At 38.8% G+C, this 1,135,346-nt stretch overlaps 2 protein-coding genes, 1 long non-coding RNA gene and 2 pseudogenes across 30 annotated transcripts; 3 read left to right on the top strand and 2 right to left on the bottom strand.

Moving 5' to 3' along the window:
* The first annotated feature begins 136,006 nt into the window (after positions 1–136,006).
* On the top strand, positions 136,007–144,643 carry TGIF1 (TGFB induced factor homeobox 1). Of its 8 annotated transcripts, none has more exons than XM_070513335.1 (4): positions 136,007–136,204; positions 136,741–137,066; positions 142,597–142,823; positions 143,591–144,643. In XM_070513335.1, the coding sequence occupies exons 2-4, from the start codon at positions 137,051–137,053 to the stop codon at positions 144,164–144,166; spliced, it is 819 nt and encodes a 272-aa protein (XP_070369436.1). In that variant the 5' UTR covers positions 136,007–136,204; positions 136,741–137,050; the 3' UTR covers positions 144,167–144,643. The 8 variants fall into 8 exon arrangements, with proteins under 8 accessions (XP_070369436.1, XP_070369438.1, XP_070369439.1 ...); XM_070513337.1 differs by having other exon boundaries at positions 136,040–136,204; positions 136,882–137,066; XM_070513338.1 differs by having other exon boundaries at positions 136,045–136,087; positions 136,882–137,066.
* A 32,562-nt stretch (positions 144,644–177,205) lies between these two features.
* Positions 177,206–1,020,738, bottom strand: DLGAP1 (DLG associated protein 1). 21 transcript variants are annotated; one of them, XM_070513311.1, is made up of 14 exons: positions 1,020,150–1,020,738; positions 911,921–912,085; positions 722,381–722,487; positions 495,883–496,911; positions 434,045–434,259; positions 356,120–356,297; positions 343,871–344,111; positions 300,090–300,119; positions 252,603–252,976; positions 234,397–234,488; positions 203,947–204,368; positions 188,458–188,549; positions 183,414–183,566; positions 177,211–180,589 (listed from the first exon to the last, which is right to left on the bottom strand). In XM_070513311.1, exons 4-14 carry the CDS (start codon positions 496,837–496,839, stop codon positions 180,380–180,382), a joined length of 2,964 nt encoding a protein of 987 aa, XP_070369412.1. In that variant the 5' UTR covers positions 496,840–496,911; positions 722,381–722,487; positions 911,921–912,085; positions 1,020,150–1,020,738; the 3' UTR covers positions 177,211–180,379. The 21 variants fall into 21 exon arrangements, with proteins under 21 accessions (XP_070369430.1, XP_070369431.1, XP_070369412.1 ...); XM_070513314.1 differs by having other exon boundaries at positions 252,603–252,892; XM_070513313.1 differs by lacking the exon at positions 300,090–300,119.
* On the top strand, positions 192,042–193,163 carry LOC139045747 (large ribosomal subunit protein eL39-like; annotated as a pseudogene).
* Positions 267,325–270,807, top strand: LOC106822912 (uncharacterized). The gene is made up of 2 exons (XR_006530504.2): positions 267,325–267,632; positions 270,446–270,807. It is a non-coding gene; the product is annotated as an uncharacterized lncRNA (long non-coding RNA).
* LOC106822881 (protein kish-A pseudogene) lies at positions 658,078–658,292 on the bottom strand (annotated as a pseudogene).
* Positions 1,020,739–1,135,346: the final 114,608 nt, after the last annotated feature.

Below are 1,135,346 nucleotides of genomic sequence, written 5' to 3'. Positions count from 1 at the left end.
TGTTGTTTTTTTCTTTTGTCACATCTGGCCCTCACCCAAGTTCAGCCTGCTTCTGAATGTGTGTTTATTGGCATTCCCAAGCATTTTGAGAAACCCTGTAGTGTTTCCACTGCATTAGAACATTTAGGTTACAGGAGGAATTGAACTGATGATGTTGATTTTTTTATTACAATTTCTCTGCAGTTAGCATGTCCAGTAACACCAAAAAACGTAAAAACCTGAACAAGTTTTACAGATGATCAGATAGTACTAACTCTTTTCCCCTTAAACCCAAGTGACAGTTGGTCAGAAATGGAATGCTGACTGTAATCAATATTCTAAGCCAATAACATTTAAGGAGGTAACTCTGGTGCCACTTGCAACTCTTCCCATCTTCCTCCCTCCTTACCCTAAGAAGTCATAGAGTGCACTCCACAGCCAGTTTGAAATGCTTTCTGAATTATCCACTCCATCCTTTCCTCATTGGGTCAAATATCGAGAATGAGGGGAAGGGCTCAAAAAAGATGCTTAAGTTTGAATCTGAGAAGTTGCTAGCTGTACCATTTTGGACAAAATTGTAAACCTCTTTAAGCCTCGTTTTTATCATCTGTGAAATGGGGATAATATTAGTGCCCAGTTCAGAGGGATGTTGTGAGCACTGATTATTATGATCTATTATAAGCACTTAACATAGTATCTGGCTCATGATAAGTACTCAAGACACTTTAGTCATTAATATTTCTCCAAGGTTTGTTGATAAATATTCTGCCTTACATCATGGTACTATCATTAATTATAAAGTCTTTTTTTTTTTTTTTTTAATGAGGAAGATTCACCCTGAGCTAACATCTGTTGTCAATCTTCCTCTTTTTTTGGTTGAGGAAGATTCGCCCTGAGCTAATGTCTGTGCAAATCCTCCTCTATTTTGTATGTGGTTTGCCACCACAACATGGCTGCTGACAAGTGGTGTGAGCCCATGCCTGGGAACTGAACTCAGGCCACCAAAGCGGAGCACACCAAACTTAACCAGTAGGCCATGGGGCGAAGCCACCAATAAAGTCATTTTTGGCTGAAATCTGTCGTCAAGAATATGATCACTGTGATAAGAGAAAACTAAAAATGTAACCAATATACCAAATTAACCTCTTCATGACTTTTGATATTATTTAGCCTGATAAGTTCCTTATTTATGCCTCTTATAGCCTTTTGAACACATGACTGACATTGTAGGTTGATCTTGCAATGACTGCTCTGTGCCAAAAAAGAGCCTAAGTCCTATTATCCTGATATGAGTTGCCACATATTATCATACAAGAGAATTTCAGAACATCTGCTAATTTTAATTTTCTACTTAAAAAAGAAAATGCCACAACTGCAAGTATTTGTTTGATACAAAACATCGAACTCTTTGATTCTATGTGTCTCAAGTCATTCAGTGAAAAAGTGTTCTTTGACTTTGTTTTAAAGTAATAAAATACACAATAAAAAATTCAGATTAAACAAGGATGTAAAAGAAAAAGGACAAGTCTCCCTACTCTACCTTCCTCTCCACTCCCCCGAGGGCACCAAGATTGATGATTATTTATCTTTCTGAAAGTTTTGTAATATGTATCCATAGGTATATATTCTGGAAGCTCCGTAGTCCAGCCTGGCCTCAGTGTTCTGCCAAATTCTGCTATTTGTCTTGATCTTTGGCCTTTGGAAGATTAAATAGTCAAATGCCAACTTGGCGTCAATCCTGCACTCTCAGTCTGCTGCATGATCAACTATCATCTCGGTCAGAGGGTCTGCAATTTACCACCCTCAAGCCAAATCTGGCTTCACTTCTGTTTTTGTGAATAAAGTTTTATTGCAACCCACCACATCCATTTGTTTAGATAATTGTCTATGGCTGCTTTCACACTAGGTGGCAGGGTTGAGTAGTTGCCCCAGAGACTGGCCTGCAAAGCCTAAAATATTTCTTGTCTGGCCTTTTAAAGAAAAGATTAGCTATCTCTGATTGATTATCGTCATAGCTAATTGGCATAGAAACGTCCATGATCCAAACAAGGCAAGGCATTGGTTGCTTATATCTGAACAATCACTTTTAAGCATAGTATCATGCTAGATAAAATTTGGAGAGAAATATCTCCCCAAGTGTTTTGTTGTTGTTGTTGTTGTTGTTTAAACTTTTTATTGAGTTAATGATAGGTTACAATCTTGTGAAATTTCAGTTGTACATTATTGTTTGTCAGTCGTGTTGGAGGTGCACCCCTTCACCCTTTGTGCCCATCCCCACCCCACCTTTCCCCTGGTAGCCACTAATCTGTTCTCTTTGTCCACATTTTAAATGCCTCATATGAGTGGAGTCATACAGAGATTTTCCCTCTCTATCTGGCTTATTTCACTTAATGTAATTCCCTCAAGGTCCATCCATGTTGTTGCAAATGGGACGATTTTGTTCTTTTTTATGGCTGAGTAGTATTCCATTGTATATATATATCTCATGTTCTTTATCCAATCATCAGTTGATAGGCACTTAGGTTGCTTCCACGTCTTGGCTATTGTAAATAATGCTGCAATGAACATTGGGGTGCATAGGACTTTTGGAATTGCTGACTTCAAGCTCTTTGGATAGATACCCAGTAGTGGGATGGCTGGGTTGTATGGTAGTTCTATTTTTAATTTTTTGAGGAATCTCCATACTGTTTTCTATAGTGGCTGCACCAGTTTGCATTCCCACCAGCAGTATATGAGGGTTACTTTTTCTCCACAACCTCTCCAACATTTGTTACTATTAGTTTTAGTTATTTTTGTCATTCTAATGGGTATAAGGTGATATCTTAGTGTAGTTTTGATTTGCATTTCCCTGATGATCAGCGATGATGCACATCTTTTCATGTGCCTATTGGCCATCTGTATATCTTCTTTGGAGAAATGTCTGTTCATGTCTCCTGCCCATTTTTTGATCAGGTTGTTTGATTTTTTGTTGTTGAGTTGTGTGAGTTCTTTATATATTATGGATATTAAGCCTTTGTCAGATGTATGACTTGCAAATAGTTTTTCCCAATTAGTGGGTTGTTTTTTGGTTTCAATCCTGTTTTCCTTTGCCTTGAAGAAGCTCTTTAGTCTGATGAAGTCCCATTTGTTTATTCTTTCTATTGTTTCCCTTCTCTGAGAAGACATGGTGTCCAAAAAGATCCTTTTAATACTGATGTCAAAGAGTGTACTGCCTACATTTTCTCCTAGAAGCCTTATGGTTTCAGGTCTCACCTTTGGGTCTTTGATCCATTTTGAGTTTATTTTGGTGAATGGTGATAAAGAATGGCCAATTTTCATTCTTTTACATGTGGCTTTCCAGTTTTCCCAGCACCATTTGTTGAAAAGACTTTCTCTTCTCCATTGTCATTGTCCCTAGATGTGTGGTTTTATTTCTGGGCTTTCAATTCTGTTCTATTGATCTCTGCGCCTGCTTTTGTACCAGTACCATGCTGTTTTGATTACTGTAGCTTTGTAGTATGTTTTGAAGTCAGGGACTGTGATTCCTCCAGCTTTGTTCTTTTTTCTCAGGATTGCTTTAGCAGTTTGGGGTCTTTTGCTGCCCCATATGAATTTTAGGATTCTTTGTTCTAATTCTGTAAAGAATGTCATTGGGATTCTGATTGGGATAGCATTGAATCTGTAGATTGCTTTAGGTAGAATGGACATTTTAACTATGTTTATTCTTCCAATCCATGTACATGGAATGTCTTTCCATCTTTTTATGTCGTCATCCATTTCTTTCAGAAAAGCCTTATAGTTTTCATTCTATAGGTCTTTCACTTCCTTAGTTAAATTCACCCTGAGGTATTTTATTCTTTTTGTAGTGATTGTGAATGGTATTGTATTCTTGAGTTCTTTTTCTGGTAGTTCGTTATTAGAGTATAGAAATGCTACTGATTTATGCAAATTGATTTTATACCCTGCAACTTTGCTGTAGTTGTTGATTACTTCTAAAAGTTTTCCAATGGATTCTTTGGGGCTTTCTATATATAAGATCATGTCGTCTGCAAACACCAAGAGTTTCACTTCTTCCCTCCCTATTTGGATTCCTTTTATTCCTTTTTCTTGCCTGATTGCTCTGGCCAGGACCTCCAGTACTGTGTTAAATAAGAGTGGTGATACAGGGCATCCTTGTCTCATTCCTGTTTTCAGGGGGATGGTGCTCAGTTTTTGCCCATTGAGTATGATGTTGGCTGTGGGTTTGTCACATATGGCCTTTATTATGTTGAGGTAGTTCCCTTCTATCCCCATTTTATTCAGAGTTTTTATCATAAATGGCTGTTGGATCTTGTCAAATGCTTTCTCTGCATCTGTTGAGATGATCATGTGGTTTTTATTCCTGAATTTGTTGATGTGGGGTATCACACTGATTGATTTGTGGATGCTGAACCATCCCTGTGTTCCTGGTATGAATCCCACTTGATCATGATGTATGATCCTTTTGATGAATTGCTGAATTCGGGTTGCCAAAATTTTGTTGAGAACTTCTGCATCTATGTTCATCAGTGGTATTGGCCTGTAGCTCTCTTTTTCCATGGTGTCCTTATCAGGCTTTGGTATCAGTGTGATGTTGGCCTCGTAGAATGTGTTAGGAAGTGTTCCATCCTCCCTAATTTTTTGGAATAGCTTGAAAAGGATAGGTATTAAATCCTCTCTGAAAGTTTGGTAGAATTCCCCAGGAAAGCCATCTGGTTCTGGGGTTTTATTTTGGGATGATTTTGATTGCTGTTTCAATCTCTTTCCTTGTGATAGGTCTGTTCAAATTGTCTGCTTCTTCTTGATGGAGCTTGGGGAGATTGTAGGAGTCCAAGAATTTATCCATTTCCTCTAGGTTATCCATTTTGTTGGCATATAGTTTTTCGTAGTATTCTCTTAAAATCCATTGTATTTCTGCAGAACCTGTTGTTATTTCTCCTCTTTCATTTCTGATTTTGTTTGAGCTTTCTCCCTTTTTTTTTGTAAGTCTGGCTAGGGGTTTGTCAATTTTATTTCTCTTCTCAAAGAACCAGTTCTTTGTTTCATTGATCCTTTCTACTGCCTTTTTTGTTTCAATGGCATTTATTTCTGCTGTGATTTTTATTATTTCTCCCCTTCTGCTGACTTAGGGCTTTGTTTGTTCTTCTTTCTCTCATTAGTTAGGTGTAGTTTAAGATTACTTATTTGGGATTTTTCTTGTTTGTTAAGATGTGTCTGTATTGCAATGAATTTTCCTCTTAATACAGCTTTTGCTGTATCTCATATAAGTTGATATGGCATGTTATCATTTCCATTTGTCTCCAGGTACTTTTTGATTTCTTCTTTAATTTCTTCAATGATCCATTGCTTGTTCAATAGCATATTGTTTAGTCTCCACATCCTTGTGCCTTTTTCAGCTTTTTTCTTGTAATTAATTTCTAGTTTTATAGCATTATGATCAGAGAAGATGCTTGTTATTATTTCAATTTTTTAAAATTTGTAGAGGCTTGCCTTGTTCCCCAACATATGGTCTATCCTTGAGAATGTTCCATGCGCACTTGAGAAGAATGTGTAGTCTGCTGGTTTTGGATGAAGTGTTCTATATATGTCTATTAAGTCCAATTGTTTTAGCTTTTCATTTAGCTCCACTGTTTCCTAGTTAATTTTCTGTCTGGATGATCTGTCTATTGATGTGAGTGGGGTGTTGAGGTCCCCTACTATTATTGTGTTATTTTTGATATCTTCTTTTAGGTTTGTTAATAGTTGTTTTATGAACTTTGGTGCTCCTGTATTAGGTGCATAGATATTTACAAGCATTATTTCTTCTTGATAAAGTGTCCCTCTGGTCATTATATATTGGCCCTCTATTCTCTCTTTACGTGCCTTATTTTGAAATCTGTTTTGTCTGATATAAGTATAGCAACACCTGCTTTCTTTTGTTTGCTATTAGCTTGGAGTATTGTCTTCCACCCCTTCACTCTGGGCCTGTGTTTGTCCTTGGGGCTGAGGTGTGTTTTCTGGAGGCAACAAATTGTTGGATCTTGTTCTTTAATCCATTTTGCCACCCTGTGTCTTTTTATTGGAGAGTTCAATCTGTTTACATTGAGGGTGATTATTGATGCATGAGGGCTTAATGCTGTCATTCTGTCGCTTATTATCCAGTTTTCCTGCATTACCTTTGTTTCTGGTCCTGTGTGTTTTAGCCTACCCATTGACTTCTGCAATATCTTATGCTGGGTTTCTTAGATTTTTCCTTATTTATGTTTTGTGTCTCTGTTCTGTTTTTTAGTTTAGTGGCTACCCTGAAGTTTGTGTTTAGAATCTCGTGTATAATATAGTCCATTTTCTGGTGGTCTCCTACTTACTTGGCCTAGACTGATTTAGTCCCTTTCCTCTTCCCCTCCTAAATTATTATTTTCATCTCTTATTCCAACTTGTGTTGTGAGTTTGTGGTTAGAGTGATAAGATCATCTTTGCTTTGGTGGTTTCCTTCCCTTTATCCTAATGCTATAGTTGCATATTTGCTATCCTATTCTGATTCTAACTATTTGTCTCCCTTCTCTGTGATTTGTGACCCCTTTCTCCCTTTTTTCTTTTTTCAGGTATGAGAGCCTTCTTGAAGATTTCTTGTAGTGGAGGTCTTTTGGCTACAAAGTCCCTTAGCTTTTGTTTGTCTCGAAAAGATGCAATTTCTCTCTCATATCTGAAGGATATTTTTGCTGGATAGAGTATTCTTGGCTGAAGATTTTTATCCTTTAAAGTTTTGAATATGTCATTCCATTCTCTCCTAGCTTGTAGGGTTTCTGTAGAGAAATCCGCTGAAAGTCTGATAGGAGTTCCTTTGTAGGTTATTTTCTTCTGCCTTGCTGCCCTGAGTATTCTTTCTTTGTCATTCATTTTTGCCATTTTTACTACTATATGCCTTGCAGTTGATCTTTTTACATTGACAAATCTAGGAGATCTGAAAGCTTCCTCCACACACATTTCTCCCTCAACCCCTAGATTTGGGAAATTTTCTTCTATTATTTCATTGAGCACACTTTCTGCTCCGTTTTCCTTTTCCATGCCCTCGGGAATTCCGATTATTCTTAAGTTGCATCTTCTCATTGAGTCAGCTATTTCTTGGAGATTTTCTTCAGTTTTTTATATTCTTAGTTCTCTTTATTCCTCTGTCTGGAGCCATTCAGCCTGCGTATCTTCAGTTATGCTAATTTGTTTCTCTATGGTGTCAACACGGAATCCATATTCTGTTTTATCTGATCTATTGTATTTTTCATCTCTAGTATTTCTGATTGATTCTTTTTTATAGTTTCAATCTCTTTTGTGAAGTAACTCCAGAACTCGTTGACTTGTTTCTCTATATTTCCCTTTACCTCATTGAGTTTTTTGACGATAGCTACTCTGAACTCATTTTCACTTAGTTTACCTATTTCCAAGTCCTCAGGAGTTAATTCTGTGTTTTTATTGTTTTCCTTTTGGACTGGTGCTTTTATAAATTGCTGGATGGTAGAGGAGCGGTTTTTGCGCATAATACTATTATTCGGTTGCAGTTACAGCCTGTCGCCACTAGATGGGGGTCGAGAGCCACACGTTCTGAGCCCTCCACCTTCAGCCATGATGGCGGGGTGCAGCATGGGTTGGGGGAGGCGGGGCACTTTCTCTCAGGTGCAGACCTGGATTCTGATCAGCTCTCGCTCTCTGGTTTCCTGGGTCCATGGCTTGATGGGGGTCCCCCCACGTGAAAGCTTTCCCCCGTTAGAGGGTTTTCAGTGCTCAGGCAGTGGGAGTCCTGGACGATACCCTGGATGGGCAGCCCTTCCCCCACTCCTTCCCTCACCCGCAGCAGTGATCCCAGTCTCTAGGGGAGGGAGCGAAGTTCTCTTATCCGGTTCTAGCTCCTCTGAGGGTGGGTCCAGCCTCTCCGCCCTCCATCGTTTGGCTGCTGTGGGTCTCTGATGATCTCTGTGTTATTAGAATTTTTGGTTGAAATTCAGTTGTTCCTTTTTGGTTGTAGGTTGGAGGGGAGAGAGTCCCGGGTGAGCTCACTCTGCCATGTCGCTGACATCCTCCCCAAGTGTTTTATGTTGAAATTCTTTCTGTTCAAGTATAAGTTTGTATTTACCATTGCAAAAGAAAAATGTTAGAATAATTAATGTTGTAAAAACTTTTAAATTTGTGAACAAAAGCCATTATCAAGAATTTTCAAATAGTTAAATAAGGCCATAAATTGACAGTTAATGCAAATATTAAGACAGAGTTTAATAACGTTAGGAAAGAATAAAAAATCCTTTTGAGTACACAAATGTTTACTAAAAGTTAAGTATTAGTACAAAGGATAATAATTGAAATTAGAGAGTATCGAAATTCCAATATCTGAAGACTAATTTGAAATGGGTGAACAAAATATCTCTTAAAATTTTTATTAAAAATTATTTGGGGCTGGCCCCGTGGCCGAGTGGTTGGGTTCGCACGCTCCGCTGCAGGCAGCCCAGTGTTTCGTTGGTTCGAATCCTGGTCGTGGACATGGCACTTCTCATCAGACCACGCTGAGGCAGCATCCCACATGCCACAACTAGAAGGACCCACAACGAATATACAACTATGTACTGGGGGGCTTTGGGGGGAAAAAGGAAAAAAAAATAAAAATCTTTAAAAAAAAATTATTTGTTAATTTAATTCTAGCTAGGCCATGATTATTTCAAGAAAAAAAATTCTATCTTGAATTCTAAAGAATTCACATCTTCTAAAGATGAGTCAAATGCAGAGTGTCAGCTTTGTTGTCACTTCAGATTTTCTAAAGAAGGAAAACTCCAAAATCTCATGTAACAATAACTATGATATATTTAGACATAATAGAGATTATATAGAAGTATAGAGAGAAAGGAGTTACTCCAAACACATTCATTCTCACTCTTCTAAATTCAAAAACACAAATTCCAGGGATGAACCTTGAGGACATTATGCTAAGTGAAATAATCCAGTCACAGAAGGACAAATACTGTATGATTCCACTTATGTGAGGTACCTAGAGTAGTCAACTTCTTAGAGACAGAAAGTAGAATGGTAGTTGCCAAGGGCTGTAGGGAAAGAGGAATGGGATGTTATTATTTAATGGGTACAGAATTTCAGTTTTACAAGATAATAAATGTTCTGAAGATAGATGGTGACGATGGTTGTGCAACAATGTGAATGTGCTCAATGCCACTAAACTGTACACTTACAAATGGTTAAGACAATAAATTTTATCTAATGTGTATTTTAACACAATTTTTTAAAAAAGATTCTACAAGAATACTTTGAGAAGACAAGTCTTTATAGCTTTGAGTCTATCAAAATAAAAATTTAAACAGAAGCTTGTTGAAATTACCCCTATCGATTGCTAACCATTTTCAATAATTGAAGTAAAAAGTTTCTGGAGAGTTGCCTAATCTATTAATCTTAGGTACAAAGTTTCTTCTAGGAAACAGGTTACTGGAAAACTACTCCCTGAATTGTATTCTGCTCTCCACACATACAAAAAGACGTTATTAAAGGTGCCAGTTGAAAGAAAATGCCCATTGACCTGTTGCAAACGTGCAATACAATGACCACAGGAGCCACTGACCCATCGTGGAATCACTGTTCTTGCATAATGATGGCAATCTTTAAAGATGTGGCCGCTCAATTTTTAACCAGTATTTGAATTTTTAAGTAGAATTTCAGACTTAATCTTGTAACCGAGAAGTTCATTGTACGAAGACATAATCTGTTTCAGTCTTAGATTTTACTGAATATTGATTTTAACAGCCAGCCATTTGGAATTCAGCCAAACTGTGAAACTGGTGTTGACGTGTATATAAAATTGTATGTATTTTTTAAATGTACATGAATGAGACCAAAGTACACATGCTATATATAATTTTTAATGAATAATATATCTTGGATATCCTTCCATAGCAGGCCGTAGGTATTTATCCGAGAGAAGTAAAAGCATATATCCACACCAGATTTGCACACTGATGCTCACAGCAGCTCCATTTGTCGTAGCCCCAAACTGAAAACAACCCAAATGTCCATCAACAGGTGAATGGCCAAATTGTAGAATATCCATACAATGGAATACTAATCAACAATTTTAAAAAATGAACTGATGTACACAACAATGTGGATGAATCTCAAAATGTTTATGCTGAGTTAAAGCCAGACAACGATGAGTGTATACTGTCTAACTCCGTTTACATAAAATTATCAAAATGCAAACTAATCTCTAGAGAGGAAAAGGAAATCACTGGTTGCCTGGAGACTGGGGATGAGGAAGGGAGAAATTAAAGAGACTCAAGAAAACTTTGGAGGTGACAGATATGTTCATTATTTTCATGTGTCATGCTTTCACAGGTTTATACATATGTAAAACTTATCCAATTGTTTAAGTATGTGCCATTTGTTATATCTCAACTAGATCTCAACAAAGCTATTAAAAAACAAAACAAAACAGAAAAAGTTTTCAAGAGTTGGTACTGTGTTTTCTCACACATTCCACAAACTCAATTTTATCAAACCTTTTTTAAAAAGTTTTTCTGTTGATGAAATTTGCCCTTTTCAGTAGCATGTGTGTCAAATATTTCCCCAAATTTGTTGCTTGTTCTAAACTATATTTATGTGATTTTTAGCCAAACAGAAACCTTACATTTTTATCAAATTAAATGTATGGCTTTTATTTTTTGGTCTGTGGTGTTGTGCTCTGCTTAGAAGTTCCACTTCAAAATTGTATATTTAAAATTTTCACACACATTTTATTCCAGCACTTTGATTGCTTTATATTTTATATGAAATTCTGTCTTGAATTTAGTCTGGAATAAGGCAGGAATTGAAACTTATTTTTCCCCTAAATGGTTAGCCAACAAAACCAACACCACTTTTTGAATAATCACTCTTGTCCCACAGATTTTTATCATCTAAAAATGCTTGTATATGTTTGGTTCTATTTCTGGACTCTTTAATCTACTCTACTGGTCAATCATTGAAGTTTCATAATTGATGCCAATATCTGTGTAGGGGAGGAAGACATTTCCTCTACCCGCTGTGGGTTCTTCTGGCCAGAGAACAAATTAAATTCACATGAGACAGAATAACAGGATAAACTTAAACAAAGATTTATAACATGTATACATGGGAGAGGCTCATGCAACTCGCCAAAATAGCCAAAGCCACCACCTTAAATATCATCTTCAGCTAAAGACAAAAGAGGATGTTGGGGATGGGGGGAGTCAGTTACAGGAGGTTACCAGACAAGTACAATAAACAAGAGTAAGATTATTATGCAGATTTAAGTCCTTGCCTTCTGCATTGATTAAGAGTTTCTAGAGATAAGGTCATCCTCCCTTCTTCCTGGTACAGAGAGGTAGAGACCTTTACAGATGGAGATTTCCCTTGCAAATGTAAATGTCTCTTAACAAATGGTAAGTAAATTCTACTTTTCAGTTTCTTCCCTATCTGCAGTTTTTAAAAGTAAGCAGCCCAAAATAATCCTCATGCCAAAGAGACAGCATCTTGGGGTGGCCAATTCTAGTCTCCCACATCTGATAGAACTAGTCTCTCTCAAATGTCCTTTTTTAGCGTTATTTGCATATTTGTTTTTCTTGCTATTTTCTGGCTATTCTTGCATATTTATTTTCCAAAGATGAATTGGAAATGACTCCTAGTAATATTGTCTTTTTTTCCCATTGTCTTTGCATTTGTAATTTTTTTCTTCATGCATTTTAATAATATGAAATTTGGTCCATAAAGATTTATGATAGTTACGTCTTCACTCCATTACTATCATGAAATTCCCCTCTGTATCTTTCTTCAGTTTGGTTGTTGTTGAATTCATCCTTGACTGGTCTTCATACCAGCTCTCTTTTTTTGTTTTCATTCCCCTGGGATGTATTGATCTATCTTTCACCTTCAATATTTTTTAATAACTTTGTGTCTGATAACTCTCTTGTAAATAGCATTTAATCATTTTTTACCTGCACCGATTCTTTTTCTCTTACTATGTATTTAATACTTTTATACTTATTCATATGTTGTATATTTAATACTAATTGTCATAATATATTTTATACATTTTTTTTTGAGGAAGATTAGCCCTGAGCTAATTACTGCCAATCCTCCTCTTTTTGCTGAGGAAGACTGGCCCTGAGCTAACATCCATGCCCATCTTCCTCTACTCTATGTGTAGGATGCCTCCCACAGAATGGCTTTTGCCAAGCAGTGCCATGTCCACACCTGGGATCCGAACCAGCAAACCCCAGCCCACTGAGAAGCAGAACATGCAAACTTAACCACTGCGACACTGGGCCAGCCCCTATATTTTATCTTTTTAATATACCCTTTGATTTACTTCATGCTTTTTGTTACTTTGGCTTTGTGTCTACTTTTGTTTCTGTAACTTGGAAGGCTTACTGTCTACTTTTAAGTCTTCTAATAGTTACTTTTCATGAATCTATTCAATAGACCAAAGTTCTATTTCTTTAGTGATAAAATTTAGACACTATCTATTGACTCTGCATATAAAGGATGAAAAATTACCACACCTGGACTTACTTTCACATCTCCCCATCTCCTAATTTTTGTTAGTTATATATATATATTTTTAGTGTCTCTTTTTTATAACTTTTCTATCCCTTTCTTTAATATAATTTCACTCAGTTGTTTAGACTTCTGTCTCTATTTAAGTGGATTCAATGCCCATGACCTCTTCTGTAACTACAGATTCTCTATTCTTGATTTCTCTGCTATTTCTTTGTCAGCGTACAGAAACACAACTGATTGTCATGTTAATTTTGTATCGTGCAAATTTACTGTATTCATTTACTATTTCTATTAGCTTTTTGGTGGATACTTTAGAGTTTTCTTTATGTAAAATCATGTCATCTGCAAATAATGACAGTTTGACTTCTTTCGTTCCAATTTGGATCTCTTTTATTTCTTTTTCTTGCCTGATTGCTCTGACTAGGACTTCCAATACTATGTTGAATAAGAGTAGTGAAAGTGGGCATCCTTGTCTTGTTCCTGTTCTTAGAGGGATAGCTTTCAGTGTTTCACCATGTATGATGTTAGCTGTAGGTTTGTCATATGTGGGGACCTGGAATTGGCCACCCCAAGATATGTCTCTTTGGCATCAGGATTATTTGAGGCTGATTGCTTTTGATAAACTGGGACAGGGAAGGAGGCTCTGAGGAATGGAACTTGCCCTTTGTTAGGACACATTTACGTTTGTAAGGTAAATCTCTATCTGTAAAAGGTGCCTCCCTCTCTGTACCAGGAAGAAGAGAGGCGATGACCTTCTCTCTAAAAACTCTTAATCAATACCAAAGGCAAGGACATAAAATCTGCATTTTATTGTGCTAGTCTGGTAACCTCCTGTAACTGACTTCCCTCCCCCTCCCAACATTGGCATTTCTTAAAGATTAAGCATCTTTCTTTAGGCTAGGAACTGATTGCTGAGCTCACCTGTGACCACCCAGCTCCAGACAATCGACTTGCCTCCGGCTACACCCTCTGAGACAGCAGACCACTACCTGCTGTGTCCATCAAGCGCTGTGCTGACGGGGCAATCTTGTGACTATTGTGGGAGGGACATTTCAATCACATGTGAAACACCCCGTTTGGGGGTATATAACCTATATAACCACTGTGTGCACCCCACTTCTTCGGTGCCCTTTCTTCCTTCGGGAAGAAAGGCCCCGGGCCATGGCTCCTCATAAAGCTTTGTTTAATTTTCTCTTGCTATTCTGTCTCATGTGAATTTAATTCGTTCTCCGGCCAGACGAACCCCCATTTGGGAAGAGGAAATGTCTTCCTCCCCTACACATACATAGCCTTTATTATTTTCCTTCTATCCCCATTTTATTCAGAGTTTTTATCACAAATAAATGCTCTATCTTGCTGACTGCTTTCTCTGCCTCTATTGAGATGATCATGTGATTTTTATTCTTCATTTTGTTTATCTGGTATATCACGTTGATTGATTTGAGGATGTTGAACTATCTTTATATCTCTGGAATAAATCCCACTTGATCACGGTGTATGATCCTTTCAATGTGTTACTGTATTCGATTTGCTAGTATTTTGTTGAGAATTTTTGCATCGATGTTCATCAGTGATATTAGCCTGTAATTTTCTTTTTTTAAATTGTCTTTGTCTTGTTTTGGCACCAGGGTAATGTTGGCCTCATAGAATGGGTTAAGAAGCATCCCCTCCTCTTCACTTTTTTGAAAGAGTTTGAGAAGGATAGTAGTAAGTCTTCTTTGAATGTCTGGTAGAATTCTCTGGGGAAGGTGTCTGATCCTGGACTTTTGTTTTTTGGGAGGTTTTTGACCTCCTTACTAGTGATTCATCTATTCAGATTCCCTATTTCTTCTTGATTCGGTTTTGGAAGGTTGTATGATTCTGAGAATTTATCCCAGTCTTCTAATTTATCCAATTTGTTGGCATGTAGCTTTCCATAGCATTTTCTAATAATCCTTTGTATTTCTGTGGTATCCATTGTAATTTCTCTTCTTTTGTTTCTGATTTTGTTTATCTGAGGCTTCTCTCTTTTTTTCTTGGTAAGTTTGGCTAAAGGTTTGTCAATTGTTTTTATCTTTTCAAAGAACTAGCTCTTAGTTTCATTGACTTATTTCTATTTTTTTAGTTTCTATTTCATTTATTTGTGCTCTAATTTTTATTATTTCCTTCCTTCTACTGATTTCAGTCATCATTTTTTCTTCTTTTTTTCTAATTCCTTTAGGTATATTGTTAAATAGTTCATTTGAGATTTTTCTTGTTTCTTAAGATAGGTCTGCATTGCTGTAAGCTTTCCTCTTACGACTGCTTTTGCTGTATCCCATAAATTTTGGTATGTTGTATTTTCATTTTCATTTGTCTCTAGGTATTTTTGATTTCTCCATTGCCCCAATAGTTGTTCAGTAGCATTTTGTTTAATCTCCACATATTCGTGGCTTTTCCACTTTTTTTCTTGTAGTTGATTTCCAGTTTCATACTGCTGTGGTCAGAAAGATACTTGGTATTATTTCAATCTTCTTAGATTTATTGACACTTGTTTTGTGACCTAATGTCTGATCTATCTTGGAGAATGTGCATTCAAAAAGAATGTGTATTCTGCAGTTTTTGGATGGAATGCTCTGTGTATATCTACAAGTCCATCTGGTCTAATCTGTCATTTAAGGCCAATGTTTCCTTATTGATCTTCTGTTTGGATGATCTATCCATTGATGTAAGTGGAATGTTAAAGTCCTCTACTATTATTGTGCTACAGTCAATTTCTCCTTTTATGTCTGTTGACAATTGCTTTATATATTTAGGTGCTCCTATGTTGAATGCATAGATATTTATAAGTATTATATCCTCTTGTTGGATTGGTCCCTTTATCATTATGTAATGCCCTTCTTTGTCTCTTGTAACAATTTTTTCTTTTAAAGTCTATTTGTCTGCTATAATTATTGCTATCCCAGCTTGTTTTTTGTTTCCATTTGCATGGAGTATCTTTTTCCTTCCCTTCCCTTTCAGTTTGTGAGTGTCTTTAGGTCTGAAGTCTGTCTCTTGTATGCAGCACATATATATGGGTCTTCTTTTTCTGTCCATTCTGCCACCCTGTCTTTTGATTGGAGCATTTAGTCCATTGACATTTAAAGCAGCTGTTGATAAGTATGTGCTTATTGCTATTTTGTTATATTTTTCTGGGTGTTTTTGCAGCTCTCTGTTCCTTTCTTCTTCTCTTGCTCTCTTCCCTTGTGATTTGATGGCTTTCTTTAGACTTATGTTTGGGTTCTTTTGTCTTTATTTTACATGTATTTATTGTAGGTTTCTGGTTTGTGATTACCATGAGGTTCATATATATTACCTAAGTAAATAACAATCTATATTAAGATGATAGTCCCTTAAGTTTGACCTCTTACTAAAAGCCCTACACTTTTACTACCCCCCAACATTTTATGTTTTTGATATCATATGTTACTTCTTTACATTGTGTATCTCTTAACCACTTGTCCTGGAAATAGATATTTTTAGTTCTTTTGGCCTTCATATTAGCTTTATAGGGATTGATCTACTATCTTTACTATATATATGTGTTTACCAGTGATTTTTTTCTTTGATAGTTTTCTTATTCCTATTTGTAATCCTTTCCTTTCCACTTAAATAAGTCCCTTTAACATTTCTTTTAAAGCCGGTTTAGTGGTGATAAACTCCTTTAGTTTTTGCTTCTTTGGAAAACTCTTTATTTCTCCTTCCATTCTGAGGATAATTTTGCTGGGTAGAGTATTCTTGAACATAAGTTTTTCCTTTCAGCACTTTGAGTATATCATGCCTCTCTCTTCTAGCTTGTGAAGGTTCTGCTGAGAAGTCAGCTGATAACCTCATGAGCTTTCCTTTGTATGTAATGTTGCTTTTCTTTTGCAGCTTTTAAGATTCACTCTTTATCTTTAATTCTTGACATTTTAATTATAATTTATCTTGATGTGGACCTCTTTGCATACGTCTTGTTTGTGTTCTCTGTGCTTCCTATACCTGGATGTCTGTTTCCTTCCTTAGGTTAGGGAAGTTTTCAGCTATTATTTCTTCAAATAGGTTCTCTACCACTTTGTTTCTCTCTTCTCCTTCTGGGAAACCTATAATACAGATGTTGGTACACTTGATGCTGTCCCAGAGGTCCCTTAGGCTGTCCTCGTTCTTTTTAACTCTTTTTTCTGTTCAGCTTGGGTGATTTGCTCTACTCTTTCATCCAGATCACTGATCTGTTATTCTGTGTCATCTGCTCTGCTGGTGATTCCCTCTACTGAATTTTTCATTTCCATTATTGTATTCTTCAGTTTAGATTGGTCCTTTTTTATATTTTCCAATTATTTGTTGAAGTTCTCAGTTTGTTCATCTATTCTTCTCCCAAGATCAGTGAGCTTCCTCATGGCTATTAGTTTCTATTGTTTATTAGGTAGATTGTTTATCTCTGTTTCATTTAGTTCTTTTTCTGAGGATTTGTCTTGTTCCTTTATTTGGAACATATTCCTTTCTCTCCTCAAAGAGAAGAGCCTACTTCTCTTTGCTTATATCTATGTATTAGGTAAATCAGCTACATCTCCCAATCTTGGGAATGTAGCCATATGTAAGAGATGACTTATAGGGCCCAGCAATGTGATCCCGTCTTGCCATCTGTAACAAATGTTCCATGAATGTTCTCTATGTGGGCTGCGTTCCCTTCTGTTGTGGTAGGGTTGCCATTGCTGCAGGTAGTTGGGTAAGCTAGACTGGTGCCCAGGCCAGTTGGCTGTAAGGCTCAGCTGTGTGCAGCTGCTAAGGGCACTTTATTGGGTGGGGCAAGCCCTGGAATGGCTGACTGCAAGGTCTAACAGCACACAAAGACTGTTGTTTTGCTGTTAAGTGAGTCAGGCCCCCAGTGTGGCTGGTTGCTAGGCTCAGGAGCTCACAATTGCTGCAGGCCTCTGGTGCAGCTCTGCAGTACTGGCTATTTGCCTGCTCTCTCAGGAGAGCAGATGGGTGGGGCCAGCCCCAGATGCAGCAGCACACAATTTTTTCAGGCATTGGAAGTCAGAGTAGATCCCCTGTGTGGCTGTTTAAGATGACCAGCAGCACAAATTGGCTGCAGTAGACTTGCCCCACTGCCCAAGAGCCCTCATGCTCCACCAATGCAGGACAGCCTGCACCCATGCCCCACTGAGAGGGATCCACTCCCCTCCTCTGCAGAGGTCACCGCCTCCCCCACCTATATGTGCTCACAAGTTTCCTGTGAGCCTACTGGTGGGCAGGGCCAGTCCCCAGTGCAGGCTGCCTGCCATGGTTGTGCTTAGTTAAATTGGTGCTCTAGTGAGTGGGGCAAACCCCTGTGCTAACAAGCTAGACCAAAGAATCCAATGGCAGCTGCCAGCATCTGCATCAGCATGACTGAACTAGATCACAATGATGCCTACCACCAGTGTCTCAGTCCCTGGAGGGGTGGATGCAGGCACCTCCTGCCTCTCTGAGGTGTGCTCTGAGTCTCTTTTACTAATGGGCTATGCACTTTTCTTGTGTTTTTGTGTTGGTTTCTGGAACAGATGAATCTGTGCATAGGCTCTTAGGAGCAGGTTTTTGTTTCTCTGAAGTTCAATAGTTTTTCTGGGCATATTCCCTGTTGGTTTTCAAAGCCAGGGATCTCATCTCAGTTGCTCTGAATCTAAAGGCTGGGATGCCTATTGTGGCATAGAAGCCTTACTCAGATCCCCCTCTCCCCAGGGAATAGCTTCATAACTTTGAGATAGCTTCTGGTCGTGAAGCGCTGCAGCTAGGATGTGTTTTTCCCTCAGCATAGGTATATTTCTGTCTTTTCCACCCCTGTCTGTGTTGTCCGTTGTTGAGGGGGCTTTTTATAATCCAGTTTCCAGATCTTTCTTGGAGGAAATTGTTCCACAGGTAGTTGTATATTTGTTGTGTCTGTGGGAGGAGGTGAGTTCACAGTCCTGTGCTGCCATCTTCCAAACTCCACGTTCTCTGTTCCAGTGGCTCTCAAACTTTGGTGTGCATGAGAATCATGAAGGGTTGGCTTATTAAAACACAGATTGTTGGACTCCACCCCCAGAGTATCTGATTCAATAGTTCTGGGATCATGGTCCCAAATTTGCATTTCTAACAAGTTCCCAGCTAATGTTGATCCTGCTGGTTTAGGGACCACACTTTGAGAATCACTGTTCTGTTTATGCTCCTGTATTTTGATTCATTTCCAGATTAGCTTTATTTACTCATCAAAGAGGTTTTGTTCTGTCTGTTTGTTTGTTTTATCAACGGCTTATGAGTTTTGTATTTCTTGGATTCTTATATGTGCAAAATATTTGTTGCCTTTACACTTAAAGGCAGTGTCATTCAGTTTACTATTTCCAAGTCAAACTCTTTCCCTCTCAGTTTTGTCGGCTTCCCCTGATATAGAAAAGATTGACACCAGCCCCATGTTTCTCTTTTGTAGGTGATTACCTTTGTTTTGGGTCCAGAAGCTTGGAGAATTCTTTGTTTTAAAATTTAGTAACTTATTTAGAATATGGCTTAATGTTGATTATTCTTAAGCAATTTGTCCTGGAACATGATAGCCTTTTCAATATGCAGACTTATTTCTTGCATTGTTTCATTATTTTTTCTTCTATAGCATCTTTGAGTGTAATTTCTATTCCATTTATTATAGCCTCTGATTCTGGACACCAATCATCCTGATGTCAGATTATTATAGTATACTTTATATCTAATTTCTTTCCTAAAATTGTTAAAATATCCTTGTATTTTTCCTTTGCATTTTCTGTGATTATTGCAGGCTTTTCCTTCATGTTATTAATTTAGTTTTTATCCATGTCTGTTCCATTCCTTGCTATTTCTAATCAATTTTTCTAATAATGCATTGTGGTGTTTAATTGTTTTATTTAGCATTGTGTATTAGTCAGAGTTCTCAAGAGAAAAAGAACCAATAGGATCTCTCTCTTTCTCTCTCTCTCATCTACCTATTATTTATCTATCTATCTCTATATATAGAGAGAGAGTTAAGGAACTGGCTTATGCAATTATGGAAGCTGGAAAGTCTCAAGATCTGCAGTCTGCAAGTTGGAGATCTGATGTATAGTTCCAGCCAGAGCCTGAAGGCCTGAGAACCAAGAGAGACAATGGTTTGAGTTCCAGTCCAAAAGCCAGTAGGCTCAAGACCCAAGAAGAGCCAGTGTTTCAGTTCAAGTCTGAAGGCCAGTAAAGACCAATGTCCCAGCTCAAAAAATAAGGCAAGAGTTGTTTCCTCTTACTCAGACATTTTTTTCCACTCAAGTCTTCAATTGATTGGATGAGGCCCACCCATATTAGGGAAGGCAATCTGTTTTACTCAGTCTACCATTCCAATGTTAATTTCATTCAAAAATACCTCACAGACACACCCAGAATAATATCTGGCCAAATGTCTGGGCATCTCATAGCCCAGTCAAGCTGACACATAATATTAATTACCACACATTGTACTCTCAGCTTCTGTTGCCTTAGCTTATCTTTGACTGTTTGTTTCATTGAATTTATAATTTTTTTCACAGAATACAAAACATTTCTTGTAGGAATTTTTCTTCAGGTTTTAATTTATTTAATCTTTTGTTCTTGTTCTTTTTCTGTCATAGTGTTTTTGCATTGTTCTCATACAACCCTCCTCTCCATCTTACTATTTAACATGTGGGGCACCATCTAGATTTCCTATTTTCCCAGACATAGTGTGGATGAATTCTTATTTACTCTCTTTTTCACATTGATCTGAGACTTGTTTGTCTTCTCCTAAGAAATTCAATTTGAGGCTGAGTCTTTTGTGTTCTCTCTTCTCTCCCATTTCCTAAGGACAAGTTGAATGGAGCAACTATTAGCTAGAATTAGATTCTTCTGGAGGAGAGAAAACTCAAAGCAATGGTGATTTAAAGCAGAAAGAAGTTTGTTTCTCTGTCACTTAGAAGTCTGCACTGGCCATTATGGTTGATAGGATACTCCACAGCGTTAGGGTCTCAAGCTCAAGTTCACCATGTGGTCCCAGGTCACCCTAGCTCAAGCCATCACATCTGCTTTGTAGCCAGAAAGAAAGAGAGAAGAAGAGAAAATGGGAATACCACTCCATTTAAGTACCTTCCCATTGTATGCATCACTTCAGCTTATCTCCAATTGCCCAGAATTTAAAACCTGTGAGTACCTAGCTCCAAGGTAGCTTGGAAACATCATTTTTGCTGGATGGACTTGTCCCCAGTAAAAACATGAATTTTCTTTTTTAACTGAAAAAGAAGGGAGGGACAGACAGGGTGCAACTATTGGTGTCTATGGGGATGAGGGAGGTGGTGAGAAAAGAGGAGGAGCTTCAGCAGGGGCCATGGGCTCTCATGATTGGTGGACCTGGTCATTGCTCTTTTTGCTGTCCTTGGGTTAAAACTCTTGTGCCAAAATTCATTACATTTTATTGACAGAGTATATTTATTCTTAGATTCTAGCTACTCTCCAATTAAGGGTAGAACCACGAAGCCTTTGCTTCTGACCAAGGAAAAGTGTAGGCGTTTATTTCCTTCTCTTCACCTCTGCTTCACCTGCCAATTGTCTCTGCCTAGTAGCCACACCACTCTCCTCCAGATGGAGGAAAGAAAAGATAAGTGAAGCCTGTGGGGTTTGATAATCTGCAGTGGGGGAGGAGGGACCTCAAATACAGCTTTCTGTGTGTTTTGTCTTTTCTGTTTACTTCATTTCATTTTTGGGGATATTCTGTGATTTAGCTTCACAAGTGTTTCATTTTATCCCAAAATTCTGTTCAAATATCCCCAGATGGAGACAAAATATGTAATTGTAAACTAGGTGGATAGATTCATCAGAATAAGAAAAACCCATCTTTTTAATAGCTCCCATGTGCCCCTACTGGAAACTGCTAATCCAGGCTGACAGTAATGACTCTTACTTGTCCGAAGATATAAGCTTACATTTTTCTTTGGAAACTAATTACTGGATCATTTATAAAATTAAAATTTAGCTACATGCACCTCTCCTGTGCTGCTGGTTATTTTTCAGCGCCTAACTCTGTTGGTTATGGCAACCCAAAACTACTTTTACTCAGTGAATGAAGACATTTTACAACATAAAATAGATCTTCAGGGAAACTTCAGAAACTAGCTTACTGATGGATTTTATTGCATGATATTCATCTTTCTCATCTTTTATATTTTCCTCCCTAGACAGCCATCTCCTAAGAAATCAGACTGGCATACTATAACCGTCTGGCTCATTTGAAAGGCCTGATTAGTGTGAATAATAGTGATATATATAATAATTATAACTAATATTTATTGAGCCCTAATCAAAAATACCCTTCTTAAACACAGCTTAGTGCTACACAGAAGTAGAAATATTCATTTCAAAATTGGACTCCTGCACTTTAGTATGAAAATTTCCTTCCTTTGCCCTCCTTGTTTTAATGGGACCCTTATGTTGTAGACATTTCCCACCACACTATAATACTGGTCTCAGTATCCAGAAAGCTGTCATATATTACAAGCTTATATATTAGCAAGCTTACTTGCTTTTTTGCTCACGTTCCTGAGAGGAAGACAAAATTGCAGCTTCCCTGTTGTGTGCCTCTGTTTCTATTACTTCCACTACCCCTTCAGGTCACTCAGATGTACCAAAACATGATTGGTGACTGTGGCAATTTGATTTTTCATTAACTCTATTCAGTAGCTTTGCTTTTTTTGGGCAGAAGGATTTCACTTTATATCCATGTTTTGGATGAGCAAAGGTAGGCAAATATTTTTCTTTTCTTTTCCTAGAAAATGTAAATCCCAGGGGAAGATATTGGGGATTCTGGTTTTCATTTGAATGCCCACTCAGGTCATGAGAGATGAGTTGTAGTCTTTGTTTTGCCCCAAGCTCAGAAACCCCAATTTACAGGAAATTGACCAGAAGTCTTCGCAAGAAGAGCAGGGATTAATGCAAACCGTGCAGCAGTCAAATCTTCATCCAGGGAGACTCCACACCTCTGTGAGAGCAGAAACCAGACAGGAACTCTGCCTCCCTGTTGCGAGGCACCCCATGGCACCTCGGGTGCTCAACATGAAAAGACGGAGCATTTCAGCGTTAGCCTTTCACCTCGTAATTCTCATTTCCAGAGCAAAATATCATTTTGTGGCAGCCTGAGGTTTTACCCTCTAAACATGAGCATTCTGATTTTCTTTTGCTGCTCCCAGAATGTTTGTATTTGTTGTTAAACAATGTCAAAAAAATATTTGTAAAGAGTAATTTAAAGGGTAGAGTGCAGTGGGAAAATCATAGATTTTAAATACATATCAATTATCAGTTTTGCTTCAACATTTTGGACTTAGACTGAAGATTGATGTTATAATTTTACACCAGATCAACGGTGAGTTTGATCTTTACCATTCGCTACAATGTTCTATGAAGTTTGAATCCAATTATTTTCTGAGCTTTTCTATCCAAGTCCTAGCTCTCTGACCCTACGTGTCTGGAGACAGGGTCACTGTCTGCAGGAGGCATAGCTGTCTTTGCCGGTGGCATCTCCAGCCTCCTGTAAGTATTTCCTAGCTTCCTTCAACACAGCTGAAAGGGTGCTGGAGTTTCTCAATACCCACTTCCCTACATCCCCAGAGGGGATCTGCTCCAGGTGGGTGGGCTCACATGCAGTCAGCTGATAGCCAGATGCCGAAACTTTAGGCTAAGCTGTACCCAACTGGGAGCTCTCCCATCCCCAACACATTGGTATCCCACACCAGACACTCCCTTTGGAGTAGGGTCCAATTTCAGCATCATTTATGTTGATGCTTTGGGTCTCCAGAGTAATTATCCCCAAATTTTAAACAAAATCCATTTTAGGATCTGCTTTGTCCCTAAAGTTTTTATGCTCAAACTCTATAATCTTACTGCATTTATTCTTAATTGTTAAATAAGAAACAATAATGTTTCAATATGTGTTATTCTTAGATGTTATATGCACATTTTAGTGAATAGATAAAAGTAGGCATTGATTCCGAATAAAAGCAGTGGGAAATACAGCAGATATGAAAAACAGAACTTAAGACAAAAAAAATCAATGTCCCTCTGTAATGCTTTTCCTCCTTCCGCATTGTTAAGTTTTCTCTGATCTCTAGAGCATGCCAAAAGTTCAAGCACAAATAACTATAAAAAGAGAAGCCCAAAAAACATTTTTTTAGAAGAGATGTATTAAATGTAAGATCTTTCACACAATAATTTTTTAAAAGAACACAGTGAACAAGGTAGATAAGTTAAAAGATAAGAGGATTAAAAAAAATGGAACAGATTAAAATACTCTTGGCCCCTCTGCCTTATACATCCCACCACCAGCATCGGCTGCTTTTTCGGTTTATTTTTAATAGAGAAGGACTGAAAATTAATCTTTTGTATTAGAGGCCAGAATAGTGTTACTTTTGTGGGGTACTGATGGGAGGTGCCCCCAGGGGAGCCTGCTGAGTGCTTGAGTTGGGTATCGGTTGCAGAGTGTGTGTGTGTGTGTGTGTGTGTTTGTGTGTATGTGAAAATTCATCGAGCTGAACACTTACGACTGGGGCCCATTACTAAATGTAAGTCACGCCTCCCTAAAAAAAATAATTTAAAAAGCAGTGAGATTTAACCTAAACTAGCTTATTAAGATGTACAAAGAGCATTTCTGTTCCCCTTGGTGCAGTGCACCGTACTGCCTCACACCTCACTCGGTGTGCTCAGTGGGCACCGTGGGGGCCCCACATATCACACTGCCTGTTGCAGGGATATCCAGGGGCCAGCAAATCAAGCAGGTGTCTGACCACCAGCAGTGGCCTCAGTTTGGACGGGATTGTTTGTTTCAATGCATTGAGGCCGCTTCAAAATTATTAAATGAAAAACGTTTAATAACTATGCAGCCATTGTTTAATATATATGATGTATGACATTTTTCAGGAAATGGCTATTTAACAATGAGATCTAAATTAGTTGAAATTTCAGGTGCATTTGGAGTAATTTCCCAAAGACCACAACATCAAAGGAGCAGAGAGCAATGGTCAGTTGCTTGACCAGGGGCCAGAGGACCCGACTTTTCCTCCTGCCCTTGTCACCAGCTTACTCAACCACTTTGCCCAGGCCACCTGAACACTTGGCCCTCAATTTTCTTATTTATGAGATAAAGGTGTCACAACTCTAAAATTATGAGACTATAAAATTTTAAACTTTATAAACTCTTTGAATTAATATCTTGAACTGTTACCTGTCCCTAAGGGAGAGGCAAGTTTTTAAAAAAATAAGAAATTACATGGTAAAAAAACATTCAAACAGTACAGAAAGATACAAAATGAAGTCTTCCTTTCCACCTAAAAATGACTCCACTCCACTAGAAAATGACATAGTTCCCTAGATTATATTGACCAAACATAATTAGTGCTAATAATTACTTATCCTCCAAGAAATTTTTATGCAAATATAGATAGATTTTAAAATGTTTATGCAAATGACTTCATACTAAATACTGTCCATATTTTGATTTTTTCCACTTGATGTATTTTCAGATCTTTCACATGAAACATACGAATTTACCTCATTCTTTTTTAACAGGTGTATGTTATTTCATTTTTCTTCATAATTTATTTAATCAGCCTTCCACTAATGGATGTTAGGGTTATTTCCAGAATTTTGTCATTACAATTAATTCCCTAGTAAACATCTCTTTATGTGTGTAAATAGGCATATTTTTGCGAATATATCCCTTAAGGTAAATTTCCACTAGTAGAATTACCAGATCAAATGATAGGTGCATTTTAAATTTTGGCAGACTGTGTTAAATTACCCTTATAAAAGGTTTACCAATTTATCCTCCAGCCAACCACGTGTTAGAGTGCCTATTTCCTCCCACCCTTGCCAACACTGGGCATTACAGATCTTTTACATTTTTTGTCAATCATATGTAAAAATATGGTGAGGGGTAGATGTTAAGATCAGAATTGAATGATGTAAGATTACCAATCTTAATGTATTTCCTTGCATTTGGCCCAACAGAAAGTCTCTTTCATCTTCAAGTGTTTGGAGTTTTGCATTTATCAGCCTGTCAATTTATTCTACAATAACTTTTGAAGTTTAACAATTAACCAGATTTACTTATGCTACTAAAGACTATCAAGACACACCTTACATTTCCATTGTGTTTCACTCCCTCATTTAGTTTCAGAAGATTTGCCATAATGGGCACATCTGCCATTTAATTGATATAGATGAAAACACAATGTACACGTCACTGCCTACGTTGTGTCCTGAGACTTGAACAGTGAGTGAAAAGGAAAAACAGATTATGCTTTGTAGGACATGCACCATTTTCTCAGGTTAACTCGTAGATTTTTTCTCTGATCTAGTAGGGCTCATCCTAACAGCTACTTGCTAATCCTTCCAGAAGGTGGAGTGCAATACCCTATCCCGACACTGCTTCAGGCAGAAATATAATTGTTGAATATTAACCATATTCCATTTTGCATCTGGCTTCACAGACTTTCATGAACATGGTTGGTAGGAACATGTCTATTTACAGAAAGGGAAAATGACACTCAGCAACAAGAAGTGATGAATTCTAAGTCATTAGGTTGGGGCCCACCTGAAATACAACTTCAGACTTAAAAACCTTCAGTGCTTTGAAAATATCACACATAACTAACTTTTACTACTCCCACAAGAAAATTCTAATAATCTGTAGAGGTTTTTACAACCTTCCTTTAAGCTACAAAAATACTCATCTGCCATGAACAAATCTCCAGAGTTCACTGATAGATATCGTTTGTCATTTAAGCCCTCTAAAGGGTATCTGAGAGTATATTCGTCACAGGCACGGCTTTTTAAATGACCACATTGAAACCTGGGAAAGAAGAGATAAAGGAAAAGAGAAGAGGCAGAGAGGGAAGGAGAAGAAGACTAGAAAGGAAGAAAAGGGAAGTGGTGAAGACGATGCTGAAGAGTGCAGGGTCAGCTGGGGGTCAAGGGTGGAAGGGTAGAATTATTTTCAAATTTATATGGGTCTAGCCTGATTTATTTCACCAGTTATACAAGGTCACAGTGTCAATTTACAAGGTTCTTTTAGTACACCTACCAGTATTATTAGATCTGTAAAATGGAATTTATATTACTACCAAGATTTTTAGAGAACATTTATAATACATGCTAAAAACGTGGAAGAGATATTCGCTTCAGGAAATAGGGAGCAGATATACTTTTACCTATATTCTCACCAATTACAACCCCAAATCCTGGATATTGTATATAAAACACATATAAGAAAACTCTCAGAAGTGGAGAAAAGAAGGCAGACCAATTAGGGACCTTGATACACAGGGAACAACATGTGGTGAGTTTCCTGGGTTTGTTTTTCGCCTCAGAGAGTCAAGACTTGGAGCCAAGAAGCCACCAACCCAGAAAGGCCAACAGGCACAGACAAAACAACAGCCTGCTCTCTCTAATCAAAGGACCAGGTAAGAGGGCCATGTAAGAAGAGAAAACACTTTTAGACGACAACCACCCTAGTTCAGTCACACACTATGGAATACGTCCTGTGTCCATGGATTGGGATACTCAACTAGACGAATGTTAGTTCTTCCCAATTTGATATACAGGTTTGACAGAATTATTATCAAAATCTCGGTAAGATTCTTGTAGATATAGATAAGATTAGTGTAAAATTTATATGCGAAGGCAAAGGAACTAAAACTGCTGAAACAATTTTGAGAAGGAAGAATAAAGCAGAAGGAATCGGTCCGCCCAATTTCTAACAACAGTTGAATAGATAAAGAAATAAAGTGTGGCATATTCATACAATGGAATACCACACAACAGTGAGTGAGTGAACCCCAGATACAGGCATGAGATGAATGAATCTACACAATTTGGGGTGAAAGAAGCCAGACACAAAAGACTATATGCTATATAATTTCATTTATGTAAACATTTAAAACAGCAAACCTAAACTATATTGTTTATGGATGAACTTAGGTAGTAAAAGTATAAAACAAAGTAAGGAGTTGGTTTCCACAAAAGTCAAGAGAGTAGTTCTTTCTGGTGGGAGGGCTGTGGGAGAGGTATGACTTGGCAAGAGACATGAGGGGGCTTCCGGGCTGCTGGCAAGATTTTATTTCTTATGGTTATAGGAAGTGTGCTTTATAATAATGTCTTAAAGCTGTACTTTCATATTTTATGCATCTTTCTTCACAAAGATTTTATTTCTCAATATAAAGTCTATTTAAATAAAAAAAAAAAATCTCTCAGGACTGCCCCGTGGCCGAGCAGTTGGGTTCCCATGCTCCGCTTGCGCGGCCAGGGTTCACCGGTTGGTGAATGCTGCACAATGCTCATCACGCCGTGCTGAGGCAGCATCCCGCATAAAGGAACTAGAAGGACTTAGAACTGGGATATAAAACTATGTACTGGGGCTTTGGGGAGAAAGGAAAAAGAAAAGAGGAAGATTGGCAACAGATGTTAGCTCAGGGCTAAGCTTCCTCACCAAAAAAAAACAAAAGAAGCTATCTAAAAATAATAAAATAAAATAAAATAAAATAATTTCTCTCATCATCTTTGGGAAGGAGCAAGATAGAAGTTAGGGAGAACAGTTGAGGTGGAGAGGAGAAATTGCTATTGCAATACTCCAGGTATGAGATGACAAGAAGCAGGGCTAGCACATTAGTGGTTGGGATGGAAGGGAGATATTTGAGAAGACTTAGAAAGTTAATGGAGGAGAGGAAAAAGTCAGGATGTGGCAGCCAGTCCCTAAAGATGGCCACCAACAAACCAGACCGCTCAGTAGTGTAGTCCTACATTGATTCTGGGATGGTCCATTAAAGCTGATGGACTGAGGCAGAAATGACACCACATGACTTCCAAGGCTTGGTCAAAGGAAGGTTTGCCTGGGTCTCTTGGATTGAGAACCCAGCTCTCATACTGTGAGAAGCCCAAGCCACCTAACTGAGCTCTCAGCTAACAGCCAACATCACCTGCCAGCCACGTGAGTGAGCTATCTTAGGTGTCCAACCCAGGTGAGCCAGCAGATGACTACAGTCCCAGCTAAAATCTGACTTTAATTCCCTGAGAGAATCCAACAAGAGATACCTTCCTGAGCCTAGTTAACCCGCAGAATTGTGAAAGTAATAAATTGCTATGCCACTAAGTTTTGGAGAGGTGTGTTACATAACAATGGGTAACCAGAACACAAGGATAATTCTCCAATGCCCAGCTTGGGAGACTGGCTGGATGATGATGAACCTAGCTGAGATAGACAATGTCGGAGAAAAAATAGATTTGGGTGAAGAACCCACTGACACTGATTTCCAAATACTAACTACTCTTTCCCCAGTAATTTGTTAGTTCTTTGAAAATATCTTTTTCATGGCCCTTACCACACTGCCCTATAATGATTTATTTACATGTCTGTCTTCCCTGCTAAATTGTGAGGTGATTCAAGATAGGACTGTAACTTAATCAAGTGTCTTATTAGTCCCTGAAAGCAAGGAAACCCTCAGTGGATGAATGAATGAATGAAAAAAAGAATAAATGAATGAATACTCACATCTCATACAGATAAATATCAAATAAACACATTAGGAAACGTAAATGTAAAAAGTAATAGATATTAGTTGCTAATATCTTACTGAACAAGCTAACGTCTTACTAAGCTACAGTTAGAAAACAGTGCAGAATGTGATGAACATAGAACTAAAAAGACTGTGCATTTACCTATCTATTTCACTCCTCTCCTGGACTTACTCCTTCCAGAGAGTACTTCTATTCCATAAATTTATCTTCTATCTGGTATTTAATTAGGAGAGATTTTCCCACTAGGTTTACAGATTATATTTTGAAGATATTCTTCTTTTTGTATGAATTGGGTAGTTAGTAAAAAAAACCAAAGCAACAAAACAGAGAATGCCTTAAGATTTTGTGAATTACAGAGATCTACAGGTTTTTCTCTTTACCCAATACGAGATTGTAAATAAATTAAATTGCTTTAGGCACTTCTTTTATCTATCAGTATTGACTATTCTAGGAAGCCATTAGGACAACCCTACTCTAAAATCTTTGATGGAGTGCAATATGTAGTATTTAACCCAACAAAATACAATTAATTTATTTAGATTTTAGAAGAGTCAGTGTAAGAATTTAAATCATGTGCACATGGCTGCCCTATGATTTCAGTTGCCTATCCTTTCCATGAGTAAAGAAAACAGCTATAGCTGACAAATCCATTTGTTGGAATTGTATGATCAGTTGCTTTTGCAAATACAAAATCCGGCAGCATTTTGTTTCGAATTATCACATGAACTTGAATGAATCTTTAGAGAGAGAACTGCCGATTTTGAAGGGCCACTGGACGTACTGAAATATTCATCAGAAAAGATGTCTGCCAACCACTTCAAAAGCCCAGCTCCTTCTTCAAATTACACACTAGACATAGAAGATTTGGGGAATGTTAACAAAATGAGAAAATCAATTACTCAGATACTTTGGTTGAAATCTGAACTGCTGAAATTGGGAACAGCTAGAGCACATCTAAGGTTAGGGGTTGATGAGAAAGTGTCTTTCTAGAATAAGCAAAATTCTGTATACTGTTCAATGATCACTATTACTGCAAAGATGGCCAAATCTTTGATTGGGACATTGGAAGAGTGGAGAAACTGGTAGGGATTCTAAAGAGACCCCTAAAAGTAGTCTAATTTATAAAGACTGGGCTTCTGGATTATTCACTCATTCAATAAATAAAGATGAAATATCTACCGTAGTTGCTCACCCTACCATCTCCTTGAAAGCAGCCCCTTTATGGCCAGTGGTATTTCATTTTTTAAAAAATCAGGAACCAAGCTACCTGCACGACATGTTTTTTTTTTTCTGCACGACATGTTTTATCATTATTCAAGAAGTGACTTCTGCCAGTCTTGCCAACCCAAACCCATTTCCCCCTTAATGCTCTCCAGCCTCACACCATGACCCCTCCTTTTTTTTTAACCCTCAGTCTTAGATCATTGGTTCTCAAGCTTGGCTGCAAATTAGAATCATATGAAAAGTTTTTTTTAAACATCTAATGCCTAGGCCCACCTGTAGAGATTCTAATTTAACTGCTCTGGGGTGAAGCCCAAGCATGAGTAGTTTTCAGAAGTTCCCCAGGTGACTCTAATGTGCAGCCAGCATTGAAAGCCACTGCACTTGATCCCCACCTCCTCTGCTGAAGCTCTTCCTCTGCCCCTTCCACCCCTAGGAATCAATCTCAAAAGCCTCCACTCAACATCCCACCAGCAGCCCAAGTAACACCTCACCTCTGAGTCATTTCATGACTTCCCCAGGAAGAAACACCTCTCTCTCCTTTGTTCCCCCTTATGCACTCTGCAGAGTTCCATCCGAGCACCTGGCGTGAGCTAATGAACTTCTTCATGGTCAGGTCTCTGCTTCCACTGGACTGTGAATTGATTAGGGTAGGGTTCTTCTATGTATCCCCTATGTGAATAAGCGTTGCCAGGAGGAATGAGATATAAACTACTTTTGGAACTCCATCTTTTCTGATCTAAACCTTCAGAATCCCTTGGGGGAATATTTCCAAGAATACTGGTATTCCAAAGACCCATAAATTCTCCAAATTCTCCCCTGCAGACCTGGTAGGGGGATAGGTGATAGTGGGGATGTGGGAGCGAATGTCCAAGGCTATAAAAATCCATCTTTAGGCCCAACTGTTGGGACACACTCCCTTAGGGTCTTTGCAGTCCATTTTTGTATTCTGGAAATATCAATAACAAAAATGGCTATGTACCAGGCACTGTTCTAAGATTTCATTTTCCCCCAGCTTTAATTGACAAATAAAAATTGTATATATTTATAGTGTACAACGTGATGTTTTGATATATGTATACATGATGAAATGATTACAACAATCAAGCTAATTAATGTATTCATCGCTTCATATAGTTACATTTTTTTGTGTGGTGAAAACATTTAAGATCTATTCTGTTAGCAAATTTTAAGTATACAATACTGTTTTGTTTCAGGGGGCAGCAAATTAATGCTCAGAAGCTGAGTTCATCTTTGCGCATATTTTATTTAATGCAGGTTTACTGTAGGAGTTATAACAATTTCACAAGCCAATAGCATACTGAATAATGCCTCTTAATAAGCCAAAAAAAAAAATAACATACATATTCCAAACCAATGATAGATTAATCACACTATTGTTCCAGGCAAGGCAAGATGAAAAGAATAAAGTCCAAATTTATTTTAAGGCATACCTTTTTATATAAGTAGGTATTTGGGAGGGGTGGCTTGACCAACCGAGAGCTGACTTCCAACTGCCAGGGCAAAAGTGAAAAGTCCCCTGTTGCTAGAGCACGTTGCTAGGGAATGAAGGCGCTGGTGTTGGCGGGCAAGACAGGCTGCTCCAAAGGTTATTACTCCAGGGACCGTCAAATGTCCTTTCTCTTCCTGAGACTGCTGCACAGTTTAACACTACCGCCAACCAAAGAGTTGCCACGGCCACAGCAGGAGCAAGTGTCTCCAGATCTTCAGAGAGCTATTTAGATCAGCAGAGTCACCTTGCCCAGACCCAACACTCTTGAGTAATTCTCACACACTCTGGGTATTTATAGTGTAACTATCCCTTTGTCTTAGCTGCTTCTCCACATGTTCTTATCAATAAGCCCCCAGCGGAGTCCCTCAGCAGCTGGGCTGCTGAGCGCCTATCAACAACAACAGATGAAATGATGACACCTGACACAACTTACTTCATTCTTACATCAAAACAACTTTACTTCTAAAAACAACTTTTTCTGTCTTTGCCATAAACAAATGGATTAAAATAATTTCACTGAAGTCATAAACAAGTGGATTTGAAATCATATCAAACCAATACACAACAAATACAGTATTATTAACTGTAGTCATCACACTGTACATTAAATCTCCAGAACTTGTTTATCCTGCATAACTAGAACTTTGCACCCTTTGACCAATATCTCTTCATTTCCCCAACCCCCCATCCCCTGGCAACCACCATTCTACTCTCTGCTTCTGAGTTTGATTTTTTTAGATTCCACACATAAATGAGATCATGCAGTATTTGTCTGATGTGCTGCCTTATTTCACTTAGCATGATATCCTCCAGGTTTATCTATGTTAACTCAAATGACAGGATTTCCTTCTTTTTTAAAGCTGAATAATATTGCACTGTGTGTATATATATACCACTATTTTTTTTAATCTATGCATCTGTCAATGGGCATTTTGGTTGTTTCCACATCTGAACTATTGTGAATGGTGCTGCAATAAACATGGGAATACTAATCTTGATTTCAATTCTTTTGGATATATACCCAGAAGTGGGCTTACTGGATCATATGGTGGTTCTATTTTTAATTTTTTGAGGAACTTTAGTACTTTTTCCATAGCAACTGCACCATTTTACATTCCCATCAACTGTGTGCAAGGGTTCCAATTTCTCCACATCCTTGCCAACACTTGTTATCCTTTGTCTTTTTGATAATAGCCATTCTAACAGGTGCTAGCTGATATCCCATTGTGGTTTTGATTTGCATTTCCCTGATGATTACTGATGTTGAGCATTTTTTCATATACCTGTTGGCAATTTGTATGTCTTTTTTGAGAAACATCTATTCAGGTCATTCACTCATTTTAAATTGGGTTATTTGTGCTGTTGAGTTGTTTGAGTTCTTTATATATTTTGGACATTAACCGCTTATCAAGTGGTTTCCAAATATTTTCTCCCATTCCATAGGTTGTCTCTTCGCTCTGTTGATGGTTTTCTTCGCTGTGCAGAAGGTTTTTAGTTTGATATAATCCCATTTGTCTATTTTTACTTCTGTTGCATGTGCTTTTGGGGTCATATCCAAAAAATCGTTGTCCAGATCAATATCAAAAAGCTTTTCATTTCATCCTCATAAGAACTGTATTTGCTAGATGCTAATAATGTTCTCATCCTAGAGTTAAAAGAAATTGACACTAAAACTTTACCTATTTTACTTCATATTTGCAACAACCCTATGGGGAAGTGAAGCTCAGAGGCTAAACAAGTTGCTCAAGGTCATGAGGCTAGTAAGTGGAATCAAATCCAGCTCTGCTACTTACTTGTTTAAACAGTTGGGAAGCACTGCCCTATCAATTTTAATAACCTCTTATGTCCATGAGATGCTTTGGGCCGTAAATAAAAGAAACCATAATTCAGATCCATTTAAACAAAAAAGAAATGTATTATAATAAGAAACCTTGAGATAGAGTAGCCCTAGGCATGATCTTCAGTTGGTGCTTTGGCTTCCTTCTCTTTCTCTGCTCTTCCCTCCACCTTGTGCAGGCTTTATTCTGAGGTTGGTTCCTTCCACTAGATGGTCACTGAAATCCTGGAAATCATACCAGACACAACAAGAGGCCTTTTCCTAACTGATCGTTTCCAAGGGGATAGGATAACTGGGATCACCTGGAGAAGTAGAATGGGTGCTGGAGAGCCAATTGCTATCTCCACCACCCTTATATTACAGAGCATGTTTGAGTTTTCAGAATTCTTTCATGGCGGTTATTGCTTATGATTTTCATAACAACTTATGTAAAATATCAGTTCTGGGTTGTCCTCAGGGAAGCAGGGAAAAGCAATTTAAGTTTGATTTGAATATTAACATTCAATATATTAAAGTACACATCTCACAATCTAATCCTTCCTTAGGCTTTTAAGTCTAGCTTATAAATTCTATTTTTATAACTCTAACAAATTTGTCAATTACTTTAAAGAGACTTTTGATTTAAATGGTCCTATTTATAAACATAATGAAATATTTTAGGATCTTTTATACTGCACTTATAAATTTAATATACATTTGATTTCATTAAATAATTGTCTGACTCAATAAATAAAACCTTCCTGAGCACTAAATGATTCTTATAAATATGATATGTTAAATTAAACTTATAATATGTTGAATGTAAAGTTCTCTGAAATAATTGAGTTCTAGATTTAAACTTAATCGCAAGTCTGAGTCAATTAGGCATTTGCACTTTTAAATTGGATTTACAAGGCAGTTACTCTAATATTCAATCATCTTAAAACATAACAAGCATATAAAACACCAAATATGTACATATTCTTTAAGACAACAATACGAATACCATGAGTTTAGTTCCCTTAAATGCTCTTGGGGTTACAAGGCATTTCCCACTCAAGCTATGATTTTCCCATGTAATTATTGCTTGAGGTTGCATAATCACCAAATATTTCAGCCAGGATGCTAACTAAATTCTTAGTGAGGAACAGAATTCTATTTGCAGTTGCTATGTCAGTCACGCCTTAATTTCGGGAGAGCATGGGTCAAATAGCCCAAGGCCCAGACTTTTTTTTTAAAGATTGGCACCTGAGCTAACAACTATTGCCAATCTTCTTTTCTTTTTTTAATTTATTCTTCTCCCCAAAGCCCCCCAGTACATAGTTGTATATTCTAGTTATAGGTCCTTCTGGTTGTGCTATATGGGACACCAACTCAGCATGGCCTGATGAGCAGTGCCATGTCCGTGCCCAGGATCTGAATGTGTGAAACCCTGGACCACAGAAGTGGAGTGTACGAACTTAACCACTCGGCCATGGGGCCAGCCCCCAAGACCAAGACTTCTGATTCTTGCCTTAGAGGAGTCTGCCCCTCCCACATCACTTGATTGGTTTGTGCATTTCCTTGGCTCTTAAGATATGTAATTGTGTTTTCCTTAACTCTCCAAAGAACTTTGAATTTGCTTGATTCCTACATTCTTTTCTTTTTGTCTAGTTTTTATTTATTTTTGTTGTTGTTGTTTCTGTTGTTGAAGAAGATTCACCCTGAGTTAACATCTGTTGCCAATCTTCCTCTTTCTGCTTGAGGAAGATTCACCCTGAACTAAGATCTGTGCCAATCTTCCTCTATTTTGTATGTGGGTTGCTGCCACAACATGGCTGACCAGTGGTGGAGGTCTGTGCCTGGGATCCGAACCTGTGAACCTGGCTGCTGAAGCAGAGCATGCCAAACTTAACCACTAGTCATGGGGCCAGCCCCAGACTCCTACATTCTTTCTTATTCTTAGGATCTCATAACTCTTGTGAGGTATTAAAATGATATTCATTTGAGGGGCCGGCCCCGTGGCTGAGTGGTTAAGTTCATGTGCTCCGCTTCGGTGGCCCAGGGTTCAGATCCTGGGCATGGACATGGCACCACTCATCAGGTCATGTTGAGGCAGCTTCCCACATGACACAACTAGAAGGACTCACAATTAAAATATACAACTATGTACTGGGGGGATTTGGGGAGAAAAAGCAATTAAAGAGATTATATCTATTTGAATTCTGTGTTTATCTGGCTATTGGTTTACAACTTCCAAGGTAACTCAACTGACATGATTTATGCTAGACAAGTTGCCTGGAAATCATGTGGTTGGGCTCTCAACTCTAGGAGTTCTCTTCTCTCAGAGCAAGCTCTCTGTGGCCTATGACTCTTGTTCCTGTTTAGAGAACAATCATACAACTCACAAAGCTAGCCAATGAAGGAGTTAGTACCCACCAAAGTGGTATGAAAATTACTTTAAACTTAAAACATCTAAACAATTGCAGCCACAGAAAGAAACATTATCTAAACTTAAGTAGAGCCTCTGAAAAATACAACTGCCATTGAGCCCCCTCTGAAACAGTTTCCAGTTTGGGAGAAGACTGACCCTTAGCACAGGGAAGTACAAATCCAGCTACCATTAGCATCAAAAAGTCTGATAGAACCTTCCATACTTTCCCATTGAAACCGAAACCTCCCCTTTTTCGCTCAGTTGGTATATAAACCTTTACCTCGGGCTGTTTAGTGGGTTACTCCTCATGAGCTCTCCCATGTGCATATATAAATAACCTTGTCTTTTCTCCTGTTAATCTGTTTATTGTCAATTAATTCTCAGGCCCACGACTGTTTGAACTTCAGTGGTAGAGGAAAAGTTTTCCTTCCAGCCATGTTGGTGATGAGGATGGGATGGTCGGGACTCCTGCTTGCTCCACAGACTGCAGCTGAGATCCCAGGACCTCTGACCAAGCTGGCAAAGGCACACTTTTCACCAAACACCAGGATCTCTGCTGAGGGTCCAGTCGAGTGAGGGTGGTAAGAGACTCTGCTTGCCTTTTCTAAAAGGGCCTTTTCAAACTTTAGATTTACAGGAGAAAACTTTTTGGTTAGAACTAGACGTTTGGGTATTATGACACTTGTTATAGATAGCCATTGTGTCCTGCCCATTTGTCTCAGTCTTTTGTGTTGTTGCTTGTCAGAAGGAGGAGAGTCCCAGGGGAGAACACAGGCACAGGTCGTCTAAGTCTGTTGTTTGAGCCAGCCTCACAGACTACCGAGTTTACAGTTCTCGTCAGACTGGTGTCCACTTAGACAAACTTTGCTGTGGGTCACCAAGAAAACTGGATGAGGTTCTCCTTCCAACCTGACTTTGTGTCCTGAGAGCTTGGCTTGGATTCAGAGAGGCCAGTCTCTCCAGTTTTCCACCTGCCATGTGGCACGACAGATTGTTGCTCTCAGGAGGTTCATTTTATGCCTAATCCTACATAATCTCAGCCCATAAGGATCCTTGTTGTCTCTTTCCTCATTGCCTTTGTAGTGCCAAGAATTCCCATCTCAGTGTCATGGGTTAGTGGGTCTGTGACTGGAGATGTCTCATCTTTGTAGGAGATTGGAGACACAAATACCTAAACACCCTTCTTACTACTGTGGCAATGAGAGTCCTTGCTTTCTTTCTGTCTTTGGATATGGCAGCTGCATCTTCTGTGCCCTCTTTGGGGACATGTCTTGTGTCCATGTTTAAGCCATAAGGAAGCTTTTTGGTTTAAGTCACATTTGGAATGAGTGTGCTCTCTGAAGTTGAGTTAGAGCCCCAGGATTCTTTGTTTGGAATATACTTCTTGGGCTGCAAGTTCTTCCTGAACTTTTTTTGGTGACCTCTCTGTTCTCCCTACTTGCCTCTAGGGGAAAGTTCTCAGTTGACTGAAAGCCTCCCCCCTTCTCCAACCCCTGCTGACTACGTGCCCCACCACTGTGGTGCTAGCTATCCTCTTCTCTTCTTATTGGAATGATTTTACTAAGGATAATTTGGAACTTCAATTATACCATTGAGAACAAGATCTCTCCCAATTGGCTCCTCTAAGATCTCTCCCTTCTTATTGTCTCCCCTCCTCCTTTGACCACTTTTGATCTTCCCTTCAGCTCCTTCGATACATCCGCCTTCAAACTCTCACCTCCTTCATCGCTCTGCTCACCACTGCCAGACCTTTGCCTTCCTACTCCAGCCCTTCATCTCCCTGTAGTCTCTCAAGCTTTAGGCCCTACCCCATATCAGGAGCTCTTGAGGGACTCAGGGACCCCCAAAAGCAACCACTTGAAGCTAAAAAGACTAATTAGAAACAGACTGGATACTTTATCCACTTGGATGAGTTTCAGAAACATTCAGACAGCTGCTTGATGTATCCTCAGTCCCTTGCCTAAAACTTCGTCCACAGCCTCCATAAGATTACAAATTGGGCAAAAGAAAATCTTAAGTCTCCCCCATAAATATTGACAGGAAGTTTTTTTGTTTGTTTGTTTTAAAGATTGGCACCTGAGCTAACAACTGTTGCCAATCTTCTTTTTTTTTTTTCTGCTTTTTCTTCCCAAGTCCCCCCAGTACATAGTCGTATATTTTAGTTGTGAGTCCTTCTGCATGGGGCATGTGGGACACCGCCTCAGCATGGCTTGACGTGCAGTGCCATGTCTGCACCCAGGATCCAAACCAGCGAAACTCTGGGCCACCGAAGCAGCGTGTGCTAACTTAACCACTCGGTCATGGGGCCGGCCCCTGACAGGGAGTTTTGACACTCATATTGAGCAGGTAACCTCAAGTTGTCCCGTCTTCCAGAAACATATTCAGATAAAAATGTAAAGTGGAGCAAAGACAAGAATCAATTCGTAGGTAAACTGATGAATTTTGTATTACTGTGTTTATACCTAACTCATGGCTAAAATTTTAGACTGAAAGCCATAAGATCTCTATTTGCATCTGTCTGTATGTTTATATATAGGTGATATTTTCCCACCTGTGGGTGGTATTGCCAAATTGAGTTATAAAATCCCTTAAAGGAGCTCCGTTCTAATTGGCTTAGAGAGCTAATAACACCCATATAAATTTAAATATTCTTAATGCTCCCAGAAGTATCAGGACTAACCCAAATGTTTTTCAAGTTCATGTGATTTGGGTAATCTTTGGTAAATAAGACTATTTTGATATTGTTGGTGATGTGGGGACGGCGAGCTGAAGAGTCGAAAGAAAGATTTCTTGGACTCTCGAGGTCTGGCAGTAGTGCTCTTTTATTTAGAGAATAGTACGGAATAGCATGGGGACAGGACCCGCAGGCAAGAGGAGCTGCTGCCCTGAGTTGAGGGTTAGGGTTAAATTTATAAGGCATGGGTACGTGACTTATTTTTACGGGAAAAAGAAAAGATGATGTAAAAAGTCATTAAATGATTTCAGTGCAGATGGGGTCTGGTTATTGTGCGGTCGTATAACTTTAGATACAAATCTGGTCATACAAATCTGCATGTAGGTGAGGATGCCCTGGGCTTCTCTCCCTGGGGCAGCCTTAATTCACATCAGTTGGTTTAATAAAAAAGGTATGTCTTCTGAGTTATCAGCATTAAGCATAGCACAAGCGTACATTTTATCCTACTTGGGTTTGCTAGTCAAATAAATTTATATCTGCTAGATGTTTAAGATTATAAAATTATAAATTCAACTTAAAGAGCAAAGTACAGGGGCCGGTCCTGTGGCATAGTGATTAAGTTCATGCGCACTGCTTCAGTGGCCTGGGGTTCACAGATTTGAATCCCGGGCACAGACCTAGGCACCACTCATCAAGCTATGCTGTGGAGGCATCTCACCATACAAAATAGAGAAAGATTGGCACAGATGTTAGCTCAGTGACAATCTTCCTCAAGCAAAAAGAGGAAGATCGGCCGCAAATATTAGCTCAGGGCCAACGTTCCTCACCAGAAAAAAAAAAGAACAAAGCACAAGTAAAGATTCAATAAAAAATGAGTTGTTTGATATACCTGATTTCATGTATATTAAACACAACAAAAAACAAACATGTATTTAACTTTTTTCGGTTCTTTGCTTTTGTGATTTTTTGATACTTGCCTAAATGCATGTGTTGAAGATTAGTTAACAGGAAAATAACTAGAGATGATGGCTACCTTTGTTTAATGTCTTATGAAATTTTCATAAATACTCCAAGCATGATTGTTAAGAATACAGGTACTAAGTTAATATAAATCGGATAACAGTTTTATACATGAACTTTTCAAGAATAATTCTGTTTTATAACACATATGCCTTAAAATAGTTTCCAAAATCTTTTTAGTGACTTGCAAACTTAGAGTTAGACTAAGTTAAGTAATTAATATTCATCAAGGGCTGACCCCATGGCTGAGTGATTAAATTCGTCCATTCCACTTTGGTGGCCCAGGGTTTGCCCGTTTGGATCCTGGGTGTGGACCTATGCACCACTCATCAAGCCATGCTGTGGCAGCATCCCACATAGAAGAACTAGAATGACCTACAACTAGGATACACAACTATGTGCTGGGGCTTTGGGGAGAAAAAAAAAAAAAGAGGAAGATTGGCAACAGATGTTAGCTCAGGATGAATCTTCCTCAGTAAAAAGCATACCTTAAGAAAAATAGATAGTCATTAAAAATCTAGATCATTTCTATGCAAGAAACTCCTGAAATATTCATTATTCAACATAAGTTTAAGTTTACATAATTTTGGTTTCTTTTTTTTACAGAGAAACTAAAGATATTTGGGTGTGTTAATAAACTTGTTCTTTTTTTTGTTAAAGATTTTATTTTTCCTTTTTCTCCTAAAGGCCCCCGGTACATAGTTGTGTATTTTTAGTTGTGGGTCCTTCTAGTTGTGCCATGTGGGATGTAGCTTCAGCATGGTTTGATGAGCAGTGCCATGTCTGCGCCCAGGATTCGAACTGGCGAAACCCTGGGCTGCCGAAGCAGAGCATGAGAACTTAACCACTCGGCCACGGGGCCGGCCCCTAAGCATGTTCTTTTTGCCACATTGAAGAATTGTATTATGAGGATGAATAAAATTTGTGAGATGGTATATTCATAAACCTTGCTGGTCTGCTACAGAATACTGATATACGACATATAATTCACAATTGTCTACTTAGTTTTCTTTGTAAAAAAAAAGTTACTAATGATAAAAATTAATTATAATCAATATATATAAATGAAACTACTGGAAATAATAAGAGTAAAGGGAAGCAAGTTCATATGAAAAGTACACAAGGAATACAGGATGTGCTTTTGTTAAGGAAAAAAACAGAGTGATTTTGTTTTAAAATAAAATGACTGGTTGTTCTAGAATGAGAGAGAATGGAAGAGTAGAGAAAGCTTGAAGAGGTATAAAAAGTTGTAGAAAGTTTCTGTAAAACAATTTTATGTTGCGTGGTCAAAGCTGCCTAAGGTTGGATGGGTTTATTTATAAGATTTTTACGAATGAGCTTTAGTATTAATAGCACCCAAATACAGAACTAGAGTTTAGTTTTCTCTCTCTGTTAAAATGGCAAAGTTTCCTTGGATTATTGGCCTGTTCTTAATAAGAGATCATAAAAGGGTTTTCTTTACCTTTTAAGTAATCCACCTGGGAAACAAAGCTTCTGTGTCTTAGAATAATTCCCTCTGTCGTCTTTATCATGTCTTTGATTATTTAAGAGAATCAAGATTTCTTGCTTTTAAAAGAGCTAAGGTTCTTCTTATAATCATGTTACCTCCTATATTTACTTCTGAGATTTTTATCATCTCGTTGGTTAAATACGTAACTGAGTGTTGCTTCACAGGGACCTACAATCCTATTTAATCAAGTCTTCAAACCTTTAGGCATTTTGACAACTTTTGATATTTTGCTTCCCAAAATCAGATCCTACGTGAAATCTTGATCTCAAATTGACTTTGCAATTTCCCAGAGGCCTCCTGGAAAATTTTAAAGAGTTTGTTCTTTCACCTTGTTAAAAGAGAAATGTTCAAAATAATTGGGTTTATTTGATATATTTAATTGCATGAAAGCATCATCAAATATGAAGAGAAGCTTAACCTTCCCTAGGTTATATTTGAAGGGGTAAATATTATTAATATAAATAGTTCAGAATTATACAATATTCCTAGAAATTTGTCAATATCCTGTCTATGACATGTCCTGGTACTGCCTTGACTGATATTAGAAAAACAATAACAGTATAACCTTATCAGCCACATCTCCAGTTATTATTTAAAATGTTGTATGTCACAAAGCAACCAAATTTCCTTGTCAAAATGCATGATTTTTTATAATGAACTCTCATCAGATCTTTACCTGTGACCATTTTAAGTCTTTTGTCATCTGCAAAGAGTTATTGTTTTACTCTCACGCTTCCTGAAAGCCTTTGCAATCAGCTATAGGCTGGTATGCTTATCATCGACAAAAGAGGGCTGTCTGGGAGATCCATAAAAAGGACTATGCTGGAGGTACAGGCTTCTGATGGCATTGCTTAAATAACTTTGCGATCATACCACTGACCTGAGTAGGAATTGCCAGAACTCTAGTGGACAGGCTGATGGGTTCATGAAACCACCAACCCAGGATCAAGCAGAACAAGGAATAATTACATGGGACTAAATGAACTGGCGAAGGAGAATTATGGCTTTTGTTTGGAACATTGCTGTTTTCTTTAATGTTCTGTTTTCTGGATTTAAGGAATCTCTTTCTCTTTCCTTTTATCTGTAACATAACAATTTAACAGATTATACCTTTGTAAACAGAAATGAAACATTTGTCTTTCTCTTTGCCTGATTTACTCCAGAATTCAGAAACTCTGAGTATTCTTATTTTCATGGAAATATAATTATTTGCATAAGTTGAGCAAGAATCTTCCTCCCTACAACAGGACATAACTGGAAACATGGGACATAGAACCAAGACTTTGCCTGGAATGGCGTATTTGAGAATGATGTGCATGGAATCAAATACATCCAGACAGTTTTAAGGAACTAAGGTGACTTTATGGAGTCAATGCCTACAAATTCCTCTTGGAAAAACCAACCTGGCTTATGAAGTACCCAGTCTTACAGGTGAGTAAGGAAGGTCACCTCTGGGCGGGCCCAGGAAACTTAGGATATTTTGGAGACCTCAAGAAGAGAGGAATTCACCCAAATCCATAAGTATTGAAAGTTCTTGGCTTGGCTTCCTACGCTTGAGAGGCTTTTAAAAGTCCAATCTGAGATTCCTAATGAAAAGCTCTAGCAAAGCAAACTTAAAAAGGCCTATGTGGCCAATTACCCTTCTTGCCGTATTTATGGAGATAATCAGGCCAAACTCAATGAGACTAGATTTATTTTGCAAACAAAAATAATCTCTCTTTGATTATTCTTGATCAAAAGGGTGGCGGGGTGACTATAGAGATAAATTTTATGTTTCACTGGGAAACTATAAACCACCCTTGTGGGTTATCAGATTCGAGTCCTCTTCCTTGTCTTTGAAGTTTTATTATCTACCTGTAAACTGGGCTGGATCTTGCCATCTTGCACATTTTGTCAGTCCTTACCAAAATCTCAATTCTTCTAATTTCCTTCAATATCTGCAATCTTCCAAATTAACATTTCCAATTTTTCTCCTACCGTCCTGACTTGGTGTCACCAAAAACTAAAACCCGACTGCCCAGATCCTTGTTGGTATCTAAGGTTGTCTCGAAGCTGCCCTTCTTCCGAAGCCCTGCAAGCTGAAGCTGGGAGACCTGATGTAAACTTCAAAGGACTCATCACCACAACAGTTTGGACTGTGTCTTCCATGTTCTGCTGTGGGAAATAATCATGACTGTGGCTCTGATGTCTACACCATCACCAGAAAACATTCAAACTGTAAGTCAGAAAATCCATTAAATTGCCACTGCTGTCCTCACTCCACCGTCTAAAGATGCTTTGAGCACAACTAGAAATCTTCTTGACTGGCTGCACTCTGGACTCAAAAACTGAGTTTATAGTCTGCTCCAACAATTAATATTTATTTTTCTTATTGTTTCCATAGAAATACCCTTTGGTAAATGCTCAGGACTGGGAGACTGGTTCAACAAAATATAAAGCAATGTGTTTAGATTTGTTCTTTTTTTCTTGTTCATATAATCTATGTTCTTTTTTCCCTCCATAGATCTCTTACCTTACAACTTCTAACCAGAACAATCAACCCACCTCCTTGTTTGTGAAACATCCCTACGTGATGGACCTGTATCATTCCCACCCTCACTTTACACGCCTTTTGCATATCATTTCCTGCTGTAATGAAGCTCCATGAGGGCAGGGATTTATTTTCTAATAATCACTGATCTATCACTTAGAACACTGCTGGTTCATAGTAGGGCTCAGTAAGTGTTCAGTGAATAGACGGATGAAGGAAGGAAGGAAAGAAGGAAGAAAGGAAGGAAGGAAATCAGTTACTAGATTGGAGACTCTATTAAAACTATGTGTGAATGCTTTAAAAATTTTATCCCAATGAATAATAAGAAGTCCATCATTCTTTCATCATGAAAAGGTCTTAATCAATTTCCCCCACACCTGTTATGATAGGGAACCATAAACTAATGGAATGATGATGCATCTAACAACCTGAAAAAGAAGGATTCTCTGTGTTCTCTTCAGTCAGACTTTCTTTTAGACAGTGCCTTAGTCTGCTCGAGCTGCCATTACAAAATACCATAGCCTAGGTGTCATAACAACAGAAATTTATTTCTCATAGGTCTAGAGGAAGTTCAAGAATAAGGTGCTGGCTTATTCATTCCTGGTGAAAGCGCTCTTCCTGGCCTGTAGATGGCCATCTTTTTGCTGTGCTCACATGGCCTTTCCTCAGGCATGCATATGAGGGGAGAGGGAGAGAAGGAGAGAGAGAGAGATCTTTCTCTTCTTGTAAGGACACTAATCCTATCATGGGGACCTCACCCTCCTGACTTCATCTAACCCTAATTACCTCCAAAGGCCCCATCTCCAAATGCTATCACGTTGGGTTTAGGGCATCAACATATGACTTTTGTAGGGACAAAGCATTCAGTCCATAAGACAGGCTGCATGACAGAATGACAGAGCACACACAGAGTCCATAAGACTGGATGGGGGGCTAAGATCTAGGTTCTCACTGTCAGATCTGTTATTGAATGACTTCGATCTTAAACAAGTCACAGTTTTCTTGGATCTCAATTTCTTCACCCAAAAATAAGGGAGTTGAAAAAGATAGTTTCCAGGATTTCTTCCAGCTATCACATTCTGTAGTTTTCTTCATTCAGGCCCTGAAGTTGTACATTTATGTGATATTTTGCCTCATTATCTTCAGATATCCTACTAGAGAAAAGAATGATAGGGCTATTTCAAGAATGTAGGTGGGCAGTATGCACCCTAAGGAGCTGAAAGAGATAGAAAAGGAAACAGGACAGGCAGTGGCTGAAAGCAGCCGTCTGTGCAAAGGATCTGTCTCGGAGGCAAGGAGTCAGTGAGCAGGCCAGCTCGAAGGCCAGGCACAGCGCCAGGACGGTGGAATGGATGAGCCTCTCTGAAGCTGTCTATATGAAGAGTGACTGTGTCATCAGATACATTGGGACTAGAAAAAAGGGCGACCCAATGGGTACTTTATTTATTTAGTGGCTGTCTTATCTCTCCTGGCTTTTTTATTTATTGCCTGTCTTTTATTTCTCCCAGAATCTTCCCCCTCACTGAAATCTCTATGAGAAGAGTTGTTGGTAGAGAGTAGGCACCCAATAAATATTCATTAAATAAATAAAAGATGGCAGGGTCTCCATCAAAGCAACATTCATACATTGTTTGGAAAGTAATTACTGTAAGAAACACATTATTTTTTTCACATAGGACCCAGTTCTTTCTTTTCTCTTTCTTTCTTTTCTTCCTTCCTTCCACCTATCTATGTAATTGAAACAAAAGTTTCATGAAACAAATCTTACTCTTGCTAGACACAATGCATTCTGGAATTTTTATCTTGTATTTTCTTTTAAAAAACATTCTGGCCCTGACCTACTCTACTCATTTAGCCACCTCAGAGGGAGGGGGGGAGGGGTCCCCCATGGGTGTGATGGAGTTACCCTGAGCTGGAAGTGGATATTGCCGGCTGTCCCAGCTCAATGGCGCTAGTCACAGCCTCCCCCTGCTTCGTTCCGATTCTCTGCTCTGCAAGGAGGCTCAGGACTTTAAGGAGCTTTCTTCATAGTTTTGCCTTCAGGGAATGAATGTGCCAATCAGCAAACATGAGAATCTGTCCCACTGTTATTTCTATCAATTAATTGATATTCTATTTTAATTAATCAATTAATATTAATTGATATTTCATTTTGTGCACCTATCTTTTGTGATTTTATTAGTGTGAGTCAGATCTGAGAAACCATTCACCTCTGGATGCCATGAGAACATCATAACTCTGCAAAGAACGGGCCTCAGACTGGACAGAGAGCTGCCAGCTCTGTGATGCTGTAAGGGGAACCCTCCTTTTGGCAGAGTCTAATGCCTACAGCACTTTGTAAACAGCAAAGATCTTTTTGGATGCTGGCACCGACTGTATGGTGAAATCCTTTGTAAACCTGTGTAAGCCTCTCTCTATTTACCCAAATAAGAATGTTTGAGATGACAAGCTTAAAGTTTGTTTTACAAAATTCACCTATAGCATTTGTCCTTTGGGGGTAACAATTATAGAATCATTTCCAGCTGACTCATACATGGTACACGTGAGTGTCACATAGCAGAGAATGGGTCCTTGCTCTTGGAAACTATGTAATAAATACAACTTCCAGGGCAAGCTGACCCTAAACAGTATACACTCCTGTGAGTGGGCTTATTTAACAACGCATTGTGCTTAGATGGGGCTTATGGTTTCCAAACATGTGCAGGCTCACCTCCCCCTTGAGGAAGTCAGGAAGGGTGCTTCTATACCTGTGTCTATGAAGGCTTAATCTGCCCAGTGTCACCTACTCAGTAAGTGGAAGAACAAGGCTTTAATTTCCAGCCTTCTCACTGACAGGCCAGCTCTCTTTCAGTGGTTTCACAATAACATTTGAATGTGGTGATCCCCTTCTCAAGGATTCCCAACCCTTACGATGCCTGGCGTGCTCGTGAACTTGTCCCAACACCGGCAGACCTGCTCCTAAGCCTACCCATCCTTCCAACCATGCACCTCATATGGTCCACAGAAAAGAAAGAAACATGGCTAACTCAGCAGAATGTAAGAGGAACTGCTTACACCTCCCACTCTTGAAACTATCTTCTTGGCTCTCACAGTGGGAGGGACCCATTTGATCCAAAGAGTTATCTAGATTAAATATCTGGAGGGGATTCTAAATCAGAACTTAATAAAGCAACAAAAGGAGTTAATCAGGAGTGAATGCACACCAAGGAATCGGCACTATCCACAGCTTACTATATAGTTAATATAAACAAGCAATACACTGCAGATAATAGAGGCAATTTCTTATGCCAACTTCCAATTTGTCTTCACTGGAACTAACGCAGGAGAGTTGTCTTCTTTCTCCTACAGCTCCCGGGTCCTTTATCCTTTTATTTTTCTTCTGTTGAGCTACTTCGTTGTGTCTGTCTAGGAAAAACACATTGTGTTTTCCTTTACTCTCACAGACAATACTTCTTACTCCAGATGTGTGGGTTTTTTCCCACACCGATGAATTCTCTGACACCAGCTGGATATCCTACCATTCAATTCGATTCTGACACTAAATGGAGTTAGCACAGACCCCAGAGGTTAAGGGTTCAGTCCTACAAGACTGCCCCCACTTCCAATGCCAATTGCAAGTAGTAGGTCTCCAGGTTACTCACACCCTCTGTCTCACTTGCCTACAAATCAGAGGTTCCCATGACCCCCTCCTAGGGTTCAATAATTTGCTGGAGTGGCTCACAGAACCCAGGAAAACAGTTTACTTACTACTGCCGATTTATTATCCAGAATATTTCAAAAGATACAAAAGAACAGCCAGATGAAGAGGTACAAGGGTGAGATCTGGAAGGGTTCTGAGCAAGGAGCTTCTACCCCTTTCGAGTTAGGGGTGTCACCCTCTAGGCATGTAGATGCGTTCACCAATCTGGAAGTTCTCTCAACCCCATATTTTTGGGATTTTTGTGGAAGCCTCATCACTTAGACATGCTCTATCATTAACTTCATCTCCAGTTCCTCTCCCCTTCCTGGATGATGCGTGGTGGGGCTGAAAGTTCCAGGCTTCTAATCTTGGCTTGGTCTTTCTGGTGACCAGCCCCCGTCCTGAAACTATCCAGGAGTCCATCAAGAGTTGCCTCATTAGAACAAAAGACACTTCTGTCACCACAGGAAATTCCAAAGGATTTAGGAGCTCTGGGTCAGGAACCAGGTTAAAGACCAAACATGAAGACAAAAGATGCTCCTGGTGCTCTTATCATTTAGGAAATTGCAAGACTTTAGGAACTCTGTGCCAGGAACTTGGAGCAGAGACCAATACACTTATATTTTCTATTATTTCACAGTGTCCTACTCTCCACTCATAAAAAATAGTTTCCCTATGTCACCAATTCTCCATCCCTGTTTACAACTGCTCAAAGTGTAGATTTTAAGACGGAGGTTTCACCTTCACTCTGGTGAAGATTTTGATGAATGCCCACATTCCTCACTACCTGCCTTGGAACTAGCTAGTCTCTGCTTCCTGCCCCACGGCTCTTGGCCCCTCGCAGAACTCCATTGGCTATTTCTGAGCTCCGCCCCAAAGTATAATAGGATGGAGGTTTCTACAGTCTTCTTGAAGTGGGGAGAACTGTCTACATAGGGCCTAAGCCATAAATGGCTTTCTCTACCATCCGGCCTGAGTGCCTTAGTCTTTCCTCTGCGCTCACTGCTGGGGGCCTTTTTGCTGAAGTGGGAAGAAAGATCTGTTTATTCTCTGGCCCTGAGCCTTGTATACCTGGCATCCCAATCTTCTTCCTTCAGCCCCTGTCCGGACCAAAACTGAGCTAGAGAGCGGGAAACCCATGAATTTCACATCAGGATCTCACAAGGAATCTCTCTGTGCAGGACTCCATTAGTGGATGTTGCATGTGACAATTCACATTTGCTTAGTTAGTTAAGGCTCACAGCAGGAGGTGAGTTTTGAGTGGAACTGACGGGGAAGTGAGGCTGTTCTTTACTTGGGAGAAGTCCTGCCACATTCAGGTCAAATAGCCTGTGGAAATGCTGAGAGGCCGCCCCCAGGTTCAGAGTGGAATTAGAGGTTTGAGAACTGTGTGAAGCACAAATTAAACTGAGATTGTTCCAAATTATCTCACTTTTCTTTTTCATCTAATAATTCTAAATTATATCTAACCCTACAATTCTAAAGCTATCACTTAAGTGTGATCTATTTTTGTTTAGTTTTGTTTCTTCATTGGAGTTTTAGAAAGAAAAAAGAAAACCTCCTGCACCACACCACATGATTCATTATTTGTGGCCAGAAAATTCCTATGAAGAAGGAAAAATCTTCTGTTTGGGATGATAAAACAAAGTTCTGATATGGATAATGATGATGGTTGCACAACATTGTGACATACTTAATGCCGCAGAATTGTGTACTTAAATATGGTTAAAATGATAAAATTTTATATGTATATTTTATAATAATTAAAAAGATGTTTTTAAGAAGGCAGAACCCCAAGGCAGGGCAGGAACCTTTGAACTCTCTTTGAGCATCTAGCAGCACTTAGAGATGGAGGTAACTTAGTATAACAGAAAGAATCTGGCCTGGAGCCACACAGACCTGCGCTGCAGGGAGGTTGCGCCCTCACTAGCTGTGTGACCTCAAGCTGCTTGGCTCTGAGCTCCTTATAGTTAAGAAAGAGACATTAACGGCCAAGTAGGGTTTTTGCTAAGATTAAATAAAATAATGTAAGTGTGGGATTTAGAATATACTGAATTAGTTCCTCTTTACTCCTAGAGCTTTTTAAAACTATCCATGCTCAGACTCTACTCCTGTTGGACGCAGCACCAATTTAAGGGCCTGGGAAGTGAAGACCTCTGCTGTTTATAGCGGGCGTTGGCACCAAGTATTAGCGCAAACCTCCTGTCTCAGTTCAGTGCTTCAGTGTTTTTGATACTTCTAACATCATCATTTCACTTATCCTGATAAAGAAGCTTGCTCCTCCTCTCTCTCACCTGCTGGCACATAACAAGCAACAATCTTTTATATTAGTGCTGTGGTTGTTGAGTTTTCAGATGGAATTGTCATCAAATCCCCTCTTTGCCAGTTTGTGATAATATCATAGAATTATATTTGGTGATAATATCACAGAATTATATTTGGTGATAATATCATGGAATTATATTTGGTGATAATATCATGGAATTATCATGGAATAATATCAAGGAAGGGTAATCAGCTTCGCAGGAGAAGCAGGATGAATTCCAATGGCCCTGCCTGGGAGCAGCTACATGGACCACTCACTCAGAGCAGCTCGGGTCTCACTTCTTCACAGTCGCCTATTTCCCTGTGTTGCCAGAAATGCAAGGGGTACTTCAGCTTCCCCCATAACCTTCTTCATGACTCAGAAAAATCCCAAGGTTTTTTTAAAGTACCCATCCCTGATGAGAACAATTTGTATTTTTCCCATACAGAATGGCCAAATTCTCTAGGACCCTGTAGTCCTTGAGCATTACTAACTCATTCCTTAGAAATCTTACAGGTTAAGCAGAACAGTTATGAGCACTTAGATATTTACTGAGCGCTGTTCTGAGGGCTTTGCCTTTATTGACTCCTGGGATCCTCACAACGACACCATGATTCTCATTTTATAAATGTGAAAACGAGGCACGGAGAGGTTAAGTCACTGCACTGGACACACAGGTAGCAGATGGCAGAGCAGTCAGATTCTGGAGCCCTTGTGCTTGTTAGCGCCCAGCATTACTACCAGCTTGTTACCACCCAGCCTCACCGGGCGCCCAGGTGCTGTGCTCAGCTGGGAGTACCAGGGAGACAGCCAGGAAGGCCCCACCCCTATCTGCAGAAATGCACTGAATCCCAGCTGGTACAAGAGAGACTGCCCCTCACCTCTGCTCACACGTCCCAGAAGGAAAACATCAGACAATAAGCATTTAATATAAGTAAAAAATGGGGTATTTGACTAAACACCACTCTAAAGAAATATATTCCAGTAAAGGGTAGACAAAACAGAATTTTAAAATAAGTATGTAGAATGACTTGGTCCCAATGATCGCCACCTCAAGACTGAAGGCAGGTGGAGAAAGAGATTGCGACTGCTTATTTAGTAGAGTTTCTAGAAAGCAGTATCTGATTACCACTTCCTCTAGTTGTCTTGATAAGTGGATTCCTGCACAAAGAAGAAAGGGAGAAGGTCATCAGATCCAAATAACTTCCAACCAACTCCCAAAGCAAGCCTGGCAGATGACTGCCTCTGGAAGCTGAGAGGAGCTCCAGGGAGAGGAGCTCCCCTGGGCTTGGCCCAACGGAGCTGCCGGAATTAGCTGATGGAAACGCAGGATGCCCTGTGAAACTTGCATTTCTGATGAACAATGAACAACGTTTATTAAAATTCTATCCCTGTTGTTTATCAACTCAAACTTAGCTGGGCGTCCTATATTTTATCAGGCAACCCTACACCCAACACTAATAAGAAGTGTACGTAGGAGAGCTTCCCCCAGCCGCGCTAGCCTTCTCACCTTGTTATACCCCAAGGAGCTGAACTCCTTTCTCTAAAGGAAAAAATTGTACATGAAATGATATAGTGAATTTAAACATGTCTGATATAAATCGAATCAGGGTACTAGGAGTGTAAAGTAGATTTTATTACTGTTGTTGCTCTTCCTTAATGAAAGAAATGATTAAAGATTGTGTAAAACTATTGGACTGAGAATGAAGGGAAATGGATTCTAGTTCTAGTTTTGCCTCGTCCAAACGTCGGTTCGCTCCCTCCCACTCCCACTGCTCCTTTCCTCCCACCCCTCTGAACTCAGAACCTCAGGTCCTGGAGAGCAGTGAGATTCCTTCAGTTGGCAGCGGGCACCCACTGAGTGGTGGAGGCTGGAGGCAAAGGAGTGGAGGATGGAGGATCTGTGTGTGTTTGTGCAACGTGCAGGTTGGGAACAAACTATAGCTTAATATTTAAAAGTGTACATTTATGTAATTAAAATAACTAGATATTTTAGCTATTATTTCCATAATACATGTGCCTGTTGTTTTGGCTAAAAATAAACATGCATATCAGTTCCTGAAGAGACAGCTAGAGAGAGATAGGTGTCAACACAGATCTGCCACAGTTAGTTCCAAGAGTCGGGTTTTTCTCTGAGCATCAAATTCTTCATGTGTGACACAGCAGAGCTGGAATGAAGAGCTCTCAGGTCTCTTCCTGAGCTGGAACTCTTTGACATAATAGTTCCTCCATGGGCTTTTATAGGCGGCAGGAATTTTGTAACTCAGAGGAGGGAGTTGATATCACCACTTAGCTAGCTTCAGCTGAGGGACAAAATAGCTCCAGCTATACTGCTGAATAACCATCATAAAATGAAACACTGAACCTTAGGCCAAAAAAAAAAAAAGAAAAAAAAGAAAACCCCTATTAAATAATAGTGGCATTCATTCTCCTAGCAAAACTTGCCAAAGGAGAAGTTGTTCAAGGGCACCCCCCCCCAGGCCCTTGCTCACCAGCCTCCTTTTAAAAAAAATAACCCCTTTGAGTTATTACAAGCATATTCACATTCTAAATGGGAAAGGATTAAGATACTATAATCATGAAGTTTCCAAGCCTAACTGTCTAAGCAGGTTCAGAGGATTGAGAAATCATTTCTTTGGGGGTCATTTCCCAGGTTCAAAAACACTTCCACACAATCACTGTGCTTCCTTGCTTACCGTTAACAATCCCAGTGTTCCCCAGGCTTCATCCAAAAAGTACAACCCATGACTGCCCATTGGGCAAACAGTAATTCTTCTCTTACCCACGTTTATATTTTGCCCCTTGATTATTTAACTCCAAATATAAACAAGATCCATTAGTAGATGGCTGAAATTGGTAGAAATCCTTTAACTCCTGTTTATTTCGTACTATGAGTAAGAGAAAACATAATGGCTATTTAAATATGGCCCAGCGTAGCCAATGACAGTTGAATTGTATATACCAAGTTCTAATGAATCTGGACTGAAAACTTTTGACTCAAAATTCCAAATCTTGGAAAAGTATATTTTAATAGCATTTTTTAAGTGTTTGAATTGCAAATGAAAGACTTCAAGTTAGAAAAGCTGGATTGCCTTTAAAGTGGCATTAATAATAATGAAAACTATTACTATTGTTTTTATTATAACGAAGTTTGGCCTTAAAGCATCTCTTTCCTCCAATAATTTGCAGTACTTAACAATACGCTGTACTCCACTTGTCCTCATGACAATAAGAGTTATAGATAGTGAAAATTATTATAAAGGAGCAAAGGGACTTTCGGATTGCTCTAGTTCGGTATCAGTACTCAAAATGAAGGGGAAGAACTTCTTTCTCTATTTTCTTTTTGAATCAATATAGACAACTAACTGGGGTAAATTTGTTCCCAAAGCAGATCTGGGGTAGCTGTCCATCCAGCTTAAATTCACTAGATAATTATCAGCTCTCCCATATTCTTTTTCAACTCTATTGGTGCTTGACATCTGGCTTGGGATAAGAATATCATTAAAAAGAGAGTAAGCTGAGTCCTCATCTCTAGAGCTCTGGGAAGGAGAAGAGCATTCTTTGCTTTCTTTCGTCTGTTGCCCGGTTTTCACATGAGGCCAGGCTGTGTCTGGCCATCCCCAGGGGTCCTGTGACCACTGCAGAAGTCCTAGCCCTACCAGTGTACAGAGGAGAGCCTCTGAGTGTGCTGACTAGTGCCTTCTAGCAGAGGCACTTCCACGGTCTGTGACAAGATGCCAGACCACTGCAGAGAGCTCCCTGCTATGCCTGCTGCCAGAGTCTTCCATGGTCTCCGCCTAAGGTTAACGGGGGTGGAGCAGGAGACAACTTACAGGACACAAAAGTTACTGAGACCACTCCAAAAGGTATTCTAGAGTGTCAGAGCTTTCGTCCTGGATTTTCCCTGTGTAGTGCCCAGAGTTCAACCCTTTGCCTCCTAGGCCAGAAAAGTCAGAAAAATGGTTGTCCTTTTGGTTCACTCAGTGCAGCCATCTTTCAACAACTCTCCTGCATCCTGGGTCTGCCCAAATTCTTCCTCAGCTCACTCTCAGGGAAATCAATCTTGCAGTCTAGAACTCTTCCATGACTTAATTCTTAGCTTCTCCCTCCCTCTCTTCCTCCCTCCCTCCCTCTCTTCCTCCCTCCCTCCCTCTCTTCCTCCCTCCCTCCCTCTTTTCCTCCCTCCCTCCTTCTCTTCCTCCCTCCCTGCCTCTCTTCCTCCCTCCCTCCCTCCTTCCCTCTTTTCTTCCCTGTTTTCCTTTACGAACTTTTTGTTTTCTCTTTCTTTCTTTCTGCCCTTACTAAACTTCCCATGTCAGTCCCAATTCCCAAGCCTGGAGCCTGTGAGAAGACCCTTGCTTGGTTTTCTGGAGCAGCACTACCTGATGGAAATATAATGCAAGGCACATGTACAATTTTAAATTTTCTAGTAGCCACATTAAAAAAATAAAAAGAAACAGGAAAATTAGCTTTAATAACATGCTATATTTAACCCAATATATCCAAAATAGTATCATTTCAGTGTGTAATCAGTATAAAAACTGAGATATTTTACATTCTTTTTTTATACTAAGTTTTTAAAATCCTAGATATATTTCATACTTACAGCACATCCCAACTTGGACTCACCACATTTCAAGTGCTCAATAATCGTATGTGGTTTGCGGCTGCCATATTGGACAGTGTCCATTAATTTTTCTGCCCCCAGTGCTCCTGTGCAGAGATTGATAATCACCTCCCAACATTCATTTTCCTCTTTTAGTTTAATAATTAGAACTCCAATTTTTAGGCTCTATTTCTTAGCCTCCCTACAGTTCAGTGTGGCCATGTAACCAAGTTCAGACCAACGAGATGTAAGTGACAGTGTCTGGTACCACCAAGATGTCTCCTTAAGGGGAAAAGGCATGTATTCTTTGTTAACTCTACCTGTGCTTAACATCTGGCTTGGGATAAAAAATCTTTAAAAAGTGAGAGTAAGCTCAGTTGTCTCCTTTGGAGCTCTGGGAAGGAGAAGAGTGTTTTTGGCCTTCTTTCATTTGTTAGAATGAACCTTGAGATGCCATCATGGAGGTACCATAGGCCTCGGCTGCTGGCCTCTGGACTCCTTTGTGAGAGAAAAATAAGCCTCTGTCTTATTTAAGCTGTTGAAATTTTGAGCCTTTTCTGAGCCTAAGCTTAGCTGATGCATTCCCCTAAGACAGTCTTTGCCCACAACGAAATAAGCCACAGCAAATAGCAGGAATCCTTGGAAAATACTTTGTCACAGTGTCTTCCCCAGTGTCTTATCTGACTGTGGTCTGTCCTCCAGAGATGTACTAAGTGTCTACACTCACAAAGATACTTTTGTCTCACTGAATAACTCTGAGAAGGGAGCTCTCTCTAGCTGGTTACCAGCCTCGCTAAGAGAGAAACACTCACCGTATCTCAATTACCTGAAACTGCCTACTGCTCTGGGCTCCAACAGATGAGAAAAAGGTCAGTTATATAGACTGGAGGTTTAGACTAATTTCACTTTCTTTAAGATTTAAAGTCAAAAAATAAAAGTGTCCTTTTCCTGGCTCATCACGTGGAACATCAGGATGCACAGAGCTGTGTCCGCCGCCTCATTCACAGTGAGAGGGTTCCCTTGATCCTTTAGAACATGTGTCCTTGAACAGAAAAGTGCTCCAAAAGTAATTCAGACCAAATAAAAAGGAAGAAGAGGGGCAGCGAGCAGAGCTGTGTGAAAAGGAGCCTGGGAAAACCCCTGGGCCACCTGGACAATGAGCTTATGCAACCGGAAACCCTCCTCTTGTGAAAGAGGCTGGACCCGAATTTCTCTTCCCCTGGGACCAGTGGCGTCTTTCCCTGGCAAGGGGGCTGACGCTTACCAGGACACAGCAGGCACTGGCTGGCAGAGCGTGACCATTAAGAGACCCACCTTACACAACTGAAGAAAAAAATTACTAAAATTCAAAAAATACCTTTACCACTGTCACTTTGGGAAAAGGTCTAGCAGTTTCCTTATAAAGTAAGCATATACCTACCCTATGACCTAGCAATTTCGCTCCTAGGTATTTGCCCAAGAGAAGTGAAAACATATGTCCGCACAAACCTTGTACGAGGAAGTTTACAACAGCGTTAGTTATAACAGCTCCAAACTGAAAACAGCCCAGGCGTTCATCAGCATGGGACTGGCTAAACAGACCGTGCTAGATTCATTCAATGCAATTCTACCAAGCAATAAACAGCAATGAGTTCCTGATACACTCAACGATACGGATGAAACTCAAAACAACTATGTGGAGTGAAAGAAGCCTTATGCAGGAGTTCATGCCGTATGATTCCATTTGTGTGAAATTCTAGAACAGGCAGAACTAATTTATGGTGGAAGAAAATTAGAACAGTGCCTGTCTGTGGGGTTTGGGGGCAAGGATTGACCGGGAGGGAACAGAAGATATAAAGTCTATATGGAGAGAGGGGTTTGGTTAACACAAATGTATGTAGTTGCCAAAATTCATTGAATGGTGCTCTTAAAATTTGTGCATTTCATTGGAATGTTTTTTTTATTGTGGTAAAATGTACACAACATAAAATTTGCTGTTTTAACCATTTTTAAATGTACAATTCAGTGGTATTAAGTAAATTCACACTTTCGTGCAACCATCACTGCTATCCATCTCCAGAATTTTTTCAGCTTCCCCAACTGAAGCTCTGTCCCCACTAGCAATAACTCCCCATTGCCCTCTCCCCTAGCCCCTAGTAACCACCATTCCACTTTCTGTCTCTATGGATTTGACTATTCTACATCTCTCACATAAGTGGAATCATCCAATATTTGTCCTTTTGAATCCGGCTTCCTTCATTTAACATAATGCTTTCAAGATTCATCCATGTGTGGCATGTATCAGAATTTCTTTCCTTTTTAAGGCCAAGTAGTATTCCATTGTATTTAAATATAATATTTTGTCTGTTTAGTCATCCGTTGGTGGGCATTTAGGTTGTTTTCACCTTTTTGCTATCATGAATAATGCTGCTATGAACATTGGTGTACAGATGTCTGTTCAAGTCCCTGCTTTCAATTTTTTGGGTATATATCTAGAAGTAGAATTACTGGATCATATGGTAATTCTACATTTAAGTTTCTGAGAAATTGCCATATAATTTTTCACACCAGGTATACCATTTTACATTGCCACTGACAATGCCCAAGGGTTCCAGTTTCTCCACATTGCTGACTGTTATTTCTGCTTTGTTTGTTTTGTTTTTATAAAATCATTCTAATGAATGTGAAGTGGTATCTCATTGTGGGGTTTTTTTTTTCTTCTTCTCCCCAAAGCACCCCCCCAGTACATAGTTGTATATTCTAGCTGTAGATCCTTCTAGTTCTTCTATGTGGGAGGCTGCCTTAGCATGGCTTGATGAGCAGTGCTAGGTCCGGCCCCAGGATCTGAACCAGTGAAACCCTGGGCCACTGAAGTGGAGCGTGCGAACTTAGTCACTCAGCCACAGGGCCAGCCTCCTCATTGTGGTTTTGATTTGCATTTCCCTAATGGTTAGTGATGTTGAGCATCTTTTCAGGTGCTTATTGGCCACCCGTTTATCTTTTTTGGAGAAACATCTGTTCATGTCCTTTGCTCAGTTTTTAATTGGATTATTTGATTCTTTGTTGTTGATCTGTGGGAATTCTGTATACATTCTGGATATTAATCCCTTTTCAGACATATGATTTGCAAATATTTTCTCCCATTCTGTGGGTTGCCTTCTTACTCTCTTGATAGCATCCTTTGATGCACAGAAGTTTTTAATTTTGATGAAGTCCAATGTTTCTATTTTTTCTTTTGTTGCCTGAACTTTTGCTGTCGCATCCAAGAAATCATTGTCAAATCCAATGTCAGGAAGCTTTCCCTCTAGATTTTCTTCTAGGAGTTTCATAGTTTTTGCTCTTAAATTTAGATCTTTGATCTTTTTGCTGAGGAAGATTCGCCCTGAGCTAACATCTGTGCTGATCTTCCTCTATTTTGTGTGTGGGTCACTGCCACAGCATGGCTACCAATGAGTGGTGTAAGTCCAAGCCCAGGAACCGAACCCAGGCTGCCAAAGCTGAGCGAGCCAAACTTAACCACTAGGCCAAGAGGCCAGCCCCTCTTTGATTCACTTTGAGTTACTGTTTTGTATACAGTGTCAGATAAGTGTCCAACTTCATTATTTTGCATGTGGATATTCAGTTTCCCCATCACCATTTGTTGAAAGATTATCCTTTCCCCACAGAATGACTTTGGCACTCTCGTTGAAAATCATTTAACCATATATTCAAGGGTTTATACCTGGTCTCTCTATTTTATTCTGTTGGTCTATACGTCTATCTTTAGGCCAGTACCATACTGTTGAATCAAAACACTAATCAGTGTAGCTTTGTAGTAAGTTTTGAAATCAGAAATTTCAAAGAGTCTTCTAACTTTGCTCTTCTTTGTCAAGATTGTTTTGGCTATTTAGGGTCCCTTGCGATTCCATGTGAATTTTAAGATGGATTTTTCTATTTCTGCAAAAAACATCATTGGGATTTTGATAGAGATTGCATTGAATCTGTAGATTGCTTTGAGTAGTATTGTCATCTTAATAATATTAAATCTTCCAATCCATGAACAATGGGGTATCTTTCCATTTATCTGTTTCTTCTTTAATTGCTTTCAGCAAAATTTTGTAGTTTTCAGTGTATAAGTCTTTTGCTTCCTTGGTTAGGTTTATTCCTAAGTATTTTGTTCTTTCTAGTGCTTTTGGAATGGAACTGTTTCCTTAACTTCTTTTTTGGATTGTCCATTGTTAGTTTATAGAAATAACTGATTTTTGTGTGTTGATTTCATATCCTGCAACTTTTCTGAATTTATTTATTAGTTCTAACAGTCTTTTGTGGAATCTTTAGGGATTTGTATGGATAAGATCATGTTATTTGTGGACAGAGATAATTTTACTTCTTCCTATACAATTTGAATGCTTTTTATTTCTTTTTCTTATCTAATTGCTCTGGCTAGGACTTCAGATATTATGTTGAATAGAAGTGGAAAAAGCAGCATCCTTATCTCATTCCTTGTCTTAGGGAGTTCACTGAAAGTTTACCTTAACAAAAAAACCATACAAATATTTTGATCTCTACTTAATGATATACACACTGAAGTGTTTAGAGACAAAATTACTGATACCTGCAACTTCCTTTGAAATGAATCAAAACATAAAATGGCCTGATAGATGGATGAGTAGACAGATATGTGTCAAAGAAAATATAGCAAAATGTCAATTGTAGAATTCCAGATGGGGGGTATATGGGTGTTCATTGTGCGTCTTTCTACTTTTCTCTAGTTTTGAAATTTTTCACAATAAAATTTAAGTAAAACTTTAGAGGTAAATCTTTCCCACATATTACTGTGAAAATTTTACCTCTAAAATGTATACATTAAAAAGTCAAGATGTTACTTCTAATAGAGTAGAACTTGAGTCTTGTGACAGGCACTGTTAGTTATCCACATAACAGCCATGGCCCTCCCTTTCTTTCTTCTTGACAAAGCCTGTCTCCCACAGAAAGGCTTCAACTGCTGAGAGAGATTTCCTAGCCTCCACTGCAGCTAGGACTATCCATGGGATTCAGTTCTAGCCAATGAGACACCAGAAGAGATTCTGCCAGGGGTAGAATCTCTTCTGGGTATGATTTTTTTTTTCTCAGTGAAAAGAAAGAATCACAAACAAGACTCCCTCACAACTCTGGAATTGCAGCACACTCTGCCTTTGAACTTGGTCACATGAGGCCATGATACCTGGCACTTCAGCAGGCATCTTAAGCCCATGAGACTTCCTCTAAGCTGGGAACAAAAGCCAACAAATGCTTTTTCATGATTCGTGATGATGGAATGAATGATGGAAAGAGCCTGGTCCCCAGTTGCATCACTTAGTTGTTGAACCAACCCTGGAACTTCTTACCTCCAACTTCATGTTATATGGAATAATTGAATGCCTTTAATTAAAGTTGTTGAGAGTTGAATATTTTATTTGCAACTAAAAACATTCCAAAAGAAATAACTTTAAAAAATATAGTGGCTAAGTCCATGTTAGTTTCTTAGATTAGAAGGAACTAATTTCCCGTCTAATGCAGAAATTCCTCCCAGAACTTCTACAACAGGTAGTACGTGAACCAGCTGTTTAAACACTGCCAGGGACAGAAAGGTCACTGTTTCCCGGGCATTTGCTGACCTGCTCTAATTGGTACAGAGCTCTTCTAAATTTTAAACCAAAATATGCCTCTTTACTACTTTTGCCCTTGGGTTCCTTGGAACTAAACACAACAAGCCACCCCCTCTCCATATTCCAAATATCTGAAAGTGGCTGACAACTGAAAGTGGCTCGTATATGTTCCCTTTGTATCATATCCTAAGGACTAAACATTCTTAGTTTCTCCAACTGTTTCTTAGAAGACGTTGTTTTAAAATATTTTGATATCCTGGGCACCCTCCTGTTTACACCAGTGTTGGGTTATTTTTAATGGTATCTAGAAATGAACATAAGACTCCAGATAAATCCAGCTAGGACATGGTGAACTAGGATTACTTAGCTTCATCTAAGATTGTCATCAAATATGTAAATCATGCTCTCTTGAATCTGCAATCTGGCAGTTCTTTTCTCTCCTGTATGCATGAAAATAGATATTCTTTAACCAAAATGCAATTTTTTCCAGTTAAAATTTATCTTATGGTTTTAATTCATGTTCTAGCCCCTAAAATCTTTGTGAACCTTACTCTGTTATCCATCATATAAGCTATCCCTCTCAGGGTTTTGACACCAATTTATTAAATAAGCATGTCTGATAGCTCATCATAAAATTAAACATTAAACTATCAAACCAGAGCCCCAGTGTATATCGTCAGAACCTTATCTCCAGTTTGACACTAATCAGTTAATCCTCTTTGGGTGCTGTTGTTCAGTCAGGTAAAATAATATAGAGGGTCACTAGATGAGCATAATTAAGACCGAAAAATAAAGCCCACTTAAAACAACCCTATTTAAAACATAAAAAAAATAAGTATTGAAAATAATGCTGTTTTGGAATTAACCTTAAAAAATAAAACCAAAACTTTTGCAAAGAAATTCATTTTACCTCAAAGTTAACAAAATTTCTGTTACGATTGCAATCGTGCATCAATTCTGAGAATAAAAAAAGAATAGATGGAGTTCTGTTATTTTTGGGGAGGGGGAGTTTTTCTGATAAAATTATATGATAAAATATAAGTCCTCATTTTACTTTTGACATTCAGATCACTTTCATAAAGACTGTCATTTTTGCAAAAGTATTAGAAGGCTTTATTAATCTTCCTAAGGTCCTTCCTTTTCCTTTCATATTCAAATAATTCACTTGTGTGGTCTTTTGACATCTTCATCAATTTTGTTCTTCCTCAGTTAACAAGTCTGACTCTTCCAGATTGTCCCTTTGTTGTTGATTTTGGTTCTCATTCAAGCAGGTCTCTGAAAGAATTCTTGAAATCCTGTATCTTTTGCAAGATTTGTGATTTCACTTTGCAATTGATTTGAATTCCTGCAAATAAGAGAGCTATTAAAATGGGTTCTGGATCCAGATTGTCCAGGTCGAAATCCTACTCTGTCACTTGGTTGACCTAGGGCCTCAATTTCCTCATCTGTAAAATGGGTTAATAATGATATCTGCCTTATAAGTTTTTACCAGTGCTAAAGGACTTCATATGGGTAAAGTACATAAAATGGTGCCTGACACATAGTGAACATTCAATACTATATGACTGTTTCTATTATTGTATTATACAAGAAAATTGGCAGGCAATTAACAGACAAAGACCTTAATGCCTTGGGCTGGGACAGATGCTGGTATTAAGTAATATTATGGGCTGAATTGTGTCCCTTAGAATTCATATGTTGAAGTCCTAACCCTCAGTACCTCAGATTGTGATGGTATTTGGAGAGAGGATTTTTAAAGAGGTAGTGTTTCCTGTAAGGCTAAAAGAGGTCATTAGGGTGGGCCCTAATCCAATATGACTGGGGTCCTTATAAGAAAAGGAGATTAAGACACAGACACACTCAGAGGAAAGACCATGTGAAGACACAGGGAGAAGACGGCCATCTATAAGACAGGGAAAGAGGCCTCAGGAGAAACCAACCCTGCTGACACCTTGACCTTGCACTTCCAGCCTCCAGATCCATGAGAAAATAAATTTCTGTTGTTAGAACCACCCAGTCTGTGGTATTTTGTCATGGCAACCTGAGCAGACTAATACAAGTGAGGAGGGATATTTGAGTGTGATTATCTTACTTTAAAAAGATTCAGTTAAAAAAAAGTTCATTAGTAAGTATTTCTGTTATGATCATTTTATTTCCCTTGCATTCTTGTAACTGAGGTTTCATGTAGTGAATACGGGAATACAGGACCTGGACTCACCAGTCCACATTCTCTGTCCACAAGGATGTCACAGAGACTTCTGGCAAACGTTTTGTTAAAATAAGTCATTTCTGACTACGGTATTTCCCTATTCCCCCAGTCAAGCGCTACAAAATGGAAGCAAGATTGGTTGGCATGAGCTCAGATTTCAGGGAACTCAGGAGAATGCCTAGCAATCACCACTTTTTTTAATAAATATGCACAAAACCCCTTTGATCATCCATTCTGAAGTTTTGCTGAAGCTCAGCATTGAACTTGACCAGTGCACACATCCGTAAGACACCCTTCCTGTTGTGTTGGAAAATCTGGAACTCATTTGCCCATCTCCGGTCTTTTGCCGTCTCTCCATTCCCCCAATTCCTCCAGTTCAGATGGTCCTGTGGATACATATGTGAGTTCTTTCAGGACTCTGGGGTGTCACTTATCTAAGCTAACAGTCCTGCTCTCATTTTAAGCAGCAAGATGTTCTCTTGCATCTGTCTTGGGTTGAAGATCATTCTGCTTGAGAGGAAAGATAAAAGCTGTATCGTTTGTACTGTTTTATCATACACATTGCACTTTCTTCATTTACATTGATCACTTTTCTTTTTATCTTTCCTGGTCCTATCAGTGCAAAATTTTATTCACTGTCACAAATATCCTTTATGCTATCCAGAGCTGCAACAATGGCCCTGCTGGCTATAAGATCCATTGACATCATATAATAATTTGTATTATTATAAAGATGCTCAGGAATTCCAAACATAGTTCTATTTTTTCCCTACTCCTTTAAATCTTGAACTAATCTTGAGTCTTTGTCATATATTACAAACAATTTTTTAAAAAGTATAAGTAAGAAATAGTGAATATCATGTACTAAATCCTACCATGGTGTTCTCCATTAAGTGATGTTGGATTAGGAAGGCACAGACTTTTTTCCCTCCATGCTTCCTGTACAGTGAACATGTCTACCTGCTGGTATGACTTCGTCACCATTCAGTGGCTCATCCATCAGATCCCCTAGACACCAGGGAAGGCCTGCAAAACCATACACATTGGCCCCTCCAGGACTGAGCCAACTGAAAATCTTCACTGCCCACCTGAGACCTCGAGGATAGAGTCCTGCCACCTGGTACTGATGCTGTGGGCTCCTGTCAGGGAGGCCTCTGCTACCCCCAAAGCTGGCCAACACTTGCTCTAACATTTCCACTGAAGGACATGGCAGGATCTTCTTAAAGGGCCTGCAGAAGTAACTCAAGAAACCTACCTCCCCTCAAATGGAAGCTCGTGGGGTAAATTTTCACATTTGGCTGTGGTGTCTCAGGTCATTGCAGGAAAGGGGAGTGGGGACTGGGCCCGCAGATCCCTGCTTCAACTTGAGCAGATTCATTGCTTTTTTATATGTTTGGCTTCCTTGTAAGATTTTGTTTCAAGAAAGCCTTCAGGATGGTTTGGACCCATAAGCATCTCTGGAGGCTACTCACATTCACCCCTTCACTTAAGGTTGCCAGGTTTAGCAAATAAAAATACAAAATATTCAATTACTTTTGAACTCCAGATAAACAACAAAAAAGGTTTTTAGAATAAGTATATCCCACATATTGCATGGGACATACTTATACTAAAGAATGATCAGTTGTTTATCTGAAATTCAAATTCCCTGAGCGCCATGTATTTCCTCTGGCAGTCCTGGCCTACTCCTAATGAGCCAGCAGCCCTTTCTCCCACTCCAGTGGCTGACAAAGTGGCAGGTTGACCACCTCAAAGTTCACCTTGTCTAATTGACCCCGTTTGGGGATTGGCCCCTTAGCCTTTAGCAGCAATCCTTTCCTATTTGGGTCTCAGTCTGGTGGGCCCTGACCCTCAGGCCTACGTTTTGTTGTACTACACTCTCAACCAACTCATGAGGACAGTCCAGCTTCAGACCCCACTGACCCAGCTCACGTTGATGTTGATAATCAGAACCAATGATTCTCTCTTAGTCTTCCCAGTCAGGGCAATCACCTGTGTCCATCACTGGAAATGACTATACATCAACACTTCCATTTCTCAATTGGGAAACAAAAACCAAAAGAGGTTTCCACCTTAAAGGATCTTGGCCAATATTGGTGATCTACAGCTGGTTGATGTGAGGGATTGGAGGGTCGTAGAGGCTGGTAAAATACCTTGGGATTGGCCTTGGGTTGAAGGCAGGGGGAAGAAGGAAATGTGTTCTGCCATAGCTGTAAAATGAAAAGAAGGATCCAGAAAGTGGTTTGAAGAAGGATATTGTCTAAGACACCAAAGACAGTTGACAGTGTGCTTCTAATATTGTCATCTTTTCTCAGCATAGAGTGACGGAAAGAGCAAGGAGAACCAGAGTCAGAGTTTGAGAGTTACTCCAGGATCTGCTTAATGAAGCTATGAACCAGGTGTGTAGCCTCTGGACCTTTCTCTCCCATGTAATGGGATACCTGTGCCTGTTTACCGTGTTTTTGTGGGAATTAAATGAAATACCTCTTAAGATTGGGTTCCATTCCCTTTTCCTAAATTAAATTCTTTTCTCTGCTCGAAAATCAGATAAAATAAATAAAAATGAAATAAAACAAAATAAAATGATTCTGGTTTGAAGAGAATAAGGTGAGGAAGAAAAAAGAAAAGAAACGTAGAAATATTAAAATTAAATAAAATAACTTGAAAATATTCCAATTAGGCAGGAGAATATGGGGAGATCCTATTTAGAGACAGAACATTTGCTGCTTCTTTTTCCAGAAACACAACTGAAATCATGGCAAAGGGAAAAACAAAAGCCATAAACCCATGGAACAAAGAGAACAGAGGGAAGATGATAGCAATGAAATTTTGGACGGCAGAGAGCAGAAGAAAGAGCAGTGAGTTGACTTAGCTCTCCATAGAAAGCAGCCTGGTCTTCCGTGCACAGCACCAGGCAGCCGGGCAAGTGGCAGCACCAGCCTGAGAATGAAGGAGATCATGAAGACAGCAGAGGTCACAGTCTTAGGCTCCCTCCCCAAAACCTTCAGCAGCTCGGTGATCATCCCTCACCCACCTTGTCAGAGGACCAAAGTTGCTTCCTGAATGCTGGCTGTCAGGTGTAACCCTCTCAGGCAGGAAATAGGAAAGTTTTTCTTCCAAGGAAGCTGATCAGCTCAAGAGAAAATACTTAAAAATCCTGAAGTGGGAATGGGTACGGTCCTCATTGAAGAAGCTCAGCCTGCAAGAAAGCCCAAGCCCCGCCCAGTCTATAGAGTGTCCAAACAGCTTGTTAGTACTAAATTTTTAAGTATACAGGGAGCCAAGGGTTATTAGACATCTAAGGGAGATTTCTTATATGGAAGGTGTAGCTCTAAACATCCGTGGGAAAAAAAGCCGTTCAGAGGAAACCCAGACTATACATAGACATAAAAACTTTTTTAAAAAAATCATTAATGTCCTCACAGAGATGAGCAAATATTTTTATCCATGAAACAAGAATAGGACATCACCGAAAAAAAATTTCAAGAAAGAACCCAGCTCTTAGAAATAGAAAGTACCTGTACCCAAGATGCCATCAACCGTAAGATACACCATTATTTTTTGTACTATTAAAAAAGAAGAAAAAAAGCTAAGTATTGTATGATACAATGCTTAACATAATTTTCATTTTTACCTGTTGAAAAACTTTTAATATTACTTAGCGATAGATGTATTATATATCACCATTGTGTGTGTATGAAAATATAAGAAAAATGCTTTACTTTCTAAATATCTTCACATTCACAGTCTGAATCTTCTGAAACCATTTCCAAGCTTAGAATCACTGACATTTTTTTTCCCATTTAATATTTTTCTCCGTACCACTAGAGTTAGATTATGCTTCATTTCTTAGCCAATTACTCTACTAGAATCTTAGGGATTTTTTTTCCAAGCTACTGACATCATTTTTCAAATTTCAAAACTAGGACTATTTTATTTGACTTAAATCACAGTTTCATCTTTTCTCAATTGCATTGCACGTCACTGGGTGCCATGCAGCTTCTGTTCAAAGTCAGCAGGAAGTTTCTGACATATTGAGGTTTGATGCTTCAGTGACAATCATACACAAAGCACAAGTTGGTCACAGCAGCTCTTTGTTGCTTGGAAAGCTCTCTCGTTTATTCCAAGAGATTTGGCATTTTTTCTCCTGCCTTCAGCTGTATTGTTTGATATGTAGAGTCAACACGTGTGGTGTCAACAATCCTATAACTCAGTTGAGGAGATGATGAGTTTGTAAAGGCACAGGCAGTGACGACAATGCTGCTGTTGCTGACTTGACAACAGTCACTGTAATGTGACGTTATTTATGCAATGCATTCTGATTTCAGATGATTTAAAATGTGAAAAAATGTGCATATTAAAATTAACGAAGAGCATTTAAAAAAATACTCACTAGAAAGGATGGAAGATAAAATTTAAGAAATCTCTCAGAGAACAGGAAAAAAAAGACATAGAGAAGGAAAATTTAAAAGGTCAAAAAATTTTGGAGATTGAATCTAGAAAGTCCCAACAAATGAGTAATAGGAGTTTGAAAAAGAGGAATAGAACAAATTGAGGGAGAAAACAAAAAAGAAATAATTCAAGAACATTTCATGGAACTGATGTATGAGAGTTTTCAGATGGAAAGGGCCCAGCACGATGGATGAAAATAGTAGTACTCCAGGGTATATCACCATGATACGAGGGGGAAAGGATCACCTTAAAAACTTCCAGAAAGGAAAAAACTGATTTCTAATAAAGAATCATGTATTAGAATGGCTCTGGACTTCTCAATGACTACATTTTAAGCAAAAAAAAGGAACATAAAAATTCTCAGGAAAATTACATTTGTATGTACATTTCTATCTCCAGACAAATTATCAATTAAATATGAGACTAGAATAAAGACATCTCCACACATGTAAGGTCTCAAAAAATTTATCTCCAACTAGCCTTGAAAGATCCTAGAGGAAATACTCCACCAAAGCAAAGGAATAAACCTAGAAAGAAGAAGTAATTGAATTCAGGGAATCCAACCAAAAAGAAAAACGTGAAAGGAATCCCCAGGAAAAAGCTGAAGGCGATCCAGGATGACGGCTTTGCTGCCAGCCTAGAGAATAACCAGCCCCGCGAGGAGCACGTCAGAACACAGGGGGAGAGACAATTCCAAGAAGACGAAACTGATAGAAAGTTAGGTATATTAAAGGAGACTTAGGCCACTGGGGAAAGTATAGAAATATATTAGTTGTAAGTAAGTTGCTTAGGAAATCTAAGCAAAGGAAAACTTGACAATTACTAACTCCGGGGAAAATACAAAGTTGAGCAGTAGTAATCACAGTACACCACACGGCTCAGCTGTTCAGCAGTGACTGGCATTTACAGAGTCACAATAAAGCAATCCCCAAATACTGAAATAGCCAAAATTGAGATATACCTCGAGTGGGAGAGGAATGGTCAAGCAATATGTGTATGAGATGGGGGCAGTGGAGACGGCAATGAAGGAAAACTAAACCCTCCTCTTCCAATCTGGAAAATCAATCGATAATGCCTAAAAGGGAAAAATCAAGAAATCGCAGTATAGGTGTATTATTAGAGATATGAAGACAAAGACCAAAAGATGCAGCTACAAGTTTGAGTGGTTTCTTCTGGAGATTGTTCACCAAGGCAAGGAAGCAAGAGCAGCGCAGGGAACTGCTCTTTTCCACAGTAAACCTTAGAGAATCATTTGATTCATTAAAATGACACACATAATAAAAAACTTAAAATAACAAAACATTTTGAGAGTAGAAAAAATAAAAGAGCCATTTTAATGAGGTGATCACCAGAAGGGAGGCCAGGGGCCAAGTCCTTTAACCTCTCTGACACTCAGTGTCCTTCCTTTAAAGTATAAATGACAGTGTGGACACTAATGTCCTGCACTGATTACAAAGGGTAAGTACAGTGAGGTGTGTGTAAGGGTTCTGTAAATTTAAAGCTCCATAGACATTGTGCTTACTAAGCGCATGAGGCAAAATACAGCATAAGCAAACTAGTTAATGACCAGCAAACAGCTGGCTCTTTGAAACTCGTTTGCAGCCCTCAGAAAAACAGAACCAAAAATCACCGCCATGCAGGGACGTCATTGCTAATCCTTATGAAAAAGAAAATATTGCTACTTTCCACTGGCACTAAGGCTGCTCTTATGAATGTTCATGGAGTTTGAAGCGAAACTTTTGTTTTCTGGTGTGTGTTGGGTACATATCTAGTATATATAATAAGATGCTTCCCGAGGTGGCTCCTGAGCCATCTTGCCTAGACAACCACACGAAAATGGTGGCCCGTAGTATAGTTAATAACATTGTATGAATTTCAATTTCTTGGTTTTGGTCATGCACTATGGTTATGTAAGATGTTACCATTCGGGGAAGCTGGGTGAAGGGTACACAGGAATTCACTGTACTACTTTTGTAACTTCTTGTGAGTCTAAAATTAGTTCAAGGGGCCAGCTCTATGGCTGAGTGATTAAGTTTGCCCACTCTGCTTCGGTGGCCCAGGTTTTCCCTGGTTTAGATCCTGGGTGCGGACACGGCACCGCTCATCAAGCCATGCTGAGGCGGTGTCCCACAGAGCACAATCAGAAGGACCTACCATGGGAATATACGACTATGTACTGGGGGACTTTGGGAAGCAGAAGAAGGAAAAAAAGAAGATTGGCAACAGTTGTTAGCTCAGGTGCCAATCTTTAAAAATAAATAAATTAATTAAATTAAATTAATTCAAAACAAAAAGTTAAAAAATAAAGTGTCCAGACTCAATTGATGCCCCAAATTAAAGGGAACCCAAACTACCTCTGGAACTCAAAGGGTCCGTGAACCTCCAAGAACTCTGGATGGTGCCACAGAAGGAAATGCTGATCAACACTTTCCAGCCTGCTCTGTTCTTGCCAAGAAGAAACGGTCTTTTGCTGGATCCATTTTCCTGAACCAAGGGCCCACTATCTCCCCTCCAACCACTATTTTATTTCTGCCGTTAAGAAAAATTACCGGGTACACTCTCCCACCTTGAAGAAGGAAAAGAATATAATCATTATGCTTACTTTCAGATAACTAAGTAGGAAATCGGAAGTCCCTGGGTAACCTGAAGAAAACCCAACTTGTTTGTTTAAGAGACGCCAAGATTCCTTGCGCCATCGGCACTGTGGGTGGAGGGATTTCCTGCATGCTAAGTCACTAGTGCAAGATGCATTGGCCCATAGCTTTAGAAGTTCCAGATTTCTTGGCACCAAAGTGTTGTAAACAATCCTCTCCACTCTCCTCAACTGTTGGAGGCCTTTCAAAATGTTTCCTAGCCCTGACCCCTCCTCCTCTTTGATCTTGTCAGGGAGAATGCAAGAGGTCAAGTCCTTTATACCCTAGACTAGCTGCAGGCTTCTCACCTTCAGTGTGCACTGCATCACCTGGTGAAAATACAGATTCTCAAGCCACACTCCCTGAAATTGTGACTCCATAGATCCGGGCTGGGGCAAGTTATCTCCAATATTGACAATCGACAATACTAACTGTGGATCACACTGTGAAAATCACTGGCACAGGGCACTTGCTTATAAAAGATAAAGAAAATGGCTTATTATACACAAGATTTAATTAAAAGATGACATGAAAATCAAAAGGTTTGATATGAGCATTGAATCATTAGAGATGAAAAGGTGATAATGGTTGATCAGCTCACATTTTAGATTTAATTTTCTCTTTAGTAATTAATATTTAAGAATGAAAATATAGAATTATCCAGTTATTCTCACTTGTGAGATATGGCATTAATATTGTTACTTCCGTCAGCCTAGTTGGGACAAAATGAAGCAGAATTCCTTAGTATTTTTCCCTGGTGATAAGTACTTACATCTGAAGTGCCAATATTGACCTCCTTTTAAAGTATCAACAAGTGGAAGAGTCCAGGCTGGCTTAGTTTACATGGATTGTGATCCGTTAGGAAAGTTCAAGGAGCAAATTGCATTTTAACGCTGGGCAGTGTGGTCTTCAAACAGGCTTTTTCTTATTACCCCAGCCCAGTTCATATTTCCCTTCCTGAACAACATTCCTCTTAGCATCTCATTTACCTTCCAACTTGGCCATTTATCAGTTTTTCAAGACTTTTATCCTCAGCAGGACTGGGATAGTTCTGGGCAGAGCAAAATCATACCACTCTCCCACAGGCTTTGCATATAGTAACTGTTCAAGAAGTATTTGTTGTATGAATCCATGAATAAATAAATGTAGACGAGCTGTCCGTCAAAACACCTTCACCACATAAAATAGCTCCGAAGGGGAAGCAACGTATACCAGAAAGAGCACTGAATTTAGAGTCGGCAGAGCTAGTCTCCGCTTCCTCAGTCTGTAACCTGTAAACCAGTGTGACCCAATATACAGAGTGCAAGGGTCTAACGCAAGCTACCTAGGTAATTTTAAATTTTTTAGTAGCTCTAGTTTGAAAAGTAAAAATAAACAGGTGAAATTAATTTTAACAATTTATTTAACTCCATGGGTCTAAAATATTATTTCATCCTATAATCAATATAAACTATTAATGAGCTATTTTACATTCTTTTTTTATACTGTTTTTGAAGCTGGTGTGTGTTTTACACTTCCGGCACATTTCAGTTTGGACCAGCCACATTTGACATGCTTGGTAGCCACACGTGGCTGGTGGCAATCATGGTGGAGAACAGAACTCCAGAGGTGTGTTGGCTATGACCAAGACTCGATTTCCTTATTGGGAAAACTGGAATAGTACCTCCCTCATAGGGCTTCTGTGGGGATTAACTGAAATTTTGAGGTGTGAAGATGGGTGGTGGCTTATGACGCAAAGGCTTATTTCTTGCTTGTGCTACACATCCATTGAGCAGAGCGGGGATTCTTGAAGTTCCTATTATGTCCTTCTACATTTTGGGGGGCAAAGTAATTTATATAGCCATCCCTAACTTTCAGGGGGAGTGAAGAATTGCAATCCCACCATGCACCTGAAAGATGGAGAGCAAGAAATATTTGCTGAACATCAGGAAAGGGTAAATCAGAGGGTATTTCAGAACAATTAATCTAATAATCATTTTTGCTAACTTTCTAAAGAACTCATTTCTGTAGTCCACACTACCACCAGAGATAGCATTTTAAACACAGTATTTTCTCCGAGCACGTGTTTGCATAGGGGGCTAAGGGTGGGGGAACCACATGAGACATCTCAAAAGCACCAAGTTCCAAGGTCTGAATACTATTGTGCCTTTGCAAATGCTGATCCTACCTGGAAAAGTCCTCGCTGGTCAAGAGTCAAGTCAAATACCACTTGCTTTGTTTCTTTTTTAGATAGATCCCTTCCATGGGCTAGGCACTGTTCTAGGAGATGGGGAAACCACAGTGAGCAAACAGATCTGGTCTCTGCCCTCGTGGAGCTGACTGCTCTGTATTTCTCTACCAGATGCATTCTTTCCCTCCTAAGTGGCACTCATCTATTACAGCCTACTGCAGGACAGCCACTTGTTGAGTTGTCCCTCTCTCTCACTTCTGTGGAGCAGGCTCGGAATCTTACTCTCTTTAGCACCAGCCTCTTTATATGCATAAAGTTTGAAGACAAGGCTGTTAAAAGGTCAGCCTCTGAAACAAAAATTCACAAGTCAACTCATAAGTTTGGTGTAAAAGGAACTCACCTGGGAGAAGCCTGCTGACGGTGTCTTCTGTATCTGGGGGCGATGACCAGAATATGTTATAAAATAGACACATGATTGATCAAAATGGGACTGGGGAGTAAGAACTGATTAGCACACACAAGTGAGAAAGCCATTACTTCTGACAGCGCCCCAGGTATTAGAGATGCAAAACCTAGGGTGGCACAATTTTGTCCTCTGTGAAATGGGAGTAATACCCACCTAATGGGCTGTGGAGATTAAATTCGAGGGTCTTTGTAAAGGACAGTGCCTGGTACTGGTAAGAACTCAACATGTTTTATTATTATTATTATTATTGAAATAATTATTTCAATAATTATGAATAATGATTATTGCTTTAATTATTATTCATTTTGGCAACCACCTTCTACCCTACGTGCTGAGCAGGTCTGTGTTAGACACAGAGCTCATTTGGCTGAAGGTACGTAAGCTAGTTGGAACTGGGCTTATATGCTGCTCTGGTCACCAGACTGGGACAAACTGAGTCTGAGGACATTGGCAGTCATTCTCCTAGCCACAGGAGGAGACTCTGTAGATAGAAGCCCCAAACTGGAGGCACTGAAAAATAAAAGCACCGTGGAGACATTGTCTGGGTCCTGATGTCCAGATTTGTCTGAAGCTGGACATCTGTTTTAGACGTCCAACTTCCAGGAAGCTTTATTTGGGCAACTTTGTGCTGCTTTTCTAGGGTTTTCATCCAGGTAACTGAGTCACTGCCCTCAGTATGCTGTCCAGGGCTCAGTCTTCATAAAGCAAAGAGCCTGCCTCACTGGGCAGGTCCAGGCTCTTCCTTTATCCCTCAAAGCCCTCCGTGGGGACACAGTAACTGAACTTTTTTACGAGGCTTTCCTGTTGCTGCCTGCACCCTTGCTCTGCGCCCTGTAAAGACTCTCGCTGAGCCTGCCTGCCTGCCCCAACACCTCAGAAGGCTGGGGATGAGGGTGGGACTTCTGAATCACTGTAGCCTCCCGGGGCTGAGGAATGCAGGCGGGGCACAGGGCCACTATGAAGCCGGAGGTGCTATGTATGTGGTGGCCTTGACCCTGGAGCACTCCTCCTCCAGCTTACAGGTTGCGCCCCTCTCCTTCAGTTTGCCTACTGTGGGGTATACGCGTGACGATCCCCTCCCAAGCCAGGGGTCCTCAGCAGGGGTCTGTGTTGGACTCCAGACATTCATCATAAAATTCACCTTTTAAGATACCTCCTTATTATATCCAGAGGTCCCCAAATAATTAACAAAAAATTATTCATTCCTCTAATTGTAGCTTCTCCATGAGGTAGTGGTAGGGCATTTTTGGGAATAAGACACGTGGGCACATAGGTTTCTCTGAGGCTGAGTTCACTAAGGGTGTCAGATTTAAAGATTTACGCCTGTTACATACATGCTCCTTAAAGCGAGTGTAGATTTCTGATGATTCTTTTACCAATGAGAAAATTTGGCCCAGAGGTCTGAAGGGCTCTGTTTGAGTTCACAAGAGTTTCCTTACATTCAAGCCGTTTCCTTGGACGCTGTCAGGGAAGCTGTGAGCTCTGCCCGGTATTCCTGCCTTTGAAGGAACCATCTCTCTTTACTTGGCATGGTCATTCTGGGGGGGCCTCAGTCCCAGCACCCAGCTGCTCCCCAGGTGACCCCAGGAGAGGAGAGATGCTCCAGTCAGGATGCCTTTCCCACCAACAATGGTGATTGTAAAGGGGGGCCATGAGGCTGCATCTACTGATTGCATGAGACCACGTCATAGCACTAAACTGAACTTGGCATAGACATGGGTCAGTCAGGCTTTTATGTTTGTTTCCAGTGCCTGCTCTATATTCATGCTTCTCATTTAAATTTTAGGGACTATTTCTAAGAATATTTATGGTGATTTAGGAAATAGGATCTGTTTGCTTTAGGGATTTGGTTCTTTCAAACTGAAACTGCTCCGTTCAAAATCCTCCTGAGAGACTGGCTGGGGGTGGGGGGGGGTGTTGTTTACAACAGGGCATGTAGAATTTGGGGAGGGAGCTGATGAAACTTTCTATATCCTTATTGTCGTTGTGATTACCCCTGTGTGCTTTTGTCAAAACTCATAGGACCAACTACTTAACGTGGTGAATTTTACTGTCTATAAATTATATCTCGAAGAGGATCAGAAATTGCCACGGCAAACCATGCCACTTTGGCACAAGGATTATTTTTAGCTAAAGCCAATTGAGAATCAACAGATGCAAGAAGAGTTCTTGCCCTCCCCTTATCTGCCTAAAAGAGGGCACAAATTTCCCTTTGTGAAGGTGCCCTCCACCCCCGCCCTGCATAACCAGAAAGAGAAGGGCGACTCTTACCACTGTAGATGAGGAGCTGGCACTGAAGTGAATGCATAAATAACCTTTATTTTCTGTTATTTCCCCCATAGATTTGCTAGTCCCTTTTCCATGATTTATTATCCCTTGAAGGCTAAACTCTCTTCCCCTTCTTAAAAGGTATATCCCCTTCTCAAAAGAGTATATCAGTCCCTAGTTTAATCACTTCTTTGCGTTTCACTGTTTTTCTGTGAACTCCCGTGCATCTGAATATTAATTAAAATGGTATGCCTTCTCTCCTGTTAGTCTGTCTTTTGTTGGTTTAATTCACAGATCCCTATTTCCTGAATCTTAGATGGTAGAGTTTTTCCTTCCTGACAAGCTCAATAAAAAAAATTAAAAATAAATCCCTTGCTGAGAAATGGTTATGCAATATTAGTAATTGGGGGTAAAGGAAAAAAGATCACGAAACAGCATGCTCAGTTTGATCCTACAGTGGACATCTGTGGTTTGGAGTTACCCAAAACCCCCCATCCTTTCTGGGAGTCCGCCCCTCCCCAGTTCTGGGTGGTCCAGATGTAACTGTCAAAGATATTGCCACAGTCCTCTACCTCTCTGGTCAAAGGAACAAGTACATGACCCTGACTGAGCCCGTAATAGTAACCCCATCCCTCTGGTAACAGCCTAGAGAAGGCACGTGACTCAAGCAGGGCCAAGCAGAGTTCATCTCAACATTTATAAACAGACAATGGGAGAAAGAGGTCTCTTTTCTGTTCCTGGTACCTCTCCCAACTATTTGATTTTAAAATGGAAGCACAAACCCCCCCCTTTCTGCCACCATTCATCTCACTCTCCTGAGGGAATCCAACCTGAGCTAAACTGAGAATCACCGTGTCTGCCATAGGCTGTGCCCACCCTAAACACTGCCACCTATTGCCAGACTCTGGTCTTACAGAGTTATACTCCTACCGAGAGCGTCTGAGAGTTCTGGTGGCTCCACATCCTCACCAACACTTAGTATTGTCAGAACCAAAATTTTTGCCAATTTCATGAGCATAAAATAGGATCCTCCTGTGTTTTAAATTTGCATTTCTCTGACTACCATGAGGCTGATCTTTTCATATATTTATCAGTCACATAGGTTTCCTCAGCTGTGAATTCTTTATTCATGTCTTTTGCCCATTTTTCTGTTGGATTACTTGTCTTTTTCTCTTTAATTTCTGAGAATTTTCTTTTCAATGTGTTCTGTGTACTGATTCTTTGTAAGCTAAATATATTGTACTAATCTTATCCTGTTTTATGACTTGTTGTGTTTTATTCTTTTACTTTTAAAATATATCCTTGGGGCCGGCCAGTGGCTCAGTGGTTAAGTGAGCACGTTCTGCTTTGGCGGCCCAGGGTTCACCAGTTCAGATCCTGGGTGCGGACATGGCACCGTTTGGCACGCCATGCTGTGGTAGGCGTCCCACATATAAAGTAGAGGAAGATGGGCAGGGATGTTAGCTCAGGCCCAGTCTTCCTCAGCAAAAAGAGAAGGATTGGCAGCAGTTAGCTCAGGACTAATCTTCCTCAAAAACTAAATAAAATAAAATATATCCTTTTGTTGATCAGAAGTTTTAAATTTTAATGTAATAAAATGTATCACTCTATTCCCGTCCAGTTTATGATTTTTATATCTTAAGAAATTCTTCTCTATTTTGTTCAAAATTTTTAAAATTTTGCTTTTTACATTTAGGCTTTTAGTCCACCTGGAATTCACTTTTTGTATCTGGTATGAAGTAGGGCCTTGTTTTGTTTTGGTTTTTAAATTTCCATGTGGATAATCAATTGTCTTAGTAACATTTGTTGAAAAGTCTATACCCTGTTGAAGGCCCCTTCTCCAGATTGATTTGTATTGTCACCTCTCTCATTATCAGGGTACCTAATATGTAGTTTCTTTTTTTATTTTTTTAAGATAGTTTGAATTAAAATATTTTTTTAGTTGAATGCTAATTTATACAGAATTTGGCTTCAGGGAATGGAATGTGGCAGGCAACAGATCTTGTATGTGGAACAGGGTGAGCTTGGGGAGCTGGGGCTCCACGTCCTGGGCTGGGGAGTTGGCCGTCCTCAGCACACAGTGGCAGAACTGTTGGGTAAACTAGGTTTGTTGTATATGGACGCTGCAGCATTTGTGACGTTAACAGGAAAAACTCAAGCAGTTGGATACATCTATAGCCTTCAGAAAGGCAGAAAGGCCCTTAGCTGGGGAGTGTGGACAGCTCACATTCATAAGTTCTGGGGATAGGACGTGGACATCTTTGGGAAGTCATTATTCTGCCTGCCACAGTTACTATGTGGAATTTCCTCATTGCTGCATGACACTACCTTAAGAGGCTGCATCACACAAATTTAGCTGAAGGAGGACCATCTAAAAGACAAGAGTGAAGAAATCATATAGCTTTCCTTACAGATGTCCTTTCTGCCTCCAGAAGGAAATCCAAAATTGTTGCGTATCTGGTTATCTGAACCCTGCCAGAACTTGAAAAGCCAGATTACTTGCCAAACTAAGGATAGCATCCATAGAGGAAGGAAACTGGAGGATTTATCAGAAGATAAAACTGGAGCCCAGGAGCCAGCCCTCTTCCCACTGCACAGCTCCCCTGTTCTAAGCATCTGTTAAACACTCACAGCCTACCACAGAGGATGCTTACTTTGAAAACTCAATTGGAATGCAGCCTGGGAGCATGGAGCAAATTTTTGACACCTTCCCACCCAAGATTACTATATTAATTTCCTATTGCTGCTGTAATAAATTACCACAAGTTCAGTGGCTTTAAACAACAGAAATTTATTATCTTACAATTCTGGAGGTCACAAGTGCCAAATAGGTCTCACTGGGCTAAAATCAGGAAGTTGACTTGGCTGCATTGTATTTTGGGAGAATGGGAGCCCTGGGGAGAATCTGTTTCCTTATATTTTCCAGCTTCTAAAGACTGTCCACATTCCTTGGCGAATGGCCTCTTCCTCCATCTTCAAAGCCAGCTATGGCCAATCAAATATTTCTCACAACATATCGCCCTAATGCCGACTCTTCTGCCTCCCTCTTCCACTTTTAAGAACCTTTGTGATTCCCTTGGGCCCACCTGGATAATCCAGGACAATCTCTCTAATTTAAGGTCGTCTGATTAGCCACCTTAATTCCTTCTTGTCATATAACCTAACATAGTCACATGTTCGGGGATAGGACATGGACATCTCTGGGAAGTCATTATTCTTCCTGCCACAATTACTATGCGGAATTTCCTTATTGCTGCATGACACTACTGTAAGTGGCTGCGTCATAATTTATTTAAAATTTTCTTGTTGATAAAATTTTCAGGGTTTTTTTCTTTCCCTTTCATAAATGATACTATAACAAACACCTTCATAAATACACTTTTATATTTCAGATTTTTCTTTGGGATTGCTGGAATAAATTATTTTTATGACATTTAATACCCATATCTATATTATTTGCTAAAATAACAGTTCTGATTTCACTTTTTTTTTTTTTTTTTTTTAGGAAGACTAGCCCTAGCTAACATCTGTGCCCATCTTCCTCTACTTTATATATGGGAAGCTTGCCACAACATGGCTTGCCAAGTGGTGCCATGTCCGCCCCCGGCATCCAAACCAGGGAACCCTGGGCGCCAAAGCAGAACATGCACACTTAACCACTGTGCCACCAGGCTGGCCCCTCACGTTTCTTTATAGTACATAAGAATATTACTTCAGTGAGCCTGTGTTGATACTGGCTTTTAGCATTTAACATCGTTGTCACTTTTATTTTTTTGAATATATTGAGGCTGAACGATTTTCCATGTTGTAAGTTTCAGGAAGGGAGAATTTTAGTCTTTCTTAATCATACTGCATCAGCAGCCCCAGCATGATGCCCAGCACTGCAGTCAGTGCTCAGTGGATATTTGTGAAGGAATGACTAGAAGAACATAGCGGAGTGGTTAAGAGCTTTGAAGTCAGACAAATCTGGTTCATGTTTTCAAGCACTTTACACAGGGTGATTTATTTAATCTTCAAGATTATCCTAATAAGATGGGTACTATTATTGGCATAATCCCCATTTTTCTAATAAAGAAGCTAAGGCACAGGGAGGTTAAGTAACTCTCCCAAAGTCACACAGCAAGTAAACGTCAGACCAGGGTTTAAGCCCAGATTATGAACTCTGGTTCCAGTAGCAATGTTATTCACACTGCACAACTTCTCTGATATACTAGTGTCCATCTCATTGGATTGTTATGAGGATTAAGGAAAATAATAGAAATAAAGTACTTCTTTGCCAAAACAGTGGTTGATATATAATAAAGCATAAGTTTTTGCTCTCTTGTTATTCATATTATTATTATCATTATTATGTTTTGTGTATTGTCTATATCATTTGTCATTTCGTATATTAGTTTCAAAAAGCCTTTATTATCTATTTTTATTTGAGTTTATATAATAAAAAGTTATTTCTATTTAAGGTCTCCTTATTTTATGTATGTAGCATTTGTTCTCACTAACACGGTGCCTGCCAATTCAGATGGGATGCTGTGTACCCCCACCCGGGGCTCTGCTCCACATAGACTATAACAAAGTCATCTTCGAACAGCCTCCCCCTTATGACTGACACAATCCAAAACAGACCAGGGCAGGGAAGGGGCACAACTCACAGCCACGCCTCCTTCACGGCACAGCAGTGTGGATGCATTTAATGCCACGGAACTGTACACCTAAAAATGTTAAGGTGATAACTTTTGTTATGTTTATTTTACCACAATAAAACAACCAAACAAAAACATACCTTTTGTAGCTTAAGTGGACCTTAAAAGAGCAGGATTATAGATTCATAAACATTTCTAGCAGAGATAAGTTTTCTAAAAAGCTTTCATACAGAAAAGATGCCATATATTATGTGTATCCAGCAGTGGGATCCTTAAAGCAGAATCTTCTCTTGATGATGGCTTATTTTTTCCTAATTTCTCTGTGCATTAAGAAATCAATACTTGCCCAACCCCTCTAAAAAGACAAACATAAAGCAGGTAAATGGGCAAATTTCTGAAATATTAGTATTAAATGTTTAAATATTCAGATGATTAAAATAATTACGAGTTTGCACAATTGCTCTCACGACTCAGGCTCAGCACTTAAGGATTCCTCACGCATTGCATGCAGCTCAGTCACTACGTTAGACACACAAAATCATAAAGTAGCAGAAATAAGTGTCTTGTGTGTCACAGTCAATGAACCATGCAGTTAAGTAAACAATTACGTGACCAATCCCAGTAGGAGTCAAGTCCATTTATTGCAAAATCATATAATATCGATTTAGAAGAAAATGAAGGTCACAAACTAAGATTATTCATTTGGAATACAAATTATTCTTTCAAACACCCCCTCTGCATCTCATTGCTCTGAATAGTCTATTTCAAACTGATGAACAAGTATTTTATATAAGTTACACAGACTACTTTACGGACAAGACAGGGCTGTTAAAATATGAACTGAAGCATATTTAAAATTTTAAGGGGCCAGCCTGGGGGTGTAATGGCTGAGTTCACACACTAAGCTTTGGCAGCCCGGGGTTCGCTGGTTCAATCCTGGTGAGGCATACGCACCGCTTATCAGGCCATGCTGTTGCAGGCGCCCCACATGTAAAGTAGAGGGATAGAAAGATGGGCACTGATGTTAGCTCAGGGCCCATCTTCCTCAGCAAAAAGAGGAGGACTGGCTGCAGATGTTGTCTCAGGGCCAATCTTCCTCAAAAGAAAAGGAGAAATTTTGTAAGAGTTTATTTGAGCAACAATCAATTTGAATTGGGCCGCACCAAACTGGAAGTGGTTAGGAGCGCTCCACCCACAGGAGTTAGGGGCAAGACTTCGACAGAGGAGATGTGGAAGCAAAGCAAGGAAATTACTGATTGCCTGTAGTTAAAGCCTAGTTGGCTGTTTGTCATGGGTTGTCCTTAGGTTTTGATTTCCTAACCTTGAGGCATTTCAGGCTTAAATTTTGGTTTGTTTACAGAGGCTGCTAAGGCAATAGAGCCACCTCAGTTTAATGGCCTCCTCATTTAATTAATTTAATGTGGTTGATGATAATCTGTTTTAAAACCAATTGTCAGAAATTATTTCTGTAATTAGCAACTATAAAGTAATTGATATCTGATGGAAAAAAGTAAATCATGGAATAAACTATCACAGTTCTCTAAACTATCCAGAAGGACTTTTTTTTCCACAACATAGAAATGCTGTATTACTAAAACGATAATCTAAATACTGTTCCCACTAAAAGGAACCAGGGCCCCCTGGCTGATCTCAGGTTTGGGGCAGGAAAAGCATAAAGTGTGCCTGGATCATCTTCATCTTATTGTTCCAGAAAGTAAGAAATGCAAGTCAAAATAAAAAATGCATGGGGACAAGACAAAAAGCATGGGAGCTTCCACTGGCCAAGTCTGGGATAATTGAGCATCCAAAAAATAATGAGGGCAATAGATGAAAGCAAACTGAATTAAAACAGAACCCAGGATTCCAGGATCCTACAACAAAAAGTGGCATTGGGCAAGGCTCTTATTTACAGAAGAATCCCAGCTAATAAATATAAAAAGAATGATTGATTTAGAAAATCATTATTACTTCAACAATTTAATGACTGATTCAGACAAGTATGAACAATGGACGATAAAAACATAGGTGAAAACTACTATGAAACAAGAGATTTACACTATATGCAAGTATCACCACCCTAGAGACGGTCTATTAATTGCAAAGAGGAAATGGAGATATCAGGTGCACAGCGCCTCAGCCAAATGATCAAACAGACATCCCTGATGTTAAGACAAACTACACCATGTGGGGCTGGAAAGTTTTTCCCTTTTTCCCTTCTAGGTTCTTTGGCTGGTCTAATAATTAAATTGATATAAAACAGATTAACAGGAAAATAACAAATTTACTTTTGTACATTGGGAAGCCCAAAGAGATGAGACTCAAAAGGCAGCCAGGTAATTGAGGCTTAGATAACATCCTGAGCTAAGGAAGGGAGGAGGGGTTTGGGGGTACAAAGGAGATGGAGACCATTCACAGGAAGGCAGAGGAGGTGTTTGGGAAAAAAGGTTGCCCTCTTATGCAGATAAGTTTCTCAAGTAAAAAGGAATCTCTAGTAACAGCTCTCTCTTCCTGGTACAGGCCCCCCTTCCAATGTAAATTTAAACAGCTGATGGGGAGAGAAAGAGCTTTTCCTGAATCTGCAGAATTTTTTTCTTTGTTTATTGAGGTCATATGGGTTTATGACATTGTATAATTCCAGGTGTACATTATTATATATCAGTTTCTGTATGGACTGCATCATGCTCACCACCAATAATCTAGTTTTTATGTGTCACCATATGTATGTGTTCCTTTACCTCTTATGCCGACCCCCGACCCCCTTCCCCTCTGGTAACCATTAATCTATTCTCTCTATCCATGTGTTTGTTTATCTTTCATGTATGAGTGAAATCATACGGTGTTTGTCTTTCTCTATCTGACTTATTTTGCTTAACATAATACCCTCAAGGTCCACCCATGCTGTTGTAAATGGGATGATTTTGTCTTTTTTATGGCTGAGTAGTATTCCGTTGTATATATATACCACATCTTCTTTACTATTCATCTGTTGATGGGCATTGGGTTGCTTCCACATCTTGGCTACTATGAATAATACTGCGATGAACACAGGGGTGCAAGGATCTCTTTGTATTGTTGGTTTCATGTTCTTTGGATAAATACCTAGTAGTGGGATAGCTTCATCATACGGTTTTCCTATTTTCAATTTTGTGTGAAATCTCCATACTGTTTTCCATAGTGGCTGCACCAGTTTACATTCCCACCAACAGTGTATGAGGGTTCCCTTTTCTCCACATCCTCTCCAACACTTATTATTTCTCATCCTGTTACTTATAGCCATTCTGACAGGTGTGAGGTGATATCTCATTGTAGTTTTGATTTGCATTTCCCTAATAATTAGTGACATTGAACATCTTTTCATGTGCCTGTTGGCCATCCGTATATCTTCTTTAGAAAAATGTCTGTTCACAACCTCTGCCCACTTTTTGATCAAGTTGTTTGTCTTTTTGTTGTTGAGTTGTATGAGTTCTTTATATGTTTTGGAAATTAACGTCTTGTTGGGTATATGATTTGCAGATATTTTCTGCGAGTTGGTGGGTTGCATTTTTGTCTTGTTCCTGATTTCTTGGCCTTCCAGAAGCTTTTTAGTTTGATATAGTCCCATTTGTTTATTTTTTCTTTCATTTTCCTTGCCCAAGTAGACATGCTATTCAAAAAGATGCTGCTAAGACCAATGTCAAACAGTGAACTGTTTATATTTTCTTCTGGGAGTTTCATGGTTTCAGGTCTTACGGTCAAATTCTTAATCCGTTTTGGGTTAATTTTTGTAAATGGTGTGAAATAATGGTCTACTTTTGTTCTTTGCATGTGGCTGTCTAGTTTTCCCAACACCACTTATTGAAGAGAATTTCCTTTCTCCGTCGTATGCTCTTGGCTCCTTTGTCGAAGATTAGCTATCCATCAATCTGTGGTTTTATTTTCAGGCTTTCAATTCTGTTCCATTGATCTGCGTGTCTCTTTTTGTGCCAATATCATGCTGTTTTGATTACTACAGCTTTGTAGTATATTTTGAAGTCAGGGAGTGTGATGCCTCTAGCTTCGTTCTTTTTTCTCAGGTTTGCTTTTGCTATTTGGGGTCTTTTGTTCCATATAAATTTTAGGATTCTTTGCTCTATTTTGATGAAGAATATCATTGTGATGCTGATTGGGATTGCATTGAATCTGTAGACTACTTTAGGTAATATGGATATTTTTACTACATTTATTCTTCCAATCCATGTGCATGGAATATCTTTCCATTCTTTTCTGTCTTCTTTGATTTCTTTTAACAATATATTATAGTTTTCAGTGTATGGGTCTTTCACCTTCTTGATTAAATTTATTCCTAGATATTTTATTCTTTTTGTTGTGATTGTAATTGGGATTGTATTCTTGAGCTCTCTTTCTGCTAGTTCATTATCAGTGTATGGAAATGCAACTGCCTTTGTAAGTTGATTTTGTACCCTGCAACTTTACTGTAGTTGTTGATTATTTCTAATAGATTTCAAGTGAATTCTTTAGGGTTTTTTCCATACAGAATCATGTTGTCTGCAAACAGCGATAGTTTTACTTCTTCTTTCCAATTTGGATTCCCTTTATTTCTTTTCCTTGCCTAATTGCTCTGGCCGAAACTTCCAATACTATGTTGAATAGGAGTTGCAATAGTGGGCACCCTTGTATTGTTCCTGTTCTCAGAGGGACGGCTTTCAGTTTTTCACCACTAAGTATGATGTTGGCTGTGAGTTTGCCATATATGGCCTTTATTATGCTGAGCTTCTTTCCTTCTATACTCATTTTATTGATAATTTTTATCATAAATTGATGTTGGATCCTGTCTAATGCTTTCTCTGCATCTATTGAGATGATCATGTGATTTTTATTCTTTATTTTGTTAATGTGGTGTGTCACATTGATTGATTTGCAGATGTTGAACCATCCCTGCATCCCTGGTATAAATCCCATTTGATCATGGTGTATGATCCTTTTAATGTATTGCTGTATTCTATTTGCCAATATTTTGTTGAGGATTTTTGCATATATATTTTCATCAGCAATATTGGCCTGTAATTTTCCTTCTTTGTGCTGTCCTGGCCTGGTTTTGGTATTAGGGTAATGTTGGCCTCATAGAGTCTGTTAGGAAGTGTTCCATCTTCTTCAATTTTTTGGAATAGTTTGAGAAGGATAGATATTAAATCTTCCTTGAATGCCTGGTAGAATTCAACCCATTTACATTTCGAGTGATTATTGATATATAAGGGCTTAATACTGCCATTTTATCTCTTGTTTTCCAGTTGTTCTATATTTCCATTGTTTCTTTTCCCTTTTATTTCTGACTGTCATTTCAGTTTGGTCATTTTCTGTAATGGTTTTCTCAGTTTTCTCTTTATTTATGATTTGGGGCTCTGCTCTGAGTTTTTGTTTAGCGGTTACCATGAGGTTTGGAAAAAAGCTCTCATAGACGAGATAGTCCATTTTCTGATAGCCTCTTATCTCCATTAGCCTAAGCAGGTTCTATCCCTTTCCTCTTCCACTTCTGAGTTATTGTTGTCACTAACTGTTCTTTTCTGTGCTGTGAGTTTGTGGCTAAATTGTAGTGTAAATTTATAGTTATTTTTGATGCTTTCCTTCCCTTTGTCATTTATGTTATAATTTTTTTACTAACTCATTCTGATATAGAGCTGAAATCTTCTGATTCTATCTGTCTATGTATCTCCTTGCTCAAGGTTTTGTAAGACTTTGCTTTTTAGTTTCAGATGGGAGGGCTCCTTTCAACATTTCTTCTGTGGCAGGCATAGTGACAATGAACTTCCTCACCTTTTATTTATCTGGAAAAGCTTTTATTTCTCCATTGTTTCTGAAGGATAGTTTTGCTCTATAGAGTACTCTTGGCTGAAAGTTTTGTCTTTCAGTATTTTGAGTATGTTATTCCTTTCTCTCCTAGCCTGTAAGGTTTCTGCTGAGAAATCCACTGAAAGTTTGATAGGAGTTCCTTTGTATGTTATTTTCTTCTGCATTGCTGCCCTTAATATTTTTTCCTTGTCATTGACTTTTGCCAGTTTTAATATTATATGCCTTGGAGAAGGCTTTTTTTCATTAAAGTAATTAGGAATTCTATTGGCTTCGTATACTTGTAAGTCCAGTTTCTTTCCCAGGTTTGGGAAATTCTCAGCCATTATTTCTTTGAATAAGCTCTCTGCTCCTTTCTCCCTCTCTTCTTGCTATGGAATACTTATAATCTTTATGTTGCTTTTCCTAATTGAGTCAGATATTTCTCAAAGAATTTTTTCATTTTTTAAAAATTTCTTAGCACTCTCTCCACCACATGAAGCATTTATATCCTCTAAATCACTAATTATTTTCTCCATAATGTCAGCTCTGTATTTTATGGATTCTAGATTATTTTTTATTTCATTGTGTTCTTCATATCCAAAATTTCTGTTTGGGCTTTCTTTTAGAGTTTCAATCTCTTTGGTGAAGTATTCTTTCTGTTCAATAATTTTATTCCTGAGTTCACTGAACTGTATGAGTTTTCTTGTAACTCACTGAGTTTCTTTATGATAACTATTTTGAATTCTCTGTCATCTAGATTGTAAATTTCTGTGAGTTCTGTGTTGGTTTCTGGAGACTTGTCATTTTCCTTCCACTCTGAACTGTTAACGTAGTTCTTCATGGTGTTGATTCTTTGCCAGTGCTTTTGTGGTAGTATCAGGTCTCAGATTCCACCTGCCACTGCTGGGGTAGGAGGGCAGCAGCAGGAGCTGTGTTTTCTGAACCTGCCGCATCTACTGGAAGTTGTGCCTATAGGGCTCATCTGCGTTTGCTGCAGCCACATGGTAGGTCATGCATCTACGCACAAGTGGGGCCTCTGTGCTCTGCCAACAGGTTGCTCTGGTGCAGGACCACTGTACTCAGCAGAGGACGAGCCAAGCAGGTGCACTAGGTGGGAGGGAAGGGGTGCTTTCTTTCGTGTGCAGGCCAGCTCTGTGCTCATGCGTAGTTCAGCTGAGCTGCTGTGCTTGGTGGGGACTCCTTTTTGGGGGCTGAGCCACACCACTTGGTAAGGAGCTTTCCCACAGGCAGGGCTGCCCCAGCACATTGGGCGTTCCTGTGGGCCAGGCTGCAATTCTGAAAGTGTTCACCTGGGACTGGCTGCCCCCATCTCCTCTTATAGTAGCACAGGCCAGCATGTGAGGACCCATGACCTAGATCACCACCGCCCGGGTGGAGAGTAGGCTCACCTCATTCCACTGCCTCCTGGGGATCCAGCCCACCTCCTTCAGATGCACAGCTACATGTATCTCTCAGACATCCTGTTGTGCTGTGAAGGGAATCCTCTGCAAATTAATGAATGTCCATTTAGTTGTAAGTTAGAGGAGAGAGACAGAGGGAACAACTTACTCTGCCATCATGCTGATGTCACTCCCCTGAATCTGCTGGATTTTGATTGCTTTTAGCTCAAAATAATCCTCATGGCAAAGGGGCATATTTTAGGGTGACCAATTCTGCTCCCCTTCAATTACATACCTGCTGATATAATGCACTGAGAAAACTCAACAACACTCAGGCCAAAGTGGTTAACCTGAATTTAATTTTGTTAGCATTCTACAAAACAATAGGCTTGGACTCTTTACGTGTTGTATCTTAAAAGTGACAAGAACAACAAAAAAAGGGCAGCAAACTAAGATTAAAGGAGACTAAAGCTACATGACAGTTAAATGCAATGCATGGATCTAGATTGGATCCTGGATTAAAAAAGAGAAGAAAAAAATCCCTAAAGAACATTATTGGGCAATTGGGGAAATTTGATTATTGGCTGTGAAGGGTACCAGAATATGCCACCCCAAAATACACCTCTTTTGGTTTATGGATTGTTTTGAGCTAATGGCAGATGCAGGAAAACTCTAAAAACCGGGCTCAACTTTTCCTTTTGTAAAGAAAATGAAAATTTCCGTTTGTAAAGTTGTCTCCCTCAGCCAGTATCAGGAAGGGGAAATCTCATTCAATTCTTAACCAAAGAGAAGCACACAGACAAATCTGCATAACGCATCTTTCCAAAAAAATCCTAGTTTACCATACTTTTCCTGGTCACCTCCTTGTAACTTGCCTCTCCTGCCCAAAAGCCTAAAGCCCCTTTGCCTTTATTTAGCCTAAAATGGTTCTCCAAGCCCAGATTCTAACCATTCCTGTTGGTTACTCATTGCTGGTGCTCCCCTGTGTACATGTACAATGCACACATTAATACACTCCTGTTTGCTTTTCTCTTGTGGATCTGTCTTTGGCTAGTCTAATTTATAGGGACCCAGCTGGAGAACCTAAGATATATAGAGGAAAAGGTTTTTTCCCCCTCTTCTACAGCTGTTATTTTTATGTTTTGATAGTAAGTAAATATTAGATAATATTATATCAATGTGAAATTTCTTGAATATGATCATGGTATTGTGGTTATGCAGGAAAAGGCTCTTTTTCTTAGGAGTTAGGTATTAAGTAGTTAGAAATATAGTGGATATTTGTTGTCTGTCAATGGCTCCTCTCTCATTCTTTTCGTCCTTGCTAGTTGAAATCTTTTCATTCCTATAATGTGATTTTAGCTGGGGAACACTGAAATATACAATAACCAAAATTTGAAAAATCTCACAGATGGGCTCAATGGCAGGTTGGAGATGACAGTGAAGATTCAGTGAAATTGAAGATAGAACAAAAGAAATTACCAAGCCTAACAACAGAGAGAAAATAGACTAAAAAAAAAGAGTTTCAGGTGTCAGTGGAACTATAACAAGAGATCAAACATGTGCCCCTTTTTTGCATCTTTTGAAATGTTCATACGTTTATTTCTCCTCTTTGTGTTGTTCTTGTTAACATGATAAATTACATTGATTCATCTTTTGAATGCTAGGCCAATCTTGCATTGCATATCTTGATGATGATATATTCTCCTTTTTGTTTATTGTTGGATTCTATTTGCTAGTATTTTCTGAAGAATTTTTGTACCTGTGTTCATGGAGAGATGGAAAGAAAAGACATATAATGTAAAGATATTTAAGTAACAATAATCTGGATTTGTTATAGTAGCAAAGATCAAGGAATATTTGGTCTAAGAAATGCAGGTATTTACTGTGCATCTTATCTTGAGTGAGGGTGGAAAGTTGAGAAGCTCTCCATTTCCCTTTGGACTCTGTCATTTAGAGAAATGCAGACTTGTTTGAATAGTCTCAAGGTAATCAATAGCAGAATTTAAAAATAAGTTATGAAACAAAATAACACAAGAAAGGTCACTGTATCCGTTATAACAATGAGTATAAATAGATTAAACTTCTTATGAATCAGAAGACAGCATCCCACTCCATATGTATGGGATTTCTAGGGAAACCCTGAAAAATAAGTCACAGAAAAAGGTAAAGGTAAACTGGTTAAAATATTATCTTTTTTTCCTTAGTTTTCTGACACTAGGTATATAGATGTTGGGTTTTATTGAATGCCTTCACACATATACTGCTTTTTAAAAGACTTATTGGACTTAGTAATACCATTAAAAGATAAACTAAGGCATATTAAAAATTTTAAGAGTTTATTTGAACAAAAATCAGTTAGAATTGGGCAGTGCCAAAGTGGAAGTGGGTAGGAGCACTCCACTCACAGGAGTTAGGGGCAAGACTTTCTTTTTTTTTTTTTGAGGAAGATTAGCCCTGAGCTAACATCTGCTGCCAATCCTCCTCTTTTTGCTGAGGAAGGCTGGCTCTGATCTCACATCCATGCCCATCTTCCTCTACTTTATATGTGGGCCTACCACAGCATGGCCTGTCAAGCGGTGCCATGTCTGCACCTGGGATCTGAACCTGCGAGCCCTGGGCCACCGAACGGGAACAGGGCAAGACTCTTATAGAGGAGACGTGGAAGCCAGGGGAAAGACTTACACAGAGGATGCACTGAAGCAAAGAAAGGAAATTACTGATTGGCTATACCTTAAAGCAAGTTGGCTATTCATGATTGGCTGTCATTAGGTTTCAATTTTGTGACCTTGAGGTATGTACAGGCTTAGGTTTTGCTTTGCTTACATAGGCCACCAGGACATGAGAGCCTCCTCAATCTAATAGCCTCCTTGTTTAAATAATTTAACTGTATTGCTTTATAGTAATAAATTTTCTAATATTGAATGATCCTGTAGTTTCTGATATAAACTCTAAAAGAAAAGACAGCCAAATATTTATCAGGCAATCGCAAACAAAAAATAAACACATAAAGCAAGGATAATAATACTAATATGCAAAGTAGATATCTAGGTAAAAAACATTAAGTGAGATACAAATGGCGATGTTTACTTTACTTTATATTTTGCTTACTTCTTTCTTTTAAAAATAGAAACAGGCCCAGCCCCGATGGCCTAGTTGTTAAGTTCAGCACCCTCCACTTTGGTGGCCTGGGTTCGGTTTCCAGGCGTGGACCTACACCACTCCTCTCTGCCAGTGGCCATGCCGTGGCAGCAGCTCACATACAAAAAGAGGAAGACTAGCAATAGATGTTAGCTTAGCGTGAATCTTCCTCAGGAAAAAAAAGATAAAAAATAAAATAAAAAGAAAAGATAAAAAAAACAGAAACAATACATGGATAGGGTTGGGAAGGAGAGAGAATGCAGAATGTTATAAAATTAAAAGTTTAAAGTGTCCTTAGCTCCAGCCATGAACCCAGTTCTACTCCTGAAAGGAAACTACTGTCAAATACGTTAATAAAAGCGATACTTCGTGTTCCTGTAAACTGTGAATAAGATTGTGTCAAAATATAAAAACCAAAAAAGAAATTGATAGACATAATATTGATAGATATAAGCTATTTTTAATTCACTTTTCTCAGTCTTTCACAAATCACACAGGCAAAAAATAAGCTAGATTATGGAGGCTATAATAATAAAATGAACAAAGTTATCTTCATAGCTGCATAATGAATGTTGCACCTTTCACATCGATAATATACTTTTTTCCAACGTAAACAGAATTTATTATTAACCAACAAAGAAAATATTGATAAAATTTAAGAGCAGAAATTATATAGAGCACATTCTCTGAGCACAGGGCTTTAACAAAAATGATTACTAACGAAAGTTTAAATTCTAAATAACTAAAATATTTGGAATTTTAACTGGAAATCTATTTAAATGTGAAGATGCATATATATAGAAAAAACTATCCAGATTCTAGAATCAATTCCTTTAAGTGTTTTTTTTCTCATTGACAGACCTATATACTCACAAAAATTATTAATTGAACCTTAGTTTTACAGTGATACAAGAAAAGCACTGGAATAAAAAATGAAATTTTATCCCATGAAGAAAGGCATATAAATTCCGTTGTTGTTAACCTTACTGAAATTATGAAGATGAAAGTTTAATGAGCGTGCTACTCATGGAAGAAAGACACATTTCTCCAGAATGGATTTGGTTTTTGTTAATCTTCACCATCGTGACCATTGAAATCAATAAAAGAAAAAAAAAATGACAAGCACTTTGCTTATGCACATATACCAGATAACTTATCAACTATAAAGAAATAGAAGTGATGGGAGAATCAATGAATAGAAAAATCTGCTGAGATGTGGATGAATTAAATCATATTTTCCCAGCGCGAGATTATTATGACAACATATTCTGAAATAAATAAGTAGCAGGGTTTTTTGTTTTATTTTGTGTAGACACCTCTCATCTGCTGCTGATCACATCAGTTGAAGCTTCATCCTCATTTCAAATGGTGCATGGCTATTAGATTGATTGACAGCCAATCAAATGAGGATTTGATCTTTCTCCATGACAAAACCTATTGCTTGAAGTCAGCTTTCATTGGTTTACTAACTGTTGTAGGTCTCAATCTTAAACTGCACCACAGAAACATCCTATCCTGAGGAATTTATATTAATATGATTGCTGTCTCCACTCATTTCTTAGAATTTTCATCTGTCAGGGTTAATTCCAGAGTCTCCTGGATTGTAACTTTCACAAATGAAAAATTGGAGTCCTTACCAGGAGTCACAGACTAATGGAGTGAAATGGTGGGAGCTGTCTGAGGTTTCTTCCTTCCTTGTTTTTTGTATATTTATACTTTCTCCACTTTTCCTCATGACTAGCCTAACTAGCATTTATTATGTTTTGTAGGATAGGTTTTGTTTTAGTTCTTGTGTTCCAAGAACTTGTTAGAGTTTTTTAATGTCTTTTAATTCTTTAATTTGTTTTGTTGCTATTCTTTCTACTTTCTTTAGAATATTGTTATCATTCTTTAAAAAACTTTTTTAGTTATTTGCTTATTGAATAATTCTTCTTTTTCCTTAATAAGAAATTTTATATATTAGTTGTGTATAAGTACCGTTAATTATTACTAAGTGAATCTCTTTGTCCTATTTACTTCTTTTTGTCTTAAATTAAACATCTTATCAGTACCTTCTTTTTATTGAATAGGCTAGCTACACTTTTGTTCATTCTTTTGTTTTTAGTCTTGCTGACATCTTTTATCTTCAGTGTGCCTCTTGTACATGTGGTTGGGTTTTATATTTTCACCTAATCAGAGTCTGTATATATATGTGTGTATAGAAATTGATAAAATTTTAAAAAACGAAAAACCCACATTTCCACTACCTAGAGGGAAGTGATAATATTTTGTTATATTTCCTTATGCATTAGATATAACCTTTTAACTATGTTTTTTAAAAATAATAAGGAAGTAGTTCTACATGGCAAAAATAAATAAAAATAAAAACAGAAAGAAGAGTCTAAAATAAAAACTATAAATTGCCTTCTGAATTATTCCTACCCTTAGTCCCACTTTTCAGAAATAACTTAATATTTTCTGTGTTTTATTCTTCTGGTGGTTACAATGAACACTTTAGACGATATTGCCATGTCTTGATTCCTTCCATTAAGGATGAGAGCTTTATATACCTGACCTCACATCCCCTTCCCTCCTCAGCTCTCAATATTTGTTAATCATAGTATGCTTTTTCATTATCTGTATCTGAAACATTCACATGCTATCCTATAATCTCCAATGATCCTGTGTGTTCACTGGCTCTTCTGGGTCACTTTTCTGCTCCACGAGATACGAGCTGAGTGGTATTCCTCTGGGCTTTCCCTGGGGCTGCACTGTTCAGATGGCTCACTCTCAGGGCTGCAGTTGATGCTGCCTGTGGCCTGGAAGCTTAGCTGGAGCTGTTGACTGGAGCACCTACACTTGGCCTTTCCATGTGGCTTGTGCTTTTCAGAGGGTGGCTGCTGGGTTCTGAGAGGTACGTGGGTTCCAAGAGCTCCAGGAGGAAGAAAGTGGGAGCTGCCAGTCCACTCAAAGGCTGGGCCTGGAACTGGCCCAATGTCACTCCCTCTCCAGTGTGCTGGATTTGTTGACTCTGAGCTTAGAGCTCCTTCTGATGCTTCCTTGGGAAAAGTCTCTCTTATATCTGATATTTTAGGCTGAGGTATTACCCCCTTTTTTGTCCCTGCAAACTCTTCTACTATCTTCCATGGTTGCTTCAAACTTTGTGGTCTGGGCTCTTTCTTTGCCTTCCAGCACTCTTGTTATTTGATTGTCCTTGGCTTCTTTTGCATTTTTTCAGTGGAACCCAGGGAGGATGAGGACATATCTGTTTAGCCTGCCATCACGAACCAGCTTCAAATCTTTGGCTTTGTTTTGGCATGTTCTGAGTTTTTTTTAATCTCCCTCTATTATTGCCAAATGATTATTATATTTTCATTGTGTAAAATACATTTCTTTCAGAAGTCAAATGACGACATTATTCAGAAGCAATAGATACCACAGTTATAATGATTTAATTCTGTTTAGCAGAATACAATATTTGTTGCTAACCAATCCTCGTTACAACTTCTCCGCTTGTAAATTCTAAATTTGGTTCTTCTTTCAGACAGCAAGGTTAATCTTTCAAGTAGATTTTTCAGGAAGATCTTATTAAGTCTAAAAATACAAAGTTCTTACATATTTAAGAATATAATTCTCATGTTTTCACATTTGAAAGATTTCTTGGCTAGGTTAAGAATTTTGTGTCATATTCTTTCTTCTCAACATTCCTCCATTCTCTTGTTCATCTAGTGTAGCTGTGGATAGACAGCTAAAGTCAGCCTGATATGTATGATTTTCCTTTAAAGGTGACAAGTCTCTTCTGCCTGATGTATGTAAGACTTTTTTTATCCTTGAAATTCAATTACTTCATCAGGATATGTCTTGCTCTAGGCAGAACCCATCACTTTTTTCTTGATGCGATGTTTTAACTTGAAGATTTAGATCTTTTCTTTCAGGAGAATCTCCTTTTAGTAACTCTTTGAATAATTTTCTAGTTTTGTTTTTTGCTTTTTGTTTCTGTTCTCCGGGAACACCTATCTTGTGTGCGTTGAATCTTCCTGGTTTCTTTTCACATCTATAATTCAGATGTTAGCTAAGGCCTCTTGGCCCTTTGAAGATCTCAATAAGTGATTTAGTCGCCAATAAATTCCAGGACCTATAAAATACCAAGGACTTTACAGTATCAACTAAATCCTACATCTCTACTTCTCTTCATGTTCTCATAGATACAAAATGATGAGCATACCAAACTATATACCTTCTTTAAGAATTTGATCTTCCCAAGAAATCAACTGACATTAATATTTAGTGATTTTTAGTTGAATTTACTTAAGATTTGAAAATATATGGAGAGGGATTATGTCACAGGGCTGTGGCCTGTCATCTCTCTCTCTATCTTCTTCCCACCGCTTCTGCTCCTCATCCCCTCCATCCTGGATGGCTATCTCAGTTGCAAATTTTTTCCCCTATTTTTGCAGAGTAACTTCCCTTTCTCTTTAAAACTTCCTTACCAAGCCTGGAGCTAGAAGTGTGGTGGGTGTGAGGACATTAGAATTCATTTTCTGCTCTTATTATCTGTTCAACCAAACAAAGGCTTCAGTCACAGATGCATTCAGGTGTTTAAATGATGTCATCAAGACTATATTTCCCACTCTTCCACTCAGGTTATGTTTGTCACGGCCTTTTTTTTTTTTTTTTTTTTTGTATGTAGCCTAATTCTCTTCTAATACAAGTATGCTCATTATATGTGGCAGGAAATAATGGCTACTGGTAGCCCCAATTCTACATATAACCTTATACTTCAACCTTACAACCTCACAAAAATGAGACACTCCTTCTCTTTCCCAATAGTTCACATATCAAATCTCTTGGAAGAAATACAATTAGACTTGCTTGGGTCAATGCCCAGTTGTATTGTGTAAACATGGCTGGGGTGTCATGACGGGATGGGGTGGATAGCGTTCCCACCCCCTTGCCACTCCCATGGGAATCCTATGGGCTCTGTGAAGACCAGTTCCCCTGTGTAAAGAGGAGTGTTGTGTTGAGAAGACAAAAGCAACAGCTGTCTACCACACCTCACACTCTTTGGTATGGAAATGTGCCCTGGCTGTGTTCCCTTTCTCTCCCAGGGCTCATCCTGCCTCCAGTTAAGGGTTATTTCCAGGACTTTTCAGAGCCTCTTCACTTAGATATCAATAATTGTATCCTATTAAAGATTTGGGGAATACCACTGGCTTGTGTTTTCATGTTTTTTGTGATTGTTTTTTGTTTTCCCAGATTTCAGAGAAAGGAGTTACAGTGGGAAATTGCTTTTATGAAAGGTCTTTTGCTTGTTTTTGTTTTGCTTGCGTGTGAAATATGGTGGAAACTGAAGAGCAAATGAGAAAAAAATAAGAATAGAGAAAAAGGCTGAAGGAAAAATGGCCTCGTGAGTCCCAATCTTTTGAAGTGAAATTATAGTTGCTGCAGTGGTTCCACATACAACAGGCTCAAGAGTTACCCTGAGGCAAGTCACAGGCAATTCCAGTGGTAAAAATGCCCAATCGACTAGGTATCTGAGTGATGTTAGAGTCAAAGAAAAATTTTGCTTTGAAGCTATTTAGTAAAAGCAATACACATTTACTGAGCACTTAAGATTCGTCAGGCACTGTGCTAAGTACTAAGCATAAACATGAGTGATTAAAACAGACTATGTTTTAAGAACTTAAAATCTAGCTATTGTGTTGTATAAATCCTTTACTTCTTCCATATACTTTATTCTTTATTATAAGTAATGATTTTAAAAGATTCTACTGTTTTTTTTAAACATACTTTTACGTGTAACCATAGCTACCATTTGGTGAGGTCCTATTATGTTATATGCACTCCATATACACTATCTCTAATCCTCCCAAAAACCCTATGAGGTAACTGTGATTATCTCCAATTTACTGATGAGAACAATGAAGTTTAAAGGGGTTAAGGAAATCCCCCAAGATCAAGTGGCAGAGCCAGGTGTGGGACTCAAATCTCCAGTCTCTCTGTCTCCCAATGTGTTTTCTCCCTTAAGACTTCTCTCTGTATCTTCCCATCTTTGCCTCCCTCAGACAATTTCCCTCACTCCCAGTTTCTCAGTTTGATCCAGTTCACCCTTCCCCACTGGTCCACACCATAGTCTCCAGCTGCCCCTGGGTCAGTGTCCACTCCTGGTCCAATCAGCCGTGACTGGTACAGGAAGGCTCATGAGGTTCAAATCCAGCCGCCTCAGTTGATCTCTGCAGCAGTGGCCGTGAGAGGCAGAAGTGCCCTTAGAAGAGGATACCAGCATTGGTGAAGAGGACTAGCCTTCAATACAGCCAAGGGTGGCAGAACAGGCCACCCGAAACTGTGCCACTTTGGCATAAGGATTATTTCGAGCTGAAGACAACTGAGGAGAAGCAGATACAACAAAAACTCTCTGCCCTCCCCCTATTAGCCAAAAAGCAGGACGTAAATTTGTAAAGGTGTCCCCACTTCTCCTCTCTACCAGGAAGAACAGAGGTTAATCACCAGAGACAACTTTAGACCCTTATCAGCCTGGAGATGGCACCAGAGGAATCTATGACAAACTTTACTAACTAGCCCTTATCTTCCTTAGTTTCCCCATATGCCCACAATTTGCCACCCCTAGAAGCTTGAAGTCACTTTCCTTTGTCTTGTCACTTTTCTACAAAATTGTTGTTCTTTTATTAAGATGCTATATAAGCCCAAGTTCTAACCACCCTCTTTGAGTTACGCATCACCGAGTACTCCCACGTATGTATGATGCAGGTGTTAATAAACCTCTGTTTTTCTCTTGTTAATCTGTCTTGTCAATCTGATTTGCAGGGCTCCAGCCAAGGAACCTAGGACGGATAAAGGAAAAAAATTTTTCCTCCCCTACAGCAGACACACCCGAATGCCATACTTTTACTAATTTATTACTTAATATGATTTTTATTGAATTTTGGGTCATAGTTGGCAGAGGACTTGCCCAGAGTCATCCCATACAGATGCAAAGCCTAGCCAACATCTGAATTAGATGCAATATTGAAAAATGATAATTCACATGTCAAAAAAAGGAATGTTTAAGCAATGATAGTAAAGTTGTCATATTAGATGATCTTCAAGAGTTATGTTTTCAAAAAATTTAACGACATGGGGCAATGCCCAAAATATACTAAGTAAAAAAAGAAAGAAAAAAGCAGGATAAAATTCCTAAGTACCTCACACATTAAATGAACACAGTGTGCATTTTTAAATGATTAGAGAGAATTATGAAGTTAAAACTAAACAGAGAAAGAAAAGAAGTAGGATGTTGTCCTGGAAAGTGCCAATCAAAGGAGTTCTAGAAACAGGAAAGGAAGGCAAGAAAACATATTGCTTCTGTGCATTAGTGTTGAGGAAGAGGGTTCTGGACCAGAAAGCAGACAGTCCAGAGCAGACTGACACATCACAGTTTCTCACCTTCTGGTAAAAGTACTGGGTCACAGCGTTAGCTCCCTTTGTCATCACTCCACATAGCTGATTTATGATTCTGAAGCTTCCCAGGTATTTTGGCACGGGGCCGGTGATGCTCTTGCGAGTATGTCTGTCTTTTTGAGAACATGCCCCTGTCTTGCTAGAATACTAGGCTGGCTGTCTGGGTTACAAAGCAGCCCCTGTTTGGATAAAGTGAGACAGTTACCTCATTCACCTCTAAGTTCACCAAGGAAGCTCTGAAACTTCAGAGCAGAGAAAGCAAAACCCTAAGCTGTGGTCACCTTGCTGCAGCAAAAAGAAACCAAACAGGTTTAACCTGAAACTGCCTATCAATCTTTCCCATTTCCTCACCCCAGAGAGTATTGAGTTCATTCAACTAAGGGACCAGCTTTTTGTATTTGTAGATGACATTTGGCCCAAAGTAAATGCTCATGTCCTGGGATCTCAGACAGCATATAGGTTGGCTCCAGGACACAGCGCCTCTACTGTTTGCCTCTGACAAGCACACCCACATACATTTTGAGGTTATGGAGGTAGATTTTTGTGGATAAGGAAGGAATAAATTCCATAAACACAAACTGGGAAATCATTGGTTAGATGGAACCAGGGAAGAAAGTCCAGGGAAAAAAGCAGGCCACAAGTTGGATAGGAGTCAACAAAGCAACAGAACACACACACATACACACACACACACACGCACGCACAGCATTTGAGAATGTTCAATGAAAGCATCGTCTGTAAGACAATTCCACCTCTTTCCCTGTCCCCTTCTACTGAAGATGTAAGTGGAATACAGTTACAAAGAAAATCGCAAAGATAGCAAGAAATCTGGAAAACAAATTACGAAAAGAGATGAAATAAAACTAAGATGTATTAAAGAAGTGCAATAGTAATCAATAAGTGTATGAATGCTTATATTGAAGGAAATAGCAAAGTAAAGTGAGAAGGGAATGACTTTGGGGGTTAGTTCACACCATTCACTAGCAGAAGCGTAAAATTCAAAGCTTTCAGTTAAGTGTTCTGAATTTAAGCAGAAAAGTCTCCTCAACTCTAGGGTAAACTATCATTAGGCTATCCAGATATAATAGTGGTTAATATTTGTTGTGTTATGCCATTTCACACGCAAAATTCTAAGGGTCTTACTTAATCTTATTGTTATGTACGTATTAGCTTACTTGATCCTCACAGAAACACTATGAAATGGGAGTTGTTCTATCCTCATTTTACAAAGGAGGAAATTGAGGCACAGAAAGGTCAAGTGTCTCTGTCAATTCTTGCTGCTAGTGCCGATGGAAGGTTTTGAACACAGGACACCTGATGCTATCCAGGAACCTGGAGCTCCCCTTTTCACATGGTGCACTCACCTGTAGGGCTCACTCCTTGGTCTTCTTTTTTGAGTTTATTGTAATACCTCCATCTACCCAGGAGCCAGGCATAATAACTTTAGATATTATAAATGACTCTGTATTCAAAAGTGTCCCTTTCTTCCATCCAGCTTCCAACCAGCTTCTACAAATATCCTGGAATCCATAAAAAATACTTTCAACAATATGTCTGCTCATCACAAGTATCTCCTAGAAGAGACTGAGATTCAGTAATTATAATAATGTGCATTTGCATGCAATTTTATAAGTCCTTACTTTCTTATGAGCATTCTCACTTCTTGCAAAATCCCGAAAGCATGTTGAGGCTAGTATCATTCACTCCGTTTTAAAGGTGAGACAACTAAAGGTCTAAGTTCAGGTGACTTGTCCTAGGACACACAGCTAACATGTGACAGAACCAGAACTAGAGTCCATATCCAGCGAGTGGTCCCCCATGTGATGGAACCTCCAGAGACCAGGGAAAGTCCCTATGCTTTGGGATCTCTCACATCGCTAATCTGATAATACATAACCCATAATGGATCCTCCACACATAGTGTTGAAAGCTTTTGGGAGCAGGAAGAATTTTAGTGCTGTTGTAAAATGATCAGTGTCTGCGTTCTGCATAGACACTTTGTAACCCCAGAACCAGGAACAGAACTTCTGGTCATCCCAAAATACGCCTCTTCGGCATAAGAATTATCTTAGGCTGATTATTTTCAAGAAACAGCAGACACAAGAAAAAGCTCTGAAAACCTAGTAGAAGTTATCCATTTGTAAGGGAAATTTACACTTAAAGGGAAATCTCCATTTGTAAGGTGCCTTCCCCTCTGTGCCAGGAAGAACAGGAAGATTGAATCTCCAGAAACTCTTATCAATAGAGAAGGCAATGACTTAAATCTACACAACTTTACCCTTGTTTGAGGTGCTGACCTCACCAACAGAACGTTAAAGCTACTTTTCAGGCGAACTAGCCAGGAACATGTGCAGAAGAGAAAATTCTCATCTGCCAATCGAAACTCATCCTACCAGCACTTCCTCATACCAACCTGCCCTCCCTGATCCCCTAAACCTTACCCCATACTGTGGATCCGGGAGACAGAGTTGAGGGCCTGCCTTCTGCCTCCTTGCCAATCAATTGTGAAATAAACTTTCTTCCCTCAAAGAATGGTGTACCACATTATCAGCTTCTGTGGGCATGGGATAGGGAGAGCCCTGGCTCGCTAACAGCATGGAAGAGATCTTTATTTTGTTCTAGGAGGGACTTTTCCTGAGTCCTTTCTGTCCATTGTTCTCAGGGAAGGCTAGCAGTTGAATAAGCCAAAAGCATGCGTTTCAGACTGGGATGGGATGGAGGTGTTGTTTAATAATGCAATGCTTTTGTTAATGTGCCTTTCAATCATATAAAAAGGGGAGGGTCTTCTTTCAGAGCAGAGCCCATTTTTAAAAAAAATATTTAGGGGATTTCTGTTTCCTTTACCTGAAGGTGGTGAAAGTGAGACAGTTGAAAAGGAGGAAGTGGGCCCCAACAACATAGCCTCAGGCTGGAGGTAGAAAACAGATGGCCCAAGGGGACCCCAACTGAAAGGGTGTGGCCAATGGATGCCAGTAACAAAGATAATAGATACTCCAGCCTTAGATTTCCCTCTTCTGAAAAACAGTCAGTTCCTTGTGTTAGCTTCAAACCTTAGTGAAGTCTGTTAAACATGGCAGCCTTGTTTTACATCCTTTGGGAAATATGAGAAAGGGCTTGCGCATAGTGTAAGAGGGGAAGAGATTAGGGAGGGGGCAGCAATGTGGAGAAACGGTTATGAAACAGCCAGAGGTGAACGACAGAGAAGCCTAGAGGCTGTTGGGAGAGGGGTGAGAAGTGACAACCAGATTGGAAGTGTAGAAAGGATAGGCAGCCCTCATCCACCCCAAAGGGCACTCAGAAACAGTGAGAGAGGAAATTGGACTTGCAGATGAGCAGGTAGGAGCTTCGGGCTGTTTATGTAGTTTTTAAATAGAAGTGTTCCCTCGGAGTCACACACTCCTAAGCATATTGAGAAGCTGGAGGACCTGGGGAGGAGTCAGGTTACTCTTGTTAGATGAATCAACTTCCTTATGTCCTGAATCTTAGAAGATGAATGTGGATAACCAGAAAATGATACTGCCTTACACTAAAACTGTCTCTCTGAAAGAGGGGGGTCGGTGATCGACAGTAAGTTAAGGGAAATGAAACCACAGAAGTAACAGAACTGCAACCATGAGAAAAATGATTTATGCAAGCCACATGTAAATGAGTGCCTTTTTGCAAATATGACTTTGTCCTTCTTGATGATCTTAGACACCTAAAAGGAGTCCTGTGTTATAGCCTAGACATATCATTATTCTAGCCAGGGGAAGTCAGATTCTGTCGACATTCATTTTCATAAAGAATGCAGTAGGTATTTTAATCACCAAAAATAGCCCTTAGTTATTTGCATTTATGAAATAGTCCTATTCATATCTTAGATATAATCTACTGTCTATTAAAAGAAATAAAACTTTAGTACACAGTAGGTACTCCTAGTCTAAATGGGCAGCTAGATGTGTCTGAAGAACCATCAACAATGAAACAATAATATTGTAAATGTTTAAGTGACAATAATTAGACTTCGCATTGAGAAGAGACTCACACTTATTTTAGTCACTGTTATGCCTCAGAGTCTACAAAAAGGACAGTACTCTGACCCTAATCTTTACACTTTAAAAAGACCTAGTTTCTAGTTTTCACCACAATGCATTGTTTAATACTCTGAAATTTCTTTTGATGAGACTGTTTTTGAGGAATGAATGTAGTTCTATTACTTTTAATGTGATAACAATAGCTCATGGGTATATTTTCATGTGTGAAAAAATTTAACTCAAATAAAAATCATCCATTGAAGTGAAATATTTCAATAATATGATTCTAATATAGATTCAAGATTAAAAAATCAGGTTTCCTTCAAAAAAGAATTTTACCTTCTTTTTAGGATATTGTATAGGTATGCGAGTAAGCTAATTTTGAGACTTTTTAGCTAATAATACATTTCTTCATCAGTAAGTGATTGAAATAGGTCCCTTGTAGAGAAGGAAACCCAATCAAGATGGTGTTATGGGTTGAATTGTGTTACCCCAAAAAGATATGTTGAAATTTTAACCCCCAGAATCCGACCTTATTTGGAAATAGGGTCATTGACAATATAATTAGTTAAGATAAGGTCATACTGGAACAGAGGGGCCCTTAGTCCATTATGACTGATATCCTTATAAGAAATGGCCATGTGAAGACAAGGAAACACAGGGAGGAAAAAAACAGGAGCCAACTTGCTTTGACTATACTTAATTAAGCTGTCCATTTGCAAAAGTAGTTAGATAGTGCATTACTAAAGCTTCCCCATTGTTAGCTGTGCTGCTTAGGCAATATATTATCTGACTCCCATTAGGTTCCTATAGATAACATCTCCCTGGCAGCTGGGTTACTATGGTAATGGAAGCTTGAGTTGTTTTTCAGGAACTGGGAGTCGACTCTTTGTTCAGTTCAGCCCAGTCAAGACCACCAACCCACCAACTGAGCCTGCACAAGTATCTAATAGGAGAACTCCTGACATCGGGGAGCTGAAAACTCCACCCTCAGGTCATGCTAACACCACCATTTTGTGAGCATGAGTCCTTATGAAGAGCCATGAAGTCTGACTATGCTTGCACAGATCACCAATTATTTCACTCCTCCTTGCCTCTAATCATCTATCCCCACACTTCAGACCACCTTATCCCTCTACCCCATAAATATCTTTGGTCCTCTTTTTGGAGAGGCAGATTTGAGATTTGTTCTCTTGCCTCCTCACTTGGCTGCCTTGTGAATAAACCCTCTCTCTGTTGCAAACTCATCCTCCTGGTGACCAGCTTTATCATGTGATGGGCAAAACAAACCTGGTTCAGTAACAAGAATGCCATGTGACCACAGAAGCAGAGATTGGAGTGATACAGCTGTGAGCCAAAGAACACCAAGGATTGCCTGTGACACCAGAAGCTGAGAGAAAGGCATGAAACAGATTCTCTCCTAGAGCTTTTGAGAGAGCATGGCCCTGCTAACACCTTGTATTTCAGACTTTCAGCCTCTAGGACTGTAAGACAAGGAATTTCTGTTGTTTTGAGCCACTCGGCTGTGGTACTTTGTTACAGCAGCCATAGGATACAATTAGAGATGGGAATGGATGCACCCACCTATCTTGTGGGACAATGAAGTACAAAGGGTATGGACTCTGGGGTTCAACAGAAGTGGAAATTAATCCCAATCCAGCCAATTCCTTCCTGTGTGATTTTATGCAAAGTAATTACGTTAGTCTCTTTTCTTAGCAATAGGATAGAATAATATCTTCACAAGATTGTTGAAGGCATTAATTATTAAATATATGAACATTATGGGGCACAGAGTAGGTTCTCAAGAAAGGCTAATTTTGCTTCCTTATATATAAACATATTTAAGTGGTGTATTAATATTCTCTCATTTTGATGTTACTGTTTACAAGCTCTTTCCATTGTACTAGTTGACATGGGCTTTTTCTTATGTTTATTTCATGTGTTTATGGAAATTAAGAGCTCTTTTCTTTCTCTTCAACAATTTTTTTAAAAACTCTTCCTTTAGAACTATAAATTTCTTGTGACCCGGGTGTTCAGTCACACTTTTGGCAGTAATGATAAAAGAAGGAATTTTTCATAATTAATGGAAAATAGACAACTTCTTCTGTTATGAGTTCCACAGTTTTGTTCACTTGGAGAAACTCTAGTTCCCTAACTGTAGTTTGAAGAACACTCAGGAAAAGGAGTATTCCACATAGAAGACGTGGTGGGTGAAAATTCCCAGGCAAACGCAAAGTGTGTTCATCTAATCAGATCTTGAATGTGCTAAGAAAAATTTTTTCTGAGAAATGGTAAGATAGTGTTCTTTCAGAGAGTACTGAAATGTGAATTTCCAACCTAATGACTCAGTTTCAAAATCTGAATTATTTATTAATCTTATTAAAAGGGGATAAAACTTCTGGTTCAAGATGGGGAAATGACATATTTATGAAATCTTCTTCCTGAGACTCCATCAAAATGATAGCAAAAAAATAAAAAGGTATAACACAGGAGCAGTCAAAGGATGAGAGAGGGGCCATCAGTGATCTAAGTATTTCAATAAATTTCTGGAAGACAGAGAAGGAAGTGGTAACTGGAGAGACACAGTGGAGACAATTCCATCCTGAAGGATGCATGGAGAGGCTGTACCTGAGAAAGAAGGCAATCTGCCAACATGCAAGGCCTCAGAAAATTCACTTCCCATGTATCTTTTCTTAGGAAGTCACTTGGCAATATGCCTCAGCAAGACCAAGGAATAAAGCAAGGGAAAGACACTGGCATTCAGGAAACAGTCGTTTCAAACAAGGTAAGTAGTTAAGAGGAGTCTCAGGGTAACAGCCCTGCAGGAGACCCAGCCAGCAAGCAACAGAGGCTCCGAGGATGTTGTCTGGGGAAAAAAAGAAGGGGCTGAGGATTCTTAAATCTCATACTAACTTTTAAATTTTAGGATAATATAAAGAGGCCAAGAATGCAGAAATAAAAAGAAAGACAGACAATTAGATAGCCACCTTATTCGTTAGGATGATTTGGCTACAAACAGCAGGAAAACCAATTCAATGTGGCTTAAAGTATAAAAAATTTATTGTCTGACATAACAAGAGCTGTATAGGTGGGGAAACTTGGGGGTTGACTGGTTAATTCAGTTGCTCTGGGTCTTCATCAAGCACATAGGTTCTTTCCATCTTTCTCTCTGTTACCTTTACTTTGTAAGCTTTGTCCAAATGCTGGCTCCCCTCATGGTAGCAAGATGCCTACTGCTCTTTCAGGGTTCACATCCAACATGACAAAACCCAGAAGAATATACTATGTCTCTCTTGGAAAGAAGAAAATTTTTCCAGAAGCTCTCAGCAGACATCCTCTCCTGTCTCATTGGCTAAAATTGTGTCATGTGTACCTCTAAACAATTGCCAGAAAGAGAACGGACCACTACAGCAGGGATTGTTAATTACCTCTCCATAGTCATTCTCTTCTTCCTTCCTTTCTATAATAGAATTCCCCTGAATTGTATCTGAATGTGTAATCACTAAGCTAGCAGCCACCTTTCCCAGCCTCTCTTGCACCTAGGGGTAGCCAGGTGGCTAAGTTCTGGCCAATAGGATGTGACTGGAGATGATGTGGGCAACTTCTGGATTACTCTTTTTTAAAAAGTTGTGTGCTCTCCACTGCCTCATCTCCTCCTTTCTGTTAACGTGAAGGTTGGTGGCAGTGAGTCAACTTCAAACCTAGAGATGAGGATAATTCCCAGAGGGATGACAGAGCAACAGATAGAAGGAAACTGGGATCCAAGACATTCTCATGAAGCTGAGCCACCCCACCCTTACGCTCCTGCTAGTTTTGAATATGTGGCAGAGAAATCAACTTCTGTCCATTTATTTTGATCACTGTTAAAGCAGCCAGAACAATATCCTAATTACTGCAATAGCCATGCTTCACTTAGGCCAGTGGTTCTCAAAGTATGGTCCCCGTACTGGCAGAATCAGCACCACCTAGGAGCTTGTTGGAAATGCAAATTCTTCGGCCTTGCCCCAGACCGACTGAGCCAGAATATCCATGAATGTAGCCCAGCAATCTGTGCTTTAACAAGCCTTCCGGGTCATTCTGATGCATCCCCAGTTTGAGAAACACTGATTAGCCCACGCTGGACCCACTCTCCCTGGCTAAAGATGGAGCTGGCCTCCCTTGTAAATTTATGGCCATATAGAGGAGGACAGATACCTGAAAAAATCAGGGTCCTGTTAGTTTCTGTTAGGTGAGGTTGGAATGGATGCTAGGTAGGCAACCAATAGCATCTGCCATTGTTGTAATAAACATAGTTAACCAATTTTCAATTCTATAATTAACCTAAAAATTTACTGATAGTTTCAGAGTAGAATGTAAAGGTCATGGCTTTTGACACTATGAAAGCACAGATGACAGATAGGGTAATGGAAATCAAGAGGAAAGGTGAAAGAAAATGGAGAGAAAAGAGACAATGTCAATAACAAGAAATGAAGGTGCTAATTTAAAACTATCAGTGTAACCAAGAGAGGATCTCAAAATAGGAACATAACTCTATTGGGAAAAGAGGCCAAGGGAGAGGTAAGCTAAATCTTCATCTTTCATAATAGGAACTCAACAGATAATTTGAAAGAATACTGCATCAAGAAATAGCAATATTTGTGTATTATTTAAAAACACGAGTCAATCACCATAAAAACAAAAACAGAAATGACTAAAATAGTTAAAAAGAATTGTCCCTCTTGGAGTGGGGACTGCTTTTCACTATTAGCCCTTCTCTACTATTTGATTTTTTTTTTTAACTTAGGCAATGTATTCCTATGATGAAATATTTTAAACTTATGTTGTCAGAGGGGTTATACAGAAGGTGGGACAGAGTCTTCCTACAAAGAGTTCCTTCATAAAACTGCTTTGTCCAGGAGTGGGATCACTAGAACATGTGCAGAGCCCCAGTCAGATCTGTCTTCTAGGCAGCTTTAAAGATGGTTGGATTGGGACAGGGTTTCTGACAAAAGGCCCTCTCCTCATTGGCATAATCCTCTGGACGGCTACACGGAAGCATGTGTGGCTGGAGTGAATGGGAAGCAGCTCCGAGTGGCCTGTTGGCAGTATTGCTGCTGTCATCTTTTGTAGAATTCCCTCTTGACCACCCCGGCTTTCTCATTCAGATGTGGGCACACAGCCTTATTGGGTAACGGATGTTTTCACCAGGAGAATTGTCCTCATTAGCCTCTTAGTTCTCATTAGGCGGTTGAATGTTCACATCATGGAAAGTCGCAATATTTCAACAATCAACTGGCCCCAAAGCACTTGTCCAGACAGTAGTGGTAGTATTTTGTAAGAGGATAAATTAAACCACATCTATGTCTCTAAATTTAGCTGGAATGTTTCCTCTTACCGTACCGCCATTTTTGTGATTTTCTTTGTGCCCAAAATTACTTGTCCCACAAGTTGATGTCAAGCTCTCTGTTTTCAACACCAAGTAATTATGGCTGGAAACGGGGGAGGTTGAAGTGGTTTGGGAGTAGCGTGGCATAGGGCAGTGGTTTTCAGATTGGTTTCCGTGGAGCTCTGGGGTGCTTCAGAGACACCGCCATGGGGGTGCTCCAGGCAGTGCGAGAGGATTCACTCCCCCTTGAATCACAGTAGCTCATCCTATCTTGTCTTATATTTTGAGGGAAAGAAGGTTCCAGAAATAACTCTCTGAAAACCACTGGTGCCGTGAAATAAACACTGGGCTAGCACTCAGAAGGCCTGGGTTTGCTCATTATTTTTCTTATCTACTTGATGGTTCTACAACCATGAACAATCATAGTACTTCTCTAATTCGGTTTCCTTACTTGTAAAATGGAGATAATGATATCTTGTTCCCCTATGTCACAAGATTAAGTTTTTGAGTTTGATATAAAAGACAAATTCCAGGTTATTATAAAAACACAAAGGACTATTACCTAGAATAAAGAAGAGGACAGTCTCAGAAGAGTTAATTTAATTTGGTTAAATATACAGCCATGTTTATATAGATTGGCCAGAAAAGCTATGGACAATTACCATGTGGGAGTAGATGTTTTTCCCTTTTGAGCACTCTTTCCCCCAATTTGTAATAAATTGCATACATAAAAGAAACCTGTAGGGCCAGCCTGGTGGCGTAGTGGTTAAGTTTGTGCACTCTGCTTTGGCAGCCCAGGGTTCACAGGTTCGGATCCTGGGCGCAGACCAAGCACTGCTCATCAAGCTGTGCTGTGGCAGCATCCCACATAAAATACAGGAGGATAGGCAACAGATGTTAGCTCAGGGCCAATCTTCCTCACAAAGAAAGAAAGAAAGAAACCTGTAGTAACCACTGTGGTAACTGCTATTCTGCAATTAATTTCTCTAAAGACAGTGATAAGCATCCTGAAATCCATGGGCTGTGTGTACACCCTTAGCTCCCAAAGACCCACTTAATTTTAAATGCAGCCTTTCAGCCCCTATTACAGAGGAAATAGGATGCAGCAGGGTTGTGAAATTACACAACTCAGATGTGCACAAGAATTTGGAGTTTGTTTTCCCTATGATTACTCACTTATGAGCACACCTCTCTCTCCCACACCCGCCCTTCTTCACTTCTCAAGTATCAGGGGAAAAGCTTGATTTAGTTCCTTTACAATATTTCCGTTTCTTCCCATTTATACAGGTTTGTTTCAGTGTCAACATTTGATCCATTCAAAGTTAAACGTCCCATTAGGGCTGATAAAAATCTTTGTCTGGTTGAGTAAATGTCTTTAGATAAAACACTCTCTCTCTTAAATTTAGTCCCGTCCTTCTTCTCTTCTTTGATCTGGGAGACTGGGCAGGACTTATATGTCCTCTTACTGCCTGTGAGATAAATAGTGCATGGATCATGCAGTGTCCAGGCCTCCTCTGGCCTCAGAGGTAGTGTCCCATGTCTGCTGGGAGAAGTTTGCTGCTGGAGTAATTTGCAGCTTAGTCTGTGCCCAGTGAGCTCTCTCTTCTCCAGTCACCCCTTCTGAGCCTATGCCACACACCCTCACCCAGGCCCTTACCCAATGTGTCCACCCAAGCCTCTGCTGTCAGGTCCTCTCACCCTTGTCCCCTTGGGACACTCAAGGCCCCCTGGTTCTCAAGTCAACCATTGCTGTGTGTTCCCCAATCCATGAGACCTGCCTGTGGGGGCTTCTGGATCTGGTGATACTTCTGAAACCCAAGAAACCAAAAGCAGCTTGGGAAACCAAACTCCATTCTCCTCTGCCCCAACTTCAGTGTGTGACCTCATCTCAGCCCAAAAAAGAGAAAATTGGAACACATCTATCTCTGCTCCTCTCTTCTGTCTGTGATGACTCTAGGAAGACGGGCAGGCTTTGCCCCTCCTCTTCCTGTCTGAAAGAACATTCTCCTTCATCATATCCTCTTTCATCTGGAGGTGACTCCTGCCCTGGAAAGGACTGAGGAAACAGAAACCAGCTTATCATAAGGAAACAGCCAGGAATCCTTCAAAAACATTTTATTTGTTAAAATGGGGAAAGGAATCTCTAGGACAAGAATGATTTGCCTCAGCTGGGAAAGGCCAGGGCCTGGTGTAAAAGACTAGCCTTCACAGAGAGAGCTAGAGGCTCAGGTTGCTGCATAGAGGCAGGAGGAGTCTCAGTCTGGAAAGATCCAGGTAGGAGAGGGGTGTGGCCTCATCCTACTGTCTCTGCATCCCCAGCACCTGGCACAGGATCTGGATCGTTAGATTTTCAGGGAATGTCATATTGAGTGGAATGGGCTAATGCTGGCCTTTGCCACTGACTCACTCTTTGACCTTGTCAGGCGTTCTTATGTAAGTCTCAGTTTTTCCCTCTATAAAGTAGAGCAGCTAATAAATAAAACCTACCTCACAAAGTTTTCTCGAGTGTGAAAAAGAGAATATATTGAATGTCCCTAGAACCATAGAGGATAAAAGTTTCCTAATTCTTCAATACACCCAAATGTTAGTGGTGTATCTGATACCGAACTGTTTAATCTCAAGTTGATGTGCCCAATGTGCAGGAAGCCAAACACTGAGATGTCTGTACTTGGAGATGGAGAAAGGTTAATTCAAATTGGCCAAAACGAGAAGGTGGGAGCACAGGTTCTCTCAAATCCACCTTCAAAAGAGAAGCAAGCAAGGGGTTTTACAGAGCTAAGGGATGTGACAGGAGTTTCAGAGAAACGAAGGGGTGATCTGTGTTTCTTTCACTTCTGTTAAGCCCCTGGGCAATCTGACTTCTGGGTATCAACGGCAGCTGGGGGCTGGCTATCTGCTGATCTGTGAAGGCATTCTCTTTCTTCTGTAAAACAAGCTCATAAATCCTTGTGACCCTTGAGTTACTCCTCAGGTTAAACAGGAAAACAGCAAATTGACAAAACTAACTTCTTTTCATAACAAGGTGGAAAGGTAATCTTATTGACTATTTACAGCAACCCTCACATACCCTGCTTCAAGGCTTCACAGCGACTAAAAAGGAATGTTCATTTTCTCACTGGTATGCTTTAATAGAGTAAAAAAAATATGAGAATTCTTTTTTATGCAATCAACAAAACTATTTTCATGTTGAAAGAGGAAAAGGTAGTGAGTGAATTTTTTCTTCTTCTTGAGGGAGCTCTAATGCAGTAAAGCTTGCTAATTACTGCCTAAAGCTCTTCCCGTTTGCCACTCATTCTTCCAAAGAGATTAGTTTAGAATCACTAGGTAAACTTCTTGCCCCAAAATGGAGATTTGATTGGAATTTTGTTAAACCCACTTGACATCTTCATTACTGTACTCAGCCTTCCCATTCAGGAAGATGGTAGTTTCATTTGCTTATTCAAATTACTGTTTTTCTCTGAGTACATTTTGAAGTTTTCTTCATGGAGTCTAGTACATTTTTTATTAAGATCATTCTTAAGAATTTTATGGTGTTTCCCCTACTATAGATGAGACTTTTCTTTCCATCATATTTTAACTGTTTATAGATGATATACAGGAAAGTTACTGCTTCTTTAAAATTTGTCCTATAGCTGCCATAATAAAAATAACCATAATAAGTGATAAAATTATAGTAGTATTGAGCAGTTGTCAAATGGCAGGCACTATGCTGTGTATTTACATGTATTTTCCCATTGAAATTTCACAATAACTCTATAAGTTAATTATCATTATTGGCTTAATTTATAGATGAAAAATACTGAAGCACAGTGAGATTAAATAACCTGCCCAAGGTCACACAGTTCATTATTGAGCACTTATTAATTCTCTTAGGTTTACTAGATGCACAATCATATCTTTGATACGAAATGATAATTTTGTCTACTCCTTTCCAAGGGTTATGCCTCCTATTTTTGTTTCACACTGCACTGAACTAGTCGTAATTATAGTAAAATGTTAAGTAACAATTGTTGTCTCTTAAATCTTCCTGAACCCTCGTACCCTAAGTGGACGTGAGTAGATGATGTTGTAGTCAACTGCAATAATGATAACAATAATCCCAACAGTTACTGTGCACCTAGACAGTCTAAGTCTAGAATCGATGCTCTCAACCACATTACTAATTCAGGAACTACTCTAGCCTATTCCAGCATGTTCCATGCCACTCTAGCATGATCTACACGCTTCAAACCTTCTCCTCTACCACTTCCCGTGTTTCCTGGCTTTGTAGCCAGTCTTTATCTCTAAGTCTGGCCCCAACTGGATTGGTAATTGTGTTTACCCTGGATCTTATCTGGCATTTCATTATGACACTGCTTACAATAATGGCATCTTGGCTCTACCAAGGAAGTTAAATCAAGAGATGACCCATCTTTGTAGTCTCTTTGGGCCTCAGGACCTCATCCTATTTAAGCTCACAGTTTCCTTTTACCAGCAGACTCCATTGAAATCTCTCCCAGCTTCCCTTTAAAATGTCTTTGAAAACGAAGACAATGAGCAATTGGCAAGAGTTTTTGTTAATTTAAAACCCACAATACATAATGTCAGAAAGGCTAGGAGGAAAGTGGTACTCTTCTTCATTATACTTCTATATTTTTTCTAAAGGGCAACTTGACAAGGCATGTAAAAAAATCATAGAATTTTGCATATTCCTTGACCCAGAAATCTCACTTGTTAAAATTTATCCTAAGTCAGTCACCATGGATGAACACAAATATATTTTTACAAAGATCTTTATTTCAATATTATTTATGATGGTTAAAAATTTGTAGCAATCTAAATGTCCAAAAATGGGTGGTTTGTTAAATAAGTATACAATACCAAGAGGAATATTTCATAACCTGGAAACATTCATGCTATACACTGTTAGGTGATAAACATATATATCACAACGCAACATGTAGAATATAATGCCATTTTTGTTATATATAACTATGTCCATTTCTGTATAACTACGTAATTATAAATCTCTCTCCCCACTCTCTCTATATGGATATAGTTATCACTATAGTATTCACCAGAGAAAACAGAAATATATATCCCCAAATATTCATAGTTTGATGGTGTAATTCTGAAGAAATATAGTATATTTCTTCTCACTCATGTTTTCTGAATTTTCTACAATTAACATATATCACATTTGGAATAGGAGAAAAAGTTATTTTTAACAGCTTTTTGTTAGTTAGGCTATGAGAAAATAGACAAAATATAGGGCTCAAATATGATAGAGCTGTTTTTTTTCTCTCCCCCAGCTGTCTAGAAGTGAATGGTCCAGTGGTACAATGGAGCAAAGTTATTCAAGGATCCAAATTTCTTTCATCTTGTGCTGCTATTATCTAGGCTGGTGTCCTTTCCACACGGTAGAAGTTGGCTAACTTCTGCATCCACATCTAGCCCATGGAAAAGTCCAGGTCAAGTATATTTGTCTTTAAGGGGATGACCTGGAAGTTGTACACTTCATTGTCACTCACCATGGGCTCAACGTAGTCACATGACCACTCCAGTCTGCAAGGCAGGCTGTGATCTATAGTTTCCAGCTGTCAACCACATATAAAGTTCAGCCAAAATTTAGGGTGAAGGGATTCTTATTAAAAGTAAGAAGGAGGAATGACTAGCAGGGAATAACTTATAGACTCTCCCCCCAGATATTATAAAGGTACAATAGTTAAAATACTATATACTGTACAAGAATAAGTAAATCAATGGAGTAGACTAGGAAAACCAGACACAGGCTCAAGTTCATATAAGATTTAAATGTATAAAAAAGGTAGCTTTTCCAATTAAGATGGATAAGGGAATTATTCAATCAATGATGTTGAGAGCTGGATAACCATTTGGAAAAAATAAAGTTAGATTAAATAACAAATTGCATTCCAGATGTCTTAAAGATATGCTAAAGGGAAATATTGCTGAAAATGGTGACCAGACTATAACTTCTGCTTTAGTTCGTACCCAATTCCACAGATCTCTGGACCTTTTTGAGCTTAATTATCTCTTCATTGACCTTCAGCAACCAGAACTGCAAATCATATACCACATGTAGAGGGCCACGTTTGTATTAGGTTAGGTCTAGTTTGTTTTTGTATCCTTTCTTATGAAGTGGTCTTCCTTTTTTTTCCCCCTGAGCCAACCTAGGTGTCCATCACCAAGGGAGTATATAAGTAGAGAGATGTGCAAAACTAACCAAATAAGGTCTATAACACAATTCCACTTATGTAACTAAACATGCATCCAACATTACACATTTTACATGAGAACAGACAAATTAGAATATTTGCCTATGGTGAGGAAATGGAAGTAAAAAGGAAATAACACTGCAGAGGCCTTGCATGGGAGCAGGTGCACCATGAACGAAGGAGCACAATCACCATCTACTGATATGATACAATACACCTACCACATCCTGATCAAAAAGACTCCTCTTCCCTGAGGGAAGGCAATTAGTAAGTCAATGAAGTCTATAAGAGGAAGAAAGCTAAAGGTCCAAGAGACCTGTGTTAGATTCTGAGGAGTATAAATCAAGCTTTCCATCAGCCCCTGCTCCAGTTAAACTTGAAGCATGAGCCACCACAGAAGCCGTCTTCGCGTCATTTTATGTGTTGCTAAACACAATGCATTAAACTAGTAATCCACAAAATGACTTGTACTTCCCATCCTGGACTACATATGTGTGCATCTGATTGCATTTGCTGGATATAAAAATTAGTCTCCAACTCAAAGACAACAAAATAACTTTATTAAAAAATGGGCAAATGACTTGAATAGACATTTCTCTAAAGATGATATACAAATGGCCAACAAACATGAAAAGATCCTCAACATCACTAATCACTAGAGAAATGCAAATCAAAATCACAATGAGGTATCACCTCACACCACATCCTACCTCTTGAAAGTTGGATGCCTATTATCACACACACACACTCAGAAAATAAAATGTTGATAAGGATGTGGAGAAATTGGAAACTTTGTGCACTGCTAGTAGAAATATAAAATGGTGTAGCTGCTATGATAAAAAAAATGTATCATGGTTCCTCAAGAAATTAATAAAAATAGAACTACCATACAATCCAGCAATCCCACTTCTGAGATAAATATTATATGATTCCACTGAAATGAGTTATCTAAAGTAGTCAAATTCATAGAAACACGACGTCAGAATGGTGGTTACCAGGAGCTGGGGAAGAAGGAAATGGAGAGTTATTTCATGGGTACAGAGTTTCAGTTTTTCAAGATGAAAAGAGGTATGAGACTGGTTGCACAAAAATGTTAATATACTATATATATCATATATATATATATGATGTATGTGAACTATACACTTAAAATGGTTAAGATGGCAAATTTTATATGTTTTTCACCACAATTTAAAAAAATTGCTGTTTGTGCTTTCAGTTTGCAAGAATCAGAGATAGGGACTTCTTATATCTTAGCTGTTCAATATGGTAGCCACTAGCCACATGTGGCCATTGAACACTTGAAATGTGACTAGTCCTGGTTGAGATGTGCTATAATTTAAAAAATACACACTGGGGTTCAAAGATTTAGTGTAAAAAAAGTTAAATATCTAATAATTTTTATATGATTACTTGTTGAATGATAGTATTTTGGATGTATTAAGTAAAGCATATTATTAAAATTAGTTTCACTTTTTTTTTACTTTTACTTCTTTTTGTTTTACTTTATTTTTTTTTTTAAGATCTTATTTTTCTTTTTTCTCCCCAAAGCCCCCCGGTACATAGTTGTGTATTTTCAGTTGTGGGTCTTTCTAGTTGTGGCATGTGGGATGCCACCTCAGCATGGCTTAATAAGCAGTGCCATGTCCGCACCGAGGATTCGAACTGAGGAAACCCTGGGCCTCTGAAGTGGAGCGTGAGAACTTAACCACTTGGCCACAGGGCCAGCCCCTACTTCTACTTTTTAAAATGGGATTACTAGATTTGGTAGAGATTTTAGAATTATCAGATCAGCAATTTAAAATAACTATGAGTAATATGCTAAGAGATCTAATGCAGAAACTGGACACATGCAGGAACAGATAAGTAATATAAATAGAGACACGGAAACTTTAAGAAAAAATCAAAAGGAAATGCTAGAAATCAAAGCCACTGTGGCAGCAATGAAGAATGCCTCTGATGGGCTCATTAGTAGACTAGACATGACGAAAAAAGAATCAGTGAGCTTGAAGCTTTGTGACTAGAAACTTCCCAAGATGAAAAACAAAGGGAAGAATAAAAACAAGAAAGATGGAAGAGAATATCCAAGCATTGTGGGACAGTTACAAAAGGTATAACCCATGAGTGATGGGAATACCTGAAGGAGAAGAAAGGAATGGAAGAAATATTTGAAATAATAAAAGCCGAGAGTTTTCCAAAATTAATGAGACACCAAGCCACAGATCCAGGAAGCTCAGAGAATACCACACAGGATAAATAACAAAAAGAAATGCATACCTAGTTATATCATATTCAAACTGCAGAAAATCAGAGACAAGGAGAAAGTCTTGAAAGAAACCAAAGATGGGGGGAGATAGGGAGACTTATCTACAAAGAAACAAGAATAAAAATCACATTGGCCTTTTCTTCAGAAACCATGCAAGCAAGAAGAGAGTGGAGTAAAATATTTAAAGCATTGAAGGAAAAAACTAGCGACCTGGAAATCTGTATCCAGCAAAATTATCCTTCAAAAGTGAAGGAGAAAAAAAGACTTTCATAGACAAGCAAAAATTGAGAGATTTGTCTCTAGCAGACCTGCCTCGTAAGAAATGTTAAAAGAAGTTCTTCAGAGAGAAGGAAAAGAACATAGGTCAGAAATTCAGATCAACATAAAGAGAGAAAGTTTGGGAAATGAAGCATTGAGAAAAAAAAGGTAAAATAAAATCTTTTATTTTTCTTATTTTTAACTCATCTAACAGATAATAGTTCAAAATAATAATAGCAACAATATATTGGGTGACTATAGCTTATGGATAAGTGAAGTGGATTACAGTAATATTATAAGGGATAGGAGGGAGGAATTGGAAACATTCTCTTATATGGTACCTGCACTACCCGTGAAGTGGTATAACATTATTTGAAAGTGGACTTAAATTAATTGTAAATGTATTTTGCAAACTCCAGATCAAACTAAAAGAATTTTTAAAGACGCAAAATTGACATGCTAAGAGAGGAGAGAAAATTGAATCATATAGAATGCTTGATTAAGCCAGAGAAGGCAGGGGGCTGGCCCCTTGGCCGAGTGGTTAAGTTCGTGCACTCTGCTTCAGTGGCCCAGGGTTTCACTGGTTCAGATCCTGGGGACTGACCTGGCACCACTCATCAGACCATGCTGAGGCGGCATCCTACATGCCACAACCAGAGGGACCACAACTACAGTATACAACTATGTACTGGGGGGCTTTGGGGAGAAGAAGGAAAAATAAAATCTTAAAAAAGAAAAAAACAGAAACAGAGAAGGCAGAAAAAGAATGGAGGACAAAAAAAGAAACAAAGAACAAGAGCAATGAGTGAAAAATAATTATAAATATGGTGGCTATTAATCTGACTATATCAATAATCATTTTAAATGTGAATAGTCTAAATATACCAATTAAAAGACAGAGACTGTCAGAGCAGATAAAATGAAAAGACCCAACCACATGTTGTCTACAAGAAACCCAATTTATATATAAAGACTCAGATTAAAAGTAAATGGATGGAGAAAGATGCTAACACTGATCAAAAGAAAGCTGCAGTCGTTATACTAATTTCAGACAAATTTTCTCTGGCACTGTCTTGGAAGACAGTGCTCCTGCCACTCTGGCTCATAGCTTTAGGAGAAGTGTTTGAGAAAAGTCTGAAAGTTTATGCATATTGACTGCTTTTTCTGCCTTTAGCTAAGTCCTGTGAGAGAGATGAATCCAGGGAAGAGTTAGCCAGTTTGAAAGCAGAGTGGAATGGAATGCGTTTCCACTAAGGAAGTTTTGTAAAGCCTTTCTTGAATGTTCTTTAACAGACAATAGGAGCCAGCCAGATTAATAAAGTTGCTTTCCAACACAAGCCTGTTGCTTCACATGGCCTCAGGGTATCTACCATAATATTTCAAGTGTGGTTTTGTGCCATGTACCAGCCAGTGAGTAAAAGAGGAGACTCGTCAGGCTTAAGAACATTTTCCCAGACAAGATGTATGGCTGTGGTTACTTGACCAAGAAACTGAATGGAAAGAAATATGCCAGAAATGTATTAAGAATCCACAAGACTGGCCTTCAAGAATCTGTAATTCTTCAACCCCTAAAGCAATCCCCAGGGTCCCCACAACTGAACTTACATGAGAGCATGCTCTTCAATATCACTTAAAATGTGGCTATGAAGGATAATTAATGGAAGAAACTTCCAGAGGCAAAGCTAAAGGCCACAGAGGACGATGAATAGAGAGAGTCCTTGGCAGAGTCAGGGTCTGTTGGAGAAACACAGTTTATTCCCAGGGCAAGGAGCCTTTCAATCTAGCAAGCATTACATCATTGCAGTAGTCCAATGACTGCTGTTTCCATCCCTTTCTTTCTTTTTCTGAAAGAGGATTTTTATGATCTCATTCCTAATTCACCACTATCTTTTTGGTGGGTGGAGGTAGAGAGGACAGATAACTTGTTTTTTAGAAGATGCTCTCATGAAAAAGTCATAGCTGGTCCTGATGAGGGGAATCCATATCACTCAGACACCCTAGATTTTGAACTGAATGGAGTGGCCAGATGGAACTTTGTGTTGTTTCACTTGAACAGGGGGAAAGCGTGTTTTATATGTAGGAAGATGAAGGGTGAGCATGGATATTTGGGTGATCTAGAGGTGGACAGTAGCTGAGACTGTTAGTTGCCTCTTTGTATGCATTCTCCCCTCTTCATCTAGCAATAGAATTACCCAAATTTTAGATCAACACATGGCCATTCAACCAAAGGCTATATTTCTCAGCCTCCTTTGCAGCTCAGTTTGAAAATGTGACTTGATTTAGTTAATGGGATGTGAGAAGACATCATATATATCATATATTCTTGGGCTATTAAAAGAAATAAGCATGCCTCCCCTTGTTCCTTTCTTTCTTACCAGTGGCCAAGAGATTGACAGGTAGCAAGAGCTAAAGCAGCCATTTTAGATCACGAGAGAGCAGCCATGATGGAGCAACAACATAGAAGGGGTTTGGGTCTGCATCACCTCAGAGCTTCTATAGCAGCCCTGGAATGCTTATGTTCAGATTGTTACACAGAGAGAAATAAAATTCTTTCATGTTGATTTGGGTCTTTGTTAGAGCAGGTCAAGCTTACAACCTAATTGCAGTTTTAGGATTAAGTATCATATATCAGTGCATTGTAACTGTTTCTCTTTTTTTTTTTTTCTTTCTTTCCATTTATTTGTTTCCTTTTGGATGTACATCATAATATATTTCAAATTATGTGTAGATTACATCGTGTTCACCACCCGAAAACTAATTATAGTGTATCCCCTCACATGTGAGCTTAATCACCCCTTTTGCCCTTCCTCCTCCCCATTTCCTATTTCTCTTAATATGATTCTTTTTAGGATAAGTAGCTAATTAGTAATAGTGAGAACAATATCAGTCAATGATAGCACATATCAAGTCTCTACTGTAATCCAAGGGCTGAAAGTTCAGCCAGGCATTGCAGGATCTAAGACAGGAATTAGAGAAGCCATCAGGAATTGAGGGTATTCTCATCTCCGCTTTGGCAAACTGGTTTTCTCTACTTTTATTGATATATGTTGAAATATGATTGAACTGACCCCAACTCTTTATCATCTCCTATCAGAGACAGACCTCAGTCCTAAGTTCAGAGTTCCCAGGATAGGGAATCAGGCCCAGCTTTGGCTAGGGATCACTTAATTCAATCACCCCATAGATTGATATTGGAGGACGAAGTTCACAGAAAAGGCTGGTGTTAACTTCATAGATAACTTATGGGCCTAATATATGATTACTTTATACATCTATCTTCTGTATTATACTTTGTTTCTAAGGCTGTGGAGAAACAGGAACTCCTATTCACTGCTGGTAGAAAAGCAAATTGGTGCAACCATTATGAAGTGGAATTTGGCAACATCTAACAAAACCACACATGTTTATTTTTTACACAGCAATTGCATTTCTAGGAAGTTGTCCCCAGGATACACATTCAATAATATGAAAACACATATGCTTAGGATTGTTCATTGCAACATTGTTTGTAATTACAGTCTAAATACCCAAACATAAGAAAGTAATTGAAGTATGGTACATCTATACAATGAAGTACTATGGAACTATAAAAAATAATAAAGATGATCTCTGTAAATAGATACAGAGTAATTTCCAGAACATATTCTTAAGGGAAAAAACGAAAGTAGAAAAAAGTGGCAGCAGTTCTCAAAATATGGTCCACACACACCTGGGGGTCCCTGAGATACTTTCAGGTGGTCCATGAGATCAAAACTATTTTACTACTACTAATAAGCCATTATTTGCCTTTTTTCATTGTGTAAACATTTGCACTGATAGTGAAAAGCAAAAGGGGTAAAACTGTTGGGGCCACCACAAATCAAGGCTGCGGCAAGTACTCTCTATTGCCACACACTCTTGGGGGAGAAAAGACAATTTTACTTAAAAATGTACTTGATAAAGCAGTAAAAATTAGTAATTTTATCAAAACTTGACCTTGAGTACATCTTGTTAATATCCTGTGTGACGAACTGGGAAATACACATGAAGCACCTCTGATGCACACACAGCATGATGGTTATCTCACAGAAAAGCATTTCTGCTATTGTTTGAGTCACCAGCTGAACTAGCCACTTCTTCATGGAACACTACTTTTACTTGAAAGAACAACTGACAGACAAATCATTGTTATTCAGACATGGGTATTTGACAGTTTTTTTCTCATATATGAGTGAAGTCAACCTATCACTTCAAGCAAAACAACTGATGGTATATTTTACTAATGGTAAAATTCGAACTTTCAAGTCAAAATTAGAATTTTGAAAAAGTCCCATCCACTACCATGTGCTTTTCAGCTTCCTGATATGTAAAGACTTTTCTCATGGGGTCAGAGATCATATTAAATCAAGTAATTTTTGATACTGTACAATGAAATGTGTCAACATTTGGAAGATCTGCATACTTTAGGGAATGATTATTTTCCAAATGACCAAAGCATGATGTTACAAAGTCATTCATGAATAAGAGATATAAAGTAAGATAGGTTAATGGGTTTTAATGTAACAGAATTTTAAAGTTGATTGACATGGTTTCAAATTCCATATTGCAACTAACTTCTAAGAAACTATCTCTATTGAATTTTAGGGTCATATCAAAGAACATACACAATTATTTGACAAGACTATTAAAATCCTCTTCCCTTTTCCAACTCCATACTTGTTTGAGGCCAAGTTTTATTTATGTGCTTCTACCAAAATAACTCTATTTTTCTAACAAAATAATAAAAGACTGCAAGAGATTACTTGAAGAAGTAGGTAAAGAATCCAGCTGTATTCTATTATACCAGAAATTAAAGAGATTTGCAAAAATATAAAACAGGGGCTGGCCCAGTGGTGTAGTGGTTAAGTTCATGCACTCTGCTTTGGCAGCCCAGGGTTCGCAGGTTCGGATCCTGGGAGCAGACCTAGCACCACTCATCAAGCCATGCTATGGCAGCATCCCATATACAAAATAGAGGAAGATGGGCACAGATGTTAGCTCAGAGCCAATCTTCCTCACCAATAAATAAATAAATAAAGTAATTAATTAATTAAAAGGCACAACAGAAACCAGTGTCATCAAGTGAAAAAAAAGGTTAAACAATGCCATCCTTCTTTCTATTTTTTTCTTTGAAAAATGGAGTTATTTTTCATAAAAATATGTTTACATTTCAGGGGCTTATTATTGTTAATTTTAATTGAACCAATAAATAAATATTTTTACAATTTCTAAGTTTTAATTTCTAATGCAGTAAATAAAATAGATTAGCCTACATAAACAAAAGCTCTTTGGCTCTTCAGTAATTTTTAATAGGGGGAGGAGGCCGGGAGACTAAAAGGTTTGAGAATTGCTTATCTACACTAGTCCCCCCTTATCTGCGGTTTCACCTTCTGCAGTTTCAGTCACCTGTGGTCAACTGCAGTCTGAAAATACTAAATGGAAGATTCCAGAAAAAAACAATTCATAAGTTTTAAATTGCGCGCCATTCTGAGTAGCATGAGGAAATCACACACTGTCTTGCCCGGGCTTTAAATCATTCCTTTGTCCAGCATATCTGCACTATATCTCTACTATATGCTACCCGCCTGTTATTCACTTAGTAGCTGTCTTGGTTATCAGATCGACTGTCCAGGTATCGCAGTGCTTGTGTGCAAACAACCCTTATTTTACTTAATAATGGGCCAAAGCACAAGAGTAGTGATGCTAGCAATTTGGATACGCCAAAGAGAAGCCCGTAAAGTGCTTCCTTTAAGTGAAAAGGTGAAAGTACTCAATAAGGAAAGAAAAAAATTATGTTACAGTTGCTAAGATCTACAGTAACTTTTACTACAGTATATAGCTATAATAGCTCTATTTTACTAGTAGTTATTGTTGTTAATCTCTTACTGTGCCTAATTTACAAATTAAACTTCATCATAGGTATGTATGTATTAGAAAAAACACAGCATATATAAGGTTCGGTATCATCCACCATTTTAGGCATCCACTGGAGGTCATGAAACCTCCAGTTAAGGGGGGACTGCTGTATAGTGTACTATCCATTGTATAATACAAAAATATACATATATCTGCTTATTTTGTGGCAAAAAGAAACACAGGAAGGAAACACTAGAGACCGATGATCTTGGTTACCTAGAGGGGTTACCCACATGATGGGGGAATCTTCAGACCCACACTTCTCTAGGAAAACTTTCCGCTTAGTACTGATTTTGGAACCATGCTAACATTTTATATACAAAAAAATAATGATAAAATCAAAAGAATCTATGGGAACCATAAAAGGAATATAAATTTAAAGAATAAAACTAAATGTATTTCAAAAGAATAACAATTACATTGAAGAGAATGGAAGAAGAACTAATTCAAGTAACTTTTGAACACAGTATTTTGACCTTTTACCCTCAGACTGAAGAAAAAAATGAATGAATATTGAATTATAATAGTAGGTTTGTTCATTGCAGAGGCATGGCTGGTAAATTCTAGGATTGAACAAGTAGTAATTATCTTGAGAGTAATGGAAAACAGGTTTCTCACTGTCAGAGAAGAGTTACAACTGTGGAAAGTGGGAAGACTGAACTGAGTCCCGTGGTGTTGGATTGAAATTGGAGGTATCAGTATGAATTCATGGTTTTCAACCTATAGATAATAGAAGTAAATGGGTGTGTGCGTGTACGTGTGTCCACACTCTGCTTTTGTCCACTGAGAGGACCTAGAAGCAATGACAGCCCAGTAGTAATAAGCACACCTACAGCCCAGATCTTGGTTTCTACTATTTAGAAACCCCTACTGGTTCAGTAGATCCTCTAGTGAAAATAACCAGGGCTTCTTGGAGACATGACTGATTCCAGGGTTGGGGTCGGGTTATCAATATGAGCCTGGAACATTTTGTCATACCAGAAAATAAGAAAGTCATCAAAGAATGATGGAGTAATAGTTATCTCAAAGGCATCCTCTCTAATTTGGAAGTAAATATGGCTACACTTTTTCACTTGAGGGATTTTTGAGAGGCTAGTAGTAATTAATACACGTGAGGAATATTTGAAAGATAAATGCTATACAATATATCAATATCTCTTTTGCAGCTTCTTTACAAGTCATAAAATATGAAATTGGCCCATTCTTAATAAGGAGCGAAGGCCATACATAACATCGCTATTAAGAAATTATTTATCAACCAGATGATGATAGCACAATTAATTAAATTTACAATATTTTAAAAAATAGTAATCAGAACCCACTGAATAAAATAAGACTCCACGAATTCATACTGATATAAATAAACAAGTGAACAAACAGGGAAGGAAAAGATTTTTTGTATATTAGAATGCCAACAAACAAATGTAAAAGAAATGATGGTGTTAGAAATCACCAATTGATAAATATGATAGCAATATTTAATTTTGATTCAAGCTAAAATCAAAATGGATTATAAAACTAGAGGGTGAACTTTTTAAGAATAGGACATCCACCTTGTTTCAAAATATTTATTGGTCTGGCCCTGTGGCCTAGTGGTTAAGTTTAGCACACTGCACTTCAGTGGCCCAGGTTCACTTCCCAGCTGCAGACCTACACCTCTCTTCTATCAGAGGCCATGCTGTGGCAGTGACCCATGTACAAAATAGAGGAAGATTGGCACAGATGTTAGTTCAGGGTGAATCTCCCTCAGAAAAAAAAATTATAATTACAAAGGGAAAAATAACTTTACAGTGGAGAGGCCTGGCAGACACCACCTTAACGAAGTAATCAAAGATAACATTACCAGTAAGGGGACAAGTGAACATTGAAATCATTTGCCACCTAATATGATGCACTAAGAAGAGAATAATGTCACTCTTGTGATATATCTGTCAAAAATGCACAGCCTCAATCTATCTATGAGGAAACATGAGACAATGCCCAAGTGAGGGTCATTCCACAAAATATCAGGCCTTTACTCTTCAAAAATGCCAAGGTCAGGAATGACAAAGACAGACGGTTACAGACTAAAGAAGACTAAGAGATTTGCTGACTAAATACAACAGTGACCTTAGATGGGATCTTAGGGTCCAGAAATGTTTGCTTTTTATGAAGGACATTATTTGACAGCTCACAAAATATGAATCTGATCCATATATTGAGTAATGGCATTATATCAATGTTAGTACTAATTTTGATCATTGTATTACATAAGGGGATGTCCTTGTTCTTAGGAAATACACACTGAAGAGTAAAGGGCTCATGGGGCAACACATCTGCAGCTTATTCTCAAGTGATTCAAGAAAAAAGACATTTATGGGTAATGAGTGTGTGTGTGTGTGTGTGTGTAAAATAATGAACGGAATCAGGGAATCTGGGCGATCAGTATATGGGATTTCTTTGTATTCTTCTTACCCCTTTTTTGTAAGGTTGAAATTATATTAAAATATAAAATTATTTTAAAAATGCAAATGAGAAACTAATGAAATTCGACACATGCTATAACATGGCTGTACCTTGAAGACATTATGCTAAGTGAAATAAGCCAAACCCAAAAGGACAAATATTGTATCGTTTGACATACATGAGGGACCAAAAGTAGTCAAATTCATAGAGACAGAAAGTAGAATAGTGGTACCCAGGGGCTTGGGGGAGGGGACAGTGGGGAGTTGTTGTTTCTTGGGTGCAGAGCTTCAACTGGGGAAGATGAAAAAGTTCTGAAGATGGATAGTGGTGATGGTTACATAACAGTGTTAATGTACTTAACGTCACTGAAGCACACGCTTAAAAATGGTTAAAATAGGGGCCGGCTCCGTGGCCGGGTGGTTAAGTTCGCGTGCTCCGCTTTGGCGGCCCAGGGTTCGGATCCTGGGCGTGGACATGGCACCGCTGTCAGGCCACATTGAGGCGGCCTCCCGCATCCCACAACTAGAAGGACCTGCAACTAAGATATACAACTGTGTACAGGGGCGGGGTTGGGGAGATAAAAAGCAGAAAGAAAAAAAAAAAAGATTGGCAACAGTTGTTACCCAGGTGCCAATCCTTAAAAAAAAAAATGGTTAAAATGGTAAATTTCATGTTATGTATATTTTACCACACATGCAAAAAAAATAAATGAGGGTTGACAGCCCCAGATTTATGCTTTAACCCCACATCAGCTTGCCTTCCCTAGAAGTGACTACAAACTTTAGTTTTATTCTACAGAAACGGTTAAAGACAGCCTCCTTCCCCCCAGAGATCTTGTAACATCTTGCCAAGCAAAGTGAGAAACAGCCTATTTAAATAATAGTTACGGGCTGCCTCAGGAGGTAATCTTAATGACTATAGTAATTTAGCCAACAGCCTGTTTGCAGGGTAACACTTCCCAAGGATGCTGGTGACACTGAGAAATCAAGCATTTTGCGAGCCTTTCCCTTTTGCATCCTTTGACCTTTGCAGTGTGAACAGGGAAAATAAAGCTGCGTGAAAGAGCTGACTTACGCAGTCTAAATTGTGGCTCCGGTCTGGCTGGAAGTGCGTTCACGTTCTCATCTAGGTTACTCATTATTTTTCTATAGTATAAACAATGGTAAAGTGTTTTCTATACTTTAAGTGTTTGTAGTAATTACCTGTACAGCATCAAATATCAAGGCACAGTAAATCTTGTCTTATTTTTGGAACTTAAAGTACCAAGTGAAAAAAAGCATTTCCATTTTCACAGGCACAATGAAATTCCAAGCCTTTAATCTTTTAAAACCCTATTAACCAGACTCTTTGCCTCTAATTCATTCTAGAGAAAACTACAAACTTCATCGTCCTAAAATATTGCCAAATAGTCATCATTTCCTACAGAATAAGACCCTGACTCTACCTCAGCCTAGTAATTTAACCTCAATTTACTTTTAAGGTTTCCCTACCATGACTCCTTTCCATATCTGGCAAATGAGACCACCAAACCTTAGAACAAATCTCCAAAGGTGTAATTGCTGGATCAAAGAGTGCACCCATTTTCAAGACTTTAGATATACATTAGTGAGTTACTCTCTCACCAGCTTTGAACAAAAGGCCTCCTTTTCCTCCAATCTTTGCCAACTCTGCTTCCTCCAATTTTTGAAATGCGCTGAACTCCTCATCTTTTCTCCTCCTTTGAACTCCTGGGCACACTCACCTCTTGTTCTTAGCTTACTTATTTTATTTTCACATCAATCAGCTTCAAACTTTACACATTGTGAGCACTCAAGAATATTTGTCAATATTTGTCAAGTTAATAATATTACTATTTCAGTTCACATGTAGAACCTGTAATTGTACCTAGAACCAGTGCCGAGGATAGCCAGCTTTTTTGTTTAACTCAAAAAGTAACACCATTTTCTTTTTAGGATGATAAAAGTAACAGAATCTATGCTCATTGCAGAGATCTTGCAAGAGAGTCAGGAGTGGGAGCCGGCCCTGTGGCAGAATGGTTAAGTTCATACACTCTGCCCCAGGTGGCCCAGGGTTCACTGGTTCGGATCCTGGATGTGGACCTACACACTACTCATCAAGCAATGCTGTGGTGGCATCCCACATAGAAGAACTAGAATGATCTACAACTAGGGTATACAACTATGTACCAGGGCTTTGGGGAGAAAAAAAGAGGAAGATTGGCAACAGATGTTAGCTCAGGGCCAATCTTCCTCACCAAAAAAAAAGAAGCATTAAAAAAAAGAGAGAGAGAGTGGAGAGGCATAATCCCACAACATAGGCATTTATATTTAGGGTGACAAATAGTCAAACTTGATGCAACAGATCAAGCTGAATTCTAGAAGAGAAGTACACAATTTTATTTTTGCCTTGTTTTGTTTCTATGGACATTCAACTGCCATCTGGAGCAGATATAGGTTAGAGGGTAGATCTAGAGGACTCCAGGTAAAAGAAAGTAAACCTTCAATTTCATTCACCCGGAGGAAAGAGTACCAACTCTTTTCACACATCTTCCAAACCTTCTCGTCTTTATTTCTCAAGAACAATCGACAACCAGGACTGCTCTGTGTGGGAGGAGAGATGCGGGGGCGGAGGGGAGGCATTCTGACCCTACAGCTAATCAGTGAGGAATGAGTGTAAGCTTCCCATTCTAGTATTTTGAGTTTGTTTTTTTTTTTCTAGCTTAGATAACCTGTTACCAGATAAGGATTTCTTAACAGTAACTTAGTTAAATCTTCTTTACACAACTCGGAGTCCAACAAGCAAAATTTATGTTATTTTTTTCCTGGACTAAAGTTTATTTCACATTTTCCATGCAGAAATGACTTGATTACAATTTGTGAAATATTGAGAAGTGTTTTGAGGGTGGGTGAGGGAGAAATAGGAAGAGAATGTGTATGTTTAAGTTATATTAGAGAGGAAACTTTTTCTAAACAACACAGTTAGTAGGAAAAATGGGGAGGTTATTTTGTGAATTGGATTCCAAAACCACATGGAAGGACTTGTGTTTCAGACTTCGTGGGGGACAGTGGCGGGGGGGGGGGAGGTCTCAAGAATTCTTAGAGCCTCAAGAAAATCAAGACAGAAGGTAAAGCATTGTGACTACAGAATCATTAATCCATTTGGAAAATGCACTTTACGATCAGACAAACAAGAAGTGACAAGTGACTAATCAAGCAGAAGTTTGTGTAGGCTTTGCTGTAGTCTTTCCCATAAAGAAGTTGGTAAGATGAACATCTCATTTTACTAGATGAATGCAAAGTGAACCTAATTGTGGAAATCCAGACTCCATTTTGTGAAGTTGTTTAGTTTTTAAAACTAAATGGGATATTGTGAGTGAAAAATATTTAATACAAATCACAGATTTGTGATTTTCAATGAAGGATAACGTGCCCAAGAATTATGAGAGAGAGAGGGAGAGAGGAAGGAGGAAGGAGAGATGGAAGGAAGCAACGACGGAAGGAAGGAAAGAACAAAGGAACGAAGGAAAAGAATTCAGATAAGCTATCTGAAATTCCACTTTTTTCAAACCTAATGATCAGAATGCTATGTTTCAAAACTTTGGAATGAGGCCAGTTTGTGTTTTTATGTTACCATCTGGCTGTTCTGGCCGAAAACAACTGCATACTGGATTTATCAAATCTTTCTAGATTTTACTCCCTTATCTCCCTATTCCTCTCTCTCTCTCTCTCTCTCTCTCTCTCTCACACACACACATACACACACACACACACACACACACAAAGGAGATAATTGGCCCTAAAGTTATTTGGAGCCATTAATTTTTTAAAGTAATTTTTCCTTATAGTCAGTAAAGCAAAACAGTATTTCTAGAGCCCTCAGAGTAAGACACTGATTTGGTGAACATGTTCCCTGAACCAAGAAAATCAGGGCATATAGTCTGACAAGTTCAAATAGGAAAAATGAAAATACGTATTTGTCCAAAAGAGGCTGTCCAAAAGAGAAAATTTGCCTCAGTTATTGGTCTTAAAAAAAGGCTAGAAGTAAAGCCTTAGAGTACCACCTAAAGATAAAATGTAATTGTTCTCTCCAGCAAGGAGAAAATGTTTAACCCTAAAAGGAGAAATGGCTAGAAAGGAAACTAAAATGGGGCGTAATTCTGGGACTTCTTAGTCTCATTAGCCAATAAACCATTTAGATTAGGGAGGAAGGAGTTACCGGCTAGGAAAACCAGAACGTTAACTCTAAGAGTTTATCCAGAAATTATGCGATGTCTGGGATTTGCTTCAGAATCACCCAGAAGAGGCGGAAGTGTGTGAGGGTGTAGATGAGGTGCCGTGGTTGATAAGTGTTGAAGCTGGGTGACGAGTATATGGAAACTCATTATCCAAGGATCTCCACTAATAGACACATTTAAATTCTTCCATAATAAAAAGTAAAAACAGAACAAAGATATTTCGGTCATGAAAAAAACCCTTGTTTCCGAGGTCACCTGGCTATTTTTAAGATGTTTTAAAAATAGAATTTATTTAGGACTAGTAGACATGTGCGAATTGTTGCTGAGCACAAGTGGAAGGGGAGAGAAAAATATGGACTGACTTAGACATTTATTTCACCCTTGAAGAGGAGTTCTGCTACTCTCCTGTGTAAACATGCTGCTGAGGAGTGCTTCCAAAATGGGTTGGAAAAGTAAAATAAAGTAAAATAGATCTGTTTTAATAATAAAGTATATCCAAGTAGCTTGGAAGAGAATATGTTTTCCTTCCTTTTAAGGTAATTTGGAAGCATTGTTTTGGCTTTTACATGACATCCTGTGACAGCCTGATGAACACTTTGGGAGATAACAGATTCTTCTCTTTTACAAATATGCCACTAGTGGAAAAAGCCTTTACTTAAATGTTCCCTGCCTTTCAGGGGACATGCTGATTCCATCCGTACATTGATGGCATTTATTAGCTCATTTTGGGGAAAGCAGCTTGCCTTATTTTTACATATTGTAATGTTTGGCCAAATTCTCTATAAAGATTACCTGCACCAGGATTAACCTTTCCAGTTTTGCAGATTTGGCTATCCAATTCAACAATGTAAATGGTTTGACAGCCTTTGTTATTATTTCTTGTAAAAGGCAGTGAATAATGAGCTCCCAGGGTGTCACTGGAGGTTATTCACACTTGCTAATGATTAACCACCCAGGGCTCCTGGACTGCAGAACCCCACTTAAAGGCCCCAAATACAACTGCATCCCAGTTTAGACCCCTGCTTGGGTTTTTATATAGGATTTGTGAAATCTCCTCTAACTCAAACCAGAACAAAACCTAAATGGCCGTTAACTGGGGACATAGTTGCAAAGGACTACTATTTAGTCGTTAAAAATAATGATGGTAGACCTGCCTTACAAGAAATGTTAAAAGAAGTTTTTTAGAGAGAAGAAAAATGATACAGGTCAGAAACTCAGGTCTGCAAAGAAAGGAAGAGTATGAAAGAAGGAATGAGTGAAGGTAAAACAAAATGATGTAGGCCCTGCACCTGTCCATGATTGGGCACTTGCCTTCTTCAACTCCATCTCACATCTCTCTCTCTCTCTCATCTCAGGTTTCTGCAAAAAAGTATAAGACGAAAAAAAAATCATATCATGCATCCCCATCCCTTCCCCCTTCTCTTCCTCCAAAGGTAGCCATTGTTAACATTTCCTTGAGTATCATTCAAAAATAAAATAGCCACAAAAAATTTTACACAAAAGGGACAATTCTATAACTTTCTGTACCTTGCTTTAAAAAAAAAAGCTTATCAACATACATTATTAATCTTTCCATATCAGCTCAATCTTATTTACTTTATTGTAATGACTGCAAAAGAAAATTTTCATGGTTTTTTTTTTCATGTTTTTGTTTATTTGGATTTATTTCGGTGAACTGCCTATCTATGGACTTTGCCCAACTTTTTAAAAACAGGGTCTTCTTTCCTATGATTTATGATAGCTCTTCATAAATTAGGTAAATGGTCTTATGCCTGACGTGCTGCAAATATTTTTTTCCCCAGTTTTTCTGCTTTTGAAAACTTTATGGAATTTTTCCTCAAACATAAGTTCCTTTAAAAAACAAAATACTGGGGCCAGCTTGGTGGCATAGTGCTTAAGTTCATGCACTCTACTTTGGCAGCCCAGGGTTCACGGGTTCAGATATTGGGCATGGATCTATTCTCTGCTCATCAAGCCATGCTGTGGTGTCATCCCCTGTACAAAGTAGAGGAAGATGGACACAGATGTTTCCTCAGGACCAATCTTCCTCACCAAAAAAGAAAAGAAAAGAAATGAAATGTTTATAAACATTCATCTTTTATCGTTGCTCAGTTTTGTGTCCTGATTAAAAAGGCCTTCCCCACTCCAAGATCATATTCATGCCTTCTTCCAGAGCAGGTTGTGTCAACCGCAGCACTCCTGACACTTCAGACAGGATAGCTTTTGTTGTGGAGGTCTGTTCTGTGCATGGTAAAATGTTAGCAGCATCCCTAGCCACCACCCACTAGATGCCAGTAGCATCCCTTTCCCTCCAGACATGGTCAACGTCCTCTGGGAGAAACTGACACACACACACCCCATCTGGAGCACCACTGTTCTAGAACATACATAGGTGCATTTTTAATTACTTTAACATTTCAATCTTTAATTCAAATGAATTTTATTTTTGTTAAAGAAGTGAGAGAGAGATCCAACTTTATTTCTGACTAAAAGTAATCAATTGTCCCAATGCAGTTTATCCCTGATCTGAAAAAGCCACCTTTGTCAAAATCTGAATCTCCCTACATATTCTAATCTGTCTCATTGTTCTTTGTTTCCTCTTTATTCTCAGAACAAAACTTTTACATGTTAGTCGTTATCAATTTCAAAATATACTTTAAGATTTGGAGGGGGTTTCCCTACCACCCTCCATCCCCAACTCTTCTCTTGCAGAATTTCTCTGGCTATTGTAAGATGTTTAATTTTGATGAACTTTGGCAATTTTTAAAAAATTCTGTTGGTATTTTAATGGAAATTGACTTGAATTTAAAGATTGATTTGGGGAAAATAAACATCTTTGCTCTTTCACTATTAAATCTGGCTGAAAGAATAAGTCCTACCTTCCATTTTACTGAAGTCTCCCTTTATGTCCCTCAGTAGGATTTTAAAGTTTTCTTCATAAAACGTGCACATATTTCTCGGTAATTTTCTTCACAGATATTTCATTGTTTTATTGCTATTATAAATGGGTCTGTTACAGCTTTGGAAAGAGGTAATGGTGATAAATGGAAACATGTGGAAGGATTAACCCTTTGCCGGAAAGAGGAGAAAGGGAATAAGTTAAAAACAGGTACAGTATTCTGAAGGTCTTACTTTTACTGCATAAATATGGCACTTATTCCAAAAAAAGTTTGGTTTTGCAAAAATCATGAATGTCTCCCTGCATTCATTATTGGTCCACTTAACCCTAGTTCCTCAATATTAGTTCACTTCTAGTTCTTTGTCCGATGAGCTTTTAAGCTAATACAAAAACAGATTGGTTCTTATTTATCATTTTAAAAAGAGAAGAAAAAAAGAACAGAAAAAACAATCAATACAGTAGAAAATTTGGCAAAAGTCATCGATAGGTAAAAAGAAGAAATAAAAATGACCAATAATTACACAAAAATGTGCTTACCTTCTCAAACACAGAAATGTGAACCTTAAAACAACTAGGTGTCATTTATTTGCTTAGGAAATTGACAAATATGAAATTGATTGATAATATACAGTGTTAGTTACCAAGGATACCTTTGGTAGGATTTTAAATAGGTAATATGATTTGAAGGGCAATTTGGCAATATCTATGAAAATTTTGAATGCACATACATTTGACCCAGCTGTTCCATCTTCTAGAAACTCCTACGAATATACTCAAACTAGTCCAAAAGATCTGCATATAAGCTGACGTTCTGTGACACACTGGGTCAGTGTGTTCCAGTTTACAAGCAGAATGAGCTCCTTCAAACTGGATAGTGCCCATCTTCCATCAATTGTTAAATATTTTAAATATAATGGCACTATCTTTTTGTGCCTAGTTAACTATTTAATTGGAAACTATTTAAATACTCAGCACTAAGGAAATTTTTACATAAATGAAAAAAGCAAACTGAAGAATATCATTGTTGTTTGGATCATTGACCGGGAGTCAGACTAGCAGGACAAATTGTTTAACTCCCCTAGACTTCGACAACTTCATCTGTCACATGGAAATAATGATAAGGAGTACTTCTTAGGGTTGTTTTCAAGAATAAACAAGATAAAATATGTAAAGTATTTGCACACTGCCTGGCATGCTATATACAATAAATAATTTTATTCTTATTATTAATGATTCTTATAGTCTCACTTTCATGTTATTTTGTTTAATAAATATTTATTGGGTATCTGTGATGTGTGAGGTACTGTGCTAAGTGAATGAACATTTAATAATGAGCATACATTTTAGTGCGGGAGTCAAAGGAAAATAAACAAGTTAACAGTCAAATAAGCAAAATAATTTAAATTGTGGTATTATGGAAGAAATAAAGAAAGGGTTGAGAACCTACATCTGTGGTTCTCAACCAGAGGTGACCCCCCTCCCCACCCCAACCCCCCGCATCTCCCTCTCCTCTGGAGGACATCTGGCAGTGTCCGGAGCCTTTTTTTGGTCACAACTTGGGGGGGGGGGTGGGTGTTAATGGCAAGCACTGGGTAGTGGCCAGGAATGCCACTAACATTCTGCAATGCACAGGACACCCCCCACAACAAAGAATCACCCAGCCCCAAATGTTAATAGGGCTATGGCTGAGAAAGCCTAAGCTAGATGGTGGCGGTGGGAGCACCTAAATTTAGGTCAGGTGGTCACAGAAAACCCCTCTGAGATGGTGACACTTAGGCCAAATTTTGACTGGTGAGAAACAGCTAGACATGCAGACGGTGGTGTGGGACCATTCCAGGTAGAGGGGACTTGAAAATAACAAGCAACAAGGAAAATCCCTTACATTTGCGTGTGGTATACATATGTGCATGTGGAGAGTCAAAGGGGCAATGAAGAGGTCTTTCATATTTCACTCTGTATATTTCTTCTTGCTTGAATTTTCGAGAACAGCTTTTTTTTTAATTAAAAAATGCAGGGTGGGGTGGGAGCACAAAAAACAGGCAGACTGAAAGAGAGCCTCTTGTAAAACTACAGGCAGATTTCAGAGAAGAGAGACATTTTAGAGCAACCCCTCGCTGTTCAGCAAGCCCTGGTGTTGTAATCCAAGGTTAGTCTCTGGCCTACACTGCCTTCCACATCCACCTGACCTTCCATGAAAGAATGACAGGGAACACTTAAGATTTAGAGCCACATAACCTATGTCCAACACTTGGTTTTTTAGCTTTGTTATATTTGGATGTGTTATTTGTTATTTTTACTTTAGGAAAAAAATAACTTACTTTACTAGGTTGAGTATTTTTTTTTAAAAGACTTTATTTTTTTCCTTTTTCTCCCCAAAGCCCCACCGTACATAGTTGTATATTCTTCGTTGTGCATTCTTCTAGTTGTGGCATGCTGCCTCAGCATGGTTTAGATGAGCAGTGCCATGTCCGCGCCCAGGATTCGAACAAACGAAACACTGGGCTGCCTGCAGCGGAGCGCGCAAACTTAACCACTCGGCCATGGGGCCAGCTCCTAGGTTGAGTATTAAATGAGATTATTTAAAAAGTGTTTCACAAACTGTGAAGCACAATATAGATACATGCTGTTGAGAATAAAGGGGCTGTGCTCAACAATTATCTTTTTGCTCTGTCCCCTTGAATCCAAATCCCTCTAGGTAAAGAAAAATGAGGACTGAGTCACAGAGGAAAAGGACTCGGGGAAGGGAAGTGGAGGCTAGGAGAAAAGTGATTACACACCCAAGGAGTAGTAGCTGGAGTTACATTATTTATGAAACCAGGAGGAGGAGAATAATCTTGATGGGGCTGATAAAATCTCCAGAAGATGGTTGTAGCCCAGCGCCAGGCCCTTGCGAAGAGTGGTTAGTTTCTCTTTAAGCTGCCGGGGTCTCCCTGACCTGAGACGTGAAGAGATGATTATAGAACCCTGTGCAGTGTTTAGAGTCCCACCGTCTGCATATTTTATAAAAATATCTGTCCCCCTGAGACTAGAAGCAAAAAGGATCCAATGACTGTGGGCATTATCACTTCCTCTACCTAGGACAGGCTGGGACAGACTTCATGCTTTTAACCAATGGATGTTGAGTTGATGAATGAAATAAATACATTCTCCAATCATTTGATGGACTTAGTATCAAAATAATAATAATAACTGTATGTGGGCTGACCCTGTGGCTGAGTGGTTCAGTTCTCAGGCTCTGCTTCACCAGCCCAGGGTTTTGCCAGTTAGAATCCTGGGCGCCAACATGGCACCGCTCATCAGGCCACGCTGAGGCAGCATCCAACACGCCACAACTAGAAGGACCCACAACTAAAAATACACAATTATGTACTGGGGGGATTTGGGGAGAAAAAGGAAAAATAAAATCTTTAAAAAATAAATAAATAACTGTATGCACTGATACACTTTTCTAGTTTATTTGCCTTTCTAAGTTTATTCTTGAGTTTTTGCTTTTGAAGAGTTTGTAGGCTGTTAACAGGAACTTAGACAACTGTTTCTTTTCTTGGCCTTGAGGCAGCTTCAGAAGATAAGACACCAAATGAAACTATGAGTGCCTGGGGGAAAATATAATGGGAAAAAACGTGTGTCAGCAGCCGTCCCTAGCACCAAGTACCGTCTCACTTTTTACTCTTTTCAGTTTAATTAACATTCATATGAATTCAGCAAATAATATATAGCAAATGTGAATCCATATAATTTTTTTTAGCACTGGAGAGAATCTTAAAAGTCTTTGAATCAGTTGTACAGAGAGGCCCTGCCTGGGATATTAAGGGACTGACAGAGCCAGAACTGAAACTTGTTTTTCCACCTCGAGAAAAGGAAATAAACAAAAAATATCCTAAGCAATTGCAGGTTTTTCGAGCCCACTCTTTTGGGTTGTTTTCCTTGCCTGTGTTATGCAAACTCCAGGCACTTTCTTCCCAGGATGCACCAACAACCCAAAGCTCCAAACAAGTTTGGGACAAGCCTTGAGAGGGGTGGGTGGCGGGGACAATCCCCCAGGGGAGCCATCACACACAATAGTGCTGCTGTTCCTCTCTTGAGCATCTCGCCAGCTTTTAATAACGGCTTCGACATGCTTCGCGCGAGCGAAAGGTGAGAGCATTGGCCACATCAAGCCAGACCTTCAGCAAGAGCATTTAAAGTTCGACTTTTTCTCCTCACAATGTGAAAGAGATTTTTAATTCCCTGCGCCCCTCCCCCTTGCCCTGTAAAGTTTGTTTTCTAGCTACGAGCTCCCTTCAATTCTCGCTTTCCATCTCGGTTGCCTGAGAATCGCAGTAATTAGCCAAGTTCACGCAGACGAAGAAAAAGATACCTTTGTGTACATAATGAGCTACCGCATGGCCAAGGATAACCACGCGGAAGAAGGAAACATTTTGGTCTCGAGCGGCTGAAAGTGGGCAAGGGGAGGGTTAAGCAGACCCGAATGCGTATTCTGCTGAGTGGCTTCGAAAGCAGCCGAGGCAGCCCAAGCCGCTTTCGAAGTTAGCAAACAAAGCGTCTCCCCAGTAACCGCCCGGGTCCAGACGAGGCTCCTGCCACTCAGGCCGCCGGGGCCGCAGCGTCGGCCGTCCCGGCTCCTCCTCCCTGCGTCTCTCCTCCCTCCTCTCGCGTTCCCCAACGGATCTGAACCACCAATCCCAGCCACAAACAACCCTTCAAATGCAAGAACTCGGCGGCCCTCTAACGGGCGGCCCCCCACCCTCTCCCCGCCCCACATCTGTCCCGCACTCGGGCGCAGCAGCTGATTCATCTCCAGCCAGGCCCGGGGAAGGAACTGCGCTCCAGCAAGTTGCAGGGTGGCTTCCAGGCTGGTGGTTTCCCCCAGGAGCATGTTTTCCCCCTTGGCCGTTTTAGATGTGTGTTCTCTTAGGTGCCGAGCAGTCGGCAAACCACAGAAGAAAAAAAAATCGTAAGGTTGCTGCCTTCTTAGAGTGACGCCTTTTTCCTTGTTTATTCATTTTAAGTCCTGTAATTGGAAAAACCACCCAAGCTTTGTAAACTCTGGCCTTAATTCACTCTCGGGGCGGGGGAGTCTTTTTTTGGGAGGGTGAGTGGGTGGGAGGCTGGCTTTAATTTTCGGTGTAATTCTAAAACAGAGGCTCCAAAGTCTAGTCAGTCATGGTTTGGCTGCCTCAGTTCTCCTCGGGCTTAACCTTATTTCCACGGAGCTTCTCTTGCCGGGTTCTCCATCGAGGTTAGAAAACAAAAACAGCACAGAGCCGAAACTGGAGGCAGACTCGGGCGCTGACGTCTCCGCTAGGCTTATTTACGATTGGTTTTTTTTTTTTTTTTTAAGTGCTGGGGAAAGTCTTACTGTGGCGTGTGACAGTTCATTTACTTGAAAACAACGAGACAGACACACGCGAAAAGTAGACCCGGAGGAGAGGGCGGGGAGGGGGCATGCATTTCTTGAAATCAGCCAAACAGCATCCGGTGTTTTAAAAGGATAATTTCATCAAGGAACTCCTGTTGGACTCCTCGTGACTCTCGATCAAAATAAACCAACAGGAACACGTGTTTACTTAATGGCTAGTTTCTGTTTGAAATACTGGAGGGGAGAAGGGGTCCCCTGGCGGAGTTTAAGTCCTAAAAGTAGACTGTTTACCCAAACAGATGAGTAGCCCGGCTGCAGTAGCCCCCTCCCCATCAAGGCGGCAGCTGCCCCGGTCTGGGGTGGGGGTGTCAGGCCGAGTCGCACCGCGTCCGGGCTGTCCTCAGGCAGAGACTTTAAAGAGCATGTGAGCATGACAAGTGTCCGCAACGTTAGATTTCGAAACTGCGTTGCAACCCAGTCCGGAACTCGCAGCTTTAGCCCGAGGGAACAGACGTTCGCCTGGGGTGTGTGTCTCATCTTACCCCCCTCCCCACTGTCGCTGTTGGAGGAAGAGCCCCGCGAGGAGAAGGGTGGGACGCGCCGCGCCCGCGTGTCAATGGCAGCCGCGCATTCTGGAAGAAGTTGGTTCTTGTCCGGAATACTTTTCCTACGGTGTCCCGCCCCTTGAGTCAGAAGCCGCTGTCTTCTCCTGCGGCTAGAGCGGGGACGGTGAAGTTTGGGGCAGCTGTCAAAAACGAGAAGGGAGCCTTTTCTTCCCTGGGGTGGAGGAGGAGAAGGAGGGGGCGGCCTTTTTTCCTTGTGTTGCAATTTCCTAACCAAACGCACCCTCGCCAGCCCTGGGAAGAAAGGCCCGAGGGAGCAACCCGGGCGCTCGGCTGGTGTGGCCACCGCTGAGCGAGGGATGCGGGCGGCGTGCGCGCAGCTGAGGGGAAGGATCTGGTGTCTGGGCTCCGCTGCCCCGACGGGGACGGGTGACAGCGGCCCCGGAGGCGCGAAGTGAGGCGGCCCGGCCGCGGCGCTCGGTGCCGTCCTCCCGGGCTGGAAGGTGCGGGGGAGGGGCGGAGGAGCGGCGGGGCGGGCGGGGGACGGGGCGGGCGGCTGGGGGCGGAGGCAGGACCTCCTGTACCTTCCCTCCTCGCCTCTCTCACTCTGACAGCGCCGAGGTGCGCCGAGCAGGAGCGGGGAACAAAGGAGTGGAGTGGGGAGGGGAGTGAGTTGGGCGACCGAGAGCCCCCCGGCCGGCTGCCAAAAGATCCCGGCAGGAGGAAGTCCAAGTGTCACTTGAATTCCACCCAAGGAGCCGGCTCCTGGGATCCGAGCGCCTTGTTTAGCAATAACGGCTGGAGCGCGTCCTACAAGTTACGGGAGAGTCGGCCGGGAAGGAGGACGATCGCTCGCCCCCTCGGCCGCCGCTCCTGGCCCCTCGAGACCCCAGCATTGCCCCGCGCTGGAAGGGGAGCTCCAGGATGAAAAGCAAGAGAGGTAAGGCGCCGGGGCTGTGCGCGCCGCGGGCGCGAGTCCCGGGAAACGTGCTCGCCGCGCCGGGCTGGGGGCGAGAGTGCCCTGGGGACTTTTCTGCCCGAGGGCTCTCTGGCTGGAGCCCCGGCCGCCCTCTTTGTTGAGGCTGCGTCTGAAATGGCAGTTGCTGTTTCCCTTCTAGACACAACACGAGGGGCTGCTGTGGGGAGACGGGCCTCTCCATGCTGCTGGCACGTTGTCAAGAAACACGCTTGTTTGTGCGCCTCCAAGTTTCATTGTCTCAGCCGACACCCCACGCTCCGCCGAGCCGCCGCGTGGCTTCTCGCTCTTTCCCGCGGGCGGGGGGTGTGAGGTCCGGGGACCCCCGCCCCGCTTTTCCCCGTCGGGACCCGGGGCGGCTGGGACAGCGGTGCCGCGGCGCCTTTGTCTGAAAGTTGGGCTCCTGGACTCCCACTCACTCCCAGCTGGGCCAGGGCACCCTCTTCTCTAGGAATGGGGTATTTTCACAATCGAAGGAATGCGACTCTGGACCCCAAATCGCCCTCGGGTGTCGGTAGCTTTGAAAGCTAGACTTTAAAAAATTCCCAGCCTCTAAAAGTTTTCCCACGATGGATTTGGGGCAAGATGAGGAGTTAGGACTGAGGGCAATCAGCTTAGAGCGGCGTGCAGTCAGGACGAGCCCAAGTGTGACAAGCAGGCCTGGTTGTAAGTGCAAAGAGTGAGTCTGTCATTGTTTCCACGAAGCGTTCTGGAAGCCTTACAACTAAAACTTGCCATCAGTCTGGTCTAAAAACAAAATACACAGAAAGAAAAAAAACCACCACCACGAAAGGTCAAAGAATGTTAACTCCCTTTTGAAGTGAACTTTTGAGTCCCCGACGGGGAGGTACCCCGAATGTTCCGTGGTGAGCCCGAGTGGCTTTTCTGTTGTGATTTCTGTGGAGTGGTTCAAAACAGAAGTTAATCGCTCGGGGAAGCCAGCGCGGGGGAGGGGGCGGCGCTGCTGCGCATGCCCAGGAGCGGCCCGAGTTGCTGTAACTCCGCATTCTTTCAGACGCGTCCAGCGCAGACAGTTGAACAGTGGGTCCCCTCGGCTCTGTTTTTACCTTGGAGTTCCCTTTGATTTTGGCCAACCTAGAAACACGCGGAGCTTCTCACCTCTTGCTTTCCCAGCGAGAGTAAAATGAAACGTCCAGACCCGGGGCCTTCGTAGTAGTTGGTGGTGGAACTCCCTGCGTCCCCTCCCCAAGGGACACAGTGAGAACGTGGGAGCTTAGAGGTTTGGACATTTAACTGGGCTCGATGAGTCACAAAACGCGCGCGGGGAGCGCCCAGGGTGGCCTCTGGAAGGCTGTGTCAACTCGGCAAGGACTGACAGGTCTCGATCCTTACTGGAAGGCGTTCTCTCTCATGGTGGAACTGAGTGGGATAACCGGGGATGGTGTTTTTGAAGAGTGGGTTTTGCGAGTCGGAAGGAAAGCTGGGCTTCCACCGGGGGCGGGCTCCCCCTCATTGTTCGGGCTTTGGTGGGGGAGGCGTTGGTTAAGCTCCCTGGTATCCCCCACTTGCCCCTCCTCACTCCCGGGTCCTCCTCACCCAGACCCTCGGGTACCCTTTCCCAACTTCCCTCCCCACCGCCCAGCGCCCCCCTGGCACTCTTGGGTACCCCTCGAAGCCCCCCTCCCCGGCACTGGTGCCCCTCGCCTGTCCTTCGGTCCTCCCCCGCCCACCCGCCAGTACCTCGGGGGTCCCCCCATCCCCCGACGCCCTCTGCCCCCAGCAGAGGAACGCGGCTTGGACCCTCGGCCATGGGGTGGGAATAGTCGGGGTCAGCAGCCCCGGGCGCACAAGGTCCTGCTACTGAGCGCCAACTCATGGAAACAATGAAAGGTGACGTGTTGGAGAGGAAACTTTGCGACTGGTTCAGAGCTCGTGCGGGGGAGCGGATACTGCTGAGGTTGCCCGGGTTTCTTTCCCTTTTTAGGTTTTCCTGGCAAATCCTCTGGGGGTGGGCAGGCCCCTCCGAACGCTGAGATTAACGGCATCGTTTCTAGTTTCTTGTAATCTGAAACTCTTGAAGTCCTCTGTTTGTGCTAACTCGTACCGTCGGAGGGGCCGATTTCAGTTAAGGCCGAGGAACTCGCCAGAACAAAAGCTCCCTGGCTGTCCTCCCTCCGGGCTCCCCTCCCTCCGGGCTCCTCCCTCCCTCACCTCCTACGTCCTGCCCGCCCCCGCCCCCCAACCCCTTCCTAAAACTACCTTGGAGGGGCCGGCGTTCCGGGTCGGCTCTGCGAGGACTCGGGAAGAAATCTGCCCCGTCTGGCTTGTGGACTTGGACTATTGTCTGTTTTATAAAAGTCTGTGAAAATCTTTTCAAGTTTCTTGAAAACAAAAGCACCTTAAACTCAATCGCAGAGGCTGGGACTGGGTGAGACTGGTTTGTGATAATAGCGTCGCATCAGAAAGCTGAGGATGCCACAAAAGCTCTCCCAGACTGGCTCTAAAACAAGCAGAAAGAAGATTCGCTGAGGAAAATCCCCTAAGTGTCTCTGCCCCTGGTTCCTGACAGTGTGGAATTCTGGCTTTAGAAGTGCTCTGTGCCTGCGTCCAGCCAAGCGCACCCTGCATTTGGTGCCTGGGATTTTAAGATTCCTGTTTTCTCCTGAGATATTCTGATCAGGAAGCTTGTTAGGTTAAGTTTGCTTTTTCCTAACTGTGTACTTAAACTTTTCCTTCGATTATTCTTATTTCTAGATCCTTGTCTAGCCTCTTAGACTTTTTTTTTAAAGTCCAACTTCACAACCCATATCTGCTCTGGCCCTCCCCCGCGGCCCCTCCCCCTCCCCCAGTTCGTATTCAGAAAAGAAAAGGTTGCTTTTTAGAGCTGTGGGATCCATAAGCCATCTTGTGGCTTTCTAAACAACATTTCCTTGTATGTGGATGGAGTAGAAGAGGCTTGTGATTTACCCCCCCCCCCACCACATTTTTCAAGTGTAAGCAAAGCAAGACCTTTGGAAACAAGTCGTAACGGGAAACTTTTCAAAAGCTCTGTTACAATAGGAAATGAGTAACGTGGAAAAGTCTTTTTGTTTTTCCAAGTTGAGCCACAATCCAAAGGGAGAGTTTTAATGAAAACAGTCCTGACAGCAGCAAACGTGGTTTGCTGCTGTGAAACACCAGCTGGTGTGGCCAAGGAGCCGAAGTCTTAACTTCCTGTTACTTCAGCTTTTGTGCCCATATTGGAAATATTTGTTAAGAGGTCTGGTGGCCTGGCATTCATTTATTTAAATGAACTGAGAAGAGAGTAAAGTCACATTGCAGTTCGGTGTTGCTTAACTGAAACCTGCTTTTGTGTGTCACTAACCTATTCTGAGAGACCAGGCTTCTTGTCAAACGAAGTAAGCAGATCAAAGGGCAGGCTTCGGGGGTTTTTTGTTGTTGTTTCAAACTCTTGGTTATTATCAATTTACAGTTGGGAATTCACTGTTCAAGGAGCAAATGTTCACACTTTTTCTAGATTAAGAAAAAGGAGGGGGATGATAGCCTTGAGAAGAATGTCTGGCTTTTCAGAAGAGTTTAAACCAATTGCTTTATTCAAATTGCTTTAGTCATTCAATTATTTGACACGTCTTTAAGAGTTAGGTTTCTTTATTTATCAAAGCAAATGTAAAACAGGAACTCACTCATAATTTCTCAAAGTTTTTTTATTAATAGCTCTTTCACCCAAATCTCAGTATGGGTTTTATAAAGTTTTCCATCTTCTCAGTAGTGAGAGCAGTTTCGGTTTTAAATGTGCCTCTTTTTAATTTTTTTTAGCAGTTTGAAATCTTGAGGGAAAGGAAACAGCAAATATGTGGCAGTTAAAACTTAGGATTCTTGTCCTGTTTATTGGTGGCTGTTTGTTAAGTCTTGAGCTAAAGTGAATTTGCAAGATCATCCTCCTCTTTTGTTAGAACTTGCTTTATTTTGTCTTTGGAAGGCTCTGCCTTTCCTGTGGACACTCCCTCTGGCACCTTCTGCCCCCTGGAGTCTAAAACTAAAAATGTGTCACCAAGTAAAGTAAGGCTCAACTAACTGGTGAGATAAGCTCATCAACAAACCTCTGAATGAATAGCTTTTTGAGTTTCATTGTGTTAAAATGCATTAAAAGGATGGGGTTAAAATTTTTTCCTTAAAATTACCTTGAATGGTTTTTCTCTATGAGGAATATTCTTTGTATTTCCTATCAGAGTAAACCACTCAGTTAAGGTTGCGTCAAGAAAGTTAAGAATGCATACCTTTAAATTTCCTGTTATTTTAATTAACTTCCTTTGTGTAGAAATACTGGTATTTTCAAGCATGCCATAGTTTGTAATTCATTTATATATTTAAAATTCTAGATTCTCTTTAAAAAGAATGTATTTCTTTAGTCGTTCAGAGTTGCCTCTTGAAGTTTTGAAAGCATAGAGAGTTAACAGCACTTGGTATTTAAATTTTTTAAAGTTTGAAATTATGTTTAAATGTCTAAAAGGGCCAGGTCTGAATTTTTGTCGAACCCAGCCTGTCTGTGATTTAAATGTTCTCCATGGCTTGTGAATTCTTAAAATTTCTGATTGGATTAAAATACTTACGGACAAAGGAGAGCTTCATCTGGGAGTTGCATATTCACTTTCTTTGTCATGTAATAATTTAAGACTGAGCTCTGCTTATTGATATGTAGTATTCTAGGTTCGGATTAAACTAGCAGTTGAAACTTAAGGAAATTTTTTAAAAATCCCTATTAGGCATCTTTTGACCTCTTAATAAAGTACTAATGGTAGAAAAATATTTTTGTGTAACAAAACTGAAAACTTCAGTGGTTGTTTGTATTTTGTAAAAAGTGACGACTACTGTCCATTAAAAGTAGGTGTCTGGTTTTGAATAAGTGTAGGTAGAAATGAAGAAGAACTGGACCATGGAATTGGTAGAAAATTTTGACGTGCATTTTATGTTTAAAATAACTGACTGGGATAAGTGTGTAATTTTCCCTCCTTCTACCAGTGAAAACAATGTACAAATCTTCCCTTTTATTTCAACTCTTCAGCGAAAGGAGGAGGAAGAATAGCATTTAAAATGTCCACTGGGATCCTCATGAGATTGTTTTTCCTGGTTAGCAATGACCTCAAAGAGAAGATTGTGGGACACGTTGTGTCTAACACCTTTCCTGTTGCATGTGGCAAGCTTTTCACACTGGGTGCTGCTTTGTCTCTGCTGGGTTACACGAAGGACTTTTTCTGAGCATCATTGGAAAGGAATGTGAGCGGTTAAATCCTATAAGAAAGTGGGTACAAAAGGGCTTCTGACAATTGGTTGAGAATCTAGAATGTGCTGCCAGTCAAATTACTCTTGAGACTTAACATGTGCTTTGGTATTTGAGGACTAAAACACTTGTGCTTCTCCTGGCTCTCAGTAGTTAAGAAAACACAGTTACGCTGAATGGTCACAAGAAAGCAGCTTTGCAGTAAGGTGCTCTGCTGATAAAAGAGGTTGACGGCTGGCCTTTATCCTTTCCTAGGTGTTGTTGCAGCATCCGGCAGTGAGACTGAGGATGATGACAGCATGGACATCCCCCTGGACCTTTCCTCTTCTGCTGGCTCAGGCAAGAGAAGGCGAAGGGGCAACCTGCCCAAGGAATCTGTTCAGATTCTCCGCGATTGGCTGTATGAGCACCGATACAACGCCTACCCATCAGAGCAAGAAAAAGCATTACTGTCCCAACAAACACACCTATCTACACTACAAGTAAGGAAAAAGAACGTGAGGTGTATGCACGTGGGTTGCTTTTTTTTTTTCAAAGTTATTTTATAGCATTCCTCTGTCAAGTCATTAAGCACCTCCTCATTCAAAAAAAAAGGAATATCTTTTTGTTGTAAACTTAATAGGGCTAAAAGCTAATAACTGGCTATTTAGAGAAACAGAAAGACTTAACAGGCACCTGTCAAATAGCATTTCCTTTAATGCCCAAAAGAGCCTTCCTTTATGTAACACACATAAAAAGGAGGTTAACTCTTACTCTATTGTCCAGGAAACTGGTTTGATATTTAAACAAGAACAGACTTCAGTGAGGTAATTCATGTTATGTCTGTTGACACAGTCATTTGAACTGGGAAAAATCACTAACTGGGAGGAGTGGCCCTTTTCATACAGGAAAGGTTTTCCTGTAGTTGATTAACTTAAATGCTGGGGCAGTGGGTAATAGGTTAATATGGTGGAGAGTTAAAAGGTGAAATTCCCTCCCTAAAATCATTTTCAGACATTTGAGAATTTATACCTTTTTCTTCCTCCTGAAAAGGTTTAAGAATCATGAGACAAAAAAGAGAATTTGTATTAGAAGAGGAGGAGGTTTATGATGGAAAACAGCTCTCTTTCTTGGCTATGCCTTGAAATAACTGAGTTCTGATAAGCCCTTTCATGCCTTCCTTAATGCAAAGAGAGAGATTAATTAGGCACCCGTAGAAGGTTCTCAAAATGTGTTTGCTGAGTGTTAAAACATACTCATACGATTTCAGGTCTGTAACTGGTTCATCAACGCCCGCCGCAGGCTCCTCCCAGACATGCTGAGAAAGGATGGCAAAGATCCAAATCAGTTCACAATTTCCCGCCGTGGGGCCAAGATTTCTGAAGCGAGCTCTGTGGAGTCAGCAATGGGCATCAAAAACTTCATGCCAGCTCTCGAGGAGAGCGCATTTCATTCCTGTACAGCCGGACCAAACCCAGCCCTGGGAAGGCCACTGTCACCTAAGCCGTCATCCCCAGGATCAATTTTGCCTCGTCCGTCAGTGATCTGTCATACCACTGTGACTGCATTGAAAGATGTGCCTTTCTCTCTCTGCCAGCCAGTTGGTGTGGGACAAAACACAGATATACAGCAGATAGCAGCCAGCAGCTTTACGGATACCTCCCTCATGTACCCAGAGGACACATGTAAATCTGGACCAAGTACAAATACACAGAGTGGTCTTTTCAACACTCCTCCCCCTACTCCACCGGACCTCAACCAGGATTTTAGTGGATTTCAGCTTCTAGTAGATGTTGCACTCAAACGGGCTGCGGAGATGGAGCTTCAGGCAAAACTTACGGCTTAACCCTTTTTCAAGCAAAACAGTTCTCAAAAATGATGTTATGATTGCCGGGGTGATGGCAAGAGATGAATTGCATTATTTTATATATTTTTTTATTAATATTTGCACATGGGATTGCTCAAATGAAGCTTCCTGTTACTGAGATGTCTTCAATGGAATACAGTCATTCCAAGAACTATAAACTCAAAGCTACTGTAGAAACAAAGGGTTTTCTTTTTTTAAATGTTTCTTGGTAGATTATTCATAATGTGAGATGGTTCCCAAGATCATGTGATTTTTTTTTTCTCCCCTTCCCTTTTTTTGTTGTTTTTTTCAGACTGTGCAATACTTAGAGAACCTATAGCATCTTCTCATTCCCATGTGGAACAGGATGCCCACATACTGTCTAATTAATAAATTTTCAATTTTTTTCAAACAAGTATGAATCTAGTTGATTGATACATTTTTTTTCATGGCGTAATAAAATATTTTCTTTAAAAATTACTGTAATGCAGAGTATTTTGTTGAGGGAAGGCACTTCTTAACAATGAGTAGGAATAGAGCACCCCAATGAGCAGGAAGTTGGGGGGTAGGGTGGAGTGTGAGTTGGGGGGAGTGTCACCAGCTCTTTGAAGAACTGTGGACAACAAGCCAGTATGTATAAACAGGATGTGTGATATTTACTCTTGATAGGAGGCATAGCAGGCCCTTAAATCTTTACTTAAAACTGCACGACAAATTGAATTGAATCATTCCATCAGTGTTTAGCTAACCACTGAATCCCTTGGTCATCTGTCCTGCATGTTTTGAGACATGGCCAGTCTTAAAAGAAAGGTCTTGAAGCACCTGATTATGTCTTAAGTTTTCAGAAGTAAACAGCAACCCAAGCAATCTCTTAGTATTGCCCCTCTTTCACATTACCCTTTAAAATAACTTTTGTTCAATGGTACAGTTAGGTAAAACCTTTACCTTCAAAAACAATGTAAATTTATACAGAAATCACCTTTTTGAAAACATCTTTAAAGCATTTTCTGAAGTGATTAAAATAGTGGGGTTCTGTCTATCGTGGAATTAGTTTATTAGGTTTATTTTCTAGAGTGACAGTTTGTGAAAAATGGTGCCATACACAAGTGGAATTTGTTGGGATAAACAATTACTTGGGAAAGCAGGATGGATGGCCAGAAGGGAGTTGATGGTGTTCCTTTCATTTATATGGTTGAGCAGATTTGTCACATGCCACAAAATCATTCTTTATAGTCCTGCTTAGTATGAGGTTTCTTTGTTATTATAGTCATGTCCTGCATCAGAGCTTCAGCATTGTTTAAAGAATATAGAAGAAGAATGCCAATTGAAACCCTGTTTAGAAAGTCCCTGCTGTGGAAAAAGCTAAACTCAGACTTTGTCAGTGGAAGAAAACTGACAAGGACAACCAAGAGGTAAAGAAGTGAGGAAAAGGTGTGGTGCTGTAGCCTGTGCTGGGTGCAGCTTTGAAGGCACATCAGCCTCCCCAGGGTCACAGAAATAGAAATAAAGCGAAAAAGAAATAATAATAATATAGTCTATAAAAACAACAAAATAAATAAAAATGAAATAAAAGTGATTGAGAATCATTATTTGCTCTATTATAATAGCTAAGTCAAAGGCCAAAATTCTGAGTGTGGATAAGGAAGACCAGCAAATCCTGAAAGGCTTTCCTTGTTAAGACATTTTATTAACCACTAGAAGAGGGGAAAAAAGGATTCACATGAGAGATTTAAAAGAAAAATAAACATCAGGGGTCAAATGAAACTTGAAGGTTAAAAAAAAAGAACCAAATTGCCTATGTTTCATTTGATGTTTTCCCCCTCTGGAGGTTGATATAAATCCTGGTTGATAATAACAACTGTATAATAAATGTGAACCATTTTTTTTTAAACCAATACAGGTAATTGGAAAGGTAAAAGTAAAAAACTATTTACTTACTCATATCGAAGCCAAGTAGGAATGATTTTTATGGTTAGTATTTGCACATGTTTAGTACTTGCATAGTATGTCTTTTTTCGTTTGCTTGCTTTTAACCTATTAGTATTTTTGTGTTTAAAGTTCTTCCTTTTTAGATAGAGTATGGTTGGGTCTTTTGATCTAGCCTAATAATCTCTGCCTTTTACTTGGTGTGTATAGTTGATTTACATTTAATGTAGTTTTTGATATGTTTGGATTTAGTTTACCATTTGAGTTTTTTTCTCTCTCTGTTTCTCTTTTCCTGTCTTTCAGGTTAATTGAACATTTTTAGTATTTTGTTTTAAATTTTCTATTGGTTTATGAACTATATTTTTAAAAAAATGGTTATTCTAGGGATTACAATATACATCTTTAACATACCACAATCTACTTGGGGTTAGTATTATACAATTTCATACAAAACATAGAACCTTGCAAAGTATGTTTCCATTCACCCCCTCTTCCTTTGTTTTTCATATATATGATAGCTACACACCTGATAAATCCAACAGTGCAGTGTTATAATTTTTGTTTCAAACAGTCATGTGTCTTTTAAAAATTTAAGAGAAAAGAGAATATATGTATAGTCTTTTGTATTTGCTAAATATTTACCATTTCCAGTTTTCTTCATTCCTTTTGGTGAATCAGAATGACATCATTTCTCTCCAACTTAAAATTTCCTTGAGAATTGTGCAAGCCTGCTGGTGACAAATCATTTGTTTTTGGTCATTGAAAGTGACTTACTTTACTTTCGTCTTTGAAGGATAGTTTCACTAAAGATAGAATTCTGGGATGATAATTTTTCATTATTTTCATCACTTTAAAGGTATTTGCTGTCTTCTGCCTTTCATTGTGATGAGACATCAGTATGATTTATATCATTGTTCTCTTGTATGTAATGTCTTTCTCTGGCTCTCTTATCTTTGAATTTCAGCAGTTTGACTATGATGTGTGTGGGCATGGGATTTTTATTTATTTGTATATTTTTTGAGGACAGTTGGCCCTGAGCTAACATCTGCTGCCAATCCTCCTCTCTTTGCTGAGCAAGACTGGCCCTGAGCTAACATCCATGCCTATCTTCCTCCACCCTATATGTGGGATGCCTGCCACAGCATGGCTTGCCAAGCAGTGCCATATCCACACCCGGGATCTGAACCAGTGAACCCCGGGCTGCCGAAGCGGAACGTGAGCACTTAACTGCTGATCCACCGGGCCAGCCCCACGGCATTGGATTTTTTTGTATTTATCCTGCTTGGGGTTTGTTGAGCTTCTTGGATCTGTATGTTTATGTTTTGGTTTGTTCTTTTACCAAATTTGGGGAATTTTGGCCATTCTTCAAATTTTTTTCTGCTTTCTCTTCTCTTTCTAGAACTCTAGTAGATTTATATTAGATCACCTGAGATTGTCCTATGTATCTCTGAGGCTGTGTTTTTCTTCAGTCTTATTTCTCTTTATTCTTCAGATTGAAAAATTTGTATTAATTTATTTTCGATTTACTAACTCTCCTGCTCTTTGTAACCTGCTGTTGAGTCATCTAGTGAGTTTTCATTTCAGTTATTGTATTTTTCACAGGTAGAATTCCTGTTTGGTTCTTTTTTTATCAGTCCTATTTCTCTGCTGAGATTCTCTCATCGATTTATTAATTATGAGTATAAGCTGTTTTAAAAGCTGCCTTAAAGTATTTGTAAATTAACACTCATATTCAGAGTTGGTTTGACTACATTTTGCTTCAGTAAGAGTGGCATGTTATTTTTTTGCTTGTTGAGTGACCTTTTCACTGTTTGCTGGATGTTATGGGTAATACATTAATAATGACTCTGGATTCTGCTACATTTCTCTGAAGAGCATTAATTTTTGTTCTGGCAGGGAGTTTATTTGGCTAGACTGAGACTTCAAACTCTGTCTCCCCTATAGTAGATAGTAGTTCAGATCTCTCAACAGTTCTTTCAACTTGGAGCTGCTGCCTTTCACTGGGCCCACTGGATCTCCCTGTACCAGCAGACTGAGGATTTGGACAGAATTTAGATTCAGAGTTTGAGGTTTGCTTCTTCTGCAGCTCCCTCCTTTCCAAGACTCCTCTCTTAACTTTCCATTTGCTCTGCCAACACCAGCTCTGTCCTTCATACCTCAAGCCACTAAGGCTGCAGCTTTCTGCCACTCCTGGCCTTCTGAAGAATGAGGAGTGCCCTCAGGCATCAAGCTACAAACTTGCACAGCTTACCTCTTGAAGTTCCCTTTTAAGGGAGACAACCATCCTGTTTCTGCCTGCTTTTTGGTCACTCTCCAGGCCTCAGTTAGCATTTTGTTTGTTTAATTTTTTGTTCACACTTTATTATTCTTACCTGTAGGGAGGTTAGCCTGAAAAGAAAATGGTGGTGATTTCACCATTACTAGAAACTAGAATTTTACTATAGTTAACTTTTAAACTCTAAATCAGGAGTTCTCAAACTTTTCTGCACCTTGGAATCACCTGGAACACACACACAAAAAACAACTGTGGCTTGGGTTTAGGAATTTTTAAAAGATCCCTTGGTGATTCTGGTGCATAGACAAGTTTGGGAACCACTGCTGTCAACAATAATTTAAATGAGCCATTGTTCCTTCTGGTTCCACACTCTTCTTGTTGGGGCATTAGATAATTTTTGTAAAAGATACCTAATTTGCTGTAGAATTATCACCCAGGTCAACTTACCAATTAGAGTTTAACATATATATAGACTGGGCTCATGTTAATATGCGTACAGTCCATGCAACATGTAAAGCCAAACCTCTAGCAAATAGACTCAACCGTGCGGGAAGGTAAACGTGTGTATCAAACTGAAAAATAAAGTTTATCTCTGGAAACTGGCCAGAGAGTAAAAAGCAATGTTCACAGATCAGGTTTTAGGTCTCATTAAGCTCATTAAGAGGAGAATGTGTCAAGTCTTGACCTCTGGCTAAAAATAGACTGCCATCTTAGATGAGTTTTATGATTCCGTGACTGAAAAGAGAAAATAGTCAACAAATAGTTTGTGGCTGAAGAAAGAGCAGTAACTTACAGTTGATGGTCACAATAGGAGAGCTGACAAATAAGGGAAGCATGATGAAGTGATGAATATAACAATAGGTAGTACAAGGATTTCACCAAATGCCAAGGAAACAGGGTTTTTGAATGAAATGACTCATAGACACCAATGTACAACCTTTGAAGCACTGTGTTGATGACAAATGAAATCAAATCCCATGGTGGGAATTTACTCAGACCTGGAGAGAACATACTTATAGATGGACATTTAACTAACAGCACTAATAACACTGATACCTAAGGAAAATGAAAGTATAGAGGGATTTCAGAAGATAAATTGTTACCCTAGGAAGATTTACCAGCTTGTTATTTTTTTTAATATTCCGAAAGATTGTCTTTACAAACAAAATTACCAAAACTTGAACATGTTCACACTGGAGTGGATTACTCAAATGTATGATCTTAGGACAAATCCAGCTTTTCTATCTGGTTCAAATTGTTACTAACATATATATATATTTCAATACCCTAAAGGCATGTATTCTTTCTGTACAAATTTTAATGTGAGGATAAGGCTTATAGAGACTATAAATAGAAAGTACAGCAAAAGATAGTCATTTAACTTTTAGCATACGCCTTGAAGAAAAATCACTTGTTACCTTTTGACTTGTTACCTAATCTGATCATTAATGGTTTGTTGCTTTAAGGTTCTTTCCAGTGATTTTTGTTTTGAAATTTGGTTTAATCACTCAATGTGTACATTAGTTAACATTTCTTTTTTCTAGCCTACATATATAGTAAATCTTCACAATCTGGAACATCATTTATTTTAAATTCTCCAGTCAACAGTTCTTCCAATTGCAATGTTGGTTTCTGGTATCATTTGCAAATGCAGTATTGACATGAAAAATGTTAGATTAATTTGGAAAGGAAAAGATACAGTATTTATTGAATATTTTATATTACATTGTTAGTATACTATTATATTGACTGAACCCTGTATGTGCATACCTCGTTTAGTCTTCACAACCCTGATGAGAGGTGTTATTCCTATTGTGTTGCTGAGGAAATGGAAACTCATGCAAGTTCAACTTGTCTGTGCTTACTGGCTGTAAACAGAGCCCACGTTCAAGCTCGCACTCTTTCCACACACTATGCCTGAAATGAAACAACTTGGAACTGTCCCATTTTTATCTTACTGTTCAGTAAAAATGTGATGGTTGCTTTGGCAGATGTTCATATACAAGTTTGATCTTCCAAGTACCTCAACTTATTTTTCTGCTATCTATCAGACTCACCCCGGCCCCCATTCCACTTCTCTTTGGCCGTGGCTGCTTCTCATGGACACTTGCAGGATCTGACACATCCTCCTGGTTTCCTAAATCTTATGACTAGCCAGGAGCTGAAATAATGAACTCTCCCTTGCCAAAAAATCTGCTTTGTAGCTTCTCTGTGTAAGTCTTAACACTTAATCTGTTATTCAATGTATTTCATTTCCCTAAGTATCAGCTTTCTGAGCCTGCAACCTTGGGCGACTAGCTTTTAATGCATTTCTGCTTTGTATTTTGACTCTGAGAATCTTTAGATTTATCCTAGTGTCTATAGTCACTCTGTGCTACTCCTTTCAATTTCCTCTGTGCAAAAATTGTCTTTTAAGGTGCCGGTGCCTGGTGGCCATAGCGGTTAAGTTCTCGTGCTCCACTTCCGCAGCCCGGGTTTCCCTGTTTGGATTCTGGGCGGGGACCTATGCACTGCTTATCAAGCCGTGCTGTGGCACACATCCCACATATAAAATAGAGGAAGGTGGGCACAGATGTCAGCTCAGGGCCAATCTTCCTCAGCAAAAAGAGGATTGGTGGCAGGCGGATGTTAGCTCAAGGCTAATCTTCCTCAAAAAAAAAAAAAATGTCTTTTAAGTTGTATTTCCCCAAATACAGATGAGGGACTACTCAGGGACAAAAGCATAGTTTCCTCGTATAACGCTAGCAGTTTTAAAAGGAAAGTGAAGATTTATGACAATGCCTTCCCACTCTTTTCCTTCTCCAACCCCAAAACATCCACTTTTTCTGAAACAAGGCAATATGTTGATTAGAGCCAGAGGTCTTAAATAGTATACACCACGAGCAAAAATCAACTTTAAAATAAATACCTCTTTGCAAAGAAAATGAGGCAGAGCATTATTTTGCCTCTAGGGACCTAAGACGCAACAGGAATAAATTTAGCCTGTGTAAGTTTTATCAAAGGACTGCCACCTCCAAGCTTGACAAAAAGATTAACTTTATTTGGTGAAATGTGTTGCTCTTTGCAGGCAGGTGCTGCCCTGATTCCCCAGCCGTGTGTTAATTTGAACCTGCAGAGGTACCTTTGATCAGCTCTCTCAGAGGCACCCTGGCTTCCCCAGTTGGCTCGGGAAACATCAAAAGAATTGTAAAGCAGACTCTAATCTCAGCCTTCCTGTTTCTACGTCTGCCCACTGGGTTCACACAACAGCGTGTTTTCCTTAAAGGGCGTTTTCCATCATTATATTGGGTGTCACAATGCTAAACTTGCTTCCACTTACAGGGGGTTATCCTTTGGAACCCAAATCGCTGCAAGCGGAGAATCAGGGCTCTTAAGCTCATTTGCAATGGCATTTATGAGGATGCATAAATTAATGCCTGTTGGCCTTGATGCTGGAAGTCACCAGAAGAAACAGTTCAGTTTAGAGGAACTCTGTTTATCAGTAAAGCAGCTTCTTAATGCAACAGATTCTATCCGTGAAGATGGCCCTCAGATAACAGGTTTGGATGATCTTAATTGGGACTTTGGCAATGGATTGGGAATTCTGAGTTACAAACATATGGCAACGTCCCTTACCAAGACTTATTTGTATTCAAGGGTGATAGGTTAGATAACATCCAGTCTTTTTTTTTAATTGGCTTCTCATCCTTTTTACACTCAATTACAAGTCAGTACTGTCCTTGGGCTTTATTTCCCTTTCAAGGCCTGTACACTTTTGGCCTCCAGGATTTTCTGTGTTAGTATTTGGGTTTTTAAAAAATGCTTTATTTTTTACATTGCATTGGGAGGTATTGGGCGTAGATGAAAGAGAATTGAACTTGTATAGCCTCAAGCAAGTTCTTTGGCATCTCTAAGCCTAGGTTTCCCTAAATTTTGTAAAAATAAAACCAAAATCTCAAGATTTTTGAGAGAATTAAATGGGGTAACAAAATAGAAACGCTTTAAAAGTTTCAGAGCAAAGCAGGTGCACTTACAAATGCATGTTGTTGCATCTTAGAACGAACCTACCTCTCCACACCCACCATTACCTGGGCCAGGTTCAGAGTCCTGCTTCCACATTGCCACCTGGCAGGTGAATGCTCCTAATCCAGTTTCTGCCTTTGATCTTGTCCTGCCGGGCCCTGGCCCCGCCTGTGCTCCCCACCTCCAGCCTGCCTTTCTCAGTTTCTCACAATAGAAGCAGTTCAGTTCCCTTCCCCGATCCTTAATGCTGTCCATTTCCTTCTCTCCTAGGATGTTAGACAAGAAAGTGGTGTGAGGGCTTCACAGAAGTGTTGTATGCTAGAGAGAGTGGTGATCGCTATGCTGAAGACCAGGGCATCATCATCTCTCTCAAACTAAGATCTTAGTTCTTAGTTATTTTTTTAATACAATGGCTACCTTTATTTTTATTTTTTAATGAATTTTTCTTTTTGAGGCAGATTAGCCCTGAGCTAACATCTGCTGCCAATCCTCCTCTTTTTGCTGAGGAAGATTGGTCCTGAGCTAACATCCCTGCCCATCTTCCTCTTCTTTATACATGGGATGCCTGTCACAGCATGGCTTGATAAGGGGTGCGTAGGTCCGCGCCCGGAATCCAAACCAGCAAACCAGCAAACCCCAAGCCGCCAAAGCAGAACCCGCGAACTTAACTGCAGCGCCACGGGGCTGGCCCCAGGTTCTTGGTTATTAAAGGGCTGACCATCACAGCTTCCGGTTTGCTTTCTCCTCCTCCCTCGGGGCTCACTTAGGAGTAATACTCTGAATAATACTCTGAAGAGATCTCTTTTCGCCTTTTGTGATTGTTTTTTCTGTTCTTGTGAAAGATGCTAAATTTACTATGCCTGTGGAACAGAAACAGAGGTATATTTTTTCATTTTTTCTTGGAGGTAGAAGGACTTTTAGGGATCTTTTAGACAAGATGAGAAAACTGGGTTTCTTAGTCTCTTAAGCTTTTCAAGCTACTTGACCTCTCCAAGCCTCTGATTCCTCATCTCTTTGTTTTATACTCCAGAGAATATTTATCATACATCCCAGTCAGCCTTTACTAGAAACAATGCCTGGTCTAATGTAATCCCATCTGTCTGTTCTTAGGTGTTTTGCTTTTGCTTCAATCCCTAGTTACTCAAGGAAAATTTCTCTCGCCTTCAACTTTCTTCTTTCTTCACTCTTTGCCCTCCTTTTTTCTTTCTTTGTCCCCCTTTTTTTATTTGTTCACCAGTTTATTATAAAGGGCATTGTAAAGGATACGGATAAACAGCCAGATGAAGAGGGTCATAGGGTGAGGTCTGGGAGGGTCCCCAGCACAGGAGCTTCTGTCCCCATGGAACTCCGTGTGCTGCCCTCCCTGCATGAGGAAGTGTTTGCCAACCCGGAAGCTTCTTGCCTTTTGTGATTTTGATACACAACTGAGGCTGCTGCCTGATGCAGAAGTAAGAGCCCTGAGCTTAGCTTCAGAGGAACTCAATTTAATCTAGGCTAGCATAAGGCTAACTTCTTGAAGCTGGTTTTCTCACCAGTAAAGCAAAGAGTTGGATTAGATGATACCTTTGGCCTCTGAAATCTCTAAATTTCTAAGGGCATAAGTAATCATATGTACAGATCTGATAACAGTGTAGGTTATTTGAAATCAATGAGTTCCATAAAATATTGATCATCATAAGCATAAGTAAAAAGTTTACTGTGTGACAGGATGCAAATAAAGGTCTAATACCAGGGTCTCAAAATGATGAACTACTCCTTTCTTTCAAAAAATAATCAAAAGGGTGATTGCAAACTGTCAAGATGACTCTTCAATCCAGGGAAGAGAACAGTCTATGTTAAGACATTAAATTGAAAAGTCCACGTGTTTCTTTTCAGGTAGAAGTAATAGGAATTGTGAGGAGGAAGCAGCTGGCAGACAGCACAATATGAGGGCAGTGGGCGAGGGGAGGTGAGGAGGACGGAATGGGGCAGTGCTGGGGAAAAGAAGACGGAGGCCAGAGGAGGGGCTGCACCGCGGCCTGGGGGCTGGAGAGAGCCAGGCCAGCCCTGTCAAGACCAGGCGAGGTGTTCTTCACTGGAGACAGTGAGGAGGAGCGCAAGGACCTCTTGAGGACAGACAGAGCTCCAGGAAAACCTCTAGTTTGACTAGGAGTTGATTAGGAAAATGACTATAATTATAAACTTAGTGAGAAGTCAGACGGGCATTTGGAAACCGGATAAGAAAGAACTTTTGACTGCAAGGAACAAAAATGTGTAGCCTCTGAAGTAGGCATGTAGTACTTTCAAAACTGAGCTGTCCCTTCAGAGTCGCTGGGCAGCTTTAAAATTAAGGATGTTTGAAGAATGGTGTAGGTCTTGCTTGAGAGAGCACTGCTGCAGCTGTGCAAGGCAGACCACTTCTGTGCACAGAGAACTTCTACGCTGTGTTCCTGACTCCTTTAGGCACAGGTGGAGGGGGCAGGGGGCGGGGTGGAGCAGGCTGGTAAGAATAGAGCCCCAGAAGCCTTTGAAATAGACCCCGGTTTCTACTGGCTGTGCACCAGAACCTCCTGGCGGGAGCATTTCAAACACAGGTGTCTAGGCTCTGTAATTCAAATACAGGGCCGCCTCCATAATTCGCAGGGCCTATTGCAAAATGCGTTATGTGAGGCCCCTTCAAAAAACAAGAAAAAAGTACCATGAAAGGTACTAAAATGTAACACTTTTTCCTTTCTCTCCACCTGTCATGATGTTTCCCTTTTTTTTGTTTTAATCATGCTTTTTTTCCCTTTGGTAAGGAAGGTTCACCCTGAGCTAACATCCATTGACAATCTGCCTCTTTTTTTTTTTTTGCCGTGAGGAGGATTAGCCCATAGCTAACATCTATGCCAGTCGCCCTCCACTTTGTATGTAGGATGATGCCACAGCATGGCTGATGAGTAGAGTAGGTCCACACCCAAGATCCGAACCTGCACACCCAGGCCGCCAAAGCAGAATGCGTGAAACTTTAACCACTCAGGCAGGGGGCCAGCCCCTGTCATGGTGTTTTCTGTTTGCTATTTAATATTGTTTAAAGTAAAGAAAAACTACAATTTTAATTTATTAGCATGCATTTTTACTGTTCATCTTTGTATTGTACAATGCCAGTTCTAAAGGGAAATATAAGAGCGTGTTAACGCATGTGAAATAGTCTAAATTACACAATTTCTATTTAATAGCTTGTACATGCACGTATATTTTATTCTAACTAGAACAGTGGAAATGCCACATAAAAATAACTAAACTGTTGTTTATTTGTTTTTTTCACTTCTTAGTGTGCTCATATCCTACCAACATTCTCTACCTTTGGCTGACTGAGTAAGGAAGGACTGAAAGGAGAAGGAACCACGGGTTACTCTTTCTTTCTCTTTTCTTTTGTGTCACCATTTTCAGTGTAAGTGGTTGACTAATACAGGGAAGTAACAAGAGTAGAAAGAATATGATAGGGTTCTTTGTTTGTTCATGTTTCTTAGAATGTCATGGCTTTCTTTCTAGTTCAAATGGAATGCATGGCTTCCTGAGGTATCAGCACCTCTGCTTACTCAGTTGTAGACCTAGCACCTTACCTGGCACCCACTTTGAGTCTCACTGATCTCCCACGCATCGTGAGTCCTCTGGAATCCCATGCTTGTGGGGCATAGGGACCACTGTATGAGAACGAGGCAGCAAGGAATAGCTGCAGACACACCTAGCATGCGTATCTCCTCTGCTTCCGCACATCCGCTGCTGTCTTGTTGGACTTGACTTACAAAACACAAGTTCAAAGATACAGTTATTAAGAATTTTAAGAGCTTTGGGGCTGGCCCCGTGGCCGAGCAGTTAAGTTCGCACGCTCTGCTGCAGGCAGCCCAGTGTTTCGTTGGTTCGAATCCTGGGCTTGGACATGGCACTGCTCATCAAACCACGCTGAGGCAGCGTCCCACATGCCACAACTAGAAGGACCCACAACGAAGAATATACAACTATGTACCGGGGGGCTTTGGGGAGAAAGAAGAAAAAATAAAATCTTTAAAAAAAAAAAAAAAAGAATTTTAAGAGCTTTAAACTAAGTGCAGGGACCTTTGTTACTGAACCAGGTTCATTTTATCTGCCACACAATTATGCCAATCACCAAGTCGACGAGTTTGCAAAGAGAAAGGGTTTAATCACAAGGCAGCCAAGAGAGGAGGTGGGAGACTCAGTCTCAGATCTCCCTCCCCGAAAATGGGGACTCAGGGATATTTGTGGGCTTGTAGATGATTGGAGGTGAGGTAATTGATGATCTGTGCAAGCTAGTCGGGTTGCATACCTCTTAATAGGATGGATGCATGTTCACAAAATGGCGACTTTACCATGATCTGAGGGTGGACTTTTAAGCTCCTTCACGTCAAAAAGGTCACTTGTCCGCAGGCCCAGTTGATGGGTTGGTGGTCTCAACCGGCCTGAACTGAACAAGGGGTCTCAGTTCCTGAAAAACCACTCTTAATTATTCTTGATAAGATGGAGTCAGTTGAACTGGTCCTGGAGGGCCCGCAGTTACACCTTCTGAGTGTGGAGCCCTGTGCAACCACACATTGGCCGTCCATGATCGGCCCTGGATCCACTTCAGTATTTCTCAGCCCAGACTTGACTTCTAACAGATCAATTATCCAGATTCTATGCAGAGGGCCTATGAAAATGAAGGTAAGTTAAGGGGAGCGTGAGCAAGATCCAGGCTCATCAATGTTACTGAAGAGATGGAAGGAGGAGGAACTCTGGGCTGCCCTTTCTTTTTCCTGTCCTATGTTGTCATTGTCAGCATGTGTTGAAGGGTTCACCACAACTAAGCTGCAGGCCATTGGAGAAACTCTGAATAGGTGCTAACATTTGGTAATTCTGAGAGTTGGAAAGAGACAGAACCAATGAGTGTGGCTTTGTCGAGGGATATATCCTCCCTCCCACACTGCATTTTGCCTTCAGCCCTTGGAAGCCAAAGGACCATGACAAAAGCCAGGCTGAGATCAGAGTGTGTATCGTGATTTATAAGAAATACGTATTTGGTCATTCAAATGACCAAATATATTTCCCCTATTTATTTGGTCTTCATCCACAGTTCCCGAGGCCCTCGGGAATTTCCTAGTGTTGAGAGTGATAGTGTCTTTTGTTATGTTAACGAGGTGCCTTTTGGAAAGCTCCTGAGGAAGGGAGCTCATTGCCAATGGAGCCAACCACAGGATCAGAGGGTTGGAACTTTCAGACCCACCCCCCACACCTTCCTTCAGGGGTGAGGGGCTGGAGGTTGAGTAATTGCCAATGGTGAACAACTTGGTCGATCATGACTATGTGCTGGGCCTCCATAAAAACCCAAAAGGACAGTCCGTCAGCCTTTTTCAAAGAGCTTCCATGTTGGGGAACAAGAATGCTTTTAGGTGGTACCGTGCCGGATCCCAAGCTCCATGAGGACAGAAGCTCCTTTGTTTGGGACCTCACCCCATGCATCTCTTTATCTGGCTATTGATTCACATCCTTAAAATCCTTTGTAATAAATCAGTAATCTAGTGAGCAAATGGGTTTTCTTGAGTTCTGTGAGCTGTTCTAGCAAATTAATCGAACCCAAGGAAGGTGTTTTGAGAACCTTCAGTCTGTGGCCAGTCACTCAGAAGCACCTGGGCTTGTCTTGGCCTCTGCAGTGGCGGGTGGTCTTGTGGCACTGAGCCCTTCACCTGTGGACTCCAATTCTATCTCCAGGTAGATAGTGTCAGAACTGAGTTGGGTTCTGGGATACTCTGCTGGCGTCTGAGAACTGCTTGTTGGTGTGGAGAAACCTCCACACACACGACACGTATTGGAATTGGGTGCAGGAACCCCTTTGCACAAGGACTTACCTATCAGACCCCAAATAGGAAATCCCGGTCTGGGGGGCCAGAGTTCAGTATCGCTTACGATCAGTGTGACTGGATCAGTCTGAAACCCCACATACAGGGAATGTTGGTGAAGAACACAATCTGTTCCTGCTATCAAAGCCAGTGTGGGGGCCGGCTTGGTGGAGCAGCAGTTAAGTGTGCACGTTCTGCTTCGGTGGCCCTGGTTCGCCCGTTCGGATCCCGGGTGTGGACATGACACCGCTTGGCAAGCCATGCTGTGGTAGGCGTCCACATATAAAGTAGAGGAAGATGGGCATGGATGTTAGCTCAGGGCCAGTCTTCCTCAGCAAAAAGAGGAGGATTGGCAGTAGTTAGCTCAGGGCTAATCTTCCTCAAAAAAAAAAAAAACAACTAGTGTGTACTTTACCCTATATTCAGACTCAAATGTAGATTAGGTGGTGTCCAAACTAGTTTTTCCACAACCTTTTCTGGAAATGAAAATTTAAGATAGGAGAACAGCTCACAGAATTAGTACTGCCAGGAGAAGATTACCTCTTAATATGGTTGATAAATTGCTGTCATGGAGTGAGACCCGTCAAATGGCTTGATAGTGCAGTCCTTCCCAATCCTTTCTCAACATGGCAGACAGAGACAGCAGTAACATTTCTACAGCATGGGTAGCAGCTCAGGCTGGTGAGTTTGCCTGGGAATTCCAGCTCCCCCCGCCGTGCCTGGAGCTCCAAGGCCTACTGAGCTCTCACCATTCCTTTAACCTGGTCACTCCATGGGCCCGGGCACACTGAATGGAAAGCTATGCTGTGGAAGACACTTGTTGGCTCCTCCCCGATAACCATTTCCCCTTTCTCCTTTCCAACAGCATATATTTTTCCATTTGGAGAACTGTATGATTTAGGGAAAGGTGATACTCTTCCTGGCTCGCAGAGGTGAACACAGGACTTCAACAAAGCCAGTTGGCACATCCATTGCCCTGGCCTCAATACTGGTTCTGACGTGGCGCTCCACCAGTCCAATCAGAATCAAACTCATGATTTTGTCTAGAAAGATGGGGCAAAGGCGACCTCTCCTCCTCTGGACACTGTGTGAGTGGGTGTGAGACCAGGAACTGCTGTGTCTATTGAGCCACGAGGACAGAAGCCAGGCTGAAGAAGAAGCTGATGCTTAGAAGAGGGCAGAGCAAGTGAAAGGAGTCCAGGAGCCCTGATTCTATCATAAACGTCTGCATAATTCCAGACCTGAGGCTTACGAGGTTTTTGGTTATGAGGTTTTTAAAGTTGGCACTTAGAGGAACCAATAAAATTATTTTATTGTTTAAACCGGGTCCAGTTCCTTTCCTCTTAATTGTAACTGGCTGCATGCTAACAGACACAGGTTCTCACACACGTTTAATTCTAACGCATCCATAGCAAGCACTCGAGTTTTCCAGTAGCAGGATGGAACTATCTATCCAAATTTTTCATCTATATAGAATTGTTATTAAGTACATTTGAAAGATGTTTGGCCAGGGTTAGACCCACTGTCTCTGACCATGAGGCGCAGTAAAGTAAACTGGGCCATATAGAAAGGAAATCTGTGACACTGGCCAGTTGGTGAGGCTCAGGAACCAACTGAGTTAAAGTTGCGCAACACTGGGCCTGGCCCCATGGCTGAGTGGTTAAGTTCACGTGCTCTGCCTCGGTGGCCCAGAGTTTCACCGGTTCGAATCCTGGGCGCGGACATGGCACCGCTCATCAGGTCATGCTGAGGTGGTGTCCCACGTAGCACAACTAGAAGGACCCACAAGTAAAATATATACAACTATGTACCAGGGGGCTTTGGGGAGAAAAAGGAAAAATAAAATAAATAAATAAATAAATACAAGTTGCACAACACTGCTTATGCCACAACACACCACAAGCCCCAAGAGATATGTGGGTGGCTTACCATGAAGGATTCCAAAAGCATTCTATTGCAACAGAATGACTCTACTTTTAGAGATAGAATACCAGTCTTTGATTCCCGACTCTGCAATTTCCTAGCTCCGTGACTCTGAGCCTCAATTTCTTCACCTATAAAATGGAAATAACATAAATGGTAGACCCTTGTATCTGTGGTTTCGCTATCCTTGTTTTTGGTTACAAACAGTCAACAGCAGCCCGAAATATTAAATGGAAAATTCCAGAAATAAGCAATTCATTAAGTTTTAATTGCTCGCCTTTCCGAGTGGCATGATGAAATCCTGCGCTGTCTTGCTCTATCCTTGCTGGGAAGTGAATCATCCTTTTGTCCAGCATATCCACTCTGTATATGCTGCTTGCCCATTAGTCATTTAGTAGGCCTCTCAGTTATCAGATTGACTGTCAAGGTATCACAGTACTTGTGTTCAAGTAACCCTTGTTTTACTTAATAATGGCCCTAAAGTGCAAGAGTAGTGATACTGGCAATTTGGATGTGCCAAAGAGAAGTTATTGTTGATAATCTCTTATTGTGCCTAATTTATAAATTAAACTTTATCATAGGTATGTGTGTATGGGAAAAAACATATCATATGTAGGTCAGGCATCCACTGGAAGTCTTGAATGTATCCCCCATGAATAAGGGGGGGACTACTGTACCTTAGCTGCCTCACAGAGATTTTGTAAGGATAAATGAGGTAATGGATGCTGGTGTGCTTCATAAACTATAAACATGCTGAATTATTGGTAGAGTATTTTTTAAAGATCTGATACACATTCACCAAAGAGTAATACTTTCTTTCTTGTCTGAGAGTACTTAGTTAGCACATGACAATTATTTCATTTTTTTAAATTGTGGTAAAACACATACAACATAAAATTTACTATCTTAACCTTTTTATTTTTTAAAGATTGGCCCTGAGCTGTCTGTTACCAATCTTTTTTCTTCTTCTTCTTCTTTTCCCCAAAGCCTCCTAATACACAGTTGTATATTGCAGTTGTAGGGCCTTCAAGTTCTGCTCTGTGGGACGCCACCTCAGCGTGGCCTGACCAGCGGCGCCATGTCCGTGCCCAAGATCCGAAACCGGCGGAACCATGGGCTGCCCAAGCGGAGCACACAAACTTAACCACTTGGTTGTGGGCCGGCACCTTAACCATTTTTAAGTGTACAGTTCTATGGCCTCAAGTACCTTCACATTGCTGTACAACTATCACCACTGTTCAGCTCCAGAACTCCTCATCTTGCAAAACTGACACTCTGTACCCATTAGGTAACAACTTCCCATTCTCCTCCCCCCCGAGCCCCGGGCAACCAGCCTTCTACTCTCTGTTTCTGTGAATTTGACTACTCTAGGTCTCTCATATAAGTGGAATCGTACAGTATTTGTCCTTTTGTGACTGGCTTATTTCACTTAGCATAAGGTTTTCAAGGTTCACCTAGGTTGGAGCATGTGTTACAGTTTCCTTCTTTTTAAGGCTGAATAATATTCCATTGTATGCATATAGACCATTTTGTTTCTTCATTTATTTGTTGATGAACACTTGGGTTGCTTCCACACTTTGGTTATTAGGAGTAATGCTTCTATGAACATGGTTGTATAGATATCTCTTTGAGACCCTGCTTTACATTCTTCTGGGTATATCCACAGAAGAAAAATTACTGGATCATATGATAATTCTATTTTTAATTTTCTGAGGAACTATCATTCTGTTTTCCATAGTGGTTACACCATTTTACATTCCTATCTGCAGTACACAAAGGTTCTGATTTCTCCACATCCTCACCCACACTTGTTAGTTTCTTTTTTTTTTTTTTTGGTAGCCATCCTAATGGCTGTGAGGTGGTATCTCATTGTGGTTTGACTTGCATTTTTCTAAGGATTAGTGATGTTGAGCTTTTCGTGTGCTTGTTGGCCATTTGTATATCTTCTTTGGAGTAATGTCTATTTATGGCCTTTGCCCATTTTTTAATCAGATTATTTGTTTTTTGTTGTTGTTGAGTTGTAGAAGCCCTTTATATATTTTGGATATTAACCTCTTATCAGATATATAATTTGCAAACACTTTTCCTACTATGACATTTTCTATTTATAATTTTTATCTCAGCTATTTTCAACAAAGAATTGAAGTTCATTAGTCTTCACTGCAAGGCACTGATTTACAGTCTATGATAAGAGGAGCCAATAGTTTCAATATATTTATAATCCATCTGTCTTAGCTCAGGCTGCCATAACAAAGTATCATAGCCTGGATGATTTAGACAATAGCAATTTATTACTCACAGTTCTGGAGGCTGGGAAGGCTGACATCAGGCTGCTAGCATGATTGGGTTCGGGTGAGAACTCTCTTCCTAGCTTGCCACCTTCTCAGTGTGTCTTCACATGGTTGAGAAAGCTACTAAGCTCTCTAGTGTCTTTTCTTATAAGGGCACTAATCACATCATGAGGGCCCCATCCTCACAACCTCATCTAATCCCAATTACTTCCAAAAGGCCCCATCTCCAAATACCAGCCCATTGGGGTTAGGGCTTCAACATATAAATTTGAGGGGCACACAATTCAGTCCATAGCACCATCAAGAAGTACTCAAGATGGACTTCAAAAAACCAAATAATGCAAATTAAAACAACAATGAGATACTACTACACACCTATTAGAATGGCCGGAATACAAAACGTTGACAAAACCAAATGTTGGCAAAGATGTGGAACAACAGAGACTGTCATACATTGCTGGTGGGAACGCAAAATTGTACAGCCACTTTGGAAGCTAGTTTGTTGGTTTCTTATAAAACTAAGCGTACTCACCATACAATCCAGCAATCACACTCTTTGATATTTATCCAAAGGAGCTGAAGACTTATGTCCACACAAAAACCTGCAGATAGATGTTTACAGCAGCCTTATTCATAATTGCCAAACTTAGAAGCTACCAGGATGTCCTTCAGTAGGTGAATGGATGAGTAAACTGTGGCACATCCAGACAATGGAATATTATTTACTGCTGAAAAGAAATGAGCTATCAAGCCATGAAAAGACATGGAGGAACTTTAAGTGCATATTACTAAGTGAAAGAAGCCAATCTGAAAAGACTATATATATACCGTATGATTCCAAATACATGACATTCTGAAAAAGGCAAAACTATGGAGACAGTAAAAGGAACAGTGGTTGTCAGGGGTTATGAGGGAGGGAGGGATGAAGAGGCAGAGCACAGAGGATTTTTTAGGACAGTGAAGATACTCTGTATGATATAATGATGAATCTATGTCATTACTTTTGTCCAAACTTAGAGAACGTATAACACCAAGAGTGAACCCTAGTAAACTATGGACTTTGGGAGATTATGATGTGTCGATGTAAATTCATCCTTGGTAAAAAAAAAATATACCATTCTGGTGAGAGATGTTGATAATGGGGAGGACCATGCATGTGTAGGGGCAGAGGGTATACGGGAAATCTCTGCATCTTCCTCTCAATTTTGTTATAAACCTAAAACTACTTTAACAAAATAGTCTTTAAAAAAAGGAAACAAAGACTATATAAAAAAATGAAATGGAATAAAATCCTAAAACATGGCTATGAATGTTGCTTGGGATCATTACTCTAAAAGCCAATACCATTTCCAGAGAATGCATGTGCTGGCTCAGTTTCCACATCTGTAGAAGGAAGAAGTGAGACTACATGACCTCCCAGTGTGCCTTTTATGTCAAAATTCAGTGATTAAAAAATGTAAGCAAACATTAGACTCGAGTTAGTGATAGGTATGCTGAAGTATTCGGAGGGAGAGGTCTGCCGTTTACTTTGAAAGGCATAAAAGATAAGATAGACTGGTGGCTGGAGAGAGGGATGGATAGAGGATAGAGAGGGGATACAGCAAGTCTAGTAAAATATGAATGGTAGAATCTGGGTAGTGGGTATATGTTGGGGGTATTCACTGTGAAAGTCTTTCAATTTGACTGTATGTTTGAAATTTTACACTGGAAAATGCTGGGGGGGAAAATGAGTGATTTCGCATCCAGTCTTCATGACTAATGCAGAAAAAATGAACAACAACATGAAGTAACCTGTTCAACTGGTTAAAAAGCTGTTAGATTTAATAGTTAATCTAAGATGTTGCAACTGAAGGGTTTCAGGCCTTCGTTTAAGAAACAAACGTTTAAAACTTCTGCTATTGTAAGATTTTAAAGTTCCAATTATTGAGTGCCTCCTGCATGCTGGGACTCCGCTGAATGTTTTCTTTGAAACGTGTCAGTCAATCGATTCCTCATAACAATCTGTGAGTAGGTAAAATAGGTATTGTTATCTGTGTTGGACAGACAAGGATACCGAGGCTTAGAGAAGTAAATAAATGAGCTCATCCACCATCACGGAGTTGGAAACTGACCGAGCTGGGATTCAAATTCTGGGCTGAATGACCTCCCAGGCCGCTCTTAACCGGTGTTTTATTCTGCTCCACCCACTGCTTCAATCTTATTGACAGTTTGTCATCAAGTTGACAGGAAAGTTTGGGTTATACATACACAATATGTTAGCCAACCTTGGTGGGCCTCTGAGCAGACACCTGATGGAGTAGAAAGCTCGCTGCCCATGGGCAGGTCAGGAGGCCCCTTCCCAGTTCAGCTGTGTAGAATGGCTTGGCTGTGTTCTTGCTCAAGTCACTTATGATTGTGCACCGTAAAGTCTTCATATGCAAATGGAGGCAACAAATCTTACCTGTATGAAGAAAGAATAGGACTTTTTGTGCTTTCCTTCTTCACGCTTCGTGCAGCCTCTTCTACGCTCAGCCTGAGGTCCAGAGGCCTTGAGGATCGTGAGGAGCGTGACGGTAAAAATGCAAAGAGAAAGACAGATTCATTTTGTTTATTGGTTTTACTGTCAAAGTACACTTTTGAGAATCAAAAGAGGGAACGGGAACAGGAAGGCAGAGGGTTCATGCCACAACAGTAGGTCGAAGAGAGAAGTGAAGGATTGCCAGACTAACCAGCTGGCAGGTGAGGTGAGATGAGGGCTGCAAGGGGGAGGGTAAGGGAGACGGGACTTCGTGGGCTGGGAGATGGCAGGGGCTGGTGATGAAAGGAGCTGATATGGAGTGAGAAAAGAAGGCGTCAGGCAGGTGGAAGTCTTCTAAGCCAAGCGCATGCAGACACCATGTGCACCTGACCAGTGGGCTCCATTCTAGAGAGAATCGCCCTCCTGCGCTATTGAGGCATCAGGACAGCTGTTCCTTCAGCTGCTAGCACGCTGCGCATGGCTTACCCTGCAGATAAAGCCCGGAACAAACCGTGCTCTGTGTGGACACCCCCAACTCCCACACCCCAAAATAGGGCAGGTTCAGGGGTGGTGTAGAAGCACATACCCCACATACCTTACAGAGTTACTGGGAGGATCCAATAAGATCAACATATATACAAGTTCTTTATAATTTCTAAAGTATTGACAAATATAACAACAGCCTTTTCCTGGATTGTTAAACTTTCATGCAAATTCTACTTTAGGCAAACTGCTCCCTGGAACAGATAGTGGCATTTCAGATATGTGGGAAAGGTTGCTTTCTGGCTTGTGATATTACTATTATCTTGCGAATTCTCAGTATGTCAGCTCTGGGTTATTGGAACGGGTCCCCTTTTGCATAACCTCAAATTCCAAGTCTTCCTGCCTTCTGTGCTCAGTCAACTTTTCTTTTAAAAGCTTTTTAAAACTACTGTAGCCCCCACTGCATATGATGAGGGAGTTTAGTACTGCCCCCCCCCCCCTCCCCCCGCCACACACACACACAAATATTTCTGAGAATTTCAGGGGAGGAGAGCCAGAAGCTTATATATTCATTGCCATCTTTGACTCTGAATTACTGATTTTGCTACCTGCAACCTCACCACCTACAGTTAACGTCCTCTCTCCACCCTGAGTCACCTTGTGCCCTTTTGATTTAATTCCTCTATATCTAAACCAACAGGAAAACACTAACTACCAACTGCAACAGCTTTTTATGGAAGAAATGAGAGTGATGGGAGGATAGGAAAGCATTCATTTAGAAGGAGACTCCTAGCTGAAGACCTGAGGAAGAAAGACCAGTGGGTATCTGTGGGAAGAACGCTCCAGTGCAGACGTAGATGCTTCTGTCATTACAGACAGTTCTGTTAGTTCTGAGTGTAAAGTGTGGAGTATTGTTATGACCTCCTGGATTTCACATATTTGATGTGCTTTAATCCATTGCACTTATTTTCTTACTGATGCCCAAATTGTCCCATTTGGGGCCAGTGAGAGCCTTTTCAAGTTGGCTTCTAGTTCCTTTTGAAATAGTCATTTATAACTTTCTTGCTATCTGATACAATAAGATGACCTGGCTTATATTTGTCCCGTTATTGCCCCAGCCCTGGAAATCAGCTTTTTTTCCCAAAAAGCCTTAGTCCCTTTTATGAGATATTCAGAGACTACAAATTAGGGTCTGGAATGCTCATTACTTTGACTAATAAGTTTTTAAAGTTTTATTGAAAACTTTATAACTAAAAAAGAACTATTTCCCCAAATCAATATTTCTCATATCAAGGATTTCCATGTTCACTTTTAATGAAAACATGGTTTTAGTTCAAGGAAAGAGGCAGTGAGACCCTGGACTAAGATACACACACACATACACACACACAAACACACACACACCCCCCTTCTATGTGGGGTGCACACCCCACTTTGATCCAGAAAGGATGCAAAGCCACTATATTCACTTAAAAAAATTGAACGTGCTTTATAAATTGTTTCTTGCTAAGCACTATACTAATAATAGCTACCACTGACTCAGTGCAAGGGGCCATAGACTGTGAGCTGTTTGTCTCCTCCAACCCAATTCATGTGTTGAGGCCTTGATCCTCAACGTGATGGTCTTTAGTTGGGGGGGCCTTTGGGAAATAGGTTTAGATGAGGTCATGAGGGTGAAGCTTCCGCAATGAGATTAGTGCCCTTATAAGAAGAGGAAAGGACTAGTGCTTTCTCTCTAGGCCATGTGAGGATATATCAAGAAGGCCATCTGCAAACCAAGAAAGGGCTCTCACCAGACACTGGATCTGCTGGTGCCTTGATCTTGGACTTCCAGCCTCCAGAACTGTGAGAAATAAATGTTTGTTGTTTAAGCCACCCAGTCTGTGGTATTTTTGTTAAAGCAGCCTAAGCTGAGTAAGACAGTGAGTGATTTGCACGTGGTCATGCAGCTAGTTAGAGGCAAGACTGGGGGACAGACTGAGATCTGTCTTACTCCAGAGAGCTGCCTCTCTGTGCCAAGGCAGCGGTGAAAACTGCTCTGTAGAGCGTTATCCAACATCACCCCGATGTCAGGCTTTTGTCTTGTTAGTATATGGAACTCTCCCTCCCTCTCCACCCACCTCCCTTTCTCTCTGTCTCTCTCTCTCTCCATGTACAAAATTGTAATGTGCAATAAAGTTTTTAATCCCAGTACTAGAATTAATCTCAGAAAATCTCTTGGCAGGGTTGACCCTCTGAGGAGTGTGTGGGTTGGAAGACGAGACCTTCAGAGGACAGCAAAATTGTTCTGTGTGAAATAGAGAATCTTTGTTTTTAGAAAGGGAAGTGGGAGACTATTTAGCATGAATGAAGGCAGAGAAACAGGAGAGGAACCAGCAAGATGGGGAGTTGCTGAAAGTCAGTGTAGGGAAGCTGGTCTGAGGGCTTCCGTGGAGGTGGGATGGCTGAAGAATCCTGCTACACTTTAAGAACAGTTTTATGCCACATGCTTTTTTGTGCTGTTGACACCCACTCTGTCTCCTTGCATCCCATATCTTGAATTTATGAAGACTTTTGGATTGTGTGTGTGTGTGTGTGTGTATAGAAATGGAAGAGGGATTGAATTTAAGGCCAGTTCAACATGAGAGAGAATATAAGCATTATGTGAGCAGGGACCCAAAAGCCTAAAAAGACCACAGTTTTTAAGCCCCTACCTGAGAATTAATAGAAATCCTAGGCAGTTACTTTGAACTTGCACAGGTGGGGAAGTAGGGTGGAGAGGAGGGGGACGAGAATGGATAGCTCAGAATAATTTAATTTCCAGGGCCATGGAAAGCCATGTAATCTCTGATATTTATGTCCACATATGCACATATAAATATGACTAGCAGACCTGAGAGCTATTTTAAAAGCAAGGAAGAGCAGAGAGGATGACTCTGGAAATCAGTTAGATTTCTAAATTATAATCTGTAGAAAAATCTGCATAGATTTCTGAGTGAGGGAGGGGGAGCCGCAGTGCGTTGATGAAGGAGAGAACAGTATGCTTCTGAACCAAATATTCCTCCAGTTGGTCTGATGAAGGACTTTTTTTCTGATTTGTATATGCATCAATATCAACATCGATAGACAAAATCTAAAACATCTAAATTGTCATGGAAAGTTCGGGATATATGGTTTCCTTCCTTATAGTTCAAATCTCATTCTTATGTAAAATATCCAGAGAGAAATCTCAAATCAGACTGCACAGGAAACCCAATGCAGTAAAAGTTGATTGAAACAAAGAGTCTGTTCACAGACCACAGCTTGACGATCTTTTTGTGATCCAAACTGTCACCATCTTTTTGTTGTATAGGATCTGACCTCTCAGACTTAAAGCTCCTCTGGTCAATCAATTGCTATGTAAATGACTGAGTACACATGGCCAATATTCTCTAGATTCTGGAGTTATGAAAGACAGGAGAGTGGTTGCTATAGACTGAATGTGTGTGTCCTCCTAAATTCTTATGATGAAATTTAATCCCCAGTGTGCTGGTATTTGAAGGTGGGGCCCTTGGGAGGTGGTTAGATGATGAGGGTGGAGCCCTCGTGAATGGGATTAGTGCCTTTAGAAAAGAGACCTCAGAGAGCTCCCTTGCCCCTCCCACCATATGAGGCTCCAGCAAGAAGTTGGCTATCTGTGAACCTGGAAGCAGACCCTCACCAGATGCTGAATCTACCAGCGGTTTGATCTTGAGCTTCCCAGCCCCTAGAACTGTGGGAAGTAAATATTTGTTCTTTAAGCCACCCAGTCGATGGTATTTTTGTTACAGCAACCCAAAAGGACTAAGACAGCGATAGATGAGAAAACTGTGGTGGAGATGAGTCCTGCTAAGCTGCAGATTCTCTCTGCCATGTGACTCTGCAGAGCAGTCTCAGGGACATAGTAATTGATTCACATTTTATTGCAAAGTATATTTTGGAAAATAAACTGACGCAAGCTAGTCACTTCATAGGAATATACTATAACACGTTGAACTTTCTGCCTTCTGTGTTCTAATTCTCAGAATGGTGGCTAAAGAGTCAGACTGACAGAGATGTTTAACGTCAACGGGAAACCTCACACTTGACTGACATACTCACTTATGCCCAGAAAAACTCCTCTTAGACCCAAACAGAGAAATAGTTTGTGTTCCCCTAGTAAGTGGGTCATAAAATTCCTAGTAATGCTTTAGGTAAGGATGGAATTTTTTTTCTTGTGCATAGTACACTAATTCTTGTTTGTCCTTGCCCTGGCATATGAGTTAAAATACAGCCGCCATTATGCACCTGTCATCTAGCCATACCTATTTACCCTTGACTGATTCCTTAGACATTCACTGCTCTGACCCTCCTGCATGCCTTTGCTCAACCTATTCCTTTTGCTTAAAATACCTCTATAGTCGGGGTTCTCAAACTCAGCTGTACCCAAACATGGATGCTTTGGTTCTCCCCTGGCTCCCCCCATTCTGCTGTAATTGACTTACTCTGCAGATTTTTTAAAGCTTCCCAGGTTGAAGACCACTGCTGAACAGCAGTTTCTCAGAGGGTGGCCTGTGAACTCTGGCATTAGACTCTCTGGGGTGAATTTGTTAGAAACATGGATTGGCCCCCAGAGCAGACCTACTGAGTCAGGATCTGGTTGGGGTGGGCGTCAGGGTGGGGGTGGGAGATGGCTAAGTGATTGCTAAGTGATGATTAGGAACACTGAAGTTTGAGAACCATTGTTCTCAGGGCTGTTAAAAGCCTGCAAGTCAAACCCAAACCTCCATAAATCTTTGCCTCCCTCCTTCCAATTAATCGCTTTATGTATTTTGTAAAAGGTTTTCAAGTTTTCCTTTGGTTTGCCCTTTTTGCATTTGCAGTATGCATCTTCTGTTCTCTTTTCCCCACCTTCCAAACAGTAGGATGTGGCTAGAAGAGGGTAGGGACAGCTCAGCCCAGTGATTCACTTTTGATAAAGAAATATTAAATTCAACATCAAAGCATAGTCTTTCCAGGTCTGGGGCTGAAATATTAACCAGACCTTACTTAGAACTGTAGCTGCTGTGTGCTACACCACCCTGTGCTTTCCCACACCGAGGAAGAATCCTCTTTCTAATGTCTATTAAAAGGCACAGGACTGTTTGCCTAAATGCAGCTGAAACTGCCCTCCAGGTCCCAGGGCGAACACCGGTGCTGGGTGGTGACAGCCCCTAGGGACAGCAGCGTCTTCCGGCCAGCACGGGTGCAGCCGAGACTGCTGGGCGGAAAGGGTTGCAGCCTTTAGCGTGACAAAGGGATGCGTTTGGGAAATGAAGAGTTCCTGCTCACAAACAAATAGATCTCGAAAGTCACATGCTCTGATATGGGCCCGTCTGAACAGGAAAATGAGGACTTCTTATTTGTCAAAGCTCCGCTTGAAAGGAAAAGAAAAGAAAAAAAATACCCACTGAAATATTGCTTACTTCCTAGAGGGAAGGACACATTCTTGGATTGAACTCCAAAGGATGTCGGACTCAACAAGGATGTCAGAACTAACTCTGTCTTATTCTGGGACCATTTGTTTGCCAAGAACCCCAAATCACTCAAACCAGTTAAATAAAAAAGGGCTTATTTTAAAGACGCAGCAGTCGTACTTCATTCTATGTGTCATTTGTCAGCTGCGATTAGCAAGGCAGTTGTGCTCCCGTGAGCTCACGCTTGAGGTTTGCAACGTATGCAAAATCATTTTGCTAGCTCTTTGAGCATAAAAGCTGCTTTTAAAGTTTTGTTGTCTCCAAACAGAGTGAAGACAAACTGGAAAACACTGCCCTGGCTACTAGGAAGCCTAGAAAGAAATTTAGTATTTATTTGCCACAACTCAGGACCCTGGGGGTCCAGAAGCTTGGAGAAGTTATTGATCTACCAATTTTTTTTTCATCTAAAAAATTGTTCCAGTGTTTTATGTTTTAATTCTGCAAATCATCTCAAAGCCTTTTTAGAAGTGGAGTTTCACTTTTTAAAAACACTAACAAGGAAAAAAAAAGAACTACCAGCATAGGAGTTGTTGTCCTGTTGTATACATCTACTAACCATCAGAGTGTTGACACTCTGCTCCCATCCTGGCTCGTACCCCCAAGGGAAGCCTAGACCCCGCTGCAGAAGCCTCTCGAGTTCTTAGGGGGTCATCTGCAGTGTATGCAAATAGACCCAAGTCCCTGTCGAGTTCACACCCTAGGGCTGATTTTATGCTTACTCCTTCCTTCAGTTCTGGCGTCTTTGTTCTAGGAGTTAAATAAAAGGTTGCATTAAAACTACCTCCATATTTCTAGAAACTTCTTTTGCTTCCTTGTTGAGAGCCAACTGCAAGATACCTTGGGGTGCTTTTGGTGGTGGTGGTTTTAAGCATGCCTCTGAATTTAGTTTGTGAATGCTTTGTTTCCTTGTTTGCAAAAGTAGGTGTTAAAACTCATACATATTTGGTGAAGTGGAAATCAAAGCAGGCTTTTTGGAAAGTCAATCGGCAATATTTAAAAACAAAAGCTCATGTCCATTTGTCTAGGATTGTAACCTATAGATACATTTCCACATGTACTTAAGATACATTGTAAAATGGTTTTCACTGCAGGTTTTGTCATAGCAAGCAGTAGAAAGAGCTTAAATGTCCATCCATAGGGGCCTAAATACTGTATTATGGTTCATCAATAAAATGGAATGCTGTGGAGCCATTAAAGAGAACAGGTAGAACATAACGATCTGAAATGAAAAAATACATTGCTAAATGAAAAAAAGCCAACAGTAAAGGAACGTGTATAATATGCTTCCAGTTTGTGGGAAAAGAAAAAATATATATACTGGAATATACATAGATAAATCTGGAAGGATATACAACGTACGGTTCAAAGATGTTGAATATTGTAGAAAACAGCTGGAGTGAAAAGTAAGCTTATTTTCATTGTGTACTCTTTTATTCTGTTTGAAATTTTCCTATGTACTTATTTACCAAAAAAAAAAAAGACAGATAAATTGCTTTGTCTTGCACAAATCATACACATGAACAAAGGATCTAGAGTTAGATTGGATTCGAAGATGAGCTGTTACTTACCAGTGACCGTAAGATGCTCCCTAATCTCTCTGTAATTTACTTGTAGTGACTATCTCCTAGGGTTACTGTGAGGACTAAATTACAGAATGCATGGAAAATAGTACAGCCAGGACACAAGGTACTTTCTCAGCAAATGTAAATGTGTAATAATAATAATGATGATGATATTGAACATTTATTGAGTGCTTACCATGTGCCAGGTACCACGTTAAAAGCTTTACAAATGTTAATTTGTTTAATCCTTAGAACAACCATATGAGATAAGCATTATTTTCATCCTAATTGTACAAATGGGGAAACTGAGGCACAGAGAGGTTAAGTAACTTTCCCCAAAAGACACAGGTAGTAAGTGGTAAAGCTAGGATTCAAACACAGGCAGTCTGGCCCCATAACCAGAGCTCTTCCCCACTTACAGAATGGCTTTGTCCTTCCTGGGCAGACAGACCCACTCATGGCACAGTTTTGAGACTGAGGAGAGGATAGCCCAGTTTCTAAGAGAAAGGATGGGAATACAGTCATCTGTTGCTTAATGACGGGGATAAGTCCTGAGAAATGCAGTCAATCGATTTCGTCCCTATGCAAGCACCATAGTGTGTACTTACACAAACCTAGCCTACTACACACCTAGGCTATATGGTACTAATCTTATGGGACCACCATCTCTATAAGCGGTCCGTCGTAGACCAAAACATCGTTATGTGACGTGTAACTGTATTTGTAAACATCTTATAACAGTATGACGACGCTTTCCCACTCAACCCCAAGTCAGAATATTACAATCAAAATGACACATGAGTGTTTCCGCTGGAGTGTGAGGGGACTTTTCCCTCTGCCTTTTTTTTCTCCCAGCTGGATCCTCTGTGCTTGTGAATCTGGAGTCACTGACAGAAACTCTGATGGAAAATCAATAGGGCTAAAAAGCCAACAGGGGTCATGGAGTGTGGAGGGGGTGGGGAGACCTATCTTTGCTGAATCTATTATCTAATAAACAAATTTAAATACTAACAGCCAGGGAGGACCTGCCCTCTTTCATGAGGATCATTCAGGTGACACAGTTCTGTCAGAATGACTTCTCTCAGGACGGTATACCAAGTTTCCCAGGGCAGTCAAGACCTTACATTTTCTTTAGGTAAGCATTTCCTTAATATTTAACCCAAGTTCCCTCAGTTGAATATTTAACCCAATTCTAATGTGTTGCCTTTGCTAGAAGAACTGGTCTTTGGCCTCCTCATAACCTATCTTAAAATGAAGTGCCCTTGAGAACAATTACATGTTGAATTCAGCCACTGACAGATCCTGAATAGTCTAATGCTGAAAAATTTAGGTCACATTAGTAGGGTGTTTTTCTTTCTTTCTTTGTCTCCAGAATTAATCAGAATTATCGGAATGTTATTCCTCACTTCACCACTATTTACAAAGTGTTTAACACTGACATTCAGTTTGGAAATCCCCATTCTCCTGTGCCAACATCTCTCGACTGTTCCAATTTTCCAAACTACTGATCAATTTTTCACTCCCTCTGTAAGATTTCATTTTGAACAATCTGCTAGTCAAGGGATCCTTGGCGTACCAGCTCAAGGCTGGACACAAAGACACCAGCTCCTGGGAAAGGATCCTTCTTTAATCATTTCAGACTATTACCTTGCTTGGCTAATGTAAGAAACAATTCAGGAGCCCTTGAGTTGCTCTTTCACGTCTGTCAAGTTCAATGTTGGAAGTGCCAGGCTCACCAAGACTTCTCAGGTACTGCTTGTGCCAGGGGCCAGGCTGCAGGGAAGAGAAAATTCACCATTCACCAGCACAGGCGTTGAAGACAGTGAGGCTTTCTTCCCTGAGCACACTGGGATGAGGGGAGGCTCTTGATGAATGTGTTAAATTAAATCAAACTGGAAAGGAATCTAAGAGTAAATTACTTAGCCTATCTCCTTCTCACCTTTGTTCGAGTTCTGTCTTTGAGATCTGCTTCTTCTCACACTTGGGAATTACAAACAGACATTGTACTGGCTGAGGTTGCGAAGTACATTAGGTCTTATTCTAGAAAGGAAATGATGTGACAAAGCTGGTATTTTTAAAAATGTCACTTATGGAAGTAAGCATTTTCTATAGCAAGAGTTTATTCCCTAAGACCAAAAACTCTAAAATAGAGCCTCCCTTCTTCAGTTAGTAGAATATTTTATTTTAATCTGGAGAGATGTTTCCTCCAATACACTTTTTGGGGACATCCATACTATTATTTAACTCCTTACATGATTCTCTTCATTCTTCATAATAGAAATTGCTGGTAGGCATTGGACTTGCAAGCCCTAGAAAGAAGGAAGAGTCCAACAATGGATAATTATGTGTGCACATCTCAGATGGATAGCTGTGCAGGAATATTTTCTATTTGTGGAGCATTGATGCTCAGAAACAGTGAAAGCACCAGGATTTAAGACCACAAAACCTGTAATTGTTTATCATCTCACATAGAGTCAGTAGGAAGAATGCATTTTCCCTTTTGGTAACAGAAGAGAAAACCAAGACTCTCTTTGCTTCTCCCTCCTCGTTTTCCAGAATGAAAGGGAGAGTTTTTCTATGAAAGAATCTCTTTATTGAGATCTCAATAGAAGCTCCCTTCTGACGCTGATTTACTTATGGAGCAATCTGGAAAGAGGAAATAAGTGGCTGCTTCTCCCAGAAGGTAGACTGAAGTGTGAAGAGGAAGAATGACAATCTTCATCCGTAGGATCAAAAACATTTAGTGCAACAAATAGCAAGAGCTCAATCAGCCATATGGCAGAGCTTGACTTTTGGTGTTTGTTAAAATGCTTTCTTGCTTTCAGCCATTTTCTATAAATTTAGGCTTGTGCTCATTAACACAGAAGACATATCTAAATACAGTTGGCTCTTTGTATCCATGGGTTCCCCATCCTCGGATTCAACTAACCCGGGACTGAAAGGCCTAGACGGTTGCATCTGTACTGAACATGTACAGACTTGTTTTTCTTGTCATTATCCTCTAAACGATATAGTACAAAAACTATTTACATAGTGTATACATTGTATTAGGTATTAGTAATCTAGAGATGACTGAAAGGATACAGGAGGATGTGTGCAGGTTATATGCAAATGCTATGCCATTTTATATAAGAGATTTGAGCAGCCATGGATTTCGGTATTTTCAGGGGTCCTGGAACCAATTCCCCATGGATATGGAGGGATGCCTGTAATCCATTGACAGGCTAAATGGAGACTCAGGAAGCACTGGGCCTTCACATCCCTGTGACTTTCTGAGGATGTCTCCCTGGGCCAGCAGTAAGCCCAGAGGAAAGCATACAGACCAGGAAGCAGCATGCTATTTCCTGTCTCTGCATCAAGGGAGATCATGAGTGATTTACAGAGGAATTTAAGACCTATTCTGTAAACTTATACTAGTAAATGAGTTAGGACCCGGAGAGGGTTTTCAGACCAGGCCACTAGTTTCTGCTTGCAAACGGAGTTGATCTAATCCTGCTTTTGCAGCTGAAAGTCAAATAGCTTATTGAGCAAACCCAAGGTGAATTTCGGCACACTTTAGAGTCAGTGGCATTCAAGAATGAACACATTCAGACGCTATGATTTTTAATATGTCATTTATTAAAACCAAAATCACTTTATATTTTCAAGGGGTGGATTTCAAAGATATAAAGAGAAATTCATGCTCAGAGCAAACAGTTTTGTTCAATTTCTGTAAAAAACGGAGTGAACCCTGAAACGTGGGAAATTGCTTCACTGAAATTCAAATTTGAAAACGAATTCATTTTGTTTTGGGATTGGCCAAAATGTTTAAGGAGCCCCAATGAACTATAAGAATTAATTTATTAAAAGGCAAGAAGTAGAATCAAGGTTCAGAGTATGGGTCATGAATAGTCAGTGAATGATCCAAAGTAACGAGATCTCTGTGACCTCAGAGGGATTCACCACTTAATCATTTCTCTTTCGAAGCAGTTTCAAAAGTACATTGTGTCTTTTTGGTGACTGGTACAGGTCTTGCTCATGTATAAATAAAAACAGAAAAAGCGACTTTCTCCCTAAAAATTTCCAGGTTTGCTGCCTGTGGATGGATGAGTTTGCCCAAGAACTTGGAGCGGGCGAAGTACTGTGGACACAGGTTTCGAGTTGCAGCACTTTCTCACAAGAGCAAGTCCACTTCATAAAATATTCTCATTTACCTTTTTTTTAAATGTGGGAAGAATGACAGGCACTCCACTGAAGAAGATGCTGAAGGCAGGCTTGGATTTGGGACTCAAATCTGTCACCTAATAATGGTGTCACACAATTAAACCTCAGTGAGCAGAGCTTTTCATTACTGCGAGGATGAAGTGAAAACCACAAAGCCTTATTCTGTTGTCCCCACCCTGGAGAACAGTGCAGGGAACAAAACTGATGAAATGTTTTTGAAGAAATCCAAGGGGGTAAAATATAGACAGATTTGCAAGTTTGAGAGGCTGATAACTTCCTTCATAAAATGTACGGCTCCTGCCCTGAAACTTTCAAGCATGTGTGATCATCACAGTAAAAGACTTTTAGTTTTCAGTATTTAAGTCTCTTACATAGTACACAAGGTCCACCCACCTGCTCAGCAGTGACTAGTATATGTGTTGTTACAATGGATGTTAGAATGATACACTTCTTAATTGCTTACTTATTCCTCCCAAAGACAATTACTTATATTTTAGAATAAGCAGGACTCTGCAGTGAAAACACACAGACCTGAAAGCAGAGCATTAATTATTTTATTAATTTCTTCTTTTTACATTATGGGAAACATTCATCTATTTACAATTATTGTTTTGTCCACACACAATCTAGGTAAATAAGCCTATGAAATTCCAATTCATAAAGCCATAAAAATGTTCCCCACCCCTCCATCTGAAGGCTTTCAAATGAATCTTGTTTTTCCAAACCAAAATAATTTTTAAAAATTACATTTGGGAATTCAGATATGCTAGTGATTTACACTCCAGTTATTTAAAATATGCATCTAGACATGTTTTAAAAAAGAAATGGTAAATTCACAAGGATAAGGCTTAAATTAAAGTGGTAATGCACAGTAAAACATTAAGGAAACATCTATAAATAACAGAAATATATTACAAATAAATTAGTTCTATTTACCATTTCAAATATTAAAAATCTTTAATCCATTTCTTCATCTCTCTTTACAAAAAGGTTATGTGAATTGTATGGAAACATCTGCAAAAAATATAATAAATACTTAATTTCTTTGAACGTTTTTTGATGTGGGAGACAAACTTCTTTTGTAATCCCCCCCCCAAGAAAATGCCTTTATACCAAAGTTAAACAAAATAAGTAATTTTTCAGGGTACATACATTTTCCATTATGAACTAAAAAACATTTCTACAAATTACATCAAAAAGAACAATGTAACAAAGGTTATGCTCATGGATGTCAGTTTAAGGGGGCAAGTGGTTAACAAGCAGCTTTATGAGGGGTCATGTTTTAACATCAATAATTAGCTTTTTATAAAGTGTTTGTACAATTTGTGTTTTTAAGGAAGGCAAAGGTCACGATGCCTGTAGGCATTCAGCTAAAAGATTTAAAATTCTTACCAAAAATAGCTTATGAATATACAAATACCATTCACATAGACAAGATAAATAGGCCTTTTCTTGTCTCTCTTTAAAATATCCTGGGCTAAACCAGTTTCCAAAGAAAATATCATAGGATGATCTTGAATTGTATTAGAAATCTATTTCTTAATCCAAATCTTATCTCTACCTCAGGGCACAGAGCTGTAGTTGGGAACACGGGTCTTCAAATGGATGCTGCTTCCTTTACATTAATCTGGGAGTTCCAAGTCATTTTCAGGATGGAATGGACCATAGGCTACCCAAAGTGGCAGTTGGCCTTACTTGACTCAAACTTTGTATGACCTTCCATTGTTGCTACAAAGTAAAGGAAAGGTGTATTCTTCTTAAAATCAGCAATATTGGAAGCTCAAAATCTCCATATGCTCCAATTTTACAAAGCACCCAAGGTGCTCTGTACACCCTAGTTAAAAGTTGGTTGGTTGGTTTTTAAATGAGTTAGTAGCCCTTTTCTGGTAAACCACAGCAGTAAACATTTGTGCCCTGTTTATAAAGATAGCTCAAAGCATCAATGGCTCTGAGAGGTAGCGAATTCTCTAGTGGTTTTAGAATATGTCCATGAAAATATTGTTGCCAGAACCCATCACCTCTCTTAATTTCATAAATAAAATTAAATTAGCACCTGGCTATGAGAGTGTATTTTTTAAAAAGTTTCTCTGGTGCAAGCATATTTGATGTATGCTTTTAAAAGTCTTTCATTTTTTAATGGTAATTTCTAATGCTTTAGGGTGGGAGCAGGACATAAAATGCCAGTGATACTTTAAGATCACCACATTCTAAATGTTTAAACTGCTAAGAGTAAGGGCATTTAAAGATAACTTCAGCTAGATGCAAAGTGCATACTGCCCATCCATCACAGCTCAAAATGGAAAGCAACATTCTCTGCCAAAAGCCTGGGTTTCTTTCAGTGTTTATGAATCATGACTTTCCCCCCCCCCTTGGATGCTGAACCTCGTGGATTGCAGATCAAATTTCTTCTCTCACTACCTGGGACCTCAAGATGAGTGGCAGCTCTTTGCAACGAGGCAGCATGTCTATTGGGATAGGAAACTTATTTGATCGGTTTGACATAAGACAAAAACCCTTATGCTGGGGAATGATAGGACTCGGTGCAGTCGAGAGAAGACTAAAGGAGAAAATATGTCTGCAGTGTCAACTACTGGGTTAAAACAGACAAATGTGTAGCATTCAAAAGGATGATAGGAAAATCCAAACTTTTCTCTGACAACAGTCTGGCTGCCATTTACAGCACTTCACAAGCAGATGTGTACTTATATATGTGTAATTAGGTAGGCCCCCCAGGATGGACACTAACAAATGAACAGAACCAACAGTTTCCCCTTTAAAGACCCCCACCACCACCACAATATAATATACATAGTACAAGAAAAGTTGATAAAACATTTCAGGTCTAAATTTTCTTAATAATAGGACAAAAAAAAATCTCTTTTGTAAAAGTATCTTAAACTATCAGCGCTTCCTTTGCCTGGCCTTTCTTCACGTTATTGCCTTTCAGAATAGATTAATTTCCCTGAAAGATCGAATTTACAATCTTCTGCTGATTGAGACATCTGAAGCAGGCATTGATGAGACAACAGTGAGGCAGTTTGTGCAGCTGTGAGTGGAGCAGGTACCCCAGCACCCGCAGATTTCCCTTACCCCGTTCCCACTACACATCCAGGTCCCCCACCGCCAGCCCATCTCCGATCCCTCTCGGTTTGTCACTCACTGATTCCGAGAGATCGCGTGATTTCTGAGGTTGGAAATAAAGTGCTCCATCTGCTTTACAAAATAATAACCGTTTAGGGGAAATAAAGGGACTCGGAGCCCTAGTTTCTTTCACGTGGAAGACGGTTAAGTCCCAAAGGATCACCCTGTGATAGTGGATTTCTGAAATACTCTATGGTTTGATATTGCTGAGCTCTAGGGACAGACTAGCTGGAGAGAACTGAGGATGGTGGGGGACCTAACAGGGCCATTTCTACACAGGTGGGCTTGGTTTTGCCACGAAAAGAAAGGGTTGGCTATCCGGATGAGGCAGGGTGACGCATCAGTACAGGTGGCGAAGCTCGGTGAAGAACATGGGCAAACGGGTCCGGGCAGCAGAGGTTACTGGGGGACGGCTCCTGCAAGATCGACAACTACACCGCGACAGTGGAAGTCACTGAGCTCAGAAACAGACGGGCTCGGAGGGCGAGGGGGGGAGGGAGGAGGAGGAGGGGAGGACAGATACTTGGTGGCGACGCCGCGGGCTGCGCGCGGCGCGGCCCGGCGCCTCAGAGCCGGGTCTGCGCCTCGGGGATGTAGATCTCGATGCTCTCGGCGCTCTCGGTGGCCGAGTTCTGGCGGACGGACGCGGCGCGCTTGGCGGCCATCAGGCGCTTGCGGGCCTCCTGGCGCTGCGAGCTCTCCAGCGAGCGCTCCCGGATCAGCGGCGCGGGGCCCTTCGCCGGCTTCTTTGGCACTGGAGGAGGGGCCCTTCTCTCCTGATCAAAGCAGAAGGTTCAGGACATTACACAGCTTCTCAGGACAAGCTTGGGAAAAACTGGGATAGGTCAGTAGTTAGAACACATTTTTTTTTTTTTTTTAACCTAAGGGTAGTTAACTTTGATCTGCACCTTGTATATATATTTTTTCTTCATTATTCTGGCTTGGGTATTCAAAAGATGCAGAAAACAAAAAATACCGGTAAGCTTAAGGCCAAGAGTAAGGCTGGATTGCAGAGCTGGGTGTCTCCAAGGGAAGGATGTGGGTATTTAAAATGCCCCCTGCTGAAAGGGTGCGGCTCCCAGCACATTTAGTGTGGTTCTCTCTGGAGGCTCCAGACTCTTCCCGGTGCCAGAGATGGGAAAGGATGGCAGCGACAGCGGCAGCATCTTAGAACTCTGCATCCCTTCTAAGGAGGCAAGGCAGCGGGTGCGAGCGTGGTTCAGTTTAAAAACATCACCGCCCTCTCCCCAAGCCCACCCAAACCTAAATAACCAAATGAGGAGGAAGAGATCTTAAGACTGCGTTCTTTAGCTTTGTTGATGACACAGTGAGTAATACCCGTTTGCACATCACACACAAACACACAGCGAGATACTTTCCAGGGTCACCCTGGAGGGAGGCCACTGACAGTTCCTACACTCGGGGGTGGAGTCAGTTCCAATATGGCTCGGAAAACATCCTGTTGGGACATCACTCCTTAGAGGCCTCAGGATGACTATGGTGGCCCAGAAGGCAATTCCAATCACAGGGACAGGCACTGTGCCGTGAAAATTTAACACAGGACTGAAAGAGGTCATCCTCCTTAGCAGCAGCAAACCATAAAACGGTTAGATATTTTTAAATGCCACTGCAAAACCAAAAGCCATTTATCACTTGGGCCGCGGACGGTGGGAGGCGGGAGGCCGAGGTGGGGGGGCCGCGGGTTGGGTGGTAGGAGTGCCAGGGGAAAGAATGGGATCTAAACCACAAAGGAGTTTTAGGAAAAGGATGGTGGGCTTTCAGGCTGTGAAAAGGTCCACGTGAATCTGATGTTTTCATTTTTAATAAAATACCTTCAATTTTCATAAAATTAAATGTGAAAATTATCTTAAAATATGGGTTCTACTACTCTCCAAAGGGCATCCTTTGTGTGGAACGCTCATGCTCATCACAGCAGCTCCTCCTTGCTTGGCGGGTGAAGTGCCCAGCTAAACTTAATGACATTGGAGTTGCCCTCAGGCTGTTTAAGGTGGAGTCTGTGTGCCCCAGCGGACAGAAAAAGAAACTACAGAGTACAAACAGTATTCTGCCAACTCTGCTTGTGCTGCTTCACTTTTTCCCTCAAGTTCAGGGAGTGATGAAAAGCTCAGATCATAGACAAAGTGTATAAAAATTGAGAAATCAAGTTAACTAATGACTTACTGTGTAAATGTCAATAGACTACATATATCAATGCTTCTTAGCATCACAACTTTTGGACATTTTAAATCTTCATTCATGGGTAACTTAGTGGATATTTTTTTAAGTATGAATATTGGAAACTTTTTAGTCATATCTTCCTTTCCTTGTACATTTTCTAAATAATAGTATTTTTTTTAAATCAGTGAACGAGAAATTAGATGGATCCACTCTAGAAACTAAATTACCAGTATGTATGTACATCTGTAGTGTTTTCTTAAAATAAGAGCAATTTAAAAGCTTATTAGCAGAAGGTTTTAAACACATATTAAAGAAAACTAGATTGAGTGCAAATGTTTGGCTTCCCAAGTTAGAGGCCACACGTACATCGATGGTTCTCTTTCACGCTTAACACTAAAACCCCCAGGTTGATGGTGACAGAATTGGAGATGAGGGACAATGACGACAGCCCTCCTGTTGAATACGCACCGTCGTTTGTGACTGGATTTCTCCAGGGAGCCCAGTGACCCCAAGAACCCTGATACTATGATGGGAAGAGCAGAATGGATTGGATTGTTGTCAGCTCTCCGATAGGTCAGGAGATCCGAAAAGGGCAAGGCCACCAGTGCTTCATGGGAATAGCCAGGCCTAATTTTTAGAAGTTGAATCTCTTGGAACTATTTAACCCCAGGCCATAGGAAAGCAAAGGGTTAAAAAAGTTATTCAGGACAGGCCAGCCCAGGGCGGGGACACTGGATACCCTTGTGAGCCTGATGGAACCACATAATCAAATGTGAAAATTGCAGTTTATTAATTAAAGTAAAAGAATTTGAGTCTTTATTTCTAAACTGTTGCATGAGGAACCCAGTGAGCAATATACCCCAAGGCAAATCAACCAAAAGTAAAACTCTTTAAAAAAAATCCCAACATTTATGATTACTGTGAAGCTTTATGATGTGTATTTTTAAACTTGAACAACAGTGGTTTCTTTATTACTATATTTATGAAATGATTATCAGAGTCAGTTAGTTTTCAGGGTTTCCTATTTTTCTTGGGAACACATCCTAGGGGTGTAAGGAAGTTGAACTCTGGCTCTATGTAATCATGCACTGAAGATGTCATTTATTTTAGTTTAAAAAGCAAAATGGAGGCAGTTCCTTCCAGTGACTAAAATGGTTTAACTTAAAGTTTAATTAACAAAAAAAGCCACATTCCCATTTTCCAATTCACAAAGACAGGTTTTTCTTTAAAAATATGCCTGAAACATATTACAGATAATATCCCAAATGATTACTATGTAAACATTGTCATTACAATGAAATTAATATGATATCAGCTCCATTTCACATTGTAAACAGCAAGACTGAATGAAGAAGCCTATTTAGACTGTCCAGTGTTTGTGCAGGTTTTTAAATGAACCATACAAAATCTACATTGTTCTACCTTCTTGTCAAGAGGATCCATCTGTTTCCAATTATTGGCCTTTAACTGATGAAGTTCATCAAATTTCATACTAATATTTTCTATGGACAACTGCAGCATGTCCCAGAACCCCGCCAAATCCTGGGAAGTGGGCCTTGGATGAGCATTGGGATTCTGTACAAGAGAAAGAAAAACATTCATGCTTTAGAGGCGATCTGTGATAACAAGCACAGGACCAAAGTGGTATTTTCACATATTTCAAATAATATAAACAGGATGAGTTCCTTTCGGTTTTCAGACAAGTGATAAAAGTGAGGCTACAAATGGTAATTTTATTTATTTCTTTTAAATTTTATATATATATATATATTCAGCTTTATTAAGGAATAACTGACAAAATTGTAAGATATTTAAAGTGTACAATGTGATTATTTGATATATGCATACATTGTGAAAGGACTCCTTCCATTGAGTTAATTAACACATCCAGCACCTCACATACTTATCTTTTTGTGTGTGTGTGAGAACATTTAAGTTCTACCCTCTTAGCAAATTTCAGTTAGACAATACAGTGTTATCAACTATCGTCACCATATTGTATATTAGATATCAGACCTTATTCATCTTATAACTGAAAATTTGTACCTTTTACCCACCTCTCCCTATTTCCCCCACCTCTGAAGCCCTGGCAACCACTTTTCTACTCTCTCTTTCTATGAGTATGACTTTTTTTTAAAGATTCCACTACAAATGTTAATTTGTACACTCATCCAACTGAGTCACTGATTCTCAAACGTCAATGTTGTAAAACTCGTCTTTTGTAATATATCTGTCAATATGATATGAGTTAGAGTCTAAACACTTGAAAAATCCAGAATGTATGATCTCCAGCAAGACACATTTAAAATATCATATTTAAATGAAAATACCATTAAAAAAACACAGTATATTATTATGGAGTTGGTATTTGATGCCATGCCATCCAACTTACTCAGACAACAGATAAGGAATCTAAAATAAGATTCACTTTAATATTCATGTTGAGTGAAATAGGGTAAACAGATGATGAGTAATAAGATAATTGGATTTTCAAAGTACTGTGTGTTTAACCATCAAGATGTTACCAATATAGGAAGTCATTTTATCATATAAGTACTTTGACAAAATCATTTGGAAATAGTTTTAAACTGACCATAAAATAATATAGCAAATGTGAGAACACATATCTATATATACACTTAGATGTCTACAATGACCCATTTGCTAGATAATATTAAACATTCGTTGGTGTTTAAGGATTGACTTTTTTTGCTCCAATCCACATATCCCTGACAAGTACTAGAAAGTATGAACCTCTATTTTATAGGATCTAAGACAGAAAAAACGTAACTAAGAAATTGAAGGTGCCACGCTCATTGTTAATCACCACTACAACAATAGCTAAAGGCATTCAAGGTTGGATGGGTGGGAGCTTCCACATGTCAGAGGTATCCAGCTGGGATCAGTCTTGGTTACCTCTGGGTATTCCAGGCAATTGGATAGACTGAAACCCATGCCAGTTTGCTAGTAGAAACTAGAGGCCAGTTTGTACTTTTAAAATCAACCCCTATAAAAAATGATACATCAGGGGCTGGCCCCATGGCCGAGTGGTTAAGTTCGCACGCTCCGCTGCAGGCAGCCCGGTGTTTCTTTGGTTCGAATCCTGGGCGTGGACATGGCACTGCTCATCAAACCATGCTGAGGCAGCGTCCCACATGCTATAACTAGAAGGACCCACAACGAAGAATATACAACTATGTACTAGGGGGCTTTGGGGAGAAAAAGGAAAAAAATAAAATCTTAAAAAAAAAAAATGATACCATCAGATTTTCAGAAAGTGCAAGGTCAGTGACCATCAAAGTTAACAGGTTGGAAAGAACTGTTTAGCCCTTTGATGGACTAGCATTATTGGTTTGGCTTTAAAATAAACATAAGTAAAGATGTACTTATAAACTTACACTTCTAAAACTACCCATAGTTCTCAAATTCATTGGAAGAAGTAAATTCTAAAGTTTGTATTTGGTTAAGTACTAAACTCTATTCTAATGACACGAATTAATGAAAGGGCTTCTCTCTAGTATTTTGATTTAGTAAATTAAAAAAAGCTTCTCAATATCTAGGTACAGAATAGACAAATAATAGCTTTGACAAAGTACCTCTCACATGGAGTTTTATGATCTCACAATATATTTCCTTATGTTATTGGTAACTAAAAACTAAATTGCTCATATTTTGGAGTCCACTAAAGTCTTTTACATCACAAGCCCTACTGGCTAAACTGTTTCAGTGTACCAATGCATGAAATGATAGATCAGTAGGCCCAAAGAGTTTGTTTAACTCTGTATCATAGGCAATTTGCTTCCTCCTCACCAAGAATCTCTTTGCCCCCATGTCATTAAGGGGATGGATGGAAGAGCAGAGAGAACGAGCTTAGGCACTCGGCCGGTCTCAGAATCAGGGGGTCATGTGACATCCCATGCATAGGAAGGAGCTGTAGCACTTGCCTCAGTCTGAACAAGACCACTTGGAGGTCAGAGGTGGTGGAGGGTATAGTAGGATGAGGAGGAATGGGTTCCGTGGTTTAGTTTTGTTGGAAAAAGTTAATTTTCATCCATGTATTCTGTGCCTGAGAGTCTAGTCTGAGATAATGTGCAAGTGTTTTCAAATGTTCTCCTCCTCAGAGTAAGAAGTCAAGACAGGAGAGCTGAGTCTGGTTGTGAGCAATCGTAGTGCCACTTTTATGCAGCTTTTAAACCTAAGCAATGCCACCACCAGGCCACTGTACTTCCTGCTGCAGAGGAGGCAGAGCTGACTGCTCAGCCCCATGTCTCTCTATGAGGGTAAGGAGTGGAACTCAAATCCGGAGGTGGGGCAGGATTTACAGGGAGTGAGGTCACACAGACTGGGATTTGAATCTTGGTTCTGCCTCTTACCACGTGGCCCTGGCCAAGTCACTTAGCCTTTCCATGTCCATTTTCCTCAGCAGTAAAACGGTCATAAAAATCATGTTACTGTCTGCTCCACAGTGTTGCTTTGAGGATTTAACCACATCATAAATCTAAAGCCGTTAGCATTGCGTCTGGCACATAGTGGGCTCTTGACCTTCCCTTCTGGGGCGTGGCTGGACCAGCCGTCAATGGCCCTCTGCCCTCAGTGCAGTTCTGCTTTAGTCTGCCTCTGACACGCTGCTCACATTTTGCCATCTACGTTCCTCCACTGGCCAAGGACTGTGAGCCCATAAGGAGTTAGGAAACGTCAAAAGCTAGCTCTAACAAGGTTAATCTTTCCTAGAAGTCTGCAAAATTTTCAAAATGTTTTGTCTGCAATTTCATCTTCAAAATCTCCACAATATTTGCATTCTACTTCATAATATCCCTGCTCATTACATAATTCTTTGAAAAAGTGTTCTATGTCTGCCCTATTACTTGTACATATTGGCCTCCACAAGTATCTCTTGCTGGTTTCAGAAATATGGCTTTATATGAACTTTCTTACATTTACGGAACAAAGAATCATGTTAATTAAGATCTGTGACACAGGAGCAAGCTTACAAATTAGCAGGAATTCTGCACCTGGCACATAGTGAAACTCAAGAAAATAGTTGTTGAATTCACTTATAATACATTTACTAATATATATAATCTCATAATCTGGAATAGAATTTCAGAGAGGGTGCAAGAAGGGTCAGGTAGTTTTGGTGACGGAGGGGAAAACAAACAATAGATGTGGGGGGTGGCTGTGAGGAAGAGGGAAAGGATAGCCCCACAGGAGGTTTCAGAAAGAAAAGCCTGGCGATGACGGAGGGAGAGCTCCAGCTTTTGCATGCTTTCTCTTTTCTCTTGGTTGAACCCTGTCTAGATGAGTCCCGTTCAGTCTATCTTTGTCTTTGTTAACAAGAAGATATAGTTAAAACTCTAAAATCATAGTCTAGGTGAATTAGATTGCAAGTATTCATGTTTTTACTTGCCACAAGATAAACAGGTTGCTTTTCATTTTCTTTATTTTAGATCCAGCTTGACCAACAATTGACCAATAAAAGCTATTCTCGTGGAGTGACACTTGAGAGATAGTAGCAGTTTTTTGTTTTTTGGGTTTTTTTTGAGGAAGATTAGCCCTGAGCTAACTACTTAGTGCCACTCCTCCTCCTCTTTTTTGCTGAGGAAGCCTGGCCCTGAGCTAACATCCGCCCATCTTCCTCTACTTTATATGTGGGACGCCTACCACAGCATGGTGTGCCAAGCGGTGCCATGTCCGTCCCGGCATCCAAACCGGCGAACTCCGGGCCACCGAGAAGTGGAATGTGGGAACCTAACTGCTGTGCCACCGGGCCGGCCCTTAGTAGCAGTTTTTTTTAAAAAAAGGCATATGTGAGTAAGCTCTTGGCCTTGTATTTTGCAGTCAGTTTTAAACACATTGTTGATGCTAGTGCTTTTATCTCTTTGTTTTGCTTTATTTTGTTTTTGTATGTCCAAGAAGAATGAATTATTCATTTGTCTCAGGGAGATCAAATCTATACTTTCTGATGCCCTCTACCTCTGTCTTTCGAGTTAAAACAGAGAACTCTGATGAGGAAATAGGCCCTGCTGGCTATTTCAGAAAGAAAATCATTATCTAAAATGCTTTTCTGTAATATTATTTTTGAAATATCAGGCTGCTCCCTATTTTGGTAAGAATAATGAAATCAGAGAGGCCATGTGAAAGCCAGGAAATGGGAAAATTTTCAGTTACCAAAAAAGCAGGAAATGGAGTTTTAACTTGATTGGAGTTTTTTCTTCTAGGATTATTTAAGTATAAAATAAATATTTTTAATTTTAAGAATAGCAGGAAATAAGACTCATCACTTAATAGAGAAATACACTCTATTCCAGAAATAGAGAAATAGAAAAAACACTGTATTCCAGGTGAGAGAGTCCAATGGGCCTCGACTTGGTTCAAAATCAGTTTTACTTTAGTCGGGCCAGTCTTGACAACACGTTCTTCTCATGGTTCTAGCAGGGAAATGGCAGTGATGGGGAATGGTACCTACCAGGTTTTCTTCACACAGTTCTCTAAACTGGTAGAATTTCTGCGCCATGAGAAGTTGGGCACTGCCCACTGCAGTTCGGATCTTCCCTAGGACTGAAAAGAGCAAACACACAAGAAGTTTACACATTCTGTCTCATTGTTGAGTCTGGGAAAGCAAAGAGGAAGTTATGCTGTCATAATTAGGGAAGACAGTATGCATCCTGCACGCGCACACGCACACAGCCCAATCACGATCGTTACTCTGTTGGTCTATGTAACAGAGGCTCCGGGGTTAAAGCACAGAATCAACTTGGAAAAAAATACATGCTCGTCATGCATATTTCCTAGGAATAATGGAGTTTTCCATCACAGTCCTGGATGTTACCAAGAGAAGAGGCAGAGAGTTTTTTCCCTCTTACTACAAGGATGAATTTCAAGTGTTTACCCGTATGGTTATGGATTTATTGGTGTCAGCAATCACGGTCTGCTAGCTTGTTTTTCTAATCCAAATCCAGATACAAGGAAGCAGTCCTAACGTGGAAGGGGATCTCTTGGCACTCACCATATCCCATCCACAGCCTTCATTATTTTTCCGGAGCTCAGCCACTGGTACTGTCAGGAAAAAGCCATGGCCAGTTGAAAGATTTTCTAAGGAGTGAACATTTTCCACCTGTTGCCTAGGGAACACCAGCACTGTCACAGCTTTTCCACTCTACAGACCAATTTTATTGTTAATATAGGTTTAATTCCCTATGCACTGTGCTGAAAAATCTTCTCCTTTGCAAGCTACTTCTTGCCTTCCGTGCAGTCTAAGGCAAGAACCTTTCAACTGATGGGCGTGCCGAGACGGGGCGGAGCCGCTCTGCACAGGGTTGTCCTGAGGTCTGCATTGTCCCAAAGCCTCTCCCTCCACCCGGTGGGGACTGGGGCCCAGCTGCACTGCTGGAGCCCTGCCACCAGGCAGTTCTCAACCCGCCCTGCCTGTCAGGAAGGAAGGGGAGAAGGTGCCCTGTTGGTCCCTTCCCTGCCCACATAGAAACCAGAGATGGAGACTTCTCAGAATTGCGCTTGCCCTGTTTTGAAACCTTCTTGGGAGGCACATGACGGGATTGAAGCAATGTTTTTGCTCTTGTTGTTTTGTTCTGAATTTATAGATCCTGAGACTCAGAGCGGAATTAGGTCTCCTTTTCTTGACCTCATTCCCCGCAAAGTCTGAGGAGAAGAAAACAAAAGAAAAAGGAACTTCATTTTGGCACAGGGTTTTCTAGTAATTTGCTTCTCTGTTTAACTGCTAGGCTAGATCATGGTTTCTGATGCATATGATACCCAGGAAGTGCTCCAGCATTTCAGCCTTCCCACAGCTGTAACTCAGGGCATTCACGAACTCTCTACCATGTCACGAGTCACACCAAACAGCTGCAGGGCAGACATTTGCCTCCTCAGTGATAGCGAGGGATCCCCCTTGACAGCCATCTGGCAGCAAGTCCTCAGGCCTAGGTTTTTACTTTTTTCCAATCTGCTTTTAAAATCTTTTGGGATGGGTATCCGTTTCCTGTTTAACAGATCAATCAGTTGTGTGAGGCCTCCTCTCTCTATCACAACACCCCTGAAGCAGAAAGGACGCCATATGGGGACACAGTTGTTCTGGGAGCAGGCCCTGCGTGGGCTGAGGGTTCTGGCTCCAACACTTACCAGCCACTGCCTGGGACAGGTCACTTGATTTCTGTTTTCTCGTATGTAAAATGGGGCTAATGGTACCTATTTGTAGGATTATTGTGAGGGATTCCACAAATATTTATTAAGGGCATAATGTGCCAGGCACTGTCCTGGATGAATATGACACAGTGACAAGCAAGACAAAGGCTTGCCCTCATGGTTACATTCTGGTGAGGGACAGCAGGTGAGACTGAGGTCAAACATCCAAACATAGATATAAATGTTTGGGACTGGCTAGATTACTTGGCTTGGGCCAGATGGGACCGAGCAGGATTGAGCAATTCAAAGGACAGTGAATTCTTTAAACGGTTGTTAGAGAACATTCTGTGATATTGCTCTCTCTTCTAAGAAATGGAAAACAAACAAACAAACAAAAAACAAGGTTTGAGGTGGTATCAGTTGCAATATGAAAACTGGCTCTAGACTAAGCAGTTCGTTTCATTTGAAAAATGCCATTGCCTTTTTATTTGGAAAAAAATTAAAATACATGAAAGTACAAAGGGTGAGATAGCAAACATCTATGTACGTGCTCTCCCCCAAAGGAATGAATGCCAATTTTTTAAAAATTTGCTTGCAAAGTTTTTTTTCTTTTTTCCTCTCTCTCTCTCCATTGAAATGAAAGCCTACAGATAAAATATATGTTCTCCACTTCTGTCCCATTTGCCTCCCTCCCCAGAGGAAACCACTGGACTGGACAATGAAAATTTTAGACTCATCCCTGAGTTTATGAAGGTTTCTTCCCTGGTCCTAGAAAGGTGACAGCTAAGGGCCTTCTCGAGTGCAAACAAGAGAACGTTTGCCAGGGCAATCTCACTAGGACAGTTGAGACCCCACGGCCTGGAGCAGCAGACTTTCTGAAAGTTAGAATGCGAGGTCTTAAGGCTTGGTGGGTCCAGGAGGAAGATGTGCTTCTGGGGTTCTGTTTAATTGGCTTCCTTCACATTCTGGTCCATATAGTCTTTCCAGATTGTTCAACCCAAATGTAGTTGACAGTTTTTACCATCTTCTCCCTTAGGACACATTCAGTGCATCTTCCAGAATAATGATCTCTACTGTATCCCCCCCATGCATGCCTTTTAACCATGATTCATACCATATATTGTGTAATATTTAATCATATTATAGGTCTTGTTTTGTCGTGCCACTCTTTTTATATAGGTAAGTCTGGTCTCCCTAGGAGTCTTATAAGCACCCTGATAGTTAATTTTTTAGATCCTTTTCTCGCTTTCCTTTTCTCCGCAGCTCCTTTGTTAGTCTGTTCCTCAGTGGAAGTACAAAACAACAACCGTAAACACTGTTGAACTAAATTTCTTCTGTTTAAGTGGGCACCTCTTTATTAACTTCCCCACTTATAATTCTAGAAACCTCTCAACTCACGATAGTTATGAGAGATCCTAACAGAGAGGGCAGGCCTGGGTTAGTTCACCACACAAAGCCAGGAAGATCTTTTGGAAATCCGTCACTGTTTGGTTTTAGCAAAAGTCTGCCTATTTATAGTATTACCTTGTATTTCCAAGCACTTTCACATGTGCATCTAATTTGATCCTCACAGGACCCTGTGAGGCAGGGCAGATGTGATTTCACTTGAGAAAATTTGGACCTAACTAGGAAGTGCCTTCCTGGGGCCCACAGTGCCTGGACCTTGTCTTCTCACTCCTGATCCAGTTGTGATCTTTTCTCTCAACACTTACTGAAAATTGGGTCTGAATCTACTTAAGCGAAGCCATCTGAGGGTGATTTCTTTCCTTTATCAACACTTTCTAGCCAGAGTCAACAGATAGAAGGGGGGCGGCTGTGACAAGTCAATGGGGGAATTTGAAGAAGTTCAGCAAATTGGATCCCTGTCCCACATCAGGACGGGAGAGCAAAGCACATCTGGGCCAAATGATTATGGCAGAAAAGAATTCCAGTTGTGAAAAGAATGGAGGATCCAGGGATCACTTGAAAAAGATGGTGGGTGTAAGCTTCAGGTTTGGGGTTTTTTTTTTTTTAAAGATTTTATTTTTCCTTTGTGTCCCCAAAGCCCCACAGTACATAGTTGTGTATTTTTAGTTGTGGGTCCTTCTAGTTGTGGCATGCCGCTTCAACATGGCCTGATGAGCAGTGCCATGTCGGGGCCCAGGATCCGAACCAGCGAAACCCTGGACCGCCGAAGCAGAGCGTGCGAACTTAACACTTGGCCACGGGGCCAGCCCCTGGTTTTTCTTTTAAAGATTATACATTATAATGAGGAGCAGAGAAAGACTATTTTGGTTGTGTGAGGAGATCTTTTATGAAAACTAATGATTTTAAATCTCCTGGTTATATTCAATCAAAAACCCAGACATTTAGAAAAGAGCATACCTCCTCCCTCCCATTGACCCCCATGGGGTATGGCTTTTATTTTTGGAACAAGGATGTGGTATAAAAGGCACATAGGTGAAGAGAACCAACAATTCCTTTTAACCCTGCACGGGAATCCACGGCAAAGCTGCCTGGAGTTTCAGCGTGCTGCTGTAGCGGAATACAACAAAGACCATTTCCTCTATGGATATGCCTGACTTCTTGCTGAGTCAAAAATCAGTATTTCACATCCATAAGCATAGCTCTCTCCCCCTTTCTCTGCCATCGTGGTGTGTGCGGTTGACTTTGGGCCTCCCCAGTCTTCTCACAAAACTTTCAGGATTAAGTGATTCCCGGCCAAGAAACAAAAGCTGAATCATCCCATTCCCCAAAGCACTTGAATGAAAACTAATAATAAAATCAGGTACAATTCCAACAGAAGACACGGGAGTAGAACCAGGCTGGGTCTACAAGGAATTGCACATGAGATAGTACACATATTTATGCTGTATCAAGGTCACTGGCATCTCACCATATCAAGCTGAAAACATCACTGATACCTCGACAGGTGGACACGTTTTATTGGGAAAATTACTTTTCTGTTTCTATGTTTCTGCACTAGTACGTTGGTTCAGTAATAAATATTTGTGACCTTTTGTTTGAAAAAGAAACCGGGGCTGGCCCCATGGCCAAGTGGTTAAGTTCGTGCACTCTGCTTCGGCAGCCCAAGGCTTCGCCGGTTCTAATCTTGGGCTCGGACATGGCACCGATCGTCAAGCCATGTTGAGGCAGCATCCCACATGCCACAACTAGAAGGACCCACAACTAAAAATACACATCTATGTAGACATATATCTTATACCCTCAATGGCGCTTCCCTGAAACCTGGACACTGCGTATCAATAGAGTGGAATATGTCTGGCGTCCCACCAGTGAAACTTACTGCAGTGGACATGCTGGGTGGAACGCTTCCCGGGCGCTGTCCAGGTAACCGTACTTCCCCTTGTATACTCCTTTTCCAGTCTAACTTCCTCTCTGTGTAATACACTGGAAAGAGCATAGGTCTTGGAGTCAGGAGTGCCACTCACCAGCTGCTGATCTTGGGAGAATTTATTGCACTCTCAGACTCTGTTTTCTGTATCTGTCAAATGACCATATTACTATCTTCATTGGATTGCTGATTATTTAATGAAATAATATATGAAAATTGTTATAATATTGCAGGAATTATAACTCCTATATTCTATTCACGTTCTTTAGTTGTTGGGCATTTACCTGGGAAACTAAAAGGTGGCATGATCCAAAACAGAGAATTATTTCTCCTGCTAATCTTCACACTCTGACCTCTTTCTCCAATAGAATGAAGTGACTGAAGGTCCTCTTTTTTGGTGGCTTTCATTCGGGCAGATTTAGACAAGAGTGTCAATGAGTAGGTGAACGATTTCTTTGGTCTGTACATACGAGGAATTCATAATTATTCAGGGGTCCAGATTTTCATGCCTCTCAGTATAGTCTGGCATAGTTGCCCCATCCATCAGAGCTAGAACAGTGGCTGCTTGGTGACAGAGATGCACAGAAGAGACAGGACCTTAACCAATGTTGGACACCTAGACCACCTAGCCAGAGCCTAGTGCAGAAAACAAACCCATTGCAAAATGAAAGGTTAGAACCCTCCTCATGGCAGCTGCTACCATGGCAAAACAAGGTCCATCTTCAGGTGCAGAGTATGCCAGATAAATCCCACTAGCCTGGAGAGCTACAGTCCCACTCTATGTTCCAAACAGTGTTTAGCCATGTGGTTTAGCACCACTATAAACCCATGGTCTCCAAACTCAGCTGATCTGTCACTGCTGTTCATTAGTCCTTGGAGATGGTCTTCATTACCTCCCTCTCTGACTCTCCTCTCCTGACTCTTATTCACTCGCAACTCAATCCCTGCTCCCTCATCTTCAACAATAACTTTGCCTCCTATGAGATGAAGAAAATGGAGGGAGTCAGGCGTGAGTACTCTCAACATCCTGCCTCTCCTAATGCTTGTCCCACACTCAGCCCCCCTAAACCTCTAAAGAGTGCAGACGTTCTACAGGATGGGTGAGCAGCAGACCCTTCAGGTTATGTTGACAACAGCAGAGATGTCAGGGGCTGGGAGAGAGTTACTTACATTCATTCCTAATGTCATCTGCCCATGACCGTTAACAGTCCCCGTCCTAAAGACTCTTCTACATCCACTCTTCCCATCTACCTGTGTCCCTGGCCTGATTCCCTCCTGGCTGCTCTGAGAACTTGCTCTGTGAGTCCCTCCCTCCCTCTGCAACCTCGGCCTCTCTGCCGGAGCATTCATTACACCAGATGCCTGGGAGCATCAAGTGTCTCTCATTTTATGGGGTGAAAAAATCCTCCCCAACCTCATGACCCCCTCTCGCTAATATAAAATTCTTCTTCTCCCCTGCCAGGGGCTGCATTGTGTCCTCTTCAAATCCATGTGGAAGTTCTAACCCCTAGTACCTCAGAATGTGACTGTATTTGAAGATAGGGCCTTTAAATCGGTAATTAACTTAAAAAGAGATCATTAGGGCAGGCCCAAACCCAGTATAACCCGGTGTCTTGGTAACAAGAGGAGATCAGGACACAGACGCACGCAGAGGAAAGACCAGCTGCAAGTCAAGGCGAGAGGCCTCAGAAGAAACCAATATCTTGATCTCAGACTTCCAGCCTCCAGAACTGTGAGAAAATAAATTTCCGTTGTTTAGGCCGCCGGGTCCATGGTGCTTTGTTAGGCAGCCCTGGCAGACTAACACGTTCCCTTAAATGCTCCATTCGGCCAAGGGTAGGACGCCTTTGCTCTCTCTCCTTCCTCCGCTCCCATCTGCCCCTCCACCCCCTGCAGTCTGCTCTTTCCTCACCCTCCTCACCTTCCTGGGTCTCTCTGCATTTGGCACAAGGGAAACTCAGCTCCCTTGGCTCCCGCAACATGCTCTCTGGCTCTGATGCTGCCTCCCTGCTCCTTAGGGACTTCTCTCTCACTCCACCTCATAAACGTTGAACACGAGTCAGTCCTGAGCCCACTTCCTTACTCTCCTTGAGTGATCTCATCCCTTCTCTTGGTTTCAGCTGTTTTGCAAAATACGTTTCTGTTCCTCACATCTGTAACGCCGGTGTCCCAAGCCCCCCCCCCCCCGCTTTAGTGTAGCTGATCTTATCACCCGCTCAACACCTTGCATCTCCTCCAATCCACATTCCCCTCAGGATTCCCTAGTTGATTAGAGTTAGGGCTACAAGGCTCCATCACTCCATCCACAGCGTGAATATTCTCCTTCCCTTGTCAATCTTGGAGGTTTGGTTTCATTAAGGGAACTAGAGGGTCTTCTTATCTCATGTATTCCTATGCTTAGAACTTTTCCGTGGTTCCCTATCATCCATGGGATAAACAGGAAACTGCCTTCGATGGCTTGCAGGCAAGGCCCACCTGTCCAGCCTTAGCTCTGCCCACCCCCTCAGTGCTCTGTACCCCCAGTTTCCCAAATTCAAAAGCCGCCTCTCTCCTCTGTGTCTTGGCTCAGGCTAACACAAAGCTGGGGATGCCTCCTGCCTTGGCGCCCACCCTGGCCCCTCCCACTGGTCAGGTGTACCTCCTCCAGGAAGCCCCTCTCCTTTCACCTCTCCGTCTGCAATCCTCCTCAGGTTCCCATGCTAGCTCCGTCTCTGCCCTTTCCGCATTCTTTCCAGAACAATCTATTTATATGTCTGACTTTCTAACCAGACCACAGCCTTTCGACTGTGCCCATGCAATTCCTGGTATCCTGTTGAAGCAGTAAATTTCAAAATTAAGTGACTCATCTACAAACTCTATGTTAACCAGGAAAATAAATTAACTGCAACATTCCAGGCCTTAAGCACTCTGATTCTTTAAGGTTTTACCTGGCCTCCCATCACTTTTTAAGTTATAGTCTTTACTACTTAATTAATATAGCCTTACTGGGCTGTTATTTCTCTTAGGTTTCTGTTTATAATGCTATTTGTGCTGACTTAGGCTGGAAGGCCAAGCCATTTGGGATAAGTTGAACATGTTTGTGGGTGAATTAAACCTCCTTATCCTCAACTTTTGACTTTTTACTCCCCCCTCCCTTTTTTTTTTTTCAACGTTATAGACTTTAGGGGGAAAGGAGGAAAAAGGAATTTTAAAAAAGTGTATCCATCCACTTACTTTAAAATCATGTGGATTTGTCAGACCAAATCTGTGTGAATTCATCAAGTTGGGATTACCCATGTGGAGACATTTTTATTTACGAGTGTGTCCTCATGGAAAGGAATTTCTCCAACCAACTGCCCAGCTGCTTCTCAAACACATTTTTGACCCGGAGCTGCTGTCAAAAAAAGGTCGCCACAGAAAACACAGATCTATTTCATTCCTGGCTGCCAGTGGCTGCTCTGCATTTAACAAGAGTGCTTTTTTTTTATTTTAGGGATCTGAAACTTGGTGGCTAATGAATAAAGAATAGAATTCTCAAGGAGAAATTTTTCCCATAGACTAAACTCAGAGCTTCCCCAGGACTAAAACATAGGGAAAGACATTGTTTTGTTTGTAAAGAGCAAGTTTTCAAAAAGTCAGCTAATTTTACCTTTCCTCCCCCCAGTCCATACTTCAGGAGTCGTACTTATAAAAATGGTCATTCTTCAATCCATATCTCAATTACATCAGCTACGAAATAGTAACATCCTATTCGTTACATAGATTATACAGTTTTTGAGCCTTTGAAAGCTGAATCAAGTGAAATTAGTTAACACTTCCCTTGGCAATGTGGAAGCAATACTGTGTTTGAAGTCCATTGCAATTATATTCCACAAAAATAGTTATCGTTAGAGAAAATGATCAGAGATCTTGCTCCATGAGTCAGTCCCTCTCTCTGCAACCTCCGCTCACCCCTGCAGTCTGGACTAACAGGAACAGCATCGGCCCAGGGAAAAGGAGATCTGTTCTCAGGCCTGGTTCTGCCTTCACGTTGCCACATCACTTCACCTCTCCATGCCTCAGCGCCCTCCTCGGCCTTGAGACCACTCCCAGTGAAACACACCCACAAAAGGATGCTCTGTAATGTCCTTCTGGTACCAACCGCTTCCTCTTTGTGCCCAGTGCTATGCAAAGCAAAATGAACTGAGCATTCTAGAAGGTTAAGCAGAAGGCACATTACGCATGATTTCCTTTTCATTACTGCCGCTTCCGCTGTGGTCACTAATTTCAGGTTGGCCAGACCTTAAAAAAGAGACTATGTAGTGTGTGTGTGTGTGTGTGAGTGTGCGTGCTTGTGTGCATGTATGTGTTTGTGTATGGGGGGTGGGGGCAAGGAGGGACCTTTTGAAGGTCACTTCAGAGGTAAGACGAGAACAAAACAGACAGGGGCTAGGATGCACCCACCTCGCCCACTTAGAAATACACAAGGCTTGAGGCAGGTGAACTGCAGAAATCGTCCAGTGCTCCATTGCCTGCCACTCACTGTTTCATAGGCTGCAGAGACATGCCACAGGCGACACCGGGCAGAGCAAGCGGGGTGATCGCACCGATAGACGGTCACAATGATGACTGTGCACAGCTTCCGTAACTCAACCTGAAACCAGGCAAACCCCACTTCAGGTTTCACGACCAGCCCCACAGTTGCTGCCAAGGCTCACAAGCCTTCTGGGGGACTCAAGGCCAAGTTTCACTAACTTGGATGCTATTACCAGGCAAAATTACCACGCATTAATCTGCCTCCTGCACACGCTCTAGGTTTAGCAGTTTGTTTCAGATAAAACCTGAAAATTCCACATAGAAGTTGTCCACAATTCAGGAGGCAATGACAGATTTCCAAGTACAATCACCCAGTATTTCATCCCAGGGCCATTGAAACCTGAGCCTATGTTTTTAACCCGCAGTGGTAGAGTGCATTCCTGGTTAGAAGCATTCAGTTCCATCTGGTCGTTTCATTCCGGTCAGATAATACCAGACGTATCTATGGAACATACAAGCCACTGTCAAATAGCACTGAGCCATCTCCCCGAGACAGCTGTTCCGCACAAGGGCTTCATTGTCTGAGAAAAGCTTGTATCATTTTACTTCAAGTGCAACAAGCATTCTGTCAGCTGCCTGGCTTGGAGGAGACCTCGCTCACGGCGGATTTTCATTATTTTGTTATCAAGCCAAAAACCTACTATCAACTGTCAGGGAAGAAGGTTTAAAACAAGAAGCAAAGTCCTTGCTCTGTTTTTATTTTATCAGGGAAAATAATAGCTCCACACACCCAAAGAATTTATCGTCACACTTTTCAAAAGATAGCTCGAGCTTTCCAGGCGATTGTAAGCGCCTGTTCTCATTCTGCCCTTCCTTACACACGTTTATCCAGTTTCAGGTAAACCAGGGAAGTGTTGTACAGTCCTGGAGTGCCCAAAACAATATCCCTAGGAATATTCTACAGTTATTATTAAACAACAGCCCTAGGAAGCAGTTCTCTGAATTAGGATAATGGCATCAAAAAATAATTGATGAGTGAATAATTATTTAAAATTGGATGGCTCTTTTCTTCTTCAACTCTCTAAGAGAGAAAGAGGATTGCAACCACCCCACACCCAAAATCTGCACCTCAACTTCCCAGGGAGCAAACAGGTTCTACTCTCACCTTCTTTTTTCCTTTCTCCATGGACACACTGTATTTTGAATTCAGGAAGATATTTAACAAAATAACTTATAGTTTTATAAGCATGCTGAGTAACTATGAACACGACAATAGGATGCTGGTTCCCCCTCCTTCAGCTGCTCCAAGTTTTTTTGGGGGGGGGATTTTTGTGTATAAATATATCTTATGAGTTACCATTTTAACCATTTTTAAGTGTACAATTCAGAGGCATTAAGTATGTTCATCAAACATTTTTAAATATTTAAAAATTGGGATAATTCCAGTGTCCCACAAAATAAATTAAGCAAGTATGGTTAGAATCTTCCTTTCACATTCTCTGTCCTATTTATCTTCCCGTGACAACTCTGAAGACGAGCCCTCCTGGGAGGGATCTGTCAAAGAGCTACCTTCCTGATGTGCCCTGAAGAGAGGTCTTCCTTGTATAGGATCCAAAGAACAGACAAGGTGGCTTGGCCAAGAGATAGATATATCTGTGCTTGATCTATTTATCAAAGCTATTTTTCTGGGTATACACAGATTTTTTTTTTTTAAAAGCTGGTTATTCAGAAATTGGCTACGCCTGCCAAACAGGATCGCCTCTCTTCCTTACCATCCCTCTTCTAAAAAAGAAGAGGGTGAAATGAGACCATTAGTAAAACAAAGGCCGTCTGCAACTCCAGGCCCAGTGATGAGAACAGCACTGTGGTTGCCAAGGTGCCAGGGGCAGATTGTATGGAGAGCTTTAGAAGACAGCACCAGGCGACACACAAAGTATCATTATCTTGTCAAATGTTACTCATGTTGTATCTGTTCCATCAGACACTTCTGTGTTCTGTGACCTTGGACAAGATACTGCCAGAGAGCTGTTCTGAGGGCAAATAAAACACCACCTGTCAAAGTCACTAGCCCACTGCCGGGGGTATTGTAAGGACAAGATGAATATTCTTTCACGTGCTTATATTCTCCCTCCTTCCTGTGGAGGGCTGTTGCTACAGCTTTCTGGTCAGATTCTCCCTGATTTGGATTCCCCTTATTTCAAATCGGCGACTTTTTGACCTGGCGTATGATTTTCCCTCTGCACTGGTTAGAATTCGGGAATACTGGGAGATGGGAGCTCCTATTTTGTATCTCCCAGGGCATGAAAGAGAAAGAAAATCTTCAAGAGCTTGTAGAATGGAATCACATCCCAAAAGCTGGAAGGGACAGTCGGGTTCATCTAGACTATCCAGGTGACCAACACACAAGTCCCTTCTCCTGTTTCTGGGGCAGGTGCTCATCAATCTCTGCCAAATCCTTGCTCTGATCAGAAGGGCTCACCACCTCACAAAGGAATGCCCCTTCCAGCTTTTGGCAACAATCAGTGCTAGTTACTTATTGAGTATTTTGTAGCTACTTAGGAAGAAGGGTTTTGCTAAGTAAAATACTTTGTAAAGCAGAATTTCGAAAATATTTCCAGGACTCAATTACATATTCACTGATCCCCTATTGTGTGCCAGGAACCATCAGGGGGCAGTGGATATAAAGATGAATGAGGCAAATAATTTCTGTCCTTAGAGAGCTCATTTTTCAGTGCAGGAGAGAGCTACGTAGATTACCATATAACAATGCTGGAAATACCTGAGAGGCAAACTTACAGGCCATTATGGAAGCACCATGGAGACACTCCCAATTCAGCTTGAGGAGAGGCATTCTACAAAGACTTCTAGAAGGTGTGGCCCAAGCTAAGACTTGAAGGAAGAGCCATATTTTGTAGGCTAGATGGGCTTATGTGAATATATGTTACTAATTTGCACTAGTTTTGTACAATTAAAAAAGCATCCATAAAGGGTATTTACCTCTAAACTTTGTATTCACAGTTTGATCTAAAGTTAAAAAATTACATTTTAAAAGTTAATAATTTGGATTTTTCACTATAGATCATTGGCTTTCAAACTGAATTCCAGGAACCCTAGGATATTTTTGTGTGGGGAGTGAGGTTTGTTAGGGATCTTGGTCCAGGGAGTGGTAGAGGCTGAGAAGACAGGACCCCAGGCCCTCCCCAAAAGAGCTTCATTGTCCCTCCTGTTACATTTATTCATGTTGAGCGTAATTTTTTTTTAATTAGAAAATGGGGTTTTGATATTAAAGTATGTTTCAGTCTACAAGGGGAGACCAACTTCCCAAAGAAGCAGGTTTCCTTGCATACTCTCCAACCAAGACTAATTCACTCAGCTGGATGCTTTAAAGCAAAGCACCAAAAAATCCTCCCATCCCTTGTTATCTTTGCCTTCTCGGCTAGCATGACCCTCGAACCTCCCTCCAGGCAGCGAGCTTGTAAAATAAAGAGGTAAATCTGAGGAAATTCATCACTACTCTGAAGAAAACATCCTCAAGAAGCATGGTTTGTTAATGGTGGGGCAGTGGCACTTTCATGTACAAAGACAGCAGATTATTATTCTTTAGAACAAATCTCGTTATAACGAATACTGTTATAACAAAATATCTTCCTATGGAATAGGTCTATAAGTCCTATTTCATAAATCAATATGTTAAGTAACACCTGAAGTAAAATTCTGGAACTAATGAATAATTGGGCAGTTCCTTCATGTTCATTATTTTGGAACTTTACCAGTAGTGTACATTTCAAAACACAAATATGCTTCTTTTTCATCCTGAACATAGAATAAGAACTTGGTTTTCTGAGATTTTCACCTTTCAAATATAGGTGGTTGTATCAAAAGACACTGACTTGTTTTCATAGCTCCTTAGCCTCAAGGAAGATTTTCATAAATCTTCATACAATGACTGTCCTCATGCATTATTATAAAGCTACGTGGAGAGAAGCAGATCTAGCTTCAGGTCGGAAGAAAACATTAGATTAAAAGAAAACATTAGATGAATAGCTTCCCTGGGTCATATTGGAAGCCAACAAGGAAGGCAGAACGAGTCCCAAATTAATGAATTGAATGAACTGAAATCTGAAAGACAGCTTGCTCCGTTGAGCAGCGCACGGGATGCCATTGCTCCTTAGACACTGTCATTTTTTCTAGGAAAATCTAATAAACTTTGGGTATGCCCACAAGGGGAAAGAAGAACACGAAGATGCAACTACTAAGACTTTCTTTCCGAAACCTCTCCCCACCCACTGCTGCTGGGTGGTGCCTCATTCACCTGTTACCGGGGGGAAAAGTGAGTCTTGCTTGTCGACCAACACTCAGGTGAGCCTGCGGTGGCACCACTGTTAGGGGCAAGTGTCAAGGAGACTCACTTTTCCACTGCTAAGCTGTCTGCACTCGTAATAGGAAAGAACAAAAGGAACATTACAGAAACCCACTTATGGATTTTCTAACCTGCTCATAAAGATGACAAATAAGCTAGTCAGCCAGTTGGTAGGGTCCAGGCAGGAGGAGTAGGAACAGAGAAGAGCTGTGAGCAGCACAGTACACGCAGAAAGGAAATCCCACAACCTGCTGTCGATTATTTTCCAGACTCAGTTTTCATAAAAAACACTTCCTTTATGGAAAACTCACTGCTCCTTGACACAATTAGTTTGGTTCACTTAGGAAGTCTATTTAGCATGCTTTACAGTTGTTTCTAGATCTAATTATCAAGAAATTATCATTATTTTTGTTAAGGATGATAATGCACCATGATTATGTAAAATTTAAGAAAAAGTCCTTATCAGTGTGAGATACATAGCGAAGTGACATGATGTCTTGGATTTTCTTCAAGACGCTCTGGCAAAAATGACAACAAGTCGGGGAAGACAGGAAGATAAGACCGGCCAATTATGGAACTGGGCAATGGGTACATGGGGGTTCATTATATTAAACTCTCTCCTTTTGTGCATGTTTTAAAATTTTTTTCATGATAAAAAGTTAAGTGATGTTTTTAAAAATAGGTCTAAAAAGCCACATCACGGCAGTGCTCTTCTCGGGGTTCTCACACAAAAATGAAGGTCAGCTTTAACGCCTACCACCAAACTGCTTTGATTCAAAAATATCATCAGTTGGAAGGTCCATCATTCATTTAATAACAGTTTTTCAGAGGAAAATAAACATGCAACATTAAAACTCACACTGATTATTAACTAATTCCAATTGCAGAATTGTTGAAAATGTGCAAAACATGCCTCAGAACTGAGGTAATCTGGTGACTTCTTTGTCAATTGTTAATAGGAATTGTTGTTGTTAAAAGGGCGAATTTGAAAATAATGGTGTGCAAGGCCTCTGTTAGTTATTTTATTCATTCATCATTTATTTTATCATTATTTTAACCATTAAATTGGAATTTGTGTTAATTGCTTTAGTGGCCTCAGTAAAACCTGAGAAAGCAGATGCTAAACAGGTTTAAGAATGTAAATAAGCATGGGCTCTAGTGGCCTATACGTTACCAGTCTAGTTTTAATATTGGATGTCAATGAAAGTAACACAACTGTAAGATTAAAATGCCCAATGCACGTGTATCCGTGGACCTTGAAACTAGTTAGGACTATCGTTAATTCCCTGAGCATCAGCACCACTTCAGGAACATCTTAGGGAAGAAGAGCCGTGTCAGAAACACGAGGCCACCCCCACGTAGAGCTTGGTCTTTTTGAGAGAAGAAAAGATCTCAAGTTAGAAGTCACGGATCTAGAGCTAGAGAAGGGGTGACATTTGCCCAGAGGTTTTCTTTTCAGGGCGTCTGGACTCAGCTGCATTCGCCTAGCTCGTCCACATGTTCCGGTTTGGGGTGTGGAACTGCAGGGCTAGACAATGGCAACTGGCAGGGAAGAGGACATGGCAGCCTCAAGACACAGCGGAAGCCCAGACCCGGGGGGCGTAGGGATGCCGGGCTGCGTTACTTACTGTCTTCCGGTAGGTTGTTCTCCCGCTCTTCTCTCTCCATCTGCTGGCACCACCCTTCCATGCGGTCTCGCTCTGCCTGGAGAAGCTTCAGAAACCAGTGGCCGTCCCGGTGGCACACTGACCTCTGGACGGCCTCCAGGGGGTCTTCGGTGATGGAGTCAATCCAGGGATCCGGGGGAGGCAGAATCGAAGGGTCAAAATCCGCGTCAAAGTCATCGTCGGCTGCGCAGGCGTGGTAGTGGTTTCCTGAGCCCTGAATGCTGACGGTGGAGGTGCTGGCGTCCCGGGAGAACTGTCTGGCCACGGGGCCGGGACACGAATTGTCCTCTATAGACTCCAGAGAGTTTTCCAGATTATCGTGGAAGTCCAGGTCGGCCTGCACTGCTGTCGTCACACTGTTGGATCGAGTGAACCTGCGGAAGCTTGGAGGAATAGAGAAAGGAGATTTTAGCTCAAGGGGTTTTTTTTTAAGCAAAATCATTCTGCTTTCCTTGGTGCGTCTCATTTTCTCAGTCTGCGGAAGGAGGCCCTTGATGCAAGCATACTGATTGCCATAGCTCTTGTAGAAGGAACACAGGTCTCTCATCTTTGTTCCATACACAATATTAAAGCATATTTAGAGAGATTTTAGATGTGGAGCAATGTGTACAGCTATCAAAGCCAGTCCAAGGTCCAACTTCCTCCCCAAATCTGGGGTGGCATGAGTCCTAAAATTCAGGTTGGTGAGGGGTGAGGAAACAATTCAGCTAGATCTTAGTCTGTGTAATTTGCTTAGAAATGGAGGGGGAGAAACCCTACCCAACTGAAACAGAGTATTGTGACAACTGGCCTGAGACTATTGCGAATCCTGCATGACCACATTTTTCCAGGGACAGCTCTTACCAAGTGTGACTTCCTGAAAGCAAACTAAAGAGTCATTAAGTTCCCTTAAAATTAGAATTCCTTTCCCTGGTAAGGATTCGCCTGTCTCTTGATCATATAGGTCACTGTTATAATTTGGTACAAAGTCTTTAGGGGCGAAATCAGTTCACAGTTCTAGAGTTCTCCAGTACCCAACTCCTCTGTGCCTTTAATTTCCCGTCCCATAGTCCTTCTACCAAGGTGATAAAAGACAACTTGTTAACAGATTCAATCTGAGCATTTTATATGGATGTCTGTGCGATCTGCGTTTCTCAACCAAATGGCTCTATGTGTCTCTGGCTGATCCCTACAATGAAAGTGAGGACATATGGATGGTGGGAGGGGTGGGGAAGAAAAGAAGAGCAGTGAATTCTTTCTCAGACAAGGGGGCAAGAGAAGGTGTGGGCCTGAAGTAATTTAAAACACACCCAAAAAAAGCTTCCTTGGTTCCTGGAGCAGGCAGGAAACAATGATGAAGGATATGAGTCCATCGAAGGCAGCATCAGGTGTTGTTACCCCTCTCTGTATTTCTTTCTTTTTTTTAAGGTGACTTCCTGACCTAATATTTAATTTATTTTTTATTGTGAAAAAATACACATAATATGAAATTTACCACTTTAACCATTTTCAAGTATATGACAGTTCAGTGGCATTAAGTACATTATTCACATTGTTGTGCAGCTATCAGCATCATCCATCTCCAGAACTTTTTCATCTTCCCTAATTGAAACTCTATACCCACTAAACACCTCCCCATCCCCCACCCCCACCCCAGCCTCTGGCCACCACCATTATTTCTGTCTCTATAAATTTGACTATTTTTGGTCTCTCCTATAAGTGGAATCTAGAATATTTGTCCTTTTGTGACTGGTTTATTTCACTTAACATAATGTCTTCAAGTTTCATCTGTGTTGTAGCATGTGTCAGAATTTCCTTCCTTGTGAAGGCTGAATAGTATTCTATTGTATGTATATACCACATTTGTTTATCCATTCTTCTATTGATGGACACTTGAGTTTCTTCTACCTTTTGGCTATTGTGAATAATTTTGCTATGAACATGAGTGTACAAATAGCTCTTTGAGAACCTGCTTTCAATTCTTTTGAGTATATACTCAGAAATAGAATTGCTGAACTATATGGTAATTCTGTTTTTCATTTTCTGAGGAAATGCCATACTATTCTCCATAGCAACTACACCATTTTATATTCCCACCAACAGTATGCAAGAGTTCCATTTCTCCACATCCTTGCCAATCCATGTTTCCTGTTTTTTTGATAGCAGGCATCCTGATGGGTGTGAGGTGGTACATTTCTTGACTAGCTTCTGATTATGCCATTTTAAGATGGCTTATTTGCCAATTGATTTTCAGTTAATGTTTCATATTCAATAGTGCCAGCCTTTAAAGATAATGCACTAAACAGTGTCCATACAATATTTAATAAACCACATATATTTTTTCTTAACTCTCCTGGAACACTCTATTAAAGTTAATTAATACTAATACTCTGGTCCATCGAAAATAAAGAATGACCAGAGCAATACAGGTAAGTAGTTATTTGCAAGACTGTAGAAAGGCTGGAAGTCACAAAAAGGAGACAGTACAATCATCTCAATAAATCCACTTTTTTCCCTAGAGAATAAATTTCAAGAAAAAAAGTGGCTGCACTAACACTATCTATGTTAGTTATTAGGATGGCCAAAATGATCAGATATGTTGTGATCCATTTTATGAAGACAGACCAGCTAAAACTGGCCCATCTCACTGTTTGCTGTTTTCCAGAAATTACTTCTGTTGAAGGTATTAAGGCCTGGTCATTTTATAAGTTCTTTAACTCTCAGATGGGCCATTTAAAAAAAAATTACATAGGGGCTGGCCCCGTGGCCAAGTGGTTAAGTTCGCGCGCTCCACTGCAGGCGGCCCAGTGTTTCGTTGGTTCGAATCCTGGGCGCGGACATGGCACTGCTCATCAAACCACGCTGAGGCAGCGTCCCACATGCCACAACTAGAAGGACCCACAACGAAGAATATACAACTATGTACTGGGGGGCTTTGGGGAGAAAAAGGAAAAAAAAAAAAATCTTAAAAAAAAAAAAAATTACATAGTGTAACAGCCTGACAGCAATGTTATAGACCTCTCATCTAAGCACTGAAAGGAAGAACCATGTTAGCAACAGCCACTCATTTCCTGGCTGCAGTAGGGCCATTTCTGCATTCTTCTTGTTCATCTCCAAAATGTTAAATGTCATCTCCTGAAACTGAGCTTTCTCTCCAGCTGCGTATGTGTGAATTGGATGACTCTCCTTGCAACAGTTGACATTCTGGCTGTTCTACTGACACAAAATCCCAACTATGAAAACACTAGGCTTCCCTCTCCAAGATCATGTATTGCCAGAGGCATTACATTTCCAAACTTGAAGTACTAGTGCCTTATTGATTTCAATCGGAGCAGACTTGCCAGAGAGAGAGAGAGTCGGTTCCACACACAAAGCAGAATGACCTGCTGTCCTGTGCCTCTGTTTTTATCTACACAAATCCGTACTGGCATTCCTGACAGAGGGCTCCTGGCTATGAATCTTGTAAAGTAGCCACCTTCCTAAGAAAAATTACTTGGCAGTAGATTAGTAGAAGTTTGCAGTTTAGTCACCCAGAAAGAAATAAAAGTTAAGTAAAATTAAAATGGTTTGGGATTAAAAGCGGTGCCTTTGAACTCAGGCAGCCTTGTCCAGGCTGCACTGTTTCTATCAGTTAAGTTCCTCAACCAAATGCTTTCTTCCATCCAGAGCTTTCAAAAAATGTTCTGCTCTAGAAAACATTTTATGTCTTTCATGTGCAAAGTTCCTTCTGGGTGAAGGGTGCAATCGAGTTGTTACTGTTGTTCTAAAATTTTGAAGGGAACCAAGAAAGAGACATTGGATTAATTCCGGTATTTTTAAGAAGAATAAATCAGTTGCTGGTGGATGGTATAAACCTAAAGCTGAACCCAGTGGCTGGCTGTTTCCAAACCCACAATTTCCAATCTTGAAGCTTCTTTGGTCCTTCATGCCTTGAAGGCACAATGTGTAATAATTACAACTTCTGAAAAGCACCGGCTAATATTTTGGCCTAAGGAGCAGAAAACCATGAAACCAAAGACTGGATCAACCAGTATGGGACACAATGCCCTGTCTGTTCTGAAGAGTGAAAGTCACTTGTTAGCATTCACTCTGCTGTTGCTTTGTGCTCCTTCTACGAAACAAGTTTATATTTCTCATTAGAAGATTTTCTGCCCCCCTCCCGTGACTTTTTTGTACAGCAGGTTACAAATCAACACACAGATGGTAAATTGCAGAGGTCCATTCTCATCCTCCTGTCTGATGGGGCTGTAGTTAAACAAAATAAGTCATGAACAAAAGCCAAGCACAGGGGCCAACCCCGTGGCTGAATGGTTAAGTTTGCGTGCTCACCTTCGGCCGCTGGGGTTTCGCTGGTTCAGATCCCAGGTGTGGACATGTCAGGCCACGCTGAGGCAGTGTCCCACATGCCACAACTAGAAGGACCCACCCCTAAAATATGCAACTACGTGCTAGGGGGATTTGGGGAGAAAAAGCAGGAAAAAAAAAACAAACCCCAAAACAGTCAGTATCTTTAGAACATACATGCTTCGGATCTGCAAGGTGTTCAACTATGTGGAACTCAAGTCATGAGCTTATCTTAGGGAGAGTCAGTCATTCCGTTACAGAATCCTCTGGCCTCTGGTTATCTTCTTTATCCATCTCATTGACATAATGGTTGCTTTTCAGGGCTAACTCTAGTTTCAAAGGGAGAAACATTAGTCCTCTGCTGTTCTTTCTTTCTTTGTAGAAGCCTTTAGACATTTTGCACTAAGCCTTCTGTCAAGGCTGAATAGATGTGGGATCTGAAAATGCTACTCTTCAAAAGTGCAACCATCTTGGTATTTCGTGAAATGGCACCCTTTAACTGATGTAAAACCCAAGAACCCAAGACATCTCATTATATAAAATAAAGGATAGATCAAAAGAATGGCATGGGGGTGAGGAGATTGAGATCAAGAATTAAAACTTCCTAAAAAAGAGGTTGACTCTTTCTTGTCAGATCAGCTTCCCAGTTATAATAGCGTGTGGAGGAACCTAGGCGTCATAATGCAGTCCTTGTTCACAAATTCAGTGGGGAGGAACTCTCCTGCTCCCCATTTGTATGTGGTTAGCACTGTCCTATCGAGAGACTTTAAAACTACCTCAACAGAAGCATCCATTGGTTATTTAAAATCCTCCATGTTCATCATTCTTTTGCCTGAAGATCTCTTTCAGCAAAGGAAAATAGAATACGTTTTATACATAAAGACTCTCTCTACTCCAAATAATTTTAATGTATTTGCCAAATAAAAGAAAGGGAGGAAATGGAAAATGATGACAGTGGGCTTGTTATCCTCTGATAACTTTGGAAGGGGCCCAGCATGTTGCCAGTCTTCTTTTAGTACCAGCCGGGGAGGTGCTAGTAGCCTTGATGGGCTGTCACTATAGGAACCTAGGTTAGGAGTCTCAACAAACTGTCCTTGAACTGACCATGCCCCAGAAGGGCATTTCCCTCAGCACAGGAGCATGAGGTCACCCCTTGGTTACTGACCCCAGGTAACTAACCAACGCCTGAGAGGTCTCACTCACAATTCTTCTTTATAGTCTTGTTTTGGGGTCAAATGGAGGCCATAGGCTTGGGATTCAGATGGTCGTTTTTCTTTTTGCAAACTGAATTGTCTTGACAAACATGTAAAAAGGAAGAAAGAGTGGGAGGAAGGAAAGACAAAAAGACACACAAAAGGAAGGAAGAAAGAAAGAAAAAGAAAAAGTGTATGAGACATATCAGGAATTATGCCAAGTTTCAGGCTTTTGAAATTTGAAATGCACAAATGCCACACCTTTAAAATTCAGGTGTCCTGTAAAGAACTATTTGGCTAGGTCATGGTATTGTTAACTTGGCAAAGAAAAGAGGTGGTTTGCCAAATATAATACCAAGAGTAGGAACTAGGCTATGTTGTACTCCAAGGAATCTGTGAGGAGTGGGGATTGATCCAAAGCTTCTGGGTTGGCAAAGGGGGGATGTTTTTGACTGCCAAAGGTCTTTCCAAGTCTGTGGTCCCTGAACTGGCTTTCAGAAGTGCTGTCTCGACTTTAGCTTTTGTTTAAACATCCTGCTTAGTTGAAAAGGCACAAATCACAAGCCCAAATATTTACATATTTAAGTCACTTAACGATCAAAAGAGATCTTGTATAGTAGTTGACATTGCGCTAAAAGAGAAAACAATGCTACCTTTCCACATGTTTGTTCCACCCAGTTTTGAGGGCATGCGCTTTAATGTGTGAAGGACGAAGATTTAAAAAAACTCAGAATTTTCTAGAAATAGAGGTAATTTTGGTGAGAAACGAGAGTACCATAATCCTATTCACTGAAACATTTGCTTCTTGAAATGGGGAGGTGCTCTCATAATAGATTGCTGGTACTCTCCTTCAACACCTATGCCTTAGTCTGTGTGTTCACAGACCTGCTGAGATGGCAGGTGTCATTCACAAGCTCCTTGTGAATCCCAGCATTCTATCCCCGTAGCATTAAGTGTGTCCTGAAGGTCTAAGTATTATTTTGTAATGTACAAAAGGTATACTAGGAGAGAAGGAGATGGCTCCACCAACCGGAGATAAGAAAGACCAGAGACTTTTACGCAAATTGTCAAAATCTGCTCCCATCTGCTCCCATTCCCATCCCATTAATCTAAATGAAAGGAGCTTGGCTTTCCCTTTGCATACACGCACCTCTGAACATGCAAATCCTGCTCCAGACATTCACTGTTACCCAACTTCACCTGTTTCATAAAGGAATGGCAGGGACAGGGCTGAGAGAGTTGAAGAGGAAGAAAAAGAGGCCATAAAGTGATTTACTACCCGTTTATTCTAGGAAGAGTTTTCTCCTCTCATTCCCTGGATGTTGAAGGCAAGCAGTCCTTGCCGTAGCGCTGGCTCTCACTTGGATGATCTCAGATAAAGATCCCAGGCAGTTAAGAAGTAGTTTACAAAGATATAGATGGAAATATTAAATATACATACACCAGAAAAATAACATTCTGGAGTTTCCTTTCCAGAAAGTTGCTGTGAGACCCCTAGCTTCTCTCTATATGACCACTAAAGACATACGTCAATTCGTCAATTTGACAATGTTAATAAATAACCAAAAGTGTATAATTTCAAAGCTTCTACCTCCCCTTAACACTTTTAGTTGTGAAAACCAAAGATGATGGCTTTACAAATTGCTCCAAAATACATCGTAAATATTTAACCTTATGAAAGGTAGCTGAGTTGCAATGGGGGCAGGAGGCCAGAACCTGTACCACACACTTATTCACACTTATGTTGTTTCCGAACTAGAGATTATGAGAGCAATAGAGCAACATGGGGAATATGGCAATAAGCAGAAAGGCAAGACCAGTAGACTGTGCCTGGACCTCAATTAAGAGTCTCCATCTATGTATAATGCTACTCTAAAATTGAGGAAACACTGCTGGAATGTTGAATCATGGAACTTACACCTAAAAGAGGTTATTGAAGTTTATTGTATCTAACTCCCAAGTTTTAGAGATAGAAAGGTAGAGATACTTTCAATTTGGATCTTTTAAACAAGAATGCTCTTTTTTCTCCATGGTTTCCATTTATTCCATGACCTTCCAAGTCAGAGAATAGTGTTAAATAACACGGCTTACCCCACTTATAGGTCAAATAAAATCTATATGTATGACTTCTGCTTCTGGCCACGATGGAGTAAGAATGACTGAATTTACTCTTCTATCTGAAACAACCGAAACACTGAAAAAACATGTGAAACCACAGTTTTAAAGACATTTGACATCAGACAATGAAGGACATTGATCACTGAGATATGGGAAACAGATGAGGTCTCTGATTGCCCCTAATTACCGACTGGTGCAAATTTCCAGGCCACAACACAAGGAGTAGTCCCCTTGTGGAGCCAGCAGTCTCCCTGACTCGATGAGACATCGCCGGGATTCCAACAAGGGCAATGCAGCTAGAGTTTGCAAGGCAGAATGTGGGAGAGGAGAGAGCTGCACAGAGAAAACCCCAGAGAGCTGCACAGGGTCCCGGTAGAGCATTCACCTATGTTCAGTACATGGGGTAAGAAATCTACCTATGGCTGCGGTATCTTTACTCCTCTTTGAAAGAAAAAGCTGTCAAGGTAGTGCGATATGCAGCAAAAATATCTTTTAAAAATAATGACAAAGTAATGACTTTTTCAATTTAAAAAAGCTTAAAGAATTCATCACAAGTAGACGTGTGCTATAAGAAAGGTTAAAAGATGCCCTTTGAGAAAGAAACTGATGCTACATGGAAACTTGGAGCTACACAAAGGAACAAAGAACACTGGAAGTTGTAACATTGTGGATAGAGGTAAGACTTTTGCTCTTATTATTTAAATCTCTTTAAAGATAATTGATAGTTTAAAGCAACAATAATACAATATATTATGGAGCTTTAATATATGTAGAAGTAAAATGTTTAATAACAATAGCACAAACCTGGGAAATGGAGGAATGGAAGCATACTATTGTAAGTTCTTATATATGAAGTGATATAATTTTTTTAAAGACTGGCACCTTAGCTAACATCTGTTGCCAATCTTCGTTTTTTCTTCTTCTGCCCAAAGCCCCCCACTACATAGTTGTATATTCTAGTTGTATGAAGCAATATAATTTTACTTGAAGGTAGATTATAGTCAATTAAAGGTATACGTTGTAATCTGTATAGCAACCACTAAAAAATATAATGAAGAGTAGCTAATAAGCCAACAACGGGAATAAAATGGAATCATGAAAATACAGTTAATCCAAAAGAAGGCAGGAAAAATGAAAAATGGGACAAAGAAGAGATAGAAGTAACAAATACAAGCTGGTGGACTTAAACCCAAGCACACCAACAGTTACATTTAAGTGTAAATGGCTTACGTGCCCCAATTAAAAGGAAAAGATTGCAAGATTGGATTAAAAAGCAAGGCTCAACTACGTGCTTCCTATAAAAAACCCACTTTAAATATAAAGACAAAAATAATTTAAAAGTAAAAGAATGAAAAGGATATACCATGCTAACACTAATGAAAAGAAAGTTCAATCGGCTTTCTTACTATCAGACAAGGTAGATTTCAGAATAAAAAATATCACTAGGGAGAAAGAGTGATGTTTCACAATGATGAAAGAGTCAATTTATCAAGAGGACGTAACAATCTTAAACATTTATGAGCCTAATAAAACAGCCTCAAAATACAGGAAGCAAAAACTGATAGAACTATGAGGAGAAACAGATAAATTCACAATTATAGCCAGAGATCTCAACATCACTCGTACAATAATTGATAGAATATGTAGGCAGAAAATCAGAAAAAACATAGAAAAACTGAAAAACTAACCTAATTGGCATTTATAGAACATTCCACTCAAAACTAGCAGAATAGATAGTTTTCCAAGTACATATAGAATATTTAGCAAGACAGACAATATTTTGGGCCATAAAACAAATCTCAATGAATTTTAGAGGATTCAAGACATAAAGTATGTTGCCTGACCACAATGGAATTAAATAGAAATTAATAGCCAAAAGATATTTACCAAATCCCAAAATATTTGGAAGCTAGATAATTCATACTCTACAGGTTAAATAAAAAAATCAAAAGGGAAATTAGAAAGTATTTTGAACTGAAGTAAAATGAAAACACAACAACCAGAATTTGTGGGATGCAGTTTAAGCAGTACTTAGAGGACATTTATAGCACTAGACACCAATTGTACAAAAGAATAAAGGTCTCAACTCAATGCTCAACTGCCACCTTAAGAAATTAAACATAGAACAGCAAATGCAACCTATGGTAAACAGAATAAAGGAAATGAAAAAGATAAGAGCAAAAGTCAACACAATAGAAAACAAAAAATAGTAGAGAAATATAAATAATATCAAAGCTGCTCCTTTTAAAAGATTGATAAAATTAATAGCCCTCTAGTCAGACTGAAGAGAACAAAAAGAGAAGACATGTTACCAATATCAGAAATGAGAGAGGTGACATCACTACAGATTCTACAGATATTAACATGATATTAAAGCAATATTATGAACAACTTTATACCAATAAATTGGATAACTTAGATGAAATAGATAAATTCATTGAAAGACATCAACTACTAAGGCTCAGGCAGGAAGAAATTAATGACCTGAATAGCCCTATATCTATTAAAGAAATTGAATTTGTAGTTTAAAACTTTCCCACAAAGTAAACTCTAGATCCAGACAGTTTCACTGGTTAATTCAATTAAATATTTAATGAAAAAATTATACCAACTCTACACAAATTCCTCCTGAAAACTGAAGAGGAAAAAAATACCTCCTAGTTCTTTCTATGGGGATAACGTTAATACCAAAGACAATAAAAACATTACAAGAAAACTGCAGAACAATATTCCTCATGAATATAAATAAAAAAATTCTTAACTCAATATTAGCAAATCAAATCCAATAACATATAAAAATAATTATACATGATGACAAAATTAGGTTGATCCAAGGAATACAAGGTTGAATTAACATTGAAAAGAATCAGTCAATGCAAGACAACTGGATATTCACATGCAAAAAAATGAAGTTGGATCCTTACCTCACAGCACATACAAAAGTTACCTCAAAATGGGTCAAAGACCTAAATTAAAGAGTTAAAACTATAAAATTCCTAGAGGAAAACATAGGGGCCAATCTTCTTGATTTTGGATTTGGCAATGGTGTCTTAAATAGGACACTGAAAGCACAAGTGAAAAAAGAAAAAATAAACTGGACTTCATTAAAATTAAAAACTTTTGTGCATCAAAGGATGCTATCAAGAGAGTAATAAGACAGGGGGCTGGCCCCATGGCTAAGTGGTTAATTTCACATATTCTGCTTTGGTGGCCCAGGGTTTTGCCGGTTCATATCCTGGGCGTGGACACGGTACTGCTCATCAGACCATGCTGAGGTGGTGTCCCACATAGCACAACCGAAGGCACTTACAAGTAGAATATACAACTATGTACCGGGGGGGCTTTGAGGAGGAGGGGGAAGAGGAGAAGATTGGCAACAGATGTTAGCTCAGGTGCCAATCTACTGTTTTTTTTAAAAAAAGAGAGTAAAAAGGCAATCCAAAGAATAGGAGAAAATATTTGTAAATCATATCTCTGATAAGGTCCTAAGTATCAAGAATATATAAAGAATTCTTACAACACTCAACAGCAAAAAGGCAAACATCCCAATTTAAAAGTAGGCAATGGGGGCTGGCCCTGTGGCCGAGTGGTTAAGTTCGCACGCTCCGCTGCAGGCAGCCCAGTGTTACATTGGTTCGAATCCTGGGCACAGACATGGCACTGCTCATCAAGCCACGCTGAGGCAGCGTCCCACATGCCACAACTGGAAGGACCCACAACTAAGAATATACAACTATGTACCGAGGGGCTTTGGGGAGAAAAAGGAAAAAATAAAATCTTTAAAAAAAAAATAGGCAATGGACTTGAATAGACATTTTCACAAAGAGATATACAAATAGCAGACAAGTACATGAAAAGATAATTAATGTCATTAGTCATTAGGGAAATAGTTACAATGGTAAATTTGTGTTATATGTATTTGATGATAATTTTAAAAAATTGATCAAGGCAATTCATCATATTAAAGTCTAAAATGAAAAACTTTGTGACATCTCATTAGATGGAAAACCAGCATTTGACAAAATCCACCATCTGTTCTTGATCATAATTCCCAACATACTAGGAGTAGAAAGGGACTTTCTCAACTAGATAAAGGGCATCTACAAAAAAATTAAAGCATACATGATACTTAATGGTGAAAAACTGAATATTTTCACTCAAGATCAGGAACAAGGCAAGGACGTCAATATTCATGACTTCTATTCAACATTGTACTCAAAGTTTTAGCCAGTGTAATAAAACAAGAAAAAGAATGCATCCAGATGGAAAGAAGAAATAAATCTGTCTTTATTTGTAGATAGCACAATAGTCTATATAGAAAACCCTATGGAATCTACAAAAAAGCTGCTAAGACTAATAGGTAAGTTTAGTAACATTACAGGATAGAAGATCAACATAAAAAAATCGATTATATTTCTATGACCAAACAATGAACAATTGGAAATTGAAATAAAAGTAAATATCACTTACAATAGAAAGAATAAATGAAATATCTATGGATAAAGTTTACAAAATATGTATAAGACCTTAACACTGTAAATTACATACTATTGCTAAAAGAATTTAAGGAAGATTAAGTAAATGGAGAGAAATTGTTAAGATATAAAATTTCCTGATGTATAGATTCAATGCAATCTCAATCAGAATCCAGTAGGTCTTTAATTTCTATTAAATTCTTTCTAAAATTCATATGGAAAGGCAAAGGACTTAGAACAGCTTAAAAAAGAAAAGGCTTTGGAAATGAAGGAAGTTGAAGGACTTATACTACCTAATTTCAAAACTTATTATAAAGCTACAATAGTCAAGACACGTGTACATTAAACCAAAAACTGCAGAATACACATTCTTTTTGAATGTGTAAGAAATATTCTTCAGGATGGATCACATATTAGGCCATAAAACAAGCCTTAATAAATTTAAGAAGACTGAAATAATACCAAGCATCTTTTCTGACCACAACAGTATGTAACTAGAGATCAACTACAAGAAGAAAACTGGAAAAGGTACAAATATATGGAGACTAAACTAAATACTACTGAACAACTATTGGGTCAATAAAGAAATCAAAGGAGAAAGAAAAAAATAACTGGAGACAAATGAAAATGAAAATATGACGTACCAAAATTTGTGGGATCCAGCAAAAGCTTACTAAGAGGGAAGTTTATAGTAATACAGGCCTACCTCAAAAAACAAGAAAAATCTCAGATAAACAATCTAACAATACACCTAAAGGAACTAGAAAAAAGAAGAACGAACAAAGCCCAAAATCAGTAGAAGGAAGGAAATAATAAAAATTACAGTGAAAATAAATGAAATAGAGACAAAAAAACAATAGAAAAAATCAATCAAACTAGCAACTGGTTCTTTGAAAAGATAAACAAAACTGAAAAACCTTTAGCTAGATTCAGCAAGAGACTCAAGCAAGAGAGAAGGTTCAAATAAATAAAATCAGAAATGAAAGAGAAGAAATTACAACAGACACCACAGAAATACCAAGGATTATAAGAGAATACTATGAAAAGCTATATGCCAACAAATTGGATAATCTAGAAGAAATGAATAAATTCTTAGAATCATACAACCTTCCAAAATTGAATCAAGAAGAAATAGGGAATCTGGATACACTGATTGTTAGTAAGGAGATTGAAACAGTAGTCAAAAACCTCCCAAAAAACAAAAGTCCAGGACGAGATTGCTTCCCTGGTGAATTCTATCAAACATTCAAAGAAGATTTAATACCTATCCTTCTCAAACTCTTCCAAAAAACTGAAGAGGAGGGGACACTTCCTAATGCATTCCACAAGGCCAACATTATCCTGATACCAAAACCAGACAGGGACAACACAAAAAGGAAAATTACAGGCCAATATCATTGATGAATATAAATGCAGAAATCTTCAACAAAATACTAGCAAATAGAGGGGCTGGCCCTGTGGCCGAGTGGTTAAGTTTGCGCACTCCGCTGCAGGCGGCCCAGTGTTTTGTTGGTTCAAATCCTGGGTGCGGACATGGCACTGCTCATCAAACCACGCTGAGGCGGCGTCCCACATGTTACAACTGGAAGGACCCACTACGAAGAATATACAACTATGTATCAGGGGGCTTTGGGGATAAAAAGGAAAAAATAAAATCTTTAAAAAAAAAATACTAGCAAATCGAACACACTACTTTAAAAGCATCATATACCATGATCAACTGGGATTTATTCCAGGGATGCAAGGATGGTTCAATATCTGCAAACCAATCAACATGACACACAACATTACCAAAATGAAGAATAAAAATCACATAATCATCTCAATAGATGCTGAAAGAGCATTTGACAAGAGATAGAGTACCTGTTTACAATTAAAACTCTGAATAAAATGGATATAGAAGGAAGGTAACTCAATATAATAAAGGCTATATATGACAAATCCACAACTAAGATCATGCTCAATTGTGAAAAATTGAAAGCTATCCCTGTAAGAACAGGAAGAAGACAAGGATGCCCACTTTCACAGCTCTTATTCAACATACTATTGAAAGTCCTAGCTAGAGCAATCAGGCAAGGAAAAGAAATAAAAGCGATCCAAATCGGAAAGGAAGAAGTAAAACTGCCACTATTTGCAGATGACATGATCTTATATATAGAAAACCCTAAAGGATCTACCAAAAAACTAATAGAAATAATAAATGAATACAGTAAAGTTGCAGGGTAAAAAATCGACATAAAAAAATAAGTTGCATTTCTATACACTACAAAATGAACTAATAGAAAGAGAAATCAAGAATATAATCACATTTACAGTTTCAACAAAAAGAATAAAGAATAAAATACCTAGAAAGAAATTTAACCAAAGAAGTGAAAGACCTGTACACTGAAAACTTTGACATTGTTGAAAGAAATCGAAGAAGACACAAAGATATGGAAAGATATTCTGTGCTCGTGGATTGGGAGAATTAACATAATTAAAATATCCATACATCCTAAAGCAAAATGCAGATTCAATGCAATCCCTATCAAAGTCCCCATGACATTTTTCACGGAAACAGAACAAAGATTTCTACAATTTATATGGAGTAAGAAATGACCCTGAATAGCCAAACAAATCCTGAGAAAAAAGAACAAAGCTGGAGGTATCACACTCCCTGATTTCAAAACATACTTGGAAGCAAATAGTAGTCAAAACAGCATGGTATTGGCAGACAAACAAACACACAGATCCATGGAACAGAATCGAGAGCCCAGAAATAAACCCACACATCTATGGACAGCTAATCTTTGCTAAAGGAGCCAAGAACATACAATGCAGAAAGGAAAGTCACTTCAACAAATGGTGTTGTGAAAACTGGACAGCCCTGTGCAGGAGAATGAAAGTAGACCATTATCTTATAGCACACACAAAAATTAACTCAAAATGGATTAAAGACTTGAATATAAGACCGGAACCCTTAAAACTCCTGGAAGAAAACACAGCAATATGCTCTTTGATACTGGTCTTAGCAGCATCTTTTTGAATACCATGTCTCCCTAGGTAAGGGAAACAAAAGAAAAAATAAACAAATGGGACTACATCAGATTAAAAAGCTTCTGCACAGCAAAAGAAACCATCAACAAAATGAAAAGACAATGTAATAATTGGGAGAAGATATTTGCAAATATCTGATGAAGGTTTAATATCCAACATATATAAAGAACTCATACAACTCAACAACAAAACAAACAGCAAACAACAACAGCCAAATAATGAAAAAAACCAACAACAAAAAACAAAATTAAAAAGTGGGCAAAGGATCTGAACAGACATTTTTCCAATTAAGATTTACAGATGACTAATAGGTACATGAAAAGATGTTCAACATCACTAATTATTAGGGAAATGCAAATTAAAACCACAATGAGATATCATCTCACACCCATCAGAATGGTTATAATTAAAATGACAAGAAATAAGTTCTGAAGAGGATGTGGATAAAAGGGCAACTTCATGCACTGCTGGTGGCAATGTAAACTGGTGCAGCCACTGTGGAAAAACAGTATGGAGATTTCTCAAAAAATTAAAAATAGAACTACCATATGATCCAGCATCCCACTTCTGGGTATATATCCAAAGAACATGAAAACACTAATTTGAAAAGATATTTGCACTCCTATGTCCATTGCAGCATTATTCACAATAGCCAAGAATTAGAAACAACCTAAGTGCCCATTAGCGGAAGAATGGATAAAGAAAATGTGGCATATATGTACAATGAAATATCACTCAGCCAGAAAAAAAGATGAAATCTTGCTCTTTGTGACAAGATGGATGGACCTTAGGGGTATTATACTAAGGGAAATAAGTCAGATGGAGAAAGCCAAATACCATATGATTTCACTCAAGTGAAAGATAAAAACAACAACATCAACAACAAACAAACACATAGCTATAGAAATTGGATTGGTGGTTACCAGAGAGGAAGGGGGAGGAAGGGAGAGTGAAAGAAGTAAAAGGGCACATGTGTACAGTGATGGATGGTAATTAGTCTTTGTCATGGTGAACATTATGTAGCCTACACAGAAATCGAAATATAATTATGTACACCTGAAATTTAGATAATGTTATAAACTAATGCTACCTCAGTAAAAAAATAAAGTGTGGTATTAGCATGAAGATAGAAAACTAGATCAATGGAACAGCACAGAGACTGTAAAAACAGATCCATACATATATATCAATAAATATATGAAAAAAGGTACAAAGGATATTCACATGTAAAAATTAAGCTTTTATCCACATCTTGCTCCATATATAAGAATTAACAGGAAACAGGTCATAGACCACAAAATCTAAAAGTATAAAAATTCTAGAAGAAACCAGAGAATCTTTGTGACCTTAATTTAGCCAAAGATTTCTTGGAGATGACCAGAAAGCATAATCCATAAAAAAAAATGGTACTTCATTAAAATTATGAATTTCTATTCTCTTTTTTTTTTTTTCAAAGATTGGCCCTGAGCTAACATCTGTTGCCAATCTTCTTTTTTCTCTCGTTCTTCTCCCCTACAAAGCCCCCCAGGACAAAGTTGTATATTCTAGTTTTAGGTCCCTCTGGTTGTGCTATGTGGGACGCTGCCTCAGCATGGCCTGATGAGTGGTGCCATGTCTGTGCCCAGGATCCAAACAGGTGAAACTCTGGGCTGCCGAAGCGGAGCATGCAAACTTAACCCCTCGGCCATGGGGCTGGCCCCGGAATTTCTACTCTTCAACTCTGAGAGAATGAAAAGACAAGCCACGGACTGGGAGAAAATACTTGCAAATCACATATCTGATAAAGGACTTACATATAGAAAGTAAAGAATGCTCATAACTTGATAATAATGTAAAAATAGCTCAATTTAAAAAGATTTGAGTAGACACTTCACTAAAGAAGATATATGGATAGCTGATAAACTCATGAAAAGTTGTTCAATATCACTACACATTAGGGAAATGCAAATTAAAATCAAAATGAGATTACAGCACCCATCTGTTAGCATTGCTGAAATTAAAAAGACTGGCCATACCAAATATTGACAATAATATAGAGCACCTGGAACTCTCACACAGTAGCAATAATATGGAACAGTTGGAACATTCACATAGTAGGAATGTGAAATGTACAAGCACTTTAGAAAACTCTTTGGCTGTTCCTTAAAACATTAAATATCCACATCCCATAAGACCCAAGGATTTCACTCCTAGGTTTTTACCTAAGAGAAATGAAAGCATATGTTAGATTTGTACACAAATGTTCACAGCAGCTTTATTTGTAATAACTCTAAATTGGAAATAACCTAATTGTTTATCAACAGATAAACAAATTCGGTATATCCATACATTAGAATAGTAACCTGCAATAAAATGTACTATACATGGAAAACATGGATGAATGTCAAAGGAATTATGCTGACTGGGAGGAACCAGGCCAAAAAGGATGACATACTGCATAATTCTATTTAAACAAAACTCTAGAAAATGCAAACAAGTGACAGCAAGTAGGGGAAAGGGATAGGGGAGGAGAGGTGGGTGGGTCGGAGGGGCTGACAGTAAAGGGGCAGGAGAAACTTTACGGGGTGATGAATGTCTTTATTTTGATGGTGGTGCTAGTTTCATTTCATATATATGTGTGTATATTTGACAAATATATGTCAAAACCAGTCAAACTGTACACTTTAAATATGTACAGTTTATTGTGTGTCAATTAACTTCAATAGAGCTGTCAAAACAAAAAAAGCTCATGATGGAATTTTCAGAGGACAGGATCCGGGCCCTCAAGTGCTTCCCTCTGAGTGTAAAGTGGTACAAATATTTTCAGGAGCTACTTGCAAATGGAGATCAAGAACATTTAAAACATGTATAAATTCTTATACCCAGTAATTTCACTCCAGGAAATGGAATAATCTGAAAGTGAAAATATTGCACAAAGATATTTATCACACTATTATACGTTACTATTTTGATCAATCTACTTTTTATTTATTTATTTATTTATTATATATTTTAAAGATTGGCCCTGAGCTAACATCTGCTGACAATCTTCTCCTCAAAGCCCCCCAGTACCTAGTTGTGGGTCCTTCTGGCTCTGCTATGTGGGACACCACCTCAACATGGCCTGACGAGCGGTGCCATGTCCGCGCCCAGGATCTGAACCGGCAAAACCCTGGGCTGCTGAAGCAGAGCGTACGAACTTAACCACTCGGCCATGGTGGGGGGGGAGGGGGGCCCTACTTTTTATTTTTTATCAAAGTTATACAAGCACACAGTTTTAAAATAGCAAATGGTTCTACAAGGCTGGTTATGACAAATAGAAATTCCTGGCCCCTTTATGTAACTGCTCCAGAGGCAGTCACTTTTAAACTCTATTTTGAAATAAGAAAAATTGGTATTTTTTGATATTTTAGTTTTTGTCTTTAGGGAAAATGAAGATTTAGATTTCTCTTACCTCATCATCATCCCTCCTCCCCATTCTCTCTCTGACACGTGCACACGTGCATACATACACACTCACACAAGTGCACTTCTGGTCTGTTCCTGTATTTTTCCATTCTCCTGATATAGTTAACATTGTAAATTTGGATCAATATTTAGAACTTGCTTTTCATGACTACTTTATTATAACCAGGGCTAAACGCCAGTCAGAAGTCTGTGCTTTGGGGAGGGGCTTATCCATTCTAATCCTCAGTGTAGGGTGATCTGGCTGGGCTTTTACCTTGCAAAATCCCTGATGTAGGTATCTTTGGGTCTCTGGGCTCAGGCTGGGCAGGTGCTCACAACAGACTCCTCCATCCTCCTGCCTAGAGGCAATATGCCCGGCTGCCGGGAGACTGGGAGCTGAGTGAGCACAAGGAGGCTTAAGTCAGGATGCCTCAACATTTGGTTCGTAAACTTTCACTTATCCTCCTATTTTCACTACAGTAACCCTGCCCTCAACTGTGCTGGTGTCCTTCAGACCAGAGACTCACTGTTTTAGTCTCTGAAGAAGAGAAGCCTCCAGGCTTCTGCCAGAGTGGGGAAGGATTGTCACTTGGTTCTGCAGATTCAAGCAGTTTTTAGTTTCACCTTTATCCTATTTTCGCAGCACCCAGTGAGGTCGATTCCCTTGCCTTTTGTAGATTCTGAAATTTAAATGGAGCTACATCTTGGATTTCTGCATTACTGGCTTTAGACTCAGCTTTCCCTGGTTGGCTAAGTCAGTTATCACTTGTCTATCCGTCTTCCAGCCTCCAAAATTTTGCTGTTGTTTTCTTTTCCTCTCCTGTTTTCTTCATCCTTGGCAGTTTAAGTCAAAACAAACAAAAAATCCTTTTACTGTCACTTAGTTTCAGAAGTCCTCAAAGATAGATGTGTTTTTTTTTTCCACAATCTTTGGTCAAAAGTCAATCTACAAATAACGTAAATATTCAACAGCAGGAGAAAGGGGAAGCAAATTATGGTAGCTGTATTTTTGAATATTGCGTAGCTATTAATAGAAGTATTTATCATGAATTTTTAATAATGAGAAGGCTTTTGTTATAATGTTAGTTGATTTTTTAAATATTACTAAATTTAAATCATAGGCTGATTTCAACAACTTTTAAAATGTTCATGGAAAATGTGTGGGTAAAAATATACCCCTTTATTAGTTCATGGTTAATGGATGGGATTAGGGAGGATTTTATTTTACTTCTGTAATTTATAAATTTTTACAGTGCATAAATACTACCTTACTTTTCTTATTAATTAGATTATAATACACAATTATTATAGAAAAGATAGATAATACTTAATAAGACATACACACATAAGCACAGTTTTTTCGATTACTCTAAAGCCCATGAGAATTATAAACTGTTAACATGTTGCCATATGTTTTCCTCCAAGTAAATTTACATACTATTTTTATAATGAAAATAAATAATATTCTTCCTCTTCGTGTCCACTCTTAGAGTCTTAGAGATATTAGTGGGCTAATGTAAGAAAGTTTAGTTTGGGGGCTGGCCCAGTGGCGCAGTGGTTAAGTTTGCATGTTCCGCTCCTCGGCAGCCTGGTGTTCACCGGTTCGGATCCCGGGTGCGGACATGGCACTGCTTGGCAAAAGCCATGCTGTGGTAGGCGTCCTACATATAAAGCAGAGGGAGATGGGCATGGATGTTAGCTCAGGGCCAGTTTTCCTCAGCAAAAAGAGAAGGATTGGCAGTAATTAGCTCAGGGCTAATCTTCCTCAAAAAAAAAAAAAGAAAAGAAAGTCTAGTTTGAACCACTGTTGAAATACATTGTTATCTGGAAGGAAAGGGGAGACCCCTGGGAGCCTCTCAGCTTTCTCACCTTAGTAAACAGAAAGGATTGGTTTACTAGATTTGTTAATTTTCAGCTTGAAAGACAAGAAGACCTCATGCAAATTCCTGGGGAGCAGTCAAAAGGATGAGCGAGAATGAGGACAGGATGCTTGGAGGCACTTGGATAGCGAACAGTGGTGAGGTGAGTATTCCTGGGGGAGGTGTTGGCAAGATTTGCCTGCTTTGCTTAGAATGAGTCCTGCCTATCAGCAAATATATGCCTTGTGGATCCCACCAAACAACGGCACTGGCTGACCTGTGAAACAGGAGCTGAGGAAAAATAGCTAATGTCTGATGGAGACGAGGAGTTTCTTCATTGGTTTCAGAGAAGCAGTCTTGTTTCAAAACCACATTCATTCATTGTCCCTGGGTTGGTGTTGCCATGGCGTTTAAACTAGTGACCTTTAGACAGCATTCCTCTGTGCGAGGTCCCCACCAAGAGGCAGCCCTGGAGAATGGATGTGGCAAGACTGCGATCAGTGGCATTTTGAGGATATCATGGCTGCCTACAAATATACCAGGAAGATTTGTAATACTCCATGTCAATTCCTCTTCAGAGGAAATGAAGCAGATCTCTTACCTAGCGCATTTTATTTTTCACTAATGATTTATTAACATCTTCCTTTTGTTTCAGTTTGGAACACTGGAGAGCACCCTAAATTTACAAGTCTACCCTTTAGGAGACAAATCAGCCAGATATACTTTGCTACGTTAGATTTGGTTCCTAAATTGTGATGGATTCAAAAGGTGATAGTGAGTCTTCTGTCTCTTTGATCAGTCTGTTTATTTGGGGAAGGAAGAAATGGATTGTATTGGTCATTCAAGGTGAAAACAAGAGTCTCATTTTTATCACCAGATTAAAAAAAAAATCCCCCAGCTGTCAGTAGGTAATCTTATCTTCTCCATTTTGGGTTTTAAGATCCTATCTAAATGAATTATTACCAGCAAAATTATTTTTTAAAAATTATAATTAGAGACAGAAGATGTAAGTGATCCCTGCCTGTTGGACGATGGATTTCTTTTGGGGAACTTGAAAACAATCATTAAGATCAATTTAAATGCCTATTTGCTTTACAGTGATTAACGACAAAGTGACCTTTGAGGAAGGGTATGTTTTAGAAAGTTTAGCACCAAAATTGGGTCTGCCAGCCCTTTTAGGGGATGAGTTTTAAATAAATTATTCTGTTTACTGAGGAACCGACCATGCTACAAACTTCAATAGTTCATTAAATTTTCAATTTTTTAATAACATGATAAAAGTGGCTCATTTGAAGTTTTTGGGTTGCTATTAGGTATGTCCAAACCGTGCAGTATTTTGCATTCCTGTAAACAGACAAGAGTCAAGGCATTAATTTGGTAAGATAGAATAGTTGACTGCAGGGGAAATGTTGGAAGTAAAATTTGAAAATTGTGATGATTTTCTCTTATTTTTAAAGAAAAGGTGGTATAATAGCTTCCTTGACACTTGACTATTCAGAGCGGTTCTGTTTAGGTACATAATAGAACAAGAAACACTTATACCGTGCTTCCTATGTATTAGGTATTTTTCTAAAAGTTTTATATCAATATTAAACAACACACCCCAGGACAATAGTCTGAGGTTAATACTACTATGCACTCTTCTCTCTTTTTAATTAATAAACTTTATTTTATAGAGAAGTTTTAGATTCACAGCAGAATTGAGCAGAAAGTACAGCGATTTCCCACATACCCCCTGTCGCTCCACGCACAGCCTCCCCCACATCAACATCTCCCGCCAGAGTGGTACACGTGCTGGGGACCCTACACTGACATGTCATCACCATCCAAAGTTCATAGTTTACACTGAAGTTCACGCTTGGTGTGTCCATTCGATGGACTTCGACAGATGTATCCACCACTGTAGTGTCATACAGAACAGCTTCAATCCCTTAAAAATCCTCTGTGTTCTGTTTATTCATCCCTCCCCCCAACCATTTTTTACTGTCTCCATAGTGTTGCCTTTTCCAGAATGTCACATAGTTGGAATCATTCAGTAAGTAGCCTTTTTAGTTGGCTTCTTTTACTTAATAACATGCATTCAAATTTCCTCCATGTCTTTTTGTGGCTTGATAGCTTATTTCTTTTTTAACACTGAATATAATCCCATTGTCTGGATATACCACAGCTTATCCATTCACCTACTGAAGGACATCTTGGGTGCTTCCATGTTTTGCCCATGACGAATAAAGCCACTATAAACATCTGTGTGCAGGTTTTTGTGTGGACATAAGTTTTTAACTCCTTTGGGTAAATCCCAAGGAGCACAACTGCTGGATCACATGGTAAGAGTACGTTTAGTTTTGTAAGAAACTGCCAAACTGTCTTCCAAAGGGGCTGCAGCATTTTGCCCTCCTGTGAGCAATGAATCAGAGTTAATGTTGTTCCACATCCGCATCAGCATTTGGTATTGTCAGCGTTTTGGATTTTGGCCATTCTAATACATGAGTAGTGGTATCTCATTGTTTTAATTTGCAATTCCCTAATAACATATGATGTTGAGCATCTTTTCATATACTTACTTGCCACTTATATATCTTCTTTGGAGAGGGGTCTGTTAAGGTCTTTTGTTCATTTTTTAATTAGGTTGTTCATTTTTTATTGTTGAGTTTTAAGGGTTTGTTGTATATTTTGGATAATAGTCCTTTATCAGATGTGTCTCTTGCAAATATTTTCTCCCAGTGTGTAGCTTGTCTTCTCATTCTTGTGATATTGTTTCACAGAACAGAAGTTTTAAATTTTAATGAAGTCCAGCTTGTCAATTATTTCTTTCATGGATTGTGCCTTTGGCACTGTATCTGAAAAGTCAATACCATGCCCAAGGTTACCTGGATTTTCTCCTTTGCTGTATTCTAGAAGTTTTATAGTTTTGTTTTTATATTTAGGTCTGTGATCCATTGTGAGCTAATTTTTGTGAAGGGTGTAAGGTCTGTGTAGATTCATTTTTTTGCATGTGGATATCCAGTTGTTCCAGAACCATTTGTTGAAAACATTATCATTTCTCCATTGTATTGCTTGGCTCCTCCGTCAAAGATCGGTTGACTATATTTATGGGAGTCTATTTCTGAGCTCTCTATTCTGTTCCATTGATCTATTTGTCTATTCTTTCCCCAATACCATACTGTCTTGATTACTGTAGCTTTATAATAAGTGTAGAAGTTGAGAGTCAGTCCAACTTTTTTCTTCTCCTTCAAAATTGTGTTAGCTATTCTGTCTTTTTTATCTCGATATAAACTTTCGAATCAGTTTGTCCATATCCACAAAATAACCAGCTGGGATTTTGATTGAGATTGCATTGAATCTATAGATCAAGTTGGGAAGACCTGCCATCTTCACAATACTGAGCCTTCCTATTCATGAACATGGAATATATCTCCATTTATTTGGTTTTTCTTTAATACGTTTCGTCAGAATTTTATAGTTTTCCTCACATAGATATTGTACATATTTTGTTAGATTTATACCTAAGTATTTCAGTTTTGGGGGTACTAATGTAAATGGTAATGTGTTCTTAATTTCAAATTCCACTTGTTCATTGCTGGTATATAGGAAAGTGGTAGATTTTTGTATATTAACCTTGTACCCTGCAACCTTGCTATAATCACTTATTAATTCCAGGAGGGTTTTTTTGTTAATTCTTTCAGGTTTTCTGCATAGACGATCATATCATCTGCAAAGACAGTTTTATTTCTTCCTTTTCAATCTGGATACCTATTATTTCCTTTTCCTGTTTTACTGTATTAACTAGGACTTCCAGTATGATGAGTGGTGAGAGGTAACATTCTTGCTTTGTTCCTAATCTTAGCAGAAAAGCTTCTAGTTCCTCACCATTAAGTCTTATGTTAGCTGTAGCTTTTTCATAGATATTCTTTATCAAGTTGAGGAAGTTCTCCTCTATTCCTAGTTTGCTGAGAGTTTTAGATCATGAATGAACATTGGATTTTGTCAAACGCTTTTTCTGTAGCTATTGATGTAGTCGTGTGATTTTTCTTCTTTAGCCTGGTTGATGTGATTAACTGATTTTCAGATGTTGAACCAGCCTTACATACGTGGGATAAATCCCACTTGGTCATGGCCGGATTTTATTTGCTGATACTTGTTGAAAATTTTTGCCTCTATATTCATGAGAGATATTGGTCTGTAGTTTTCTTTTCCTGTTATGTCTTTGTCTGGTTTTAGTATTAGGATAATGCTGGCCTCATAGAATGATTTAGGAAGCATTCCCTCTGCTTCTGTCTTTAGAAGAGATTATAGAGGATTGGTATAATTTATTACTTAAATATTTGGTAGAATTCACCAGTGAGCCCATCTGGGCCTGATGATTTCTCTTTTGGATGATTATTAATTATTGATTCAATTTCTTTAATAGATATAGCCCTATTCAAATTATTTATGCCTTGTGTGAGTTTTGACAGATTGCGTATTTCAAGGAATCAGTCCATTTCATCTAGGTTATCAAGTTTGTGGGCATAGCATTGTTCATAGTATTCCTTTATTATCCTTTCAATGTCCATGTGATTTGTGTGATATCCTCTGTTTTATTTTTGATATTAGTCTTTTGTGTCTTCTCTCTTTTTTTTCTTAGACTGATTAGAAGCTTATCAATTTTATTGATCTTTTGAAAGAAACAGCTTTTGGTTTTGTTGATTTTCTCTATTGATTTCCTGTTTCCAGTTTCATTGATTTCTGCTCTAATTTTTATTAATTCTTTTCTTCTGCTTACTTTGGATTTAACTGCTCTTCTTTTTCTACTTTGGCAAAGTGGAGGCATAGGTGATTGACTTTAGATCTTTCTTCCTTTCTAATATGTGCATTCAGTGCTATAAATTTCCCTATAAGGGGCCAGCCCAGTGGCACAGTGGTGAAGTTCACACATTCCACTTTGGCAGCCTGGAGCTCACCGGTTTGGATCCCGGGTACAGATATGGCACCACTCGTGAAGCCATGCTGTGGCAGGCGTCCCACATATAAAGTAGAGGGAGATGGGCATGGATGTTAGCTCAGGGCCACTCTTCCTCAGAAAAAAGAGGAGGATTGGCAGCAGATGTTAACTCAGAGTTAACCTTCCAAAAAAAAAATAAATTCCCTATAAGTACTATTTTCACTGTATCCCATAAGTTTTGATAAGTTGTATTTTCATTTTCATTCAATTTAAAACATTTTTAAGTTTCTATTCAGATTTCTTCTTTGACTCATGTGTCATTTGGAAATGTGTTATTTAATCTCCAAATATTTTAGGAATTTCCAGCCACCTTTCTGTTACTGATTTCTAGTTTAATTTCACTGTGGTCTGTGAGCAGACATTGTATGACTTTTATTCTTTAAAATTTGTCAAAGTGTGTTTTATGGTCCAGAATGTGGTCTATCTTGGTGAACGTTCATGTGAGCTTGAGAAGACTGTGTTTTCGGTTGTTGTCAGATGAAGTAGTCTAGAGATGTCAAGTATATTCAGTTGATTGATGGTGCTGTTAAGTTCGACTATGTCCTTACTGATTTTTTTGCCTTCTAGATCTGTCCATTTCTGATAAAGGGGAGTTGAAGTATCCAACTATAATAGTGGACTCATCTATTTCTCCTGTGATTCTATCAGTTTTTGCCTTGTGTATTTTGATGCTCTTGGTACGTATATAAACATTAAGAATTGTTATATCTTCTTGCAGAATTGACCCCTTTATCATTGTGTAATGCCTCTCTTTATCTCTGATAATTTTACTTCTCCTGAAGTCTGCTCTGTCTGAAATTAATAAAACTACTGCTGCTTTCTTTTGATTAGTGTTAGTATGATATATCTTTCTCCATCCCTTTATTTTTAATCTATATGTGTCTTTATATTTAAAGCAGGTTTCTTGTAGATAACATACAGTTGGGTATTGTTTTTTATCCACCCTGACAATCTCTGTCTTCTAATCTGTGTATTTATACCATTGATGTTTAAAGTGATTATTGATCTAGTTGGATTAATATCTACCAGATTTATTACTGTCTTCTATTTGTTGCCCTTGTTCTTTGTTCCTATTTTTGTCTTTCACATATTTCCCCTCTTTTCCTAGCATGTAAGTTATACTTCTTTTTTCACTGTTTTTAGTGGTTGCTCTAGAGTTTGCACTATATATTTTATAGCTAATCCAAGTTGACTTTCAAATAATACTATACCACTCAGCAGTAGTGCAAACACCCTATAATAATTAAATATTCCTAATTCCTCCCTCTCATCTTTTCTATTATTGCTGTTATTCAATTGACTTATACTCAAATATATGTGTATATATTTGAACATATTATTTCTATTATTACTTTGAAACAAGTATTATCTAACGATCAAATAAGAATAAGAGAAATAAAAGTTTTAATTTTACCTTCATTTATTCCTTCTCTGATTCCCTTCTTCATGTAGATCTGCGTTTCTGACATATGCAGTTTTCCTTCTCTCCAAAGGATTTATTTTAACATTTCTCACAAAGCAGGTCCACTGGAAAAAATTCCCTCAATTTTTGTTTGTCTAAGAAAGTCTTTATTTCTCCTTCACTTTTGAAGGATACTTTCACAGAGCACAGAATTCTAAGTTGGTGGTTTTTTCTCTCAAATAAAAATATTTCACTCTACTCTCTTCGTACCTTCATGGTTTCTGAGTAAGAGTCATATATAATTCTTATCTTTGCCCCTCTATAGGAAAGAGGTTTTTTCCCCTCTGGCTTCTTTCAGGAATTTTTCCTTGATTTTCTTTAAATATGATATGCCTAGGTGTAATGCATTGGGCATTTATCCTGTTTGGTCTTCTGTGAGCTTCCTGGATCTGTGGTTTGATGTCTGACATTAATTCAGGGAAATTCTAGTCACTATTGCTTTAATTATTGCTTCTCTTCTTTTTTCTCTTTCTTTGCTTTCTGGTATTCCCATTAAGCATATATTAAACCTTCTATAAAAATCCAAGTTTTTGGATATTCTGTTCTGATTTTTTTCAGTTTTTTTTCTCTTTGATTCCAGTTTTGGAAGTTTCTATTGTTATATCCTTAAGCTCAGAGATTCTTTCCTCATCTGTGTCTAGTCTACTAATGAGCCCATCAAAAATATTCTTTCTGTTACAGTGTTTTTGATCTCTAGCATTTCAATTTTTATTCTGTCTTAGAATTTCCATCTCTTTGCTTACATTATCCATCTGTTCTTGCATGCTGTCTACCTTTTCCATTAAAGTCCTTAGCATATTAATCATAGTTTAAAAAAATTCCTGGTCTGAAAATTCCAACATTCTTGCCATATATATCTCTGGTTCTGAAGTTTGTTCAGTCTCTTCAAGCTATGTTTTTTAATTTTTACTATGCCTTGTAAATTATTGTGGAAAAGTGGACATGTTGCACCGGGTAAAAGGGACTGTGGTGAATAGGCCTTTAGTAATGTGATGGAGAGTTGAGCGGGGAGGGGAAGCACTCTACTGTCCTATGACTTGGTCTCAGTCTTTTGGGGAGCCTGTGCCCTTGGACTGTGAACTTCAACAGTGCTTCTAAGTTTCTCTCCCCCTTATGTGGGAGAGGAGGCCTAGAGGGAGCTGGAGTTGGGCATTTCCCTCCCCCAGGTAGGTTAGGCTCTGATAAAAACCCAGCAGGTTAGGTTCTAGTAAAATAGTTTCTCCTGAGGGCAGGTCTTGTTAAGAACAGAATGCTCTGGCCTATTTCAAAATGGTTTCCTTTCCCCTCTCTCTGCTAGAAGCACGAGGGGATCTTTCTCCAGTATTCACTGTGAGGAGCTGGTAGAGCTCCAGGCGGTAAAACTCACAAAAGTGTGGAGGCCTCTGTATAACTGGGTTCTTCTGAAGTTTTTAATTCTCTGACTTGTCCTTACTGAGCTTCCAGCAATCCATCAATTACAGTTAGGTTTTCCTAACCTATGACTGGTTCCCATGGAGGTTTCTGCTGGTGGGTTTCTACTCCAGTAAGTTGTGATTCTCTATATCTGTCTGTCTCTCCAATTTTGGGGGCAGTGGTTTGCCTTGTGACCTTCCTTGCCTCTCTGAGTGATTTAAGAAGAGTTGTCAATTTTTAAGTTTGTTCAGCTTTTACTTGTTGTTAGAACAGAGTGGCAACTTCTAAGTTCCTTACATGCTGGACAAGAACCACCCACTATCTTCTTTTTAGATAGAAACCATAGGTACAAAGACATTTAGTAATCTGATCAAGGCCCCCCAGCTAGTATCTGGCTGAGCCAGAACTTGAATTGAGATGTTCTGGCTCAAGAATCTGTCCTCTTAACCACCATACCATTGAGGAAAACAAGCTAGTTGAGCTATTGGGGGAAGGAGGAATATGTTTTCTTACTATGAGATCTTTCATGTCTACTAAGTTTACACTTTTGGAAAATTTTCTAAAAGAATTAAAGGAACATCTGCCAGAATGGTTGGTTTGAAAATAGTGATTACTAAAACTTGAAGTAGATACTACAAGTAAACATTTTAGGGTAAAAGAAAAAAATCACTCCTAAACCTACCATTTTTACAGGTTACATTTCAGTGCTTGTCCATCTTCGTGAATATTATACATGGGTATTATGTATTCAGTGTTTTCACTTAACATTCTATCATGGGAATTTCCCCATGTTTCTGTAATTCTTTATAAGTGACCTTTAATAGTTGAATAATATTCTACCTTGGTGATGTGCTGTAATTTACAAAAGCATTCTCTTATTGTTTGATGTTTGATAATTGATATTTGTCTGTACAATGATAGATAATGTTCCACAACTGCTTTTCTTCCATTGAGTGATTTCATTCAGGATAGCCCCAGCATGTGATTACTGGGTCAATGGGTATGGATAGATGTATAACTATTGCTGTATTAGTTTCCAGAAGAGTTACACCAATTTTCTGGGCTTCCAGCATTGTATAATTATAGAAAATATAATTACATAAAAATATTATATATACATGCATGAAAACCTCTTAGATGTAAGTGCAAGGACAACACCAGGAGACTCTGAAATATGGACTGATGCATGACTTCTTTTCAGATGTTCAGTTTATGTTACATGTTGCCTTGCATACAGGAGACATTCCATAGATATTTATTGAATGGATGGATGATGGAGGGATGGATGACATCCAACTGATTCCTACTAATTAACACACAGAAAGTTAGTGGCAAAGTTGAGATGATATTTTGATTTATAATATAGAGCTCTTTCACCTACCATAACTGCAGTTTTACTTCACTCAGCCAACATTCACTATATACGTAGTATGTGCACAGCAAAGTTTGGAAGCTGGCGGTACTACTATTAATAAATCATACTTCCATTCATCATGGACCTCATAGTTTGGGAAACTCACATATCTTTCTGGATCAAGTTCTCATTTATAAAGTGAATATAGTGACCACAGAAATGTCTTCCAACTCCTGGATTCTGTGATCTTCTGAAACTCTAAATTTCCCATTTCTAGACACTAAGACTCTAGAGGAAGCTTATTTTAAAGAGCATTTTAAAGGAATTGGTGATTCAGGATAATAGTAGGGAATTTTCTTTTTTATCCTCCTCATTCATTCATTCATTCATCATTTATCATTCATTGAACACATGCTAAACACCAAACATTTTTAAGTGCTAGGAATAAAAATAGGAATAAGTCCTCTTCTCTTAAAAAGTCTACAGTCCAAAATGGGAAGGCTTTTTGAAGAGGAATAGTTTGGCAATACAACAGTACTGTACACAGTGTTTATGTGTATGTGAATGTGATGTGTTTACTCAACTATTCTAGCCAAAACTTAAATGGAGTGGTCTCCAGTATAAAGTAGAGGAGGGAATCAGCTAATATCGATTGATTCAAGCTTACCCTCTAAATGTTCCCAAAAGTTGATGGAAAATATCATTGAATCTTGTAGGTTTATCATGGGGAAAAATGCTTGTAGCATACTTTCCAACATCAAGATGAAAGAGGACATATGAATGTGGACTCACCATTTCTCTTCTTCTACTTGCACTCCTACGGACTGGAACTTACTGGGTGTTTTATTTTCCCCCGTTTTGTCAGGTTCTTCAGCATCATCCACCTGAAGAAATAATTTAAAAAGTAGAAGTGCTCCATGTTAGTCATCTCACTTGAAAACCAAATACCACATTTTGTTAGAAACATCGGTAGTATTACTGGAATGTTTTGTGATTTATAACCTTTTCATTCAATATTTGTGTATTTGCCAAGAGCCATTACTCCATTATTAGTGTGCTCTTTGACTCTGTTCATCTTTGTAAAATGCAATTTCGTTCACTGTATATGATTCCTCTATAGAATTGTGAGCATGTACTTACCTGTGAGCACTGTGTTAGAAGAGAGCACTACATGGAAACGTGTTCTTGGAAGTTTTGAATTTGCAGATAACAAGATACAAAAGAAGGAAGAAAAATTCATTTACTGTAGTTAGAATTGTTGATATTGGGAGATAGAGGTATTAACTTTATTAAAATAAACCATAGAGGAGGGGGCGGGACCAAGATGGCAGAGTGAGTAGTCTTCTTTGTCTCTCCTCCTTCGAATCTACAACTAATTGGACATTCACTGGTTAACAAAGGATATCCAGATAGCATCTCAAGATGCCTGAGAGACCCGTGCTGCTATACATCGGAAGGCGGACGGACGTCCCCCCGGGAGGAGGTGGAGATAGGTGAAAACTCTCCAACCCCGACCCCCAGACAGCCTAGTACCTGCAACAGGCTCTCTTCCAGTGGACTCCCCCATAGCATCGCCACGCACCAAGGGCAGGAGTGTGCACTCACTGGTGTAGTGACGGTGGAAATAGGTGACAACAGCCCTACCTAAGCCCCCCGCGATTACACCTAAGCCCAGGGGAAACTCCACGGTCCTGCACCCGCCAGCAGGGAAAGCTTCTGCTTGCCATTAGCAGGGAGGCCCCGCCTAGCATTCGAAACACCGGGAAGCTCCCAGGGAGCGGATTCCCCAGCAGGGCACCAGCCCACCAGCCGCTGCTAGGCTCACAGACTCTGGTTATGCATGGGACAGTGCAAGAGGTGCCCAGAGTTCCCATGGACATGCTTGGGGGCTGGGTAGAGCTCCAGAATCCGGCTCCGCGGCCCAGGGGGAAACTCCAGGGTCCCACACCCACCAGCAGGGAAGGCCTCTGCTCGCCATTAGCAGAGAGGCCCTGCCCGGCATTCAGAACACCGGGATGCTCCCAAAGAGTAGAATCCCCGGCAGGGCAGCAGCCCACCAGCCGCTGCCGGGCCCACAGTCTTCAGCTGTGCCCAGGACGGTGCAAGAGGTGCCCAGAGTTCCCATGGGCGTGCTTGGGGGCTGGGTGGAGCTCCAGCACCTGGCTCTGAGGCCCAGGGGGAAACTCCAGGGTCCCGCACCACTGGCAAGGAAAGCCTCTAGTCGCCATTAGCAGAGAGGCCCTGCCCAGCATTCAGAACACCGGGAAGCTCCCAAAGAGCAGAATTCCCCACAAGGCAGCAGCCCGCCAGCTGCTGCCGGGCCCAGAGACTCTGGCCGTGTCCCAGACAGGGCAAGGGGCTCCCAGAGATTCCGTGGGAGTGGTTTGGGGTTGGGTGGAGCTCCAGTGGAACAGCTATGTGGCTCAGGGGGAACTCCAGGTTCCCACAGCAGCCTCAGCAAAAGCCTCTGCACAGCACTAGTGGAGAGGTCCTGACCGGCAATCACAAGGCTGGAAGGCCCTGGGGCAAAAGTAGCACAACTAGGTGAGCTAACCACAGACTGCAGAAGATACCCATAGCTCTGTTGGGACCTGTAGTGGACAAGTGTGATCTTGTGGGCTCTGCCAGTGACAGAGCTGCGATTATAGGTGATCCTGCTCCCGGCTGCTGGGAAAGCCCATAACACCACTGCAGACCCCAAGGAGGGAGCGCGTCTAGGTGGTCTGCAACAGTAGGCACCAGCAGCCTGAGGCCCCCTTGCGATTGCCCCCACAACTGACAAGGGACCCCACAGGACCACTGTGACTACGAGGAGGGGCCCAGGTCCAGTCAGTAACAGCTGACAGGGTTCCTGGTTGGTGCAGTCTAAACAGCTGCTCCCCCCCACACCAGTTGCAACAAGTGGAAGCAGTGACTAAACTCTATCTCTAGGTGGAGGCATAAATCCATGCCATTAAGCAGTATGAAAAAATATATTAAATCCCCAGAACAGAAGGAAAATGATAAGTACCCAGAAAACAATCCCAAAGACAATGAAATCGATAACCTAAATGACGATGATTTCAAAACAGCCATTATTAAAAAACTCAATGAGTTAAAAGAGAATTCAGATAGACAACTCAATGAGTTCAGGAGCTATGTCACAAAAGAGCTTGATACTATAAAGAAGAACCAATCAGAAATACTGGAGATGAAGAACACAGTGGAGGAGATTATGAAAAATCTGGACTCTCTGAACAATAGGGTTGATGATATGGAGGACAGAATTAGCAATTTGGAGGATGGGAATATAGAAATGCTGCAGTCAGAGGAGGAGAGAGAACTAAGACTAAAAAGAAATGAAGAAACTCTCCGAGAATTATCCGACTCAATTAGGAGATGCAACATAAGGATTATAGGTATACCAGAGGGAGAAGACAAGGAGAAGGGGGCAGAAGGCCTGTTCAAAGAAATAATGGCTGAGAACTTTCCAAACTTGGGAAGAGAGATGGAACTTCATGTGACAGAAGACAATAGATCTCCAAACTTTATCAATGTAAGAAGACCAACCCCAAGACATGTAGTAGTAAAGCTAGCAAAAGTCAACAACAAAGAGAAAATACTAAGGGCAGCCAGGCAGAAGAAAATAACCTACAAAGGAACCCCCATAAGGCTATCAGCAGATTTCTCAGGAGAGACCTTGCAGGCTAGAAGAGATTGGAATGAAATATTCAAAACTCTGAAGGACAAAAACCTGAAGCCAAGAATACTCTACCCAGTGAAAATATCCTTCAAATACGATGGAGAAATAAAAACTTTCCCAGATAAACAAAAGTTAAGGGAGTTCATTGCCACAGACCTCCTCTTCAAGAAATGCTCAGGAAGAACCTCATACCTGAAAAATCAAAGAAAGGAAAGGGGTTACAAAATCCAGAACAAAGGAGATAAGCAGAAGGACAAGAACAGAAAGTAGCAGCTCTCCATCAGAACAGGTTAGCAAAAGTTAAATAAAATATTAAAGATAAACAGAACAGAAACACCAAGAATAAATATAACCTAGTCATTTTAACCACAAACTCACAACACAAAAAGGAAGAGGAAAAAAAAAATCTGACAATAACAACCTAGAAGGGGAAGAGAAAAGGGATGGAAAGTTTTAATTTAAGGAAATAAGAGGCTATCAGAATAAGGACTATCTCATCTACGAGATGTGTTATACAAACCACCTGGTAACCATGAAACAAATAACAAGAATAAAGACACAAATTACAAATAAGAAGAAAGCCAATACAGAAATTTACCTACTTGAATTAGGAATCCAAAAATCATGGGACGAGAAACAAAGGCAATGCAAGAGAACCAGAAAACAAGTGATAAAATGGCAGCAGTAGGCCCCCACGTTTCAATAATCACTCTAAATGTAAATGGATTGAACTCTCCAATCAAAAGACAGAGAGTGGCAGGATGGATCAAAGAACAAGATCCAACAATATGCTGCCTACAGGAAACACACCTCAGCCCCAAAGACAGAGACTCAGAGTGAAGGGATGGAAGACAATACTCCAAGCCAATAATGAACAAAAGAAAGCAGGTGTTGCCATACTTATGTCAGACAAAGTAGACTTCAAAGCAAAACAGATAAAGAAAGACAAAGAGGGGCAGTATATAATGATAAAAGGGACACTCCACCAAGATGACATAACACTTATAAATATATACACACCCAACACAGGAGCACCAAAATTTGTGAAGAAACTATTAATAAAACTAAAAGGAGACATCAACAATACAATAATAGTAGGGGACCTCAACACCCCATTAACACCAATGGATAGATCATCCAGACAGAAAATCAACAAGGAAATTATAGAATTAAATGAAAAATTAGACTAGATGGACCTGATAGATATATATAGAACATTTCATCCAAAAACAGCAGGTTACACATTCTTCTCAAGCGTGCATGGAACATTCTCAAGGATAGACCATATCTTGGGAAACAAAACAAGCATCAATAAATTCAACAGGGTTGAAATAATATCGAGCATCTTTTCGGATCATAATGCTATGAAACTAGAAATGAACTACGAGATAAAGCTGGGAAAGGGGCAAAAATGTGGAGACTAGACAACATGCTACTGAACAATGGATTATTAAAGAAATTAAAGAAGAAATCAAATATTATCTGGAGACAAATGAAAATGAAAACACACCATACCAACTTATTTGGGACGCAGCAAAGGCAGTCCTAAGAGGGAAATTCATTGCAATACAGGCTCACCTCGATAATCAAGAAAAATCTTACATAAACAACCTCAAATGACACCTAACAGAATTAGAAAAAGACGAACAAACAAAGCCCAAAGTCAGTAGAAGGAGGGAAATAATAAACATTAGAGCAGAAAAAATGATATTGAAACAAAAAAGACAGTAGAAAGGATCAATGAAACAAAGAGTTGGTTCTTCGAAAAAATTAACAAAATCGATAAACCCTTAGCCAGACTCACTAAGAAAAAAAGAGAGAAGTCTCAAATAAATAAAATTAGAAACGAGAGAGGAGAAATCACAACAGATACCAAAGAAATACACAGGATCATAAGAGAATATTATGAAAAACTATATGCCAACAAATTGAACAACCTAGAAGAAATGGATAAATTCCTAGACTCATACAACCTCCCCAAACTGAATCAGGAAGAAACAGAGAATCTGAATAGACCAATCACAAGTAAAGAAATAGAAACAGTAATCGAAAACCTCCCCAAAAATAAGAGTCCAGGACCAGACAGCTTCTCTGGAAAATTCTACCAAACATTCAAAGAAGATTTAATACCTATCCTTCTCAAACTATTCCAGAAAATTGAGGAAGATGGAACACTCCCTAACACATTCTATGAAGCCAACATCACCCTGACCCCCAAACCTGACAAGGACAACACAAAGAAGGAAAACTACAGGCCAATATCACTGATGAACATAGATGCAAAAATCCTCAACAAAATTTTGGCAAACCGAATACAGCAATACATCAAAAAGATTATACACCATGATCAAGTGGGATTTATACCAGGGACACAGGGATGGTTCAACATCTGCAAGTCAATCAATGTGATTCACTACATTAACAAAACGAGAAACAAAAACCACAAGATCATCTCAACAGATGCAGAGAAAGCATTCGACAAGATCCAACATCCATTTATGATAAAAACCCTCAATAAAATAGGTATAGAAGGAAAGTACCTCAACATAATGAAGGCCATATATGACAAACCCACAGCCAACATCATACTCAACGGACAAAAACTGAAACCCATCCCTCTCAGAACAGGAACAAGACAAGTGTGCCCACTTTCACCACTCTTATTCAACATAGTACTGGAGGTGTTGGCCAGAGCAATTTGGCAGGAAAAAGAAATAAAAGGAATACAAATAGGCAACGAAGAAGTAAAACTCTCGCTGTTTGCAGATGATATGATCTTATATATAGAAAACCCCAAAGAATCCATAGGAAAACTATTAGAAACAATCAACAGCTACAGCAAAGTTGCAGGGTATAGAATCAACATACATAAATCAGTAGCATTTCTATATGCTAACAATGAACTAACAGAAAAAGATCTCAAGAACTCAATCCCATTCACGATTGCAACAAAAAGAATAAAATACCTTGGGATAAATTTAACCAAGGAAGTGAAAGATATATACAACAAAAAATACAAGACTTTCTTAAAAGAAATCCATGATGACATAAAGAGATGGAAAGACGTTCCATGCACATGGATTGGAAGAATAAACATAGTTAAAGTGTCCATACTACCTAAAGCAATCTACAGATTCAATGCTATCCCAATCAGAATCCCAATGACATTCTTTACAGAAATTGAACAAAGAATCCTAAAATTCATATGGGGCAACAAAAGACCCCGAATTGCTAAAGCAATCCTGAGAAAGAAGAACAAAATTGGAGGCATCACAATCCCTGACTTCAAAGCATACTACAAAGCTACAGTAATCAAAACAGCATGGTACTGGTACAAAAACAGATGCACAGATCAATGGAACAGAATTGAAAGCCTAGAAATAAAACCACACATCTATGGACAGCTAATCTTCGACAAAGGAGCTGAGAGCATACAATGGAGAAAAGGAAGTCTCTTCAACAAATGGTGCTGGGAAAACTGGACAGCCTCATGTAAAAGAATGAAAATTGACCATTCTTTTTCACCATTCACAAAAATAAACTCAAAATGGATCAAAGACCTAAAGATTACGCCTGAAACAATAAGTCTTCTAGAAGAGAATATAGGCAGTACACTCTCTGACATCAGTTTCAAAAGAATCTTCTCGGACACCATAACCCCTCACATGAGGGAAACAATAGAAAGAATAAACAAATGGGACTTCATCAGACTAAAGAGCTTCTTCAAGGCCAGGGAAAACAGGATTGAAACAAAAATACAGCCCACTAATTGGGAAAAAATATTCACAAGTTATTTATCTGACAAAGGGTTAATCTCTATAATATACAAAGAACTCACACAGCTCAACAACAAAAAATCAAACAACCCGATCAAAAAATGGGCAGGGGACGTGAACAGACATTTCTCCACAGAAGATACACGGATGGCCATTAGACACATGAAAAGATGCTTATCATCACTAATCATCAGGGAAACGCAAATCAAAACTACACTAAGATATCACCTTACACCTTTTAGAATGGCAAAAATATCCAAAACCAAGAGTGGCAAATGTTGGAGAGGCTGTGGAGAAAAAGGAACCCTCATATACTGTTGGTGGGAATGCAAACTGGTGCAGCTACTATGGAAAACAGTATGGAGATTTCTCAAAAAGTTAAAAACAGAAATACCTTATGACCCAGCCATCCCACTACTGGGTATCTATCCTAAGAACCTGAAATCAGCAATTCCAAAAGTCCCATGGACCCCTATGTTCACCGCAGCATTATTCACAATAGCCAAGTCATGGAACCAACCTAAGTGCCCAGCAACTGATGATTGGATAAAGAAGATATTGTATATATATATACAATGGAATACTACTCAGCCATAAAAAAGGACAAAGTCGTCCCATTCACAACAACATGGATAGACCTTGAGGGTATTATGTTGAGTGAAATAAGCCAGACAGAGAAAGACGAACTCTGTATGACTCCACTCATAGCTGGTAGTTAACATATAGACAAAGAGAACTGATGGGTGGTTACCAGGGGAAAGGGGGGGTCGGGGGAGGGCACTAAGGGTGAAGTGGTGTACCTACAACATGACTAATAATAATGTACAACTGTAATTTCACAAGGTTGTTAACTATCATAATCTTAATAAAATAAATAAATAAATAAATAAACCATAAAGTATCTTCATTTTTTTCCTTCAAACTAAGGAATTGGCTTTGAATATCTTTCCAATTTCTAAATGGCTATGTGTATATACATACATAATGGCTCATGTGGAAAACGTGTCCATATATAATGGAAAGCTTATGTGACAGATTAGGCCCAACCCAAACTTGAAATAAGTTTTATGACTATTCAGAGCAATTAGATTTATTCCTCTTTTTTTCTATGCTTTTAATAAATTACATTTTTCTAAGTATAAAAGCAATTCAGTATAAGTTATATAAAATTAAAATACCGAAGTATATAATGTAGAAAACTAAAGTGCCCCAAGAATCACTGTCAGTCCTTTGATGCATATTTGTCCATCCTTTAATATATATTACATATAAAAATGTATGTATACATCTATATAAAAATCTAGTAACAAGATTACAGTTACTAAATTTACACAGATGAGGTTATATTATATTTTTTCCCTGCAATTTGCTTTACTCATTAACACTGCTGTCTTTCAGACACTGTACCACATCAGCAAATGCAGCTCTAACTCAGTCCTTTTGTTGGCTACATAAATACTCCTTTTAAGGACTACGTAAGTAACATGGGCATCAGGATAATTTTGTCTTTGTTATAATGTTCTCTATGTTACTGAAGGTAATACATATAGTATTACCATTAACATTCATACATATCTTTATAACAATTGTGCAAATGTTGTTTGGGAAAAACTCTTAGAAATGTTAGTTGGAAGGTATGGAGCAGGTTCAACTACAAGGGACATGGCCAAACTGCCATCCTGCCATAATCAGCATATGGGAGCATCCATTTCTCTACACCCTCATCAATACTAAATATTGCCAAACTTTGACATTTTTGCTAATGTCACAGGTGAAAAATACACATTGGTCTCTTCTACTTGTGTCCGTAAATCGTCTATTCATATCCTTTGTTTTTTTGTATTTTTTCCTATTGAGTTGTTTTTTAATTTTCTTATTTATGGGATCTCTTTATATCTTATGACCTTAATAGCCCTTTCTCAGTTAGTTCTGCTGTAAATAATTTCTCCCAGTTTATCATTTGTCTTTTAAACTTTGTCCTTCATTGCAGAGAATCTTAAATTATTATGTAGTCAAGTGTAGCTTTTATGGTTTGGAAAGGCCTTCTTTATCATCAGCATAGTTTTTAAAGTTCTCTTTTATTTACTTTTTATCCTTTCATTTTTTTTTCATATTTAGTTCTTAAATCCACCATCCTGAAATGTTTTTGCATCAGATATAAAGCAGAGATCTAATACTTTTTTCCCCAGATGGATCATTAACCAGTCTGGCTCCTTTTATTAATTAATTCATCTTTTTTATTTGAGATGCCACTTTTATCTTATACCCAACTTTACCCATATGCATTTCCCTATACATCACCATATATGGAGACTTGTTTTTAGTCTGTTCATCTACTGGTCGTATTGCTCCTCCTTTTCTTTTTTCCTAATATAATTTTGTAATAAATCTTAATATTTTATATGACATATCTCCTGTTATAGTTCTTTTGCTGTTGTCGGTTGAATGTTGTTTCTTTAATAAAAATCCCACATCCTTGATATTATTATCATATCAGTGTTTCTTTTCTTTAATCTAATTATGGACTTTGGGCAATGCCTTCCATTAATATGTGCATTTTTTTTCTATTTTACTGCACTTTTTCAAACCCCTTTCACACTCACCTCCTTTTACTGTTATAATTATACTTTGATGTAGACTAGGCAGATGTTATTATTTTCATTGTTCAGATGAAGAAATTAAGGCTCAAAGCTAACTTGTCTAAAATCACACATCTAGGAAGCAGTAGAACAAGAACTAAATTCTAAATCTCTGATGCTTCCTCTGGGGGTATTTCCTCTCTCCATGGTGTGGGTGGCCGTGAAAATGCACCTCTCAGCTTTTCTGTTGGGAGGAGCACAGTTGAGTGAGCTTCCAAGCTGCTGCTCCTCTTGATGCGCCAGAGGCTGAGGTCATGCTGCCCCAGCCAGTGATTGAGCACTGTGCCATATTATTGCAGGCCATTCCTGCGCGATATGGGTTTTCTCTTACAGGTGACGTTGGCTTAATGACTCACCAGTGGTCTAGCCAAACCTTCATTGGAACTGCCCTGCAGTCTAGAGGTTCTCCATGCACAATCCTCCTCTCTCCACAGGTGTCAGAGCTGCATGATGGTCTGAAGGTGCTCGCTGCCATTTCCAGCTCCCTCATCTTCATCTTTCACGAGCACTCCTCCTAATAAATCTCTCTCTCGCTCTTTCTTTTACATCTTTAATCTGGTTTTGGAGAACCCTAATTAACAAACATGGAGCCCTCGATTTTTGTAGTTTTTTTAAAAAAAAAAATATACTTAAAAAGGGGCTGCCGTGGTGGCCTAGTGGTTAAGTCTGGCACGCTCCACTTTGTCAGTCCAGGGTTAGGTTCCCCAGCACAGACCCACACCACTCTTCTACCAGTGGCCATGCTGTGACAGCGGGTCACATACGAAATAGAGGAAGATTGGCAACAGATGTTAACTCAGGGTGAATCTTCCTCAGCCAAAAAAATATATATATATCCCCAAGATGTCTAGGTTTTTTCAGAGTATTAACTTTTTCTAAATAAATTTTAACATCAAATTATCAAATCACTTCTCTCAGCCTCTACCAAGTGATAAAAATTACGTAGGAATTTTTATTAGAATTTCTTTAAATATTTATACTAACTTTGAGAGAACTGCTATCTTTACACTATGAGGTATTCCTGTGTAGGAATATTGAATAGTTTTCCGTTATTCAGATCTCTTATATATTTTTAATTTTTTTCATTTTTTTCTTTTTTCTCCCCAAGGCCCCCCAGTACATAGTTGTATATTCTTCGCTGTGGGTCCTTCTAGTTGTGGCATGTGGGATGCTGCCTCAGCGTGGTTTGAATGAGCAGTGCCATGTCTGCACCCAGGATTCGAACCAACGAAACACTGGGCCGCCTGCAGCAGAGCACGTGAACTTAACCACTCGACCACGGGGCCGGCCCTGGATCTCTTATATTTTATATAAGGGAAGTTTTTATATCATTTCCAGTTAGGTGTTATATATTCTTTGTGATGCTCCATCCTGTTTTTTATAGTTTTTCATCCTATTGTGAATGGGCTCTTTTTGCTCGATTACATTTTCAGTTTATTAATAATACAGAGAAAAGCTATTGATTTCTCCATATTTATACTGTATTCTTTCATTCTACTGAATTCTAATGGTTTTTTGGTGATTTTCCTTGGATCTTCTAGTGGACATGCGTATTATCTGCAAATAAAAGCAATTTTGCTCTTTCTTTTGAATATTTTACACCTCATTTCCCTTTCTTGCTTTGTGTCTTGGTGAACACCAGCAAACAGTACTGAATAAACCTGTGAAGACAGGAATCTTTATCTGGTTTCTGACTCTAATTGGAATATCTCTAGCATTTCACCTTTAAATATCAATTTAATTTGGTTTCTTATGGATGCTGTTGATCATATTGATATTTGGAATGGCTTCTGGATTTTACCAAATGCTATATTTTTTAGCAACTATCTGGATATTGTATTTTTCCCCTCAAGACTAAAATAACTTTGAAATTCTGCCACATACAATACTTAGTAATGGTATATTAAAAAAAGAAAAAATATATATGTATATTTGAATCAACTCTCAAATTTAGTTAGAATTTTTACATCTGTATTTATAAGCATGTTTTTCTATAGTTCTTTTTTCTTGTATCCTTTCAAGTTTGGGTATCAGTTATGTTTAATAAAATATATTGATAATCTTGACTTTTTCTTATATTATTACATACTTTAAATAAAATAGAAGTTATTTGTTTCTTGAATGTTGAGGAAAACTGTTTTGTAAAATCATCTGAGTCTATACCATTTTGGAGGAAGTATATTTTTAACTTTATTTGCAATTTATTCTATGGTCATTAGATTTCTTCTTCCAGATTTTACACTTCTTTTTGGTTGAGTATTAGCAATTGTACTTATATCTATTTTATCTTGACTTTAAAATTTACCAGCATAAAATTGACACAGGAATCTTTTATATTTTTTAAGAAGCTTTTCTCATTCCTATATTGTTGATTTGTATTTTTCCTCTCAATAAGACTTGTCTATTTATTTATTTATGTCTATTTATTTGGTCTTTTCAAAGAACCAGTTTTGGCTTAATTCATCAATTCTACTTTAGTTGTCATTGCTGTTGCTTTGTTTTGTTTTCTGATGCATTTATCTCTACTTTCATCATTAGTAATTCCTTCCTTTTAATTTGCTGTTCTTTTTCTATTTTGTGAATTGAATGTTTTGTTTATATTATAATATTTCTTGCTCACTTATGAAAGAACACAAGGCTATGAATTCTTCTGAGATTATAGTTATGGCCTTAGCCCAAAGTGATGATTTATAGCATTCTCATTGTCATTTATTTCATAATAATCTCAAATTTCCTCTTTATCCAAATGTTATTTAGATGATCTTTTAATATTTTCAAATGGTTAGATTTTGTTATCTGCTGAGTGTTAATTTCTAGTTTTAATGCATGGTGGTTGGAAAACATGACTATATTATTTCTTCTTTTTGGGGTCCTTTAAAATTATCTCTATACGTTCACTAGTTTTGACTTGAGATAAGTCCTCCTAAAAAAATCTCTTCCCAGATATGCATGGATTCTGATTTCAAGGACATCAAAATAAAGTTTACAAAGTCTGAATGTACTGAATATTGCTTGAGAAAAAACTATTCATCACACTTGTTAAGGAATGGTAAGGTACCTTTTATTTAGGGGGGGCTATTGTGATAGGTACAGGCATTACTACAATGGGATTTTTGGAGTAGGAGAGAGAGATCGGACTCAACACCAAATACAACAGGGAAAAGTGGAAATTTACAGCCCAGGAGCAAGATGTGGGGCCTGTGGATAGAAAATAAGTAAGAGGATACGTCAGGGGTAGGGGGGATAAATGACCTAACAGGGTTCTTGCTGTAGGCAGGTCACGGTGATCAGACATCAGCTGGGGGATGGTGGAGGATAAGGAACCATCAGATATGGAGGGTGGTCAGATAGCAAGGGTTGGGGATCCTGGCTAAGCTGACTCAGCAAGATTCTCACTCAAACTGGGTGATGCAAAGATGGACACGCAAGGATAAAAGTCAAGGCCTAGTTGGGAAGAGAATTCAGAGGAGCCTGACTAGAGTTTGGTCAAAGAAAGACTCTTTGTTGATACTCTCTCCACTGTTTCCCTCTATTGTTTTAAGTCAATTGATTATGAACCAGAGATAATGTGACCTTTTTATTTCTCAAAGTCCTCTTTCAAATCAATGTCACAATTCTTTTGGTTTGTATTGTTCTAAAATAGTTCACTCAACTTGGCAGGGACCAGTCTTGCCATTTGCAGTTGGACTTCTCTCTTCAGAGAGGGCATGAAATATGTCTCTGTACACTTGGACAGGTATGAAAGGAAATAGGTAAATCTTAGGAGTGTGATCTTAAACAACTTAATTTTCTTTAAAATTTGAAGAACGAGAAAGCAACTGCATTTCACATAAAGTGAAAGATTAAGCTGAAAGCTCGTTTACATTGTTTTGCAACGTGAGTTAAATGATACTAGACGGAAGTCACGATCTGACATCTCAAGGTGGAGGGTTTCTGGTCTGAAGCTGGTATGTGAAACTCCCCTGTAGCTGAAATTACTCTCGAAAGACTAAAAGATGGCGGAACTCACTGCTGCCAGTGCCCACCTCTGGGGAGAGGAATAGGAGTTAGAGGCAGAAAGAAGGGGGAATTTCACACTGTGTTCTGAATAGTTTTATATTGTAGGAATCCTTGACAATAATACTGTATGCATGTATTACTTAGTTTGTAATTTTAAGGAACAAAATTACTGTGAACATTACCTTTGACTTTTTAGATGACATACAACTTTACTCTAAATCCACAGCAACCAGTTACCCCCTCCCCACACATCTAGCACTATGACAGCAGAAAAAGCATCAGATAAAGTAGTTAACATTTGGAGCCATAATACATAAAAATACATATTTTTAAATATTCTAGAATCATATTTAGTGCCATGAGATGCTCCTGATGGAACGTGGGAAACAAGACCTCAACCATCTTAGGGGTTTTTTTCTTTTTCTTTTTTTTGGTGAGGAAGATTGGCCCTGAGCAAACATCTGTTGCCAATCTTCCTCTTTTGCTTGATGAAGATTGTCGCTGAGCTAAAACCTGTGCCAATCTTCCTGTATTTTATGTGGGATGTTGCCACAGCATGGCTTGACAAGCAGTGCTAGGTCTGCTCCTGGGATCCAAACCTGTGAACCTTCCCACACCTGTAGAACCAATTTTGTGAATTAAGCTGCCTCTGTTCAAGATCTGAGCATGGCTTCTGTTTTCCTGAATGGGATTCTTCCGACTCCTTGTGGCTATACTCATGTAAATTAAAAATGCTTCGGATGTCCGCCAAAGTAGGATGTTGCAGCTTTACGCTATGAGGTAGTTTCAAGAATTACCCAATGAAACTTTTTTCAAAAGATGCATGATAGACACGTCCCTTAGGAACAGCGTTCCTCAATCCATAAAGAAAGGAAGAAAGAAAGGGAGCAGGGATCATGAGGATGAGACTAGAGGACAGAGTTCCCTGGGTTCCAGGCTCACCCCCCTATCCAAACTCACAGCTGATTTGCATTAAAGTGTTGTCATCCTCTAAGCTTTACTCATTGTAGGTAAATTTATCTCTGTGACTTCTACCCCCTTAGTTAGATACAAATATTGAAAACGTCACCTCTCGTACATAGTATCTAGGTTAATCTACTAAAATTTATGAAGCGGCTTTCAATTTTTTTTTTTTTTTTGGCTTTCAAAATTTTTAAAGAAATTGGAGGACAACTAAATCCCTATCCTGAAAAAATTGAGAAGGTCCATGGTAAGGGATAAAATTTCAGCCTATTTGGTCAGTAATGATTTTAAAGGAGGATAATATTAATAAAATAACAACTAAACCTAATATTTATTGAGCTCTTATTATGTCAGGCACTATGCTTTGAGCCTTACATATATTATACCAGTCAATTTTTATTACAACCTATAATGTATCCTATGAAATAGGAACTATTATTATTCTCATTTTCCAAATGAGGAAACAGAGCTATTAAGTAATTGGCCTAAGTGTACACAGGCTACTTTAAAGGTCAAAGTCACACAGGTTAAAGTCAATGATTGTCATGTTAACTATTATTAGGTGTGGATTAAATTAAAAATGTTGGGGAAGGCTTGGAAACTCTGACCCTAAAGAGGTAAAAGGTAGGAAGGAGTCCAGGATCCTAGTGTCCTATATTTTGGGGATTAGAATTTAAATTAGGTTACAATACAACGAGATTAATGACTATTTTGCCTCTTGAATTTTTATTTTTACTTTATTTTATTTATTCTTTTTTTTTTTTTTTTGCTGAGGAAGATTTGCCCTAAGCTAACATCTGTGCCAATCTTCCTCTATTTTATATGCAGGTCAACACTACAGCATGGCTGCCGACAAGTGGTGTAAGTCCACACCCGGGAACCAAACCTGGGCTGCAGAAGCAGAGCACACCAAACTTAACCACGGAACCGGCCCCTTGAATTTTTATTTACTTATTATTCTCCATTCAAGAAGCAGCATAACATGGTCAAATTAGACACTGAGGTGCAATTTAGGCTTTGTCAACATAAGATGTGTGGCCTTGAGCGAGTTCTTCAACTTCTCTGGGTTCTCTTCTATGGAGTAGAGATAATAATACCACCTACATCACAGGGTTGTTGTAGGAGTCCCATGAGACAACCATATAAAGCACTCAGGAATCCCAGATAATTTCTACAGCAGTGAACAATGACAGGAGGAAGAGTAAGAGCAGTGATTTTGCTCACTAAAATATCGAGATATTTGAAAAGCAGGATGGTCTCTGAAACAAAAACTTTCTCCCCAACATTATATGTGGATTTCAGACTAGTTCCATGTTTTTTTTTTAAAGATTGGCTCCTGAGCTAACAACTGTTGCCAATCTTCTTTTTTTTTTTTCCTGCTTTTTCTTCCCAAATCCCCCTAGTACATAGTTGCACATCTTTTTAATTGTGGGTCCTTCTAGTCGTGGCATGTGGGATGCTGCCTCAGCATGACCTGACGAGTGGTGCCATGTCTGCGCCCAGGATCCGAACCAGCGAAACCCTGGGCCACCAAAGCAGAGCGTGAGAACTTAACCGCTGGGCACGGGGCCGGCCCCGAGCCGTCTTACTGGGTGAAAATAATAATAATATAAGGTGGATTTCATCTATATGAATGATTTCCTCTGAGTAAGAATTACTTGAAGAGTAACCTCTAAGACCAACCCGCAGACCTGGAAAGTGATTAAGAGGGATATATAGCAGTTTCTAAATAAAAAGAACAGGGAGACCAATAAATAATTATTTTTAAAATGGATTTTTTAAAAAAGGAAAATGGAGAGGCTGGACCCGTGGCTGAGTGGTTAAGTTCGTGCACTCCGCTGCAGGCGGCCCAGTGTTTCGTTGGTTCAAATCCTGGGCTCGGACATGGCACTGCTCATCAAGCCACGCTGAGGTAGTGTCCCACATGCCACAACTAGAAGGACCCACAATGAAGAATATGCAACTATGTACTAGGGGGCTTTGGGGAGAAAAAGGAAAAAAACAAAATATTTAAAAAATAAATAAATAAAAGGAAAAAATATTTTTAAAAAAAGAAATGAAAAAAGGCAAGATATAGAATAGTGTGAGATATATGCTACTAACATCTAGGTAAAAAAGCAGAATGAAAAAATATATATTTGCTTGAATATTCATAAAATATCTCTGCATAGAGATGCAAATACTGGTTATATTGATTTCTTCTGGAAAGGAGAACTGACTGGCTATTGAATAGCAATGGAAGGGAGGCTGGTCATTGCACACCTTTTTATAACTTATGAATTTTGAGCCATAGAAATATATTATCTATTGAAAAAATAATGTAAAATAAAGAAAAGAAATTCAACATTAAGGAAGTAGAAGAAAACTAACATTACTGGGTGCTAACTATGTGCTAGATAGATTTTTTTTAATGTGGTAAAATATGCATGACACGAAATTTTCCATTTCAAGCATTTTTAAGAGTACAGTTCAGTGGCATTAAGTACATTCACATTGTTGTGCTACCATCACCATCATCCAGCTCCAGAAGTTTTTCTTCATCTCACATTGAAACTCTGTACCCCTAGAGGAAGCTGGATTTTGTAAACTCAATCCTCAAAATAATCCTGTGAGGGATGGATGAAGAAATAGGCTCAGGAAGATTAAGTCAATCGCTTAGGACAACACAGAGGACTGACAGGGCTCCTCCTCACTCCTCAAACTCCTCTGAATGGTGGGAGGAGAATTAGCTTCTAGGGAGCCGTGCAGTGGCGGTGGCGGGGGGGGGGGGGGGGGGGGGGCGGCGGTAGGGTGGGAGTGGACTGGAGGGGGTGGAGGGGTGGGGAGGATGGGGGAATGGAGTGGGGGGGTGGGGGGGTGGGGTGGGGGCATGGAGTGGGGGGTGCCGGAGGGGTGGAGGCTGGCTTTGGGCCCTTGCCTCCTGCTGTGTCATCCACTCCCAAGCACCAGTGCTCCAAGTTCTTTTAGGAAACTTGACAACTTGTGCTCTGGTAACCTGTAGGTTATAAAAAAAGCATTTGACTCAGTGCTGCTGGAGAAAGTTTAATTGCCCTTTAAAAGTGGGCTCTGCAGAACGGACTGTGAAAATACACCATGGTGTACAAAGGTACCCCACGCCGGGCTTTTAGATGTGCCCTCGAATCATTTCAGTGTAGACAGATTTATTGGACACCACGTCAGGAAGTTCCTATTCAAAGGGCATCTGCAGAATGATACGGCACAACAAAAATAGGAGAAAAGAATGACTCTTCCCCGCTAACAGAAGGAAATTTCTAGCAGGGTAAGCCAAGCTGAACGGATGTAAAAAACAAGAATCAGTTTGACCTTATCTTTGAGCAACAGAAAACAGTGAACTGAACTGAGAAGCCTGCTGACTTATCTACCATTTTTATGAAATGCATGATCAAATAGCCAACAATTATGCTCAAACTGGTGCACATTCTTTCTTCATGACGTTGTGATGTGAGTTATTGCTTTCCACCCTATCAGTCACTTGGTCTCGCCCTCCCTCACTCCCACATCTACGAGAAGTGATTCACATTTTTGTTCTCATATGATTACTCAACAGTGTTGAACATACTGTAGCACAACCTGCTAACTGAGGTTACTCTTGGATGTCGACTCCTTTTCTGAGAATCAAAATGTGCATTAGGAGTTGAGGGCACTTTATGTTTGACTGTGTTCAGGTTTGCCTAATTATCCTAGACTTTATGTCACACATTCAATTTAGAGAACAAAACTAATAGCTGCTGGTAATGCCCATAGATAAGATACTTGCATAATTTTTTTTGATCATATTTAACAATGTAGGGAGTCCAGAACCAATAATTTGAAAATCTGGTCCTACACATAGCTATGTCATCCAAAATGGCAAGGTAGCAAATCTTCTGGAAAAAAAGAAGGGTTCCTATTTCAAAGGACAGAAAGGGAGGCTGTTACCTGTATCCCGATAGAGAGGCATCGATTTTTCTTAAAGTGATCCTTCTTCCTGTCCTCCGTGGTGACGGTGGCTATGGTGGTCGTGGTGGTGACGGTGGCAGGGTTGTTGCCCATGTGTTGGCTTGCAGGGCCGTGGATCTGGGCATTTGCGGCTTCGATGGCGGCTGTCAGAGCCTTCATACTGTCCAGGCTCTCCGTGGAGTTGCTCAGTCCAGACTGGCTGATAATATCTCCTCGCTGACCCTGTCCGTCCATGTAGGCATCCTGGGCAGACTCTGTGCTACTCTGGGCTGTGATAGAAATGAAAGGTTTCGTGGTAGTTCTGGGTGGGACTGGAGGTGGTGTCTTCTTATATGTTGTAATGCAAGATGACACTGGAAGACAGTGAAAACAAAGACACTGTGATTTCTGCATGGGTTGTAATTTCCGATATTGTAACTGACATCCATTGGAAATTAGGGCACATGAAACACACGAAGAAGACATTTAACATGAGAACAAGTTTGTTGATAGGCTAAGCGAGATCCCTGCTTAGGGGGGATATTTGGGCCTCCTAAGAGAGGTGACACTCCCCCCCCCCCCAAAATAGAGAGGAAAAAGACTGGAAAACACCAACCTCCCAGATGGAAGTTGCTGAAACGGAAATTCATATGAATCGACATAAAATAGACATGATTAGCCTTGTGTAGATTCTTCCCAGGCAACAGTGCACCCTGAGAGATAATATATACACATGCGTAAGTCCACAGTAGTGCCTGCCTTCTCAGCACAATATTAAATATAGCTAATGTCAAACACGGGAACTCACCAGAGAAGATTCTGATGGTTGGTAATAAACATTGAAAAAAGAAAAGGGAAAGCGAAGAGGTTGTGAGTGTGTGTTCTCATCCTAATAGCAGTACCAAGTGCCTGGGGTGGAGGCGGAACTTTGTTCTGAATTTTTCTGTTGTTGTTTCTGAGCAGAACGACCCACTAAGAGGGAATACACTGTATAAGAGTATCCTACTGTAAAACAAATGTGCACGCTAGTTTATACATCAGTGTGTGTGTGTGAGCCTACTCCCCAAAGGGCTGTCCTTCAGGGCGAAGGGATCAACTCAACAGCCTGAATCTGTGCCGTGAGGTGACCCTCCCTGTTTATTCCGGGTCCTCCCTGAGGCTTCAGCTGAAGCAGCCTCAAGACCCTCTCTCCAACATTGTAACCCTGAGGGTCTTGAAGAAGCGTTACCCACTGGTTTTCTGCTTTCCATTTGTGGGGCACAACGTAGGAAAATACAGATCAAAAAGAATGATTAAGTTTCCAGGGGGAATTCCCTCGCAGTGAAGAACAATTCCTCAACCAGCTTCCTAAAGGCTTATTTTGTCCCCTTAAAAACTGATTCAAAACTCTTGTGTTTCCATCACTTTCTCCCCAACCCTGTCTCCCTCCATTCATGCCTTTTCCACTCAGCTGGCCTCACTGTTGTTACCATAAATCAGCTCATCCTGACCATACAATTCTGACTCCCTGCCTATGGTTCCAGCTGCCACTTGGGCCATCTCGCTGAAGGAAATACTCTCTTCGATATTTAGGATGTTTCCTGAGGCCACTCAAAGGAAGCATCCTATAATGAACAATAAACAGAAGGATCCTATTATGCTGTCCTGCTGTTCCACTGCCCTGTGATTTGGAGTAATTTCCTTAACCATAAAAGAGATAGGGACAGAAATGTTTGGCTGCTTCCCAGGAATTGCCCAATTTGAAAGAAAGGAAGACACAGATGTCACATTACAATATCATTTGTGCTCCGCGGGGTGCGTGTTAATATAAATAATACAAATGTAGCCACCTCTCAGTTACCTAGGATGGATGTCTGGCAGAGGCTCATGGCAGGAAAACCTTCTATTTAAGCTTATTGCATAAAACAAACCTCTTTACATTTGAACAGAGCTCAGCAATAAGCAGTCCCAAGAGGGAATGGGACCAGTGGAGGCTCACAGACCCTCAAGGTGCAGAGCCAGGAGCAGAACCCGTCTGGCCTCAGGTTCTCCCACTCGACCACCGGGATGCTTTGGGCTAAGTAATGCAAGCCCGGGCATTGTTGATATTTCACCTCACTCAATTTAGTTTCAGGCGCCATAATCACATGGAGCTATTTTCTGCTTCCCAAGAAGGTTCAAACAGGACAGCCCTGCTCAGGATGATGCTCAGTCTCTGTCATTCATGTGAAGACCAGAGCCAGTGGGAGGGGGATACTGACTGTCTATTCAAATCTAATGAAACCAGGTCATTTCATTACCTCTCCTAAGACAAGTCTTTACAACGTGAACTCATTATTTTGTTCAAAATACACTCTCAGGACATTTGGCCCACTAGATTCCAAAGAAACTAAATGCCACATTTTAATATCAAATGGCTGATCTTTCGGATATTTACTGCTTGTTAGTTACCCTTAATTTCTTCTTTCAGTGTGGATAATCAAAGTTGGACAATGCAGCCAAATATAGTATCATGTCATTTGCTGTGATTTATAGCAAAAAGGCTGCCGTGATGTGATGTGTGATATGGAGGTGGAGGGGGTCACATTACTTCCAGGGTAATGACTGAACTTGGGGACACTCCTTGGGGCCAACTGCAATTTGGCGCCATCTGATGGCTATTGTCAGCTCCTCTTCAACATCAATAGGGATAACTAGGTATTTGGCTCAACCAGGACTTGCAGGACAGCAGCAACAATGCTAGAAGTACATGACAGGGAGACGGGACAGGGAGAATACTGGGGACACGACTTCCTCAACAGGCTGGCCCAGCCCCAATGCCCCAAAGAGGTAAGAATTCGAGATTGCCTCACTTCGAATTAGGGATCCAAATAGAGGACAGGAACCAGTGGCCATGGTATTATAGCCCAAGCTTTCTTATGAGATTTTATGGCAGTGTGGAGCTGGGCACAATTCTGCCAGAGTCATACACAAAGAAGCACCAACTGTCAGTTATCAATAGGAATTTAAAAGGAATTCAAATCTTTAAGATTGCTTTTTTTTTGGAGGAAGATTAGCTCTGAGCCAACATCTATCACCAATCCTCCTCTTTTTGCTGAGGGAGATTGGCCCTGAGCTAATATCTGTGCCCATCTTCCTCTATTTTATATGTGGGACGCCTGCCATAGCATGGTTTGATAAGCAGTGCATAGGTTTGTGCCCAGTACCTGAACTGGAGAACCCCGGGCCACCAAAGCAGAGCATGCAAACTTGACCACTGTGCCACCAGGCCAGCCTCAAGATTGCCTTTTGAAGGAGAAGAAAGGAGATCCAACATACTACTCACTTCTCAGAATCCCCTTGCTTCCCTTGCGCCAATTCTTTTACGTCTGAGGCTGCTCCAGAAACATATTCAAGTAAATCCCCCACTTCTTCCCAGCATCACTCTTTCCCAGCTTTGCAGGCTAAATCCTAAACTCTTTCTTCTCTCCTAAGTTTGTTTTTTTTTTTTTTTAATTCTACTCTCAGGATTCAGCAGCGTGAATGATTTAGACCTCCACTGAGGTCTGAGTGCCAGGAGGCATGGAGCAGAGTGAGGCTCAGGAGGGTGAAACACAAGTTAATAAATCTTGTCTGGTTAAGACAGAAAGAAAATGAGTGGTAGACAGTAAGTGAAACATGTCATTTGTTGAAGAGTCACATTCTCAGAAAGGTTGGTTTAAACACACAAGAGCTGTGCCATCAGTGGACAAATTGATAAAGAAGACGTGGTACATATATACAAGGGAATACTACTCAGCCATAAAAAAGATGAAATCTTGCCATTTGCAACAACATGGATGGACTTTGATGTATTATGCTAAATGAAATAAGTCAGACGGAGAAAGTCAAATACCTTATGATTTTCCTCATAAGTGGAAGATAAAAACAACAACAACAACAACAAAGAAACACATAGATAGGGGCCAGCCCGGTGATGCAGTGGTTAAATTCACATGTTCTACTTCAACGGCCCCGGGTTCGCCAGTTCGGATCCCGGGTGTGGACATGGCGCCACTTGTCAAGCCATGCTGTGGTAAGAATCCCACATATAAACTAGAGGAAGATGGGCACAGATGTTAGCTCAGGGCCAGTCTTCCTCAAAAAAAATAAAAAGAAAGAAAAAACAAACACATAGATACAGAGATTAGACTCATGGTTACCAGAGGGTAAAGGGTGGGGAGGAGGATGAAAAGGGTAATAGGGCACATGTGTACGGTGACAGATGATAATTAGTCTTTGGGTAGTGAACACGATGTAATCTAGAGAGAAATCGAAATATAATGATGTACATCTGAAATTTTTACAATGTTATAAACCAATGTGATCTCAATAAAATAAATAAATAAACCAAAAAAAAAAAAAGAGGAGAAAAAAGATACATTAGAAGAAATCTCTTGGATAAAAATTTGAAATTTTTTCTCAAAAAAACCCAGAATGCTCTTTTTATTTGAGTAGAACTTGAAAAAGAAACGACTTTGTATTTTGACCATTATTATTGCTTTCCTTGCCCTGATACATTTATTTGTTCATTTTAAATAAAAGGATATTTTTTCCTTCTCTGGTGCTGAGGGTATAGAACCCCAGCTCAAAGGTGGCCCAGAGGGCTCCCAGCTGTCTAGGAGAAGAGTGAGCAGGAGGAGTTCCAGGTTTGAATGGCGTCACTTTCATTGAGATGATACTACAGAGCACAGATGGGCCAGAGACTGGTTTTTACATTTGAGTTAGGAAGTTATTTTTAAAAAAAGTCACAGAGAAAACAAATGAGAACAAATTCCTATCCTATTTCAGCTTCTAGGTGACTGTTCATTCGATATTGTCTATATTTGCACAGAAAGATAATGCCAGTGTGGTAAGCCTCAGGAAGGCCTGTGCCAGGAATTATTCTCTTCTATTGTGGTAAATGTTTTCCGGAAGCATCTACACTCTCTTATCACTCTGGTGACCCTTTGTGATCAAGAGCACACATGTCAGGTGGCCATAAAACGGAGGTGGGATCAAACATTTTTTGTCAATACGTTCTTGCTGGCTAAGCTAATCAGTCACATACTACAAAGCTATGTTGAGGAATTATTTATCAGTTCTCGGTTACTGATTTTTGGAAATGCTTTCAAATATGAGAACAAGCCCATAAGGAACGACAAATAAAAACATGAACCAACAACAAAAGAATTCCAAAATATACATATACACAGAGTTGTACAGCAGTCAAGCAACACCTTTTTGATGTCAGTAAGTTATCCTAAGTCGTTAGTAACCACAAAGCAAGCTGCGATCTGATCTGATCGGCCTTCAGTAGCCGCAGGCTTCTACACAGAAGTCTTGCTCAAAGCTGTCTGGGATTTGCTGTGAGTTGTATCAGAGAGTCTGCTCTTACTGAGCTGAAGACCACCAGAGAGAGAAGGGGGCTGCCTCAACTCCCTGGCTAGTTTCTGTTGAGGGCAAAGGTCTCCGACTGGGTGATTTGGTCCAGCCAAAAAGCAGTTTAACAAACCCTCAAAAGGAAGTCCTTTATTAAAAGGGGGATTTAAAAAGCTGAATGGGGTTAACAGTAGGGTGCTAGAACCGGCTCTCGTTGCTAAAGTCGACTTTGCAAATCTCTGCCCAAGTCTGTGTTCAGCGACATTTCACTGATAGCTTGAAACTGACCTTGGTGCCAGTGTTTACACCATGGAAATTGACAGATGCTGTAAGTAAGTAGGTGTCTTCCCAGAGAGCCACCGTTAAGCATTTCCGGCACACCTCTGCCCGCAGAGTCGTGCTACTCAAAATGTGGTCCACAGATAGACGTCGATTCACAAAGTATTTGATGGGTGTGTAGTGAGATACAGTGTGAAAATTGAGAGTAAGCTTTTCGGCACTTGTATAGCAATTTCACAGAATATTTTGTCGGTTGAACCTACAAAAAACCGTGGGCTGGTTTTTTGTGCACCTGGGTTTTTTTATTTTCCTTTTTCTAATAATTCATTTTTATTGCATTTTACCAAAGTATTGATCTGCAACAGATTGGGCATCAAACAAACACTCAAACAAACCGGTCCCTCACCAGAGACGCTTTGAGAAGCACTGATAACGGTGCACCTGCAAATCCAGTGGACAGGGCAGAGGCGCTGCACGTGAGGTTAAGAACATATTAGCGAGGTAACGGGAAGCTACAGGCTGCTTCAGAAAGCAAAATGATGTGAAGGGGCCAGAAGAGAAAAAAAGAAATGTGGAAGGACCTAAACGTGGGACACAAAGGGACTCCTGCACAATACAGGATGGGAAGAGCGGACTTGTGGTTTTAACAGAAGGTAATCTATTTCTATGAAGGTGTGTATGACTAGAAGTCTGATTTCCAGAACACTGGAAGGATCATTGTGCTGCATTTCATTCTGGACCCTTCTCTTTAAGGGGGGAATTGCAGGGTGCTCCGAGGAGACAGAAACCATAGGTTATAAGGAGTGGTTTAAGAAAAGGGGATGTTTAGTTTTCCAGAGGATGAAGACAGAGGGGTTTTCAATTGTTTTGAAGGCTACTGTGTAGAGCATGGCATGCACTTGTTCTTTGTGAGACTCCGTGGGAAATCATAGAAGTAAAAGCTCAGGGAGGAATCAAGAATAATTCCTTAGTAGTCAGGTGTCCAAAGACTGACTATGGGGACCTCACCGGGAAGTGAGCTCCCAGTCCCTGGAGGAGTTCAAGCACAGACCAGCTCATCTTTTGGCTGGGAAGTTATTGAAATTGTACCACCATCTTGAGGGGACCTGAAGTAAATGACAAGATTTCTTTCAAACTGGAGCTCCTGTGGCTTTATGAATATAAATAAAACCTAGAAAATAATTTGAGAAAAGACGCATTGAGAACGATACTAAATAGCTGAAGAAGGAAGCCAAGAGAGGAAGCCAGGGAGAGACTCCAACAAGGCTGTTTGGTAGCAGTGACGAATGTTCTGGCATCCTGGGAACGCATTTTGGCACAGAGGAGGCAGAACTGCTAATAGAGAGGTTTGCTACTGCTGCTTCCAGTCAAGCGGGCCCAGGAGTTCTGAGCTTACAATGAATCGCGGAGGTTGTGCTCCGCAGGGTGGGGTGCTACACAGGCTGGACTCCCCCACCAACACCAGACAGATCCCTGGTCCGGGCTCGAGTCCTTCACAGGACAGAAGCACAAACCCAGGTGAAAACAAAGACGATGAGATGGAGAATCAGTGCAGACACCTGATGCGCCATTAGATCAATCTCGTCACCAGGGAGGAAGGAAGAACACAGCGTGCTAAGAATTTAACAGACATGGTCCTAGGACAGGAAGATCCCACTACCGGCATTTGTTTGATGGTAAGACTGAGGCTCAGAGCAGATTACTGACTTCTCTAAGTCACACAGCTACAAAGTGGGAAAGTTAGCATACTCAGGGCTCCAAATCCCACCTCTTTTCATTCACCCAAACCACCTGTATTTATCCCCCCATTAAACCTTCCATTTAAACACCTTGTCCAGTTAAGCATAACGCTTTCCATGAGAAACTGCTCCCAGCACAGTACTTGGTGCCCTGCAGGAACTCCTCAAAGGTCTGGAGAATGAATGAATTTGGAGTGGTCAACAAGGGGTGCACCAGCTGCAACTTTAAAAATACGGCAAAAAACGAGAAACTCCACAAAACAAACTACACATGGAAAAATGGCTCCGTTGTCTCAAAATATTTACAGCTTAACATTTACAGGCCACCCAAAGTGTGGTGGCCAGTGGTCCGTGCCCTGCCGGCCCCACGGGGAGAAGGCGAGATGAGAGGGCTGTTGGGGTGGGGAGCCGGGTTTCTCCTAGCCTGCTCTCCGGGTTAGTTTTGGCTCAAGGGACGTGGCTATGAGAATGACTTCCACCAAAGGCACCCTCCTCCACGGAAACCACAAAGACTGGCAAACCTTTTCTCCATCGAAGTAGAAAAAAGCGTGCTTGTGTGAGCGTGCAGGAAGAGGAGAGGGAATGTGGACAGAGAGGGAGGGGTGGTGTAATAACTCTTGTAGTCATAAGACTCGCCAGTTGGTAGTTACTTGTATTCCAGACACTTCCTAATGCCAGACAAATGCCCCAAGCCCCGGCATGTCTGGCTCCGAGATCTATTGAACTGATAGCAGCCGGCTCTTGTGGGGAGAACAGATCTCTCAGGGAGCCGCGCTCTGCAGCTAATCAAACACGACATTGTTCTCGGAAGGAAGAATGGAAACATTTGTTTCAGTCACAACTTTTTTTTTTTTAAAGAGGCACCCAAGTTATTTTAACAAGTTGCTACAAACCTTGGGCTCCCTGAGGTGAGGCTCTTGCATACAGTGCATGTACTGTACCAAAATCCAGGGAGGGAGGGATCAGAGAGTTAGTCATTAAAAAAGAAAAAAAGCCCCAGGCACTTCATGCCTGGAAATGATGTCAGACGCAGCCACTCCTCTGTAAGAACTACAACCAAACAATGCTTGGGCGATCCGCGCAGCTGCTCGCCAAATGTCAGCGCCAGCTCGGTCCAAAGAGCTTGAAAGCCACAAGCTGAAGCTGTGTGCTGTACCTTTTTCGCCCACATTTTCCCCAAGCACTCTCAGGAACCTGGCAACAGGTAACGTGGCAACCTTTGCTTGTAAAATGGCAAGCAGCATAATTTCAGAGAACAAATGGATTTTTTTAAAGCCAGCTGCCATCTCCCCCACGACCTCTCCCCCAACATCCCAACCAAAGGGCTGAAAAAACAAAATATTACCGCTGGCAACCCTACTCTCGAGTACCCCCTGGCGGCCAATCTCGGAACATCACTGATGTACCTTGAAATCGCTGCTCAGCTCCAAGGTAAGTCAGGCTATGGAAAGGGGTGGACATCTTTGCTGCATTGTCTTCCAAAAAATATAGAGAGTGGAAGTCAAGACTCAGAATGTCTTGCTTTTTAACTTATCACCTTAACAGAAATTTCACCCTAGCTGCAGGATAACATCTCTGGGTTGAGGATTACGATCTTTTTTTTTAAGCAGCAGCTAGGATCACATTTTTTGTTTGGTGACAAGTTGAAAAGCAAAAGCTGCTGTAGCCGTTTGGTTAGGCGGATGGCAGTGAGGATTAATAGGCAAGAAACTGAGGATTCTCACTGGGTGGGACTGCATTTTCATTTTTATCTGAATTCGTAGGTTGTATGTACACAGAAAACTTTTTTCTCTCAGGTAGCAGCATTTCTAATATGCCTAGCCAGCTTCCAGTTAGTCTGTTTGCAAGGATTACTTAGGATTTCCCAACTGCAGGCCTAGCTTCCTGGAGAGCATGCCTTGCAGCCCCACCTTGGCTCTTTTATCTCCGCGTGGGGCAAACACACCGAGATGCCAAGGGCAGGATCTCTAACCAGTCTTCCTCCTCTCACTGCTCCTTCCTCTGAGCCGTCTCTGATTTGGAGGAATGACCACAGTTGTGAGCTGTTGGTAGCTCCAGCCAGTCACAGGGACATCTGTTCTTTTTCCCTCTCTGGAAATGTTAACTGGAAACTAAGAAAGAGCTTCAGATCAAAGTAACTCTTCTCTTCAGAAAGTTCCATTAATTAACCAAATTAAAGGAAGTTAAATGATGTTTAGAGGAAAGTCATTTTAGAAGGCCCAGGTCCAGGGACTGAGGTCTAAAGCTTCTAATGTGGACTTTTAATGAAGCTTGGCAACAAGTTACATAATAATAGAAATTGAGGGTTGCATATCTAAAACCAGTTGTTGCCCGAAATCAATCATTTGAGAACATCTTGAAAGGAGACAGACATTTGGCTAGTATTTGCCTAGACCATTTAATACTAAAGATGAAAAACCTGGGGCTCTGAGTAAGAATCATTTGACCAGACGCTAAGGTGAGTCATAGTCTTCATAGAACAGGCACAAATGTTGAAGTCAGGATGTTGAGAACACCAGGCTTACTAATTTGCAAGGCACGGCTGTTGCTTCCAGTGGGGAATGCCATCAGGATTTCACGGCTCATTTTCCCCGGCCTTTCCAACAGGTGCTACTGAGTCATCCATGGACACAAGTGACTGCCCTGGCAGTTCCGTCTGTTAGGATTAAATTTCCATTTGTTCCATTACTTTATGAAGTGATTTCTAACACTGAATCAGATATATCACTTCCTCTAGGACCTAGGGATTTTTTTTCAATGTTTGTAATATTTCTATGTTTTTCAAAATTTGTCCCAGCCAGGTCTGCAGGTCTTCCTGGGTTGAATGGACTGTTTACAGCAGGGGAAGATTCAGGGCCCAAGGTCAGGGTTACAGAATTATATAAGGTTTCCTGTTTGGGCAGCTGCTCTACCAACTCCTCAGGTTAGGGCGGACGAGGTCTTGTTGAAAGACAGCTTGCCCAGGAGGCCTGGAGTAGCAATGGGTGCCAGGAGTGGGGCAGGACATTTTTCTTTTAAGCTTCTCATCAACCAGCTTTCATTTCTTGTCAGATGTCACTTCTAAGCAATACTTTCCTACATTCTCTGTTAGGTGAATTTCTTTTTTCTTGACCACCCTGAGAGAAAAGAGTTAGTTACGGATGTAAGAGTCACAAGGTCAGGCACAGCTGTCTATTTTATTCATGATACAGCCACAGTACTTAGAACACGCATGACACATAGTTGTGCTGTGGTAAATACTTGTTACATCAAGGAATGAACAGGGATGAGAAGAGACTTCCTGGAGAAAACGATAAAGGGACTAATAATCAGGAAAAGGAGGTCACTTGGGTAGAAGTAAAAAGCCATTCTCTGTGACCTTGGATGTTGCAATATAGTCTGTCACCAATGCCTGCTTCTGATGTCTTTGGCCAAGAGCAGTTGTGATTGGCCAACTTTTCACATGGAGCTGGTATGTGAAAGTCCAGCCTAACATCAGCTGAAACCAGTTGGTCCTACAGCTTATCCACCTAATTCCCTCCATCCTCACTGCTTGGCTTTCCCCATGGGCACTGAGCAAATGGCCATGTGAAGGACCCATGATGCTAAATGCCCTTTCCCAGAGCAGCTGCCTTTCTTCTCCTTAGTCCCTTTCACTCTTTATTATTCTTTGCTCTGTCCGCTTATACAAGATGGGTACCTGAAAGCCAAGAACTTTCTTTACCTCCTGGTCTCACTTCATGAGAATTAGTATCACCTGCACAATGGGACCTGGAGCCTGGAATACAACAAGAATCTGGATTGGAATCAAACAACCAAACAGGAGGACTCTCCCACCATGTCGCTGTGAACAAAGCAGAACTCAAGTGTACCTAAGCCCGAGGCTGTCAGAGTAGCTGACTGTCTCTAGATGGGAGCAAGGTATCGGGCACACACATTGCCAACTTGTCCTCCTTGAGAAAGTGAGATGCCTGTGCAGGGTGAGTGGCCTGTGTGTAAAGCAGGGGAGGTCTCACCTAATGAGAGTCCAGTCAGGCTCTGTCCTAGGTGAAACTCCAGGCTGGGTTCATCAGTAACCTGCTCACTGGCAGACGCTCTGGGCTTTGGAGAGTGAGCAAAGCAGCCCGAGGCTGCTACCCATGGGACACAGTGCCTGGAGGGAGGGCTTGACCCTGAGCAGAAGCTTTCGCACAAGGCAAACTCAAACCCCCAAACCTGGGAAAACAGGATGTGTGGGGAAGCAGAGAAGCAAGAAAATGCATCCACCATTCCTTCCTGTTGGTTTCAGGATGATGAGGACTAATTACCTGGGTCTGGAGAGCAGGGCACGTGGGAGGCCACAGGAGGCCCTGGTCTGTGTAGTTAGGCAGTTAATTATTCATCCTACTCCTTTCCTCTGTCCTCCCTCAAAACCCCCTTTTCAAAAGAAAAACAGGAAAAACATCTGGATTAACCTGTGGAATACTGTTTTTTATCAGCCCACTCGCCCAGGAAGGATACCAGCCCCTTATTAACAATCAAATAACAAAATCGGCACTTTAAAATGATACCTCATTATCCAACTGTGTCCCTGACAGATGAGGACACCCATCTGGAGAAGAACCTGTCCAGGTGTCCCCCAGGGCTCTTTCTGTCCGCACCACCCTGCAAACACAGTTCAGCCTTCACAGTTAGTATATACAGGGCCACTTAAAGACTGCACTAAAAATTCTACTTTACAATTGGCTTTTTGTCATTTGCCAAAGTTAAATAAAAATAACCTAGGAAATTGACGAGGCCAGCACGAAACTATCATTTTACTCTGTCCCCACCATTGTCTTCACTCATTGCCTTTAATAAAGCCACCTGCTGTACCTATAATCCCAGTTCCACAAGTGATAGGAGGCTGGAGAGCGTGGGTTGCCCATGTTCTCCAGAGTGGAATCCGACTGGAACCCGGTTCTTCCCATCTAAGCCCCCTACTTATCTTACATAGAGCTGCCTTATACTTCTGACTTAAGATTCTCCTTTGAACCCTTGTGAGAACAATATCTGCGTCCAAAGCCTTATTTGAATCTCTTAATCAAATGTGCTTGGAATTCAGAACTTTTTGGATTGTAGAAAGCTAATATACATGACACACCCCAGGGGTCTGGGGCAGCACCCCTCAATCACGTGCCCTGACCTGTCTGTCTGCAGGAAGAGGAAGAAGAGTCACACTGCAAGTAGTTGCAAGGTCAGGTTTAGGCCAATGGCTTTCGGAATTTCAGGAGAAGGAATGACGTCCACCCACTCCTTCAGATGCCGTGGAGCAGGAAGCGCTCCCACCGGAGACTTCCTCCTTCAGAGGCATCTCAGGTCCTGGAATCAGAGCTGTGTCCCAACCAAGCCCATGTGGAGGATGACAGATGGGTGCTGACAAGGTAGTGGTGGGCTTGGCATTGTGAGTGGGCAAGCTTTCTATATGTTTAAGGAAAAGAGGAATCCAAGATCAGATTTGGTCATGCGTCTGACATTGTCTCTCTTTCCGTGACTGTGTTGGAATTCTGGGTGTTCAGACAGTGTGCTTCATACACCGTACTCAGAACATCCTTTTTGGGTTTTGTTGTAATGGTAATAGGGGTGCTAGTAGGGGCTTTTAACTGGCTTCTTCCCTCAAGGTGGAATGACGTTTATATAAATTACAGAATGGGGTAGTCTGATGTGTTCTTCTGGATAAACACTTCATATTTGCAAGGTCGTGTGTGTGTGTGTTTTTAATTCCTCCTTTTCATCCTTCTCTTCCCTATTCTCAACCCCTACCTTCAAGCTATAGTCTGACTCCACAGCAAAATAACCAAAACCAACCTTTCTTTGGCCTCACTGTAATTTGTACTGACAGGCGGGTGGCTCTGTGCTGGGTCCAGGCAGGGCACCGTGCTAAGTTGATGCAGCTCAGGACACATCAGCCTTAAAGTTTATCTGCAAGGGCGCTCTTCACGCATTAAAGCACCATCTCATACACACAGTGCGAAAATCATTTTCAAAATGTGCGTTTTTATACCACATTTCCAGCCTAAAAGATAATCGAGATATACTCCACGTAACATAGCTCGAATGAAAGAATCAACCATGTGTGAGTAGACATGTTCGTGAACTGCAGACAGGAGATCAAGCACCAGAAAGCTCTACTATCTCAAGCCAGCAATGAGCTGTCTCCTGGTATGGATAGCATTCTACTTGTCAAAAGGAACCACGGAAAGTAAAGTCTCTACAATTGATTACTTTGGATTTCTACTGTCATAAGTAAAGGGTTTTATTAAGCATCAACTCTTTGAAAGAGACACTATACCCACTGCAAATCGGCTGAGCCAGAGGATGTTAAAATATCCCGTGTGCTGTGTTTGGGGCTGAGGTTGGAATTTCATGTTCGTTTTACGGGATTGCTGGTGGTTGCAATTTACACTGTGCCTAATTATGGTTGCGATACGACTGCTGAAGTGCGAAGGTGCAGGAATGCGGAAGAGCTAGAGGAAACCAGCGCTAGTCTTTGGATCAAAATTAACCACAAAATTAACTGCCAATAAAGAGTTGGGAAATGGATCACACGGAAGGGAAGTCTGTGGATGGCCGCTGCTCCAAGGTTCAGCTACTTTGCAGTGGCCGATAACCTTGTCAGGTCTCCAGATAAAGGCACGTCTTGTCACCCTCCAGCACCTGGCTGAGAGGTAATAAAACGGTTGCCTTATCTGCTAAGGGTGGAGTTAGTCAAACCTCAGCCCAGGGTAATTATAAACTGAAATTGCCTGTCATTTGCAAAAAAAAAAGGGGTGGAAGGGAGAAAGGAAAAGAGTTTCAGGCAGGAAATTGTGTTTGTCGCTCTCCTTGGATTTTAAAAAGAAAGTAAGCAAAACAGCAAGAAGTTTTCCAGGGAGTGAGAAAAACAGCCAGGCTCGGCTGCCCTCTCCCGGGGGGACAGGATGGCTGACAGCTCAGGCCTACGTGACGGTCTAGTAAAGAGGCTCAAGCTGATGAAAAGCCAAGAAATCTTCTTAGGAGCCTTCCTTTCTAAATGTAAATGACTGAGTCAGGGCTTTGCTAAGGAGGGAAGGAAGTGAGAACCACACCGAGTGACTCATTCAGCGCTGTTAGCTCCGGCAGTTGGATAAAAAGTTTTAGCAAAAGCAGCAACAAATCTACTTTAAATACTAGCACAGTAAGGAAATTCCTCGCTTTCAGGCTGAATGCCATCCACACAAAGGAGCTCCTGTTGACATCTCATTTACAATCTCCCCCAGGACACAGATGAGGCCATTTCAATAAACCCGGCTCAGAAACACCTATTGTTCAAAATCTTCAACTAGCAACAGGCTACCACCACTCCCTATTGTTTTGTAAAATAAAAGATTGAGAAGGAGAAGGATTGGGACTGTGGAAGCCAAGAAAAGAGGAAGGGAAAGAAGTCCCTTTGAACCCGATGCTGTTGGAGAGCGTGCACGGAGGATAAAGTTAATGGATTTCCATTTTTATAAGGAGTGCATAAGAAATGCCGTTTACATTTCTGAACTAGTGGTTGTGAATTCTAAGTTCGATGCCAACCTTGAGTGTAAAGAAGCCAGCTCCGGCCAACAGGTTTGGTCAGTGAAAAGCCAGAGGCTACCCTTACCCGACCCTCAGCCTTACAAAAGCCCTGACAGCAGCCACAGCAAAGCTGCAGGTGAGTCTTTGATCTGGGCTGTTTCCCCGGGATTTATAGCCCAACTTGCCTTCTTTCCCAGCAGAATTTGCAGACTCAGCACACAGCCCGTGCCTCTCCGTGAGTGATTTCCTCCTTTCCGCTGCTACCATTTTGCTCCTTTTAGTAAAACTTGAACACTTTCTGGAGTTATGTAATGCAGTCCTTCGATGGTTTTTCTTCAGATATGCCTCAAACTAAGGGATACATTTGCGTTTACCAAAACCCCCACAATTTACCAAAAAGCACGCTGGCATTTCTCAAGTGCTCAGTGTTTTTACCCTCCTAATAGGTCTTCCAGTTAACATCTCCTATCTCAGCAAATGACACCTTTATCTCCCCAGAGTTCAAGCCAAAACTCTGGGCATTATCTCTGATTCTTTTGGTTCCTTCTCTCCTCGCTCTTAAATTCCTCTGGACTCATTCCACATCCTTCTGTCTATCTTTCTGCTTCTCGCTAGATCCTATTATCTCCTCTCTGGAGGATCACAGCCATTTCCTAACACAAAGTTTCTCAAACTACCAGTTGAGACTTGATAATGGGTCCTCGGATCAATTGAGGTGGGCTGTGTCATTTCACCATTTAAAACATGAAATAGATTAGAAAATGTCAGAGCGTATCCAACAGAAAAAGTAAATGTTGTTTCACGAAACTCATTTCAGCGTGTGTTCAGATCTCTAGACGTTCTGGGCAGAAGGTAAAATGTATTTTGTTTTTGGAGATTGGACTGGTGGTTACCATTGGGGAAGGGGGGAGGGGGGAGGGCAAAAGGGGTGATTAGGGTCACATGTGAGGGGATGCACTATAATTAGTGTTCGGGTGGTGAACATGATGTAATGTATACAGAATTTGAAATATGATGTACATCTGAAAAAAATTAAAATTAAAAAAAAGCTAAGAAAAAAGAAAAAGGAAAAAAATGTATTTTGTTTGTCAAAATACTTTGAGAAATACGTTTCTAATTGGTCTCACTGGGCTGTCTTGTCCCTGCTTCCAAATGGACGTGCACACTTAGAGCGAGAGTTAAAGACGCTGAACAGACCCCGTGCCTCCAGTGACAGGTCCGCCCGGGGACGCAGCCTTGCACCTCGGGAGCTCCTGGACACCTCAGTTCCTGCTCCTCTTTCAGGTCTCAGAACTGTATGTCTTCCTAACCCCTTTTACCTTCAGTTATTCAAACCGTCAAGTTCCCCGCCTTTGCAAATGGCTTTCCCTCCGTACAGACAGCCCCTCCTCTCTTCAGGTATGAGCTAGGTGTCACCTCTTCCAGGAAGACTTCTGGAATGTCCTTCTAAATGCCTCTCCTAGTGCTCATTAGAGTGTTCCATGTTGTATCTCACAGAGCACTTATTCCATTATAATTCTCTTCTTAATTCCCTACTAGACTTTAAGATCCAAGTGGGCATTCAGTGAATATTTGTTGGATAAATATTGTGCATCGAATGTTTCACATCTTACGCAGTTCGTATTTCCTTCCTACAAACCAGTTTGGATAGTTATTATAAAGGATCTTATCTCTATTTCTCAAAGCTTTAGTTTTCATTGTTTTACACTTCAATATCTCGTGTTCATTTGCTTTTCAAATATACCCTAATTAATTTTCAAACCCACTGGACTCCTCTTAAAAATCAAAACAATACGATTTGGAGACAGCTGTTGGATTTCTGGCTGGTCACTGACCTCTCTGAATCTCAGATTTTTCATATATAAAAGGAAGGGCAGAACTCAATGATCTCCAAGCTCTCTTCCAGCCTGCTACTCTGAACTTTCTCCTTTTAAGGACCAGAGAGGTTAAATGACTTTCCCAAGGTCAAACAGCTTTTCAGTGGCAGGATATTGTTTGCCTTTCTAAAGATTTTTGACTGCAAGCAGCAAACATAAAACAAAAATGTTTCCTGGAAACTGATAGTGCCACTAACAAGTTTGTGTGAAAAAGAATCATAAAATTAAAGAAAAAGAGGACTTAAAAAAAACCCCAAAACCCAACAACATACATAATGGATTCCTGCCTAGGCAGGTGCCAACATTTTTAAAAACAGTCTCACTACTGTTTGTTATTAGATGGGGAGATGTTCAGATTTCCTCTTAAAATTAGAAGTGAAAAATTAAAGAATTTTGCACATCCTGACCCCTTGTAGTGGCCATTCCATGGAGGCACAAGGAGCAGATACAACCTTCCTGAAGGTGCCAACGAGAGAGCATCCTTCTGCTGAGGCCCTGGGACCCTGACCCAGCCTGACTCTCAAGAAAAAAGCTGTAATTCACCAGGATGAGATCTGGCCTCAGATCATGTAACCCTCCCCCATCCCTCCCCTGCCAGAACTTTCGGAAGAAGTTCCTGCTATCAAGGACAGGCTTGCGTCATTTCCTTACGTTACAGAGTTTGGGTTTAGATAACCTACTCTATAAAGTAGAAAGCCAACAAACAGAAATACACCCCGTTAGGGAAAAAAGGAAACAAAAGTAACAGCGATATGACTTATTTCTTTTTCCTAATGTGATATGTTGTACTCTATATTTATAAGCCAGTGTATGCATTTGTTTTTTGCATTTTTCCCTCTAGACCGACCAGCAGTAGCTCGCCTTTGTTTGACAGAAAATTATGCTAAAAAGACATTGACACTGAAGTGAATTCTTACTGAAGTACATTTTATTTGTCTCTCCTGACATTTTCACACCTAACAACTTAGCTACTATCTTTTACACATCTTTATGCCCGTGGCAAATACTGTTGTTTGCTTTCTCATGACCGCCCTCCTTGCTAATGAGACCTCAGTGCTGTTGACTTTTCCAGGCAGCCATGACTTTTCCGGGAAGTGGGCCCCTCCTCGATTCGGAGGATGAATCTTCACTGGTATACGAGACAAAGGGATGGGAAAAGAAGTCTGATGGGAATGCTTCTGGGAAGGTTACTTCCTTACTTAAAGCAACACAAGGCAGGGACATCACTTTTCTTCCTCTGGACACTGTCCTCAGCAAGAGATGGCCTGAACTGGGGCTGCCATGGGGGGACCACAGAAGCATCGGCCTAGGAAGACAAACCCACACTGAGGATAATGGTGGAGAGATGGAAAAAAGCTGGTTTTGATAAATTTGTTGGCTGCCTTACCTCTAGACTTCCTATTATTTGACAAAATAAATGCCTTTACCATCTAAGTTGCTTTGATTTTATTTTTAAAATTTTACTTATTTGTTTGGCTTGGCATTTACACGACGACTTTAAATATGCTACGTGTCTTTCCTTTCTTGGAAAACTGTTTCGTTCATCAAGATTCACTTCATTTGTTTTCCATTAGCACCTCCTACGTGTATTTATGAGAGAACCCATCACACTTGTTATAATCCCGTTCCAATGCTTTTGAATGAAAGGGGAGGAAAATTAGTGATCAGGTAGATCTTTATTTATTACTCTACTTACATGTTGGATTCAATGATTCTATATGGCAAATTCTATTACACAAGGTGTTATCAGAGCAAATTTTCTTTATTTCAAAGAGATTCTTACCCTTGGTGGCCCAACTTCCTTCAGTACAAATCCTGACCAGCCAATTACAGGCCGCGTGACCTCAGCTGATTCAACTGTCTTATCCTGTTTCCTTATCTATTGAGTTAGAGTGATGACATTGATGATCTCACAGTGTAATGACATGAATGAAGAAGTTACTATAGTGTAAGGTGACACACTGTGACACTTATATATGACACACAGGAAGTGGGCTCTTTTCCTTTTCCTCTCCTTCCCATCGTATTAATTGATACAACGAAATTCAAATATTACGAAAACCATCCTGAAAACTCCCTGAGGGGATTTTCCCTGAGAGGGGAAATTATATCCTTTTCAGATGTTTGGGTTTCTGCAGCATGAAGAGCCCTGCAGGAATGTTACATGTGTAAGTTCACATTTTAGGATGCCTTTCCCTTGTGTTTAATATTAAAACTTCATCTTATCGCTCTGGTCTCAACTTACAAGTCCTCCCTTTAGAGAGGCCTTCCTTGCCCACCCCACTTCGAGCAGTCCCACACTCTCCCACCTCAGCCCTGTAGCCGCCCACTGATAGGAGGAGATGCACAGAGAAAACAAAACTGGCCACGAAGGTGTTGTATCTTTTATAAGTGAAAGCACTTCCCGAGGGCGGGCCGTTGTGGCTTGTCCATTCGCTCTTCAGCTAAATCCTTACCAGTTTTGCTCCACTCTACCCCATCCCAGCCTCCCACTGCTGCTGTCTCCAGATGGCCCGCATTGGGGTTCAGCAGCCTTCCCTTCCCCCATGACCGCAGCCCTATGGAGTCTTTTCAACGTCCTCCCCTTAAATCACACAACAGGACTGGCTCCGAGCCCTGCTGTCCTGAACCTTGGAAAAGAAAAACCTGCCACGAATTTCTAATGTCTTGCAGGATGGATCCCTATCAGTGGTTTAAAACTTTTTCATACTGTATCACCCTTCAGTTCAGAAAAGACAAAACAAAAACAATATTACGTATTTCAGAATGTAAGTTCGGGAGGAAGACCATGATTTAAAATGTGTTACCAGGGAAGTTGCTTAATCTGTTTAAACATCAGTTTTTTCCTACGTAAAATGAGGATTAGAACACCTTCCTTATAGGGTTATTGGGAGGATGAAATGAAGTAAAGATGAGACATACTCAGCATGTTACCTGACCCATAGTAAGTGCTCAATAAATAGGATACAGTAACAACACCAACATCAATAATTCCATGAGGGAAGTCCCTTCGCTGTGTCTTAGCAACTACTAAGCCAGGTGCACCGTGGTCCTGTGCAAAAGGCCTGCAAGACTCTGAGGATATAGTTCTATATGAAGGGCATCAGATGATGCCATCCCATCTCCATGGCAACCAGATGTCTCAATTCTCTAGCGTAGTGCCAGGTAGGTGGTAGGTGATAAAACAAACAATCTCAGACTACAACTTTGTTCAGTACATTGACTGGCGGTGTTTGTGTTATAGACACGCAAAATTCTGATTTCATGTGACTTTTTACATTCATAGTTTCAGTCATAAAAGTACTTCTGAAACATTGACCATCTCAAACACATTTTTATTTTTTGTTATGCCCAGATGTTTTAAAAAAAAGCTTTTTTGCTAAATATCTCTCAAGATCTGTCATTTTAGTCCATTTTTCTGTGACTAATGTAAGAGGGATTTGGTTAGGAAGTATGTTGTCAAAAAACTTGGAGCTTAAGTGAAATGCTGGTAGCACTTTATTTTATAAGTGGTATTGGATATACAATAACCAGAGGCAGCCCTGGTGGCCTAGTGGTTAAAGGTCGGCACTCTCACTGCTTCACCAGCCCATGTTTGGTTCCTGGGTACCGAACCACACCACCATGTGCCATGCTGTGGTGGCAGCTCACATAGAAGAACTAGAAGGATTTACAACTAGGATATACAACCATGTACTGGGGCTTTGGGGAGGAGAAAAAAAACGAGGTAGATTGGCAACAGATGTTAGTTCAGGGTGAATCTTTCCCTGCAAATAAGATAAAATAAAATAAAATAAAATAACCAAAACCTTTCTCAGGAAAAAGGGTCAGCATTCTGGAGAAAGGTGTAAAAAAACAATGCTGGTTGAAAGGGTCCAGTGCCTGGGACACTTAGGAAGTATGAACTTATAAATGAAAGGAATATCTGGATGAGTCAAAAATTCTTAGAATTCCAGGTCTATAAGAGAGTAGGCCTGTGACGTAGGGCAATGTACTTAACTATTCTATGCTTCTTCTTCTTTTTTTTTTTTTGAGGAAGATTAGCCCTGAGCTAACATCTTCTGCCAATCCTCCTCTTTTTGCTAAGGAAGACTGGCCCTGAGCTGACATCCGTGCCCATCTTCCTCCACTTTATATGTGGGACGTCTACCACAGCATGGCTTGCCAAGCAGTGCCACGTCCGCACCCGGGATCCAAACCGGCAAACCCCGGGCTGCTGAAGTGGAACGTGCGCTCTTAACTGCTGCGCCACCAGGCCAGCCCGTATGCTTCATTTAATAACAATCTGTAGAATGGGACAATAAGTGTAAGATGGTTGTTACAGTGAACAGTAAAGAGGTAGCCCTTTGTAAATTGCAAAGTGCTCTGCAGGCGTTATACCAGCAGCAGCAACAGCAGTAACAGTCACAGATGTTACTTTTTTGGGAGCCAGCTGAGAAATTTTTCCAGACCACAATTCTTCCTGGAGCAGCATTAATCAAGCTGGCTTTTGGTTGAATTGAGTCGGGGTTCTGGCCATTCCACAAAATATTTTATAAAATCTGCATAGAATTGCAAATTTAGGCTAAATGGGAGGAGGAAATGCTGTAAAAAATTAATTGGGCCAAAGGGGATGGTCTCTAATCATCAAATTGCACACTTCCCCTCCAAACTGCCCTCAAAACACTCATGATCCTTGATATAAAAATAACATGGTGACAAATAGCTGCATTAAAAAGGAACAATTCTTTCAACGTAGTTTAGGGTGAAGCGAAGTAGATTTTAAAAGGGATTGGAGTCAAACATAACTTGGAGAAGAGACAGAAAATCTTTTAAAATTATGTGTAAGTAGAGTTGATAATTTTGGTGATTTCTGAGTAAATGAGTAGAAAAGTTGGGACTGGAAGGTCTAATGTTACCATATAAGCGCCAGTGGGGGTCTCTGTTTTCTTGAATACAAGCTTGCTGCTGCAGAGAAAGAGTTCAGATGCACCAAATAAATAGGCTCCAGTAGGATCCTACTGGAATTTGGAACAGGGAGGAAAGCGAGGCCACAAGCAGATAATCTCTGGGAGCTGCTGGAGGATTGGCCTTGGAAACATCTAGGTGAGGAGAGAAAAACTCCAAGTGGCGTTTGGCGGGTGGGAGGGAGGAGGCTGGAGTGGAGATAGCGAGTCTGGCGGGAGGAAAGGGAGGCGATGGATAACGGAAGGTCAAGAAAACATTTTCATCGCTTTGTCTGAGGCAGAAGCAGTGCTCAGCACAACTGCAAAGTAGGTAAACTTTCTTGAGTCTCTCTCTCCGTAGGCGATCAGAGATCTGCTGCCATCCTGCCCTTCCCCACTCAGCCAATTCCAAATTTACTGGATTTCTTCTTAGGTACTTGCTCTTTAATAGGTAAAAATCTAGCTAGTCTGATAAAGGAATGCACTGGGGGGCCGGGGGAGATGGCGTTTTCAAAAGAATTCTTGCAAAACTTTCTTCCCTCAAGAGTAACAAATAGGTATTTTAAAAAGGGATCCCCATAAAGTCTGCCTTAATTCTAAGGAGTGTCTAGAATCAGGAACTTCTGACACTGCTTGCTAGTCGACTGATAGTGGCAGCAAACACCTTTCTGTGGCTCTCAAATCATAATTAAGCCTGGAAAGAAAAGAAATACATTTTATACTTTATTATAGGCATGGAATTGTGCTAAGTACGTTTTACACAAGATTATCATTTTACAGATTTGGAGATGGAGGTAAAGTTCAGAGAGGCTGGCAGCCTGCCCATGGCTGAGGGCATCTTCCAAAGGTGCTGCCAGAAAATCTTCCATCCAACATGTTCTTCAGCAAACCCTTCTATAGAAAGATGTACAGTAAGCACTTTAGGCCTTGGGGACCATGCAGTCTCTGTTCCAACCACTCAACCCTGCCATCGTGGCAAAGCCAGAGACAATATGTAAACAAACAGGCATGGCTGCTGGGGATGGTGAGCCAGATGTGGCCAAGGGCCATAGTTTGCCAAACTCTGCTCTAGAACTTGGCCACTTCCCATCAAGAGGTGGAGTCTATTCCCTTCCCCTTGAATCTGGGGAGGTGCATGATTTACCTGTGACCAAGAGAGTGTGAAGGAAGTCACCCTGCATGATCTGAAAAGGTGATGCAAATTCTGCCTTATTCCCTGGGACAGGCACCTGCCTGGAGCCCTGAGATACCACATAAGCAGTCCAATTGTCCTAAGGACGCCATGCTGTAAGGAAGCCCACGTTGGCCATGTGGAAAGACCACACAGAGAAGCCTTGAGACTACAGGAAGATGGAGAGATGCTCCACCAGCTCCCAGTTGTTCCAGCCCTCCCTCAGACTGCAAACTTGAAAGAGGCCCTGAGCCAGAACTACCCCGCTGAAGCTCTTCCCAAATTCTTGCCCCGTGGACACTAAGAAATTATGATGTTGTTCTAAGGCACTAAGTTTTCGGGTGATTTGTCACATAGAAATAAACAGAACATTGCCCCAAAACTAGTGAGTGGCAGATAAGGGACTCAGATCTAGGTTGGCCTGACCCAAACCATGTGTTGTATTACGTGATTGCTTCCAACAGCCTTTTTTCCTTTTTTTTTAATGTACTAAAATATTATGTAACATAAAATTTACCATGTTAACCATTTTTAAGGTACAGTTCAATAAGTACATTAACATTGTTGTATAATCAGTCTCCAGAACTCTTCTTATATTGCAAAACTGAAACTCTGTACCAGAAACAGCAACTCCCCATTCTCCCTCCGGTCAGCCCCTGGTGACTACCATTCTGCTTTCTGTCTCCATGAACTTGAACTCTCTAGGTCCCTCATATAAGTGGAATCATACAGTGTTTGTCTTTTTTTGTGACTGGCTTATTTCACTTTATATATATATTATATATATACTTTAAGCCTATATTGGTTAGTGCGATTGACCAGTGAAAGAAAAGATTTGTCAAGGAAAAATGTCAGCGACCCCAGGTCCTGTCAGTCACAGAGGCAGCATGTCCCAGGAAGGACCCTGCAACAGCACTTACTGGAACAAGGACAATTCAGTGCCCTGCCTCTGAAGGGCTTCGGAGGAGGAAGAACCTACGAATCAAGAATCAGATAAAGCTGTTCGGTTTGTTTCGTCTTGTGCTGTTTGACTTCCCTCTCAGAGCCATGCCTCGGGAATGAAATCATTTCTATCGCACAGCCCTTCCAGATAGCATCGAACACAATCACTCACTGTCTGTTCCTTTATTTCCTCTGCGTCCAGGATGTGTACTGACTTGGTGAGATTTCTGCGACTAGCTGCGAATTATGCATCAAGCAGAAAACCTTCCGCAGGCAATCGGCTCTCTGGAGGGTGGGCCTTCAATGCTGCTACTTGCCTACGAAGACCAAGACTGAGCCTTCGGGGGGCTTCTTTGACTTTCTCTGCCTTCTCCTTTCCTGAACCTAAGGCACCTACCAGAAAGCAGTTCTGGGCCGAGGTGCCCACTTTTAAAGTCAACAGCTCGGCCTTCCTCTCCCCACACTCCCCCGAGTTGTGCCTTGTCCGCCTGTGACACAGAAAGGATGGAAGGGATCTTTGTGAATCTCCTAGGGTTCTAGCTCACTGTTATGGACTGAATCGTATCCCTCCAATAATTCATATATTAAAGTCCTAACTCTCAGTACCTCAGAATGTAACCGAATTTGGAGAAAGGGTGTTTCGGGAGGTGATTAGATTAAACTGAGGTCATTAGAGCAGGCCCAAATCCAATGACTGGAGTCCTTATAAGAAGAGAGAGGCACCAGGGGCACACGTCATAGAGGAAGGACAATGTGAGAATGCAGGGAGAGGACGGCTGTCTGTAAGCCAAGGAGAGAGGCCTCAGGAGAAACAAGCTGCCCACAGCTTGACCTTGGACTTCCAGCCTCCAGAACCGTGGGAAAATACATTTCTGTAGCTTAAGTCCCCCAGCCCATGGTACTTTGTTAAGGCAGGCTGAGCAAATGAACGCACTCACTAACAGAACATTCACAGCCTTGAGGTTGGGCCTTCAGCCCAGAAAAGTTCTGAAGGTAATAATCAAAAGGCAAGAAATTCAAAAGGCAAGAAAGCTTCCAATACAGTTCCTTTTTCTCTGGCAGGTTTGGAAGGTGGTGCTGGTGGCTGAGTGTAGGGTGAGTGCTGACCTTCAGCAAGCCCAGTGCAGGTACTGGAGGCTCCTGGTTCAGAAGGAGAGGGAAAGATTCTGGAAAGTCTAGCAAGTATGGGGAGACTTAGCAGGTGCTTCCGGCATGGCCTAGGAGGACCACTTCACTCATTCTGTCCTCCTCTCCTGAGCACGACAGGCCTTCCATCTCCCACTCCTCTTGCACTCTTTGGCCTGTCCCACCACCCCTCCTGCAAGACTGCTTTACTACCAGGAAAGCCAGGAGAAGGGATTGCATCCTGCACATTCTGCCACTGGCCTGGTTTCTCTTTTGTGGGAAGGGTGATATGGGATAGGAGGGACACCTGCTGTTGCAGCAGGTGGTAGGATGGGTGGGGCAGCAGACAGAATAATGGCCCCTAAATCCCAAAACTTTGAAATCTGTGAACGTGTTACCATACGTGGCAGAAGGGACTTTGTGGATGTGATTAGATTTAAGGATCTTGAAACGCTTGCTTATCCTGGATTATCTAGGTGGGCTCAAAGTAATCACGAGGGTCCTTATCAGAGGGAGGCAGGAGGGTCAGAGTCGGAGAAGAAGATGTGATGGGGGAAGTGAAGATGAAAGAGAGAGGCTTGAAGATGCTACGTGGCTCCTGGCTTTGAGGATGGAGGAAGGGGCCACAAGGGAAGAAATACAGGCACCCTCCAGAAGCTGGGAAAGGCGAGGAAATGGGTCCTCCCCTAGAGCCTCTATAATGGAGCACAGCCCTGCCAACCTATTTTAGGCTTCTGACCTCCAAGAAAGTAAGATGATGCTGTTGTTTCAAGCCACTAAGAGCGTGGTGATTTGTTACGGCAGTGATAGGAAACCAACACAGGTGGTAAAGATGGAAGTTCTTGAGAACAGCTGCTACTACGTTTAAATAGGCAGTGATAAGTGCCCAGAAACGAAATAACAGACAAAGCTAAGGCTTCCATCCCTTAAAATAGCAGTTCTCAAAGGGTGGTCTCCCAACCAGCAATGTCAGCAGCACCTGAAACTTTTGAGTCAAATTCTCGGGCCCCACTCCAGACCCACAGATTCAGAAACTCTGGGGATGGGGCCCTGCAATCTGTGTTTTAACAAGTCCTTCAGGCATTCTGATGCAACGTTCACCTTAAAAATAAATGACCTGGGCTGGTTCTTCACAAATGAAGGGTACCTGTGGACCCTCAGACGTCTGAGTGTTCTTACTGAATCTACAGTTAAACTAGTTATTTCATGATTTATGCTTCGCTTGGAATCTGGGAATGACAGGCACAGTTATCTTCCCAAGAGGAGCTCTGCCGGGGGAATGTGGGAGGAGGGGGAGCCCAGAATTCAGTCTGTGTGTCCACAAGTCCCCACTCCCTTCACACAGCCTATGCCTGGCATAGAAAGTCCTGGAATAAGGCCAGATCACGGTTACAGAGCCCTACAACTGTCACATATATTTGTCCCAGCTTGGGGTGGCAGAAGGAGTAAGTATGTCCTCTCATATTTTCCCCCAATTCCTTACCTGCTGGAGGCAACCTGATACTGGAAAGATACTCACTTTTGAAAACAAGAGTGGGGTCATCCCTTCCAGCCAGAGCTTAGTTTTGGAATCACACAGACATTGATTTTAGTCCCGGATGTGCCTCTTATTAGCTGGGTGATCTTGGGTGTTTCCTCTCTAAGTCTCAGTGTCCTCACCTGTAAAATGGGCACGCTAAAAGTACTTCCGAGGTAGAGTTGTTGAGAGGTTAAGTGAAATAATATATGTAAAGGTCCTAGTGCAGGACTTAAAACAAAGTAAATGCTTAATACTATTGTGATTAATTATAGTTAATGTTATTAATTGCAATTAATAGTTATTATTTATACCAGCCCTGATATGAATCGCCTATTTCCAGGCTTCACATATATAAGGCATCCAATTCACAAGTTCACCTGTAAAAGGGATTCAGTTCATTTTAAGTTCTGCTAATAACATTTTGCCTTGAGATTTTTCCAGGCTCTATGGAAAGGAAAAGTTCCCTATAAAGTGAGGGCGTTTCTCATCGCCTCCTAGCTGATGGAACTTTTCGCAGCAGCCTGGGTCTCCAGCCTGAGGATGTGGCTGGACCTCAGCCTGGATGTTCCCAGCTCTCCCTCACTGCCTGCATTCCTCTGACTGGCCAGTCGGATCTGGTATTTTTCCACCCTCCTCCTGGGGCGGCTTCCATATCACTCAGACAGCTGCCGCCACATCCCGCAGCTTCAGAAGCGGACGTAAGGCGCATTGAAGACCTTTCTGGGTGAGTGACAGCGTTTGAGATGAGATTAATAAAATGTCAGTGCTTAGGGGAAACCAGACTTTCCCCCAGTCACCTCTGCTCCACCTTTCTCACGACACATAAAATGAGCCTGACCCATGTTAGTCCGTGTGACCTGGTCGTGTCAGCCTCTTCTGTGAAACACTGGGTGTTGGTGACCTCAGTGTGAACTGCCCCTTTGTGAGAGTGAGTTTGAGACATCCTGTCACTGAGTGAGACTGTATGCGACTGGCCACTTTGTCCTTGACTGTGCCACCGAGCACGTGCAGGGTTCTGTGTGTGTCACTCCGGGTGTCGGTCCCCTGATGGCAGATGAGGTATTATTCCAGCTCACCCGTGGATGCTGCAGGGTTTTTCCTCAGCTGCCACATGACGACCAAGTGAAAGCATTCCAGGAAACCAGAAGGGCTGGCTGAGCTCTGGAATTTTAAAGGAAACAGCTTGCCACAGCTGCTGGCTCATTTCTGCCGTGTCATTTTCTCTGAGCTGTAGGGATGTCGTAGCGTGCTCGCTTAACCCCCGAATCCACAGACTTTAAGATTTACCTTTCTTAGAAGAGAAAAGCCTATTTACTTTTCCTCCACAGAAAGTTTAGTTTAAGATTCAAGACAACCCCAAAAGTCATGATAAAGACTATTTACAAGAACAGGGGAAATTTACAGATGAAGAATACCTTGCCTCTTTTTAATTCAAACTTGTTCTGTGTATTCTGTATAACTAACAAGAAGGTTTGGTCATAATGTTACATCTGACTTAGGCCATATGCACCCAAGGGTAGCTGGAATGGGCTGAATGTTTGTGTCCCCAAAATTCACATGTTGCAGTCTTAACCCCGAATGTGATGGCATTTGGAGATGGGGCCTTTGGAAGGTGATCATGTTTAGATAAAGTCATGAGAATGGGGTGCTCATGACAGGATTAGTGCCCTTATAAGAAGGGACACCAGATCTTTCTCTATGTCTCTCCCCACCTCACCCGCATGTGGAAAGGCCGTGTGAGGACACAGGGAGGAGGCTGTCTGCAAGCCAGGAAGAGAACTCTCACTGGACATCAAACCTCCTGGCACTTTCATATTGGACTTTCCAGCCTCCAGAACTGTGAGAAATAAAGGTCTGTTGTCTAAGCCACCCAGGCTTTGAAATTTTGTTACAGCAACCTGAGAAGACCAAGACAGTGTCTCAAGAGCAAAATAATCTAAACTCCAAGAAACAGACCACAGACCGAGGCAGCTTTCACTGAATGCTCCTCCTCACTGTCCTAAAAGACAAAAGAGTGGTCTCCCACAGAAGCTCCCAGAAGCAAAGTCTACTTACCACATGCAGAATATGCAAAAGGGAAGAACCAAAGTGATGAGTGCTTGCGTCTGCCCAGTGCCTACCTCACAGAGCCTCTCCCTCCACCTCGGTGGGTTCATGGCAGGGATTTCTACCGGCCCACTTCCCAAAAGAGATGGTTCTTCATTCATCTCTCCCAAGCAGGCTTCATCTCCCCGTTCGTGGAAATCTAGCTCTAGACACTCTATGCCTAATGATTTTGTGATGGCCAAATTCTACAACTATTGTATTCAGAACATTATATAAGGAGGGACCCCATTTCACCTATTAGCTTTGGTGACTAAGACCTGTGTGCAGTTGTGTTGTTATTTTCCGTCTCTACCCTGTTAGGTTGTGTGTGTGTGTGTCTGGGGCACGGATGGGTCTTGGTGGTGGGGAGATGTCATCTTCAGGTCATGCATGTCGCCATGGAGCTGCTCCGCAAGTGTAAAGTTCCTCAAGGTGGCGCCACTCAAACAGAGTCCCAAACAGAAAACAATCGTAGGCTGAATTAGCGAATTATTGTCAGGAGATTAGATTTGGGGGCAACTTGAAGCATTCATAACAGAAAATAGTTTGCTTTAAGGCAATTAAACCAAAACCATAAATTCTAATTCTGAAGGACAGGAAGTAGATTAGTGGTTGCCTAGGTTTGGAGGTAGAGAGTGGAGAGTGACCAACCAGGTGGATGAAAATGTTTCATACTTAGACTGTGGGTGATGGTTGCCCAACTCTGTGAATATGGCAGAAAATAGCGAGTTATATACTTAAATGGGGGAATTTTACAGCATGTGACTTCCATCTGAATAAAGCTGTTAAAAAATTTAATTCTAAAAGAATTACATCCTCTCATAATATGACTGTCCTAATATATAATATATTATAATACGATAATATCTCTAATATTTTATTAGTGTTAGTAACTTGTTACTAACAAATTGTTGTTTCTGGTGTGTGATTACTCACACTTTACATTAGATGTGCTCTTGAGAAGAACAGATTGGAGAAGTTATGAGGTTCAGAGCTCAGGGAAGACGTGCAACAGGCCCCAAGCACACAAATGTGGGGAGTGGATTTGTTCAGTCCAAAGATTCTGTAAGGCTTCCTTTATATTTCTCTCCCCAGTCCAGACCCGTGGGGTAGAAGGGACCGCTAGAGCATGTGTGGTTCCTCATACCCTATCTCTACAGTCATTCCCCTACACTCCACAGCCCTAAACATTACCCAGCTGATTCTCCAACAGAATCGGAATCATGAAGAACAGCAATCAGAATCAAGAAGGGGAAGACAGGCAGGAGGGGCTAGTTTTTGTAACTTGAGAAAGCATAGTTTGTCTTGTAACAGAAAATTTTGTTGAGGGGCGCCCTTTTTCCCTCTCTCACTCTGCAACGTTCTTAAAGAATAATTACAAAATGAACATCTTGTAACCACTATCCAGGCCAAGAGAGAGAATGCTGTCAGCACCTCAGAAGCCCCCAGTTCATACCTCCTCCACATCTTCTCCCCATTATAAACCCCTCGGTGCCCCAGAAATAGCCAGTTTTTCATATTTCCTGGTAATTTTTAAATAGTTTCTTATTTCTGGCAGATCTTCTAAAGCTTATCTTTTATTTCTTTACACATAGCACATATATTTGTATTATAACAATTCTAATAATCTAGCATCTTAATCCTGCTGAGTCTGTCCTCTTCTCACTCGTGGTGCCTTGTTTCCTTGTGTGCTTGGTTGTTTATGACAGTGAGCAGATAACTTTCCTTGGAAAATTATTTTGGAAGGTTATTTGTGGCCTAGAAAAATATTCCTTTTTCTGTAGAGGATTATCATTTGAAATATTTGTGGCTTGAGGTCCTTTGAACCACTCAGTTGATGTGAATTTGGGCCAAGGACATGAAAGAAGTCCATGGATGGTTACAACTTCTCATGAATGGATTATTTCCTACCTTTGTACCAAGACAAGAGTTTTCTTTGTGTACGTGTGTTTTGTTTTGCTTGGCTTTGGGGATGAGGAGTAGATCGTATGGGGATGGCTACCTTCCGGTTCTTCCTTACTTATAGGGTACAATCTTTTGGGGTGCCAGTTTTATGGGATAGGGTTTTCCTATTAGACTCTCCTTGGGAAGACTCTGGGTTTAAGGTCTGTCTGCTTCTTCCTACTCTAGGAAACCACCCAAACCTGAACTTAGGATCAGGCTGAGTCACAAACGCCCTCAGGCAGAAGCACCTTCACTGTTTCAGTAACCTCTCAAACTTCCCGCTTTCCAGTAACTCCTTACTAACTCATGAGATCTTTGAAGTTTTTAAGAATATATGTATACACACATATATGTGTATGTATGTATATATCCTGCCATATTTCTCAAAGTGAAACCCTATCAGAACATAACTTTAAATTTGGAAAATGAAATATCTATTGGTTTTTCTATTACAATGACTGAAAGTAAAGCCTCACCACATCTTTTTGGCTGGTGGTGCTACTGTGAATGACTCAGTGTGATTTGGTAGGGGGCACAGAAGGGGTCTAGGGAAAGGAGGCTTTGCATATTTCCGTTCGGGGAATCTATCAGAATTGCAGAGTGGAAGGAGGTGATTTATGTATACTTATGTATAGTATATCCAAAGGAGGTTTGGATTTTTAAAAAGTTTAGAAACACTATTCCGCAACTGTATTCAATCCTGTTTTCTAAAACTTCACTGAAATGGCAATTCTACAAATGCTGTTTAATGAAGAGGTTCTTGCACATTTTGGGTCATTGACTCCTGTTCAAAGCTATAGACACTCTTCTCCAGAAATAATTCACATACGCACACATACATAAATTTTGATTATAACTTCAGAAGGTTGAAGTGTCCCTCTAAAGTCCATTCATTGATCCAGATTAAAAACTTCAGCTCTAAAAATACTGAATACTACTTAAATTTCCACAAATAAATGAATAGTTAAATAAACTATGGCCATCCATAAAAGTAGAATTTTATGCAGACATTAAAAAGGAGATAACTTGGGGCCGGCCTGGTGGTGCAGTGGTTAAGTGCACACGTTCTGCTTCGGTGGCCCGGGGTTCGCCAGTTTGGATCCCGGGTGTGGACATGGCACCCTTTGGCAAGCCATGCTGTGGTAGGCATCCCACATATAAAGTAGAGGAAGATGGGCACGGATGTTAGCTCAGGGCAATCTTCCTCAAAAAAAAAAAAAAAAAGGAGGTAACTCTATACATTCTAATATAGACAGATGCTAAAGATACAATCTCAAGTGAAAAAGGCAAGTTGTAGAAAAGAATGGAATGATTTTGTTTGTATAGATATTCTGTAACTATGATTCCATTTATGAAAATGCACAGAAAATACCTGGAGGGATATACAAGAAATTTGGACATGTGACTGGATGGGTATTGTGGAGACTTTTTTCCTCAAACCAAGTAATATTTGAACCTTCCTCCCACCATAAACTCGTATTTTTTGTATATTTTAAGAAGAAAAAGTAAGTTAATTAAAAGTTGAATCATTTTTCTAAAATATAATGTTTTATAGTCTTTATAATCTACTCCAAAGAAGAAAGATACTGTGTATTTATTGCTATCCAAATGAGATCCCTTCCTGTAAATGAAACTTTGATCTCCTTTTCCTTCTTTGTTTTCCTAAGGGTTAAAAGACATTTTTGGACTTTCCTTCCTGATTCGACTCATCATTGTCCAACTATCTTGCTTTGGGTTCTCTTCTTGAAGTTTTCAATTACTCACTTATGTGTAATGTACTGGCATTATATGAATAAAATCCAGACATATGTAAATGATATTGAGAATGTTGCCTGAATTTCTACATGAATTCTCTTAATTTGTGACCTACTAAATCATACATTATGATTTTTATATAAAGTGTTTCACGGATTATTAACCCAAATTATGCTGTTATAGTCAAACACATGAGATGAAGTAATTAGAAAACTAACATCATCTTGGCCTCAAATACTGAGGGACTCTCTCAGTATTTGCACAGATAGATTTATTTGGGGGTGAATAAAGTAATTTTAATCTTTACATCAAATATTAAGTTTCTCATCTGCTATTTCAGTTTTAATTATATCCTATTTTTTAAGCAGATCAAATTTTCTAACTTTATTATCTAATATGAGGCATTTGGGGGAAGAATAGAAAAGAGACACTCTTCCTGGCTTCCATTAGAGTGGGGTTTGGAATGAAGTACAAAAAACGTGTATGATAATCACAGAAATTACTACAACAGAAAGTCCAACTATTCTAGCCTGTTCACCATAGAAATTTTCATATATAAACTAGTCAAGAGCCTGGTTATCTGTCCCAGTTTTGTCAACGAATGGGGACTCCTCCTTCTTGGCAGTCTGCAGAGGCTGACCTCATCGATGCAGCCAACTCATTCCTTCATACCTGAGTACTGGGGGAGGCCTTCCCTGTGCAGAGGGCGGACAACTGGCTGAGGACAGCCCCCTGGGAACCACGGAAGCTGCCAGGGATGTACCTCAACGGGGATTCCCTCCAGCAGATGGCCACCATCTCCGTCTTGCAGTTGGTTATTTGCCTACAACTTTCTTATGTTCAACACCTCTTTCTTGCTTAATTGAACATCCACACATTTAATTCTAACCTTCAAAAATAAAGAAATCGGCAATACCCAGTTTGTAACCCCACATTCCTCTCCCTCATATCTACGTTTAAATAGTCATCATTTTCATGAATCCAATCGCCTCCATCCCACGGATTGCCTTGGTCTTGACAGGTCTCCACTGTAATCACGAGATCCTCTGCCTCCACACAAAACCCTTATTAGTTCATCCCCTCCGCGGCCTTCCGAGTTATCTTTTGAAGAGACAAACTCAGTCATTGCATCCACAGGCTTAAAGATCTTCAATGGCTCCTCACTTCCTAAAGGATCAAGTCCAAACTTCCTGTGGGGATTTTTATAACTTAGCACTTTCTCTTCTGCTTCTTCCTCTTCTCTCCTTGTACACTTTTTCCTCTTTTCTCAAAGAATTTATATGTAGATATAAAACAATATATATATTTATTTTTCCTGCTTGCCTAACTTGACACATGCTGTTCCCACCATCTGTAATTTCCATCCTCCCTTTCTTTACCTGGCAAACTCCTGCTCATTTTTTAAATTTCACATCTGCTGTCACCTCTCCTTTGAAACCCTCCTGCATTATCTACTCTGTCTCTGTGCTTGCCTAACCTTTAGAGGTTGCCCCTCACACCTCCCCTCACTGCACTGTAATTATGGATTTCTGTCTCCTCCAGTACCTCCACTGTGCCAGGCTCCACACAACTTTTATTTCAATTATACTTTTACATATCTTAAATTAGTTCATATGTCTTTCTAAGCTAATTGATCTTTCCCTAAGAACAAAACTGGATTCTCACAAAATGGACCTCAGAATGAGCCTGATTATCTAACAGGCAGCTGGGAAACACTGTCCTTATTATTATTGTTTTATAATTTTGCTTGTGTATATTTACAGACACTTATAGAGATAGTTAAGGAGCAAGAAAGAGGCAAAGGCTAATCAAGGAATTTCACTTCTTCCTAATTTTAAGCCTCATACTGCAGTAATATAAAACGGACAAGTGGCAGATCCCAGATAGTTCTCCACCTAGAGTCTTTCCTCTTGTCTGCCTTATAGAAATATGTTGGGTTTATTGGGTAAAGGTAGCTATACTTTGCTCTTGGGGCCACTTTACTATATCTATGATTTTGATTGCTCCTTTAAAAATGTTTTTCTAGGGGCTGGCCCCATGGAGTAGTGGTTAAGTCTGGTGCGCTCCGCTTCAGTGGCCCAGGTTCGCAGGTTCAGATCTTGGGTGTGGACCTATACCAGTTGTCAAGTCATGCTGTGGCAGTGACCCACACAAAACAGAGGAAGATTGGCACAGATGTTAGCTCAGGGTGAATCTTCCTCACCAAAAAAAAAAGTTTTTCTAGTTCTTTTGAAGATATATTAGTAGAGTTTTGGTAGGGACCAATTCCAAATATAAGGAATATATAAGAAATTCCACCTCACCCTCATGTGGTACTAGCACTTTAAATATTTTCAATTCATAAATCAACTGGTATTTTACCATCAATTCTAGGTTTTGGTTTGTTTTTCTGCTAGGCAGCTTTTTTTCCTTTCATCTTGTGATCTCATACTTTCATTTTCTTCTTTCAATCACATTAATGTGCATTTCACTGCCTTCAATATCATCTTGTTAAAATAATTTTGTGCTTTGTAAAGATCACAATGACTATGTTCATCTTACATTTTTAAGAGTAGGAAAATTTAAAGAATAATATCAAGCTCTTGAGGCACTGTGTATTTGATGTTTTTAACATCAGCAAAACACTGGATTCCATCAGTACTTGATATCATCAGTACTAGAATCCTACATTATTAGGAGAACAGCTCGAAATGAGTCTGATTGTAGCAGAAAGTTCACCAAGATCCTAAAATTATCACACCAGTTTATGGTACCAAGGTGGATATTAGATATGTGGCACTGGTTGTATAACAAGTCTCATTTCTTTTAATCTATTTTATCTAATCATGCTAAGTGATAAGCCCACAAGAACTCAAAAACTAATGCTGCACTGTACTTTCGGTTTCCTAAATTAGCTTTCCACATCCATTGGTTTCGAATAGAAAAGTCCCCACATCCATGGCCCGTGGCCGGGGTGCTCCTGGCTGTGTTCAGAGGGGCCTGTACGAAAGCACAGGAAGAGCATGAATGTGCTTGTGGAGCAAAGGTCATGGACTGTCAAGAACTAGAATTTTGTACAGAAAGTATAGCCTCTTTGCTTAAAATCTGCTCGTAGATGAGGTGTCTGTAGAGCCAGCTTGGCATACTATCCCCATAGTGACCCAGGAAGGAAGCCTCTTAAATCTCGGATGCAGATGAGGACAGAGCATCAGTTGGATGAATATAAGAAATATACCACTGGACATAATTGCGCCATGTATTGTTATTCATAGAGTTGCCTGTTCTGCTTCTTCTCCTCCCCAAAGCCCCCCAGTACACAGTTGTATATTCTAGTTGTAGGTCCTTCTGGCTGTGCTATGTGGGATGCCGCCTCAGCATGGCCTGACGAGTGGTGCTAGGTCTCTGCCCAGGACCCAAACCAGTGAGACCCTGGGCCACGAAGTGGAGCACGTAAACTTAACCACTCTGTCACGGGTTGGCCCCCTAGTGTTGCCTTTTAAATCGACTAGCCTAATGAGATAGGTTACACGACAATTTTCCTCTTGTACCTCTCACAACTCCTAGAATAGTAATGTCTTGCGTGTAATAGATGCTTAATAAGCATTTGTTGAAAAAAAAATAGCTGTAGGGGTCAGCCCCGTGGCCGAGTGGTTAAGTTCTTGCGCTCTGCTTCAGCAGCACAGGGTTTCGCCAGTTTGAATCCTGGGCACGGACATGGCACTGCTCGTCAAGCCATGCTGAGGTGGCATCCCACATGCCACAACTAGAAGGAGCCAGAACTGAAAATACACAGTTATGTACTGGGGGGCTTTGGGGAGAAAAAGGAAAACCACAATCTTAAAACAAAATAGCTATAGAGAAAGAGAAATGGGGTAACCTGGCAAAAAGTCCTATTTAAGGCCTGCTCTGGGCTAAGAGCCATGCTGCCTTGTTCTTAAAGCCAGGGGCTCTTACTCCAAACCTCACGCTGAAATCCTTGATTTCTGGGCCAAGCAATGCAGAATGGCCCGCTCCCGGGATCAAACCCAGAATTCTTTCTTTTGTGCAATGAGAGAACAGGATCTTCAAAAGCACTTCAAAGGAACCAGGAAAGTTCGCACCTGCCATGACAAGAAACAGCAGCGGGCCCCTCGACTCGGGTCAGAAACCAATCAGGGAATGGAAGCGGACAAAGCTCCCTCAACGAGGCGAACCAGCCCACGGAGAGGCTGGCTGGTCAGACCGCAGCCTGTCCCTGCGCCGCATTCTCCACTGAGGAGACCAGGCTGATGAAGGCGGAGCTGCCCCCACGCCGTGTTCTTCCTGAAGGCCTTTCCCGGCGGCGGCCAATTAGGACCACTGCTCAGAGCGCAGCAACCGCGCGGCTTCCTTTGCTTTACAGCGAACTCTTATGTCCAGAATCATTCTCAGCTTCCTTTTTTTTCTAACAGGACTACAGTTACTATTACAATGTTATCATTTATCGAGTATATCATGTATGATATAACTTAATTGTTAAATATTATTGTCATTCCAATTTTTAGTGAGGCACGAGAGGCCCAGAGAAGTTAGTTAGCTTGCCCACAGTCACACAGCTGGTAACTAAAAGAGCCAGAATAGAAACCCAGGCAGAGGGCCGGCCCTGTGGCCGAGTGGTTGAGTTCGCGTGCTCCGCTCCAGTGGCCCAGGGTTTCACCAGTTCAGATCTTGAGTGCAGACATGGCACTGCTCATCAGGCCATGCTGAGGCAGCATCCCACATGCCACAACCAGAAGGACCCACAACTGAAAATATACAGCTATGAACAGGGTGGGGAGAAAAAGGAAAAAAAAAAAAGAAACCCAGGCAGTCTCAGATTCTAGAACTGAATCTTAACAACTATGCTATACTGAAACATATCCTTCACAAAGCACAGCAAACAAGACTACACAGGTGTCCCATCAAAGGAAGAGAATATATGTATTTATCTATAATACTAATCTGTGTATATATACATATATATTTTTATTAATTTCCTATAACAAATATATATATCATAAATATTAATAAGCATTATTAATTAATGTATATTACCAACGATTCTAGGTTTTTGTTCCATAAGCATAAGATAGTGCATATGTGTATATACATATATGGTGCGCACACACACATATGTATGTATATATACTGTCCTTTATGGTATTAATAGCAGATTGATTTTTCTATACATAGCAATGAATTCATGATAACAAATATTTATACTTTGCTGTAAAGTCTGGAAGTGCTTTCACCTTCTGCCCTCCTTAACCACACAGCAATCCCTAAGGCAGAGAGCAGGCAGAATGGGTGTTACTATGATGGTGTCCCATGGGCTGCAGGCGCTGGGCCTCAGCTTACCAGCCTTTCAAGAGGATGTAAAATATTTGAGTCTTGAAAAAAGAGTTACTGGCACTAAACAATGAATGAAAAAACTGCAAAATCGAAACTAATAAGAATTTAATTAAATGCTGTTATAAACTAACGTTAGCATCACTAATTGTTAAATTTACTGTTAACAAAATGCCATTACATTTGAAAATACTTTGTGTATTAGAGTTTTTTTCATTTTGTGAGAAATTCCTAAATATGTACAACTGCCAAGGAATCGTAGCTAATCATAAAGTAAATGAGTTTTACATACATAATTTTAATCGTAAACAAAAATGATAAAAATTCTTTTAAGATGTTTACAGAAGACAAACGCATTTAATGGGGATGTGGATCACTGTAATCTGTTTGAAATTCTATAGGGTGGATTTTCTAAAGGAAGCTGAGCCCCAGGCCTATGAAGTTCCTAACGCACCCGATGACCCCCACTGCAGGAAGAGGACACTGGAGCAGAGGAAACGACATGGCCCAGGGCAAGCCAGTCACTAGGAGGTGAAACTCAAAACCTCGCCTCCGTGGCAGGGCGCTGCTTCTTTTCAGTATCTTTCGGGAACAGCCCCCGCTGACGCTTAGATTCCCTTTAAAATAGGATGACATAGACCAGCGCCCCTCACTGTAGACACACATTCTGGATTGTGTTCACTTGTGCTCCACTGTAATTATCCACAAAAACTCACCAGCCCCTCCCTCACTCAGTCTTTGAGATCGTGCCTGGAAGCAGTTGGTACTACACGTAAACTTGGAGATTTCGCGATGTGCCATGGTCCTTAGACAGTTTACAACAAACTGAAATAAAACTGCTTTTAGCCGTATCTGGAGACATAGGTGTACTGAAAAGGACGGTAGTGTGGTGGATGACTTCAAGGGTCCAATTATTACTCAGTCCTGGGTTTGGAATTCTATGACCTTGAGTTAGTAACTTCTCCAAGCTTCGGTCTCTTCTTTTCTAAGTCAGATGATGATAAGAGTAGCTCCTGAGTTACTGTGAGGTTTTAATGGGATAATGTATGTGTTCTCCCTGCTTGCTCTAATTATGAACGTTATAAAGTGCTCGACAAATGTTACCTCTTTGTATTATTACTAGCTTTCATATCTTATCAATGGTATAGTTTGTCTAGGAGTTAAAAAGTACACCCAAGAGATAGCATTTTATATATTGCAGAGGGTACAGGCCCTAAGGAGGGGCCTATGGCAGTAGCTAGTAAAACTATATATGCATTTACCCTTTGAGCAACTCAACTTCTAGGAGTTTTGATAATCCAGTTTTGAGCCAATGTAATAAAAATGAAAACAAAAAGAAAAAATAAATAAATACCTATAATATATTGAATGCCTACGTGCCAACCACTTTACTGGGCACTTCAACATTATTTTATTTAAGCCACTTAATCATCTGAGTGCTAAGTAGATTTAACTCCATTTTAGTGATGAGGAAAGTATGGTTCAGAGAGAGTAACTTGCTTCAGATCATAACAGCCAGGAAGCTACGACGTCTGAACCTAGGAATGGCTTTTTACTATTCTATACTTTCTTCCAATAGAATGTGTTCCAAACTCAGTGTTAGTTTATATTTGAGGAGGCCATGTATAAAATCAACAATGGGATACAGAAGGCTTAAAAGGAAATTAAACTTGCCTCTATATCTCCTAATGGGCAAATGTTCAAGAAATGCTATACTCAAAAAGAGCTGTACCCAGTAGCTTTCTGTTTTCACCTAAGCATCCATGTTGGCTGAAACTAGGAGATACCTGAAAATCCATGCACATCTCCAAAACATTTCGATCCATAAAGTTTTTGGATTGGTATCTGATTTTGCATTTCATTGATATATTATTATAAAACTGCTTTGGCTTTTTCCTCAGTGAAACCAAACAAAACTCATAATGTATGTTCTTCCAACTTAAAGCATTAACGGCTTCAACAAAACTATTGTATATACAGCTGTGCCAATATTTAGATATATAAACATCTCAGTTGAATACTAGATGCACACAGGATCAACATCAAGTTGATTTTACAGTTAATTTTCATGGGTGTGATGGATAATTTAAGAGAGTGTGATTTCCAGGTTCATACTCCAAAACACGGCATTAAGTGATTTCAGCAGTTGTCTAAATTATAGTGTGTTCCAAAATTAACAGTAAGGTCAGAATATAACTTTAGATTGAAAATGTAAAGGCCATTTTCTAAATTTGGGATTGAAATACAAGAAGTGGCTTTGATATCAGTATTGAATTGGCTTCAAAGACTTCCAATGAGACCACTGTCCGTAAAAGCTGCCTTCTTATACAGCTTGATAGAGTTGGTTATTCTTTTAAAGTCAGAACTTTGTTTACATTGAAAACTTCCAGTAGATTGCTAAAAATAATAAAAACAAACACATAGACAGTGAAACTTACACTCTTAAAAAACGAAAAGAAAGAAAACAAATCAGTGACTCAAACTGGCAGAGTTTCCTTTCCAGCTTGCCTTTGATTTATAAATTTCTATTTCCTGCCCCAGGGAAGGTGGTGAAGGGTAGGTCCTGGTGCTTTGGATGCAAACTGCCTTCTGGGTTATGCTAATTTGTTGCTGGGTGCTCAACGCTGCCTATTCAGCACAGACTTTATTAGTTCTTGGCTCCAGAAGTTCAAAGACTTATAGAAGCCTGCTCTTGGGAAAGCTGTGGTTGTACACTTTAGTTCTCCTTATTTGAAAATTTCCATGTTCTTGATCAGTGTTGACAAATGCCATGCTCGGGAACACTGTGAACTTATAAACTACTTCCTAAGAAAACATTATTAATATTGATGAAATGAGTCTTTATCCAACACTTTGTTTATTTGTTGGACCAGCCTGAAAACCTTTCCTCTCCTCCCCACCCCTCAGGAGTGGAAGAGCAAGTAAGAGGATGACCCCACCTGATGGGAACACCTCAACTGGGGTTGTGATTGGCCCCCGGCACTGTTCTCTTGGGCAGCTGCTCCCCTGTCCGCAGAGATGTCACGGCTCCCAGCAAGGTGATCAGGGAACTCTCTTCCTATAGGAGGAGCTGCTTCTCTCTAACTTCTCTCAAAGCTAAGAAGCAAGGGTTTATTCTGGTTGTTTGTCTACAGCTTTGCCCAAAATGAAACTGACTTTCAGTGGTGTGCTACGATATAATGCTAGGGGAAGGGATCATTTGTTTGCTAGATCTTTGGACACTGGAAAGAGGGAGGGCTGAAGGGAAGCTTGGGAAGTTGGCAGAGAAAGAGAAAGGTAAAGAAGAGGACAACAGCTTATTGAGCACATACTGTATTCCATACACTTTGTTAAGTTATTTACATATATCGTCTTGTTTGGTCTTTACAGCTGCCCCGAGAAATAGAGATCTCTATTTTAGTGGACCAGGAGGCAAATCGTGGTTACCTGCCAAACCCATCAAATTAGTGGTTGGCTTTCTATTGCCTGAAGGACCCCCCTTCGCTTTCTATTACACTGCAGAAATAGAAGTGCAGCTGGAATAGAGGAGGAGGGAAGGGGAAGGGAAGAAGGGGAAAAAGAAAAACTTGAAAAAAAAAAAAGATGAACATGAGAGAGCTCTGAAATGCTGCCAGTGGTAACTCAAGGTTAATTCTATCTGCGGTGACGGTAATCCCAAGAAAGACTATAAATCATGCAAACCTTGACTCATCCTCTTCCAATTTCTGGGTCACATGGCTCCATCTTTGCCATTTCAGGAGTTTTGGGAAGCTATTTGGTAGTCTTAGCTTAATGTTCATCCTTCCCAGAGACACTGCTATTTAACAGTAAATTTCACCAAAAGTATAAGAAGTCTCTGCAAAATACATTTAAGAAAAGAACATTTATTTGCTCAATAGGGTGATCCAGCTTCCAGGTTAGCCTTGTAAGCAGGAGGTCTGGGTTTCTTTGCAGAAACTACTCTCTCAAGTCTTGATTTCAGTTTCTCCAACATTTCATTTTTGGATTCCTGACACACTGCTGCCTTTCACACTGGTGGAATGGGGAGGGAGTCCTCCCCTGGAGGCACCGTAGCTATCTTACCTGAAGGTCTGCAAAGACATTTTGTTTTGATTCCAGTAGTAAAAACGCTGAAACTTCATTCTAAATTTATTATTAGGAATAGGTCCATCAGCTATCTATTTGTTAATGGATTTACCACAGTCTAACCTGATACACTGAGCATATGGCTTTGCTCAAAAAACAGAAAGACAGAATGACAAGAAAAGTTAATTTAGGGAGGGAAAGACATCAATAAATTTAGAAATTTTTTTGTGTGTGTGTGAGGAAGATTTGTCCTGAGCTAACATCTGTTCCAACCCTTCTCTACTTTGTATGTGGGATGCCTCCACAGCATGGCTGATGAGTAGAGCAGGTCCGTGCCTGGGATCCAAACCTGCAAACCCGGGCCACCGAAGCAGAGCACATGGAACTTTAACCACTGGGCCACGGGGCCAGCCCCTAATAAATTTGGAATATTTTTTACATGTTAAATTCATCTGGGGTTGCTATGGACTGAATATTTGTGTCCTCCCAAAATTCCTATGTTGAAATCTTAAGCACCAAGCTATTAGGAGGTGGGGCGTTTGGGGAGGTGACTAGGTCATGAAGGCAGAGCCCTCAGGAACGGGATTAAAGCGCTTATAAAAGGGACCCCAGAGAGCTCCCTTGCCCCTTCCACCATGTGAGGACACAGCAGGAAGGTAGCAGAAGAGAGCTCTCACCAGACACTGATCCGCCAGTGACCTGACCTTGGCCTTCCAGCCTCCAGAACTGTGAGAAATAAATGTTTGTTGTCTAAACCGCCCAACCTCTGGTGATTTGTTACAGCAGCCCCGACAGGGATATTTTTGGAAACATTGCACGTCATATCATGAAAAATAGAATTTCTTAGCAAAGTAAATGAGTATCTCAGTGTTCAACAAGCCTGTAAGGTCAGATCAGAGCTTCATAACTGAAAAGATTTTTTACAGATTTAGGATACAGACATTAAGCCGTGGGTATTGTGAATTTTGAAAATGGGAACAAAGATCCAGTCAAGTTTTTACTTATTTTATTTTTTCCTATTCTTGAGGAGTTGTTCCATTTGCTGGGTCTGAGGCCGTATGAGGCCATAGAAAACACCACCTTGGATGTGGCCATAGTCCTAAGTCCCTGCTCTGACAGGGACTGTGGCTCACGAGCTGTTGTGTATTGCTTTGATATGATTTCAAATCGACTTGTTTATGACTTAGATGAAGTTAGCGAAGTTTTTTTTTTTTTTTAATTTTTGGTGAGGAAGAATCGCCCTGAGCTAACATCCATTGCCAATTTTCCTCGTTTTTTGCTTGAGGAAGATTAGCTCTGAGGTAACCTCTGTGCCAACCTTCCTCCACCTTGCATGTGGGATACCTTGTTTTAATCCACTTGTTTATGACAAGGAAAGAAAGAAAGAAAAGCAGTTGTTATTTTGATGTAAGAATGAAGTAAGTCAGGATATCGTCAGCTCATCTGTTGTTGATAAGACCTCAGTAGCTGAGCTGATGACGAACACTGCCTGGGGCTTATTGATAAGAACATGGGAAGAAAACACTATGGCAAGGGGACATTTAGACCATAAATACCCAGAGTTTGTGAGGAATATCAGAGACTTTTGTTTGGGGCAAGACACTCTTTGCTGATCTAAATAAACTGTCTGAAGACCTTGGGACATTAACTCCTACTGTGGTAAGGGTGACTCCCTTCCTGGTAATGACAAAAGCTGCGCAGGGGCCCCTGGAAGCTTATCCTGCCCACCGGCACCGGGGCCATCCTTCCCTGGCAATGTGCTCTAGCAACAGGGGACTTCTCACTTTGACTTTGCGCTGGCAGCTGGACATCAGCTCTCGGGTGGTCAAGCCATCTCTCCTGAGTGCCTGCTCCTATAAAAAGGTACCCCTCAATTTAATTTGGACTTTATTCTTTATGTCTCCCCTTGCTTAGAACAACAGTGTCAGTAATCTATCCTTGGTTTGGAGTATGTTGTGTTACTTCTTTATTGGCTTATTAAGAGACATTATCCTGTGCGCTATTGGCTTGTGAAACTATTAGAAATCCCACGGTGCACTTGTGTTAAACTATTGGTGGAGACAGTCTGAGTCTCTGAGCATAATTTTTGCCCCTAAAACAAAACATGAGCCATTACCATGGAGAAATAAGACACTTAAAAAATATCTAAATAAAATGAAGTGACAAGAGGCAAAAAGGAAAACGAAAGCTCTACATGCACGGGGGAGCTTTTGTTTATGGGATGGAAGCTGTTCCTGGAGATGCTCCAGGTTTTACTGTTAATGCTCACAAGTTTCACCTGAGTGCTAACTGAAACTTGGCGGCATCCCCTCGCAAGGGGCCACCGCAAGTGGCTGGGGGCGTGGACCATCATCTCGTCTATTAGATTGCTTGATAGAGGCTCATCTGTTCTTGTTTTTAAAGACATGGAACTTTTTCAAAGAAGCCAAGCTTCATTCCCTCATACAGGCTTTCAAAAGAATCTGAGGTCATTTTGGTATTTTGGATTCTCACCTACCTCTAAGGCATCAACAAATCGCCTTTCAGACAAATCTCCTCAGAGAACACACCCTGGTTATCAGCTGCAAAGGCCTGTCATCAGCCTGCGCTGCCTCATCTTGTCCCTCCAGCTTCTGCCTCCCCACTCCCGCATGTCTGAACACACCGTGTCTGCTGGATAAAGAGCTTCTGGCTGGGGCTGGAGCCTCCCTCCCGGGAAAGAAAGAGCTGCCTACAGAGCATCAGAGTAATTCTAACTCAGGCATGACTCAGCTCTTCTGTGGCCTTCCTCTCATTTCACCTTGATTAGGCTGATGTGCTGGTCCTACTTGTGGAGATAGATGTCTTCTTCCCCTGCTTCTCCCTGCTTCAATTTCAGGAGAGAAAATCCCTTTTAAGAGGAATACTCAGAAGATTTTATCACGGAATTCTTGCCATGGATGGTTTTCTCCTCTTGCCCCCGTTTGCTGTCTGGATTTTTCTCTTCCCTCAATTTTCTCAGAGTTTGGGATTATGAATTTAAAATTAAAGTCTGGAATTCAACAGTGTTCTCAATAAAACTTTGCAATTACATCTTTCAAACTTACGTTTTTTCCTGTTCATATATTTTTCTTCATCGCAAAATAATTAAAGCGTTGGTGTGTGTTTCTGCTTATGTGTAATTTTAAGGCTTTAAAACATGAAAGGACATTTCACTTTTAACCTTACCATTAATGTGATAAAATAGCTTTTATCTTTCTGCTGATTTTAAAAGCTCACATGAAGCTGCACAATGCTGAAGGGGGCACCCGTGCTCCAGAAAAAAAGAAGGAACTAAACGGCAAGACAAAAATACTTGGTAGAAAGTAGCAAATGGAATCTTTGTTGATTTTCTCTTATGACGTTGACAATTATTTTTCCTTAAAGAGAAGAGGAAAAAAAAAAAGATAACCTACCTAAAATATTAACGCTATCTTCAGAGTTCTAGGATAATCCAGAACAGAGTGGTTATTAAAGAAAAGGGAATAGGTTTCATCTCTGGCAGTGGATCCCTGCCACTGATTTGCATATTCCTTGCCATGATAAGCTGTATGAAGCTGCTTTAAGTTCGTTCCACAGATGGAAAACAGCAAGTACGGGAATTGGCTACGGGTTTATCAGGACTACCATCTGAGGTTTGATTTCAAATCAAGAGATAGTGTCTGACACACATTCCACTGAGCATGCTTCTCAAAAATCTCACATTCCAGATGCAGCAAGAACTGCATGCATTGAGCACACGCACACATCGTGCCCGACAGCTGCACCCCAGACGGCCCCCTGCACACACATGTTCTAACACGGTTACAACAGAGCATGCTCCCAAGCCTTCAAGCTTCTACAGCCCTCTGCCAAGAGGCTGCCAAAAAGATGCTCAAGCAGCAGTCGAAGTAGGCCTGACCTCTGGTACCCACGGCCACTCCAGAGAACTTCCTGTGAGCCCCAGGGACTCAGAGGAGGCCAAGTGATGAGGAGGCTGCCGAAAAAGCCCCAGGTAGTCATTCTGTTTCTTGTCCTTATTTTTCCTCACTCTCATCTTTCTCCGAAGAACATAAACCTGTTTGGGAGGTTCAGACAGGCCGTGCACCCAGTAGTAACAGCAGTTACTAGCAAAATGATCAACAGAACAAGAGTCCCAGCAGAACGATAGTTTTAAAATTATCTAACGTTCTCTTGGCTTTCTGGCTTTTTAAAAAATTTATTTTGTTTTTCCATCTTTTTGTTGCAAGTGGAACTATGCTTAAGGCAAGCAGGCAATGGAAAGCTCTGACTTCAAAGCCATTCCTTGATAAAACATCGAAACAGCCCAGGGTGGACCAACTGTTATCCAGAATCCTGCAGAGAATTAACTGAAGCTCAGTGCTCACTCGCCGCTGGGAGTTTCGGCAGGCAAGGTCTTTCTCACGGTCCTGCGCGGTTTTGTCGCTGCGTCTCCTCTGTTTTGTCAGGCAGGGAGAGGTTTGGATAGTCTCTCAATAAAATTCCATGGTATTGTGCAGAGGGAAACTGAATTCCCACTGGGCCTCATACAGGCCTGGAACATGCACTGTGCCCTCGCTCACTCCTCGAGGCAACCTCATTTTACTCCTCTCTCCACCTGGAAACACCACTGCCTGCGCCTTCTCCTGGTCCTTTCCTAACTTTAGAGGAGTAGCATCCTTTCTGCCATGAATGTCAGAAATATTGCCTTTTCAACTTTGTTTTGTATAATGAGATGGTACTAAATCTACATAAGGCCCAGAGTCATCCACTTTGGATTTGCCAGTCCTGTGGGGACATTACTGAGCTCCTCTCTCATCTCCCCAGTCTTCAGACTCCAGCCCACCCAATCTCCTTGCTTGAGTCAAGCAGATGGTCTCACCCCTCCCAACCCCCCAGCATTTTTCCACTCCCACCTCCATGCATTGCCCGTTCATCAAGCCACATCTCCCTTTAAATGCGAAGACTCACCTTAAAGCCCACCACCTCTTCCAAGGAGCCTCCCTGATTAAGCGGAGATGAAGAAACCTCCGAAGCATGACTGACAAACTCCCAATAAATGAGAACACATGCCCACACACACGAAAACAAACACAGAAGCTCACGAAAAGAGAAAAATGACACATTCTCTACTTTCGGATTGTATGCTCCTATGAGGTCAAGGAGATCAATTTTATACCAATAACCAATTAATCACTTCAAACAATGAGGTATTTCTAACATCCTCAGGGTGTCACTCAGCAAAACACTGTGATGTCTTCTTTCTCCCACCAATCCTCCTCTTTCTTTAAATCTCTCTTCATTTTCTTTTCAGCTCCTTGAATGCACATCCAAAGGGAACTGCCACTCACGGGGAGGATGGTGTGGATAACACTAAAGAAAGCTGGTCCTTGAAAGACCTCCTGGGTGGTACATCACACTGCTCAGGAAGAACCTGCATTTGAGACTGGCAAATGCCTTAATCACTCAATTTTCTCATGAGGAAGCTTTAACGACTCCATGCCTACATACTTCCTGGGCAAACATGACTGCTACATTGGGATAAGGGACCAAAACACGCCAGAGAAGGACTCACTGAAAGAATGGGGGGCAGGGCTCCTGACAAGACTCAATGTCAAGCCTCAAATAAAGCTGTTGGAGAGCAAGGGAATCTTTAAAAAGCACTGGGCCTGGGAAATCACATCAGGAACTAGAAATAGGCTTGTTCCCTCTCATCAATGCAGCTGAGAGACGCGCGGCATAAAACGACCAGAACGAGGAGCAACACAGATGGAATGGCGAACATGGCGTCAAACACCGCTGCCACAGAAGCGGTCCAGCTACAAAGCCACGCTATGCAACCTTGAAGCACAACGTTACTGATTTTGTGGTTGTAAAAACGTACCTTCAACTGCAGAACTCAGTTTTATGACACCTTGAATAAAAACAAAAAGTGGTAGTTATATAATGGACCCAAATGACCTTTTCCAGTCTTCTCATAACACGCACCTGCTTCATATCTGGATTTTTTTGCTGGCATTTTGAGAATTTAACTAAACAAATATCAACTTGAAAAACTAAGTAATTTTCAGTACTTGATTAGACCTCATGGGTGTCTTCATTTCCCCACTAATACCATTTGGGGGAGTTTTTCACCAAATAAGGGATCTAATGTATTTTTGAATGAAACAAACACCAAGTCCTGTCTGAATGACTATTTCTGTATATAAACCATGAGGAATGATAGACTGCTAAAACTCCACACAACAGGACACCAGTGTCTAGTAATTCCTATTTAATATTGCATATAGAAATCATTTGATACATGTTGGGGCAGGATTTCTGTTGAAATATATAACAGGTAGTTAAAAACCATGGTGTGATCTGGCAGCTTCCATCTCTGGGGTGGTTGGGCCAGAGGCCATTTTCTGGTCTGACATGCTCAGTATTCCTGCTCCCTGCAGGTCAGATGGTTAAAGGACTATCTGAGCTTGTCAAATTGCTCATGAAGCAAGTAGATACTGCTCTTGACTGGATATTTACACACCTTTTTGGTGAATTTAAAGGTGAAAATATTAAACTAAAATCAATTAAACCTGGTCCAATAATTTAACTTACAAAGTATTTTTTTGTAAGTCACAGTTATAAATATATAATATTCCCCAAACTTTATGTGATAGCCATGAGACTCCAGGGGGAGCAAAAATGTCTACAGCTTCATTTGGTTGAAATTCTGATTCTCTTTCAAACTGGAAGAGTTTCAAATTAAAAATGGAAGCAAAACCCTTTTCAATATTGGTAAACCAAACTGGTATCAGCATGAATATACACTGATTTTAACAGATTATGTTCACAAAGATACAAACTTGCTCTCCATTATAACTTTCTGAAAAAGCTGCTGTTAAGGTACCTATTGAATTTCATCTTTCCTGCAGAACCAGTAGTGTCTGGTCAGTGTCTAACAAGGGCCTCTCCAGAGGAAAAAGCACGCATACATATGTATGTGGATTTATTATAAATGTTACTGATATAAATGATGTGTAGTGCATTATCTACAAATAATAAGAAAATAGACAGTACTCTTTATTGCACGTTCCATACAGCCAATTGAGTCTCACAGAGTGCTTTCATTGATTTTGGTCACACTCTCGTATCTATAGCCAGCAATCCAACCATGATTTCACAAAATCATGCATTGAGTGGCATCTCAATCTGCTCTTTTCCCAATAAATTTATCATCACTGCATCTTTTATGTGATCTACTGTTAAATTATTTTTCACCTTCATACAAAGTATTTTCATTAAATTAAAACCTCTTTCAGCTCTGACACTATGTAAAATATGTCCACTATGGTCTATTTCAAGCTACCCATCTGATGTCACTGTACGTGGGGTTGGGAAGAGATGGGAAGTAGCAACACCATTATGCAGTATTTCCACCATATAGGTACAGTAGATGTCAACAACTTCAAGAGTATGGATAGTAAAATGTAGTCAAATGATTAGGAAGTACAGAGTTTTAGGTACTTTTATTACTTTTGTTTTAAATATAATTTATTTAATCGTAAGTTTATATAATTTAATTTGTGATAATGGCTGTGTTATGGGCTCACAAAATTCCCCAAAATGTAACAACTGACTCTCGTAAGCTGGTATGAACCAGGTATAGTAGCATCATTATCATTACTGAGGCTTCTTTCGACTCAGGCCCAGAGAAGAAAATCTTGATCTTCAGAATACTTTCTGAGATATTCACAAAAGGGGTTATAATTTAACTCAATAAGCCAAATGTGAGCAAGCTTAGCATTTATTATTTTGCCAGTAATTTAAAAACCTCTTAAATCTCTCATATGCAAAAAATATACCATACATAGATCACCTTGGAAATAACCGTCATTGACCATTAACTAAAAACACAACCTAAATGGACTTGGCATTCTTTTGGTCAGGGAACTATGCCAAGAGGTATGAGTCATTGACTTATTAAGCAATGATCCTGTCTTTTTTTAAACTGTAGACTCTTTATACAGGAAACCAGGTCAGAGTATTGAATTTTTTCAACCATATTTATTTTTGTCTATAACCAGCACACTGTCATTCAAACGAAAGGACATCAATGAGCTCTCATCAGTGTGTAGGAACAGGCACTATGCAAGTAAAGCAAGAAAATCTCAATGAATTCTTACAGGAGATGTGGGTGGTGATGAGACAGAGCCCAGCAATGCATTTACTGAGTAAGGGGAAAAAGGCAAGTCAAAAAACAAAAGTCTGACGTTAGAACTTTAGTTATAAACATTATTTTAATAAAAACATTAGTGATTCATTGGTTTCATATGGACTTCTCTTATTTGGTAAACCTCAAATCAAGCTTTCCCCTATAGTAGGATAGGCCTTTATATTACAAAGCAACAATGTTATACTGGAAATCTAGAATTAGCTGAATCTAGTTAGATAGCTAACATTAACATTATACAAAAATTATAGAATGAGAGGAAAAGACATCTTTTATTTTAAATATGAATATTTAAAAAAATTTGAATATATAAGAAATGATTGATGTTGATGCTGAAAAGCTACATGTAGCACTGCTCACTTCCAGGACACACAATGAACATTATCCAGTGACTGGCTGACATTGACATTGCCTGGAATTCAGGGTAAGCCATAACACATACATATATGTATATATACACACAATGGATCCCACCCTCCCCCCATTTAATTCTTTATAGTTTGCAGAAATGTTTGGAAAATAAAATGGAAAAAATAAAAGAGAAAAGAAAAAGAAAACCAACTATTCTTTCTCAACTCAATTATCTTGAGCACAGCAAAATTCCTAATCTTGTGGGTGACTCTTGTGGACCATGTCCATTGTCCTGCAAATTTTCAGAGCCAATTACTAACCAGGGATGCTTTCTGCAGCAGTTCTCCAATTCCAAAAATATTTTACACCCTTTCCTACCACTTTCCCCTAATGATTAATTTCAATTAATCTAAAATAATTCTTAGGAGAAAGGGTCAGGTTAAAACAATTCATGCTAAAGTGTGAATGACTAGGGCTCACTAAAACTCTTCAATGACATCTCATAGTTGCTGAAATACTAATCACTTTTTCTTTTAGGAAATTTAGCCTTGACCTAACATCCACAGGTAATCTCCTCTTTTTGCTAAGGAAGATTGGCCCCGAGCTAACATCCATGGGCCCATCTTCCTCTGCATTATATGTGGGATGCCTGCCACAGCGTGGCTTGATGAGCAGTGCATAGGTCCCCACCTAGGATCTGAACCAGTGAACCCTGGGCCGCTGAATTGGAGTGTGCAAACTTAACTGCTACGCCACTGGGCTGGCCCCACTAATCAAATTTTTAACAATGGCCATTAAGGCCCTACGTGATATATCCCTGCTTATATCTCTATTTCTTCTGCTTCATGTCACATAACTTTCCCCCTTATTCAAGATGCTTTAGCCACTTTGGTCTTCTCTGTGTTTTGCAATGCTAACTCCTTTCTGCCCCGGGTTAGTGCACTTGCTGCTCCCTCTGGCTTGAGTGCTCTCCCCTAACCTAGATCTTCCTATAGCTAGCTCTTTCTCTTCATTCAGATTTTACTTCAAATGCCACTTCCTCAGAAAGGCCTTCCTTGATTACTGTATTTAGAGCAGCCCCAGTACTGACTCTCCAGCCTCTCTCTCTCTTTTATTTTTTTATAGCAGTTATCACTACCTGAAATTACAGTCTTGTGCTACCTAACAATGTTTCTGTCATCTACAGACCACATATACGACGGTGGTCCCATAAGATTAGTGCCATATAGCCTAGGTGTATAGTAGGCTATATCATTTAGGTTCGTGTAAATACACTCTATGGTGTTCGCACAATGATAAAGTTACCTAATGACACATTTCTCAGACGGTATCCCTGTTGTTAAGTGATGCATGACTGCATCTCACTGATTTATCACTTGGTTCCTTGTTTCTATCTGTCTTCCTCATTAGAATGAGAGCAGGGACCTGGTCTGTCTTGCTGGCTATTGTAACTCCCCTGCTTAGAACAGTGCCTGGCATAGAGTAAATATTCAATAAATATTTATCGAATGAATAAGTGATCATTCCCAAGTGTCCTAACAGAAGATTTTATCAATCCCAGCAAATGTAATTCAAATATGTTATCTTAACTGTGGATGTTACTGATCAGAGTTCTCAGATTTCATTATATTGACCACTGTCTGTTTCTACTCAGAGACTAGTCTTCATGGAGGCTAGTAAACATTGGTGTGTGGAGTCAATATACATAAGTTACAGTAGATATTTAGACGTTTCAGGATTTAAATATTAAAAAGGTCCCCAAGAAGTAAGTTAGTTTCTCAACTACTTAGAGACAAGATTATGCCCTAAATGGACTTGAAGGAACATTTGCTAATTGATTTTGATTTTATATCCAAATATCTCTAGAATCTGTAGTTCTCTTGTCTCCACCGTCATCACCCTAGGCCAAATTATCATAGCAATATTCACATGAATCTGTATGACAAGATATGGGTCAAGAAAGAGGAACTAAGAAAGAGCCATTCAGTTTTTAATATCCTCTTCCCACTGCATTCTCATACTGCAGCCGGAGTGATCTTTTCAAAAGGTAGGTCCAATTATGTTTTATCCCTCATCCCTTTAGAATTCTTAAATGGCTTTTCATTATTCTTAAGATAAAAATCAAAAGCCTTAACATGACTTGCAAAGCCCTTCCTGACGTCACCCATGGAACACAAAGAGAAATGGCCACAAATTCTCCTATATACTTCCCATAGAGAGGTGGGGGCTGTGTCCCCTCTCCTTGAATCTGGACAAGCTCTGTGACTGCTTTGACTATTAAAAAGAAGTGGAGGTGATGCTCTCCCAGGGTCTGTGCCCTGGCCTCATGAAACAGGGAGCTGCTTCTTCCTGTCTCTTGGAGCAGTCCTTCTGGGAATCCTGAGCCCCTGGTTGGGAGTCCTGAGATTGCTATGTGTACACACTCTGGTAAACACCATCAGCTGAGCCTAGGCATCAAGCCTACGCAGAGGGGAGAAGCTAGAAGGCCTTGAGGAAACTGTTGGTGAAGCCGGGAGGACGAGGAGCAAATTGTGCTTGGAGACTGAAGCAAAGGTAACTCTTCCGCCGTAGGGGCAGAAAGTTTGGGAACATTATCACCTGTAGTAACATGGGAAATGGAAAATATACCTAATGAATTCATAGATTTTAGTAAGGAGATTTTCAGGCAGAATGCTTAAAGTGCCAGTTGGAGTTTTAAAATAGTTACATAAGATAAAGTAGAGATAAAGATGAATTTAAAAAAGAACTGTTCAGTTTTCAAGCAAAATTTAGAGAAATATAGAGCTAGTACTTGTTGGTTTAAAAGAAGATAAAAGGGTTTAACATTCCTAGCCTTTTCAAAGGCAAAGGCTTGCAAAGTAATAAGTTGACTGAGGTTGAAGATCATCTCAAGGGTATGGCTATAAGACCCCTTTTATGACTTCAGAAAGATTTAAGTGTGTACCTCATAAGCTTCTAAAAGAAAGAAAAAGGTTTCTAAGAATCCTAAGGGTGTTGTCCCACAGCACCCTGACTCTGAGCCCAGGCCAAAGAAGGGCCTGTCTTGAAGAAGACTGTGGATGTGTGTTTTGTCTAAGGGAGTGAGATCTAGTAAGATTTATAGGAAGCTCACAAAGATTTCAAGAGAAGTGTACCAATGGATACATCTTCAGCTTGGAGAAAAATGGGCAGAGGTAATTCAAAGTGAGAGATCTTAGGGTCCTCAAACTTCGGTGGGTAAGAAATAGGCTGAGAACATTATTCAGTTGCAAATGCCATTTCTTATGCCTTGGACTGAATTGCCGCCCCCCTTCCGCCCCAATTCATATGTTGAAGCCTTAACTAACCCCAATGTGATGGTATTTGGAGATGGGCCCTTTGGGAGGTAATTAGGTTTAGATGAGGTTATGAAAGTGGGGCCCTCATGATGGGATTAGTGCCCTTATAATCCCCTTTATAAGAAGAGGATCATTCCAACGCACATAAGAAACGGCACTTGCAACTGAATAATCTTCTCAGCCAATTTCCTATCTATAAAAATTTGGGGACCCTAAGGTCTATAATGCACTGAGGAAAAGCCATTTGAGCACACAGTGAGAAGGTAGCAAAGGGGGACACTCTGATCTCTGACTTTCAGTCTGCAGAACCGTGAGAAATAAATGTTGCTTAATCCACTCAGTCTACGGTATTTTGTTATGGCAGCCAGAGCTGACTAAAATATTACAGAAACAGGATAACTCAAAGGGTGCAACCAAGAGTTTGGAGGGTGGAGACAAGAGCTGCAGAGAATTATTCCCAGGGAGCAGGACTGGACCACCCAGTCAAGCAACTGGCAACACGTGGATGTCAGAATTGCTATGGACCAATGATTGCCACGTGCCTCCTGTTCCTCCACTCTTTGAATGAGAATGCTCATTGGCCTGATCTCATCTCTGTATCATCAGGATATGCTGGGTGTGTTCGAAGTCTTCATATTGTGAGAAGTTGCACTAGAGAACCGCATCAACGGAACCTTAGCAGCACCTGAATCTCATTTAGATGATAGGAACGTGGACCTCAGACTTGAGCTTAATGGCATAGAGATGAGATTTCTGCAGGGCTTTAGGAGGGAGTATATTTTGCCTTAAAGAAGAATATAAATAGTTTGTGTCCAAAGGCTGAACTGTGACTAAAGATGGCCACAAATTATTTGAAACTGTTCCTACTGAGAGGTGGTGCATTTGCGGTTCCCCTTAATCCTGGTGAGCTCTGTGACTGCTTTGACCAATAGAATATGGTGGAAATGATGCTCTGCCAGTATCTGGGCCCAGGACTTAAGATTTCCTGTCTCTTGGACACTTTCTCTGGGAGCGCTGAGCTGACATGAAGAAGTCTTGAAGCTGGAGATGTCACTTACAGGTGCTCTGTTCTACAGTCTCAGCTGAGCCCACACTCCCAGCCATTGAAACCAAGGTGCTAGGCATATGAATGATGCCATCCTGGACCCCCTTGACCAGCCCAGCCTCCCCTGAATCTTGCCTAAATTCTTGACCCATAAGATCATAGAGTATAATAAAGTGGTTGTTTTTAAGCTGCCACAATTTTGGGGTAACACTTTATGTAGCAACAGATAACAGAGTCAGTCACATGTGCCTAAACTCTCTGACCTCCCTTTGTACCTCGTCCCTTAGGTCTCTGTACCCCAGCCACACCGCCCTTTCAGTTCCCTGAATATTAACATGTACCCTCCCTCACCCTTCTTGATCTTTCAGCTCTTAGCTTATGAGGATTTTCTCAGGGAAATTCTCCTTGACTCTCTAGATTAGCTCCTTTGTTACAGTGGATTCTCCCACAAGAATGGTATTTCTTTCTTTCAGAGCAATTATCTCTGTGATTATTTCATTAGTGCCAGTCTCTAGATTGTAAACTCCATGAACAGAGAGCAAGACTCTTTGATCATCACTGCATTTCCAGAGTCTGGCAGTGTGTCTGGACATAGTAAGTACTGAATAAATATTTGTTAAGTAGATGAATGGCATATTTGATGCAACTGATAAGGACTCTCCCCGTCGCCATAGCCTTTAATAACTGTGCCACTATTCTTCTCTCTAACACACTGTGAACATGTGGATTCAAAGCTATTGTAACTGGGGAAAGAGAGTGTGACTTGATATTAAGCCACTTCTCCTGCGTGGCTAGAGTCTGTGAAAGCAGCTCAGCCCAACTGGAGTTGTTAAAGTTCCTTCCGTAACTCCCGTGGAGGGGAGGGGAGGAAGCAGAAGGTTGCTTCTGGGCGTGTGTGGGCACAGGATTGCAGACAGAAAAAAACAATCAGTGCCTGCTCACATGTATATCTTTGGTGGAAATCAGGAAGCTTTTCTGAGAATATAAAGAAAGTTGTGGGTGTTGAAATTGTTTAAATTATTTCTAATTAAATTTCTAGTTTAAGTTTAGATATAATTTCTTACTAGATTGTGAGTTTTTCCTACCCTTCCACCTCATCCAAAATGGTGGAGGAGAGAAGTGACACCTGCGTGAATGCTGATGTCCAGATAAGGATTCTGCACCTTCCAGAACTGCTGCTTCCAGCCCTGTTTTCTTAATACCTAATTTGCATTCTACTGTATTTAAAAATGTATTTCCCCACTTGCTTAGTCCTGTGGATGTGGAAAATAGATGGCCCACTGGAAACGGTTTTTCCTAACATTTTTCTGCTCTATCTCCTTAAGTCTGTAGTCTGTCATTTTTGATGTAAGTGAAATAAGCTGAGATCTATAAATGTCTTTCTAACTTCCACTTCATAATTTAAAAAGTATTTTCCTTTGCCTCATTATATTTCTCCGAATGGGTCTGTGTACAGTATTTCATTAAACGGGTTTAGTAGGGCTCCAATTGGAGAAAGGAAGATCTCCATTTACCCAAACATTAATGCTCATTTTAAAGGGACACTCCCCAAAAGGCAGGGCTCCCATTAGACAGACATGTTCCACATTATTTTAGTGAGTTGACATAGTCTGGGACTTTTCCCAGTTCCATTTCTCTGATTTGTCCCCTCCCTAAGTGCACAATACTGCACTTGTCCCTTTTGAACACATAACAGATTAAAGCGTGGGGCAGGAGGCAGATGTAGGCACACCTTTGATCTCTCATCCTTGGGGGTTAAGGGAGGGCAGACACCTGGCGGCTGCCGAGCTGGAAACAAAACACAAGCCTGGACTGGAATTACCTTAAAGGGAGCTGCAGCTCCAGCCAGGGGCCGCTGGATGCACTGAATAGGCACGGAGGGAGGAGAGCCCACAGTTGGGCACGGGATGCAACAGAGTCCAACAATGTGATTCGGGCTAGCTGGGCGTTGGTTAGAATAACCATTTTTTATAAGGGCAGAGGACAGAAAAGGTCAACAGCTGTATTGAGAAAAAATGAAAAGTAATTATTTTGCAAATAATATTGCAAAATACTCAGCTGTGCACAAATCCTGAAAGGCAATTTTGATGGCAATTCAGGAAGCTTTCAAAGAAACGATTTATAAACTTTTTTTTTTTTCACCTTAGTGGAACTCGCTTTTTATTAAGGATTTCACCTTTGCACCTGGATGCTGTAAATGTTCTCAGTCAAAATGAGACCTGGAGCGTTTCCTATGATTTTCAGTGGAACTGCATTGCCCCCTGGTGTCCGTGTGCTGTTGTTACACCACCACACAGAAAGCCAAAGAATGCCAATGACGCAGCTTCCAGTCTTTTTTGGGATCAGAGAATATGGTTTTAACCTCAAATCTAAACATGGTTTGACAAGATGTGAATGAAATTTTGAAATTAAGACTCTTTCCTTTCCACTCTCAGCAGAGTTTCCTGAGATTTTCAAGTAGCTCTTAGAAGAAATGATCAGATTCTAACCTGCATTTCTTTTTTGCTGGGAAAGATTCGCCCTGAGCTAACATCTGTTGCCAATCTTCTCCTCTTTTTCTTTCCTCCCCAAAGCCCCAGTACATCGAGGTGTATTCTAGTTCTTCTACGTGAGCCACTGCCACAGCATGGCTACTGACAGATGAGGGGTGTGGTTCTGTGTTCAGGAACTGAAGCTGGGCTGGCAGAGCACAGCATGCTGAACTTTAACCACGAGCCATCAGGGCTGGCTCTCTAATCTGCCAATTTTTAATGGACAAATGGTCATGTGAGTGGCTGCTGCACATCTCCTCATTTTTCAGAACCAACTCTCCTGTGCTGTAAAACCCTTCCTGACTTCTTTTTGGCATTTTGTACGCACCTGAACTGTCCTGCCTCTCTCTGCCTTCATACTATCTCTCTGATGGAAACTTGAAAGCAAGGAGTATACTTGACTTATCTTTTTATCCACTGCAAATAGCACAGTGCCTGGCAGATAGTATGTGTCCAACAAAAATGTGTTTGTTGCTGGTTGCATGTAACAATGCTGTTCACAGAAGGACCAAATACACTCCCTAATCAACAGCAGTTGAAAGTCAATATGGCAACAAAGCTGGAGGCAGAACACGGTCTTTGGATGGGATTTACGGGGTCCTTGAGCTCCCTGAAACTGTGTAGGCACCACGTCCAATTATGGGGGCAATGGTTAGAATAACGTAAAACCAGAATACATCTAGCTCTAACAATCTAGGAATCTATGGAATTATTCAAACTTCATCTTCCATTTCTTCCTCAAATGAACCTCTACTCTGGAGAGAGCATGAGTATATTCATCACCACCAATTATTAACAAATGTTGTTGGGGCAGATATTTCTAGGAGTAAGTGTAAAGCTTCTAAACGATGTTATTGAAGATATAGTGGCATGTGGACTGAGGTCATCACTCCTGAGCTGAATGACAATGAGCATGAAACAGTGGGGTCTGGGGCAGGTTATGTGTATCAAGGGGTGGACTACAAAGGAACTGAAACTGTGACTCAAGGGTCAGACTCACCTATGTATGATGTGTACAGTTTTATGCTGCTTTGGATATCATCTTAGGTCAGAAGATGTGACCAGATCTGAAGAATCTATTGCATTAGGAGCTCCTGGCCAAGTCCATTCTATGAGGCATTATTAAAACCCCAAAATATAAAGGAATGTTCTAGGTAGTTGGGCTTTTCCAGTGCTGGTCTTGTCCCTGAGGCTGCCTCAGTGTAACCTTGGAATTAAGCACATTTCTGACACTTCCAGACGAGTGTGACGGGACCTCTGACAGTATGTTGGGATCTGAGAGGGTCCATCCAAGTCCCATCCTAGTGCAGAGCTCTACCAGCATGGCTAGCCCAGAGCCTGAATGGCTGCAAGGAGTGGGGGTCAAGGGCAGTCTTCTTTGGCCCTGGTTCCATTTGAAGGGGTTCAGAATATGTCACTGTGGCATAAAATTATTTTGAGCCGAATGCATTTGAGAACAGACTTTTTTTTTCTGAACTCCCTTATCTGCCTAAAAGCAGAGCCTCCCAAAAGAACTCAGTTGTCATAAATCCTCCCAAGGAGTTTCTGTAACCAGGGAAGATTGACTCATCACCAGAGAGGAGAAATGTCACCACATCTAAACAGGCATTGTCACAAAACCTTGTATCTTTCATCTGTTTTCCCAAGGGTCCTTTTGTCTTCCCTAAAAGTCATTCATAAGTATCTTTCCATCCCTTCCTTTCTCCTATTGAAATGGTACATAAACTGCAAATTCTAACCGCCTCCTTGAGTCATATTTTTCTGTGAATTCTCATATGTACATGAATAAAAATCTGTCTTTTCTCTTGCTAATCTGTCTTTTGTCAGTTTAGCTCATAGGCCTCTAAGTGAAGAACCTAAGAGGGTAGGGGAAAGTTTTTCCTCCCCAATACTTTCCTGTATGTCTTTGGACAAATATTGGACTTCACTGTGATATATCTCTATTCTGGTCCTTAGAACTAGCTTGGCAACTTACACCAAGATATCCTCAGCGTAAGGAGCTGTGGCAAACTTAAGTCCACTGTAAATCAGAAATGGAATGCTCCATGTAATATTTGATGTGTGTATATTTGCAGAGCATCTTTGAATAATGGCCAGCAAATACAAATGCAAGGTGTGTTTGTTAAATAAAAATAAATATTCACTATATTGTACAATCCCAATCTTTAAGACAAGACCATGCAGACTAGTTTTAGGGTTCCAAGTCTTCTGGATATTTTTCTTATTTCACACTGCATCTTTAAAACCTTGCATACGGGCTGGCCCTGTGGCCAAGTGGTTAAGTTCGCGCCCTGTGCTTCGGCGGCCCAGGGTTTTGCCGGTTTAGATCCTGGGCACTGACATGGCACCGCTTACCAGGCCACGCTGAGGCAGCAACCCATGTGCCACAACTAGAAGGACCCACAACTAAAATATACAACTATGTACTGGGGGACTTCGGGGAGAAGAAGGAAAAAAATAATAAATAAATAAATAAAACCTTGCATATATGATGATGGAAAAAGTGAATACTATTAAGAAAGTGAAAATTCCTTATTGTTGGAATAAGATAATAAAAGTGAGATTATTTTAACTAACTTCTACCTTTTGAAGGCTAACTGAGTATGATATTTCTAAACGTGTGCAAGGCATATTCAGACTCACACAAAATGGGATGGGTGGATAACCAGAGAGCTAAATGGTGGTAATAACCACTAACAATGGAGCAAAATCATACATCTTGTGGGAGCCTTGAAATACAATTGTTTTTCAAGAGGAGATGAGACTAGAAATTTGGGACCTCTAGCGAGATTTCAAAAGGCATACAATCATCCATGAGCTAAATGGGGTTGGCAAAGCACACTCTGGCTTTCTGGGAATTCTACTGCATTCCAAGAAAAACTGGCAACTGATAACTTCCTGGACAGCTGTTTCTCCAATTTATTCCCCAAATTCCTTTTTGGTGGTTGTCAGCTAAATCTTTACATGAATGCAATAGCCATCCTTCAGAAATAAATTCATCTTAGAAGCTTTCATTTTCATTTGGCAAATGATTTGCAAAAATGTTGATTGTCGTTCTCTGAGCCTAAAGAGAAAATGCAAGAGTGTATTTTCCATAAGTGCAATCAAGCGTAACATTGTGCCATGTTTATGAGACATTTCTAAGTAATTTCTATTTCAATGTCTCTAAGTGTAAATAACAATTCTGAATATACATGCTTGTATTAACCATATCCTGAAATTAATTTTTGACAATGGTAAGTTAAGCAAAATGGTCGATATTTAGTCAATATTTATTTGGTTGATAAATCATCTAACATTAACTTTTCCATAACTAAGCACATTGAGATCAAGTTCAATCTATTAGTTTTATTTTAGTTTACTTTATTAAGAACACCTGAAAAGGTTAAGCTGCTTGACCTTTGGTTGAAACCATTTACTAGCCTCCCATTGCAAAACATTCAGAATCTTCTTATGGTGTCCAACATCCTGGGTTACCCGGGCCCTTTTTACTTCGTTTCATCTTGGATCTCTCCCATTCCCTCCTGCTCCCCCTCCTCGCTACCAATCTCTATGTTCCAGCTACACCACGCTTCTTTTAGTTAGTTAATCTTTCCTTCTCATTCCTGCCTCTGGCCTTTGTCACTTGCCGTCCCCTCACCTGGAGTTCAAGAAAGATATACTTGAGGAAGAGGCAATGAATTTTCCCTGACCACAGACTTCACGGTTGCCCTAGCAACACCCCTTATTTTTCTCTTTATAGCACTTGTAACCATGGTAAACATTTCTATGCATGACCATTCCAAAAAACAAATTCTCAGATTATCTGATTCTTGAAGTCAGGGTGGAGCCTAGGTCAGCGTTACTGCTGTGTCCTCAGGAGCATCCCAATGGCTGGCACACAGTAGGTGCTCAATAAATGCTTGAAAACTGAGGGAAGGTATTCTTAATTCTTCCTACTCTTAAATTGGCAATTCTTGCTTTCCTGCTTCATGGCTGTACAGTAGCAGAAATGATAACCATGTCATAGAAGCTGATTATTAAACTTAAATAGTCTGAGATGGAGCCAATTATTTTCATAAAGGTAGAAAACAGATTTTGAACTTGAACTCCCCAGGAGCTAACTTTCTGAACAAATATTTTCTTCCTCATATACTCATGCACAACTGATGGGAGTGTAATCTGTGAGAGAACCTAAACAAATACAGTCTTGATGAAGAAATTCTATTTTCATTTTTTAGAATCTATTTTAAAGAAATAATCACTATCACTTCCACCATCATCACTTCCACCATCACCACCTCCATAACCGTCTCCACCACCATTTCTACCACCATCACCTCCACTACTTCTACCACCCTCATCATCATCACCTCCATCTCCACCACCTCCACCTCTCCCACCACCACTACTTCCATCACTTTTATCACTTCCATCAAGTCCACCACTATCATCATCCTCACCCATTTGTATTTATTGAGCACTACCAAGTACTAGGTACTAGGTTAACTTTTATACATATTATCTCATTTCTTCTCCACAATCTGAATAAAGATGAGTGGTATGGTCTGAATGTCTGTGTCCCCCTAAAATTCACATGTTGGAATCCTAATGCTCAATGTGATAGTCTTAGGAGGTGGGGCCTTTAGGAGGCAATTAGGTCACGAGGGAAGGGCCCTCATGAATGGAATTAGTGACACATTTTTATGGTTTAAACTTAAAATTCAGCAGGGTAGCCAGTGAAAAGTCTCTATCCTACGTGTGTTCCCAATCACCAGGTTTGTCTCCCAGAATGCAATCAATATTCTCAGTGTTAATGGGTATCACCATACTTTTTCATTCCTACTGCCCTTTATATATCACTTTTCTGTTACCACCATCCTATAGACTCTCATGTCTAAAGGCTAAATCTGCTTACACCATTTTCTCTGTCTAGATCTACTAATTTCCAGGTTATTCCTCACCTTCCGTAGGGACATTAGCCTGTTGCACTGATCTTTTCATCCCATCTTCAACATTCACGTTTATGGCCTCAAAATTTCCTCAGCTGTAGTGGTCTTTATCTCTACTCCGGTTCCTCAACCAGCAGCCCAGTCATACTTCAGACATGTGCATTTCTCAAAACAACTCCACCTCTAAGTGCTTGAACAGTAAAGGTGCTCCTTTGACCACAATCCCTTTATCTTACACCTTAATCACCTCTTCAATGTGACTGAGTTTCCCCAAGGGCCATTTGTGAACTCTAGCACGTCTCTATTTTGCCCCAGTGAATCAGCTCTCTGCGGGTTTTATGTTTTGTCCTACCTGGCCTGGACCCTAATTCCAGAAGAGAATTCTCTGTCCTCTTGCCCAACCACCACTTAGATCTATTCTAATATTGCTCATCGCCTATGTATTCCTGGGGCAGTTATGAAGATATTTCTGTGCTTAAAACCTTCAGTGGCTTCCTAAGGACTCAATCCAGAAGTCTTAGCTAAACAGCAAGTGATTTCCATGATCTAGGGAGGTCCATCTTTCTAGGGAGTCTATAATCATCCACTTCACAAATCTAATGCTTCAGCAAAACTCGGCAACTTGCTCTTGTTTGAACATACTCTGGGCTTTACCCCCTTCAGACCATTTGTTTGATTATTCCTTATGCTTACTCTGCTTATGGATTTATCTGTGTATCTCTGCCTATTGAAATCCCATATATGCTTTAAGGCCCCGCTCAAATGACACCTCCTTCATCAAGTCTTCTCTCATTTTCCCCTTTTCTCTTACAAAATCTCAAAGTCTTTGTATGAACTTACTTTTTTTAATAAAATAAAGCACATTGTGTTTAATACGATAGTTATTTTCGTGTCTTATCTTCCAAATAGACTGAATTTCTTGAGGACTCCTGCATTTATCCTTGTAGTCCCTACAACATTAAATAACTGCTTTACAAATGTGGACAGAATACATTTTAATCTTATTAGGAAAATAATAAGAACTAGCAAGGATCTAAAATCAAAACAGGGCAAAGTCAACATTACAACGTCCTCACAGGTTACTATATCACTCAACTTTATTCTCAAATTTTATAGAAAACTTAGAATAGGATTTTTTCCCTCCTCCAATTGTGTTAGAAACTGCTCTTTTTTTTACCTAAATATAGAACAAAACTCCAGTAAAGAAAAGTGTATGCACTCATTTCTGCTACACATCAGGAGGTGTCGGATACTTGCATGGCAAATGCACGTGTGGGACATGTCCTGCATTTCTGTACACTGTGGTCAATTCCCAGATGACGGAGGATGGTCAGCGAGCAGGAACAGCTGTAACCATCACTGTGGTCCACGCTTGAGCTGTGACTATTGTGTTCTTGATCAACAAGGCCCCCATGTCTTTGCCACAAATATTGTTCCCCCCCAGCGGATTTTCACCTTTTCACAGAAGCTCTTGTTGACCTTCATTCTCCTATAATTATTCCTATTCTGTACTAGTTGACTTTCCCAACACAAAAAAGAGTGAGGTCTCTGTAATCATACAAGTGCTTGTGTGCCAACATTCTCTTTCTTTTTGTTGAAAGAATATCACCTTTTACTTCCAGAGGAACATAGCTCTGGACTGAGGCACTTGACATGTGGAGTCTCATCAGGAACTAAGAACAAACCACTGGCAAAAGCACGTGATGACCCTCTACAGTTTTCATTATTCCCCAAAGCTCAGTCATCCCTGTGCTCAGTCCCCTATGGATCACTACACGACACATGTGCAGCAGGCCATATAGAGTGGATAGGAGACTGGGTATGACCCATGAACTCTATGTGGCTTTGGCTCCTTAAGAAGGCCAACAGGGACATGAGGTGTCATTATGGTTTTTTCACTTATATTAGGTTGCGGAGCTATTTCCCAAGAGAATAGCACTGCAGCTCCTTATAAGACAGAGGTCTTGCTTAAGGTTGTAGAATCTTCATGGCTTTCTTATCTCTAGCTGATAGCAAAATATTCATATTCTCTGGTAGCAGCAGGCCAGTAGCATGACAGGACAGACTGGCTGGAGATCCCCATCTGTTGTATCTATATGATTGTGAAGCAGAACAGGAGTAAAACAAAACCAAAAACGTCACTCTGAATTGCTTAAGGGTAAATGAAGGAAACCACAGAATGACCAGCGGTGAACTCTGCCCTCAGGGCCTATGTAGGATCCACAAATGGGTGGGAACCTAGAAATGATAGAGTGATGTCCACAGTCTCAAGGGCAGAAGCAAGTAGTACAAGTTGGTACAGTGATCACAGAGTCTAAATATTCTGAGAAAGTCCTGATTTTAAATATCCTGTTCTGTTGCCAGATGTGTTCTGTTCCTTCATCCTTAAAGCTTAGTTATTGAAAATTTAGGGGAAAAAATATTGTTTTACCCATAGTAGTGTTCTCTACAAACAAATGCTATCGTTCACATACTTGGGCCTAGGAAGAATGGAGGAGGTCTCTGTGAATCTACGCCACCAGTTCTGGTTTCTATAATCCTACTGAAAGACGAGCAAAGCAAGCTAAGAAGGCCTGGTCCCAATGGGCTGAGACCAAGTCTGGAATCACAGCTGAGCTGGTGAGACTTGAAAAAGTGTGGGATTAGCTGTCTTGGTGAAAGAAGAGAGCTTCATTTCAACTCACGTTATAGGTACAGACTTCTTCAACATAAAATGGAGGCTGACCAGGATTCAATGCAACCACTGTTCCCTGCACCAGAGTACGGACTACGAATTGGCATTCTTCTAGAGAAACTTCAACAGGTTTAGATTGACTTGAAAATGACACTATCCTCTTCTTTTTCAGTTGATGTCTTAGGGTCAGAGATGATGTTTTGGAGGAATTAAAGGGCATTTCTCACATTGATCTGTGACCAGAAGTATGTATAAAAAAGAATTTGTCTTGCCAAGATCTTCAAGGAGAAAACTATGCTTCCAGTTCCACAGACTGACACATATTCACTGTGTGATACTAATCAAAACGTGAAGCATTTTTCAAATTGAAGGGTAGTTTTTATAACCATCTTCTTCAAAGAGCCCTGATCTCTAGTTACTTTATATGATAGATTATAATGACTAAATAAAATGCTTATTTGTCTCCGCAAAGAATGGCATATAAAGTATTTCCATAAGTTGATACTGCTGGATAAATTGCAGATTCCTTACGCTTGGGTTCATATTTATTTCCTTTCTTCCTCAAAAAGCCAGTACGTTATTATCAGGAGACCATGAGCTTTCGGAAAAAGCTGTAGATTTAAAGTCCAAGCCAGAAGACCAATTTTTAGATATGTAGTAAAGAGGATACAAGAGAAAAAGAAGTTGGGCCCAATCCTCTCTAGGTTTCTAATTTTTCTAAAGATGCTATTAATTTATGAGACAGGAGGCCTGGATTTGGGTCCTATTCTTCCCTAACAAGGTGTTTGACTACTGTTATTTTAATCATTGTTGCCTAATCTGTAATGAGGCAGCTACTCTAGATGAACTCAAAGTCTTTGTCTGCTGTAGAATTCGAATCCTAACTCTCTGAGTACTGGTATGATGTTTAAACACAGGACTTCTTATGGGGTTCCAGGAAAAGCACTCTTAATCTGAAACTCCCAGGTGTATTCTCAATTATTTATGAGCATTAGTTGATTGAAGAATAGTATCCAAAGCTTTGACAAAAAATATATTGAGTGTGTACATCTTCTTGAGAACTCTAACTGATAAAATATGGAGAATATGCTGATGTTAGCTGAAATCAAGTGAGAACGTATATGTCAGGCCAGATATATAGAAAACATCAAGAGATCAATTTAGTTTCTCTTTATAATAAACAACTCAAACTAAAAATATCAGCAGTATATGAGCAAGAATTGTTCCGAAACAACCCTATAAAAAGAAATAGCTTTATTGAATCCCAGGCTGTGGTTTTATGGAGAAAAGATTAGGTTAGAAAGCCTCCAAATCTGTTAAGAGGGAAATACTGTTTTTCATCTCTATTTGGGATGACAAATGCTGTGTTTCAGTTCTAGAGGCCCAACTAAAAACCAAGGATGAAATAATAAGTGCTTAAGTGGCTAGAAATAAACATAGCCGCAGCTTTCCCCATATGAGGACTGTACAGCAATAATGAGGATCAGACAAAGGATTGTCATCACAGAGAGGAAATGAGGCATTAAGCAAATAATTGAGGAGTGTTAAATCATCTCAGAGAATACTTGTAAGACTGTAAAAGGCAAACATTAGTAGCCATATTGTTGAGAAATGATGGTAAGAAAAAGTGAATGAAATAAAATTTGGGGGCCGGCCCCGTGGCGCACGCTCTGCTTCGGGGGCCCAGGGTTCCATAGGTTCGAATCTTGGATGCGGACACGGCACCGCTCATCAGGCTACACTGAGGTGGTGTCCCACATAGTGTAACCAGAGGGACCTACAGCTATGTGCTGGGGGGCTTTGGGGAAAAGAAGAAGAAAAAAAAAAAGAAAAGGAAAAAAGAAGATTGGTAACAGATGTTAGCTCAGGTGCCAATCTGAAAAAAAAAATTAGTACTTGAAAGGGAATGTGGTATTATGCTTTCTTACTAGGTGTATGTTTTTTGCCAAATTATTTATTCTCCAAGACTCCTAATTTTTTCCTCTGTAAAATGGAGCAAATAACATTTCCCTCCCTGGAGTGACAGAAGGATTAAATAAGGTCATGAATGCAAAGCACATAGTAATGTTTCTGAAACATAAAAGGGGTCACTAATGGTTGCCTACTATTATTCAAGAATAGAAACAACGTGATGTTTGATCCAGAGGGTCAAACAACTGTATTCTATCATGGATATGAAAGATGTTCTCCAAGACAGGTGACCGCTCACTAAAATACTATACATAAACAATATAATCGAGTAAGACGTTTTTATTTAGGCCATAATTTTCCTGAAAGTCGGAGATCCTCCGCTTTCACTGCATGAATCAGTTTCTCTTTCTTATTCACACCAGGAAAAGTAATCTGCCCAAGATTCTATGATACGCTGAGTAACTTATCATTTATGAGAAGTTGAAGAAGGAAAGACAATGGGGGTGGGGGCCACCTCCTTCAGGGCAGTTTGAGGCCTTCTCTGAGAAATAGTGAGAAATAGGCAGAGCCTGAGGGAGAGGGTCTTTCTCTTCAGGAGGAAAATAGTTAAGATTCTGATGGAGCAGGAAAAGAAAATCAGAGGCAATCATGCTAGAAAACCACGATTTCTGATACAACCAATCACTTAAACCCCACTGATATGCACAAGGTCATCATTAGCTGTCAACACTGCAACGAAAATAGCAAGACAAGGCAGCACAGTCTGGCAATTTATCTGATCAAGTCAAGCAAGGATCTGCATACAGTGAAAAATGTCTAAGGATTAGTTAAATGAGAAAGCTGTAAGCACAGAGTATTCCCGTATTGGGTTTTTCTTTTGGTAGCCATAGTTTAACATTTGGCATTACTTAAAAAGTACTAACTTTTTCCCCCTAAACATTTAAAATAAAAACATTGAGCATTGCTGAGAAGCCTGCATAACCTGGTAAATAATAACCACATCTTCCTCACTCCTTGATGTAGTTATCACCTTGACAAGAAGGTTCGTCTGTAAACAAGTAGATTTAAGAATGATGCTGATCAGCAACCAAGAGAGAGGAGCATGAAAAAGAGCCAGGAGTATTTCTCTAGTACTCAGTATCCCATGGTGCAAATCCAAAGATGCTACCCTTTAGATCCTCATTACGAGAATAAACCAAGAAACTAGGAGGTCTTTATATCAAACAAAATAATTGCTATCAAGGCCCCTGCCGTTATGTGATGATGTAGCAGCAAGGATCACCAAGGCAATGCTGTGTGAGGGTGTCCTTCAAAACCTGCCAGTGTGGGCACGTGGGCCTGGGAGTCCCTAACAGAATGCTAAGGAAGCATGGAGGAAGATCGTGTACACAACTACTGTACTGACAACTAGAGCAAAGCGCTGTCAACATATTAGCAGCATTATTTAAAGAATATATTGGTTACGATAATAATAAATATTGCATATTTTCACTGTCTAACATAATATAGGGCAAATGCAATCTTCCTTTGTATTAATTGTGGATAGCAATGGAGGATTTATACTGAAGCGTTTCTTCCCTGCTATTTTTCTTTGTCTCTACAGGCCTTCACTATGGAAACAGAGACTCCAATTGCCTCAGGAAGGGAAGAGAGTCAGCCTAGACCAAAGAAATCATTGTTCAGGTTCTAAGGTAGCTGTTGAAGATCTATACAGTTGGGTGCACACCACCCTCCCTCCAGGAGTGAGTAGGAGTGTGGCGTCCTCCACACCGAACAGATGTCAGAGGCACTGTGGTAGGCAGAATAATGACCCTCCCAAAGATGTCCAAGTCTTAACCCTTGGAACTTGTAAGTGTTATCTTCTCTGGCAAAAGGGACTTTGCAAAAGTGATTAAGCATCTTGAGATGTAGAGATAATTCTGGATTAATGGACTTAATGTAATTAGTGGGCTTAATGTAATCCTAAGGGTCCTTTTAAATGAAAGAGAGGGCAGGAGGGTCAGTGTCAGAGTGGTGCAGAGTGAGAAAGACTTGGCCGCCATTGCTGACTTTGAAGATGGAGGAAGGGGCCACAAGCCAAGGAATGTGGGCAGCCTCTAAGAACTAGGAAAGGCAAAGAAATAGATTCTCCTCCAGAGCCTCCAGAAGAAACGCAGTAGCTCTGCTGACATCTTGATTTTAGCCCAGTGAGACCCATTTCATACCTCTAACCTCTCAGGACTCTAAGACAGGAAATCTGTGCTGTTTTAAGTCACCAAGACTATGACTATTTATTACGGTAGCAATAGGAGACGAACCTAGGCACCCTCCCTCAAATCTTTGTATTCAATGCACTTTGATGTTCTTCAACTGAAGGATGCCCAATTAGGACTTCCTTTCTTTTTTTAAAGATTTTATTTTTTCCTTTTTTCTCCCCAAAGCCCCCCGGTACATAGTTGTATATTCTTTGCTGTGGGTCCTTCTAGTTGTGGCATGTGGATGCTGCCTCAGCATGGTTTGATGAGCAGTGCCATGTCCGCACCCAGGATTCGAACCGACGAAACACTAGGCTGCCTGCAGCGGAGCATGCGAACTTAACCACTCGGCCATGGGGCCAGCCCCAGGACTTTCTGACTATATTATCTAGTTGGGTTTTTTTTTTTTTTGAGGAAGTTTAGCCCTGAGCTAACATCCACCACCACTCTTCCTCTTTTTGCTGAAGAAGACTGGCCCTGAGCTAACATCTGTGCCCAACTTCTTCTATTTTATATGTGGGACGCCTGCCATAGCATGGCTTGAAGAGCAGTGCATAGGTCCACGCCACGAATCTGAACCAGCAAAAGCCTGGGCCGCCGAAGCGGAGAATGCAAACTTAACCACTGCGCCATTGGGCCAGTCCCTATATTATCTAGCTTTCACTGAGTTAGGCTTCTTAAAATGGACAGATGGTTTAAAATATTAAGGATAATACTAATACTGTGAGCATACGCAAACAACATGATGGAAAAGTGGGCTTGCTTTGCTATAGTTCTTCATTACTTTATAAATTAAACACGATGATGATCTCATCAGATCTGACAAGAAATTGGCACCCAAATTTAGAATTATGGAGAATTATGAAGAACATTTACTCCAGGAACCGAGCTCTAAATATATCAAACTTTCAGAATATTAACTAATTGCATAAAGTTACCACAGTGCAAAAGTGATTTTAGAACTACTGCAAGTAATGAAGGTATAGCTCGGGGAAAAACATGACTTGTAGAAGCAGATACAATACTTTCATAGAAAAAAGTGGGAGGTCAATGTCCAAAAAATAAGAAAAACAAATGTTATGCTGAGAAGTGAACTATGTATGGAGAATATAAAAATGGCCAAAGAAAACAAATGACCAACCTACAGTACTAAAAGAGAAATTCTGAACAAATAGCAGCTCTCTAATAATGAGTACAATTATTCCAAACCTCAAAGGTTGATTTAAAATTTAGTCACATTATAAGACAGAATTATTTTCCATCCAAAATATGTGTGGTTAATGGTTATGAAATCTGAATTTCTTGATTCATACAACAGAATCTATGTGACTCAAAATCAGACAGAGGCATGAGATGCATAGTAGAAATCCAACACTGTAAAGGGAAGCAGAGAGAGGGCATCCTTGGAAATGGAATGGATGCTGTCCGTGGGACATCTCGGCGACCTTAGTGAAAGATCAATGTAATTCTGAAAAGTCATGAACAAAAAGAAAAATGTGGAATATCTGCTCACATTAGGCTACTACAAGGTCTTAGAACAAACTTTAGAATGTTACTATTGACAATATTTGATTTTTTCCCATTAGTTTAAGGTATTATATTCAAGGTATGTAAACGAAACAAAACAAAAATAAGAAACAAAAACTTATCCTACTTAAAGATGGCAAACAGTTTAAGGAATGGCTTAAGGAGTAGACTGGGATGGTTTGGAAACACGTGGCAGTGTCTGCACCCCCAGCTCCCTCCCTGTGGACTCTTTACATGTTTACATACACCTCATGGATATGTGAGACTGTCGCCTGTCATGCAGCCTCCTTTCTGGTCTCCAGAACCCTCCAGGGTCCTTTATTAGGGACTCCACTGCAGAGAGGTATTTAGGAGAAACCATCTGACAATAGAAATGCCCTAATTTAGAACCCTGGGTTTAGCTCATTTACCCTGCACACCTTTAGAAGGCCCTCGCTTTGTACCCGATTTCATGTATTCCCTGATAAATATAGTATATACATATATCTGTCTTTCTAGAAAGATCTTAAAGTCCTACCCTGTGTTCTGTCTCCTCTTCACACAACGTTTTTGTACACTCTAGGACTGAACAAATGTCACTAAATTAAAAAAGAATCTTTCAAGATGCTTTGTATTATTATTGTATTATTTATAAAGCAAGATCAGCAGTTTCAGGTAGATTTTAAGTTAATTTATTTCCCTGCTCATGTTAAAATCAGACTGCTCCAAAACCTCAGACCATAATTGATATCCTCAAACAACAACTCCTTTCCTCAGCTAGATCAGCAAAGTTATAAACCTAGCTGCCAAATAAGCTTTGTTCTCTATTTGACCTTTAATGGATTTCAGAAATGTAATTTTAGATTTCCCATCACCAGGGTCAGGTTGCCCTCATTTTTGTGACACTCTGAATGTCTGAAAGATAATCTCTGTTTGTATATATCAGACAACACGTATCATGTATCTTTTTTTAGTGGACCTGTCATTTTCCTCCTCTAAACATCATCACTAAGAAGAGAAGGTAATCAACTATTTCAATGGGAAGCTGATATATGTTGAGAATTGCCACCCACCTCAGGAAACAAAAACAAAGCTGATGGATATAAAGGTCCATCTTCCTGTATCTAGGATTTGGACCCACACAAATACACCCAGGCCAACATGGCAAGGATGTTGTTCAAATGTTTCCCAAATTGTATACTTTGGAAGACCATTTCTGAGAGATATAAAAATACGTTTTGAAAAAAAGAAAGATTTTGTGGTTTAAGCAGCCTGGAAAATTCTAGATCAATTAGAATTAAAGTGGTCACTTCACTGTAGGGTTTCTTAGAGGCTTTACTATTGTAATAAGCATTGTGACTTCCTAAGAGGTTTACAACATGTGAAGTATATTCAAATATATCTCAACAGGTGAGATGTATATTTTTTTGTTTTAAATTTTTTTCTAGAACACCTCATGAAATCCTGAAATACAGTCTGGGCAATGCTGACAAGCTGCCCCGTACCCCTGTGAACTCCTCTGGGCAGGGATGATCTCCTACTACGTTAGTGTTCCTAGCCCTGAACACAGGTTTGGACAGAGAAGTGTTTAGTGTTTGCTGGACTGAAGGATTAGATAATACTCGATAATACTTGATATTTCTCTTTTCTCCTCATTCAGAATCAGAAGTAGGCAGTGTGGGAATAGAGGGTATGCTTTCCTCCCTCTGAGATCCAAAAGGACTGTCAAGAGATTTTCACATATTGAAGTATATGGGGTAACTATTCAGGTTCAAAAATTGATTTGGCTTACCTAAAAAGGCTGACTTCCAGCCTATCAAACATACAGTGTACATCTGCTTTAATCATCAAAGTAAAGAACACACTCTCCTAGGATAAGAATGCACCCTTCCCCTCCCACGCCCTATTGCTAAGGCCCTATTGGTAACGCCTGTATTACACCCTTTGCCAACATCAGGGTCACGTTGACCCGCTAATTTGCAACTAAATACCTCTTTGAAACTTTGATGGAAATGTATCCTGGGTGTGTTTAATGCATGTTCTTTGTTCTAAAAAGGTTAAGACTCTACTGAAAACCATGCTTCTTTGCAGCGCTTTCTAAGGCCTTCCCGGGTTATAATCTTCACTCTGGCTTAAGTAAAACTCATCTTATTTCTCTTCTCTATAGAATGGTTATTGGTTATTTTGCATCAACAGGACCTACCCAGGACAGGCTCAAATGTGGTTTCCTTTGTAGATCAGCACACAACACTGATGGTGAATCATTGCTATCCCTCCAGCCAACGAGAGGCAACACAGATAATGTTATAAATAGGGAGCTGCTACTTTTTGTAGTAGAGATTGATTCTTGTGTGGCTAAGTTTAGGACAGACAGCTTGCGACATGGATGGGTTTATGCTCTCTGCACAATGGGTTCTCTCCAGAAGTTCCGTAAGGTCCTTCCTTTACACTAGGAGAACTGACAACAATAAGCTAAGCCCTTCTCAAACTGTATCTTACTCTTACCAAATCCCTAGTTGAGAGAAGGCATCTTTAGGGAAGATGATTTGAAGGGTTTGTGGCTCATGCCTCCTTTTGATAAACCGAAAACTCTCATCTGCCCCTATAGACTGTGATGGGTGCCCTACCCCCACCCCTACCCTATTTCACTTCACCCCAGCTCCAGACCCTGAAGAGGGACACGAGGTATTTTCTTGTTTTTTTTTCTTTGTCAAAAAGGCATACATTAAAAAGGTTAAATACTCTGGTCTGATAGGCTTCACATTTTTCCCCAAAAAGCTCCCATGAAGGTCAGTGTTATTAATTGTGGAGAGAGCACAGCTCTCTTTCACATGTTCATTCCACCGGTATTTTTAAGGCATCTATTATAGATGTTGCTGTTCTAAGAGCTGGAGATTTACTAGCGAATAAGACAGAAAAAATTCTCTTCCAGAATTTTTTTTTTTTTTAAAGATTTTATTTTTCCTTTTTCTCCCCAAAGCCCCCCGGTACATAGTTGTGCATTTTTAGTTATGGGCCCTTCCAGCTGTGGCATATGGGACGTCTCCTCAGCATGGCCTGACGAGTGGTGCCATTTCCATGCCCAGGATTCAAACCTGCGAAACCCTGGGCCACCGAAGCAGAGCACGTGAACTTAACCACTCAGCCACAGAGCGGGCCCCTCTCTTCCAGAATTGAACGACAAATACCCAAGTAAATATCTAATATCATGACACTTAGCAATAAGCGTCACGAAGAAAAAGAAAGCATAGCAAAGGACATGGGAATGACAGGGGTTGGAGCCGGGTGGCCATGAGACAGGACCAGGAGGAACAGGAGAAATAAGGACTGAGGGGTGGGGACTGGAGAGGATTCCAGGTCCCGGGCCAGCAGCACCAGAGCCTGAGGCAGGAATGAGCTGGCTGTGGTTCAGAAGGTCACAGCTCCCCATCATGGGTCGCCACTGCCTGGTGAGCAGCTAATGGGTTAAACTTGGGAAGCACTGTGGGCGAGGGGCAACAAGAAAGCCAGGTGCCTGGAAGAGAAGAGTCCAGATGAATAACAGAAGAGGTCCGAGAGGCAGGAGGGGCCATCCTGGGCAGGGCCTGGGCTGAAAATACAGTGATCTCAGCTCCGGTGTAAGAAGACGACACAAGAGGAAGTAAAAAAGCAAGGAGCATATTACCTGTTGTTTCAGGCATTAAATCTGATAAGAACCTGATAACCGGGGATGATAAATGTGATAGCCTGATGCCTCTCATAATGACTCCAGTGATCAAGTCTTTCACCATAAAAAGGAATCCGATCATATCGCTAAGAACTACAAAAGCCACTCTAACAGCCAGGTGAACTGGCCTGTTTATAAAACTGGTCTATTGGAGCAAAAATGAAATGTAGAACAAAAAAATAAAAATACCCACCCAGGTGAGACTTTATATACCAAACACCTGAAAAGTGGCTCACGTCCCACACAGATAATCAGCTGTGTTGACTGTGGTTAGGAAGAAGACAGTCCTTCTGACTGTGATTGTATGGTTTAGGGCAGGCAGTGAGGTGGGCTGTGCAGACGGGAGGCATCTAGAAATGTATACTGCATGGGTCCTGGGTAGAGGTATTTTTGGTAAGTTCGCACTGGGCCTTGGGGATGACGGCAAAGAATGACCAGTTAATGGCTAGAAGTTTTGGTTGTCATTCTGGTCTGTCCCAAAGGCTGAGGTTGTAAACCCAGAACAAACATTACTAAATGGGGACTCTCACTGCTCTTGCCCTCTCAGAACCTAATCTCTTGAGAAATGCACCCCACCCTCCTCTTTTGACTGTTCTAGAGTGGTGGGTGACAGTGGGACTGTACGAGGCTCAGACTGGCAGCTCTGGTGGCACCACGCAGGATGGCCGTGGGAGCAGCGGCAGTGTCAGGTGACAGGTCTGTGCTTTGGTCTCTGCTTCACATGGAAAAGGCCCTCAGTCTCCCTGCTCCCCAGGGTTCCTCACTGGGAAGTCTCACCTGGGGCTCAGGCTTGTCACCTGTCCCTGTGAACTCCCACAGGGCTCTCCTTAGAGAATACCTCCCCAGTTATTTAACCTCAGTTATTAAGAGCTGATAACTGCCTGAGGTGTTATTTTCTCCAGCTTAACAAATGGGCTCTGATTTTAAGCAGGTCCATTAAAGAGAACTGAACTGGGGTGTCCAATGGCAGGTGGGTGGGGAGGTAATTATTGGCAAGGGCTTATCAAGTCACAGAACTGCCCTTCTATTCATTCCTTTGCCCAGTGGAGCTGAAGTGTAGGGGTCCCCAGCAGAGAAAATGAGAAGGCAAAGGAGGTGATCAGTTTTGGTTAAAAAGCTTAAGTTATCACACTCTGCAGCTTGCGGAACTCTAAGTTTAAGCAGGCGCATCAAATGTAGAAGCAATTCTATCCAAACTGAACCAATGATGTCAATCAATTCACCAGTTTGAAAGCCAAACTTAGAAGATAGTGAAGTAGTACTATTGATATTCTTTCCTTTAAGAAGTTATCCTGCGATGTGCTCAGATGGATGGAGGTGGGGTGGGTACAGAGAGGGGTGGGGGGGGAGGATATAGTGAATATTTGCAAAGACCCATAATTGGCTTTTATTTAAAAGATTGGCACCTGAGCTAACATCTGTTGCCAATCTTCTTTTTTTTCTTCTTCTCCCCAAAGCCCCTCAGTACACAGTTGTATATTTTTAGTTGTGGGTCCTTCTAGTTGTGGCATGTGGGACATGGCCTCAGCATGGCCTGATGAGCAGTGCTAGGTCCATGCCCAGGATCCGAACTGGTGAAACCCTGGGTGGCTGAAGTGGAGTGCGCAAACTTAACCACTTGGCCACAGGGCCAGTCCCCCATTATTGGCTTTTAAAACTGTTATTTTCAATTAATCCTCATAAAACAATGCCTTGGTGCAAAATCAGACACTGGCTGTTGGAGGATCTGTATACCCAAGGCAGAACCTGAACCAGCACCGAGCACAATCAGGGTTAATTTTGAATCCAGGTAGTTCTACCAATTCCCCCTCTCCCTGCTTCTCCCCCACCATTCACAGCTTTATCAGCTGAGCTACAGTTTGCACAGCTGTAACTGATTGAACTCCTGCTCACCTTTCCCAGAACATTTAGTAGGTACCCAAACCTACAAAAGGTGATATTAACCAGGCAAGTGAGAAGATTAGGAGCAAGAAATGATAAGGATGAGGACGAGGTAAATCCAAGATGGATAGGGTTGGAAGCCTGTGGATACATAACTCAGACAACCAAGGTTTATGCAGTAATTGGAAAGATTTGTTAAGTTGGGGGAGGCGTTAGATGAAAAGGGGAGATGAGTACATTTTCCAGTAGCTTGTTAGTAGTTAGAAGTATGAGTACCTGCAAATTGCCTTTTGGGATAAAATTGATGCATACGGAATGGCGGGAGAAGAGCAAATTGATGAATGATGCTTTTGCTTATACTCCTATTCTCAAGAGTTTGCTTTTAGTCTTCCACTTCACCATGACCTTTAGAACACCATAAGTATTTGGTGGTCCTTCCTCTGATACGCAGTGTAACACATTCTCAATATAAAAACATGCTGCCTGTGAAAGGGAACGTGCAGGAAAGCCTGGCGTGCGGCAGAAGTTCAGCAGGCAGCCACAGTCTGAGGCACGCGCAGAGTACCCACATTTATGCACAGCACCTTCAGAGGAAGTGCCCAGCAAGCAGAATCAGTCAATATGGCTATTTCATTAACGCTTCAGCTGTCTCCTTTTCAGCCTATGTGGAAATAGAGAAAACTAACATGTGGGAAATCTAAAAATAAAAGGTTTTGAAGATGATCTAACATTTTGAGTTACGTAAGAAAACACAGGCAAACAAGCAGAGACATTATCAAGATTGTGTCTTACTCTGAATCATCCGAATGCTTCTGGGGGTGTGGTGTTTACATCAGAAATAGCTCCTTAATTAAGAAAGAATTTTATCTTAGGACCGCAAGTTTCTTAAGCCCCTTTAAAAAAAATAATTTTGATCCAGAACCAATTTGAGGGGAGAGAAGTGTGGGTGTACTGTTGAGTAATATAATCCTATTAAGTCTTTCTTTGGAAGCAAAACAAAACTGAGCATGATTTTCTAAGATGGTTTAGGGCCTCCGCATTATGCAATTGAAACCAAGAAGAATTACATTTGGAAAGGATCGTTACAAACTACGCACAGGGTCAAATAGTCAATGGTTTTTCAAAAAGAACCAGAGGTTGTGTGTGAGTGGATGGAGGAAAACACCAGAAGGAAGGCTCTGAATAACACACACAGTTGTCCTTAAGGTTAATGGCAAAAACCCTAAAGCACCAGGCAGGAAATAAGCTTCGGTTTGCTTATTGCCTTTGGTTGAAATCCTCCCATTACTCACATTCAGCTAGAGTGCCATAGATCTACTAACAGGTTTAAAAGTACTCACTGATGTGGGTTTTAAAATGCAGCAGACAACACAGCAGAGGTACTTTCTCTTTCACTCCTTAGACGAAGATTTCACAACGCTTTGGAAGTAATGTGGCCTTCAAGATACGGGTAGGGAAACGTCAGCCCATTGTGCAATGCAGTGTGACCACGTGAATGAAGGGAACTCAATTGCTTGTTTCTGGGGTCTCATACATGCCATGTTCCCTCACACAGAGAGTTCTAGAAGAACATATGTGAGAAAAGAGAATTGGTCAGTGTGGCTCACTTCACCTTTCCCAAAGTTTCCCTGAGAGCTGTTGGAATAGGTCAGAAATGGCCAAGTCCTTTGAGCTCTCTCTGGCAAAGAATAAGAAAAAGCAGAGGCAAAGGAGAAGTCTGCAAGGAGGTTTGAAAAAGGAAAAGACAGATGCTGCGACGAATGTCCCCAACGAACCCAGTAACATCTACCTCTACCAGAGCTAGCAGGGTGCTATGAAAAAGCACTAGCCTTTGTGTCATGGCTTCGACACTTCTCACGAAGCAAGAGTTCCTAATACTTTTTTACTGTGAATTTGTCAACATCACTTTCTTTCCTAATGAATAACAATGATGAGTATTTTCCATGACTCTCCACAATTCCATTCAGCACTTCACTTTTTCTACTTTCTAAAGTGTTCTCGTGTTTCTAAAAACACAGGTGGCCTATACTATTATATTAGCTTGTGGCTGTGGCAGAAACCTTTTCTCTCACCGTAATTGCTTGGGGAGCTTTTCTGGCTGGAACACAGGTAAAAGCTGAAAGCGTTCCTCTGAGAGTTGAGCTTTGTCGGAATAAGAACTACAAAGGCACGGATTTATGTTTTTAAAGATACCATAAGCTGGTTTTATGTAGCTTTATGCCTTTGTCCTAAACTCCCTTCTCCTCGAAAACCACCTGCAACTGTTTGGAAATTAACTGCCTCTGACATCTGAAGGGAAAAAAGCAAAACTATACAATCTACAAAAACTTCACCTGCTACCACAATGAGAGTCAGGGGACACAAAGGAAAGGATCATCTTCAATTACCCAGTCTAACCACTGAAACTAAGAGACTTCATTTAACCAAGAAAATTAAAAGAAAACAGATGAAACCTGAAGGATATGCTGATGTGAGATGTATTATTGCTTCCAGATAGGACCCTAACCATGAAATGTTAGCTATTTCTTTTTTAAAAATAAAATTTCTGGGGCCAGTCCCATGGCCAAGTGGTTAAGTTCACAGGCTCCGCTTTGGTAGCCCGGGGTTTGCAGGTTCAGATGGTGGGTGTGGACCTACACACGGTTCATCAAGCCAATGCTGTGGCAGCCTCCCACATAGAAGAACTAGAATGACCTACAACTAGGATACACAACTATGTACTGGGGCTTTGGGGAGAAAACAAAAAAGAGGAAGATTGGCAACAGATGTTAGCTCAGGATGAATCTTCCTCAGCAAAAAATCAAAATTAAAAAATAAATAAAAATAAAACTTCTTTTATTATGAAAGTAAAACATGCCCACTACAGCAAATTTGGAAAATAAAGTATAAAGAAAAATCAAAACCATATTTTGTTCCAATACCAAAGATAACCACTGTTTAATATTCTAGTGCATTTCCTCCCTGTTTTTTTCTGGGCACAATTTCTTGACATAGTTCTGAACTATGTGTGTATGTGTGTACACAATTTTGGGACAGTGCTTCAATGTACTGTAGATTTCTATCTTGCTATAATATCGGAAGTCCTCTTCCTCTATATATTATGAACTCTTTCTGAACATAATTTTTTCAGTTGGCTTAATAGTCCATTGAAGTGGATGTTCCATAATTTACTGAACTTTCCCTACTGGTAACAACAAAGGTTGTTTAAATCTTTTACCATCATAAATAATGCTGTGGTGAATAATTTTGCCTAAAATTTTTCTGTTTCAAATTCTTTCTTTTTTTTTTTCAGGAAGATTACCCCTGAGTTAACATCTGCTGCCAATCCTCCTCTTTTTGCTGAGGGAGACTGGCCCTGAGCTAACATCCGTGCCCATCTTCCTCTAGTTTATATGTGGGAAGCCCACCACAGCAGGCTTGCCAAGTGGTGCCATGTCCACACGCGGGATCTGAACCAGCGAATCCCGGGCTGCAGAAGCGTAATGGAACTTAACCACTGCGCCACCAGGCCGGACCCTCTTTCAAATTATTTCTGCAGAACAGATTCATAGAAGGGAATTAGAGGTAAAAACTAATAAATATTTAAAAGGTGTCCAAAGATTTCAACACAGGGCTTGGGTTGTCTCTTATGGCTTGGATGGGTGCAGAATGGGAGTTTTGCTGTTTTTTGGTTTTTAATGGAGATTCAAAATAGGGAAGGGACCCCATGTTCCCAGAAGCTTCAGAGCTGCTTTAGAGCTTATCAATACTTCTTTTGGACTTTCATAGTACTCTAGTATTTCTGTGGATGAAGAATGTGATGCATTTTAAGAGCAAGTTAGAAAAAATACAAAGAATAAATGTTGATGCAAATCCTTTAGAGGTTTTCTCATATTTTAATATTCATTCTGGAGATGCGATCAGCAGTCCACGAAGTCCCCTTCTTCAGATATCACAGATTAAACAGAGATTTAAGACCAGGTAAGAACTGAGGATACTGTTAGCACAACTTCTTTATTTACAGATACAAGAAGGAAAACCTCCATGGGGCATTGGCTAGGAGAAGTGGGGAGGAAGAGCATAAAGTGGAGTTAACAGCCTGAGAATAAAATGGAAGGCTTTACTTGCAGAAGTTAACATTTACCAGTCTCCCTGGTTCTTACTCTTTTACCCATTTCTAGAAATTCTTTCCCCAAATAAGAAATTATTGAAACTTTGTTCTTCAAGATGGTGTGGGGGAGACATGTGACCAGCCCACTCTCTCTAAAATGAAGTGGTTTATTTTCAGGTGCATGGGAAAAAGGTAAAGAACTTGTCGCCTCTGTGTAGATGTAGGAGTTATCCTAGAAACCTACAGCATTCATTGAAGCAGAAAATTTCCTGAGGAAATCCTACATTTTCACCTGTCAATCACCTATCAACAAATATTCATGGGGCAAATCTTATATGTGAGAACTGTAGGTTTGTGTTTCAAAGGCTAATTGCTGAACCAATGCAAAGCTATAAATTAAGGGGTATTTAAGTTCCTTAACTCATCATTTACATCACAAGGAACTAACAGACACCTTACATAAGAGCAGAAGAGACTTCAAGACTGCTATAGGCCACAGTTAAGAGCTTTCATTCTCTTGGTTCAAGCAATTTAGAAAGTGTTTAAGGGCTTTTAAAGAGTGGGGTTTTCTCTTTTTCTGATGGACAGCTATTCATGTTTCAGGTAATGAATTTTTTTGTGTGTGTGAGAGGAAGATGGGCCCTGAGCTAACATCCATTGCCAATCTTCTTTTTGCTTGAGGAAGATTGTCGCTAAGCTCACATCTTGTGCCACTCTTCCTCTATTTTGTATGTGGGACACTGCCACAGCATGGCTTGATGAGCGGTGTGTAGGTCTGCACCCAGGATCTGAACCTGCAAACCCTAGGCCACTGAAGCGGAGTGTGCAAACGTAGCACAATGCCACTGGGCCCACCCCTCAGGTAACTAATTTTTAAATGAAAAGAAAGTTACTTTAATTTGTGTCAGTTTTACCTGGCTTTACGTCAACATTGTTTTTATTTAATGGAATACAGTAAATGCACTGTCAGTAAAACTAGAAAAGATACTGATGTAGCTGCCATCTGAATTTAACAAACACAAGGCAATTCCATAAGCTATATACATAGAGAATGTCTGGTATTAGTACTATTTTTTAAGACAAGTTGTGCTCTATTAAAGTTCAACTGTGACTTGATATGCCATGAAAGTCATCCTAGATTATTTGAAAGATAGTGGATACTGCTATCTTTGAGAATTCTTTATCTTCATTTTTTTCTAAATCAAGACTGTTGAATTTTTGTTTTGAGTAGTTGGGTATCTTTAGAGAGTATATAACAGCCCATAAGTTGTAAAATGGTAAGAAATAATAGTTGGACAGGATTGGGAAGGAAGATAATGGACTCTGACAATGATAAGAGGCACTGTGAACAGGAAGCCGTAGCTAAATGTAATTTTGAGTGGTTTCCCATTTGCGAAAGTTGAATTATGTTAGGTGGGGCATCTCTATGTGTGGAAAGAATTATTTTTCTGTTTGACAGGTAGAAGATGTTATTAGAGATGAAACAATGCCTTCCTACCCATATCCTCTTCTAAGGAAACCACTCTCTCAAACCACCCATTGAGGGAGTTGTGGCCACTCTGTCACTGGAGTCCCAGAAGGACAGGAGAAGGAGGGGGGATGAAAAAGCAGTCATAGAGATAATGGGTGAAAATTTCCCAAACTTGGCAAAAAATATATAGGCAAATACAACAGACTTTCCTTTTCGTCTAAAATTTTCTAAATTTTCTTTCAAGAAGTAAAAAGTATAACATTGTATGATGTGACTCAATGTACATGGAGGAAACGTTTAAGATAATTATATTATAAATGAGAGCGGCAAAGGGACTTGGAGAGAGAGAAGGTTTCTACACTTCATTCAAACTGGTAAAATGTGGACAACAGTAGATCTTTGTGGTGATGGAATAGTTCTGTATCTTGATTGCAGTGGTGGTTGCAAGAATCCACAAATGTAATAAGATGTGAGTTATCCATATACATTGTACCGACGTCAACTTCCTGTTTTTTTGGGTTTTTTTTTGAGGAAGATTAGCCCTGAGCTAACTGCCGCCAACTCTCCTCTTTTCGCTGAGGAACTGGTCCTGAGCTAACATCTATGCCCATCTTCCTCTACTTTATATGTGGGATGCCTACCATAGCATGGCGTGCCAAGTGGTGCCATGTCCACACCTGGGATCCGAACCCGCGAACCACGGGCTGCTGAGAAGCAGAACGTGTGAACTTAACCGCTGTGCCACCGGGTCGGCCCCTCCTGGGTTTGATACTGTATGCTGGTTATCCAAGACATAACCGTTGGGGGAAACTGGGTAAGGGGTACAAGACACCTCTCTGTACTATCTTTGTAATTTCCTATAAATCTATAATTATTTCTAAACAAAAAGTTAAAAATAAAGATGATGGAAAGAAGTTCCTTGAAAATGATAAAAGCAAACACTTCATGTCTCATTATGATTCTCTGGCCATAATCAACATTTTGGAAGAGGGAAAGGTTTTTCAGAAGCAAAGCTGTGGGTGGATGGACTCAGTGATTTTCTTTTTTAAATTAAATTTAATCGTGGGGGAAAACATGTGATGGAATAAGAATATCAGATGGAAAAGAACGTCAAGGTTGGCCTTTAAGAGAGACAGGATGGCAATCCTACCCAGAAATTCAGGATGAGTTTCCATCTTGATCACATCCCTTGTCAGGGATACGCTTCTAAAGTATGAAATTGGTTAAGTAAAGTTAATTTCAATAATATTATGTATCCCCTTGAAGCCATAAAACTATAAAATACTTTAGGATGAAAACTAATTAAATTTTGATAGTTTCTCATATTTTTACAGATAATTTAGGCTAGTTATTTTCTTCTGTAAGTTAAAAGTTATCAGAATTAGTATTCTCAATAATAATGATAACTTTTTGTTTCCTCTTTAACCTTTTTCTATCAATTATCTTTATGTTGGTGGAATCTCCAAGTCAGCAGGACACTAGCAGGTGGCAAGGAAAGCTTTCAGAGAGTTAATAGTGACATGATCATTGATTCATCATTACAATAAACATAAGGCTGGGTTTTTTTTTTTGCCAATATAGTAAAATCACGGCACTATTCATTTTAATTTTCTCTGTTTTTAAATAAGGACACTTGGTAGCAGTAAAAGGTTGCCCTGAACACTTGACAGAAAGTCAAAGGCAAGAGTAATAGACAGAAATACAAAACCTCGGGTCTTGGCTTTATCACCTGGAGCTACATAATGCTGCCACCAAGCCTGCTGTTAGGGTTGTTCAAGTGCCAGCATCATTACAGGTATGGTTTTCAACTGCTGTTACTTTGCTATATTTGTTAAAGCTCAATACAAATTAGATCAGACAACTCTGGACTATGAAGGCTTTAAAAAATGGCAGTTTCTTTAAGTACAAAACAGTGTCCATGGAGGTATCATAAAGATTTTTAAAAAAGTGAATTTCTATGTTGTCATGTCACTACTTTTTTTGAGAAATCTCCCATATAATATATGTTCACATTGAAGGAGTCTGACTTTCTAATTTGTGTTTCCTGACTGATCTTTGCAACTGGGTTGTGAAGGCTCACATCTTTGCTTTACAACTTCAGCGAGAGACCAGTCAGATCCAGATTAAATCATTGTAGTATTCTTTTACTTAGTCCAACGCAGAGACCTCTGATCATTTCGCCAGCCACAAAACAGAATTTACCATCTGCTTAGTTTACACCGGAGTTGGCAAAACTTTTTTTTTTTCCATTCAGTGCTGTCTGACAACACTATGACTAGATCAAGAGATTGGATATTTGATCTTTTAAATCTGTCATAACGTCAAAATGACAAAGTGCAATGTGAAATTTTAAACTCAGAGAGTGTTTTCCTCTTATAGGCTTTTCTCTACTCATTTTAATTTCTATTTTTTTACCTCTTTGATTTCACTTTAAACAATATTCCACAGTTAGACAAATGAACATGAAAAACCATGTCAATAATAGTGAACAAAAGTTTCTTTTAAAAAGAGAGATTTTCAGAAATTTGTATGGAAAATAGTTTTTAAACATGGCAGAAGCTAAATGAATATTTGTAGGAAGAAAAATGAAAGGAAAGAGCTCCTAGGCCTCTTATTCCATAGACAGATTTGTAGTGAATTATTTCAGGGTATATAATACTTTACTAAGCATTTATTGATGGATCAAGAGAATTTAGGTGGCTCCTCCGTCACTTACTAGTTGTAGGGCCTTGGTTAAGTTGTGTAAACTCTCTAAGCCTTAATTTTTTTCCCTGTATGATGAAAATGATGATATCCTATCATGTGCATGTCATGGAGTATTCATTAGGATTACAGGAGATAATCTCTGCAGCTGGCTCATAATGCTTGTCAAATAGTAAGTGCTCAAAGGCTAGCCATTATTATAATTGTTAAACTAAGCCAGATTGAGAGACTTAAAGTCAAAGCCAGGGAAGAGGCATTCTAACGTGTCATTTACGTAGTGCTTCCTTATTAATGATCTCATTTGAACCTCCTAATAATCCTAAAGGCCAGAAGACCCTGGAGCCCCTTCGCTGTTGGCCATGTGACAGCCCCTCAGATGGCAAAGGCAGACTTGTGGGCTGTCTACAGATCCGGACACCTGGAGGCTCGGCTCTGTTCCAAGAGGTGATTTATGTAGGCAACACAACCCGAGGAGAGGAAAGCCTACGCGGCCCTTTAGACTTCACATCTTCTTCTACGCCTGATAGGACTTTCGCATTTTACAACTGCATAATAATTCTGTTATTAGGAGGAATGCCCCTTCATGTGCCCCAAATAAAAAAAGGAAAAGTTAAAACCAGAAGTCTTCCAAAACTTAACATGTCGGTTTTCTCAGATAGGAAAACCAGACAAGTTACCTCACAAGAAGCATAGGCTGTGCCACAAACCTTGCTCTTAGTTTTCTTTCGGTCTGAGCGTCCTCAGATGGGGGTAGGTGGATGTCTCCAGTTCTACTGGGACTTTTGGAGAAATTGAAGGAAGGGAACCTCATTAGCAGAAGGACAAGGAACTAGTCCAGGCGATATCTGAATATTTATTATTTGACCTTATCTTGAATGGAAAGGAAAGGCTCTTTGTTCAAAAAACTTCTGACTGATGCCTGTTCTTTGGACTTCCCTCATTGCTTTATAAAAAAAACCTATTAATTAACTTAGTGCCTGTTAGAAAGAAGTGAGCTTTCTCTGAACTCTCACAATTGGTCATTACTGCTGGTAAGAGAAGCAGCATTATGATTTCCTTTTACATATGAAGAAAATGACGTTCAGATTAACTTTATAATCATGCAATAAATAATTTGGAGATCTGGGACCCAAGCAAGCAAAGGGCTATGGCAGGGAGACCTGGGCTTTTGTTCTGACTTTGCCTACAGCTCGAGGCCACCACTTTGGTCCTTAGTTTTCTTGCCTTAAAATGGGTTCAGTGGATTAGATTGGGGTGGTAACCTTTTTCTGTAAAGGGCCAGATGTAAACATTTGTGGCTTTCTGGGCCATCCAGTCTCTGCGGCAACTACTCAACTCTGCCACTGGAGAGTAAAAGCAGCCACAGACAACATGTGAAACAAACGGGTGTGACATTGTGCCAATAAAACTTCATTTGCAAAAATAGGCAGCGGCATGGATTTGGTCCATAGGCTGCAGTTTGCAGACCCCTGGACTAGATGATATAGAAGTTTCTTCTACTGCTAAAATTTTATGATTCAACTTGTTTTAATGGCAATGCTATTTCCCTAGGAAAGTCATCTTGATTACACAATCGTCTGCTGATTATACAGTTTATGAGTACTTAAATATTTTTCTGATGTTCATTGTAGCATGATTCACAATAGCCAAGGTATGGAAACTACTTAAGTGTCATCTGTTAATGGATGAATAGATAAAAAAGAGGTGGTGTATATATACAATGGAATATTATTCAGCCATGAGAAAGAAGGAAATCCTGCTATTTGTGACAACCTAGATGGACCTTGAGGGCAGTAAGCTAAGTGAGCTAAGTCAGACAGAGAAAGACAAATACTTACATGTCGACCCTAAAAAAGCCAAACTCGTAGAAACAGAGAGTAAAATAGTGGTTACTGTCAGGCTGGGGGGTGGAGAATCGGGGAGATGTTGAGCAAAGGGTACAAACTTGCAGTTGAAGATGAGTAAGTTCTGGAGATCTAACACACAGCATAGTGATTTAGCCAACACTATTGTATTATATACTTCAAAGCTGCTGAGAGACTAGATCTTAAATATTCCCCTTACAAAAGAGAAATGATAATTATGTGAGTGCTAGAGGATTTAGCTAATGCTGTGGTGATAATCATACTGCAATATACAAAAGTATCAAATCAATACATTGTACACCTTAAATTTACACAATGCTGTATGTCAATTATATCCAATAAAAAGTATTTTTCTGCTTCTTCTCTCTCCTTTCTTCCTCCATTATTGAATGCCTACTATGTGTACTGCAAATATAAATTACCTTAATGTTATTCTGCTCAAGATTTTATGTGTTTAAGGTTTTTTGGGTTTTTTAGGGGGATGGGGCGTGAGGATCAGGGAATATGGGATTGGAGTGTAGGATGCTTGAGGGTAGGTTGAAATGTGATCTTCTGGGTGGGATGGCTGACTGGGAGTGAAGACGCAAATGTGTGGGAGGACCTCTGGAACATTAGCCCCGATCTCAAACGATCAAGAGTAGCTGCTTTTGCTATACTGAGCATGACCTGAGTCCGTGTGTCAGACCTGACAGCAATGGAAGAGTGTGTGAAGCAGGACTACAGAAGAATGGGTCTCAGTTCAGGGGAAAATATGATCTCTTGTTAGAAAAATCAAACTGTAAATACTGCTGTCCCAGGGCTCCAAACCACACCCAACAGGGCAAACGGTGTTGACTCCCTGACTGGGGTCCTCGCCCAGGGAGAAGCTTTATCCTGCGCCCGCACTGCCCTTCCTGGGGGCTCCGTGGAGGAATGGAGACCAGTTGAACTCCATCAACTTTTAAGAGCTTCCCCTAATAAGAAAAGAATATAACACAAAGGCAAAACGTCAAGAGCAACAGTGCGGCAAATGAAGCTACTTATTCTATAGAAATTATATTATTGCTACATAAAGCTTCTTTGAAAAGCTTGTAATTTCAAAGTGAAAACTTTTCTTGAGAGACCAGAGAATCAAATATCATAATAGTTTGCTATTTCCATCCAAGATAATTATTTTTATCCAAATATTATATTGGCTTTTAAAATCAAAAAAAGCAATAAATGCTTATATTAAAAATTTCCCTCTTTCTATACCACCTGACCCTCCCATAGAGCGAGGACCCAAACAAGCAAAGGACTATGGTAGGGAGACCTGGGGTTTTGTTCTGCCTACTTGCTGGGTAGCCACTGCAAATGGTGTACGTGTGTCCTTTCAGACCACATGTGTGTCTGGGCATCTGTATGGGTGTATCTACTGATGATGATTATACAATTTTTTTGCTTATTCAGACTACTGGTATTCATCAGATACAAGTCTGTCCACCTACAATGTGGTAATGCTTTTGATAGGTCCTAGAAAATGCTCGGTGTCAGAAGCAGAAAGAAAACTCATCCTTAAACACATACAATTGCATCGGTATAGTCCATAAAAATCAGGTTTACTCCCTACTCTGAAGTGGAGGTTTGAGTATATTTCCGGCACCAAGTTCTACTGTTACCTAAATTATTGAAATGACTGAGGCAAGGGTGCTTGTTTTCCCATAGTCCAGAGGATAACTAAGCCACTTTTTCATTTTACTTTTCTACAGTAGGTCTGATCCTAACCTAATAGTCCCAGGTGCAGTGGTTTACGTAAAAACTTGCTGACTCTCTTAGATGGACAGATACCTGGGTGCTTGAAGCAGAAGACAGGCTGAGAGAATATAAGATTCTATGATCATTAGATAAGCCAAAAAGTCAATAAACCAAAGGAAGCATCACTATAAGTCCCTCTCTAACTCAGTTCCTAATTTGCCCTGATTTGCTGGGACAAGCCTCCATTAATTCTTGCTCACATCGCTAGGGGATCCTGAGGGCCACGTGGAGCCGAGCCCATCTTTCTGACTCTCCCATGTGTTATCAGACACTTTTGTGGACTTTTGTCTGTGGTTCATTTTGCTAATATGAAGACTGGACAAGGCTGGAAGAGAAAAGCTTAATAGTGTATTTTCTTGAAAATTTGAATAATTTAAATGGGCTGACACAAAAATCAGAGACTCAGAATGCAGATTGTTGTGGGGGAAAATTATGGCTAATAACTGCGTTGACAAAAAAGAATTTTTTCCGGGCAAGAGGAAGTTTAGGAAAAATGGAACCTGTTGTGAGTATCTAAGAATAATGAGCAAAGGAAGAGAAGCGAAAGGAGAAATCTATGTCATGTTCTACTCAAGACGATGTAAATGATGTACATCGGGGAAACGGTTAACATTCGAGCAAAGTAATTTCCTGATTTCCACAGATGACTGAATTCTTTCAAAAATTAGCAAGTCCTGTGAGAAAATAGATTTTCTGTGTTTTCTACAGGACATTGTATTTGATTTGCTGTCAGAAGGAAACCAGTAGAAGAATAAAATTAATATGACAGTATTGAGATCACGTGAGAGAGAAAGGAAAATGTGAGCATGTGTGTATGTGTGAGTATGTGTAAGTGTGTCTGTGTGAAAGAGAGAACACAGGAGTAGTGGGGAGGGGTAGAATGAAGGACGCAACCTTATTATATCATAAAATAACGGCTTTTTAAAAAAGAACAAATCTATGGCAGAGAGAAACTGTGAAAGGCGCTATTAGAATTCTTAGAGTTGCACTCAAATATCTGAAAGGGTTACTTAGAATCTACTACCATATTTAGTTCTTAAATTGTTTATTTTTCCACGACTGTAAAGATGATATATCATATTCAGTTTGATGGTTAAGGGTGAAGTCGCCAGCTGCCCCATGCAGAAATCCGGTATTTTATGCTTCAACGCTCCCAGGGACAAGCCACATCTTTCCGCCCCTAAGCCCTGCAGCTGCAGCCAAGACTGGAGTCCCCTCCCCTCCCAGAGAGCTGCAGGGGGATATGGCTCCGGACCCGGGATGAGGCATGCGGACCCAAGGAGCGGATGCAATCACCTTTGTGGTGTTTTCGTTTACTTCTCCCTGCTTCTTGGCATTCTCCCACATAGGGCCAAGGGCTAAAGCCCCTCCAATTCAATTTACACTCTAAATGGACCAACACAGGACATCCTCTGAGGCCCTACTCATCTCCTTCTCTGACAGGCCTGATAAATGTCAGATTAGCAAATACTACAAACACTACAAACAATTTTGTAGTCTAAGTGTGTGCCATCCAATATTTGGGATATACTTACACTACAAAATTATTCACTAATTATCTGAAATTCACCTGTAACTGGGAATCCTATTGTCTGTACTCTTGGAACCTCTGGAGTATCTGGGAAGGGTTTTAGGAAGGCCAGAATATGGGTATTTGGGGTCAAGAGCACAGCACAAGAACTGATGCAGAAAGTGTAAGTAAATTGTCTCTTAAATGACAAAAACCACAAAATCCCCCCGAGGGCTAAGCAGAGAAAAGCCATTCCCAGTCTCTTGCCCCTTTATCCACAACACTGCTCCCTGAGGAGGGAGGAGGGAGCCAGTGGCACTTGGCACTTCTGGGCAAGCATCTGCATTTTGTGTGTTCAAGCAGTGATTTCAGCACAGAAGAGCAGCTGGCAGGTGACGGGACTATTTTACAGAGAATGGACCAGACACTGGGAAAGAGCTGTGCGTGGAGGAGGGGTAGCGAAAATGGGGAACACCAAAGACACAGTAATACGCCAGAGGCACAGGTCAGAACTTCAAACTACACTTACTGCACGAATGTAAACACGCACATAAATATGCCCATGGATGAATTAAAAAATACACCTTTTCATTTCATAAATCAATATTAGCTAATTTATTAACTTTGTGACTGTCTTTGTAGAACTTCCTAGTGAGCAAGACAAACATTTACCGTGTTACAGCCAGCCAGGGCTAGAGTCGCTGGGCTCCCTGTGGAGCTGCTGAGCCAATGCAGCATCTAGAAGCATCCTTTTCCTTAATCCTGAGATCTTCATTTGCGTTAGTCAAAATGAGCTCCTATTGTTTAACCACTAATGGTTTTTTTTTTTTTACAAATTTGTATCTCAGTCTCCTATCTCAAGTTAGTAAGATTTTAACTCACGTTTGAGGACCTAATTAATTCTCAAGCCTGCAGAAGTTCTAGGCTGAATGATAATTACTGACATTTGGGGCACCTAGAATGAAAACTGAATAATACAATATCCTGGCACAGGCTTTTCCTTCTAATTTATTCATCGTTACTTATCTTGACTCTAGGTTTGACGATCTTCTTGTGGAACTACTCCTATATTGGAATTATGCTGAATTCAATCAAATTCAAGACTGGATGCAGGGAATTTTCTTCTGGGACCCAAATGTTACTAAAAAAAACACACCACCACACACATTGTCGAGCATAACCCCCGGCTATATTCCCATGCAGGTTCCAGTGTCATGGAAACCAGTTAAGCTCTTCTGTGCCCCTCTGCCTAAAACCTACTGATGAAAATACAGTTTAATGGTATAAACCTAAATTCACTTTAGAGAAAAATGGAGGTACTCTATACATACGACAGTCAGAGGGTTTAAAATAATGAAATAAAATTGCCCTCTGTTATAATGAAAGAAAACTCATAAAATGTTCAATCAGTAGTACTGGGTCATCCATTTCTTCCTTTTTATTTTCTCACAGTGATATTTCAGGTCTTTTGAGATAGTTATTTTGTGGATATCTTGGAATTAAAAAAGCATTCCAACTCAGTGATGCTCAACAATCAGGATGTCTGATTAATTTGGGGGTCACACCCCTAGACGTCAGAGCCTGACTACAGAGAGTAGGAATTGATGGGGATGAGTTTGTTGGCTCCTAGGATGCTGTGTGGGGATCTCGGGAAGACCTACTCCATGTGCTGTCCCTCTTGGTCCTGCACTTGCAGTTTCCTCTGCTGATACCAGAGATGGAGAGGGAGAGAGAACAGGGAGGTGAATGCGGCCAGAGGCTGGGGATAGAGACAGTCAGGGAAGCAAAGCCATTATTTTGTAGGGCATGGGTGGTATGTTGTCACCGGTGGTAAGAGCAAGGGCACAATGTACAGCCTTTCTGGACAATAGTGCTGTAGCCCAGGCGCAGAGGCCAGGCTGGGGGTGACCCATCGTCACCGGGGAGCCGGGGGACAGCCGCTCTGCTCACTCACCCGTGCTGCTCTGAATGGTCCTCACGGTGGTGGTGGTGCGCGGCGGGGAGGAGGACCTCAGGGACACGCACTCGTCGTCCTGGGAGCAGCCCTTCTCGATGGCCCGCACATAGCTGTGGCTCCGCATGCGGAAGCAGCCGGGCATGGGCAGGTCCAGGGCCTCCACGGCCTGCGACTCCAGCTCGCTGAACACAGATTCGCACACCGACTCGAACTGCCCGTTCACTTCCATTTCGCTCACCTGCGGGCAGAGACAGGACACCGTAGCACCGCGCACTTCTCAGCCCGGCGGAGAAGCAGCCTCTCCATTCAAGCATCTCCGAACGTCAGCCCGCCGGAAGAATGCCCCGTCCGATTACTTAAAATCCAATGCATTTTATTTCCTCCATGTTACAGACTGTAATTGAACGGTATCTAGTTTATAATCCCAAGTAGTCTGTTAAATTCTAAAGAAAAACAGCTTTGTTTTTAGAACGTAAGGAATTGTGGGGCTGGGAAGTCTTATTCCAGCGCGCGCCCAGGTGCTAATTCTCCTTATATATAAACGCAAATCTAGGGAACAATTTTATTGGCCCATAGAGTTTGAGTATTTCAGTTAAACTGTTTTCAGCACAAACATTTTAGAAACTGGTATTTTCATTGTGCTGTTGGAAGTGACTCGTTCATCAAATGACTTTAGTGTTGACTGAAGCTTGATTTAGTGCAAAGTATGGAAACAGGCCCTATATTTCTGGTAAGATACTTAACATTCTGCACAAAAATAGACTGAACCCAGATATGTCAAAATCTTCAAAAGCAGTCTCAAGATTTCCAAACTATTTACATACTATCTACAGAAGGTTTCACTCTTCTTTATTAAAAGCCCATATGGTCCACAAATTGTTTATAAATATGTTTTTAAATCTTCCAAATGAAGTCCTCCTTTTTTTTTTTTTTGTCCTGCTGAGGAAGACTGGCCCTCAGCTAACATCTGCTGCCAATCTTCCTCTTTTTGGCTGAGGAAGATTCGCCCTGAGATAACATCTGTTGCCAATTGTCCTCTATTTTGTATGTGAGCTGTTGCCATAGCATGGCCCCTGACAAGTGGTGTAGGTCCATGCCCAGGAAGTGAACCTGGGCTGCCACAGTGGAGCACACTGAACTTAACCCCTAGGTCACCAGGGCTGGCCTAAGTCTTCCTTTTTTTTTTGAGGAAGATTAGCCCTGAGCTAGCATTTGCTGCCAATCCTCCTCTTTTTGCTGAGGAAGACTGGCCCTGAACTAACATCCGTGCCCATCTTCCCTTACTTTATATGTGGGACACCTGCCACAGCACGGCTTGCCAAGCAGCGCCATGTCCGCACCCGGAATCGAACTGGCGAACCCCAGGCTGTGGAAGCAGAACGTGCGAACTTAACCACTGCACCACCAGGCCAGCCCCAAAGTCTTCCTTTTTTTAAGGAATCAGTTTTTATTTACTTATATTCCTCTGTACATAATTATATCGGGTTTGAGCACCACCTAAAAAAAATTAGCCAGACCAGGTGCTCCAGTCAATTTCTCACTTTGCAGCTGATGAGATACAGATGTGGGACCATTCTTCAAATTTCTGCTATCTTCTAGAGCTTCAGAAGGCTAGTTTGCCTAATATCAAATTCATGAGTAATTGAGAATTTGCCAGATTAAATTACAATTAAGCTTAGAGCACATACCAAAAACAATCACAATTTTTGATTGTTTCTACATTTTGTGTCATCTGAAGATGCACTCCAGTAATGGCTAATTTCTTTAAACTTCAGATAAAAGTGACCGATTACCTGAAGGCATCAAGTGGGAAAGAGACATGCATTTCCTAATAATAATTCTTTACAGTTTAACATAGTATTTTCACATACTTTATTTAATTTGAAATAAAATTCCTTCATGTTTTCCAGGCTCATAATTATTTATGTCCACATTAAAAAATTAAATATATGTATTATATATATCCTTGCTTTCTAGGAACTACTTGGAGATGCATTTACAAGTAAATGCATCTTATTTGTAACTTATTGTCAAAAACAGAGAGAGAGAGAGAGAAGGAATGAGCAAATGAATCAAAATCTTAGCAATCAGTGAATATGAATCTGGCTCAAGGATGTAAAGAGTTCTTGGCATTCTACATGCAACTCTTTTGTAAGTTTGAAATGATGTCAAAGTAAAAAGTAAAACAAACTATATATGTATGTGTGTATAGGTATATACATATGTGTATACGTATCATTTATTAGATTTTACCCTTTTCATCAACAAACCAAACATAACAAAGAAATAGTAAAATATTTATCCCAGTTAAAGTAACAGCTATTAAACTTGGATGACTATCTTTCCAGAGGATATATGTACTCCCTCCTGTATTTTTCATAAAAATTGAATCATAAAGTAAATATAATTCTGCAACATGTTTTTCTTTCTGCTAATCTTCTAGATTACATTTATATTCTTAATAAGATTCTCCTTTGTTCTCCTTTAACCTTTTGTTTTTATTGTACACAGATACAGAAAACCACACAAAATAAATGTATAACTTAATAAACTATATAATAAGGCAAACACCTTTGTAACCACCACCCAGATCAAGAAACAGAACTTTTCCAGGCACCCCAGAAGCCCCTCCATATGCCCCATCCTAACCACAACCCCCACCCTCCCTCCAAAACTCACTACTGCTGAGTTTTATTGCAATCACTTCTTTGCATTTCTTTATGTTTTTTTTTTTCAGCCAAGTGTGCATCCCCAAACACTATAGTTTAGTCTTACTCAGTTTTAAAATTTGATGTAACTTTTAATTCACTTTTAACATACAGGTGTCCCTCCAACCATTTTCTTTTATCAGAATTTATCTATGGAAGCATCTGAGGCGTTTGACCTGTGAAGCTTCCCTTAGTCTGGATTTGCTGATTTCACTCTCGTGGTAGGATTTAGCATGTTCCTCTATCTTTTGTCTTTCCTGAAAATTGCAAGCTGGAGCCAGAGGCTGGATCAGATTCAGGTTCAATCCCTTTGGCAAGACTAGAGGTCACGTGTTCTTTCATCCGGAGCCATGTAATGTCTGGGTTGTCTCTTTTTATGTTGTTTGGAGTCATTGTGCTCAATGTCTAGATCCACTAATTCACTGGGCGTTGCAAAATGGGGAAATTCTAATTCCATCATGACTTCTACAGTTACTAACTGGAAGATTTTTATAAAGAAATGATTTCTCTCATATTATTTGATTACTCAATGATTTAGTTCAGATAGGAACAGCAGGAGAAATGATTGATTTTTTCCCTTTTATTTACTAATTGACAAGATAATAAATTTGTTTCCTCTTATCTACCAAAGGTGATCTATTAATTTTTAAAAATAGAAAAATGAACTCATAGATTTAAAAATATTCGACGGTTTTAAATTCACTTCAATGATTATTCTTAGTGAACTCAAATTTGTCCCATCTTTGGCCAGTAGGAGCCTCTTAGGTTGGCTGAGTCCTTTTGATGTGAAAGTAGTAGTCTTTGATAGCTTCCTTGATATCTAATATGTCAAGGGATTTCAAACTCACCTTATACTTTTCCTGCCCAGTCCTGGAATCAGTATTTTTCCAAAAAGCCTTTTCTTTTTCAGTAGGAAATGGTATGACAAGAACGCAATCTGGGCGCCATGAAGCTTCATGGTCATTGCCTTGGGTTGATGCTTGTTCAGTGGGCAGAACTAGGTTATGAATACGTCCAATTCAAATTCAGACTGCAGAGTTTTAATGTAATCTCTTCTATATTATACTTATACTTATATCTTTATGCCAAACTAAAAATCCCAGTTCTCAAGGACATGGGAGATGATAGGATTGAGATAGTCTACAATTATTCATTTGCTTTTTTCCACAATATCTGCACAGCAGTCTCAGAATAGCATACAAATACTATTGCTCCCCATATCATTGTTGGAAACAGTTAACAATTCTTTTTTTTGCATATGTTCTCTCTATTCTTTGCTCATTTTAAAATAGCTTTGCTATATTTACATCACCAGAGCACATAACCTATATGTTCTCTCCTGCTTTAGCACTCATTTAGTCTTAATTTTACAAATAACTATATATTTAATACTTGTCACTACTTTTTTCATAGAAAAAGATTATTCTTTATCAAACTTATACACAAATATAGGTCAAATAGTTCTAGACAGCTTATAAAGAAAAAGAGCAGGCTCCCGTCCCACCCTGCCCACCCAAGATTCTCCTTACCCAGAGGCGACCACTTTCAATTCTTCCAGCTGGATCTTATAGTATTTGCATCCATATTGCCAAAAACTTGCTTATGTGAATCTCTTGATAATTTCATAGACCTCTGTCTGATAACCTCTTAATTTTCTTCTTGCCCTCGAAGCATCACTCTTGGACCCTTCTGTCCTTCTATTATAATCCATGGCTGGCAAGCCCACTGCTGTCCTGGGATCTCCCTTCCCCATCATTCTGGGGGTGCCCTTTGTTATCTAGCCTGTGGTAGAGACCCTGTTTCCTCTTCCTTGTTTTATTCCCTCCTTTTGGTGCAGCGCATCTTCCAGTGCTTTCCTGGGCGAGGCAGCCACCTGGCATTGATGGAAATGTCTGTATCCCACCTCCACTGTCAAGGGAGAGCGTGCTTGCATTTAGGATTCTGGCTTGCATGCTTTGTTCTTTCAGATGTTTTCAGGCTTCGTTCCTTGTTTCTTAGCCTCTATGTATGCTGGAGATTGACTCACACAGATACTTTTCTCATTCCTGGCCCTTTCTATGGTAGCTGGTCTCCCCTTTCCCCTCTGGAAGTTGTTTAGGATCTTCTTGTCCCGAATGAGCTAACATTTCATGATGCTCTTCCCTGTGTGGATCTTTCTCTACCCACTGTGCTGGGTACCAGCTGAGCCCTCTCAATCTGCAAAATCATGTCTTTCAGTTCTGGGACTATTTCTTGAATTATTTCATTAGTGATTTCCATCCTTCTGTTTTTTCTTTTCTTCTGGAACTCCTACTAGTCAGAGAAGTCCAAGTCGAAAAGTTCAAAGAATTCCAAGCACAAGAAACATGAAGAAAAACACATCAAGATACACCTTAACTTCCAAAACAATATCAATGAAGAACAAAGCTGGAGGACTCACACTTCCTAGTCTCAACACTTACTACAAAGTTATAGTAATCAAAAAACTGTGGCACTGACATAAGGACAGACACACAGACCAATAGAACAGAATTTAGAGTCCAGAAATAAATGCACACATCTATTAGCCACTAGTTCTTACATATGGTCATTTTGGTTGTCCAAAGCTCATTGTCTGGTAGATTCCTCAGGATGCACTCATGGAAGCAATATTCCCTGCATTCATCCATACTTATAATAGTTTGTCCATCCTTTTTATATGTGAAAGTCAGTTTTTCTGGATATAAAATCTTTGGTTCACATTTTTTCCCCTTGAGTATAATAATATGTTACTCAATTTTCTTTGGGCATAAACTATTGTTTTAAAGAGTCTATTGTGGTTATTGCTCTATTGTTGTTAAAGAGTCTGATAATTTAATTTTTGTTCTTTTTAAAGTTATTTGCTCTTTTTGTAAGTCCAAAGATTTTTGTTTTTTAATTCTTTAAAGTTTTGTAATTTTATATGTCTTGGTGTTTATTGCATTGGGTCAATTTCTCAGGCACACGGTATGCTCTTTCAATATGTAATTTTGAATCATCTTTTCGTTTCAGGAAAGTTTTCTTTAATTACTGTTTGTATTATTTGTTCTGGTCCTTTGCTTTGATTTTCTTCTTCAGGGACTTCATTATCTGTATGTTTGATCTTTGTCTATCTCCAATATTTATCAATTTCTCTTGAATTCTTTTTACCTCTTCATTTCTTTTTGATTTTAAAAATGTACTTCCTTTTTAGATTCTATTTTTCTTAGTGTATTAAATTTCTCATTCATATGCTTCTGTATTCTTTCTAGTCTAATCTTCATTTCTGAAATGATTTTTCTTGTACTTCTAATTCTTTCTTGAGTTCTGTGACATCATTTGTAAGTTTTTGAAATTCACATATATCTTTTTCTTTCATGTCTTTGTCATTTTCTTAATGCCCCGTAGCTCATTTTGAAATAGTGTGTTACAGTTTTGATCTGTTTCATGGGTGTGCCTATCTGGCATGCTTTCATTTTCTGTAGGAATGTTATTCTGTTTCTTACTCTCTTTTCTTCTTACAGTGACTTTGAATGTGATCTAAAGTGTGTATTTATTGTTCCTCATTTTCCTGTAAAATTAGTTTTTCTGACCTTGAGAGGGTGATGCATTCAGGATTTTCCCCTACATTCACAGGGCTTCCTCTTTTATTGTCTTAGCATTGTGTTGCTTTCCAAGATTTCCTGATTCTTGTGCTCCTGCCCCCAACTTTTACCTGAACCTTGTCCTTTCTTCTTTGCTATTGTCTCTGTCTTGCTCATATTTGATTCCACTCCCAACTGCTTCTTTTCAGTCCTGGGCCCTGTCCTGGATGGAAACACTGGTTGGTTGGTTTCTAGTGTACATATCGGCTCAGATTGCTCCAGCCTCTTCTGACCTTACTGCAGGCTCCTTGAATTTCTTGCTATTAGAATAGGTAAATCCTTCCCAGTTTGAGGTGCTCTTCTCAAGTAGGCCTCCTGAGCTTCCAGTGAATGCTTGCTGCTTGTTTTGTCCTGCTATGCTCAAGTCCATCAGGAAGGCCATTGTTTTCCTCTATATCCTCCTATGCAAAAGTGGAAACAATGCAGGCTAATGGCTACTGGTGGTTTGTTCTCATCTACTTAGATTTTGGGTTCATAGGATATCTTGTCACCTCATTTTGTTGTAAATGTTGTCCATGAGTTTTTGGTTTTTCTATTTAGTTGCTCTGTCTTCTTTTATATAGAGACTCAGGGAGAGTCAGACACTAAGTCATTTACCACTATAATCTTGTATAGTATGATTGTACCAGAATTTACTGAACCACTCTTTTGTGGATGATGATTCAGCTATGTCCTTGAAGAACATGCTATGACCAACATACTTGTGCATTTATCTTTATATACTGGTGCTTTTATTTCTGTATTATAGAGTTCCAAAAGTGAGATGCCTGTGCCAAAAGATATGTTTTATCTTTTTGTCAATTTTACCAATTTACTTTCTAAAACAATTGTAGCAATTCACTCCGAACAGCAAGTAAGCTAACCTTGTTTCTCAACAGTCACCAGAACTGGATGTTAGCTGTTTTTGCTGCTCTGATAAGTCAAAAATACTATTATGCTGTTTTGATTTGTCTTTACCAGCCTACTAGTGTATATGAGCCTCTTTTCCTATATTTATTGGCCTTTGTATTTTTTTCCCTCCGATTTGCTATTTCATAAACTTTGCCCTAAATTCTTTTAGGTTGTTTATCTTTTCATACTAATTGGTAGAAACACTTTAGGCAACTGGGACATTAACATTTTTCTTGATATGTTTTAATATTCCCCCCTTAATTGTATTTTTTTTTTTTTTTTTTTTTGGTGAGGAAGATTGGCCCTGAGCTAACATCTGTTGCCAATCTTCCTCTTTTTGCTCAAGGAAGATTGTCACTGAGTTAACATCCATGCTAATCTTCCTCTATTTCGTATGTGGGATGCTGCCACAGCATGGCTTGATGAGCAGTGTGTAGGTCTGTGCTTGAGATCCAAACCCATGAACCCTGGGCCACCGAAGCAGAGTGTGTGAATTTAACCACTATGCCACTGGGCCAGCCCCCATCAATTATATTTTAACTTTACAATGTCTTTTACCACACAGAAATGTTTAATTTTTAGTTAGAATAGATGTCAATCTTGTACTTTATATTTTCTGGAATTCTTATTTTATTAAAACTTATAATTCTCACCATAATATCATAAGCATATCTTCTAATTTTAATTTTTTGTTGTTTTGTCTTATTGCTTGTATTTTAAATCCACTTGGATTTATTTATTTATTTATCTTTGCTGAGGAAGATTAGCCCTGAGCTAGCATCTGTGCCAGTCTTCCTCCACTTTATATGTGGGTCACTGCCACAGCATGGCTGATGAGTGGTATAGGTCCACGACCAGGATCTGAACCCACAACCTGGGTCGCCAAAGCAGCACACTGAACTTAATCGCTATGTCATGGGCTGGCCCTGATTTATTTTTTTTATGGGGACAAGGAGTAGTTTAATGCTCTTTCTACTTTATCATGGGAAATTTGCTTGAATTTTCTGATATTCATTTTCATCATCTGTAAAATGGGTATAAGAATACCTACCTCACAGCAATGCTGTAAGGATAAAAATAAAATAATATATACAAGTGCATATTATATTTCTAGACACATGGTAGGCACTCCATAAATAGTGGGTATTATTTTGTGAGATAGGGTAGTGGGAAGAACAAGACAAAGTACTCCAATTCTTTAAGACTTGCACAATACCTGCCTATTACATTCACTTTTTAAAAATGATGTAGAAACCCAACATGTTGCCAGACAAAATATGTCTGGGCTTCTAGTTTACGATCCAGATGAAGATATTTGAGATTTGGACTTGAAATAAATTAAGACATAAATTAAGCTAATTTGAAAATGATAGTTACTATGCCAAATATTTAAAAAATAGGCGACTTTCTAAAATTCTTTCTTCTCAAGCTTTACTTTTAAAAGGCCTCCATTTTTATTAGATGCATATATAGTAAAAATAAAGAAAGAGAATAAACATATAAAAGGATGTTCAATTTTTTTCTATCATCCAAGCCCAATCTGTTTTTAGGGATTTTTATTTCTATGAGGTACGAATGGCAGAAACAAACAATTTAGTTATTCTAGGCCAATTTCTTGGCTCCTAACATTTTACTTTGATCTTTCTAGGAAGCTTTGATGAATAATATATCAGGTTTTCAAAGGGAATAGGATACAATGCACTTAAATTCTATATTATTAGGGCAGCTATTAGTGATCCATAAGAGAGACTATCTCCAACATCATAAATGCCAAACACTTTCTGAAAAGTCTAGAGTATATACGGTAGTTTTGCTTTGAAGCAGAAACTATTCTCCTTTGAATAATAACAATGTTGGGACTGCAATAGAAAGTTCGAAATTATCCTTAAAGATACTGTGTTACTTGAAAATTGAATATGGAACCAGAAAAATGATGTATCATTAGGAATCCATTTAGGATGGCTATTCTTTCTGTATTTTACTTAAGGCAAAATGATTACACCATTGAATTGCAGAGCTTGACCCGCCATAGCATCAAGGCCCACATGTGCCTCTTCAGCGACTTGCTGATTTCTTACTAAGCTGTTGCTGGGAAGTGATGTTATCTCCAGGAAGATTAGACCCACAGCATAGGGACTAAAAGCTGTCATCTGTGTGGGTGCAATGTCCTGCTGGGGGACATATCATGTTCTCCTGCTTTAAATATGTAAAATTATGAAAGCAGTGAATGTGTATAAACATTTTTCCAACAAAAATTTTTAAGTACACTGATGTGTTCTGCATGTACAACAGCTGGATTTATAGCATATTTTACAATTGCAGAAGGCTATATGACCACGAGGCTGTCCAGAATAAAGATAAGCTTAACAAAGTTTTAACAAAGTTTGTTAAGCTAAACAAAGCTTAACAATACTATTGTAAAAAGTATTTCACAATACTTTTTATTGTGAAAAAACTAAGGAGAAAACAAATCCAAATTTCACCAAAATGAGGCACCAACTATTTCCCTGAGTTGGGATAATGAGTATCCTGGTACACGTGTTAGCAGCATAAATAGGTATGCATGCTCTTGGAGATTTCTCTAAAGCAAGGAAATGTACAGTGGGCAAATACTGGAATCCCACATGCCAGCTTCCCTGACTCCCACCCTGCCTTGCTCTCGGAGCCTCGCTGTGGTTTCTGCCTTTGCTCTTCAAGAATCCACTTAGAGCAGGGTGGTCTATTTCAATGGTAGGGACAAGGTGAGAGCAGTAGTCCTATTTCAGGATCTCACCCTGACAGATCAGAGATGCTTCAGTGCTTAGCCTATCACTCACTTCAGTGCTTAGTCTGCCACCACCACCCCCCCTATCATCACCACCACCTCCATTGCCACCACCACCATTATCACCACCACCACCATCATCACCACTACCCACCTCACCACCTTCACCACCACCACCACCCACCTCACCATCTTCATCTCCACCACCACCACCACCACCACCATCATCACCACCACCCACCTCACCATCTTCATCTCCACCACCACCACCATCGCCACTACCCACCTCACCATCTTCACCTCCACCACCACCACCACCATCATCGCCATCTCCACCACCATGAGATCATTACCACCACCATAAGCAGCAGCACCACCAGTAGCTCACCTTGATGATCACAATGTCTTCCAAACTAGCTTCTCTGCTTCTAGCCTTTCATCCTCTTCAACCTTTCCTACATTTTTTTTGCCAGATTAATTATCCTGTATCAAAGTTCTGCTCATATCTCTTGCCTGCTTAAAAGCTGAAGTTTTCATTAATCTTTAAGCACTCCCATTCCTAATGAATAAAGTCTAGTCCCCTGGGCCTGGTATGCAAAATGTCTCCAGGTCAAAATTCAGAACAGATTTCCCATTGCTGCCTTTACGAGTATTCTGAGTATTCTGAGTAAACTAGAGCATTCACTATTCTTTGAATAGGATTTAGACTAGCAGTTTTCAAAGCTCTTATCAAATATGACCTTTTTAGAATTGCTTGGAATATTTGTTAAAATGCATATTCCTAGAACTCATGAGTAGAAGCTCTCTTTTTAGAATCCTGGGTACTTAACACTTTTCTCTCCTTAGCTTTGGGATCTCACTGACAATTTTGTGACCACAAAGAAAGTTCCATTTAACATCTGGTTACTTACATATCTTACAGAGTGTTAACAAGGACTAATATTAGGAAAATAGAAAGCAGTTAGCACAGTGCCTGACTCAGTAAAGGTGGCTCTTATTGTTCATTCTTGCCCCACCTACCTCAGAGTATTTTTGTGGTGTTCAAGTAAATAATGTTTGTGATAGAATTTTTATATTTTTTTGTATGCTCTCCATTAGACTGTAACATTTTGTGGGGCAGGAATTATTCATCACTGAATTTTTGCATAATCTGGCCCAGTGTTTTGCTCAATAAATATAAGCTAAATTAACTGTATGGTACTTATTATTTTTTTTTATTCTTTTTTTGAGGAAGATTAGCCCTGAGCTAACATCTGCCACCAATCCTTCTCTTTTTGCTGAGGAAGACGGGCCCTGAGCTAACATCCATGCCCATCTTCCTCTACTTTACATGTGGGACGCCTACCACAGCACGGCTTGCCAAGCAGTGCACAGGTCTGCACCCGGGATCTGAACTGGCGAACTCCAGGCCACTGAAGTGGAGCGTGCGAACTTAACTGTGGTGCTACCAGGCCAGCCCCCATATGGTGCTATTTTTAAAAATTGTGATATAAATTTGAATTCAGAGTTCCTAAACATCATTTTTAAAAAATGCCTTCTTTGTTCTCCTAGAGGAAGCCCCCGGGGCACCTCTGGTGGCCCCTGAAAGCTGCAGGATCAGGTCTTCCAGCAGTCCCAGATTCGCTCTGCCCCTGAGCTTGCGCAGCCCAGCCCTCTCCCACGCTCTCTGGGCCCTTCGATGGGAGACACTGGAGGAGCCTCAGCTGAATATTTTGGACGCAGCATTAGGCCACCTTTACTGAGGCTTCATCCCCAGGTCTGCACACCACTTCTTAGCAGTGGGCTCTGGTCTCATTACCAAGACACGATATTCACCTAGGACCCAGCTGAGGTAAACAGATCATAGCTCATTTCCTGTGCCTCTATCTCTGTCTTGATGACCTGCTTAATACTTGTCCTTTTATGATCAGACACAGCCTTGGTTTTGCCAGTGATGCCTTCCCTGTCCTTCTATCTTTCAAGCATCTTTACAACTGAAGTTTCATCCATCAACTCCTTAATGAGAAATTGCTGGTGCTAACTGACTGCTAATGAATTTCCAAGGGCTCCCCCCATGTGCTGTATCCATCTGCAGAGGTCTCCTCCCCTGCTGGTAGACTGTTGATACGTGGCGTTTGCTGTGGCTGAACACATGCAGCATTTAGACCAGACCTCTTGCCTGATGCATTAGCGGTCTGCGTGGGGAGTGACTGCCTCCTTGCTTCATGCCCTTTCAGTTTCCACTAACCCTGTGTAGCTAATGGCCTGCGGCCACAGTGCTCACCTGGCTGATGGTGCTCATGGCTCGCATGTAGCTCTCATTCCTGGAGCGGAACTTTGGTGATGTGAGCAGGCCGGCAGGGTCAAGGCTGTCCAGGCTTCGGTTGATGGAGACTTCGCTTACCGCCCTCAGGTAACTGTGACTCCGGATCTGGAGTTTGGGGGAGTGCTCATTGGAAATTCTAGAAGAGAACAACCAAAGGGGTACATTTTTTTAGTCATATTCCAAAATGTAGACAGTAATAAGATGTGGCTGTACAATCATTGATGTGGCATCCTAAAGACTGGGGCAAGCAAAACTGCTGCCCTCCTATGATCGTGAAACTCCCCCATCGTGTCTCAGAAAGAAAATCTTTAATAGGAAATCATCAAATTCTGATGACACTAGAGAGGAATAAAAATTCATTTCAACCCATGAAATAATTTCCCCATTCACATTTTCCTAGGTATCCTGGGGAGGGAGAGAATAACTGTGACTGCCCTGCCCCAGAATTCTGTCCTGTGTAATTTGTAAGCTTTTCCTTTGTACCCATTTCTTTTCTGTGCCATCTTTTTGTTTTTGGACTTTCTAGTAACGCCAAGTAGGTGTATATCTATAACTATATCAATATCTCTCTCTCTCTATCAATCTTTCTATCATCTATTTATCTATCTAATCTTTGTCTTGTTTAGTTGACTAATTTAGCTAATTAAATATTTTAGCCATTAACAATGCGCACATCTCTAAATCTTGTTATGCAAAGACCACCCAGACCACCCGTTACATACTAAGGAAACTTTGGATTTTTTCCAAGATGCATTTTAAAATTACAGAAGTAGGGAATGCTCATTGCAAAAAGCCAAGCTACGCAGAAGTGCACAAAGCAGAAAGTGGGTGTCGCTGTCTACCCTGCTCCTGCTCCAGAATTCCACACCCCTGAAAGAACCGCCCACAGCAGTTCAGTATATATCCTTCCTTACTCTTTCTACACATATACAAGCAATTTTTTTTAGTAATTTTTAAAGTTCGTTTTCGCATGGGATTCAGGGTGATTTTTCTCTCATTATTAAATTTCTTTTATTTTTGCTGTAACATTGCTTGCAATTAAAAATTAAAGTTGATAAAGAGAAAGGTGTATGCCCAATATAGTTGCTATTATATATCATTATTCCGGAGATCCTAGCAAATAAAATTCAGAAAATAAAAAAAAGAAATAGGGAATATAAATATTGTGAAGGAAGAGACAAACTTTAATTATATATGTACAGACTATATAATTAATTATTTGGAAGAGAAAAGAAAATCAATTGAAAAACTATTAGAACTAATAAGAGATATTCCCAAGATAGTTAGATACAGGGTAAAAATAGAGAAATCGATAGTTCTATATACTGCCACCAACAAATAGAAATTTTAATTTAAAAATCCTATTCAAAATGGCAAAACTGTATAAAATAAGTAGAAACTACAAAAAAGAAATGCACCAGGATTTTACGAAGAAAACTATAAAACTTTATGGTAGGTAATAAACAATGTCTAAATAAATACAAAGAAAAACCATTTTCCTGGATGGAAAACTCAATATTGTAAAAAAATTAAATTCTCTCTAAATTAATCTATAAATTTAATGCAACTGCAATAAACATTCCCACTGAATTTTTTATTGGAATGTAATAAACTCACTTTAAAGTTTTTCTGAGGCTTGTAACGGCATTATTCACAATAGCCAAAAGGTGGAAACAACCCAAATGTCTATCAACTGATGAATGGATAAGTATAAATGTGGTACATCTATACAATGGAATATTATTTGGCCATAAAAAGGAATAAAGTACTGATACATGCCACAACATGGATGAACTTTGAAAACATCCTGCTAAGTGAAAGAAGCCAGTTACCAAATACTACAGACTATATGATTCCGTTTATATGAAATGTCCAGAATAGGCCAATCTATAAAGATTGAAAGTAGATTAGTGGTTGCCTAGAATGGGGTGGGGGTAGAGGGGAGTTGTAAAGAAGGAGGAAGATGGCAGGTTTGGGGGGGCGATATCTAAAAGGTATGGAGATTCTCTTTGGGGTGATGAAAATATTCTAAAATTGTTTGTGGTGATGGTTACACAACTCTGTGAATATACCAAAAACCATTAAATTGTACATTTTAAATGGGTAAAACTGTATGGTATGTACATTACATCTCAACAAAGCTATTTTAAAAATTAAACGAGGCCTCAAAATAACCAGATTTCCTTATGAAGACAGTTTAGAGAGTAGACCACTGTGGGCAAAACCAGAGGAGAAAAGCCAGTCAAGGTGGTTGCAGTGTCGCCATAATTTAAACAACAAGTGATAGGACTGAGTTAAGTATCAGCAGGACTTAAGAGGAGTAGATAGATTTGAGAGTCCACATGAAAATTAAAGGAGGAAGAGGACAGAATCTAAGAATAGCCAGAAAATAAAGAAAAACAAGGCGATAAATACCCCATCAGACCTCAAATACACTTTATAGCTACAAAGATGAAAACAGTGTGGGGTTAGTGAAGGAACAGACACATCAGTAGAATAAAACAAGGACTCCAGAAACAGAACCGAGTATATGTCTGAATTTAGTATATTGCAAAGGTGGCGATTCAAATAAGTGGGGAAGAGATCAACCATTTAATAATGGTGCTAGATGAGTTGTGCATCCATTGGGGGAAAAAATGGATTCCTACTATCCATGCGGATTAAAAATCAAAATCTTTACAAAGTTAAAGCTATCTAAAATGCTATGGAAGAATGTATTCTAAAATCTTAATTTCTATACCTAAAAATTAGAAGAAGAAATTTACCAGAATTTTATGAAAAAACCCGCAAAACTATAAAACCTTATGGAAGTTAATAAAGAAAGCCTAAAGATATATGAAGGGAAATGGTGGGAGAAAGATTTTAGAAGCACGATGTTAAACTTAGTAGCCATAAAAAAAGAAAAAAGATTGACAAATAGAACTACATAAAAATGTAAAATTTTGTTCAACAAACACTGTAAACAAAGTTAAGAAAAGTCATGGAGTAGGGAACATATTTGCAATAATACACAACATAACAAAAAGGGTTCACATCCATAATATCTAAAGTGGACTTAAAAATGAATTAAAAAATAATGCGTTCAACTTAATAAAGATGGGCAAAGGCTATAAAGAGATAATCACAAGGAAACAGATACATAAATTCACAGGAAAATAAATTTATATGCACCAATCTCACTAGTAATTAGAGAAATGTTGATAAAAAATAAGATACCATTTGTACATCAGGCCCATGCACATCTATGTCCACGTCTTCAGATGGTAAAGATATTCTCCACATCCCAAACATCCTCTTAGCAGTGCATAATACTGCACCCATTCTTGAAACTTATATGAAAATACTTAAACATAATAGTTGAGGGGCCGGCCCCGTGGCCGAGTGGTTAAGTTCGCGCGCTCCGCTTCAGCGGCCCAGGTTTCACCGGTTCGGATCCTGGGCGCAGACATGGCACCGCTCATTGGGCCATGATGAGGCAATGTCCCACATGCCACAACTGGAAGGACCCACAACTAAAATATGCAACTATGTACTGGGGGGCCATGGGGAGAAAAAGCAGAAAAGAAAAAAAAAAGATTGGCAACAGTTGTTAGTTCAGGTGCTAATATTAAAAAAAAAAAACTCGAAAAAGACTCAGTAATAGTAAAACCTGAAAATTTCATTAGCAGCCATTTTTTGCAATTACACTGAAGGAGGGATCAAATTAAAACAGATCTAGAATTTAACATCAAAAATAAACTTCTTATGTATTTTACTGTTACAAAAGAGAAACTGATTGTTCTACGAATGTTCCCTATGGAGCCTTCAAGTAGCTGCCAAATGTGAACATACTTCTGCGAGGTCAAGCAAAGATTTTCCATGTGCCGTGTGCTATTATCGTGATTCACAATGGGTCACTTTATAAATGCCTATGCCAAAAATCCCAACCAACAAACAAACTGAAGAATTCATTTTTTTCGTTCAATTTCATTTTACGATCTCTTCTAGGAAAAGAGAGCCTTAGCCAGAAGCATTTATAACCTAAAGATCACTTCCTCTTAGAACTTGAGAGTTGTGTGACAAATGTGTTTCTTTGGCTATTTTGCAACCTGACCCAGAGCAATGACATCGCCAACATAAAAGATGATGCTGTTCCAAATGGTTATCAGGGCAGCAATGGGGGTGGCTGTTCCATAAACAGTGTATATTCAAAAGAAGACGTGAAAGTCTGGTGTTTTGAAAAATGAGTGTCTGCTGGCTGAGATGGGGAAATGGGGCATCTTGCAACAATCATTCACCCTGGCCACTTGTTACGAAATGGGGCATAATTCCCAAATTTCAAAGTGAAAAATCATTCAGAAGGGATTGAATAGTTCTACTTTGGTGAGTCATTCCTGATAAAACAACACATACTTTAATACTACACTAGGTATAAGGAAATGAACTCTTTTATCTTGTCCGCTTAGAGAGCAAAGCCCACAGCAATCAACATAAAGGCTATAGTATGTACATGTGCTCCTGATGCAGAAACACTTATTGAAGAAATATCAAAAAATAACGCACTGATTACTTTATCATCATCTCAAAAGAAAATTGATTTGCTAAGAAGAAAGGGAGTGTGCCTATTCAGAAATATCAGCTCTCATGTTAGATTAATTATTTTCGATGTTGGCCTATTCAAATGACACCCGTCTTTTCTACTTTTTCCCTAAATTACCTATGCTAAGTTAACTTTTCATGGCTTAGCACAACTAACTGAGATTTTGGCCTGGTTGAGTCCCATTCATTATCACGTCCTTTAAATGTACCCAAAGGCAGGACGCCCCTAGGAGACTATGAGGTAGCTACAAAAATGAGCTTGGCCCAGCGTGTCAGTAAGGTTGCCATTGCAAAGAAGAGAAAATGCAATAATATTCAGACCACAAAATTTTTAACCAATGTCCCAAAAGAGAAAATTATTAACTTTGTAATATATTATTAAACATATAAGTTCACAAGATGAATACACTCTGGGGATCTAATGTATAGCAGGGTGACTACAGTTAATAACACCATGTTGTGTACTTGCAATTTGCTGAGAGTAGACCTGAAACGTTTTCACCACACACACACAAATACACACATAGTAACTATGTGAGGTGGTGGACAAGTTAATTAACCTGACTGTGGTAATCATTTCACAAAATATCCATATGTCAAATTATCACATTGTACACTTTAAATACATACAATTTTATTTGTCAATTATATCTCAATAAAGCTAAAAAATATAACTTAAGATGGTTGGGATTTTTTCCTCCAGAGAACAAAATGTTTCATGATTCCAGATCACTGAGTCTAAGGGGAGAACTTCTGGAGGTGACGGGCTATCTTACTGACCCATCTGCACCTTAATTTTTGTTCTTTTCCACTTTGTCTTGCCTCTAACTTATAAAAGTACTGAAATTTAAGGTTATTTCATAGGACTCAGAGGAAACATGCTATTGCCTCTGGGGGTCAATCCAATTGCTCTATTTTGAAAATGAAAGTATTTGGGCCTTGGTGATGACACTTTGATCAAATCACTCTCACAAGCATTCACGGGTTAAAGTGCAACGCTTTGATTCCTCGGTCTTCAGTGTGGACAATGGTACTCAGTGGGTGACACTGCTTGGTCACTAGTTTTAGGGAATCAAACGCAGGGTGTTTTATTGGTCAGTCTGCTTTGGTGAAAGTGAGTCCGGCTTTCTTCTCGGAAGGTCCATGTGTAACCCCTTTATAGTTCTTATAAAAGTATAACTTTCATTAAACTTGTTCACTTTGATAGTTGCCTCTTGAGTTATTTCTACTTCATAATAATATCTGACATTTATTACCATTTACAAAACCTTTGGTTACTATTAACATCAATCTATAGATAAAGAAATCATGGTTTCAAGAGGTTGGGTAGCGTTCAATGTAATTTAAACGGAACCTTTGTCTTCTCCTGACTTCCACATTCCCATTCTCTTCTCATCTCCTATTTCTTGGGGAATCTTGCCTGAACTCTCATTTGGGCTCCTATTCCTCTACCTTGCCCTTAAACGTTTTTAGTTCCTAAGACTACAATTGTTTATCTTCTCATTTCACTCTACATTCTCTCCTTGGCCAATCTCATCTACTCAATGGTTTCTACCACTAACTTGATGCTGACAATTCACAAATCTATCTGTGTCCATAGCTCTCTCTTAAATTTCAAAACTAAACTTTTGATTAACTACTGTACATTTCAGTCTAGATATTCCTCAGGTATCAACAGTCATCATGACCCCTAAATGAACACGTTACCTGCTCCCTCAAATTTCCTTCTTTTCTTTTATTCCACATTGAGATGAATGGCACTGAAATTTACCCCATCAACCAAACCAGAAATCCAGGTGTTTATCATGTCTCCTTTTCTTAACTGTCCAAATCCAGTCGATGATCAAATTTTCTCAGTTTTACTTCCTGTATACATTTAAAATTACCTTCCTCCTCATCTTCCTCAGGACTTCTTGCTCCGTTACTTCCTTAGTTCCTGCTTCATCTTGATTCTCCTAAACCAGGCTCATTCCCACCAGTCTTGTACCCTCAAAGGCATCTCTCTTCTCCTGCTAGCGATTAGAATACTCTCCTGCTTGAAATCCTTCATGAATCTTCTTCATTGACAGGAGAGTCTAAACTTTTTACTTTTTTACTTTTAAACTTTTTACTTTTTTTAAAAAGTCTAAACTCTTTACTTACTTTTCGAGCATCATCTTTTGCTACTTACATATACCAGGCATACAGTCTCACGCTTCTTTATCTTTGTACGTGTTATTTCTTTTGCCTGGAATACATTCCTTTCTCCACTTTCCACCCACAAAACTCTTACTCCAACTCATTTAGCAGGTCACCAGGTGTTAGAGTGTCGATTTAGGTCAGTTCTTTTCAGAAGGCCTCCTTTGTTCTCCTCAGACCAAATAAAGGACTTCTCCATCTATACTCTTACAGTGTCTTTTACATTTCTCTGTTAGATACTTTTTCCATTGCAGTAGTTTTTTCCTGACATATCTGTGTACTCCCTAGATTTCTGAGCTCTTAGAAGGTAGAATCAATATTTTATTCATTTTGTTACACAGTGGTAGATTAGCACTTAATTTTTTTTAATGGCTAATAATAATAACCAACACTTACTTGAGTGCTTTCCTTATGCCAGGCCCTGCCCGTGGATCATCTCATGAATAGATGAGTGAATGAACACATAAATGAATGAAGACGGTGACTCAACTGTCCATTACTCTAGACATGAAAAAAGTTTTCAAAATTCTCTTTTCTCACTTGTAGTTAAGACCCTTTAAAGGATTTTAAAAAAGCTTCATTGAGATATAATTCATATACCATAAAATCCATGCTTTTAAAGTGTACAATTCTGTGGTTTTTAGTGTTTTCACAGAATTGTGCAACCATAACCACTATCTAATTTTAGAACATTTTCATGATCTTCCCAGGAATTGCCAAATTCCTGTATCCACTGGTAGTCACTCTCCATTCCTCCTTACCCTTAACCCCTGGAAACCACTAATCTATCTTCTATCTCTATGCTTTTATCTGTTTGGGACATTTCATACATATGGTACATATAATCTGTGGCCTTTCTTTCATGTAGTATGATGTTTTCAAGGTTCATCCATGTTGACACATGTATCAACACTTCATTCCCTTTTATGTTGAACAATATTCCATTGTATGGATTTACATAACAATTTATTTGTCCATTCATTAGCTGGTGGACATTTGGTTGGTTTCCACTTTTTGGCTATTATGAATTATGCTGTTACGAACAATCATGCACAAATTTTTGTGTCAGCATATGTTTTTAATTCTCTTGGCCACAAAGGCTATGTAGGAAAATATTATTCAAGATAACAAAGCAAGAGACTTTACATATGTGGTGGGACTTTTGAAAAAGCAGAGTAAGGACTTTAGCAACTCTAATTCTACACAAAATCAATTTCAAAATACTGGCAAAACTATTAAAATCAACCATTTCAGATTCTGGAAACCAAAGGCAGAGAACAAGCTGAACATTACTTTTTCAAGAAAAACTACTGAACTTAGATAAAAACAGTGGCGTCTCTGGTGATTTGACTTAGGAATACTCCCATCCCCTTGCTCCCTAGCTCCATGGCACAGTAGCTATACACAGATGGCACCCTGAAACCAATGCAGGAGTTGCACCTCTTGGAGTTCTATTGAAAGCATCATCTTTAGCACACAGTAACATTTTGACTAGTTTCACAGCTCTCTGTAAAAGACCCATTCCCAGGGCATTAATACTATTTGATCTGAGAGCTGAGATCAGTGGAAAAAACCCTACACCAGGTTGCTATTGAAAACAGCAGGAATTGGCTGAAATTGTTAACATTACAGCTACTTAAGGCTCTAATTTCAGTTGGAAGTGGAGCAAACAAGAGCCTGACCCAAAATTTAAAAGAAAGACTTGGAAAATTTGATGGCTATAGAGGATATTGAAAAGTTTTGATACACTGCTGAATATCTAGAAGGCTGGATGTATGCACATGCCTGGGGAAGACATGATAAAAGGAAGGATGTTGGTCCTTCACCTGTGGTTGACCTTGAAAACCTGCACAAGCAGGAAGCGAAAGCTAAGGCTGATTTTTAAATCACCTGAAATTTCAAACTGTGCCTTCATATACAGATGCCATTGGTAAAAGGTGGAAGACTTATTGGCTTAAGGTATTTAAAGAAATATTCTGACCAATAATTGGCTGATCACTAAACTATGGTGACCCCAGGGTAAACACAAGGAAGCCAGGTTTAAAAATGTGAGGAAGAACTTAAAAAAAAAAAAGGAAAAGAAAGAAAGTGGAGAAGTCAGTGGCTGTACATTGAAGGGAATACAGAATCTAAAGCAGTGGTCCAGGAAAGTTGCTATAAAAGTAAGCAGCAACAGGGTAAAACAAACAAAGAAAATCAACAACAGAAAAAAACTGGGTTAAGAGAGAGAGAAAGGATGAAGGGGGAAATCTGTAGATTAAGAAACTCAAAATACATATCAAATTAAGGAAATGGGAAACATGAAGTGTGGTACACTTGGATAATAAAACCATAAGGAAATGCAAGGGAGGGGGCTGGCTCCATGGCCTAGTGGTTAAGTTCAGTGCACTCTGCTTCAGTGGCCTGGGTTTGGATCCTGGGTGTGAACCTACACCACTTGTTAGTGGCCATGCTGTGGTGGCAACTCACATACAAAATAGAGGAAGATTGGCACAGATGTTGGCTCAAGACACATCTTTCTCAAGCGAAAAGAGGAAGATTGGAAATAGATGTTATCTCAGGGCCAAACTTCCTCAGCTAAAAAAAAAAGAAAAAAGAAAAAAGAAAAGCAAGGAGTGATTATCATAAAAATAAGGATGGGGCCAGCCCAGTGGTGCAGCGGTTAAGTGTGCACGTTCCACTTTGGCAGCCCAGGGTTTGCCAGTTTGGATCCTGGATGTGGACATGGCACCACTTGGCAAGCCATGCTGTGGCAGGTGTCCCGCATATAACGTAGAGGAAGATGGGCACAGATGTTAGCTCAGGGCCAGTCTTCCTCCGCAAAAAAAGGAGGATTGGCAGCAGATATTAGCTCAGGGCTAATCTTCCTCCAAAAAAGAAAAAGAAAATTAGGATAATGGCTACTTTTTAGGAGAGGGAGACAACTGTGACTGGGTCTGGGTATTTGCCTTATAACAATTCATTAAGTCTTATATTTGTTTTGTGTGATCTTATGTACATGCATTTTAGTTTTCAATTACAAAGGTTTAAATAAAAAGGAAATGGGGGAGGATATCTGATTCAAGAGTGGCTACAATATATTATCTAAAATGTACAATTTTCAGCAAAAAATTATGAGAAACAAGAAAATATGGTCATAGAGAGGATAAAAACCAGCTGGTAGAATGTGTTTGTGAGGGGATCCAGATGTTAGACTTAACAGACAAAGACTTTAGATCAATTATAAATATGATTAAAGAACTAAAGGACACTATGTATAAAGATTTAGAGAAAAGTATGACAACTATGTATCACAAATGAAGAATATCATTGAAGAGACAGATATAATAAAGTAAGAATCAAATATAAATTCTGGAGTTGAAAATAATGATTTTTTCCTGAAATGAACTAAATAAGTAATAAATGCAGTAACTAAATGAATCATTTATCATTATTAGTAATAACTAAATAATAATAACTAAAATGAAAAATTTACTCAAGGGGCTCACAGCAAATTTGAGCTGGCTGAAGAAGAATCAGTAAATTTGCAGATAGGTCAAGAGATATTATGGAGTCTGAGAAACAGAAAGACAAAGAAAGAAGACAAATGAACAGAATCTCCAAAGATTTGTGAGACACCATCAAACACATCAACATACCTGTAATTGGAGTTCCAGAAGGAGAGGTAAAAAAACCTATTTTAGGAAATAATGCTCAAAAACTTCCCAGATTTGATGAAAATTGTAATCTACATATCCAAGAAGCTTAAAAACCTCCAAAAACTATAAACTCAATGAAATCCACACCTAGCCATATCATCGTCAAAGTGTCAAAAGGAAAAGACAGAGAAAAATCTTGAAAGCAGAAAGAAATGACTCATCACATAAAAGGATCATCAATAAGATTAAAAAATGACTTCTCATCATAACCCACAGAAGCTAGAAGGCACTGAAATGGAAATTTCAGAGCACTGAAAGATTGTTAACCAAGAAGTCTATGTACAATAAAACTATCTTTCAGAAAAGAAGTTAAGACATTCCCAGATAAATAGACTGAGAGATTCATCATCAGCAGACCTTCCCTATAAGATAGACTAAAGTGAATCCTTTCAGATCAAAAGAAAAGACACTGGATAAGAACTCTGAAGAAGAAATTAGGAGCACTGGTCAAGATAATCATATAAGTAAAAATAAAGACAGAACAAACATATTTTTGGAAATCTTTTCTACCCTAAGTTATTTAAATGACAAATCCATAAACAATAATTTCAAAACTGTGCTGATCGTTATAAGAATAAAGATAAAGATGTAATTTGTATGACAATGATAGCGCAAAGGAGGGAGTAGTGAAGGGAGCTATATTGGAGCAAAGTTTCTATGCATTATTGGAATTAAATTAATATTAATCTGAACTAACTCATATTAAGATCCATATTCTTTTTTTAAATTTATTTTCAGATGTACATCATAATATATTTCGAATTCTGTGTAGATTACATCATGTTCACCACCCGAAAACTGATTATAGTCCATCCCCTCACATGCTAGCCTAATCACCCCTTTTGCCCTCCCCTCTCTTCCCCCTTCCCCTATGGTAACCACCAATCCAATCTCCAATGCTATGTGTTTGTTTGCCGTTGATTTTATCTTCTACTTATGAATGAGATCATATGGTATTTGACTTTCTCCCTCTGACTTATTTCACTCAGCATAATACCCTCAAAGTCCATCCATGTTGTCACAAATGGACGGATTTCATCATTTCTTATGGCTGAGTAGTAGTCCATCATGTATAAATACCTAAGATCCATATTCTAATTCCTAGACTAACTACTAAGAAAATAATTTATAAATATATAGTTTAAAAAAAACAACAAAGGAATTTAAATGATACACTAGAGAAAAAATACATAACATAAAAGAAGGCAATAATGGAGGAACAGAGGAGCAAAAGAGACATAAGATATACAGAAAACAAATAGCAAAATGGCAAATCTAAATCCTACCATATAAATAATTATATTAAATGTAAATGGATTAAAAACTCCAATCAAAAGGCAGAGATTGTCAGACTGAATAAAAAACAGGATCTAACTGTTTGCTGTCTAAAAGAGACACCGTTTAGATTTAAAAACACAAACAGGTTGAAAGTGAAAGGATGGCAAACCAAAAGAGAACTGGAGTGACTATATTAATATCAGGCCAAATATACTTTAAGACAAAAAATGTTACTCAAGACATGAAGGACATTTTGTAATGACAAAATGTCAATCCATTAGGAAAAATATTACAATTTATAATACAGATGCACCTGACAATGGAGCCCCCACATACATGAAGCAAAAACTGACAGAATTGAAGGGAGAAATGAATAATTCAATACTAACAATTGGAGTTTTCAATACTCTACTCTCAATAAGTAGAGAGTATCCCCAATAAGGATACCACAATTTACAGAAAATCAGCAAGGACACAGAAGACTCGAACAACACTGTCAACCAACCAGACATAATAGACATCTATAGAACACTCCATTGAACAAAATCAAAATACACATTTTTTTTAAGTGCACGTGGAACTTTCTCTAGGATTAGGCCATGAAACAAGTCTGAATAAATTTTAAAAGATTGGAATTATACAAAGTATATCTTCTAACTACAATAGAACTAAATTAAAAATCCATAACAAAAGGAAATTTTGGAACTCCACAAGTATTTGGAAATTAAACAACACATTTCTAAAAACCCATGTGTCAAAGAAGAAGTTACAAGGGAAATTAGAAAGTATTTTGAACTGCATGAAGATGAAAATCCAATATATCAAAATATATGGGATGTAGCTAAAGGAGTGGCTAGCGGGAAATTAGCAGTTATAAATGACTATATTAAAAAAAGAGAAATGTTCTCAAATCAATAATCTTAGCTTTCACTTTAACAATCATAAAAAAGGAGAGCAAACTAAACCCAATGCAAGCAGAAGGAAAACATAATAGTTACTAGAGACAAAAATGAATGAAATGAAAAACAAAGAAATTAAGTTGTTTTTGAACAAAACAAAGGTTGGTTACTTGAAAAAAAATCAGTACTTTAGCTAGATTAACCAAGTAAAAAAAGAAGAAACAGATAACCAAAATTAGCAATGAAAGAGGAAACATTACAATTGACTTGTCAGAAATTAAAAGGATTATAAGAGAATACTAAGTTCAAAAACTTAGATGAAACAGAAAAATTTCTAGAAAAACAAAATTACCAAAACTCACTCAAAAAGAAATAGAAAATTTGAATAAATCTATAACAGGTTAATAAATTGAAATTGTAATTAAAAATAATTCCACAAATAAAATCTCAGACCCAGATGGCTTTACTGGTGAATTATATCAAACACTTAAAGAAGAAATAATATCAATACTCCACAAACTCTTCCAGAAAATAGTGGAGGAAGAAACATTTCCAAACTCGTTCTATGATGCTATTATCACCCTGATACCAAAGCCAGACAAAGATGTTATAAGGAAAGAAAACTATAGACTAGTACCCTCATTAATATAGACGCAAAAATCTTCAACAAAACAATAGCAAACTGAATCCAACAACATACAAAAACAATTACATACTATTACCCAAGTCAGATTTATTTCAGGAATGCAAGGGTACATTAACATCCTAAAATAGATTAATATAACATACCATATCAATAGAAGAAAGGACAATAACCACATGATCATCTCAACAGAAATAGATAAAGCATTTGACAAAATCCAATAACCATTCATGATGAAGACTGAAAAAACTTGGAATAGAAGGAAACTTTCTCAATTTAATAAAGGGCATCTAGAAAAAATGTACAGGTAACATCGTACTTAGTGGTGGAAGACTGAAGACCTCCCCCATAAGATCGGGAGCAAAGCATGAATGACTGTTCTCTCCAATCAACTTCAACATCATGCTGGAGTTTCTAGACAGTGCAATCAGGCAAGAAAAAGAAATAAAAGAAACTTTAGACAAGGGAATACCTGATGTATTAAAAATTGACAATGAAATCTGGACACTGGATGCAAGTCTTGGCTGTCTTATTAACTATTTGAATGACTTTGAAAGAAATGACTTGAAATTCTTGGGATTCAGTTTTCTTATCTGTAACATGAGAGAGCTCTAAATATCTATGATGCTATAATAATGGTTGCTTGAGTTTAAAGTGATTTTCTTGATGATATTGACCATGCTTGGCCAACAAATATTTACAGAATACAGCAGGATTGCAGGTGCCTGACTTTCCTTTGTTCTAGGTGCTCACATTGCCAGCCACAGACTCCTTTTTTTCAAAATTTACTTCTTTCACAACACCACATTGTTCCTTAAACACTAATTTTCCTTTTCTTTCTTAGGATTGTAATTTCACAAAGGGATCCATTTCACCAACTGGTTAGCCCCCTCAGAAGAGCACAGCTTAGACACAGGGCAATTTCTACAGTTTAAGATACAAACTGAAGGAGCAAACTCCTTTATCTCCCGCCATATTCTTTGCTTTCTTCCTCCATAAATGTTTGATACAAGGGCTGAGTGTGAGCACTACTTCTGGGAGACATTCCAATTGTCAAATGCTGTAGACCTTGCTATCTCTCGGAGGCCCAAGGCTCAGGGTAGGGTAAAGGGGAGTTGAGGGAATAATCTTGGGGATTCATTTGATGCTACACCTTTTATTTGCTCCATCAACTTTGCTCTACAGGAAAAAAAGGACTGATTTAGGTGGGATTGCTGACTGTTCAACTGAGGAGACTATCAAAAAGCCACAGGCTTACTATGAGCAAGTCACATGCTAGAAGCTGGGATAATCCATTTTAGTTATAAAGTCTTGTCCAAAACAAAAGTGCAGCTCTTTCCACAATACTTCATCAGATGCAGAAATTATCAACCTAAAATTCAATCCTTCCAAAGCCCCAAATATGTTTATCCATCATGTTTAGACTCTCCTGACACTTGGAATTCAAGTGTTCTTTCCTCAGACTCTCTATACTATGCAACATTAGATTTAAGGCAATATAAAACAAATGGAACTATTCATAATGCTTGTGCCAGATGTTATGGAGGACACGTGATTCCTGCCCTTGAGAACTTCAGTCTCTAGGTTGAGAGCAACACGCAGAACTAGCTTTAAGATAATCAGTGTTAAGCTTATAACAGATGTTCAAGAAAGCAGCAGTAGACGGTAGAAAAGGAAGAGACTCATTGGGAGGGGAGGCATTAGGAAGAGCTTCAGAGAGAAGATGGCTTTGAGTTAGACCCTGAATGGTAAGAATGTCACCAGGTGAAAGTGAGCCAGACAGAAGGTGCTCCAGAGCCAGGGACTGTGAGAGCAAACCCTGGAGGCACAGGGTGCAGGGCAGTGTCCAGGATGGCAGATACCCAGGCTGCTCAGGTGTACAGGGCTGAGCCTGCTCTCATCAGAGGCTTATTGCAGTGTGTTGTAACTGCCTGATGGTCAGTCTCCTCAATAAAACTGTGGGTTCCAGAGGGCAGTGACCACATCTGGGATCATGGGAATGTATGGACTCCATCACAGTATTCTCAAAGCTCAGCACAGTGGCCAGCATATATTAAGCCAATATTTGTTAAAGAAGTGTGAGAGGGGAGGTCTGACAGTCCCTAAGACATTGTGACAAGAGGCCCAGTAAGACCTTGATGAGGGCCTGAAGGGAATCAGGGCACTAAGGAAGGCGAAGACCATCGAGGCACACAGGGCTGACTCTGAGAACTGGCAGTGGCTGACAGGGTGGTGATAGATGACCTGCAGAGTTCCATTCCTGCGTGACAGAAAGCAGGGGGGTGATGCCTTACACCATGATATACAGGCTATAGTCAGGCCCAGGAGACAAAGAGACTTCTCTCTTTGGCAACAGTAAGGAAAGAAACTTTCTTAATACTTAAACATATCCAGCAGAGTTTTATTGCTGGCTGGTTGAGGATGCAGCACTTAGTACACAAAGAATTGTTTCCGAAGAATCCTGTGCAGGAACTTTTGGACTACGGCCTGCTTTTACTATAGAAGGAGGTCTGTGCGAGTACACAGTGCATGTGCACTTAGGTGAATTATCACCTAGAACTGAACAGCTGAACCAGAGTAGCGGGGCTCCTTCTCTGGCATTCTTCTGCTCCAGGGTTACCAGTTTTATGAAAACAACTCTTACATATTACCTCAACATGAATCCTGCAATTATCTTCACTTTAGTTTGCTTAGGATCAAACTGATCACTAAACCAATTTAAGAAATCCAGAGAAAATGTGATTTGCTGCGGGGGTGGTTGCCTTTGACACAGGTAGTTCCACAGTGTGGAGCTTGCTCTGCTCAACTTCGCTCTGCAATTTGATAAACCTGGCTTCCAGTCTCGGTGGGCTCCACGGCACTGGGCAAGCCACATTGTCCTCCTCTTTAAAATAGGGATAACAATACCCATCTTACAGAGTTGTTAGAATTTACTGCACAATAAGAAACTCTCTCTTTCTCTAGCTGTGACAAAATACCCATAAAATTCACCATTCCAACCATTTTTAAGTGTGCAGTTTAGTGGCATTAAATATTCACCTTGTTGTGTAACCATCACCATCATCCATCCACAGAATTTTTTCATCATCTCAAACTCTGTACTCATTAAACTCCCTATTGCGCCCCCCACCAGCCCCTGCCAACCATCCTTCTACTTTCTGTCTCTATGAGTTTGACAACTCTAGGTACCTCATGTAAGTGGAATCATACAGTACTTGTCTGGCTTGTTTCACTTAGCATAATGTCTTCAAGGTTCATCCAAGTGGCGGCATGCGTCAGAATTTCCTTCCTTAAAGGCTGAATAATATTCCTTTGTCTGTACGGACCACATTTTGTTTATCCATTCATCCATCGATAGACACTCGAGTTGCTTCCATTGTTTGGTTATTGCGAATAATGCTGCTATGAACACGAGTGTACAAACATTTGTTTGAGTCCCTGTTTTCAAGTCTTTTGAGTATATAACCAGAAGTAGGAATCCTCCTTTAACAGAAGTACTTAATCTTTTCTATTTCATTTCTTAGCAATTAAGCTACCAACAAATTTGGGGGTCAGCATAATAAAAACAAACCGTCACCACTTTTTTCCCCTGAAAAGACACTCTATTGATCATTTATGATAAGTTTTAAGGACAATAAATAATATAGTGGTATTTCAAGGACTAAATATTATTGTTATGGCTGAAAACAGAACAATGATACTTCTATTATTTGGTGGAAAGTATGGTAATAAATCCAAGTATAATTTTCCTGCCATAGTAATTGCAAAACAGTAATATAATTAAAACTTGATACAGTATTATTGAGAATAAATTGCATTGCCATGATTAAGACATTCAGAAAAGTAATTCCATTAGCAATTAGAGATTGCAGAAAGACTGTTGACAATAGTGTCAGTTTATGAACCAGTAAGGAAAGAAATAATGTCATCACTAAGAAAGATGTGATGACAATTCAAGTGTACTAGCTGGTAAAGAGCTCACAATGGTACTTCTTAGGAGGGGGTGGAAACAATGACCTAAATGCTGCTTTGAGCTGAATACAGAGTGTTTCTTTTTATCTAAAGAGCATCAGGGCAGAGCAGATGTACTTACACAGATGTAAGTTGACATTGACAAATTGGAGCAGTTAAAACCTGTGTAAAAGTATTTTGATAGATTTTTCACAAAGTGCTTCATATTCTGACTTCATTTTAGACAGAAGAAAAGCTACTAAAGACAGACTTTTAAATAATTCCTTTGACACTGGTTTTCTTCAAACCCCCATTGTTAAACACTCTGTGTCTACACTCGCTACTACCATGCCAAAAGGTCACAAAACGACATCTCTTCCATGTAAGAGTCTTCAATTGTTGTGGACACAGCTGTCATGTCCCAGCTGAGCCTTCTCTTCTCCAGGCGACACACCCCCTTAATCTAGTCTTCTTATGTCAAGATTTCCAGGCTCTCCATGACCTTGATGGTTCATCTCTAAAGTTGGTCCAATTTGTTAGTTTCTCCTTGACAACAAGACACCCAGAACCAAACTCAGACTTTCAAATGTGGGCTGACAAGTGCAGAATACAGAGTGGCTATATTGTCAGATCTGTACAAAATCCTCCTGGGATGCAGTCTGAGAAAGCTTTGGATTGTTTGGTCTATGATCACGTTCTTAGCTTCTGGTAAGCTCCTTTTGGACAACTTTTAGATCTTATTCACTTTAAATGATGTCATTCCAATTTTGGACCCTTTTGTTCCTATTAAAATGAAACCAAAGGCTAGTGCTCTCACCCCCATGCAATATTTACAATGTATCCACTATTCTTGCCAGTTATGTGTCGCCAGCAAACATGATAACAGAAGCAAAAGTAACAAAATGCCAAATTAGGGGTCCTATGCATTAAAGTGCTTTACCTACAATGCTTATTTAGTTATCACACCAATATTATGGATTATTGTAACAATTATGAAACTTTATTCTCTCTATTTTATAGAAAAGGAAACTGAGGCTGACAAGTTTGTAAATTCAGAAGCAAAAGCTGGATATATCTAACTTTTGTAGTCTTAACCACCTTGTACCTTCCCCATCAGCATGCCATCTATTTTCTTACCTAACCACTTGTAAAATTATTGACTAGGATTGGGTGAATTGGTGATCTTCTGAGTTGCCTGAGTCCATTAATAATATAGTCTTTGCTGTAAGGCTGTTTTGCATAAGCCCCTATTACCTAGCTCATATTCCTCTGATTTTCATTTTTTTTCTGCAAGCCTATTATGATCCACTGTTTTAAAGGCTATCCTAAATGCAATTTCATTCCTCTGATATGGCTGTCTCAATCATTTCAAACAAGGAAATATAGGTAGTTCTGTATATGCCTTGTTAGAAAATGGCTCCCTATTTTCGAAATCATCACAAACCATCTATTTAAAAATTCATTCTGGGATTTTTCCAAGGATTCACATAAGTTAACTATTTGTGATTTTTAGAATCCTTTCTTTGGAAAACCGAGATAACATTTACTTTTTTCCTGCTAATTTTTCCACAGTTCCCAAAATATTACCAATAGTGATTCTACAATCATATCTGAGTTCCTTCAGATGGAAACTAAATTTTCATGCTTTTGTATGTTTTATTCTTATTTGACGCAGTTACCTGGTTTTGGCTCTAGGTTGGGCTTGTGTAGTTGGCCATACTCTTTATGTATGCCCAGTTCAATTAAGGTTTAACTCATGAGGTTATTATATATTGGGGAATTATCTTGCAACCTAATGTAAATATGGCTCCTAGACACTCAGGGCTGCTACTAGCCCATGTAATACATTTGCACAAATTAGAAAAAGGTAACTCTTCCTCAAATAAAAAAGGTTTAGATTATTATATTATGGTGTAACCTGAATAAGTGATGGCAGCTCACAGCTTAACATGGCCCTGTGGCTCTGGCTACACACATATATACCCACACTCACTCAGTCTCACACAAGACACAACACTTTTAGACAATGACTGCTTTACTTCAGCCGAACATCAAAGAAAAAACTGTGGTACCACCTACACCCAGGCCAGTAAAGGCTCGGTGGAGAGCTAAGACTTTCACTCTCATGAGGCTGTAATGAGGTGACCCAACACTACCACCAAGGTGGTATCACAGAAGGCCAAGTAGGGAGCTGGGACTTTCATCCCCATGAGGATTCCCCTTCACCAGTGGTGTCAGTGGAGACCACATAGGAAGCCTGGACTTCCACTCCCACCCAGCAGTAATGAGACATCACTGCCCCTCCTTGCAGGGATGGTCTTAGAAAAGGCCCAGTAGTGGGTCAGGTCTTTTAACATTGCCTGGTGATAACAAGGCTGCCCCAGAATGTGGCATTAGTGAAGATCATGTGGGGAAGTGGAACTCCCATTTCCACTCAACAGTAATGAGGAACCCCCAGTTCAGGTGTCAACAGAGACTGAGGGGGGAATTTTGACTTGTATTTATTTTGGTAGCAACAAGGTGGTTCTCCCTATTCCCCTGCTGGAGTGGAGTTTAAAAAAACCAGCTAAAATAGGAGGTTTAAATAACATCCATAGTTTCATAATATAATACAAAAATGTCCAGGTTTCAATGGTCATACTAAGAATCAGGCAGATCTAAACTGAATGAAAAAAGGCAATCAATAGATGTTAACACTGAGATGGCAGAGATGTTAGAATTATCTGAGAAAACTTTAAAGCATCATGATAACGATGCTTCAAAGAACAATTACAAACACACTTGAAACTAAAAATAAAAAAAAAAAACCAGCCTAAGCAAAGAAACAGTCTCATCAAAGAAACAGAAGATATAAAGAAGAACTAAATAGAAATTTTAGAACTGAAAAATATAATAACTGAAATATAAAGCTTACTGGATGGGCCCAACAGCAGAATGCAGGGAAATATTTGAGGTAATCATGTATAAACAGGAGAAAGTAAACAGATGTAAAGGGAGGTAGGTTTCTAGAGTTCACTTAAACTGATAAAATGATGATATCATTAGACTCTGATAAGTTATAATTCCTAACGCTATCACTAAAAAGCTACAAAAAAAAATACACTCAAAAAAACTATAGATAAATCAAAATAGAATTCTAAAAAATATTCAAATTTTCCATAAGCAGGCGTGAAAAAGAACCAGGGAAATAAAAACCAGAAAGAACAAACAGCAAACAAAAATTAAAATGGAAGACTTAAACACTAACATAATAATTACACTAAATGTAAATGGTCTAAATGCACTAATTAAGACAGAGATTTGCAGATTGAACTAAAACACATGACCCAATTATATGCCATCTACAAGAAACTCACTTCAAATATAATAATAGAGACAAGATAAAAGTAAAAGGATAGAAAGAGGTGTATCATGCAAACATTAATCAAAGGAAAACAGGAGTGGCTGTATTAATATCAGATAAATAAATTTTATCAGTAAAGTTTACTGGTAAAGAAATGACTGGAGACAGAGAGAGACGTTACATAATGACTAAACGATCAATCCATCAGGAAGACACAGCAATCCTAAATGTCCTATGCACCAAACAACAGAGCTGCAAATACATGAAAGAAAACCCATAGAACTGAAAGGAGAGAGAAAAATCCACCATTAAAGTTGGAGACTTCAATAACCACTTCTCAAAAATTGAGAGAACAACTAGACAGGAAATCAGCAAGGATATAGAAGAACTCAACTCCATCAACCAATAGAATCAAATTGACATTTAGAGAACAAGCCACCCAAGAATAGCCGAATACACATTCTTTCCAAGCACCCATGGAACATATACAAAGATAGACTATATTCTGGGCCACGAAAGAAAGCCTTGATCTATTTAAAATAACTGAAATCATACACAGTGTGTTCTCTGACCACAATGGAATCAAAGGAGAAATCAAAAACAGAAAGATAACAAGAACATCTCTAAACACGTGGAAGTTCAACAGCACAAAGCTAAATAACCTCTGGATCAACAAGGAAGTCTCAATGGGAATTAAAACATACATTGAACTGAATGAAAATTAAAATACAACATATCAAAACTTGTGGGGGCACGGCTACAGCAATGCTGGGAGGGAAATTTATAGCATATGTTAGAAAAGGAGAAAAGTCTCAAACCAATAATGAAGCTTCTACTTCATGAACCTAGGAAAAAAAGACCAAAATAAACTCAAAATAAGCAGAAAGAAGGAAATAATAGAGATAAGAGCAGAAATCAGTCAAATTGAAAAAAGAACAATAGAGAAAATCAATGAAACAAATTGCTGAATATTTGAAAAGGTCAATAAAATTGACAAACCCTTTGCAAGCCTGACAATGAATAAAAGAGAGAAGACACAAATTGCCATTATCAGGAATGAGACAGAGAACAGCACTACAGACATCAAAATGATAATAAAGGGATGCTATGAGCAACTCTACTCACGGATATTTGACAACTTAGATGAAATGGACCAATTTACCACAACTCACCCAATATTAAACAGGTAATAGAACCATAACTCTTAAGGATATTTAATTCTTTTTTTTTTTTTTTGCAGGGGAAGATTCACCCTAAGCTAACCTCTGTTACCAATCTTCCTCCTTTTTCTCCCGACTCCCCAACCCCCAAAGCCCCAGTACATAGTTGCACATAGCTGTAAATTCTCCTGGTTCTTCTACATGAGCCACTGCCCAGCATGGCTACTGACAGACAAGTGGTGTAGTTCTGCGCCCGGGGAACTGAACTCTGGCATGGAAGCAGAGCACGCCATACTTTAACCTCTAGGCCATCAGGATATTGAATTTGTAATTAAAAAATTCCCAGAAAGAAATATTTAGGCCCAAACTTTTAAATCAGAATTAAAATCAATTATATGAAACTTTTCTATCAAAGTTTTAAAACAGAATTAAAACCAATTATACAAAATCTTTTCCAGAAAATAGAAGAGGAGTGAACACTTTCCAATTCATTTTATGAAGCTAGTATTACATTGATACAAAAATCACAAAAAGCACCAAAAAGAAAGCTACAGACCTCATGACAGAAAAGTCCTTAACAAAGCATTGGCTGATAGAATTCAGCAATAATAAAGAATTGTACATCATGACTAAGTGGAGTTTATTCCACTTGGATGGGGTAGTCACTTGCAAGGATGCAAGGCTGGCTCAGTATCTGAAAATCAATCAGTGTGATGCTCCATATTAACAGGCTAAAAAAGAAAAATCACACCGTGCTATCAATTGATGCAGAAAATACATTTGACAAAATTCCACAACTCATTCATAATAAAAATGCTCAGAAAAATAGAAATAGAAGGGGACTTCCTCAATTTGATAAAGATTATCTACAAAAACCCTACAGCTAACATTACGCTCAATGGTGAATGTTTTCCCTCTAAGATCATGAACAGGGCAAGAATGTCCACTCTCACCACTCTTATTCAACGTAGTGCTGGAAATTCTATCCAGGGTCGTAAGGAATTGTAAAGCATGCAGATTGGAAAGGAAGAAATAAAACTGTCCCTATTTGCAGATGGCATGATTGACAGCACAGAAAATCTCAAGGAATCTACAAAAAAGTTCTTAAACTAATTAAATTCAGCAAAGTCACAGGCTATAAGGTCATACAAAAATCAACTGTATTTCTATATACTATCACGAAAATGGACACTCAAATTGGAAATATAACACCATTTATAATCACTTAAAATAAAATATTTATGTATAAATCTAACAAAACACGTGCAGGAACTTGTATGCTGAAAACTATGCAATGCTGATGAAACAAATAAAAAATGATCTAGATAAATGGAGGTGCATACCATGTTTATGAGTTGGAATACTCAACATAGTAAAAATGTCTATTTTCCCCAATTTGATATGCAGATTTACTGCACTTCCTATGAAAATCCCATATATTTGTAGGTATAGAAAAGATTATTCTAAAATCTATACGGAAAGTCAAAGGAACTAGTATAGCTAAAATAATTTTGAAGAAGAAGAAAGTAGGAGGATTCACTGTACTCAATTTAAAGAGTTACTATATAGCTACAGCAATCAAGACTGAGGTATTGGGTGGGGGGATAGACACAGATCAACGGATCAGAATGGAGAATCTAGAAATAAACCCGGACAAATACGCATAACTGATTATTGACAAAAGTACAAAAGCAATTCAATGGAGGAAAGAGTCTTTTCAGCAAATGGTACTGGAGTAATTGGACATCCATAGGCAAAAAAAAAAAAGAAAAAAAGAACTTTAACTGAAGTCTCACACCTCATACAAAAATTAACTCAAAATGGATCATGGACTTAAATGTAAAACATACTCTTAGAAAAAACATTTAGAGAAAATCTTTGGGATTCTAAGCCAGGCAAAGCTTTCTTAGATTTGACACTAAAAGAATGATCCATAAAAAGGAACCTTGATACATTGGACTTAATCAAAATTAAAACCTTTGCTCTGTGAACAACTCTGTTAAGAAGATGAAAAGACAAGTTAGAGACTGGGAGAAGATATTTGAAAATCACATATCTGACAAAGGACTAGTAGCTGCTATAAACAAAGAATTCTCAAAACCCAATGGAAAAAAAAAACCCAATTAAAAAATGAGCAAAAGAGACATTTTACAAATAAGCCCGTGAAAAGATGTTCAACATTATTAGCCATTAGGGAAATGCAAATAAAATCCGCAATGACATAGCACTACACACCTATCAGAACGGCTAAAATAAAAAAATAATGACAACAAATTTTGGTGACGATTCAGAGAAACACAATTACTTATACATTGCTGGTGAGAATGTAAAATGATACAGCCACTCTAAAACAGTATGACAGTTTCTTAAAAAACTAAACACACAACGACTATATGACCCAGCAACTGTACTCCGGGGAATTTATCTTAGCGAAATGAAGCCTATGTTCACCCAAAAACCTTTATGGGAATGTTAAAACAGCTTTGTTCATAATACCCCCAATTGGAAACAATCCAGATGTCCTTCAATGGGTCAGTGGTCAAACCACCTGTGGTACCTCCACACTGAGGAAGACTCCTCAGCAACAGCCTTGATGGATCCCCAGAGAATAATGCTCAGTGAAAAAAGTAATTCCTAAAAGGTTACCTACTACACGATTCTACTTATAGAACATTCTTGAAATGACAAATCCATAGAGATGGAGAACAGATTAGTGGTTTCCAGGGGTAAAGAAAGGGCTGGGGATGGGAGGAAGTGAATGTGGCGGTGCGAGAGCAGCAGGAGGGCTATTTGTGGTGAGGGAAAGGTTTTGTATCTTGACTGCCAAATTGGATGTGCTTGTGATATTGTTCTCTAGTTTTGTAAGATGTTACCACTGGGAGGAGACTGGGTAAAAGGTATATGGGATCTCTCTGTGTTATTTTTACAACTACATGTGAATCTACAATTGTATCAAAATAAAAATTTAACAAAACATGATAGTTCCACCTTCAGACAACGAATGGGTTAGAATGTAGAAAGAACTAATAACATAGTCCCTTACCTAGTCCAAAGCTAGATGTTGGAACTGAGTTCACGCCTGAAAATAAGCAGAACTAAGTTAATCTCTAAATTTTTAAACTTCTGCCATGAGGAACCAGGGTCTGTGTGTGAGGCAGTGAGCAATGCATACTTTAAGAAGGCACCCATAAGTGTGGGCTTGAGGACCTGGTTAGGCACCACTATGTATGAGGCTCCAGCATGTTCCATTTTCCTTCCCTATGGGTCAGTGCCGTTGTCACTGAAGAGGAAGGAAAGCAGGAGCCGAGGGAGGTGGTGGGACCTTCCTCTTGTTCTTCTCTGACTGAAGCATTCTTGTCCTCTGATTGTCTGGCAAATTCGAGTAGTTCCTAATGACGAGACTACTCTCCGGAATGTCGCCCTCTGACCTTCCAACACATCACTATCTACCACAGTGCTTTACAGCCACCCCGGTGCCTTAATTAAGGCATGAAAAGACTGGAGGTGGCGGTACAAAGAGGCATTTAAAATACAATGTTAATGTGCCATGAAACACACACGAATGACATTCATTGGCTAATTTTACATCAGCTTTAGCTGTAGAAATGCAATGGTTCTGAAACTTAGATTTAGAGAAAATAACTACTTATTCATCCAAACAAAAAGGAAACAAATAGGTTTTCCAGGAAACGTGAAGAATCATTAACTTCACAGATTCTGAACGAAGGTATAATTGCCCACGATATAAGGCAGAAACATATTTTAAAGCATTTGTGAGCAAAATGGAAACATGCCCCACCAATTCACTATCACCAGAATCAAACAGTACTCAAATGACCACATGTACTCTGACTAAATCAAGTAGGTACAAAGACAGTAATAATTAAGATTGTTGGCAGTCAAAAGCCTTTCCAGAAACGTGCTTAAATGTTGAAAAGATGACTTCTATCCACTTTTATTACCTTGTGCCATGGTAAATAGTCATTACTTATGCCTCAAGTGAGAGGGAATGGAAAGATAATATTCCCCTACTGAAGATGGTTTAACTTTTCTATAGAGAAGCATTGAACAAGCGTTTACTAACACATAAAAAGGGATAAAAACTTTCTGGTCAAAACATCCTCTATTATGGTAGCAATATAATAGATTATACATATTCGGCTGTGGAAAATCCCAACATTTGGATAAGTGATGTGTATGAAACACCAGCTGGGGAGCTAGGGATTTAGACAAACTAAATAAACTTTTCATATGCTGCTGTCTGGAGAGCTAAGACTCGCCCCTTTTCCTTCCCTCTTCTAACCCCTGAGGGTCCTTCCTCTTCTCTGAGTCTTCATTAATTGGCTTTTGTCTCTCCTCTAATGACAAAGGCACTTCTGCTCTGTCCTACTCTTTTCTGTGCCCAACTATCCAAGCGAGGGAAAGAGCCTGTGTTTCCAAGGAGACATGCCCTGACCACCAGGCGAGTCAGTCCCAGGCAGTGCCTGCAGGGGGCGGTGGACGCCGAGGAGTGCGCAGAAGGCGCAGGTGTCAGGACGGTCTGCACCTATTATAAGACATGCATGATGCAAATCTCCAAGAAAGACCCCTGTTAGGAAATCCAAGGTAATTTGCTCAAATCAAGTTGTTAAATGTTTGCTATTGGTGACAAAGAATCAAAGGATGTCAAGGGCCTGGATCTTTTCTCAGGCTCTCATTTCACAGATGAGGAATTGAGGTTCAGAGAGCTCCAAGGTCTAACTAGCTAGTTAGCGTCAGAGCACACTAGAACAGAGGGCTACCAACAGCCTGCGGAGCTCTTTAAAAAACTCCAGGTGGCCCCTGCCTGCTAGTATTTACCAGACAAATATTTAATGCTAAAAGAAAATTCCTCTCTCTGAATTAGCATTTCTAGGATTTAAACAGAAAGAGGTGAAGCTCATGAGGGGAAAACAAGCACAAATTTGTAATAAGATAGAATTATGAATATGTTGCAGTATCTGACTATTTTATCACGACCGTAGGGGCTGATGGTAAAAACAGTTAATAAGCTAAGGTTTTTTTGTTTTGTTTTGTTTTGTCTATCAGTATCTGCCTATTGCCTTTAAATATATTCAGGAACAAGGAGTCTTTTCTGGTGAATTACGCATAATATGATCATTTTGGGAATTTTATTATTATTTTCACCCTTTCCTCTATTAGTGAGCCCCACCCCAGAACGATTAGTTTAGGCTCTCCAGGTATTTTTAAAAGCAAGCTACTAAAAATTTGGTCCCAGGACCAGCATCATCAGTATCACCTGGAAGCTTTTAAGAAAGGCAGAATCACAGGCCCCTCTTCAGGCCTACTGAATCAACATCTGCATTTTTTTCTTTTTTCTTTTTTGCTGAGGAAGATTCGCCCTGAGATAACATCTGTGCCAGTCTTCCTCTATTTTGCATGTGGGTTGGTACTGCAGCATGGCTGACTAGTGGAGTACATTCGCACCAGCAGATCTGACCCCCGACCCGGCGCTGAAGCAGAGCACACAGAACTTAACCACTATCCCATGGAGTGGTCCCTCAGTGTCTGCATTTTAACAGGATTCCTAGGTGATTCTTATGTACATTAAAGTTTGAACAGAACAATTCGAAGCCCCCTAGAACTCCAAAACCACCGGGCAGAAGGCTTCACCTCTTTGCTCCTTGTGTTGAACTGGGTTCCTAGTCCTTACCTCAGTGTTCCTGCCAAGAATGAACTTTAGCAGCTACCATTTAAAAGAAGGGAACACTATTACTGGTGCTTCAAAATCAGGCTGGGAGAATAATGGAGCGAAAGTGTTCTTCATGACTTCCCTGTGTATTCTTAGATGAGACTTTTTTTTAACGTGAAGGGCACTATGTTGATATTACACAAAGAAAGTTTGAAAGTTCTAACATAAAACTCATGGACGCTAAAACAAAGCCAGTTTCTTGGTGGGCTCTATTCCCAGTGCTTGACTCACTCCCTGGCAATGAGTTAGGCTCTCTGACAGGCCCATGAACTCAGTCAGCTCCCAAGATGGAAGGACATTTGGTAATTAACTATTATTCCCAGAGATCATATCTTCCTATTGTTTTTGTTTCATTTCACCATAAATAAAAAGTTTTTGGAAAAACATGTACCTAACTATCCTTGACAACAATAACAGTAGGTAAATATTTATGGAATACCCACTACGCACAAAGTACAGTCTTGGAACAAAATATTTTCCTAATTAGTAAAAATAGTTAATATTATATGGCTATCAACGCAAGGGTGTAGGCAGAACATCTGTGAATAAACTGTTCTGATGACACTGTTCCACATATAAACTCATATATCCATTTACTTCTTCACATATTTCCAGAGAGTTATCAATTTGGGGGCAAATGACTTGCTAAATTATAGTGCTATTAAACTTAAGAATTTTGGAATTTGTGGAATTAAACTCATGCAATTTGTTTATTTTGTGTTAAGAATATTGATAATGTAAACGTTGGCATGCTTAAACGAATAAATTTTAGAAGTGTTTTTTAACACATTACTGTATTCAAGTCACAGAATTTTAGCACTGGAAACTTCAGAAATCATCTCTCCATAAGTTTCCAAATAGTAGGTTGGACCCAAATCCACATTTGCCAGTTCGCCCAGCAGGCTGACACTGTCAGGCCCCTCATTTGGGGGGCTCGGTTCCAGTGGGGAGGGGAGCCCAGACTGTCACTATCACCAGCCCCCACCAATACGTGCACGTAATCTCGAGGTGTGGAGAACCAGTGCCCATTGGTTCAGGGTCTTCGTGGGCAACGAAGAAAGGAAGGTCCCCTGTGTGCTGTTCTGAAGCTTAGAGAAACTGATGATGCAGCTATGAATGAATAACACTTTAAATGCTCATATTAAACACAGGAATGATGTGGTACCATAAACAAATAATATCTGCAATGATGACGACATTTAGCCATTCATCAAGATCTTTGGTAATGACTGTTTTAATGTTGAGTCAGAAATATTTTTATGATGGAGATTGATGAAGAAATAAATGTGAATAGAGCTGTGGTTGAGGAATAAAGTTCAGCCAAAGGCTTGGGCAAGAGACCACAAGATATCAATATTACGTGCAAAGCAGCTTATTCAAAGGTATTTCTCTGTGTAGACTCTTGCAGAGAGTGGCTTTACAGATCTCCTAATGTAACACGGCATTCTGATTAGGCTCAAAAATCATGTGATAAAATATTAAGATTTTCTAATCAAATTAATCCCAAATTGATTTTGATCAGGACTACAATTTCTCCATCATTACGTTATGAACACGGCCATATGCCATAAATGAGGACAAAAGACTGATATCTCAAACTGCTAAATCAAAAATCTGAAAAAAATTCAAAATATCTCAACAAGCAAAGGTGCAATATCTTTGAATTTCATAAGAAATATCTGTAAAAATGGATCTATCTGCAAGAGTTTTGTAAAAGGAATCTGTTGTCTTTGCTCTAAGAATTTGTCAAGGCTAATGCAACTCTGAGTTTGTTCATAAATGTGGAGTAATAATAAATGCTGGAAAGAAGGAGAGAGAGACCTCTTTATAGAGGCATTTGTGACTCATCTATAGGAAAATAAAAATCATCTGCCTGTCCATTTAGTTTATAATTTGTCCATTTGTCCTAAAGTTTTGAGTTAGAATTGCAAAAGACATTAGTTGTTTAATTTAACAGATGCTTAAAATTCTCAAAGCATTCAGATTTCTGCTAAATTTCTCTCTCTACGAAGAAGGGGTATTTTCGTGTCAAATGATACAGACAATGAGTAAACCTTAGCAGGTCCATGAATTCACTTTGAAATGCAAAGAATCTATTCCAGGTGGAGAACGGCTTTATGCAGGTTGGCCTGAACTGCCCTAGCTTTGAAAAGGCAACAGAGGACAACTTTCCTGGCTATCGGGACCCAGGTTCTGAAGGAAGCTGCCGCATCAAGCCCCTAATCTTTGGTGCCTCCCTAGAGATTTCTAGGGCACTGCCTTACATGCCAGATGCCACTTCTTCCCCTTTGCCTTGTTCCCTTGTTTCCAAGTGACAGGTGCAGCATGCCCAATCCTTCCTAATGCCATGCTCATACCGTAATGATGGGGAAATTGTTCCAATCATAATCAGTTTAGGTTGATTGAGCTGGTCATTTATCCAATTCACTCATTAATTTACTTATTTAACAATTACCTATTGAATATCTACTATGTACCAGGTACTGCGCTTGGTGCTGGGGATAATAGGGACTAAGTCAATCTAGTTCTCACCCTCATGCTGCTTATAATTTAGTTGGGGAATAAGAGCAACTTTCAGGCAGAGGGGAGCCAAAGCCTGAGCACAAACAAAAAAGGGGAAAAAAACCTAACAAAAAACCCCCAACAGTGTTATGTATTATAAAGGAAATAAGTGGAATGCTGAGATAGACAACAAAAAGGAGGTCTATAGACCCCTGGCTTGAGCACCTGGGCAGAGTGATGACTGTGGAAGGAGCATTGAGATGGAGGAGAGAGCACATGTAAATGCCCTGATGTGGGCGTGTACCTGGCATGTTCCAGGAACAGCAGGGAGGGAGTGTGGCTAGAGTGGAGTGAACAGAGGAGAGTAACAGGAGAGGGAATCAGAGAGGAGGGGGGTGTGTGTGTGTAGACCATGTTGGACTTTGTTAGGACTCTGGCTTTATTTTTGATTGAGATGGAAGCTACTGGAGGATTCTGAACAGAGAGAAACACCGAATGACTTAGGTTTTCACAGAGTTTTCTGATGGCTGTGTGGAGAACAGACTGTAGGGAGCCATGGGTGGAAGTGGGGAGACTGGTCTGAAAGTGACCTCAGTAATCAGATGAGAAATGATGGTGGCCTGCACTAAGGTGTTGGAAGTAGCGGTGTTAAGAGTGCTCAGATTCTGGATATGTTATGACAATCAAAACTACTGGATGTGGAGTGTGAGAAAAAAGAAGAGTCAAGGATGACCTTAAGGATTTTGGTCTGAACAACTGGAAAGCTGAAGAGGCTATTAAATAAAGTGGGGAGACTAAGGGAGGAACAGTTGTGGGGAAGAGACAAGAGTTTTTGTTTTGGACCTGTTAAGTTTGAGATAGCACAATTGAGACATTGAGCAGGAAGACAGAGGTCTCAATCTAGAGTTCAGGAGTCAAGTCAAGGCTAGAGATATTCCATTTTGGAGTCCACGGTATAGATGATATTTAAAGCCATACTAGTCACTGAGGCCACCATGGGACTGGGTCACAGCCCTGAGGCACTCAAATGGGAAAGGGTGGAGAGATGAGGAAGCAATAGCAAATGAAATGAGAGAAGCTTCCACTGAGGGAGGAGGAAAGCCAGGAGAGGATGATGTCCTGTGAGCCAGGTGAAGAAGGTCTTTCCAGGACCTTCTGCCTATCAGCAGGACAGATCAGGCATGATGCGCACTGAGAGCGGACTATTGGATTTAGCAATGGGAGATCACTGATGACCTCAGCAAGAGCAGCTATGGGGCATGGTGGGAGCAAATGCCTGACTGGGCTCCAGAGAGACTTGGGGGAGATGACCTGGAGGCAGTGAGGACACAAAGCACTTTCAAAGACTTTTGTTAGGAAGTGACAGAAAAAGGTGGCAAGAGTTAGAGAAATGAGGTCAAGAAAGGGGGCAGTTTGGTTGGGGGAGGAAAGAAAGAGTTCAGTTTGGAACATGTTATGGTTGCAACACTCTCAGACCTTCCAGTGGACCCGTCAGGGCAGAAGGAGCACATAGAAGATGTAGCTTAGAGGGAAAGTCATCAGCACACAGTGCTGGCATTTAAAAGAATCACTCCTTTCTCTAATAGATGATAAAATGGAAGCCCAAGGGTTCAATTAGTTTACCCAAAGGTTAATCTCCTAATTCCCAAGTCAGAGCTTTTCCTGATAAATGATGCTTTCTCTCATATTTCTGCTGATTACAAAGAAAACTTGCATATTCATTGCATTTAGGTAATCTCACCTATGGATCAGATATTGATCTTTGCCCAAATTTCAACTCTTTCTGCTCGTTTGCAATCATCCCAGCAAGGGGACGTGGCAGAGGAAACCTCACTGAACTTTGACATTTGAATGCGAGTTGGCAGAATGACGAAGGCCTACCGAAGTATTGCGAGAGGTTTGCCAAACTCGGCTAAGTGACACTGGGCTTTTATTCCATTTCTAACCTTTTTATCACTTATTTAGTGTACACTTCAGATTTGCTAAGAGTCCTTCATGAGGAAAGCAACCTAATACATGGCCCTCAGATTTAAAAGTAGTGTTTATGTGACTTCTCTCCATTCGAATCTCCTGAAGTTAGCTGCATATTGGTGGGATTGTTTATCCATCCTGGGTGTAACCAAAGTGGAACTGACTTTTCAGTTCTAGACTATTTTAAAGTGGAGGTCCAAGAGGTCAAGAGTGGTCTGAATCTTGAGTTAGATTATGAATAATCTTTTTTTTTTGAGGAAGATTAGCCTTGAGGTAACATCTGCCACCAATCCTCCTCTTTTTGCTGAGGAAGACTTGTCCTGAGCTAACATCTGTGCCCATCTTCCTCTACTTTCTACGTGGGACACCTACCACAGCATGGCTTGTCAACCAGTGCCATGTCCACACCCGGGATCTGAACCGGTGAACCCCGGGCCACCAAAGCGGAACATGCGAACTTAACCACTGCGCCACTGGGCCAGCCCCGTGTAATCTTAACATTAAAAAAAAAAAATAGAATAGTCCATCTTAAGTCATCTATACTCTTAATGGAGCAACAAGTTGGTGGAGGCCAAAAAAAAAAAAAAAATCGGTCAAACTAGATATGACATGTGACAATAACTTTGTAGATAATTTTAAAATAAGTTATTATTTGTGGGGCATATGGTGGATGGAGTCATAGCTTCACTTATTAGAGACATGCACAAACTCTGAGGTGTTTAGAACAAATGTACCAACTACAGCAATGGTCCTCAACTCCGGTGGTACCCCTTGGGGAGCATCCCTCAGGGAGATAGTACATGATACTGATGCATAGACCCTGCCCCAGACTGACTAAACCAAAGTCTTCGGCATGTGCCTGGTCATCCGTGTCTATAAAATCTCCCCAGAGAATTTTAATTGCAGTCAGGATTGAGACAATGAATCTGTGGGTTCTCTCCCAGAAATAACGAGAACTAGTTGAAATAATCAGAAGCATCATCTTAAAAATATAGAAAGCTCCCAAAGGAAATGAGCTATCAAGCCATGAAAAGACATGAAGGAAACTTAAATGCATATTACTAGGTAAAAGAAACCAATCTGAAAAGACTACATACTGTGTGATTCCAACTATAGGACATTTGGAAAAGGCAAAATTTTGACAACAGTAAAAAGATCAGTGGTTGCCAGGGGTTAGGAGGGAGGGAGGGATGAAGAGGCTGAGCACAGAGAATTTTTAGGGCAGGGAAACTGCTCTGTATGATACCACAATGGTAGATTATTATACATTTGTCAAAACCTGTAGAATGTACAACACAAAGAGTGAACTTTCATGTATACTGCGGACTTTGGGTGACAATGATGTGTCAGTATAGATTCACTGATAATAACAAATATACTATTGTGGCGCAGGATGTTGATAGTGGGGGAGGCTATGTGTATGTAGGGGCAGAGGGTATATGGAAACTCTCTGTACTTGCTGCCCAATTTTGCTGTGGATCTAAAACTGCCCTAAAAAAGTAAAGTCTACTTTTAAAAAAATAAAGAGAGGATGAGAAAGTCTGGAAAGAAGTTTGGGTCATTGTGTTCCAAGCCTTGGTGGAAAGTAGTGCTGGTCAAATTCGCTGGTGAGAGAACCTCAGTCACATGGGCTGAGCTAGATCAATAAGCACTTCTATTCTCTCTCACCATAAAACTAACCAAGTGAATTTATTTGCTCATGCAACAAAATGTGTTGACTACCAGCTGTGTGCCAGGTACTATGGTAGAGCTTATGATATATAAAGACATCTTTGGCCTAAGGAAGCCCATAGTCATCAGAGGAAACAGACAAATGGAGAATAAAAATATTGGATGATAAATACTAGGATAAAGATTTCTATCAGAAATTGTTAAACTGAGTTTCTATTACAGTTCTATACTGACAATTTGGAATAGTCAATCCAGGTATTCTGTTTGCTTTCAGATAAGATGACTATTGATCTTCTAGAGATGAAGGCTAGATCTGGTAGACCAAGTTCTGGCGTAACTAACTACAGCTTTCTTGAATAACTTCTTGCTCTATGGAGAAAAATCTATCCAAATTCATTTTTAGCTGATTGCTAAATATTACTTATTTTTAACTGATTTTATATACTATATATTAGTAAATATATTCTACTCTGTTTTGGGAGCACCAAAGACTGGTGCTACATTGACTCAAACAGATTATAGAGGGAAATAGATTCAGACACTCTGCTAATATTTCTGTGTCGCCTGACAGTCAGATGTGGGAAGTTATAAATTGCCAAGTAACAGAAAGAACCAAAATATATTTTTCTGTTATTGGGAATCCAAGCTGAGAAATAAGACTTCTTTGCCTAGTCTCCTACCCCGATATTAGGTTGCTCACCTCCCCCACCATCTCCCAGCAGCTGCCACCCTACCTCCATCCCCCTACTTATTAGAAATAATTTTCAGCAGCTGTCTGAGGCAAGTTCTGCAGCGATTGCCAACTTCTGGATTTTGGTAGCATCTATAAGCTGTTTAAACAACTCAGTGCCAGAATTTTCCTCTGCGAAAGTAGTAGGATCCAAGAGGCTCAGATTTCCTGTTTAAGCTTTAATAAAAGTCTGGTCAATAGCTCAAGTCTGCCGGGCACCAAAGCCTCATCATCCCTTTGTCTTTAGTGACAAGGTAATTAATCAGGAAGAATATGTAATAGTCAGTGATGGGAGGGCTTGTGGTAATGGGGGTTCTTATAAACAAGAGTTCTGAGAAGTCATTTATGATACGATTACTATCAGGAAAACCATGGAATGTTGGTGATGCCTTTTTTAATGCTCACTTAGGAAATTATCTCTGATGTTTTAGGAGGTTCCATTTCAGACGGCTGGAGCCATGTAATGGAAAGGAGGCAAACTCATCTTCCTAGAGGGGCTGGCTTGCTAACTGCTGCTTTCCTTCTTGCTGTGGCAGAAGCTGCTCATCATTAAAGGGGATGGTGGCAGTGGGCCCAGTCATCCCATTCTTTCTATGTGGCCCAACTTCTGTAAAAAATCTCTTTTACTGAAATATATATATGCAAAAAAAGTACACAGGTTATAAGTTTACAGCTCGGTGAATTGTCACAAAGTGAATATACCCATGGAACCAACTCTCAATTCACAAAGGGCACAGTACTAGCATCCCAGTGGCTCCTTGCCAGTCACTACCTACTCCCTCCTCCCCAAAGGTAACCACTATCCTCTTCTAACACCATAGATTTGTTTAGCCTGCTTTAACTTTAGATAAATGAAATCATAAAGTATGCATTCTTTTGTGTCTTGTTCCTTTCACTCAATGTGTTTATAGGATTCATCCTGGTTGTTTGGTGTAGCTGCAGTTTATTTACTAGTGTAAGTATTCCATACATGTACGCCGATACTATAATTTATTTATTCATTTTTATTGTTGATGGACATTTTAGTCATTTCCAGTTTGGGGCTGTCAAATATAACACTGCTTGAATATTTTGTCTCTTTTGGTGCACATATTTATGTATATACCTAGGAATGGAATTACTGGCTTATAACCTACGCATTTTGGGACGATAGACCACCAGGGGCCCCAAGAATGCCTGAATGTCCTTCCTGAGTGTGTCAAACTTCAAGCCATATTCATCCCTAATGCTGAGAAGTTCCTATAGCTGGTCACATAGAAACTAAGTAGGTCATGGCAAGCACAGTGTGACTGCTGCTTGCTCCCTCAAGGGGAATTGGCTTGTTTGCTGCTTGCTATAAAAAGTGCTGAGTCCTGGGCCCTGTGTTCCTCAGCTGCAGCACAACTGTTGTGTTAGTGGCTTCCATCTGGGCCCATCCTGTTGCCCAGTAGGTTCTGGAGGCAGGGGAACCAGCACAACCAGCTGATGTTCCTGTCAGTTGCTGTGTTGTGAGTAATAAACTGTCCTGCTCTGCTTTATTAGTCTCAGAGTCCACTTTTGGCAACTGTGGACTTGTGGCAATCCACCCTGTTTGTCCATCAGGCCTCTCCTTTGGGGTCTTATTCCCCCTTGCCCTCCTCCATGAGGTTGGGGCTCTTCCCTGACTATGCTTATGGGGCTGTAGTAGATAATGCTGAACTGTTTTCCAAAGTAGCATACGAGATTTCTTATTGTTCCTCTGACTCAAATTTTTCTAGAATTTGCCATAACTAGTATTTTATCGGCTATTATATGTGTGGTATTTCATATTATCAAATAGGATAATTCTTACAACTCTGTGAGGTAGGGATTATTTTACCAACTAGGGCACCAGAGGGCATGATTTTACAAATTAGGGCACCAAAGACAGAGGGTTAGGGACACCTTTGATTTTATAAATCTATGATAAGAGTTATCATTACATATCACAATAGGTACCTATTGCATATCAGCCCCTGTTTGGGACTTTATATGTGAATTGTTTCATTACAATGCTATGAGATAGGTATTACTGTCATTCCCGATGAATAGATCAATAAACTGGCACACAGTAAAGTTCATTCACCTGTTCACAGGCACACAAACAGTAAGTGGTAGAGCTGAGGTTTCAGTCCAGGCTGAGACTGCCTTCCAAACCCAAACCCTGGCCAGCCGTCACATTTGTGGTCCAGACTTGGGATGTGGTGGAGGCACAGCTTGAACCTCTGTCCTCAGAATCCAGAAGTGGTGCTCATTTCACTGTATGTTTTGCCAAGACACTTCAACCCTCAATAACTGTCACCTAGTTAGAGTTCCCCTACTGGTACATGATTTAATGAGCAGTGAAATGACCAGGGATCAGGCAGAGAGAAAAGAGAGGGGAGAATGGAAAGTCTGTGTAATTCTTGTACTGGATCATCAGCCTCCGAATAACAGATGTGCACTGAATATAAAATTGCATTCAGAAGGGGAATATAAATCTTTGTAAATCCAGAAGAGTATAGGTGGCTAATATTAAAGGAAAAATTAATTTTGCTTTTTAAAGGTCACCAGTGTCATAATCATCATCTGGAGCTGGTCTCCAGGGAAAGTAGTTCTAGAAGGTCAGGAGGGGTGTCTCTATGTGTATTTATAGAACCCAAATGAAACGGATCCTCAGAAAGTCAGCGATCTCCCACGTTTTTTCATCTGACCGTGCTGAAGTGGCCTCAACCTAGATCCAAGAGACTGGCCTCTGGCAGGAACAAATACATGATTAACTTTCACATCGACCCAGTTCTTGGCTTGTTTGCTTGGGGATTTTGGCCACTCTGGGGGCTATGGTGACTCTCAACCATAACCTAAAAGTGAAAATGTTTTTCCTATTCACGCTCCTCCGCCCCAGGGCCAGCATATTTCTTTGGGGACATCACACTATTTCTTTAACCCTGAATGTGATAAGTGGAAATTATGTAACATTTTCTCAGTTGCCATTTTGACAAACCAATTCAAAGAGATCCTTGGGAAAATTATTTTATGTATGTGTTTATAAAATCATTTTGAAAGCATTACACATTTAAAAAACCTGTATTTCAACGATAGTTCCAAGTTTCCCTTTAAATATCCAGTCATAGACGTGGCTGGGGTATTTGGGCGGAGAGTGGGGAAAGGGGTTCACATGGATGTTCAGAGGGAAATCCTGAAATATTCCCCAGTGACTAGGGACTCCATGATGAAATGTATCCTCATCAGGGAGGGGCCCCTTCAGTATCAACCCATGTGATCCAAAGTGATCATTCAGGGGATAAAGTGAAGGGAATACATTGAAGAAAAACACAGAGATAATTTCATAAAAGTGGAGGTGGTGAAGGGATATGCATATCTAGCAGGGGCTAGACAAGTTTACATATTAAAATAAATTCCACAGAGTCCTCTTGATTATTGTTTGATATTGAAAATAAGGGGGAAAAAAGCAATTCTCAGACTTTTTACTTGGAGTTTTTCATACAATATTTTTATGGTCATCTCCTCTTGTAAAAAAAGAAAATAAGAGATACAAATATTATTCCAAGGATGTCTGGGGTAGAGAGTATGTTTTGATTCTGAAAGGTGTTCCAAATCACTGATATGTTTGAGAGGATTAGCAAGACCTCGTGAGAAAATGTCTTGCATTTTGATATTAAATCCTGTTTCTTCCAGTACGAGAAAACAATTATGGCAAAAATAATTGGCTCCTTGGTCCTCTGGGTATTAAGAGGAAAAGGCCAATAAAAACACGATCTTCAGATCTAACATCAGAGGCCTGGGGCGAGGGCATCCTCTTCTGAAATCAGGGGGATGTGTTGGTGTGTGTGTGTCTACAGAAATCAAATGGAATGAATCCTCCCAAAGTAAGCAGTCTCTCACATCTATGCTTTTAGTTTTGCTTTTTATCAGTCCCTCACTTCACAGTATTGTCACCGATACTTACTTGAGAAGAATTTCTGATTACAGACAGTGAATCTCTAAGAGAAAATTTTAATTGTGCACATCAGAGTCTTGAACTAATTACCTTTATGAAGCACATAAAAAGCAGGTCATGCCTCTTATTTTAGCAAAGGTAGAGAAGAAAAGACCTTTCTGATGGAAAGATCTAGGTTAGCAATAAAAGCAGGTTTCCTGATAGTGTGGGCTATAAGTGCAGGTTTCTCAGGGCTGCTGGGATCTCTTGCTAGGGGGCTCAGGCAGAGAGACCCATGCACAGCAGCAGCATGTGGGGACACAGGCACACCACTCAGAACGTGCCAGAGTGCCAGACTTCGGGAGCCAAACTACTACGTTTGTGAAAGAGAAAGGCTAAGCATGGATGTTAGAAAGAAGAACAAAGGACCACTATACTCGGGATAAAAAGCCCCTGGGAGAGCAGGCAGGTGAAGCACATGGGTAAAGAGAAGAGACAAGGATGTGACAGAAAGGTGGATCCTGCCATGGAGACACAGATAGGTGCTGTCCAGGTTCTGGCCTTGGCTCTGTGCCCACTCTGCATGGCCACACCCAGTCCTAGAGCTGCATAAGTCACCCTTCTCCCACTGCCCACATGGCGTCTACACAGGAGACTCCCCTGGCATTGAAAACTCAGTATATCCCAACCTGCTGTCCCCCTCACATTTCACATCACTGCTTCCTCTCTTGCCAGCCCACAGCTGATGAGTGAATAAGTCTTCCAGAACGGGCTTCCACAGGTTCTCCAAATTTCTAGCTGCATTGACCTCTCACCTTCTGTCCTTATGTCAGGGCCATGGTGGGTTTCTCTTGTCCAATCTCCCTTTATCTCTTTGCACTAAAGGATTAATCTTAAAAAGTAATGCAATCATTTCTTTCTGCAATGCCAAAACTTTCACTGGTTTCCACCATCATGGCCAAACCCACGGTAACCCATGCAGGCCTCTGGGATCAGGCCTAAACACTCTTGCAGGCTGTAGGTCCTACTGCTCTGCTGGCCTCCATGCAAGTTACACCAGAAGGTCTTCCCACCTGCCTGGGTCGTCCCTTTGTTCATGTTCCCTCTTCATTTTGATCTCCTCCTCTATCTTTACTTGTCAATATCCTATCTGTTTAAAATTCAGCTAAATCCTACCTTTTCCAGGAAGTTTGCCCTGATTCGAATGGAAGGAAGCTATCTCTTTCCTTCTCAACTCCCTTAACGGCATATTCCTTATAGTAGTTAGTGCATACTTTCTTTATGATAGTTGTGTGTCTGTCTACTCTTCTCTCAGAGACAACCTCACAGGTTTAAAAAAAATCTCTTAAATTACAAAAGGCATAAATGTTCATATAAAAACAAAATAAATGACTGTACAGTGTAAAAAATAAAAGTATCCTCTTTTCTCACATTAGTTCTACTCCTTTACAGATAACTTATTACTAGTTTATTATGCATCTGCATTTGTTTCCTAATTGCTGCTGTAACAAATTACCACAGTTTCGTGGATGAAGACAACACAAATTTATTCTCTTAGCTTGCGGAGCTCAGAAGTACAAGACAGGTTTCACTGGGCTAAAGACAAGCTGTCTACAGGGTGCTTTCCTCTCTGCAGGCTCTGATGGAGAATCTGCTTCTAGAGGCCGTGTGTTCCTTGAATCACGGCCCCTTCCTCCAACTTCAAAGCCAGCAGTGGCCAGCCGAGTCTTTTGAGGGCTGCATCCCTGTGGTGCTGGTTCTAACTCCCCTGCCTCCCTCTTTCACTTCTCAGGATCCTTGTGAATACATTGAGCCCATCCGGATAACCCAAGAGAATCTCCCAGTTTTAAACTCAGAGGATTAATAACTTAAATTTCATTTGCCACCTAAATTCTCCCTTGCCACATAACATAACACAGTCACAGGTTCCAGGATTAGGATGTGGACGTCTATGGGGGCTATTATTCCCTTACGATGGGATCTTTCCATGTATTTCTTCCTATTTTATATTCATATATCAGTATCTTTATGGAGAGATATTTATTTTCTAATATGTGGTTTTTCAAAAGTGGGAGATATGATATATATGTGATATTATATATTTTGAGTTTTTTTCAATAAATAAATTTATTTTGTAACTTTTTTGTCAGTTCTTTTGGAGGCCGTCACAATTTTTAATGGTGGCATAATATCCCATGGAATAAATGTTTCATAGTTTATTTAAACACTTTCCTATTAATAGACATTTAAGCAGATTTCAGTTTTTTATGCTTGAATGTGTATGTTTGTGCCCTTAGACAAGACTATATTACACAGAGATGTCCATAAGTGGACCTGCTGGGAACAATGGATGTATGCCTATTTTAAAATTAAAAAATTTTTTACCATATTTGCCTATTAATACCGTTAAATAAAGTAGAAATTTTAAAACGTGAGATTGTTTGCTGTTCAAATTCTTAAAAATTCAATAAATCCACATCTTTTCTTTTTCTTGACTAATTGAGTTATTCAACAGCTTCTCACCTCTGTGCAAGGTACACATCCATGTACCTTGATTTGATTAAAACACAGCTATCCTTGTCATTGTTGCCTGTTTATTTGTTTAAAAACTGCACAAGAGATTTCTGGGTAGATATATGTATCCCAAGCTGTCCCTGATAAGCATGTTGGTTGGGAAGTGCAAACGATGCCTCAGGGGTCATTAAACCTCACTTCTGCTCCAAGATTTTAGTATGAAACATTAGATATAAACCAACTGCACAAGCCTAGTTATGCAAGGAGTGACCTGCATGCTGCTGTTTATGCCATGTGTCAGACTAGCCTGGGAAGAACGTGGTCAAAGACTCAGAGTCCCTTTAGAGTGGCCCAGGTTGTTTTAGAGAAAGAATAAGCATTGGCAATGAACCTTGCCCCTCTTGTGCTCCTGAAGTCGGCCGTGCAGTGACTATGCTGCTCTTCGGTGACTTCCTCCCTAGGATGCTAAGCAAATCGGGACACTTGGCTTATGCTAAGTATGAGTGTTGTAGTGACAAGGAAATGAGTCCCTTCAAAACCAAGAGAACTTTATGTTAAATATTCCAAAAGTTAAAATCTCAAGTAACAAGGACTTCTGCAATGTTTTCACTCCTGTGACAATCATACCTCTTCACAGACTTTCAATGTACTCCTCTCCTTTGTTCCTCTGAACAAGAATACGACTTCCTTTCTTTTCAAACTTGCGACTGAATTTCTTTTCAAATGTATTTGACCTAATTTACTGTTGTTTTTTAAAAAAATTGTATATTTTAATCCAGTTCAAAAGTGATATCCTTTTGTTCAGGAAGGTTGCAGGATACAAGATCAGTATACAAAAATCCATTTGATTTCTACATAGTAGCTATGACTAAACTAAAAAGTAAATTAAGAAAAGAATTCTATTTACAACAGCATTAAAAAGTAAAATAATTAGGACTATATTTAACACAAGGAAGTACAAAACTTATACACTGAAAACTATAAAACTACAAAATTGTTGAAACAAATTAAAGAAGATCTAAATACATGGAAAGACCTAAATAAACGGAAATAAACATTCACAGGTTGAGAGACTTAATGTTGTAAGATGGCAATGCTCCCCAAATTGATCTATAGGTTCAGTGCAATTGCTACCAAAATCCAAGCTGGCTTCTTTGCAGACATTGAAAAGCTGATCCTAAAATTCCTATGGAAATTCAAGGGACCCAGAACAGCCAAAACAATCTTAAAAAAGAACAAAGTTAGGGGCCGGCCCGGTGGCGCAGCAGTTAAGTTTGCTCGTTCCGCTTTGGCAGTCTGGGGTTCACCGGTTTACATCCCGGGTGCGGACATAGCACTGCTTGGCAAGCCATGCTGTGGTAGGTGTCCCACATATAAAGTAGAGGAAGATGGGCATGTATGTTAGCTCAGGGCCAGTCTTCCTCAGCAAAAGGAGGAGGATTGGCAGCAGTTAGCTCAGGGCTAATCTTCCTCAAAAAAAAAAGAACACAGAGAACTAACACTTTCTAATTTCAAAATTTACTACAAAACTACATAATAAAGATAGCAACCAAAGAAAACACAGATAAATTGGACTTCATCAAAATTAAAAACTTCTGCAATTCTAAGAATGTCATCAAGAAAATGAAAAGACAATCCACAGAATGGGATAAAAATTTTCACATATCATATCTCTGATAAGGGACTTGTATCTAGAATATATAAAGAACTCCTCCAACTCAATAAACAGACAAACAACCCAATTAAAAATGAGCAGAGTTTCCAAATAGACATTCCTCCAAAGAAAATGTCCAAGTAACTAATAAGAACATAAAAAGATGCTCAATATCATTAGCTATCAAGGAAATGCAAATCAAAACCACAATGAAATAATACTTCACACTCACTAGGATGGCTATAAACAATTAGATAGATAATGACAAGTGTTGGCCAGGATGTAGAGAAATTGGAGCCCTCATACACATCTGGTGGGAATGTAAAGTGGTGCAACCATTTTGGAAAACAGTTTGACAGTTCCTCAAAAAGTTAAACATAAAGTTACTATATGACCCGGCAATTCTACTCCTACGTATATACTCAGGAGAAATGAAAACACATGCCCACATAAAAGCTTGTACACCAATGTTCATAGTAGCAGTATTCATAATAGTCAAGACATGGAAACAATCCAAATGTCCATCAACTGATGAGTGGATAAATAAAATGTGGTATATTCATAAATGGAACATTATTGAGCCGTAAAAAGAAATGAAGCACTCACACAAGCTACAATAAGGATTAACCTTGAAAACATGCTAAGTGAAAGATGCCAGTCATTATGAAATGTCCACAGTAGGCAAATCTATAGAGACAGAAAGTAGATTGGGGGTTGTCTAGGGCTGGAGAAAAGATTGGGGGGAACTGGGGAAATGAGGCTTGGGGTTTTGGGGGTGACGAAAATGTTCTAAAATTTATTGTGGGGGTGGTTTCACGACTTACGAATATACTAAAAACCATTTTACTGTCCACTTTAAATGGGTGAATTGTATGGTATGTACATTTTATCTCAATAAAACTGTAATTTAAAAAAGTAATATCCTTTTGAAGTTGGTTACTTGTGAATGTAAGGCTTTTCCTCCCCGTGGATCCTAAAACAATTTCCGGCAACGATGATGGTGGTGGTGGAGGTGGGAATCTTGTGTGTTGTCCTATGTAAAATGGACGGGTTAAGCCCTGAGGTAACGTTGTTCCCAGCCAGGCCCCTGCCTCGTGGCCTCATTTCTTTGGGTACACAGATCTTGAGTATCCAACAAAAACCTAATTTCAAAATTTTGAGTTTTTGTGGTCTTCCATCCACAACAGGAGTTATTTTGAAGACTAGAGTGCAAAGAAAAAAACTGTGTGCATGTTTGCCCACAAGTGTGTAAGGGGAGAGGCAGATTAAGGGAGTAGTACCAGCCCCTCAAACCATAGCGTGTCTCTGCGTGGCGGCCTGGGAATCCGGGAGCTGGCTCCTTCCACGGTTTTAGGCACCGGAATGAGAGGCCTAACCTGGCCTCCTCCTCCGCGAGGCCCCCCTCCCCACCCCCAAGGTGTTGGGTCTGTGTGGCAACAACCTGGGGTGAGTGGAATTACTCTCAATCCTCTTCCCTAGTTTTCTATTGTAGTTTGTTGTCCATTTTTTTCTCTTTCTTTCCCTCAAGCTGTTACAGTCTCAGTTGCAATTCAGATCTGCTCTGTGTTTTATTTTTTTAAAATCCTCGGGAGTCTATTTTTACTCATCTGTTCAGGTGTCCAAACGATGAAGATATTTTCTCCCAATCAACGGCAGCCCACCCACAGTGTCAGTGTGTTCTCTGAGGAGGCTGCTGAATGCCGCCAGTTCCTGCCCGGCTCCGCCACCCCCGGGCCGCTCTTCCCGAGCTCAAACCAAGCTGCCGCTGACAAGGAAAATGTGCCGGTCCGGCCGGATCCGCAGCCGGTGCACTGCGCCAGAGCCCAGGGGAAGGGGCATTCTGGAAATCTTATCTTGTTAGAAACGAAATCGAGAAACAAAATGAGCTCTAGAAATCTTCTAAAATTCAAAGTTCTCCGGGAAACCTGTAAACTGCACATGACCGGCACACTGCCCGCCTCCTTGGCCTCCTCTCCCGCTGGCCCCTCACCCACTCCCTGCCACTCACCGGCCTTCTTGCTGTTCCTTGCTTCCGACAACCACACTCCTGCCTCAAGGCTTTTTCCAGATTTTGGGGTTTTTTAACATCCACCTCAGTTTATGGGCTGAGGAAATGACTGTGTCCTTTCTCATTTTTAAAAATAATCTGTGCAGTCTTTGTGTATTCATTTTATTTATGTCTATAAATGTCCTCTCACTAGTGTAAGTAGCTCTGATGAGAGGTGTATTAGTTTCCTGTTGCTGCTGTAACAAATTACTATAAATTTAGTGACTTAAAAAACCACAAATTTAGAATTCATCCCCAGTAGAGGTGCTTTAATGAAAAAATGCTATAGGAAGGTTTTCAGATGGAAGGATAACGATACCAGAGGGAAAACTGGAACAAGAGGAATTCAGAAAGAACAAGTGAAATGGTAAATATCTGGCTAAAGAGACTATTTTTCACCTCTTAAGTTCTTTAAAATATGCATGTTGTTGAAAGCAAGTAGCAGAACATCATTTAATGGGGTTTTTAGTATATGAAAATGTAATGTATATGATTATAACAAAAGGGGAGAGAGTAAAGGGTTGTATATCATTTGGGGACGTACTCACTCTAAGTAGAATGTGGAAAGTTGGGTATGTGTTTTGTAATCCTGTAATAACCATTAAAAGATCTATACAAACAGAGTTACAGAGCCAATAGACAAAGTAAAATGGAATATTAGTGGTTTTCAAAGGAAAACGGCAAAGAGGACACAGCGGAACAAAAATCATGGAGACAAACAGAGAATCCTAATACTATAAACTTATGTCCTGTCATATCAATAACTGCATTAAATGTAATTGATCTAAAAACCCCCACAAATTTATCATCTTATAGTTCTGGAGGTGCAAAGTCCAAAATGGGTCTTTTGGTCCACAGTCAAGGTGTCAGCAGGGCTGAGTTGCCTATGGAGGCTTAAGAGGAGAATCTGTTCCCTTGCCTTTTCCCCTTCTGGAGGGGAAAATGGAGTGTATCATTTGCATTTCTACATTGTCGTAAATAAAAAATGGCCATTATCAAATGGTGGATTTTGAGATTAAAAATGGGAGATTTAGCAACGGTTATTTATGCAAGAAGCAGAGGTAATGAGCATTATAAGGCAATTTATGCTTCTGAAACAAAGTTTGGGGAAAATGTTAATGATAATCAAAATAGGAACATCAAAAAATGGCTTTGTCTTTTTTTTGGCAAAGATATAGTGTCATATTGAAGTGAACAAGAGGAAAATCGGCTTATATTAATATGGTAGATTTCCTTGTGATTTCACTGTGGTTAGTATTATTTAACTGATGAGTCATAAGAATATAGTATTATCATGAGGACAAAGGGGACTTCACTATCTTCTGGGAAGTTTTTTCATTCTTGCTGGTCTTTATTTCTTCTGAAAAATTAATGGAAATTCACTCAAAGTTTGGGAGCTCTTTTTGACTCCAAAATGCTCCCAGAAATGGGTCACCCTGGAAGGGTCCCGGAGAAGCCAAGAATGTGAGGACTTTTAAGTTGCTTAGCTTTTCCAGAACTCTCTTTCTTCATCTGAAACATGAGAGTTGGACTAGGGATAATTCCTCAGGTTCCTTCCACTGCAAAAATTTGATAATTTCAGACAAAGATAATAATATTATGATAGAAAGGCATGGAGGAAACTTTTAAAAGATGAAAAGAGAGGACTCCAAAACAACAGAGGAAGTTAAATGTTCCTGCCTGGTCTTCCCCGCTTAATCCTTTCCATCCTTGCTGCTCTGGAAAGGTAGATTATCATTGGCCTCCTCTGCCTTCAAAGGGAGCGACAAAGGAAAGAGAGTTATTTCTATCCTATGAACATATTGCAAACCTATAAGATACTAAAAATAATTTCTACTTGTACAACACCCTTTGTCTGGGAATTACAAACAACTATGATTAGGTTTATTTGGCAAATGGGAAAATATGGGCTTTGAGTTAAGTAGTTTTTCAAAGTCGTTACACTTTGGCAGGATCCTCTGGCACTCAGCTCTGTGTATCATCTGTAATATTTACAGGGTTGGCTTTTGGCAATCCTATCACTATCATTCTAGAAATACTTTTGCCATATAATGTAGCCATTACAAAGGATAACTATAAAGCCCATATAAGCACATGGAGAAATGGTGATGAATCAATGCTTAAGTGAAAAAAGCAGAACACAAAATCCTATGTCCATTATTATTGTAAGTACCTAGAAGATGTGTGGCTATGGACAAAGCATTGAAAAGACCTGCTAAAAACAAACAACAACAAAACCACCTGGAATGTGGTGATATTATAGCTAATTTTTCCACTTAAAAAAGTCTTTCAATGTAGATTATTTATAGATTTACTCACACAAGAATTAATTTAGCACCTACTATGTACTAATACCTACAGTGTTAGTTATTGAAGAAACAAATGGATATGAGAGTTCGAGTTCTCAGTCTATTCCTAGCTCCTAGTCTAGTAGAGGGGAGTAACATGTCAACCAATAGTTACAACACAGTGAGATCAATCCTGTGACACGGGCCTTTAAGAAGAATCTGATGAGGAAGAGAATTTATTAGAGAAATATTTAGGAGAGATAATTAATGGACATTAATCAACAACCTGCTGAAATAGAAGCTGAGGGAAAGAGAAGCGACAAAGGGGAGCCTAAGTGTCCAACTCAGGCAGGGTTTGCATGGTGATGCCATTCACTGAGGTGGGAAACAGAGAAGAGGGAACAGGTAGGGGCATGTGAGAGTGAGGAGCCCAGTTGTGACAAGTTTCAACACTGAGGTGAGGCGAGTGAGTCAAAGATAGCTGGAAAGTTCTAGAAGATGTAGAGTTCAGATGAAAGACATGGGCTGAAGAGGTAGATCTGGGAGTTAAAACCAAACAGACAATGGATGAATCTGCAGTTGTGGATGAGATTGTCTAAAGAGACAGCATGGCATGAGAAGAGACAAAGACCAAGGTAGGAACATAGGGTGTCTCAGTATTTAAAGAGATGGTGAAGGAAGGGGACCTCTAAAAGACACCAGCAGGAAAAAGTGATGTTTAGGAGGAGAGCAAAGAGAGAGGGGTATCGCTTAAGCCAAGAGAAGACTTTCAATAAGATAGTGGTCAACAGTGTCAAATATTACAGATGTGCCGAAAAAGATGAGAACTCAGAAATGTCCCTGGGCTGCAGCATTTGGGAGGACATGAGTGATCTTGAGAGTGATGAGGATCAAAGCATTAATGAGAAATACAAAAGAGATGGATAGTGTTACATTTAAAAAAATTCAGGTTTGAAAGAATAAAAAAAAAACAATAAAAAGGAGATATCAGAATTTAGGTACCAGACTAAAGTAACCACCAATAATATTTTTAATTGACAGAAGCTATATTGTGGAAACTATTATAAGCAGTAGGTCTGGGTACATAAAGTATTTCAGAGTTAAACAAGATTCTTTTAGCCTAAATATTGGTAAGTTCTTCATGGCTTTCAAATATCAACTAAGTACAGTTGACTCTTAGTTTGGGGAAATGCCGATTGGTCCCAGATTATGTCAGAATCAGTGGAAATTTTAAAATTCTAAGTCTCCAAAAAGAGTTTAGAATGAGCTTCCTCTTCTTTGGTTGAAAAATAAGCAGACACCCGGTGAATGGTGCCACTTCTTTGTATGGACAGTTTCAAAGTCTCCCTGAATCTTTGTTTCTTTAATCTCTACAATGAGGAAGCAGGATTAGACTATGATTTTTCATTATCTAGTTTATTCAAGATAGCAAGAAACAAGACACTAGATTTAACTGAAGGAAGAGTACTTGCTTGTGTTTCTTATCCAATGTGTCCACAACAGAATCTGGGGAGAAGGGAAGGACTCGTGGTTTTTAGGAAATTGGACACTAAATTTTTGGCATTGGGAAGTGAGAAGGTTTCCTCTGAAGGAGTCATTGTGAGGGTATTTGGCAGGGTGTCAGCATCTGTCACAAGGGGGTGAGGAGATTTATGTGCTTCTCAAGGAGGCCACTGAACTTGCTTTCCGCATGAGAGAAATCACTGTCACTTTGCAGACAGGCGCAGACAAACATGGAGGCTACTTTCACTTCATTAAAACCAAAAAATCAAGCAGCCTCCTGCAGATGTGGTTTCTGCCTCTTAGAAACGACAGAATCAATTAGTGCAGGTTCACTTTGACCACATGCCATGGGCACGGCTTTTGGGCTGAGGCAGTAAAGAGCTGTCAACTAGGATGACGTTTCAGGAGGACAGGTGGGGAACATGTGGCAGCTCATCAGGATACGAAAAATGATAATCCCTCGGAAAATAGGTACAGGCAGTGTAATAATATACTTGACAAGCACCTTAGCTTCTAGCAACTTTGCAAGGTATGATGATAATTACTAATCAAAATTGGCTCAATATAGCATAGCAGTACTCACCAGAAATCAGCGTGGATGGGAAAGCTGTGAAAACCAGCATTTTTTCTCATTAATTTCACACACATTTGTTACTTCAATGGGATCAGAAAACTCAAAGTGGCTCGTAAGAACAATGGGCTATGGATTCATAAAGCTGGCTTGAATCCAGAGCTGTCAAAACTTAGTCTGTGTTGCATGACCCCGTTTATGGAAGCAAGGTGATCCATGGGTGTGCATATTTGTGTGTGTGTTTGTGTGTGTGTGAAAGAGACTGATAGATGCCTTCTTCAGACAAAAGCACACAGAATATTTACTTAAGTGTCAATGATAGTCATTATGTAATATACAGTGTTATGTATAGATAGCCAGGTAATTTATGTGAATTGAAATATATTTTCCTAGAAAGTATAACAATCTCAGCATTTTAAAGCCTGTTGCTCAGGGTAAGCAACTGAAAGGAAGCACTATTAAAATAGGCAAGTAGGCAATTTATCATTTTTAGTTGCCAAGTAATGTGTCAATCCCTGCCTGTTCCCATCTCTGCATGGAGGACCCTCCACCTATAGCTGGCTAGAGCCCTAACCCAGCCCATATCCAACCCAACAGTATCTCATCCCAGGAGCCATGTCCCAGCTGCATGACTGACTGGCTCTGGACACTCACAGGTCTGCAGAGCTGCAGCCTTCTTCCCTAAGCCAAGCTGTGCGTACTTAAGACATCATGATGGAACATTCTGCCTTGGTGTCATATGGATCTCTTTGTCAGAGACCCTGACCTCTCACTTCCCTCCTCTCAACTCCTTCCACCCTGGAAGTGGGACCCTGAGCTCTGCAATTCACTTGCTGGCTCAACACCCACTGCAGACTAGAAGGAACCAGGTGATTCCACTGACCTGACAGCATGTGTCACCACCACCTGTAGTTGCCTTGCTGCACTTCACCACGCAGACGGGATTCCTCAGACTCTGGTTACAGTCCAGATTGAGGCTGAGTTGGCTGAACTGCTAGGATAATGTACCAGATCTACTTTCTGTCCCTTCCAGGTCCTTTTGGTCCTGCCTGACCCCTCGGCCTCAACCCCCAGTAAACCGCTGGCTTTGTGGAGGCTCAGGCTTCCTCACTGGATGACTGGAGGGGCCAAAAGTGGCAACTTGGAAGTGTGGCTTAATTAAAACCCTGTGGGGCAAGTTTTCACAGAGGAGAGACAGGAAACTGGAAGGATCTAGTAGATAAACTGCTTGCCCTTTCTCTCTCTGATGGACTGTTCTGGCATGCAGTGTTCCATATGGGTCCTTGCAGATGTCCCATGTAACCAAATAACCAGCTGTTTTCTACAAAGCTCTGGCCAGCCAGGTTCTGTCCCACCCTCTGTTAGCTTTGCCTTCTTCCCAGCCTCACATGCTCTCCCTGTCACTCCTTCTTCTCCCTTGAAGAAGACAATGGAAGTTCTGCCTCAGGTTCCATTTCTGAGGAACTAGGTGAAGACAATGTGATTTGAACAGCATGATGCCTTTGCAGAAGGAGGGTTCCACTGACAGGCCAGCCAACCTAGACTTGACTCGACCCATTCATAACTTCTCTGGTCCTTGCTGGTCTGTAGCCTCACACCTACGGCCAAGTGGCTTATGGTAAAAATGGGTGGATTCTTGGATAATTTGGTCATTGTTCTGTGTGGCCATGTGTTTTGGGGCCTGGACCAAGGAGAAGAGGTTTTGGCTTAATATTTATAATTTTTAGCAGCCCAAAATAGAATAGGTTCTCTGAGGAGTGGTGAGTTAGTGCCGCCCTTCTAGAGGCGCTCAACCTCGGCTGGTGGCTAAGCTTGGGAGGAGAGTAAGAAGCAGTGAAGGGCAGGCTTGATTTTGTATGAGGACAGATTTTGAGAAAATATTTACAGCATTTATTTTTTCTTAAGTTATTATCAGTTCATATTTCAAAGAGTCGCTGTATTTTTCCTGTATATTACAAGGACAATTTTGTGAAATAAACAAAAGCACAGATGAAACCCCATTAAAACATTCATTGGGGACTATCCCCACTCTTTGCTAACAGGGGGAATGTCTTCACCTCAACATGCTACATGTGGGTTCGTGGGGTTGTGAATTTCCTGATAACTCTGTGCAAGATGCAATGTACATTGGGGAGAATGTACATTGGGGAGAATGTTCATAGCTTCACCACCTCCTCAAAAGGGCTTATGACCTAAATCAATAAATAATTAAATAATCAAGCTTGACCTAATAAAAGAAATGTTTAAAATTTATTTGGTATAAAACAAATTAACCTAATCATTCAGATCTCTTGATAGGAGGCAGTTATACTCATCCCCGCCCTCTACCCAAGTCACAGCAAAGGGGCAGGGGCCTTTAACGAGGGTGCCCCAGGAAACTGCTTTTGGGACTTCTGATTGGTTTTTTACACTTGAATATCCAGAAAGGACCTTCTGTCCTTTCTTCTCAAATCTCCTGCTCTCACAATTCCCCCCACCACAGATCAAAACGCTTGTCTCGGCTCTCTCTTTCACAGCCAGCATTTGATCCATTCACACACCTGGCAGGCTCTGTCTCCAGAAGAGACGGCGTCTGTCCCACCCCTGATGAGGCCACTTGTCCAGCCCTCCCTCCTGGTCACTCCCCTGGAATGCAGCCACAGCTTTCTCCCTGCTGCCGTCCTTGCCCCCCTTTAGTTTCTTCTCAAAAAAGCAGCCAGTTATTCCCTTAAAATGCCACCCCTCTGCCTAAAGCTTTCTAATATCTCCCCTTCTCACTCTGTAAACTCAGAGTGCTCACATGGCCTACAAGCCCGTTGTCAGTCTGGCTCCGTTCCCTCTAGGATCCTTCCTCTACTGCTCTCCCCTTGCGCACTCTGCTCTGGCCACACAGGCCCTCCTATTGTGTCTCAAACACCACGTGCACCCCAGGGACTTTGCTCTTACAGCTCCTTGCCTGAATCCTCTTCCCTCGGACAGCTGCAGCCCTCACTCCCTCACCTCCTTCAGGTCTTTACCCAGATACTCCCTTCTCAGTGTGGCCTTCCAGGGTCACTCTATCTGATGGCATCTCCCCCTACTTAATGTTTTCCTTCTCAGCATTTATCCCCATCTGACCTACTCCATACTTTACTTATCTATCTTGCTTGTTTTTTTTCTACTCTGCTTATATATCTTGCTTATTTTTTTCTACTCTGCTATGGGGAGAGTGTGAGCTCTCCATGAGGGCAGGGCTTACTATCTGTGTCGTTCACTGCAGTATCCTCAGTGCCTAGAATACTGCCGGGTACACAGCAAGTATTAAGTACTTGTTGAATACATGAATATATGAACAAAGATGTCACATGCATTTACATGTTTCATTTCTAACTCTGCACATCTCCTTCCTTCTCCTCTGAAGGGTGGCAGTGGCTGGCGAGGTCCCAGCTGGTCTCTCAGTACTGCCTACCCTCACTCTCCCCTATCTGGCTGTACTTCGTCCTTTAATCCTTCTCTAACTATGACACATGGAAGGTGACAGGTCAGGGACCAGCAAGAAGGAAAGTTGTCAGCTGGGACATGAAATATAAATAAGAGACTCTGTGTAGTTGACAACAGGCATTATTGTGATACACGTTCGAAGCCCATCTCAATTACAGGCACCAATTCATTTTTTTCTGACTTCAGAGCTCTGTGTTAAAAATCTTGCTCCTAATACGTTGCTGAATGTGACTATGGCAATGGGAAGTGATGCCTGAGGAGGGGCCCATGAATAATCAACCCAGCAGGTTCCCTGTGTGGCACTTACATTATGCTGAGTGTAGGAGGTTCCTCTATATGTAAAGAGAGCTTCTCACCTTGGGGATTTTGTGTGAGGCAGGAAAGGCTAACACAGAACAATGGGGCTGAATCATCCACACGGGCTCACACATGGCCACAAAGGCCTGGTTTGGCGCGCTGCCTCCTAGAGGGCAGATTGCAAAAGTTGGCAGGGACTCCACCTAATTATCAAGGTAGTTGCATGGCTCTGAGCTACTGTTCAAGGTACCCAGCAGCAGAGGAAGCTCTGCCAATTCTCAGCACACAGGATCTGGCTAAATTGATAACATATGGTAGAGAGAAAGTGCGTCACTAGTTTCCTCTCCCACTTCGGCTGACTTCTGCAAAGCTGCTGTCTCCTCGTCTCCCACTGTGAGACCTTGTGCATTCATCCCCGTGCGATAGATCAGTATCTTAAAGAAGACAGAATATCTTAGAGATTTTAGAATGATCCACGGAAAACTTATTTATTCTTAAGGAAGAAAGTAACTTCAGCCAATATCCCTTGTGAGTTGGTCACTTATTTCTGAATTGGCACAACCCTGATACACTGTAGACCTTTGTAACCGGCCAGGATCAGGAGGATCACGGAGCCACTTACTGAGTGTCCAAAGCAACAGGGTGTTGGATGTCAACGGAGTTGGAGCCAGGAAGAAGTCTCCAGACCCCTTGAAATAGACAAGGGGATTTTTTTTTTTTAATTGAGGTAACACTGGTTTATAACATTATATAAATTTCAAACGTGCATCATTACATTTCGGCTTCTATACAGACTGTATCATGCTCACCAACAAAAGTCTAGTTTGAACCTGTCACTGTACTAATGTCCCCCTTTACTCCTTTTACCTTCCCACCACCCCACTTTCCCTCTGGTAACCACCAATCTGTTCTCTGTATCTATGTGTTTGTTTGTTGTTGTTGTTTCATCTTCCACATATGAATGAGATCATATGGTATTTGTCTTTCTCTGTCTGACTTATTTCGCTTACCTTAATACCCTCGAGGTCCATCCATGTTGTCACAAATGGCAAGATTTCATCTTTTTTAATAGCTGACTAGTATTCCATGATATATATATAAAACACATCTTTATCCATTCATCCGTTAATGGGCACTTAGGTTGTTTCCAAGTCTTGTATTGTAAATAGTGCTGCAATGAACATGGAGGTGCATATATCTTTTTTTTTCTATGTCTTTTTTCATCTTTGGGAAGATGAGCCCTGAGCTAACATCTGCTGCCAATCCTCCTCTTTTTTGCTGAGGAAGACTGGCCCTGAGCTAACATCTGTGCCCATCTTCCTCTACTTTATATGTGGGATGCCTACCACAGCATGGCTTGACAAGTGGTGCATAGGTCCACACCCAGGATCCAAACCGGCAAAGCCCAGGCCACCAAAGCAGAACATGCGAACTTAACTGCTGCACCACTGGGCTGGCCCCTGCATATATCTTTTAAAATTAGTGTTCTCATGTATTTTGGATAAATACTCCGAAGTGGAATAGCTGGATCATATGGTAGTTATATTTTTAATTTTTTGAGGAATTTCCATACTGTTTTCCATAGTGGCTGTAATAGTTTACATTCCCATCAGCAGTGTACAAGGGTTCCCTTTTCTCCACATCCTCTCCAACACTTGTTATTTCCTGCTGTTTTAATAGCCATTCTGACAGGTGTGAGGTGATATCTCACTGTGGTTTTGATTTTCATTTCCCTAATAATTAATGATGTTGAACATTTTTTCATATGCCTGGTTGCCATCTGTATACCTTCTTTGGAAAAATGTCTGTTCAGATCCTCTGCCCATTTCTTAATCAGGTTGTTCATTCTTTTGTAGTTGAGTTGTATGAGTCCCTTATCAGATAAATGATTTGTAAATATATTCTCCCAATCAGTAGGTTGTCTTTTCATTTTGTGGATGGTTTTCTTTGCTAAGCAGAAGCTTTTTAGTTTGGTATATAGTCCTATTTTTTTTCCCCTTGCCTGAGGAGAATATCCAAAAAGATGCTGCTAAGAACAATGTCAAAGAGCATACTACCTATGTTTTCTTCCAGGAGTTTTATGGTTTCAGGTTTACTTTCAAGTCTTTAATCCATTTTGAGTTAATTTTTGTGTATGGAATAATATAGTGGTCTACTGTCTTTCTTTTGCATGTGACTGTCCAGTTTTCCCAGCACCATTTATTGAAGAGACTTTCCTTTCTCCATTGTATCTTTTTGATCCTTTGTCAAAAATTAGCTGTCTGTAGATGTGTAGATTTATTTCTGGGCTCTTGATTCTGTTCCGTTGATCTGCATGTCTATTTTTCCGCCAGTACCATGCTGTGTTGATTACGATAGTTTTGTAGTATACTTTAAAATCAGGGAGTGTGATACCTCCTGTTTTGTTCTTTTTTCTCAGGATTCCTTTGGCTATTTGGGATCTTTAATTTTCCATGTAAATTTTAGGATTCTTTGTTGTATTTCCATGAAAAATGTCATTGGGATTTTGAAAGCGATTGCATTGAATCTGTAGATTGCTTTAGATAATATGGACATTTTAACTATGTAATCCATGAACATGGAATATCTTCCCATTTCTTTGTGTCTTCTTTTATTTCTTTCAATAATGTCTTATAGTTTTCAGTGTACAGGCCTTTTACTTCCTTGGTTAAATTTATTCCTAGGTATTTCATTTTTTTTGTTGTGATTATAAATGGGATTGTATTCTCAATTTCTCTTTCTGCTACTTCATTATTAGTGTATAGAAACACAACTGATTTTTGTATGTTGATTTTGTATCTTGCAACTTTACTGTCTTTGTTAATTATTTGTAATAGCTTTTTGGTGGATTCTTTAGGGTTTCCTACACATAAAATCATGTCATCTGCAAATAGTGATAGTTTTACTTCTTCTTTTCCAATTTGGATACTTTTCATTTCTTTTTCTTACCTAACTGCTGTGGCTAGGACTTCCAATACTATGTTGAATAAGAGTGGCAGGAGTGGGCATCCTTGTCTTGTTCTTGTTCTTAGAGGGATAGCTTTTTCAGTTTTTCATTTAGTATGATGTTAGCTGTGAGATTGTCATATATGGCCTTTATTATGTTGAGGTACTTTCCTTCTATACCCATTTCATTCAGGTTTTTATCATAAATAGATGCTGAATCTTGTCAAATGCTTTCTCTGCATGTATAAAGATGATCATATGATTTTTATTCTTCATTTTGTTAATGTGGGGTATCACGTTGATTGATTTGAGGATGTTGAACCATCCTTGCATCCCTGGGATAAATCTCACTTGATCTTGGTGTATGATCCTTTTAATGTATTGTTGTATTCAATTTGCTAATATTTTGTTGAGGATTTTTGCATCTATGTTCATCAGTGATGATGGCTTGTTACTTAGATTTTTGTGTTGTCCATATTTGCTCTTGGTATCAGAGTAATGTTGGCCTTGTAAAATAAATTAGGAAGCCTCCCCTCCTCTTCACTTTTTTGGAAGAGTTTGAGAAGGATAGGTATTAAATCTTTATTGAATGTTTGGTAGAATTCAATGGAGAAGCCACCTGGTGCTGGGCTTTTCTTTTTTGGGAGGTTTTTGATTACTGTTTCAATCTCCTTACTGGTGATTGGTCTATTCAGATTCTCTATTTCTACTTGATTCAGTTTTGGAAGGTTGTATGATTCTAAGAATTTATCCATTTCTTCTAGGTTATCCAATTTGTTGGCATATAACTTTTGATATTATTCTCTTATAATCCTTTGTATTTCTCTGGTATCCATTTTAATTTCTCCTCTTCCATTTCTGATTTTATTTATTTGACCCCTCTCTGTTTTTCTCTAGTGAGTGTAGCTAAGAGTTTGTTGATTTTGTTTATTCTTTTCAAAGAACTAGCTCTTAGTTTCACTGATTTTTTTCTATTGTCTTTTTAGTCTCTATTTCATTTATTTCCACTCTGACTTTTATTATTTCCTTCTTTCTACTGATTTGGGACCTCATTTGCTCTTCTTTTGCTAGTTCCTGTAGGTGTAATGTTAGATTGTTTATTTGAAATTTTTCTTGTTTCTTGAAGTAGCCCTGTGTTACTATAAATTTCTTTCTTAGTACTGCTTTTGCTACGTTCCATAGATCTTGGTATGTTGTGTTTTCATTTTCATTTGTCTCCAGGCATTTTTTGATTTCTCCTTTGAGTTCTTTGTTGATTCAATAGTTGTTCAGTAACATGTTGTTTATTCTCCACATATTTGCGACTTTTTGAGCTTTCTTCTTATAGTTGATTTCTAGTTTCATATCATCATGGTTGGACAAGATGCTTGATATGATTTCAGTCATGTTAATTTATTGAGATTTGTTTTGTTTCTCAACATATGGTCTTTGAGAATGTTCCATGTGCACTAGAGAAGAATGTGTATTCTGCTGTTTTTGGATGGAATGTTCTATATATAGCTATTAAGTCCATCTGGTCTAATGTTTCATTTAATGCCAATGTTTCCTTGTTGATTTTCTGTCTGGATGATCTGTCCATTGATGTAAGTAGGGTATTAAATTCCCCTACAACTATTGTGTTGCTGTCACTTTCTCCCTTTAAGTATGTTAATAATTGTTTTATAAACTTTGGTGCTCCTATATAAGGTGCATGTATATTAATAAATGTTAGGTCTTCTTGATGGATTGTCCCCTTTATCATTATATAATGTTCATCTTTGTCTCTTATTATCTTTTTTGGCTTGAAGTCCTTTTTGTCTGATGTTATTATGGCTACACCCACTTTCTTTTGGTTACCATTTGCTTGAAGTATCATCTTCTATCCCTTCACATTGAGCTTATGTTTGTCTTTACAGCTGAGATGGGTCTCCTGGGGATAGCATATTTTTGGGTCTTGTTTTTTAATCCATCCAGCCACTCTGTGTTTTTTGATTGGTGAATTCAATCCATTTCCTTTTAGGGTGATTATTGATATAAGAAGACTTAATACTGCCATTTGGTCTTTTGTTTCCTGGTTGTTCTATATTTCCATTGTTTCTTTTTCCGTGTGTTTCTGTCTGCCATTTCAGTTTGGTAGTTTTCTGTGATGTTTTTCTCAGTTTCTTCTTTTTTTATGTTTCATGACTCTGCTCTCAAGTTTTGTTTCGTGGTTACCATGATGTTGGTATAAAAGATCTTATCGATAAGATAGTCATTTTTCTGATTATAGTATCGTATCTTCATTTGCCTATGCAGATTCCATCCTTTTTCTCTTCCTTTTCTATGTTTTTGTTGTTGCAAATTATTCCTTTTTGTATTGTGAGTTTGTTACCAAATTGAAGTGGTTATAGTTATTTTTAATGTACCCTTTCTCTTTAACCTTTATAATTGTTTGCTAACCTATTCTGATATTGAGTTGCAACTTCCTGATTCCGTCTGTTTATCACCTTACTCAAAGCCTTGTATGCCTTTGTCTTTTTGTTTTATGTAGGAGGGCTTCTTTCAACATTTCTTTTAAGTCTAGTGCTGATGAACTCCCCCAGCTTTTGTTTGTCTAGGAAAGTTTTTATTTCTCCTTCACATCTGAAAGATAATTTTGCTGAATAGAGTATTCTTGGCTGACAGTTTTTATCTTTCAATATTTTGATATATTATTCTGCTCTTTCCTGGTCTGTAGGGTTTCTGCTGAGAACTTTGCTGATAGCCTAATGAAGGTTCCCTTGTAGGTTATTGTTTTTTCCCCCTGACTGCCTTTCATATTCTTTCTGTATTATTGACTCTTGACAGTTTTATTATCATGTTTCTTGGAGAAAGTCTTTTTGTGTTGAGATAATTGGGTATTCTATTAGCTTCATGGATTTGTATATCCAGTTCCTTCCCCAAGTTTGGGAAGTTCTCAGCTATTATTTCTTGAAATAGCCTTTCTCTTCCTTTCTCCCTCTCTTCTCCTTCTGAGATAACCATATTCTTATGTTGCTTTTTCTAATGGAGTTGGATAATTCTTGTAGAATTTATACATTAAAAAAAAATCTTAGTTCTCTCTCCTCTTTTACCTGCATCATTTCTAGGTTTCTATCTTTGAGCTTGATAACTCTCTCTACCATATGGTCTGGTCTATTTCCAATGATTTCTAATGCTTTCTTCATCTCATTTATTGAGTTCTTCATCTACAGAATTTCTGTTTGCTTCGTTTTTAGAGTTTCAATCTCTTTGATAAAGTATTCCTTCTGTTTATTTATTTTATTCCTGAGCTCATTAAACTGAGTTTCTGAGTTTTCTTGTAGATTGTTGAGTTTCTTCATGACAGTCTTTTGAATTCTTTATCAGTTAGACCACAGTCTTCCATGACTTTATGTTTGATTTCTGGAGCATTGTTATTTTCTTTTTGTGATACTGTGTTACTGTGGCTTTCTGTGGTGCTCCCTGACTTAGTCCTCCTCCAGCTCATTTGTCATATCAAACACTTTTCTGATATTTAGGTATAGCTTTGTTTTGATTCAAACTTATTAGAGGCTTTTCTTTTGTCTTTCAGTAGGTGGCGCTTTAGTGCTAGTTTTTGTTTTCTCTTGCTTGAGGTGTCTCTGGCTATATTTGAGGATCTGCAAGTTCCACCCTCTACTGCTTTTATTTGGGGTGTCTCCAGTACTCTCATTGTTGCTCCTTGCACCTATGGGAATCAATGATGCCTTGCTGTTGCTGGTGTTGCTGCAGTCACTGGCTTCACCATTGGGGGTACAGGGATGGCTGACACCTCTGCATTTCTGAGACCACCTAGGTCAGAAGCTTCACCACTGTGGTTGGGGAGGGGAAAGGGGAGGAAGCTGGGTTCACAGGGCACTGCCTCTACTGTTGTCTGTTACCTTGTGGTCACAGGTGCTGATGTGGATGGGATGTTGAAGTTGTGTGTGTGCCTTTGCTGCCGCTACTATGCTCTGAGCTGTGGCCAGGAGCCCAGGATCCTGGGGCTTTGCCTCCACTGCAGCTCCACTCCCCATCACTGCAGGTGCCGTCATAGCTGGCTGGCTGGAGTCACGTGTCTGACTCCACTGCTGCCCACTGGGTTCTCTGGGGCTAGGGGTGGCTGGTTCAGCTACCGTGGCCAGGGGTCCAGTGTCCTGGGCACTGCCTTTGCTGTTCTCCGGCTTAGCCTCCTCTATGTGCTCCAATGCACCCAGCTTCATATGCACCAATGTGTGGATCTCTTTGGTGTCCTCGTGTGTTGGGAAATGTAGCCTTTGTTGGGTTATGGATGTTTTGCTCTGTAGATTGAAGGGGATGGACAAAGGTATCCTCTCGTGCTGCCATGATAATGATGTCTCCAAATCTCCCCCACTGAGTCAGACAAGGGATTTTATTATTGAGACCTAAGCTAGACACTCATTATAATTTTTTCCCCCATTATCCATACCTGTTTTTTTAGGGTTGCATGGCTTGATGAGTGCAAATTACCCAAATAAAACACAAATGTTCTCTTTGTATGTACCAAACAAAACTCACAACAAAATTTATTATCCTTTCATTGCATGATCTCTTCAGGCATCTGACAATGCTATGAGGCTGAACAAGTGGAGTGAGCAGAGCCACAGGTCTTGGCCAATCATAGAGAGATGCCATCTGATGATAAAAGGGTTAACATGATTAAGGAGGTAAGAATCAACATCTCCCACTGGCTTATTGCCAGTTGGCAGCCAGGTTTCCCCAGCAACCTCATAGAGCTATTATCAGAGGTTGACTACTCATGTCACTCCTTTGCATCTGTCCTGGGTTCTAGTGTAGGCATAGAGAGAGAGAAGTTAATTTGTAACTAAAATAGGCATAGCACTTAGAACTCTAGACCCAAGGTCATCTTGGAAAATTTTCCATAGTGAAGCTTTGGAGGAAACAACTCTCGTTTTCTCTTAAAACTTATGTGCTTTACCCATTTTTCACTGGCATTTGGTATTTTGGAGAACATGCTGGCTGAAGAGTAAGAGGACCTGGCCTAAGCCCTAGTTCTGCTCATGACTTGTACTTGGTGGAGCAGACTCTCCTGCATAGAAGAGGGGCTGTTCAATGATCAAATGAGATATAATGACAAAGTTTTACAAAGTAAAAACTACATAAAAATGAAATGTTCTCATAACTACTGTATTTGAAAAGTGATTCTAATAGTCATAACACTCTATCAGAAGGACTCAGGCAATGTGTTCCCTTGAGGAAAGAGAAGGAAAATGTACCAAGTGACAACTCATCCAATAGACCTTGGGAGGAAGCCAAAATGCGTAACCTGAGCTTGATCCACGAATATGCTATAAACCTGTCAGTCACAAACGCTCAGCCACTAAGCTAAGAGCTGAAGTTGCACAGGGGGAGATAGGAGCTGGTGAGTTCTCATCATGCTATCCAAGCAACTCCAGGAGCAGGCACTTTCTTGGTAAAAATTATCACTAAAATTCATTTTTAAGAGTTTAAAAATGTGTTTCCCAGTAGTTTTCCTTCCTGCGGTGCATCACCATCCTTTCTTGAGCTACTGTGATCAGAGACAGAAAATGAATGCCAGGTGTAGATCAAAGGATGAAACATATGAACAATAAGAGAAGACCGAAATCTTTCTACCATTAAAGGCTAGTGGGCATGCAAACAGCACATTCTTAACATTTTCAGTGGTGGGTCAGGTAGGTTACCCCGTACACTGTCAGAGGCGTATGTTTCACCTAAATTAGTCAAGTTATTCAAGGAATCAGTGTATCATGATGTTCTAAGCCAAAGGATCTGGTCCACCATAACCCCCACTCTCCAACACTGATTTTCTGGAAACACAGGCAAACATACTCATTTAGAAAAGCAAGTAAAACAGTTAGCTTCACCAAACCACAGATCAAGCTCAGCAACCTGCCTGTGAAGTCTTCTGACAGAGTTGATGAATCAATGAGTGGATAAAGGACAGAGACAGGACTTCCAGGGAAGCCATATAGGGCCTCAGTCACAGAGCAAAACTGGAGAGAGCTTGGTAAGAGCAGACTGCTCCTTTAGCCAAGAAGCCTTTCAGGTCAGCCAGGGAAGTACCCTCCTTTTGGGGAAAGGGACCAGAGATGAACCTACAGGGATCAAAGTCCAGGGCAGCTACAAAGTAAAAGAAAAACATGGTCCAGGGCCAGTCCTGGGGGAGCCACTTGGGTTGGAGAATAGGATTCCAGTTCTGTGAGAAGAATGTCACTGGGCAGGGCGGGGTGTGCCCCACTGGCTCGGCACATTGTGGGTAGTTGAGGAACCCATTCTCTGTAAATGTGTCTGTTTCTATGGTTTTCCAGGTGTCTTCTTTCCTCTAGGTTTGTTTGTTTATTTATTTTTAAGTAAAATTTCTATCTTGCACACTGGAAACACTAAATAAATACATGCTTACTGACTAAAGCATTCCAGAATAGGTGCTTAACATTTGTTAGCTCATTTAATTCTCATAATATTTATTTAATTTGAGATAATTAGAACCATTTTAAGAATGAAACAAACACATCCCACACTCAGAGAAGTTAAGTAACTTATCTAAGTTTGCAAAGTGGTAAAGTGTAGATCTGTACTCAGATCGGCCTTTCCCAGTATTTCTGGCTGCCTCTACATCAGCAGGACTGATTATCACTGGTGGGCTCTGGAGGAGTGGGCGCTGTGATGAGAGGAGAGGGAAGACGATGAAGGGAGTGGCTGTCCCTTCTGCCACTGTTTCTTCACAGCATTCCTCTGGTTCCTGAAGTGATTTCATCGTAACAGTATTGAGGGCGGCCAGCAGACTCAAATCACAACTGTTATATTTCAGTATTTTATCATGTCATTTACAAAGTAGAGGTTTTTTTCTCTTTTTAAATAAAGGAGCACAGAATATATTATTAATATATTTAAATTATTACTTAGATTTAACTCCAGGACACAGGAAATGATCATGGAAGCTAGACAGAGGCTCGCCAAGCTGTTTTCCACAATACGCAGCCCAGCTGCTTAAAGTGTGGGTGGCTGCTATGGGCAACGAGTTAATAAACTCAAGGAACGTCCAGAGGGTAGAGTAGTGGAGGTATTTAATGGATTTACTTTATTTGGGAAAACAAAACAAAAAATAACCTAAGATTTATTTTCCTTAAGGGTCACTTCTCCCTCCTGGTAATACTTGAAATTTCCTCTACCCAAAATGATTATTGTTTTTTTCAAAACAGCCCAGGTAAGAGGACTAGAAAGAAGACCTTAACCTATCTTTTAAACAGCTCAGCAAATCTCAAAATATTCAAAAAGGAAAATAAGCTGGAAATTTCTAGTGGTTGATCAAATATCACCATGACCATAAGTTAAAAAACCCAAAAAACAAAAAGTCCACTTAATTTTACAATGGCCTCTGGGTTGTTTTTTATCAATGGTAGATTTTTTATATTCAACCATCCTCTTATAGAACCCAGTCCTACTTGCAAAGAATTGAAAGGCACGTTTTATGATTATATTTTTGATTTTGGTGGCTGGGAACATATTTCACTTTATATTATGCTTTTTGCCTCATTTTCATTCTCTTCAAATGATCAAGTGTTTTGAGATCCTAAGTCTTCACATTTATTGAAATTACCTTAAAATTCTTAGCTCATTCTTGCACTCTTACCCTAGATTTATAGTTTAATGACTATTTTGATAGGTTGTAAATATCTCTTTTTCTTATAACTAAGCCTTTTCACCTTCTATAACTTTGCGTGAAGAATATTCCCCATTCAAAGAGGGAAGTGATTATACAAATCACTGAACACCCAATGGAATACTTTGCAGTTGTTAGATAGAATTTTTAAAAAAGTTAATCTACATGCACTTATATCAAACAATGCTTAAGATATAATTTTAAGTGAAAAGAACAAATTATAGAACTATATGTGAAAAAAGTGTATATGTGTACAAATATATACACATATATGTATAGAACATTTCTGAAAATATGCACAAGAAATGGTTAAAATTCTTACCTCTAAAGAGGAGTAAAAAGGGATTGGATAGGGGAGGAATACTTTTACATATTACTAAAATACTCTGGTGCTGTTGAAATTTTTATGAGTATTATTGTTGATTGTTAACATAATAGAAAAGGAAATCTTCCCATTGTTCCTAAACAGAAAAGAGACATGTGTAGGTCTGGCGCTTGTTGTGGTGGAAGATATCACCACCACAAACAAGAGAAAACTACAAGAAGGGATCTGACTCATTCTTGGTTGACTTTTGATGTTTGGTATCTTTATGTATCTGTGTAACTCTGCACCCAGCCCTTTCTGGTATCACCCTAGTCTATGCTTCTAGCGTTTCATGTGCAGATCAGTGTAACTTTCACTCAGCTCATTTACTTGATTTCAAACTCTCTGCCTCCAGTGCATCTCTCTATCCCATCCAGGGGCAGTACAGTAGAGTGGTTAAAGGTAGGGGCTCTGGATTCACATCCTGGCTGGGGCACTTCTAGCTCTGTGACCTTTGGCAAGTCAATTAACCTCCTGAGTCCCAGTTTTCTCAAAGTATAATTCAGGAAAATAATAATTCCTGTCTTATAGGTACCATTGGAATTATTATAGGTACTGACATATAGGGAGTGCTTCATGGTGTTTGTCATTATTATTCTTCCAGATGACTTATTTTGGTTAAAATTAGTTATACTCTAACAAACAAAACAATAAAAAAAGAAAAGCACTGAAAAGAAAGCAAAAATCAACCATAAAGCCTCCCTAAAGAGAGAATGACTATGAGATGTTAGAAAACACCCTTCTCGACATAGATACCCATGTAAAGAATAGAGAATACACTTCCATCGAAATAAGAGAAGAGCTGTCTTGTGATTGGCTTTTTCACTCCACACCATGCAGGCCAGCTTTCTAAAACAACACTTCCATCACTTCATTCCGCTTCTCTGTCATCAACGATTCCTTATCACTAACCAGAGTAAAATAAAACGAATTCTCTGGATATTTAAGGATCTTGCTTATAACAGTCTTCACTATCTTTCCAAACATAGTTTCCCATTTTTAAATACTCCTTCTTGTGCATCATTCAGCTTGGTTTCTTCATATTCAGATACTTTTCCTCTCCCCAGCCTGTGGCCTCTGAGTAATTATTCAAATTCCAGGTCGAATCCTTTTCCTTTGATGAAGCCATCCCTTCCTAGCTCCACTTCGTAATAACTTTTCTACTTTCTGAACAATTACAGCACTTTTAGTCTGCAGTAACATACATAATGTAATTTAACATACATAATGTAATTTTCAAACTTACAAATAATTATACAAAATTGTTTTCATCCCTGTTGGTGGCACTTAGTCATATATGTGCAGTAGAGACAAAGCCATATATTTCTCTTGTTGCCCTCAGGGAAGGTAGCAGCCTGAAAACTCTGATTTCTCTGGAAGGAATTCATGATTGAGACTGAGAAGGCCTGGGTCCTAAGACTTGCTGAATAGTTTAAACAAGTCATTGCTCTTTTCTAGGCCTCCACCTCCCCGTTTGTAATATAACAGGGTTGGGATCATCTCTAAGGTTCCTTCCAGGTTTGATTCTAAGATTTTTGTTTCATCTTATCCCCAAAGAAAGACTACATGAAGATAATGTGCAATGGTACACAGGTAAATGTTTGAAAACTGTCTCTCTGGGAAGAAACAGCTCTCATTTGTAGTTTATTGATTTCTGTCGTGTAGATATTCCCATCATGGTCAGTATCCAACTACTAGGGTGACAAAACCAGTGTGAAGTTGGGAAGAGATGCACACCATTGGCTCTCATCAGCTGATGGACCCAGCCCAACATCGCTCAGTGGTTCCTTTCAATGAAGAAGAGCACAGTCTCAGGCTGGATAGACATGGCCAACTATTCTAATCTAGCTTTTCTCACTCTAAAACTCCAACACAAGCTTTCTTCACTGAGTGAAAGGGAACAAGGGAGACAACCAGAGATGGTGGTCCTATCTTGGTTTTTTAATCCCACACTCTCCAGACATGAGCTCTAAGATCAGTCCAATCTTCTCAGTGCCTGTGCCTAAGAGTGTCCATTTCTCTTGAAATCTGGCACAGGGATGATGCTACCGAGGTGGTGGCAATTTCACATGCAGTTGGTAACCTGGATCTATGCCTGGAGCTCTCAGCTCTGCTTTTTCTGGGAAGAAGCAGTGGTCCAAAGAACTAAAAGAAGTTTCTGAGCCAGAAGTCAGGAACAATGTCCAGATGGTGATGACAGTCTTGTTCGGGGAAAAGTCCTCAGAGTTCCATGAGGCAGTGGGAGGAAGAAAGAGTGGAAAGCAGAGAGCTGGAGCTTAAGACCCAGGACCAAACCCGGCTGTAACTCAAGATGCTCATAACCATGTGAAACTCTTGGTTTATCTGTAAAGTATTGGTTAAAATCAATTCTAAATTCCTTCTGATACCACTGGCAGGATCAAATAAGATGTTCTGAAAACACCTTATAAACTGTTATTTATAATTATTTCTCTTGAAAAATAGGTTTGGAAGCAAATTAAATATTACCAGTTATCAGGATAGATGATTAAATATATTTCCTCCTCACTGGTTTATTTGGGTTCACAAAGAAGTTTGGAAGAGTGCCAAGTAGTTAATGTGATCCTTGAAGAGGACCCTTCCCCAATTCTAAAAGGACTAGTTAACGCTGGTTTCATATAGCCACTCTCCTCCTCCACACGTAATTAGAAAGAACAGGGATTCCCCAGATAAACTGAGGGAAATATGCTAATGTTCAGAGTGGATGACAGTACTAGGGACGGCTGCATAGATATTTTTAACATGCTAATGTGTACCTGCCAGACTGAGCTCCAAGCCTCCAGGTGGGCTGGCACTGCTAAGCAGGAATGAGAAGGAACAGGGAGCTTTTCAGAGAAGCACAGATTCAGAGGCAGAGGGAGGGTAAAGAGTCTAAGCAAGTACACACACAGCCAAAGGGTGCCGGGCAGGTGTTAGATGACAATTCAACTCAACAACTACGGGTTCAAGCTGCTGATCAAGGCACCTCAGGCACATGGGGACTGTGCAATGGTGAGCTGGCATTCATTCAGCACCGCCTTGGGGCTGCGCCAAGTGCTTCACAAACATTACTTCAGATAGCATTTAAACCCCCTTTCACATGGGGGATAGAGAAAACAGAACAGTAAGAAGGCTATCACTACCTTGAGAAATGTTTCAACACAGTGCTTTGGGAGCTCTTTGGAGGAAGGAATAACAGCCAATAGGGAGAGGTTAAATTTGAGAGAAAGACTGAAAAGAATGGAGACTTTCTTCTACTCCTCTCCTCCATTAGACTGTAAGGTCTATTATACTAGGAATCCTCACTACTAATATATCCCCATGTTTGGCACATAGAATATAGCCAACAATGATAATAATGATGGTAACAGCTAACATGGTTGGAGCATTGACCATGTGTTAGGCACTATTCTAAGTGTTTTGCAAATGTTACCTTATTGAATCTTCACAATTACTCTTGAGGTAGGAAATATTATCGTTCCTGTATAACTAATGAGGAAATTAAGACACAGAATGTTTTGTTAAATGATTTTCCCACAGTAACACATCTAGAAGTGACTGAGCTATGATTTTGAACCCAGATAACCTCACCTCAGAACCTGCGCTCTTGAGTACCATGCTATCGTAAGTCTCTTTTTGAATCAATAAATGAAGAGGAGATGGCATTCCTGGGGTATAGGATAGGGAACAGTATAAACAAAAGCCTTGAGGTACCATTACTGCTGTTCACCAAATATACCCGGCTTTTCATTTTCTGGGAACACAGTAGTATTTTACCCCTCTGCCTCTCTGAAATTAGTGTGGGCATGTAGATGGCTTTAGCAATGAAATGTGAGCAAAGTGATGGGTATCACTTCCAGGAAACACTGCCCAATTCACCACAGTCCCTTTCTCTGATTCAATGACCATGGAAATACCTAATAAGATACACCTTCTGTCTTTTTGGTTATCTGAGTGAATAGAATGAACAGAGCTTCCTGCCAACACATGATGGACACATATTGTGAACAAGAAATAAACTTGTGAGATTTAGGGTTGTTTATTAACAAAACATAACCTAGCCTATCCTAGCTAGTACATAAATTCATACCAGAACTGGGCTACTCATGTAACAACAACAAAATACCTTAAAATATGTGGCTGTAATTTCAGGATTTGGTAGCAGGCAGCAAGGTAATTGTTATCAGAGGCTGGAAACATTCTGATCCATGTTATGCATTGGTGAATCATTTGTTAAACTGCTGTCTACAACACTTGGAAAGTAGATCATGTAACAAATAATTTCTTAACTCTAGGAGAAGTAGTTGCAAAACACAATGTTAATAGCATGTGTTGGGTGCTGTTGGCAGCCTTCAGCAAGGTGTTGCGCAGTTTGAAATAAACTCAGAAAAGAACTGGTTAGATTGCAAGCAGTAATGAAAGGGAATAAGGAGAGGCTAGACATTTGTGACTTGTGGGACTGGAAGAAGCAACGGATTTCAACCCAGTGGTAAAAGGTAAATCTGAGAAGGCCTTTGAGTGATGAAGACATGGTGAGAACTACCCCTTGTGACAAGGTTCAACTAAAGGATATGGCCACCCCATTGTTCAAACCTCTGAATGGAGTGAGATGATTTAGAATGAAGACACAATTAAGTAAATCTTTTTGATTAGACAAAATGATTCAGAGAAAAGCAGCTAGTAAGTTGATAAGCTGAGAGTATCTGAAATAGAGGCATGAGGGTGGGAAGGCAAACAAATAGAGCAAAAATGATCATTATATCTAGAAGGGTTCTGTGTGTGTGATGATCATTACATAGTACTTCTTGGAACCAATAGATAGGAAGTTGACTATAGTCTTGAGCAAGCTACACTACCCAAAGAAGCACAAGCCTAAATTAAAAGACACAGTAATGAGAGGAGTCCTAAAATGTCTTTTGGGCTCCAAGGAGTACACCTTCCCTGATGTGTGCTTTGGATACGGTCAAGGAAGATAAAAGAAATGGAAGACTCTCCCAGAGCAGGGAGCCAGGAGACATGGAGAACAATGAATGCGGAAGTTGGTCTCAGGGAGCAGAATTGCAGCCTAATCAGAAACATTCCCCAACCCTGGAGCCTGGACATCTTACCCAGTGGGATTAGTTCTGGACTAATGACTACTGTTATCTCCCACCTGCTTCCTTTTGAAAGGGAGTATTTATTGTGGATGTTTTGTCCTTGTTCTGCCATTCTATCTTGGGTGTGTGGGAGGCAAATAGTTTGTCTTTTTGAGTCTGCAGGTCTCCAGACGCAGAAAACCACATCTGGACCAGATGTAGATATTACAGTGTATCATTCCCTGATGTACAGACTATCACACATCACCCACAGACCATAAATTTTGAGGCTATATGGCTAAGATAGGGGCAGGACAGGGCTTTTGGGTTTTCTCCCCTTGATGGTGATGGTGGGGCATGAATATATTTTGCTTGCAAGAAAGGCAGTGAGCCAAATATTTGGTGTCCAGAAGGATAGACTTTGATTGTTATTAATGCTGCTTGACAAATATTGTTTTGTGTATCCATGTCCTGGGCACATGGTAAGATTACCTTCTCTGCCTTCTTTGAAGGCAGACATTGCCATGTTACTAGCTTTTGCCCAAGAAAGGGGAATGGAGGCGACCTGTCCTACTTGCAAGTAGAAACATTAAGACGCTGTGCTCTTGCCCTGCCTTGGTAACTTTGGGAGCCTTTGTTGATGTAGCGTATCCACAACTTGGTCCTGGGTGACCATGGCAAGCAAAGTTCCCTACTGACCCAAGATGGAAGGGTAGCATGAGCAAGAAATAAATTTTTGCTGTTAGAAGCCTCTCTGATTTGGGGGTTGTTTTTTACTTCCAGCATAATCTAGCCTATCTTGACTAGCATGGAACTGAAGCTAGCAAAATAGATCCTAAGAACAATTAGTAGCTCCATTTGATCGAAGCCAAGAATACTTGTAAGGGAAGAGCAGGAAATAAGATCTCAAAGGGGGATGGAGTCTTATTGAAACTCTGAATGCTCTTGAGGGCTACGTGCATAGACAAAATGGGATTCAGAGATGATTTCCCAGCAACCTCGTAGAAAGTCCATAGAAGGGGCTGCTGCAGAGAGAGAATAGTGGCAACAAGGCAGATTGGTCCACTGCAGTCATTCAAGAGAGATGACTGAAGCCCCAAAGCTTGAAGATGTGAGAGGCTAGCCACAATGTTTCAAGACTCAATTTAGGAGAATGGTAATTCAGGTGACAGAAATGGAAGGGTCAGGAAGAAAAGGGATGCACTTAGGGAGTAGTGAACTGAGTGCCTTGAAATCTCATCTTCGTGCATGCTTAGCTTAAAAATATAGGATCAGTGTACACGATAAGAAGATGGTGCTGGTCTCACGCTGAAGTCTCAGACTCCACAGGCCGGAAAAATCTCATACAGATATTTTGTCCATTCCACCCAAGTCTCCAAGCAGAATTATCAACAGTCTCAAGGAAATATAGTTCAGATTGTTTTAAAAGATGCCTGGAAGTGTCTCTCAAAATCCCCAAATTAATTTATCCAATAATTAATAACTTTGCTGTTAGAAGTTCCTCCTTGCAGCTCAGCTAAATTCTTTGGGCTGCAGTTTTGATCTCATTTCGTACTGTTTTCTACATAGGAATGTCGATGGTTTTGCTATTCCACACGCATCCTCTGTAAAGGTACCATTTATTTAGTACTTACACCCAGCCTGCTTCCAAAAAGGATTAGAGGCAGCTCCTTATACGTCTGCTTAGACTTCCTTTTAAAGTAGCTTTTTTCATTCCGGCATAGTGTGCTGCCATCTGAGGTGCCTGAGGACGATTTCCTTAATGATATAAAATGAAAGCAAAGCTAATAACTGGAACTATGCTGACAAACTAGTAACCTGTAATAATAATAAAAAAGCCCTGCCCATGCCAGGTAAAGTGGATTTTTCTGACCAGAAAAAAATTCTGAACAAAATGATCAATTTTAATACCACCAGCCTCTGAGTTTTAGTTTCTTTCCTCTCTATAGTGCCTGCTTTTGCCATTTTTAGATTCAAGTATATCTAAATACTATAATAAATAAATAAATAAATACTTACTCCTGCTTGACCCTAACCAGATTTTAGTAAAGCATTTAATAAATTTATTGAAACCAAGGTATAAATGACTCCTACAGTACTTCAATATTAAAGGTATTGAATAAATGTTTGTTACATGAATGAATGAGGGAGTGATTACGTGAATACAATTTCTGATTGCAGTTAGGGTGTTCTCTTTTACCTGGTTGTCTGCACTTTAATAGGGAACATCAATATTACATTGAGGGAATGGTAGCTAGCAGACAGGCAAAGTAAAGGAATTTTAAGGCTCTTTGCGAACAGCAGTCTTCCTGGCAGGACGGTGGGTAACATTTTTGATCAATACTACCTAAAGGGAGTGGCAAATCTTCATTTCCAGAACCCTCTTCTGGGGTCTTCCCCTGCTCATATCCTCTACTGTCTTTAGGGCTTTGTTTACACAGCCATGTACAGCCAGGTCACGTGAAGAATGCCGATTATACACTGTACAGCCACAGAACAGGTCCAGGTACTGGATTTGCTATTAGCGCAGTCCTGACATTGCTGGACGCAGGCCATCTCTTTTCCCTCTGACCCCCGTCAGCCAATGCCTCCTTTATGCCTGATCCTTTGGTCATTTTGTCCTTCCTCCCTTCACCACAGGCAATCCTGAGTCAAGGTCCTTCCGATTTCGGCTGCAAGTCTGCCTGCTTACACTTCTGGTCAGAACGGACTTCACTGCAGCCTCTGACATCCCCCTCAAATCTACTGTGTTCTCAGAATGAATGTTTTTGAATGTCTCTTTTTCCTCAGCACTGCTTCTCAGCTGTCCATACCCAGTTGATCTTCCTTTTTCTTCCATTTTGAACATTCTTTTACCCAGCTCATCTCTGCAGGCTTGGTAAGTCTGGCATTCTACCCAGCTTTTTGTTCTTTCTGCTTTTAACACCTGGGCTCAAATCTTAGCTCTGACAGTTAGTTGACATGTAACCTTGGACAAGCTATTTAACCTCCCTAAGACATAGATTCCTCATTTGTAAAGTGGGGAAAATCTCATGTATAGAGTTGTGGTGATTAAATGAAAAAAAAAAAAAAAAAAAGGAATATAAAGCCCTTTGCACTCAGTCAGGCACTTAGAACCTCATTAAAACTTAAATCTCGCTCCTATGTTTTAAACTCTCTTTCTTTCTAAAAAGCATCTGAAATTCCTTTCATTCTTTCACCTCCCTCAAAGATGCACAAGTAATTTTTCCTCTCTGAGGTCATGATCATTGTAGGGACAGCCCAGTCTCCACAGGTTTCCTTCCAAACCAGGCTTTTCTAAAGAGCAATTATAGGGGCTGGCCCCGTGGCCGAGTGGTTAAGTTCGCGCGCTCCGCTGCAGGCGGCCCAGTGTTTCGTTGGTTCGAATCCTGGGCGCGGACATGGCACTGCTCATCAAACCACGCTGAGGCAGCGTCCCACATGCCACAACTAGAACGACCCACAACGAAGAATATACAACTATGTACTGGGGGCTTTGGGGAGAAAAAGGAAAAAAAATAAAATCTTTAAAAAAAAAAAAAAAAGAGCAATTACATAGCAAGAGACCAGGACATGGTACAGACTACAATACTCACAGGTGCCCATCTCCTTTAGAGCAGAGTATTCAGACCGCAAAGAGGGACCAATTTTTTAAGCGGGGTATGGTGATGCAGGCTGAATATAATAGACGATTTCTTATACAAGCTTTTGTTTGTTTTGTTTTTTAACCAGGCTTATTTCTAGCAGGGAGTTGAAAGGTATGTTGGTAATTTGGCTATGAGCAAGTGAATGAGTTCCCCTCTTTTAAACTTTTTCCATTTCTTATTTTGGAAGTGGGGGAAAGTTGGGAGGATACAGGATAACAGAAGAAAGTGTTATCGTCAAGGACAGGTAGGAAACTATCCTGAGTTTATCACTGAGGAGGTAAATTCACAATTTTGTATTGTCAGGTTGTTATTCTGTTCTCTGTCCCATTGAAAGGAGGATTTGTGTTATATGTTACAATTACACTGAGGAACAGGTAGGAGAGAAATAGCAAAGGTTTTGCAGAAAGCAGACAACAAAGGAAAACAGAGACATTTCATACCATTTAGGACAAAGATGGGATGGTATATATTATGCTATGTTCTTAAATATGGTTCACATCCTTAGGAAACAAGATCGCAATGCTCCCATCTTCATATCCTCCCCCTCCTTTTTCTGGGAGGGGAAGGAACATGAGGAACTGTAGGTGGGTAGGAGGGGCGTGTGGAATATGAGGAACCGGCAGAGGACACAGTGTGTCTAGAGAGAAAAAGGGGAGAAAGAAACCTATACAAAGATAACCAAAAAACAGAGACTCCAACAGGAGGCTACAGTTTTGGGTTCCTGATGTAAAACTGGTTCATTTAAAATTTCCAGAATTAAAGTTGAAGGAGAACACCCTATCTATCTCTTCTCAAATCATTTTGTTTACGGCTACGATGTCCTTTTGTCTCTAAATGGTGAACTGGTGGCTAGAGCAGTGTGTTGAGAGGAGTTCCCAGCCTCAGTGGGAAGGGTGCTGGAATCCATTAAAGCTGGGATCGGCTAATGCTGTCTGCCACAAGGTGCGGGTGCGGGGGTTGGAGGGGTGGTGGGGCAGTTGTGATGGGAGTCATCTACTGGTGTCATCCTTGCTAACATCCCAAGCCTCTCATTTAATTGTGGGGTGGGTGGGAGGGAGAGGTTCAGAGACATTAATCCAGTTGCCAAAAGCCACATAGCTATTTAGTATTTCACCAATTTATTTAAAAAAAAAAAAGTTTCAGCATTAGAGAAAGAATGAAGATTAACAGAATTAACTAGCCTGAAGACGAAAAACTATTTTTCTCCAAGGCATTTAGGACTGAAAATAAACCTTCCTGAAGCCTCTTGTTAGATACTTCATCAAAATTGCCAGGAGCTCTGCTTGGTCCTCTCCAGAGCCAAACAGGCACAGAAGACTGGGGCCCTTCTCACCAATTTCAGGGGAGATGAGAAATCTGTAATGTTAGAGGCTTGTTCTTCCAGGAGAAGATTTTTCTTAGTCCTTGGATGAAGGGATAAATAAGTATGAAGAAATTTTAAAGCATTATTTGTTTAGGCATTTGAATTAATGGACATTTGAATTTAATTTTAGAATCTTTTAAATGACAGTTCACTTCATGTTATTTTTAAAAAGTTCTTTTTATAGTATATTGAAAAAAAAAGTCCAAGATGGGATTTGGACAGGGTTTTAACTAATCATGGTAGCAGGCAAGAGTATCAGTTCCAGAATAAATAGCATATTGTAGCCAATCCAAGTAAAAGGCTTAAGTGCTTCATCAGAGCCAAGCTGTGATGACATGCTTTGAGGGAATTCTAGCCCCCAAACCTCTCCCCTCCTTGCCTGAGAATTTACTATTAAACATTCAGAAGTTATTTTTGAAAATACTAACATTCTCAGGTGATATACCATTTCGAGTTCATTGTTAGTCATTAGCAAAGGAAGAAGGGAGAGCTAGAGTGGTGAGGTGAAGGGATTGGTTAATAGTTGTGGAAGAAGAGAAAGAAATGAGAGAAATATTGGTCCTCAGAGAGTAGCTACAGGAGTTTTGCAGCCCAAAGATGGAGTTTACTCTCTCAAGATTCCTCCTGACTCCAGGATGTTCAACCGATCTTAGGCCTTATACATCAGAAGACACAATCACGGACATTAAGAAGCTGATGAAAACCAGCCTCAGAAATAAACCCTCCAGATGCCTTTGGAAAATAGAAAAGGGAAAAGAAAAACAATGTAGGAAAGTGTAGGAGTACCTTCTCTCCAATATTTCTGAGAGAAAATGGGAGTTGAAAACCTCAAACAAAATGTCGCCCCAATCTCACTTGGCTAATTTTAGTTATCTTAGTTCATGGCTATGATTCATCCTTAAACCTGTGAATTGCTGAGGAGGAAGGAGGAAAAAAAATTGACTTAAATGTCAAAGAAGTAGGAACAAAAATACAGTTTTCTTTTTTGGGGAACTAGAATTCCAGGATATGGGGATCTTTTTTCTCATGAGAGACAGAGTGCTTCAATCTTCTAGAAAAATACTGATCTCCAGTCAAAACATCATCAAGGAATAAAAGACTGCATTGATTATGAGTCGTGTCATATATGAATTTTTGCCTCCATAGTATATTTCCCTTTTCTCTTTGTGTACCTCTTTAAATACCATTAAACTAGTAATCACTAATAATCCTATGTCGTAGAGGAGGATGGAAGCTTCATGTAGACTGTAATGAGAAATGGAAGTCCTAAAGCAGGGGAGGGAGAAATGAATGGAGACAAAGTGAACTATGAGAAATAAGTCTGGGGAATGGGATGGTAGCACAGAGAGGAAAGGCGTGTTTGAACAATGGTCAGATGTTGTCTTGCCTGCTAAAAAATAGAGGGCAATGGAGATGGTTTGGTGAAATTCCATCCTGAGTAAAGACAATGTTTTTCAATTTACTAGGGGTCTCCTAGTAAATAGACTACCACTTTGAATTTCCATACATTTGGGGGAAGAAAATAGCAGTAGTCACTAACTCAACTCAACTCATCTCAATGACTGATTTTACTGTCTGACGTAAACCTCTCTACCATCAGCTTAGCCACTTTCTGTGCATTTGCCTCTTTCTGCTCTTAAAACTTCTGAGCAGTCACAGAAATAGATGATGGTTGTAAAAATAGGGTCCAGGGCATTAAGGGAAGATAGTATTTTATAGAAGGCAAATGAAAGAGTTCCCATGACTTCAGAGCAGATTTCTCACAGTCTTGAAGCTATGACAACAGCAGCCCAAAGGCACAACTGTGAATGTAGATTTCTGCACTCACCCTGTCCTCAGCCTCCTCAGACACTCTCCTCGTCTCCTTAGGGCTCTTCATTTCTGTTCTCATCCCTGAGGATGTGAGCAGCAGCAATCTCTCTATCTCATCATCCAAGACCCAAAGCGTCATTCAGCTGATGTACAATTGCATTCTGACGGATAAACTAACAGGATACTAAGGAGGTGAGAGGGGCTCTGCATGTTGCAGAATCATACCACTTGGTTTACTATGAGAAAAATTATATCTTGAAGGTTCAAGTGACTTTCTTGCCCAAAGCATTCCCTCTTTTGCATCTCTTGGAAGATATCAATTAATGCCATGACTACCTACTATTGTCTTTAGTAGAGAGATATTTTAAAATCCACAGAAGATAGCTGCCAAAAGGGTCCTTGGCCACCCTCATTTCATACCACCTTGGCCCTTTATTACATATCCAGTTATTACATTGCCTTTGTGACACATCCAGTTCTTTTCAGACTAGGTATATTTAATTTTCTGAGCCTCTGTGAGGTGTGCTGAAGTGCAATGAAGACCTATTTCTATTTTTCATTTCCATGATCAACTTTTACCTTGTTTTGTGTCCCCCACATAGATATGTTGAAGTCCTAACTTCAGTACCTGTGAGCATGACCTTATTTGCAAATAGTGTCCTTGCAGATTTAATTAAGCTAAGATGAGGCCACTAGGGAGGGTCCTAATCCAGTATGACTGGGGTCCTAAGAAGAGAACCATGTGAAGACAGAGACAGGAGAAGGCCGTGTCCTTTGTCAACAAAGGCAAAGATGGAAGTGCTGCAGCTGCAAGCAAGGCATGCCGAGGATTGCAGGCCACACCAGAAGCCAGGATATTCTCTACAGGTTTCAGAAGGAGCACGACCATGCCAACCCCTTGATTTCAGATTTCTAGCTTCCAGAATTGTGAGAGAATAAATTTCTGTTGTTTCAAGCTGCCCAGTTCATGACATTTCTTCGTGGTGGCACTAGGAAACGAATACATGCCATTAAAGGCAAACAGGAAGGACAACTGGAAGCCGAAAGAGAGCAAGAAGAGCTTTTTATCTTGGGTTGGGTTACTAATGTCATTGGTATTAATCTTTTTTTGGAAATGATCCAGAATGGTTCCACATGACCCTTTGAAAAAAAAAATTCATGAGGGGACTCTCCCTGTCTGCTTCTTTAAAATATAATGTACTTTGTTATTCAAATGAATCCCCAGCATAGACTAGTCAGCTGCTTTTGCAGTGTTGTAGGCTAACAATCTAGTTTGTTTTTCTTGACCTGACTGCTTTGGTCTTTTTTGGTTTATATTTTATTTATATTTGTTAATATTTGTTAATATTTTATTTTGTAATGTGATATAAATGCATGAATAGTAATATATATTTCCTCAAAATATAGAATCAAAGGCACTTAAAATCACGAATTATCCATAATATAGTTTTCAGGTCCAAATGATGATAACATGATAATACGTTCCAAGGCTCTGATTTACCCTCTATAAAGAATGTTAAAAATTAAATCGGGCCTTGCTTAAAATAATCAATTTCAGTAGTTTCTTTTGTGATGCTGTTCTGTGTTTAGGAACAGCATAAATGAAGGTAAACACTACTCATAACCATAGTTTTCAAAATAAAAAACCATTTTTGAGGTCTTACAAATTATAATATGTATTGAGTGTCTAAATTTAAAAACATATCAAGAATCTTCACATAGCACCCTTTTTTTTTCTTTTCAGGAAGATTAGACCTGAGCTAATATCTGCTGCCAATCCTCCTTATTTTGCTGAGGAAGATAAGCCCTGAGCTAACATCCATGCCCATCTTCCTCTACTGTATATGTGGGATGCCTGCCACAGCATGGCTTAATGAGCGGTGCATAGGCCCGCACCTGGGATCCAAACTGGGGAACCCTGGGCTGCCAAAGCACAGCATACGAACTTAACTGTGACACCACCAGGCTGGCCCAGCACCCGATTTTTAAGCATAGTCACATTCTACAAACTTCTCCAAGATAATCTGTTCTATTGTGTTACTTGATTATCTGAAAAGTTCAAGGGTCTTTTAAGGAAGAGTTGCCCTGCAGATTTAGTGCTTGAACAAATGTCCAAGTGTTGGGACATATAGATCTTCTCATTGACCAGAAATCTTAATTCTTTTCAGAAGCCATTCTAGATTGTTTCAAACTCTTCTTCTTGTGGGTTGGGGTTCAGTTTACGATCTATGCAGAGTACACTTGGATGCCCATGTCTTTGAAGGCACTGGGATACGCAAGTCAGACTCGATGTAAAACTCAATAGACCATCCCATGCATCACACTGCTCCATCTGTAGGATGTTTTCTGTCCCACTTACACTAGGAATCACACACTCTGATCCTAGGTGAGATACAAGGAGCTGGATTACCAGAATTATAGTGTTGGAAACACTTACTTGAGTGTGGTGAGTTCTGTAAGGGATGGTTGAGTAGCCTTGAGATAGCTTTCTCTTCGTGCAGCAACTTTGGGAGAAGGCTTGGGACTTGTGTCTGAGTCCCCACTGTCTTCATCTCCCATGGCCTTGATATAGCTGCCACTCCGCATTCTTCGGCATGGAATTTCATCATCTTTACCTCGAGGGGTATAGCCTGTCCATTCATCTTGGGGAACCTATTCAGATATAAAACATAATTCATTTTTTAAATAAAAATCCTACATTTTTCTTTTCTTTTCTTTTTTTTTGGTATGACCCTGGATATGGTAATACAGATAATTATCTAAAACTATAGACATTAACTTTTCAACAATAGTGTTTTACTATAATCAGTTTAAAAATATTTTAAATACATGCAAATTCATGCCTTAATCTTTAAAGATGTTATTTTTCCTTTTTCTCCAAAAACTCCACGGTACATAGTTGTGTATTTCTAGTTGTGGGTCCTTCTAGTTGTGGCATGTGGGATGCCACAGAAGCGGAGTGCACGAACTTAAGCACTCAGCCATGGGGCCGGCCCCCATGCCTTAATCTTTAAAATAACCTGTATGTTAGGAAAAATTAAAACCATTGGCTCTGATTGACTTATACGTCTCAGTTTTCTCAGGCTGAATTGAGTCAGGCATAAAAATGCCATTGGAAAGGAGACCAGTTTTATTTGAGCTTTTCAATTATTTGTTTTCAATTGTCATTTAAAATCCAAGAATGTTTCTACTTGATCTACACTTTTCCTGAACCTTCCATCTCTGCCATCTCATATCCAATCTCCTTCCTAAACCAGTAGTCTATACCAGCTGCATTCACTTCCCAATCACCTATTCTTTCTGAATCCTTCTTAATTTGGATTCAGCCTCTGTAGATCTGCTTATAGCACTCTTTAAAGGTTTCCAATGGTCTAGGTTTCTCATGAAATCCAGTGGCATTTTCTTAATTTTAATTTGTCTTGGCCTACACACACATACACACCACCTCTTAAGAGTTTCTCCCTTTTGGCTTTCTGGGTACTCTACTTACCTAGTAATAACCAGTACTTATCTGAATCGGTCTTCTCCTCTTGCTTTGCTGGATCCTCCTCTATGTCCCTAATTGTGGTACCACACAAGATAACGTTCTCAGTACATCGCTCTTTTTTCCTTTCTACAGTCATTTCCTTTGAGTTCAGCAGGGCACTACACTAGGTGTTACGGGGCTTCTTTGACTTTCTCTTCAGTTCCTCTTAGATATTCCACTTCAACATGGACTCAACCTGGGGTCTCATTCCTCCTCCATTTGGTAAAAGAAATGCATCATGACCACTCTTTTTATCCACTAAGAAGTAACAAACAGTCTACGGTGCACAGAAAGGTGCACAGGGCTTAACTAAAAGAGATAAAAAAGGGGGAGACTGGTTCTTGCCCTCAATATGCTTATAACAGAGATGAGAAGACAAAACATGAATACATTTGGCGATAGTTCCAAATCAACATGTTAGAAAGTTTTAGATGTGGTGCCGTAAATGGAATGTGCACTACCGAGACACAAGAAACAGGAGGTATGAGTAATGGTGATGGGGAAGGATCATTCAGGCAGGGCTCCCTGGGACGGGCCAGGTTTGTAATGAGAAGGTAAAAAGGTATTTAATATCTTCATGCTATTTACTGATTAGCCATTAAAAAATACAACGTTTCATTATTAACATTGGACTATGTAAGCAATTTACTTATAGGATCTTATTTCATCAACACAACAACTCCATGCATTTTTTCTGTATTTCTCAGGCAGGACAGAGAGCTTAAGAAATTTGCCAAAGAACGCATAGCTAGTAAAACAACACATAGCACTGGGAGTTAAAGCATTTTGGTCTAACTCCAAAGATTGGAATTTACTAAACTAAGTTTTATAATTAATAATATATGAATTTTAAATCTAAAGTGTTAAGAAAATTGTCCACAATGACACATACACAAATAAGACATAGATTTCCACACATTATAGGTTCTCTGAAGTGAGAATAGCTATTCCACAAAAAACAGCACTATTGTTTCCTCTTTAAATTATGAATTTATCTATATAATTTGAAAGCTTCTATCTAGAAACATTCGACCAAAGAGATGCTGCCATTCATGGACCTGAAAACAGCAGTTTGTAGGTGGAAATTTTGAAAAGTACTAATAAAGTTTGATTAAGCTTCACTGTGCAGCTTATTTATTTTATTGAACAAATTCTTAAATCGTGCTTCCTATGTGCGGGCACTGTTCTAAATGTTGTATAAATGTTAACTCATTTGATCCACATGGTTGAGGGGTAGTTTTATTATCCCCATTTTAAAAATGAGGAAACTGAGGTTGTGTAACTCGCCCAAAGTCCCAGCTATGAAGGGCAGAATTCCCACCTGGCAGCTCCTGGGGCTTTGCTGTTGACCACTATCTGATGCTGTCTCTCTTTCTAGACTATGATCTGTGGCACCTGCAGAACTGAACAATTATAGTCCCATGACACCTTCGTAATCCATCACATCTGATCGGTTTGCCATTTATTAATTATGGTAGTAACAATGTAGAATTTTTACTTTTGTAGCTAAAAAGCATCAAAATCACCATAGCAACAAGAGAGATTTTTTTAGGGAAATTATAAATGTTGAGAACAGCGTTGTTTTCCTTCAATTGGCAGGTGACTCACTGCAATCATATGATCATGTTCAGGACCTTATTATTGGCTTAGCAATCACATTTTATAAATTAAGTTGGTACAGCTGAGGGTCATAGATGACGCATATAACACTTGCTACTTCTCAGGACTGATGCACAGTTCATAAGCATTGCTCTCTGGAACATGTCAGAGACTAATGACAAACTTATGAGCTCAAATCGCTTATGAAACAAAATATGCCAAATTTCTGGTTAGGTGTTTTTTTCACAGTTACTTTATGGTAGAAACTTGGGCTTGTGCTAGAAAAAGGCTGCAACTGTTGCTAAGGGAACCAGCTGGGAAGTATATAACTTGTATACATTTCAATTAAACATGTTTTTCAAATGATAGCAGCTAAGATGTTTAGAGAAGTGACCTACATTGGAACAGAATTTAAAAATTAATACATTTTTCATACACCTAAAGGCAGCCTACAACAAGATTACATATAAAATAATACATATAAAATAATACTGAAATCAGTTCTTGGAAAAATGTAAAGAAACAGAAAATCAAGACCTTGGAGAAGAAAAATATTATTGCTGAACTCTAAGGGCCAGCAAAGTTGCTATCATTGAGCCACAATTTCTATTCTGAGTTTCTTAAACTCTAAAGCAAAAGGGGAGACAGTGGTTGGGTACATAGTTTTCAAAGAAAGCATACGAGTTTGTACTGACGCACAGCATGAAACGTTACTCCCATTTGATTGGAAAGTAGGAGCATCATGTGGCTGCAGCTACTATTGTGATCTAGTCAAAGGGTGCTGTGTCTTTCTGCAACAGTTGCACAGACAGAAAAGATGTAGAGAAATCCAAAGGAAAAATGGCTGCCTGAGAAGGCCTTCACTACTAGTGGTCCTGGCAGTTTAAGGGAATGGAAGTCTTGACAAAGGAAACGAAGCTGGAGCAGATAGAAGAGCAGCTCTGGCACTTGCTGATGACAGGCTAGCCAGATGTCCTGCTTGCCTGCACCAGCTTTGGGGTGGTTGGATCTCCAAAATGTTAAAGAAACAATAATAAAATCAATCTAAAAAAAGTTAGGGTTGGGGCAGGCCTGGCCGTGTAGCGGTTAAGTTCGCGTGCTCTGCTTTGGCGGCCCTGGTTCACCAGTTTGGATCCCAGGCGCAGACCTACGCACTGCTTATCAAGCCATGCTGTGGCAGACATCCCACATATAAAGTAGAGGAAGACAGGCACGGATGTTAGCTCAGGGCCAATCTTCCTCAGCAAAAAGAGGAGGATTGGCAGTGGTTGTTAGCTCAGGGCTAATCTTCCTCAAAAAAAAAAATTTAGGTTTAACAATAGTTATGGGTTGGAGAAAAAGATTATTTGCTTTTTAAGCATTTTGTTTATGTTCAAGCCTTAAAGCTCTAATGGAGAGCTTTATTTCTGATAAGACAAAATAAGGATTAGAGCACACTCTTCTATTTCAGGTATAGCCAGTTTAAAACTTAAACCACATGTCATTGTTCAGAAGTAAAGAAGACCTACCTCTGACCGAGGAATGACCATAACCAAGTGCTATCATCTTCTAGTTACAGGATGAGGATGTTTTCTTAATTGAAATAGTGACACAGGCGCTGAATGACAGGCCTATTCTACAGATGGCTATGGTCTATTCAGTCACAGAACAAGAGAAAATTAAACACCACCTAATGGGGCATGCTTACATTTTCTATTGTCCCCTCCCACCTTCCTCCTTGGCTCCCTCCCTTTCTTCACTTCTGTAGGTATTTTTTTTCTTGTTTACTTTTCAGCCATGGTCTCGGAGCTAGGAACAGCACAAACATCGATCCCATTCTATGGAGCGTACATTCTAGAAGGATAGCAGGAAGAAATGGGTAACAGACAAGCACATCCATAAATGAACAAGATGATTCCAGGAATCACAAAAGCCATTAGGAAGATAAGACAGGGTAATGTGACAAAGTGGCTAGGGCGAGGAGGGGGAGGTGAGTGCTGCTTTGACTTGTTCCTCAGAGAAGCCACCAGGAAGAGGTAATATCACAGAGGAGATCTGGTGACCAAAGGAACTAGCCTTGAGGAGAGTAGGGGAAGAGCTTCCAGGCAGAAGGATCAGCCAGTGTGAAGTCTCTAGAATAAGAGTAAGCTTGGGGTAATCAAAGCCTAGGAACAAACATGGCAGCGTGGCTGGAAAGTACTGAGCAAGAGGGAAGTGATGTGAGGAGAGGCCGGGGGGCAGGGCCAGGTCACAAAGGGTCTTGTGAGCTCATCTCAGATCTTCCTTCAAGGCTGAACTTGGCTATCCCAAAGCTCCCTCCAGCTGCTCCAGCCTAAATTGATCTCCTTTATGAAATTTATAGCATGTGTCCTCTACATAAGGGGTCGGCAAACTACAGCTCACAGACAAAATCCAGCCTGCCATCTGTATTTGTAAATCAAGTTTTATTGGCACCCAGTCACGTCCATTCATTAAGTGTTATGACTATGGCTGGTTTCCAGTTACAAAGAGTTGTATAGTTGTAATGGAGATTATGTGGCCCCAAACCTGATCCACATGTTCCTTCTGAGTACTTAACTTGCATAACCATACAAGGGCATTTATATACACTGCTTGTTTTGTGTCTTTGTGTCGTCTTTCCAATTTCTTTCGTAAGCTCACTGAGATTAGGGAAGCAGCACTGCCGAAGGGATAGAGGTGCGGGCTCTGCAACCAGACCGCCCAGGTTTGGGTTCCTGCTGGATCAGTAACTAGGTACATTCTTGGGCAAGTTAATTAACTTCCCTGGGCCTCAGTTTCCTTGTCCGTTTCCTACCCCACATAGTTACGTGTGTATTAAATGAGGTAATGCCCACAAACGCACAGGAAGTGCTCAGTAGAGGTCTGTTTTACGGGAGTTCTGCACTACTCTCAGCACTGGGCGTGTTAAAAGCACACGGATGCTTCCTTATGGTGGATGACACTGGCTTCCCAAGGAGACTTTGATGCCTGCTTTCAGTTTCCTTTGGTGATGGGGGGCAGAAATAATTGAAATACATTAAGCAGAAATGTAAACTCCTAATATACTGCCTATTCCCATCATTTTTAAGCGAGGGTTCTGCGTTAGGAAGTACTCCGCAGCTCTCTGTCTTGGGGACTCTGTTCTGCAGGACTGAGAGGGCTGCCTGCTTTCTTGGACCACACGGAGCTTGCCTGGCTTCCCACTGATCCAATCTCAAATGCCTTCGTTTGGTTCACAAAGCAGAAATCTTGGGGAAAAAGAAACTTCTGTTGGGACTATTTTTGTATTTGGAGAAGATTTTTTTTAGAAAACTTGACCCTGCACCTATGCATTCCAGATGTATGAGGCCTGCCAAGGCCAGCAGCTGGGCGTCAGGGGGGCTTTGGGCTGCATGAAGGTTCTGCTCTGTCCAGCTCTTCTTACAGAGATGAGGGGGGAGGCTGGAAAAGGGGGGCCAATTTCTTATTGTTTATCTCGCTATTTCTAGGGCCTAGTACAGTGCCAGAAACATAATATATTTCTGGGTAAATGTGATGCTGAATGAATGAATGAATTCTAACACCAGCTTGCTTTCCCTCACTGCGTGTGACCTTAGATAAGTCACTTCACCTCCTTGATTCAGTTCTTCCATCTGTAAAATGGGGATGATAATAGATATATAATGAATAGGGATAATGTGTGTGAATATAGTTTGTGAACTTGAAAGCACCATAAAAATCTGAGACTAAAGGTTAAAAATCTCTCTCTTCATGGCTACTTTTTAAGTATGGCAAGCCATAAATATCTTGGGGATTAAAAAGCAGTGGCATTTTAGCTGACATCCTTCTAGTCATTAAAGTAATATCCTAGAATAAGAATATAAACGCAAATGGAATATATATGTAACTATATGTAAAAATATAAAAATTTCACATCTGTATCTATATCTACATTTATATCTATATCTATATCTCTTTTATAATAAGAAATTGGCTCTCCTAAATTGGCCCACAGGCACAAAAATGTATTTATCTCTCATCTAGGATCTTTGAAAGTGGGCTATCTTCTGGTGCTCCCAATTTCTTTTTCCCCTAAAGGGAAAACATGAAAGGTCCCCAAACTCAATTCAAAGAGGATGATATTAGTCCTGGCAGATGTGTGAGCTAAAGCTACAATGAGCTAGGGGTCCTTTAAAAATCTTTCCCATAGGGAACCTTTAAAGATGATATGATTCAAGGTAATATCTTCTCTTCCGAAGGACTAAAACAGTTTGCTGATGTTTTGGGGCCCTATCCCCACTTGGTTAATACAGTTTCCATTTTGAGTAGACAAAATGTTCTTAGTTTCCCCTCCTTCAGCTTTCCTGTAAGAGCCAAATATCACATTTTACTGAATCTAAGATACCAATGCAAACTCAATATTTTTTGTACCACTAAGAAATAAATGAACATCACCAATGAAACTCTGCCACTCCACAGATTATATGATACATTCCAATATCAAAGATGCTAAAATGTGGAAAATACAGGTCTTAGACTCCAACACCCTTTTAAAGAAAATATGCAAAAATAATAAGAAGAAATGGATATATTCTGGGATAGTAATTATAGAATTTAATGTTCATATTTCTTAGTGACGAAATTAACAATCACAATTAGCATTTATCTATGCCATGCTTTTGCAAAAAACATAAATTCACATGTCATGATCCTTACAACTACTTTGTAGGATAAGAAGAGTATTATAATGTCAACCTGTCAAATAAAGAAACTGAGGTCCAGAGAGGTTAGTATGAGTTCTGGATGACACTGTACCCAAGCTGGGGTCTGCCATTCGCATTCCAGATTTTTTTTTCCCCTCCATATTCAGATCTTGGCTGTCTTGTAACAACTGTTATTTTATGATCATCTAAAGAACAGATATTTCAGATAAGATAACTTCTTAAGAGTTTCAAAGTCTGTCTGGAATAAAAAACTTAATAAAACAAAGATTACATGCCTTGAAACAAAAGTTATAAGAAATACTATTTCAGACATGGGAAGGCTTACTTTTAAAAGGCTCTTTCAAAGCACATGTGGTTTGCGTCCCCACTTTGGGCTGCAGTCATAAAGTGTAATTCACTGTAGACAGAGTCAGACATTCTGTACCAGTGATGGTCTGAGGGAGGATGGCTGGGTGATGAAGCCATGTGTGAGTGACTGCTTGACAGTGGATTATTTCAAGATGGCAAGTTGGATGGTGAGGGTTGGAATAATGAAAATGTGTGAGATTTTGGGAAATCTGAGAGCCACAAAAGGAATGAAGACACTTAGAAAGCCGGGACAGCTGAAATGGAGCATATGTCCTGAAATATACCAGGGGAGGCCAGTGCAATTCTGTGAGCAGTACTGGGCTGCAGAGATTTGGGAGGAAAACTGATGAACCTAAGGCTGAGGTTTGATTTAAAGCAAAGTTCTATTTCATCAGGAACCAAAAAACTAGGAGAAATAACTTAGGCATTTGATTGATTAGGTAGAAGCAAAGGCGATATAGCAAGGAAGAGCAGTGATTAAAATGGTAGGTATCAATACTAGGTTTATATCTCCAAGGCCACCCATCAGCAGCTGTTGATTTCTTCAACAACTGGGTATTTCAATTAAAGCAACCAGGTAAATAAGGGCGCTTGGTTATGGCTGAGGGTGTCAACCTACTTGGCCTTTCCTAGAGAGGAAGGGTAAATATGAGGAGGAACACTGTATTTATGAAAGGAGAGCTAGGGATCTGACTTCACAGAGTAATCTGACATTGATGGAATAATATCAAAGGACTGGAAGTGATACCTATGTTACTCTATTTTAATTCTTCCAGCAGTCCTGTGAAATAGGCATTACTGTTTCCGTTTTACTACTGCCAAACTGAGACTCAAAAGCTTAAATGACTTGCCCAAGGTCATAACAAGTAGGAGTCTGCATTTGTCTAACACCAAAGCTTTTAACAACATCACCCCACCTCTGATGAATGTATGTCGATTGAGTGCATGAACAAATAAACTAAGGGGAAAAAAAGAGGAACACATACTCCCACTCGACTAATGTTTTTTAATAAAATGCAACTATCGAAATAGATATAAATATTATCTTGTCACTAATTTGCTAGCACAGATAAAGAGGGTTTAAAATAATAAATACTTAAAATAATTAGGAAGTAAAATAGTGTTTGCTGTCTCACGGTTTCGTGGCACCGTACCTACTGGTGTTATGAGACACTGCTTAAACACAAATGCACCGTTGTGGGGAATCAGAAAACTTGCAGGACAGACACACCTTGCAAGAGTGGCTTTGCGGGTCTCTAAGCACTCTAGTGGTTTTTGGCATTTGTAAGGAGGCTTCACCCTGGATTTCAAGTTCCCGCCTACCAGTTTTTACAGAAATGGCTGTAGTGTGTTGGCCTTCTAAGCACTTTTAGTGAGCTCTCAGATTCCCTACTCACTCGGCTCCTTTGCATCTTCTTTGCAGCTGGGAGAACTGCCTTTCTGCTCCACACAGCTTTCAACTTGACAAATGCGACTTGGCATAAATGTCCCTGTAGCCTTTTTAGCTTGCTCTTCTCATAGCAAAAGCAGAAAAAAAGAGCAAGAATAGGAAAATTACAATTACGCGATGTGCAGATCCCATGGTCTGATTGGTGTTTTCCAATCAGATTTGCCTGGCAACCGCCCTTTCTAACTCCCCTTGAAGCCCGAAGCTGGTGTAAAACTTAATTCGCTTCAGATTGCTTTAAAATTACCTTTTAAGGACAAGAATAAATACCTACTTCGTTTTAAATAGGCCGTATACCCTTTGCCACATCTCCCTCCAAATAATGTTTTTAAACACTCTTGAATAGAACTTTGTCAACAGTGCTATACAATGGGCATTTGCTCACTGTGACCCTATGGAATTATTCTCACCCACGAACATGTGTAAGTATCTACACGGTACCCAGCACCATAGCAGGTGCCGGGTAAATACATACTCTGAAAGCATTTTACAAAATATGGTCTCTGGTCTCAAAGGGGTTTACACATTTTAAGTGGAACAAGCAAATCTGGGGATGGATGAAGGAAAAGAGTAAAAACAGCTTTAAAGCAAGTCAAGCTGAGTTGAGTATTAAACCTCAGTACCTCTGAATTACCTGCTGGGTTTGTCGTTTGTTCTCATAAATACTCTCCCTAGTGGTAAAACTGTTCCTTAGGAGTTGAATGTGTGTGAAGCACACGGATGTCATTGGGAAATGGCACTGCAGGAGAAATGCAGAGGGGCAAGAGCTGTGATCCTCCACGCAGGGGAGGGATCCACGGGCCTTGGAGGGCTGCCTGAAGATGTTATGGAGGTGACGGCTGACACCAAAGGGGGCACCATCCATTAGGAAGAAGCCCTTGTGACACCACATCAAGAAACAGTAACTAAGACACTACACTCCAGTATGATGTGGGGACAGAGGAGGAAAATGAATTTTATTCATTGTCCGCTCTGTATTTTGACTGTAGTGGACATTTGTGGGTTTTGCTACCCTCATTCTACTTCTGGTTCCTGTAGTCACATCCTCGTGATTTTGCTTTGGGGAACCTTCCTCCCCCAACTTGAGGTCCATATGTTACAGGAGTAGCACAGGAGGCGGGCTCAGCCAATCAGCACATCACATTCCTCAGCTCCATGGCCTGGCTCAGGGCTGAGTGTGTGATCTAAGCCTGTTCAATCAGCAAGCATCTCTGGACCTTGGGATGCTGAGACTGAGATAGTTCCTCTCTCATTCAGTACATCAATAGGGAAGCAATCAGCCTTAGGACCTGCTGGTAGCCATTTTATAATTCCTAATATACAAACCTTATCTCGCGGAATACAAAAACCCAATGCTGTTAGTAATCCCATTTCAAAGACGAGAAAATTGAGACTTCATGCTATTAAATAACTTAAGAGTACATTTAACAGCTAGTACATCAGAGTCAGAATTGAAAGGCAGGTTTGTCTTACTCAAATTTCTATGCTTTTTTCATCATTTCATGCTGCTGTCTTTAAGTTTCAAAACTTAGTAATTTTCCATTAAACATAAAATTCAAGTGTTAAGTTGCTGGGAGATTCAATGCTATAACATTTTGGAAATTGTAACAAGTAGTGAGGGTTAGATGCTTGGAAGAACCAAAAGACCTTAAAGTAATGTTCGCAGATTACTCATTACCTAGCAGTTATAGTTGACTACAAGTTGTAGTGAAACATAAGGAAGAACAAAAGAATCTTGAAAGATTGCAAGATAAAAACAATAAAGGTTTAGGTGCTTACACTGACTATACAGCAGATAAGCTATTTAGAGCCCTTTCTTAGTTTTTAATAGAACTCTTCATTTCTAACATGTCTTTGGAGGCAGATCTGTTGGCTTGCAATGGCTTGCTGAGCTATCATACTTTTCCATTACTGTTGTAGTCCCTTTGTGGTGGTGTCTGTCCACCACATCCCCTGTGATTTGTAGGTAAAATTTCAAAAGTTGAATTCCATGAGGCAAACTAGAATTCTGTCGGGTATTCAGAAGCAGAGATGTGGGTAAGGTCAGTGATCTTCCTCCTGGGTTAACAGAAGCTCAGATACCTTCATCAAAACTAAACTTTAGTGTTGGCTAAAATCTTATAAATCTCTCAGCATGTCTGAGATTCCACTACTTGCCAAATGCTTATGAATATGGATCTTTTTCCTCAGAATTTAAAATCCAATAATTATATAATAAATAGTACAGCTATCTTCCAAATGCTTATGAGTATGGATTTTTCCCTTAGGAAAAAGTTGATAATCTTATTATGAAAAAACGGTACAGCTAGTTTAGAGTCTATAAAATATCAAGCCAATCACCTCTAGTGTTAATATTTAATTTCAAAATTATAAATTTTGAAATAAATTTCAGCAAATATTTTCTGTTATGTTTTCTACCACTAATTTTGGGATACTAAGTTTCTCAAATGAGGTTGTAAATTATTGCACTTGTGAATCATTAACTTAGCTATTTGGCATCCATAAAGAAAAAAGCAATAGATTTACGAAGAGATACAAGTCAAAATTTTCTGCTTTTCATCACTTTCATCAGATTACCACTGCATCTCGGTGCTGCTTGGATGTTTTATTCCAAGTTACATTCACAACACCTAAAAGTATACTGCATTCAAATGGGCCAAAATAGAATCTTTCCTTCATGAATCCCACTCATTCTAATTCAATAAAACCACTATCTTTCAAGTTATGTGAATCTAGTTCTTGATATCTAGAAAGAACTAAATAATATTTTGGGTGTCCTTACGCACATGTGTAATACAAAATTCCACTTTCACAATCACCGTTTGGGGAAGCTGCCTCTTGAAGATTTGTACTTTAAACCTATATTTCAGCCCACTTCCTCTAGGCAGCCTGGTATCTAGAAGTGACAGGAGTTGTCACACAAGCATGTGCCAGATGAGTGTAACACACTCGGTAGCTATCTGAACCAGTATTTCCAAACTGGCTGAAGCTCCATTGAAAGGAAATGTCCCAACTGGAGTACTCATTGTAGGGTTTGAGGTAAGGTTTCTTAGACCACATTTTATTATGGTCTTCTCTTCCTTCTCCTAGTGGTTAAGCTGGAGTTAAAAGTACCATTTCTTTTGTGACTTTTTCAAAATATTTGAAAGCATGTATTAATTTATTCAGTGCATATTAATTGAGCATATTATTGTGAAATAGGTACTGCTTTAGGTACTGGGGATACAGCGGTGGATAAACAGAAAAAAATTCTGCCTTCGTGGGGAAAGAGGAAGACAGACATTAATAAAATAAGGAAAATGTATGTTAGATGGTGATATGTGCCATGGAGAAAGAGAAAGCAGAGGAGGGGGAACAGAGTGGATGTGGAGGAGGGTGGGAGGTGGGCTATGCGATTTTAAAGAGCATGGTCTTTGAAGGCCTCACTGAGAAGGCGACCTCTGAGTAAAGATTGAATAAGGGAGGGAGTTAGCCCTGAGATGTGTAGAGAGAGTGCTCAAGTCTGAAAGAAGAGTAAGTGAGAAGTTCCTGAGAGGTGACACGCCTGCAATGCTGACCTGCAGACACCAGGTGGGCGGAGTGGAGGGAGGGGAGATGGAAGGTGAGGACAGACTGATGATGGGCAGGTGTAGGGTCTGGATCACATGGACCTTGCTGGCCATTATAAGGACTGTGGCTTCTACTCAGGGTGAGATGGGAATAGATTGGAGATTCAGATGAGAGATGTGACACATTCTGATTTAAAAGGATCACTTAGGTTGCAGAGTTGAGAGTGACTAGAGGGGAAAGGGGTGGAATCAGAGGGACCAGTTAGGAAGCTCATGCAATAATCCAGACCAGAGTTGAAGGTGCGGAAAGGTGGTAGTATTGAGGGGTCGGGAGAAGATGGGGCCAGTAGGTTTCTTAATGAGTGATTTAGATGTGGAAATTAAGAGAAAGAGAGGAGTTGAGGATGATGCCAAGGTTTCTGTCTTGATCAACCAGAAGAACTGAATTCCCATTGGCTGAGATGGGGAGGCTTAAGGGAGGCACAGAAATGGGGACAAAGATTAGGAGTTCAGTTTGGGACATATTAAATTTGAGATGCCCATGAGATGTCTAAGTAGGTACTGAATAGGGATCTGGATATATAAATTTGAGAGCTCAGGCAATCTGGGCTGAGAAAAGAAATGTCGACATTCACAGGGTATTTAAAGCTCTGAGAACGAACGAGGTGACCTAAGAAATGAGTGTTGGTAGAAGAGAGAAGTGGCCTAAGAGCTGGGCCATTTGGCACTGATCCAACCTGAGGAGATGAGGAGATGAGAAGGAACAAGCAAGCCAGTCTGAGAAGGATCAGTGAGGTGTGTGAAGGATAAATGAGGTCCTGGAAGCTGAGTGAGGAAGGTTTTTCAAGGAGGAAGGAGTAATGAACTGTCACAGGGATTTTTCTCTGGTCCTAATCCCACTGGGACACCCAATCAGCAACACTCATTCTACTCCTTAGTCATTAGCTGCTTTATGCAAAGTGTTCTGCTGTTCATTAATTAGCTTTATCTTCCCAGCAAGACACCAGCTTCTCCAGAGCAAGGCTTTTGTTTTCTTATTCTCTCTCTCTTGAGCAATAGCTTTTAAACAGTTTTTGACTACGTTTCACAGTAAGAAACACATCTTACTTTGGAAGCCAGTATATGCACATATACAACTGGAAGAAAGAAAGAAATACTTAACTTCTCTGCATGCCATGCATTCTGTCTTTTTAAAATTCTCTTCTATTGTCTTCTATTTAATTAAAAATAATGTTGTTGGTGACCCAGTGAATTGATTTCACTAACCACTAATTGATTGCAACCATTGGTTTGAAAAACACCGCTTTTAGAGCATCCAGCACCGAGCATCCGTTTATTATTAATCAGAGAGATGCTGTTCATCTTCGTTTCTCCTGAAGTACCTTCTGTAAAGTAAATGCTCAGTATGTGTTTGTTGAATGAATAGCTTTGAGACTCTAAAGTGATACTTCTTGAATTGAGCTCTCTGGCTCTTAGTTACCTTTACTTTTACTGATTGTACTCGTGTAGAAGAATATTTCCTGAAAGCTCTCTATCTTCAGAATGAGGACAGACAGGAGCATCTTTGTGAATGGGCCTCCAGTGTAGCCAAGAGTCAGAGAACTCACTGGCCAGGGTTGGAGCTGCCCAACCAGATGGAGTGAGTCCACCACTTGCGATAGTACCACATGCACAAAGCAAGGGTAGGCAGCCTGATGTTGAATGTTTTTGCATGTTCTTCTCAACCTCTGCGAGCAGGCGCTATGGGGTTGAAAACATTTTTAAAAACTGAAGTAAGTAAACACATAAGCAAACAAATAAATAAGTAAATGGCTTTCATTCACCTTAGAACAATCCTGTCTTTTTATTCTAATTTATATGGTTTTTGATGTCAATGTGAAATATTTATCATTTAGGAACAGGAGGAAAGAAATCCCATTAAATATCCATGACCAAAATGGATGGAACTGGGACGAAAATCATTAGTAATATGTTTTAGAATTTTGAAGTGTTCAACTATCAACTAAGAAATGATGTGTAATTCAACCGAGACATTTCATTGAAGGAATCTTTCATAGACAAAACAAGAGCTTGGCACATAGTAAGCCCTCAATAAATGTTAGGTAATGTTTAAATCCTTCCCCATACAGCACACCTACAAATGTGGTCCAGAAGAAAATGGAGTATTTTCCCACCATGTAATTCATGCCCAGATAGTTTTTCACTTATAGGCAAGAAGCATCGTGCAATGAATAAACGGTCATGTGCCGTATAAGCACATTTCAGCCAAGGATGGACCACGTATATGATGGTGGTCCCATAAGATTAGTGCCACATAGCCTAGGTGTTTGGTAGGTTAGACCATCTAGTTTGTGTAAGTACACTCTATGATGTTCTAACAAGGATGAAATCATTTAACAACACATTTCTCAGAACATAGCCCTGTTGTTAAGTGACACATGACTATAGTACAGGTTTTGGAATCAGGATAACCTGGGTTCAAATCTGACTCTACCACTTACCAGACATGTGATTTTGGCCCAGTTACCTTAATATCTTTGAAACTCGGTGTTCTCAAACATAAAATGAGGACAGTAACATACTTTAGGGACTTACTATAAGGATAAAGATAATATAAAATTATATATATATGTATATATGCATAATGTTTACTAAATAAAAGCTTGGTTTTGGGAATTTAGAAGGTATTTTCATGTCAGACTCATGTTGTAAGCGATGGCTAAGTTTCCACGTGGGGCCAACCCCTACAGCCTATTTAATTCATAAAAGGGCTGAACCATGAGGGCATATGCAAAGGTTCCAAAGCTCTTTGAGCCTGGGAGTGGGAGCCGGCTTGGGGTGGGGAAGATAGTGCATTTGGGGGAATCTCCAGAGGCCTGTATGTGAGGGACGATGGGTCAGCCAAGGTTCTTAGAGCAGAACAGAAAAAACAGAGATTTATTTTAAGAAACTGACTCACATGATTATGGGGGGTGGCAAGTGTGAAATCTGCAGGGCAGGCTGGTAGGCTGGAAACTCAGGCAGGAGCTGATGCTGCAGACCGGAGGCAGAATTTCTGCTGCTCAGGGAAATCTCAGTTTTGCTTTTAGGTCTTTCAACTGATTGGATGAGGCCTACCCACATTATCCAGGGTAATCTCCTTTCCTTAGAGTCAATGACTGTAGATAGGAACTGTATCTACAAAATTCCTTCACAGTGACATCTAGATTAGTGTCAGATTAAAATAACTGGGGACTCTAGCTTAGCCAGATGGCTGCATAGAACCAATAATCACAGATGGGAACTTGAGTGGCAACTTCTAGGGTAGTGGGTGCAAGACTCCAGGAGCAGACAGGGCCCCCATAGCACTGACTGATATATGGGTTCTCCTCAGCTGCTAGCTGTATGTGCTCCTTTTATTCTTCTAAGGAGTTAGTTTGGGTCAAAGACGTAAGTGTAACTACTAACTTGCTAACCAGCTGTTCAGGAGGCCCCCAAAGGCCATCGCAGCAGAGTGAGCCTCTCTGTGCTGGCTTTGCACACAAAGCCTAGCAGAGTGCCTGGCACATCAATTTAATTGACAAGTTTTTAAGAGCAAGGGAATTATTCATGAAATTTTCATCTCTTGTTGACGAACGGGAAAAATCTACAGTCACCTGAAACGTCATTATCACATCAAATAAACAGGAATTTCAAACACTGATCTTTTATTTAAACCCTCCTACATTCTACAAGACCAAAAATTCCATAATGATTTGTCTAAATAAAACAGAGAGCTAACCTAGAAAAAATATTTACTCTAATAACCTGAATATACTACTAATGTAACACTTATCATATTATTTTAAAACCATTTGCTTATAAATCTGTCTCACTCACCAATCTGTAAGCAACTTGAGAGGAAGAATGATGTCATTTGTCTGGCAGAGACTATATCTTATTTATGCCTATATTCCTAGTTTTAAGGAGAGTATCAAATCAAATCAAACACAATACAATAAAATAAAATTGCTCATGAAATCTTTTATTACATTGCCTGAGTTATACCTGATTTATTAATCAGTCGGGAAGTGTGGGAACTTTTAGTCCTGGATTTAGTCCCCACCAACGGAAGGGAGGAAACCTGGCATTAGATGTGGGCAAGTGGATATCTAAACAGAATAGGTCATGAAGGAGCTGGTGGAGGGGTATAGTACCCTGGTGGTGGGTTGGGGTTGGGGGTGGATGCATAACCAGCACCCAGAGGAGAGTCTTTGGTGGCCTCCTGGGAGCTGTAGTTGGATGTGTCTATGGAGATCTTTAGGGAACCGCAACCACATCCCACAGCAGAGTCAATGAACTCCACTAGGCCCAGAGAGCCCCATCACCAGACCATGGCAGGACCAGTCAAGCAGAATTCTAAAACTGTCATCTCACTCACTGTATTCCAAAGCACATTTTATGGATCACTCATCCTTAGAAATACTCTGTGGAAGAACTTTCCAAGATGGAAGAGGTTTGGTTCTATGTTGCATTGCTCTCTCAGAGAGCTGCCATCCATATTATCATCTTAAAGATTCCAGGATGTCTGCCAGTAAAGAAACCTAAGTATATTACTCAGTATATCAAATTCAATTCCTTTTCTTCACATGAACATCTATTCACATCATACTTTAATAAATGTCAACTCGCTCACTTACAAATGAAGAAACTGACAGTTAGATGGCTAATAAGGAGGAGAGTTGGGCTAGAATTCAGATCTCTTCTCTCTCGGACCTGTGCGCTTTCGGCTTCATCAAATTGTAACTATCTATCCACTAAACTCAACAAAATAAAAAAATAATTAATCTATGTGAATACTTTTCAACAATTTTAAAACTGTTTTGATCTCCCTGTATGGATGCGTAGAGGACAAAAAGAGAGGGAGGCTTCCGTGTGTAGAGAGGAGGAACCATAACAAAACCCAGTCTTTGGGAACTTACACATTGTGTCAAGTCTACGCCGTTATTTGTTCCACTTAAGGAATCTGTGCAAATGAAATACAGTAATAGAGAAATGAAAGTGGCATTGGCCTATTAAAATAGGTGTCACGTCTTGCATTTTATATCATGAATCTAGACCATGACAACATTTTATGGTAAAAACTCTAATGAGGTAAGTCTTACTCAGGATAATAAATAATTATCTTTGGATGTAGAAGAATCTTTGCTAATGGCATGCATGCTCCATTATTCCTTCTATTGCCAAATATTGACTGGAATTCAGTCTTTAGGGTTCTCTCACACATACATGAATACATATGCACACTTCATATTCAGTGATGATGCTTTTCCTATTACAGAAGTTGTGAATTACCTACGGACAGTAAAATGCAGATATATTTCATTTGAGAAGGGCTTTTTTTTGGTCTTTTTTTTTTCTTTCTTTACCTTTTTGGTAATGAGTCAAACTGACCTGATTTGGGTTCTTTGGATATTCATACTTCCTAGTAACAATGCTGGCTTTCTGCAATTCATAAACACCTCACTACAGCTGGATGAGTGGGCACTTAACCTCCCACTCAAGTTTGCAATTGTTTATGCAGAGTAAAAAATTCTGAATTAATAGGAAAGCATTAAATTAAGCTCCACTTATGATATCCCATTTGACAAAAAGAAATTATTTTCTTTTTCATGAGGCAGATTTGGACAACATCCAGAAAAAGACAAAACAAAACAAACTGTTTTGTGTCAGAATGTCCACAGGGAACTTTTTTGTTAGGAGGACATAGTTCTTAAGTCAGGAAAAAAAAAATTTAAGCGGCTTCCTAGTTTCTACCCAAACCAGTCAAATGTCCCTGATCTCAATGGAGTAAGTCTGAAACATAGAGAACATGTTCTGGGAGTGGAGTGACCCCTGTGGGGTAGGAGTAGGTGGGAAAGGTGGGGCATCTTAGTGCCCTCCCCACCACCAAGGTGGGGGGTAGACACTACTTTCTCCCTTGTATACCCACCTGACTAACAACTCGGATTTCTTCTCTCCTTTTATCTAAGGTGCTCCTAGATGTAAATATTGACCTGATTTCAGTTGTAATAAATAAATGGGGCACAGAGGCAAGAGAAACTCATAAGCACCTTGCCTCTCTGGGGTTTTCAGGGATGGCTTTCTGAATGAGAATCATGTAAGTTAACAATTGATTTTTCTGCCCAATTTTGTAGGAGGCATAATTTTCTTGAATTTTCTATGAATGAGGAAATGCATTTATTTGTTTTGTTTTGATTTACAGAACATCTTTCCCTTGTTCTTATGTTACATAGAAACCAAAAGGAGACATAAAAATTGTGTCTGGGAAGCATTTGGGTATCATGAAATATTTAAATCAGAAGTTTCCAGCACATGTGATCAATAGAAGTAGAGGGATACTGGGCATCTGACCCAATTGCCCTTTGGAGCATTATCACAGGCTAGTATAGGAGGATTCAATTCTGACAAAATTTTAATATCTTCCTTAAGGTACATGAGGATGTAGATTTACAGAACACAGAGTACCTCAGTGTAAAAATCCTACTACTGCATTAATTTAATTAACAATGAAAAACTCATGATCCATTTCTATAGAAGTTGATGATATAAAGAAAGCATTGACTGAAAGGCTAAATATATCAAAATAAAGTCTGCAATTTATTCAGCTGATAAATTGATACAAAGATTTATTTCCTAGGTGACTTATTACAGCATTGTTTGTAAAGCTAAAAACGTGATCGTGAATAACGTTGCTAAGTATGTACTGTTAACATGCTAGTTCCTCCATATGTAATGTTGAAATATAGTAGAATGAGGTCTTCATGAAGGCAGGGACTTCGTTTCCTTCAAGTCTGTATTCTCAGTGTCTGGAAGTGTGCCCAGCACACGACAGAGGAGCATTAAACATTTGCTAAACGAATGAACACTCCCATATAGTGAAGCATTTCATAGCTATTAGAAGAATGAGGCGGATCTACATGCACCGACATGGAAAGAGGACCAATATAGTCTATAAAGTGTAAGGGCCAAGTGCTGAACAGTATTTACACACGATACCAGTTTGTTAAAAAAGAAGAAAAAACACATATACACATATATATTTTTGTTTGAATTCATGTATAAAATATCAGAAGGAAATGTTAAAATGATAACTGTGGTGGTTATCTTTAGGAAGTAGGAATGGGGAGACTGGGGAGCAAGGGCTTTTACTTTTAACTCCATGCCATTCTGTACAGTTTGTATGTTTTCAGAATTAACATATATAACTTTTTTTTTTTGAGGAAGATTTGCCCTGAGCTAACACCCACTGCCAATCCTCCTCTTTTTGCCGAGGAAGATTGGCCCTGAGCTAACATCCGTGCCCATCTTCCTCTACTTTACATGTGGGATGCCTACCACAGCATGGCTTGCCAAGCAGTGGGTAGGTTTGTGCCCGGATCTGAACTGGTGAACCCCAGGCCAGCACAGCGGAGTGTGCAAACTTAACCACTACACCACCAGGCCAGCCCCAACACATATACCTTTTATTAGACTTTGAGTGGTGAACACGATGCTGTCTACACCGAAGTCGAAATATAATGATGTACACCTCAAATTTACATAATGTTATAAACCAACGTGATCTCAATAAAAAATGAGTTAAATTTTAAAAACTTAGTGAATTCTGTGGCAAAACCTCCAATTCACTTTTTTTTTTTTTTGCTGGGAAACATTTGCCCTCAGCTAACATCTGTTGCCAATCTTCTTCATTTTTTTCTTTCTCCCCGAAGCCCCAGGGCGTAGTTGTATATTCTAGTTGTAAGTCCTTCTGGTTCTTCTATGTGAGCCACCACCACAGCATGACTACTGACAGATGGGTGGTGGGGTTTCATGAACAGGAACTGAACCTGGGTCACCGAAGTGGTGAAAGCACTGAACTTTAACCACTAGGCCATCAGGGCTGGCTCCAACCCACTTTTCTTTAAAAAAATGAAATCTGTGGTAGGACCACCGATTTATAGCCGGTACAGCTCTGTTTTATAGAATTTGTGATAGTCTCTGCATTATCTCAACCTACAGCTACTACTCCATCACTTGCAAAGAAAACCTAAAGAACAGGCTTTAACGGGAAACTGATGAAAGCTGGTTAGGAGAAGCAGAAATTAAAATCTTTAAAGGACTATTATTAAAGAATATATTTTTCGTTCCTATTTTTTCAGCTTGTACTAGAATTTTATTTTCAAAGTTATGAAAATTTACACATAATTCTATGCAAAAATCCATATGTTCTGTGTCAGTGTGCACAACTTACTTTCAAGGAGATGAAATAGCTTATTTAATTGCTGAATTTTCCCATTGGGTTTAGACAATTCAGCTGTTTATCCAGAAGCACTCTGCTTAAAAATAGATGGGATGACATTTGTGGGAGCTTTTTAAAAAATATCTTTTGGAGAAAGAAGCAGAACTCTAATGCCACATTTACCATTTACATCATATAAGTAAGGCAAGTTTTATTTTATGAGGACTTCATGTAAATTATTTGCTTTTCTAACATGTAAACTGTAGCTCTTTTGGAACCAATTACAATCATCGGATGTACAAGGGCATCTCACCTGAGTTTTACTTTTTGGTGACGGTAATTACTTTAATGGAAACCTAAACATGGTTAGAAAGAGTTCCTTATAATTGCATAAGGAGATTTTGCTCTTCTTCCTCTTTCTAACTATGTACTTTTCTGTCATCATTCTTCCATCAGCTATTGAGTGCCTGCAATGTGGCAGGCACTGTGGTTACAAGAATGAATATAAAGATGATTTTGAGTATATTTTACCTGACTTTACAGACCCATTCAATAATATTTATTCCAACCTGCCAAAAGTAAGAAGTGGTTAATATTAGCCTTAAACCTGCTGTCATACGATTCCAGAGTCTAGGATAAGAATTAAAATAGACTGAGCTTAAAATATACTGTCACCCAAAATTTCAAACCGAGTAGATATACAGGAGCACTATAGTCAATTAAAGTATGAAATATTAAAATCAGTGTTTCAATCTTGGTAGCATTGCTGATGGCGAAGGATTATGACACCAGGAGGAAATGAAACCAAATGCATCACTTTCCTACCCAGAAAAATACACCTATCTTAGAATCCTACAGATCTGATTTATTAAAAAACACACTTCAGGAGGAAATTGCATTTATTGGGTAATATGAAAGAGGAAACCAGATCTGTGTGAGGGCATAGGTGTATGTCATCACTATGCACCGTTTCCATCCTCAGTTTTTATAGAAGTTTTCTCTGAATACTCATAAAAGGTAATGGAATTAGATTGTCTTGATTCCTTCGTCAAGCATTCTCCTGACCCTGAATGCTGTCACACGAATGGTATTTGCCCACTGAGGAGGAACTGCACTTTTCGCTCCTTCTGTTATGTGACTTGAATACCTGGCTCGCTCCATTTTGGGCCTGCCACCTGCTCCTGCTCGGAGGTAGCCCGCTGACCTGAAGCCATCGTGGTGGGTGGTCAGGCTAAGAGGGAGAAAGAGTTCTCTACCGCACATTCTTCCATCTCCCCTCAGAATCTACCTCTCAGAGGTGGCTGAAGCAGCCCTCCTACGGGCCACATTGTTCCACTGCGCCTGTATTTTCCTTTTCTTACGTTCTGTGAATGCTTTTAATGGTCTTCCCCACCTCCCCCAAAAGCAGGGATTTTGTGTTTTCTTTCAAATAGCGTGGTATAGTTCTGAGCACCCCGTGGCAATCTGTAAAAGTGATAAATACTAATGAACAATGAAGCAGGCTCTGGAAGCCCTGGGGCTGGCTACAGGAAAATCCAGAATGAGGGAAAAAATAAATCAATTTCTAACACAAAGGCAAGATTTAGCCTCTCATTAGATCCAACTGTTACATGTGAAAAAGTGTGTTAATAAAATGGTACAGGGATTCTGTGCAGGCAGGGGGGGCCAAGCGTGTGGACTAAGCTTTCAAGATGTGTTTTTCATCTTCTTTCCAATTTTAGGTGTCATGATGTAACAGGATTTTAGAATTCAAACATATGTTATTTTCTTTCCTCTTTTCCTTTTATGTTTAAACCATCACTATCATGAATTAGCTCTCTCTCCTCAATAAGTTAGAGTGTTTATTTCTTTTCCATGAAAATGAGGCTTTTAGACATAAGGCGGTATTTAAGTATTTCCCCTCTTCTGGCTTCTTTCAGCTTTATTTGTATTGTGATTTTTGACTCAGGTGTGAATACATTAATTTCGTCAAGCAATGGACTTACTAATCTAATAGTTTATACAAATGTATCCTCTTCATAAACAAAACTTTCAAAAATACCAAATTTTAAAAAACAGGCATGATTTATAATTTTGTTTCGAGAAAGCAAAATATCCCAGGTTATAAAAGTCATGTGCAGTGATGAATGCAGCTACTAAACATTTTTTTCTCTCTCCAGATTCCATGGCAGTTTGGAAAAGAGACTTTTTTTTTTAAAAAAAAAATGGTATATTACTAGTTGATGACGTCTAATTTATAACTTCAGAAACTGTTTCAGAATAATAGCTGACCATCTGCGGTTAAGAGAACTTCAGTGAGTGGGTAAAGGGACTGAGTTTTCCTGTGTTAGCCCAGCAAAATTCCTCTCCTATCACCAGCACAGGACCTTTTATTACAGAGTAATAAAAGCTAGTAAAAATATAACTAGTCTACTTGAGACAAGAAAATATTAAAATTCTAGTTGTTCTTTCTTCAAGGCAACTTTCTTTTAGCAAGGCCCGGTTTGAATCACACTGACCAGGGTCTTTCAGTTGTTAAGAAATATTCCATTGTAAGGCTTATAAACAAATATGACTAGAAATTCTCTGCAGTTGTAAAGCACACTAACTGGGCATGGTTGCTTCTCATATCTGGATCACCCACAATGCCTGGCATTGTGCCTTGCACACACAGGAAGCATTCAAATCGTACAGTTTGAGGCATGTGGGAAGCGTAGGATTTCACGTTCCCCCACAATTACCCTATTTGGTAGAGCGCTGCAACTTTTTCTGTTCACAGTAATGGGTAAACTCTCAGAGCTAGGTTGTTAACTATGTAATTCTAAATTTACTAAATACTTCGGATGGATGTAGGATGAAGCTAAAGTACCTTATAATTTGTTCCTGAGACTTGGCCATACTAAGTGGGCCTTTTGAGTTGCTTGCTTGCTCTGCTGTGGGAAGATGCTGTAGATATTTAATCACTTGATAATTTATTAGTGATGTGTTTAATTCATGTAAGATAATTTTATTATGAATGTGAACATGATGTGTTTTATTACTGCCCTTACTATTTATTTTTGTAATAAAAAGATAATAGTAGCATTCATAAATAATAGTAGCACGCACTGAACATGAGAAATTTAACTTTTTAAGAAAAAAACTGTGAATTTTAGACAGTTTTCTCTTAAATGTAAAATACAACAGGTAAAAATCAACCTGTAGTTTTATTATACTTGAAAATAAATTAGTGTGCATTTAACATAGTATTTTGTTACTCTCCTTTTATAGACAGCCTTGATTAAAAAAATGTCATAAAGGGGATGGCAAATTAGATCTGGAAGTGAAGAAAACTGGTTCTTAAATTCTAGCTCAGATATCGAGTTGTTTGAATTACACAATAGATGATAAAGGAATTAATACATGTTTCATGCATGAAGCAGATCTGGTGTTATCTTCTTTTATAATTTCTTGCTTTTGAGGAATAGGCTGGAAGACCCTAATTTTTTTTAGACATTTACCCTAGGATTCATGAACTTTATTATTTTCTTTATCCCATGATAACCCTGTCCACAGGATACAATTAATGAATCAATTCATCTATCTATTCATTCGTATTTATTTTTTGTTCTTAAAGCCCCCTCATCTTTTTCTTTTTTGCTGTTTCCAGCTTTACTGAGATATTATTGACATATAACATTGTGTAAGTTTAAGTTGTACAATGTATTGACTTGATACCCTTATATATTGCAGAATGATTAGCACCTAGTGTTAGCTAACATCTCATCACATCACTTAAATAGCATTTCTTTTTCGTGGTGAGAACATTTAAGATCTACTCTCTCACCAATCATTCATATTTATTGAGTACTGCTACATGCCAAGCACTGGGGGAGCAGAAGACACAAGTATCAACAGACTGGAATTTGCCCTCGGGGACCTCTCTGTCTTTTGGAGGGAGAGGTGGAATTAGTGCAGGGGAGGGAGCAACAGGCACTCAAGTGTGGTTACAATGAAGCATGGAAATTGCTAGAAAATACATACTAGATAGTGTAATTAGCATGGAAGCTGGTTCAAGGAGGTCATGCTTGAGACTTGAATGATGGGCAAGACTTTGCCAGCTGGGCCCCAGGAAAAGAAGAGGGAGAGGAAATAGTGTATTTGGAGGCACAGCCATACGAAAAGGCACAGTGTGTTCTGTAGGAAATACTAACACATAAATACGCGGAGAGTTCAAACGGAGCAAATGTCCTTTCGCACCTAGGCCTCTCTGGCTTCCGCTAGAAATAGATTAAGTTGAAGGCACTCAGTCTCCTGCTAATAGTCTTGACTTGGTTTAAAGCACAACAGAATTTTTCAGAATTCCTTTTCTTGGATTGTCTTTTTCCATCAGTAATATGGTGCTGAGAACAACAGAAAATGGCTCCCTTTGTTCCCGAGACACAGGTCCTCTTTTCTAAATCCATACTTCATCCCTTCCTCAGCACACCTGGTTGCCCAGGGAAATTCCCCAAACCAGCCTTTCTTCTGAACAGGGCGTTCCACTATCTGCTCAGCCACCCTCTCCTGTCATGTCCCACCATCAACCACCATTCACCACCTGCCTTCTCTGAAAGACCTCACTTCTGTTTATGTCTAAACATGGCTTCACCCTTCGACCTTCTCCTTCTGGACTTCCTGTAACACACCAGCACTGCAGTACCTCCAACCACGTGTTCAGGCACACATTTAGTACTTGGAGGGCCTCTCCTCCCCACACACCAGCCTTTGTAATATCCCCTTTCTTATGTTATCAGCTCATTTGGAGTCATCTTTCATTTCCCAAAATATCACCACTGTATTAATTTCCTATGGCTGCTATATCAAATTATCACACACTTAGCGGCTTAAAACAACTCATATTTATTCTCTTGTAGTTCTGAAGGCCAGAAGTCCAAAATTGGTTCACTGAGCTGAAACCAAGATATTACAGGGCTGAGCTCGCTCAGGAAGCTCTCTGGGAGAATCCATTTCCTTGGCTTTTCTACCTCCTAGAGCTGCATTGCATTCTTTGGCTTAAGGCCCTTTACTCTATCTTCAAGATCAGCACCACAGCATCTTCAAATCTCTCTCTGCCTCTGTGGTCACATGGCTTTCTTCTTTAGTCAAGTCTCTCCCTCTTATAAAGACATTTTTGATTACATTTAGGGCCCATCCAGATAAGCCAGGACAGTCTTCCCATCCCAAGATCCTTAATCACATATGCAAAGTCACATTTGCCATATAACGTAACGTTCACAATTTCTTTGGATTACGATGTGGCCATACTTGGAGCCATTTTTCCATATAGCACAACCACCAACACTATCATCATGGTTGAGTGCTTGCTCTGTGCTGGGGGACACTTCACGAGGTAGGCACCCTTATCACCTGTTTTACAGATGAAGAAACTGAGGCACAGAAAAATTAATTGACTTGTTCAAGGTCACATAGATAGGAAAATGGTAGAAAGAGGATTCAAACCTAGGTCTGTCAACTTGAAAGCCTTTGCTCCTCACACAAGGCTGTATTGTCTCTCACGTTTTGTGACTCTGTGTGTCTGTGTGTTGGTTTGGATCCCAAGGACCCTAAATACTGTCACAGTCAACACGAAACGGAACATGTCCCAGAAATTGTACGTCCCTTCTCTAACTGTACTTCTAGATATTTCTTCTGCAGAGAGCACTGCTAATTAAGTGGTTGGGTGGTAACGAGCAGCAATTTGCTTCTCCCATGAAAGACCAATGGAAGCCCCCTACGTAGTGTGACATCGGGCTGTGGCTGAGGAACATTAGGGGCTAACTGAGCTCAGGCAAAAGCACCACAGAAAGAGTAATCATAGAGCAGAACCAGGAAAAAACCCATGTTGAAAAGGACAATGGAAATGAAACAGAACTGTTTCACTATGGAGAGAGCAAGAAAGGCAGAACACTCCTGTGACACAGGGGCTGCAGAAGAAAGCTGGAGAATAGAGAATAGAGCACAAAGAAAGGTACTTTCAGATTAACAATAGGGGAAAGATACACTCAGGGCAGACTACTGGAGGTCAGAAAGCAAAAGAACAGGCAGGCAGGGAAAAATCAAGAATTTTTCTACAATCCACTATTCATTTCTAAAATTTAAATTTTCTTTCATCCTAAGGAGGCAGTGGGCTATGTGGAGAATACAAAGAGTTGACCCCTAGAATCAAACAGACTGAGGGGCCCATTCCTCACTCTCAGTGTCCCTTATAACTTGAGCCTCGTTCTCTCTATTATAAAATGGGAATAAGAACATGAAGACTAAAGAATTTACATGAACTGCTTTAGCATAGTACTTTTCAGGAATGAGTCACATAAAGATTCATTGCATTTAGTTTCTGCATCCCCATCAAAACAAAACGTAATGGGGGCTGGCCCGGTGGTGCAGCAGTTAAATTTGCACGTTCCGCTTCGGCGGCCCAGGGTTCACTAGTTCGGATCCCGGGTGCGGATATGGCACCGCTTGGCAAGCCACGCTGTGGTAGGCATCCCACGTATAAAGTAGAGGAAGATGGGCACGGATGTTAGCTCAGGGCCAGTCTTCCTCAGCAAAAAGAGGAGGATTGGCAGCAGATCTTAGCTCAGGGCTAGTCTTCCTCAAGGAAAAAAAAGGTAATAAAGCTTGTTAAGGAGTCCTAGTATCTATTCAAGCATTCAGACAGAATTTACTTACGCTTGTTCATGACCACAACTGTGAATACAAGACTAGATATCTACCTCATGAAACTCATAGGCTAGTGGAATAGGCAATCTTATATAAAATAGAAGAAGCATGATAAGGAAATAATGGATGCTGTGAGAATTAGTGGGAGAGGGTATTGGACTCAAACTTGGCCAGTCAGAGAGGACTTCCGGGAGGAAGTACCATCTCAGACATGACTAGAAGGTTGAAAAGGGAGTATGTAGGGGAGAGAGGAGTTTGAGTTGAATGGATAGAAGAGACAAAAGAGGCAGCAGCTCATGCAAAGGCCCTGGGCAGGAAAACATGGCACCGTGAGAAAATTAAAAGTAGATTAGTAGGACTGAAATGCAGAGTGGACAGAGTCAGGGTTAAGAAATGAGGCTGTGAAGAAAAAAGGCCCCCAATTGCGTCATACCCTGTAAGTCATGGTAAAGAGTTTGTGCTTTATCCCAAGAGTAAGGAGGAACCATTGAAGTATTTATAAGCAGAAGATTTAGTGATTCTATTTGTATTTATGAAAGATCATTTGGGCTACAGTATACAGAATGGACTGAACTAAAGGAAAACTAAAGTAGGAAGACCACTTAAGAGGTATCTATAATAATCTAGGTGAGAAACTACGTAGATTTAACTAGGATAGTGGCGGAGGGAACACAGAGAAGTGAACAGAAATAAAATTTCTAGGGCTTGGTGATTTTCCCCCTCATTTATTCATTCATTTATTCAACCAACTTTTATGAATCTACGTTGGAGATATGAGGGTGAGGTAGAGAGAAAAACCAAGGTTTCCCCCATGTTTCTTGGTTGAAAGAAATAGGTAGTCAGTGGTGCTATTTACAGGGATAGGAAACACGAGGTAAGGAAGCTTAGTGGGGAAAGTTCTGAGCCCAGTTTTAGAGATGGCAGGTTTTGAGCGATGCCTTTATTTTCCTAACGCAGATATGGGGTCCTTCAGCCTGTGAGCATACATGAAGTAACATTAACAATAATAAGCAAAGTCTAGTGATATTTTAGTCCTCTTTCATCTTTGATCCTCCTCCACTTAATTCTGATTGTCCCCAAGAACGGGCTTCACGTTGTATTTGGGAACAAATCTGTTTGCTGCCTTCTGCTCGGGCCTCCTTGCCATGGTGCCAAGAACTTCTTATGATGGTGGGCCATCTGTGACAATGCTGCTGCCTCAGTTACCACTGTCCTCAGCTGATGGGTGCTCTGTGGACTTTGCTAAGTGTGTGTGTGTGTGTGTGTGTGTATGTGTGAAGGGAACGTAGTGGTGCTGCTTTCTCTAGATTTTCTCCCTTAATTAACGAATATGGAGAGTTAACGTGTGAGTCTGTCAGTAACACATGCCTTGCATTGGCACCTTGAAGGAAGCTTGAAAGGACCGACAACTTTGCATGTCATCTGGGAGCATGAGTGGGTTGACCACTAAGAAAAAAGAATCATGAAAACGATGCTGGTCACACAGCCTTGCATGTTTTCAACATTAGGTTGGTTTTAAGTTGCAAAAGTGGATAAAAAGTCATGTTGGTATAAAACTTTTCTTATTGTACAAAGGACAGGAAATAGAAGACAACAACTTGGTGGTTACAAAAATTGGTTTTTTAGCTTGTTTGTTTCTTCTAGCTTTAAAATGGACACAGTGCAGTGCATAGGTTCTGGACCAGTGATACTGGGGAGAAGGGAAATGGGAAAAATATTAGAATTAAAGAAGCAAAAAGAGTATGGGGCAGCCAAGGATGGTCTGGACTGACAAGTGTGCGAGGGAATGGAGGGAAAGAGGAAAAAAGACCCAAACCCCTTACAAATCCAAATAACCCATCATATTTGAGCTTCCAACAGAGTTCTACAAACAGAAATTGAACATATTTTAAAAGCTTCAAGTATGAATAGGTAACATATGTCTGTCTTGGGGTTCTTAAAAATGAACTGTGATAAACTAACATGCCACACTCCTACTTCTCATAGGTTTACTATGTTAGAGGCTTTTTAAGAGAAATGCCTAAAATTGGTAGGTGGAACATGGGTGATAGGTAAGTGGAAATAAGTCACTAGTGGTAACTAAATACTTGTGCTCAAACTTAGCATCTGGTTTGTGCTTCCAGGAAAAACGGACATTGTGAACAATTTAAATGGGGAGGGGAAAGAAAAGATCCTCCCTTTCTGTAAAAGTCCGATTGTGACGTTTAAAGATTTCCACAAAACAAAAATATCTGGTGCCCACATCTCATTTCCCACGCCAAAAAACAAAATGGAAGCTCGGACAATAGGAATAAGAGAAACATTTCCCTTCCATTTCTCCAAAATTTCCCAGATACTTTGGCTGTTTTGAACAGACCTTCTAAATCTCTTTTGAGGTCACCTACTTTGAGACAATAGAGTCTCTGATTTTCAGGTGACACGACAGTGAGCCCAGAAAACATAAATCTTAATCATATTTTTCACTTTTGCCATTCTTACAGAAAAGATCGCAATTTCTTCCCCATTTTGCAAAGCTTTTGCTAGTTTCAGGGATTTGTGCTACGATCTGACTAAAATAAAAATCCCTGAAAATCTCTATCACAAAAAGCAAAGCCAGCCTAGCAACTGTTCATCATTTCTTGTGTTTGAAGATACAGTAGCCAAGGTAGCAATGGAAGTCTCAGAGGTCTGATGGTTTTTAATCCCATGAACTTTAGTGGACAAACAAGTACATTTTCCACATGAACTGAAATCATTGCAGCCATGGCAAATCAAGGAAGTAATAATGAAAATTCACATTACTGGTATGCTGCTATTTTAAAAAATACAACCTTACAAAATAAAATCTACCTAAACTGAAGCTGTGGAATAATTTTAACAATTGAAAATTACTACCTTCTCTAGAATAACATGTACTTAGAAATGAAATGACTCAGAAACCAACATGATGCATGTATTCTGCTTTCTTTAAAGCACATTCAACATCAATTTACAATATATCATGCTAAATATTCAATAAGCAGTACTCAAACAATTTTGTCTGTCTTTGCTGCATCTAAATATTCTGCTGTTTAACTAAATTCACTTTGCACTATAAATGATACAAATATTATTATACAGATGCCATTCTTACTAAAAAGCTGGATTTCTCCCTTAGCCCCTCCAGTACCATAAGCAACCTAATCAAAGGAAAAGGGTGCATTGGGGGTACTCTGTAGAAAATTGTTCATCCCCAATTCACAGACATCATGAAACATGAAATTAACTCCAGCATGTTAAAAGAAAAATTATGGATTAGCACAGAAATCAAACACAAAGAAACTATTTATTTTCTTTTCCATAGCCCAGAATTGCCATTAGCTTACCTTATTAGCTGAAATGCCAAACAGAATGTCTTTATGGAAAATTAAGTTCATTATTCATCTCAGCTTTGGTTTGGTACAGTGCAGCTGAGAGCATTTAGCTTCTCTCTATGATTTGCCGATGCAAAGTGGGTGAGTAAGGCAGTAAACACAGAACTTGGGAGGTGGGGTGTGGTTGGCCATGGCTCACAACTCTAGACTTGCAAAGTTACATTTTTATTCATGTGAAGATCCTTACTGAAATTAAATCTTATAACCGAAGAATGACACTGAAGTGAATCCTTAGTGCAGATTTTTAAGCCCGTGCAGTTTTGCACAGCAAAAACAGTGTCCTGCATGCTCTCTGTCCCAGCAAAATAACATCGTGCACTCTTTCATTATCTTGGTGGATTCTTAACCTACTGATTTACTTTGCAGCACAAACAGTGGATAATGTATATTCTGTCTAGGGGAAATCCATGTGGGGGAGCGATCTCTGCAATTTTCTAAAAAAAAAAAAAATACCTGATTGTCTGACTACTGATGGAAAGACAGATGCATTTTACAATTTTGAAGATAAGTGTGCACACACACGCAAATGGAATACAACATTCAGACAGCAAATAAAGACAGAGGCTTTAGGGCTCCAGAGGTAAAACAGCCATAGATACCTGTCCTCCGGACATAAAATTCTCATCATATTCTTTAAGAATTCATTAATTTTCTTCAAATAAATTAAACCTTTGGAAAACACTTTTTTTTCCTAAAAAAAGTGACTTCCATAGAAAACATCCCAGAAAAATCTTAATTAGTTGAAGCATGTGTCTCATTTCCAGATGGGCAAAGGAGCTATGCAGCGTCCTCTCCCAGGTGTCTGACTTCACAGAATTGGAGCAGGCAGCATTTATTAAAATCCAGCTTTACCAAGTAAAATGTGCAATCCCAACACCAAGACCAGGCCTAGATTTATCAATAGACGAGGACAGCGAGACTGAGCAAAGCAATGCTAGCTTGAAAACTTTTAAACCTTTCTTGTCTTTATCACGTTGAGAAACCAAACCCTAAAACTCTCCCCTCCTGAATTAATAAGAACATGGCTGCCTCTAATGAGAAACGATAAAGAAAAAGCAATAACGAAATGATTGGTTTGCCTCCAAATATTAACAGAAAGTTCCATTCTTAGGCATACACCCTGGAGAAATGAAAACACGTGTCCACACAAAAATCTGTATGTTCATAGTTCATAGCACCATTATTTACAAAGCCAAAAAGTGAAAAGAACCTTAAGTTCCATCAGCTGATGAATGGATTAAAAAATGTGGCATATCCATACAATGGAATATTAGTTGGCATTAAAAATAAGTAAAGTATTGATACATGCCATAATGTGGATGAATTTTGAAAACAGTATGCTGATTGAAAGAAGCCAGTCACAAAAGATTACATATTGTACAATTCCACTTCTATGAAATGTCCAGAATAGGCAGAATCTATGGAGATAGGAAGTAGATTAGTGGTTGCCCTGGGCTGCGGGTAGGAGTACTGGGAAATGAATGCTAATGGGTACAGGGTCTCATATTGGAGTGACGACACTGTTCTTATCTCAGATTGTGGTGATTTGCACAACTCCGTGAATATACTAAAACCATTAAATTTTATACTTTAGGTTAATTTTATGGTTTGCAAATTATATATCAATAAAAATGTTAAAATTATTAATTTGTCACAGAAACATTGTCATATAATGTTTGTAAATATAAGAATTAGACATATTTAATAAAGTCTGTAAAGGTAGGTAGGGAGAGGTGGTGAAAGAGTAAAGATAACCCCAAACATGGGAAACCCTTAGGGACTCATGAGCAGTAAACCTACCTCAAGGACCATTTATGCTGGTGTCTAATCGTGGCTAATTTTCAATAAGGAAAACTCCCCCAAATCAGAGAGAGTGAGAGTAAGAAGAAGAAGAGGAGGAGGATGAGAAGAAAGAGAAAGAGGGGGAAGAAGAGAACAAAGAGGAAAGGAGAGGAGGAGAAGAATAAGGAGGCGGCTTGTTTTTGATTAGGTAATGTGAAGGGGCAGAAGGTTCAATGCAAAAGTAGGGTCACAGACCTTAATTCTGATGATACAATATCAAGTGATCTAGATGAGAATAAAAGAAGAAAGGCTTTTAAAAAAAAGCAACCCAAGAGAAGCGTTTCTGAAGTAGAAGGAGGCTTTTGAAGTGTTCAAATTAAAGGAACTTGTTTCAAGCATGCGAGATGGGTTCACAATCAAGGAAGAGCACAGGTAAGTGATGAGCATCCACAATAAATGCACCAACAGGGCTAGAGCCAAGAATAAAATGAAGTTAGTGAATTAAAAAAAAATAAAAGGAATTTAAAAAGCCAAGGACAGGAAAAAAAAAATCCTTTTTAGAAGATATGAATTGGAACAAATAGAAGAACAAGGACAATCCCAAGGCTTGATCCAGATGGTATAATGTGAACAGATGATGATGAATGAGGAGGAAGGGGAGGAGGAGCAGCAGGAGGAGGAGCAGTGGGGAGGAGGGAGGAGGAGAACAAAACATCCACTCTCAAACTTTACCATGTTCTCTATCAAAAACATAATCTTCAAATTGGAAATGGTAGGAGAAGCAGCGTGGTGAAGAAAAATTTGAATCCCAGGAAAACCTCTTATATGCAGATGACTCATAAATTCATATTTTTCCTTCCAGATCTCCCATAGGAACTTCAGGTACTTGACAACTTCACTTAAATACTTCAAAGTACTTCATACACAGCATCTTCAAAATCACACTCATTTGTTCCTCACCCTCCATGCACCACAGCTCTTCTAGAATTCCCTTCTTCAGTAAATGGAAACACTATCTTTTATGCAAGTCAGAAATACAGGTATCATTCTGGACACTTCCCTCTCCCTGCCTACCACTAAGTCCGATAGATCTGGAATGTCTGGAAACTATCTGCTTGCCTCAATATCACTGTCACCATCCTAGTCCCAGTCACCATTTTCTTTCACTTGGAATACTATATTTGTCTTCTTACTGGTTCTCCTTCTTTTATTTTACTTATCTTTTCACTCTATCTAAAGAGATGCTTTCAGAAGGCAAAGCGGATATCAGCTTTCCCCACTCTTACCCTCCTACACACACAAACAAGGATATAAAGATTGAAATTTTAAACACAACCTCCAGGGCCCTGAATGATACAGTCCTGCACATCTTCCCAGACTCATCTTGTACCATCCTGGTGACCTAGCCACACTAGATTTACTTCTGAGCCTGCTGTTTCTTCCTGCCTTTGCATGATCCCCTTGGCTCATTGTTTAATTTACTTTAGGTCTTCCTTCAGACCCAAGCCTAACCATTACTTCCTAGGGCATGTATCCCTGAACATTTTAAGTCAATACACTATTACAGTATCATAACCTCCTTTGTAGGTATTGAGAAAAGTGGTCACTTGGGATTGACTTGTACTTATGAGCAGAAGCTTTAGGAGGTACATGAGCCACTACACTCTTGGCACTTTGAAGAGATTTGCTTGGGTTGAGTCTCTTAGTTAAACTCACTATGGAGAGACCCTGCCTCCCCATTGGACACTCTTCTAAAAGGGCAAGTAGGAGGGATGCATTGCATGGAGGGAAGGCAGGGAGTAAACATTTTGGGGTCGGGGATTCAGAAGTCTGATCTTAGGCGCCAGATGTTTAGAAGAATGCTAGGAAATAGTAGTTGCCTATCTCTTAATCCATAAGGGCTTTAGTCCTACGGGAAGCTGAATTCAGCCACAATTCGTCCCAATGAAGACAGCCCTGACTGCAGACAGGGAAGAGATCCTAGCATAATTCAATAGTAGCCCTTACCATGGTAGCAATTTAAATTTATCTGTGTGGTTGATTTGAATATGTCCCCACTGACAATAAGGAGCAAGAGAATAGGAATCATGTCTGGTTCTGATCATCACTGTATTCTTTGAATCTACATAGGGCCTGGCATAGTAGGCACTTAATATTTTTTGAATGAATAAATGAAAAAGCTCTTAAATTGGCAGGCTGTGGTGAGAGAGTAATGATAGCATAAGTGCTTCTAGCAAAACAATTTACAGCATGTGTTCTACATCAGGACGAGTCTTGTTTACAAAGTCTGACCATTCTATATCTCTCCCTGGTCAACATGGCTCTGACGTCACTACTGTGTGAAGATACACTATTGTCAAACACATACATTTTGCTTAGAAAATTAGCATGCAGGATGTTGATTTAAAACACCATAAGATTTATTAGGTGAATAATTTAATTTTCCCATGAAGATATTTTCCTTTTTAAAAAGAAGGCACACCTAAAAACATGATGCTCAAGTGCCTAGGCAAATTATATCTTTTTGTACTTAACAGAGCTTTTGGTAGGACCCCAGAATCAAGGTGGGCAATCTTAAAGATTGTTCGAGGAACTGTGACAGCAAAAGACAAAGACGGACAAGTCTTTTGAATCATCCAAAAGATTATAGCTTGATGGGCTTGTACAAGCCGGCATCATCCTACAATCAGCTGTTTGGTGGAAGGTCTCTGAGCACTAAGAGAAGCAGCCTGGGTTTACGAAGAAGTAGTAGGCTAAGCCGACTCTGCTTTATTTTTATGTTTAAAGATTAACATGGTTGATAGGTAAACAGACATCCTGAGCTTCCTTACGCAAAGTCATCTTTATAGAAAGAAAACAGGAGGAAAATATTTCTAAATGTTAACAGGACTGGCTTTCACAGGAACTGAATTTTCTCACTTCTCTGCCTGGAATCCTTTCCAAACAACAAAAACAACAATACAACAAAATGAGGAGAAATACCCACAAATCACATTTTCAGCAGAACCAGTAGAAAACCCACAAACTCCAAAGTCAGAGTCAAGCAGAAAGCCACGGAGGGAAGTCACAGTAACGTGGGAGGTAGGTGGGAGGTATGAAGGGGACCTCGATGTGGCAGAGCTCAGAAAGCTCTGTCCAATATACACTCCTCCTCAAAGACTGAGGACCTCAATCTAAGAGGAAAGTGCTGTGGAAAAGGCTGGGACGAATGTAGGTGGTGAGGGTAAATGGGCAAACCTCGTTAAGAGCCAGAAAAATTCTTTCTGAAAATGACTATATCATTTGTGTCCCCATGTGACAGACAGCCTGTGAGGTCATGCATAAAGTAATTGAGGGAGAAAAGAACTAGGTCGGGTCTGAGAGTCAGAGGATGAGTGTCTACAAAGATGCATCATATTATGAAGAAACAGTTTACAACTGTAGCAACAGCAAAGGAAGCCCTTGATTCATGAAGGCTTGGAAAACTGCTGCCCACCATTCCCTCCACAGGAACCTTCTTCTGATTCTCTAGGAAAATGCAACTCATTCAAATAGCAGTAATATAAAAGGAATATACATGCAGGTACTATAAGGAATATGAAAAAGAGCAGGCACAAATTTCTTGTAAATAATGAAAATGCACTGGAAAAATGTGTTGCCACAAATAAGATTAAAAGCTTGACACAAATTCAAAACAATAACTAATGAGGCAATTACAGCTATAAAGGAAGATCACAAAGCAGAATTATAAGAACTCAGGGAAGAAGTGAGAAGGCAACAAAAAGTTGCTGATAGATAGCTGGAGGATGTGAAATAGGAACTGGCAGAATTGAAGGAAAGGAAGGTAAACGGAGACACTTAAAAGATAAAAATGAAAAAAACAAAGAAACGGTGCAGAGATAAAAAAGATAAAGAAGGATTAGGGAGTCAAGGAAATATATCCAACATATGCATTGCTATAAGCCCAAAGGAGGAAGTCAAAGCAATGGAATAGAATAATTATCTTAAAATATAATTCAATAAAACTTTTCTGAAATAAAAAATGCCTTCAATCTACTTATTGAAAAAGTACCCCCATTTTGTCAGTGAAAAGTCATCTAGAATGGTCAACATGAAGACTTAGAAAAATTTTTGGAAAGAATTCTTTAAGCAGTCAGGCAAAAAGATAAAATCAGTTTAAGGGAGAGGAAATGAAGTTTTGGACTTACCCACAGAAACAATTAACCCCAGCACATAGCAGAGCAACATCTATAAAATATCAAGGCAGAAAGCAGGAGCCAAGGATTTTCTATCTGGTCAAGCTCTCTTTCAAGTATAAAGACTCAAGTAAAAAAGATAGCTTTCAATATGTCAGAATTTGGGTAATATTATTTAAATGAGCCTTTCTATGGGAAAATACTAGAGGACAAGCTATAGATAGACATGACTTCAACAGCAAAACATCAGAAAAGAACCAGTGGCCAATACCCCCATGTTCATTGCATTATTTACAATGGCCAAGATATAGAAAACCTAAGTTTCCATCCATGGATGAAGAGCTAAAGAAAATGTGATATATATAGAATGGAATATTATTCAGCCAGAAAAAAGAAGGAGATCTTGCCATTTGTGACAACATGGATGGACCCTGAGGGCATTATGTTAAGTGAAGTAAGTCAGGCAGAGAAAGACAAATCCTGTATGATCTTATATATGGACTCTAAAAAAAAATCCAACCGAGCTCATAGATACAGAGAACAGATTGGTGATTGCCAGAGGCAGGGGGTAGGGGATGAGTGAAACAGGTGAAGGAGGTCGAAAGGTACAAACTTCTAGCTATAAAATAAAAAGTCCTGGGGATGTAATGTATAGCATAGTGACTATAGTTAATAATACTGCATTGCATATTTGAAAGTTTCTGAGAGAGCAGATCTTAAAAATTCTCATCACAAGAAAAAAAAAAATTTTTAACTATGTATGGTGACAGATGTTAACTAAACTCATTGTGATGATCATTTTGCAATGTAGACAAATATCGAATCATTATGTTGTACACCTAAACCTAATATAATGTCATATGTCACTTATACCAGTGGCCAAAGCCTAGTTCAATATATTTTAGAAGTTTATTGTTTTCCTCATGAATTTATAAGGAATAGCTTTGTGATCCAACATTACATGAAGTTTCTGTAAGTTATATATATATAGATATACTTTAAGAATTTTTTTCTATTCCTAATTTGGTATGATTTTTTTTTGTTAAATCATTAATGGCTGTTGAATATTACGAAATGCATTTTACACATATATTGAGATAGTCATACATGTTTTCTCCTTTAATCTAATGCTGTGAATTATGTGAATATCTTTTGTAATGTTAAGCCTTCCTTTCATTACCAAATAAATTCCATCTGATCATCTTATTTTACATTATTTATAATTAGTTAATTTTATTGAAATATTTATTAAGATTTTCGCATTAGGTTCATGAAAGAAATTGTGTTAAAACTTTCTTTTCTTAAATTGCCCTTGTCTAAGGCTGCACTAAATCCTAAAATGAATTGGCCAACTTTTCTTTTGTTTAGATCTCCAGAACTTTTGTACGGGGGCAATATCCTTCTCTTGCAGGTTTCATAAAACTATTTGGGTCTGGTACTTTTTTTTCTGAGTCAATTTTAAATTGATGTGTAAATTTCTTAGACTGTTATGGATATATTCAAGGTTTCTGTTTTTATTGAGTTTTGAAAAATTTCTTTTTCTAAGAAATTATCCACTTAAGTTTTCATGTATTTGGTATGAAGTCTATTTCTATTCTATTCGCATGACAGATTTAACATCTACTATATATTTATCCATGTTCTTTTCTTTGTTCCTTATAGGGTTTATACTATGCTTTCTTTTTTTCTCTTCAGTGAGGTTATTCAGAGGTTTATCAATATTACTAGTCTTTTCAAAGAACAGCAACAACAACAGAAATGTTCACAGTGATATTTGCGGGTAATTTCTATTATCTTCTTTATTTTCTTATGCATTTTACAAAATTTTCCCAATAAATGTATATTAACTATATGAACCTCCCCAATAATAACTGTAATAAAATTATACACTTCTTTAAAACAAAATAAAGAAATAAGTACTGAATAGGAGATTCATAACTGGTTGAATGACTTTCCCTAAATGGTATGTAAATAGTTTCATGAAAAACTATAGAATGGTCTCTAGTGGCATGCATAAAGCCTTTCTTTTTTGGTTCTATTCTGAACATGTTTTAAATCATCAACTTTGATGATAATATATTAGACATTATTATGAGATTTACAATATAATACCTCTTGGGAAAATATTTAAAATATTGGATTTCAGATTTAGTATTCTCCAATTTGGACAGCAGAAACATTCTTTGCAGTAGTGCAAATGGCACTGTTAGGTGGTTGAATTAGAAACAAGCTGTCCCTTCCTCAAGATTCTACTGCCATTTGCCAGAAAATTGTAGTAATAAATAAATAACACTAAGATAACTACTAAAATAAACGTGTTCCCTAGAGTTAGATAGTGCACAACCTGCACAAGAGTAAGGGGTGGCCCTTGGCCAGAAAGACATATTCATATCTATAAGATGAGATTTGATAAAGATAAATATACTATTCTACATTATGTTCAATCATCCAAGTGCACAGTGCAGGCTGGGAAAAACATGTCAACATGATTTCATGTGAAAAAATGGCTTAAAAATTTTATTTGAGTGTGAGACAGGTTGGCATGGCTGCTAGACAAGCTAGTACATAGATAAAAGTAGGGTGCTCATATCCAAAGATTTTCAGTGGACACTGTGAAGTCCGAATTCAACTGAAATATTGTTCACACAATTTTACATAAGTTAAGAGGGATGTTGTTTGCCTTGGAACTAGATACAATTTGTCATCTGGCATGCTGAAAGTTCTTAAAGTCCTGTTCTTAGAGAATTGCCAATGCAACTAGGTCTTTTGAAGATGGAACAATGAAGACTGAGGGGCAAATAATAATTTTCATTAAACACCGAAGGATTGCCAGGTGGAAGAGCAGTTAGATTTATTTCACATAGCTCTACATCCAAGTTAAAGGGAAGTAAAGATTTGTATGTACAGTACAGAAGAATGTTCTGAAAAGAGTGTCAAGAACAGAAACTGGTACTGGGTGAAAATTCAGACAACCTTTCTAGAGGTCATTTGGTAATATGTACAAAAAGCCTTAACATTTTGCATACCCATTGGCCCAGCTTGTCTCCTTCCTGGAATTTCTACTGAATAAATAATTGAATGCTTCCTGAAGCATCTGTAACAATAAAAGATTTGAATAGGTTATGAAGTAAAAGGAAAAGAAATGTGAAAAAAAAACCCAGAATGGGGGCAAAGAGAACTGGGGAAAGAGAATGAACTCAATGGAACAGAAACTACTATTATAAGTACAGGGATGGAAAGGAGAGTGAGGTATTATTAGAAAACTGCCAGTCAAAATAAGGTTGAATGCAGGCCACTGAGGCAATGGCCCAGTTTTTTTGTTAATTAGATGAGAGAATTGTGATTGCTAAAATAAAACTTAGATTGAGGATCTCTAGTGTAGTGAGGTCAACAAAAATAGCTAATTGGTGGGAAATTACTTTAGTCATTTGAAAGTGAAGAAACCTATTACTAAGGGTGTTAAACTGTTTGTAATGTAGAGAAGGAAAACGGCTTCATGCACAGATTATGTACTAGGATGCTACATCAATAGAGGGCTCCGGGATGTAGTGTGCTAAGGAAACGCTTGCTTTAGAAGCGCGCCCTCCAGCTTAGACAACAGTCTAGACATTTGTGATTGTCTCCACCCGAAAAGGACATAAAGAGCGAAAAAAGTCTCTGCAGAATAATTATTCAAAGTTAGAATATTTAAGTTATTTTAAGATACTAAGATTTGCTTGCACTTTTCTTTTTGAATGGATGAATTCTAAGTCTAATAGTTGAAAATAATCTAGCAAACACAGAAACTGATGGCTTTTCGTACCATCTCCATATAAAAGACGCATCCAGTGCATATATATAGTGATCTCATTTAGCTGATATGTGCTGGATGGATGATTTCATGCATTTTCATATAAAGTTTAAAAAATGGTTAGGTTTAAAAAATATATCCCGTATTAGGCAGTAGAGTCTGCGGTAGGCAGAATAATGGCTCCCTGAAGATGCCCGTGTCTTAATCCATGGAATGTGTGAATATGTTACCTTACATGGCAAAAGGGACTCTGCAGATGTGATTAAGTTAATGATCTTGAGATGGGGAGATTATCCTTGACTACCTGAGTGGGCCCAATGTAATTACAAGGATCTTTGCAAGTGAAAGAGAGAGGCAGGAGAGTCAGAGAAGGAGACGGGACCACAGCAGCAGAGATAAGACTGAAGCAATCGACTCCGAAGACGAAAGAAGTAGCCAGGAGTCAAGAAACACAGGCTGCCTCTAGAAGCTGAAAAAGGCAAGAAAACGGATTCTCCCTAGAACCTCCAGAAGGAACACAGCCCTGTTGATACGATGATTTCAGCTCAGTGAGATCCATTTCAGACTTCTGCCCTCCAGAACTGTAAGATAATAAATTTGTGTTGCTTTAAGCCACCAGGTTTGTGGTAACATTACAGCAGCCACAGGAAACTAATACAGATGCTGTAGGATTTCATTTCATCAAAAGCCTGACTAAATGAAATTGTGATCTCTAAAAGTAACTTCTGCAATCCCTCTTAAATCTGTTCTCTTGTTTCAATTCACGTTGCTGCCACCTGTTTTCAGGCTTAATAAAAATAACAGCATTTATTGAGGCATTATATAATGTCCCTTTTGCAAGCATTGTTCTACACCTTTTACATTACATTAACACATTTAATCCTCTTAAAACTCCTATGTGATAGGTATTGTTCCTATCTCCATATTACACAGCAGGAGGTCAAGAGAGAGGTTAAATAACTCACTCAAAGTTGCATAATCAGTAAAACACAGGGTTTGCACACAGCTGTCAGACTCCAAGACTGTACTTGCTCTTCCTAGAAGGAACTTCATGGCCTTCAAATGGAACAGCTGTCAATGAGGGTACTCGCCTCACCAATTCACTATTTATATTGACTCTGTTGATAACTATCGTGGTAGAGAGAATTTTGGCTTCCAAGGTCTCCACCCCCTGGTGTCATGCCCATGAATATGTTATGTTTCATGGCAAAAGGGACTTTGCAGATGTCAGTAAAGTTACTAATCAATGATTTTAAAATAGGGAGATTATCCTCTACTAATCTGGATGGACCCAACGTAATCACATGAGCCCTTAAAAGAAGAGCTTTATGTTATGTATATTTTTACCACAATAAAATAAAATTTTTTGTAAAAAAGAAGAGTTTTATCCTGGCTGAGGGCAGAAGAAAAAGTCAGAGAGATGTGGCAGAAGAAGTCAGAGATTCAAAGCATGATAAGGATTCCATGTGCTATTTGTTGGCTTGCAGATGAAGGGACCTCAGTTGTACAGCTACAAAGAACTGAATTCTGCCATCCACCTGAATGCATTTGGAAGCAGAAACTTCCCCAGAGGCGGCACATAAGAGCCCAGGTCAGCTGATACTTATATTACAACCTTGAGTGGCCTTGAGCACAACACTCAGCTGAGCCAGGCTGTGCCTGGACTTCTGACCCATGAGAATGTCCACCTTTCTAACCTCTTCTCCAACTGCTCTGCCACAAGACTCTGAACTAAGCTGGCTGCTGAGATAACTACTATGATGATGTGTACCCTATTTCTTCTCTCCCCTCCTTGCTCTCCCTTGTGCCTTCCCTCTCTCTTGCCTGTGAGCCATCCATCCATCCACCCATCCATGCATCCATAAATGGTGTTTACTAGGCACTAAGTTAGGCATGCGGGACTCAGGGCTGAATTACACAGAGATTAATAGACAATGGGAAAATGCTAAGACAAATCTCTCTCAATATGCTTCCACAGAAATGAAACCAAAGTTTCAGAGATATAGCATTTCAAGTGGGGATACCTCTCTTCTCGTCTATCCTTCCTTTCCTAAAGCCCAGGTTGGAAGTCTTCTTCCTATAAACCCCAATAATCTGTGTTCAGGTCTTTTTATGCTTCTTCTTACTTTGCCTTCTATTTTATTTACCTAACTATCTAGTTTCCCACCAGACTATAAACTCCCTAAGAATAGGAACTGTTTTACAAATCTTTGAATTCCCTTCTCCTGTTTGCTTCAACCCTTGCATATAGCAGATCTTCTTTTTTTGTTACTTGAATTGAATTGATTACTCAGGAAAAGCTCCTTTACAGTAAATCCTATTACAAGGTTTACTTTACAGTAGAATCTCCAAGTTATAGCAGAGGATCTACCAATTTTAGGTAATATTCACCCACAATATTTACTCTTTAAAAAACAATTCTTCAAATTATTCTAAGGTTATAACCAAAAAGGCTTTTCTAATTAACTGTTGTAAGGAAAAAGGAAAGTCATCAATTTTAAGTTTTTAAGGAAAAAGCTACCTAATTTTAAAGATATCATAATTTAAACTTGTTAGTAGCTCTTTACCTCTTTCGGGGACATGATAAAAGTTAAGGACTTTTCTCCTAAGTAGGATGAACGCAAGCAGCCGTCCTCCCCAATTTTTTATGTAGGTTCACAAGTTCACTGACCCCCTGGAGTCCATTCTTGCACACCCTAAATGTCCACAGCCCCAGGTCAAGAACATTTGACTTAGGTTGAGGGGTACACCCTGCCTTTCTGCATTTGAGTTCTGCTCAAACGCCCACCCCACCCCTCACTCCACCAAACGCTCTTCTCAGGGCAGGATTACTTCAGAAGTCAGTCAAATGTGCAAGCTTGTCCTTCTGCTCCCGGGCTGCTCCAGCCCTATGAATAAGCTCCCCGTGATACCCTGGGCCTGGAAACCCTCCTCCTCTAGGGTCTGCTATAGGGAGCCCTCCCTTAATAAGCCTTTCTAGAAAGGGCTTCTCTGGAAAGTAAGCTTTTCCATCTGGCCTGCCACCTAGGGCATTTCTCTGGCTTGCTGGGCTGAGGCAATCTCTCTCTTTCGAGGCCTCAAACATGGCCAAGGACACTTGGTTTCAGAGAGCATGATGAGAAAAGACAGTTTTTAAGTTTGGTAGGTAAACAAATGAGGCCAGACAGCATGTTTTTGATAATACCTGTTCCCTTAAAACAGAAGACGACTTTAGAAAGTATATCCTGGTTATTATTCCATGAGACCTCTGACTATTAACTAAACAGGTAGTTACGTTTACAGTTCAGAATGGCGTGCTTAAGTCTGGCGTTGACACCTATAAGTCAGTACATTAAGTTTTTAGGGTGCAGCGGGAAGGTGTGAGACTCCCTCATCTCAGTGAATGGGGTAAAGTAAACGCTGCCCTGGATAACCGTAGCGAGCCCTGCAAGGCCTTCTGTAGAAAGCTCTTGCCCTTTGGTCAAAGGCAGAAGAATGTGAGCTGGGCAAAAGCGCTGCAGGTAACGAGCAAACCACACCTGCTGGGGGGGGGGGGGTAGGGGACTTGTCTGATTGGCACCAGCTGTGTGACTGGCTGTAGCAGATATTACTATGGTTTGCCATTTTTGAATCCATTTGCACCCAGATGCAGCTCCTAGAGGTGCCAAAACATTGTAATTTACAAATAAATGTGAGTAGGAGAAAAGTTTCGCAGACATCTTTCATAAATGAGGAAGAGAATCACAGATGAGGATTAGCGTTTGACAGACAGCTTCAGCCCAAAGCTCAGAGAGCGTGAACGGAAGTATCATGCCAGGTACTGCCTGCTCAGCTAATGGCGAGTCAGGCACAAAATGCAGAGTAAGAGCAGCGTAGGACTCCCAGAGGGGACAGCGCCGGGGCGGATGGGAAGATCAAGGGACACAGTGTTGTGATGTGCCCAGCACAATGCCCCACGTGTAACGAGTGACTGATAAATGGTGGGTGGGAATCTGGGCAAAATCCCAGGCGAGTCCTCATGTTTCCAGTGAAAAGTTGGTTGTACTTATTGAAACCTCGGTACTTTACAGGATTTACTCCTCAGAAGAACTCCACAAGGTGAGTCTTTTTGCAAATGAAGAAAGAGAAGTTGAGTGGTGGAGTGATATATTTAATGCCATCTAGGGGGTAAGTGGAGGAACAGGCGTTCACACCGGGCAGCCCTCACTCTCACTGTGCCTCCCTGTGCCCATGTGGACACACAGAAAAATACCAGCCAGCTCGGACACCTCTAAGCACTGGGACATCACAACAGGATGTTACCTTGTCTTGGCAAAGCCCAAATCTCTAGTAGAAGTCAATATATTAAAATGGACAAAAAACAACTACAGCAATGCTGTACAGAAGAACTTTGTACGACAATGGGAATGTTTTATGTGTGTGGTCCAACACAGCAAACACCAGCCACACAAAACTACTGAGCACTAGAAATGTGGCTCCCGGGACTGAGAAACTGAATTTTAATTTTTATTTAACTTTAATTAATGTAAATTTAAATAGCCACATGTGGCTACCATATTGGACAGCATAGAACTAGATTATTTGATTTAAAAGGAACCCTAGGGGCCATGTGCCCTCATTTCACCAAATAGGGAAATTTCCTTTGCTCTATCCCTGACGTGTTCATCCAGCTTCTTGTTACACATTTTTAATAACAAGCAGCTTTTCACCTTGCTTGAGATCCGATACCTTTGTTAGGAAAAATCTTCCCAATCTAAGAATTGCATCCTCAAGTGTATGATCTGGGGATACAGTTAGGTTTTGGTGTAATAATAAACCTACTCATTATTTCTTGGGGCTATCTCCTGACTTGCCCTCTCTACTCTTCTTGTGCCTGTGAACTTTTAGGTCTCCAAGGGTGGGCCAGCTGCACTTCAATTCTCCGGGTGCATAGTACTGCACCGCCATCCACAGAATCTAGGTGATCGCATCCTGCTGGCCTGCTGCTGAGCTGCGCTGAGCCCCCAGTGCTGCATGAGCGTGAGGATGCTTTCCCTCACCAACAGTGCTCTGCCATCTGCTCAGATTGCTTCTCCAGGACCCGTCAGCCCTTCTGCCTCTGGGGCCAGCAGCTTGGTCACTGGGCTCAGGAGCCTGATGCCTCTCATGCCACTCTGGAAAGACCGTCCCTGCTCTTTCTCATCCTCACACCATTGCTTGTCCTTAGAAATGCCACATTAAGTTGAGAGAGTTAAATTGCTTGGACTTGGCCTCCAGTCTTGACCTCCAGACTAGGCCGTTTCCTTCATCTTCGAGAAATTTGAGTGTTTTAGAAAAAAATATTTCATATCATCTTATCACCTAGAGACGAAATCCTTCATTTACTTATTCTCAGCAGCAGGGTAGTCAGCTACCCGATCTGTTCTGTTCCTTTCTCTAAACTGGTCTCTCCCTTTCCCACTTTCATCTAGTCACCTCTCCTGGATTTCATTCTGGGTCAAACAGGTGCTGAATAAATCTTGGCTGAATTAAAGGCTTGTTGAGAATGGCAGTTCTATTCAAGCACTTAACAAAATTTTTCATTATACACTTATGGTCTAGATGATGCAAAGGGAATACATATTATGATAGTTGGATGGATTCATCACTGGTTGAAGCTAAGAAATACAACGCTACCTTCTATTCATCCATTACTATAATTAAACGAGATTAAATTGGTGTGGTTTAATTTTAGTGAATTCTTTCATTTCTTAGTTACTTACAAGTCCCTGTTAAGTGAATAATTAATACTTCATTCTTAGGCATGGGGATATTTTATAAAATATTGAAGCAAGAGAAAGTGGAGGCTGTGGAACATATTAAGACTGTATTCATTACTTTAAATTAACTTCATCTGGGCTTAAACAAAAAGGAGAGGGCATTAAATGAGGGCTTGCTAGAATAGTGAATTATCTGCAATGAGACACATGTACATGAGGAAAAATCCAAAGTGAGCTGAGAAGAAGGATAAGGAAGACTACATTGACTTCCAAGTTCGTAACTGAATATGGCACCTTTTATCCTGAGGGATTTCAAAAGCCTGACCATTCTGTATTATTATCTATTATAGGAATTTAGTTTAAACTCTACTAACATTCCTTAACAGCACTATTTATTGGATATATGCAGCTGCCTCTAAGATAATATACACGAGAGCTCTGCATTGGATATTATGTGACTCACCTAATTCAGTTTATATTTTTATAGGTAATTAAGAAGCATTCTAAAGGTAGTCCTTTAGGGAAACATATCTTTTCTTTCTGACTTGGAGTGGTAATTTAATAAATAGTAAAATTGGTGAACTTTGCAAATATTTAGTTAACAATCTAGGATACATGGAGTTCATGCACCAAGCAGAATTCTGGCTCACAATATGCCTGAGAGATAACTATCCCAAAAGGGCAAAAAATAAAGTCATACTGACATAGAGGAAATGGGTTTGGGGATTCCTAGTTTAGTTTTTCATCATTTCAGTGAAATTATTTCTTATAGAAGCAAACATCTCCAAAGTAATCCAAGCAAAGGATATTAAATGGGCAGACAGCATTTGTTTGGACATAACCTTACAGTGTTATGAACAATGTTCTAACTACAATCAGGTTGGCAGTCTCAAGAGGTCAATAGTATTGTTTCTCATTGAAACAAACAAAAAAGCAAAAACAGCCTCGAGCGATGATTCTTTCATAGGCTGAGACATAATTTTCCAGTACATAAAATAATATTGTTCTACTACAGTTTAACATTTTATATATCTGGCTTTGCAAATTAATCTCATATATTACTTGCTTTTTAACATGGCAACTTTCCAAACTGGATTTAGGTTTACACTTAATCATAGAGGTAGAATCTGTTGTTTAACTATAGTTAATCATTTTTTAAAATTCCTATTAAAATAAATTCGCATTAACAAACAATCCTTCAGGAAAAGGTCAAAGGGAATATTCACAAAGCAGAGGCAGCATGACATGGTGGAAAGTGAATAGATTTTGGAATCGGACCGATCAGGGTTTAAGTCTATGTTCTTAAGTTCTATGTTTCAGTTCTCTCAGATATCTGCTTATACTGACTGCGCATGTTCCCTGGAAGTTCATAAAGAAAGGCACAATGAGATGCACTCTCTAGAAGCTTAAGCAACAGACTAAGCCACAACCCAATTAGACCCAGTGAATAGAAGGAAAAGCAGGGGGAGGGGCCAGCAGCAGAATTTCTGGAGTTTACAGAACACCAAGGTTAATGAACACCTCGTGCTGTGTGACTGAGGACCACAAACAGATGGAGTAAGAGGAATTGAGCAAGACCGCCTGCTGTCTCTGCTTCTCCACCACTTTCTCTCTACAACTGAGGAGCCATGCAAATGCCAGTTAATATCCAGGCCTCCGTTTCCACATCTGTAAACTGGGTTTTGAATAACCTCCCATTCCACATTATAGAATAAAATAGCTACCTAAAAAGTAAGGGAAAGAAGAGAGAAGAGGAAGAAAGGAAAAGGGGAGAGTCCTGCGAAGCCCAGTTCTCTTTTGCTCAACAGGGTGAGGGTGTGGGAAGGCGGCAGCAGGAGGGAGCCTAGTTAACCTCACGTATGTGATTTCCAAGGCTGATGGCAGCGAGATCAGCGAAGGATGATATTAAGGTCTTGCCTGTCACACGTCCAGTCTTCCAGGGAATTCCACGATACCACTCTGGGAGACCTGGTGCTGTTGACGATGGGTGGGCACAGTAGACAAAGAGAAGGCAGGTCAGACAGTCAAAGCTCTCTGGAAGCAAGGACAGTTTGGAGGAGAAACGAGGAAGTAGTTTCAAATTTCCTATCATAGAATAGCTACAGAAACTGGTTACTAGATTTACCAATGGAATCTAATAAATAACAGCTGGCCTTGGGGTTTTTTTAAAAAAGCAATGTGAAAGGCAAAATATGTATCTTTAAAGAAGGCTGAGAATGCATATGAGATATTTTTGATTGACTGTTCAGTTCATGAGATCATCTGGCATGAAATAAAATGCTTCTTTTTTTCATGCAGTGATTGCCTAAGTTAAATATGGGAAAGCAACCTACACGACAATTTTCGGCTTGTGGATCTGATTTTTCATAAGCCTCACCACACACCCCTCACCAAGAGTTCTTGTTTCTGGTGGATTTGTTTCACCTCCTTTGTGAAAGCCTCAGAGAGAAGGCAGCAAGCAGGAAAATCTGCTATTTATAGACGTTTTTGACTAAAAGTGTCTGCTCAGCGTGCCATGGAATACTTCCAAGAGGTGGGAGAACAGGAAACTATCTAAAATCAACTAGAAGGCTGGAGGAGTGTTATGGGGGAAAGATTTTACACGGGAGTCATTTTCAGAAAGCTCAGGTTTCATTTGCAAACAAATGACAGTTACTTTCACTGACACCCCCTGAGTTACCCAAAAGCCAGCTAAACTTCTACTAGTTAAGGAGAGAAGAAAAAAAGACATGAATTCTCTGAGGATTACAAGTAACTGGGATCCTTTATGGGACTTTAAAGGGAAAAGTCCTGAGGAGTATCTCTCTCCATACCTAATATTTACTACCGGGGGGGCCACCCGTCAGGCTGATGCCTGTAGCAAACTTGGGTGAGCAGGCAGCCTTCTAAGTGGGGACTGCAGGTCCTGGGTGACCTAACAGGTGTCCTACTGTGCCCACAGGAGGATCTTTATCACCACTCCTTTCCACTTTTGTAACTAGAAACAGCAAAACCATTTGCTCAAGTTTTCATAATTAAGTCCTAATTTTATTAAATGTAGCCCACTCTTCCCGTGACTTCTGATGGGCTTGGTTTTCACTGTTTTGGTGGCAGTGGGGAGGCATGTGAGGTAGGGAGTCTTTACCGGAAAGAGAGAGATGACAGGAAGTGTGGGCTTCCATGGATCTGTGGAGAAAACAGGTTCTGAAAGAGGACTCGCTTCAATGTTCATTTGCTTTGTTTGAATTTCTACAGCCTTATAAGAATGATGTAGCTGGCTTCAGAGAATGGTGAGGATTAATCAGAGACCTTGGGCATGAGCAAAGAAGAGTGATGGACAAGGGCCTGTTGTCATCGGCTAGCAGCGGTGGAAGAGCTCCCACCTATCACAGCTGCCATGATGGAAACACACCTCAGAGAACCTGGGTAAGCCAAAACAGGTGATGAGGAGTCCCCTATAGACAAGCCTCATAGCTGCTGCTGTTAATGAAACTGTCCTGTTGACTTACCAAAGCTGCCTGGAAGAAGGCAGCTGGCTCTGGACAGACTCAAGGCATGAAAACAAACGGAGGTTTTATCTGAACAAACTAAAGCTCGAGGAGGCCAGAAGAATTGTGTTCCATCAGTAAATACTAAGCCCTGGGAAAACCTGACCCACTGACGCTGAGCTATCAAAACATTGACCCTTTGTGATCTTTTTACCTGCAGACAAAAGCTCTATGTGTTTAGTTGGCACATGGGATGAAGAAGCCTTAAACCTACACTGTGACAAAGACCTGTTGTCATTTGACACTGGGAGAGGGCTTTCCTTTACCACGGAATCAGATATGCTGGTTTAAAAAAGATTAGATCAAGCAAAATGCAAAAGAAAAAGTGGTGTGGTACATGAAAGACACGAAGAAGAGGGGAAGCATCTGAGGATGTGTACATTCAAACATTTCACACGATGGTTTTCACTTACTTCCCAAATTTGAAATTAAATTTTTTTCTAAGACCTGAGCAAACACAAGAGTCACGTCGTTATGCCCATTTTACAGACATAGAAATGGAAGTACTAAGGAGAAGGAGTCGAAAGTCAGCGGCAATGTTAAAGCCAAGGGACCCGATGAAGCTCATTTTCATCTTCTAGACTCTACTGCCTCCTTGAGCAGATAAAATAATATAGTCTGACGGTTACCTAACAAAATTGGGTTAGAGTGCGGTTCTTGGATTGATCTCTGTATCAGAATCATCCCAGGACTACTGAGTCAGACTCTCTTGGGTTGACGCCAGAAATCCTCGTTTCTAGACACTCTCAAGGTGATTCCTGCAGACAGAAATTTAAGGAACCTCTGCCCTAAATATTCCATGATAGAGCAAGTGGCCACACAGACATATGATTCTATACATGCAGACGAATGTGGTATTATTATGCTAATTTTTACCCACATGATGCCACCATGTAATGCTTTGTTCAGCATTTCCAACTTTACAGTTAGATCTTTCCAGTTACTCACTTTTTAATTTCAAAAGCAATGACCAAGGGATCAGCCTGTAGCCCTTGGTATCTCCTATGCTCCATTCCTTTCAGATTTTCAAATCTGAAAAGTTGCCCTGATTTAATATATTTGATCTTATTGTTCCAATATATTTTCTTCTACACGTCACTATAAATTTTATTTTTGACTTTGGAAAATATGGTTACAGCTATGTTAACAATTTTTATTCTAGGCAACTGAGGTGAGAGGTGAGGGGAGCTGGCTGCCAAGAGAGTGAAAGATGCCAGAGAGAAGTGGTTGTCTTCATATCCGGTCTCAGGGCTCTGAGTGTAGGGCCTAAAGATCGCAACTCCAAACATGGAGCAGTGCCGCTCAATTCGTCCTCCTTTGGAATGTGGTTTACTCCTAATGAGACCACTGGGATGCAGGAGGGACTGACAGGGATAACAGGAGAAACATATCCGTCTCTTTTTTTTAGAAGTGACAAATACTACCCTGCCATTTGTAACCAGAGAATTACAAATTGCAGGTAATTATTTAATTCACAACTGTCTTCATCTGTTGTGAACCTTTTCAGCCACAAATATGCTTCAAATCTGACTTTCAGATCAGTTCTTTTCTCCCTTTGCCTACTTGTGCCTTGACCCTATAGACTTAAAAGGATGTAGCAAGCGGCTAGCCCGGTGGTGCAGTGGTTAAGCACATACATTCCGCTTCAGTGGCCCGGGGTTTGCCCGGGTCGGATCCCAGGTGCGGGCATGGCACTGCTTGTCAAGCCATGCTGTGGTAGGTGTCCCACATATAAAGTAGAGGAAGATGGGCACGGATGTTAGCTCGGGGCCAGTCTTCCTCAGCAAAAAGAGGAGGATTGGCAGCAGATGTTAGTTTAGGGCTAATCTTCCTCACAAAAAAAAAAAAAAAGGATGCAGTAAGAATGGGTAAGCTAGTCTTTGAAAAGAGCCTTAAAGGTTTTCACAATGTGTAAGATATAATGGAAAAAAGAACAGGGCTGTAGCTGGGCAGCGAGCAGTTCATCTCAGCCTGCTGCTGACAAGATGATGGATCTTGTATGAGTCAAGGTAGCTCCTTCGTGTTTATTTTTCTCACTTTTAGAAAGAGTGGGTTGGACTAAATAATCTCAAATAATTCTTGCATAAAGTGGTTATCAGAGGAGAAATAGGCAGGTAGAAAGATGGCATGTCCACCTTGCAGGGAGACATTTGTGAATGAGATGGTTTACCAGATGGCCGTCCAATGAGGAGATTCTAGAATGCCAAAATTGTCATTTTTTTGAAAAACAAAAAACAGAACCTGTGTGGTTCTTTCATTGTACACCTTAAGGTTTTAGAGACCTGGACAGTAAAATCAGGGAGGAGTCAGAAAATCCTGCAGGTTTATGTTAAACAGTGGTTAAAAAAAAAATAAGGGAAGCACAAGTCATTTCCTTCCACTGTTTAATGTCTCTTTGTATGAGAGAGATTTATCCTCACACCAGAGATGCAGGACACTTCTAACTAGTTTATACTAATGGCTTGAGATCAAGTTCAATATAATCATTGTAAAAGCAAGGTAATGAGTTTTCTAGCAGGATATGTGAAAAACTATTTCCCACTTTATAGTCATTCTTCTTACACGGACTTTGTGAAAAGACACGCTTAAAATGGATCTTATGTCATGAATCAGAGATCAAAGAAAGCATATGTATAAATACATATTTTAGAAGCATGGGTGTAGAAATGCCTATGCAGATGTAACATGTATATATACACCTCTACTCATGTGCACAGAACACAGTAACCCTAACATGCGTATATGGACCTCTACACATGCACACAACATCCAGTAACCCCAACCTGTATATATGAACCTGTACATGTGTACACAGCATCCAGTAACCCTAATCTGTATACATGGACCTCTACACATGCACACAACATCCAGTAACCTCAACCTATATATGTGGACCTGTACACAAATACACAGCATGCAGTAACCCTAACCTATATATGGACCTGTACATGTGTACACAGCATGCAGTAACCCTAACCTATATATGGACCTGTACATGTGTACACAGCATGCAGTAACCCTAACCTGTATATATGGACCTGCACACATGCACACAGCATGCAATAACCCTAACCTGTATTTATGGACCTATATACACGTATACAGCATGCAGTAACCCTAACCTGCATATATGGACCTGTACACGTGCACACAGCATACAGTAACCCTAACCTGTATATATGCACCTGTATACACGCACACAGCATGCGGTAACCCTAACCTGTATATACGGACCTGTATACACGCACACAGCATGCAGTAACCCTAGACCCCACAACATTCTGCTTCATAGATAGTTCTGTCATACCACAAGCCTGAATTTTGTAGGAAGTTTCCTAAATCTGTGAGGACAATGAGTAGAAATTCCAGTTGACAGAGAATAGTGACCTAATGTACATGAAAGAAAAGATCTACCTATCTAGAAAACTCATTTTGCAAATCTAATTAGAAGTCTCTTTATCTTAGAAATGGAAACAAGGCAGCATATTGCTAAACTTTAGCAAATTAAAAAAAAATCCCAGTTTTTAAAGATAGTCCTATATATTCTTATACTTAAAGGACCAGAGAATCATAAGAGGTCTTTCCTTGGTCAACTGAGTATTCTCCAGGAAATAAAAGAATTAAAAAATACAATAAACAATTGGTCAAAGGCACAGAAGGAATAGATAATATGCTTCTCCTTACACTATATTCCCTCCTTTATGTGTAACAGTAATTATTTTCTTCTTTATATCTTTACCTTTTAGCTACAAATAGAGAGGACTGGGTTGAAGGAAAAGAAATCATCCACTGAAAAAAATTAAAGCACCCTCAATTGTGGTTTCAGTCTAAGAATTTATAAAAACACTTAAATATGCATTAAAAAAATAAGGCAAAAAAAATTTTCCCTGTGCCAAATGTGTTCCAAATGGCAGTTAGGAGGGACAGAGCCTGCTGGTGGGGGATGAGGGAAGATGGTGTTGAGAAGCAGATAAATGAGCCCCAGATGTGAAGTTACACATGCTTGTTATTTTTATCCAAAGGGAAAAGTTACGGGTTCAAAATTTCAGATGAGTAACGCAAATCGTTGTGAGGTCATATAACTTTTCACGGATCTTATTAAAAATAACCTGGTTTTACCTGAAAAGGCCAATTTTTTTTCTCTACCAAGTTTCCCTAGCAAATGACAGAATAAAATCTGACTGTTAAGGGATACTAGAGGTTGAACCAAATGAAGTTTCAGATTTCAACTGTTTAGATCTATAAAAATACAATTTCTCCATGATTCAGCTCCATATCAATGAGGTCTAGGGCCAAGGACCCTAGCAATACACGCTTTTCCAAAAATGAGAAAAATGATACCAAGCTTAATTAAGTAAAAAATTTCTTCCACTGAACTCTAAATTCACAATAATCCAGTAACAGAGGGTGTTGCCTTTGAACCTAAAGCTAAAATGATAAAAAAAAAACCCTAATCTAGTCACCAAATCAAAGTCAGCTTGACCATATTGCACACATTTTTTAATGGCCCCTATACAACCTCAAATAAAAGATCAATGTATTCTACCATTCAAAAATCACTGTTTGTGTCAAGTTGTGTAAAGCCATGATTTCAAATGGACCAGAGATTGTGGATGAATCTTTCTCTACAAAGTGGTCAATGATTACCTTCAATTCCTGTCTTTAACTTGCACTCACGCAAACTGTCCTCTAAGGAGAATGGAGAAAGAGGAAACAGAGTCCACTGGCCACTAAGAAATCCAAGGCTAGTTTTTCTCTTTTAGTCTGTGTTAACCAATGCTATTAGTAGCCTTCCATTAGTAGACTGGACTCGGTGGGATCAGAAAGCATTTGTTATGAAACCTTTGTGGCTAACCAAGTACTTCTGGTGTTGTCGAAGCTGTCTTCAGAATAATGAAATTGCAGACCAAGAATAATAAAGTTTCTTTACCAGCTTTCAAGAAGGATTTCCTATTTCTTTTTGATCTTCCTGGTCCTACCACTGGCTCCTTCTGGACCCCTGCTTTCTCACAGTGTTTTGCCAATTGTCTCTCCTCCTCCCATTAATCAGATATGGACAATCATGAGAATTAGAAAGAATTAGTGAGAGAATTACCAAGATTTAGCTGCTGATCTCTGATTCTACATTCAAAGTCAGCATCAGGCAGGAGTAATCTCAGTTTTCTATCAATGAAAGGGAACATCTCCAATAAGATCAGCGATAAATAGGGAGACGATTGTGCAAGCCAGATAGAAAACATAGTCAAGAATCTGTCTTGCTGGATTATTAAGGAAATTTAAATTAAACATAAAGAAAATCATCACTGTGGTTGATGGGGTTTAAAAAAAAAAGGCAGCAAGGAAACATCACAAGCAGAATTGCTCAACACTGTCATACATTTTACACAAAGTAGTTTCAACTGATTTAGCATAATTTAAATTGTTCAAAAACAAGAGTAAGGAAAACATCAGCCAGGGAAAGAAAATCCCCACTGGGCAAAGACTGAAATAATCTAAAACAAAATTTTGAAAAATAGTTGTACCTGCATCAGAAAAAATCCTGGGTTCATGCTTGTTATGAATGATTCTTCAGTGATCTTTTCTGGAGTCTTATTTAACCAACAGACCAAAAAAAAAAAAAACCACCCCCAAAACCCAACCATCCAGAAATTTTAATTTTGCAAAGGAATAGTAAGCATTCAGAATTCTTGTCATGGAAAACGACTGATCACATTTCAAGCATTAGCCATATAATATCCTATAATAGCACCTAGCACCTTGCATCCTCTGTGTCAATTAAAGATTTTATGAAGCCCCCGTGGGGACACAGATTTGTAGGTATCTGATGTCTCAACCTGGTTTCTTACCATCTGCACACACATCAGTTTGTTAGCTCTTTCAGTCTTACTAGCCATTCTTTAGAGAAGAAATACAATAACAAAAACTATCCTTCTTCCTCCCCCAAAACCACCCAAACCAACAACACACGATCACCAAGTACAAAGTATTAAAAGAGTTGTACCCAAACCTGGTCAGTCCTGCCATTTCTCGAAACTTGCACACAAACTGAAGAAACCCACTCAGCCTTAAAAAGGTCGATCATTTTGGTCTCCTAAAATTTCATCTCTGAGAGTGCTTTCTTTCTCGGTCTCTGTCTTGCTCTCTCTCTCCCTCTCTCTCTGTGTTTGTCTCTACATCTACCGGAGAGCGTTTTGTTTCCCTTTTCCTGTTTCTGCTGCTGGATGAATGCAAAATACGTGATTTGAAGGGATTTTTTTTTTAGGTTAACAGTTGGAAATCTAAAATCTTGCTCTTCTGAATGGCTTTATATGCTAGTCACTCAACACAGAACATTTACATAAAGAGGTATACACAGAATCAAGAATGCTGCTTTTTTAAAGCAAAAACAAAACAACAACAAAAACTCCTTTCAACCCCTTCCTATTTTGTTTACTTACCCTGAGATGTGCCATAAATGCTTTATTCCAAATGTATAAAAGCCAGCCACATCTCAACTGAGAATTAGACAGTTTTAACGTCTTCAAATCCATGTCCCTGCTCCAAACTCCGATACAGACAGTCACTGGCAGCGGTACAATAGTTCTAAACAGCAGACATCTGATTCTTGACATTTAAAAATAACAATATTGGGGGAAAAAAGCGAGCCTTTTTTTTATTAACTACAAACAGCTTGTGAGTGAGCACATATCACCAATGGACTGTAGTAACTTGCAATGATTTCAAGCTACAGTTTTTTATTTCTAAAGTAATGTCAGACGAATACCTATAGACCTCTCATTTTCTATAGAATCACGGCAATGACCTAAATTAAATGAATTCCAAGTGATAATTCTACAAAGACAGAATCAGAACTTTGCTACCATTTAGATTCAATTATTGGTGAAAATTGTTTTAACCTTTGTTCAGTCTTGAATGAAATTAAGAACATATGAGTCATTCCACTGCAAGCCTAAGAGGGATCACATTTCATATACATGCCTTCTTAACCGCCTGCACACATATGAGGTCAAATGAATGCATGGATTTGCTACAGAACAAAACAAGTAATAAAACGAAAAAAATGCATTTATTTCTCTCTTTTTTTGGTGAGGAAGATTCACCTTGAGCTAACACCTGTGCCAATTTTCCTCTATTTTGTGTACGTTGGATGCCACCATAGCATGGCTTGATGAGCACTGCGTAGGTCCACACCCAGGATCTGAACCCATGAACCACCAAAGTGGAGCATGCAAACTTGACCACTACACCACCAGGCCGGCCCCCATTTCTTTCTTTCTTTCCTTTTTTTCTTTTGAGGAAGATTAGCCCTGAGCTAACATCTGCTGCCAATCCTCCTCTTTTTGCTGAGGAATATTGGCCCTGAGCTAACATCTGTGCCCATCTTCCTCTATTTTACATGTGGGACGCCTGCTACAGCATAGTTTGATAAGCAGTGCACAGGTCCGTGCCCGGGATCCAAACTGGTGAACCCTGGGCCACTGAAGCAGAGCGTGTGAACTTAACTGCTGTGCCACCAGGCCAGCCCCCTATTTATTTATTTATTTATTTATTTATTTATTTTTAAAAGATTTTATTTTTTTCCTTTTTCTCCCCAAAGCCCCCTGGTACATAGCTGTATATTCTTCATTGTGGGTCCTTCTAGTTGTGGCATGTGGGACGCTGCCTCAGCGTGCTCTGATGAGCAGTGCCATGTCTGCGCCCAGAATACGAACCAACAAAACACTGGGCCGCCTGCAGTGGAGCGCGAGAACTTAACCACTCGGCCATGGGGCCAGCCCCCGACTTATTTATATTTTTGAAGCACACTATAGACTTAGATCTGGGGTCAAGTCTTAGCTCTCCCACTTACTATCTATGAGTTACTGGGAAAATGATTTAATCTTTTGTGCCTCAGTTTTGTCATCTGTAAAACTGGAATAAATAGTAACACTTTACAAGGTTGTTTCAGGTACTAAATAAGATACCATATGGTTTCTGTCACATAATAGGTTTTTTACCTATGCTACTTCCTCCCTCTTTTATATTTGGAGTGAGTAGGGATTGAAAAAGGTAAATGGGAAGAGTCCAGGCTTTGGAGGCAGATACTCAGTTTGGACCCACCATGTTGCCATGTACTAGCTGTGTGTCCCCGGCCAAGTTACTTAACCTAATTTACTAAGTCTCAGGTTTTTTTTTCTTTGCTGAGAAAGATTCTCCCTTAGCTAACATGTGTTGCCAATCTTCCTCTATTTTGTATGTGGGATGCCGCCATAACATAGCTACTGAGGAGTGGTGTACGTCCATGTCCAGGAACCAAACCCGGACACTGAACCCAGGCTGCTGCAGTGGAGGGCATCAAACTTACCTACTAGGCCACTGGGGCTGACCCCTAAATCTAAGTTTCTTCAACTGTAAAATATCTCATAGAATTTTAAAAAGAAAATTAGATAACATTGGAAGAACATCTACTCTTGGGAATCATTTATTAAATGAGAGTTCCACACCTTACAACTCTCGAAAATTGCTCTAATTAGCACTCTACATGTGTAACTTGGGAGTTTTAAGATATGGACTGAAGAGCACAGGCCGCCTAGACCAAGTGCCTCACTTTACAGCAGAGAGAGGAGACCCAGAGAGCTGAAATGATGGTTCCAAACCACATCACGAGTTATAGAGAGTGATCACAAAGTGGCAAATAGGGACTAGAACACAGATCCTCATATTTAAAGTTCCATGCTTTGTCCATTAAACCCTGTGAGGTTGAAGTTGAACACATTTGTAAACCCAGTTTCACTATTACTTTGTAATTAAGGCAATACAACTGAAAAAAAAAGCCTCTATGTTCCCAAGTTTGCTTCTAAGAATAAGTTTTAAATGAAATCATCCCATGGGAGCTGGCAGAGGCAGGCCACCCGTGTCTTCCTGAGAAGAGCTTCGGCAGGCTGGCAGTCTCCCTTTCCTACAAAGCAAGAAGGCGGCTGGAGAGAACGTCCACTTCTCAGGAGTTCCCCTTCTCCCCCCCCCCCCCCCCCCGTAAACGTCCAGCTCCTTTTGTTTCTTTAGAGGAACTCTTCAACCTGGCACGCTGGGTGGGAAGAACACACTGTTCTGCATTTAGTTTACTTGCTAAACATACTACCTCCCCACATTGAAATAGCGAATTCTTTTTCAGCTTGAAAGCCTGGCACAGAATAGGAGCTCAATAAAAGTCAATATTTGTTAAAGAAGGTGTGCCTTTGAGCTAAGTTTATATTCAAAGTGTTGAACTAGCTTGGGTTTAGGGTTCACTACTGCCCAATGTAGAATAGAAAATAATTTTTTTCAATCTTTCCATAATTTCAGAACTAAAAACAAAGGTACTTTGGGTATCAAAGTCAGATTAGCTATTACTCTGGGGAGGAAGGGAAAGAAATGGGACTGAAGAAGCTACACATGTGATCCATTGTAATTAATGTTTTCTTTTTTTTTTTTTTTGAGGAAGATTAGCCCTGAGCTAACTACTGCCAATCCTCCTCTTTTTGCTGAGGAAGCCTGGCCCTGAGCTAACATCCGTGCCCATCTTCCTCTGCTTTATACGTGGGACACCTACCACAGCATGGCTTGCCAAGCGGTGCCATGTCCACACCCGGGATCCAAACCACAGAACCCCAGGCGGCCCCTAATGTAACAGAACGTGCCAACGTAACTGCTGTGCTACTGGGCCAGCCCCTAATGTTTTCTTTCTCTAGTTTGGTGACATATAAATAGGTGTTTATTTTTTTCTTTATATCTTTCTGTAAGCCTCAAATATTTCATGTAAAAAAACTGGCTTAAAAGAAGATAAATAATTTGAAAATAGAATTTCCAAATCTTTATGATATGAGATCCAATAACACTACTATACTAAATCCCATTAAATCTTCCGAGCTTTTCTTCTCATTTTACCGAAGAACTTTAATAATACTATGTTTACTTTAAAGATGATTTTTCTCCTTGCTCACCATTTTCATGCCCTTGGTTCCAGGGCTGTGCTGGGGTGTCGTGGACAAAGGTCTTTTGCATCAAATAGATCCAAGTCTAAACCTCAGGCCTCTAACTTACTGGTCATGTGGCTTTAAATCACTTGATATTTAAGGCTGGTCCTAGTTCCATGGGGGGAATCCTTCTTTAATCTGATATGTCTCATCTCATCTTATCACTACTTATTAAAGTCCAGGGCTTGGTTTTTTGTTTTTTTAAAATTTCTCTTGTTTTTGCCACTTATCATAGAACCTTCATAGAAGAAATGTATGCTACTCTAGGGTGTCTATCTCATTACCAATCTTTTCTTCAAGACAGATATTTTTGTCAAAATACTTTATTCTCAGTGGTGGATGAAATTTACGTGCTTAAAGAATCTGTAAAGCCTTCAGCTGTAACTCTTATAATGGTCATTTCTATAAATTAAGAGACTTCGGCTCCAGTCCTACCTCTGCCACATAGTAACAGTGTAACCACCAAGCCATTGCCTCTCTTTGAGCCTAGTTTTTTCTATGCTAAATGAGGAGGTTGGATTAGATGCTCTTTAGCTCTAAAATTCTAACAGTTCTTGATGACTTAATTAATGCACGTAGCAACCTTCTAGTGAATCAGGCAATACCACCTCCAGTGGGAAATGCTGACCATGTAATTGTGTGTTGTTTGTGAAAACTATCCACACACAGGTGGCTTCTTCTAGACTCTGGGAATGGGCTCTGGCACTGTCCCTGCTCACTGACTGCCAGCCTGGAATATTCTCAGGGCTGGGTGGAGGCATTCTCACGGGAGCCAGGTTGGTCAGGAGGAATAAAAGGGAACAAAAAGATGAACTCAGCGCAAAGACTTTTTTCTTGTATTTGTTCTCAAGGTGAGAGTGGGAAATGATTATGTCATGCTTTTTTGTCCAGCTAAAACTGTTTTTAAAAGACGGGGAGAACAGAGGAGAACAGAGAAAAAGACACTCTGAAAAGGAAAAATATGAGGGTCCTTTGTATGGAGGATCATGTGTTGCGAAGACTAGAGGGAGGAGATAGGGAAGAAAAGAACTCCTCCCCGGATATTTTTATCCAGGTGAAATTTAGTTTAAGTGAATTGAAGGGCAGCTGGGAAAAACACAAGCAGACAGTGGAAGGGGAGGATAGGCCTGCCTTGGGTCTCTAAGTGTGTGGGATTTATACGCTGACACTAATTGTATTTTATTGCGTGGATGCTTCCCTCTTCTTTTCCTCCTCTTCTCTGTTGCCCTGAGTCGCTGCAGCTGTGTTTGTCAGGTCCCCAAAGCAGCTGATCTCCACCTCCTCAGGGCCCAGGCATTATCCCAATTTCCTGTGTTCCAGGAGTGGGGGCTCGAGTGAGGGTGTGGTTAGCGTTGGCATTGATGACAATTGCGATAGTGAAGACGTAGATCAATTCACCCAAACTAACAGCTTCAGGATGAATTTTACAATTAAAAAATAAAACAAAACAACTCGGGATAGATCCAATTAAACTCTTTCCAAAAGTCAAAAGATTACTGTTGACTTTTGTAAAAAGGTGGATTTATTTTAAAATTCTGTGTAGACTCTGCTTTTTTAGCCTCCCTATCCCACGATCCCTGAGACAAAGAAGGATCACAACACATTAATAACTCCTTGCCTTTATGTAGGCGTGCTTTGAAAAGCACTTTTATATCTAGTATCTCGAGATAACTGGACGAAGTTGGTAGAGTGTTTGTTTCCTGATAGAAACACTTCGCCACAGAAATGCTAAATAATTTGCTCAGGTTCACGCAGACAATTCATAGTAGAGCCAAGACTAGGACCCAAGAGAGACACCATGCAAATAGCAGATACAATTTCTAAACATCCATCACTCGACATAAGTGGTACCTGAAGGTACTGGCAGGAGCGTTCTTGTTGACACGACTCTGACTTCACCATGGCCTGGTCCATGTTGACCGAGGCTTTCTGGTAAACCTCCCGGGCTCGGCTCACCGTCAGGGTGGAGGACCAGGCGCTCTTCTTCAAGAGCGGTGCGTCCAGGTTGACGGGCAGGTTGGCACAGGTGGAGCACTTGACGTCGTTGTTACTCCGCGAGGCCTTTACCGCCTGCTCGCTGATGGTGTTGTAGGCCTCCATGAAGTACTGCGAGGCCGAGCGGTCGGGGCACCTGCCCATGGTCATCACGCCCGAGGGGCCGTGGTAGATGCACATGTCGCCGTCCAGGTTGTCATCGGAGCTCCACCAGCCCGGGGAGGTGTTGGGGCGGGCCTTGGGCTCCGCGCGCCGCTCCTTACTCTTGCTGCGCTTGCCATATCTCACGGTCTGCGTCTCATCGGGGCTGGCTTTGCCCCCATTGACGCTGCCCTTGGACGGCCCCTCCAGGGAGTGTGACTTGGTGAAGAGCTTCTGGACCGAGTGGACCAGATGGCGTATGCGGCCGGGGCTGTCGCTGCGGTGCTCCACGGCCGTGCGCTTGTACTGCAGCGTGTGGTAGCCATCCCGGTTGAGCGGCAGCTGCCTCTCAAACTGGTCCAGGAGGTTGGCGGGAATGCGATTGGCCTTGGTGGCCAGGGTGCGGGGCACCAGGGCGCACTCGTCCTTCAGCTCCTGCTGCGAGTTGTAGTGCCTGCGCGGGAAGGTGCTGCTGGCCAGCGGGTCGCTGAAGGGGCCCACGCACTCGGCCTGGAAGGAGTTGCGCTGAGTGTAGTAAGGATGGTCCGCGGGGTGGTGCTCCACCGGGCTCAGCAGGTATGGCTTGCGGTCCGAGTGGTGCGACAGCGAGTCACAGGCAGAATCACAGGCGACTCCGTGGTGATGGCCGCGGCTGCCCGATAACCCTTTCATTGCTGATGGGGCACAACTGCGGGGGTCATGGACACCCAGGGGTTAGGTTCCAGACCCGGCTCCCGCAAAGACCTGGGGGCAACGAAGAACAAGAGGGGAAAAAGGTTAACGCTCCCCTTGGTAAATACATACCGCTGTTTTTTGTATGTACTTTCTGCTACTGTGTTCGTTTCTGGCAGAAGAACTCATCACTGTTCCTAAAGCTTTAATGCCTCAGTGGAAGAGCTCTATCACCTCTGAAGGGTGGGAAAGCCGACTCCAATCAGACATGGGGAGATGGCAGCGGTGAAAGCTAGCAAATCTGGAAAAGAAAACTATCAGAATATAAAAATCGCTTAAAAATTATTAAAGAAAAACTCCCTCTCCCTCCCGGATTCCAATAAGCATCTTTCCCTTGCTTCTCTGTTTTTCTTTACTCTATGTTCACCATAAAGCTAGCACACGTGCAGGGCTGTTTCTCTGGGAAGCCTTTGCTGACCCATGCCCCTTGCAGAGAGAATTAGTTCCCCTCTGTTTCTAGGCATGGAATCCTTTGTCTCAGGCATTCTCCTGGTAAGTTCCTGGCAGGCCAACTCCCTCTTAGTCACCTTTATATCCCCCTACCTAGCACCAGGCCAGGCATGTAAATACACAGCAAGCACTCGTGAAATAAATATGAGTGGAAAAAAATAAATAAGAGGCTACTGGCACCTTATAACTTGACTTGAGGATGTATCTATCTTCTGTCACATGCTTTCCCAGTTCTGTAGTAAGGATTACAGCACACAAACAATCCCCTCATGGTTAATTAAGACTTGAAAAAAGTAACAGTGTGGCAAATCAGTCAGAGCTGCCGGGAAGATCTGCCCCTGTATTTCTGTCATGGGAGGGAAAGAGCTTCCTCTCAACAAATTGAGAGCACTCACCGAGAAATAAGCTCAAACTGGCTAGTTTGACTATCATGGCATCTCCTCCGCCTGGATTAAAAGATTCTGCTTAAATGGTTTAACTAAAACAACAGCAACAAAATAAAATACCCACACATGGACATGGACTTCTGAGGGGTCAGGTCTTGTCTATCCCATGGGACGTGCTGTACGTGGGAGCTCCTGACAAAGATGAGAATGTCTAGCCATGCTTTATGAAGCTCCTTTCTTCCTCCTTCTCTCTCAGTTTCTGGATTAATAGCTTAGGAAAACTGATGGGAGGTTTTCATCACTGGAATCTTTCGAAATTGGTTAGCTAGTAAATTATGAGCTCCTTGAGGGTAGAGACTATGTTTGACCCAGCCTGTGCCCAGCAAAGTGCTTGGTTGATGGTGGGAACTCAGTAAAATGTTTATTCAATGAATTAAGGCATTGATGCAAAATTTCCCAAAGTGGTCCATTCTGTAGTTCAAGTCCCATAGACGGAGTGGAAAGATGACTGTGTGACAAGGGAAGGGTCAAAGAAGGAAGGGACCGAGCATCTCACAGGTGTTCTAGGGACCAGTAGTTTTCAAGGCAAGGCAGGAGGTAGGCAGGTGAATGCTCCCTCTGCCACCCATTAGCTTCCACAACCCACCAGAGACTATCCCACTTCTTGAAGTTCTGAGGTGCTACCTGCCTTGACTGTAAAGGCTGAGGAGTTTGCCTTCCTGGGGACCACAGGATGTCTAGACAAAAGACAGTCTATTTGAAGGAGAGAAATAAACTGACACCTGAAGAGACAAAAAGGAAAGCAGGACTCATGATACCCGTGGATCAGGAAGAACCTATATATCAAAGCTTGCCCACTGAGGAGAGACTAATGAAACAGGAAATTTTAGCATAAAATACCTTAGGACTGCTTTGCATGAAGTTATGATCCCAAGAGTGGGCGGTGGTAAGGAGGGACGTAAGAGGGTTAAATATGTATTTTTAACAAAACTGTGGCACAAACCAATGTAGATGGCAAAATCCACTGCATGAAGAAGTCTTTCTATAAAACAGCTCCCATTGAAGACATTTTTGCCTTTTAAAAAACAAAAACAATCCAGTTGGATTATAGTGACGTAAGTATTATGATTACACATAATAGAACATCAATATATGAAATAATCCTTCAAACTTTCCTTCCGAAGCAGCTTGGTCTTGGGTAGATATTTTCTGCTAAATGAAATGTGAAACTGGCAAGAGCCAAAAATGTAAATTACATACACTCCAAAATGTGAAATATTATTGAATTATATATTCAATATTTAGTTATCTCTAATATGTGAACAGCATTTCATGAGAGATGATGTTACCTGAGGACGAGCAGAGCAAATGAAGAGCCTTTTTAAAGCCATTAATAATGAATTAAGTTAAATGATGTAACAATATCATTTTTGTAAGTTACACATACACAATGTGATTTTTACTAAAACTAAAGTGGGCTATTTATATTACCAGCACTTATATTTTCTTAGAGCATAATAAATTGCATCAAGGATAAATAAGTTACCTTTCCTCCTTCTTTACTTCATATTGTAAAAGGATATTGAGATCTTGTCCTTTTCCTCTACAATGTGGGCAAATAAGGTCATGAAAAGAATGGTCATAAACATTTCCAAATGCTCAAGCTATCTTTTTGGTTAAGGCCAAATGAATGACTTAATATCCTGGCCCTTTCTATAAAAAAAATCTTACACTCTCTTCTACCCTCTTGTCACTATAAAAGGAAAGTAGATCAATTTGTAATTATAAAATAAAGCAACACATTTGGTGACATCTTGGTGAGCAGGGGCAGATGATCTAAAACCCTCAATGGATTAAACAGTTGCTGGTGGCATCTCCCGTGGAGGTCCTGCTCTTCCTTCTGGCATTCTTCATTTTCCTCTTTCCTCAATCTTCAAATCCCTTTCCAGCACCCTTCTTTCTGCCACTTATTTTTTTTTATTGTCTCCTAATTAATGTTTATGAGTGGCATCCATGGACATCAGTTGCTCTAGGCTGTGGTGTCACTAAGAGCATCCCCAGGAAGAATTAACCGAGCATCCCTCCTGGGCAGGGCCTAGAGTTTGCTGCTGCACACAACCAAATGCATAGCGCAAACCCCTAGTGGCAAAGGGCTTGGGATGTGCTCAGAGGGACATGAGCCAGTCATGAAAGAAGATACGTAACAATTCTTATCTTCTGCATCCTTGGAGAGGGAAGCTGCTAGCCCCTGAATTAGATTTTAAGTGGCCATAAAAGATTTCTGAAAATAGAAAAAGAAATTGTCTTTCATGCCTTTCTCTTTGAGCAAGGGCGGGAAGTGTGAGTCAACATGCCTGCCAGAGAGTTTCTATGACTACGGTGATCATCTCTCATTTTTTCTTGTTCACTATGACTTCAAAATTGTGTTTTGTGGTCCTCCTAAGTTTGATTTTACCGTCAGACTGTATGTCCTGAGTTTTGGCTTGGAAAATTTGTTGACTATATTGGCTACCATGAGGAGGGCTCTGAGTGTGAGGTGCACCCGGTTTTTACAGAGTTTGCACACCTGGAGCAGAAGCGTTGTTGTAGAGACGATGACTAAAGCAAGAACAATCCAGCCCTTTAAAGGAAATTCTCAAGGTAGGTAATTTATTAGATCGGAGGAAAAAACAAACAAACCGCATATTAGAAGATGCTGACAAGGGGAAAACAGTCTTGCAAAGCTGGCAAGTCCTTCTTTCTTTTTGATTTCTGTGCATGTCTTTATTTAGAGCTGCTGTTCTTGATTTTTCTTTACACGAAGAGAAAAGAGACAAGTGAAGGGCTTCCATTCTCTCACTCAGTGAGGACTGACAGTCAGGCAATCACGACTTGCTTTAGAAAGAACAATGTGGGGGACCCTGCCCAGGAGAACAGGGAGCACTGTGTTCTGTTTTGAGGAGATATCTGGAAGAAGAAATCTCCAGAAATCTTTTCAGGGTCAAGTGGTTTTTTTGGCTTCCTTCCAAGCAACCTGTCCATGCCAGGTTATAACATTCCACTGAAGAGAATGAAAAGATTCCCTTATTGAAGAGGATAAAATAGTTCCCAAATAATGACTACATTTTCCAATCTCCTTAGATGTGCACAGGTGACTAATTCTGGCTAATGGAATATAATTGGAAATGGCATGTGCAATTTCTGGAAAATGTCTCTACAGTGAAGGGCGTACCCTGCCCTACCCCTTCCCTGGCTGGAATGCAGAAATGAGGGCTGGCTGAGCAGTGATCTTGTACCACGAGGTGGAAGTTACAGTCTGAGGATGGGGACGATCAGACCAGCACAAGGTGAAGGACCTGGCCACAGTGGAGGGCTGTGTCAGCCCTGGATGTGTACCTATGCATCTTGTTTACGTGGGAGGAAATAGGCCTTTATCTTTTTCTCTGCCACTATTATTTTGTTTTCTGACTCTTGCACCTGACCCTATTCCTGAGTGAGATGGGTAGTCAGGGCCAAATCCCAGAGAGCATCTGTAAGCTATCCAGGTACAGAGACTTTGCCTTGCAGGTGGTAATGCTCCATGAGAGCGAGAGAGTTCTCAAGGTTCTCCATGCTCCATGAGGGCTCCAGGCTCCGTTAAGCTAGGCAGTGACACAAGCATACTCACACTAAAGATTTCTCTGGCTGTAGTTAGAGACTGGATTTAGGGGTTGGGAGAGGCAAGAAGATGTAAAAGAAGCAATTATTTCTTGCTTGGGCAGTTCTTGAGAGAAGACAGAAAGGGAGGAGGGAGTACCCTAAAAGAGGGTGAGAATGTCCTGGCCAGCTGGGACAGAGTCCTCCATTTCAGGCCTCCTTGCCCCACGTGTGTTTCCATTCACAGTCTAAACACACATGAGCACTTTTTCTAGACAGAATAAAATTCAATATAATATGGGTGCAGATGTTTTATTAGCAATTTTCCCCTCCATTAAAAATAAATCTCAATTCTATGGAGATTGAGAATGAAGAACTATATTAATGCTCAACAGGCTTATGATTTTAAATAAATTTTTTTTAAAAAGTAAGAGAGCAGGAGGCCGGTCTTGTGGCATAGTGGTTAAGTTCATGGGTTTAGATCCTGGGCGTGGACCTACACACTGTTCATCAAGCCATGCTGTGACGGTGTCCCACATACAAAATAGAGGAAGATTGGCATAGATGTTAGCTTAGTGACAATCTCCCTTAAGCAAAAAGAGGAAGATTGGCAACAGATGTTAGCTCAAGGCCAATCTTCCTCACCAAAAAGAAAAATAGAGAAAGAGAGAGAGAATGGGGCCAGCCCCGGTGGTCTAGTGGTTAAGTTCAGCATGCTCTGCTTCGGTAGCCCGGGTTCAGTTCCTGGGCGTGGACCTACACAGTTCTGCTAGGGGCCATGCTGTGCTGGAGGCCCACATACAAAAAAATAGAGGAAGACTGGCACGGATGTTAGCTTGGGGTGAATCTTCCTCAGCAAAAAAAAAAAAAAGAAAAAGAAAAAGAAAAAGAAAGAAAGAAAAAAAGAAGAAAAGGGAATGGTTCTTATTAATACACTACTAGAAAAATGAAGCCATGCTCTTTTAGTGTAAAAGTAAGCAGAAAACTCAACAGAGGTGAGAGTGTGTTAACATTGCCCAAAGACCCACTTTTCGGATATTTTCTAACCTTCTGAATTTGTAGCTGCAAAGCATTACGGAATGCCACTTTCTTTCACTTTTTCAGTCTTCTCTAAGTGAAGGTTTTCATGTGCTGTGTACTTAAAATCATACAAATACTTTGAGAGCACCTTTGAATAAGCAGCCTGAAACACACATCATATTCCTCTGAGCACGACGCTAAGCCGTTTTATATATACAGAATGTATTTTGGCTTTTCCATAACAGTCATTGCTATCCTAATCATCTGCAGTTTCATTTTGTTTGTGAATACTTCCTTCAATCAGTCTGCTCCTACAAATAAATGCCTTTGGAGCATTTCCCTTTCAAAAGATATGGTATTATAAAAAGAACAAAACAAAAAACCCGCAAACTTCCTCCAATTGGGTCACAGTAGGGAGCACAATTACAACTGTCTTTGTCTTCATACAAAGCTTTAAAAAAGCAGTTTCATTACAGTTTTTGAGCATAAAAAGGTGGAGAGTGGTGTTCCTTGAGAAATAGTTAGTAAGTCATTAAGATTGGTATATACTTATTGCTGGTTAATTAAAATATCAGAGGACCTAGGAGGGAATCTTTATGTGGAGATAATTGAGGCAGCACATTATAAAACTTCAGAACGTTATTTTGGATTGACTCAGGTAGGAAGGTGACTGTCCTGACTCCATGTGACCTTGCAGATGTGCTCCCATTGGAGTCGTTCCCATTTGCATTTCTAGGAGAGGGTCTAATGATTTCAGCCATGCCCACAGATAGACCCCCCTGGGACTTACTAAGAAAATGTGGTCACCTCGACCAGCCATGACCAATAGCTCTTCAGGAGGCACTGTGGGCAGGGAGCCACCCTATCTTATGGAAGCAAAACACATCTGCAGAATTTTCACAGAGAAGAGCAAAAATCATCAGGTTCTATTCCAAAAGAAGAAAAAATTGAGAAAAAACGCAAGCCACTGATTAATCTAGGAGAAACAGGAATGATGATAGAGAAAAACTGTTTAATGGGATATAAAGACAGCCATGATGAAGAGATGGAAAAATGCAAAAACAGTGACAGAACAACACAATACAACTTGAAAAGAAGCAGTGGAAATAGCCTCTAATGAAAACTGAGTTATTTTTGTCTACATCTCTCATAACTAGTTGAATAGTTTTGTGAACATGTTCTGGCACATTCTAGACAACTTGCTTCACAGCCAGAGTATTTTTTGTTTTTACCTGAATCAAAAGTTTTTTCTCATAAATTCCCTTCTTTTAAACGGTGCTGCTTTTTGTACCAAGTCTGCTGTACAAATCTAGTTTACTGAGTGCTGAGGCCCCCAAATTACCTATAGTGATCCCTTTTGTGGTAGCTCTTCAGCTGACACTTGCTTTTGAGAATTCTTTCCCTACCTATGGCATCTGCTGATGATGTCCTGGCCAGGAATGTTGAAGGTGATCACCGCCTCCTCTGAGCTGACTGAACTGGGTTTGAAGACCCAACTCAGGGGCCATCCATGCAGAGACCTAGCTGAGGTAGTCAGCTGCAGGCCCCTGGAAATTTAAATGGGAATATTCCTAGAGCCACTGGACCCTGGTGAGTTTAAATGCAAAGTCAAGTAAAGGAGGGGCCAGCGTTGGCACCATAGGAAGTTCGAATTGTGCACCATTTGAACCTGTGGGGCAGCAGAAACAAGGGCCCTGCAGAGAGACTATGTGAGGAGAGAGGAGGGGAGCCAAAATTCAGAGAAGCAGATCCAGACTCCATGTAGCCCCAGGGAAGGAAATAGAGAAGCTGCCTAACATCCTTCTAGATCGAATAGGCCCAGCTCCCTGCCCAGAGCGGCTGAGACCCTCTCGTTGTCTGTGGCAGAACCATGGCAGGCCCACAAAAGCACGCCCATCCAAGTAAAGGGACCCTCCTGCCCAGCTGGGGCAACTGCAGGCAGGATAGGACCACCCCCAAAGTGCTCTATGTCCCAGAGGGCCAAATGTGAGTCTCGGAAGCAGCCCCATCACAACTGGCTAAGGCGTCTTTATATGGCCTTATCAGCTTACGTATTTATTAGCTCCAACAAACTGTGCACACTCATTCAGATTTTATATTCACTCTTTCAAAACTCTCATCAGTGTGTGCATGCATGAGAGAGAGGTGGTCAGATAGCACACGGGGGTGAGGACAAGGGCGGTCTCTGAACCAGCCATTTTCAACCCCCTGTGGAGGTTTTTCTGCCTCTGAGTTCAGCCTTCCCTGGGCCCTGTAGTGGCTGCTGTTGATGAGAATCAGATTTGCGATTCCTCCAATGCACCCCCTTCTTCTGCTTCCACCTTCACATAATTTGTGAAGTGCCTTATTCTTACTCTTCACCTATCTAGCAATTAGACTCCTTGGCTTTTTTCATTTTGGAACCAGTCTATTATTCCCCTCTGGATTTCTACACAATCTTAAATTTTAAACAAATCCTCTCTCACTAAACTTTCTGAAAACACTATTGCTGTGGTAGAGAAGAAAATATGACGACATTCATTGTCCCTGGATTAAAGTCATTCAGTTTTGACAGGCAAGGATGTTAGCCTGTAAGACAGCAGTCAATATATTGTTTAAATGTACTGGGCATGAAGTCAAATCAAATCAACATATGAATTTAATTCAATATTTATTTACTGCATAACGATTGTTTACATGCACTGCACTGGGCCCTGTAAAAAGCATTAAGGATTCTTAATATCCCAACCTCAACTCCCTAACTCTCAAGTTTTCTCATTTCCTTACTCCCACTTCTGCTGCTCTCTGAAAGCTCTCATAATTTCTTCCGTTCTCTGGTTCCTCAACTCTTCCCTCTTCTCCAGTACTATCAGCCCCTCAGCGTCTCCCTTCCTTCTCTTGCCAGCCCAGGAGACACATCATGTCGAACAGTCTTTTGTTATCACCCTCAGCTCCCTGCTCTGTGATCCTCGTGTCTCATCTATTCTGGACTACATAAAACCAAGGACTGATGCCACCATCCTTCTGTCCTTCCACAAGGGGGCTGCTGAGTGTCACTGGGGATGGGACTGATGCCACGACAAATTCCCAGTGGCCAGTCTCAGCCCCACTCCCAAAGCTGATTAGGAATAGCATCATGGGTCTCCTGCTTCTGTTCAGGCTGTTCCAAGGTCTTGGCTTTCTCATCTGGCTTTGGTTGGAAAAACAAAGACAGGAAATAATAAATACTAAGTGAATAAAAAGGAATAGTCTCTGTGCCTCTAGCAACCATAATAATTACAAGCATTTTTGAGCACCTATATACCAGGCACATGTTGACCCCTTTGAGTGAGGATTATCTCATTTTATCCTCAAACAATATACGGTAGCAATTTATTCTCTGGATCAGAAAACAGGCTATTAAATATTAAATAATTTGTCTGAGATCAGATAATTAGTACATTTTGAACCCAGCATGCTCTTAGCTACTATGCCTTAATGACTTTGTTTTCACAACCTCTAACACACACACACACACACACACACACACGCCCTCCGCAGTATTTTCCACAATGCTAACAGCATGATTTGCAATGTGATCTTTGTTATCTGGTCATGCCATTTTTTAGCTTTAAATTCTTCCCAGACTCCCTATACCTTTACAATACAATCTAAACCTTTGAATATAACCTAAAGTGGAGATTTTAATGATCTAGCCCCCAACTACGAGACAGCTTTGTCTCTCATTGTCCCATCCCCTACACCAGCAATACTGGACTCGGTGTCTTCTTCCCCATAGGCCACACTCTCCAGTGCTCTGTACTTCGTGCTCTCTCAAATACTCACTTCTGTCCACTGAACAAATTCTTATTACTCCTTCAAGAGGAGGTAAAAATATAGCCTCTCCCTAAAATATTTCTTGTGCTAAAGGAAACATGGAAATGAGAGGCCTTAGCTAATTTACAAACTAGTTGAGGAAATAAACCACATAAACGTGCAGCAATCAGAGAATAATACAAGGCAGAATCTAATCAAGCACTAGATCGTGTGGTACATGTTGCATATGTAATGTAAGGAACCAAGTAAAAGCTTATGAAAAAACAAATCTAGAAGGTACAAAAGTTAAGGAGTGCAAAGACATCTCAATTTAGGAGGTTCAGAGAGTCCAGAGCAGCACATTCTTCAAAGATGAGGTTCTTAGGATGATGTGCAACGCCTGTTCTACATTTCATTCAAATCCAACCATTTCATCTTTCCCTTGGCTTTTTTAACGCTTCCATATCTACGTCTCCTTTCGTCTTTGATGATACTATTGAGATGTGAGTCAGATCGTCTGAGACCTACAAACCTGACCTCATCATTAAGGCCTTTCACTGGATTCCTTTCACTGAACTTCTCTTTGATGCCACTGGCCTATGGGAGGGAGTTATAAGAAATAGGTATTTATACTTGTGTGGTTTTTACTGTCAGGATCTCATCTACCTCCGCAAAGAGTGTCTTCTGAATGAGGCACCATGGGGAAATCCCTCTCAGGTCTTAGTATTAGTAAAGCTGTGTGTTTAACAACTGCCACTGAATCTTGCAGGTAGCGTTACTCTTGTAGGTGAATGTATTTCCACTTATGCTTTGAATAGCGCGAAGTTTATTGGGAAATTTATGACAAATAGTAATGGTTTTATTGCTTCCCTACTTTGATTTTACTTTCATTTTGTTTCTTTTGGCTGTATGCTTTATCCCTTTTCATGATATATAGAATCTTGTAAACCACCCTAAACCTTTGTAGAAACAAGTTGCAGTGGGGGTGGCAAATCTATATCTATCTCGATATCTCTGTGTTATGTAAAATATAAATAATATGTTTTTGTTTCACTCCTACAGTCAATACCATCAATTGACTGTAACAATTCTCAACTGTTCTCAAACTGGAGTGTGTACCAGAATCAGCCAGAGGGCTTGTGAAGACACAGATTGCTGGACCACATCCTCAGAGTTTCTGGGGTGGTTCCCAAGAATTTGCATTTCTAACAAATGCCCTGGAGATGGGATACATCCCATGGATGATGCTTGTTGAGGAACCACACCTTGAGAACTACTGAACTAGACTCTGTATTCCTTCCATCCGTGATTCTTCCTGAACTACACAGCTTCCTTTCCTCCATCAGGCTAAACTTACACTTTTCCTTCAAGCCCTGCCCAGTGGTCCCTTTTTTGGTGAAGACTTTGTTGAGTCCAGTGAGCAGAGGTAACAGCTGCCTCATGTGTTCTCGCAAAGCACATGATTCGCACCTCCACCAGGCACTGGAATGTCTGTGGTGATGTACTGCCTTGTGTGTCCGTCCCCCCCAGTAGACCATGGGAGTCTAGGCAACATAGGGAGTCTCACTCATTTCCAGATCACCATTTCCTAGGAAAATCCAACACGCAGTACGCACTCAATAAATGTTAACTGACGTCTCCTGCTTGGGAAAAAAGATGTTTTCATGGGAAAAAATGCAGTAATTTATAAATAAAATTACTGTTTGTGTACCGGGAATAATGTGTATTTAGTGTGGGCCCTGTGCTAATCAGTCAGTATTTGAGCAGCGCCTAATGAAGACTGCTGACGGGAGCCTGCCTTGCTGTCTCATCCACAGCACACAGGCTGCATCTGTCCTGTGGCTCAGTCATCCTCCTTCCGGCTTCTCAGCAATTAGAAGCTCTTGAGCTATAATGGCAGTGATTGAAGAAACTGCTGTAGAAAACTCCATGTCAAGTTCTCTGCACATCTCTGAAGATAGGGGGACTTTCTGGTTAGAACCTTGCTGCTAATAATTGATGTCACAAGGGAAGACTTTTTCTCTTTCTGAAGGGGGCTACAAGGTCCTCAATAAGCTATGGAATGATCTTACTGAAATTGTCGAATCCGGTGAAATACAAGCTTTGCTTTATTACATGCCTACTGTATGCAAGGAACTGAATATACCTTCCTTTGAACCCTTGAAAGCTTGGCTTGATTTCCTCTCTTCACACAGATGAAGAAACCGAGGCTCACAGAACTTAAATAGCTTGTCCAGAAGCACAGTTAGTAAGCAGCTAATCTAGGACTTGAACCCTGGTCTGGAAAACTTAAAGCTCGCGCTCTTCCTGCCCCATCAACAGCTCCAAGAAACATCAGCATGCCTGAGGCAGCACAGCAGGGATCACCCTGCAAGCAGTGCATCTCCACAGCTTTTGGACTTTCCTTTCAGGAAAGGTTTAGCTGCTAAAAGACAAAATGAAAACATGGATAAAACTACCATACTTTATCATATCACCTCTTTTTGATACAAGAAGACCCATCCAGCTTAAACATTTAATAAACATTTATAAGCTAACCAGGAAAGTGCTCCCCGGGAACGCACATCCTCAGGTATGAATAGTGACCCTGAGGTCTTGTTTAGAACTCAGTAACTTTGTACAAGTCAGAGATGTCAGCCTGTCATGCTGCTGAGTCCAAGGCCACAGCTGTGCAAATCCCTTTCTTCCCACCACCAAGACCTGTATATAACATGTGGATAATGTTTTTAGTCTCAGTATAGAATTGGGCCACTGTAGGCAATCACTTCTCAGTTATCCACAAAAGCTAATAAAAGAGCTAACACTCATGTATTCCTTTTTTTCCCAACAAATATTTATTATCTATTAAATGACAGGTACAGTTCTAGGGACCAGGGACCCAGTAGTAAACACAACTAAAAAGCCCATGCTTACATGGAAAGTACATTCTTGTGTTAGGAGACAACATACACTGTATAAAATGGTGATAATTATATCATATAATCTGTCAGGCAATGATATATTAAATGCCTTCTGTAAGTGGTCTTTTTTATAAACTCTTCACTGATCTGGAGGCATTGAAAATTTTACAAAAATATTGGCGTATTTTTTAAAGAAGTAGTTTAGTAAAGTCTGTACCCATTGGTCTATTTCAAGAAACATTAGGCAAATAGATATGTGTATGTGCCAGACCCTGTCCTAGGCACTTTATATGCACTGTCCCATTTAATTATCTTAGCAGCCCCATGAAGTAGGTGCTCTCATTATCTTCATTTCCCAGAGGAGGAAGATGAGGCACAGAGATTAAATAATTTACTCAGAGTTAATCCAGGAATTCGATCCCAGAGCTCGCACTATGCACCTCTACGGTATCGATAACAAAGTTTGTCTTTGTCCTTCAAGACGGTGATGGGATGTCACCCAGGCCGCAGCATATGGTTGCATAAATTGTGTAAGGGGCAACCGTAACGGGCAAGCTGATGTTGTGTGGTGCAGCAGCCCTGTCACTTTGTTGTCACTGATGGGCCAGCAAGGAATGTGCTTTCACTTAAATATATAACACAAGCATAATTAAAAAGAGACACCGGAGAAAAATCATGCATTCCAACATGAAATAGGATTATTTCAGAAATAATCTGTTTCCGTTCAGAAACAGAAATAGGATTATTCATCCATTGTTATTATCTAATAAGACAACAGTTGAAACCATGGAGATTACATACATATTTCAGAGACATACACATGTATTTTACATATACATCATCCACACTTTTAAATAGGGCTTTTAAGGCGAAAAATGCTAGAAACCTAGAATTTATGAACTTCTCCATACAAAATGCCTTTTTTCTCTGCACATCTCTAACCTTCACCTGGAAACTTTTAATTTCCGCATGGCCCCTTCTCCTCACATCTGCTAATGCTGGCACCAGGGGTAAGTCACATTATTCAAGGAGGCATCCTACACTACAGTGTTAAGTAAAGAACTGTAAGCCAAATGAAAGAAATAAGTGGGGGAAGAGAACTCACAAGAAATACTTCATCGGTGCATCATCCGATGAGCAGCCTGCACTAGTGTTCCCTGTAGTAACCGCTGCCCGTGGCAGCTTCCCTTCTGAGCACTGAGGGGGTATTGTTTCCTCTACGTGAATCTGTGTTAAGACAAAATTCCATTTAAGTAGGATTATAAATTTCATTTCCCAGCCAAATATATGGGCAGCCTAAAATTCCAGCAGAGATCTGAGCACCAGCAATTGGTGGGGAGTCTGAGAACTAAGCGTGTAAATCCAACAAGAAGTGGCTTCACATGGGAATGGAACGTTAAAAGGATGCTGCTTACAGAAAAATAGCTAATTTTAGACTTGAAGAAAACTTTTGGATGCTTACTTAGAAAATGAGATTCAAAACTGGGATACTTTTGTTTTCCTTCTTACTCTCTTTACATGAGACGCCCAGATTTGATCAGATTTCAGAAAACATCCTTACGATTGCCTTGAACTTCATTCTAGCACTTAGCATCTTTAACTAGAAATAGGGCATTTTTTCTTACTATCCCCACTTTTTGCTTGTGGGGCTTAGAAATGCATCATTTTCTCTGTCTCTTTCTTGTTTTTTCTTTATTCTTCTCTCCTCCAGGGAAGCTCTTTAAGGAAAATCCAGCTCTATAAACTGCAAGAGTTCTCCTGTGAACATCCTTGGCATACAACCGGCAGCTACATCATCGGTTTTAAATATGGTGAACATTCTGTGTGCTTTAGATGAGGAAATCTCTTTAGAATTATTTAACTTAAGCTTTCTATCAAGATTTATTTTTACTTTAAGACCCTGAGAATTGCTCTGGGTCACTGAACGTATGTGAAAAAAGCTGAAAAAATAAATGGTGGAGAAACACTTTTATAAGTACCAATATAAACTCTGCAAAAAGGGTTAGAATCCAGTGGCAACTAATCCTAGTGTAAACTGGATCCATGGGTGTGGAGGACTGCACAGGAACATCTCCTTCTGTACTCCCAAGGGGTAAGGGAACTGGAACAGGAGGCAGAGAGGGGGTCTGCTTTGGGTGTCACAGTCTGTCTCTCCTGAGGGTTTCTGGAAGTTTGAGGTAACTTATAACACTCATGTATGTTACACATGACATTTTCATTCTTCATCTGAGTCCACAGATCCCCTGCTCAGGATCCCTCATTATCTCTTCTCCCTCCGCCAGTGACTCCTGTACCTGGGCACTCACAGCCCTTTGGACAGAACAGCATTTTAGCACTTTGTAAAGCATTTCCCTCAAGAAGAGTAGTTATCTGCACATTAGTCTGTCTTCCATCCACATGTGAACTCCTTCAGAGAATTGATTGCTCAGCAACTAGCCCAATGCCAGGCACAGAACAAGTGCTCAATAAATGCTGAATAAATAAAACAAGAGGAGGCAAAAAATCCCCATCAGCTTGCTGGCTCACTGACATGTCTCACAAATGAATTTGACTGGATACTCCAAGACTTGTAAAAGGCATCCCGTTATGCCTCTGGGATGCAGGAGGAACCGCACATGATTGTGCTGGATTAGATTGGGTTGGTTGGAAGAAAAAAAGAATTTGACTTCAGAAAGCTATTTTCTCCAGTGTGGGAGTTTGACATAAGAGAATCCTTCTTTGGACATCCCTTATTTGGTTTGTGGGTACTGATAATAGCAAAATGGGCAAAGAAGAAAGATCTTTAGAAAAAGTAAGAAAGATTTTCTGTCCAAGTCCCACTGCCTCCCTTTTCACTCCCTCTACCTCATCTTCTGCATTCCTCCAGAATGATCTTTCTAACCTCCTGATCTGATCGTGCCTTTTCCCCGCACAAAACTATCTCCATATCCTTCAAAATAAAACTTGACCCCTTGCACAGCCTGTGCGGCCCCTCGCGGCCTTGCTGTGAATATCCTCCAGCCTCACCTCTACCTCCTCCTGCCAGTCCCTCAAACCCAGGCTACAACCACCAGACCACTTGCAGTTTTCCTTTTCCTCGCCCATCCTGCTGTCCTGTTCTTTGTGACTCTGTGCACAGTGCTTACTTCCTCCACTTGGGGAAGCCCTGTGCTGCCTATGTAATGCCTATTCATCCTTCAAAATGCAACTGCTCTCTGGTCCCTCTCACATTTTTCACCTCTCACATTGTCATCTCCAATACAGCTGTGCCGTTGTTTCCTACACCCATCTTCCTTCTTTCTAGTCCTCTCCTCTCCCACTGTGAGGGAGCCACAGTTACACTTAAGGGCAATACCCTTTCTACTTTACACCTAGTCCAGTGTTCAACAATAATGAGCTTTATAATCTCCTAAAACTATAAAAGCTGAACCACATGAAGGAACTTAGGAGTTGGCTGCCTAGAGACAGTGGCCTCCATGCTCCCGACTATCGGACACATGATCTCAGGCTATTCGAAGAGGTCAATTCATCTCAGGGTGTAGCTCTGACAGGGGAGAAGAATCTGATACCTGACCGACCCTCCCAGATCCTCATGTGTGGCAATATTTTACCGCCCACATGGGGGTATTACCCACTGTATTTTAACACTTCGTCTCAGCCTAAGAAATCTCCCTCTTGGTTTTATTTTCTCAGAAAATAAATGTAGGTTATTATGCTTGTTCTCAGCAACTAGAGGGAAGGAGCTCATACATATGGAGTGGGAATTAAATTAAACCCGAGAAGTAAGATTTAATTTCCAAGTCATAATGAGCTGAGGGAGAAGTCTAAGAGAAAGCTCTCAACCGGCCAGTACTATCCTAAGATGTCCACCGCACACTAGATCTTTCTTCTTGCACTGTGCAGTATTCATTTGTGGTTAGCTTCCTGCTCAGCCAAGCTCTCCGAGGACAGAGGGTGAAGTGCCCCTGTGCATTCCCAGTGCCGGCACAGTCGCTGGCCTAGAGCAGAGGACCCTAGTATAGCGGCACTGAATCGCACAGGGAGAAAGCTATCTCCATTTCAATTCTCTTTCAACTCCTGTTTCTTGACTGTGTGTTTTTAGCACTTCTTTCTGCTTTTCCTCCCTTTTCAGCAGGCTTCAGCAGGCACAGCGTCTACCTAAGTGAGCAACTTGTTTTGTTTTTCCTGTTCTTATTTTTATGCTTAACTTCTATTGAAGGCAAGGCAAATGGAAGTGATGTCAAGTTTCTTCTTAAAAAAATTAATGTATTTAAATTAAAAATGTGTCTATTTGTAGAAAAGCATTAAGAAAAAAAATAATACCGGTAGAAATGGATATGGAAAAAATCATGATGGTGGCACATAAATGATGAGTGTTGGGAAAACAGTGATATATAACAGGTGCTCAATAAATGTCAATTTAATAGATAAAAGAATGACTCTCACATGGCCTCTCTTCTTTGACTTCTCCATCTTTCACAACAGATCTGGCTCTGCCTCCAGCTTGTATTACTACAATTATCTCACATTCTCAGCTATATTCCTGCCCCAACCTTCTGCCCAGCTCCCCTAAGTGCTAGCATGACCCACTCGTAAACGGGCCATGGTTCCTTCTCACTTTGCAATAAGGCCCTGACTTCAGACATTCAAGGTCTTCCAAAAGCTGGCTCCAATCTATCTTTCCAAAGGCATCAGCTCAAATTCCTGTGCATAAACCACGTGGATATTTGTGATTCCTAGACCATAACTGGTATCTTGTTGGCCCTGAGACTTTAAGAGGAAAGACCTCAGAATCCTACTCATCTTTTAAGGCCCATTCAAATCCTCCTTCCTCCATGAAACCTTCTTTGTTCATTCCATCTGGGAGTGACCTGCCTCTCCGCTGAGCTCTGACAGTACACTGCCTGTGGGGAATATTCATCATGTGTACACTATATTTAGGGTATTCCTTCAGCGTTTTCCTAGTGCCTTATTTTCTCTTTTAGATTGCAGGCTCTAGGAAGGCAAGAACCAATTCTTACACATCTTTCTACCTCCACTCTATTTTTGTTGACTAAATACCTTACTGACTGAATTAATAAATGAATGGAGATATTTGAGGATATACTGAAGGAAGGATATGCATAACATCAGTGCACTGCTTACAAATCCTACCTCAGCTGAAGAAATGGACAGCAAACTCAGCACAAGGGAAAGCTCATTGGGAATCTGAATGTGGTAATTCACCCAGTTAGTGCAAATCTACCTCCTTTTAAAACAATATGTAATAATATTTTTAAAAGTCATTTTTCAAATGAATATTATTTATATCTCATCCAAATCCTTCCATTTTAGAAGCAAGAAAATTGAGATAACACTATAAATATAATATATGGACAGATATAAATTTATATCTGACTAGCACAGCGTTCACACAGCAAATATGCCTGGGTAAAAACAGTCCTTTGGTTCTTTTCAGCCTATGTTTCCAACTTCAGAGGAATCACACTCTTTAAAATTCTCTTACCCTTAAATAGAACCATGAACAACATGAACCGTATTTGTAGTACGTAGTCTCCTCCTCTGGGTCTAGTATTTGTTGGCTGTTTATAGAAACAGAGAAAGCTGTCTGTGGGCTATTTAGGCCGACCATTCTTTCCAGGGTGAAGTGAGGTGATCATGGGACACATTTCAAAGATCTGTCTAAATAGCTGCCTCTAACCTTTAATTTGTTGTTTTGTTGCATATCAGATGCCTCATTAGCAAAAGAGCAATACTGAAATGGCAAAGGCAGTAATGTTAGTAATATTAGTATGTCTAGAACTATTTAGCAAAAAACACAGAAAACAAAAACAAAAGAGACTATCCTGGAGCTCACTATTGGCTGAGTAACCTTTATTTGCCTGATCTCCCAGAGAGATGGTCACTTTTATAAGGAAATACCAGGAATAGAGCCTAAAACTGGGCTGGAGGACAAGTTTTCCTTCCTGACCCTAGTCTGGTGAGAACTCCCTTTTGCTCCACTTTACATCACCGACAGAATGGAGGTGATCCACCCTCAGGCACAACATTTACATGAAGCGGGAACAAATCCTCTAAGCCCTCCAAGGCTGTGAAGGATTACATACGACAGCAGTCTCCTTTTACAGGGCGCTATGCAGACCAACACCAAACAGCCATGCAGCCTTGCTCCGTAGCCCACTGGGCCAAACAGCGCAGGGCATGGTCTAGAACAGGTTCAAGCTGCTCTCTGGTCAACAAGGACTATACAATATGGCAGGTGGCACTAAGCCTGGTTAAGTCTACAAACCCTGCAGCAATGCTGGCATGGCTTCAGAATGACGGAAACCTTTAAGGATATAGAATTTTAGGAATTTTATTTATTATTTTGGGGTCCTCAAACGTGGGGTTAAGCCAAGGGTAAGCTGGCCCCCTGAGCATGCTGCTGGCAAACTGGAGCCCGTGGACTTCAACTGGTCCTGCCTCCGAACTTCAGTCTATAGGGTCAGATTGAAATGGCATTGATCAGAAGCAATCTTGAAGTTGCCATCCGTGGGGTTTTCGTTGATGATTAAAGAATCTATTCAAACAAGGAGAAAATGTACTTGATCTTTTATATTTTACCCACCTAATGACTTAATGAATCAGCATTTGAGGAGGAGCCAGACATCAAAATTAAAGCAATGCTGTCAAGACTGAATATTTCGTTTTTACAAGGGAGTCTAATTTACACAATTCTTAGTTGATGATGCACTAAAATGCTATTCACCCCTTAAGAAATCTTGATGTCATTCAGTCTTTCAAGATACACTTTCGTTTTACTCATTTATACCTTTTCAATAAAGTATAAAAGGACTGAAAACATGCACCCAACTCATTTGGTACAGTTAAATACATTTTCTGGGCTACTGAAGGTGAATGAATTTATAAAGTTTCTTAACAGAAAGGCCCAACTCTGTTATTCATTATTATTATTCATTACTATTATTATCTTTAATCCCTGTTCCATTTTCTCTATATAGTCCTTTCACTGACATTAGAAAAATAAATCAAGAGTTGAAATGTAGGTGCATTTAATTGTAGGTGTTCATAAAGATAATTTGGAAGTCACCTCTATCAATACCACTGTAAACAAAGTTCTTTATAATTACAAAGTTCTGTGGTGGTCATTACTTGGTGCAAAGGAAAACATCAAAGAAGGTTCCAGTAATTTTCCATCCCACTTCCTGACTTTGTTCAAGGTTTTGTCTTTTAAAAATGACATTGCCTCTCTGGTCATTTCCAGTATCTTGTTTGTTAAAATTCTCAGTGAGTCAACAGTGTAGGCCCCAGTAAGCAGTGAATCTGGAGCTAGAAAGAGCCATAGAAATAGCTGGGCCAGAATTTCTCTAAAGTGAGTTCTGTGGATCTCTAATCCTGAAAAAGTCTATGAAAAAAAGAGATTTGGTGCAATACGTTTTTAACATTTTTACCCCAGCATTTGGTAAAACTGTTTGGATGCTGAACTTTTTTTTTTTTTTTTTGATTTTATTTTTCCTTTTTCTCCCAAAGCCCCCGGGTACATAGTTGTGTATTTTTTGTTGTGGGTCCTTCTAGTTGTGGCATGTGGGATGCCACCTCAGCATGGCTTGATGAGCACTGCCATGTCCGTGCCCAGGATTCGATCTGGCGAAACCCTGGGCCGCTGAAGTGAGGCGTGCAAACTTAACCACTTGGCCATGGGGCCAGGCCCCTGGACGCTGAACTTTTTGAAGAATATCTCTTGCTGTTTCTCAGAACGGCATTCTACAGCACACACCTGAGGAATTGCTGAGCCCAGCCATGTCGCCCATTTCACAGATGAGGAAACTGAGCATGGTTCACCCTCCTCTCACCTAAACCACATCTACCCACAAACACCTTGGGTAAGTATGGATAATAGACTTTTGAAGCTGAAGAGAACTTAGTCTATCATCATAAAGGAAAAAACTGAACTCCGGGAAGTTTAATTGATTTACCCAAAGTCACCAATTGACCAATTTCTTCACTTCTGCTTTCTCCCTCCCACATCTAAAAAGTGCTCTTTCCACTAGATGAAGACTAGTGGAAAAATATCCACTAGATAATTTTTTTGAAATTATTATATGTTGCATTTTGCTTTATCTTAGGTTGAATTTTTTTTTCTCGGTACAGTAGAAGCTCTGTTTACAAAACTCCACCTAACCCACTCCCCAGCTTAATGGACACTCTTCCTTCTCTCTGAAAACACAGCCAGGCTGCCCGAGGCGCAGTGAACGCTCAGTATTAAGCCACTCTAGAGCTTTTCTAGACTTTTTCTCAAATCTATTTATGTTAGTCTAACTTGGAATTACAATTATGTAATTTAATTAAATATTACAAAGAGTGTTGAAGTATGAGTGCAGAAGATTCATTTCTCTAAAAACTCTTTTAAAAAGAGTTGTTTCTCTTTCAAGTTAGAAAGCCTGGTAAAGATTGAATAGACATGAGCTGTTAAAACTTGCTGCCAAAGTAGCTTTGAGTGAAACAAGTGTAAATAATAGAAAAAATAATGACAATTTAGAAGGATTCTGCATTCAGATTGTTTTTCATGTCCAAATCTAAAGAAAACCGAAACTAGAATTTATAGATAAAACACTATGAATGTGGTTCATGCAAGAAAGACAACTTGGAACTCCAATCAAGAGAGTTATTTTCAAAAAAATAAAAAGGGCTTTGTCCTTCATGAAAAGGTTAGTGAAGGAATATACATTTATATGTTTTAAGTTAAAACCAAATGTTTGAGGAAATTATTTTTAAATGACTCTGCTTTATCTAGCCTTTATAAATAGCTGACTACCAGTATAAATAAATCAAAAGTTTAGGGGAATTGTCAATATGTGCCTAAACATTTAAAAAGCCTTATTTAAAGTGTTAGAAAAGTGCCACATTCCTGGGTGGCAGGTTAAAATTTTGAATTGCTATCTGTGTTGGACTTTATTTCTCTTGATTCCCTGTCCTCTCACCATTAAAACGAGGCCAGAGGGTGAAGCTAACTGCCTCAGGGTAGGGGTGACATGAGGTGATGCAGAGAGAGCAGGGTTGACAATGCCCTCAGCTTAGATGCAGTCCTTATGAACATCTTGACCCGAAATTGGGAGGACCAGACACAGGAGAGACAAAAGCCAGACATAGGAGAGTCTGCAAGACTCAGAGTATAGTTTACAAAATCAGCCAGAGAATAGAGAGCTTGAAGGATGACGCTATAGGAGTGTTTTCTTATTGGGAGAGCCAGAGATAAAGATAAAAACTCTTACTGGGAGACCAGAAGAATTTAAAGGGCATAAAATGAGAGGCCAGAGTTTCTGATCCTCTTTTGACTTAAAGTACAGTAAGAAATATAGAATTTACTTCTTGATCCAGTATTAAAAAAGGTAATACAACAATATGTTGTATCTAGTTGATCCTATCCTATCCTATTCTATCCTATCGAATTTAAAAATACTGGCCATGAACACTAAATTATTTCTGGTTCCATAGTTTAGAAATCAGTATAAATAAGGGTTGGTGTGGCTAGAAGGCTCATTTTTCACTCTGTCAACTCCTAGGGTCAAAATGCGGTGTGGCAATAAAAATGCTCAGGCAACATAGGTCTGCGTGCATTCCAGATCCCGCCTGAATCCAAGCTTGGAAAGTCGGCAAGCTGACCATAGAAACCTCCTAATTAGGCTTGATTCATGCTGTAATTGGCGAGGGTCCGGGGCTGATTTGGTGGACGAGTGTCCTCAGAGAGCTCCTCACTTCTTGGCAGAGGGAGGAAGGAACAGGTGACAGTTCTGAGCAGTTGCGGCAGTGTTCAAAGAACCAGAGGCCCGCAGTGGGGCGTGGATGACACAGGCGCACTCGCTTCAAGAACAAAGACTGTGGAGGAGACCACAGGTGTCGGCAACACTCGGCAGTACAGAAGACCCGAGGGCCACGCAGGTGTTGCTACTTCTCAGCAGACACCAGTGACAAGAAGGGATGAGCTGCAGCTTAGAGGCTGGTGAGGGCAGGCTCTAAGGAGACAACCTTGATCTGAATGCTGGGTAGGCCTCCCAGCGTGATGAAAGAATATTTAGTTTGACCAAATATCTATCTAAAAGAAGAACCTTACACAGAGTGACTGTTACCTTCACAGCACCAGTATTCCAAGTTCTTGGTCTTCACTGGAATTCAGGTCTCAAGAAGTAAGTTTAATTTACTTGTAGAAAAACCGAAAAGTTATGTTCTTACACACAGAACTTGTAACTGTAGATTTTAAACCCAATATACCTGCATTGAAAGAATGTTTGGTGTATGAAAGCAACACGCAGTTCCTACTGTTATTTTTAACACTTAATCAGTGCCAATGTTCTAGACACTGTACTGAACACTGAATGAGACATAATTCCCTGTTCACTTGGCTCATGGGCAAAACGAGAAAACACAATACACAAAGAGACAGTGTGATGGGGGGAAGAGATACATGCACGATGAGGAATGTGACATATTTAGGAAGTATAAATAAATCTCATGAAATAGAGGTGACTGTTATATGGGAAGAAAACTGGGCACTCATAAGTCATTGATTAAACACCTTGAACATAGTGCATAACTATAGAATTTTGCTCTTAATTCTGGCTGGCTGTGATTCAGGATCATCAACAGCAGTCTTAAAAAATTACTTCTGGTCCCTACTCCTGAAAATCTGGGGTTTGGCTTGGCCATCTGTATATTCAGAATGTTCGCTCAGTGATTCTGCTGTGCAGCTCCATGTGGTAGCCACTGCCCCAGAAGGTTATATGTGTTTTTTATAGATTTTATGTTTATGTCTGATTATTTCATGTGGCATTCTTGAGAGATATAAATCATTTAGGCTATCTCACAAATATGTTTTCTCAGTGAGAAAATATCTTTAAACATAATATTGTAATGCAACATCCAATTCTGCATTAATTGGACCACACTTTTAATAAACTTCCTGAAAAGGAATAAGTTTACAAAAACATGTTTGAAGTATGATGTTAGGGGTAGCCTACTCCTAAATCTTGAATAATAAATGTTGTGATGAGGTGAAGACTTGCATATTTCAGTCTTTAAGAGGCTTAAACCATAGTAATAGGATGCCTCATTCATCCTTCTCTTCCTAGTTCTGGTGGCATGGTATAGTTTGCTTAGGAAATTCTAGCTTGAGTTACTGAAATCAGTAGGTAAAAAGGATACTATCTAAAAATGTGACGGTGGTATGTGGGAGCATAAGCTAGAAATAAACTTTTCCCTACATTGGAAAATCAAAGTAACAGTGATAATTCTGTACTTGAAGCCACCCAGGGGTTTATTGCCATGACAGCCTTTTGCTACGGAAGAAGAGGGTGGTGAGAGCGGTTTCTGTCCTAAACAGCTGAAACCAATTGCGAAGGTCTTTCCTAATGCAGATTTTTGACCACAGGCAAGAAACACTTGTCAGAGTCATGGCTTACAGGTTTTTAGCACTTAAGTTTTCTTATTCAAGACCTGAGATCATATAAACCAAATGACTGGATGGAAATGAAGGTTTCAGTCCTTGACTAGTAATAAAGTTAATCTGTACTTTCGTCTCAAATTAATGTCATTGGTCATATTACCTTGATGAACCATTAACTGCAACATGTAATATTCTCAGGCTGAGTATAAGGGATCAACTGTCTAGTACTGACACCCAAGTACCCTGGACACTAGTTTGTTGATATCACTGACTACGGATCTTTTCTTGCTTTTGATTTATTCATTAGTGATAATTACTTCTTTAATGAGATAGTGGTGGAAGAAGAAAAGAAAACACTTGGAACTGTAAAACTTTAAAGATTTCTTTCCTTTAGTTCTTCCAATGAACAGTGTTAATAGTTGGTAAATTCCTTGAAGACCATAGACCATACATATGCTGTTTGTGACGTCTCTCCAGTGTATTGCACATGGAAGGTATTCAGTTATTGTTGACCACTTGCCTTAAAAGACACCTTCTATATAATTTCATCCTTCTATTTAACTAGAATGCTAAAACATACGTATTAGAAATAGATATTCCATACATGATTTTCTCTTGCCTAGATATCTGTGGTATGATCAACCAGTTTTGAGTTTTCTAGAAGAAACACCTTCTTCCCCTACTTTTAAGACAACTTAAGTTCAAGGCTCATACAGATAAACTGCAGCTTTCTTGATCTAGCATTATTTCTGATGAGTGCGATGACAGGATCTCGGGAATGCACTTTCGGTGGCATGAACAGTAAGTAATCATTGGCTATTTTTTCATGGTTAAAAACTTTTACAAGTTAGTAATTAGATTATAAAAGTGAATACCTGCTGTCAGTAATCTAGTATTCCTAGTTAATATTAAGGAATAATTAAGATAGCTTTTCAATGAGCATGTGCATTATCACATTATTCAAGTGCTAAAGAGTCACAAAGCAGTCATTTGGAGATGCTATCTTATTGTCCACAGGATAGCTTTCTCCCGCACACAACTATTTTCAAAGAAGTGAAATGTAATACATTTTCTAGCAATTTCTGTGTTGGTATTATCCACTGCAGAATGAGAGTAAATTGAGAGAGAAATTTAGTGATTTAAGACAAAGCATGAAGAGTGGGGTTTGAATTAAAAATCAAGTAGTTCCAGACCAAAATTTTCATCCACTAAAACCTGCTGATTTCCATAGGCCAAATTCAAATTGGATAACCATTTAGGTTGAACGAAACACAACATTTGGGTAAGCGACCTCAGGTGGACTAAAGTTTTCCCATCTTCTTAGTGGACTCTAGAGCAATTAAAACTCTAAAAATGACTGCTTGGGATAAGGGCAAAATCAGTGATTAGGAATCACTGCCATCTGCTAGAGCTGACTTTGCACCATCCGGGGGATAGTGATTATGGAGCTGTATTTGTAGCAAGCTTCAATGGAGTGACTCACCTCCTCTCCTGGATAGAGATAAAGAATTGAGGAGGGATACCTCATTTTCTAAATATATGAAAATATCGAAGAAAATTAGAATAGAAATCTTTCTGATGTCATCAATGGTGTCTAAAAAACATGAATGCCAACAGAAAAGGCTGGGTGGAGGTGGAAGATTTCTACAAAACCTGCAAGGACGATTGTTTGCTAGGAATTAGAAGGAGTCATAGTTCTAATCCTGGTTTTGGCCTGGGAATTGTTTGAGGATAAGACGTTTAAACCCTCTAGAGTTTAACTTGTCCAGCTGCGAGTTGAGAAAGCCCTAGCTTAATTAGAGGAGTACAAAATAGAGCAAATCTATAACCCCTATCGGAAAGTTCTGGATAGTAAATGCCCCATAGGTAAACTTGCTTTCTCTCTGAAGACAAAGTTTACTGGGCACCTACTTTTGAGTCACATTTGGGACATACCCATAGCATATATTGTGCAGGCCTTTAGGATAAAGGCTGGATCTTATATATATTGGATTATTCTTGGCACAGTGGTTGGCTTATAGCAGTACTCAATATTTGTTGAACTGAATTGATTTTGCACAAATTATATCACACAAAAGAAGAAAGAAAAACCTTTTTTCTGATGGTGGGTGAAGAGGATGCCAGGCAGTGATCATGCAAAGAAGGTCAAGGTTGGATCCTTATTAAAAGTAAGTTTTTTCTTTTTCCCTTACAATATGCAAGAGTTTCCCTTCATTTTACATGGTTGTCAGGAGAAATGTGTTCCCTAGACTCTCAGTAGATGGATTAGAACACTTAGAAAAACTAGCAAGTTATTGCTCACTTTCCAGTTGTTCAATGACTAGAGTATTGCTCATTGTGGGGTACCTAGTGACATGTTATGTTATAACTAACTGAATCACCCAGCAAGGAAATGACATAAATTTGCAGTCCTACAGCACAGCAATCTAAGCCAGCTTCCTAATGAGCTGATTGTCTCCTCTTTGAAATACTGAGCAGGAATTGAGATAAAGAAGTCCTGGTTCCTCTTACCGAATCACAGCACTTCCCTTTCCTCCCCCTTAGCGGCAGGGCTGCCAAAGAGGTTAAGTGACATCTACTTAGCTGCTACAGGCTCAGCGTGTGCCGGAGGTTGAAAACTTACTTAATGTTGAATTAGTATACTGCCATGAAAGGTCAATGAATGTTCTCAAAGTGAGTCCCTGGACCTGCAGCGTCAACGTCACTGTCACCTCGGAACTTGTTAGAATGCAGATTCTCAGACCCCAGGCCTATGGAATCAAACTGTTCTAACAAGTGCTTCAGGTGACTCTGATGCCTGATAACATTTAGAAACCACTGATCTACGATGTTTAATGCACCTATTAACAACTAAGGGTTATTCTGAGGCCCACCTTTATTTTGAAAAGATTATGTTACATATTAATATTTTCTGTTTGGATTGCTAAGCTTTAACAAACCAAAATCAGATTTCTCGTATTCCCAGCAACTCTAGCGCTATTACCTAAGATGGACTATCATTTCAAGTGGGGCACCTTCAGTTCTAATGGTTCAGTTCTGTTGCCTGAACACCCACTTCGTAGAAAGCACTGCATTGCGTGCCATAGGGGAAATGTGAAGGCGTGAGACTAGTTCTTTCCATCCAGGGCCTTACAATCAAGTGGGGGTATTTAAATAGATAAATACATAAAGTATATACACAGTGTGTCATCAGCGCCCTGGAGCAAAGCCAGGGAGGAGATAGGGGCTGAGCTTCAAATAGAAGCCCTCGGTGCTGTGGGAGGCTGGTGTGTCCACAGGCCTGACCAGACCCAGGCCTCAGCTCCACCACTGGGCAGGTGAGCTTGGCCAAGTCAAGACAAGTCTCTTTCTTTCTTTCTTTCTTTTTTTTTTGAGGAAGATCAGCCCTGAGCTAACTACTGCCAATCCTCCTCTTTTTGCTGAGGAAGACTGGCCCTGAGCTAACATCCATGCCCATCTTCCTCTACTTTCTACGTGGGACGCCTACCACAGCATGGCTTGTCAAGCAGTGCCATGTCCGCACCCGGGATCCGAACCGGTGAACCCCAGGCTGCCTGAGAAGCGGGACGTGCACACTTAACCGCTGCACCACTGGGCCGGCCCAGCAAGTCTCTTTCTGTTCCTTTGTTTCCTTGCTTCTAAAATAGTTGGAGGTGGGGCTAGAACTGGAATTGAAAAGGCTCCGTGCTGACTTTGAAGGGTTAGGAATTGAAGGAAGCCAAACTGGGTAAACTCTGTGCCTTCTGGCTCAACCAGAAGAGCAACTTATTTCTCTGTTTATATGTCAGGCCCCTGTGTAAGTTTTTGTTGGAAATAAGGTTTCCACAGCTGAAGAAAAAATAAACCTCTGAACTAGATGACCTCAGGTCTGTTCCAGCTCTGTGGTTCCATGGTCTCTGCTCATTAAGGTCCTGGGAGGATTCATTAGTAGGAAGAGATATCTTGAATTCTTCGCAGGAAGTTATGGAACTACAAGGTAAAATAAATATTTCTATTAAACACAGCTTCCATTTATCACTCAAAATGGGATAGAAAAATACTGAATCCCTGAATTTTCCTTAAGAGGCATACAATTACTTTTTTTTTTTTAATGCTTTTTGGTGAGGAAGATTGGCCTGAACTAACGTCTGTTGCTCTTTTTTTTTTTCCTCCCCAAAGCCCCAGTACATAGTTGTATATCCTAGTTGCAAGTCCTTCTAGTTCTTCTTTGTGGGATGCCACCATAGCATGGCTTGATGAGTGGTGGTAGGTCCGTGCCCAGGATCTGAACCAGCAAACCCCAGGCCAGCGAAGCAGAGTGCATGAACTCAACCACTACGCCACTGGGCCAGCCCCCATAATTACCTTTTTTTACTTTCTATCTTTATTTAAGAACACAGAATAATATTTCTATGGCAGAATTGAAATATAGACCCTTTTGGACTTGGACCAAAATTTCAAAATAGATCAAAATCTCAACTAAAGAAGAAAAACCTCTTACAGTTCAAGTTCTCATTATTGTTGCTTCTTAAATTTCACTCTTCAGTTAGTCTTCTGTTTATGAATATACAATAACTGAAATTATGTTCTCTCCCTAATCCACTACCATATGTCTTGCTAGCTTAAAAACATTCCAATACGGATGAGATCTTTTTTTTTTCCCAAACAGAAACCAAGAGAATAATACCGAAATAAATGACAAATGGGAAACCCATAACTAGTTTGGACTGGAAAACTATTACGTTTTACTTCCATAGCAACTTACCAGCTCAGCCTTAATGAAAAGGCTTTCCAATGGTCATGATGGTTTTTTTCAAAAAAAGAATTTTAATAGTTTTATTACAAGCCGAGTGTAATAAGTTCAGCTGTGACAATTAGGTACGAGAATAAGTGAGAATACTTAGGGAAAGCACACTAATTGAGCTTCAGTCAGAGGCCCTTTGAAGTGAAACTCATAGAGATCTAAAGTAGTGGGTGAGCTGGTGAAGAACATGGCAGTTCACGGCACCATGGCTCAAGGAATGAGTAGCCCAGTTAGGACCTAAGGAGGTAGTCAAGAAGATTAAAAAATAACAACGAAAGCTGGAAAGAAAAGGAATAAAGGTTGAAACTGGTAATTGCAACTGAAAGAGGCACTGTAGAACTGAATCCCAACATGAGATGTGATTGATTTGTTCCTGGGAATTCTTTTGTAAACTTGGAGAGTTTCAAAACCCAGCAAACCTTTGATTTGTGAGAATAATGATCACAAGGGGGAAGAAACGATGAAACAAAAACAGCATAGCAGCCCAGAACAGGCTATTTCCAAAAGATCAGTTACATTTGGATGCAAAATTTGCAAGTTCTCTCTGTTAGGAGAATGTCGTTTCTAAAGACATTTTGCTGCCTTTATGAAATAATAGTGAGCTCTGACAAGTCTTGTACCTTAGATGAGAATGAAAGTCAGTGAAAACAGAAAATTCCCTACTCTCTGTAGCAAGGTGCCCAACAGCCTGTAGAAATGGATGCTACACTAGACCGTATCACCCTTGCTCAAGTGAGCAAATTAGAGCCCACAGAGATATCCAGACGTCTAGCCAACCATCTGAGAGCTTGCTTTGTCTCTGTGCTGTCCACCACAGAATATGCTCAACATGCTGGAACCTTGTCTGGTGCTAAATAGCCCAAGGACAGGGATGCTGCTTGAGAGACACCCACGGTCACCAGCCAAATCTGTTCACATGCCCATGCCTTCCTGGAGAACAGAGGAGCATATGGAAGGTTTGGGCTCCTTGCCATTAGTCAAGAGTGGGCAGAACTGCACACGCGATCCCAATTGGCACGGATCTTGGGAGATAACGATTTCCACAGAGAGGGGTCTGCTAGCCTCAGATAAGAACAGTTTTCAAATGGGGACTGTGAGAAGCCACACAACAGAAACTTGGTTCCATTCCTCTCAGATCTACCCAAACCTGTATGACTTTGAGGGTAGAAAAATCCTCACCTACTGCTTAGTTTGCACTGAGCTTGAACATTCATTCACATGCTATATAATATCATTATTATTATAAATAATATTTACCAAACTGTTGTCTAATAACTCCTTCCTCTAATTTTTAAGAACTTTCACAGTGTAATATCCTCATCAATGAAACTGAGATCCATGTATCACTCTCTTCCATTTCTCTTTGTCCTCCTAACCAGTAAGGTATGAAAATGGCAGTGGAAATTATTTTAATTAGGAAAAATGGAATTCTGACTTTTCTAGCATCCCTCTTTAGTACCTAAAACTCTTATGCTTCTTCTAACTTGGACCAACATCTACAAATGACCAAACGAAACAATACAAAACATACAGTTAACATGACCACCCTAGGTAAGGAGGTGATAGTGGATGGCATACAAGTTACCATGATGGTTTCTGTTAAAAGCTTGTCCACACTAATCACTACGTACTTTGAAACTCCTGAGTTAGTCCTCCAAAGTGTCTGCCAAAGGTTTGGTTATTTATTGAGCAGGATACTCTGAAAGACTAAACTTCTGTTTCAGAAGCCATGTTTAAGTGCTTTCTCTATTCTACCTCATCAAATCCTGCTACAAATTCTACAGTGTAAGTACTATTAATTTCCCCTTTGACAAACAAGGAAAGTGTAGCACAAAGAAATAAAGTAACTTACCCCAAGTAATACAGGTGGAAAGTGGGGGTCGGGGGAGCGGGGCTAGGGTGCCAGTGGAGGAAGGCTAGCTCTGTAGTCTGTGCTTGTAACCCTTAGGTTCACTGCCTCCCACCTAATCTAGGAGCTGGTGCTTGAGGAAGGGTGTGGGGAACTAGCTGGTCACTGTGGTAGGGAGCGCGGATAGAGGAGAAGGTGGGAAGGGTGGGAAAAAAGAGCATAGAGGGTGCATGGGGATGTTTCCTGTTTCAAAGGCACTACAGTAAATTTCCCAGGGAATGACTGAGTGTCCATTCGAGAAGGCAGGGGTTTGCATTAGGGGCTGAAGGACCTGTAGACAGCTGCAGCATCCTGCCCTTCACCAATGAACAAGAATGGCAAGGCACTGGACGTCAGTCTAAGAGTGATGGCTACAGGCCAAGGAGCCTTATATGTCTATTTCTCAGCCAATTTTGTTGGCATCTTTATGTCCTCATTTCTGGAAGAGTCACTTAAAATATGATATATTATGTTTTATATCATATTATGAAGTAACAAGCTACACTAGTATTTATAAATGTAGAAGTTTGTCAAATCATTAGATAAATATCTGGCCAATATCAAGAGTCTGCCTCATTCAACTGTCATTTGCTACTAAATAAATTGCAGCATAAGTAAAAGGAAACTGGCTTTGAAAGCTGTTGAGCGTATTTTGGGTAGTTCTTTTTCTCTTCTTTTCTTTTTGAGGAAGATTATCCCTGAGCTAACATCTGCCACCAATCCTCCTCATTTTTCTGAGGAAGAGTGGCCCTGAGCTAACATCCGTGCCCATCTTCCTCTACTTTATACATGGGACGCCTACCACAGCATGGCTTGACAAGCAGTGCCATGTCCGCACCCGGAATCTGAACCAGCAAACTCCAGGCTGCCAAAGTAGAACATGTGAACTTAACCGCTGAGCCACCGGGCTGGCCCTGGGGTGGTTCTTAATGCAGCATTCTGTATGTAAGAGTATGTAGTAAATACTCTGCTAGAGCAATAATAATCATGCTAAAGTGGCTTATATTGTGAAAATTGTATAAATGGGAAAGTCAGTACCTGGGGGAAAAGGAAAAATGGATAAACATGTCAAAATGAGCAAATAACACATTTTCCCTTACAGTTTAAGGATATGGAATGGTGGTGGTGGTAAAGATTGTAGGATGGAGGTAAAGAAACCAGGTTCAAGGAGCTTGCTTCTCTTCCTCCCACCCAAATGGTATTAAAAGGGAAGGAAACATGTAACAGGTTTCCTCATGTCTGACAATAAACTAGAGAATCTGGTAGAGAAGGAAGGCTAGAACACCAGCATTGTGAAGGGTGAAGATGCAGCTTGTGCATTCGTGTTCCTTTGGTTCTTTGCAATCATCTCCATCCAAGCTAAGCTGTGAAACACACCAGACCTGTTATTATCCGGCTCGTGGACTGGCCGTGTGCTTTGTTGCTGTTTTAATATTGTGTCTGTTGCTATGAAAACAAAGCACTTCAGACTGAGATTTGAAATATATAAGCTGAATACAATAGAAATCAACAAAAAGAAAAATTCTAGTTTTGAGTGAATATATGCCAAATAAGTCATTTAACCTCTCTGAGCCCCAGTTTCTTTGAGATAAAGATGCTCTGTTAGATGCTTTCCAGGTTTTCTTTAGCCTTTAACAATTAGGTGGAGAGAGACTAACAACCAACTGACCACCAACCAAACAGGCTTTTAAGGGTGACGAGTGATAACACGCCGTTCAGGGGACTGTATCACAGCACTTTGGATTCAGGAGCTGGAGGTGCCCCCTGGTAAAGTCATTAATATGTTTCTGGAGCCTTTCTCCACAAGTTCTCTCTGCTGAAAGAGTGATTTCTACCTGTGTTGAGGTTCCACCAGGGACTGACAGTCTGAGCAGAGACTACCCTGTCTGGGGGGATGAGGGCTAAAGTGAGAGAAAAAGAGAAAATGGAAGGGGGGGAATCAGGAGGTTGTCAATTGCAATAGAGGTATTAGTGAGGGCCTTGAATGAGGGTGGCCAGTGGTAGAGGACTAGAAAGGAAGGGGCAGATGGAATAAATACCATGAAGCTGAATTATGGAGGAAGGCAAGACTCAGGAAAGAAGTTGCAAGCCATATGCAGTGCAGGAACCGGACTGGTTTCTCAAGAGTTATGACCAGTCTAGATACGCAAAGGGATGGACAAAAAAAGAGTTTGGATAATTTGTGACATGCACAGCCCATTGAGAATCTTGCCAAAGTAACATAAAATGCCGTATCAAGAAGATTCCTGAACATAAAGTTGATCAACAAGAAAGACTGGTGAAGGCCTTGAACTTTCTCTACTACTCAGCTTCATAGGCATCTTGAGTAGTTTTAATCTCCTTCGTAGGCATTTGGGGAAAGACCTGAAATTCAAACATGTCAAATCCCTAGATTTGTTTGAAAGTTTCTGTCAGCAAATCCGTATTCCTTCCTTGGCAGTTAAGGGAACTTGATATCATCCACTGATGGTACCAAGTTTTCATGTGCCAGGGTCCTTCACTACAAACGCACAAAATGCATCAGGTGCAAACCACAGAGATTACTGGTAAGTTTAATTGGAAGAAAAGCCTGGAAACTTAAGTTGAGGCTAGATGATGAATGTGTTTAAATTTTGAATTTACTGGATTGATAAGGGGATCTACAGGTAGTTTTTGCACAATGGGGGTCTCGTAGTCATAGTATTACTTTAGCAAGCTAATATGGCAGCAGTGGACAAATGGGCTGGTCAAGGGAGGATTCTTGAGTCATGCTATCACAGAAGTACCTGCTGAAATATGCTGGAAATCAGGTGATATGACTGTAATAGAGACAAGTGGTTAGATGTTATGCCACGTATTGTGCTAAATAAAGTGCTCAACCTACATTATCTCACTTAATCCTTACAGCAACACTTTATGGAAGAGTAAATAGACTCAGAAAATTTAGAGATCTTGCTAAGGCCACACAGTTAAAAAGTGACAAAGCCAGATTTGAACAAAGACCTGTCTGACTTCAAACCTGTCTGTCTTGTACACTAAGAATGTGACAATGCTAAAGGGAGAGCTAGTGCAAGAGGCCCTGTGAAATAGTAGGGCATGCAGTTACATTAGGCTGCTCGGAGGTGAGAGGCACCACCCAGATGGGTTTTCTGCAGATGTTACAGGCCTGAGAAAAGACATCTTCTTTTTTACATCTACCATCTTGAATGTAAGAAGGAATTCAAAAATGCTTTGAGGCACAACTAGTAGGATGGAATATGGAATAGATCTGCCATGCTAGCTGCTCTCACCATTTCTCTGATGCATTATAAGCCAGGCTACCATTGTTTAAGAAAATTGTAGTGGATCATCAAGTTTTCTGCCTTCCCTCTGCTGCCACCTGGCATGTCCAGTTTGTGCCCCATTTCTTTTCCACAGTATATTCAGTGCTGCCTATTGCCACATGTCTCACCCTTCAAGTTTTCCCTGATAGCCGTGAGGTAAACATGTTTGCATTGCATTGTGTTATACTGGGCTTTCCATTAGAGTCTAGCTCTCTCTCCCACCCCACCCAACCCAGGGATACATGTCAAGGCATCCATGAAGCAATGTGTACTGATGTAAAAGTCTTGTTGACCAGATAGCAATCAACAGTCACATCTTGTTTTAAGGAAGAGATCACGTCTTGTCAATTTCTTCCCCTTTTTAATAGTTTCACTAAATGTTCAGTGCTACATTCTGATTCATACAAGTAATTATATATCAGTTTTCTATGTTCTGGCAAAAGTGAAACTTTCAGTGCTGATAACTACTAGAAAGGATTATTAGATAATTTTTTCTTTTTCAACAACAGCCCTAACCATCAAAAATCCAACTTGTATGTTTGTAAAGCTGTAGTTTTGCTACATTTATAATCACTATGTGGCAGAAGGGATTATTTAATTTCCCAATATACTGATGCAACTTGAGATGATTTTATAGCTCAACAGAAGTAGAGAGCATGTGCCAGGGAAGCATTCTTTTATGAACCACCATTGTAAAGAAAGTTAAACCAGGACCCCAAATACCTGGTTTCTTGTTATAGCTTTGTCATTTATTACTTGAGTAATATTGGGCAAAATAATTCAATACTATGAGCCACAGTTTCCCCAATTATAAAATGAGAAGACTACTTCAAATTGTTATAAGAATTTATTTGAAGAAAAAAATGTATGTTTCCCTGTGTGTGGTAGTAAACTCACCACAGGAGAAACTTACGTAGTGCCGGCAATTCCCACACTGATCGGACAGCGTGACGTGGTAGAAAGCACATGGAGTGTGGAGTCAGAAGATACAGGTTTCAAGTCTGGCGCTATCAATTTCTATGCATATGAACTTGAGAATGTTGTTAAACTTGATGAATTTCTTGGAAAAGAAGGCAAGGGGTTAGATGGAGCAGATTGCCAAGATAATCAAATATTAGTCAAACCACATTGTAAACTGTAAATTAATGTGTAAATGCCAGAATGAATAGAAAAACTCACGTAGACCTTTCTTAACGGTCATGAGAGAACATAAGCACATGTTGCTAGTCAATTAAATAGGTCATAGAGTCAACTACCTCCTAACCTAGTTTCTGAGCCCTGCTACGGAGATAAGCATGTTCCAGGCCTCTGCTCAGCATCAAAATAGTTCATCTGCAACCAGTAATTGCAGTTAAGTGTAATAAAATCTACTTTGGACTTGATGAGTGTGGGTCCTGTGGAGCCCTATGAGGAGTTACCCAGCATGCAGTTGGATATGAGGTTCTGGAGTTCAGAAGAGTGGTCTATTGAGAGATCTAGATTTGGAAATAAAGACATCTTGCTTTTGTTTTGTTTTTATTTGTTTGCTTGTTTTGCCTGCCTTCTGGTTACACTCTATGATGATATGTAAAATCTGTTTTTGAGTTATAAATGGGAGTTCAAAATCCAACATCCTGAGTACAGTGGCCCAGCAGCATTACTTTACATAAGCCCATTTTTGTTGCATTTCTACTTAATAACAGATTCATGGGATAATTTTTTTTAATTTTGAGATCCCAAAAACATGTAATCTGCAAACGTGGACATTTTATTTTGCAATATCTCTACCATAATCCCTAATAGTGGTGTGTCTATGTTAAGAAGCTCCCATTCACCTCTAACTTAGACATGAAGGCTGACCACTGGTTTCTAACCCTGAGCAGTCACTTTCAGGCCCAGCCTCAGGATGGCCTGGCCCCTCCTGCTATAGCTTCAGCAGATCCTGGAATTATCATCATGGTGAATCTTCACCTGCTCTTTTAAGGAAAAAGTGTGATAAAAATAATATTATGAAAATAATTTCCTTTGGTATAAAAAGTTTAGCCAGTAAATCAAACAGGCAAATAGGGCTAACACATTAAAAGACCTGCATACTCTGGAACATACAGACCTAAGTTAAATATAGTTTGTTTTCAAAGCTACAGGTACAAAGAACAGAAAACCAACAAAATTCAAGTTGTTCTCATGCATTAATTAAATTTGGGGAGGAGGCGACATCCCAAGTAACTTTTGAATACAGTATTTTGACTATCTTCAGGCTGAAGACCAAAAAGGAAAAAACAAAACAAACAACAAAACCAAAACTAGTGAAAAAAAAATCCCATCTAAACAAATACTGAGTTTCAGTAAGTAGGTCTGTTTTTCTGCAGAGGTACAGGACAACAGTTTCAGAAAGATGCTTTCTGTGTATTCAAGCATTGATCACACGAACAAGCATATTGTGGCTAAAGGAGGCCGTGTTTCTCACTGTTGGAGAAGGAAACAAGAGCGAACACTGTGGTGTTGGACTGAAACAGAAGGTAACAGTATAAGCCAGGGTTTCTCAACCTCAGCACTGTTGACATTTTGGGTAAGATAATTCTTTGTTGTGAGGGCCTATCCTGTGCTTTGTAGCATATTTGGAAGTATCTCTGGCTTCTACTCATTAGATGTGAGTGGTACCCTCACCCTTCTCAGCTCTGACAACCAAAAACATATCCAGACATTGCCAAATCTCCCTTGGGGCAAAATCACCCCAGTGGAGAGCGACTGATCTAAGCGAATGCTTTTTATTAGATACAGATAGATAGAGATGTGTGTATGTGTGTGTGTGTGTATATGTGTGCATTTCCTAGCTCTATTGAGAGGACTTGCAAGTAATGGCACTGTAGTAGCAACGAGCGCATCTAGCACCCAGGTCTTGGGTTCTAACTACCATTCTTGACTAAAAGGAATCGGGGCTCGTTGGAGAAATGGCTTTTCTATCATATCCAGGACTGGGCCTGAGAAACTACAAGATGATCCTGGAACATCTTGTTATATCAGAAAGTAAGGAAAAGCTCAAAATGATGAGGACGTATTAAAATGACATAGGAGCTTGCTTGAAGGTGCTCCCTCTGACGAAATCTGGGGCAACAGATTTGAAAATTTGAGCAGCAAAACAAATAATAATTGAATGAAGTAAGAAGAGACAGTTCATACAAAACAAATAAGAGAAAGCTCTTCCTTATAGTAGGATATGAGTTAATGAACATAGAAGTAACTCTGATTCCCTCATTGGAAGATCACATGGTCCGGTAATAATTGATTCAGGCAAGAATAATCCATGGATGCTAAAACTAGTGGGCAAAATGGGATTTGTAACAATATATTTACATCCTAAAGTTCTTGGAAAACCACTGGCTTGATTGAGGAGCATATGATTGAATTCTTGCATAAATGCTTTTATTGAAAGATTAAACAAAGTCTGAATTATGGTACATTCCAGATTCAAATGAGTATATATAATTATATTTATCAGCATCAATGCCCGGCAAAATAAATATTTCTTAAATAAGTGAATGATGTATCCCCAGTAAAGTATGATAGATGGCTGTAGCATCAATATAAGAATAACTGTGCCATTGTGATGTATGAGGAAAGCAGCCTGTTGCAATTTTCTCAGCCTGAATAAATCTTTATCACATCACCAGAGAAGTTTTAAATGTTAGGCCTTCAGCTATACATATGATTTAGAGTTTTGGTGCTGAAAAAACATTTCTACTAATGGGATAAAGAAGGCATATTTGCAATATTCCTTTACATTAATAGTCTTTTAAAATGAAGTCCACTAGAGTAAATTGATAAAGATACCAGTAAGTGATCTTGTTATTAAGGCATGCAAATTGTAAAATGTACAGCGTACATTATATCATTAAGTAGCATGAATGTTTATAAAAATGTAATGTTAGAAATTTAGATTTTTGTTGACTTGTACACCAATGAAAAAGTTCCTTCCCATTATAATAGTTTTCATAAACCTGAAATGATCAGCCTTGTAAGCCAGTCATGTAGAGCAAAAGACCTGGAACATCTCCCTGCTTAGGGATTTCATCCTCCATGACCTTCCAGACCGTTGGCAGTCTCTCTACACTCTATGTAACTTACCATTTTATGTTCCTTCATGTGAACTTTTCAGACCTCTGTCCCCCATCCACATAACTATTTCTTTTTTCTGCTTCATGGCATCTGTCTGCACCATTTCCTATTTAAATTTGTATCCAGCACAGCATCTGGTGCTCAAGACATTTGTTGAACTAATCTGACTATGAGGACACACTTAGTTCTTCGTTTTTAAGGAGCTAGGTAGCCGGTTTGTGGAATAAGACCTTCTGAGGATCCCTGTGGCAGATAAGTTGTTGCTGTGTTGATACACCTAAGCATTTTTCCGTGGAGGAGCATTTGAACATATGTCTCCTATCAGTCATCATGCTGCAAGTTCATTATGCTCCTTGAAAATATTCCAGGAAAAGAGGTTTGAATTAAGGGCTTTAATTTATTGATTATTTTATGAAAAATGAAGACAGAAGTAGAAAGAGATACTCCTCCTCCTAATAATTTAATAATGATGATGATAATAGTTGGCTCATATAGAGACCTGACGATGCACAGGGCATGGTTCCAAGTACTTCAGATACATTAGCTCATTTAATCTTGACAACAATACCATGGAGTAGGTACAATTATCCCTCCACTTTCAGATGAAGAAATTGAGTTATGGAGAGATTAAGTAACTTGTTCAAAGTAAAAAAGCTGGTAAGTCATGAAACCTGGGTTAAATGCAGGCATCCGGCTCCAGAGTGTGGGCCCTCACCCACTCTGCTGATTTTATGTCGTATGATTTCCAAGCACAATTTCCTTTTATTGCCCTTTTGGATGATTTCATTTGTAGATGGAAGAAATTTAAGATGGAAGAAATTTAGTAAGGTTGCTTACCCAATCTAATCACACTCTAAGCCAAGACCTTGAACAAAGTCTGAGACTATGGAAGCGTAGCATATCGTCCCCATGGATTTGCAAATGGACTTGCAAATGAATATGTTGACAAAGCAAATTCTACAGTCCAGACAGACCATTCCAGCAATGACTTTGGGCCACTGCATCTGTCGGAAGAGAGGCCTCCACGGGGCTGAGGTGTGGGGTTCACCTGAGTCAATGTTGGAAGGTGCTCTCATAACGGCCTCTCAATTAATTATAACATTCAGAGGCAGCAAGGGAAGCTCCTTTGTCACCTGGAGGCCATCTTCCAAGACTGCCCAGTCTCAAGGTATGTGCTGAGAAAGGGCTCTATAGATTTCTTCCTGGGGGCGGACGAATCCACATAAACATTTTCTATCCCCATGATGTGTGTATTCAGCAGAAGAAACAGTAATATGGACCAAGTTTATTTCTCTCCTTTGAACCTTAAATTTGACACTATGGATTTTTGTTTGTCTACCCATGAGCAAAACCGCCTCGTGTTCATCAAAGTTTTTCGCAAAGGGGAGGTGTTCAGCTGTTGGTAAGGAAGGCCAGGGGTGTGAAGTTGCTTTAAAACTACAAAGGAAACAAACTAGAGAGCCCAAGGGAACAGGGCACAGAAAAGTGCAGGAGGGACGCACATCATGCAGCTTTTAATGAATTGGAATACTTTCTGCAGGCTGACTAGCAGCAAGATCTCTCCCCAGAAAGGTAGGAATGAGTTTTAGGATAGTAATACTGAATGGGGGCAGAGGGCAGTATTATATGAATTCAGCTTAAACACCAGGCTCCTCAGAAAGTCAGATGCATTGTGGAAGATTAGCAGAGATATGTTGAACTGACAAAAACTAACATCTATCAAGGACTGAATATGTGTGGATGAGCAATATGGCACATGACGAAGTCAAACACCATAAACCAATTCGAGGTTTGTGTGACTCCAGTCCCGAAGCTGGCCTCAGTCCCCTTCTCCACATGGAACGGACATTTCCATAGAGCAACTCTCATCCCGAACTTTCCAAAAGCTCTGAGTCCAGTTCAGAGGCCCCAGCACAGTTTACAAGGCCTCAAGCTTCCGACTCCAGTTAATCTCTTCTGCTTTACTTCCTGCCCACTCCACCCCTCCTGCCTCATCTCCAGCTGCTTCCCCCCAGAACTCTGCAGCATCCAAGTAGAACTTCCTTAGTTTCTTGCTGTACCAGAGCTCTCTAACTGAAGTCTCTGCACGTACTATTCCTTCTGCCAGCAACATTGACTTAAACTTGTAGTTACCCCTTCCTCCAGGAAGCCTTCCCTTCTCTGGTTTCCCAAGTCTGGGTTAGTGACCCCTCCTACATCTCCCTGAGTTTGAATATACTAAGCTGCCATGACCTGCTCATGCATGTACACTGACTGTCCTAATAATCCTAATACAGATCTTGACACCAGTACTAATACTAGTGATATTGCTAATAGTAACACAAGTACTAAGCCAAGAGTTAACAGGTGACACCTATACTTTTCTTTCCAGCAACAGCACAGAGTCTGGCATATATAAGTACTCTATAAATATTAGTGGGATGAAAGAAGGATCCCAATTCAGACATGCATTTAAGTCTGGGACTATATCCTGGAGTCTGAAAGTCAAAATTGTTTATTGTTTTTCTTTAATATAGAAGGAATGTCTATGCACTACGGAAAAATTAGAAAATGTTAAGCAGGAAAAAACCCCCAAAATTTATAATTCCATCAACCATGGACTATTGTTTTTATCACACAGTGATCTTTTTCTAAACCTTAATTCAGGTTTTCTAAGTTTCTTTTCCCAAAAGTGGCTATCCTGACCATCTTTGCATGACAATAGACGGATGGTCTGCAACATCATAGAAAGGTCGAATATCTTTACACTGTACAACAATATATCTAGTCAAACCTCTATTGTTAACTATTTAGATAATTCTTATTTTTTTGCTTTTCAAAACAACGGTTTAAGGAACATTCTATAGATAAGTATTTGTGCATGCTCTTTATTTTTCTTAGAATGAATTGCCTTGAAATGAAATTACTGCACCAAAGTATGGATGAACATTTCCAAAGTTTGTAATCTTGTAATGTGAGTTGGCAGATAACCCTATGGAAAGGTTGTAAGTGTCTGGCTGCCCTGGCCAACTCTGGGTATTATCTTAAACAAGAAGCAAACTTTGCCAATTCAATAGGTGAGGAAAAAGTGTTTTGTTGTTTTAATTTATACTTATTAAATTAAAATTTTTTTTTACACATTTTATTTTTTGGTGAGCAAGATTCGCTCCAAGTGAACATCTGTTGCCAATCGTCCTTTTTTTTTGCTTGAGGAAGATTAGCCCTGAGCTAACATCTGTGCCAATCTTCCTCTACTTTGTATGTGGGTCACTGCCACAGCATGGTGTGATGAGTGGTACAGGTCTGTGCCTGGGATCCAAACCCATGAACCAGGGCACAGTGGTGGAGCATACCCAGTCTTAACCACTATGCCATGGGGCCAGCCCCCTACTTATTCAATTTTTCATAAAGATAATGTTTTATATGCTTTGTGGGCCATAAGAACCTCTTCTTTCGTGAACTGTCTGCTGTGAACACTTTTCTTTTTTGCATTTCATTCTTGTATTCTTTTTTTTTCCCCAATTATTTTAATACGTTCTTTTCCTATTTTTCTATTGACATGTAGCAAGCAATCATTCAATGACATGTAACATGTCCTTTTAATGACAACAATATCAGTTACAATGTATCCAGTTCCTGTGTGCCTGGCCCTGTGCTGAGCCCACTGCTATCAGTTACACGGCAAATATTTTTCCAAGTTTAAAATACTTGCATTTTAAAATACTCTCCTATGAAATCATCATTCCTATTTCTTGAGACAGCTTTTGAAGCAGTCTGTTTTAGAAGTCTGCATTAGTTCATTTTTAGCATCTAACATCTTGAGTGGGGGACCGAGGCGCAGAGCCTGTGTAGGCTGCCCCTGAGCTGGTGCAGCTCCGAGCGCATCCTTCATTAGAAAGGCCCCAGCCTGACGGGTTATACACTTGGTCACTACCCCGGATGCTCTGGTCTGTGACTCTCAGTGGTGACCTCAGAATTAGGTCCCCAGTGCTCTGTGGACGTCCCTTTGTGCCTGCTCTTTCCATGGATCCAAAAGGGACAGAACCACAGGAGCAGGCATGATGAGGTGATGATGGCACCACTTTCCAGTGACACTAAAATGTGGGGTAAGAACAGTCTAGAGAGCTTGTGGACATCTATCCAGGCACCTGTAGGAAACCACAGAGTAACAGAATCAAAGAACAGCAATGACCCACTGGCCCTTGAAATATCATGACAGACGTTTCTCTTTCTGGTTTTGGAAACCGTCTACCCTGTTGTCATGGTTATGTGAAAGCTGGTCTAAAACGGCCCCTATGATAGCTCTGGGTAGGGTTTAAGTACCGTCTCTACCATTTTCTCTACTGCCTGCCCCTTCTCTCCTCTAAGAAGGCCCTAAGGACACTGCATGGCTTCTGAGTGCAGGCACTGTGCCAAGCTAAAGGTTGGGCCAGACCCATGAACTGCTCCTGGCCACCCCTGCTCACTCTACGGAGGCCTGACTTGGTGGCAAATATGCTGTCACTTGTGCTCCCTTCAGCCTCTTGCTGGTATCTAACTGGTAATTATTGTCTTTCTTTCCTTGGAGAGGTAAGATGCAAGCCTTGGGTTTGAAACAGGCACAAGCATCTTTCCATCTCCTTTGGCTCCAGCCCAATAGGCTGATGGAACTCAGGGAAGGAGCTCTTTATTCATTCCTGCCTGGTTCACCCAGTTCTGGGCCTGGGGACCAGGAGTCATTTGCTTCCTCTCTGGGCATGTGCCTTCCTCGGGGGTTGGAGGTGAGGGGCAGGTCTGGAAAATTGCCAGATAGTAGTTTTCAAACCTGGATATGCTTTAGAATGAATTTGGACACCTGTTAAAATCTAGATTCCTGGGATTTATTCCCCTTTGACACAACAGGATGGGGTAAGGCCTGGGAGTCTGTGTTTGTAATTAGTTAATTAATTATGCCCAAGGTAATTCTAACACAGCACATCTGGCATTTGGAAGGCAAGGATTTGGGGCAGAATTGGAGCATTCACTTGTCTCTGCCAAAACAATCTAAAGATACGTCATTTTCAAAGTCTTCCTTCCCATAATCTGAACCACAGTTTAGTGTTACTTTTGGACAGAGGATTATTTTTCAAAATGCAAAGTAATTATGGCAGTAATTAATCCCAGTTAAAGAAGATGGCTTTTTGGAAGTATAGCCTATAAATACAGCATCGAGGAAGGCATTTGGGAGTTCACATTTTGCTTCCTACATCATCTTGTCCTCGATTGTGACTCACCTCCTCTTCTAGCAGTGGCAAGATGGATTCGTCTGCAGTCCTCCAGCTTGCGTGTCCTGGGGAGTGCCACCTAGGTCCCTGGGTCTTTGCTCATTCCCTCCCCTACCGCTTCTCACATTGCTGCTTTGCCTGCTCTTCTCCCATAATGAGGGCTTCTGTGGCAGACACCAAACACCCACAGGCCCAGTCACAGAAGCAGAAAGGTTGGGTCAGAGAGCCCAGAATGTACGTAAGCAGCCTAATCAGGCTCCTTCCCAGCTCGCCCATATGGTAGAATCTGAGATTTGGCATGTTGCTGTCCATTTCGGAAGTGCCACTTGAAAGCCACTGGGCTGATGGGGCTTGTCAGCTTGAGGTGGGTGGGTGAGTGAACGCTTACAGCCCAAACCAAAGAACTCATGACATCCCACCTCTCACAGAGTGTGGGGTCAAAAAGTCCCCTTGTGCATTTTTCCCCTTTGTCTATCTAGCCAATAACAACAAAAAGGGCCTCATGGGCATCTTCTGAAGCTCCGTGGCAGATAGGAACAGTTCCCCTCCCCCACCCTGCAAGGTTTGTGCTAGAATGAAGCTGTGGAATCAGCCCCTAAGATGGAAAGTTGCAGAAATACCCTCAGGAAGAGCTCAGGTCCTGCTCCCAGATGACGCCAAATCTCCACCTCCTAATCCCTGAGGGGCTCCCGGGGTATGGCTGACGATCAGGTCAAAGTATGGATGTGACAAGGACAGCAGAGACTGAGCCACATTTGGAGGAGACTGGTCTCATCTCTGTCCAGCACATCCCACAGATAAAAATGGAATCAAGGGCATGACTGAAACACGAACAGGACCAATGCACAAAATCACTTTAGAATTGGCTTCCCCTGTCCTCAAACTCTGATTCCATATCCATTTGACTGCTCGATGCTAGGCACTGACTGCCAAAAATATAAAACACTTAAATCAATTGCACAGGTCACCAGAAAAAAAGATAAAGAAAAAAACAAGATTCAGTTTTGAGAACATGCACCCAGGGTGCAGTGTGAAGCCAGGCAGAGCAAGCTGGGTTCAGCCAGGTTCCTACTGGAAAGGCAGACTGGTGATGGGGTGCAGGTGGGGGGCAGAAGACCAAGTGGGCTCTACAACTTACAGATACTGAACGGGAAAACATCTGACCTTGGGAGTTGGTGTGGGTTCAAGACAGTGGATCACTGGGTGATCCTTGCACTTGGGAATTCATTCATTTATGCAAATAACATTCTCTGGACTCAGGTCCTCTCACTTCAGAGGCCGTCCTCGTTCTGTTTCACCTCTCTGTCTCCTGTTACTCTGTAGGGCGCTCATTTAACTTGGAGCTGAAGACAAAGGGAGAGGAAAATACAGATGGCCTCTGCCTTCTTTTAGCTTACAGTCCGAGGGAAATGGACACGAATAACATAATCACCAAATACATGCAGCAGGGTCAGAATTTATAGTCACGATTCAGGTGGCGGAAATGGAATGTTCTGTTTTTCCAAATCTGAGCTCCATTTGTTCGCAAGACCCCATTTCTGCTAAGGAGTTTATGGAAACTCTTTCATAACCTTTTTGGTAATTTCACAGTCAATTTAGAAATCGCGTTTGATTGATTCAGAGTTTAAACTCCATGAAAGGATCTCCTCTATTCTCCAGAAGTATTCCCTCCATTCTTCCTCTCTAGGTTTGCATCCGGGAGCAGAGAAGATGACACAACAGCAAGGCCCTGGCCAGGGGTCTGCTCTTTCTGACTGTTTATTATTCTCTTTCTGAAAGTCTGGCCCTCCTGGTCATTGCCACTGGCCTTAGTCACAGCCTGCTCACCCTCGTGTCCAGTTCCACGTTGGAGAGCAGTTAAAGATGTGGCATGAATGCATTCTTTCTCATACCCTTATTAATTTGGGACCTGATCTGCTGTTCAGACAGAATGGAGGGACATGTTTTGGGGGTAAGGCTAAAAGGAGCGGGCCTGATACAATGCCTTCCGGTGGCCGCATTGTACAGAAAAGCTGGCAGACACATCAAATTGGCAGTCTTTTTAAAAAGAGATGGTATCGTCTTGCACAGTATTCCAAAATAGTCTTCTATAGACACTTTGGTCTGAAGACAACAAGTTGCTGAGTCTTAGGTCACTTGGGTTCATTAAGGGCAGTCAAGTGGGCTTTTAAACACTGATTTATGGATGCAATCTTTGCATCATCCCAGGCAGGGAGCAGCTGTGCAGGAAGGACAGTCTCTTTGGGTAGATCTGCTAGCTAAGGGTTACTTTTGTTTAGTGACTTTGCCTAGTCACTAAAAATGAAACCGCATTTACTAAAAAAAAAGTAGTGACAAAGTACAGGCATTTCATTGCAGTTTCTTCATTCATTTTAATTAGTGATCATACCCATGACACTGTAAAAGTAGATTGCAGTTGTGTGAATTTCCCTAAAGGTTCCGGGCCTGAACAGAACACTTTCAAAGCCTATATACAGTGGACAAGCTGGAGGGCTCCCTGGAAAGAGGATGCCCTCCAGAGGAGACTTACAAAGATGAGACTTTTCAATCTCATTATCATTGACTCATTCATTCCTCCATTCATTCAATAAATGTTTAAATATCCAGGGACATCTACTGTATGTTGGTGTAGACAGATTGATCGATTGATTGATAGAATAGTAGGCATGATAAGGAAGGGATAGTGTCTGCCTTCAAAAACCCATCAGGCCTATTGGTGACAATAAGATTATACATATATACAGAATAAAACATTTTCAGAATTAAGAGTAATACAGACAGTAGTACAAAAGATCCCTCATGCCATCTGTATTTTGATTTACTGCCAAACAGAGAGTCTAGGGGCAGGAAACGATGGCTTGATGAGGTACAGCCAGAGCAGGTCCTAAGCAGGGCCCTGAAGAGAGGATAAAATTTGGATAGACAGCAAAGAGAACAAGTGTCCATGGAGCAGCTACTGGATCAGTCCGGCTGGAGTGAGGAGGTCTTTTTAAAAGAAGGATGAGGCACTGTAATGAGGAATCAAAAGCACAGTCTGGAATTTAAACCCCTGTTTCCTTCTTGAGAGCTGTATATCTTTGCCCAAGGGACTTATTCATGCTGAGCCTCAGATTTTTTAATCTTTGAAAACAGAAGAAAAATATATAATAGAGCTACTGTAATGATTGTAAGAAAGGATACATACTTGCCTGCCATATAGTAGGCCCTCAGTAAACACGATTTCCCTTTTCTCTTGAATATAGTGCTTTATAGTACACAGAACACTTCTGCAGATACTGTCTGATTTGATCCTTACCACAACCTGGTGAGGTGGATAAAGTGCGTATAAATGTCCCCATTTTATAGGTCCTATGCGATTTCTACCATACCACTCTTCCTTAGGGAAACAGAAATGAAACAGCACACTATGGTTAGCTCAAACAATGACTTGAGGATGGGTTAAGGTGTTACCTAATTCAGTAGGTAATAGGATGCCACTGAACATTCTAAAACAAAAATATTCACGAATAGCAGCTTTTTAGGAAGGTTAATCTGGCAGTGGTGGGCAAATTGGACTAAGAAGGACTTATTCACACGTGCTTCAAAAGCAAGTATTTTGGATGTTGCTGCTCATAGGAGTATTGGGTTACTATGCCCAACGAAGGGCTGATGATACAATTAGACACGATTTTCTTATCACCAATAAGACATGTACAGTGGTCCACCTGCTGCTCCTGCCTACCTGCTCTTTGCAAAGCAATGATGACGATAATAACAGTAATGCAAATGACACAATAGCTACTGGGTCTGAGTATCCACAGTGTATCAGAGCTGTGTGTATATGGTAAAACCTTGCAGATGAGCAGTGTCATGATTAGAGAGGTTTCATAACTTGTCTAGGGTCACACAGCCAGTGCTGGAACACAGACTTGAACCTAGCTCTCATTCCAAAGTCCAAGCCTTTTCCACTCTGCCATTTTTCCCTTCAGGTTTTGGAAGGTTGTCTTCTTACCAAGGAAAAGAGAATATTTCATTCATACAAACCCTGTACAAGAGTCAACCCCCAATGTTGGCTTCAGTAACTACTTCCAATAAAAGACTTAGCCAGACAATAATACACAACTTTCTCCTTTGTGTTACCTTAGGGTCATCCTCTAGAGGTCAAGCCACCACCTTAGAGTCCGATCCTGTTACCAGGGTATAGTCTGAACCGTCAGAGACTCACTACGTGCCTCCACCACTCTCCCTTTGCCAGTCCAATCTCCACACAGACTTTAGACTATGCTTAAGCTGCCACCTCATGCTGACACGAGGCTGTTGGAAGCCCTTGGTTCCTGTGCCTTCACCACCGTCAAGGCCTCCATGACTGGCTTGTGTCCCCCTTATTTCCACTCCTGTTCTGCAGTTGTTCCTTCAGTGACATGTAAGTTCTGGTTTTTCCAAAGAGCCTTTTCCTTCCCTATCACTGTGCCCCTTCCCTTCCCATTCCTTCTAATAGGTCTAGCCTTTGAAAAGGACAAGTTTACCCTCTTGTTCCAGGACAGGTGCTCCCTCCCCCAAGTGCCTCCACAATTCCACAACACTGCATTGAAATCCTCTGGGGACATTCCCGTCTCTCTCTCAGACTGTGAATGTCTTGACAAAAGGCCTTGTCTGTCTGATCACCCCTGAAGGATTTCTGGCCTACAGTAAGAGTTTAAATATGAGGTTTGAATGAATCAATGAGTGAGTGAATGAATGAATGAATGGTCTTGAATAGCTTTCTAGAGAGATTCCAGCACTCCAATATCTACAAAACTACTCACAATCTGGAGACATAGATGGGGTAACGTGGCAACTGTCAGCTTATCCAAGAATAAAGAACCAGGAATAACGACCCACCACTGGAAAGTTCTAATCCGAATGTCAAAAGCCAACGAAGGTAGACGGAGAGAGACACACACACTCATTTTGTGTGGGTGTTTGAAGTCAGTTGACTCTGACACATAAGATATGTGCCTCAGCTCTTATTAAAAATTAGTTTGCAGAGAACTCACGGAGGGAGTACATGGAGCGCTTACGATGCAGGCAGAGAATGAGCTCTGAATTGGGGCTGAAACATGGGTACACCCTGGAGAGGCCGGAATCTGAAATAACATGTGGAGGGAGTGAGGGGAACGCTCTAGACTATGTTAACTTTTCGTATGCTTTCAACTTAATCTCTGGTGTTTATTGCAACTCCTGCTTACAGAATATAACAACTCGCATATCTAGGAGTTAGCCACCCAACACTTTCACCTCGCTGAGATGCAGTGCTAAATCAGAAGTAACCAGAATGGGTATATCACACAATCCATGCAGAGGAGGTCCCCTCAGATGCTTCCTCAGGGCCAATTTATCTCTATTTTACACGTAATTCTAGAAAGTGTTAGGCGTGTATTACAGTGGTTAAGAGCGAGGGCTTTGGAGTCAGACTGCATTCATTCTAATCTGGCTCTGACATTTATTAGCTGAGTCACCATGAGAGAGCTATTTATACTCCCCATGCCTCAGTTTCCTGAATGGACAGTGGAAATAATAGACCAGAACTGATAGAGTTGTTGTGGGGATGAAAACTCTCAGCAGACATTAGCTATTATTATAAAGTGTGGTTATCTAGTTTCTAAGCTGAGAGTGGATAAGAAGCAGTGAGTAAGATGGCACTGCTAAGGCAGGTGTGCTGAGAGCCGAGCCACGCAGGCATCAGAACACAAACACTAATATAAAAAGGTCAATAGTTTGGGGCTATTGGCCCAATAACTGGAAAAAGTTAAAAAATGCCCTGTGCTCTTAATTGTTCAGTCTGACCACAGAGCTGGACATTTGACAGATGAACATATAATATCACATATGATAGGTAGTTTGAGGGAAAATAAAGCAGGACATGGGGAGAGGAAGTGGTGAGGAGGTCAGAGAAAGCCTCTCTAAGGAGGAGCTTGGGGCTGAGACCTAAATGATGTGAGAGAGTGACCCATGTGAAAATCTGGAAAAGAGCGTTCCAAGTGGAGGGAACAGCAGATGCCAGGCCGGTAGCCTTGGTGTGCATGGTGGGTGTTCAGACCTTAGCACGCAAGTTCCACGAGGCAGGACTGCTTGTCTGTTTGGTTCACTGCTATACCTCAGCTACCCAGGAGAATGGTGGGCAGATATTTGCTCAATTACTGTTCTTGAATGAATGAACTAATGCAAGGAAGTCACCGTAACTAGAGAATTGGAAGCAGGAATTCCAAGCAAGTGTGGGGGAGGAGAAGTTTGGCAAGATAGCAAGATCCAGACCACATAACACCTGTGAGCCATCGTGAGCATAACGGCATTACTCTAAGAAGGACTGGAGGCCACTGGGGGGCTTGGAGAAAGTGAATGACATGAGATGACTCACTTTTTAAAAGCATCATGCTGGCTGCTGGGTGAGAATATACTCTAGGGGACGAATGGAAATGGAGAAACAGGCAGCCGGAGAGCCAGGCTGGAGGTGATATGGTTTGAACTAGGACAATGGAAGTAAAGGTGGTGCTAAGTGGCCAAGATCTGGATGTCCACCATTGTCATGACTGTATAACTTGAGGAATTGTGAAACTGGAGGAGATCTGGGTAACCAACAGGAAGGGAATGGACAGGTAAAGTGTGACAGATGTAGATTACCGAAAATTATGCATCAATGAACTAGATATACAAACGGGGACAGAAATAGACACTTAAAACATGGTGTGGGGTACATATTTCAGAAGAAGAAAGACCTATGGCATAATTCCATTTATGTAAATTTAAAAATGACCAGTAAACCTCATGTATCTTACAGGGATATATATGGATATACGCACACACACATGTATATCCACAGATAAACATCAAGGTCTTCTCAATTGATGTTTTCTGGAGGGAGAGGAATGGAAAGAGGGCTTGAGAAAAATGGAATAATAAAACAAAACATAGGCTGTGCCAGAACCAGAGGTGGTAATGTGCCATGAATCAAGACACACATCTACCTCTTGGTTTAACTTAGGCTTAACTCAAGATAGTCTTGACTCCTGAGGCTCAAATACAAATAACACTCTCGACCTCTAAGCGCCAATGACCAATTTTTCTATAAGCCCATATAATTCAAAAAATCTTTTTACCTTTGTAGTATATGTGGTCCCTAGTCTCCAAGATGGCCTCCAACCATCACTGCCTCCTGCTATTCATGCCCTTGTTTAGTCCTTTCTCACATGCAATAGGGCTGACCTGTGGACCAACAGGATGTTATAGAAATTCCTTTTCGGTGTGTGACTTCCAAGGCTAGGTCATCGTGACATTTTGGCTTGTGCCCTGAACTTTTGGATCACTTGCTCTGCAGGAAGCAGCTCTGTGGAGAGATTCACAGGGCCAGGAGCTGAGGCCTCCTACAAACAGCCAGAATAAACTTGCTTGCCACGTGAGTGAACCAGCTTGGAATCAAATCCTCCAGCCCCCATGATGCTGACAGATAAGGTATACTCCTGGCAACATCACGAGTGCAACCTCGTGAGAGACTCTGAGCCAGAACATCCAAATAAACCACTCCCAGAATTCCTGGCCCACAGAAAATGTGTGGATAATAAATGGTTATTATTGTTTTAAGGTGCTAAATTTGGGGGTAATTTGTTATGCTGTAATAGATTATATGGACCCCATTTAAGCCAGTACTTTGAACTCTCCCTCAGAACTGCCTTACTAAGAGCTGCTAAGGAGTAAAAGCATTATCTGGCTTGAGACTGATTCATTGGGGATTGGTTCATTGCTTATTATCTTCTCTTTCCCACCTATTTGGAAATGTGGTAAAAGCAATAACTTAAGTCAAAATAAGTAACTACCTGGTTTAGGTAAAATCAAGTCCTGTAAAATCAGTTTTTGTAAATCAGGTGCTGGCACAGCAGTCAACCCAAGAAGGATCTTTAAACAGATAAATTAGTCCTAAGATTACACAGTTGTTTTCATTAAAGTTCCCTTTTCTTCACCATCCAGACTTCTGAAAAATCATCACTTTGCTTTGAAACCTCTTCTTTTGTTCTCTGTACAGAGTTTTTAAAGACAGATGTATAGTACACATAATAAACAGATGAGCCCAAATCAGTGAAATAGTTTTGCATTTCCTGACTTTTAGTAAGGAGTTAAAAATTTCCCACAGAGAGAGAAAGAAAGATGAGAGAGAGAAGAGAGAACAGCATATGAAAGATCCTTTCAGTCTATTAAAGAACTTGGCAGGAGCAAATGAACACCTTAGTCCAGTACAGTGGAGAAAGCCACAGGCTACGAGGCAGGAATAGCATTTTCTTCCTCTGTTGGAAATGATGTCTGCTAGTTTGCTGTAATACTTTAAATGTACAGTAACGACAACTGGAATGATTAAATTCTAGTAAATCAGAAGACCAGGATGTGAAAGGAACTTGTAATCTGAGGCAAAAACATTTGCCTTTGACGGAATTCAAAATTTGCCACTGATCTGTGCCTTGTGAATGATTTGGACTTGTCAGACAGGGAACATGGTGCAGGACATGAGGCTCAAAATGGAAATGGAACCTGCTGAGACAAGGTGAGGAATGTGTCCTGGCTTCTGGAGTGAGCTCAGGCTCCAGGGATGTGTTACTCCTCTCATGGGGCCACATGGTATAAACTGAGAGGTTGGAAAGAGCCTGGAGAACAGGAGCCAAGGCTGAGCAAAGGTGGAAGGAGTCTTAACTGGATGATAAATAGAACAGGCCAAAAGAAAATAGGTTAAGACAGAAGGTTGACTCCCAGAATCTGCAGACAGAGAATTTCAGAAAGGGAGAAGGAGAAAACTGTAAGATCAGAAGCCTGGAAGACTCTTGGGATTCAGAGAGAGAGAGAGAGAAATACTTTCACCATCCAAGAGAGCAGTCACCAGGGGTCATCCCATCCAATGGACAGTAGCAGAAGTTAATATTTATTGAGAGCCTCCACTATGTACCAGGCACTGTACCCAGCGACTTGCACAATGTTCTGACAACAACCCCCTGAGGGTTGTTATCCTTCTAATTCACGAATGAGGACACTGAGGCACAAGACCTCAGAACTAAAAGTGCTGGTGTCTGAAGGCAGACATTTGACTGCAGAACTTGAGTTTCTAGCTCTCTATTATATGACCTCCGCCCTAGGAAGGGGAAGCTACAGAATATAACAAGCATTCCAGGTCCTGGAGACAGAAGAGATTATCTGGGAAAACTACATTCAGACTTGGAAGTGAGCGCTCAGAAGGATGAACAAATCTGTTAGGTCTGAATCAGTGACAATCAAATTTACCTTAGGAAAGGCTTAGTCTTGCATCCATTCCGAACAGGATGAAAGAACAACACGATGGGATGTGGGATGCAGGTGTACTTCACGGTGGGCCAAGCCAGTCTGTAGCCAGAGTTAAGACCAGAAACCTTGACCTGTTCTGGGCTTTTATTCCCCTTGAGGGCAGAAATTAATTTTGTACAGTACCTAACACATAGTGGATCATTAATGTTTCTTTTTTTTTAAAGATTTTATTTTTTTCCTTTTACTCCCCAAAGCCCCCCGGTACATAGTTGTATATTCTTCGTTGTGGGTCCTTCTAGTTGTGGCATGTGGGACGCCTCCTCAGCGTGGTCCTGATGAGCAGTGCCATATCCGCGCCCAGGATTCGAACCAATGAAACACAGGGCCGCCTGCAGCGGAGCGTGCGAACTCAACCACTCAGTCACGGGGCCAGCCCCTGTTTCTTGAATTGAAATCATTTGTTTTCAAAATTCTTATGAAAAATTCTTTGTCCAAACAATGAAGAAAATAACATTTTTTTCCCCTACACTTAAAATACTGTCTAGGAATTGGATATGGGGGTAGTGGTTAGGGTAGAATTTGGGAGATGGAGCACCTGGTGGGGAGGATTCAGAATAAGCATGAGAATCAGGACCAGGAACATTTTTAGGCTTTTTCTACCTCAGCCATCTCTTGATGCAGCTATTAAACATAAGAAGTCGTTTCATCTTCGGCTTGCTTTACCATTCACTTTCCAAGAAAATTGGTTACCATTTTCTTTGTTGCTCTCCATTTAGTTTTCTATTTCACATTGCTTTTCTGGTTATTTAGTTCTCTGAAATCAATCTTCTATCTTAATTTCACTGAGCCTGTCGTCTTCCAATTCTGAATCTCCTCACCTCTGTCATTTTCCAAAGATCAAAGAGGTTAAATTGACAAATACATATTTTAGAAGGAAGGCAGGAAGGAGAAAAAGGAAAACAAACTTTACTTGTATGTTTGGAAGTTTGGCTTCATTGATTGCCAGGCTTATCTGACTTAATTATGAAACACTATTTTGCTTTTGGCATCATCAAAGAAATTATTCATGTCAGGGTTTTAAATGTGATAAACTACAAAGATGGAGAATTATCTACTGTGAAAGAGATTTTATTTTTCCGGCATGAGGAAAAGAACATCACTGACAGGAAATGGTCTGGACCTAACATAGGATTACTCATTTTGTGAATGTGCAAATCAGTAGAACAGGTCAGCCATTGGGAAGAGGAGATAACTCAGAGACTGTAAATCACACCTAAGAAAAATTGGCGTTAAAAATAAACCCAAATTCAAATAACAACTCACATCCCAATTTTCTTCTTTTTAAATGATTCCAACTATTTGTACAATACTGCTTTAATTGCTTTATTATACTATCTTCTCAAATTTATATGTGTATCGCATATCTCCTCAGTATTGCAGTTCCTGGATTTATGTCTCCATTGTGGGCTGATGTGTGTCCTTCCTTAATTATGTTGAAGTTCTACCCCCCAATACTACAGAATGTGACTATTTGGAGATAGGTCTTTAAAGAGCTAATTAAGGTAAAATGAAGTCATTAAGGTGGACCCTCATTCATGACTGGTGTCTTTACAAGAAGAGGAGATTAGGACACAGACACACACACAGAAGCAACTATCTACAAGCCAAGGAGAAAAGCCTCAGAAGAAACTATCCTACGGGCACCTTGATCTAGGACTTCCAGCCTCCGGAACTGCGAGAAAATAAATTTCCATTGTGTAAGCCACCCAGTCTGCCATCCTATGTTATAGCAGCTCTAGTAAACTAATATAGTCTCTCATACATATTTCATTACTTTTATCACTTTTATACCCATTATACACACACACACACACACACACACACAGAGTTATGGGGGAATATAGAAGAAAAACGTCTTTACCTACCTCTCCAGTATCCTCCAAAATGAAGTTTCAAAAAAAGTGCCAGGTGATTTTCGCTATTCTAAAAACAGCTGGAGCACGGCCAACCCCTCTGAGCGTTTCTAGCAGTGACTCTTAGCTGCCCCAGTCAACTTTCTGCTGAGGGGATGAGCTGGGGCCGAGGCCCCATAAAGCTAACAGATTCCACCTCCAGGGAGCATGCACATCCCTGATTTAAGAACTACCACCTATAATGAACAGTTACTGAGGAAAGTATATTTTCCCTCTGAATGGTGTGATAACAGCAAGAAACTGAGAATTGGCTTTTCTTTGAGAGGGGTCCCTGCTGTGCTTCTGCCTGGGACCTCTGGGGCGAATGGAGGGCCCCACCAAGCCTTCTGCCCAGGTGTGATGGGATTGGAACCTGTCCACGGTTTCCTTGGAGAAAACTAGAGAATGTGGCTCTTGTTCTAACAACACAGTCTGGTTGCTTTTACTAAATAATTGGGTGGCTTTTTATTATATTAACTTTGTTTTCTTTTCAAAAACCCTTAGAATTCCTTACATCTAGGGTAAGAATCTCAGAGGCAGCATAGCCATTGAAAGCCAGGCTCTGCGGTCAGAGAGCCTGGGTCTGAATCCTACATGTTGTTAACTAACCTCTCTGTGCTTTCAGTTTCCCTGTCTCTAAGATGGGAATAACAATATTTACAGCATCAGACTGATGTGAAGATTAGGAGAGTTAATACATAAAATCTTTAACAGTGCCTGGTATGCGAGTTCATGAACATCATCTATTAGAATACCTCTAATTGTATGTAATAGTGTGCTTTAGGAAGAAAATAGAACTCACCATCCAAAGTATGAGCCACCTTACAAGTAAACTTGAAGCAACAAGCATACACTACTCTTCGAGCTCTTCATATCTCATGCTTTGGGAATATATAATAATAATACTTTAAAAATACTTTTGTTTGGAGCAGGATGTAGGGCTTAGAAGTAGCACTGAGCACTATGGTTGGTTGTAACGTTTATGTAGAGATAAAAAAGGTTCAAGTGAACATCAAGGTAGATTTCCGAAGAGAAAAAACAACCACCAAGGATTCTTAAAGATACTTGCTCAGTATCTTTTACATAAAACAAAGACAATAACATCTTCTTATGGGCTTTAGAGAGTTAATGTGTTCCCTAAAGCAATGATTTCAAATTATGAGGTTTCCTTCAAATATAATAAAAATATTAACGTATAGTTCCAGGAGTAGACGCCTAAGATAATTATGAGCTACATATTTAGAACCTCTGTTGATGAAAATTAGTAGATAAGCCAAGACTGGGGATGATGCTGTTGGCGACCTCATCTTTTAGGAAATTGAGTCTCAAAACCTGAATCTTAATAATGCCTAATAACGGTTTTGATTTTGGTAGAAAGCTACAGAAGGTATACTTAATATCAACTTTTGTCTGATTAGGGATTTTATAGCTTAGCTTACTTTATTCCCTTGTTTTTTTCCTTGAATCTATTGGTTGCATAAACAGTTTTAAAAGAATGAAAAATAATGAGCTTCTCCCCCGAAAGCCTGCTTAGTCTCCATTGCTGCCTCGGATGGCAGGCCAACTGTGTGGATCTCTTCTGACCCATGGATGCTCCATTCTGACAAAGTGGTGGGTAGATATTAAGCAAGAAGACTGTGGCTTGGTTCCTTTGCTCATCATGCTTCACAATAATTATTAAACCAAATTAGTCCAGGGCCTTGACTAACGTGTCAATGGCATGGTTCCACAAAGAACAGTGATCAAGAAATCAAAACATGTTACATATAAAGCCAAACATTAAGAAATTAAATCATCTCCCAAGCCAAATCAAACAGATTTGATCAATTATATATATGCTTTATTATCTGGTCAATTTATTTACATTATTATATCAGTGAAGAGGTTTTTCTGGGAATTTACCAAATTTAAAACAAGCAAACAAACCAAAAAAAAAAAAAATCTTAAAAGCAGAGTATTTCCTCTGTTAAGAAAACTATCAAGTATTAAAATAATTTAGTCTGTAACTGATGAAAATCTTTTTGGAAAAGTCCTATCATTTTCTTTGTGGACTAAAGTTATTCATAATTAAAGGTTCTGACTTGTTGCTAATAAAAGATGCCAGAAATGATCTGAGTCACTGCTAAAATTAACATCAAACTTTGACTGAAAGAAAAAAATGAATAAGCCACATTCATTTCAATTCATTTAAACCCTGACATGATGCTTTTAGACCTTACTGCTTTAATTTGAAGATATGTTCATAAGATCTTCCACTCAGTTCTTGATATTGTCAGGGGGTAGTCTTATATGACGAAAGGGATAAAGCTCCTAGTTTGATTCTTTGGATGGCTCTCCCATAACAAAGAAGGCTGGCTGGAGAGTGGGAAAGATGCTTCTAGGTTGGCCTCCATGCTCCACTCCCTCCAGTCCAAAGCCCACCATTTTTTTCCATTACCATCGTTGCCTTCCAGTCTACACACGTGAAGTTGGGTATTGAGGAGTGTTTTTTTTTCCTGACTGCTGTTGGGGTTTCACAGAATTCTTCTTTTGCTCTGTGCATGTGGGTGTTGATACTGCCTACAGCCTGGCTTCTCAAGCACTCAGATCAGTGAATTTAGTTAGCGTGGTTTTTTTTACAAGGGTATAGCCCAGCATGAATGCCTACATTGGTAAAAGTATAGAAGCAAAAAAATAACACTTCAGTGAGGAACAGTTAAAAATTGCTATGAGGAAAGCTAGCGTTTCCAAGAAAAGGTTAAGAAAAAGAAACTCCAATGGTCCTAGGGCCCTGAATCCTTATTCATGGTACCATTTGGCACGCCAGTCATCTGTCTGCCCTCAGATTCATTCCTCGCCCTTCCCCTGCTCTGCACCAGGGCTGGTTGCAAACTCCACTTCCTAGCCTTCCTTACAATTGGCTTGAGTTAGGTCAAGTGGGTGGGAAGCTTGGTGGGAAAGTGAAGGGCAGGAGCAAGGCAGAAGCCAGGGTGTTCATCCTTCTCTCTGCTTCAAGTGACCTCAGGGCTTGTAGGACCCAGCTGCGGCTTTGGGTTCTGGTAACACACCTTCTCCCTGTGTCTCCACCCCCAGCTCTGGGACAGTATAGGCTTCCTGCTGCTACTCTGTTTTTCAGCTCTTGCCCCCATCTTTGCAACCAATTCTCTATGTTAAATGACCTCCATTGAATCATGTGGAGTGGGTTCTGTTCCTCACGGGCCCTGGGCTGTAATATCTCCATTATCTTATGATAGATAATTTCAGTGGTCAGAACACTTTTGTTTTATACTTATTAAACAAGACCTTTCTACATAGGACAACATCGTCTCTGAGTTATGTAGGATCAAATTGAGTATATGTGGTTGGCCCAATATGATATGTAATTGTTTGTATTTAACATTACACAGATAAAACATTTGGCATAAATACTAGTTTATTCTTTGTTCTCAAAAAGAAATCTATTTTCTATCTTTCTAAGAAGATCATTCATAAGATGAGTGAGGTGTTAGTAATAATTAGACTAAATAGTAGCGTAAATCATACAGGAAAAATATCTTTTTGAAGACCACCTGTCTACACATTTTGTAGTCCATGTAATATTTTGTTTCTTTAAGGAAAACAAATTTATTTATTTAAATCCTAAAAAACAGATGGTATATGCTAGGAAAAACATTAGAATAGATGCAGCTTTATAACAATATCTGAGATCTGAAGGCAGAGTGAGAAGTGAATTCCACATTACTGAGAGATTTTTCATGCCACCAATTAACTCTCTCTATGTTCCGGAACAAGCTGATCAGGGCTCTTTGCCTATTAGATTTACCACTTAAGGCACAATTGCTTGAGCATCCTTAGAAACTTTACAGGACTAGTTAATAAAACTTACAGGACAGAAACTCCAAAAAAGAGGCAGAAACCAATACTTCATCATTTGTAGAAAGTCATGTCACCATATTTGCTGGTCCGGAATGAAGGGATAGGTTCACACACTTCAAGTACTTCATCCTGAAATGATATTCTGTCTGCTGCCTAGTTAACTCCTTTCATCCATCAAATCTGGGGTCAATTGGCACCTCTTCATGGAGTCAAATCCCCTCTGTTACAGCTAGTCACACAGACCATGCCTGCACGCAGGAGCACAGATCACACTGAAGTCTACACTTGTTTGCTCAGTTATTCGAAGCATCTCTTTTTCCCACTACACAGGAAGCCCTATGAGGAGAAGGCCTGTTTCTAATGTTGTTTACGTTTATTTTGTTAGTCAATAGCACATAATAAAGACTGAATGCAAGCCAACTGAATGAGTGAATGGGTGCAGAATAGGCACAGGACTTCTCAAGCTTAGGAAGTAGTGACACTACCGGAACCGACTGTAACTTCTGCGTGAAGCTCTGGTGACTCTTCTGAGCTCTGCTTCCACGTGCCCTAGCCTGAGGCAAATTCACCAGGCAAAGATTACCTTAACCCCACCAGCCCTCAAAAGGACTGTTTGTTCACAGTGTTTTCTGGTTGCAGTATTACAATGAAACTGAAAGAGAATTTTGATGGGTCAACGATTTAAAAGAAAAGTACAGATATCAACGTGAATGGATTATATGGGATGATAGTTATCCACGCTCAAGGAATGGCAATTGGAGAGGAATCTGAATTCAGGAGAGAAGGTGAGAAAGTGTTCCTTAAACAGCAGCACATGAGGGCAAATAATCATTCAAGTAAGAAGTTACCTTAGCCCCCTTTCATATTTAAAAAGTCAACTCTTTTTGTGTCAGCAGACCCTGGACAGCAATTGAAGAAAGCTCATTTAGTTCCGACATGTGTGCCCCATGCTATAAGGCTAATGCAATTTATCTAGAGCTTATTCAAGCCTTAACATTCTAAGCAGAACACAAGGAGTGAATTAAAACGTGATTGATAGTGGTTTTGTAGTGGTTCTGCATTTTCAGTGCTAAAATTAAAAACATTAAATTACACACATAAAAATATTTCTGGAGATGAAAAATCACTATAATACAGTGGAAATGGACATCTAATACACTTAGGTTGATGTTTTATAATTCTTACATGGTTGATTTTTAAATTTTAGTGTAAAATGTGTCTTTTGATGAATATATTAGAAAACTTTTGTACAGTAGTTGTCAAAATATCTTGAAACTGGTGTATTGGGTTCTCATTTTTATTTTCCTTTGTTTATTGATTTATTGTTTGGTCCATCTCTCTAACTGAATTTAATTTCAAATTGTATCCACTAAAATCTTTTGTAATTCCAAAAACCTCTTTGGTTTACAAAGAGGAAAAGTTGACCTATTAACTGAGAGTTAATTTTCTTGACGATTTAGGTTATTAGAAGTACTGAGATATTTTATGGAAAATGCAGGATGGTAGAAAAACATAGGGAAATTGCTATACTAGAGGGAGACAGTTGCCAATGGTATATTACATTCTTGATAGTGACTAGCTGGTTTTTAAGATGGATTTGAATGCCATGTGTGGAGCATTTGACCAAAGTCAGCTAATACTGACTCAGATCATACATTTTTGGCAAGAAAAAAAACCATTTATCCTTCTCAGGGATGATTATTACTGCTTTTATTCTTTGATGCCAGATTAAAAAATGTCAAGGAAGTTTCCTTTAAACTTCTTGGCTCTTTACCACAATATATAAAATAATGGTGCTCTGGCATTGTGACCAAGCCTACACCCCTGGGGTAGGTTTTCCTATTGGTAGCAAAGGCTATTCTGAGTTAATTCCACACCACTGACCAGTCCCCCTTGTGATACACATTAACCAAGTGCCTGAATGAAGATAACTGGGTAGTCTCTGGCCACTGCAAAGGGTTGATTTTCCATCTGAGTGAACTGGCTGACCCTGGCCACAAAGTCAGTCTTTACCCCACTAGCCTTGTATTTCAACTGACTGAGCCGAGAGGTGACACAAAAAAGCATGCATTGCCAATGTTCGCAGAGAAAAGGATAAATTAATGTTGATCATTTAACTGAACATATACTCATTTGTCAAACTTCAATGAGACTGTCTTACATAAAGAAAGATGGCTATTGGGTGAATAATTACACCTTTAAGTATACGAAAGATTTTGGAGGATGCTGAGCAATTTGTCTTTATTGCCACCGGATAGTAAGCAATGGAATAAAATTACAGGCAGAAGAGAGTCTACAATAATTAAATAAGCACTTGGAATCTCTTTAAATTGTTCAGAACAGATTGCTACACGTCACTCTCTTGATGTCTAGGGCCAGTGCCTACTTAAGCATGAAAGGATTAATCTATGTATCTGAGTTCCTACTAAAGTTAGGCTTTACATGCAGCCCTTAGAAGACTGAAGGTCCTCTCCAAGTCTAATAGTTGTAAACTAAATATACAGCATAGAAAATAGGCTAAGTCTTTAAAAAAAAAGTTGTCCTAAGAAATAGCTTTATCTCAGATTTTTGAGTAAACAATCCTTTAAACTTCCTTAGCTCATGCAATAGTATGCTCCAGTGTTCTACCCTTTTTTTTCCAACGGAAATTATTTTAACCATTGAAATATTCATGTTTAAATGATAGTAGGGTATCTGATGTTTCAATCAGTATAAAATACACACTAAGGTTTTGTCATTGTGATACTGTGATTTACAATAAGAAATATATTTGGTCTTCGTGCCTGTTTCTGGCACAGAGCTTGTAAAGCTCCTAAATTTCCTAAGCAATGAGAGTGATAAAGGTATCTTTTCTCACATTAATAAGGTGACTTTTGGACATCATCTAAGGATGGGAGCTGTTGCCAGGAGAACCAACTCTGTGATGAGAGGGTTGGAACTTTAGTCCCCCTGCCCCCAGCCCTTGGGCAGGGGAGAAGGGTTGGAGGTTGAGTTCAATCACCAATGGCCAAAGATTTAATCGAATATAGTTTAACGCCTCCATAAAAACCCAGAGGTCAGGGTTCAATGAGCTTCTGGGTTGGTGAACACATGGAGATTTGGGGAGAGTGGTGCACTCAGAGAGGGCATGGAAGGTCTGTGCCCTTTCCCCATACCTTGCCCTATGTATCTTTTCATCTGACTGTTGATTTGTACCCTTTGATATCCTGTGTGATAAATGGGTAACCTAGTGAGTAAACTGGTTTCCTGAGTTCTGTGAGCCGCTTTAGCAAATTAATGGAACCCAAGGAGGGGGTTGTGGGAACCTCTGATTTATAATCAGTTGTCAGAAGTACAGGTAACAACCTGGACTTGTGATTGGCATCTGAAATGGGGGAGGAATGGGAGCAGTCTTGTAGGACTGAGCCCTTGCCTGTGGGGTCTGATGCCATCTCCAGGTAGATAGTGTTAGAACTGAGTTAAACTGTAGGATACCCTGCTGGTGTCTGAGAATTACTTGGTGGTATGGGGAAACCGCTACCCCCGCCCCCCAACATCGGAATTGGATTTAGAACACTTTTTAGTCATCTCTTTGGAATTCTTATAAATGAGGTTATGGTAAAAAGGAAAAAAATGGCTGAGGAGACTCCACGGTTCGGATGAAGTTATTTCATCCAAGCCTTTTTGCTTGGAAATTTTTATTTCTACCACTGTCAGATTGTACTGAGGAAGGATGACTATTTTTACCATTATTATTATAAGACATTTCATCTCTTGCTCTTAATTTAGGTAAATATTGATATTTATTTTGTTTTTCTCAAAATATAAAAGCTATAGGCAATTGTTTATCATTTGCAGATGCACAGGTATTTTATTTTAAGGAAGGAAATGGTCAAATGTGGAAAAGATAAAGACCTAGTTCAGACTAAGAGATTAAATGTATTTCAAAATAAAGCTATCTTCCTAAAAAGATATTATCCTAAAAACATTTCCCCTCTCATCATAAATTAGAACCATATGAAGCCACTCAAGGGATGGGAATAAAAGGCCATGTAGGGCACTGTCTCTATTGAGAAGGCTTTGATACTAAACTGCCAAAACCCGATTTTTGATTTTAAGTGGTGTGAACAGATTTGATATTAATTGACACATTTGAAAATGAGTAATAGGATGAGTGAAGGATCAAACAGTGATTGTACTTCAATGAAAATTAAACAATATTTTTACAAATAAGCAAACTAATAAAACTATTTCACACTAGAAAGTTCTAGTCACACAAGATTTTAAAGCAAAAAGTTATTTGACTTATCTCTCTAGAGCCACAGCATTGCATTCAAAGAAATGGAAAGTCTCAGAATTGTCTATAAGAAACATGTGAAGGAGCTTTTTGAGATAATGATAAATATCAGAGTAGGAACTTCTCAAAGGGTCCATAAATTGCTAAAGTGATGAGGTCCCTCTGCCCAAGGCAGAGTCACAAGGGATCAGACTTACCTCCTGAAATAGCCTGAAACAACCAAACACACTGGACAAAATATGTGAAACAACACTTTCAAAGCACTGGACATCAGGCAATGAAGGACAGTGACCCCTGAGAGATGGGAAAGAAATGAGGTGAGCTTCTCAGTGGCCCCCACTTATTCCAAAGAGAGTTTCCAGGCTCTGGTGCAGGGAGGGGAAATCCAGGCAGAGCCCAGCCGATGCCCTGAGTTGAGGAGACAGAGAGTCCAGCGAGACCAAGGCAGATGGAGTTCTCGGTACAGAGCACCAGAGAGGAGAGAGCTACACAGAGAGAGAATCCAAGAGATCTGCAAAGAGTCTGACCAGCAAATCCATGTGAAGAAACTACCCAAAGCTGGGGGAAAAACCATCAGAAAAGATTAACAGCGTGTGGTGCTCATTCAGGGCTGGAAATTGTGCCCATTCCTACCAAGCAGACTGGAAAAACTCAGCATTCATGGGGCTTTGAGTAGAGTACTCAAAAGAAGGTTTTGCTTCAGTAGTGGGAGGAACTAGACATATATTGAGCACTGCTCTGGACTTGTCTAACAAATCATAAAAGCAAGACCCCAAAAGGTCACTGTTTCGAAGTGATTTACCTGTGTCATAGAACAAAGCTCAAGAATATTTTATAAGAATACAAAAATATCCAGCACCCAATAAAGTAAAATTCACAAAGTCTGGTAACCAATCAAAAACTTAAGTAGACACATAGAAGATATAAAAGAGACTCAAACTGAATTTCTAGAGATAAAACTAATATGTGTGAGATAAAATATGTGTGGATGGGATTAATGGCAGATTAGACACGGCAGAAGAAAAGATTAGTGCATTTGAAGACATAGACACAGGAACTATACGGAAATGAAACACACAGAGAAACATGAATCCTTCAAAAACAAACAAAAGAGCATTGGTGAGCTGGGACTGATTTAAGCAGACTAATATGTGAAATTTGGAGTCCCTGAAGGGTTTATTGGAGAAATAATGGTTGACATTTGATGAAAACTATAAATCTAAGAAGTTCCATGAATTCCAAACATGAGAAATATGAGGAAAACTATACCAAGGCACATCATAATCAAATTGTATAAAGCCAGAGATACAGAGGAAATCTTAAAAGCAGCCAAAGAAAGAGGGGACAGAGAAATAAAGATAAGAATACGGCAGCAGATTTCTCACGGAAGAAATGTAACCAAGAAGATCTATCAACAACTGAAGGAAAAAAAATCCTGTTAACCTAGAAATCTATAGTCAGAGAAAATATCTTTCAAAAGTGAAGGTGAAATATGTTTCACTCTGAAGGAATTCCTCTAACATTTCTTATTTACTCATTTCTTTTCTAGGAAGTGCAATTGTTAAAGTGTCAGTTCAGGCTGCTGTAACAAAAATACCATAGACTGGGGGACTCAACAAACATTTATTTCTTGCAGTCCAGAAGGGAAGGCTGAGATCAGGGTGCCAGGATGGTCAGGTTCTGGTGAGAACTCTCTTCCAGGTTTCAGACTGCCAACTCATCACTGTGTCCTTACCTGGTGGAAGGAGAGCTAGTGACTCTGTGGGGTCTCTTTTGTGTGTGTGTGTGTGTTTTTTGAGGAAGATTAGCCCTGAGCTAACATCCATGCCCATCTTCCTCTACTTATATGTGAGACACCTACCACAGCGTGGCTTTTGCCAAGCAATGCCATGTCTGCACCCGGGATCTGAAACGGTGAACCCCGGGACGCTGTGTGAACTTAACCACAGCACCACTGGGCTGGCCCCTCTTTTCTGTTTTTTATTTTTCTCTCTTTCAAATTATTTTTATTATGGAAGATTTCAAATATACAAAAATAGAGAGAATTGTATAATAAGCTTATTATCCATCATTGCTTTCCACAATTATCAACTTTTTGTCATCATGTTTCATCTATTCCTCCCACTCATCTTTCCAGTATATTAAAGGTAAATCCTATACATATAATTTCACAGGTATATGGTTCAGTGTGCATCTCTCACTGATAAGGACTTTTAAAAAAATAACAACCGTGCTATTATCACACCTAATAAAAATATCAATAACTGCCTACTTTCGCTTAATACTTAGTGCATATTCAAGTGTCCCTTGGTGTCTTCAAGGTGTCTTTTTCAGTTTTATTTTTGTTTTTTTTTGGTGAGGAAGATTGGCCCTTGAGTTAACACCTGTTTCCCATCTCCCTCTTTTTGCTTGAGGAAGAGTGGCCCTGTGCTAACATCTGTGCCCATCTTCTATTTTATATGTGGGACACCACCACAGCATGACTTGATGAATGGTACAGATCTCTGGCCAGGATCTGAAGCTGTGAACTCTGGGCTGTGAAGCAGAGCATGCTGAACTGAACCACTGTGCCACTGGGCTGGCTCCTCAGTTGGTTTTTTTGAAGCAGGATCCAGACAAGGTTGTGGGGTCTCTTTTATAAGAGCACTAATCCCATCCATGAGGGTTCCACCCTCATGATTTAGCCACTTCCAAAAAGCCCCACCTCTTAATACCATCACATGGGGGGTTAGGGTTTCAACATAACGAATTCGGAGGTGGAGAACACAAACATTCAGTCCATATTAGCTATCTTACATGGCAAAAGGGACTTTGCAAGAATGGTTAAGATAAAAACTCTGAGATCAGGAGATTAACATGGATTATCTGGATGGACTCAATGTAATTACAGGGGTCCTAAAAAGTGAGAGGAAAACAGGAGAGTCAGAGCCAAAGATTAATTTGATAATGTGATGCTGCTGGCTCTGAAGATGAAGGAAGGGGCCATGAGCCAAGGAATGCAGGCAGCCTCTAGAAGCTGGAAAAGGTAAGGGAAAGGATTCTCCCACAGACCCTCCAGAAAGGGGCATAGCCCTGCCAATACTTTCACTTTAGCCCAGCGAGACCCATTCCAGACATCCGACCTTCAGAAATGTGGGATAATAAATTTGTGCCGTTTCAAGCCACTAAATTTGTGGTAATTTGTTACAGGAGCAATAGGAAATTAATATACTTATATTCAGGGGATGACGTTTGTGTTTTAATTGACTGAATAACCAGGTGGATTTTTCATGTGTCTTATTTTTAAAACCTTTACCTATTTGTTAATAATCATACCGATAATTTTTTTCTATTTTGCATAAATTAACCTTTAAAAAATATTCAAAATTTTCTGCTTCAAAATTATTTTAGACATGGCTTACTTGAAAATTAAAAATCTCTGAAGGTTAAAAGCTTTTGCCACTGTAAGCAAAGCACTTAAATCCATACTTTTCTCTCTAATTAAAGGAATTTCTTATGATCTTAGTCATTCATCTCTCTCATATAAAATCATGCAGAATTCAGTATGGGAATATTAAAGTCTGTATTTGGTGGGACGACATTCTCCAGTGTGGCCATTTTAATGATCTTCCCTATTTCACTTTTTTTTAAACAACAATAGGGAAGAAGTGGTTATGCATGAAAAGTAGGTAGAAGAAGGAGGAGATGGGGAGAGTCTGTCATTGTAGTTGGGACTTTAATGCCATTGTTAAGAGAGAATGCAATTTGGGGGAGGCAAAAACACTACAAAACAAACAAGAAGTCATCTCTTAACCAAGTCAAGCACTTAGGATCGGCCAAAAAAAAACAAATGAAGACTGAGCAAAGGCAATTAAGAGAGTTCATAATTTGAGAAACAGAAGGTCTAAGACAGTTTAATCCTCTTTAGGAAAAAAGCCTTTGTGGCAGGTTTTGTGGAATTTAAGAATATGGAGTTATAAATAGGATGTTTTCTACAACATTATTTCTCTCACCTGTGTTGCCTCCAAACATTGAGAAGAATATTTTGAGTGACAGCTTCTCAGGAGGTAACACGCAACCTTTTTTTAAGAAGCCCCCAGTGGGCACCTCCTCCTGTTTGCTTTAGTCACTGGGACCAGATTCTGTCCAAGCAAGCCCTGTGTTTAGACAGTTGATGCATTTCTGAAATGGACTCGCCTACGATATTGCATGGAAGACTTTCAGACATCTGATTCTTACACTTTGACCTTTCCCTCTCAATCATGAGACCAAGAAAGCAAGGGATGATGTTTGGTCTTTTTTCTTCCTCCATCCACCAGTAGTTTAGTTCAATCTACTGAAGATTTCTTTCAAACACAGAAGAAATTTCAGCTCCAAATTATATCGTCATTCAATGAACTCAACTCTTCCTTGTCAGCTGATCTTTTATACGCTAACTTCTGTATCTTTATAATCTCCTTAGGTTTTTTCCACTTTAAGGGGCAAAAACATTATTCTCTCCGTATTTTAAGACACAATTTAACATGAGGAGAATCTTGAAACAATTGCACGTGGTGTTTTCCTTAGGCCTTTATGTTGATCCGAAACTTCTAAACTCTTTCATCCAGTTTTTTTCCAAACCTATTAGACTTCCTTTTGCTCTAGACCAGAGTTCTCCATCAGAAGCATAATGTGAGTCACAAGTGTAAATAAAAATGTTCTAATAGCCACATTAAAAAAAGAAAAAAGTGAAATTGATTTTAATAATATATTTTATTTAACCCAATATATCAAAAGGTGTTATTTTGACATGTAATCAATATAAAATTATTAACTGGTTATTATACATCCTCCCTTTTTATACTAAGGCTAGGAATCCAGCGTGTATTTTGCATTAATGCCACATTTCAGTTCAAATGAGCCTCATTTCAAGCACTCAACAGCCACACGTGATAAGTGATTAATGTTTTGGAGAGCACGGCTATAACTTCTCTCCTTCAGAGTCTTAGGGAAAATCCTCCCCTGAGTATCACTTTATTTCCAGTATCTTTAATTTTCCATTGGATTCTTTTTCTCTGCCTTTAAACTGCACAAGGCTTCTTTGAAAACCCTTCACTTGAATTGTAACTACTTTAGGCTCCATTTCTCAATGTCCTATCCCTGATAAGCTCGCTAAATAAAACCCAGGACCTCTTCATTGCGTTCGACATTGCAGACAACTCTGCTTTCTGCCTGTGTTGCTTTTACAGCTGCCTGCTTGTTCCCTCCTTACTTCTCCTTTGGGATTCATCCTAACAGAGGGGCACTAAAGACAGGCAGTGGTTCTCAAACTTCAGGGTGCCTTAGAGTCTCCTGAAGGGCTTGCTGGAACACTCACTGCTGGGCCCCCTTTTCAGAGTTTCTGATTCCAGAGATCGGGGGTGAAGCCAGAGAACTTGCATTTCTAACAAGTTCCCAGGTGATGCTGCTGCTGGTCTGGGACCTCACTTTGAGAACCACTGCTCTAAGTTTCTGTTCTTGGCATTCTAGCCTTTCTCCCTAGAGGGGCCTGCTCAACAGCCACGCTCCTGTTCTGGCTGACAGAGCCCTGATTCCGTTCAGTGACCAGGCGGCCTGTGCTTCAGGGTTGGCTGGCCCTCACCAGTTTTCGGGCCAGCCTTGTATTAGCCTAAGTGAGTCCTGGCCAATGGTAAACACTCTTGCTCTCGCCAGTGAAGGGTTCTGGCAAATGAGACCTGGGGGGTTCTTCAAACTTACATTGAAGGACAGGATCGAAGACTGAATTTCCTCAGCTCCAATAAGAAATTCTATTAACTTTTCTATTAATGTGCATTCTGATCTCTGTAGTCTGCTGTCTACAGTTGTAGGGAGGGTGGGAAAGTGAGATGGCCTCATTTGGGGACATTTTTTCTTTACCTGGAGCATAGCCCTGGGGCCTCTCTTGTTAGAGTCCCCACTTCAGAATACATGCTCAGTCCCTTCCCCTGGGGGCCAGCAGAGCTTCAGTGGTCCCCTGTCACATCCCGTCAGGGTCTACTTTGCTTCTCTCAAAGACACACCAGCAAAGGAGTTTCACTTTGTTGTGAGAATAGCTCTTGGGCCATTAGCCTGGAGGAAAGTATCACAGCTGCCTGGGCTCACAGGGCGTGAGGATGAGGTGCCCTACTCACCCTGCCCTTCCCAAGGCCATCTCTAATTAGCCACTCACTTGCCTGGGGCCTGTGCTTATATTTGGTTCAGTCTGCCTCTGGGATTTTTGTTTTTTTTTTTTACTTTATCCTTGAAGGTTTATTCTCTTTGTGTATTTTGGGCTGTGGTATTTGTTTTTTTTAAATTGAGATGTAATTGACATATAACATTGTGTAAGTTTAAGGTGTGTTGATTTGATACATTTATATCTTGCAATATGATTACTACTATAGCATTAGCCAATGCTTCTGTCATGTCACATAATTATCATTCCTTTTTTGTGATGAGAACATTTAAGATCCAGTCTGGCAGCAATTTTGAGGCATATAATACAGTATTGTTGACTATAATCACTATGCTGTGTCTTAGATCTCCAGGACTTATTCATCTTCTGGTTGTAAGTTTGTACCTTTGACCAACATCTCCCCAATTTGGGCTGTGGTTTAATCCTCACTTGGACTCCATCTGCTTTATAACTTCTCTGCTGATAGCTCCCTTAATAGTTTTCAGTGTGGTTATGGATTGACTCCTTGTTTTCATTGCCAGGACCACCATATATGGCCAAATCTCTCACTGAAGCTAAAGGTATATCCTTCCATGAGTGTTAGCCCCGGTCCGGTTCACCTCCTACATCTGTTATTGAATATTACAGCAACAAGTCACATGTGTTCATTGAGCACTTGATTTTGAAGACTTTGTATAAAGAAAAAGGAATGTAAAATATCTATTCATTTTTTATATTAACTACAGTTTGAAATCTTAATACTTTAGATGTAATGGCTTAAATAGAATACAGTCTTATAATTAATTTCACTTACATCTGTTGTCAATCTTCCTCTATTTTGTATGTGGGAAGCCACCACAGCATGACTTGATGAGCAGTGCATAGGTCCGCACCTGGGATCTGAACCCGCAAACCCTGTGCTGCCGAAGTGGAGCACATGGACTTAACCACTCTGCCTCTGGGTTGGCCCCCACTTGTTTCTTTTTACCTTTATAAGGTGGCTATTAGAAAATGTGAAATTGCATAAGTGGCTCACATTATATTTCCATTGGTCAGTGCTGCTCACAGGCTGCAGGAGTCATTTCTGAGATAAAATTAGGAGGAGTAGGTCCAGATGACGGATTGAATGTGTACATAGACTACGCTTCCATCCTGAAGTCTCATCAAAAGAACATAAAAGAGTGAGATAAGTTATGCTTTTAAAAGTGGCAGTGCAGATGGAAAGGAGAGGTCAGACCAGAGGAATATTCTTTGGTAGAATTTATATGATTTAGGGGTCAGTTTATTACGGATAAAAAGCTCAGGGAAAAATTCAATGTTTCAAGCTTGGGACAATGAGTCGACAATAGTCCTGATAATTGTGTGAATTGGGATGCCATACAGGAAGAAAGCTGTCAGGGTAGACATGTCAGTGGAGGTATGAAGACAATGAGTTTGGATTTGGATTTGTGGTATTTGAGGTGCCCTTGGGCTAGCCACATGTCCAATAGATAGAGAACAGCATGACTAATGCTGGGAAAAGAGCATGGGGCTGGGGAAAAATCAATGGGGGTCATCAGTGCAGGGGATGAAATCACCCGGGGGCACGCACCTCAATGCTGGTGCTTTGGGAAACCCACCATTTTAGAGTAGGCAGATGAGGAAGAACCTTGAAGGAAAAAGGAGTATTAAGTATTAGCAAAAGGGACCTTGATAACCTCATGTACTCCAAGACTTAGCAAAGCAGTGGTCCAAGATAGGCCTCAGGTAGACAATTGTGCCCACAGGAGCTTTCAATACACTTAGTGTTTCAGGAGTTACTAGAACATGAGGTGTGTTTTAACCAGTGGAAGCTTTTATCAGTCAAGGGTTTTTAAGAAGTGGCACATAAATACTAGAAGGAGAATGTGCAAACCTATGAACAAAGGGAGTTCGCCGTGGAAACAAGGGCATCTCACCTTGGTTTAGATTGGGATGAATGAACTAGCTCTTATTTTTATAAAGGATTCTGCTAGGAGAATTAACTAGCCATGGTAGATATCTAACCAAATTTATGTTAACTCCAAATCTAAAGCAGAGTACAAGGATGTTTCAAATCCTAAGTACCTGGCCAAAAAGGGATTCTTGTTGTTTTTCATGCTATAGTGATAGAATTTAAACATGGGAGAAAATAAACAACAACTTGTAAACAGCTCGAGGCATGGATTCTCTTTATTTCTCTTCTATGGTCTAGATTCAGAACACAAAATGCTGAACAACACCACAAAATATGTAATCACTGTCAAATACATTTGAGCTAGGCCTTCAGGTCAATAGGGGAACTTGTACTAATTTTCAAGTTAAAGTCTATCTAGAATATTCTGGAGAACCTGAATGAAAAACTTGATCTTGTTTGTGACATTTTGAGAACTACTAGCTGGGGGGGGGGGGGGGGGCGGGGGTGGTTTATGCTGAGCTGAAAACATAGTCTATGACCTGGATTAAAAATAAATATTAAGGACAACATGAAGACAATGGCATGAGATTTCTGTTAAGCTGCCCAAGCATCTGTCTTTGGAATTATGGCTTCTGGGATTCAAGAAAAACAGATTTGGGTGTATGAATATATCACCGATTGGAACAACTCATTGCCGAGATATTGGAGTAGATTCTGATCAGATTAGGAAATAATACCTGAAAAGGCACCAACATGGTGTTGTAGAAGAACGATAGATTTAAAGTTCATCAATTCAACATGCTCGTGTGGTAGACTGAGTTCTAAATTACATTCTAAACGATCCTGCAATGAACAAAACAAAACCCCTGCCTGCTGGGAGTTTACATTCTAGTTGCCAGCTACAGATAAATATTTGAACAACTACATGAGTAATTTCAAATAAGTGCTCTGAAGGAAATAAAGATGGGATAGAGAGTGATGGGGGGGTGGGGTACCGCTTTGGCTGACATGGTTAGGAAAGGCCTAGGGCTGGGGGAAGACGCTGCAGGCAGAGGGAACAGTAGCTTTAAAGGGAGAAAGCCCAGAGGCGGGAGAACTTGCTAGGTTCAAGAGGGAGAAAGAGGGCCGGAGTGGCTGGATAGGGAAGTGGTAAGAGATGAGACTGGAGAAGCAGTGCCTACAGGCATTACACAGTGAGAGAGTTGGATTGTATCCTATCTGTGGAGGGAAGCCTTTGGCAGGTTATAATCAGAGAATTGTCATGGTCTGATTCACTCTAAAACAAAATCACTCGAGCTGCTTGGTGGAACAAGGAGCACCAGAGGTGAGAGTGGGAACTTCGAGATGAGTTATGAAGCTGTTGCCATGGATCAACGGAAGAGAGAAGCTGGTTTCAACTGTGGTTGCAGCAGGAGAGATGGTACAAAGAGGTCGGACCAGAAATCGGTTTGGGAGCAAAAACTGATCAAAGGGGTTTGTGGAAAGATAGCACATGAAAGAAATCCAAGATGATGCTTAAGATTTTGGCCTGAGAAACTGATATATGGGTGTAATATCTACTGAAATGTGGAAGACCAGAGAGAAGCAGGTCGGAGGCAAATGAAGATTCTGTTTTAGACCTGTTACATTTGGGATGCTTATTAGCTATTCAAGTGGAGATGCCCAGTTGACAGCTGGATAAATGAGTATGGAGCTGAGAGGGCAAGACTGGACTGGGGATGCAGATTTGGGTGACATCAGTAAGTTGGTGTTATCTACAGCTCTGGGACTAGATGAGATCATCAAGGGATACAGAGGAAGGCAGTCAAAAGAGCTCCCTGGGGAATGCCAACGCATCGAGGTCCAGCAGAGGAGGAGAAAGCAAGGGTATGTAAAAGAAGCAGAAGGAAAACCAGCAGGTAAGCCTAGAAGAGAGTGGTTTAAAAAAGGACTGGTCAACTGGCTCAAACTCCTGAATGATTAAGACACAGAGAGAAAACTGTCTAAGGCACCTGGCAAGATGTAGGTGATGGATGACTTTATGAGAATCAAGAGACCATGGTCCTAATTCTAGTTCTGCCAATCTTAAGTAACTTTTGCATAGACTTCCCTAAAATGGAGATTACAGTACTAAATATAATGTCTTGCTTAGAGGAGCAAATACTATACTTTCTGACATTTTCTAGTTTTCAAAGATTTACATTTTTAGTTAATTGTGACCTTTTATATTCTTTATACAGCACTAAGTCATATTCTGAAGTAAATACTATTAGTTTAGGGTATGTCAATAACTTGGCATTTTATTCCTTTGGCACAAAGATATATCAACCAATTAATGTTTTTGTGTATGTGGAAATGCCTCGACAGAGAGACCGTATTCTATCTGCCACATTCATAGAGGGCATTCAGGAAATGCTAGTTAACCTCCCTTCCTCAAAACAGGTCTTGGGTGCCAATTATGTTCCAAGCACTGTGGTCTGCTTGGGGAAAATCAGCAATGAATGAGAAATCGATCCTGAACACAGGAGCTCCAGTGACTTTGACCATGGCAGATATTTGTCCTGGTGTTGTAGTTTGATTTAGAGCAGTGATTCTCAGGATATGGTGTCCGACCAACAGCCTCAGCAGAACCTGGGAATTTATTAGAAATGCAAGTTCTAGGGCCTCACCCCAGAGCTACTGAATCACAAACTGAATCAGCAGTCTGTTTCAAAAAGCCCCCCGGGGGATTCTGATACATCTTCAGCTTTGAGAACTTGAAGGTAAGGAGAAAGGCAGGCTGTCATTTAAGCTCTGTTTTAAAACTACAGTATCTGAAGAGAAGATATCATATATAGAGGTAATGGTGGCATTTATCTCTCTCTGTTCCATTTCTGAAGCCCGTACTTGGTTATTTTGGCTTAAGGCATAATTGAGTCTACTTTTGGCTTCAGATTATGTGGAGCTATTTAAAATTTTTTGGGTTTATTTATTTCCATTATATAAGTAAAACTGAGAGCTTCTGAGAAAATCACGCAACTGTGCAGATTGGTCCCAGTATAAATGTCTGGCTCAGCTGCACTGGACACTTGATGCCAAGCGGGAGCCCACGTTTTCCTTGTCAGCACTCCCTCACTTTCTCCCAGCAGCTGTTTTGAACTTTCTACTTGCCTATTTGCTTATCATCCCCAACAAATAATCTTACCTTTCACTCTTCACGGCTAAAATAACTTGTTTGGAAAACATCCTGACACTGATCCTGGAAATTTACCTAACTCTGTCACATCTCTCCTCCTTCAATCATGCTTAGATGAGGAACCATAACTGCTCTAATAAAAGCGTAAGTTCACCAGGTACCCACTCTCGCCTCTTCTTTCTCCTGCATCTTAAACCCTTCACGGTCCGTCAGTATCTTTCCTTCAGCGTTTAAACATGCTAAGAGGCTTTTTCACCTTAAAACGAAAAGCCAAATCTTGTCTCAATCTTCACATCATGTTTGAGCTATTGATCTCAATCTTTCATTTTGTGCAGCAAAATTTCTAGTACTTGTCTGTCTTGTTCTCTTTAAAGCATCCACCAGCATGTCATTTGGCTCATGGCAGGCAGTCAACTAATATGATGGCTGAATGTACACCTTAAAGAAAACTTGAAAATACAGAAAGTTACCAAAAAAAAAAAAAACCATGTATCATCTCTTTACCTAAACAAAACTATCCTGGAAGTTTTAAATAGTTAGCATCTATATATTCCCAGTCTTTGAAAGACAAACAATAGTTTCATGAAGTTTTAGAAAGAGCACACTAATGTTTAGAGGGTGATTTAGAATTAGTAGTCAATTATTGGTGCAAATATTATCTAGAAAAAGTAAAGATAATTGAAATTCAAAGAAAATACCTTTCCTTAAAACTTTAAATTATCCTACTCAATCAAACCTTTATTGGAACAGCTAATAATAATAATATCACGTAAAGGAGGTTTTTAATTTCTCTTTCCCCTTCCTAACTTTATGGGGCTAATTATCAGAATAACAGACAGCACTTTGCGTCAAGAAGAGAAGTAATGAAAATGAACTGGTAACAAACAAAACAACTGATTTTTTTTTGAAGAGCATTTTTCCTCCAACTTTCTTTTAAAAGACATATGTTGCAGGCAGCAACAGGCCAATGACACAAAAAGGGGAAATAGCTAACTAATGAATGAGCAGCATCAGGAAATAGGGAGTATATTCTGAAAGAGAAATACTACTTTCCCTAAAAATATTCAAAGAAAGTAATGTCTATTAATTTTGTTACCATGAAAGAATTTAGAGGAAAAAAAAATTAAAGTAGTTTAACTCTTCAGCTCAAAATATTTTCATTTACATATGCCATATTTTACAGTACCCTAATATTATGGAGCTATATTAGAATTCTCACTACTTATCAGTTTGCCAATCACCACGCCCGATAATTCTCACCCAAAGAGAAATAGTCTTTAGTCACTCCTTCTTGAAGGCTGAATGGCAGAGAAGCACAACGAGGTCTCCTATACCCACCACAGGGTTTTACAAAATACCCTGCTGCCCATTCTATTCCATTAGCCCTTCTGAGTTACACCGCTGACACATTCCAGCCTTCGGAGAAGAAGATTAAAGAGAGAAGGGTGCTTGTTCTCAAAACAAAACACATACACATAGAAAGAACAGACTGGTCCAGGACCTAATTTATAAAAGGGATCCAGAATAAAGATACGCATACTCGCAGAAAAGGAGCACCATGGCCCATGGTACAGAAGTTTCACGATTTCAGTCTGTTCCTAAAAAAATTCTACCAAAAAGAGTAGCACAGACGCAGCTCTTCAGGTCTTTATTTTAGCCATGAATATCCACAAGTCTATGCAAAATCAGAATTATTGCGTTTAATAAGATTGCCAACTTATTTCTGACAACTATTCTATGTCTGTTAGCTTGCAGCCAAGGAGACCCTATCCAAAGATGATGTTTATTTAATATTTTGAAATACACTTCATGTAAAGGGCCTTTCATGTTTAGAATATGTAAAGGAAGGCTCTAGGACTAAATATCTCTGATAAAAGGCTCTCTTTAGTCTGTCTTGTCTGTGTCTTAAGATGGAAAACACATGTAGAGAAGCTAGCAGATTTGTTGTGTTAGGATGTGGGCGTTTAATCAGTGCTTAATAATAACGGTAAGTTTGATTAATGTAGGTAGAGCGACAGAACACAATTTTTCAGAGCAGGATGAAGTAAACACATTGCAAAAATGAAAATGCAGAATTTAAGATGAGTTGAATACCACTGTATTTATGCAGTTTATCCCTCCGTTCTTTCATACAAAAATCTGATTTTATTTTGGCTGAATGATCAGAGCTTTAGTTTTAAATTTCAGAAAACATGAGATGATTTGTTTGATGATTTGTTTGCATTTTTCAAACCGTGGGGCTCCAGGAAAATATAGTAACTAAAAAAAGAAAAAAAAAGACTTCATTTTAGCGTTCTTTTCGGAGCCATTAGGGTCAATTATGCAGCAATAACAATGAAAAGTTCTCCAAAGAAAGAGTGCCTTGGTAATGAACATACTTTATACTTTAACTCAGGTACAACTGTTAAGTGCTATTTTACAACAAATGTCATTGCTACAAATTACAGCAAATATGTATTGCAAACGTGGGAGATGAGGAAGAAATATTGGACTAATTGATACAACAAATCAAGTGGTGCACCTTTTAGAAAATCTTTAAAAAGGGGGAACAAAGAAGGAAATAAACATCTTGACCTGTTATTAGACTGCAAAATAGTAATACAGTTTTCAATTGGTTAACTTTCAAACAGGTACAAAATATAGAACGAGGGATATTTTATTATTAAATCATATTAGAGGTATCTTGGTATTAATATTAACATTAAAAATATGCAAATGAAAGCTTTTTTTCCCCAATGGAACTAAATCCACTTTAATATCACCTTAGCTTCAGGCAGTGAATATGAGCCTGCTCCCTTGCCCCGATGACCCCATGAGAGTCCTGTTCCATGAGGCCTATGGGGTCTGCTTCCATTCCAGCCTCTGGTCTAGCTGGACATTTATTTCCTGAAGCTGGGAGTGCTGGAATACAGGCTTAAGGCCTAATGAAACCCCGAGATGGCTATGCTAGCCTTCGATTCCACATCTGTCCCCTCCAGCACTGTATGTCTGTCCCAGACTATTGTGATCAGAGAACAGCTACCCTACCCACCTTCTCTCAGTAGCTAGAGGATGACCTTGAGTTGCTTTTCTCCACCCAGATTTCAGTCTTAGCCTTGACCCAGAATAGGAACCAGTCTCTGGGCCTGTACATTAATTAGGTTTGGTGCTCCAAAGGGATCACAACAGAGAGGCATGAACCGAAGGAAGCAAAATCTTGTCCTGTAAGCAGGCTTGTCGTGTCTGACAGTTAATTAAAAAAAGTGTCAACAAATCACTGCCCAGGAAGATTTAATTTTGGCAGTGTTAAGTTATCGTCGGGTCCTCTTTATTCAAATTAAGTAATCAAATATTTATTGAATACCTACTACATACAAAGCACTTTCCTAGATTTTACGAGGAACAGAGAAACATAATACTGGGTTGTAGTTTTAAGCTGCTTATATTGAATTAGAAAAAAACAATTTCCAGTAAAAGAGAATAGGCACAGCAAAAAGAATTACCTGGTTTTTCCTGCCTGTATTAGTCAGGATTCTCCAGACAAATGGAACCAATAGAGCATGTGTGTGTGTATACACACATATGTACAGAGAGAGAGAGATTTATCTTAAGGAATTGGCTCTTGTGGTTGTGGAGGCTGACAGGTCCCGAATCTGCAGGATAGGCCAGCAGGCTGGAAACCCAGGGGGTGTTGCAGCTGGAGTCTAAAAGCACTCTGGAGGCAAAATCCCCGCTTCCTCTGCGGACCTCCATCTTTTTTCTCTTAAGGCCTTCAGCTGATTGGATGAGGCCCATCCACATTATCGAGGGTAATTTGCTTTACTCAAAGTCTGCTTATTTAAATGTCAATGTCATCAAAAAAATACATTTACAGCATCATTTAGGTGGGGGTTGACCAAATACCTAGGTACCGTGGCCTAGCCAAGTTGACACATAACATTACCCAACACATTGCCCTTTGCAAAAAGTAGTCAATAAATTGGTTTTTAATTAGGCTGTAAAATTTTTCTGGAGCCAATGACACATAATAACAAGCTACCAGTTAGTTATTCCACTCCTGGAAGCTGCAATTCATCTCAGTTGGGAAGAGTTCTGTCACATTCGTGCCCTTTACTGGTGATCAAATAGCCTGGTTTGGGAATCTATCCCTCTTTTGGGAAGGGCTGGTAGTGCACAAGCTTAAAGGGCCCTGGCTCAGGCGTCAGGAGCTACAGCTTTCCTGGTTAGCCTGTGGGCCCCTGAGTGAGCACCCTGGGGAACATGCTGGTAGGTTTCTCCCTCTACCATGTTTCCTTCTGCCAGTGTTAGCAGACCAACTCTAAGTTTTGGCCAAATTGCCTGCCAAGTGGGTTTTTCTTTTCTTTTTTTTTCTCTGCTTTAAGTAATTTTGTTCTTTCTGAACGCTGACAAACTGGAAAATTCTGAGGACAGCCCAGGGCTCTGTAGAAGTGGGCAGCAGTGAGTCCACTGGAGAAGACAGAGATAATGTCTTAGGGTCCTTCAGTTCAGGACTTTTAAATATTTTCTGAAGAAGTTTTCAGCTTTCTAAGGGAAGCTTCAGATATCAATATCCTTCAATCAAAAAGACCTCGCTTTAGGAGGAGAGAAAAAGACCACTCTCTCCGAGAATACATCAGGGGTTTGTCTCTCTCCCAGCATGGCCACTGGCTGCTTTTCTTCTTTCTTGGGCTAAATGTCCTAGGGCTCCTGCTTTGGTTTAAAAGTGAAACATAAAGAACTTACTATTAATTGGGTAAACAAGAGCATGACGCTGAATCAATTCAAGGTCAAAAGGCCGAGTAGAGGAAAAGGGCTTTAGGTGGCTGAACCAGAGAAGAGATGAGCATGAGGTTCACATGCCTAGGCAGGATTTTAACATTTATAAGTGACAAACATAAAAGCAGTACAATCCATACAATGGAATACAGCCTTAAAAAGGAAGAAAATCTTGTCACATACTACTACACAGACAAACCTTGAGGACGTTATGCTAAGTGAAATAAGACGGTCACAAAAAGGCAAATCCTGTCTGACTGCACTTATATGAGGTGACTCAAGTCGTCAAATCCATGGAGACAGAAAATAGTATGGTTGTTGCCGGGGGATGGGGAGTTATTGTTTAAGGTATGGAGTTTCAGTTTTGCAAGATGAAAACGTTCTGGAGATCCGTTCCACAACAATGTGAACGTGTTTAAGACCATTGAACTGTATACTCAATGATAGTTAAAAGAGTAATGTTTATATTACCCATATTTTACCACAATGAAAAAAATGCATTATAGAAAATGCAGAGAATAGAAAAAATGAAATAAGCATCACCCATAATTCTCGCCACCCTAACACATTACTGTCATGCTTTCCTTCTGGTGTTTTCTTCTCCATGTATATTTTTATGTAATATTTATTTTCTTCATGTTACTGTGAAGTCTTTTAATTTTGTATCTACTCCTGGAGTATCAGAATATTGCTTTGTTCATTTCCTTCTAATTTGAGGTATACTGTCATGTTAAATGTCCTGTGCTTCTAACTTTTTACATTTTTATATTGTTTTCTTTTTTCTATTTGAATGTTCCTTTTTTATTGAGATATAATTGACATTTAACCTCATGAAGTGATTGCCACAATAAGTTTAGTTAACATCCATCGTCTCACATAGTTACAAATTTTTTTCTTGTGATGAGAGCTTTTAAGATCCATTCTCTTTGCAACTTTCAAACATGCAAATATTGTTAACTATAGTCACCACGCTATACATTACATCCCTATGACTTATTTATCTTATAACTGGAAGATTGTACCTTTTGACCACCTTCACCCATTTTGCCCATCCCCTGCCCCCTACCTCTGGCAACCATCAATCTACTCTGTTTCTATGAGTTCAGTGTTGTTTTTTGAAATATATTTGACATATAACATTGCATAAATTTAAGGTGTACAACATGTTAATTGGATACATTTCTTTATTGTAATATGATTGCCATTGTAGCAATAATTACAACCTCTATCATGTTACATACGTATCATTTCTTCTTAGTGGTTGGAATAATTAAGTTTTATTCTCTTAGCAAGTGTGATGATTATAATACAATAATTGCCTATATTTACCATACTGTGCATTAAATCTCTAAGGCTTATTTACTACTTGTTCTAAGTCTGTACCTTGTCACAATATCTTATCCCCTCAACCCCCTTCCCCTGGTAACCACCATTTTACTCTCTGTTTTATGAGTTTGGCTTTATTCCATATTGCATGAGTGATATATAGTATTTGTCTTTCCGTTTGGTTTATCTCACGTAGCATAATGTTCTCAATATCCATCCATGTGAGTTTGGCTTTTTTCAGATTCTACGTACAAGTGAGATCATACAGTACTGTTCTTTCTCTGACTTATTTAATTTAGCATAATGCCCTCAAGGTCCATTCATGTTGTTGCCAATGAGAAGATTTCCTTCTTTTGTATGGTTGAAGAATATTCCAATGTGTATATATATGCCACATTTTCTTTATCCATTCATCTGTCAGTGGACACTTAGGTTGCTTCCATGTTTTGGCTAATGTAAATGATGCTGCAGTGAACATTGGGATGCAGAAATCTTTATGAGTTAGTGATTTGGTTTCCTTTGGATATATATCCAGAAGTGGAATTGCTGGATTATGTGGTGGTTCCTTTTTTTGATTTTTCGGGGAACCTCCATACTGTTTTTCATAATGGCTGCACCATTTACATTTTCACCAACAGTGCTTAAAGGTTTCCTTATCTCCACATCTTCCTCAACACTTAGGATTTCTTGTCTTTTTGATAATACCCATTCTAACGGGGTGAGGTGATATCTCATTGTGGTTTTGACTTACATTTCCTTGATTTAGTGATGTTGAGCATCTTTTCACGTATCTGTTGGCCATCTGGATGTCTTCTTTAGAAAAAGGTCTATTCAGATCCTCTGCCATTTTTTGATCAGATTGTTTTTCTTCTGTTGAGTTGTATAAGTTCTTTACATATTTGGGATATTAACCCCTTATCAGATATATGATTTGCAAATATTTTCTCCTATTCCATAGGTTGTCTTTCCATTTTGTTAATGGTTTCCTTTGTTGTACAGAAGCTATTTAGTCTGATGTAGTCCCACTTGTTTATTTTTGTTGCCTTTGGTTTTGGTGTAAAATCCAAAAAATCATTGCCAAAACCCATGTCAAAGAGCTTATCCCTTATATTTTCTTCTAAGACATTTATGGTTTCAGGTTTCAAGTTTTACGGTTCAAGTCCCTAGTCCATTTTGAGTTGATTTTTAAAAATTAATTACTTTATTTATTTTTGAATGTACATTATATTTCGAATTCTGTGTACATTACATCATGTTCACCACCTGAAAACTAATTATAGTCCATCCCCTCACATGTGAGCCTAATCACCCTTTTTGCCCTCCCCCTTCTCCCCTTCCCCCATGGTAACCACCAATCCAATCTCTAATGCTATGGGTTTTTTTGTCATTGTTTTTATCTTCTACTTATGATTGAGATCACACGGTATTTGACTTTCTCCCTCTGACTTATTTCACTCAGCATAATACCCTCAAAGTCCATCCATATTGTCACAAATGGCCGGATTTCATCATTTCTTATGCCTGAGTAGTAGTCCATTGTGTATAAATACCATATCTTCTTTATCCATTTGTCCTTTGATGGGCACCTAGGTTGCCTCCAAGTCTTGGCTATTGTGTATAATACTGCAATGAACATAGGGGTGCACGTATCTTTATGCGTTTGTGTTTTCAAGTTCTTTGGATAGATACCCAGCAGTGGGATAGCTGGATCATATGGTAGATCTACCCTTAATTTTCTGAGGATACTCCAAACTGCTTTCCATAGTGGTTGCACCCGTTTGCACTCCCACCAGCAGTGAACAAGGGTTCCCTTCTCTCCACATCCTCTCCAACATTTGTTGTTTCCTGTCTTGTTAATTATAGCCATTCTGACAGGAGTGAGGTGATACCTCATTGTAGTTTTGATTTGCATTTCCCTGATAGCTAATGACGTTGAGTATCTTTTCATATGCCTGTTGGCCATCCATATATCTTCTTTGAAGAAATCTCTGTTCAGATCTTTTGCCCATTTTCTAATTGGATTGTTGTTTTTTGTTGTTGTTGAGCTGTATGGGTTCTTTGTATATTTTGGATATTAACCCCTTATCTGATATATGGTTTGCAAATATCTTCTCCCAATTGTTAGGTTGTCTTTTCATTTTGTTGATGGTTTCCTTTGCTGTGCAGAAGCTTTTTAGTTTGATGTAGTCCCATTTGTTCATTTTTTCTTTTGTTTCCCTTGCCCAGTAAGACATGGGACTTTAAAATATGCTGCTCAGACTGATGTCAAAGAACATACTGCCTACATTTTCTTCTAGAAGTTTCATACTTTCGAGTCTTACATTCAAGTCTTTAATCCATTTTGAGTTGATTTTTGTGCATGGTGTAAGGGAATGGTCTACTTTCATTCTTTTGCATGCGGCTGTCCAGTTTTCCCAGCACCATTTATTGAAGAGACTCTCCTTTCTCCATTGTATGCTCTTGGCTCCCTTGTCAAATATTAGCTGTCCATAAACGTGTGGGTTTACTTCTGGGCTCTCAGTTCTGTTCCACTGATCTGAGCATCTGTTTTTGTGCCAGTACCATGCTGTTTTGGTTACTATGAATTTGTAGTATATTTTGAAAACAGGGAGTGTGATACCTCCAGCTTTGTTCTTTTTTCTCAGGAATCCTTTGGCTATTTGGGGTCTTTTGTTGTTCCATATAAATTTTAGGATTCTTTGTTCTATTTCTGTGAAAAATGTTGTTGGAACTTTGATAGGGATTGCGTTGAATCTATAGATTGCTTTAGGAAGTATGGACATTTTAACAATGTTAATTCTTCCAATCCAAGAGCACGGAATATCTTTCCATTTCTTTGTGTCTTCTTTGATTTCTTTCAACAATGTTTTATAGTTTTCAGTGTACAGATCTTTCACCTCTTTGGTTAAGTTTATTCCTAGGTATTTTATTCTTTTTGTTGCAATTGTAAATGGGATTGTATTCTTAATTTCTCCTTCTGCTACTTTGTTGCTAGTGTATAGAAATGCAAGCGATTTTTGTATGTTGATTTTGTATCCTGCGACTTGACTGTTTTCCTGTATTGTTTCTAAAAGTTTTTTAGTGGAATCTTTAGGGTTTTCTAGATATAAAATCGTGTCATCTGCAAAGAGTGGCAGTTTCACTTCTTCTTTTCCAATGTGGATCCCTTTTATTTCTTTTTCTTGCCTGATTGCTCTGGCTAGGACTTCCAATACTATGATAAATAAGAGTGGTAACAGTGGGCATCCTTGTCTGGCTCCTGTTCTTAGAGGGATAGCTTTCAGTTTTTCTCCACTGAGAATGATATTTGCTGTGGGTTTGTCATATATGGCCTTTATTATGTTGAGGTATTTTCCTTCTATACCCATTTTATTTAGAGTTTTTATCATAAATGGATGCTATATCTTGTCAAATGCTTTCTCTGCATCTATTGAGATGATCATGTGAATTTTATTCTTCATTTTGTTAATGTGGTGTACCACGTTGATATATTTGCAGATGTTGAACCATCCCTGCATCCCTGGAGTGAAACCCACTTGATCATGATGTATGATCTTTTTAATGTATTGTTGTATTCGATTTGCTAGTATTTTGTTGAGGATTTTTGCATCGATGTTCATCAGTGATATTGGCCTGTAATTTTCTTTTTTTGTGTTGTCCTTGTCTGGTTTTGGAATCAGGATAATGTTTGCTTCGTAGAAGAAGTTAGGAAGCCTCCCCTCCTCTTCAATTTTTTGGAAGAGTTTGAGAAGGATAGGTATTAAGTCTTCTTTGAATGTTTGGTAGAATTCACCAGGGAAGCCATCTGGTCCTGGACTTTTATTTTTTGGGAGGTTTTTGATTGCTATTTCGATCTCCTTACTGGTGATTGGTCTATTAAAATTTTCTACTTCTTCTTGGTCCAGTTTTGGAAGCTCATATGTTTCTAAGAATTTATCCATTTCTTCTAGATTATCCAAATTGTTGGCATATAGCTTTTCATAGTATTCTCTTATTATCTTTTGTATTTCTGAGGTGTCCGTTGTAATCTCTCCTCTTTCATTTCTGATTTTATTTATTTGAGCCTTCTCTCTTTTTTTCTTGGTGAGTCTAGCTAAGGGTTTGTCAATTTTGTTTGTCTTTTCAAAGAACCAGCTCTTGGTTTCATTAATTTTTTCTATTGCTTTTTAGTCTCTATATTGTTTATTTCTGCTCTGATTTTTATTATTTCCTTCCTTCTGCTGATTTTGGGCTTTGTTTGTTATTCTTTTTCCAGTACCTTTAGGTTCACTTTTAGATTGTCTATTTGGGATTTTTCTTCTTTGTTGAGGTAGGCGTGAATTGCTATAAACTTCCCTTGTAGAACCACTTTTGCTGTATCCCAAAGATTTTGGCATGTCGTGTTTTCATTTTCATTTGTCTCCAGGAATTTTTTGATGTCTTCTTTGATTTCTTCATTGACCCAATCGTTGTTCAGTAGCATTTTGTTTAATCTCCACATTTTTGTGGCTTTTCTGGTTTTCTTCCTGTAGTTGATTTCCAGTTTCATACCTTTGTGGTCAGAAAAGATGCATGGTGTTATTTCAATCTTCTTAAATTTATTGAGACTTGTTTTGTGGCCTAATATGTGATCAATCCTGGAGAATAGTCCATGGGTATTTGAAAAGAATGTGTATTCTGTGGTTTTTGGATGGAATGTTCTGTATATATCTACTAAGTCCATGTGGTCTAATGTGTCCTTTAAGGTGAGTGTTTCCTTATTGATCTTCTGTTTGGATGATCTATCCATTGGTGTAGGTGGAGTGTTAAAGTCCCCTACTATTATTGCGTTACTGTCCATTTCTCCTTTTATGTCTGTTAATAATTGCTTTATATATTTAGGTGCTCCTATATTGGGCGCATAGATATTTACAAGTGTTATATTTTCTTCTTGAATTGTTCCCTTTATCATTATGTAGTGCCCACCTTTGTCTCTTATGACAGTTTTTGTTTTAAAGTCTATTTTGTCTGATATAAGTATTGCTACCCCCGCTTTGTTTTCTTTGCCATTGACATGGAATATCTTTTTCCATCCTTTCACTTTCAGTTTGTGAGTGTCTGTAGGTCTGAAGTGTGTCTCTTGCATGCAGCATATACATGGGTCTTGTTTTTTTAATCCAATTGGCCACCCTATGGCATTTTATTGGAGCATTTAGTCCATTGACATTTAAAGTAGCTATTGATAAATATGTATTTATTGCCATTTTGTCACTTTTTTTTTTCCTGGGTGTTTTAGTAGTTCTTCTCTGTTCCTTTCTTTTTGTCTTGCTCTCTTCCCTTGTGGTTTGGTGGCTATCTTTAGTAATATGTTTGATTTCTTTTGTCTTACTTTTTTTCTTGCTTGTTATAGGTTTCTGATTTGTGATTACCATGAGGATACTATTTAATATACTATGCATATAACAGTCTATATTAAGTAGATAGACTCTTTAGCTTGACCTCTTTATAAAAGCTCTACTTTTTCACTCCCCTCCTCCCACATTATTTGATTTTCAAATCATATATAGTCTCTTGTTTAGTGTGTGTCTATCCATTACCCTCTTATCATTGAAATAGGTGATTTTAGTACATTTGTCTTTTAACCTTCATATTATCCTCACAGGTAGTTGTTCTGGTGCCTTTACTATATTTTTACAGTACAAGTGATTTTATTGCCTGGTTTTTTGTTGTTGTTTTGTTTTTTTGATAATTTTTTTTATCTCTATTTGTGGTCATTGCTTTCCCACTTAAGTCCCTTCAGCATTTCTTGCAGAACTGGTTTCTTGGTGATAAACTCCTTTAATTTTTGCTTGTCTGGGAAGCTCTTTATCTCTCCTTCCATTCTGAATGACAACCTTGATGGATAGAGTATTCTTGGCTCTAGGTTTTTTCCTTTTAGCACTTTAAATATGTCATGCCATTCTCTTCTCACCTATAGGGTCTCTGCTGAGAAGTCTGCTGATAGCCTGATGGGCTTCCTTTTATATGTCACTTGTGGCCTGTCTCTTGCTGCTTTTAGGATTTTGTCTTTGTTTTTAATTTTGGACATTTTGATTATAATATGTCTTGGGTGGGCCTCTTTGGGCTTATCTTGTTTGGAGCTCTCTGTGCTTCCTGAACTTGGATGTCTGTTTCCTTCCTCAGGTTAGGAAAATTTTCCTCTATTATTTTGACAAATAAATTTTCTGCCCCTTTGTCTCTCTCTTCTCCTTCTTGGACCCCTATAATCTGAATGTTAGCATGCTTGATATTGTCCCAGAGTTCCCTTACACTGTTCTCATTCTGTCTAATTTTTTTCTCTTTTCTGTTCTGCTTGGGTGAGCTCCTCTAGTCTTTCATCTAGCTCGCTGATCCATTCTTCTGCTTCCTCTACTCTGCTATTGAGTCCCTCTAGTGAATTTCTCATTTCGAGTATAGTATTCTTCATTTCTGATTTTTTTTTAGTATCTTCCAGTTCTTTGCTGATGTGCTCACTGTGTTCATCCATTCTTCTCCGCATATCTGTGAGCATCCTCATGATATTTTGTTTGAACTCTTTGTCGAGTACGTCGCTAGTTTCTGTTTCACTTAGTCCTTTTTCTGGGGTTTTTTACTGTTCCCTTGCTTGGAAAGTATTCCTTTGCCTCCTCATTATGCCTCTTTCTCCGTGCTATTTTCTTTGTACTAGGTGAGTCCACTATGTCTCCTGATCTTGGAGAAGTGGCCTTATGTATGAGATGCCTTATGAGGCCCAGCAGTGTGCTTCCCTCTTGTCACCAGTCCATAAGAACCAGGAGTGACCCCTTTGTGAACTACTTGTGTCCTTCTGCTGTGGCAGGGTTGCTCCTGCTGCAGGGACCCAGGGAGTCTAGTTTTTCCTTCTCTGGCCAGCTGCTTGCAAATCCGGTTTGGGGAGCCTCAGCACTGTTGGCTACAAAGTCTATCAGCACACTCCTATTGCAGTTTTCCTCTTAAGTGGGTTGGTACCCAGTGTAGCTGGTTGCTAGGCTCAGGGGCTTACAGTTGTGATAGGCCTCAGGCCAACAACGCTGTTGTCAGTTCTCTTAGGAGTGTAGCTGAGTGCGGCTGGCCCTTGGCATGAGGGCACTCAATTGTTTCAGGCTTTGGAAGGTGGGGCTGATCCTTTTTATGGCTATTTGTGAAGCACAGGTCTTCTGCCACTGATAAGCCTCACCCCCGACAGGACCACATACACTGTCAACACAGTCCTGGTCCATGCACATTTCTCAACCCCCTGGAGCATACCCCGATACCACACTGCAGAGGCCCCCACCTCTCCACCAATACCCTCCACAGTTCACCTTGTTCTCACACAGGCCCTGCCCCACAGAGGCAGACACCCTTGCCTGCCTGTAGAGGATCAAGGCACCCAGTCAACGCAGGCTGAAAAGTAGCCTGAGGGCTTGCTGTTAGGTGGGGCCAGTCCCTAGGGCGGGTTGCCTGCCCTGGCTGAACTGGATTCAATCTGAACTGGATTCAATCTGTGCTCTAGTGAGTGTGGCAGACCCCTGGGCTAACAGGCCAAAAGATGAACCTCAATGACCCCCACCCGGTCCATATCAGCACGCCTGGACCAGCTCAGAACAATGGCCCCCACCAATGTCTCAGTCTCTGGAGAGGTCCCTCCTCTCACCAAGATGCCCCCAGAGCCCACCAGGTGAGTCTCGTTTCACCAAAGGACTGTCAGCCTTCTCTCTGTTGATTTTAGGTTGCTGCAATGAATGAGTTTGTGTGTTGGCCCTTTAAGACCCGGGTCTTTTCGGCATTTGGCCGATAGCTTTTCTGGGGTATCCGAGCTGCAGTTAATAGCCAGCAAAGCCAGACAGTAAGACCCCCGTCTCAGCTGGGCTGAATTGAGTTGATTTTTGTGTAAGGTATAAGATAGTGATCCAGTTTCATTCTTTTGTATGTGGCTATCTAGTTTTCCCAACCCCTTTTATTGAAAAGACTATATTGTTTTCTTATGATTATTTCTTGTAATAGAATTGTTGATTCAAAGGCATGAATCGATTCTTAGCATTTATTGTATGAGCCAAATTGCTTTTCAAGAGACCTATATTAAATTACAATGCTATTAGCAAGATATAAAGATACCATTATCATCATGACCTAATCTCCGATGACATATTAAAAACAATAATTTAATAGGAAAAAAATTCCATCTCATGATTTAAACTTGCATTTCTTTAAATTGCTAGTGATGTTAAATCATTAACATGTCTTTATATGACTCTTTTGTAGCTATACTGTCTCTCTTTAAAATTTTCTTGACACATATATGTTGATGTTTTTATTAGTACTTTTCATTTTATTTATTTTAAAGCCATATTAAAATGTTATGTAATCAATTATATTCTTACTTTTACGGTTTCTTCTATTGGTCCAAAGCTTAAAAGTTCTTCCCACTCTAGAACTTTTGAAGACTGTATGATGAGAGGTAGAAAGGTCAAGAAGGGAAAAGAGGAATGGCTAAAAGAGTCTGATTGATGCCTCATGGTCTACTCCAGAGGTGACACACACTGCCTCAACTGGCTCTTGGCTAATTGGAGGTAGTAGCAAGACCTGGGAGCAGTGGCTCAGCTTTTAACAGGAACATCAGCTCCATAAGAAAGACCGTCAAATTAGAGATATCCGGTTTTGGAGCAGTGCCTGATGAGCAGGAACAGGAAGTACTTATGGCTAATAATAATTTCCGTCCAAAATGAGGTGGGATTTTCATCTTTGCCAATGGTAATTTTGTTCAATGTGATTTAAATTGTGTTTGCAAAAGGATGTTTTCCTAATTTCTAGCAGAATAATTGAGCTTTGCATTAGATGTGCAGGTGTTACTGCCACATTTCTTTCTTATTCCTCTCTGAAAAAAAACCTCTCCAATTTTCATTGCCTTATTCTTTCTGTAGGGTCCAGATAATATATCCATATGTCACTACTGCTCATTTTCTGAGGTTACTTTTTAAAGATAAGATCTTGGTTCATTTTTATATAGATTCCTATTTTTAAAGGATGCTCAAATAACAAATACATTGCAAACAGTGAAACATCAAAATATGAGAAAATTACACATTAGAAATGCTTGCCTACAAAAGGCCCATATTTCTGGATAGGGAGAGTGCAGGGTATTGCCCCTGTGGGAAAAATGTACTTATTTATTAAATCAGAACACCTTTTAAAAGACTCAGATCATAGTTATTTTTGAAGAAGTCTTGGTTTTCCTCCCCACTTCCTCCTATGCCACCTTTTGTGATATGACTCAAAGCTAGCAAGGAGATGGACACACGAGCATAACTCCGACATGGCTGAGATAACAACCCACGCTGGAGTCACATACAAGAGGGGAGGAGGCAGGGTTTTGGCAGGAGAGAGTTAAAAGCTTACAAAAGGGTTTAGGGCCCACAGAGGAAGGGAAGGAAGAAAGAGTTCCTGGGGAATGTTCTCTGCCCATTGCAAAGGGGTAGCTCATCATGCTGCAGAAGGTCTGACAGCTAAGGACAGGGGCCTGGAAAGAACTTAGAGAATGAGTCAACTAGGTAAGAAAAGCTCGCCTCAAATCTCTTACGCCCTTCAGACTCTGTCTGGGTTGGAATAAAATGCTTGAAATTGAAATAAAGAACCTATTGAATATTGCCTGGTTGTCCCAGAATGGACTGGATTGGATAATAGAGAATTTGTGGTGGACTGCACCACAGATATATATATATATATATATATATATATATATATATATATATATATATATATGACAAAGTGCTGGGTTACATTTTGTAGCAATTCCTTGATCATCCTAATCCAATGATTCCTTCCTCCTCTGAGCTCCTAAAACACATACTTTTTGTCACTATTACCATATGACAACTCCTATGCAGTTAACTTGATTGTTCTTTATTACATTGTTGTTGGTTACTGTTTAAGTTTTCATAATAGGTATTATAATCTAGAAAATACTTATGCTTTTAGAACAGGACGGACAGACCTGTGACATAGGGTGGGTAATTTACCTTCTCTGAACATCAATAGGGGTAATGTCAGGCACCTCTCAGAGAGGTGGTGAGGTTTCAGTGGAATAGCCTATGAGGAGTTCTTATTATCTATGCGCCTGACACACAGTAGGCCCTTCAGACATTCATTGCGTTTATATCCCTCTTTCCCCTCATCATTATGACTTTTCTCCCCAGCTGGCCTGGAAGCTCAGTGATTGCAAGGAGCCTATTTTCCACGTCATGGTATATTCTATAGCACTTTAGCAGAAAACCTTGCAGAGTTGAGGTGGTTAATAGTTACTTAGTAATTTAGTTTGAGAATATGATGGAATAGTGAAGGATGAAAATAAGAAGCCTCAATTGCTTACACATTTTACAAGATTTGTTTTAAAAACTTTTTTCTTGGAGGTAATTTTCTACAATTATTAAACTTTCACATGATGACTGAAGAGTAAAATGGTATTAATATTGTTTGTATCTGAAGAATTACACAATCACATATCAGGAACATAGGTTCCTGTAAGATTTACTCAGAGAAAATATTAGAGTAATCAAAGGAATACAGATGAATATTTATTTTTTAAGAAGGAAATCCTACCATCTGTGACAACATGGATGAACGCAGAGGACATCATGGTAAGTAAAATAAACCAGTGACAAAAGGACAAATATTGCATAATTGCAATATTCCACTTATATGAGGCATCTAAAATTGTCCAACTCATAGAAACAGAATAGGATGGTAGTTGCGAGGGGCTGGGGGGAGGGGGAAATGGGGAGTTGCTGTTCACTGAGCATAAGGTTTCAGCTGTGCCGGATGAATAAATTTTAGAGATCTGCTCTACAACACTGTGTCTATAGAACTTACAAATTTGTTAGGCGGGTAGATCTCATGTTAAGTGCTTTTACCCCAAAAAAAGAAGATTTTGTTTTTCTCTCCCCAAAGCCCCAGTCATAGTTGTACATCCTAGCTGTAAGTCATTCTAGTTCTTCAACACGGGATGCTGCCACAGCATGGACTGATGAGCAGTGTGTAGGTCTTTGCCCAGGATCCAATCCAGTGAACCCTGGGCCACCGAAGCACAGCATGTAAATTTAACCACTCAGCCACAGGGCCGGCCCCAAGAATATTTGTTTTTTAGATTGATTTTGCCTTATTTGACATCTCATAGCAAAATTATAAGCACATTTCTTACTCATTAATCTAGCATTTGCAAGAGTTTAGGGGATATCCACAAGAATAGGCAAAAGACACCTTGAATTAATAATAATTATCTTAAGGGCTGCCATTCCTTGAAATCAACTTTATGCCAGGTACTCATTTAATCTCACGACAATGCTAGACAGGCAAGTTTACTTGTATGTTCTAACAGGACCCTAAACTCAACATTTCCAAAATAAAACCCATTTTCCCGGTGTGCTCACCACTGTCAGTCTCTGCCACGAGCAGATAAGGCAGCCAAGACCCCCACAAAGCCTCTGTCACTTGCTAAGTTCCCACTAGCTTGTTACTGGGGGGTGAAAATATATTTTCCACTAAGGAACATACAAAATGAGCTGTCTCTGGAGTTCCACAGTTTACCTGAGACAGGTTTAGGTGAAAAAAAAAAAATGTTTTGAGTCCTGTATTGAAAGTGAATACTAGATTAAATTGCAAAAGAATGTAAACTGAGAAAAGAAATGATTAACACACCAATGTAAGATTATGGTATTCCTCACACCCACCTTCCTGCCAAGAACAAAAAATCTAAATTCCCCAGCCCCCCCAAAAATATCTTCCATTGTGAGAGAAGCATTTGCAAAACTTATCAAGATGTGGAAATAAATCATTAGCCCACTCTGACGTCTACGGTAGTTTTTGAAGAGATAACACAGCAGCAAGAAGGTTACGGCTGGGCGGGTTTTCAGCGCACAGCCCCATTATGATGGCAGGTGCTAGTGAAATGCTGCCACAGGGACCTGGAACTGTGACTTGAAGGAGAGATATGAAAAGACAGGTGACTTGAAATTCCTAAAGGGAAGAAAGGCATGGAAAGCCCTATTTGGTCAGAAATAATGGAAAGAAGAGAAGAAGAGGCTCCTGTAGATGGACAGAAGACAAAAAAACACCCTCACTGAATGGGAAAGCTTCAGCAACTTCTCCACTTTGTCATCTTTCAAAAGGAAAAAAATCAGAAAACCACAAGACAAAGCATACAGTATCGTGACCATTTTTGCTTGCGATTTTCACCTGGATTTTGGGATGCAGATTTTACTGATGAAAAAAAATCACCTCAAAAAGTAATTCCACTGAGACATCATTTATGCTTCTCAGCTAATTTGGTATACATATGCACATTATTTAGGTCATTTTTGACTCATTACAGGCACTATGCTCCATGGTACACAGAACTGAAAAGGTACAATGTTAAAAATTAACTTTGCAATGTTATTATATAATGGGAGATGTTTAATTGGGCACAATCTCAGAGAATGCCAGTTCTGGTACCACTTAACATACAAACAAAAAGAGGAGCGTGTGCTTCTATAGTCCTTTGCTTCTGTTAAAGACATAATACTCATTCTCTTCCCTATTTATGAATTTTCTTACCTTCTGTTATGGGTTGAACTTGTGTCCCCTCAAAATTCATATGTTGAAGTCGTATCCCCCTAGTACCTCGGAATATGGCTGTATTTGGAGATAGAACCTTTAAATAGGTTATCGAGTTTAAAATGAGGTCACTAGGTGGGCCCTAATCCACTATGACTGGTGTCCTTATCAGGAGAGGAGATTCAGACACAACGACCACATAAAGACTTCCATCTGCAAGCTAAGAAGAGAGGCCTCAGGAGAACCTGACACTTTGATTTTGGACGTCTAGGCTCCAGAACTGCAAGAAAATAAATTCCTGTTGTTTTAGCCCCCCAGTCCGTGGTACTTGTTCTGACAGCCCCAGCAGACTAACACACCTCCTAAGTGGAGGTAATCTTCACTAGTCCCCACTCCGATCAGGGTGCTTTCTTCTCAACATTCTCTCAGAGATCTTGTAACTTCAATTACCCCAAGTCTCACCTCCGATAGATTATTCAAATAGATATCCCAAGGCCCCACTTAGCTACTGAGTGCAGTTTCACGTATTTTAGATGCCTTCGAGACTGTTTCACATGTTTGTCACTAGAATGAGCTTAGCAAGCACTCTAAAGTCAATATGTCTAACATCACTTCTCCTCCCATGAGACAGGTTAGTCACATCACTGTCATCTGGTCACCCAGGCTTCAGACTCTAATGCCATCTCGAACTTGTTCTCTTGAGACTTTTCACAGTGTAGTAGTCATCACCTCTCTGCTCTTACTTCATTTTCCTTTCTTTGGCATTCTATCTGCCTCAACTTTGGGAAGTCCTATCATACCTAGGCTGTCTACAGTCAACGTCTAACCAGATTCCTGCTTCCAGTCTTACTGTGTAGCCAGGCATGTTGCACTCAGTCCAGAATAATCTTCTGGCTACTAATCCATTTCAGTCTTTGGGACATGAATTCTCCTGCCCAAAGAATTTAGTCAGACCTGAAGGCCCTGTAGCATTTGATTCCTGACTACTGTTGTCGTCCATTATTCCCCAGTGTGTCCTCCATTCTAATCAAATGGGTTTATTTACTGATTCTGAGCATGCCTGTGTTCAGTCAGTGAGGAATGACTGTCTCCTATTTCTGCCTCACTGTTTTTGCTCAAGTCATTTTCCCTTCTCAGAAATCCCTTCCATTTATCGAATCTTACCCATTCTTCAAAGGCAATTTTAGATCTAATTCCTGTGCAAGCCCTTATTCAAAGACGCCAGCCGGATGATCTGCTTGCTTGAGCTTCTGTAACATATCCTGTTTCTCTTTCTATCTTGATTAGCAAGTACTTCTGAGCCAAATGTGATGTTCCATCCCAATAGCCATCTCTTATTTCAGGCTATAGTCACACTTCTCTTCTCTTCTTAATGTGATTTATGATATTTCTTTTAGTTCCCTTTTAACTCTCTTAGGAATATATGCTTTTCTAACAGGAGGCCTCAAATGCACAAGGCCTGCCTCATAATAAGCTCTCAATAAATATAAACTATTAATTATAAGCTATTGGTAATTATATATTATGTAACATTATATAATGTAACATTAATTTAGATTTATATATTAATATAATTAATATACATTACATAATTGTATATAACATATGATAATTATATATAACTAATATATTTATATAATTAATTATAATAAGTTAATAAAAAGTTCTGCCATTTGTAGCCCATGGCACTCAAATGTTGTCATTTAAAAGAAATCACTTTTCATTATTAGCTATATTTTTGGGGTATATGATATAACCTTCCTATCAGACTTTACTGTTTAAAGGCTGGGGCCTTTGTCTTACGCTTTTTTTTACTGAGAACAAAGCTTGGCATAAAATTAGTAATCTGTAAATGTTTTCTGCTAAATGAAAATGAACGTAGTACTTCTCAAGCAGACTCACATATGTTTTCATATAAATTGATAAACCTAAAGGAAGGGCTTACTGTTCAGTAGTACTTTTTTCATAAATGCAGAAACATCTGCTTTTGGATTTTAGGGAGACTTTTCTTTCTTTACTTTTTGCAGGCTTGAAAAATAGTTGTGCTCCATAAATATCCCAGCATGAGTCATTTGCTTAACCAGGCATCTGCTTACTCATTAGCCAAATGCTCTTCATTTTAAGTCATACACTTAAATGAATTTTCTCCCGTGCCTCTCTCCTTCCCCCAGGAGCCAGAAAAGTGACGCACAGGTATTTTTCTGGAATATTAAAGAGGTAGAGATTTGCCTTTGACATGGGGGGGGGGTCTAAACTTCACGAAGTCGTAGGAAGCCACCCTAGCTCAAATTATTAAGTTGTTTGTATACGCTTTGATTGTCCCACTAACACACATGATGCTTCATCTCCCATTCCCATCTCTCCCCATACACCTCTGGAACATCCTCTTCCCATTCAAAGTCTTCGTTCTTTTATTTTCTCCTGTCACCATCACCTGCTTAATATGTAGGTTTGTAGTCTGTGTCAAGAACCACTCGCAGAAACCATTTATTTCAATAAGTACAAGGGAATGACAAGTATTTTTGTAAATCCTTTCGTAAAGATGGAGCTACAGATCAACTCCTATAGTTAGACCGCTTACAGCTATCACTTTGGATTCTTCAACTTATTTTAAATGATCAATACAAAGCAGTCATTTACAATTTCTATCCCAGACAACCACTATTCTACTGTCTGCAATGACCTGGGTGTAAGAATTTTATTTTAACTTAACAATACTCCTTTACTACAAATAAATTCATTTATGGCAACGGATATTTGATTCACATTATTCTTTCCCATCTAAGAGAGGTGACTCATACTATTACCTTCTCTAAAAATGGTGAACATCATCAGTGGTTCCTTCTTATGGAAGGCGATAAATGCCTAAATGTTTTGGAAGAAGCCAAAGAAGAACAGAACTTTAATTTCTAGAAAGACCAAATGAGAGGAACTAGGTACCGTTCTCCAGAGTTTCCATTTATAGTATGGCTATTCTCAACAGGGTTCCAATCTGATGTGGATTTTTTCCAGCCTGCAGAGGACATCTCAAACACCCAGAGCTGACACTTAGTTGGTATGCGTTCAGAATGACTGCACGTGGTTGAAGTCAACAGTTGCTAAAATCACTTTTATGCTATTGTCCTGAGCCCCCTGGCTCCCCAGCCCTTCCACTGTAACATCCTGCCTCCCACAAAAATGCTCTATAATTTAGCAACTAACTAATTAATGCCTGACACCAGAGGGATCAACGGCACCACGCTCTGGCTACACAGAGATATTCTGAATGGTTACTGGTTAAATATTTTGTATATTGCCCTGAAAGAGCATTTGTTTCCAGGTAGATTAGATACTACTGATTTTCTGGAAAGCAATCTGAACGTGCTAGCTTTCAGAATGAGGGCATTTCCCTCCCTAGGGTTTATTTTCTTCATCTGTGAAATGGTGTGGTGTCTTGGCTTAGTTTTCAGACTGGGTTCTAGAGTTCCTTCAAGGGGAGACTGCTGATGATGGGACTCTGGGCCCCAATTCAAGCAGAGAGGTCCCTCTTTATCTGGCCTACTCATTGGGATCCACTCTACCTTTTTTGTTTGCAGAAAGGATTTTTGAAAAATGGATTTTGCTGCAAAAAAAAAAGGTTGAAAACAGCTGACTTAAAGGAACACTAATCTTTCATCCTATTTTAAAATTCTAAAATTCAATTATTACCATAATTATAAAAAAATTACATCTCTATAATAATAGCTAGTACGTATACTGGGCCTACTCTGTGCCGGGCATGGCTCCAAGTGCTTTCATATTTAAACTCAATCTACAAAACAACACCATGAGCTAGTTTTGTAATTATTATTATACCTATTAAACTTTAAAAAGAGTATGTTCAGATATGTTTATTTGTACTCTATAATTTCCTTAGATACATTTGAGTTCATAAATTATGATATTGTCTTTCTTATGTACTATAATTACAGATTTCTAGACATATTTTTAAGAGCATTTTTGTCTTTAACTCTTGGATTTCATTAGACTAAGAGAGTAGCAACTGTGCGCATACTTTCTCTGTGGCTTGTACGGTTTGTTTCTTCATTCTCAATCGAGATCTGGAAATGGGTTTTTAATGACAGTCTGTGGACATGAGTCCAGGTAGCTCTAAACATGCTTGGAAATTTCCTCAGCACCAGTTATTGACTCTCGGTTCTTTTTTTTTTTTTTGAGGAAGATTAGCCCTGAGCTAACATCCACTGCCAATCCTCCTCTTTTTGCTGAGGAAGACTGGCCCTGAGCTAACATCCGTGCCCATCTTCCTCTACTTTATATGTGGGACGCCTACCACAGCATGGCTTGCCAAGCGGTGCCATGTCCGCACTTGGGATCCTGGCTGGCGAACCCAGGCCACCAAAGTGGAATGTGTGCACTTAACCGCTGCGCCACCAGGCGGCCCCCTGACTCTCAGTTCTTAACTGGGATAAACAACTGGAAGGAAATCTGAGCATGAAATTCCTCATTGAGATCCTTTCCACAGGAGTTTACGGAAGAGACCACGGAGCCCCTGCTGCCTCACCCGCCCTCCACTGTCGTGCTTCTTTGGTCCTTGGGTGCTCAGTAACTTCTCTACTTCTCTCTCCCACAGCTCTGTCAAAATACACTTCTGGAGGGGAGGGAGCGAGTCTGGCTGTCTTCCCTTGATCAGTGCCGCCCGGGTCCATGCTGGTGGTTGACATTGTCTTTTCTGGGTCCAGGAGGGGTGAGGAATGGAAACTGAAGCTGTATAGGACGAGGACGAGAAGGTGTTTTAATAAAGTGGCAGGGCACAGGGGAGAGAAACTACACTGATTCCTGCAGCCACTGTGGGCAGGAACGGAGCCGATGCACCCCCAGGCGTCGTTGGAAGAGAAGGAAGATGGACTGTGCTGTCCACTGGAGGTCTCTGCAGAGGGGCTGTGCGACAGCTCGCCCGGATGGTAAGGGGGTTCAAACAGGACGCATGGAGGGACCAGATGAGCTTTATGCAGCCTCAACTACCCATCCAGACTCCAACCATTCTGTCCTACTGATCCCAAAAGTATACTTTGACTTATAGTCCTAATTTTAGGTTAAAAACCTCATTTCCTGAATCTCTAAAGCAGCAGTCCATTCTGAGATTTTATACCCGACATCTTACTCAGGCTTTCTCAATATTCAAATGACCAGAATTAAATCGGATTCTTATCCATTTGTATTTGTAGATCTGCCTCCATCTTTGTGGCGTTGGGGTAGAGTTGAAAAGAAGTAAGAGACATTGTTGCTTTATGTCAGGAGTCAAAGTCTTAAGCTGGGAGGAAGCTCTGTCAGGGAAGGTCCAGCATTGGCCAGTGGGAGTGTGGGAATCGGGGGCGTCAGGGACTGTGACATCACACCACAGAGGCAGCAGGCGCCCTGGCCACCCCTGAAGTCAGTGTGCCTGGAAGACCCGGACCTTTGTGGGGTCTCCTCTGGGGACCTACAGCCTGAGCAGCCTGGAGAAGCAGGGAGATATTTTCTGGATGGCACTGCCCTTGTCCCCAGAGCTATGTGGGATTTGGGCTGAGACAGCTAAAAATACACAATGCACATTCCTGCATTAGTATGTTAATATGGCGCTTACTCTCCAGATTAGGCCTCTAATGTCTCGTCCTACCCTTCTCCCCACAAAAAGAAAACTTTATTACATGCAGAATTTTTCAGTGTAGTTGTTGGTTATCTCATTATAACTAACCACTTTAACTTCTTTTTATTCTGTCCTGCCTCGACATACTTTCTAGAAAAGATGCCTTCCTTTGCGATATTTCCAAAAATGACAAGTTGACGAGAAACTGGAGACTGGGCTTGCACCCCACAGAGTCCACCTTTCCCCTGATGGCTAAGCCAGTCATGTTGTTCCACAGCAAACGTAATAAATCTGGCTTAACAAAACAGTGCGTGCAGAAAAACCCCTTTACTCTTTGCAATTTCTTTCTATATGCCTAAAAGATGTTCACTAAGAAGGTACATCCTTAGATTTGTTTCCCCTATTTTAATGATTTAAAGCATCTTTTTTTTTTTTTTTAAAGATTTTATTTTTTCCTTTTTCTCCCCAAAGCCGCCCCGGTACATAGTTGTATATTCTTCGCTGTGGGTCCCTCCAGTTGTGGCATGTGGGACGCCGCCTCAGCGTGGCTTGATGAGCAGTGTCATGTCCGCGCCCAGGATTCGAACCAACGAAACACTGGGCCGCCTGCAGCGGAGCGCGCGAACCCAACCACTCGGCCACGGGGCCAGCCCCGATTTAAAGCATCTTTTGAAAAGATTTCTTTGCTGGAACATCCTTGGCCAAGCAACTCTTTAGCAAAGTAGGCAAGTCTGGTGGCCCTACTTGCTCCTTTGAACTGAGGTTATAGATATTTTTTTAAGGTACAGATCTGTTAGCTTTTCTCTTCATTTTTTCCAAAAATAATGCATATAAAAAACTACCTATTTAAATTAGGTCTCATTGTTAGTCACTTGTACAACCTGTACAAATCAACTGAATATAAATATTGGTGCTGATAAATGCACAAACATTTAAAAATAATTAAAATTTCTTTGTAATAACTATCAAGATTATTTAGCTAACAGTGGTCCCTGGAAGATCTTTAAGACCTATTTATAAAAGATGTGAGAAGATGTACCCTGGTAATCACCAGAGAATCCAGCAATATTAAATTTGCCTCAATGCAGGTAACAGAATCCAGTTTTTAATTTTGCTCAGGACACTTAGAGGATAATTAGTCAGTTTTGTGATGCGGTTGCATATAGGAAGACTACAGAAGATCACAAAATAGCCACATCCCCGGCAGAAATGTACAAACCCATCCCATTTGTCTGCGTTTCTGCCAAGGATTATCTTCAGAAGCAAGCAGACAAACAGCAAAGCCGACTGTGCAAAGCCCACCCATGCAGGACCTACTCAGTGCACCAGCCATGCAAGTGGGAAGATAGGAATCAACAGTGCAGGGGACAGAAAATGGAAAGGAGTTTGGAAACAAAATAAGACAAGGTTTCCTTTGAATAATGTAGAGGACACTTAGAAAATAGAAAAATAACAGAATGAATTTTATCCACTGCTAAATTTCAGAGCAGAGCATGATTTTTGGAAGAAAGTCATTGGCTTTAATCAATTGCTTTCTTACAGAACTTTGTCCATACACATGTGACAAAATCATCAGTCATTTAATGATAGCGTAATTAGAATGAAACCATCGAGATCTACTTTTCTTTCATCCTTTCAGGAAAAATCAGGAGGGGAGAGGTATGGAGGGGTGAGGATGGGACACAATGACAGCAATATTTTATGAAAGTGACAATGTGTTGCATTTGATTTTTTTGTTTTTTCTGCCACAGTTTCAAGTGGATCATAAGAAGAAAAGAAAAATCTGTAAATTAGCCAAACAAGAAGGTGAGATTCCAATGGTTCAGGTGGGGATGATTATTTTAGTTAGGGCTGTAATGGCACCTCCTTTGAGATACAGGAGACAGCGAATCCAGTCTCTCTTCTTGCCGGATCACTGACTGAGCTCTCCAAACTCGAGAAGCAGTGGTTCCACTGAATCCACTTGAAAGCCTGTCATGTCAAGATGTTGAGAAGAAAAAGTTCTAGAATTTTATGTCACAGAAAGTGCTTCCTTTTGAATCACACAAAAGACAAGATATGTGAGACAGGGAATAAAAATCCCATCTAAAAGCCTGACATTTGTAAGGAAGTTTCCTTAAAATATTGTTTTCCCTTTGTTTTGGTAAGAATGCGGTGAGTGAAGTAAAAAGCTAAGGAGGGAACCACACAGACAACCTCCAACAAACAGTAAGACTATCTTCACTGCGTCAGTACATTCAGTGGCCCCGTTATTCTCCAGTTGCTGTAACCACCCCTCCCTCAGTTGTCCGCCCTTCCCTGTCTAGCTCTGGGTGGTCAAGCGAGGCACTAGCTGAAGGGCAGAGGCTGGGAGGACAGACAGTTCTGGTCTGTCTGCCCCACTTCCTCCCAGCGTTCGTGTTTCAGCAGTGGTTCCTCTAGGACGCAGCTCCTTTACAGATCCAGTTCTCGCAGGCTCACACGGTTCCCACAGGCTCGGGAAACACTATTCCTTGCCGTCTTCTGTCCCTTCACGCGTAGGGTGTGGAGTGACTGCTCCCCAACGTGCTTATTTCTGGGTAACTCAACCTCTCTGGTTGCTTTCTCTTACCCCTGCCCACTGCTCTGTAAACAGCCCCTTCTGAAATCCTCATTTCAACCTTTTGAAGTGAGGTCTCTTTCCCATGAGATTCTGACCGATATGGTGAAAGTAAAAATACCTGAAACCTGATAGAAACCGTGGTGAGCTGCAATTTCAAGCTGCAAAAAGCTAGATTATTGTCACTATATGGAGGAGAGCGAACCATTTATTGTTTATAAACTCCCAAGACAAATAGGCTGTAGAAATTCCAGGTACAATTTCAAAGCCGAAAAGAGCTGAAGAAATGAATCAGAATCAACTAGGATTAATTATATTAATCATGCACTTTTATGACTACCTGAACCAACTGCTGCTAGACCGTACATTGCAAACGAAATAATGTGAACTCTCTAGAATGATTTGTTAAAATTTAAGCAGGTCAAACCTACAATTCGGAGCATAGCTCAAATACTACTTATAGATTTCAATATTCTAAAAGAGAAAAGAATTGATGTGTTGCCCGAAGATTAGAAAATTCACTGCATATTAAAAAGGCATTGGCATTTAGCAGTCTGCTTGTTCCGGGTCTGACATGTAAATGTTCACCTTACTGTCATATATTTAGCGTCTATAGACTGTACCCGATACTCTTTGCAAAGTATACCATACAGTCTGTGCACCAAGAATTTTATAGCCTTAAAACAGACAAAATATAATTTTAGAAAATGTAAAAATGTTTTTATAACTTCTGATTTTTTAGTTTTGACCTTTCAGTTTTGGTCCTATTCTCTTCTGTAGATAATGAGTGACATTATGAGTTAATTACCACACTTGGTCTTAGCCAAATTGCCGGGAAGTGATAGGGTTAATTGCTTAACAGACTTTTGTTGACTTGGAATTCCACTAGATTAAATTTAACTGAGGATGTCACCAAAAGATTGTCACTAAGCTAAAGGGCTCAGGGTTTCTGCATAGAGTCTCTTCCAAAAGATTGTGATTTACCTGCATATGGTCCATATAACTTCAGAAAAGGAAGGTTAAACAAACAAATTCTTTTGTTGCCATTCGACCCCATTTGTTGCATTAGTGTTTGGTAGTTAGATTTGAGCCATCCTTTGAAATCCTCATGAGATCTTTGTGCTAACAGCACTGCCCCCTAGTGTTCTCTCGCTTTGGTGCAGCATGGGTAAAGGAAAAGAAAATTCCAAGATTTATTTTCAATATATATACTGTATTTATCAGTGTATTCCTATGTGGGTGTACAAGCTATCTTTCTATGGGTTAGCTAGACATTTTATCATGTTTACTTGTCCTGATAAAAGATTAAAGCAGGCTAACCTCGCATATTTTTTTTCATAAATGAGTAAAACTAGAAGTAAAAGTTTAGATATCATTAAATAATTTCTAATTTAATGAACTGAGAGACAAATTACCTAATATTTTTTGGTGCCTACTGTCTTAGGTATGTAAGAAATGTCATATTAAAATTGAAGTCTGAGTAAACTTAATTCAATACCTAACTTTTAAAGTTTCTGACATTTTATAATACATTTATTAATTTGATCTCTGGGGGAAAATAGTAAAGATGGAGAGGAGAACGGGGAAGATTTTAAAATTTTACATGTCTAATTTGGTTCATCTTATATTTTAATCAAGAAAATTAAAGTAAGTTCATTCTCATGAGATGTAGGAATGCTATTTGGAGCTTTAGGAATTGGTGAGTTTTAAACAAAGCCTTTCTAATAGTAGAGAAATAATAACTATGTATTTATGTATCTGGTAAAATTGAGATAATGAAGTTTTCAGATTATTTAAAAACTGAAAATTTCAGGAAGAATAAATTGTATATCAGTGTTTTCCATAGTATGGTTCACATACCACTGGTGACAGAATAAATTACTTTAAGTAATGCAAATATACACGTTGTTAATTGTTATGCACTTATTTTTATGAGCAACAGTGAAAATGTTACTGAGATGTCAAATATATGAGTTCACAGATATTAATATTTAGGACTATTTTATACATGAATTATAACACTTGGACGCATACATTTTTAGTAACTTTGACTCTCACTAAAATGGATTAGAAATATGAATTGCAGTGTTTCAGAAAGCCTGGATTTTGCTGTTTCCATTCTTCTGGTGTCATTTAACATGTTCCTCTGTTCAAGGTCTTTCCTCTAAGTTGCTTTTCTTTAAGCACAATTAGCGCAGAGCTGTCTAAATAGAAACATAATATTAGCTGTAAATATCATTTTAAATTTTATAATGACATTTAAAAAAAGAAAAAGATATAGTTGAAATTAGTTTTAATGATATGATTTTTATATCCATATATATCCAAATCTTATTTTAGCCTGTAGCCAATATTAAAAATTATCAAGATCATTTACATTGTTTTTTCATACTAGGTTTTTGCAATCCAGTGTGTATTTTACACTTACAGCACATCTCAAATTGGCCTACCCACATTTCAAATGCTCAATAGCCACCTGTGGCTAGTACTGAATAGCACAGACCTAGGGATGTCATCAGATTAAGGTTCAATTTTTGGCAAAAATAACCCCGAGGTGGTGTTGTACACCTGCATCCAGACACACATGTCTGGTGGCATTTTTGTGATATCAACAGTCATTGATGACCATTGTCTAGATCGAATAATTTGTTAAAGGCAGTAAAATGGTGATATTGTCTCCTTTATTTTAAAATTCCTCCTTCATTTATTAGATGGAATACTTCTCTAAGAAGAAACATCTCCTTATCCACTACTTGGTTACTTGGAATAATTTGCATAGCGAAGGCTGGATAAATATTTGATCTCTTCTCTTTATTTGCTAGTATGTAAAATAATAATTTTGGTTTCCTTACATTTTCAGGATGGTCAATAGTATTTTATTTTCACAGTAACATTAGGAATTCATGAACTTTAACACATTTGATGTGTTTCCATCCAGTGCTGTTATTGTATTTATTATTGTTCAAATTTGCTCATCTTAGCTGCTGGAAGTCTCTTTAACTTGCTATTAGTGTTATGATATCACTAAAGCAGCCTTTCATATTCTGGGGTCATCTTGTAGATTTCCTGCCACAGACCTGTAATCAGCCATTTCTTCAAGGAGCCCTTGATGACTTTTAGTGGTAAACGGTGTGTAGAGACCATGATCACACTGGGTGGGATTGAGCACTGTTTCTAAGTCTTTTCAGAAGACAAAGCTGGGGATCATTTAGTTTAATAAAAGAATGTGCATCAGAAATAATGATATTTCCTATTCAAATTCAAGATTAGAGGATTTTTTTAACCATATGTTCTCTTCCCATGTCAAATATTCAGGATTTTAATGACCGGAGTATAATTACTCATTTGCTTTTTCTATAATACACACACACACAACAGTCTCAGAACAAATATTAAGACTGCCAGCAACAAAATGATTAAAAAACCAGTTTAAGCTTCTTTGCAGTTGTTTTTGTCCTTATGATAACAACCCACTTAGGACGAAAAGTCAAATCAACGTGTTTTAGAGTCACTAGGAATAGTCCTTTCAGTGCAGTTATGCCATCTACTGGACACACAGGCACAGTTGTCTCAATTTGTTTTGGATGTTTAGGGATTGCTTTATTTTAAACTTAATTTTGTTTTATAATTATGTAGAGTTTTATATGACTCTAAAGTCAAATTTACAAAACAAATCTAGTTTCTATCCCAATCTCTCTGTCCTACTTCCTTCCTCTATCTTTAGGTAAGTATTTTATTTTTGAAAGCTGTGCTTTATCATTTCATTAATATGTTAATATATACTTTTATATATAAAATTAATACATATATCTCATATATACTTTTTAGCCCTCTCCCTTTCATTAGATAAATGGTAGCATAATTTGCAGACTTTTCTTCACCCGAAATAAGTATATATATTATTCCAAGTGGAGAAAAGTATATATACATATATATAAAATAACATATAATAATATATATATACACTATACATATTAACCTGGAGTATTGGATTTTGCTTTGTTAGGTAATCTGAAAATCTTTTTTAAAAAATAGGTGAATTAAGCCTTTTTACATTTATTAATAGGGTCTAAATGTTTGACATGTTAAAAGATGAACTGAGGCATATTAAAAATTTTAACACTTTATTTGAGCACAAATCAGTTCTAATTGGGCAGCAGCTGCAGGTGGTTAGGAGCGCTCCAATGATGGGAGCTCAGGGAGAGACTTTTACAGAGAAAAGGTGAAAGCGAAGAAAGGAAATTTCTGATTGGCTGTAGCTTAAAGCCTAGTTGGCTGTTTGTAATGGGTTGTCCTTAGGTTTCAATTTTGTAACTTTGAGACATTTCAGGCTTAGAATTTGGTTTGCTTACACAGACTGCCACAACATTAGAGCCACCTCAGTCTAATGGCCTCCTTGTTTAATTAAGTTAACAGACCTGTTTTGTTGTATTTATGTTACCTATATTTCCATACACACACACACACACACACACACACACACACACACCCCTATATCTATATTGTATTTATATTCCTATTCTTTCACTGTGTGGTCTATACCAATGCTGGTCCATGAACTGTTTGTTACCAAGCCATGACATAGGTACAGAAAGTTAAAGAAAACATTTAGCAGCATTTAGGCAATTTGTCATTTGCCAAATTTAGGCAATTTGCCAGAAAGTCCAAGCATGTGATTTTGTCTTTTACAAAAGTATCAGCCTGCCATTGACTGAAAAAGAAAACAAGGGGTCCTTCACTGCAGATAGTTTGAGAAGCACAGGTTTACACCATTTGCTTGCTCACTCACTCTCTCTCTGTTTTGCATATCTTTTTTATTTAGGAAGGTTTGTGTTTCTTTGTTCTGATGCCTTTTTATTAATATCTTTAAATGACTTTATATTATACAACTTGTGATTTTATTAATATCTCTGTACACCTTTAATCGCCTTTTTACTTTCTCTTGCTATCCTAACAAATAAAATTGAAATTATGATCCCTTCTTCACCCTGTCTCTCGTACCTCAAAATCTACTTTCAACTAATCTTTTACTCCTCAAATGATATTTTTGAGGCAATCAAAAAGCTTAATCTACTTCTCATATTCCCTCTCTAACCTATCTTTCATTTTTAGATGGCTCAATTAAGTGTAGATAAAGCAAATGGCAGTTATGTTTTATAACCTCTCCTTAAAATCTACAAGTACTATGAGTTATACAAATAAATATACATTTAATGTTCACTACCAGTTCTCCTGGTGACGTCTCTTCAATCATTTTGGAGGTCTGAAGATGGTTGTCCAGTAAATTCCCCAGGAAAGGCTCATAAGGAGAATACACCTGAGTTCTTATATGTGAGTAAAAAAATGTAACAAGTACATCTGAAGGTCAGTGTGGGGGGATATAAAATCCTTAGCTCACATTTGCTTTTCTTTTATTTCTTCAACATTACCCCATTGTCTTCTGGTATAAAGCACTGCTGTCACTAAGTCTGATGGCAATCTCACTTTCTTTCCTTTATAAGGGATATTGACCTTTGAATTGCATGCCCAGAGGAATTTTTTCCTTTTAAAGATCAATAGTTTTACTAGACCACTTTTAGGTGTAGGTCATTCGGGGTCGATTTTGTCACTTGTGTCCTTTCAATATGTAATACAAGTCGTTTTTTATTTAAGAAAAGTAGTTTAAATTATAATTGATAATATTTGTCCTCTTTTGTTACACTGATTCTCTCTTTTAGGGATTTTTATTATATGTACCATGGATCTTTTTTGTCTATTGTCTATGTCTTTTTCTTATAAATATCGTATATATATTTTATTTATTTCAAAAGCATTCATTCTTTCCTTTTCTATTTTTCTTAAGGCATTTTCTGCGGTGTTCATTCATCATTTTGTTTCTTCCTGTTTGGTCTCAAATTTTGAAATGAATTTTTCTTTAACCTCTAATATTTTCCTAAATTCTATTAACTCCCTTTCTAAGTCTTTGTTCTATCCAATTAGCTTCTTTTTGAGCTTTTCTACTTCTGGGTGATGCTGTTCTTTCAAAGCTTTTATCACTTGTTTCCAATTTTTTAGTTTGATTTAAAATATTAGATGGTAATTTTCTTGTTTTGTTTATGTGTCTTTCTGACAAGCTTTTAGTGTCTGCAAAGATATTACTGTGTTTCTCAGTCCATTTTTCTGTATGATAGCTTTGGCTGCAATTTGTTTTTTCTTTTCTAATGTTTAAGTGACATGAGTTTTCTTGCACAATTAGAAGGGACGGTGGGCCAGGATAACTTCCTAGCATCACCGAGCTCCCATGTGTATTGTTTTGGGTAAGTGTTTACAGATACATCCTTATTGTGTCTGACATCTGCTGGCTCTTCCCCCTCCCTGACTTTTATCTGGATCTTTTCTTTCCTTTATCGCCTTTGCCTCTCTTGTCTCTTTCCTGCTCGATTTGGATTCCATTTCCAGCGGTTTCTCCTCAATGTGGAGCCTTGTCTTGGAAGAGATGTCTGTTAAGGGCCTCTTTTAAGGGTCCACGGGGCCCAGACTGCTCCAGCACAATCTGACCTTACTATGGTTCTCTTGTGTTTCCCCACAAATTGGAACCAGCAAGACTCTACAGCCTCCTGGGGCCATCAGAAGTTGTTCTGTGCTCTTTCTGTTTCCTCTGCCATGTTTGTTGATCCCATGCAGGTCTTCAAATCACAGCAGTTTACACCAAACCAACCAGATTTAGGGGTTCACAGGGATGTGTTTTCCCACCGCTTTATTGTAGATGTTGTCTGCGGGGTGTGGGGGTTTGCTCTCGCTCTCTCAGTCGCTCTGTTTCTATTGGGTCATTCAGGGAGGTCGAAAATTTGTACCACCTTGCCGCCATTTTCCAGATCATTTGTAAACAAGCAAACTTTTAGTCTCGTTTGGTTTTACTTTGTTAATAAGCATCTATATGCCTATGTGTATGTGAAGAGTTTTTCTGGTGTACCATATTGTTGAATCATCCTGGTCATATTGATATTCATGCATGTTAATATTTGAATCTTCAATAGCAAGTATCTTCACAGTTCAGGGATCTACTGATGTCTTTTCACACTGCCAGGACTCTATCTAACTTCCCCTTCCTCAGTCTGTGAAGAATCTCTGAGCAGCTCATTCCTACTATATTCCCTACTATGTCCCGGATGCTGACACTGAGGACAATGGAACATGATTTGCCCTTCTGAAGCACCCCTGCAAGATCACCAGACTATGGGACAGTCATAAACATCTCTTCTTCCTTTCCTCCCTCAACAGGGTCTTAGCATTGATTCTTACTTGGAGTGGTGGAGGATGAGGCTTAGAGAAACATGGCCCCAAAGGGAAGATAGATAAATGAGGGGGGAATAGACTGGAAGGAAGGAGATTAATTAAAGCTTCCCAGAGGATTTTAATAGACCTCTAATAGCATAGTATTTGGACTCTCTGCGCTTGGAGGTGGAGAGGGAGAGGGTACCACAAGAATTGGCCCTGGGTCCACATCACCTGGGCAGCATTGGGCAGAGGAATGGAAAGAGAATGACTTAAGAGATGGGAGAAAAAAAAAGGAAAAAAGATAGTGGCTCAAGGATCTAACTTGTTTGGGGGCCTATTTTCTTCTTTTTCTTCAGGCAGCTTAACATCGGAAGCAGATTTATCTTCGAGGCATTTAAAGTTATCCCCGCTTGATGTTCAGCTTAGAAACTCTTTCAACTCTAAACAGAAAACAAAATCTTTCATTTTACAGATAGAGATTGGCTCAAATAGGCATTGAATGGGAAAGTTTGAAAGAAGTGGCATTTTGTGTGAAAGTATTTCTATCAAAGACCAACTGATGATATAAAATCTATTGCTGTTTTAATAGAAGGAGAGAATACAGGAAAGCAGAGAGGTTGGAGAGAGCAATATCACTGATATGGAAAAAGTTCCCGAGAGGAGATGAGGGAGTAGCAAGCAGACGCTGGAAGGATCATTAGCTCTGCCAATTTCATAAATGTGTTTATCATTTGTGCACAGACAAATAAAGCTGCGGTGTGGTGCACTAATGGTCTGTATGGATGCCAGTGCTGGTACTGTTCAGGCTCTAGGAAGGAAGATCATCAAGTGTTCGGTAACTGGTTTGAAGGTAGAGATGGGTCAAAGAACTGACAGCTTGACTGAGTCCTGGTGGGTGATTTAAGAGCTTAAAGCACTGAATATTCAGGATAAATTCTGAGGACTCTACTGCAGCAGCTACAGTTTCCAGGGAATACTAATAACTTAAGGTCATTTCATAATTAAACAAATAATTCATATATTTGGTTCATATGTAAGTTAAATAGGCTTTTCTTCTGTAAGCAAGGATATTGCCACTTTGACTTCAGAGGGATAGGTAGCTTTATATTCCTGAGCTGCTTATGTTTTCTCTGTTTCAGATGCTATTTCATCATTAAAGAAGAACCACCGGACCTGAGATCACAGAAAGGTAGTTCTCCTTTCTAGGGTATTAATATTTTCTGCATCCTTTTCTTTTTCTTGTTTCTGGATATGACAAATGGAGCAGTTGGATTAAATACTGAAAGCTAGGAGGATTCTCTACCTCTGTTGTCCCTTTTTCTCTTCTTGTTTATTAATTAACCTGTTTTTCTTGACTGAAGAAGATAATGTCAACATTGTCCAGCCCTACCCCGAGTCAATGATAGTTAGTGTCCTGTTTTTAGCACTAAAATATACATGAATTAGACTACTGGAACATTCACTGATCCATATTGTGGAAAAACAAAAAAGGAAAACCACATGAGTCATAAAAGGAAAAACAGAGTCACTAAAAAGAGGGTGTTTCTATTGCATTAGTTTCAGCTTCAGAGTATATAATAACCAGTGTGTGCAAGATTTTCAGCTTTCATCAAAATAACCTATATAAAATCACTAAGAAATCAACCTATGAATAATGGGGCACATTTTTAAAGTTAAAATGTTAGCGGTGAGCTTGGAGAAATACAAATGCTATTGATTCCCGATTGTGCATGCACTGACCTTTTCCCTCAGGCATGTCTTTCTATATCATGCTTCCAAAAAAGTCAGTCAGGAGTTTACTCAAAAGCCTCTTTGGGCCTATAACTGCGTCCAGGGGGTGTGTGTGTTGGTGGTGGGATGTGCTGGATTGGGGAGGCAGAGTGGGAAGCTAGCAGTTTGCTTTGTAATTTAGATATATGTTCCTGTGACCTTAATCCTTCCCTATTTTAATTTATGGCATCTGCAGGTCACGGGCTCCATTCTTTCCACATTGCTGCTCCACCATGACTTACGCTTCTTCACGTCTTTGTCATTCAATCAGGAATTCTCTGCAGCAGATAACAGATCTTCTCATGGCACTCAGTGGATCCCACAGTAGACTTAGCCTGTTAGAAGCATAATGCATACTTTGGTCTCCTGGTCTCATATAAATGAAACAGGAGGGGGTGATGGAAACTTACAGAAACTCAGGAGTCCCACGACTTTCCTTCATTCTTGAGACAGACTTGCCAATTGTTTGAACTCCTGCTATCATGTCAGTTTACTTGAACTTAGTGAACCTAAAACTGAATTCACATTTTTTTCTCTAAACACTTATCCTTCTGAGTTTCCATGTTGTGTCTGGTGATACCATATTCCACAGGCCCTGGTTTCCAGGTTTTTTTCATACGTTTACTGGATTCAATTATTTATTCAACAAACATCTATCCAGATCTCACACAGTGTGCCTCATGGTCCTGGGCACTCCACGGTAGGGCAGTGAATGTGGAGAGTCAGTGGGCTCCTGTTTGCCTGTTCTCTTCCTCCATTCACTCTGCCATGACTATCAGTGCTCCTATGTCTTTAGTTTCTTCCTTTCCGTCCCCCCTTAGCCTCATGACTGGGGTCCCCCTCCATCATGCCTGGTCCACAGTGATCAACTGCTTACTGGGTTCATGCAGTCTGACACTTAAAGCCTCTATAATCCAGTTTGCACTATCTGACCTGTTCCAATAGTTCTCAACCCTCGTTGTGCATCAAGGGTTATTGGTAAATTGGTCTATTTATTTATTTATTTATTTATTTATTTTTGTGAGGAAGATTCGCCCTGAGCTAACATCTGTGCCAGTCTTCCTCTATTTTGTATGTGGGTCACCGCCACAGCATGGTTAATGAGTGGTACAGGTCTGCACCTGGGATCCAAACCCACAAACTGAGCCACCAAAGCTGAGCACATGGAACTTAAACCCCTATGCAGTGGGGCCGGTCTGTTTATTTTTAACACAGATGTTCAGGAACCCAGTTGTAGAAGAGACAATTCAGTCAAGTTCCCCTTGGGGTTTCTGACGTGCAGCCAGGTTTGAAAAGACTGACTGAGTCTTGTACTGGTCAGCTACCTAAGCTTTCACCTTGTGCAGGCTAAACACATCCATGATCACCATTCTTCAAAAATGTCACACACACACCCCTACCCTGAGTCTTTCTTCTACTCAGCAGCTAGTGTTTCTCCTCTTTTCGAATCCTTAAATTCTTGCTCTAAGCCCCAAGGGCAAAAACCATGCCTTATTCATCTTTGGCTCTGCAAAGGATTAAGAATTGTTTATTGAATGTGAAGGGTGGCAGAATATGTCAACCTAAAATACGCCTCTTTGTCATTCTTGTCTTCTTGCTCCCTTGCACATCAGACTGTGCACTGCACATCACAGATCCTCACCATGCTCTGGGCCCCTTTCCTCCATCTAGAAAGCCAGCAATGACAGGCTGAATCCCTTTCATACTTTTATTCTCTTTTCCTTCTTCTTCCGTCTGTGATACTGTGATTTATAATAAGAAATATATATTTGGTCTTTGTTCCTGTTTCTGACACAGAGCTCCTAAAACCCCTGGAATTTCCTAAGTGATGAGAGCAATCAAAGAGGTCTTTTGTTATGTTGATGAGGAAATTTGGATAGCACCTAGGACGGGGGCTGGTTTCCAGTGGGACCAACCGTGTGATTAGAGGGTTGGAACTTTAAGTCCACCCTCCACCCCCCAAATCCTGGCAGGGGAGAAGGGCTGGAGATTGAGTTCAATCACCAATGGCCAATGATTTAATCATGCGTATGTACTGAAGCCTCCAAAAACCCCCAAAAGGACAGGGTTTGGGGAGCTTCCAGGTTGGTGAATACGTGGAGATTTGGGAAGAATGGTGTGCTCAGAGAGGGCATGGAAGCTCTGCACCCTTTCTCTGAGTTCTTTGAGCTGCTCTAGCAAATTAATCGAACCCAAGAGGGAGGAGTGGGTCATTGGAACCTTCAATCTATAGCTGGTGGGTCAGAAGCACAGGTGATAATCTGGACTTGTGACTGGCATCTGAAGTAGGAGGGGAGGAGTCTTGTGGGACTGAGCCCTGCAGGATCCGACACTATCTCCAGGTCGATAGCATCAGAACTGAGTTGAATTGTAGGACACCTGGTGCTGTGTTGGAAAAAACCCACATGTTGGAGTCAGAAACATACATCTCATCTCTCTCACCCACCTGTGAAAGTTTCTCTTATTTTAAGGACTCATGTGATTAGATTGGGCTCTCTTAGATAATCCAGAATAAACACTCTATTTTAAAGTCAGTGGATTAGGAAACAATTCCATCTGTAAGCTTTATTATTCCTTTTTGCCATGTAATATATATTCACAGGTTCCGGGCATAAGGACTTGGACGTCTGTGGACAGCCATTACTCTGCCTACTGTATCCATGATCCTAAAGACAATGATTAAAACCTCAAATCCTAAAATTACAAGTCCTAAATTTAAGTCACGGCATAACAATGACTGCTGCCACTTATCGGAAGTTGCTCTTAGCCAGGAATTGTGCTTTACAAATATATATTCATTTCAACCTTATTAGCGACCCTAGGAGGTATTATTTTTAAACTTCATTTTATTGATGAGGAGACAGGGGCAGAGAGAATTCAATGAGCTTGTTTTGGATCCTGAGCTAGTGAATGTCAGAGCCAGGATTCAACCCACTAGGCTGGTCCTGGAGTTTGTCCTTTTAATCTCCATGCCATGTGCTTCCTCCTAAAAGAAATACAGGAGTTGTGAGTCTCTCTCTCCAGAATTTCCTTTAAAGTCACAGGCCTTTTGGAAATCCCTATTTGAGAGGCCTACACTATATTAATAAATGTAATCCATTTTACAATTTATAAAGCATATTCATAAATGTTATGTCATTTAATTATCCAAATAACCAAGGAATGTGTTACGACCATTCCAATTTTATAGATTTAAAAAAAACAACTGAGGCTTGTATAGGTTAAGTGGTTTCTCAAGGCAACACAGCTGGTAAGTGTCTGTAGTAGGAGCTGAGTAGTATCTCAGAGCCGGGCTCTGTGGCTCAAAATTCCAGCATGATGTGGTGGAACAGGAATAGCTTTGGGGTGTGAGTATGAGACGTGGTTTTTAAGCCTGTGATTTGGAAGGCATTGAATACAGGGGCCAGCTCGAGTTCTGCTGTTGAGACTACTGTGTGGCAGTGGGCAGGGTGACCTGGAGGGGAGGACAGCAGTCCCCGCCTCTCCGCTGTGCGTGCCCCTCTTCCCCTGCCACATCACCACATTCTTCTCTTCTCAGTCCGTCTTCCTTCTGCTGCCAGAGTTAATTTTTCTACAATTGTATCATGACAGGACCCCACTTAGAAGCTTGTAATGGTGCCCCAGTGACTACAGATCAAGAACAATTCTAAGGCCCTTTAAAACCTGGGTTCCATCTTTTGTTTTAGCATCCTCTCTGGCCATTTCTTCCCAAGCCGGAGATGCTCCTATCATTGCAGTACTGTTCTGAGAACGCACCTTGTTTATCTCACATCCCCACACCTTTGGGGTCTTCTCTTTCTAGGATGCCTTGCACCTTTCCTCATCTGGAGAAGCCTCACTCATCTTTTAAGGCTGGTTCACATGTAATCTCTGAATGATGCCTTCTCTGAGCTTCTAGACAAGAGACAATTGTTCACTCCTCTGTGCTCCTTTGTACTAAACTCTTATTGATTACACTGGTATTCCTGTGTGCCTCTGTCCTTCCAGTAGACTGCAAGAGCTTTGAGGCCAAGAACTATTGCCTTACTCACCTGTATGTGATTAGTAATTCCTTTTATCTCATATTTCATGCCTAATGATGCAAAGGAAATTCTTGATACATCTTCATTTTATCAAGTATTCAGGTTTTGCCTTTTTGGTGAACGGGAAAATAGCAACTGTTGGGGACCAGCCAGCCTCTGTACCCTGTTTGCCTTCTAGGGCCAGAGCAGGACTAAATTGTATTTGAAAAGACAGAAAACGACTTATGCCAATCTTCTGTTACAGATGGTGCAAGAGCACTTGAAATTCTAGCATTCTCTTCTCCCAGGCAAGTGACCCTTCTCATTTCTCATTTCTTCATTAACACTCTCCCATCCAGTCCCATGAACCCTACTACTCTCTTCCTACCAACTAGTGTAAAGTTAGTTTGGTCCTTGATGAGATTAGAGGTACACGTTCAGAGTGCTACTTCCGCTGTGGATCTTGGCTGAACTTTTGCAGTCATGGCTGTGACCGCACATGTTGTAATTATAGTATTACAAGTACGTCTTACAGTAGCAGCAGTATTACAGTACGACTGTAACAGGAGTATTATTAACACCCTAACCATCCAACACTCCTGAATTACACGTCCCCAGAAAAATCAATGCCTCTCTTCCCTCTTTGTGTCAAATTGAGATTTAATTGACATATAACATTAAATTAGTTTGACACATACAACATAACGATTTGGTATTTGTATGCATTGTGAAATGATCAACACAAGTTTAATTAATAACCCTCACCACAAGTTTAGTTACAAATTTTCTTCTTCTTGTGATGAGAACCTTTAAGACCTACTCTTTAACAACTTCAAATATGTAATACAGTATTATTAATTATATTTGCCATGCTGTACATTACATCCCCAGGTCTTCTTTCTTTTATAACTGGAATTTTGTACCTTTTGATCACCTTCACCCTTTTTGCCCACCACCTGCTTCTGGCAAGCACCAATCTGTTCTCTGTATCTATGAGTTCAGTTTTTTTTCTTTTTTGATTCCACATATAAGTGAGATCATACAGCATTTGCCTTTCTTTGTCTATTTCACTTAGGTCCATCGATGCTGTCAAAACTGGCAAGATTTCCTTCTTTTTTATTGCTGAATAATATTCGTTTGTGTGCATGTGTATATATATATATATATATATGTATATATATATATATTTTTTTTTAATTCATTCATCTGTCAAGAGACACTTAGGTTGCTTCCACGTCTTGGCTATTGTAAATAATGCTGCAATGAAGATGGGATGCAGAAATCTTCTCGAGTTACTGTTTTCATTTCCTTCAGATAAATACCCAGAGTGGAATTGCTGGATCATATGGTAGTTCTATTTTTAATTTTTTTTGAGGAACTCCATAGGTTTTCTATAGTGGCTGCACCAATTTACATTCCCACCAACAGTACACAAGGGTTCCCTTTTCTACACATCCTCTCCAACACTTTTTATCTCTTATGTTTTTAATCATGGCCATTCTAACAGCTGTGAGGTGATATCTCCTTGTGTATGTCCTTGTGGTTTTGATTTGCATCTCCCTGATGATTAGTGATATTGAACACCTTTTCATGTACCTGTTGGCCATTTGTGTCTTCTTTGGAAAAAAGGCCAATTCAATAATTGTGCTAATTTTTAATTGCATTGTTTGTTTTTTTGCTATTGAGTTGTATGAGTTCCTTATATATTTTAGATATTAACCCAGTATCAGATATACGATTTGCAAATATTTTTTCCCACTCCATAGGTTGCGTTTTCATTTTGTTGATGGTATCTTTGCTGTGCAGAGAAACCCCAGTTTGATGTAGTCCCACTTATTTATTTTTGCTTTTGTTGTCATTGCTTTTGGTGTCAAATCCAAAACATCATTGCCAAGAATGATGTCAGGTACTCACCACTGATGTTTTCTTCCAGGAATCTTATGGTTTCCGGTCTTATGTTCAAGTCTCTAATCCATTTTGAGTTGTTTTTTGTGTATGGTGTAAGACAGTGGTCTAATGTCATTCTTTTCTATATGTCTGTCTGGTTTTCCTGACGTGATTTATTGAAGTGAATGTCCTTTCCCCATTGTATATTCTTGGCTCCTTTGTCATAAATTAATTGACCACATATGTATGGATTTATTTCTTGGCTCTCTATTCTTTTCCTTTGATTTATGTGTCTGTTTTATGCCAATACCTTACGGTTTTGATTATTATCACTTTGTAATATAGTTTGAAATCAGGGAGCATGGCATCTCCAGCTTTGTTCTTTTCTCTCAAGGTTGCTGTGGTTATTCAGGTCTTTGGTGGTTCCAAACAAATATTAGAATTTTGTGTTTTATTTCTTTGAAAAATGCCATTGGAATTTGTACAGGGATTGCATTGAATCTGTAGATTGCTTTAGGTAGTACAGTCATTTAAAAAATATTCATTCTTCCAATCCATGAGCACAAAGTATCTTTCCATTTATTTGTGTCTTCTTTAATTTCTTTCATCAATGTGATATGGTTTTCAGCGTATAGGTCTTTAACCTCTGTGGTTAAATTTACTCCTAGGTATTTTTATTCTTTTTTCTTTATTTCTTAATTTATCTTTCTGATAGACATTATTAGTGTATAGAAATGCAAAAGATTTTTGTATATTGATTTTGTATCCTGCAACTTTACTGAATTCATTTATTAGTTCTAACAGTTTTTCGTTGGAGTCTTCAGGGTTTTCTATACATATCATGTTATCTGCAAATAGTGACAGTTTTACTTCTTCCTTTCCAATTTGTACGACTTTTATTTCTTTTTCTTGCCTAATTGCTCTGGCTAGGACTTCTAATACTATGTTGAATAAAAGTGGCAAGAGTGGTAACATATGTACCCCTATGTTCATTGCAGCACTATTCACAATAGCCAAGACATGGAAGCAATCTAAGTGTCCATCAACTGATAACTGGATAAAGAAGATGTGGTATATACATACAGTGGAATACTACTCAGCCATAAAAAAGACAAAGTCATCCCATTTACAACAACAGGGATGGACCTGGAGGGTATTATGCTAAGTGAAATAAGCCAGACTGAGAAAGACAAACAACATATGATTTCACTCATATGTGGAATATAAACAAAAATGTGGACAAAGAAAACAGTTCAGTTGTTACCAGGGGAAGGGGCTGGGGGTGGGCACAAGGGGTGACAGGCAGCACATTTATGGTAATAGATAAGAAATAATGTACAACTGAAATTTCACAATGATGTAAACTGTTATGAACTCAATTAAAAAAAAGAGTGGGTATCCGTGTCTTTTTCCTTGTCTTAGAAGAAAAACTTTCAGCTTTTTACCAATAAGTATGTTAGCTGTGGGGCTTGTTATATGTGGCATTTATTATATTGAGTACATTCTCTCTATACCCACTTTATTGAGGGTTTTTATTATAAATGGATGTTGAATTTTGTCAAATGCTTTTTCTGTCTCTATTGAGATGATCATAGGATTTTTATCCTTGGTTTTGTCAATGTGATGTATCACATTGATTGATTTGCAGGTGTTAAACCATCCCTGGAATAAATCCTACTTGATCACAGTGTGTGATCCTTTTAATGTATTGTTGAGGACTTTTGCATCTATGTTCATCAGGGATTTTGGGCTATAGTTTCCTTTTTTTTCTTGTAGCATCTTTGCCTGGTTTTGGTATCAGGGTAATTCTGGGCTTATAAAATGAGTTTGGAAGTGTTCCCTCCTCTTCTGTTTTTTGGAAGAGTTTGAGAAGAACTGCTTCTTCTTCAAATGTTTCCAGAATTCACCAGTGTGGCCATCTAGTCTTGGACTTTTGTTTGTTGGGAGGTTTTTGATTATTGATTCAATCTCCTTAGTAGTAACAGGTCTATTTAGACTTACTATTTCTTCATGATTCAGTCTTGGGGGGTTGTATGTTTCCAGGAATTTATCTATTTCTTCTAGGTTGTCCAATTGGTTGGCATACAGTTGTTCACAGTAGTATCTTATGATCCTTTGTATTTCTGTGGTATCAGTTGTAACATTCCCTTTTTCATTTCTGATATTATTTGAGTCTCTTTTTCTCTTGAGTTTAACTAAAGCTTAGTCAATTTTGTTTATTGTTTCAAAAAACCAACTCTTGTGGCTGGCCCTGTGGCCCGCTGGTTAAGTTCAGCATGCACCACTTCAGCAGCCTAGGTTTAGTTACCAGGTATGGACCTACATCACTTGGCAGCAGCCACACTGTGCAGGCAACCCACATACAAAATAGGGGAAGACTGGCACAGATGTAGCTCTGTGCCAATCTTCCTCAGCAAAAACAACAACAACAACAACAAAAACCCCACAACTCTTAGTTTCATTGATCTTTTCTATTGTCTTTTTAGTCCCTATTTCATTTATTTCCACTCTGAACTTTGTTATTTCCTTCCTTCTACTAACTTTGCAATTCATTGCTTCTTCTTTTTCTACTTCCCATAGGTGTGAAGTTAGGTTGTTTATTTGAGAGCTCTCTCGTTTCTTGATGCAGGCATTTATCACTATGAACTTCCCTCTTAAAACTGCTTTTGCTGCATCCTATAAGTTCCAGGATGTTCTATTTTGATTTTCATTTGTCTCAAGGTAGATTTTGATCTCTTTTGATTTCTTCTTTGACCTAGTAGTTGTTCAGTAGCATGTTGTTTAATCTTCCCATATTTGTGAATGAAAATTCACACATTTTCTTATTGTAATTGATTTCTAGTTTCATACCATTGTGGTCAGAAAGATGCTTGACATGATTTTTCTTAAAGTTATTAAGACTTGTTTTGTAGCCTAATATACGATCTATCCTGAAGACTGTTTCATGTGTGCTTGAAAAGAATGTGTATTCTGTTGCTTTTGGAGGGAAAGTGCTGTATATTTCCTTAAGTCCATCTGGTCTAACAATCACTTATGGCCAATGTTTCCTTATTGATTTTCTGTCTGGATGATCTATCCATTGATGAAAGTGAGGTATTAAAGTCCCCTACTATTACTGTATTGCTGTCTCATTCTCCCTTTAGGTCTGTTAATATTTGCTTTATATATTTAGGTGATCCTATGTTGGATAGATAAATATTTACAAATGTTATGCCCCTTGTTGGATTGACCCCTTTATTATTATATTATGACCTTCTTTGTCTCCTATTACAGTGTTTGTTTTAAAGTATATTTTGTCTGATATAGGTATGGCTACCCCAGCTTTCTTCTAGTTTCCACTTGCATGAAATATCTTTGTCCATCCCTTCACTTGTAGTCTGTTTGTGTCTTTACATCTGAAGTGAGTCTTTTTTAGGCAGCATATAGATGTGTCTTGTTTTCAATCCATTCAGCCACTCTATGTCTTTTGATTGGAGAATTTAATCTACTTACATTTAAAGTACTTATTAATAGGTATGTATTTATTGCCATTTTTGTTAACTGTTTTCTGGCTATTTTGTAATTCTTTTGTTCCTTTCTTCTTTTTTTACTTTCTTCTGTTGTGATTTGATGATTTTCTGTAGTGGTATGCTTAGATTCCTTTCTCTTTTGTGTATCGACTATAGGCTTTTGCTTTGTGGTTACCATGAGGCTTACATAAAACAACTTACAACAGTCTATTTTAAGTTGACAAAAACTTAAAGTTGAATGCATTCCAAAGCTTTACATTTTAACCCCCCTCACATTTTATGTTTTTGATGTCACAGCTTACATCTTTGTGTCTTGTGTATCCATTAACAAATTATTGTAGTTATAGTTATTTACCTCTTTTTGTCTTTTAATCTTTATACTAGATTTATGGGTTTAACTCATTACCTTTATAACATTAGATTATTCTTAATTTTACTATATATTTACCTTTACCAGTGAGATTTATACTTTCCTATGTTTTCCTGTTACCAATTAGCACCCTTTCATTTCATTTTAAAGAAGTCCCTTTCACATTTCTAGTAAGGTTGGTCTAGTGGTGCTGAAGTCCTTCAGCTTGTGCTTGTCTGGAAATCTCTTTATCTCTCCTTCAAATCCGAAGGACAATTTTTCTGGGTAGGGCATTCTTGGTTGGCAGTTTTTTCTTTCCACACTTTGAATATATTGTGCCACTCCCTTCTGTCCTACATGGTTTCTGCTAAAAAAAATCTACTGATAATCTTATGGGGGGTTCTCTTGTATTTAACAAGTTCTTTTTCTATTGCTGCTTTTAAGATTCTCTCCTTGTCTTTAACTTTTGACACTTTAATTATAATGTGTCTTGGTGTGGGTCTCTGGGGTCATCTTATTGACGTGGGGCAGGGCAGAGGGAGAGCACAAAGATGGCAGCTGCCTGCCTCTCCTGTCTCCAGAGAGAACTGTAGTCAGCCCCTAGATATGTGTTTAATTAGAAGCCTACCCCCTCACGCCACAGCTGTGAAGATAAGCTAACAGGCTTCTTTCAGAGAACTTTGAACTTTGTTCCTTTTTAAGAAATTTTTCTCTGTTTTTAAGAGTCCTGTGGGGGGGCCTGCCACATGGATGAGTGGGTAAGTTCAAGCGCTCCGCTTTGGTAACCCAGGGTTCGGATCCTGAGTGCGGACACGGCACTGTTCATTAGGCCATGTTGAGGCAGTGTCCCACAAGCCACAACTAGAAGATCCCACAACTAAAATATACAACTATGTACTGGGGGGATTTGGGGAGAAAAAAGACGGGGAAAAAGAAATGAAGATTGGCAACAGTTGTTAGCTCCGGTGCCAATCTTTAAAAAAAAAAAAAAAGAGTCCTGAGGGACCTGTGAGTGCAAGCCTCACTGGCCACCAGAGCCAGGTGATCTACAGGTGTTTCCTGGGCAGTAGCTGCAAAAATCAGGGTGCTAGATGATGGTGCAAGCTCCTTTCTGAGAGATACTGGTAAGCTGGAGTAAGGCAGAGGGAGACCACAGATGGCACCTTCCCCTCGGGCTGAAGCTTTAAGATAAGCAAATAAGCCTCTTTCCCAGAAACACTGGTTACTTTTCAATCGGCTGTCTCTGTACTGGGCCTTGAAGTGGTGAGTCCTCCAAGCCCTTTAAGAACTGTTTCTCAGTTTGCTATAGCATTGTAGGTCTCACGGATGCAAGCCCTTGTGGCTTTCAAAGCTAGACGTTTTGGGGGCTCATCTCTCAGGTGCAGGTTTAAAAGTTGGGGTGCCAGATGTGGGGCTCAAAGCCTTTGCTCCTCAGGGAGAAGCTTGGGTTGTGAGTTCCCTCTTGATGATGGGTGCCGCACTAGGGGTGGGGTTTATGGCAAGACTGTGCCTCAGCCTCTCCTACCTGCTTCAATGTGGTTTTTCTCTCATTTGCCTGATATGTAGGAGTCGCTCAGCTGGCTCTTCATTTTTTTTCAGAGGAAACTGTACCGTATGTAGTTGTAGATTCAATGTGTCCATGGGAGGAGGTGAGTTCAGCATTTTCCTATGTCACCATCTTTAACGGGAACCTCCCTTCTGTTCTCTCTTCTATGACAAGAGGGTAGTGGCAATGTTTAACTCAATAAAAACATAGAGTAATTGTATAGAAATGGGGCTGTATTGAGGAATAATGGGATAACACATGTTAAAACATTCAGCATAGCACCTCATGGCTCATGCCAAGTAGTCAATATAAGAACAATTGTAGTAACATATATTATTTTCATCATATTAAGATAGATATTCTGTGTTTACGTATTAGTTTGCTCTTCTGTCATTACATGATGACTTATCTCAAGTATTTATATATAGTTATTGCAAAAATCACATGAATGCTAGTCAACATTCACTTAGAGTGGTCTCTCTCAAGTTATTTCCTATTTTTATTTTTGGGTTGTTTTACGTTTGCTTTCTATTAGAGTGTTTCCTCTCGCTGGGCACTTCACTCCTTAGGATTTTTCAGTAGAACTTTATGATTTAACAATAGCAAAGTTACTGTGTACATCTACTCTGTAAAATGAAGATATCAACTTGTCATCTCTTCACAAAATTGCACACCTTAGTATATTTTGTCAAGTATAGTTAAATAAACAAAAATACCCTTAAAATCTAAGCACCGAAAGACTTACCAAAAACTCTATGTGGTAAGCTGTAGAGGCTTTCATTATGCTACAACTTTTCAAAAAATCAAGTCTTTCAAAGACAGGTACAGCTGTTAGATATAAATAGCTTCTGAAGATATACCACATCTGTCTGAAAATGAAAATCATTTTTCATGCCCCGCATTTTCTAACTTTCTGAATTGTTCTGTGAAACTGTTACATTCTCATGCTGTGAAAGGCAGACAAACCAAAACCAGAGATGGGGAAAAATAATGATCACAATTTCTGTACAATTACCGCATGCTGCTTTTTGAGGGTTCGATTTAACTTTTCCGACTTTTGAACCAATGTACAAAATGGGAAACTGCATTATTCAAAGGCAGAAGGAGAAGAACAAGTGCTGGTAAAGCCTTGCGACAGGACACAGGAAGGGAGTGATATCTACCAATTCTCTTTCCACTGCACTTACGCTCCAGACTCCTCTTGACTTCTGCTCGTTTCTATGAATGAGTGGTTGCAGATGACCAGGTTGCTGTTTTGCTGTCTGGTCTTAGTAATATTTCACGAATGGCATTAACCAAGCATTCATGGAGATCCATTAGCCTTCCTGTGTTGCAGCTGATACTAGGACAACAACCACACCAGCAGCACACATCTGCCTAGGTATTACATGTGCATTCACTCACGCATGCACTTATTCATTACTTCAACAAATAAATGACTCAATGGTTGAAGTGTGCCCAGTACTGTCCTTGATATTGGGACTAAATAGGAGTAACAGAGTACTTTCCTTCGAGGAACTTGTGGAAGTCTAGTGGAAGACAGGTAATAACATGTCCAAGGCAGGACAGGGTTCTCCCTTCCCTTTGCTCCTTCCTCTCCTCACTCTGTTGGAAATAGAAAATTTTAGCATAACAACACATGGAAGTTATGCTATGAATGTGATTAATCTTCTCATGGTAGAATAGGTTTGTCTTGTAGTTATACCCATTTAAAGAATGACAGTGTCTGTTGGTGGGAATGTAGATTGGTTCAACCATTATGGAAAACAGTATGGAGATTCCTCAAAAAATTGAAAATAGAACTACCATATGATCCCACTTCTGGATACTTATCTGGAGTAAATGAAATCACTATCTTCAAGTGATATATGCACCCCTATGTGTACTGCAGCATTAGTCCAAGACATAACCAATAACCAAGACATAGAAACAACCTGAGTGCCCATCAACAGAGGAAAGGATAAAGAGAATGTGGTATAAATAAATCAATTAATTAAACAAACAAACAAATAAATAAATAAATAATATAAATATATTATTCAGCCATAAAAAATAAGGAGATGCTGATATATGTGACAGTATGGATGGACTTGAGGGCAACATGCTAAGTGAAATAAGTCAAACAGAGAAAGACAAATATTGTACGACCTCAATTTATGTGGACCCTAAAAAAGCCAAGCTCGTAGAAACAGAGTAGAATGATGGTTGCCAGTGGGTAGGGGAAATGGGGAGATGTTGGTCAAAGGATACAAACTTCTAGTTAAAAGATGAATGAGTTCGGGAGATGTAACATACAGTACAGTGACTACCATTAATTGTATTATATAACTTGAAAGTTGCCAAAAGATTAGCTCTTAAATGTTGTCACCATCTATGCACAAAGAGGAAGTATGTGAGGTGATGGATAAGTTAATTAATCTTCTTGTGGTAATGATTTTGTAATATATGTGTATCAAATCATCATGCCATACACTTTAAATTTATACAATGTTATATGCTCATTATATCTCAATATAGCTGAGAAAAACATGACTGTCCACCATCACCCTCTCAGGAACAGAAACCACTGGGCGAATGAGTCCCCTCCTCAGACCACAAGGAGCGCAGCCGGATGAGCTGGGTCATGTGGGGAGGACATGGCAGTGGAAAAGAAGAAGAGAAGTATTCTGAGGGAGGAAAGGATCTTTGGACTACCATATATGCCCGACTCGCTAAAGACTGAAGATGTAGAAAAGGCAAGAAATGATTTGCACCACAGCCTAGAATTTGAGTGTGTTTGTGATCAACAAGGAGTAGGATTGTGCCGTTTTCCAGTAATGGACTCTACCTGCAGGCCCTTCTAGACATTGCACACACAATGCAGGGTTATATATCATTTCTCTAATTTTTCCATTGAGATGAAAATTTGTAACCTCTTGAGCATACACTACAGTAAACTATGTGCAATCATAATAAAATTATATTAAGAATCATTGGTGGGGAGGAGGGGGCGGGCCTCGCAGCCTAGTGGTTAAGTTCAGCACACTCTGCTTCAGCTGCCTGGGTTTGGTTCCTGGGCACAGACCTACACCACTTGTCAGCACCCATGTTGTGGTGGTGACCCACACACAAAACAGAAAAAGGTTGGTACAAATGTTAGCCCAGGGTGAATCTTCCTCGGCAAAAGAAAAAAAAAGACAAAAAGAATCATTAGGGCACTTATGTTAGTTACCAGAAGTTAAGCCATACTAGATGGTATTAGTTTTGGTTGTTTATAATGGAAAACCAAAAATAACAGTGGCCTAAACATGGAGATGTAACTCTTTTTCAGGAAAAGCAGTCCAGAGCTGGTAGTTCAGTGCTGGTATTTGGTAGTCAGGGACTCAGTTATTATCTTTATGTTCTTCCCTTCTAGAGCTATCCTCCAAGAAAGGTCACCTCATATTCCAAGACAGCTGCTGGAGTGCCAGCCATCAGGCACAGGGCCAGAAGAAGGAGGAAAGAAGGAAGTTAAAGGAGCAAATCTCCCAGCTGAATCAGCTCTTTTGAAGAGCCATGGAAAGTCCCACACTACCTTTTCACTAATATCTCATTAGCCAGAACTTATTTAAATAGCCACCTCTCACTGCATTGCAGGTTGGGAAATGTGGTCTTTCAGCTGTCCACATTGCTATTCCAAATAAAACTGGGGTTCTGATACCAAGAGAAAGGGAAGAATATATTGGGTAAACAACTAGAAGTCTAGATTCCACGACCTATGAAACAGTATATGTGCCCTAAAGTTCCAGGTACCCATTATCCATTTCACTATGTGAACATGAGGGTAATGTTCACTTAAGCATGCTATATATGTACAATTCTGGAAAACTCTGGCTATTAGAAAGGCAGGGGTAATTCCTTTTTTTCCTTTCTTCACCCTCTGCCCCCAGTGCAGGTGTGTTGACATGCTCCTTCTCCTAAGCGGTTTTCTAATCAGAAAATTGACAATTTTGAAGCAACTAAAAGAACGGGAATTGTACAACTATGTAGATTGGATATATTTGTTGCTTCAAGCTTAATTATAGTCTTTTTCAATGCTGTCAGTCCTTCCAGGTGTTGCTATTCAGCCTCCTTGATTCTTCTCATGAGAATGGAGCTGAGGATGGTGCTATTTCAAGGTCCAAACTTTGATGCTGTCCCATTATTCTCATTGATTAATTAGCTCAAACATCTACTGAGCACCTATTATAACATAGGCCCTCTGCTAGTAATAAGAAAAACAAAGATGAAAAAAAATCTCTAGCCTCAAAAGGCTCTCCATCTAGTTGTAGCGACGTCAACTGAGCATGCTGACCGCATTTTCACAAGTGCTACAAGAGAGGAGAGGGCATGGAAGGCAGAAGGCGCAAAGGAGGAGCAAGCAGGCTTGTCTGGAGGAGTGTGAGAGGCCTTCACAGAAGAGCTGGTGCTCGATGTGGGGAAAAGGTAGTTTAGAAACTTTCCAGATTGTCAAGGTTAGAGGACAGAAAACAGCCCCTGAAAGGCAGGGATAAACGAAACAGCCAGGAAATAGTTTGAGATAAGACAGATTACAGGATGTAATGGTGGAGAGGGTACTAACAATGATCTGGTTTCTCAGGGATAATAGAGGCCATGAGGCATAAGGACCCCCAAAGCCATGACACTTCCTCAAATATAATGACATCTGTATCCATCTTTGTTTCCTACCCTGGCATCTCAACTCCCCACACCCAACAAAACTCTTGAGTCTACCTACCAGAATTTCCTTTGTATCTCTCTTCCTTCCATCCAGTGACACCGCCTCAATTCAGGGCTTATCCTTCTTCTTCTGGTTGGTTATGTAAGTTTCCTAACTGCTTCTGGCCTCGGCCTTCACCCACACCCCACCCCACCCCACCTGCCCTCTTAGCTTTCCTCCACCCAGCCAAAGCAGTGGACATTTTGAAATGCACATCTGCTGATTATTCTCACTTCTATACAAAACCAACCCTTCAGCAGATCCCCATGGCCCCCAGGCAAAGTTCAGACTTGTAGTGCAGCAGTGAGGGTTCCTATAACCTCTGCCCACCTTCCCAGCCTCCCCGCTGCCATGGCCACAGACAAACAAGACCAGCTGCTGTGAAATACTGGCCCTGGTCTCACAGCACAGAGGGCCGGGCTCGGGAGAGACTCACATCACTTTTCAGGTTCCACTGGCCAGGGCTCACGTATTTGGCCACACCAAATGCAACTGTGGCTGGAAATGCAGTGTTGCTGTGGCAAAGGAAGAAGAGAAGGCCGATTTTGTTGAGCAGTGAGCAGTCGGCCATGGATCTGCTGAACTGGTTTTCTATATATTTTCGCTTTGTCCTTGGATCTCCTGAACTGCCCTTCTATAGTTTATAGCTTTGTCCTTTTACTTTCCATGGTATACAGTTTTCTTTGACTATCTCACTAACAAATTGCTCCTATTTCATATTCTTGTTTTATGACTGCAATACCTTCATCAATGTCCTGTGAAAATACTAATTCAGTAATATTAAATTCTAATTTCTAAAAGCTTTCTTTTTTAAATTTGAAAAAAATTCTTATTTTTAAATTTCTTTTTCCATTGGGGTCATTTATTTGAAATGTTCATTTAAGCTTTAGTCTCTTGTGCTGTTGGCTTTCCCTAAATAATTATTGCTAACACTTGCTTACTGTGTATCAGGTACTATTGTAAGCATTTGCATATATCCATCACTTAATATTTAAAACACTTATCTATGATAGGTTCTATGATTTGCCCCATTGTACGATGAGGAAACGGAGGCACAGTGTGCTCAGTTGCTTGCCCAAGATCACATTGCTAGTGAGTTAGTTGGATCCAAATTCAGAGAATCTGACCCTAGAATCTTACGGCATACTATTTTTCAAATGTGTTGTACATTTTGGATATCTGTTCATGGTTAAAAGTTAAGCATTAAATTGACTAATCAAAGCAGTGCACAGAGGGTTTCTCTGCTGTTTTAATGATAATTTCTAATGTGCTCTACCTTCCTCAAATCTCTGCCATTTCCCCTTTTCCTTCTCTATTCTCAGTGACGGTTTCTCATACTTCATGGAGAAACAGAAGCCAATGAGATGGGAGCCACCGCACATTTCGATCACATTTCTATAGGATTCTTCCAACAACTGTAAAATTAAGAAACACAACATTCCTTAAAAATTGTCAACTTGTGGGTTCCTTTTATGGTGAACATTAAATATTTAAACACAAATTTAATGAATCTACTTGTAATTATTGCCTGAGTAATCTATTCTCTGAATTTTGCACACCAAAAACTATTTTATGGTCAAAGTTAGAAACGGTGTATTTCTATAGTCCTAAACTCGCAAGATGAATTTAGATCCATTTATATTACAAACAACTTATTTCTATATTCCTAAACTAACATGATGATTTTGGATCTGTGAAAGACTCTAAAAATAAATCCTGCATACTTGTCTACGGTTGGTGAGAATTTTGGAGACATGTTTGTCCTTTTGTTTGTGTTTTGGAAGATACTCAGCTCAATTTTATGGACAATTTCAGCCCTCCTGTCCTTCAAGGCAAATAACAAAAACAGTAATTAATTATCGTATAATCATTAGAATAAGCCAATCTGTTCAACCCTGTGTCCTCATTTTCTGGCACAAAGCAGACACTCAAAGAGTATTTTTGATCGGCTCTGCAGAGCTTCTGCCTCACCCTCCCCACGCACAGGTGGGTGTCACTGCCAGCTTGGGCCAGGCTCTTAGTTCTCATAAGATGGCATTGGCCAACTGTGGCTTTGATCATCAGTGCATGTGGCCCTGCCTTTAATCAGCAGCATGGAACACCTGCCCCAGGCCCTTGCCAGAGAGAAGGCCTTTGAACAGTTTGCTGCTCACCTTTTATTGAAAGCTCTTGACAGAAATATTGAAGGTGTGTTTGAAGGACCTGTGGTCAATGTGATTCCTCACTGTGATCTTTTCATGAATTGAAAGCTCTGAAGTCTCCTTCTAGAAAAATACACTTAGAGAAATACACATAAAATGGCGTGCATCATTTCAGAGGCCTGAGTACCTGCTGAAGCACAGACTGACCCTAGAGGAACCAGTCCATGATGACAAATAGGCTTCAATTTCTGCCAGTTCTAATCAATCGGAAGTGATGGTCACAAGCACTATTTTGAAATGAATCTGAGCCCAGTTTGGCCTCAGTGGAAGAGCTCTATGACCTAGTTGCACACACTGTGTATGAGTGAGGGAAGTGCTGGGCCTGGTAATGGGTTATATTTTTGGCATCCTTTTTCTGGCAGTTAAGGTAGACTATTAGCAGGCTGTGTATGTTGACCACAAGCTTTCTCATTTCTCCAGCAAATTGCTTCTGCTGAGTTGGATTTTGGCATTATGCGCTCAGTTGGTATTAAGCAAAAAGTTTTTAAAGTTTCCTATGTGACCTGCCTTTACTTTTGTTGTCAGTATGTCATCAAAAATGCTGGCCACCACGTGTCAGATAAGATGTCCTTGTCAAATCGAGGTGACAGGAAAATCTTTGCTTCACTGGAGAATGCTATGCTTTCAAAACAAAAATATGAGTAATACACAGTTTTCCTTTTTGCTTCAGCTTTTAAGAATATCAGCTTAACGTCAGTAATTATTAGGGCCCTAAATACAGCCTACAGTGATACTAACTTTTATTTATATCTTGATTGATTGATCTATCAATCTATCACTCCTTTGATCCAACTATCCTTATAAGCCACTCCAAATCCTCTGTGGAACAAAGCAGGATCTATAAAAAACAAATAATATTCTATATATGTCAATATTTTAAATCTTGTATGAAGAAAAAGTTCTCCTCCCTTGGCTTCAGATAATTCATTAATTTTACAACTTTAAGACTAAAGAGAAACACATGCTATTAACAGATTTACATATCTAAATAACTAGTATACAGTTGGCGTCTTCCCTTTTCATGTTCTCTCTCTCCAGTGTGACCAAACAACTTTTTTCCTAGAGACAGATATTTAGATTTTAATTTTATAGATACTTAAATATAGGGAGCGAGAACATAAAATTTTTTAAAATATAAAACCCATATAAATTTACAATGGTTTTCAGAGTTTGTTCACTTTTGATAGAAACAAATCATTAGTTCCAATAACTTCTCCAGGACAAGTGCCACAGGTCTACAAAGATGGCCATCAATGGTTTGGCTTGTCTGTTGTCTTCAGTCTTTGCCTCAACCCCTTGACTGGTATTCAAGTGTGGAATTACTCCCAATTCAAAGATACATGAAAGGCAGGTGGCTGGAGGAGAAGACAGAGAAAATCTTGTGTATGTTCTCTGGGAGAAGCTTCTGTGAAAGAACGTAAGATGAGCACATGCGTGAGGAAATAGAGCCAGAGTTCATAACTGAAGATGAACTGTGAGGAGATGGGTGGCAGTCATCATGAAAGAAATCTCAAATGTTACACCAATCTTTGCAATACTTTTCTTCTGAATTTCTTCTGCCCATGAGGCTCTATTGTTCTAATTTATTTTAAAGCACATTTGTTTCAAAGACTGAAAAAGTGTTGACTGAATTTAGGGAAGCTGTTTCTCCAGTTCTGGGTATATGATAAGTTTGGGAGGCTGGGGTGTGATGTTTCTACCTGTGGAATCAGCACAATAGGGAGAAGGCAGGTGGACCTGTGTTCAGCCCTGGGTCAGACACTTATTATCGTGTGATCTCCAGAAAGTTACTTAGCCCATCTGTATGTCTCAGTTTTCTCATACATAAAATAAGGATAACAGTAGTATCCAACTCTCAGATATGCTACGTAGATTAAATGCCGTATATTATGGAAAGTGTATGGAGTATATGAAATACTTGATAGAGATTAGTTCCCTCCCTTCACCTTCCCAGCCTCTCAACACTCCAGCAATACTTACAGAGGATGAAGAAGGGGGTGAGAACTTTCAGTCTTATTCACACCAAAAATCACATTTTGATAGTCAAAATAAAGTGATCATATAATCTAAGCAAATGAGTGAGCCACATGGTCTGGGAATAGAACAGAATAATTGAACCAAGGACTGTGTGTGAAGAAAGTCTGGAAATATGTTACATCTAAGTGCTACATCCTTTCTTATCTTTTTCTTTCATGTAGGGAGTAAAGAGAGTGGAGAGAGGTAGGAACTTAGGGCAGGGATTGTGCCTGTTCTGTTCACGGATGTATCCCAAGTGTGTAGGCCAGGATCCTCATATGGATTAGGTGCTTAATAAATATTTGGTAAAGAGAACTGAATAGTGAGAAAGAAAATGGGAACAGTCTGGGACTTGATGCTTTGTTTTCCTTGGAGTTCGGGGATGAAAATAATTATTTCTAACAAACAATAGAGGAAAGTCTTTAATTTTCCACCGCAGACAAGGCGCTTGACCTTACCCATCTTCTCCAAGTACATACAAAAAACATCAGGCAACTGCCTCTGGAACCCCAGTGTAAGCAGTTACAAATCAAGCAAAGAGCGGTCCAGCTGAAACTGCCGTCTCTTTAGTAAGGAGGGCTTCACTCTCTGCCGACCCAGCCTGAACGCAGAAGGTGCAGAGGCTGAGCCACGAGACAAAGTAGTTCATTTGCATCGTAAACACAGATGCTCAGATGAAATGGTTTGCTAGTTCTCAGGGTCTGTTCTCTTGACTGGTGAAACAATCTACAATGAAGTCCACGTAAAGCATATCATGCTGGGTGCAAAAGTTGGGTCAATAGAAAAGTCAGTTGGAAACATTCTGCTGGATCAGTTAAGGATTCAGTTTGCTCTTCTAAAGAAACTAGCACTGACTATCAATTTTATCACTCTTTTCAAGTATTAGCCAGACAATGAGAATCACTCACATGCCACAAGTCAGATTGCAAAGTTTTGGGGGAAAATATCAGAAAAAAAATACATATACATATGGATGGCTAGCATTTGATAAGCAACGGATATTTTGGTAACAAAAATACAGTGCTGCTCTGGCTACTAACAGAGATGATGGAAACAATAGAGGGAACTGTAAAGAATGGCTCTGACAGGTGCTGCCCTGTGGTTTACTGTGTCTTAAGTTGGGTTCCCTGGAAACAGACTCTGAGATGGAGATTTGAGAGCAGGAGGTTCAATGTGGGGTGCACTGGGGAAACCACCACTAAAGTAGAGAGGAAAGGAGGATTGAGTGGAGGAAAATGAATTTTGGAGCTAGGATGGCCCTTCAGAATTGTCACGAACTGAGGCAAGGGGGCTGGGCCTTTGTATTCCCCTCACTGATCAGTCATTGGATGAGGGCTGCCCTGGGGAGGAAGCCTAAGCTTGAGTGAAGCAGCTCCCTTCAACCAAAGGCAATTCCCTAGAAGGGAGGTAGCAGAGAGTCGTCAGCTGCCACTATTCCCAGCAGCAGGAGGGATAGGTACTTTGGTCCTAAAGGGGTATATGGGTGGCCAATTACAGCATCCACCAAAACTGGCAAGTTCAAGTAACAATATAGTTAAGAGAGAGTAACTGACATGTTGGTGCTCTAGTGGTTCAGATTCGGCGCTTTCACTGCCGTGGCTGGGATTGGTCTCTCCGTCAGGGAACCAAACCACCCGTCTGTTGGTTGTCATACTGTGGTGGCTGCGAGGTGCTGTGATGCTGAAAGTTATTTCAAATACCAGCAAGGTCACCCATAATGGACAGGTTTCAGCAGAGCTTCCAGACTAAAATAGACTAGGAAGAAGGACCTGGCCACCCTCTTCTGAAAAAATCAGCCATGAAAACCCTGTGAATAGCAAAGAGCATTGTCTGATACAGCGCCAGAAGGGGAGAGGATGGCGCGGAAAGACGGGCAGGGTTCTGCTCTGCTGTGCACAGGGTCGCTGGGAATCGGAATGGACTCGAGGGAATTAACAACAACAAAAGTGACATGTAATTTGCATATAAAGGGCATTTAATAAATATTTGTGGTTATGAGGGAAGAATGATAAGCAACAAATGTAAACTTCATCAGAAGGGATTTAAACGAAGCTACAGGAAAATACAGAATTATAATAAACCCCTCAGAAACCAGAAGAATATCTGGGGGCCGGCCCGGTGGCGCAGCGGTTAAGTTCGCACGCCCGGGGTTGGCTGGTTCGGATCCCGGGTGCGGATCCCGGGTGCGGGCATGGCACTGCTTGGCAGCCATGCTGTGGTAGGCGTCCCACGTATAAACTAGAGGAAGATGGGCACGGATGTTAGCTCAGAGCCAGGCTTCCTCAGCAAAAAGGGGAGGACTGGCAGTAGTTAGCTGAGGGCTAATCTTCCTCCAAAAACAAACAAACAAACAAACAAAAAACCAGAAGAATATCTGTACTGTGACTTTGTCATTTGATTTAATTATTAAAATTATTTGGATTCTGAATTTATTAAGCCTTGGGGAAAAAGCAGAAGAAAAAGTCCCACAATGGCCTCTGATTTGGGAAATCAGGGTCCAACAAGTGGGGGCCCCCTCTCAACTGTAAAATGGCGATTATTCCACTACATACAAGTTTGACAGCAAATTTCATGTCTTTGAAGAAGAAATAATTAGTCTTGTGTGAAGCAGCAGAGAGAAGTGAAAAGCATCATTGATTGAATCTTTCCAAAATTACCACTCTTCCTGTGTGCAGCCCTTTCAACTAACATAATCATCCTCTAAAGTTCTCGGTGAAGGTCATTTCTGAGCACAATCTATTCCACTCGATCTAATGATCCAGCACCTCTTCCTCTGAGAGTTTGGAGCCGCTCACCTTGCAGCCAGCAATTTAATCACAAAGACATTTTCCTGATATTATGCATTCCTGTGTGAGATGGTGCCCCTCCCTTCACTCAATGTCCACGTTAAAAAAAAAAGTAATACAAATTAGATGCTTGCAATGAACCACTTTTATCCACAGACTTAAATGGTAATTTCAAAGATGCTTCACGTTCTTTTCTCAGAGGTCTTCAAACTAAAGTAGATTTTAACACTTAGCCCATAAGCATTTCTGTCCCTCAAGATTTACCCAATTAAAGACAAAACTAATTTATTAAATATATTTAAACTATCATGATACTGTAACAAAAATGCATAAATTCAATGTGCTAACTATGAACTTTTACTATGACTGATCAATGCATTGCTGATAAGACTAAATCATTTTTGTGCAGATCCCAAATGCTCCTGCCATCTCTATCTACTTAAAAAGAATCCTCATATATCACATAAACTGACTAAAGTGAGAAAGACTTAAAAGTAAATATTAAATATATTTAGGAGAACTGATCTTTATGCAAAAGACAAGTCATTTCTTAAAATGAAAAAACGCTTTTAATTTTTACTACATAAATGTGTATTTTCCAGACATGCCTGTTTCAGTCTTCAGTGTATTTGGGGAAGAATATTTTGTTTACATAGAACAAGCATAACTTATTGGTCACCTCATGAACTGGTTTATTTTAGCATAGTTGAAAGGATAGTCAGGTCTTATCTAGGATTTTTGGCTCTAATGATAAGGGTTATTAAACAAGATACTTCTATCTTACAGGGCTGACCAGTTAGCCAGGATCGCCTAAGCCTGTGCAGACACTCCAGGACAGGAGGCACACAGGCCCACACCCACACACCCATGTGGAGCTCCCCAACAGCAAATTACACACCCTTTGTATAAAGTTCAGCTCTTCCCTTGGTCCCCTGTTAAGATATTCCTAAGCAGGGTATCATTAAGGTGATGGGGGGAGGCAGAGGCACAGTAACATGTCTATTTCCTGCATTAGAGGGAAGAAGTGCTAAATTTTGCCCAGATATATGCCTGATGCATGAATCAGCACTGAAAGAAATTCAGAATGCCTCAAAATAACTCACAAATAATAACGGAGAATTTAACATTATTATTTACCGATAGGTACTAATAAGACATAAAACACTTTTTTTTTTTAAAGCCAGGGGTAAAAGATAATAGTCGACATAGCAGTGTGACATTATTAATGATTTTGCAGATTTTTTTCCTTTTCTACTATTGTCAGTAACCTGCACTCTACTTTCAAGTGTGAGAATGATAAAGTCTTAAAATAAAACTATTCCTTTTATACAGTGGTAGATGAAATCACTGCTTGGCTAAACCTTGCTCTTAATTCAGCTTCGGTCTAAAGAAAGGAAATAACCTGGATTCCTATTCTGAGAGATTTGACTCATAGTACAAATCAAGGCGCAAACACCACAGGTCTCTAATTGCTGTGAATGTCAGGATGAGTGTGAATCTTATGATCAGGACTTTTCCATTTGAAACAGCTATTACTTTTGATACAGTTTATTTAATGGAAAAACCTCTCTCATGTTTCAGATTTGCCCCAAGGCTTAGCTACAAGAATAATAATGTTATTAAAATATGAATGCATTCATTCTACAGACTTGAGCACCTGTTACCCACCAGGTCCTACGCTTGGGTGGGGGATCCTCAAATGAGTTAGATACAGTTCCTGCCTTCAACAGCTGTGATGGCAACAAGGTTTTTTTTTTTGGTCTTTGTTCTCCCCAGGTGAGAAGGACTAACCCTGTAAACTACTAATTGATAGTCTGCAAGGTTCAAGCCCAGCTTTCAGAAGACTCTCAAATACAGCTGGTGCTACACGTTCTTAATTTTGTTTTTCTCAATCTTTAAAGCTTTAATTAAAAAAAATGTGGACCTGGAGCCAGCCTGGTGGCGCAGTGGTTAAGTTCACACGTTCCGCTTTGGTGGCCCAAGATTCACTGGTTTGGATCCTGGGTGTGGACCTACACATCTCTTGTCAAGCCATGCTGTGGCAGGCATCCCACGTAGAATGTAGAGGAAGATGGGCACAGATGTTAGCTCAGGGCCAGTCTTCCTCAGCAAAAAGAGGAGGATTGACACCAGATGTTAGCTCAGGGCTAATCTTCCTCAAAAAACAAAAAAAAATGTGGACCTAGGATAAGCAAATTTAAGATGACTGTGAACTTCAATTTATGACATTTTATTATTGTCAATCCAGAGAATATTCCTCTTCTATTTGTTCACTTTCCTTTGGTTTTGCTTCTTTTCTCTATCTTCTATCACTAATCCCACACCCCCCTCCCACCATAGGTAGCTTTTATAATATGTTTAAAATACATTGTTTTAGTCTACCTTTTATACACAGACACACACACATACATGAAGAGAAGCTTTGAAAAACTTTGGCATGGAGCATGTTTAATTTACATAAATGATGCTGTGGTATAAATATCTTTCCGTTTCTAACTTTTGCTTTCAACATTGTTTTTAAAGATCTACCCATGTTGCTACATATTAGTCTAAGTTATTGCTTTTTACCCCATAACATGCCATCCTATTCGTGCATTGGGAAGCCTACCAACAGAATAGCTCTGTCATAAATATTAACATACCTTTTTCCTTGAGCACCTGAGTGATTTATCAAAGATATATCCAGTAGTACAATTACTAGGGTGTGCATAATTGTCAGGTGTGTGCATATTTAATTTCAGTAAATTCAGAGAGGTTATTTTCCCAAATAGCTGCATTAGGTAATATTCCCACCAATAAGGCACTAGGGTCTCCATTTTTCTACATCTTCACGAGCATTTGATATTGCATGACTTTTTAATTTTTCCCAGTCTGATGCTTATAGATTGGCATTTTATTGATGCTTTAATTAGTATTTTTCTAATTTCTAGAGAGTTCGAGCATCTTTTACTATTTATTACCCATTTAGAGTTTTCTTTCTGTGAATTGCCTATTCACGGACACTGCCTGTTTTTTTTCCCTCACTTTTTCAAGAGTAGGGATAAAATAACTAATCCTGTCAAGAATATTATCCAATTTATCCTTTTTGTTTAAAAAATGTTTTACATGAAGAATTTATTTTAAGCCTTCAATACTAGGAAAGCTTTAGGCTTTTTTGAAAGCTATATAACTATTATGGTGAACTTTATTGCCATGGCTTTCAGGAAACTTATAGGCATATTTGATCTGTAATCACAGCTATATTGACCCTTTCAGTGAGTATTTTTGCTTTGTTTTTTCTTTGAATGCAATTTTTTACTTCAATATTGTGGTGAACTTTTTTTTATGTCTTTTGTCATAACCTAACTCAAAAGATGTTTTGAAGGAGTCAAGTATAAGTAAATTAATAAGTTTATTTTTTTCAAAATGTATTCGTTTAACTTAATTTGGTTGTCTTACTAGAACAAAATGTGTTCTTACTCACCTTAGAATGACAATAGGCTTTTAGAATTATAAGGCTGTGGAGATCATCTAGTTCAACCATGCACACTTTTTAAGTACGAGATGGAAGACCACAGAGGTCACCTGAAACTGTTTAGGCTATACAGGTATGGAAAAAACTGGAATGGCCTGGCACCAAATCTGGTTTTTAGTTTCTTTTCATTTATCAAATTACCTTTTAAAAATTTGTTTGGGAGTGACCTTATGGTGTTGGGAAGACTGGATAGCCAAGTGCAAAAGAATGAAAGTAGACCATTATCTTATACCATAAACAAAATGGATTAAAGACTTGAAAATAAGACCTGAAACCATAAAACTCCTAGAAGAAAATATAGGCAGTACACTCTTTGACATCAGTCTTGTCAGTCTTTTTGAAGACTATGCCTACTCAGGCAAGGGAAATAAAAGAAAAGAATAAACAAATGGGACTACATCAGACTAAAAAGGTCTGCACGGCAAAGGAAACCATCAACAAAATGAAAAGACAACCCATCAACTGGGAGAAAATATTTGCAAATCATATATCTGACAATAGGTTAATTTCCAAAATATATAGAGAACTCATACAACTCAACAACAAAAAAATGAACAATCCGATAAAAAAATGGGGAGGGAATATGAACAGATATTTTTCCAAAGAGGATATAGAGATGGCCAAAGACACATGAAAAGATCTCAACATCACCAGCCCTGACCTCCTGTCTTGGTGGAATCCCAGCTTCCCTGATGAGGCCTGAGTAGACAGAGAGCAACACAGCCGGGCAGGATTCCAGTATTTCTGACTTGGATCAAGTAAGTATTACTCCTGGCAATGTCAATCTAAGGCTTTTCACTTAATATTTGCTTCCATGTTTGCCAAGACAAGAAAAGGGACATGGCAAATCCTCCTCTTCTCCAAAAGCTTGTGCTCGGAAGCGACGCCTCCATTCACACTCACACATCCTTGATCAAGGCAACTCACGTGGCCACAGCTAACTAGAAGGGGTCAGGGGGGCATAACTCTTTATGTATCAGAAAGGGGGAGACTAGAAATATTTGATGAAGAGCACCATTGACTACCACACCCCGAAGCCTCACTTTTGGTGGGTATAATGATAAAACGCCTCTTGGTTCTTATAGAGTACTGCTGTGTCTACTCAAGGGGCACCCCGGGAAAATCTGGAGATGGGATCACCTTCTGAGGAGCATGGACTTGACCTTGGAGGGTGATGGGGCTTGATTAGGGGCTGCAGTGTCTGAGACCCAGATGGTTGACCCAGGAGACAATAATCCAGGAGTGAAACAGAAACCAGGAGCCAGGCAGGCAGTGCTACTGAGTCATCAATGTGAAGGGACCAGGCAGAGAGCGAGACACAGATACTGGACAAATAGGATAAGAGCATGCACCAACCTACCTGCCCTCCTGTCTTTCACAAATATTTCTTGCACATTAAGCAACAAGTACAATTCTAGATTCTGGGGATTTAGTAGTAAATGAGACAATTGGAGAGAGAATGATAATTAAAAAGGATACCTGAGGCCTGAAGTGTGTACAGGGAAACAGCTTTGACACCGTCCAAAGTCAGGTTGGACTCTACATTTCACTGAGTATTTGAAACACACATCTCATTTGATACATGCAAGAACTCAGTGAGGTGAGTATTGCTGCTATAACCATTTCACCAATGTGGCAACAGTTCTTGAGGGTCGTAAAGTGACTGGCCCATGGTCACACAACTGATCCAAGTCTTGGTTCTCTAACTCCAAAGTCCCCTTTCACTTTTTACTTTTGGACTATGACATTGTCATCTCAACAGAACGCAAATATCAAATTAAAAGTTTCCTGAGTTTAGATCTTTACTTTCTAAGGTTGACATTTTGCACTTCAGTCCTATTTACTGCTGGTGATTACAAATTTTTAAAAAATGTATATAGAATGTTAATCTAACCATATATATAGGACTCTTCTTAGATTCTTGACATGCCCACTAAGGAATTCTTCAAACTGACATTTTAAGTCGCCAAGCCAATCTATCGGAAGTATTTTTAGAAAATGGTTACTTTGATTTGAAACGATCTCTTGCTATGATCCAAGTAGCCCCGTCTCTAACACGGCCAAATACAGACAAGAGCAAGAGGAGTAAATCCAAACCTGCTTCCTCATCATGGGAAGAGAGTCTAATTGTCGAAACGGTGCCTGCTCTTCGCAGACTTTTGGCATCGACAGTGTTATGTCAAGACATGCTGTCAGGTTCATGTGGTTACAACAGAGCTTCTGTTTATAAAAGGGGAAGATGGTTTTTCAGTTGATTCGTCTTGAGCTCTATCATCCTCAAACACAAACAGGCACATGCACACACACTTCTTAGGTTAAGTTTAATTTAGTTTAAGAAGTGCTAGGAAAAGTCTTCTAAACTGTTGAAAACCATTCTAGGGGTTAGTTGGTGGCTTTTTAAAAGTGTCACATGATTCCATAGCTCTTTCAATTTGAGGTATCCAGATTCCCACATGCCATTCTGAGTAGGAAGTAAAAAGGATTAAAACCTGCTGCATTTGGGCCAGCCTTGGTGGCCTAGGGGTTAAGTTTGGCATGCTCTGCTTCTGCGGCCCGGGCCAGGTTCCCAGGTGTGGACCTACACCACTCATCTGTCAGTGGCTATGCTGTGGCAGCAGCTCACATCCAAAAAGAGGAAGATTGGCAGCAGATGTTAGCTCAGGGTGAATCTTCCTCAGAATAAAAAAAAGGACTGCACCAAGAAAATAATGAAGCAAATCTATCTTCCCCAGTTTAGAATAATTTTTGCAGCTTTCAGGGTAGAATACTTAAACCTCAGAATACACTGGGTAATAAATACTTAGGGGTTGAGTGCTATCAGAGGGTTAAAAAAATAACAAAACAGAATAGTTGAGAGAATAAGAATTTTGAGTTTATAACATCTTCTATAACCTGGAGCTCTGATTATAAACACTTCTGGTTCTCTAGGTTGGAAAAAGCATCCGGAGATCCTAGTATCCTCTATTAGCTGGACAGTTATCCATTTAGTAGTGTTCCTTTCCCTTTTGCTGATTCTTTGGTCACACACTGACTTTCTGGGCTAGGAGGTAGACTGCTCAGTGAAACTACCTATCAGAAAGGGGATGCAAAAATCTTTCCCTTGGTCTTCGTCCTGGAGTATCTCACAAAATACATTTATCAGTTGGCATTTGGTCTCATGAGTCTGCCTGAGAGTTTTGTTACTTCTCGAATTTGGAAGCTAACTGTCAATATTATGAAGATATGAGTCGTAGGGGTGTTGGCTCAGGCCCAAGAGAGACCCGGTCTGAATAAGCTAGCCCCCCCAGCGGTGCAGAAGCAGAGTGCACCCCGGGAGGACAGCCAGCTGCCTGCTTCTGGATCCACCCTGACTCTACTGCAGCCACGGTGCTGCTCTTGGGTTTGATATCAAGCAAATACTCTATCAGTACAGTCAGTGGCTAGATAATGGGAGTCAGAATGCTTTTTCTGGAAAAGTATGGAGATTTTGGAGCATATTTAATGATGTAGTCCAGAATGTGAAGCATAGTGAGTATTCAAAAAATGTTAGTTTCCTCACATTCCCTCCTTCTTCCGTAAGCGGAGGTGAGTTCTATAGTTCTTGTTAATATAGATACACGTGCTATATAAAATTTTAATTATAAAATTAAAATAAATTATATAAAACTATATAATATATATTATATATAATAAATTATAAATTATATAAGATAAAACACACCTCAGTTTATGGTGACTTGAGGAATTTACTTTCCAGCTCAGCAGTGTTGGGCAGAGCTTGAGTAATACACAACCTTGAATCTGATTTCCTTCACATGGAGCTGAACTGTAAAACCATTCTTTGTGGTGACTTCGTGATAGTTTTGCTTAAGCAGAACGCGATAGCGATGCCTTCCTTAAATGGCCCTTGATAAGCCAATCAGTTTCAGTCTCATCTACTTCAATAAAAATGAAAAAACATTTCAATCTGGAGAAGAATCAAGTATCCTTTTTCCTAGAAACAGCTGTAAAGTGGAACCAAATCAAAAAATCTAGAAATAAACCCAAGGCTGCTGAAAGGATTCTAAAAATTCAGCTCCTCCTTTCCCTGATGAGGTGTTGTTAGTGCAAAGACTGTCTCAGGTCATGTGGATTTTTAATTACTAAAGGTCACCCAAAGCATGTAAATATACAGAGAACCATGTCTCTGTATTGACATAGATATCTATTACTTTTGGTTTGGCTCTATGCTGAGTGTATTTTTAAGGAAATAAAAAGCACATGACAGATCATAAAATTAACATGTTGAGAGCAGCATTACCTCCATCTGTTCTATAGAATGTCAGCCTCCTAACTTGCTTGTATACTTCAACTGGCAGCACATAAATTGCTATCAGACCTGGTACAGTTTTCTAAATGCACAGACAAAGCACACCACACCACACCACACCATGTGTTGAAATGATGTGTCATATCAAACTAAACAGGAATTTCCATAAGACTAATAGTGCTATTAACATGTGAAAAGTGAAATCTATTACCCTTACATCCTTTTATCCTCATCACTCCTGGTATCACCCTATTGATCAGTTTCACTGACGTGTTTGGCGTAATTACATCTTCCAGATTATTGAAGTTTAACATTTAAGCACTGACCCTTTTATTGTAAGCATTTGTGATGGAGAGTTTTCTCAAATGCATCATGTATTTCCCTGCTCATGAAATAAATGTGCTAAATGCCATCTAACCTCCTCTAATGGCTCGGTTATTAATGAGCAAATAGTTACAGAATTTTAGAGTAGGGAAGAAACTCAGAAATGATTCCATTCCCCAGGTCCATCCCCATTTATTATACTTGAACTTTAGACACGCTAAGTAACTTGCTTATGGTCACACAGTAGACATTACAGGAGTTCACCCTAAAATCTAGGTTTCCTAATTCCAAATTTCAGTGCTTCTTCCCAATTATATTGGACTTTTGGTACTTGTCATTTCCCTTGCCTGGCACACTCTCCCCTTAGAGTCACATATGCCTCACTCTCTCAACTAGCTAAATTTGCAACCCTCCCTCTACTCCCTGGCATTCCTTTCACTTGTCTTTGATTTTTTTTCTCCAACATTTTATAGATGAAATCTACTTTATTTATTGTCTTTCTCCTCTCACCAGAATGTAATCTCCGTGAAAAAAAAGATTTTTGTCTGTTTTGTTCACAACTGTATTCCTAGTGCTAGAACAGTGCCTGACAAATAATAGGTGCACAATAAATAAATGTTAAATAAATCCCTGGTCTGAATGACTACAACTTCACAGAAGTTTGATTTCTCAATAAGGCAGGTGTTACAATGTTCAATAACATGGGCGTTTCTGGGTTATTTTCTCTTTTTGTCAGTAAAGAAGGTAATGAAATTATTTAAATAAAGTCTTCTGGTTAAAAAAAAAGTAAAGTTGAGTTACTCCGCATTTCTAAAAAGTTGATTTCTTTTCGGATGATAGAATAAAATATATGTTGCATTTACAAATATATTTCCACCAAACTACTGAAAGCATGGATGATGGTGCCATCAATAACTAAATTATGAACTACTTATGAAAATCCTCTGTAAGTGTACCCAGTAGGTTTGCGATCAATGTTTCAGTCTGTCTGCCCAAAAGTGGTCTTGCTTGTTCAATACGAAGCTCATGTGGCCGCTTGAAAACTAGTTGAGGGGACATCAACAACAGTGATTGTCAAAGAACCATTTGTAAAAGCCCTAGGGGTTGCTGACTAGTTTAAAGAGTAATCTTCAGTAAGGTACATAAAAGAGCTTTACAACACTGAGTTTCAAAGGAGGATGAGTCTTTGAGGAATCTGTCTGAAAATAATGAAAAATATAATGAATGTTAAGATGTTCTTTGCAGTTTTAGAGTGGGGGATAATTGGAATGACCCTGACTCTTGAACAATAAGAAAACAGTTAAGTCAATTAATGACTGGAAATTGGTGCTTCAATTAAAACAATGATTATAAAGACCATAGTGCAACTTAGAAAAATCTTATGAAATAATATTAAATTCTTTACAGATTTGGAGCCATATGTGGTGGCTATAGCCATGTAAAAATATGCATGTAGACAAACTTGAACGTGGCATTATGAGTAATAAGCAAAATCATTTCTTTTCTCTATTTCCTCAGCTTTGATACTTCATATTATAACTAGTAAAATAATAAGAGAAATAAATTGATCATGGAGCATAAGTTGCATAAGTTATAGCAGTTTACTTAAGATAACTAAGGAAAATTAGTTTCACAGGGAGGGCATTACTGCTATTTTTGGACTGACATTTGAAAGGGATTTCCCAAACTCTGTCTTCAGGATTTTCCAGATAATAATAGCTGCATCATCCACACTTAAAAGGGATGTGAGGTTAAATAAGATTTTACTCCTATTGGAAATTCATGATGCAACGATTAATCAAAGGCTCTGAAAACTTCTGTAGTAAAATAAACGATTCAATTATACTTTATTTATCCCTCAAATCATTTGACCAAGAATTATTTTCTCTTTGTCTACCTATGGCCACTCTGAGAATGACCACCGTTTTGCAGAGCACCCTTAAGAAACAGTACATTAGGCATATAGCTATCTTGGTTTTTCTCCAGTGAAGTTTCAAACATAAGAAATCAAGAAGGAAAAAAAAATGAAGAGGTTGAGTTCAGGTTGGGTCCAGGTTGCTTTGCCCCTGAAAGCTGTCTGAGGAAGACTGGCTTTATATTTAATCGTTGGAATCAGGAGGCAAAGAGGAAACTTCCCTCTAAAAAGAGAAGCAAATAAAAGCCTTTTCATACAGACCTTTCAGAGCAGGACTGAGTCAATTCCAGAGGGAGATGATCATGTCACACTGTTGGGAGATGAGCCACTTAGAAGCCAAAGTCTTAGGGATTATAGAATGGAGTTAGGAGTTAGCAGGAAGGTTCTGGAACCCATGTACTCCCATCATACTCTGTACTAATCACTATTAGAGTGTTATTAATTTTCTTAGGGATGTTTTTCAATAGATTGTAAACCACCCCCCCCCAACCCCTGCCATAAGCTTCTTGATGACAGCAACCATTATAGTCACCTGTGTATCCACAGTGGCTGGGACTTAGTTGGTGTTGAATAAATACACACTGAATTAACAACAGAAAGAGTGAATGAATGAATGCCCTTGTGTTACAGGATATTGGACCAGATGAACTCAAAATTCTTTTCAAGTGTAACTCTTAAACATAATAGTCCTTAAGCAACTTTCTACATTTCCATTAGATTAGAAAGTACTAGAATAACAATTCTCACAACCTTTCCCTAATTTCTGCTGTTCATTAGTTTAAAATTCATATTTATTTTTAATTTCATAATATATGACATTGTAAAACATTCAAAGATTTCAGATAAAGCTAACTCATCTTCTGAATATCAACAACCAGGATGGAAATCTTATAGTGGTTTGGCACACAAAACCACTATCTTTGAGGTCTTTCTATTTTAGGAAATATGGATTAAAGTTTTTTCAGGGGCTACAGAGGATTCCATAAAATGACTGTACTATAGGTTGCTTAATTTTCCCCTACTGATAGATATTTAGAGTGTTACCAAGATTTGCTATTATGGGAAATGCAGCAACGAACAACCTTGTATTTTAGACTGGATAGTGATAAATGAAATTGAGCATAAATTTTAACATTTAAATACTGCCAATTTCTTATCCAAAAAATGGCACACTAAATTTACATTCTTGCCAGGAATGTAGAACATATGCACTTCCTATACTTCTGCCAAAATACTTTTATTATCGAATTAAAATTTTTTCTAATAATTTGGGTGAAAAATGGTATTTTCTTTTATTTTATACTTCCCATATTACTACTGAAGTTTAGCAACTTATTATATAGTACTTGACATTGTGTTATTTCTGTCAGCCGTTATATTTTTAATAATATTAAAATCATATTAAAAACATAAAAACTACAAGTAACCACTATAAATTATCTAGCCCTGTTGCCTATTGTAACAAACCTGTACCTTTCAACTATTCACAAATATACAGTTGTCTATTCCTGTGGCTACTAAAAAGATCTTAGATTCTAGGTTTTATAATCTTCCTCAGTAGGGGGTCACACGGCCTAACACCTACACAGCCAAGTCAGTCACCTTTCTGCACTGTCCTTAATTCAAGAAAACATCACTTCTTCCACTTTGTAAGTGGGACGCCTACCACAGCATGGCATGCCAAGTGGTGCCATGTCCGCACCCGGGATTCAACCCAGCAAACCCCGGGCCACCAAGAAGTGGAACGTGTGAACTTAACCACTGTGCCACCAGGCCAGCCCCTGAAACAGCAATTATTAAAGTAAGGAAATGATTACAAAAAGGAGAAACTGATAGCTTATTATTTTTAAATCATATTTGTCATGAACACTTCCATAATTCTTTTAAAAAAATGCGTTTTTTTTATTTAAATAAAAGATCAATGAAAAGGATTCTCATTCTGCTGGGAACTTGATGTCTAGACTCTCAAGTAGTTTGTTTTCCTGTTTATGTTATATCAAAGTAACTTTCCAATTAGTAGGCATAAAAAATTCCCATATATCAATCATTATTCACTGACTTGGTGAAAATAAATGAGACAGTTTCAGATTCAAAAAAATTTGTTTTAAGCACTAGAGAACCATACTTTATTTATTTATTTTTTTCTCTTAAAGATTGGCACCTAGGCTAACAACTGTTGCCAATCTTCCTTTTTTTTTTTTTTTAAGGATTGGCACCTGGGCTAACAACTGTTGCCAATCCTTTTTTTTCCCCCTGCTTTATTTCCCAAACACACCCCCTGACATAGTTGTATATCTTAGTTGCAGGTCCTTCTAGTTGTGGGATGTGGGACGCCGCCTCAGTGTGGCCTGACGAGCGGTGCCATGTCCACGCCCAGGATCCGAACCCTGGGCCGCCGCAGCGGAGCACGTGAACTTAACCACTCGGCTACAGAGCCGGCCCCCTAGAGAACCATACTTTAGTCTAGCTCAACAAATAGGATAACTTGAAATTCTTCCAGCCTCTTTCACTTATAAACAACCTCCCTGAATTTCATAACCATGTGAGAAAACGCTTAAATCTAGAATTAGGAGATTGCATTCATCTCTGACATTCTGACACTAGACATCTGTCTGACAATGGGGCAATTCTTGTGATTATTTGTCTGAACTTTTGTGTCTTATTGTGTAAAAGAAGGGATTTGGCTAGACTAAGGGATGCAGACTCAATTTCCTTGATTTATCTTCCAACGTTAAAAAAATTTAAAGACTTCACATGAAGATAAGTATTTTCAAATGTTCCTTGAAATCCTGGGTGATTTGGCAACACGGGTCCATTGGTCCTACATTTTAACCACCAGCTGGAGCTGAGATGCAACTGTCTACCTATGAGGCACAGACATCCCAGTTCGCCTAGGCCTCAGCAGGCCTGTTTCATTTATTTATTTTTATGAGCTGTAGACCCTACACTCATTCAATGTCTAACTAAAGGCTGGAAGAAAGCCTGTAGAGCCTTTATGTTCTTAAATTCAAAAGGCTGGGGTCCCAAAGGACTTACTGGTGAGATATCAGGAAAGACTCATGACTAATGTGTCCAGATGACTCAGTGTCTTCATGTCTTCCTCTTCTCTCTCACAGAGACTCAGTTACAGGCTTCTCTGGAAAGCTTATGCCTCCCACCTCCCCACAGGCCCCACAGGCCTCTCCGAGCTCTGCCTTTCACACCTGCCCAATCATTCTAACCTTACCATCTTTGCATACTCTTCTCTGATTTCCAGATTTTGTTCTCCACCTTTCTGGATGACTTGTTCTTTCTGTACTCTTATTTCTCTACAAAGCTGCTTTACCAACTGCAGGGAGTCTGGATTCTTCTGCGTTCATGCAAGGAGTTGGGGACCAATTCTGCCCAATTCCGCACTTAGCCAAGGCTCCTAAGACCCCAGCCTGTGACAACGCACCAGCTCACTGTCAAGGAGAGTCCCATGATGAGGTGGCAGAGCTAGAGCTACACAGTTGCTATTACGCAGAGAAAGCCAGTTTCTGGGATTCACTTTATAAAACTCTCCATTTTACATAAATGACACAGATGTCCAGAAAAATGAAATGATCTGCTTTGGTTTCAAAGACAGACTTTGAACAAAGATTTTTTTTTTTTTACTCTTGACAAAGGCAAAGGAAAAATTGAGCATTGAAAGCAAGATGATGGTTTCAAAGCAGATGAAAAGGCAGGTGAATGAACGAACAGACTGTATGGGTAAGAACGAAGGAGGAAGGAGATGGGATAGGAGCTGAGGAAATTTTCGCCACTTGATAACTCTGCCTTTACACCCACTTGAAGAAATTTATGTTATTTTTTATTATATATTGATAAGAATCTGTAAATTTCTGAACTATTTTAGTTAGCACTTAAACAAGGACAAGTGACTTGAAGAAGCTCTGTAACTGCAGGCCCTCCAGGACCAGTTCAACTAACCCCATCTTATCAACAGAGTAATTAAGAGTGGTTTTTCCGGAACTGAGACTCCTTGTCCAGTTCAGGCTGGTTGAGACCACCAACCCCTCAACTGGGCCTGTGCAAATGCTTGATAATGACCTTTTTGATGTCAAGGAGCTAAAAATTCCACCCTCAGATTGTGGTAACACTGCCGTTTGGCGAACGTGTCCTATGAAGAGGCAGGAAGCCCGACTACGCTTGCGCAGATCATCAATTACCTCACTTCTCCTTACCTCCAATCATTTATCTCCACACTTTAGACTACCCTGCCCTTCATCCCATAAACTGTGCCCTAAGCCCTGAGTTAGGGACACAGATCTGAGAGTGTATGCCCCTGTCACCTTGCAGATTGATTTAGCAATAAAGCTGATTTCTTTTCCCAAAAGCTGATGCCGTGATAATTGGCTTTTTTTACGTGCATCAAGCAAGAGAACCCCAATTTTGTGCAGTAAGAGCTATAGAAGGATAAATTACCAGATAGAAATAGCTTTAATATATTTGAGATGAAAGCCATGAGAAGGAACACTACATATCTCTAGAAGTCTATTAATTCTAGCCCCCACTCAAGGAATTTTCAGCTTGATCACAGAAATATGTACTTGAATAACATGAATCTATTATTTTTCAGTAACTAGCTACACAGCCATTTAATATTTTCTATTCTCAGATTTTGAAGTACGTTGGCTCTCAGAAACCAGTGTTTGAGTCCAACTTCTATTAATAGCATTATACTCCATCATTATTTCCCATTTATCTTCATATCGTGCCTATTTCACTCTTTTTGGGTTTTCTTTCTGAAATATTCCATATAATGAAATATCTACCCTCAACATTATACCTCTAATTTCCGAAATGTAATTGGAATGAGACTATTTCTTTTATCTGTACAAATTTCCACTTAGCTGTCTTACCTCATTGAATTAAAATTTACCTTTTTTTTACAACTACAGAGAAAAGAATACCTATTAAATTACAGGTTATAAGGTATCTGCATCAGTGTTAAAGATACTGAAATGTCATTAAGTGAAAGAATATAAGTCAAATGCTGTGTTCTGGGGGGTGTTTCATATTACATGGTTATTGATGATAAAAAGAATTTTTAAAAAATCTTGAGGAATGGAAAGACAAAAATTGATCATTTACTCTGCAGAAAATAATGTCTTATCTTAGAGGAGGGGAGATAATATAACTTCACCTCACCAGGTTTTGGGCCTTAGGAATGTTCCTGAAATAAATCTCATGAGCTAAGAACAACAGGAAATTGCCACTTACACACTTAAAAAGCTTTCATGCTGCCAGGAAGCCTCCTACTCACTTGACACTGTATCAGTTGCTAATGGTTTCTGGCTAAGGATTTGATTTTCTTTGTCTTAATCACCAAGGGATCACCTCTTTCCACTCTATCACAGTCCACTGGCTAAGTTGATTCTAAAATGCAGCATTCAGTTCTGTTCTGTTTTGAAAATTCTGAAGTACACCATCAGTCTAATTTCAGTGACAACTCATTCAATAGTTAGAAGATTTACAACTCACGTCCACTTCTTTGACAAATACTACCTAGAAAACCTAAAGGTATCATTAATATGTCATTTGGGAAAGGTTATGGGTTATTTATTTATTTTTCTGTTATGGGAAAATAGGCCAGATCCCTTTAAAGCTAGTAGTTTTCTATGACAGCTTTTAAAAATTGTTATTAAGTTGATTAGATCCTACTGTACAAACCAAGTTCTTGATATGAGGTAATGTTAGAAAGAACACAGCTGGTCACCTATTCAGGCATCTTTTAAAAGCAGATGTGTTAAAACCCAAAGCAGGTATAAGGAGAACATGAAAATTAGTCTTGGTGGAAAAGCACTGCCTTTCAAAATGCCGCAGGTGAGAAGGATGCTGGAGAGCATTTAATTCCATTTCTCACTTTTCAAATAAAAAAACTGAGTCCTAACATGATCACAAAAAGATGGCAAAATCTGCTATCGCGGCCCTTCCCCCAAATTTTATAGCTCATTTAACTTGAGTAGAATATTACTCATTTCCACCTCTGTATCTCTTTCTCAAGAAGCCTTAGAAAGTATAGGGATGTCACCTCATAGATTCTTTACCAAAAAACATGTGATTATTTTCATCACTGTACACCTTTGTTCTAAATACTTTGTGTGTGTGTATGTGTGTGTGTGAGAAGAAGATTGTTGCTGAGCTAACATCTGTGCCAATCTTCAGGTATTTTATGTGGGATGCCGCCACAGCATGGTTTGACAGGAGGTGCTAGGTCCGTGTCTGGGATCTGAACCTGTGAACCCCAGGCTGCCAAAGTGGAGCATGAAAACTTAATCACTACACCACAGGGCCAGCCTCATCTTTGTTCTAAATACTTTTTCTAAGAGAAATTTAAGATTGTCACATTGACACAAAGAATGTGTTTAGCTTGCTTGTTCTCTCAATACAGATTACACATTTTAAGCTTCAGTTGGGTACCATTCGATCCACTATGATTTAAAATTTTTTCAGGAGATGAAGTGGAGGAAAGGGCAAGTTGAAAAGTTCTCACACTTAAGAATGAGAAAGAAAAAAATTCACAGTAAGATTAAGTACCAAAATAAATAAAGCTCAATAAACTATTCAATGAAACAAAAGTGGCATTATTTTCTCTTCAGTATATTCTATCCTGAAGCATATAGAATACTCTAGCAACATATTCTTTGTTAATATGAGCAAATTGACATGAAACTGCTTTTGCATGAAAGAATTCCTTTGGGAATTCTGTAGACTGTAATCTCGATTTCTGTCTCTTCATACTAAGAGATTCCATATTGTACAGTGCCACAAACTCTCTTTGCTTGTTGAACTGTGAAAACTGATCACTGGCTGGCACTAAAATACTAGAGGGCAAAGTTGTACATCAGAAGAAAGGACAAAGAGATCAGAAAAAAAGCAACAAGGTGTTACTTGTGAAATAGAGTATCTAACATGTCAGAGGGATCTGAAACATCGTTTTCGGGTCAATTTGAAAAGTCTATTGCTCTTCTTGCAGCTACAGACTTTTTATAATGTATATTATTAATATGGATATATGGATACAGAGTCTACGCTAAGAAAAGTGGCTACCTTGTGAAAAAAAGAGGAGAGGGTAGTATCCATTGTTTCAATGAATATACACAGCGAGTGAGTTTAACTTTCATTTGTATGATGTATTATACGAACACTTCACTTTGAAACTCCTTAGACTTGGTTAAATCCACACTAGCTAATACATATTGTATCACTGTCCTAAATCTGAACGTGGCTTTTGGAAAGGTGGGAACTCATCTTTTACCCAACTTTTCCTTTTTTTCTGAGTTGAACCATGCCTTCTCTATTTGGGGGGCTATTTAGCAAAGATAAAGCTTAACAGATCTCTGAAACTTTGGATAGAGTGTTTCAGAAGCAGAAAACATAGACTGAATTTACTCTTTAATTGGAGAGGCAAAGACATGGCCATGATATCCATAAGTTTCTTTTGATAGTCTTTCAGTGACAAGTTTGCTCACTCTGATAACTCTAGATGTGTAATTAAGCAATGTATCTCAATAGATCTAGAGTGATTTCTTAATCCTAGATGCCATAGTTACAAAGAAGTGAATTGGTCCTATATCAGGGCAAGAGACTTGATAACAAATTTCAACCAACAATAAATAATGACTTAACCATGTATTAACTCCAACTTATGATGCACACTCAGTCAGTTGATTCTGGTTGTTGCCTCATGCATTGATGAATAGATCTCATACATGGTGCTGAAGGATGGGCAACCGGTAGCATGTTTCTTGGATCTGGAGTCATTGTCAAGGACTTGCTACTTTCTCTGTCCTCTCGTATTACCTGATTTTTATTTAGCTGTGGCGGTAGTCTTTAAATTCCTGAATACCTACTGGCTCAACACACTCCCTTTGGAGGGTAGTCTGGTTATGGTTCGATACCAGGTTGCCCTACTTGGGCTGCAGATATATACTTATTTATCACCTGGACTTCTGGATACTCAAATGTTTGTTTTTTGTTTTTTTTAAGTACTGATTTGGGACCATTCTCTCAGGCAGTGCTGGTAACTTTTAGTAACTTATTTTCATATACACTCATATAAACACACGCTCTTGAAGGCATATGTATGGGCCTTCAGTCTACGGGGTCTATGAATAATTCATTTCATATTTCATAGGCAATAGCAAAGGCCTGTAAGAGAGCAGTTAACAGAAGAGCAAGAATGAAAAAGCCTGCAGAAAGTTCTGTTTTAATTTTGACCTCCTTCCATTTCAAATCTCCTATTTTATAAATAAAGTAGGTTTGTTTAATTTTTTCATCTTCTCATTCTCTTTAATAAGTTGTAAAATAGACAAAAAATGAGTATAAAAAGAGAGAAAAGGAGTAGTTAAAGGTCTAGATAGTTCACAAATAGTAACTAATATTGATTGAATGCCCAAGATACAACATAGAAATATTTTCAAAATATTTTACAGGTTATTTTTCCTCTTGGTAATTTATTTTTTTCCCCCTTTTGTCTTCCCACCATTGAAGCTCATTATTAGGTACTGTAAGCATGGGTCTGTCTTTTAACTTCTTAGAGTATGATGCTTCAAATGTAAAATAGTGATGGTGATAACACTATCAAATTTACTTGTCAAGATGGTTAAATAATATACAAAAGAAGCAATGAGAAAACAATTAAGAACAGTATTCTTAACCTTTGTGCTACTCTGCATGCATTTAATATTTCAGTTCTCATAGAATTAAGAGGATTATATGCAAAAGCTCTTTGTATAATGCTGCAAATGTTAGTTGTAATTATTATTGAAGACAGAGTACTTTTGAGTCAGTGCCATAAAATTACAAGTTACGTGAAACAATGCTCATCATCACTAATCATCAGGGAAATGCAAATCAAAACTACAGTGAGATGTCACCTCCAACCTGTCAGGATGGTTATTATCAAAAAACAAAAGATAAGTGTTGGCGAAGATGCAGAGAAATTGGAACATTTGCACACTGTTGGTGTGAATGTAAAATGGTGCAGCCACTATGGAAAACAGTATGGTGGTTACTCAAAAATTTAAAAATGGAACTACCATATGATCCAGCAATTCCACTCTGGGTATATATCCAAGAAAATTAAAATCAGGATCTTGAAGAGATATTAGTACCCGTATTCATTGTAGCCCTATTCACAATAGCCAAGGTGTGAAAACAACCTAAATGCATATTGACGGATGAATGGATAAAGAGAATGTGGTATATACACACAATGGAGTACTATTCAGTACTAAAAAAAGGAAGGAAATTCTGCAATATGCAACGTGAATGGACCTTGAGGATATTACGCTAAGTGAAATAAGCCAGACACAGAAAGAGGAACACTGCATGATTCCACTTGTATGAGGTAGTTTATCACCAAGATGAAGACAGCCTTCAAATAGCTGTATTACAAGAGTTTTGTGGTGGCAGAATTCCAAAGATGGCCCCACAGTTCCAAGGTCATTCAATCAAACACCAGTCTAGGTTCTGCTGCGAAGGAATCTGACAATTATAATTAAAGTTCCATATAGGGTGACCTTAAGCTATGGACATTATCACCTTGAATTGATCTAGTCACATAAGCCCTTTAAAAGGCAGAAAAGGAAGGCAGAGAGACTGGAAGCACAAGAAGGATTTGATATGCCATTGCCAGCTTTGGATATGGAGGAGCCACAAGCCAAGGAATGTGGGTGTACTCTAGAAGCTGAGAACAACCCCTGGCCAACAGCTAGTAAGGAAGCAGGAACCTCAGTCCTATGACTGCATGGAACTAAATTATGCCAATGACCTGAATGAACCTGGATGCAGATTCTTCTCCCAGAGTATCCAGGCATGAGCCCAGGCCAGGTGATACCTTGATTTCAGCCATGCGATACCCTAAGCAGAGAATCTAGTCAAGAACTGCCTGGGCTTCTGACCTACAGAACCCTGAGATAACAAACAGATGTTATTCTAAGCTGCTAACTATGTGGTAATTTGTTATGCAGCAATAGAAAACTAATACAGGTTCTGATACCCCTATGATTGCATATCAGTTAATTTACTTATAGAAAATTATGGTTCAAAGCAACAATGTAGAAAATTTCTGTTACTTTAAAAAATTTTTGGACTAAAACAGCCTAATTTTTCCCAAAGGTCATCAGTGTGGCTAAAATAAATATCCTAAAATATTCAAAGCTTATATATGATTAATAGCTAACAGGAGAACATGGGATAATTTTTCTCCTCTAAAAGATTCACTTATGAGATTTGAAATCCTTTGACATGAAATATAACATTTTATATTCAACCACTAAAAAATGTGCTTATTTGGTGGTAGAGATATAAACCACCAAAAACTTAGAATTTAACTTTTCTCTTGATCTTTTTTGTTGGAAGCAGAGGGAAGAGTAGACTTTCTCATATTATTTTAATTACTGTAGTAGTATTTGCACATACTTAGTTTCTGTTGGAGATATTTACTATAAATATAATTTCTATACCCAGTATAGGAATACAATCAACTTTAATTAAAGAAAAGCATTTGCACAGCCACTCTGGCTGGACCTTATGCAAATACAGAAAATGACAAACCTGAAATTAATCACCACATGTCTGACATTAAAACAGAAATTTGTCAAGGTAGAAATGTATAAGTCATAACAATATCTAAGTCCATGGTTCTTGGGCAGATCCCCTTCTGTATTCCGCTGAAACTAGCATTTATTTATATTAAAACTCTCCAACAGACTATCTTATATTTAGCTCAGCCATGTAAAATCCCCAGGTAGAGAATATTCTCTGTGTGGAAAATTTCAAAGGATGCTCATATAGATGTAACCTACATCTTATTTCTTGCCTTTCATCTCTGAAGAGCGTCTTGGAAAGACAGAGACATTTTCTCTTTCATACTTCAACATCCTCAGCCCGATTTAACAAGTTAGAGCAGCCAAGTGCACTAAGCTTTCATGGACCACTACTCTGAGTTATAATAGCCACAGAAGCAACTTGTTTTTCCCTTTGTGTGTATCTTTCAAGGATACATCGAAGCAACAAGACTAGCAAATCTCAGGAGAAACTTATTGACAAAAAAAAAGCTGAGTCAGAAATTTGGTGGTGAGATACAATTTATCATTTTCTCAAGTGTTAGTAATGAGAACTAACTAACTGAACTAACTGGGGAAACCAATATGACTTTTGAATATTGTCTTTGCAGTAAATAACGAAGACTGATAAATGTCAAAAATATACATTTAAAAAGCATTTAAAACTAGTACTAAACATAAACTGAGTAATGTAGAACATTTCTTCTCTACTGTGTATTGAATGCAGAAACTGCAAAGGTAATTACCAAGACACACGCTGGGCACCGTCAGTGAAAGGGCAGAAATAAGGATAAGTGAATAAGAAATGAGAAGGAAGGCAAAGGTCACCTCTGGCAAACCAGAACTCTTTCAAAAAATTTAAAATGAAAAGAAAACAAATTTCATACTGAAGACAAGGGCAAACTACAAGTGACATTTCTTTTGCAGTCTACTAAAGTCTGATTTCTCTTTCCTAGAGAAGGCAATCACTTCACCTAATGCCTGGTTTTGGGGAGATTCACGATCCAGTCATCCCAGAGTGAATGGGCTCTGTCTAAATGCTGCTTAGGGCCTCATGTAAGAGAGGTGTAACTTCCAATAGCGAAAAGTCAGGAAGAACATCTTTACATACCCTTATTTTGAACACTGCAATCAATCAGCACACAATTACGCAAGTGGACATTTCCCCAGATGGGCCAGTGTTGAGGATCAACTGGCACACTTGTTAAACAGGCACATCCCCAGGCTTGACCTCAAGCAAGAGTAATGAAGAGTCTCGCAAGGAAAGAATCCTGGCAATCTGCATTTGCATGAGGTTCTTGTTGAGTCTTACAAGCTTCAGGAAATACTGCATGCTACCACCTCCCCTCCCCACAAAGAAAACAAATAGCAAGAAATGCCCATATAAATGAAATAACTATGTCCATGAGAGATAAATAACTCAAGACAAGTTGTTATAATAATTAACGCAACTGATTTCCCAAGTCACCACGACATTTTCTCGCTTTTAAGGGATGAATCTGTTCTGGTGGGCAACAAGATTCCAAGGCTAGCCACTCTCATCACTTATACTGACTTACCTGCCCTCCTCACTCAGGTACCTTAGTCTCTCTTTACCACAAGTGTCTTAGCCCCTTACTCACATTCTGTGGAACTCTTTTCTAATTGTCTCATTCTTCTATTTGAAAAAAATAATTAGCTCCATATGAGTCCAAAATAAAGGAAAAAAGGAACTGATAATTCCTTGGTATCTTTCAATAATTCTTGATCATTGGCTTTCCAATCATTGGTTATTCAAAAATTTTGAGTTCCTAGGAAATCAAGATCAGATTGTAGAAAATACTACATAAGTTTTAAAAACATTTTTGCAATCATAATCTTATTACTGCATTTCCTTCCTATAATTTAATTGATTAATATAATGTTAACTAGAATTTTTTTGTTGTTGATCACAACACGTATAACATTTTACCACCATTTGACATTCTTTGTTCAAAAAGTCTAATCTTTTAATAATCTTTTAGAATCTTTTGAACTTTTTAAAAATATATGTGAACTAGACACTATTTTAAACAGGTACTAAGAATAGTAGTGACTTCATAGGAGCCACATTTCCCTTACAGCACTGAAACTGTAAGATTCCACAAGAAACTTCAGTTCACCTGCAGTCTGTATGTCTCTTTCTGGTGTTTACCTGCCAATCATACAAAGGTGCTAACAAGAACAGAATTGACCTACAAGCTGATTATTTTCAAATTCTGATGAACAAAATTATATACAGTTTTGTTTTGTTTTTGCAAAATTTACTCCTCGTGGTTGGTTGTACAATTGTTGACGTACTCGTAGAGTTTCTAAAGATTGCATATGGTCTATTGTCCAAGTCTCAGTAATAATGTTGACCTAATTATAGATCAGAGGGGAGCAGATCGTCTGGAGTGATATGGTTGTAAGAGATTTAACAGACCTACAGTTCCCAGCCTGGGAAAATTGGGTGTCTTTCCATACCATCTTAGCATTCAATAAATGTTGACTGAATAATTCTTGGGACACTTAAAAATAAAATTTCTAAATATGCCTGGGGACTCATATTCTCATGGGAAGTCATGCAGATCAATGAATAAACTGTTACTATACAGGTCTATGAACCACGCTGAGATTGAAGTAAAAGAAATACTTAATTCTGGGTATCAGGGCATTATCTCTTTATGTCTCTAGTTAGCACACAGCACAGTGCCTGAGGTGTTCTCAATAAGTGTTTCTTGAAAGAAAGAAACTAAATAAATGACTGATTAAATGATCTTACATCAATAGCAATCAAGAATGAATTGGGACTATTTAGCCTTGGAGAATATACGGAGTTGATAGAAAGTTCTTTCTTGGAGAGACTAAGCCTGAAGTCCTGTGGAACATACAGGTGGAGATATTTGGATATATGGGTCTGGAATTCAAGTCTGGGGACAACAGTGCCTTCAACTTTGGTCTCTAAACTGAGGAGGCCCAGAAGGCCAGAAGTGCAAGAGGTGTGACAAAATTTGAATGTAATATTGATAAGATCAGAACGAGATTCTAATGACCCTCCAGGTACCTGGTTCTGAAACAAGAGATTTCTTTCTTTTTTTTTTGCAAGGAAGGATTTTCCCTGAGCTAACAGCTGTTGCCAATCTTCCTCTTCCTACCTACCCCCAAAATCCCCCAGTATGTAGTCGTATATCCTAGTTGTGAGTCCTTCTAGTTCTTTTATGTGGGCTGCCGCCACAGCATGGCAACTGACAGACAGGTGGTGTGCTTCCACGACCAGGAAATGAACCCTGGCCACCAAAGCAGTGAGCGCTGAACTTTAACCACTAGATCATCAGGGCTGCCCTGGGATTTCCATTACAGAATTATAGGAAACCATATTTTCCAACCTACTTTATTAACTTATTCCAATGTTTGATTTCCAGAAGAAAATTAAAGTCAAATCTTCCTTAACCTCCTCTGAAACAAAGCAGAATGAACATTTACATTGTTAATGTTACTGTTTCTAATTCTCTTCCAAGAACTTCCTGTCTTTATAAGAAATGCTCAAGCAATCTTTCAGAGAAATAAAATAGCTTACTTTATCATAACTCAGGCATAATTAGCATGTTAACCAGCACACAGATCTTAGTGGAGTAAGAAGTTGTAGATACTCCAAACATTTTTATTTCAAAAGATATTTTATAAATATTACTTAGGTGAACATAATGAGACTTCTTAGTTTATACCCCAAAATTGTGTTGGCTTGTATCATGATTAAGCCTGTGCACAGTAGCCAATAGTAATAAAAATAGATACAAGAAATATCACAGATCTTATTTATGAAATGAAGACTATTTAGCTACCAAATATAACTTCAAAGGTGTATATGATGAGAGAAGTTGACAGTCTAGAAACCAAGCCCATGTGACTTAGGTGTCAGTAGCTGGGATAGATGTTGGTATTATAACTTTTAGTCCATTTATATCAGATGTCTCAAGACATACACTACCTTGAGAAAAATCTTGGTCAACCAGCTTCATCCACATCAAGAATTGAGTTGTTATGTGGTGCATGCATCTGCTCATCAACTATAAAATGGCTTCTCCCATTAGATTGCTGAGGTTTGATGGGGAATAAAACTTCTATTCGAATTAGAAGGAGATTATCCATCCCAACTATTCCATCTTCATTTGAATAGGTTATTAGAAAAACAAATACACTATAAAAACTGTGAATTCCATCATACTAGAGAGGATATAAAAACTCTTATTCAGGCATTTACAAAAAATGTGTTAGTTTTTGAAGAACCTGTTCAGATTTAGAAGGAAAAATTGAAACACTAATCTAGGCCATCAGAGCCCATTCTTGACATTTTAAAGTAATGAAATTCAAATTTTGCTTTTTGTACTTATCTCGTACCATATTGATTCTAAATTACTTGGAGTTTTTCACAGCATGACAAAGCATGAAGTATGCAGTCTGCCAAATCTTTTTTTGGTCAGAAGCAGCATTTATCTTGACAAGTCCTGTCAGTCAAGCAGTGCCCACTCACCCACACAGTGTAATAATCTAAGCTAGAAATAAGGGGGATTTTGATCATTTTAGTCTTTTCTTCTCTTGACAGTTACATCCTAGAGTGTGAGTGGAGTGATAGAAAGTGGAAACTGTGACCTGATAAACTTGTAATCTCTGCTAGGTTAATCTTGCCTCAAACCAGGGGAGGGCTTGGGGACCATTTCGACTGTAAGTGCCAACAATTATGGAAAGTCTGAATATTAGTTGCCAAGGCAAAAGCAGCAGTAAAAGGAGATTGGGATTGAAAAAGGAGAGCCGACATTTGTCACTGCCTCTTTCACAACACCTTCCTCAGTATAAGACATACTCTATAATCTGGGAATACTTGTATGCAAAGTTCTTTAAAATGTTTCTTTCCTTTGCAAGCCATCAGTCCACACGTAACCTTTAATCTCGTATCAGAATTAAAAACCTGATACTCATGGGGACAGATGATTATGCCACACAGATGGCAGCCAATGCCTGGGCTATTTTTAGGTCTGTGTAGCTGTGCTCGCCAATGCTGCCCCCATGCCAACTCAGTCCTGCCAAATTCCCAAGTCAGTCCTGGCTGAGTGGCTTCAGGTCTTCACCTCTTATTTGGCTAAGCCACTCATGCTGGTTGTCACATCTGGGGCTCTGTGCTCCTGAAATGATTCCCCTGGTCCAGGCTCCCATCATTTCCTGTTCTCAAAATTATGCTCTTGTTTGGCCCAAACCTTCCCTGTGGGCTTTAATTTCTGAGTCTGGGATTTTGCCTCAGGCCCCTTATGAAATTCCTTTTCTGGTAAAATGAGAACCATTCCAACTCCCTTCTGGGAGCTGAGGCACCTGCCTTGGTCCCAATTCTGAGCCCCTGCCTTGCTCTTGTCATTCTCCGTCTCCAGCATGTTACCCAAGGACAGACCCCCCAGGTGCGGACTGCCTAGTGGGCCACACTACTGAGTGCCAGCCCTGCACTCTTTTTTAGGATACCCCATTGTAACCATGCGATTGGATTGGGTTTTGACTTTTCCCCTGACTGGAGTCATAATTGCTTCTGGGATTATCCATCCATCCATCCATCCATCCATGCACACACCCACCCCTCTCTACATCTATGGATGCACACATGCATCTATCTTTTCATTCATCTTTTCCTTCTTACTTATTACAGGCTTACTCTATGCCAGACCCTGTGCTTAGTGATGGAAATACAGTGGTTCCTAAGATAAACATTATCCTTGCTCTAGCAGAGGAGAAAGCTAACTAAACAATTAGAATAAAGTGTGATAAGTGGATCTCCATACATCTGCCTGTGTAGGTGGGTCCAATGCCAAGTTCCCATGCATTCTTTCTTGCCCTGTTTCTCTGTGAGCACATAGCTATACCCTGAAGAAGCCAAACAGGCTAATATTTTTGGTTCCTTTATTAAGAACTTTAGGGGAAAATATCATTTCAAGTCAGGAGAGCAAGTGTTAATATTATATGCATATTTGTATAGTAACCCTTTAGATTTATATGGAGTTTTACAAAATGCAGACTCTTTCATTCACAGATCTTACTTGATCTTCAGAGCATATCTGTGAGGTATCTGCAGGGCAGGTATTATTTTCATCTTCATTTTATAGAAGAGAAACTTATGTTGATAGAAGTTAAAATAGCTTTAGCAAAATTTAGAGCTGAAACTAAAAACAAGCCTTATTACTGCTAAAATGAAATTCTATGAATATTAATAATTCAGTGGAAATTTGCATGGTGTCTAAAATCTTGGTAATGCTCACAGGATAGCCTTGTATGTCACCAATTTCAGAAAAGTGACAAAAGATAGCGCACAGAACTCTAAAGTGTTGGTTTGTCTTCCATTAGACGTTTATTACTTTCATCTATGAACCCAAGTGGGTAAGTGGAAAGATGAAAATCACTTGTCTCTTACCTTTGAAAGATGTGAACTCATTACTAAACCCTCACAAAAACAGCAGGTAGCTCTTGAGACATTTTCCAAAGAGCACTTGGAGAATGATTCAGGACCGAAGCTGTGCTGTGGCATTTTCCTCTCCACCACCCCTTTAAGTGAAGACTCACCCTTTTCTCATCTGCTATCATATTTAATTAGAGTCATCAGAATGTGTTGTTATATGTTGTTTGCTTCTTTTTATCTTTTCTTTCCTCCATACACCAACATGACTTTCATTTCTCCAAACAGCCTGTGTCCTTGAAACAGCAATTAAGAGTTTCCTTTTAGGGTCAACCTCCTTCAATCCACCAGAGTCAGTAAGTTTTTAAGATGCCAAGCTCTTAGGCAAAATTCAAAGGTGTCCCACACTGCCATATCTTGGCTAACCCATCTTTCTATTTACTTTATTTCTGGAAGGATGGGAAAAGTCTGGCACTTAGAATCACATACTTTTGTTTTTTACTGAAGGTCCTCCTTTATTATCAAAGCTCAAAGACACATACACCATGACACATGGATACGTAGATTTAAAAACTGTTTACCATCACCTACTAAGTTACACAAGAGATTCCATTCAAGTTGGCAGACAAAACATAAACTAGATTTAAAGTGCTGTATTGAAAAAACAAACACAGTTTGCATTTTGGGGCAATTAAAATAAGTGGGGACCTGACACTGAAAAAAAAAAATGAAAAGCACATATAGGATTATCATCCTGCAATTGTTCTATTTTGCTCTTTTCAATCTAAGAATTATTCTTATTTAGAGAACAACAATTAGCTGGTCAAATTTATGCTTGAGACATTTACCCACACTTAACCAGAGAGGTTTCATAGGCTACCTCATCAGTCCACTATTCTAAACTCTTTTATGTTAAATACAAACACCTTAGCAACACTACTAAGTCACATCTCATTTATTTTCCTCCTTAAATACTGTATATGCTTGTTTTAAATAGTTTAAACAACTGTAATAAACTACAGTTTGCTAAGAGTAGAGGTAATTTGGTTAATGCTGGAAATGGTGTGGCCAGAGGAAATGCAAGCATTGTTAAATATGTATGCAATTCTTACCAACACAAATTGAACTTTTTTTTTTCAACAAAAAAGCTAGTCTGGGGGGCTGGCCTGGTAGCATAGTGGTTGGGTTTGCATGCTCTGCTTTGGTGGCCTCGGGCTTGCAGGTTCGGATCCTGGGCATGGATCTACACACTGCTCATCAAGCCATGCTGTGGAGGTGTCCCACATACAAAGTAGAGGAAGACTGGCACAGTTGTTAGCTGAGGGACAATCTTCCTCAAGCAAAAAGAAGAGGATTGGCAAGATGTTAGCTCGGTGCCAATCCTCAACCCCCACCCCCCAAAAAAGCTAGTCCAAAAAAAAGTTCTCATTCTATAAAGATATATAATTTCCAAGTCACAATGAAAGGAATTTGAGTAGTTTACCAATTTTGTTTTCCGCTATGTACCTTAGAGATACCTCACTAAAAACTGTATCTGACACAACAGAATGACATTTGCAGAATATAATATTGTGGTGATGGTACTGAAGTTGATTGTCACAGACATATTAAACTCTTTGAGTAGTAAATGGTTACATATTAATCATTTATATAGACCATTGATTTAATAAAAATAGAGGACAGCAGCTGGAAATTTATCTCCTTCAATGTTCAGAGATAAAATGGTTAACCATTCTTTCCATTATTTTCTGCAGATAAGTCCTTTTTTCATATTGAAATCTGATGACAATTAAATTCTGGCATTTTCCCAAGCTACTGTATGAAGAGGATGCTGAAGGCCATCATTATACAGCATATTGCAACATAAGGACTCTTCTGTTTGCCAATTCTGGCACACTTCCAAAATATACCCCCAAATCCAGTTTTCTGTCCAGGAGGCTGGGTGCCAAGGATTGGATATAAGCACAGGAACTTATAAACAGCAAGATTATAGTCAACAGACTCTGAAAATTGAAAATGGCAGACATAGTGAGACCGGCGAAGCTGTAGTCATATCACCCTTCCGGGCCCAGGGCAGAAGAGACTAGCATCACATTCTTAAAATACAGTTAAAATACAGAAATTTTCATTTTTATATGGAATTTGTACATGCAGATAAAGCAATGTGATTTTATTACGTCACAATTACTTTATTTATTTAATTAATTCTTTTTGAGGAAGACTGGTCCTGAGCTAACATTCATGCCCATCTTCCTCTACTTTATATGTGGGACGTCTGCCACAGCATGGCTTGCTAAGCAGTGCCATGTCCGCACCCAGGATCTGAACTGGCAAACCCCAGGTCGCCAAAGCGGAACCTGCAAACTTAACTGCTGCGCCACCGGGCCGGCCCCTATGTTGTCACAATTACTTTAAAGCAAAAGTATTATAGAAATTTAAAAAGTCATTTCATAACTGTTTAATTCTCTTAAGCAGAGAGCAACCTGACAACCACTGGGGTGAGGTCAAAGGGAAGTGAGATTGCCACCCTGTTACGGAAGCCATTTGCCCTCAGGTGACTTTGTGACTTGGTTTCGTAGAACGGAGAACTTTCTCCTGACAGTTTTCACTTGCTCTCTGATTGTTTAGGTATAAATATCCATTCTCTGAAGATTTTCTGAGTGGTGCTATTATGAACTTGTCACCATGGGAGCCCCATGAGGTCTACCATATCAATAGGGAGGAAAAAATCCCCAAATCTCTCATGATGTAGGCTCTTTTAAAATTAATTTTTTCTCAAGGGATTTAATCAAAACCTTCTCAGGATGGCAGAGTAAGCCATTGGTCCGTCTTTGAAGAGTGCACATTTCTTCCAAGTTGAAAAGAATCCCTAAATCTACATGGAGTGGATCACAGTTCACAAAATAGCTCCATGTAAACAACTATAGAAAGTGGACAAGTATAAATCACAGCTGTACAACAGTGTATACACAGAGGGACAAAACGCATGGAGCATTCTTTTAGGAAGAGAAGAAAACACTGGTTTCAACATTAGCTTAAATTTAACGAAATGAAAATTCCTTGTAACTTTACTGATTCTTTTCAACTGTTTTCTCAAATATTACATGAAAGCAGAAGAAGACCAAAACACACCCAAGATGATGATAATCTGAACAGCGGCTGCTCATATTTAACAACATTTAAAATGTGGCTCAGTTTTCAGCCACAATATCAAAACATCGTAACAAGCTTCTTTAATAACACTTTACTCAAAGAAAATGAACAGTATTTTCATTATTTGGGCACTGGCTTTGGAAGTGCATACTCCTAGAATGGTTAAAAGAAAACTTTCTTCTTATATTTAAGAGGTAGACACCAAAACCTTGAATCGAGTGTGATGTGATTTTATGACTTACTCTTTCAGTATTTATTTATCCTGAGCATTATTTCATGTGCTTTGGGAGCAGAAAGTTGATGAGATGTTTTCTGTTCTCAAGGAGACTTTTAGTGGGGAGAGATATGTGTCTGCATATGCTGTGATAACAAATAATTCCAAACCTCCCGGAGACTTAAGACAACACAAGCTTATTTCTTGCTCACACGACATGACCACTGAGGTTGGCAGGGGGCTTTGGCTACGACAGTCACTGAGGGGCATAGGCTGGCAAAGGTTTCGTCTGGATGCGTGTTTCCAGGTTCACCATACCTGGGTGAAGAGATTTGGGATTGCACACTGGCTCCTAGTTTCTTCTCAGGAGTGACACGGCACTTTTGCTCATATTTTATTGGCCAAAGCATGTCTCATGGTCACATCTAACTTTAAAGGGGGCACATGTAATTCCACCATCTGCTTGGAGGGAGAACTGGCAATATCTGGTGAACAGCACCAATGCTACCACAGAATGATAAGACATGTGTGTGTCACCCAAGTGTCCCTACTGCCACCAGAGATGCCAGTTAAATGGGTCATCATAAAATTTTAAGAAAAATATCAGAATGCCCTGGCTCCCTTAGAATTACATTGCCATAAACAAGAAAGTTGAGACATGCAGACGGATGCATCGTCTTCACCCACTGTAGCCAGGGTTGATTCTCTCAACATCGGTCAGAGATGATGACTTTCCCAGAGAAGAATTATGCTTGTATAAAGGGTATGTACATACCCGAAAGACGAAAAAGCAGAGGGTTAACTGTCTTCACATTAAAGATAGATACATAGTCACATGATATGTTAATTCAGGTCTGCTGTGAAACAGATGCCAAAGATGAGGTTAGATATGAGATTAGAGATTTATGGAGGAGGGAGCAAGAGAAGGTAGGGAGAGCATTCAGACTTCAAAGCAGGTCTGACACCTGTGGAAGGAGAGAGGGAAGGAAGGCGGAGCCTCAGACTGCAACGCATTTCTAAGAAAGGCTTGGGCAGGCTGATGGGAGGTCCACAAGCCAAAGCCACCTGCAGAAAGGGTCCCCCAGTTGGCTGGACAGGGCTGTCTCTGTGCTCCTAATGTTCTTAGTCACTGGCTGGAAGAAGCAGATGTAAAGCATATACTTTGCACAAATGTGGTGGCAGATCCACAGTAGGCAGCTGAGCCCTCAGACGACTGTGCTCCTGCAACAAGAGATGTGAGTGCTGCGTTTTTATGGCCACCATACCTGGTGTTTAGAATTTGTCAGTTCCTGCATTAGCAGTGGTCTTACTTTGGTGCACTAATAAGCAAACTTTAGAGGTTAAGGAATATCAATTCATCATTGAAACCAAAGTACTGTCATCTGAGACTGCAATCTGAGGCCTTGTATAGTCTAGAGAATTCCAGAGAGGCTGAGACCCCCAGGGTCTAGGAATTGAAATGTTTGTGAAAAAATATCCAGTCCAACTCCAGGCAAGGGCCTACAAAGAATCTACAGAGCCCTTGTATTTTCAGTGGATTTTCCATGCCGTTCTAAGCCTGCTATGGCCTCACCACCTCCCTAATCCATAAGCATATACAGACGACACCTGGACTAACTGTGGGATTCATTTGGTAGCCAAGTGGAGAGGTTGATAGAAACTTTCTTTTTTTTTTTATTTGCATTTATCACCATCTGACATACTATATGTATTTCTTTGGAAACATTCATCTAAGTATACTTAACGCTGCCTTCTAAGTTTAGATAAATAAGTCAACTAAAAATTAACATAAAATTAGAGACTCAGAGTTGATACATTATGAATAAGTGTGGTACCCAAATAGAAGTCTCTAGGTGATTGAAATGAGAGTAAAATTTGTCTAATGGGAAAAAACTAATGGCCAGCATACAAAACATAAAAAGTCATTGAAACAGTATTACATTTGCTGTCCTACCAGTACTCAACGTGGGGGTTTGCTATAATCTATGAGGGGTTGGCTTTGCTTTTGTTGTCCAGGAGGAACTTGATGTTCCAAGCCTGAAGAACTGCAAGGTGATCTGCGCATAAACTTGACTAAGTCAATGTTGCATAGGAGGGAAGTCTATTTAGCTGAACATATAAGATGCGGAAGAGAGGATTTTGTATTCATTTTAAATCTAAGCTTTTCCTCATGTAATTTCACCCATCTGGAATGCCCTCGTGGATCTAAAACTTACCCAGTCTTTCAAGGTCTAGCATCAGGACTACCAAGCCTTGTTGCCCATGATCTGACATTTTATAGAATTGACATTCTATAGATATTTTCTATACCACACAATCTAGTACTTAGGTTCTACCTTGGTTTTCTCAATAACTGATTCTCATTTGGATTAAAGGGATAGTATCTTGTATATATTTTATACTTTCTAATCGGCTCTTATCATAAAGCTATGTATATTAATATATACAACATGCAATATATATATATATATAAAATAAAAGTACACCCTCCTTTCCCACATAAACATTCCTCTTCCTTGATTTTTTCTCCTTTTAATTTATTAGCATTTGACATACTATATATATCGATATACTCTCTTTTTATTCAGTTGTCTGTTGCTCTCTCAATGGAATGTAGGCTCCACAAGGGCGGCATTTGTTGTCTCTGAGTTGACTCCTGGATCTCAAATCTAGAGATATGTATATTTATGTACATCTAAATTTGTATGCGTATCTGTATTATATGTATAATATAGTATATATAGTTATGTATTTTTATGTGTATTTACATTCTGAAGCCATAACTTTAATCTTCTGATTTCCAGATATTTAAAATATCAACAATAACACTATTTTAGATGTTTAGGTTATTTGCATATATTGATAAATGTGTGTAACTATGTATTTTTAACATATATGATAAAATATTCTTTACAGTATACATTATAGTCTAAGGATGTTTTTACATTTGTAGTGACTGTGTAAGAGCTAGTAACAGAAAGGAAGAAGAATCATTATTCATAGAATCCTAGGGGCCTGAAGAGAAGGAACTTGATTAACTGGTCTTTGCTCTATGCTGCCATCTGCTGTGTGTTGGTAAAACAACAGTGAACGTGTCAAATGTCTAAAACCTGATTACTGGGAAGGACTTCAGAAATCATCCAAACCAGCTTCGGTATGCACAGGTGAGAAAAGAGAGACATGAGAAACCAAGAGACTTGCAAGTCTGTTATCTGTCTTGGTATTAGCAGAGCAGAATGTGGAGGAAACACTGTTTAGTGGCAAAAACGTGAGTTCTGGAATTAGACTTAGTTTAGTATTTTGGTTACATGGCCTTCAGCAAGTTACTTAGCTATTCTGAGTTTCAGTGTCCTTTAGGGGGTTAAGAATATTTACACTATATGATTTCCATAAGAATTAAACGTGAAATATATATACCTCACCTGGCACACACATGACTGTGCTTAAGAAATAGTAATTATTATTATCCTGCTTGTATATAAGCTCTTCCATGGCAAAGGCATTTTATCTTAAAATTCCCAGTGAGATAGAGTGTCTGAAGCACTTGGTTCATAATAAGTACTTATAAGCATTTCCTGAATAAATTAAATAGTCCCTCACATCTCATTACAAATTACACTGAAAATCATATACTGAAGATTGACAAGTGTCTGTGTTGTAAAGTGCAAGTAATATTGACTGACTTATTCTCTTCATTTACTTTTCATGCTCTAATTATGAATGTGTGTTTCATGCAAATCATAATTTCTAGTTCTCGTATTTCAGAATATTCATGTTCATTACTTTTTTATTCAAACAGAGTTTACAGGCAAATACTTAATTCCACACTTTCTACCCTGATTTCTTTCACAACAGCTAAATATCAGACTTGTTTAGTACCTCCAAAGAAACCATATGTTTATGATGGATCATATTTCTGAAAGAAGAAGATCAGTCCTGTACAGTATGGCAACTATAGTTAATAATACTGTATTGCAAACTTGAAAGTTGCTAAGAGAGTAAATTTTAAAAGTTCTCATTGCAAGAAAAAATTCCGTAACTGTGTATGGTGATGGATGTTAGTTAAACTTACCGTGGTGATCATTTCACAATACACACAAATGTCAAATCATTGTGTTATGCACTTGAAACTAATATAATGTTGTATGTCAATTATACCTCAATTAAAAAAAAGAATATCAGTCTTGGAAAATTATATAATTCCTACAAAGGAGTTATATGAAAGTTACTTATAAATATTTTTGCATAACAATTTTCTCCAAAATATGATGTTCGTGAAACAGTTCCTCATTTTCCGAAATCTAAGCTAAGAGAAACAGCAGTCAGAAAAACCAGCTAAACTTTGAGTAATAATCAGTGACTAACAATCTAGGTTTTGAAACACTTGTGGTCAATGACAACAAGAAACGATGAGGATGGTAGAGAATGAATGGCAGCTGGATAGCAGTAAGCATCTTACATATAATATTTGTTACTCCCTAATATTATTTCTTTTGATATAATATAAATAATATTACTTTGTAATCTATTTTGTGGGTTCCTTAGGGATTCTAAAATTAAATTTGATGAAGTATCTAAGAACAGAATAATCAGAGGAGTGCTTATAAAATGGATAAAGAATGGTTGGAAAAGAACGTTAAATTATTAGGATCTAAAAATTTAGAACTTATGCCTCTTATTTATTGATGCCTGAGATGTAAGGCAGAAGTAGTCAAATTGAAAGAGAAGCATGGCTGGATAAATCCTATCTCCAAAACTGACGGCTGGAGAAATGAGAGTGGTCCTGGGGTTTGCTGAGTTAATGGAAACAGAATCAAAAGGGAATCATGAGGGAAATCCCTAGACTGATCAATTGGGGAACAAATTATGCAGTGGCTGAGGGGCTCAACATAGCACATTTGCCCCCAGGGTGAAGTAGTGAATGCAGCACTAGGAATGGAGAGGCCCCAGGCAGCCAGCGCTGCCTAGAAGGCAAAGTCTTGGCATACTGACTAGCATCAAGCCCGAGTCTGTTTACCCTAAGCCAGATCTCATAATCAGAACCTGTATCCTCAGGGATGCCAAGAGACATCTGCAAACAAAAACATGAGCAGACAGCCAAGGATAATTGAACAGTCACTAAAAACCAATACCATCAAAAAAGAAAGACAAAACTCACTAATAGGGAGAATACCCTAGGAGACATGTATAAAAGAGCAAACAAAAGGCTATATTAATGAGTACAATTAATACCTTTATACAAATTACAGTATTACATGCACTAATAAAAGTACGTTGATTAGCCAAATAGAGATTTTTAAAATTTAAATCATGAGTTAAAAAAAATCACTAGGTTGGCTGGATATTTCAACAGATAAAATAGAAGTAGTGTATTAATGAGCTGGAAGATGGAAGGGGAAGAAATCTCCCAAAATACAGCACTGACGAATAATGAGATAAAAAGTATAAGAAAAAAACTGAGAAACTTAAAAATAAGTCTACAAATCCCAGCATCTGTTTTATGGAATTATATAAGTGAGGATAGTGGATGAGTAAAGTAAATAATTTAATTAACATATCCATGGCTTGGAAGTCACAAGTCTTTGGTGGAAAGGGTCTTCTAAGTGCCAAGAAGAGTGACTGAAGAGACTCAAATCATACATTATGCTGATATCCTAGAAAGCAAGGACAAATATGAACTCCTATAGGCTTCTAGGGAGAACAGATGCGTGATTTACAAAAAACGAGAATCAGTTTGACAGGATTTCTTTCTTCAAGAGCTCTGAATATGATGAAACACTATCTTCAAAATTCAGATGGAAACTCTTTTTGAAACTATCATTTTTTGCCTAGCTAAACTAGCCCTTTTCTTGGGTTTTTCACAGGTTTGTACTCTGGCAAAGCAAGACATGTATCTAGGGAAAAGAAAGCTGACTATGAAAAATAGTGATGATTAAAATAACCCATTAAACATAAATAACTGTAAATAATTGTTGATGTACAATGTAAAAAACAAATATATTGAACTGAGATCCCAGATGATCTCAATGTGGGATCAAGCAGGAATCGGGAGTGAGGAAGGTTGTAGGAGAGAAGTAAAAACATGTTAACTTTCTTATCTTAATTACAGAAGGATATAGATACAGACAAATTAATACAGTGATCAGGATGCTAAAGAATTAAGTGGAGCTCCTACAGGACTACAAATAAGACATTTGAACATTAGGAAGAAAAAAATGAAAACAAAATTCGTGAAAACAATACAAGTAAGGAAAAAGAACTATAAATAAAATCATGATTCCAAACATGAGTTATTACAATAAATTCAAATGGATAAAATCACTTGCTTAAAAGATAGAGACTCTTACATAATGTGAAACAACAAGAAAAACCAAAAACAGAATGCTTGCCTACAACAGACATATCCAAAGCTAACTGACACAGACAGGTTGAAGATAACTGGATTTAAAAAGATATAGCAGACTGATAACAACAAGAAGAGAGGAAGTGAGGAAACATTAATACGAGATAAAATAGAATTCATGAATTTAGAATAAAAAATTTAACAAGAGCCAGCCCTGATGGCCTTAATGGTTAAAGTTCGGCATACTCCACTTCAGTGGCCTGGATTTGGTTTCTGGGTGTGAAACCACACTTGACTTGTCTGTCAGTAGCCATGCTGTGGTGGTGGCTCACAGAGAAGAACTAGAAGAAAACCATCATCTTTATTCTCATCTCCACTCAACCAGGATATGCTACTTTGGGGATCCTTAATAATTTATGAGGAATGTGATTGTTTTATCAGAGATAATCCAAGCTAACGTGGGAGATTGACTAAAAGATTATTTTTGTCTATTTTAAATATTTCAAAATTTTACTATTATACCTAATTCTATAACCACGAATATAAATATTTGACTTATTTCCCTAGGACTGATTTTTAGAAATGGGAGATTACTAATTTAAAAACTAAAAACTAAATATAAATATGTACATAGAAATGTATGTTTGTGTGTGTATATTATAAACATGTTTATATATTCAATTACCTGATTAAAATATTTATTGGAAAAGCAAAATTACTGAGAAATCTTTGGTCTCTATGTGAATCTTTCCTTGAGACAATGAAATATTAATATAAACACTTTCTCATAAGGAGATAATAGGCACATCAAAATGATAAACTGATGTCTTATAATTGTTTAAATTTGCCTGGTTAGTTATCCACTTGCTATTTAAAATGCTTTATAATTTAATAATTTGAAGCACCACTACCCAAATCTCAGACTGCCCAGCACAGTGCTTATTCCCATCGTTCCCAAGAAGTGTACATCACCATTATTTCAGGAAAATGATGTGGCTGTCACCACATTCTAGGGTAGAATTACCTCTAATAATAGTCCCATTATTGTAGTGATTACTATTTCACAATGTGTAATAATGTACTATTTTGAAATCTCTTACAAGAAGTTTTTCTCTAACGTTGTAGCAAGTCCAAAAGGGGGGCCTGCTTGTCTGAGCTATCTTGAAGGAGAAGAGCAAGAGGGAACGATGGCTTTCTTTGCAGGCTGTCATTATGGTTTCCCTAACTCTGTTCGAATATCCATTCGTGGTACAGAGAGTATGTCAACTTTGTAATTCAAAATTCCCATTGTTCCTAAGTATGTTGCAGCTCCTAGAGTTTTACTGCAAGAGTTTCAGTCTGACTTAAGGTCATACACTTTCCTCCCATTGAAAAGTATTTCCTTAAACAGAAGAGAAAGAATGTGCTCACAAATGTGTGTCTAAATTTTAATTCTCTCTTGATCCCTGCAGCTGCCTTGTAAAGACTGAGGGCCCTGCTGTGCCTGTCTGTGTTCCTGCCCCAGGACAATGGATAATGAATAGCAAAGAGCTAACAGCCATTCTGTGTAGACATTCAGCATCACAGAGCCAAACCTCTAAGTCTATGATTATCCTCAGACATTTTTCTTTCGAAGAATTCTCTTAATTAGCCCAGATAGTTTAGAGGCACAAAGCAAGAGTCCCTTACTGCATTTTTAGTTGGAATCTGACTCCACTGGGAAGGTAAAGCATATTTTTAAAAAAATAAATTGAGATTGGTTTCTCTTGGATGTGATCTTTCGTAAATAGTCAATGTATTAATCGTATTAGAAATCAGCATTCTTCATCTTCATGTCATCATCATTCTCATCACTCTTATTTTTACCGTTTTTTTTCTACTTTTGTGAATTACAAGTAAGTGTTAACTCCCTTATCTCTCCCAACAACCTCATGGGGTAGGTGTTATTATTACACCTTGAATTGACAGATGAAGAGGCTAAGGCAAGGGAATTTAAGTTGCATATGGTCACAGAGTTAGTGATGTTGGAGTCAAAACTTGGGCTCTGGAGTAAGGATGCTTGTATTCAAAATCTAGCTCCCCCACTACAAACAGTGTGACTGCAGGCAGGTTTCTTAACTTCCCTGATTCTTCGTTTCCTCACCTGTAAAAGTAGCAAATCATAATGGACGTATTCTATGGAGATTAAAATGGCATGGGGAAGAGGGAAAGCATAAACTGTAGAAAGAGGGAAGATTGGGCAAACGGGATGGCATAAACTCACATTACTATTCATCACTTTTATATTTATGCTGTTACCTATAGAATATTGAAGTAACCAGGCTCTTAACTCATGACCAAATTTAAAAAATAAAGAGCAGAATTTGGTAAATGCCAGTTTCTGATGCAAAGTAAAAATCAATACAGATCCTAGGAGACACAGCTGTTTGTCTAAGAGGAAAATGAATTAAGAGTTCACACTTCTGTAAGGAAAGAACTGAGATATTAAAATGTCCTGTCATCACTAATATAGCATGTTTTTCCAGAAAGCAGATGAATTCGTTTTAATCCTCCAACTTTATACTTTCAAACCAGGAAAGTCACCTTCAAGTTGTACTATCTGAGGATAATGAAGGGGAAAAAAAGAGATAAAAGCAAATCTAAAAATTCCAACACAAGTATTTTAATGCATAAATCAAAGTGACCTTAACAAGTATTTTAATGCATAAATCAAAGTGACCTTATTTTAATGTTAGCCAGAAACAAAATAAACAAGCAAAGAGGTTCTTTACACACAGCAAATTAAGTGGATAGAAATTCTAGTAATTTCCTGTGAATGATTTTTTTTCAACATCAGCTGCTTAATAAGAAATAGTTTTGGAAAAAACCCTCTGTCGACACTGAGAGAAAATGACATTAGACATTAACAATCACCCTATTTTGGAGTTCCTTAGCCAACTGAGTCAATGAAAGTCAGATTATTTATAGAAAAAATTTTCTTAGTTCACAAATTAAACTCTGATAATTGAAACACCACAAACAACTAACCCAATGAGACTTTTTGGACATAAAAGGAATGAAGCGAGGTCAATGTTTTCAAGAAAAAGGCATAGGTGATGGTGAAGGCATCAACATTCTTTATAATTTATTTCTGAGCAGATAACCTTATTTATGGGAATAGATTATTTTGAAGAAAATAAATGAAGTTTATCTTTTCCCCACAACCAACACATTATAAAGCTTGAAACACTTTCAAGAGATATGCATGCAACAGATAAGAAGAGAATGTTTCATGTAAAATAAAGAGCTTTGAACAAGGAGCCAACTGACATGGATTTTAAATCTAGTTCTACTAACTGTCTAAATTTGAGTAAGTTATATATTCACCTCTTTATGCATCAGTAACTTCTTTGGGGGTCAAAAATTGATTGTTGGATGGATATATTATTTCTAAAGGTCTTTCTACTTCTAATATTCTCACTAGACACTGCTTAATTATATTTTATCTCAGGGCTTGAGAGCATTCAGCAAGTTTCTCTCACTTAAATTTTCATAAAAATGGCCATCTGCTCTATTTAGAAGGAAGGGAGTGAGGGAGAGTCTGTTATCATAGAAATAAATCTACCTAAAGTCTCACCATTGCCAATTTTCTATAATTTCAGCATGACCCCCAGAAAGTCATTTTAATGTTCGTCTTAACTTTGGAAGGCGAATCAATTGCCAAAATTTTTTAAAAGTTACTATGTAATTTAAAAATAGTTCAGTCACTTATATTATCATGCCAAATATCTTTTCCCTCAGGGCTCAAGGAATTTTTAAAATATTTTATTTAAAGTAACAAATCACAGCTAATTTATGTTCACCAAGCTTAACCAATATCACAAACTCCAAACTGAACAAACACGATATCCAGTTTTCTGAAAACCTGAGATAAAAACCATTTGCGTTACCACAATTGTTATCCTTTCTTGTCCCGTAAATGTAAACGTAAGTTTTCATTGAGTACATCTTATACTAGAACAGTGTTGGCACTCAGTGTTTCCTGAATAAGTGGATGAATCACCACACCTAATACAGAGGACAAATCAGAGTATTAAAACTTCTCGATTCTGCTTAAGAAACTTTATTTCCTGCTCAGGACATTTTTCTCCTTTTTTTCTACTAATTTAACCTCTCAAAGATCAAATCTTTAGTCCCATTAGTTCTCTTGACAGTAAAATGACTTAAACCTTTTCCACTTCAGAATCATCAAAATTTACCAATGGGAATTTTCCTCTTGTTTACTTTGTGGGGTCAGCCACTAGACATTACAAAGCTTTCTCAGCATCACTACATTTAAAAAAAAAAAAAAAAAATCAGGGGCTGGCCCCGTGGCCGAGTGGTTAAGTTCGCGCACTCCGCTGCAGGCGGCCCAGTGTTTCGTTAGTTCGGATCCTGGGCGCAGACATGGCACTGCTCATCAGACCACGCTGAGGCAGCGTCCCACGTGCCACAACTAGAAGAACCCACAACGAAGAATACACAACTATGTACCGGGGGGCTTTGGGGAGAAAAAGGAAAAAAAAAAATCTTAAAAAAAAAAAAATCAGTGGCAGTAGTTTCTCCAGATACGCCTTTTCTTGTTTCAATACCATATGGTGCTGGTGAGTAACAGTAAGAAATTGTCAAATATTTTAATATGATTGCTAGTTCTAGGCTTCTGAGCTGTGGCTGGGTCAACCTTTATTTATTGTGTAAAAAGAAATAACTAGGAAACAAAAATACTTTCTTTTCCTTCCTTTCTTAACAAATATAACAAAATAAGAACACTTCAACCAAACAGAATAAAAAGTGACTGGAATCTCTAATAACTAGAGAAAATTTTAGCAACTATACCTCAGTTGAAGGCACCAATACTTCCTTATGGCTACATTCTCATGGGAGCAATGTGACGGAGCCCTCACTTAGTTTGATTATTTCAGTCACAGGTACACTGTTCCTAAATATGGACAGTGAATAAAAAGTGACAAGGATCTCATCGAACAAAACCAGACCCAGCTTATTTTGTCTGGCATCGTTAGTCTGGAAAACAACAGCAGGTTTTGAATGCTGTTCAATTATCTAGAATATAAGTATTAATAATATCATTAAGTGAGAGAATAACAGATTCAACTTTGATATTTCTTTCCAACAGCAACAAGTCAAGCAATCTTTCTTATTACAGAGTTGTTCTTTGTTCAATTGTGTTTAAATGCAACAAGAGTTTATAATGCCTCACAAGAGACATGCTGATTAAGAAAAATCTAAAGATTTTCTTTTTAAAAATTGGAATCAGTTGTCTGAAGTCTAATAATGGAACTTATTGTTAGACCTGAACCTACTATCATTCTAGGGTTCTTTTCACAGTTAACTCTTGATATCTCATCATCTCATCTCATCTCTCCTCTCTTTCCTCCTCCTCCTGCCCCTCCTGCTCTTCCCCTTCCTGCTTCTCCTCCTTTCCCTTCCCTCCCCTTCCCCTCTCTCTCCAACAATGCTATCACATTTCTAAGGCTCCTGTTTTCTGGGGGTTCTCTCCTCTCCTGCTCCCCATCAACTCCCTCCCTCCCTCCCTCCCTCCAGCATTCTCTCAGAAATGAGTATACACCTCATCGCAGTGAAGTCACGTGGTTTGAAGCGCAGAAAAAAGAGCTGAAGCTTCACTTTTCAGCTTTCAGCTCAGTGTAGTTTCCCTCAAATGTGCTATTTTTCTTGTCTCCTTAGCACAACATCATATATTTTATTTTTAAAAAAACTATGTATAAAGGAAAGAGCTCACTGTAGTGGCACATTTGACTGGATCTGGCATAAAGTTGCCAGAACTGAGCATTAACAAAGTTACAACAAAAGCCTCATCTACCTAACGCATACCATGTAATGCTGAAACTATATTTTCATTTATGGAATGGGCTCAAAATGAGGAATTAATACAACAGAGTAGAGAAAAACAAAGGAAAAACTTCTAATGCAAAAGAGCTAAGTTTCAGAAGATGAAGGGTTTGCATATTATATTTGGAGGCATCAGTACTGAAACCTTGTGCCTCGATGTAAGCACTTTGCCCTGTCCATTGATATTAAACTCTCCCACACACCCTGTTTTCTTTCTCCCTTTTTTCATAGTATATATCACTACTGTTTGTTATTATACAGTAAGTGCTTGCTGGCTGTTTGTTTCCTTCACAAGACTGAAGGAGGCGGCCAGGGCAGGAAGTGGTTCTGCTCAGAGCAGGTCTACAACAGATATGAGTTGAACTGATTTATGAATGGATTACCTTCACTCTACACTAGCCAAAGGATCATAGCTAAAGAATCAAATTTTGTCTTTTTGGTATTTTATCATCTAGATGCATGATTAATGCAAATATATTAAGGGAATGGATTACATAGATTGATTAAATATCCTATGATTTTTTTCTCACACTAATTTCAAAAGATTCCACTCTAAGTAGAAAAGAGCCATGTTTGAAATCAACATTCTCATTGATGTTTAACTTGTTAAATCTTAAGGATGATACCAGGGTCTGGCCTGGTGGCTTAACGGTCAAGTTCACGAGCTCCGCTTTGGCGGCATGAGGTTCACCAGTTCGGATCCCGGGCGTGGACCTACGCCCTGCATATCAAGCCATGCTGAGGCAGGCGTCCTACATACAGGCCACGTACACCGGGAGAATGCTGAAGCCCACGGTAGACTACGGCCCAGACGTTGACAGCAATGGTCTGACTGCTGTGAAAAGTGTCATAGGCTTTCCACGTTAGATTTTTTCCTATTCACTGAAAATAAGATATTTCCCTAAGTGCCTTTTAGTTTTCAAAGTATAAGGTAAACTGGATCCTTTTCCAGCGAAGTAAGTTATTAGAAGCTCAAGAGACTTGACAGAATACAATGGGATCTAATCTTTACTATCCTCATACATATCCTTCTAGAAAGGCTATTCTTTATAACAAATAAAATTTGTTATTCTTTATAACAAAGAAATTAACACTGCAGTATTGATAGATTAAAGCACCTACTATCAATAACTGAGGCAAGCAGGACAGCATTGGATCCACTGATTTGACTCATAAAGTCCATGGGACACATCTTCAAACTTGTATTCATTCATATTTAAAAGAAATTATTGAATGGATGGCCCAGTTTAAGATAAGTGGTCATAAAGCATAGTCAGAATCTTTGGCGAGGACCTGTGAATTGGTATTTTCAATAGCTGCTCATGGTGACTCATGTGAAATCAGGGTCGACAATCTCCAGTGCAGCTCAAAGTGTTAATGTGACGTGAAGGACTAGACATTTCACACTTCAGATCTGACTAAATCCTCAAAATCTCCATTTTTGAGATGAAAACATGGTACACAAAGAGGTTTTATATATATATATATATGTATATATTGTAGGGCCAGAGCCGCAATTTTACAAAACATTAACAGTCTTTCTAACTTACTTTGAAGTTACTTTACATAATCTTGAAACCAAGTATTCAATACAGTGGAAAATAAAGAATGAAACTGGTAAACAAGTAGCCATTGATGATTAGGTAGCTAGTAACTAAAGGTCTTTTTCTTTTTCGCAATTATAATTATAGCTTTTAGTTGTTTACCTGCCCCTTGTTAACTGTGCTGTTTAGGCAATAGGCTGTCTGACTCCTACTAGGTTCCTGTAGATAACTTCTCCCTAGGTCCTGGGTCACCATGGTAATGAGTGTTTGAGCTGTTTCTCAGGAATTAGGACCCCCTCGTCCAGTTCAGGCTGGTTGAGACCACTAACCCATAAAGTGGGCCTAAGCAGGTGCCCTATAAATGACCTTTTGACATCAAGAGGCTAAAAATTCCACCATTTTGTGAACATGCATCCCATGAAGCGTCATGAAGTCTGACTATGCTTGTGGAGATCATCAATTACCTCACCTCTCCTCACCTCTAATCATCTATCTCCACACTTCAGACCACCTTGCTCCCTACCCAATAAATATCCCTGAGTACCCATTTTCGGAGAGGAGGATTTGAGACTCGTTCTCCTGTTTCCTCACTTGGCTGCCTTGTGACTAAAACCCCTCTGTGTGGCAATCTCGTCATCTTGGTGATTGGCTTTCCAGGCGATGGGCAAAAACAAACCTGGTTCGGTAACAAGAGTTCAAGGGAACGAGGTGGAGATACAGATGGATGTATATACAGATTTGTGTTTCCTTGAAACCTAAGGACTTAGGTACCAATTTGCCAAGCCCAGGTTTATAATCCTGTGATAAAGAGATAAAGACTACAGATTCAGTCCCCAAGTGTACCAGTTAGTAGTTCTCTATTTTTTTTTTGAGGAAGATTAGCCCTCAGCTAACATCTGCCACAAATCCTCCTCTTTTTGCTGAGGAGGATTGGGCCTGAGCTAATATCCATGCCCATCTTCCTCTACTTTATATGTGGGACACCTGCCACAGCATGGCTTGATAAGCAGTGTGTAGGTCCACACCAAGGATCTGAACCAGTGAACCCCAGGCAGCCAAAGAGGACATGCGAACTTAACCACTGAACCACCAGGCTGGCCCCAGTAGTTCTCTATTTTATGGCTACAGATTATTTTCCTAAACTTTCACTGTTTTGCAAATAGGTTCTCTTGTTCATAAAGCTTAGGTGACAGAGTGTGGTTTGATGAGTGAAAGATCATCATCACTGCCAGAGGGGCCCTGTCCATTGCCAGAAGGTCCAGCACATACTGGTTGGGGCTGATCAGAAGCATCAATTTCTCATGTAAATTCAAGGCAAATGGAAGGTGGATGGGGCAGGTTTAAGCTGTTTGCCCCATTAAGGCACAGGCCTACCGTCCATTAGTTTGTGGATAGAAGGGAACTAGGAGAGAGAGAATTGGTGGGAGGGCTGTGTTGGAATTCTTTCCATGCATATGAGCCAAGCAGCCACTTTCAGGTTTCATTTTTTTTCTAGATCTGAGACCTGGTGCTTGGTTTAGGGGGAAAAATCTGCATATGGAGTTGTAGGAGCAGAGGTAGACCTACCCCGACCAGGGGAAAGCAAGCAGAAGGAGCTGTGCTTCTCATCGTTACATGGTGTGGATCTTACTGAATCACTCATCTTTCATCTGTTTCCACAGGAATGGGAGGTTATTCGAGTGTGTCTGTCCAACTTTAATGTGGACAAGACTCATTAGCTTGTTAGCAATGAGATTTCTGCATCTCATCGCCAGAATCTCTACTTCAGTAAATCTAGACTAGAGCCAGGAATCTGTGATTTAAACAATCTCCCTCAAGTCAGTCTTACATAGTCGTGGAGAAACAGTGGCCCAAACCAACCATTAATCAGCAGACGTATGTCTCATAATAAATTTGTCACAGTTTAATTCAGGATATTAAAGTGTTTGTTTACCAAATTCTTCTTGGTTCAGAAGGTTCAGAAACAAGGCAACAATAAAGTTGGTGTCATAAACTACCTAGGAGCCATTTCTTTTCCCTTTGCTAGGTAATTTCCAAGTTTAAAGAAAATTTCAAGTTTGATTTTGGTCTATTAAAAATGCTTTATGACATTACGTTCCTATTTACCAAGAATGTGAAGTGAGGGAACAATAGGCTCAAAGTTCGTCTTCACGCCTAAAATCAGACATACTGTAGTACATTCCTCTATAAAATTTGCTTTTGAGGAACCAGGATTTAATTTTAAATCCTATTTCACTGAGCCAGACTGTTGTTCCTTGTGAAATCTCTTATTTTTGATAAGTGGAATTATTTAAAGTCAAAGATAAATTAAGGAAATGAGCAGGACTTTTCCAGATGGTTGTTTTTCTTGTTCTTTGTCTTTTGATACGATGGAGGAAATATGTGTTTAGAGAAAGGGAAAGAGACTATAATTTAGTGAGCACTGTGTGCCTGTGACAAAGATTCTCTCCTTGACCAAACTCTAGCCAGGCTCCTCTGAGCCCTCTTCCCAACTAGGCCTCAACCTTGGCCTAAAAAGACTTGAACAAACACTAACATAGTTTCTAATAGCTTAAGGCTGATCCCTAGGTGACCCTAGCCCCCCCTTACAGTGCCTGCCTGAGAAGACTCAAGGATACCCAAAGAATTTACTTTTATTCCTGCCGACACCTGAAGACCAGGGCCCTGTCTCCCAGCCTCTGTGGGAAGGCAGGAGCCTAACTTTGATAAGTGCCAGTTAGCAAACCAGACAGCTGTCCCATGGACCAACCCTCTTCTTTCCAATTTTTCATTTCCCTGACTCTACAAAGCCCCAGCTTAACCCCTTTCCTACTCTCTCCTTCTCCCTTTAAAATGCCCAGGCACCTTGGTACAAAGTGAAGTTGAGTTCAGTTCACCTGGACTCTTTTCCCTGCTGCAATAATATATTACTGAATAAAATCTGTCCTTACTCTTTAACTAGCGTCTGGCTTTGTTTATCTTTGACACCAGGCACCGCACCAGATCTTTTACACATAAGACCCCTACAGAGTGCCTCCATTTTCGCAGATGGGGTAACTGAGGCTCTGACAGGTTAAGTAACCTGAAAGCTAGGCTGCTGCCATCAGAACAATATTCTGACGGAGACTTGTCTTGCTCCAGAGCACATACTCTCTTTGGGGCTGGCTTCACGGACAGGCAACTTGCGCAGTCACACAGAGCCCCACACTTGGAAGGGCCCCGTGCTTGGTCTAACACTCTTCTGTATCCGCCTTGAAATTCTTAATAGTTTTTGAGCAAGAGGCTCCACGTTTTCATTTTGCACTGAGCCCTGCATATTATGTAGGTAACTTCACTTCCATGGCCCGCTTCAGGATAGGAACCCTCAAAGTTAGAAATCCTGATGAAGTTCTACTAAGAAGGGAATAAATGTAGATATGATCCCCATGATAAATAGAGGGGTGAGTATGAAGCTGCTCAGGGAAACCACCTGGAATATGCCACTTCAGTGTTTGTAAGCATTTATGCACTAACAGGGATTTGATCTCCTATAAACTCTGTTGTTAAGGTTTCTGATCAAATGACTTTGTTTTAATTTTGTTTTGTTTCATAACATTGTGTTTTAATTTCTTCTGGTTGTCACTGACTAGCTACCCCAAGGAACTCAAGGGTGGGTTTGGATATTTTAACCGTTTTTTCCGAATTGTTCTTTTCCCTTTTATTATGTTAAGGAGATGCAATCACCAACCATGATGAACCAGACCAAGCCTCCCAGTGAGCTCTCCCTACGACTTTTGCCTGCTTTTTAATGCTAAGATCTCTCCAGGAGGAGCTTAGGCCTTATCACCATAACCTGCAGTGTATGTGGAACCACGTTTTCCAACTGAGCCTGTCCAAGAGAATACCCACCTCTCCTTTGTGAATATTCATTCCCCATCCGAAATAAATGTCTCGGCTTCCCTTTGTTCAAGGACGCCATGACTCTGCCTGGTCTCCTATTTGCCGCAAATACACTTTACTTTGCGAGACAACTATTTCTGGTGTCCTCTGAATTAACTCGCCATGAGGGAACCCAGTTTGGTTTTGGTAACAGTTACATTAAGGGAAAAGCACCCTTACTAGATGCTTGTCTTTTTCTTTCTGTAAAAACAATGTGTCTTTTTCTTGATTATAAAAGTAATGCATATTTCCTGTGGAAAATATGAAGAAGAAAAGAAAAATTACCCATAATTATCCAAGCAGAGAAAATATTTTGGTATACATCGTTTTTCCTTATGCATTTATATATGCATAGATATATATTTTTATTTTTACTGATGTCTGTCTATTGATCAATTGATTAATGGATCAATGTATCATCTATCTATCAGGAGTCACAGAATTCATGATTTGAATTTGATTCCTGTGGCTTTCTTTTTTCATTTAATTTATCCTAAGGATTTCCCTTATGGGGAAAATGATTCTTCACAATGACCTTTTCACCAATCTCTCCATTGTTAAAAATTCAGATTTGTTCTCTTCTTTTTAAACCTTGTTTTTTAGTACTGACTTTAAATCAAGGAGTACACGCTGCAAGGAGCAGGGGTCAACTAAATTCAGGCGGTTAATGGAGAACATATCGCATACTCAAAAGTGCAGATAACAAGTCCATGGACCAGGAGGGTTTTCTGTACTTAACAGGACATAAATATAGAACAGATCATTCTATATTGTTCTATATATAACAGAAGAAAATTACTGAGGCAGGCCAGGCAGTCTTGGTGCAACTGAAGGGTAGAATTAAATGTGTAAATAAAAAAGGAGAGAGAAAATACTATTTCCAGAATCTTTCCAAATGTCAACCTCTTTAAAAATCAAGAAGCTAATTATTTACTGTGCAGACAAGTCACCAAGGCAGAAAAAAATGTGGGTAGTCTTGGGGTTTGATTTTTCCCCCAAGCAGTGATTACATGCATCAGCATCTGATTCACTTACATGCTAATGAGAGGCTTTATCTTCATTGAAGAATCTGCTTCCTTTGTTTAATTCAGTAAAACCAGCTTAACTCAGAAGTTTGCCACTTAGGAAACCTTTGTCCTCTCTTTGTCACAGGAAAAGCTTCCTTCACGTTTAGGACAAGACCATCAGTCTAGATCTAATGTTGTCATACAGTATTTTTATATATAAATTTAATAACATATGGAAATAGTTTTAGAGTAAAACCTGTCAATTCCTGTTTTTAAAACTTTACAAGCTTGTGTTCCTCTGATGTAGCTTTCAAATCACAGGGCTGCTTCTTGGCAGCTCATCCTGCTTGATCTCAGTCCCTGACCCAAAAGAAAACAAAATGTATTTTTCCACTTTGATACACAAGGGATTTCCTTAGACAATGAACATAATTACCCGGTCCAATCTAACAATCTGAAGTTAAGTCCTGCATTTTTCTCCGACCTGACTGTCTCTTCCTTCAACGTTTCAGAAGTCTTTCTATTTTTGCTCTCTTTTGAATTCTTGGTTATTTCTATTTTGCTTACAGTGTGAACTTATTTTGAAAGTGATTAATGACTTTGCCATCAACATGGTTTAATTTAATAATTTGGTAACTTAAGCGAAACTTAAACTGGGCAGAAAAAGAAAAGAAGTTCGCTTGTGCCAAATAATTACCTTTCATTTATTTGAATGGTGGAGTTTAGGAATGCTCAACTCTGCTCCTCACTGGTGGGGATGATCTAAGCTATGACAAAGCTTAGAACTGGGACACAGTGCAGGAGTGGGATGTGGCATCATGTGGGTGGGGTGGGGAAGGGCTTGGGGGAGCCACTGGATCAAATTTAAGAAAAAGAAGGCTGAGAGGGCATTCCAAAAAGCACTGGACTTCAAAGTAGGTTTAGTTTGCCATTTGCTAAATCTGGTTTAGATTTATTTACTTGTTTTTATAAATAATCCTGTTTCCTTTTTATTTTATTTATTTATTTTTTGCTGGGAAAGATTCTCCCTGAACTAACATCTGTTGGCAATCTTCTTTTTTTTTTTTGTCCTCCCCAATGCCCTAGTACATAGTTGTATATTCTAGTTCTTCTATGTAAGAGCCACCACCACAGCATGGCTACTAAGAGATGAGCGGTACAGTTCCACTGAAGTGGAATGCGCTCAACTTTAACCAATGGGCCATCAGGCCTGGCTCTGGTTTGGATTTAATCATTCAAGTACTCTCTTAGTCTTGGTCTCCTCAGAGTAAAGATCAAATAACAAAGTTAGATTGAATAAAGCTGCTCTTTAAACTGTAAACTGCTAAATAAAAATGGCATTGTTACTAATTAATTTAGTGAGCTAGTGAATTAATAAATTATTCATTAAAATAAGCATTTAGTACTATAAATTTTCCTATAAGCACCATATTAGCTGTCTCCCACAAGTTCTGTTATACTGTGTTTTCATTTTTGTTCCATTCAAAATGATTTTTAAATTTCCATTGTGGCTTTTTCTTTGACTCATGGTTTATTTAGCAGTGTTTGCTTTTTTCCTCTAGCTTTACTGATATAATTGACATATAACATTATATAACTTTAAGGTGTACAGTGTGATGATTTGATGTATGTATATATTGTGAAATAATTACCACAATAAGGTTAGTTAACACATCTGTCACCTCACATAGCTAAAATTTTTGTGTGTGGTGAGAACTCTTAAGATCTACTCCCTTGGCAACTTTCACATATACAATAGAGTATTGTTAACTATAGTCACAATGGTATAGATTACATCCCCAAAATTCATTCAGCTTATAACAGGAAATTTGTGCCTTTAGCCTCTTTCATCATTCCTCCCCAACTCCCGGCCCCTGGCAACCACCAATCTACTTCCTGTTTCTATGAGGTCCGTTTTTTTAGATTCCATACATAAGCGAGAATCTGTCTTTCTCTGACTTAGCTCATGCAGCATAATGTCTTCAAGGTTCATCTATGTTGTCACAGATAGTAGGATTTCCTGCTTTTTTATGGCTGAATAATATTCCATTGTGTGTATGTGTATATATAATCATAGTTCTTGGAAGAACAACACAGACTCTGTGGAATACCATCTTGGCTGTCAGAAGCAATTAGGAAAGCTGGGCCAGCAGGAAGGCCTGTTTGAAAAGCCTGCTGAAGTGTTAGGTAAAGAGACTTCTGAAAGCAACACAGCAAGTCTTCCCACTGTAGTAGGTTCCAAAGTCAGCTACTTAAGAATCTTGATCTTCCTTGTTTGACAGAATACTGCTTTCCTTTTTATCTAGTATCCAAATCATCATTGCTGTGCATGCAAATAAGTCTGCTTTGCATTATTAAAAAAAGATATGATTTTTTCATTCATTTTATTCATGTGGTGTAGCACATTGATTGATTTGCAGATGTTGAATCATGCTTGCACTCCTGGAATAAATCTCAGTTGATCATGGTTTATGATCGTTTTAATGTACTATTCAATTCAATTTGCTCATATTTTGTTGAGGATTTTTGCATCTATGTTCATTAGGGATATTGACCAATAATTTTCTTGAGTGTCCTTGTCTGGCTTTTGTATTTGGGTAATGCTGGCCTTGTAAAATGAATTTGGAAGTATTCCCTCCTCTTCCAGTTTTTGGAGGAGTTTGAGAAGGACCAGTATGAATTCTTCCTCAAATTTTTTGTGGAATTCACCAGTGAAGACATTTCGTCTTGGACTTTTGTTTGTTGGGATGTTTTTGACTACTGATTTAATCTCATTACTAATAATTGGTCTGTTCAGATTTTCTTTTTCTTCATGATTCAATTTTGGTAAGTTGTACGTTTCCAGGATTTTATCCATTTTGTCTAAGTTGCCAATTTGTTGGTGTACAATTGTTCATAGTAGTCTCTTACGATCCTTTGTATTTGTGCAGTATCAGTTGTAAGGTGTTTTCTTTCATTTATAGTTTTATTTATTTGACTCCTCTCTCTTTTTTTCTCAGTCTAGGTAAAGGTTTGTTAATTTTGTTTATTTTTTCATACAACCCTTAGTTTTTTTAATCTTTTCTACTGTCTTTTTCATCTGTATTTCATTTATTTCTGCTGTGATCTTTGTTATTTTCTTCCTTTTGCTAACTTTAGTCTTAGTTCATTCTTCTTTTTTCTAGTTCATTTAAAGTTAGGTTGTTTCTGAGATCTTTCTTTTTTCTTAATGTAGGCATTTATTGCTATAAACTTTCCTCTTAGAACTGCTTATGCTGCACCCTACATTTTGGTATGTTGTGTTTCCACTTTCATTTGTCTCAAGATATACATTTTTTTTCTTTCTGCTTTTTCTCCCCAAATCCCTGCAGTACATAGTTGTATATTTTAGTTGTGGGTTTTTCTAGTTGTGGCACATGGGATGCCGCCTCAGTGTGGCCTGATGAGCAGTGCCATGTGTCTGCCCAGGATATGAACTAGCGAAACCCTGGGCTGCCGCAGCAGAGCACGTGCACTTAACCATTGGGCCACAGGGCTGGCCCCTTGTCTCAAGATATTTTTTGATTTCTCTTTTGATTTTGATTTTTTCCTTGATCAACTGGTTATTCAGGAGTATGTTGTTTAATCTCCATGTATTCGTAAATTTTCCAGTTTTCTTTTGGTAATTGAGTTCTAGTTTCATACTATTGTGTCTGGAAAAGATGCCCAATATGATTTCAATCTTCCTAAATTTATTAAGATTTGTTTGTGACCTACTATATGATCTATCCTGGAAAATGTTCCATACACATCTGAGAGGAACATGTATTCTGCTGTGGTCAGATAGAATGTTTTGTATATATCTGTTAGGTCCATCTGGTTTATTGTGGTCAAATTCACTGTTCCTGTATTGATTCTCTGTCTGGATGATCTATCCATTGTTGAAAGTAGAATATTAAATTATCATATTGCTATTTCTCAATTCTGATCTATTAGTAATTGCTTTAGATATTTAGGTGCTCAGATGTTGGGTGTATAAATATTTACAATTATTATATCCTTTTGATGAATTGACCCATCATCATTATATAATCAACTTCTTTGTCTCTTTTGGCCATTTTTAGTTTAAAGTCTATTTTGTCTAATATAAGTACAGCTACCCCTGCTTTCTTTTGCTCACCCTCTGTTTGAAATATCTCTTTCAATCCCTTCAGTCTCAGTCTATGTGTATCCTTAAAGCTAAAATGAGTCTCTTGTAGGAAGCATACTGTTGAATCTTGTTATGTAATCCATTCAGCAATTCTATGTCTTTTGATTGGAGAATCAAATATTCACATGGTACTTTATAAAGCACTTTTTTACATTTATTATTTTGTTTGAGACCTGTAGATATTCCATGAGGTTCAGATAGGTTAACTGCTCTTCCAAGTGGAGAAGGCTGGGCGTGAATCCAAGTTTCCAGACTCTTGGTCCCATTAAGAGCACTGGGTTTGGTAACTGACGGGTTTTGGATTTGCATCTTGTTTCTCTCAGCTGCCAGCTCTGTGATTTTGATGTAAGTTACTTCACCTCCTCCAAGCTTCATTTCCCGTCCATATATATCTCCTAGGTTTGTTGTAAAGATTAAATGACATAAAATACTTACAGTAATTGGCACATAACAAAAGTCTTAACAAATGTTACCTATTATATTATTACTTCTACACCACAGCTGCTTCCCGGGGAGCTTGGAACTTGCTGGGGGGAGGTGAGTCAAGCAAGAAAATCTGGGTGGGCAGGGAGATCAGAAGGGCCATCTTTAGGGACTGAAACAAGTGGGGTGAGGGGTGAGGGCCAAGAAAAGGAGAGAACCAGCACTGACTGACTTGTTCCTATGAATTGAGCACTTACCATTATTATTTAATTTCCACAGCCACTTAGTGAGACAGGCCCGAATGATTAAGTGATTTGACCCAGGTTCACAATAAGAGGAGTAGCTTTGAACTTTGATCTGTCCGATGCTTGGCCCATGCTTTTTCTCTTTCTTTTTGTAAAATAAAGATGGTTTCGGGGCCAGCCCGGTGGCGCAGTGGTTAAGTGCGCACATTCCACTTTGGTGGCCCAGGGTTTGCTGGTTCGGGTCCCGGGTGCAGACATGGCACTGCTTGGCAAGCCATGCTGTGGTAGGCATCCTACATATAAAGTAGAGGAAGATGGGCATGGATGTTAGCTCAGGGCCAGTCTTCCTCAGCAAAAAGAGGAGGATTGGCAGCAGTTAGCTCAGGGCTAATCTTCCTCAAAAATAAATAAATAAAAAAATAAAAGATGGTTTCTTCCATTATAAAAGTAACTTATATTGACTATTGAAAATTATTGAAATTGAAAAAATTATTGGAAACCACCATAGAGTGTAAGGAAAATAAAATTATCTAGCGATAATAACTGACATTTCAGTGTATGTGCATTCAATCTTTTAAAATACGTTTTTCATTTCTTTGACCTAAAATATAGTGTTGAATGCTGATTTTGTACTTAATATTAGAAAATAAGTATTTCCTCATGTTAGAAAATTAGTATTTCCCCATGTTATTAAAACTCTCCAAACATCATATTTTAGTGGCTACATCAAATCTCACTAAGTAGAGTTACCATGACTTAAATAGCTGTACTTTTCTTCTTTTCTGTTTTTTTGGAATTTATATTCTTTCCAATTTTTCATAAGTAGAAATAGCAGTGTAAAAAATACATATGTGCATGAAAGATTTTTGTGTGTATTTAGGATTAGCTTATTTGGACAGATCACAGAAGAGGAATTACCAGCTAAAGGTTATGCCAACATTATAGGATATTATTGCACTGTTTTCTGATGTATACTCCACCAGTAATGAGAGAGAATCAGTTCAATCAAAACTCTTGGCTAATACGGTATGAGAACAATTTTTAGTACGTTTTCCTTATTATTGAAGAGATTGATGTTTTCGCTACAGCGTTTAGCTATATTAACTTCTTAATGGAATCCTGTTCAGTCTTTTGGCTCATTTGTTTATTGGGGTAGTGGTGTATTCTTAATATGTTGAGCTCTTTATGTTGTAAAGATGTTGACACTTTTTTCCCCTCATCCACATACATATACCCATAAACACACACTATTTCATGACAAATGAGCTCTATTTGTGGAATTAAGAGACAAGTTTATTATGGGCTGTCAAAATTTCTTGATGAACTTGACCATTCTTGAAGAAAATAAAATGATTACATTTGTGGGAAAAACGAAGCAAGCTTGCTCATTCTTAAGTATTAATAAACTGGAGTCCAAATTGTAGCTTTCCCACGATTCAACCAATAGCAGCAAGAATGGAGAAGAAGCACAAAACGAGGGAAGAGAACTGGAGGAACTGGAGTTGTTCCTTCACCTTCCCAAGTGAGCAGTTACACAACTGCGGGCAGCTGCTTTTTTAGGGACCTGAGAAGCTCAGAGCAGCTGACTTTCCCCGCTGCTCATTCATGTCTTCATGAGGTACCCGCTGCCTGCCTCATTTGTGCCCTGAGCCTGGAGCTGCTCTGGGCCCCCCGTTGGTCAGACCGGCCTTGCGGTTGCGCTATCACGTGCTCTTCCTCCGTCAATCCATTCTTATCTGCCTTCTCTTCTCTCAAAGATATGAACTGATTTTTAATTCAAGTTAAAATTAAATGTTTCTGGTATAAAGAAATACAACCAATACAATAAAGTGAAAGGCTCCCTTGCCAGTTATATTTCTTCTTCTCGGAATTGAATCTTTATATCCTTTGCTCAAATTTGCTGTTGAGTTTTTTTTCTTATTTACAAATAGGGATTCCTCATATATTTGTGCTATTACTTCTAAGTCTTTGAAATATTTTGCAAGTATTTGTGCCAGTCATTACCTTGTCTTTTAACTGAATATGTGTGCTTTAGAAATAGTTGTGAATTTTTAAAATGTTGGTGATGTCAATGTATAGGCTTTTTTTGACTTTACACCTTTTGCATTTAGTATCTTTTCTTTTTCTAGAAAAGTCTTTCCTAATGCAAAGTTATAGTTATTTTCTTGTTTTTTTTTTCAATTGCTGTTTTGGATTTAGTTTTTCTACATTTAAAAAACTAGGTTATCCATTTACATGCTGAAAAAAACCCAAAGTTACGTAAAAAGATATGCACTGAGAGGTCTTGCTGCCAGCTCTGACTTTATTCTCCCCATTTCTCCTCTTGCTGCTATTTTTAACCATTTAAATTAGTTTCTTGTTTATTCTTCTAGTGTTTCCTAATACAAATATATATATACACAATATATACAAATATGTTAGTAACTGCTACATATATATATATATATATATCCTCCTTTATTACACAAAAGAATGCTTTAACACTTTAATATACCAATATTCTGGAATTTTCAAAATAATCTGATGTAAGAATTTAACTTTTTTTCCTAAACAGATGCCTGACATTTATTTACTCATTCATTCACTCATTCACTCATTTATTTTCGCAACTTTTCTGAAGTACCACTATAGTGGACATCTATCATTTGGTGGCAAAAATTCTTGCTCTGCCTTCTGGAAATAGTATTATAAATTTTCTTTTGAGAAACCACTTCTGACCCAGCAATGGCCTTATGGTTTGTGTACATTGAATCCATGCTTTGGATTGGGGGTGGGTTCATAAACTTTAGCTGCTTTACAATAATGGCCATATTGGGTTTAGGTATGTGATCTGAGCTAATTAGAATGAAACTTGGAACTTTGTTTGCCATGCTGAGACAGAGATGATCTCCTTTGTGCTAAATGTAAGAGAGAAAGCCCTCTCACCTTTATGAGGACACTCAGCTATCAAATAAAGCCAACATCATGTATAACTGAGCAAACCAAAGGAAGACACAGGATCATTGGAGACATTTTTAAAGCCCCTGGACTAAGCTCTACCTGAAGCCAGTCCCTCATTTTCCCCTCATGAGTGGACAAATTTCCTTTAATTTTCAAGCTAAAAAGAATTAGGCTTCCTGTTACTTGCAGCTGAAATGATAACAACTGACACAGATATTTTTTATCATTTAATAAATATCTACATATACCTGAATGTGTTTTGCTACTCATTTCTTTTCTCATAAACAGTGTGTGTATTCTTGGGCCAACACTTAACTATGTTAATTTCTTTACTTTATACTTTGTGTTAGAAAACTCCATTACTCAGTCCCATATTTCTTAATGGAGTTTTCCCACTCGTCTCCCTAACTTACCTCTTCTCTTGGGAATAGAAGTGGTTGATTTGACTGAGAAGAGGCAGCTCTTGCCTCTGTCTCTGGAACCCGCAGGGCTGCAAACATGTGCATTCCCTGTCTGCTTCCTCCCGAGGTTGAGTCCGAGCAACGATTCTCTGCTCAGTGAGAGCCACCTACACTTTCCCCAGTTGTTCTGCCTGTGACCCAGTGGGTGAGTTAAATGTGAGGGAAGAAAGAGGAAGCCCAGGCTGCATTCTCCACTCTGGCTTTATCTCCAGTGAAGGAAACTGTATTGTAATTCTTAACCAGCCATGAATTTATGCACAACCATTTCACAATTAGGTAAGGCACCTGAGGTGGGGGTGTTTAAAACCCTCAACAGTATGTTTTCATATGTGGTACAAAAAGTGTCCCTTGTTCTTTTTTCTTCCTACGTCTTTCTCAAAATTTCTTGGTGCTTCTTGTACATTTCCTCCTGTAGATAAATTTTCAGGTCAACTTTTCAGAACTGATGAAAACTCCTTCTGGGCCTTTGAGTGGGATCGTATTAAATTTATAGAATAACTTTAGAAGAAGTGGTCTCTTAAAAAAGAGTTTTCCTGTTCAGGAGCTTGGCATATTTTTCTGTTTACTCAGGGCTTCTATGTCCTTCACAAATGCTTAACAGTTTTCTTCTGTAAGTTTTATATGTTTTGCTGTAAATCTATTCCTAGGTATTTTATGATATTGATTACTATGGTGAAGAGAATTTAAGAAATTTTTTCTAATTGGTTAGTGGGAGTGTATAAGAAAACTAATTAAATTTGCTTATTGACTTTTATTCTGGCCAACGTAATTAAATCTTTTATTACTTCTAATAATTAGTTAGCTGTTTATCTTTGATTTCCATATAGACAGTAATATTATTTTAAATAATAAAAGTTTGTCCTCTCCTCCCACTATACTTTTGGGATTAATTGTATTGACTGGAACTCTATAGTGTTGAATAGCTGAGATAGCACGTATCCACATGTTGTTCCCATCTTTTATGATGTGCAGTTAATGTCTTACCATTGATTGTGACGCGTGCTGTAGCATGTTAGATGAACATTGCTCTATTCTTTGTTTGCTATTTCTTTGAGAATGAGCAGTGGGTTTTATGTTTTATTAAATGTTTTTTTCAGCATGCAGTCATACATTTTTTTCTTCCTTTCCTTGTTAACAGAGAGAATAACATTAATGGATATTGTATATCAAACTATCTTTACTTAGTTAATATAAACTGCAATTTGTCAGCATGTTGAATTCTTTAGATGCATTGCTATATTTTAATTACTAATAGTTTATTTAAGAGTTTTGCATCCACATTTGCAAATGAGATTGGACTACAGTTTTCCTTTTTATGTGTGTCTTCTCTCATCTAGTTTGGTATCAGAGTTTTGCTAGCCTTTTCTAATTAGCCAAGCTATTTCCAATCTTTTTCTATTATCTGTTCAGGGTTTTATAATAAAAATAAGTTATAAAAATTATCTATTATTTATATTATATAAATATTGTAACTATATAAACACTATATATTATGTCAATAATTAATGATAAATAATTAATATATTATTTTCATAATATAAAAATTATCTAGGGGCTGGCCCCGTGGCCGAGTGGTTGAGTTTGCACACTCTACTTCAGCGGCCCCGGGTTTTGCTGGTTTGGATCCTGGGCGTGGACATGGCACTGCTCATCAGCCCATGCTGAGGTGGCATCCCACATGCCACAACCAGAAGGACTCACAACTGAAAATATATACAACTATCTACCAGGGGGCTTTGGAGAGAAGAAAGAAAGCTAAAATCTTTAAAAAAACATTATCTATTTCTTTAGAGTTTAGTAGAGATAACGTATAAAATTTTTGGAATCTCATGCCTATTTTAGGCATAGCTTTTTGACTACTTTTATTCCTTCTATGATTATTGTCCTCTTGAATTTTTCTATTCCTTTAGCCAATTTTCATAATGCATATATTTTAGAAAATTAATAATTGCATTTAGAATTTTCAAATATGTACAAAGTAATCTCCTACGCTTTCTTGAATTCCACCCTCCCTTATCTGTAGTTGTATCCCTGTTCTGATTTCTAACATCATTTATTTTTAGGGTTTCTGTGTTTCCCCTTGATCAGCTTTGCCAAGGACTTGTCAATTTTACTGGGCATTTTAAGGAACCAGGTTTGACTTACTGTTCCAACTCCAGTATTTGTTGTTTTTCTGTTCTGATAATTGTTGTCTCATACGCTTTTATTTTTGAAAAGTCTTCAAATACACTGATTTTCTGACAACATTTTTTTCCTGATACATTCTGTTTTTAGTTTGCAGATCATGTTTGTTATATATCTTCTCTGTTTCTCTCTCTCTCTTTCTCATTCCAGAATATATACTAGAAAATAAGAATATAATAATAAGAGATTGGTCTTGGTCACTCAACCAATGTTTTCTCTTGGCCTCAACCAATGTTTTTCCCTTCTCTAGTTTAAATAAAATAGCATAAGGTACAAATCTTTCCAGTTATTACAATTATTCTACAACTACCCTCTATCTATTAGGTTTGTCTAATCCTTCTCCCTTCCTTTTCATTAACTCTCAACAAAAGAAATCATAAAAAAGACTATTGAAAAGTCTAGCACTTGGACCGAATTTACTCATTCAATGAACAATGACTGCAACACACACACACACACACACACGTCCTGGGGGCTAGGCACTGTGCCAGGTGCCGGTGACATGCAGGAGAGTAAAACAATATTCCTACACAAAAGGAGCCTCCAGTGGCATGGGGAAGAAGGACATACGTGGTGTGTAATCCTCTGAGACAGTGCTTTAGCCAAGGAGTGTACTCAGTGTTCTAAAAGCAAGAGGAGCTGTCAGGGGATAGATGCGTAGGAAGCGCCACTAGTCTCAAATGAATGACAGTGGTAGAAGCAAAGGAGAGGCACAGAAGTAGCACTCAGGCACATGGCCACAGTTCCCACGGCTAGTGTGCCTTTCCTCCAGCTGTGAGAGACAAAGCAAGGAAGGCAGGGTAAACTCTGAAAGTTAGTGGCAAAGTCCCCAGTGTCACATATGCTTGTGAATTTTAGATATCCTTTCTTAGGGGATAGGAGAATCAATAATACTTAAGAATATACAATATAAAATAAAATTTGTGATTTCAGAGGTAGACAGGCCATTTAAATTAAACTGTAAATTAAATCTCAAATTTTAAATTACTACTGATACTTTAGCCATGTTACCTAAAGTCATATTATTCTCATTTATCACTGAGTTTGTGAACATAACCTGTTTAATTCAACTTAGCAATTTTGATTTAGCTTTGAACTTTTGGGTTAACCCAAATAAATGTGTAGATGACAGAAAAGCACTGCTATTTAAAATAATTTAAGTACAATCTATTTCTCAAAATGTTCATTGCCTCTCTTTAATCTCAATATCCAGATATCAAAGGAAAGGAGGATTTAAAAGCAATAATTAAACAAAAACTGCTTAACTTAAAACAAACTTAAAATGATTTTTTTTAAGCAGCAGCAGTTGAGCCAGTCCTGGTGGCCTAGTGGTTCGAGTTCTACATTCACTGCTGTGGCAGCCTGGGTTCTCTTCCTGGTCGTGGAACCACACCACCCATCTGTCAGTTGCCATGTTGTGGTGGTGGCTCACATAGAACCAGAACCACTAATAACTAGAATATACAACCATGTACTAGGGCTTTGGGGAGGGAAAAAAAAACAAAGCAGCAGCAGTCGCTTACTATCTCTAGTTACAGATAATACATGACAAGGAGAAGAGACAGATTGTTCATCTCATCTCAGAGAACAGCATATGCAGTGCCAAGATACCTCCAATATCAGAAAATAACTGACAGAGCTACAGGTGATACAGAATCGTGACCCGTCCTGAGAACTCCCCACACAGAAAACTTCTTCTTCTGGAATTCACGTTTTACAACCATTACATGAGGACCTCACTGGCTGAAACAAGGCTGTCCTATCAACTCTTATGTCCCTAAACCCTGTGTATACCACCTTTCCACATTCTGAGAGGGTAGGAAGAGACCAGGAAGAGGAGTGGGTAGGAGACATTTCATTTGTCTTTGGACATTTTAATACTGACTATTGTATTTCCTTTAGCTCTTTTAATCACATAGACCAGAAAATATGCTCCCGTGCTTGCTGAAATAAAACCCATGAAGTGCCAGTAGTACTTCTCTTCAGCCGGCAGAGGGAACAGAGGAACAGAATTTCACACATCTAGTAACGTACTGCTTATCTTCACAAACAAAACCAAAAACTATGTTTCTCCTTGTTTCTTTAGAAAAATAGTTGATAGAAAAATAGGATTTTTGAAGTAGGATATTTTCCAGGGCTTGTACTATCAGAACAATATACCTGATTTACTACTTGATGTTTTTGATGAAAAGACTTCAAGATACACCCAAACTGGGTCTGAGGTTGAAGACAACAGGATAAACAGCTGGTGCTGGCCACCATCCAAATTCTAGTCAATTTTTAGATCAATTCAGAGTTTAGAGCTCTCCAAAAGGAAAAGATTCACGCATTTTGCTATAGCTGTTTGCTTTTAATGAACATTCTATTCATACTCTAAGCTTAAAATAAAATGCACTAGATTTTCTTTAATACTCTGGTCCCTGAAACTTAAAGAAACAGAAAAAATCACATAGGCCCTATTAAAAGCAACCCACTGCTGGTGTTTGTTTTTAAATTGCTGAGCTAAACACAGCACCACTTGATTACAATTGCCTCTTTGCTGAAGCAAAACACACACTGAGCTTAGATTCTACTCCAGCCTGAACCCCTTTAGAAAGGAAAGGGAGAGCCTGGTGGTGAGGAATGTAATTCACAATTCAGCCTTTCTGTAAGCCCTGACACTCCCATTAGGCTTAAATGGAATCACACAGTGAATTTTCCACAGGCTAAATTTTCTAGAAAAAACTGTTTTGAAGATGTCTGCTTTCTAGTGGAAGCACAAAAGTCCACTGCAATCTACAGAGAATATAGACATTCCTTTTTCCATCTCTCACCCCCTCTCTCCCTCCCTTTCTCCAATTTACTTGTTCCCCATGACCCAAAATGGAAGACAATGCCTACTGGTGATGGTTGCACAACACTGTGAATGAATATACTCAAAACTACTGAATTGTACATTTTAAATGAGTGAATTGTATGGTATGTGAATTATTTCTCAATAAAGCTGTAAAAAACAAACACAAAAAGGATTTCTCTCCTTGACTAAGATAGTAATGAATTAAGGTAGCAATGCTTGACCTCTCTTGCTTTTCAACCAAAATGAGAGTCAAAGCAACATAATTTGTCTGTTGGATTCGATTTCCTTTTAATTTTGTAATGCTTCTGTTGTGGGGTGGGGGGTATTTGATTTTCTTTCTCAATTTTCCTTTTAGTGCTTCTAGTCTGATTAAAAGTTAGTCCTGTTTTTTGTTTCTTTGCTCACAAAGAACTGAAAACATATATTACACAATCAGAGAAAGACACCAACAACATCTTGTATTTGTTTTATTTTAAAACTTTATTAATGCCATTTGTTATCTGTCTATATGCAAAAGAAGGTTGGAGATCACTTCCAGACATGAAAATGAACTCATCACATGATGCAGCAGCAAAATATCTAAAAGCAATTTAATAGAGGAAAGTGTGAAGACTGAGGAAGGAAATGTTCCTCTACTTGGTACTGTTCAACACATCTGGGGCTATGTGCTCAGATTTAAACAACTGGAGCCTGGAACACGTCCAGAGGAAAAAGAAAGAGCCCAGGGAAAACTTAGGAGAAACCTATACCTATCTTTAAAACAACTGAAGGGCTGCCAAGTGAAAGAACCACTACTAGACCTTTCTGACACAGCTCTTATAGCACAAAATTGGATCTGCTGTACAATTAGCACAACAGTTATATGTTATGGGGAGGCTTACGTAAGAACTCTGCAAGGTTTGGAGCTGCCCAAAGGGGAGTGAGTTGCTCATTAGTGAGCTACTATCTGAGGAGTCCAGTTTCAGAACCTGGACTCAGTATCATTGATTATACTGTGAGAAGGGATGTGCTAATTCCAGGCCCAGCTTGTGACCAACAGCTGGAAACCATCCTGCACCATCCACAATGGCACTGGGATGTACTTTGGGGAAAATGGCTGTAAGTGTGGACTGACTGAGCTACACTGCTCGGGGCTCAGACCATTTTGCCAGAGTATCCTTATGAATGCTTTGAAAGGGCTCATGTGATTAGATGGGGCCCAGTGAAAGAGTCTGCCTTTTGCCATATAACATAACATAATAATGGGAATGGTATCTCCTCTCTTCTTCACAGGTTCCGCCCATACTCAAAGGGGAGGCGATGTTACCAGAGCAAGAGTCATTCTCAGAATTCTGCCTGTCACAGGGTGACTGGAGTTAAAATATTCAATGATTACTGTACTGTTCAGAGGAGGCTAAAATGCCAGGTGACTTTAGACCCCCAGCTTCACGACTTGGCCACATACATTGCTTTTTTCAGCTCCTGATCCTGGAGAAACGCCCTTTGCAACTTAGTGAAACTATCACCAGGTATAATCCAGTAGAGACTCTCCTGAGCCACTACTCCTAAAACAATTTCTCTCCTTTCTAGGTTCCCTCCTAGAATCTGTATGTCTAGGACCCCAGCCTATAGCAAGTTCACAACTGACCCAAGTCCAACTCTAGTGAATCTAATTATCACTAATCCTAACTCAGACCATTCCAAAAACTCTTTTTCTTCTTAAATCCTTACCCTTTAATTCTTTTTCTTCATTTCCTGCTATAGAGCAGGGTTTGGCTTCAGTTCCTTTCCTAGATTACTTTTGTTGGGATCGTTCAAGTCTTAGAATATTAAAAAAAAATGTTTATTAGATTAATATATAGCATATATGTATATGTAATATATATACACAAATATTATGTATATATGTAAAATTCACATATGTAGAAGATTTCTCTTGTGTTCAGGAAAAAACTGTGTGTATATATATGTATATATACACACACATATATACAGATATATGTACATACATATATTTGACTGTGTTGGTTACTTTCAAGCCATTAATTTCCCCAGTGTGTATTCATGGAATAGAAACAGACTGTACAATTAAGTTTAATAAACCATAATTAGGAAAACAAATCATCTGTAAAACATATGTGCACAGGCAATCTCCAAATTATGATAACGTCAGGTCCCCAGAGTTCACTTTTAAGTCAGTTGTTTAGAGACCAGTCCCAGAGACACTATATTTTGGTAGAAATGCTGGTTAGGTTTCCAGGTTTCCTATCCGTTTATTTAGTCCACAACAAAAATGAATTATAGCAATAAGTGTACTAGAGATCAAGATCCTGGGAATGTGAGGAAAGAAAGAAGGAAAAAAAAATTGTCTCCTCTTTTTCTTTGAGCTGCGTCATTTGAGGGAATATTTTGAAATTGAGTTTGTTTTTGATATCCTGCAAACACTCTTTGCACATTTTCTTTATTTTATCCTTCTACTATTCCTTAGAAAGTCTCCCTAGATTTTCAAGATTCTTTTGCTGCCATACCAATCTACCCCATCATGCTGCCTGTCCTAGGCTGACTCTTTCTCCAAAAAGCTCCTCTGCCTACAAATTATTTTACTTTAAAAATGCAAACAAAACTCTGTTCACTTCATGAAGCTGATTTCATCTAAAGCTTACAATGTTAGCTGTGAGTTTTTCATAGATGCCCTTTGTCAGGTTGAAGAAGCTCCTTTCTATCCCAATAGGTTGAGTTTTTTTAAAAAATCATGAAAGCTTTGGATTTTGTAAAATATTTTTCTGTCTGTTGAGATTAACTTGTGATTTTGTTTTTTAGTCTATTATATAATGATTTAATTTGTTTAGTCTATTATATATGATTTAATTTTTGGATGTTAAACCAACCTTGCATTCCTGGGAGGAATCACAATAGGTCAAGGTGTATGTATAATCCTTTCTATAAGTTGCTGGATTTGGTTTGCTAGTGTTTTGCTGAGGACTTTCACATCTGTATTCATAAGGAATATTGATCCCCAGTTTTCTTTCCTTGTGATCCCTTTGCCTGATTTGGTATCAGCACAATAATGATGGCCTTACAGGATAAGTTAAAAAAGTGTTCCCTCTTCTTCTATCATTTAAAGTTTATAAAGGACTAATAATGACTCTTTATAAAATGTTCAGTAGAATTCACCAGTGACTCCATCTAAACCTAGAGTTTCCTTTATGGGAAGTTCTAAAATTACTAATTCAATATGTTATATTGAATTATATATTCAATATATATATTCAATATATCCAATATATATTCAATATATAAAATAAAAATAAAATAAAACAAATAAAAACAAAGTAAAAATGTTCAATATATAAAATCTATGTAGATTTTCCACTTTTTCTTGAGTCAGGTTCAGTAGTTTGTTTTTCTAGGAATTTGCTCATTCCCTAGTTTTTTGGGATACACTATTTGTAATATTCACTTATAATATTTTTTATTTCTGTAAAATCAGTAGTGATATTCACTTTTTCATTTTTGATGTTGGTAATTTGCATTTTCTCTCTTTGCAATTTCAGTCTAGTTAAAGGGATGTTAATTTTATTGATCTTTTCTAAGAATCAACTTTTGGTTTCGCTGATTTTTCTTTATTGTTTTCTATTCTCCATTTGATTTATTTCTACTGTAATTTTTATTATTTCCTTCTATTTGTTTTGGGTTTAGGTCTCTTCCTTTTGCAGTATCTTAAAGTGGAAGGTTAACTTATTGATTTGAGATCTTCTTTTATTAATATAGGCTTTTATAGCTATAAATTTCCTTCTGAGCTCTACTTTAGCTGTATCCATAAGTTTTGGGATGTTTTATTTTTATTTCCATTCTTTTCTAATTTCTCCTGTGATTTTTTTCTTTGACCCATTAGTGATGTAGGATGTGTTGTTTAATTTCCACATATTTGTGAATTTCCCAAATTTCCTTCTGTTGTTGATTTCTAATTTAATTCCTTTATGGTCAGAGAAAATAGTTTATATAATTTTAATCTTCTAAATTTACTGAAGATTCTTTTATGGCCTACTATATTGTCTATCTTTAAGAATGCTTCAGTGCACTTCAGAAGAATGATTATACTGTTGCTGTTTGATGGAGTGTTCTATAGAGGTCTGTTAGGTCTAGTTGGTTTATACTGTTGTTGATGTTTTTTTCCTTGTTTATCTTATGTTTAGTTCTATCCATTACTGAAAGTGGAATACTGAAGTCTTCAACTATTATTGCTGAAGTCTCCTTTTTTTTGTGAGGAAGATTGGCCCTGAGCTAACATCTGTTGCCAATCTTCCTCTTTATCTTTTGGCTTGAGGCATATTGTCGCTGAGCTAATGTCTGTGCCAATCTTCCTCTATTTTGTATGTGGGATGCCACCACAGCAAGGCTTGATGGGCTCTGTGCAGGTCCGCACCTGGGATCTGAACCTATGAACTCCAGGCCTCTGAAGCAGAGTGCAGGAACTTAACTACATGTCACCAGGCCATCCCTTAAATTCTCCTTTTGTCTCTTACATTCTCTCAGTTTTTGTTTCAATTTCATTCTGTCAGTTTTGTTTGTATTTTACGACTGTGTTGTTAGGTACATATATATTTATAATTGTTATATCCAGCCTGTGAATTGGCTCTTTAGTTATTATGAAATATCCTTCATTATCTCTAGCAACACTTTTTGTTTGAAAGTCTACTTATTTTGTCTTATGTTAATATAGCCACTCCAGCACTCTTAATCTTGTTATACAAAATTAATTACAGTGAAATAAAGAAATTTTACTACATATACCTCTATTCCCTTTACCTCTTTTTTGGTGCTATTATTTTATATATATTGGGTTATATATATTACAAACAAAACCATATATTGTTATAATTATTACTTTATATAATCTTATGTCTTTTAAAGGAAATGAGAGAAGAAAGGAGAGCAAGTACATATTTACATAGTTTGTTATATTAACCTTCTTTTATACCATTTCTGATTCTCTTCATTTCTTTCTGTGGATTTGAGCTACCATCTGGTCTCATTTCCTAACTCCACTGCAGCTCTGCTCCTATCTACCTTATCTGTGCTGTTATTTCAACTATATTAAATTTCTATATGCTATAAATCAAACAATACCATGGTATACATTTTGTTTTACTCAATTGCTCTTAAATTAGTTTAGAGAAGAAAAGGGAATAAATATTCAATTATACTGTTTTTATATTTACCTACATAATTACCTTTATTAGCACTCTTTCTTTTTTTGTTTGGATTCAAATTACTCTTGGTGTGATTTACTTTCAGCCTAAAAAACACCCCTTAGTATTTCTTCTAAGTTAGGTCAACAAACAGCCTTTGGTTATGTTTATCTGGGATTATCTTTATTTTGACTTCATTTTTCAAAGATGATTTTGCTAGATAAGGATTCCTGGTCGATAGGTTTTCTTACTTTCAGCACTTTGGATATGTTATGCCACTGCCTAACACTCCATTGTTTCTGATATGAAGTCAACTGTTAAACTTGTTGAAATCCCCTCCTACGAGATGAATTGCTTTTCTCTTGCAGTTGTCAAGATTTTCTTTGTCTTTCAACATTTGGCTATACGTGCTTGGGTGTAGATCTCTCTGTCTTTCTCCTATTTGGAGTTTACTGAGCTTCTTGCATGTGTAAATTAATGCTTTTTCATTAAATCTAGGAAGTTTTCAGGCATTGAGTGTTTTTTTCTGCCCCTTTCTCTTTCACCTCTCCTGGTACTCCCATTATACATAAGTTGCTATGTTGGATGGGGCCCCACATTTCTCTGAAATATTGTTCATTTTTCCTTACCTTTTCTCTCTTTCTCTTTCCTTTGGGCTCCATAATCTCTACTGATATCTTCAAATTCACTGATTCTTTTTCTGCTAGTACAAGTCTCCTGCTGGGCCTCTCTACTCATTCTCCCATTGATGTCATTGTACTTTTCAAGTGCAAAATTTCCATTTTGGACTTTCCTTTATAATTTATCTTTTTATTGATATTTTTTGAGACTGTCATCATATCTTTTCTTTTAATTCTTTAGACATGATCTCCTTTAGTTCATTGAACATATTTATAATGACTGCTCTAAAGTAATTGTCTGCTAAGTCAATCGTCGGGGCCCATTCAAAAGCTGTTTCTATTTCCTGCCTTTTTGGTTTATGGGTCTGTTATGAGCTGACTTCTTTCACTTCTAAAATTCATGTGTTGAAATCTTAACCACTACTACCTCAGGATGTGACTGTATTTGGAGAGAGACCCTTTAAAGACGTAATTAAGGTAAAAGGAGGTCACATAGGTAGGCCCTACTCCAGTTGACTGGTGTCCTCATAAGAAGAGATTAGTGCACATACACACAGAGGGAAGACCATGTGAAGACACTCAGGGGAGATGGCCATCTACAGGTTAAGGAGAGAGGTCTTGGAAGAAACTAATCCTTTGACACCTTGATCTTGGACTGCTAGCCTCCAGAATTGTGTGAAAGTAAAGTTATGTTGTTTAAGCCACCCAGTTGGTGATACTTTGTTATAGCAGCCCTAGTAAATTAACACAAGTTCACAATTCCCTGTTTCTTTGCATGTCTTATATATTTTGTTGAAAAACTGGACATTTTGAGTAATGTATTGTAGTAATTCTGCATAATTATTATCCCTCTGCCCCCATCCCAGGGGGCTGATGTTCTTTTTGTCGTTTTTCTCTGTCAGTTATTTATATATTTAGTCACTGTAGTCTATTTCCCCTGTGGTGTGCAGCCTTTTGTTTTTATCTTTTAGCCTGGCTACCTAGGGATTTCTCCTGGGACAGCCTAAGCAACTTTTTGGTCAAAGGTTGTGCTTAGACTCTGTTAGCCAGTCATGTTTTATGCTTTACTATTTGGTATGTATGTGGCTTGCAAGCTGTCACAGTTTAAGTAGTTTATTTGGTTGTCTCCACATTTAGTCAGGAACTACCAGCTTGGATTTTTCCTCTCTCAGCACTCCTGAGAAGGTGCAGTCTTAGGCATGTATATACACTCCTTCGGACTGCCAGAAACAGGTGTGATTGTGTTCTTAAGCCTGCTTTCCTAGGCGTTGCCTCTGCTCAAAGTAGCTTGTTGTTCAGCCAGTTTTTGGTGAATTGTGCTTATACCCCTGGTGCCAGCAAGGCTTCTGCTCTTTGTTGATTGATCTGTGTGTCGTTTAGGAGAAGTTTTCAGGTCTGTCCACATGCAGACTAGCACTGGCACATCCTTCTTGACCACCAAGGTTAAGTGTGATCTCAGGAAGGCTCTTCTTAGCTGTCTCTTTCCATTGTTTGTCTCTGTTAAACTTCTGACTGCTCTGACATTTGGCTTGTTGTTGCTTGTATCATGGAGCTATGGGTGCCTTCTTAATTGCTCTCCACCAACGCGCTCATTGCTTTAGACAAGGTCCTTAGGTGTGGAAGTCTCCATGCTCTGTTCCAAACAAAGCCAGGTCCCTCAGGCAGAGCTGTGGAGGTCTTCCTCCTTGAGATCCACTTCTCCCCCTGGCAGAACCTCTGTACCACCACACAGGAGCTAGGGACATAACACAGTGGCTTGCTTTTCCCAGAGTGATACCAGCAGGTAGCCCGATCTTCTTGGCTTGCCTTTCCCTGTATGGAACCTCAGCCTTATATGTGAACTGGACTTAGAGCAATCAGGGCCCTTGTATTCTCGTTTGCTATGCCAGGGGTAGAGCTTCTGTCCTACAAACAGGGATAGGTAGAAGAAAGGAGTTCAGGGCCTCTTAGTCATACCTGCCTGGAATAGAGCTTTTGCAAAATGCTGCTAAAAGAAATGAGAAGGCTAGCAGCCCATCCTTCCCAGGGTAAACCTGTGGCCCCAGACAGGTTGCCAGGGGAAAAGGGAGCCCCATCTTCTCCATCACAGCTGCCTAGATTAGAGCTCCTTGAGCAGTATTCCTAAAACAGAACTTGGGGTGGGAAGTGGGGTCATAGCTCAAATGCTACAGGTTTTTACCTTGAGATTTAGGCATTTTCTTGTTTTATCCTTTTCCTGAATAAGTATTTCTGTATTTGCTGTATGTCCTCAGGATAATTCTCTTTCAATGATGATTTCAAAAAAGTAATTTCATCCTGTTAAACGATTGTTGCAGAGAGCATGTGAAGTGATCCTCACTCCTCCCTGCTGAAATTCATCTTTTCCACTGCATTATAAATAACACAAATACAAATAATGACTCTTTCTTTTGGATAACCTGTTTTTAATGACAACACTGATATCTTCTATTACTTTTATACATGTTTTATGTACCATTATAACTTTATCTCAGTATTTTAAATGATAGTGCCACCAATAATTAGTGCCTTATAGGACAGAGCGAAGAGCTCATAACCTCTCAAATTGGTTTACATTTCAATAGCATTTTACCGTTTCACAATGCTATTGAAGTTATAATAGCAGTTTATACTCACTGGAAAGTGGCTGGAATGCTGTTATCAATATGGACATACAGTGAGGATAATTGTCTAAGGGCACACAGGTGGTTGGTGGCAGAATAAGACTAGAATCCAGGATTTCCGCTCCCAAAGCTCACTGTTTTAATTAGAAGTAGTCATTTTAAAAAATCTGTTTATCTTCTGTCTAGATGGGTAGCTCACCTACCTAGAAAGATTTAGATCATTACTAAATGGAAAATTTTCTCTTTCCATATTTTAATTCAGTAGCAATGTGATGAAACTTGTGTTTTTGATAGGATTTCCTATGAAATGAGACATCATTTGGATATATAAATATTCTCATTGGTGAAATTACTTGACATATGCCCCTGTTCTTTATTTGATACAAGGACTGAATTTTAAGTATTTCTTGGAGGTAAAAAAGCTATTGAAAATGGAAAAAAAAATACCTTTTAACAGCAGAGGGGGCTGGCAGAATTAATAAAAAGGAATGTGTTGAATGACAGTTCATCATTTAACTGAAGGATTCTCTTCAACACAATTACTAGTTTGAAAATGAATATTTATCATGACTGAAAACTAATGAAGATTAACTATAATGATATTTACTAAGAGACCTTTGAAAACCATCACTTGTCTGAAAAACATCCATAAAATTCAGCCCCTAGTTGTTCAGACTGTGTTAGCAATTGTTAAAAAGAGCAGTGAGCTGCTACTAAATCTATCAGAGCTCCCAATTAAATTGTTACACGTCATCACGTGGCATCACTGACTGGTGGAAAGGCTGAAGTTGAAGCCTTCACTGCAAAAGAAACAATCAGACCACACAGGTTCTGCGTGTAATCCACGTCATGACAGAAAGCTAGTATGAAAAGGTGAATTGCACATTACTCTCGACTTTTCATAATCATTGTCCAAGCTTAATCTTGATGTGAGTCTCTGAGAGAGAACTGCTAATTACAAAATCTGCAGTGGCAGTTGAGTAATGATTGACAGGTTAGAATGAGATCTGTGCCCAAAGCAGCTAGGGAGGTCTGAAGATTTCTCCCGACAAAAGAAGAGATCAAAAAATGGGAGAGTTATTGGCCACCATTTCCATAGAGTTCTTTTCTTCCAAATTTAAAGTACTCAGTCATGCAAACAAATCATTCATAATGCCTTCCTTCCCTCCTTTCTTCATTATATCCTTTCCTCTGTCTCTCTGTGTCTCTCTCCCTCTTTCTCTTACCCTACTCCCCTTTATTTTTCTTTCTTTTATTCATTCAGCAAATACATACTGAATGCCTACAATAGGCCGGGCACTTTGATAGAAAATGGGGATATAGCAGAGAAGAAGATAACTCCCCGGTCTCAATACTCACATTCTAACGGCGATGCTTGGAGGAGGTGCAAGCAGTTAACAAGTAAACAGAGGATGATTTCAGATTATGATAAGTGTTATGAAAGAAGTAAACAGGTTGATGTGACAGAATGTGTCTACAGCAGGGGTGGGGGGCGATGGGGTGAAGACTAGTTAGGGCCATTATTGAAGGCTGTTTTGAAGACATTCAGTGAGACTGAGAGTGGGAAGGAATCGATGGTGAGAACATTCCAGGCAGGGGAAACAGTAAGAGCAGAAGCCCTGAAATAGATTGCAGAAAAGATGGGTGGGGTTTTCTTTTTTAGAATATACTTAGACTGCGGAAGAGAAACAATGTTCTGGCAAGAACATATCAAAACTGATAATCTTAAGTACATCTTACTTAATATCACCAAATGATCCTAAGTGCCCAGGTAGGCAGAGCAATTAGCAATGCTAATCTACTCTTTGATCTCCAAGGAAGTAACTGGAGCCACTGAGTGGAACCGATTATGACCTAAGAGTTCTGTGTACCATGATGGAACCTTGTCAGCCACTGCTCTGTGAAAATGAAAAGTGAAGGTCATGCTCTCCCTTCCTTGGTGTCTTAACGTAAGCTCATTTCTTCTCACAGAAATTTCAGGCAGAATCCCAACAGAATGCTGTTTCTGATGACAATGTGTGGGTTGATTTTGTCCCCAAAGTGAATACCATTAGAATGTAATATTATTGCGGGGCCTGCCCCGTGGCCAAGCGGTTAAGTTCCCGTGCTCCACTTTGGTGGCCCAGGGTTTGGATCCTGGGTGCGGACGTGGCACCGCTCATTAGGCCATATTGAGGTGGCGTCCCACATGCCACAAGTAGAAGGACCCACAACTAAAAAATATATAACTATGTACTGGGGGGATTTGGGGAGAAAAAAAGAAGAATGTAATATTATTGGGGAAAATATTTGAATACTGTCTTTAAAAGTAGTCATATCTCTCACCAACTACAAATAGCTTAGAACTTCGAATTTTGGTATGGCTGAGGACACAAAGAACTCTGGCAAATTTTTGGGCCCCAGATCTAGAAACAATGACAGAGCAGGGCCCTTGGCTCACAAAGTCCAAAATAGCTTTTGACCCCAGGCAGAGCTTGGGTCTCAGCTGACGCCATCCACTCAGTTTGAAATAACGGTTTTGCTAAAAAGCCTCTGCACAGCAAAGGAAACCATCAACAAAATGAAAAGACAATATAACAACTTGGAGAAGATATTTGCAAACCATATATCAGATAAGGGGTTAATATCCAAAATATACAAAGAACTCATACGGCTCAAGAACAAAAAAAACTAACAACTCAATTGAAAAATGGGCAAAAGATCTGAACAGAGATTTCTTCAAAGAAGATATATGGATGGCCAACAGGCACATGAAAAGATATTCAACATCATTAACTATAAGGGAAATGCAAATCAAAACTACAATGAGATATCACCTCACTTGGGTCAGAATGGCTATAATTAAGAAGACAGGAAACAATAAATGTTGGAGGGGATGTGAAGAGAAGGGAACCGTCATACACTGCTGGTGGGAATACAAACTGGTGCAGCCACTATGGAAAATAGTATGGAGATTTCTCAGAAAATTAAGAATAGGTCTACCATATGATTCAGCTATTCCACTGCTAGATATTTATCCAAAGAACTTGAAAACACAAACGCATAAAGATACATGCACCCCTATGTTCATCGCAGCCTTATTCACAATAGGCAAGACTTGGAAGCAACCTAGGTGCCCATCAAGGGACAAATGGATAAAGAAGATGTGGTATATATATGTAATGGAATACTACTCAGCCATAAAAATCGATGAAATCCAGCCATTTGTGACAACATGGACGGACCTAGAGGGTATTATGCCAAGTGAAATAAGTCAGAGAAGTGAAATAAATCGGAGGGAGAAAGGCAAATATGGTATGATCTCACTCATAAGTCGAAGATCAAAACAACAACAAACAAACACATAGTAACAGAGATTGGATTAGTGGTCACCAGAGGGGAAGGGAGGAGGGAGGAGGTTGAAAGGGGTGGCTAGGCACATGTGTGTGGTGATGGATTATAATTAGTCTTTGGTGGTGAATGTGATGTAATCTGCACAGAATTAGAAATATATTACGATGTACACCTGAAAGTTATATAATATTATAAACCAATGTTACTGCAATAAAAAAAATTTAAAAATTAAAAAAAATAATGGTTTGAATCCTTCACCAAAAGATATTTTATCTTGTTAATCACCATTAAAGGTGTTAAAGGTTATCCATTCAATACTTTTTATTTTCCTATTAAGGAAGAAGGTCGAGTGCTTGGCATGTTCTTTCAAGGGTTCAGACTTCATGAGAATCACATTATCTTGATATGGATTATTTCCCCAGCCTGAGACACAGAAAGCTTTTGTCCCAGGCTATTAGTCATTGTGAACAGCCAGTACAAACTTCAAGAGATCTTCTTAGAGACCATCCACCACTAGCCAGAGTTAATGGGCAAGACAAGGTACACGAATCAGGTCATAGGGCACCAGACAAGCAAGCATGTGGTCTAGGTTGGTGGTCAAATGTCATAGCTTAAGTACAGATGATGGCCAGCGAGGGCTAGTGATAGCTGGATGAAACTTGGAGGTCAACATCTAGGCGTGAGGCAAAGGGTCAGTTATGTTACAGGCTTTTAACTAATACCGGCCCTGACTTCAGTTCTCCTACATTAAACCCAGCATATATGGGATTAAAACCAAAAGCTCTCATCCCGGTTCCCTGCTTCTTTAGTTACACTCATATGTCAATATCTGTTTCTTTAACCTTTGACTCCCTGAGCTTCACAACCAAATAGAAGTTACAAATTGTTAAAGCCCAGGTGGCCTCACACTAAAGTTTTGGCTCATCATGAGTCCTTGAAGTTTATTACAGGGAAACTGATGCCCGGAAAATATCAAGAAAGAGAAGCTTCCCAGGCCCAACCTCTTTGGCTTCCTGGCACCAAAATCCACCTTCCACCACGGAGGCAGACAACCAAGGATATCCACCTGCAGATTTCCTTATCTCACCATCCCCTTTCCTGCAAGCAGCTACACAGGGCCAAACAGAGGCCGGTGGGAAAGTGCCAAACCAGCAAGGCCACAGGCTTCCCCCTCCCTGCAAGCAGCCACATTCCTCGCAAGCCTTTAAAACCTTTTACCCACTTGTTAAGAAGGAGCCAGCAGTTCTTAAGGCACCAGCCTGCTGTGTGCTCCCTTTGCCTGGCAAATAAAAGCTGATTTTCCTTTTCACCTGAAACTCTGTTCTCGTTATTTGGATTGGTACCGACTTCAGAGACTGAACTTTCAGTATCCGTTGTATGTAGACATAGCACATAGGAATGCAAGGCTTAAGATTCATTCACTCACTTAAGAAACATTTAAAGAACATGTACTTAGACCAGGCACTAGGAGACACACAGACCAGGTTAGGGGAGAGGGAAGATGAAAGATAGGTAAACGAATAATTATAATATAAATCAATGCATATGTTTGAAATATGCACGGGCCATCAGGAGAGCACAGTGAAAGACGGTCTAGCTCACTATAGCAGTGGGAGTATGGGGTGTAGGAGGAGGCCAGAGAAGGCGTCCTGGAGAATAGATGCCTGAGCTGAGCCCTAACAGATGCAGAGCAATTAACCAGACAAAGGAAAGGAGCAATCCAGTTATTAGGGACAACAGACTGGTCTCAAACTGTGTTGCAATGGATCTCAGAGACCCAAACAATATTTGCAAAAGACCAAGACCTCATATCTAGCTGTGCAGAAATAGGGTAGAATAGTTGAGATCCAAGGGGTAGGTTTACATGGATCACAGACAGGGCTAGCGAAGTGTGATAATCCCAGGAAGGCTGGGCTGTGGACTCAGGAGAAAAAAAAATGAATCAAGGATACCAGAGTAGGAACTCTAATCACAGGGAAAACTAAGGGACATTGAAGACACTAGATTCAAGTTGACAAAACAGTGAGATGAGATACAGAGTAACAAGTTTCTTGGCCAGAGATTTACTGCTCTTTATGTCTTGGTCTGAGGCCAAGGAATTGTTCTACAGTCAGATCATGGACCTGGGTGCAGAAGTGGATGCTACAACCACAACAAAGACGGAGTGACCGGAGTAACAAGACCAGGGACCCACAGAGACCAAGGGACCAGACAGCAGCAAACAAGGAAATAAGGGCACAAGCCAGAGTCAGTGAGACTTGATGAGGGAGGCAGTTTTCTGACCTAGTTCAGGGCTTCTCTTTGGTTTCCCGTGCAGCAGGAGTCAATCCCAGCACAGCTGGGCTCGGGATTCTAGATGGAAGCTTGCAATTAGAAGCACCTGGCCAAGATAACGGGCAGAGCAGTGACACAGCTGTAGCGCTTTGTAAGTGAAGCCTCTCAAGGGTCGGGGCGGGGGATCACATTAAAAAATAAATAAAACCTACTGCGAAGATGGATGTAGCGAATCTCTCTACCATTATTAAATACTTTGTCTCTGAGCTGACTTTGTACTGCCCTTAAGTGCAGAGATGGCAACGGGAATCTCAGCTGTGCACAAACTCATTTGCTCACAATTGCAAAGGGACAACTTCTACAATCACATCTCTGTAAAATACAAAGCTCCCAAAAGAGCCAGCCCAAGATTAACTTGTTAAATACTATGAACAAATGCATAGTTTAAAGTACTTGCAAAGCGTATTTTTAAGCATCTCTATACCTATTCGTTTTGATTATATAGCTGTCCAAACGTAATATATGTATATATAAAAATATATACACATATAGTGTAAATACACAGTATATTTATACGTATCTATATATTTTAGCCATGCATTTATAGTTCTAAAAAAATAGGGATGCCTCTCCTTTTGGAAGATCTTTTTAAGAACATGTAAGCTGCTAAAAACCATAAAATGGCTTTTTCCGTGACCTGCTGCAAGTCTGTTGTGCAAGCTCACAGCAGCAGCCCCATTACTCCTGCAGTGGTTACATGTGGTGCAGGAAGATTGTTTATTTTTAAATCATAGAAACCCAAATATACAGATATCAAAGAAACTTTCAAAGGCAACCTCTACAAAGGATAAAACCTCTTCAGATAGCTGTCCCAGATTAATGAAACATCTTTTCCCTCCAGAGAGAATGGGAACATCCTACAAGAAACAGCAAACGGCAGCGTAATAGTATGTCCAGAAGATGAACTTCCTTCATTTGATATTTCTGTACATTTACAGTAGCAGCCTTTGGTTCCACTTTAAAGACAAAGATTTGCATAATAACACTTTTGTATTCCTAGTCATTTGGCCCAGAATACTGTAATGTCAACTGAAATTTCTAGAAACAATTATAGCATTTCAGAAGAGGAACTGGAAGAAGCTGAGTCGAACATGTAAACAAGGTGGGGATTTTGATCATCAACACGGCCTACCGCACATCCTCGATTATTCCAAAGCCATGCACCTACCTACTTTCACTGGCAAAGTAGGGTGTGGTACAGATTATAACATAATAGATTAGCAGCCAATAATACATTTTCAAAAGACTAAATATTTGTCCAAAAGGAAAAAAAACCATTATTTAATCTCTTCTTCCCAACATATCAGGGTGTTGACTATTGACATCCTTCTTGTAATCATTAGTCAAATTCTACTGCAGGAATAGAGGGATAGAGAAGTGCCACAGAGAAAAGGGAGGTGGAAAAATAAGTGAAAAAAAGTAAGTATAAGGAAGATCTCAGATTCAGAGGAATGATAGTAGAGGAAACATTTGGAAGTATTTATTTAGTTGATTCATCAATGAAACAAAAGATGTCAGTTGACATCTAGGAGCAAAATTGGCACTACCACACTAGGGTACTCACTTGCACTTGACTGGATAATGGTTTTTCAGAAAAAAAATGTATTATCTGAAAAGCATAACTGAGCACAATTGTGAGGATCACATGTTTGCTATAAAATAGGAAAACAGATATTAAAATAGTATTTTATTGCTAATTTCTCTACCAACACGATAGTAAATTAAGACCTTAGAAAATAAGACCTGAAAGATAGGAGATTTTAAAGCTACCTATCGCAGGTATGGCATAAGCTGTGATAAGTTTTCATAGGTAATTTACTGGCTTATTCCATTAACTTAAATCACTGTGAAAAGAAACACATCTACAAAATTCATTTGACATGGTTCAAGCCTGTATAAAATAGGTTTATGTGTCAAAAGAAATCACTGAATACAACACTCACAGCAAGACTGAGTTTTTTCCAAAAGCATTTTGAGTTTGAGATAAATCTTATTTTTAAAAGGATTTTTCCTCTTTTGTTAGCTACATAATCTTTTCCCTGAGAACACCACTAAGTTCTGTAACAGCATTCTGTGTCACTAGAGGCAATTATGTACCTCCTGCAACTACTGATTGATTTCATACCTGAAAATATGATTATACTACTTACCATTTATATGTCACTTTCTGTTTTCTAAATGTTTTACAATCTCCTTATGTTATTCAAATGAGGGGAGAAGAAAGGCATGATAGATGGGAAGGACAGACTTGGCTGAGTCCTTATAAAGATAAGCAGATCCTTAACAGGTAATGGAGGAGCAGGAAAATGGAGCATGATATCAGCAAAAATCCAAGCTAATTCACAAGACCTCTAAGGTCAGCCACATTTACTAAAATGGATGATGAAATATATGTCCAAGGTCAAGCAAAGTCAATGATTAAACTAGAAATGAATGCAAAATCTCCTGATTTTCAATATGACATTTTGGACCACAGAAGGTTATGGTCCTCCAATGACCCAACTCAATTGCTAAGTGGTGGGAAAAACCAGAAATTAAGCCTCTTTTACTTATAATTTTCCCAAAATGCGTGCAAATTCTTCAACGAAAGGTTGTACTCAGTATTCTAGAATAAATTAGGGTAAATTCAGAACAATAAAGAGCCTATAGAGTCAAGAGAGCCTACAGAAGTTTTTTGGCTTGGGGTAGGGGAGGAGAGGGAGAGGCATTTGCAGTCAAAGGCCACAGTTAGCATCATTGTACTATCCAAACGTAATTAATAAAATCAGAATAGAAGGGCTACACAAATGTGACCATTAACTTACTACTCATAGCATGCAGCACCAGAAATAAAGGTGTCCCTTTGATGAGTTCCATGGAAAGAAAAACTAACAATAATATTTGGAGGTGAAGAAAGGAAGAGCCTTTAAAGTTTCTGTATGCTTAAGAGGAACCCATGAAGACTTGGTGATGTCCAATCTAGATTAAAGTATTGTACACATGTATTATGTGTTAGCAAGCATGCATTTGACAGAAGGAGTACCACTTATGATAAATAACATCTCAACATTCTGTTTCTCATATGCTCTATAAAATTGTATTAGGCCACATTGGGCAACTCTTCTACCTTTCCCTAATCATGAAGGGGACGGTGGGAAATGGTGGTGCGTCCTGGAATGAGAGTTCTCAGGCACACTGGTCTGTCATGCTCACAGGCCAATCTGCGTTCTCGTAGACACACAGTTCTCCATGACTACAAGGAACGATGCGGCCTGCCCTGAGACATCTGGTTTACAGGAAGGTGAGGAAGAATAAATGCGAAGTTGTGGACTGTTTTAAGTTGCCTCTGACCACTCCACCGGATGAGCATTCTACTTGATGCCAATTTTGGCAGTGGCTTACTTAGGAGTATTAGGACTATGGGACTCAGTATACAGCAATTCCATGAATGGGTACGATTCTTTAGGCAAATAATCTCCTGTTTCTGAAATGTGACTAGAAGGAATGATATAAGAATTTATAAAAAAATGTTTCAAAGTGTTTTGACCACCAGCTAAACAATTGTTTCCAACAATTAACAATACAACGTAATCAGTATCATCCTGAACTATTTATTACCTATCTGAATAGGACATTCTGATCACTGTCCAGAGCATAATAAACAGATGCCTCATCATATTTTCTTGGAAAAGCTTAATCACACAGTCATTCAACTGCCTTTCTACCATGCCCAAACCTTCTTGAGCACTGTGATTTAAACTATTAGAGTCCATATGATTTCATTACAAAAACATCAAATATCTTCCCTCCCTTTTGGTCTTTCAGGCTGTTCTTGAAGTTCCATGTAATCTAAAAAAACTTTCTCAGTTATATAGACAGATGACTATTCCCTATTTCCCAAATTTTCTGAATAAGTAAGTTCCAGAGGCATCACTGATACAAATACACCCACATCACCATGAGTTAAGAAGGACAGGAACATACATGCACAGACAATACCGAGAATAATGATTATCCAATGATAAGTGATCGATCAGTAAAAGAATGCATAAATGGCATCAGCAAAATTGGGTAAAGATCCCAATGACATTTGAATGTGCAATAATATCTCTTAACACTTTAACACTAAAAATTGCAGGACATTCATTTACGTGATATTTATTTATTGAGCACCTACTCTATTAGAAACTAGAAAAACAGTGGTGAACAAGACAGATTCAGTCCTTGACCTTGTGAAGTTTATATCATAGTAGGGAGGAGAGATACCATCTCTTCACACATATGCACACACAACAGGATCGTGGACAATGAGAGAACTGCATACTGTGATAAGTGTCGTGAATGTCACAAAAAAAGGAGCTGAGGCAGACATTAAAGGTTTGTCAGGTAAGGATACTCTAAGAAGATGATATTTCAACAAAGACCTAAAGGAGGACTTTGGAAGCAGAAAAAAGACCAGAGAGTGTCTGGGCACAGGGAGTAGCAAGAAGCTGGCCTTTTGCAAAACCTGTAAGGAAACTGTCCACCTTGGTTGATGAGGAGGTAGCCAGTGGGAGGGATTATGAGAAAGGGTGGTGAGAACGTAAGGACCACATGGAAAATGATTTACTGAAGAAGGGACAATTTCCATCTCATTCCATTAAAAAATCATAGCACAAATATATGTGATTATAAATTATGCCTTTAAATGATCATAAACAACATTACTATGTCTTTTTTCTGAAATATATTATGCAACAACATTTGTAACCCAGGGCAACTGCTGACATTCAAACTTTGCACAGAAAGAAAGACCATTATTGTGCCCAGTTTATCAGCTTCAGGAAAAAATGTGTGCGGGGAGTGGGGGAGAAAGAGAGAAAGAACAGTTATTTATTGGACATTATGAAAAAAAGTGAAACTACGTGGAGGCTCTTTGTGTTTATGTTGTTTAGTCTGTTACAATCATTTTATTTCACCAGATGAATGAAATGAGAAATAATGAGATTTAAAAATAAAACACATAAAGAGCTGCAATACTTTGGAGCAGAGGTTGGCAAGTTTTTTCTCAAAGGGCTAGGTGTAGGCATGGGAAAGACTCAGGAAAGAGTGACAAGAGACCTGCTGAACTGGATTGGCTAAATATTCTAGTATTTTACTAGCCACAGGCACAAAGTTATGTAACAGTGTAAAAAAAATCCATTAACTGTTTCTGTTGACTCTACACAAATGTTAGAGGAACTTTTGTCAAATGCCTTATTTTTTAAACGTGTGTGAACACTTCTGGCATTAAGTAGAAAGCTGGCACAAATGATCCCAAAGTTCCCATCCAACTCTAAAATTCTATGATTCTAAAAATTTAAATTATAATACAATTACTAATATCTGGCAGAATTTCAAAAGCAGTTGAAATGATGTTTTATGACTTCTTTTTCCTGGCTTAACATTTTTGCAAATTTTAGAATGCTAATTCCTGAAGCTTGGCAGCTCAAACAATAATTGACTATTTCCTAGTCACTTTGCAATTGCTTTCTTTTAATTGAGCATGAATTAGTACAGCATGTGAAATCTGAAAACTAAAAATGGATGCTTTAGACAAATCATTTTTTTACTGAAATGAGTTCACCACCGCTAAATAATAATTCTACTTTTATACATCAGTCAGTGAATACCCTTGACTGGATTACATACAATCATTAAGTACAAATTCATTGACCACCTCTTAGAGCCTAAAACCAAGACTGATGTGTACTAGGGTATAAGAATGCTTATTGCTTGACTGAAGGAACATAGACTCTGAGCCATGGTGCTCAGGTTCAAATTCCACCTCTGCCACTTACTAGCTGTGTGACCTTGGGGAAATTACTTAACTTTTTGTGCCTTCCTTGCTCATTGGTAAAATGGGGCTAAAAATAATACCTATTCCATAGGGCATTATGACAATAAAATGATATATTTCCTGTAAGATGAATGGCATCGTACCTATGTCACGTTTCAATAAAAGTTGATAATATTAATTTCAACTTTATTTTCATTCTACCAGGTAAAACAGATACCTAGCACATAAACACCATATAATTCTAGCGCAGAAATGGCCTTACAAGAGAGCGTGGTGTTGTACCAATTTCTTGCAAAACAACACTCGCTTAAAATCCTACTCTAAAGTATCTTGCGTTCAAAATGAAATGAAAATATCATAAAATGAAGATCTGTTAAGATAAATTAATCAAGTAATTTTATTTGCTCTTTGCAATAAGCTCTGCTAGCTATAATGAGGGATACAAAAGCATGGGAAAGACAATCTTCCTATCTAGGAGTTTTAAATCTTTTTGATAAAATATATAAACAGATAAGGGTCACTGATGTACTTATTACACATTTATCGAGCATTTACTAGGTACTTGCATTGGTAACGCAAAGGTAATTCAGATACAATCTAGAGAGACGAGTCACATAAACTTGGTGAGCCTTACTTTCCTCATCTTTGAAATGGGGGTAGAAACATCTCAACCAGATTTTGCAAGAATCAAATGTGAATCATTGCACAATGGTCTGCAACGTGACAGGCTCTCAACACACTATGTGCTTTGAGTAGAGGCTATAAGGGTATGGAGGAGAGACACACTCCTCCTCCAGGAAGGTGACATTGAAGGAGTGTCTAGAACGACATTTGTGACACAGAGAAATTCAGTAAGAACATCCCATGCAAAGCAGACTGCACTTGCTATAAGGCAAGGGCTCATGAAGGGGAGAGATTCACTTCCCAGGTTCTAACCCCTCTAACCCATTCACCATCTGAACGTGTTTCTCCCCATCTCCTGTTTAATAATGTTGAATAAGCTTTTGTCCATAGGGTGAGATCGATGGCATCTTTTACAACCTAATTGTAGTTCCCCCAGCTGTATCTCCTCCAGTCTGGTCACTATCATCCCTTTTATTCATGGCCACAGAAGGTACTATGCAACAATGGTTAAAGGCTCAGGTTTTGAGCCTTTAAAGACTTTTCTACTCAGTTGCTGTGATTTTGGGTGTTAGTCAAACTCTCTAAAGGTCAATTTTCTCATCTGCAAAGTAGGAATAATAATAGCACCTACTGCTTAAAATTAGTTGTAAGTATTAAATGAAATAGCACACCTAGTATAGTGTGTGATACACAAGAATTCGACAAATACTATTAAAAACATATCAGAATTGGTATTTTGGGGAGGTTAATCTAAGGATGGCTTGCAAAATGGAATTTTGGAATGAGGTTATCCTGAGGCACAGACGTTGGTAAGGGAGCTACTGGAGCAGCTGCGGTGTGAGGAGTGAGGGCCTGAACAACGTGATGCTGGAGAGGTTAGGAAGGGAGGATCCGAAAGCACTGGGGAAAAAACAACCATGACGTAGGGAGGGCTGGATAAGAAGGAATGGAGTGGGGACGAGTCAAACATGACCCCAAGATTTTGACACTGAGATAATGGCAGTCCTATTTAAAAAACAAAAATGGAGGAGTCAGATAGATGAGAGGGGATGACCGAATTTATAATTTCACAACTTATAATTCTAAAAACACAAACTAGATGCCATATTTGAAAAATTCAGATCTATGACATGACATATTAATCAAATTTGCTAGTCTGAATCCTGGAACTTTCTGTTTAGCCTTCATGACAAAACCCATCCCTGTTCTCTCAGCTCTCTCTGCATCCTTCTGACAAAGACTCTCCTTGACTAACTTTAGTCAGGCTCCTCTAAGCCCTCCAGGCCTCCACCTTAGGCTAGTGTCAGTCCTGGCCAGGCTTCCATTGCCCAGTTGTTGCAAGAATCTTGCTATGTCAGTTTAGAGAGAACCCCCACCCTCCATAACCCTTGATATCTGATTAGGTTCTTCACCCCCGCCCTGGGTATCTGATCACCGTGGTCTGCCTTCAGCAAGAATCCTATTGGGTCTGTTTAGCCAGAATGCTCTCTTAGTCCCAATGTTCCTCTTAGTAATTGTCCATCCACCGCCCCCGACCCTGCTCCTTGGCTATGAATTCCCACTTGTCCATGATGTATTTCGAATTGAACTCAGTTCTCTACCGAGGTTTCTTTTTTCCCTATTGCAAGAGTCCTGAATAAAATCTGTTTTTAACTACTTTACCGCCCAGCTCTGATTTTCTTTGAACTTCCCAGCTAATTCCTTCTTCCTCTCCTGCCCACTAAATGAGGGCCTTCCCTAGAGTTGAATCCATAATTCTCCTTTTTCTGTTAACTGTGTCCCTGGGGTGAGAGGTTGGGAATTCATCTTACTGTTAAAATCCTATTGGAACTCAGGCTTCCAGTTTACCTGCCCAACGTACCTTCCTCCATACTCTAGCTATGCAAAATTTTCTATACCTAGAAATGGGTTCTAGTGAAAAATAGTGATAATAAAATTATCAGGGAAGAAGCAGTAATTCAAAAGTCAAGGATGAGATAAATTATTCAAGCTTTTAATACCAATGCATACATTATTTACTAGTAGCTTCTTTTAAATAAAAATGGATCAAAATGCATGAAACCTTCCTTGTGTCCCTCATGAAATATTTTCTTAAGTGTAACATTTAGAGTTTCTTGATCCCCAAAAGAGATTAAAATATATGCCCACTTCAGCTCCATTGTAAGTTTCAGTTTGAAATATTTGAGTTTCTTAGTACTTAAGACCCAGGAAGTCTTTGATGAGGAAAGCTGCCTTGTCAGGAAATTGACTTTTTCCCAAGGGACATAATTAAAGAGGGCAATACTGCTGAGAGCATGGGTGTGCCAAAGGCAATACGCTGTATTTGCAACATATACAATAGCTTCTTGGAGAAACGTCTCAGCTGTTCTACAGTGATCTTCCACGAATGTATTTACATTCACCACTAACAGCAAAATGCAAAACACAAAACAAAACTATACATGGGAATTGAATAATGTGGCCAGAAATCAAAACACAGAAAACAAGCAAAGCATAATGTCTCCTCTCCACACTCTCTCTGACTGTAATCATCTAACTAGTTGGGCATTAAAATATTACATGGGTAATATGGAACTTCATTCAACAAATTCATTCAAATTTACCAAAGGTGGGGAGCAAAGACATTTCATACATGACTCCCAGCTTTCTAATTTAAGCAATTGAGTGTGTGGGTAGTGGTGACATAGATGGGGACAGAGAACAGCAGAGGAGGGCGGAGCAGATGGGAGGAGGCGTTTGTGAATTCAGTCTTGGAAATAATGAGTTTGAGGTGACTGTGAAACACCAGTGGTTATCTTCATATTTAATATGTAGGTCCTAAACATGATTGATAATTTAGGTCTGAGTTATTAAAGGGAATTAATTTAAGGTGATAACTCAAACTGCGTCATTTTTGCTTTGCTCTTGCTGTTTAAACATTTAGCAATTGTTTAAATCTGCTTTGAATTTATGGTTTGAATTGTTTTCTTCTACGTCTAGCTTCATAGGTCACATCACACTTCAATTGGTGAATCACAAGTTGACAACATCCTTGCTTCAAAATATAATTTAATAAATTAGGTTTAATCTCTAGGTCTCTTCTCTGATATATAAATTTAAATGATCTCTTGATGACCAGCTCTTTGCTTTCCACTTGTATGACAACCAACGTGGACAGAGAATGCAGTAGTCCAGTGGGTCTGATGGCAGATTGTCCGGGTTTGTGCCCCGCTCTGCCACATGCTAGCTCTGTGTTCTCTGGAAAGTTACTTAGCTTGTCCACGCCTCAGTTTCTTCATCTGTGAAATGGATAGGACACTTCAGACTTGATTTATGGCTTAGCACATAATTTAAAAATGTTATACATGCACTTCAGAAGAACTGGTATTCTCCCAGTGTTGAATGAAGAAGTGTATATATGACCACCAAATGAAGATTGTCAGTCTGTTGTTCATATCCTCTATATCGTCAATAAATGTACTGTGAGCTTCCTCTCTCATTGACAAAAATATCTTGAAATTGGTTACTATGATGGTGGATTTGTCGATTTCTCCCTGTAGTTGTACAAAATTTTCTCATAGGTTATAGTAAGGATTAAGTGAGCTAACCCAGGTAAAGTGCTTAAAACAATACCTGGTGAAGGGTGGCAGAATACGCCACCCCCAAATATGCCACTTTGGCATAAGGATTATTTTGAGCCAAAGGCACTTGAAAAACAATAGGTACAGGGCCAGCCCTGTGGCCAAGTAGTTAAGTTCGCGGGCTCAGCTTTGGCGGCCCAGGGTTTCCTGGGCATGGATCTAGCACTGCTCATCAGGCCATGCTGAGGCGGCATCCTACATGCTACAACTAGAAGGACCCACAACTAAAACAAACAACTATGCACTGGGGGGCTTTGGGGAGAAGAAGGAAAAGTTAAAAACTAAAATTTAAAACAAACAAAAAAACAGCAGGTATAAGAAGAGTGTTCTGCATTCTGACGGCCCCTTTGCTCCCCAAAAGCAGGAGCTAAAAGCAGGAGAAAGGTGTCCTCCACGTTCTGGGAGGAAAGAAACATTCTTATCATCAGAGATAGGGAGTGGAGGGGGAGAGAATTCTGTACAAAGAAATCTTGTTAAAATAATCCTTATCTTCCTTTAGCCTCCCCATATATTTTAGTTATGTGTCCACAATTGCCTCTTTTTGTTCACCCTAGTATAAAAGCATTTGGGTTTGCCATTTCTTTGAGACTTCACTTCTTTATGAAGGCTACCACATCATGTTAAACTTATATTAAATAAATTTGAGTGCTTCTCTCCTGTTAATCTGTCTCATGTCAATTTAATTCTCAGGCCCAGCCAAAAACCCTAAGAGGATAGATATAAAATTATGCCTCCCCCACACTGGCACATACCTAAGCATTTAATACATGTTTGTTTTTCATCATAAATAAATACCAACAAAGGCCTCAAATATTTGAAGTGCCAGAGAGACAGACATTGTGCATCATTACGGTTATTTTGTCAAATCTGTACAGTATGTGATTTATAATTCCCAGATTATACTGGAAGAGTAAAGAAATCCCACACTAACCCTGGCTGTTTAAAATGGTATCATCTTCTCCCTAAACTTAGCTTTTAAATAGACATGATATTTTAGGTGAAAATCTCTAGCAAATGATGAGAATACAGCAAGAATGAAATAAACTCGGCCAACACGCCTTTCCTCCTTTTCTATTTTTTCTTATAATTCTCATCAAGCTTCATCTTTGTACCACATAGTAAGTGTTGTCCTTGGGTATTCATTCTTACCCAAGTGTCAACAAATACGCAAAAATGTGAGTTGTAATAAACTCTACTGTACTCTGTTTTATAAAGAAATTATTTTATCATACAACAAGCAATATTTATGTTTCTTTCAGAGAATACTTAATAGGTCATTTCATTGAAAATGCCAGTTTCAGTAATAATTGGTCTATGTAGAAATAACTACACTACTGTGAAGGACTAGGTTGTCTAAGTAAACAGTATCGCCACCATCACCACCACCGCTGCCACCAGCATGCACTGTGTATGTGTGTGCATGTGCTGTGTGTGTACATACACATATGTCTCCTAGGGCTTGAAAGAGCCTCCTCAATATGATTTTCATCTTGACAGTGACATGTCTCTGAGACATGACAAATAAACACAACATTCCACAATTAGAGTTTAGTTAGCTTACAGATGTCTGAAATAATCAAGGTACTCAAACAGCATCGGTAGTTCTTAGCTCCTAGGTTATTTCTGACATAAAAAGTATAGAAGAGTAAAACAGTAAGCTGTATCTCAAAATATTAACTTACAGGGGATTTATAGAATATTGCAATAGAAAAGAACAACAGGATTAAATCCTCTGTTAAGATTGATGAACTACTCCACCAAAACTTTATTGGTCTACTCCCATAAAGTAGGCAGCTCTGAATTTCTGCTAGGAAAGTAGTGAGGTTAACCAATATCAAAGCGACGATTCAACCTCAAAAACACATAAAAAGAGCCAAAAAAATATTCAATATTTGCTTGAATCCTATAGTAAATGAATCATCCACTGATCAAAATTTGATTTCTTTTGCCTCTGGGTATAAAGTTGCATCAGGCAAATTGGCTATAAAAATATATATATATTTTGTGAGGAAGATTGGGCCTGAGCTAACATCTGTGCCAATCTTCCTCTACTTTATATGTGGGACGCCATCACAGCAAGGCTTGATGAGCAGTGTGTAGGTCTGCGCCTGGGATCTGAACCTGCGAACCCTGGGCTGCCCCAGCTGAGTGTGTGAACTGAACCACTATGCCACCAGGCCAGACCCTTAAAATAATTTTTTAGAGTATAAGAAAAAAAAAGGAATACCTTTGAACTTATCAGAATCCGATATAAATCAAGAGTGCATGAACATTTATTCAGACTAAACCTACGTCTTAAAGAATCTTTACTTTAATTCCTGCCCAAACTGTGGCTAGATAACAAGACAGAGGACAGAAGGCAATTTGAAAACTTTATGCTTTGACAGGGAAGGAGTCACTCTTGATGAAAAGGGCCTTGCTTGCTATGTGTAATTATTAGCAATGCAGAGAAGGAGATATCCTGTCCACCTGAAAAACTATGTTGAATTTTCCCATCAGTCTTGCCAGTTTCAGATGACTAAATTATGGATACATTTTCCAAATTGTGTTCATCTTTTAGAGTCACAAATAAAAATTTCTAAGCCTTGTAGCATTATATTGGAAAAGAAGAACATAATCTCCATTAATCGCTGAAACCATAGTCTGGGCTCTGGTCAGCTTAGCGGCCTGCATAGGGCTTTAGGGCTACACACATTTAACATATAAGTGCTAAATAGTTTTTAGATTATCCCTAGTTGTTAAAGCAATCTTGCACATAATAATAACACTACCCCCATTTTACAGATGAAGATACTAAGGTACACAGAGTGGTTCAGTAAATTCTCCAAGCTCATACTGTTAATAGTGAAAAAGCCAGGTTTTGAACTCAGACTTTTCTGTACTCAAAACTCTGCTCTTTCAACTTTACTGTCAAATATGTGCCATTAGTTGACTGATGGATTCACTCATCCTTTCATGCCTGATTTTAAGTAGCATTTCATATGATATGCATTTTGAGATTGCACGATAAGGCACTGGAACGCATCCCTGGAGACATTTATCCTAAATCCTGTCTTTTATAATGGAGGTAACCGAGGCCTAAGGACTCAGCCAAGAACATATATCAAGGTAATAACAAAGTTGGAACTAGGACTTTTCCTTTAAAAGGAACATGGCAAAAAATTTAATTTTAGACTTTTAAAGTGAATTATGAAACAAATTTTTAAAAATAAATTATTGATTCATGTTATCAATATTACTATTTATGCTAATACAAAATCATAATAGGCTTTTTCAAGGGTGCATTTTGAAGTTGATGCCACTACAGAACACATAACAGAAAGAAATAACTGGGAACTTGGTTTAAAAACATACAGAACAAATTTCACACGGAGCTCTAAAAGTAGGCATTGAGCCCAATTTCTGGAATAAATCAGAGAGTAGGCAGAAAACAGACAGCAGGAACAGTTATTTTAGCAAGAAAAGTAGGATAAATTTACCAAGCCAATCAGGAGATGATGCACGCAGATAAAAGATGCAGAGAGAAAATGTGCAACATTGATACACGGACACATTTGAATGCCAGAAAGCAAAAAACCAGAAAGCACAATTGTCCTAAATGTGAATAAACATTCAAATTATGCTGCAGCTGCAAACTTTAAACTCAAGGAAGGGACATTTGCAAAGGAATTTATTAAATAGATGTGATTTCCCGGTTTCACAGACCCAGTGGCTCTTTTATAAAGTAAAATGTACAATTTGTCTTGATATAAATGACATTTCCACTGGTGTACTCAGTCAAATAGCAAAGTCTTTTGTGAAAGACTGCTTATTAAGGAGCACAAGACTGTTGATACCCCGACTCTCAGGGTCTGAATACATCGTTAGTCCACCTAATAAAATGTAACATACGAGTATGGTCTTATACAACAAGGAGGTTTTCATGTGAAGGAAATTAGTCTTTCCCTAACAGTATGCCAGAGCAGTTTCTCTGTAAGGCATTAAGTTTCTTGCTGAAACCAACCCTTGGTTGCCAAATCTGTCCATCTGTCCATCTGTCAGTCTGTCCTTCCATCCAACCATCCATCCAACAAATACTTACGGGCCTACAAAGTCTATAACACAGAAAGGGATATAAAATGTATCAAAAAGCTTACTGTTGGAGATTTTACGATATTAAGATGATATCTGACCAGAAGACTCAGACCCTGTTCTTAAACTGTGCACCTTTTCACAATGGTGATCTTGGCAAGTGAGCCCTTAATCAGGCTTTGACTCAAACTGCAGTGCAGAAATTAGAATGCCAGCCTGGACCATTTGTTTTACATAGTGGTTCTCAAAGCAACATCTCTGGACCAACAGCATCAGCATCATGTGGGAATTTGTTAGAAGTATAAATTCTTGGGCCTTGTCCCAGGCCAATCTATCTTGGAGGACCAAAATGCATCAAAATCCCTTGGAGGACTGGATACAAATCACAGAATTTTCATTACTAGACAATGGTCTGGACCACTGGTGAGGGAAGTCAAGGAGTAAGTCTGAAAACCTAGACTAGCAGGTTTTAAATGTTTGGTTAAGAAGTTTGGACAATGATGAACTGGTAAATCAGAGAACATTTTCTGAGCGAAGAGCAGATAGGATCAGAATTTTTATTTAGGAAGACTGTGGAGCCAAATGAGACCATAGAAAGGCGATTGCATTCTTTAGGTGAGAAGACAGTCATTTAATCTTTCCTTGATGATTTAGGAATTTGTCATGCCTCAAATTAACTGGGACCATTCACCCAGTTCACATCTGTGTTCAGGATGTGGTCTAAGAGACACTCTCCACTCTCATGGGATTCTCTGCATCCCATAGTTTGATTCTGCCTCACCATCTGCCACCACTGCTCTGGTTTCCCTGCCCTACCTCTCTCTGCTGTCCTTTCTCCTTTTCCCCTGAATTTTCTTTTCCCTCCCTAGGACCTTGCATGTGAATGTACATCCTTTAATGTTTAAATGATTCTTTGTTTGTTTTAATAGCAGCTCCTTATAGAGCTTACGAATTACATTCCTCCTGTGAACATATGATCTTCTAGGTCACAATAAAATCAAAGACTTTACCTGACTTTATTTTAATCTGTTTAATGTTCTCATGTCAGAAAAAAACCCTGGTTTCCTTCAGTGTGTTAAATTTATTTTGTCTACTGACCATCCATGTAATATTATGCTCAGACATGCATAATTTGTCATGTTTTTCACACAAATAATGACACTGCTAACCAGACTGTTTCCAGTTAGGAAATACAATAATTATATTTTTGTGTATCCACAGACACCGTCTTGTATATAAAACAATATACAGTGAATAATAAGTATAGGTATAGTAAAATATTATTATATTATCTCTATTCCAACGTTTTGGCCATACTTAAAACCTTATTATATAATGCCTCAAATGCACACATGGACTAACACGCACTTCTCACTCTGAACACGGACAATTTATTGATGAAGTTAGTTTTGAAACAGAGTTCATTCTGGTTCTATGACATTTGTATGTAACTCTTTAATGTCTTTAAAATAGACATTAGAAGAATTTTTCTCCTGGGGATATTTATTTGGGAGGAAAATGTGATTTATTTTATGATTTAAAATACAATAAAAGGAACTATAACAGACACCTCTGGTTCCCTGCATCCCCTTGGCCCATCTCTGATTTCAGCCACAGCTACAGAGACAGACCATTCTGTGCCAACTCGGTTCTCCTCGCCACCTTTACAGTGTCTACCTCAAGTGACAACTGAGTGTCTTTCTGCCCCATGTGCTGTAATGCAGCTCAGAATTGTGGGGGAGTTAATTCCCTTGGGAGCAATCCACAACCGAGGGGAAAAAGCCAGTGGATAAATCTCTTGCCACACATCCTTTATGTAGAAATTCTGGAAGGTGGCCCGTACCCTTTCTGAGGTCCCAGAGGAATCCAGTTTCCCTGGTCCACAGTGGTGGACTCCTTCACCCACCCTTATTTAATCTTTGCTTCTTCCTTGATTCGTTCTCCCTGCTCTTTAACTCTGGATCCATGGGATCAGCTCCCCAGTCAACTACCATGTTCAGGTCATTGTCTCAGACAAGCAACCCAAACCAAGATGATAGTTTACTGAAATAGTCAGCAATATCAATCCCCTTCTGATCCGACACTATGTATGTAGGATTTCTGATTTGTATGTCATTAAGACCCTTTTTTTCATTTCCCCAAACTACATAATGAAATGAAAGGAGTGGCAATCACAGCTTCACCTCAAGTGTTTCGAAAGCCTTTCTGAGCACATGCAGATGATACTGAGCATGCCTGTGCTAATAAATTAACATTTGTACAACATTCTAAGAAAAACATAGAAGCTGATATTATGTCATCCACCTTCATAACTCCACGTTTAACCTAAAGTACAATATTTTGGTCCATAGTCATGGAAATGGAAGTGGTATTTGCCTGATGTGCCACTCTAGATTAACAACAAGAATGAAGATCAAACGTACAAAACACATCTCGTCCAGATTCTGTATGGGCAACTAGGGAGTTAAAAATCACTGATTGTAAGCTCAGCAGCCTATTCATATGTCGGGACTTACAAGCCAGAAATATTTATACTCAAATATACCATGCTATCAAAAAAAAAAAAAAGAGAAACTGTTTCACATAGGATGGCAGAAGAGGAAGCTGTAGGGATGTGCTATAATGGGAAAGGAGACAATTTTACCTTTGATTATCAATTTTCCATTTTTCTTTCTTCTAAGGCAGGAAAAGATTCAAACTTTGCAGTTTATTTAACCCGATGTCACTCTTGGTATGTGATGCTCAACTGTTCTGAAACATAACAAAATGCAATAATTAGATGCAATAACTAGCCTGAAACAAAAAAGATACTTTAAGGAGATCTCATAAGAACTACTCTGGCAGCCATTAAATTCAGTGATGTGAGAAGAGCCTCACAGGAAATTTACATGGCAGTGTTCTTGCACAATGCTACACTTCATATTTTTATGCTTTTCAGAAAATAAAACCAACCATATAAAAAAGTCCTCATAATAAACAGGCTTGATATTCTACAACCTACTTTTCTACTATTAACATTTATATCCTCTTCAAAAAGCAAGACACTGTCAGCATCAATCATTTGATTTTGTAAGATATGTTATACACAAAGATTGTATTCACTTCCTGTGCATTATTTGTTTTATTAACATTGCAAGTAAGCAGCTGTGACTAAAAGAAGGGGTAAGAAATATCATTCTTTCCAGGTAGCTCTTCTGACATCCCAGGAGGACCCCAACCATAGCACAATCTTCCCAAGTGTACTACCAGGGGCTTGCGATGCCTAAGCCAAACCATTACCCCTAGTTATTAGTGATGCTTTCTCTAGAAAGGGATAAAATAGAACTTCTAATTGGGCCCAGACTAAGAGGAGAGGTACCTATTCTCTTTATATTACATGCTTTATGCTGAGCTTTGATTTTCTTTTCTGAAAGGTAACAAAGAAAAGGACTTGTGTCACACACAAAAATGTTCTGGTGTTGAAAAGTGTAGGTATCAACAGGGCTCTGCTTCTATTTTCTTTTAAATGGCATTATTTTGTGGACTTGTGTAGCATATTAAAATAGCGTCAGGTGGGAATGAGAAAAACAGTAAATCTAGGTATTAAACAGAGATGTAATGATATTCAGAATTGCGAATACTGGTGTGAATAATTTTTTGTACCTCCTAATTATTTATATGAATTACAACATCTGAATGAATGGAGAAATCATTTTACAGAAGAGGAATTAGAGGGGCCAGCCCCGTGGCTGAGTGATTGGGTTCTCGCGTTTTGCTTCAGCGGCCTGGGGTTTTGCCGGTTTGGATCCTGGGAGTGGACATGGCACCACTCATCAGGCCATGCTGAGGCGGCGTCCCACACAGCACAACCAGAAGGACCCATAAGTAAAAGATATATACAACTATGTACTGGGGGGCTTTGAGGAGAAGACAGAAAAATAAAATCTTAAGAAAAAAACAAAAAGAGAGACGGGAAATATTTAAAAAAAAAATAGAAGAGGAATTAGAGGCCAGGAGAGGTGATGAGGCTTGCCCAATTTTATTCAGCTAATAGACACAGAGGCAGAACAACATCCCAGAATCTCTGCCTTGAGAAACCCCTAACAATGTATTTGTTTCCAAAAAGAACACTGACATTCAAAAAGTTCAGCGCTCATACAATTCTCTGCAGAACTTGTTCGAGCAATATTTTGAGACCAGCAAAGCTGACAGGTTAAGTATTAGAATGCTGTGGGTGGTAAAACGCAAGCACAACAACAATACCATGTATTTTCATCGCACTTAAAACATGCTGGGAACATTATATTGTCACATACATGTCATTTATCCATGTTATAAAGGACAAAAATGAGATTCCATTACCAAAAGCTATCAGGTACAATTACAATTACAAGCCCTGGTTTATATACAATTATTCTATTAAATATTCTTAATATTCCACAAAACCAGCTAAACTCTGAAAGGAATTTTTCTCCTACATATATGAGGAATAGGTTACTCAAGGAGATAATGAAAAATTGATTATTTTTAAAACCTACAGAACTGGCCATTTAGTCCTTCATAAATATTTATTGAGAATCTATTTTGTATTAGACATTGTTCTTAATTGTCTATAGAAACAAATGGAAAGATTATGCAATTTCTGAAAAAGACACCCAAATATACAATAAGAAATCAATTTTATTACAATTGCAGTGTTTCCTAAATTAGGTAATAGTTATGTAAAGAAATATTTTAAACACTGGTAATGTCTTAAATGTCATCTAGTCTAGTGGTTCCCAAATATGGTTGATCACCACAATCGTCTAGAAAGCTGCTGAAAAATACAAATTATAGAATTTCATGCAAAATCTATTAAATCAGAATATTCATGGATATTCTGATCTATAAAATAATAATAGGCAGGGTAATCTGCATTGTGAAAATGTGCCCAAGTTCATTCTCCTGATCAAGCAGGCTGGGAAACCTACCGATTCTTGGCTAATCTCCTTAATATACAGAAGAGGAAACTGAGACGAGGGAATTGATTTGCCCAAGGCATTTCCCCCATGGTGATAGAACCGAGATTAGAATGCAGAATTCCTGATTTTTTTCCTTTTCCTTACCCCGAGTTCCTCTTTCATTTTTCCTTCCTGCTCTTTCCTATCACCAAGTAACAAATATTCAGTACCTACACCTGAGAAAGAACAAGAACAAAAGAAAGCTAAAAAAAATGGAAAAAACCCCACAGGAATTTGAACTTAAGCTGTTTGATTCAATACTTGCTTTCCACTATTCCACTGGGTTCTTCTAGAGTCAGCTGCTTCTGGGGTGTCTGCTCAAGCCCCTTTCTCTAGGACCTTCCCAGAACTCCGCATTCCCCAATCTTCAAATGTGTCCTCTATCAGCTGTTTGCCATGGAGTCTTCATCCCTGGCCAACCTTGATCGGACTGGGAGAGGTACTTCACCCAAGCAGGACTTGTAATTTGGGACCAGGAGACTGCAGTCTCATTTAGTTGAAAGAGTTATGGATGGAGTTTGGTCTCCCTGTCCCTTACAGGCAGAGGGAGTGAATATTTGTAACTGTGTTTCGAGAAAGGAGATTGAAAGAGACCCATAGAAGGTAGAGTAAGAACTCTCTAAACTCATCTGCTTCCTGCTCTCACTTTTTAATTTTTTCCTGTGGCTTCCCTGAGCTCCTATATCCTTACGACAAATTCTACTTAAAAAAAATTTTTTTTCTGCTTTTTCTCCCCAAATCCCCCCAGTACATAGTTGTATATTTTAGTGGTGGGTCCTTCCAGTTGTGGCATGCAGGATGCTGCCTCAACATGGCCTGATGAGCAGTGCCATGTCCGCACCCAGGATCCAACTGGTGAAACCCCGGGCCGCCGAAGCAGAGTGCACGAACTTAACCACTCGGCCACGGGGCCAGCCCGCCCCCCAAATTTTTTTAAATTATTTATTTTTAAGTTAATTTTTTTGCTTACAGTAGCTCAAGTTGGTTTGTTACTATGATTCTGCAGCAAGAGTCTGAACCAGTACACCTCATATCATTCATTTTATGTGAGGTACTCTATAAGCCAGTCACTTTAGTTACAGTATTTTAAGAGGTTCATTAAAAAAAAAATACTGGTTGAGAGTGTGGAGAAAGGGGAATAGAAACTATAAATGCATCACATTTTATGGAATACCTATATTTTTATAGAGTACATGTTTTGCAGTGTGACAAAGTGCAAATGGTCCAGATCAGGGAGACTCTTTTAATCTCAGCTGTGCCTCTGACAAGATTTCTGACTTCTGAAAGGTAACTAGCTCCTTCGAGTTTTAATTTTCTCATTTGTAAAATGGAGGCAATAAAACCTGCCTTAGTCAAGTTAGTATGAGGAACGAATGAAAGCATTCATTCATTCATTCCACCATTCCACAAAGATTTATTGAGCATCTATCATATGCCAAATATTATGCTGGGTGCTTGGAATAATCAGTGAACATGTCATTTTAATGAAGATGAGTAAACAGAAAATAAACAATAAACATGATGAAGGAATAAAGTACAGAGTATTTTAGAAAGTGAAACAAGCTATAGATGTGGGAAAAATAGACCAAGTTAAGGAGGATCAGAAGAGTACGGGTTGGAGGATGTGGGGATGTGAGGGACCTCACTAAGAAAGTGAGATGTGACCAAAAACTTGAAAGATGTGAGAGAGTCAGTCACATGAAGGGAAGAATGTTCCAGGCATGGGGAATTACCATGGTTAATAAGGTCCTAAGGGGGCATATGCCTGGTTGTTCTTGAAATCGCAAGGTAGTCAGTGGGGATGGAGTGACGTGAGGAAGGAGGAGATGAGTAGAAGTGAAAATGATGGGGCGGTGAGGGGAGATGGAGGGAGGAAGGATGGATCAAAGTGGCTCAAGGCTTTTTGGGTTTTACTCCGAGAGTGAGATGGGGGCCATCACAGGCGTTTGAGCTCAGAATTGACATGGCTTATGTTTCAACAGGCTCACCCTGACTGCTGGTTGGGAATAGACCATAGGAGAGGTCAGGATGGAGGCAAGTGGAAGGCTTGCCTTCCTGGAGAGAGGCGATATTGGCTCAGACTCAGATGGTGCTGATGAGGGGAGGTAAGATCCAGGCTGGGCTTATTTTGAAGTGAGAGTCAACAGGATCTCCTGATGGATTGGGTGGAGAGGGTTAATAAGAGGGAGACAAGAATGACCCCAAGTTTCTAGTCTAAGCAGCTGGAAGAGTTCACTTGCCATCAGTTGACATGAGAAAGGCTGTGGTTAGAGCAGCCACAGGGGAAAGATGATGAGCTCAGTTTGGCCATATTGATTTTGAGACGTCAGTGCCAAGTGGGCTTGTCACGTAAGTGGTTGGAGATATAATACTGGAATGTGGGAGAGAAGTCTGGGCTAGACTTTGCATTAAAAGTTTCCAGAAGACTTTCTGGTCTAGCATTGGTAACTGGTGGTATTCTTAATTTTACCTACACAGATGATGATGTAAGAGTTAATCAAAATAAAACATGTAAAGCACATACTGGCACATAAGAGGAACCCAACAATTTTAATTCCCTTCGGTTTCCTGCCTGTATTTTTAAACATATATTTCTCTTTCTCTACTGACACTATCGTAAGATTAAGTCTATTTGTCTGTGAAAAAAATCAATTTTTTCACAAGACATAATAATAAATGTAAGACTTTACATTTTGGGAGCCCTTTTTAAAATTTAGCCAAAATAATCTCCTGATAAAATATTAATAGTCGTACTCAATAAATCACCAAAAAGAACTTTCAGGTAACAAGGTAAATTCTGGTTTGGGCACAAGCTGTAAGATCTAAAGAAGAAATGAAAACAGAACTGAAATAAATCCATGGATCTAAAAAGTCATTCAACTTCTCTTAAATCTCCCTTGATTTTTAGCAACGATCAATAGTCCTTCTGGATAAAAGAGATGCAGAAACGTGGGAAAGATGATCATTCAAACTATAGATAAATCAATGCAGTGTATAGCTGAGGAAGCATATTTGCTTGAAGGCACAGCTGGGAGCTCCGGAAATTCTGGAAAGAATTCTCTAAAGTCTACAATTATATCTTTAAAATTGGTTTCTTGATTTATAAATGCCTTTTCCACTGGACAAATTTTAAACTAGAAACTATCTAAGTTTGAACTCTGTTTTATAGATGAGGTTAATGAGGACTAGAGTGATGAAACGGCTTGTCTGAGGTCACAGCTGGCCAAGAGTAAATCCAGGACTAGACCCGATGCCTCCTAACTCTCAGTATAGCTGTCTTTCCACTCAAATAGTTTCTCTTAAGTTTTTTCACCCAATTACCTCTTTAACCTAATAAGCAGCATCATTTCTTTGAACCTCATGTTTTACCCTAAAATCTTACTCAAATTTTATTATCTATAAAACATTGTGTTCGAAGGCAACATTACATTATCTGCCTCCTGATCCCCTCACCCCTGCAGGTCTTGGGGTAAGAATCAGTTTCAGAATGATATCTGCATTTATTCTGTGACTTCCCAAACATCTGAGACAGCATCAGATGGCAGAAAAAAAAGGAGGACTAGCCAGTTTCCACTTCCTTTGCCAACCACTTTGCTAACTGATTCCTCATTTGTATAAGAAATTTCAAGACAGGGATGGTTGCATGGGTGTGCAACCTGGGCAGCTGCACAGGGCTTCATGCTCAGCACAACCCTGTGCTTTGTTTAACGCTTTTACTTTTGAACCAGTGTTTTACAGGTGAAGTCCAATGGGATACACCAGCATGTGGGTGAGCAGTGGGTATCTGCACAATATGATGTCCCCAGCCATTCCGTACTGCCTCCTCCACATACAGTGTGTGCAGTGGTGAATTCTGGTGGACCCACGATTCCTGGGAGTTTAGAGGGATTCAGCGGGAGAGCAAGGTTAAGTATGCTATGTCTGTGACTGAGTAAGTGGGGAAGCCGACAGTTCCAAGAGGTCATGCTTTCCATTGGAACTAGAAGTTGCTTCAAACTTAATGAGAAGGCAATAGTGTTGTAAGAAACACAGATGACCAAGAAACCCTATCATATCTTTTATTTTTTGCATTTCCCCACCTGTATTAGCCCGTATTAGCCCACTACTTATGCCAAAAATGATGACATAGAAAGAAAAAGGGCAGTCCATGGATCTTTTTCTTGCAGTCCTTCTTACTCACCAGGAAGCCAAAGAGAAAGGGTGTTGGTCAAATGTGCATGTGTCAAGAAGTGAAATAAAAGCCGTAGAGTAACTTTTGTGTAGTTTGCACTGTTCTGGCAAGCGCATAAGTATGATCCATTAAATACAAATTGTGTAATTTTGGTGATTCTGCATGCTTATATTTGCATTGCACAATATAAAGATGAATGGTAAAATTCATGTTAATAATATAAACTTCTGTTTTTCTTTACTTGGAACATTAAATAGCAAATAAAAACACTGAGACAAGTTGAGAGGCAGACGGTGGAAGAAAGGAAACCGTTACGTATTTTAATACATTTAACAAGTCTTTTGTCCTGCTTTTTGAACCAGGGGCCTGCATTTTCCTTTTGCCCTGGGCCCTGCTAATTATGTAGTCGTTAACATTCACCCCGTTGTAATGAACTGTCACAGACTCTAGCAAGCACTTCGAGCATTAGGAACTTAGAGTTTAAGTACTGTTTATAGAATTTTGGAAATGGACCACCTACTTCTGAAAATCTAGTATAACTGCAAACTAAATTAATCTAATCTCGAACCTCCTCATGTCTTTTCCTTCTTTCCCAAATGACTACTTGGACACCTGACCAAAGTTCCTAATTGGAGCCAACCCACCTGAGACATCCCTCAGTTGTTGATTTACTTTCTAATTTAATTTCATTTTAATCTTCCATTTGAAGCTCCACTGCCTTCAAGGTCAAACCCTCAGTTGGAGAAGAGAGAAAAGTCAGTGATAAAAGTGATTTACTTTAAGATGTGAAAAATGGAGATACCTGACACTTTTGAGGAATATTTACATTTTAAAGAAGCACTTACTGGTTAAGTCTAAATGACCGTAATGTCTAAGAAACAGTGCTTCTAAGGAAGGAAAAATCCTACCACTCTCTGTTGAGAAGGCCCTTTACTCCAAACCACTTGAAAGAATGGGTTGTAGCCTATTTCTGAACAACTGTACATAATTTTTGAAAAATGAAGTAATGTGTGCTCAGACATAAATCAACATTTTTCTAAGCAACTGAAAAGGGCTTCACAATCATGAAATATCTAGGCTTATTTCATGTCTTTTTAAAGCTCACCAAAAAGAAACGCACTTTAAAGTGTGGAGCGCTACTTGGAAACTTAGCCTCCATTTTATTGTCTTTCTTTATTTGACCTGTGTTCTTTCCTTCCAGTCCTTAGAGCTCAGTCTGTCTGTGGCAGCTCTGCAGCTTCAGGAGTGTTGTCTATTGGTTTGACATGCTTTCAACTCCACCTGTGTATGATTTAAGTGAAGTTGTTTTAATCTACTTGTTTATGGGCAAAGACAAAAAAAAGTTGTTGTTTCAATGTAAGAATGAAGTAAGTTGCATCAGGATGTCATCGTCTCATCTGTTGTTGATAAGAACTCAGTAGCCCAGCTGTTGAGGTGCCCCGCTGGGGGCTTGTCAATAAGAACACATGGAGAAGCAGCTGTGGCAAGGGGACATTTAGACTGTAAATACCCAGAGTGTGTGAGAATATCTGAGAATTTTGGTCTGGGCAAGGCACTCTTTGCTGACGGAAATAAACTGTCCGAAGACCTTGGGGCATTGGCGCCTACCTTGGTATGGGCAACTCCCTTATTGGTAGTGATGACAAACTGCGCGGTGGCCCCATGAAGGAGATCAGCCTCCTCACCAGCCCCGGTGCCATCGTCCCCTAGCAACATGCCCTAGCAACGAGGGACTTTTACTTTGCGTTGGCTGCTGGAAGTCAGCTCTTAGTTGGTCAAGCCATCTTTCTGAGTACCTCTTCATATAAAAAAGTACACTTTGAACTAAATTTGGACTTTATTCCTTTCGTCTCCCCTTGCCTGGAACAACAGTGTGATTAATGCATCATTGGTTTGGAGTATGTTGTTATTTCTTTATTGGCTTATTAAGAGAATTCTCTTGTATGCTACTGTCTTGTGAAACTGTTATAAATCCCACACTGAAACTGTGTTAAATAAATATTGGCAAAGATAGTCTCAGAGCACAATTTTGCCCCCCAAAACAAAACAAGGAGTCCAGCTAACGGACTGTCTGTGCTGAAATTGTAAGGTACTGCCCCCTGGGCTCCCTGGAGAACAGAAGGTGTGCAGTGACTCAGTGTGCTATCACAGCTGTTGCCCTGTTACAAAAAGATTAATAATCGATTCACAACTTCTACAGCACTACTTAGCAATACCTTTTAATCCATGTGACAGAAGACTAAAAGACCTTCTCCTTAGGGCAGATTTCTGGTTTAAAAAGAAGGTTCATCACCCACAAATAAACTGGAGACTCTGATATTTATTGCCAGTGACTTAACTTGGAATTCTCAATTGTCTTGCGTTTGCACGGCCTGTCTTTCCTAAAATCTCAAGGTTTAATATGTTTACAAGTAGTTTTCTAAAAAACAGAAAAAACACAAAACTCCACTGGACTATCATAATCTATTTGGCCCTGCTGAATTCCCACTGCTTTCTCCTCGTTCACTGGGCTGACAATCTTTCATATCTCTTTCAATTTTTCTCCCTCTGGATGAACTTAATGGAATATAACAAAAAGAGCTACATTTGTTGAGTGCTTACTACATGCCAGGCATTGTTCTAAGCACGTTAAATGGATTGCTTCACCTAAAATTCACAATAACCCCGTGAGGTAGGTGCTATTATTATCACCATTTTACAGATGGGGACACTGAGATGCAGAGATATTAAGAAACTGACCGACTTATCACAGCTGCTCAGTAGAGGTGCCACGAGACAGACCTAGGCAGACGGTCTGCTCTCAGCCATGCGCTCAGCCGCTCTTTCACCTCAGTGTTTGCCTCAAGCCAAACATACAGATTTATTTCTCATGAACTCATTTTCATCCATCTATCTAATTCCTTTATATCAGCTTGGCTGTAAGGCTTTCAAAGCTTACCGTGTCCCAGGAACTTTAAATAAATTATTTCATTGAGATATTATCATTATTCCATTTAACAGATGCCAAAATTGAAGCATAATGATCAAATTCCTTGGCAAGAGTCTCAATTAGAAATTTTTGGAGCTAGGATTTAAATCTAGTTCTTTTTATCATTATGTTACATTTCACTCTTCTGTGTCAGATTCAGTTTTCCTTATTCTTAAAAATCAATTTCCCATGCCAAAGTATAGAAAAGCTTTATTATTACTATTTTTTTTTATCAAGTTGATGATTAGTTCAATTGTTAGAGCCAAATTTTTAGTAGCTGGAGACCAAAGTCTTAGTTCCAACGCGGATATGCCAGTTGGCAACACTGGTTCTATGGTCACAAACTGTCACTTTGTTTGCAGCCAGCCACTTCCCAAGTGCAAGTTGCTGATCTTCAATCCGTGGATTACGCAGTTTCAAAGGTGGACTCAATTTATCATTCATCAAATCTAATTTCTTCATTTCATAGATAAGAAAGACACAGAGAGATCAGGTGGCATATCTGAGATCACACAGCAAATTAGTAGCAGAGCTGAAACAATAATTCAGATTTCCTGACACTAAGTCTGAGGTCTCCATCCAATACAACAAAGGCAGCCTATACTGGCTATTTTTCACAGGGTCTTAAAAAGCATATTTACACATTCAACAAATATTGAGTGGTTACCATGTACAGACACTATTCTAGGTGTTGGGAACAGGGTGGTAAACAAAAAAGAAAAATTTCTGCCCTCATGTAGCTTTACAACCTGGCACTTCAATGGTAAATTGTACTGAATTTTTAAATTATAAAATGTTATGTGAATTTAAGTTACTTTGAATTTAATCACTGGTAAAAAAAAAAAAGTGATTGTTTAAGAGACACTGGCTTGAAATATGGATGATCCAAAGCTATAATGCCTCATAGACAGAAAAGCTTATTATTCTATCTACTATTTTGTACATATAATCAAAGCCCAGTCATTGCACATAAATAGGGGTAGTGTGGGTTCTGTGGTAACAAGGGAGAGATGCAGAAGATAGGGTCGCTGCTCTCAAGGAGCTTCAGGATGAAGTATGAATCACGTAGCTTAGAGGAGAACATTGCCCCCCAAATTAAACTTCTTTAAGCAAATTCTATAACATTTAAAAATTATCTTTTACTCTGCAACAATCAAAAATCATTCTCTACAGCTGCTGAGAATTACAACTATAATTAAGTGAATAATCTGAAATCCCAAAGCCTCAGTGAAATTTTCTGAAATTGATTTATTTAAAGTCTTTTTAAATGAGGCATACCTTATTTTGCGTCAACTTTTCCAGTGGCAGAGAAATAACAATAATAAAATGTAAATTTGCCTGTAGACCAGTATACAACCTCTTATTATTGCCAATAATTTTTATAATGAAGTGACAAAATTAAGCTTTTGGTCACAAAGGCTGGCTGCATCTGCTATTAGTCTGAATAGAAACAGCCACCCTAAAGCTATTTATTTCATAATGGAAAATAAAAAGCAGTGAAGTTTAAAGTACTATACTAAGCCTATGTTTTAATTATAATATTCTGTAACGTCGATACACACCATTATCTACAACAAACAGGGTCTTAAAAAATATAATATATTTTGAGCTGATCACAAACTATGCTTTAGTGTCTTCCAAAATATTAAATGCTTCGGTCTGACTCTCCTGCTTAATAAGTATGTTGCGTAGATGTGGCTGATAGCATGTTCCCTGAAGACTGCCATGTTCCTTGAAGACTGCCACTGAGGGAGACCACTGAAACATCTCACCTAAAGTCCAGCAATAATAGAAAGACAAGAGAAGCCAAAATGTAACTTATTGTTACAAATCCATAACCATCTTCATTCATAAACTTGCACCGGAGCTGAACTGCTGAAGATGTACCTCCTAACGGGTATATACCCAATATTCAGAAGTGTATTTTCATCTACCACGAATGCCTTATTCACTACTTTTCAGGGGTAAATATTCAAGAATTCACATTCAGAAAATATCCTGAATGGCAACTCTTGGAGAAAAATCTAAAAGGTTAGCAATTAGTTGAACTACCTTTTATTATTCAGATCTGCATTCCTCATGGTGCCTTTAGAAGACAGAGTCAGGAAAACACGTTTCATGGGGCAAGGTTAGCTAATCTATGTGAAAGCACACTGTCAACCGTAGAGGACCCAAATAATGCAGTTTGTCGTAACTCAATTTCTTTGGTTCCCTCATGGTTACATTGGGCAGCAGATTCAGTAGAAGTAAATTGTGCATATACTTCCCATTGTCCATGCCGTCACAATAAAACGTTGGCTAAAATACAGGGCACTAATGCTAATTTTTATGGTAATTAGGTGACATAATCTATTCCAGAGGCAAAAGCAGCGAATAGGAAGAAAGGGAGCCTCTTTTTATTTTCTTTACCCCCAGCATGATGGAAAGTGGGTAGGGCCAATGCTACAAAATGCTGTGAAAGGCACTCATTTTGTGTTCAGCACTTTTCTGCGTCCTTTTTCTGTACACTTCTTTCCAATTTAGTATCTTTTTTTCAGATACTGTTTTGCAAGTTTCTCTTCATTAAAACTCTAATACCTAACAACTGGTCCAGCCCAGAAAGCCTCTTTGTCCCTGCAGACCCAAGACACTCCTCTCTCACTGAGAGGCACCCAGAGGCCTGGCTGTCAACATCCCATTCAGCTCCCTCAGGCAGCACCAGCAGGGGCCAGTGAAACCCCCAGCAGCACCAGATTAACCCAGCAGACAAACCAACAATGGAAAGACATTGAAAACTAAACTGCCATTGGAATCACAGCCCACAAAAGTAGGCCACAACTTGCATCCTACACTTAAATGGTGTGACCACCTACTACAATAAAAGATTTGAATAGCACCCAAGGTCTCCTAACTTAAGACAAATTGTCCAGGATATAATTAAAAACCACCTGTTGTACCAAACATCAAGAAAAATCACAACTTAAATGAGAAAGGACAATCAACTGATGCCAAGATTGAAATGAGTCAGATGGCTGAATTATCTGAGAAGGATTTTAAACAACCATCATATAACTGTTTCAACAATCAATTACAAATTCTTTTTGAACATATGAAAATATAGAAACTTTTAGCAAAGAAATAGAAATTACAAAAAAGAATCAAATGTAAATTAATAGAACTAAAAATACAATAACAGAAATAATAATAAAAGAAAACAACTTGGTGGATAGACTTAAAAGAAGAGTGAAGACAGAGGACAGATCAGTTGAAATCACACAACCTGAACACAGGGAGAAACTGGAATATTTCAAAAATGAATAGAAACTTTAGGGGTGTATAGGACAATAATAAAAGATTCAACATTCATTTCTTCAGAGTCCCAGAAGGAGAGGAGAAAGAGAGTGGGCCTCAAAGAATATTCAAAGAAATTGTGGCTGAACACTTCCCAAATTTGGTAAAATAACATATTCACAGGTTTAAGGAGCTGAGACAACTCCAAAAAGGAATATGCACTCAAAAAATATGCACCAAGACACGTTATAATTAAATTTTTGAAAAATGAAAGACAAAGAAAATATCTGAAGTCAGCCAGAGAGAAATAAGCATTTCTATAAGGCAACACCAATTTGAATAACAGCAGATTTCTCATTTGGAACCATGAAGGTCAGAAAGAAGGAGCAAAACATTTTTCAAATGATGAAAGAAAAGAACTGTCAATTGTGAATTCTATATTCAGAAAAACTATCTTTCAGGAAGGAAGAGGAAATTAAGATATTCTTATACAAAGAAAAATTAAGAGTTTGTCAGTAGTAAACCTAACCTTAAAGGCCAGCTAAAGGATGTTCTTCAAAGAGAAAGGAAATGATAAAAGAAAGAACCTTGGAGCATAAGAAAGACAGCAACAAGGAAAACAGCAGAAAGACAGGCATACACAATACTTTTACTTATGAGCTTCATAAATCATATTTGATGATTGGAAAAAGTTAGAATGCAATCTAACACTCAAGATAATGATATCTATAAGTGTGGAAGGTAAAGAGACATAAACAGAGTGAGGTTTCCATACTTAAAAGTGGTAAACTGTTCGTACCAGTAGACTGTGATAAGTCACATATGTAATACCCAGAGCAACCACTGTGAAAACTATGCAAAGAGACATACTCAAAACTACCATAGAGAAAATGTTTTCAAATCATATATCGGATAAGGGATTAATATCCAGAACGTGAAGAGAACTCCCACAACTCAACAACAATGACAAAAAAAAAAATCCAATTAAAAAATGGGCAAAGGATTTGAGTAGACATTTCTCCAAAGAATATATACAAATGGCCAATAAGCACATGAAAAGATGATCAGCAATACTAATTATTAAAGAAATGCAAATCAAAACCACAGTGAGATATCACTTCACATCCATTAGGTTGGCCATTATAAAAAAACAAAACGGAAAATAACAAATGTTGATGATGTGGAGAAATTGGAACTATTGTGCACTATTGGTGCGATTCAACAGCAAAAAAACAATCGAACTAAAAATGGGCAGAGGAACTGAGCAGACATACAAATGGCCAACATGTACATGAAAAGGTGCTCAACATCACTAATTATCAGAGAAATGCAAATGAAAACTACAAAGAGATATCACCTCACACCTGTTAGAATGGCAATCATTAAAAATACAAGAAATAACAAGTGTTGGTGAGGATGAGGAGAAAAGAGAACCCTTGTGCACTGTTGGTGGAAATGTAAATTGGTGCAGTTAGTATGGAAAACAGTACGGAGGTTCCTCAAAAAATTAAACATAGAATTTACATATGATCTGGCAATCCCACGTCTGGGTATATATCCAAAGAAATGAAATCATACCTGCACTTCCATAGTTCATTGCAGCATTATCCACAATAGCCAAAATATGGAAATAAGCTAAGTGTTTGCTAATTCATGAATTGATAAAGAAGGTGTGTATATAGATACAATGGAATATTATTCTGCCATAAGAAAGAAGGAAATCCTACCATTTTCAACAACACAAATAAACCTTGAGGGCATTATGCTAAATGAAATCAGACAGAAAGACAAATACCATATGATCTCACTTATCTGTGGAATTAAAAGAAACGAACTCACATGAATGGACCTTGAGGACATTATGCTTTGAATGTGACATACATCAGACAGAAATAAGTGAAATAAGTCAGACAGAGAAAGACAAATACTGCATGGTACCTCTTATACGTGGAATCTAAAAAAATGAACTCATAGAAACAGAAAGTAGATTGGTGGTTACTAGGGACTGGCAGGGTGGAGGAAATCGGGAGATGTCAGTCAAAGAGTACAAATTTCCAGTTATAAGATTAATAGGTTCTGGGGATCTAATTTACAGCATGGTTATTATAGTTAACAATACTATAACGCATAATTGAAAGCCGCTAAGAGAGTAGATCTTAAGTGTACTCATCACAAAAAAACAAATGCTAACCATGTGACGTGATGGAGGTATAAGCTAACTCTATGGTGGTAATCATTTTGTAGCATATAAATGTATCAAATCAACATATTGTACACCTTAAATTTACACCATGTTACATGTCAATCGTATCTCAATAAAGCTGGAAGTAAAATAAGATAGTTCAGCTGCTGTAGAAAACAGTATGGCACTTCCTCAAAAAACTAAACAGAATTACTGTATGATCCAGCAAAATTCCACTTCTGGGGGCTGGCCCCGTGGCCGAGCGGTTAGGTTTGCGTGCTCCGCTGCAGGCGGCCCAGTGTTTCGTTGGTTCGAATCCTGGGCGCCGACATGGCACTGCTCATCAAACCATGCTGAGGCAGCGTCCCACATGCCACAACTAGAAGGACCCACAACGAAGAATGTACAACTATGTACCGGGGGGCTTTGGGGAGAAAAAGGAAAAAATAAAATCTTTAAAAAAAAAAAATTCCACTTCTGGTACATATCCAAAAGAATTGAGAGTAGGGACTCAAACAGAAATTTGCACACCCATGTTCACAGCACCATTATTCACAATAGCCAAAAGGTAGAAACAACCCAAATGTCCACTGACAGATGAATGAATAAACAAAATGTGGTATATGTGTACAATGGAATATTATTCAGCCTTATGAAACGCTGATGCGTGCTATAACATGGATAAACTTAGAAGACATTATATTAAGTGAAATAAGCCAGACACAAACCAACAAATATTGCATGATTCCACGTATACGAGGTTCCTAGAATAAGCAAATTCATAGAGAAAGAAAGCAGAATAGTGGTTCCCCGGGGCAGGGAGCAGGTGGGATGGAGTAATTGTTTAATGGACACAGAGTTTCAGTTTGGGATGATGAAAAAGTTCTGGAGATAATAGTGCTGATAGTTGACAACAGTGTGGATGTACTCGATGCCACTGAATTATATATACTCAAAAATGGTTAAAATGGTCAATTTATGTTATGTATATTTTACCAAAATAAAAAAAAAGCATTATAAGTAAATTAAGATAGACTCCTAAAAACTGTTCAAGTAACACACAGAAAGGCAAGAAAAGAGAAAGAGAAGAACAAGAACCAGAAGAAACAAGCAGAAAACATATAATGAAATGGCCAACGTATGCACTAATATTTCAATAATTACCTTAAATATAAACAGTCTAAATACGCCAATTAAAAATTGACATGAGTGAATGAAAATATGACTCAACTATATGAAGTTTACAAGAAACTGACTTGAAATTCAGAAAATTCTGTTTGTTTCAAACAGAAACAAATAGACCACACAGAAATTAATTTAAAAAAATAGATGTGGTTATACTGATAGATAAAGAAGTCTTCAGACCAAGGAAAATTACTAGAGAAAAGAGGGACTTAACACAATGATATGAGGATCGATAGGGTAGGAAGACATAACAATCCTAATCCTAAATGTGTACATAACAAATGGAGCGTCAATAGAAACTGACAGAGCTGCAAAGAGAAATAGAAAAATCCACAATTATAGTTGGGACTTCAACACCCTATTCTTAAAAATGGACAGAACTACTAGACAGAAATTCAGCAAAGATATAGAAGATCTGAACAACACCAATCAACTCACAGAATCTCATCAACAAATGCGGAACATGACACCCAACAACAGAAGAGTACACATTTTTTCCAAACACCCATGGAACTTCACCAAAATAGACCAGATCCTCAGCCAAAAAACAAACCTCAACCAAAAGAAAGTATTAAAATCATACATAATGTGTTCTGTGACCATGACGGAATCAAACTAGAAATTGGTAACAGAAAGCTAACGAGAAAATTTCTACATATGTAGATATTATACCACAGACCTCTCAATAATCCATTAGTCCAAAAAGCAGGTCTTAAAGAAAATTTTATAAAATACACGGACTGAAGGGAAAGTAAACTCAAAATACATAGGGTGCAGTTGAAGCAGTGCGGAGAAATTTATAGCATTAGAAATGAGGAAAGGGCTCAAATCAATAGTCTAAGTTCCTACTGCAAGACGCTGGAAAAGAATGACCAAAATAAACCCAAAGCAGCAATGAAGTCAGTGAAATAGAAATCTGCTGTTTTGGGAAAAATAAACAAAATTGATAAAGCTTTAACAAGACTGACAAAAATAAAATGAGAGAAAATGCACATCAGCAATCTCAGAAATGAAATAAGGGATATCATGAGAGATCCTGCAACTGTTATAACATAATAAGGGAGCATTACAAAAAACTTTATGGTCAAAAGTTTGACATCTTAGAAGAAAGGGAGCAATTCCTCAAAAACCATAAACTACCAAAACTCAACCAAGATATGACAGATAATTTGAATAGCCCTGTAACTATCAAAGAAATTAAATTCATAATTTAAAACTACTGAGAAAGAAATCTCCAAACCCAGATGGTGTCACTGGAGAATTATACCAAACATTTAAAGAATTTACCAATCTTCAGAATCTGTTCCAGAAGAAAGAAGAGGAAGGAACAATTCCCAACTCATTTTATGATACCAAAACCAGACAAGGAAAATACAAAATAATAAAACTACAAACCAATTTCCCCCATGAACTTAAATGTAAAAGTCCTCAACAAAACACTAGTAAATTGAATCCAACAATGTATGAGCAGAACTATACTCCATGACCAATTGTTCAAGGTTGGTTCAACATTCCAAAATCAGTCAATGTAGCCCAAACTATGAAAAAGCTAAAGAAAAAATGTCACGTGATCATATCAATTGATGCAGAAGAAACATTTGACAAAATCAAACATACATTTATGATGACTCTCAGCAAGCTAAGACTAGAGGGAAATTACCTCAAATTGATAAAGAGCATTTAGAAAAAAAATCTACAGCTAATAACATACTTAAATATCATATTTTCCCCTGAGATTAGAACATGTCAAGGATGTGTGCTTTCACCACTCTTTACTAAACATAGTATTGGAAGTTTTAGCCACCCCATTAAGGCAGGAAAAAGAAACAAACAGTATAAAGATTGGGAAAGAAGAAATAAAATTATCTCTATGTGGAGATGGCATGATTGTCTATATAGAAAGTCCCAAGTGATCTACAAAAAATCTCCTAGAACTAATAAGTAATTTCGGCAATTTTGCAGGATACAACATCAACACACAAAGACCAGTTACATTTCTATATGCTAACAATGAACATGTGGAAACAAATTAAAAACACAATGCCATTTAAAACTGCTGCAAAGAAAATGAAATACTTAGGTAAACAATTAAGATAGCATTTATAGGAGCCAGCCCCGTAGCCTGGTGGTTAACTGGCATGCTCCACTTCAGTGTCCTGGGTTTGGTTCCCATGCTCAGTCCTGTACCACTTGTCAGCAGCTACGCTGTGGCAGCGATCCACACACAAAATAGAGGAAGATTGGCACAGATGTTAGCGCAGGGCAAATATTCCTCAGCAAAGGAAAAAAAAAAAAAGGAAGAAAGCATGTACAGAATCTACATGTTGAAAATGACAAAATATTGATGAAGATATCAAAGAAGATCAAAATAAATGGAGATACACATTCATGGATTGGAAGACTCAAGATAGTAAAGATGTCAATTCTCCTCAAATTGATCTACAGGCTTAATGCAATTCCTATCAAAATCTTGGCAAGGTCTTTTATAGACACAGAGAAGCTTTTTCTAAAATGTATATGAAGAGCAACAAATCCCGGAATACTAACATAATTGTGACAGAAGAATAAAAATTAGAAATCTACTAACATTAAGGCTTAATATATACCTGCAGTAAAGACAGTGTGGTATTGGTGGAGGTATAAACAATTCTATGGAACAGAATAAAGAATTCAAAAACAGACCCACACAAATATACTCAACTGGTTTTTAATGAAGATGCTAACGCAATTCAACAGAGGAAGGGCTAGCCTTTCAACAAATAGCGCTTGGGGCAATTGGACATCCATGGGTAAAAAAATCAACCTCAACCTCAATCTCACACCTTACATAAAATTTAACTTAGCATGGATCATAAACTCAAACATAAAATGTAAAACTATAAAACTTTCAGAAAAAGAAACAGAAAAAATTCTTTGGGATCTAGGACTAAACAGAGTTTTCAGATTCGACACTAAAAGTATGATCCATAAAGGAAAAAATTGACAAATTGACTTGATCAAAATTAAAATCTGTTGCTCTGTGAACATCCATGTCAAGAGGATGAAAAGCTACAGAGTAGGAGAAAATATTTGCAAATCACATATCCAACAAAGGACTAGTATCTAGAATAAAGAACTCTCAAATTCAACAGTAATAAAACAAACAATTAAATAAGAAAATGTGCACAAGCCTTGAGTAGACATTTCACCAAAGAGGATATACAGATGGCAAATAAGTACATAAAAAGGTGTTCAACATCACTGGCCAGAGAAATGCAAATTAAAATCATAATAGTAATACGAGAATGGCTGAAATAAACGATAATGACACCACCAAATGCCGATGAGGATGCAGAGAAATTGGATCAATTCCATATGGCTGATGAGAATTTAAAATGACATAGGGACTCTGCGAAAGAGTTTAGCAGTTTCTTCTAAAACTAAACACACCATTACAACATGACTCAGCAATTGCACATTTATTCTAGAAAAATAAAAACGTAAGTTCAGACAAAAACCCATACATATGTTTATAGCAGCTTTATTCATAATAGCCAAAACCTGGAAAAAGATCAGATGTCCAAGAGGTGAATAGTTAAACATACATACAATGGAATGCTACTCTTCAATAAAAGGAATGAACTACTAATACAAGCCACAACTTGAATGAATCTATAGGGAATTGTGTGAATGAAAAAAGCCAATCCTAAAAACTTACATACCACTTACAAATTATTCCACTTATATAACATTTTTGAAATGACAAAATTATTGAGACAGAGAACAGATTAGGGTTGTCATTAGGGATGGGGCAGACGTGGGAGGGTCGGGGTGGGTAAGGGAGAGGGGCGCTGCTGGAGGGAGGTGGGTGTGTCTATAGAAGGGTCACATGAGGTCTCCCTGTGGTGACAGGACTGTTCTACATCTTGACTGTGATGGTAGCTGTGCGAACCTAAGTAAATGTGATCAAATTGTGTAGAACTAAGTACACAAATATACATAGCCCCAAATAAATACAAGTAAAACTGTGGAAATCTTGAGACTGGCAGATTTTGTCAATACTAATCTTCTGGTTGTGATATTATACTATAGTTTTCCAAAGTGTTACCAATGAAGGAAACTGGGTAAAATGTGCATGGTATCTCTGTATTATTTCTTAAAACTGCATGTGAATCTACAATGATCTCAGTAAGATTTTCAATTAAAATCATTAAGCTTAGTTTAAATTTAAGGTTCAATGAATCATAATATTCATGAAAGATGACATAGAACAATTATTATTTCCAAAACAGTATGTACTAAGTTCCTCATAGAGTTCTTTTATGTTTGTGATTTGCATTTTAATTGCTTTCTTGAATAATAATTTTGTATTCTAGAAAATATATATAACATAAAATTACCATTTCGATGATGTTTAAATGTATAATTCATTCACATTAAGTACATTCACAATGTTGTACAACCATTACCACTATTCATTTCCAGAACATCCTCTCATCCCAAACAGAAATTCTGTACCCATTAAACCATAGCTCCACATTTCTCAGTCTTTGGTAACTACAATTTTACTTTTGTCTCTATGAATTTGCCTGTTTTAGAAACTTTGTATAACTGGAAACACACAATATTCATCCTCTTCTGTCTGGTTTATTTTATTAGCATAATGTTTTCAAGGGTCATCCATGTTGTAGCATGTATCAGAATTCCATTCCCTTTTCAGGCAGAACGCTATTCCTATGCATGGATAAATTCCATTTTGTTTATCCACTTATCTGTTCACAGACACATGGGCTGCTTCTACCTTTGGGCTATTGTGAATAATGCTATGAACATTGCTGTACAAATATCCGTTCGAGTCCCTGTTTTCAACGTTTTTGGGTATATGCCTAGAATGGAATTGCCTGGTTATATGGTAATTCTATGTTTAACTCTTTTCCATAGTGACCGCACCATTTAAAGTCTCACCAGCAACACATGAGAGTTCCAGTTTCTCCATATCCTCACCAACACTTGTTGTATTTTGGGGCTTTTTTGTGTATGTGTGGTTGTCTTTCATATATATATATATATATATATATAACAGCCAACTTAATGGGTGTAAAGTGGTATCTTGTTGTTTTGATGTGCATTTTCCTTATGTGGATAATAATTTTAAAAAGACACATTTATTTAAGTGTAAAAAGAATACAATGTGTTCCACCATTTATAACCAGGAAAATAAAGTACTTTGAATCTTAGGGAATAAATGTTCTTATATCAGCTGCACTCAAGAAAGATAACTTCACAAAATATATATGGGGAAAATTAAAAGTATCTATTGTTGTTGCAGTTATCATGAACACATACTATTTATTGTGAATATATTTTTAAAAAATTCCAGTTTCCTCAATGCCTGAGCTTAGCTCTCAAAGGAAAGTTTCATGTTTCCCTGAAGAGTTAACTAAAGCTCCGTTTGCTGAACTCCCAGGTGTATGTTCATTTCAAAATGCTATTAGTCAAAATAAATGCCTCCTTAACATTTCCCCTGTATGAATTATGCCATACTTAGATGGCCAAGCACTGAGTCTATTCTAGTCCTTGCTCTTCCTCTATAGCTGTGTCACTGTAAACCAGTCACTTAACCCTTTACAAGACTCAGTTGTCTTAGGTGAAGAGAACTTGTGCTTAGTAATCAGAGCCTAAGACAAGTCCTCATTCCATCACTCATAGTCAAACTCTTAGCATCTCAGGGTTCTTACCTGTAAAATGTAAAAATAATCCACTCACTGCAGCTCACACTGATCCCTGTCAGAATTCAGTGAGGCACTGCCAGAGGCAAGGGCACAGACAGACTGTTGGGGACCACTGTGGAGGTCTGGGGATCAGGGATAATGGTTTAGGGCAGGTTGATGGCCAGGGAGAAGGGAAGACACGGTAAGATTCTGCACGTATTTTCAAGGCAAAGCCAATAGGATTTGCTGTTTGATTGAATGTTGGTCATGAAAAAGGAGAGTTGAAAAAGACTCCAAGGTTTGGGGTCTTCGAAATGGGAACGATGGAGTTCCATTTACTTTGACGAAGAAGACTGAGGTTGAAAAAGTTTTGGGTGTTAGAGAAGCTCAAGTGTTAGGTTTGGACATGTTAAGTTTATAAAATGTCTACTAGACACGCAAATAAGTATAGTGAGTAAGCGGCTTGATTTGTGCTTTGAGAAAATTCTTGGAGACGAGTGAGACTGGACACAGGGACTAGACGGAAGCTACTGGTATAGTCTCAATAAGTCTGGACCAGAAATAATGCAAAGGCAGCAGGGATTGAATGAGGATAGGATGAAAGGAGTTGAACAGAACTTGATAATCAACTGGAGATGAGATGAAATAGACAGGGAGGGCTCATGGATGACCCCAGGACGTCTGGCATGAGATGTTAGATAACAATTGAACAGAGTATGGGAGAAGGAGAAATTTGAGAGCAGAAAGAGGAGTTAAGCTATAGAGTAATCACCAATCAAAGTCATTCAGATACAAACTTAGATGAAGTATAGGCCCAACAATCCAGAAGCTCACTGGGAATGCAGACAATAAAATGATGACAGTAAGACTAGAGCATTGTGTGTACAAAAACTAAGGTACGCATGAGAGATATGGGGTCACATCTATGAGGTAGCTACATTTGAAATGCCAGTGGGGTAATACATTAAGCAAACTGCTCGTCCCTGTTTTTTAAATCTGCAAGTGTTATTCTGCAGTGTTATATATCTCATTTACTTCAGGCCATTAAAAGCAATTTACAGAGTTAAACAAGAATAACATTACTTACCCCCCTCCCAAATGTGGTCCACAAGAAAGAATAATTCAAATTATTTTTCCAATCTTGAAATAGAATACTAGTATTCATTCAGGTTTTACATTTCTTTGTTTGTTTGCTTTTGGTGAGGGGGGGGGCTCGTGTAAGGAAGGGGGAGATGAGGACACAGCTTGAGAACAACATACGCACGCTTCTGTTCTTATTCCCTCACTGAGCTCTCTTCCTAAATATACCACAATTTTAAGGCTTAAATATGCATAAGACTATATATAGTATACCATCATGAATTGGACATGGGAATTATTCATGTTTTGAAGTCCTCTTCAGCTATTATTTTCAATCTAGAATAAAAAACACTTTTACTCAAGAACACAATATCTGTATTTATATATACATATATATCTCATTAGTCTGAAAACACCTATATAATTAATTCCTTGAAATTAATGTTAAATTGTGTTCTCTGCAACCCAGATGCATATAGAGGTTTTAATTGTTATAGACAGAAAGCGTTTTTAGGAGGGGAATTATTGAGATAAAAAACCCACTCAGCAGTTGAGAATAAACGTTTTCAGGAAATGATTCAAAGTTATTTGCTAAAATAAATTTTATTGCGGAAATGTCAAATGCACTCATAAACCTAGTTTCCAGTGTTCTATAATATTGAAGACTAAAAATGCCATAGAAATAATAATTACAATATATGGTCATTATAGGCTTCTATCTTGATTCCCCAGTATCAAGCCAACCTACTTATATCCCTTTTACAAGCCCACTTGTGAATATATATTTGGAAAAACTACAAATTCGGGTCTTGTTCTGTTTAAATAGACTAGTGACTAAGCAATCAGGGTACAGAATCTCCTAGATCTTGTTTTTCAAAGGTTATTTCTCCTGGCACTTGAGATATAGATGATCAAGAAGAAAGACAATCATTATGATAATGACTTTCTTTTTTTCTTTTCAAAGAGTTTCAAATTTTGGTTTGGCAATTGTCTGAAATATTCAATTAATGTCACCATGTTACAGAGACAAGGACAGCTCATTAGAAAGTTTATCCAATGGTAGAGAATTTTTATCAAAGATACGAACATCTTTAAAAGCAGAGAGGGAAGCAGAGAGCTGCATTTATGGAGAATGAATCCCAAATAGCAGTTCTTACATTAATTTTGACAGTTGTCAATGAATTTGACAAGATGTGGTCAAGGTGGTCACCTCCACTTTGAAATAATCTCTCTGTTTAGGATAACTGCACAAATGCCAATCTTTATCCCTTTTTATTTCTCTGAATCTCATGGCTTGTCACATGTCTTGTGCACATGCAAGTTTCTGAATATACCACCGTTTACTCTTGCACATGTGTGTATAAGTGCTTGTTTCCTGCACATATCACTTGACTTCTTAATAACTTTTCTAAGGAGAGAAATAGTCAGATTGCTTTATATCTAATTTTAGTTCTTTCAAAGCTGATCAACATTATTGAGCCTACCCATCGAATTATGGTAAAATAGCATGATTCAACATAGAAAAATGTCAACTGCTGAGCATAAGGGTGCCGAAATAACCCATCCTAGTCTGGCAAACACCCAAGGCATCCCCCATAGCAACAGAGCTGATGGCATAGCAACAGCAGCTGCTTTGCCACAGAAAAATTAGAAGAAATATTCTTGGAAAAAAGCATAATCCATGTTAAAGTCAAATATGACATTTTTCTTCAACAAAAAAACCTGTGAGAGTGCATGTGTTAAATGATACTATTCCTTAGCAGCTGTAAATGCTCCTCCAGTGGAGGGTGAAAGCCACTTTGATTGTCATACTCAAGGCCAATTGCTTTGAAGCTAAAACTTCCTAGGTTATTCTCAGCCAAACTGTCATGTTCCTTGAAAAGTCAGAGAATGATCTTTCCTTTATTTATTTTGCTGAGATAAAAGATTTCCCACAATTTTTTGAAAGAAAAACTTACTGAAGTTACAAGTCTACTTCACCAGCACTTGAGAAACATTAAGATCTAAAATTAAATATATTAAAATACTCTAACATTTTATTAAAATTAAAATTGGTAGAAGCAGATTTGCCAGCCTGCAAACTGAGCATTTGCATATACGTTAAGCATGTTTCACATAAGCATTTGATCACTGGACATTTCTAGAGGGTGGGAGAGTCTGATCATTTCCTTTGTGACTCAAAGGCCAATGAAGCCTTCCACAATAGGGTCTAAATCTCGGACGGAACAACTCTTGTGAACACCCGCTCTTCCCTGAGTTTTGGTGAAGATGTCGTCCTGAGGGCTCCAGGAAGACGGAGGGCGGGGCAACAACTCTTCTCAGGGAAGAGCCAGGAGTAGAACACACCATCACATTAGCGAGGGCTGTGTGGAATTCAAAGTTTTCTGCAGAGCCCCAAACTCAGAATTCCATGTTGGCTTTCTCTAGAAGCCCATATGATTACAATGAATCAAGGTTGACTTCTGAACTTGTCTCTGAAGTGGATCAAGTCCTTTATGACCAGTGGAGGTGATGTGGCTATGGAATGCTTCTCTTCTCAGGGTTAATAAGCATATGGTCTTAGACCTATGTATATACTTTTAAGCATAAAAAGTGGGAAGATGTCCCACCATTTCAGGCATTCATTATTTTAATCAACTCATTTTCCTTGTTTTCTATCTGAAAATTAATAAACCCAAGTTCTACTTATTGAAATTTGAAGGAGGAGTACCTTAAGTATTGGATTTTGATATCTACTTGTGAAGCGTGACCTTGCAGCCTAGCCCAATCATGGATGCCAGAGCCTCAAAAGGAGGAAAAGAATGAATAAATGAATCCAGCAAAACTTGAGCCAGGAAGACCCTCTGTGATCTGATAAAAGACAAGACAATGAACTGAACAGAGCTGGTAGGAACATGAGATATGTAATGGCTGCTGCGAGTTTACTCCCTGACAAAGAGGTAATTTCAGATATGTGGTCCTTTCCCTCATTTCTCTATTATTGCACCCAGTTGGATCTACTCATGGTTTCTTCTTGCTTCCGGGATATCTCTACTTCCTTTATTCACAGAGGAAAACCTGTATCAGTATTCGTATAAATTCCACTTTACTTTCTGCACCCCTATCTCTGCCTGACCTCCATTTCTCCCACCTCCCACTCTGAAAGAAATAAGCTATTTTCTTGGAACCAGGATTCACCCAATCTCTGCTCTCATTCCAGTCCTCTTTGCCTCAACCAGACATTTGATTCAGTGTTCCCAGGGCATTAGTCCTAGGTGCCTTGGAGTAGTTCCCAAACACACCACTCTTAATTATCTTAATCATAATCATATCCTATCCCAACCCAGAGGTCAGTCTTTTGCTCAAGAAGGGGCTTCCTATCTGTGCTTAGAACTCCAGTTCTTATGTCAGGGACTGAAGTCTGCTCCGAGCTGCCTGGACACATGGTTTAATTTTACCAGTCCCTAGGTTCACCAGGCAAATCTAGGTCAGAAGCGTGTACTACCTGACTTTCCCTTCTCTCTACATGTTCTTCTAAATTGACACTTGACATTGCTCAATCAATGACCCCCAAATCTCTGTCTCTAATATGCCAGCTCTTCATTTCCAGAAATCTATTTTATGTACCTCTTCACTGGTTATGTAGCACCTCCACATATCTAAACCCAAGTTTATTCCTATTCCAAACTGGCAGTCATTCATGAGTTCTCTATTTTTAATGGACCAACACATTCATATCACACAAGTCGAAAGCCCCAGAGCTAACTCCTACTTCTTAGTCTCTATAAGCCGTCTTTATTTCTACTGCTGTTACTTTCATTCAGATCCTAATTATAATCTCCTGCAATGCTGCAGAGGTCTCCTTTACCCTCCTCTCCAGCCCCTCTCCTTTTTAGCCTACACATTAATGACATTAATATACTATAAAGAGACAGTGTTGGTCATGCTCTGGGTCATATTGTGCCAACATGGCTGAGCCTAGGAACTACTTTTCCCAGAATCTCCTCTGCCCCCTATGGTTCTAAGTTAAGTTGTCCAAAAGAGGAACTTGTGTGAGATTTGGAAGGTAGAATGGAGCAGAAACCCATTATTCTTTGAAGGTTATCATGGTGAAACATGGCAATAGGAGGATGCAGAGGTACCCAGCAGGGTCCAGCTTGTCCTTGCTCTCCTGCAGTGTGCTGGACTTCTCTTCCTGACTGCTGGCCTGGCTGACTGACATCAGCCCCAGGCCTGTGTTGGGGAGAAAAAATTTTCCTCTATCCTTCTAGGTTCTTCTGCTAGTCTAATAAAATTAAGTCAAAACGAGACAGATTAACAGGAGAAAAACCAATTTAATTTTGTATGTACAGGAGCCCCATAAGAATATGAGACCCAAAGAAGTGACCAAAGTAGGAAGCTTTTGTATCTTTTAGACAGAGAAACAATGCATTTGTGAAGAACTGAGAAGACAAAGAAACTGAGGCTTGAGCACTAATTAGTAAAGAAACTAAGCAGAGTTTTCTTACACAGCCTTTGCGGCCATGAATTCTCTGTCTCTGGTGATAAGGATCTCTCTCTATCTCCTGGTGTAGGGAGGGCACCTTTCACATGGGAGATTTATTTCCTGCTTACAGGGTAACAAGAGAGGAGGGTCAGAGTATCCTTCTTGCACTGGCTGTTTCTTAAGTAAGTTTAATCTAAAATAATCAATATTGCAAAGTGGCATATTTGGGGCAGCCTTCCCTCAACCCCATCACCTACAACTTGCTCTTGGATACTGACCTCAGAGACAGAAGCTGCCCAGGGTCAGCAGCTTCCCTGGAGATGGCAGTGTCCATCCTCCTCTGCACAAGCCCCCTCTGAGGTAACATGTCTGTGGCAGCACATGCTCAGGTCCCCAGGTTTCCCTGCAGGCTTCACCCTAAGATGGTCTAGGTAGTGACTATTTCTCTGATCCTCCAATATCCCTCTTCTGGATCTTCACTCTCCTACCTCCTCCTACATTTGTGCAAGGTTTAATTCTCATAACAAGTCATTTATTCCCGCAATACTTAGAGTGGCTATTTTCATGATTGAATCCTGACAAATGCATGTCCCTTGCCTTTGTTTAATACACACACAGACACACACACACACACACACACACACACACACTTACGTACACTTCCTTGGCTTGCTACTGATTACAAGTTTAGTTCCAACTCTTTAGTTAGAAACTCCAGTTTTCTATCCTTAACTTCCAGACATAACTTCCTACTACTTCAACTCAAGTCCTATTCTTAGGCCAGCATACACTACTGTTTACTTCTGAAACTCAGATTACATCACCATCAAGTCTTGTTCTCTCTTCCTTATTTCTACCCACAGAAATTCTACAGGTGCTGGAAAACCTAGTCTCCATAAAACCCACTGCATATGGTCTTTTATTATTCTCATAAATATATATGTTTTGATCTCTGCCTACCTTGATTCTAAAACATGACATTTAAGAACACATCATAGTCTGGTTTATTTTATGGTTTATAGTTTTTTTGCATATTTTTCATAGTTTCTGGTAAGAATAATCCGAAGATCAGTGCTAAATCTTATGTATCTTTGTAAATCCCACAGTATCTAGCATGGTGTCTCAAAAACGGAAGCAGGTGTTCATTAAGCATCTGTTTAGCATATAGACAAATAAATATTTTTTTCCCACCCATTTTCTTGACAAATTAATCAATGACACTCACCATTATATAATTTTTATACCAAGTTTAGAATGGTGTTATTTTTATACTATCTATAAAGGAAATAATTTAATAATCATATTTTAATATCATAAAAAATATGCTAAGAGCTTTGATGTAAAAGAATCTTAACATATAAAGAATTTAATAAATTTCATGTAACTTATAATAAGAAGTATATATCAAATGAAATGTATTTTCATATTGCTTTGTAGAGTATTTGTAAATACATAGTTGTTAAGACTACTCAATAAAGGAACACTGAAACTAAAAAATAATCAAAATGACTACTTGATGGTAGATTTGAAATAAAACTTTATTTGTAACATTTTTATTTATAATAAATTCACTTACTGTGAAGAAAATTGTGTGTCTACTATGAAAATCATGGTATGTTAGAAACCTTGCTCCTATCACTAAATCTATAAAATATCTACATGTTAAGGAGATCTGTGTAAAGGTAGCTCCTTTGATTTTATCTTTACTAACAGCAAGCACAGGACAACAAAGCATAGACTAAACTGCAACCCTTCCCTTTAAACTTAAGATAAAGAAAACACATTTTTATTTATTGGCTAGTCTGTTTTTTTAAATTAAATTTTTATTGAGGAAACATTGGTTTATAACATTATGTAAATTTCAAGTGTACATCATAAAATTTCAATTTCTGCGTAGATTACATCACATTCACCACCCAAAGACTAATTACAATCCATCACCACACACATGTGCCCTATTACCCCTTTCACCCTCCTCCCTCCCCGCTTCCCCTTGGGTAACCACCAATCTAACCTCCATATCTATGTGTTCGTTTGTTGCTGTTGTTGTTGTTTTTATCTTCTACTTAGGGAGTGAAATCATAAGGCATTTGACTTTCTCCATCTAACTTATTTTGCTTAGCATAATACCGTCAAGGTCCACCTATGTTGTGACAAATGGCAAGATCTCATCTTTATTTTTACGGTTGAGTAGTATTCCATTATGTATATTTACCACATCTTCTTTATCCATTCATTCATTGATGGGCACTTAGGCTGTTTCCAAGTCTTACCTATTGTGAATAATGCTGCAATGAACATAGGGGTGTGTATATCTTTACACATTCATGTTTTCATGTTCTTTGGATAAATACCTAGAAGTAGAATAGCTGGATCATATGGTAGTTCTATTCTTAATTTTTTGAGGAATCCCCATACTGTTTTCCACAGGGGCTACACCAGTTTACATTCCCACCAGCAGTGTATGAGAGTTTCCTTTTCTCCACACCCTCTCCAACACTTCTTGTTTCTAGCCTTGCTAATTTATAGCCATTCTGGTGTGCATGAGGTGATATCTCATTATAGTTTTGTAATTTTTTTAACTTTCATACTGATAGGGATTACAGAACATAAAAATGCCACCACATGAAAAGTGAAAAGTCACCCTGTTCATAGGAATTGTCTGAGAGTGCCCTGCCTTCTGCTAAACAACACCAGCAACTGTAACAACTGCGAGAAGTGATGGTCCTAACGATGCTCACAGGCAGTAATGCTCACTCTTCGATAAAATACCTACAGGTAGTTTCTGCTCGAGTTAAAATTCCTAATCATTTCCTTTTAACATTAAAATAGTCCTGACTACTTTTATTATTGTTGCTCTCATTGATCTAGTGCTTACTGTATACAAGGTACTGTAGTAAATGTTTTACATTAATTTTAGGAAGTATGGTTGTCATTCTATGAAAGAGGAAGAAACTGAGGCCTGGAGTAATTTATTCAAGGTCAGACGGCTGGTATAACTGGCACTTTGGCCTAGACAGACACATAGGATCAAGTTCTAACCTCTAGAAGCATTCCCCTACCCTATGTGGCTTTAATGGTTTGATAATTTTATCTCTAATAAAATCAAAACTAATAAAAGCTCTGTCCCATCTCCTTTTATAGAACACGAATCCTAGACTCAAAGCTTCAGGCATTTGGAATTCTTCCCCCTGTAGCCTCACCAAATACATATCTAACCATTTCTTAAATTTCATTTATTCTTTCTAAAAAATATTCATTTCCATTCCAATGCCACTACCTATGTAAAACCCTTATTTTATTCATTAAACGAAGACTTATTGAGTGCCTTATTTGTTCAAAACATAGAGCTTGGAACCAAAAAAGAAAAAAAACACGCAAGACAAATATTTGCCTTTAATAGCTTTAAAATTTCATTGGTGACAATGGTTAGTTACTTTGTTAAGTCATCTTTTACACACTTATCTCATTAACATTTACAGTAATCCTGTAAATAACGTAATATTATATTGATTTTATATATGAGAAAAATGAGGTGCAAATAGCATATGGCCACAGACCAAGATTACACAGTACCTATGATGGGAGTAGAGCCATAATTTAACCTAGATCTTGTCTGAAAACATAGAGAAAACATACTCCTTAACTCGTTACGTTGATTTTCAAGTAATTGTCCAAATGGTAAGGGCTAAATGGGTGATAGAAACTATGCCAAGTCTTCAGAGGGGAGAGAAATCATTTCTATCTGAATTAATATCAGGGAATTTGCATGGAGGGAGCATCACCAAATAATAGATAGGGTTTAGGTGGGTGGAGCCTGAGGAGGACACACCCACCAGGGGAAAGCATAAAAGCCCCTCCAGGAAGTGGTGAGAGCTGTATGGTTAGCACGTGGACTTCTATGGGGAGGCTGTGACTGATAAAGTCAAAATAGAAAAGCAAGAATCTGGAGGCAGATATTGGTGCGATCTCTAATTCCTCCATGCTCAGCTAAGTGCCCTTGGGCAAGGCATTTCATCTTTTTGATCTTCAGTTTCTATATCTGCAAATTGGGCATAAGAACACTAACCTTACAAGTTGTTTAGGGGGTGAGGGAGAGAGTTGATTATGCAGGGGTTACACAGGGGTTCTCATAAATAAGGCTTTCATTCTGCGCCATTTAGACTTCTCTGAATAGGCAACGGGCATCTTTGAACAATGGAGCATGATGGAGATCAGAGCAGGCCGCCCCATGATATGCCACTCTGGTATGTGGATTATTTCAAGCTGAAAGCAATCATGGCTCAGAAGACTCAGGAAGAAGATTTGACCTTCCCTCAAATTGCCTAAAAGAATTTAAGATGGAATGGCTTGTCCCAGGAAGAAGTTAACTCCAGGTGTGGTAGGCAGGAAGGCACCTAACAAGGCCCATTTTATCAAAAGTTCTCTCTTGGGTCCCATTGTCTATAGATGGCCCAGAAAACACTTGTTTACCAAATATTAATTCTTTCCTCCTCCTGTAAATTGCCTTCTCCTCCTTTGAAGTCTCAGATCTCTTTGTCCTTCTCCTTAGTCCAGAAAGACATACATACCTCATTTTGCATGACTGTCTTTGGAATTCTTCATGCTTATGTGAATTTCCCATGTACACGTATTAAACTCTGTTTAATTTTCTCCTGCTAACCTGCCTTATGTCATTTTAATTATTTGACCAGCCATAAGAACCAGAAGCAGATAAGGCGGAAGGGAGAATTCCTCCTCCCTCTCAAGCAACATCTTTGACATGTTCTCCCTCTCTGAATAATCATGTCTGTATCAAATATTAATTTTCCTTTAACATAACTTACACTTCCTATAACACAACTCTCTCCCAATGTAGCTCAAAGTGCTTGTCTGGTTTCTCACTGTGCACAGAATCAAGCTGAAATGCCTTCATTTGGAATCCAAGGTTCTGCTCAAGCCTTGTCTCCCAGTACTCCTGACACCAGTTTTTGGCATCAGCTACACTCATCTATTCAGAGTCCCCCCAAAGTAGGGTGACCAACTCATCCCGATTTGCCCAGGACTTTCTTACTTTTAGCACTGAAAGCCTTGTGTCTGGGAAACCCCTCTGTCCAAGGAAAATTGGGAGAGCTAGTTACCCTACCCCAGAGGCATTCCACTTTCCCAAATTTCCAGGTATTTAACTTCTTCCTCTATGTTGCTCTATCAGAAAGTGCACACTTTGCAAGGCTTAATCCAAAGCCAATGCCATAAACATCTGGATCATCTGGTGTAATTGGAATAGAAGGCACCTACAGGAGAACTATGACTGGGTTTAACAAATTGGGATAATACGCTGTAGGTTGTTTTTTTTAAACTATTTATTTGGAAATAAATTTTAAATACAAAAACATTGCAAGAATATGAACAGTACAAAGCATACTCATATACCTTTTATCCAGCTTCACCAGGGTAAAGACTAATACGTTCGAAAAAGTTAATACACTTTATCCTTTTGCTTTATCATTTGTGTTCTCTCTCTCTCTGTCACAAAGTGTTTTTTAGATGGTGAAGGTTTTAAAATTTTTTTAGCATAGTATAGATATAGTATAGTATAGCATAGTATAGATATATTCAGAAGCAGGAGAAATCCCTTCTAACTGGGAAGAAATAATAGAGGAATCGGCCTTAAGTAAAGAGTTACGGGGAAGTTAAATGTTCCAAGCTCTGCTTTAGGAAAACAGCAATTGCAACTATGTCTAGTACAGTCTAGAAACAAGAAAAGCCTACAGGCAGAAAGACCAGTCAAAAGGATGCTCAACCGTTTCAACACCAAGAACTTCTGCTGAGGGACAGGAGATACTGATGGGTTTGAGTAAGATAATATTCTTTACTGCCCAAGTTAGACAATAGTGCCTCACATTTCCTTGACCATTTGACCTGATTTAAGATGATTTATAGCTAGGAGGTTTCACACACTTCTTTTAAAAAATAGAGACCCATTTAAGGTTTCACACACTTCTTTTAAAAAACAGAGACCCATTTATCACATCCATTTTCTCACCCTGGTTATTCATAAATAGAAAAAATTAGCTCCTATTATTTCATCTGATGGACTAGTTTCTTGGCAGAGTTATGCTGGATGAGTTAAGTAGTAACTGAAAATATGCTTCACTCCTGAAACATTGGAATTCTGCTTTTAATTATCATTGAAATGCCACCAGAGATACATTTAAAGAGTTTTTGATAAGATACAAACTCACAAACTGTATCCAACTGCTGCAGGGAGAATTTTTTAATTTCACAGTTGGTTGAAAAATATACTATCACTGCAAAAGGAGAAAATTCAGCAATGGCTACCTGTGATACAAGAATATACATCAGTAAGGGAGAAGCAGCACGATCATCCTGGGGGAAACACTTTTGTACTTAACAAAACCTAAAGCTCCTCTAACTGATCTTCTTATAGAACGTCAAGGATTCACTTTGCATTTCCTTTACTCCTATATCAGGACAGAAATCAACCTTTAATTTACTTTATTGCTCCCTTGTTAAAATCTCTTTGGATTTCTTCTCTCTTTTTTTAAGTGCATGGCATTTTGGCACTTTCACTTCTCGCATGGGTCTTATTTATGTGTTGTTCTAATAAACAAACACATCTACAGCTGACACTTTGGGTACATAATGTTTTATTTGCTCCAGGGAAAGAAATTAGGGAGTTTTTACTGAAAAAGTAGCAGCAGTACCACTAATAAATACAAGGGCTGTTTTTATCCATTACAAGAAACACCAATAGCAACATGCGTATCCTAAACGCAGCGTCAAGCGCAGCCAGTTAAAGACAAGAGGATAGAGGATTTGCAGAAACTCATGCTTGGGATTATTCTACAGGGTTGTTCTGGAACTTGCTGGTATCAGCTGGAGAGACTGTGCTCATTTCTTCCCAAAGCAAGGGTCTGTGAAGACTTGCCGGTAGCTTGAAGTTGGCCACATCTTACTCTGAAGGCTGGTTAATAAACATTACCAGCACACCGCTGCCTATAAAAGATCTTTGGGTTATGTTTCTGGGTTTTACAAATCCTGGACCATGGATAGGTAGAACTGAGTGACATAAAAATGTGTTGAGCTTAATTAGGTGTTCTCTGTCAACAGTTGATAACATTGAATTCACCTCAGAAAGGCCAGAAAGGAAGATATTTTCTGATAAATATGATCATAGTTAGGCTTCTTAGAAAAGCAATTATAAACAAATCTCTATTACTTCACAGACAGGCTATGGACGACTGTTCCAGAAACATGAGCTGCCAAGATAGACTAAAAGAAAACAAACAAACAGAAAACCTCTTTAGAAATAAAAAAAAAAATACATTAAATCAAATTCTCAGCATTCTGACTATGCAAGACAGTTGAATAGACAAGTCATGCTGAAAATCATCACTTCTTTTTGTGAATAACTTGGTGCCTACCAAGCAAATAATTTTCCCTAATTCAGGGGTTTTTTAATAGACAAGTTTAATTCTAGCACAAAACTGAATGACTATAAATTGATTTAATGTGAAAGGCTACCTAAAGAAATAAATATTTAGAAAGAAGGGATATATATCAGAATTTCGTAAATAGTGTGAGAGTAGACAATCAAAGAGAAGATTTTCTTGTACATTATTCCTATTTATGTAATTATATACTTACCAAAAGTAGGCAGTTTAGAGAAATAAGAAATAATTATAGGATAAAAGGTATATTATCAACAAAAGTCTGCACTACCTTTTGCCCCATCATTTTACTTTCCTGAGCTTTTTACCACCTTGTCTCTTTGCCTCTGGAAATTATTATTCTTTTTGAATTATGTGGCTACTTTAGGGTGATCCACATCCTCTTTCCTTCAGAAAGGTAAGATTCATAAACTTCAACCTTCCTTCCAGAAGCCAAGAAAAACTACATTCCATGGAGGTTTCCTTGGAAGACAACTGAATGATCTTTACATGGGTTTCACACAAAATCACTTCTTTAACAATGCTGAGAGGTAGTCACACCTATAAATTAATTGTGCCTCTCAGTCTACTACTAAGATCTGAAAATACTTTTCTTCACATCAAATATGGTCTAAGTAGTCTTTTCATTTTATCTTTTCAGAAAGCTTTCACAGTAAAAAAGAGACCTGAGGGTATTTTCCCATCTTGTTACAGAGTGACAGTACATAATGTGCCTAAATGCCCACACAGAAAAGTTAATAATATTCTACGAGGAGCTTATTTTTAGACTAATAGAACTAGTTTACGCAAATCAAATCAGTACTGCAAAAAGAAGAAAGATCTTTAAATGTTTGAAATAATTCTGGATAAACTTTAAGGGAAAAAGTGACCTTTTCTTTTCCCACACTGGATCTAAAATAATTAAATGAATTCCAAGGCTTAGCTACTTTGCAATGACTTTTTAATTGCTCATATTGATCATGACCTAAATTTGCTTCTGCACAGTTTACAGAGCTGCATTAGGCACCAGAACCAAAACCCTGGGGGAAGAAAATCCAAAGCCATCCTAATTTTACCAAATGGCAGAATAATTATTTAAATTTATTAAGATAGAGACAAAGATAATTTTGATGGAAGACCAGATAGCTAGGTCTTTACTGGTTAATGCTGCATTAAAATACAGTTTCAAAAGCCAAGCATTCTCTCATTGGGCACTGGCAGACTATAATTTTACTTTACCCAGAGAAGAGAAATCTCTCAGTGTAAATGCAGGGTCATTATTCTAAATCTATTCAATAGATTTGGGTTATACACGACCCTCACAGACAGTCACATTGATTTAATTCAATGATGGTGTTTGTCAGTATCAATGAACCTGCAGAGAGAGTAAAACACACCATCTGGGGTCCTCCTACTTGGATAAAAAGCCAATAGCTCTTTGCTTTTTCTTTGTTAACATAAAAGGGAGATCACATGTGCTTTTCTTATTCCTAGGAGTGGAATCTGACTATTTTGCTACACAGAACTATAATTCTGGGATCCCACCGTGCTTCTCTTCTATGCAAGCTACCATACATATTCAGCTTTTATGTTCTAAATACCCTGCAAGGGTGACTGGCTTCTTTCACTTAGTACCCTGCAAAAGCCATTTATATTTTGAGGCCCGAATAATATGTGCCCGTTGTCCAGCACTGTCACTGAGGTTCTTCCCTTCTCCCAGCCATCTCCATGGTTACTTTGACGTTCTGTGAACATACATATATCAGTTCACTGAATACAGTTTATTTTAATGATCTACACACATTTCTGCCTTCCCACTAGACAGTGCTCTCCCCTAGTTGTCCTTTTGTTATTCATCATTTTACTTCCAGACCCTGGACAGTGCCTGTTAGATACTCTTATCTGAATATTTACTGAATGTATATAAAGCATGAGTGAATGTTCCTTGAAATGCTCCAGTATATGCACCAAACAAGTATCTGTATTTGAAGTTTTAACTTTCTCTTTGAAGTTTCTTATTTGATATACATATTGAGATTTTAGATACTGAGGTATTAAGAACTAAAACCATTTTTAGAGAAACTCCCGTTTTCAATTACTAGTGCATTAATATTGTGTATATATAAAATACACTTTATATTTATAATATATATATATATACATAAACATATGTATGAATTCAGTTAGATGAAAAGTAAAGTGTGATTATTATCATTCATTTTCTGTATTGTTGATGTGAGATTTAGGCTATCCCTTTGTTTTCAGTTATACTTTTATTTTTATTTATTTATTTATTTTTGTTTAATATATTTTAATAACATTTCCTCTCCACAGATGCAATACACATCCACTATAGAAAAATACAGATAAGCAAAATGAAGAAAAAATTTTAAAAATGGTCCTCAATCCCAGCACCCAGAGATGACTTGTTTTAAGAAAAAAAGTATTTTTAAAAATAATAAGAATAGGGGCCGGCCCCATGGCCGAGTGGTTAAGTTCGTGCGCTCTGCTTCAGCGACCCAGGGTTTTACCTGTTTGAATCCTGGGTGCGGACATGGCACTGCACATCAAGCCATGCTGAGGCGGCATCCCACATGCCACAACTGGAAGGATCCACAACTAAAAATACAAAACTATGTACTGGGGTGGGGGGCTTTGCAGAGAAAAAGGAAAAATAAAAAAATCTTAGGGGCCAGCCTGGTGGCACAGCAGTTAAGTTCCCATGTTCTGCTTCTCGGTGGCCCAGGGTTCGCCAGTTAGGATCCCGGGTGCGGACGTGGCACCGCTTGGCAAAAGCCATGCTGTGGTAGGCGTCCCACGTAGAAAGTAGAGGAAGATGGGCACGGATGTTAGCTCAGGGCCAGTCTTCCTCAGCAAAACGAGGAGGACTGGCAGTAGTTAACTCAGGGCTAATCTTCCTCAAACAACAAAAAATAAAAAATAAAATAAAATTTAAAAAGACAAAAAAATTATAACTGTAATATAGTTTTTTTAAAAAATTTTGGGTGTACATCATATATTTAGGTTCCTGTGTAGATTATATCGTGTTCACAACCAAAAGAGTAATTATAACCCATCACCACACAAAGTACCTAATCACCCCTTTTGCCCTCCTCTCTCTCTGCTTCCCCTCTGGTAACCACCAATCCAATCTCTGCCCCTATGTGATTGCTTGCTGTTGTTTTTATCTTCTACATATGAGTGAAATCATATATTATTTGACTTTCTCCCCCTGACTTATTTTGCTTAGCATACACCCTCAAGGTCCATCCATGTGGTCACAAATGGCAAGCTTTCATCCTTTTCTATGGCTGAGTAGTATTCCACCGTGTATATTGACCACATCTTCTTTATCCATTCATCCCCTGATGGGCACCTAGGTTGCTTCCAAGTCTTGGCTATTGTGAATAACAATGCAATGAACATAGGGGTGGATGTATTTTTATGCATTCATGTTTTCACGTTTTTGAATAAAGACCCAGAAGTGGAATAGCTGGATAGTATGGTAGCTCTAGCCTTAATTTTTTGAAGAATCTTAATACTGTTTTGCATAGTGATTGCACCAGTTTGTACTCCCACTAACAGTATATGAGAATTCTATTCTCTCCACAACTTCTAAAACATTTGTTTTCTGTCTTGTTAATTATAACCATTTTGGCAGGAGTGAGGTAATATCTCATTGTAGTTTTGATTTGCATTTCTCTGATAGGTAATGAGGTTGAACATCTTGTCATGCACCTGTTGGCTATCTGTATATCTTCCTTGGAGAAATCTCTGTTCAGATCTTTTGCCCATTTTTTAATTGGGTTTTTTTGGTGTTAGCTTTTTTGTTGTTGAAATGCATGAGGTTCTTTACATATTTTGGACATTAACCCCTTAGCAGATAATGGTTTGCAAATATCTTGTCCCAATTGTTAGGTTGTCTTTTTGTTTTGTTGATGCTTTCATTTGCTGTGCAGAAGCTTTTTAGTTTGATGTAGTCCGACTTGTTCATTTTTTCTTTTGTTTCCATTGCCTGGTCAGACATGGAACTAGAAAATATGCTGGTAAGACCGATGTCGAAAAGCATACTGCTTATGTTTTCTTCTACAGGTTTCAGAGTTTCAGGTCTTACGTTCAAGTCTTTAATCCAATTTGAGTTAATTTTTGTGTATGGTGTAAGATAATGGTCTACTTCCATTCTTTTGCCTGTTGCTGTCCAGTTTTTCCAATACTATTTATGGGAGAGACTTTCCTTTCTCCATTGTACATTCTTGGCTCCCTAGTTGAAAACTAGCTGTCCATAGATGTGTGGGTTTATTTCTGGGCTCTCAATTCTGTTCCACTGATCTGTGTATATGTTTTGTGCCAGTACCATGCTGTTTTGGTTACTATGGCTTTGTAGTATATTTTGAAATCAAGGAGTGTGATACTTTTAGCTTTGTTCTTTTCTCTCAAGATTCCTTTGGCTATCCAGGATCTTTTGTTGTTCAATATAAATTTTAGGATTTTTTGTTCTATTTCTGTGGAAAATGTTGTTGCAACTTTGATAGGGATTGCATTGAATCTATAGATTGCTTTATGAAGTATGAACATTTTAACTACATTAATTCTTCCAATCCAAGAGCATGGAATATCTTTCCCCTTCTTTGTGTCTTCTATTTCTTTCAACAATGTTTTACAGTTTTCAGTGTACAGATCTTTGACCTCTTTGGTTAAGTTTATTCCTAAGTGTTTTATTCTTTTTGTTGCAATTGTAAACGAGACTGTATTCTTAATTTCTCTTTCTGCTACTTCATTGTTAGTGTATAGAAACACAACTGATTTTTGTATGTTGATTTTGTATCCTATAAATTTACCATATTCATTTATTATTTCTAAAAGATTGTTGGTGGATTCTTTAGGGTTTTCTGTATATAAAATCACGTCATCTACAAATAGTGTCAGTTTCACTTCTTCCTTTTCAATTTGGATATCTTTTACTTCTTTTTCTTGCCTAATTGCTCTGGCTAAGACTTCCAATACTGTGTTAAATAAGAATGGTGAAAGTGGGTATCCTTGTCTGGTTCCTGTTCTTAAAGGGATAGCTTTCAGTTTTTCTCCATTGAGAATGATATTAGCTGTGGGTTTGTCATATATGGCCTTTATTATGTTGAGGTACTTTCCTTCTATATCCATTTTATTCAGGGTTTTTATCACAAATGGATAGTGTATGTTGTCAAATGCTTTCTCTGCATCTATTCAGATGATCATGTGATTTTTATTCTTCATTTTGTTAATGTGGTGTATCATGTTGATTGATTTGCGGATGTTGAACCATGCCTGCGTCCCTGGAATAAAACCCACTTGATTGTGCTGTATGATCTTTTTAATGTATTGTTGTATTCAATTTGCAAGTATTTTGTTGAGGATTTTTGCATCGATGTTCATCAGTGATATTGACCTGTAATTTTCTTTTTTGTGTTGTCCTTGTCTGGTTTTGGTATCAGGATAATGTTGTCTTCGTAGAATGAGTTAGGAAGCATCCCCTCCTCTTAAATTCTTTGGAAGAGTTTGAGAAGGATAGGTATTAAGGCTTCATTGAATATCTGGCAGAATTCACCAGGGAAGCCATCTGGCCCTGGACTTTTATTTTTTGGGAGGTTTTTAATTACTGTTTTGATCTCCTTACTGGTGATTGGTCTATTCAAATTCTCTATTTCTTCTTGATTCAGTTTTGGAAGGTTGTATGATTCTAAGAATTTATCCATTTCTTCTAGATTATCCAATTTTTTGGCATACAGCTTTTCATACTATTCTGTTAAAATCTTTGTATTTCTGAGGTGTCCCTTGTAATTTCTCCTCTTTCATTTCTGATTTTATTTATTTCAGTCTTCTTTCTCTTTTTGGGGGAGTCTAAGTAAAAGTATGTCAATTTTGTTTATCTTTTCAAAGAACAAGCTCTGGGTTTCACTGATATTTTGTTTTTTCTAGTCTCCACTTCATTGGTTTCTGCTCTGATTTTTATTATTTCCTTCATTCTACTGATTTCAGGCTTTGTTTTTTCTTCTTTTTGCAGTTCCTTTAGGTGCACTGTTAGATTGGTTATTTGAGATTTTTCTTGTTTGATGAGGTAAGTCTGTATGGCTATAAACTTTCCTCTTAGAATGACTTTTGCTGTATGCCATAGATTTTGGCATGCTGTATTTTCATTTTCATTTGTCTCTAAGTATTTTTTGATTCCTCCTTAGATTTTTTCATTGACCCAATTGTTGTTCAGTAGCATTTGTTTAATCTCCACATATTTGCGTCTTTTCTGATTTTCTTCCTGTAGTTGATTTCTAGTTTCATACCATTGTGGTCAGAAAAGATTCTTGGTATTATTTCAAAGTTGTTACATTTATTGAGACTTATTTTGTGGCCTAATATGTGAGCCATCCTGGAGAATGTTCCATGTGCATTTGAAAAGAATGTGTATTCTGCAGCTTTTGGATGGAATGTTGTGTACATATCTACTAAGTCCATCTGGTCTAATATGTCATTAAGGTCAATGTTTCCTTATTGATCCTCTGTTTGGATGATCTATCCACTGGTGGAAGTGGAGTGTTAAAGTCCCCTACTACTGTTATGTTAATGTCTATTTCTCCTTCTATGACTGTTAATAATTACTTCACATTTAGGTGCACAGATATTTACAAGAGTTATATCCTCTTGTTGGATTGTTCCCATTATCATTATGTTGTTCTCTTCTTTGTTTCTTGTTACAGTTTTTGTTTTAAAGTCTATTTTGTCTGATAAAAGTATTGCTAGCCCCGCTTTCTTTTCTTTGTCATTTGCATGGAGTATATTTTTCTATCCCTTCACTTCCAGTTTGTGAGTGTCTTTAGGTCTGAAGTGTGTCTCTTGTATGAAGCACATATATATGGGTCTTGTTTTTTTATCCAATAAGCCACCCTGGGCCTTTTTATTGGAGCATTTAGCTCATTGACATTCAAAGCAGCTACTGATAAGTATGTACTTGTTGCCATTTTGTTACTTTTCTTCTGGGTGTTCTAGTAGTTCTTCTCTGTTCCTTTTTTCTTCTCTTGTTCTCTTCCCTTGTGGATGGCTGGTTTTCTTTAGTATTATGTTTGGCTTCCTTTCTATTAATTTTTTATGTTTTTATTATAGGTTTCTTGTTTGTGATTGCTATGAGCTTCATATAAAGTAACCTACATATATAGCAATCTATATTAAGTTTCTTTAGTTTGGCCTCTTGCTAAAATCTCTACTCTTTTACTCCACTCCACCCACATTTTATGTTTTCGACATCATATCTAACCGCTTTCTTTGTGTGTGTGTACCCATTACCCTCTTATCATGGAAAAAGGTAATTTTAGCACTTTTGTCTTTTGACCTTCACATTATCCATATCCATAAGAGTTTGATCTGCTATCTTTACTGTATTTTTGCCTTTACCAGTGATTTTACTGCTTTTTTTCTTTTTTGGATAATTTTCTTACTTTTATTTGTGGTCTTCTCTTTCCCACTTAAATAAGTCCCTTTAACATTTCTTGTAAGACTGGTTTCTTGGTGATAAACTCCTTTAATTTTTGCTTGTCTGGGAAACGTTTTATCTCTCCTTCCATTCTGAATGATAACCTTGCCAGGTAGAATATTTTTGGCTGTAGGTGTTTTCCTTTCAGCACTTTAAATATATCATGCCACTCCCCTCTAGCCTGTAAGGTTTCTGCTGAGAAGTCAGCTGATAGCCGTATGGATTTTCCTTTGTATATAACTTGTTGCCTTTCCCATGTGGCTTTTAGGATTCTCTCTTTATCTTTAATTCATGATATTTCAATTATAATGTGTCTTGGTGTGGGCCTCTTTGGGTTTACCTTGTTTGTGTTCTCTCTGCTTCCTGCACCTGGATGTCTGTTTCCTTCCTTAGGTTAGGAAAGTTTTCAGCTATTATTTCTTCAAATAGATTCTCTCTTCCTTTTTCTCTCTCTTCTCCTTCTGGGACACTTATAATATGAATGTTAGTGCACTTGATATTGTCCCAGAGGTCCCTTAGACTGTTCTCATTCTTTATAATTCTTTTTTCTTTTATCTGTTCAGCTTGGGTGATTTCCTCTACTCTTTCATCCAGCTCACCAATATGTTCTTCTATATCATCTACTCTGCTATTGAGTTCCTCTAGCAAATTTTTCACTTCCATTATTGTATTCTTCATTTCTGACTGGCCTTTTTTTATATTTTCCAATTCTTTGTTGAAGTTCTCACCGAGTTCATGAATTCTTCTCCCAAGATCAGTGAGCATCCTTATGACTTTTTATTTGAATTCTTTGTCAGGTAGACTATTTATTTCTGTTTCACTTAGTTCTTTTTCCAGGGTTTTGTCCTGTTCCCTTACTTGGAATATATTCCTTTACCTCCTCGTTTTGCCTCTTTCTCTGTGCTTATATCTATGCATTAGTTTGATCATTTACGTTCTCCTGATCTTGGAGACATGGCCTTATGTAAGAGATGCCTTACCAGGCCCAGCAGTGTGCTTCGCTCTTGTCACCTGTGCCAAATGTTCCAGGAGTGATTCTCCTCTGTGTGGGATATGTGTGGCCTTCTGCTGTGGCAGGTTTGCTCTTGCTGCAGGTGCCCAGGGAGCCTAGGCTATCCCCCTGTCTTGCTGGTTGTAATGCTCAGCTGCATGTGGCTGCTATGAACCCTTCAGTCACTTTACTGGGCATGGGGAGCCCCAGCACAATTGGATGCAAGACCTAACAGCACATTCCTATTGCAGTTTTTCTGTTAAGTGAGTAGGCCCCCAGTCAGGCTGGTAGCTAGGCTCCGGGACCAACGATTGCTGTAGGCCTCTGGCCTGCAAAGCTGTTGACAGCTCGCTCAGGAATGCAGCTGAGTGGGGCCAGCCCCAGGCACAGAAGCACCCAATTGTTTCAGGCTTTGGAAGGTGGGGCCAATCCCTTACATGGCTGTTTGAGAAGCAGAAGTCTTCTACAACTGACAAGCCCCAATGCACACAGGGCCACACATACTGTCAACACAATCCTGCCCTGTGCCTGCACTCCAACCCCTGAAGCAGACCCAGTTGCCCCACTGCAGAGGGCCCCCCCCCCACATTACACTCACTCCTCGCTTAGGCCCTGCCCCACAGAGGTTTACCCACTCACTGGGCTGCAGAACATCCAGGCACCCAGTCTATGCAGGTCCACACATTGCCTGAGGGCTTGCTTCTGGGTGGGGCCAGTCCCTAGAGTAGGCTGCCTGCCTTTGCTGAGCTGGATTAAACTGGTACACTAGTGGGTGGGGCAGACCCTGGGCTAACAGGCCAAGGAAAGAACTCCAGTCGTGTCTGCCAGTGTCTGTGTCAGAACACCTGTACTAAGTCATAATAATGGCTGCTGCCAATATCTCAGTCCCTGGAGAGGTCTTACCCCTCACCAAGATGTACCCAGAGACTATCAAGTGAGTTTCTTTTCACAAAAGGACTGTGTACCTTTCTTTCTGGTGATTTTAGATTGCTTTGTGTGTGGGCCCTTTAAGAGCCAGCTTTTTTTCCCTTATGTTTGAAAGCTTTTCTGGGAGTATTCCCCGTTGTTGTTAGTAGCCAGCAGAGTCAGATATTATGACATTCATCTCAGTTGTGCTGAGTTCAAAGGATGTTTATAGTGGTAATGCTCCCCTGCTCAGATCCCCCTCTCCTCCAGGAGAGGCTGTGAACCTTAGGATTGCTCCTGGCGGGCCATGAAGCACTGAGGCTTGGGAAGGTGGCTTTTTTTCTCTCCAGAAAGAAATTTATACCTCTTCCACCTCAGTCAGGACTGTCTCTTGTTGCAGGGGTTCTTTTTATCATGTTTTCAGTTCTCTCTCAGGGGTAATTGTTTCCAGAGTAGTTGTAAATTTGTTGTGTCTGTGGGAGGAGGTGAGTTCAGAGTCTGTCTATTCTGCCATCTCTACACCAACCTCTGACCTATTTCTAATACAAAATCCTTTCACTGAAAATTTGACTGAAGAGACTAATCTCTCTTATGAGATTTTAAAAATTAAATCAGCAATTCAATTGTGTTTGTTTTAGAATAAATTGTATAACTAGGATTTATATTTAAAAGACATTGGTATTTGATTATCTTTTCCTCATCTTGATTGATAAAACACTAATTCTAGTAATTTTTCAAAAATCTATGGTACGCATTTTTGTGTATTTCTCTGTGCTAAATGGTTTCATCTTTAAACTCTGTCAATACTTTCCCTTTGTCCCTATTTACTTGTTAATTTATTCACTTTAAAATGGAGTCATTAATTTAATTTTGAAAATTTAGTGAAAACCAACTATACATAAGGTAACATTTTCCAATTGGATTCATTCATACAAGTTACCTCAGGTTCTCTTTGCAACAGTACAAAACATAATTTAGTCATTGACAGATTAAGTTAAATCAAGTAAATTCACCTGGTAGACCTTTTAATCAGTAAATTTCTTTTGCAGAAATTATATCTTTGTAGATATTATTTTCAAATGATATTTTTGTCAATGGTTTATTATTTCACATTTAGTCATATTAAGATTCACCTGTCTCATTGTAAAGAGTACCAATAATTATAAATTATTACTTTTTTATAAGTTTTTTCTAATTTTGAGAGGAAGAAATACCATAAACATGAAGGAATCATACCACCAGAAATAAAAATTGCAATATTTCTGAAAGACATCTTCATACAATGAATGTTGTACAACTAGGGCCTTCTTGTCATGAATGACTATGTATTTTCTGTATAAAAATTATTGAAGAAGTTGTTGCTTGTTAATTCTTAATTATTATTGATACAGTTTTTATTTTTATTTCATTAAGACCTCCCCAGGAGCTGCAACTTTTTGTTTTGTTTTGTTTTGATTGCTGGAGAAAATTATTTAAAAACAATGGTAGTTTAAAAATACAAGTCTTCATAAAGTTATACCACATTTAGATTGAGAAATTTTAACATCCATACAGGTCATCTAAAAAGTAAGCCTTAAAACTACAAAACTCTGATGCAAGAAATCAAAGACCTAAATAAATTATGAGAGACTTAATATTATTAAGGTATCAAGTTTTCCAAACTTGATCTACAGATTCAATAGAATCCCAATCAAAATTCTAACAAATTATTTTATAGATATTGACAAAGTGATTCTAAAGTTTGTATGCAAAGCCAAAAGATCCAGATAGACAACACACTACTGAAAAAGAAGAAGAAAGTTGAATGACTGAAGCTACTGACTTTAAGACTTACTATGAAACTACAGTGATCAAGACAGCATGGTATTTATGAAAGAGCAGACAGATCAATAGAACAGAATACGGAGCCCCAAAACAGACCCACACAAAGGTAGTCAACTGACCTTTGGCAAAGAGCAAGGGAAATTCAATGGAAGAAGGATAGACTTTTCAACAAATGGTGCTGGGATAATTGGACATTCTTATGCCAAAAAATGAAATGACACAGACCTCATAGAGTAATAGGAACTCTTATTCATTGCTGATTGGAAATCAAAATGGCACATCCACTTTCAAACATAGTCTAGCTGTTTTTCACAAAGCTTAACCTAGGTTTACAATACAATCTAGCAATTGCACTGTTAGGTATTTACCCAAATTAATTGAAAAATAATGTCCACACAAAAACCTGCATACAAATATTTATAGCAGCTTTATTCATAATTGCCCAAACTGGAAACAACCAAAATATCCTTCAATAGGTGAACAGATAAACAAATTGTGGTACATCCATGCAATGGAATATTACTCAGAGATGCAAAAAAATGAGCTAACAAGTTAAAAAAAGAGACACGGAAAAACTTTAAATACATATGGCAAAGTGAAAGAAACCAGTCTTCAAAAGCTACTATAATTCCAATTATATGACATTCTGGAAAAGGTAAAACTACAGAGACAGTAAAATGAGTAGCGGTTACCAAGAGTTCAGGAGGAAAGAGGGAGGAATGAATAGCTGGAGCACAGAGGATATTTAGGCCAGTGACACTATTTTGTATGATATTGTAATGACAGATGCATGATATTATACATTTGTCAAAACCCACAATAGGTACAACACAAAGAGTTAACCCTAGTGTAAATTATGGACTTTATTTAATATTAATGTATCATTATTGGCTCACTAATTATGAAAAATGTACCATACTAATGCAAGATGTTAATAATAGGATAAACTGTGGCCTGAAGGAAGGGGGGTGTCTTGGAATTTTCCCTATCATCTGCATAATTTTTCTGTAAATCTAAAACTGGTTTAAAAAAAATAACATCGGACAAGGGGCGGAGCAAAATGGTGGGGTGAGCTGACCCGGGATTCTCTCCCCTCCAAAATACAACAAAAGATTGGAAGAACTGAATTTCAGAGAATAAACATAATGCCAGTTCGTTAGAGACCTACAATACCAAGAAGGCGCAGATCATAAACCTAGCTTTACACCTTCGGAGGCGCTGGAATGGTAGGAGAGAACATCGCTCCCTCCCGTAGAGTCTGCGATCGCTGCGGCGCAGGTTGGGAAGGAGCAGGGGAGGGGCTGCGCGACCGGGGGATCATCCAGGACTCCTGCCGCTGGTTCAGTGGAGACCCGCTGACGGGGGGAAAGCTTCCGTCCGAGGGGACCCTATAAATCAAGGGCCTTGGGAAACCAGAGAACAGAACTGATCTGAACCCAGACCGGGGCGTGTGAGTAACAGCCCCTCCCCGCCAGCAAAGCCAGTGGGCGCAGCCATCTTGCCCCAAGGCGGAGAGCTAACACGCTGCTCTCGACCCATATCTAGTGGTGACAGGCTGTAACTGCAACTGAATTCTACCACCATGAGAAAAAACCCCTCCTCTACCATCCAGCAATTTATAAAAGCCCCAGACCAGAAGGAAAACAATAAAAACACAGAATTAAGTCCTGAGGACTTGGAATTAGGTAAACTAAGTGATAATGAATTCAGAGCAGCTATAATCAAAAAACTCAATGCAGTAGAGAGAAAGATAGAGAAACAAGCCGAGTTCTGGAGCTACTTCACAAAAGAGATTGAAATCATAAAGAAGAACCAAACAGAATTACTTGAGATGAAAAACACAATGGACCAGATAAAACAGAATACGGATTCCCTGAATGCCCGTGTAGACAAGATAGAGGAGAAAATTAGCATAATCGAGGACAGACAGGCTGAATGGTGCCAGACAGAGGAAGAAAGAGAACTAAGAATTAAGAAAAATGAGGAAAATCTCCGAGAGATAATGGATTCAATGAGGAGTAAGAACATAAGGATCATAGGAATTCCCGAGAATTTGGAAAAGGAAAATGGAGCAGAAAGTGTGCTTAATGAAATTATTGAAGAGAACTTCCCAAATCTAGGGATCAATGGAGAAATGTGTGTAGAGGAGGGTTTTAGATCTCCTAGATTTGTCAATGTAAAAAGACCTACCGCAAGGCACATAGTAGTAAAGTTGGCAAATAGGAATGATAAGGAGAGAACACTCAGGGAAGTAAGGAAAAAAAAGAGAATAACCTATAAAGGAGCCCCTATCAGACTGTCAGCGGATTTCTCTACAGAAACCCTACAAGCTAGGAGAGAATGGAGTGATATATTCAAAGCTGTAAAGGATAAAAACCTTCAGCCAAGAATACTCTATCCAGCAAGAATTTCCTTCAGATACGAGGGAGAAATTAAATCTTTTCCAGACAAACAAAAGTTAAGGGAATTTGTAACTAAAAGCCCTCCATTACAGGAAATCCTCAAGAAGGCTCTCATACTTGAAAAAAGAAAAAAGGGAGAAAGGGGACACAATCCACAGACTAGGGAGACTGATGGATAGAACCAGAACAGGATAGCAAATATTCAATTATAGCATTAGGGTAAAAGTAAGGAAACTACCAAAACAAGGACAATCTTAGCACTCTAACTACAAATTAATAAGACGAGTTGGAATAAAAAATGAAAATAATTATTTAGGAGGGGAAGAGCAAAGGGTCTAAATCAGTATTGGTCAAGTAAGTAAGAGACCACCAGAGAATAGACTATATTATACACGAGATTCTAAACACAAACTTCAAGGTAGACACTAAAGTACAGAACAGAGTCACAAATCACAGATAAGGAAAAATCTAAGAAACCCAGCATAAGAAATTGCAGTATTAAATGGGTAGTCTAAAGCACACAGGAAAAGAAACACAGGAAAACAAGATAATGAGTGACAGATTGACAGCATTAAGTCCACATGCATCAATAATCACTCTCAATGTGAACGGATTGAACTCTCCAATAAAAAGACACAGAGTGGCAAAATGGATTAAAGAACATGATCCAACAATTTGTTGCCTCCAGCAAACACACCTCAATCCCAAAGACAAACACAGACTCACGGTGAAGGGGTGGAGGACAATACTTCAAGCAAATAGCAAGGAAAAAAAGGCAGGTGTTGCAATTCTCATATTAGACCAAGTGGATTTCAAAATAAGACAGGTAAAGAGAGACACAGAGGGACAATATATAATGATCAAAGGGACACTTCATCAAGAAGAAATAATGCTTATAAATATCTATGCACCCAACACAGGAGCACCAAGATTCATAAAGCAACTATTAACAGACCTAAAGGAAGATGTTAAAAACAACACAATAATAGTAGGGGACCTCAACACCCCACTCACATCAATGGACAGATCATCCAGACAGAAAATCAACAAGGAAATAGTGGAGCTGAATGAAAAACTAAAACAATTGGACTTAATAGACATATATAGATCACTTCACCCTGAAAGAGCTGAATACACATTCTTCTCAAGTGCACATGGAACATTCTCTAGGATAGACCATATGTTGGGAAACAAGGCAAGCCTCTACAAATTTAAAAAAATTGAAATAATAACAAGCATATTCTCAGATCATAGTGCTATAAGGCTAGAAATTAATTACAAGAAAAAAGCTGAGAAAGGCACAAAGATGTGGAGACTAAACAACACACTACTGAACAAGCAATGGATCACTGAAGAAATTAAAGAAATAAAAAAATACCTGGAAACAAATGAAAATGATAGCATGCCATACCAACTCATATGGGATACAGCAAAAGCTGTATTAAGAGGAAAATTCATCGCAATACAGGCACATCTTAACAAACAAGAAAAATCTCAAATAAGCAACCTTAAAGCACACCTAACTGAACTAGAGAAAAAAGAACAAATGAAGCCCAAAGTCAGCAGAAGGAGAGAAATAATAAAAATCAGAGCAGAAATAAATACTATTGAAACGAAAAAGGCAGTAGAAAGGATCAATGAGACAAAGAGCTGGTTTTTTGAGAAGATAAATAAAATTGACAAACCACTAGCCAGACTTACAAAGAAAAAAAGGGAGAAAGCTCAAATAAACAAAATCAGAAATGAAAGAGGAGAAATAACAACAGACTCTGCAGAAATACAACAGATTATAAGAGAATACTACAAAAAACTATATGCCAACAGAATGGATAACCTAGAGGAAATGGATAAATTCTTGGACTCCTACAATCTCCCAAAGCTCACTCAAAAAGAGGCAGACAATTTGAATAGACCAATCACAAGGAAAGAGACTGAAACAGCAATCAAAAACATCCCAAAGAATAAAACCCCAGGACCAGATGGCTTTCCTGGGGAATTCTACCAAACTTTCAGAGAGGATTTAATACCTATCCTTTTCAAGCTATTCCAAAAAATTAGGGAAGACGGAACACTTCCTAACACATTCTATGAGGCCAACATCACGCTGATACCAAAACCTGACGAGGACACCACGAAAAAAGAGAACTACAGGCCAATATCACTGATGAACATAGATGCAAAAATTCTAAACAAAATTTTGGCAACCAGAATTCAGCAATTCATCAAAAGAATCATACATCAGGATCAGGTGGGATTCATACCAGGAACACAGGGATGGTTCAACATCCGCAAATCAATCAACGTGATATACCACATCAACAAACTGAGGAATAAAAACCACATGATCATCTCAATAGATGCAGAGAAGGCATTTGACAAGATCCAACAGCCATTTATGATAAAAACTCTGAACAAAATGGGCATAAAAGGAAACTACCTCAACATAATAAAGGCCATATATGACAAACCCATAGCCAACATCATACTCAATGGGCAAAAACTGAACCCCATCCCCCTAAAAACAGGAAGGAGACAAGGATGCCCTCTATCACCACTCTTATTTAACATAGTACTGGAGGTCCTGGCCAGAGCAATCAGGCAAGAAAAAGGAATAAAAGGAATCCAAATAGGGAGGGAAGAAGTGAAACTCTCGCTGTTTGCAGACGACATGATCTTATATATAGAAAACCCCAAAGAATCCATTGGAAAACTGTTAGAAGTAATCAACAACTACAGCAAAGTTGCAGGGTATAAAATCAATTTGCTTAAATCAGTAGCATTTCTATACTCCAGTAATGAACCAACAGAAAAAGAACTCAAGAATACAATACCATTCACAATCGCAACAAAAAGAATAAAATACCTCAGGGTAAACTTAACTAAGGAAGTGAAGGACCTATATAATGAAAATTACAAGGCCTTTCTGAGAGGATTGGATGACGAGATAAGGAGATGGAAAGACATTCCATGTACATGGATTGGAAGAATAAACATAGTTAAAATGTCCATTCTACCTAAAGTAATCTACAGATTCAACGCCATCCCAATCAGAATCCCAATGACATTCTTTACAGAATTAGAACAAAGAATCCTAAAATTCATATGGGGCAACAAAAGACCCCGAATTTCTAAAGCAATCCTGAGAAAAAAGAACAAAACGGGAGGCATCACAATCCCTGACTTCAAAACATACTACAAAGCTACAGTAATCAAAACAGCATGGTACTGGTACAAAAACAGGTGCACAGATCAATGGAACACAATTGAAAGCCCAGAAATAAAACCACACATCTATGGACAGCTTATCTTTGACAAAGGAGCTGAGGGCATACAACGGAGAAAAGAAAGTCTTTTCAACAAATGGTGCTGGGAAAACTGGAAAGCCACATGTAAAAGAATGAAAATTGACCATTCTTTTTCACCATTCACCAAAATAAACTCAAAATGGATTAAAGACCTAAAGGTGAGACCTGAAACCATAAGGCTTCTGGAAGAAAACGTAGGCAGTACACTCTTTGACATCAGTATTAAAAGGATCTTATCGGACACCATGCCCTCTCAGAGAAGGGAAACAATAGAAAGAATAAACAAATGGGACTTCATCAGATTAAAGAGCTTCTTCAAGGCAAATGAAAACAGGATTGAAACAAAAAAACAACCCACTAACTGGGAAAAAATATTTGCAAGTCATATATCTGACAAAGGCTTAATATCCATAATATATAAAGAACTCTTGCAACTCAACCACAAAACATCAAAAAACCCAATCAAAAAATGGGCTGGAGACATGAACAGACATTTCTCCAAAGAAGATATACGGATGGCCAATAGGCACATGAAAAGATGCTCATCATCGCTGATCATCAGGGAAATGCAAATCAAAACTACACTAAGATATCACCTTACACCTGTTAGAATGACAAAAATATCTAAAACTAATAGCAACAAATGTTGGAGAGGTGGTGGAGAAAAAGGAACCCTCATACACTGCTGGTGGGAATGCAAACTGGTGCCGCCACTGTGGAAAACAGTATTGAGATTCCTCAAAAAACTAAAAATAGAACTACCATACGAACCAGCCATCCCACTACTGGGTATTTATCCAAAGAGCTTGAAGTCAGCAATCCCAAAAGTCCTGTGCACCCCAATGTTTATTGCAGCACTGTTTACAATAGCCAAGACGTGGAAGCAACCTAAGTGCCCATCAACAGACGAATGGATAAAGAAGATGTGGTACATATATACAATGGAATACTACTCAGCTGCAAAACAGAACAAAATCATTCCATTTGCAACAACATGGATGGACCTTGAGAGAATTATGTTAAGTGAAATAAGCCAGCGAGAGAAAGATAATCTGTGTATGACTCCACTCATATGAGGAATTTAAAATTATGGACCAAGAACAGTTTAGTGGATACCAGGGGAAAGGTGGGGTGGGGGGTGGGCACAAAGGGTGAAGTGGTGCACCTTCAACATGACTGAGGAACATCAATGTACAATTGAAATTTCACAAGATTGTAACCTATCAATAACTCAATAAAAAAAAACATCAATTTAAAAAGTAAATATTGGTGCTTACTTCATATATTATGAATTTTCAGTGAAAGCTTATCCCCAGATTTGGAGCCATGAAGAGACAGCAGTCAATTTGCTATCACATAAGTTCTAAAGACCTGAGTTTTCTTCTCTTTAAAATACAAGTAGAATTTTAAATTTCTTTTCCAGACATAATATTCAGCTATTCTTGACCTAGAGAAAGTTATTTAGAAAGCTGTCTTCATCAGAAATACTCCAAAGTATATTAATGTTACATAAATACATTAAACAAGATACTAATAGCTTAAAATAATCTTTTTATTAATTCTCTTTAGAAAGAGGAAGTATCTAGAAAGAATTTACTTCAAATATACTTTCTTACTAAAAGCTATAAATTTTCCTTTATTTCTTCATGGAGGTATATTTAAAATTGATAACTTTTTCTTTTAAAAAACTATTTCGTGAGGGCCAGGCCCGTGGCTGAGTGGTTAAGTTCGCGTGCTCCACTGCAGTGGCCCGGGGTTTCGCTGGTTTGGATCCTGGGTGTGGACATGGCACCGCTCATCAGGCCATGCTGAGGTGGCATCCCACGTGCCACAACTAGAAGGACCTACAACTAAAATATACAACTATGTACCGGGGGGATTTGGGGTGAAAAAAGCAGAAAGAAAAAGAAAAAAGAAGATTTGCAACACTTTTTAGCTCAGGTGCCAATCCGTAAAAAAAAACCAAACTATTTCACTATAGTTAGCACATCAAAATACATTTGCCATAACGACAGATGAAAATGACATTTGTCCTACTTTGTACATTTATTTTTATACCTTTCATGATTGCATTGTGAATCTTGTGATTACTCTGTGAGATCTGATAACTCAAGCATATTTCTAAATGTTCTTTCAATCTAACCATTCATATCAAAGGAGTCTTTATATAAATTTTACTTTAAATAAAGCCTAAATGCTAAACGATGAAAACTACAGATATCCTATTAATCAGAATTCTCCAGGACCCCATGTAGTACTTACGTAAGATTTAATGATCACTAAAAACTGTATCTACTCTCTCCATCCCCACCGTATCTAAGCTACCTCTCTCTTTCATGGGCAACTTTAACAGCCTCCTAACTGTTGTCTCTGCTTCTTTTTTCCTCCTTTCTAATCCATTCTCCACGGAGTAGCCACAGCAATCTCCCTCAAGTGCAATCCAATCACGTCACATTTGTGCTTAAAATCCTTCAAAGGCTCGAGGCACAAAGTTGACTCTTTTCTCGCCTCTTCTGTGGCTAATTGTCTCTCATTCTTCAGGACTTAACTTCCATGGAATGTCCTTAGGGAGGTGCATTCTGAACTCCATGCAATAGGTTAGGACAGCTCTTAGAGTCTGATAAGTGATGCTGTGTGCTTCCTCCAGAGCACTTGTCCAACTGCAATGAAACAGTGATCTGTACAATTACACATTTGCTGTTGATCCCTTCTAATGCAAAGTAAGCTCCACGGATGCACAAAGCTTGTATCTCTCTCCCAAACCTAGCACAGGCCCAGTGCTTCTCTGCTCAATAGAAACACAAAACAGTTTACATAAAATTTCCATTACCACGTATTTTCCTCATTGAATCAGGACATTGAAATGATTTCCTAATTTCTCTTACTGAGTCAACAGTAGAAAATCAGAGCTCAAAATGTGCATGAAGATGGAGCACTAACAATGCCAGAAGTAGAGTGTGCCTGAGCAGGGGGAGAACAGGAAATAAAGATGCCTGACCATTCAACACTTACAACGCTTAACATTTTTCTGTCAAATGTCTCCAACTCTCACTCTACTGAACTTTTCAAGGGTGGGGCCTTTATCTTAACTACGCTGATACCTTCAGTACTTGACACAGTGCTTTCAGTGCCTGGCACAGAAAACGGATTCTGCAAGTATTTGTTGAAGGACTGAGCAATGAGTTTCACATAGATTATTATTGATTGGTAATCATTCGAAATCATCACCAAGAGAAACAAAAAGCAACATGAGGATTCATTGCAAAGAGACGAGCAGGGAAGGAATAATCACATTTAGACAACATAATTAACTAAACGGGGAAAGAAATGTCAACAATACTTTTGGTCTGGGACATCATTTTTTTTCCTGACTGTTAAAAATCTCTCATTTCTAAAATTTCCTATGCGTGAGGGAGGGGGATTCTATTTATCACATTTTGTCTCCCATTATCCTGAGAGAAACATGTAAAAAAGCCAAAAACCCTGGTTTGCATTTCTATTCTATTCTACAGTGCGTGATGAGTCAATTGAGTGGGTAAAAGCAAGTATAGTGGTCCTTAGATATAACAATCAGGGATTGTACAAGTGCGCCTTTCAAAGAAAGAATGGGACTATCACAAGCACATCATTTGATAACCACTGTAACTTGTTCTTACCCCCAAACAGCCAGTTCTTAGAAGTGGTATTGGAATAAAATTAAATAATTTAATCCTTAAAAGCAGAATCTATCATTGGAATATATTTATCCTGTAACCTCAACTAATTTGAACTTTGCTCTTTACACTGCTCCTTAGGGCATCATATCAGAAGGACACAATTGGAACAGACTTTGTAAAGGTAGAGTCTGTTGATCTTTCCTATTTCTATGATTGTACAACAATATCAGGTGCCCCTGAGGAGAAGCAACATTGAAGCCAAGAGGAGGCAGCCAAGCGATGATCTGGAGGAAGCAAATTCCAGGCAAAGGAAAGAGCCAGTGTTCCCTAAGGTGGGAAAAATGAAACCAAATTAAGAACAATGTGGCTGCTGCAGATTGAGAGATGAGGTTAAGTTCTGGGCAGATGCCAAATCTTGGGTTTTATAGACTTGGGAGGAATTCAGGCTATGTTTTGGATAAAGAGTTGGCCGAAGCTGTTGATGAATTGCACATGAGAAGAGAGGCAAAGATAGGAAACAACATCTCATTGAAGAAAGGCACTGATAACTCAAATTCCAGGAAAATACATCTTAATCAGCTTACCCTTGAAGGGTGATGTAAAACTACATAGTATAGTAAATTTTCATTTCTTCCACTATGGATGTTCACTTTAAATTTCTAACGTGCAGGATGCTGCCTGCACTGATGAGCCAGCTACTGGATAGAATTGGAAGTCAGTGCTATCAACTACATCCTTATACTCAAGAGAGATGTACAGAGGACTCAATGGTCTCCAAGCTCTCTCCTAGGACAATACGGCTTCCCTGCGGCATGCCACAGAGAACAGGCTGAGCTGGATGCTGGCCTGGCCTGGATTTCAGTACTGGGACATACCCAGCTCTGGCTAGAATTCATTTCTTATCTCATTTTGTACATGTTTCCTTTATGTTTTCCAAATTATGCATAAATTCTTGAAACTAGGTCAAAAATGAAATTATCAGTTAAGCAGAGCTAATAATTCACCTTTGCAATTTGTCCCATCCAAGTATAAAGGCTTAGAGAAGGTTTGTAGTTGTAGTAAAGGGGAGCCAACATCATGGCTCTGTAAAACTGACCCAAAACAACAGCTTTGGGGGAAAAAAAAAGAGTCAAACACTGGACTAATGCCAGTTTCAATCCTGGAATCTACAGGATTAATTTAACAACAAATCAAGTGAAACAGCTCTATGGTTTTTGATTAAAAAGATATGATTACAGCAACAACGATTTCTTGTAGGATTTTATAAATGGATGTTTTGATGATATTTGGAGAAAAATATGTCCCTTGTTAGTGTTTTATAAATATTGATTAAATAAATGAAATAATGAATGAAGGTGAGAAGAGAAATTAAGAGAAACAAAGCTAAAAGCTGGTTTTGTATATTCCCTTCCACACTGGCTCCTTGACTTTTCTGTTTTGGGTGTATTTTTGAAATCCAGGTGAACTCAATAACACTCCCAGCCATAAAAAGGGTTTTCAATGGCTCAGATCCAAAAACTCATATGAAAACCTGAAAATTTAACAGAATAACACAGATGTAGAAAAGACTAGCCTTCAGCAGCTGATGTTTTAAAATTTTTTCTTGGTCTCTATTTTTCTAAGGTGGAAACTGAAGCTGAAATTTTGAAATATCTTTTAATATTGGTGAAAAATACAGAGATAAAGGGATTAAAATATATATGCTTCAATCACTAAATTATTAGCTTTGCTGCACATGAAAAATCTCATCAAATTGTAACAGTAAATTCAAGGCCAAAGCAACCTTGAAATTGTTTAGAACACCAATGAAGACTTTCTATTAATAATTATATATATATGCAATTTATATATGTATGTATATATTTAAAATGTAAAATAAAATAGCATTTTACTTAATATTTTCTAGATTTATAAATTATTTTTGAGCCCAAATCTAACAATGGAAAAACTCTACCTATAAAGAGTTATTAATTCTGCCTTTATATTTAATGAAACTCAAAGTTACATGCCAGTTTTGAAATTTTAATTTATCTTCTATTATTCAATAGAGTTTTTATAGGGGTCTTTTACTTTAACTCACCAAGATCATTGGATGGAAAAAAATTGAAATTGTCATCACTAATGATGACTCTTTTATTAGACAGGAATATAGTAGAGCAGGAAGTTTTATCATAGACAGTTTACATGCACTTGAAAACTACTAAATTAAGCAATTTCCATCCAAGATTCATGAGACATAGGATATGAGACTGTAAAAATCCCTTTTTACTTTGTGAAAAAACAAGCTATTTGAGGAAACAATATGCATCTTTACAACTCTTAAACCTACAGATAAGCATAGGTAGAGGAGGTTTCGAAGGTGTTATGCTCGCTGCCCACATTGTCTTAACATCATCCTAAAAAAGATGAAAGGGGAAATCTGCATGCTACCCATTAAGATTTTTTTTTAAATCTATTATCACATGGTATTGTTTTTCATAGAAGGTTGCTTTTTTAAGGACAACCCTATTCTCTGTAGCAGACGACATGTTCAAAGATGAGGGAGTGTGCAGATGGAAGATAAACCTTAGAAATAAGAAAATCAGAACCCTGAAAACCCACCCTGAGCTTGTGTCTTTCTACTGCTATTATCCCTTGGAGAGCTGCCTTTGACGCCCTGGGGCACAGGCCGGTACTTGGTCCAGTGTTAGTGCAGCAAAGAGGGGAAGGGATGTGGGGCCAGTGTTCTCACAGTGCTTCCTTCACTATTTGACCACCACATACGAAATACAGCCACCTGTCAAGTGTCCAGGGAGGCAGTGGGTTATCATGGTGAAAAGGAACAGGCAGGTGTCCATTCTTATGGACATTACAGTAAAGGAGACAGATATCAAGGAGTCGCACTGATGTAGAAATTATTTCAAACTAGAAAAGGGCCATGGAGAAATGGTCTGTAAGAGAATATAGGGAAGGAAATTGACCTCACTTGACTACAGGCAAAGCTTCTATGGACATTACGTTTCAGGAATAAAATGAAAGTTCTTTGCTCCCAACTTAAAAAAAAAAAAAAAAAACAGAAACAAAAACCCTGCTTGCCATGTGGATCTTATTTGCAAGCTATTCATGTGTTATTCATTTATAAAAACACAATGTTTCCTACATGAGCAGTGCCTATGCAGCACTGTCAACAATATAAATATGAATGTGACATACCTCCTGCTTCCAATACATTCATTGACTACTTGGACAGATAGGCATATTACTATGTACATGGTAGAATGTGTCAAATGTGACAGAGGAGCAAGTAAAAGCCAGGGAGAGCACAGGGGACAGGTGAAGGCTATCCCGATGATGAAGCTGCCTTAGCAAGTGCATGGAAGCTATTGTCATTCTTTTTTGTGTGTGTGAGGAAGATTGGCCCTGAGCTAACATGTGTAGCCAATCTTCCTCTTTTTGCTTGAGGAAGAGTGGCCATGAGCTAACATCTGTGCCAAGCCTCCTCTACTTTGTTTGTAGAATGCCACCACAGCATGGCTTGATGAGCAATGTGTAGGTCTGCACCTGGGGTTTGAACCCATGAAACCCGGGCTGTCCAAGCAGAGCATGTGAACTTAACCACTACACCACCAGGCTGGCCCTCTATTGTCATTCTTTTATTTCTAAACCAAACTTTTTCTCTGGTTTTGTGCTATGTGCCTACATTTACTTCTCATCACTTCTATTTTATGTAATTGCACAGTATTGTGTACGCATGCATTTTTGTGAGACATCTTAAAACCTTTCACAAAGAGAGGCACAAGTAAATGCAGATTAAGAGAAAATCAGAGAAAAAGAGAAACAGAAAAAGTAGCAAACCTTCCAGAGCAGGGCTTCCTAAAGTGGGAGAAGTATCAAAATACAGAATAAGGCATAGAGACTGGAAATATAAAGGATGTGCTGGAGAAAGAGGCCCGCTGGTAAACTGAATCACAGGGTTCCCGGGAGGAGACAGGGCAGAAGTTTTGCAGAAATAGGTTGATTTCAAAATACAGCGGGCCTAGAATGGTAGAATTCTAGCAGTTTGCTTGTGCCAGGGCAGTGATGATCAAGTCTGTATTGGAGGAAGATAATTCTGGAGGCAGGGTGAAATGGCAGATGACGATCGGATTGATAGGATTTGCAATTAATTACATATGGAGGACTCAGGGGAGGATGAAGTTACAGAAGTTACCCACGTTGGTATCCTAGATTACTGAGAAGATAGTAATGTTTTATTTGAGACACAAAAGAGAGTAAGGACAATATGGCAAGGGATGATGGGTTATACTTCAGACATAAGGAGTTCAAGCTGCCAGCAGATATCTAGGACTAGAATTTCTAAGAGGTTAGGATGCAAAGATTTGGAAATCATTTACCTTCAGGTGTCAGCTGAAACCTCTTGAATACTGGAAGTGAAGTAGGAAGAAAATATTGATTGGGAAGAGTAGGGAGCCAGCACTTACTTCCAAGAGCCCTCAGAGTTGCTGCAATACATGGGAAACCGAAAAGCTTTGTAGAGAAAGATGCTGAAACCAATTCTTAGATTCCTAAGAGAGAGTCAAGACCTATTTGAGATATACCTCACAGTGGGGAAGAGACTACAATCCAGGAGGATCTCAAATCAAGGTTTTATCAATGAAAGCAATGAGCTTCTGTCCCTATAAATGCAGTGACAACGTGTATTTCTTTTTCTTAAGTACGGTAATGTGTTCACTAAACAATTAGTAGAAATCATTAGAGAATATATTTGAATGATGCATAAATAATGCATCAGACTGATGTCATCCTTTCTAATCCTTTAAAAACATATTTGGATTGTCATTGATTATATTATTAAAACTCTCTAACCTCAAAAATGAAGTCCATCAAATTTAATAGGATGAAAGGGTTGCCAGGAATGTCAACAAATGGCTGGAGTCTCAAGTTACCATCTCATAGTAAAAGGTTTCAATTTCACTGGGTTTTTGCATGTGTGTGTGTGTGTGGTGAGGAAGACTGGCCCTGAGCTAATATCTGTTGCCAATCTTCCTCTTTTTGCTTGAGGAAGACTGTCGCTGAGCTAACATCTGTGCCAATCTCACCCTATTTTATATGAGGGACACCACCACAGCATAGCTGGATGAGTGGTGCGTAGGTCTGTGCCCAGGATCTTAACCCGTGGACCCTGGGCTGCTGAATCAGAGAGTGCGAACTTTTCTGCTATACCACTGGGCTGGCCCTAATTTTGCAGTTTTTTAATTACACCTTTAACATGATCATATGAATTAAGACAAGATATTTATGGTATTTGGCCTCAAGCTACAATTTACCTTTTTCCCCCAAACTCCTTATAGGTGCACATCAAATGATTTGTTATACACCGAAGGTTCCGATGGCATATTTGAAATCAATTAAGATACACATTCAATATCATCCTTATAACAATGCCATTCTCACTTGCTTACATTGCAGCGGTTGCAAACACTATGGCATCTTGTGGCTCCAGCAAAAAGTAAGCATTGTGGCGGGAGGAGGAACAGAAAACTAAGTGGTACAGGGTCAGCAAGAGGCACGCTCTGCCTCAAGAGCTTGCATCTCAAGAGGAGGTTCAGCTGCAAGCACACTTGGGTGATGCTCTGGGTGAGGGGCCCTACTCTGCCTCTATCCTGGTTTTTACCGGCAGTGAATGATGATGGGGCATTTGTGAGTGTGAAAGCCGAAAACAGCGAAAAAGTCTCCCGTGTGCAAGCAGCTCCGGAAGCAGCACAGGAGCACTGAAACCCTGCCAGACCTTCTGACCTTGGGGAAGCTGGACCTCCTGCCCACCCCAGAGGCAAACATCTTTGTCATTTCTTGCCTGCATTCAGACATCTTTTCCTGAATAGGGTAAAGAGGTGACTGTAAGTTAGAATCATTATTTTCATCAATTTTAATATTCATTTTAAAAACATTTTAACCTCTACGAAATAGGATGCTTCTTACAATCAATGGCATGTCATCGTTTAAGTACAAACATATTTTCCTTCTGACTCAGTGATACATACAGTGTGTATTTTATGACTGGTATCAGATTTGATGAATTAAGATAATTATGAATAATCCTGGTCATACCAATGGGAGTGTGTCATTTGTGCTAATATTAACTGGCATGTGTGACCTGGGGGAAAATGTTCTCCCATTTAAACATTGACTTAAAATAATCACCACACATACACAGAGAATCTCCGATTTCTGGACATGCCTTCAGGAATGAACCATTTTTGGAAAACTACTTTATGGGAAAACTATCTTAGACTACGTTCAGGACCACGAAAAGATGGGGAGACGAGATATTTTGTTTAATTCTCAGAGGTCTTTCTTCCTCCTGAAAATGTTGACATTCTCAATGTTATACAGAGGATGTAATCTCATTGTGTTTGAGAACATTTCCCCAAAAGTTTTACAGGAGATTGAGCAGCACAGTGATAGTCTGACTACCTAGATAAATAACTTCATCCTTTAAAGGGCCCTACATTTCAATATATTTTTAACTGTCAAAGTTATGAAATCAGAGTCTCATCATTCAAACACAACTCTTAATATTAAGGATGTATTTCCTTCTGGTCTTTTTTCATAATCATATTTTACATTGTTTTGTGTATATACAATTTTGTATCTTGTGTCTATTTAGTTACAATTGGATTACAATTATCTTCTCAGTGGTATCCAGGCTTTGTTAATTACCATCTTTAATGGTTGCATAATATTTTCTTAAATGAATGTCTTATATTTTACACGTGACTTTCCCTATTGTTTCCCAAACTTGGCAATATAAAGCTCTAAGATTCAGGTATTTTGAAATATTTAGTTAGAGTTTAAGAAACAAGATTTAGGATATCAATGCACATACATTTTTTGTTAGGACTTTTGTAGAGCAAGTATATTAGTTATTTGTCTCTAACATAGTATATATTGTATATTAATAATAGTGTAGATACTATACATACTGTACTCTAGTTAGTGATGATAATTAGCTTTACCTTTATTGTGGGCTTTCTTTTTAATAGACAAGAATTTAAAGCTAACTTGCGTTTCTTTGGTTGATTAGAAGGCTGAGTAACTTCCCACATGCTTGTTTGGTCATCATGGTTCCTTGTTTTGTAAATTGTCTGTCCCTGTCTATGCTTATTTATATACTGAGCTACTTTAATTTTCTCACTCAATTATTATAATCTTTTTGTCTAATAAATATATTACACAACATTCTATGTCTTTTTTATATGGAGATTTTTGATACCCAAAAGTTGAAGAACTTTTATATTAAATATATCTATTTTTATTGTATTTTTCAAAGCATAAGTTTTTTCTTTACCATTCACAGAGCTGATAAATATTAAATAATTTTCTTTAAGTGCTCGTTAAAAAAATAACTTTTTAATTCTTAAGGATTTATTTATTGCATTATATGAGATGAGGGTTTACATTGATTTCATTCTGTTTTTGTTAGCCAATTATCCTAATCCCATATATTGAGTAATTTTTCTCTTCCTCACAGATTTATGACCATCCTGGTAATACATTAAATTTCTAGATATGTCAGGGTCTATTTTTGGGCCAACTAACCCATCTGTACATTCTCAAGATAACAACACTTGACTTTAGCTATTGTTGGGTAAATGTCTTGCAGTGCTCACTTGTGTCCTCCTTATTCATTTTTATATGTTTATATTTCCTCCTCAATATTTCTGATGAACTTTAGAAATATTTTAAGTTTTTTTAAAAGGATGTTCTCCAAGTTTTTATTAGGATTGCAGTGAACTTAAATTGTAGAGAATTGAATACCTATATGTACCATTCTGTTTTAGAAATGTCTTCTATTATGATTTTTCAGTTTATTCATGTAAATTATATATTTCTTATTAAAGTGATTACCACCTATTTTATAAATTTTACCACTATAAATATTTTCCCATTTTATTCCCTGAATGTTCACAAAAATAGCAATTGATTATTGAATATCTTATATTTTGCCAAGTTACCACAATTTTATTAATTGTAAATTTTTTTCAGTTGATTCCTTTTGATCTACAAGATATATAAGAAGATCACTTATAAAGAATCACTATTTAACTGTTTCTAATATTTACACCTCTATCTATTTTTTTATTGCATTGGCCAGAACTTTCAAAACAATATTAAATAATTATGGTGATTCTAAGCACCATTATTGTAGTTCCTATTTTAAGATATATGCCTCCAGCAGTTCACAGGTAAATTATAACTGACTAGCTTAGTTTCTGTTGAACTAGGGTGATTCTTGCCTTTTATTCCCATCTGTAAGGCAAGTGATTGGTCACAAGCCCTATAATGGTGTTACCATTTTGTTAAACACTTTTCTATTTATCTGGTATAAAGGATTTACTTCGGAATACTAGGGAGACAGGAAAAGTAGGAAACATGAAGGTCCTAGACAAATGATCAAGGTCATTTCATTATTATTCTCACAACTTTGTAATGAGAATCCACTCTATTCAATTCTATGAGACTTTAAGTAAAATTTGATTCCAAAGATAGACTATATCCAGTAGAAAAATAAAATCTTGTTAAAATCAACAGTGATAAAAACAGTACATTACAGTAGGGCAGGAAAAATTTAGAAAATATTTCTAAAATATTAAAAGAAAAACTCAAGTACAAATTTTGTTCTTGATAATAATGAAGTTGAAAATGCAACATCACACTAAGGCTGGCAAATATTCATTCATTTTTACAATTTTGCAATCTATATGTCTTTATGAATGCTTAACACAATTTACGGCATTTTAGCTATTTACTTCTGTTTGGCAGACGAAAAACAGCAGTGGTTTTGCAATTAGATTTTACCACTTCTGATCAGAAAGTTCTATTCCATTGTTTTGCTTGGTGAACCAAACAGCCTAAGATGTTTCAGAACAGAACTTACAAAATGAAGTTAAGATTTCAAGGTGACTGGGTTTTGAGATGTACAACGAAAAAGAAACTTGTTGGAACAGTGCGGAGGAAGTGAGGGAGATCTGAAAAGGAGAGAACAGAGCACAGCGGAGCGTGGGTAACCGTCGGTCAAGGGGACGGTGCTCAAGGTCCCTGAAGGCTCAAAGGCTGCACGTGACAGTTGAAAGGTTAGTTTTCTTAAGGAAGTTGGCGACGGGTGTGCCAAAATGCAAAATTAGGCAAAGTCTTTTCAAAAATCATCTTTTAATCATCTAAAATTAGCAATGAAACAATTAATGGTGATTTTGTGGGTATCTATTCTAAAATCCCAGCTGTAAATTCACCAAATCAGATCACAATTCTTTAATGAACACAACCAGCATGGTCAGAGGTGGATAAAGATAATATGAACATGTCTGTCATGCTGGAACAGATTACTGAAGCAGATGAGAACATAATTGAATTATATTATGACCCTCCAGCTGAGGAGGTCCAGGAATGTGGCATTCATATTTCAGTGAAACCCAGCAAGGACAAAGCAACACAAACAGGGAAGAGCCACATCTGTTCACTCACTTCACATGGCAACTAGTATTCCAACATAAACACTGTATGCTAAACAAATATTATTGGAGACGGAAACAACAATTTAAGACATGTTGCACTCTAGGAGATACAAATGGACACAGGTAGATCTCCTCTCTGAATTGGTCTTTAGATCACTATTAAAATATGAAACTCTTTTTAAAAAGATGTTTTTCAAAGCATAAATATGGTATAAAATACTCCCTAGTTGTAAGAACGTATCCTTCAAATATCTGTTAAATATTTTTAAAGGGCCTAAATTTTTCGTAAGGAAATACTTTAGGAATGGGTAGAATCTAGCTGCATTTTTCAGATCTCCAATATAGAAGCAGTTATCCATTAATCAGTTAAAATATGTTTGTTTTGCCATGAGTTTTTATTTGGGCTTCTACTTTGACATGCTTTAAAAAATTTAGGCTTTTAGGTCTCATAAAATTTAATGAGAATATGCTCATCATTCATTTTGCCCGGAAAATAACCCTGCCCTTCCTCTCTTCCTCTTCTTCTCCCTTCCTGACACATTTACTGAGTGCCTATCTAGTTTAAAGCAACGTGCTAGGCTCAGGGGATGCAATGATGACTAAGAGTACATGGTACATTCTTAAAGAAGTTCACAGGCCAGTGGCGATGCAGAAATATACACATCTAATTAGCCAGTAAATTCAGCAATAAATGGACGTCCACATTGGTGCTTCGGAGCACAGAGGAGAGTGTTCCCACTCAGCCCGAGGAGGTTGGAAAGGAATAAAGAGGAGGTAGCTGGGCTAACGCTTAAGCTCTTTCTCAAAATTCATTCCTGATGTCATCCCACAAAAACAAGAGTTTTAGGGTTATCACCATTTCTAAATTTGACTGTCAAATAACTCACAGTCCATAATTTTAAATCTAGTTGACTGTAAAACTCTTTATAGTAAAAAGAGGAAGTAACAGAAACCCAATCATTATGTATTCATTTTCTTTAATATTCAACTCTGCTTAACAGCCATAATTCTTTCAACTGTCTGTACATAATAATGTCAATGAAATTAGAATAGTTTGAATAGGTACCGAGGAGCAGACTCTTTTAAATAATCATTTTTTTTAACGGTAATAATAGCATCCTCAAAAACACAGCAGATTGCTTTGCTTTCCATAAAATCAGGACAAGAAAGATGCTATTCTCTTCACCCTCCAGTGAGCTCAAAAGGTGGGAATGTTGCCAAGATAATTCAATGAGCAGGAAGTCATTTTCCCAGGAAACTTCAAAAATATCATTAATTCACTTTGATTTTTTACAATGATTATAAAACATGTATAAAGCTGGCTGTATCTAGCAGTTTTAAACGACAGTATTGTTTTTTTCCACTGCAGTGCATAATTGAAAAAATCCTCCCTCCCCCCATCAATTTCACAATGGAAAATCTAGGCAAAGTGTTTTATTTTTGTTTAACCTTGAAAGATACATGATGTGCTCAATGGAAAATCTATCACTTAATTAGTTTTTACAGATTTGACATCAAACAGGAACACATTTGAAATACAGACAAAGTAAGAGGTGAAACAATACAATTTAGAATTTTAAGGGAAAATGTTAGATCTTCTATGAAGGTCAAAGTCAACTCCTTCCCTTAAATTCCCTCAGAAGACTTAAATGCTTTAGAGGATGCAGGGATGGTACCTGTGGTGATCCCCTTCCCACTTTATTTTTCATTGTTCTCTTTCATAATTCACTTGAAATTTAGCTTGACTCTTTTTTCCTCCAACATATTAGTTACCTGTCATAGCGAATAATTTTGAAACATGCTTTGTAACCGACTGCTTAAAGGGAAAAATGAGATTTAGGATACTAGATAAGGAAACAAATAATTGCCAGTCAGTATGTTAAATGCTTTAGTAGACAATGTGCAAGTTGTTATGGGAGGTCTGAAAAGGAAGTTGACTGATGCCTGAGGAGGTCAAAGGAGGCTTTTCACAAGTCACAGTTGAGCCTCACCTTACAGGATTTATAGGTGTTCACAGGAGGTTAAGAGGAGAAAGAACATATCAGACAAGAATACACACAAACCAACACACATACAGAACAAGCCAGAACATGAGGTCCTTTTGGAGTTCTGAGATGATAAGCAGCTGTGTGAGTCTACAGCACATGTACCCAGTGAATGAGAGGGGAGAGGGGAGATGAGAAAGCTGTGGTTGGTCTGTGAAGGATTTTACACACCATGCCAAAGATTTTGGATTTTATCGTTTAGAATTTCATTGTCCAATATGATAGCCATTATCCACATGTGAATATTTAAAATTTAAATTAAACACAAGCAAAAATTCAATTCCTCAGTTGCACTAGCCACATTTCAAGCGCTCAATAGCCACGTGTGACTAGTGGCTACCATATTGAACAGCACAGATACAGAATCTTTCCTTATCACTGAAAGTTCTATAGGACAGCACTGCCTTAAATAAGGAGAAGCCACATCTAAATGCTGATTATAAAGCAAACGATCAACCTGATTAAAACTGCTTCATTAAAAAAGGTAACTCATACAGTGTGAAGGATTAGCCTAGAGGTAGTGGGACTGGAGGCAGAGGGCCAATAAGAAGGAAACTGTTTAGTGACTGAACTAAAACTGTAGCAGTGAAGAAGTGGAGGAAGTTGCTAGAAGATTTGGAGGGGTAGAACCAAGAGGATGGTATTAAGTTTCTAGTGTAGATAACTGGGGGTATGGTGATGTTCCAACTGGAAGACACTAGAGAAAATTACAGTGGGTTGGAGAGTTGCGATTAGTTTATTTTTTGGCTTGTAGAGTTTTGTAGATGCCTGGGACTTAGGAGGTTTGAATTAATAGGTCTCAAAAGTAATTTCTCATCATTTTTCCTTTATAATGGAGGTACTTTCACAGTTGCCTAAAACAAACATTCTAAGCTTTCATATGACTCCTAAAGTTTTTAAAGTAGGTTAAACAAGAAAAGAGAATTAGACAAATTGGCAAAAATGATGATTTAGACTAGGTTTAAAGCTTTTTTCAATTCATTTTACTACCAAACCTGAAAATAAGCAGTGCAAAGGAGGATGTATGCCAGCTGAGGATACTAGGAAGTGGCTGCTGCTCCCCGATGTTGCCCTAGTTCCAAGGTCTGAGGGTCAGTGATGTCCATACACCTGAGGGACTCCTCAGGTCAGAGGAAAGAAATGTGACTTCCAGCCTTTCATATCCCATGAGCCTGGAGAGGGTCCACGTCAGCTCTCAAGGATCTACCTACTACCAAATAATGGAATCTTTTTGCACCATAGTTAAAGGCTTCAGTATAATACTTCTTAATTTTTCATGCCATGTCCTCCTCCCACAGTTCTCTTTCCCCTCCTCTTTATTCTTAGCTACTGAGTAAGCATCCTATCTTGCAAAGAAAACAGAGGTACACTCCAACTCCAAGGTTACTGCTACTTTCATTCATGTCCATCACTTTCCTGCTTATTTCATGGGAAGGCATTCCTATTTTTACACACTGGTTTACAAAAAGAGTCACAGAAGGCATGCAGTACATTCAATTGATGGTAGAGTGAGACATGGAGGTGAGAAAGAATTTTTTTAGGATGGAGTCAATTGAATATGTTTAAAAATTCATGCAAAAAAACCAGAAAAGACCAAGAAGTTGAAGATACAGAAGAGAAAGGTTCCTTGATGAGGTCTCATAAAAGGCTGGAGTAGATGGGACAAAGTATACGTGGTGGATTAGCACTGGAATGGAGGAAGGACCACCCTTCCAGTCATCATAGAAGGAAAGGAGGCAAGAATGCAGACCCTGAAGGAGAACACATCTAACCTGAATCCTAAAGCCTTCAAAGGAATTATCCATTTGGGTAGTGATCAAGCCCACCTACAGCTTGGCTCCCTATTCCTGTGGCTCCATATAAGTCACGGCTTCTGGAAGTGCTTGGGAGCAGCTTCTCCAACCTTGGGAGAGGCCAAATGAAGACTGGGTCTACCCCCTCTTCCACATGGAGCACTTTAGTCCTTGTAACTCCAAAAGAACAAACTGCTGTCCACCACTGCTTATTTTTCAGACTCAAACCCCAGATTTGTGCTTCTGCTTCTGCCCAGGGATATATTTACCTTGTTTGAATCCTAGTTTTTTAAATTTTATCTCTCTTTTTTTAAATCATTGGTATATGTGGAGCAGAATGGATACCTCAAATTGTGAGTTATTTATCAGAATTCACAAACATTTTTTGAAGGAATGAACATGCCATTTTTTCTTTCTTTTTAATTTTTTTAATTAATTTTTTTATTGAGGTGACATTGGTTTATAACATTATATAAATTCTACATTTTCTAAATGATGATACCAGGTATCCATTTCAGTTGAAATATTGAGACTTTTAACTGACTCTGAGGATCTTATCTGCAAAATATTTTTTAAAGTTTTCAGTGAAAGTTCAGCTACATAGAGAAAAGTTTTACACAAATTTAAAAACGAAAATTGCTCTATTTATTCTTGATACAACAATCAAAGAGGAAATAAGACGTAAACCTTCTGCCATTATGATTCCCCGTACAGGCTGCCTCAACCTTAGCTGCAGGCTGTTATTGGAAGTTCACTTGTAAATTGCGTGTTTGGAACATAAAACGTAATTTCCATAGAAAAAATATTACAAATTGTAATTAGGTTTCCAAGCCAACTCATAAAAGCAAATTTGAGATAGAATATACTTCAAATACCATAAATTTGCATGAAATAATAGAAAATAGCATATGGAATCACTGCTTGTTTTCCTTTTACACGCATTAAAATGCCTTTTGAACCAACGCAAAACCCAGTGTTTCCTCTGCTTAACTAATTTAACACTGGAGTCTTAGCCACAGGTGGAGTTGGGAGCTCATTTGGGTCTATTTTTATTATGCCAGTAACATAATGAGTTATTGGACTTTAGGAGGAATGGGATCATGAGGGAAGAAACTTTGATTTCCAGAAACTTTAGACCCAAAATAATCAAGATGCCCTCCTCTCTCCCTAGGACCAATGGAGGAAAGAGAGAGAGAAAGAGAAAGGGAGTGGGAGAGAGAGAGAACAAGAATGAGAGCAGTGAAAACAAGCCAAGTAGCCAGACGTGTGCTCAGATGGAAGCCAAAATGGCAGCTACAATAGGCAGAGAACCAGTTACCCTGCAGAAATGAGGAGAGAAAACTCCCACATGACCACAGCAACTGTCAGTAGCAATTAAGTTGCCAAGAAGTGGGATGAGAAGTAAACAACAGTAACTCTTCTCAGATGAAGAAAAAAGGGGGTTGGGGAAGCTGCCACCTGAATCAAAGGGAAGACACAGAAGTGTAGGAGCTGATGGACTGGCGCTGAGGGTGAGGCTCAGCTGAGTACAAGCCTGCACCCACATCCACCAGCAAAAGAAGGCAGGAGACCTGAGGCTCCTTTGGCTGTGGTGTCCAAGGGGTGAGGATTAGGGTTACGACAGTGGTGAAGCACCACAGGGCAGGCTGGGAGCTGCCAGAAAGAAAGAACTGGAGCTATAAAATGAGGCCAAAACAGGCAAACTAAAGTTATTCTTGCCAGAGGACAGGAGGGTCACAAAGGGAAACACCATTTTCATTTAAATAATGGCAGCCAATTGTATGTAAGTCCGCAACTTCCATTTTAATCCTGAATATTTGATAAGCACATCGCCCTCGATTAATGTTTCAAAATATTCTTCTTTTTAATAAATCTTCAACTTGATAGCCATCAAACATTTGAGGTGTGTACTCCTTTGTTTTAGTTTAGTAAAATTAAAAAAGATTCCAGGCCTCATATTTAAATATACTTATGATGGTCACATTATATCCAACTTAAATCCTTTTTTGGAACAAGAAGGTATATAAAAATACATTATAAAGCAGAATACTATGTTACTTAGTATGTGTTTGTTTGAAATTTAACTATAATTTAGAAAGGTTAATTCACATTTAATAATTTAACAAATAAATTTTTATTGGGTACATATTGGCGCTGGGGTCTATATTGGGTGGACTGAACATAGTGATCTATCAGAAAGACATAGTCTCTGTCCTCTTGGAAAATAAAGCATAGCAGAAGAGACAGGAAAACAGGAAACTGCCATGTATTTTGAGACCTGCTACGATAGGATAAACTGAGGTTGCTATGGTATCATTTATAGGTCCAGGAAAGTTTCTGTAAGACGTGACTTCCAAGTAGATGCCTACAGTACAAGGAGCCTGGAGTTAGCCAAGGTGGGCAGGAAGTTGGGAGGAATCTTCCAGATAGAACTAGGATATTTGGGTTTTTGAGAGCGGTTTATTCCTAGGAGAGGGAGTGGTGTGGAGAGGATCAGGAGAGCATTCAGGGCAATTGTCACCATTGGCTGCCTACCCAGCAACAAATGCTTCTGTCTGGTTGCCAAGAGAACTGTAATCCCATTCAGATATCTGCCCCTCACCCTAATGGCTCAGGACAAGACGACTCCAGCCCCAGACCAGCAGGGACATCCTGGTTAAGTCATGCCAATCACTGTAACTCTTCCACTTTTCTCATTGCTAGACGATGAGCACCAGAGTAAGTTGCTGGGTGCTCCTAAGAAAGAAATCATCGTGTTGTTAAGAAAGCCACAAGAAGAACTGAAGACCCTCTTTTTTTTCTGGACATTATCAAGTTGGAATTTGATACTTGGAGCTACTGCTGTAGCAGTTTTGCTGCCAGAGTGAAGACGAATCATTACATGGAGAAGGGCTAAGCCAAGGTCATTACAAAGAAGTGAAGATGGGGCCCTGATGTGCTGTCCCCAGAGACCATTCTTCCTCTGTACTTTTTCTTGTGAGATAATTTTCTCACTGGTTAAGGCAGTGTGAAGGAAGGTGTTCTTTTACTTGCTGTGGAAAACATGATAATCAATATAAAAAGTATGTAGAAGACAGGTGCAGAAAGGAAATCCTGAAGGGAGAGAAGTCACATGGGAATTGTCTGTCCTCCAACCTCTGAAGGGTTTCCACAAGCAATAATACATTCATCTCAGGTTTTTTAGAGCACTTGTTTGGGGGACAAATCGAAGAATGGAGTGTATGAAGACAGGTTCAGGGTCCAGATAACCAATCAAGAAGTCACAGTAACAAGGGTGAGATAGCAGGGTAAAAGTTCTGAACACAAATCCAATGTGGGAAGGGGGTTCCCCCCACAGCACCAAGCAATGCTGCAGACACCACTGGGTGTCCTACAATTGAACTCAACTCTAGTACTATCTACCTTGGAGGTGGTGTCAGATCCCATAGGTGAAGGGCTCAGTCCCATAGGTGAAGGGCGCAGTCCCATAAGACTGCCACCCCTCAACCCCACCCCCATCCTGGGACTTCAGATGCCAGTCCAGGTTGCCACTTGTGTTTCTGACCCTTTGACTATAAATCAGAGGTTCCCATGACTCGCTCCTCAGGTTCATTACTTTGCTAGAATGGTTCATAGAACTCAGGGAAACACTTACTTATGTTTACCAGTTTATTAAAGGGAAAAATACAGATGAACATCCAGATGGAAGAGACGTGTAGAGCGAGGTATGTGGGAAGGGGCACAGAGCTTCCTTGCTCTCTCCAGGTGTGCCACTCTCCCCACACCTCTAACTGTTCACCAACCTGGAGCTCTCCGAACCACCTACCTTTGGAATTTTTATGGAGGCATGATGGATCATTACTCCATTTTCAGTCCTTCTCCTTTCTCAAGAGAGTGGGGAATGGGTCTGAAAATTCCAAGCTTCTAATCATGGCTTGGTATTTCTGGTGACTAGTCACCCAGGAGCCCACCCAGAGTTGACTCAGAACAAAAGACACTCCTATCACCCAAGAAATTACAAGGGTTTCAGGAGCCCTGTGTCAGAACCCAGGGTCGAAGACCAAATATTAGAACAAAGGATGCTCCTAGTGCTCTTATCACTTAGGAAATTGCAAGGGTTTCAGGAGCTCTGTGCCAGGAACTAGGTGCAGAGATCAATATATATTTTCTATTATCTCAAAGGTAGTTTGCATTAAGTTAGTGGTGGAAGGGGGTGCCAAGATATAAATAGAGGCAGATGTTAGTTCAGCTCAGTTTGAAAGGCAATTTTGCATGCTTACCATATGTACCGCACTGTTAGAGGTTGAAGATACAGGGAATAAGATGGTCTTTGCCTTCAAAGAGCTCACAGTTTAGCAGTGGAGGAAGACAGCTACATTGCAGCTGGCCAGCCTAATGTAGCCAGTGCATCACTGAGGCTGATGCACAGAGCACTATGAGAGGACTTATCAATGCTCGAGGGACAGAACAGAGAGAGATGATATCTAAAAGAAAGGACACAAAATATTCAGTATCTACACTTCCTGGCTTCCCGCCTAACTCCTTAATTTATTGCAATCCGACTGCTGCTCTACTCTGTCCAAACTTCTCTCCCTGAGTATTCACGGGTGGTTTTTCATTGGACTTGAAATGCCCTCCTTTCAAGGGCATTAATTAAATTAGACTGGGTTAATTACTCCTTCCAGTGTTCCCATGGCATGCTCTCTGACCTCTATCACTCATCACACATTTTTAAAGTCAATTCATTATCTGTTTGTATCCTTCACAGGCCTGTTAGTTCCCTGAGGGCTGGCACCATTTCTTTTAGGTTTACCATTGCATTCACTTCCCTATCAAGTGTATGGTAGTTAAGAGGTGTTAGGAAAGTATTTACAGACGAAGAAATGAGTTAACGAATGGAAGAATGACTCTAAGATCATAATTAGAAGCATCAAGTTCAAAGCAGAGAGTAATGGCAGATGAGGCTGCAGATGCAGCAGCTCATGGAGTGACTTGGGTATCTTTTTGCTGAGGTGGGACACTACTGATTGGAAAATTGGACTTAAGAGTTATCATTAAAGCCCCAAATATGCTGGGCTAGAAAAAATAAAGATGATTCAAGTGGAAGAGACTTATAAATATGATTTTTAGCACCTTGACCAATTCAATATTTACTATGTACATGACATCACTAAAGAAAATGGGGCAGGGGAGCGGAAAACTTTGCAGATGAAAGGGGGGGTGCTAGCCTCACAGAGAACAGACTTGAAATTGAAGAGCTGGAGTGGACATGAACTTTATCTACTTCAGTGGCTCCCAGATAGAAAACAGCTGCATAGAACACCTGAAAAAATTTCAAAGATTCCTGATTCCAGCCCCAGAGGATTCTAATTTACTAGGTCTGGGTCAGGCCTAAGGAGCTATTAAAAGCTTTTGGACAATCCTGATGTGCAAAGACAACCTCTGATCCAGTTCAACTCTTTCATTTACACATAAGGAACTGAGCCCAGCAGGGACGTGTTGGCACTGCGAGGGCCATAAATGGCAGAGCTGGCACTACAAGTGAGTCTCTTGACCTTGAGGCCAGGACTTACAGCACAGAAGCACAAGAATTGGCCAGAAGTTGGAAGAATAAAATTCAAAAGGGATAATGTATCTTAGTCGATTTACAACACATTTTTAAAGTTAAAGGTAGAGACTAGCTCTCTCCACCTGAGCTCTGAGACATAAGAATGAGACAGGACCACACTGTACAACACAGCCACTCTGTTTAGTGAATTAAGACCACAATAAATCTCACAGATTTTCTAGACTGTGATGACAATGGATCTGCAGAAGGCAGGGTGTTTTACACTGAGGGGTGAGTTATTAGTGGCATTAATCACAAGCAGCTTGTAGAGAATGATAAACGTCTGTTCTTCATAACTCCTATGTACAGAAGAAAAAAGATAGACCAACATTACCGTATCATAGACTTGGGCTAGGCATGCATTCACTCTTTTCATTATTAAATGTTACAGTTATCAAAGATACTGCTTAATCATCCTTTTTGGAGGGGTCTTTAGTTTAAATCTGGGAGGCATTACACCTATTCACTGCAAATGGCAGAACATGATATGGAAGCTGATGTCTCATTATAGCCCAGTAAGATCTCTGGCCTTTTAACTGTCTCCTCAGTGGAGTATCTTAGAGAGTCCCCAACAGAATCCACATAGGTTGCCACAGATCCTGATGGAAAGGTTTGGTGGTGAATCACTGCACCCTTCATTTTACCCAGCAATATCGGTAATCACTCAACATGCTTCCACAGAGAAACAGTGGTCAAGATCTTCCTGTAATCTCTCAAGACAAGGATCAAGCACTACATCACTATGTAAAATGACTGAATCACTACAGGTGAGTAATTGGATGCTATTTTTGCAACGGCAACATAAGTCATTGTACTAGTGAGGCTTTTCTGGATTATATTTTAGCTTTGCCTCCTATCCCTTCTTTTTTGATCATTCTTTCACAGCTCATTCACTCAGTTAAGCAGGAGAGAATGCATCATGTTTTCAGTAGTTCTAAGAAAGTCTCTTTAAAAATGTAAACACATATGAGTTTTGTATGCATTTTTGAAAATGTATTAATTTATCATACTTTGTATATACTACTTCTTTCCTGTGTTTCTTTTTGAAAAGTAGATCCTCCTAATAGGAATACATTTTCCCTGCAGGTTTAGAATCTACACAGGTCCAGTTGTATATCACTTAGCTCTGTGACAGGAAGGCAGGCAGCTCATGCCTAACGGATGGTACCGACAGGAAGGGCAAGGGTCAATGAACTCCAAAGGTCATCAAACATGATGACTTTGAGACAGTCCTGCTGAATCATAGGATGCTGCCAGAGCCATTTAGTCCTTAAAACACAACTTCTGTGTCAATCATTCCTAAATTGACTGACTCTGCTATTAATCTGGAAATGTAAGAGAAGGGAATAGGGTGATTTAGTTCTTTAAAGTAGGAATAATTATACCACAGCATAAGACCTTTAAGAAAATTAAATAGCCTAATGGGTGCATCATCAGCTTTTAATAATATCATTGATGATACAAATATTCTGGTTAATAGGGAGGCAATATATCATACATGGATCATTAATTTTTAACGAGTATAAAAAATACCCTATTGCTGAAACCATACTTAATATAACTTAATCAATTTCTAACCATTCAAAAAGTTTTTCACGAATTTTCCCCCCAATAACTCAGCACTATTAACATGAACACATCATATTTACCACAAGTGAGGAAAGCCAGGTTACAAGAAATCTATGGATGATAAAGTGGCAAATAAATTATAATATATGTATTTCATAAGTACTTTCTCTCCCATATATTAAAGCATAATAATAGCAACACTATCTATTTGCTTATATATTGAGCAAACGTGTTTGGGGCTCCAGTTAAGCACAAACCACTACACTAGATTTTTGAGGGTGTAAAAATTAATGAGACACAATCTCTGCCCTTCCTTGAAGCAGATTCTAGAGTAAGTAGGGGCCAAAACATGGACGTCGATCCTGAGGGATTTCGTCTTTACACTGAGGGCAACGGAGAACTACTGAAGGGCATCGAGGAAGGAAGTGATACGATCAGCTTTGCATTTAGATTGGTATGGGAGATAATTAGAGGGGACCAGCTGGAAGGCCACTGCAGTAATTCAGGCGAGAAATGATGCCTGGCAGGCCCCTGAACTTACGCAGAGTCAGTGGGAAGAATGGAGACATTGGAGAGACATTAAGAGCATAAAATCCACTAGTTCGAAGGTTAATGAGGGAGAGGTTATTCCCAAACTTAAATGTGGGCCTCTGGAAAGATGATGGCACCACTTATAGAGATGTGAAACACAGGAAGAATAGTAGGTTTAATCTCAGAGAACTAATGCGATACAATTTGGGTATTTTATACTGGAAATGTCAAAGGAAAATCCCAATGGGAATGGCTCCCCTTGAAGCTCAGGGGAGATTTTTAACTGGGAGCTGTATAGATATAGGCATCAAAAGTGTCTAACAGCTACAGAAAACCATGGGGACCACCCCAGTCCCAGGGAAGGTTCTGTGAGAGTACTAGGACAAAGGTAAGAATAAGCCTTGGTCTCACAAGAGGTAGGCAGTGGCAATCCTGATAAGAAGATTGGAAATTAGCCAGACCAGCAGGAGCAAAATAAAAAATGAGTGATGTCAATGTCCTGGAAACTAAAGGTAAAGAAAGAGGACATGGCTTAGGGCCATCAGTCAATTCAGAGTCTGGTTAGGAAGACTTCTTGATTTGGTACCAGAGAGTCTTCTGGGACCTTGGCCAAAGAAATTCCAGTGGAGGCCAGAGAGCCCTGGAGCGAGGAATAGTTGCCACCGAAGATGAGAAGTAAGAGACATTAAGTGAAGACAATGCCTCCAAGAAGCCCAACCGTAAACACTATGAAAGAGTATGAAGATGGATAAGGGGTCAAAAAGGTGCTTTGATTTTTGTTTGTTTAAAGACAGAAATGTTTAAAGAGCCAACAGAGATAAATACCAGAGACTAAAGAAAATGAGGAAACCGATGAGGAGATGAGGATGCAGATGAAGATGAGAACCAGAGCACTGGATTACCCACAAATCAGGGCATACAGACACCGGTTAAGAAGGCAGGTTCTCCTGAACTTTATTTTTTTCTCTGGGAAAGTATTTACTATAAAATCCCACGCATAACTCTGATTTCACTCACACAGTGGTCCATTTTTCCTAATCGCTTAACAAGATTTACTAAAGTCTATCTTGTCCAGACACTGTGCTAGGCATGCAGAGGGTACAGTGGTAAATCACACAAGGTCCCTGTCCACAGGAACTCACTACTTTAGGGGTGGGGTTGGGGAGAGGGTGCACACATACATTTCTAATCCCAAAGAAACTGGGATAATCTTATCGTTGATTTACAGCTTGCAATGAACACAGAAAAGCCCTATATACCTTTCTATCTCTTAGACATAGAAGTCAATATTAAAATAGTCCACCTACTTTAACATAATTGTAAACCACAATCTCATAAATGTTGACCACTAGATGGCTAGATTAGTTATTAATTTAGCCAAGGGGCTGGAATTAATTAACCTTAGCAGTGAATTGCATTTTGACTTTAATCAGGCCAATTTTCTACTCTGGAGAACATGATTAATTATCTGGTTCATTTAGGGTAATAACCCCAACAGAACTAAACATACAAACAAACATCATAATTTTAACCTTAATTTTTAGGATTATAATGCAATTTTTGATATAGTGTGTCTTTCCTCTGATATGAAAATGCACAATAAAATGAAGATGGCATTTTAGACCTATAAATAGCTAACGAAAGAGATGAATGAAAAATTGAAGCTTATTTATTAAGGAAGCTGAGATTTATTTTATTGTAATATCAAAGGTATACTTTTTATTCTTCACTTTATTTCATTGTATTTTTGCACCAGCTTCCCTTTTTGTAAGATGCAAGATGCTTTTCTGCTATTAATATCCTATACACCTAAAAGAGAAGAATGCGATAAACTCTTCTAAAATACTTTGAAATTCTGCCATATGCACAAATCATTTTTATTGTGTACATGTAGTATCCTTGATTATTTTAAAAATACATCAACATGAAAAACAATGAAGTTATCTAGATGTACATCAACTGAAAGATATCACAGCAAAATATCATAAAATAAATGCTATGTATGAAAAAATGCTATTTTATGTATCATTTATGTTGCTACCAATGATCTATGTCAATACTTAAAGACAGACACAATTTTCAGAAGTTTCAAGAGAAAGAGCGAACATATTAACAGACAATGAAGGGGGAAAATAGTCTCATTCTCTGAACAGTACCTTCACATAATCCAGGTTTCTGCCAGCCTCAGTGCTATGTTTTTATTGAACTGACTTACAAAATGAACCTTAAAAGTAAATACTCTTGGAAAAACAGCAACCATTTCCGTACTTCAGTCAGTATTTCTGGTCCTATGTGGCAAGTAAAAGAGACATTTCCCCCCCTTTCATTAAAACAGACTGGCTCATTTACTGCCTCAAAGTGAGGAAGATCAGCATTAATTTGGAGCATCCTCTCCATGCCAAGGACATTGGCAGATACCGAACACTCAAGTAATGGCTTGCGTGTTTTTAACAAAAGCACTAATGCCGTTGCCATAGCAGAGGTAAAACATTACCTCGCTGGCAGTGCAGCTTCTCTGAAGGTGGACGCACCTTTTCCTTTGCCAAAATTATGAGCAGGAATAGGTTTTGGAAGGAAGATGGACATCGGGAATCCACTGGAACAAGGTCAATTTTTGAAACAGAGAAGTAGAGACAAAAAGGAGTAAATATGAAGCAATTTTAGAACACACAATCATGCTGTGTCTTTTAAATTCACTGACCCTTACCAACTGATTTTAAATGTTACTAATTTTCTTCCTTATTATCTTTTATCCATGTTCATAGTCAAATTTATTAAATATTTCAAATGCTTAGGAAAAAATGTGTGCATGCCATACACAAACACATATATAGACACATTCACATTTATTTTGCTAAGCATTAACAAATATATTGTAGCTTAATATAACAATGAATGAGTCTGCAGATTTATCTTGTATCTAGCGTCATAGGATTTGGTTACTGAGACAAGCACAAAAGAGTAGATAACATCCATCTGACTCCTCCATTGAGTTGGGTTAATATTGAATTTTTTTAAATTAGTAGACCTGATTTTTAGAGCAGTTTTAGGTTTACAGAAAGTTTGAGCAGAAAGTATAGAGTTCCCAAATACCTTCCTCACCGCCCACAGTTTCTCCAGCTATTAACACTTTGCATAGTGTGGTCCATTTGTTACAAGTGATGAACCAATACTGACACATTGTTATTAACTAAAGTCCACAGTTTGCATTACAGTTTACTCTCCCTGCTGGACAGCTCTATGGGTTTTGACAAATGTATAATGGCATGCATCCACCATTACGACATTATATAAAATAGTTTCACTGCCCTAAATATCCCGTGTTCCATATATTCAGCCTTGTCTTCCTCCCCAGGAATCCCTGGCAAATATTGGTCTTTTTACTGTTTTCTGCCTTCTGTGGAATGTCATTTTATTGGAATTACACAGTACCTAGACTTTTCAGATTCATTTCTTTTACTTGGTAACGTGCATTTAACTGTTCTCCACGTGTTTTCATGGCTTGATAGCTCATTTATTTTTAGTGCCGAATATTATCCTATTATCTGGATGTACCACAGTTTATTTATCCATTCACCCACTGAAGGATATCTTGGTTGCTTCCAAGTTTTGCAGTTATATAGAGAGCTGTTAAAAACATCTGTGTGCAGGTTTTTGTGTGGACATAAGTCTTCCGCTCATTTGCGTAAATACCAAGGAGTATGACTGCTGGATCATATGGTAAGAGTCAGTTTTGTAAAAAACTGCCCAATTGTCTTCCAAAGTGACCATACCATTTTGGATTCCTACCAGCAATGTATGATTGTTCCTATTGCTCCATGTCCTTGCCAGCATTTGGTGTGGTCAGTGTTCTGGATTTTGGCCATTCTAATCGGTGCATACTGGTATCTCCTTGTTTTGATTTGCATTTCCCTAACAATACAGGACGTGGAGCATCTTTTCATATAATCTTTTGCCATCTGTATATCTTCTTTCTTGAAGTATCTATTCACATTTTTTGCTCAGTTTTTAGTCAGGTTATCTGTTTTTCTACTGTTGAGTTTTAAGAGTTCTTTGTATATTCTGGATAACAGTCCTTTGTCAGATATATCTTCTGCAAGTATTTTCTTCCAGTCTGTGGCTTTCTTCTCATTCTCTTGACAGTGTCTTCCACAGAGCAGAAGTTTTTAATTTTAATAAAGCCCAACTTAATGTTTTCTTTCATAAATGATGCTTTTGGTATTGTATCTAAGAATTCATCATCAAATCTAAGGTCCCTTAGATTTTTCTCCTATGTTTTCTTCTAGATGTTTTATAGTTCTGTGATTTACATTTGGTCTGTGATCCATTGTCTGGTTCTGGGCTATTTTATTCCACTGATGTACCTTTTCTATTCTTTCACTACTACCACGCTGTCTTAATCACTGTAGCTTTATGTTAAGTCTTGAAATCCAGTAATTTAAGTCATCAGTCTTCTGACTTTGTTCTTCTTCAGTGTTCTTGGCTATTCTGGGTCTTTTCCCTTTCCATATAAACTTTAGAATCAGTCTATTGATAGCCACAAAAAAAAAACTTGCTGAGATTTTTATTGGGATTGTGTTAAATCTCTTGATCAAATTAGGAAAAACAGACATCTTAACAATACAGACTTTTCCTATTCACGGACATGGACTATGCATATATTTATACCTTCTTTGACTTTTCATCAGTTTGTAGCTTTTCTCATACAGATCCTGTACATACTTCTTTAGATTTACATCTAAGTATTTTAAATTTTTTTGGTGCTAAAGTAAATACTATTGTGTTTTTAGTTTCAAAATCCATTTTTTAATTGCTGGCATATGAAAAACCAATTGATTTTTATATATTAATTTTGTATCCTGTAACATTGCTATAATTACTAGTTCCAGTAGTGATTTTGTCAATTCTTTTGTGGATTTTCTATATAGACAATCATGTAGTCTGTAACCAGACAGCTTTATTTCCTCTTTCTCAATTTGTATACCTTTTATTTCCTTTTGGGTCTTATTGCATAGCTAGGACTTCAAGTACAATGTGGAATGGGAGTTGTGAGATGGGACATCCTAGACTTGTTCCCAGTGTTATGGGGAAAGCTTCCAGTTTCTCGCCATTAAGTATAATGTTAGGGGTAGGATGTTTGTACATGTTCTTTATCAAGTTGAAGAAGCTCTCTACATTCCTAGTTTGCTGATAGTTTTTACCATGAATAGGTGTTGGATTTTGTCAAATTCTTTTTCTGAAGATCAGATTTATTTGTTCTCTGTTTCTGTCTACCATTACTCCTTAGGGAACTCCTTACTTCTTAGGGAAAAAAGACTATTCATTGAGAATCATCTATTTTGGTAGGCCACTATCTCTCTCTTCTTGCCACCAGAAGCTACAAATAACCAGATCACTGTTTATTCATCAAAACTGTTGGTACCAGCACACAGTTTCTCTCTCCTCTGTGACAATGGATGTCTTCAGCATACAAGTAGATAACCCATCCAACTCCTAAGCTACCTTTTCCAAGCCGCCTAATCAACCTAATTCCACTTCCACACTCACATTCCAAAACTTGTCACCACCCTAAACTCTTCAAATCACTAACTCTAAAATCACTCACAACCTACACTTCCTCTCCTTTGAGCTTACGTGTTTAACGACTTCTACTTCTCCTTCATCGAAGTCTCCACTTTGATCTATCTTCATCCTAGTACATCAGGCCTTTCTTCACTTCACTTTTTTTTTAACTTAGATTCCACGGTTCATAATTTCAGTTACACTCCTGCCAAGAACTTAGTATCTTTTATCCCTCTTATTTCTTCACTTCCATCTGGAAAAACCCCAACTATGGATGAATACAACTCAACTGCTTTATTTTGCCTACATCTGAGCAAATACAGCTGGAGAAAGAGGGCAGATGGTGACACTGTAAATTTCCGATCAGCAAAATCAAATTGGCCTGCAGGAATGCTTAGCAATTTGACTAAATTTTTTGTTCCACCCTCTCTACTCTTCTCCACAGTAAATGTTGCAAAATGTCTCCACTTCCTCAACCTTTGCCTCAGACCTTAATTTTCTCCATTGTCTTATAATATTTCTTGTGTTCTACTTCAGAGTGCAAAGAGAAGCCATCATACATGTTGGAATTCCATCTGGTACCCTTTAATGAGCCTACAAACCTATCTAGATGAGTCCTTACCCTGTTCTAAAAAAATTTTTATTTTATCAGTGAGGAAGAAGGTCTTTCTATCTAGGCCCAGGGCGGTGTCTCATAAATTGAATTCTATTTCTTAGAAACCTCAAAATATCAACCACTCCTTCTTTTCAGAATATATTCAATAATTCTCTTATAGTTGGAGTCTTCTCCATCATAATTAAACATCATCAATTATCTCCCCTTTAAAAAAAGTCTCTAGACTAACACGAGCTCTCTTTCATTTCTTATTCTCCTCATTTATAATGAAAAAAGCTCTCTATACATATGATAGATTATATATTTAATTGGACTATTCCCTCCCCACTGCTGTCTCATTCACATTAGGCTTGGCCATGTGATTTTCTTTAATTAATGAAATACATGTGAAAGTGATATGTGCCACTTCCAAGAAGAAGATTTTAGAGTAATTGTATAGTCCTGTCACCTTTTTTTTCCTTCCACTTTAAGACCAACAACGTCCCAGATAATGGCTGCCACTTCATCCTGGTCCATGCACGATGGATAATAGTTTGAGGACAAAATCAATCTTTGTGATAGGGTGCCCAATGAAATTTTAAGATTGTTTTTTACTGCCTCACACTTTAGCCTCCACTGACTTGTACATGACTTCCTGCCTCCATTTTCTCCCTCCCCATCACTCATCAACCAACTGAAATCTGATTTCAGGGCTATCTCTTCATTTCTACACGTCAGTAAGTTAAATCACTATTTTTCAGTACTATCTTCACCAAGATCTCTCTGATCAGCATCTCAAATAGTTGATCATTCACTCCTTTTTTTTATAGCATTTTTTTTTTTAGATTTTATTTTATTTCCTTTTTTTCTCCCCAAAGCCCCCAATACATAGTTGTATATTCTTCGTTGTGGGTCCTTCTAGTTGTGGTATGTGGGACGCTGCCTCAGCGTGGTTTTGATGAGCAGTGCCATGTCTGCACCCAGGATTCGAACCAACGAAACACTGGGCCGCCTGCAGCAGAGCGCGCGAACTTAACCACTTAGCCACGGGGCCAGCCCCAATCATTCACTCCTTTTTGAAACAATCTTTTAAAGATTCTATTACAAGCTGCTAACACAGACTATTCCTGATTTCCCCTAATATCTAGTTGCTTCCTCTCAGTCCTCATTCCCTATTTCCTTGGCCATTGAATACTGGAGTATCTCAAGACTCTGTTAAAACTTCATCTCTTTTCATTCTATATTCTAATCTTACAAAATTTCAGCCAATCTATGATTTAATTTCGTTCCTTTCCTTATGTGATGTTCAAACATATCTTCAGTCAAAAATTCTCTTAGTTTCCGACACATATATCAAACTGCCTACTTCATATCTCCACTTAAATATCTTATTGACACGTCATATTCAATATGTCCAAAATGTAATTCACAATCTTTTTCCCCAAACCAGGTTTGTTTCAAGTGTTTATTTCATTTTATCCCACTTCCTCATAAGCTTCATGAGATAGAGCTCATGCCTGTTTTTGATTCTTACACTACCCGTGAAAAAGTGTCAAATTTCCAAGCATGATAAATAAAAAAATTAACAATTATACACATCAGAGTGAAACTGCAGATAAAGATGTGATTTTAAAAGTGAAAAGAAAAGGTTGTCATTAGAGAATTGACTATAGTCACATGGCTGACTTCTCAGAACAGACAGTGGAAGCCAGAAGTTAGTGGAATAATATATTTAAGGGGCTGCAAGAAACACTATCAACTTAGAATTGTATGTTCAGTAAAAACGTCTTTCAAGAACAAAACAGAATTAAAGACTTTTTCACATAAATCAAAAAATTAAGAGCTCATAGTGCCAGTGGCTCCTCTCTAAAGGGAATTCCAAAAGATATATTTTAGGCAAAAGGAAAATGGCACCAGATGGAAGCCTGAGATGCAATAACAACAAGGTACAGAAAAATGGCAAATATGTGGGGAAATCTATACAAACACTTACTGAACAAAACCATAATGTCTAATTTGGAAGAGTTAAAACGTAGAAGGAAAATAAAAACACGTAAGTCAAGATTGGAGTGACTATAAACAAAAAGAAAATTAAGAGAACAATAGACATACATTCAGGATACTGACATCTTTTTTTTTTAAAACTGTGTGTAGGGTCCACAGTGTTATTCGTATTGTTTTTCTTCATACTTTACAGATATCTCTATAAATATTGTTTCTTATAACTAACCTTTAATAAAAATATAAAAATGCATTTTATTATCTCCAGCTGAGTATAAAACATGTTTATGGAGGAGCAAAATTTATAATTCATCAGAGAGTAAGACTGGCCTAATTAACTGGTCCTCACCAGATCTGTGTTTCGAAACCCTGTAGTTCAGTGGCTTAGTTTATGTTTCTGCCCCAAAATAGTTGCAGCCTTTTACGTCGCACTCTGAGGTATTAGTGAATGTTTCTGACATCTGGACAGGACGTGCTAAGTGCAAAAAGCAAAGTCCTGTGGTTTTTGTTTTAAAGGAAATGATCTACTTGACGTAGTTGGAAAAATGTAATTAGTGAGGTCATCTGGAATTTCACTATCTATAACGATCTTAATAAATCTCAAGATTATGTAACGACAGTTGAAGGTCACTAGATATGTGAAGGCATTACTATAATTCTAAAAGCTACTCCAAATTATTATATTTCTGTGCCAGAAATGCAAATTTTCTTGAAGAGGTAGTTGTGACAGATTCGCTTTTTCCAGCATCCGGTTCTGTAACATAAAACATCACCCTTCTCAGCCTACACAGAGGACAAGAATTAGTCTGAAGAGCATCATCATGTCAGATGCTCATATGGCCTGCCATGTGAGGGGTAAATGTCTACACCAGAGAGCCTAATCATTTTAACTAAGTTTGTAGCTGTAATCTCACAACATCTTCATAAAACCAGTCAGATGATAGCTTCAATCATTTAAATACAGCATGGGAAATTTTAGCTAGAGAAATATGAAAAAACATAGTATACTGTTGAAAACTACAGAGCAGCAGTGTGGAATCTACCCAGGGTCCCAAAGAAGACACCCACTGGTTTGTTTCATTATATGGCCAACACATATAAATTAATTTCAAGATTTCCTATCAGATACTATTTCTTGCTTATTTATTGGCAGATATATTTATCTTTTGAGAAGAAACAAATGTCACACCCAAGAATACTGTAATTATTTCAATTTACATTACTATTTGAATAAAATATCAAGCTATGAATCCTCACTTATATTTAAGTATATTTACAGTAGAGACGATCAGAATGCCTGCCACCAATAAAGCATTGTCTTGTGAAGATATGCTGGGCTTTCTCCATTGTTTCCTTTCCAGGATTCCTTCTCCATACTTGTCTGCCCTGCTCTGGAGGCCTGGATAGCTGACCTCTAGGGCACACTGTCAACCTAGCTGGCTTCTGGTTGGATTTTTGCCAAGAGGAACAATCTGCAGGAGAGCAGGAGATTAGCAGGTAGGATGAGAGAGAGAGATTGAGATATTTCCTTCCTGCGTCTTTGCTGCTTCGCCAAAATTATCGGAAACAATTATGATTTCTGGAGACTATCGCTCCCACTGAATGATCTCTCTTTTAGGGACCCCACCCTCTCTGGGCTCATCCCCTTGTTTCTTAGTTTTTAACAGAAATAACTTTTTCTCTGGGTCCTTCAAAATCCATTATTTGTTTCCTTAGTCCTGCAACTTCTCTGTAAGTAGACTCTTCCTTAAAAAAATTTCATTTCAACCATCTGAGGGCTACTTATTTCCTGCCAGGGCCATGAATGATACAGAAGGTGTTTGAACCATAATTAATATATCCAATTTAGAAGACAGATTATTAGTAGACAAGAAGTGAATATTAAAGGCCCATGAAATGTACAAGTTAGTGGGGAATAGGCTATAAGTCCTGAAAATGCAAACACATGGTTACTTTTCCACAGTACCTACCCATCGTGTCCATTATTAACAGTAGGTATGAATAAGCATTTTAAAAATATTTGGAGTTTACTAAGAAGTTAGCTCAAAATGTTAGAATAATGTGTTACCAAAATCAAGGATTCCTTTAGTTATGCATAAGCCTATTAATTTTACACATTAGTTTCACAAAGAGAAAAAATTGGGCATAAAATCCAAAAATTGCCCCCAGAATTTCTGCTTCCCAACACATACACAGAAGAAAAATGATCTGATCTCTAACTCTATTCATAAGTGGTTAAAGTTAAAATAAAGTTCTTCATAATTGAAAGCAGCTCAACTTAAATTTAAATGTGGCTAAAGGTGTTCATACTTACATAGGAGATGTAAATATACTAATTGATAGGCCAGGACATATACAAGAGAGAAATTATAAAGGGTTAGATTTGTTTTCTCAGTAATGATCTTTCTGCAATAAATAAGCACCCTGAAGAGGCCCACAGGTTCACCTAGTGCATGGTCTGTCATATGAATGAAGGCATAAGCATTATGATAGGACAACAGAATTGATAAGACAAGGTTGTTGTAAAGGTTATCTTTGCAGAAGTAAGTGCAAGAGCCTGGAATTTACTATCAACTTTAAAATTCAGAACAAGAAAACAAAGTTCCAACACAAGAAATGTGAGAAATTTTGCAATTTCTGGGTTTTGGCCTTCAAGAGAGTTACTCAATGCAAGCAAAAGGTCAAGCATAATTTCCTCATACAGTTCACTGAAAAAATATACAACAGCCGATAAATGTGAAACCATCACCAAAAAGTGACACTACATATAACTGATGATGTGTGAAACTATTATGAGTTTTCTTTAAAGGTTGGGTCTCCAGTAGATCTAAAGTCTTAGATTTAGCCAAGTTTCACTCTTCCAAAAATAGGAATGTATCTCATTCATAGGCATTTGGAAAAAATAGTAGTAGTTCCAAGTAGGGGCAAATATAAGAAATATGAATATTTAAAATTCAACTTTATCATCCCTCAGTTTGGTAGATTTGACCTCCACTGGCTTATTCTTACTACTATCTTGTACATAAGCACATGTTGCATCAAGCATTTAAACCCCAAATTCAGTAGCAAGTGGTATTGTTTATCATCTGATTTAAGTTCTAAAACATTCTAAGTAACATTAAACAGGTACAATGGTTGTCTATATTATGTAGTATCCCCTTCTGGGTCAGAATGGCATTTGATGAACTTATATATCACAATTTAAATAACTGGATCGATCATTTATTGATGCGTAAGCAACCACTCCAAAGCTTAGTAGCTTAAAACAACAATAAATCATCAGTTGGGCTTTTTTGTGCCAAGTCTTTCATGAGATTGAAGTCAGATGTTGGCTGGGCTATAGCCATCTGAAGGCCTAACCGGGACTGGAAAATCCATTTCCTAGGTGGTTTACACACATGCTTAGTAGGGTGGCGGTGGCTGTTAGAGCGAAGTCTGACTCCTCTCCCCAGGGGGCTTTCCACAGTTCTGCATGACAGTCCTCACAGCATGGAGGTTAACTTGCCCCCAGAGCAAGGGACTTAAGAGGCCAAGGTGAAAGCCACAACACCTTTTATGACCTAGTCTCAGGAATCACAAACCATCCTTTGGCAGTATCCAGGTACACAGGTCAGTCCTGATTCAATATGAAAGGAACCTGCGTGAGTGTGGCAATATGGAAGGCAAGGATTATAGGGGGCCATCTTGGGGCCCATCTACCAGAGTAACTAATTATTAGAAACATGACTTATTATGAATTATTTACCTTAAATTTTGTTTTAATTTAATTTTTTTTTTTTTTTTTGAGGAAGATTAGCCCTGAGCTAACACCTGCCACCAATCCTCCTCTTTTTGCTGAGGAAGACTGGCCCTGAGCTAACATCCGTGCCCATCTTCCTCTGCATTATATGTATGATGCCTACCACAGCATGGCTTGACAAGCAGTGTGTAGGTCCGCACCCAGGGTCCACACCTGGGATCTGAATCTGCCAACCCTGGGCTGCTGAAGCAGAATGTGTGAACTTAACCACTGTGCCACTGGGCCAGTCCCATAGGATCAGTTCCTGAGACAGGTGCAGATGTCAGGAGAAGGTCTCACAAAGAGCATGGGAGTTTTTTTGAATGAAGGAAGTACTATATTTTAAATATCTATTTTTGTGGTGATTACACAACTCTATATTTGTCAAATGTCACAGAGCTCTTCACCAAAAAGAATAAATTTTACTGCATGTAAATTGAGTGAAAATAATTACACAATACATCAAAATTTGTTAGTTTTGGCTAAAGCATTGCTTTGAGGGAAATTTATAGCTCATTTTCTGTATCACTTTTCTGTTTTTTATTTCACTGATTTTTGTGCTTACTTTTATTTTTTCCTTCATTTAGATTAAATTCACTTATCTTTTCTAATTTCTTTAGGTGGAAGCATAGATCATTGATTAGAGAAAACTCTTTTTTTTAAAATATGAGCTTTAATGCCTGCCACAGCATGGCTTGACAAGCGGTGTGTAGGTCCACACCCGGGATCTGAACTGGTGAACCCTGGGCCATCGAAGCAGAATGTGCAAACTTAACCACTGCTCCACTGCGCCAGCCCCTATCTTTAAAAATTTTTATCTTGAAATAATTTTAGATTTATAAAAGAGTTGAAAAGTTAGTACAGAGAGTTTCTTATACCCTTTACCTATTTTCCCTAAAGTTATCCTACATAACCATAGCGCAACAAAAAAATAGAAACACTGGTACAATACTATGGCCTAAACTAAAGACTTTACTTGGATTTACCCAGTTTTTCCACCATTGTTCTATTTCTGGTCCTGCTCTATGCCAGAAAAAGCACACTGCATTTTGTTGACTTGTCTCCTTAGTCTCCTAACTCTGTGTGAGTTCCTTAGTCTTTCTTTGTCTTTTAGGAGCTTGAAAATTTTGAAAAGTACTGCTCGGATATTTTGTTGAATGTCCCTCGATTTGAAATTTCCTGATATTTTTATCATAAATAGACTGGAGTTATAGGTTTCTGATATTTTTCTCACAAATAGACATTATGGGCTTGGGGGAAGGTGAAATGCCCTTCTTATCACATCATATCACCAAGATACCTGCTATTAACATCATTTATCACTGGTGTGTTTTATCTTAACCTGGTTAAGAGGATGTATGCCAATTCTCTCTATGTAGTTACTGCTTCTCCCTTTCCACACTCTTTGTTAAGGGCATCTGTTAAGTGCTGCCCACACTCAAGGGGAGAGGAGTCAAGCTCTACCACCTGGAAAGAGTATTATCCAAGAATTTGTGCACCTATGTTAAACACACCACAGTGACCAATTAGTTTTTGATTAGAGATGGAAGATAGTTTTTGATGGAGATAGAGGATTGCATAGGAAATAGATAACACCAGAGGACACGTGAGAAAGTATTTCAACTTCATTTTGACTACTCATAGCCTGTCACCGCTTCTTTATTCCTATAGTTATTTTAATATGAGTAAATATAATCCACATGAATTATATCTTCCTCACCTTACAAACTATACTACATCAAAATTAAAAAAAAATTTTTGATAAGCATGGTAAACTTTTGCCCAATTCAATCTGAGAAGAATTCCAAATATTTACAATTACACCAAAAAATTGTTTTTCAAACACAAGATATGTAAAGTTTCTTGTTTTGCTTTGTTTTTTAGTTTCTTGGATGGAAGGTCAACTAGACATGACTATAAGGGTCCCTAATGAATCCTAATAATGGTACCAAGAACATCTCGAAAAAGTACTGGAGAGTTCCCAGACAGCAAATTCTTAAGATTGCTAAATTATATTAGCAGCACTAAAATTCAATTTTAATTAGCCATGACACTTACATATACTTTAGAACAGATGAAGTGCTCTTCAGACTAACAATTCTTAATAAGCTCAGTTTAAATTTAATTTCTATTTCTATTTGACAGTAACCAAGGGAAACTTGTGATTCGATACAACGATAATGCCACCCAGTTCAAGTGCTGTAAGTTTTCAGTTTCTTCTTAGTTATTCATCCAGCCAATTTAATTTCCAAATCATAAACTCTTCCACTCTCCCTTCTGAGAACAATAAATTCCTTTGAAAGATTTCTTCAGGTTTTGAACTTTGATTGAAAGAATGTATCAAATGGAAAACATTTTATATAACCAGTGCTTTTGTTCTGTATATTACCAAAACAGAAGCACTTCTTTGAGTCATATTTTAGCAAATATATATTCCTTTCAAAGAATTATGATAGGTGAATGAATTTAGTGCTGCCCTGATAACTGGTAATTACACAAGAGGGAGAAATAGTCTCAACCTCTACTCTCACTACACCCTGTTCTGCTCACGGCAATTTGGATAAATCTTGGCATTCTTTATCTCCTTTCTTAGGGATCCATAAAAATAAACCTAAAAGAAGAGTTAAGATACTTATTAAGAAGTAACAGAAAAGCATGTTGATCCTATAACTTATTTTTTAAACTCTTTTTGTTTTCTTTTTGGTAGAGGATGAAAAACAAAATTCTAGAACTTATTGTACCTTATTTGTGACCAGTTTCCTGACTTCTGCCCAGGTCAGCATTGTTTGCTTTACTGAACTCACTCAGAACATTTTTGTCTCTCGTTTTTAACACTTATCCTACTCAAGCCTACTTTCCAGCTCATTGGAAGCACATTTTCTTCTGCCACTTGAGGAAGCTCTCCCTGAAATCAGAAAGTATGACACATTTATCTTGTACCCTCATGGTATCCAAAATACAATGGACACCCATTAAAAATTTGTTAAATTGAATTTTAAAAACGTTTTCTCTTAAAAGTTCAAAATTGCATATATTCAATGAAGAAAACTGAAGAAGCACAGTAAGAAAAAAAAAAAGAAAGAAAGAAATTGACCTATAAGGTGGATACTATAGTTATCTCCATTTACAGATGTGGAAATTGAAGCTAGAGATGTTAAGCTGCCCAAAGATGTGACTCCAGTGTCAGTTTCTTAATCATGTGATACAGTACTGTATGATATGGTAAAGGGTTGTAAGTGCTGCTTGCTGATGGGGGTTAATGAACCATCTGAGGTTGGAAATCACAAATGTGTGACAGCCAATTAGGAGAGATGTTCTATTTTCTCATGCACTTACTGACTCATTCATCATATATTTACTATCTCTCTGCCAAATATTAGGAGCTGTATTTATTAGACACTCTCTAGGTGTCTAGAAGCAGAAGCAGAAGGGAAAATTTGGTGGGATTTAAGGTTTGAATCAGGGCATGTTGAGTCCAACGACTCTGAGATAAAGGAACTGACAAATGTTACTGCAAATCTTAATGAAATGATTGACCGATCAGGCAGGAAATGAAATTATCCAGGAGAGACCGAGAATCCAAAAAACTAAGAAGAATTTGAGTGATGAGAGGGAGTCTCAGTTAAAGTTTAAAAAGAAGAAAGATAATATGAATAAAGGAGAAGAATAATATAAGAATAATGTCAATTAAAAATTGACCAAAACAATCGACCAAAAAAATAATATAGGAATACTGTCAATTAAAAATTTCACACATGGAGTTGTTTGGGCAGTGGCAGGTTCAAAGTGCACCAATATGAGGAAATTGCTAAATGAGGTGGCAGTGAAGGGAAGGGAACTGTGACACTGTCGCTCATGATAGTCATCCATCAGGGGAGGAGATGAAGAAAACAGTCTCTGAGCCTGGTGCAATTCCCCACTCCCCCAAATGTGAGGAGGTGACCTGGAGGCCAGCGGTGACAGCACGAGACTAACATGAAATTAACACCACATGAATCATGTGAAAATTGTTAATATCTGTTGATAAAATAGCAGTTATTCTGGTTATTTAGGTATAATCCAGGAAATTATCAAGGCTTTTTTAAAGCTGCTGGCATTTTATTCCTCACATTATTTGGAATAATGTATTAAATGAAAGTTTTTGTCCTTTTGCCTGCACTGTCTAAAGCAACACTTTCTCTTATTCATTTGAAAATATAACCGATTTTCAGTATTTTGGTAAATGAAGGACAAACCCAAGATAAGTCTATCAGCATAGTTTACTGTTTTATGTTCTTTCTCTGCCATCATTTTCCCATAACAGAATACATGACTTTCCCTTTTTAATGTCATGGTTAAGAGCATGAATTTAGGACCAGATTGCCTTGGTTCAAATCTTGCCTCAGCCACTTGTTAGTCGTCTGACTTGGGCAAGTTGCTTCAATTCTCCAATCTTTGGTAATCTTATCTGTGAAATGAGGATGAAATAGTATTACCTGCCCCACAGGATTTTGTGACGATTCAGTCTGTAAACACATGTAAAGGAGCCCCCACATGGACATGGACTGGCATAGTTGGCACTATGTAGTAGTTTAGTTGGCACTAAAGCAGTATTGGATAGAATCATTATAATTCTTTTTATCAGCAGTGGCATAACCCCTCTAGTCATCTAACTTCTCCTTCTCTGGATCTTCATAAGGTCTCTTGGAGAGATAGGGTGAAAACGGCACGCAGTATGTGTGCCAGTGAAGCTTGGAATGGCAGAAGAACGTTGTAGTATTTTGACTTGTGGTTTTTTTTCCCTAAGATTGGCCCTGAGCTAACATCTGTAGCCAATCTTTTCTTTTTTTTCTTCTCCCTAAAGCCCCCCAAGTACATAGTTGTATAAGCTAGTAGGTCCTTCTAATTCTGCTGTGCAGGACACCACCTCAGCATGGCTTGATGAGCGGTGCTGTGTCTGCACCCAGGATCCAAATGGGCGAAACCCGGGCCTCCAAAGCGGAGCACGCGAACTTAACCACTATGCCACCTGGCCGGCCTCCCACTTGTGTTTCTATATCTCTTCCTAATAATGCTCAGGCATTTGTTGGCTCATGTGCCACAGCAATGCTGAGTTAATGTTTTCAAAGATGAGTCAAAAAGGACTCCCTGATTCCCAGGGTGCATCTATAGTTCAGGCCCTCTAAGTTTTATAAATAAATTGTAACCCATTTTTCCCCCTTAAATGAATTGTCTTAACACTTTAATGCAATGTTATTTACTTCCCATGCCGAGCTATTTCCATTGATGTTTATCTTAGAGGAGACGACTTCTACTATACAAAAGAACATAATACTATCTATACAGTTGTCCATTCTAGCTGATAATTACAAACATGTAAGACTCATGTCCTTACCAAACGCTGGAATATTCAATAACCACCCGTTCACATGTAGGTCTTCTATTCCTTTTCCCTCATTTTTATTTAGCAAACATTTATTGAGAAGTTCCAAGAGATGTGCCTGGTGGCATAATTCAGCATGGGAGACCAACATATAAACAGTTTTACTATCCTTGAAAATTAAATAAATCACATCCACTGTTCTTCCTGGTCCAGACATATTTACCCCCGCATAGAACAAGTCAAGGCTATGATAACTCCACTATATTTCCCAGAGGACACAGTCAACAGCTACTGCGTGGCTCAGCCTTAGGGTAGAGGAAGCCTTAGTGAGGGAAAGGCTGTGGGTGACTCTCTGTGACTAATCTTGAACTCATCAATCAATTACCAAATGAGGCTATGATCCTCACCTATTTGCAATCTTTAGGACAGGACGGACTTGTAGTTCCTAGACTTCTTTCAATTCATACTATAATTAATAATTTCCACCAGCATTTCCCTTGAAACATTACTCTACCAGTGCAGCCCAGTGGCAAAGTGGATAGGCACTAGCATGACTCTTGCATTCTCTAGCTGCCTGTCCCTAGGAAATTGCTTAATCTCTTTGCTTCAGATGATTATACGCTCTGCTTTGTTGATTTACAATAAAGATAAATAATATTATAAATGTAAAGCATAGTAACAAACCAGCATTTTTTAACTTATTACTAGCAGCTCTGTACCTCTTCCAGATATGAGTGGGGAGTCAGGAATCAGGGTTTCCCTCCTTTACTCTCCCACATTCAGAAATACAGGGTGTGGTGGTGAGATCCAATAAAACGTAATATTAACAAAAAAGTTTGGAACCAGTCAAACTTGGATCTGAATATTTAACATTACTAGAGGATCTCTGACCCTCAGTAATGTTACCTAAAGAATGAATATAATAACTGTTGTTGTAAGAACTGTTATAAGGATTAGTTATATAACATAGGTGGAATGTCTAGCACATAATATGTGCTGTTAAATTATCATTCCCCTACAATGTCAAGGTTTTTTGGCTTGACTTTTGGAAAGTCTTACTTCATGGTGGGGTGGTGAGCACTGAACCTGATGAAGATGTATCTAATTTACGTTTTTTTCATCCTCAGTTTCTTCATCTGTAAAGATGAGGAATTGGATAAGATGGTCTCTAGGTAAGTGGATAAATAATGATGTTATTCTAATGATGTTATGGAGTCAACATAATGCACAGCCCTTGTAGCTGGTAGCACACCCAATTGCAGGGTTCCCTTCTCATTCCTCTATAGGACAAAAGCATCACCTCTGAAAACATCTCGGTTATCATCCTTGGAATCCTTATAGACTTCGCCCTATACAGACCTGGCCCCCCAGCAATTTTCAACAAATGGCAAAATATTGCCAGTAAATACTCCTCAAAAAACCATGCACAAAGCATAGCTAAGAATTAATTCTTGGATTGCATACAAAGTATGTGTGTGTGTGTGTGTGTGTGTGTGTGTGAAGATACGTGTTAAAATATAAGTTAAGATATGTAGGTGTGCATATGTGCATAAATGTCTGGAAGGAAAGAAGCATGAACACCAAAATGTTAGAGGTCTTTTAGAGGTGGTAGTGTTACGAGGAAGTTTCATTTTGTTATTTGTACCTTTCTTTATTGACTGGATTTTTATACTTTGCAAGAATTATTTTTATGATACAAAAATTAAAGCTATAATAGACATTATCTGGTGAGTGGTCTTGACTTTCCCGACCTCACGTTTTTTGGGGAGAGACTTCTGCTAGTATAGCACCTCTAGTCTTTTTAATCACTCTTTCTCACAGCAAAAGGGAAGACACTTTAGTGGGTGATGAGGGAAGGAATGGAGCATGCTCAATTCAGCAGTTGTCCCTTCTTTCTTTTGAGCTTGTCTGCATGGGAAAAGGTCACATGCTGGTCTGCATGCTGTCATTTGGTCAGGGGCCTCCCCTGGGGGAGCTGAAGTTCACAGCTGCCTGAGTGTCTGCCTGTGTGAGTCTGTCTCATTAAGAGGTGAAGACTGCCAAGCCCAATTGGCTGCAATTCTAACACCATTCTCCAGTCAGTTTTATTGTCACTTAAAGAGGTGACATTGTCACCTCTGATCTCTGTGTGTGTGCGTGTGCGTGTGTGTGTGTGTGTATGCACACTCAACTCAAGAGAGTACGGAGGAGGTCATTTATTATTGTTTCCCAAAAGCTGAGAGAGATTTGCTTTCTTGTTGTTGTTTGTCAGCTAATACTCATTCCCCTTCTCAACAGAATACCTAGCTACTTTTGGGGAATTTCCTCTTTCAGTGGGTATAGTCTTGGGGAGATGATAAGTCCTGGAAGCTAGAAGGGTGCTTCTGTTAGAAATTTGAACTGAGTGGAGAAACCAAAGATAGAAGGAATGGTTCGAGTTAATGCCTTGATTCTGGGGCGGTGAGGCATTGGGTGCTTCAGTCCCTCTGTTCCTCCACCAAGGGCTTTGGAGGGTCAGGGTTCTGCCTTTTCTGAGACCTGCTCTGTTTCCTTCCCTTGAAACATGTTGGTTTCCCCAAGATTTTTCTACTAAATTCCCCACATGGTTATGTTACATAGAGTTAGTTTCTGTTTGCAGCAAGATACTCTAATAGATAGCATTTTGAGAGGAGAAAAAAGGAAGCAATTGTTCCCTGAGTTATGAGTAGATGAAATTTAATATGTACAAATGGCTCCAGTGACAGCATGAATTATTAAACTTAAACAAAGTTATGTTAACATGAATCACTTTGTAATTACTTCTTATCACTGATCATGACTAGTGTCAAATGAGTTTCTACGAGTTGTAAAGCTATAATAAAAATATTATGATGCCATATTATTATATATGCAAAATGAATAATTCTTTAGAATCCTTTACCTGCAAAAGCAATCTGTAGATGACATACACCATTTAAAGTATTTCAGGTATGGCATACCTTTATTTGTAGAAGGTTTATTTCCTTCAGTCTGTTTCATCATTTGTAAAAGAAAATACCACCTTCTTCAAGGTATCATGAGTTAAATGAGATGATATCCATGAAAGTTCTTAAATGACCCTCTGTAAATTATTACCCAAATCTTAATAACGACTTCAAACTATTTTCTATTTGTTAACCAAAGGTCAAGTTTATGCCCTTATTAAGTAGAAAAAAAGGGCTGACATCTGAAGTTATTTAGATCATACAAAAGAATAAATCTAGGTTTTAAATTTAAGTCAATTTGACAACTTCCTGATAACATTTTGATGAATTGTGTTTTCTTTTAATTAAGTAGAAGCAGAAAAGCCTTCTTGGTGCTGGAAAAATGTTTTTCAACTATGTAAATATACAGCAAAAGTTTGAGAAATTGTAGCCTCTTTCACTCTTCATTTTGGATATCCTTCCTTCAAAAAACTTATGCAGTAACTATTGAGTGGGTTTAGTCAGTAAAAAAGAACATGATGATACAAGATAATGAGGGATTATACATTTATAGCAGCACCATCAATTCTAATCAAAATATGTAACTGCCCTTTCAGGCTACTGAAAACAAATGAGCTAGTAATGAGAGCTGCTTGATACTTTCAGATTGGTAGAAATGGGTAAACTTTAGACAAAGATCTCTCCAAGAGCAATCCATGGAGCACTTGCATCCAAAATACTTGGAGTGACTTTTAAATAAAGTAGATTCGTGAAATGACCCCCACGCCTCTGATTTACCGAATTATAGTTTCTTGAGGAGTAGAAAACAGTAATGAACATTGATAACAAATGTCCCATGTATTTTCATGAACATCAAAATTTGGAAAGTATAGCTGAGGTCATCTAATAAACTTTATCCACTGAGCAGACAGAAGGCAAAGTAGGACCACTAAGTGATGTTGGAAGAGGTGTACACTGACCAACTTTGGAGGGTACTGTTGATATCACAGCTTATACTCTACAGTAGCTCTGATTGCACAACTTAATTCATAGCTTACAACTGCCAAGGAGCAGTTACCAAAATGGCAACTGAGAATCCATGTCATTTGCACTTTTCAAAGCTTTAGTTATCAACATCATTAAGTATGAGATGTATGAAGAGTTGCATTTTGATCTACTGCCTAACTAGTAAATAAATTATCCACATCATTTGGAAAATTAAATTTGTTTCATCATTTATCTGATAGCGTCTAGGTTTTTAAACCAAGGAACCAGAGAAGAAAAAATCCTTTGCTAGAAAATTTGGACCATTAAAGTATTGGATAAACAATTTTACCTAATGAGAATTATCGGTCTAAAGTTCTTTAGTAAAGACTTAGAAGATCCATGAAAAAAAAAAACTACTTAAAAAAATCCATTTCTTCCTTTGGAAGTAATACCAAAAACTGGCTTGCTTATTTAAAAAGCAGTCCCACATTTAAAAAATTATTCAATGGTATAGTTAAGTGAGAATCAGGGTGAATAGCTCCAAGGGCCATAATCAAAATTATAGCATGTCAACACTTATTTTCTGAAATCAAATGCAAAGCCAAGTGTCTTCGATTTAAATACAAACTAAACAAGCCTTCTTGATTATCTGCATGTTCACAGATATTTTCAGTATAGAGTTTAAAATAATATTGTTTGAGAAGGTTAAAAAGTAAGATTATCGCCTTCTCAGTGCAGGTCTTCCAAGTTAGTCCAACTTTAAAAGCGTATTTTTCAATCTGGATGTGGTTCAGCAAATCCACACTGTATCCATTAGAACTTCCTTAGTATCATTTCCTCACCCGTATCTTTTATCCTCTTTTTCCATGCTCTGTTTATTTAAATCTATTCTTTCATCTTCTTAGTCCTTCAAGCATGTCAAGTTTGCCCTCCAAAGAGACATTTGCTTTATCTGTAATTTACTTGTTTGTTAGAATTTCTCAATTAACCAAATAGTTCTTCCTGAAATGCAAACTAGTTATCAGAAACAAATTGTTGTTTTTAATAGGCAAAGAAATTCCAGCGAATAATTACTATTTACCTGGTTTCCACAGTGTTTATATGTATTTTTTATGAAAAAAATGTGTAGTTTTTCTTCCTTACAGCCCTGGCAATATATTTTTATCACATATGTACTTATGCATCAAAATCTAGTTGGTATATTTTATCAGTGAGAATGAGCACCATGATGCCATAACTTTATTATGTACTATTACAACCATACTATTATTATATTATTATTAAATATTATATTCAAGTACCATTATATATTAACTATATAATAAAATAAATATTATATTTAAACATTACTATATTTAAATATACTATTGCCGAAAAATAGTTAAAAATATTGCCTTAGAAAAAAAATTGAGACTTAAGAGGAAAAGGACTTAGGATCCTAAAAAATAATATTTTTTAATGATAGAAAGTTCCTAGAAAATCAATATCAGAATAATAACAATCTCTTGTATACACCTGAAATTAATATAATGTTATATGTCAATTATATCTCAATGAAAAATCCATAATCAAATTTTCTGATAAAAGTAGAACATATATAAGACTAGACTGAAAACCTAAAGAAAAAAAGATTAAGCTGTGCAATAATTTTCTCTTCCTATATATGGATAAGTATGAAAATGGACCAAATAGAATAAAATCATAAGTGTTCTAAACATGATTCACATAATCAGAGACTTCCGGATAATTGCAGTTATGACACAGAAATAACTTTATCTTTTATGATGTGAACTGAGTTGCTGAGATCACTGGCATGTAGAAAGCATTTTATTAGAAATTGGCAACATTTTTGGAGCTATTTCAAGGCATGCTATGTTCCTGTTGAAAAGATCAACAATTGATGAATTTCCCATAAGTTCCATGTGGCTGCCATCCAATTATATGAACTTACACAATTTTATTTTGGCTCAGTGATGTTGGATAACAAATATAAGATACACGTACCCTTTGATCTCACTATTAATGGGTCCATTATTCACTATCACTTTACTCCCCATCTTACTGGAGATCCTGAGAACTCAAAGAGAAAAAACAACGGACTTTTTATCTCTTTTCTTGGTTAATTTGAGAAATTCATTTTTGGTCTATTAAAAGCCAAAGCAATAAGTTACCAGGCCTTAGGTCAGGCCTTCATAACTGTTCAGAACTTGCCCTGTCCCTGGCTGTTTCTGTTGGGATTTCTGGGGATGGGGTTCAGCACTGTGCGATTGAGCAAGCCTCCTGGGGATTCTGACGCAAGGTGATTCCTCAACTACTGATTGCTGATGCCCAATCCAGTGGGTCTAGGGTTAGGCCCCAAAATCTGCATTTCCAACAAGTTTCCAGGTGATGCTGATGCTGCTGTCTGGGAACTACACTTTAGTTACAGCATCAGTGAGTGAACCAATTTTTGAATTTTCACAGACTGCCCTTCATTTCCATTAAGTTATGATGATGAAATCTCACTGTTAAGTGTATAGATAAAATTCAACAAAAATACACAACTCTTCCAAAGAATGGCTTTATATGAAATATAAACATACACTAGAAATTACACAGTGCCTACAAAGAGGTAAATCTTCGTTGGATGAATGAATGAGGAAAAGGAACACAATCTACCATCAGTCTGAAACAAACAGAAAAGCAAACTCCAAAAGCCCTGGCTGTGAGATACGGGATGCTGCCAGTAAAAAGTATGGCGCCTCATTCCTCTTTATTCTATTAAAAAAAACACATAAGTTTTGTGAACTGCCATTACACTGCTACCCATTGGGATGCTCCTGAATATTTTAGAAAGAAGCCTAGGCAATGATTCTGTTTAGTATATTGAGTGGCCAGTGATAACAACCTGGGATTTTCTCCCTAATAGTTATTTTTCAGGGATGGTCATCTGCCATTACATAGAAAAATGATGCATTATCTTGCTTCTGTCACGGAAACCATCAGGCGCCAGACGTATCTGCTACTCAAAAGCGGTTCTCCCTTTCATCCTCACAGCCTTTGACCTATATTGCATAATTTGATTTTTTGTAGAATGTATTTTTCCATAAATAAAAAACATGCACTCCATTTTGTTGCTTTAGGAAGATTCTAGCTTCCTCCTCAGGCTTTTTAGAGGCCAAAGGAATATTTTCCAGGTGACAACTTTATCCAGATTCACCTTGAAATCTTTTATGCATTCTATTTTTTTTTAATCCACAGGAATTAATTTTGCTCATGGATCACCTTTGCAAGGAGACTATCCAGTCTCACAGCTGACTGCTCCAGCGTGTACTAGCACGTATGTCCAGCCTTCTGGAAGGCAGACCTGAAATGAAGGAGAATGCAAGTGGCCAGACATTAAGTATTTGGGGGTAGATCTGGTCTTAGAAATACAAACTTAGAAAAAACCTTTTACTTCAGAAAAGAGTCATGATTTCCTTTGAGAAGTGGCAGAGCAAAGAGATCTTGCTATTCTGCTCATTCAAATGGTCTTTTCAGAAACATTAGGACACCAGGGCTGAAAACAAGGGAAGAAGGGAAGGCAGGAGCACTAGGCATCAGGTAGCCGGTGCTGCCCGCAGTCACGCATGTAGTACACATGATGAGGGCTGGAGACGCAGTGATGCAATGTGCCCATGAGCTCCTCAGCTGCTGCGGATCCCGCGAGCATGGTGACAATACATCAGAGAAAGGGGAGAGTGTATCCACACCTGCCAACTCACTTGCCCTCCCAGCTACTCCACACCCAGAGCTAATTTTGTCTATGAAGCTGCCATTAGTCAACATCTTGTGAGGCATGTGCACGGCAGTATAGAGGCTAAGTGGGGAGTTCTAGAGTCTTATTCACGTGCATTAAAAGTCCATCTTAGACACTTTAAAAAATGTCTTTCTTGAACCATATTACTTAAAATCTTTCTAAGTTTTGATTTTCTCATCTGTAAGATGGATATAATTATAGTTCCTTCCTTACAGGAAGTGCCTGTCCATAGTACTATGCCTGGCATATAATAAGTGCTCCTTAATAACAGTGACAAAAGTGACAAGCAGCATATTATCATTTCTCAGGTATGTGGAGGCAGACTGACAACTGATGGGCACAGAGTCCTGGAACAGTCTTGTCCCCAGTTCTGCTTCAGTGAACTTATTGCCAGGTCCCCCCTAGGCTCTGCATCTCCGGGGCATCATGAAAACAGAATTCATCCCACAGGAGGAGACATTGCTCATCAATGATCTCATCAAATCAAGAGCTAATTTAAGGTCACTTTATAGTATATGATGATATGATATAGATTTCACTATCAAACCCACAATAACACAAACCAATTTGAATACCAAACACAATACTTTCATAGCAGTGTGCTATTCCATGATATCCTCATGTCCCACAATGTTTACTTCTAAATCTATTTACTTGGATGATAAATATTATGATTTGAGGGTTTCCCTTTGGCACCAGAAATGTTCACTATTTTTAAAATAAGGAAAGTGGGATATTTCATTTAGGTGTGTAGTTTTCATTTTTGGAAAAATGAAGCCGGCTTATCTTTTGTTTTCATAGATGGACTACCCTACACTGTGGCTAACAGGTAAGCAACAAGCAGGGGACAGCCCTGTGGCCTAGAGGATATGTTCTGTGCACTCTGCTTCAGCGGCCCAGGTTCAGTTCCTGGGTGTGGACCTCCACCATTTGTTGGTGGCCATGCTGAGGTGGCGACCTACATACAAAATAGAGGAAGATGGGCACAGATGTAAGCTCAGGGTCAATCTTCTTCAAGCAAAAAGAGGGAGATTGGCAGCAGATGTTGGCTCAGGGTAAATCTTCCTCAGCAAAAAAAAAGAAGAAAAAAGGGAGGAGTAAGTAAAACAGACATTAATGGGGTTAAAACAAAGGTAAAAAAAAGGTAAGCAACATGCAAATGGACTTTAAAAAGTAGGATATCTATATTTTAGATTATTTTCTCTCTACATTTATATTTCTAAATTGTTCAGATCTTCAGAAAGTTAATAGTAATATAAAGAACACCTGCATGCCCATCATCTAATTTCATCAATTATTATTTTTTTGCTCATTCTTGCTGTCTTTTTGTTTCTTTTCTGCTGTACCATTTGGAGTCAGGCCACAGATATCATGAAGTTTTATCCCTAAGTGCGTTAGTATGCATATCTTAAGATAAGACATTCTCCTACATAATCATGCTATCTTAAATACATCAAAAAATGTCACTTCGATACAATAATATTATGTAACATGCAATCCATTCTATTGGGACCATAATTTGAAATGAATTTTCATAGGTGAGAGTGGCAGCAGGAAGTCTGGCTAATGAGGTACTCCTCTCCCTCTACATCCTCTGCAGGAGGGGAAGATGCTTAAGGTGACTATGCTCTGGTCAGATTAATGTGCCACTTCTTAAGATTTTAACAAACAACTTTAGTTTTCTAATTTAAAAAAAACTATGCATTAAATAACACCCTCTTTTCTAGATTTATTTGAGATTTTTTTAGATTCTCAATATCACCATAACATATTAAATTTATCTCTTGAAAATAAAAACTACCTAATTTATACAATTCACCTAATAAAAAATCATGTGGTACATATTTTGGAGTAAATACTTCTTTAAATGTGATAGAGAGTAATCACATTTATGTGAGTCATCAAGTTAGTGATGGGAGAAATGGCAATGACATTAAAATAAATATTGTTGGTCATTCTTTGTTGATTCTATACCAAAGGTTGTCTCCCTCCCAAGCGAAAAGTATTTAAGTGACTACAGAAAAGTTACTTGATCTGTGCATCATTTTCTTCAACCATAAAATAGGAAGGATCATATCACTATCAACATCTCAAGGATAATAAGAGGCTGAAGAATACAGGATGAAATCCTTTTAGTTCACAGGCAATAGGGCAAAACATAAATCCCAGCCATCTGCATCTCATTGATATCTGCTGCAACCCAGTGTGACAGAATGGGTCTTAGCCAAGGAGACTGTGACAGCACACCAAATTGGTAAACTTTTCTTATAATGCAGCAAGGGTATGGTAATCCATTTTCTGAACAGCTTGTAAAATCCAGTAAACATTCAGTTCTTCTTTATTCTTATATAAGTATAGCATATGTTAAATCATATGAAATTACCTCTTAATAGGTTAAAAATGATCTAACATTAGCAATTTCATACTGTTCAACCTGGCCATTGTGACAGCTGCAGTCTGTGACTATTTTAACGACTACTGCTGTTACTCAGGACATTACCCTGAAATTCAAATTGCGCAAGCTCCTACATGTGCTTAGGAGAATGCTCGGCCCATGGCATTCATGAGGGCTATTACTCTGGCTATTAATTCTGTAAAGTCCAATATTTCTATATTAACTGCTGTTGATGCTGCAACATTTTATGCACACCCTTTCTTCCATCAGTATTACAAATACATGAGCTGTGATGAGTTACAAACGTTGACCCGAAAACCACAAAAGACTTATGTTCTTTTTCGGGAGCTTATGTTACAAGATATTTCGCAGCACGTTTCTTTTGTAAAGTAAGGGATTTCAGAAAAAAAAGCAAAGCTTGCTGTTTTAGCAGCTTTATTGCTATGGGTTTTTTTTTTTTTGACACAATAAAACAAACATTCCAATCTCTTAAAAGTCTTAATCCTAGCAAAGCTATTTTTCTTTACCAGCAATAGGCCTAGATTTTAAAATGAGCAGCAAGTTCCAGACAACAGCAGCACAGAGATAACACACAGAGTCCCAGAACAATTCGTTGACCTTATGGCAGGAAATAATGAGGTATCATCAGAATCCGCTTGGGCAGTATCACTTTGCCAAGAAGCATTAGGCTTCCTTTTAAAGTACGATTTGATTTTCCTGCTATTTCTAGAGCGCTTGAGAGCATTTACATCAATGAAATGCAAACATGCTCTTTTATTCACCTAACATGATCCTATCTACATGCTGAAAAGAAAGGAAAAAGATTGGGGATAGGGCTCAGATTCATCAGTTTTTCATTTGCAATGCTCTACGTTAAGGCATCCTCATGGAATGGGGGAACTTATTCATAAAAATCCAATGCCTTTAATACATATTCAAATATTACCACTGAAAACCTGCCGTTTTTAGCACCACTTGCTGAGGAGAAAGAAACTCTCTCTGCGTATTTTTGTCTTAGTTATCATTATGGAAGAGTATATTAGTTTGTTATTATTGAAGAGAGTGTGTGAGTGTGTGCATGCACGCACATGTGTATCTTGGGGACATTTATCTGATATTTCCCAGAAGGAGCAGAGCATGATAAAATTATAAAAGGTAATAAAGCATAATTAGGTTTTACGAAGTTCTTAGCATAGACACTGTTAAAAACAATACAACAGGCCTAAAAAGGAGTCACTTATGCTAAACCCCAAGTCACTAAACCTAGACTCTTTTACAGTTTCTGCTCTCCTAGAAATGGAATCTTAAACCAGTCACTACCAGCATTAGTGAGATAATCCACTTGACAGACCCTTGCCATCTCCTAAAGGAAGGTGACCTTGCCACAACCAATCCACTTTTTGCCTAGTATCACTTCCTTGTTTCTGCTTCCTCCTGCCTGTAAAAGTCTTTTCTATCTTTTAGATGAGATGCTGCCCAATTCATGAATCATTGAATAAAGCCAATAAGGATCTTTAAAATTTACTCAGTTCAATTTTGTTTTTTAAACAATACTAAGGAAATGTTCTAAATGATTTTTTTTACTTCCCTGATTAAAAAAAGAAAAAAGCCATGGCAGATACCATTCCAGAAGGCTGAACAAATTTTATTCAGAATTTCTAGGACAAAGCATTTCTGTATAAAAGTCCTGGATGCAACAAAACTGGATGGTTTGGTAGTAAGAGAAAAAGCAAAGTTAATTTTATTGTTAGCATTTGTATGTGCATAGCTAACTCCATAAAATATATACTTAATTTAAAATAAAGATTATATATCTATTATTTCAAACTATTCCACCCTTGTACTATGTTACTCACTGATATAGAATTTCTCTATTATAAGGGTCCTACTTAGGGGTGGTTTTTGCTTTTTAAAAACTGGTTTTAAAGTGGGCCATGTTTCCTAACACTGAGAGCTTGAGAGCATTTATATCTGATACATTAAAGCAATATCTAGGACATTACCACCTCTGACTCCCACTTTCCTCCATTGCATTTCTACTACGTGCTAGGCACTTCTGAGGTGCTGAGGATTCAGCAGAGAACAGAAGAGGCCACAGCCTCTTGTTCCAGTGAGAATTCTGCCATCTTCCCCAGGCCAGCGTGAGGCTGACAGTCCACAGTGCATGTCCCCACACACCCACCATTTGCCTGTCCCACATCTCCTTCTTGTTTATCAGGACTTCAGTCTCAAGGGTAACTAGTGAGAAGAGAAAACAAGAATCTTCTAGTATCACAGGATGAAAAACAGTAACAAAGACAACAAAAATTGTCCAAGAATTGTGGTGGCCTACACAATAGATGACAAGCATTCTGTGCTATTTCACTGATTTGGAACCAGGAGGCTCCAAGTTAGTTGGGTGTCTTTTCAAGTCCCCGTGACATTTGTTAACTCATTTTACCTTTATTTCTAAATTCAGGGGAAAACAAATAAGAGTGAGAGATACCATTTCTTTCATCATCATATCTTGTTTCAAAGCTGTGAAGCTCAATGAGATAAGGTCTCTTATCTTATTCCAAAATAGTGTCTTGGGATTCTGGTAGCTGCTAAGAAGCTTTGGTTATATTTAGAATTTCACCTACAGTAGTAGCAGGGGAGGAGGGGGAAAGAAGAGGAACATAGCAGAGGCAATAGCAGCACTACTGGTAGTCAGAGTAGTCATGTTGATGGTAAATCTTTACTGAGGGCATTCACGTGTTTGGCACTGTCATAAGCATTTTTATGGGTTAAGGCATTTCATCTTCAGAACCACTTGCTAAATGAGACGTAATACTCTCAGACCCATTTTTCATAAGAAGAAACTGAAGCACACAGAAGTTAAGAAATGTGGCTGAGATCAGCCAGCTCAGGAAGGGGAACAAAGTTTGCCACCCCAAAAATGCTTCTTTAGAATATTGATTATTTTAGGTTGATTATTATTAAGAAACAGAAGACTCAGGAAGTTTTTCTTTTACCTTCCGCTTAACTGCCTAAAAGAATTCAGATAAATGGCCTATAATAGGAACGGAGCTATGGCCAGAGATATCTACAAAGACTATGGACTAGGCGTGGTGGGGGAGACTTGTGATCAGACTTGTGGCAGGCCCTAGTGATCAGAGTCCTCTCCATGTCCCATTGTCTCTGCATGGCACAGCAAACATTCATTTACCAAACATTTACTTCTCTGTCTCTATGTGAATTGCCTTCCTCCCCTTTGAAGTCCTAAACCACTATCCCCAATATCCTCTTTTGTCTTTAGCTGAAGATGGTATAGAAGGCGGTGGCTTTGGCCATTTTGGTGAGTAACTCAGTTTTCGGGGTTGGTCTCTCCATGTATACATGTTATTAAACTTTGTTTGATTTTCTCCTGTTAATCTGTATCACGGCAATTTAATTCTTAGACCAGGCAGAAGAACCTAGAAGGGTAGAGGAAAATTTCTTCCTTCTCTCACTCACATGGGATAGAACCATAATTTGAACCCACACAGTCTAGCCTCAGCTTTCATGGTTTGAACAACTATGATATTCTGCCCCATTTCTATGCCTGATACTGTAGAAAGCATCCTTAGAAATGTTATCCTATGTGTTTTTCGCAGCAAAGATTTGAAAGATAAAGATACTGCAGTCAAGAGGATTAAATGCATTTTCCAAGGTCACTAAATGATAGATAAGAGAGTGTCACCTAAGTTTTCACCCTTGTTTCTAGTGTATAATTAAATCCCTATTATCTAAGAACTCAGTATATTCTGAGATCTAAAATTCAATATGCTAGTGACAAAGGTAGCAAAACTATTTTAATTCCTTGGGTATTAACATGGCACTGGGGATGGAGAGATGAAGAAAAACCTCAGTGATTTTGATCAAAGTCGCTCTCAAAGGGCAGAGTTGGACATGGCACTCCTGGCTTCCTGGCCCTTCACTCAGGAGCCTCAGCTGCAGACCCACGCTGCCCCTCTGTACGCCTGTCCCGGGGTTCCTATCTCATTGCATTAATTAGCTTAAGAGGAAGAAAACCTGAAGAAACAAGCATCAATGTTGACTTTCAATTGAAAGAAAACAATTAACGATGACCTTCACAGTGAAATGAAGAACACAACGCAGGAGCCCTAACTATATTTGCAATTCCTTAAGGATATTTACTCCTTGGAGTCTGCAAAATTTGTGAACATTTCACTGCATAAGGATTTGTTTTACCCTGAAGTAAAACTTTCCTTTTTTTCTCTATTATTTTCTAGCAAATCAGGTTCACAAATGGCTTTCTACTTTAATTAACTGCCTTTTATTTCATTTTCTTAGAGAAGCCGCTGAACCTGTTTAATTTTTCAAGGGGGAAGAGGGGAGACATTTAGACACATTACTGTAAAGGTAGAAAAAGCAGAGCTAGAAATATCAGTGGAGAACCCCCTGAACTCCAGGCTCATATATCAAGCTGCCCCTCGTCATCTCCACCTGGATGTTGATTATACTCCTCAAGCTTACAAATCACCTCCTAATTTCTCCTTTTCCATCTATTCTCAACACAACAGCCAGTGATCCTCTTAAAAAGGTAGTCATTTACACCTCAAACTAATATAATCTTATATGTCAATTACACCTCAGCCAAAAAAAAAAATAGACAAATCATGTTACTCCTTTCTAAAAGCTGTCAAGTGGCTTCCTTCATTCCGCAGAGGCAAGCCGAAGTCATCACAGTGGACTCCAAGTCCTGCAATGATGTTGCACCAGTCTGGCCTCAGCCTTCTCCATTACCTTTGCTGCATCAGCTCACTGGTCCGCATGCAGTTGGGCACCTCCCACCTCAGGGCCCTGCGCGCATCTTTGTCTGGAACATCCAGATATTCAAGGAGCACTCGTCTCCTTCCTATCTTCACACAAATGTGACCTGCTCAGTGAGGCTTTCTTTCCTTCACTCCCCTATTGAAAATTGCAACTCTGTCCCCAGGCCCTCCACTCACTTCCCTGCTTTATTTCTCTCCACTGCCCCCTTGCCATGTCGTATACTGTATATATGGTCATAACTCAATCTGTCCACTGTTGTATACTCTCTCTATAACGTGAAGTGCACGGGGACAAGTCTGGGTCTAGTTTGTTCACACTCTATTTCTAATGCATGGAACACCACCTGGCACAGTGCTCAATGCATATTTCTTGAATTAATGACTAAAGGAATGAATGACAAAAGGAATTTCATTTTGTAAAATAAGGAAAAGAGACTAGATGTGAAAGAACCAACTGTGCACTTGGCTACTTGGGAGTACTAAGGAGCCTGTCAAGTTAATGCGCTGATGTGATCGGATGTTCTGGCAAAGATAAATATCAGTAAATATCGGTTGTAGATATGCTTGCCCAAAGGAGTCGGGCAACACGTTCACTCTGGGTAAATACAGTAGCTATTCAGTAATGATGGATTTTAGTATTTGCTTCTCAACTTTCAATCCCCCCATATCCACAAGCCATTTTTAAACTTTCCTTATCTCTGTCCTTCTATCCACCGCCCACAGTTACATCTGATAGTCTCTAAGCTCATATCCTTCAGCCATGCGTCTGTGGGCAGGTAACTCCACCTCTCTGTGCCTCTCTATAGAGACAAGGGTTTAGTTCCACTGAGCAAATTGCACTTCTGAGTCTAGCAGAATTTCCTGTGGAGCTTCATCAGAGGTGGGGCGGAGCCTGTAGATGTCTGGGGAGGAAACCACTCTTTTCCCTTCTACTCCAAGATACTTTCTTTGTCCTTGGCCCACAACAGTTTCAAAAAGACACGTTTTCCCTTAGAAAGAACAGAAGGCCTTGTTATCTGAGAGGACAAAATATTTAAGTGGGAGAAGTCGTCACTACATTAACCTTGATACTCAGAATTTGTGGTGAGCTCACTTCTGCCATTAGGTACAACACTCATGCTGTCACCTCGAGTAGTTAACAGGAACAAAAAAAACTGGTCAGCTGCGGTATCACACTGTTTCTCTGTATCTGAGAAGGTCCTGATGCCAAAAATTTTGAAGATCACCATTACAGAGTATTTTGTTACTGCTTTATATTTCATGTTTAATTAAATTACTGAGGGGCTAATTTCTTTCTAGCTCAGGAACATTTGTTCTTGTAATTTTATGTTCATATTTAGTGGCTTGCACCTTCTCATACCTGTCACTGTCATCCTAAGTAGGATTTTTACTGAGAAACATCACCTTAAATAAGGAGGAAAGCTGAGTCTTTGTACCTCTTCAGTGTAATTTCCCACTGTGAAGTGCAGTGACAATGTATCAATTCTATACAGACTCTCCGAGTAGAGCTGAACTATAAAACAAGATGTTTTTTAAACATTTGATTGCTTAAATAACTTATTTAAAAGAAGATCCACATAATACTGAAAAAAGAAAAAAAAATTCTAAACTATGGATTTAGGAAGAATGTAACCACATAAGTTGAGTCAACTATTGTATCCAACATAGTCAATACTAAAAGACCAAAAATATACACACAAAAAGATAAACAACAACAACAAACCCCACCTCATTTCCAGTTGAAAGAGATCACAAAAACACAAGTAGAATTTACACAAGTAAAATCTACAATGCCGCAGGAAATCAAGTTAGACTGGAGTGTGAGAGCATCAAATACTTCCTAGAAACAATGAAGTGAAAGAGACTTGAAGAGGCCTCCAGCCATCAGGAAAATACACTTAGATACAGTGAGAGAGAGAAAGCGATGGGTGTTTATCTTTCTCTCTAAAATCTTCACAGACATAAATCTTATAAATAGTTAATTTCTTAAGAAAGTTTTCTGGACGTGGGGTTATATAACTTTTAAAGCTGGAAGGTCTGTCAAGTTCATTTAGTCCGAGAACTTGACCTCACAGATGGGAGCACTCAGCTCTGAGGGAGTGCAGGACGTTGTGGTCAAGCAGGGCTGCAACATGAGGGTCCTAACTTCGCCTCCAGTGTTTTTCTTAGTCACCAAAGTAAGAGAAAATCTACCGTACTACAGTCTCTTTGGAGAATTACAGAATTTGGTTAGCACGGAAAAAGACTAAAAATTCAATGTCTCCTTTGACAGATGAGTAAGCAAGATGCCCATGAGCACTGTGCCTCATTAAAAATCCAGTGAAAACAGAGTATATTTACTTGGCATGTGCTTTTTTTCTTTATGAAATAAAATAAGATTTAAAAATATTTGGTAGCCTCACAACCCCTGGTTCAAATAAAATCATACACAGAAGTCAGTATTGAAAGTGAGGGAAGCTGAGCTTCTCTAAAGAAAATACAAGTGGGGCTCCCTGGAACCCCACTGTATGTTGAGCTTTAGGAGTGTATCCTGAACACACACTTGAGGCTACTGTTGTAGGAGAAACATATTGGTCTAACTTTCAGCTTATATCTCTAAGACAAATAACTTGAATTTTGCCATCTATTTCTAAACCATTCATCATGTCTATGGCTCCTCTTTCGAAGACCTCACATTTACTTTGGCAGTGTTGATGGAGGGGTGGGTGACACATGAGGACTGAGCATTTGCACTGCCCCAGGCACCACTCGCGTTCTCTACACGCTCTGGGGAGGAGCCAACAGGGTTCCAGACTAAAGAGCTTAATAAGCATCCAGGCACCTGGAACCAAAAGGACTGTGTGCCCATTTGGAGTTACACTAGTTGTCTCAAGTCATGAGAGGCCTTCAGGGAGTCTGCCCCATGGCTTCTGTCACTGGAGAGGCAACACATTCACAGGGAACAGAGAGGAAGGCATTCTGTGGAATTTTGAGCTGCTCTTATTTCTGTTTTGCCTCATTTTTGTTATTCAGAGATTGTGAATGTGCAAATGGCATCTATTCATTTAGACCACTGTAAACAGGGACCTGATACAAGAGCAATTGTAGGGGGAGTGTATTCTTCCGAAACTAAAAGCCTTTCGTATGGATAGGGGAACCTGGGGAAAGAATTTGAAGTTGGAGTTGGCAATGACTTCAATGTATCCACTGAAATAAAATTTGTGCTCACTTATATTGAGGAGAGTCAGAAAAGGAAAAAGAAAGGAAAACTCGGCAATATCCCCATGAAGCATTGCATTCTAGACTCCTTTGTTTTGCACAAAAAGCACTCATAACTCCCTTACAGCAATGGGCTTTTAAAACATTTGTGCTTTCCCTTTAAACTAACAGCTAAGGAAGGGAAAGCTACATATTCAAAACAAAACACGGCAGTTAGGTTTACCTTCAAATCCAAGAATAACGGTTTTTGCAGAATTCAAATGCAGCCATTGAAGATAAAACATTTTCTGATGATGAGACAAGAGAACATTGCCCCAGACATCAGTGTTATTTATCGCCACAGAGCTGAACATCAGAAACCAATTCACATATCACAGTGCCTGTGCCACTAATCATGAGCTACCTTTTTTCCTTAAACAAAGTCACATTTTTCGTACTTTCAAGAATTTTTGAAGCTGAATGCTTTCAAGACACTTGGAGATTGATCTTCAGATTCAAAGTACCATAGCAGTTCAAGATTTTTATCCACAGGCCTCGTGCTGGTGGCCAGCTTCTGAAATCCCTGGGAGAGGATAAATGAAGGCAATTGCGGCTGCATGAACCATATGTACTGATACATCAGCACACTCACCAACTTGCTCTGCTTCTAGGAAGTAGCAAGGGACCATTCATTAACTCAGTAAGCAACACGAAGGAAAAATCCTACGAAACACATTAGTGCACTATCCAGTAGGATTTTTGTGGCCAATCAACTCCATTCATCTAGCCCTACTAACTTTTCACAGGATGCTATAAAGAGTTAATGAAAGAATAAGCAGTAGAATTAGGATTTACCCAAAAGATAAATTTCAGTGAGAAAAACAAAACCGATATTCTGAAACATTCAAACATAGCAAACAAAACAGAGATATTTCTTAGAACTATTATTATCCAAAGACGTTATCCCTACTTCTAAGGTGATCACAATTTAGGCTCTACATACTGATAACTTTGGACCAGAATAAGCACAAATACCTAACCAACCCCTGGTAGATTTTGCTAAAGACAAGAGTAAATTCATTTGGAATTCAACTAAATTTCAACAATTCTCTCCACTTGTATTTGTACTTTGTATGCTGTTTCTACCTCCTTTTGTTCTCGGGGTTGGCACTCTGTCTACCACATCTGTGTCAGCCCCTCCATTCCTCCATTCCCTTTCAAAAGTCTTTATGCTTCAGAGAAGATAAAAATAAGTCTTTGATAGGTAACATCTCATATTTTGTTGTGCCTCCCCTTCTCTCTCACCCCCTCTAGACACTCCATGATGCACAATAACTTTGAAGATCAACACATATTTCTCGTGCTGTTGATAGAAGAGACAAGAGGGTAATCATGGAACCTGTTTCCCAGGAATTTCCTTCTTCTCAAGACCCAGAATTTGGAATCCTGATTCCTACAAATGATTGTTCTAAGTGCCAAGATCCACAGGTACGCTATGTTGTATAAGAGGTGCTTTTGTTGATAACCTCAGTTATCAATAATTAAATGAAAACTGAAACTTTGGATCTGCAAGGTTGATTAGAGATAAATTAACTGGTCCAAATTGCCTTGAAGTTGTGGACATTCACACCCAGAGAAGGTAAATACCATGCCCATGGTCACCCAGCTTGTCAGTAGAAAACTGATAGCTCAACATGTTACTTCTGAGATACCTAACAGTCGGTAATTGAGTCAGGTCTAATATCTAGGTTTTATGAGACTCATCTAAAATATCACTCATTTCTAGTAAACTTTTCCTGAATTTGGGAGCACATCCAGCATCTAAAATAATGCTTTCAATCACATTGTTTTATATTTTCCAGAAGACAGACAATGAGACCACATTCTGAGGTCAGTAAGCAAGAAAGTAGGGATATTTTTACATAAATATGCACATGTTGGTGTGTCCTAAGTTTATGAAAATTGGGGAAAAGTTGAAATGAAAATATTTTCTTCCCATTAGGCTCTATTTCCTTGTTCTCAAAGAAATACATTGAATCAAGGAATGATTTACAGTGGCCCTTGATTCTTTGACAGCTGTGGAAACACAATGAATAAGACATGACCTGAAGTAGCTTACTGGCAAAGGCAATAATATACAAAAGCATGAATTCAGATATTGTGCAGTCAGGTGCTAACAGTATGGAATAGAATGGAGTTCAACGGAAAAAAATCTAGGAGGACATGCAGAGCCTTTAAAAGGCAGAGAGGGAGACACCATAAACAAAGGCACAGAATTAGCATGATGGACCAGCAAAGAAATCAAACCCACTTGGTCAGAGCAGAGAAGAGATGCTGGTGCGTAGTGGGAAATATCATGGGAATTAGTTTCAGGCATGCCAGATTAAAACCCCTGCACAGGGATTTAGGCTTAATGCATTATGGAATAGAGTACAAATTCAAGTTCATTCTTCCTTTAGATTGCCTTTTGCCACAATTTATGGACGTGGAACTGAAGGGAGATGGAAACGAGGATGCTGACAAATGAATATGAAAACTTGTTTTCATCAGTCCTAAACTGCAGATTTCTGAGCTCTTAATTCATGCCTTTATTCAACAGAACATTGCTTCTCCATCATCTTGCTAAGAAAATTGTGTTTTACCTCACCCTTTGTTCTGACTTTCTTTCAAACTGACTTTACTTATGTCTATACATATATATTTCTTTTTAAAACTATATTCATTAGTGATCACTCTTTTCCCTATTCAGCAATGTGCCAACTTTGAGCATGGAAAAAAGGGAACCACCAATGAAACTGAGCATCTTTCCACCACAGTTTGATCTGTCCTCATGTCTGAATCATTTCATATAAATCATTTCCACACACACCAAGTCTAAAACCAAGGCTGGGCAGTGTTACTACTTACACCTCCATTGAAGTGATATAAACTAAGCTTTTCCGAAAGTAAGCTAAATAGAAACTTAAATTTTTTTACTTTTTCAAAAGAAAAAAAGACACAGAGGCAACCACGTTTAATGTAAAATACTATAGACTTTTTATCTAGAAAATGTCAACTAATTCTAACAAAATTCAGTATCAATAATTCTTTGTTTCTTTAGTAACAGAATTAAAGATTAGACTTTACTGCCCCACCCAATATTTTATTTTAATATTGATGTGTAAAACCAAGGACTGGAGAGAAGCAGAGAGTGCTCTGACAACTCAAGGCAACAAGCCAGCATGTAGATGCTAATCCAAGTTGAACCACTGACTGTCTGCATTACTACAAGCAAATCATTCAATGCAGTGCTCTTCTGGCCAGCCCTGGGGCAACACCTAGTCAAAAGCAATACCAGTAATAAAAATCATACTTCTGTATACAAGTTCTGCTACTTAAAAAGAATTCATTTAACTCCAATGGGCTTTATAAAATTTACCCAATTTAAAATTCTTAGGGGAAAAATACGTGCATGTGTGTGTGTACATTACGATTAACTAACCAAGGTTTTCATTTTTTTGTTTTACTGTTATATGTGTGTCTTTTATGCTGAAATCTTTGAAAAAAAATACTTTGGAGTGTACTCATAGTCTGGCTTTTACTCTCTCCCGAGAGAAACTTAAGTCCTGAAAATGAAAATGATCCTCCTTAAAAAGTAGAACACGCTACAAAGACAACTGGATATTCTGAACGCTCCTAATGCAAGGCTTCTTTGATTGCCCAGGGAAACAAGGAAATGTGACATGACCGAGGGGAAGGATGAAGACATCTAGAAAGGAAGAGTAGGAATCCAGTGTCTGGGTCCTCTCCCCAGCACAGAGCAAATGTGAAGAGCACTGCCAAAGCTCCCATAGTGCGACTCTGGCATTGATTCTGGCTAAGAGAAAGTGTAGAAATAACACACTGCCAAGGACTAATGGTATATGTATTTATTCTCACTTCAAGGAAAATAGAAGCCTGCAGAAAACAGAGTACACAGGTTAGTATGTTTATCCTTTGAAAATCTTGAAAGTACAGAATACTGAACTGCCCAGGGTAAGCAGAAGGTGTCGTGATCCATAATAAGGAAATGAGAGAAATACGGAGCAAAATGTCAAAATGGTGTGTAGGATACCTACAGCATCAACATGGCAAATGAACCACTATCTGACTTGAGCCCAGGGCACTCAGCTAAAGTCCTCCTGGTATGAAGGGAAAATAGAGCCCGATGCCAATGTCAGTTGTTAAATCTACAATTTGAGATTTATAATAGACATTAACGTAAATCCCGCCTTGCTTGGCAGCATCTGACTAAACAGCTATGGCTGAATATGGAAATTGTTATATTTTAGAATTGTTAACAAAAACTTGTTTTAAAACCATATTCCTTAAAGAAATTAATCAGTCAAATCATTTACTTTCCTCAATGAACTGTCACTCAGAATTTTTATAAATTCTGGTTTAAGACCCAAAGCTCTATTACTCTCCCCTGATCAATTTACTTTCAGAATTTTCTGTTACTGGGATCCCTGCTGGCTTCCTACCCTCTGAAAAGATAAAGCAATCCAACAATGGGTAAACCCTTAGGAATTAACGTGACCGTCAATATGAAAGGGAATCTAGCAAATTATAAATTGGCCACAATTTTCTATTTCCTTATTAAGCAATTGTTATGGACTGTGAGAGGAGTTACACATATATTAAAAAAAAACGATGTTAAATTCTATCAGCAAAAAAACAAGTGTGTTGTTTTTGTTTTATTTTCACCTGGAGAAGCACATGACTCATCCAATCCACGTTATCACCCAAAACTCAGAGGTAGGGGTTAGCCTTGAGAATCTTCCCTAGAAGAGCCAATAACATCACATATTTAGACAAAATAAAGACCCCTACTTTCAATGCAACAGCCAAGACCATCTGTTGATGTATTATCCTTTCTAAGTTTCCCTTTCTGAAGGACAAGATAGTTGGATCTGGATTCCCATTCTATTCTGATTTCATTTCCCCCACAGCCAAGAAGGCTTACTGAGCATCACTTTCTACTTATCTTATGCAAAGGGAAGAAAAATATAGATACAAAGTTAAGTGGGAAAACATATATAATATTAAAATATTATACATTGCAACCAAATTATGACTCAGAAAAAATTAATACAATTTAATTTATTTCATTTCAATGATTTCCCAATGATAATTCCTTATAGCCATACCTCCCCGTACCCTAGTGCATGTACCAAAATGAAAATATTCACAAAAAGAAAGAAAATACAAGTGTGAAGGATGCACTAATTTCCTGGGCATTTGCTTTTTCCTCGAATTTGGAACCCTGTGTGATCTTAAATCTGTGGTGTTAGGAACGATGGGAGCCAAGCAGAGACTTCTTCCAATCCTTCTTTCTATGCTCCTAATACAAATCTCATGAAACACTGATGTTATAGCTGTTTTTCAAGTTAGGAACACTGCCAAGTAAATGCAGCAATACCTGTACGCAATTTTGTATTTTATTAGTCATTAAAGCAAAGGCATACATCTGAATATATTAGTCATACATACATGCAAGACATCAATGATTTCTGTTTCAGACAATGGCTGGTACACAACTGGATTCAAGGACTCCTAGCAATCATTTGCCCTCTAGAGGGTATGCAGCAAACCTCTGCAGTAGGGGGTTAGACTGAAACTACAACAGACAGAGGAGAAACGAGGTGGGAGAAGGAAGGGAAGCTGCAGAGTACTAGCAAAAGGAGCCGAGGGGATACGGATGTGGAATGTGGGACAGACCCAGAGAAATAATCCTGTACTGTTTCACTTGGAATATCTGTGTAAAAAGTCATTTAGAAGACAGTAAATTAGACTTGTGCCCAAATCATACACAAATTGGATAACTTGAGGGTATAGAAGAAAGGGACAGATAAATTATTCATTAATTAAGTTCATCAACTTTCTCCCTATTAAGTGGTGGAGTTTGATCTGCAAGCTTTTACTGAAATTACATATCCAGTGGTGGTAGTGGCGAGGCTCAGCTCCTGGGTCTGCATCACTCTGAAGAAGGAGGAAAGCGATCTGTAGAAATAAACCAAAATCCAAAGAAATCTAAAGAGCCCCTTGAGATTTACTGGGGTGGCTACTTGACCTATGTGTCATTACATTGTGTAACACCTAATATTTAGCGGCAAAGTTAATGTGCTTTGATAGACAATATAAATGGTAGAAATAATAATATAAAGAACAAAAATAATCTAAACAGTCACCTTTTGTCAAAGGGCTGATTGTGCCCTTAGAGAGAAGACAAGTGAATCAGTGGAACAGACAGTCCCAAAAACAAAACATCTACTGCCCATCAGAATAATCTCTCTGTACCAAGTCTACTACTATCTTTTATTGTTCTATTTTATGCGTTAAGTTCTGTTACTGTCTACAGATTCTAGGCTATAATATCAGGACAAGAACTATTTTAAAGATAAAAACAAGTTTATATAATAAAGAGGACATGGTCTTGAAAATCAAGGAACTAGTACATACAATTTTAGGATCATGTAAGTTGAAAAGAAGGAGCATTTGTTTTTTGGTTAAACATTTAATAATATCTCTATTTTTGTCTAAAACAGAAAAGAAAATAAATTAACCATACATTACCTAGGGGAATGTATTCCAGTTTGTTTTGTTACACACAGACATATTAAATATAATTGAGCATCTGATACAGTTAAATTGCTTTTGTTACTTAATACTCATATTTCTAGATAAATATTAGATATATACTTTATATGGGGCAGATGAGTGGGAATCTTTCTCATGTAGTTTACAAAGCATCAAATTCTTCAGAACAACATATCTATGCTACTTTGCCCCAAAATGCAAAAACATGCTTGTCAGAAAGGTAAACAGCAAAGAGCTAAATTTGTGATTATACTAAAGACAAAGTCTGGATTCCAATGAGCTCATCAAGAACTAATGATAAGCATGCTGGTGACCTAGGTGAAATTTAATAATGCTAAGAAATGTCCATAGGTTAAATAAAATAAAAAGACATCAAGAAAGCATTGGAAAGTCTTGGCTGCAACGTAGGCCATCTGAAAAAGACCTAGCATGTTAATTGGCTACACATTCAAATACATCAACAGTATGACATGACTTACCAAACGTTAACACAAATAGATGATGTTAATACAACTAGAGTCTGTAAAGGGAAAACACAAATCCCTTGTACTCCGATTTTGTCAGGAAACAACTAGAATATTCAGCTCAGTTTTTGGACCCCCATTTCAAGTGGTACATTGGTATCTAGAAGACATTCAGAGGATGCACATGATGGGAACAGAACTGAAAATATGTCATCAAGGGTGAGGAAGAAAGGGAGTAGCTGCTTAGCCTGAAAAGAAGCCAAACTCAGGAAAACAGGATAACCATCAAGTGGGACCCTGTGCCTCCCCTGATCCCCAACTCCCACAAACATACAGTGACCACACACAGTGCTCATGGCCTTCAGTGACCTGGCTTCACCCACCCCGCCAGCCTCAGTCATCTGCTCTCCATTTTAACTCTCTCTCTCCATCGGAGCTGCTTATAGTGTCCTGACACACACCACGACATCTCCATGCTTTTTTGTTGCTATTTTTTTTCTTAACGTGTCCTTTCACCTCTGCTTTCCTCCTCATCATTCAAACTCAAATCAAACTTACTCCAGAAAACATTTTTTGACCCTCTCTTTTCTACCTCCCTATCCTATCCAAAGTCTCTCCTCTGTGATCTTGTAGCATCCTGTGCATATTTTATATTATATACTTCATTAAAATGATCTATGCAAACTCTGTCTCTTGTAGCAGGTGTACTGGTAAGCAGAGATTCCATCTAACTTCTAGTGGCTGTAAACAGACATTTGCTGAACTGAGCTAACTGCCCATCGTGTTAAAAGGTGAATGAGCTTCATCAATCACAAATATATACTGAACTCCCATTAAGGGCCAGGCAGTGTGCTAAGTTGGCTAAAATAAGAAAGAAAGAAAAAGTAAGCAGAAACTCTTATCAATAATGAACACCTTTTTAATAACTAGGTCTTTTAAAAAATGGAATAGAATGCCTGTTAAAGAAGTTCACTCACCATCATTGAAAGTGTCAGGAATGCTATATAAAAATTATTTCGGAGGCTGGCCTGGTGGTGTAATGGTTAAGTTCACGCACTCCGCTTTGGCGGCCCAGGGTTCGCAGGTTCAGACCCCAGGTACAGACCTACATACCATTCATCAAGCCATGATGTGTTGGTGTCCCTCATACACAACAGAGGAACATCGGCACAGATGTTAGCTCAGGGACAATGTTCCTCAAGCAAAAAAGGAAGATTGGCAATAGATGTTAACTCAGAGCCAATCTTTCTCACCAAAAAAAGGGAAAAAAACTATTTTGGGGGCTGGCCCCATGGCCGAGTGGTTAAGTTCATGCGCTCCGCTGCAGGCGGCCCAGTGTTTTGTCAGTCCGAATCCTGGGCATGGACATGGCACTGCTCGTCGAGCCATGCTGAGGTGGAGTCCCACATGCCACAACTAGAAGGACCCACAACTAAGAATATACAACTATGTACCAGGGAGCTTTGGGGAGAAAAAGGAAAAAAAAAGTTTTGAGGGGCCTACATATAAAAATTATTTCATGATTGGGAGACTGTATATAAAAATTATTTCATGCCTGGGAGGCTTAGAAAATTAGGTACTTTCTAAGATCCCTCCCAACACTAAGATTCTATATTCTCTTCTCCTATACCTCTTTTCCTTATCATGGGTGAGAGAAATATATCCATCTGCGCCTGTAAATAACATATTGATGGCTATGTAGCTCTACATTTAGTTAAAACTAAAGCTACTCAAAGAAGGCTTTTGCTGCAGAGTAGCAGGATACAGCCAGAAAGCAACCTGCAAAATATGAGCTAGTACTTAGCACTTCTGTCTAATTTTCTTAACTAATGAAGTAAAAGTACTTCATGTGCAATCTGTGTGTGAGGGTGTGCACAACATGTGTGCCTGCACGCATGAGGGCGTATATTTGTTTCTGTGGGTTCTATTATCAGAAATTACTGGAGAGAAAATAATGAACACTAACCGTGCTTTCTTGCATTATCATGAAACAGTGGCCACACTTAAGAACAAATAAACGATTGCATTTTGTACAAAGTGACACTAAACTGAGTAACTGTTAGCATTTAATGAATTGCAAGGAAACAAGAATAAAACTGGCCATTGCTCAAATGAACTACTCATTCGGGGTCCAGCAGATTAAGGAATGGATTTTAAAATCTTCACAGACACAGCAATATGCAGGCAATTTGTGGGCAGCACAACAGAGTGGTAATAAGCAAGTACTCTGTGCCCAACCTCTCTGGGCTGGGACCAGTAATCAATAGCTGTGCGGCCCTGGGCAACTTATTTAACCTCAATATGCCTTGGTTCCCTATCCATAAAATGGGGATAATATTACCTACCTAATAGATTTGTGAGGAGCACTGAATGAGATGAGCCCTGTAAAGCACTAAGAACAGTGTTGGCACATGGTAAGTTTTCACAAATATTAGCTGTTATTATACCAGCACACATTGCCATACCAAGTGGTTCCACTTCTACCAGTACAAAGTAACATGTCATTACTTACTAGTTAGTTTTTATTTGCCTGGTTAGATTCAAAGTTGTGGAATCATGATCATTAGAGATACAGTAAATTACATTCCTTCCTACCAAGCTTTTCAGTTCCAGGCTAAGTACCTACCTTATAGCTTTATTAAGATAATTAAATGAATTAATAATGACAAAGAGCTTAGAATGGTGCTTTCACTAGTTAGGTACTCTCATTATTATCATACCTTCTTATAAAACATGTAAAATTAACATTTAATATTGTGCATAAAGCCAATCTCTTCTATATCTGTCAGTAACTAAGCTTGAGGGCAAAGACGGCTTCTGAAGATGAACTATTTTCAGATGGAGAAGAATATTGGCTAGTGATTCCTAGAACTGTAGAGGACAGTGAAGGGGCTCAAGAAAGGGAAGATGGACTCAGATTATGCACAGGGAACTAGAAAAATGTTGATAAAAACTGGAACAGGCAACTCAGAGAGATGGTGGAATCTCCTGAGAAAAACTGACACGTACTTAGCTGGAGTGGGTGGCCATTGCTTGCACCAACTGAAGAATTTTAGTAGATATGGAAGGCAGAATAATAGCTCCAGAGATGCTTGTGTCCTAAGACTTAGAACCTGTGAATATGTTAGGTTACATGGCAAAGGGGAATGAAGGTTGCAGGTGCAATTAAGGTTACTAATCAGCTAATCTTAAAACAGGAAGATTATCCTGGATTACCCAACTTGGAACAATGTAAGCACAAGGGTCCCGAAAAGTAGAAGAGGGAAGCAGAAGCATACCAGAGAGATGGCAGCACGGGAAGAACTCAACCAGCCACTGTTGGCTTTGAACATGCAGGAAGTGGCCGTGAGCCAAAGAATGAGGGCTGCCTCTAGAAGATGGCAAAAGCAAGGAAATGGATTCTCCCCTGGAGCCTCCAGAAAGGAACTCAACCCTGCTGACACTTTGATTTCAGCCCAATGAGACTTGTGTCAGACTTCTGACCTCCTGAATCATAAGATAATAAATCTGTGTTGTATTAGGCCACTAAGTTTGTGGTAACTTGTTACAGCAGTGATAGAAAACTAACACATTGGCATCATTCTACATTGCTTTTAATAACCTGAAATGCAGTTATACCCTAGGTGAGATTTAATAAATTCTTCCATTAGTTTAAATGTATTCTTATTCAAATTTGCTTGAAGTATTATATTTAAATAATGTTTAAATAAAATAAATATTAAATAAAGTGCAAATATAAAGAAAAACATAAAGAAAGATTTTATAAATGGCTCTAAAATCTGACCTACTGCAAAATGAATGGCCAAAGAAGACAAATAAAATTTTAGATGAAAAATACTTTAATTTTCCTTGAAATTCTAAGTTTAATAAAGGCGGGACCTATCTCTGTCTTGCTTATTTTATTTGGTACCTGATGTCTAGAACTTAAATATTTATAAAACAAATACATAAATGAATATATATTTGATCAACTATGGTTTACGCTCTGAAAGGGGGTTGCCATCAAATTTGAAAGGTGTTCTTTGTACATCATCTTTTGCATTTTTAATTTTTTTTACTTTTGAATAGATTCCAATTACTTAAGAACATTAAATTACATAAACAAGAAGACATACAAACATATCCCTCGAAATGAACAACTCCCTACTCATTAAAAAGTTTGGTTAATGTTGAATTAATTATTATGCTATAGACTGAATGTTGGTGTCCCTCCAAAATTACTGTGTTGAAACCTAATCCCCAATGTGACAGTATTTGGAGGTGAGGGCTTAAGGAGGAAGTTAGGTCATGAGGTTGGAGCCCAGTAGCGCTCTTGTAAAAGAGACCCCACAGAGCTCCCGGGCTCCTCTGGCCATATGAGGACACAGTGAGAAGACAGCCACTGTGAACTAGAAAGCGGGCCCTTCCCAGACAGGGAATCTGCCAGCACCTTGGTCTTGGACTTCTCAGCCTCCAGAACTATGAAAAACAAATGTGTGTTGTCTATAAGCCACGCTGTCTATGGTACTCTGTTATAGCAGAACTGCTTAAGACATATCAATTATAATGAAAACAAATAATCATTTTCTAATCAAAGTTTCTTTGTGCAGCACACACAAAGATATTTTCCCACAACTTCTTATAAATAGGTCATATGTGCTTTGTTAAATTTTATTCAGGAGGGCAAGGGTTATGGTAGGCAAAATCAATTATAAAATGAAAAATCCATAAAGTCTGTCCAGCAGATTCTTGCTTTTTTTAGGAAAAAGGTGGTACGATTCCATGCAGCCAGGGAAGTCCTTGTACACTGAACTAAAAATAAATGGGGAAAGAGGGAGGTGGAGAGTACATCTTCACACAGGAATCATTTTAGGCCAATAGTTCATTTCCTCATCACCACACTCAGATCCCTCTAAGCCATCAAATGTCTGTGCTAGGCTCAGCTCCCACAATGAGCCCATATGCTGAGATCTAGACCAGCGAGAGGAAGGCAGCCCAATTTCTTTGTTTTCCGGGCAACACTGTATAAGACTTGCTCTTGGTGCTTGACGATCTCCCTATCGTGGCTAGATTATTGCCCTTGTCACCATAACTGGTTCATAAGATTCATTCTCCACCTGCATTTACACTTCAGCTCTGTACCCTACCTCTGCCTTGTCTCTACCTCCCCCGAGGCTGGACTTCCGCCCAGGCTGTCTGCCACCTGGCTTCTCAGAATCCCTGCCTTGAGCCAAATCCTGATAGGACTTGTTACTTTCACTTGCCCTTTTCCCAACTTTTAGCAGTGAAGGCTGGGAAATGACAGGGAAATGCAGGCTAAATCTAGATTAAATAAGCCAGGGCTTGGGGACCTTGAGTTGAATTGACAGAACCTGAGGTTCTCAGTCTTTCGAACTGGTTCTGGAAGCTCAACTCCAGCAGATGCAAACTGGAAGCTGTGGGAAGGCAGCAGGATTTTCTCCGGGTGCACCAACTGCCACTATGGCCCTACACAAAACCACAAAGAAGGCAGAATTTGTCTAGGGAATCTTTCAATCTCACCTTTGAATTTCCTTTTGTGCTTTTCACCTGCTTTCCAATATTTCTCTGACTATACAATAAATACCTACCTAGAACTTCCCAAATTCCCCCTCGTTTCTCCCTGTGCATCAGTTAAAACTCTTTCTCTCAAAGAATGACAGATTTCTGGTAAGTCTTAATCCAGTTAACACAATTAACGCTAAATTGTTCAGTATGCAGAACTCTCCTGTGACATTTTGCTTCTTAAAATGTGATTATTAGTCTCAATAATTTAATGCAACCTAAAATTTGTAGAATATATTAGAGATCATTTTGCCCAGGGAGCCAGTTTTCTTTCAGCTGCTTTTCCAAAATAAATTATATTGAAAAAACTACCCCATTAGCACCAACCTCCAACACGTCACCTCTGTAAATAACTCTACACTCCACCTAACTTTACAACAAACAGTCTTCAATTTGGGAAGAATGTGATTTTGAGTTTGCCACAGATAAAGCATAAATAGACTCCACTAATTGCTTGCTTGGATGATAAAGAAAACAATGAAATGGAACTAGGGAGCATAGAAAATCAATGTAACAGCAATTTAGGGTACAAACGCTCATCCTAAGAACTAGAGGATTCCTAGTGGGTTTAGTCACTCCTGAGTGTCTTAACGAGTTAACTGGTCAGCATAGAACAGGTCAGGGCTGACTGTACAGGTCCTTGGCTTCCTTGCTCACTTTATTCTTTATTTCAGCAATCATGGGCATTCCTACTCAAAGGCTAGAAGAAGAAGAGGAGAAAATAAAGTAAGATAATTATTTCAACTGTTTTTTCATACCTCCAGTAAACTGCGTGGGGAGAAAGTTAAAACTAAATGAGATTTAGGTGAATTTCAGAAGATTATATTTATCCATGTCTTATGACAAAAATGAACAGGAATCAACTGCATTCCGTGCAAACAAGCTCTGTCATCTTTTTATATGAAGACTTCCAAAATCAGCATGTGGGCTATATGTATACCTTTCCATAACTTATTAGGTGATATAACCAAACAAACAATAGTAATTTTTACATAAATTGGACGTTCTGGGCAAGTCTGATGTCCGTCTCAGGCATGGGTTTACTAATGTGCCTGCTCGCTGGTTATCTGAATTAGCTGAACAATACTTACTGACCCTATCGCACCTATTCTCTTTTCCTTTTGCCTTTTTCTTATGTTTATATATTGGTTTGGGACATTTTATGAGACTAGCTTTTCACAAACACAACGATCCTAGTGAGATAGTTAGGAGATCAATATTTGCTTCTATCACTGTAATGTAAGGTAAATGCATATCTATATCTTATAAATCTAATATTTCAGTCAACTGTTGTCTTAATCCTATGATTAATGCTACATGCTACCTGCACACTAACTCTCCTAATCTTTGGAACTTCTAATTTGTAGCAAAGATGGATGAGCTATCAGTGGGAAACTATAAAGATTACTTGCTATTTATCTTTCCCTTGCAGAAATACTTTATTGCCTATAAAATTACTTTGGCAAACTCCACAGTTACATTGTCTGCTTATAATGTTTAATGAGAAACTTCTCCCCGCCTATATATTTTTTTAACAAACACTAGAGTTGGAAGCTATGCTAGTAATCATAAAATCCAATCTTGCAACCAAAGGAAGTATTCCTGTCAGATGATGTATTAATTATCTATCTATTACTTGAGTTTGAGAGCTTATATATTGTTGAAATTATTGGAATACGAAAGTTTCAATTTGATTTCTATTGTTGGAACTCTTAAAAAGAATAAAGACAGCATCTTAAAATAATTTTATTCTATGGTATGGCTAAATAGAAAGCATACCAGGGAAGTAAAAATAGTGAAGGAAGGAAAAAAGGAGATACGAATGTAGACAGACAGGAGTAAATGCTTACTTGATGCTGTCAGGTATCAGGATAATAATTTAGCCAGCTACTCTTGCCAAACCTACCATATTTCATCTCTCCTCCCTTCTCTCCTCATAGTGCCAGGTTAACCTTTTACTTTCTAGTTTTAGAGTCAGAGTTGTGGGTTAGAGCTGTTTTAATGTCCTATGACTACAGTTCCATTTATGCCATTTGCACCAAAATCTGGCAGAATTGTTAGGTGTCTGTAAGAATTGTTGAGATAGTAAATATAAAAACTATTATGTTGAGAAGGAATAACTATTTAACTTGAAATACTGCACAAATACATATTGTTATTTTAAAGATAGGATGTTCTACGTCTGCTTATCACCTAAAAAATATAAGAATTAATGGACTAAAATCAATTATTTAGTAAATTTTTAAGTTGTTCCAATGTCAATTTTAAGCAATTACACATTAGAGAGGAAATCAGTGAAGAATAAGATCAATGATATAAATCATAATGATATTTAAAGAGTTCTTTCATTCACTGCTGTGTTATATATAACTGTTCTTGCCTAGTGATTGGCAGGTATTTGGAGATAATTTGAACAAGGTTTTTAGTAATGCCATATGTCAGAATTATGAATTATTAAAAATTGGTAAGTCAGAGTAGTCAGTGACTATTAACTGTTAGAATATTAGGAAATCTTTTTTATAAATCTATTGCTATTTATTGAATTTCTGCCAAACCACAGTAAGATAAGAGTAAGCACATCCAAGAAATACCAGCTTGACCTTTCCACACGTCTATTTAATTTTCACATGATACTGAGTCTAAAGTTGATTCTCTGAAAGTAGAAATAATTTCCTTTTGGGAAACAAAATAGAACTGCCATTCATATTCTAATGTTATTTTATTTTCACTTAGGAAAAAAACCATTGCAAAGGAACATTGAAAAAGTCTATTATTGTCACAATCATGAAGGAAAAATGGCAAACGATAAGTCTAGTAACTGAACATCACAGACATTCTACAAATGCATAAATTTATCTAGAAAAGTCCACATCTAACCATGATGACTAGTTGCAAAACTAGATTTCTGAAATAATTTTATCCTGAAGTTTTCTCTCTTTTAAATTGTTTCTAGGGTCCTGCCCCATGGTAAAGTGGTAAAGTTCGCGGGCTCCACTTTGGCGACCCAGAGTTTCACAGGTTCAGATCCTGGACACAGATCTAGCACTGCTCATCAAGCCATGCTGAGGCAGCGTCCCACATAGCACAACCAGAAGGCCCTACAACTATAACATACAACTATGTACTGGGGGGCTTTGGGGAGGAGAAGAAGAAGAAGAAAAAAAGAAGATTGGCAACCGGTGTTAGCTCAGCTGTCAATCTTAAAAAAAAAAAGACAAAATTGTTCCTAACGTCCTTTTCCTTGCTCTTCTTTAGAAATGGCTTTCCTAGTGCAGCTTGTTTCATGTTAGCAAGCTAATGATTGAAATACAAACTCATGCTCTTCATGATAGGATCCTTCACATTTTATAGTAATATCATTTTAATTTGTTCAGCAGCTCTGTGTGAAAATTTAGTGTCAGACAAAATGATCACAATTTCTCTCACTAGAGGAACCAGATCTCTCTGAGAAAATCAGTTTTGCAGACGGGGCACACTGCTGCATTGTTCAAAGTAATGCTGTGTGACCACCACAGGGCAGATTCACTAACACTCGGCATCTCTCAGGTAGACCGTGTTGCAGTGTTTTTGTTTCATTTTGTCTTCTTCATGGCTGCAGCCTATTGAGAGTAAAATGCACAACAGAACCTCATTCTGCTAGTAGTCAGGAGACATCCTGTTCTCAGTCAGCGAACTTTCTCCTGCCATCTCCTAGGTCACTGTGTATCCCAGAATCTCAAATGGTACCATTTTGGAGAACAGAGAAGTACAAAATATTTGGTATAAGACAAATGATCTGGTAATTTAAAACTTCAGGAAATATTTTTTCATGATAATAATTCATTTCATGATAAATTCATATTCCACTAAAATGGAATATTTTGGTGGTTGCATCACAAGAAAGTAATAATTTTTAAATATTTGTAATGTTTTTCTTAAGAGGAGCTCTCATTGAACATGAAGGGCCTTACAAAAAACCAACTATACCACAAAAAAGAGAATCACTATTTTTCCTCTATAACAAAAGAACTATCTTTTAGATTATTTATTATATTTGGAAAATGGAAACTCCTAACTCCCCTCACTCTAAATTAGTTCCCAAAACCTCTGACAAGCATTCTATGGCTATTGCTAATAGATTCCATTTTTTTATTCAGTAGTCAGATGCTTTTTGGTAAGCTTACTTTGCAAAAGTAAAGTTCCAAGAACAATTTTCTATAGAATTCCAGCCATGCATTTTGTGTAGCCATGTCTCAGATGCTCTCCTCAGAGAGAGAATAATATTTCTTATTCACCATGTCCTTTTGTCGTTTGGTCAATCACTCTAATATTTAGGAAGTAACAGTTTTCATAAGGGCATTTTCCTTTCCCTGTGGATTATGTTCTACAGCACAGACACAGGATTTCAGAGCCAGCTCTCCTGACTCATTCCAGAAGGGCCAAAGACCTGCTGACTCAAAACCCATCTATAAACTGGGGATATTCCTGATTTAGACACTGGTCTGAGATTCCTGGGGTAAAGGGATGCTTTTCTTCATTTGGAACGGAGTTTCTGCAAAATGGTTGCACACTGGAACCATTTGGGAACACTTTATAAAGAACTCAAGCCCAGACCCAATGCCCAGAGATCTGATTTAATTGGTCTGGGGTGAGGCCCAGGAGCCAAGATTTTACATCTCCCCAGGTATTTCTCATATGCAACCATGGCTGCAAACCTCTAGAACAACATTTACCAAGACTTGACACTGATGATCCTGCCTTTTATAATATAACACACTTTCACATACGTGAGTTGACAGGAGATAAGGCAACCTCAAAAAAAATCCTTTGTCTGTTATTCTTTGGGGACAATTAGTATGGATGAAAGAATTCTCCAGATAAGAGAAAACTAGTCTGTCAATGCTGAAATAGTAAATATTTAACTATTTTTGTTGGAAATCTTTCTAATAAATATTACATAATTCCTTGCCCTGTAGAAAATATACTAAACATACTTTAATGTTTTCTTGATGGCTCAATATCACCACTGCAGACATCTGTGATTGTATTATCTTGTCTTTGTGATATATAGGCACCTCTACTAAATGGTCTCAGTTTTGAAAGGATTGGGGGTAATGATTCTTATGATTCATCAGTCCCAATGATTACTTCTTAGTATTTTTAACTGTCTGACCTCACCCATCCATTTCCCTTTGCTTTGCTTTTGCCCTTCCTGCTTCTAATCTAATGATGCCAATATCGATTATGCTGAAATGACTGAATATAACTTGAGAAGGCCTTAAAGCCTGCAAGATCAGGTAATCATGCTTATTAAATCAAGTACCTTGGATGATGCATACAATCCACGGTCAGCAGACTCTGCTGTGAGAACAACAGGGATGTCTATTCTCCTGCAAAGGAAAGCATGTGGACACTATGACCAAATTCTCCCCGAAATTATTTAACAATATTTTTCCTTTCATGACTGTATTCAGGACAATTTAATTTGGCAGAAATTTGACTGCTAGATAAATAGGATATTCTTACATTAAAAATCTAGACTAAAAGAGCCTTGATCTGAATGAGAGATGACTGGAAGTTTCATATAATGAGGAGATGTCCCTGAATATGAGCTGAAGCACTGCCATCCTTCCTGAATGCAAACTAACCCTAACTAAGAATCCCTCTGTCTGATGAAGGACCGGGAGATTGCCCTGTATATAATTCAGTTGATTGCAAAATGACCCAAATAAGAGAAATAACTAAAAATGTAAAGAGAGTGAACACATCTATAGATGACATTTCACAAAATATAGTAACTCAACAACTCTTCCAAGTAGAGGTTCCAGAATTAGTGAGAAAAAATACTACTAGATACAATTACCAAATTTACAGTCCATGTGTATCTCAGCATACTGTGCTGACATACTGTGCTCAACATATTATGCTGTTATCCTCTGAGTTATAATTTCTAATTATGATTTCAATCCAAATCAGAGAACCTAATTTGTAGTTTGGAAAAGATGAGAAGCGGCAGATTGGATTGCACAAAATATTCATCATTAGTCCTAGGTCTAGCTCTAACCCCCAGACACTGAGGTGAATGAGCAATAACTGTGCTAAAAGGTAAGTCAAACAGCCTCATGCCAAGAAAAACCATGTGAATTGCTTGAAAATGCACATATTCATGGTTCCTAGGGGTTTTTTTTTGCATGTGGAGTACATCATCTTTGCAGGGTATATTCCAATTTTATGCAGGTAGAATAATATTTGCATGAATAGTATTAAATGGTATTGATAGTATTAAAATATTACACAGATGGTCCCCGACTTACGATGGTTCAACTTAGGATTTTTCAACTTTACAATGATGAAAGGGATACCCACTCAGTAGAAATTTTACTTTGAATTTTGAAGTCCGGCTTTTTCCCTGGCTAGCAATATGCAGTAGGGTTCTCTCTCATGTTGCTGGCAGTGGTAGCAAGCCACAGCTCCCAGTCAGCCCTGTGATCACGAGTGTGAACAACCGATAGGCTTTCAACCATTCTGTACCTAGACAACCATTCTGTTTTTCACTTTCAGTGCAGTATTCAATAAATTACATGAGATATTCAACCCTTTCTTATAAAATAGGCTTTATGTTAGATGACTTTGCCTAAGTGTAGGCTAACGTCAGTGTTCTGAGCATGTTTAAGGTAGGCTAGGCTAAGCTACTCCGTTAGGTAGGTTAGGTGTATTAAATACATTTTCAACTTATGATATCTTCAACTTAGGATGGGTTTATTGGGATATAACCCATTGTAAGTTAAGGAAGATCTGTTCAAGAAATATATATTTATGAAATTTCTTAGAACTATATAATTCTTTGCCTACTTTTGTCCTTAAAACTGCTTCTGAAAAACTCTCACCTATAAACTGCTGTAAGATTTCCTCATCTGTCGCCTTTTAGAAGAATCCATCAAAAAATCACGATGTAAGGTGTGATGTGATTTCAGTTTATTCTACATTTTGTGTTACTTGGGTTAAAGTAAGTAGAGCTTTTATATATGAAATATATACAGAATATGAGATGAATATATATCCTCAAAAAATAATATCCCTGAGGCAGAATTCCCTGTAAAACACACAGAGCAACCAAGCACCCATGGGCTCTATGTTTCTATCTAATATCGCTATCTGCCCTGTGAAGTCACAACAGCTCCAAAACACCTAAAAATATTAAAGTTGGCAAATAACAATCTCGCTGAGCCCCTGGCCTCCAAGCTATGTTTTGCAATTCAAGACTATTCTTCTGCTATCAGCAGGCCAACGTGGGATCCAACTCTGTTGACAGAGATGGTACTCTTTGGAACACCAAATGAGGTAAAGAGCAAAAGAGACACAGATTCAATGAATGTAAAAGCATTTCCTGCTTACCTTAACTCTCCTTCTCCCCCTCAAGGAAAGCATTTGTAATGGGTCGAATTATGCCCCCCAAAAAGATATGTTCAAGTCTGGACACCTGGTACCTGCGAATGTAACCATATTTGCAAATAGGTCTTTGTAGATATAATTAGTTGTGATGAGATTGCATTGGATTAGGGTAGCCCCAAATCCAGTGACTGGTGTCCCTGTAAGAAGAGGAAAGGATACACAGAGATACACAAGAGAAGAAGGTCATGTGAAGACAGAGGCAGAAATTGCAGCTACAAGGCAGAGCACAGTAAGGATTGTCAAAGAGCCAGCAGACGCTAGGAAGAGTCAAGCAAGTCTTTAGAGAGAGAGAGAGAGTGGTCCTGCCAACACCTTGATTTTGGACTTCTGGCTTCTAGAACTGTGAAAGAATAAATTTCTGTTGTTTGAAGCCCCCCAATTTGTGGTCATTTGTTATGGTAGCCCTAGGAAACTGACACGGCATTGAAACATAAAGTTCCTGTTTTAACAAGTTTGGGAGGGAAGAAGGGAAACAATCATTCCTTAACCTCTCACCATGTTGGGAAATGACTTGATCTCTTACACTGCCAACCCATCCCAGCTTTTCCCCTCCTGCATCCCCAGCACCCACAGGTCTCTTCTTGGAGGTTCGCTTTTCTTTTCCTGGTTTTGGTGGAACCAGAAAATCCCTCCAACACTTCACCCTGCACCACTAGCAATTACCTGACGTATGTTCAAAGCACAGCATTACAATTATGTTTGTATGCTGACTTTACAGTTTATGGGATTTTTTTTCCCCAGAAAAAAAATCCTTTAGTGATAATAAAATCATATGCAAGTCTGATTGCAGATCTGTATTTTACAATTTTAAGTAAATATAAATAAAAGTGTTGCCAATAAACATTTCTAGTTTTCCTAGATTGGGCATTATGCAGGAAAAGATTGTCCACTATGTGGGATGGAACAACAAACTTTCCTTCGGGGCATGCCTGACCCTAGACTGTATGAGGAGTTTCTTCTGAGATAATGAGATAGCACTTCTTTTTGGTTACATCCAAATTTACACCAACAGCTGGTAAGAATATATTCCATCAGAAAAAAGTTAAAACTCAGAAGAGGCTTACCAAAGACACTCACATACTTCCCCAGTTGAACTGAGATCGTCCTGGCATTACCCAGCTAGTCAGTAGTACTGCTCTTTCCCCATGATTTACTACAGGGAATGTCTTCTGCAAGACTTAGTGGCCCTGACTGAGCAGAGGATGCCAGGCATTTGCTGGCTGTACACAGATAACTGACAATTATACTGGACTGATGGAGGTTTGTGGACTTCTTTTCTTTCTCCATCTACTGCCTGACCATTTTTTCCTTTACTCTGTTCATTAGATTCCCTGCTAAAGAACAAAACTCAGACACGTTAGTTTTATCAGTTGCCCTCATATAACATTAAAAAAGAGAAGACATGTTATCATGTTATTTTATTAAACTAAGATTTGCAGCTATTCAGTGGATTCCATTTGTCTACGCGAATCCTGTTCCCCGTCACTTTTTTTTAAACAGCTTTCTTATGAAATAATTCACACATCATTCAATTCACCCATTTAAATTGTATAATTCAATGTTTTATAGTATAGTCAAAGATATATGCAACCGTTACTACAGTCAATTTTAGAACATTTTCATCATCTCTAAAACAATCCCCGTACCCTTTTGGCTATCATCTCCCCACCCCAACCTCCTATCATCCCCGTGCCCTGCAGCCCTAAACAAACATTAATCTGCTTTCTGTCTTTATAGATTTCTGTCTTCTGGACATTTCATATGAATGGAATCATATAATATGTAGTCTTTTGTGTCTCGCCTCTTTCATTTAGCATAAAGTTTACAAGATCCATCCATGCTGCGGCACGCAGCAGTACTCCATCGCTTTTCATGGCCAAATAATATTCTATGGATAGAACACATTGTTTCTTTATCCATTTGTCAGCTGATAGACATTTTAGTTGTTTCTACCTTTTGGCTATCAGGAATAATGCTGCTATAAACATAAGTGTACAAGTTTTTATGTGGACATATGTTTTCATTTTTCTTGAGTACAGAAATAGGAGTGAAGTTGCAGGGTCATATAGCAACTCTACGTTTAATCATCTGAAGAACCGTCAGACTATTTTCCAAAGCAGCTGCACCATTTTACATTCCCACCAGCAGTTTGAGAGTTTAGATTTCTCCACATCCTAGCTACCCTGTTATCATCTGACTTGTTATTTACCTCACATTGTGCTCATTGTGCGTTTATCTGCATTTCCATGATGACTAAAGATATTGAGGATCTTTTCACGTGCTTACTGGTCATTTGTATACCTGCCTTGGAGACATCCTTTGCCCAATTTTTAACTGCATAGTCTTTTTATTATTGAGTTGTCAGAATTCTTTATATATTCTAGATACAATTCCCTTATCATATACGACTTGCAAATATTCTCTCCCATTCTTTGGGCAGTCTTTTCACTTCCTCTGTGGTGTCCACTGGAGTACAAAAGTTTTTAATTTTGATAAAGTCCAATTTACCTATTTCTTGTTGTTACTGTTGATGCTTTTGGTGTCATTTCTAAGGATCTTTTGCCAAATCCAACGTTATGAAGATTTATCCCCATGTTTTCTTCTTATAGTTTTAGTTCATATATTTAGGTCTGTGATCTATTTTGAGTTAATTTTTATAAATCCAATTTGTTGCTGTACAATTGTCCATAACAGTCTCTTACGTTTTTTATTTTTGTAAAATTAGTGGTAATATTCCCACTTTCATTTCTGATTTTAGTAATTTTAGTCTTCTCTCTTTTCCTTGGTCAGTCTAGCTATAGGTTTGTCAATTTTGTTGATGTTTTCAAATCACCAGCTCTTAAACTCATCAATTTTCTCTATCATTTTTCTATTCTCTATCTGACTAATTTCTGCTTGAATCTTTATTTCTTCTTTCTCCTTGCTTTAGATTTAACTTGCTCTTTATTTTTCCATTGTCTTAAAGTAAAAGGTTAGTTATTGGTTTAACACTTTCTTCTTTCTAAAGAGAGCATTTATAGCTATACCTTTCCCTCTAAGCAAGGCTTTATCTGCACTGCAGCAATTTTAGTGTGTTCTGTCTTCATTTTCATTCATCTCAGAGTATGTTCTGATTTCCCTTTCTTTTTTTTTAAAGATTTTATTTTTCCTTTTTCTCCCCAAAGCCCCCGAGTACACAGCTGTATGTTCTTAGTTGTGAGTCCTTCCAGTTGTGGCATGTGGGATGCTGCCTCAGCACGGCTTGATGAGTGGTGCCATGTTGGCACCCAGGATCCAAACTGGCGAAACCCTGGGCTGTTGCAGCACAGCGCTCGAACTTAACCACTCAGCCACAGAGCTGGCCCCTGATTTCCCTTTTGATTTCTTCTTCAACCCACTGGTCATTAGGAGTTTGCTGCATAATTTCCATATATTTGTGAGTTTCCCAAATCTTTTACTGCTACTGATTTCTAATTTCATTCCACTGTGATCAGAGAACATACTTTGTATTATTTCTAGCCTCTTAAAATTAGTGAGGTTTGCTTTACAGCCTAACTTATGGTTTATCTTGGAAAATGTTCCATTTCCCTGTCACTTTGGATAGTCAAAAATTTACCCAATATCTTTAGTGTAAATTAAAGCCTAAGTAATTTACACCCACTTCTCCACTAGGATATGATTTGCATTAGAGGCTTTAGTATTAAGATCAGGCTGTGTTTACTCAAATGTAAAGGAACCTTTACAAGGTTCAAGTAGATGTAAACAACCTATCCATGCAGGAGGGCTTCATTTTAAGGAAGTGCAGAACCTGGTACTTGTTGCAATTCAATCAAATCATTATTCTGATAGCTATGATTGAGGAACCCTCAACTATAATTGAGTATTTATTTATTCTTTGCTGAGGAAGACTCACCCTGAGCTAACATCTGCTGCCAATCTTCCTCCTTTTCTTTGTTGGAAGAAGATTAGCTCTGAGCTAAGATCTGTGGCAGTCTTCCTCTGTTTTGTATGTGGGTCACTGTCACAGCATGGCTGACAAGTAGTGTAGGTCTGCACCTGGGATCTGAACCCACAAACCTGGGCTGCCAAAGTGGAGCACACTGAACTTAACCACTTGGTCACAGGGCCAGCCTTTTATTGAGTATTTAAATACAGAGGTCTAAATGCATAACAAGTAGAAATGATGAAATAAAACCAGTTCTTAACCATGAATATTCCAAGACAAATGAGACTTTGCTGATCAATTAAGATGAACACATTGGTATTATGCAACTAAATAATTTGCATCACCCATGCCCCCTGAGCCATCACTTTTTGAAATTTAAGAAAAAAATTCTTCCCAGGAATTTGTCTGAAATGGGACTGACTTCTCATTTGGGCAGTTGGTGAATTAATCTGGAAATATATAATAACATTATCTCTATCTGGTGCATACTATAATCAGTTTTATAAACTGTAGTTAATAATAATCAGACAGGATCAAAACACATTTTAAAATTTTATGCTTTTCATTACTTTCATTAATGCATCTGGTCCCCATTATTTCTCTAGCATCTTCAACCACTACTGTCCACTCACTGCACTCCAGCAACACTGGTTACTTTGCTATTCCAGGAACTCTCCCGTTTTGGCACTGGGTGTTTCCTCTCCAAGGAATACTCTCTCCTCAGACAGCCACATGGTAAATTCCTCACTTCCTTCAAGCCTTTGCTCAAGTGTCACCTTCTCAAAGAAGTGTATATGTATTAAAAATCCTATTTAAAATTTCAACCTACCCCTATATCTCTCCTTATGCCTGGAACTCTTGATCCCCTTACTAATAAAAAATTTCCATATTGCACAGAATTTATCATTTTCTAATAGACTATATAATTTACTTGTTTATTATGTGTATTTTTTTGGTCCGTCTCTCCTTGCTAGAATGTAAATCCTAAGGAAATGGGATTTTAGCTATTCTTTTTTTTTTCCTCTTAAATATCATAAGTGCCCAGAACACAGCTTGGCTCATTCTCATAAGAAATAGTTATTGAGCACATACTATGTGGTACCCATTGTGCAGAGCCATATTGTTACATTGTGTGTAAAAACTCATATGTTTTCTATTTTTGTAGAGTTTATCTTTGAGTGGGAGAGATGGACATTAATCAATAGTAACCCATAACAAATTGTAAACTGAGATACTTATGTATTTTGAAGGAAATAGTGCTATGGAAATACAACAAAGGAACAGCTTCTGTATTTGGAGGTAGAGTTCATTGGTTAGGAAAGCTTTTGCTCAAATATCAGAAAATTATTCTTGAACTGAGATAGGACATATAACTAGGAGTTAACCAGAGAAAGAGAGTAAAGGAGAGACTTTCCAAGGAAAGAACATGTGCAAACATCCTGGAGGCAGTGGGAACAAAGAGAGAGGGAGGAGTACGTGGGGTAGCAAGTGGGTAGGAAGAACCTGGCCAGACAAACCCTTGTGGGCTGTGCGATGGCTGTGGTGATTGTCAACAAAAACGGGAAACCACGGACATTTGGGGTCTTTTGAGGGGGGGCAGTGGGGAGTGAGGAGGCATGAGAGATATGATCATGATTATGCTATGGTGAAATTGCTTTGGCTACAGTCTGAGGAATTATAATGAGCTCTCTTGATTATTTGGGATCTTTTCAGAGTTTCTGTTTATAGACAGAAGTTAAAATAAATCAAACAATTGTATTTTCCCATAGTAAGGAGTATTTCCTGGTAAAAGTACAATATGTCTTACAGTATGATTCTACCAGTAAATAATTTTCAAATTCTATTTTTTATTTTGTAAGGTCAGTGAAACTCAAGCAATGAATATCTGGCCCTCTAAATTCTACATGACACCTTTAACCTATATGTAAGGCTTAAATAAGAAATATAGTTTATATGTATCTGACTATAGAATACATGTACGCATGAATATAAATATGTAATATTTAAAGGAATGTGTATCTTAAATTATCTGTTAAATATGCATGAATATTGGTTCCCACTTATTACATAGTTCAGCTGCTTGTTAGACTTCACTGAATAGTTTCTAACCCATAAATAAATTTTCTTAGTAGCTTAGTTCATGCTGAGTTTTAAAAAGAAGAAAAAGTTGAAATAAAATGTTGTCACCAGAACAGCAGGAAGTTTTTTTTTTTTTCCCTTCCCAGTATAACGGTCTTTTGATCATCTTTCTGTGCATGTAAGTGATATAGAGGATTGTGAAAAATAGCCATGCTCCAACCGAGGATTGTGTGCAATGGGGGTCCTCATGCTCCAATCATACTGTGAGCTTCTTCCATCAGAAAGAACCTTAATAAACACATGAAATTACACAGTTTTATTTAACCTAAAACTGGATTACAGAATTCTTAAATGTTTAATTACAATCCAATTTCACAAATGGAGACTGTGTGTGTGTGTGTGTGTTTTAAGCCGGTGTGCACTGTTGAGCTGTAATTCCAATTCTGATAATTTCAGGATGTCACGGTTACTTTGAACCCAAGGCATGTTAGCATTCTGAAAGTAAGAATAGTACGTGTGGGTTTTATGTGGGGGAAGATATACGTCAAGCATTCCGTGAAAGATGTCTAGCAGATTAGTATACGAACCACAGACTATTTTTTCATCTTAAAAGAAACCTGCCCTGAACTAGCTATGCATAAAAAGCCATTTTGTAATTGCACTTGCCATGACTATCATTTTTGGGTTATTTAGCGCTAATTATTTTTTGTGGATTGCCATCACATATTACTGTAACCCAGTTTCCAGAGATACTACTGTGATAGAACTCAGCAGGGATAACACAAAGCTATCTTCTACTCTCACTTTATGTATTTTGACAGTTTGAATTTTTTTTGCCCAAATAACAATGATATTTGCATTAAATCACATTCTTCATGGATTTTCAGTCACTGGAAATAGGATGTCTGCCCTCACTCTGTGCCCACTCCTCTAAGAGCCTTTTCCCCCACCTTCTTTATCTTACACATCTACTACTGAATAGTCCTTTAGTTAGGGGACCTGACAAGCGAGAGAGAGTGAGCTTTTGATTTTTTGGACTCCTGGACATGCCCAAATTCATTTAGGGGAGAAAAACAGCCCTCCTTACCCTTGTTTCTTTATTATTCTTTGGTTGTTGCTGTTTAGTATTTGGTGGTAATATTTTCATTGCAAATCTGTAGTTTTTAATATACGGCATGTTATATAGGTTAAGTACATATATAAGTGGGTTATTTTGTATTGATATACTACTTCTATTCTCAGAATGATAATCTAAAAGACTGCTATAATCCTCTTAAGTAGACAACAAGAAAAATCTTTAATTACTTCTTTTCCCCAAAACAAACAAAAAGCATTCCTTAACCTTGGATCAGTTGTAAACACTAGTACTATACTTTGTCTATCTGCTGACTCAGGCTGGAATCCTGCGGGAGGCAGCCAAGTGTGAAGGCAATGATGGTGTGGGCTGTGGTGACGTGGGCCATGGTGACGTGGGCAACAGTAACATGAGGAACAGGCATTGAAGGAGGAAACAGCAGACCTGGATTGAGGTTCTTAATGGTTCTTTTTAGCTGTGTAAGTGGACTCAGGTCACTTAAATTTTCTGTGTTTCTTCTTCCATGAAATAGGGATAACAACACTTCACAGAGTAATCTGAGTAAGATCTTTGGAAATATATTATCAAATGGAAAACCTTAAACATCCATAAAGTTTTAGTTTTTAACATTAGATTAAGAACAAAAGTAACACTGGCATTTACTAATTTTTATTTGGCCTTGTCTTGGGCATTTTAGATACATCAAGTAATATGTTTTTACAGTGAATGCAAGAGGCTATATTTATTTATTTATTCTTTCCCAGGTTTATGGAGATTTAATTGACATATAACACTGCATACGTTTAAGATGTACATGGTGATGATCTGATACATGTATATGTTGTGAAATGTCCACCATAATAAGGTTAGTTAACACAAGAGGCTGTGCATACTTAAATTAAACTTAAGGTAATAGTCAAATGGCCTTCTTATTTGGGAAAGATCACATGGGCGTTAAAAATAAAATGTTGATTGAATCTGGTCCCAGTGGTGAAGAGCATGAAGGGTAAAATTCAGACAAAACTGTAGATAAACAAATTGACTGGTCTCTCTATTGTTCAACAAACATATGAATGCCTATATCTTTAATTAAAAATGATTTAAATATGCTTGACATTCTAAATATTAAGAGAATTCTAAATAATTTGCTCTTTTTTCTTGACAAAATATTTCTTGTAAAGCAGATAAATCCTATGATTTTTATATCAAATTTACTAGTATAAAAAATAATTTTTCAACTCTTTGAAGATAGATAAAACTTTAAGCGTATCATCTCAATATTGTAGTTCTCATTAATTTTAAGCTTATTATTTTCTTGCAATATTGCCAAAGTTTTTCTGATTTTAAGCTTATTATTTTCTTGCAATATTGCTAAAGTTTTTCTGAGATTTACAATCTTTTTCATTGATTTTATCCAATATGGTACACCGGCTTTTAGTTGCCATTTAACTTCAACATGAACTTCACATTCCTGATATTGAATGAAATCTTAATACCTGTATAAGTTAGGTGAAAGATTTTTTTAACATGTCTAAGTCCTGCCAACCCTTCAAGGTAAAAATTAACTAAAGTATAATGTTAGTCAATCTAGCTACTCTAGGCAATTATTCATGCCTGAATATTCATCCATCCAACAAGTGTTAATTGAGAAACAATCTTGCCAGGCACTGTTCTTCATTCTTGGAATACATCAATGCACAAAACAGATAAAATCCCTGACTTCATGACTTCACTTAAAATAAATGAGGAAACTGAGGTACAGCATGAATAAATTACTTGTTTAAAGCATATGACTAGTATATTTTTAAGTATTTACTTCCTTCCTTCAAATCATCATATACTTAGTGGTAGAGCTGGGTTTAAAATCCATGTCTTCTATATCCCAGACTAGGGATATTCCCACAATTCCACACTGCTCCCCCTCTCTTCCCACCCCACCACCCCCTCATTGGCTTGTAATAAGTTTTGAACAGTAATTTAACAAATGTTGATGTTAGACTCTTCCATAGGCTCAGTGACACGTTTCCATTTGATATCTTTCTTCAGAGGAGGCTCCATGTGTCTATCTTCCCAATTATGAAGTAAGCAATCATCACATCTTATGCTTGTGAGTCTGACAGTATTGGGCAGAAAACTGGCATGAAATACTCAATGACTGATGAGCTCTGATAAGGAATTCTGAGAAAATTTTTATACTGTTGTTACTAATTCCATCCTCTGTATTCTTCCCAAATGAGCCTATTTTTCTTTTTAATAACCTTAGTAGAAATATAAATTTTTGTTTATCTCTAAATTGTCTTTCAGTAGATCTTGAGATAGCCTACAAGAAATATATTAATTATGCCTGTTAATTTTGGAATAAAATATCAGCCTAAGTTTATTCTAGTTGCATGTTTCATTTGAAATTCTAATAAAGCAATATCTATTGAGTGCTAACACGTATCTATTTTATGTCAGTGACCTGAAGACAGCTGCTTGTGAGATATGTAACAGTGGGAGAAATGTTCCAGTCTTACAGTTGTATTTTCGTTTGCTTGTTTTCAAAGTTTTAAAAATGTGATCCATTTACAAAGCTTGCATTAATACTGGTTATATTTACCATAATTAGCTCTCATACTCCCATGTACCCGTAATCATTTTCTATAATTTTCCATATCACTAAGTGAGAAGTATACAGCTATTTTCCTTACGTTATAAGAGAATATAATATAAGAAGGGTAGTCTATTTAATGAACTCTAGAAATCACTCAACTTTGTTATGAGTACTTGTGTCACTAAGAAATGTCTAAAGCTTTTTTTAATAGTCCACATGATCAGTATTCTTATTGTTATAAATATCTATTATAATATCTATACATATCTATGATAAAAAGAGTAAATATGATAGATTTTTCTGGTGGTGAGACAAAATAATTTGTGAACAGAGTTGGTAGAGATAAGGTACCTGATAACATATACTCTAATACATTAGTCCCTTGTAGAAACGAAAATAGTGTGCACAAAGCCACAAATCAATCTTAACTGAACTCATCAGGTTTCATTTCAACCCAAGTAAAGTAATATATTTGGTGTATGTTCAGCATGGCCAGCATTTCAAAAAACAGTAAAATGTTTTAGACCTGAAAAAAGGGGTACCACCATGGAAGGAGTTACTGCCATAGTTAAGGCAGTAACAAACCTTTATATTTGTTAAGAAAACAAAACCTTGCTAAATTTTTGTACCTAATAAGTAGAAGCAACATTTTTTGTGATCACATAACTGGGGATAGCATTGAAAGAAAAGAGCACGCTTTCCAGTTGTGCCACGGCCACACGCCTTCAAGTTAAAGCTAAACTGTAGAGAATATACATATGATCATAGCAAATAATTACAGAAAATTTCATAAATTAGCAGACATTATAACAAACTGTCTTGACTATTTTGTCTCGGTCACATCATTTTACAATACTTAGTTTCAAAAATAGTAATGGGTTTGTTCACTGTGTCAACCTTAGCCACATGGGATGGGGAAAACTTGTTTTGACATCGGGTCATGTGAAAAATGACAAAATAAATGGGACAAGCAATAGGAAGTGGCATGGCAGGCTCAACACTGGTCTACTGTATACACAACTGTCAAAAGGAGCTAATAAAATAACAGGTTGCAGAACTGAAGTAGACCAAAGAAAGTGATCATCTCATTGGACTTCGCACAAATCAGACCCCATGTGACGTATAATGCTGACTTCTGGGAGTCAATTTTCAAAAGGAACATTGAGTTGATGTGCTTTTGGAATAAAGTAAATCTCCTGAAACCTTGCAAGATGACAGATACTTAAAGAAAGTGAGGGTGTTTAATATGTAAAATACGTAAAACGGGATGGTTAAGGATATATTTGTGTCTTTAAATATTTTAAGAGATATCATGTAGTGGAAGGATTAGATTTATTTTGGCTTCCTAAAACAGTACTAACACCTAAATATATTAGTTGCCACCAATGGGTAAAGGGCCTTGAAAAATAAATATAAAAATAAAAAGTAAAAACTGATAGGGACTGCCAACTCTGGTGAAAATAATTTCATTATGTTTCACTCTACATATCCTTTTCTTCAAGAAACCTTGTGTGCAACTTAAACAGCAGAGTATGAAAGGCTTTATCATGAGTAGAGTTTGTAAAGTAAGTTTTAAAACGATGAAGGAGTTTGGGGTAAAGAATCTTTTGAAACATACTGAACATGCTAATGAAGACATAATTAGTTAACAGACTTTGCCAAGAATTCATCTACATACTTGCACGATGTTTTATTCAATGAAGTTAACATAAGTAAAAAAGTACTATTTCTTTCTTTTTTTTTTTTTGAGGAAGATTAGCCCTGAGCTAACTACTGCCAGTCCTCCTCTTTTTGCTGAGGAAGACTGGCCCTGAGCTCACATCTGTGCCCATCTTCCTCTACTTTATACGTGGGACACCTGCCACAGCATGGCGTGCCAAATGGTGCCATGTCCGCACCCAGGATCCGAACTGGTGAACCCCAGGCCGCTGAAGCAGAACGGGCACACTTAACCACTGTGCCACCGGGCCGGCCCCAAAAGTACTGTTTCTAATCAAACTGTTTGTAGGTTTAATTTCAAGCAGAATATACTGTTATCCAGACAGCAGAATCAACATGCTTTTGTCTGATCCAAGAAAGCTGGGACCCAAAGTCCTAATAGACCAAGAGAATTAGAGTTCAAGGGTTTGAATGTGGGAACAAACACAGATGGTCCTCTTGCCAAAGGAAACACATAAAAGAATATATGGGTGGGATTCAAAACCATTGGCCAGAGGTCATTTCCAGTTAACGATCCACTGTGGCCATCCAATTAGGGAGAAGCCCTTCAGTAGCAGAGGTATACGTGCCAGTTCATCCTAGAGGTAACAGTCCAGCAAGTACCAGCTGAATTCGGGTGGGGTGGGGTGGGAAGGGGGAGACAGAGGAGGAAAGAAAAATTAATGGTGGGAAGGGGAATCAGTTAATACATACGATAAATAACCTACCAAAGGCTTCTGAGCAAGGAGATCTTGAATTTAAGCACCAGGGCTAAAATCTGGCCTCAGTGAACCTATGGGCCTTGACATACTGCAGCTGCAGAATTATTACATGTGCTGTTGAAGCTGGTACTCTTCAATTTTACAAGAGTGAGTCACTCGGCACTGATGTTTGACACCCAACTGGCTGCTTTGCTCTGTTTTCAATGGCGTACAACTAAGGAGGTGATTTAGATCCATGGGGCTTCTGGAGTGATGGCCTCACAGGTCTCCAGTGATGCTGGGTGTTCACATATAAGTCCTAATTATCATTTGGATATCAGGGACCCAGACTATGGGTGATAGACCTAACTGCTACAAAACAAAGTAGGTTGAGGGGACATCTTATCAATGCTCTCCATGTAAGTATACACACAGAAAAGTTCATGCAATTACCACAAAGTCAAAGCTAAGAGAGAAAGCTCCCATCCCTGAAGGTGTCTTTCCAATCTAGAATCCTGAAAAGAGACTCGAAGACAAATGAAGTAATTAAAAACAAAAGTCTAAAGTAAGAACAGAGGTAGAGACACAAATTGAAAAGATAAGATGTTGGTGGAAGGACAAGAGAAATTACCTTAGGAGAATGTTAAGAATATACAGGGCAGTTCTGACAGATTTTAGGGGAAAAGGAAACTATGCACATCCTGATGACTTTTCAAGTAGGCTGGACTGATGTAGCCTGATCCTGGACTGATAGCAAAAGTACCCTACTCGGAGAGAGGAACGTGGGCAAAACTGATTCGAAAAACAACATAATGCTTTGGCAAATTCAGAACACGATAACTTTATATCTCTTACTGAGGGACACTTCAAGGGACAGAGTCTGGACAAAAACAATTTCACGATCCAGAAGCCAAGAAGGAAGGATAAGGAAATTACTGCCAGGCCCAACAGCGTTGTATGATAGAGGAGAGATGGGCCAAATTAAGCAGCAGATAATCAAATCAAACAAACGAATAAACATGAAGGCAAGCAAGAAACCCAGCTGAGCCAGTTTGAAAGGAAGTAGACCACAGAGGCCGATCCCTCACTACAAGTAGAAATATGGAAAAAAGGACTATTCCTCCCTCAGAAGCTGGACAAACCAAAGCTAAGGAAGAAAATGTCTGAGGTCCCTCAGGGCGCAAGCAGTGAAAAACAACAAATCACTCCCTTCAGGCATCAAAAATGACTCTAACGCTAAAGAGCCTAGGAGGAAGTTGCCCCAGGAGACAGGATTCATGGGCTTACCAGAATTCAGGGCAAGAAGAGCACAGTTCTATTTGGCACAGGACTAAAATTGCTATGGGATCTTGCTGGGGATGAGGAAAGACAGAAGAGCATGATCTAGGGATCCGTGCCTGTCACTCATTCAAGAAATATTTAGTGGGGTCAGTTTTTTAGTAGTTAGCACCACTGTTTATGACCCTAAAGATACAGAAAAGAACAAAACTGATGGAAAACTTTGCTTTTTACGGGACTTACATCCTAGAGAAGGTGAGAGAAAATGTTAGGGAGGATCTTAAAAGAAAAAAATTAGCAGAGAAGGAGGATATAAAGTATTGTTGTTGAGGACTGAAAGAAAGTGATGAGGGAAAGAGGTGAGTTTTTAATAAAAAGTGAGGGAAAAGCCATGTGGACCTCTGGGAGTTCAATCCAGACAGACGCAAGAGCAGTACAGAATACAAGGCCATGTTAAGAGAGAGGGGTGCTCTGCTAAGGAAGGCAGTAGAGGCTATCACAATAGAGATACAGGCTGGGGGGTACTGGGAACAGAGTGAATATTTTACATGCATGAGCTAAACATTAAGATAAAGAAGGAAACTGAGTCAGGTCAGGAGACTAAGGGTAACAATGTGACAAGTTTTAAATTTTACAATAAGGCAGGTGAGGTTCGATTTCCACTCTGAGAAAGTGGCACTGTACATTGGGGATTTTCTCTAAGAATATGAGAGGAAGAGTGTCACAATTCATCTTCTGATGGGAAATTTCTCACAAGGAAGTTTCAATTAACAAGTTATAGACTCCAGGAAATGGCAAAGTATGACAAGTGCCCTGCAAAGGTCAGAAGCTGGAGTATTTTATCTTTTCCTTCATGGTTGTCAAAGGTTCCTTCCTCCAAATGACCCTAAAGCTCTACTCTGTTCCATGATTGGCACCTGAAGGGAAGATGTATTTTGTACCATGTATTATTTCAGTGTATATGCATATGCCTGAGATAACCGCTCGAGGTCTTGGGGGTTTGCTTGTATCTTTGAAATTTTGTGGGTGGGCCTGGTACTGGAATGTTTTCATGGGTTCCCCAGCTCTGGAGAGGGAAAAAAAAAAACAGGGACACATGAATGTTTTAGCATTAGAATCATTTAAATGTAGAGTGCACTTGAAGATAGCTTAAAATCGATCCACTTGCCATTCAGTTTACCATCTGCCTCAGACTGAGCAGAATAAGAAATCGGGAAGCAAGAATTTTAGCCTTTGGTGTTATTGGAACTTAATTCGCATGGCAGGATTCATTTGCAACTTAAATTTCTTTTGAGGCAGGATAGATTAATGGCAGAGGGAGGCTTATCTTTTAAAGTGGAGAGGTTTCTGTAGCTGATGGATACGCCGGTGCGCGTGCTCTCACGCGCTGCTCATTGTAAAACTTCTCATGTCTTATTCTACTGCATTAAGTGTCTGGGCATAATGTAAGGTGGAACATAGAATAACAGATGAGTTTTCAGCCTAGGGTATGAAGTGTTCTTGGAGATGATTAAAGTAACGTCCTGTTCTGACCTGTTTCAGAGCCTTCTGAGGGCAAGCTGCTCACTCTACAAGGAAGAGTGGAGTATTCGCTAAACGCAGATGTGGGCAAGTGTTCCATGATGTGCCACGGCTCTCGTGTGTGTGTGTGTGTGGGGGGAGGTTATGAGGACCACATTTTTTATGTGACGAACTCATAACATCCATGCAAGGGTGAACAATAATCTATCCGTGTAGGCAGCAATACCCAGGAGCACGTAAGGAAAAGTAGGTGACAAAATGGAAAAGCTTGTGTGGCCGGAGATCAAAATCACAATTACAGCCCTGGCACTCTTCTCATTTCTGAAGAATGCTGGGAATTGTTTGAAAGCAGAAAAGTAAAATGTGATGAAAGTGCTGATGAATATATAGTCAAAATCAGATTGTTTCATAATGAAGATGTCGATTCTGCCCAATATCAATGTGACTACCCAGGTAGCCCAGGTCGATTCCACAGCTGTGAAAACATTCTTTACAACAAGTCTGGACAGGGATTATCAACAGAGCAGAAGGGTGGCACTAGGGGGAGAGGAATTTCTTCAGTAGATATTTAAAGTAATGAAACTTTTAAAGAAAGTATTTTTAGAAAGAAAATTTACAAAGATTTCCATTAGAAACTAAGAGAGGGAAATGAGTAAACAATCTGCAAATCCTGTTAGGTGGAAATGCATCTGTCTTGGAATTATGAGTTTAAACCCTTCTTAGTCATGCTGCACTTATGAACAATGGTACTTATAGCATAATCTAGCCTTATATAATTATAAGAGCTCTGTACACAAAATGTTATAAATAAGTTTATGCACCCAATTACAACATACAGATATTAAGAGAATTCTTCTATCTCCTTTCAATTTTTATTTCTGAGATTCTTTATCTTCCGAAACTTAAATTCTATTCTCTTTGGATTGTTCTCCTATACATTCTATATAAAATGGAAATAAGGTCAGGGGTTATTTTAAAGAAGTGGCACTATACCTGGTAAATTTTTACATTTCCTCCTATCCACAAAGGCGGACTTTTCAAATACAGTGGCTTGAATTGCTGTTAGGTACCTACGGTCTGTTTTCTTGTAACCAGAAAGATGAATGCTGACCATTTCAAATCTTACAAAAAAATTTATATTCATTAGTATTTATATACTAGGTACTAAGTTTTTATTAGTTAGTATCTATATACTAGGTGGTATTTATATACCACACACACATAATTTCTAAAATCAATGGAGAGACACAGCATTAGGAGAAATACACACGTTATTAAAAATCACTGAAATGAAAAAGTATTCTGTAGGTGGAATTTATAGAATATAAGTGTAAAATAGAGGCTTGAATATTAGATATAACTTTAATTTTAGTTGAGATAATCTGTAAAATCTAATCATTGGCCCTTCTTTCTTAGTTAGCAAGACACAACAGCTGCGTACATTTGTGCAGGAAAATTTGTAGAATATAAGTGTAAAACAGAGGCTTGAATATTATACATAACTTTAATTTATTTGAGATAATCTATAAAATCTAATCATTGGCCCTTCTTTCTTAGTTAGCAAGACACAACAGCTGAGTACATTTGTGCGGAGATCAAAGACATGGGCACCAACCTGCAAAGAAGGTGACTTCTCTGAACCTGATTATTGCAGACAGAAGTTGCCAGTCACCGTAGGAGTGAAGTTCAGTCTGTCTGGAAGCACCCTTCAGAATTCACTAAAGAGCCAGCCTAAGTAATACATTTGGGTTTCCCAAGGGTGAAGACATAAACTGCAAATTAAAATCGAAGAAAAGTAAAACAGACAGGCCATTTACATGAGCTGTCAACCAGTGATCACCTAGATTTTTAGGGTTGACATTTATAACCCTAGAAATATTTTTTAACATGAAATAATGAGTATTGAAAGGGAGGGACAAATGAAAATTTTCTAAGAAAACGTGAAAATAAAATCACATACATGCTCTATCTTATTAACTCTTTCAGTCTATGATGCACTTTTTACAGACCTAACACAAATTGCCCTGCAGGGAATGCTCAAAATGTTTTGGTATTTCTTATTTATGTTAATACCAAAATGAACATTCCACAAGGGAGACTGAAATGCAGTTGTATATTATTAATCTCTTTAAAAATCAAAAGCATTGTAAATAGGGGAATAGGAACACATGGAAAAATAGGTTTCATTCTAAAATATTTCCCAAAGAGATATCACTTCACACTTGTCAGAATGGCTATTATCAGAAATTCAAAAAATAGCAAGGGTTGGTTAGGACATGGAGAAAAGGGAACTTTTATGCACTGCTGGTGGGAATGTAAATTGGTGCAGCCATTACGGAAAACAGTGTGGAGTTTCCTCAATAAATTAAAAATAAAACTACCATATGATCCAGCAATTCCACTTCTGGGTATTCATCTGACGAAAATGAAAACATTAATTCAAAGAGATATATGCACCCTATGTTCATTGCAGCATTGTTTTCAACCACCAAGACACGGAAACACTCTCTGTGTCCATCGATAGATGAATGGATAAAGAAGATGTGACATATCTTGGCATATATCACATTGGAATATTATACCCTGGAATACTCCATAATATAGAATACTACTCAGCCATAAAAAGAATTAAATCTTGACATTTGCAACAACATGGATAGACCTAGAGGGTATTATGCCAAGTGAAAAGACAGAGAAAGACAAATACCATATGATTTCACTTAGAGATGGAATCTAAAAAACAAAACAAATGAACAAACAAAACAAAACAGAAACAGACTCATAGATATAGGAAACAAACTGGTGGTCACCAGAGCAGGGAGGGGTTGGGTGGCAGGTGACTTATGTGAAACGGATTAAGAGGTACAAACCTCCAGTTATAAAATAAATAAGTTACAGAGATGTACAGCATAGGGAATATAGTCAATAATTTTAAAATAACTTTGGTGACAGATGAAACTAGACTTGTCATGGTGATCACTTTGTAATATACATAAATATCCAATCGCTATGATGCACACCTGAAACTAACAGGATATTGTATGTCAATTATACTTCAAAACAAATTTCCTCTTAGCCCAAAATGCTTGACTTTGAAAACGCAAGAAATCTAATTTGCATATTTACATTTAGTGGGACGGCATTGGCGACAACATCTGGGCTTCCTGCTCTCAGTCCAGTTCAGGCAGATAACATAAGTGAAACTGAAATACAGACTGAGAAGATGCCAAGGTTCATTAGAAGGGGAGTGGAAGGTCTTTGTAAAACAGAACTACTCATATTTCTCTGGTTTTGCTGAGGGGAGGGGTGGCCCTGAGAGGCCATGACTTTTTCTGCTTCGTGTTATGCATACAGGTGTGGTCTTCATCATGAGAGATTATCAAATATTCATTTAGGCAGATTGTTTATAGAACTTCCCACAACCAGATGGCCTAACGACCTACTAAAAACTAGCTTTCCAAATCCCAGTTGTTACCAGGTATGATGATACATATATATTCCTTAAAACATAAATGTTGGATTATTTCACATATACATATACACACATTTAATGCCACCAATAGGCCTCAGTTATTACAATAAAGTAAGTACAGTTGTATCCTCCATGAGAAACACAAATACGGTGCTATGTAATACTTTATGTGTCACTATTAATTTACATTGAGGTTACTGTTAAAATCTCACCTAGAAAAGGAAGTCTAATAAGATACCAGCCCTATACACACTTACAAATTTAATGAATATTGATAATTATAGAAGTGAGAAAAATTATGAAGCATTGATCTTGAGGGAAGAGCATTAAAAAGAAAATGTTAGACTGAATAAAAATAAAATTAGAATGGAAAAGTATTTTGTCAAAGCTCCCTCTGGGCGAGCAGTTCCCCAATTTGGGCTGTACATTAGAATTGCTTGGGGCACTATCAAAAATACATTTGTCAGAGTCTCGCATACAGACTCTGATTTAGCAGGTGACTGACAATTTTTTTTAACAGAATCCCAACAATGTACAGAAATCACTGCTAGATGGCTTCCACCTAAAACATTGCAAACAGGTATTTTCAATCTATTTTCTGCCATTAGTAAACTTATTATTCAAAGTTGAATAGCATAAGTGACAGAAGATTGCCCTAATTAAGCAGAGTTAGCCATCATAAAAATAGACCAGAGCAGTGAGAAACTGATCCAGAATAGAGAATTTTTTAATTTTTCTCATTGTTTAATTTTTTAATTATATAAACAATACATGGCTGGTTTTGGAAAACAGAAATAAAAGCAAAAAGCCTAAATAATCACCCATTATCAAAACGTTCAGTGATTGCTACTGCCATGAAAATTTTGTTTTTGATGTTTGAATATATATATTTTTAAAAATCAGATCATTACACTGTATTCTAGTGAGATTTTTATGGAGCAACATATGAACACTTTGCATGTTGTCAGATAATCTCTTATAACATGACATATTCATGATTTATTTTTGCTCATGCTATAATACACTTTACTAGTTCCTTATTATTTAAAAAATTAGAAGAAAAATATCTATTATAAATGTTGCTCTTTGATTATGTCTTTAGGATAAATTTTTCCCTACATCTTTTAAATATACTTCCAGGAATAGGCCTGGAGGTTAAAGACACACACAACTGTATCTTATATTTTCTTAAAGTAGAAATTAGGCCAGATAGAATTTCAAGGACAGTCCTTTCCACGCACTGGGAAATAGAAGTCACTTAAGGGAGAAACAGCCTAGAAACTGAGGAATGGTGTGAGATGGGAACAGGCCAGAAGAGGCTCAGGGTTGCTTTTAGCACCAGCTGATCCCTGTCCTCATCTTCCTAGGGAGTGCCAACAGCAGGAGGAAGCAGCAACGATCTGTTGTAGACCATTTCCAGATTCCTATGTAAGAGGTAGCTTTGAAAATTTCAATATTATTACTCAATTGAATAGAGCTGTGATTACAATACATACAGACTTCCAAAGAACACAGGAAAAAGAAGACCACAGCACGTCAACATGCTGTTTAAGGACAAAGTTAATTATGAGGCTAATGTCTAGAAGCTTCTACAGAAATTTCTTCCTTCTCTGCACAGAGTAAGATGACAGAAGCAAAGGTGCACAGGTAGGGACTGGCTCCAATAACGAAGCATGCGATTATTATACATGGGCCATTTGGGAATAGAGAAACACTACCAGCAATAACACCTCTGAAAAACACCTATGAGAGAATCAGTTCAGAGCCAAGTCCAGTTCGGTTCTGAAACAAGTCTCCTAATTTCTAAAAGAAGAGGCAGGTAAGAACTAGTCTATATGTTAAACTCAATAATATTAATAGAGACCATAATTACAATGTTATTAAAATAAGAACACTGCTTTTGGTAAAACCAGATTAAATTGCACTCCAAAACAATACTGACTCACTTCAGAGCAGAGTGTCCTCTTGGAGGTTTCTGTACACAAAGACAAAACAATTAGGTCACAGCATACCAAATTCTCTAGACTACATGTCATTATTAAGACTCATTTTTATTCAGATATGTACAAGGCCATTTGGCATTTGTTAAAGAGATTAGGTTTGCATGTGTTTTCCTGAATACAGAATCAATATCTTTATGACGAAAAGCTTTAGCTCAGAGAAACCATAATGGCATTTAACATCGACAACTATGATGCAGAAGGTAGCATTTCAATGGTTTTCTGCAGCCCATTTGCCACCCATCCCACCTCCACTCCTGCATGCCATCAAAGAGAAAATTCAAGGTTTTAAAAACAAGATAGATCACTTTAAAATAATACATTCCTACTTCATTTCTTTAATTTAATACATGTTTTGGACTCTCCTTATATTCCCAGGAGAGAACAGACTTAAAACAATGCAAAAAAGTTACAATTTCAGTACCGTGGGTGAATCTGTAAAACTAATAGTCCATCTTCAAGGCCAGATCAAATACAAACTTACTAAAGAGCTAACCCACTTTAGGAATACTGGTTAGACAAATCACCATTTATTTAAAAATGATATAATTATACCCTTATTTTACCAATTGTCTAAAATCGGAGTAAATGAGATACATGGGGCACTCGCTCAGGTTACAGAATATTTAATTTTTCGACTATGCAAAAAATGTATGTCTTCTAAACTTTGTATCTTCTATTTCTTAGTGTCTACCCTGTTCCTTTTCATCCCAAATTACAAAGAAATCAGTGAGTTATAAATTCCTAGGTTATATTGACCCCAAAGTTGGAGTATCTCATATGTACAATGTTTTATCCTTTGGGGCATGCTTTTATTTTTCACTCGTGAATCAAGAACTCTCTTCGGCATGACATTCAAGGTCTGGTATCAGTTGATTCTAAACAACTTTGCCACCTCACTTCCTGCTCATCCTTCTGAAAATATCTCATTTGCTAATGAGGCCGAACTATCCATTCTTCCCAGATGAACCACACTTGTTATGTTATATTCCCAGCTAAAATGTCTTCCCCGACATTTACCACTTATCCTGCTAGACACAACTCAAATGTCCCAACCTCCTTGATGGCTTCCCTGATTCCACAGGATAAAAGTCTGCGTTTATGGGGAAGAACACATATGTTCTCTGTGAACATTCAGAGTGGGTTTAAGGAGTGAATCAGATGCAGCATGTATGGCTCTAGCATGGTGCAGGTATTAAAACACTTCTGTTTCTGTACTCTTTCTGCCCCGTGGTTCCAAAGGAATCCATGTTTACTGGATGATAGCATGCACTACACTGCACTGTGGTTATCTGATTGTATGTCTGGCTTCTTCTGCATACTAATGGTGGCCCCAGGGCCTAATTCTTAGATGGGTATCAATAAACATTTCTTGGGTTGTGTTATATTATGTTTCCAGGATGAGATTATGCCTTATTCCCCAGAGCACAATGCGTAACACTTAGTAGAAGCACAAAAAATGATTGTTGAAATAGTGAATGAAAAACATATCCAGAAGACTGATTTTTCTAGCAGTGTGCAGGAAAGAAGACAGAATAGTAAGATAGATAGATGATAGATAGATAGATGGATGAATGAATGGAAGTCAAGGACCTATAATACTAAATGAGCTGGTACCACCTTATCTACCACTTACTAGCTGTGTGACCTTAGGCAAATTACAGAACCTCTCTAATCTTCTAATCATTATCTGTAAAGTGAGGGTAAAAAAGGTACCTAGCTCTTAGGACTGTTCATAAAATCAAATAAAGGTAGGTAAAGTGCTTAGCAAATGCCTGAAACACAAGTTTATGCTTAATAAATTTTACTTATTATCATCAATGTAGTTTCCTGAGAGGCCTCCTTGTGTACTCCTTAAGAAAAGCTCTTATTAATCATATTTAAAGACAGTAATGATTAAAGTAATAAGAGACTCAACTGATCCAGTATTTACTGAGTGCTTACTATGGGTCAGTCATCCATCAACTCCTTTAATCTTTACTGTATTATACAATTTTAGCAATGAGGAAACAGATTTAAAGGAGTATAACAGGCCCAAGATTAATCAGAAAGAGTAAAAACTGAGATTCTCACTTCATAATCCAGGTTCTCAGCAAATACGCAACACTCAAGCCAAATTCTGTGAAGGTCATCATCACACGTTAGGGCCCAGTCCCTCCTTGTCTTGATTTTACCAGACTTCGCCTCATTACCATTTTATGCATTAGCTTCCTACTCAATTGTAAATGCACTGAGGATAGAGATCGTGTCACTCACCTTTACGACTCTCACAGCTCAAAACTGGAGTACGAGCACACTCACACACACTAAGGTAGAGGAGAAGATGACAAACTAGCTCCACGTTGGTGGAAAGAACACAGCAGACTGAAGGCAAGGCCATCCTCAGAAAGATCCTAGCAAAGAGCCAACAAACCAGACCACCCAAATGGAACACAAGCTCATATTCACAGTTACACGTCCTCCGGTACAATTTGCTGAATTTCTAAAATCTGTAATTCAGTTAGCTCTTCCTCCTCAATCTTGAATCGTTTTACAGTTTAATTCCAGTTTCCTTCGCTCCAGTTTCCTTCTTCTCTTTCAGCTGGGCTGCCTTGATTAATAGCTCTGTAACGTCTACCTTCTCTGCTGGATGAAACATTTTGTGTTCCACAGTAATTCTTTACCTCTACATGTTGGCAACTTCAGCTTCAAGAGAGTAAATAACCACCTGGAACTGCATTTCTGAGGCCAGGTTATCACCACTGGAAACCATATTTTCCTATCTTCTCCCGTCACCTGTGAACTAATTGGCAGAACAGGTGGCATCAGCCCCAGCAGTTCTCCTACGCCTGGAAAGCAGCGACTTCCTGCTCAGACAATGGATGGATTTAAACTTCCAACATCTTTAATCACCAAACAGCACTTCGCCATAAGTGGTGCATCATCTGCGGTTATTTTCCTGGTAACGACACTCGTACTGCACCTAAATTGGGCGTGGAATAGGACTGTGCGCTAGTTTGGATTAGAAGGGACTCTGGCTATGACATACCTAATGATAATTTTAATTACAATTTTTGAATCCCTGTTATGTATAAGTGCTATGCAAAACACCAGATAAATATTTTTATCTTCTAACAATAGAATAGGGAAAATGCGCTGCTTTTACAAGTGAGGATCCTGGGGCTCAGAGAGGTTAAGTACAGTTTACCATCAAGGTAAGATGCTAACAAGGGGCAAAGGAGGGATTCCCATGCGGGTGAATTGGACTATGACCATCTCCTCTCTTTCTACTACGCAGCCTTGTATCCTGGAAGAAATACGTCTATGCCTAATAGTGCCTAACAAGCTCCATGCCATGGGCAAAATTCGTTGAAGTATAATATACACATTGGAAAATTAACAAATCCTTATTATTAAAACTTATTCATGAAAAGAAAATGAAAAAGACATTTAATTAGAAATTTAAAATAGCTATCATTTTAACATATCCTCTATACCCATTGCTGGGAAATGCTGATCCCTGATTATTTTCATATTTCCATACGGTCTCGGGCCTTCTGAGCAAAGGGGCCTGCAAGGATCTCTGCATAACAGACAGCCGTAGAAGCTGGACATAGTGTTTCTACTAGGAAAGAGAGCTCTGGAGAGGTGTGGAGACAATGCCGTCTCCTTCCTAACTTTCTGGAAGAGATGTGCTTACATTCCAGGATAATGGGAAATCTCTCTTCCCTTCCCTCTCTCCATGGTGGAGAGCAGGCAGATGTACCAACAGCCAATGAAAGCTTACGGTCTCCTAATTTTGGTGTTACTCTCCTACGAGGCAAGCCTACTGCAAGTACAGGTAAACATCTGGCCTTAGAGCACTGCCCTGTGGAGCTGGGGTAGTGGAACTGGAACCAGAGTGAAGACAGTTCTCTGGCTGCTGCTTTTGCTGTGAATAACAAACTGTCTGTCTCTAACCTAGAGTCTGCTGTCTTCCATTTGTGTATTTGTATTAAACTGTGTCAGGCTGACTCATTAGCTTGCAAGCCTGGTAATCTGAGAGCCTTCTCAATGTCAGAATTAACACCAGAGGTTCTCAAAGTGGGTTCTGGACCAGTTGCATTAGTATCACTTCGTAACTTATTAGAGAAGCATATTATTCAGTCTCAGTCCAGATCTACTCAATCTATAACTGGGGTTGGAGCTCAGCAATTTATTCTTTCTTTTTTTTTTGGTGAGAAAGATTGGCCCCGAGCTAACATCTGTTGTCAATCTTCCTCTTTTTGCTTGAGGAAGATTGTTGCTGAGCTAACACCTGTGCCAATCTTCCTGTATTTGGTACGTGGGACGCTGCCACAGCATAGCTTGATAAGCAGTGTGTAGGTCTGCGCCTAGGATTCAAACCAGTGAACCCTGGGCCATTGAGGCAGAGCATGCAAACTTAACCACTACACCACCAGGCAGCCCCCAGCAATTTATTCTTTAATAAGCTACTTGGGTAATGCATGATAAAATTTATGAACCACTGAAATATACTTTATTCATATATTTCTAGTTATAATAGTTCCATTTGACAGTGCCTTGCTAACAAATTCATTTTGAAAGAACTCCAATAGATCTATCTCTAAAACATTTTGGATTTCACGGAAGAAATCACTCCTATGTGTTTTGAGTTTTTATTAATAAATCCTCTAATGTAGTACAAACTCTATAATCATTACTATGATTTAGCACTACGCAGAAGAGTTCCCTCAATTCTAAGTATTTTATTACTTAGTTGACCCAAAACAATACTCTGTATTGAGCATCTATGAAAATGAAAAGCCCATTTTGTCATACTGTCTCTAAGTAGAAATGTCTTGCTTTTAAAAGATAATTATTAATTTTTTAAATCATTATTCACCACAAAAATGCAATAAAAAATGTGTTGCTTTTTAAAATATAATTATTAATTTTTAAAAATTATTATTCATCATAAAAAATACTCAGAGTATATAAAAAAGAATGAAAAATTAAAAGCTATTAACATCTATTCTGTATTCTTCCAGAATGTTTTCACCAAAACAAACAAACAAAAAAGGTTACCTTAGGATAATATATTAGGTTTTAATGGCTGTATAATATTCTTATAAACTATAATTTTTTCATAAACAACCCATTTCCTGCTGTATGATATGAAAGCTTATATTTTTTAAACTTTTTACTGCAAAAAATATTACACAGTAGTGTAAGTAATCCCTTACGATAAATTCAATTGAAAAATTATTAACACTAATAAGAGGTCAGTAAATGTTTAGTTACTAGTAATCAATAACTCTCCTATGTTCTGACAAAATCCACCCAGAACATTCAAAAGAAAAAGGATCTCATCTGTAATAGCAAATTTTATTTTTCATTTGTGTGATAAAGCTTTGCCCATGTCCTTATTTGCAAAAATTATGTCCTTTTGTTTCAGATGAGCCTTTAATACAAAGCATATAGATAAATATTGCTTTTTGATTCAGTCTAAGAGAGTTTGTCTTTCAACAGGTAGATTTAACCCACAACAATAACAATATTTGACCTTATTCTTCTATCTTATTTATGACTGTTGATTATGTTATATCATTTTTTGCCTCATTTTGCTAAAATAATAAAGTTTAAAAAAAGTCCTCAACCACTTACAAATTAAGTGTACCAATTATATTCTATAGTTTATCTACAAATTTTAAAATACTTGAATCTCTACCAATATCATATGCAAGATGAAACCTTGATCAGAATTTTCCTCCTTGCTTTCCCCAGCACCCAATCCCAGCCACCACACAAACTCAGCCACCAACACATATTCCATGACCCTCCTGATCTGACAATTTAGAAAGTCTTGTATTTCTTCTCTGGAAATCCTTTCTTAATATTTGCATTAAACTTCATACCCAAATTAACAACAATAATAGCTTAGACTTGATTCTGAGCTCCAACGTTACTGCTGCTCACCGCTATTTCTGCTCTAAAATTTCTCCCCTTTCATAGTATTTAGATAGGGTAAAATGGTTCCTCAAGCGTCTTGTTTATGATGTATACATAGATGTTATACATTCTGAGTCCTGACATGTGGAAACATTTTCTTTTGTCATCACCCCTGAATGATGGGTTTATCACTGATCTGAAAGAATTCTTTCCATATTCCTGAACATCAGGGTCTTTGTACTGATTCCTTTTGAGAAAGCATGCCCCTGCTTCCAAAGTTAGGCATTGCTTGGTCATTCATTCCTCAGATCCAAGGTCACCTTCTTTGCTCACCACCCAATCCAAAGATATTCACTTAACTCTGGATCATTTATCCTGTTTAATTTTCTTCACAGCACACGCCACTACGTAAAATGATCTCATTTATGTATTTGTTTATAGATCGTTTCCTCTCACTAGAATTTAGGAGCTAGAACCTTTTCTATGGATGCTGGATTCCCAGTTCCCAGAAGAATGATTGGTTTATAGGGGCCACAGAAATAATGAATGATGGAACGAATGAAGTCCAGTTAGTCCAATATTGGTCACACAGTTGAGTGGTTTCTGTTCATTCCTTTCTGCCTGACCCAAAAGAAGAGAAAGGTTTTATTCTATTCAGCCTTAACACTATTAAAGACATGCATTCAGGGCCCAGCCCTGTGGCCTGGTGGTTAAAGTTTTATCTGCTCTGCTTCAGCAGCCCAGGTTCGCAGGTTTGGATCCTGGGTACAGACCTACTTCACTCATTAGCCATGCTATGGAGATGCCTCACATACAAATAGAGGAAGATTGGCAGAGACGTTAGCTCAGGGCTAATCTTCCTCAAGCAAAAAGCAAAAAAAAAAAAAGATGAGGATTGGCAATGGATGTTAGCTCAGGGTGAATCTTCCTCAGCAAAAAAAAAAAAAAAAAGAAAAAAGAAATACATTCATTCATTCAACTAATTCAATAAATATTTTTGTTCCTATCATGTGCCTGGCCCTGTGGAGGGGATACAGAAAAGAGACAGACACTGAATTCACAAAGCTCGTGATGTGGGTGTGCATGAATGGGGTGGGAGTAGGGAGCAGTAGGGGTGGAAGAGGGAAGGGAGACAAGTACACATATAACAACAACAACAAACAATAACAAAAAAAACCCACAGGTCACACTGAGTCTATAAAGATATATGCTTTATTTATATGCTGTCCCGGCTGATCCTCCCCACCATTTTCTGAATGAAGTACCATTGCTATTCCAACTTTACAAAGGACAAAGTCACGCTCAGAGAGATGCAATAACATCCTCAGTAACTGACAGTCAGTAATTTGAGGTATACATGTCTGGTATTTTGGACTCCAAAGCCCATGTTTTTTTTTTTTTCCAAAGCCCATGTTTTTAATCACTTCACAATACTACCTATCACTTCCAATGTTAAAACAAACCCCAAAACACCCTACAATAGCAATAAGAAGACTGTCTGGGACTGCGAGGAGAGTGGAGGGAACTTGGCATGACTGTTGTTTATTTGTCAGAGGAATTTTAGGTTTTGTTTTAGGGGAAGTTATTGAATACAATGATATCAGCCTCATTACTGGTGCCACTTCTGAAACATCATATAGAGAGAATTACAGAGGAGGAGATGATAGCAACAGAACTTTGAATCTGGAAAACTGATGGATAACTGACAACACATAATCAGATTGGAGGAAGGTAACTGCTTAAGCTCCGAGTGAAGAAAGCTTACTGGCAAGTTGATTCACATGTCAGATCTCCCGGGTTCCTAGGAAAGTGCAGGACAAGTAGAGTGACTCATGGAATGCCTCCACATAAGAAGCAGGGAGACCATGGCTGGTTTTCAAGCAATGAGGCCACTGTCCCTCCAAAGATTTTCACATCAATTTCTTAGAAGGACATGAGAATTTTAAAAAAGAGAGACAACCAGAGTCTCTGAGTGTTTGCGTTTCTAAGAGTGTGTGTAAGAGAGAGAGGAGGAAGTAGGGGAAAGGAGAGAGAAGAACAGAAGCCTTGCAAAATTATTTGGCTTTAAATCATTTCCTTGTGTAACTTTGAAAAAAATTAAATATTAAATTTAAAGGGTATTATAACTTATTATTCCATTTTTTAAACAAATTTCCCAAACGATAGACGATTTAGGAATTTTAGAGTACTTTTAATGGTTTAGTTAACCGACATTCTCTGCTAAGCCACTTTTGGGGATTTGCTATGTGTGTTTCAAATTACATTTGTTACACTAAAACCTAGGGTGTGAGTTATTTACCCAAAGGCAATTTGAGTAATTTTCACGAGAATTTTTAAAGTCTGCTAATCTTCTTTATTCTAGAGAAGCAGACTGTTTATGTTCTCATGTTATAGGTAAATGATATAAAAATACTTTGGAGAATGAGTGAGCTTTTTTTGTTTCTCCTTCATTATAACATGCTAATTTGAACTTCAAAACTTCAGAATTGAGTCACGAGAAATGCAAACACAAAGCCATCAAAAGTTTGGTGTTCATAAGTAAAATTGCCCAAATTAATATGTTGGAAATTTTAGATTCTGTGCACTGAGCCTCCCTTTGAGCACCACGATACTTTTGGAATGGGTTAACATGCTGCAGGATAGAGACACTGCCTCTGCCCAGGTTGTCCTGGCAAGAATGCAGCCCTAAAGACAAACAAGCCAATAGAATCGAGTCTCCATGTTGTAGAGTGGAAAGACATATGTGTTTGAAACATTCAGGAAGATCCCTTTCTTTCCTGTGGGATATCCGTTGCCAAGCGGTAAACTCCTTCATGTCATTTCGAGGAAAGACTTTGCAATCTGCAAGAGCCTCTCAAACGCCTTCTCCGATTTTCACCTTTGAAATGCATCAATTCACTCATTTGACAAATATTTCTTCACACACATGTGCACTCACAGAGCCACCATTTAAGTCCTGCTAAATACTATAGAATATTCTAGACGCTTCACATAATTTTTTGATTCTTATATAACAATCCTCCAATACATTATTATCTCCTTTAACAGAGGTGGAAACCAAGCCTTAGGGAAGTAATATGGCCAGTGACAGAAGTAGAGAGTGGGGGAACCAGGCTCTGGAGCCCACCCTCCCCGTCCTCTGGCCCGCAGCTGCTGGGCGCATTAGGAGCAAACTTGAGGGTTTCCTTGCTGCTGGTGCCTGTATTACACATTAAACACCTGTCATCCCGTTTGAACCTTAACACAAATTGATGAGCAAGGCACTATTATTATTCACATATACACATGAGGAAACTGAGGCTGATGGACACCAAGTAACTTGAGGAAGATTACCCGTCTGACAAGTGGCCAGGTGGGCATGTGACCCTACTGTCGTGTCCTGAGCCTGAGTTCCTTCCTGCTGCACTCTGCTGCCTTTGCTCCACGTTTAACCTGCTTGTTGAGTAAGAATCTGCCACCAGATAGAGGTACCCTACAGCTGGGTGCTGATTTCCACTAAGTACTTAATAAATACAAATTTATTTGGAGTCACATGAAAAGTAGCTAATAAATACGCCAGAACCATGAAATGGTGATCGAAACTACTGTATCTAACAGCTGCTCTAAAGTCATTCACACATCGTAAGCCGCAATAGTTAACTCCAGTAACATTTTCAATTTTATGGAAGATAAATTGAACTTGAAAACATATAAAAACAGAATTCTCTCTTCCTGAACCATACGTATAACTTTAAACATCTTATTTTTCTCAGGTGTAGGAAAATCATAAAACCTTTTCATCAGAGTAACAACAAAGACGCAGGGAATGCCCTTGAGCTACCTGACAGAGAATTACAAAAATAAGACCAGGCTGCATACACAAATTAAAAGGTTTAAATTTGTACAAATAATAATAGATCTATCACTGAGCCTCAAGTAAGGCAAGAAAAAAGGAGAAAAACACTAAGGGGCAACTTCAATTTCTTTGTGAAAACTGGCTGCAAACCTAATTAACAAAACACAAAGCCTCAGGCAAAGGAGCTGTTATCACACTCTTCTGCCAAACAAAAATGAACTTCACCTTTTAAAAGCTCCAACCAAGCTCAAATAAGTTATTAAACAGTAAGCAGTGAAATCCAAGCCTTTTAATGATCTAGAGGCCAGAAGAACAGCGTAATTGCCTCATTCATTAGCAAGTGAAAAGTAAACATCTCCTGATCATTACAACAACTATGTCATATAAACACATTTGATGCAACATAAAATAAAATAATGCCTATGGGAACATTCCATAAACTGAAGACCTCTACAATGATCAGCATAGGGAGGTAGCCAAGATATAACAGGGACGGCTTCATTTTCAGTTCAGGACTTGGGTACCAGTACCCTTTCTGACAAGAGTGTTCACTGAGAATGCACAGTTTGCTTTGTATTGTGCTTTGAGGTCTAAAGGGGAAAAAGTTACATCATAATTCATGTACACTGAGCCTTTAAACCACTTAGGGAAATGAAAATAGTGCACACAAAAATAATACGCAATATATGGGAGAATGTAAGCCAGAGCTGAATTTTGTGGGGTCAGGGGAAAAAAGTTTAAAAATGCTGAGGTAGATTTCAAAAGCAAGACAGAAAGAGGGAATTTGCCTGAGTTTTGCAGTTTTCACGGGATTTGAAAAGGTCCAAGAGCAGGCATGGATGAGTAGGTCAACTCTGAAAGGCTAAGAGTCAGAATGAACTAAGCATTTCATTCTAAAGGCTAACCTCTGCCTTCTCCAAAACTTTAATCACAGAACTGAGACATAAAGGGCATAAAATAGTCCCTCCTTAGCCACGCTTTCACTTTCCCCAGTTTCAGTTACCCACAGTTAACCGTGGTCAGAAAATATTAAATGGAAAATTCCAGAGATAAACAATTCGTAAATTTTAAATTGTGTGCTGCTCTGAGTAGCACGATGAAATATCCTGCTGTCCTGCTCCATCCCACCTGGGACGTGAATCATCCCTTTGTCCACTGGGTCCACACCGTATACACTGTCTGCCTGATAGTCACTTAGTAGCCTTCTTGGATATCAGATCGACTGTCACAGCACAGTGCTTGTGTTCAAGTCACCCTTATTTTACTTAATAATGGCCCCAAAGCGCAAGAGTAGTGATGCCAGCAATTTGGATATGCCAAAGAAAAGCCTTTAAGTGGAAAAGTGAAAGTTCTTGACTTAATAAGGAAAGAAAAAAAATCATATACTAAAATTGTATTTTATCAGTTCCACTTTAATATTTTATTATTAGTTATTGTTGTTCTATTATATTGTTGCTAATCTCTTACGATGTCTAATTTATAAATTAAACTTTATCACAGGTATGTATGTATAGGAAAAAATACAGTATATATAGGGTTCGGTACTATCTGGGGTTTCAGGAGTCCACTGGGGATCTTGGAACATATCCCCTGCGGATAAGGGGGGGCTATGGTAAAATAATTTCAGCTTAGCTCATTCTTTCTTCCTTTGCCAAATGTCTTCAAGATCAGCGGAGGAAGGAAGAGAATTGCTACAGCCAAGGAGACAACGTGATGTGTCAGAAAAATCAACAGCTTTGGCTCACTAGAAATGAGGGCAAATTCTCATTCCAGAACTTTCTTACTTTTGTGATCTAGGGCAAGTTACTTAACATTTCTAAACTTCAGTTTTCTTATCTATAAAATAGGGGCAATAAGACTCCATTCACAGGCTTTTTGAAAATGACATTTTTACAGTAATGTTTAGCTCTCTTCTCTTCACACCACTTCTGAAAGTCAAGAGAAGGAGGATCTGAGTATTTCCTCTGATGGAGTATGAGCGGCTTCTTGGACATTTATAATGATAGATGAAATTAGGGTTTTTTTCCCTCCAAGCTACACTCGAGGGCTAAATATTTTGTGATCTATCCATATTTTTGTAATCTAATTAACTAACAGAAGAAATGGGAAAGCCTCAGTTGAGGCATTTTGCCATTCTTGTTACAATACCCGGACTCTGATCTCACTTATGAGACACTTCACTATAAGTCCTACAAGGATTTAGTCTGTCTAGATCATTCCTGTGGGAAATGACAGTCTTCATTCAGAAGATACTCCTCATTTCCTTGACTGCCAGCTGTTGTTTTTTTTTAATTGCATTCAATTATACACTTTCATTTTTGTTTTCATTATCTTTTTAATACTGTTGTTTGTGTGTCTGTGTGTATGCACTTATGTGTAGTTAACTTGGCATTTTTGAAGTTAAAAATCTACAAGGAGGTCCCAAATTTCATCTTACCCAGAAAGTTTCCCATGTCATTCTTCTTCTTTTTTTTTTTTTTGAGGAAGATCAGCCCCTGAGCTAACTGCTGCCAATCCTCCTCTTTTTACTGAGGAAGACTAGCCCTGAGATAACATTCATGCCCATCCTCCTCTACTTTATATGTGGGATGCCTACCACAGCATGGCATGCTAAGCAGTGCCATGTCCGCACCCGGGATCCGAACCGGCAAACCCCAGGCTGCTGAAGGGGAACGTGTGCACTTAACCACTGCGCCACCGGGCCGGCCCCGCCACGTCATTCTTTATGATTAATTCATCTGTCACTTCTTCAAGGTTTCCCTAACTCACTCCTCTCCTCCAATTAGATTAGATGTTCCTTTTATGTGATTTCCTAATACCTTGACCACATCTTTAGTGTTGCATTTCCCAGAGCATATATGTTTTTATAGTCTTTCCTACACTAGTGAAACCGGCAAACAGCCATTGATGATTAAGTATCTAGGTACTAAAGTTTTTTTCCTTTTTGCAATTACTGATTATAGCTTTTAGCTATTTAACCCACCCGCTGTTAACTGTGCTGCTTAGGCAATATGCTATCTGACTCCCTCTAGGCTCCTATAGATAACATCTCCCTGGAGCCTGGGTGTGTGAGCTGTTTTTCAGGAATTAGAACTCTTTGTCCACTTCAGGCTGGGTGAGACCACCAACTCATCAGCCAGGCCCGTGCACATGTCAGATAGGTGACCTTTTGACATCAAGAGGCTAAAAACTCCACCCTCAGATCATGCCAACGCCACCATTTTGTGAATATGGGTCCTTTGAAGAGACATGGAGTCTGACTACGCTTGCACGGATCATCAATTGCCTCACCTCTCCTCACCTCCAACCACCTCTCTCCACATTTCAGACCACCTTGCCCCCATCCCAAAAATATCCCCGAGTCCCTATTTTTGGGGAAGTGAATTGGAGGCTCACGCTCTCGCTTCCTCACGTGGCTGCCTTGTGAGTAAACTCTCTCTCTGCTGCGATCTCGTCATCTCAGTGTTTGGCTTTCTGGGAGGTGGGCAAAAACGAACCTGGTTCGGTAACACTAGGCTGTGAGATCTTTAAGGGCAGGAACTCTCTGATTCCTCTGCATCCTGGATTTAGTTGCTTGGCAGGTAAAGAGGCTCTCAGTAGCTAAGAACCCAAGACACTTACCCAGAAGCAACAAAAATGTCACCCTTTCTTTTACCATTTAAATAATAAATATTATTCCACGTATCAAAAGAGTAAGATTTCATTCATTCTTGCTTCAATGCTTCTCCAACTCACTCGAATATAAGACAGCACCTCCCTGTTCCAGGCCTTCATTCACGTAAGCAATTCTCCAATCCTATGCCTTACAGACTATTTTAGGAACTCTCTCTGGGGTTCAGTTCTTTCCAGTTCTTCTTTACTTAGACCACTAAATGTACATTTACTCTATGCTTGCATGTAAATAATGCTGACTTACTTCTCCCTTTACAGTCTAGGTCTGAAGAGAAAAATAATTCAAAAAATTCTGCAGCACTGAACAAAGGAAGACTAGGTGTTAGTGAAAATACAACTGCAACGCTTTAGGCCCACGCATCCTGTTTGATGCGGAAGTGTTCTCCCTTTGGGCAAAGCCCATCTGCATTAGTGCTCTTGGGCGCTAACTTGAGCAGAACTATTCAGCATTTTATTGCATACAGCTAAACTTTGACAAAGGCAAAATCCTTTTACCCTCTAATTCATAAAACCTCCTAATTTATGCATCAGCCTCACTTTTTTAGAGTGCCCACTGGGATAATTACAGTGGTTGTATCACTACTGTCTGCTTTATTTAGATGATCAGCCCAAAGGGCTAGGGATGCCTTTGCAGTTTCTATCTACAGCACCGAATACAATATATGCGAATGACATTTGTGAAATAATAATACCAGGGTTTTAATATCTTTTTGTAACAAATCCTTTTGAGTAGCCTTAGGGCTATATTAGAGTCAAGTTCTGTTTATTTTCTTCTTGAGATTTCTATATTGATTCTAACACGAGAAATTATAGGCCATTAGTGTATCATTTAGAATTTGCTCTTCTTGACCATTTTCAGCAGCGCATTGCTAGGACTTAATCCTACATTTGAATCACACATATGGTTTCCTCTAGGTCCAATGCCATCAATTTCATTAAAAATTTCTAAAGGATAGCTCAGTAATAAGAATTGTTCCTAGTGCTTACACTTTACCAGACAGTTTTGAGTGATTTTCATACAAAAGATTGAGAAGTATTTTAAAGCTTGTTCAGTGTCTCACAACTAAGAAGACGTAAATCTAGGATTTGAACACAGATTGACTCTGGAGTCCCAGATCTTAACCACTACACCCTACACAGTGTTTTTACTACACTAAGGGAGGAGGGACTTCAATTTTGAAAAACGGAGTTGAATCATAAAATTCCTGACAAAAACTATTAAACTTAATTGTAGTATTTTCAGTCTTAGATTTATCTACCAGTTTTAACATTTTTTATGACTAATCTCATACTTAATAATTTTATGATATAATAAATTCTATACCAACATACAGAATTTTATTATTTCTAATTTTTATTAAAATATAAATGCTTTTAAAATATAATAATGCCCTTGGAAAATGTGTTAAGGAAAAATAAAAATAATGTATTAACTAATGCTCCACAGTAACATCTCGGTATTAACTACACAAGCACGCATGCTGGCACACGCACACACAAACTCATTTAAGCTTTCCTTGTCCATGTTACTTCTTCACTTCGCTTCTTTCCTAGCTTTCTAAAGGCTATTAAAAAATGACCCACACATTCTTCTACTGAAGAATTAGGCTTGTGATGTTTTCTGTATGTTATATTCAATCATCTAGGGGATATATGTTGAGTACAATTTTTTTTTTTTTAAAGATTGGCACTGGGCTAACAACTATTGCCAATCTTCCTCTTTTTTTTTTTTTTTTAAGGATTGGCACCTGGGCTAACAACTGTTGCCAATCTTTTTTTTTTTTTCTGCTTTATCTCCCCAAACCCCCCTGTACACAGTTGTATACCTTAGTTGCCGGTCCTTCTAGTTGTGGGATGTAGGACGCCACCTCAACGTGGCCTGATGAGCAATGCCACATCCACGCCCAGGATCCGAACCCTGCGCTGCCGCAGCGGAGCTCGTGAACTTAACCACTCGGCCATGGAGCCGGCCACTTGATTACAATCTTAATGGTGCTTCATCTGTAAACCAACAGAAAACACCAGCCACATGGAGCTTACCTTCTAGAATCAGAAGACAGACAAGAAACAATACATGGACTAAATAAGTAACTTTCATAGCAGGTTAGAAGGCGCTATGTGCTATGGAATAAAGGAAAAATAGAGCTGGGTTAGTTGATAGAAAGTTCTGGGAAGGGGAGTTGAAGCAAGCTGTAACATTAAATAGGGTGGTCCAAGTACGTATCATCGAGCAAGGGCCATCTGAGGAAAAAGACTTGAAGGAAGAGAAGGAGTCAGTCGTGCAGCTCTAGGAGGGAAGTGCATCCTGGTCAGTCGAGGATATTTTTATGACTTAAAACTGATTGTAAAAGCTTATTCTTGTGAGTAGGAGCGCCCAAATGTGGTGTTAGAGAACACCTGAACTGTAAACAGCCAGGGACAGTCATCATTTCTCTCCTGCAAATGGACTCTGGCTTAGAAGCATATCTCAGAAAAAAAACTGAAATTTACCAGGCTTTCCTCCAAACAAAAAGAGAGATAATCAACTGGGACCTGTGAGAGCAAGAAGACAACCAGCAGATAGGCTCCTGAAATGATGGCGTTTACTATTATAATAAATTGGAGAAGAATAAGTAACAAGATGAACTTCATCAAAGGTTAGGACCTTAAAAATGGCTAGGAAACATGCTGCAGGAAGACCGAATTAAGAAACTGATAACAAAGAAGTGGCTATAACTCGCCAGGAGCAGCAGTGCTCAACAAGACTTCTATGATGGATAAAGCTGGGTCTGTTAGAGAAGTGCAATTCAGGAGAGGCATGTCGGGAGGTCAGATGGAGAACCATCCTGTTCCGCCATGGGGCCAGGAAGGATAAGGATAGTAGTTTCAGAAGCCAGCTTCAAAATTTGCAGCTCCCCCAAGGGGGGAGAGAAAAGAATCTCTGTGGGCTAGAGAATAACCTCTCTGCCTCATGCAGATATAAATGTGCAAAGCCAAGAGTCCTACATATAGAAAAAATTTGGAAGCCAATTTTCCAAACGTCTGAGCTTTAACTAAATTTAGAGCAAGTTGGCATCAAATTGATTCAGAGTTGGGTAAGCAGATTCTGATGTCTAGAAACTACGCCTAGAAGATACTACATACTACATAATAATGCACCAAGATGTGAGAAAGGATGTCCGGAAGTATAAACCAAGTAATTACTGCTCTGAAGACTTAATAAGATTTCATGAACCTTTGTAATTTCCCAAATTGCCAATTTCAATTTATGTTATTCTCATTTATTTCTCAATTCAAATATTAGTTCCTCAAAGTAGGCTTCCCATATCCCCTACTACATAAAGTTGCCTAGCTTTACAATCTCATAGAATTTCTATAATTGTAATTAAATCATTAATCATTAATCACACATCTCTCCCTCTAAAATATAAGCTTCATAAGATCAAGAACCAGGTCTGTTGGTCTTACTGCCCATTGTTTCTCTAGCACCTGGCCCAGTGCCTGGATGAAGGAAACACACAAAAAATGCTTCTCAAATGAATAAATGAGGACATCCAGAAAACACAGCCTCGGAGTGATTATGACATAAAATGGAGCCAGTTATTTCGGTGGCATGGAGCATAGGAGTGTGGTGAAGAGAAAAATAAATCAGTGGAAAGCCAGTTGACAGTGAAATACCCAGAGTCTACAGAATAAATAAAATGTGCTGATTTCAATAATTTAAAACATTGTTATTCCTTCATGGTTTACGGAGGGACAGTATAAGAAATATTTATCTGAAGAACGATATCTGTACTTTTTCCCAAAAATTTAATTTGGAAAATTAAATTAAAATTTATTCTCTACAATATTAAAATGTTATCCATAATTTAGGCATTAATTTAATAATTTTAGGGAGGGTTTATGAGCACAGACCCTGGAATCAGACCACTAGGGTGGTCTCCCAGCTGTGTCCTTTACTAGATGGGCAAGTTACTTAACTTCAGTTTCCTTATCTGCAAAACTGTGACGGGAACCATAAACTGAAGCTGAGAGTTGTAAGAAAGTAATTATAGAAATATACATAAAGTGCTTATAATAGTACCTGGCATATGGTAAACAGGATATACAGTTATTATTATTGTTTCTATATATTTTTAACTAATAATATGGACTATACAGGCTATATATATGGTGCCATCTAGACATTTTAAAATGAATTGAGTGCTTACTTGCCGTAACAAACATCCGGGTACCTGGCAATGCTCTCTTTCTCTCTTTAATGAGCTTTTGACATATCTTTTGAATACTCTCTAATTATATTGATTTACAGAAGCTTTACAACAATAAATTTCCTCAAATTCATTGTAGAAGCAGACAAGGGAAAATTTATATTTTAGGTATTATGCATTGAATGTCATTTATCATGCTTATAATTACCAAATTCATTGCAATTATACCTTTTAAATTAGTCTGAAGGCCAATTAATTTTAAAATAAAGTGATTTTCAAAGTTAAACTAATGAAAATTAATTCGGCCCAGGTACCAGATATTAAAGAAAAATTAATAGAAATACACAAACCTTTTAAAGATACTTCACAAATATTCAGATTAGTTGTCTCTAATATTTGCATGATATGTCATAACATCATAATTTTTTTACTCTGAAGTAGGAATAAGTGAAGCAACACAATGTTTGGCACATGGTAAGTGCTCAATAAATAATGACTGAGTGAATAAATGGCTGAACTGATGATATATCATATGTGATGGGCTAAAGAGCTCATAGAATTATTGGGATCTGTCACTACTAAACATTTTACCAATAACAGTACCACAGTTACTTGGTATAAACACAGTGGAAAAACATGGAAGAACTGATACAAGAAAAAATAATTTAAAAAATCTTCTTCCATTGCTATCTATGACTTCTTTTCCTATTAGTTGAATTAAAGGGACATCAGAAGAAGCACATTTCCTATGCCCAATTGGATCCATCATATTGACATTCTCATCTAAATATTTTTCATCAACTTTGGACTGCTAGTGTTTATTTGTCTATGTATTATCTAGCATTGTGCACGCTGAAAGCAATAATAACAATCTCACACAGGCATCATAAAAAATAACTATGTACTATTTAAACTCTATATTGGATATGAAAATACCACAAGTTCTATTTACTGTGCACAGGCGTACAATACAGAAGACGGGGCTCTCGTCTCTCTTCCCTTGCTGCGGTAAAGTGCCGTTACAGGGCAGATGGGGAAGACAAGAATCAGGCAGGGCTAGGGGGTCCAGCTATAGTAGCGACGCTGCTTCAATGGCCACTCTAACACAGTCTTACTCAGAGATCTCCCAGAAAACCACACTTCTCTTCGGTCCTATGACTGTGCCCTGGAAGACCACGTGTCAGCAGAGGCGTGTCCAAGCACAAAAGACAACAGTGACACAGCCCACTGATGAGAGTGTCAGCTTCTGACCAGTTCTCTGCCACTGCACACTCTGTCAGCACAGCTGCAGCCAGATCCTATGTCAGGAAGGATTTAAGGGACTCCAGCGGAACACTTATCAAGTTCTGGTACTACCCTGGGCCCCATTATGATGAAACGATCAGCATTAACTTTTCTGAGACCTGCTGTTTACCTGGTGCCACAATTTGGTTCCTAGATCCATGATCTTTTCTCCACGCCCATATCCCTACTGAGCCTCCCAGTTTATTTAGGATAGGGATCTTGACTTCTTATTGCCACGCCCCCTCCAGGGATTCAGTGGGTGTTTTAAATTTTGGAGGGGCATTTTCTAGTAGCAATCCCTCTCCTACTCCCACCAATCTCACTGCATGACCTAGACTCAGGCCTACTGGCTAGGTCCACACTGAGAGATACCCTGGACCCGAGGTAGCCTAAGTGGAGACGTCACTCGCCTATCTAGAAATCTGGACAGGTTTTACAATTCCATACAAAGTTTGAAAGAGCGCAGGAGATAAAGATAAGCCCATATGCTTTCCTATTTCATACACATGGTCACACTCATACTGCTGACCTTAGATTCCCTGCTGCTCTGTTCTACCACCTGTTAGGAAGCCTATTCATTACTTGCTGTGGGGCCACTGTTACCAACACATTCACACGCTCATAAAATTCCTCTTCTGTTACCATCTTTTCTGAATGATTTGGACTGTTCACTGGGCTGGACTTACTACTCTTTTTACTCTGCTCTAATAACACTCGACAGGCCATGATCAATCATAACATGACACAGAAAAAGACAGATACACAGTTATTGTTTTAAAGTAGTATTGTAATTTTTAAGGCATCACGGTATGGAATGACCTCTGAAAATTTACTCAGTGTGGTTTCCTGTATCTTCTAATAATAAAGGAGTATATTTCTTCCTCTATTTTATGCTCCTGAAGTTGAGGGTGAATGGATTGGAGGGAAAATATGTTTTCCAGGGCTCTAAGGTCACTATTTCATGAACAATTCTTTGAGAGAATTCACTAATATTAAAAAGTCTGAAAGTTAACAAGTTCCCAAAAGTGAGTTGCGTGCTCCCTATTCACCCATGATTTTGTTTCTATTTCAGTCTCTCTCTCATTTCCCTGCAGAGTCTCAAGTATGGATGTGGGATGGAGGAAAAAGGCAGAGAGCTGAAGAATATTAGAATTTGATTCCACAAATGATCAAATACAAACTTTAACACCTGTTACAGTTGGGAATGTATAGAACAGGGGTCAAAACATATAAAAACAACCAAGTTGTCCTTTTAATAGGAATATTTCTCTTCTTATGGGAAAATAATATTAAAAAAGAAAGACCTAATTAAAAGGAAGACATATCCTAGCATCCAGATATAGCAAATGGCTCAAACACTTCCAGGATTCATTTTGTTTCAGACATCATTAAGATATTTCTCTTACAGTTTCACCATTCTTAATTTGAAAGAAAATTCAGTGCATTTCTATTGCTTGACACTGCGAAATTTCCAAATGTTTGTAGAGAAAAAGAAATATCAAGATGTAAAACTGTTGAATCATAAAACTGCACTGTGTGAAAGCCAGTAGGAAATTTGAAAGTAGTTAACAATATTAAAATCAAAGGCCAATTGAAGTACTGGCAACATGTAAAACAATAAATTAAGCTAGATCTCAATGCAAGTCTTCACTTACACAACGTGGAATTGCTTTCCATGTATAAGAGAACAGGTTAGGGGAGAGTATCAGTAGGATGCATTTGCAAAGGCTTTCCTGAAGAAGATACTGGAGTTCCATCTTGAGGCACAGAAAACTGGCAGGAGCAAGGTCTCTTCTTTATTTTCCAAAAATGTCATTTCAATTTGCAAGTTCATTAAGAACAGACATCTTAAGTCACTATATTTCAACTAAAAAAATAAACTCAGTGTATTTACCTGGCTAAATAAAGACACTACACGGAAGATAATCTTTTATACTCAGGTCTTGAAGTGTCTTATGTTTATTCTTATTACTATTCAAAATATTTTACAGGGCTTCTGATTAAGATAATGTAGAATTCTCATCTCAAGACATATCTGAGTCTTTTTTTTGTTTTTACAAAATTACTAGCATCTGCTTGTTTTACTAGTAGTTACCTCTGTCATAAAAGTTTAAAAAGTTATAAATGCATTATCTCTGGAACAGTAAAGTACAGTAATTGTGTCTTAGATACGTGGCCCTTAATGCTGTTTTGTGCTTTTTGAAACATGAAGAATATATTGTCTTCAATTACTTTCTTCTGTATATTCAAATTTAAATTTAGTGGGTATCTAATCACACTGCATGACAAGTGCTAAGAATGTGAAAACTATAAACACAAAGTAGTGCATAGTCCAGTTCGGGGGACCCAAATGCATAAACCTAGTACAGGAGACAAGCTCTTTTATAGGTGCATTAATAAACCAGAAAGGGGGCCAGCCCTGTGGCTGAGTGGTTAAGTTCGCGCGCTCCGCTGCAGGCGGCCCAGTGTTTCATCGGTTCGAATCCTGGGCGCAGACATGGAACCGCTCATTTAGCCATGCTGATGCGGCGTCCCACGTGCCACAACTAGAAGGACCCACAACTAAGAACATACAACTATGTACCGGGGGGCTTTGGGGAGAAAAAAGGGAAAAAAAATAAAATAAAATAAACCAGAAGGAAGGTCCCAGGAGGAGAAATTAATTTTATCTCTTGTAGGTAGTTATCAGAACATTATAGAAAGGTGGAAATATGTCAACTGGGTCTGAAGATTTTGATAGAACCTAATAGGAACACAAGGTAGGGAAACATATTCTTGAAAAGGCTCAGAGCTACCTGGGTGCACTCAGGATGCAGCATTTCAAGGGACAGGATTAAAATGAGAATGGGGAAAACTTGATAAGAGATGAGTCTGATGGGCCATTTGTGTCCTTAAATCCCCATTTGGTTTTCATAGTTAAGACAGTAGTAGCCATTGAAGGTTTCTGAGCAGGAAAACAACTTCTGAACTTTAGAAACAGAACTTGGCAGCACTTGGAGGAAGTTTCAGCACCTCCCACTCCTTGACTTAACATCTTTGCCTTTTTCCTCTTCAATTCTGAGGCCAATCCATCCACCTCTTCTCAGGTCTCAGCCCTATGGCTCCCAGATGGAATCTGACCCGTCACTGGTCTCCTCGTCCTTTTACCTTCAACCTTGTCTTTGCCACTGACACTTCCTGGTAAAAATTTCATTATCAAGTGTTAATTAAATTCCAGAAGAATCACTTCCAAAAACATTATGGGAGCACAGTAGAAGGTCCTAGGGGCATTTTCTTCCCCGTAAACACAGCATGCTTTGAAAGGAGGCAGTTAGGAGAAGGACAGAGTGAGACATTGTACAATTGCTCATATTTCCACTGTTTGTTCCTCCCACGATTTTACAGCTGCTTGCGTCATTTTAGCTGGTGGGCTAGGGGAAGTGGCCATAACAACTCCAAATACGGAAGAAGATTCCTATTTGATGAGCTTCACTTTTCTTTCTAGATACATTCAAAGTGAACGGCTAACTTAGACCTACTTTTTAAAGATTTGTTTGAATTAAATATATTTATTTTTTTATTACAGCTCAATAAATGATATATTCTGTCATAGTCTGGAGAGTTGTAATTCTTTTGTTCTCTTGCGCACACCCCCACAGTACATTCTGACTCTCTTCTTAGCCAAAGCAGTAGCAAAAGTGAGTAGGAGGCAAATACATAAAGCCAACAGGAGATCTGTCAAATGCGAGAACTCATAATCAACGGGCCGAGTCCCCCCATCTTCTCTCCTGTAGATGCAATCAAAAGCTATGATTTTAATTCATTCTTGCCCTGACTTATAATGCAGTAAAGTTGCCCTTTCCAAGCTTTAAAAAAAACCTGTGGTGGAAACCCTAATTACAATATCACACACACACACACACACACACACTACCACTGCAAACAAACTCTTAAGATTGAAAAACAATGATAACTCATGATTCTCCAATGTTGTTTAAAGGAAACAAAAAATTACCAAAGACTGTTGCTCTCCTTGTATCTATTATGCATTAGGAAATTTAAAGAGCCTTTCTGGGTGCTAACATTAAAATAACCTTCATAACACTTTTAATTCCAGAATTTGAGGATGGAAAATTTTTAATAAATAGCACTAGATACAACTGAAAAAAATGGTTTTTAACCTTGTCATCATTCAGAAAAGAAAAGTATTTTAACCACTCAGCCACGGGGCTTTGGAGAGAAACAGGAAAAATAAAATCTTTAAAAAAGAAAAGAAAAGAAAAGTATTTTAAAAAGCAATATCATCAATGCCTTTTTTTCATCTCTTGGTTTCAGGACTATGTAGTCAAATACAGAAAACCACCATTTTCAATATGCAGAATCAAGATTCTTCAGTATTGTCAGCATTTATATTCATCATAAAGTCACAAACATATGTAATTAATATCACCATAAAATGAGTTGATGGAAATAATTTACACAGGACAATCTACGTTAGCCATAAGAAATATGACATAATTTCAAGTATTATGACATGTCATCATGACTATTTTACAGTTACTGGGCTTCACGCTCATGACTGGAAGCACTCAATCATTGACAAGGAGAGGCAACGACAGCAAAATACTCAGCAGCTCCACGTCTGGAGATGGGGGCAGTCTGTCACCGACCCTTTAATTATGGTGAAATACAGTAGAGCTGCTTCTCGTAGTATGTGACAGTTTCTCTCTAGCAACTTCCAACATAAAGCAGCCACCACCGCACACACCACACTCACTTTAAAATCGGACTCTAAGAACACTAATGATTTCCAAACTTCATAGTATCTAAGCAGACACCAAAGACAGCTTGTGAGCATTCCAGGAAGAGCCAAACAGACCAACAGGTCATCTGGGAAAAATACAAAAACAATTCAGTTCAATAATTGAAAATAATGAGAATTTTGAAACTGTTAAGAACATTCTATATTTCACCACTTTAGGACATTTCTTGATTCTGGGTATATTATGAATAAAATGAGGAGGTAGCAGGGAATTAAGTGTACACGATGAAACAATTTATCATGAATGTTTTCTTTATGCACGAAGCCCAGTGCTGTTTTAAGCAATTCTGTTTGCCCAGTGTTTTTCACTCTTTGAAGTTTTAAGTATCAAGAGCTTTTAAATTCTGGAATTTTTGATTCAATCTAGAGATCCAGCAATAGAATTAGAAATTACTCAAGGTTGTAAATATATTGGATCATACTTTTTTTTTTAAGATTTTATTTTTCCTTTTTCTCCCCAAAGCTCCCAGGTACGTAGTTGTATATTTTTAGTTGTGGGTCCTTCCAGTTGTGGCATGTGGGATGCCGCCTCAGCGTGGCCTGATGAGCAGTGCCATGTTCATGCCCAGGATTCGAACTGGTGAAACCCTGGGCCAATGAAGTGCAGCGGGCAAACTTAACCACTCAGCCACGGGGCCGGCCCTTATAGTGGATCACACTTATGTGGTCTCTGTAGACGATGAAACATTTCCATATGTACTTCATTGAAATATAAAAGCTGCAAACAATAAAATTCACCAATAGCACATGTATAACTTAGTAACATTTGTAAAACATTTGTCCTTGTACGGACACCATTTCAATCAGGATACAGAATATTTTTTGCAGCCAAGAAGGTTTTCTTGTGCCCACTGGAAGCCAATATTCTTGCCCCTTTCCCAGTTCCTGAAAACCATTTTTCTGCTCTCTTTTACTATAGTTTTGCCTTTTCCAGAATTTCATGTCAATGGAATCATGCAGTATGCAATGTTTTGTGTTTGGCTTCTTTCATGTTGTAAAATGAGTTTGAGATGTACCCATGTTGTATGAATCACTAATCTTTTCCTTTATAAAAGCTGGTAGTGTTCCATTATACCCATATTCTACAACTTGTTTATCTATGCATCAGGTGATGGAGATTTGGGGGTATTTCCAGTTTTTGACTACTATAAATAAAGCTGCTAAGAATATCTGAATACAAGTCTTTGTGTAAACTTGCTTTCATTTCTGTTGAAGTGATACCCAGTGGTGGGGGTTCTGGGCCAGAAGAAAGTGTTTGCTTTACTTGATAAGAAACTGAGCAACTGTTTTCCAAAGAAGCTCTGCCATTTCTACCAGTAATGTATGATATTTCCAGTTGCTCTGCATCCTCACCAACATTTGTTATTGTCAGTCTTTTTCATTTTAGCCATCCCATGAAAGTGATGATTTAATCTGTGATTTTCATTTGTATTTCTCTAATTACAAAAAATGTTGAGCATCTATTCATGAGTTTATTTGTCGTTCCTATAACTTCTATGGTAAAGTGTCATTCAAATAATCTTCACATTAAAAAAAATCAGGTTGTTTGCCTTGTTATTAAGTCATAAGTTTTCTTACATATACTGGATGCAAAATTTTTATCACCTATATTTTACAAATATATTTTCCATTCTGAGGCTTGTCTTTTAATATTCTAAGAAGTGAACTGTGAAAAGTAATATATTTTAATTTTTAAAAATCCAATTTATCAATTCTTTTCCTTTTATGATGTGCTTTTTGCCTCATCAAAAATCACAAAGATAATCTCCTTTGTTTTCTCAAACAGGTTATAGATTATAGGTCTATATATAGTTTATAGGTCTGTAATTCAGATTAAATTAGTTTTTGTATAGGATGTGAGGTAATGGTTGAGGTTTATTTTTTTCCATGTGGATTTCCAATTGTTCTAGCATCATTTGTTGAAAAAACTAGCATTTCTGTATTGAATCCTGTGGCTCCTTGCTCAAAAGACAATTCATCATATTCATGGATTTTCTATTTTTTTCCATTGATCTATATAAAGAGTCTTAATTGAACACCACACTGTCTTGATTAATGTAGTATATGATGTACTAATGTGGTATATGGTAAGACTTGAAATCAAGTACCGTAAGTTCTTCAACTTTATTTTCTATTTGCAAATTATTTTGACTATTCTTTTTTTTTGGCAATCTCAGGTACATTTTAGAATCAACTGGTCAGTATACTAAGACGTTTTGTGGGATTTTCACTGGAATTACATTAAAACTTGCTGTAATTTCTTTAGGTAGTAGCTTACACCATCAATTTGATATTCCTAATAAAAGCATTTAATGCAAAAAAGTCCCCTCTAATAGCTATTGCTTAGCTACAATTTTGATCTGTAGTGATTTCATTTTCACTGGTTCAGAATATTTTCTAATTCCCCTTGTGGTTTCTTCTTTGAAATATGGATTATTTATAAGTGTGCTGTTTGATCTCCAAATATTTCCCAAATTTCAAGATACTCTTCTGTTACTCAGTTCTAATTGAATTCTTTTGTGTTCAGAGACCATTCTTTGCATGATTTCAATCCTCTTTAATTTGTTGAGACTTGTTTTATGGCCCAGTATATGGTCTCTTCCGATGAATGTTCTGGGTGTATATCCTCCATTGTTGAAATATTCAAGCAGGTCATGTAAGATGATTGTTTTGTTTGTCTTCTCTACCTTACTAACTTCCTCTACTTGTTTTATCATTTATAGACAGTGGGTGTTGAAATATTCAACTACAGATGTAGACTTGTCTATTTCTCCACTTGGTTCTATCAAATTTTGCTTCTTGTGATGTGAGGCTCTGTTATTAGATGCAGACACATTAAGGAATATTATGTCCTCTTGATGAATTGACCTCTTTATCATTATGAAATGTCTCTGTTTCTCCGGGTAATATTCCCTGTTCTAAACTTTACTTGTTTTACATTAATAAAGCCATTCCAACTTTCTTTTCATTAGTGCTTGCATGGTATACAAATTTCCCTCTTTTTACTTCTAATGTACCACTTAAATGTTTCACAGGATTGTGTTTTCTTCATCCCTCCAACAACGCACCCCCCCATCCCATCCATAGACTTTCTGCCTGTCAATCACTAGAACACCATACACTCAATTGCTCAGGACAGAAACCTGGGAAATATCTCAATTTCTCCTTTCTCTCATCTGTCAAGCACATCCTAAAGATTCTTCAGGAAATATCACATATTCATCCACTTTTCTCCATATCCACAGCATGAATCTAAATGAAGTCAAAATCTGGGCCAGCCCAGCGGCGAAGTGGTTAAGTTCGCACGTTCCACTTTGGCAGCTCAGGGTTCACCAGTTCGGATCCCGGGTGCAGACATGGTACCGCTCGTCAAGCCATGTTGTGACAGGCGTCCCACATATAAAGATGGGCACAGATGTTAGCTCAGGGCCAGTCTTCCTCAGCAAAAAGAGGAGGATTGGCGGCTGATGTTAGCTCAGGGCTAATCTTCCTCAAAAATAAATTAATTAAAAAAAAAAAAAAGAAGTCAAAATCTTCACTACTTTAGAGCTCCTGACCTAACTCCTAGCCTCCACTCCTGCTGGCCACCACTCCATTTCCTCCACAGTAGCAAGGGTCATCTTAGCGTATATTACATTATTATCCTGTTTAAAACCTGCAGTCTCTCCCATTATGCTTAGAATAAACCCCAAGCTCTTATCATACCTAGAAGGCTGTAGGATTGGCGCCCTTACTCCCTCTCTAAACCCATCTCTCCTTGCAGCTCACCCAGCGTTGATTCCACCTGGTCTTTCTGTTTCTTGATTCTATAAACTCTTTATCAGTTTAAGACCTCAGCTGTTGCCTCTAACTGGAATAAATTTACCTCGTCACTTCCCATTGTTAGCATTTAAAGTAAGAACTCATGCATGCAAAAGAGATATCTCTTCATTAACTCATCCTTTCAACAAATATTTGTTCAGTGCCTAGTAGATGCCAGACACTGAGCTGCATCCTGAGAATAAAATGGTAAGTCTAAAGAATTCTGGTCTTTGCTTTCAAGGAGCTTACAATTCAATGACGAAGACATACATCATTCAATGAGAGTGCAAATATTCTCTGAAAAAAGTCCCATAAGGAGAGTGAGGATGGCTCCTCGAAAGTCCAGAGGAAAACTGAAATAGACTGAAGTTGTAAATAGGAAGAAGGGTTCTTTGACCACAATCTGAAGGGGGAGTAAAAGTTAAATGGCATATTGTGAATTCAGTAGCGATAAAAAGCATATTAACTGACATTTTAGCTCATATACATGTACTGTTAACAAGATACATCATGACAATTTTGATTAGACATGTCATGATTAGTAATTAGTTACAACAACTCTCAATTTGGCACAGTCTTGTCTTATACCTAAAAGCAAAATTATGGGTTTATTATTTCACAGGGAGAGGAATGATACTTTGTGTACTGTGAGACAGAAGAGCTAAGAAAAGAGTAACAGCAAGTTTCTTAATAAACTTGATTCTTAATTTGTAAACTTAGTAAAATAAAAATTTATTTATATGACTGTAGAGATTAATTTAGTGAAAACAAGAAATACTTGCATTTCCAAAAACATATGTCTTAGGCCTGATCCAAATATTTCAACCCAATTCAACTCTTCTTTTGATCTGGACTTAAAACCAGAGGCATAATGAACCGAAAATATAAGAGACAGGGACATTAGAATATTTTGGAATTGTTTCTGGGGCTGTCACCTTAAATGGCTGGAGGTAAAGCTAGTAATCTAGTAAAGGTATGACATCATTTGATATATTCCATCAAACTGACTGAAATGTCAAATTTTACATTCAAGTCCTATTTTTCTTCTGGCCTCTCAGCTATGCTGAAATTAATGTACTTCTGATCTATAATATCCTTTCTGTTCACCTATATTTACCCAAATCCTATTTATCTTTTAAAGTTGAGCTTAAAAATAAGCTCTTCTTCCTCACCTTCTGCCATCTTTATAAATGTTTCTCTGTCAGCAAATTCTGGTAATTTAAGCTTGCTGATGTCTAGCCATATGTTACCCTGCCTTCCTATGTAACTTGTGTGTGTGTGTGTGTGTGTGTGTGTGTAAGATTGGCCCTGAGCTAACATCTGTTGCCAATCTTCCTCTTTTTGCTTAAGGTAGATTGTTGCTGAGCTAGCATCTCCGGCAATCTTCCTCTATTTTATGTGGGATGCCACCACAGCATGTCTTGAACAGTGGTGCTGGGTCCCAGCCTGGGATCCCAACCTGTGAACACCAGGCTGCTGAAGTGGAGCAGGCGAATTTAACCACTATGTCACAGGGCCAGCCTCTTCTATGTAACTGTTTTAAATGTGCACTATTTTCACATCCTGTATCCGTTAACCCTTGCTGTTTAATAAGCCACCCCAAAATTCATTAGCTGAATACAACCACCATTTATTTAGCTCACAATTCTGCTGGTCTGGGTCAGGTTCGGCTATCTCAGCTAGGTTAGCTCATGCAGTTGAGATCAGTTTGAGGGGCATCTGGGGGCTGCTGATCCTAGATGGCCTCACTCACAGTTCTGGCAGTTGGCTGGTAATTGGGCCAGGTGCTTCTCATCTCTAGCAGGCTGGCCTATGATTCTTGTCATGGATACTAGGTACTAAAAGCATCAAGAGGACAAGCTCCACTATGCAAGCACTTTTCAAGACTCTGCTCACATGACTTCTGCTAATGTCCCATTGGCCAAAGTAACCCACTTTTGGATGGGAAGTTCTGTAACATCACTGTCAATAAAGGGAAGGAAAGGATTTGTGGTCATTTTTACAAGTGACCACATCCTCAGATAAAAAAACAACAACAACAAGCATTTCTTTTGAATCCCTAAATCCGTGCCACCCATATATGACAGGCACTCAAAATACGTTTCTAACCAAATACATAAATGCAGGAGTAGATGGATGAGACACTACCACTTCAGTCCATCTCATAGCTTCTTCTCTGTGACAATGTAAGCGTCAATTGACATTTTTTCTGTTAGCACATTAATGCCATTTGCATACAAGTTGATCAAAAGAAATGGGATAACTCAAGTTCTTGATTGGGCAACATGAAACTGGCGAATTGCCATTGCTTTCTAGACCTGATCTGGTTGCTGCAGGAGCCTCTCCCTGCTTCTGGACATAGCAAATGAATCCTCCAGCTTTGAGGATGGTTGGAAGCTTCTTGACTTCAGTTTGCAAAAGCATTTGTAAAAAGATCCTAGTCTGAGTTTAGAGATATGTCTTCACAGCCTCAAGTCACACAGGTGAACTTCAAATTGCATTCTACAGAGGAATCAGCTCTACAGGAATATAAGATGCAAGACAGAGCACAGGTTTTCTATCTCCTTAGGGCAGGGTGGGAAGAGGTTTGAAACCACAGCAGCTACAACCACTAATACCATTTCTCAGTTTCACATCTGCCTTCATCTGAGTCTGGATTTTATCTTAAGAATACTCATAAATTAAAGCAATATATTCCTTTGAGTTTTGACTTTATTTAAATTATAGGACATATGCAGCAGCAATACATGCTAGCGGTATTCCAAGTCTTTGGGGAAAATCAAAGGAACAATGAAGAAAGCCATGAGCAATTTTAAAGGCTCAGTAGTGTTTACATTTGACTTTGAACAATAACTAAAAGTTGAACATGAATTTATATATTGCTTAACACAGTGGATGCATAAGACTCTAATACAGCTAAAAACAAATTGGCTCAAGGATCTCTCTATTGAACAGATTGGTGGTTGCCAGAGGAGGGGGCTGAGGCATGGGAAAAATGGAGGTCAAAAGGAAGAAGCTTCCAGTTTTAAAATAAATAAGTCACAGGGATCTAATTTATGGCATAGTGACTACAGTTAACAATACTCTATTGTATATTTGAAAGTTGCTAAGAGAGTATATCTTAAAAGTTTTCATCACAAGAAAATATTTGTAACTAGGTATGGTGACAGATGTTAACTAGACTTATTGTAGTCATCATTTCACAATATATAAAATATTAAATCATCATGTTGTACACTCACAACTAATGTAATGTTATATGTCAATTATACCTCAATAAAAGATCTCTCTATACATTATAGACCAAATGGCGACAGGAAGATACAATAAAGGAGTGAGCAGTTAATTCCTCAAAATCAAAAACAGTTTACTGAGTGAGAAAAGTTATCCTAATAAAGGCAAATTTCTTATGGGTGCGAAAGTCCAGAGTGCGAAAGTCCAGCAGTTCTCATGCGGTTGGCCTTAAAGCCATCCCAAAGAAGGAGCAGGAATATTGGACCAAGTAGCAAAAGTGTATCAAATAATAAAGCTGGTTTTTGGCCCCCTCCTACCTCCCACAACACCAGCCACTGCACCAGAGAAAGAACAAGGATCCCACCAGGTCCCCAGCAAGGAAGTCAGTGTTTTCCACAATAAAAGTAGTAAAAATTGTTGAATACGTAATTCAATACTTCAAAAGACCAAGCAGCCTCATCATATCGCAATTCTTGGGTTTATTTGTTAGTTGAAAATTCAGACTATCAGGACTGAAATGGGAAGTCCTATAGTTTTACACGGCTCTGCTAAAGGAAGGAAACCTAAGAAGCCACTGTTGGGAGGAAATAAGGTCCTTTTCTGAGCAATGTGGCTAACTCCAGGGCTAAACATCAAACTTACACACTAAACCTGAGAATATTAAAAAAAAGACTAAAATTACCCATATCCTGTTTTAAGTCTTCAGGAACCAAATCTTCTAAAATTTTGGTGCAAAACTTATTTTAAAGGAGATAATCAGCAACATCACAGAATTGAAGGGCTATGGTGTCAGAAACAAAGTATGAATTCCATTGGACTTTTAAAAATTCTATCAGCAATTTATCACGTTCAGGTATGTAAAATGTGCATATTAAATATATGCCATGAATCATCTGTGATTTTTTCCTTTTTTTTTTTTTTTGGCGAGGAAGATTGGCCTTGAGCTAACATCCGTTGCCAGTCTTCCTCTTTTCACTTGAGGAAGACTGTCCGTGATCTAACATCTGTGCCAATCTTCCTCCATTTTTTTTGTATGTAGGATGCTGCTACAGCATGGCTTGACGAGCAATGTGCAGGTCTGCACCCAGGACCCAAATCTGTGAACCCTCAGCTGCTGAAGTGGAGTGAAGGAACTTAACCACTATGAGACCTGGCCAGCCCCTTGTGAAATTTTTATAGTTTAGAAATATAAGACTATTGGTCGGTTTCCATTGCTATTTAGGTCACATACTGAAATATCAAAATATAAGCTTTTAGTTTATCACATAAGAAGCCCCAAAATAAACCATAAATGCCAATCTGCCTATAATCACTATTAACATATTGTGATATGCCTATTACAATACAGAAGCCATTGGTACCCTCCTGTCCCCACATCCCATTCTTGGGTACTTTTGCTGCCCACTGGCACAGAAGGAGCTTATACATATATGCACCATGCAACCCCATTCTTCTAACGAGTGCTTATTGGGCTCTGAATGAATACCTGGTTGAGGTGGACCAATCAGGCCCTCTGCAGAAATGGAATCTGGTGGACAGAGATGGACTCAGTTAGCTCTGGACAGCTGATCGGGAAAGCCTCTGTAAACTATGCTTTGGGGGCCACTGCACTGGCCACATAAAGCATGGAAGGAGCAGGTCTGAAGGTAGAAAGTGATGAAGTAGATTCACAGAAAGAATGAACGAGGAAAGGCTGTGAGGCCCACAGATACTGTCAGCTAAAGAGAGTGATGGCTACCCATAGCCAGGCTGAAGTCCTACAGCATGTCTGCACAAAACACTCCTCGTGCATTATCCCAGTGAATCCTCCTTTTTTAAACTAGCTAGAAAGGGATTCTGTTCCTTATAATGATATGATCCCAGGACATCTAATCTCTTTGCCTATGTTAGGGGCTAGGTCGATGCTAACTCAAAGCTTAACATCCACTCTACTTCATTTTATATTGATTTTTATATTAACACTTGTGAGTTGTGGGTCAGGTGCTGATTGTCAATTCTAATGAATAAAAAGGGTTGTCAGCCAGTCCAAAACAAAAAATAAATAAATACATAAGTAAAGGGATAGTTTTCCCATAAACATCACTAAAGCATTAAAGACAGTAATGAAATATTTGAGTCGATCTGCTACTCTTTCTTATAGTGGAGCCATCCTAGTTTTTTTAACTTATCCTTTCATAGCTAAAATGAAAATCTACTTAAATGTTGCATTTCACAATGTTCCTTTCACAATATCCTTTGCCACTGGTCCTTTTTTTCCTATCGTCTCAACATTTCCCTTTGCTCCTGTGTGTGTTTTTAAATTAATAGTGATGGGGCCGGCCCCGTGGCCGAGTGGTTAAGTTCACGTACTCCACTACGGCGGTCCAGGATTTCTCTGGTTCAGATCCTGGGTGCAGACATGCACCGCTCATCAGGCCATGTTGAGGCAGTGTCCCACGTACTACAACTAGAAGGACCCACAAGTAAAATATACAACTATATACTGGGGAGATTTGGGGAGAAAAAGTAGAAAGAAAAAAAAAGAAGAAGATTGGCAACAGTTGTTAGATCAGGCGCCAATCTTCAAAAAAAAAAAAAATTATTGGCAGTATTTGGAACACCACGGTATTTAAAAACAGAGTTGAAAATTATGAAATGAAACAGTTTTTATCTCTCTGCTCAATTTCTTAAGGTAATGGATGTTGAGTAGAGATCTAATCTTATCACTATTTTTAACATCCACTAATTCCAATCAGTCTGACTTCATAGACCTTTAAATATTTTGTGAAACTTTACATTTATTTTCCATGGTTAAGGCAATCCTTTTTAAAATTATGATCGTAAATAATTTCTTGAAAAAAGTTATGTTTTTATTTTATAAAGGATTTAAAAGGATATGACCATGTGCACTTTTATTAGCTAAAATATAAGGTCCATAAAGGTAGGAATTTTTTTGGTCACTTTTGCTTATTAATATATCTCCAGGATCTAGAAAGGTGCTGAGCACATAGAACATGTCTAATAAATACTTCTTGAGTAAATGAGTCTCAGAACTTGTCAGTAGATGGTAAATAAAAAATAAAACTTTTATGATCAATTATAACACTGGCTTGTTACATGACTCTAGGCATGTACCTGATTATTTGTATCCTTCAATCATCCATTTCCTAAATATTTATTGAGTGCCTATTATTTATCAGGAACTATGGCTGGGAGCAAGGACACCAAGACAAATAGACCATAGACAGCTCTCTCTAGGAGCTCACAGTGAAAGGGTAAACTGATGAGTGTACATCCTTTGCAAGATAAGATGGTAAGTAGGACAGAAGTTGAATGACTAAGATATTAAATAAACTTAGAGCAGACAGCTCTTTATTTCTTAATAATATATTATGCAAATGGACTATCTCCCCTATGTAGTCATCTATGAATCGTTTTATAGGTCAACAAGAAACTGATCAGGACATCAAAAGAGTCATTTATCAGATGTGAATAGTTTAAAATTGGTAGTAGAACTTCAAAAATACCTTTCTTGTTCATGTATGAAAAATTTCCTTCAAAACAACTTCTTATAACACCTTCCGATTTATATATCACTGAGATTAGGTGTCCAACAGACGGGGATAAAATAGTCTTTTAACACACTGTAGATTAATGATTTCTTTTATAATATATATGAAGAAGGCATAGTTAAGTGCTAAAGAGCCCTGACTTTGGACTCAGACCAAACCAGGTTTTGACTCCACCCCTATAAATCACTGTCATTTACCTTATGATGTCAGGACCAAGTTTTCATCTATACCTGAAATCTATCTGCCGATGTCAAGAAATACAGTTCATACAGGCAAACTGATGCCTCTTATAAATTCTATATCTTTCCTGATCACACAGAATAATGAGCTCACTCCAGTTTCCAATTATATTATGGAATAGGCATAATTTTAATTGTTTATCAGAACTGCTAAAATTACAGTTTTTATTATTCCTGGCTGAAAATTTATCTGACACCAGTGACAGGGAACTCTGAATCTTCAAGACTCAGTAATCCAACACGAGCTTAATATTTACCAAAAATAAAATATTGCATGTCAATATTTACCACTTAATCCGAATGTACAAGTTCTGTCAATGAAAGAAACACGAATCATTGCATGCTAAATGAAAGGACACACGATTTGACATAGTGAATAACAGTAAGTGCGATGTCAAGCCCACTGAAAATGTTTACCTTTGGAATTCTTTAAATTAAAAAATTTAAGAGACTTTTACGTTTAGACTCTTAAAACTCTTATAATAAAGGTTTCCATGTTACACCACTGGTTATAGCAACATTCACATGTACCATTTTTATAGAGCCTTAAAGTGCTAAAACACTTCCACAAACATTATCTCATTTAATTCCCACTACCACTCAGCATTTTTTTTTTTTAGAGGAAAAACAAACTAAATCTCAAGAGACCAAGAAGAGAGTGGCCTTAAATCACAGTCAGCAACCTGGTCTTCTAACTTCATGTCCAGTACTATTTCTCTCACAAAGACTCAGTTTTAGGGCAAATATAAAAAGCTGGAAGATATTTGTGTACTCACTTTATTCTTCTTTGCCTGACAACCCTATTTCTTAATTATACTGTCAGATTTTCAATGTACCTAAGCAGATCTCTTTCAGTAAATTTGCCAAGAAACAGACTAAACATTTTGCTATTCCTAGATAAAATTGACATTTATGAAGAATATAAAAGGAAAATTCATGAGACCACAATCTTCTTAAAATTATATTATAAAAGTGAACCTAAATAAGAGATTACATATGAAATGACTCTTTTAGAAAAATATCTAGAATGTTTAAAACAGTTGCAGTTTTGATACTCTTTAAGAGCTAAGGTGTACTTAAAAGTTTCATAAATATAATCTAGTTAATACCAGGACTTTATGAAATTCTATGCTCTTTCCTGTCAATTCATACCAAGAATTATGAATTACTGCTATTATCCATATACTTTCAGGATAAAAATATATAAATAAAATAAGGAAAATGTGCTTAAGGGGGAAAAAGTATCAGTTTTCTTATAAAGTAGAAATAAGATTAAATAAGAACTGTATCTTACATTATGTAATTTTCACAAACATTCTCATAGATGGATATTCTCTCGTTCCCATTTCAAAGGTGAGAATATTTTTAAAAGTTAGATAACTTACTCAATATTAAGATGCTAGAAAGTGGCAGTTTTGAGGTCAGAAAGTTTAAAACATAAATGATCTTCAGAAATATAACACATGCCAGATTTGAAAACCAAAAATCTACTCTTGCAGAATACAGTAATGTCTTACCAACTTATCAGGCGAGATTAAAGAAAATTCAACATAGTAGGAGAGTTTATAGATGAGAAATTTAAGTCCTTATAGAGAAAACAGCATTAAGTTCAAGGACTGGTGAACTTACAAATGTTTACACAAACACAACATAATCATATCTATTTTTGAACACTTATTATGTGCTAATTTATAAATTAGCTCATTTGATTTTCCCAACTACCCCAGAAGTCATGGACAAAAGGTAGCAGAGTCAGGATTCAAACCAGAGAAACTGATCTGCTTCCCAAAGCCCATGTTCTCATCCACCATGCTATGACCAGGGGCATTTACACACCTTCGCCCTTTCCGGTTTCCATTTATCAGGATTTGTTCACCAAGAAACATTCAGGATATCCCTTCCCTACATAGCGTGTGAAATATTTGAAAAGTTGTTACACATTATAGATGAATATGCATTCCAAGAGGTCTAGTTCTCAGTGTGAGTATTTAATATCTTTCTCAGAGGTAGTGACTCACCTTGAACCTCAGCAGTTGAGATGCAGAATAACTTGTATCCTTGAGAAGGAAAATCTTCGGATGGCCTTTATTTCTCAACATCTATCCATCCAACATAATTTCACGTCATGGCCAAAGCACCTATTTCCATCCCTTCCCTGTCCTTATGGCAGCCACTGGAATGTACTTCTAAGCGATGCAGAGTCCCCTTGCTCATCTTCATCTCCCCCAAGTCATCCCTACAGTAACTACTCCTATTCTGCCGTCTGATTCGACTTTAATGTCCATTCCCAGGCCCAGATCCCTCTTTTGTTAATTAACCCCAAATGGAGTGACTGGCAGCTTAGTATACTGGAACAGAAAATTTTGACGTTGAAGAAAAGATATGCAGAAGCAAACTTCTATGCATTGGAAGTACAGGTAAGGGAAGCGCACAGTTAGGGGAGGATTTGCATAAAGATAATCATAACAGTACATTTTCATCATAACCAAGTTCAAGAAGATAATCTCTCTATTTTACAGTTATTGATTTTATAGCAGTAGAAATAACATAGATTGCAGCAATTACAAGTTTCATAAAACCCTATTGCAGTTACATTTTAAAGAAGAACACTTGTCATGAAATTCTCCTTGCACTAAATGTTAACTCCCTATACTTTACATAAGTAATAAAAATATCTTCAAATACATCAGCATATCTTATCTAATAATAAGCATATCAATCAATGTACCAATGCCTTTTTGTGGTAGCCTATTTTTTCCCCTCCACCATGTGTCTATTTAGTTATTATAACTTTCCAATTTATAACAAGGCAGAAATATTTCAGTACAGGTCATGACATCAATCATCATCCAAAACAGAAATACATTTTTAAACTCTTACCCAGTCTTAGTGAGACAAACGTAATCTGCTCTGCAACAACTCCATTAATCTGGGATGATATATGAGTAAATTGGATGTTCGCTGATCCTTTCAAGAAAGTATCCCAGGAAAAGGTGTGAGTAGTAATCAGAGAAGGTGGCGCTCGAGAGCACCGTTCACTGTGTGCTGAAACACAGAAGGGGACAAAAAAGGAATGCAACTCTGTTAACAGAGCTTCACAGTTACTTTTTCAATATTATTTGTACATGTTAAACCATGGGGATAGCAGCCTTACTCTTATCCTTTAACTGACAGTTCAGAGGCAGGCTACTCAAGGCATCAAGAGGACGGACCCTGGGTCAGATGACCATCACAGCTCAGCCACCCACTCTGCCCCTTTGGACAAGCTATGTAGGCCCTACGCAGAGGGCTGTGAAAAGAATAATTAAATTAAGACAAGTAAAATGCTCTTAACAGTGTTCAATAAAGAGTAGTTATTTTATTCCTTCCCTCATTTTTTTTTTCTGTTCTTGGTTAAAACTTCGGAAAGAAGACAGAGCGAACGTTCCTTTATTGAGTACACAATATAAAGCACTGGGTTGGGGCTTTATAGAAATCGTCTCAGTTCATTCTCAGTTATTATTGCTGTTTTGCAAATAAGGAAACTGTGAGATTCAGGGAATTAGTAATTTTTCAAAGTTAGACAACAAGAGAGCAGTAGAGTTGGGACATAAACCACGTCTGTCTGCTTTTCAGAGTCCTTGCTTCTTTTGAACTCTCTCATATTTGAGGGGTGATTTAGCATATTTTGATGCTGTCCATAGCAAAACAGCAAATATATCGAATTAAACTCTTACTATTGGTTTAATATAAAATACTCTTTTTTATAAACTAGACTTAAGCTTACTTACACTGAGTTTTAGGAGATATATTGCCTGACACTGAAACTGCACATGAAATTTAGCACATGAAACAAAACAACATTCAAAGAAATTTCTCGATCTGGGATAATTTATAGTAACATTTACCATCATGAAAAGATAACAAAAAGCAACTTTTCAAATTGCTTACAGCCCAATTTACCCAACAATTCAGACTGTACTAAAGTCAACTTGAGAAAAAATTACTCTGATTATAAAATTAATATCTTTATTAAAATCTGTAAAAAGCATAAATAAAAATATTTAATAGTAATACTACCACATCATTATAGTCATTGCTAATGATGCAGTATATTTTCTTCTAGACTACTTTTCAATGGTTAGCTTTTTTCCTAGATATATAACATGATATTGTATCCTTGTTTTTTTAATCAATATAACATAAACAGTTCAAGGCTTAATAGTTTGTAAACATGTTCTTTATTAAATAATGTAATAAACATTTCATATAAAATTTTCACTTTTAACATTTTTATTATTATGGAATTTAGGTCCATTATCCCTTCTTGGCAATACCATACTCCAGAAAATCTCTTGAAGATAAGATTTTCTTGAATCTCATTTAGTAGGATAAACCTCATCTGACCTGAACTGATGTAAGGCCACTTATCCTCATTACTCATGAAATTCAATATGAATACTCTTCTTATAAATCACAATAGAAATCTTAATGTATTAATGGATTTGGTTGTGGAGTCCTGCCCCAGAACCCACTGAGGAGCATTATAAAATATAATCTATATACCCCATATTACCTTTTTAAAAATCTAAAAAGTTCTAAATTCTGAAACCCTTAGAATTTTGGATGAGCATTTGTAGACCTGAAATAATAGTAACGAAATCTTATACGGTGCTTACCATTTGCCAGGCATATTATTTTAATTGCTTTACATGTAACAACCCACCTGACACCTCGACAAGATCAGTACCACATTTAATCCCATTTTAAAGATGCAAACACAGAGGCATAAAGAGTCCCAGTAACTTGCTTAAGTCCACATAGGTAGGAAGTGACAAAACTGGGACTTGAATCCGGACAGTCTAACTCCAGCATCTGCATTCTTAAGTCATGATTCTTAACCACTGTCCTTCACTCTCAGAAGTACAATTACTAAATCAATAAGCATTTTTAAGATCTTGATATGGACAGACTGTCCTCTTAGAATGTGGTATTTGTACCAGTAGTACTGGGAATGACAAGAAGTTTCATATCATTGTTGTCACTGGTTGTAATATATTTTTAAATTTTTGGTATCAGGCAGGCAAATACAATTAATTTTGTACTTTGCTTTGATTTTAACTTGGGTTTTGTGACGACAATGAACATGTTTGCATATTTTTCTTATCACATTTGTTTTCTCTTCCTTCAATTACCTTTTCACACTCTTCGCCAAATTAGAGTTACAATTATCTACTGGTATATTCCTGTTCCTCATGCTAACCTGCATGATCTCTTCCAGGCTTGTCAGTGTCACCCATCAGCCCCAGTCTGCTGCCATTTCCCACCTGTGGAAGAGAGTTGTAACTCTGTGGCCATGTTCACCTGGAAGAAGTCTCCTTTCAAAGCCCAGTCATTCCACAGTGGTCCTTTTCCCCTCCTTTCTTCCTCCTCCTCCACCATTCACTTGGAAACTGTTGGGATGAATTATTTGGAACTCCTTGGAATGTTCTCCTGCCACAGCTTTTCTTTCATTGTGGCTTCTCATGAGTCAGAAACATTCCATAACCTCCAACACTGGTACCTTTCAGAAACTCCAGTCTCTCTGAAGTGCATGCCTCTCAGCTCTACTGTAGTCTACTCATTCTCATCATCTACCACCATCTTGGGCATTCTTCATTGCTCCGTTAATGAATAAGGTTTGTTCATTACATGAACAACTCATTCAGCATTCCCAACCTCTGATGCTTTTCTTGGCACCTCTGCCAACCTTTGGCTTTAGAAAGAATGAGAAGCCAAAACAATTTCTCTTTCTACAAATCCTCTTCAAAAGACGTTCAAATTTCTAGCAATCTAAGCTGGAGATGGCACTAATCCAACTGTGTTTCAGCCAGCCCTGCCAGCATGTGTGTCTTTAATATATATATGAGACATATGTTATCCCTTGTTCTCAGCTATGGGTTTTTAGGCAAAATGTTAAGGCAATGAGAATGGTCTCGTTAAAAGCCTATTACACTTTCTTACTCCAAGGCTTTGCCACACACTGCTTTCTCTATCTGAAATACTTCAGCCCTCCCTCAATTTTGATCCACCACCTGATTAGCTAATTTGTACTTACCTTCCAAGAAACCTTCAGGAAGCTTGTCCTGACATTTCAGGATCACTAGATGCCCCTACTCCTGACTTTTCGTCCCCGCAGGGCACCCAGCATATGTCGTTTCCCTTATTCACAGCTCTGTCCCCAACAACATCATCAGCACATTGCCTGTCACCAAGGGAGCACTCAACAAATAACTGTTGAATTGATTTGAATACAAAATGTTAAAATATTTTGGGAACTCAACTGTATCATCCTTTGATAACTGATAATAATTTTAAGCAATATGCTCTTTCTGGAAATTTAAGAAATGCCTAATATTCTTTTTTCCCTAATTCTTATGATTCATGCTTGTTACAGACTGAACTATGTTCCCCTCAAAATTCATATGTTGAAACCTTGACCCCCCAATGTGATGATATTTGGAGGTGGGGCCTTTGGGAGGTGATTAGGTTTAGATGAGGTCATGACGGTGGAAGCCCCATGATGGGATTGTGTCCTTACAAGAAAAGGAAGAGAGACCAGAGTTTCCCATCCAGACCTCTGGGGACACAGCAGGAAGGCAGCTATCTGCAAGCCTGGAAGAGGGCCTTCACCAAGAACTCAATCTGCCAGCACCTTGATCTTGGATCCCCAGCCTCCTGTGAGAAATAAATGTCTGTTGTTTCAACCACCCAGACTATCGCGTTTTGTTACAGCAGCCAGAGCTAAGACAACGCTTTTCCATATAAAACTATTTAAATTATGTAAACTACATTAGAGTGTGAAGCTCAGGATAAAAAGTTTTCCTTCCAAATTGGTAGTCAGTGACATAACACCTTTTGTCATGTATTAATTTCTTAAATATATTTGACACATATCCATTTTTGAATATATCTGTTATATTTCAAGTCCCAATCTTTTGTTCTAACATTTCATCTATTCCTTTGTTAATGTAACACTCTTAATTATTGCTGATTTAAATTCTATTAAATATCTAATAGGATGTTAACCTATAACTCATCTCCGCTGGTTTTTTTTTTATATTTTCATCATTATACTCACACATTTATTTTTCTGAATAAATTTCATAATATTTTTGTCAATTTCTCAAAATATCCCAAAGAAGTTCAACTGGAAAGTTTAGAAAACATGAATTTGTAAAGAAGATATATCTTCATAAAATTTGTTTTTCCTATCAGAGAACATATTTAGTCTTCCTTTTTTCTTGGCAAGGAGCTCCTATAACTCTTGTACTTTCCTAAACAATAAGAGCAATGGGGTATTCTTTTGTTATAATCTTTGGTCTTTTGTCCTCAAATAGTTCTAGTACTTGAATAGTTTCAGAGTGACGAAGGTGAAAGGGACACCCTGGTCCTGTTATTCATAACAAACCCCTTTCAATCACCTCTAAGTTTCAGTTAATGAGGTAACTTTTTGAAAGCCTCCAAGGATACAGACTGGTTACCAGGGGAACCATCCATATGATTAGAGACTTGGAACTTTCTGCTCTACACTCAGACCCCCCAGAGGGAATTGGGGCTGAAAGTTGAATCAATCATCAATAGCCAATGATTTAATCAATCACATTTACGTAGTGAAGCCTCCATAAAATCCCCAAAGGACGGGGTTTGGAGAGCTTCCAGGTTGGGGAACAAGAATCCACCCATATACCGGGAGGGTGGTGCACCCTAAACCCACAAAGACAGAAGCTTCTACGCTTGAGTTCCTTCCAATCCTCGTCCTGTGTACCTCATCATCTGGCTACTCATTCATGTATTTCAATGCCCTTTGTCATAAACTGGTCATCTAGTAAGTAACCTGTTTTCATGAGTTCTGTGAGCCACCCTAGCAAATTAATCTAACCCAAGGAGGAGGTCAAGTAAACCTCCAATTTATACTCAGTTGGTCAGAAGCACAGATGGCAACTTGAACCTGCACTTGGCATCTGAAGGGGAGGGGGCAGTCATGTGGGACGGAGCCCTTAACCTATGGGGTCTAACGCCATCTCCTGGTAGATAGTGTCAGAATTGAGTTAAATTGTAGGATACCCAGCTGGTATCTGGAGAATTTGAGAACTGCTTTCTGTGGGAAAACCTCCACATTCTTGAAATACTGAAAATAGTAGTATTATTTTAAGTATTGAGAGTTAGTGAGTAAAGGAAACAAGTGGCTTTTTTTTTACACATCTTTCATTCAGCAGTATAAGTATGTTAGATTTGTCCAGCTTATCGTTTATCCTAACTGCTATATGGTATCATTGTACCATAATATATTTATCCACAAACAGAATACAACATCATATTAAGAAAATAATGTACACAACCAAGTGGGATTTATTCCAGAAATGCAAGATTGGTTCATATTAGGAAACCTATTAATGTCATATGCTACATAGTTATCTCCATATATGTTGAAAAACCTTCACAAAATTTCAACATTCACTCATTATAAAAACACTGAAGAACATAAGGGAGATGGATTCTTTCTTAACATGAAAAATATCTATATTCCTCAATCCTAAAATGAGTACATTACTTAATGGGGAAAGATTAGAAGCATTTCTACTCAGATCAGGAACTGGAGGAGGATGGCCAGTATCTCCATTATTATTCACGGTTGTTCTGAATGTATTAGCAAAGGCAACGAGACAAAATAAATCAATTAAAAATATAAGAATTGGCAAAGAAGAGGTAAAATTATTTCCACTCATAGATGATTTGATATCTGGAAAATGCTAAAGAATCGATAACAATATTACTTCAAACAATAAGAGAATTTAATAAGGCAACAGAATATGAATTAATGTTCAGAAAAAAGCTTTCATATACATTGCATTATAAATAAATAACATAACCACACTGAAGGGGATGAGAAAGAATAGCTTTAAGCTAAGTAACTTTCAGAAGCAGTGTTTTGATTACATACTCTAAGGCTAAAATGAACTGCATACACATACTGTACTCTAGTTAAGATTTGTTTTTCACAGAAGCATGAAATGGCAATTGTGAAACACTTTTATGTGTGTTTTCAGATTGAGTAAATAATTAAACATATTGATGACAATGAGAGTGAGGTTTCTCAGTGTTACAAAGAAGAGTTAGTAATGGAAGGGAGTTAGCTAGACTGAACCCTGTGATGTTGGACTGGAATCAGATATATCAATATGAACCCACGACTGTGTGTGTGTGTATGTCTGTGTGTGTACACACAAATAGATATAGAGAAGATATAGATGCATGTGGGTTTGTGTATAAAAACATAAGTCCTAGCTCTGTCAGGTGAGAGAGGACCTAGAAGCAATGGAAAAAGATCAGTGAGCACACTTAGCCCCCAGATCTTGGTTTCCAAATACTCTTCTTCAATAAAATGAACCAAAATTCCTCAGAGAAATGGTCAATTTCAGGAATGAGGCAGAGATGAGCATGATGAGGGAATGGGGCACGATGAGACCACAAAATCTTGTGGTGCCAGAAACTAAGCAAGTGCTCAAAATTTGATGGCATGTCAAAAGACAGAGAAGCCAGCCTGAAAGAGCTCCCAATGACCAAATCTAGAATAAGGTGAACAACATAGTAAATAATAATAACGAAATTCACCTCACGGAATAAAATAAATATCCTTGAGTCCATACTAAAATTAAGTAACTGCATGAATAAACAAGGATGCAGCAGCTCATCCTAACAGTAGAATTGAAATTAATAAACACAGAAGGAATGATGCAAACAGAAAATCACCGTCTCACAAACACCACAGTAATCACTGTTGCAGAGGCAAGAATCATTGATGGAGGCTAAAATTAGTGGGCAAAGGTATATGAGAAAATACGATATTTGCACAGTCTCAAGCTGTCTCTCCACAAGTCACTTATTAACTACAAAGGAAAAAATGTAAACTTATAGTGCAGAAAACTAAGAGACTCCACCTCAATCAAGAGATCAAACCTAACCTCACCAGGAATGAGATATGTCAACATCATTTACCTCTTGATATGCTGCAATGAAGTCACATCATCACTTCTGGGGTATTCTTGACAAAAATGAGTAATCTGAATTTAATCATGAAGAGACATCAGTCAAAATCAAACTGAGGAACATTCTCCACATTAACTGGCCAGAACTCTTCAAAAACTTCAAGGTCATGAAAAGAGACAAAGTCTAAGGAAGCTCCCCAAATCAAAGGAGAATAAAGAAACAACTAAACCCAACGTGTGATCCTGGATTTGATCCAGAACCAGAAAGAAGAGAGTTGTGGCAGAATTTGCAAAATTTCAAGAAAGTTTATAGACTGTATCAAATTAATTTCATGATTTTATAATTGTACCATAGTTATATAAGATGTTAACATTTAGCAAAGCTGGATAATGGGTTTATGGGAACTCTTTCTAATACTTTTGCAAATGTTTTATAACTCAACTTACTTCAAAATGAAAGTTTAAGAACATTTTTAAAACACTTGGAAAAAGAATAGCAAAATAAATTCAAAGATAATAGATGAATGGAATGAATGAAAATGAGCACAGAAGTCAATTGGGTTAAAACAAAATCTATAATGGAAAAAAACAACTATGTCAAAAATTGTTTCTAGAAATTCTTAATATTAAGAAAAGAAGAAGAATGAAATGTAGCAATACCACATGATAATGAGGGCATCTCTAAAGTAAATAAAAGTGTCTTAGAAAGAACTTCATGCTGTAACTTATAAAACAGAACGGTCAAGAAACACACCCATACATATACAGCAACCTGATTTATGATAAAGATGCCATCTCAATGAATGGAAAAACAATGAAATTGAGTCTTTTGAATAAATGGTGCTTGATAAATTGAAGATGTATGTGGGAAAAAAATTTCCCACAGGAAATTTTTGAGGAAGAGTCTTGACCACTTCCCTCACACTGTGTCAAAAACATAAAAACAATGCCAGATGGATTGTAGACCGATATGAAAAGTAAAACAAGACAGCTTTCAGAAAAACAGCTAAACTTACAAAAACCAGTAATACCGAGCGTTGGCAAAGACATAGAGGAAGTGGAATTCTTATGTGACTGGTCCAAGAGTAAATTGGTTTAACCCTTCTGAAAGACTGTGTGGCTAAAGATGTGCAAATGCAGAGCCTTTGACCAACAATTCCACTCATAGGTGTATAACCAAGGGAATGAGTATATATGTGCACCAAAAGATGTGTCGCGGAATCTTCATAGCTGTTTTATTCTTAAAAGTCAAAACCCAGCAACAAGGCAAATGTTCATCAATATTAGAACTGATTAATAAGTATGCTATGTTTATAAAATTGACTGTTCTGCAGCCATGAAGATCAAACTACTACCTACAACATGGATCAATCCCACGGAGATAACACTGAGTTCAACAAAAAAATCAAGAGAGCATAGTGTATCATTCTGTTTATATAAAAGTCAAAAAACTGATAATACTATTTTGTAGTGTAAAAATGCATTATCATTGTTATCTCTGGGGGGTATTAATTAGGAGGGCTCATATGGGAGTTCTTCAGGCTGATGATGATATTCTGTATCTTTATGTTAGTGGGGGTTACACAGGTGTATTCACCCACCATCTTACCAAGCTTTACACTTAAGATTAACGCACTTTATGTAGGTTATAATTCAGTGGAAATTAAGAGAAAAAATTCTTTCTTAAATGAATCCTTTTATCTCAGTTTTCATAGTTTAAACACGCCACATTATCAGACAGAGCTTTCCAAAGTATGCAATTAAAACCAAGCATTAATTTCTGAGAACGCATTCCTCCATAAAATAACAAAAGAAAGAAAAAGGACTTTTTTCATCCTTCAACTCCCTTGCGGAAAACGGATGCTTCAGCTGTCTGTTTATTACTTTGCAGAACAAGAACAGATAACATCCAGGCTTTTACTATAAGTGTTGATTGTTCCATCTGTTCGAAGTGTTTATTGCCTCTCAAAAAATGGAGGGAAATGTTAGTTATTGGATACTGTTTAGCTCAGCACATATCTTAGAAAAATATTTTTAATTTATGTGTACCAAACCTGATTGTTTTTGAAGAAAAAACAAATTTAAAATGAGGTATTATATTTTTCTAAACTTCTAGCTGTATAAAGGTGCTAATGAAAACAATGTACAGTTATCCCTCGGCATCCATGGAGGACTGGATCCAGGACCCCTCATACCAAAATCTGCAGACGCTCAAGTACCTTATATAAAACAGTATAGTATTCGCATATAACCTATGCATATCCTCTCATATACTTTAAATCATCTTTAGATTACTTATAATACCTAATACAATGTAAATGCTATGTAACTAGTTGTTAATACTATATTGTTTAAGGAATAATGACAAGAAAAAAAGTCTGTAAATGTTCAGTACAGACACAATGGTGGCAGGTTTTTCAGTCCAAGGTCGGTCAAATCCACAGTTGGTTGAATCCAAGTTCGTTTGAACCTATGGATTCAGAACCCAAGGACATAGAGGTCCAAATGTATTTCAATTTTCTTCAACATTAAAAGTAAATATAATCACATTTTCCCTTGATAATTGTAAAATTTCTAGAACCTTCCATCTCTATTAACTCCGATCAACTAACTTAACTCACATTAGTTTTAAATCTCTGAAACTGCAGTCATCATGATTTTTTCTCTGAAAGTCTCACTTGAAAGAAAAATGAACAATATACCGTCCCTCTCCTTAAGGATTTCATATTGCTGTAGAAAACAGACCATTATAGTATCATTAAATCTATAATTAAAATATGAAATGTGAGTGCTAGTCACACAACCACTGATTTCTACCAATAGAATGTGAGATGTCTGGATCTCCATTAGCCACTATACTAACCACAGGGCCTATAATGCAGTGTCTTCTCGAACATGGCTGGATATCAGTATATTGCTTTATTCCCTAAGGTAACTCCCTTTAGGCAAAAAGAAAAGGTTCAGTTATGATCAACACCTTCTGTTAAGAAAAAGTTAGGAAATACATATATATTCAATTTTAAAATGCAAAATAATCGAGGGCCAGTGTGATGGTGTAGTGGTTAAGTTTGCACACTCCACTTCAGCAGCCTGGGGTTCACAGGTTCAGATCCTGGGTGCAGACCTACACACCGCTCATGAAGCCATGCTGTGGTGGCATCCTACATACAAAATAGAGGAAGATGAGCACAGATGTTAGCTCAGAAACAATCTTCCTCAGGCAAAAAGAGAAAGATTGGCAACAGATGTTAGCTTAGGGCAAATCTTCCTCACCAAAAAAAAAAAAAAAGAAAAATAATAAAATACACTACAGTTAGCAGTTGGGCTATGCTCCAATTATCTAAAAAATTTATTTATTTATCACCCTTCTGTTCAACCACTGCTTGGTAAATGAGGGATTATCGTGCAAAAACAAACATCATTTATAGATCCAGGAGAAAAAACGAGGAGCTGCAGGACCATTTGGATAATCACACTTCCCCTAGAACTTTAACAGTTTCACAACATACAAATATTTTTGTCCATTATACTGTAGAGGTCCTCTTTGACTTTTGTTCTACTGTAGTCATACAATAAATAAAGTTTCTCAGTTCAGCTGAATTTAACTCTTCCTATTGTCATTACCAATGTTGCAATTTGCAGGTTGGATCTAATTACTGAAGTATTATTAGAAGCCACGTAGCAGCATGTTATTATTTTACTAATTAATGCTCTCCGGGAGACTTTGGAATTAATATAGGCCACTCTGCAGAAATAATGACCATTGAAATCACAGCCCTAATACACACTTAAGTGAGTATACTCAAACCCGGTCCACTTCTTTAGGAGCTGGGCAGAAAGATGGAGAGGTAACCAAAATAACCTGCAAACAAGAGTAAGGTGATACTGGTTCACAGCTATGAGATAATGCTACCTCAGCAGACAGTCACCAGTTGTTTCTTTATGGTTCTCTCTGACAGTGATATAAACACCACAGAAAGGAATATTAAGGAAAAATTACATAATCTTTTCTTCAACCAATTGTTAGTTTGTTTGCTGTAGATTTAAACACTGCCACGGGCTGCTAGTGGCTGGCAACTCAACACTGTGGAAAATGTCACTGGGCTTTGCTACCCTACTAACTGTGCTCCACAGAGCAGAAAATTAAGTTTGACATATTTGGGGGAGGAGTTTTCTGGTTTGTAAGAATTTACAAAAATAGCCATACTTATTTATTCCAGGGTCACATTTGTAAGTTCTTAGCAGCTTTGAGATAAAGAATTTAATTTTATTACACGTGCCAAACTATGAGGTCATTCTGACTCAAAATCTACCTAATCTTCTCTTAGGTGAATAGACTTTTGTTTCTAACTTAAAAAGATACATATATACAAAGCACAAGATATTTTTAAGTCTACAGCATTTGAAAATAAACTGAAAAAAATCAACACCGAAAACCATGCCTTTCTGATTCAGTTTATTCTGATTGCTTTTGAAAAAATAAGTCTGAAAAACTAATCCTTTATCAAATACTAGTTTCATCATGAGTAACCTAGATTTGATGGACAAATGGAATCGTTAAAGTCATACTAGACTCAGATTTATTTTGTTGATTTTATACATTTTGTTTGAACTATGCTAAGACAAAAACAAATGATGCTTCTTTAGTAAGGAGTTTGCTTCAGCAGATTTGAACCATTTAAGTGCATTTTTTTCCTCTCTGTTACAAGCAATAACATAAAAATTGTATCTCACAGACTGCCACGCCACACTAATTCACAAATCTGGAATAAACCTATGAGGTACTAAAATGTGCCACACCATAAGATCATCATTGAAGACGATATACTGTTTCTAGAAAAGTTTGATACATGAGTTCTAGAAAAGTTTGCACAGTTTTCGCAATAACATCAAACTACTTATTTAAGCACTCAGAGGCATTTGTCAACATCATCAAAATGAGGACACACCTCCCTATTTTTTGCCAGATTTCTTTTTTTTTTTTTTTTGAGGAAGACTAGCCCTGAGCTAACTACTGCCAGTCCTCCTCTAACATCCGTGCCCATCTTCCTCTACTTTATATGTGGGATGCCTACCACAGCATGGCAAGCCAAGCAGTGCCATGTCCGCACCCGGGATCTGAACTGGCGAACCCCGGGCCGCTGAGAAGCAGAACATGCAAACTTAACCACTGCGCCACCGGGCCGGCTCCGCCAGATTTCTTTCTTACCTGACTTTGGTTGTTCTCTCCTCCCACCTAAAAAAGAACAATCGTATCAGGCTTTTAGATTCTCTTAGGTGAATATCTAGTATGCAATATGAAAGGCCCATTTTATTATACACTCCAAGAATTCCAGCCTTCAGAGAAAAATGCTCCCAAATCTCTCCCTTTCCTCAGCACCTTATCTATTTGTGCAAAGTTAGCATTCTCATCAACACTGCTTTCTCTAATAGCGGCTTGAAAAGGCCATCCTTCTGCCTTTTTAAAGTCCTATTGATCAAGCTGATGACATTTACTTAGCACTTGCTAAGTGAAAGTCATTGTTCGACTTGCTGTGAGGGACACACATGTACATAGGACATGGAGCGGCTTTCCTCAAACAAAGATAAATGTCCTGAGATTCTTGTTCGTTTGCTTTATAAAGTAGCCCCTTATGCCTGGAATTTCCTTCATTTCCTAGTTTCCTAGCAGACAGACAGTCTCTCATCCTCTTACCCGCACTAGACATCTTGCTTTTTCACAAGCTTTTCCATTTGAATTAAGAAAAGTCAACATTCCCCTCCCCCAATAACCACCACCCAGAATTCTGTACACACTCTTGCCTTTTCCCTTAAAACATACACTCATAACCAGTATTTTACAAAAATGTCTAAGCTTTTACTCTTATTTGACTGAGTGTTTCTTTATCATTGATCCTCCATATGTGACTCTCCGTTATTGTTGTATACGTAGTCGTAAATTCCCAGAGAAGAAGGATTGCTTGTGACTTTTGGAGCCCTCCGCACAATTAAACACTAATGTCCTCTGTGATTATGATGATTATCAACCCGCAATTACAGATGCTCCTTCACTCACTGCCGGAAAATTTTCTGGGTAGAATTACACATCAAAAGGCTATACATATATATATCAAGTACAGTGACCAAATGCAAGAAGGTGAGCATGCGGGTGACAATTCTGGCTCTCAGAAAACTCTCCTGTTTTAAATTAATAGGAATTTATAGCATTTAAAATACAAATCACACACTGAAGCTTTCTGGTTTTAACTGTTCACTCTCTGACTTCAGAACACCGGGCTGCTTATCTCATGCTTTGTTTCGTCTTGGTCTCTCTCTCTCTCTCTCTCTTTCTCTCTCGGTCCCAGGGGTGCGTTGGCTCAATAAAGGCTTCTCCCCAGCACGGGGCAGCAAGTCGCGAAGTCTTGTCGATCACCCTTCCCAGCCACCCATCCAGAGCTGACATGTTTCAAATGACCGTAAGGGTCTACGTCTGTTCAGTCAAGTCGTTACAAGCAGCTTCAAGAGGGAGACCCACACCCAGCAAAACCACCACACCCCAGCCTCCTTCTGCTCCCCAAGAGGCAGCCTCCTGCTATTGGCACTTTCAGGTCCCTCTTTCTCCATCACGAGATAATTTCCCCTCCATTGTTAAACGCTCTTGGCAGCCTCGGGCTTTTGGTTACTTTTTTATGATGAGCAAATTTGGCTTAGGGGAAACATTATCTTCAGACTGAGAATGAAAAGCATTCTGTGTCCTAAAAATGTGGAAATCTTGAACCTGTATATTTTAAATATGTATTTAAATATATAAAATATATACATAAATAATATATGCAAAATACGTATTTAAATATGTATTTTTCCCCACTGTTCTGCAAGTTTTTTTATCTTGCAGTTTAGTGTTGGGCTCACCAGCGTTTAATAAGCTTATATGAACCTGTAGGCACTTTGAAGTTACATATTTTCTGACCCTGTGACAGACAAATCTATAGATTAAAAAAATACAAGGACTCAGATTTAGAATTCATTGGTTGCTGCTAACCATCATCAATTTCGCCCTAGAGGCTGAATAGTCTTATTGCCCAGATATGTATGACTCGGATGAACCAGACTTTCAGGCTGGGGCACGAACAGAAACAATAAGCGGCTACTGCTCCCACTGGTGACAGGTGTGGCGGCTCCATGCGAAGTACACGCTCTCTGCCCTTCATGCCACAGATCAAGATGATCTCCACCCCTCCACATCCACTAAGCATAACCTTCTTTTAAACAAATGTCACATCTAGGTACACACGCGTCACAACAGCTGCTCCGTATGTTAAAATATGGGCTGTTTTTTAACAGTCTTCAAGCTACCTAAGAAGAGACTGGAGGTGTGGGTAGGCTTCTGACATTTCTGCAGTTACTCTCCTCTTAAAAGGAAGTCTTTCCCTATGCACACATCAGAAGGGCTAAAATAAAAAAGAGTGACAACACAAAATGCTGGCCAGGATGTGGAGAACCTGGGTCACTCATACACTACTGGTGGGAATGTAAAATTGTACAGCCACTCTGGAAAACAGCTTGGCAGTGTCTTATAAAACTAAACATGCACTTAACGTACAAGCCAGCAACTGCACTCTTGGACACTATCCCAGAGAAATGAAAACTCATGTTCACACAAAAACCTGCACACAGTTGTTCATAGCAACCTTCTTCATAATAGGCCCAAACTGGAAACAGCCCAGATGTCCCTCAGTGGGTACATACATACCATGGACTATCATTCAGCAATAGAAAGGAACTGCTGACAGGCACAACAGCTTGGATGAATCTCAAGAGAATTATGCTGAGTGCCAAAGTCAATCCCCAAATGTTATACACTGTATAATTATATTTATATGCCATTCTTGAAATAAAATTATAAAGGTGGAGAGAAGACTAGTGGTTGCCTGGGGTTAGGGATGAGAGGTGTGTGGCTTTAAAGTGGTAGCACAAGGGAGCCATGTGGTTATGGAAAGTCCTGGATCTTGATCTGGGGGTTACACAAATATACACATGATAAAATTACATAGAATACACTCGAGCACATGTATAACTGTTAAAATCTTAATACCCTCTGGATTGCACCAATGTCCATGTCTTGGTTTTGATACTGCATTACAGTTATGCAAGTTGTTAACTTTGAGGGAAACTGGGCTAAGGACACACAGCACCTCCCTGTACATTTTTTGCAATTTCCTGTGAATCCCTAATTTGAAAATAAAAAGTCAAAAGAAGAAAGAGAAATCTTCTCGTGGGTCCCCCTACTCCTCTATCTACTGCTCTCCCTTCTGCTCCCTTTATAGCAAGCTTCTCAAAAGTTGTCTACATTTGCTGTCTCTAATACCTCTCTTACACAGCTATTTTAAATCTGCTCCAATCACAGCTCTGACCCCTCCACCAGCTCCATTTAATGTCCACTGAACATCACCAATGACATCCACGTTTCTCATCTTCATCATATATCTATCACTTTGACTCAATGACCACATCTGACAAAAGCAATCACACACTTGTCCTTAGTACTCTTTCTTTCCTTCAAGGACCCTCCAGGTTTTCCTTTTCTCTCATGAGTGGCACCTTCTCAGTCTCACTTGGAGGTTCCTCTTTAATTCCCAGAGACTTCTCTTCTCCGCCCATCCATTCCTTTGGTAAACTCATCCAGTCTCCTAGGGTTAATTATTATCTACCCACTGACAACTCCTAAATTTATATCTCTAGCCCAGTCCTCTTCTCTGAATTTCAGATTTGTATCCAACAGCCATGGCAAATTTCTATGTAGATAACTAATAGGCATCTTAAACTATATGCCCTAAACCAAACACATGGTAGGCCACAAAATCTGCCCATTCCAGTTTTATCCTATGTCAAAAATTGATAACTCTAGAGCCAGCCCTGATGGCCTAGTGGTTCAAGTTCAGCATTTTCAGCACGTTGGCAGCCTGGGTTCGCTTCCCGGAACCACATCACCTGTCTGTTAGTTGCCATGCTGTGGGGGAAGCTCACACAGAAGAAGTAGAAGGACTTACAACTAGGATATACAACCATGCACCGGGGCTTTGGGGAGAAAAAAAAGAACTGATAACTCCATATTTGTTGCAACACAAGACAAAAATATTGATGTCATTATTTTCTCCTTTCATTCTCTCATGCATCACATCCAACCTATCAGAAAATACTGTTGGCTCTACTTTCAAAATACATCCTGAATCTAAGCACTTCCCACAACCTTCGCTGTTGTTTTCCTATTCTAGTCCACTATCATCTTTAGCATGTATTCTTGAAATCTTTTTCTAACTCTCTACTCTGGCCTTGCTCCCTACAGAATATGCTCAGTGCAGCAACTCAAGGGATCTTTTAAATCCCTTAGGTTAGATCATGACATTTCTCTGCCCCAAAAGATCCTTCTTTCTAGACCTCATACCTCACTATTATACCCTTTGTTTACTCTGCTCTAGTCAACTGGCCTCCTGGTTCTTTCTAGAACATACCAAGTACATGCCGCAAAAGCTGTTGCCTTTGTTGTTCCCACAGCATGGGTAGCCCACAGGATAACTTTCCCCCTTCCCAAATTCAGGTACTCAAATGTCACCTTTTAAGACGGATTCTTATCATTTTATGCCTTCCTAGGACCCACCAGCTCATCATATATATATATATATATATATATATATATGATATACCATTTATTTTTTGATCTGTGGATTCCCATTAGAAAACAAAATTCATAGTCTATGAGCTTTTGTCTGTTTTTTCACTTTTGAACTGTTAGTGTCTAAATCATGTCTGGAACATATAAAGCTCTCAATATGTACTTGTGGTACAAATGAATTATTTATTTGAGCAATTATGCAAGTAATTCTCTACTTCCAAGTAGGATGAGAGAATAGTTGGAGCAGCATACACTCTATGAATTCTGTAAGATCTGCAAAACTACAGAGAACCCCATCTACTCTATAACTGATACCTCCAGTGGGAGCAGCAAACATCACCTCACTCCTGCAAGATCTGCCAGGCAGAGGCCAAGTCCCTCACAGTCACAGCACCTCTGCACTGCACAAAAAGCAGAGCTCCCCCAGAAGGGCAGGGCCTATCTATTTCCTTATTCCCAGGGATTCCACAGTCCTAGGGCAGCAAGGAATGTGGCTGGTGGGAGGCATTTACCTATGCTTCTAGCTTGCTCTCATCCTAGATCAACTCCAGTGTAGCCAATACTTTGAGAGTTGGTAGATTATAAATATCTACATATGTACTTGCTCAGGACTGGAGCTCTTAATTAAAGGTTTGTCTGTTGTAAGTATCAGATAGAGTAACAGAAAGTATAATCTGTTCATTCATTCGGCAAGTCTTTACAAAGGGCCTACTAGAATCAGGCACTGTTCTAGACACTCAGGATAAGGCAGGGAACAAAAATAAGCAATATTCCTACTCCACAAAGGTGATATTCTAGAGTTGGAGGGAAACAAACACTATACAGGCAAATAAATGAACGAACAGTATAATTTCAGATAATGATTGGTTCTATGAAGATGATAAAATAGGATGATAAATGACTAAAGATTTCCTTTAAATTGGGTGATCATGTTATTACTCTGACGTGACATTTGAGCACAAACGTGAATAATTAAAAAGAATTAGTTGTGTAAGACCTGAGGGCAGAATGGTTCTAAAAGAAGGAAAAGAAAGTTAACAAGCCTGCAGGGACTGCAGTGGCATGTTTGAGAAACAAATAAGGAAAGCCAGGATGTTGCAGGGTAGGGAGTGGGAGGGAGAGTTACAGAAGATGAAGGTGGAGGAGTAGGCACTTGCTCAATCCTAGGGATCTCAAGTAAGGAGTTGTTTTGTTCTCTCCTCCTCCCCTGCCCCCCACCCAGCTTGATTAAGGTATAATTGACAAATAAAAATTCTATGTCTTTAAAGTGTACAATGTGGTGATTTGACTCACAAATATATTGTAAAAGGATCACCACAATCAAGCTAATTAACATATCGATCACCTCACATAGCTACCATTTGTGTGTGTGTGTGTGTGTGGTGAGAACACAAGATCTACTCTCTTAGTAACTTTCAAGTATATAATACAGTATTATGAACTGTAGTCATGATGCTGTACATTACATCCCCAGAACTTATCATCTTATAAATGCAAGTTTGTGCCCTTTGACCAGCATCTCCCAATTTCCCCCACTCCCCAGGCCCTGGTAACCACCACTCTACTCTCTGCTTTTGTGAGTTTGACTTTTTTAGCTTTCACACATAAGTGATATCATACACTATTTGTCTTTCCGTGTCTGGCTTCTTTCACTTAGCATAATGTCTCAGATGTTCATCCATGTTGTCACAAGAGACAGGATTCCCTTATTTTTTAAGGCAGAATAATATTCATTGTATGTATATTATATATCACTGACAGGCACATATATAGATTTGTGTAACCAATAGAACAGTCAAGAGCCAGAACTTTCCATAACCACATGGCTCCTTTATGCTGCCTCTTTAAAGGCACATATCCCTCATCACTAACCCCAGGCAACCATTAATCTGTTCTCCACTTCCATAATTTGTTATTTCAAGAACGTTATATAAACGGAATCATACAGTATATAATCCTTGGGGATTAACTCTTTGCACTCAGCATAATTCTCTTGAGATTCATCTAAGCTCTTGTGCCTATTAGCATCTAGTTCCTTTTTATTGTAGCTCTACTGCAACAAAATTTCTAAATTCTCCTGAAATTAAATTAATGTTAACCTGAAGTAGACTATGGTAAATCAAGATGCATATTGTAATTCCTAGAGCAACCACTGAGAAAAATAACCCAAAAATGTAGTCAAGAGACCATCAAAGGAATTAATATGGACAAGATTCAACTATACGCATCTAGTAGAGACAGACTTCAGACTCAAAGCACAAACAGGTTGAAAGTAAAAGGATGGCAATAGATAGAGCATGCACATAGGAACCACAAAAGAGTGGGAGTGGCTACACTAATATCAGACCAAATAGATTTTAAGACAGAAAGTTTTACTAGAGACAAAGAGGGAACTTTCATAAAGATAAAAGAGTCAATTCAAAGTATTATATAATAATTATAAATGGAAACACATCTAACGACAGAGCTTCAAAGTACACAAACAAAAAACTGGCAAAAATCAAAATGAGAAACAGACAATTTGACAATAGTTGGAAACCTCAATACTACACTTCAAATAATTGACAGAACAACTAGACAGAAAACCAAGCTTTAGAAGACTTGAACAACACTATGAACTAAGCTGAAGTTAACTGGCATTGATAGAATAGTTCCCCTAACAACAGCAACACACACAAAATTCTCAAGTTCATACGGAACATATTCTAAAACAGACTATATGCTAGACCATAAAATAATCTTGATAAATTTAAAAGGATAGCAATTATATGGTGTGTTCTACGATCATAACAGAAAGAAATCAGCAACAGAAAGAAATTTGAGAAATCCACAAATATTTGGAAGTCAAACAAAACACTTCTAAATAACCCATGGGTCAAAGAAGAAATAACAAGGAAAATAGAATATATTTTGAACTGAACGAAAATTTACTCATAACGTATCAAAATTTCTGGGATGCAGGTAAACCAGGGCTAAGAAGGAAAGTTATACCTTCACTCACCAATATTAGAAAAGAAAGATCTCAAATAAATACGCTAAGCTTCCACCCTAAAAAACTAGAAACAGAATAGCAAACTAAATCCAAAGAAAGCAGATTCTGTCATTACGAAAAGTTCAGAAAAGGCAAATCTATAGAGACAGAAAGCAGATTAATGGCTGCCTGGGGCCTGGAGGTGGGAATGAGAATTGACTGCAAACAGACTAAAGAGGTCTTTGAGGTGATGGAAAATATCCTAAAACTGGATTGGAATGATGATTGTGTAACTCTACAAATGTACTTTAAATCTTTGAATTATACAACTAAAATGAATGAATTTAATCGTACATAATTTATACCTGAGTAAAGTTATTAAAATACATGTGACCTGACTGGCAGTGGAAAAATATGCATATGTATATGAAATTCCATATTACTAAACTGAGCTAGCCAGCATAGGAGGAGATATAAAAATAAAAAAGAAATTGATTTGATCCTGCTCTTTATAATTTTATAGTCAATAAAATATCCTCTTCTAGTTTTATCCACTAAAAATGAAATATTTAAATAAACTATTTGGCTGTTGTCTTGCTTCTTGAAATTAAAATTTATATTTAATATTAAGTAAAAAGCTACATCTCCTTTTCAACAATAACGTAGATAGCTTGGCAATTAGTCATAGATTTTTTTTTACATCAGTATATCAGTATATCTTGATCAGTATAATATGATCAGTAGGTCAGTATAAATATATCTTCTCTCTCCTCTTTAGCAAGATACTTTGATTTTTCAAGTGGAATTACATTAAGATTACAACAAATCATGACAATTTTGGCCAAAGATCTATAAAGATATATAGATATTGTCAAAATGATTCAGATATACATTCATCTGATATAGTCAGGAGCAACATTTGGCAATAAAACTCTAAGATCGGGATTCCATTGATCAAAATTCCAATATAAAATGAATTTATATCATCCTGAAATTTTGAAAACAGTCTATCTGGGTCCTAAATACTCAATAATCTTTTAAGATGTTTTTAGTTGTAAATAAATCTAAGTTAAATCAAACTATTAAAAATGGAAAAATTTGAACCATTTTAAGGGAGGTTGGGGAATTGAATTTTTCTTGGAGAATTAGGGTTCTGAGAAAAAACAATCTGAATCCATTTAATGTAAAAGTCTATTCATTTCTAAATCTGATGGAGAAGAGCAAAAAAAGGAAGTCACACTTTCTCAACACGAGGATCCTTTTCTGCAAGAAGTGAAAAATCTTAGATACTACCATGGTTTGTATTCCAAGGGCCAGAGTAAATAAGTAGAGTACAGTATATCCACAATATTAAAGTTTCATGGGGGAGCGATTAGAAAAACAATGTCTCTGTAGGATCCTTAGTGGGGCAACAATGAAAAGAAGCTGAGAAACACTGGTATAGATGATACTTGTACAGATAATTTCAAAATAATTTATTTGGCTCTCCCCTCCACTTCTCATTTTTAAAAATTCTCACTATAGGTAAGAACCTGTCAGTTATGCCTACAAGAGTGAACTCTTTCTATCTCACAATGTGAGATAACATTGAGAATATCAAAACATTTTCCATGCATATTTCTAGGGGCCATATCCGAAAAGTCAATAAGTAATGTTTCTGATCTCTCATGCCATAAATCAAACACAATAGAGACAGACAGCAAAGCAATCTCATGGAAAAATTGAGTGTTCGCTCTTGGTTTTCATAATATGCAAATTCTATGTAATAATTTCGTATACTGCTCTGTCCGTGGCGGAGGGGGAAAATCGGTACTCAGTTTTCTTACCCTGCAGCTGCTGAGCAAAAATAGCGAGAACTGTGCTAATCTAGTACATTGCATCTTCTTTGCTGACCTAAATTACAAAGGATTTGCTTCAAGGCCATCAAGCAAACTAATTTTAAACACCAATTACATCTAACACTTAATATAGTTAGTTGTTCTGAAGCAGCAATGTAGACACATTAGAGGAACCGGCAGAGTACAGTTTCAGAAATATTAGTTGGCATATGGCTTCCAGAACTATTTGAAAAATAAACTGGTCAGTGGTTTGATTCAACATTTTTAGATTAAAAAATATATCATTATTTCTATTATGTGATCACTATTATGATCACTTTCCTAATATTATCTTCTTTAAAAGTTGATTTCACTTCATCTTACCAAGTAAGCTTGGTTTTACAATAAAAAATTACAAGCTTCCTAATTAAATTAAATGTATCTATCACTTTCAGAAGTACTAAGAAGTCAAATTATTCTTAAAAAATTTAGCAATTCTACCAAATGTTATATCAAAAAATGATTTATAAGGACAGAGGGATCAGTCAGAAATAGTAAATTTTCTTTTTTAGGAAACTTAAGTGGTTTTTAAAAAAGGTATTACCTTAGTATTCAGTATTTAGTTGGTCATATATTTTACTAAAAATGATTTTAAAAATTAATGAATCTTACTTTATCAACACATATTTGTATAAGGGACATAAGCAATGTACTCATTTTAGTGACCTTTAAAACACAGAGCAATATACATACAGTATGACTATACTGGGGTAAATTCATGATTCCCAGGAAAAATAACAACTTAAATACAACACCCAAGACATAGCTTTAATGATGGCAAGCCAGAAACAGCATCTTGGTTAAATTTTTGTTCTGAAATTTTAAGAATTTTCTAACAAATCTTTCCTGCCCACCCATCACAATAGGATTCTCTTCCAATTTGGCCGTGGTATTTAATTTTTATGGTTTAGATTTTGTGAGGGTTCACCTTACGTGTCAACTTGGCGAGGCCACAGTACCCAGATACTCAGTCAAACACATCTTGGATGTTGCTGTGAAGGTACTTTTAATGAGGTTAACATATAAAGCAGATTCTCCTCCAAAATGTAGATGGGCCTCAGACAATCAGTTGAAGGCCTTAAGAAAAAGACTGACTTCCCCCAAAGGGAGAGGTAATCGTGCCAGCAGACTGCCTTTAAATTCAAACTGCACCATTAGCTCTCCCTTGGGTCTCCAGACTGCCAGCCTGCCCTGCAGATTTTGGACTTCCCTGCCCCACAATAGCGAGCCAAATCCTTAAAATAAATCTCTCTCTAGATAGATAGATAGGATGAGTTATACCTGTATCTATCTCTATATGTTCATTCTATATCCTATTGGATCTATTTCTCTGGAGAACCTTGACTACTAGAGATTTATAATGCTTTCTTAATTTTAAAGGTGGTATTAAATTACTGAAAGGTTTTTAATAGAGAAATTATTAATAACTCCCCTACGTGATTCTATTTGAAGTAAAACTGTTATTAAAATTCATACGTCTCTCTCTGTAGATAGGACAGAAAGAGAGAGAGAGAAGGGAGGAACAAGTGATACTTCCCCCATGCCCTCTATTTCTCTACTGCAAACACTGATGAAGCAGTAACTGTGGAATAAAGTAGGTTACAGACTACCCCAAAGTTTTAAGCAGTACCGCTGACCAGCATCCTACGTTGCGTTAGAGATAGGTAGCTGTTTTTCCAAGGGAAGGAAACAGCTTCAGATAAGCAAAGACAGATCTCTAAGGTCACAAAATCATCTGATGGGAGAGACAGAAATAGAACTGCCTCTCCCTATATGACAGATGTACTCTTCAGTTGGAATAACTCTTCCTAATTTATATATATATTTTTTCATATATAAATATATATATTTGTGTGTTCACACATGTATGTATGCATGTGTGTGTGTGTATTTCACTGAGAAGTCAAATATGTTTGTACTCCTACCTTGTCTCTCTCTAAAGAACTCCCCAGTCTTCTGATTATAATTATCATCAAGAATTAGAATCATTATCCAATTCCTTAGTTACCCACAACATTTATTTCTTTCTTGCTAATCGAAATGATTTAATATTGTCTATTTGCCCTAGAATTATGATATCCATCTAAGGACCCTGTCTTATTCTTTCTGTAGTCAAATTAAAACACCTACTGAACAGCCAAGTGCAATGGTGAGGAATGGAAACAAATGCCCACCTTCAGTGCCATAGTGAGTGTCTGACAGAGAGATGGGTCCAGGCTCTTGGGGAATAAAGAGGATAGGAGTTTTGCCCAGAATGAAAGGGAATAAGAGTGTGTGGATGGTGTTGAGGAGTGGCAAATAAGATCAAGGAAGAATTTTTAGAGGAAATAAAACCTGGTACAACTCTTGCCTTAGTGAAAAAAGGGAGAATGGTGCTTCAGGTGATGGAAGTAAAGCAACCCAATGATTTGGATACACAAGCGACCAGGCAGGTGATTGAGCTGGAGCAGCCTTGAGTAGGGGAGGGATACAGTTACGAACGCATTGTTGTACCAAGTAATGTTACAACAGTGGATGCAGGGAATGCCTGGAGGCCAGAAAACTAATTAGGAGGCTGGCACTATAGTCCAGGTGGGAAACACAAGGACTTAAGCCTTAGAACAAAGGCAGTAAGACTAGAAGGGAGGGGAAGGATTTGAAAAACTATTCAGGAGGCACAAATCAGCAGGACCTACTGAATGTTTAGAGTGTGGAGGAGAAAGAAGGAGAGACAAGAATGATCTGAAGATTTTAGCTGAGCTAGAGAAGGCAGACAGAAAAACAGATCTGGGGGAGAGGGAACGTAGGAGGGAGGTAACACTGCAGAATATTCCCATGGAGATGTTCACTCGTCTATTGAACATGGAGGCTCATGAAAGAAGTCAGCATAGAAACAGAGATTGGAAAATCAACAGGGCACAAGGAGTTAAAACTATAGTAATTAATGACATGGCTTAGACAAAACTATTTTTCAAGTGGAATTACTTCTCATTGAGTTCTCCTCTTGTCCTCAGGATTTTTTATCAACATATCTACCTAATTTTGCTTTAGGATTTAATGGCACCAACAACTAATTCCAGTCTTGTGTCTCCAGAGAGAAAAATGAAGCAAAGCTTGGATTCTTATCCCCCGTCGAGGAACACAAGTGGTAGAGCTGCTAGTGAACTTAACAAAGAAAGATGAAAAAGTGGCTCTAAGTATGAGCTTTTTATTTCTTCTGTTCATTCTGTTTTTCTATTCCCTAATTCTGTTGTCTGTGTGTATATGCATGTGTATGGTTTTTTAAAAGACATGCTTGTGATGTTCATTAAAACAATACAAAAAATTTAAAAAATTAAGGAAACGCTAACCATCTCCCCCTCCATCTTCCACCTGAGCTAATCAATTAATTCTATTTAACAACATACTATTCCCCAATAGTCAGCCTAGCGTACTTTTGTAGCCCAAAACAACATAACAACAATACAGCACACACGCAAGCACACTCAACAAAAATGAAACAGAAAGATTCAGAAAACTTCAGGGGTGGCATGAGCAGCAGTAGAGAAGAGCAGTTGTCTGACTAATTCATTCAAAAATAAATTGTTGTATTAGGTACACTGCCAGGTAGCAGAAACATAAGACTGTCAATATCCTCAGAGTTTGCAGTCTGGCAAGGGAAACACACAAATAAATAGGCGATTACAATACACCTTGTTAAGTACAACGTACAGAGCTAAGTGCAGGGCTGGGGAAGGGAAGCAGCTGAAGACAGAGAAGTGTAAGAAAGCTCCATAATCTCTAGTGTGCAAAAGTATGGCACTGAGAAATCCTGCGTTTAAGCCTCTCGGCTTTAGAATTTGCATCTTGTTCACTTATCCATGTAATATTTATCAGGGCACATTGCATCGCATGCATTTGTGATTTAAACAGACAACCCTCTTAAACCACAAAGCTCAGATGACTCAAATCCTTCCTCACTTCAACTGTTATTATGCTCTCCTGCTCTATTTCATCAGTGCTCTAAGCTTTTTTAATCACGCTTATAACTTTCAGTTTTAATTATTGAGTCTTTAATCATTGTCTATTAAAATTGAGATTTATCTTCTATTTCAGTTAGGAGTAGAAAATGCAGGAAGATAACAAATGTGTGAGGCTTTCACACGGAGAGTAAATGTTTTGGTATTTGGGATTAGCCTGAGGCAATGTGGCAAAGTAGACAGTCTGGTTTCTGAATACATCACCCCCCTTTCCTGTCCTTCTTTCAGCAACTGTACTGAACACTGCCCCAAGACCTTGTTGGTCCAATTCTGATCAAGATGCTGCTGTTTTAATTTCCTACCATGAAGGAGGACACAGGAATTCTTAACCTGAAATAACGCATATCTCTAAAGATGGAATATTAAGACCAGGCTGCTGTTCTCAGGTACAAAAAATATTCTCATGCTTTAAATCACACTACAGCACATGTTCCTACCAGCAGTCCAAGTTGTATATCAAGAATATACTCAAAAGCCATGTAATTTCAATATACTTATTTAATAAACAGAAAATGTTATGAGATGGTCACAGTTTGAGAGAAATACAATATATGGTTTATTTCTTGAGGAGTTTAGGCTTGCTAGGCCACAAGGCATACACAATCAGACATGAAGTGGCTAATACTAAATATTAACATTATACACATACCATGTAAATAAAGACAAATACATATTAATCACTACTTTATTCATTCAACAAGCATTTACCAGATGTCTCCCATGTACTAGGCATTACAGAAGGTACTGGCAATGGAGAGCCAAGACAGCCTTGTAAGGGGTTCAGTTGAGTGCTTGCATGGTATTGATGCTCAATAAATATTTGCTGAAGGAATGAGTTCAAAATAGTATGTGCTGGAGATTCACATAGAGCATAAAGAGGACTAGAGGAGCATCATCTATCCAAGACTGGATGTACTTGATCGGGGAGAAGGGTGCTGGATGTGTGTGCCAATGTGAAGGAAAGCTTCCCAGTGCTGCTAAAACTGAGTCTTGAAGTAACAGGAACTGAGGCCAGCATGAGGGGGAGACAGAGGGAAACATCATTCGAAAAGGTACAGATCAAAGAAAGAACAAACACAAAACGCAAAAATAATGCATCTGGTTATGTATAGCTGGAGCATAGGGAGTGTGGGGGAGATGGTCAAAAAAAAATCCAGAATCTAGTCACATGCCATGCTAAAGAGTTTGGCTTTATCCTGCTCAGTATAGACAGTACGGAGTCAATGAGTAAACTTAATCAGGAGAAAGAGGCATTTGAATTTCGGCAAGATCACTCTAATAATAGGGTTAAAAACTGATCCTAAGGGAAGAGCAAAAATCTATGGGGAAATGAAGAGGGCCTGACTAAGGCAGGAACTGAAGACATGCAGTGGTAATGAACAAGAATGGCCAGATCAGGAACTAAATCAACAGAAAATGGAGGCTAATATTCACGGGGCAATGGAGGTGGCAAAATAAGAAAATGAGGAAATGGGAGGAATCCAAGGAGATTCCCAGGGTTCCAACTTGGGTGAGAACGGGAATCCAAGTATGAGCTAAACGTAACTAGGCCATCTCAGGCCCCCACTGCTCACGCAGTGCCCACCTCTAGGCCAGCCTTGCCCATCACTGCATCAACATGCGCACACACATACCCACTTCACACGTGTACAAACACACGCATGTGCACACACAGAGCGAGTCAGTCACTCTCTCTTCCTCTCAGGAGTATCTTCTCTTTTTTTTCCTTTCAGCTGTCCAACAGACACACTCTGGAATTTTCTATTTACCCTTCTCTATGTAGAATGATTTATTAGCCTTTTTCTCTTTTCTTCAATTTGTCTCCCGTCGCCCTTCCCATCCAAAGAACAGATCTTCCCTAGATCTGCATTTCTTACACGTCTGGTGAGTGTAGAAGTCAATGTAAACACTTGATTTAACATATTTATCTTGTTAACTATGTGTAGATTGAGAGGAGTAAGTTTGTAAGCAAACATGTATTTCTGTTTGGGATATATTGTTCCAAGTAGGCAATAATTGGAGTCTCTAAAAAATCAGAATAAAAATAATCAGAAAATATTTAACAATGTAATTCAAGGGAAATTTAAAGAAAATAAAAATAATATTTTATAGTAAAAGTTCAAAGGGCACACTATTTTCCAAGAAAACAACTTAAGAAAATGGTCAACTCTGAGACATAACCTAATAAAGCTAATTGACAGTAAAAACAGAGAAAAGGGTATTTGGGAAGCCAGGCCAAAAGACTTATTTACAAGGTAAAACATGATGAAGCTACTTCAGATCACTGTCTAGAAGACGGCAGAACAATGGCTGCAAAACTCAGTAAAGACACAAGAAAGGAAGGGAGGGAGGGAGGGAGGGAGAGAGAGAGAGAGAGAAAGAAAATGCAAATTTGGAATTTTATACTCAGCCGAGATGGCATGTGGGTAAAAAGCAACATATATCTATATATCTATATATATTTGTGTGTGTGTGTGTGTGTGTGTGTGTGTGTGTGAGGAAGACAGACCCTGAGCTAACATCTGTGTCAATCTTCCTCCATTTTGTATGTGGGATGCTGTCACAGCAGGGCTTGATGAGTAGTGTGTAGGTTTGCACCTGGGATCCAAAACCACAAAACCTAGGCTACCAAAGTGGAGTATGCAAACTTAACCACTTACGCCACCAGGCCCCACATCAATACATTTTATATGTAAAAATCTGTAGTAACATTTTTCCCACGAGCACTTCTTCTTGAGCTACTAGAGCCATCCAAGAGATGAATGGGAAAAGCATGACAGTGCGCATTGAATCTGTTCAACAGTAGAACTGAGGCTAGAACAAATGCAGGATTATGGTGATGCAAATACTATCACAAAAGCTGAAAGAGGAGTTAAAAAAAATGGGATGTTCTCTAAAGATTCTCATTTCCTTTTCTTTACAGCTTGGAAATACAATATATAATTCAAATCTGATAAATCAAACAATGGTGGCTTTGAGTGTATTTCCCAGTAAAAAGCAGGTGGTGGAGAAAAGGGTTAAGAAGTGGGAAATAGAAAATGTACTGATTTTAACATTGATCATATTAGAGAGTTAAAAATACTGTCTAATGAGATATGATTATGGGTAATATGTAAATCTGTATTTTAAACATAACTATTAGATTGAAAAAAAAAGGAAATGGATGACCTGTATTATTAATGGAGAAACTGGTCAGAATTTAATGCTTTTCAAACAAACAATTTATATAATTCACAAAAGAGAAATTTGATCCACACAATTTTTGGAGAAAATTCAGGAATTAAATTGTGTTTGGGTACTCTATGACTAGGAGCTCTTCTTTCCTCTAACTTTAATCAGTTTGCCATAATACTTCCCACTGATTCAAGAGTTCAAAAGACCCTTTTAAAGAAATATTAATAAATGGATTCTGATAAGGAACAAAATGAAGTGAGAGAATGGCATTCTAAGATCAAACAGCAGCATTTGGATAAAGTGGAATAAATTAGTCCAAAAATTTAAATCTTGTTACTCCTCACTCAATTTGAGCTTCAACAGGAATAGAAGTTTTATTGCTAGCATTCAGTAAGATGTTAACCAGCCAAACATATTATATATTCTTTATTTGCTCAGCACCCTTCCACAATAATATGCAGTTCCACAAGCCAGTTGTCTTCTTTGTGATGTAGGTATTCAAAACAGAGACCACCCAACCTGAGATCAAAGCTGCACTCTTCTTTCTAAAGCAAATGGTTTTCTAAGCATTGTTTTATCTATAAGAGCCCTCAAGATCAATTTGACTCAAAATTACAATAAAAAAGGCAGTGGGACAATGTTATTCTACTCTTTACTCTAAACCTCAGGCATCATAATAGTCTGCACATGCCATGAGGACAGGACTGTGACTCTCCGGGCTCATGCCAGGACCAAGCACAGCACCTGGTAAATGATGGCATCTCAATATGTATCTGTGCAAAGGCCTAGGATGAATAAGGAGCAATGGAATAAAATTCTTTAGATTAAATTATGATTTGAGAGTTGAATTTATCATAGTAATTGTGTTCTTCAAACAGAGCAAATACTTATTTCCAGTTAATATTTAAGATTAGCCATATGTGAGGCCTATTGCTTATACCATACAAAACGTTTTTTCTCTTCATCAGTTTAAACTCACAATTTATAAATGTTGATATATAGAAATTTGGCAAACGAGTGGTTTTAATTTATAATATACTTATATTTGATATCTCAATACAAAAAGGAAAATCTGTAGATTCTAAACTAAGAAAAACCTTTCAGAAGAGTATGAAAACAAACTGAAAACACTGAATCATATTTGATCACAGAAAATATCAAATAGCTACCTAAAATCATCACAAGCATAAATAATGTTTGGCATATATAATGGCATTATTTCAAATACTGAATGTGGGCCAAGGCAATAACCAGCTGTTAATGTCATTGTGCTCTCCTACGCAACTTACTAAAATTATTTTTCAGTATATCCAGTAATTACTTTTGGCACATATTCCAGTTCCATAACTTGTTCCCTTCTATCTCGAGAGTTTTCAATCTGATTACATTTTCCATGATATAAAACCACAACTCTCTTATTGGAATCCACATAGAAACAGCTGAATTCTGTGTCCTTCCTCCCTCTGCTTTATCTCATACCATCTTACACTGTTATAAATGGTTACTTGAATTTCATTGAAAACCAAAGTGATATATCTTTGCTACAATCTCAGTTGATAGGAACTCTACTGTTCCTATTTGAGTGCTGTGATCTTTGTCATTTCTTATGAAGGGACACCCATCAACTTAGGAAATACTCGTTTTAGTCAAGATATAACTAGTGTCAACAGGAAACTTTCTAAGTCAGAAGAGTCAGTGGTCTTTCGTCTTGAAAGCACAGTTATAAACAAGTCAGGGCTTATTTGAAGAAGAATTCTGAGCACTTGGTCGGAGAATCTTAATTGGCTACATTTCTCTCCTTTAGTATTAGGTGAAGGTGAGACAAATTTTATTTAACAGATTTATTAAGTGCTTACTGGACACAAAGCAGCACCCTGAGATTTTAGGTGTTTGGAACTTGTCATTCTGCAGCAGGGCACTACAAGATTAACCTACAACATCCAGAGCACACTTAAAATACAGTTTCCTTGACAATGGTTACTTAGATTCCTTACAGGTTAGGTTCTTTGGAGTGAGTATGACGTTGTCAGAGCCTTCGGATTCCATAAACTCCATCTGGTGAATCAATGAGAGGGACTGCTCCATTCCCAACATTATTACCTTCAAAAGCCTGAACTCTGCATGGAATGGATGTGTTTTCAGGATTTCAGAGGGCTACTCCTGGTACTTGATATTCATTCCCCATTCACACAAACACAAACACACACACATACACACGTGCATGCACGTGTACAGAGTTCAGGCATGATGACTTCATTTGTGGATGATGCTCCCTCCAGATCTGAATAAAGAAGAGGATAAGGAACTGTGAATGATGAGATCTGCCTTTTGCAATTGGAGAGAGCATTTACTACCATTCTAATCGTCTCAAGAAGAGAACCAAGTGCAGAATGGAAAAGCACTGGCACATTCCTTTAAGTTCATTATGCCTAGACTCCAAACTAATTTTCTCTTGCAAATACATTGCTTGAAAAATCTCAAGTATTTATAAAAACTGTAAAACCTTTAGTCATTGGCCATGTTTTTCCTGTTGAAGGAAACATGGAGCATATTTTGATCTCAATAAGTTGGGCATAATAAACATTTCCTTTTAACGGATAAAGAAGTTCTATTGAAAAAATTACATTTCTTAGGATTTTAAAATTAACTTCATCGTTAATCACTCAAAAATTCTTACACATATTGTCCTTATATTGTGACATGTACATTATTAGTTTCTTATAAAATACATAACCCACACCACATAGGTGATATAAACACAATTATGATTCACTTTGAAAGGACACCAAGAAAACATTCTTTACAGAACTGGTGAGGGAGTAAAAACAGTTAATCTCATACACTGTTGGCGGAAGTGTAAATTAGTACTGCCTCTTTGGAAGGTAACTTGGCTGTATCAAAATTCAAAGAGCATATATCCTTTGAGCCTAAAATTATACAATTTGGAAACCATCACATATAAGTGTAATTGCATACACACAAAAAAATATATAAGAAAGTTTACTACTGCATTAATACTAAATAATATAATTCTTTAACTTTCATTGAGTATGTACTTATTGGAGAATGGCTAAATTAAATCCATATTATGGAAAAATATGCAGTGGTCAATACAGTGAAGTAGAGCTACATATGCTGACATGGAAAGATATACAAGATGCATTTTTAAGTGAGACATGTTAGGTCAAGTTACAAAATAATGTATCCAGCATGATTTGATTTATGTAAAAAGTAAAACTTTTATCTGTCTATGTATCTATGTATCTATGCATCTATGCACCTCTCTCTCTCTCTCTCTCTCTCTCTCTCTCTTCTAGAAAAAAGCCTGACAGGATACTACATCTATGGTTGTCTCTAGAGAAGACAGTAGAATGCGGAAGGGTGTCAAATCGGGTGGCCAGGAAAGAGGTAAGAACAGTGACTTTCACATTTTGCATTTTCTATTTCACATTTGGTTTTGTATTGTTTGAATGTTTTACAATGAACACGTTCTCTATATCACTTTTGAATTCAAGGTTTAAAAGGCAAGTTAACAGGAGCAATGCAATAAACTATAACTTTCAATCACAAAATCATGCAGTAAACATCTAGAGTATGCTCAGGAAATGGAATTAACGTGCACGTTGAGGCAACTGATAATCCTATAGTATTGGTAAGTTAGTCTGATACCTTGAGACAAAATCAAGAATTACTCTCTACAAATCTACAGATTGAATTATAATTAAAAACAAAACCAAAATTAAATAAAAAACAAAAACCAGCTCCTCATTTGCTTGCGGACTAAGTAGGAAGCACCCTATACAATATGGAAACAGCTAAGATTCTTGGCACGTAATACACATTCCATCAGTTTTAGTATCCTGTCTTCTTGTGAACTTTAACTTGCTGTGTAATCTGAACCCATGTTGTCCAATTTTATTTCCTATTCTTCCCCAATACAGATCCTCCCTTCTAACAGCTTGGCTGTCTCACAATTCCATAATCACCATGCCATTCTTACTATGTACCTCTGCATCTGATGCATTTGGAGTGCCTCCTCAGCCAACATCCCCTTTCTGAGAGTTCTTTGACAACCACACACCCACAACTTCCCTTCAGAGAGAGTGGGCCCCTGCTTCCATGTTCATAGCGTGTGATCTTCTGTCCCGTGTCTTCACAGTTTATTGGACTGAGTGTCCACCCCACACCCATCATCTAAATCAATCAGATCCTCGCTCAAGAATTCACCAAGATAGTCATAGGCTTCAAGACTGAATCAATTACTAGTTGTTCTTGGAGCTGAAAAATCATGCAGAATCAGGAACCATGGAAGCCCCTAGGACTACCTGTGCTAATTATTAAACAGGAGGGTCAGACTGCAGGCACTTAGACAAGAGTAGAACAAGAACCAAATGATGACAGTGAGAACAAGAGTGAAGAGAGAAGAAGAGCAGAGAAGAGGGGAAAGACAGAGCTGCTTTCTTCCCAAGGGCTTTTTAGTTCTACCCATGACAAATCTCAGTGGTTCTTTATCTCCTTTGGTCCTTCTGGATACTATGGTAATTTTTAATAAATATTGTCATGGTGAAGCTAACTTGATTGGGTCTTGTCTTAGATACCTGATAAAGAAGAACATCCCTTGGACTGTCTCTATATCTATTCCAAATCTACCCATCTTTCAAGGTCCAACCAAATTCTTTTTTCTTAAGTTACGTGAAAGGATAAGGACACAATTCCAACTTACCCCAATTATTCCTTACCTGACCTGAATACACACAAAGTCTGTGCCTCACAATTTAAGCTTAGATGGGAGCAATTTCCTTCTGTGATGCAATGATTTTGATAGGATATGAGTAACTAAACTGGGGCCTTCTTTAGGGCAGAAGTAAAGTGCTGCATTTCTTAAATAGTTTCTGTATGTTGAGCACTCAGTAGGCATTCAAGAAATATTCACTAAGTTGCTAAGCCTATGTTCCAAAAATATAACTGAATCTCACTCAACTGAAATAAGTAATTAAGGCACATATTCTACCACTGAGATCTAATAAAAATATTTGAATGAAAGAAGAGGTCTCTAAAGAGAGGTTATATACTAGAAAATGGAAGACAATTTTGAAAAAATGAGTAAACCAAAATACACTGCTTAAACATTTAGAGTTAAAGTACATGTGACAAGCACCAATTTCTTAATCTAAACCCAGAAGCAATCTCATGGAAAAATAAAGAACGCAAGTAAAATATTATTGTTGATATGTCATATCCCTTATACACAAATATTCTTCCAGGAATAGAATAAACGAGATACATGAAAACCTTAAGTAAAATTATACTCATGACTATTAAAAGGAGTTGTATTACCGTGCAATGGGTAATACAATGCATCACAAACATACAATCCTTGCAGATTTCCCAAATATTATTCATTAGAAAATAAAAGAGGTACAGTAAAATTTTGAAAAATATTTTTGTTCTAGTTTCCACTAAAACATAAAATAACTACCCCTTCAAAATTACAATAACCTTTAAAAAGCTGCCAATTCAACAAGTACAATAGCAGTACATACATCTGCCCTTGACTGGAGAAAATGTCTACCACCAGAATAAAAACGGAGGGTAAGGAGTCTCAGAAAGGAAATAAGACATATATTAACACATCTTCTCCATCTTTCTCTCTTTCCCTTCCTTTTCCCAAACCACTCCCTCTGCCCATTCACTAAATATGATATATTTGCAGGTTGATTGCTTTACAGACCTGCTCCCAGTCCCAAGAAGCAAACTAAGCTGAGTATTAAGGGATGTCATTGAGAGTAGAATCTAATCTAGCAGATATTCACCATGAACTCTCTCCTAATCTTTACCAACCTCTGACTTCCTATTTGCCCACTCCATTTAAGCTTTGCCATATCATTAATATGTTTCCCAGGATCTCAACTCATTGCCTGTATACTAGCTTACCAATCTCATCTCTGCTCAGACTCAACACTGAGGAGGAATGTCTGTCCTTTTGATCCACTGTTCTGGCATCACGACTCAGCCTCTCTTGAGATATATTCCAGAAGGCAGTTTAATGATGCAGTTACCAGTTCAGTTCTACTCTGCTACATACATACAACTTCCGTCACCACTGACTTGATTAAAGCAGATGTATTAAGGTGTGAGGCATGTTCTAATTTAACATTTAAGGAGCTTTAGCCAACAATCAAGAATACTATGTATGTATTTAATTAATTTCCCACAAATAATCATTAATTTTCAATGAGCTTATCATGTAGCATTTCTCAGGTGGTTAATACTACTCAAAGATATCTATCTATCTCTATATATTCATCCTATAGATACTATTCAAAGTGACTGACATATGGCTTACTGAAAAGTTTCCCATGTTAAAATTACTGTGCTTCTAAGGCCTAGAAGTTTCAGATCTTGATGGCCATTCTTGTGTCTATTGGAGTGAGCTTACAACTGCTTTCATAGATAGAAAAAAATGAAAGATGAATCTGATAGATATTGAGAAGTGTATTTATACAATAAAATATGATCACAATGATATCCAACTGCTAGAAACTACAGGGAGTACATTTTGAAAAAGTCAGCCCACAGGTAATATTTGATAAATCTGATTCTTCTCTCCAAATCTTCAAAAGTCATCTTTCATTCAGTAAAGTGGAAACATCTATATTAATGGTATCATTATGTCTTTCTGTTATTTCACACATAACATCCTCCACAATGTGTTTCTAACCTCCTTTCTAACATTGTCTCGCTCTTCATTTCATTTCAATAGATAGGAACCAACTAGACAAGAGTGCCCTATTTCCTATTCCTTTGGCATTTTACCTTCCTCACTCACTAGCGTTAAAATAAAATAAAATGGAGACCAGGCTTGAGAATCCCACATCCGTACAAAACTAGATAAGCCATGTAAGCAAAACTTAACCTAGCTTACTCTGCAAAATTTAGGTTATTTCTTATAAGTGCCTCTAGTAATCATAAAGGAAACTTGTTTCATTTTCCTAAAGTGATATAAGATAATTACTTTTAACCAATCCCCTGGCATCTGGAAATCTCCACTGTTATAACCAATCACTGTAAAGGTTAAGCAGCTTCTGCATTTCCACTTTCTAAGCTGTCCTATGACAACGCACCTTTGAACTTCATTCCACTTTCAGTTTGCAGACTCCCAGTTCATGAACTGTTCTTTTATGCACAATAAACTCTTAATTAAAATTTCAATTGATCTGATGTTATTTTTCGTTAAGATTTTATTTTTCCTTTTTCTCCCCAAAGCCCCCGGTACATAGTTGTATCTTTTAGTTGTGGGTCCATCTAGTTGTGGCATGTGGGATGCCACCTCAGCATGGCCTGATGAGCGGTGCCATGTTGGCGCCCACCATCTGAACTGGCCAATCCCTGGGCCACCAAAGCAGAGCCGCAAACTTAATCACTCTGCCACCGGACCGGCCCATGATCTGATGTTACTTTTAACACTAGCATGTGTATGTTCAAATCCTATTCATCTTCCAAAGTTTTACTAAAGCACCACCCTTTTTATGAAATTTTTCTTGATTTCTTCATACTGAGGGGGGTCTCTTGCTCCTCTAAACTTCCAGGTATCTGTTTCTATCTTTCTAAGCGTTCTTATCTCACACAGTGGAATGTAGTGACTGAGTCCAGGCTCTCCGGTCAGATTCACTTGAATTCCATTTCACAGCCCACCTCACTAAACTTTTATACATATATATTTCTATATATCTTCATTATATATAATGATATATATGTCATTATAGATATATATATCCTCATTATACATATAGATACTTCCTCATTATATATATATATATTTATCTATATTCATATACATAATGAGGATAATTGTAGGAGTTACCTCTTAAGCTTGCACCACTTTCAAAATATTAAGCACTCAATTAAGGTTAGCCATTATTAGATATTTATTTTTATTTTGCATTACAGTTATTGTTTTTATTATTATTTTTTTCTCATGGTCAATTAATAGATTTTCCTTATAGGCAAAATTTCAAAACACAGAAATAAGAATTAACAACTCTAGGGACAACAAAAATGTAGCATTATGCTATTTTGTAGAAGAAATATTACCTCTTGATATGAAATTGTTTTGAAAAGTTTCTTCATATATGACTATAAAACCACAGCAATAATTTGGAGGAGAACCAATTACTTCACACTTTAAAATAAATCTTCTCTGTTGTAGATTTCTAGTCTTTAGCTCCCCAGCTTAAATGAAATATTTACTTGCTAACCCTCAAGGAAAGGAATGTTATTGCATTTTTTTGCAAAGGCTATATGAAAAACAAAACTTTTCCTATATCATTTGTTTTGTTTTGTTTTGTTTTGGAGGAAGAGTAGCCCCGAGCTAACTACTGCCAGTCCTCTTCTTTTTGCTGAGGAAGCCTGGCCCTGAGCTAACATTTGTGCCCATCTTCCTCTACTTTATATGTGGGGCGCCTACCACAGCATGGCGTGCCAAGCGGTGCCATGTCCGCACCCGGGGATCCGAACCGGCCAACCCCGGGCCGCCAAGAAGCGGAACATGTGAACTTAACCACTGCACCACCGGGCCCGCTCCTCTATATCATTTGTTTTATATTTTATGCTATCTCACCTGCATACAATTCTCACTTCAGCACAGTACCTAAAACTTAGTAAGACTGTAATAAAGATTGTTGAATGGGTCTCCTGAAGTTCTTTAAAGCAGACATGAATTTGACGCTACATTTCAGCAATGTAGGTTAAATGGCAACATGCTGAATTTTTCAAAGCAGGGCAACTAAATATCTTGGAAACCAAGTAACATGTATAGGGCCAGTCAGTAGTTCAGTCACAGGGTTTAGAATTAGCAGAGGATTCCTGGCCATGTCTTTCTATCACTGTTTTGCCTGAGAGAGGTCAAGTGACTGATCTGCCTAACAGAGTTTAGCAAAGAAATCAGAAGTTAATTAGCTTCACTCCCACTTCTTCCAAAGGCTAAATGTCCTAAGAATTACTGTATCATTTTCTAGATAGTACAAAAGCACAAACAAAATATTACCTGGGGAATAATGTTCTAATACTCATTGAAAGGTCATTATCTTTGGAGTTTTAACTTTTAAAATTCAACTACTGTGCAAGCATATTTATTAACGAGTAAAATGTTGTGTACTGGAACCCAAAATATTCAGTATATTAATGACATTTTCATGGTTTTCATTATCATTAATTTTCTTTTTCCTTACATAATTAAATTTTGAAAATATAATCCTAATAAAATAAGGATGTAAGACATCTCTCTCTGGTTTAGTGGCAGGAGGCTGTGCTAGAAACAATACTAGACTGAGTTAAGAGATTTGAGTTCTAAACTGATTAGTTACTTAATGAACTATGTATGGATTTGGACAAAAGGAAGCACCTCTATTCATAAAACAAGGAAAATATATACAAAAGAAATGTTTACTTGTGAGGATCAAGTGGAATTGTTTTGAGACCATGCTATGTAGAACACGAAGTGCTCAAAGATAATGAATTATTATACTTTCTTTTTTTGAACTTATTCAATGTGACTATGTGGCCTGTTTAAGTAATCAAATAAAGAAAACCCAGGTATATATCATGATACTGAAGAGAAAAAGTGAAATTCCTCCATTTCCACTTGAACCTACACTACCTGTAGATCCAATCTACAAGCTTGAGAGTAAGGTTAACTGAGGTCACTTCAATGGCTCCTGTCCAATAAAAAAAAACAAAAACAACTCTGGATCAGTTCTCCCGAACTCAATGAACAGGAAAAGATTAGTGCAAAATGTCCTTTCATTCTGCTAATAAAATGTGCAAAAGTCAAAAAAGCTTCCAGACACTATGGTAATGCCATAAAATGGTAAATTATTTCTTGAAGCAGCAAGCAATTTGCATGCCTCAAAACGGTCAACAGGGACTTGAGAGGTTCCTTGTAAAGTAAGTACCAGGGACAGAAATGTTTGATTCAATATTGTATCTGACAAATAATGAGAAGTAAATATCCAACTTACCTAATGTCAGGTTTATCTAGGTTTCTTGGGGTCCAGTGAGGACATTTTTTTTTTTAGGAAGATTAGCCCTAAGCTAACATCTGCTGCCAATCCTCCTCTTTTTGCTGAGGAAGGCTGGCCCTGAGCTAACATCCGTGCCCATCCTCCTCTACTTTATATGTGGGATGCCTGCCACAGCATGGCTTGCCAAGCGGTGCCATGTCCTCACCTGGGATCCGAACCTGCGAACCCCAGGCCACCGAGGTGGAACGTGTGCACTTAACCACTGCACCACCGGGCCAGCCCCTGTGAGGACATTTTAAGAGCTGAATTTTCATTATGAAGGTAATTTCACACACTAAGTATGATTTCTAAAAATCTTCATCTTATCAGAGAGGACACTGAGTTAATATATTGAAATTGATTTAAGCAGTGCCTGTATCTTAGTAAGTACTCAAGAAGTAGAGACTCTTACTATTATTATTATTATTACTGATCTGTTAACTATTTTTGTTTGTCTTTGGAAAGACTGCAGTCCATTTTGATGACAGACTAGAATGGCAGGTATTAATTGATTTTCACACACCGTGTCTTCATCAAAGGAATTTTATTCCTTCATCTCTGGAAAATGGGTTGAATCCTAACAGCAACAGTGGGAGGGTTTTTGTTTTGTTTTGTTTTTTTATTTTTTGTTTTAACATTAAGGCTACCTCCAGATCAAGTACTCTTTCTCTCTATTCTCTCATTCCGACATAGCTAGAATTATCTCTCACCATGGATCACTTGGACACCCACAAAAAGACAAGAATGATGGCCAGATCAAGAAAGACTACCTGTTGATATCGGGAGGTTAGACCTTGTAATTTCACCAGCAGTATCATCTCAGAGTAGTATCCTATTGTTTTTTACTGTTAGAAAAATAAAAGCAGCTATCTTATACACTTGAATTAGTAAACATGAACAAACCAAAATTTTCCATTAACTGACATTTGAAATTAGAAAATCTTTAGTGCTTTGCCAGGTCCATCCCACATCTTTGCCCTCAAAGTTCTTCATACCCCCACTCCTTTTCTCTCCAATCCCTTTATCTTTGCTGATTCCCAACTCCACTGTGGCTGTCATGCCTCCCTGATGCCTGGAACAGTGCCTCGTTGCCATGGAAATAATCACTTTAAAAAACAATACAATACAATAAAATAAGCAATAATGAAAGCTTAGGCAACCTGTACTGTAGCCAGGAAGGAGGGTAGAGCCAGAAATAGAACTCAGCCTTACTGACACTAACAACTACACCCTTGATCTACCCTCAGACCACTAGATTTACTTTTCTTTTTTTCATTCTCATTTTCATATATGTACTCCCAGATGATATCAGGCAGCATGCAGATTTTGAATAAAGAAAATGCCAAAGTAATGGTGAGACAATGAAGCTTGTTCTATGAATATTTGAGATTATGTCTGCTGTAAAACCCCCATATTCAGGATAAGTTAGCTCTCAAAATGCCTCCCTCAGAATCCCAAAAATCTGGATCAAATTAGTATTAAGTGTATTAGACATTTATTTTTCATTCTTTTTCAGTTACATTCATTTTGTCACTAGTCTATACCTTAGCAGAAAGCCCCTCTGTTGCTGATCACAACTGATTTGAGAGACGCAGATTGCTTGTTGCTGCAAAGAATAATTTACCACATTATATAAATAAATAAAAGCCAAGGGAATCAGCATATGGACCTTAAAAAACACAGGATATCATATAATTCACAGGCTGTTCCAGTAAAAGAAGTCTACATATTCATGATTCTTACTATCCAGAGACTTCTAAAACAAGATAGACAATAAAAATACACAAATATCATACATATACTAAAATGGTAAGTAGATTTGTATTTCACATTTTGCTTTCATCATTTAAGTTATGAATAATGCCATATTAATTGTGGAGTAATGTGGAACAGAGTTAGGGTAAACATACCTCTAAACTGACAATAATATTGTACTGTTATTCAAATCACTTTTGTAGAGAACATGAAATTTTTGGAGGTCTTTAGAAGAAATTATATGAGAGCTTTCCAAGCATAGAAAAGCACAAAGGAATATATAGAATATGAGCCATGACTTTAAAAATTGCCCTGCGGATTTAGAAAATGTTCTCATGGGGGCTGATAAAGTGTCTTAAAGCTAAGGGTCATTTACTCAAAAAATATTTAAGTGCACCAGGGATTGGCTGTGGGGTGATTACAAAGGAGCTATGACCTCCTTTGGGAACTGAAACATTCCTTCAGGAGTTTATAGTCCACTGGATATGGCAAATTACCAGATATAACTTCAGGTCATCATGATTAACGTTACATTAGCAGTATGTAGAAGCAAGAGTTAGTTATCACACATTTTTAAGTTAGCCACACCTGGATAGTCCAACAGACCTATCCAACGTCAAAGAGCTGGTTAAGAGTTAACACAGGTGGTAATGGGAAAATAGGGGCAGGAGTCTTCCCAGGTCCTTTTATTAATGAGAAGGACTATAAAGCTTAGTATTTGTGAGGAAACGGAGTAGCAGGCAGTCATGATTTTAGAGACCATTATAAGATGATTAACTGGAAGACCAACACTGTAAAACCTAGAAATGTGAGAATGAAAATAAGCGGGCAGAAAGTAGGGCTACATTTGCTATAGAGGAAATGCCAGTTAAAACAAAGAAATGAGGCAAAAGAAGGAAAAACTGTGAAGCATCACAGTTGCATAATAAGTATGACTTCAGTACAAAATCCGTGGAACAAGAGTGTTTGGGGTGAAAGAGAAGTATTGCCTCTGAAACACTCAGAGATAAATAGCAAAACTACCTATTCTAACATGTCTTGTAAACAAGGTTTAAGTTAGAATGTGAAGCATACTGTTCTTTAACATGTATTGAACAATCACAGTGTTCTAACTACCCAAATCCTCATTGGAACAGTAATGAAACCACGGGAATGGATGAAATGATAAAAAGAAATGATGGGGCATGGTTCAGTGGGAAGGTAGGTGATATCAATCAGTTAAAAGACATTTATTGAGCCTCTATTACAAACATGTCTACAAGGCATTTTGTTAGACAATTTGGGAAGTGAAAAAGAATTTAACAGCCCAATTGGTAAACAAGAGATGTATGAATGAAAATAAACAACACGAGGCCATATTTTAAAAATTTCTGTAATAAAGATTAAAGCAAGACCATATCATTGACTAGAGGATGATTTTAAAATGCTATTGAAAGTAATTATCATGGAAATTTATTTCATAAATGGAAACAAACGTACTTTATTTTAAATTAATTTAATGAATATTACACCATTTATTCTAAGGCAGACTTCTCTGACCTTGAATGAGCAAAATGTATGACTTTGCTTTAAAAGTAATAAAATTTTAGAGCAGGAAAGAAATGAAGAGAATATCTAATTTTCAGATGATAACACTGAGTCCCTGATAGATTAAATTAGATGTTCAAGATGATACAGTTATTCAGTGGTGAAAATCTGAACTAGCACCCAGGTCTTCACTATCTCAAGCTCTTTCCACCACTTGTCACTGCCACTCTTCTGGGTCATTTTTTGTGAGGTCTGTTTCTTACCTTGAGATTGTTGATTTAAGCTAGATCATGAATACCTCTAATTACAACAGATTTGGAGAAGTCATGCCAAGTGCCAAATTCACACAAGTTTTGAGTTATCCCTTATAGAAGGGTAGGGAAAGTAACTTTTTCTTTGCTAATGTGATATCTGAAGTTAATAAAGACCTTGCTTAAAAAAAATTTGGGCATCTTTCAGTACTTCATTATTCCTTCTTATTTTTCTTCACTGTCTTCTCTGCCTTTGCCCACACCTGAAATGCTACTGTCCTTAAGGTTCTGTTCCTGAATTACATGCTCTCACTAGGCAAGCTCATCCTTTCCCATGGCTCCAATCACTGTCTCTTCAGTGAAGACTCCTAGCTCTAGATGTCCAGCTCAAGGACTCTCTCCTGGGTTCCAAAACTGGTCCAAAATGGAAGCCATTTTCTTTCCCTCAAAGTCTCCTTCTTTCCAGTCATTAGCTTCACTATCTTCTGATCAGAAGCTTGGCAGTCATTCTAGAATTCTCCTTCTCCATATCTTACTTTACCTTGTCCTGTCTATTCCATTTCTTAATGGCTCTTTAGTATTACCACTACCCTAATTCAGAACCTCATTTCTCCCTTGGAACACTGGAAAGATCTCTGAATTTATCTCGATGTTTACAGCTGGTCTCCAATCCACCTTCCATACTGTTTACCCTGATATTTCCCACTTAGGCACTCAATCCCTATAGAAAAACGTCCAATCTCCCGAGCTTGGCACAAGAGATACTTCATTACCTGGTTCTTTCCTTACTTAACCTCCCCAACTTTATCTCTTCTTCACTCTCATCTCTCACTCTATGGTAATAGCATTCTAGACAGCTTACAGTTCCCCAAAAACATCATATTTTCTAATGAGAGAAGGTAACGGGTTGCAGACAGGGCAAAGACAACTCATTCCTGTGAGCAGTAGAAGACACAATGATGATCGCAACGTTAGAAACTTTATAAGAAGGTGACAGGATATTTCGGAGGAAATGTCAGAGAATGACAGCTAGTGAATCATGGGAATGGTGCCTGAATCAGAACCTAGAGATGAAAATATTTGTTAATCCCAGGAATAACTAACACTGGTGAAAATCTTTGGATGAGACTTTGGATAATTCTAAACTGCCTACTGCAGAAGGATAATATTTTATGTTCTAACACAGTCAGTGAATTCATTTGAGCCATTCAGGTTATCAAAGGTAAAACTGGAATTTGAATCCAGATCTTCCTAACTTTACAACCTGTTCTGCTCCCTTGTAAGAGTATTTCTTAAAGTGTATTTCCTAAAATGTCAGTTCTATACGTCATTCTCATCATCTAGAGTAAAATAAATTACAACAGGATTTTTTAATGCAGAAATTTCCAAAAATATAATGTGGCATTTCCCCAAAATACTTACCTTAAACTCCTCTGTTTCAGTGAATTTGAGTGGAAGTTATATGTTACTTGCAGCCAAAGACATCTTAACCAATAAAGTACTTAACATATTTTTTAATTAATTCATATATCAAAATATATTTTAAAAATGTATCCAGAAAGTAACCGAACCACAGTGAGATCACCTCACACCCATCAGGATGGCTACTACAACAACAAAAAAAGAAAAGACGTATTGGAGAGGATATAAAGAAATTAGAATCCTTGTGCACTATGGGTCAGAATGTAAAATGGTGCAGCCTCTATAGGAAACAGTTTGGCAGTTCCTCACAAGCTAAAAATAGAGTTATATGATACAATAATTCCACTTCTGAGTATATACCCACAAGAATTGAAAGCGAGGTCTCGAAGAGATACTTGTACACCCATGTTCATAGCTGCATTATTCACAATAGCCAAAAGGTGGAAGAAAACCAAGTGTCTATCAACAGATGACTAGATAAACAAAACGTGGTGTATACACACAATGGAATATCATTCAGCCATAAAAAGGAAGGGAATTCTGACACGTGCTACATCATGAATGAACCTTGAGGACATTATGCTAAGGGAAATAAGCCAGTCACAAAAGGACAAATACTGTATGATTCCACTGATATAAAGTGTCTAGAGTAGTCCAATTCATAGAAACAGAAAGTAGAACGGTGGTGACTGGGGACTGGGATTGTTTAAGGGGTGCAGAGTTTCAGTTTAGCAAGATGAAAAATTCCTAGAAATTGGTTGCACAAAAATTGAATGTACCTAACACTACTGAACTGTACACATAAAAATGGTTAAGATGGCAAATTTTATGTTATCTATATTTTATTATGATTAAAAATTTTTGAAAAGCAACTGAATGGTGATAGCTAAAACAGATTAACAGTGGGTTTCTGTGGTTGGTTGAATTAAATGATTATTTTCTCATTTTCATGTATTACCCCAAATTGCCACAGTGGGATGTTGATCTTTTATAATCAAAATAGAAGCTATTAGGATAAACAAGTTCAGCCCATCTAATATATGCAGATTGAATGTATATCTCCAACACAACTTCGGATCAACTGAATTATTATGTAGTTTTCTACATGTAATGAGTCTGCTGGTAGCACACAATGAATATTAAAATGCACCTCAATTACTACAACCCATAATTAATGATAGAAAATTTAAATACTACTAGTGAAGTCTTCATTATTAAATCTAGAAGTCTATTTCTTTCAGGATTGTAAGATACTTCTACAAAAATAATGAATTCAATTTTACTGAACTATTTGAACACCATCTGCACATAAAGCACTGTGGTAGTTTCTATGGTGGTTACAGAGACAAATCAGGTAGAACTTTTGGTTTGAGGAATATGCTGTTACTGTGAATCATATTATTCTTTAAAATATTCTCTGCCTTTCCTTATGGATGGGATATACTTCCCCACACTATGTTGGCCAGTGAATTGTGAGAACAAGTGGTGCATGTCCCCTTATTTTGTAATAATTAATAAACCTTACTTTTTAGAGCAATTTTAAGTTCACAAAAAATTGAGGAGAAGGTACAGAGATTTCCCATAACCCCCTACCCCCACACATGCATAGCCTCCCTTATTATGAACATTCCCCAATAGAGGGCTACATTTGTTATAATTGATGAACCTACATTGACACATCATTAGCACCCAAAGTCCATATTTTACATTAGGGTTCACTCTTGGTATTGTACATTCTATGGGTTTTGACAGATGTATTACGATACGTTATCTACCATTATGGTATCATACAGAATTGTTTCACTGCCCTAAAAATCCTCTATGCTCCACCTATTCATCTCTCCCTCCTTCCTAACCCTTGGAAACCACTAATCTTTTTTTCTGTTTTAATAGTTTTGCCTTTTCCAGAATGTTATATAGTTAGACTCATACAGTGTACAGCCTTTTCAGAATAGCTTCTTTCACTCAGAAAGATGCATTTAAGTATGTTCCATGTCTTTTCATGACTTTATAGCTCATTTCTTCTTAGCACTGAATAATATTCCATTTTCTGGATGTACCACAATTTATTTATCCAATCACCTACTGAAGGAAATCTTGATTGCTTCCAAGTTTTGGCAATTACGAATAAAGCTGCCCTAAATACCCATGTGCAGGTGTATATGGCCCTTTGAGCAAATCGTTAAGACCCTTCTCATCGTTCCTCCATGTTTTCTTTCTTCTCTGACCTGTGACTGGAAGTGCTCTACCTTGGGCCAGCTCCATTAGCCTGCACACACCCTGGAAGAAAGATGGTGGGTGCAGGACAATAAGAAGTCCAAAATGGGCATACGTCATAAGCAACATTATTTGTTACCTCAACTTAATTTAGCCTATCCCCATGGATACAGTTAGTTGAGTGAAGTTCGTATGTAAGTTTGCTTTAAACTACATACAGATAATCTTCAAGGACAGCTGATCCGTCTATGCCACAAAACAAAGTACTTCCTAGGGAAGACTGTTTCTCCTGTGATTATTTTATGAAATGCAGGCAGTTGTTTTTCAACAGCACTAGGCAGGAAACCTCTGCAACTAGGGAAAGTTAACTCGGCTACTTTTCCTACCCGTCTTTCATTCAAGAAAGATGACAGAGTCCAGTTACTGAGGATGTGCTCAAGAAACTTTGCTTTCTTCATCATATTTTTGCCTTTCCCCAATTGGAACTAGAGTGGGCTTTCTTACCTCTCTAGGGTCTCAATTCCTTGCTCAATTAAGAGTCTTTTTTTTTTTAATTTTTATTTTTTTCGAATGTACATCATATTTCAAATTGTGGATACATTACATCATGTTCACCACCCGAACACTAATTATAGTGCATCCCCTCACATGTGACCCTAATGACCCCTTTTGCCCTCCCCCCTCCCCCCTTCCCCAATGGTAACCACCAGTCCAATCTCCAATGCTATGTGTTTGTTGGGGTTTTTTTTGTCGTTTTTATCTTCTACTTATGAGTGAGATCATATGGTATTTGACTTTCTCCCTCTGACTTATTTCACTCAGCATAATACCCTCAAGGTCCATCCATGTTGTCACAAATGGCTGGATTTCATCATTTCTTATAGCTGAGTAGTAGTCCATCGTGTATAAATACCACATCTTCTTCATCCATTCGTCCCTTGATGGGCACCTAGGTTGCTTCCAAGTCTTGGCTATTGTGTATAATGCCGCAATGAACATAGGGCTGCAAGTATCTTTATGCCTTTGTGTTTTCAAGTTCTTTGGATAAATACCCAGCAGCGGAATAACTGGATCATATGGTAGATCTATCCTTAATTTTCTGAGGATACTCCAAACTGCTTTCCATAGTGGCTGCACCAGTTTGCACTGCCACCAGCAGTGAACAAGGGTTCCCTTCTCTCCACACCCTCTCCAACATTTGTTGTTTCCTGTCTTGTTAATTATAGCCATTCTGACCGGAGTGAGGTGATACCTCATTGTAGTTTTGATTTGCATTTCCCTGATAGCTAATGATGTTGAGCATCTTTTCATATGCCTGGTGGCCATCTGTATTTCTTCTTTGGAGAAATCTCTGTTCAGATCTTTTGCCCATTTTCTAATTGGATTGTTGGTTTTTTTGTTGTTGAGCTGTATGAGTTCTTTGTATATTTTGGATATTAACCCCTTATCTGATATGTGGTTTGCAAATATCTTTTCCCAGTTGTTAGGTTGTCTTTTCGTTTTGTTGATGGTTTCCTTTGCTGTGCAGAAACTTTTTAGTTTGATGTAGTCCCATTTGTTCATTTTTTCTTTTGTTTCCCTTGCCCGGTCAGACATGGGACTTGAAAATATGCTGCTCAGACCAATGTCATAGAGCGTACTGCTTATGTTTTCTTCTAGAAGTCTCATGGTTTCGGGTCTTACATTCAAGTCTTTAATCCATTTCGAGTTGATTTTTGTGCATGGTGTAAGGGAATGGTCTACTTTCATTCTTTTGCATGTGGCTGTCCAGTTTTCCCAACACCATTTATTGAAGAGACTCTCCTTTTCAATTAAGAGTCTTATTTACCCTTTATACCATCCTCTAGAGTTGAGTCATTGGTTATTTCTTTGCAAATTTGAATGCTGAGTGATGTTGGCCCCAAACAATGGCAGGCTGTCATCTATTTTCAAAGGATTCTATGGCACTAATCAATGAAGAGCCTCTTGGCTTGAAGGCAACTGAAGAAACAACCACATAGCCCACAGCAGCACCTTAGAGTTATAGCTTGCAACTTAAATAAACTAGTGCTTCCCAGTAGCAGCAACCTTAAGAGTTGCTCAAGTAGAAATATTGGCTCTTAAGTTGTCTCATGGTTAAGGAGATCTATATCCCTTGTTAAGGCATGCTCCCAGAAACAGATGTTCTCAGGCTGAACAATCATCTCACTAGGGCCAAGCAAGTTTCTGAATATGGTCAGACAGTAGTTCACTGACATGGAGAAGCAGTCTGGCCTTGATTCCACCACATCTACATATTGTTTTGATACCAGGCCCTCTTTATCTGATATAAAAATAAATTTTTAAAAAGTTTGGTATGACAAAGGAGATTGAGGTAATTGGTTTTATTGTTGTTAGTGATTTGTTGTTGCTTATATGTTTGTTTTGGGTTAGAAACTCTTAAGTGGAGAAACTGAACTATTGGTTCAGGAGGAGAGACTAATCAGTGCGTTTATTCTTTTTTTTTTTTTTCTTTGGTGAGGAAGATTCATCCCTGAGCTAACATCTGTACCAATCTTCCTCTATTTTGTATGTGGGATGCCACCACAGCATGGCTGAGGAGTGGTGTAGGTCCACGTCCAGGATCTGAACCTGGGAACCCAAGCCACTGAAGCCGAGCAAGCCAAACTTAACCATTATGCCATGGGCTGGCCCTGGATTTATTCTTTTGGCAAGTGTGTGTCAAGAGAAACAGAGCCTATTCCCTCTTAAGTCATCTGTCATACAAAAATGGTGCCCGGGGCCAGCAATTCCATAAGTAACCCAGATGGGCAGCTCCAAACTGGTTTACAGACAAGTGGCAGAGTGCACAACCTGAGATCCATTAACAAAGACCTCCTACTTCACATCATATGGTATGTTACTGAAAGAGCTGGTCACACCCAAGCAGGGCTCACTCACCTTCCCATTCAAAGCTCTATGATTCCTTCACTTACTGCTTGATTGGATCCTTAAAATCAGAGTGAAAATATGTCAGAATTTTCTCATGAAAGGTTAACAAGGATCTATAGGTCCTCAGTATAGAGCATTTATTAGAGTATTATTTATTCTGAGACTATAAACAAACTTCAAATGCTCCAGGAAGAAAACGAATTTGGCTCATGTCATAATATTCTTAAAAACATCTTCCTGAGGACAACTAATAAAAGAGGATGCTGGTGGATATCTTATCTTGGCTGGTCAGCCTGCTTACATGTTAAAGGCTAATATAAGATAGGAAATTTAATAATCCACTGATCTATGATAACTGTATAGTCTAAGGTGATCTTACCCAGCCCCATGAATTTAAACATCATCTTTATGTTTTATGAGTCCCACATTTATATCCCCAGGCCAAATCTCATTTCTGAGATTCAGCCTCACATTTCAATCTGCCTGTTTAGCATCTTAAGTGTTTCAAACTTAGAATGACCAAGATAAAACACTAGAGTCTTGATGTCGATCTACTCCTAATTCCAAGCTTTTCCACCTGAGGATATGGCACCAGCAGGCAACTGTGCTAACCAGGAACATAAAAGTTGCCTTTGTTTCCTCCCTTTCCCTCACCCCTCATACCTAATCCACTAGCAAGTCATGCCTATTCAATCCCCAAAATGCATAAGGAATTGATTTACTTCTCTATATGTCCTCTGCTACCACCTTGAAACAGACTTCTATCTCCCTTTACTACTTAGAGCAGATCTCAAAGTGACTGTCAAACTCCTATAGTTAGGGTTTCCTTGAAGTAACAGTAACAATCTTAAGACATAAATTAGATTTTGTCATGTGCATACTTAAGCAGTTTTATTGACTGCCCTTTGCACTTAAAATACAATCCTAACTCCTTACTGTGGCCTTTGAAAACTGTATACTTACACTCCTATTTATTTGCTTACCTAGACTCTCCTATCTTATTTCATGCCCCTCTCTCACTACACTTCAGCCACAGCAGTCTTTTTTTCCTCCATTTCCTGAACATGCCAATCTCTTTTCCACCAAGGGCCTTGCACATATTTGCACATACCTGGTAAGTACTCTACCTCTAATTTTTCACTTGGTCGATTCGTTCTCAACATTTAGGTCCCAAGTCCAATGCCATTTCCTTAAAGAGGCATTCCTTGACCAATCTAGTTAAACTGGTACCTCCCCCACATTATTCTTTATCTCAATGTACAGTTTGTTTACTTAGTGACACAATTTTTAACTACATTTTTGTGTGTATTTGTCTGATTGTTTGTCTGTCCCTCTTGCTAGCTCATGAACTCCATAAGGGTAAGCACAACGTTTTGCTTAACCTTGAGTCCCCATTCCCTAGTACAATCAATACTTACAAGAATAAATGTTTACTGAATAAACGAAGACGAAAGTAGCCATATGGCTGAATATGGTAATGTAACAAGAAAGTTTCTGCATTTGCAAAGAAAACATAAAAAGAAGAAGGCCACAGTAAGGCCCACTGAGAGCCCCAAGAATCTTAAAAAGTATCCTTTTACAGATGACGGATTTTGCTGTTGCTAATAAATTGTACCACTTTTAATAAGCATCAATTATCAAACGTCTACTATTCTTTAATTAGGAGGAAACAAGGAGCAATTGAAGGCTTGGGAATGATAAAAATTTTAAAATTTCCTTTTTCTTCACTCATTATTTCACTGGCATTTTGAAAAGAACTTCCATCTAAGTATGACATCTAAACAATAAAGCAACAATGCAGAAAGATGCACTTATGAATGGAAAGATTTTCCTAGAGAAGAATTTAAAGAAAAAAAATCCCCAAAATGGAAAGCCCCCAAATTTCTGGCTTCAACTGTGTTTTGAAAGAATTGGTTTAATTAATTATTCATGAAAATGTAGCTCCTAAATGAAAACTTCAATTTTATTGTTAAAATATCCCTTCTTTGTAATATAAATTCCTCTCTCAGTGAATCAGATAATTTTAAGCAGGTGGGAACAACTCTATTTTTAGAAAATAAGATTTTGATGATCAGAGAAATTAGTAAGGTTCTGATGTCAATAGTGACATTTTGATTTCTTTTCTTTTAAAGGATTTCATAAATTGCTTTATGGGGGATTCAGTTCTCATCTGTTGACGATAAAGATTGCTCAGCTCGAGCGAGCGAGAACATGAGATACACAGGGGGAATATCTTCATTAGGCCCTGCTATGCTGAAATAAGCCATTAGTTAGCAGCAGAAATAAAATCTTCATCAGAATAGTCAGAGAATAGTGTTAAATAATGTCAAAGAAAAGAAGGAAGAGTCTTATTTACTTAATTGGAAATTCTAATGCTAATTTTCTAATTGCTGATTTTCAGTCTTCCATTTGAGTTTTATGTATAATTTCAAAGTGTTCCAACACAAAACACACATTGCAAAAGAGATAGCATATTGCATTTGGAATTCCTTATCTAAGCTCACATTTTTCCCTTATTGGCATGTAAAATAAAAAGGAGAAGACAAAATTCCAAATGGGCACTAACTTTTATTTAATCTTATCTTTTTTCTTTTTCTTTTGCTGTTGCCGTCTCTAAAAAATTAGGGGGGCAAGGATTGCAGTCTCCTGGGTCAAAAGAAATCAAGATAAAACTCATCTGAAATCAAGTAGCAAGTTTAAAATGAAATTAAGAATTTGTCTCATTTTAAAAATGATTATTTCTATTGTATATCTCAGTGAGAGAACTCAGTGCATTATATCCAGCCAGATGCTGATTATTTCTTAACCTAGTAAATCTATTGGGCATAGAGTGGGTACTCTATAAATACCTGCCCTTAATTAAAGAGTAGGAATAGAGACAGAGGCAGGGAGGATGAAAAGGTGAATTATTCTGGTAAATGTACATAAATACAGTGTATATTTTGAGGGCCAAATGATATATATATTTTTTTACAACTTAATGACTTTTGAATACTACAAGAGTTTATAACAAACTGCTTAAGTCAATACCCATTGAATTATAAAACTCCTAATTTGTAGGAGAAGAATACTCTACAGCCTCTCCTGAATACCAAAAAGGAAAATAAAAACACTTGCAGTCAATAGCCCAACTAACACTGAAGGTGTGAGCTGGAATTAACATGGTGTTTCTAAGCTCCAGTAAAAAGACAAATTCAAGATCACTTGCACTGACTCTAGTCCATCCGAAGAGTGACAGACACTACCTGAGGGAGACTCAGGGTCTATTCTACCCAAGAAACATGCATCCTGCAAAACAGACACATGGAGGAGCCATCCTGAGCTCAACTTAGACACACTAACAGAAATTCCCACTCCACAGGTTTCAGGCAAAGAGAGAGCTTGAGTAATTGGTTTTAAACATGTGAGAGATGCTGAGTTAGTCTCTTCTTGATGATTTTGCCTCTATTACTTGGTAAGAGTAAACAAAAATTTAACACTGGATTCCAAGTCTTGAGGAAAAGAGAGTAAAGAAAGGAGAGCAAACTGAATAAGCTTCCACATACAATGTCTGCTCTACAAAGATACAAAGATGATGCCATCAAAAAATCCACTTCCCTCACTGTGTGAAAGAGTAAAACCACTAAGAAACCCAACACAGAATTCCATCGCCACCCCAAGGGCAAGGACAGGAGCAACTCTGTAGAGTAAATGTCCTTCATGATGGTGAGGACCAAGAATTTCTCCAAAACAGCAAATTTAAATAAGGAGATTGGATTATTCTAAGTAATTATTTTCTTCTGCTACTCTGATGTCCAAGACATAGCAAGGAAAAGGCTTTACCAGGAATGAAAGAACAAGGTGAGTTTTCCATAAAATAAACCATGTGGAGCTGACAGTAGTATCGGTATCGGTTGTCTCTAAGAGAAAGCTAAACATTCTTCCCTTTCAAGAACAATCTGACTGGTTCACTTGGGAAGGTAGGAACCCACACTGGGACTTTGGTGGCCAAAAGAGGCCCAAGCGGAAGAGCAAGAAAGAAAACCTCCTACACCTTTCTTGTCACATGAATCAGAAAGAGGAGTAAGACTCCTAACAAGTCTTCTAGATAGGTGAAGGGAGCCAGTGGGCTGGAGGGCAGGGTTTGTGGATCACTGAATTAAGGAGGACCAGCCAGCTTTTGCTCATTTTTTCTGAAATCTATACTGCATAATCAGCACTAATTTGCTCCCTGAGAGTCATCTGTGAAATACTTCAAAGTAGGGAAAGAACCAAAAATAAGGGGGAAAGTGGCCATAGAATTGTTTGAGCTGAACAGTAGCAACAGGGGCTCTGGAGCCAGACACACCTGAGTTCAGATCCCATTGCTACCTACCAGCTGTATGACGAAGGCAGGTGACTTAAACTCTGAGCCTCTGTGTCTTTACCTGTCAAATGGGTATGGTAAAGTATTCCACCAAAGGGAAATTGTGAGAAGGAAATAAATCACTTAAAGTGCTGAGCACAATAACTAGTGGGTAACAAGTGTAACAAGTTGTTGAAATCATTCGTAGTTGTCGTTTCCTCAATAAACATGACTTGGTCAGTCACTAGAAGGCTGTACTTCCCTAGTTTGATTTCATAAGACTGATTTTGGTTCATTGCAATTATCTGATGTCAAAGTGACAGTGAGTACTATTTCTAAGAAAGACCACTGTAAATTACTAAAGTTGACATCACATTTTAAAAATTTGATTTATTACTTCTACATACTTAGAAACCATACTTTATTTACATCAAGGTATTTCTCATATCCTATAGCCACCTTTTTTTCTTTCTTTTTTGGTGAGGAAGATTGGTCCTATCCTAACATCTGTTGCCAATCTTCGTCTTTTTGCTTGAGGAAGATTGTCAGTTGCTGAGCTAACATTTGTGCCAATCTTTCTATTTTATGTAGGATGCTGCCATAGTGTGGCTTGACGAGCAGTGCTAGGTCCACACCCAGGATCTGAACTGTGAACCCTGGGCCACTGAAGTGGAGCATGTGAACTGAACCACTATGCCACTGGGCCAGCCCCTATATTCACCTTCTTTGAACAGATAACATTCACTTGAAATGATCAACATCCATTTGCGTATTGTAATGGAATATGTTAAAGTCCCTGAATATTTTTTCTCAAACATGCTCATTGTTCTGGATTACACTTACAGGTGTAGTAAGTCCTTTGTTTCATAAGTAGCACGGCCACAAGTCCTACAGTTTTAAGTGGGATAAAACTGTCACAAATCTGGAATTATCAGAGCTAAAATTAGTCAGTTTCATCCATTATTACACTCCTAGTTAAAATTTTAAGACACAGGAGGAGAAAATGGTAATTTTGTAGCTCAATCTTAACACATTTTAGGAGCCAGTGTTATTTAAAATTTAAGTTAATCAGCCAGAGGTAAAGATTTCTTAACTCTACTTTTTTCAGGACATATTTACCTGACTGTTAAGCAGGGTTTAATAGTGAATAAAGCTGGTTTACAGATCTTTCATCAATATGTTACCCTAATTTAGTATGTGCTTTTATTTTTAAGATTTAATGACTTCCTAAGGCATAAATTCTAAACAGAGAATGGAGCATACAACATGATATTAGTTAGGGTGTATGTACTCAGATGTGTGTTGTTTCTGCCATATATATTTTTTAGAAATATCAGTGTATACTTAACATTAATTTAAAGTTAAAAAATATTTATAAATTCTTATTATGTTCTCAGAACCATGGGGCTTATAAAATCATACTGTGAGATAAGGCACACTCATGTGAAAAAGCAGTACAAAAGAGAACAGCACATGTTTAAGCTTTTTAAACATGCTGAGTACTATTTAAACAGGACAAACAGGCCCAAAATGGAGTTGCTTATGCTAAGCCCCAAGTCATCAAACTGAGACTTAATTACAGTTTCAGGCTCTCCCAGAAATGGCTTCAACCAGATAATCAGGAATCACCTGATTAGCACTAGTTAGGTAACCTGGCTGACGGACCCCCGCCATTCCCTGAAGGAAAGTAATCTTGCAATAACCAATCTGATTTTTTGCCTGGTATCACTTCCTTGTTCCTGCTCCCTTCCACCTATGAAAGTCTTTCATTTTGTAAGCTCCTGAGAACTCCTTCCTATCTGCTGGATTGGATGCTGACCCATTCATGAATCGTTGAACAAAGCCAAGAAGATCTTTAAAATTTACTCATGTGAACTTTGTTTTTTAACAGGAGGCAACATCCAGTGTGAATTCCTGTGAATTTTGATTTGTCCTTCAGATTCTGCACCCCAGTTCCAAGGGTGTGGGAGTCTTTTCCCCATACCAAGCAATTCTCCGACACCAGCTGGGTGTCCTACAATTCAGCTCACTTCTGACACTACCTGGGGATAGAGTCAGATCCCTCAAGTTAAGGGCTCAGTCCCACAAGACTGCCGCCCCTACCCCGACTTTAGATGTTGATCAAAAATCCAGGTTGTTGCCTGAGTTTCTGCTCTACCTGCTATAGATTGGAGGTTCCAACAACCCCCGCCGTGGGTTTGATTAGTTTGCTAGAGCAGCTCACAGAACTCAGAGAAATATTTTACTTCCTAGATTATCGGCTTATTTTAACAGGATATAACTCAGAACAGCCAGATGGAACAGATGCATGGGGCAAGTTATGAGGAAAGGGCACAGAGCTTCCACGCTCTCTAAGCACGCCACATTCCCCGAATCTTCACACATTCACCACCCCGGAAGCTCTCTGAACCCTGTCCTTTTGGTTTTTTTAAGGAGGCTTCAATTAAAAAGGAATGATTGATTAAATCATTGGCCACTGGTGACTGAACTCCATCTCCAGCCTTTCTCCCCTCCCAGTAGGCAGCAGTGGGGTGTGACTGAAAATTCCAACCCTCTCATCACAGGGTTGGCTCCACTGGCAACCAGGCCCCCTCCTCTGGTGGTTTCCAAAAGATATCTTTATCTCTTCATCACTTAGGAAATTCCAAGAGTTTCAGGAGTTCTGTGCCAGGAAAGAGGATGAAGACCAAATATATATTTCTTGTTATATCACAGTCTCCTCTGCTTTTCTGCAGAAATACAAGAAAAAAAGACTTTAATAAAGCATTTTTTAACAGAAATATTACCTTTCACTTTTCCCAAGTACCTTAAAAATTGAAGTCAAATACAGAGAAAAGGGAAACTGCACTTATGTTTAGTGGATATGTTGTGGATATACTAACTTGAAATAACATATGCCTGGCCCCTCTCTATCCTGGACAAATTGTTTACCAGCTCTGAGTCTAGCATGCCTGCCATGTCTATTAACCTAATTGCTATCACAGAAAATGTTTTGAAACTGATGGAAGATGATTATGGGGATGGAAGTTAAAAGCATTATTACTGCTACTAAAAGATAAATATAGGAACCACTTCACCAACACTGGAAATTGGTAAATGGAGAGCAACTGTTGTCCCTTTGCTTTCATCTGTGTTACTTAAATCAATTTTCTTTGTGTCCATTAGGCCAGAGATAAGTCACTAAATCTCAAAATAGGAAAGAATTTTTAGAGTTTAGTCATCTAAGACAAGCCAGACCATTCCAGATCCAACGTGACCTATTTAAAAGACCTTTAGGGAAGGTGATTTCAAAATATCTTTTTGAGAACTCATTTCAATGTCAAATTATTAAAAAAAAAAAAAGGATATAATTCTACTTTTAAAAACTACTTATCTTTTCTATATTGCACATAAATTTAATCTGCTACCCACAGAACAAGAATGACAAGAAAAATAACAAGAGTAACAAATGATAGCTACCAGCTTTTCAAGGTCTACTTTTGTGCATTCACCTTATTTTAATTTTATCTAGCATATAAAATCCTGTAAAGTATTATTACCCCATTTTACAGGTGATGAAAATGAGAGTCAGAAAGCTATTTGTCCAAAGTTAAACAGCTAAGGAGCAGAGAAACAAAACTGTAAACATAATTGATGTTGAGCGTTCTGGGTTTTTTTTTTTTCGCTATGCTATGATGTTTAGGAAAGCTTTTTCTCCATCTTTACTCAAATCCTTTGTTGAGGCTGTTGGAAGTAAAGCGAGCACTCTAACTCAGCACAATGAATCCCAAAGTATGTGATGCTTAAATTTTTCTTTCAAGTTACAGGTGTTGAGGCAGGCTTAATTAAGAGAGGCAGGTGAAGAAGCAGGTAGGCATAGAAAGAGCCAGCTATTGGAAACAGAAAATAAAGGGAAGCTGTGTGCACTTGAAGCACCTATTCTGTAAGTGCCTTGTATTTCCCAAGACCTGCCTTCTCTCCTTCTACGCAAATTTGTGTACTAATTATTACGCTTACTAATTATTATGCGTACTAAGTAGCAACTTGATTTGGGCAAAAAGCTAGATATGTTGAGTCTGAGAACTTCATTCCCAAAGCCCTGACTACGGAAAGGCACTGGGATGCTAACAAAGCAGGCGCTGCCCCGTACTCACAGGCAGCCAAGGAGGGTGCAGGTGCGGCGTTTAGGACGAGAGGAGACCATGGAAGATTTTGACAAGATGTTAACAGGCTGATTTTAGCTAGAGACAAGCTGACCTGAATTATTCTGTAAAAACATTCAAGTTTTGCCCTATGTGTATTCAACACATAAAAAGGACAATTCTCCTGCTCTTGTTCTGAACCGAGAAAGGACAGGCAGAGCTTTCGAACCTGCTGCTACAGCATCTGCTGGTGGCGGATGATGGCCATGTGCTTCTGAGGAGTCTAGCCCCAAGTCGCTGATCCAGATCAATGGAAGCAAATCTTCAGGTCAGCTCTTCCTGAATCATATGCATACTTTCACAAGAGCAGCTTCGTGTTGGACTAGGAAAAACTGTTTAGGTTAAGGATATTGAAAGCATGCAGCTCAGGGCTCACAAACTATGCTTTAGAGCAGTAGTTCTCAAACTGTAGCATGCATAAGAACTGCCTGGAAGGCTTGTTAGTGCCCAGATTGCTGGGCCTACTCCCAGAGTTTCTGATTCAGTCGATCTGGGGTGGAGCCTGAAAATTTGCATTTTTGACAAGCTCCAATGTGTCCTGATCCTGCTGGCTAGGGAAAACACTTTAAGAACTACTGCTGCAGAACAATTAACTCTGGCTTCACAGTTTTGAAGATTTCCGTTCCCCTACTTTAGGCTCTACCGATATTTGCTATTTGTGAAAACACTGGATATCCTTTTTTCCATCATTTACCACAAGTTAACTCTTTTCTTGGGTAGTTAAAAAATGGCAAAATCTTCTAGATTACTTTAGAGTCTAGACATTCTCAAGGCAGAATAATATTAGGTTGGGTAAATCATGTAAAAAGCTGGAAATCAAGTTATACACTGTTAGTAACATCAGTGGAAGCATTCCTAAATGGTCAGTGGTCAGATTAAAAGTTTCAACCATTTATTCCAGCTGTAGGTTGAGCCAAACCAATGCCTGTTATAGCTGGCAATACAAAACTCTTCTGCCAAAATGGTACTATAATTTCTCAGTTAATGTTCACAGGCTCTGGTTGGACAAAAGATGGAAAGAAGTTTGAATCTAAACCTCATCTTTACATTTTTTTAAGTTACTCTTTTTTTTTCACAAAAATAATGCTGCTTTTCCTAGATAGAACAAAAAAGCCACAATTGCTGGTAAAAATAAGATCTAAAATAAAAGTACAAATCACCATATTAGGCATAATAAAGATTTTTTCCCCCTGAGTTTTCCTTGTGAAATATTTAGAAGAATTACACTTACTGATTTGTCAGACACTAAGAATTTACCGACCAGGAGATAGTGATAGTTAATTGTCACTGTGCATCAGCAGCACCTGGAGGTCTTATTCAAATAGCACAATTCCCAAACCACATAGGTGAAAGGGCCAGGAATCTGTATTTTAACCAGCATCTAGGTGATTTAAGCACCACATGGAGGAGCATGAACGAAAGTGAGTAACGTGTCCTGGGCTCCTTGAAAGAAAGGAATCCAGTCCTATAGCAGGGGGCTATTGATTGTAGCTTTTAGAGGACAGTTAGATTTATTGTCCTGTGCAGCAATAGCTGAGGTAGGCTGCTCTACCGCCAACAGGGACATGAACAGAAGTCAATAACTTCGTGCTATCTAGCTGTGATAACAGATATCAAGGTTAACATTCCTAGAGGACATGAAGATGTTTAAGGGGTCATAGTTGAACCAGCAACTATATTATAAACAATGTTTTATTAATCTACTAAATTTGAGGAAATCACTTTTACATGAAGACTAGGTTAATCGGAAAGAGGTATTTCCATTTCCATTATTGTTAGGAACTGAAATATCCTATACATTCATTTAAAACAGTCATTTTCAAAATAACAAGTAATATTCATTACCTTATTTGCTTTTCAAGAAAACTTGAAAAGCAGGCAGAGAAAGCATGATTAATCCCATTTTACAGATGAGAAAGAATCAGATGGATCGACATCAAGGTCTGTGTCCATGACCTTGGAAATTTCCAAAGTCATACGGCCCATGAACATCAGGATCAGATCTCAAAGCCAAGCTTTCTGACATCAGGACTTCACCAATGTAGAGTATTGCTTTTTTCTTATTAGAAAAAGCAGTGAATTGGTAAAATATTGCTTTGTAAAAAGATTAGTCTGTGTAAAACAAATAACAATAATTATAATTATTTTCAGTCGCTTACTTGGCTAGGGGAGGTGTATTCTTAATACCTGACATTCCTCTTGAATGTAGCCCTCTTGTATGCCTTTTAGGTAGGTCTTCTATATGTTGTAAATTGTACTCACTTTTCACTCATTCCTACTCACATTTTCTATGCAATACTTCTGTTTTAAAGAGGTTTCCTATAGGAAAATCGAGGCAAAATTCCACAAGCAGTATTAGAGAAAGGAAAAATAAGAAAGACAAAAGGACTGTGTGGCCCATAATGAAAGGTCTGTAGCCAGCAGTAAATAGGGTCTGTCTTGTTTTTCTCACCACAACTCCCACCAAAATCTCTCTGTCTCTCCCAAAGTAATTATTCGGAATACTTAGCGGTCAAGCCAGCTTTGAAGGAGATTGTTCAGATTTATAGATCTTCTTATCCCCAACAATATTGCCTGTTTTGAAATCCTCTTTAATACCATATTGCAAAAGGTAATGCCTCAATATATCGGCTATGGTAGAATGCTGGCCCTGCTAATATCTGATTAAAAGGTATCCTTACTACTTATTTTTCTTTTTTTCTGAATAATATTGCAAACTAAGGCTTATTTCCTAAATAAACATTAGGTATTATTAGCTCTGATTTGGTAATGTCAGCAAATTTTAAAGTTGATACATTATAATTTACTTTTTAAGATATATATTAAATATAAGCCCTCTTGCTGTTTAAAAGTCTCCATTGTAATGTGTGAGTAGCAGGTCACTAGTGGGAATTCAGAGCACGGAATCTTTACCAGGTATTTAAACAAAGTATTGAAGTTCTGCAGAAAAGGCCACTTCTCTGTGATCAATTACATTATATCTGGAACATACAGATTGAATTTTTAAAATTAGGAAAATATAGTGTATTTGACCAAGATAATGACAATTTTAATTAATTCTTTCATCTTTCAAACTCAGTGTTATAATGATGTTTAATGCTATCCATGTTTTAAAAGAAAATACAAGCGATCTCTTCCACTGAAAATTCTCCTTAAGAAAACGATATTTTAAATAATAAGCACTATTTCACCATGAATGCTTTAAAATATAAAAATCTGATGATAAAGTTTCCCTCCCCCAATGAGACTATCATTCCTGCCAAATTCTAAATTATGTTTTCAGAAACGTTTCAATTATGCAAATCAATGTTTATTACATTTTAAAATAAGGAAACTTGTTCTCATGTTTATGCAAATTTTAAAAAAATTACTTAAAAAGCTGAGATTATCCCTTGGAATGGAAATAGCTTTTCCTTCCTTCCTCCCTCCTTCCCTCCCTCCCTTCTTTCTTTTTCTTTCTTTCTCTTCTTCCTTCCTTCCTCCCTCCCTTCCCTGCCTCTCTCTCTCTCTCTTTCTTTGTCTTTTGCCAAACTCTAGTTGAGAGTCCAAGGATTATTTGCAGGATGGATTTGATATTCCGAGGGAAAATGTCGTGTGTACGTTAGGCTCTGCAATATTAAAGAGAACTGAATCTCACTTTCACTTTTCCTCTCTGGCTTCCTTCTGCAGCCCATTTTTCTCACTTGCTCAATCCTGGCTGATCCTTCTCACACTATCAGGTCATCAACCTTCTTTAAGCGTCCCAATCCCAGTCAAAACGCCTCCTATGCTAAATTGCTCTCAGAATCAGGGCCTGTAGAGATACCACAGATGGCCAGTGTTGGATGAGGCAGGCTTTATGCCAGACACCAAAGTCACAGGACTCTAGAAGGAGGAAAGCGGGAAAGGGCTGGAGATGGTGAGGAAAGTGTTCTGGATCCAACAATTCCTGGTTTCTACAAGCAGATGAGTATTTCACTGCATCTTACTTGGAAAGAATAGACAACTTTTAATGGTATGCATTAAGAAATGGGAGCAAATGAAATCTCATTTAATAGCCTTGGATAATCCAAAATTCAGTTCTACTTTAGTTTGAAATACATTTTGATTTTCTTCCTATGAGGCCAGTCTTCCTTCCTAATAATTATTTAAATGTTTGCATTTATTGAGCATACACCAACTGCTCTGAGACAGTAAGAAAATGTGGCAAGTAGGAGGAAGAGGTTAGAATAAAGCTTATGCAGTAAAAAATATAAATACCTGCCAGAGGTAATTCACAAGGTGGATAATCTATCATGAGTTGACTACTACATATAATATCACATACAGATGAACAGTAATTTGCTTTCACATACACTACTGGAAAATATCTAAGGGCTAAAATAACTCTAATGAGTTGGAAGGGACTCTATAGTTTCTTATTCTACATAATTTTGTCACATATCTCTTTCTTTTCAAGTTCTTTCAATGGAAAAGTACCAATATAAACATCAATCCTATTAAATCAGAGGATGCAATAATACGTGGAAAACACAGAAGGGACTGGCAAACTTCACAAAGTCACAGACTCAGCAGGAGAGTGAAACATCCCCGCAGGGTGTACAGGGGCCAAGTGTGCAGGGTATAACGAGAGAGAATTGATAAGGGAGAGAACTTAGACACACAAGTGAGGCTTTAACAGTCAGGAAGCTGTGTTGAGGTAGGATTAGACATTTCCTGTGATTCTTCCAGAAAACAGATTTAGAGCTCCAAGACATTGTACATTTACCACAAAGTCTTGTGTAGTTGTAATAGTGGCTTTTGGGCACACCAGGTAACCTGTTAAACCACTCTGTGAGGGGAGAGAGGTGTTATCATTCTTTCTAACTGAGAATCCTGAGGTGCTGCCAAGAAGTGGCAGGTATCTTTTCAAGAGGCGAGAAGAGAGGCACTGGTAAACAGATGTCCTTTTGCAGCCCCAAGCATATTAGAATCAGTGCAGAATTCAGATCAGAAGCGGTTGTGGGATGGGGTGAATTAGAAGGGAAGAAGCAGACCACTAGAAGAGTATTGCAACAGTCCAAGTACAAGAGGAGGTTAGTAGGTGTCCAACAAATGGGCAGTAAATGGAGAGCTATGGGGGTCAAGAGAACTTGAAATAGGAAGAAACCTTAGAATAACCAGAACTGTAGAAAATTAGTGGCTTTATGAGAAAATGCAAACAGAGATAATTTAGTCAAATGCTGAATGAAAACTTATTTCTACGAGGTTGATTTTGGTAATTTGAGTCGACAGCAATTTCTGTGGTCTCTCCCAACTCAAAAGAAGTTGATGATTTTAGGGTCATCTGGATCTTTACTTTTAAAATTGTGCTCTCCTGTCACATTAAATTAGTTTTGTGTTAGTTGGTGAACCACGAAATCCATTTGCTTTATGTAAGAAGGTGGCTTATTCCATGCAATTCTAGCCACAAGACAATAACCATTAAGTTTAATCCCACTTTAGCAATACAAATTTTACCAACCAGAAAACATAATGGGCAAAACACAATTTAGTTAAAAGGAAAAAAAAAGTAACATTTGCAGTGAGAAACAAGAAAACTGGGGGTGGGAAGACTTTCAATTCTAAAGAAAATGGAAGAATCTTCCATAAAACCACCCCAAAGTATTTGGCTGCTCAAGTTTTTCCCTTAAAGGAGAAAAAGATTTCATCTTTACACAAGTAAAGGAAGTAAGTTCTAGCTGGATGAAAACTAGATAAGAAAAAGGAGATCTGGATTTGAACTTTCTGGATTGAGTACCTGCACAAAAGATACGCATTACTGGTCCTCGTTACCTCACAAGAACAGGAGCAAGACAGTGCAGTCAAAAGAATAGAGCATTGGGACTCAATTTGGCTGTGGTTTTCAGTAGCTCTCCAAGCCTGGGAAATCATTTCACTTAATCACGCACCTGAAAGCATCCAGCAGGTGCTCAACAGGCATCTGCTGTGGAACTATCCCACACTGCTCGAGATACGGCGATGAATGTAATACAAATTTTGCCCAGAAAACTTACAGTTCAGTAAGAGCATACAAACCTGTTGAAGGTGTTATGATAACTACTTTGGGAAAAAGGGAAAGAGGAGAAGAACAGTCAACTTTACAGATGCGAGGAAAGGAGGAGTCTCAGGAAAGATCTAAAGCAAAGTTTATCCTTGATCAAAGTCTTGACAAAAGGGTCGATTTTTATCAGGTGCATACTCTTGGTAGTAGTTATAGTGGTGTGTGTATTTGTATGTGTTGCGGTGGGGTGGCGGTGCTATGCCAGATACAGAAAATACCACGAAAAAGCACAGAAGTAGAACAGTAAGCAGTCCACTATACCTGATCCATCCAACTTGAGATCTAAATCAGGGAGGAAACTGGGGATTTGAAAAGTCTTTATAAGCATAAAGTGAAAGCAAAGACCAGAAACAAACAAAAAAAATTGTCAAAATTACAGTTAGAGTTGAAAAGCAATAGCAAGATATAAAAACATGACATTGACATATAAGATATGGCATATGGGACATACTAGCACATGGGATAGCAAAAGGTTTATAGTTGGTATCAATTGATAAAAGATGAACAATCTATTAAAAATGGGTGAAAGACAATTTGCAAAAGAAATAATAAACTGTCCAATAAAAGTATGCTACAATATTCAGTCTCACTATGAAACAAGGATTGACAAAGGTGATTCATTGTTAATATTGCGGAAGAAGTGTAGGAAAATTATATAGCCAAGAGCAGAGGTAAGACATTATTAAATAATATTTCTGGAAGTAATTTGACAATCTCTAGCAAAACTCTTTGACCTAACCTTCCTTCTAGAATTTAAGCTTAATTAACAAATCAATCTAGTATGAAAAGCTATATTTCATATACGTATATAATTAATATTACTTAAAAGAGCTAAAACAATGAAAACAATCCAAATGTCCAGCAATGTTATTTAAATAAATTATGATATATCTACACCATGCAATATACAAAATAACAAAAATGATGAGGCACGGTGGTTTTTTTTATGACAAGGAAAATAACCATAATATAATGTTAAGTGAGAAAAGGCAGTTACTGATAGTGTTCATTTAAAAAATGATGCTGAAAAAGATGATGCCTTAGACGATGGTTTCATTTTTATTTGTTTCTTTCCTTTTCAGTCTCCATAATTCTCTCTTTCCAAGTAGATTAAAATCTTTAGAAAAGTTCATGTGTGGAAGGTAGTCAACCATACGATATCCATGAGTTTGGGCACCTCACAGATACACGTCATGTTGAGAAATAATAAATTTTTGGTCTTCTTACTTCTATCAAAGAATACACAAGTCTAGAAAAGATAATAACTACAGATTTATCTCCTTTTGAAGGGGTCAAGAGACATAAAATTAACATTGTTGAAAGGAAAATAAATCCCCCAGTTATTCATGCTATAGCTTTAAGCAGGTCAAAACTAAATTGGTAGGAAAATTCAATAAATCTATAGATTTTCAATACTAATAAAGTCAAATCAACCAAATAACATTAACTTCTATTTTTTAAAAGTTAGTGAATCCTAAATATTTCTAAATAATATAGCATTCTAATAAAGAGTTGTCAGAAATACACACACATATGTATATACATATATAAAGTATCACATTTCCAAAAGTTAAAATGAAATATGAAACTATACATAATGGAACTCTCGTACATTGCTGATGGAAGTATAAATTAGTTAAAACATTTTGGAAAACTGTATTTGCTAAAGCTGGAATTACATATATGCTCTGATCCAGCAATTTTGCTCTCAGGTATATAATCATCCCAAATATAAAAATATATATGTATACACACACATATATATTCACCAAAAATATAACCAAGAATGTTCATAGCAAAAGGACCATTCAATACATTTCAGTATAGTCATACAATAAGAACAAACTATTAATATCTACACTCAACAACAGGGATGGATCTCATAATTGTAATCAACAAAAGACATTACAGTGGATGGTATGGTGTGCCACAGAAAACTCCCCTTCAACCCAAGGTATTCATTTCCCTGGCTGCCAGGAGTGTCACCTGCTGAAGGTTCATGCCTGAGTTTCTCTGCCACAAGGAGCAACCCTCAGCCAATGAATGGTTAATGTGGGCCTGGCACCATTGATTCAATGTGGGACATCCTCTGAAGGGCTGCCTTGCTCCAGAGCACCCATGGTTTTGGCTGAGGCCTTTAATGCAAGTGCATCTTAGTTCAAATTCTCCCTGTGCCAAACCTGCTTACCTCCTTCCCTTACAGAAGTTGTTGCCAAGAAGATTCCCCAAAAACCTTTCTTCATGCAAATCTCTGGAGTTTCAGAATGTCTCCTGGTGGACTCAACCTAGGAGGGTTGCTACCAGGAATAGTGAAATAACACCCACCAGAAAGCTAACAATGAGGACTCACCACCAGCAGAGAACTGGTAGCCCCTGGGATGTGATAATGATACAATTATTAAAACTTTTACTGGTGGAAGGAAATACACTGGAAAGTACAATATTGTGACTGTTTGAAAGGTTCAGGTGAAGTAGTAATTACAAGGGCAATGAGATCAGATGGCTCTTGCTGAAGGTACACTAGAGAAAGGCAATGAAACACTGAGGCCACCAATTTACAGCAAAGTGTGAAGGTCAGGGGAACTCTGCTTCTATTCTCCACTGCTGCATAATAAACCACTCCAAACTTAGTGGCTTCAAATAATGACCATTTTATTATTTCTCATGATCTGTGGGTCGACTAGGCTCAGTTGGGCAGCTTTTCTTCTCCAGGCCTGGAGTCATCTGAGGGCCTGAGGTTCCAGAATATGAAACACAGTTCACTTATGTGAACCTAAGACATCAGTTTAGAATTTTGACTGGAGCACCTCAGTTGTCCTTCGTGTGACCTCTCCATGTGGCTTGGGCTCCTCATAGCATGGTGGCTGGGTTCCAAGAGAAGAAAGAGAAAGTTGCCAGTCCTCTAATGGACTCAGAAGTCCAAGAACATCACCATCACTCTGCCAGTTTTTATCGGTCATAGCCAGTCACAAGTCCAACCCAGATTCAAGGAAAGCAGAAATAAACTCCATTTCTTGATGTGACATGCTTACACAGGGAGAATTGGCAGGGGTGAGAGATATCCTCAGTTTGCAAGACTAACTACCCAGCCTCCTTGGTAACATATAAAGAGACTCTCAGTTCCTGCAGTCAGAGAGCAGAAAAGGCTGATGAGGAGGCTCTAGGTTTAAATATAAGGGACGATCTGACTTCTCAGCCAGCCCCAACAAGTCTGCTGTGCCACAGTCAGGTCCCTTCTTGGGAAGGAGAGGGAACATGATATTTGAGACATGGACATCTTGGTCAATGCACTCGAAAATACATTATCACTGGATTGCCCTGAACCTCCTTGGCCTAACCAAGTGGCCCACTCCACTCTTCTAAGGCTGGCACTAATTCATGTACAAAGATGATGCCAAGACCTCTGCCTTGCAGGAGAACAAGTATCGCCATTGGGATATAGCCAGCCCACTTCCCCTTTGGGCTGCCAAAAAATTACTAGGTCATCACAACATAACCTGGCTGGGTAAGTGCCGGGTTCCCTAACAGAACAGAAGATCTGTATACTGAAGGAGCTGTGGGACCTAACTAACATGCATGGCCAGAGCTGAGAGAACCGATTCAGGCTGGATTCTAAGAGTCTTGGATCAAGTGGGGAGGAATATAATGTTTAATAAGGGATGGTTCACTGATATGGAAACAATCACCTATGACATAGGACATAACTCCCCGAAAATAACCCCAGAAGACAGTGCTAACATGTTACTAAGATGCCTCTTGGAAGTTTGGAGAAAGCAATGGTCCACATCATGGCAGACAATAGAAAAAAGGATCAAAGGGTATAGAGAAGTGAGCATGGTAGAATATATATTCCAGGATATACTAAGGCCAAAAAATCTACCAGGTGACCATGTTCTGTGGGAGTTCCTGGAGAACACACAGTTTACTGAAGTAATAAGAAATGTGCTGGTTAGATAGGCATGAGCAACACTGACATGCTCAGTGTACTGTCCTCCTAGGCCAGGGCTGATCGTAAGAGATGCTGTTACAGAGCGATGCTCCTGACAGCAATGGTGAGTACAATTATCATCAAGAATGGCAGCCAGGGGTTGTTGACTCATATAAGGTAATGCAGATGATTAATAAAACTTAATATTCTTTGTAGAAAGATATATGGGCAGCCAACAAGCGTACTGTTCAATTATATGATCAAAACAGATCAAAACATATCAAATGTGGATGATCATAAGGTTGAGAAGAGCTGCCTCAATAAAAATCCATGATCTCGCGCCTAATTTCTGGACCTGAGCCAGCCAGTTTTTAGATGCCAAGCCCATTAACTAAAGGAAAAACTGGGTTCCCATGAAGAAGGACCCAGAAACTCATGGCAAGTATGTATGTTAATGATTCCTGCAGTCCTTCACCAAAGGGGCCTACCCCCTTTTACTTAGGTACCCACGAAGAAGGGAAAGGATACTCAGACATGTCAAGGACTGTTGGATACAGCATACAAAATTACAGGCAGTAGTGCATGACTTGCCTGATTGATCAGAGGCCCGGAAGGAGAATGAATTGAAGACTGAGAGGAATGCGGTCCAAGGAAGAGGCACCTGGAAAGACCTGTGGGAGTGAGCACAGTGTGTGAAGAGCTTGAAGAGCTTTTTATCCCATGATAGAGCCTACCAGAGAGCAGCCACCACTGACGAGGTGGATACAACTAGGCAGACAAATGATCTGGTCAGATGACATCAGCCAGTGCCCCCTTGACCACTCCAGTGGCAGCACAATGGGTGTGTGAAAAGAGTGGCCAAGGTAGCAGAGATGGATGCTCAACATCAGGGGCTCCAACTCATCAAGACTGATATAGCTACTGTCCAGCTGCATGTCAAATCTGCCAGCAACAGAAATTCCCTAATATGGTACTATCCCTCCGAGAGAACAAGCAGACACTTGGCAAACTGAAATACACTGGAAACCTACTCTGGAAAAGGCAGTGATTCATCTCAACGGGAACTGATACATATTTCAAGTATGAATTTGTTTTTGCTGCCCAAAGGATGTCAGCCAGCACCACTGTCCACAGTCTTAAAAAGTACGTAATCCACTGGCATAGGATGCTATGTAACATGCATTGGACTAGAGCACCACTACATCAAATGAGGTATGGAAGTGGACACATAACTGTGAGGATCCACCAGTCCTATCACAAAAGCTGCTAGCCTGACAGAGGATGGAAGGGCCTTTTGAATTTGCAATTGAGGTGCCAGTTTGGGTAGGATACTTTGCCAGCATAGGACACCATATTTCTAGGATTCAATATACACCCTAAATCAGGATGACTGTTTAGGAACCAAGGGGCGGATGTAAGAGTGGCTCATTAACTATTTCTCCCAATGACCCATTTGGGAAATTCGTACTTTTCCTACTCAAAACTCTAGGTTCTGAAGGTCTAAAGATCTGGTTCCCAAAGGGGCCACATCAAGGGTAAAATGAAACTTTAAACTATGGCTGCCACCCAGCTTCTCTGAGCATCTTTTATCAAGAGGCCAGCAGATGTGGAAAGAAGTCACAATTCTGACAGGAATATTTGATTCAGATCATCAGGAGGAGTTAAGACTGATGTCTCACAATGGGGTAGTGAAGGACACGTTTGGCACGCAGGTAATTTGCTAGGGCATTTTTTTTTTATATCTTTCTGACCAGTTGTGATGGTAAATGGAAAAGTGCAGCAGCCTGAGAAGGGCTTGGTGTTCAGGAACTCAGATCTTTTACAGACTACAGTCTGGATCACTCTACTTGGTAATCTGTCTAGACAAGCAGAAGTGCTAACTGAGAGTGAGAAGAAACTATAATTGGTAGGAGAGGAAGGAGATGATGAATATCACTTGTGACCCAGAGACCTTGCTGCAGCAAGGACTTTATTTCACCCCACGAGTCCCCTTATTGCAACTTCTCTCAGGAAAAGAGACCAACCAAAATTCTGGAGGAACCATCCAATGAGGTTCAATGAATCAAGTGAATCTCAGTGGCCCGGTGGGTGGACTACAGTAGATACTAAGTGCACCTCCTCTACTCCTCTTTTAAGACAGATGGTCAAGGCAGGGGTACAAGAGCTCGTATCCCTTGCCTATTTGGGCCACCCGGCCCGGGAGTCCGTGTGGGACTGCGTGAGGTCTTTGGTGAAACTGCATCTCAATTTAACTTCCTCCTCTGCTGAAACCTCCTTCCCCTACTGTCTCACAAGTCATGTTGCCAAGAGGATTCCCCAGTAAATTTCCTGCATGTCAATCTCCATCTCAGAGTCAGTTTCTAGGAAAGCTAATTGAAGTCAGAAGCCAAATACAAAAGAACACATACAGTATAATTAGATTTATATCAAGCTCAAACACAGGATGAAATAAAATAGAGTGTTATACATCAGGACAGTGGTTTCTTTTGAAGGGCAATAATGGCTCAAAGAGGAGATAAGGGGCATCTGGAGAACTGATAATGTACTGTGTCTTGTCTGGGGGCTAATGACATAGACGTAATCACTGAAATTCATCAAGCTGGGAAATTATGATTATTTCATTTTATTTATATATTCTATACTTCAAGAAAATGGCTTTTTTTTTTTTTTTGAGGAAGATTAGCCCTGAGCTAACATCTGCTGCCGATACTCCTCTCTTTGCCGATGAAGACTGTCCCTGAGCTAACATCCATGCCCATCTTCTACTTTATATGTGGGATGCCTGCCACAGCATGGCTTGCCAAGCGGTGCCATGTCCGCACCCGGGATCCAAACCAGCGAACCCTGGGCTGCCAAAGTGGAACATGCACACTTAACCGCTGCACCACCACGCTGCCCCGAGAGGATGTTTTCTAGAAATCTACATTTTGCAATCCTTGTCAACAATTCAAAAATGATTTCAGTTATGAGGGGCCAGAAGGTCACCAATATGAACACGAATTATCATCCTTCATCCTTAGACTCTGAATCCAACAGCCTGTGTTCAATCCAGAGTTACATACATACTAACCATGGGAAACTGGTCAGATTTTCAACTCTGTTAAGCTTGTTTCTTCAACTCTAATATGAATGAAAACAGTACCACATGGAATTGTTGTAAATTACTAAATAAGATAATCCATGTCAATAACATAGGACAATGCTGAAATGGAATATAGAACACATTCAATAACATGTTAACAATTATGGTTCCTTTTTATGAAGGGATTAAAGTAAATTTAAACTATTTCTAGGATGTCTTAGAAATTGCTTTTCAAAATAAAGATGAGATAGTATGTCTTGTTTTACTCATAAAAATAAATAAAAGTTACCTGAGTACACAAGAAGAGTTCCCTTTACATGATGCTCAGTATATAAATAACCATTGTTATTATGATAGATATTTAGTCTGTTACAAGAACAGTGATAAGTAATGTAGAGGCTGTATTCTCTCTCAGCAAAGTTAAGAGTCGGTGGCATCTTCACATTGTCGAATGACATGGGCTATAAAATATGATATTCTCATAACTGAATTCTGACTTTGCCAACTACTAGCTGTGTCAATGTGCACAAGTTGTTTCTCTTCTGAATCTACAGTTCTTCGACTCTAAAGACAACGATGTTCACTTCACAGGATTTTCTGTGATATTATATCAAACAGCATTGTGCTTAGAACCTTGGGTTGATTGAAATATATATTTCCCATTCCTCTTCCTGCTTACGGCCAAGGACAGCATACTTACATAATGGCTGCTGATACTACAGGAATAATCTTTAGTGGATGAATAATTTTCAAATAGATTTTAAATCAAGTAACAAGCCTCACGTTCCCTGTAAATCTTCCTACCCAGCACAGAGACTTGTAATAATATATCATAAATTAACGTTTATGATGGACGAGATAAAAATTGTATGGAAATGGAATTCATAATTTAGACCACAGTATTATGTTCTGGACAACTTTCCCAATTAGTGTTTCACAATTTGAGTCATGGAATTGATTTTTAAAATGTGACAATATGACAATGTTTTATAAAATATAAGCTGAAAAGAAGATTACAGTGTTTGCAATATTGAAATTTATTTTATTACTTGCATGATAAAATAAGCATTCAAAATTAAAAGTTTCCAAATCAGACACCTTGCATGCAATGTATCAGGTTACCAATTTGTAAAGTTCACTACAACATAATTTTGCATACTAAACTGCCTTTTAACAAAGGATTAATGGCTCAAGATCCTAAAAACAAATCAAATATTAATTTTTTTACTATAAATTTGATTTACCTTTTCTCTACTGTTGCAAAAGTAATCTTGGAATGTAAATGATATGTACGGATATCACATTTTCGCTGATACAACTGCAGGCTCTGTCACTTACTAACTCTGTGTCTTAGGCTAAGTTTCTCACCTCCCTGAACCTCACTTGTTTAGGCTATAAAACGAGAGTGTCACTTGCCTCTGAGGGTAATTATGAAGAACAGAAGCCATCTCAACAAAGAGCCTAACACACTGAAATATAGTAGGAGTTCAACAAAAGGGGCTCTTATAACATGAGCTTTGCATTATGCATCATACTGGTGAGTGCCTGAGAATTGACTTAGTTTTAGTTCTTAGAGAATTTCTCAATTCTCTCTCTTTTAATCGCTTTGAGGTTTCACAGTAAAATAAAAACCTGCAACCCTATCTCTTATGTTGATGCTGTTCAATAAACACATTACAGTATTTCAATTCTGCCACTGGTATCTTGGCAAGGATTCTGGCTGGAATATATTGTAGGCATAAAGACCTAAATGTGTAGTGACATATTAATACATCATGAAATTCTACAAAGATGCAGTGGCCATGAAGAAAAAATAAAGTGTATGTTCACACTTCATACAATATTGCCTATCCTGTCATTATTTATTTTCAGGTGTCCTGCCCATTGTGTTCTTCAAATTCCATAGATGAGCTATACCCAGGTCAGACTGCTACTTTGAGTTATGACACTGTAGAAAGGAATATCAAAACAGGCGCAATTTATCAATAGCAACTTCTATACTTCAAATTCCTTTCATTCATGAAAAATGAAAGAATCACATGTTGATTTAAATCATTTTCTAGTTCAAGTAGGAATTTTACCATAAGACATTTGTAGAACAACATACAATATGAACTTTTAAAAAGAATTAAATGTGTTTGGTTAATATCTGAAACAGTAAGAAGCCTATGAACTGCCTGAATACATCCAGACCTACATAATTCTAAATACTCACTACTTCATTTTCTATACAATCCAATTTTCTAACCATTTACTTACTGCAATAGAGGGTAAGAGATGCTGTTACCAGTGTTGGGAAGACCAATTTAAGATGCTATAGGAAATATGTGCTAATTGTGAAGTGTACTTTGATGGGTTGGAAAACAGGCAGGCAAAGACAGAACGGCATGGGAGACAGAACACAGGCTTTACCGGTCCGGAGGACCTGGGTTCAAACATGAGTTCAGTCACTTACTAGATCCACTTTTGCCTTTATATTTTTATCTTTCTTAAAACCTCAAAAGTGTAGTATGTTATAAGAAAACTAAACTTTCTAATACACTGTGACTTGATATATATTCATTTGGGTGAAGGTGAGAAGTCAGGGGTACAGTTTCATTTATTCCTTACTGCAGTAGTCCTATACCCATTAGGGGAGGTCAATTCTCATCTTGTTCAGAGTATCTACAAGATCAAAATAATACCAAAATATCATTTCCACTTTTCACTCTCATTCTCTCATGAGTTTACAGTAGAATTTTCCAGAGTTTATATGATGCGACGTTGCAACCCACTGACGGAGACATGAGGCTTCAGCTGCATTGTCTCTTAAACCAGACAGTAAATAGATTTGGAAAATTGTAAAATAATCAATAAAATATTTATGACTAAATATATTTTGTTCTATAAAATATGTGTAATTTTCCCAAAAAGTTACGTTAATATGTAATGGGCTTATTATTCTTGGATCTCGTCAAGATGGCAGTGTGAGCAGATGTTGAATTCACCTCCTCCTATGAACACAACCAGGTTACAACAATATTTGGAAGAATTACCCTCGATTGAAAACTGAAAACTGGATAAGAAGAACCCCCACGACAAGGGACAGTCCTGACAAAGGCAGAACAGGCAGTAATTCCTGCTGGAGAGGAAAAAAGCCACCTTTGGGAGCAGCAGAGCTTCTCAGCTGGCCAGGCGGGAGCCACCCTAAGGTATGCAGCCCTCCCTGGAGAAGTGAGGTCCAGAGTGGGGGCAACACTGCTACAAGCATCCTTTGGACTCAGCCCAACTGAGACGGGGGTCTTTCTGTCTGGCTTTGCTGGCTTTTGATGGCTATTATTCTTATGTAAAATGAATTAATGAATTATTTTAAAATACCTCAACTTTAATTTCTAATACAGTAAATATCAATTATATAACCTACACAAACAAAAGATCTTTGGAGTTTTCAATAAATTTTATGTAAAGGGGTCCTGAAATGGAAAGGTTTGGTAAATGTTGCCTCAGTGTAATGATTTTGTAAAAATTAAGAGCTCTGGGCACTTCCAATTTCCACTCAGGAATACAGACAGCTAGGAAGAGATTGCTCCCACATTTACAAGAAAAAGCTGGACAAACTGAAAATTCTTGAGTTGTTTTGTGCTCACTGAAGAGCTGATGTTGTGGAGAAAACAATTGGCCCCACATCTAAGGAGAGACAGCTGACTGCAGAGAGAGCTAATGTGAGCCTTGACTTACTTGCGATAGACACAACCAGACACCTGTAAGATCAGTTTAGTCAGGGTGGTGGCAAACTGGTAAAGGCCAAGGGTGAAGTGGCAAGAAATTCAGAAGTCTCTGGTGGTCAGAGAAACAAGAGGAGTCCACACCATCTTCAGGTTGGTTTCTCCACAATTTCTACCAGGAGCTCACAGAAAAGCCTGGAAAATGTTGAAGTAAAGTGTCACTTGTGATGCATACCAGTGGGGAGGGAATAGCAACTGCCCCTGGAGAGGCACAGAACTCCACCTAGAACCTTCTCTTCTACCTCTCCTACAGAAGGAAAGCCTTAATCTGTTGAGAGAAGGGCAACTAATGCCACCACTCTTGAGTACTGGAGAAAACCTTCTGCAGCTACAGCAAGAAAACAGAAATAAAACAACACAACTGAAAAACTACCTCTGAGAAAGGGTAAAGAATACATGCTGGGCTCAGAATTACAGATGGGGAAGGGACAGGTGAACTAAGGAGGCCACAGCCTGAATACCCAAGGATACAGTGTCTAACAGTGAGGCTAAATGATAACAACAGAACACTCCACCATCACCTCATCTTGCTGCCACGCTAACACAGCTCAAGTAACGAGTAATTGAAAACACCGCTCAGAGAGGAGCAAAAGGAGGAATGAGGCCCGATCTGAGGTTCAGTGCAAAGGAGAAACCTAAAGCTGAGGATGGAGCAGACACTGAGGGAAAACAAAACACTTCTGACAACCCAGCCTCGATCCTAAACACAGGGTATCACTAGACGAATTTGAAGCCTGTGGTTCACTGAGGTTCATAATAGCGACAACAAAGTTCAAGCCTAACCCAACTCCTAACTAGATTTATTCAAACCCTGCTCTAAAGGACTAGAAAAAAGAGAGGCATGCTCATTTCTCGGCATAAACACTGTTTACCTCAGTCTCTACTGACCTACAAAAGGGACCCAGTTTTCAACAGCAAAAAGTCACAGGGCATATGAAAAGGAAAGAAAAACAACACACCCCCGATAGAGCAATCAGCAGAACCAGACTCAACTATGACACAGATGGTGCAACTCTCTGATAAGGAGTTTAAAATAACAATGATTAGCATATTAAAGGACCTAATGGAAAGGAGGCTAGCATGTAGGATCAGATCAGAAAGTTCAGCAGAAAGACAGAAACTACAAGAAAGAATCAAAGGAAAATGCTAGAATTAAAAAAATCCACAGTAAACTAAATGAAGAATGCCTTCAACAGATTCATTAGTAGACTCAACATAGTCAAGGAAAGAATCAAGGAACCTGAAGATACATCAATAGAAACTACTCAAACTGAAATATAGAAAGAAAAAGGAGAGAAAAACAAAAAAGCGACAGAGTATCCAAGAGTGGTAGGAAAATATCAAATGGTCCAACATATGTGTAATTGGAATCCCAGAAGGAGAACGGAGAGAACAGGGCAGAACAAATATTTGAAGAAATAATGGCCATGAATTGTCCAAAATTAAAGACAGACACCAAACTACAGATCCAAGAAATTCAGAGAACACTGGGCAGGATAAAAAGCAAACAAAATCCACCTAGCCATGTCATATTCAAACTGCTAAAAGAAAAAGACAAACAGGAAATCTTAAAGGCAACTACAGGAAAAGACGTATTACACACAGAAGAACAAAGAGAAAAATTTCATCAGACTTGTAGCTAGAAGACAACAGAATGCTGAAAGAAAAAAATCAACAAAGAATTCTATGCACAGTGAAAATACTTTTCAAAAATGAAGAAGTAAAGACATTCTCTAGCAAAGAAAAACTGACATAATTCATTGCCAGCAGACCTACCCTACAAAAAATAGTAAAGAAAGTTCTTCAAGCAGAAGGATTACAATAGCAAACAAAACTTGGATCTACACAAAGAAAGGAAGAGCACTGAAAACTGAATTAACGAATGTAAAATAAAATTCTTTTTTCTTATGTTTAATTGTTCTAAAATATAACTGCCTGTCTAAAACAAAAATAGTAACAACATATTGTGCATTTATAGTACACATAAAAGTAAAATTTATGAAAACAATAGCACAAAAGACAGGAGGGAGGAAGTGAGAAGATATGGTTTTACGGTCCTTACATGATGCATGAAGTGATATAACGATATTTGAAGGTAGGCTCTAATTGGATAAGGAGGTATATTGCAAATCATAGGGCAAACACTAAAAGACTAACACAAATGAATAAATAATAAGTTAATATAAGATAAAATGGATTTATAAAAGATTCTCAGTTTATGCAAGAGACAATAAAAGAGAAAAGAAACAACAGATGGAACAAATAGAAAACAGCTAACGTAGATGTAAAAAAAAATCAAACCCCAAGTATATGCTATCTATAAAAAACATATTTTAAATATAAAGATACAGAGAGGTTAAAATTAAAAGGATGAGAAAAGATAAACTATGTGAACACTAACTAAAAGAAAACTGAAGTAACTATATTTATAGCAGATAAAGTACACTTCAGAAAAAGGAATATCATTAGTAAAAAAGAGGGACATGCCATGATAAAGGGGTCAATTCTCCAAAAACATAACGATTATAAATGTAGATGCACCTTACAACAGAGCTTCAAAATACATTAAGCAAACACTGATAGAACTAAACAGAAATAGACAAAAGTTGGAGACCTCAACACTCTTCTCTAAGTAACTGACAGAACAAGTATATAGCAAATCAGTAAGGGTATGGAAGACCTGAATAATGCTACCAAACAACTTGACATGATTTACAATTACATTTCTAGAACACTCCTTACAACAATAGCAGAATACACAGTCTTTTCAATTTCACCTGAAATATTCACCAACATAAGCTATATTCTGGCTTACCAAAAAACTCAAGTTTTAAAATAATAAAACTAATATAAAGTATATTCTTTAAGTTACCTATGAGCCAAATAGGAGAACTCGAGGAATATTAAAAATATTTTGAATTGAAAGAAAACGAAAATACAACATACAGAATTTTGTGGGATGCAGTTAAAGCAATGTTTGGAAGAAAATTTCTAGTATTAAAAGGGTTACGTTAGAAAAATAATGACTCTGGTGAGACTGCCAGCATTCAAATGTGAGCTCACGTTGTACTAAATGTGTGTCCTTAGGCAATTTGCTTATCTTCTCAGTGGATCAAATTCCTTGCCTATAAGATGAAGGTAACAATAATTCGTACTTCCAAGGAGTGTTACAAGAATTAGATGTGATTATATAGAACCCTTAGCACAATGTCTGGTATCAGCTAATTATTTGTTCATTTCTAATAATTAGTAGACATTTTGGTACAAACTGGAGAGAAGAATGACAAACAGTCCTCACCCTCAAGAACCTCATAGTCTAATGACAAGACAAGCAGATTTATAAAAATTACGGCTCAAACTAAAACTGGGACCACAGGAAAATGCTGCTTGTACAAAACTGGGGGAATTAAGCAAGATTCTGAGATACAGTAGACCTTGCACCAACGTTTAAAGAATTAGTAGTTATCTAAGTTAATTAAAGGAGACATTCCACGGAGAGAATGGTTTGAACAAAGCAGGAAGTTTGCATGTGTGAGAGCACATGCAAATTGGGAAGCTGCAATTCATTCAAATTGTTAGAGCACAGTCTTCCAAAGACAGAATGGCAGGTAGGGATGTAGACAGGTATGAGGGATCCAAAGCCCTCCCTTATCATTCCTAAGAGTTTAGATCTTATTTTGTAATGAGGTGCTGAATGACAAGGTGACACAGTCACTTTTTTGTTATAAAAAAGCCTCTGGCTACACTATACAGGATGTTTAACAGGCGGCTGGGGGTGTGGGTGGGAGCAAGATGGCAGCTATCACAGTATGATACATGATGGTATCTCATCATGTTTTCTGGATGGAGTGGAGAGATACTAAGGATGCTTTTTCAAGAGTGCCTCGTGAATGATTTCATGTGGAGGTGATAAATGAGAAGATGCATGATTCTGGCTTAAACATCTCAGTGCAGGAAGGTATGAATCACCTTGCCAGATAATAAAGGGGGTGGAGTAAGATGTGGAGTTTAGCAAGAGATACGCTGGGTATGAGGTGCTAATAAGCTATCCAGAAAGCAACTCTCTGTGTCTACAGCTCAGCAGAGATGCTAGGCAGAAATAAAAATGTGAGACTTATCAGTGCATGGTAGTAACTGAAGTCGTGGGCACGGATAAGACTTTCTGAGGGAGGGGAACTTAGGTGAGGACAAAACCAACGAGGGGACTGAAGGCTCTGGGACCTGTTGAAGACAACTGAGGTGACGAGAGAGAGGGAATCATAATAGATATTAAAGATAAAGTGGGAGTTTGACAGGTATTGATGATTCTTAAGAATTTAGTTCAGAAATTTTCCCTTCAAACTATTACAATATCTCTTAATAAACAGTGAATTCTGTACAGCACTTGATTAATTTCTTGGGGCCGTGTAGCAAATTACCACAAACTGGATGGCTTAAAGCAACAGAAGTGTATTCTCTCACAGTTCTGGAGGGCAGGAATTTGAAATCAAAGCGTGGAAAGGGCCACATTCCCTCTGGAGGCTTTAGGGGAGAACTCACAACTTGCCTCTTCCAACTTTTAGTGGCTGTTAGCATTCCTGGGCTTGTGGCCACATCTCTCTCTGCTCTGTCTTCACGTTGCCTCCTTCTGCTAAGCATCTATCTCAAAACTCCCCCTGCCTCTCTCCTGTGAGGATGCACGTGATTGCATTTAGCATCCACATAGGTAATCTAGGATAAACTCCTCCCCTCAAGATCATTAACTTCATCACATCTTTGCATTAGAAGGTCATGTTCACTCTTTTACCATATTAGGTGATATTGACAGGTTCCAGGAAGAGGACACAGACATATATTTCAGGGGCCACAATTTAGACAAGCACTTTGTCAAAAATTTATAATAATAAGATTTGTTAGCAAGGTACTGTGATATATAATAACCATATATATACATGGATTCATACAACGACATCATGCGTTCATGATGACATATGGATTCATACAATGAGTATATATGGATTTATGCAATGACATCATGTGTAGTCATCAAAATTGGTAACAAATTCCATGTTTATAACATGTAAAAGGATTTACAATATCATCAGATAAAAAGGTTATAAAATGATACATACAGTATGATCACATTTTAGTAAAAAATGTACATCTAAAAGAATCTGGATGAGTTGATCATAAAAACATTGATACTAGTAGGATCACTGGAATTTTATTAATTTTTTATCTATAATTTTGAATTTTTCTTCAATGAGCTTACTTATAATATTTTTAAATAACTAAAAGTGAATTTGTCAGACATATTAACTTTCTTCAAAATATATTTATAGCCTTTCTTACAATTTCAGACATTTGAATGTAATTTAGCCATATATTATCTGACAGATAAAAAAAAGATTCTTAGATAAAAAAGAAAACTATATAGAAACATATACAAGTGGATTTGGAAAAAAACCAAATACCTGTTTTCTAAATTTTACAAAGTCTAAATGTGAAAGAAATTTGAACCACCTAAGTAAAATATTAATACTAGCATAATCTATTTATATCACTACAAATGAGCGTAAAACTTTTATTCCTGAGTGTAATAAACATTCATTGTTTAAGAGAAAACTAGCCTATAGCTGTAAATATACTCTACAAGCCATTTAAAAGCCAATTATATATATGCGCTTGGTAAAGGAGACTGTGAATAAATTACACCTGCAAACAAATTATACACAGAAAGCATGAAATTTAATTGCTTCTGAAAGAGGCTCTAATCTTACAAAGCATCACAATTAGTGATATTGTCCACAAAATGCATCTTTCAAGATTTATTTTGATTTATATTTGTCTCATAAAAGAATGATCTTTTATATACTACCAGTACAGAGTATATTTTATAGTTCAAACCTAAAAAATATCATAAAATTGCTCGTGTGCTATCATTAAATGTGATCCACCAATTCTTCCAAAACCAATAAATATTCACTTCCACTGCTATTTGCCTCCTCATCTGGAAAATGGATTAATCAGAAAATGTCCTCTAAGAGCTTTATAGAGAACTTTATGTAGCTCTTCATAAAATGAGTAATGGAAATTGTGCAGTGTTCACTGGCAGAACATTTGTATTAATACTAAAGTGAGAAGTAGTTCACAATTCATTTAACAACTATGAAAGTGATTAGGTTGTTAGTTTTTTTTTCATTCACCATGACTATCTGTTTGCCTACTAAGTGCAAGGCATTTCACATCAAGCTATGGGAATGGTTTTCCTAAACTGTTACTGTAATTCTCAAACTTTTACAACAAAGTATAGTAAATGATTCAACTTTGCTCATATCACAAATAATCTAAGAGAAAATTTTCTAAATTCATATTTTATCAACAGAATCTGCTAGATTATTCTAACGCCTGATAGAAAACTAGGGTAGATATGCTCATTTACATCTCTGCTTCTCATTGGGAGAACTCAGTGCTCCCTAAATGAGCATCTTCCATACAGAAGCTAATCATGAAAAAGCTATTTCAATTCTCAGTTCATAGGATTCCTACCAGGTGGCCTACTCCAGAACATTTATAGATGTCCTGGAAGGCTGACATACTAGAGGGACCCTTGAGAGCATGAGACAACAGCTAAGTGGGAGGTGGCCAGAAAAGATCTTATCATTGCCCAGGGAAGAAGAGGGCAGAGAATTTAAAACTACCTGAATTTACTAGGCAGTTGGTGGAGGTTGGGGGAGTCTCCTAAAAGGATCTCGTAGGATTCTTGCAGATGGAAAGGATACCTAAACAAACAATTCCTCCTTTCTAATTGTACTTGACTCCAGATAAACAGTTGAGTTGGTAACACGCTGGGTCCCATATCTCAGGACCCCAAATTCCTCATTCCAGTTTAGAGAAAGCTTAAAAGACTCACAAACATTCCCTAGCATTCATTTCTCCTGTTTCTGGCTGTTACCATCTTCCAAGTTTTATTATTATCAAAAATTTTTAATACAAATTTAAATTCATGTACATTTGATAGAAACATAATACAAAGTGACCACAGTCACTGAGAGGGAGGGAACTGTGTAATTTCAAGGATAAAACTAGTCATTTATACTGCATTCTCTTCAAATTAGTTTTTCTTTAAAACCATCTGGGAATGCCTTCACACTGTGACCAAATATTGAGCATACTGTTCTCTGTGGGATTCTGATTTAATTCATGGCATATCTGAAAGTGCAGAGTATTAATCACAAATTGGAAAAAGGAAAAAGAAAGCAGTGGTTTTGCTTACGTATTTCTTAAAAGGTTTTTTTCTATTTTCTTTCTTTTTTTGGGAAGGAAAGTAGAAATACAAGAGATGGTGAAGTGGACTATTAAATTTGCACCTTATTTTTCACTTACTTTTCCAAAACCAATTTATTGGTAGAATTCCCTGGCGGCATGAATCTAACATTTGTGCCATTGTTTATTCTACTGGAAGAAACTTCTTTTAAATCTAAAATATAGTTATGTCCAACTACACAATCACTCCAATACACACATGATGCCTAGAAGACACCAAACTCTGTGCAAGCGTCCAGGGAAACGAAACATAACTATAGATTCTTCGGTGGGCTAAAATTATATTAGCATTTTATTTACTTTTTTATTGTTACTTCTTCAAACTCAAAATGTAGGGAAAAATTTCAAAACTACCAAAAGTATTAAATTAAAAAAAATAAATGGTTCCACAAATCATCACTATGAGAGACTTAACTAAAGAGTTCATTGATATTTGAGCAAAATAATAATACACTGTACATTATTTTTGAAATCCAATTCTAAAACTGACTTTCATATTTGGCGACCAAGACTAAAGTTGGACACCAGTGACAAACCATGCTTATGCTCTTATTTAAGCCAGATTTGAGCTCAGCCTCCTACTGTCCCACTGCTGATGTTAACATGAAGCTCCACTCTCCAGGGATCGGCTCAGAGGCACAGCCACTATGATAGGGCACAATTAACACAACCCTGCAAATAGAACTGAACTTGTGCCAAGGACACTTGCTTACCTGCTTAAAGACACAAAGTTTAGTCAATTCTCTGGACATCACTTTCAATCAATCAGAAAACTATTTCTCTATATTTTTATGCCAAAAATACTTTTCATTCATACATTCAAACATTTATTGACTATCCACTAGAGGCTAGGCGTTATGCCAAGTGAGGACATTGTAGTGACCAAGACAGACATGATGACTACCTTCACAAACCTAACCAATAGGTAGGATATACTCAGGGGAGAACAGAAGAAAAGTGGACAACACTGCTCCTTACCCCTCTCCATCTTCAAACTCCCCACCCCCACCAGATTATAACAGTTTTATAGTCACTTCCATAAAGCCTCGCATTAAGCTTTTCTTTTCTCTAGTGAATTTGGTTGTATTAGTCTCTTCTCTCTAACATGATAGTAAATTCCTTAAGGACAGGAATCCTACAGCATAGAAATTTTTATGACCTCCTCTAACACCCAATTCCTAGAGGTCCACATCAACCCAGCATTTTTACTGAAAAATGGATAAGATCATATTCACTTCCAGGTAAAAGCAACAGCAAAAGGAAGTTACAGCACCCAGAACACTATGGAGCATAGGTAAGATAAAAGTTCTCAAGAGAACAGGGTGCCTGTGTAATGCTTGAGTCATGTTACAACACAACTGACATTCCATGTGCACACAAACTGCCCATCCTTTCTGGTCCCCCAACTGCCCTAACTCCCACCTCCACACCTTTAATGCATGCAGGGAAGCAGGATGGCCTGATCTGAGGCCGTGGCAGAAGCAGAAGATGTCCTTTACTTAAAACTCTCTCCCCAGGTGGTCTTGATAAGGCCTGTGAAAGTCCTGTCTCATTCATGCCTTTGAGTTAAAGTCCAGAAAGCCTCTTTTAAAATGTAAATAATGGCTGTGATTGCTTCTGCTTCTGAATTCTTGGACTACTTTCTGCCCAAACTCTTGGACCAAGGAACAGATTTACTTATTTAAAAGACCTGTCTTGTTCAGAAAGGATTTAAAGGGGATAAAATATGTATCATATTGGTGAAGAAGTAGACTAGTGATGAAGAATGCTCGGACTGGAGCTAGACTTGTGTTTGCATCATCTCTCTACTGGTTCCACAAATTACTTCCTGTGTGATCGTGGACAATTCTGTGCCTCTGTTTCTATATTTATAAAATGGGTATAATAATATTAGTACATCAAAGAGGTATTATAAGAATGAAATGATGTACACATAACACACATAGCAAACTATCCTCTATCTGAGACAAAATAAGATCTCAGTAAATTCTGGTCATTATTACATTGTTACGTTTTCCTCTTACATATGCATAATCTCCACAATTAGATCCGAAATCACATAATACCAATAAAATGTACCTTCAAGAATACTGAGTAGAAATAATCAGAAGGGAAACACATTATTATGAAAGAGAAAGTTTATTAGGTTAAATTAGTAGTATATGAAATATATTTGGTTAAGAAGACCATTTGTTCAGAAATGATTATGAGATTCTTAAGTTGGACGTATTAGAGATTTTGAGTTAGTAGAAATAGAATGCCTTAACATGGTGGCTTTGGGAAATTATAGTTTGTTTGGTGCTATATATAAAGATGCAAGAAAACTACAAAGGGAAAGTTTCAGAGTTTTTATAATCTTAAAAACATAAGAACAAGGTGAGCCACGGACACAGTCGGAGATTAATTAACCAAATGGAGCAGAGAGACTGCTTTCCCATGCTAGTGATATCATATTGAGCAAAGCCACATGCAGAGGAAGTGAAGAATAAATGGGGACACAGCAACAAGCAGATGGGTTAGGTCCACCTTGGGTGAAGGTTGGAAGTGAGCTGGGAAGACAGTTATGCAACAAGCAGAGGATGGAACCCCGAGGGACATCCTTGGTTTAGCTGAACTTGTCAGCTGCGGATCTTCTTGGATCCTGCAAATCTGCCAGTGTGAGATAGGTGTTTGGGAATCCACATCACCTCGGCTTTTCTACTGGGCCTCATAATACAACGAAGGAACCTAGGATTGGCAGAGCTTGTTCTTTTGGGAGGTTTTGTAAATTGGCATGGCTTCTGGCAATTTTCACAGCTTGAAATTTAGATTGTGTCCCTTGCTGCCATCAAAGGGTGGAACCCAACCAAAGAGAGTAGGAGGGATGGATGAGAAGCAAGAGTGCCTGGGCCTGTTCAATCCAGCTTCAGCCAGAAAAACCATTTGCTGCTGTCATCCATTGTTTTACAAACTCTGGGATGGTCACAGGTTTGAATTGTAAATTATGAAGGAAATGCTGAGCTCTGAGTAGATCCTAAAATAAACTTGCTCTCCTAATTCTATCCTTTCTGATTATTGACAGGTGACCATCCAGAGTCCTTACAACAATTGTAATGCATGACGTGACCCCGTTGTGTCAATGTTCAGTGTCTCATTACAAAATAACTTTATAGTACAAAGATGATCATTTCTGTCAAACCTAATATGTAAACTGTGCAGATCTATGATCACAGAGGGAGATATTTATTAAATTTCATTTAACTTTGGGCACTTACTGGTTCTTTACGATGTTCCACTTCTCTGAGTTATTCACCTATTTTTGGTAACAAGCTATTATGGCAAAGCTGCTCTTACTTGATTCAGTGAAGGGTGGAAGTGGATACTAAGGTTTCCAAAATTTTACCACCACATTAAAATCGGAAGCTGGTGTTACCACATCAGATCTCAGGGGGGCAGAGAACAACCTATAACACGAGCCAGGAGAGTCTGTATCACAGCACTAGAGTCATTAAATGTCATCTAATAAGCATAGCCAGGGCACGTTTCAACAAAAGAGCTAAGAGAGTTCTAAAAAGATTAAATAGTGAAAACTCAAAATAGCCCCAAAAGTTACAACATTATTATTTCTATGAACTTTGCAATATAACCTATTTAGGTCAATATGTGATTTTACCCTGAGTCATTTACAGATATATATAAACAGATAGATAGATATCTAGATATACATATATAAAATTCCCATCTTACTATATTCTCTTCCAGGATGAGTTAAAACGGCAGGATAAAATAAATAACTATTAATAAATTGAACTTCATTTACTGAATTCGAGATTACCATTAAATATTAATGACTTGAAGGTGTTATTGCTGAATTTACCAACAACTGTCATTCTGAATGTGTGAAAATATCTATTCTCTAACAGAAACATCACAGACTTTCTTCATGTAAATACGTCATGTTTCTCTTAATCATTTTGTGTAAAGTGAATATTTATAAAATGTCTTATTTTTGCATTCCCTTGTAAAATTGTACATTTACAGAAAAATATTAGACCCCCAACTCACGATAAAAATAACCTTTGAACGCTAATATCCACCCACCAGATTGGCAAAAATTAAGAAGTCTGGTGACACTAAGTGTTGGCAAGGATTTAGAACACTGGGGACTCATACACGACTTGTGCGAGTTCAAATTAGCACAGCCATTTTGCAAAACAGGTGGGCATTATCTTGAAAAGCCAGCACACTGCACAGCCCAGCCTCCGGCTCATATTTATCATGAGACATGCAAAAAGAATGTATGTGGCAGCCTGGTTGGTAATAGCAAAAACAAACAAACAAAAGTGACCATCAAACAAGCCACATATCAAAAATGAGAAAAATGGATGGACAAGCTGTGGAATAGTCATAAACTGGAATTTGTACAACACTGAAAATATACTGTGTACAGTAGCATGGATGCATCTTCAAAGCATATTGTTAAACAAAAATAGCAAGTTGAAGAATACAAACATTTTGCTGCCATTTTGATGAAGTTCAAAAGCAAGCAAAATAAAAAAATAGGTTTTTATGAATAATGCATGTAATGGTAAAAGAATAAAGAAAGACAGAATGACAACAAAGTAAAGATCTGGAGAGTAGTTAATTGTGGAAGATGAAAGGGGACTGAAGTTAGGAAGCTGAGAGCACAGGGACTATTTCATGGCGGGTGACGAGGTTCTATCTGAAGACAGACGGCATGTTTGTGGTATTTGTTCAATTGTTATGTTTCACATCATAAAGGGACATGGAAAAGTTAAAAAAAATTTTAAAATGCATCACCTTAAATCCAATTATTTCCTTTAAGGATGTGCATTTTACACCTGAAAAGCAATATTCATTTCTTCCAAACTAAGTGTTCTGGTTTCCAGTTCTGATATAGTCATTAACAGTTTCATGAGCTTGGATGTGCTACTTAATCTCTCTGGGGATCTTCTGTCTCCAAGCCTTAAGTACAGGTCTTAGGTAGCCATCCCTTAGGTGTTTTCTAGAGAATAGTCTTATAATTCTATAAATCTCTGAGCCTTCTACCTCAGACAAAGTCCAGTCTACCTGAATTCAATTTTCAAAAACAAGCACAAGAAGTCATTCAAATGTACAAGCATCCACACGTGTCTTTTTTAAACATTAAGTTGTTTAACGAGACCACACTGTTCACTTCCTCTCCTTTTCTGAGTGCTGCCACCCTAGGATTTGAATTTTTCAGCAGCCATATGAGGTGGCTTCTCCTCTCGGAATTTAGCAAAGCCAGATGGAGATTTTTTTTTCTCACACAGTTGAAACTAAGATTTGACTTTAAAATCAAAGTGCCATGCAACATTTTATAATGGAAATAACACCAGACTACATATTAGAAGCCTACTCCTAATCTTGGCTTCAGCCTTCACTAGTTGAATAACCATGGCTGTCATTTAAATTTTCTAGGCCTCAATTTATTCATTTGTAATAAGCTGTCAGAAATGGACTATCTGTGACCTTGGACATGCTACTTAATGTCTCTGGGGATCATCTTTCTCCAACCTGAAAATACAGGTCTTAGGTAGCCATACCTTAGGTCTTTTCTGTAGAAAAGGGAACATTTTCTGTTCCAGCATAGTATAATTCTACCTTATTGAAGTTTGCTCTTGGGGAATATGTTTTGACCTAATAAACAACTGTTAACAAAAAGTGTTCAAATAGCTTATAGAAATCAGTCACCAAAACCAAAGTTTTAAAAACCACTTAGTTCCACCAGGAATACCTTATTTTTAAAGTGGTCAAAGCAAAATGGGTACATGCACTGATGGAAACACGGATGACAATTCTCTAATTAATTTGTTAGTCTAATATTTATGAATATACTAGACATTGTTCTAGCCACTATAAATATAGCAGCCCTCACGGAGCTTACATTCCTGTCACAACCAAGGAAGTACCCATCCTGAAAGATGACCGAAGGGTGGAAAGCAAGGACACTCTTCACCACTTTAACCATTTGTACCAGAATCTTATCACCAGAACCTTACTGGATCTCACCTGTTAGAGAGTTGCAGACATACACCCCTATACACATCTCCTTGACTCTCATCTATTCCTTCTTCAGTCATTTTCAGAATATGCTAATATCAAGGGCTCTAGAATAGTTCTGCTAAAAGAAAATTTAATGATTCTTTGCTGCATAGTGAATGAAATCAAACTCTTTAGTTTGTGTCCCAAAGCTTCTCTATGATCTATATCTCGCCACACACCCTATGTTCCAGCCACCACAAATTAATCATGCTATCTAAACATGTTTAGCCCTTTCATTTCCTTACTCAGCCCTGGAGCTTGAGCCTGGATCTGAAGCTTCTCCTTCAAAGCCCATCCCAAAAGGTATGTGATTCATAAAGTCTTCTCTATCCTATCTTCTATTTTATGAATTCAAACCTGTTCCTTACCCCGAAAAGCATCATGTCCCTATACAACAGCGTTCTCCTCTCCTGCTTTATATCACAGATGTTCATCTATATATGTCTCTCCGAAAAGAATGTCATGCCCTATCTGAATTCTTGACCCACAGAATCTGCAAGCATAGTAGAGCGGTTGTTTTATATCATTAAATTTTGCAGTGATTGGTTAATCAACAAAAGATAACTGATACCCTAACTGTTCCTTTCTCTCACTTTGTTTTTTGAGCTATATTCTCAGATTTCTGAACTTTTTTCCTAAACCCTCTTTCTTCTTGAATCTGTCCATATTACAGAAATAGTCTACACATCACTCTTTCCTTTCCTCATACTGCTGGACCTGCGTCACCCAGTTCACCCACCTTGGCTCCCACATACTTCCCATTTGTTCCAAAAGTATCCTCCAGAGTTCCCAACTCTCATTTTATCTGGGGGATGAATGATTCTTCTGTTCGTCCTGCAAGAACTAGCTCTTCTCAAGCAGGTCATGGAGAGACCAGCATGGTGGCAAACTTTTACAATATGTTTTAATAAGTACACGGGAGATACTGCCGGAACCCACAGGAAGTAGCATGTAAATCGTCCAAGGGAAGCTGTGGCAACCTCGAGCTGTTTTGAACAACATTTAGAGGTCTGCCACGCAGAAAAAGAAGTAAGGACATCCCAATGAGAGGAAACAAGAGAGGCACTACATAGAGAGAAACACGATCAAAATGGTGTCAGTCAGGAAATGACGAAGCGGCCTGAAGCATAAAACTACACCTTGTAGCGGAGTATTAAGAGTTAAGGCTGGAAAAGTATACTCAACCAGCTCATAAGAGACTTAAACGCCACACTACAACGTTGAAGCTTTGTCTTATAGGTCATGGAGGGCTAGACATCAAGTGATTTAATTTGGGAACTTAACTAAATAAAAACATTTCAAAATGGTTTATCTAATATAACTTCAGAGGATAGTTTGGAGGAAGGTAAAAGGTAACATAAGACGAGCAGGAAAGGAGGCTCCTGAATTAGCAGGGAAAAGAGATGGTGAAGGCACCAGGGAGGTGGGAGGTTCCTTGGTTGTGAAAGGGAAGTTTATTTGAGAGAATAATAGGCAGGCATCTAGAAAGTAATAAAGAATAAAGGTAGGCAGTTAGTCGGTAAGGTTTTTGAGTGGGTGTGAGGACGTAAAAGTGGAGGCTTCCTCACTTTCACTCCCTTGAACGCTACCTCAGAAATTGCCTCAGGTTTCTGACTGAAGCAACTAGGAGGGTAACGTACATGAAACGGAAAATAATAGCCACATAAAAATACTGGCATAAAATTCTGAATAATGGAAACATATTCTGGTAAAATGAAAAGAGAAGGAATAGGAGTGAGGAAAGATAACTCCCACAATCCCAGAAAACAATGCACAAGGTGGAGGAGAGGGGAAACGGAAGTAGATAAATTCAAATGGTAACAAAAGATGCAACAGCATTCAATCTCTTCTCAATGCCCACACCAATGCAGGGGGGCCACTGACGTGAAATTGCCATGATTCAGCTGCGTCCATCATTTAACTTTGGGAAGAGTTTTAGTAGATTCGAATGCAATGGCTCCAGACATTCTACAAACTCACAACTCTTTAATTACAGTAATAAAATCACTCTGCAAAAATGTGATTCTGGAGAGATGAAAGCTGACTAACTTCTGAATTCTTTCTTTCACTTCCCTTTCCCAACACATGAAAAGACTAAACCGCATAGCACCCAAAGCCCGGGTAGCGGCAGGTCACAGACAGAGGAGGTGGGACTCTGCAAGTTGAAGACAGACTGTGAATAGCACAAAGAGCTGAGGGTGGGCCCAGGGGCTCACAACCAAGCAGATGTACATGCAGATATCATAAATTAGGTAAGTTAGGTGGTTAGAAACCAGCAGACTGCAGGAAAGGTGTCCAGGACAATCAGCAGAGAAGCTTAACATAGGCAAGATGATTTTGGCAGCAAGGGGAAGGTCAGAAGCTCAGCGAAACATTACTGGAAGTAGGCAAGGATGGAAAGTTCCCAGAGGAGTGGTCTGAAATGTAAACAAACATGGCCATGTTCGGATCACTCTCGTAATGATGCCTTGTTTCAAGCCATGATTTTTTATGTTTTTTCCTCTCATGAAAAGAGCTAATTCCCAAGCATGACTACCTGGGACCTGCAAGCAGAGGCATGCAAATCTAAGTGCCCGGTGGGAGGTAGGAACCTGAGGGTCACTGGTTCTAAAACTTTAGGATGCATCATAAAAACCTGGTAAGCTTGTTAAAACAATGAACTCGGGGCCCCACCTCCAGAGTGTCTGATTCACTATGTCTGAATTGGGCCCAAGTATTTGCATTTCTGATAAGTTTCCAGATAATGAGTTACAGCAGGCCCAGAGACCATACTTTAAGATCCATCGCTATTGGTCATCAGTTTTTATCCCTACACCTGCCCTAGACTCAACTGACAAACTTTGTAAATGCTCATACCTGAACCTACCCTAGAGATGGAGATTGAGATGATCGAAATTGGTATTCTTTTTAAAACGTTCCCTAGATGATTCCAATGTCTAGACAAGGTTGAGAATTATTGACACATGTAGATGTACAGTTAAATGATGACAAATTAGGGGTTTTTTTGGATTCAGCAAGGCACCTTTCTGAAGGAGAGCTGGCTCCTCTAAACATATGGGTTTAAATTCTTCAGGGAGGTCTTATAGTGGTTATGCTTAACTAAAGCTCCTACTCAACCAAAGTCTATTTATGCCAATAAAGGATTTAGGTAACATCACAAATAACTGATAAACCATCATAGAAGGTTCATTTCTCCTTTGGAAACAAAGGAGAAATTTCTAACAATGAAAGGAAGACTTTGGATTTCTCCATCCATGCTGCCAGAGCTCAGAAGAAAAATACTTTTTCCAAAACAACGATAAAGCAGAGAAGAAGAAAATCCAATAAAGTTGCCGAGGAACGACGGTGCTCCAGGAACAGATGGGCTGTTTCATTTCTGAAATTTTATGAAGGATATCGACTAAGTGAAACATGGACACAGATTTTTAACGCAACTTTAGAGACTGGGAAAATAATCAAGTCCCCTGCAACATATTAGCCAAGTGAGACACTTGAATCAAGGGACAATGTTTTCAACCTCTTTTTCGTTTTTCAGAGTTACTAAATAATTGATCAATTAACAATAGCTTATATAATACATTACGCTGGTATGATCTTGGTTTTCTTTGCCAATTTCTCTTCCTTGGGCAGTAAACATGGTTTCAAAACGATTATATACTGATATGGCGTTGCTACTTGCTTCTTACAATCTTTGAATTGCGCACTTAATATAGTTGGAGGATCTTTTAAGGAGAGAAATAGGAAATACCATAGAAAGAGTATTTATTTCCTTTTACTAGGGCTAATTGTTGCTGTCAAAATAATGGACTGTCCCCTTCAGAAAAGCAACTCGAGAGCTTCCCCAGCTTCCTCCAGGTCCTGGCAGTATCTCATGTGTACTTATTATAACATATTGCCAATTTTTGCTTATGTGCTGGTCCCACCATGACCTGGTACTTTTGACCTCCAGTATCAAACACAGTACACAGCAAAGAAAGGATCAATAAATGTTTTTGAAGTACTAGTCTGATGCTATTGTCTATAGGTCCTACATTATTTTAATTCCTTAGAGAACATTTTGCTCTCAGTTTTCAGCCCAAGATCCTTACAAAGTCTTCATACCTTTATTTATCCATTCTTATTACTATACATATAGTTCTAATGACTTGAAGCCTGACTCTGTCTGCTGATGGATTAAAAAAAATTGATTCCAGAAATTTTGAAGGAGAATGTAGATTTTTCTGCAGGATTTTACCTAGGACATGACGTAGAAAACTGCAATTCCTTCTTAGATACTTTTTATCCCCGAGATTTTCAACCCAAGCCAGCTGTTTAAAATCTCTCACACTCCCTCCCCATGCTCAGTCACTCACCCCCAACCCCACCCCATTACCTCCATTCTCCCCATTCATTTTTCCCATCATCCCTTTCATCAGTCACCCTCTCCAAAAGCATATCCCATAGTCCCCCCAAGAAATGCAGTTTATCTTCAGCTTCCTTTATTACAGTTAAATACCTACCTAGTTTACACAAACATACTCAAGCTTCCTCCACAGACTCCCCAGTGTTTCAAAATTTAAGTGCTGGATCCCTAACCTGCTCATCATTACAATCATATGGTTTATAAAGTCATTCAACTTCAATGTGTATTGCATACTTCCCTGAAACCTCCATGGAACTCCAGTCTCATGTGAAATTATAGTTCACAGAATATTAGCATTTTAAGAGAATCTCAAAATCACGTGATCATCCTTGTCAGTTGATACATGGGTAAACAGACCCTGAGAGGATGCCCGTTACATACCACAGAGCACTGTTGTTGGCAACATAACGTTAGGAAGAGGAGGAGCTTCACAGGAATTGACTTGAAAGGCTCAGAAAACAACTGCTGCACGCTTCCTTCCCAGCCTTGACATTCCTTTGACACCACTGATCCCTACCTCTGAGAAACCCTCCCTGACACGCATAGGAACTGAGTGACCCTGCTCAGTCCTACCGCAGCATCCTGTAACACCCCATCATCCTGCCACCCCCAGTGGATTGAATCCCATTCTTCCCTTCTCTCTCACTAGCCCATGAGATCACTGAAATGGGGAGGATGCCATTTCTAATGATGAGCGCTTACCAGGAGTTGACATATTTGTAGGACTCAGACTTAAAACTGAAGGTTTCAACTCAATTTCTTTAAGTAATCATTATTTAAACTTTATGTTCAAAAATGCCTTGTTGTGATCTCACATTCAAGCTCTGGAAAAATACTTATTAAGAACCGATATCTGACAAATATTTATTACGAAGCTCTATGCTAAGATACTGAGAAAGAGAAAAACTGGGACAGATTGAACTATTTTGCAAATGGTGGTCAAGAGTGGCATTAACGGAGAGAAAAAAAAAAGCAGTCATGTGAAAAGGTGTTGAGAGGAGGGAGGGGGCAAAATTCCAGGCAGATGGAACAAAATATCTTAGAAAATATTAGTTATCCTTACATCCTATACCTAAACATATATGACTGTCTGATGCGAACTTCTCAATTGCAATTATAGAATTTCGAATGAAACGTTTTGACTCATGTATATTCCATACATGTATGTACACATTAATTTTAACAACTCATCTAATTTAAATAAATTGAATTTGAATTTCAATGTAGGACACTTTTAGAATGAAAAACACCCAAGCCTTTGGCCATATAGTTCCTGTCTTCAACAAATTAATGGATTACTATTAGTATATTATACTTTTACTAGTACCTGCCTAGAACTTTCACTAAGTTTATGTCCTGTGTCAATTAAACATTCAAATTTATTTTGGGTTAGGAATGTAAATAAATTCAAATTTATTTGGGTCAGGAACCTGTCTAGAACTTGCACTAAGTTTATGTCCTATGGCAACTAAACATTCAAATTTATTTTGGGTCAGGAATGTAAATATAGAATATACAGAAACACTGGAAGAAAGATGTAAGACATTTCACTTATAAAATGTATTTGTTGTCTGTGACATTACAATGACAACAAGGACTTCACAAAGGGCACTCACTATTTTATCAGTTTCATATGTATTCATCTGCATTTCAGCTTCTGTCAATCTACATAAGCCAAACATCCAGCACCAATACTTGTTTATCTGAAGAGGGGATGCTTATGCACACCTTTTTCTTAAAAATTTAAAGCTAAAAAAAAAAATAGTAGCATTCTAGCATTTTATAGGTCAGTTGAATTACCTCGCTCTTTAGTTAAAGATATAACAATGTTGATTTACAAATGTCTGTTTAAACGGACTGAAATTTTTAATTCCATCAGGCTGAACTGCAAAGAGTCCTAAGTGCCAACGAGCACTGTTTTTCGGGGACATCTTAGGAGGAGGACCTAACATCTTTTTCTTCCCCTTGCCATTAAAGGTCTTATCTGAACCTTGCCAAAGGTGAGCCAGGTTTGTTATCTGTGTTCTCTAAATTGTGTCCTTACTGCAGACTTCCTCTGTGTTTGTGCTTCTTTGTCTTTGAGGGATGTGCTCATTTATCCTTTCAAATAGACTGCTCAGTGGGAAGCAGAGAGCTGAAGTTTCTCTGGCAGCTGATAGCTCCCTTCCTGGAAAGAAGGGACTGATTTTCTTCAGAGCAAGCAGATGGTCACACCCCCAGAAGGTCCCACAGAGACTCACCTCTGTCACAAAATTTCTCTGACAAGTGGGAAGAGGCAGGTGGAGAGTGGAAGGTAAACTAAACACAACCTATTTATGCACTTGGTTCCTGATGACATGAAGACTGCATCCTGAGAGAACCCACTGAAGCAGGGACGAGGAGAAATCAAGGTAAAACTCTAAAAAAGGATCCGTGCAGATTCCTTAATGTAAGAGGCATTACAAAACCAAGCAGCTTCACCTTCACACTAGAGGGTGATGATTTCAGCAGAAGTAATTCTATTTCTTTTGCATTCTCTATATATGAGATATACGGAAACAGGAGGAAGGAATTAAAGAAAAGTAAAGGGAGTGTCACTTGAAGAATTTCCAAATAACCACCTCCTGGGCCCACTAGGCTGTGAAGTGAAACAATTTAAAAGAAGAGAGGGGTGTATCTTGCGGGCAACCTGAGACGCATTTCTGAGAGCTATCAGTTTTGCCAAACTGCAGCTTATTTATTTCCATTTCACTCTACATTTCTTGGATGCCAACCAAATGCCAGGCCCTGGGTTAGGCACAAGGGGAGGAGAGGCTCTGATGCTAACAGACCTCCATTCAATTGTCAGCTCCACCTAGGCAGTTCTGTGGCCTGAAAGTATATTCTGTAAAGCATGATATCACTTTCCACACGGGGCTGGCATCATGTGCTCAGTGCAAAGTAAGCATTCAATGAGATACATAATCACTGTTATTATTTCTAGCAGTATCAATACAGGGGTATAAGTTCGTCAGAAACATGCCTTATGTTACAGTTCATAATCCAGCGGGAGAGTAAAAAACACAAGCAGGTACAATGCAACGTGGTAGATTTTCTATCTGAGGAGTATACAGACTGTGGTTCCAACAAAACGGAAGCAAGACTGCCACAGCAGTGAAAGTAACCCCACCCCTCTCCCAGGGCCTTGTCAAATCCTAAAGCTAGAAGATTTCAAGTGAAGGTCTGAATTTTTTAAAAAAGGCTCATTTCCTTCGGTACCAGAAATCTGTCAAAGACCAGTACTTCAATAATCCCTTTCATCTGCTTCTATTTTTTTTCATAGTTGTTATTCCTTTCTAACATTCTAAAAGAAGTACTAAGTTTATTGTTTGTTGTCTGTTTCCTCCCACTTGAACGTAAACTGCACAAGGGCATGCCTTTCGTCTGGTGCTCAGGTCTGAATTCAAAGCACCTAGAATAGTGCTTGGCATGTACTAGTTATTCGATAGGTTGTTGTTGGCTAAATGAATGCATGCATGCATGAATGAATGAATTGGCAATTCCCACCATCCAAAAGTGCACATAGTTAGGATCTGAAATGCATTGAAAAACACATCTGGCAAAAATAACCTAAAGGGGTCACCCCATGGCCGAGTGGTTAAGTTCGTGCACTCTGCTTCAGCGGCCCAGTGTTCACCAGTTCAGATCCTGGGCACGGACACAGCATCACTCATCAAGCTATGCTGTGGTGGCATCCCACATAGAGGAACTAGAATTATCTACAACTAGGATATACAAATATGTACCAGGGCTTTGAGGAAAGAAAGAGAAAGATTGGCAACAGATGTTAGCTCAAACCCAATCTTCCTCACCAAAAAAAAAAAAAAAAAAAAGACCTACGTACAAAGGAATATAGCTCTACCTGTCATTCCTAACTTCCTGACATCTAACTTAAAAATAACCTACACATCTTAGTTCTCAGTGCAGGACATAATATGGGCAATCAAGCTACATTAGACTTTCTTTCCTTCACTCAAATTCAAACAAAGAGAAGTAGTTTATATAAATGTAGATATTTAACAGTTATTAGTGCTCATGAGCAACCTCTTTTGGCTCCCTCGTACCCTCCCCAGGTTCTGGTCCTGGATCAAGGGAAACTGTACTTCTGTGATGGCAGCTGCTGTTGCCTGAGCATCGCCCAGCCCCCAACCACTGGCAGAGCCAAGGAATTCCTAATTCTGTGGCAGAAGGGGTGGCATTCGGTCACAATTTAGATTTTGTTTTTTTTTTCATAGATAAAGAGCTTTGAATTTTAGATAGATATGGCTTTCATTAGAGGAATACTATTTTGTTTGTAGAAAATGGGTAAAAAAGACTCTAGAAATTTAACCCTAGAAGCCAGCCACCACTGGATAGCACAAATTCTATGAGATAATGCTGTTCAATGTCCAAAAATATTCACCATATAAACACAACTTTGGAACACAACCTATCTGTAAATTAATATTGCCAGTATTTAACATCACATTTACTATGAGTTGATCAGCTCTCTTTGGGGCATCTCAGGCCATTTTATAGTGCCAACACTTCTACCCAAAGGGGACCCCTGAAAGAATAAAGACTTGAGAAAAAGTATTTTCTATTTTGTTCCATGGGGTTTTAAACCACAAAGATAAGAAATATTGTGTTACTAAAACAGATTAAAAAATTATAAAACCCAAATCATCTAGATATAACTGCCCAGAAACCTTTCCCTTGATGAAAAACCAATGGAATTTTCCCAGCTAATCAATCAGTACAGTTCTCATGCCGACTTGTATTGATTTTCACCTGCCAAGCCCTTTCTACAAGAGAAACTGTGAGCTGACAAGACACACGACACGGAGGCAGAAGACAAGCCCACGGATCAGAGAAGGTGGATGGAATCAGAAGACGAGCATTCCACCCGCCAATGGACAGCTAACTCAGGGCTTCCCCTGTTGGGAGATGCTCTTCTGTAAGGACCAAGAATAACTGCCTCTTTCTGGTTAGCCTCTGGATTTTTTCCCGTCCCATCTTGCCTTAATAAACATGCATTCTGGCCAGAGTAAATTAAAATTCCCGTTTTGAATGTTGCTTTAGATACACTGAATTGTTTCACAATCAAATCTTCCTTGGGGAGAAAGATATGACTTTGATTTCTTTTGTAATCTCCTCACAGCGTATGGTACCATGTCAGACAGGGCTGGGCTGTAGGAGCTGCAGGCCACTTTCCCTGTAAATGCAGCACATGGAACCTACAGGCAATACCCAAAGTTGTATCCTGCAAGAGCACAAAGACCAGGGTGCTCAATAAATACCCACTATACTGAACTTGTTCAGCAAATTGCTGTCACTGTTGTCAGATAACAAAGGAACATGAATACGATCTAGGAATTTTCTTTTTATCTTTTTTTTTTTCAGGAAGATTAGCCCTGAGCTAACTACTGCCAGTCCTCCTTCTTTTGCTGAGGCAGCCTGGCCCTGAGCTAATGCCCGTGCCCATTTTCCTCTACTTTATACGTGGGACGCCTACCACAGCATGGCACGCCAAGCGGTGCCATGTCCGCACCCGGGATCCGAACCAGCGAATGCTGGGCCACTGAGAAGTGGAACATGCGAACTTAACTGCTGCGCCACCGGGCTGGCCCCCTAGGAATTTTCAATAGGAGAAGAAAACTATTTCATGACTAGATAAGTAATTTTTAAATTCTTTACTACTTTGATGTAAAAAGATGATTGGCAGATTAGTTCTTAGAGATAAAATATATTAATAACAGCATTGATTAATTGCCCACCACAAGCCTGCTACTGAACTAGATACTTTATATAGGTTGGCTCATTTAATCCTTTCAAAAACTCTGATATGTCAGTTAAACTATCCTCATTTTTCAGATGATAAAAGTAGGCTCACAAAAATTAACTAACCTGCCCGAAGTCATCTAGCTAGTTAGATGAATCAGAAGAGTAGAAACAGGATGGAGGGCAGGAGGTGACATTACACTCTGGAACACGGAAACAGCTGCTAGCATCATGGACCTATTGATCACTTTCCAGCAGATAACTTCCTAATTAACCTCAAATCGTATGAGCTCCTAAAGCTCAGATTTAACATTTCCCGAGTTGCTGATGGGACGTGTCCAATACCATCTCTAAAATTAACATAACCAAAAGAGAGCTCAATTTTTCTCACTACAAATTAGCCCTCCTGTCCCAAACCCTTATATGTTCTAGGAATGTCCCTATTCCCAACGTCCTGACACTCCAAACCTCCACTCCGCCACGCCACCTCCACTAACTAATTACCAGTTATCCAGAAAGCAGCTGAGACCCATTGAAAAACCACTCTGCTGCCTGCTGGATTTAGGCCTAAGAGAGAGACAAAAGCACATAAGCCAATTCATCACTTAAAGGAGCTTAAAATCTAGGAGTATTCACATAAAATGCCTAAAATATAAATCATAAAGTAAACGATCCAGAAAAATGCAACAGGAATTCACAGGAGAGTTTGCCCTAGACTAGAGGAGTCCTAATGCTTCACGTGAACGTGGGATTTGACTGGGCCTTCAACGACAGAGAGTGCTTTAAACAATTATTTTAAAAGCAATCCCTGCTCATGGCAAAAAACTCAAACTGTATAGAATGACACAAAGGGAAAATTTCTTGATTCCCCTTGTCCAAGCCCTAGGAGAATCTGCTGTTAGCAATTCGTCAAGTCAACAGAATTTAAATACATGAAGAGAAGAGAAGCAAAGGAAGAGGAGGGAAGGGCGGGAATAGCAGAGTCCTGACAAGCGGCGCAGTCGTGGTGGAGAAGAGTTCTGATGTACGGGACTAATCAAGAAATGGAGCTGAGCAATGAGCGGAGCCAGCCGTGCCTTCATGCGCTTGTCCCCCTCCCACGTCTGAAGGCCCAGGTATGTGTTCGGATGCACGGGAGTAAAAATGGATGTGATTGCTGCCCTCATGGTCTCAAGGACAAACGCTGAGGAGTCTCACTATGACTTTGACTGTTCTCTGAGAAGTAAATCTAGATGTAAGTTTAATTAGAAGAAGGAGACCTCGGAGGCAGGAAGTTCTATTAAAAGACTTCTGTGCATTCCAGGCATAAAATGATGAAGTTGTGAAGTCAAGCGGCAGCAGCGCAATTCACACAGTACAACTACTTCAAACTCTAGCTTAATGAGGAAGAAATTATGACTGAGAGTAGTTATGTGTTTTGCCCAAATTTGGGATGTAATTAAAGGCTTTATAAAATAACCACTGATAAGAAAGTCTTGTGAAACTAAATGTGCAAATAAAACTTGAATGCTTTATGAGATATAAAAGAATGATACCTTTATCACTTCAGAATTGGAAAAGATTTCTCAAACAAGACATCTTATCTATACCATAAGGAGGAGAATCAAAAATGCATTTATTTTAGGGGCTGGCCCCGTGGCCGAGTGGTTAAGTTCGCGCGCTCCGCTGCAGGCGGCCCAGTGTTTCGTTAGTTCGAATCCTGGGCACGGACATGGCACTGCTCATCAGACCACGCTGAGGCAGCGTCCCACATGCCACAACTAGAAGAACCCACAACGAAGAATACACAACTATGTACCGGGGGGCTTTGGGGAGAAAAAGGAAAAAATAAAATCTTTAAAAAAAAAAAATGCATTTATTTTAAATTTTAGAAATAATCTTTTCAGCCAAAGACATCAGAAAAATGAAAAGAAAAAAATGGGAGATCACTGAAATGCCTATTACAGAAAAGACTCTGGTATCCAGAATATATAATTAACTCTTACAAATCAATGAGTTGTTTTGTTTCTTTTTTTTAGAAAAGCAGGGGAAAAGTGGGCAACATACATGAACAAGCACTCCAAAGAAACATGAATGTTAACCCAGAGAGGGGAAAAATGGTAAACATTACTAGCAGTCAGTCAGGAAACAACATGTTAAAACTGAAAGGAGATATCACTTCACAACCATATTGACACATAAAATGTGTCACTAAGCATTGGCAACGACAGAACAAAAGGAGCTCTTATAGATTGCTGGTGGGAGTATAAATATGCACAATTCTTTTTGGTAATTTGGCATTATCTGCTAAATGTGGAGGTACAAATCCCACCCTCCCACAATTCCACTCTTAAGGAGATACCCTAAGGTAAGGCTCCTTTGCTAGCACAGGGGGATGTGCATACGAATGTTCACAGCGGCCTTGTTGGAAAATACCCTGAATGTCCATCAAGAGAAGACCAAGACCGATACATTAACCATGATATATTATACAATGGAATACTATAGAGCAGTAAAAATGAATAAATAGGATCTACACATATCAACAAAATACTAATCAATTAAAGTAAGATGAAGAAGACTACAAAGAGCATGTTACTATATATAAAGTTTAAATATAGCAAAACGAGACTATATTGCTTAGGTACACACACATACATAGCGAAGTATAAGGAAATGCATGGGAATGATAAACACAAATTCAGTATACAAGGTACTGCTGAGGGGAGATGTGCTTGGAGGGAGAGTACTCTGGGAGTTTCAACAGTATGTGCAATGACTTATTTCATAATCTGGGGGGTTGGTACATCGGTGTTTATTATAATACTTAATTTTTGGTGTTACTGAAATATTTCATAATAATTTTAAATTACTACTAAAGAATTGAAAAATAGTTTGTGACACAAGTATAGAGTAACTTGAGAAAGGAAAGACTTGAAATATTACTTGAAAATCTTTCAAAATATTTCCTATCTTCTTTTCTCCCATTCCTACTTCCCTAGACCTGGTTCTCATCATTTATGCCTCAACTAGTGCAACAGCCTCCTAATGCGTCTTTCTGTCCAAATCTGGTAGCAGACTGACCTACTTCCATCAGTCCACAAGGCCACTTCTTCACGTCACTGTCTGTTCGAAATCCTTCAATGCTCCTATCAACTCTAAACATTCTTGTATAGTCATTAAAACCCTCCACAGTGTGTCTCCATCCCTCTCAATCAAATTCATCTCTAGGTCTAATTAAAATGTACCAGAGGAGCTAGAGGAGACGAGCATGTCCCTCATCCAGAGATATGCCAAGTTGGTTTGCATCTCCATGGCTTTGTCAATGTTTTGCCTTATCTGAAAAGCCATCCCTTCGTCCTATTTAACTCTTACCCATCCCTGCAAGTCCAGCTGAAGACCTCTTGGTTAGAACGCATCCCACAATGATCACATTCTTTGTCCAGCTCTGCCCATGTAAAAGCCCAAGATAAGTATGATTGGCCCCAGATACTTGAGCACTTAATTTTATTCTGTAACACTTTCTTACTAATTACTTGCCACATCTTAACCTTATCCTTTGGATTAGATTTTAAGCTGCCCAAGGATTTGAACTAAGTTTCACACTTCTGTATTCTCCACACGAGGACACTGGAGATATTCTAATGTTTTTTTCTTTGCCCACACTTGGAAAGGCTATATACATGCCAAATATCTGACATTTAAATCTAGATCCCTTTTAGGACTCTTATCATCAAAGCAGAATATTTTAAATTTTCAATAAAAGAAAAGCAGATCTAGAGAAATTATTACATACGGTGGTTTGTAAAAACATGGGTCGTGTCCACGTTGAGTCTTACCTTTCCTCAGAGATCATTTAAGGCCGAACAGTGGATCTAGCATCTAAAGCAGAGTGTCAAGTGGCAGGTTAACATATCCAGGAAGTTGGCCAACTTCACCATATCATTCGAGTATCTCAGAAGCATAAAGTAGGACAGAATGTACTATATGCCTGGCCAGACACTAGTATAAAAAATCATGGAAATACCTAAAAGGTTGTGATTCCACACAATTTAAAATGGTAGATTCCAACATCACCTATGAATGAGAGCCACCCCATATAGGTTCCAACTACCTACCTACACAGAAATCAGCCTCAAGCAAGAGAGTCTGTTATAGCCACTTCTCTCTATCCCACTAGATTTGTCTCTCACCCCTGTGATCTGATTCAGTCTTTCAATCCCCAATGAACATTTGTGTCCCTTCCATACGCAAATCCTATACTAGCCACTATCTGTTATCCCTTGAGCTTATGGTCTCATAGAGGTAGACAGAAATATAAACAGAAAATGAAATACAAAACTAAGATATGAATATGTATCAGATTCAGTGGAGGCACAGAAAGGAGCACTCAATCCTATGGAGTGAAGGGTGGGAAAGGAGCAGGGGCTAAGCCTTGAAAGGCAGGGACGAATTCAATACACTGGCAAGTGGGGTAGTTAAGCTATATGTTTATTTTGAGTCAGAAGGAGGAGAAAGACAATGGGACAGGCTTTGCCTGTTTTAATCGTTATTTCCCCCTCTGTTTACCAGCAGACTGTAGCTTCCCTAGTTCGAAAATGTAGCACAACCTAACCCGTCACATGTTGGCCATCCTTGGATCAGCCCTGTGTTTACCAGGTATTAGACTGAGCTTAGAACCACAGAACGCAGAACTTGAGAATGCAAGGAAGGCCATGCAAAATCAATGGAATAGTAGCCTCAGAGTTATAGCCCTTACACAGTCAGAATAGAGATGTGCACTCACTCATTTGTTTATTCATTCATTCACCCAACCAAAGTTTACTGACCACTTACTAAGTGCCAGGTGGTGTGCTGGGCATCGATGATATATGGTGAACATGTTATATTTAGTTCTTGACCTCATGGAATGCACAGTTCAGCGGGGAAGACAGTTGATCAGATAATGACAAAAGTCACGGCATCATTATTTACTGTAAAAGGACAATGAAATAGAGTATAAAGCACCGAAAATGCATTCAACTGGAGAGCTTCACTAAAGTGGCTTTTCAGTTGAGGTCTAGGAAAGAGGAAATAACGTAAGAAACAGTGTTCCAGGGAGAGCGGGGGAAAGACATCTTATCCTGCTTCACAGCAGCTATGGAATCAAGTAAGTTCCATCTGAATTGCCTAGCCGAGGGTTCACGCAATAAACTTTAAATGTGTTACCGCTTCAAGGTTCCCCTGCTGCCTCTCCTCAGCTCTAAGTGGGAAAGCGCATCCTGTTTGAAAGAAGGAAAACGGTGCTTTGTCTTCTGGGTTAATGTCCAAGAAAAGAGTTTCGAAGGGAAGGGCTGTGCCTTGCCCTTTTGCTAGAGTAGTATGATGAATCATAGCAGAGAATAGTCGTTTGCAACGTCTGAAACAAGATCAAAATGCCATTTTCCTCTGAAACTGCAGCATGTGTTTTGTAAAGAAATCTCAGTGATAGCTAGCAGGGAAATTTCTAATCCAGAAATAGACCTCACACTGAGTTTCCACTGAAATGGAAACCAAGAAAGAAAGGGTCTCCAGAGAAAGGGTCTAATCGCGAGGTTAGAGTGAGGATTAAGGCCAGTCTTCTTATCACCTACTCACACACGTTCTCCAGTAGTAAAATTAAAAGGGAAGTTACTCTAGCAGATGTTTTCAAATTAGCCAAAATCGTGTCACGGAGTAAAGCAGCAGAGCTGGAAATGAGCCCAGAGAGAGAGACCTCCACACAAGCTGCCTGAGGGAGCCATTTAAATGTCTCTGAGCCCTCCTGGTGGAGACTGCCATGCACAAGCTGAGGAGATAAGAAAGTCACAGCACAAACCCTCCTCTCCTAATTGTTTATCCAGGGTTTCAACAAGACCTCCACTCTGCTGAATACTAAGAAAACCTGGCAGGATTGGGCAGTTAATACACTGCCAAACCGTTCTTCACGGCTTGGTTGTATGTGTTGCTTACAAACCTGACAAGAAAACATTGAGAAAAGAGATAGAAATTGTCAATGACAACAGATGAGCAAACTATGATGAGTGAATATGAAAATGAACAGTTTAGTTTCGGGCAAATTTCAGGAGGAGGGTGGGTTTGTATCTTCACGGTAGATCCAGAGTATTGCTATCTCGTTCACAACCACCTCAAATGTGGCAATCATATTCCAGCTATACTGGTTCTCATCTACCCAGGAAAAGGCCCAAGGAACTGGGCCATAGATCTGCCGCTATATATCCAGAGGGTTTTCTGTGTGTGAGCTTGTCTTACAAAGTAGGAAGTCACTTGTGACCCAGTTATCATTAAATCCTTTGGGAAGGAGAAACAATAAACACCAAACAGCAAAACTCTTAAATCAATGAAAAAAGAGAATATCTCTAGTTTCTCACTGTACATCAGTTGTCTGGCCTCTAACATTTGCCAGAGTGAAAGATATAAAATTGATGGGTCCACACATCTCATACGCAATCCAATCTCTGGGCAATCACAGCAAGGAGCAGAAGAACTCAAAGAGAAGTCATTCACCTTTTCACCTCCATATATCCATATCACATTTTTCTTGTTCTCAACCACATATTTTGCTCTGCAGGTTTGTGTGTTGCAGGGTCACAAAAAAAAAAGAAGTAGCAAAGACATGTACATTTGCTACATATATATACATATATATATGTATATATATATGGATGCTTCAACGCTTTCTGCCATTAATGGTATCTAATATAGCAAATACGTATTTTGCATAAGCCAAATAGGTATGTGTTAGAAAAAAATGAACCGGTACCTGGTATTTCATACAATGAGTTATGAGTGGATGTTTAATATATTAAAGTGAATGACTGATGATTAGTTCTAATTGCTCCTCTGTAGTAGAAGAATGTTTTAGACCTTCCTAGGAACAGCATCTTTGGCAATTCCTAATAGACCACACATCTAGAGAAAGTCACCTTCATTGGGCAGTAATAGGAATCAGGCTACAAACTCCCCACGACAAAAAAGAAAGAAAGAAAGTCATTTGGGGGCCACTTGAAATGATTCCTTTCTTTGAAAATGGAGAATTACAAGCCTGTGGGATCTTCTGGAAATAAAAGAGATAACACAAGACATGGGGTGTTTTTGAACCTCCAAGTGTCTCAGTAGCACAAAGATTTTTAGAATACTAGAAAAGGGTCTTCTTGTGATTATGTTTCTTTAAAATAAAAATGTACAATAAGAGAACAACATACTATAAACATAAGGCATAGATTGTAAGTGTGGGAAGTGAGGATTACAAAGTGTTTAGATTTTTCAAAAATCCTTTCAGCCTTCCTGCTTTAAGGGTACTCCTTTAGCAAGGGAAACTAATTTCCAAAGGGAAAAGAGAAAAGAAACAAAAGAACTTACAACTAGATCGTTTCCTTAAATTAAGCAAGGAGAGACAAGTGTGGTTTCTATAGAGATGAAATCTTCATAAACGTCTTCCAATTGAATGCTTCCTAAGACAAAACAGATCCTTCTACATGGAGCAGAGCTGCTTTATCAGAGCTGCTCTGATAAGGGGTGGAACAATTTGTGGGAATGATCGAGAACATACTATAATGTGAATTTGAGTCTGTCACAGAAACTTCACTACCAAAATACACATTTAGATAGCATTTTACTATTCTTTCTAAATTTAAAATTTTATGTGAAACCAAAATCAGAAAGCTGAATTCTGTTTCCAGAAGAAGCTGCTATTCAAAGAATATGGTACTTCTCTCAATTTGTAGCTGAAGCTGTTGCTATGCCACATATCTCTAAATGAGTAGTTAGTAAAACCTTAGTTTCCCTCTTCCCAGTTTTAATTTTTATACTGAAAAAAATAATGAAACGGCTATATGGGACAAAGGCATACATACCCATAAAGTTAAGTCAAAGTGCATGCAATTTGTATTTCCAAGTTGGATTCAAAAGGACACTCAAGCTTAGAAGGATTTAGAAAGTAGAACACCACTTACTTAGTTTTAGGCTATTTCTTTATATGGGCTACATAATATTTTGAGAGAAAAGTCTTGATTTCAATAATCACTGATAGGCTTTATCAAGGTTTTAGTCCTGGCAGAACAAAGCTTATATTGAAGGGGAAATTAAAGATGCTAAACCATGAAAATTCCCTATAAGGAAAACTCATGTACATATTATTCCCCCAAAAGCACAATGCTCATGTGTAATTTGAAGGGATTTTTCAGGAAATTATTTCATAATTTTTTAACGGACCTCTTAATCAGTTCATTTTGCCAATCTTTATATTGCCTATAATTTTCGAGATAAAACATTTCACCTGGCAAACTAATTTTAGAATAGGAATATCTAGAGAAATAGATAGATGTAATTTTTTTAAAAATCTCCCATATTTGCAAATGCATTCAAGTCTTTTCTCATACAAAGTAACTAACAGTTTCTCTTAAGTGAGTCAGTTAGTTTTTTTTTAAATAGTCATAGAATTTTAGATCCTGAACTGGGAATATTTCAAGGCAGTGACTTCACTGCAGTAACTTTAAGCTGAACCAATAAATCCGAAGGAAATCAATAACAAAGCTATTGACTCCAGATTTCTATCAACTTTCCAATTTCATGCCAGAATATGAATTTTCTGAACCAAGAGTAGTTTCTATAACCTAAACTTACATTTCATACATTTGGTATATCTAAATTCCACATTTCTTCATGCTTTTGAATTTCCTTTTTAAAATTTTAAGCAAAGAAAACTTTATCCTTCTGGCATTGGATAAATTAGGATACTTGGAACATCTCTTGTCTTCATGCCATTTCCGTTCAAGTTGCGATGAAGACTATTGCTGTATATGCAAAATTATATAGGCCAACAGAAATTTTCCTCTTTAAATCGAAATTCTGCTATAAATAACAGTCAAAAGACTGCTCCTTCCTGGTAAAAGTAATTTGCAACATGTTTGCATTCCGTCCTAAAATCGCCTTCCCAATTCTAAACATCCATCATCCCAGGGTCTGACTACAACTCGGATCCATCAATATTTTACGAAGCCATTCATGAAGACTATAAAAGCTAAAGATCTGTCTTTAATTGTTACTTTTATTATATGTCTTTCATCATTGTAATTCCATAACTTCACGTGCTATGCCGGGGAGGCAAGGAGCATCGATCTCTCCGGAACCGGAGCCAGGCTCACTGGGTCAGGAGGGCACAGTCGTCGCCTGAGTCCATAAAAGAAATTATCATCTCACCTACTGACGTCCCCGTTCTGGCCGTCTCAAACCCCCTCCCCTCGGCACGCCCTCCCCTTCTCAGAAAATTCCGCAGCGCTCCCGGCCCGGAGGGAGCCGAGCCCCAGCGCGGGGAGCCGGGGGCGGGAGCGGCGCTCCGGCACAGCAACTCAGTGTGTCGGGCGCGGGCGCCCCAGCCGCGGGCCGCCCCTTCCCACGGCCTCGCGGGGCCACCCGGCGAAGCACGGGCAGCTCGCCTTCCGCGCAGAGCGCAGCAGCCCGAGTCCTGAATGCAGGGTCTTCATCTCTGCGCGGCCCTCCGAAGGTCCCTCCCGCAGCTGCAGCCGCCCCTCAATGAAAGTGCAATTTGTTATCTCTCCCGGCCGGGAGGAGAGGTCCCTGTTTGGTCTCGGCTCCAGCCCCGCTCATTCAATTCGCTGAATACCGAGTCTCATCGCTTGCCACGCGATTCGCCCGGAACTGGCCTCCGCCGCGGGCGGGGGTCGACTCTCCAGTGACCTCCTCTTTGGGCCCCGTTCTCTCTGTGCGTGTCTCGTTCTGTACCTTGGTCTCTCCCTGTGTGCCTGTGTCTCTCTTTGTGTCAGTTTCTCTGGCTTTCTCTCTCCCGCGCGCGCGCGCACACACACACGGGGAAGGGGGTTCTCTCCACAGCCAATGCCAAAATGTCACCGAAAAAGCAAGTGCAACAACTTGCTTTGTAAACGACCCAGGAGCCTGTCCAGAAATCCCCTGCAGTGAGCAGCCCTCTCCTCCCCTGCAAGGTGTACCAGGGGTTGGGGGCAGGGGGGAGGTGTCAATTTTGCCGGTGGAGATGACGGGGACTGGTGTTCTCCTCCCCTCCCCCTCCCAGGACCCTGTCGCAATTCGAAATCCGTCCCCACCCCGGGCCCCCGGGGGCAACCCCGAGGACCGAACGCCCGGAGAGGGGCGCGCCGGCCCCAGGGTGCCTGGGATGCCCAGGGGGGCCCCGGGAGTGCGCCCCAGGCGGCGGAAGGGGAAGGAGAAGCAGACGCGCGGGCGGGCGGACGGGGGGCAGAAGAGCCCAGCCCGTGGTCCCTCCACCGGCGAGAGAAGCGGGGACCGCGCGGCGGGTAGGAGCCACCCAGCGCGCTGCGACCGCGGCGGTGGCGGTGACCCGGGCTCCGGATGCCGCCGCCACGCGCGCACGCCCCAGCCCCGCGGCGCAGCCTAGTGTTACCTTGCCGCTGCCCGCAGTCCGGCCCTCTGTGCCTGCGTCCGTCTGTCTGTACCACGAGCCTCGAAGGGAGGACGACAGAGGTGTCCGTGCGGCGGGACAGGCTCTCAGCGAGGTGATGGGAAGGACTCAAGAGAGAAGCCGAGGCGGCTGCGGCCGCTCCCGCCGCTGATGCTGCCGAGTCCCCGGAGCTGGAGGTGTCGGCGAGGCCGTGTCCTCGGGATTGCGGCGCCGGGAGCGCAGCGCTCGCCTCTGGCGCGGAGGCTGAGCGCCGGGACGCTGCGGGCTGGGGCGGCGAGGCTGGGCTGGTCACCCGCCCCTGGGTGCATGTTAATACGGTGGGGAGGAGGAGTCCCGCGCTTCCTCCGCCCAACCACCGGAGCCGGCGGGCGGGCGGCGGCCGCGGCCCGGAGCCAGCCGCTCCCACCCGCCCAGCTACTACGGCGCGGCCACTAGCTCTGGCCCTAGCCCAGGCACGTGCGCCGAGGCCGCGGGGAGGCGCCCGGCGTCTCCCGGGGCGTGCTCCTGGCCTGCGGATTCTGCACGCTTAGCCTTTGGGTGGCAAGTGCACTCACACTGGATGGAGAGGAAAGCCCCGCATCCCTGGGATGTAACTCAGAGGCAGCCACCCGTTGGTGGGCGTGCCCCATCCGTTCCCTTGCGCAGCGTCTCCGGAGCACTAAACCTTCCCCTCCTCTCTTACCAGCCCTTGTTCCGAACCTTGTCTTCTTGAGGGAGGGGATCAGGAGAATTCATAACACTTCTTCTCTCAAGAGATCGAGTTGGCCGGCAGAGGGTTTGCAGTCCTCTCCTCTCCGTCCTCAGGGCCCGTAGTAGAATTTTTGAAGAAGTAATCGCCAGGAGGAGACGGGTAGTGAAAAGAGTCTAGACTCACAAGGACCGACGTTCAAACCCAGTGCCATTACTTTCAGTTATTCCTCAGAGCCTCAGTTTCCCCATTTATACAACAGTAGTTCACGGGAGGTCGTGTGGATTACACAATTCCCTGGGTTCCTCTTGGTATTGGCCTCTAGGTAATTAAAAATGAATCCCTTTTTCTCCTGTCCTCTTGACTTAATAGAATCCCCACTATCCATCCCAACTGCATTTGGAAGCCAGGCCCATTCACGCAGGCTGAGGACCGCACCATTCCTTCCGTGCTATGAAAAGATGAAGAATCCACGGGGCTTCAGAGTAAGAACAGAGATAAATGGTGTGTATAGGTGAACTGAGATGTGGGTCAAAGAGAGAAAAAAGTCAATCAATTAAGTGTTTATTGAGTTCCTGCTCTACCCATTTAAGTACTAATGTTCTGGATGATAATAGTTAAAATACTGTAATCACGGTCTTCCTGTTTCCCTCTGCTCAAAAAGGAATGGGCATCTTCAGGGAGAATGTCCTTTGTTCTACAGCTCCTAGAGAGAACATTATGCCAGAGAGTAAATAATCTTTATGTAACTGTACCCGTAAAGTTATAGCATAAGATTTAGCATCTGCTTTGTGTGATATCTAATTATAAATATTAATAGAATATCCTTTTTAAAGAAAACACTTCTAAAAATGCAGAGAAGTGAAAAACAGTTTCCATAAAAATGTGACTCAGATAAATAATCACTTTTCCGCAATTTCACTGAGTGATTTTCCATTAAAGAAAAAAAAAAGTCTTTAAACCACTAAACATCAAAGAAATGGAGGCAAATCCTCAGCATTGTAGTATGTACCATGATCACCAACGCTTTAACAAAGCTCTAAAAGATATCCCCAGACAATTCAAGAATGACTATATAGGGGCGCCTATGCTTCAAATAAGATTCCATGAAAAGGCAAAGTACTGAAATAAGAAAAATAGCCCTCTGGATAAAAGGAACTACCTTGCCTTTCCAGATTTGTAAATATGTTTAATCCATAGAATTTTTAATGAGCTCACGTAAATAAGGGGCCAATATAACTGTTAGGCCCTAACTCAAATTAGGTGACTTGAGCGAATAAAATTACTTGAAGTGGAAAATCTTTTATCTTACAAAATTCTTATGGTGGATTTAACCTAGCAGCCATAATAGCTATGTAACACTGCTATTATTAGGGTTTTCTGATTGTAAGCAACAGAAATCAAATTTGCCTAAATTAAAAGAAAGTAATTTATCGGAAAGATATTGAAAGCTTCCAGAATTGAAGGGACTTGACTAGAATTGACTGGAAAGCAGTCTTGGAAACAGGATTTGAGGCAAGACTGGAAGGCTAGGAAGCTGCAAAGACAGAAGCAGTTTGATTTGGTACTACACAGTCAACATGAGTAAATGCCAAGTGTTTCTTCTAAGCTTACATCACTGGATCAAGATTTGAGTCCCAGGGTAAAGCATTTGCCTGGCCAGACTTCAGTCAGGCACTAGCTCCCTGGCTATACCAGGTTAAGGAGAGGAAGCATTTGGTTCTTTGACTTCCAGAATGGAAGGCAGGCACCTGCTTTTATCACCCTTCCAAAAGTACACAGGATTGGAGATGATTCCTCAAACAAGTTCAGAGAGGTCAAAAAAAGATGAATATCACATTGGCTGGCTATGAAATTTGCATTAGCATTCTTAGAGTTATCTGGAAATAAACAGTGATATTATACAAGTAAAACTGACAACACTGTTTTGTAGTCATTGTACATATACTCAGTTCTAATTAAGGAATGTTATTTAATTATCCCATATGTATGGCCAGTTACTTTGTTTCTATAAGCATAGTGCCTATGAGAGCAATAACAAGCTGGGGCTAGCAGGTACATTCATTTCTAGTCATAGACAGTGTGGTAGCTGAATAATGGCCTGGAAAGATGTCCATGTCCTAATCCATGGAACCAGTGAATGTTGTCTTACGTGACAATTTGCAGATGTGATTAAGTTAAGGCTCTTGAGGTGGGAAGATTATCCTGGATTACCCCTGATGGACCTGATGTAATCGCAAGAGCCCTTAAAAGAGGGAAACAGGAAAGTCAAAAGCAAGCAAAAAAAGATAGGATGATGGCAGCAGAGGTTGGAGTGAGGCACCTTGAAGATGGAGGAAAGAGGCCATGAACAAAGGAATACAGATAGTGTCCAGAAGCTAGAAGAGGTAAAGAAACTATTTTCCCCTAGAGCTCCAGAAAGAATGGCAGTCTGCTAACATCTTGAATTTAGCCTAGTTAAACTGATTTCACACTTCTGATTTCCAGAAATGTAAGATAGTAGATTCATGTTGCTTTAAGCCACCAAGTTTCTAGTAATTAGAAACAGCAACCATAGGAAATGGGACAGCTTACCTAACCCTAGGGAGCACCCTTCCCAAAGCACACTGTTGGTAGCAGGTGGCACGAGAGCCCTTACTATAGAAGGGACACAGAAAGGTATGTCTACTTCTCGAAAAGATAACGCAAAAGAGACTAAGCCAGCAGAATGTTGATAAAAGCAGGAAATTGGAAAACATGGGAAGATAGCCTTCCTATTCAGGAGTTTCCATTTCCCTGGTTAAATCAAAATGGTGGCATTGCTCCTAGACCACAACATAATCAAGCAGCTAAAATCCCATTAAAATGAAATATAGTTGTGAAAGAAAAAAGAACTCGAAGGGCAATCTGAATGGTAAGTCTGAAAGACATACAGGTTTCTTCTGTATTAACAAAGCATTCTCCTTCATTTTGTGAATTCAAAGACCTGCTAGACAAATCCACTTGAAAGCTATCTATTTCACTCTACCACTTAAAATTTTTCAGTGCATATTTTTTGCCTTCAAGATAAAGTCTAAAACCTTAGGTATGACATGCAAAGCCCTTCACAGACACCCACTGGAGGGAGGGCTCCCTAAACACCTCACCCTAAAGCCGGCATGCTTGTGTCCAAGAGATCCGCAAGACTATAGCAAATAAAGAAACAATTCTTAAGGGACATTCTCCCCACACACACACTGGGGCTCAGCACAGAGGGAGCAAGCAAAATCACCCATTTCCCAGTCTTTCCCTGAGATAGGTTTACCTGTATACTTTAACAGCTGCAGCCTGAGGGTTAGCCTTCTAATTTGGCGGGCACTAGAGTCTGGCTGTGATCCTCATCAGAGACCAGGGAAGCCAGTGGACACCTCTCCCACTTCTTCCCTCTAGCCCGCTCCAACAATAACACCAAGGTGCCAGTATCTCCCTGGAAGGAGTTTGTATACATCTCTGTGGCCGCAGCTTTTGCTGCTGCCGTAGGGATGAGCCCAGATTTCCTGGCCGTGATAGTTAATGGATCTTGCATTCACAAGTCCCACACGACTGTAGCAAACAAAGAAACAGTTCTTAACAAGCGCAGGAGCACCTGCCTTACCCCCATGGCTATACACCTGGGCCCAGTACAGAAGGAGGAGTCCAAAATACCCATCTCCCAGTTTCTCCCTGAAAGGGACTTAACTATATACTTTCCCAGCTGCTGGCTGAGGGTCCAGCTTCCAATCAGGCTACATTTAGGTGCTGACATCAGTTCTCCCCTTTGGGTCACTGACAGGTCTTGGCATACCCTCAACTACTGGGAGCCGCTAAGAACAAAGAAAGTTGGTTGGGCAATCACAAAAGTTTGAGAGACAGCTAGGAGCTTGGGCTGGGCTGATTGCAGCATTATTCACAATAGCCAAGGTATAGAAACAACCCAAGTGTCCACCCTCGAATGAATGGATAAAGAAAATGTGTGTATATATACAACAGAATATTATTCACCCTTAAAAAAGGAAATCCTCAGAGGGTATGAACAGACATTTTTGCAAAGAAGATATACAGATGGCCAATAAACACATGAGAAGATCTTCATCATCACTAATCATCAGAGAAATGAGAATCAAAACCACACTAAGATACTATCTTATGCCTTTTAAAATAGCTATAATCACCAAGATTAAAAATAGCAAATGTTGGAGAGGGTGTGAAGAAAAGGGAACCCTCATACACTGCTGGTGGGAATGCAAACTGGTGCAGCCACTGTGGAAAACAGTATGAAGATTCCTCAAAAAACTAAAAATAGAGCTACCCTATGATCCAACTATCCCACTACTGGGTATCTACCCAAACAACTTGAAATCAACAATCCAAAGTAACATATGTCCCCCAGGTTCCTTGCAGCACTATTCACAATAACCAAGACATGGAAACAATCCAAGTGCCCATCAACCAATGACTGGATAAAGAATATGTGGTTTATATGTACAATGGAATACTACTCAGACACACAAAAGACAAAATCATCCTATTTGCAACAACATGGATGGGCCTGGAGGGAATTATGGTAAGCGAAATAAGCCAGACTGAGAAAGACAAACACCAGATGATTTCACTCATATGTGGAATATAAACAGACACATGGACAAAGAAAACAGTTCAGTGGTTACCAGGGGAAGAGGGTGGGCACAGGGGGTGACAGACAAGAAATAATGTACAACTGAAACTTCACAATGATGTAAATTATTATGAACTCAAATGAAAAAAAAATTTTTAGAAAGCTGACTAACACCATAATTATATATTAAAAAAAAAAAGGAAATCCTACCATTCACAACAACATGGATGAACACGGAGAGCATTATACGAAGTGAATCAAGCCAGACAGCGAAGGACAAATACTACATGGTGTCACTTATGTGTGGAATCTAAAAGAAAAAGTCAAACTCATAGAAAAAGAGAGTAGCAAAATGGTTACCAGGGACTGGAGAATGAGAGAAATAGGGAGAGGTTGGCAAACGGTACAAACTTTCAGGTCTAAGATGAGTAGGGTCTGAGGATCTATTGTAAAACCTGGTGACTATAGTTAATAACATTGCTTTGTATAACTGAAATTTGCTAAGAGACTAGAACTTAAATGTTCTCACCAAAAAAAAAAAGAAAAAAAGATAAATGTATGAGGTGATGAATGTGTTAATGAACTTGAGGGGGCAAATCCATTCACAATGTATACGTATATAAAATCTTCACATTGTATACTTTAAATATCTTACAATTTTATTTGTCAATTATACCTGAATAAAATGGAGAAAAGAGTTCTTCTTTAAGTCTTTTAATTGAGCAAGACATTTTATCCTTTCAAGAAATCACTTCTAATTATGTAGTATTCTAAATTCTCCAGAGACATAAATGGTCTAGACAGACTACATTAAGTAAAATTGTTTAAAAACAAGTGATAGGATTAGGATTTGACCTTTAATTTTACATGCAATACATCCAACTAGCTGAAAGAATACTTACGTTATTAATCTCAATAATTTTTTTGCATTACACTTAATTTGACTGTCTTTTACAACTCCAGTTCACATTTGAATTTTTCACATAAAGATAGATATGTTCTTGATATGTCTGGAGGAAAATGCCATTTTAGACATGACCCTTGTTAAAAAGAATCTAGATTAAAGAATAATTCATAAAACTGGAATGATCTAAAATCAGTATAAACCAGCAACTAAACCAGCAACGAGAATGCATGCTTGTGTACACTTTCATTTTGGTTTCATTGTTGTGCTCAGCAGGTTTAAAAGAAAAATGTCTTCCTTTTTTTAGTGAAAGAATGTGCAATTTAGGGAAAGTTGGCAGTGAATTTCCAGTGATTGAGTGCATAACTACATAAGTTACACACAAAGAATCCTGTAAGTAAGACATATTCTCTTAAGAATCAGTTTCTCTAGGTACAAATTTCTCATGATATAATTTATTGAATCTTCAGATCATAGCTCCCAGATACGCATTGTTAATATTAATATATCCATTCTAAGGCATTTTAAAATACATTAAAAAATACAGTGAATATACATTCAAGTCTGGGAAGCTAGAATGACTGAGGTAGATTTCCTAGAGGTTAAGATTCTGTTTCTAATATTCTTTCAAAAAATATCAATCACAGTCTGTTCTTACTTTAGTCAATATCAGGAGACTTCCAGGAAAAACAACAACAACAAGATATATCTTCTATCCTTAAGAATTCTCCACTCTAAATCAGAAATTAATGAAATAAAATTGATAAAATGCATAGTGCAGTGTTTGTTGGCATTCAAGAAATGGTAGCTGATGATGTCCACAAGGGTTACTATTATTATAGTTTTGTAAGCATTAGTATTTAGAGTGATAACACATAAGAATTCACATATCAGCAACCTGAACTCTCTGAAATATCACTGTAACATAAGGTCTACACAACAAATGAGTATTACTAAGACTATATCCTAAAGGTCATCTGAGTGTTCCTCAGAACTTCATTCTTAACACAGAATATACTGGCTGTTCACCAAAACTTGCCTTCCACTTCTTCCTGGGCACAGAGCTAACCTGCCTTTCCAAGGCTACCTTACAGTTATGGCCGTATGACTGTGTTTTGGTAAACACAGTAAATATAGGTAGAAATGAGGTATGTTACTTCCAAGCCCAGCACACAGAAACTTCTTACACTATCTTCCACTACCTTTTTCTGCATGGCTGGCTGGATATTGACACATGGAGTGTTCCTTATACTGAAAATGGCAGAGACCCCAGAAGAACCCCCATATCCCCCTGGCTACCAATTGGATATTCTATTGCATTATTATTAAATTTTTATTGCATTTAGCCACTGAGGTTTTAAACTTATCAGCTACAGAGTTAATTTTAATCCATCTAAAACAGTGAAGAAAGGAGTGAAACATTTTTGGAGCGTCTACTGTGTGCCAGACCTTACATACACAGTATTTTATTTATTCTCTTGAACAAACCTACGAATTAGCCAAAAGGGGTCCCATTCCATGATGGGGAAACTGATGCTTGAGTTAAATAACCTTCCTGGGATCCACAGCCAGTAAGTGGCAGAGTCAGAATTTGAAACTGAGTTTACTGGCCTCAAAGATTGTATTTTCACAGCGTATCCTCTTATAATCATTGGTTGACTTTTAACAACTGGATGGTAAAGGTTTCATTTCTATGACAGATTTAAAGGAATAAATAAAATAAAATAAATCTTGGTACTTGAAATCACAGACAACAAATAAACTATAAAAAGCTGAAAAACAATTTCACAAACCATAGAAGCCCAGGGCCATTTGTGTGAGTAAACGGACCTGATGAACTTTAGAGATACTGACATAATCTGTATACGGTGGCCCTATAACGTGGTTAATATACTCAATAATTATCCTGAGTTAGGAAGAAAAGGAAATTTTATTCATATACAGTGTTAAAAATGGCAGAGAACTGTACAGTTTTTTAAAACAGCTCTGTGGAAATATAATCGATATGCAATAAACGTTGCATGTTAAATTGTACAATTTGATAAATCTTGATGTGTGTGTGTGTGAAACCATCACCACAATCAAGATAATGAACATATCCAACCCCTCCAAAATTTTCCTGTCCTTTCATCTCTCTCCCCTCCGTTACCAAGCCCGCTCTTTCTCTGCAAACTCTGTTCTCCCTCTTCTCACCAGAGATTATTTTCTAAAATTTTATAGGAATGGAATCATATAGTATGTACTTTCTTCCTCCAGCTTATTTCACTCAATCTAGTGTCTGAGAGTGATCCATATTGTTGTGTGTACTGACAGTGACAATTAACTCCTTTTTACTGCTGAGAAGTTTACTGTTGCATGTATATATCACCTTTGGTTTATCCATTCACATGTTGATGGATATGTTTTTCTAGTTTTTGGCTATTACAAAATAAGCTTTTATGAACATTTATTTGCAAGCCTTTGTATGCACATATGCTTGCATTTCTGTAGGATAAGAACCGGGGAGAGTGATCTCTTGGTCATATGATAAGTGTGTGTTTAATTTTTAAGAAACAGCCGTATTGTTCCAACATGCTTGGACCATTTTACATTCCCACTGCCAGTGTATGGGAATTCAAATTCCTCCACATCCTTCTTAATACTTGGCATGCTTAATCTTTTTAATTTTAGACTTTCTAATATGTGTGCAGAGGTATTCCCTTGTGGCTTTAATTTGCATTGACCTACAGAATAATGATGTTGGACATGTGTTTAACGTGCCTATTTGCCATCCATATATCTTCCTTGGTCAAGTATCTTTAAATTTTTTGCCCATTTTAAATGGTTGTTTTTTTTCTTATTATTGAGTTTTGAATTTTTTATATATCGTGGATGCTAGTCCTTTATAACATATGTTACCGGCAGATATTTTCTCCCAGACTGTGGTCTGTCTTTTCATTCTCTAAACAGTGTCTTTCTAAGAGCAGACGTCCTTAATTACTATGAAATCCAACTTATTAATTTTTACTTACAGATCATGCACTTGGTGTTGTATCTAAGAAATATTTGCCTAAACCAGAGTCAAAAATGCTTTTCTCCTTTGTTTTATTCAAGAAGTCTTAGAGTTTTAGGTTTTATGTTTAGGTCTATGATCCATTTTGAGCTAATTTTTGTATATAGTCTGAGGGCCAAAGTTTATGTTTTGTAATCCGACTGCCAGAGTCCAGCGACAGGTGAATGGCACACTTTCATTTACTCCAGCATCACACCCATGTCTTCTAGCGAAATGCACACCAGTCATGTCTATTTGCTCTTCTATGAGTTGGCCAGTCCACTTCCCCACATGTAGTATCAAGGAGCTACATTCCTTTTTCCCTTTCCTGTGGTGGCCCCACAGGGAAGATGTGAAATTGTTTCAGCACCATTTGTTGAAAAGATAATCAATCACTCCTCTCTCCACCGAATTATCTTTGCAACTTTTTCAAAAATGAATTAATCATATATGTGGGTCTACTTCTGGACTCTGTATTCTGTTACATTGATCTATGTGTCTATCTTTATGCCAATACCACACTGTCTTGATTACCATTGTTTTATAATAAATCATAAATTTGTTTAATAATGAATCTGAACCCATTGAGATAATCACATTTTTTTTTTTCTTTAGTGTATTAATGGTGAATTACACTGATTGATTTTGCAATATTAAACCAACCCTGCTTTCCAGTGGTAAACTTCACTTGGTCATGATTTATGATACTTTTGCAGTATTGCTGGATTCAATTTGCTAAAATATTGTTAAATTGTTTTGTTTATACTCATGAGCCATATGGGTCAGCAATTTTCTTTTCTTTGAATGTCTTTTCTGGTTGTTATATCAGAATAATACTTGAGACTCATGGAATGAGTTGTTTCAATTTTCTGAGATTTAGTGTAGAAATAATATTATCTCTTCTATAAATTTATGATAAAACTTACCAGTAAAGTCATCTAGGCTAGTATATTGTGAAAGTGAATAAAGGAAATATTTAAAATGGAGTTGGAAGGCTAGAAGGGAGAACTCTGAGCACTACCGCTCGATGTCAATTACGCACCCCCACAGGAAAAAGTATCAATTACAGACCCCTACAGGAGGAGCCTGTACCTTGAATTCCCAGCAAGGAGGTGTCTCTATTTTACTGTCCCAGCAAGAGGAGGGAAGATTTCTCCTAGCCCGGCAAATATCCCAGGCATTGGGAACTGTCACAACTCAGTCAAGGAGAAACCATCACCACCCAGCACTCGCTTTCCTCCAGTGGACTTTCTTTCAGAGCACCGCCTCCTAACATCCTCCTTTTTCTCTATAAAGTAACATTCCTCTCCTTTCTTTGCCAGACTTGCCTATAGCTTTTGCTACAGCATACTTATTCGAAATTTCAATTTTTCTGCTATCCCTGAATAAACGCATTTTACTGGTAAAATAACTGTCTGTTTTATTTTTAAAGATAACAACATAAAATTAATATATATACATTTTTTAATTTCAAGGAAAAGAAATATTTAAGCACAAAACACTAATACAAGCAGCCAATTTATTTGAGATTTTTATGCCTGGTATGAGTCCTTAAAACCTCAGAGGAGGCAGATATGTGTTTTTATGTGTCAAGTTGTCCCACAGGCATGTTTTTCCTCAGAAACCTCTTGCTCTGTTCTGATTGTATAGGACATGCATTCAGTCCTCCGACTTGCATCCTCTTGACCATAACTTTGATTCCAGCTACAGCTTAGGTGGAGAATTCCATGTAGATTTGATTCACTTTTCATTGACAACAACTTGTGTTAAGCACAAACTGAGCATCTTTGAGTTCTGCCTCAGTGGTTCTCCAAAGCTACCAGATATCCCTGGGCACTTGTTCATCTTACCTTCAGAGGCATCTTGGAAATATAGAGGGAGTTAACACCCGGAGGCAACCCTTGATCAATGAGGGCTGGAAACTCTTGCTTCCTGTTCTTTAGATAGACTATTCTGGGAGATAATCTTAGTCCTGACAGAAGCAAGACCTTATTGTCCACAGTGTTCACCTTAATAATCAAACCTCATATAAATTTTTCTTGTATCTTTCTTAATCTCTATAGTTCTTCACTCATGGGCATTGTGTTAACCTCTCAAACAAATTACCTGCGCTGAAGTTCTTGTTTCAATCTCTGCTCACTGGGAATCCAAGCTAAGACAGATTGCTAATTCATTATTCTTGCTGTCCAGTTAAGTGGCAGTATTCCAGCAATATCATTACAATAACCACAAGGTATTGAAGGGGTGTCCTTTACGTCAGTGGAAGAATAGGTAACAAGTTGGTCTTTTATACATATCGACTCCTCTGGCTGCTCAAGAAACTGCTCCACGAATCATGGCAGTCAGATCAGTGATTTCCCTTTATGGCCTGATTTGAGCTGATACCAAGCTTTCGGATAACATTTTCTCAATGCTCAAATTTAGATTGTTTCTATTCCACAGTGTCCATAATTAATTTTAATTCATGAGTTTCTATATTTTCTAAGCACAATTGAGAAAAGTGAAGCTCAAAAAAGCAAACTGGCTTGCATCAGGCCCATATCGATTATGTATTGTGGCCAAGACTTGAACCCAGATTCCCAGGCTCTAACACCCTTTCAGCTTTTTCTCCTAGACTGCGCTGCCTCTACTGAATGTCAGGGCTTTCTACATGGCTTCTGATTCTGGTCTGTATGTTAGCAGGGTAGGCAAAATCAGCAAATCCTGGAGGAAATATGACACTAGTAAGAGAGATAGTTATGAAAACATCTGGGTCTTTGTTTTATTAGGGTGTAGAGACAACATGAATGGCAATCAGATACACTCGTTTCACAAGTCAGCAACAAATAATAACTATGGGACTCTTGGGAGCAGGTGTGTAATTGTCAGGAGTCTGGGCAGGGATGGGGAGGAGCATAACCACTTGAGGTACAGTCACACTGGGTGCAGGACCAGAAGTAAGGCAATCCAGTCTTGGGCCCAAACTCAGGTATAAACTCCATGAGGCCGTTGACTTATGATCTATGTCTTTATTGTAGCTATATCCCTAGCATCTTAAAGAGTACTGGCACATAGTAGGTGCAAAAATAAATATTTTTAGAATGATGAAATGAGTTAATTAATAACTAAACTTTTCTCCCAACTATGGTCTGGTTTCCCATCTCAACCTCACATGGGGGACCAATTTTATTCTTCCAATATTTCATTTTAGCAAGCATTGATGAGGATCTTGTATCTAGAAAGCGTTGTGATAGATGCTGAGGGGTAACTCAGAAGTGTAAGACTTAACCTTTACCCTCAAGGAATCTGTAGTCCAGTGAGAGAATGAGAAATAGGAACAGCTAACATGATATAAGACATAACCTTATATACACTAACCCTATGGAAGCATTCCTTTGGCAAGAAGTAGTAATTAAATTTAATAGAGATGCCTCCTTCTGAGTGCTAGGATGGTAATCGCTAAGAAGTAGGCTCTAGATAAATGTTGCTAGTTTACTGAAAATTTGGTAATTTTCATTTAATTAGTCCTGTGATGAATGGAGGAATTTTTCTCCATGGAAAAGATTCTGCTTAAGAAGACTAATGAAACAAAGCGCATTACACTTTTAAAGAGTATCTTATCCCTTACATGCTGCCTTTCTCTCCCCCTGACTATATAGTTTTGAAATCTCAGGCACCTGTTCCAATCAAGTCTGGAGCTAGTAGCACAGGTTTACACTCTTCGCAAGTCTTCAATTAAAATAAAGCCTTCTAACACTTCAGCCAATTCCTTTTTTTTTTTCCTGGTTGATAACATCCAAGTTAAGAATAATGAAGTGGTCACAAAAGCCACCTCTGAGAATTTAGACTTCAACACAGTTCTTGTGTTAGATTCCAGTACTGTACAGGCATTCAGAAAGAGATTTCAGGGAGAAGTGCGAATATTTCATGTTTCAAAGCTTTTATTTCACAACATAACACCTGCGGCTTTGCTTCGCAGTGCAGCGCTCAACTCTTTTCACAACCCCTGGGAACAAGAGGGTCAAGTGACGGAGATGCGAAAGCCCTGTCTGTCTCTGTTGTAGATGTACACACGTTCCGCACCAGGTGAGGAAAGCCGCAGACTCAGCCTCCTCGAGCGGATGCATTTAGCTTTGATGTAGCTAGCAGTAGGGAGCCGTCGAGCTGTTTCGGTTGAGAACGAGGGACAACAACAAAAAAAAGAAAAATCAGATGTCACTCAAGGCAGCACCAAAAGAAGAGAGAAATCAAAATTTTAAAATGCACCATTCTTGAGAGCTTGTTCCATTCCAGTAAAGTCCTGCAGAATATTCAACTTCCTTGCTCTTTGAATCAATAACAGGGAATGCAGGGAAATAGAAAATGGAGAATTAGAAGAATTAAATGAAGAAAAGTGGGGACTTTTGAAGACGTTTTCACTCCTGACATGATCCTGGTAAGACTCAAAGAAAACAGCAACCAGGGGAAAACCTATTGCTGACTGACAGTCATACCTAGGCTGGCCTTAGTTTAAGGAATAACTGAATGGGTTTGGTTGTTATAACAGTGAGTTTAAGTTATTTTGGCAGGATATTTTTTCTCATTTTTCCTTCTTTTTTGGGGGGCAATGAGGGTGAGAAGATTAAACATAAAAAGATGCCCTTTGAGAAAGTATAAAAGAGCATCATTTCAAACTTTAAAATAGCCTGAGAAATGCACTATTTATTTTTCTTTATAAATAATGTTCTATTGAGCAGAATTTCTGAAAGACCAAATTTAATTTAAAATAATCCTAATCCGTGAAGAGCCAATACCTTTATGAAATACAAAACGTGCTTGCATGTCACATTTTGTCAATGTCAAACTCCTATAAGAGTTTTTAAGGATTTACTGTTACTTTTGGTACTTATCTCCCCACAGAGCAGCATCAAATATTTTGCAGACCAGCCCCAGTCCACAAACTTCTTAGAGAAGCTGATCAAGAGAATCAAGGGTCAAGGGTTTAGTCATATATGTATTGTAGGTCAATGGATCCACGAAAGTGCAAAGGAGGCCGTGGATCCAGGAACATCGTCCAGTCTCTGGTCTATTTCTGCTTTCAGTGCTCCTCAAATGGCACTTAGGCATTCGGTGAGGTATTGGACACCACTCTTCTATAACGTACCAGCCTTCCCCCTTCCCCTCTTCAAATAATCAGTCTGTTAATCTCATTGCCCTTGACACTGAGGGATTAATTTTAGGGACTGCGCCTTGCTCTCCTTCCAGCACCTGCTCTCCTGCATCCCTGCTGGATGTTTCAAACACTGCTGGAGACATTATCCTTAACATTTTTCCACTGACTGGCTCCAACCAGACGTGTCTGGTAGGTATCCTTCCCTCTAAGCCAGTGTAATTATTTGCCCTATTCTTTTCCTTTCCCCTCAGAAAGGGCTCTATGACACAAAAAGATAATCAAGTGAGGGATAAGAACAGAGGAGGCATGGACAGATGAGAGGGCTATTCATTTGTGGAGAGTGCTAGATCCCTGTGCTTGAAAAGTACTGGCTTTGGGAAAATCCTGAAATACAGATTGGGAAACAATTGGAATGAAAGTTTTGTGATGGGAACTAAGTAGATGACTGCAATATTATGATTGTGAGGTTTCAGAAGTTAATATATATGGTGGCCCTGGACACAATTCCCACATTCCACCTATAATGTACCCACACTGGACAGGTGAATGAGGCCTGACACGCACGCACAGCCATCTCAGTTTAAACTGAAGATCACTAACTACAGTTGGTTCTTACCGCTGCCCAGCTGTCCTACCACATTTACCTAGTCCATTATTCTCTCACCATCCTACCTCAACTAGACCTCCAGATGACTAGAACCCAGCACAGTCAGGAACGTCAATCCATTTGATTGGATTCTGAACAATACTCTCCCCCTTCTCCAACTCTGCAAAGTGCTGGCATAAAGAGTGAAGGGCCCTTGGGAACTAGTATGGGGATAGACTGCTCTAGTTTTCCCATAAATGAACATGGCTCAATTCTTTCGAGGAGAGCCTAGGAAGTGTCTTTTGGGCAGTTTATCATCTAACAACTGCTCTAAGGACAGGCTTTCCATCCTTCTTATTTTCATCACCCTTGTTTGTTTCTTCTTTCCTTCATTGCTCCTACCAACACCTTGCATATGCTGGCCCAGAGTTTCCAGGAATCCACTTCATCTGCCAACATTGCTTTGTTGAAATATCTTATCTATTGATGTGCCCAACAAATGTTCAGCACATTGAATAAAAAAGTCTAAAATTAGGGTGCATAATCATAAAATTTTGAAACAAACTAAGCTATATCATCATAAAATTTAAAAATACTCCTAATAAAAATGAGAATCTCAGTATTATCTGGATAAAAGAATAGATGTCTTAGACTAAGAGTGGCATTGCCCTTCTAAAATGTCAATCCTTGACGCAAGAAGACAATGGATCATTGACCCTCAAATGAGTCCTATGAAAGGACTTGATATAGATATCTCTATGCAAAAAATGCCCACAAGTTTTGACGTATGCTTCACACCATATACACCCATGATCTCAAATGGATCATAGAACTAAATATGATACCTAAAACTGTAAAACCTCTAGAAGAAAATGTAGGAGAAAATCTTTGGGACCTTGAGGTAGGTGAAGAGTTCTTAGTTACCAAAAATGCAATCCATAAAAATATATAAATTTGACTTCATAGAAATAAATTTTTTTTACTTTGCGAAAGACTCTATTATGTAAATGAAAACACAAAGCACAGTCTTGGAGAAATTTTTTTCATATCACATATCTGACAAAAGAACTGTATCTAGAACACATGAAGAACGCTTAAAACTCAAAAATAAGAAAAGAGAAAACCTGATGTCAAACTAGGTAAAGTATTTAAACAGACACTTCACAAAAGAAGGTAGATGGTAAACTAGCCCATGAATAAACGTTCAACAGCGTTAGTCATTAGGCAAATGAACATCAAACAACAATGTGTCTAAATGTCACCAAAATGCCTAAGATTAAAAACAGTGCACAATGCCAAATGTGGATGAGGACGTGGAACAACTGGAACTTTCATACATGGCTGGTAGGTATGCAAAATGTTACGACACTTTAGAAAAGAGTGTAGTGGTTTCTTATATATTCAAACATACGCTCACCATCTACAGTGCATACTCCTCCTAGGTGTTTATCCAAATGAAATGAAAACCTATGTTCACACAACATCCTATATGTGAATGGTTATAGAGGCTTTATTCACAATAGTCCAAAACTAGAAATAACCCAATGTCCTTTAACTGGCGAAAGGATAAACAAACTGTGGTACATCCATACAGTAGAATACTACTCAGTAATAAAATAGAACAAACTACTGATATACTCAAGACAAATGAATCCCAAAGGCATTATGCTAAGTGAAAGCAACTAGACTCTAACTCTACAAATTGTACAATTTGATTTATGTAACAAATCTACAGGAATGGGATACAGATCAGAGGTTGCCAGGGGCTGAGGATGGAGGAGGAATTGACTTCAAAGAGGCGGCACAGGGAATACCTGGGGACAGTGAAACACAACACTTTTTATCTTGTTTGTCTTGTTTACACTTTCTTCAAAACTTATAAAATTTATACCAAAGTGAATTCTATTGTAGGAAAATTAAAAGAGCAACACCAAAAACAATGAAGATAAAGATAAGAAACAGCATAAACTATTTGGTTTGGTTAAAAAAAATGCAAAGAAAATAAAAAGGGTCCATAGAATGCATAGAAAGATGGGTCCTTAAAAATCCACACATATACAAATCCCTGTGAAATCTAACATTGAGAATAAATAAATGTCTTAAAATCTGAGAGAGACAGTGAGACAGAGAGAGAGGACATAAAACTTACAAAACAATAAAAATCCCACTGATTGCAGGTTTATAAACAGCTAACCTATAATTCTATACCTGACCAACCTGTTACTCAATTGTGGGTGTAAAATAAAGGCAATATAGTTTCTGCAGCAATAATTAAGTTCACTTTTGATGCACCCTTTCTGAGGATATTTCTTGAGGTTGTACTCCAGCAAAACGAGGGTAAAAATCAACAAAGAGAAGCAGTGGTGACTGAGTTAGGCAAGCAGTGAAAAGAACGCTGAAATGACATGCTTGCAGTAAGCCTAGAAAGTAATTGGTTCAAATTAGATCCCAAGTCAGTGAACCCTGAGAAGAATGTCTTTACAAAGAATGGGATAAATTCCAATTAATAGATGAAATAAATAGGGAACTGGAGATTCTTAGGGTTATGTTGAGGAATGTATATATTTATTCTCTCAGCCAAGGAAATGTAAGGAAAATGAAAAATTCTGAGAAAAATAAAGAACTGTGTTAAAAAGTCATTGTTAATTTATGAAACATAAAATAGGACAAGATTTCAGGTAATTCAAGAAAATACAAAAGGCACATTTTTTTGATCGGGATTTGAGCAACATTCTTCTCAAGTGTTCCTGGGTATGTGACATTGGGTTTGAAGAGACTAAAATAGAGTCCTACACCAGTGTGTCCTTCCTTGGGCAGTAGTAACACAGCTGCAATAATGTAAATGCTATTTATAGAGTTTAAAAAGTCAATTTATACAATATTTAATTATAGTTATAAAAGAACAAAGTCATCAGTATTTCTTTTTTTTATATAGGACATATTTTTTTTTCGGATGTACATCATATTTCGAACTCTGTGTACGTTACATCATGTTCACCACCCGAACACTAATTATAGTCCATCCCCTGTAAATATCAAGCTATATCTGACTGAATTTAGAAGACAGATGTGAGGAAGATGAGGAAGAAGATGGATGTGAGGCAGATGAGGAGGAAAAATTGGAGAGCTAATATCTTCAAGTGAAGGAGAGACTATCTGAAATTAATGGATCCAGATGTATAGATAGTTCTACGTAAAATTACAAAACTAAGCAATGACTGAACTAAAATAATAACATTAATAAAGTCAAGGACAATATGAGGCGGTTAGATGAGAGTATTTGAAATTAGCTAATTCTTAACCTTTCATAGGAGAATCAAAAATTTGTTTGATAAATCAAGAAATATTTGTGTATTATTAAGAGTTACAGGTAAAACCACTGGAAGAAACTCTAGAAGAACTAAAAATGCGTGCTCCCCTGCAGCAGGACTGGAGATGGTGAGGAATGAGATGGAATGTTATGAATTATTTAACATTATGCAATTTTTACCATGTGCATGCGTTACTTTGATAAAAATAAGGGAAACAATAAAAAAGAATTGGAATGTAGTAAGTAAAAATGACATAGGAAGAAATTATGATAGGAAAGATATTGGGTATAATTAAAACATGACCCCTTCACTTCCAAAATCCGTAGAGAAAATAGATATGATCTAATAGTGAGAAACTTTTAAATGGAATAATATTCAACAGGGATGACACATACTAAAATTAGTACAATCACAAATTATTCTGAATTGACAGAAAGAGCAAAGCTCCTAAAGAAACAAAATGAACTTCAAAGAAGGCTTTCTGTTGAGTTCAGATTTTGGAAATCATAATTTCAAATGTCAGAAAGAGAAACATAGATCCAAGGATGTCTGTGAAAGCATGTTCCAGCCTCCTTTCTTATGATTTTAGTATAAGGAAAAACATAAGACTTCATAAAACAAAATTGGAATAAGACTAAAGGTGGCCTAAGCATAATCATTTGAGCAGATGGCAAAACGCTACCAAACTACATGACTCATTTTCAGTGTTCTTTTTGCTGTTATTGATATTTTTTAATCAAAGAGAAAGTTCTGCAATATAAAAAAGTTTTTAAAATTTTATTAAGAGAGATCTGAAGTCCGAAGGAGGTGAGAAATAGTAAGACAGTCTTAGCTACTTAAAATGTGTTAAAGTAAAATATATTGACTGAACTTGCAGATAATTGAAGAAACATTGTTAATAATCTTTTTAAAAATCCTGGATATGGGGGCTGGCCCCCTGGCCGAGTGGTTAAGTTCCCGCGCTCCGCTGCAGGCAGCCCAGTGTTTCGTTGGTTCCAATCCTGGGCGTGGACATGGCACTGCTCATCAAACCACGCTGAGGCAGTGTCCCAAATGCCACAACTGGAAGAACCCACAACGAAGAATATACAACTATGTACCGGGGGGTTTTGGGGAGAAAAAGGAAAAAAATTAAAAAAAATCTTTAAAAGAAAAAAAGCCTGGATATGGAGAGAGTGCTGGGGTGACTTTAGATGTACCAATGTCACCATGATATTTTTTAAAAGGGGATAAAGAAAAAGTTCTGCTATTAAATATTGCCAAATTTTATATCAGTCCCCAGCGAAATTCTACAAAGGACTACAAAAATGATGATTTAATAAATCCCTTAAACAAAGAAACTGATCATCAATACAAATGCATCAAATATATATGCATAAGGAATAAATTCTCATGGGCTAACTTGGACCAAGATAGGATTATTGACTAGACCAGGAGAAACTTACATATACTGGGAAGGTATCTTGATTTTCAGCATGCATGTAAGTCTGTCACTCGTATCCTGTGAAGAAGATTGAAAAGTGAGGACTCAGCTGTATTATAGTCCAATTAGTTGAAACCATATTTATTTGAACAATTTTATCCAAGAGTGTTGATTAATGCCATGTGTCAGTCACTGAGGATGACAATCAGAAAAATCAATAGTGGCATAGAACAGGGCTCTTCCATGTCCTTTTTAAAATTTTGTCCTTGGATTGAGTAAAGAAGCCAAGTCGAATAAATCTGCCAATGACACAACGTTCCTAAGAAAGACACCAAATGACTACTCATAAAGAGACGGACATGCTCAGGCAATGAGCTACAAGAATGTGAAACAGTAGGAATAAACGTTAGGGGCTCTTGTTTGAACTTTTTGCCTTAAATTTTTTAAAAGATCATTTGATCAAGCAGATGGGAAAAATTTACTAACATATGGGAAAAAAAGCGTAATATAAGCTCAATGTGAACCAAAAGTAGGCATGCCTACCTTAAAATTTAGTGTAAGATATAGTTCTATTAGCAGACATAGTAGCTCTCTGATCTGGGGTATTGAGACTTCTATTGTTGACAGCTTATCTTAGTCAGTCACTGAAGGGTTAAAGTTCATCTGCTAGTTGTATTTCAAGTTGATTGGTCAGAAACTGGAATGTCCAGAGTAGGACAAGCAGAATGATGCAAAACCTGGAATCCATACTATATAAGAAAGAGTAGCAAGGACAGGGAGCAGTTAACCCAGAAGATAAAGGACTTGTTCATCTTGTGTTTTCAGTGCCTAATAGAGTTGGAAAGATTAATTGTGTTGTGCATAAAAGAAAGGTATTTCCAAGTATATTCCCCTAAGCTAAAGAGAACTTTTTTAATATATAAATATGTTACACGTTAATGGTCTTTTCACTCCGTGTCTTGAACTGAGATCTATCCTTTTATGGTTGCTCAAACATTATTTCTTTTGTCTTGGGGCTCTTGAAAGTGTGTCAAACTTTACAAAAATTTTTTTAACAATCTCATTAAGTAAATTTTCTGAACAAGCTACATCATGAGGTCATGAGGAAACAGTTGTACTCTGTCCACATAGTACTATTCAGAATTAACTTAGATTGGCCTTTATCTAAAATACAGGCACTTGCTTGGTACGTGGATTTTTGTGTTCTTGTTTGGTGTTTATACTCTTCAGATAACTATTTGGTAACAAGGGCTTTATTCCAACTGATTCCCAGATGTATTCACGAAAAAGCATGTTAATTTCATTATTTCTCTTGTCAAGTACAAGCCTTGGCCCAAGAGTAAAGTTTTGACTGTTTTTTAAGTGCTCTGAGGATGCACAGAGAGAAGCAGTATTTTTTGTTTTAACTGCCTTTGAGATCATGTTTTGTTTGTTTATTTTGACATTTTTCAAGAAGGCAAAGATGGGTGATATTAGAGCAGAGGTGGCAATATGCTACTCCTCTTCAAAATTCCTTCTGGTATACAGGGAATATACCCTCATCTTTGTGTGGAAGTTATCCAATTCTAAATTGAATTTATCTCAGTGATAGTAAGTGTCCAACATACTCCACCTTCATCCGCATGCCAATGATAGTCATGCTCTGTATCCTTTGAATATCTGAAAAAAAAAATTTCCTAATTTTGGTCAAACTCCTGTATTCTTTATCTTAAATAATGCTGTCACTATCTATCCAGTTTCTTGAACTGAAACCACAGAGGAATCAATCCTCCACTATTCACTCTCCTTCACTTCACTCATCCAATACGGGCTCTATTCGTGTCCTCAGAAATGCTTACGAAATCCCCTTCAGTCTGCCACTACTAAGGTCAGGCTCTCGTTTTCTGGATTATTTCAAAAGTCTCCTACGTTTGTCATATAAAATCTTTTACAGTCTGACCCTAATAAATTCCACCACTGCACAGTATAGTATATGACCGTAATAAACCCAAGTTACACAAAACTTTCCACCATTTCCATGACACCACACCCTTTCATAACTCCCCGCATTTCATCTGCCTGTAATGTCCTTTTTTTCTCTTGTGAGCTCAAAAACAATCTTTAATTTCATAAATATAAAGAACTTAATACATTAAGAAGAGTGTTTTAAATCCTGAGAGTACTAAAATGAAATATAATACGTTTTAACACTATAGTAAAAAGAAGCAATCATGAAAAAATAATATAAAATAGTATGATATGTGATATAACAAAGGTATGTACAAAGCAGAGAAGTAGGCCTCAGGAGGGGCCCACAGAGGAGGACACATTTGAATAGGGAATTGAAAGTGAATAGGACTTAGCAAGGCAGATATGAAGAATGAGAAAAGTCCCGGCAGAGAGAAGTCCCCATTGTGTAAAACCTATTAAGTACAGGAAAAGCTAAGTCGTTTGATAATACTAGAGCATAAGGAAGAAGTTAGAGATACAATTGGAGGAAGGAGGAGTCTGATTAAGGACGGCCTTAAGTGTTTGCTAAGGGGTTGAGACACTGAGACTACTCTGTAGGCATTGAGGAACTGTGGTGCATTTTTAGCAAGAAAATAATAAGAAGGTTTGTAATTTTATGAGATTACTCTGGTAATCTTTGAAACTCAGATACTTTGAAGGTGATCAAGCCTGGAGGCTGGAAATGTCAGTTAGGAAACCATGGTTCTAGTCCAGCTTGGGATGGTAAGGGTTGTCATATTGAGGGTGGAACAAAGGGGATGGATGATTGAGATATAAAAGAGTTCAACTCAACCATATGTACAGTTTTATTACAATAGGAAGTTAAAGTATGAGGACAGTCTGTCTGAAATCCTAAGTTTCTGGATTCTGTCACAAAGTAACTGGTGTTGTCATTGACCAAGACTGAAAACGCGAGGGAAGTAGGAGAAGATAAGCTCACTTTTGACTATCCTGTGTTTGGGCCTCCAGGAGCAAATGGTGGTGGGGTGGTGCGGGGCACAGCTGGAAATGTAGGTTCAACACTACTGCCACCACCTTGAGGAAAACTGTCCCCACTGGGGCTGCTCTGCAAGGTAACCAAGGAATTCTGAACAATGTTAAACGAGCAGTTGTAGGCAAATTTCTTCATCTTTACCCATTCCTTCACATTAAGTAGTCTCTGTGAGTCTGTACCTTTCACAAAGTTTGCTTTGGTCTGGCGTTTTATAGCTAGGTTAGGCTCTATATACAAATCTTCCTCAAAATGCATGTGAATAAACACTTATAAGAACCTAAATTGATTTTTTTTATGAAGTTTTCATCTCCATTCCTACTGCTACAGTTGACACAGCATAAGATGATAGAATTCTACATAGCAAATAGTTTGTACTCTCTAAATGCCATTAAATAAATATTTCACTGAAAAAACTTTACCATTGCATTAACAAACTCTTGATGGTAGAATAGATATTACGTTTTACTTCATTAACAGGAAAAAAAGGAAATTGCTAGAGTGGTTATCTTGTCCTTCCCTTCCCTTGTTAGTGAACATGTGAACTATTACTTCCAGCGGCAGCACAGGCTTTTCTTAGCAATAATTATTGCCACTGAGTATATTGTTGTTAATGATTATTTTAGAAACTGAAATTATCCCAAAGCCTTAAATTCCTTCATTTGGATATGCTATTTTCTCTTTGTCCTGTAATTCCACACAGCACCTACGTGGCACTATTTATCTAAGTTTCTTTAAGCTTCGATAGCCAAATTGTCTGTTAGGATCAACATATGTAATTGATGGAATTTTTAGAGTTAACTGTTGTTTCCTATTATTGGTTTGTGATTTATTTTTCATTACAAACAATTTTATTCATTGTTTTTGATGTCATAAAAGTGTCTTTATTAATTTAAAAGCATGTATAGCTATAATTTCTACTTTTTATCTAAACAGCTTAATATGCCCCATCAGAGGGAGTATTGAGAACAAAATAGGGGCCGCCTTGATGGCGCAGCTTGGCTCAGCAGCCCAGGGTTCGCTGGCTTGGATCCCGGGCCCAGCCCTGTGCACCACTTATCAAGCCATGCTGTGGTAGGCATCCCACATATAAAGTAGAGGAAGATGGGTGTGGATGTTGGCTCAGGGCCAGTCTTCTTCATCAAAAGGGGGAGGATTGGCAGTTGATGTTAGCTCAGGGCTAATCTTCCTCAAAACAAACAAAACAAAAAACATAAAACAAAAATTTAAGTACAAATCAGAAAGGCCTCTCAATACCTAAATGCAATGTGTTCCATTTTCTAAAATAAACTATTTTTATACATTTCTGCTGGATTCTTTCTCATACATGCTCAGTACCGGGCCCCTTTTACAACATCTGACTGTCCTATACCAGCTTGTCATTGAAAGTACTGGTTTACTCTAAGCATTTACCTACTACTCACTCTTTGTTCTGCGTAGAGGAGATGATTTCTCTTTCCTCTCATCTAGAGTATTACTTGGATCACTGCCTAGAGACCTCAACTCTGGCTTTTTCCTGTTGTCTCCCCACTGGCAAGTCTCTTTTTTCACACAAGGAGTGGCTCCCACTCCATTAGGCCTCTTTCCATTCCAGTAGCTCATTTTGCATCTGCCCTTTACAATGAGTTTTCTGTCTATTGAAAGGAATGAACGACTAGTTAGTAGTTTATTTGGGTTTTCTGATATCCAAAAACTGAAATTATATGAACTAATGAGAAATTTTATTATGATGTTTAGTTAACAGAAAACACCACCACGAATGTCCAACTAAAATTTGGTAAATACATCTGACGAGGTTCCTTCTTTGACATCAAACCCTCAGCACTCCCAAAGTCTTTCTTCTGATTTGCGTAGCTGAAGATTCAGAGACACTTCCTATTCCACCCTATGGCCTCAGCACTTGCTTCCTAATTTTCTGGTGCTTGTTGTTCCACCATCATGGAAGCTGAAGCAAAAGCTAAGAGATTTTGGGTAACACTTTAATACTACTGTTGAATTCAATTGTTTTTGTTTTTAAATAATCGTTTTTTTCAGACTGATTACTGTTACCATGCAAAAGGGGGTCCACTGCCTGATGTGAATAAAAAGCCAATACTGAACACACAGGCTTTTGAGGAAAGAAAAGTCTTTATTGTAAAGTTGACCAGGAAGGAGACAGGAGGCAAGACTCTCCAATCTGTCTCCCTCATCCATGGTTTGGGCTGAAATTTAAGAGGTTAGGGGAACAGGCTGGTACACAGAAGTACTGGCAGGGCAGGTGTTGATTGGTGGGCTTTAAACATTATGACAAGTTGTGGAAAGGGCCTGTAACATCAGATCTTCCCAGACAACAGACCCCTTGCTTCTGATGAGAGTTGGCGTTGGTGTTCTGGTCATGTCCCAGGGTCCTTTGGTTCCATGGAGAGAGAATCACTGGTTCTGGGTGCTACTTCAGGTCAAAATTTTCTCCTCTGTGCATGCTGCAGCTACATGACTTGCAGTTTTGTCTCACTGCCCCTGCAAGGCAGCTTTAACGTTCTGTTGATAAGACAGGGGTCAGTTTAAACAGGTCCCATGATTAATTACTACCACACCAGTTACTGTGTGCAATATTCCAGGAGATCAAAACAGAGAGAGAGTAAAGAATAAATTCAGTAAAGAGTGAAGCAACATCAAGTATAATTAGAAAATCTGTATGAAGTCCTCTCTGCACTGTCCACAAAATTAACAAGAAATAAATTTAAAAACCTATATAAAAGAGCTAAAGCTATAAAATCCTTAGAGGCAAAAATAGGTGTGAATCTTTTTGCACTTGTATGGTTTCTTAGATATGACATCAAAAGCAAAGCAATCAAAGAAAATACATAAATTGGACTACATCAAAATTAAAAACTTTTGTACTTCAAAGGACACTCTCAAGAAAGCGAAAAGACAGCTCATTGAATTGAAGAAAATATTTTCAAATAATGTATACGATAAGCATCTGGTATCTAGAATGTAGAAAGAATTCTTATAACTCAACAATAAAAAGACAACACAACTAAAAAGCGGACAAAGAATTTAAATAGACGTTTCTCCAAAGAAGGTATATGAATGGTCAGTAAGCACATGAAAAAATGCTCAACATCATTCATCACTAGAGAAATGCAACTCAAAATCACAATGAGATACCATTTCACACCTACTAGGATGGTTATAATTAAAAAGATAATAACTAGTGTTGGCAAGGATGTAGAGAAGTTGAAACCATTCATGGGAATGTAAAATGGTACAGACACTTTGGAAAACAGTTTGGCAGTTCTTCAAAAAGTTAAGCATAGAGTTACTATATGACCCAGCAAATCCAATCTTAGTCATATACCCAAGAGAATGGAAAACGTGTGCTGACATAAAAACTTGTATGTGCATGTTCAGAGCAGCATTATTCGCAATAGCCAAAAAAAGTGGAAATAACCCAAATGTCCACTGACCGATAAAAAGATAAACAAAATGTGGTATATCCATATAATGAAATAAAATTCAGTCACAAAGAAGAATGAAGTAATGATAGATACTACAACATTGTTGGATCTTGATAACATTATACTAAGTGAGAGACGCCAGACACAAAAGGCCACATATTATATGACTCCATTTGTATTGATTTTATTTAAATGATTCCATTTATATGAAATGTCCACAATAGGCAAATGCTTAGAGATGGAAAGTAGATTAGTGATTCCTAGGGTCTGGGGGGAGCGATGAATGATGTATGACTGCTAACAGGTACAGGGCTTCTTTTTGAGGTGATGAAAATATTCAGGAATTAGGATAGTGGTAAGGGTTGCACAAATTCATGAATATACTAAAAACTACTGAAATAGTTTTACTAAAGTGTATAATAAAGTATACTGAATTGCACACTTCAATAGGGTGAATTTTATTATTGTAAATTATAACAATTTTTTTAAATGTCCTATGTGAGCACAATTCTGTCTAGATATATCAGGAAAAGCTACAAAAAGAAGTAAAATTTGATATGGCCTTGGTACCGTCAGAGAACAGGACAGATTATGATGTAGTAAGACAAGTAAGTGAAGGAATAAAATAGTAAATATGTGTAGGTAGGTACATAGGTATGAGAATACATTCTATTTTTAACATTCTAGAATAAAAACCCTCTGCTTTAGGTCCTCTTGGTCGTAAAAGGAAAAATGTAAACACTGTAGAAATAAATTTTTAAAAGTTCTATATAAGTTGTCTTATTAACAGTTTAGAAAACTTTTGCTTTTTTCTATTATTCGGAATCATACAGCATACACCATTTTATATTCTGACTTTTCAATAAGCACTTTTGTAAGCATTTTCCCATGTGATCTAAAGTTCCTAAAAAATATACTTGTTATTTGCAATATTCATCAGTGGACCTCCCTAGCTTTGGACATTTAAGATATTTCTAATTTTTCAAAAATATGAATTATGCTCCATGACTATAGATAGTTGCCCACACTTTGAATTTTTTTAAGAAATATTTCTTTTGTGTAATTAGAAGAAAACTACTTTTACTTAAAAATAGTGCCACATACCTTTACTCTGTAATCATGAAAAATTTCAGTGTCAATTCCATGCTGCATTTCCTCCCTCTCGGCTGGTAGGTTATCAAGTTTAGCTCGTCTGCCAAGCAGTTAAGCAAAATTTAACAGCGCTGTAGTTGTTTGGGTGAATGCAGCAATGTCATTTTACCGTTTGATTTTTTTATGACTGAAAAACAAAATGAATATCTTTCTTGCTATAGAAATTATTTTTATGACTCTGCATTCTATTAGAAGAATAATGAGGAATAGTAAACCTGGTCCTCCAATAAGGGCTGGTTTCCATCATGGAGAATTAAAAAGTAGTAACAACTCAATAGAGTGATCAAGAGATGTCAACCATCTTTATTTGTTAAGGCTCAAATCCAATTTGGTGAAAAGAATCTGGCTCAATGTATCTCAACTCTAACTGGCCCATAACTTGTGACTTGCTTGAAACCAACAGAGAGGAGTGACAGTGATGTTACGTGACTTTGCCTGAGGCTCTTTTTGATGGACACCCATATTTGGAGCCCTGAGCCACAGTGTGAGCAATCTGACTATTCTGAGACTACCATACTGGAAAGGCCAAATCAGTGCTCCAAGTGACAACCCAGCAGAGCTCCCAGCCGAGGGCCAGCATCCACTACCAGCCACGTGAGTGAGCCATCTTGGATGTTCACTCCAGTCAAACCTTCAGATGACTACAGCCCCAGCCATGATTTGACTGCATAAGAAACCACAAAGGAAGAACTTCCCAGTGGAGTCTTTCACAAATTCCTAACCCATAAATTCATGATCAAAATAAAATGCTTGTTTTAAGCCTCTGAATTTGGGTATAATTTTAATGCAGCAATGATAATCAGAACAAACATGTATAATTCTCTATGTGGATCTTTATATCTATATATAAAAAATTAAAAATCTATATATAAAACACAACAAATACGTTAAAATATTGTATTATTGCTCCCTCTCTTTCCCTTCCCCTTGCCTATTTTTAAACTCAAATGGCTTAATGCAGAATGCGGAACTCTAGCTATACTAGACCTTAGAACATTTATTTCAATCACTCTCTTTCTCAACTGCACAAAATAATTGGTCAACTTCTGATAATGCTTTCAGGGCTAAGTGTTGTAACTTTATGACATAGTTATGCCATCTTTGGGTGACTCTCAGCTTCTTTTAAGGTTTTTCTTATATTGAGTTCTATGTAGCTCCCACCAATTAGGTTTGGTTTTACTTTTCATCTACCCTCAAAAATATGCCTTCTCATTTCTATATAAAATTCAAATTGTGATTGTGATATTTTATGAAATTGCGATAATATATGAGAAGTAGAAAGCTTTGTGTTATTAACATTGAAAACAAACTCACCTTCCATGATTATTGCTGCTCTAGCCGTTTTTTTAGTGCCCTTACAACCCAGGTATAAATTAAGAGATGCTGATTTCGTGGTCATATTTCTTCTGGACAAAATGAATCATTTGCCTGTCTAGGACATTTTAGGACTTAGTTAGATTTGTAATTTAAAGTGTCTTATGAATCTGAATTATTGAAAGTTTAGTTGGAGAAAATAAATCAGAGATAGTTAAAAACAAAAGTGAAATAAAAAGTAAATCACAACCGAATTTAGGACTTTCAAGACTACCAGACTTTCAACAGAAATGGAATACCATTCAACCAAGGAAATGCCAAATGAAAAGATTTCTAAATTAAAGAGAAACACACACATACACATGCAAAAATCGTGATTCACCAACTGGTATCAACACAGCAGTTCATTGAAAATTAATTTTTGGATGGAGTAATGCATGTTTAGGATTTATCTAAAGTTGCTATTTAAAAACTTTCCTGAGTAAACTATGAGGTGTGTGAATGCATGAAGGTGATAAAACTGTAAAAAAAAATAAAAATAAAAAAGTTTCCAATGTATAGAACTCCTAAAATCAATTTCAGTTAGTGACTCTTCAGAAAACAAATTAGAGAAGCAAGATCAATTAATTTACTAATAAAGAATGTGCTAGCAGGATCATAAAAATAATCAAAATTCACACGCACATATACCAATACAAGCTTTGTATTGTTTATTTGATGCTTAAAGCAAAAGAGATGGACAACTTAATCCATAGTGTTCATGTATGAACAAATTGTACCTTTCATTATTTTAGGAGATCTTCAAAATTTACTTCCTCAATAACAAATGTTTAATCACAGAAACTATGATGACAATTGGCTAAATTGAAAGTCTTGTTGAAGATTCACGTTCTTGGTCTCCCCTCTCCTGCGGTCTCACGCTCCCCTATCCTGAGATTCTTATTCAATAGTTCTGGGGTTGGCCTCAGGGATCAATATTTCTAGTGAGCACCCTATGTGATTCCTCTGCCGGTGATATTCTGATCACAATTTGAGACATGGTCATTATAAGTATGAGAAAAAAATTTTTCTTGGTCATTTAGTGATTTTCTTATTCTTTGGTGGTAAACTTCTAATTTCCAAAAACAAAGCCATTGTATTTCCTAGTACTTGTAATGTCACTATTTTTTTTTTTGCTAACAATGATAATCATTACTAATTTGAGGAATCTAGTTAATCATAAAATGTTGAAAGAAACTCCAGATGTGCAGATGTAGAAACTTGAAGCTTGAGTTCATATGTCTATCCAATAAAAAAAAAAAATCCTCTAGATTTTACTTTTAAATAAACTCAATTTTGGAAAGGTTTAGATTTACAGAAACATAGCAAAAATAGTACAGAACATTCTAATATCCCCAAATGCAATTTTTCCTATTATTAACATCTTACATTAGTATGGTACATTTGTCTCAACTAATGGATCTATTTTGATACATTAATATTAACTAGTCTATAGTTTATTAATATATCTTTAGTTTTTACCTAATGTACTTTTTGTTCCAGGATCTCATCTAGTATATGATATTACCTTTAGTCATCATCTCTCTTTAGGCTCCTCTTGGTTGTGATAGTTTCTCAGACTTTTCCTTGTTTTTGATGCTTTGATAGTTTTGAGGAGTATTGGCCAGGTGGGTAGTAGGATGCCACTCTATTGGAATTTTTCTGATGATTTTCACATGATTAGAATTGGGTTGTTCAATTTTGGTAGGAAGATCACAGAGATAAGGTACCATTATCATCACATCTCATCAAGGGTATATACTATCAAAGTGACTTGACGCTGTGGATGCCATCTTTGGTCATCTGGCTGATGTAGTGTTTGTTAGATTTCTCCACTGTAAAGCTCTGCTCTATTCTTTTCCATAGTGTCTGTGTTCTGTGGAAGGAAGTCACTATATCCAGCCCAGGCTTAAGGAGTGAGGAGTTATGCTCCATCTCCTTGAGAGCAGCATACCTACATAAATTATTTAGAATTTTGCTGTCAGGAGATTTATCTATGCATTAAATATATAAATTTATATATTTATTTATTTAATCATTTCCGTCAGAATGGATTCATGGATATTTATTTTATAACTTTGCCTTTAGGTTTTGAATGATCGAACATTTTGTTTCTCTCTTCGTTTAGTTGCTCAAATTGTTCTAGCTCCTGTGTGTTATTGACATCCCTAGATGAATGTGGATTGTGGGTTTTTGTTTTTTGTTTTTGTGTTTTGATTACTTCTTTACTTTTTGGCACTACAAGACGCTCCAGGCTTGTCTTGTATATTTCTTGCCCCAAGCCTAGAATCAGCCATTTCTTTAAGCAGTCCCAGTTCCTTTTATCAGAGAATGATATTAGAAACTTCTTCGCTTTGCTACTGGGGTGTCATTTATTTTTTCTTTCTTTTTCCTTTTTTTAAAGATTGGCACCTGAGCTAACAACTGTTGCCAATCTTTCTTTTTTTTTCCTGCTTTTTCTCCCCAAATCCCCCCAGTTCATAGTTGTATATTTTAGTTGTGGGTCCTTCTAGTTGTGGCACGTGGGGCACCTATGAGCAGTGCCATGTCCGCATCCAGGATCCAAACCAGTGAAACCCTGGGCCACCGAAGCAGAGCGTGTGAGCTTAACCACTGGACCACAGGGCTGGCCCCTGGGGTGTCATTTCTTTTACGCCCTCTCAGCTGACACAATAAAGAAATATATGTGGGTATACTAACCTATGAATATACACACATCTATAAGTATTACTATGGGTACCCATTTGTATCTGTATTAAGCTAAACATGAATTAATACTGATGTCTCCAACTTGAATCCGCTACAGCATAGATCTTGTAGCCTCAACCCCTTGTTTATATGTAAAGTCCCACCCCCACAGTGAGAAACTTGGCTCCCACCATCTGTCATCCACTTATTTGTTCAATTCCAGTATACATGTATAGTGATTTCAGAATTGTTAACCTGTACCACATGGCAAACCACTGTATCAGCTAGAGTTTGTGTTTGTATACAGTTCCTTTTGCCTTTAGTCTTACAGACTCCATTCATTTTGAAAGTTATTTGGATTCATACTTTTTTACTACTACCCATTCAGTGAGATTGTTTCATACATTTATAACACAGTTAGATTCTCTTGTCATAGTCTACATTCTTTCCTGGGATCCTCCAGCCTCATAAATGCTTTTTTTTTATTTGCATGCATTAAGGCTTGTTCTGTTTACTATACATTCTACGGGTTTTGACAAATGAATCGTGACATATACCCATGATATAATGTCATAAAGAAGAGTTCCAGCAGCTTAAAAGTACCTCCTTTGTGCTTCCCCTATTTTATCACTGCCCCTTCTTCTCCCCCAGAAGTCCTGGCAGTCATTGATCTGTGTACCAGTTCTATAACTCTGCCTTTTCTAAAATGTCGTATAAATGGAGCTGTACAGGATGTGGCTTTTTCAGCCTGACTTCTTTCATTTAGCAATATGCATTTAAGAGTCATCCATGTCTTTGTGTGACTTGACAGTTCCTTCTTTTTATTGCTGAGTAGTATTCCATTATCCATATAATTTATCCTATATAATTTTATTTATACCATAGTTTGCTTTTTTTAAATCAGTTCACCTATTGAAAGACATTATGGTTACTTCCAGGTTTGGTGATTATGGGAGAAGTTTCTGTAAAACATTGATGTCTGGGCTTTTGTGCAGTTATAGTTTTAAAGTCAGTTGGTTAAGTACCAAGGAGCACGGCTGCTGGATTGTATCGTGAAGCCATGTTTAGCTTTATATAAAACTGATAAGTTGTCTTCCAAAGTGGTTGTAGCACTTTGCATTCTCCCCAGCTATGAACAGTTCCTATTGCCCCACATCCTTAATAGCAATTGGTATTGTCAATTTTTTTCCTCTTTTAGCTACTCTAATAAGTGTGTTGTGATATCTCATTTTTATTAACATTTTCTTAATTACAAATGACGTTGAACATCTTTTCTTGTGTTTATTTGACATCTGTGTATCTTCTGTTGAGAAGTATCTTTTCAGATCTGTTGCTCTAATTTACTGATTTTTTTTTTGTTTTCTTGTTGACTTTTCAGAGTTCTTTGTCTATTTTGGACACAAGTCTTTTATCACATACGTGTTTTGCAAATATTTTTCTCCTAGCTAGTGGCTTGTCTTCCGATTTTATAACAGTGTCTTTTGCAGAGCAGAAGTTCTAATTTTAGGAAGAGCCAATGTATCAATTTTTTCCTTTTATTATGCTTTTTGTGTTGCCTTCTTTTGGTTTCGAATGATTAAAAATAGCTTTACTCTTTATTCGGGGATACTTCGATTATGGAATAAATGATACTTTCAATTTATAAAATAACGGGACTGGATTAAGTATATCTTTAAGACCCCTTCCAGCTCTAAAATTAGTGTCAAATATGCACACCTCTAAGCAGTGATTATTTCCATAATTTTTTATGCATTGTGTGTACACAATTGTGCACTTGGTATTCTTCAGGTTGCCATTTGCATTTTCTTAGAATATCTGAACGTTTTTCTATCTCTTTATAGTTTTCATCCTTTACTTTGAATAGAATATTCCTGCACCTATACAGCGTTTGTACTCTCATAACCCAGCCCTTCCTCTGAGTCCATAGATGAGTGTTTCTAATGGCAAGATTTGGGAAATTGACTTCAACCCAGGAAATACTATTCTTCCATTGAATGAGTGGTTATTAAGATTTTTGTATTAACTTAGGTTTTTCTAACTGTTCATACGGATTGCTGCTCAATAGCATGCTGACATATCTGCGCTGATAGGGCCCCTGCTCCCAATGTTCTCCCCAAGCAGTGCTCAGAAATCCTGGATTTAATGCAAGAGACAGAAGTGCAGGATCTCAGATGCTCACTGGCAAAGTTACTTTAACCGCGGGGCACCCTTCTTGTCACAGGCAGACAAGAATGTTCTCATGGTCTCACGACTGTAATATTAAAAACACGACTTTGGAAATCTCTTGTACTGGCTCCAGTTGTATCTAGGTTCTGGATTTGAATGCTCAGGAATCTGCAAGGGGTGGGTGGGATGTCACCAGTAGCTGACTTAGATAAACTGTTAGGGCCAGCCCTGAAGAAAGTTGTGGAATTTTTCATGTTTGTTTTTGACCCCTGTTCTCCCCTATCCTCACATTCTTCACTTTTCTCTCAAATACGCGGTTAAAACATTAGCCCTTACTCCTTCTTAATCAAAATTTGTTTTCAGAGACTTGATTCATGCTAAATTACAAATAATAATTAACAGGTGAGAATATTATGTCCTTCTTAGGATCATTTAGACTTTAGTAAGGATTCATGCTATAAACCAAAAAAGAGAAGTTTTTGCTATAGTTTCATGGGAGCTAGAGGGCTTTTCAATGTCTCTAAAATGTCCTCACACAAGCAGGTACCTCTGCTATCTTAAGGCCTCTTGTGGCTGAGAGTAAACTTTAGTGGCAGTAAATTATTTGGTAAGAAATCCTCGTTGTTCTCGTATATCTCGAAAAAAGCAATTTAGAGTGGGGAAAAAAAGTCACAATTTAAATATCACTGTAGGTCTAAAAATGCTTTACTTATTTATATAATTACAATGTTTTTACGGTAAAAAACTAGCATCAATATGTACATATTCAAATAATTTCATGTAAATTATTTTCCACAGTAAATTTTTTTCTGATTTTTAGTTTAGGAATAAGGAGCCTTGGAAATCAGTTTCTTTTCATTGGAAGTAATACTTTAAAATCTTTAGCATTTCCAAAATTCATTCATGATTATAAGTTCCAATCAAAGTAACATGACTTTTAACTCAGACCAAACTTAGGCTGATTATTTTTCTGTTTTAATTCAGGAAATCATTTGTAATCCACTCATCAGATTGCTGCTTTCTAAACATCAGCATTGGCATGACCCTTACACAGTTTTTAGCTGTAGGTGTGTTCCACCTGTACATTTGCTCACTTATATTTTGTTACCTTTTATTAAAATGCATGTATTTAAAATAACTTTGTGTCACTGCCATGCATTTAAAATGATCTCACTTGCCATAAGTAGTGTAATTGTAAATGTAAATATGATTGAAACCAAGTTTTTATGTTAAAGAATATATAAGTAATGCTAAATCTTGTCAATTTGCAAAATTGCATACCTAAAGTTTCATTACTTAATGAGAAAAATGATAATGTTTTTGATTAGTCAGTGATAAAAGCACATTTGGTTTAGCTTAAGGTGAAGATGAAGTTCCTGAATAAAATAATTTTCCTTTTTAAAGTTTTTATGTTAACTAAAGAATCAAAACTTTACATATAGAATCAGAAAGCAAAATAAACAATTACTTATATCTCTGATATAGTTGGATACTGAAGATTAATCCCTGAAAAGATATGTGACCCTTGCTAGACTAATTTTTATTTCAAATTGTCATCTGAAGTAACCCACAAAATGAGTGAATCTAGTTATGTTAGTACTTTGCCCACATGTGATAAGAAAAGGGTTTATTCTCCATTCACCATATCTTCTGACTAGGAAAAATGTTTACGAAGAACGTTTTTCAAATATTTCAAATGCCCTTTTATAATAATCCTAATGGTTCTCAGCAAACTCTTTAAAAAAGATCATAAGTGGTTTAGGCAACAAGAAGATGTCAATCTGATGAAGGATATGTGCACACTTCTAAGTATGTGATGCTTACATTCTTTTTAGTTTCATACTTACACAAACTTAACTTGTAAGGAAACTATGGCATCATTAGGGAGCTCACAATATTCTGGTCCTCCTGATTTCGGGCTGATGGTGGGCTGCCCTTCACTGCTTTCTTAAAATTCAGCCACGTGACTTACTTTGGTGAATGGAGTGACGTGGATCACTCTCTGGTGGAAGCTATTTTTGTGTGTGAGGAAGATTGGCCCTGAGCTAACATCTATTGCCAATCTTCCTCATTTTGCTTGAGGAAGATTGTCACTGAGATAACATCTGTGCTAATCTTCCTCTATTTTATATGGGATGCCACCACAGCATGGCTTGACGAGAGGTGCTAGGTCTGTATGCAAGATATGAACCTACCCACTCAGGGCTGAAGCAGAGCATGTGAACCTCATCACTATGCCACTAGGTTGGCCCCTTGGTGGAAGCTGTTAAGAGTCAGTGTACAATTGCTTATATTTCCTTGCCCCTGCCCTGGCAATTGACAATATTTCAATGGTGGCAATATGTCACATCAGGTTCTAAAATGAAGGCTGCCATTGTGGAGCAGAGTTCTAGGCAAACTCAGAAGCTCAAGCAATCATGGTTTGCAAGTCAAAGGCTGTGGGGGATTTTTTATCGCTGCAGCTTAATCTAGCCCATCCTGACTAATCCACATACATTTATACTTTTCAAATGACCAGATATATGTACAAAATTAATTTGAAAATTCCTGCATATCAATCTTACTGATTAAATATTTCTTCCAGAGGATCTTGAAGTTCTAATTACCTGATAAAACACCAAAGACTTTCTGAGTGAAAGTCAACATGCTTCAGTCAGAAATAGCGATTATTTGTAAACATTCCCCATCTCTTCACAGTCAAGAATTTGGAGGTCTACCCTTAATATAAATGACAATTTTAATAGATTTTAAAATATTTTTCTTAAATAATTGTGTATATCCAATGGAACAAAAAATTCCTTATGTATTCAACACAGAATATAATTTGCTTTTGCTATAACAGCTTAAATGCCTGAAACAGGGTTTTCTTAGCTAAGACCAAAGACATACTTAACATGGGTGCTTAACCCAATATATCAAGTTTAGTCTATGTTACTATTTGGGATGAATTTGTCAGTTCATTTAGAAATCTCTAATCATAACTATTTTCAATGCTTAACTGAAAAAAATGTCTTGATGGAATTCTTTATTAACTCATATTTGAAAAACAGCTTTTAATGAATTACACATTGCCACACTTAAGATAGTAATCATGTCTATGGTTTCTGCTATATCTAGAATATTAATATAAACTTTACTTTTTCATGAAAGTACTTTTTCAATCATTTTATTTGTTCTATGCCCAAATATCATTTTCATCAATTTTTTCACAGTAAATTTACTGAAGATCCTGCCAGTACTTCAGCATCTCTAGCCCTTGTATTTAAAAGTGACACTGTACCCAAGTGTTCCAAAGCTTTTGCATTTGTCCCTTGTCACAATACACATTAATTATTGGGACACACTTGAATATCTTTACACTTGATTTCAAATATTTTGATAGATTACCCTTGGTATTCTTTGAGTACTTCAAAATTGTGCTTGATGTTGATTAGTTTAACTTGTGTCTCTAAATATATTATTCAAGCCAGAATAGAACAAATTATATTTCCAGAATAGAAAAAATTATATTTCCAGTTCACAAAAATAAGAAACAACAAATACTTCTATATATTTTCTTATTTTTAATTTTTCCTTGAGGTATCATTGACACATAGCATATTAGTTTCAGGTGTACAATATAATGATTAAATATTTGGATATTCTGTGAAGGGTTCACTGCAATAAGTCTAGTTAACATCTGTCACCATACATAGTCACAAAAAATTTTTTTTCTTGTCATGAGGACTTCTAAGATTTATTCCCTTAGCAATTTTCAAATATCCAGTACAGTATTATTAACTATAGTTGCTATGCTATACATTGCATCCCTATGACTTATTTTCTAAGTGAAGGTCGGACCTTTTGATCCCCTTCCCCCATTTTGCCCACCCCATATCCTCTGCCTTTGGCAACCACCATTCTATTCTCCCACTCAGTAAGTTGCCTTTTCATTTTGTTGATGATTTCCTTTGCTGTGCAGAAGTTGTTTAGTTTGATGCAGTCAACTATTTCTCTATATTTTAAAGACATTTTACTATTTTTATAGATGATATTTAAAAAACACTAAGTAATTTATTTACTTAGCCCTCATAACTCTTTGAAGACCTATGACTGAATCGTTAACCAGTAAAAGTACTCACATTCTATCACCGTCTTCATGCTTTAAAAATTCATTTTTAAATCATTCATCCATGATGGGATTAATCAACAAAAAAATAAAAAACAAAAACCAATAAAAATACTAATGACAGGTCTGATTCCAATTCACAATTATGCATGATTACAAGTATTTGTTTTATAATCAATGACTGCCAACCCTCAGAAGTGACAATTTGAAAGTACTGCTGAAAAAAATATAGTGATGTGCTTATAAATTCAATATTTAACAGTCCACAGTAGAAACCCACATTTTTTATACTTTGCATCCTTCTAAGAAATTATGGTGGGCATTTTGTTTTCTGTAGGTTTGAGGCATTCAGTTCAGGGCATTCACCCTGAAACTTTAGGGTGAATCCACTATCTGGGCAGACCCACTACAGGCACTTCCTCCAGAGCAGCCATATGTTGGGGATTACAAGTGTCATTGAACAGTTACACTTGCATGTAAAACACATTTTTTATTGCTTTATAATAAGCCACTCCAAAACGTAGTGTTTTAAAACAACCACCATTCTATTATCTTCAGAATCCTATGGTTTTGTTAGGGTTCAGTTGGATGGATCTTCTGCTCTTCTTACTTAAGGAGTCCCATGTAGCAGTATTTACTGCTCAGCGAGCTGGAGTGTGCAAGATGGCTTCACTGACATGTCTGGTAGCCTGGTGTGGATGGTTCCAGAAGACAGGGCTCACTTGTGGCAATGGGATGGTTGGGGCTCTCTCTCTTCATGTAGTTTTGGGGCCTCTCCCTCTCTGTGAGGCCTATCCATGTAGTCTCCCTACATTGTTCTCTTCAGTAGAGTAGTGGACTTGTATGAGGTCTTTCAGGACTTAAAAAATGCAAAAGCAGAAGATACCAAGGGTTTTTAAGGTTTAGACTTGAAATTGGCAAACTACAACAAAAACGAGACAGAAACAGGAGTACCGAAAGAGACTATTCATTCAAAAAGATTTTGGAAGTCATTTAATAGATGCTGGTCCATAACAATTCTAAAATCCAGCAATTCTAAAATGTTTCCAATTGCCCTGCTGTGGGGCAGGCAATGGATATTGGTCTAGACCCAGTTCTGCTTCCTGGGAGTGATTCTTCTAATCATTTAGCTCTGTCCTCTGGACTCTTGGTTCTGATTTCTGAGTTCATTCTTCCTTTTCCATGAGAAATGGCCTGTGTGGGCAGCCTAAGGAAATTTCTCAGCCTGCTTTCTATTCTTGGAGTTATAGGTCTTTTTTCTTCTTAAACTGTCTCTTCACCCTAAATAAACTTTTTAAGCCATCCATTTATTATGCTTTAACCCACTCCATCAGATGGAGCCATGAGCACAAATCTCTTCCAGACAGGCCCCTCTCGACTTGGGCCATGGGTCAGCTTGCTATGGAACAACATTCTTAAGATTCTTAGAGGTTCTCTTAGACACCCTAATTTCTATCAGAGATGGTCTGTAAGGATCACCCTTAGATTTTTAGAAGGCTTTTTCTCTGGGTGAGATGACCTGCACACCTTGCCTTAAATTTTTTTGAGTTTTTAACAAAGGGTCCTACAGATGAAACCCAGATCTGATCTTTACCTGAGGTTACATTTTACTATAGATGTGATCTTTGCATTGAAGTCAGTTATTTTGAGAGTCTTTTTCCAGGAGATACTTGGAATGAGAAACAATTGTATTTTCAGACATAGCAAGCCCCGGTTTCATTATATTCCTTCTAAATTCTGTTTGCAAACTGAACGGTTCTTTAGCTCCTCTCAAGCCTCCCATACCTGATCAAAGAGGGCCAAAATAAGTCAATTGGCACTTTCAATTTTCTGTCTGGAAATCTCCATAGCTAAAATCTGAGTTTTGTAGATGCCTTTGTTTATTTCACATTATCTCAGGCGTCTGTTTTGTTATTTTTCTATTATTATATAAGTTGTATTCCCTTTCCTCCAGTCTCCCATCATGATTTCCATACTATCTTTCCAGGTTTCATTAACAATATCTTCAGGCCCTTCCGGTATCTACCTGCTACCTGCTAACAAAACCAATACCACATTTTTTGCTATGGCATTACCCACTTCTGATGGCAATTTCTGTTTTGGTTATCTATTACAGTGTAATCAACTGCCACAGAACTTAGTGTCTTTAAAAAAACCCCAGAATTTTCCTACTTCTCATGAATCCAGAGTTGACTGATGACCAGCTGGCTTGTTCTTCTGCTAGTTTCACTCAGGGTCTGCTTTATGACAGTTAGATGGTGCTGAGGTTGGAACCTCCAACATGGCTTTTTTCATGTGACTGGTGCCTCAGCAGGGATAGATGGAACACTGGGATGGCAGCCCTTTCTGTCTATCCTCTATCTCTATCATGTGGCTACAGAGCTTCTCCCCTTCCACATGGCTGGTCCATGTGGTCTCACCACATAGTCTCTCTAGAGGGGAAACCAGATTTATTACCTGGTGGCCCAGACCTTCCTAAGTGACAAAAAGTTGAAGGGGTCAGGTATACTTAAAGGGTAGGTCTAGAGATGATACAACAGCACTTCTGCCACATCCCATTGGTTAAAGCAAGTCATCCTGATTCCATGTGGCAGGTGACTAAACAATGGCTTGAAAACAGAAAAGAATGGTACATTGGGAATCATTCTTGTAGATTAGCTATCACATATGTTAATCTAAATATATTACTATTAGAAAACGTTGGTCTCTGAATTACCTAAAATAATATTTCATTCCACCAGTGGTATGAAATTCATTTTTTGGGTAACATTCGTTTAGCTGTGTCACCACTGTGTCATATATTTATCTAGCCAAAACTGGTGATAAACATTAGGGCGACTTAAATAGTACAATGTAGCTTGAAATTATTTAACTACCTTTTCAAAGATTTTGTAGTTATTAATGAATTGCTTTTTTTCCCTTTTTTCTTCATGTACTACAGACACTTCATATTCCAGTCAAAACAGAGTAGTTTCCCACAAGAGATGTCATAAAAAAACGGTTTAGACAGATTGTCAAAGCCTTCTTTAGGAGAGTTCAAATACACTCAGCAATCTGAAGAGAAAAGTAGGAGATATCTATTGGTTAAGAATAGAGTGGAAAATATGTATGACAATTATTTATAACAAAATAATATGCTTCTTTACACAGCTACAAAGTAGGTATGAAATTGCCTGAAGCCCATTTCTTCTGTTTGAAGTCAAATATCATTTTGAAATAAGCTTTGCAGAAACAACGAGTCAGCCAGGTAGCCAAAATTTAATATTTGTAATATGTACTCAAAACACATAATTAAGTTTCACCAAAAGAGAATTTTTTGTAAATAGAGGGGCCGAGTAAGCTATTACTGTTGCAAAGTAACAACTCTTCTATTGGTAAGCTATTGACAGTATTGCCTACAACATTTCAAACCACATGATATACACAAATATCAATTTTATCAAGGTATTTTTTTCTTAAAATCAAGTTATCCAGAGTATCACCTCATACTTAAATATTTAAAATTTTGCATAATTCAGATGCTTAATTATTACTGATTTAAATATTTTACATAATTTTTCTCAAGTGGCAAAAATTCCTTCTGGGATGCTTCCAAGGCATAGTAAGGAAGTAAATTGTTTCAGAACCTAAATTAACTCCATTTGTAGCACTAACACCAGGGCTGTTGCTGGCCCTAGTTCATAGTAGGTACACTTACTTGAACATTTTCCTATTTTCTGTCAGAAAATTGTCGTAATGTCTACTAATTTTGTTAAAACAAGACACTTACCAGCCAAGTACCGGAAAAAATGACATACCCAATATACACTACTGTGTTGTCAATGATGTGAACGTTGTGCAGTGCACAGCCTGCATGTACACAGGTGCATGACTAATGCAAATGCTATTTCATCCATCCATTCATTCACGAGCATTTACCCAACATGTACTATGAGTCAGGCACAATTCTCGGTGCGAAGAGTATTTGAATGTCCAAGACACGGCTCATAAATGAAGGAGCGTAGTCTCTATTAGAGACATTTAACTGGCAATAACTTATCTGAATGTTAAACAAGGGAGTCTCTTCTCAACATTGTCCTTCAGAAAAAGTGTAATCATTTTATATTTGAGTGCTAATATGGTCTTCCATATTACAGAACACTTTCTCAATGACTTTATTTTGAAAGTTGACGCTTAAGGAAGAAACCACTCAAACTATCAATAGTGTCTTTGGCTGCTTAGAGAGGTCAAGAGATAGAAGAAGTAAAAGTGAGTAAAGGAATTTAATGCAAATTTACTAAATATTCCTGGGGGTGTTATCTCAGGGTTTTGAGTAAGGCATGTCATTATAAATAATTTATTTATAGACACTTCAACAAGAAACAAACTAAGTAGTTATCTGTGGATATTACAAATATACATCAACAGATAGAATTAAAGAAAGAAAAAGAACTGTTACAGTGTTATGCAAGTGGGTCTTTTTGTAGTGAGTCAGTTTCAGTTCCAAGACCATACATGGGTCAGAAATGTATATCTCAAACAATAACCATGCTAGATCAATCAAAACACAGCTTTAGTAATGATAAAGATGTATTTTTAAAAAGGAATGTACAAAGTTAAATTAAAACATTTTCAGGAAATGTTATTGAGGGGAAAATATCAGTATTTTCTGTTTTTTTAATGTTTAAATCATTTTTATTACTAAAAATTTCAGACATCCAGAAAAGTACAATAAAAACATAACAAACTATGTGCCTACTCCCCTCCTCTAGCATTTTCATTTGTGTTTCAGATTACTTTTATCTTTTGTTTTATTGAGGTCACATTGGTTAATAACATTATGTAAATTTCAGGTGTTCATCATTATATTTTGACTTCTGTATAGAGTGCCTCGTGTTTGACACCAAAAGTCTAGTTGCCATCTATCACTGTACGTAAGTCCCCCTTTAAGCGTTTCACCCTTTCCCCTCCTCCACCTTGGTAACCACCAATCTGTTCTCTGTCTGTCTACATGTTTATTTGCTTTCTTATCTTCCACATGTGAGTGAAATCATACAGTGTTTGTATTTCTATGTCTGACTTATTTTGCTTAGCATAATATTCTCAAGGTCCTTGCATGTTGTTGCAAATGGCAAGATTTCATCTTTTTTGTGGCTTATTAGTATTCCATTATATATGTATACCACATCTTCTTTATCCACTCATCCATTGATGGGCACTTAGGTTGCTTCCAAGTTTTGGCTATTGTGAATAATACTGCAATGAACATAGGGGTGCATATATCTTTTTGAATTCGTGTTTTTATGTTCTTTGGGTAAATACTCAGAAGGGGAACTGCTGGATCATATGGTAGTTATCCACTTAATTTTTTGAGGAATCTCCATACTGTTTTCCATAATGGCTGCACCAGTTTACATTCCTGGCATCAGTGTACAAGGGATCCCTTTGCTCTGTGTCCTCTTCAACACTTATTTCTTGTCTTTTTAATAATAGTCACCCAGATTACTTCTTAATTTTTTTTATTGAGGTTAGGATAGTTTACAACATTGTGAAATTTCAGTTGTACATTATTATTTGCCAGTCACCATATAGGTGTGCCCCTTCACCCTTAGTTCCCACCCTTCAACCCCCTTCTCCATAGTAACCACTAATCTGTTCTCTTTGCCCATGTGTTTGTTTATCTTCCACATATGAGTGAAATCATATAGTGTTTGTCCTTCTCTGTCTGGCTTATTTCGCTTAACATCCTACCCTCAGTGTCCATCTATGTTGTTGCAGATGGGACTATTTTGTCATTTTTTATGGCTGAGTAATATTTCATTGTATATATATATGCCATATCTTCTTTATCCAATCATCAGTCAATGGGCACTTAGGTTGCTTCCACGTCTTGGCTATTGTGAATAATGCTGCAGTGAACATAGGGGTGCATAAGTCTCTTTGAATTGTTGATTTCAAGTTCTTGGGATAGATACCCAGTAGTGGGATGGCTGGGTCACATGGTATTTCTATTTTCAGTTTTTAGAGAAATCTCCATACTGTTTTCCATAGTGGCTGAACCAGTTTGAATTCTCTCCAGCAGTGTGTGAGGGTTCCCTTTTCTACACAACTTCTCTAACATTTCTTATTTTTTGTCTTGGTAATTATAGCCATTCTAACGGGTGTAAAGTGATATCTTAGTGTAGTTTTGATTTGCATTTCCCTGATGATCAGTGATGTTGAGCATCTTTTCATGTGCCTATTGGTCATTTGTACATCTTTTTTGGAGAAATGTCTGTTCATATCTTCTGCCCATTTTTTGATCAGGTTGTTTGATTTTTTGTTGTTGAGTTGTGTGAGTTCTTTATATATTATGGAGATTAACCCCTCGTCAGATATATGATTTGCAAATACTTTTTCCAAGTTGGTAGGTTGTCTTTTTGTTTCAATCCTGGTTTCCCTTGCCTTCTAGAAGCTTTTTCGTCTGATGAAGTCCCACTTGTTTATTTTTTCTTTTGTTTCCCTTGTCTGAGAAGACATGGTGTTCAAAAAGATCCTTTTAAGACCAATGTCAAAGAGTGTACTGCCTATATCTCCTTCTAGAAGTTTGGTTTCAAGTCTTACCTTCAAGTCTTTGATCCATTTTGAGTTTACTTTTGTAAATGGTGTAAGAGACTGGTCTACTTTCATTCTTTTATATGTGACTGTCCAGTTTTCCCAACACCGTTTACTGAGGAGACTTTCCTTTGTCCATTGTATATTCTCGGCTCCTATGTCAAAGATTAGCTGTCCATAGATGTGAGGTTTTATTTCTAGGCTTTCGATTCTGTTCCATTGATCTTTGCACCTGTTTTGTACCAGTACCATGCTGTTTTGATTGCTATGGCTTTGTAGTATATTTTGAAGTCAGGGATTGTGACGCCTCCAGCTTTGTTCTTTTTTCTCGGGATTGCTTTAGCAATTCAGGGTCTTTGGATACCGCATGCAAATTTTAGGATTCTTTGTTCTATTTCCATGAAGAGTGTCATTGGGGTTCTGATTGGGATTGCATTGAATCTGTAGATTGCTTTAAGTAGTATGGACATTTTAACTATGCTCATTCTTATAATCCATGTGCATAGAATGTCTTTCCATTTCTTTATGTCATCATCAATTGCTTTCAGTAAAGTCTTGTAGTTTTCATAATATAGATCTTTCACTTGTTTAAATTTATTCCAAGATATTTTATACTTTTTATTGCGATTGTGAATGGGATTGTGTTCTTGAATTCTCTTTCTGTTAGTTAATTATTAGACTATAGAAATGCAACTGATTTTGGTAAGTCGATTTTGTACTCTGCAACTTTGCTGTAATTGATGATTATTTCTAATAGCTTTCTGATGGGTTTTTTTGGGTTTTCTATACATAAAATCAAGTCATCTGCAAACAGTGAGAGTTTCAGTTCATTGCCTATTTGGATTCCTTTTATTTCTTTTTCTTGCCTAATTGCTCTGGCCAAAACGTCCACCACTATGTTGAATAAGAGTGGTGAGAATGGGCCCTCTTGTCATGTTCCTGTTCTCAGAGGGATGGCTTTCAGTTTTTGCCCATTGAGTATGATGTTGGCTGTGGATTTGTCATATATGGCCTTTATTATGTTGAGGTATGTTCCTTCCATACCCATTTTATAGAGAGTTTTTATCATAAATGGATGTTGGATCTTGTCAAATACTTTCTCTGCATCTATTGAGATGATCATGTGGTTTTTATTCCTCATTTTGTTAATGTGGTGTATCTCATTGACTGATTTGTGGATGTTGAAGCATCCCTGTGTCCCTTGATAAATCCCTCTTGATCATGGTGTATGATCTTTTTAATGTATTGCTGTATTCAGTTTGTCAATATTTTTTGAGGATTTTTCCATTGGTGTTCATCAGCAATATTGGCCTGTAATTTTCCTTTGTGTTGTCCTTGTCTGGCTTTGGGATCACGGTGATGTTGGCCTCATAGAATGTGTTAGGAAGTGTTCTGTCTTCCTCAATTATCTGCAATAGTTTGAGAAGGATAGTTATTAAATCCTCTTTGAATGTTTGGTAGAATTCTCGAGAGAAGCTGTCTGGACCTGGACTTTTATTTTAGGGGAGGTTTTTGATTACTGTTTCAATCTCTTTACTTTTGACTGGCCTATTCAGATTCTCTATTTCTTCTTGATTCAGTTTTGGAAAGTTGTAAGTGTCTAAGAATTTATCCACTTCTTCTAGATTGTTCAATTTGTTGGCATATAGTTTTTCATAGTATTCTCTTATAATCTTTTGTATTTCTGTGGTATCTGTTGTAATTTCTCCTCTTTCATTTCTAATTTTATTTATTTGAGTCTTCTCTCTTTTTTTCTTAGTGAGCATGGCTAAGGGTTTGCCAATTTTGTTTATTTTCTTGAAGAACCAGCTCTTTGTTTCATTGATCCTTTCTACTGTCATTTTTGTTTCAATTTCATTTATTTTGGCTCTCATTTTCATTATTTCCTTCCTTCTACTGACTCTGTATTTTGTTTGTTCTTCTTTTTCTAATTCTGTTAGATGTAGTTTGAGATTGCTTGTTTGATATTTTTCTTATTTGTTAAGGTGAGCCTGTATTGTAATGAATTTCCCTCTTAGGACCGCTTTAGCTGCATCCCAAATAAGTTGGTATAGTGTGTTCTCGTTTTCATTTGTCTCCAGATAATATTTGATTTCTCCTTTAATTTCTTCAATAATCCATTGGTTGTTCAATAGTATGTTGTTTAATCTCCACATGTTTGCCCCTTTCCTATCTTTTTCTTGTAATTAATTTCTAGTTTTATAGCATTATGGTTGGAAAAGATGCTTGGCATTATTTCAGTCTTCTTAAATTTATTGAGGCTTGCCTTTTTCCCAACATATGATCCCTCCTTGAGAATGTTCCATGCACACTTGAGAAGAATGTGTAGCCTGTGTTTTTGGATGGAGTGTTCTATATATATCTATTAAGTCCATCTTGTCTAGTTTTTCATTTAATTCTACAAATTCCTTGTTGACTTTCTGTCTACTTGATCTATCCATTGGTGTAAGTGAGGTGTTGGGATCCCCTACTATTAATGTGTTGTTGTTAATATCTCCTTTTAGGTTTGTTAATAGTTGCTTTATGTACTTTTGTGCTCCTGTGTTGGGTACATATCTGTTTATAAGTGTTATGTCTTCTTGGTGGAGTGTCCCCTTTATCATTATATACTGCCACTTTTTGTCTCTCTTTACTTATTTTTTCTTGAAGTCTACTTTGTCTGATATAAGTATGGTGACATCTACTTTCTTTTGTTCAACATTAGCTTGGAATATCATATTCCATCACTTCACTCTGAGTCTGTTTGTCTTTGGGATTAATATGTGTTTCCTGGAGGCAGCATATTCTTGGGTCTTGTTTCTGACTCCATCCTGCCACTCTGTGTCTTTTGATTGGAGAATTCCATCCATTTACATTTAGAGTGATTATTGATATATGAGGGCCTAATGCTGCCATTTTATTGCTCATTATCTGCTGCATTTCCTTTGTTTCTCATCTCATGTAATTCAGACTATCAATTTAGTTAGGTAGTTTTTCATGCTAGTTGTCTCCTTATTTGTAAGTTGTGTCTCTGTTCTAATTATTTGTTTAGTGGTTACCATGTGGTTTGTATAAAAAAATCTCATATGAGACAGTCCATTTTCTGATAGCCTCTTATTTCCTTAGACTAAGCCAGTTCCATCACATTCTTCTTCGCCTTCTAAGTTGTTCTTGTCAAATCTTATTTCATCTTGTGTTGTGAGTTTGTGGTTAAAATGACAAGATTATATTTATTCTTGGTGTTTTGCTTCCTTTTATCTTTAATGTCATAATTAAGCATTTGCTAATCTGTTCTGATGGAGAGCTGAAATTTTTCTGATTTTGTCTATCTACTTATCCTCTTGATCAGGGTTTTGTAACCATTTTCCTTTTTTTTTTCTTTTCTCAGGTATCAGGGCCTTCCTGAGGATTTCTTGTCATGGGGGTCTTGTGGTGATGAACTCCCTTAATTTTTGTTTATCTGGGAAAGTTTTTATTTCTCCATCATATTTGAAGGCTATTTTCACTAGATAGAGTATTCTTGGCTGAAAGTTTTTGTCATTCAGAATTTTGAATATATCATTCTACTCTCTCCTAGCTGGTGTGCTGAGAAATCTGCTGACAGTCTGATAGGGGCTCTTTTGTAGGTTATTTTCTTCTGCCTTTAGTATTTTTTCTTTTGCTTTGACTTCTGCCAGCTTTACTACTGTATGTCTTGGATTTGGTCCTTTTACATTGATAAAGGTTGGAGATCTATTTGCTTCTGTCACATGTATTTCCAGCTCCCTCCTCAGGTTTGGGAAGTTCTCAGCTATTATTTCTTTGAACAATCTTTCTGCTCTATTCTCCTTCTCTTCTCCCACTGGGATACCTATAATCCTTATGTTGCATTTCCCAATTTAGTTGGATATTTCTCAGTTTCTTCATTTCTTTTTAGTCTTAGTTCTCTCTCCTCCTCTAGCTAAAGATATATATCTGCCTCCTCTATCTATGTTTCTGCCCTCCAGACTGTTAATTCTCTCCTTCATAATATCAGCTGTACTATTCAGGGAGTCCAGATTTTTCTGTATCTTACCCTTTACCTTTTTCATCTCCAACATTTCTGATTGATTCTTCTTTATAGTTTCAAGCTCTTTTGTGAAGTATCTCATGAACTCATTCAATTGTCTGTCTGTTTTCTCTTTTAACTCGTTGAGTTTTTAAATGACAGTTAGTTTGAATTCTTTATCATTTAGATTATAGATTTCTGTGTCTTCATGGTTGATTTCTGGGTACTTGTCATTTTCCTCCTATTTTAGAGATTTAATACATTTTTTCATTCTGCTTAATGACATGTATTTGTGCCTCCACATAGAGATGGAATTTGGTCACAGCTTCCACTTTCTGCCATTGGGGGGAAGAGGCAGGAGCTGTGTAATCTGTGCCCACCAGGATCCCCATCAGCTGTTCTTGTCTGAGCCTAGGCCACTCCTTGGGATTGCAGCAGCCCTGTGGGGTCTCCTACCAACTGTGGGAAGAATCATACAGGGACTCTGTGTTGCTGCTGCTGCCTGCTCCCACAGACCCACCCAGACATGCTCCCCACTTAGGACTGCAGCAGTGTTATGGGTTTTAGAGGCATCCAGGATCTTGTCTGCCCTGACTCACAGGTCTGCTGCCATCTGGTCCTGGATTGTACCAGTTGTTGTGCTTGATGGGAGGGGCCTCGTCACAGGGTCTGAGCTGGTTCTGCCCCCAGGGACTGTGGTGGAATTGTGGACTCACCCAGTGGTCGAGAGAGTGATCACACAGGATTCAGGGCTGCTTCTGCCTGCTCCCACATTTTCCACTTGTACTGCCCCTTTGGGGCTGGTGTGATACTGTGGACATTTGTGGTAGCCAGGGGCACTTTCGCCCAGGCCACAGATATCCAACCCTCTCTTCCTAGGTCACACCAGCATTTGAGCTTGGTGCACAGGACCTCCGCACTGGGACAGAACCCGAGTCACTCCCTGGAGCCATGGTGGGACTGTGCATTTTCCCACTGTACCAAGGAGCGAGCATGCTGGGGCTCAGGATTGTTACTGCCTGCTCCCACTGTCCCGCTGGGTTGCACTTTCCCCTTCAGGGCTGCAGCAGAGGTATGGATATTTAAGGCAGCTGGGGGTTTGTTTGCCTGGACTTGCAGCCATGCTGTGTCTGCTCCTAAGCCACACCAGCCTTTGTGCTTGGTGGGAGGGCTTCCCCACTGGGTCTGAGCTCAAGTCACTCCCTGGGGCTGTGTGGGACTATGGGCTTTCCAACTTGACCAAAGAGCAATCATGAGGGGCTCAGGGCTGCAGTCACCTGTTTACACAGTCACACCAAGCTGCACACCTACCCTTGGGGCTGTGGTGGTACTATGAGCACTTCAGCCAGCAGAGTAGTCACTTGCAGGTACTCAGCTGTCTGGGGTCTGGAACATTCTCACTTATCTCCACCATCTCCCCAGGGTTAGCCAATCTACCCCCTGATGTAATGAAGCATGAGTCTCTCAGGCATCCTGAGGTGCTGTGAGGGCATCCTCCACTGGTCAATGAATGTCCATTTAGTTGTAGTTTGAAGGGGGAGAGACAAAGGGAACTTCTCACTCCATCATGTTGCTGATGTCCATTTCTTAATTTTAATGAAGTCCAACTCATCAATTTTTTACTTTCTTGGATCATGCCTTTGGTGTTCTATCTAAAAAGTTATCACCAAATCCAAGGTCATCTAGCTTTTCTCCTATGTTATGTTCTAGGAGTTGTACAATTTTGCATTTTATGTTTAGGTCTCTGATCATTTTTGAGTTAATTTCTGTGAAAGGTGAAAGGTCTGATCTAGGCTCGTTTTTTTGAATGTGCAACAAAGAAATCAAAGAAGAAATTAAAAAAATACCTGGAGACAAGTGAAAATGAAAACATAACATACTAAAATATATGGGATGAAGCAAAAGCAGAACTCAGAGGAAAATATACAACAATACAGGCGTACTTCAAAAAACAAGAAAAATATCAAATAAATGATCTAACACTACATCAAAAAGAGCCAGACAAAAGAAAAACAAATGAAGTCCAAAGTCAGTAGAAGGAAGGAAATCGGAGAGGAAATAAGTGAAATAGAGACTAAAAAGACAAGAGAAAAGATCAATGACAATAAGAGCTGATTCTTTGAAAAGAAAATTAAAATTGACAAACTAGTGAGGTAGACTCAATAGTAAAAAAAGAGAGAAGGCTCAAATAAATAAAATCAGAAATGACAGAAGAGTAACAATAGATACCACAGAAATATAAAAGTGTATAAGAGAATACCATGAAAAGTTATGTGCCAACAAATTAGATAACCTAGAAGAAATGGACAAATTCTTAGAATCATACAACCTATCAAAACTGAATCAAGAAGAAATAGAGAATCTGGATAGACCAGTCATTAGTAAAGATCTTGAAACAGTAATTAATTAAAAACACCTCAAAAAACAAAACTCTATGACCAGACGACTTCTGTGGTGAATTCTACCAAATAGTCAAAGAAGACTTAATACTTATTCTTCTCAAACTCTTCCAAAAACTGAAGAGCAGGTGATGCTTCCTAACTTATTCCATGAGGGCAGCATTATTCTGATACCAAAACTTGACAAGGACAACACAAAAAAAGAAAATTATAGGCCAATATTGCTAATGAATATAGATGCAAAAATTCTTACCAAAATATTAGCAAATAAATAAAACTAGGCATTAAAAGGATCATATGCCACTATCAAGTGGGATTTATTCCAGGGATGCAAGGATGGTTCAATCTCCACAAATCAATCAATATGATACACCACATTAACAAAATAAAGAGGAAAAATCTCATGATCATCTCAATAGACGCAGAGAAAGCATTTGGCAAGATCCAGCATCCATTTATGTTAAAAACTATCAGTAAAATGGGTATAGAAGGAAAGTACCTCAACATAATAAATGCCATATATGACAAACCCACAGCTAACATCATATTCAAGGATGAAAAACTGAAAGCTATCCCTCTAAGAAGAGGAACAAGACAAGGACACACACTCTCACCATTCTTATTCAACATAGTGTTGGAGTCCTAGCCAGAGCAATTAGCCAAGAAAAAAAAAATAAAAGATATTTAAATTGGAAAGGAAGAAGTACAACTGTCACTATTTGCTAATGACATGATTTTATATATAGAAAACCCTAAGGAATCCACCAAAAAACTATTAGAAATAATAACAAATACAGTAAAGTTGCAGGATAAAAAATCAATATGCAAAAAGTAGTTTCATTTCTATACACTAGCAACAAACTAGCAGAAGGAGAAATTGAGAATACAACCCCTTCTAAAATTGCAACAAAAAGAATAAAATGCCTTGGAATAAATTTAACCATGGAAATGAAAGACCTGTACACTGAAAACTATAAGACACTGTTGAAAGAAATTGAAGGACACACAAAGAAATGGAAAGATTTGTTGTGCTCATGGATTTGAAGAATGGTACTGGCAGAAAAACAGACACACAGATCAATGGAACAGAATCGAGAGCTAAAACATAAACCCATACATTTATGGAAGGCTAATTTTTGACAAAGGGGTCAAGAACATGCAATGGAGAAAGGAAAGTTTCCTCAATAAATGGTATCGGAAAAACAGGACAGCCACATGCAAAAGAATGAATGTAGACTACTATCTTACACCATACACAAAAATTAACTCAAAATAGATTAAAGACTTGAATGTAAGACTTGAAATCATAAAACTCCTAGAAGAAAACACAGGCAGTATGCTCTTTGAGATCAGTCTTAGAATTACATGAATATCATGTCTCCTCAGGCAAGAGAAACAAACTAAAAAACAAATGGGACTACATCAAATTAAAAAGCTTCTACATGGTGAGCGAAACCATCAACAAAATGAAAAGACAATCTACCAACTGTGAGAAGACAACTGCAAATCATATATCTGACAAGGGGTTAATTTCTAAAATATATAAAGAACTCATACAACTCAATAACAAAAAAACCCCAACCCAATTGAAAAGTGGACAGAGGATCTGAACAGACATTCTTCCAAAGAAGATATACAGATGGCCAGAGGCACATTAAAAGATGTTCAACATTGCTAATTATTACGGAAATGGAAATCAAAGCCATAATTAGATATAACTTCACGCCTGTCAGAATGCTAGTATTAATAAGACAAGAAATATAAAGGGTTTAAGAGGATGTAGAGAAAAGTGAAAACTCACACGCTGGTGGTGGGAATCTAAACTGGTGCAGCCACTATGGAAAACAGTATGCCGAGTCCTCGAAAAGTTAAAACTAGAACCACCATGTGATCTAGCTATTCCACTTTTTGGTATTTATTCAAAGAACATGAAAACACTACTTTGAAAAGATATATGCACCTCTACATTCATTGCAACATTATTCACAATGGTCAAGACTTGGAAACAACCCAAGCATCCATCAAAGAATGAGCGGATAAAGATGTGGTGTATATATATACAATAGTATACTATTCATCCGTAAGGAATGACAAAATATTGCCATTTGTGACAACATGGATAGACCTTAAGGATATTATGCAAAGTGAAATAAGTCAGACGGGGTGAGACAAGTGCCATATGATTTCACTTATATGTGAAAGATAAACAAACAAACACATAGATACAGACAATAGATTGGTGGTTACCAGAGGGGAAAAGAGTCGGGGGAAGCTGAAGAGGGTAAGAGGGGATGTGTGTACAGTGATGAATGGTAACTAGACTTTTGGTGGTGAACACAATGCAGTCTATACAGAAGTTGAAATATAGTAATGTACACCTGAGGAAAAAAACCCCAAATCTCATAGAATCAAAAGGAAGTTTGATATTATTTCCTTAGAATTGTATGGGGCAATGACAACAGTGAGACATACATTTTATATTTAATTTTGAAAGTTTCACAAAATATTAACTCTTACCACACATGATGCTCTCTGATTGGTCTATTCTATTCTATTCTACTCTTTTCTCCTTGATATTATAAAAGAACACTGGCCATGAGTGACCAAATTGACTTTGTTAATCAATTGTGGAAAGTAATGTTTTTGCAAAACACTACTCTAGCACTCCCTAATTTTCTCACACTATTACCACAGAGCCAAAAGTAGTCTGTAGTTAATTGGGAATAATAATGATTACAAACTTTTAAATTATGCTTTATTCTTGTCTGATGCTTTTAATATTATAAACAGTTTTTCAGTAGAAAAACTATTGAGGAATACTCATCAATATGGTGCATAAGGCACAGTGCCTTCTATGAACAATTTGACTTATGTTCATCTATTATTTTCATGTTCATTATGTAAAGAAAACTGGGAGGTTTTCAATCTGTCCAGGTATTTATGAATAAATGTTATCATCTTGATAAAACTTTCCAATGTGGTAAAATAGACAAGGCAACAGACAGTCAGGTGTTGGTGCCATGCATTCTTGGTATAGATTCAGGTCCCGTTTATTGGAGACTGAGGGAATGAGAAAACCACTGAAATTAGAATTTGCATTGACTTCAAGAAAATAGTGATTGGCAGTGGCAGGACATTGGTAGTAATCTACTCATTAGCTATGGATGTTACCATGGACACCAGTGCAGTACAGAAAATCATGAGTGGGAGAAAAAGAAAATAATGAGAATCAAAAATAGTTTCTTCACATACAATATGTATTTCTGAAAGATAATTATTTACTTGTAATTTTCTCGGAGTTTTTCCTTTGTTTTAGACTCTGATCTTTTTAAACGTCAAAGTCCCTCCTAATAGAGGCAGAAAAGAAAGATCTTGATATAAGTATTATTAACAGCTATTTCCATTGTATTTTATTTTGATCTTTTCTTTTTGTCAATTTGTAAACTCTTGTAATGTTTTCAAAAATGATTAGAAGACACAGGGGCTGTCCCCTAGAATAAACAATCTCATAAATGCTTTGCCCCTTCAAAGATTATGCCATGTTGGTTATGGTAGAAATACAAATACTATAATCTTGCTTCTGAAGAAATGATTTCAATTAGTCATTCAACTCTATTTTCAAATATTTCATTCATACATTTATCTTTTCATTTATTTCATAGATTAATAGTGATATAAAATGATAATGAAATTCTAAATGAATATGTCCATGTATAAAGTCATGGTAGTCAGTAATTTACTATTGTATTTGGAGACCCTGATGGGGAAGTTCTGAGATTTTTGTTCTGGGTATGATATATGTATGCAATGGACAATAAGGCCATAGGGTAGTGACCTCCAAAGAAAAACTGGAGTATCAGTAGAAACTATATCAGTCAGGGTTCAGTTGGAGAAGCAGAACCTGTACATGAGAAGGTATGTGTGTGTAAGGGTGTGTGTGTGTGGATTTGTTTCAGAGGATTGGCCTACTTAATTGTGGAGGCTTGTTAAGCTGTGTCTATAAGACTGATGTCTCCTCATATAATTCCAGCTCTTGAAGGTGACAGGGCAGGCAGTCTAAAGGAGCATGGATGCAAATGGGGAAGACCAAAAGCAAGATGGAATCCATAAGCACGAGCTGGAAACCCAGCTAGATGGACTGAATCTATATCTTGTCTCTGGCCTTGGTTGCTAGGGTATCCTGTAGAAGCCATTTCCTTGTCAGAAGTTAAACACAGACATGTAACACAGCAGTCAGAAAGCTAAAGGAGCTTCCAGGGAAAAGTGGAACAATTGCAGGTTCGGCTACTGCTTCACACCAACGCGGTGAGTCAGCAGATCTGTAACATGTGAACTGTAAAATGTTGCTGCTTACTTTCTGCCTTCCAAATAGCACGAGGATGTCCCTTGTGGCCTACTCTTGTGCCTACTCGAGTGCCTCAGTTGTCCTTTCCAGGACAAGAATGCCTCTGTATTCTCCCAGCCCTTTGTAAATTATAATAATAGTTATCACGCATTTAACATTTGCTATACAGCAGGCACATGTATTGTCTCATTTAATCCTCAAAAATTTCTTGTGAGGTAAAGTCTACCAATAACCCAGTTTTACGATGAGGAAACTAAGGCTTAGAAAGATTAATAAATTTACATGAGGCTATAACAGTAAACTATTGACAGAATGAGAGTACAGATCTTGGCCTGTAGGATCATGCTCATGCTCTGAACCTCCAAAACACGTTCATCTTTGTTATGGCACACATGTGAATACACTCTGATTATTTTTATCTATATGTGTCTGGTTTTTCCAGCGTACTGGAAACTCCTTAAAGGCAAGAAAATGTCTACTTTTTTCTTTTCTCATGTCAATTTGTATTTCCTCTTATACTTTGTACTTTTATTCTTGTACTTGTGTTTTTCTTTGTAAACACAGAGAATAAAATCTCATTTTAAGTTAATTTTAGTAAATTATAATCAAATATGAGGGTTTATTTGGCAGTAACTTTTAGATAATTAGGACATGAAAGCATCAAGAAGTTTCCAAAAGCTTAACAGGTATTTTTAATCGTCTAAAAACTTTCATCAGATCTTTGGAGTGATAATCTACTATCATAGTCTTGTGCATAGAGCTGCAGCATCATCATATTTGATAATGACTGGCCTGGGGCTATCAGCATTATCACTGGGGAGAAATGACTCTGCTGTCAGGCACCAGAGACGTGCTAACAAGAAGGTCATTTCTCTTCACCCTGAAAACAACAGCAAAAAGAAAATAGATATTTTGGTGATGACAAGAGGACAAAGAAATAAAATTAAAATGAAATTAGGAAGACAGAAATATTTAATAACAAAAGCAAAAACAAAATAATAAAAACTGTGGTACTCATATTAGGAAAGGGGCCTTCCTGATGAGAGAGGACTTTGCTGACAGCCTCCTGAGCGCACTAAGCACATTATTGAAAGAGATGTCACTAGATGTAATTTTCAAATAGAGCATTTGTTAGCATTGGCTAGAGAAAATTATTGAAAATAGGAAACATCAAGAAAATGGTTCTATAGGAACGCAGAGGATTTTTATCATTGATTCTCAACTTCCACTTTTAAAAGTATTAAATGTGTGATTCCAAATGCACTTTGAGCTCTTCTTAAGAGGCAGGCTCTCTGCTAGCTCATGGGCACATAAATGAGTCAGTCAAGGTCCCTCCCTTACAGAGATGACAGTATAATAAGGGCACATACAAGAAAGAGAGTGATTGCAATCAGGATGAGAAGTGCAGCCACAGGACAAGTCACAGGAGGGGGACCTGACCAAGTGTTAAGACTTCAGAGCCTTTCGGGAGGCTACGTGACCTAAAGGATGGGTAGAAGTCAGCTAAAGAAAAGAGCATAAGAATAGGGAAGAACATTTAAAGCCAGAAAATAGTGTACAAAATAATAGGAGGTGAGAGAGAACATGACATAGTCTAGGAACAGCAATCCCTACCAAGTGAGCACTTGCATTTTAGAAATGTATTGTGAATGGCAATCCATGGTTGGCATAGGCAAGGTCTCAATAAAAGTTTTGAAAAAAGTAAAATAAATGAAGGGAATATATCTATGCTTTAGAAGATATCTTCTTCCAAAACCAAGCAGTGAATGGAATTAAAGCCCTACTCTAGTGTCACTTGAATATTCAGTTTATCTGGAAATATTACTGAGTTGTTATGTTTTTCATAAGCCTGTTCTCCCACACACTTTATGTTCTGTACCTAATTGTTAAAAAGTTTTGAGCTTGTCCTATTGCACTTAAAATCACCTTCATTTCATTTTTGCAATTACTGGCAGATCCTCGTTGGTATTTTTGTAAGTTGTCATAGAATTCAAGTGCTTGCCTTCTACGTCTGGTCTTGTAATCAGATAATGAGCCAGAATACTCTTTGCATACTTCCTTTGATAGTTCCATATGGTCTTCAAAGTGGAGGAAGCAATGTTTTTGTGTTATTCTTCTTTAAAAAGACTCAACGTAACTTTGTAAAGCATGAAACTAAATAATACATTAAAAATATTTGTTGTATGCAAGTATACACAATCATGCCAAAATGAAGAGAGGACCACTGTACAGTATGGTTAGAGCTTATCATAAAGTGACTATCAAGAGGTGAAGATAGCTAACATGAAGGAGAGAGCTCTAACGTCTTCCCACGTTCAATTAAAGTGCCTGCGATTTAGACTGAAAGGGATGGTTAATAGCTAAAAAGACTCAATTAGGTTAATGCCATGAAACTTTATCTGGTGACTTTGGAGTTTGTGGATTTGAAGTGAATGAGATTGAACACAGGAAAACCAGGGGCTTTTGATGATGAAGACAGATCAGAAAAACAGTCAGGAGATGTTAACAGCCTCAACTAGGGAATGCCAGTGGAGATCTAAAGAAGCGAGTGTTTTTGAGATATGGTTAAATAGGGCCATCAACAAAAGTAGATGATTGAACATGGAGTTTGAGATAGCAAGGAGAGTAAATGTTGATGCTCAAGTTACTCACTTGGACAAATTAGTTGTATTAACAGGTCATATATTGACAATAGACTCACAAGAAAGGAGCATAGCAGTTGAAAACCTATTATGTGCCAGGAGCAGTGCTTTTTGCTTTTTGTACATTATCTTAATCAACTTTCCCAATAACCCAAATAAGGAAATTGAGCTTCAGAGAGTTTATTTAAATTATATGTCCAATGTGGCACAGCTTGTAAGTTGGGAAAGTGAAGTTGAAACTCAAAAGCCCAGTCTGTTTTTTCACTAGCTTTATATATTTTGAATTGAAGTTCCACACAATTTTTGTCATTGTTGTAGTTGCTGAGGAAGATTTGTCCTGAGTTAACATCCATTGTCAATTTTCCTCTTTTTTTTTTTTTTTGGCTGAGGAAGATTGTCCCTGAGCTAACATCTGTGCCAATCTTCCTCTATTTTGTACGTGGGTTGCCACCACAGCATGGCTGCTGATGAGTGGTGTAAGTCCATGCCCAGGAACCAAACCCAGGCCACCAAAGTGGAATGTACTGAACTTGATCACTAGGCCACTGGGCCGGCTCCCCAGTACAATTTTAAAATGAAGATGTCAAAATAGGAAGTGGGCTATTTTAAATTCTGAGCTTAGGAGGAAGGTGATATAATTTGTAAATGTGAAGCCATCGGAATGTATGTCTCTGTGCATGGAGAGTGAGAAGACAGAGCCTAAGACAGTGCTGTGGCATACGCATGGTACAGGAAGGAGGATTTACACAGAAGACAAGAGAAGAAGTAACTGAAAAAGGAAATAAAGAATAAATAGCAGTGTGTCATAGAAGCCAGGAAAACAGAAATTTTTTTTAAAGGAAGTCTTTGTTAGTGTAAATGACTATAGTTAACATTGCTGTACGATACATAGGACGGTTGTTAAGTGAGTAGATTCTAAGAGTTTTCATCATAAAGAGAATCTTTTTTTCTTTTTATTGTATCTATATGAGATGATGGATATTAACTAAACCTATCGTGGTAATCATTTCACAATATGTGCTAATTGAACATCATGCTGTACACCTTAAACTTATACAGTGATGTCTGTCAATTATTTCTCAGTAAAGCTGGGAAAAAAAGATCAAGTTAAATAATGACCTGAAGGTGGCCATGGGATATAGCAGTATGAAGATTGTTGGTAAAGTTGAAGATAGTCTTTCAGTAGAGTGTTGAGGGTGGAAGACAGCTTAAACTGCTTTTCTTCAATGAAAGAAAGGGAAATGAAAGAGCGGGGAGAGCAATTGTTCAAGAAGTTAGCGAGGGAAAAGAGAAACAAAGGAGGATGCTAGTTCTAGGGAGGCTATTTCTAATTATTAGAGATACTTAAATACTACATTTAAATGCTGTCATAAAGGAGTCACACAGCCAGACTTACTGTGGAGGGAATCCAAAAGGTCATGCTTTGCATCGTGGTTTTTACTATTTCACAGTAACAAGGTAATGTTTTCTGCTCATTTGCCAAGCCAAGTCATTAGGGAGATGCAATATGTACATGCTGATAACTGACATTTTGGGAGGACATGAATATTTTACATCTCCTTTTCTCCTGAGTAACATCATTGCTGAAGTTAAAAGACTCAACTATGAGCTATGTTAAACATAGACAATTTAAATAGCGTTCCCTGTTGATATGAGCTTACAGGCTATGCGGCTTTTGCAATGATTATAAAGGGACATGGTTGGCCAAGGCTGATCATTATCCTTCACTCCAAGGAATGGAAAGAAATGGGCAGGAATATGGGACATGGACTAGGCTGGGTGTTTTTCTTCCTTTCTCCGGTAGCATCCATTGGCAATTCACAGAATCATGAAATGAGAGTGGAGTGGAACTCGTTCCAAGTCACAATACCTCTATTACTGAAATAGTCATCTTGGGGCAGCAAAAGTATAGTAGTATTATATCAGCTGATGGATTATCTATAGCACGTATTGCTTTCATGATCTTATAAATACACTTTTTTTTAAAGATTTTATTTTTTCCTTTTTCTCCCCAAAGCCCCCCGGTACATAGTTGTATATTCTTTGTTGTGGGTCCTTCTAGTTGTAGTATGTGGGACGCTGCCTCAGCGTGGTTTGATGAGCAGTGTCATGTCCACGCCCAGGATTCAAACCAATGAAACACTGGGCCGCCTGCAGTGGAGCACGCGAACTTAACCACTCGGCCACGGGGCCAAACCCTAAATACACAACATTTTGAACCTATTCACAGTCCTTATTTTTATTCCTCCAAAAACCCATAAACTAAAAGTAGGCTTTTAGTTTGTCTTTAAATGATACTTATTGTTCTTTCTCTTGTTTTAAATGTAATACATGCTCATTATTGAGATGTGTATGGTAAATAAATGTTCAAATAGAAATTTAAAATGTTATTTATTCCATCCATATATGAACACTATTTCCATTATGATTTTATTTCCCTTTGGGCTTTATTTTGCATATAAAATTTCTTTCTTAGATAATTCTACTATAAAATGTATCAAAATACCTATTTTAATTCTATTTTTAAAATATTATTTTATATATCCATATGACAGCATTATATAAAAACAAGAATTTAATAACAGTATAGTATTGAATAATATAAATATATAAAAATAAAATAGTCAAGAATGAAAATAATACTTTTCATTTAACCATTGTACTATTCTTCGACAGTCGAGGCTATTATAAATAATTCAGTGATCAAGATCTTCATCTCCAGTTATTTGATTTGTTTTCCCCACTTAGGGTAGATCCATAGAATGGGAATTATTAAATAGTAGATTATGAAATAGTAGCACAATAGCAGATTATTAAATAGTAATGCTATAGAGTTAGTTTTTAATCAATGTTTAAATTCCTACAGCCAAATATGAGACTGATCATTTCAATGGTTTCACTTTCACATGGCAACTTTGCAATTTGCCTCCACATTTTGTTTTAATCTTTGCTATTTTGAGTGAGAAATAGCATCGCGTCAATTTGTACTTCTTTGTCTAAAATAAACTTTAAAAAATGATTATCATGCAATATAGTCAAGTTCAGATCATGGGATTTAGAGTCGGATAGATGGGGGTTCAACTTCGCCAGCTCCACCTCCCTGTAATGTTCCTTTGGCCTGTAACTTAGCCCCTCTAAGCCCATTTCTTTTACAATGATAATACCAGTTAACATTTACTAAATGCCAGGCACTGTTCTAAGAGCGCTTTATATATTAATTCAGGTAATCTCCACAACAACCCCATGAAAAAAGGACATTATTATTACACCACAATCTATGCTGCTAACCTGTACCTGGTGCTGCCCCACGGGGCTGTTGGAAGACCTAAAGGAGATGTGTGTGTATGTGAAACATTTTAGCACTGTAGCAAAACAAAGAGAACGCACAATAATTAGTAGCCAAAAATAGTTATTTTTTTCTATAAATTGATTACATACTTTATTCTTGAGAGCTTTTTTGGAGGTTCCAGAAGGGTAGCGCAGCTACTGGTATACCCTTGACTGAAGATTGGTCATCCTCTATTGGGAAGGTTGTCCTCTTCCATGGAGCGCGCACCTTCAGGAGGGACGCACGTGGAGCGGTGTGGGAGGAAGGAGAATCCCGCCTAGCCAGCCGGATCAGCCGAATCAACCCTGGCGATCAGATGGATGACAGATGTCGCAGCCAGATCGCCCTCACATCCTACATACTTTCTTCTTAATTCCTTAGTATTTTTGAAATTTTTTAATCAAAACATAAATTTTTTGCAGACTACTGTTATAAACCATTTGGTTCTCATTTCTTACAAACTTTTTTTTCCTGTTTTTGATGTCTCTCAAAATATGAATGATTAAACACAAGAAGTTTAGACAAAAGTACAGTAGGGATACAGAAATAATTTTTAATTGGTGCATTGTTGCATTGTAACAGGCAGTGTTTATATGCAGCATGGATGAGAGGATGGGAAGTAGTTCTGAGCACTGAGGCGTGAGAAGAAAGCCAGGCAACAGTCTTAACCTTCTGCAATCAAATCTACACTTTGTCTTTGATATGAATTTTTAGACCGTCCAACATCCATATTCAAAGATAATGAGAGGTGGTAAAATTGCAGTTGACCTTGAATAATGATTTAGATTTGCATAAAGCGAAGGACATTTTAGGGAAGATAATAAAAGAGTAAAGTCAGAGCAATAGTAATAAGCACGATTAAAGTGCAAACAGGGAGGTTTGGGTGCCTGTGTACCAAGCAGAGTGGTAGGCTCTGTGGCTATAAAGGTAAACATGACACAGTCTCTGTTCTCAAGTTTAGTACATGGAAAACAAACATACCTAATATAGTGTTAAATGTGCCAAAAGTACAGTTTAAAATTACTTAGGTTAAGGAGCTAGATGAAGGATTATTCATATTTTGCAAAAGGCAGAATTAGAAAAGAATTCACAGGCTTTGTAGAAGTGATGGTCATCAATGACAAATAGTGGTTTGTTGGTTGAACAGTGGTGAGTAGGTGACAATATCAAGGCTGAGGGAACTATAAATGCAAAAATATGAAGGCGAGAGACAGCATGATGTGAGTTTTGGTTTTCCACTGCTATGCAACAATATCATCACAAACTTAGCAGCCTAAAACATCATTCATTTATTAGCTCACAGTTTTGGTGAGACAGGAGTTTGGGGATGGCTTAGCTGAACTCTCTGCTTCAGAGTCTCAATCTTGTAATCCAGATGTCAGCAAGGACTGCAGTCTCCTCAGAAAGTCAAGTGGAGAAAGATACACCTCCAAACTTATTCAGGTTATTGGTGGATTCATTCACTTATTGCTATAGAACTGAGGACACCAGTCCTTGGCTAGCTGTTTACTGGAGGTTGCCTTTGGTTCCCAGAGGGCTTCTCAGTTCTTTACCATATAGGCTCCCTCAATATGGCTGCATACTTCATCAAACCAGCAAGAGAGAGTCTCCTCACAACATGGGTGTTAAACTCTTAAGGAATCACATATATTTGAAGAGTACCTGTATTATGGCCAAAATGCTGTAATACATATGTAAGGTGGAAAGATTTGTTTAGATAGACTAGAGGTGTAGATATGAGACCAACTATAAAAAGCGTAAGGAACTTGAACTTTGTTTAAGTGATAGAGGCCCACTGAAAAGTTTGAAGAAATATATTAATATATAATATGTATATTAATAAAGTAATGTAATATATTAATATGTTCATATTTGTATTTTAGATAGCTCACTCCAGCAGATACTGGAAGGATGAATTTGAAAATGGTGAGATTAGTTGGAAAATTATTCAAGTATAGACTATAAGGAAATGAGTCCTCTCACTCAATAATATTAAGCTCACTGATAATAAATAAAATTTTCTATATATAGAACAGCAAGTAGAAATTGTATCTTTGGCTTCTATAATCAGACACTCCTTGTTTCCCTGGGGATATTTTCCCAGGCCTCTTACCAATACCCTGTCTTAAGTGGGTTAGTGGTACTCTTGAAAATATCTGTGTAGTAACAATTCTAATTTTCATCATTACAGCAGAGACAAAGCTGGAAAATTTAAACTGCCATCCTTAGAAATACAGAACAAAGTATGTTTTATACTTGACATGACAAAGATGTTGATAATGGAAATAAGAAGAATAGAGAATAAACTTAAAAGACCCTGGAAAGAATAAATAATAAGATTTAATGACAAAATGGAAGTAGAAGATTTAATAAAGGAAAATGGTAAAGATGAAGTTCAACTCAAATAGTTTATGTTTCTATGACTCCGTAAAGCTAGACTGGAGTCCAAAACAACTCATGGAACATAAGAGCAAGATAAAGTCAAAATCAGAGTAAGAGTAATTTAAGAGCCCTACAAACTGATTTCTTTTTCTTTTTGGCCAAGTACCTCCTTCAAGAACTTCGACAAAAATTAACTGGTTTTGCAATGAACAAAGGGTAAGAGGGCTGTCTCCATGTTCCTAATTGCTATCACGGTAAGTTTCCTCACATCCTCTTAAATCAAGAAATGTGGTCTTTAAATTTAAAAAAAGAACACATGGAATAAAAAGCAAACAAACAAAAGAAACATGGTCTTTCAAATATAAAAGTGCTTACATTTCCAGTAAAGGCAGACTAGCTTTCTGCTGACCAGTCAGTTCTCCCCCTGAGATGAATATAATTGCTGGAAACAAAACACATAAGTGTTAGCATCAAAAAACTAAGAAGACAGCAAGTACTTAAGGTGTAAAGGGCTCAGAGAGAAAGAAAGAACCTACATTTGACATAGCTGTTTATCTGGTCATTTGCCAAATCACAAGGTGAGACTAAAAAGATGAGCACTGATTCCAAAGTCTTAGTAACTTGATGTACAAAAGTTGAAGTATAAGTCCACCGAGGAGAAGGGAATTTCCCTTTAGAACCCCTGAAAATCTGGCTACGTTCCAGAAATAGGAGTAAATCACAGCTAAATCTGGCTTCCACAAAGCCTAAAGCATCCTACAACATTAACTCAATTTCTGGTTGTAAGAAGGTGACCTGCCCCTACATAACTGCTTGACAGAAGTAAAAGGAACTCCTTCTAGAGGAAGATAACATCAACCAGAACCTAAAATTATCTTTACAATTGTTCATACATAATGAGCAGTATTCAATCAAACATTACAAGATATATCAGGAAATAAGACCAAATGACCAAAAAAAAGGAAAAAGAGAGAAAGACCAATAGAAGTAAATCCACAGTAGATCCAGACCTTGTAGTTATCAGAAATAGACTATAAGTATCATAAGTGTGATTAATATATTCAACAATTAGAAGACAAGATGAAGATTTTGGAAGAGAACAGAGAATATAAAAAAGAACCAAATGGAAGTCCTAGAACTCAAAATACAAAAACTGAACTTAAAAATTCAGCAATTATGTTTGGTAGCATATTAGATACAATTGAAGAGAAAGGTAGTAGAATGGAAAATAGGTCAGAATAACATATCAAGACAGAAATTATAGAGTCAAAAAAAGAGAAAAATATAAAAAAGTATTTATGAGACATATGCAACACAGTGAAAAGTCCTAATATGCATATAACTAAGTTTCACAAAAGAAAGCACAGAAAAAATGGAACAGAAGTAGTTTTTGAACAGATAACCTGTTTTGAACCTTTTCCAAAACTACTAAAAGGCATCAAGTTACATGTTAAAGAATTAAAATGTATCCCAAGCATGATAAAAACTAAGAAAATTACAACTAGGTACATAGTTACACTGTTGCAAACCAAAGACAAAGAAAAGTCTTAAAAGCAGTTAGAGACTTAGAACATCTTGCCTTTAAAGGAACGAAAATAAGACCAATAACTGATTTATCAGCTAAAAAAAGTGAGATCAGTGAACAATTGAATTACATCTTCAAATGTTGAAAGAAGAAAAATCCTTCCAACCTAAAATTTAACCTGTTAAAATCACCATTGAAAATGATGGAAAAATAAAGACATTTTCAGACAAAGGAAAGCTGAAAGAACATGTCACCAGCAGATGCATTGTAAGGAAGTAATATAGTAACTTTTTTAAGGCAGGAGGAAAATGATCCCAGATGGAAGTATGGAGATGTAAGAAGAAATAAAGAACAATGGAAAGAGTGAATATGTGGATAAATACAAACAAAATAAAACAAGTGTTGGCAAGGATGTGGAGAAGCTAGAATACTTGTATACTGGCAATATAAAATTGTGCAGCCACTGTGGAAAAAAGTATGGAGATTCCTCTAAAAACTAAAATAGAATGATCATATGATACAGCAAATTATTTCTGAGTGTATACCTGAAAGAACTGAAAACATGATATTGAAGAGATATCTGCACTCCCATGTTCATTGCAGATATTCACATTGGCAAAGATATGGAAACAACCCAAATATCCATCAACAGATGAATGAATAAACAAAATGTGTTATTACATAAAGTGGAGTATTATACCATCTTAAAGAAGGAAATCCTACCATTTCAGCAACATGGATCAACCTGGATGACATTATGCTAAGTGAAATAAGCCAGTCTCAAAAGGACAAATACTGTATGATTTCACTTATATGAAGTATGTGAAATAGTCAAACTCACAGAAGCAGAGAATAGAACAGTGGTTGTCAGGGGCTGGGGTCAGGGGAAAAGGAGGTGGTGTTATTCAATGGGTATAAAGTTTCAGTTATGCAAAATAAGTTCTAGACATCTTTTGCAAAACATAGTGCCTACAGTTAACAACACAATACGATAGACCTAAAATTTGTTAAGAGGGTAAATCTTATGCTAAGTGCTTTTACCACACACACACAAACACACACACACACACAAAAGAGACACAATGAAACTTTTGGAGGTGATGGATGTTTATTACCTTGATTGTATTGATAGTATCATGGGTGTGTTCATGTGTCCAAACTCATTAACTTGTACACATTAAATATGTGCATATTTTTGTATATCAATTATACCTCAATAAAGCTGTTAAAAATATTACTCCTCACGCCATTCAAACTCATACTTCAATACTTCCTTCACAAATCTCCATTCGAATTAGATGTTAGTACTACATGTGAAAAGTAAAAGAATAAAACTTCTGGAAGATAACACAGGAAAATATCTTTGCAAACTTGGAGTAATCAAAGTTTTCTTCAACAAGGAACAAAAATCACTGACTATAAGAAAAAAGTTGATAAAGTGTGCCGATCTAAATTAGGTGTAATCAAAAGAGAACATTATGAAAGTCACAAGGCAAGACACTGCATGGGAAAAGATATTTGATATATGTAAGACATACAAAAGACTTTTATTATGAAAATATTAAGAACTTCAACAAACCAATAAAACAAAGAGATAATTTTTAAAAAAGGAAAAAGAGACAAATATTCATTCACAAAAGAAAATATCCAAAGAGCCAACAAACATGAAGCGTTGAGAAACTTCATGGGCCATCAGGGACTTGCTCATTTGAGACACGATAGCTAAAGTAGAAAAGATTGACAACATCAGTGCATCCTTGGGCAGAAGAAGCTGGCCAGAAAACAATATTTTCTCTTTATATAAATTTCCAAAACTAGGTGATGTTAGAAGCCAGATGAGTTGTTATATTTGGGAAGGAGATGAGGGGCGTGGTTAGAAGGGGACACAAAATTGACTTCTGGGATTCTGGCATTGTTCTATTTCTTGACCTGGTGGTGGTCTCACCAATACTTTCACTTTGTGTATTCGTGAACTTTCATACTTATGAATTGAGCTTTTTCTGTAGGTTACATATATTTCAATAAGAATGTTTGGAAAACAACTAATTAGTAACTATGTAAATGCAAGTTTATTCAGGCTGAAAAACAGAATACTTGAAAAAATAATTTTTATAAGGTGTGGAATTTATGACTAAACTATTTTCTAACTGGTAAAATGTAACACTAGCCACCACTAGCTAAATTTACATTATCTTAATTTCCCTATCCTCATAGGTGTGAATATTACCCTGCTAAGAAAGAAGTAAAATAATCTATTTCCCATTTCTCTATTCCTTACAGATTCCTAGTTAGCGATATTATTTTCATCATTATCAAGTTTTCCTCTGTGTTTAAAATATATTTATCTTCTGCTTGTTCTATTTTGTTTGATAACACCAGATGTTGATTATGCTTTGGCCGTAGCTCCATTTTTTTTCTCTTATTAAACATTATGTTCTTTTCCATTCTATTTTGCTTGAATATCGCAAGCCTATCCTTCAAATGTCTATGTTTCTAATGATTCTAATCTCCTTTTTATTGCTTTTGATGCATCATTCATTTATATAATGATTTAACTTTATGTTCATGCTTTTATTAGTGCTCTGCTAGCTCATTAAAAATTATTAAGTAATATATCATACACAAAATGACAGTTTAACATCTACATGATTTAAATAATAATAATGACAATAAAAACATGCAAGGGGCCAGCCCCAAGGCCTAGTGGTTAAAGTTCTGCGTGATCCACTTTGGTGGCCCAGGTGTGGACTTCTTCCCTTCATCAGCCATGCTGTGGAGGCATCCCACATACAAAATGGAGAAAGATTGGCACAGATGTTAGCTCAGGGCTAATCTTCCTCAAGTAAAAAAAAAAAGAGGAATATTGGCAATGGATATTAGCTCAGGGTGAATCTTCCTCACCCAAAAAACAAAACAAAAAACAAAAAAACCCACCCAAGTACCAGACCTCCTGCTTAAGAAATAGAACCAAATCAACCTTTCGAGGCCTCTCCTCTCTCATTATTCCAAATTAAATAATCTTGAAAATAAAATTATGCTCGGATATTTTCTTGTCTTTTAATTTTAAATTTTAATGCTTTAAAATGTGTCAATATATTAATTTATTAATTATACCTTTTTGGATCTTATTTAAGGACCCCCATATCACTCTGAGGTCAATTAATACAATGAACGAATGTGATGTTCTTCAGAATATCCAGATTATTAGGTTCCCTTCAGTTTAAATTGGGAAAGAGCAGGAGTCACTAAGGCCAGACTTAGCCCTGGGACAAGAAAATGAATATATGTTGTTGGCTGTTTCAAGGGAATGCAAACTGCTTCTGATTGTCTTTCTGGTTATGAATTGAAATAGTGCATTTACAGGTCAATGGCCACACAGGAAGTTTAGAGGCTGTGTTCATCTGCAGAGATATTACATCCGCCACAACAACTGTGATGAGGGATCCAACTTTGTTAAGCTTCAGGTTGTCCACCATTATCCACTATCCACTCACTGCTTTTTCAGGGGCCAGACTAGTGAATTATATGGGAATACTGTTTATTTAATACGATATAACAGAACAATGATAAATATAGGCTAATAATATACAAAAATATACTATTTGTTCACTATACATATTATGTGTTATATAGGTGGTATATAGCTATCTGCCTAAAATTTATAGAAATATTGATATATGTCAATATAGTCTAAATAAATTTACATTTCCCTTTTTTATTTTTTAATTAAAATTTTTTCCCAGCTTTATTAAGATATAAATGACATGTAACATTGTGTAAATTTAAGGAGTACGTGTTGATTTGACACAGTTTTATTGCAAAATGATTGCCACCATAGTGTTAGCTAACACCTCCATCATGTCACAAAATTATCATTTCTTTTTTGTGGTGAGAACATTTAAGATCTATTCTCTTAACAACTTTCAAGTGTATATACATTATTGTTAACTATAATCAAAATGTTTTGCCTTAGGTCCCCACAACTCACTCATCTTCTAGGGGAAGATTTGTACCCTTGATCTACATCTCCCTATTTCCCTAGTCCTCCAACCCCTGGTAACCACCATTATACTCTCTGTTTCTATGAGTTTGGCTCTTTTAGATTCCACCTTTAAGTGAGATTATACAGTATTTGTCTTTCTGTGTCTGACTTATTTCACTTACCATATGCCCTCAAAGGTCCATCCATGTGGTTGCAAATGGCAGAATTTCCTTCCTTCTTATGACTGAATAATACTCCATTATGTGTGTATATATATATATAGTTATATAGTTATATATAGTTACTACATCTTCTTTATCCATTCATTCTTTGATAGACACTTAGGTTGTTTCTATACCTTGGCTATTGTGAATAATGTCACAATGAACATGGGAGTGCAGATGTCTCTTCAATATCCTGTTTTCATTTCCTTTGGATATATAGCCAGAAGTGGGATTGTTGGGTCATATGGTAGTTGTACTTTTAATTTTTTCAGGAACTTCCATACTGTTTTCTATAGTGGCTGTACTAATTTAAATTCCCACCAACAGTACAGAAGTGTTCCCTTTTCTCCATATCCTCACCAACACTTATTATTTCTCGTCTTTTTAAGGATAGCCATTCTAACAGGTGTGAGGTGATATCTCACAGCAGTTTTTATTTTCATTTCCCTGATGATTAGTGACGTTGATGATCTTTTCATGTAGCTGTTGGCCATCTGTAAGTCTTCTTTGGAAAAATGTCTATTCAGTTCCAGTACTTGTCTTGTAGTTGGATTTTGTTTGTTTATTTGTTATTGAGTTGTAAGTATTCTTTATATATTTTGGATATTAATCCTCTATCAGATATATAGTTTGCAAATATTTTTTTCATTCTGTAGGCTGGCTTTTCATTTTTTTGATTGCTTCTGCTGTGCAGAAGCTTTCTAGTTTGATGTAGTCCCACTTGTTGATTTTTGCCTTCGTACGTCATAGTTTTGATTTTGTGCTTTTAGTGTCATGTCCAAAAAATCATTGCCAATGTCAATACCGTGCAGCTTTTTCCCTATTCTTTTTCTAGGAGTTTTATGGTTTTAGGCCTTATGTTAAGTCCTTTATCCATTGTGAGTTAATTTTTGTAAGTGGTGTAAGATAGGGGTCCAATTTCATCTTTCTGCATGTGATTATCCAGTTTCCCCAACACAATTTAATGAAGACATTACCATTTCCCCGTTAAGTATTCTTGGTTCCTTTGTCAAATATTAGTTGACTGCACACACTTGTGTTTATTTCTGTGCTCTTGCTGCTGTTACATTGGTCTATATGTGCCTACTTTTACACCAGTATCACACGGTTTTCATTATTATAGCTTTATAGTATAGTTTGAAATAAGAAAGTCTGATGTCTCCAGCTTTCCAGCTTTTTTTTTTTTCCTCAGGATTGCTTTGGTTATTGGGGGTCTTTTATGGTTCCATACAAATTTTAAGATTGTTTTGTCTATTTCTGTTAAAATACTATTGGAATTTTCATAAGGATTGCATCCAACCTATAGGTGGCTTTGGGAAGTGTAGACATTTTAATGGTATTATTTCTTCTGATTTATGAACATGAGATTTTCTTCCATTTGTTTGTGTCTTCACTCACTTTCATCAAAATCTTATCATTTTCAATGTACAGCAATTTCACTGTTTGATTAAATTTATTCCTATCATTGTTTTTGATACTGCTGTAAATAGGATTGTTTCCTTTATTTCTATTAGATATTTGTTGTTAGTGAATAGAAACACAATTGATTTCTGTATGTTGGTTTTGTATCCTGCAACTTTATTGAATTTTTTGATTAGTTCTAACAGATTTTTGGTGGAGTCTTTAGGATTTTCTGTATATAAGATCATATTATCTGCAAATAATTTTTTCTGCAAAGACAATTTTACTTCTTCCTCTCAAATTTTGATGTCTTTTATTTCCTTGTCTTGCCTGATTGCTCTGACTAGGACTTCCAGTTTTATGTTAAATAGGCATACTGAGAGTGGGCAACATTGTCTTGTTATTGATCTTGGAGGAAAAGCTTTCAACCTTTCACCATTGAGTATGAAGGTAGCTGTGGGTTTCTCATATATGGCCCTTATTATGTTGAGGTATATTTCTTCCATACCAAATTTGTTGAGAGGTTTTATCGTTAAAGGATGTTGAAGTTTGTCGAATGCTTTTTCTGTATCTGTTGGCATGATCATATAATTTTTGACCTTCATTTTGTTCATGTGACATATCACATTTATTGATTTATGTATATCAAATCATCCTTGCATCCCAAGGATAAATCCCACTCTGTCATGGTGTATAATCCTTTTAATGTATTGTTGAATTCAGGTTGCTAATATTTTGTTGAGAATTTTTGCATCTATGTTCATCAAGGACATTGGTCTGGTGTTTTCTGTTCCTATAGTGTTCTTATCTGGTTTTGGTTTCAGGGTAATGCTGGCCTCATAAAATGAGTTTGGAAGTGCTCCCTCCTCTTCAATCTTTTGGAAGATCTAGAGAGGGATTGGGATTAATTCTTCCTTAAATGTTTTCTAGAACTCACCAGTGAAACTATCCAGTCCCGGACTTTTCTTTGTTGGGAGGTGTTTGATTGCTGATTCAATCTCCTTACTAGCAATTGGTCTGTTCATATTTTCTATTTCTTATGATTCAGTCTTGGTAAGTAGTATGTTTCTAGAAATTTACCCATTTCTTTTATGTTATCCAATTTGTTGGCATGTAGTTGTTTATAGTAGTCTCTTATGTTCCTACGTATTTCTGTGATATCAGTTGTAACGTCTCCTCTTTCATTTCTGATTTTATTGAGGCTTCACTCTCTCTCTCTTTTTTTTAGTTAATCTAGCTAAAGATTTGTCAATTTTGTCTATCTTTCAAAAAAATCAGCTCTTAGTTTCATTGTTCTCCTCTATTGCTTTTCTGGTCTCTTTTCCACTTATTTCTGCTCTGATATTTGTTATTCGCTCCCTTCTGCCAACTCTGGAGTGAGACTCCTCCTGGGTCCCTTGGTGTGTGGTGCTGGATTCCACAGCTCCTATAGAGGCACTTTTATCTGTGGACAGATGCCAAATGTTTGCTGTTGAGTAGGGACAAAAAATGAGAGATGTCTTATGCCGCTATGATGTTGACGTCACTATCTAAGTTTACATTTTTTTTTTTGAGGGAGATTATCCCTGAGCTAACATCTGCTGCTAATCCTCCTCTTTTTGCTGAAGAAGACTAGCCCTGAGCTAACATCCATGCCCATGTTCCTCTACGTTATATGTGGGATGCCTGCCACAACATGTCTTGGTAAGCGGTGCTTGCCCACCAGCGAAATCTGGGCTACTGAAGCAGAGCATGCAAACTTAACCACTACACCCCCAGACCGGCCCCAAATTTGATTTTTAAAGCTTCGTTCATAGTGAAGTTTGCCTTTTAAAAAGCTGTGCATTTAACATAGAATTTCCATTGGAAGTGGCCTAAGAGATCTACATTTAACTTTTAAAATATTTTAATAAACGAGAAGCAATGTGGTAATTGATTTTAACATTAACTCCAAACTTATTTTACCCTTTAAAGAACATTATGTTTTCTGGTACTGCTTGCTCATTCCTTATTTTTCGAATGTGCTGTAAATAAGTATGACATAGAACTGCATGAATTCTTCCCAAGATATTTCTCATATGTCCATTTTTCTCATTTCAATATCACTCTCTAAAAAGAGTGTGAAGAACTATTTTATAAGTAGTACTCGGGATTAGTTTGATTATAAAAGAAAAATAATATATCTAAAGTACACATAGAATAGTTTTTATGGGCTGGCCTGGTGGCCTAGTGCTTAAGTTCGGTGCACTCTGCTATGCAGCCTGGGTTTCGTTCTCAGGTGTGGAACTACACCCCTCACTGGTGCCCATGCTGTAGCGGTGACTCACATACAAAATAGAGGAAGATTAGCATAGATGTTATCTCTGGGCAAATCTTCCTCAAGCAAAAAAGAGGAAGATTGGCACAGATGTTAGGTCAGGGTGAATCTTCCTCAGAAAAAAAAAAAGAATAGCTTTTATGGCTATAAATTTTATACCTATAAATATATGGAATATACTTACATGCAAGTCTTACATGCAAGGCATTATTCTAGGCACTTATGATAACAGTAAATCATTCCAGCAATTCAATGAGTTTAGCACTATTAATTTCTCCATTTCACAGATAAAGAAACTGGCATACTACGATTTAGGAACTTGCTCATGGTCTCAACACTTCGAGCGGTGACAGTGTATCTTCAGAGTTCACGATCTTTTCCACTATATATAACTGTCAGAATAGAGTTCACATTTGTATTGTAGTAAAAGGTGGAAATTATGTATATAATTATCGAGTGGTTGGAATTTTTAAGTATGCTATTTGCAACATGTAAGCTATAATACTATTGGGATGGGAAGCAAATGCCGAATTTGGAAATATTATATATTAGAAGACAAAGTATTAAAAGATGCAATGAAGGGGTTAATGTTAACCAAAGGACCAGTGACGGAGCTTCAGTTTTTGAAAAAATTTGGTGAAAGAATTTGTAATAACTTATAAATACCAAAAGATGCCACTTCAAAATTGTTATTCTACAATAAAATGTAATAAAGCGGACAAAATTCTGTAGGTATTAAAGCAACTTCAGAAGTTATATTTTACGTTGTGTATTAGGAACTTTGTCTTGTTTTCTGAATTATTGTTAAAATATTTAGAAAAAAAGAATGTGAACAAAATTAAAAATTCAGTACTCATTTTTACGGTGGTGGTTACTGTAATGACTTATTATGATATCTTTTGAAATGAACCAATTAAGTACTTTAACAACTTTATCTCCACAGGGCTTCAGGTGTTTTTGCCCTTGGGTTAAAAACTTATTTGGACATTTCAAATAACGCATTTTTTTATTGAGTTCATAGTAGTTTACATCATTGTGAAATTTCAGTTGTACATTATTTCTTGTCTGTCACCACGTAAGTGTTCCCCTTCACCCTCATGCCCACCCCCCACCCACCTTCCCCGCATAACCACAGAGCAGTTTTCCTTGTCCACGTGTTTGTTTATATTCCAAATACAAGTGAAATCATGCAGTGTTTGTATTTCTCAGTCTGGCTTATTTCGCTTAGCATAATACCCTCCAGGTCCATCCATGTTGTTAAAATGGAATGAATTTGTTGTTTTTATGGCTAAGTAGCATTCCATTGTATATGTACATGTATACCGTATATGTATACCACATCTTTTTTATCTTGTCATCAGTCGATGGGCACTTGGATTGCGTCCACGTCTTGGCTATTGTGAATAATGCTGCAATGAACATAGGGGTGCATATGTTACTTTGGATTGTTGATTTCAAGTTGTTTGGGTAGATACCCAGTAGTGGGATAGCTGGGTCATATGGTATTTCTATTTTTAGTTTTTTGCGAAATCTCTATACTGTTTTCCATAGTGGCTGCACCAGTTTGCGTTCCCACCAGCAGTGTATGAGGGTTTCCTTCTCTCCACACCCTCTCTAACATTTGTTATTATTAGTGATTATAGCCATTTTAACAGGCATCAGGTGGAATCTTAGTGTAGTTTTGATTTGCATTTCCCTGATGATTAGTGATGTTGAACATCTTTTCATATGATTATTGGTCATCTGTATATCTTCTTTGGAAAAATGTCTGTTCATATCCTCTGTCCATTTTTTGATTGTGTTGTTTGTCTGTCTGTTGTTCAATTGTGTGAGTTGTGGAGATTAACCCCTTGTCAGATATATGATTTGCAAATATTTTCTCCCAGTTGGGGGGTTGTCTTTTTGTTTTGATCCTAGTTTCTTTTGCCGTGCAGAAGCTCTTTAGTCTGATGAAGCTCCACTTGTTTATTTTTTCTTTTGTTTGTCTTGTCTGAGAAGACATGGTATTCTAGAAGATCCTTTTAAGTTTGATGTCAAAGAGTGTACTACCTATATTATCTTCCAGGAGTTTTATGGTTTCAAGTCTTATCTTCAAGTCTTTGATCCAATTTGAGCTTATTTTTGTGTATGATATGAGATAATTGTCTACTTTCATTCTTTTGCAAGTGGTTGTCCAGATTATCCAACACCATTTGTTGAAGAGACTGTCTTGTCTACATTGTATGTTCTTGGCACATTTGTTGAAGATTAGCTGTCCGTAGATGTGCAGTTTTATTTCTGGGCCATCAGTTCTGTTTCATTGAACTGTCTGTCTGTTTTTGTACCAGTACCATGCTGTTTTGATTACCATAGCTTTGTAGCACATTTTGAAGTCAGGGATTGTGATGCCTCCGGCTTTGTCCTTTTTTCTCAGGACTGCTTTAGCAATTTGGGGTCTTTGATTGCCCCATATGAATTTCAGGATTCTTTGTTCTATTTCTGTGAGGAGTGTCATTTAGATTCTGATTGGAATTGCATTGAATCTGTAGATTGCTTTGGGTAGTATGGACATTTTAACTATGTTTATTCTTCCAATCCATGTGCACGGAATCTCTTTCCATCTCTTTATGTCATCGTCTATTTCTTTCAATAATGTCTTATAGTTTTCATTATATAAGTCCTTCACCTCATTGGTTAAATTTATTCCTGGATATTATATTCTTTTTGTTGTGATTGTAAATGGAATTGTATTCTTGAGTTCTCTTTCTTTAAGTTCATTATTAGAGTATAGAAATTCAATTGATTCTTGTGAGCTTATTTTGTACCCTGCAACTTTACTGTAGTTGTTAATTATTTCGAATAGTTTTCCTATGTATTCTCTAGGGTTTTCTATATATAAGATCATGTGGTCTTAAAACAGCAAGAGTTTCACTTCTTCACTCCCTATTTGGATTCCTTTTATTCCTTTCTCTTGCCTAATTGCTCTGGCCAAAACCTTCAGTAATATGTTGAATAAGAGTGGTGATATTGGGCATCTTTATCTTTTTTCTGTTCTCAGAGGGATGGCTTTCAGTTTTTCCCCATTGAGTATGATGTTTGCTGTGGGTTTGTCATATATGGCCTTTATTATGTTGAGGTAATTTCCTTCTATCCCCATTTTGTTAAGAGTTTTTATCATAAATGGCTGTTGGATCTTGTCAAATGCTTTCTCTGTACCTATTGAGATGATCATGTGGTTTTTATTTCTCAATTTGTTGGTGTGGTGTATCACAATGTTTATTAAGTCTAACTGGTCTAGCTTTTCATTTAATTCCACTGTTTCCTTATTGATTTTCTGTCTGGATGATCTATCCATCAATGTGAGTGGAGTGTTGAGGCCCCTTACTATTATTGTCTTATAATTAACATCTCCTCTTAGGCTTGTTAATCATTGCTTTACGTAGTTTCATGCTCCTGTGTTGGGTGCATAAATATTTATGTGTTATTTCTTCTTGATAGAATGTCCCTTTCTTCATTATATACTTCCTCTCTTTGTCACTCTTTACCTGTCTTATCTTGAAGTATACTTTTTTTGTTATAAGTATGGCGATACCTGCTTTCTTTTCTTTGCTATCAGCTTGGAGTATCATCTGCCATCCCTTCACCCTGAACCTGTGTTTGTCGTTGGAGCTGATATTTGTTTCCTGGAGGCAGCATATTGTTGGGTCTTGTTCTTTAATCCATCTCACCACTGTGTCTTTTTATTGGAGAATTCAATTCATTTACTTTTAGGGTGATTATCAATATATGAGGCCTTAATGCTGTCATTTTATCACTTGTTTTCGATTCTCCTGTATTTCCTTTTTTTCTTGTCCTGTGTGCTTCAGTCTACCAATTGAGTTATGTAGCTTTTTGTGTTGGCTTTCTTTAGTTTCTCCTTATTTATCATTTGTGTCTCTGTTCTGCTTTTTTGTTTAGCGGTTACCATTAGGTTTGTATGCAAAATCTCATAGATAAGATAGTCCATTTTTCTGATGGCCTCTTATTTCTTTATACTGAACTGATTCAGTCCCCTTCCTTTTCCCCTCCTATGTTGTTTTTGTCACATCTTATTACATCTTGTGTTGAGTCTGTGGTTAAAATGACAAGATTATCTTTGTTTTTGGTGTTTTCCTTACTTTTACCTTTAATGTTACACTTGTGTGTTTGCTGACCTGTTCTGATGTATAGCTACAATTTTCTTATTTTTTTTATCTGTTTATCTCCTTACTCCATGCTTTGTAACCTTTTCTCCCCCTTTTTTTTTCAGGTATGATGGCCTTCTTGAGGATTTCTTGTAGGAGGGGTTTTGTGGCTACAAACTCCCTTAGCTTTTGTTTATCTGGGAAAGTTTTTATTTCTCCATTGTATTTGCAGGATATTTTTGCTGGATAGAGTATTCTTGGCTGAAAGTTTTTGTCCTTCAAACATTTGAATCTGTCATTCCAGTCTTGCCTAGCCTGTAAGGTTTCTGCAGAGAAATCCACTGAAAGCCTGATAGGGGTTCCTTTGCAGGTTATTTTCCTCTGCCTTGCCCTTAGTATTTTTTCTTTGTCATTCACTTTTTCCAGTTTCACTACTATATGCCTTGCAGTAGGTATTTTTACATTGACATATTTAGGGGATCTGATAGTCTCTTTTGCATGGATTTCCATCTCCTTACCCAGGTTTGGGAAGTTCTCTGCTATTATTTCTTTGAACAAGCTTTCTGCTCCATTCTCCTTCTCTTTTCTATTTAGAATACCTATAATTCTTATGTTGCATTTCTTAATTGAGTTGGATATTTCCCAGAGACTTCCTTCATTTCTTTTTAGTCTTAGTTCTCTCTCCTCTTCTATCTGGAGCATTTCAATATGTCTATCCTCGACTAAGCTGATTCGCTCCTCTATGATGTCTGCTTGAGCATTCAGGGAATCTTATTTTGTTTTATCTCATCCATTGTGTCTTTCATCTCCAATATTTCTGATTGGTTCTTCTTTATAGTTTCAATCTCTTTTGTGAAGTAGCTCTCGAACTCATTGAATTAATTCTCTGCATTCTCTTTTAACTTGCTGAGTTTTTTGATGATAGCTATTTTGAATTCTCTGTCACTTAGATTACATATTTCTGTCTCTTCAGGACTCATTTCTGGGTATTTGTCATTTTCTCTCTGGTCTGAAGACTTAATATAATTTTTGATACTGCTAGAAGGCATTGCTTTATTTTTCTGCATCCTGGGATTGTTGATCACCATACTACCTATCGTCACCGGATGGGGGTCAAGAGCTGCGTATTCCAAGCCCTCTGCATTCTACTGAGATTCCAGGTGCTGCATCTGGCACTGGGTGAGTGGTGGGGATGGTGCTTTCTTCTGCATGCTTTCGAGGGCTTACTCATTCCAGCCTCACTATCTGCTCTCCTGGGGTGTTGGCTTGATGAATTCACCCCTGCAATAGCTTTCACCTCGGTAGGGGGCTTTCTCTTAAGCTGCAAGGGACCTTGAGGATCTTTGATGTTCCCACTAATGGATGCTTCCTCCCACCTTTCTTCCCTCCCAGAGGCTGCATGCAGTCCCAGATCAAAGTCTTTTGGGGGAGGGAGCAACGTATTCTCTTACCCCATTCCACCTCATCTGAGGGGGTTCCAGCCTCTCCACCCTCTGATGTATGGCTGCGTGGGTCTCTCAGACATCTTTTGTGTTGTGAGGATGTCCTCTGTTGGAGTGTGAATGTCTTTTTCGTTGTATCTTTGAGGGGAGAGATCACTGGTAGAGCTCACTTTGCCATGATGCTCATGTCACTTCCCTCAAATGACCCATTTTGGCATTTTCAGGCAATGATGTGCAGATAATGTGCATTTTTACTGCAGAATGCTAAATATTTGATCAACGTTTTAAAGCATACAACTTTAAAAAACAGTTGCAAGATGAAGAGACAAAGTGATATACTTAGTCCATCCTCTAATCATCCCCTCTGCTTCAAATACAAAGTGGTGACGAATAATATGTTGAAAGTTCAAACTGAAAGGACTTACTGGAATGGAAATATCAAAGAATAAAAGAAGCTAAAGCTCTGGGTCTTCCATAAGGGGGAAAAGGAAGCCTGGTATAAACTCTAGACTGGACAGAGTTTAAGAGGGGCTTTGTCAACTAGAAAACAGTATTGGGAAAGTCACCCTGAATGTACCTTAGAGACACAAGTGTAAAACAAACCAAAAAAACCCAAAATAAAAGAAAAATCATCTAGTAAACATTTTGAATACATAGTGAGGCTCCCACACTCATGTGAGGGAAGTTCAATAAAAGCAAACTGGAGCAAAGGTGAGAGCAATAAGATTTGAAGTAGTTGCTGAAAATTTTCAGATCAAAAGTATATTCCAAATATTCAGCAGAATGAATTAAAATAAATGAATGCATAAATATATAGTGGTAAAGTTGTAGAACATTAGGATGAAGAGAAAATCTTCAAAGGCATCAGAGAGCAACAACATATTACCAATATTGCCAACCATGTTATGACCAATTAAACCAATAAGAGACATCAGCAACAATAGATACAAGAAGACAAGGGAATAATATATTGAAAGTGCTGAAGGAAAATAACTGTAACCTAAAATTCTATACACAGATAAATTATTATTCATGAGTAAATGAAAAACAGAGAATGTTCATGCTTACTGTTAACGAGAAGAATTTACCACCTACACAGACACTTCTAAAAAGAACTATTAAATATAACTTCACCAAAAAGTAAACAGAACCGAAAAGGAAGCTGTGGAGTTCAAGAAACAAATATGAGTTCCAGAATTGATCAAATGCCAGGAAATTTTGTTAGCTATTGACTATAAACATTAAGTAAAAACCTATATTTTAAAATAAACTTCTAAACCTAATAGTCTGTACAGTAATCACAAGATTGGAAAGGTGATTATTTTTAGTAATTAAAGAGTTGTAAGCATCTTTTCAAGTTTGGAAGAGGGATAGAAGAATACTAAATAAGTTTAGACATTTTAAAGAAAAAATGTAAGAGTAGATGTGTTCAATACTCTTTACAACTTTAAAATCAGCAGAGATCCCTCTGCTGAGAGCATTTTTTTCAAAAAAGTTAACAATATAATAGAAGTCAGAAAGAAAAAAGATTCAAAGTAAAATAAAGATAGTAAATAAAATAGTGATATAATTATTAAAACCAGTCCAAAATACTTCAGAAATCACCATAACTATGAAAATTATGCATAGATATTGAAACACAAATTGGATTTAAAAAATCTCCTCTATGTTGCTTATATAAGAAACATTGAAGAAAAAATCAGTCAGAAAGGTTGAAAACAAAATGCAGAAAATGATACCATAGGGAATTTTGGGTAATTGAAACAAGGAATGTTTTTATAATTATAACCGAAAACCCACAAATCATAAGGGAAAAGACTGCCAAAGTCAACTAGATAAAAATTTAAATACCTGCATATCAAACAACATAAAGTCAAAAGACAAATGAAAATCTGAGAAAAATAGTTACAACTCATATCACAGAAAGATATTTAATATCTTGAATATATTAGAAGATGTCATTGAATATCAATGCCATTTATCTATCTATATCTATCTATCTATCTATCTATCTATCTATCTATCTATCTGTCTATCTATCTATCTATCTTAAGGAAACTCACACACCTGTAAAGGTAGACTTCTGCAGTGATGTTTTAGTACTATTTAGAATAGTGAAAATTTTAACTATTCAAAATGTCTCATCGATAATAGCATTGATGTACTGTTATGTGTTATTATAGTAAAACGTGCCATGGTTAAATTAATTTGGTCTTCCAAATTATCATACATATTTACATATTTCTCTACATATTTTTGTACCTGTAATCTTTACATAATATTTGAACTGTACATAAATTATATCGTCCTTTCCAACTTGCTTTTTATCCTTACCAACAGGGTTTTCACAGTGTTTCCTATATTGTTTCATGTAGCTCAAGTTTATTCATTTTTACTGCCCTTAAATATCTTGTTAGAATTGCATCACAACCAATCCTCGTTTTCCTAGGCCTTGGCCACAAACAACTTATAAAATAAACTAAAAATTTGAAGTACACTTTTTAGGATTTCTTCCATGATCATCTCCTTTTGAATAAAAATGAAGCCAATTTCCACTATTTCTGGTGGCCTCTAGAAATTTGTGCCAGCACTATTAACCAGATGTGTTTCCCAAAATACCAATGGGGTCACTCTAAGTGGGCAATTGGCTCATTCCCCGCTTATTGCTCCAATCTGCAAACTGAAATGGCAGATGAAAATTCCCCGAACTATGATAAGCTCCAATCTAGCCTCTGATCTCCTGCCTCTGACATCTACCTTCAGTACCCCAAACTCAGACAGCTGTCCTAGTATACTGCTCTTGGAGGTACTTCAGGCACATCACCAGTTCAAGGATATGGCAAGTTCAGGAGACATGCTAAGGAAGGATTAGAGAAATGAGAAAGTCTGCAATGTTTGTAATCCTCAACTCAAAATGCAGAATTGGGTTGGATAATTCTTTTTGAGATAGAATATCTCTAATTCCATTATTGATATGTTGAGCAATATTTAACAGCAATTTGTGCCATTTGATGAAATTTTCATTGGCCTAATTATTGAATTCTCTGTTCCCTAAAAAAGTATTACATTGGCAAAAGGTAAAAAGTTGCCTAATGATAGAATTTCTAAGAAATTAAAAAATACAAATATGTATATATATATTTCAATATAGTATGCTTCATAGCCCAAAATGAGATTTGGGATTCTCCTTTTTAATTGGAATGGGGGATTGCGTTATAAAATTTTAAAGAAAAAAATCATCACTTTATTAAAAGATCGTTTCCTTTGTAGTAACAGATTGCTATGCATTGCCTCTTCCCATTACTTTCCTTGAATTTATCATATCCCAGGATAGGATACACTTAACAAAACCAGAGCTGTGTTAGGTGCAAAGGGGTCTCAGAGCACCACTCAGGCGCTGAGCGCCCCTAACAAATGAAGGCAGAGATTTAAGTATATCCTCAAGTATCTCTGTTTATCTGTCTATAAAAAAAATGACCAGGGACCAGCCACATGTCCAATTCCATGCACTCCGCTTTGGTGGTCTGGGGTTCACCGGTTCAGATAATGTACATGGACCTACACATCACTCATCAAGCCATGCTGTGGTGGCATCCCACATAAAAGAACTAGACTGACTTGCAACTAGGATGTGCAACTACACATTGGGGCTTTGGGGAGAAAAAAAAAAAGGAAGATCAGCAACAGATGTTAGCTCAGGGCAATCTTCCCAAAGAAGAAGTGGGTAGATTTAAAAAAAAGAAAAGGCCAAAGGTATTCCTTGACGTTCATCATATATTTATCTTCAAATATCACAATAATGTAACCAGGAGGGGTATTTACGCATTGGATCTCTATGGGGAAAACATTTATTTGACTTCAGTTTTCATATAAGCTTGTTTCACATAAAACCTTAAATGTATTTGACAAAGAACCCACGCTTTCAAAAGTCTTTTTCCCAAATAATTGTTTTTAGAAAACTTGGTTTGCTTCAGGGAAACTCGGCTTTTCTGTATATTTTAGTTAATAAGTGACGGAAATGTGTAGTAATCTGCACCCATTTAGGTTAATAAGGAAAAACAACATAAAATGCAAACCTCCTCTTATGTCTATTTGCTTTTTAATGTCTTTACTCACAGAAAATGTGAACTTTTTACACCCCCACACTGTGTGAGGACACTTTTTCCATATAGTACTGGAGACTATCCATCTTGCAAATTTTTGGCAATCTGATCAGTGAAATGTGATGTCTCAGTATTTTACTTTGCATTTCTTTGGTGATACTTAGACTCTGCGTATGTTTATTAGAGAAACGTCTTTCTCTTGAAATTTGTCTATTGATACCCTCGTTAATATTTCTCTTGGATTTTATTTTCTTCCTGATGTACAGGGGCTCCAGGTCTGTCAGGATTATTAATTCCTTTACTACCTTACTGTATATGTCTTACATATTGTCATTTTGTGTTCTAACTTTGTATGCGGTGTTAATTCTAACAATCTTTTTTTAGAATGCGTGGATTTTATTTCCTGGTTTTACAGATCTTCACCCCAATATTTTCTTCTACCAGTAGTTGCAATTTATTATGTATGTATGTATGTATGGCTGGTTCTGATTTGTATCCCTTTACTAAATTAAATCTGTAATCAGAAATCCAGTATTTTTCTGAATTCTGTGAATCATTCTAGCAAATTATTGAATCTGAAAGGATCTTGGGAACAGCCCAATTTGTAGTCAGCTTTTCAGAAGTGAGGGTGGCCTGGGGACTCTCAAACTTGCAGCTGGTATCTGAGGGGAGGGCAGTCTGATGGAGGGAAGTGCCCTTATGCACGAAGTTTGGCCTAACTCTGGGTAGTTGGCGTCAATGCAGTTGGCAAAAAAAAAAAATTACACGCACACTTCACCTACCTTACCCTAATGGCAACATCTTGCATAACTATAATGCACTATCCACGTGAGGCAATTAACATTCGTACAATCCACAAAGTTTATTCAGATATCATCAGTTTTACAAGCATATGACTGCGTATATGTGTATATAATTCTATGCAATTTTATCACATGTGTAACTTAGAGTAACCACCACCACCATCAAAATGCTGAACTATTCCATTACCACAAGACTCCCTCACACTATTCCTTTATGCCTCTCCTCTCTCCCATCTCAATCTCTAAGCCCAGGCAATGAGCAATCTGTTCTCCAACTCTATAGATTTGTTATCTCAAGGATGTTATGTAATGGAATCAGACAATGTGTAAACTTTTGAGGCGGATCTTTTTTCAGGGAGAATACTTCTTTTGAAATCTATTAAAGTTGTCACATGTATCACTGGTTCACTTTTTATTGCCAAGTAGTATTTCATAGAATGGATAAACCACAGTTTGTTTAACTGTTCACCCACTGAAGGATATTTAGGCAGCTTAAGTTTCTTGGGTATTATGAATATAGCTGTTATGAACGTTTGTGTACAGGTTTTGCTTGAGTGTAAGTTTTCATTTTTTTTTGATAAATGCTCAAGAGTGCTGGCTTGTATGCTAAGTGCATACAAAGGTTTAAAAGAAACTATTTTCCAGAATGGCTGAATCATTTTACATTCTCACCAGCTATGTATGAGTGATGCAGTTTCTCTGTATCTTTCCAAGTATTTGGTGTTGCCATTATGTTTTATTTTAGCCATTCAGATGAGTGGGTAGTGACAGCCCATTGTGGTTTTTGTTTGTATTTCTCTAATATCTAATGATGTTAAACATATTTTCATGTGTTTCTGTGCTGTCTGTATATCTTCTTCAGTTGTTTATAAGCCATTCAGTCTATAGTATTTCGTTACAGCAGCCTGAGCCGATTAAGACAGAACTGGTATCCAGGTCTATTAAGAGCCATCAAAAGTCAACATTAAAACAATCCAATTAGGAAATGAACAAAAGAAATGAACAAATATTTTACTAAAGAGGATATACAGACAGCAAATCCCTTCAATTATTTAAAATTTATTTTATCAGCATTTTGTAGTTTTCAGCATACAGATTCTGTATGTGCTTTTTATATTTACATTTAAGTTTTTAATTTACTTTTGAGTGATTACAAATAACATTGTGCTGTCAATTTTGGTTTTCATGTTCATTGTTTTTAATATTGAAATGTGATTGATCTTTGTGTGTTGATCTTGCATCCTGCCATCTTGCTCAATATATTACTTCTAGGAGTATTTTTTTTCCTATAGATTTCTTGGGACTTTTAATATTAAAATCATCAAATAATCTGTAAACAGGGGAAAACATTTCCAATATATATGCTTTTGTTTATTTATTTTCTTTCCTTGTTGTGCTGACTAGAACTTCCAGAACTATGTTGAATAAGAGTGGTGAGAGCTTGCCTTATCTACAGTCTTATGGGGAAGCTTTCAGTCTTACACCATTGAGCATGATACTAGCTCTTTAAAAAAAGGAAAATTCTTTATCAAGTTTAAGAATTTCCCTCTATTCCTAGTTTGCTGAGAGCTTTCATTATGAATATGTTACACTTGGGGAAATGCTTTTTCTATGTCAATTGATATGATTGTAAGATTTTCCTTCTTTAGCCTGTTAATATGGTAGATTATATTATTTAAATTTTAAATGTGGAGCCAGTCTTCTACTTCACTGTAGTCTTTAATTCTTTGTATCTGTTGCTGGATTGATTTTCCAGTATTTTGTTAAGGATTTTTGCATCTCAATTCATGAGAATTGTAGGTGATAGTTCCTTGCTTTGCATTGCCTTTGTCTGGTTTGGGTATCATAGTAATACTGGCTTCAGAAAATGAGCTAGGAAGTGTTATATCCTCTTCTGTTTTCTGTGATTATGTAAAATTGGCATTAAGTTTTTAGTGACATTCTCCAGTATAACCATCTTGACCTGGGGTTTTCTTTTATGGCAGGTTTTAATCACATATTAAATTTATTTAACGATTATAGGACTATTCAGATTATCTATTTCATCTTTGTTGAATTTTGGTAGTTTGTGATTTCAAGGAAATGTCCGTTTCTTCTAAAGTTGTCAAATTTATGAGAGCAACAATTTAAAAGTGTTTAACTTGTACCTTTCTGTTTGTATACATGTGTTATTTTGTGTAGAAGCTTAATTTGTATAAATTCTATTGCGCTCACATGATGTTTCTTACTATTCTCATTCCACCCATACTTTGAGTATGCCCATTGCATGTCTAGTCCATGGCTTCGTACTGCTGCGTGTTGTCCGTCCACCACATTTGATCTATAAACTCCAGGGATGTACCTAAATTGCCTGCAACCCCAAACTATCATAAATAATGTCTCAAAAAATATTTTGAACATATACTCTTATGCACCTGTGAGAAATCTTTTAAAAGAATGCTTTCTGTGTAAAATATGTTGTTCAATTTTTTAAAATCCCATCTTAGAGTCTCTGATTGGTGAGTTTAACTTATTTATATATATTGTCATTACTTATAATTATAATTTGGAAGCTATTTCTACCTTTTTAATCCATACTTTCCATTTATTCTACTTTATTTTTGTTTTTTTCTCCTGTCCTGTTTTTCATTAGACTGATTGTTTTATTTTGATGATTTTTAAAGTTAATGGTCATTGCCCTTAACTTAAAACCCGTATTCATATTTATTCACTTGTATGTAATTCCTAAATTTATCAGGATCTAGCTACAAGTTCCCTCTAACATGACAGTTACATAAGCATGGCTCTTCTCTAATCCCCTATAATTTTGATTTTGAATATTTTAAATATTCTGGATTGATATAGACCTAATTTTTTAAAACAAAATTTATTGACAGACATGAATTTAAGAATTATTGACATAATCACAAGTAACTCTGACATGATTATACAGATGTTATAACAGAAAATAAATGTTCCAAATAAATGTATATTCTTTCAATATTCCAGTTATTTCAATAATCCCCATAATGATTTTGTATTATTGAATTACAAGAAGAGTAAAGTTCCTTTATTGGGGATTAAAGAGGAATAGTGTGGTTCTTGTCATTCAGCTCTTAGTTTAAAGGTCACCTCTTCAGAGATGCTTTCCCTGACGATCCAACCAACTCTGTCAGTTTATGTCACATCACTGTGCTTTATTTCTGTAGCATTTATCACTATTTAAATTTTTTCTGTTCACTTTTTTTATGGCTTGTCACCCAGCCATAGATTGAGAATATAATCTCTATGAAATCAGGAAGAGGACAATAATTGGTGCTCAGTGCATGTTGGTTGACTTAATAGATATATATTTCTTAGCTTACTTTCAATAGACTTGGGCTAAAACAAAATGACAACACTGTAGATACAACCAGCTCTGTAATTATGCAAACGTGGCAAGTGCAACAATGAAGTATAGAAAGTTAGTTGAGAAATCAGAGTAGTATCCAAGCAAATTCAAGCTAGGTATTAATTGAAGTTCTCCACAGTTTTTCAAATGGCCTTTAGCCAAAGCCACGAGGCCGTCAGCAAACTGGGTGACTGTAAGGCGCTAGGTTACAGAGAAAGGGGGATCTAGAAAGGATTATCTCCAAGTTTTAGCATAACTGTTGTAGCCTGCTTGCATGTAGATGATAAACGAATTAGTGGAAACCTACTATATAGCTGATGAAAAAAATGCTATGTGTTTTGTACCTGAAGGTACAAAATGATTAATTTAAACTTTCATCAAGTTATGCCACTATAATAAATTAAACCTCTTAGTTTTGTTATGGTATTTTAGGCTTAAATAAGGTTTGTATGAGGAAAATATTCAAATGCTGATTACATGTCCCTAAATCCCTATTTATTGTAAATTTAACCTCCATTTAAACAGATCAGGTTTATTTTTTTCCTAGGAATGGCATTGTTAATTCAGATTCAACTATATTTTTAAGTTATGTTTAAAAAAATATAGATGATCTTTACTTAAACTCTTGTTAAAGTGATAATAAAGCTAGAAAATTTCCAAAAGTGCCCTAATAAACAAGAGCATCCTTTTAATTCTCTGCAGGGAGGGCAAATACCATTTTGTTGCTGGTGATGTTCTTGAAATATTTACATTCTGATTTACCTAATAATTTTGACAATCATTAAGTGCATGCCAGACTTGAAATATTAAAATAAATCAGAAAAAAATGGTTTGGCTCTCTACAGACAAGAAAATGTTGATGAGGTTAAAGGTCATGAGGCTAAACATGATGAGGTTAAAGAAAGCACTGCTTCAAAATTCCAGATCCTATTCCTAACTCCAACCTGGGACAATGAATGAAATAAAATAATTTACTGTTTCTATACCACAACATCCTATCATACACAAAATGAAGATTAAATAAATGCTACAAAATGTATCAAATTAAAGAAGAATGTTAAAAACATTTCTTTAAACTCAGATACAAGACAAAAATATCTAATTTTGCCAGTTCTATTAAACATTACACTGAAATTCCTAACCATCACACAAGGAAAAATAACAAAGCTGAACGCATACAGACTGGAATGAAGGGAATAAAATTGTTAATTGTTATTATTTTCAGATGTTGTAAGTGACTCTATAGAAACTCCTTTCAAGATGTACAGATAAATAATTAGAGAAAAGAAGAGAGTATAACAAGTATGAATGCAAGAGGAATATAAGAAAGTCAGTTGCATTTCCATACATCAGCAGAAAAAGATTAGAAAATTTAAAAATAGATAACTAAAATAGCATCAAAATTATAAATTCCTGAGGATAAATCTAGTAAAAGATGAACAAAGACAATATGTAGATTATTATAGGTCTTTAATAAAAGATGTTATGGGGCCAGCCTGGTGGCGTACTGGTTAAGCTCGCCCGCTCCGCTTTGGTGGCCTGAGGTTCGCCGATTCGGATCCGAGGTACAGATCTACGCACCGCTTATCAAGCCATGCTGTGGTAGGCATCCCATACATAAAACAGAGGAAGATGGGCACAGGTGTTAGCTCAGGGCCAATCTTCCTCAGCAAAAAGTGGAGGATTGGCAGTGGATGTTACCGTAGGGCTAATCTTCCTGAAAAAATAAAATAAAATAAAAACTATAAAAGAAGATATTATGGACCAATATCCCATGTTCATTGAAAGGAATACTTAATACTGTAAATATGCTGCTTTTCTCTAGGCTGAGCTATAGATTCATTGCAACTCCAAACAATATTCCAAAAAGATATTTTTTTAACTTAAGATGTTGATTCTAAATTGTATAGGAAAGAATAAAGCCTCAAACTCACATAGAAAGAATGACACTTTGACAGCAGCAGTAGAAGCCAAAATATTTTGAAACACTATCTTCTGTATGCTAAGAAATAACTGTCAGCTTAGAAGTCAATAACAAGCAAAAAAGTCTTTTAATAATGGGAGCAAGAATAAAGATATTTTTAAACAAGCAAATACAGGGTTTAACAGCAGATCCTTAGGAAAGAAAACTCTAGAGGATATTCTTTAAACCAAAGGAAAAGAATTCCAGATTGAACAGCCAAGATACAAGAAGCAATGTGGACTTGCACAGTGAAACTACAGAACGTTTTTGAAAGAAATTTAAAAATTGGAAGTTATCCTGTGTTCACGAATTGAAAGACTTAGTGTTGTTAAGATATTGGGCAATAGTCCCCAAATTGATCTACAGATCCAATGCAATCTCTATCAAAATTTCAACTTCCTTATTTACAGAAATGACAAGTTGAACTTAAAATTCATGTGGAAATGCAGGGAAACCAGAATAGGAAAAATAATCTTGAAAAAGAAGAACACAGTTAGAGGACTCACACTTCCTGACCTCAACCTACTACAAAGCAACAGTCAGCCAAGAAATGTGGTACTGGCACAAGGAGAGGTGTACAAATCAATGGAACAGAATAGTCTAGAAATAAACCCAAACATCTATAGTCAATCGATTTTGACAAGGGTGCCAAGACTGTTCAATGAGGGAAGAAAAGTCTTTTCAACAAATGGTACTGGATAACCGGAGAGCCACGTACAAAAGAATGAAGTTAGACCCCCCCACCTCACACCATATACAAAAATTAATTCAATATAGACAAAGATCTTAAATATAAGAGATAAAAATATAAACCCCTAGAAGAAAACTGAATTGTAAATCTTCATACTTGATACTAAGCAATGGTTTCTCAAATATGACACCAAAAACACAAGCAAGCAAAGAATACATAAATAAATCAAAATTAAAAGCTTTTGTGATTCAAAGGACACTAACAAGAAAGTGAAAAGATAGCCCACAGAATGGGGAAAATATTTGCATATTATACATATGATAAAGGTCTAGTATCCAGAATACATAAAGAATTTTTGTATCCCAATAATTAAAAGACAAATAACCCAATTAAGAGCAAAATATTTGAACAGACATTTCTTCAAGATAGATATATGAAAAGATGTTCAAGATCATTATTCATCAAGCATATGCAAATCTAAACCAAAATGAGATACTACTTCACTTCCTCTAGGATTTCTATAATCTAAAAGGAAAAAATGAAACTGGAAATAGCAAGTGTTGGTCAAGATGTCGATAAATTGGAACCCTAATAGACTGCTAGTAGAAATGCAAAAGGGTGCAGTCATTATGGAAAACTGTTTGGCATTCATTTATTAATAATGGCCAGAAAGTGGAAGCAACAAGCAAAATGTCCATCAACTGATGAATGGACAAGCAAAATGAGATGGATCCATACAATGAAATATTGTTCAGGCATAACAAAGAATGAGGAATAATACACCCTCCAACACGGAGGAATCTTGAAATGTTATGCCAAGAAGTCAAACATAAAAGGCCACGTATTGTGTGATTCTGTTCATATTGAATGTCCAGAACAGGCAAATCCAATACATAGAAAGTAGATTAGTAGTTGCTGGAGCTGGGAGGAGTGGGGAATGGGGAGTAAATGCTACCTCATATGGGCTGTGTTTTTCAGGGTGATGAAAATGTTTTAAGATATTGGTGATGGTTGCACAACATTGTGGGAATACTAAAACCCACTGAATTACACACTTTAAAATGGTGGAGTTTATCATACATGAATCATATCCCAATAAAAAAAGAAGTGATGAGAAAAAATATTGGTGAAAACATGGGCTAATGTACAGCAATCAACTGTATTTTTTCTAACTTCTTAAGGCAACAATAACAACATCTAATTCTTGGTGGGAAAATAGGCCAGATCTAAAACATTAGAAAGTAATAGCATATTGCTATGTTCTGAGTGTTTGTGTCCCCTTAAAATTCATATGGCCTTAATTCCTACATAGACAGTATTTGGAGGTGAGGTCTTTGGAAGGTGATTAGATTTAGATGAGGTTGTGAGCGCAGAGCCCCCGATGGGATTAGTGCCCTTAGAAGAAGAAGAAGAGACCGGAGCCCCCTCACTCCATCACATGAGGACACAGCAAGAAGGTGTCCATCTGCAGATTAGGAAGAGTGTCCTTGCCAGACACCGAATCTGCTGTCACCCTGATCTTGGACTTTCAGCCTCCAGAACTTTGAGAAATAAGTGTCTGTTGTTTAAGCCACTCAGTCTACGGTATTTTGTTACAGCAGCCTGAGCTCAGACACATATCAAGCTGTGAGGCCATAATCAGAGTGAAAGTGTGCTAGGATTCTTGCATTGCTTGGGTCAAATATTAAGCGATCGATCATTTAAAAAATCTGTTAGGTTAGTGTGTGCAGTTATGTGTTGCTTAACGATGGGGATACATTCTGGAAAATGCGTTGTTAGGAGATTTCATTGTTGTGCAAACATCATAGAGTGTGCTTACACAAACCTAGTTGGGATAGCCTACTACACACCTAAGCTATTTGGTACTAACCTTGTGGGACCACCGCTGTATATGCAGTCTACCATTAACTAAAGCATTGTTACGCAGTGCATGACTCTATGGCAAAATATCCAGGGTGCACACTAAAAGAAAATCATAAAGAATAATGTGCATAGCTTCCAGAACAGTAGAGCAAAAAGTGGAATTTAAAAAGGAAAAAATAACCCCACTAATTTAAAAAAGCAAAGCAGTAACTAAATTATCAGAGAAAAATAGGACAAACAGAAAATTCACTAGAATGTATTTTGCCTGTGGGAGGGGTGTGAAGTATTAAGGTCAAAGGGCAGACTGTAGCATGCTGTATTTTCCTAAATTAGCCACAGCAGCATTTGTGGTCTGATGTGCTCTTCCAGAGCTTTGGCTTTCCCTTATCAAGAAGTAGAATTCATTCTCTTCTCTCTGGAAATTCAGTGAGCCTATGCGACTACTTTGACAAATAGAATATGGCAGATATGACATTGTATGACTTTTAATGCTGGGTATAGAAGGTGACATTGCTTACATCTGGCTCTCTCTCTAGGGACACTTGCCCTTGGAACTGAGATATCATGTCTTAAGGAAACCCAGATTAAATGGAGAAACTATGGGTGGATATTATAGCTGACATTCCCAGCTGAGATCCCAACCTACAGCCAGTATCAGAAACCAGAATGTGAGTGAACAAGGCTTCAGACGATTCCAGCCCCTAGCTTTTGAGTGGCTCCAGTGGATACCAAAATAAGAGAGATAAATTGTCCCCACCAAAGCCTGCCCAAGTTACAGATTCATGAGTGAAACAAATGTTGTCATTGTTTTAAGCCAGTAAGTTTTGGATGGTTTGTTATGCAGCATAGACAACCAAAACTGTTAAATTCTTTACTAGTATGACAATCTCTAACATAGGGCATGTTACCCCTTATTAAGCAAAAGAAAATATTAAGCTTCTCAAATGGCTGTATTTACAGAGGCAGCAGTTCTCAACTTCCTGGACTTTATGACTCTCTTTTAAATCCTGGAAATGCTGGCAGACACTTTAAGAAATTGAATGATTCAAAACAATGTCAAACATGTCAACAATAACCACTGCCGAGTTAATACTGAGGATTGCAGCATTTCACAGAATTTCTAGAAATCCACAGCTACACTATTTACTTGGTCTCCCTTCAGGGCTGGTCTTTTTTTTGTAAAACTGCTCTCCCCTGTGACCTCCGCTTCTGATACAGAGATGAGCCAGTACACTCATGGCTCCATAAATCCATGACCTTCCTTGGCAAGAGCCAGGTGATACTTTCTCTCCTGAAGCCAGTTGTACCTCACTCTGAAGCAGGTGGCACAATGTGCTTGGCTCAATGCTCACTTTGACAGTTGTCACAAAAATAACTGAAATCGTTGATTGGAACTTGGTGTCACAATTGGGAAATCACACGAATGGAAGCTAACTGCTCTGATAAGAAGTAACATTGATTCCTAACTCTTTGAGGGCTGGAAAGATACTGTACCATGGTTGTTATAGTTCACCACGCGTCTAAGGAAAGATGCTAGCCTTAAAAGACAACAAAATGAGATGAGATGGAAAAAAACCAGGAAAAATTGAATGCAGTTGTATAATTTTAGAGGAGTTTATACTATAGAAAGTCTCTTATTAGGTAACAAAAAGATGGATTCTTAGAGTGACAGTTTCCTTGGACTAAGGAAAACATCATTACTATTTACTCTTTAAGGAAGCTTCTTTTTCAGGATACAGATAGTGGACATTAAGTGCAATATAATTTGTCACCTCCCTTAAACTTGCTTAAAAATAAAACTGCAAAGAATCCCTGAGAGGTGCTCAGCCAAATTTAGGGGAATGAATGAAGACAGGATTTTTTAACGAAGTTTACTTATATTCTCCTGGTTTTCTAAGGGGACTCCATGTGTAGCTAGAACTTGTCCAGGTGACATAAACAAAGCTCATTATTGCTGAGAATCACACTTTGGACAGGCTGTTTAAAATCGGACATGTTTCTGTCTGCTTATTCCACATATGTGTTTTAGGCACATATGCTCCCAGGAGCTGAGTATAAGACTATAATATGATTTAGACATAGATATAGGTATAGATGGATATAGATACATACACTGTATATGTGTAACACACACATATACACATAGATATACACGCCAACACAATTTCTATCCTTATGGTGCTCCCAGTCTGTGTGGGGAGAAGCCCACATCTCTCGGAACCATGGTCTAGTCTCTTAGAATCTCTCAATCCCATTTTCCAGTTCACTCCATGGCTACCCATGATTAGTGGAGTTCTAAGGTCTCTAGGAAGAGCAAGAGTAAGGAGCATCTAGGCTTCATGGAAATCACACTGAATAACTTCTCCTGGGGATGTGAGGAAAATATGAGTGTGGCATAAAAATACACACATAGGTCAACAGAACAGAATAGAGAACCCAGAAATAAACCAGTGCATATATGTTCAATTAAATTAAATAAATAAACAAAAATATATGGTCAATTAATTAACTACAAAGGAGGCAAGAATATACAATGAGAAAGGAAAGTCTCTTCAATAAATAGTGTTGGGAAACTGGACAGCCACACGCAAAAGAATGAAACTGGACTTTTATCTTACACAATACACAAAAATTAACTCAAAATAGATTAAAGACTTGAATCTAAGACTGAAACCATGAAACTCTTAGAAGAAAACATAGGTGGTAAGCTCCTGGACATTTGTCTTGGTGATGACTTTTGGATCTGACCCCAAAAGCAAAAGCAACAAAAGCAAAAATAAATAAATGCAACGATATCAAACTACAAAGCTTCTGCACAGCAAAAGAAACCATCAACAAAATGAAAGGCAATCTACAGAATGGGGGAAAATATTTGCAAATCATACATCTGATAAAAGGTTAATATCCAAAATATATAAAAAACTCATACAACTCAATAGCAAAACCCAAAAAGTCCACTTAAAAAATCGGCAGGGAATCTGCATAGACATTTTTCCAAAGAAGACATGCAAATGGCCACTTGGTACATGAAAAGGTGCTCAACATCACTAATCATCAGGGAAATGCAAATAAAACCACAATGAGATATCACTTCACACCTGTTAGAATTTCTATTAACAAAAAATACAAGAAATAAGTGTTGGCAGGGATGTGGAGAAAAGAAAACTCTGTGTACTGTTGGTGGGAATGCAAATTGGTGCAGCCAGTATGGAAAACAGTAAGAAACTTCCTAAAAAAATTAAAAATAGAACTACTGAATGATCTAGCAATTCTACTTCTGGGTATTTATCCAAAGAAAATGAAAACACTAACTTAAAAAGATGTCTGCACCCCTATGTTCACTGCAGCATTGTTTACAATAGCCAAGATATGGAAACAACCTGAGTGGCCATTGATGGATGAATGGATAAAGAAGATGTGGTATATATTTATAATGAAATAGTATTCAGCCATAAAAAAGAAGAAAATCTTGCCATTTGTGACAACATGGATGGACCTTGAGGGCATTATGCTGAGTGAAATAAGTTAGACAGAGAAAGACAAATACTGTATAATCTTACCTTTATGTGGAATTTAAAAGGAACAAAAACAAATTAAAAAATCAGCTCACATATACAGAGAATAGATTGGTGTTTGCTAGAGGAGAGGGATGGGGAGTGAGCAAAATGGGTGAAAGGGATCAAAAGGGACAAACTTCCACTTATAAAATAAATAAGTCTTGGGGATGTGATATACAGCATGGTGACTACAGTTAATAATACTGTATTGCATATTTGAAAGTTGCTAAGAGAGTGTATTTTAAAAGTTCCAATCACACACACAAAATTTTGTAATTATTTATGGTGACAGATGTTAACTAGATTTATTGTGGTGATAATTTTGCAATATACACAAATATCAAATCATTATGTTGTACATCTGAAACAAATATAATGTTATATGTCAATTGTACCTCAATTAAAAAAATGTAAGGAGACCTATTAGGTGTATTGTAATAATCCAGGTAAGAGATAATGGTGGCTTGGGCTAGGATAATAGCAATAAATGTGGTGAGAATTTGTTGGATTCTGGATATATTTCGAAGGTACAAAAGAACATGGTTTATGCCGCCCAAAAATCCAAGCATGCACATTAGAGGAATAGCCCAAAACAAACGAAATGAATTGACGGTCCTTAAAATATTTACATACTGATCAACATTAATGTCCAAAGGTACGGAGTTGAGAAGTTGTCCTGAGGGTAAGGTAAGGAGAGATTAGAAAGATTGAAAACAATATGGGGAAACAGGAAGCCATTGTGAGTTTCTGAGGAGGAAGAATGAAAAGAGTAGATAAGGAAGATTGTTAAATTTGTTGCTAAATACCTTATCCACCTTGACTTTTCTCAAATTAAGCCTGAACAATACTGCATAATTTTGAATACATTATGAGAACAAAATACTGGTTTATGCCTACTGTTTCAAGCTGTATTTACAAAAGTAAAATGGTGCCTTTTCCCTCAGCAGAGGTCAAATTCTCTCTAGAATGAAGAATGACCCAGTTCTGGCTCAGTATTGTAAACCAGCAGACTGGGTGTACTTCCTGAGAAACACCACGGGTGAACAGCCACCATTCTGCTTCATGCTTTCTGCACCCCCGTGAGTTTTCAGGAAACCCAAAATATCTGTGAATTGAGCCTTATCTGGTAATACCTTGACTCAACATAATTTCTTCCCGCGAACCAAAGAACAAACCAAAGGAAATGGAGTTAGAAGTGAAAGAGAAAACATCCTCAGAAAACAGATGGGTAGACAGCAAGGATTAGATTCAGAGACTTCAAAATTTCCTCAAAGTAGGCTTTCTCTGGGTTAAAAATCATAAAAGTTTCAGAGACAATAAAGGTAATTAAAGGCTTAGAAATTGAATTTTGAAATATTGTATGAATGAATACTAAAGAATTTAACCTGAAGAAAAGGTAACACGTATTTGATACAAATTGGCTCTTTAAACAAACATCAAAATTAGAATTTCCTACTAAAACTATGTCCCCTGAGAACTCACCAGACAAAAGCTGTAACCTGTGCAACATTGGCATCACCTTGCCTGAATTTAACTCTGTGATCTGGAACAATAATTCCAAAAGTCTCTGCAGGCAACATCAGCAATTATGGACAGATTCATGTAATCATGATGAATTATTACTCATAAATAGGAATTTTACATGCCACACTCATGGTGGCTAGCTTATTGATTTCTGATGCAGGACTGCTAACACTAATCTGATGGGGGTTATTGTCCATGGACTTGTCTGGAAGAGGATTTGCTGACAGCCCATCAAAATTCTTATGACGAAATTATCTTCAAAAGTGGAAAAAGATGTTTGGCTAAAAATAGATATTAAAAATAGATATTAAAAGCAATCACCTCAAGTCATAAAACAATACTGATTTGTCTTGAATGTATATTTATGTTAAAATGAGTGAAAAGGTATCTATGCCAGGGGACTGGCCATAGAAGTGGATTGAGTTTCTCTATAAAAATTCACTGGTGACAAAGACTGCAATAGCTCTTGAAAGTGTGTAATATTAATTATATTTTGCTACTTTCTTAACTTCTAGTAGGTATATTCCTGTTATGGTGTTTGGAACTGAGAGATGCTGTAGCACAGGCTTAACTTATACATGAGTCTGCTCACGAGCCCTTATTCTTTGGTGTAATTAATTTTCATTCTATTGGGGAAAAAATAAAATATGAATGTTCAAGGTATACTAGAATTTTTTTAAAAAAAATCACAGGGGGATAAAAGTAAGGATAAGAAGTAGTTGAAATGTAGGACGGAGACATCAGGTTTGTGCAAAATTTCACTGCCACTATCCTGGGTGACTAAGGGGGACTTAAGGGGCTTCTATTTGATTCTATATTTTCCCTCACTGTCCTAAATATTCAGAATATTTCTTGAGATTACATGAACAAAAAAATAGCGAGATTTAATGGATATTGCAGTAAAAGAGAAAAAAAATGAGAACTTTTAGTTTTTTCTTCCCCCAAACAGAATTAATTTCAAATCTGAGTTAGCTGGTAACTTTAAGAACTGTTAAATTAGACGGGAGATGATCCAGTACAATCTTAGAGTGCCCATTTTCCTTTTTGACCTCTGTTTTCTACGGTATTGAAGACATTCGTATTTGTATGATAAAGAAAATATTATGTGATTTTCTAAAACATAGTTTCATGCGGAAGCTGACTCTTTTTGGGTGCTTCTGTAACATAAGGCTACAGAAACATAAAAATGCAACTTATACAATTCAATCTGTTAACTTTATTACCATGTTTAGCTTACTAAATATAAAAATGAACATTACCCAGAAAATAAGTTACAATTTACTAATTTAATTTACATCGCTTACAGTGAGAGTGAAGGATATGGGTGGAGGAGCAGCTGGAGTTGCAGCTGGAGAATTCGGGGAGGAGGCACTTTTTTATGCTGTTCTGAGGAGCTAGACTGTTTTTGGAAAGTCCTGGGACTACTAGGAAGAAGGATGCCATGGTCAATTTTAAATGGCATGAATAAGTGGGTGGAGGTATTTTTGTGAAATAGGGTCATACAGGAGAGAAATATGTTTTGGGATGAAGAGAAAGGAATTGCCTTTTTGACATGTTGAATTACAGATAACTTTGCGGTACCCAATTTAAGATATCTACAAAAAGGCTGAAGACACAGCTATGGAACTCAAGAGAAAGTTCTGTGCTGGAAACAATTGTTTTTGAGATTCATCAACAGGTGCTAAAAGTGATGTGTGTTAATGAATGCTCTCCAGACAACAAGAAACAGGAATAAGAGGACCAAATTATATCCTGAGAAGTGTGATTTTTTATAGACTCCTTTCCAATATTATTCTGCTGTGTTTTTGTATACTCACAAATAAGGAAAAGATTTAAGCACATGGATTTTCTCAGTTAAACAAGATGAATGGAGCATAAATTACATAAACTTCACAGGGGCAAAGATTTGTGTCTGTTTTGCTCATTGCTATGTCACCAGCACCAAGAATAGAGCCTGGCATTTAGTATTTTATCAGTAATCTCCTATAACATTTGCTCATTTAAAGAACTAGTAAGGAAATGAATTAATTAGAATACCAGTCTCTCTTCTAAGTGCTGGGTGATGGAAAATGATTAAGGCATATTTTCTGTCTTCAAGGAAGACATCGTCTTGTAAGGAAGACACATTAATAAGCAAAAATTGTAAAATAGTATGATAAGAAGAGGGCACAGAGGACAGTTTAGCTTGGAGGACAGCAGATGAAAAGGTATGAGGACGTGGAAAAGCACACTGTCTTCAGAGAAGACTACTTTTTCATGTGCCAGGAGCACAAGGTGTTCCAAGTCCTGTATTTGCAATTTGTTTACTCGAATGCTGCTAAATAGAGTAGCTAGTCTCGTGTTTCTGCCGTTTCAACTTAGATACGAAAGACTTAAAGGTGCATACCTTTTACAGATTTATTTTTAAATTTATTTATTTGAAGCTAACACTTACAGTATCAATCTGAATTGCATTTAGCTGCATTTATCAGAGTCTGACAAACAGCAGCTCAAACTACAAAAATGGTTTGCATTTGTCATGCACCAAGGAATCCCAGTGTTGGAGTTCAGATCTGGGGCTCCTGGTCGAGGAACTGGGCTCCTCTGTCTTCCTGATTTCCCATCTTTAGACTGGTGCAGTCATTGTCCCGGCTGTAAGATGACTGCTCCACCTCCAGGCATTACGTAAAGTTCCACGTAGGAAGAGAGGGAAAGTTCATCCTCTTTATATCAGGAAAGTGAAGGATGCTTCACCCAGTAGAATTCCATTTACATTTCTTTGTGCTGAACAAGGTTACATGGCATAATTATCCTGCTACAAACAATCTTAATGTATATTTCAAAGGGAAGTAAAGATTGGCTATAAAGTATGGGATTATACTTCTATTTGCAAGAATGTGTCTGACTTGATAATTTAAAGGCCTTCTTTCTATAGGGCTGACCTGGTTGCCTAGTGGTTAAGTTTGCACGCTCCGCTTTGGTGGCCCAAGGTTTCCAGGTTCAGATCCCGGGTGCATACCTAGCTCTACTTGTCAAGCCATGTGGTGGTGGCGTCCCACATAAAATAGAGAAAGATTGACACAGATGTCAACTCAGTGACAATCTTCCTCAAGTAAAAAGAGGAGGATTGGTAACAGATGTTAGCTTGGGCCAATCTTCCTCACACACAAAAAAGAAAAAATAATTTTAAAAAGTCCTCTTTCTAAAAACACCCAGAAATTCTGTAAAAATCAAATAACAAACATTCTGTTATAAACAAAGCTACACTCTTGAGAAAGAAAGGGATACCCCTAGGTGCTGGCCTAGGTGCTGGACATGAAGATGGACCAAGAAACTGGAGTAGTGAGTCAACGGCGATGCTTAGTGGGATGGGGTGGAGATAGGGGTAGTTTAGCCTTCATAATCTAGGAATTCGTGCTTGAGTCCCCACTTGGACAGACGACATAACCTTGGGCTGCCTAAGGCAAGGAGTGAGGATTGAGAAACCCACATTAAGATAGGATCCTCAAGTTGAGGTCTTCTCAGTAAAAGGGTGGCAGGAAAACCTCTTCCACCTCAGAGGGAGATAAGAAATGTGCTGTTTCCTTTTGATGTTTTCATGGAAAAAAGTTTCCCCTGAGAGTCTGATCTGGTCTTCATAGGAGTTTAAGGTACAAATTCTGGTTCAATGAAATCCTAGCCAAGAAATTAACATAAAAATTAGTCCCTGGATGATGATACACCTGGGATTGTGGACAAAGCAACAGCAAACTGCTCTGAAGGGAGAATCCCACAACTTTGGCCACTGTGGATTCCCACAGGAAAACCAGACCATTAAAGGATGAACTCACCATTATAAAATAGCATAAGGCTTAAGGAAATTACCCACTTCGATTAGGAAGAGTATTTCAAGAATTTAAAGAAAGGGTATAATAATCTAAAGAAAGAATATATAAGAAGTAATTTAAAAATAATTACAGACAAAGGAAATAATTGAAATTCTGTGAAAAAAATAGATACTAAGGAAAAGAAAGATTTGACAAGATCTAAATTGAAATTCAAATGAAGAAAATATAATTAGACACAGATTAAGAGACAAAGAGACAATAAGTAGGGAGAGAAGAAAAGTTACCTAGAATGTTGCATGGAGAGATGAAGAAGGCGTGTAGGAGTATAGGGGGATGAGTGACATGGAGGACAAAAGAAAAAGATCCCATGTACAAAAGGGTTTCAGAAGAAAGAATAGAGAGAAAAAGGAAGAAAAATATGCAAACAGAGGATAAATAAAAATAATTCCACAACTAGATACATCGTACTAAAATTTTAGAAAAGCAAAGCAAAGAGAAAAATCTTAAAATTAATCAGATAAGAAAAACAGGTTGCTCACAAAAAAAATAGTGATTTGTTAGACCATAGACTTAATAATAATCCTTCATGCTGTATATGAGCCTTTGAAATTAGCAGAATTGGGAACTTTTCTAGGGTGGTGACTCTAAACAGAATAGTTCTGCAAATGGAAACTCAATACAGATCTCCACCTTTGGGTCAAAACCTGTTTTCTTTTTTACTAGAACTCATAATTATTCCAAGGAAAAATCCTGAAGCATACAACTTTTTATTTATATGCCATTTAATATTTTTAGCATAAACAAATGGAGCTCTGTGCTCTGGTACCAGTTGCTTACCTTTGTGGTTTTCATAGCCATAAATAAAAGGAATTGATTTGTATCCTAAACAGTATTATAATTGATAGAGATTTATATTTAAAAACGAATTGTCAGACATCTATCAATATGGAGAGTGGCAGGACTACAAATTCTCCAACATGTTATCAACAAAGCATACATTTATCTTTAAAAATCACATCATTTAAAAATCCTTATGAAGAATCTAATGTACACTTGGCCTTTTGCTACAAGCTTTCAATTGGGGACAGTACTCAGAAGGAACAATGCACATTTCTGATCTTCTAGACCTAAAAATTATTTGGCACCCATATTTTGTACATATTAAATGTGCTCTAAAACATTTAATCACAATTTAAAAAATCTGTGGGTTCACAGTGATTCTAAAACGGGGAGAGGGCTCTTCCTTATGGGAGAATACTAACTAATAAATGCAGAAGGAATGGTTTAAGTAGAAAGTCATCACTTTGCAACCATTATTGTAGTAACTGATTTCGGCAAAAATCATAATTCGATAGTAAAACCACTAGGTGAAAAGGTGCTGAGGAGCAGGACACGCTCATTCTCAAAGCGTTGTTTCATAGAATATTTATTAACTAGAAGGGGCGTAGAGGAGCCTATATAATGATGAAAGCTGGTGGACACTCTAAGAGATCAAATGTAACATCACAAAGAATGAGATGTCACGTACCTCCCGCCGTGAGGACTCAGGGACACGGCGCCAGCTATGGTAGTAGCATCCAGCCAAGAAGTTGAACTTGAATCTGGGGCTGAGGAAACAATCAGACAAGTCAAACTGAGGAAGAATCTATGAAACAACTATCTACACTCTGTAAATCAATTACGGTGGAAGACTAGAAGAAAATCCAGGGGATTTTCTAGATTGAGGGAGACAAATGAAAAGTGACAATGAAATGCAAATAATGATCCTTGATTGGGTCTTGGATCAAAATGAACATAAAAATAAAACGGTTATAAAGACCATTATTAGGACAATTGGGCAAATTTGAATATGAACTACATATTACGTAATAGCAATATATCAGTGTGAAATTTCTTGAACATGACCCTTATACTGAGGGCATGTAGCAGAATGTCCTTGATTTTAGGAGATGTATGCAGATGTAGTAAAATGTGAAGGAGAGATGCAGCTAATGTGGCAAGAAGTGAAAAGTTGGTGACTCAGTGAACAAAAGGTGTTCACTGTATTATTCTGGAAAGTTTTCTCTGTGTTTGAAATTTTTCAAAGAAAGAGTTGGGAAAAATATGATTGTCTGACTAAGCCTTTTATTTTATTACACTTAGAAATTGGTAATCCCAATTTTTTGTAAAAATTTTTAGAAAACAGATAACATCACTGTGTTACGGCCTATAAGATTTCATCTCTGTACAATGTTAACAATACTTATTATTCTTGCAACTGATCACTTACTATGCCAGGTAATGTGCTAAGCACTTTAAGTGTATTATCTCCTTTGCCTCTCAAGGCAAAAATCTTGTTATGATTTCTACATTTTACATTAGAAAATGGCAGTTTAGTGACATTACATTAACCTGCCCCAGAGGCCAGCTTAAGATTTAAATGCATCACTCTGTTCCCAGAGTCCAAGCTCTTACTTGTACAGCTTCCCTAGGAATGTTTGCACCTAAAGGTTTGTACCCAAAGGTGTGAAGTGGACCTGGGCAAGGAGAGGGGCATGATAATAAAATCAACAGCTCTTTCTTCAGCTGTGAGAAAGCTATGACCATCCTGATGCAGGTGGGCAGTTTCATTCTGAAGAAAAGAAACAAATGAAAAACCAGGTTTCAATACAAGAACAAATACAATCACTGTCAGAAATGTTTGATATGATTTCCATTGAACTAATGCTATTTTTCAAAGCATATGAATACACACAGTTTTGTTTCTCACGTTTATGAGAGTCTTTCACTGGGTTACCACTGAATATGTCCTGTTATGGTTTAGTGCTAATTCTTAATGTGGATTAAAATATGAAATGAGAATGAACCAGACTATCTTTTTTTTTTTAAATGTGTATTGGGTGCAACTTTTTTATTTGAGGAAGATTAGCCCTGAGCTAACATCTGTTGCCTATCCTCCTCTTTTTGCTGAGGAAGACTGGCCCTGAGCTAACATCTGTGCCCATCTTCCTCTGTTTTATATGGGATGCTTGCCACAGCATGGTTTTGACAAGCAGTGCGTGTGTCTGGACTCATGATCCAAACCAGCGAACCCTGGGCCGCTGAAGAGGAATGTGCGAGCTTAACTGCTGTGCCACTGTGCCAGCCCCAACTTTTTTTTTTTTTTATTGAGGTTATGATAATTTACAACATTGTGAAATTTCAGTTGTACATTATTATTTGTCAGTCACCATGTAGGTGCATCCCTTCACCCTTTGTGCCCACCCACCACTCCCCTTCCCCCTGGTAACCACTAAATAGTTCTCTCTGCCCATGTGTTTGTTTAACTTCCACATATGACTGAAAGCCTGTGGTGTTTGTCTTTCTCTATCTGGCTTAGTTTGCTCAATATAATACCCTCAAGTTCCATCCATGGTGTTGCAAATGGGATTATTTTGTCATTTTTTATGGCTGAGTAGTATTTCATTGTACATATACCATATCTTCTTTATCCAGTCATGGGTTGGTGGGCACTCAGGTTGCTTCCACATCTTGGCTATTGTGAATAATGCTGCAATGAACATAGGGGTACATAAGTCTCTTTGGATTGTTGATTTCAAGTTCTTGGGATAGATACCTGGTAGTGGGATGGCTGGGTCATATGGTATTTCTATTTTTAGTTTTTAGAGAAATCTCCATACTGTTTTCCATAGTGGTTGCACCAGTTTGCATTCCCACCAGCAGTGTATGATGGTTCGCTTCTCCCCACAGCCTCTCCAAGATTTGTTATTTCTTGTCTTGGCAATTATAGCCATTCTAATGGGTATAAAGTGATATCTCAATGTAGTTTTGATTTGCATTTCCCTGATGATCAGTGATGTTGAGCATCTTTTCATGTGCCTATTGGTCATGTGTATATCTTCTTTGGAGAAATGTCTGTTCTTATCCTCTGCCCATTATTTGATCAGGTTGTTTGATTTTTTGTTGAGTTGTGTGGATTCTTTATATATTACAGAGATTAATCCCTTGTCAGATATAGGACTTGCAAATATTTTTTCCCAGTTGGTGGGTTGTCTTTTCATTTCAATCCTGGTTTCCCTTGCCTTGTAGAAACTCTTTAGTCTGATGAAGTCCCACTTGTTTTTTTTTCTTTTGTTTCCCTTGTCTGAGAAGACATGGTGTTCAAAAATATCCTTTTAAGTGATGTCAAAGAGTGTACTACTTATATTTTCTTCTACAAGTTTTATGGTTTTAGTTCTTACATTCAAGTCTTTGATCCATTTTGAATTAATTTTTGTGTCTGATGAAAGGTAACGGTCTACTTTCATTCTTTTGCATGTGGTCGTCCAGTTTTCCCAACACCATTTATTTTTTTTAAATTTTTATTTATTTATTTATTTATTTTTTGAGGAAGACTAGCCCTGAGCTAATTACTGCCAGTCCTTCTCTTTTTGCTGAGGAAGCCTGGCCCTGAGCTAACGTCCATGCTCATCTTCCTCTACTTTATATGTGGGACGCCTACCACAGCATGGCATGCCAAGCGGTGCCACGTCTGCACCTGGGATCTGAACTGGTGACCCCCGGGCCACTGAGAAGCGGAACACGCGAACTTAACCGCTGTGCCACTGGGCCGGCCCCTACCCAACACCATTTATTGAAGAGACTTTCTTTTCTCCATTGTATGCCCTCAGCTCCTTTGTTGAAGATCAGCTGTCTGTAGATGTGTGGTTTTATTTCTGGGCTTTCAGTTCTGTTCCATTGATCTGTGTGCCTGTTTTTGTACCAGTACCATGCTGTTTTGATATCTTTAGCTTTGTAGTATATTTAGGAGTCAGGGATTGTGATGCCTCCAGCTTTGCTCTTTTTTCTCAGCATTGCTTTAGCAATTCGGGGTCTTTTCTTGCCCCATGTGAATCTTAGGATTCTTTTGAACCAGACTATGTTGATAACATTAAGAAGATAAATTCTCTGGAGAGCCTTTATTATGGATTTACACCTTTTTTTTTTTTTTTTGAATGCCATTATCTTTCTGTTACCTCAGAAAATAAGGCATCTTCATATAATGCCTTATTGTTATTTTAATAATTAAGTTGGATAACCTTTAACTTTTTTCTGTTAAGATTGTAGGAAATGATCTGTGAAGAATATTTTAGCTACTGTATGTGGAGCAACATAAACACAGCAAAATGGTGGGTACAGCAATAAGGTACAGCAATAAGGCATTAGAGACTTTTTTATACAAGTGTTGGCAAAAAAGCTTTGCAAATACCTGTTATAAAGGAGAAATATACCCATAATAGAAAAGGTTTATTTGTTGTAGAAAATGTTTGTTTTTTCATCCCTTTCTACCTAAAAGATCATCCAACCTAAACAATATCTTTAAGCCTAAGAGAACAACATTGTATAGTTTATGGAAAATTAACATACTCTTCTCAAATATATAAAATTTGTCCATTCATTTATTTTATTTTATTTTTGCTTGAGGAAGATTAGCCCTGAGCTAACATCTGTGCCAATCTTCCTCTATTTTAAATGTGGGTCTTCGCCACAGCATGGCTGATGAGCGGTGTAGGTCTGTGCCTGGGATCCGAACCCACAAACCCAGGCCACCAAGGTGGAGGGTGCCGAACTTAACCACTAGGCCATGGGTCCGGCCCCTCCATCCATTTATTTATTCATGTATAAACTATTGCTCATAAACTTTTCTTTGGCTCTTGTTATGTGTCAGAAATTGTGCTAGTTGCTTGAGGAATAAAATATCTCAGATATAATGATGATACCACTAGATTTTATAAACCATGGGCAGCCATGTAATCTATTATCTGTAAATAGATCAATTCATCAATGCCATTACCCTGTGAGCTGACCTTTTTTTTAAATTGAAGTATAATTGATATATAATATTCTATTTGTTTTAGGTGCACATCATAGTGATTTGATATTTATATACATTATGAAATGATCACCATGATAAGTCCAGTTACCATCTGTCACTATGCAAAGTTATTACAATATTACTGACTATATTTCCTTTAGTGTACATTACATCTCTATGACTTATTTATTTTATAACTGGAAGTTTGTAACTCTTAATCCCTTTCACCAATTTCACCTGCTCCCCCACCAATGCCTCCCCACTCTGGTAAGCGCCAGTTTGTTTCCTGTATCTATGAGTCTGTTTCTGTTTTGTTTTGGGTGTTCATTTATTTTGTTTGTTAGATTCCACACATAAATGAAATCATACGGTATTTATCTTTCTCTGTCTGACTTATTTACTTAGCATAATACCCTTGCGGTCCATCCATGTTGTCACAAATGGCAAGACTTCATTTTTTTATGGCTGAGTAGTATTCCATTGTGTATATATATACCACATCATCTTTATCCATTCACCTATTGATGAACACTTAGGTTGCTTCCATATCTTGCTTGTTGTAAATAGTAATGCTGAACATAGGGGTGCATATGTCTCTTCAAATTAGTGCTTTTATTTTCTTCAGATAAATACCTAGAAGCGGAATTGCTAAATTGCATGGTAGGTTTATTGTTTAATTTTTTGATGAAGTTCCATACTGTTTTTCATAGTGGTTCTACCAATTTACATTCCCAGCAACAGTGCACAAGGATTCCCTTTCCTCCACATCCTCATTAACCCTTGCTATTTGTTGTATTTTTGATAATAGCCATTCTAACAGGTGTGAGATGATATCTCACTGTGGTATTGCATTTCCTTGATGATTAGTGATGTTGAGCATTTTTTCATGAGCCTGCTGGCCATCTGTAGGTCTTTTCTGGAAAAATGTCTATTCAAGTCCTTTGCCCGTTTTTTAATTGGTTTTTTTTTTTATATTAAGTTGTGTAAGTTCTTTATATATTTTTATATTAATCCGTTATCAGATGTATGATTTACAAATCTTTCCTCCCATTCAGAAGGTTGCCTTTTTGTTTTGTTGATGGTTTCCTTTGCCTTGTAAAAACCTTTTAGTTTGATGTAGTCCCATTTGTTGATTTTTCCTGCCCTTGCTTGAGGAGGCTGGTCCAAAAAAATACTGCTAAGACTGATGTCAAAGAGCTGACTGCCCTTATCATCTTCTAGGAGTTTTATGGTTTCAGGTCTTACATTCAAGCCTTTAATTCATCCTAATTTATTTTTGCAAATGCGGTACTAGTGGTCAAGTTTCATTCTTTTGCATGTAGCTGTCTAGAGAAGTCTTTTAATGCAACTTCTACTGAACGTTAGAAAATTGTAGCCATTGGCAAGAACTGTGGGTCAGAGCAAAGGGTGTTAATTCTGCACAAATAATACAGCTAAGTTAAATAAAAGACAGGAACCTCTTGTTTTTTCCAAGCAAAAGAGTAACCAGGCCGATGAATCAGAATGAAACACTGCCATTTTCTAAAAGGTCAAAAATGTATGACTTAGAGCCAATTAACCAACAGACGAATGCTATTAAGACGTATTCCAAACCAAGTAGCTGTTTTCTAATCAGTACATCAAAGATTAAATCCTACTCTTTTTGCTTCCCCTAAGTATATCAAGGTGAACTAACTAGTCAGTGGTATCTACAGACATAAAGTCAAGGAATGAGAAAAACTAACTGAAAGTGAAGGTCAAAAAATACATAGCCAACTCTCACTGAAATTAACGTAAGCTCATAGGTTAACCTGGAAGACTAAACATTGCCTGAAAGGAAACATAAAAACTCTACCTAAAAAAAACCTCTACATTATAAACATTCTAGGAGAAAAAAGGAAGAGAAATAAATTTGTTATTGACCCTATAGTACTGCCAAGAGGGAAATTGAAGCTTCTTTGGGAGCAAGCTTCCAGAGCAGGGGCAGGCACTGACGAAGGCTCTGACAGTAGAACAGGTCTCAGGCTAAAGGCACTGAGTGGGAGAGAGGTGGTGATGGGGAGGGTGGAGGGCCATGCTTTTGAATTTTGCATTTAGTCATTTTTTCCCTTGGTATTCCTATAAAACTCTGAACATCCTGTTGTTAACCTCACCTGCCACATCAGCATTATTATCAACTCCTCCCTCTAGGATAGAGGCTAGAATAGCCCCTGGCAGAGGCTCTTTGTGCTTCCTTTTTATACTTTTGAAGCTAGAAGAGGAAAAAAACTCACAAATACACCTAACAGTCAGACTGATGATAGAATATTTTTAGTGTCCTTTCTGTCGTGGGTGACAGAAGTGAAACACAAACTAGATTAAACAAAAATGGAATTTATCAGATCATTAAACTGAGAAGCCGAAAGCTGGCACTGGCTTTATATAAAGCAGGATCCGGGGGATCAGAGGATGCAGCCAGGCTCTCCTGTCCCTGGCACTCAGCTCTGCTTGTCTTCGGGCAGCTTCATTCTGCATCCAGCTCCAGGCATATGGCGCGCTGTCCACGTATTAATCCCCAAAATGATTCTGATAGTCTCAGCCTGGGTCTCACACACACCTCTGTCTCAGGATTAGGGGAGGTTACAGTGCTGAAAGCTTCACCCGTGGAGGAGGAGGGGTAGGTTTCCCCAAGGAAAGGATATTCTCCGCGTGCCCAATCAATATTTCAAAATGAATGAATCCATCAATCAATAAAATCATTTCTAGAATATTGGACATTTTTTGAAGCGGTCAGAATTTTGTACTTTTCCCCTTACCATTTTTCTTGCCTTCATTAAAACACCCTTAACAGCTAGAGAATAAAATGTTGTGAGAAGGGAGAAAAAATTTTGGGAGGAGTGTTATTGCAAGTATGCTGCAGGTGGCCATGAAGACATCAGCAGTGAGGTGGTAAAACTGGGGACTGTGGCAGAGGTGACCTGACATTTCATGGCTTCTTAAGGACAGGGCGGAGGGGTGTGAGGGAGATAGGTGAATTCCTGGAAGCTTGAGCAACTATACCACAAAGTGGTGATTCTTTTGTTTGTCTTATATGTTAATAAACTTTGATTCTGGAATAATTTTAGATTTACAGGAAAGTTGCAAAGAGAGTACAGACGGGTCCTGTATACCCTTCACCCAGTCTCTTCTCATGCTGACATGTTTTTTTCAGCTTTATTGAGGCACAACTGACTAACAAAATTAAAGTATATTTAAAGTGTATGAAATAGTGATTCTTAAAATAGAGAATGTATCAGAGTATCCTTGGCAATATTTCCAAACCATTGTCACCACCCAAGAGAGATTCTTTGTGCCTCCATAGAATGAAAAAGGACATGTGGGGCCGGCCTGGTGTCACAGCAGTTAAATTTGCATGTTCTGCTTCAGCAGCCCGGGGTTCACCAATTCGGATCCCGGGTGCGGACATGGCACCACTTAGCTCACCATGCTGTGGTAGGCGTCCAACATATAAAGTAGAGGAAGACGGGCACAGATGTTAGCTCAGGGCCAGTCTTCCTCAGCAAAAAGAGGAGGATTGGCAGCCGATGTTAACTCAGGGCTGATCTTCCTCAAAAAAAAAAGAAAAAGAAAAAGAAAAAGGACATGTACTCAGGTGTTAATAAATAATACTGGTTTGATGTGCACTTATGGTGCGCAACTAAACTGGTTTTGAAATGATCTGAAGAATCTGAGGCAAGGACCCCAAGTTAGTAAATTTAAGTTAAACAGATACAGATGTAAAGTTCCCTGTGCAGGTTTTTAAATGTATAAAAACAGAACAGAAAGGCTTAGAAGATAATTTGGGAGCGGGAACTCAGGATCTGAAAACTAAAGCAGGAATCATAGCAGGCATCTGTCATTTCTGACAGCTCAAAATAATTTAATTGCTCTTTCTACACTTTGATATTTTCTCACATTGTTATCTTGCCTTTTCCACATAAAATTCAGCAAAAATCACATTTCTAGCTTCCCTTGTCGCTAAGGTGCAGACGTGTGGCTTATATTCTACCCATGGGCTGCACCAACATAAGTCAGTTCAGAATAGAGCTGCCTGAGGGGAAGCCATTGATTTTGGGGATGCGGCTGGGCTCAGTGGCGGCCAGAACAGGTCCGAGCCGTGATTTTGGGAGTTGTGCTAGGTTGCTTAACATAGTCGCTGTTCTTACAGAGTTGCCAAAAATTCTGCTGTCTAATGTTTTGAAAAAAATGAGATTCTATTGTTTCTCGTTAGGAACCCTGATAACAGAGGCATCTGCTGTTTATTTACAAAATTGAAACAAATCATACTTCTGCAAACCTTACTGGGTTGCTGTAAGAATGAAATGAGGTAATGTGTGTGAAACAGCTTGAAAGGTAACAAAGAATGACATATGTAAGATTTTAATGCAGAATGGGCCTATTTTCTGTTGCCCCAAAAGGCAAGCCTAAGTCACACTGGAGCCACGGCAAAGAGAAATTTCCCAAGAGCTCAGAGCTGGTCAGCTTGGAGACAGGCAGCCTGATAAAGGAGGGAGCTTCATGCTGAAGATATCAAGCATAACCGGCTGATCGACTAACAAATATCCAGTAAACGGGATTGCTATTTCTGAAAGAGACTTGGGCTAGAGGCTACTAAGTTCTCCTGATAATGCTAATATTCCTGATTTTGCTTTGTCAATTTTATATGAAGAGATTTTCTGGTCCATTTTGTCTGTTTTTTCCATATGTAGATTGTATCACATTTATTTAATTGTATGCTATGATAAAACTACTTGATATCCCTTTAAGTGATGAAAATATGTATTGTCACTAAATTTATATGTGGATAGACTATACTTATATAAAAATATCAAATGTATTAATATATATCAATATATCAAATATATGTGTAAAATTTTCTTATAAAGTATAAATTAGTATAATTACATTGATTATGAACATGTAAAAATATGTATTGATCCACCGCATACATTTGCAAAATAATTTGTCATGATCTGGTTTTGTGCTTGCTTGTTTTTTACAATTTTTATGAAAAGAGAAAGGTAAAATTTTTGATCCATATTTCAGTTTGAAATATGTACTTTTTATTTGGGGTAAGCTTAGTATACAGGTACTTCTGGGGTGCTGAGTTTACAAACTCAAAACCTAATGTCATGAGAGTAAACACACACATCCATGAATGCATGACAAAGTGTGGCTCTCCTCACCCTGCTCCTAGGGGTCTCTATGTATTTTTCTATATTTTTCTTTAATGTTCTTTTTGGTGAGAAAGATTGGCCCTGAGCTAACATCTACTGCCAATCTTCCTCTTTTTTTCTCCCCAAAGCCCCAGTACATAGTTGTATATCCTAGTTGTAGCTCATTCTAGTTCTATGTGGGACACTGCCACAGCATGGCTTTATGAGTGGTGTGTAGGTCTGTGCCCAAGATCTGAACCGGGGAACCCAGGCCGCTGAAGTGGAGTGAGAAAACTCAACCACTCAGCCATAGGGCCAGCCCCTCTATGTGTCCTTCTACTATCACTTATGTATGTATTCATTTGCCATTCTATCTAATTGAATTAGAAACTCTTTAGTGATAGGGCTCGTTAAAATAACAGCTTCACTAAGATACAATTCATATACTGTTGGATTCATTCACCCATTTAAAGTGTAGAATTCAATGTTTTTTAGTATATTCACAGAGTTGTGCAATCTGTGATTGGATCTGTGGTTTGCTATCTGACATTAATTTGGGGAAATTTGCAGTCATTATTGTTTCAAGTATTTCATCTGTTCCCTTCTCTCTTTCTTCTCCTTCTGGTATTCCATTATGCATATGTTACACCTTTTGCAGCTATCCCACAGTCCTTAGATGTATGTTTATTTCGGTCTCTGTTCTCTTTGCTTCAGGTTTTCCAGAATTCTATTGCTATATCCTCTAGCTCAGAGACTCTTTCCTCAGCCATGTCCAGTCTGGTAGTAAGCACACCAAAGACATTCTTCACTTCTGTTACTGTGTTTTTTTTCTCTAGCATTTCTTTTCATTCTTTCTTAGGATTTCCATCTCTCTGCTTACATCACCCATCTGTTCTTGTATGCTCTTTACTTTAACCATCAGAACCTTTAGCACATTAATTATAGTTGTTTTAAATTCCCAGTCTGATAATTCCAACAACCCTGTCATGTTTGGTTCTGATGCTTGCTCTGTCTCTTCAGATTGTGTTTTTGTCTTTTGGTGTGTTTTGTAATTTTTCTTGACAGCCAGACACGATGTACCAGGTAAAAGGACCGGCTTTAAATAGGCCTGTAGTAATGTGGTGAGGTGTGGGGTGAGGAGAAGCACCTACAGTCCTGGGATTAGATCTCAGTCTTTTAGTGAGCCTATGACTCTGGACTATCAAGTTTACAAGTGTTTCTCAGTTTTCTTCTCCCCCTTAGCTGGGACAGGATGGCTACAGGAGGCTGGAATTGGGTATTTGCCTTCCCCAGGTCAGCTGGGCTCTGATAATATCCCAGCAGGTTAGGCTCTGGTTAACTAGTTTCTCCTGAGGGCGGGCCTTGTTAAGAATACAGCCCTCTGGCGTATTTCAAATTGTTTCCTTTTCCCCTCTCCGGGCTAGAAGCACGAGGTGATTTTTCTCCCATATTTACTGTGGGAACCTGATGGAATTTCTGGAGGTAAATCTCACAATATCATGAAGGTCTCCCTGTGATTGAGTTCCCCTGGAGATTTGAACTCTGAGAGTTGTCTGCACTGAGCCTCTAGCAATTAATCAATTGTAAAAATTAATAAGGGGAAACCTCATTTGAAGAGAGTCAGGAGGCCAGAAGGGGGAAGTCTCACGCAGTACCACTTGAGGTCAATTACAGGAAAGATAGTCAATTACAGATCCCAACAGAAGTGCCCAATTGGAAAAAATCATTAATTACAAGAAGAAATGTACATTGCATCCCAAATAGAAATCGACTACTCCAGTAACTCAGTCAATAAGAAACCACCACCACCCTAAACTCTTGCTTTTCTCCAATGGACTTTCATTCAAAACAACCCCTCCCAATTTTCTTCTTTTTCTCCATAAAATGACATTCGTTTCTCTTATTTGTTGGAATTGCCTATGGTTTGCCATAGCATGGACATCCCGAATTGCAATTCTTTGGTATCCCCAAATAAACTCGTTTTGCTAGTAAAATAACTGGCTGTATTATTTTTCAGGTTGACACCATTATGGTTCAGATTTTCCTGCTCCAGCACTAGTTCCATGGAGGTTTCTGCTTGTGAAGTCTCTGCTCCGGTAAACCACGATGCACGTATTCACTTTTCCGTGTCTCCAATCCAGAGTACAGGGGTTTACCCCGTGTCCTTCCCTCTCTTATGGATCCAAGAAGAGTTGTTGACTTTTCAGAATGGTCAGTCTTTTATTTGTTGTTGGGACAGAGTGGCAACTTCAAAGTGCCTTACGTGTGGAACCAGAAACCAGAAGTCCCTGCTTACTGTTTTGGATCGTTAATTGCACAACTTTCTGTAGCAGCTTTCTATAGATTTGTAGCAGCAGATGAGAAAGAAGTATTCCTGGCCTTTAACTCTGGTATGTGTTTAACATAGCAAGAGTGTCTAAGCTTTTTGGTAAAAAGGACCCGACCCAAGGTCATACCAAAAATAAATAAATAAATAAATAGCCCATACATTTTTTGGTACTTGTTTTTCTGTTATGTAACTATTTCTTTCTTGCCTGTAACACTCTTCTATGTTCTTGTCAACTCCATTCTTGTATGTAGGTGATAAAGTTAAATTTATAAGAATTGCAACTCTCATTATTCTTTTGAAACAGAAAAAAAGTCCATTTTGTCATTTTAAATTTTAGATACTTCTGCATTACGTAAGTCCAAAAAGTAGAAATGTCAAATGAGAATGCTAGTAATCCACTTAGAAAATATAAGATTTGATGTTGTCTATTTTTATTATTTGCCAGGGATTGTGCTGTTCTTTACATACGTGATCTCATTTTACCTTTCTCCCAGCACTGGAGGGAGATGCCATTATAATGTTTATTCTAAGAAGAGAAAATCAAAGCACAGATAGGTTGAATAACTTAACCAAATTCACCGAGGAAGAAAGTTTTGGAGCCAGTATTTGAATGCAGATAGGATCAATACCAGAGCCCATTGCCGCAACAAATAATTGCAAAAGGGATCATCATTTAATTTCTTCATTTTATGAATGAGGAAAATAAGATCTCAAGATACTTAATGATTAAGACTATGCAGGGCCACGAAACACAGTTATTCAGGTTGTACATTACACAAATCTAGGGTCATTAGTTATATCATGCTGCTAGAACTGAAATGGTTCGATCCATTTTTTCCATGATAGCCTTGCAAATATTTGCAGATTCCTATCATGTGCTTCTCAAAACTCTACATATCTGTTCTTTATTTTTACTCACGTGATTCCAATTTCTTCTGAAGTTGTCTTCACTTCTAATACAGTTAGATTCATTTGTCACATCCTGCACTATATCCTGGGATCCAGGACATACTAGTTGAGTTTTAAAAAAGTTTTCATATAGTAAAATTCACCTTTTGCAATGTCCAGTACTGTGGGTTGTGACAAAGGCATAGAGTCATGAGTCTACCGAACCAGGACTGTACAGAATACTTCACTCTAGGGTCACCAGCAATCCTGGTTTGTCTGAACTGAGAGGGATTTCCTGGCACACAGGTCTTTCAGTTTTAAAACTGGAACAGTCTTGGGCAAACTAAGATAAGTAGTTGGTCACCCTACTTTTGTCATCTTAAAACTTCTTTGCAATCCCTTTTTAGTCACTCCTTCCCCAAACCTCACTCCCTGGCAACTACCCATCTACTTTCCATCTCTATAGTTTTGCTTTCTCCACAATGTTATATAAATGGAATCATATAACATGCATCTTTTAGGGTTTGGCCCTGTTACTCAGTTCTCTGATGGATTTAAGAAGAGTCATTAATTTGCAATTTGTCCAGTTTTGTTCTTGTTGTAAGAGTGGGAGTATTGCTTTTTCCAGCTCTCTACATTTCTGAACTGAAATCACTCATCTACTTTTTGAATGAAGGAAAAATTATTTTAAACAACATAAAACTCAAATGGTGGCCTAAATTTATTGATTGCTTACATATGATAATCAAAATGAAATGTATGATAGTGTGATAGTTTTTTTCAAAAGATGATGCCACAAAAGAAATAGGCCAAAACAAAGGGAGGAAATGAAAATGTTCAAAATCATTTGTTGTTAGTGCCATCGAGTCAATTCCAACTCCTAGCGACCCTGTGTACAGCAGGGCAGAACCCTTCCCGGTCTTTTTGCACCATCCTCTCACCTTCCAGCACTATGTCAGACGATGCTCCACTGCTGTTCATAGGGTTTTCATGGCCAATTTTTTTGAAAGTCAGTGGCCAGGTGCTTCTTCTTGTT

Source organism: Equus asinus, chromosome 7, assembly GCF_041296235.1.
Source record: "Equus asinus isolate D_3611 breed Donkey chromosome 7, EquAss-T2T_v2, whole genome shotgun sequence".
In the NCBI taxonomy this organism is placed as follows: Eukaryota; Metazoa; Chordata; class Mammalia; order Perissodactyla; family Equidae; genus Equus; species Equus asinus.
This window is presented reverse-complemented; position numbering and strand designations above follow the sequence as displayed.

Bases quoted from the DNA above. Each gene is read 5' to 3' on its own strand.
- DLGAP1 (XM_070513311.1), bottom strand. From the start codon at position 496,839: ATGAAAGGGTTATCGGGCAGCCGCGGCCATCACCACGGAGTCGCCTGT. The intron at 434,260-495,882 runs GTACCACTTATG...ATATCTGAATAG, and splicing joins GCTCCTGCCAGTACCTTCAG to GTTCCCCAAGATGAATGGAC. The intron at 356,298-434,044 runs GTAAGTGTTTCC...GTTCTCTTCTAG, and splicing joins ACAGAACTCACCACACTCAA to AATTTCCAATGAGCACTCCC.
- TGIF1 (XM_044774474.2), top strand. From the start codon at position 138,366: ATGAGTCACAAAACGCGCGCGGGGAGCGCCCAGGGTGGCCTCTGGAAG. The intron at 138,442-142,596 runs GTCTCGATCCTT...ATCCTTTCCTAG, and splicing joins AACTCGGCAAGGACTGACAG to GTGTTGTTGCAGCATCCGGC. The intron at 142,824-143,590 runs GTAAGGAAAAAG...ATACGATTTCAG, and splicing joins CACACCTATCTACACTACAA to GTCTGTAACTGGTTCATCAA.